The sequence below is a fragment of the Mobula hypostoma genome, chromosome 8 (assembly GCF_963921235.1).
Source record: "Mobula hypostoma chromosome 8, sMobHyp1.1, whole genome shotgun sequence".
Lineage (NCBI taxonomy): Eukaryota > Metazoa > Chordata > Chondrichthyes > Myliobatiformes > Myliobatidae > Mobula > Mobula hypostoma.
In genome coordinates this window covers 26,101,867-27,255,299 of record NC_086104.1, presented here as the reverse complement: position 1 = coordinate 27,255,299, position 1,153,433 = coordinate 26,101,867, and the positions used below count along the sequence as shown (strand labels likewise).

Here is a 1,153,433-nt window from a genome sequence, read left to right as displayed (position 1 = left end):
ACAACAGCGCCAGGCTCAGTGCCAGAGACCCGGTCACCATGGGCATCCCCTGTCAGTTCATCCCCCTCAACAGCATCCAGAACAAGATATTTGTTGCCAAGGGGGACAGCCACAGGTGTGCTCTCCACTATCCGGGCATTTTCCTTCCCTCTCCTGACAGTCCCCCAATTTTCTGACCCCTGTAGCCCAGGGATGACTACCTCCCTGTAGCTCCTGTCTATCACCTCTTCACTTTCCCTGATAAGCAGTAGGTCATCAAGCTGCAGCTGCAGATCCCTAACACGGTCTCTGAGGAGCTGCATCTCGGTGCACCTGGTGCAGATGTGGCCATCAGGGAGGCTGGAGGTCTCCCAGGATTCCCACATGACACCCTGAACAAAGCACTAACACTGCAGGCATGCTATCTAATTCTACAGGAATGAAACAGGAAAAATAAGTCTACTCACCCACTTACCTCGCCAAACAGACAAACTTTTTAAACCGTTAACTCGTACCGTTAGCTGTGAGAGCCCTGCTGTTCCTGTCTGTCTGGGCTGATTCGCCAAGGGGGAAAAAAGAGAGTTGGTGCTTCGCTCTTGCCTCTTCCCGTTTACTGCCGAAGCCTGTTGAAGGCAAAACCCTACACTCTGCTACCATTCACTCCGCTGACCACTCCGACAGCTACCCGCTGTATAGGGTGGTCTCCTTTTTAAACGCTCCGCGCTGTACTGTTATGTCACACGCCTGCACAGTCTCATCATTCTTGCACTCAAAGAAGTTTTTAAAAAAACTGCCTTCCTTCAGACAACACACATCAAAGTTGCTGGTGAACGCAGCAGACCAGGCAGCATCTCTAGGAAGAGGTACAGTCGACGTTTCAGGCCGAGACCCTTCGTCAGGACTAACTGAAGGAAGAGTGAGTAAGAGATTTGAAAGTGGGAGGGGGAGGGGGAGATCCAAAATGATAGGAGAAGACAGGAGGGGGAGGGATAGAGCCGAGAGCTGGACAGGTGATTGGCAAAAGGGATACGAGAGGATCATGGGACAGGAGGTCTGGGAGAAAGACAAGGGGGGGGAGGAACCCGAAGGATGGGCAAGGGGTATATTCAGAGGGACAGAGGGAGAAAAAGGAGAGTGAGAGAAAGAATGTGTGTGTAAAAATAAATAATGGATGGGGTACGAGGGGGAGGTGGGGCATTAGCAGAAGTTAGAGAAGTCAATGTTCATGCCATCAGGTTGGAGTCTACCCAGACGGAATATAAGGAGTTGTTCCTCCAACCTGAGTGTGGCTTCATCTTTACAGTAGAGGAGGCCGTGGATAGACATGTCAGAATGGGATGTGGAATTAAAATGTGTGGCCACTGGGAGATCCAGCTTTCTCTGGCGGACAGAGCGTAGGTGTTCTGCAAAGCGGTCTCCCAGTCCGCGTCGGGTCTCGCCAATATATAGAAGGCCACATCGTGAGCACCAGACGCAGTATATCACCCCAGCCGACTCACAGGTGAAGTGACGCCTCACTTGGAAGGACTGTTTGGGGCCCTGAATGGTGGCAAGGGAGGAAGTGTAAGGGCATGTGTAGCACTTGTTCCGCTTACAAGGATAAGTGCCAGGAGGGAGATCAGTGGTTGGGGGACGAATGGACAAGGGAGTTGCGTAGGGAGCGATCCCTGCGGAAAGTAGAGGGGGCGGGAGGAAAAGATGTGCTTAGTGGTGTGATCCCGTTGGAGGTGGCGGAAGTTACGGAGAATTATATGTTGGACCCAGAGGCTGGTGGGGTGGTAGGTGAGGACCAGGGGAACCCTATTCCTCGTGGGGTGGCGGGAGGATGGAGTGAGAGCAGATGTACGTGAAATGGCGGAGATGCGTTTGAGAGCAGAGTTGATAGTGGAGGAAGGGAAGCCCCTTTCTTTAAAAAAGGAGGATATCTCCCTCGTCCTGGAATGAAAAGCCTCATCCTGAGAGCAGATGCGGCGGAGACGGAGGAATTGCGAGAAGGGGATGGCATTTTTGCAAGAGACAGGGTGAGAAGAGGAATAGTCCAGATAGCTGTGAGAGTCAGTAGGCTTATAGTAGACATCAGTGGATAAGCTGTCTCCAGAGACAGAGACAGAAAGATCTATAAAGGGGAGGGAGGTGTTGGAAATGGACCAGGTAAACTTGAGGGCAGGGTGAAAGTTGGAAGCAAAGTTAATAAAGTCAATGAGCTCAGCATGCGTGCAGGAAGCAGCGCCAATGCAGTCGTCGGTGTAGCGAAGGAAAAGTGGGGGACAGATACTAGAATAGGCACGGAACATAGACTGTTCCACAAAGCCAACAAAAAGGCAGGCATAGCTAGGACCCATACGGGTGCCCATAGCTACACCTTTAGTTTGGAGGAAGTTGGAGGAGCTAAAGGAGAAATTATTAAGAGTAAGGACTAATTCCGCTAGACGGAGCAGAGTGGTGGTACACCCCAGCCTGTTGTCCCAATCCAAAAGAGTCCACAGGACACTCAAGGCTGCTGTGCAGGTTGCTCTGTGGTTAAGAAATCATATGGTGCATTGGCCTTCATCAATTGTGGGATTGAGTTTAGGAGCTGAGAGATAATGTTGCAGCTATATAGGACCCTGGTCAGACCCCACTTGGAGTACTGTGCTCAGTTCTGGTCACCTCACTATAGGAAGGATGTGGAAACCATTGGAAGGATGCAGAGGAGATTTACAAGGATGTCGCCTGGATTGGGGAGCATGCGCTATGAGAATAGGTTGAGTGAACTCGACCCGTTTTCCTTGGAACGATGGAGGATGAGAGGTGACCTGATAGAGGTGTGTAAGATGATGAGAGGCATTGATCGTGTGGATAGTCAGAGGCTTTTTCCCAGGGCTGAAATGGCTAGCATGAGAGGACACAGTTTTAAGGTGCTTGGAAGAAGGTACAGAGGAGATATTAGGGGTAACTTCTTTTACGCAGGGAGTGATGAATGTGTGGAATGGGCTGCTGGCAATGGTGGTGGAGGTGGATACGATAGGGTCTTTTAAGAGACACCTGGACAGGTATATGGAGCTCAGAAAAATAGATAACCCTAGGTAATTTCTCAGGTAAGGACATGTTCGGCACAGCTTTGAGGGCCAAAGGGCCTGTATTGTGCTGTAGGTTTTCTATGTTTCTATTTCATAAATATACTTACTGTAATTCAGAGTTTTTTTCCCTATTATTATGTATTGCATTGTGCTGCTGCTTAAAAGTCAACAAATTTCACGACATATACGGGTGATAATAAACCTGGTTCTTGTTCTGATTCTTGACATGGGCTTTTTCTCAGTACTCCTGGTTCCTTCCACTTCCCAAAAGATTTGCTGCTGGGTGAATCGGTTACATACAGGAGGCTGACAGGAGAATTGGGACAAGTCAGTGGGCATGTGGGTGAGAGAAGTTTACGGGGAAATAACAGGGGTAATGGGACTGGTGGAATTGTTTTTCTTGGTTTGGCACAGACTTGATGAGTCAAATGACCTTCTGTGTTATTATGAGCAAGTACATTATTTAGATCTAGACTATAGTCAAGCACAGACTACTAAGTAGCTGATAATATTTGCAGCATATATATGCACAACAATAACAATTTGCACAAGAATGTCTAACTATCTCCCCTTGACAATCAGTGTCATTTCCAGTGTAAAATCCGTCACCATCAATTTCCTCATGGTTCTCACTGAGAAGAAACCTACCTGGAGCAGGCACATTAAATGTTTTGAGTACAATGACTGGTAAAAGGCTCTAAATTATTTCTGACATCTAAAACACACCAGTTACGGGCTTATGAGAAATGTGCTATGCTTCTCTGAATTTAAGCAGTTCCAACACACAAGCTCAACGGAAAGTCGAAATCCTGCAGGACACAGCAGCCGATTTGTTTGGCATTCCAACCACCTATCTAAACATTCTTTTGCTCCATCAGTACACTGCGACTGCCATCCACAAAATACGCCGCAGCTTGTCACATAGATTTCTTCAATTGTACCTCTGAGACTCATGACCTCTACCAGGAAGCATCGGTCCAGGAAACACTCTGGGCACAAGGACAGATCAGCAGCTTTTCCCCATTTGCACTGCATGAGGCGGGATGGTACTGGAATACTCACTGCTTGCAACATGAATGCTGCACCGACAACATCATTGAAATTTGGTCAACTTCACTACAAGTCAGGATGCAGAACACTGGCTCACTGTTGCTGCTGCCTGACCCATTGAATTCTTCCAGTATTTGTGTGTTACTTCATTGGCAACCCATTTGGACACTTCACCATTGGTGCATTGTTCATACCATCAGAAAGATTCCCTCTAGAACTCATTAGTTTCTTCAGCATTTCAACCCAAATGCCCACCTTCATCACAAGCACGAGCGGATTTCCTATTTTTACTTATTTCACTGCTTATCAAGTGATCAATAGTAGTTTAATGAGTTTTTAAATTAAAGAAAGATTGTTCATTATTTTTTATTACTTAAATAAATTTCAATTGTAATTAAATGTCTGTGATTTCAGTAATGTTTTAAAAACAATGAGGCAGCACAATGAGCAAGCCGCACCTCAAGGAGCAGACCACCAGATCTTGCTCAAACATAGTCTGACTCAAAGAGCTTTAACTAGGTATACAGTAGATGTTCCTCCAAGAGGACCACAAGCTTGTCGTGGTATGGAGGCTTGCGTGCCTCAATGACCCAGGCAGCTCTGTTGGCCGGAGTCAGGGCTTTACGCTTTGGCTCTAGGTAGGGTCACCCGTAGCAAACAGGTCAAAGTGTAGAGGCCAGACTAAGAATGGTCCAGCAGTCCTCCAGGTTCAAGGGTTCAGTTCAGAGCTAACAACCCTGATTGGTAAAACAAAACTGTTACAGAAACAAGAATGAAAAATCCTTCTATACCTGAGTGTGATGGAATTCCTGAATCGCTGCTTGGAAATTGTATGACTGACAGTCATGAAAACCGAGCTACTGACACGATGAAGGAAGCCCTGAATACCACCACAGATTGAGGATCTTCATTCCTGTCCTAAACACCTAGGCAGTAGAGAGATAGTTGGTGTTCAGTTAGGAAAGGGGAAATTACTTATGGAGAGAGCATAGTGCAAGACCACATCAAGATGAATTGTGGGGGTCAGGAGTTCATCTTATCACACTAGGAAACCATTGAATAGTCTCATAAAAGCATGATAGAAGCTGTCCTTGTGCCTAATGGTACATGTTTTCAGACTTTTGAATCTTCTGGCTGATGGCAAGGAGAGAAGAGGGAATGTCCAGAGTGGGTAGGGTCTGTGATTATGTTGGCTGCTTTACCAAGGTGGTGAGAAGTATAGAAAGAGTCCATGGAAGGGGGACTGTTTTTTCTGTGATACGCTGAGTTCTGCAGTTTCTTGTGGTCACAGGCAGAGCAGTTGCCATATCAAACCATGAATCATCCAGATAGGATGCTCTCTATAGTGTATCTGTTAAAAATTGATGAGGCTCAATATGAAAAGTGCCAACTTCCTTTAGTTTCCTGAGCAAGTAGAGGAAATGGTGGGCTTTATTGGCCGTGGAGTCCACGTGATTGGACCTGGACGGGCTACTGGTGTTATTGACTCAAATGAAATTGAATCTCTCAACTTCCCTTGACTGACATACTGCGCACCATCCCAATTCCGGAAGACAATGACCAGTCCTTTTGTTTTGATGACATTGAAAGAAATGACACCATGTCACTAAGCTATCTCCTTCCTGTGCTCCATCTCATCATTATTTAAGATTCATCCCACTTCGTTGGTGTCATGTGCAAACTTGTGATGGAGTCAAATCAGAATCTGGCCACGCAGTTGTCAGTAGAGTAGGGAGCAAAGGATCAGCCTTGAGGGGTACCATTGTAGAGGATTAGCATGGTGGAAATGTTGCTGGCAGCCTTTACTGATTGAGGTCTGTTGGTCATAAAGTGAAGAACCCAGTTGAGAGGGAGGTATTGAGATGCCGGTCTGAGTGTTTGGAGATGAGTTTTCTTGGAGTTATGTTATTGTAATCAATAAATAGTAAGCTGATATAGGTGTTGTTATTATTCAGCGGCTGCAAAAATGAATGTAGGGCCAGGGATGGACCTGTTTACGAGGTAGGCAAATTGCAATGGGTATAATGTGCCCCATGACTAGCCTTTCAAAGCACTTTATGAATAAGGTTGTCTGCATCACCAGGTTGTATCATTAAGGCACTTCAGCTCATTTTTCTTTGGCCCCGGGAAGATAGTGGTCTTCTTAAAGCAGATGGGAACTAGTCATAGTCATACTTTATTTATCCCGAGGGAAATTGGTTTTCGTTACAGTTGCACCAACCAAGAATAGAGTATAAATATAGCAATATAAAACCATAAATAATTAAATAGTAATATGTAAATTATGCCAGGAAATAAGTCCAGGATCAGCCTATTGGCTTAGGGTGTCTGACCTTCCAAGGGAGGAGGTGTAAATTTTGATGGCCACAGGCAGGAATGACTTCCTATGACGCTCAGTGTTGCATCTCGGTGGAATGAGTCTCTGGCTGAATGTACTCCTGTGCCCACCCAGTACATTATGTAGTGGATGGAAGACATTGTCCAAGATGGCATGCAACTTGGACAGCATCCTCTTTTCAGACACCACCGTCAGAAAGTCCAGTTCCATCCCCACAACATCACTGGCCTTACGAATGCGTTTGTTGATTCTGTTGGTGTCTGCTACCCAACTTCAGGTTGAAGTAAGTTTAAAAACGTCTGCAAGTGGTTCTGCAGTCTGACCTGTGCATGGTCTAAAGATGTGGGCGGGGATTCCATCTGGAGCAGATCCCTTCCGAGGGTTCACTCGCCAGAAAAATGATCTGCAACAGTGACTGTGGGTACAAGTTCACAGGAGGCTTTCGGGGTGGGTGATGATATTCCAAACCCCCTTCTGCTGAAAATGCACACAGCATACACTAAACTCATCGGGAAGGGATGTGCTGCTGTTGGTGATCGAACTTGACTTCATTTTGTGGACTATTATGGCACATCAGCCCTGCCACAGGTGACTGGCCTGGGACTCAGTTTTTGACTGGTGTTGTCTCTGGTACCTTCACAAAGCTTGTGTCATGTAAATGTTACAGTACTGAAGCACTTATCAGAATTTGTTAATCGAGATGTAATATTTATGTGAAATGGAGGCTGCAGCATGCATCCACAGATTAATTCTTTATATGTTTTTGCACACTGCTTGCTCTAACTACTTTAGCAACCAATCACAATTTCATTGTTGATAGGACGGGTCTTGTAGACATGGTCTCTTCGACAAAGTTGCAACAGAAAAATTCCTTGATGATGCCTTCAAAGTGAACAAAGCTCTCAGTGTAAACATGATTCACGTCAAATCAGAGGTGGTGGCCGGGGTGAATTATTGAGAGCAATGTGCTCAGTGGTCCTCAGTACAAAGAAATAACTTCAGAACACTACATTAGAAAGCAACCACCCACCACCTAGGCCATGCTCTCTTCTCACTCTGGCATCAGGCAGGAGGTACAGGAGGAGCCTTGGGTCCTACACCACCAGGATCAGGAACAGTTATTACCCTCCAACCATTAGGCTCCTGAATCAGTGTAGATAACTTCATTCACCTCAGCTCAGAACTGACTCCACAACCTATGGACTCACTTTCAAGGACTCTGCAACTCATTATTTATTTATGACTTGCACAGTTTGTCTTTTGCACATTGGTTGTTTGTCAGTCTTTGTTTAAGGTTATCTTTTTCATTTATTCTATTGAATTTATTTGTTTTCCTGTGAATGCCTCCAAGAAAATGAACCTCAAGGTAGCATACTTTGATAATAAATTTACTTTGAACCTTGAAATCTGAGAAAATTTTTCAACACTACATCAAAAACACAAGTCAATGGGCACGACTTTTAGAACTGCTTCCGACCCTGGGGAATTTAACAGAAATATTCACAAGGGTTAATAACATTTGTAAGGAGACTCTGCTGTGATGGATAATACGAGGGGTGATTGATAAGTTCGTGGCCTAAGGTAGAAGGAATCAATTTTAGAAAACCTAGTACCTTTATTTTTCCTACATTTACACACTTAGTCCAGCCGTCGTGGAGCATACGGATCCCTTCCTTGTACAAACGAGTCGGCATCTTGGACCTCCAGAAGTGGTCTACAGCAGGGGTGATTGATAAGTTTGTGGCCTAAGGTAGAATGAGATGAGTTATTAACTTCAAACTTTCTGCATTTTCACTCAAAGAGTTGAACTGCACGTGCATGCAACAAAAGCAGTATAACTCATCTCCTTCTACCCTAGGCCACAAACTTATCAATCGCCCCTGCTATGGACCACCTGGAGGTCCAAGATGCTCTTGTTACAGCTCTTGGCTCCATCCCTCCCCCTCCTGTCTTCTCCTATCATTTTGGATCTCCCCCTCCCCCTCCTACTTTCAAATCTCTTACTAACTCTTCCTTCAGTTAGTCCTGACGAAGGGTCTCGGCCTGAAACGTCGACTGTACCTCTTCCTAGAGATGCTGCCTGGCCTGCTGCATTCACCAGCAACTTTGATGTGTGTTGCGTAAACTGATAGCATAATGGGTATCAACTAATTGCCACATAGAGACACAGTTACATGGAGATCTGAACTGGGAACTTAATGTTCAAGGATATTTGTCTTTAAGGAAAGGCAAACTGGAAAAGATGAGTAGAGCAGCTCTGATGAAAAAGAGTGAAATAAATAAATATCAAGAGATTAGCTTAATTTAGAGGATTGGGGTCCATTTAAGTGGGGGTAAGGAAAAGGCTGTGGTAGTAGTATGGGTCTGTAATTAGTAGCCACACTCAGTTTCAAAAATAAAGGTGATGTGTATTGAAACCCTACATTAATTACATCCAGTTGCAGAGTTCCTATTCAAAGTGACACTCACAAATTGTTGTTTTGATGAACTCAGGACAGCTTATTCATTTCCTTTGATGCTGTTTGACCTGTTGAGTTCCTCCAGCATTTCATTTTTTGTGTTTTGCTTTGGATTTCCAGCAGCTGCAGAATCTCTTGTTCAAAATGTTAGCTTGCACCTTTTGCCTCTGCAGATGCTGCTTAGTCCATCGAGTTCATCCACCATTCTACTTTTTATTTCAGATTGCAGCATGTCTTCAGAGCATTACTCACCAATGGCTTGAATCTTTATGGAAACTGTGTTAATCAAATTGGAAATGATAGCCACAAGAATGAATTCATGGAGTGCCTTTGGGATTGCTTCCAAGAGGAATATTTTAAAGAGCAACTATGAAAGGGCCTAATTTGGATCTGATAATATGTAATGAGCTAATATGATGAATAATCCCAAATTAAAAGATCCCTCAGGAAGCAGTAATCTTAGAATGACAGAAATTAGTATTCATTTTGAGGTGAAGAAACTTTGGGCTGGAAGAATTGAGCAGGCCTGGCAACATTTATGGAAAAGAATAAGCAGTTGACGTTTCAGGCCAAGACCCTTCATCTGGTCTCATCGGGGCTTTTCCAAAGATGTTGCCTGGCCTGCTGAATTCCTCCAGCATTTTGTGTGTATTGCTTGGATTTCCAGCATCTGCAGATTTGCTCGTGTTTGGGCTTGACAAACTGTGTTATATTTAAATCAGGAGAAATTGTGAGCTAACAAGGAGAAGTTGCCAAGGTTGGACAAATCAAAAAAGATCAAAAGCTAAGACAAGCAGTAGAGTAGCAGATGCTTAAGGCATGATATCATGTTGCAGAAGGCATTGGTTAGATTGCAGTGCAGATGCTTAAGGTAATAATTCATGAGATATCAGGATGCAGAAGGCATTGGTTAGATTGCAGTCAGAGTATTGTGTAATTTCCTTGCTGAGGAGGTGGTAGCCATTGAGAGAGAGTGCAGAAGAAATTCACCAGAATGTTGTCTTGAATGGAGGCCTATACAGTAGTTATCAAGAATGTTTAGTTATGCTGGGTTTAAACTCTCAAGAAAGTAGAAGTCTGAGGGGTGGCCATCTAGAGTTTTATAAAATTATGAGGGTATAAGTCAAGCTGATGGTTAAATTCCACGCAAGGGTATTTAAAATCCTTCATTTACATCCCTTTACCTTTTTTCACCTATCACCTCATCCACTTAGCTTCACCTATCACTTTCTAGTTTGTACTCCCTCCCCTCCACCCACCTTTTTATTCTTGTAACTTCCCTTTTCTTTTCCAGTCCTGATGAATGGTCTCAACCCAAAACTTGGACTGTTTATTCATTTCCATAGATACTGCTGATCAGCTGAACTCCTCCTGCATTTTGTATGTGCTACTTGAGGTTTGAACGATACATTTTTCCTCAGTGGGTGGCGAATTTCTGGATCAATCTGTCTGCGGTGATGATGGAAAGATAAGTAATTACAGTATTTGAGAAGCATCTGAGCAGGTTATTGGATAGGGAAGGCATAGAGGGATCAGATCAGGGCCCAATGTGTGCAAATGACATTAGCATGGATAGACATCAAACTCATTTTGGTGTTGTCTGTTTCAAGTAATTCAAAGGATATTGGCACACTGATTGTATTTTTCCAAATGTCATTAGTTTCTGGAGAAATAAATGGAATATTAGAAAGCTAATAATGTGATACTTTTGTTCAGAAAAGCTTTGGGAAGAAGCAAAAAACAGTTAACTATTGAATTGGGTAGCTTAGCACCTAATATCATAGTCAGAATAAGAAACAGGTATTATCACTTACATACTGTGTGTCATGAAATATTTTGTTTTGTTGCAGTAGGATAAAATTGAATGTGTTAAAGCAGAACATTTTGGGAAGTTATAATCTGATTAAGCAAAGACATCATTGCTCCATAAAGAAGAAATCATGACTGACAAAAGTTATTAGAGTTCTTTGAGGATGTATCAGCTTGAATAGATAAACTCACAGTTGTAATACATCTGAATCTTCAAACAGGCCTTAACAAATTGCCAAAAAAAAACAGTTATTTTGCAAATTAAGAGCTCATGATTTTGGAGATAATATGTTAGCTTAGTTAGAGGACTGACAAACAGTGAACACAAAGTAGGGATAAGTGATCACTTTTAGGTTGGCATTCTGTGAACAGCGGGATGCCGTAGCTGTTTACAATATACATTAATGTGTTATAGGAGCAACTGTAAACGCCCAATAGCCAAATGATGTACAAGTAGTTCCGAAGGCAGGCTTTGAGGAGGATACAGACAGTTTAGTGAAAGGTATTAAAAGGTTAAGTGAGTTGGCTAAGTATTGGGAATTGGAGCACAAGATGGGAAAATGACAATTTGTTAATTTTGTAAGTATGACTGACAAAGTAGATTATTTAAGTTGAGAGAGACTGTTGAAAGCTGCAGTGTAATGGGATTTAGGGATCCTTGTATGAAACATGAAAAAACATCAGCATGACTTCAGGATATAATAAGGAAGGGGAATGAGACACAGGCCTTTAGTTTGAGGAGATTAGAATATAAAGGTAGGGAAACCTTTCTAGAAATGTACAAGGCACTAGCAAGACTACAAAGAGTACCACGTGTAGGTTAGTCCTCTAATTAAAAGAAAGAGTTATTGTCTTTGGAGGTATCTTAGGGAGGTTTCACTACGATGATCCCAAGTATTGAAGGATTGTCTTGTTGAATGGATTGAAGCTGTATTCTTCATGAGTTTAGAAGAATGAGAGGAGGTTTACTGAAACATCAGATTTTGGAGATCTGGACAGGCTAAATGCTGGAAGAATTTTCACAACTGAGTAGTTGGGGGTGGTATAGTAGTGGGTGCACCATATAACTAAGTTGAGCAAGAATGTATTTTCTCAAATGGTTGTGTATGTTGCTCCAGCAGGTTATGGAGGCTGAATTCCTGAATATATTTAAAATTGAGATGGATTTTTAATCAGTAAAGGTATCAAGTGTTAAGTGAGAGGGAAGAAAATGGACACGAGCAAAGGAAGATCACCCATGATCTTACTAATGACTGAAGCAAGCTGAGGTCTGAGCGGTCTATTCCTGTTCCCATTTCTTATGACCTTATCGTATTAAATTATAATAAAAGTAACATTTTAGTCATAGATTTTCTAAAGAAGGATAAAAAGAGAGATTTGTTAATTTAATTAAAACAATGGTTCAAAGTTGCTTTTGTACTGATAAATAAGTTATTATTCTTAGAAAAATACTATATTTATCAGCTTTCTCCTAAATTATTCAGAGTCAAGTCACTTATACTCTGACTTTAGGTGAGAGGGGTTTGGATCAAGACAAGGAGATTATGAATTAGAGATGAAGATTTGGCTAAGTTCCAGACATACTTATACAAAGCAATTCATTCATAGAAGAATATTTCCTGGAACAGAATTCATGTGGAGTTTATGCCCCTTGACCTGAAACTGACAGAAAAATGTAAGAACATAGAAGTATGTTGTATTAGTATGTGGATGGTATATCCTACAATACAGGAACTGAAGCAAGAAGGGTACTCAGAGGAAAAAAGGCAACAGGCAGAATACAGTTTCTATTACAAGATTTTTTTAAAAACAGCTTCTAGAACATGGAGTTAATCAACCAGTAAACTCTGTGGTGAAGTTGAAAGGGAACATTTTATGGGAAGTAGCCAATCAGTCTTCTGTGTCTGTGACATTTTTTGCTGTAACCACCAAGAACTAATAACACTTGCTCCTCTCTCCTCCTATTCCTGCATATCACACCTTTAATCAAATAATTACCCAGTATTCCATTAAAGAATACCAGAACCATTCCATTTTACAAAACAATCTGGACTCCAAATATATATCCATGCAAATAAATCTTGTCTGAACTTCCTCAGAAATAAAAGAGAAGAATTATATGAATTCAGGAACCAAGTAAATAGATAGCAAGCATCACAAATGGAGCCTATAAATCAAAATAAACCACATGAAGGCCACAAATAATGGAGTTGATACTCTTGTTTACTGATTAGTGATTTTGTTTGAGCTATTCACAACAGGATTTACAAGATTTTCAACCAGGGAGTAATCATTGCTGTTGATCATTACGAGAGGAAATAAAGCAGATGCTGAAAATCTGAAAAAAGAGCTGCGGATATTGGAACTACTCAGCAGGTCAGGCAGCATCTGTGAAGTGAGAAGCTGAGTTGGGCCAAAGACCCTGCATTGTAATTTCTGAGCAACACACACAAAATGCTGGAGGAACTCAACAGGCCAGGTGGCATCTATAGAAAAGAGTACAATCGACGTTTCAGGCCTAGACCCTTCAGCAGGACTGGAGAAAAAACAATGCGGATTAGATTTAAAAGGGAGGGAAAGATGAACATTCTCTGTTCCAAGCCTACATTTTTCCTATGTTGCATTGAAGATTCCATTGGTGGGCTTCTTGCACTCATGTGCAGCTCACTAACTTCATCAACGTTGCCTCCAACTTCCACCCTGCCCTCAAATTTACCTGGTCCATTTTTGACACCTCCCTCCCCTTTCTCGATCTCTTTGACTCTATCTCTGAGACAGCTTATGTACTGATGTCTATTATAAACCCACTGACTCTCACAGCTATCTGATCTATACCTCTTCCCATCCATTACTTGTAAAAATGCCACCCCCTTCTCTCAATTCCTCTGTCTCCTCAGAATCTGCTCTCAGGATGATGCTTTTCATTCCAGAACAAAAGAGGTGTCTTAAAAAGGGCTTCCCTTCCTTCACCATCAACACTACCATCAACTGCATCTCTTTAATTTCACGTACATCTGCTCTCACTCCATCATCCCACCACCCTACCAGGGATAGGGTCCCTCTTCTCCTCACCTACCACCCCACCTACCTCCGCATTCAGCACGTAATTCTCCAGAATTTCTGTCACCTCCAGTAGGATCCCAACACCAAGCACACTGAGAAAGGGGAGGTTAGTGTTGGAAATGGACTAGGTAATTTTTTAAAATCTAATCCTCATCGTTTTTTCTCCAGTCCTGCTGAAGGATTCGACCTGAAACGTTGACCGTACTCTTTTCCATAGATGCTACCTACCTACTGAGTTCCTCCAGCATTTTGTGTGTGTTGCTTGGATTTCCAGCATCTGCAGATTTTCTCTTGTTTGTGATCGTAATTTCTGATAAAGATCACAAGCAGTATGGCAACTTTTATGTTCATTCTGCAATAATTGCGAAGTGATTGCATATAATTGCAAGAGAATGAGGTCAGACAGTTGGAGATAAATTCACAAGGATTGTTTTACTCTGCACTTCCAAAATGTCTTTGCCCCTATTCATAGAGGTCTGGCAGCTGAAGATATATTCACAGCGGGTGCTTCACAGCGATAACTTCACTTGCTCCAACTTTGAGATGTTCCCACAACCTATAGATTACTTTCATGGACTCTTTATTGCAAGTTCTTGGTATTTATTACGTATTTATTTTTAATATTATTTCTTTTTGTATTTGCACCGTTTCTTGTCTTCTGCACAGTGGTTGAACAGCCAAGCTGGTGCGGTCTTTCATTGATTTTATTATGGTTATTATTCTATTAATGATTTATTAAGCATGCCCACAAGAAAATGAATCTCAGGGTTGCATATGGAGGCATATGCGTAGAAACATAGAAAATAGGTGCAGGAGTAGGCCATTCAGCCCTTCGAGCCTGCACCGCCATTCAGTATGATCATGGCTGATCATCCAACTCAGAACCCTGTACCTGCCTTCTCTCCATACCCCCTGATCCCTTTAGCCACAAGGGCCATATCTAACTCCCTCTTAAATATAGCCAATGAACTGGCCTCAACTGTTTCCTGTGGCAGAGAATTCCACAGATTCACCACTCTCTGTGTGAAGAAGTTTTTCCTCATCTCGGTCCTAAAGGCTTCCCCTTTATCCTTAAACTGTGACCCCTCGTTCTGGACTTCCCCAACATTGGGAACAATCTTCCTTCATCTAGTCTGTCCAATCCCTTTAGAATTTTATACGTTTCAATAAGATCACCCCTCAATCTTCTAAGTTCCAGCGAGTATAAGCCTAGTTGATCCAGTCTTTCTTCATATAAAAGTCCTGCCATCCCAGGAATCAATCTGGTGAACCTTCATTGTACTCCCTCTATGGCAAGAATGCCTTTCCTCAGATTAGGGGACCAAAACTGCACACAATACTCCAGGTGTGGTCTCACCAAGGCCTTGTACAACTGCAGTAGAACCTCCCTGCTCCTGTACTTGAATCCTCTTGCTATGAATGCCAATATGCCATTCACCTTTTTCACCGCCTGCTGTACCTGCATGCCCACTTTCAATAATGGTGTACAATGATACCCAGGTCTCATTGCACCTCCCCTTTTCCTAATCGGCCGCCATTCAGATAATAATCCGTTTTCCTGTTCTTGCCACCAAAGTGGATATCCTCACATTTATCCACATTAAGTTGCATCTGCCATGAGTTTGCCCACTCACCCAACCTATCCAAGTCACCCTGCATCCTCTTAGCATCCTCCTCACTGCTAACACTGTTGCCCAGCTTTGTGTCATCTGTAAACTTGGAGATGCTGCATTTGATTCCCTCGTCTAAGTCATTAATATATATTGTAAACAACTGGGGTCTCAGCACTGAGCCTTGCGGTACCCCACTAGTCACCGCCTGCCATTCTGAAAAGGTCCCGTTTATTCCCACTCTTTGCTTCCTGTCTGCCAACCAATTCTCTATCCAAATCAATACCATACCCCCAATACCGTGTCCTTTAAGTTTGCACACTAATCTCCTGTGTGGGACCTTGTCAAAAGGCTTTTGAAAATCCAAATATACCACATCCACTGTTTCCCCCTATCCACTCTACTAGTTACATCCTCAAAAAATTCTATGAGATTTGTCAGACATGATTTTCCTTTCACAAATCCATGCTGACTTTGTCCGATGATTTCACTGTTTTCCAAATGTGCTGTTATCACATCTTTGATAATTGACTCTAGCAGTTTCCCCACCACCGATGTCAGGCTCACTGGTCTATAATTCCCCGGTTTCTCCCTCCCTCCTTTTTTAAAAAGTGGGGTTACATTAGCCACCCTCCAATCCTCAGGAACTAATCCAGAATCTAAAGAGTTTTGAAAAATTATCACTAATGCATCCACTATTTCTTGGGCTACTTCCTTAAGCACTCTGGGATGCAGACCATCTGGCCCTAGGGATTTGTCTGCCTTTAGTCCCTTCAATTTACCTAACCCCACTTCCCTACTAACATGTATTTCCCTCAGTTCCTCCATCTCACTATCTCACTGGACCCTTGGTCCCTACTATTTCCGGAAGATTATTTATGTCCTCCTTAGTGAAGACAGAACCAAAGTAGTTATTCAATTGGTCTGCCACGTCCTTGTTCGCCATGATCAATTCACCTGTTTCTGACTGTAAGGGACCTACATTTGTCTTAACCAATCTTTTTCTTTTCACATATCTATAAAAGCTTTTACAGTCCATTTTTATGTTCCCTGCCAGCTTTCTCTCATAATCTTTTTTCCCTTTCCTAATTAAGCCCTTTGTCCTCCTCTGCTGAACTCTGAATTTCTCCCAGTCCTCAGGTGTGCTGCTTTTTCTGGCTAATTTGTATGTTTCTTCTTTGGAATTGATACTATCCCTAATTTCCCTTGTCAGCCACGGGTGTACTACCTTCCCTGGTTTATTCTTTTGCTAAACTGGGATGAACAATTGTTGTAGTTCATCCATGCGATCTTTAAATGCTTGACATTGCATATCCACCGTCAACCCTTTAAGTATCACTTGCCAGTCTATCTTAGCTAATTCATGTCTCATACCTTCAAAGTTACCCTTCTTTAAGTTCAGAACCTTTGTTTCTGAATTAACTATGTCACTCTCCATCTTAATAAAGAATTCCACCATATTATGGTCACTCTTACCCAAGGGGCCTCTCACGACAAGGTTGCTAATTAGCCCTTCCTCATTGCTCAATACCCAGTCTAGAATAGCCTGCTCTCTAGTTGGTTCCTCGATATGTTGGTTCAAAAAACCATCCCGCATACATTCCAAGAAATCCTCTTCCTCAGCACCCTTACCAATTTGGTTTGCCCAATCTATATGTAGATTGAAGTCACCCATTATAACTGTTGTTCCTTTATTGCACGCATTTCTAATTTCCTGTTTAATGCCATCCCCAACCTCACTACTACTGTTAGGTGGCCTGTATACAACTCCCACCAGCGTTTTATGCCCCATAGTGTTATGCAGCTCTACTCATATCGATTCCACATCCTCCACGCTAATGTCCTTCCTTTCTATTGCGTTAATCCCCTCTCTAACCAGCAACGCTACCCCACCTCCTTTTCTTTCATGTCTATCCCTCCTGAATATTGAATATCCCTGGATGTTGAGCTCCCATCCTTGGTCACCCTGGAGCCATGTCTCTGTGATCCCAACTATATCATATTCATTAATAACTATCTGCACTTTCAATTCATCCACCTTGTTACGAATGCTTCTTGCATTGACACACAAAGCCTCCAGGTTTGTTTTTACAACACTCTTAGCCCCTATACAATTATGTTGAAAAGTGGCCCTTTTTGATTTTTGCCCTTGATTTGCCTGCCTGCCTCTTTTACTTTTCACCTTACTACTTTTTGCTTCTACCCTCATTTTACACCCCTCTGTCTCTCTGCCCTTGTTCCCATCCCCCTGCCACGTTAGTTTAAATCCTCCTGAACAACAGTAGCAAATGCTCCCCTGAGGACATTGGTTCCAGTCCAGCCCAGGTGCAGACCGTCCTGTTTGTACCGGTCCCACCTCCCCCAGAACTGGTTCCAATGCCCCAGAAATTTGAATCCCTCCCCTTTGCACCATTTTTCAAGCCACGTATTCATCTGATATATCCTCCTATTTCTACTCTGACCAGCACGTGGCACTGGTAGTAACCCAGAGATTATTACCTTTGTGGTCCTACTTTTTAGTTTATCTCCTAATTCCCTAAATTCACTTTGTAGGACCTCATCCCGTTTTTTACCTATATCGTTGATATCGTTCTACTTTGATAATAAATTTACTTTGAACTTTGAAAAGAGAATTATTTCATCCATTGTTCCATCACCGATGCTGTACAGCTTTTCTTTGCAAATTGTCTCTTAGATCAAGACTATTAACATTCAAGAGTATTTTAACAGAAGAACCAGAGTGTAATGTCTTTAGAAATAACAACTAGAGTGTATAAAATAACAGCTGATTTCTGTTGGGCTCATCTTCCTGTGAGCCTTTTTACACTGCTGAAGATCGTTAAGTCTTACAGACTTTCAAACTTTGCAAACTTTCACCGTCAAATATCAAGCTCCTCATTAGGAGCACACTGGCATTATTAAATTGAGTTCAGCAAGAATGGAGCAGACTTTTGACAGAGCAGAAAGTTTAGAACCTAATGGGGTATCAAGTCCCCATTCGAGCAAAAAAAATGCACAGATGAAATGTCTGCCTCAAAGGGGATGCTAATGATTTAAAACTGTTCTCAATAAGGAGCATTTTGCTGATGTTCTTTGATATGACATCATACTGAGATGGCTGTTACCTTTCCAGCTGCATGCACAGACTACATTTCCTACTGCCACGTATATTTTATTTGTCACTGCGTTTTGAGAACCAAACATTATTCTTGTCTCGGTATCATCATCAGCAGCATCGTGACCTTTGAGTCAGAAGGTCAACGTTCTGACCTACCGAGTTGAGAACAAAAAAAATAATTCCAGGCTGACACATCAGCTGAATGCTGAGGGAATCCTGAACTGCCAAAGATTTCTTCTCTCAGATGAAATGTTAAACCAAAGCACTGTCTGACCTTTTAAGAGCATTGTAAAGAAAACCAAGGGAATCATCCTCAGTGTCCTGGCAAATATTTATTTGTCAATCAATATTGCATAAAAGAATGAATTTACAGCTTCTTTTCCCATTTCTCTGTGAAATCATGTACGGAGTGAGTACTTGCTTTCTGCAGTTCAATAACAATTACACACCAAAAAAGTACCTGTTAGGTTGTAAAGTGTTTTGGGATCACTTGCGATCATGAAAAATGCTGTTTTAATGTACATCTTCCTTCCTTTTACAGCTTCAAAATTCTTCCAAATTTCTATCCATTTAATACAAATTATCTTCATCTGTCTTTAGAAACTTCTGGTTTTATAACACTTCTATCCACCTTTAAGAGACATAGTCTTTCGTAGTTTCACATAGCACTATGTCTTTAGGGAATTAAAGGTTATTCATATCTGAAGACTCGTCCACCCTCTTGCGAGCTACTAGCAGAAGAACCATATAAATTAGAATATATATTTTATCCGGTGACCATGTAAAATCTGTGAAATTGCCAGTTGGCCAAATCTATAGTTGTAAAGCCCATTCCTCTTTAATGCTGTCAGCAGAAAATTCTAAGTGGAAGTTAATTCTAGTGGCCTATGATTTAGATATGCTGTGCACCATGCAGCAATGAGTTGGCATTCACAACTTTCCTTCATGGTTTACTTCCCTTGTCAGCATTGGTGATCCCTGGACCACCGATTCAGCCATTTCGCAGCCGTTCTTCCATTCAGCCACAGAAGATACGGAAAGGAAGGGGAGAAAATTACCGTAAGCAGTGGAAGAAAGGGACAGCAGGGTGCATGGTGCTCACTGTAAACATTCTCTTTTCATCCTCAATTTCTTCAAAGGAAATTAATCCTGGTGTGAAATAGATGGAGAGAAACAATCCAACTAGTAGCACCATGGTTTACACTGCCACAGGCCGCTCCCGCTGTCAGCTCCAAATGGTTCCTTTCCATATTGGACAGAAGATACAAAAGCCTGAAAGCACATACATCCTGGCTCAAGGTCCAGCCGGCTGTTATAACACTATTAAATGGTTCCCTAGTACAATAAGATGGACTTCCAATATCCTCACAATATAACTCATTATGATCTTGCATTTTATCATTTACCTGCCCTGCACTTTCTCTGAAGCTGCTGCAACTTATTCTAAATTGTTATTGTTTTGTCTTTCTCTGTCTCAATGCCCTTTTTAATAAGTTGATCTGTATGAACCGTATGCAGGACAAGCTGTTCATTGTATCTTGTTTCATGTGACAACAATAAACTAATCCCAATTCCATCTACATATAAAAATATATCAAGGAGTTTTACCAGTTGATTCTTCACTCAATCTTACTACTGTAGCTCGACTACTTTGCTGAAAGTTTTTGGGATATTCTGTATTCCACCAATTCTAGTTTTCCACTTAACTTCATATACCTCTTATAACTGGTGACTTTAATGGTCCAACTGAATTAAAATCTTGTACATAATAAGCAGTCTCCCATGCAAACATCCTTACACTCAAAGCACAGGACTGACAAATGAAACCATCTACACTAGATTAAGTGATGGAATAAAACAGATGATTTTTTTTCTTCTTAAGAACTGCAAAACTTTCGTGGTGTTGAGATTTGGAAAGGGCTGAAGGCTACCCCTGTGGGAGGAGGTTCAACAGAGAAAAATTAGATATAATTCTAGCAACTGAATAGTTAGCTTCAAAAATTCAAAGACCGTGAAGTGCTAAGACATTTGTACCATTCCAAATGCATCATAACTAAGGCCGTATGCTAGGATATGTAGAGCAATCACAGTTAAAACATCTGAGAATTTTATTCACAGCTATTGGTTGGTAAGATAATATAGATTAAAGTTTTTGGACTGGACATCAGCCACCAGCCAAGCATCAACAATACACATACTCGTTATTAAGGAGAACATTGAGATGATTGTTCTTCTCTGTGGATGTGTGATGGCATACTCTGCTTTACAGAAACATGGCTCACACCAGCAATTTCGGATGCATTACTGTAACCTGATGGCTTTAAGGTCTTCAACAAAGACAGGACAGCTCAGTCTCTTAAAGGCAGAGGAGGTGGAGTATTTTTTATGATTAACTCATCGTGGATGTACAAACATGGTGGTTCTGTCTCAGTCCTGCTCACCCAACCTGGAACATCTAGCAGTCAAAAGTCATCCATTTTATCTGCTGAGGGAGTTGTCCACTGTCATCCTTCTACAGTGGTGTATATTCCAACTCAGGCCAACATCAGGCAGGCACTGGAAGAGCTGAGCACTGTGATCAGAAAAGTGGAAAAGACCCCCTTTATCCCCACTCTTTACTTCTTGCAATCAGCCAAACCCATCCATGCTAAAATCTTTCCTGTAAAACCATGGGCATCTCCTATATATTACAATAGCCTCATGTTTGGCACCTTGTCAACTGCCTTCAAAAACTACAAGTAAACAACATCCACTGACTCCCCTTTGTCTATCCTGCTTATCTCAAAGAATTTTCTCAAATAATTCCAAGAGATTTTCCAGGCAAAATTTCTCCTTAAGGAAACCATAGTCTATTTATCATGTGCCTCCAAGTACCAGATAACTCATCCTTAAAAATGGACTCCAACATCTTCCCAGCCACTCAAATCAGGAAAATTGGCCTATAATTTCCTTCTGCTTCCTCCCTTCCTTATAAAAGAGTGGAGTGGCATTTAAATTTTCCAGTACTTTGGAAACATTCCAGAATCTAGTGATTTTTGAAAGATAATTCCTAATGCCTCCACAATCTCTTCATCCACCTGTTTCAGAAACCTGGGGTGTAGTCCATCTGGTCCAGGTGACTTTTCTACCTTTAGACCTTTCAGCTTCCCAAACACCTTCTCCTTAGTAATAGCAAGCAACCACACTCATTTCTGCTCCTTGATACTCTCAAATTTATGACATACTGCTAGTATCTTCCACAGTGAAGACTGACACAAAATACTTAACAAGTTTGTCCTTCATTTCTTTGTCTCACATTACTACCTCCCTAGCATTGCTTTCCAGAAATCTAATAAACACCCACACTTCTCTTTTACTCTTTATATATTTGAAAAAAAAAACAGCTTTTGGTATCGTCTTTTATATTATTTACAAGCTTACATTCATATTTCATCTTTTATCTCCTTATGTTTTTTAGCTGCCTTCAGTGGGTTTTAAAAGGTTCCCAATCCGCTAAGTTCACACTAATTTTTGCTGTATTATATGCTCTCTTTTTTTTTCTTTTATGCTGTCTTTGATTTCCCTTGTCAGCCACGGTTGCTTCATCCTCTCTTTAGAATACTTCTTCATTTTTGGGATGTATCTATCCTACACCATCCAAATTGTCCCCAAAAACTCCAACTGTTGTTCTTCTTTCATAATCCCCGCTAGTGTTCCTTTCCAATCAATTTTGACCAGCTCCTCTCTCATGCCTCTGTAATTCTCATAACTTCACTGTAATACTGACATATCTGACTTTATCTTCTGCCTTCTGAGGATTTCTTTTCCTTAAACTCCCTAATCAAATCTGGTTCAATACACAACACCCAATCCAGAATTTCCATTCCCCTAGTGGGCTCAATCACTAGCTGCTCTATGAAGCTATCTTTTTACATTCTACAAATTCCCTCTCTTGGGATCCAACACCAACCTAATTTTTCCAATCTACCTGCATATTGAAATCCCCCATTACTATCATAACATTGGCCTTGTTACATGCCCTTTCTATCTCCCATTGTAATTTGTATCCCACATGCTGGCTACTGTTCAGGGGCTTATATATAACTCCCATAAGGGTCTTTTTGCCCTTGCAGTTTTTTAACTCTAACCACAAGGATTCTACATCTTCTGATCCTATGTCACCTCTTAGAAACATAAACATAGAAAACCTACAACACAATACAGGCCCTTCGGCCAACAATACTGTGCCGAACATGTGCTTACTTTAGCAATTACCTAGGGTTACCCATTGCCCTCTATTTTTCTAAACTCCATGTACCTATCCAGGAGCCTCTTAAAAGACCCTATTGCATTCATCTCCACCACAGTTGCCAGCAGCCCATTTCATGCACTCACCACTCTCTGCATAAAAAAACTTACCCCTGACATGCCCTCTGTACCTACTCCAAGCACCTTAAAACTGTGTCCTCTTGTGCTAGCTATCTCAGGCCTGGGAAAAAGCCTCTGACTATTCACACGATCAATGCCCCTCATCATCTTATTATCAGGTCACCTTTCATCCTCCGTCGCTCCAAGGAGAAAAGGCCAAGTTCACTCAACCTATTCTCATAAGGCATGCTCCCCAATCCAGGCAAAATCATTCTAAGGATTTGATTTGACTTTTTATGAAGAAAGCCAAACCACATCCCCCACCCTGCCTAGCTGCCTGTCTTTATAATACAGGGTGTATCCTTGGATGCTAAGATCCTTACTACGATCTTCTTTCAGCCACAACTTAGTGATGCTCACAATGTCATACCTGCCAATCTCTAAGTGCACTACAAGATCATCGACAGTACCTTATTCCATATACTGCATCCATTTAAATATTAATACCTTCAGTTCTGTATTCACTACCTTTTTTTGATTTTACCCCCCATGTTACACTTCAACTTATCCCACTGACAACAATTTTGCCTTAATATCTGCTTGTCCTTCCTCACAGTCTCACTACGTACTACATTGATTTATATACGAGCTGCCCATCCTCACCCCTGTCACTCCAGTTCCCGTTCCCCTGCTAATTTATGTGTTTATTTATTGAGATACAGTGCAGAATTGGCCCTTCTGACCCTTTGAGCCACACCATTCAGCAATCCCCCAGCTTAATTCTCACCTAATCATGAGACAATGCGCAATGACCAATTCGCCTACCAACCCGTACACCTTTGGAGTGTGGGAGGAAGCTCGTGGTCATGGGGAGAATCTACAAACTCCTTACAGGCAGAGATGGGAAAGGTTATACCCTCCCCAACAGCAGCACCAGGAAATTACAGGCAAGCACTAAGATATATGGAATTGAAAAGAGCAGAAAACTAGACTAAATTTGGTTACAACTGAGAGTGAAAAAAGGGAATGAAGCAGAGAGAGTTGGAAATAGGCAGTGGTAGTCCATAGGCTTCAGTTCTGGGCCTATTCCAGGTCTATCAGCATATCAATGGTTTCGATTGACCCTAAGGGAGTAATGCCAACATCTTCAGATTATACTATTATAGAATAGGCAGATCAAAAAGGCAAAGGATATGAAAGTTAAGCAGAAATAATGAGTTGATACAAAACCTGAATACGACCTCTGACAAAGAAACGTGTGTAGTACTGGGACCCTAATTACAGCAAGATATAAAAGCTTTAGAGATATTCAGATCATTAGGCATGTACCTCACAAAAGGAGATAGCAATATGAGGAAAGAATGAAAAATTAGGCCTTATGAATGGAGTAAAACTGACTGTTGAGTGAGTAATATATTGAAATTGTTTAAAACTGTGGGAGTATGAGAAAGAGTCAAAACAGAACAAAAAGAAAGCAAATGGTTACGGACAATGGAAAAGAATAGATATGAAGGATTAACTGTTAAATTTCTAGAGGTGGATACTAAATCAAGCTTGATTATTAACTTGAACTGTATGACAAAGACAAAAATGATAATGAGAGTTGGAACAAGGTGGGGAATTTAGACTAGGACAATTAGCTGCTGGCATATTATTTGACATGAGGCCTGGTCCTATATTGCAAACTCTAAATAATTGGAAGAGGTCAACTGGTGGATCACTCAATATCAGCTACCTCTCTCCTGTTGTGAAAGGGAAGCAGAAATGGTGTCTTAATTTCTGTTTACAGAAGTTAATTCAACATGTGTGCTTCCCTTTCACAACTGTTTGATGCCATTCCTTAACCAACTAACTCTTCGACTGTAAAAGCACTAAGATTCTGGAAATTTGAAACAAAGAACAGAAAATGTTGAAAACACTCAACAGTTCAGGCAGCATTTGTGGAAAGATCAACTACCTACTTTTCGTTACATTGCTGGCGTTTGGGGCAGCAATGAAAGTCCTCCATCTCCAGCGATGTTCAGGACTTCCTTCATCATGTCAGTGGTTTGGTTTTCACTACTGTCAGTCGTGCAAGATCCAAGAAGAGAGTCAGGAATACTGTCACACTCAGATGTAGAAGGATTCTTCATAACTGTTTTCATAACAGTTTTGTTTTACCAGTCAGGGTTGCTAGCTCTGAGCTGTACCCCTGAACCTGGGGGAGAGTTGGACTGCTCTTACTCTGGCCTCTACCCTTTGAGCTATTTGGCAAGGGTGACCCTACCCAGGGCCAAAGCATGAAGCTCTGACTCCGGCCCGCATAGCTCTCTGGGTTACTGAGGCACGCAAGCCTCCAAGCCATTTGTGGAAATAGAATCAGCAATAACACTTCTGATCGGGAGACTTGCTGAGTGTTTGTTGTTGGAACTTCTGGTCTCAATACTAAAGCCACTGAGCATGTAAGCTGAACCCTACCTTTATAGTTCTTGGTGATGTCTTGATTTAATATTCTTGTAACATGTGAGTTTGCTGCTGGGAGTTGATATAGAGTGAGAAATCATTTATTTGGAACAGAAAATTCCACACAGTTCTAACAGAAATTCTAATAGTAGTGTGCTTTTACATCTACTTTGTGTAATGAGGCATTATCTTATACACTCCTTGATTTATCTAATCTCTTCTGTAAAACCCAGTAGGAACAGGTAATTAATTTGCATTAACAAACCTCTGGGTACGTTGACCCATCATGCATTGAAACTAAAAGTGCATTAAATGTGAGTGAAAACCCATCAATGAACTCCATCTGCAAAGTTTCATATGGTAACATATTGTGAGCGTACTTTAAAAATGTGACAGCTTTTAAGCTTCAGATGATATTAAAGAACGACTTATAAAATCACCAAGGTGTACAATGTGTCTGGTTTAGGTGGGTTGGTTCTAATTCAGTGTTTAATGTACCGTGTTGGTTGTAGTAATGCAATCGCTCAAGTCAAGTATGAGGTCTCCTAAGGGGTTATTAATTGGTAAACCCTCAGGTGCCAGTAGAGGCCGATTTAGGATCCAGATTCTGGCGCAGTATGGGCAAGAGGAAATGGTGGCCACGGTTAGTGGTTGGGTCCTTCAGTTGTTTCAGTTTCTCCTTTTGCAGTTGCCATTGTTCCTCACGGCACAGTGGAGATCACTCTCATGAATCACAGATTTCTTCCAGGTGTATTTATTGAGTGTAATGTCTTTCCAGTTTTTAGATGTCTTTAGGCTGATTTTGATGTTATTTTTAAAGTGTTTCTTTTGCCCACCAGGGGCTTCCTGACCTCCCTTCAACTAGGAGTAAAGGACCTGTTTGGGGAGCTCTGAGTTTGGCATCTGGATGGCATGTCCTATCCATCAAAGTTGGTATTGCTTTATCATGATGGACATGCTGTTGATGTTGGCCTCCTCCAGTTCAGTGGTGTTAGTGCATCTGTCCACCTGGCTGATCCTCAAAATGTTTCGCAAGGATCTTTGGTGTATTTTCTACCACAATCATTTATATACAGTAATATCGGAAGGACAACTGCTCTATAGACTAAACATTTTGCGTGGAGCTGCAGGTCATGGTCTTCAAAGACTCTTTTCCTTAATCTTGCATAGGCTCCACAAGCACTACACAGGCAACTTTGGTATCTGAGACAGTGCCAGCTTTTGAGGAGAGAATGCTGCAAGGTAGGAAAAGTGGTCTACATATTCAAGGGCAAGATCATCAACTTAAAGTTAATTGTACCAGTAACAAACAATCTGAGAAAAAAATAATCCAGAGATACGAATTCAAATTTCATTATGACAGCTGTGAACTTTCAATTCAAGCAAGTAGGATAACTGGGCTTACAAAATGATAAATGGGTTTTCATAGAAACTCATCTGCTTCACTAATGCTGTTCAGTAGTGTAAATATGCCTCCTTTATCTTGATAGATCTGTTATGGGACTCCAGGCCAACAAAAGGCAGAGGCAATGAAGGATGGACAATAATAGTTGGCCTTGTGGTTCATGTCCACATCTCAAAACCTACTTGGCAAAGGGAGTTTTCTGAGCTTCCAGCTATTTTGACAGGCTTCCTTGAACATACACTCAGACCCCGCATAATCCTACTCTGCATAGCGCTGATTCATTACAACACAGTTATTCAATTCTTTAGTGAAAAAAAATTTCAAATGACAAAAATTCATTCTCAACAGCACTTAAAACTTCTCAAGAGTGGCAGCAATTACAGTAAACAATCAATCAGCCAATGAGAGCGCTTTACATACGCTCTGAGCTACTCACAGCCAATCATGTATCAGTTCATGCTCTGCCTCCCCCGCGTGTGTAAATGCTCTTGCTCCCTCTCAAATTTATTCCAGTTTTTTTCACCCATAATGTTTGGAAAATGGCCTGCAACTTCCAGTGAACGTAATACATCTAAGATGGCTAGGAAAAGCATTAGCATGGATGTGAAACTGCAAGTGATACGGTGTGTGGAAGCTGGTGAGCGTCAGGCTGATGTGGGCACCTCTTTGAAATTGGCTGCATTGCCAATCAGAACAATAACAATAATGCAGAAGGAAAAAGCTTCTGCAATGATAATCTCAGAGTTACCATCAACAAGGGTGGCTCGTTCAAGGAGCCATTTGCTTGAAAGAATGGAAAATAGACTAAATACACTGGACAACAAATTTTTTCAAAAGTGTTGCTTCCTCAGAATTTTTTTGTTTATGATATACTGCTTGAAGATGAACACAAATATAACTTCAGACTACTTGTATCACGTAGGAATTTGGAGAAACAACAAATTAAATTTTATTGAATATAATGTGTTTAATTGCATAATGGTGCAGATGCTTTGCAATAGTTCAACTAAGTTAAAAATATTTTTTTAAATGATTTTCATTTGTACTCAGTGTCTGAAGCCTTCTCGCTAAAGTGTCCAGCAATAATTTGCCAGCATTGATGGATTCCAGTTGCCCTGGTATCTTTTCTCCATGACCGCAACGTCCGGTGAAACCTTTCACCATGCTCATCACTAACAGCACCAAGATTTGCAGGGAAGAAGTCTAAATGGGAATGTAGAAAATGAATCTTTGTATTTCATGGTTTTATACGCATGAAGCATGCCTTCAACCAGTTGCATGTAGTTTGGTGCTCCGTACATGCCCAGGATAAATTTCAACAACTTCCTTGAATGCCTTCCATGTGATTTTCTCCAGTCCCACTAGAAATTCTTCAAATTGCCTGTCATTGATGACCTGTTTGATTTGGTTAAAAATGCTTTCCTTAATCTTGGCATCAGTTATTCCGGGAAGCATCTGTCCCAAATATCAAAATCCTTCATAGAAATCTTTGTGCCTGGTGATAGCAAATTCCATCCTTACAGTCCAGAACCCAATAATTATTACTAAAACCTGTCTTGTCATGCAGCAGCCATGCCGCCTAAGCATGCCCAAGCATGCCTGGACAAGATAGGAAACTTTCCAGCTTACATTGCAGGCAACGTTTTAATTCACTTGAATTATGAATTGAAATAATAAACATAAGTTTATTTTTTTTTTAAATGATGCGTGGTAGGAAAATTTCATGGTGATTTTCATGATCAGTAGCCCAAAATTCATAAGATACACCTAAAGGTAATCAGAAAGCAAAATCTTTGTTGTCCAGTGATGTGTGGGTGGATGACCATACCCCTAAGTCAGCTGATGATAATGGAAAAGGCAAGAAGCACCTTCAATCATATTCAGAAAGAGGAAGAAGATACATTGGTAATATTCATAGCCAGCAGAGGTTGGTTTGATAGATTTAAACAATACAGTAACCTCCATAACATACATATCTCTGGAGAAGCAGCTAGTGCAGACAGCAAGGCAGCCCAGCATTTTCCGGCAACACTGAAGGTCATAATCGAAAAGGACGATTATCCTCCTGAGCTTGTCTTCAATGTGGATGAAACAGGCCCATTTTGGAAAAGAACGCCTTCTCGTACTTACATCTTCCAAGAATAGAAACATGCATCTGGGTTCAAAGCTGCACAGGACCAGTTAACTCTCTTGCTAGGAGACAATGCTAAAGGTGACTTTAAGTTAAAGTCTATGATTATGTATCACTCTGAAACACCAAGAGCAACGAAAGCACTTTAAAGACAAGTCTGCCAGTGACTTGGAAATCAAACAAGAAAGCCTGGGCAACGATTGATATTTTCCAAAATTGGTTTGTTTCAAATTTTTGTCCATCAGTGAAACAGTATTGTGAGGAGCATGACCTTAAACCTAAGGCATTGTTCGTGTTTGATAAGGCCGCAAGTCACCCTGGGAACCTTAACATGCTTCGCACCTGTATTCCTGTAGAAGTGGTTTACCTTCCCCCCCAACACCGCTTCATTACTCCAACCAATGGATCAAAGAGAAATATGGACTTTTCAAGCCTACTACCATTGCTATACATTCGGGTAACTTGTAAAGGAAACAAAAGGTCAAGACAAACAATCCATCAGGCAATTTTGGAAAAACTACAATGTCATGTAAGCTGTAGACAATATCAGAGTACCCTGGGATGAAGTAACTTCAAACTTGCATGAACAGAGTATGCACGAAGCTATGACCAGAAGCATGCAGCAACATCCGAGGATTTTGGGTGGAACCATTCATCCAAAGCATCATTGAACTGGCCAGGGAAGAGGGATTAGAGGATGTTAATGATGGCGATATTGAAGGGTTATTGCATTCTCATGGTGAGAGCCTTAGTAATGAAGAGCTGCGAGAACTGGCAGAGCAATGCATCCTGGGTTAATCTGAGGACATGGATGGAGAAGGGGAAACACCAGCAAGAAACCTCACAGTAAAATTTCTCAGCACTAGCACCACCACAATCACCCAAGTCGTGGACCAGTTCATCGACAATGACCCTGACTGGGAGCTAAGAGGTAAGGCAAAGAAATGTTCTCAACATGATTTCCTGCTACCGAGAGCTGCTTCATGAAAAGAAGCTTAAGAAAAGGCAGTGAAGTCTCGACGCCTACTTGAAGAAGAAGCCAAAGTTAGCCTGGTCCCTCCTCTAAAATGTAATCACCACCCGCTTTCCTCTGCTGCTGCTGCTGCCATGTGTTGCTGCTCCGCTGACGTACAGGTTAGGCCTGTTTGCGTGTCTGTTATTCCACAAATTACTGTGTGTATATAAAATAAAATATCATATATCTTGGGTTTGATTTTTTAAAAATCAGGCACACGTCCATTTACGTAATGTTATAGTGACCCTGCATAGCACTGATTTACATAGCCCTCCACCTCCGAGGAACACATCTTCAGCGTTAAGCTGGGTTTGAGTGCATACAAGAAAAAAAGACTTGTTTTACAGGTTGAGTACTCCTTATCCGAAATGCTTGGGGCCAGAAGTGTTTCAGATTTTGGAGTCTGGAATATATAACAAGATAGCTTGGGAGTGCCATAATTTCTGATTCTGAATTTTTGTGCTACTGATAAGCAGTCTTTGTCTTGTTCATCACACATATGTACTTAACAGTAAAGATTATTACATACCATTAATATAATGAAAATATAATGTGTGCAGGGTAACAAAAGCAGCACAGCAGCATCAGGAAAATACCCGAATCAGCTGTTGAACAGCAACAAGCAACGGTAGGCTTTCAGTCTCTGCCGTCAATGCCATGTTCTGATTAAAACCCTATATTTCATGTATAGGGTTTTGATATTAAATTTAGTTACAGCTACGTGTCTACTTATTACTGATATTCAAAAAGAAACAGATTTTATCGGTGATGGATTTGGGTCAGTCTAGGTCACAGTAAACCGGCATTCCAAATTGTCAGATACATCATGCATTCTTTAGAAAAATCACAGTCATCTACGATTACTGTAGTCAACCAAAGATAGTTAGTGACAGCTCTAATGTGCTTATGATATTATATTCACACGAAGTCCCATGAATTAATGAGGAGGCTGACTACACTGCAGTGCTATTGAAGTATCCAGGTTCCTGATTAATGTCTGTCAAGCTATCTTAGATTCACAGTATTTTTTTGCTGAACTTTCACTTTTCATCTGACCTTGTGAACAAGCACACAAAAGATTAACATATTCTCTCCAGTTTACAAATCCCATTTTTATCCCATTTCCTATTAAATTAAGTTCACAATCGAAAATATATTGAGCACATAAAAAAAATTTGCATCGTGTATGACTGTTCAGTATATTATTTTATCTGATTTTATTTGAAGTATTTTCACTGCATCCAGATGCTAATAACATCAATGCAATGTTGGTTTTTTAAGAACACAAATATTTTTAGGCCAAAAATGCATCAGTAAATATTTCACCTTTTACAGATGATAGCTATAACTAAGAGGAAATATCTTGTGGCTTTGTACCTTGCTCAACTATAAACAACATTAAAAGCACACAATTATGATCCCCTGCAAGGAAAAATATATTATCAACAGCATTCAGAATATTTTACAGAAATGGAATGGTGGTTGAGCTCTTGTCAGTTGAGAGGGGAGGCTGTGGGCAGATCTGAAAACGAGGGATGAATTGCAGAGAATTAGCTTGACATAGTTCATTCAAGAAAAGCTTCTCAGTCAACATAGTCACTCCAGCAGGAGGCACTCAATATCATTATGTGATTTTCAGATGTATTAAGAATGTAAGGGAACTGAACTGGGGCAAGATCATTGCCATCTTTACATGACTGCACCCCATTTTTGCTCCACTGGACACAAACCAGCTCCAGGGATGAAGCACCAATTTTATGCCCTGCTTAATTGCAGCTGTAAAATCAATTGCGAAATGTAAACAGAGATTGCAGAAAAGATTAACAGGAGTGTTGTCAAGACTGGAGGACTTGAGTTATAAGGAGAGAATGGATAGGCTGGGAATGCTTTGCCTGGAGTGCAAGAGGCCGATGGGATAGATGGCCACAGTCTTTTTCCTCAGGGTAGGGGAGTCTAAAATGAGAAGGCATAGGTTTAAGGTATGAGGGGATATTTTTAAAGGGGTGCTGAGGGATAATTGGGTCTCGGGAAGTGACTGCCAGATAAAGCGTTGGAGGAGAGTACAATCACACTGTTTAAAATTTGTTTAGACAGGGACGTGGAAGGGAATGGTTTAAGAAGGATGTGGGCCAAACACAAGAAAATAGAATTAGTATACACAGGCACCCTGAATGGTATGAATGAGCTGAGCTGAAGGGCCAGCCTGTTGCCATGCTGTATAACTCTATGAATCTATCTGTCTATGCAAGGCTAACACCTCATGAACATAGTGATGCTGTGGTGTCACTAACATTCATGGTCAAAGCTTGCACCCAAGAAGCTCACACAATGTCTTCAACATCAGGGGATTCCTTGGCCATATCTCATATACTATATGAACAGACCTTTGGAGAGAAGGGCTAACCCCTCCGAATCTCGCTGGTCTTGCTGATGGTGAGTTACAATCACCACCAGTGCACCATGTAACCAGCGTAAGAAATAGCAGGTTCGTACACACTCTGGACTCCACAGAGGGCATATATCACAGTTTAGGGAGAGTCTTATACTTTGCTGTGGAAAATCATTTAATCTAGAAATTAATTTTCTGTTGCTTACCCTTAAACTTGCCACAGTACTTTGTGCTCTCACCTGTAATTCAATCGAATGAATTTTAAGAGCAGAGAACAATGTGGCAATACCCCTGTGTGACAAGCAAGGAAAGCATTCAGTGTTCACGTCTAATTAATCCTGTCCCCAGGAAGCAGATAAGAATCCATCTCCTTGGTGATCTGGAGTCACAGTAGACTGTCAGATTAAAGGTGCATATTTTCTTCCCTCAAAGACACAATATGGTCACTGTTACTGATTCTAACTTTTATTTCACAACAACTGAAAGTCCAGTTCAGATAGCTCTGAGGACAAGTTATCAATTGGAACAGTTCCGGGCAATGTTCATGGGATCAAATGCCAAGAGGAGTTGATGAAATTTGGTGCAGACACTAGAAACTGCTGGATCACCACAAATGATCTGCTGGAGAAACTCAATGCATGTAGCACCATTTGTGGGAGGAAAGGTGCACATTGATATCATTTGATGCAGTTCGTCCTTGGCAAGAGCTGAACAGGTGATTATATTAATCTAGTATTCCAATTTCAAGTTGTGCCATTGTTGACCCTTCAAATTTAGAATTTATCTTATTTCTTCCATCCATCTCACAACATGAGGGAGTAAAAATCTTTATGTTGCGTTTCCGTCACATTGTAGAAGCAATAAGGAAGGGAAATGTGGGAGGATATTGCCCAGACACTAAGATTGTATACATAATTGTTTTGTACACATGTATGTACAGTCAGATACAATATACAGTCACATGTGCAATCAGATCAACGTGGATTGATAAATCTGATGGCCTGGTGAAAGAGGCTGTCCTGGAGCCCGTGGCCTTGGCTTAATGCTGCGGTACCATTTGCTGGATGGAAGCAGCAGAAGCAGTTTGTGGCTGGGGTAGCTGGAGCCCTTGCTGGTCCTTTGGGCCCTTTTTACGTACCTGCTGAAGTCACTGTTTCCTCAGTTCAGGAGTAATTCAGGATAGACCCTGAATCCCTGCCTTGCTAGCAACATGCACATACTATGAACACTGCCCCCAACCACCTTCTCTCTCACCTGGTTTCACCTACCACCCGCCAGCTCGTACACCTTCACCTCTCCCCACCTTCTGCCCCATTCCTTTCCAGTCCTGATGAAGGGTTCTGCCAGAAGCGTTGACTGCTTATTCCCCTCCATAAAATACGGCTTTGACTTGCTGAGTTCCTCCAGCATTTTAGGTGTGCTACTCAAGATTTCCAGCACCTGCAGCATCTCTTCATATTCCACTATGAACATTTTTTAAAAAACATATAAATGTTGCACATTTATGGTATGTCAATTGAAACTAATGTATGGAGGTGAGTGCAGGCAGCAGCTGGTACTCTGGAGTTTGTTTACCATGACTGACAAAGGTAACCTTCTTCTTCAAATGATCCTTGCATCAAAGAACCCACCTTGAGGTGAATTATGAACAGAGGCACAAGTGCATGGAAATAAATACTCCTCTCTTAACACCGAACATCCTATACAGCAGCAACACTGGATCGTGCTCTGCCTCAGAAATTTACCCAGGTGAAGACAATAGACTCAATGCAGGGTCAGAGTACAGCTTGCTGATGTAACCACATGGCAAGCTTAAGGGCTGGTATGAATTTTTAGACTTCACCTTTTTCACTGCAGGAAGAAAAAGAGAAGAGTTTTCTTAACCACCAGCTGGGAGCAGGCCAAGAGCATGCCCTCTTTGCAAGGTAACTGCATGACTCACAGGCAGCCGAGAGGAATAAGTTACAGGATTATGGATGGATCAATTAAGAAAAATTAGACTGACAACATCATAATAACTTGGAAGGAAAATTGTTACATTGGGCAGAGTAAGCTTGGAATTCAAAGTTTTAAATGGTGCATCAAAAAAGTTCATTTTTACTGTGACTGGGAAGCACATCACCAGAGACTGAGGTTCAATCCTGATTGCGTGGACACATTTTCCCTGTGTCTTCACAGGTTTCCTCCAGATGCTCCAATTTTCTCCCACGTCCCAAAGGTATGTGGGTGGAAGGCTAATTGGCTGCTGTAAATTGTGCCACCCACCTCAATGTGTATCTGGGTCACAGAATCTTGGGTAGGAGGGTTGCAATTGTGGGAAGAATAGAGACAACAGGTTTAATGTACATAAGAGCATAAGAAATAGGAGCAGGAGTAGGCCCATCAAGCCTGCTCCGCCATTCAATAAGATCATGGCTGATCTCACCATGGACTCATCTCCACCTACCTGCCTTTTCCCCTTAACCCTTAAATCCTCTACTATCAGCAAACTTAGATATACTGCACTTGGACTCCTCGTGGATCATGAGTGTATATCATGAATGGTTGTGGGCCCAGTACCAGCCCTTGCTGCACACCGCTCACCCGTGACTGCCAAGCGGAGTAACACCCATAAACGCAAGCACGAGGAAATCTGCAGATGCTGAAAATTCAAGCAACACACACAAAAAATGCTGGCCAGGCAACATCTATAGGAAGAGGTACAGTCGACGTTTTGGGCCGAGACCTTTTGTCAGGACTGATATATCCCATGTATGAACACCCATGTATCCCAACTCTTAAACATATTTACTGAGGTAGCTACCACTGCTTCATTGAGCAAAGAATTCCACAGATTCACCACTCTCAGGGAAAAGCATTTCCTCCTCATCTCCATCTAAATTTACTCCCCTGAATCTTGAGGCCATGTCCCCTTGATATAGCCTCACCTACCAGTGAAAACAACTTTCCTACCTCTATTTTATCTATCCCTTTCATAATAGTATATGTTTCTATAAGATCTCTCATTCTTCTGAATTTCAATGAGTACAGTCCCAGGTGATTCAGTCTCTCCTCATAGTCTAAACCCCTCATCTTGGGATTAACCTGATGAACCTCCTCTGCTTCGCCTCCAAAGCCAGTGTATCCTTTCCCAAGTAAGGACACCCGAACTGCACGCAGTAATTCAGGTGTGGCCTCACCAGTACCTTGTACAGTTGGAGCAAAACCTTCCTGCTCTTAAATTCAGTCCTGTAACAATGAAGGCCAACATTCCATTTGACTTCGTGATAGCCTGCTGCACCTGCAAACCAACCTTTTGCGATTCATGCACAAGTGCTCCCAAGTCCTTCTGCACAGCAGCGTGCTGCAACCTTTTACCACTTAAATAATAATCTGATCTTCCAAGGTAGATGACCTCTCATTGCACTCCATCTGCCAGACCCTTGCCCATTGACTTAACATATCTATATACCTCTGCAGACTCTCCGTATCTTCTGCACAATTTGCTTTTCCACTCAACAAAGTGTCCTCAACAAGCTTAGATACTTTACACTCAGTCCCCTCCTCCAGATCGTTAATGTATATCATGAACAGTTGTGAGCCCAGCACCGACCCCTGCAGCACACCACTCACCACTGACTGCCAACCAGAGAAACACCCATGTATCCCAACTCCCTACTTTTTATTGGTTAACCAATCCTCTATTCATGCTAATACATCAATCCTCAATCCATACTAATACATCATGTAGAATTAGTGTAAAAGGATATCTGATGGTTGGTACAGACTGAGTGGATTCAATGTCCTGTTTTCATCTTTCAATCTATAACTCATGCACAGTAGTGACTGCACCCACAGAAAGTGCCACTATAGAGGTCATCAATGGGTAATGGCATCACCACTGGGAAATTATCCTTGGAACTTCTGCATGCAATTCACTGTTATTGTCCTGGCATTTTCCATGTATTAGCATTGCACCTAATGGTGTCACAGATCACACAGGAACACCACCTCCATTGCTGGCCAAGATGGAAAACGAGGCATGTGACCTGCAACCTTTCCTGCTCACTCACAGAAGTACTGGAATACGTCACCCAGGGACTGGACATGAGCCGGTAATTGAAAGATACACTCAGCATCTGCTAGTGTCATTCTTCAATGGACAACATTATGTAAAGTGACTCGTTGGTGCTCCCTTCATTGTCCATGACCTCTTTGACCTTCACCCTTTGTTCTGCCCACAATTCACTGTGACTTGGAAGCATTCACAGGATGGGAGTCAATTTGTCCAACCAATCACATGATGGGTATCCAGAGACAAAGAGAGTGCAGTATCACCCACCCACTTCATATTTCCCTTCGGAGATACCAAAGACTGCAGACGCACAATGGAATAGCAAAATCGAGATACAAAACTACAGATTTCTTCACTGCTCCATCTGCCTATTGCCCACAAATTTTTCCTGCTGGTTCTTATCCCACACTACTCCCAACTGCCTCACCCCATCTCCCTCTCTTTATTCTATGTTCCATCTCCCTCTCCTATCCTACTGCATCAACACCTCTTTTGTCACCTCCTACCCACTGGCATTATTCCCACTCTCCCCTACCCATCTGCCTATCATCCTCATCTCATCTGGATCCACCTATCACGTGCCAGCACTTAGACTACCCTTTCCACCCACTTTACATACTTCCTACCTCCCCTCTGTTTTTTCAGTCTAGTTGAAGGGTCTGGACTCAAAATGTTGACTGCCCATTTCCCTCCGTTGGTACTGCCTGTCCCACTTGAGTTCCTCCTGGCTTTCCTGTTTTGCTCCAAATTTTCCTTTGTCTCCTGGGCATCCTCGTCTTCAGCTCTACTGTGGTTACACTCAGGTAGATGCATTTAATTGCTGAATTACTTCCCAGCACACGTCCCATTTTAGTACATGATGCTGTCTGTAACATAATACATCACTCTTCAATGGGTATTTGACAAATTTTAGTTAATTTATTCATACAACATGGAATAGGCCCTTCCAGCCATGCTACCCAGCAAACCCCTGATTTAATCCTGGCCTAATCACAGGACAATCTATAATACTGATTAACCTATCACTCGGTTCACCTTTGGACTGTGGAAGGAAATTGGAGCACCTGGAGGAAACCCACACAATGTACAAACTCCTTACAGGTAGTGGCGAGAATTGAACCCAGGTCGCCTGTACTGTAAAGCATTACTACTGTGCTGCCCTTGCAGTTCTCTTCAGGAGGTTGAATGGGTTTTACACACGTTTAGTATATAAAAGCGAGAAAAGTTTCTAAACACTAGCACCTTATTTTCTTGATCTAAAGCCAGACCATTTCTGAGGCTTATAAAAATATTAAAAATTCTGAATCAATATTTAAAAATACACTCATATAGGATAGTGGTCGTCTTTCAATTACTATCTGTTTTAATGAGCTTCATAAAACTTTTAAGGATTTCATTAACAACTTACTTCTGCTGGTGAGAGAAGCAGTTTGATGAATTGAGAAATGGAGGGAAAGATCTGAATCCTCTGATTATCTGCTGCCCTGGTTTTATACATATTTTTCTATTTTGCAACACTTCTTACAGAATTTAATAATTCTATAAATAAATGTTTGCTCAACTGGGTAGCAGTTTGTGAAATAAAATCAAGCAGGGGAAAAATTGGTGAGGGAAAATGAACTGATTCAACCTTTCATCCTTGATCTCAATGGAAAGGAAGATCAAATGTGGTGTAAGATGGGTCCCTGATTCAATTCACTGAAGCTCAGTAAGAGACAGGATGATCAGGGTGAGATGGAAAATCAAACTGGCAAGTGAGGCAGCACATTGTCTCAGCTGGTAGATTCACTGCTTCACAGTCCCCAGAGAACTGGGTTCAATCCTGACCTTGGGCACTGTCTACGTGGAGACTGCACTTTCTCCCTGTGACTGCTTGAGTTTCCGCTAGGTGCTCCAGTATACTCCCACATGGGCAGTTTGGTAGGTTAATTGGCCGCTGTATAGTTGAGTGGTAAATTCTACTTAGAGTTGATAGGTATGTGAAGGGAAAATTAAAAATGTGTGACTAATATAGGTTTAATGTAAATTTATGGTTGATAGCGTAAACTTGGGAGGCTGAGAGACCTGCTTCCATGGAGAATCTTTCCACAAATCGAGGTTATTGGAAGCTCACTGTAACTCTGATAGCCCAACTGGATGTGTGCTTTAAGGTAATCACTAGTCTGCATTGTGTTTGACCTCCAGCTCTCTTCAGCATCCCTTAAGAGTTCTATTCTTCCTAGCGTGTCACACCAGACAGTCAGCCATTCTTGTCTGGCGCGTAGTGTCAGGATTGGTCTCCTTTCGGATTAACCGGGTCACGATATGAACGTTCCTGACTCGACCCTTGTATTTTACGAGGCTGAGTGGCTAGCTCGACTCTCAACCTGGCACGGATGGAAAGCGTGCCCGAGAGGTGGCCCGACTTGGATTCGAACTCGGGAGTCTTCGCTCCGAAGTCCGGCGCTGATGCCACTGTGCCACCAGCTGGCAGAGTTCTATTGAAAACCTCTCAACATTGAACCATTTGGCCATATTTAATTATAAATGATTTACTGATAAGCACACCTACTTTGACAAAACAATGCAGAACAAAATGCCAATTGTTGTAAAGATTTTTCATGTCCATTTCATTGAGAATCAGGATCAGGTCTATTATCATTGACATATACAAACAAAATTATTTTTTGTGGCAGCAGTACAGTGCAATACATAAACCCTTACTATAGAATACAACAAGAAATATAATAATTAAATAAATAACACACACACACACACACACACACACACACACACACACACACACACAAAATGCTGGAGGAACTCAGCAGGTCAGGCTGTATCTATGGAGAAGAGTACAGTCGACATTCCGCACCGAGTCCTGCTGATGGGTCGCGGTCCGAAACGTCCACTGTACACTTTTCCATAGATACTGCCTGGCCTGCTGAGTACCTCCAACATTTCGTGCATGTTGCTTGGATTTCCAGCATCTGCAGGTTTTCTCTTGCTAATAAATAAATAATTATTCTTTTTTTGTATAAGGAGCGTATGGATGAAAAAAAGGAGGGCTGTCGGGGAGGGAGGGGTAAGATTGTACTTAGAGTAGGTTAAAAGACACAACAGCATGGGCTGAAGGACCTGAATTGTTCTGTGTTCTAAATCGTGCAAAAAGAGCAGGATAATGAGTTAGTGTTCATGAGTTCATGGACCATTCAGAAATCTGACAGCAGAGGGCAAGAAGCTGTTCCTAAAACATTAAGTGTGAGTCTTCAGGCTCCTGTATCTCATCCCTGATGGTACTAATAAGAACAGGGCATGCCCTGGCTGGTGAAGTGTCCTTAATGATAGATGCTGCCTTCTTGCGTCACAGCCTTTTGAAGATGTCCTCAATGGTTGTAGCTGTTGCCACACGAAGAAATGTCACATCTACGTTATTTGTCAACCAGAGTAACTCTCTAGTTGCGTGGTCTGTTTCTTTCTGTATAGCTTTGAAATTTTTTCTGCACTGTATATTTATTCAAATGCCTCTTGAAGTATTCAAAGGAATGTGCCTTTACTGCACTTGCAAGTTCTGCTTTCTGGATTTTGTCTACACACTGCATAAAAAAGTTTTCCCTCACGTCACAATTAGTGCTCTTCCATGTTATTTAATAACCCTAACCCTTGACTTGTTCACTAAAGGGGACAGCTTCTCGCTATGTGCTTGTTAAAATTTTGGATTAAAACATCTTACAAAATTAATAGAATATCCTCCCTGTGATCCATGGAACGAATAAACATGCTGTTATATTGCACAAGTTCAATTCTACTTGCAGTAGATTTGCCTTCCTCATCTCACAAATCGTCACTTTACTTCATACTCCCTGGGTCTTTGATGATATTAACTGAGAACAAGCAGCTGAAACCTCTCATTATTGTCGAACTGATCAATACATTTACTACCTCCCACCCCTTGACTTGAGAACCCAGTTCACTTTTACCTCATGCCTGTTACTTGCTCTCAAACAATATCTCAGGCTCAATGCCAATGTGGCATCTGCAAGTCTTTTATTGTTCAGATGCTCATTAAGGCAATTAAAAAGTGTTGTGCATTTAATATTTCAGTAATATTTGAGTAATATTGTGAATATATTGGTTGATTAAACATTTTGTTGTTTATATAATTCATTGCAGGTTATATATAAAAGCGCATGAATGACATACGTCATTACAGCGTCACATCATATGTGCGTGCCTCACTGAAGTTTAATAGTTCAGTAGTTCCATTTACTAACAGAGAATGTATATTTCTTCTTATTCTTCTTACAGAAATATCTGCATGTATATTCTGGTTGTATATTGTATACAACCAGAAATTCTTGTTCTTTGCAGATACCCAAGAAAACAGAAGGGTACTTCAAAGAATGAGTGACAGCAAAGCCCCCCCACATACCCCCTCCCATGCACAAGCAGCAGCTAAGCAATGACTCTCCCCTCCCCCACTTACAAAAGGCATCAGCAACCTCCACCCACCAAGCAAGCAACAGCAAAGACCCCGAGAAAGACCATGATCAGCAGCACAACAAAAATTTTATTGTACTCCTGACAATTCAACATACCACAGGCCCTCCTTCTCTCCTGATAAAGGGGTAGAGAGGTGGCATGCAGTGAGAGGGGAGACTAACAAGACAAAAAAAACCCACCACTGATTACAATATTAAAGTCTGCTGTGTTGCTTCCCCCCCCCCACTGAGTTCTCCAACTCGAGAATCAGCAATAAACTCTCCCCCACCAATAAGAGAAAGCGAGAGAGAGACAGTAATTTGCTGAGTACAGAGAGCTCTGACAGCTGATCACTGTTCATGATATCCCATTTTCTCCCGCAACACTTCAGCGACACCGGCATGGAATCGACTTGTCCCCAGGGCTGCAGAGACTCAGCACACAGAGGGCACTCTCATCTCTATGCCACATCTTTGGGATATCGAGAAATGGCTGGTTGATGCGCCCCAGGAGTGGGAGCCATCACCGTAAAGAACAAAGGTTTGAGTACAGCTGTCAGTCAGAGACTTCAACAGAATGTCATCCACCTTCAAAAGAGACTGTAAAGGTAGAAATTAAGCTGTTTCCGTGGATGAGCTCTTGGAGAAGCCACTCTAGCACAACCGTAGCTCCACCCAAGTAACACCTAACACACAGGCTTTCCCAGCTCCCATGGTTTTCTTTCAATTAGTTTTACATTTTGGTGTTACGTTTTGGACCTCTACTTTTCGTGATTTTTATTAACGACCTGGATGCGTGGGGTAGAAGGGTGGGTTGGCAAGTTTGCAGACGACACAAAGGATGGTGGTGTTGTAGATAGTGTAGAGGATTGTCGAAGATTGCAGAGAGACATTGATAGGATGCAGAAGTGGGCTCAGAAGTGGCAGATGGAGTTCAACCCAGAGAAGTGTGAGATGGTACACTTTGGAAGGACAAACTCCAAGGCAGAGTACAAACTAAATGGCAGGATACTTGGTAGTGTGGAGGAGCAGAGGGATCTGGGGGTACATGTCCACAGAGCCCTGAAAGTTGCCTCACAGGTAGATAGGGTAGATAAGAAAGCTTATGGGGTGTTAGCTTTCGTAAGTCGAAGGATAGAGTTTAAGGGTCGCGATGTAATGATGCAGCTCCATAAAACTCTGATTAGGCCACACTTGGAGTACGGTGCCCAGTTCTGGTCACCTCACTATAGGAAGGATGTGGAAGCATTGGAAAGGCTACAGAGGAGATTTACCAGGATGCTTCCTGGTTTAGAGAGTATGCATTATGATCAGAGATTAAGGGAGCTAGGGCTTTACTCTTTGGAGAGAAGGAGGATGAGAGGAGACATGATAGAGGTGTACAAGATAATAAGAGGAATAGATAGAGTGGATAGCCAGCGCCTCTTCCCCAGGGCACCACTGCTCAATTCAAGAGGACATGGCTTTAAGGTAAGGGGTGGGAAGTTCGAGGGGGATATTAGAGGAAAGTTTTTTGCCCAGAGAGTGGTTGGTGCGTGGAATGCGCTGCCTGAGTCAGTGGTGGAGGCAGATACACTAGTGAAGTTTAAGAGACTACTAGGCAGGTATATGGAGGAATTTAAGGTGGGGGGTTATATGGGAGGCAGGGCTTGAGGGTCGGCACAACATTGTGGGCCGAAGGGCCTGTAATGTGCTGCACTGTTCTATGTTCTATGTTCTATAACAGCGGTGACGGGTAAGTTTTAAAACGATTATAATTGGACAACAAAGATTTTGCTTCCTGAATACATTTAGGTGTATCTTATGAATTTTGGGCTACTGATCATGAAAATCATCATGAAATTTCTCTATCACGTACCATTTTTTAAAATGAACTTATGTTTATTATTTCAATTCATAATTCAAGTGAATTAAAATGTTGCCTACAATGTAAGCTGGTAAGTTTCCTATCTTGTCCAGGCATGCTTGGACATGCTTAGGCAGTGTGGCTGCTGCATGGCAGGACAGGGTTTAGTAATAATTATTGGGTTCAGGAATGTAAGGATTGAATTTGCTATCACCAGGCACAAAAATTTCTATGCAGGGTTTTGATATTTGAGACAGATGCTTCCCAGAATAACTGATGCCAAGATTAAGGAAAGCAGTTTTTTGGTCCACAGATCAATCAGGTCATTAATGACAGGCAATTTAAACAATTTCTAGTGGGACTGGAGAAAATCACATGGAAGGCATTCAAGGAAGTTGTTGAAATTTTTCTCGGCATGTATGGAGCACCAATCTACATGCAGCTGGTTGAAAGCAAGCTTCAAGCATATAAAACCATGAAATGCAAAATGTCACTAAAGATTCATTTTCTGAATTCCCATTTAGACTTCTTCCCTGCAAATCTTGGTGCTGTTAGTGACGAGCATGGTGAAAGGTTTCACTAGGACATTGCGGTCATGGAGAAAAGATACCAGGGCAACTGGAATCCAGCAATGCTGGCAAATTATTGCTGGACACTTTAGCGAGAAGCCTCAGACACTGAGTACAAATGAAAATCATTAACAAAGTATTTTTAACTTAGTTGAACTATTGCAAAGCATCTGCACCATTATGCAATTAAACACATTATATTCAATAAAAGTTAATTTGTTGTTTCTCCAAATTCCTACATGATACAAGTAGTCTGAAATTATATTTGTGTTCATATTCAAGCAGTCTATCATAAACAAAAAAAATTTTGAGGAAGGAACACTCTTGAAAAAATTTGCTGCTTAGTGAATTACCTGCCTGTTGAAGGGCAGTGAAACGTTCAAGTTTAAAAAAGCACAGAATATTTTTTTTTATTCAGGAAAATAAACATTCAAGTTTAAAAAAAGAAGAGTGCATTCTTTTCTTCAGAAGAGAGAGATAAAGACATTTGAGTTAAAAAGGGAAGAAAATGGACAAAATTCATGGGTTCATAAATAGTGAGTACTGGGTGATGATAATCATAAATTTAAAAAATTAGATACATCAAAAAGATAGATGTTTTTGATTGCACAACAGATAACTGGGTGATGTATACTGAATGAATAGAGCAGTACTTCGAAGCAAATGAAATAGCAAATGAGAAGCGAATGCTGGTTTTGCTGAGTGTAATTGGTGGAAGAGCATACAGTTTGCTTAGAAGTTCAACTGCTCTAACCAAACCAACTGAAGTGAACTTTGCTGATATCATGAAAGTAATGCAGCAACATTTAAAATTGAAACAATTGTTGATTGCAGAATGCTTTAGGTTTATAAGCAGAATCAAGGGGAAGCTGAGTCCATTACAGCTTATTTTATTGAATTGAAGAGGTTGTCCGAGCATCGTCAGTTCAGTGATGGGATTAATGATGCATGAGAGATTGTTTAGTTTGTGGAATCTTACAAGAATGCATTTGATACCAAAAGGTTCATCAGATACATGAAGTGTAAAAGAGTGGCGAGAGTGGATATTGGACCGCTGGAAAACGATGCTGGAAAGGTTGTAATGGGGGACAATGGAACAGCAGACGAACTAATTAAATATCTTGGATCAGTCGTCAGTGAAGAAGACACTAGCAGTGTGGTGGAAGTTCTGCATGCTGGGGCGTGAATTGTGAGAAGTTACCATAACTAGAGAGAAGTTTCTTGGGAAAGTGAAAGGTCTGAAGGTAGATAAATCACTTGGGCCAGATGTTGTACACCCCAATGTACTGAATGAGGTGGCTAAAGAGATCATGGAGGCATTAGTAATGATCTTCCAAGAATCACTAGATTCTGGAATGGTTCCTAAAGACTGGAAAATTGCAAAAGTCATTTCACCATTCAAGAAGGGAGAGAGACAGAAAAAAAAATGAAACTATAGCCCAATTAGTCTGACGTCAGTGATTGGGAAGATGTTGGAGTTGACTATTAAGGATGAGGTCTCAGGGTACTTGGAATAGGCCATCATCAGCATGGTTTCCTCGAGGGAAAATCTTGCCTAACATTTCTTGGAATTCATTGAAGAAAGAACAAGCAGGATAGGCAAAGTAGATTTGGTTGATGTTGTATATTTGGCTTTTTAAAAGGCCTTTGACATGAGGCTGCTTAACAAGCTATGAGCCCATGGTATTACAAGAAGGATTCTAGCATGGATAAAGCAGTGGCTGATTGGCAGGAGAGAAAGAATGGGGAAAAGGGAGCATTTTCTGACTGACTGCCAGTGACTAGTGGTGCTCCACTGGATCTATGTTGAGACCAATTCTTTTTACGTTATATGTCAATGATTTGGATGGTGGAATTGATGGTTTTGTTGCAAAGTTTGCAGACAATATGAAGATGGGTGGAGGGGCATGTAGTTCTGAGGAAGTAGAGAGGCTACAGAAGGACTTAGACAGATTAGGGGAATGAGCAAAGAAATGGCAGGTGGAATATAGTGTCAAGAAATGTACAGTCATTCACTTTGATAGAAGAAATAAAAAAGTTGACTATTTTCTAAGCGGAGGGAAAATACAAAAAAGCTGAGGTGCAGAGGGACTTGGGAGTCCTTGCGCAGGATTCCCTAAAGGTTAATTTGCTGGGTGAGTCTGTGGCGATGAGAGTAAGTGCAATGTTAGCATTCATTTCAAGAGGACCAGAATATAAAAGCAAAAATGCAATGTTGAGTCTTTATAAAGCACTGGTAAAGCCTCACTTGGAGTATTGTGAGCAGTTTTGGGTCCCTCACCTTAGAAAGGATGTGCTGAAACTGGAGAGGCTTCAAAGGAAGTTCACGAAAATTATTCCAGAATTGAATGGCTTGTCATATGAAGATGGTCTGATGGCTCTGGGCCTGTATTCACTAGAATTCAGAAGTGTGAGGGGTTACCTCATTGAACCCTATTGAACGGACAAGAACAACATTGATTGTGGATGTACTGCTCGCTGGATTCCATGTAGGAAACATGGCTGCGGGTCAGGGATACAAGTGTGTTTAAGGACATGGGGTTTTAAGCTCCTAATACCGACCATCTTGCTGGCAAATATGCAGTCTCTGGTGAATAAAATTGATGATCTCAGAGCCAGGGCGCTGAATCAAAGGGACATTAGGATCGCAGTGTCCTTTGTTCCATGGATTCCTGGTTATTCCCTTGCGTACCAGATGCAGCGATACAGGGCGACGGGTTTTCTATACACCGTCAGAACAGATCTATAGGGTCTCCCAAGAGTAGAGGTGGAGGAGTACGCCTCATGATCAACTCTTCTTGGTGCATAAATATATCAGTGCTGTCCCAATTCTGCTTACCAGACCTGGAATATCTAGCAGTTACCTACCACGGGAGATTTCCTTGATCATTTTGGTAACAGTATACATTCCATCTCAGGCCAATGTCAATCAGGCTGTAGATGATCTGAACAATGGGATCTACATGCATGAAACAGCGCACCCTAACGCCTTCACCATTGTTTTGGGGACTTTAATCAGGCCAGCCTGAAAAAAATCATCAAGCAATTACCATCAACAGATCACTTGCTATACTAGAGGAAACAGCACACTGGACCATTGTTACACCACCATCAAGAATGCCTACCGTGCTATTCCACGCCCTCACTTCGGGATGTTTGATCACCTGGCTGTACTTCTACTCCCTGAGTATAGGCAGAGACTGAAGACTGCAGCACCAGCAGTGAGGACCAAGAAGGTATATACAGGAGGACTTATAGGCCTGCTTTGAATTGGTGGACTGGACTGTATTCAGGGATTCATCTTCGAATCTGGATGAGCATGCTGCAGTTGTTACCGACTTCATTAAAACCTGTGTGGATGAGTGTGTACCTACAAAAACTTACTGTACATTCCCAAATTAAAAGCCATGGATGCTGTGTACATACATCTACTTATGTTTCTGAACACATCTTCAGTGATGTTCCTGGAATCATTGGGTGTTTCGGGTCTTTCAACATCGTACAACCTCCTCCAGGTGACCCAGCCGGGGCTGATCAGACCCCAGCTTGTGTCCAGATGGCTAGCTACTTATGACTCCATGGCTCCCCTCTTTTGAGCCACAGCCATCTTGAGGCCCTCTCTGTCGCGTCGGTGGTACTGAGGATGGCTCTCCTCTTCCTCTCTCCCTCAATGCCCAAAATGCTGAAGGGTCTAACTAAGGAACGGGCTGCGAATCCCCTACAACCAACCTCCACTGAGAGACACCTCGCTCTCCATCCAGCCTGCTGACAGTTGCTGACCAGTCCTGCGTACTTGGAGAGCTTCCCTTCAAAGGCCTCTTCCAAGCTGTCTTCCCATGGGACTGTCAGCTCCAGCAGCACCATTTGCTTAGTAGACTCAGACACTAGGACAATGTCTGGTCGCAGGGTAGTGGCTGCGATATGGTTGGGGACCTTCAGCTGCTGTTGGAGGTCCACTAACAGCTGCCAGTCCCTTGCAGAGGTCAGGATGCCTGCAGATGTTCTTTTGGCAGGTATTGGCTACTCCCCAGCTCTGACAAAGGCAATGGTCTGCTTGGAGGGTTGGGACCACTTCGCCCACACAACGCCTGCACTGACAGCTTCAGCGATGGTCTTCAGGACCTGATCATGCCTCCACCTGTACCGTCCCTCACCAAGTGCCCTTGCGCAGTCGCTCAGGATGTGCTCCAGGGTTCCTCTCTTGGAGCACAGTGACTCTGATGACTCTGCCTTGCCCCATATGTGCAGGTTTGCTGGGCTTGGAAGCATATCGTACACTGCCTGGTTGAGAACTTGGATGAACCAGGAGATATATTCTCTGCTGAAGGCTAGATATGTGGCATTCAAGGCTGGTGACCCAGGTCTGTACCAGAAAACCAGGTATGACTTGCGGAGGGCTATTTCAAGGGCGAAGAGACAATTTTGAACTGGAGAAAAGATAACCTCTATGGGAATACATTTGTAACAGTAAAACACAACCAGCAAGTTACGTTGGGCTTGTATGTGGCAAAAACAGGAAGGCCAGCATTTGACAGCTACGACATAGTTGGAGATAGTGAATTGAGAAATGTACTGGATGATGTCAGAGTGCTCATCTGATGTCACTGGAAAACTCAAACATGCTGTATCAAGGGTAAAATTATGTTAAATGAAAATGCCACACCCAAGCTGTACAAAGCCAGTCCAGTTCCTTATTCCACCAGTGATAAAGTAGCCAGAGTGCTAGGTCACATGGAGGCAGAAGGAATTCTTTCCAAGGGCTAGTAGAGTCCAGGGGCAATGCCATTTGCCCCAGAAGCCAAGAAGAATGGGTCTATCAGAATTTATGGTGATGTAGGGCTCTCAGTATACTAGATGGATTGTTAACTGTCGATCGCTTATTAGCAAAATAGCTTCTCTGAAGTGTTATATTAAAATGGCTTCTCGTAACGTTAACTGCTGAGCAAGGGGTTCTCTGTAACTGCAACGTTTGGGTTATACAGTGTGATAATGGAAATTGTATTCATTTGTTAGCCAGTGGAAGTCATGTTCTGTTATCTTGCATATGTGTGCTGAGTTGAGGAGCGCGGACTTTTTCAGGAGGCGAGCAGAGAAGACGGACGTGTGAGGAATGGACAACGGTTCCAGGGTGGTGGATACCGAACCTCGGGGGTTCGGAGGGTGGCCGGAGTCTCGGAAGGACGTTGTGGATGGAATTGGAGGTGTGAGCTCCAACGTATTAAAATATTATGTGCACAAGACTGATAAGTTACTTATGTGGCGCCTTTTCTTGTAGTTGTTTCTACTAACCCATCACCAAAAATTTGCTATAAAGTATAATTCTTTACTTGCACTTTGTATATTATTTCATATTTGTATCATGGCTGATCATTGGGCAACTCACATCTTATCTGCACCAAAGCAATTGCACTCTTTGGCGGGGTTGACGGCTATTCACCCTAGGCAATGGGGGGCGGGGGTCAGTGGGGCAAAGACCATTACCTAGGTCTTTTAAGGTCACCGTCTATCCAGTACTAAAAGTAGATCAATACCCTCTGCCCAGGATAGAGCATATCTATGAAAACCTTTCTGGGGGGGAAACACTTCAGCAAAATGCACCTAGCTGAGGCCTACCTACAGATGGAGATGGAAGAAGAATCCCAAGTGTTTCACACCATGAGCACGCACAAAGGGCTTTATCACTATAATAGGCTTATTTCTGGAGTAGCACCTGCACCTGCGCTCTGGCAGAATGCTTTGGATCAGGTGCTGCAAGGCTGTCCTGGAACTTTGTGTTACCTGGATAACATCAGTGTTACCGGTGAAGATGACACGAAACATCTTCAAAATCTCAAGGTGGTGTTAAAAAGATTAACAGATTATGGGCTCACTTCATGACACCATAAGTGTCAATTCTTTAAACTCTGAGGAAAGTCAAGCAGTGGTGGATGCTCCAGGGCCAAAGGATGTGTCACAGTTGTGTTCCTTTTTAGGGTTTGTCAATTACTACAGAATGCCGTTCGAATGCTGTTCATAGACTTCAGTTCAGCATTCAATACAATCATTCCTCAGAAACTGATTGGAAAGCTGAGCCTACTGGGCCTGAACACCTCCCTCTGCAACTGGACCCTAGACTTCCTGACTGGGAGACCTCAGTCAGTCTGGATTGGAAGCAGCATCTCCAACACCATCACACTGAGCATGGGGCCCCCCGAGGGCTGTGCGGTCAGTCCACTGCTGTTCACTCTGCTGACCCACAACTGTGCTGCAACACACAGCTCGAACCACATCATCAAGTTCGCCGATGACACGACCGTGGTGGGTCTCATCAGCAAGAATGATGAGTCAGCCTACAGAGAGGAGGTGCAGCGGCTAACAGACTGGTGCAGAGCCAACAACCTGTCTCTGATTGTGAACAAAACAAAAGAGATGGTTGTTGACTTCAGGAGGACACGGAGCGACCACTCTCTGCTGAAGGTCGACGACTCCTCTGTTGAATTCGATAAGAGCACCACATCTCTTGGTGTTCACCTGGCGGAGAATCCCACCTGGTCCCTCAACACCAGCTCCATAGCAAAGAAAGCCCAGCAGCGCCTCTACTTTCTGTGAAGGCTGAGAAAAGTCAATCTCCCACCGCCCCCCCCCCCATCCTCACCACATTCTACAGAGGTTGTATTGAGAGCATCCTGAGCAGCTGCATCACTGCCTGGTTGGGAAATTGCACCATCTCAGATCGCAAGACCCTGCAGTGGATAGTGAGGTCAGCTGAGAAGATCATCGGGGTCTCTCTTCCCACGATTACAAACACTTACACCACACGCTGCATATGTAAATCGAACAGCATTATGAAGGACCCCACACACCCCTCATACAAATTCTTCTCCCTCCTGCCATCTGGAAAAAGGCACCAAAGCATTCGGGCTCTCATGACCAGACTACGTAACAGTTTCTTCCCCCAAGCCATCAGACTCCTCAATACCCAGAGCTTGGACTGACACCAACCTACTGCCCTCTACTGTGCCTATTGTCTTGTTTATTATTTATTGTAATGCCTGCACTGTTTTGTGCACTTTATGCAGTCCTGGGTAGGTCTATAGTCCAGTGTAGTCTTTGTGTTGTTTTTATGTAGTTCAGTGTCGTCTTTATATTGTTTCATGTAGCACCATGGTCCTGAAAAACGTTGTTTCATTTTTACTGTATACTTTACCAGCAGTTATGGTCGAAATGACAATAAAAAAGTGACTTGACTTGACTATAGCAGGCTCCTGCCAAACTTGGATACTGTGTTTCACACCTTGAACTCATTTCAACAGATCGGGAAGAAATGGCATGGACAAAATAGTGTGAGGTGGCTTTCCAAAAGACAATAGAAATGGTGATGCCGGACACTGCACTCATAGATTATGATCCATACTGTCCAGTGAAGCTAACTTGTAATGCCTTGCTTTATGATATAGATGCAGTCATGTCACACCCTAATGAGTGATGGAAATGAATATCCACATAGTTTTAGTCTCACATTCCCTGACCACTGCAGAGATAAATTATGGGCAAATTGACAGAGCGGTTGTGAGTCTAGTTTGGGGTGTAAAACATTGCAACTAGTAGCTGTATGGGAAAGAGTTTACCATCATTACCGATCATCAACCACTAAAACCTGTCCCCTAAAACCCTCACTAATTTTTATAGATGCACTGTAGAAAGCATTCCACTAGGATGCATCACAACCTGGTATGGAAGTTGTCCTGTCCAAGAACGGAAGAAGCTGCAGAAGATTGTGAACACAGCACAGCACATCACACAAACCCATCTTCCGTCCGTGGACTCACTTTACACTGCACGCTGTCGGAGCAGTGCTGCCAGGATAATCAAGGACATGATCCACCCAGCCAACACATTTTTCGTCCCTGTTCCTTCCAGGAGAAGGCTCAGGAGCTTGAAGACTCGTATGGCCAGATTTGGGAACAGCTTCATTCCAACTGTGATAAGATTGCTGAATGGATCCTGACCTGGATCTGGGCCATACCCTCCAAATATCCAGACCTGCCTCTCGGTTTTTTTGCGCTGCTTTACATTCCCTTTTCTATTTTCTATTTATGATTTATAATTTAAATTTTTATTATATTTACTATTGATTTGTACTCCAGGGAGCGTGAAGCACAGAATCAAATATCGCTGTGCTGATTGTATGCTCTAGTATCAATTGTTTGGCGACAATAAAGTAATAATGTAAAGTCCATTTTCAATCCACAGAAGGGTGTCCCACTGACAGCACCAGCATGAATGCAGAGATGGGCTCTGTTTCTAGGAGGACACAATTACAAGATCGAGTTCAAGAGGACAACTAATCACATAAATGCTAATGAATTATCCCGTTTGCTCTTGGAAAAGGAAATACCCTGAAATATTTACAAATGAGGACACTCCTCTTGATGTAGTTTTCCTAACACAAAGCAAAAGTGTCCCTATTATGGCAGAGATGATCCAAAGGGAAATGAGAAAAGATCCCACACTGTCTCAAGTCTACATGGCAACTCAAAATTGTTGGACTGTGCAGCAGAATTTCCAGTTCCTTGATGGGGGTTGCCTTAGGCGGTGTTTGAGAGTTGTACCAAACATGCTGAGAGCTGAAGTGTTGAAGGAGCTACATGCCAGTCATCTAGGAATGGTCAAAATGAAAGTATTGGCTCAAAGCTCTTCTTGGTGGCCTGTGAGAGTTTAGCAGATCGAGTAGCTTTCCATGCACCGTTCAGGATGCCAACATGTCCAGAAGATGCCAAGAACAGTGCCTTTCCATCCCTGGGAATGGCCTGCGTTGCCCTGGCACAGGGTTCATGTGGATTTTGCCAGACTATTCATGGGCTCAGATTTCTCGGTAGTACTGCAATCAGATACAAAGCAGCCAGAAGAGTTACCAATAATGTTTATTGCAATCCAGCACACTGTTAATGTGTTATGAAGCCACTTCACAAGGACTGCTGTTCCTGTCACAAGGACCACAGTTTGTTGCCAGACAACTTCAGTCATTCCTGAAAATTAATGGAATAAAACATTACATCTGCACCATGCCACCCAGCTACAAATGGCTTGGTGGAAAGGTTTGTCCAGAGTCTAAAGAATATACCACGAGCAATGTCAGCAGAACACTCTATACTAACACTAAGTCAGAAGCTCACCAATCTCCTCCTTGTATTTCATAATACAGCACACTCCACAGCCAACAACTCACCAACTATACTGCTCCTGGGCCGTCCCTTGTGCTCACGCTTGGATTTCCTCAAATCCCATTTCAGAAGAAGTAGACAGCAGAGACAAATTGAGGGCTCCTGAAACAAAGTGTCAAGAAAGATGTTGTCCAGCGAGAGCAAGAAATTTTCAAAACTTCAAGTCCCCTGGTATTTGCAAACATTCTACCAGCCTGCTGTGTCATCCAGAGGTGTGGACTTCTGACGAAGGGTCATTGACAGCTACTCTCTAACCTACTGAGGTATGAGAGGTTGAAACACATAATGGCAGTGCCACCTTCACTGAAGAAGTCGAGAGAGAAGTTAGCAGTAATGACTTCCACAAGTTGTTAGAGTAAGATAAAGGAAGTTTCAGCACCTGGTCAGCCATTGAACCACTGGAGGAGAGCACAGGCCGGTTAGGGTTCAGAGGAGCTGACCTGGATGCAGACCATGCTACTGCCTGCTACTTGAAGGCACCGGAGTTGGTGTGTGAAGGCAGCATGCAGTGGAGCCATGAGTGAATGTCTTGGACTTTTCTCTTGTCATTGCTAGGCCTTTTGAACATTGATTGCCACAGACCTGATTCCCCTGTTTGGTGGGGTGGTAGGCGGAGAGGCAGCAGCATAAGCTTGGTTGTATCGAGGACTAAGCCCCGTGGGATTGCCAGCTGATGCAGTCCAGGTGAGGAGACGCCGGAGGCCGGTGTAGCATGGCATCCATGCTCAGTTGGAGGTGGCCTCTCCCGTTGGTGCTGCCCTCCAGTGTTTGATTAGTGGAATGACAAGTTGGATTGGCGGGAACCATCCATTTGTGGGAATTGTCGCTCAGGGTCTTCAACTAAAATATGCTTTTTCTTTCGTGCCAATGTTTTTTTTTCCTCACTATTTTGAATGTGCATTTACATTCTTGCATATTGGGCCCAGAGGAAAGCTATCTCATTCAGCTGTTTCCATGCATGGTTTGAATGATAACAAAACTTGATTTGATTTGAAAATCAGTGAAAAACTAATCTTGTTTTGTGTTCATACAGATCATGTCATTACACGGAGAATTGAGGTAGAATAAAGCAAAACAATAACAATGTGGAATAAAGTGTAAAAGCTACAGAGAAAGTGCAGTGCAGGGAAACAATAAAGTGCAAGATTATAGTCATCTCTGGTTTGTACCAGTAGCTTCCAGGAAAGACTGGATGGCAACCAAAGAAGGTTGGTGACGCTGGAGAGACAGCTGACCTCCAGGAAAGACTGGCACGGGCTCACTAGGCTAGCAACCTTGTGGGCAGCACTCACAAGAGGGTATCACTCAAGCTACGGCTGAACACGAAGAGCAATACCCCCAGAGTCTCCCGAGAGGGGGGGGAGGATGAGAGACTCAACAGGACAGTCATAGCGACAACGGCCAGGACAGGAAACACAACTACAAGGAAGCTAAAGCAAACAACATTGCCCGGAGAGGAATTCACAGTAAGGTGTCATTGCGGGAAAGTCTGCAAAAACTCCATCAGAGAGCTCAAGATACACCAGAGCAGGTCTAGATGTGACCCAAGTGCAGCGCACGGACTTAGTGTCCGGTGAGACGAAGAAGAATTCCAGCCAGGAAGCACCCCACAGAGCTGAAGGACTCTCCACACTTGAGTTGCCTCAGCACCAAAGAACAGACCAAGTGAGTTCCTGTTCAGTTACCCCAATCCATCCGTCAAGGAAAGACAGGATCAAATGGCCCAGATGGTCAGAAAACATCGCCTGGATGCAGTTCGATGATGATCTAGACGTCATCCTGGAAGTTGCCTTAGCAGGTCCAGTACACGGAAAGATTGACTCACTCACAACGATCTATCTAAGGAACGATTTGGCCCAATGGAGCGGAGAAGCAAGCCCAAGGTACCGTGGCAATCAAATAGGACGGAAACGGAGATTCGTTGCTTGAGGGGCGAATTAAAGGCACTCAACAAGAGGTTTAAAACCAGCTCACAGGCCAAAAAGGAAGGCATCAAGGACTTAACCAGTATGCTGCGGGAAAAGCTGTACAAACTCCAGAGGGTGGAACATCTGCAACAGCAAAGAAGGAAGAAAGAGAAAAGGCGAGCGCAGTTTGTGACAGATTCATTCAGTTTCACCAGGACTCTTCTCGGCCAACAAAAATCTGGTATACTATCCAGCTCGAAGCCAGAGGTAGAGGAGTTCCTGCGGGAGGCGCACAGCGACCCACGGAGGGGTCAGTGACTAGGAACCAATCGGGCTGTGCGTAGACCGGAAAAACCATCAATTGAGCTGAATGTGAAGGAGCCTACATGGCAGGAAATCCAGGACATCATCCAGAAAGCTAAAGCATCAGCTGCCCCAGGCCCAAGCGGCATACCTTGTAAGGTGTATAAGAAATGCCCAAAACTTCATCGGAGGCTGTGGAAGGTCATGAGAAAGATCTGGGCTAAAGGTACTATTCCATCAAGTTGAAAATTGGCAGAGGGATGCTTTATTCCAAAGGAAGAGGTTTCTTCCACAATTGCCCAGTTTAGGACAATTTCTCTCGTGGATGTGGAATGTAAGATTTTCTTTTCTGTGATCGCAAGAAGGCTGACTTCTTAAATGATGCAGAACCGCGATATCAACATATCCATCCAGAAAGGTGGTATTCCAGGCTTTTCGGGGTGTCTGGAACACACCTCAATGACTTTTCACTTGATCCATGAGGCCAAGCAGAAAAAAGGCGACTTAACAGTTGTCTGGTTAGACCTCGCGAACGCCTACGGGTCTATTCCACATGACCTCATCCTAGAAGGACTTGACCACTACTACATCTCAGTGGCTATTCGAGACAAGATCACCAGCTACCTAGGAGGATTCAAACTCAGATTTACAACAGCCCATTTCACAACTAGTTGGCAGGACCTCCAGGAGGGGATTCCAACAGGGCGCACCATCTCCACCACCCTATTTATTATGGGAATGAACCTCCTATTATCAACAGCAGAAGATGTAACCCGCGGCCCGACGCTGGAGTCAGGCATTGTTCAGCCAGCTCTACGAGGGTTCATGGATAACATCACTATAACAAGATGGGTATTGAAAACGCTGGGTAATGTAGCCACTTGGGCGACGATGTCCTTCAAGGCCAAGGTCCAGGTTCATGGTGATCAGAAAGGGAAAAGTTACTAGCAAGTTTAGCCTCCAAGTTCACGGTGAGGCCATCTCTTCCATCACAGATAACTCGATAAAATGCTTGGGGAAGTGATTTAATGTGTCACTGACAGATGGGGCCAATGTCACCAATGCTGTGAAGCAGACAGACGAATGGCTAAAGAAGAATGACAAATCCAGACTTCCTGGGAAATTCAAGACCTGGCTGTACCAATACGGCATTCTGCCCAGGCTTCCCCATGACCGCCGTAGATGGCATTGAGAGGAAAACCAACAAGCACCTGCGGAGATGATTGGGAGTTCCCCCAAGCTTCTCTTCAGTGGGCCTCTACATTTGTTCTGGGCAACTGCAGCTTCCCCTGTCATCTGTTGTGGAGGAATTCAAGGTGGCAAAATGCAGAGTCTCATTAAGCTTGACAGATTCCAATGACGTCTTGGTAAAGCAAGCAGGCGTTACAAATAGATTGGGCACATGTGGGCAGCCAGTGCAGCTGTGGAGGAGGCAGTGTGTTCTCTGAAGCTGCAAGATATCATTGGCAATCCCTGCGTCGGGCGGCAAGGCCTCGGCTCCATTCACTTCCAGCAGTGGGGAAACGCAAGCATAAGGAACAGGCGAGACACGATACAGGCAGAAGTATGGATCCGTGAGGAAGAGAAGCGGATGTCAAAGGCAGTGGAACAAGGGTCCCAGGGTGCCTGGACAAAATGGGATCTACCTAAGCACAAGATCTCATGGGCAGAGTTACAGAGACTGGAGCCCTTCCATATTTCCTTCCTCTTGCGATCCGTGTATGACACCCTTCCTTCACCATTACATCTGTACACATGGGGGATGGGAGAGGACCTGAACTGTAATCTCTGTGGTCAGAAGGGGACACTGGCTCATATACTGTCCGGGTGTAAAATAGCTCTAACTCAAGGACTGTATAAGAGGCGCCATGATAAGGTGCTTCTGGCTCTTGCTGATACACTAGAGCGGGAGAGATGCAAGAAGAGGACGGCTGGCACAGATTTGAGGAAGGCCATCACCTTCATCAAAGAGGGAGCTAGGCCTTTCGTAACCAAACAACCAAAGCCCAATCTGCTGCTAACGGCCAGGTCTTGGTATTGGGAAGGAGGTTGCAGTTCCTGGATGTGGTGCATATAACCCTACACCCAGACATTGTACTGTGGTCAACGGAAGACAAGAAAATAATTCTGGTTGAATTGACTGTGCCGTGGGAGGAGCGATGGGAAGAGGCCCACGAGAGAAAGGCCTTGAAGTACCTGCTGTTACTGCAGGAGTCTAAAGACAAGGGATGGCAGGCATGGTTGTTCCCTGTGGAGATCGGCTGCAGAGGTTTCCCAGCCAAATCAACATGGCAGTTGTTGTCAGATCTGGGCCTGGACGAAAGGAGCAGAAAACATGCAGCTCGTAGGATGGGGGAAGAGGCAGAATGAGCCTCTTGTTGGATTTGGAGTAGGCGAGAGGAAGGGAGCTGGAAGCCAGGAGCGGATGGGCAGTGATTTGGCCACCACTGCTGGCCCACCAACTGGAGAGTGTCATGGTTAAGGGTCGAAACACTCGGTGAAGCTTGGGAACCACCTGATGACATCTGCTCCTAGCTGAAGGCTACGGTTACCTTATAAGGTACCTGGAGAATGCACCCTAACAGGTGTATGTAACAAGCAAACAAGGTAGATTGTGAGGTCAAGAATCTACCTTATCATACAAGAAGTCCAGTTAAGAATCTTATAACAGCAGGATAGTGGCTGTCAATGAGCCTAGTGGTACATGCTTTCAGGCTTTTGTATCTGCTGCCTAATGGGAGAAGGGAGAATAGAGCATGTCTTGGGTGAATGGGGTCTTAGATTATATTGGCTTCTTTACTGAGGCAGAGAGAAGTTTAGGCAAAGTCCAGAGAGGAGGGGCAGGTTTCTGTAATGAAAGTTAAAGGTTAAATGAAAATATTATTTTAATAAGGAATGAAATTGTGAAATATTTATATAAGTGATTGCAAGCCTACAAGTAATTACTTCGGTGTTGCACAGCATTACTTGCAGAGTTACACCAAAGGCACCAACGTGTGACATTTTGAAAGTTTTTCTTTACAATGGAAATGTTCCTAAATAGCAAATCTGATTTCCATGGGTTACTCTGGATGGAATATGAAATAATAGAGAACAACTGGCAATGACTTCTGGAGTTTTACTTTTTATTTTATTGATGTAGACATTTGTTGTCACGTCTACTCCGTTACAAGTGTGAGTCCTGACAACCTCAGCATTATTTCCAATACAACTTCCCAGCCTTTGTCATCACAGGCCATCAAATACTACCAAAGCAAGGCATTTGACTTTTCTATAAGTAAAGATAATATATTAGACCAAATTTCATGGATAATTGAACAAAAGCTTACCTCGTGTGAGGGGGGGTGAGGTGAGGGCCTCCGTCGGTCAGAGTTGATCATGGATATTACATGACTAGATATACGTGTCTGGGCAGTACAATATAGAAAGCAAGCTGCTGTCCATGTACAAGCTCCCCCAACCCCCTCCATGCATCTAATGAACCCAAAGGAGCGACAGAGACTGATATAGTTTGGTACCAGCAGCACTGCAGTAGTTGCCAGTCAGTATTGAACTCAATGTAGGACTGCCTTAGGAACTCCAGCTCCAGACTTTTCCCTCAGGGTTCACTCCCGAATCCTTCCCCAAGAATATGTATAGCATCAAGTCAGCCGAGGTATGAGATCGGAGTTTTTCTTTTCCTAGATGGCCTGCCAACCATGGCTGACGAGCCCCATCTGCCCGAAGCAACTGGTTTTAAGGTGCCAGGAACCCACCTTTGCTCCTTCTCCTATCCTCTGCTGGGCTTAGTAACTAAAGCACATGTGAAGGCCAGGAGCTGGACTAGGTTGTCAGAGGCTATTTGAGGTGCACACCACTGGGAGTATTTAATAGGTAGTGGGAGCTTGTCCCTAATACCAGCCCCGACTAAAACAACCTGAGGGAACCTTATGTAAGTATATGATAAGCACCTTAAAATCTTCCTTTTTGAGAAATACAGTCATTAAGTAACCAAGATAATTCATATACTGAGGGAAAAATATCTCTTTTATATATTTTGTCCCATCTAAATTCATATGCTTCCATTATTAATTTTACCTGTATTCTTGTATGTGTTGTATGTGGATGGGCATCAGGGCATTAGTGACTACACAAGGTAAAACAGCAGCATCTGTGTCAGTGACACATCCCCTTTCTGATGCTCTAATCAACTTCTCTGTACACTTCGAGACATACAGCCATCAAAGTTATCCCCTCCCAAGCCAGCAGCCACTGTCTGTAACAGCAGCAGACATGAGAAGGTCTCTGCCGTGAGTCAACCCCTATAAGGCAGCCAGCGCTGACAACATCCCATACCGAGTTCTCAGGGAGAGTGCACACCAGCTCACGGACATCTTCAACACTCCACTCATCCAGGCCACTGACCCCACATGCTTCAAATCAGCCACCATCATCTCTGTACCAAAGAACTCTTCATTTCAGAACTAAACAATTGCTGCCCAGTGGCACTGACACCCATCATCATGAAGTGCTTTGAATGGCTGGTAATAGCACTTATCAAAAACTCCAATCCTGCCACTCTGGACACTTACTGACAGAATAGCTTTATGATAGACTAGACAACAGGGTGACCCGTTGGGGCACCCTTTAAGAGAAGGGTAGTGCAGTCTGATGTGACCAGAATGAACATTAAATTTTCCTGAATGCTATTGGTATCGCTTTGCTTTGGAAATTGAAGAAGAAAACCTCAGTTTATTAAAGAAGAACAATGCATAGCAAGGTAAATATAGCTCCTCCTCATTTAATGAAGGACACTTTTGATGGTATCACTTCTGGTTGATCTGACACCCTTGTACCTCTTGTTGTCATTCTGGAGACATGCAGTCCTTTCATCTGCCATCTCTTCATCTCTTCTGCTGTTCATTCTTTGTCTCTGATCTTGGAGATGTGCATTTCTCAGCTCCTTTGTCTCCTCCTCTCTCCTCCTTCGATGCCAGTTGTTCTCATTTTGGAGACGTGCATGTCTCTCCTCCTCTGTCTCTTCTTCTCTCATCTTTTTTGTCCTGACTCTTTGATCCTGGAGTCATGTGGCCCTGGCCTCATCTGATCCTTGTTCTCACCCTCTCCTTGCCGCTTCTCGATGACGTTTGGCATCATCTCTTGACCATAAGGTCCCCCTTTCCTTTCCACGCGGCATAATTAGGCTGACCATTTTTTTTTTACCCTAATACTGGATAGAAGATATGAAGCAGTAACACCAAAGCTTCCAGGATGCTGATTATACTTGATGATGTGGTTGGCGCTCTCCTAAGTGGATGTGATATAGTCACTGCTGTTCTTTGACTGCAGCAAAGGGTTTGGTGGGTGTCTTGAAGTACGTCATTACAATAAGATTTAATTATCTCTTATTGATGGGTCTCAGTTTGATCTCTCCCAATCCTGCGCATGCTGATAGTGATTAGCAGAATGTGACCGCTCAAAATAGAGCTGTCCTGCCCTTTTGTTCCAGTTGGTGTTGATGCTGTGAGCATCTTGAGTCGCTTCTGAGGCTGGCCGTGCGCATGTGTTGTGGTGTCACGTCGCATTTTCCATCATGGCTGACATCGGCTCTCGGGTGAAAGCGGGGCTATTGATTTTAGCGAGTGGGCAATTTTATATGAATCTATAACCCTGAACTTTGCCTGCATTCTGTAAGTTAGTGCATTTTAAGTCAATTTAGCCTAAAATAGTACCACTGTAATGCACCGTTTGCGCTAATTGGAGGTCACAAACAGACAAACAGAGCTTGAGAGTTTTAGTAGTATGTAGATGCCGTAGAATCTGTCATGCATCTGTCCCTGACACATCTGGAAAACAAGGACACTTCTGTCAGAATGTTGTTCCTGGATTTTAGTTCAGCATTCAACACTATTGTCCCACCGACCTTGGCGAACAAACTCTTACTCCTCGGTCCTAACCAACAGACATTAGATGGCTAGGATGCACAACTGCTCTTCCTTCCCAGTCATCCTCAACACAGGTGTTCCCCAGGGCTGTGTGCTGAGCCCATTGAGGAACATTCCGCTCACACATGACTGCACGGCCAAACACCCTAGCGATCACGTGGTCAAGTTTGTTGGTGGCATGACAGTGGTGGGGCTCATCACCAACAACGATGCGACAGCTTACAGAGAGGAGGTGGAAGAGCGTGAGCCCTGGTGCCAGGCAAATAACCTCTTCCGCAATGTCAACAAAGCAAAGGAGATTGTTACTGACTTCAGGAACAGTCATACCACTTACACCCCTCTTTGTATCAGTGGCACAGCAGTAGAAACTGAGCCGTTTCAAACTCCTGGGAGTGCACATCTCACAAAACCTCACATGGTCTCAGAATACCTCCTACACAATCAGGAAAGCTCAAGAATGCCTCTATTTTATGAGGAGGCTGAAGAGCCCTGGACCATACACATATATGCTCATGACCTTCTACAGATGCACAGTAGAGAGCATCCTAACTGCATGGCATGGAAACTGCGCTGCGGCAGTCAGGCAGTCTATACAATGGGTAGGTAGTCAAACTGCCCAGTGCATCACTGGCACCAGCCTACCCACCATTAAGGACATATGTACAGAAAAATGCAGGCAAACAGCAATTAACATCGTGAAGAATCCCACCTACCCTGCTCATGGACTATTTAGCCAACTCCAATCTGGGAGGAGGCTAAATAGTATCCATGCCAGGACTACCAGAATCTAAAACAGTTACTTTCCCCAAGCAGTAAGGCTGATCAATACCCTCACTCACTAACATCCCTCTACACCTCCCACTACCACTACTTTATTATTTCCTGTCAGAGTCCCCTTAGGTATCTATAGACACTCCTGTGCCTAGCATCACTTTATGGACATATAATCAATATATCTACGTAAGCTGCAATATTCTAATGTATTATTATTTATTGTTTTTTAGTGCTGCATCATATCTGGAATAACAATTATTTCGTTCTCCTTTACATTGTGAGGTTGAAATGACATTAAACAATGTTGAGTTTTGAATTTCACAGCCAAAAGATGATAGAAACATGAAAAATAACAAAACAACTCAAATAAGAATCCACAGGATAAAAATTACTCTGCTGTATGTGCTAAACATGGGAAGTTGTGAAAATTATAGATTGAGCTCTGCTTCTGATATTTAATTCATTGATTCCAGTAGCTTACCATTTACTTCAATGGAAGCAGAATTCTGTGTGTCTACATGACTCCATCTCACGTTTAGCACTTGTAATGAGAACCTAATTTCTAACCTGGCATTTTAGTTATTTAAAAAATGTACAGAATCAAATAATTGACAGACAAATATAAGAATATGTGAAATACAAACACTACTTCAGATCTGCTATTAATTTCCAATGCATTATGACTCCAGTAGTTTTTTTTTCTCTTTTGCAAATGCTTACGCATTTGCAGTTTAATAGACGTCATTGCAGGGTTCTGTGGGCCTGAATAAGCTTCCAAGGTGCAATATTGCACTTCCTCCCATGATAGTTTTTCCCTTAATTATCATTCTGCTTTGAGTTTCTGTGAGTTTTGTTTATGGTCTCTCCCCCCAGAATATATACCAGGATATGTAAGTAAATTTTCCAAAGCTGAATTTCATTGTAATTTTGTGTTTTAAAATTGAATTTCACATTGTTAATCATCATTTGTACCTTGGTTTATTTTTACAACAGTTAGACTTGCTGCAACAAGAAAGATTCTTCAAAGAATTATCTCTGTGCTGTTGCCCAAAGCAGTTTTAATATTTTGGTACTGATTCATTTTATCCAGCCACTGTGTAACCTATAGCTGAGATCAGCAATGAATGGTGCATTAGGGAATATTTGTGTTACACATAAAAAGTTAAACATGAACTATTTTTTGAACTTGGCAAATAATGATTGAACCATCTACACAACTTTGAGATTTATGTCTGAACGCTTCAAAAATTTAGTAATCTCGGAATATTTATGGTGGCATCAGATTTACATAATATGTGCTCTTGTAAATCAAAATTGATTTTTTTCAACTTTTATATCACAACAAAATCAGAGCTAAGCGGTCCTTTGAGGTTCTCTACTGTTTAGTGAGAATATACCTGAATCACATCCACTTGATCCAAATATTCATTAGTTCACAGTCATCGAGTTAAGAAGCTTCTCCACCGGCATATGTTGAGAAATTTGTTAACTTACAAATGAAATACGTAATAGATTAATATAGAGAAAAAATGAATTATGGTAAATAAGTCTATTAAATATTTCAGTTAAAGTAAGTAGTGCAATTACCCCTCAGAAGTAATACTTTGATACTTTATACTTTATAGTCGCCAAACAATTGATACTAGAGCGTACAATCATCACAGCGATATTTGATTCTGCGCTTCCCACTCCCTGGATTACAAATCGATAGTAAATATTAAAAGTTTAAATTATAAATCATAAATAGAAAATAGAAAAATGGAAAGTAAGGTAGTGCAAAAAGAACCGAGAGGCAGGTCCGGATATTTGGAGGGTATGGCCCAGATCTGTTCAGCAGTCTCATCACAGTTGGAAAGAAGCTGTTCCCAAATCTGGCCGTATGAATCTTCAAGCTCCTGAGCCTTCTCCTGGAGGGAAGAGGGACGAAAAGTGTGTTGGCTGGGTGGGTCGTGTCCTTGATTATCCTGGCATAAATTAATGAGTTGATGTTCGTAGGTTCATTGTTCATTTCGAAATCAGATGGCAGAGGCAAAGAAGCTGTTCCTGAATCGCTGAGAGTGTACATTTAGGCTTCTGTACCTCCTTCCCAATGGTAACAGTGGAAAGAGGGCGTGTCCTGCATAGTGGGGATCCTTGATGATGGATGCTGCCTTCCTAAGGCACAGCTCCTTGAAGATGTCTTCGATACTATGGAGGTGAGCACCCATGCTGACTACTTTCACAAGTTTCTGCAACTTGCTTCAATCCTGTGCAGTAGCCTCCCATGCGTCCCCATACCAGATGGTGATGCAGCAAGTCCGAATGCTCTCCACAGTACATTTGTAGAATTTTTTTAGTGTTTTAGTTGACAAACCAAATCTCTTTAAACTTCTAATGATATATAGCCGCTGTCTTGCTTCGTCAATATGTTATGCCCTGGTTAGCTTCTCAGAGATATTGACACCCAGGAACTTGTAGTTGCTCACTCTCAATGAGGATTGGTTTGTGCTCCCACATCTTACCCTCCTTGAAGTCCACAATCAGCTCTTTGGTCTTTAGTCATGAGATTATGTCCTGTGGTTCTCTCCCAGCAGAGGAAACAACTTCTCACCATCCACCCTGGTAAACCCTCCAATGTCCCTGTTTCATGGGATCACCTCTCATTCATCCTAAGGAATATAGGCTCATCCTACACAATATTTCCCCTCAGAACCCTTCCTCAACCAAGGAAAGAACTTAGTTAGCTTGCTTCCTAGCCAAAGACATTCTTCGTTATGTAGAGACAACACTACTCTCTGTACACTAGTGGTGGCCTGCATAGTTTCAGCAAGGCTTTTTTGTTTTTGTTCTGTCATTTAACAGTTTGATCACTAGCACGAACATAATTTCACAACTATCATTTGCCCTATTCCAAACATAATCCAAGCTGCAAGAACACAAACAATTGGTAGTTCTGAAATAATGAATTAATTAATTTACAATAAAATAGTCAGCAGGCTAAGGTGAGTTGTAATAAAAACGTAAGGCTGTCAAAGATAACAGAAACGGAAAGTATATGACTTCAATCCTTCAATGTTTATCTAATGAGATAGGATTGTAAATCTCGGTGACATTTTTTTCAAGCAGTTACTAAAGTTATTAAAATTTGCAGCCGACTACAGTGCGACAACTCAGCATTTTCCCACCTGACCCTGTAAGTGAGTTCTCTTTAATGGCCTATGCAAAGATTTATGGATAGCCATCGAAGCAGGCCCTTGCATTTTTTCCACTTTAAGGCACCAAGGTCAATCGAGCAGCTCTGTCATGACATTAATGAGGTCTAGAGGGCAATTCGATGATTGAATCCTAAATGGTTCTCTATTGGATAGTTTAGTAGCAGGTAGAGTTGAGGTGCTGGATTCAGCACTATGTCCAGAAGGAAGTTAACTGTATACTCTCCTTACTCTGACAACTGAAGTATTTTAATATTTGGGCATCTTGTGAGGCAAGAAAGTAATGTTATCCCCCTATGTTCAGTGGAAGATTGACAACTGACTGGTATGTTGAAGACAATGAGAACACAAGAAAACGAGAACAGGAGCAGGCCCATTGGCTTCTAAGTCTTCCTCTACACTAATAATGTAACTTTCCTGAATAATCATTTGCTTCTGATCGTCATCTGACAGTTCCATTTTTCTTTCTTATTTTTAAATACCTCCAGATCCTTCAGGGACTGAAAATGTATGTGCAAGGGAATATATTTATTTTCTATGGAGATATAGAGTAGGAGGATTTAAGCCAGTACATCTGGTTTAGTGCATTTGTTTCTCCAACATTGCTAGTTTCCCTGGCTTCCAAACAGGAAGCACTAGATAGATCAACATCCTCCAGCCTTATTCCCAAAGCTGGCTGTGAACAAAGTAAACAAAAGAGCCATTGCCCATCAGCGACCTACTTTTATTGCAACCTTTCACTCCCTCCCTACCCCAGCTCATCCCTTGTAGTTTCAGAGTCCACGCAATCTGTCTTGGTGTAAACAGTCCAGATCTTTGATTGAAATCATGAAAAGATGTCAATCTTCTATCCAGTCTGAAGAGGAATCTACTTACATTACGAAATGATACACTTGAAGTTTTCAATTTGTGGAATACACTGCCATCCAGTGTATTGAATGGGAACTCAGCTGAACACCAAAAGGAAATAAATCTGATAAAGAAGGCATTAGAATATGGTCTTGTTGCATTTGGCAAGAAGAAGATAAAAATTATCTCACTGCAGCAAAATGCTCAACATAATCTTATGCTGCTCCATCATGTCCATGAATAAATGAATAAAAATTATTGGATAGTTTAGAAAATTGTTCTTTCCACATTATTATTTGAAGAGGTTTTAAAAGCTGCTAACTCAGTTGTACCTACCTCATACATAATTGACAGAAGGGTCAGTCTGCACATGAAAATGATATAGAGAACTTTGAGAGGAAACCCGACAATGGAATATTTAAGGTCTTGATAGGTTTTTCTGGTGAACTGACTGAAACAAAATCAGAGGAAAATATTGTGTGTACAGTGTCTATTTTTTTATCTTTCAAGGGAGAAAATGGGTCTGGTTTTAACAACTTTATTCATGTCCCTCCTGATAGTAGCTCAATACCTCTACACCAAACTTATTGTTCCTAGACCCACAATATTTCATAGGTCAAAACCAAGGTCAGTAGCCAGTTAAGTGGATGGGAGTCAGAGACCTGGGAGTCAGAGGACAATGAGTCTATAATGAAATCCGTGCAGAACACGAACTGGGGATGTACTGGGGGTTCAGAACAATGACTGAATAGCTATACACTGTGAAGTGTGAGGCAAACAATGATGTAGCAGTGAGTTCCAGCAACGATGAGTCTTAAGTTACTAATAGTTTATAATATAATAACAACACCATTATCAAAGCGACAGTCTTAAGTGAGGACTTACTCATACCTACCTTTGAAATGATCCTGCTGAACTTTCCATAACCTGGGCTCTCGGTGCTAGCTCTCAAAGCGTTTCCATAACCCTGTTAATTTCCTCTAATTGAATGATATAAAACTTGTACTCACCTCAGAATTCCTGCCTTCCTGGTTCAATCCCACTTTCTGTGTGGAGTTTCCCCTGGGTGGTTGAGTTTTCTCCCACACCCAAACATGTGTGGGTTGATAGGGTATTTGATCACTGTAAAATACCCCTAGTGCAGAGGCTGGTGGTAGTGAATGTGGGAGATTTAGTATGGATTAGTATGAATGTAGGCTAGAAAGTTTGCACCAAAGGGGGTGTTTAACTATTGGACTATGCTCTTCCTCTGTCTGCCCTTCTCTTCACAGATCTGAGATACTGACCAATCACCAAGCACAGTTGAACTTTAAGCAGAGAGGAAGCACCATATGATGAATCTTGAAGTCCTGCTCCCAATTATTTTTTCATATGTCTCTGATAATTATGCATTTACAATATATTTGATTAATTAAAAGTTATTATTCAGTTAAATTCAGCCCTAGACAATTAGAAGTTATGTTCACAAAAAGACCAAACAGAAATCTACTCCAGCTTTTACTTATGCTTGCTTACTCTTGTAATCATGGTGGAGAAACCATCTGATATGGAGGGGGTTGCACCCTTTATACCATCTGTAACTGGCTTCACCCCGAAGGATTGTGTATAAAGTTCATATGGCCACTCAGGTCATGGTTCTTTGCCCTGAAAGCAGTGCCAGAACCGGAGCCTGGATGTAGCAGCACATAACCTGCATTTCCCCTTTGACTCACCCACCTCAAACACCGAGGCACAGAGATAAGCTGAACCAGGAGGAGGATGGCGCGGCAGTTCGAGAGGTCAGCATGTTCCTGCCCGCTGATGCCTGCTTTGCATATTCATCAGTCAGCACGGGAGCCGATCCTTTCAGCAGACCTGTGGGTAAAGCTCACCATTGTCATTTCTGAGAGAAGAGCATCCGATGCTCAGTGATGTGGACAGCTGAAGTGGTGTGGAATTCACTGCCATAAGTAATGTGGAAGCAGAACTGCTGGTGTTTTCTACATATCCCTAGTAATCAAAAACACTTAAAACCAAATTGAAGAAGCAAAGTAACTTTATTTTTTAATCTAATAACAATGAAATAATACAATATAGCATTTAACAGAAATTCATTAAAACATTAATTTAATATTTAAAATATTGTGAAGTGCCAAACCATTTAGCTTTATTTACCTTATTTCTTGAAGTTTCCCATCCAAATGTGTTGAGCTGCATCAGATAATGCTGGCTTTAAGCCAAGGTGCCAGAGAGGAAGAACACCCAGCCCTTCTGCTCCTTGAACTAGGAAATATCCTTTGACCCTGTGCTGAATCCAACAGAGAAGGAAGAGCACAAAAGTACTACCATCTGACCTCCAGCATGTCCTGCGATGTGCTGACATAGGAGTCCAGACAACTTCACTGCCATCAGCCAGTGGTTCTGGATGGAACTGTCCTTCCATGGACCTGGATTGAATGTGGCCGAGCTCCCTTATGATCTCTTCCCTTTGTGATGGACACTTTCTCTTTGGGCACTGTCCCAGACCCAAGATGCTTATTGCTGACCTCAGCATTTTAGCACAGCACCATGGCCCTTACAAAGGGTCAGAGTTGTTTTTGATAAAGTTAAACTTCAAACCAAAATTCCTTGATCAACAATTTTTTGAAAGCAAGTAAGCAGTGGGGTCTTGTTAGTCCATGTTTAATCAATGTAAACAATGGGGATATGTTAATTGGCTTGCATCAAACCAGGCTGCACTGGCTAAGGTATTTACACCATTGTGGCTGAGTTCAAGGAAGCTTGCAGATCAGACTTTTGACACTTAGCACATCAGACATGGTCACAGGCGCACTAGTAGATCAATCAATAGTTGGGATAGTTGTGTATTCAAAGAGATAGCCCTCACAGTATTTATTTTGGGTGTCTGGCATCTCTGTCCCAGAAGCTTTTAGTCCATCTGTGTGAATTACTTTGTCCCAGCAAAGGTATCCGAAAAGCATCACCTGCAGATCATGTCAACTAGTAGCAAAACAGTATAAATGTTAGAACACATTGGAGATTGTTAGGAATGGTAAGGAAAGTGAAGAAAGAAGGGATGAAGTACTGGAATTCATTCCTCAATCTAAGATTTCTGTGAAGGACACTCATTCAACTGCAACTTGTTAATATGTTCTTTTAGTTTGGAATTCAGAAATATTTTATAAATCAAAAATCATCTGTGCGTGTTAAGTGTGTTTTAAGAACTATTAATCTAAATTTAAACATGTATCGTTAAAAATGTTTAACCTACATTGTTAGCTGGAAATATCTCTTCCCTTGTAGGGAGAAGGACTCCACCACTCAAATAGTGGGTAATGGCAGTTAGACCTTGTCGCAAAGACTGGGCAATGGCAGTTAGACCTTGTCGCAAAGACTGGGCAGGAAAGTAAGCTAGTTTTTGACGAGTAGATTGAAACAGCATAACCACTCAAGGATGTGGGTACCCCATGGATATCTATATCAAAAAGGGCCTAAAATCTCCTTTTGAGTTAAGGGTTTTGTGCCTAGTGAGTCCAATGCCATCTCACTGTTTCCTTTCCAGCTCCATCCCATCACTTCTCACATCTTTGCTTTTTATCCCATGTCCCCTTTTCCCTCCCTCCTTTGTATCTTCTATCCACTTAGCAATGATAAAGCTTGCTTGGATTCTATAACAGCGTACACTACACAATCAGATGAAAATGAAAACCATCCCTTATTTATTTTACACGTTCTGGCAAACCGCCAAATCTGAAAATGCTGGAAAAACTAAGTATTTGTGTAAGGAGAAACAAAAGTGACATTTCACATAGGAGATCATTCGTCAGAACTAAAATATTAACTGTATCTCTCGCTCTCTCTCCACAGATGCTGTCTGACCTGCTGAGTGTTTCCAGCAATTTTTTTGAGTTTATTTCAGATTTCTATTATTTACTACCCTTGATTTTCAAAGTATCAGAGTAGCCTGTTGCCAGCCAGATGACTTGGACAGGCAGCGATGAAGGAAACATAAACAGGAAGCATCTGTCTGTCTTTCCACATTACAACATCCTTGAATTGCTGATGGGCTCTGATCCTGCAATTCAATCCTGCTCCACCATTGTCCTACCGATGGACCAAATCCCCAAATGTTTGGCTTTAATCATTTTCATTCTATACAATTATGCATCTCACTAACAGATAAACAGGAAGAACCTAGAAAATTGAATGTGTGTGTATGCAGGAGGGGGTAGGGTTAGAAGAGGACTTTAACGTTAAGTTGAATTGCAAATCAATATTATGGATACTCACCCCTCTTGAGCGGGACTTGAACTGGGAAACTGCCTCACTCAGGGCAACAATATCATTGCCAAACTGGGACAAACCAAAATATGGTCTTCATTCTCTTCATCTTGTACCACTTTGCCTATAATCTATCTACAGGGTAACTGATCACCTATTTAAACAACATCATCATCATCATGGCTTGGCTTCATGAACGAAGATTTAGGAAGGGGGCAGCCCATGTCTGCTGCAGGCTCGCTGGTGGCTGATGAGGCTAGTTCGGAACAGGCAGGTCCGGCCACAGCGGCTGCAAGGGAAGTTCTGTTCTGAGTTTGGTGCTGTTGTGTCATGGTTCTTCTTCCTTCTCGTTTTGTCCTCAATGCCAGCCCTGCGTGCGTTCTTGAAGGAGGAGACAGACTGGTGAACGGTGTGTCACCAGGCCTCGCGATCAGAGGCTAGATTAGATCACTGGCGATGGTCAATGTGACAGGCACCAAGGGATTTCTTCAGAGAGTCCTTGTACCTCTTCTTCGGTGCCCCTCTGTCACGGTGGTCAGTGGAGAGTTCGCCATACAGCACAGTCTTGGGCAGGCGATGATCCTCCATCCTGGAGATGTGCCCTGCCCAGAGCAGCTGCGTCTTCAACAGCATGGCCTCGATGCTGGTGACCTCCACCTGTTCGAGGACTTCGATGTTGGTGACAAAGCCACTCCAGTGGACGTTGAGAATGGTGTGGAGGCAGCGCTGGTGGAAACGCTCAAGGAGTCGTAGGTGGTGACGGTAGGTGACCCACGACTCGGAGCCATACAGGAGGGTGGTCAGTAAAGGTTCTGTACACGCTGATCTTTGTGCCTTTCTTCAAATGCTTCTTGTTCCAGTCTCTTTTGTACAGCCTGCCGAAAGCGCTGTATGCCTTTGCCAGTCTGTTGTCACTCTCTTTGTCGATCTTGGCATCTGACAAGATGGTGCACCCCAGGTAGCTGAACTGGTGGACTGTCTTCAGCTCTACCTCACCAATGGTGATGCGGGGAGGGTGATAATCTTTCTGAGGTGTGGGCTGTTGGAGAACTTCTGTCTTCTTCAAGCTGGCTTCCAGTCCGAAGAGCTTGGCAGCCTCTGCGAAGCAGGATGTTATACGCTGCAGGGCTGTCTCTGTGTGAGCAACAAGGGCAGCACTGTCTGCGAAGAGTAGCTCTCGGATGAGTTGCTCCAGTGTCTTGGTGTGGGACTGTAGTCACCTCAGGTTGAACAGGCTGCCATCTGTATGGTATTGGAGTAGACACTGTCCTCATCATCGAGATCTTCTGTAGCCCTTTCAAGCATCATGCTGAAGAAGATGGTGAAGAGAGTCAGCACAAGGACGCAGCCTTGCTTTACCCCGTTGCCTATTAGGAAGGGTTCTGAGAGGTCGTTGTGGTGTCTGACTTGGCCACTCTGATCTTCATGTAGCTGGATGACTATTCTGAGGAACTTTGGGGGGCATCCCACTCGTTCCATGATTTGCCACAGACCTTCCCTGCTCACGGTGTTGAACGCTTTGGTAAGGTCGACAAACATCACGTACAATCCCTTGTTCTGTTCCCTACATTTCTCTTGGAGCTGCCTGAGAACAAATACCATGTCGGTGGTGCTCCTGTTTGCTCTGAAGCCACACTGGCTCTCTGGGAGGTGTTCTTCGGCAATGATAGGCACCAATCTGTTCAGGAGTACTCTTGCGAGGATTTTTCCTGCGATAGAGAGAAGAGTTATTCCCAGGTAGTTGGAGCAGTCGGGCTTTTTCCCCTAGTTCTTATACAGGGCAATGATGACTGCATCATGGAGGTCTTGTGGTGGTTTACCTTGTTACAAGCAGCAGACAAAGAACTCTTGGAGTTTGATGTGTAACACTGGGCTGCCGTGCTTCCAAATCTCAGGTGGGATTCCGTCAACTCCTGCTGCTCTATGGCTTTGACTGTCTCTTTGCTAAACCCCAGGGAAGATTGCTGCAGGCTGTCCTCTCCATTCCTGCCTGAGCTGGCAAAGGCCCATGTAATTCGTTACTTGTTCACACTGCTTCTCTCAGTAGCCTGGAGATGGATGCTCAAGGGAGCACAGGAGCTGACAAGATCCTGCTGAAAGGCAGAGCCCATGGGGGATTTGAATAATGAAGACGTGGATGTGCTCAGCACTGATGGGAAAGTCAGTGCTTCACAGTCTGTGGCTGATAGGAAAGCAGGATTTGAAGATTGCTCTATCAAGTTTGTGCTTTGTGTGACCAGTATACTGAAGAGTTCATGACAAAGCTTTACCGTATCTCATGTCTATCGTGGTCTTGTGGGCATTAGGACAAGTGCCGCTTCTGTTGCAAGAAGTTCAAGCTATCCTGCTGAGCCCAGGCCCTCAGACACCATACAGTGTAGTACTACAAGTGTGCCTGTTGATTCAGGGTAAGCTTCAGTAGCTATCATGGAAAAACAGTTCACATAGGCCAGATTTGGTGAGAGATGGTAGACTCCTCATGTTGAATGACAGTCAGGTATCCACGATTTATTTTCTGTCCTCCATAGGTGAAGTCTGCAGAACATCAATGCCACCACAAAGGATGTCTCCTATTAATTCACTCTGGCCACAGAGTTCTGAAAACCTGACATTTGATCATAAGAATCAATACTACACTCACACTGTGAGGCATCTTAAATCTATTAAGAATCTCGTTGCCGTGGTTCTCTCAGTTCTTGGGTACGTCTGAGAATATATACATTCTGTGTGTCCTTGTGTCCTTGTGTGACTATTATGGATTGGACATGTCATTCACATGCCCAACAATTTACACCCAACACAGGCACTCCAGTCCAAGTTCTGTTGTGGAAGGAAATGTCTAGGAAAAAGAAACAAAACAAAAAATCAAAAATCTGATAGAAGTCTTCTTAAGGAGGTGCAGATCTTCCCAAATGACTCCTGGGAAACTTTGGGCCATGATCACTCAGATTACAGAAGGATCATTTGGGAAGCTTGGTGCCATTCATCAGGAGCACGCCGAACGTCTGCATGAGAGTGAAAGGAGTACTACCTCATAGACCACCCGATAACTTGAACCGTATCGGATGTGGCAAGTCAGCATGCGGCTGATTGATCACGTGGTGATTCTGTAGGGCCTCCTGCGTGCAAGAGGCATGGGCTTTTAAGCGTGCAGGGTTTCCATCTTGGCAGTCTCAATTTGTTAATCCCGCACTGTAAATTGTCCAGCATATAGCGTTACCAACATGACTCGGTAAAAACTTTTAGTGCTACTACTCCACTGTCGTTTTTTTCTCTGTGTATGCGTAACGCCACCTATCCTGGCCCAACTGAGGGCAGCACTGTGGTTTCTATCCTGGCCTCATCAGCCACCTCAGAACTTACAAAACTGGAGTGGAAGTAAGTCATTGTCCATTCCGGGGGACTGCTGAAGAAAAAGAAGAAAAGTGTTAGGTCGTGTGTATGAGTAAATTAGTTTGTGTGTATGTGAGCGAGTGTGTGTGAAGGTGCAGTTGTGTGGGGAGGAGTGTGTGTAATTGTACATGCTCGCTAACTGCTGCACAGATAAAAGGGAGTCTTCAGCCAGAGGAATGTAGAATATCCCTTCTCAACTAACAGCTACCCTAACTCATTTAAAATTTAATATCCATAAAAGACTTTTACCAGCCACTCTATCTTATAGTTCTAGAAGAACACACAAAGCATTGGGTTTAACTCTATCAATGTGTTTTTGATAAACCTCCTGCATTAATGATAATTAAGCACACAGAACAGTGAAGGGGCACTCGTTCATGTTGACAAACTGGTTCGGATAAGCTGATAAGTGTTGGCAGGGGGACTCAAATGCAATGAGAAGCAAGATGGTAGAGAGAGATCAGGGCTTAGCTGTGACAGGTCAGCCAAAGCTATCCACTGGAAGTATTAACCATGGACATTGCAAATGGCAGAATAGTAAGTGGTTTCGTCAGCTTTCCCAACCTGATTGGCTGGCAGTAATTTTCTTGTCACTTTGGTTCAGTCGAGTTTAAATAAGCCATTCTCATATGTTCAAAGGCATGCTTTCAGGTAATTAACTTTCACTGAAGCTGAACTTCGTAAATTGCCCTGTGATCATAGGCTCACTTCTGGTTAATTTGAAATGTTATTGGTAAAAAGAAGTTCTCAGAATATTTCTTTGTCAAAGCAATGCAAACTTTATATTTAAACTGAAGTCACACTAAAAAATGGAGAGGGATTAATTTGGATAAACCTAAAAAAGAGCAGGAATTGTGAAGAGCAGTTTTTGTGCTCACTACATATTTCAAAGAATCCTGCAGGAAGCCTGCACTCCCTGAGCAGACCATCAGGGGGCCCAATTGATTAAGTAATCCTTTACTGAAGCCATCAGGAAAGATGAGGACACAAGTGGGGTGACATTGCTGGGCAGTGGAGGGACCCAAGTCAAAACCTCCCTGTATATGGACAGGGTCACTGTTTTCTGCTTGGATCCTAGGTCAGTTTGCAGATTGATCAGCATCTGTGACCAGCTTGAGTTGGCGGCAGGAGCCAGAACTAACTGCACAAAGACCTAGACCATGCTCTTTGGCAAATGGCCCGAGCGATCCAGTGCCCCCTTCACCATCAGGTCCAATTGTGTGAGGGTTGCTGGGGATCTGATTTGGAGGGGCGGAGGCATTCAGCAGGAGTTGGCTGGAACAGATTGAGGAGGCAAAACAGAAATTGGTACTGTGAGGAGGTGCTCTCTATCAATAACCTGGAAGAACCTGGTCATCAGGTGTGAGGTGCTCCCAGGGCTGCCATACTTGGTGTCGGTGTGGCCCATCCTCCACTCTTTCAGCTTGGGCATCACCCGAGCTATCTTCAGGTTCATCCAGGATGGAGCGGTCAGATAGGTCACAACGCACAAGTTCCTGGACAACGGGTTCAAAAACATACCCAATGCCACCCTCGCCGACATGTGTGGCTACTTCAGGCTATGCATGGAACCTAAATACGTGGGCACCAAGTACCACTAAGTGCCAAAGATCTATCTGTTCCTGGTGTTGCAAAGGATGAGTCGGGCCCCGTTGCCGAGCAACATCTCTGTTAGCTGGACGTTGCGGCATGGCCTGTCTTTTGTGGAAAAGTTCTTCCAGACCAACACCTTTTGTCAGCATGGAATGTCCTGCAGAAAGTGAGTTTGCCCCAGGGACCATGTTGACTCATGGACATGTAATTGCTCTCTTTGTGCACAGGTTGGGTTATGTTGGGATGGAGGTACTTTTTAAAGAAGGATTGTAAAAATAAATTACAGGAAGGCAGATGTTCAACACACTAGGTATCACTGGTGAAGGAGGGGAAAGTTATGGAGTTCTACAATATTGAAAGTGGCCCTTTGGCCCAGCATGTCTATACTAACCATCGTACTTACCTATACAAATCCCACAGCACCCCAAAAGCTCACCACCCTCGAGAGGGGAACAAAAATCACCTTAACCCTTTTTAAATGGGTGACAGCAGATGCTAGAAACCTGGAACAAAATTGTGATGCTGAGACTTTAATAAGGCATTAGTCAGGCAACACAGAGTATCATGTGCCATTTTGGACCCCTTAAAGGATGAGATGGCATTGGAGAGAGTCCAGAGGATGTTCACAAGAAAGATTCCAGGAATGAAAGGGTTAACGTATGAAGAGTGTTTGATGGCTCTGAGCCTGTACTCACCGGAGTTTATTAGAAAGGCCGGGGGTGGGGGGATCTCATTGAAACCTATCAAATATCAAAACTCGTAGATAGAGTGGATGTTTCCTATACCTGAAAGTCTAGGACCAGAGTGCACAGGCTCAATAGAAGGATGTTCCTTTAGAATGGAGAGAGGGGGGAATTTCTTTAGCTAAAGCGCATTGAATCTATGGAATTAATTGCCACAGACGGCTGTGGATGTCATGTCGTTGGGTATATTTAAAGCGGAGGTTTATGTGCTTGATTAATCAGGACGTCAAAGGATGCAGGGAGATGGTAGGAGAATGGGGTTGGGATAGTAAATCAGCTGTGATGTAATAGTTGAACAGACTTGATGGGCCAAATGGCCCAATTCTGCTCATATGTCTTATGGTTTTATGGACACTGCAGGAGAAGGACTCAATGGACGCAGTGGGTGGTTCCCAGAGCAGACTGTCAAGATGATCTGGCAGAATACTTCATTGTCAGGCTCATGAACAGGCACCAAAACCTTTGTGAGAGGGGCTCTCCTAGTAAGAACTTTCCTGCGTGCCCGGAGCTCCACTCCCACTACATGCTGCCCACAGCATGACTATAGTGGGGATGAGACGGTAGCTCACGTCTTTGTGGACTGTGGGTTTGTGAAGAGGGTGTGGAGAGAGATGGAAGGGCCTATGTAGAGGTTCATACCAAGCATTAACACAACAGAAATCTACGGGCTGTTCCCAGGGGCACACACAACATCAAGTTCTGCTGGCAGGTCATCAGCTGGGTGACGATGTCCTTTGGTCTTCCCGAAGCTCGTTGGTCCGCCAGCCCATAGACAAATGCTGCCGACTGGAGCATTCCAGGCTACAGGAGGACGTCCTGAGGGACGCTCAGTGGGGAAGGGCCTCGTACAGACAGTGTAGGATCTTCTGCTGCTGGAGAGAAAGGAGCTGGATTGGGAGAGAAAGCCCCTCATTTATTCCACTAGAGTGGCTGTATTGCTATTGATACGTATGAATGTAATGCTGCAGTACTAAACGCTTTGACTATGAATGCAAAGAAAGAAAAGGCATTGAACTTTTGTAACTCCTTGTAATTTTTTTTATTGTGAATAAAGTTTATTTTGTTAAAACTCTGTTGAATAAGGAAGCCTGCACTCCTTACCGGGGTGACTTGCCGTGGCTGCTGATTGTGCAGCCCTTTGCACTGCTGAGGAACAAGCAATGGCTCCCATTGGGAGAGACTGCACCATGGGTTATGCGAATTACACTGAACAGGAGGAAAGGAAAAAAGAGAGAGAGCCTCCATTCTCAAGGGGACCAGAAGTCCTCAAGGCTGGTGTTCAGCAAACAAAGAGAAGCAAAAGCAATGTTCATTCCCAGGAGTGTGAGCTCCACTTCCTGGATGAAGTGAAAAAAAGAAATTAATTGATTAGGTGTGACTGGTAAATGTCATTGAGTTGCATCTAACAATTTAGGATCAACCTCTTCCCACCATCACCAGGTTTCTGACAGGTTCATGAGTACATAACAAATACTTCTTTGTTTCTTGCACTATTTATTAATTTATTATTTATAATAGTAACTTTGTTCCACACTGCTGCCACAAACCAATAAATTTCACTTCATATAAGACAGTGAAAATACACCTGCTTCAGATTCTAACTAATTGCACCACTAGTCCCAGACTGCTTGATTCATTGCACCCCGTCGCTCACCAGCTAACCTGCTCCATTAATCAGGGCTCATATCCGTCACTTACATGGTCCCCCATATCGTCTCACATTTATCCTGGGCCAGGTATTGAGGTCTCATTCCAAAAGCTTGATATCCTGGCAGCTATTCAGCCAAGTGGGCCACTGCACCCATATTTATTGCTCAACTTTAAGTGACAGTCTTCCCTCGCTCCCCCTGCATGTCAGCTCACACAACCAGGCTGAGCAGGAATTAACAGCATGGGAAAAGATATAGGTTATCTTTATTTGTCACATGTATATCGAAACATATAGTGAAGTGTGTTGCTTTAAACCATAGAAAACCATAGAAAAAAACTACAGCACAGAAACAGGCCTTTTGGCCCTTCTTGGCTGTGCTGAACCATTTTCTGCCTAGTTCCACTGACCTGCACACGGACCATATCCCTCCATACACCTCCCATCCATGTATCTGTCCAATTTATTCTTAAATGTTAAAAAAGAACCCGCATTTACCACCTCGTCTGGCAGCTCATTCCACACTCCCACCACTCTCTGTGTGAAGAAGCCCCCCCCTAATGTTCCCTTTAAACTTTTCCCCCTTCACCCTTAACCCATGCCCTCTGGACTTTTTTCTCCCCTTTCCTCAGTGGAAAAAGCCTGCTTGCATTCACTCTATCTATACCCATCATAATTTTATATACTTCTATTTTATTGCGTCAAGGACAAATACAGTTTGAGAACTGTGCTGCAGGGCAGCTGGGAAGGGTCGCCACACTTCCTGCGCCAACATAACGTGCCCACAACACACTAAACCTAAACCTATCTTTGGAGTGTGGGAGGGAACTATAGCAGCCAGAGGAAAACTACATGGTCACGGCGAGAACGTACAAACTTCTTACAGAGGGTAGCGAGAATCGAACATCGATCTTTTGATCGCTGGCACTATAAAGCGCTTGTGCTGACCACTACACTATCGTTCCGCCTCATACAGTGCATTTCCGTATCTTTGATCTCCCCGGAATTCCTCAGTGATGGGAAGAGCCATTGTTGAGTGTTGGGTGCTGGTGCTTGTGGTTGTGATTGCCCTCTTGGAACTGAGGCAATAACGAGCGCAGACTTGAAGCAAGAAGGTTAACGCTCCTCCGCCCATTACAACTTCTCATCACACATTCCATTTATTTAGTTATTGAGATACGGCATAGGGTAGGCCTGTCTGAACTTTAAGCCATGCTGGCCAGCTATCCCCTGATTTAATCCTAGCCTGAGGAGATAGAGTCAGAGGAACAGAAATGAGGTTCTGTTTGCGCAATAGAGACATACGGATGGGATGTTGCCTCCCTGGTGCCAGGATCAGGGATGTCTCATATCATGTCCATGGCATTCTCAACAGCGAGAGTGATCAACCAGAAGTCCTGGTGCATATTGGCACCAGTGACATAGGTAGAGAAGGTCAGGAGGTCCTGGAGAGAGATTTTAGGGAGCTAGGTAGTAAGCTGAGAAACAGGACCTCTGGGGCAGTAACCTCTGGATTGCTGTCTGTGCCACGTGCCAGTGAGAGACACTGAATGATTTGGCAGGTGAATCGTGGTGAAGGGGGCAGGGGTTCAGACTTATGGATCATTGGGATCTCTTCTGGAGAAGGTATGACCTGTTAAAAAGGGACAGTTTACACACGAACCCAAGGGCATCCAATATCCTTGTGGGCATGTTGGCTAGAGTTGTCTGGGTGGGTTTAAACTCATTTAGTAGGGGGATGGGAGTGACAGTGCTAAAGGTGATGTAGTTGGTTTACAAACAGAGGCAATGTGTAGTGAGAGGCTGATGATGGGGCAAAATTGCAGCCAACAGGATGAGGTACAATGTAAAAGGTGGACAAAATCGAAAAGGGTGAATACAGGACTGAAGGTGTTGTATTTAAATGTGCCAAGTATACAGCATAAGGTAGATGAACTTGTAGCACAGTTACAGATTGGAATACATGATATAGGCATCACTGAATCGTGGCTGAAAGAAGATTATAGCTGAGAGCTTAATGTCCAAGAATACACATTGTATTAAAGGGCAGGCAGGAAGTGAGAGGAGGAGGCTGTGCTCTGTTGGTAAAAAATGAGGTAAAATCATTAGAAAGAAGGTCTTGAATCACTGTGGATAGAGCTAAGGAACTGCAAGGGTAAAAAGACACTGATGGGAGCTATATGCAGACCCCCAAACAGCAGTAAGGATGTGGTCTCAAAAATCCATGGCAAAAGGGCAATGTTACCATGCCGTAGTGGATTTCAATAGGCAGGTAGATTGGGGAAATCTGGTTGCTGGATTCCAAGAGGGGAATTCCTAGAATGCCTTTGAGATAGGGTTTTAGAGCAGATCATGGCAGTGCCCACTAGAGGATCAGTTATTGTGGATTGGGTGTTGAACGATGATCCAAAATTGATTAGAGACCTGGTGGTAAAAGAATCCTTAGGGGCAAGTGATCATAACATGATCAAATTCACCCTGAAGTTTTGAGAGCAAGAAGCTAAAGTCAGATATATCAGTATTACAATGGAATAAAGGGAATTACAGTGGCATGAGGGAAAGGAGTGGGCCAGAATTGATTGGAAAAGAACACCAGCAGGGATGACAGCAGAGCAGCAAGGGCTGGAATTTCAGGAAGTAATGTAGAAGGCACAGGATATATATATCACAACGAAGAAGAAGCATTCTAAAGGAAAGATGACACAACAGTGGTTAACAAAAGAAGTCAAAACCAACATAAAAGCCAAAGAGAAGGCATATAATAGAGCAAACATTAGTGAAAGTTGAAGGATTGGGAAGCTTTTCAATACCAACAGAAGGCAACAAAAAACATCATTAAGAATGTAAAGATAGAATACAAAAGTAAGCTTGCCAATAATATGAAAGAGGATGCCAGAAGTTTCTTCAGATACATAAAGTGTAAAAGGGAGACAAGAGTGTGTATCAGGGTTCTAAAAGAAATGGCTGAAGAAATTGTGGAAGGATTAGTAACGATCCTTGAAAAATCACTTGATTCTGGAATGATTCAAGAAGACTGGAAAATTGCAAATGTCACTCCACTTTTCAAGAATGGAGAAAGGCAGGAGAAAGAAAATTGTGGGCCAGTTAGTCTGACCTCACTAGTTGGGAAGATGTTGGAGTCAATTATTAAGGATAAGGTCCCAGAGAACAGGGAAAATCTTGCCTGACAAACTTGTTGAAATTCTTTGAAGAAATAACAAACAGGATAAACAAAGGAGAATCGGCTGATGTTGTGTACTTTATACTTTATTGTTGCCAAACAATTGATACTAGAACGTACAATCATCACAGCGATATTTGATTCTGCACTTCCCACTCCCTGGATTACAAATATTAAATATTGAAAATACTAAAAATAGTAAAAATTAGTAAATATTAAAAATTTAAGTTATAAATCCTAAATAGAAAATGGAAAAGTGGAAAGTAAAGTAGTGCAAAAAAAAAACTGAGAGGCACGTCCGGATATTTGGAGGGTACAGCCCAGATCTGGGTCAGGATCCGTTCAGCAGTCTTATCACAGTTGGAAAGAAGCTGTTCCCAAATCTGGTCGTGCGAGTGTTCAAGCTCCTGAGCCTTCTCCCGGAGGGAAGTGGGACAAAAAGTGTGTTGGTTGGGTGGGTCACGTCCTTGATTATCCTGGCAGCACTGCTCCGACAGCGTGAGGTGTAAAGTGAGTCCAAGGACGGAAGATTGGTTTCTGTGATGTGCTGCGCCGTGTTCACGATCTTCTGCAGATTCTTTCGGTCTTGGACAGGACAACTTCCATACCAGATTGTGATGCACACCTTTCTACAGTGCATCTATAAAAATTAGTGAGATTTTAGGGGACAGGCCAAATTTCTTTAGTTTTCTCAGGAAGTAAAGGCACTGGTGGGCCTTCTTGGCAGTGAGCTCTGCTTGGTTGGACCAAGTCAGGTCATTTGTGATATTGACCCCGAGGAACTTAAAGCTTTTGACCTGTTCCACTTGCGCACCACCAATGTAAATTGGGCCTTGCGGTCCGCGACTCCTTCTGAAGTCAACAACCAATTCCTTCATCTTGCTGACGTTGAGGGATAAGTTATTGTCTTCACACCATGCCACCAGGTTCTTAATTTCCTCTCTGTACTCAAACTCATCATTACCCGAGATACGGCCTACAATTGTTGTGTCATCAGCAAACTTATATATTGAGTTTGATGGAAACTTGGCTACACAATCATGGGTGTACAGTGAGTACAGCAGGGGGCTGAGTACACAGTCTTGTCAGGCACTGGTGCTCAGAGTGATTGTAGAGGAGAGCTTGTCCCCTATTTTTACAGCCTGGGTCCTGTCTGTGAGGAAGTTGAAGATCCAGCTTGGATCTTCAGAAGGCCTTTGTCAAGGTGCCACACATGAGACTGCTTAACAAGCTACGAGCTCATGGTATTACTGGAAAGATTCTAGGAGACAAAAAGTGGGAATAAAAGGGAGCCTTTTCTGGCTGGCTGCCAGAGACTACTGGTGTTCCACAGGGGTTTGTGTTGGGACCAATTATTCATTGGTTACTTGTCAGTGATTTGGATGATGGAATTGATGTCTTTGTTGCAATATTTGCAAATAATATGAAGATAGGTGGAGGGGATGTAGTTTTGTGCTACAGAAGGACAAACAGATTAAGAGAAAGGGCAAGGAAATAGCAGATGGAATATAGTGTTGGAAAGTGACTGTCATTCAATTTGGTAGAAGAAATGAAAAGATTGACTATTTTCTAAATGGAGAGAAAGTACAAATAACTAAGGTGCAAAGGAACGTGGGAGTCCTTGTGCAGGATTCCCTAAAGGTTCATTTGCAGCTTGTGTCCGCGGTGAGCAAGGCAAATACGGCGTTATCATTTATTTCAAGAGGACTAGAATATAAAAGCAAGGATGTAAAGTTGAAACTTTATAAAGCACTGGTGAGGACTCACTTGGAGCATTGTGAGCAGGTTTGGGCTACTTATCTGAGAAAGGATGTATTGAGTCTCGAGAAGGTTCAAAGGAGATTCATGAATGTATTGAATGTATTGCCATATGAAGAACCTTTTGCGGCTCTGGACCTGTATACACTAGAATTCAGAAGAATGAGGAGTGGCCTCATTGAAACCTATTGAATGGTGAAGGATCTTGATAGAGTGAATGTAGAGAGGACACAACCTCAAAATAGAGGGGCGTCCTTTGAGAATAGAGATGAGAAGGACTTTCTTTAGCCAGAGAGTGGCGAATCAGGGGGATTCTTTGTCAAGTCTTTATGTCTAATTAAGGCAGAGATTGATAGGTTCTTGATTGGTCAGGGCACGAAAAGGTAAGGTTCAGTGCTTGGCCCGTTGCTGTTCATTTTGTATATAAATGATATACGTATGGTCTCTCAGACATTAAAATGCATATTATTTGCTGATGATAGAGCTATATTTTGTAGTGGGGAACATCTGAAACAACTTTTGGATACAGTGGAGAAAGAACTAAGAGTTATAAAGAAATGGTTGAACTAACAAATTATTACTGAACCTAAGTAGAACTAAATTCATAATATTTGGAAACCGTGTACCAAACTCATACAGAAAACTCGAATAAGTGATGTTGAAATTGATAAGGTATTTGAAACAATATTTTTAGGAGTGGTAATAGATAATAAATTAAGCTGGAAACCACATATGAATTATGTCAAAGCAAAAGTGTCGAAATCTATTGCAATACTGTACAAAGCACAAGATTTCTTAAATCAGGAATCTTTGTATACACTTTGTATACTGTTCACTTATAGTCCCATACATGACTTACTGTGTAGATGTATGGGGAAGTACATACAAAACAAATATAAACTCAATTTTTCTACAAAGAAAGTCATACAAATTGTAAATAAGACAAGACATTATGAGCCAACCAATCCACTATTTATTCAACTAAACACTTCAAAATTAAGAGATTTCATAGATTTTAAAATAATACAAATTATGTATAAAGTAAAAAATGGACAGCTACCACAAAGTATCCAAAGGTTGTTTAAAATGAGAGAAAGTCAACATGATTTGAGAGGAAAATGTACACTTCAAAAACAAAGGATAAGAACAAATATAAAATATCATTGTATTTCAGTCAGAGGGGTGAAACTATGGAACAGTTGTAGTGAGAATTTCAAAACATGCACCACACTTAACAAGTTTAAAAAATTATTTAAAAATAATTTAATGAATAAATATAAAAAACATGATTTAAAATGAATGGAAGTAATGTAAATAAATGATACTTGGAATTGGATTTTGTGTTAGAAGGTTATGAATTTTTTTGTTTTGATGTGATGATTGACGCCAAATATGTTGTTGTATCCCCAGGCATGCTTTCCATCCGTGCTGGATTGAGTGTCGAGCTAGCAACTCGACCTCGTAAAAAAGAAATTCCCTGCAAAAAGTTGATGGTCTATGCTGTCTCGTGAGTTTAAAGGCAATTTCCTTTTTTTTCCATGTTGTTGTATAAGTAAGAGGGGTAGGCGTAATAAGCTGTAGCTTCAGCCTACACCCTTTTGGTCTGTTTTAAAGAACATCTATGTTTTTTGTTGTATTTTTGTCCTATGACATCATCGTTATGAAATCATCATTGAAAATGAAGCTTTTTGTTATGTCTGTACTGACTGAGATAAATTTCATTCATTCATTCATTCATATATATGAGGAGAAGGCAGAAGATTGGGTCAGTCATAATGAAATAGTCGAGGAGACACGATGGTCCAGATGGCCTAATTCTGTTCCTGTATCTTATGGTCTTATTCCACTTGACATCAATAAACCGCCGAAAACATTGCAACTCAACAAAGCCAACAGTGCAACTTTAGTCTTGAAGACACCCCAGAACCAGTTGTACCTCCAGCTAAGCTCTTCCAGTACAATTATAGTACTGGCTGCTGTGACTGAGAATGAAGTCACGAGAGAGGCACTGAGCTGATAGATATGGAAGAATTTATTCAGCAAAACAAGCAGGCATCATACCGCAGACACTCTAGGAAGAAGAGGCTTCCTTCACCCAACATTGCATGGCATTTTTATATGAGGAAAATCAAAAATACAGCAGGACAATTCTGTAGTTACAATGTATTCACAATGCTTCCGTTGAATTACAGATAATTTTCAAATAGCTGGATCTTCACACCAACACTGCAGACATCCAAAATTAGTGTTAATCACCCCTGTCTCTGGCCTGTGTTCATGCATATGCAGGCACTTCAGGACAATGGGATGTTTCCTGGTTTCAATAGAACATAGAACATAGAATAGTATAGCACATTCCAGGCTCTTCGGCCCACAATGTTGTGCCGACCCTCAAACCCTGCCTCCCATATAAGCCCCCACCTTAAATTCCTCCATATACCCATCTAGTAGTCTCTTAAACTTCACTAGTGTATCTGCCTCCACCACTGACTCAGGCAGTGCATTCCACACACCAACCACTCTCTGAGTAAAAAACCTTCCTCTAATATCCCCCTTGAACTTCCCACCCCTTACCTTAAAACCATGTCCTCTTGTATTGAGCAGAGGTGCACTGGGGAAGAGGCGCTGGCTATCCACTCTATCTATTCCTCTTATTACCTTGTACACCTCTATCATGTCTCCTGTCATCCTTCTTCTCTCCAAAGAGTAAAGCCCTAGCTCCCTTAATCTCTGATTATAGTGCATACTCTCTAAACCAGGTAGCATCCTGGTAAATCTCCTCTGTACCCTTTCCAATGCTTCCACATCCTTCTTATAGTGGGGCGACCAGAACTGGACACAGTACTCCAAGTGTGGCCTAACCAGCGTTTTATAGAGCTGCATCATTAGATCGCGATTCTTAAACTCTATCCCTTGACTTATGAAAGCTAACATCGCATAAGCTTTCTTAGCTACCCTATCTACCTGTGAGGCAACTTTCAGGGATCTGTAGACATGTACCCCCAGATCCCTCTGCTCCTCCACACTACCAAGTCTCCTGCTATTTACTTTGTACTCTGCCTTGGAGTGTACCTTCCAAAGTGTACCACCTCACACTTCTCTGGGTTGAACTCCATCTGCCACTTCTCAGCCCACTTCTGCATCCTATTAATGTCTCTCTGCAATCTTTGACAATCCTCTACACTATCTACCACACCACCAACCTTTGTGTCATCTGCAAACTTGCCAACCCACCCCTCTACCCCCACTTCCAGGTTGTTAATAAAAATCACAAAAGTAGAGGTTCCAGAACAGATAGTTGTGGGACACCACTAGTCACAATCCTCCAATCTGAATGTACTCCCTCCACCACGACCCTCTGCCTTCTGCAGGCAAGCCAATTCTGAATCCACCTGGCCAAACTTCCCTGGATCCCACGCCTTCTGACTTTCTGAATAAGCCTACCGTGTGGAACATTGTCAAATGCCTTACTAAAATCCATATAGATCACATCCACTGCACTACCCTCATCTATATGCCTGGTCACCTCCTCAAAGAACTCTATCAGGCTTGTTAGACACGATCTGCCCTTCACAAAGCCATGCTGACTGTCCCTGATCAGACCATGATCCTCTAAATGCCCGTAGATCCTATCTCTAAGAATCTTTTCCAACAGCTTTCCCACCACAGACGTAAGGCTCACTGGTCTATAATTACCCGGACTATCCCTACTACCTTTTTTGAACAAGGGGACAACATTCGCCTCCCTCCAATCCTCCGGTACCATGCCCGTGGACAACGAGGACATAAAGATCCTAGCCAGAGGCTCAGCAATCTCTTTCCTCACCTTGTGGAGCAGCCTGGGGAATATTCCATCAGGCCCCGGGAACTATCCGTCCTAATGTATTTTAACAACTTCAACACCTCCTCTCCCTTAATATCAACATGCTCCAGAACATCAACCTCACCCATATTGTCCTCACCATCATCAAGTTCCCTCTCATTGGTGAATACTGAAGAGGAGTATTCATTGAGGACCTCGCTCACTTCCACAGCCTCCAGGCACATTTTCCCACCTTTATCTCTAATCTGTCCTACCTTCACTCCTGTCATCCTTTTGTTCTTCACATAATTGAAGAATGCCTTGGGGTTTTCCTTTACCCTACTCACCAAGGCCTTCTCATGCCCCCTTATTGCTCTTCTCAGCCCCTTCTTAAGTTCCTTTCTTGCTTCTCTATATTCCTCAATAGACCCATCTGATCCTTGCTTCCTAAATCTCATTTATGCTGCCACCTGACTAGATTTTCCACCTCACTTGTCACCCATGGTTCCTTCACCCTACCTTTCTTTATCTTCCTCACTGGGACAAATTTATCCCTAACATCCTGCAAGAGATCTCTAAACATCGACCACATGTCCATAGTACATTTGCCCGCAAAAACATCATCCTAATTCACACCCGCAAGTTCTAGCCTTATAGCCTCATAATTTGCCCTTCCCCAATTAAAAATTCTCCTGTCCTCTCTGATTCTATCCTTTTCCATGATAATGCTAAAAGCCAGGGAGCAGTGGTCACTGTCCCCCAGATGCTCACCCACTGAGAGATCTGTGACCTGACCCAGTTCATTACCTAGTACTAGATCTAGTATGGCATTCCCCCTAGTCGGCCAGTCCACATACTGTGACAGGAATCTGTCCTGGACACACTTAACAAACTCTGCCCCGTCTAAACCCTTGGAACTAATCAGGTGCCAATCAATATTAGGGAAGTTAAAGTCACCCATGATAACAACCCTGTTATTTTTGCACCTTTCCAAAATCTGCCTCCCAATCTGCTCCTCTGTATCTCTGCTCCTACCAGGGGGCCTATAGAATACCCCCAATAGAGTAACTGCTCCCTTCCTGTTCCTGACTTCTACCCATACTGACTCAAAAGAGGATCCTGCTACATTACTCACCCTTTCTGTAGCTGTAATAGCATCCCTGACCAGTAATGCCACCCCTCCTCCCCTTTCCCCCCCTCTCTATCCCTTTTAAAGCACTGAAATCCAGGAATATTGAGAATCCATTCCTGCCCTGGTGCCAGCCAAGTCTCTGTAATCGGCACTACATCATAATTCCATGTATGTATCCAAGCTCTCAGTTCATCACCTTTGTTCCTGATGCTTCTTGCATTGAGGTACACACATTTCAGCCCTTCTACCTTACTGTCTTTACACCGTTTATTCTGCTTCTCTTTCCTCAAAGCCTCTCTGTATGTTAGATCTGGCTTTACTCCGTGCACTTCTTTCACTGCTCTATCGCTCCGGGTCCCATCCCCCTTGCAAATTAGTTTAAACCTCCCAAACCATGCTAGCAAACCTACCTGCAAGGATATTGCTCCCCCTCGAGTTCAGGTGCAACCCATCCAATCTGTACAGGTCCCACCTTCCCCAGAAGAGATCCCAATGATCCAAAAATCTAAAACCCTGCTCCCTGCACGAACTCCTCAGCCACGCATTCAACTGCCATCTCCTCCAATTCTTACCATCACTGTCACGTAGCACTGGCAGCAATCCTGAGAACGCCACCCTTGAGGTCCTGTTCTTCAGCCTTCTGCCTAGGTCCCAAAACTCACACTTCAGGACCTCATCCCTCTTCCTTCCTATGTCGTTGGTACCAACATATATCACAACTTCTGGCTGCTTTCCCTCTCGTACCAGGATGTCATGCACCCAGTCAGAGATATCCCAGACCCTGGCACCCAGGATGCGACAAACCATGCGGGTGTCCTTCTCACGTCCACAAAATGTCCTGTCTGCTCCCCTGATCATAGAGTCTCCAATGACGACAGCTCTCCTCTTCTCCGTCCCACCCTTCTGCACCACCGGGTCAGACTCAGTGCCAGAGGCCCTGTCACTGTGGCTCACACCTGTTCGGTCATCCCCGCCAACAGTATCCAGGACGGTAAACTTATTATTCAGGGGAATGGCTACAGGGGTGCTCTGCACTACCTGTCTGCCCACCTTCGCTTTCCCCCCTCTGACTGTCACCCAACGACCTGCTTCCGACAGCCTAGGTGTGACTACCTCCCTGTAGCTCTCATCTTGAACTGCCTCATTCTCTCTTATGAGTCAAAGGTCATCCAGCTGCTGCTCCAGATTCCTTGCGTGGTCTTCCAGATCGCCCAGCTGTATGCACTTCTGGCAGATATGACTCTGCGGGAGAGGGGCATTCCCCCAAGACTGCCACATCTCACATGAGAGGCACATCACCATCTCAGGAGACATTGTAAAGACTAACTGTGAGCAAACTTGTCCTCTGCCTCTTCTCGTCGAAGCCTCTCGAGTCAAAGCCTCAAAGCTCCACTCCTTCACTGGCCCACTCACTCACTGGCCACTTTCCACAAGGTTCTTTGTCAACCTTGATCTGCAGCTCCAAGAACACTATTTTTCCGAGCTGCATTTTAACTCAATCTACAATCCACATTCAGATCTGAAGACTGGATGGTGTTGAAATTAATATTTGCTATATTTCATAGCTCTGGATTATGCCCTAACACTGGCAACTAGTCAATAATATGGAATATTACCCAGTGATGCCCCATTGACAAAATTTGGGAGAAATTTAATCTAGCTCACTTCTACCCAATCAATCTACCCTCACTCATCAGGAGAGTGCACCTGACTCCCCAATAACTGTTTACTAATGACCAGTTTGGGTTTCATCAAGATAATTTAGTTCCCACCTCGGTGATAGCAACTCAGAGGCAATGCATCACTATCTTATTTGATTGGCAGCCCAGTAAACACCCCGGGCATTCATTCCTATCAGCACATAGTGTAGAGTGTGAAGGTTCCACAACATATACTGTAGTCATTTGCCAAGGCTACTCCAATAGTCCTCTCAAACCAGGACCTCTACCACCTAAGAGCAGCAAATCCATGAGAAAAAGACATGTAGAGTTCCATTCCAATATACATACGATTGTATTGTTAGCCGTTTATCGTCATTGGATTCAAGTCCTGGAACTGCGTACACAACAGTCATCAGAGTAGCTCCACTAGAAGGATTGCAATGGTCAAAAAGTTAGCTCGCCTTGCGAAGGTCACGAAGCCATGAGCAATATATGCTGGCCTGACAGCAGTGGCCAGTTTTCAAAAATTAAGATATAAAAAAAGAAAAAAAGAAAGTTGTGCAGACTGAACAAGAACATGACAGAGATGATTGGTTACTGTTGGGTATTTGTGACACTTATCATCCTGTCAGAGAATCCTGAATAAGTGAAAGAAAAGGCAACAGTAAGCACACTGACATTAGAAAGGAAGGATGGTCACCCATTGAATAATAGTGGAATGAAATTAAGGCATCAGGTCATGACTCTGTAAGAAGCTTAGATGGTGCACTGAAATGATAAAACATAGGTGCATTTATCATGCAGACAGGGACACTTTTATTCCTTAATTATTTCAAATATATTGTGAAATGAGAGACAACTCAGATTCTAACCAGGCTTTAAGCAGATATTTCAAAGGACAATGGTGACCTCTAGTGATTTTCACCAAAATTGCAAATAGTTTATTTTTCACATTACCATTCATGGATGGCACAGAAATAGACCAACTAGATTCAACTCTTTGCTTAACTATTTGCAACATAGAAAATAGAACATAGGAAACCTACAGCACAATACAGGCCCTTTGGCCCACAAAGCTATGTCCTTACCTTAGAAATTACCTAGGGTTGGTACAAAAGAGAGAAAACTTGTGACTGTTGGATCGCTTTGTGCCGCTAACTGATCAAATGGGCCCTATAGCCTAGTGTTTGCCTTCTTCAGTAAAGCTCTCGGATTTCTGTTTGGTGTGGGACGCATCTAAGGTTATCATCTGGAAACTTAATTGGAAAGACCTAATGGCATCCATTCCAATAACTGGATCACTTGCAGCAACCCATGATTATTACCGGAGATGCCTTGGTTCAGCTTGGTTCAGCTCCTGTGGCAGCTCTGAGCATATTGGGGAAGTGATTCCACACCACCCAGGATTACCAAAGTCTGCATCGGGCCAATGGTGGATCAGTTTTTTCTTTGGAAAAACACAGAACCATCCAGTGATGACAACTCTCACTGAGTCATCAGAGAGTGGGAAGATAAACTGCATCTTGCCTCAAGAAATGGTGAGGAAGAGGCATGCCAGTGAGCCCAGCAAAGCTTCATCTTAATGACTGACTTCCTGAAGAAGACGCTAGGAATTCTAGGTGTTCCTAACTAAATTTTAAAAGCTGCTTTAGTTTAAACTTGTAATGTAATCAAAATATAATTGAGGTTTTTGTGGATTAATGACTTTTTAACATCTTGTAATAAACTTTAGCAGCCCATCTGTAAAAAAAAAAGAAATTACCTAGGGTTACCCATAGCCCTCTATTTTTCTAAGCTCCATGTACCTATCCAGGAGTCTCTTAAAAGACCCTATTGTTTCCACCTCCACCACTGTCGCTGGCAGCCCATTCCACGCTCTCACCACTCACTGCATAATAAAAATTAGTCCTGACATCCCCTCTGTACCAAGATCCCTCTGATTCTCCACACTGCCAAGAGTCTTACCATTAATACTATACTCTGCTATCATATTTGACCTACCAGAATGAAACACCTCACACTTATCTGGGTTGAACTCCATCTGCCACTTCTCAGCCCAGTTTTGCATCCTATCAATGTCCCGCTGTAACCTCTGACCGCCCTCCACACTATCCACAACACCCTCAACCTTTGTGCCATCAGCAAATTTACTAACCCATCCCTCCACTTCCTCATCCAGGCCATTCATAAAAATCAAGAAGAGTAGGGGTTCCAGAACAGATCCCTGAGGTACACCACTGGTCACCGGCCTCCATGCAGAATATGATCCATCTACAACCACTCTTTGCCTTCTGTGGGCAAGCCAGTTCTGGATCCACAAGGCAATGTCCCCTTGGATCCCATGCCTCCTTAGTTTCTCAATAAGCCTTGCATGGGGTACCTTATTGAATACCTTGCTGAAATCCATATACACTACATCTACTGCTCTTCCTTCATCAATGTCCTCAAAAAATTCAATCAGGCTCGTAAGGCATGATCTGCCTTTGACAAAGCTATGCTGACATGTTCCTGGATGTAATTCCTAGTACCAATGGTATAATCAGATTTATCAGTTTAACTGCAATTGATGTCTGGTTTTCACTGAGATACTTGTTGCTTCATCTCCAAGCAAAGTAATTCTCCATAACTTTCACCATCTCCAACAGGATCCCACCACCAAGAATATCTTTCCTACCCCCTCAACATCACTCCCCCACTTTCTGCTTTCTGCAGGGTTCGCTCCCTATGCGACTCCCTTGTCCATTCATCCCTCTCCACTGATCTCCCTCCTGGCAGTTCTCCTTGCAAGTCAAACAAGTGCTACGTCTGCCCCCGCTACCATTCAGGGCCCTAATCAGTCCTTCCAGGTGAGGCGATACTTCAGCGATGCTCCTGGTATGGCCTCCTGTAGATTGGTGAGACCCGATGTAGATTGGGAGACCACTTCAATGTACACCGATGCTGCATCCTCCAGAAAAAGCGAGATCTCCCAGTGGCCACCCAATTTAATTCCACTTCCCATTCTCAGACTGACATGTCAGTCCATGTCCTCCTCTTCCATCGCAATGAGGCCTCACACAGTGTGGAGGAGCAACACCTTATATTTCTTACGCGTAGCCTCCAATCTGATGGGATGAACATCAATTTCTTGAACTTCTGGTTAACCCCCCTCCCCCACCATCCCACATTCCCTTTTCCCTTTCTCATCTTATCTCCTTAGCTGCCTCTTACCTCCCTCTGGGTCTCCTCCCCCTTCCATTTCTTCCATGGCCTTCTGTCCTCTCCTGTCAGATTCACCCTTCTCCAGCCTTGTATCTCTTTTACCAGTCAACTTCCCAGTTCTTCACTTCACCCCGCCGCCCCTCCCAGTTTCACCTATCACTTTCTTCATTTTTTGTTTCTTCCTTACACATGCCCCCCCCCCCACCCTCTAACTCTGACTCATCATCTTGTTTTCTCCAGTCCTGATGAAGAGTTTCGGTCCAATATGTCTACTATACTCTTTTTCATAGTTGCCGCCTGGCCTGCTGATTTCCTCCAACATTCTGTGTGTGTCGCTAGGATTTTCAGCATCTGCAAAGTTCTCTTGCTTGCTTCATCTCCATCTTTGTTTGGCAGAGACATTTTCTCATTATTGCCTGGTTGTTGGAATCCTCTCCATAAGGTAGATTTATGAGCCTCAATCATCTAAGCTAGCTGTGGTTAGAAACAGAAGTGGGAAATAAATAATAGCCTGCCTGGTGATGCCCGTACTCCATAAATGAATTTCTAAAAATGTTTGAACTAATTCTTTTTTCATCCTCTCATTCAGCTAACACAATGGTGCAGCTCCACTTAATTCAATTTTACTGACTAAGATGCATTTATTATGGTTTGATAATGTTCTAGAGTTACCTTATCCCTTTATTTATAGTTCTTCCACATTATCTACTCATCTAGCAGTGCTACATACACTCAGTGGCCTCTTCATTAGGTACTTCTGTGGTCTTGTGCTGCTGTAGCCCAATCAGTTCACGGTTCACCACGTTGTGAGTTCAGAGGTGCTTTTCTGCACACCACTGTTGTAATGTGTCAGCATGAACCAGTGTGGCCATATTTTTTCTGACTTCTCTCATTAGCAAGACATTTTTGCCCAGAGAGCTGCCACTCCCTGGATTTTTCTTTTTGATTTTTGCACCATTTTCTGTAAACTCTAGAGATTGCTGCGCATGAAAATCCCGAGATCAGCACTTTTTACGATAGTCAAATCACCTCGTCTGGCACCAACAGTCATTCCACAGTCAAAGTCACTTTGGCCACATTTCTTCCCCATTCTGATGTTTGGTCTGAGCAACAACTGAACCTCTTGACTATGTCTGCGTGCTTTTGTGCTTTAAGTTGCTGCCACATGATTGAATGATTAGATATTTGCATTAACGAGCATGTGTACAGTTGAGCCTATTGAAGTGGTCACTGAGTGTATTCCACATGCAAAGTGTGGCTGGATAAAATCTGCAAAAAGCCATTGTTGGTGGAATGGGCAGATTTTCCTTGACCGAGGTTAACTATCAGTCTTAGATTTAATCAAACTTTTCATTTTCTTTTCTTCTTTAAAGGCTTCCAGTTTAAGTTACCTTTAAAGAGTCTCAGAGACTCAACAACTAAACTGTGACAACACCTACAGAGCAAAGTGTGGCAGAAATAGCATGGAATCTGAGGTTGAGGCTTGTAAATCTGCTTAATGGCCTTTTGTCATTCCTCAGGATCTTGACACTGGAAGTCAGACTCATGACCTCGACATGCTGCTTCTACACATACACATTATTTGCTTCTTGATTGACCAAACAGTTTGTATGATCAGGAATGCTGCCTGACCTGCTGAGTTCCTTCAGCATTTAGTGTATGTTGTAGGGGAATATAAATCTTGATTGCTATTGAACTGCCTTCTACTTTTGATGATGTAGTCTTACATTCTGCTGGCCTTGCTAATCATTGTTCTGCACAGATTTTACTTACTCAATATTGGAAGGAAAGAAAGAGGCTGATAATGCCAATTTGAAGTAACGCACATCTTCACTTGGGTGCAAATCAGCACACCAGAATTATCTACTGTCAACTTTGCAAGGCCAGAGCAAATTCTTACTCAAAGTGTAGGGTTCTCAGTAATATTAACTGCTAAGTGCTAATAATGAAATGGCTTCTCGGTAGTGTTAAAATGAACTGGCTTCTCTGTAATGTTAACTGATGCGGGAAGGTTCTCTGTTGCAGCATGTTTGGGTTATAATTAGTGATAACGGGACTTGTATTCATTTGCTAACCAATAGAACAGATGTTATTCTTTCTGTCTGTGTGAAAGCTGTTAGTTTACGCGGGCCTGAGGGTTTTTTTCAGTGAAGAAGAACGAAGAGGAAGGACATGCTGGATGTGCTCCGGTAGACCACCATGGTTGGTCCCAGTCGGAGGGGCGAGGAGTTCAGAGGAGATCAAATGATGGAGAGAAGACTTCATTAATTGAGCTCCAACGGTTCTGCACGAATTGGTTGAACTCTGATAAGCTTGGCGCCTTCTTCTTTTCCTTTTATATTTGTATCTCTATTAACCACATAGTCACATTAAGATTTATAAAGTGTAATCAGTTATTCGTACCTTGTGTGCTGTCAGATATTTTATGTGTGAGTTTGTACCGGGTTGCATCACGCAGCATCCACGCAAACGTGAGCCCCGTTTTGTGGGCGGACGGGGTTTCCCTCAGACAAACGTGAGTCGATAGCCCTAAGCGTTACAAAAGTAAAAGAAAACTCATGGTAGTATGTCTCCAGCAAATTCATGAGTAATGTATGAGGCTGTTGGGTTATCTAAAACCTGCAAATTTAAGAAAAGAACTACAACTGCAGCCCATCATCACAGGTGAATTCACTACTCAAGAGCTGCAGGAGATGCTGGGATGGATTACATTGAAAAATAGCAATATTTTGTAGAGTAATTAAGGTGAAAAAATTAGTTGTCCGGGGAATGTCAGTATGAATTTCTATTTTAATTTTCCTTCTTCAAAATAATGATTTTTTCTTAATGTGATTAAAGTGTATTTTTTCATGAAAATAAATATAGCAGATTTTGATTAATTGGGCTATTTGTTAACCAGGACAACCGCTTATTTGGGACAACTCTTAAAGAACAAAATCTAATTGAAAAACTGGTCAGGTTCCTTTCATTTATTTGGTACGCAGGAGACTTTTGCCAAACAGTGTTAACCACGTGCACCTGCTGTGGCCATTTGGTACCACATCCTGATTAGTGTGAACAGGTTTTAAATAGTTGTGGAGGGCTATGTTCTGGGTGCAGGTCAATGGCAATGACTGATTAATGGTTCGCAATGGACTAGATGGGCCAAAGGTCCTGTTAATGGGCTGTAGTGTTCTATGACTCTATACAGTGCCTGTAAAAGGTATTCACCTCCCCCCCGCCCCATTTGCACCATTGAACACAGTGGATTTAATTTGGCTTATTTTGACACTGATCAACAGAAAAATACTCTTTCATGTCAAAGTGAAAACAGATCTCTACAAAATGATCTAAATTAATTACAAATATAAAGCACAAAATAATTGATTGCATAAGTATTCATCCCCTTTAATATGGCACCCCAAATCATCACTTGTGCAGCCAATTGGTTTTAGAAGTCACATAATTAGTTAAATGTGTGCAGTCAAGGTGTTTCAATTGATTGTAGTAAAAATACACCTGTGTCTGCTGAGTCAATATCCTAGCATAAACTACACCATGAAGTCAAAAGAATACTCCAGCAACTCTGTGAAAAGTTTATTGAAAAGCACGAGTCGGGAGATGGATGCAAGAAAATTTCCAAGTCACTGAATATTCCTTGGAGTACAATTAAGTCAATCATCAAGAAATGGAAAGAATATGACAGAGCTGTAAAACTGCCTAGAGCAGGCCGTCCTCAAAAACTGAGTGACTATGCAAGAAGGGGACTAGTGAGGGAGGTCACCAAGAGACCTATGACAACTTTGGAGGAGTTACAAGCTTCAGTGGCTGAGATGGGAGAGACTGCACATACAAGAACTGTTCCCCGGGTGCTTCACCATTTGCAGCTTTATGCGAGAGTGGCAACGAGAAAGCCACCGTTGAAAAAAATCTCATATGAAATCTCAGCTAGTGTTTGCCAGAACGTGGGAGACTCTGAAGTCAGCTGGAAGAAGCTTCTGTGGTCTCATGAAACCAAAACTGAGCTTTTTGGCCATCAGACTAAACACTATGTTTGGTGTAAACCAAACACCGCAGATTAGATTAGATTATGAGGACACGCAGTCCTCTTTCATTGTCATTTAGTAACGCATGCATTAAGAAATGATACAATGTTCCTCCAGTGTGATATCACAGAAACACAAGACAGACCAAGACTGAAAAACTGACAAAAACCACATAATTATAACATATAGTTACAACAGTGCAAGCAATACCATAATTTGATAGAAGAACAGACCATGGGCATGGTAAAAAAAAGTCTCTTGAAAGTCCCAACGTCTCACGCAGATGGTAGAAGGAAGAAAATTCTCCCTGCCCTGAGCTTCCAGAACCACAAACTTGCCGATGCAGCATCCTGGAAGCACCCAACCACAGTCCGACTCTCAGTCTGTCCGAAAACTTCGAGCCTCCGACCAGCCCTCCGACACCGAACACCGAGCACCGTCTCTGCCGAGCACTTTGACCCCAACCCCGGCCATTAGCAACAGGCAAAGCCAAGGATTTGGGGCCTTCCCTCCGGAGACTCTCGATTGCACAGTAGCAGCGGCAGCAAAACGGGCATTTCAGAAGTTTCTCCAGATGTTCCTCTGTGCTTCTCGCGTCCGTCTCCATCAAATCCGGATTGTGCATGGCCCCTATTTAACAAATACGATATCATTTCACCCGAGAGCATGGTGGTGGCTGCATCATACTGTAGGGTTGCTTCACTGGAAGGCTTGTGAAGGTAGAGGGCAAAATGAATGCCGCAAAATACAGGGAAATCCTGGAGGAAACCTGATGCAGCCTGCAGAGAACTGTGACATGGGAGAAAATTTGTTTTCCAGCAAGACAATGACCCCTAGCATAAAGCCAAAGCTACACAGCAAAGTTAAATGTCCTGGAGTGGCCAAGTCAGAGTCCAGACCTCAATCCAATGGAGAATTTGTGGCTGGCCTTGAAAAGGGTTGTTCACTCATGATCCTTTTCCAATCTGACAGAGCTTAAGCTATTTTGTAAAGAAGAATGGGTAAAACTGTAGTGTCCAAATGTGTAAAGCTGATCGAGACCTATGCACACAGACTCGAGGTTATTAGTGCTACCAAAGGAGCATCTACTAAATACTGACTTGAAGGGGGAGAGTAATTATGCAATCAATTACTTTGTGTTTAATAATTGTAATAAGTTCAGAACAATTTGTAGAAATTTGTTTTCACTTTGACGCGAAGGAATATTTCTTGTTGATCAGTGTCAAAAACGTCAAATTAAATCCACTGTGGTTCAATGTTTTAAAACAATAAAACATTAAAACATCTGGGTGGGGGGTGAATATTTTGTGGGCCAAGGGGCCTGTCATGTACTGTAGATTTCTATGTTCTATTTCTAACTGAGAGAGCATTCTAACTGATTGGATCGTCTTCTGGTATGGAGGAGCCAATGCACAGGCTTCAGAGGGACGTAGGCTCAGCCAGCCCCATCACCGGCCCAAGTGCCCCACCATCGAGGACACCTTCGAAAGAGGATGCCTCAGGAAGCAGCATCCATCACGAAGAACCCTCCGCATCCAGACAGGCCCTCTTCTCATTGGTAGCATCAAGGACTAGTAAAGGAGCCTGAAAATGCATACTCAATGTTTTAGGAACAGTACTTTCCCCTCTGCCATCATGAATGAACCATCAACACAATCTTGTTATTACTTGTTTGTACTTCTTATGTGTTTGTTATAGCTTATAATAATTTGTTATGCCTGTACTGTACTGCTGTCATAAAACAACAAATTTTGTGACTTATTCCAGTGACAATAAACCTGAAAACCTGATTTTCCATCTAATGATGATTTGAAGTCCAACTTGATATGAAGCTTTCATCAATGGAGATCTGGGGAACTTCTCAGCAGTGGTTTCAATATATAATAAAACATTTTCTATTTTTTTCTTTCTCTGTTGTTTTCTTTATAATATTGCTGTATTTTTTCCATTACCTCAAAACTATGAAAGTACACCATAGCTTCTACAATGACCAAGACTATAATAAACTAGAGCCAATGGCTGCCTAGGGGAGACCGAAGAGACTGCCGATGCTGGAATCTTCAACACACAAAGCACTGGGGGAACTCATCAGGTCAGGCAGCATCTATGGAGGGAAATTGACTATCAAAGTTTCAGATCGAGACCCTTCATTTGGACCCATCCATTCAGACTTCATCTGCATAATGGCCGACTAGAATGGCTGACGTGGGAACAGCAGATGTAGCTGAAGTCTCTCACCTCTATGGACTCAGTAGCAAGGCTGGAGGCAGAGCCCAGATATGCCGAGCAGTGTGGGCATATACCCTACACATGTTGTTGTTCATCTTTACATCAGGTATGGCTGGGAGACGGAAACACCTCTTAATCTGAATGAAGTCACTGAGCTGAATTGAGAAGGAAGTTCTGGGTAGTTGCATAGGTTCTTTATTGTACTTAGTATTACTATTTTAATTAGCATATAGTACATGAACAGTTAAATAAATAAAGTTAGATTTAATTATTTTAACCCTTTGAAATCCTTTATTCAGAGATATTTAAAGGGCACTTTAAAAGGAGATTGAGGCAATCATGAGTAGATTTGTAAGGGGATTTTTGCCTGCAGAAGGGGCAGGTAAAATTGAATTTGATCCATCCCAATGATTTATATTAAAGCAGATAACTCCACTTGCCTGCAATTAACTGAGATATATGTTTATAATTTTTATCAAAAACTGCTGATATTTTTAACATATCCGCCCTCTGATATTCTAGCAGGGAGGTTTGCTAAGGCTATTGGGGAGAGTTTAAACTAGAATTTCTGGGGGGTGGGAAGTGAACTGAAGTGATGGAGGAAGGAGCGGTTGGCTCAGAAATAGAGAAAGCTCGAAGACAGTGTGAGAGGGAGGATAGGCAGGTGATAGAGAAGGGATGCACTCAGACTGATGTTTTGAGGTGTGTCTATTTTAATGCAAGAAGCATCATGAACAAAGTGGGTGAGCTTAGAGCGTGGATCAGTACTTGAGGCTATGATGTTGTGGCCATTACAGAGACTTGGATGGCTCAGGGGCAGGAGTGGTGCCAGGCTTTAGATGTTTCAGAAAGGACAGGGAGGGAGGCAAAAGAGGTGGGGGCGTGGCACTGCTGATCAGAGCTGTCACGGCTGCAGAAGGTCATGGAGGGATTATCTACTGAATCTCTGTGGGTGGAAGTTAGAAACAGAAAGGGGTCAATAACTCTACTGGGTGTTTTTATAGACCACCCAATAGTAACAGGGACATCGAGGGGCAGATAAGGAGACATATTCTGGAATGGTGCAGTAATAACAGGGTTGTCGTAATGGGGGATTTTAATTTCCCCAACATTGATTGGCATCTCTGTAGAGCGAGGAATTTACATGGGGTGGTGTTAGTTATGTGTGTTCAGGAAGGTTTCCTGACACAGTATGTAGATAAGCCTACAGGAGGAGAGGCTGTACTTGATCTGGTATTAGGAAATGAACCGGTGTCAGGTATCTCAGTGGGAGAGCATTTTGAAGATAGTGATCACAATTCTATCTCCTTTACCATAGCATTGGGGAGGGATAGGAACAGACAAATTAGGAAAGTATTTAATTGGAGTAAGATCTAGAAGATTATAAGGCCAGCAGGGAGGAGCTTAAGAATGAAATTAGGAGAGCCAGAAGGGGCCATGAGAAGGCCTTGGCGAGCAGGGTTAAGGAGAACCCCAAGACATTCTACAAGTATGTGAAGAGCAAAAGGATAAGACATGAGAGAATAGGACCAATCAAGTGTGACAGTGAAAAAGTGTGTATGGAACCGGAGGAGGTAGCACAGGTACTTTGCTGAATACTTTGCTTCAGTATTTGCTGCAGAAAAGGATCTAGGCGATTGTAGGGATGACTTACAGAGGACTGAAAAGCTTGAACATATAGACATTAAGAAAGGGGGTGTGCTGGAGCTTTTGGAAAGCATCAAGTTGGATAAGTCACCAGGCACAGACAAGATATTCCCCAGGTTACCGTGGGAAGCGAGGGAGGAGATTGCTGAGCCTTGGCGATAATCTTCACATCATCAATGGGGACGGGAGAGGTTCCAGAGGATTGGAGGGTTGCAGATGTTGTTCCCTTATTCAAGAAGGGGAGTAGGGAAAGCCCAGGAAATTATAGACCAGTAAGTCTTACTTCAGTGGTTGGTAAGTTGATGGAGAAGTTCGAGGTGTTGTGGATAGTGTGGAGGGCTGTCAGATGTTACAGCGGGACATCAGTAGAATGATAAACTGGGCTGAGAAGTGGCAGATGGAGTTCAACCCAGATAAGTGTGAGGTGGTTCATTTTGGTAGGTCAAATATGATGGTAGAATATAGTATTAATGGTAAGACTCTTGGCAGTGTGGAGGATCAGAGGGATCTTGGGGTCCGAGTCCATAGGACACTCAAAGCTGCTGTGCAGGTTGACCCTGTGGTTAAGAAGGCATACGGTGTATTGGCCTTCATCACTGTGGGATTGGGTTCAAGAACTGAGAAGTAATATCACAGCTATACAGGACCCTGGTCAGACCCCTCTTGGAGTACTGTACTCAGTTCTTGTCACCTCATTACAGGAAGGATGTGGAAACTATAGAAAGTGTGCAGAGGATATTTACAAGGATATTGCCTGGATACACGGGCATGCCTTATGCGAATAAGTTGAGTGAACTTGGCCTTTTCTTCTTGGAGCGACAGAGGATGAGAGGTGACCTGATAGACATGTATAAGATGATAAGAGGCATTGATCATGTGGCTAGTCAGAGGCTTTTTCACAGGGCTGAAATGGCTAACACGAGAGAACACAGTTTTAAGCTGCTTGGAAGTAAGTACAGAGGAGATATCAGGGGTAAGTTTTTTTACGCAGAGAGTGGTCAGTGCATGGAATAGGCAGCCGGCAATGGTGGTGGAGGCAGATACAATTGGGTCTTTTAAGAGACTTCTGGATAGGTACGTGGAGCTTAGATAAAAGAGAGGGCGATGGGTAACGCGAGGTAATTTCTCAAGTAAGTACATGTTCAGCACAGCATTGTGGGCCAAAGGGCCTGTATTGTGCTGTAGGTTTTCTATGTTTCTATGTTTCAGCACATGGTGCATTAGAATGATCAGTGATCAGTAAATTGTAGATATAATAATCCAAAAATAATTGTCAATGCTCTTTAGAGTAGAGGATAAATGTTCAGTCAACATTTCTTGAAAAAATGGCTAGTTAAGCTTAGCTTACTTTTTTTGAAATTAATCTCTTTCTTTCTTTTTCATAAATTTAAAAACTCATAAGGCAAACATTATAAATTTCTGTGAAATGACTGCATTAAGCCAAAATGGGATTTAATTTTTCTAAAGGTAGGCTTGGCAGATGAAATTTAAGTAAAGGTTGTAATTGATGTTAATTAATGCTATTTACAACATGAAAATTTATTGACAATGTTGAAGCAGTGTGTTGTAACAACGTCAGAATTTTGTTTTAAAAGAGAACCGAAACCTCTCATGGAGCCAAATATTAATGGGACATCATCAGTACAAATGCCAATACAGTTCCTCAAAGACAGACCTTTTTTCCCAGACATGAAGACAAAATATTAAATATATCTTGGCCTTTGCTTGTTTCAGGCAGCTCTTTGCAACAGAAAAAAAAATTTTTGAATTTCACCATCATTTACAAATCTTTCAAATGTTACAACATGAGATTTATTGGTGAAATCTGTTGACTCATCAACCTGGATAGAGAAGCTGTTGTTTTTCAATTTATCACACAAAACCTCTTCAGCAGCATGTGATATGTTATCAACACATCGACTTATCATACTGTTTGAAAGTGAAATGTTCTCAATTTCTCATATAGCACCTTGTCCAAGCATTTTATCCACTATAATTTTACATGCTGGCATCATTAGGTTCTCACCAACTGTGTGACTTTTCCTTTTCTGGCTAATAACTTCTGCTACTAACTAACTTGTTTCTTGATTCTTTTTACTGTGACTTTATTAACAAAAGTTTTAATTTGTTTGTTTTAAGTTTCCAATAGCCGTTTAAAATAATCAGCACTTCTACGCATCATTTATCTGCGATTTGTAGTTGTGTCTTTGCAGTTTTGCTGGAGCCATTGCTACATTTGTAAGTTGTTTGCCACAGACTAGGCCCAATGGAATAGGTCAACTTGGCTCACTAGTCCATGTAAAACACATTGGTATGTCGCTTTCATTGCAAAGACGGACTTTTTTTGTGTCCATTTTAACATAATAAAAACGACATGATAAATAACTAAATGACAAAACTGCAAAAGATATGAAAACTTCACAATACAATCCACCTTTTGTAATATTTACAACACCAGCAAAGGGGTAGACCTGCAGCTGAGTAACAGCATGTAGGAATTCCTTCTTTGGAATGAAAATTCCCCTCCAATTTTCTACTAAACCAGTGGAGTTTGCTTCCTCCTGTACGTCAATCGGTGGTGCATAAAGGGAAGTTGGCGGAGGTAGATCAGGAGGGAGAGGCTGACGTCACAGCCCAAGTTGAGCAAGTCCATTTAATGCTCAAAAAACGCACTTCACACTCCTAATCAGACTGCCGTCCTCCCCTCCGTGCAATACAGCGCTCAACAATTATCAGCGTACCATCCTCCCTTCCATGCAATACAGTGCTCAACAATTATCAGTGTACCATCCTCCCTTCTGTGCAATTCAGCGCCCAACAATTATCAGCGTACCATCCTCTCTTCCGTGAAATAGAGCACCCAACAATTATCAGTGTACCATCCTCCCCTCCATGCAATATAGCACTCAACAATTATCAGCGTACCATCCTCCCTTCCGTGAAATAGAGCACCCAACAATAATCAGTGGACCATCCTCCCCTCCATGCAATATAGCACTCAACAATTATCAGCGTACCATCCTCCCTTCCGTGAAATACAGCGCTCCACAATTATCAGTCTACCATCCTCCTCGCCGTGCAATACAGCGCCCAACAATTAGCAGCGTACCACCCTCCCTTCCATGAAATACAGTGTTCAACAATTATCAGTGGCCTCACATCAAAAGCTGAGCATGGACTCAACCAAATAAGCACGGTCCTGCTGCACGCTGCCATACTGGGCTGAGAGACTTCTACCAAGATTGCTAACAGAACTGTTTGGTCACCACCCACCACTGGTTAGCATTGTTAGCATTGCGCAATGCACCAAGTTCAAAAAACAATATTTCTTTCAATCATGATCTCTTGTGGAACCAATAGCGACCTCTCACAGAACCCTAGCGTTCTAGGGAGTTCCGGTTGAGAAACCCTGGAGGAGACAGACAATATCCTTTTCCAAGGGTTGAGATATCTAACACCAGAATGAGAGGGGGTAACTTCAATAGAGACATGAGGGATAAGTTTGTCTTTTTACGCAGAGATAGCTGGGTACTGGAATGCTGTGGGCAGAAGAGGTTTCCACTAATATGATGAACTGATAAACAGGGCTTTGGGCCTATTCAGGCTGCTCTGGGGTTTGGACCTGAGGACTCATTTTTGGTTCTGAATTTTGTTGTTCGCTTCAATTGTTTGCATGATCTATATTTTTTTCTTTCCATGCGTATCCAGTGTTGGTCTATTTTTTTCTTTAATTATTTTTTTTTGGGTTTCAAGCTTTGTGGCCGCTAGTGAGCAAACAAATTTGAAGATGGTATAATTTATACATCCTTTGATCATGAATGTACTTGAATCTTGAAACTTGATTACTAATTTAATTGGTTCAGCACAACACTTGTAGGCCAAAGGGTCTGATCCTATACTGTACTGTTCTCCGTTCCATGTACACCTGATCCAATATTAGTTAGAAGAAATCCACTCAATGTTCTTAGAACACTACTAATATAGCTTAATGGTAACAAAATAATACTGTATTTATTGTTCCTTAAGTGCTACTAATGATTATGTGGTTCACTTAAGTTATCTGTTTTTATCTAGAACCCTGAAGTTCCTGCACTGCTTGGTGTTACCTCTATTCTTCAAGGCATCATTCAATGGCTCCACTCCACCAACATGCTCCAGACCCATCACTCCAGGATAAAAACAAGAATTTGAAAAACATGTTAAAGATATGCAGAACACGGAAACAAAAAAAGAGACAGGATAAAATCCAAAAAAAAAATTCACTCTGTACCACAAAAACAAAAAGGTATTCATTGTTTAAATATGGAAGAAGAACAGAAATTACTCAACCTTCTGATTGATAATTTTCTAGTGAAAAAAAACGAAGGAGAAAATAAATAGTATGGCTTGCCCAAAGAAAAAAACTAACCTAGAATCAATAGTATGAAAGGATAGAATTTTTGCCAAGAGCAAATGTTTGAAATAAGAAATGAAGGTGTTCGGTTGAGGAAGCGTGCTTTGGAGTAGAATGAGGTTGTGACTGCTTTCTCCTTTAAAATCATAGGATGATAGAGCGCAGAAGGAGGCTAACCATCTGGAGATCCTTCAGAGGATAAAGCCCTCCATCCTTAATGAGGTTGGGTGAGACTAGAACTAGAGGTCATAGGTTAATGGTGAAAGGTGAAATATTTAAGGGGAATATGAAGGGAAATGCCTTCACTCAGAGGACAGTGCAAGTGTGGAACATGCTGCCAGTGGAGGTAGGTTTGATTGCAACATTTAAGAGAAGTTTGGATAAGTAATTGAATGGGGGGAGTATAGTGCAGGTGTGGGTCCATGAGACTAGGCAGAATAACAGTTTGTCATGTTCTAGGTGGGCCAAAGGCCTGTTTTTGTGCTGGAGTACTCTATGACTCTTTGTAAGTCTCCTCGGTAAATGACTGCAGACTCACCAATGTCATTGATATTTAACTGGATCTCAAAATAAGCCAGCAAGCCACCCAGATGTACCATAATTCATAAGTTCAAAGTTCACAGTACATTTGATTTAAAAATTTATTGAAGTACATATATGTTACCATCTACAACCCTGAGATTTGTTTTTTTGTGAGTATACTCAGTAAATCCAAGAACCATAATGGAATCAATGAAAGACCGCACCCAGCGGGGTGGACAAACAATCAATGTGCAAAAGACAACAAACTGCAAATGCAAAAAAAAAGTAAGTAAATAAATGGGCAATAAATATCAATACATGAGATAAAGAGTCCTTGAAGGTGAGTCCATAGATTGTAGGACCAGTTCAGTGATGGGGCAAGTTAAGGGGACTGAAGTCATCCCCCTTGGTCTAAGAGCCTGACGGCTGAGGGGTAATAACTGTCTCTGAACCTGGTGGTGTGGGTCCTGAGGCTCCTGTACTTTCTTCCTAATGGCAGCAGTGAGAAGAGAGCATGACCTGGATGCTGGGGGTCCCTGATAATGAATGTTGCTTTCCTACGACAGCACTCAGTGTAGATGTGCTCAATGGAGGGGAGGGCTTTACTTGTGATGGAAACACTCACAACACGCTAGAGGAACTCAGCAGGCCGGGCAGCATCCATGGAAAAGATCGGTTGACGTTTCGGGCCGGAACCCTTCGTCGGGACCCAGGGGGACGTGTTTACTTGTGATGGACTGAGTCATATCCATTACTGTTTGAGGATTTTCTATTCAAGGGACCAGTGTCTGTATCCATTCAAAAGACTAGTTAAACAACATCCTCACGGTGATTTTCACAGTATCATACCTTACAATGTGCCAGACTCCTCCATCTCAATAGCTGGGTGTGTCCTATCCTACCAGAAGCTCAGGCCTACAAGAAAGGCCAGCAGAACAGCATACAAATGGGAAGGAGTAACCACTGGATACCAGCATTAACTCCATATGCCATGAAGTTCCATGGCATTAGATCAAAGTTAGGCAAGGGAACCCTGATCACCCACTTTTGCTGAAGCTCTTCCATACAGTGTTGGGAAATGTATAATAATGCATTTTGGTAAAAGGAACAATAGCACGGGCTGTTATCTAAATGGGGAGAAGTTTAAAACATCAGAGGTGCAGAGGGACTTGATAGTTGTCATGCAAGATTCCCAAAAGGTTAATTTAGAGGTTGAGTCTGTGGTAAAAAAAAAAGACAACTGCAATATTGGCGTTTATTTCAAGGGGAATAGAATATAAAAGCAAGGAGATAATGCTGAGCCTTTATAAGACACAAGTTAGGCTGCACTTGGAGTATTGTTAATAGTTTTGGGCCCCATATCTCAGAAAAGATGCATTGAAATTGGAGAGAGTCCAGATGAGGTTCTCGTGGATAATCCCTGGAATGACAAGGTTAACAGTTGAGGAATGTTTGGCAGCTTTGGGCCTGTACTCACTGGAATTTAGAAGAATGTGTGGGATCTCACTGAAACCTATTGAATGTCGAAAGGACTATGTAGGGTGGATGCAGAGAGGATGTTTCCCATGGTGAGGGTATCCTGAACCAGAAGGCACAGCCTCAAAATTGAGGGGTGACCTTTTAGAACAGAGTTCAGGAGGAATTTTTTTAAGCCATAGAGTAGTGAATCTGTGGAATGCTCTGCACAGACTGCAGTGGAGGCCAGGTCCATGGGTATATTTAAGGCGGAAGTTGATTGTTTCCTGATCGGTCAGGACATTAAAGGATATGGTGAGAAGGCAAGTGTATGGGATTGAGTGGGATCCGGGTTCACCCATGATTGAATGGCAGAGCAGACTCAATGGGCTGAATGGCCTAATTCTGTTCCTATGTCTTATGGTTTTAGGTGATGGTCAGCTGCACAGAGCCCTTGTGAACAGTCCCATCTTCACAATATAGACGCCCTCTATTGGGTAGTATGCAGTTTTGGTCACCTACCTACAAGAAAGATGTAAACAAGGTTGAAAGAGTGCAGAGAAAATTTACAAGGATGTTGCCGGGTGTGGAGACCCTGAGTTATAAGGAAGGATCCAATAGGTTCGGACTTATTCCTTAGAATGTAGAAGATAGAGAGAGGAGTTGTTAGAGCTGTACAAAATTATGAGTTGTATAGGTAGGGCAAATGCAAGCAGGCATTTCCACTGAGGTTGTGTGCTAAGGGTGAAAGGTGAGGAAACATGAGGGGAAACTTCTTCACTTAGAGGGTCGTGAGAGTGCAAAATGTACTGCCAACAAAAGTGTAGCATGCAAGCTCTATATCAAAGTTTAAGAGAACTTTGGATAGTTACATGGATGGTAGAGATATGGCGGGCTATGGTCCTGGCGGAGGTTGATGGGAGTAGGCAATTTAAATGGTTTTGGCTTGGGATAGATGGGCCAAAGGGCCTGTTTCTGTGCTGTACCTCCCTATGACTCTATGACTCTAAAGGGGATTATGACTATAATAGGCCTATTTTTGGCGTAACACTCTGTCAGAAAGCTATGGATCAGGTGCTGTAAGGCTGTTCAGGCACTCAGTGTTACCTGGATGACATTGTTACCAGTAAGGATGATAAGGAACATCTCCAAAATCGCAAGACAACATTAAAAAGTTTAGAAGATTATGGGCACAGAGCACAATGCAACACGTGTGAATTCTTCAAACCAAGTATCACTTACTGTGGTCACAGCATTGACGTCCAAGAATTAGACAAGTGTAACACCTGTGTAGTGCTGGTCTTATCTCGTGTGAGTGGTCACTGCAATCTTTATGAGAAAAGTCTAATTGCCTAGTACAGCACCAAGTGCTGGTGGCCAATCAAAAGGAGGCAGCGAATAGAAAACATGCACATCATTGGTAAGTTTTGTTTAATAAAAAAAAGCAATATATACAAAATAATTGCATGAGTAAGAACAATTCATAATTCCAACATTCTGTTTTAGGTTCCAAATCTCGAATATGAAACAAAACAAATTTCCTTTTTAGTTAGAATCAGTGAAATTCATTAGAATAACCTTTATTACTCCAATATCTCTAACTAATTAGATCTAGTGTTATTTCCTATGTAAAGGTTTACAGACTAACATTTGCCTTTTTATTTATCCCTAGATAGTTAGGAAACTAATTGAATTTCTGTTTTTAAGTCTTATGGTTAACCTCAGTTTCAGTTTCAGGTCAGTATATCTTCAAATTCAACCCTCCCACCGCTAAACAAAAATATAATATATATACAGCTTAACTCCTTTCGTGACAAATTCACCAGCGTCACAACTTTTAAATGAGCTAAATCCCATTCAGCCACTTATCAAAGTCCAAGCAAGAATAATCAGTTCTTCCAGAAAATCAAATTCACATCCTTTGAATGGAAAATAAAATTATACATTTGACCATGTTAAATCCCCTATATATTGAAGAATTCCATTCCCGTGCCAGTCCTTCAATATTTGGTGGCTCGCCATCTTGTTTCTTGGTTCGTTGGGTGAAATGGTGGGTCATCTACAGAAAGTCAATTCACAATACTTAAACAAAAAAAATCCCTGACTAAATCCCCTGGTAGATTAGCAGAACTAATTCCTGGTTACATGGTAGAAGTCTTGGAACCTAGTCTCTGCTGATATTGTCTCGCTGGTGCTACAATAAATCTTTTTATCAATGTCGTCTTTCCTCCAGGGGCTTCATCCTGAGAATCTCCAGTAGGTGGGGTAGAGATACTCACTACTGATTCCACTTTTAACCATTTATATCTTAAGTTTGTTTCTATTGCTTGTCCTCGCCCAAGTCAGCTACGTCTTGTTCTCGCATTGCTATTTTCTCGAAGCTCCCTTTGCAGACCTGTAAATCTCATGGTTATTGCTCCACTAAGTGGAGATCTAACATAGAAACATAGAAAACATACAGCACAATACAGGCCCTTCAGCCCACAAAGCTGTGCCGGACGTCCTACCTTAGAACTACCTAGGCTTTACCCATAGCCCTCTATTTTTCTAAGCTCCGTGTAGCTATCCAGGAGTCTCTTAAAGACCCTACTGCTTCCTCCACCACCACTGCAGGCAGCACATTCCACACATTCACCATTCTCTGCATAAAAAAAACTTACCCCTGACACCTCCTCTGTGCCTACTTCCAAACACTTTAAAACTGTGCCCTCTCACGCTAGCCATTTCAGCCCTGAGGAAAAGCCTCTGACTATCCACATGATCAATGCCTCTCATCATCTTGTACACCTCTATCAAGTCACCTCTCATCCTCCGTCACTCCAAGGAGAACAGGCCAAGTTCATTCAACCTATTCTCAAAAGGCATGCTCCCCAATCCAGGAAACATCCTTGTAAGTCTCCTCTGCACCCTTTCTATGGTTTTCACATCCTTCCTATAGTGAGGCGACCAGAATTGAGCACAGTACTCCAAGTGGGATCTGACCAGGGTCCTAATAGCTACAACATTGCCTCTCTGTTCTTAAACTCAATCCCACGATTGATGAAGGCCAATGCACTGTATGCCTTCTTAACCACAGAGTCAAACTGTGCAGTAGCTTTGAGTATCCTATGGACTCGGACCCCAAGATCCCTCTGATCCTCCACATTGCCAAGAGTTTTACCATTAATACTATATTCTGCCATCATATTTGACCCACCAAAATGAACCACCTCACACTTATCTGGGTTAAACTTCATCTACTACTTCTCAGCCTAGTTTTGTATCCTATCAATGTCCCGCTGTAACCTCTGACAGCCCTCCACACTATCCACAACACCTCCAACCTTTCAGTCATCAGCAAATTTACTAACCCTAACCCATTCCTCCACTTCCTCATCCAGGTCATTTGTAAAAATCACAAAGAGTAGGGGTCTCAGAACAGCTCCCTGAGGCACACCACTGGTCACTGGCCTCCATGCAGAGTATGACCTGTCTACAACCACTCTTTGCCTTCTGTGGGCAAGCCAGTTCTGGATCCATAAAGCAATGTCCCCTTGGATCCCATGCCTCCTTACTTTCTCGATAAGCCTTGCATGGGGTACCTTATCAAATGCCTTGCTGAAATTCATATACACTGCATCTACGGCTCTACCTTCATCAATGTGCTAAGTCACATCCTTACGACCTGCCTTTCACAAAGCCATGCTGACAATCACATTTTGCCTCTCCAAATGTTCATAAATCCTGCCTCTCAGGGTCTTCTCCAACAACTTACCACCACTCAAGTAGAACTCACTGGTCTATAATTTCCTGGGCTATCTCTGATCCCTTTCTTGAATAAGGGAACAACAGCTGCAACCCTCCAATCCTCCAGAACCCCTCCTGTCCCCATTGATGATGCAAAGATCATCACCAAAGGCTCAGCAATCTCCTCCCTCACCTCCCACAATAGCCTGGGGTACATCTCGTCCAGTCCCGGTGACTTATCCAACTTGATGCTTTCCAAGAGCTCCAGCACATCCTCTTTCTTAATATCTACATTCTCAAGCTTTTCAGTCCACTGCAAGTCATCCCTACAATCACCAAGATCCTTTTCAGTAGTGAATATTACATCTTTGGGTTTAATTGACCTGAGTTACACCCTCCTCTTTGAATTGATGCAAGACCTCTAGCATATGGCTACAGGTTACACTCTGATGGGTTTGAGGAGTTCAACATATGTGAAATTTGGGAAATCTGGAAGAGTCTCTACAATAGCTGAACTCAGACCATGGAAAAGGGACTGAACTATTGTCACTAAAGGATTTCCTAGCTGAGGATATGTTAGAGTTCTAGGTTTTTCTCTGTGTCTAGAAGACCTCCTTTGTTTAGGATCGTCTTTGTGAGAATTTTTATTTGTCGTGTCTTTTCTAGTCAACATTTCACTGTGTGTCATTTTTTCTAATCTAATCTCAGACTCATCTGAGATTGATGAAGATTTCAAACTTCTTTCATCAGGTAGGATACTCCGATATTGCATTTCCTCATGTGTTGTTTCTTCCACAGGCTTTTCTTCAGGACTGACAGGTAAGTTACTTTAATTTCTTTGGGGTTCCAGCACTGGATCTGCAATCGGAGTGGTTTTAAGTGGCTGAGTTGGACTTGGGTTGGAGCCACATTTCTTTTGCGTAGCTTTTCACAGGTTTCTCGACTCTCAGTAGGCTAATCTACAATGTCAAGCCTTGTTCTGAGGTAATAAGCCTCATCCGTGCCCTCTTCAGAATCAATTGGATTTTCTTCCTCTTCAACCAACTGTTCATTTTTAGTACTCCTGCGATTCTGTACTTGCGAACAGGGACTGGAGAAAGTTGTTCATCTTCTTCAGAAGGAAGGAATCCACAAGGGAGCAATAGATCCCTATGTAATGTTTGTATGGGCTCAGACTGGTTCTCAGGACACACCGTGTAGACAGGCAGATCACCAGCTTGGCTCATCACTACATAAACTATTTCTTCCCCTTTATTGGCAAGTTTGTTTTTGCTTTTTAGGCGCATATTCTTTACTAGCACTCGGTCTCCTTCTTTCCACTCTGAAGTGGCCACATGTTTGTCATATCTGGTCTTGTTTTGGGTCTGCCTTTTTCTGTAAGTTCCTCATTTCTATCTTGAAGCTTTCCACAAGGTGAGATTTAAATTTTGTGCATACTGAAAGCGTGATGTACCATGTTTGTCTTTCAAGGGTAGTTTGAAAGCTAGATCAACTGGGAGTCTGGGTTGTCATCCAAACGTCAATTCATATGGACTGAAATCAGTTGTCTCAGTCCTAGTACAATCATAAGCATGGACCAGGGATTTCACAATTCACGCCAGTGACTTTCATCTCCAGGGTTCCTAGCATATTTATGAGGGTCCTGTCAAACCTCCCGACAGGGTTTCCTCTAGAACAATATGGCGTAGTTCTAACTTTTTGAGTTCCAGCTATCTCACATGGTTCTTTAATCAAATGGGATTCAAAGTCAGGCCACTATCGCTGTGTAGGTGCTTGGGATAAGCATGAGAGATGAAATGCTCCTGTAGGCATTTCACAACTGTCATTGCTTTTTGATCAGGTGTAGGAATAGGCAAAGCATATGATCAGTTATTGCTAACACATCTTTTGTGTTACTTTGATTGGGTTCTAATGTAAGTAAGTCCATGCAGACCAGCTGCAAGGGCTGAGAAGTCACAAAATTCACTAGTGGAGCAGCTTTCTCAGGCAAGGTCATTCTTCTTACACATCGACAGCAGGTTTTAATCTTTTGTTCCACATCAACAGCCATCTTGGGTCAATAAAATTGGCTTCTGACTAAATCCAAAGAACGATCTATACCCAAGTGACCAACATCATCGTGAAGACTCTTAAGTACATCAGATCGAAACTTTTCAGGTAAAACAATCTGGTAAGTTGTTTTTATCTCTGGTTAATCTTTTTCTGTACAGAATTCTGTCTTGTAGCTCTTAGCAATTCCATTCTCTGAGAAGTTAGGGTAGCTTGCCAATTGAATTTCTCACTGAAGGGATTGATTTTTCTCCAGTTTCCATCTGCTTGATGACTCCCCTTATACAGGATCAGCTAACTGGAAATTTGTAACATCAGCATCAGAGAGATGAGAAATGACTGGTAATCCCCCACACTGATTTCTTTGTGTATAACTGTCCGGTATAGCACTTGCTATAACAAATTTCTAACAAATGCAGTGATGACAGCTGCAGCAGGCTCTGTCTGTTGGATAAGACGACTCTCACATACAGCTTGCATAACGTCAGCGCTAACTTCACCCGCATCACCCGAATTCACCAGATGACTTTCAATTATCTTCAAGATCCGTTCTCATTCTTTCTGGAATGAGAGATCACCTGATAGTCATCCATGTGGTCGTTGGGACAACCCATCAGCATCATTGTGTAACTTCCCCAACCTAAAATTGTAGGCTGACAGATCAGCTAGCCATCTGTAACAGGTTGCATCTAGTCTAGCAGTGGAACGCATGTAAGTCAGGGGGTTACTGTTCGTTACTGCAATAAATGAACTACCATAAAGACAATTATGAAATTTTTCACTGCCTACCCGTTTTAAAACTAGGAACTCTAATTTATGGGCAGGATTCCTTATTTTTTTTATTATGGAAAGACCCCTGTCTTGGTAGTGGATGTCCCCTAAGTTAGCAGTGCTAGCATCTGTGTGTAAAATGAATGGCAGCTGAGGGCTAACAAATGGAAACACTGGAGCAAATGTAAGTTCCTTTATGATTGGGTTGAATGTTTCTTGACATGCGGTAGTCCACCTGCTTCTAAAGGGTCTTTTGGATTATGATACTGGCTATCATTCTTCACCTTGGAGTTCTTTCTGATAGGTGGGTACACCAATGTCAAATTATTGACTGGCTTAACTTTTGGAGAAAAATCCTTGATAAATCAACGGTAATATCAGATTTGTCCAAGGAAGGACTTCAATTCCTTCAGTTTTCTGGCCAGGTTTTGACCACAGCTATCTTGTCAGAGTCAGTTTGAACTCCTTGATGAGACACCATATGTCTGAAGTATTTGACTGCAAAAACACAATTTTCTGGAACTAGCTTAAAACCATACTATCTGAGTCAATTTAGGACACTCAGAAGTCTATCCTCATTATCATCCAAGTCTTTAGAGAACACAACAGTGTCATTGATGAAGGCAAGGAACTTCTCTCAGGTTTATAACAGCCATGCATTTCTCCATGTGTTGCTGAAATGTGCTTGATGCATTTGTAATTCCCTGTGGCATCGGATTGAATTCATAAAATCCAAGAGTACACACGGAGGTGGTCTTAGGCAGTTCAGCTTCTTCAACTGCTATCTGGTAGTAACCAAATTTTAGGTCAAGGACTGAAAACCATTTGGAACCGGTCAAAGCCATAAAAGTGTCTTCGAGCTTCGGGAGTGCATAGACGACTTTAATTGTCTGTTGATTTAACTTCGGATAATCTATAGAGAAACGGACATCCCCATTCTTTTCTCACCACAACAACTGGAGAAAGAAAAAGGAGGTTCAGGCTCTCTGATCACTCCTGCGTTTAGAAGTTCTTAGAGATGCTTCGGAACAGCTTCTCTGTCTTCTGGGTTTATAGGCTGAGGTTGGTGTTTGAACGGTGTTTCGTCAATAAGGTTGATTCAATGTTTCACTTTGTCGGTGCATCTGAGATCAAAGTGATGATGGGGGAAAACATAAAGGTTGCTTTGTAATTTCTGAGTAAGTATTGCCTTCCACTCAGTGGGGACAGGAGAATCACCAAAGTCAAACTCCGGGCTTGAGGCTTGAATGGATTCAGACTCACTGGAAGTTTTACCTGGTGATTATTGGTGACTTGGTGAGGCTTGCACTGAATTTAGTTCAGCTATAACACACCTGGGAGGAATTCTGACATCATGTGTTGTTATATTGGAGATCACTACAGGTCAGTAACCATGTTTCTTGTTTTCCAAAGTAATCAGGCAAGTCTGGAGAAGAGGGATGCTTATGTGAGAATGCTGTTCTTGGACTACAGTTCAGCATTCAACACCATAATTCCCTCCAGGCTCGACAAGCAGCACAGAGACCTCGGCCTTCACTCTGCCTCGTGTAGCTGGATCCTGGACTTCCTGTCAGATCACCGGCAGGTGGTAAGAGTGGGCTCCCTCACCTCTGTCCCTCTGACCTGCAATGCAGGAGCCCCCAGGGCTGTGTCCTCCTTTACTCTCTGAATACCCATGACTGTGTTGCCACCCACAGCTCCAATCTGCTAATTAAATTTGCTGACGACGCTACCCTGATTGGCCTAATCCCGAATAATAATAGAAACATAGAAACATAGAAAATAGGTGCAGGAGTAGGCCATTCGGCCCTTTGAGCCTACATCGCCATTTATTATGATCATGGCTGATCATCCAACTCAGAACCCAGCCTTCCCTCCATACCCCCTGACCCCTGTAGCCACAAGGGCCATATCTAACTTCCTTTTAAACATAGCTAATGAACTGGCCTCAACAGTTTGCTGTGGCAGAGAATTCCACAGATTCACCACTCTCTGTGTGAAGAAGTTTTTCCTAACCTCGGTCCTAAAAGGCTTCCCCTCTATCCTCAAACTGTGACCCCTCGTTCTAGACCTCCCCAACATCGGGAACAATCTTCCCGCATCTAGCCTGTCCAATCCCTTTAGGATCTTATACGTTTCAATCAGATCCCCCCTCAATCTTCTAAATTCCAACGAGTACAAGCCCAGTTCATCCAGTCTTTCTTCATATGAAAGACCTGCCATCCCAGGAATCAATCTGGTGAACCTTCTTTGTACTCCCTCTATGGCAAGGATGTCTTTCCTCAGATTAGGGGACCAAAACTGCACACAATACTCCAGGTGTGGTCTCACCAAGGCCTTGTACAACTGCAGTAGTACCTCCCTGCTCCTGTACTCGAATCCTCTCGCTATAAATGCCAGCATACCATTCGCCTTTTTCACCGCCTGCTGTACCTGCATGCCCACTTTCAATGACTGGTGTATAATGACACCCAGGTCTCGTTGCACCTCCCCTTTTCCTAATCGGCCACCATTCAGATAATAATCTGTTATCCTATTTTTGCCACCAAAGTGGATAACTTCACATTTATCCACATTAAATTGCATCTGCCATGAGTTTGCCCACTCACCCAACCTATCCAAGTCACCCTGCATCCTCTTAGCATCCTCCTCACTGCTAACACTGCCACCCAGCTTTGTGTCATCCGCAAACTTGGAGATGCTGCATTTAATTCCCTCATCCAAGTCATTAATATATATTGTAAACAACTGGGGTCCCAGCACTGAGCCTTGCGGTACCCCACTAGTCACCGCCTGCCATTCTGAAAAGGTCCCGTTTATTCCCACTCTTTGCTTCCTGTCTGCTAACCAATTCTCCACCCACACCAATACCTTACCCCCAATACCGTGTGCTTTAAGTTTGCACACTAATCTCCTGTGTGGGACCTTGTCAAAAGCCTTTTGAAAATCCAAATATACCACATCCACTGGTTCTCCCCTATCCACTCTACTAGTTACATCCTCAAAAAATTCTATGAGATTCGTCAGACATGATTTTCCTTTCACAAATCCATGCTGACTTTGTCCGATCATTTCACCGCTTTCCATATGTGCTGTTATCACATCCTTGATAACTGACTCCAGCAGTTTCCCCACCACCGACGTTAGGCTAACCGGCCTATAATTCCCCGGTTTCTCTCTCCCTCCTTTTTTAAAAAGTGGGGTTACATTAGCCACCCTCCAATCCTCAGGAACTAGTCCAGAATCTAACGAGTTTTGAAAAATTATCACTAATGCATCCACTATTTCTTGGGCCACTTCCTTAAGCACTCTGGGATGCAGACCATCTGGCCCTGGGGATTTATCTGCCTTCAATCCCTTCAATTTACCTAACACCACTTCCCTACTAACATGTATTTCGCTCAGTTCCTCCATCTCACTGGACCCTCTGTCCCTTACTATTTCTGGAAGATTATTTATGTCCTCCTTAGTGAAGACAGAACCAAAGTAATTATTCAATTGGTCTGCCATGTCCTTGCTCCCCATAATCAATTCACCTGTTTCTGTTTGCAGGGGACCTACATTTGTCTTTATCAGTCTTTTCCTTTTTACATATCTATAAAAGCTTTTACAGTCCGTTTTTATGTTCTCTGCCAGTTTTCTCTCATAATCTTTTTTCCCCTTCCTAATTAAGCCCTTTGTCCTCCTCTGCTGAACTCTGAATTTCTCCCAGTCCTCAGGTGAGCCACTTTCTCTGGCTAATTTGTATGCTACTTCTTTGGAATTGATACTATCCCTAATTTCTCTTGTCAGCCACGGGTGCACTACCTTCCTTGATTTATTCTTTTGCCAAACTGGGATGAACAATTGTTGTAGTTCATCCATGCAACCTTTAAATGCCTGCCATTGCATATCCACCGTCAATCCTTGAAGTGTCATTTGCCAGTCTATCTTAGCTAATTCATGTCTCATACCTTCAAAGTTACCCCTCTTTAAGTTCAGAACCTTTGTTTCTGAATTAACTACGTCACTCTCCATGTTAATGAAGAATTCCACCATATTATGGTCACTCTTACCCAAGGGGCCTCTCACGACAAGATCGCTAATTAACCCTTCCTCATTGCTCAAAACCCAGTCCAGAATAGCCTGCTCTCTAGTCGGTTCCTCGACATGTTGGTTCAAAAAACCATCCCGCATACATTCCAAGAAATCCTCTTCCTCAGCACCTTTACCAATTTGGTTCACCCAGTCTACATGTAGATTGAAGTCACCCATTATAACTGCTGTTCCTTTATTGCACACATTTCTAATTTCCTGTTTAATACCATCTCCGACCTCGCTACTACTGTTAGGTGGCCTGTACACAACTCCCACCAGCGTCTTCTGCCCCTTAGTGTTACGATGGCAGCCTACAGAGAAGAAGTCATCACCCTGACACAGTGGTGTCAAGAAAACAACTTCTCCCTCAATGTCGCAAAAACAAAGGAGCTGGTTGTTGACTACAGGCTAACCCCTATTGATATCAATAGATCTGGGCTTGAGAGGGTGAACAGCATAAAGTTCCTCGGCATAAACCTCACCGAAGATCTCAAGTAGTCTGTACGTGCTGGCTGTGTGGTGAAAAAGGCACAATAACACCTCTTTCAGCTCAGACGATAGGGAGCAGCTCGTCGGTTAGCAACTTCCAGCAAGCTGGTGAGAGAATGAACTGGCAGGTCTGACAAGTTGTGACAAGAGTCGGATTTAGAGATGGTTATGACCTGTGATCCTGCATTTAGTAAATAATTGCATTTTCTTTCTGCTAGGTGTATTTGTGCTGACTAATCTCTTAGGTAGGTCTTCTGGTCTTTGTTTCACCAAGCAAGGTCTTGAAGCTATTGGGACGTGCTTTGCTAACATCAGTCCCTGTTTGTCCTGCACCAGGAACCACTTCTAGTTTAAATGAGGCTTATGAGTACCATAAAGTGACTCCGACTCACTCCTTCTCTTTTTGAACTGTCTTCTCTTTTCTGCTATTATTGCAGGACTGGTTTCGTAGCAGCAAGAGCTGGCTATGTGCCCATCTTCACCACATTTAAAACTGTACCATGGTTATGGTTTGACACTTGGCTGTTTGTCAGTGGTTGTAGACTCGTGTTTATCTTTTGTGTCAGCCTTTCCTTTTAGTGGCTTATCACTTGCTGACTTAGAGCTCGCTTTTACCTTCTTCTGTCTGGTGCTTAGAGTAGCTAGTTGACTTTGAAGCTCAGCGATTTGTTTAGCCAGTTGAGACGTAACTGAAGTTAGCTGCCTACTTTACAGGCACCTGCAGTCTGAGACTGTATAACAGCATGTTGTTTGACGTGATGTTATACAGTCTGTTTCATGCGCACGGATCTGGAAGCATGCTTGTCTTCCTTGGTGTATAGAACTGTCAATAGCTCAGTAAACAATGGCAGGTTTAGTGTTTTCTGTTCCAGCTGCAGCTTCAAGATCAGAGAGCAGTCCCAACATTCCCTACAAAACTGCTTTAAGAGATGCTTATTAGCCTCAGTTTTGCTAACTCCACCTCGCTTTACAGTCAGAGTCAACTCCTAATTGTAACCGTTGTAGGTAGACAGACGGTTTTTCAACCTTGTTCTGTACTGTGTTCATGAATTTGGCAAATAATTCATCACTATCTTCCATGGTAGCAAAAGTTGAATATAGGAGTTGTACATAAATAGTGGGCAAAGCTCCAGGGCTTATTGACTTGATGATGTCAGAAGCTGGTGGAAGAATACTTTCACATATTTTCCGTGTTCTATGAAGATCAGACACACTTGGGTCTTGCAAGGGCAGTTCAGCACAAGCACGCCAAGTCTCATCATCTGCTTCATTAGGTGGAAGAGGGGTTCTACCAGAAAAATTTCAGAGCCTCACTGGTGGACGGCCATGAGCCGTCAAGTCATTACTGCGTACAATGTGCTCCACTACAGCTCATTGAATTTCTGGAGGGTTACAATCACTGGGAGAGTCTGTTGGGGTTATATACTGTGTTCAATGCTCGCAGTGTGGCCTCCTACATATCGTAGATTGGGAGACCTCTTCGCCGAGCACCTACACTCTTTCCACCAGAAAAAGCGCAGTCTCCCAGTGGCCACCCATTTTAATTCCACTTCCCATTCCCATTCTGATATGTCTATCCATGTCTGTCTCCACTGTCATGATGAGGCCACACTCCGGTTGGAGGAACAATACCTTATATTCCATCTGGGTAGCCTCCAACCTGATGGCATGAACATCGATTTCTCAAACTTACAGTAATTCCCCCCACCTACACCATTCTCCATCCCCTTTTCCCTCTCTCACCTTATCTCCTTTCCTGCACATCACCTCCCTCTGGTGCTTCTCCTCCTTTTCTTTCTTTCATGGCCTTCTGTCCTCTTCTATTAGACTCCCCTTTCTCCAGCCCTGTATCTCTTTCACCAGTCAATTTCCCAGCTCTTTACTTCATCCCTCCCCGTTTAGGTTTCACCTATCACCTCGTGTTTCTCTCTCCCCTCCCCCTGCACCTTTTAAATCTATTCCTCATCTTTTTTTCTCCAGTCCTGCTGAAGGGTCTTGGCCTGACACATCGATGGTACTCTTTTCTACAGATGCTACCTGTCTTGTTGAGTTCCTCCAGTATTTTCTGTGTGTTATTGGGAGAGAGGGATGGCTTTACTGCATTAGTTTGTATTACAGGGACTGATTTATTCTACAGAGTAGCTGGAGCTGCTTCAGGCTTGCTAGTATCAGGAGAGTCTTATCTGAAATGAGGAGCTGTGGTCTTGTTACATACCTCTTCAGCAGTTTCAACAGTGACTGTTTCCATATTCTCGATAGTAAAGATTTCACTGATCTGTATTAAAATCTCTTTCAGGATTTCATCATAATCTTTCCCACTGCATTTTGCTAAGGTTTTCAAGTCACCAAGGTAAGCTTGTGTGGTTTCTTTTACAACTTTCTGAGTGTAATCAATGGCTAAAGTAACTACATGGTGGGAAACGTTTTGGTCACTGTTTGACTGTTCAGTGTATGGTAGCAAGGGCTGGAGATCTTGCATTGCAGAGTCAAAATTGTACTCGTAAGGTGCTTAGGAGGCTCTGCACCAGGGTCAATTAGAGGAATAACTGGTAACTGAACCATATTCTTATAGAAATCCTAGTATTTTTCTGTTCTTGTTATGTCATTGACTAAAGCAGCATTTGGGATTTTGATGCTATTGTCCTCCATGGCACCCATTTTCTTTCTGTAAGTTTTAATTGAAAAAGTGAGTTTGAACAATAAGATTCTTCTAGTGCTTTTTATACTAACCGGTGTGTCAGTGTTTATCTTATAATCTGACTCCTGGCTGGCTCGCCAAGTTTTATGTAACACCTGTGTAGAGCTTGTCTTATCTTGTGTGACTGGTCACCACATTCTTTATGAGAAGATTTCAATTACCTAACTCTACACTAGGCGCTTGTGGCCAGTCAGAAGCTGTAGGTTTCGAAAGGAGGTAGTGAATACAAAACACACACTTCTGGAGGTAAGATTTCTTTATTAAAAATAGCAATATATACAAAATATTTACATGAGTAAAAAATTTCAAAATTCCAACATTCTGTTTTAAGTTGCAAATGAAAACCAAATTCCCTTTTAGTGAGATTCATTAGAGTGACCTTTATTACTCTAATTTCTCTAATTAATTGGATCTAGTGTTATTTCCTATTTAAAGGTTTACAGACTAACATTTGCCTTTTTATTTATCCCTAGTTCATTAGGAAACTAATTGAATTCCTATTTTTAAGTCTTATGGTTAACCTCAGTTTCAGTTTCAGATCAGTATATCTACAAATTCAAATTCAACCCCTCCCCCCAAAAAAGTGTACATGTAGCTTAACTCCTTTCATGACAAATTCAACAACATCACAACTTCTAAATAAAGTAAATCCCATTCAGTTACTTATCAAAGCCCTGGCAAAAATAATCAGTTTTTCTCTATCTTGTTTCTTGGTTCGTTGGATGAAATGGTAGGTCATCCACAGAAGGTCGATTCACAATACTTACACAAAAAAAAAACCTGACCAATCCCTTAGTATGATTAGCAGAACTAATTCCTGATTACATGGTAAAGATCTTGGACCCCAGTCTCAGCTGATATCATCTCGCTATAGCTGGTGCTCCTTACAGCTGCAGCTTCAATAAATCTTTTATCTATATCATCTCTCCTCCAGGGTTTTTACTCTGAGGATTTCTGGTAAGTAAGGTAGAGATACCAATTACTAATTCCACTTTTAACAGTTTATATCTTTTGTTAGTTTCTATAGTTTACTGCGTTTCTATCACTTGTCCATGCCTGTGTAATCTGCACCTTGTTCTCGCACAGCTATTTTTTTCCCAGGTTCTCTTTGCAATCCTGTAAGTCTTGGAGTCATCCCTCCACTAAGTGGAGCTCTAACATTACAACTTTGGGTTTAATAAACCTGGGTTACACAAGTGTGTTGAGAAAATTCAGGCAGTGCTGGATGCCCCAAAGCCAATGGATATACGATAGTTGCAGTCATTTTTAGGATTTGTCAATTACTATAACACTTTCCTGCCAAACCTGGCTACTGTGCTCCACCCCTTGAACTCATTACTACAGATCAAGAAGAAATGGCAACAGACAAATTGGTGTGAGGTGGCTTTCAAAAAGGCAAAGGAAATGGTGACATCAGACACTGTACTCATACATTATGATCCACATCATCCAGTGAAGTTTTCCTCTGATGCCTTACCTTTTGGTATAGGTGCAGTCATGTCATATGTTATGAGTGATGGACGTCAACGCCTGTTAGTCTTTGCATCACATCCCCTCACTGCTGCAGAGAAAAATTATGTACAGATTGACAGAGAGGCCTTGCATCTGGTTTGGGAGAGAGTTTACACTCGTTACTGATCATCAACCGATAATGTCCACTTTCAATCCACGGAAGTGTTCCCAATAGCCTCCCCTACAGCCTCACACACTGTTAATGTGTTGAGAAACCTCTTCACAAGGACTGGTGTCCCAGAATACTTAGTTAATGACAATGGACCACAGTTTGTGGCAGAACAATTTCAGTCATTCCTTAAAAAGAATGGAATAGACATATTGTACCATGTATCTGCACCGTACAATCCAGCTAGGTTTGTCCAGTTTCTAAAGAATGCACTGGAAGCAATGTCAGCAGAACACACTATACTGACACTGAACCAGAAGTTCGCCAATTTCCTCTTTGCATATTGCAATGCGGTACAATCTACAACCAACAACTCACCAGCTATGATGTTCCTTGTATCTCCTCAAACCCAATCTCAGAAGGAGCATGCTGGTCAACCAGCTGAGGTTCATTGAGGACTCCTCAAACAAGAAGGTTTGATGTTTCACTCCTGGACAAGCAGTCCTGGCGAAAGACTACAGAAATGATCAAAAGTGGGTATATAAAGAAGAAGGAGAGAATTTGACCACTCTCCTAGACAGTGCAAAAATTGCATCTGATATCATCTGGAGATGATACATCAATCATTTGAGAAGAGCAGAGATAATTATTAAAGAATAAAGGTGGCCAGACCTGGCAGAACCACAGATCAATTCCTACAACTACCACGGAGAAGGCCTAAGAACCTGAGATTGTTTTACAGCCACAAGTCTCACCCGCTAAGCAGAATGATCTCCCTTGTCAGGAAAGATGTTATCCCACAAGAGTAAGAAAGCCTCCACAGGCCTAAATCTTTAGGCTTGAAATGGACAATTTAAAAATTTACTTTGCTGTGGATAGTTCAGTAGTATTACTATATACTATGTATATAGTTGAAACGTATTCTCTATTGAGTTTTAGTTTATAGCTAAGTATGGAGGATTGTTGCGTACTTAATATTTCAGTGGTATTTGAATAATATTGTAACTATTGTTTAATTAAGCATTGTTCATGTAAATAATTCATTACTGATTACAAGTAAAACTAAGTGAATTGCATACATCTTGTCTCTTCCACATGATACATGCGCACCCTGCTTAAAGTGAAGATGAATTTAGACTCACATTCCTGGCTCTCTTATTTTCCATTCAATTAATGTTTATGTTTTGGAGTTACAAATCATAACAATCACGATCTTAAACTTTATCTGCACAGCACTTTCTCTGTAGCTTTTACACTTTAGTCTGCACTGTTATTGTTTTACCTTGTTCTACCTCGGTTCATTGTGTAATGACCTGATCTGTATGAAGAGCGAGCAAGACAAGTCTTTCACTGTACCTTGGTAGGCTGGTTGGTTGGCATCTGTCTGTCTAGAAGGACAGTGGGTGATCATCATTATCATCACAAGCCTGGGCAGAAGGTATGGAAGGTATTGGATGCGGAATCATCCTCCCCAGTGTAGTCCAAAGGAAAGCTTATGCAGCAATACATTTGGCACCAGCTTGGCTGCAGGAGCTTCAGGAAGGATGTTCAATGTTGTCCAACCACTTTGGGGACTCCTCCCCATCCTCCATAGTTCAGCCTGAGTCTGAAAAGGAATTCAGTTTCCATGTTTTGCCACTACGTGAGGCTTGTTGTTGGACAAGCTATGTATTGGCAGGGAGAAACGTATACATTCAGCTCTCCTTTTTGTGAGGCTGCTATTCAGCAGTGGAAGCTGAAAGTGAGAGTGACAAGCACTACCACATCACTACCACACTAGATGAGACACAACAACCATTTGACACTTTGGTACTTTGGTATGGTGACAATAACAAACCAATATATGTTGGTGCTCAAGAAGGAAAGGAAAAGGGAGATGGAACCAGTGGTGGAGGGAGGCGGGATTATTGAGACAGAGTTGGTAGGCGATAGGTAGAAACAGATAAGGGTGGAGGGGATTTTGGACATGCAGGGTGGGGAATGGTGGAAAGACTTACTCGTGATAAGTGGGACCAGATAAGAGAGTGATGACAAGCGGATGGAATTGAAGGGATGGAAGAGGGAGAAGAAGAGATTGGGGATGGGGGAGAAGAAGGGGATAAGAAAGGCGAACCAAGGAAGAGACCCACTAGACCACGACGTGAAATGAATATTTCTGTGCATTGATAGACAGATGGAATCAGGTTTAAGAGGACAATTAGTCTCGGCAACAAGAGAGCAAGGGAGTGATGGTCTAGAGGATGGAAATCATGCCACTGCAGGAGATCCCAGGGGCAGAGTCAATACTCCAACCATCTTCACCAGCTTCCATTATTAATATAGTAGAGGGGATTTTCACCATTTTATGTTAGGGTCATGGGGGTCATGAGCTCATTGCTGCATTGCTTCACGTATATAGACATTTCCTGAGTAAATGGAGATGCAAAAAATCCTTTTAAGATTTCCCCCATCTCTTTTCGTTCCATTCATATATTATCATTCTGATCTTCCAGAGGACCTATTTTGTCCCTTGTAATCCATTTGCTCTTAATGTATCAGTAGAATCCTTTAAGATTCTCCTTCACCTTGTCTGCTAGAGCAAGCTCATGCTTTCTTTACGCCCTCCTGATATCCTTCTTAAATGTTCTCTTGCATTTCTTATACTCCTTAAGTACCTCATTTGTTTTTATCTGTCTATACCTGCTATGCACCTCCTTCCTTTTCTTAACCAGGGCCTCAATACACCTTGAAAATAAGGTTCCCTAAACCTGTTATCCTCGCTTTTTTTATTTTGACAGAAACATACAAATGCTGAATTCTCAAGATTTCACTTTTGGAGGTGTCCCATTTATCAAGTATACACTTGCCACAAAACAACCTGTCTCAATCCACACTTGTCAGATTCTTTCTGCTACCATCAAAACTTGGCCTTTCTACAATTTTAAATCTTAACCTGAAGATCAGACCTACCATTTTCCATAACTACCTTGAAACTAATGGCATTATCAAGATGCATTAACAAGCGGAAAGGAGGAGGTATGTGTATGAGGCTGGTTTTCTGTGCTCGGTGTCAGATGTGGGAAGTCCTGGAGTCTCTCAGCCTCCCGGACAGGCATAACTGCACCCAGTGTGTCGAGCTGCAGCTCCTAAGGGACCGAGTTAGGGAACTGGAGATGCAGCTGGATGACTTTGGCTTGGTTGGGGAGAACGAGCAGGTGATAGAAAGGAGTTATAGGCAGGTGGTCACACCGGGGACACAGGAGACAGACAACTGGGTCACAGTCAGGAGAGGGAAGGGGAAGAGTCAGGTACCCCTGTGGCTGTTCCCCTTGACAATAAGTACTCCTGTTTGAGTACTGTTGGCGGGGGGGGAACAGCCTACCTGGGGGAAGCGACAGTGGCCGTGCCTCTAGCACAGAGTCTGGCCCTGTGGCTCAGAAGGGTAGGGAAAGGAAGAGGATGGCAGCAGTGATAGGGGACTCCATAGTTATGGGGTCAGACGGGCGATTCTGTGGACGCAGGAAAGAAACTCGGATGGTAGTTTGCCTCCCAGATACCAGGGTCTGGGATGTTACAGATCGCTTTCAAGATATCCTGCAGTGGAAGGGAGAACTGCCAGAGGTCGTGGTACATATTGGTACCAATGACATAGGTAGGAAAAGGGAAGAGGTCCTGAAAAAAGACTACAGGGAGTTAGGAAGGAAGTTCAGAAGCAGGACCACAAAGCTAGTAATCTCGTGATTATTGCCTGTGCCATGCGACAGTGAGAATAGGAATAGAATGAGGTAGAGGATAAATGCGTGGCTGAGAGATTGGAGCAGAGGGCAGGGATAAAGATTTCTGGATTATTGGGACCTCTTTTGAGGCAGATGTGACCTGTACAAAAAAGAAGGGTTGCACTTGAATCCCAGGGGGACCAATATCATGGTGGGAGGGGGGGTTGCTAAGGCTACTGGGGAGAGTTTAAACTAGAATTGTTGGGGGTTAGAAACCGAACTGAAGAAACTAGGGAAGAGGAGGCTGGCTCACAAATAGAGAAAACTTGTAGACAGTGCGAGAGGGAAGATAGGCAGGTGATAGAGAAGGGACGTGCTCAGACCAAAGGTTTGAGATGTGTCTATTTTAACACAAGGAGTATTGTGAACAAAGCGGATGAGCTTAGAGCGTGGATCAGTACTTAGAGATATGATGTGGTGGCCATTACAGAGATTTGGATGGCTCAGGGACGGGAATGGTTACTTCAAGTGCCGGGTTTTAGATGTTTCAGAAAGGACAGGGAGGGAGGCAAAAGAGGTGGGGGCGTGGCACTGTTGATCAGAGATAGTGTCACCATATAACCATATAACCATATAACAATTGCAGCACGGAAACAGACCATCTCGGCCCTTCTAGTCCATGCCAAACTTTTACTTTCACCTAGTCCCACCGACCTGCAATCAGCCCATAACCCTCCATTCCTTTCCTGTCCATATAGCCGTCCAATTTAATTTTAAATGACAACATCGAACCTGCCTCAACCACTTCTGCTGGAAGCTCGTTCCACACAGCTACCACTCTCTGAATAAAGAAGTTCCCCCTCATGTTACCCCTAAACTTTTGCCCTTTAACTCTCAACTCATGTCCTCTTGTTTGAATCTCCCCCACTCTCAATGGAAAAAGCCTATCCACATCAACTCTATTTATCCCCCTCATAATTTTAAATACCTCTATCAAGTCCCCCCTCAGCCTTCTATGCTCCAAGGAATAAAGACCCAACTTGTTCAACCTTACTGTGTAACTTAGGAGATGAAACCCAGGTAACATTCTAGTAAATCTTCTCTGTACTCTCTCAATTTTGTTGACATCTTTCCTATAATTCCATGACCAGAACCGTACACAATACTCCAAATTTGGCCTTACCAATGCCTTGTACAATTTCAACATTACATCCCAACTCCTATACTCAATGCTCTGATTTATAAAGGTTAGCATACTAAAAGCTTTCTTCACCACCCTATCCACATGAGATTCCACCTTCAGGGAACTATGCACCATTATTCCTAGATCCCTCTGTTCTACTGCATTCTTCAATGTCCTACCACTTACCATGTATGTCCTATTTTGATTAGTCCTACCAAAATGTAACACCTCACATTTATCAGCATTAAACTCCATCTGCCATCTTTCAGCCCAATCTTCTAACTGGCCTAAATCTATCTGCAAGCTTTGAAAACCTACCTCATTATCCACAACTCCACCTATCTTAGTATCATCTGCATACTTACTAATCCAATTTACCACCCCATCATCCAGATCATTAATATATATGACAAACAACATTGGACTCAGTACAGATCCCTGAGGCACATCAGTAGTCACCGGCCTCCAATCTGACAAACAGTTATCCACCACTACTCTCTGGCGTCTCCCATCCAACCACTGCTGAATCCATTTTACTACTTTTTTTTTCAAAATTTAAATCATTTTTATTAGTTAGTTAAACAATAGATTGCCAAACTAATAATGTATTTATTTTAGTACAATTCTTGCCTGTTAATTTATAAAATCACTACATATTTTAGAATTTGATCAACCCATTATGCAAGACAAAAGTAGTATTGCAACACATTACTGAATGTGATTCTTTCCAACAGTGGTACAGCTGGATGGATAATTTAATTTAAATGCAAACTTTTCGGAAAACGTGATTTTTTTTTTAAATTTGCTTCCTTCCTTCTGTTTTCCATGTCTGTTTCCACTGTCAATGTGCGTCAGCAGGAAGAATAAAACTTTTCTCAGACTGACCAGGGCTTGCAAGCCATTTATTTGTTGTACTTCAGCCTAGTGTTCTGAATCTTCTATGTACTCCATTTGAGATGCTGAAAGATGTAGGCTGTAAACCGCTCTGCCAACCATCCAACAGTAATGACAGACAATGCAAACCTCCTGCTACTATTCAACACAACTCTGACGGCTTGTGCGTTGGACGCCAGAACAAAGAACTTGATGAGGTTAATGTACAGAGGTGAGTAGTCATGTTCCCAAATTATAACTGGAATCACAAGGAGTTTCCCGTAACCAGATAATAATATGGCTATTAGCAGCATGTAGAGATTTGATTTTTTCTGGATGAAATCATGCTTTGTTAACCAGAAGAAGAACACCCCACTCAGGAATGCAGTTAGCTCCAAACTAGCCAATCCAAACATCAGATAGAAGTCCCATTCTTTGGCAGAACGAATTATATCGATTGGATCAACTGTTTGCTGTGAATCCTGTAGCTGTGACCACCTAAGATATGCTTCACATAACAAACAGAAAATGCATAGCTTCCAGTGAATATTAATTTTGGAATTGAGGATTATATGCCTATAAGCTTGAACTTTGCACAAGATCGCATCGATGAGAATAATCACTGGGTCATATTCAACATATTTATCAACAGGTTTCTGGCATGATCTACAAATGGTGATCTTGATGATACCGTGGCTGTAATCCCTGTGCAACTCCATCGCCTCCTCGTTGCACTCCACGCACCGATACATAGCATCCGACGGCGGCGAGGCCCCAATACTTACTACTTCAATATTAATACCTAACAATCGAATCTTCCTAACTAACCTTCCATGTGGAACCTTGTCAAAGGCCTTACTGAAGTCCATGTAGACAACATCCACCACTTTACCCTCATCAACTTTCCTAGTAATCGCTTCAAAAAATTCAATAAGATTTGTCAAACATGACCTTCCATGCATAAATCCATGTTGACTGTTCCTAATCAGACCCTGTCTATCCAGATAATTATATATACCATCTCTAAGAATACTTTCCATCAATTTACCCACCATTGATGTCAAACTCACTGGCTGATAATTACTAGGTTTACTCTTAGAACCCTTTTTAAACAATGGAACAACATGAACAATACGCTAATCCTCCAACACCATCCCTGTTTCTAATGACATTTGAAATATTTCTGTCAGAGCCCCTGCTATTTCCACACTAACTTCCCTCAAGGTCCAAGGGAATATCCTGTCAGGACCCGGAGACTTATCCACTTTTATATTCCTTAAAAGCTCCAGTACCTCCTCTTCTTTAATCTTCATAGTTTTCATAACTTCCCTACCTAGGGTGTACAGTACTCACCAACAGTGGCAGGTGTGTTCGCTCTGGGAGATGAGTAGTTGTTGTGGTGTCAGGCAGCTTTACATGGATAAGGTGAATGGTTGTGCTCATCAGGATCATATCAAGCATACACAGAACAAGACTCACAGAACTCTTAGAACTGCTGGCAGCAGAAGGTGATACTGATTTGAATAAAGTGGTGAGGGTTGTTTGCTTGGCAGCATTTTGTTTTTCAGCATAAATTTGCTTGTAGGGAAGAAGGTTTGACGGCGGGGATAGGGTTGACTGAAATGCTGACTCTGTTCTAAACTTGGGTCCATGTCCATTGCCATTTGTGCCAAGTGTTCCAACTTCCACCATTCCCTCACCGTTGGTAAACTGCCGAGATTTTCAAAATCGTCTGTTGCTTGCAGCATCTGAGAGATAGTTTGCGGTAAAAGAAATACGTACGCCTTGAATGTGGATCACACCTTGGTTGAGTGGTTGAACCAGCGATGTTGTATTAAGCAGCAAGAAACGCACTGTTATGTTAGGATGAATGCTGTCCAAATGTTTAGGATGGGCTGGCGCATTGTCAAGCAACAAAAGAACTTTAAAGGCAAGATTCTGTTCCCAGCAGTAGCGTCCCAGAGCTGTGTTATCTTTAGCTGATGCCGTGCTGTTTATAACTTCCAACTTTTTTTGAAATGTTAAAGCCGTTCTCTGCCGTTCGGCTGAGAGCCCAAGACATGACATGGGACATTTAGGAGGCATAGTTAAATATTTCAAGCACAGAATCACTGCACCGTAGGTAAAACCAACAAAAGTTTAAGATCGCGCATCCACACCTTGCCAAAACCAATGCAAGACTGGCGGGAGTGAGACTGTGAGGTGCGCACACCTGACTTGTTTTGGCGGGAAAGCGGTGCCTCTCTCCCAACAGTGAGACAGCGAGGTGTGCACACGTGACTTGTATTGGCGGGAAAATGGTGCTCCTCGCATAACTGTGAGTTTTGGACGTATATAACAAGACATTGGTAAAAATAGGTTCCTCACATAACTATGAATCCGCATTGTCTGAAGATGCATATGACGAGGATAGCGTGCATTCCTCGAGCACCTGTGGACACCATAGAGGGATTGCCTATGGAGTCTCTGTGGCTGGAGGTTAGGAACAAGAAGTGGTCGATAACTTTTCTGGGTGTTTTTTATGGACCGCCCAATAGTAACAGGGTTATCGAGGAGCAGGTAGGGAAACAGATCCTGGAAAGGTGTAATAATAACAGAGTTGTCGTGATGGGAGATTTTAATTTCCCAAATATCGATTGGCATCTCCCTAGAGCAAGAGGTTTAGATGGGGTGGAGTTTGTAAGGTGTGTTCAGGAAGGTTTCTTCACACGATACGTAGATAAGCCTACAAGGCTGTACTTGATTAGGTATTGGGAAATGAACCTGGTCAGATGTCAGACCTCTCAGTGGGAGAGCATTTTGGAGATAGAGATTATAATTCTATCCCCTTTACAATAGCATTGGCGAGAGAGAGAAACAGACAAGTTAGAAAAGCATGTAATTGGAGTACGGGGAATTATGAGGCTATCAGGCAGGAAATTGGAAGCTTAAATTGGAAACAGATGTTCTCAGGGAAAAGTACAGAAGAAATGTGGCAAATGTTCAGGGGATATCTGTGTGCAGTTCTGCATAGGTACGTTCCAATGAGACAGGGAAGTTATGGTAGGGTACAGGAACCGTGGTGTACAAATGCTGTAGTAAATCTAGTCAAGAAGAAAAGAAAAGCTTACAAAAGGTTCAGAGAGCTATGTAATGTTAGAGACCTAGAAGGTTATAAGGCTAGTAGGAAGGAACTTAAGAAGGAAATTAGGAGAGCCAGAAGGGGGCCATGAGAAGGCCTTGGTGGGAAGGATCAAGGAAAACCCTAAGGCATTCTACAAGTATGTGAAGAGCAAGAGGATAAGACGTGAAAGAATAGGACCTATCAAGTGTGACAGTGGAAAAGTGTGTATGGAACCGGAGGAAACAGCGGAGGTACTTAATGAATTCTTTGCTTCAGTATTCACTATGGAAAAGGATCTTGGTGATTGTAGTGATAACTTGCAGCTGAAAAGCTTGAGCATGTAGATATTAAGAGGATGTGCTGGAGCTTTTGGAAAGCATCAAGTTGGATAAGTTGCCGGGACCAGATGAGATGTACCCCAGGCTACTGTGGGAGTCGAGGAAGGAGATTGCTGAGCCTCTGGTGATGACCTTTGCATCATCAATGGGGACGGGAAAGGTTTCAGAGGATTGGAGGTTGCGGATGTTGTTCCTTTATTCAAGAAAGGGAGTAGAGATAGCCCAGGAAATTATAGACCAGTGAGTCATACCTCAGTGGTTGGTAAGTTGTTGAAGATCCTGAGAGGCAGGATTTATGAACATTTGGAGAGGTATAATATGATTAGGAGCAGACCTGGATGAGGAAGTGGAGGGATGGGTTAGTAAGTTTGCTGATGACACAAAGGTTGGAGGTGTTGTGGATAGTGTGGAGGGCTGTCAGAAATTACAGCGGGACATCGATAGGATGCAAAACTGGGCTGAAAAGTGGCAGATGGAGTTCAACCCAGATAAGTGGGAAGTGATTCATTTTTGTAGGTCAAATATGATGGCAGAATATAATATTAATGGTAAGACTCTTGGCAGTGTGGAGGATCAGAGGGATCTTGGGGTCCGAGTCCATAGGACATTGAAAGCAGCTGTGCAGGTTGACTCTGTGGTTTAGAAGGCATATGGTGTATTGGCCTTCATCAATCGTGGAATTGAATTTAGGAGCCAAGAGATAATGTTGCAGCTATATAGGACACTGATCAGACCACACTGTGCTCAGTTCTGGTCGCCTCACTACAGGAAGGATGTGGAAGCCATAGAAAGGGTGCAGAGGAGATTTACAAGGAAGTTGCCTGGATTGGGGAGCATGCCTTATGAGAATAGGTTGAGTGAGCTCGGCCTTTACTCCTTCGAGCGATGGAGGATGAGAAGTGACCTGATAGAGGTGTATAAGGTGATGAGAGGCATAGATCGTGTGGATAGTCAGAGGCTTTTTCCCAGGGCTGAAATGGTTGCCACAAGAGGACACAGGTTTAAGGTGCTGGGGAGTAGGTACAAAGGAGATGTCAGGGGTAAGATTTTTACTCAGAGAGTGGTGAGTGTGTGGAATGGGCTGCCAGCAACGGTGGTGGAGGTGGATATGATAGGGTCTTTTAAGAGACTTTTAGATAGGTAAATGGAGCTTAGTAAAATAGAGGGCTATAGGTAACCCTAGTAATTTCTAAGGTAGGGACACGTTCGGCACAACTCTGTGGGCCGAAGGGCCTGTATTGTGCTGTAGGTTTTCTATGTTTCTGTTTCTATATTATGATCACGAGATGCAAAGTGTTCCCTTACAGAGATTTCTGTCCCCCGCCCTGTCTCATTCCCTAAAAGGAGATCTAGTACCGCACTCTTTCTAGTTGGGACTTCTATGTACTGATTAGGAGAACTTACCTGAATACATTTGACAAGCATGTTCCCATCCAGCACTTTTACAGTATGGAGTCTCAGTCAATTTGCAGAATCACAATCTTATTTTCCTTTTAACAGTCTGCAATCTCTCTACAAATTTGCTCCTCTAAATTCAGCAGAATTTTGGTTGGTCTATAATAGATTCCGATAATGTGGTCAAACCTTACACATTCCTCAGTTCTACCCATATAGCCTCACCGGATGAGCTCTCCAGTCTGTCCTGACTGAGCACTGCTGTGACATATTCCCTGAGCTGTAATGCCATCCCTCCCCCACCCCATTTAATCCCTTCCACTCTATCACATCAAAAACAACAGAACCCTGGACCTGATAAGCCTCTTCTGAAATGTTGCACACAGCGATATCATGCGGATGCAATAGTTACTAGTCCCTCATAAAACAGCAACTTTTATTACAGCTCAGATCATGGCTTTAACTGTGTAGTGTTCTTTAACAGAACTCACCAAGCCCTGACAGCTGAAAATCATTTCATTCACCAAATTGTATTGCACAAGTCAATCTTTATTCATTGCTTGTTTTAAAATGGGAGAATAAATGTATTTCTGTAATCATTTCATCCAAATGTTTTCAGTGATGTTATAAGTTGTACCAAGATATATAAATAACATGATATTGGAGTCCTTAGAGAAAAATGAAGATTTTCATTTATGTAGTACCTTTCTTGATTTCAGGATGTATTCAAAGTGCATTAGAGCCATTGAAGACTTGGCAATGATTAATGCAGTAATTAGTTTGTACAGACTAAATTTCCATGGACTGCAATGTGTTTGTGACTAGGTCATTGGCTACAGTGATGTTAAATAATAAATAGCCATTGTTCAGGATATAGGGAATTATATTGTTGCTCCCATTCTGATCAGTACAAAGGGATCTTCTACATCTGTGCAAGGGAGTGGTAATACCTTGGTTTAACATTGCTTTTGAAAGAGAGTAATCTAGCATGTTCTCTGTTCTGCACTGGTGCATCAGACTAGAACTTAGAGCTCGAATCTTTGCAGGAATGAATACACAACTTTCTGCTGCAGAGACAAGAGGGGCACCAACTGACCATGATTGATATTTGGTAGCTAAGCAGTGGAAGCTAGATTGGACAGAAGCAGTAAATTTATGTTTATGATGATAACAAAAATAAGGGGAAGTTGCTATGTAACCAAAAGCAAACAATATGAAATTTTATATAACATAGAAGATACAACAGGCCAGTACAGGAACAGGCTTTACAGTCAACAATGGTGTGCTGAAGTAAATAATTTTGTAATCAGATTCCTAACTAAACTAATCTTTTCAGTCTATACAATGTCCATACCCTTCCTTTTACTGCATATTCATGTACCAGTCTAAGAGCCTCTGAACGCCCCTGTTATCTTCTCCTTCAGCACCACTCCAGGAAGCAGATTCTAGATATCCACCACTCTCTTTGTAAAATAATTGTCCTGCACAACTCCTTTGAACTTAAACCCTCTCACCTTAAATACTTGCCTCTTATTATCTGACAAAACCTCCGTTACAGCTCTCCTCAGACTCTGCCACTTCAGGGAAAACAAACTTAAGTTTTTTTTCAATTTCTCCTTATAGCATACATCCTCTAATCCAGATAGCATGCTGGTAAAACTCTCCTGAATCCCCTCCAACGGGTCCATGTCCTTTCTAAAACATTGAATCTCTGGAGAATGAAGCACCTTTTCCTGTACCTCTCTTAATCAAGTCTCTGTTATCCTCACAACATCATAATTCCATGTTTTAAGTTCATCAACCTTATTCATAATGTACTTAGCATTAAAATACACACACCTCAACCTGTCCATCCCATTATGTCAACTACCTTACTCCTGCCTGTTCTTATTGAACATGCCATCTCAATATCTCCACTTTCCGACCTGGTGCTCTGTCTCCCAAGTAGTATTAATGAATCTCCCAACCAGGATATCCAGTTAAGGTGCAACCGTACCTCTTGTACAATTCACCTCTGCCCCCGAAGATTCAGAAACCTGAAACCCTGCCCCCTGCAACAATTCTTCAGATATTTCTTCTATCTGCCTATTCTTACTCTGACTAGTAAATTGCACGGGACGTAATCCAGAGATTACTACCTTCAATCTCCTGCTTATCCTCGCTCCCCATACTGTCCGTGCAAGACCTCTTTCATCCTTTCTACATATGTCATTGGTGACAATGTGCATGACCTCTGGCTACTCACCCCCATCTTAAGAATCTTTTTCAGCCACTCTGAGGCAACCTTAGCCCCAGTACCTGGGAGGCAACACACCTAGCAGTATTATGTTATTGGAGCAAATGATAACCCCTACAAATTCCAGAGACAAAATGATTAAAACATTTTTAAAATAGTGTGTTATTCCAAGGAATTCAGATTGCAGTGTACAAGCTATCCGGGATATCCATGTAGAGAGATCATTCGGTATTAGTCTATGGGCCACCAAAAATATTAGTTATTGGTGAAAAAAATGGCTGCTGTAGAAACTCTTCATCTGGACTGAAAGAGCAGCTGGAAGATAGTCAGGTGACGAGGAGCGGTAGAGCGACACACACACACAAATGCTGGAGGAACTCAGCAGGTCAGGCGGCATCACTGGAGGGAAATGAACAGTCGACGTTTCAAGCTGAGACCCTCTATCAGGACTGGAAAGAAAGAGGGGAGACACCAGAATAAAAGGGTGGAGGAGGAGGAGCATGAGCTGGCTGGTGTGTCACAGGTGAATCCAAGTCAGAGGGGGAAGGTGGGTGGAGGGTGGATGAAGGAAGTGGAAATGAGCAGGGAAACTTGGAGGTAATAAGTAGAAGAGGCAAAGGGCTGACCAAGATGGAATCTGATAGGAGACGACAGTAGACCATGGAATAAATGGAAGGAGGTGGGGGAAAAAGAGGGAGGAAGATATGGGAATTGGTGAACAAGATGGAGGAAGATGTAAGGGCATGGGAGGTTAAAGAAAAGGGGTGAAGAAACCAGATGAATGAGGGGGGGAAAGTGAGAATAATCAGGAGTGGTTTCCAGAAATTAGTTTAATTAATGTTGATGCCATCAGGTTGGAGACTACCAAAATTAGATTACGATGTGTTGTTCCTCAAATTTGGGGCATGGAGGGGAGGAGAAGATGGCGGCGTGACGCAGCAATCTCCCATTCTGCGTCGGGAGCATAGGATGCAATAAATGACAATGATGGATCACATATGAAACATTGCCTCACCTGGAATGACTGTATAGGGCTCTGAATGGTGCTGGGGAAAGGAGGTAATGGTGAAGTAGTTACCATGCACAATCCTGATTTGATGGAGACAGCCGTGAGAAGCAAAGAGGAACATCTGGAGAAACTTCTGAAATACCCGCTTCGCTGCCGCTGCTACTGTGCGATCAAGAATCTCCGGAGGGGAAGGCCACAAATCCTCGGCTTTGCCTATTGCCTGTTGCTAGGGCCGGGGTTGAAGCACTCAGCAGAGATGGTACTCAGTGCTCGGTGTCGGAGAGCTGGTCGAAGTTTTTGGACAGACTCAAGAGTCAGCTGTGGTCGGGGGCTTCCAGAGTGCTGCATCGGCAAGTTTGCAGCACTGGAAGCTCATGGCAGGGAGAGTTTTTCTTCCTTCTACCGTCTGCGTGAGATGACAGGACTTTCAAGAGACTTTGAGACTTCTTTACCGTGCCCATGGCCTGTTCTTTATCAAATTACGGTATTGTTTTGCACTGTTGTAACTATATGTTATAATTATGTGGTTTTTGTCAGTTTTTCAGTCTTGGTTTGTCTTGTGTTTCTGTGATATTGCACCAGAGGAATATTGCATCATTTCTTAATGTATGCATTACTAAATGACAATAAAAGAGGACTGCATGTCCTCATAATCTAATCTAATCTAATAATCTAATCTAAATCTGCTTCAAGCTTCAATTTGGCAGTAGAGGGGACTGTGGCCAGACTTGTCAGTGTGGGATTGGAAAGTAGAATAAAAATGGCTGGCTAGGGAGCTCAATAAAGCAATCTCTCTTTCTGCATTGGGAGCACAGGATGCAATAAATGACAGTGATGGATCACATATGAAACATTGTCTCACCTGGAATGACCGTATAGGGCTCTGAATGGTGCTGGGGGAAGGAGGTATAGGGGCAGGGTTAACACTTAGCATGGTTGAAGGGAAAAATACCTGGTGGGATGGAATGACCAGACAAATGAGTCACAGAAAGAGTGATCCCTTTGGAAACTGGTGAGGGAAGGGGAGGGAAGATGTGCCTAGTGTCTTAAACACAGATTTAAGATGGTGCTGGTGAATTTCAGTGATTTGTGGCTGGTGGCCGATGAAACAGGAAAAACAATCAAACACTTTGTTAATTACTCTTTTTCCGGTAAAGCATCACAAGCAATGGTCTGTAATTTCTCTTTGGACTTGGAGGCAATTCGATGTGACAGAACCGAGGCAAGGCAAGGCAGTGGGCTCGTCACCGAGGTTCAAATGGTTTAAGTGCTGAGCTGAGTTGGAAAGGTCAGGTATAGGCCGAAACGAGGCATCGGGGTCCAGGCCCCAGAGCGTATCAAAGAGACTGAACCCAATGTTTGAACAATAATTTAGGCGCTGGACCAGATTGAAAAGGACAGGATATCGGGGCCTGAGGTGAGGGATGGGCCAGTTCAGCTCGTTGCTCGGCTCTGCGCTGAACTACGAGGGGTGATTGATAAGTTTGTGGCCTAAGTTAGAAGGAGTGAATTTTAGAAAACCTAGCACATTTATTTTTCAACATAGTCCCCTCCTACATTTACACACTTAGTCCAGCGGTCGTGGAGCATAGGGATCTTGGACCTCCAGAAAGTGTTCACAGCGGGGGTGATTGATACATTTGTGGCCTGAGGTAGAAGGAGATGAGTTATACAGCTCTCGTTACATGCACATGCAGGTCAACTCTTTGAGTGATTATGCAGAAAGTTTTAAGTTAATAACTCATCTCCTTCTACCTTAGGCCACGGACTTATCAATCACCCCTGCCATGGACACTTTCTGGAGGTCCAAGATCCGGATGTTCCACGACTGCTGGACTAGGTGAGTAAATGTAGGAGGGGACTATGTTGAAAAATAAATGTGCTAGGTTTCCTAAAATTGACTCCTTCTACCTTAGGACATGAACTAATCAATCACCCCATGTATGAGTCTGGGACGGACTCGCTGTCGACTTCAGTTCAAACTGCTATTCGCTTGCATTTATTGTTTGCATGATTTGTTTTTTTTTGCACATTGGATATTTGATGGTCTTTCTTTTTGTTCTTTTGGATTTGTTTGTTTTGTGGCTGCTTGTTAGGAGACAACTTTCAAGGTTGTATAATGTATACATTATTTGGTAATAAATGTACTTTGAACATTGGTGGATTTCCTTTGAAAATGGCAGAAGTGATGTCGAATGTCGTTTTGGATTTGGAGGTTCATGACGTTCTTGGCGAGAATAAGGAGAAACCCAGTCCTTGTTATGTTGGTCAGGGAGATGGGATGAGTGCAGACTAAACAAGCGTAGTCTTGAGGGCCTCCTGATGGGGGACTGAAGTATTCCCAGATCACTTTGTCCTACTGCCTCCCTCACTGCTCTGCCATTCATTGTGCAAGTCCTACCCTGGTCTGTCCTCCTACAGTGCAATACCTCACACCTGTCTGCATTAAATTCCACTTTTCTAGCTGGTTTCAATGCCGCTGCGAACTTTGGTAGCATTCCTTGTTGTCCACTAACCCCCCAATTTTGGTGTCATCTGCAAATTTTCTGATCCATTTTACCACATTATCATCCAGATCATTGACATAGGTAACAAACAACAACAGTCCCAGCACCGATCCCCATAACACACCACAAGTCACAGGCCTCCAGTCTGAGAGGCAACTCTCTGCTACTACTCTCTGGCTTCTCCCACAAAGACAATGTTGAATGAAATTTACTACCTTATCTAACATTCTTGACCAACTTCTCACGTGGGACCTTCTCAAGGGCCTTGCTAAAGTCCATGTAGATGGTATTCATTGCCTTTTCTTTTATCAACTTTCCTGGTATCTTCTTAAAAAGCTTAGTAACAATGTTTAAACATGCACAAAGCTATGTTGACTATCTCTAATCAGTCGCTGTCTATCCGAATACGGTGGATTCTAGTTAACTGGTCCAGCTGTTAATTGAGTCAGCCACTTATTTGGGACAACTCCTAAAGAAGAAAACTCTTCAAGAAAATAGCTGGGATTCCCTTCAATTATTTTGGTCATTATGCCACTTAATTGACACAGGAGATAGCTGCCAAACAGCTTCTTACTAGCGTCAGTCAAGTGAACTTGTGTGCCCGTTAGACAGTATACCATGATCAGAGCAAAGAGTTTTTAAATAGCATTGTGTGTGGTTATGTTCAAAAAGCAGTGAATTTTATCGTTGATAGTTGGCGACACATAAGCAATAAGACCATTTAGAATTGTTTTGTTCACTGTTGTTTCAAGCCTTCAGGCTTAGGGATGCCAGAAACAGCTGGGAGTGAAAATGAAATGATTTTATTACTTCGATGAGTTAGGAATTAAGAAGAATTTGAAAATATTGACAATCATCTTGAATGTTACAATGAAAATGAAGAATTGGAGTACGCAATCATTGAAATTATTGTATGAATGCAATCCAATATCTGCACTAGATGCCTGCAATTTTGTTCATTTACAGTCGATCAAAAGAACATGGCAGCATGTTGGTTGTCCATCGTATCCGACAATCATGGTGAAAGCTGTGTGGGTGAGCTTTTACAGTGGTAAAGCCTTTCGACTAGGGCAGATCCACTCTCTTGACTTCAGAAGTTCAGATATAATGGTGCCATAGTTGTCATAAACTGTGGTCTTCCTTGGTTACAGTGGGTAAACATGACTTCCGTGCCTTATCACGCCTTCGCACTCTACGAGGCATTGCCTAAGCATCTTCTTGGCCATTAGATCTCACTGTTGATCTCATCTGCCCAGTCTACTGGAGCTGATCATATGTTAGGACAGGCATGTCCCTATTTCACTGGGGTATGAGACCCGCCATGTACCGTCACCCACTTTAGCCCACCTGTCAAAGTGGTGTACGGGGATGTGGCCGTTGTCTCATACAAACAGCTACTTGGAGCCACAGGTGAGAGCTGAGTATCTGGTGGGGACCAAAGGTGAGTGAGCTGCTTCAGAATGGACACGAAAAGCCCTTTCACCAGAGGTGCTACCCCTCCCTGGAGACCCTATACACTGGATGAATTCCTTCAACAAAAACTAATAGGAACAGTTTTATAGTACTGTAGTAGCATTCACAGTGGTCTAATTTGTTCTGTATTTCATTTAAACACATAATTCATTACTCAGTTAAACAATAGTTTTTTTGTACCTGTGTAATGACCTGGGAAAGGCTTCCCTGCGAATGTAATGTAGAGTTATGACTGGAGATAATGGGGGCTGTGGAATGTGCACTGGCCAATGAGGGGAAATGATTTTCTTTCTTGTGTGCTTGAGCGAAGGTTTCACGGTCTTTTGTTTGGCGGAAGATGGAGAGAGAAAATGCCAAAACGGGGAAGTCATAGACTGCAGGACGGAGTGGACTTGGAATGGGGTGGGGTGTCAACTCCCGATGAGAAAATCGATGGAGAGTGAACTGACAAGAAAACCGTGAGCTCCAACATTACACATTAGACTGTGTCATGAGAATGGGTTCTTTTCCTTTTTTGTTTTCTTTACTAAGTAAAGGCATCCATTAGTCTTGTGAGACCATGGAACCTACATACAAAGTAATAATTATAAAGCTCAATCATTTAATTGCATATTGTGTACCATCTGTTATTTCGTGGTACTGATTTGTAACAGGGGAACACATCTCACAGCATCCACCCAAATAAGATTTCTTAAGTTTGGCCAGGCTGGAGGTTGTCTTCCCCTAGATTAAGCTGCTAGCCAAACCTGACGGTTACACCTGTTTAACCTTTTTCATGAAACTCTGACTAATTGGGCCAAAATGTATTGATCCCGATGTGTCCCAATTAACTAGAATCCACTATACTTATATATCGGGTCCCTCACAATAATTTCTAATAGCTTACCCACTATTCATGCCAGGCTTATTCTTAGAGAATTTCCTAAATAACAGAATAACATTAGCTATCCTCCAGTCCCCTGGCACCTCACCCGTGGCTAAAACCTCAATATGTCTGCTAAGACCCCTGCAATGAATGTAATGGCCTCCAACAAGGTCTGAGGGAACTCCTTGTCAGGCCCTGGGGATTAATCATGGCAGAGATGGAGGAACTGAGAGAAGAGAATAGCATCCTTGCATGTGACACGGTGGGAAGTGTTGTAGTCAGGATAATTGTAGGAGTCAGTGGGTCTGTAAAAGATGTTGATAGATAATATGACTCTGGAGTTGGAGACAGACAGCTGAAGAAAGGGGAGAAAGGTGATCAGAGATGGACCAAGTAAATTTGATAGCAGTGTAGAAGTTGGTGGCGAATTTGATTAAAGTGATGATCTCCGCATGCCTGCAGGAAGCAGTACTAATACGGTCATCAAACGAATGGAGAAAGAGTCGGACAGGGTTACCAGCATAGGTTTGGGACATGGATAGTTCCACATCGCCAACAGAAAGGTAGGTATTCTGTACCTAGAGCCCATGCAAATGCCCATCACTACACCTTTGTCTGGAGTAAGTGGAAGGAGCCAGAAGAGATGTTAAGGGTAAATTCGGCCAAATAGAGGAGAATGGTATTGGAGGGAGACTGGCTGGGACTGTTATCGAGAAATAAGCAGAGAGCCTTGAGGAATTCCTGATGGAAGATGGAGGTGTACAGGGACCGGATGTCCATGGTGAAAATGAGGCAGTCAGGATCGGGAGAGCTGAGAGTTATTGATGTGGTGGAGAGCATTTTAAATGTCATGGATAGAGATAGGAAGGTACCAGCCTAAGAGGGACAAAATGGAGTCCAGATATGAAGCCACAAGTTCAGTAGAGCAGGAGCAGGTGGAAACAATGGGCCTACCAGGGCAGTTTAGTTTGTGGATCTTGGGTAGGAGGTAGAAACATGCAGAGCAGGTTTGAGGAACATGAGTTTGTAGTTGTAGAGCAGAGATCTGCAAAGGTGATTAGGTCGACAGTGGTGTAGGAGACAGTGGGTTTCTGGTTAAATAAAACAATATGTCCAAGAGAGCTGCTGCCTGGCCTCAGCAAGGTAGAGGTCGGTCTGCCAGACTACAACAGCACCACCTTGTCTATGGGTTTGACACTGAGTTAGGATTAGTGTGGAGAGTGGAGAGCAGAACATTTAGAGGGGTTGAAATTGAAATAGGTGAGGGAAATGGTGAAGTCGAGATGGCTAATATCCTGTCAGCAATTAGGAGATGAAAAAATTCAGAGCAGGCAGAAGTGTCCATGAGGAGGAAGAGGGCTTAAGGCAGGAGGAGTCATCAATGTGGGACGAGGCAAGACCTGACAAGTAATAAGTGAATGAAAGTGCGGAATTAATTGGCAGATGAAGTCAGATAGGAGATGAACTGGTGGGAATAGTGATAGAGGCTAGGAGTTGAGAGGCGGAGGCGACAAAGTGTTATGAAATTTGATAAGAAAGGAAGGTGAACAGAAACCAAATAAGAGTGGTATGGCGGAAAGGTGGAACTAGTGGGCGGAGTGGACACAGTGGAAGTTGTGGGTGATGTGCAGATTGAGAAGGTGGAGGAGGGGAGGAAAACTGGGTGATGGGCTGGTCGAGTTGACTTCAAAGTTCAAAGTAAAATATTATCAAAACAATGTCACCATTTACTACCCTGAGATTCATTCCCTTGCAGGCATTCACAGTAGAACAAAGAAATACAATAGAATCAATGCAAAACACAAAGACTGAAAAGATAACCAACGTGCAAAAGAAGATGAACTGTGAAAATGCAATAAAAATAATGATAACAAACAAACAAATAAATAAATAAACACTGAGAACGCGACTTGTAGAATCCTTGAAAGTGAGTCCATGCCTTGTGGAATCAGTTCAGTGTTGAGGCGAGTGAAGTTACCCTTGCCTCACGCTTGGAAAGAAGAGTACTGTACTTGCGACAGGTTTCCTCCCTCATTCCAAAGACAGGCTTGGTCACGTGAATGCATTTGGGCAGTGTGGACTCATTGGTCCACACAAGCCAGTTACTCTAAACAAAATTGTAATAGAACTACCCAGGCAGAATGAGTTGCTGCTCTTTTAGATTACATTGGACTGACCCTGGCAGTGGAAGAAGCAGAGGACAGACAGGGTGTGAGAATAGAATGGGGAATTATTATGGTCTGCAACCAGGAGCTTCTAACAGCCATGGAAGATAGAGCTTGGCAAAGCCAACATCACAATATGTGATGGCAATGAAGAAAGCTAACTCAAAGTAGTGTTCAAGTTTGAAGAAATTACTTTTAGTCTCCAGTGGTTGCTATAATATGCCATGTTAAGTACAGAACTTGCTGAAATGTTTCCATCACTATAATACAGCAGAGATGTACAGTTACTGGAAGCAAAGCAGAGATTGACAACTTACAACATCTGAGATATGGAGAAAGAGTACAAAGCCTTGATTGTTTAATTCAGAGGTTAAGAAAAATGTCCATATTACTTAATATTGAATATTTTCAAGTGAGTTTAAAGAGACTTTTAAAATTGTTGCACGCTCTAGAAACAATGAAACATGAGCGATCTCACACATCTATTCTAATTTTGATCTCGAGCTTAAAGGTGTACAGATAGTTAAACTATTACATGTACAGAAAATATACTTATTTAGATTTTACCACATGAATGGCAACAATCCATCCCAAGCGCACAAAAACACAAAATATCACTTCACTGCTGAATTTGGTACTTCCATCTGAATTAGAAATGACCAACCTAGTCATTTGGCAAACTTTTGCAGTATTTATTACTTTTTTGATAGAAATCCATTCTACATACATGCATATTAATAATACAAAATATGCCCAATCATGCTTCCACTTTTACATATATTTAACTACCTAGAGATTTTACTGCAGTTGCTTCAACTAAAATCGCTGACCAACTTTACTACTTCAGATGATTTTTACATCAATAGAAAATGTGTCTATCTCTGTACAAATATTCTTTTCCATGTGAATATTTACAATATAAACACTGACGACCATTTGGTAACCAAACAGTAAAGCAGCCAAAATGATCAATGTAAAACTTAGGTACTCTCATTTTCTTCTCATCAACAAATGCACAGAAAGGCTGCACAGTCATCCAAACAACTCCGCTGGGTTAAAAAAAAGTATCCATTTACAAATCAGAGATACAATTCGCCAATTCTGGATTTGAAATGAACTATAACTTGCTGAGAACTAATATATTCAATAGCATTGCTATAATAAATATTTAAATGTAATTTTAAAAATTTAATAAACAGATATATATGATTAGAAGTTTTATAAAATAAAAAAAAACTCTTTATTAAACGCAGCATGTCCTTAGGATCCTGAATAATGGATATTATACAGACATGAAAAGTTCCTTGATATATAAATAGATTGCCTTTGGCACATACAATTCCTTAAATATTTAACTTAAATTTATTATAGTTTACAGTAAACATGCAATGTTTTAATATTTTGTGAACTAGGACTAATATCCTGGAATTTTAATATTATTTATTGGTCTCTTTATCTTCACAGGGATCTTATTCTCGAAGTCAACCTTGCTCTTTCTTATCATACACGAACATACATGTTCTGTACAACAGGGCGTATTCGAGGAGTGAAAGAGACGTCTACATGAAAAGATTGTTTAAAATTAAAATATGGAAGTATATTAATATTCTTTTAAAATTAAATATATGGATATATTACCTATCGTTCAGCACGGAAATTAATCCTAACGTATTATTACTGTCTTATAACGTATTCACAAAGTCTAATGAACTCGCGGCCTGGGCAATCACAGAAATACAATATGGATCTGTAACCAGAGTCCATTCGCTGTATAGGCAGAGATAAAGAGCTTGCTTCCAGCTGCTGTAGTCTATTTATTCTGTAACACATGCTATCAGGAATTGCAGTTTCTTTTACATTCTGAGCTGGTGAAAAATTGTCATTTAAGTAGCCCAGTACAGTAAGACTCACAATTCTGTTTCGCATTCTCTACCCAACAGTGATATTAAAAGGTCACATGTCTCACGAACTAATCGGTTAATTTTGCAAGGATTTTAATCTTTATTTTATATCAGCACTTATAAACAGGTCGAAAGATAATAAGCTATAAAAGGAAAGCATACCATGCTTTTTCTTTAGAGGACAATGTTGGCATTCCTGTAGCAACAATTCATTCATGGTCACAAAAAATCCCTTTTAAGGTAAATTAGTGCTACTGTACATCGACAGAACGCAATGTCAATCTTTCTGAAGGCAGAGGTTTTAAGGATTGCGGTATGGGCAATTCCTTCACACTGGCTGGGAAATTTGACGGTGGAAGGCATTTTAAGACGCCTTGCATAGAAATGAGGAATAAAGTGGCGGGCGTTTTCCCAGAGAGGTAGTTGTATTTGTCTTCCCCCAGAAGCCTGTTCCATTCAGCTGGGTTGTCGTTCAAATCCCTCTTCATCTTGAATTGTAGGTTTGAGGTGAAGAGCAGCAGGTGATCGATGCACAACTTTTTGGACTCTACGTTGATCTTGGAGACCTGGAGCTGTTCCAGAATCACATCCAGCGGGGTGAGCCCTTTGCTGTCGACAATCTTCGGCGAAGCCCCGCTCCCCAGCAGCATTAGAACGCTTTCGGCTCGCAGAAGCTCGCAGGCCAAGTGGAGTGGAGTTTTCCCGTCCTCGACGTGAAAACAGCCCTTCCTGTTAACGTACGACTTGAAGCCGGGCAGCTGGCTGGCGATCTTCAGGATCAGGCCCAGGATGTCTTTGCGGTCGTACCTGACAGCCATGGTGAGATGAGGGGCGGATGAAGGACAGCAACAGAACCGATCCCCGGGCATTTCCAGAGCCTCGTCCGCGTAACGGGACAGCAAGTACTGGGCATAGGGGAGGTGATTGTGCACCACTGCGTACAGGAGGGCTTCCGAAGGGGTGTAAGTGCGGAGTTTGGTGTTCTCTTCCCAGTAAAATGATTCCATCGTCCTCATTTCCTCCAGCATCCACACTGGCTTACGGTCCCTGACTGCCTGGTAGAACATGTATGACAGAAATTTGCATTGTCTTTGGTTATCCTGGCTGGAAGGCGAGTTGTTGCACATGATAAAAAGAAACAGACCTGCTAGAGTGGTCTACGCCAAGCGAACTCCCGAATCTTGTTAATTTAAATCCTGCACACACGCGGGGGTGAAATCTGGCCAGTGCATTTTCGCAGCGACATTTGCGAGGGTGCAGCCTCTCCAGGGCAGCCTCCTGGATCTGGATTTTGCCGGGCAACCTTCCCTCCTCCTTTGCCTCCCTGTGCTGTTTTCGCCGCAGCTTCAGGGAGACGCATTGAAGCCGGTCATGACAAACACCAGCGACGAAGGCGGACAAGCTGCACTTCCCAGCATCGGCTGTACTGCTGCCAGTGGCGGCGGATGCGCGCTGCGCGCTCTCGCGGCTCGCCCTCCTCCCACCACCCCAGTCTGCCTCCACAACCTCCTGTCACTTCCACCGGGGCAGCGGCGGATGGAGAGACAGCATAATGCAGAGCACTGACCAAACAGCAAACGGCAAAGGAGCAACGACCAAAATTAAAAAAAAAATGAGGGAGAGAAAAAAAACCTAAAGTGATTACCAGAAGACGTCACGACAAATTATAATTACAAAACTATGAAATGGTCCGTGAAATTAAGCATGGTTAGAGTGATGCAACAAAAGGTAAAACATGACTTGGCAGATGGCAGCTGCAAATGAGTTGGTACCGGCGCCACTCAGCCAAAAAGCCTCACGAATCGCTGCCACGGAGAGTTCACGTCCCACTGATATTCCACGCCGGTACACTGGAACATCTTGTTCACGTCAGGATTCTATTATCGATAAAGGTATCCCTTATTTCCGTCTAACACACAATACGTGAGACAATACACGTGAACTTGGCATTTGGATGCATCTAGCGCCCGTCCTTAACTGGCTTCCCCGATGTGTCAGAAAGCATTTCAGAGTCAGACTGGGCTTGGCACACACAGATGTCCCATGGCCTTAGATAGGATTGCATTATTAACATAATCTAGTCGGTTTAAATACCTTAAATCATCAAACTGACAGAACCACACCAGAGACCTTCACGGTAACGTGTGCGTCCTGATCATTAGGGGAGGCGTCTCCTTTAATAAATATACCACACAATCTGTTTCATCAGAGAATTGCACCAACAACTCAAATGCCTATTACAGACATTTCCTTTGTGACACCAATTGCCTTTCCCACCATCTCTACCACTAAGATTAATGTGCTTTCTACCTTTCTCAGTTCTGATGACCTGTTTCTCTTCGGGCAGATGCTCTTGGACTTGCTGTGTTTTCCAGCATTTCCTGTTTTTATTTCAGATTTCCAGCATCTGCGGCTTTTTTTCCCAAATGTCTAGAAATTGGAATTCACACACTCTGAACAGATTGGCACCCAGTCAAACTCTGCCAAAATTATTGGAGAGCTTGTCTCAACTTCGAGCAGCTTGGTAACCAAATTCATTCATTAAAACACTACTGGCAGGTTTCCCGCCTGCTGCGTCAATCCCACACGCTCTGCTAGGAAGTGAGTCGGATCCTTAAATTTTCAGTAGCTACCACAACACAGCAACATGAAGGTTACCATGGAGATGAGGGAAGGGTGAGGAGGAAGAACGTGTGCTCTGCAATGTCAATGTGTTTAGTTACATCCTCAAAAAATTCAATCAGGCTGGCAAAGCACGACCTGCCCCTGACAAAGCCATGCTGACTACTCCTAATCATATTATACCTCCCCAAATTTTCATAAATCCTGCCTCTCAGGATCTTCTCCATCAACTTACCAACCACTGAGGTAAGACTCACTGGTCTATAATTTCCTGGGCTATTTTTACTCCCTTTCTTGAATAAAGGAACAACATCTGCAACCCTCCAATCCTCTAGAAACTCTCCCGTCCCCATTGATGATGCAAAGATCATCGCCAGAGGCTCAGCAATCTCCTCCCCTGCCTCCCACATTAGCCTAAGGTACATCTCATCTGGACCCGGCGACTTATCCAACCAGTGTATATGATTTCAGCAAGGCATTTGATAAGGTATACCATGCAAGGCTTATAGAGAAAGTAAGGAGGCATGGGATCCAAGGGAATATTGCTTTGTAGATCCAGAACTGGCTTGCCCACAGAAGGCAAAGAGTGGTTGTAGATGGGTTATATCCTGCATGGCGGTAGTTACCAGTGGAGTGCCTCAGGGATCTGTTCTGGAACCCTTACTCTTTGTGATTTTTATAAATGACCTGGATGAGGAAGTGGAGGGATGGGTTAGTAAGTTTGATGATGACACAAAGGTTGGAGGTGTTGTGGATAGTGCGGAGGGCTGTCAGATGTTACAGTGGGACATTGATAGTTTGCCAAACTGGGCTGAGCAATGGCAGATGGATTTCAACCCAGATAAGTGTGAAGTGGTTCATTTTGGTAGGTCAAATATGATGGCAGAATATAGTATTATTGGTAAGACTCTTGGCAATGTGGAAGATCAGAGGGATCTTGGGGTCCAAGTCCATAGGACACTCAAAACAGCTGCGCAGGTTGACTCTGTGGTTAAGAAGTTGTACAGTGTATTGGTCTTCATCAATCATGGAATTGAATTTAGGAGCCAAGAGGTAATGTTGCAACTATAGAGGACCCTGGTCAGACCACACTTGGAGTACTGTGCTCAGTTCCAGTTGCCTCACTACAGGAAGGTTGTGGAAGCCATAGAAAGGGTGCAGAGGAGATTTACAAGGATGTTGCCTGGATTGGGGAGCATGCCTTATGAGAATAGAACATAGAACAGTACAGCACAGTACAGGCCCTTTGGCCCACAATGTTGTGCCGACCCTCAAACCCTGCCTCCCACCTTAAATTCCTCCATATACCTGTCCAGTAGTCTCTTAAATTTCACCAGTGTATCTGCCTCCACCACTAATTCAGGCAGTGCATTCCACGCACCAACTGCTCTCTGAGTAAAAAACCTTCCTCTAATATCCCCCTTGAACTTCCCACCCCTTACTGTAAAGCCATATCCTCTTGTATTGAGCAGTGGTGCCCTGGGGAAGAGGCGCTGGCTATCCACTCTATCTATTCCTCTTAATATCTTGTATACCTCTATCATGTATCCTCTCATCCTCCATCTCTCCAAAGAGTAAAGCCCTAGCTCGCTTAATCTCTGATCATAATGCAAACTCTCTAAACCAGGCAGCATTCTGGTAAATCTCCTCTGTACCCTTTCCAATGCATCCACATCCTTCCTATAGTCAGGTGACCAGAACTGGACACAGTACTCCAAGTGTGGCCTAACCACAGTTTTACAGAGCTGCATCATTACCTCGTGACTCTTAAACTCTATCCCTCGACTTATGAAAGCTAACACCCAATAAGCTTTCTTAACTACCCTATCTACCTGTGAGGCAACTTTCAGGGATCTGTGGACATTTAGCCCCAGATCCCTCTGCTCCTCCACAGTCCTCCCCTCCACCCCCCATCCCTTTTAAAGCACTGAAATCCAGGAATATTGAGAATCCATTCCTGCCCTGGTGCCAGCCAAGTCTCTGTAATGGCCACTACATCATAATTCCATGTATGTATCCAAACTCTCAGTTCATTACCTTTGTTGCTGATGCTTCTTGCACTGAAGTACACACACTTTAGCCCTTCTACCTTACTACCTTTACACCCTTTATTCTGCTTCTCTTTCTTCAAAGCCTCTCTATATGTTAGATCTGGCTTTACTCCATGCACTTCTTTCACTGCTCTATTGCTCCGGGTCCCATCCACCTTGCAAATTAGTTTAAACCCTCCCGAACCATGCTAGCAAACGTACCTGCAAGGATATCGCTCCCCCTCGAGTTCGGGTGCAACCCATCCAATCTGTACAGGCTCCCCCTTTCCCCAGAAGAGATCCCAATGATCCAAAAATCTAGAAACCTGCCCCCCTGGTTGAGTGAACTCGGCCTGTTCTCCTTGGAGCAATGGAAGATGAGAGGTGACCTAATAGAGGTGTGTAAGATGATGAGAGGCATCGATTGTGTGGATAGAGGCTTTTTCCCAGGGCTGAAATGGTTGCCACAAGAGAGCACAGGTTTAAGGTGCTGGGGAGTAGGTACAGAGGAGATGTCAGGGTTAAGTTTTTTACTCAGAGAGTGGTGAGTACATGGAATGGGCTGCTGGCAACGGTGGTGGAGGTGGATACAATAGGGTCTTTTATGACACTTTTGGATAGGTACATGAAGCTTAGTAAAATAGAGGGCTATAGGTAAGCCTAGTAATTTCCAAGGTAGGTACATGCTCAGCACAACTCTGTGGGCCAAAGGGCCTGTATTGTGCTGTGGGTTTTCTCTGTTTCTATGCGATGTCTATAGACATTCAGCCACACTGTGTTCAGGTATCATGGTCTCTGTGCTCTTACTGGTCTCACTATGAAGTTTGGAATTATCATCGTGCCAGTGATCACCAAGTTACAGCACATAAGCATATGTAGCCAAAACATTGATATCCCTGCAGGGACACATTAATTCACATCTTTGCCAGCTTGATAAAGTTCAAAGTGAATTTATTATCAAAGTGCATATATGTCACCATGTACAACCCTGAGGGGTGGCAGGGTGGAGGTACATCTTTAGCAAAGGAGGTGCAAAGCACTCCTTCACTCCACTAGTCTGTAGGTCACCCTTGGGCAAGGTGTGGCACTTGCTTAGCCCCCCCAGTCATGGTCATGTGAAGTTATGGGAGCAGGTGATGGAAGATCATATGAGCAGCTGGTGCATATCATAAGTCTGACTACTGACACCAGGCAGACAATCTCTAAAGAGTATTGATAACAGCTGGGGTCACCTGACTTGTAAAGACACTGCCCAGAAGAAGACAATGGCAAACTACTTCTGTGAAAAAATTTGCCAAGAACAATCAGGGGCGTGGAAAGAGCATGATTGCTCATGTCGTATAACGAGGCACATAACGAAAGAACAAGACAACCCTGAAATTCAGCTTTTTGTGGCATACTCAATAAATCCATAAAGAATAATAATTGAAACAGAATCAATGAAAGACCGCACCCACCGGGCATTCAACCACTGTGCAAATACAGTTTGTTGTTTTTGCACAAGGCTTAATCCTTGGTTTACCAGAAAACAAACAGGTGTATGCCAAAAGCATTAGTATGTGAATTACTTTATACATAAAATCTTATTACAATTATTCAATTGAAAATGATTGACAATCATGTTTTTCTGAAATATCTAAAAAAGTCATCAATGAATTCGATGCACAAGGGAACCATTATTTAACAATTAGAATTGGTTTATGTGATTGAGTTATTTTAACCTACTCAAACATGCCAACACATATTTCGGTCAATAATCGATACATTTATGACGTCAGTATTCTTGATGCTGGCTCTCATTATGTAGAGTCTGACATTAGCCACAATACTTTTGCTCAACTTCCATCTTCCTGTACAACACCCTTAACAACTACCATTTTGACCAATTTTTGGTCACCTATTCTAAGATTTTCTTGGTTGATAACACTCTTAGTGCCATGCCATTAAGAGAGTGTCTGCATAACCAAAATGAAGATACCAATTCTAACATGGAAATCTTGCTGAAGTTAACTCCAAAAACTGTGATACTTAAGTTCCACTGTAGGGCACATTATCACATTTGACATGCACTTAAATAAGTAAACTCAACTATTATAACATCAAAAAGAAGGCTGCCATCTGTCTCGTATCCCCAGGCCCTGGCAGTCACCACACTAAAGTTTTGCATCGGGAATTAAACTTCTCCATATACAAGTTAATTCAAGTTTACGGTTGCCACAAAACAGTGTGGGAGCCTGAGCTGTGAGGATACAGACAGTTGGGGAATTGATCAGCTGCTTTGTATAATGTGAATAAATGTGAAGTATTCAATTTTGCAGCAAAGGCATGAAAGGCAGATTATTATCTGATGGATGATAGAATAGGAAAGGGGAGATGCAGCAAGATCTGCATGTCATGGTTTAAGGATATGCGATAAGTCATGCAGGGTAGAGATGAGAAGAAATGCCTTCAATCAGGGAGAACTGATTCTGTGGAGTTCTCGATCACCAAAAGTAGTTGAAACTAAATTATTGAATGTATTCAAGAATAGATTAATTCCCAAGAGCTAAAGGGATCAGGAGAAATAGAGAGAAATCAAGATCGTAGTATTGAACTTGCATGGTTACCTGTGACCATATTGAATGGCAGAGAAGGAGCAGGGCACTGAAATGTTGACTCCTCATATTTCCTATGTTTAGAAAAGTTTCAGCTGGGTTGTCCCATTGTCCCTCTTTCAATCTAAACCCCGGAGAAAACTTTAAAAGAAGATATAGGTTTCTCCAAAGGTACTTCCTGTGGACCATGAGGACTCCTGAAGAAATTACAGGGAGTACATCTCATGATCAAGTACAACACCTATATAACTTTAATTATGTAATATTGATCAATTAGGTCTTTCTTTAAATGAATCAAACACACAGTCACTTTGTACAGCAGATCTTGTTACAATTATCCTGTTGGAAGTTATTTACAATCATGTTATTATGAAATATCTTTTAAGATGCAAATCAACTCCATGCAGGTGGGAACAAGAGCAATTTCACAATTAGGACTGTCCTTTTTGATAAATGAACTCATTGCTGATTTAACCTGCTCAGACATGACAACAAAGATTTCAGTCAATAATTAACATGTGAAAGACAGCATTTTTCTCGATTCTGGCCTTCATCATGTAGAATCTGACATCATCTATGTGCATGAGCAGTGACTGATTCAAGGATAATTAAGATTCAAACTTATCACCCTTTAAATTTTTGAAAAAAAAACACTGGCTTTACTGAGTATGGCATCACTCTCTGCAAAAGTAGGATCATAATGGTTTAAATGTTTCATAAATGGTAGTTTGAGTAACTGGTTACTAAAGTAACACAAATGCAATGGACACGATAAACTGGTCAATCCTCAAAAACAATTCTGATCAAAGAGGTAATGCAGTGCCTGTTGGAGTTCAACCCAGATAAGTGTGAAGTGGTTCATTTTGGTAGGTCAAATATGATGGCAGAATATAGTATTAATGGTAAGACTCTTGGCAGTGTGGAGGATCAGAGGGATCTTGGGGTCTGTGTCCATAGGACGCTGAAAGCACTGTGCAGGTTGACAGTGTCGTTAAGAAGGTGTATGGTGTATTGGCATTCATCAACCATGGGACTGAGTTCAAGAGACATGAGGTAATATTACGTCTATATAAGACCTTGGTCAGACCCCGTTTGGAGTACAGTGTTCATTTCTGGTCACCACACTACAGGAAGGATATGGATACTATAGCGAGAACGCAGAGGAGATTTCCAAGTATGTTGCCTGGATTGGGGAGCATGCCTTATTGATCATATAGATAGCCAGAGGCTTTTTCCCAGGGCTGAGATGGCTAACATGAGGGGGCATAGTTTTAAGATGCTTGGAGGTAGGTAGAGAGGGGATGTCAGTGGTAAGTTATTTACACAAAGAGTGGTGGGTGCGTGGAATGCACTGCTGGTGATGGTGGTGGAGGCAGATACAATAGGGTCTTTTAAGAGCCTCTTAGATAGGTACATGGAGCTTAGAAAAAAAGAGGACTTTGCGCTAGGGAAATTCTAGGCAGTCTCTAGAGTAGGTAAGACATTTTTGAAATTTCCGTTATTTTTTTTCTCCAACGGCTTTCTGAGAGGCGGGACTGCGCAGGCATGTGACGTCGGGCAGTGCAGCGCGGCAGATTTAAAAGGAACAAAGCCTCATAGAGCGGGCAGCATAGTTTGCGGGCGGCAGAGTGAGCCGGGAGCAGAGTGAAGACTTAAGGGCTTCAGCTCACCGGGCTTAGGCGGAAGCGGGCGAGGCGAGGAAGGTTTGACATTCATTTTCTGTTGCTATTTGAGGAGAGGGGCATTATGACTGTGAGGGCAGTTTGCTGTTCTCGGTGTCGGATGTGGGAGGCCCTGGAGTCTCCAAGCCTCCCGGACGTCTACATCTGCGCCAAGTGCATCGAGATGCAGCTCCTAAGGGACCGCGTTACGGAACTGGAGCTGCAGCTCGATGACCTTCGTCTGGTCAGGGAGAGTGAGGAGGTGATAGAGAGGAGTGGAAGGCAGGTGGTCACGCCAGGGCCACGGGAGGCAGACAAGTGGGTCACGGTTAGGAGGGGGAAGGGGAAAAGTCAGGTGATGGGGAGTACCCCGGTGGCTGTGCCCCTTAACAACAGGTACTCCTGTTTGAGTACTGTTGGGGGGGACAGCTTACCCGGGGGAAGCGACAGTGGCCGTGCCTCCGGCACAGAGTCTGGCCCTGTAGCTCAGAAGGGTAGGGCAAGGAAGAGGAGGGCAGTTGTGATAGGGGACTCGATAGTAAGGGGGTCAGATAGGCGATTCTGTGGATGCAGTCCAGAGACCCGGATGGTAGTTTGCCTCCCTGGTGCCAGGGTCCGGGATATTTCTGATTGTGGCCAAGATATCCTGAAGTGGGAGGGTGAGGAGCCAGAGGTCGTGGTACATATAGGTACCAATGACATAGGTAGGAAAAGGGATGAGGTCCTGAAAGGAGAATATAGGGAGCTAGGAAGGGAGTTGAGAAAAAGGACCGCAAAGGTAGTAATCTCGGGATTACTGCCTGTGCCACGCGACAGTGAGAGTAGGAATGCGATGAGGTGGAGGATAAATGCGTGGCTGAGGGATTGGAGCAGGGGGCAGGGATTCAAGTTTTTGGATCATTGGGACCTCTTTTGGCGCAGGCGTGACCTGTACAAAAAGGACGGGTTACACTTGAATCCTAGGGGGACCAATATCCTGGCAGGGAGATTAGCGGGGGCTACTGAGGTGACTTTAAACTAGAATGGTTGGGGGGTGGGAATCAAATTAAAGAGGCTAGGTGTGAGGAGGTTAGTTCACAACAGAGGGATGGGAACCAGTGCAGAGAGACAGAGGGGTGTAAAGTGAGCGTAGAAGCAAAAAGTACAAAGGAGAAAAGTAAAAGTAGCAGGCCGACAAATCCAGGGCAAGCATTAAAAAGGGCCGCTTTTCAACATAATTGTATAAGGGCTAAGAGAGTTGTAAAAGAGCGCCTGAAGGCTTTATGTGTCAATGCAAGGAGCATTCGTAATAAGGTGGATGAATTGAAAGTGCAGATTGTTATTAATGATTATGATATAGTTGGGATCACAGAGACATGGCTCCAGGGTGACCAGGGATGGGAGCTCAACGTTCAGGGATATTCAATATTCAGGAGGGATAGACATGAAGGAAGGGGAGGTGGGGTGGCGTTGCTGGTTAAAGAAGAGATTAACGCAATAGAAAGGAAGGACATAAGCAGGGAAGATGTGGAATCGATATGGGTAGAGCTGCGTAACACTAAGGGGCAGAAGACGCTGGTGGGAGTTGTGTACAGGCCACCTAACAGTAGTAGTGAGGTCGGAGATGGTATTAAACAGGAAATTAGAAATGTGTGCAATAAAGGAACAGCAGTTATAATGGGTGACTTCAATCTACATGTAGACTGGGTGAACCAAATTGGTTAAGGTGCTGAGGAAGAGGATTTCTTGGAATGTATACGGGATGGTTTTTTGAACCAACATGTCGAGGAACCAACTAGAGAGCAGGCTATTCTGGACTTGGTTTTGAGCAATGAGGAAGGGTTAATTAGCGATCTTGTCGTGAGAGGCCCCTTGGGTAAGAGTGACCATAATATGGTGGAATTCTTCATTAATATGGAGAGTGACATAGTTAATTCAGAAACAAAGGTTCTGAACTTAAAGAGGGGTAACTTTGAAGGTATGAGACGTGAATTAGCTAAGATAGACTGGCAAATGACACTTAAAGGATTGACGGTGGATATGCAATGGCAAGCATTTAAAGGTTGCATGGATGAACTACAACAATTGTTCATCCCAGTTTGGCAAAAGAATAAATCAAGGAAGGTAGTGCACCCGTGGCTGACAAGAGAAATTAGGGATAGTATCAATTCCAAAGAAGTAGCATACAAATTAGCCAGAGAAAGTGGCTCACCTGAGGACTGGGAGAAATTCAGAGTTCAGCAGAGGAGGACAAAGGGCTTAATTAGGAAGGGGAAAAAAGATTATGAGAGAAAACTGGCGGGGAACATAAAAATGGACTGTAAAAGCTTTTATAGATATGTAAAAAGGAAAAGACTGGTAAAGACAAATGTAGGTCCCCTGCAGACAGAAACAGGTGAATTGATTATGGGGAGCAAGGACATGGCAGACCAATTGAATAATTACTTTGGTTCTGTCTTCACTAAGGAGGACATAAATAATCTTCCAGAAATAGTAAGGGACAGAGGGTCCAGTGAGATGGAGGAACTGAGTGAAATACATGTTAGTAGGGAAGTGGTGTTAGGTAAGTTGAAGGGATTGAAGGCAGATAAATCCTCAGGGCCAGATGGTCTGCATCCTAGAGTGCTTAAGGAAGTAGCCCAAGAAATAGTGGATGCATTAGTGATAATTTTTCAAAACTCATTAGATTCTGGACTAGTTCCTGAGGATTGGAGGGTGGCTAATGTAACCCCACTTTTTAAAAAAGGAGGGAGAGAGAAACTGGGGAATTATAGACCAGTTAGCCTAACGTCGGTGGTGGGGAAACTGCTGGAGTCAGTTATCAAGGATGTGATAACAGCACATTTGGAAAGCGGTGAAATGATCGGACAAAGTCAGCATGGATTTGTGAAAGGAAAATCATGTCTGACGAATCTCATAGAATTTTTTGAGGATGTAACTAGTAGAGTGGATAGGGGAGAACCAGTGGATGTGGTAGATTTGGATTTTCAAAAGGCTTTTGACAAGGTCCCACACAGGAGATTAGTGTGGAAACTTAAAGCACACGGTATTGGGGGTAAAGTATTGGCGTGGGTGGAGAATTGGTTAGCAGACAGGAAGCAAAGAGTGGGAATAAACGGGACCTTTTCAGAATGGCAGGCGGTGACTAGTGGGGTACCGCAAGGCTCAGTGCTGGGACCCCAGTTGTTTACAAAATATATTAATGACTTGGATGAGGGAATTAAATGCAGCATCTCCAAGTTTGCGGATGACACAAAGCTGGGTGGCAGTGTTAGCAGTGAGGAGGATGCTAAGAGGATGCAGGGTGACTTGGATAGGTTGGGTGAGTGGGCAAACTCATGGCAGATGCAATTTAATGTGGATAAATGTGAAGTTATCCACTTTGGTGGCAAAAATAGGAAAACAGATTATTATCTGAATGGTGGCCGATTAGGAAAAGGGGAGGTGCAACGAGACCTGGGTGTCATTATACACCAGTCATTGAAAGTGGGCATGCAGGTACAGCAGGCGGTGAAAAAGGCGAATGGTATGCTGGCATTTATAGCGAGAGGATTCGAGTACAGGAGCAGGGAGGTACTACTGCAGTTGTACAAGGCCTTGGTGAGACCCACCTGGAGTATTGTGTGCAGTTTTGGTCCCCTAATCTGAGGAAAGACATCTTTGCCATAGAGGGAGTACAAAGAAGGTTCACCAGATTGATTCCTGGGATGGCAGGACTTTCATATGAAGAAAGACTGGATGAACTGGGCTTGTACTCGTTGGAATTTAGAAGATTGAGGGGGGATCTGATTGAAACGTATAAGATCCTAAAGGGATTGGACAGGCTAGATGCAGGAAGATTGTTCCCGATGTTGGGGAAGTCCAGAACGAGGGGTCACAGTTTGAGGATAGAGGGGAAGCCTTTTAGAACCGAGATTAGGATAAACTTCTTCACACAGAGAGTGGTGAATCTGTGGAATTCTCTGCCACAGGAAACTGTTGAGGCCAATTCATTGGCTATGTTTAACAGGGAGTTAGATATGGCCCTTGTGGCTACAGGGGTCAGGGGGTATGGAGGGAAGGCTGGGGCGGGGTTCTGAGTTGGATGATCAGCCATGATCATAATAAATGGCGGTGCAGGCTCGAAGGGCCGAATGGCCTACTCCTGCACCTATTTTCTATGTTTCTATGTTTCTATGTAATATGGTCAGCACAACATGATGGGCCGAAGGGCCTGTAATGTGCTGTAGATTTCTATGTTTTATGATTTTTTAAATGCCAGTATTGCTCCCTTCCATGGTTTTAAGTTTCAGTTTTCGATATTCTTTAACAAATGAATCCTTATCACCTGAAGGAGGAAGAGGGAAGAAAGAGTAAGACTGGAAATCTTCTCACTGATGAAACAGAGTTATTTTGTATCTGATAATTCTGTTCAAAGCACGCAAGCTTCAACTGTCATCAATAGACAGAGACCTCTGGAAAGGGTGAATGTGGGGAGGATGTTTCCTTTTATTAGAGTAGCTGGTTGTTACTTAGAACAGGAGTTCACAACCGTGGACTCCAGGTTGCGAACCCCTGATTAGAGGGAGATACCTCTGTGATGCAAGAGAAAGGCAGGGCAAAAACTGTGGAGGATCCGAAATAATCTAAATTGAGGTCTGACTTAATTGGATCAGTGCACACGAGCAAGTGCTAGGGAAATAGATGACTAGGACAATCCATTTTAGGATGGGCAGCAGCTGTTGGCAACCTTCTCATTATCAGTTCTTTTATTACCTGTCAATTAAATATCCCCTGAAATGACATCTCTTTCCCCACATTATTCAATAAAGCTATTCTCTTTGCATATAACAATGCATCTCAGAAAATGACTACAAATAGATTTCTATGTGTTGGAAGGAATAAAATCAGTTAGCTTCCTTCCTAGTCCAAATTTTTATTTTTACTCAAAACAAAACTTCTGAATTAAATGCTTCATTGTTATCAGCTGAAGCTGAAGGAATATTAATGGTCATCAGAAAAACTGTTAGAAGGCTCTCATTGTGTCAGAAAATTTATTCAGTGGATGTTTTATTTTTGCTTGATAGACAAACTTTTGTTTTCATGGAGTGAAGGGGTAAAGAAGGGAAGGTTAGCTAACAGCGACAGATAACTTTCGGGTGAAAAAATATGCTTCCAGTATCCTAGCAACTAGGATATTACTACGTCAACAGGGCCTCTTAACCCTCCCTCAGCTGATTACTTTATTATGTATTTTCATAGGTAGTAAATAAGCATTTAATATTTCAGTGTAATTTGGTACTGTATTTAAATATATTACTGTGCAAAAGGTTTAGGTATGTGTGTATGTGTATTACTAGGCTTGCCTATAGCCCTCTATTTTACTAAGCTCCATGTACCTATCCAAAAGTCTCTTAAAAGACCCTATCGTATCCGCCTCCACCACCGTTGCTGGCAGCCCATTCCACACACTCACCACTCTCTGTGTAAAAAACTTACCCCTGACATCTCCTCTAGACCTACTTCCCAGCACCTTAAACCTGTGTCCAGTTGTGGCAACCATTTCAGCCCTGGGGAAAAGCCTCTGACTATCCGCACGATCAACGCCTCTCATCATCTTATACACCTCTATCAGGTCACCTCTCATCCTCTGTCGCTCCAAGGAGAAAAGGCCAACTTCACTCAACCTGTTCTCATAAGGCATGCTCCCCAATCCAGGCAACATCCTTGTAAATCTCCTCTGCACCCTTTCTATGGTTTCCACATCCTTCCTGTAGTGAGGCAACCAGAACTGAGCACAGTACTCCAAGTGGGGTCTGACCAGGGTCCTATATAGCTACAACATTACTTCTCAGCTCCTAAATTCAATTCCATGATTGATGAAGGCCAATACACAGTACGCCTTCTTAACGATAGAGTCAACTTGCGCAGCTGTTTTGAGTGTCCTATGGACTTGGACCCCAAGATCCCTCTGATCCTCCATACTGCCAAGAGTCTTACCATTAATACTATATTCTGCCATCATATTTGACCTACCAAAATGAACCATTTTATACTTATCTGGGTTGAACTCCATCTGCCACTTCTCAGCCCAGCTTTGCATCCTATCAAGGTCCCGCTGTAACCTCTGACAGCTCTCCACATTATCCACAACACCTCCAACCTTTGTGTCATCAGCAAACTTACTAACCCATCCCTCCACTTCCTCATCCAGGTCATTTATAAAATTCACGATGAGTAAGAGTCACAGAACAGATCCCTGAGGCACTCCACTGGTGACCAACCTCCATGCAGAATATGACCCGTCTTACAACTACTCTTTGCCTTCTGTGGGCAATCTAGTTCTGGATCCACAAAGCAATGTCCCCTTGGATCCCATGCCTCCTTAATTTTTCAATAAGCCTTGCATGGGGTATCTTATCAAATGCCTTTCTGAAATCCATATACACCACATCTACTGTTCTTCATCAATGTGTTTAGTCACTTTCTCAAAAAATTCAATCAGGCTCGTAAGGCATGACCTGCCCTTGACAAAGCCATGTTGACTACTCCTAATCATATTATACCTCTCCAATTGTTCATAAATCCTGCCTCTCAGGATCTTCTCCATCAACTTACCAACCACTGAGGTAAGACTCACTGGTCTATAACTTCCTGAGCTATCTCTACTCCTTTTCTTGAATAAAGGGACAGCATCTGCAACCCTCCAAGCCTCTGAACCACTCCCGTCCCCATTGATGATGCAAAGATCATCGCCAGAGGCTCAGCAATCTCCTCCCTCACCTCCCACAGTAGCCTGGGCTACATCTCATCCAGTCCCGGCAACTTTTCCAACTTGATGCTTTCCAAAAGGTCCAACACATCATCTTTCTTAATATCTACATGCTCAAGCTTTTCAGTCTGCTGTAAGTCATCACTACAATCACCAAGATCCTTTTCCATAGTGAATACTGAAGTAAAGTATTCATTAAGTACCTCTGCTATTTCCTCTGGTTCCATACACACTTTTCCGCTGTCACACTTGATAGGTCCTATTCTTTCACGTCTTACCCTCTTGCTCTTCACATACTTGTAGAATACCTTGGGGTTTTCCTTAATCCTGCCCACCAAAGCCTTCTCATGGCTCCTTCTGTCTCTCCTAATTTCCTTCTTAAGTTCCTTCCTACTAGCCTTATAATCTTCTAGATCTCTAACATTACCTAGCTTTCTGAACCTTTTGTAAGCTTTTCTTTTCTTCTTGACTAGATTTACTACAGCCTTTGTACACTACGGTTCCTGTATCCTACCATAACTTCCCTGTCTCATTGGAATGTAACTATGCAGAACTCCACACAAATATCCCCTGAACATTTGCCACATTTCTTCCATACTTTTCCCTGAGAACATCTGTTTCCAATTTAAGCTTCCAATTTCCTGCCTGATAGCCTCATAATTCCCCTTACTCCAATTAAATGCTTTTCTAACTTGTCTGTTTCTCTCACTCTCCAATGCTATGGTAAAGGAGATAGAATTATGATCACTATCTCCAAAATGCTCTTCCACTGAGAGATCTGACACCCGACCAGGTTCATTTTCCAATACCGAATCAAGTACAGTCTCTCCTCTTGTAGGCTTATCTACGTATTGTGTGAAGAAACCTTCCTGAACACACCTGACAAACCCCTCGCTCTAGGGAGATGCCAATTGATATTTGGGAAATTAAAATCTCCCATCATGACAACTGTTATTATTACACCTTTCCAGGATCTGTTTCCCTATCTGCTCCTCGATATTCCTGTTACTATTGGGCGGCCTATAAAAAACACCCAGTAAAGTTATTGACCCCTTCCTTGTTCCTAACCTCCACCCACAGAGAATCTGTAGACAATCTCTCCATGACGTCCACCTTTTCTACAGCCATGACACTATCTCTGAACAACAGTGCTACGCCCCCATCTCTTTTGCTTCCCTGCCTGTCCTCTCTGAAACATCTAAAATCCGGCACTTGAAGTAACCATTCCTGTCCCTGAGCCATCCAAGTCTCCGTAATTGCCACCACATCATATCTCCTAGTACTGATCCATGCTCTAAGCTCATCCGCTTTGTTCACAACATGCCTTGCCTTAAAATAGACACATCTCAAACCTTTGGTCTAAGTGTGTCCCTTCTCTGTCACCTGCCTATCCTCTCTCTCGCACTGTCTACAAGCTTTCTCTATTTGTGAGCCAACCTCCTCTTCCCTAGTCTCTTCAGTTTGGTTCCCACCCCCCAACAATTCTAGTTTAAACTCTCCCCAACAGCCTTAGCAAACCTCCCCGACCAGGATATTGGTCCGCCTGGGATTCAAGTGCAACCCGTCCTTTCTGTACAGGTCACGCCTGCCCCAAAAGAGGTCCCAATGATCCAGGAATCTTAATCCCTGCCCCCTGCTCCAATCCCTCAGACACGGATTTATCCTACACCTCATTCTATTCCTCCTCTCACTGTCGCGTGGCACAGGCAGTAATCCCAAGATTACTACCTTTGCGGTCCTGGTTCTCAACAGTGTATGTGTGTGTATATATATATATAGACACACACACACACACACACACATTATTTATATATATATTATTATATATACATACACACATACAATGTACAGAGCTAGGGTACCTGTATCAGGGTTACAAGTGCGTTTAAGGAAACGGGGTTTTAAACTCCCTATAATGACTATCTTGCTGGTGAACGTGCAGTCTCTGGTGAATAAAATCGATGACCTCAGAGCCAGGGTGCTGAATCAGAGGGACATTAGGATTGGGTGTGTCCTTTGTTTCATGGAATCCTGGTTAACCCCTTCCGCACTGGATGCAGCAATTCAGATCAACGGGTTTACTATGCACTGTCAGGATAGATCTAAAGAGTCTCTCAAAAGCAGGGGTGGAGGAGTATGCCTCATGATCAACTCCTCTTGGTGCACAAGTATATCAGTGCTGTCCCAATTCTGCTCACCAGACCTGGAATATCTAGCAGTAAAGTGCCATCCTTTTTACCTACCACAGGAGTTCTCTCGGGTCGTTTTGGTCACAGTTTACATTCCACCTCAGGCCAATGTCAAGCAGGCTTTAGATGATCTGAGTAATGGAATCAACATGCACAAAACAGCATGCCCTAATGCCTTCACCATTGTTTTGGGAGATTTTAACAAGGCCAGTCTGAAAAAAAATCACTAAGCAACTACCATCAACAGGTAGTATTTATGGTCAAAAAAATATCCACAACATTTAACAGTTTTTGGTCATTTAAAACATTTGCGATTTACATAATAAATTACACCATCAGCAATCAAAATGTAAACTTCTCAGAGCTTTGAAAAACAAAATAATTCAGATCAACTGCATCAGCATGACTAGACAAGTCTTCATTTGGAATGCATGAAGGGTAACGTAAACTTGAGGTTTGTGGGTTGGAGTTTAGTATTCACACCCATTTAGATCTTCTGTCACAAAAACAGGACACAATTCCAACAGGTTCTTGATAAGTACGTACAGCTGTTTAGCTGCTAAAAAGCACTCTGCACTTAATTGTTCGCAGAACTATTAATTTTGGTCCCTTACTATATAAGGCAGTGGTCCCCAACCACCGGGTTGTAAAGCATGCGCTACCAGGCCGCGAAGAACTTATATGATTTGGCGATATGAGTCAGCTGCTCCTTTCCTCATTCCTTGACATGCCCACTGTTGAACTTGAATACACGCGAGGTCATCAGTCGGTCATTAACCTACAACTTCTCGATGAGTGAAAAACAAACGTCGCTCGAGATTTTCTTTGGAAGGAGTGGTAGGGGACATAAAAGGCCTAACGATGATAACGCAGAGGCCGAGACTACAAAAAAAAAAGAAAGCTTCCTTCTACAGAAAATTATAAGGCAAAGGAAATTTTCTTTTATATTGAAAATAAATGTTGTCAGGATTGACAGACAGTAATTGTGTTTGAAAAGAAGGGGTTTTATTTATTTGACTGTTATATATTTATTTTGGCACCAAAAAAAAATCAGATGCGAGGAATCTAAAATAAGACCAGAAAATGCTAAAGTATTCAAAAGATCAGACTGCATCTGCAGATAGGAAAATAAAACAGATGTTGCAGGTTGAAAACTCTCCTTTCCACAAGTGCAGTGTGACTTGTTGATTTTTTTTAACATTTTCTTGCATTTATTTAAAAATGGATATACTATAGTTGCTATTTCTTTTATGATGATATTTCAATCTAATCCCTAAGTGAACCGATGCTCAACTGTGTTGACCTCTGGGTTTGATTTGATCACTTATTTTCCCCAGGGCAATCCTGATAATGTGACACAATTTACATGAGGGTATCATGCCTGTCACAGTTGGAAAGAAGCAACAATTCTCTGCAAATTATCCATGTTTATCTATTCAGTCTGCATATCTCTAGGATATGCACATTAGCTTCATAACAAAAGAAATTTCAAATATGTCTGTCAACATTTTGCTTTGATGGTTAACACCCAATTCTTACTTCAAGTACAAGAGTCACATGACTTCAAAAGGTCATTGTGTTTGATAATAGAATGTCCATTTTCGAACTCTTGCTGCTCAAGCTTGGTTAGGCAGCAACTAATCTATTTACATTGATATGATTCAGCTAATACAATTGATTCATCTAATATAATTAATTCCTATTGCATTGTTAAACTATTTTTTAAAAATGCTGTTATCAGTCGTATAAAACTGGTGTGATTCACAATGAAGAGACAGGCGTTAAGATGTTAAACAATTTGATCTTCACCTCTTCTTAACTGCAGATTTTTTCAATACTATCTTTGGAAGAGTACATTTGCAAATGACATAATACAGAAGCCATATGGTGCAGGTACTTTAATTCAACTGAACAAAACGTTTCCAATTAATCAAACTAGGTAGTCCTTTTGTCTTACACAGTTACCAGTTTGCGTTCTTTAAGATCCAGAGGTCACTTGTTTGAGATGAATCGTGTCGGTGGCTGCAGTTTTTCTTATGTTCAAAGCATAGCGTAGGGAGGTGGGGTAGCAGAAACATTGAAAACATTGCAGGTCTGAACATGGTGGAGATTCGAGCCCTTAACATTCTGCAATACAAACAAGATTATTCTTCTTCAGTGAGAATGTGAGAAAGGAGAGCATGAATAGACCATGCAGCTCTATAAACTTACTTCACCAGTCAGTGGCCCTAACCCCAGCTATAACCTCAACCCCATGTCATGTGAAGCACTGGAACCAGTACCAGGAAAGAGGGAGATCTTCTATCAGTCCAGGCTTCCTTTGAATTGAGCACCTTGGCAGTTTGATTAGCTATAGATGTAAATAAAGCTTTAAGAGAAATTGTCTGCTGTGGGACAGATGCTGGCGAGGGCAAATATTAAAAAGGAAGGACAAAGTTTTGACAGCAATATCCAGAGTTGGGTCAGGCAGGGACAGAACATGTGTGCATCATGTCTCTGATTAATCAGAGATGGGGGAATTGGGAAGAAGAAAACAATGAAGGCTCTTTATCAAAATGAGTGAGCTTTCTTAACGAGGTTAGTGAATCATTGGCATAAATATAAATTAATGTTTATGATCCAACAGCCATTACAGATATATGGTTGGAAAATGACCAAGATGAGTTAAATTCAATTTTTCAGCATGGTTAACTTAAAATAATACAGACAAAATAGAAAAGGTAGCTCCATGTTAGTGAACGGAATGAAGGAACTAGTGAGAAAGAATCTTAAATCAGTGAAACAAGATCTGGAATTAACATGGATAGAGCTAAGAAACAATAGATGTCAGAAAACATTGGCAGGAGATACATACTCAGTGGGTGGCCACTCTATTAAGTACACCTGCTTATTAATTCAAATATTTAGTTAGCCAATCATCTGACAGCATCTCAATGCATAAAAGCGTGCATACGTGGTCAAGAGGGTTGGGTTATTGTTCAGGTATTGGTGTGGTTCTCTAAATTCAAAGTTCAAAGTACATTTATTGTTCAAGTACATACAGTGTATGTTACCATATACTACCCAAGATTCTTTCCTTGCGAACATTTATTCTGCCACTACTTGCCTTTAGTCAAAGTCTGATTAGAACATTCCACATTCAGCATCATGACCTGAGGGTCGTCACAACTGAGATCTTAATGCCCATGTTCAGAGTGCAGAGGATCACCAAGATCAAGCTGGTGTGTCCCATTAGGTGAATTTGGACAGGGAGGTAAATGCGGTAGGTGAGTGGGGGCAGGAGGTTTGTTGTTCTAGACAATGACTATTGGTGATAGGTTATGCTCAACACAATTTGTCTATTGTCTGAATGTCCTGTTTAGTCTGTATGTTACCAAGGAGGTATGATTTATAAACATCAAAAAAACGAAGTAGATACTCTGGGTCTATCACAAAAAGAAATCAAAAAAACTTATTATCTGTTCAGAATTTAATTGTTGAATATAGAATACTATCATGTGCAGTCTGGCTACATTTTTTTTACAACCATGATTCAGACATCCCACCTCTCCCAGAAGTTCCGGGAGACTCCCACATATCGATAGTGGCTCCCTGACGCCCGGAAATTATATACAATATCCCGGAAATAGATTTTTTTTGAGAGGGAGAGCAAGCATCCTGGTTGGTCTCTCTTCGTGCTAAGAGTGGTCCCCAACCACCAGGCCGTGAGGAAACAATATGATTTGGCGATATGTAACGATATGAGTCAGCTGCACCTTTCCTCATTCCCTGTCACGCACTGTTGAATTTTAACTCACACAAGGTTATCAGTGACCCAAGACGTGCAAAGTAATGGGTCCGTGACCCATTTGTGAATGTTTCCGGTGAATCTTCCATGTCAGCGTGAGAAAAAGATCAACTCCTCGAACTTGCAAATGACGAAGGGCTGAAAAGTACATTTGACATAACATCTCTGCCAGCATTCTGGATCAAAGTCAAGGCTGAATATCCTGAGACAGCCACGGAAGCACTGAAAATGTTGCTTCCATTTCCAACATCATATCACTGCGAAGCGGAGTTTTCTGCAATGAATGCAACGAAAACTAAATTGCCGAATAGACTAGACATAAGGAACCCCCTTCGAGTATCGCTGTCTCCCATCACCCCTCGATAGGACCGTCTTGTTGCAGGAAAACAAGCCCAGGGCTCCCACTGATTCAGCGATATTGATGTGTTGCAATGATCTTATATGTTCATACAAGGAAAATATGCGCTGTGTTTAATATCCAAACGTTACTTAAATGTTATAATGCTATTGACTTATAATTGACTTATCACCTATATTCCGGTCGTTATTAACACCCCCGCCCCCGGTTGGCTAGTCTGCAAGAATATTGTCAACATTAAACCGGTCTGCGGTGCAAAAAATGTTGGGGACCCCTGCTAAGTAGACCTATCAGTTTTCTCTGTGGGCAGGCTTTACAGTTGACCTCAAAAATAATGACAGTGTTGCTCGCTGCACTGTTTGCAACAGTGACTTTTCTATTGCCCATGGTAGGTTAAAATGTAAAAGACATGTTGAGGTGAGTTTAACAGGTGTCATTCGTTCATTAGCATAGCTAACGTTATTTAAACTAGCTGGCCGGATGCTAAGGAGCTACGCTATTGATGTCCTACGTGATGAGGCCAAACTCCCTGTAGACTTGCTTAAAGTTGTAATAGAATAAACATGATAATATTCAAAATTCAGGAGGGATAGACATGAAGGAAGGGGAGGTGGGGTGGCGTTGCTGGTTAAAGAAGAGATTAACGCAATAGAAAGGAAGGACATAAGCCGGAAAGATGTGAAATCGATATGGGTAGAGCTGCATAACACTAAGGGGCAGAAGACGCTGGTGGGAGTTGTGTACAGGCCACCTAACAGTAGTAGTGAGGTCGGAGATGGTATTAAACAGGAAATTAGAAATGTGTGCAATAAAGGAACAGCAGTTATAATGGGTGACTTCAATCTACATGTAGACTGGGTGAACCAAATTGGTAAAGGTGCTGAGGAAGAGGATTTCTTGGAATGTATGCGGGATGGTTTTTTGAACCAACATGTCGAGGAACCAACTAGAGAGCAGGCTATTCTGGACTGGGTTTTGAGCAATGAGGAAGGGTTAATTAGCGATCTTGTCGTGAGAGGCCCCTTGGGTAAGAGTGACCATAATATGGTGGAATTCTTCATTAATATGGAGAGTGATATAGTTAATTCAGAAACAAAGGTTCTGAACTTAAAGAGGGGTAACTTTGAAGGTATGAGACGTGAATTAGCTAAGATAGACTGGCAAATGGCACCTAAAGGATTGATGGTGGATATGCAATGGCAAGCATTTAAAGGTTGCATGGATGAACTACAACAATTGTTCATCCCAGTTTGGCAAAAGAATAAATCAAGGAAGGTAGTGCACCCGTGGCTGACAAGAGAAATTAGGGATAGTATCAATTCCAAAGAAGTAGCATACAAATTAGCCAGAGAAAGTGGCTCACCTGAGGACTGGGAGAAATTCAGAGTTCAGCAGAGGAGGACAAAGGGCTTAATTAGGAAGGGGAAAAAAGATTATGAGAGAAAACTGGCAGGGAACATAAAAACGGACTGTAAAAGCTTTTATAGATATGTAAAAAGGAAAAGACTGTAAAGACAAATGTAGGTCCCCTGCAGACAGAAACAGGTGAATTGATTATGGGGAGCAAGGACATGGCAGACCAATTGAATAATTACTTTGGTTCTGTCTTCACTAAGGAGGACATAAATAATCTTCCAGAAATAGTAAGGGACAGAGGGTCCAGTGAGATGGAGGAACTGAGTGAAATACATGTTAGTAGGGAAGTGGTGTTAGGTAAATTGAAGGGATTGAAGGCAGATAAATCCCCAGGGCCAGATGGTCTGCATCCTAGAGTGCTTAAGGAAGTAGCCCAAGAAATAGTGGATGCATTAGTGATAATTTTTCAAAACTCGTTAGATTTTGGACTAGTTCCTGAGGATTGGAGGGTGGCTAATGTAACCCCACTTTTTAAAAAAGGAGGGAGAGAGAAACCGGGGAATTATAGACCGGTTAGCCTAACGTCGGTGGTGGGGAAACTGCTGGAGTCAGTTATCAAGGATGTGATAACAGCACATTTGGAAAGCAGTGAAATGATCGGACAAAGTCAGCATGGATTTGTGAAAGGAAAATCATGTCTGACGAATCTCATAGAATTTTTTGAGGATGTAACTAGTAGAGTGGATAGGGGAGAACCAGTGGATGTGGTATATTTGGATTTTCAAAAGGCTTTTGACAAGGTCCCACACAGGAGATTAGTGTGCAAACTTAAAGCACACGGTATTGGGGGTAAGGTATTGGTGTGGGTGGAGAATTGGTTAGCAGACAGGAAGCAAAGAGTGGGAATAAACGGGACCTTTTCAGAATGGCAGGCGGTGACCAGTGGGGTACCGCAAGGCTCAGTGCTGGGACCCCAGTTATTTACAAAATATATTAATGACTTGGATGAGGGAATTAAATGCAGCATCTCCAAGTTTGCGGATGACACGAAGCTGGGTGGCAGTGTTAGCAGTGAGGAGGATGCTAAGAGGATGCAGGGTGACTTGGATAGGTTGGGTGAGTGGGCAAACTCATGGCAGATGCAATTTAATGTGGATAAATGTGAAGTTATCCACTTTGGTGGCAAAAATAGGAAAACAGATTATTATCTGAATGGTGGCCGATTAGGAAAAGGGGAGGTGCAACGAGACCTGGGTGTTATTATACACCAGTCATTGAAAGTGGGCATGCAGGTACAGCAGGCGGTGAAAAAGGCGAATGGTATGCTGGCATTTATAGCAAGAGGATTCGAGTACAGGAGCAGGGAGGTACTACTGCAGTTGTACAAGGCCTTGGTGAGACCACACCTGGAGTATTGTGTGCAGTTTTGGTCCCCTAATCTGAGGAAAGACATCTTTGCCATAGAGGGAGTACAAAGAAGGTTCACCAGATTGATTCCTGGGATGGCAGGACTTTCATATGAAGAAAGACTGGATGAACTGGGCTTGTACTCGTTGGAATTTAGAAGATTGAGGGGGGATCTGATTGAAACGTATAAGATCCTAAAGGGATTGGACAGGCTAGATGCAGGAAGATTGTTCCCGATGTTGGGGAAGTCCAGAACGAGGGGTCACAGTTTGAGGATAGAGGGGAAGCCTTTTAGGACCGAGATTAGGAAAAACTTCTTCACACAGAGAGTGGTGAATCTGTGGAATTCTCTGCCACAGCAAACTGTTGAGACCAGTTCATTGGCTATGTTTAAGAGGGAGTTAGATATGGCCCTTGTGGCTACAGGGGTCAGGGGGTATGGAGGGAAGGCTGGGGCGGGGTTCTGAGTTGGATGATCAGCCATGATCATAATAAATGGCAGTGCAGGCTTGAAGGGCCGAATGGCCTACTCCTGCACCTATTTTCTATGTTTCTATGTTTCTAATATATAAGTACTTATTTGAATGTCACATTTTCTGCATATACCCAACTTTGTTTACAGATTAGACAAAATCAGTAAACAAAGTATTATATACACCCCTGGAGGTCGACGGGTGGAGGGGGGGGGGATATTGTGTTGCAAGGGGCAGTGGGGTGCTACCTCCCTGAAATGGTGGTGATACCTCCCTGAAATTAGTTTTTGCAGGGTGGGATGTCTACATAATTGCAGTTCAGAAGTATTCAATCGGTTATTAAGTACTTAAGGAAAAAAAATCTGTAAAAATGCAAAATGTTTTTGTCTGCAGGCAGTCTTATATCGGACAAATTTAAATGAGGCCTTTTTTTCCGTAATTTATGCTTCACATTTAAAACAGTACTAGAAGTTAAATTACTTTGAATCAGAATTAATATCACCAGCATATGTTATGAAATTTGTTAAATTTATGGGAGCAATACAATGAAATACATGATCAATAAATATATAAAAAACAGTTACATTAAGTATCTTTGTGCCTATTAAATAGTTAATTTAAAATAAGTAGTACAAAAGAGAAAAAAATTAGTGAGTTAGTGTTTATGATTTCAATGTGCATTTAGAAACTGGATGGCAGAAGGGAAGGAGCTGTTCCTGAATCACTGACTGTGTGCCTTTAGGCTTCTGTTCCTACCTCCTGAAGGTAACAGTGAGAAGGGGGCATGCCCTGGTTGGTGGGGATCCTTTATGATGGATGCCGCCTTCCTAGGGCGCCACTCCTTGAAGACGTCTTGGATACTATGGAGGCTTGTACCATGATGAAACTGACTAATTTTACAAGTTTCGGCAACTTATTTGATCTTGTAGAGTAGCACCCCACCCCCGCACCCGATACCAGACAGCAATGCAGCCGTCAGAATGCTCTCCACTGTACTTTTACAGAAGTTTGAGTGTTTTAATTGACAAACCAAATCTCCTCATACTCCTAATAAAAGATAGGTACTGTCTTGCCTTCTTTATAACTGCATCAATATGTTGCGTCCAGGTTAGGCCCTCGGAGATAATAACAGCCAGAAACTTGAAATTTCTCACTCTCTCCACTTCTGATCCCTCTATGAGGATTAGTTTGTGTTCCCTCGTCTTTCCCTTCCTGAAGTCCACAATCAGCTCTTTGGTCTTGCTCACATTGAGTTCCAGGTAGTTGCTACAACACAACTCAACTAACCGGTCTCGCTCCTGTACACTCTCTCCTCACCCTCTGAAATTCTGCCATCATCAGCAAATTTATAGATGGCACTTGAGACGTGTCTAGTCACACAGCCGTTGGTGTAGAGAGAGTACAACAGTGGGCTAAGCACACGTCCCAGTGGTGTACCAGTGTCAATTGTCAGTGAGGTGATTGTGACCTTCCGGTTAGGAAGTCAAGGATCCAGTTGCAGAGGGAGGTACAGAGGCCCAGGTTTCACAGCTTTTTGATAGGAACTGCAGGAATGATGATGCTAAATGCTAAGCTATAGTCAATAAACAGCACCCTGACGGAGGTATTTGCATCGTCCAGGCGATCCAAGATCGCGTGGAGAGTCTTTGAGATAGCGTCTGCAGTAGACATATTGTGGTGTTAGGTAAATTTCAGTCGGTCCAGGTCCTTTCTGAGCCAGACGATTCTAGCCATGACCAACCTCTCAAAGCATTTCATCACCATATGTGTGAGTGCTACTGGATGATACTCATTAAGGCAGCTCATGCTGTTCTTAGCACATCGATGCTAGAGGTAAACTTTCAAGCAATATTGCCTGAATTTTCTTTTATCTTTTTCTAGATTGCTTCTCTTATAGGACAGAAAAGATTCAAAAAGATTGAAAATGGCTGCCATGGTAAATTAAATTTAAAGTTTAAGTTTAATTATCATTGAATCATATATGAATATGGCCAAACAAAAGAACATTCTTCTGGGCCCAGGGTGCAAAACACATTACCAACAGCGCACTGTACAAAGCACATAGCACAAATAGCACATATGATTGCAGTTTTAAAAATAAGCATAGTCATAAAGTGAAAATATATAGCCTAAGTCCATGAGTGGCATGACTGTAGAATTTACGGTAAGTTGTCCTGGGTCAGCTTGTTTTACCACCGAGTGAACACCGGAGGGCAGCCCTGAGTAAACACCGGAGATCAGCATCAACAGGAAGGGCTAGTTCCCAACCAAAGTGCGGACACCAGCACACCTCTGCAGGCTAATGTTTACATTATTCTTGAGTTAAAATTCTATCCAACTTACTTTTTTACTGCTTGGAATAGGGATTTTCTTTTTTCCTGTAAAAAAGTTATGGAAGGAGTCATGACCGCCTCCCTCAGAAAATGATACGTCCTTAACTGTGTCCATTCGGAATAAAGGATCAATCTGTGAAAAAGAGAAGACATCGAAAAACTAAATGAAGTGCAATTTCCTGTCTTATTCCTTGGATAGGTTGAATTAGGACAGCCTTTGAAATGGTCTATCTATTCTGTATTTGTTTTATATTGCTCCATAAAATCCATAATAAGTTGTGTATCATTCCCTTTTATAACATATAGGTCTAAAATATTTATTCCATGACATACTTTGTTGTTTATGCAAAGGAACATTACCACCCGCATATTCCCCTCCAATTTATACATCTTTCCTCTTGATAACTGCACTATCACGTTCCCTTCATTGTAGGGTCCAAGTCCTCCTCCTCACTAACAGAAACAGAAGGACAGCTTTGGTTCAAAGTGGCAGCTCACAAAGAAATTCTCAAACAAAATTATACCAGCACATATTCTCCATTCTTGGCAGTTAAGTCCATATTCTGAAAATTGAATAAACTAACAGAATGCTTCCTGAAGACATCAAAACTAAATGGCACTCAGTGGCCACTTTACTGGATACAGGACAGTTGCCATGTTTGTGGTCTTTTACTGCTGTAGCCCATTCATGTCCAGGTTCAATGTTCTGTGTGTTCAGTGATGCCCTTCTGTACATCACTGTTGTGACACATGGTTATTTGAGTTACAGTCACCTTCCTGTCAGTTTGAACCAGTCTGGCTATTCTCCTCCGAACTCTCTCACTAACAAGGCATTTTTGCCCACAGAACTGCTCCTCACTGGAAGTTTTTTAAAGTTATTTGCATCACTCTCTGTAAACTCTAGAGACTATTGTGTGTGAAAATCCTAGGAGATCAGTAGTTTCTCAGATACTCAAATCACCCCGTCTGGCATCAAAAATCATTCCATAGTGAAAGTCACTATGTCTAGTAGAAAGTCATTCCTTCCCTTTTCTGATGTTTGTTCTGAACAGCAACTGAACCTCTTAACCGAGTCCGCATCCTGTTAAGCATTGAGTTGCTGCCACATGCTTGGCTGATTAGATATTTGCATTAACGAGCAGGGGTATTGCTGTACAGAATAAAGTGGCCATCGAGTATATATTGAGCTAATTCAAACTTCTATACATAGGCAAATTGCATTCAAAAACACATAACTTAAGTAAAGTTGATGAGTGCATTGACTAAACTATAGAAATCTAACTAAGAATCACCATCCAGCAATATCCTCCTGAACCAATGAACTCTGTGGATTAGGTCCTGACGTGCCATTGATGCTGTGTGGTCAGTAAACCTGAAAAGGTAATTTCTGCATCAGATTTGCTCCCAATTCTCTTGAAAGACAATTAATAACTTGAGATATGAAGTTGGTAAAGTTTGGAATCTACAGTATATCTTCCCGCATGGGGTAAGTTCAAATGACAATTGTTCAGTTGCACAAATCAAGCAATATGATTAGACAATGCAGCATCAGAAGCCAGACCTGCAGTCGCACAGAGTGAGAGTTTACAGCACACAGCACCACAACTGAACCAGTTTCTTTGCCAAAGACATCAAAAACTAATCCTAGTGCTCTGTTCTCTATTTTGCATCAAATATTTATCCTTTAAATTGCTCAAGTTCAATCACCCTGTTGCCTTATGGTTCAGATCTTGCTGGTCAACTTCCAATATCCCACATTTGCCGAATCCTGATGCAGAAAACCAGTCAGACTGTCCTTATTGCACCCAGCCAGGACTCCAACAATATGGTCAGCATCTGCTGGTATAGTAAGGAAGCCCCAGGCAGAAAACATTCCTAGTTAAACCAGCCATAAAAATGAAAATGTTTTCGATAAATTTGAAATATTTCCAATTTTCTAACTGAAGTAGATAACGTAAAAAATGAAACACATTTAAAATGCTATTAAAATCTATTAAGACTGGCTATTTTTACTATATTGATATTTTTACTATAAAATAACCACAAATTTTCTTACAAAGCATAATACAGTACCTTTCCCTTTGCCTAATATGCCATGGACCTATATTCCCCATTGGCAACACTTGCAGGGTACCCACACCCCCTTCAGTACATTGATTGTTAGCACAAGTGGCACATTTCACTGTTTGTTGTGACGTACAGTACATGTGATAAATAAATTCAAATCTGAATCTGGATCCTGTGCCAGGTCCAATCCCATGCAGATCCCAAAGGCAGTTTCCCAGCATTATGCTGGAGAGGTCCTGCAAGACCACTGCTGGACGCCATACCCAGAAGCACCCAACTGAGTTTTGAGAGTGATGCAAAACCACCCTGAAATGATTAAAACACTTCACTGGGAAACACTAGAGAAAACAGTTTTGCAATTGGATATTAGGTGATATATAACATTGAGGTTTTATTTTCTGGACGTCATTTGACATTTATAAAGTACTTTATATCCTTTGTAAATGATCTTACTTTGTATACAGGAAGAGCCCGAAACACTGCCCCCATTGTTCTTTTTCCAGACACAGAACTTTCCACTGGTTTACATTTTAGCTGTTTGGAATAAAGATGCAAAAAAAAAAATCAATGTGCTCTCAATTAGTATTATTTGTTGAACTTAAAACATACACAAATGATGGCAAAGTGGATAAATATTGGAAACAATGACATTCAAAAGGATCTACAGCAATATCCCAGAGCTTGCAACCCCTGTTGGAGGACGGATTGCAATATTACTATATAAAACTTTCTAAAGCTTTAAATAAGCTGCAAGTCCTGAATTACTGACAGGAAAAGATACACTTTGACAAAGGCAAATTTTGCCATTTACCTGACTATCTACAGATCAGATCTGTGGTTTTCAAGACTGTTACTGGGGGATTTACAAACATGAGGGGAACAGCTGTTATTTTTGTATGAACAAACTTCCATTTTATCAGCAAAGGTGACAGTTTTAGTGAGGAATCATGCAATTTTAACAGCTCCGACATCAAAAACATTCTATAGGACAAATTTTTAAAATTAAAAGTAAAATATAAAATAGAAAGAGGCCCATAGATTAGATTTAGTCTACAATTAGTAGTTTTAACAAAATGTAGCTTTTGAGTGCTTACCCAGAAAGTAAATTAGAAAAATCCATTGGCACTTATTAACAGCATATGGAGCACAATTTTGTCCAGGTTTTATGATATTTATACATGTTTTCCAGTGAAATGGCAATCATCAGGAAATTGGGTCAGGCATTTACTAGCATGATTTACTATAATTTTGATATTTCTGCATCGTATTTTGCACGTACAATAATAATATGATTGGAAAATCACAGCAAGTTAAGTAGCAAGTGGAAAGAGGCTCTGATGAAAGGCCACAGACCTAAATCATGACTGTTTCACTTTATAATTATTTGAGTGCGCCACTCAGGAAGTAGAGCTAATATTATTTTTGTGACTGCACATGCTATCATAACTATATATGCTGTGTGTTATTTGTGACTGCAATGCTCTGTGCTTTGTATCATTGTCCTGGAGGAGCATGGTTTCATTTACATACATGCATATGGTTGAACGACAATTAAACTTGAACTATTCACAGTTACTGCCTAACTTGCTGAGAGTTTCCAGGATTTCTGTTTACGTTTAGGATCTCCAGCATTTGTTTTTTTGGATTTTCACATCACATTGAAAGTTGTGAAATCTGTCTGATTTATTGGGAAAATGCTCAGACCTTGCTTTTACCCCAATAATATCCTATCCAAACAATTCCCTTCCACTTCCCCAGCAACTCCAACCCAGCTGGTGACTGTCATAAAGGGGATCACGTTCGCAATGCTAACCAGTAGGTCAGCATGCCCAGGCCTTCACTATTCTAGTCCTAGTCAGCAGTGCTGTGAGTGTAAAGCTGATATCTCAATGCCCCACAAAGGTCTCAAATCATTTTTTTACTTTCTTAAACAAAAGATGCCCAGTCTCACCATTCCCATTTGGTGATGAGAATCGACATTTCCACTAAATTTACCACACATTTACTTAAGCCAAACTGTATGCATGTGAACTTAAGGAATCAGTGCTTTATAGTTCACTACAGAACCAAAAGGAATTTCAGCAATAATCAAACTTGTCTCCTAAACTTTCTAACTTCATCACGGACCAATATCTGAGAATTTAGGCATTCCTGCATTAATTGAGAGGGACTCTGTGAAATGTCTGCTAACTTGACCTGAACACAATAGATTAATTCATATGGGTTTGTGAAGCTGATCCTCCACTATTTATAACGATACCCTTAATATAGCAGAGTTGCCCAAGGCAATGCATCAAACGAAGTTTGAGACTGAATCTCAGAAAGCAGCGTTATGGCAGATGACCATGTAAAAGAAAGGAAGACAAGGAAAGGAATGAAAATACTTTTGGGAGGGAATTCCGAAATCATGGCCTTGGCATTTGAAGGCAGAGCTCCAAAATACGAAGCAGATAACAAAGTAGATGCTCAAGAAACCAAGGCCAGAAGAGCACAGATACCTTAAAGATTAGGGACTAGGGATATTAAAGCAAGAATAATAAATGTAAAATTAATTCCCTGACTGTGGGAACCAATGTTAGATACCATCAAAGGGACAGTCTAATAGTTTTGGCCTGTTTCTGCACTGTACTTCTCCATGGCTCTGACAGAATGTGGATGACTCCAGTCCCATTTCTCTATCACTCTGTGACAGAATGTGGATGACTCCAATCCCATTTCTCTATCACTCTGTGACAGAATGGTAATGACTCCAATCCCGTTTCTCTATCACTCTGTGACAGAATGGAGATGACTCCAATCCCGTTTCTCTATCACTCTGTGACAGAATGGAGATGACTCCAATCCCGTTTCTCTATCACTCTGTGACAGAATGGAGATGACTCCAATCCCGTTTCTCTATCACTCTGTGACAGAATGGAGATGACTCCAATCCCGTTTCTCTATCACTCTGTGACAGAATGGAGATGACTCCAATCCCGTTTCTCTATCACTCTGTGACAGAATGGAGATGACTCCAATCCCGTTTCTCTATCACTCTGTGACAGAATGGGGATGACTCCAATCCCGTTTCTCTGTCACTCTGTGACAGAATGGTAATGACTCCATACCATTTCTCTATCACTCTGTAACAGAATGGAGATGGCTCCAATCCCGTTTCTCTGTCACTCTGTGACAGAATGGGGATGACTCCAGTCCCGTTTCTCTATCACTCTCTGACAGAATGGGGATGACTCCAATCCTGTTTCTCTATCACTCTGTGACAGAATAGGGATGACTCCAATCCCATTTCTCTATCACTCTGTGACAGAATGGGGATGACTCCAATCCTGTTTCTCTATCACTCTGTGACAGAATGGGGATGACTCCAATCCCGTTTCTCTGTCACTCTGTGACAGAATGGTAATGACTCCAATCCTGTTTCTCTATCACTCTGTGACAGAATGGGGATGACTCCAATCCTGTTTCTCTATGACTCTGTGACAGAATAGGGATGACTCCAATCCCAATTTTTTATGACTCTTTGACAGTATTGTTAGTTTAGGAGGGTCAAGCTTGAACTTTTGGAGAGAGAGCTGATGGTGGCTAATTTGGAAACGTGTGTGATAGTAAAGCTGAGGAGAAAACACTACCAAATGTAGGGACATACATCAAAGTTGCTGGTGAACGCAGCAGGCCAAGCAGCATCTGTAGGAAGAGGCGCAGTCGACGTTTCAGGCCGAGACCCTTCGTTGGGAAGGGAGGCTATGGTGACAGGGGAGGGAGGTAATCTTGCCTCATATGATAGATACTAGAGAAACATTTATTTCACATCAGTTCATTAAAATCGAAGAAAGTTCTATTCCTACCCTTGGAATAGTCACTGATTTAAATAATTTTTTGTCTTGATCAACATCAAGAACTTTCCGTTGTTGCTTCATCTTCATTAAGTAACCTTCCCGATCAAATGGCTTCCATCTAAATCAAAAAGCTGTAAAAGTAAATTTGCTTACCTTTCAAGATATGAGTTAAGTTAAATTACTTGTATTTGGTACAGTTAAATGATTATTATTTTAACTGCAGTCAAACACATTGAGCAATAGAGATGGAGAAAACTTAGATCTATAAACTGCTTATCATCAGCTGATAAAGTAGAGGTAAAGTGTGATGCACAAATAGGTTCAAGTGAACAACACACCCTGGAGCACAGAGCAAATCTGACTCCAGGAAAGAGACACTTTCTGGAGAATAAATTAATTAGAAACATAAGAAACCTACAGCACAATACAGGCCCACAATGCTGTGCTGAACATGTACTTACTTTAGAAATTACCTAGGGTTACCCATAGCCCTCCATTTTTCTAAGCTCCATGAACTTATCCAGGAGTCTCTTGAAAGAGCCTATCATATCCGCCTCCAGCACCATCGCTGGCAGCCCATTCCACGCACTCACCACTCTCTGTGTAAAAACTTACCCCTGACATCTCCTCTGGACCTACTTCCAAGCACCTGAAAACTGTGCCCTCTCGTGTTAGCCATTTCAGCCCTGGGAAAAAGCCTCTGACTATCCACACGATCATTGTGAATTTTGTTTCCAATAATAAGGAATTTGACAGTAACTAGTGAACAATCGGGATCAGAATTGGGCAGGACGTGCATTCAGAGCCTCTCCGATCCAAAATGGTACGAGCAGTGGGAGGAGCAGGACAAGTTCTATTCAAACTAGAGCCACAATATTTCTTTGATAGATAATTCAAAGTAGATTTAACATCGAAGTATGTCTGCAGTATACAACCCTAAGATTCATCTTCCCACAGACAGCCATGAAACAAAGAAAACCATGGAACCTATTCAAAGAAAGCATCAAACACCCATGCACAAAAAATGTGAACAAATCACACAAACAGCAAAAAATGAGCGAATACCGCACAGAATATTAAACATCAAACTGCATAGTCCTTGAAACAGTGTAGGAATGTTCAGTGTGGTTCAGTTCAGTTTGACTTAGTGCTGTTTCATTCTTGACTGCAGGCCGCAGGTTTGGTCCACGTCAAAGTGCCCCAATCAGAATAGCACAAAATAGCAGTAAAAAAGCAGCAGTAACCCCAGACATTGCTGGCAGTCAACACTGTTGAGGGAATTTTGAATACTTTTGAAACATTCAAAAACTATTCAAGATGATGCACAAACCAGACAAAGTTTCTAGCAATCCTAAAATCTTAGATTTCCATTGGAGGCATCATATATCATATTTCACATACAGTATTTCAGCAGCTGTAGCTCAGTGAGTAACACTATTGCTTCGGGATCACAAAGTTATCAATTCAAATTTGACTCCGGGAACCCAATATGTACGTACATCGGGGCCAACTAAGGATGGACAACAAATGCAAGTGCCCATAATGCACATACCCCGTGACTTTAAAAATCAGGAATGATACAGGCAAAGCATAAAATAATATTTCTATTTCTGGTTGAAAAGTGCACTTACTATAGGGTCACAAACTACAGGATTTTGCAATCAACTTTATTATTTATCGTCTCACCTTTCCAAGTCCAACATCAAGGGGTAGTCCAAATGGTCCGCCTTGTTGGATTGCTTTGACTTACCCTCCACAGGTCCTTCGGTTACGTCACTGGGTAAAACAAACTCACTGGGATTCATTAAAAGCAGCGCACTGTGTTGTCCAAAGTATCCAATGTAATGGCCATTTAATGCATACCAAACCCTGAAAAGCAATAAAACAGTTAATCATTTAACATTTTTCTTTCAAAAATAAAAGACCAGGTATATGGGTACAGGGAAACTAAGGTCCAGAAATATTCCTATGCTCAAATTCATGTGCCAAAATAAAAGGACCGATATATTTCATGGTTCTCCCAAAGCCAACTCACTAAACCCACCTACAGTTTCAAGGAAAGAAACAAGTTGTTTAGGTAAAGGTGACAGAGTATAAAAGTAACACAGTACGATAGAAGCAGAAGAGTCTGGTGGACAGGTGAGAATCCAGAACATAGAGATGAAACAATGGATTATGTATCAAGAGATCAAAAGATCTCATCTTCTTTGCTTCTTAATGGTCTGTCCTCACTCAGCCAAAGTCTGTTTGTAGCTCTGTCCAGATCTTCCTTTGAGCTGCACTGGCGGCCTACCCTGCTGATTCTACTTCTCCACCTCCTGTATTCAGTGATCCCCATTACCGTACTTTATATTGATTGCCACCGATGAGAAAGTAGCCTGATAAAAGGGTGGGGCATTTCTCTCCGGGCAAAATAAGGCAAGCAACGCTTGGAGAACTTAATTGCACATTAGTGGTTATGTATGTCTTATGCACGATGGACAAATATGTTGGAATTTTCAATAACATTTTAAAATTTGCATTTACTGGCTTAGCTTTGAGCATTGAGATAATTAATGTGAAAAACGAACTGCTACAAAGCCACTATTAGTAGGAGAATGTATATACACCGTGATAAGTTGACCCAGGCAGTTTCTATGATAAATGTGGGAATGAGGATTGATTCTGGAAACATGGACTAACACCTGACAAGACCGGAATATCACAGCAGAAGACATGGTATTTATAATATTAGATAAGTAATCAACAGGCATGCAATAGTAATTTGAGAATACAGTTAAGTCTAGGCTACACATCCATAAGTAGAAGAAAGTGCATATGGCAATAGCATTTCAGAGGCTTGGTGAAGTACTTAACCACTATTGTATAAGTATTTCATTCAAACAACTGATGACAAATTGATATGTTGAGCTTAAATCCTGTCATTTTGGTTCAGGAATACAAATTTACATCCAATATTTAGAAATAAAACTCATGCATCAGTAAAAGTGGCACATGGATGTTGTATTTCTGTAATATTTTAACTGGTTTAGCAATGTCCAATGTTACAGAAGAACAAAATCCATACCATGAAACACACCTTGCTTAAGCCCACAGGTTAATCATTCAGTATTAAATACATTATGGAAAAAGTACACATTAATATGAAAGCTAGTCCTTAGCAAAAATGTCAACAAAATCCCATGTTTAATGTCAATCCTATTACACACCTGACAGAACAATCCACAGATGCAGAAATAACAACAGCGGCTTCCTCCACCAAGAAGATGCTGATTATTTGCAGAGTGTGAGCTCTCCAGCTAATTATACGATTTATAGGCTCCTGCAAAGACATAATAAGGATGATCTGATGAGACTCCAGTCCTTTGGACTTTATACAGAAATTGTGCAAAGATTGACTAATCCCACTGCTGCAAGATCCCTTGTATGCTAAAATGGATATTTGGCCTCATAATTTACCTCCTCATGACATTCCACCTTATTGTCTGTATGCCCTGCACTTCCAGTCTAACTGCATTCTGCATACTGCTACTTTTCACTTACACCACCTCAGTGCACTGTTCTAATGAAATGGTCTGTATGGATGGCATCGGAAAGAAAATTTTTCTCTGTACCTCAGTATATGTGACAAAAATAAATCAATTTCCCAACAATTAGTGCCATTGCTTCCAGTTTTTCTTCTTTCAAATGGGTAAAAAAAACAAGGTAATTATCCAGTTTGTGATCATTTGGATATCCCAGCGAATCCACACTGGTAATGTTGTTTGCTCCCCTTTCTACTCACCAAGTTCACTGGAAAATTAATGAAATAAACTCGAAGGTCAATTGGAAGAATGTTAGGCTGTTGAAATAACATCCAAGAATCTAGAAAATTTGCCAATGTAGCACCAAACTGCCAAGCATGCCAGAAAATCAGTATTATACTCTATGATTTTATTATTGTATGTACAGTATTTACTTCTCATATGTTATTTATATCACAATATTCATCATGTTTCTGTGATTGAGGAATTTGATTTGCAATATTAAGTTGCTCCTACAATACCTCAAACACGAGGAATTCTGCAGATGCTGGAAATTCAAGCAACACACATCAAAGTTGCTGGTGAACGCAGCAGGCCAGGCAGCATCTCTAGGAAGAGGTACAGTCGACGTCTCGGCCCGAAACGTCGACTGTACCTCTTCCTAGAGATGCTGCCTGGCCTGCTGCGTTCACCAGCAACTTTGATGTGTGTTCCTACAATATCTTTGTAGTGCAAAATGCTTCCTATGTCGTTGCTGCATTTTTTGCACCGGGAAAAAAATTCTTGCAGAAACCTATTCCCACAGCATACACAAACTGCTGGATGAACTCGGTGAGTCAGGCAGAATCTATAACGGGAAATAAATAGTCAACTTTCCGGGCCAAGGCCCTTCATCAGGTGTTAAGACATTATTTCCCTGCATGGATGCTGCCTGACTTGATGAGTTCCTTCAGGTTTTTGTGTGTGTTGCTCAAGATTTTCAGCATCTGCAGCTTCTCCTGTGTTGATAAAAGTATTCTTACAATACTTTTGTTTTCAAGTCAGTTTAGCTTCCGATTTATTGTATTGATTCAAATAGCATTTTCATTATTTCCTTTCCTTTAAAAATGGTACATTTTATTACGTGGAAATAGTAGATTCTGCAAAAAACTTGAGCATCCCAGGTATTCACTAATTATTCAGATCCTTGCACTTCATGACACAATAAATGAATATCTAGTGTTATCCAGGAGAAAGAGTTATTATATCCAATCAACATGACTAAATTCACAAACAAAAAACAAAAATCCAGGAAGAACTGAATGGATAAAGCAGGATCAGTGGATGCAGAAGGATGGTCGTGTTTCTGGTCACACCCCTATATTGGTAGAGTTGAGATTATAACGAGATTAGCTATGAATGAGAGAGTAGGTTTGCAAGGCCAGATGCCCTACTGCTGCTCCTAATTTGTATGACATCATAACTCCGCATGGCATTGATGAAAGAGCAGCAATTGCTACAATATGCGCTAATGATTACAAAATGAACATATTTTCAGATGTTGAGCAGGGAAACAAATTGCCTGGATAATCTATGAATTTGTATACCTTAAAGGATCAATTTGTAGGAGACTTTGTTTCAATGATTGCTGTTCATCATTCTGGTTCCAAGAAAAGTGTTCAATAAATTTAACACTTCCTCTTCAGACTTATCCATATATGAAAAGCAAATGAAGGAAGATCTGTCCTGGCTGTGATATCTCCAATTTCAAATAGTACCATCAACATGGGAGAAAATCAGAATGAAACACATACACTCGGTGGCTTCTTTATTAGATACACCTGTATATTCACTTATTAATGCAAATATCTAATCAGCCACTTATGTGGCAGCAGCTCAATGCATAATCACATGCAAATATGTTCAGCAGGCTCATAGAACATAGAAATCAACAACTCATTACAGGCCCTTCGGCCCACAATGTTGTGCTGGCCATGCAACCTACTCTAGAAACAGCCTAGAATTTCCCTACCACATAGCTCTCTGTTTTTCTAAGCTCCATGTACCTGCTAAGACTCTCTTAAAAGACCCGATTGCATCCACCTCCACCATTGTCACTGGCAGTGTATTCTACACACCCACCTCTCTCTGTGTATAAAACTTACCCCCAACATCCCCCTCGTACCTACTTCCAAGCCCTTTAAAACTATGCCCCTTCATGTTAGCCATTTAAGGCCCGCGAAAAAGCCTCTGACTATCCACACGATCAATGACTCTCATCACCTTAAAAACCTATAGTTGTTCAGCCCAAATATCAGAACGGGAAAGAAATGTGACCTAAGTGACTTTGAACATGGAATGATTATTGGTGTCAGACAGGGTGGTTTAAGTTTCTTAGAAACTGCTGATCTCCTGGGAGTTTCACAGTCGAAAGTCTCTGGAGTTCCCTGAGAAAGATGCCAAAAAACAAAAACTATCCAGTGAGCAGCTCCAGTGGGTGAAAACACCTTATTAATGAGAAAGGTCAGAGGAGAGTGGTCAGACTGGTTCAAGCTGACAGGAAGGTAACAGTAAACACAAATAACCCTGTGTTACCACAGTGGCGTGCAGAAGAGCATCACTGAATGCACAACTCAACGAATCTTGAAGTGGGTGGGCTACATCATCGGGAGACCACACACATACATTCAGTGGCCTCACTATTAGGTACAGGAGATACCTAATAAAGTGACTACTGAGTGTAGAGCCAAAGCCAATGGAAGTTAACCCAAGGAAAAGATTCAAAGGGAGGAAATATATAGAAATGGATTATTTATAAGCATGGACATTCAGCAAGAGACTCATTCCACCGAGATGCAACACTGAGCGTCATAGGAAGTCATTCCTGCCTGTGGTCATCAAGCTTTACAACTCCTCCCTTGGAGGGTCAGACACCCAATAGGCTGGTCCTGGACTTATTTCCTGGCTTAATTTACATATTACTACTTAATTATTTATGGTGCAACTGTAATGAAAACAAATTTCCCTCGGGATCAATAAAGTATGACTATGACTATGAACATTTTCAGGAAAAGTTTTCGGAATTTTTTAAATTCCTAGTGGGAAATATTATGTATGGGAAGTGTCTGTTTTCAAACCAAACAGAACAATTATTTAATTTTCTGATCGATGTTCCAAGCAGGGAAGTACAAAATTCAAGAGCATTCATCTTGATTTTAAATACATTAATACTTAAGTTGGACATTGCTTATTTGCCACTTACAACAGGGATATGTGATCTGTCGGCTATTTGTCACTGGCAAGCACAAGTGTTCAGGATGGAATGGTGCGGAATGCAATTCCTAATCCATAAAAATAGATTCTTCTGTTGAAAAAAATCTCAAAATTATTAACTTCTTGGTAGAATTATGTATGGTTATTATTTTCCCCTGGAGAATGAGTCTGAATTGGAATTTAAACTGTACTTTATCTGCTAAATGACATTCTCCCTTGTGTTTTAAAAGCATATAATTATTAAAAAGGGATAACACATGGAAGAGTGGAATCTATTAAGGCCAAAAATTTAAAAAAAGTGCACTTGGATTCTGACAGGATAGCTAGGGTATTAAATGAATGCTGTCTTCATCAAGGGTGAGAGTATTGCACAAGTAATAGTGAAAGAGGAGATGGTTAGGACACCAGATTCTTTAAAGTTGATAGTATGCAGATTTTAGAAAAGTTGACCAAAAATATACACAAGTCAGCAGGGGTGAGATGCATCCATGGATTTGAAGGAAGTATGGGAGGCATTCGTAGAGGGGCTGACTGTAATCTATCAATGCTCTTTAGATATGGAGATTTTGTGCCAGAGAACAGGTGAGTATTAAATGCTGTTCCTCCAGTCAAAGGATAAAGCTCAACAAATACAGTCGAGCGACACACATAAAAAACGCTGGTGAACGCAGCAGGCCAGGCAGCATCTATAGGAAGAGGTACAGTCGATGTTTCGGGCCGAGACCCTTCCCCCGAAACGTCGACTGTACCTCTTCCTATAGATGCTGCCTGGCCTGCTGCATTCACCAGCATTTCGTATCTGTGTTACTTGAATTTCCAGCATCTGCAGATTTCCTCGTGATTGCGTTTTTACAAATACAGTCAATTTAAATTTGGTGGCATGAAAAGTTTTGGGAACATTGCTCTGGGACAAAATTAATACTCAACTGTAGGAATGTGGAATAATTAAAGCAGGTCAGTACAGATCTGTTCAGGTATTCAAAGCTTCAAAACTTCAGATGTTCATTTTATTGTCAAAGTATGGATGTACAATACAACTCTAATATTTGTCTCCTTCAGATATCCATGAAATATAGAAAGACCATGGGAGTTGATGAAAGAAAAGACATCAACTCCCCCCAACACAAAAAAGAAAAGAAACAAAACTCGCAGACCCCAAAATCCCCCTCCCCAGCAAAGATCAGAATATGGAAAACATCCTTTTGTCGGCATATGAGGAGAGCAGCCACACAAATTCAGCCTTTCAGTAAAGAGTGAGTGACAACCCGGGTCCTAACACTGCCAATCCAGGCCTGAATGCCAGCAACCTGGGTCCGAACACACCATACCTGCTGCTGACAGTCTCTGTTGGGAACCATCGCTGACCCCCTCCGCATTCACCTCGATGCTTCAGTCTTCCTCACCGCTTCGAGATGGAGTCGTTATTGACCCTGCGACTCATCTCTGGTCTTTTCCATGAGTCAGCATGTGTCTTCAGACCTTTTAGGTTCCCGGTCTCTGACCTCCACAAGGCAGCTCTCCCGACACTGCACGCCGCTGGATCCTTCAATCAAGTTCCAAACTGTACATCACAGGCCCCAAAAGTATTCGTAACATGAACAAGACAAAAAGAACAAGCGGAAAGTGTAGAAAAAAGTGAAATAATTTGATAGATTTTCTATCTGGAAGATGTCACCCGAGGAATGGTTGTTCTTTGACATCACCTTGACCAGAGAATCATTTTCAACCAATTGGGTAGCTTCTTTTTCATGAGTTGATGCTGGCAAAGTAATAAAGTGGGGTATGAGGACTTCAAAAGGCATATGGTAAGAAGCCACATGCAGCTTGTCAGCATAGTTGAAGCATGTGGCACAAAAGGAACAGAGGGTTGTAGTGAACAATTGGTTTTTGGATGAGGAAGATGGAGAGTGATGTTCTCCAGATTTCATTGTTGGTTATTACTTTTCCCATTTAGATTTGGGAGTGCACGCCACAATTCTTAAATTTGTGGCTAACACAAATCTACACAGTATTCTGAACTGCAAAAAGGGTGGTGATAGACTGCTGCAGGAAATAGACAGGCTGGTTGAATATCATTTATTTAGAGTTAGAGCACAGTGATCGACTCTTTGGCCCATGAGCCCATGCCAAGTACACCCATGTGACCGATCCACCTACTAACCCGCACGTTTTCGGAATATGGGAGGAAATCGGAGCACCATGTGGTGACACAAGAATGTACAAAGTCCTTACAGACAGCTGCTGTAAAATGAAAATAATTGTGCAAATGTGGAGAAATGTGAAGGGATACATTTTGGGAAGGATAATGAAGGAAGACAATATCAAGCAAAGCAAACAATTTTGAAAGGGGTGTGCAGCAGAGCGGTACAAGCGGTATGTGTGTCTAAGCCACTGAAATTGTTCAGGCCAGTTAAGGACAACACTGTTAATGCATACATAATTTTAGGCTTTATCAAAATGTCATTAAGTTTAAAAGTAGGAAAGCTATGTTGAAACTTTACAAAAGACTGATCACTTCATAACTGGATATGTATAAGGCATTAAAGATTTAAGTGAATGGCCCCTGGGGTGAAGGACTAGTTACAAGGACGGATTAGAGAAGCCTGAACTTTTTTTTAGAGAAGGTGAGGGAACACTCGGTGGAAATATATAAAATAATGAGGGTTCTGTACCCATAGGTGGAGGAGTCAAGACCAAAGATCACAGGTATAGAGTAAAAGAAAGAGAATTAAGAGAGGCTTGAGGGAGAAATTATTACAATGTGGTACATGGTTTAAATCTGGACTACATTTTGTGTAGATATAGTGGAGGGAGGATACATTGTGGAGAAAATTGGATCAATATCCAGTGACGAAAAATTTGCAATGAAATGGTGAAATAGTGGAGGGCAGAACTAGTGAGTTGCTCTGGCAGAGGTCCAAAGTGAAACCTTCTGTAATCCTCAGAGTCTGAGAATGATCACAGAACTAATCCTTTCATAACCATTCAATAGTTCTGTGATATCAATCAATAATTAATAAGTTCTTAAATCTTAGTTGAGTTAAGAAAGGAAACATACCTTATTTGCTGCATATGGATCACTGATCAATGCTTCAATATCCCAAATTATTATGTATCCTCCTGTATGAAAACACACAAAAGTTAATTTTTAAGGCAGAAGTATTTTTTGAAATTCTCATCATATTCCAAATAGCAACTCCTCAGAGTGAAACAGATGAAAATTCTGATACTTGGCTTACATCAAAAGTGAATCTTTTGAATAATAAAGCCATCTATAAAGCTCTGCCTTTCATCAATAACAGAGAAATTACCAGAGAATATTCTCAGGGATTGGAAATTTATTGTATTTGGAAAAGCATGGACATTAGGAATAGTCAGCAAGACTTTGTGCAGGGTATGATCTTGAATGAATTGTTTTTGAGGAGGAGATGTAGATGACTCATGAGGGCAGAGCAGTGGACACTATCAATATGGACGTTTTCAAGCCTTCACTCAAATTATGAGAGCGATAGCTAAAGTAGATAGTCAAAGCTTTCCAAAATCCCTCCACTTCTTCCCCCCCCCTCCCAGTTTGAAATGTCAAATACTAGGGGGCATAGCCTGAAGTTGAGGAGAAAAAATTTAAAGGACATTTGTGAACCAAGTTTTTTCTTGGCACACAGAGAATGCTCAATGCTTTGCCAACTACAAAAGTCATACTGATTCTCCTAGTCCATTTATCATTGGCAAGCAACATGCTCCTTGCTCTAAAATCACAATAAACCAAGGGAGTAACTCCGGTGTGATGAGGAGGGCAGCAGAAAATATGAAGATCAGTACCAGGAAAACTTAAATGCTAAACGGCAGAGGCTAAAACATGGGATTATACAGCAGGCAGAAAATAAGCCATGAGCATAAGACAGAACTAAGCAATGCCATAACCAAAAGATCAGATCGGTGCTCTGTGGCCCTGCCACACTCAGTTATGAATGTTGTGAGACAATTAAACTGGAAAAAAGGGCTGCAGAAACAACTCTCTTGAACACTGCTCAAGAACAGAAACCTGTCACAATCAAAGAAGAACGTTTACTCAACAATAGCGAGACCCAGCACCTAAGTGCTCTAACATTGACAATCACGTGTGACCAAATGAACCGATGTATGATCCGCGATTCTCACAAGCACATGGGCAAATTTTCAGCCAGTTCAATTCACTCCCGCATGATGGAAGAAACAGTTGAGAACATTGGAAAAGGAAAAGACCAGTGAGCACACCAGCTGTAGTTCAGAAAACTTGTGCTTCTTACCAAGCTGTTCCATTTTTACGCAACACTGTAAAAATATGTCCTGATACACAGTGGACATAAAACCAGGACAAGTGTAATAGGGATAATTTCCAAATAAATGATGGAAGGTAATGTCAACAGTGTCATAGTCATAGCACACCACAGCCAAGAAACAGTCTCTTCGGCCCATCTAGTCCATGCCTCTATACCCCTCCCACTCATGAACCTATCCAAAATTATTTTAAATGTTGAAATCGACCCTGCATCCACCATTTACACTGGCAGCTCATTTCACACTCTCACCATCCTCTAAGTGAAGAAGTGAAAAAGTTCCCCCTCACATTCCCCTTCAGCATCTCACCTTTCACTCTTAACCCATGACCTCTAGTTGTAGTCTCACTCATTTGCAGTTACCCTATCTTTAACCTTCATTTTCTGTATACCTCTATCAAATCTCACCTCAACCTTCTACGTAACAGAGAATGAAGTCATAACCTATTCAACCTTTCACTATAACTCAGAACCTCAAGTCCCACCAATATCCTTGTAAATTTTGTCCACAGCCTTTCAATCTTATTTATATATTTTCTGTAGGTAGGTGGCCAAACTTGGACACAATTCTCCAAAAACAGAACAAGGTAAATGGACTTTATAGCGTAGTCACAGACTGGCATGTATGATGTTGTTGGCATCACTGAATTGTGGCTGAAAGAAGATTATAGCTGGGAACTTAACATCCAAGGATAAACATTGCATCAAAAGGACAGGCAGGTAGGCAGAGAGATGGCACAGCTCTGTTGGTAAAAAAATGAAATCAAATCATTAGAAAGAGGTGACAGAGAAGGTGCTGAATCAGTGTGGGTAAAGCAAATGAACTGCAAGGGTAAAAAGACCCTGATGGGAATTATATACAGACCCCAAACAGTAGTAAGGACGTGGTCTACAAACTACAATGTGAGATAGAAAATGTTTGCCAAAGAGGGCAATGTTACAATAGTCATGGGAGATTTCAATATGCAGTTAGATTGGGAAAATTAGGATGGTGCTAGGTCCCAAGATGGGGAATTTCCAGAATGCACATGAGATGGCTTTTTAGAGCAGCTCATGGTTAAGCCCACTAGGGGACCAGCTATTCTGGATTGGGTGTTGTACAATGATCCAGAATTGATTAGCAGGCTTAAGGTAAAAGAACCCTTTGGAGCAAATGATCATAATATGATCAAATTCACCTTGAAATTTGAGAAGGAGAAGCAAAAGTTAGATATATCAGTATTACAAAGGAGTAAAGGGAATTACAGAGACATGAGAGAAGAGTTGGCCAGAACTGATTGGAAAAGAACACCGGCTGGGCTGATGGCAGAGCAGCAATGGCCGGAATTTCTGGAAGCAATTTGGACGGCACAGGATATATACATAGAAGAAAAAGTATTCTAAAGGATAGATGACACAACCATGGCTAACAAGAGAAGTCAAAGCCAACATAAAAGCTAAAGTGAGGGCATATAATGGAGCAAAAGTTAGTGGGAAGTTGGAAGATTGGGAAGCTTCTAAAAACCAACAGAAGGCAACTAAAAAAGCCATTAAGAAGGAAAAGATGAAATACAAAAGTAAACTCACCAAAAATATTAAAGAGGATACCAGAAGTTTCTTCAGATACATAACATGTAAAAGAGAGATGAGAATGTATACTGGACCACTGGGAAATGATGTGGGAGAGGTCATAATGGGTGACAAAGAAATGGCAGATGAACTGAATAAATATTTTGCAATGGTCCACTGTGGAAGACAGCAGCAGTATGCTGGAAGTTCAAGAATGTCAGGGGTCAGAAGTGTGTGAAGTTGTCATTACTGGAGAGAAGGTTCTTAGGAAACTGAAAGGTCTGAAGGTAAACGAGTCATCTGGACTAGATGGTGTACACCCAGGGTTCTGAAAGAGGTGGCTGAAGAGATTGTGGGTACATTAGTAATGATCTTTCAAGTATGACTAGATTCTGGAATGGTTCTGGAAAATTGCAAATGTCACTCTACTCTTCAAGAATGGAGAGAGACAGAAAAAAGGAAATTATAGGCCAGTTAATCTGGCCTGAGTGGTTATGGCTGATAAATCTATTGGAATTGTTTGAAGAAATAACAAGCAGGATAGACAAAGGAGCATCAGTGGATGTTGTGTATATGGATTTTCAGTAGGCCCTTGACAAGGTGCCGCACATGAGGCTGCTTAGTAAGTTAAGAGCCTATGGTATTACAGGAAAGATATTAGCATGGATAAAGCAGTCGCTGATTAACAGGAGTTATACAGTGGGAATAAATGGAGACTTTTCTGATTGCCTGCCAGTGATTAGTGGTGTTCCACAGGTATCTGTGTTGGGGCCATCTTTTTACATTATATGTCAATGACTTGGATGTCTTTGTTGCAATGTTTGTTTACAATACGACGATAGGTGGAGGGGCAGGTTCTTTTGAGGAAGCAGATAGGCTGCAAAAGGAATTAAGAGAATGGGCAAAGGTGTGGCAGATAGAATACAGTGTTGAGAAGTGCATGGTTATGTAATTTGGTAAAAGATATACAGTAAAAGAGTAGGCTAATTTCTAAATGGAGAGAAAATTTAAAAATCCGATGTGCAAAGGGACTGGGAGTCCTTATTCAGGATTCTTTAAAGGTTAATTTGCAGGTTGAGTCGATGGTGAGGAAGAGAAATGCGATGCTCATTTTAAGAGGACTAGAATATAAAAGCAAGGATGTAATTTTGAAGCTTTATAAAGCACTGGTGAGACCTCACTTGGAGCATTGTGACCAGTTTTGGGCCCCATGTCTAAGAAAGGATGTGCTGACATTGGAGAGGGTTCAAAGAAAATTCACTAAAATCACCCCAGGAATGAAAGGCTTTTTATATGAAGTGCATTTGATCACTCTGGGCCTATACTGACTGGAATTCAGAAAAATGCGGGCTGACCTAATTGAAACCTATCAAATGTTGAAAGACCTAGATAGAGTGAATGTGGAGAGCCCTCCAGACAGGGAGGCAACTATCTACTACCGCCCTCTGGCTTCTTCCACAAAACCAATGTCTGAAACCAACTCGAACCAAGATGGTGCTAGTGAACAACGATTGTTCGGATGACATCTTCCAGATAGTCAATTATTGTAGGAGTCGAAGGCCAGAGGATGCAACCTCAGAATAGGGAGGCATCCTTTTAGAATGAAGATGAGGAGGAATTTCTTTAGCTGGAGAGTGGTAAGTCCATTGAATTAATTTCCACAGTTGCCTGTAGAGGCCAAGTCTTTAGGTATATTTAAGGCAGTGATTGATAGATTCTTGATTAGTCAGGTCATGAAGGGATACGGGGAGAAGGAAAGAAATCGGGGTGAGAGGAAAAATGGATCAGCCATGATGAAATGGCGAAGACGATTCGATAGACCAAATGGCCTAACTCTGCTCCTATATCTTATGGTCCTAAATTAGGCCTCGCCAATATCTTATACAATTTACACATAGCATCCCAACTCAATATTCAATGCATTGATTTATGAAGGCCAATTTGCCAGAAACTGTTTTATCAACCCTATCAACCTGTGATGCTACTTTCGATGAATTATGAACCTGCTTTCCCAGATCCCTCTCTTCTTCTACACACTTCAGTGTTCTACTGCTCACCCTCATTGGTCCTCCCAAAGTACAACAACTCACACTCGCCTGTATTAAATTCCAGCTGCCAGTTTTCAGCCAATTTTCCCTGCTGGTGCAAATGCTGCTGCAATCTATAATAGTCTTCCTCGCTCTCCACTACAACCACAATTTCCGCGTCATTCGCAAATTTTCTGACCATGTTTACTACATTATCATCCAGATCATTCATATACGTAGATGACAAATAACAATGGACCCTTCATCGATTCCTGCTGCACACCACTAGCCACAGGCCTCCAGTCAGAGAGGGAACTATCTACTCCCACTCTCTGGCTTCTTCCACAAAACCAATGTCAGAAACCAACCCAAACCAAGATGGTGCCAGTGAACAACGATTCCTCGGGTGACATCTTCCAGATAGTCAATTATTTCAATTATTTCACATTTTCTACATCTTCAACTTATTCTCTTTATCTTAATTGTGTTTCGGAAACTGTTGGAGCCTGTGACTTAGAGCTTGGAGTTCAATCGAGTGATGTAGAGCTCTGTTGTCCCAGAGAAATTCCAGGAGAGGATCATGAGCCCCAGCTGCCTCAAACAGTAGACCAGAGATGGGGTGCGGAGCCATGACTGACTCCATTTCTCACCGATCAAAGTATCAAAAACGATTGAAACATCAAGGCGAATGCAGAGGAGACCAGGTCAGTGGACACTGTCCATGAAGGCCACATCAGGACAGCACTCAGGAGGCCCCGTTGGGCTGGCATTCAGGAGGCCCCAATGGGTCATCGATTAGGAGGCAGCATCGGGCCAGAGGTCAGGGACCACATCAGGCCAGTGGTCATGGTGGGCCATGTCATGCTAGAGGTCAGGAGGCTGCATTGGGCCAGAAGTTGCTCCCCATGGAAGGACTGAGTTTGGGGTGACACTTTCATCAATGCTGACAGTTTTTGAAATTCTGAGACTGATGTGATTATTGGTGTGGGCTGTGTTTTATGTTGGTTTCCTTCAGTTTTCTGTGTTTTCTTTCTTGTTGCCATTTTTCGGGAGGGCAACATGTTAATTTTTGTGCGAGGGAGGGGTTGGAGATTTGGGGGTCTAATGTTCTTGGAGTTTTTTCATGAGGCAAACTGTTAGTTTCTGTGTGAGGGAGGGGTTGGGGTTTGGAGGTTTGTGAGTTTTTGTTTCTTTTTCTTTTTCATGCAGCCTGGAGGTTGATGTTTTGTCTTTCAATGATCCATGTTTTTTCTGTATTTCATGGTTATCTGGAGAAAATGAATCTCAGAATTGTAGTCTATATACATTGATAATTTGAACCTCTGTCTCATTCAATTTACTACCTCACCTTGAATTCCAAGTGTCTGAAACTTCTTGATCAACCTTGCTAAGGTCCATGCAGACAATGTCTCCTGCCTTGCTTTCACCAACTCTCCTGGTAACTTCTTTGAAAAACTCCATAAGATTGGTTAGACACAGCCTACTACCCACAAAACCATGTTGACTATCCCTCAGCAAATCCCTATCTATCCAAATCCTTATATATCATGTCCCTTAGAATACCTTCCAATAACTCACCATTACTGATGTCAGGCTCCTGGCCTATAATTTCCAGGCTTATTCTTAGAGCCTTTCTTAAACAACGGAACAACATTAGCTATCCTCCAATCCTCCGGCACCTCACCTGTGACTAAGGATGTTTTAGTATCTCTGCTATGGCTTCTGCAACTTCTGCACTTGCCTCCCACAGGACCTAAGGGAACAGCTTGTCAGACCCTGGGAATTTATTCACCCTAATTTGCCTCAAGACCCCAAACATCACCTCCTCTGTAATCTCTATAGGGTCCATGACCTTGCAGCTGCATTGCCTCACTTCTGCAGACACAATATCTGCAACGTATGGATATATTTCTTTTAGAGCAATAACTCCCCTTAGCACTACTGATAGACTGATAATTTACCTATGCACATTGATCTGTGGTCTATCTCTCTCTCTCGCTGCAATGTGAATAGACTGGTTAAAGCCATCTCCTTCATGTGTGTTTTTATTTTAATTGATATGTAGTTCTACAGACAACAAATTAGTGACGAATACGAACCTGAAAGTTAGCAAATATCGCCAACTGCACAGACAGTTATGGGAGAGAGACAGCGAAAGGAATGAATTAAACAGTACAGACCATGGATGCTAACAAAAGAACGCGCGAGTAACTGCTTAGTACACAGCGAAAGACGCACAACTAGCAAAATTAAAGTGAAAATAATGTGACGATGGCCTTAGTCAGGAAAGTTGATGAATTTGATAGTGCCAATGAGGACTGGGAATCGTATTTTGCGAGGGTTGAACTGTATTGTAATATGAACAACGTGGATGAGGAAAAGAAAGCCGCCATGATTCTTAACTTACTGAGTGCTAAAATGTACAAAATTTTACACAATATAGTACAGGTTTCTCCCGCCATCCGAAGGTAGAGCGTTCCTGTGAAACGGTTCATAAGCTGAAATGTCGTAAAGCGAAGAAGCAATTACCATTTATTTATATGGGAAAATTTTGAGAGCGTTCGCAGACCCAAAAATAACCTACCAAATTATGCCAAATAACACATAAAATCTAAAGTAACAGTAACATACAGTAAAAGCAGGAATGATATGATAAATACACAGCCTATATAAAGTAGAAATACTTTTCCACAATCATTACTGCACTGTTCTCCGTAGCGAAAATCTCACACAAGGGCTGTTGGCAAAAACACGGTGGTGGGAAAGTTGTTGGAAAAGATTCTTAGAGATAGGATCTATGGGCATTTAGAGAGTCATAGTCTGATCAGGGACAGTAAGCATGGCTTTCTGAAGGGCAAATTGTGTCTAACAAGCCTGATAGAGTTCTTTGAGGAGGTGACCAGGCATATAGATGAGGGTAGTGCAGTGGATGTGATCTATATGGATTTTAGTAGGGCATTTGACAAGGTTCCACACGGTAGGCTTATTCAGAAAGGCAGAAGGCATGGGATCCAGGGAAGTTTGGCCAGGTGGATTCAAAATTGGCTTGCCTGCAGAAGGCAGATGGTCGTGGTGGAGGGAGTACATTCAAATTGGAGGATTCTGACTAGTGGTGTCCCACAAGGATCTGTTCTGGAACCTCTACTTTTCGTGATTTTTATTAACGACCTGGATATTAGGGTAGAAGGGTGGGTTGGCAAGTTTGCAGATGACACAAAGGTTGGTGGTGTTGTAGATAGTGTAGAGGATTGTCAAAGATTGCAGAGAGACATTGATAGGATGCAGAAGTGGGCTGAGAAGTGGCAGATGGAGTTCAACCCAGAGAAGTGTGAGGTGGTACACTTTGGAAGGACAAACTCCAAGGCAGAGTACAAAGTAAATGGCAGGATACTTGGTAGTGTGGACGAGCAGAGGGATCTGGGGGTCCATGTCCACAGATCCCTGAAAGTTGCCTCACAGGTAGATAGGGTAGTTAAGAAAGCTTATGGGGTGTTAGCTTTCATAAGTCGAGGGACAGAGCTTAAGAGTTGCGATGTAATGATGCACCTCTATAATACTCTGGTTAGGCCACACTTGAAGTACTGTGTCCAGTTCTGGTCACCTCACTATAGGAAGGATTTGGAAGCATTGGAAAGGGTACAGTGGAGATTTTTCAGGATGCTGCCTGGTTTAGAGAGTATGGATTATGATCAGAGGTTAAGGGAGCTAGGGCTTTACTCTTTGGAGAGGAGGAGGATGAGAGGAGACATGATAGAGGTGTACAAGATAATAAGAGGAGTAGGTAGAGTGGATAACCAGTGCCTCTTCCCCAGGACACCACTGCTCAATACAAGAGGACATGGTTTTAAGGTAAGGGGTGGGAAGTTCAAGGGGGATATTAGAGGAAGGTTTTTTACTCAGAGAGTGGTTGGTGCGTGGAATGCACTGCCTGAGTCAGTGGTGGAGGCAGATACACTAGTGAAGTTTAAGAGACTACTAGACAGGTATATGGAGGAATTTAAGGTGGGGGGTTATATGGGAGGTGGGGTTTAAGGGTCAGCACAACATTGTGGGCCGAAGGGCCTGTACTGTGCTGTACTATTCTATGTTCTATGTTCTATACACTAAATACCTTGTGTGCACATCTGCTAAGTACCCCTGACTCTCCCAAATAGTCAAAGAATAGCAAAGGTATTACCCGGGCAAAGGAGTCTATGTTGGCCAGGCATTCCTATTCCTTGTAGTCCTGATTCACTCACCATGTGTTTCACACAGGGTTGCTCACACTTGTATCTGTGATGATTATTCTTCAGTTACCACTACCAGCACACACAAAGCATCTACTTTTATATTAATTCCTTACAATTCAAATATTGCATTCCAGTATCATTGACTGCACCTCATGTGCCTGATCTTTAACACCTTGTTATTGACTCTGCTCCAAGCCAGCATCCATTTAACGACAGTTGATAATTCATGGCTCTTTGTTCTCAATCAGCAACAAACTCGAATCACTCCAGGGAGGCACCAACTCCAACATTCACAAACCTGCATATTACAGTATATCCTACCAAAGAACATCTCACAAATAACTTCTTATCTGGAAATGATCCCCAGTCCAGCAGATTACCTGAAGTATCATTGTATCTTCTTTAAAACATTAATCAAGCCCAGCATATCAATCTCACAGAATGGAGAACAAAGTGTCATCACAAAATGGCAGTCTCCATCCTCAAGCACGCAGCAAGAACAAAGACAATTAGTCTGTCTACTTCCATTGCCCTTAATTCATTTGAGTTCACTGATTTGTAGACTGTCATTTTCTTCTGGCCAACACGATGACAAATCCAACACCTGCAATGCTGCTCATGAGCAGGAATCTGAGATCTCGCATGGACCTCCTGAATCCAGATCTACAGAGGGAAGTGCAGAATAAACAGTTCAGCCAGTTTCCAAGTGAATCAGCAAGAGGCTTCGAGGTTGGACAGGAAGCCCTAGCACATGATTACCAAGAAGACAAGTGGACACCCGGTAAGATAGCTACAAGAACTAGACCACTGATGTACTCAGTGAATATTGGAGATCATCAAGGAGACATCATGTAGACCAGGTACTCGATGCTCAACCGAAGAACACACCTGAGTCTACTGCATCCAGCAAGATGGACACATTACAGCCACTGGACTTACCTCCCAGTGATGATCATGTCACTGACAGAAATGTGACACCTGCGACAGAGAAAGTCGTCTCTTTGGGACTGTGGTGTGCAAAATGAACCAACCGCTTGCTTGCTTCTTTTAAACTGTCTCTCCCTCTACACCACGGTTCCCCAACCTTTTTTGCACCGTGGACCGGTTTAATATTGACAATATTCTTGTGGACCAGCCGACTGGCGGGGGGGGGGGGGATGTTCAAGTAGGGTTAAACTCACCTCAACAAGTCTTTTACAGTTCGGGTTGCCAACTTTCTCACTCCTAAATAAGGGACAAAAGTAGCAGTCAAATCCTGACGAAGGGTCCCGGCCCGAAATGTTGACTGTACCTCTCCCTATAGAAGCCTGGCCTGCTTCGTTCACCAGCATTTTGTGTGTGTTGACGGGACACTTGTGTTTACCCCAAGAAAGACTACCGTGACCATGAAGCCTTGCGCGGGAACCTGCGTGCGCATGAGTGACGTGCACATATGTGACATACACATGCGCGTATGTGCCGATTTTTTTTCCCACAAATCGGTTTTGGCTTAATCTTCCCAACTACACTGTACATACATTATTTCTACTTGATATAGGCTGTGTATTTATCATATCATTAATGCTTTTACTATATGTTAGAGTTATTTTAGGTTTTATGTGTTATTTGATATGATTTGATAGGTTATTTTCTGGGTCTGGGAACGCTCAAAGATTTTTCCCGTATAAATTAAAGGTAATTGCTTCTTCCCTTTACGCCATTTTGGCACGAAAGGTTTCATAGGAACACTCTACCCTAGCGAGGGAAATACGGGACAAGGGCAGTCCCGTATGGGACAAACCAATTAAGCCCAATATACGGGATGTCCCGGCAAATACAGGACAGCTGGCAACCCTATGTTCAAGTTCAACAATACGGAACAGGGAATGAGGAAAGGTGCAGCTGACTCATGTCGTTTCCTCGCGGCCCGGTAGCACATGCTTTGTGGCCCGGTACCGGTCCGCGGCCCGGTGGTTGGGGACCGCTGCTGTACACAATCTGACGTCTCCTCAGGAATGTGGCAAGCAAAATGGTACAGTGGCGTAAAGGTCCACTTACTCAACAAGTAATCTGCAAACTAATGCCAAGTCTGTGGGCATTTTTTCCTGGGACCACTCAGTTCTGGACTTTGAAATGGTCTGTACTAATCCCTGACTACTTTCCTCACTTTACCAACCATCCTTGTGCCTCTGACCACGCTAAAACCCTGGAGCTCGACTCACAAGTAGTGAGTTAATAAACATGACTATTGAACCATGACTGGCTGCTTAACACGGGTGCTGACCCACTTCAAGGTGCCTCCTGATGTCTACATAAAGTGTGTTGAATGGTTAATTCTTCTAAGTGCTTGGCTTGTATTTTTCCTTATGGTTTGTCTAAATCCTGTAATACACTCCAAAATGCAAACATGATGGAAAGACACCATGGACCATTGAGACTGCTCCATACATCATTCTTGCTCATCTTTGCACACAACCAGGTACACCAAGAACATAGTAAGCCCAGGGCTAATATCAAGAAAGATCTAGGGTCCACAGAAATGAAGATTTCCATTACCTCTACAACTGATCATTATATTAACCAGAGTTAGGAACTACATTATCTGTGCAAGAAAAGGCAGTTAATAACTTTGGAAAGAAGTATGTCTTGATATCTAAGCAACACCCACAAAAAGCTGGGAGATTTTCTCTTGTTTGTCTTGATATCCAATTTGGTTTCAGGTTTTATGCTTCCATAAGCTCAGGACAAAATTGATGGAGATAGGAGTCTTCGAGGTGGGGTGATAAAGAGAGCAGAGATTGAAGGCACAATTAGTGAAGAGGGAGCAGCTGAGTCTTGGAAAGTGTATATGGTAAGCGTAAAGTGACAACCTTGAAAATCAGAGACAGAGATTGGGATGAGGATGACACAGGAGGCCAGTCATTGTGCTATTAATATTACAATCAGAAAAAGGGTGATAACAGGTTTCTTCTAGATGCTTGGAGATGTGAAAAGGGATAAACTCAGGGCATGAATGGCATACGACGAGTGCTATAGAAGCATCAATTTATTACAGTCAACTTTCACTCCTCTTTTATTGCTGTTGACTCACTACCTAAGCTTTGACTTTTTAATCATACAGCCTAAAAGCCTTATTTCTTTCCACTGATATTACTAGACACCATCATTTCTGGTGATTCAACCAATTTTAAAACTAGTTATTGAGCTGAACAAAACAATTATAGACCTGTTTGTCCATAAAGAGAGCTGTTTTGGCATAATTGACTTACTCTGATTTCCAGCTAAGAGACAAGGAACCCTTTGACCAACTGAGATTGCTGTGATAGGACTGCAAAACTGAATGGTGGGCAAAATTTTATCCAGTTTTACACCCTGTTGAAGAATGAGAGAAGAAACGATGGTTTGTATTACACAAAACAAAGGGAGTACAATGCCTCAGGAGCATCTCTAAATACGTATTCCAATTTTCAATAATAAACATTTTGCCTACACTGTCCAGCCTTGGCCAATCAGGACTATAACATAAAATGCACACTTGAGTGGTTACAGTGAGGACATAAACAGAAATGTTATTGTAAGACTACAGATGGTGCTATTGTAAAACAAATCATTTACTACTCAATAAAGATCATTGCACCAATGGGGAATTATAAACCTGCTATTGAAAAACAAGTTGGTTGAATTGTATAAGTCAGAAACTCCATCACTAACATCATAATCACATCAATATTACATCATTAGACTGTGATTTCCATTGACAATCTGGGTCATTAACTGAAAAATACAAATTATACCTTTTAAATTGATGTTATCCTTATTGCCAGTGTTAACAGTGAGGTTGCTAACACTTCTGATATGAATGTTGGGCCAAAGTTATCATATTCACCCAATTCTGATTTTTACCTTCTCTTACCACCAAATCTCAAACTCCTCCAGCCTAGAAAAAAAATCTTTGACCTAATCTTGTCACTTTCTGCTCATTATAAATCACTGGTTCACAGAAGAGCTGGACAATACTGTGGGAAATCTTCTGGTATATCTAAGAACATTTAGAGTTACCATTCACATTATGAGTCATTGATAGAGAACTCCAGAATAAATTATGCCTGTTAGGGGAGAATTAATTTATTGAACCAACCTTCAAAGATCCAACTTAATGGTGAACTTGTGACAATAACTATTGGCTTACAATGCGCTGCAATTTTATTTATCTCATAGCTCCTTGTCTGACAAGGTTATATCCCTGGATTCCTGCCCATTCAATTTTACAGAGGCAACGACTCAAGCAAAATTGATTGTTGGCAAATGGTCTGCAGGGGAAAAAAATCAGGCAGAGGAAAAGGTCGCCTGCATATTTCCTGATTCCCAACAGTTAAGAAAGGATTGCTTTAAAGGTTACAACACTGAGATAACATTAATGAGCTGGATCTTGACTTTGATCAAAAAAAAGGAAGTTGGTTCTTGTGCTTCAAAACGAGAGTGACAGCTTTACTATAACCCTGTCTATAAATATTTCTAAAGTTCAATCTTAAAGCTCACAAAATGACTAAATATAGAACAACAGAGGTGATTTAATAAATGTGAACAACTTCCAGAAAACAGAAGGAGATGTAAATCAGTCACTTACTAAGCTATTGGAAGATCACGACAAAGAATGTCCTTGGTGACTCCAAGGCAGGTTAAGTAACTACGGAAATGGGTGCCTTCCATCAGAAAATCTGAGACTACATGCAGCCCAAGTGAAGAAAAGTAATAGAGGGATTTCCTTTGGAGCTCAGCTACTGTGAAGTATGCAAAAGCTTTAAGTTCCTCGGGGTCAATATCACCAATGACTTGACTTGGTCCAACCAAGCAGAGTTCACTGCCAAGAAGGCCCACCAGCACCTCTACTTCCTGAGAAAACTGAAGAAATTTGGCCTGTCCCCTAAAACCCTCAGTAATTTTTATAGATGAACTGTAGAACGCATTCTTCTAGGGTGTACCACAACCTGGTATGGAAGTTGTCCTGCCCAAGACCAAAAGAAGCTGCAGAAGATCGTGAACATGGTGCAGCACATCACACAAACCAATCTTCCATCCTTGGACTCACTTTACACCGCATGCTGTCGGATCAGTACTGCCAGGATAATCAAGGACACGACCCACCCAGCCAACACATTTTTCGTCCTTCTTCCCTCCGGGAGAAGGCCCAGGAGCTTGAAGACTTGTATGGCCAGATTTAGGAACAGCTTCTTTCCAACTGTGATAAGACTGCTGAACGGATCCTGACCCGGATCTGGGCCGTACACTCCAAGTATCCGGACCTGCCTCTCAGTTTTTTTGCACTACCTTACTTTCCATTTTTCTATTTTCTATTTATGATTTACAATTTAAATTTTTAATATTTACTAATTTTTATTATTTTTAATATTTAATATTTGTATCCAGGGAGCAGGAAGCGCAGAATCAAATATCGCTGTGATGATTGTACGTTCTAGTATCAACTGTTTGGCGACAATAAAGTATAAAGTAAAGTAAGTGAAATGAAATCAAAAGCCTATATCCTAGAAGGTCTGGGAAGGGAATGGAGTGGTTTAGGCATGAAGTAATTTGTGCAGGGAAGGGGATGGTTATGATCAATTGGCACTGGAAAAGGTGGGAAGCAGGAACGCCAGTCAAGTAGAGGGTATGACCATATTTAAGAGGGAGTTAGATATGGCCCTTGTGGCTAAAGGGATCAGGGGGTATGGAGAGAAGGCAGGTACAGGGTTCTGAGTTGGATGATCAGCCATGATCATACTGAATGGCGGTGCAGGCTCAAAGGGCCGAATGGCCTACTCCTGCACCTATTTTCTATGTTTCTATCAGATCAGATGGGCTGTTGGTAGTCAGGGAGAAATTATTTGCAAAACTAAAGTATTTGTTGCAAGCAAAATTACACTCCAGTAGTGTGCATTTATAAAGATTCTTGCATCCAAGAAAAGCAAGTGCTTAAATGTTTATCCTCAGATTTCTAATTCAATTAATAATAATATCCCGGAATCAGTTCCTATTTTACCTCTACACTCCAAAACTGAATAGAACCATCCTGATGAGCAGTTAGCAGAATGGGGTTAGGCTCTTGTTCAGGCAATGTTGTCAGTGCAGGTTCATCATTGAAAAAAGGCATTGGTGAGCTGAGCTCTAGTAAGGAAACAAAAAGCAATATGTTCACTAGGATTATCTATTTCTGGCACAGTATATAGAAAAAGCTGATACTGCAGCACATATTCACACCTGAAACAGATATAGATCAGATCTTTGCAGGGTAAAAGTTTGAAAAGTATATTTTCAAGTCTGTGCTGATGATGACATCACAAACCAACAGTGGCGGTCTTGAAAAGTGAATTTCATTAGCAGCAAAATAGGAAGGTCTGAAATTCCTTTTAAATGGCTTCACATTGCAGCTCTACTATATGGAGTATCTAGTATTTAGAGAAGTTAATGAGATGACAAGAAAGGGCAGTTATGATTGTATCTAATGCTTCTTGTATTCATCCTTCCACCTATATCATATAATTAGCCCCATGGAGCATCTTTGTGGTTGTCATTGGATAGGTTGGGTGAGTGGGCAGATGCATGGCAGATGCAGTTTAATGTGGATAAAAACTTCTTTAGGTATGTGAAAAGGAAAAAAATAGTTAAGACCAAAATTGGGTCCTTGAAGACAGAAGCGGGTAAATTTACTATGGGAAACAAGGAAATGGCAGACGAGTAATAGTAACAGGATCGGTCCGAGTCAGCGTGGATTTATGAAAGGGAAATCGTGCTTGACTACTCTTCTGGAATTTTTTGAGGATGTAACTATGAAAATGGACGAGGGAGAGCCAGTGGATGTAGTGTACCTGGACTTTCAGAAAGCCTTTGATAAAGTCCCACATAGGAAATTAGTGGGCAAAATTAGGGCACATGGTATTGGGGGCAGAGTACTGATATGGATTGAAAATTGGCTGGCTGACAGAAAACAAAGAGTAGCGATTGACAGGTCCCTTTCAGAATGGCAGGCGGTGACCAGTGGGGTACCGCAGAGTTCAGTGCTGGGACCGCAGCTGTTTACAATATATATTAATGATTTAGCTGAGGGAATTAAAAGTAACATTAGCAAATTTGCCGATGAAACAAAGCTGGGTGGCAGTGTGAAATGTGAGGAGGATGTTATGAGAATGCAGGGTGACTTGGACAGGTTGGGTGAGTGGGCAGATGCATGGCAGATGCAGTTTAATGTGGATAAATGTGAGGTTATCCACTTTGGTGGCAAGAATAGGAAGGCAGATTACTATCTGAATGGTATCAAATTAGGAAAAGGGGAAGTACAATGAGATCTAGGTGTCCTTGTTCATCAGTCACTGAAAGTAAGCACGCAGGTACAGCAGGCAGTGAAGAAAGCTAATGACATGTTGGCCTTCATAACAAGGGGAGTTGAGTATAGGAGTAAAGAGGTCCTTCTGCAGTTGTACAGGGCCCAGGTCAGACCACACCTGGAGTATTGTGTACAGTTTTGGTCTCCAAATTTGAGGAAGGATATTCTAGCTATTGAGAGAGTGTAGTGTAGGTTTGTGAGGTTAATTCCCGGGATGGCGGGACTGTCATATGTTGAAAGATTGAAGCGACTGGGGTTGTATACACTGTAATTTACAAGGATGAGAGGGGATCTGATTGAAACATGTAAGATTACTAAGGGATTGGACAGGGTAGAGGCAGGAAACATGTTCCTGATGTTGGGGGAGCCAGAACCAGAGGCCATAGTTTAAGAATAAGGGGTAGACAATTTAGAACGGAGTTGAGGAAAAACTTTTTCACACAGAGGGTTGGGTTCTGTGGAATGCTCTGCCTCAGAAGGCAGTAGAGGCAAATTCTCTGGATTCTTTGAAGAAAGAGTTAGATAGAGCTCTTAAAGATAGCGGAGTGAAGGGATGTGGGGAGAAGGCAGGAAAAGGGTACTGATTGTGGATGATCAGCCATGATCACAGTGAATGGTGGTGCTGGCTCGAAGGGCTGAATGACCTACTCCTGCACCTATTGTCTATTGTCTATTAACTTTATCCCTGCCCAATGATGTGAAATCAACACCCCAATGAATATTCACACCACAATTCAAGCTACCATGGATAACACATCTAAATGAATACCAGAAATCTTGCTCACAAGAGGTAATAGGAAGATCACAGCTGATCATAATATATAATAAACAAAACAATGAGTGAGTGGGCCAGTAAAGAGGTGGAGCATTGAGGCTTTGGCTCGAGAGACTGCGGCAAGCAGAGGCTGAGGACGAGCTTGCTCCCAGTGAGTTAAGGCCGGGTAAGTTTCTTTAATTAATTTAATTAACTTAGGAGTTGGTAATGGAGGCAGTAGATAGGGCAGTCCAGTGCTCCGATTGTAAGATGCGGGAAGTCAGGGACAGCACAATTGTCTCTGATGACTACACCTGCAAAAGGTGCATCCAGCTGCAGCTCCTGTTAAACTGAGTTAGGGAACTGGAGCTGGAGCTGGATGAACTTCAGATCATTCAGAAGGCAGAGGCGGTACTAGATCAGAGTTTCAGGGAGACGGTCACCCCTAAAAGTCAGGAGGCAGGTAGCTGGGTGACTGTCAAGAGAGGGAAGGGGAATAGACAGAAAGAGCAGAGCACCCCTGTGGCCATTCCCATCAACAATAAGTATACTGTTTTGGATACTGTTGGTGGGGACAATCGCCCAGGGACAAGTTGTAGTGGTTGCGTCTCTGGCACCAAGACTGGACCCTCAGCTCAGAAGGGGAGGAGGAAAAAGAGGGGCTGTAGTGATAGGGGATTCAATAGTTAGGGAGACAGATAAGAGGTTCTGTGGAAGAGATTGAGAATCCCAGATGGTCTGTTGACTCCCTAGTGCCAGAGTCCACGATATCTCGGATCGAGTTCTTGGTATTCTCAGGAGAGAGGGTGAGCAGCCGGATGTCGTGATCCACGTGGGGACCAATGACACAGATAGGAGTAGGGATGAGGTCCTGAAGAAGGAATATGGGAGTTAGGAAAGAAGTTAAAAAGCAGGACCTCAAGGGTGGTAATCTCAGGATTGCTGCCTGTGCCACGAGACAGAGAGGGTAGGAACAGGAAGTTATGGCAGATGAATGTGTGGCTGAAGAGTTGGTGCAGGGGGCAGGGATTCAGATTTCCGGATCGTTGGGATCTCTTCTGGGGAAGGTCTGACCTGTACAAAAAGGACAGGTTGCACCTGAACTGGAAAGGGACCAATATCCTGGCGGGCAGGTTTGCTAGAGCTGTTGGGGAGGGTTTAAACTAGTTTGGCAGGAGGGGTGGGAATCGGAATATGAGTGCAGAGGTTAGGGTAGAAGAACAAGGGTATGATGTTATGTATTCTGAGTTGGTGATGAAGGACAGGCAGGGGACAAAACATAAATGTAGCCAGTTAGAGGGGTTGAAATGTGTCTATTTCAACACTACTAGTATTAGGAATAAAGGGGATGAACTTAGAGCATGGATCAGTACGTGGAACTACGATGTTGTGGCCATTACTGAAACTTGGCTGGAGGAGAGGCAGGATTGGCTGATGCAAGTACTGGGGTTTAGGAGTTTTAAAAGGAATAGGATGGGAGGTAGAAAAGTGGAGGGAGTAGCATTACTGGTCAGGGATAGTATCACGGCTATAGAGAGGGAGGACGCTGCAGAGGGAGTGTCAACTGAGTCGGTGTGGGTGGAAGTCAGAAATAGGAAGGGATCAATCACTGTGCTGGGAGTAGTCTATCGGCCCCCAAATAGCCCTCGGGACACTGAGGAGCAAATAAGCAGGCAGATTTTAGAATGGTGCAGGAAATACAGGGTTGTAGTTATGGGTGATTTCAACTTCCCTCATATTGACTGGCACATCCTGACTGCAAGGGGGATAGATGGGGCTGAATTTGTCGGGTGTGTTCAAGAAGGATTCCTGACACAGTATGTGGACCGGCCGACAAGAGGAGAGGCCGTACTGGATCTAGTTCTGGGTAATGAACCTGGTCAGGTGGCAGACCTCTTGGTGGGGGAACATTTTGGTGAGAGTGACCACAACTCCCTTAGTTTCAGCATAGCTATGGAAAAGGATAAAAACAGACAAAATGGGCAAGTGCTTAACTGGGGAAGGGCTAACGATGAGGCAGGAACTAGCGAGAGTAAATTGGAAACAGATGTTCAAGGGTGAAAGCACAGAAGTAATGTGAAGGAAGTTTAGGGACCACTTGTGCTGGGCTCAGGACAGGTTTGTCCCACTGAGACAAGGAAAAAATGGTAGGAAAAGGGAACTGTGGCTGACAAAACACATGAGGCAACTTGTCAAGAGGAAGAAGGAAGCATATGTTAGATATAAGAAGCAGAAAGCAGGAGGGGCTCATGAGAAATATAGGGTAGCCAGGAAGGAGCTTAAGAAAGGATTTAGGAGAGTTCAAAGGGGGCTTGAGAAGGCCTTGGCATGTAGGATTAAGGAGAACCCCAAGGCGTTCTATGTGTATGTGAAGAACAGAAGGATGTCAAGAATGAAGGTGGGGCCGCTAAAGGATAAAGAAGGCAACATGTTCCTGGAGGCGGAGGAGGTTGGAGGGGTCCTAAATGAATACTTTGCTTCAGTATTCACAAGTGAAAAGGACCTTGATCAGGGTGAGGTTGAAATAGAACAGTCCTGTGTGCTGGACAATGTGGAGATTAAGGAAGAAGTAGTGTTGGATCTTCTTAAAAACAAAAAGATTGATAAGTCGGATGTGATATACCCCAGGTTGCTGAGGGAAGTGAGAGAAGAGATCGCTGGAGCAGTAGCTATGATCTTTGAATCTTCTTTTGGCTGCAGGGGAGGTGCCAGAGGACTGGAGAATAGCAAATGTAGTTCCCTTGTTTAAAAAGGTAATAGGGAGAATCCTGGGAACTATAGACCGGTGAGTCTTACATCGGTGGTCTGCAAACTATTGGAAAGGATTCTTAAGGATAGGATCTACGAGCACTTGGAGAAGTACAGTCTACTCAAAGATAGTCAACATGGCTTTGTGAAGGGAAGGTCGTGCCTCACGAACCTACTTGAGTTTTTAGAAGAGGTAACAAAAGAAATTGATGAGGGTAGGGCGGTAGATGTGGTCTACATGGATTTTAGCAAAGCACTTGACAAGGTCCCCCACAAGAGACTCATCCAGAAAGTCATGAGGCATGGGATCAGTGGAACCTTGGCTGTTTGGATAAAAAATTGGCTTACAGAAAAAAAGCAGGGAGCAGTAGTGGAAGGAAAGTCTTCTGCCTGGGGGTTGGTGACTAGTGGAGTGTCGCAAGGATCTGTCCTGGGACCCCTGCTCTTTGTGATTTTTATAAATGACCTGGATGAAGAGATGGAAGGATGGGTGAGTAAGTTTGCGGATGACACGAAGATTGGAGGATTTGTGGATGGAGCTGTAGGTTGTCGAAGGTTACAAGAGGATATAGACAGGATGCAGTGTTGGGCAGAAAAATGGCAGATGGAGTTCAATCCGGATAATTGTGAGGTGATGCATTTTGGAAGGACAAACCAGAAGGCTGAGTACAGGGTTAATGGTTGGTTACTTAAGAGTGTAGATGAACAGAGGGACCTTGGGGTTCAAATCCATACTTCCCTCAAGGTCGCTGCACAGGTTGATAGGATAGTTAAGAAGGCCTATGGGATGCCAGGCTTCATTAATAGGGGGATTAAGTTCAAGAGTAGAGAGGTCATGTTGCAACTCTACAAATCTCTGGTGAGACCACACTTAGAGTATTGTGTTCAGTTCTGGTCACCTCATTATAGGAAAGATGTGGAAGCTATGGAGAGGGTGAAGAGGAGATTTACCAGGATGTTGCCTGGATTGGAAAACAAGTTTTATGAGGCAAGGTTAGCAGAGCTGGGACTTTTCTCTTTGGAGCATAGAAGGATGAGAGGGGACTTGATAGAGGTCTACAAGACTATGAGAGGCATAGATAGGGTGGATAGCCAATACCTGTTTCCCAGGGCACGAATAGCAAACACCAGAGGGCATATGTACAAAGCTAAGGGAGGGAAGTTTAGGGGAGAAATTAGGGGTAAGTTTTTTTTACACAGAGGGTTGTGGGTGCCTGGAATGACTTGCCAGGGACAGTGGTGGAGGCTAAAACCTTAGGGGTATTGAAGAGCCTCTTGGACAGGCACATGGATGAAAGAAAAATAGAGGGTTACGGGATAGTGTGGGTCTAGTACTTCTTTTAAGGAATATATGGGTCAGCACAACATCGAGGGCCAAAGGACCAGTACTGTTCTGTAGTATTCTAGTGTCTAGTGTCTAGTATCTAGTAAAATAGGAATCAGACGTCAGTTTCGAAATTTCTGGTTAACACTGTTGGGAGTGATGGTTCATAATAAGAAAAACTAAAACTTTGCATAAAAAAGGGTAAATTAGTGAGTCTGCAGAGTGAACGTATACAGTAGGAATATAGCTGACAATACACATCTAGTGGGAAGAATAAGGCAACTGCTTATTGCATAGAAACAATAGTCTTACTTTGACAGCAATAACTTCACAATCCAAATCAGATTTAATATCACTGACATGTTATGCCATGAAATTTGTTGTTTTGCAGCAGCAGTGCCATGCAATACATAAAAAGATACTATAAATTACAGTAAGTTACATATATAAAGAGGCAAAAACATACACATCACTAAGATAGCAAAATATACTCATAAGGCAATTTTTAAAAGCTCTGCAATTCACTTCTGGAGAACTTTAGAGATTCGGTTATTGTACACCCTGCCGTGGTCTCCATATTCCCCAGAGAGTATAAACAACAAACCTGAAATAACTTGCCTCAGTCACTCAGCCATTTCACTGAAATCAATGCAGAAGCTGTCCATGTGATGTAGGTGGATTTAAGGATATTCTGCAATGTAACTTCACATATCCCACTGGACTCCATGCAAAGTCCAAAAAGAGAGCACAGCTATCAAAGGCAAAAACTCCACCAATTTGTAGCAGCTACGATACATGGAATGGGCCAACGTTTCTCACAAACCCTGCACTTATGTGTAATTGATTTATTATGGTCACATTTACAAAGATACAATGAAAACAGGGGCTCCCAACCTTTGTTATGCCATTGATGCCTACCATTAGCCGAGAGATCCATGAACCCCAGGCTAGGAACCCCTAAGTGAAAATGCTATCAAAAGTACATTGAGTAGTAAGAAGGAAAACAATAACTGAATGTAGAATATAGCATTATAGGCATAGAGAAATAATGGTGTATGTAGACATTAATAATTCACAAATTAACAAATCAATTGACTCTCAACAATACCTACCCGCTTGACTATATTCAGAAACTGAAAAGGTCTCAGCATACTGCATGAAATAAAACAAATTATAAAAGAATGTTTAGAATTTATCATTTACAAAAAAGCTATATGACTGATTTTATTGCTCTAAGATTAGAGAAATGTCAGATTCCCCAGAATAAGAGGCACCAAAAATAACTACCAAATTAACATAATCATGTTGATGAATATTTGTCAAGATTAAAATAATTGTTAAATATTTATGAGTCACACAAATCTTTAGAAATTATAATACTGACAAAGTTATGAGATTTGCTCCAGGTTAAATTCAGTTCATAAATGAAGCAGCTCAAATAATCAGTAAATTACTAAACACTAGTTTATTACTGATCTGTATTAAAATCATAACAGTATGATCCTCTCTAGAGTATTGGCCAACCAATGTTCACAATAGACTATTTGTAGAATAGTGGAATGGTTGGAGGTGGGTAGGGGTGGTGGTTTGATTCCCTTCATGAAGAACGCCTGGGAAAGTCTTTGTTTAATCTGGTGAGGCTGATGTGTCAACAGATCGAGGTAGGGATCTAGAGGCAGGGATTGCAAGACAACTGGAAACCCTACAATGTTGCAGCCTTTCTCCACCTTCACGGCCATTGTGATGTGTCATCACCTTCCACCAGCTCCACCATTGAGATCTTAGTTGGATCGCTTGTTGTCTGGAATCTCCCCTTGAACTTACCACTAAGGGTGACCCTACCAGGAGCTCAGCACCAGATGGCTAAACACAAGATGGTACCTCTCTCAGGATCACATGAACTCACAATCCTATGCAGCACAAGGCGGCATTCCTTGGAGAAGATTTGTAGAGCACAGCAAGTCCCTGTTGCGCTAATGGCTTCTGTCAATTTACGTTCCCAGATGCTACCAAGTAACAAAAAGGACATTTGAAATAAGAAGTGCACAAATGCTTTGTGCTGGGTTCAGGAGTCCCCCTTGCTGACAAAATGTGCAGATCGCGGTTTGTGTATGGTGAGACTGCATATCATGGAAGCTACTGTAGATCACCTGAATCAACAAATATCATTGTATGAAATTATGGTTTTGTGTTGGAAGTTCCAAGTGATGGAATGCACAATAATTGAAGAAATGAGGAAGCAGGAAAATGAAGGGAAGAATTCCTGATACAAGATGAGGGTGAACACCTCAGATCTAAAACCTAAATAAGGGCAATTACAAGGGGACAAAGCAAGAGTTACCTCGAATGGACTGGGATAATAGGCTAAAGGAAAGGTCTATAATGAGCAGTAACAGAAAATGAAGCAGCTGTTTCACAACATTCAGCTTTAGTTATCCCAATTTGAAACTGGGATTCCCTGAGAGGGATGAATTCATTCAGGATAATATTTTAAGTCAAAAATGTAATTCGAGGTAGTCCAAAAGAGACGAAGCAAGCTAATTCCTGGGATGTGATGGCTCTCCAACCATAAATATTTAAAAAAAATGTTAATCTATGCCTGAAACGTTGGCTGTACCTCTTTCTAGAGATGCTGCCTGGCCTGCTGCGTTCACCAGCAACTTTGATGTGTGTTGCGTTAATCTATGCTGTTTGGAGTTTAATAAAACAACTGAGGGTGCATGGTAGGGCAGATATAGAAACATTTTTACTTGTGGGAGAATATCAAACAAGGGGACAAAGTTTCAAGATAAGCAGCCAGTCATTTAAAACCCTGGTACAGAAATATATCATCTTTCAGAAAGTGATGAATTCTGGGAATTCACTATCCCAGAAGTTTGTGGAGGATATTCAGTGGAGATATATGAGGAGGCAGATTCATTTTTGAAAGATTGGGGAAATAATCACTCTTTGGAACTGGCACAGAAAAGGAGTTAAGGGCTGAGTAGATCAACTATAACTATTTTGAATCACAGAGCAGGCTTAAAGGCCAGCTCTCATTTATCTTGATTGTGAATTCAAAAGGTCCTTATGATGAAGAAGATTAGCTCGCAAATGATATTAAGACTGATGGTGTTGTGGACGTGTAGAAGGCTGCCCAAGGATACAGCAGGGTATAGACACTCCTATGCCTAGTATCATATTACGGACAATCAACCTATGTATATAAGCTATCTTATATAGTTATATTTATTGTGTTCTTTATCTTCTTGTGCTTTTCTGGGCTGGATCCGATTATTTTGCTCTCTTTGACACTTCTGTATTGGAAATGGCACTATACGACCTTGAATCTTGAATGTAGATCATCTACAGATATCAGTGCAGAAATGGCAGACAGATTTTAATTTAGGTCAAGCTGGAAAGGACAGTACACTGTTAATGGAAAAACACTTAATTGTGATGATGTGCAAAGGCATATTGGAGTCCAAGTCCATTGCTCCCTTAAAATGGCTACACAGGTTTTTGAAATGGTAACAAAGACATATGGCATGCTTGCCCTTTAATTAGTTAAGGAATTTTAGATTAGATTATGAGGACATTCAATCCTCATTTATTGTCATTTAGAAATGCAGGCATGCATTAAGAAATGATACAATGTTCCTCCAGAGTGATATCACAGAAAAACAGGACAAACCAAAGACTAACACTGACAGAACCACATAATTATAATATATAGTTACAGCCATGCAAAGCAATACTGTAATTTGATAAAGAGCAGACCACGGGCATGGTAAAAAAAAGTCTCAAAGTCCCGATCGACTCCCGATAGTCCCCGATGGCAGGCGACAAAAGGAAGAAACCCCCTGCCATAAGCCTCCAGGCACTGACAACTGTCGATGCATTGGAAGCACCCGACCACAGTCGACACTGAGTCCATCCGTCTGAAAACTTCGAGCCTCCGACCAGCCCCTCTGCTACAGCCTCCCGAGTGCCATCCTCTGCCATGCGCCTTCGACCTCGCCCCAGCCATCGAAACAAGCAAAGCCAAGGATTCAAGGCCTTCTCCGGAGATTCTGGATCACACAGTAACAGCGGCAGTGAAGCAGGCATTTCAGAAGTTTCTCCAGATGTTCCTCCGTGCTCTCACGTCTGTCTCCATCAAATTAGAATTGTGCACGGTACCCTACTTGACACATAAGAGATATCATTCACTGGAGTGGCCGCGTGTGCTGCGTCGCGCCGCCGTCTTCTCCTCCTTGAAATGAGTTCAAGAGTCAGGAAGTTATGTTGAGCTTTGTAAAACTCTAGTTAGGCTGCATCTGGAGTATCACGTTCATTTCTGGTCATCCATTATAAGAAGAATGGCAATGCTTTAGAGAGGTTGCAGACCCAATTAGAGGGTATGTGCTTCAATGAGAGGTTGAACAAACTTGGATAGTTTTCTCTGGAGTGGTGGAGGCAGAAGGGAGATCTGATAGAGGATTGTAAGTTTATGTGAGGCAAAGACAAAGCAGACAGTTAGTACCTTTCTTCCAAGGTTGAAATGTCCAGTGCCAGAGGTGAGCATAAGTTCAAATGAGATAAGGAGATATGCAGATATGTGTGTTCTTTTAAACAGACACACACACAATATTAGCTGCCAGGGCTGATAGTGGAGGCAAACACGATAGTAGTGTTCAAGAAGCTCTTTGCATAGGTGCATGAATACGCAAGGAAAAAAAAGGTAAAAGGCAAAAATTAGCTTTGTTTGTTACATTTACATTGAAATGTACAAAGAAACACTTTGTGTCAATGATCAACACAGTCTCATTGTGCTGGGGGCAGCTCACAAACTACCAGGAATGAATGAATGAATGGTTGGGGAATCTGAAGATTAAAGCTCTAGGTACGATGAAATGCTTTCCCCAGGGTATGATTGATTCAGAACAATAAGGATTAGATTAGCTTTATTTGTCACACGTACGTCAAAACATTGAAACACATAGTGAAAGGCGTCATTTGCGTCAAGAGCCAGCATAGTTCGAGAATGTGCCGGATGCAGTCGAAAAGTGTCGGCATGCTCCTGCTGCCAACGTTGCAGACTCACAGCTTACTAACCATTTAAAATGTGGGAGGGAACCGGAGCACTGGGGGAAAACCATGCAGTCATGTGGAGAATGTACAAATTCCTCACAGACAGCGGCCCGATTCGAAACCGGATCTCTGGCACTGTAATAGCATTTTGCTAACTGCTACTCCCCCATCTCCTTCCTCACAAAGATCATTTGGAAAAGTGACTACATATCACAAATTAGCAAAATATGCAAAATTATAAAGACCCACCTTAAACAATGAGCTGGCTTTTGACAAGTTATTTATAATTAAGCTTGAATCCTGTGACAGATCATCAGTAACTATCCTGTGGAACAAGCAATCATGGCATGAAACAAAGCAGTCAACCAGATTTCTACTGACCACATCAGCTCTTCATTACTGCTTCAGCATTTACAATGGAAATAACACGATGTAATTTCAGAACATCAGAGTATCAAACCATGAATCACTAATTGCATGCTATAGTAACTTCCAGAACTTGAGACCAAACTTCAAGAAATGCAGACTGTGCAGCTGAATAGATGAATGGAGCTTCTATGGAGAACACTTGAAATTCAATTTTCCCACATGGTGAACTGTAGAGTTTTGATTCCACTACATGCTTGGCTTTGCTTTAACAAATGTTTTGTTTACAATAAATCGATGTAAATCGGATTCAGATTTGATAAATTTAAATTATGCTGTCTCATCAGATGATCACAATAATATAAATATGACAGAACTGAACTACTTTGATATTTTTCAGTGATATCTTTGCATATTGTTTCTTCTGCCCTTGGATAGTTACAATAAATGCTGTCGTGATTTATTAAAACTGTCATGATTTAAAACATTAAAGTAATTCAAAGGAAAACAAAGGAGTCCAAAATGTGAGTTTTAGTTTGTTTACATTAAGTGATGCAAGCACGTATCACGTGGTAGTGTCATGACATATGCAGTTCACGTATTTCGTACATATAACCGTAACGAATTATTTAAATGAACAAAAATGCTTAACCAAACAAAATCACTACTGAACTACTGAAATAAGAAAATACACAACAAAAACATCAATGGTGCTCAAGTTCCTGGGAATGAGAATCACCATAGTAGCCTGTCCTGGTCAAACAGTATTGATGCCTCATCCAAGAAAGCTCATCGGCATCTTTACTTCCTCAGGAAGCCAAAGAAACTAGCATAGTACCTGTTGTAATGTGAGCATTATTAAAAGTAAGTTAATACTAATTAGGATAATGGGGGTTTTGCTTCCGTTCTTTTTACTTCCAGTGGGCTTTGTATATAGTGTGCCTGCCATGCCGTACGGGTTGGTGAAAGCCTTTGTATATACATAACGGTTTTGAAGTTCGAGATAAAGTTGTTTCTTTGGTATGAAGTTGTCGAGTGTGCCTTTTTCAAAGTAGAAGTTACTACATATTTTTGGCGACGAGGTGAGCTAGTTTTGTGAACGTATTGGCACGTTTTTCGAATGGGAGCTTTGTGTTTCAGATGGTGACATTTGGAACTATTGGTGACTTTCTGAAAGGAAACGAGGACTGGCCAGAGTATGAGGAAAGGTTGGGGCACATTTTCTGTGCTAATGGAATTACTGAGGAGGCTAAGAAGCACTCTGTTCTCTTGCATGTGTGGGGGGAAAAGACTGACAAGTTAATAAGGAATTTAGCCACACAGCGGAAACTGGGGGGCATTCCATATGACGAACTGGTCAGGCTTGTGGGGAACCACTACAATCCAAAACCTTCTATGATAGTCCAACGGTGTAAGTTTCACAGCCGTTTCAGGAAGCCAGGATCAGTCTCTGGCCAATTTTGTGGCCGAGCTTCGGCAGCTGTCGGAGCATTGTGATTTCGGAGCGGTGTTGGAAGACATGTTCCATGATAGATTGGTATGCCGCATTAATAATGACAACTACAACACCGCCTGTTAGGGGAAACCCCAACACTGACTTTCAAGAAAGCCTTAGAGATTGCCCAAGCCATGGAGATGGCTGCTAATAATGTCAAGGATATCCAGAAAGGACATGTGGGGTCGCAGTCGGCGGCAGTGCACCAAGTCAGGAGGGAGACTGGTAAACAGGCAAAGCGGGTGGAATGTTTTCGGTGTGGAGGGACGCACTATACAAATGATTGCAAATTCAAAGACACTGTCAGCCATGCTTGTAGCAAAAAGGGACATTTAGCTCAAAAGTGCAGAAGTTCAAAGGGTAAGATTAAGCCTGGGCAGAGGAAAGTTCAACAGGCTCAGGCAGCCACACACCATCTAGAAGAAGCAGATGAAGAGGCAGTACACACCCACAACATGTTTGGAGTGGAAACAGATGAGGAACCACCTGAACCATATTCTGCCACAGTCACTGTCAGGGGAAAGGACATTAAGTTTGAGATTGATTCAGGGGCTACTGCATCAGTCATCAGTGAGGAGACCTACAGGAGGACATGGGGGTCCAACCTGCCTCCATTAGACCATCAAAGCTCAAACTTAGGACCTATACGGGGCAGCCCATACCTCATTTAGGGGTGTTATGTGTGGACATTTCAGCTGGGGGTCAGAAGGCTGAAGCCAGGCTAGTGATAGCTAAGGGCAGGGGGCCCAGTCTTTTGGGTCGCGATTGGCTTCGCAAAATCCGGCTAAACTGGCATGAAATTAAGTATGCACACACGACGGAGGACATTCTGCAGTGGTACAGTGACGTTTTCAGGGACGAGCTGGGAACACTAAAGGGTATGACAGTGAAACTCCATGTCAACCCTGAGGCTACACCACGTTTTTTTAAGCCCAGGTCGGTGCCCTGTGCCATGAGAGGCAAAGTCGAGGAGGAGCTGGAACGTTTTCAGAGGCTGGGCATTATTGAGCCCGTCCAGTTTTCAAGGTGGGCGGCTCCCATTGTTCCAGTTTTGAAGGCAGACAAAACAGTGAGGATATGTGGGGATTATAAACTGACTGTGAATCAGGTCTCTAGGCTGGAGGAGTACCCATTGCCACGGGTGGATGACCTGTCAGGGGGTAAGCTGTTCACAAACCTGGACATGAATCACGCCTACCAACAGCTGCTGCTCAACGAGGATTCAAAGGAGTACGTCACAATTAATATGCACAGGGGATTATTCAAATACAATCGCCTGGTGTTTGGAATAGCATCCAGCCCTGCCATTTTCCAAAGGACAATGGACACTTTGCTGCAGGGGATTCTGCACGTAGCAGTGTACCTTGATGATATTTTGATCACAGGGGCTACGGAGGTGGAGCAACTGGCTAATTTAGAACGGGTGCTGAAGAGGCTCTCAGACGCAGGGCTGCGGTTGAAACGCAGAAAATGTGTGTTCCTGGCATCGAATGTGACTTACCTGGGACACAAGGTCACAGCTGAGGGGCTTTGCCCTGTGGAGGACAAAGTGAGAGCTATTAAGGAGGCTCCAAGCCCCAAGTCCGTCACGGAACTCAGATCATTTTTGGGCATGGTGAATTATTATGGTAAGTTTCTTTCTGACCTCTCAAGGGTTTTGACCCCACTGTATAAGCTGCTTCACAATGACACTAAGTGGCAGTGGAGTGAAGAGCAGGAGAAAGCTTTCAAGGAAGAGAAAGAACTCCTCCACTCAGCGAAGCTGCTTGTTCACTATGACCCAGACAAGGAGATCATCCTTGCATGCGATGCCTCGCCCTATGGAGTCGGGACAGTTCTCCCACATGTAATGGAGGACTGTTCAGAGAAGCCTATTGGTTTTGCTTCACGTACCCTGACAGCTGCTGAGAAGGGATATTTGTTGCTAGACAAAGAAGACGAAGAAGGTCTGGGCATTGTTTTTGCGGTCAAACGCTTTCATCAGTACCTTTATGGACACGTATTTACAATTTATACGGACTATAAACCATTGATGAGCCTGTTCAGTGAGACTAGATGCATCCCACCGCTAGCCTCAGCCAGGATACAGCGTTGGGCTCTTACATTGTCAGCCTACCAGTACACTATAGTGTACAGAGCGGGTGGGGATAATGCAAATGCTGATGCACCGAGTTGACTACCTTTCATTGGAGAGGCTGTAAAGGCGACCCAAATCAGGAGATGGACAGAGAGGGACCCAGTCCTGTCCCAAGTCAAGACTTTTCTTATACAAGGTTGGCCCAGAGTCGTGGAAAGAGAGGAACTGAGGCCTTATGCCAAACGCAAGACAGAACTCAGTCTACAGGATGGCTGCATTTTCTGGTGGGGGCGAGGGTCATCGTGTCTCCCCCTGGCCATTCACAGATTGTGGAGGAAATTCATGAGACTCATCCAGGAGTGTCTCAGATGAAAAGCCTTGCAAGATCCTATATTTGGTGGCGAGGAATGGATCAGGATCCGGAGAACAAGGTTAAATCATGCATGCAATGTCAGACTAATCAGAATATGCCACCACCAGCTCCTTTGCACCCATGGGAGTGGCCAGACCACCCCTGGTCTAGGCTACATTTGGACTTTGCTGGCCCTTTTATGGGGCAGATGTTTCTTGTAATAGTAGGTACGCATTCTAAATGGATCGAAGCTCACATCATGAGCAACATCACAGCCCCCTCAACCATAGACAAACTCAGGAAAATGCAGTCCACGGGGTGCCTGACACTCTGGTCACTGATAATGGCCCGACGTTCACCAGTGAGCTGTTCAGTGAGTTCATGCAGCAGAATGGCATTCACCACACTCGGACGGCCCCTTTCCACCCAGCCTCCAATGGTTTGGCTGAGCAGGCTGTTCAGACAGTGAAGGAAGGCCTGCAGTGGATGACAGGGGACTCTCTTAGCATGCAGCTTTCACGTTTCCTGTTTAAATACCACCTCATGCCACAGACTACGACTGCCCGCACTCCAGCAGAGATGCTGATGGGGCGTAGGCCCAAGTCAAGATTGGACCTGCTGCGCCCGAACATGAAGGCAAAAGTTGAGAGAAAGCAGGAAAAGCAGAAGGACGGACACGATCAACATGCGTGAGAGAGACAGTTAAAACTGAATGACAATGTCTATGTGCTAAACAATCAGCAATGGCTGCCTGGGGTTATTCTTAAGCAGAGTGGTCCCGTCTCCTATGTTGTTAAGCTGACTGATGGGCGTGTTTTCCGCAGACATCAGGACCATGTGCGCCTGCGTCATGATTCCGGCTCAGAGGCAGACAGTTCCATGGATTTTCCATTTGTGAGACAGACTACTGCGGAAGCATGTCCACCAGTGACTTTTCCAGAGGGCGAGACGCTGACAGAGGGGTCGGGGTCCCCTGAGGAGGATGGACATTCTCACGCAGACACACAGAGCCCTCTCATGCCCCCAACACCAGATCCACCCAAAACACCCTCAGCAGCGGTGCCTGCTGGGTCACTGGGGGTAGTGCGCTGATCACAGCACACTCGTAAACCTCCTGACAGACTGAATCTTTGATGGGACAGTTTTCTTTTGTTGTTGTTAGATTGAATGTTGAATCTGTCATGTTTTCCAGATGTTTTGTATTGGTAAACTGTTCTGAGATACGAGTATAAGTTTTCAGGGGTATGCAAGTTAATAACACCACTGTTCTTATTTCCTAGTTTTTACATTTGGGGGATGTTGGATTTTAAAGGGGGAGAAGTGTTGTAATATGAGCATTATTAAAAGTAAGTTAATACTAATTAGGATAATTGGGGGGGGGGGGTTTACTTCCATTCTTTTTACTTCTGGTGTGCTTTGTATATAGTGTTCCTGCCATGCCATATGGGTTGTGAAAGCCTCTGTATATACATATTGGTTTTGAAGTTCGAGATAAAGTTGTTTCCTTGGCATGAAGTTGTCGAGTGTGTGACTTTTTCAAAGTAGAAGTTACCAATTTTTACCAATCCATCCTATTCAGAGACATCAAAGCATGGCATGGCAACTGCTCCGTCCGTGACTGCAAGAAACTGCAGAGGGTTGTAGTCACAGCTCAGTACATCACAGAGACCAGCCCCCCTCCAGAGACTCTGTCTACATGTTTTGCTTCTGCGGGAAAGTATCCAATCCAGCATAATCAATACCCTACCCACCCTGGACATTCTCTTCTCCCTCCTCCCATTGGCAAAAGATAAAAAAGCCTGAAAGCATGTACCACCAGGCTCAACGAGAGCTTCTATCCCACCGTTATGAGACCATTGAACAGTTCCCTAATATGATCAAACTGGACTCGACCTCACAATCTACCACATTATAACCTTTCAACCTCTTGTCTCCTGCACTGTACTTTCTCAGTATCAGTAACACTATTCTGCACTCTGTTAGTTTTACCATGTACTATCTCAATGCAGTGTTGTTGTGATTTGATCAGTATGAACAGTACACAAGACACTCTTTTCACCATCCATTGTTACATGTGATAATCAAACTGTAAATCAGCTTGGTGAGACCAGAACTATGGGATATAGCCTCAAGATTCGGAGGAGTAGATTTAGGACAGAGATGAGGAGAAACTGCTTTTCCATGCGAATGGTGGATCTGTGGAATTCTCTGCCCAATGAAGCAGTGGAGGCTAACTCAGTGAAGACAAATTTGGGTAGATTTTTGTACAGTAGGGGAACTAAGGGTTATGAGGAAGAAGGTGATGGGTGGAGATGAGTCCATGGCCAGATCAGCCAGGATCTTATTGAGTGGCAGAACAGGCTAGATGGGCCAGATGGGCTACTCCTGTTCTTATTTATTGTGTTCTTATGTACCAGTTCTGTTCAGTTTTACAATATATTTTATAATGCACAAAGTCTGTAACTTCAACTAAAGTAAACTCCAATAATCCACAGTTGTATCTGTTAATAATCAGAACTTTTCAGTATCCAGAACATATGGGTTCTATTTTCGATAATTCCTTTAAGCACACTACACATGGATTCTTTAAATCCCCAAGCTTTTGTTTTCGAACACCACGTTCTTCTTCCTATGCTCCTTTTAAATGGACCTGTGGCCCTGTTCATATTCTTGCCTAAAAGCAGTTTAGGACTGCATTTCCTGCACCCATTCCATCCTAAGCAGGACCCTGTTTCTTACACTCCCCTTAAGCTTAATTCATTCACCAGAAAATTTATAATACTACAGTGCAACATCTTGAAAAGGTTGAATAAAATGTTTGTTGGGGTACTAACAGGAATGATCTCCTATAGTATGGAAAATGTGTCAGTTCAGCACAACCAACATCCCAAGGATGCTAGATTATTGAAAATTTTGGTATAATAAAAAACAAATCCTTCCATTCATTTTGGCCACCCTTTCATAGAAACTTGCGATGAGATATCAGGACTGAGACAATAAATGGCAAAATCAATCAAGCAAATATCACTTTAGTTGAGAAAAACTGCAATTTATCAACAACTTACACTGGGAAAAAGATCCTGTCAGCTATCTTTATGCACTTTTACATGGTATGAGTATACAAGAATGCAAACAAAATCTTATTATCCAATTGGATCACTTACTCAGGAGCCTGCAGTTCAATCACTTTACTTCTAAGGCCAATAAATTTGACAACTTGAACCCTGGATGACTCCATATCTGGAGTTACATTATTCTGTTCACCTCCATCTGTGGCTTCCAAAACTCGATCTTCATTAAATCTGGAATGCAAAACAGACAACAGCTGCTGAATGTAGATTTAAGGACAACATGCCCATCCAAAACTGTCTTTGGCAACTATCTTTGCCAACTTTGTATATACTAATGGATACAGTAATCCAGCAGGTGTGGTTCAGACTTCAAAGTTCAAAGTAAAATTTATTATCAGAGTGCATATACGTTACCACATACAACTCTAAGATTGCGTTCCTGTGGGCATACTCAGCAAATCTATAGAATAGTAACTATAAATATGATCAGTAAAAGAGCAAGAAGACAACAAACTGTGCAGATGCAAATATAAATAAATAGCAATAAATAACAAGACCATGAAATATCAAGATAAAAAGTCCTTAAAGTGAGATCATTGGTTGTGGGAACATCTCAATAGATGAAAATCTAAATGATTTCAAAATGAGCCATTGTCCTTTATACTTTAATACAAATACTTAACTGAGGACCTAGATACAAATTCCATACATGGTACAGGGAATGGCTCTCCTCTGTCTGGAGTCAAACTGAATATAGAAGATAATTACACTTTGCAGCCAAACATCTTCACTTCAGTACTTTGCTGCAGGAGTACCTCAATGCAACCATCTTCGATTCCTTCATGGGTGACTTTTCTATTCCCATAAAGTAAAAAGTGGGTCTGATTTCAAGTTTTGCATATTTATAAGCCTACAGATAAGGAAAGATAGCCTAATGCAGCAAGAAATAGACAATATTCATATCAATGAGGATGAATGGCAATTAACAATTGAGGCAAATCAATAGCATCATCCCAATCATAGAACCTCTAAAAATCCTTGGAGAAACAATTCCATCAATGAGGGTCAGCCACATCAATGGCATGGCTACCAGAGACCAGGTATTCAATGAAAAATTGTATACTTTCTTCTTCTTTAAAGGCACAAATGCAGAATGTGATAATATATCCATTCACATGAATGGGTGCAGATGCAACAGTGAATAAGATTGATGATTCCACAGTCCATGATTGGCACCCCATCATGACTAATGAAGGGCCTCGGCCTGAAATGGCTACAGCTTATTTCTCTCCATACATAATACCTGACTGCTAAGTTCTTCCAGCTTTTTGTCTGCTTTGCACCGGCACATTACTTCACAAAGAATGAACCAGCCACACCATACTAGGGTTTTACTTTCCTTCAAACAACATCTCCTCAAGCAGCTTTCATAGAGCTTGTTCCACAAACACGTAGCACGATTATTCCAGTCAGAACAGATCCTGTAATGCGGCGCACTATTGTGAATACTTCCATTAGCTGAAACTCTAACTGGAACTCTTCATTAACTGGTCTTCTCTTGGGAATCTGTTGGGAATCATATTCCTGTTTAGGACTACTACAGCTGACAGCCACTGGGGACTTCAGTAAGCTGCATCATTTTAAGACATTTAAAAAATCTATCAATACTCAAAATCAACAAACTCCAGGTGGCAGACTTTGGTCACGAGTGCAGTTCCTTTTTAGGAAAACAGAAGTAGGGACTGCGCGCAGGTCTGCAGGCACGATTAAATTGCCAAGGACTTAGACTCTCACTCCTGACTATCCTGTTGGTGAATGCACAAGCTCTGGAAAATAAAATTGAAAACCACAGAGCAAGATTTCTGTACCAGAGGGACATCGGGGACTTCTGGGAAACATGGCTGATACCTGCCATTTTGAACATAGTGCTGCAGCCCGAAGGCTTCACCATTCTCCAGAAAGACAGGTCACCTCAGTCTTTTGAAGGTAGAGGATGCTTTATAATTAACTCACCGTGGTGGATCTAGCAGTCAAGGGAATTTTCCACTGTCATCCTCGTAGCAGCATACATTTCACCTCAGGCCAACACTGGCAGGTGTTGGAGGAACCGATCACTGTAATCAGTAGGCACTAAACAATGCACCACACACAAAATGCTGGAGGAACTCAGCAGGCCAGATGGCATTTATGGAAAAAAGTTGACTGTACTCTTTTCCATAGATGTCGCCTGGCCTTCTGAGTTCCTCCAGAATTTTGTGTGTGTTTCTTGGACTTCCAGCATCTGCAGATTTTCTTCTGTTTGTGACTAAACAATGCACCCTTCTTTATCATAATGGGAATTTAACCAGGCAAACATGAGGTCTCTGAATAGCTACCACCAACAAATCACCTGTGGAACCAGAGAAGTCAACACACTTGATTCAATGTTATACCACCATCAAGAATGCCTACCATGCCATCCCAAGCCCACGCATTGGGAAGTCCAGTCACCTGGTGGTACTTCTACTCCCAGTGCATAGGCAGACACTAAAGACTGCAGCACCAGTGCTAAGGACCAAGAAGGAATGGTCAAGGGAGGTAAGAAGCACTTACAGGACTGTTTTGCGTTGATAAACAGGACAATATTCAGAGATTCATCTTTGAATCTGAATAAATCCAGTAGAGTTGGCACCAACTTCATTAAGAACTGTATGGATGAGTATGTGCCTTCAATAACACCCCAGACATACCCAGACCAAAAGTCATGGATGAATCAGGATATTCATAGTCTGCTGAGGTCTAGATCTGTGGCATTCAAGACCGGTGATCTAGAACTATACAAAAAGTCTAGGTACGACCTACAGAAGGCTATTTTAAGAGTGAAAAAGCAATTCCAGTTGAGGTTAGAGATTGAATTGGATGCATGTCAGCTCTGGCAGGGTTTGCAGGCCATTTCTTCCTACAAGGCAAAGTATCATGAATGGCTATGATGCATCACACCCAGGGCGAGCTCAGTGCATGCATTGAAAAGGAAAATATAACTACACCATTGCGAATCCCTGCAGCATCTTGTGATCTTGTGATGTCTATTTCGGAATCTAATGTCAGAACTGCTTTGAAAGAGGATGGGCCCTTGCAAGGTCCTAATGGTGAGAGTGCTCAAAGACACCTTCAATCTCTCACTGCTGCAGGCAGAGGTTCCTACCTGTTTCAAAAGGATGACAATCATACCAGTACCCAAGAAGGGCAGGGCAAGCTGCCTCAATGGTTATTGCCCACTCAGCCTCGGATCACCTGGACAATAGTCAGGACAATAGCTCAGTGTCCAACACAATCATACCCTCAGTTCGAATCAACAAGCTCCAAAACCTGGGCCTCTGTACCTCCCTCTACAACTGGATCTTTGACTTACAAACTGGGAGACCACAGTATGTGCAGATCAGAAATAACATCTCCTCCTCACTGACGATTAATACTGGCGCACCTCAAGGATGTGTGCTTAGCCCACTGCTGCACCCATGATTGTGTGGCTAGGCACAACTCAAATGCCATTTATAAATTTGCCAATGACACAACCATTGCTGGCATAATTTCAGGTGGTGGGGGATGTGCGCTTAGTCCCCTGCTCCATTCGCTTTATACCTATGACTGTGTGGCTAAGTACAGCTCCCACACCATATACAAGTTTGCCGATGACACCACTGTTGTGGGCTGTATCAAAGGTGGGGATGAATCAGGATACAGGAGGGAGACTGAAAATTTGGCTGAGTGGTGTAATAACAACTTCTCACTCAATATCAATAAGACCAAGGAACTGATTGTAAACCAGAAGAAAGAAACCAGTACTCATCAGAGGATCAGAGATGAAGAGGGTCGGTACATTTAAATTTCTGGGTGTCACAATCTCAGAGGACCTGTCCTGGACCCATCGTATAAATATAATTGCAAAGAAAGCACGACAGCGCCTCTACTTCCTCAGGAGTCTGCAGAGATTCAGCATGTCATCAGAAACGTTGCCAAACTTCTATAGATGTGTGTGGAAAGTGTGCTGACTGGCTGCATTACAGCCTGGCTTGGGAACACCAATGCCTTTGAGCAGAAAATCCTTCAAAAGGCAATGGATTCGGCCCAGTACAAGATGGATAAAGCCCTCCTAACCACTGAGTACATTTACATGAAATGTTGCCATAGAGAAGCAGACTGCTGAAGGATTTTGGCCCGAAACATCGACTGTACTCTTTTCCATAGATGCTGCCTGGCCTGCTGAGCTCCTCCAGCATTTTGTGTGTGTTGCTGCCATCAGGTAGAAGGACTACATGCCTCAGGACTTGCACCACCAGGTTCAGGAACAGTTACTACTCCTGAACCATCAGGCGCTTGAAGAAAAGAGAATAACTACACTCATTCTATTTCTGGTGTTCCCACAATCGATGGTCTCACTCTTTATCTTGTTATTTCACGCTCTTTCATTACATGTTATTTCATACTTGTTATTTATTTCTATTTATTTATATTTTCATTTGCACAGTTTGTTACCCACTGATATTGTTTACAGTTACTGTTCTATGTGGAAGGAAAGAAGCTGTTTTTGAATCATTGAGTGGGGGTCTATAAATATTTATTCACATCTTTATGGTGTCTTTTATTCAACTAGAATAAAATTTTTATCAAGAAAACTTTATTTAAAAAAATGACAATTCCACTGAAGAACATTTTTTAAAAATTGAGGGTTAAAGTTTCAATATTTAGCAGCTTACATTTTTGCTTACATTTGCAAGATGTGTGCTGTATCAAAATTCCATATTATGATCAAGTTATACCATCCCATTGCTAATAAGGTTTCAGCATTGCAGATGAATATATCAATGCCACATAATCCCTTATCATCCAGATGACCCTAAGACAATTGAAAGCACATAATTATAATTAGGTAAATTGATATTTTATTCATTGGCTGTCTCTAATACACAATACTTAACAAATAAGCAGTGTGGAAAAGAAGTAGATTGCTAAATGGATATATAAAACTGGAAAATGACATGAAATTTCATTGTGCCAAGATAAAGAGACCAGAATCAATAGGAAATGTACAGTTTGCTATACTGGCTAGTGAACTACCGGTTGTCCTGTGCCTATTTCAAGTGCCTATCCTGAACCTTGATGAACAAACGAGTGGTTCTTAAGATGGAATACTATGATGTCATAATATGATTAGGAATAGTCAGCAAGGCTTTGTGAAAGGCAGGTCATGCCTTACGACCCTGATTGAAGGTAGAGCAGTAGATGTAGTGCATGGATTTCAGCAAGGCATTTGACAAGGTACCCCATGCAAGGTTTATTGAGAAAGCAAGGAGGCATGGGATCCAAGGGGACATTGCTTTGTGGATCCAGAACTGGCTTGCCCACAGAAGGCAAAGAGTGGTTATAGACAGGTCATATTCTGCATGGAGGTCAGTGAACAGAGGTGTGCCTCGGAGATTTGTTCTGGGACCCCTACTCTTCATGATTTTTATAAATGATCTGGATGAGGAAGTGGAGGGATGGGTTAGTAAATCTGATGATGACACAAAGGTTGGGGGTGTAGTGGATAGTGTGGAGGGCTGTCAGTGGTTACAGCGGGATATTAATAGGATGCAAAACTGGGCTGAGAAGTGGCAGATGGAATTCAACCCAAATAAGTCTGACCCTGGTCAGACCCCATTTGCAGTACTGTGCTCAGTTCTGGTCGTCTCACTACAGGAAGGATGTGGATACCATAGAAAGGGTGCAGAGGAGATTTACAAGGATGTTGCCTGGATTGGGGAGCATGCCTAATGAGAATAGGTTGAGTGAACTCGACCTTTTCTCCTTGGAGCGACGGAGGATGAGAGGTGACCTGATAGAGGTGTATAAGATGTTGAGAGGCATTGATCGTGTAGATAGTCAGAGGCTATTTCCCAGGGCTGAAATGGCTAGCACGAAAGGACACAGTTTTAAGGTGCTTGGAAGTAGGTACAGAGGAGATGTCAGAGGTAAGTTTTTTTTTACTCAGAGAGTGCTGAGTGCGTGGAATGGGCTGCTGGTGACGGTGCTGGAGGCGGATACGATAGGGTCTTTTAAGAGATTCCTGGATAGGTACATGGAACTCAGAAAAATAGAGAGCTATGGGTAACCCTAGGTAATTTCTAAGGTAAGGACATGTTCAGCACAGCTTTGTGGGCAGAAGAGCCTGTATTGTGCTGTAGGTTTGCTATATTCTATATAGCAGTATGGCCCTTTTAATGCCCATGTTGATATCACAGGTCCTACACGTCTTAACTGAATGTTCCTAATCCTCTCCCATCTCTCCAAGGTTTACTATTGTCTAATACTGTCATTCCCCATGGTTGACTTTCATCCTTGCCAGAACTGGTACATTGACCCCTGGGCAAAACCAGTGCTCACACAACACCAGCTGCAATCTAATGAAAGAACTCGACCAATTTAGAAAATTCTCCAGTACATGAGTTTCAGGGTCACAGTGAAGATTCATACCATGGATCAAAGGCAAACTAATTTCTATTAAATAACATTAGGGATGATCTGCATACTTTTGCCACAAGGCAAAATAACAAGAAGAACCATAATTCTATACTGGGAACATCTTATGATTCTCAATTCCCACTTACTAAAGTATCATAAAATGTCTCAAAATATTGGTAAACTATTGAATTAAAAAAAAAAAGGTATTTACCTGCTTCACAGTATCAGACTGTCCACTGGTGCTTTGAAATTGTTTCAATGGGAATAAACTACTGCTGTATATTGTATTGAGCAAGTTTGGAAATGTTCCGAGAATTGTGAAAGAAGATTCATCTGGTCCATCCTTTGGGAAGAATAATCCAAAATTGAATACATTTAACTTAAGGTTCCTTTAGTGAAATTTCAATCTGCTCCAGCATGAACTGGGTTATAATACGAATTAAGTCCATATTGTTGCAATTAAAATAGAAATTTCTATTAGGTTTCATTCAAATTCTTATCACACAAAAGTAATCTCTTGATACACCAGAATTAAGAACACATATTGCAAGTGATTGCTGTGGAAAGGGGACCTGGAGACAATGTGTCATCAAAACAAAATCATTGTTAAAGGAAGCCATTCAGATTATTATAGACATTAATCATGCATATATTCCTCCTCAACAAGCTTGCAAGGTTAACATTACACTATTTGTGTTGAAAGCAAAATTTGAAGTAATGGTCTAACTTCATTAAGGAGCCTTGACCATGTGAAATGCATCAGAAACTGGACTATGAACACGGGAAATTACAAACAATAGGAAAGTGTTGGCCAGAAAATCATTTGCAACAAATTCCAAGTTGGTTGGCAGATATGAAACAGTAAATTTCTTCTGTCCGAACAATTTTTAAAATTGTAAATATTTAAAATTCTTTATACTTTATTGTCGCCAGACAGTTGGTACTAGAATGTACAATCATCACAGCAATATTTGATTCTGCACTTCACACTCCCTGGATTACAAATATTAAATATTAAAAATATTAAAAATAATTAAAGTTGGTGAATATTTAAAAATTAAATTATAAATCATAAATAGAAAATAGAAAAATGGAAAGTAAGGTAGTGCAAAAAAAATGAGAGACAGGTCCGGATATTTGGAGGGTACGGCCCAGATCCGGGTCAGGATCCATTCAGCAGTCTTATCATAGTTGGAAAGAAGCTGTTCCCAAATCCGGTCATATGAGTCTTCAAGATCCTGAACCTTCTCCAGGAGGGAAGAGGGATGAAAAGTGTGTTGGCTGGGTGGGTCGTGTCCTTGATTATCCTGGCAGCACCGCTCCGACAGCATGCGGTGTAAAGTGAGTCCACGGATGGAAGATTGGTTTGTGTGATGTGCTGCGCCATGTTCACGATCTTCTGCAGCTTCTTCTAGTCTTGGACAGGACAACTTCCATACCAGGTTGTGATGCACCCTAGAAGAATGCTTTCTACGGTGCATTGATAAAAATTAGTGAGGGTTTTAGGGGACAGGCCAAATTTCTTTAGTTTTCTCAGGCAGTAAAGACGCTGGTGGGCCTTCTTGGCAGTGAACTCTGCTTGGTTGGACCAAGTCAGGTCATTTGTGATATTGACCCCGAGGAACTTAAAGCTTTTGACCTGTTCCACTTGCGCACCACCGATGTAAATGGGGTCTTGCGGTCCGCTACTCCTTCTGAAGTCAACAACCAATTCCTTCTTCTTGCTGACGTTGAGGGATAGGTTATTGTCTTTGCACCATGCCACCAGGTTCTTAATTTCCTCTCTGTTCTCAAACTCATCATTACCCGAGATACGGCCTACAATTGTTGTGTCATCAGCAAACTTATATATTGAGTTTGATGGAAACTTGGCTGCACAATCATGGGTGTACAGTGAGTACAGCAGGGGGCTGAGTACATAGTCTTGTCAGGCACCGGTGCTCAGAGTGATTGTCGAGGAGAGCTTGGCCCCCATTTTTACAGCCTGGGTCCTGTCTGTGAGGACGTTGAAGATCCAGCTGCAGAGCTGAGTGCTAAGGCCAGGTTCCGGAGCTTAGGAATCAGTTTATTTGGAATGATGGTATTAGAGGCAGAGCTGTAGTCAATGAAAAGGAGCCTTACTTAGGCGTCTTTATTCTCCAGGTGTTCTAAGGAGGAATGTAGGGCCAGAGAGATGGCATCTGCTGTTGACCTGTTGCTCCGGTAGGCGAATTGCAAAGTATTGAGGTTGACCGGTAGGCTGTGGTTGATGTGTGCCATAACCAATCTTTTGAAGCAGTTCATAGCAATTGATGTCAGAGCCACAGGTCGATAGTCATTCAGGCATGCCACCTTGCTCTTCTTCGGCACTGGGATTATTGTTGCCTTCTTAAAACATGAGGGGATCTTAGACAGAAGCAAGGAGCAGTTGAAGATGTCAGCAAACACTCCACTTAGCTCGCTTGTGTGGAATAGTACTGAATTATCATAGCTTTCACTGTGACTTATGATATTTGTTATCAGAGTAGATGGGAGAGAGTTGGGTTTGACCCACATGGAATTTCCATGTGAATTGCTACTATTCAGTCTGTTAGAAAAGGAGTTACATCTTGCTTTCTCCCCTATTATTAGAAAATCATGAAATTTCTACAAGCCGCTCAAGAATTGAGGGCATGCTAGAGAGTAGTCAGGCATTGAGCACCATCAGAGAAGTTGCATGGGATTCTCATGAGTCTGCACACAAATATTCATAACCACCACCATCCCTAAAAGCCAGTGAAACCCATTGTTACTACCAATGTAATTCATCCTGTCCTGGTGTTCAATGGTGTTCCATGCACATGGCAGTGTAGTACTTGTTGTGACTCATGGGAGTTAATCCACCATTTGTAGGCTTCTAGGCACTACTTTGCCAAGAGATGAATGAAACATCCATGGACAAAAACATAATTTTTGACAACTTCTGTCTTTACTCTTAAATCCTAAAGAGAACCACAGTTGGATTATCTATATATTGGAAGATAAATTATTGCAATGCAATAGTAATCTTTGTTACTACCAACAGGATTGAGATATATTCCAGTAAGGCAATTAATTAAATAGGTGAAATACTGGCAGATAATTTAATGGATGTTTCTGGTTACAAGAGATAAAGTTGTAAAGGATAATTTCACGGCATCAACTCCGTGGAACCTCTCAGGTTTTGGAACACAGGAATTAATAGAACCAGCAGACAATTTGGCTTTGAGCTGCTGTGCATTTCTCATGATAGTAGCTGACCTTTATTTCAGTTTCAATTTCCTGTACTTTCGTTTTTTCCCATTTTCAATAATATTCAGAAATCTATAGTTCACTTTGTGTTTGAACTCAGTGTCTGACTGAAAAGGTATCAGAGAGTTACTTGCAAAATTCATAAAATTACAAAGGGAAAAAACACTCAATAAAATTCTCTTCATTCAACCTAGAATTCTAGTATTCAGAGTAAGGGTAGGCCATTGTGCTCATGAATTGCACCAAGAGCATAACTGCATCAGAAAGGGAGCACTGTTAATGACATCAGTTCTATGCTTCTCTATTCAAGTCAGGAAATAAATAACTATTTATTTATAAATAAATATATGCTATTTATTTATCCTTGCACAGTTTGCTGTCCATTGATCCTGTTTACAGTTACTGTTTTATAGATTTGCTAAGTATGACTGCAGTAGAAGGATCTCAGGGTTGTACTTTGATAATAAATTTAAACTTGAACCTTGAGCAAGTATCCAAAGGGAAAGTAAATTGATGGAAAATTCACATTTTTCTATTCCACTGACAACCTGTCCAACAATTAAGTGTCTCTTTCACCACTAGTTCATCCTCAAAACTAATGCAAATCAGTGGACTGTGAAGAACATGAAGCCCCTATTTAGATTAGATTATGAGGACACTCAGTCCTCGTTTATTGTCATTTAGTAATGCTTGCATTAAGAAATGATACAATGTTCCTCCAGTATGATACCACAGAAACACAAGACAGACCAAGACTAAAACTACATAATTATAACATATAGTTACAACAGTGCAAAGGAATATCATAATTTAATAAAGAGCAGACCATGGGCACGGTAAAATAAAGTCTCAAAGTCCTGATAGCCCCATCATCTCACGCAGACAGTAGTAGGAAGAAAAACTCTCCCTGCCATGAACCTCCAGCACCGCAAGCTTGCCGAAGCAGCACCCTGGAAGCACCCGACCACAGCTGACTCTGAGTCTGTCCAAAAAACTTTGAGCCTCTGACCAGCCCTCCGACACCGGGCACCGAGCATCACCTCTGCCGAGCGCTTCGACCCTGGCCCCGGCCGCCAAGCAACAGGCAAAGCCAAGGATTCGGGGCCTTCCCCTCCAGAGATTCTGGATTGCACAGTAGCAGCAGCAGCGAAACAGGCATTTCAGAAGTTTACTGAGCGCCTTTAGAAACACAGCTCATTAGCCCTCGCTAACAGCCACTAGACTCAGTAGTGAGAAAAGCACATTTCTCAAGCTCCTTATGTCTAGAGTCGGTATGATTTGAGTCCCACCAACCCAGGAAATTGGGATGTCTCTACCACCTGAACCCTGACCTGAACAAATGCTGTGTAAATACTGCCCCAATGTACACTCGCCTGCCCTCCCCTCATCTCTATATGTATGGGCGGCCCATGGCCCCACTTCGCCAATCACAGCAGGCAGATCCACTCCCATTCAGTCCTTGCTAGTCTGGACTAACACAACATCCTTACCAGCTAATTGATCAAAGTGCCATTCAACGAGGGTAACATTCCCTAATACTGTAACGGTACTTAAAACCCTAATCAACAATTTTGTCTTGGCTGCAGATATCCACCCCACTCAGAACACAAGTATTAGTTGTGGATAATCTCTTTGCATCACAACAAAACTTAATCTCTGCAGCATCCATAATCAAGTACCTTAATCACTTTCCCAGACATTAGTTTAAACACAAGCTTGAACACACTTAATCAATCCTTACAGCAAATCAACGGTATTAAGGGAACAAATCCCTCACAATGAAATTCGTTTTTACTGAGCGTTGCTAGAGACGCGGTTTGTTAACCTTCTCAAGCTCTGTACATCTAGGGCGGGTGTGACTTGGGTTCTGCCACACTGGGAAATTGGGATGTTTTGACCACCTGAAGCCCAGTCTGTGTGAATACCATGTAAATAGTGCCTCCGTGCAATTAGCTGCCGGCATGAAGTAACAGATCGCACACTGCATACAATTGTAAAGAAACTATATTGATTAATTTCAGCTTTATTGAACAGTTAGAAGGAAGATGAAAAGAAAACAAAAAGCGCCCATTATAGTTAACACAGTCCAAACCTACACAAAAGTTCATCTTGAAGTAGTCCTTTACTCATGTACTAGACCCACGGTCTGAATGAAGGCACACACCACCTTTGGAATGTCGCTCAAAATCTATCTTGAACAAAGGGGCTCCCCCCTGGGAATATTGGTCCTTCCTCCTTGAAACCATTCATCTGCACAAAGCACTTTGTGCAACTGGGATGGCATCTTCAGCCATCTTCCCTCATGTCTTCTCCCAGCTCCCACCAAAAAGACCTCGACCCACACCAGTGTCTGTCAAAAAAACCTCTCTGCCCGGCGTTCTCTAGCACGTTCTCCCAATTCCATCATCCTGACTGGTTGACACAACATTCCTAAGTTGAATAACATAGCCCCTTATCTTTAGCTCAAACCCAAACATGCTAAAAGCAGAACAGACTGCTCTTACAGATCTGCTAAAATGAATTACTTTCAGCATAGCAGTAAAAATTATAACCAGGGTGTTAAAATCATAACCAGAATACAAAAGTGGTCGGGGGGGATGGGAAGGAGGATAGCTGGATGGTGATTGGAGAAGCCAGGTGGGTAGGAAGCATAAAGGGCTGGAGAGGAAGAAATCTAATAGGAAAGGAAAGAGGACCACAGGTGAAAGAAAAGGAGGAGAGGACCCAGGGGAAAGGTGATTGGCAGGTGAGAAGAGGTAAGAGGCCAGAGCAGAGTGGGGAATAGGAGGAGAGGAGGGGGAGGGATTTCTTTTTAAACCGGAAGGAGAAATTGATACTTATGCCATTGGGTTGGAGGCTACCTAGACTAAAAATAAAAGGTATTGCTCCTCCACCCTGAGGGTGACCTCATCTTGCCAAAAGGGAAGGCCATGGACCGACATGTTGGGATGGGAATGGGAATCAGAATTAAAATGCTTGGACACTGGGAAGTTCTCTCCATTATCACCCTCTGCCTCACACCATCAAGCCTATTCTGTATCTAGTAGCAAAAAAGCTCCATGAATATCCTGCGCACAAGAGGCTGCTAATAAGTGTTCCATCTTCCAGCTTTCCCACCTTTAGTAGCTTGAGTGTTCTTTTCTCCCATTCAGCACTGTGCCCAGAACTAGCAGCAATCATATCCTGTAAATCTCTGTAGCTTAGGAAAAACTCGAGAAAGCTCTAAGAGCTTGAGGAATCAATGCAACAATCAGCTGAAACTGACCTGAAAGTGCATGTTTGGGCACTTCTCGATATTGATGAAAATTCAGTTGCATAAAGTCGGAGGGTACTTGTGCTGGAGTGCTGAGCTGCAGAACGTAATGCTAGTGCTCATCAGTGTTAGGTATAGATCAAATTCACAACCCCTATCTTTATCTACCTCAGCAATTGGTACCGGGTGAAATTTGATATAGTGGATGACATCCTAGAACCCATTTTTCAGTGTTAGCAGCCAAAATATTATAGGCTCAATGTTCAGCATTTACAGTCTGAAGTCCCCCAGGAGTTGTTGTTGAATTCTTGATATCATCTTTCTGGGCCAGCAGAAGATCACATAGTATTTATGGCCAATTATTTTAAACCTATGACTTCTGGTTACCGACCTTTTAGTCGATGTAAACAGTTTGCCAAACTTTCCGTCATAGCCCGAATCATTTTGAACATCTCCATCACATTTTATCTTCTACCTCTTGTCCTGAGAATGATTCTAGCCTCTGTATCTCATCAAGATGCAAGAAGCTAGAAAGTTATGCATAAAATCTTCCTGCTCTGCAGACATGTCTTGGCACCTTCATATCACATGAGAAAACTGAACGATTAAATAGTAAATCTTAGAAACCTGAATAACTTTGATGGTGTTATTCCAGCCCATAACAAGGATTAAATTTGGTTCAGCGGAGTTCAAAAAGAACAGTTGTGAGATCCGTTTATCTTCTTCATTGCTTTCTGTAACTGGAGGTAAGCTTCTAACTTTCTCTCCTGTGTATAACTCCCAACTTATTAATGAGCCTGCATTTAAAGAGAATGACAAATGCATTAGGTGAACTGAAAAACACATAGTCCTTATCACTGATAAAAGGCACTTGGTTTTGTTGGTCCTACTTAAATCCTACTACATAAGATGCTTCTCCACAATCATAATTTTCCAAGTTTAGTTGTTCTTCAAGAACAATGTAACTCCGTTATTGAAGGAAAGTGACACAAAACATTTCCAGGGAGATTTAAACAGACAGATCCCTTTCAAGGATGAAGAGTCAAATATGAATTTTCCAAACTTGAAATTGATAACACTGAACTCTAACAGAAAATGAATAAACTTGAGCATTCAACCAGGTACAAATATCAATTATAACTAATGTTTCGATGACAAATTCTGCAATGTTCTTCAGGGATGATTCCTGAGCACACCTAGTCCAGTGGTATTGATACCCCCATCATCTGTCCCTCCTGATTCGTTAGTGCTCATTCTATCATGCTTCTGTTCTCCCACCTTGTTTACAATCAAACTCCAGTTCTTACTTAGAGTGAGACCTCTGCGTTTGTTAACATTCTTTTCCTCTAGTTTGACTTCAATGGCTTCTTTTACCAGGCAGTCCCAAAGGTCGTTGGTACAGCACAGTAGTTTTGTGCTGTCGAAGTCAGCCTTGTGGCCATTGCGAACGCAATGATCTCCCTGAGGAAATAATACGATTACGCACGACACTCCTATAGAATGAATACAAGGTAAAGGAAATCAATCAAACCCTTAAAAGGGCTGATGGAAAAACAAAGAAACCAAACAATAAGGAGGAACCTGTCGCTAACACCCGTCTTCCCTAAATTTCCATAGTTTCTGGAAGGATCGCCGGATTAAGGCATCATAGGGTGGGTTGCACTCAGGAACAAGGACTAAACTGTGACCTGTGTGATTCCCCATTGGATGGCAATCAGATCAGCACTGATATGAACACTCAACAATTAAGGCCATCATGGGCATCTGTGCAGCCTGAACTGGGCAGTGTGGGCTGCAGTTTCATATTTTTCCCATTTTTTCATGATGGACTACTCAAGAAATACCATAGAATAACATAGTGCTATGTGCTTCAAATTCTATTAATTAAGGCATGAAGGTTTGAGTTCCATTTAACATCATTCTGAGCAAAAATATGCATTATGCCAATAACAACACTAGGCGTGTGCCTGAAGCCAAAAAATTGTCATGTACTGTTTACTAATGAGGATTGAAAACCTAAGTTCCCACTACAACTTTGCGATTTCACCTGAAAATCACACAATATATTTCAGGTGAAATCTACTTTTGAATATGTGGTGCATAAAAAGAAGCACCACTTGATCCATTTTCCAGGCGTCCACGTGTGTTCACACTCAAAAATGGTCTAAGAGTGTCTCACCGTCAATTGCCCCTGTAATCAGATGGAGTCCATGTTCATCCACTGCTGCTGCTGTCACCTCTATCGCGCGTCCATGAGGGTGTGCAATTTGATAGAGCTGTTTTCCACCTAGCAGTTTCCAGACCTGCAGAAAATCCAAATGTGCATTCTTATTGTTACTGAAAACAAGAGCAAATGTCTTTCGCAAAAAACCACAACAAAGTATCATTAGTGATGGTTGCAGGCTTGATTTCAATATTTAAGAGAAATTTGGATGGGTATAATACAGGCGACCTGGGTTCAATTCCTGCTGCTGCCTGTAAGGAGCTTTTACGTTCTCTCTGTGATCACATGGGTTTCCCCTGGGTGTTCTGGCTTCCTCCCACAGTCCAAAGGCCTTCTAGTTCATAGGTTAATTGGACATTGTACATTGTCCCATGATTAGGCTCAGATTAAATTGGGGTATGCTGGGTAGCATAGTTAAAAGGGCAGGAAAGGCCTATTCCATACCGTGCCTCAATCAATCAACAGACAGATAGATAGTTTGGCATGGACTAGATGGGCAGAAGGGCCTGTCTTCTGTGCTGTAGCGTCTATGACTCCATGACTTTGAAGCAATAAAATCCACTGCAATGAACATTGCAGTTGTCAGATTCAAATGTATACTTAAACATTTCACTTTGTTATCCTATATTGAAAGAAAGAATATAGATGGGAATAAAACTGTCTATCAGGCATTTGTTGTTCTCTCTTGTCCTAGTATTTTTGTTCATGTATTCTCTGTTCAAATATAATTACATTGAAAGACAAGTGGAAATGCTCCTGTGTTGTTCCAGGACTGGTGACACTGAAAATGTGTATCTTTCTGTCACTCCCACATACATGATAAAAAAAAACACACATTTTTAAATAAAATCTGCTTGGAGAAACTTTGGCAACAAATCAACAAAACAAACCACTCCCTTTTATTCGAACTGAATATCTGAATGCTTTCAAGACATGCTGCAACAGAAGATGGGATCTCTCCTATTACACAAGAGTTAAGTGCTGAGGAGTAGATGAGCCCCAGTCATTAGTAAGAATTGAGTTGGTCTACATCAAGTTCTCCAACACCTCACACACAGGTCAAGCCAGGCAATGTCTTAAGCATCTCTGTGTGCAGACTCATCAGCTCTTGATTGCAAGCTGCCCAGTACCGTCTTTATCCTTGTACCTGCAAGTAGAAATATTTGAGCAACTCGTTCTGCAGAGAGCTGACCCATAAGCTACCCTTTCCTCCAGATTTCACTGTAGCTTATGTCTGCGTAGTCACCCATGACGTTTGACTAAGCCTCTAAACTCTCCATTTTAGTTTATGAAGAGCCTGGATCTGAACTCATTGTCCAACCATCAGATAATTGACTCTTTCTGAATAGAAAACTCCAGAGATATGACGTATTAATGATGTATGTGAAATGAGGAAGGCATATGTATACGGTCATAGTGAGGGAAAAGAAATTGATGAGATGCATCAATTTAAACTATGTGAAGGTCATTTCCCGGCAAAATGGTGGAGAGATGAACAAGTCGAGTGCTGAAAAGGGAATCCTACACAAGACTAACTTCATCTTCGATGATCTCTACTCCCCTACAACTCATGGATTTTGTGGTCATCTTACCCATGGTAGCCAACACATGCTACTCACAGCAACAGAGCCAGTGACTACTTTGAGAACCACGTTCCACCTGCCACTGCGTTGCAAGTGAATGCACCCTCCTCCTGTAAAAGAGGGGGGAAATCAAGGTAATCTGTCTGATTTTGCTTACCAAGGTTGAAATATACTGATACAAGTTTGCATATTGAATTTCTGAGTGTTAAAATGTAATTTATTACTTGATCAAATTTGTTGTTGGCTCCACTAAACACTTTTGATACCAGGGAATTTACTTTGGCCACATGTTTTTCTAGTTACCTTCTAATACAGGTACAGATTCCTTTTCGCTCTTGATGTCTTCCAGGGCTGTTTGGAAGGTTTTCACTCATCATGATCTTGTATTACACTTGGCTATGGAAGCCCATGTCAATGAAAAGGACTGCTAACTTTCACTACTCTTCTTTCAGGCTACATAATGAATTCCAGCTCTGGTTGGATTTAATGCTCATCTCGCTTTCAGAAGGTATAAACATGAAATGAACTTGTGCAAGAAGATTTCAGCTGATACGTCTACAGCTCTGCCCAGATAACATCCACAAATAATGAAAATATTATTTTTAAGCCCCTCTGAAGTGCATGTGCCCTTATGTATGTATACACAAGTGATGCAAGAAACCTGAACAGTTCCCAGTGCCGGTAAATTTTTGCTTTTTTTTTACTTATGTTTAGAAACTGTTCTCACTTTATATATGCTTTCCTTCATTATGAAACCCAGTATCAATTTTAATGACCCATTTTCTATTTTTCAGATAAACACTTACCTTAATTACAGATTTACTACAAATGGAGACAACCTTGCCACTAATTTTGTTGAGGACAAGAACATTGATGGATCGTTCATGGGAACGGGGTATCTCCAGAGTGTCCTGCACCGCTGATGTTAGGGGTACAAGTTCGATTGAAGTGGATCCTGCACAAGTAAATATACACAATGAATATGAATTTCCCTCAACCTGTAAAACTAACAGTGGGATTTTTTTTTTACCTTTATTAAAAACCTCTTCTAATTTGCAGATATTAGGTAATTCTTAATGAAATGAGATCTCACAGAAGTGCAGAGTTGTCTATAGTTAATAATTCTGTCCAAACACATGATTTTTAGAGTGCAGTACTGGTCGACCTGAAACTATGATGAGACTAAGACAGGTTACCAGTGAAGGGATAAGTCAAAAACATACAAAGGAAAGTAGTAATCAGGATAATGGGATTTTGCATTGAGGCTCAGGAAAAAAGAAAACAAACAATTAAAAAGAGCATTATAGAAATTGTTGAATCAGAACAGGTGGAGAAAAAGAAAAACGATCTTCAAAGTACTCAAAGAAAAGGCTGGCAAAATAAAACAATTTAAAGCTAATTATTAAGGTCATGAAATCTAAAACTGTTAAGTCCTTTACAAACCCAAAACATTAGATTTGTTCCTTTTTCCACCAAAGCAGCCTGACTTGAGTTTTTGCAGCATGTTCTGTTTTTACTTTAGACTGCCATCATGTGCAGTATTCTTGATCTTCTTTCTTGTAGCAGACAATAATAAACCAATTGGTTGTTCCTAACAGTCCAATAGCTTGATAGCCACCATCACGTCAACTTTTGTGCTCAATTACAATTTATTTAATTTAGTGAATTAAAATTCCCATCTGAAATGGTGGTGGGATTGATTTTCCTGGACCATTAATCCAGCCTCAGCACTATTACTACAATACAGAACCTATTTTCTATTTTACCTCGACCTGAGAACCTATAATTGAAATTTTCATAGCTTACTAACCTACCAGCAATTAATTTCTTATTTTTATTGTCAAACACCATTGTGTTGAAGTGCCGATCTACTTGACGTTCACCCAAGATGAAGATCTGCAGGACAGCAATTGTCTGAACATCCCAGACTCTGAACATCTTCCAAAAGGAAAATAGAAGTTTAAATTTAAGACAACATCAGTAACATTTCCATTAACTTCACAGTTAGTTTTAAACATACAAATACAAACTGAAATAAACAACACCAGGAAAAACAACTCTATTCTATGAAAACTAATTTTAAAAAATTATTAAAACAGCAAAAGCCATTATGAGCAACAGAGGTAATATCAGCATAATGCCACCGCGAGTCAGTAATTCTGTTCATGCTGAGTTTAAAACCTGCAAGCATTACGTTGTTTTTTTTTTAAAAAAAACAGGTCTTCAGCTTCTTTCTCTAAAAGCAAATGCAAAAGATTTTTGTCAAAAATAAGGGACGTATGTTGAAATTCAAACTAGTCTAGTATTTATACTGTGAACGTTACAAGGAAATATAATGGAACAGAGGGACCTCGGAGTACAACTGCATAGTCATTTTAAGGGGCTTCAAGGGTAGACAGTGTGATGGAAAAACACATTAGCATGTATCCTCCATCAGGGCAGTGAATATAGGAGTTGGTACATTATATTGCAATTGCATAAGTTGTTGGCAAGGCTGCACTTGGAGTACTATCTTTAGTTTTGTTGTAGGAAGGATGTGATAAACTGGAAAGAGTGCAGAACAGATTTGAGGATGTTGCCTGGACTAGAGAGCATGAGATATAGAGAGAGGATGACCAGGCCAGATCGTTATTCCCTGGAATGTAGGAGAATGAGGGCTGACCATATAGAAATGTTTAACATTATTAGAGGAATGGATAAGGTGGATTGTATTGTATATTTAATATTACAGTAATATTTGTATAATATTGTCAATACGATGCTTGATTAAACATTCTTTTTACATAATGCTTTGTGGGTTAAAAATAAAAGTACGTAAATGGCAAACGTCATTACGTCACCATGTCATAGGTACACACCTTGATTAAAGTAAAAACTAAGTTAGAAATTTATTCCTGGCACCTTTGTTTCCCTTTCAATTAAATTTTTATGTTTTGAAGTTACAAACCCTAACAGATGGGTAACATTCTTTTCCTCAGGATAGGAGAGATCAAAACTAGGGAGCATAGATTAAGAACAAGAAAAGGATTCAGAAAGGCCCTGAGGATCAACTTCTTCACTCAGAGGGTGCTGAGTAGATAGAAAAAAGCTGCCAGAGGAGGTAGTTTTTCCAGCTATAATAGTATCATTTAAAAAGCACTTGGACATGTACATGGAGGGAAGAGGGCTTAGAGTGATGTGCCCAACACAGGACATTGGGTCTTGCTGAGTGGGCACCATGGTGAGCATGAACTAGTTGGGCTGAATTGCTTGTATCTGTGCTGTACTGCTCTATGAAACTATTGAAAATAATAATCTTTCACCTCTCTATCAATGCTGTGGATAAATTAGAAGAGAGAAAAGTACTGGAGATGAAAAAATTCCACCTCCATGAGAAGATAGCACCAGCAAACAAAGCAACCAAAGGTGACATTCTTCAGACAATTCACGAAACTACTTCCTTTTCATCCTTTACTTCCTTTACTTATTCTTTCCAGTATGATTCTGCTACTATTGGAGCCTGGGATCTACATTTTAATTGTGTGTTTTCAGGCCAATTGAGCGATTTGGTGCTCTGCTGTCTCCAAGGGCTTTAGGTGAGGTTTCAAGTGAAGTGTGTGACCTGGAGGCCAAGAAGTGTGGAGAAAGGGCGCAAGCCGGTGATGCACTCCAATTCTTGATGATCTCACTGGTTAAATCAATGAGGGCATGAGCGGACAGAAAGGGTCTCAGCCCAAAACGTCGACTGTACTTCTTCCTATAGATGCTGCCTGGCCTGCTGCATTCCACCAGCATTTTGTGTGTGTTGCTTGAATTTCCAGCATCTGCAGCTTTCCTCGTGTGAACATTCCTGGACTGTTTTGATAACTTTGTGGTTAGATGTTTTATATTCTGTGTTGTTTTCCATAGAAACCATAGAAAAACTACAGCACAGAAACAGGCCTTTTGGCCCTTCTTGGCTGTGCTGAACCATTTTCTGCCTAGTCCCACTGACCTGCACACGGACCATATCCCTCCATACACCTCCCATCCATATATCTGTCCAATTTATTCTTAAATGTTAAAAAAAGAACCCGCATTTACCACCTCGTCTGGCAGCTCATTCCACACTCCCACCACTCTGTGTGTGAAGAAGCCCCCCCTAATGTTCCCTTTAAACTATTCCCCCCTCACCCTTAACCCATGTCCCCTGGTTTTTTTCTCGCCTCAGTGGAAAAAGCCTGCTTGCATTCACTCTATCTATACCCATCATAATTTTATATACCTCTATCAAATCTCCCCTCATTCTTCTACGCTCCAGGGAATAAATTCCTAACCTACTCAACCTTTCTCTGTAACTGAGTTTCTCAAGTCCCGGCAACATCCTTGTAAACCTTCTCTGCACTCTTTCAACCTTATTTATATCCTTCCTGTAATTTGGTGATCAAAACCGAACACAATACTCCAGATTCGGCCTCACCAATGCCTTATACAACCTCATCATAACATTCCAGCTCTTATACTCAATATTTTGATTAACAAAGGCCAATGGACCAAAAGCTCTCTTTATGACCCTATCTACCTGTGATGCCACTTTTAGGGAATTTTGTATCTGTATTCCCAGATCCATTTGTTCTACTGCACTCCTCAGTACCTTACCATTTACCCTGTATGTTCTACCTTGGTTTGTCCTTCCAAAGTGCAATACCTCGCACTTGTCTGTATTAAACTCCATCTGCCATGTTTCAGCCCATTTTTCCAGCTGGTCCAAGTTACTCTGCAGGCTCTGAAAACCTTCCTCACTGTCTACTACACCTCCAATCTCTGTATCATCAGCAAATTTGCTGATCTAATTTACCAGATTATCATCCAGATCATTGATATAGATGACAAATAACAGTGGACATAGAAACATAGGAGATAGGGTGCAGGGATCATTGATATAGATGACAAATAACAGTGGACATAGAAACATAGGAAATAGGGTGCAGAAGCAGGCCATTCGGCCCTTCGAGCCTGCACCGCCATTCGGTACGATCATGGCTGATCATTCAACTCAGAACCCTGTACCTGCCTTCTCTCCATACCCCCTGATCCCTTTAGCCACAAGGGCCTTATCTAACTCCCTCTTAAATATAGCCAATGAACTGGCCTCAACTGTTTCCTGTGGCAGAGAATTCCACAGATTCACCACTCTCTGTGTGAAGAAGTTTTTCCTCATCTCGGTCCTAAAAGGCTTCCCCTTTATCCTCAAACTGTGACCCCTCGTTCTGGACTTCCCCAACATCGGGAACAATCTTCCTACATCTAGCCTGTCCAATCCCTTTAGGATTTTATACGTTTCAATAAGATCCCCCCTCAATCTTCTAAATTCTTTCTTTTCAAATCTTTTTATTGTATATATATATATGAAAAATAACATGAGTACATCGAAGTAACGACACTTACAATGTCTCAAAAAAACCCATCATTTTAAAGATTGAAAACAAAATTTTGTGATAACAAAAAAAAACCTACTAAGCAGGAAAGTGAGAAAAAAAAGAGAACCCATTCGGTGTACAACCCTGGAGCCATGCGTCATACAAAAAGCTTCTAAAAATAAACATCAAACCGCCAGCAAGAAAAGAAAATATACTAAAAAAAATTTACAATTAGATCGTGGAAAAATAATATCAATTAACTCAAATGATAATAACGAGCAAATGAGCCCCATCTTTTCTCAAAATCAAATAAAGGTTCAAAGGTTCGACTTCTAATTTTCTCCAAACTAAGACATAGCATCACTTGAGAGAACCATTGTGACAAAGTGGGAGCTGATGTATCCTTCCACTTCAACAAAATGGCCCTCCTAGCTATCAATGTAACAAATGCAATAACATGTTGGTCAGACACAGAGATACCATGAATATTTTGAGGAATTATTCCAAAAAGCACAGTTAATTTATTAGGTTGTAGATTAATTTTAAGTGCTTTAGAAATTGTTGAGAAAACCGACTTCCAGAACTGTTCCAATATAGAACAAGACCAAAACATATGTGTCAGTGTAGCTATCTCAGTTTTACATCTATCACAATGACTATCAACATTAGGAAAAAGTTTAGAAAGCCTCTCCTTTGTCAAATGATAACGACGTACAATTTTAAATTGAATCAAATTGAACAAATTGAAGAGTTAACCAACTTCAATATCCGCATCCAATCCTCCGTCATAAAAGTCAAATTAAATTCCTTTTTCCAATCCTGTTCCATCTTAGACAAAGGACGCGTATCCCATTGTAATAATAAATTATACATTCTTCCAATAGAAGCCTTAATCAAAGGATTCATACTCATATTAGTATCTAACAGGTCGGCCTCCAATATGTAAGGGAAATTACTTAAACATTTTTGTAAAAAATGTCTAACTTGAAGGTATTGCAAAAAGTGTGAATATGAAAGAGAATATTTATCAGTTAATTGTTCAAAGGACATCAATCTATCTTCTTTAAATAAATCCAAAAAAGAATTAATACCTTTATTTTTCCAAAGTAGAAAAATTGGATCACTCAAAGAACGCTTAAAAAAGTAATTTCGGTAAATTAAACTACAATGTTTAAATTTTGTAAGATTAAAAGAATTGCGGAACTGGAGCGAAATTTGTAAAGAATACTTAATCACAGGATATAAATTTAAATTAACAACTTTACCTAATTGCATAGGTAAAGGAGCCCCCAATAACGAAGTTAAATAAAACTGTTTTACAACTTTTAGTTCCAGATCTCCCCAAATTGGCCGATCAGTCTTATCAACCCAATATAACCAAAAAGATCAATATCGCAGATTAACAGCCCAATAATACATTCTAAAATTAGGCAAAGCAAGACCTCCATCCTTTTTCAATTTTTGTAAATGACATTTACTAATCCTTGGTCTTTTATTATTCCAAATAAAAGATAAAATAATAGAATCAATCCGATCAAAAAACTTCCTTGTCAAAAAAACAGGAATATTCTGAAATAAATATAAAAATTTCGGTAGAATCATCATTTTAACTATATGAATACGACCAACAAGCGAAAATGTAAGTGGACTCCATCTACTAAATAAATACATCATAGAGTCTACTAAGGGAACAAAATTAGCTTTATAAAGATCCTTATATTTTTTAGTAATTATAATACCTAAATATCTAAAAGAGTCTGAAACTTTGAAAGGTGTATTATCATATATAGAAACAGAATCATTTAAAGGAAATAATTCACTTTTACTAAAATTAATTTTATATCCTGAAAAACCTCCGAATTCATTAAATAATTTTAACAGGGCAGGAATGGATTCGTCAGGGTTAGATATATAAACCAATAAATCATCAGCATAAAGAGACCTTATGCATTGTCTCATTCACAAATATCCCATGGATATTTTTAGCCTCATGAAGAGCAATAGCAAGGGGTTCTAATATTAAATTAAACAACAAAGGGCTTAATGGACAGCCTTGCCTTGTTCCCTGTGAAAGCTGAAAAAAAGGAGACCTACAATTGTTAGTAACAACAGTAGCAATAGGGGCTTTATATATCATTTTAATCCAATTATTAAAATTAACACCAAAGCCAAATTTCTCTAAAACATTGAATAAATATTTCCATTCAACTCAGTCGAACGCTTTTTCAGCATCCAAAGATACAACACATTGTGGAATTTTAGAAGAGGATGAATATATAATATTAAGTAGTCTCCGAACATTTGAAAAGGAATAACGACCCTTTATAAAGCCTGTTTGATCTTTACAAATAATTTTACCCAAAATATTCTCCAACCGATTGGCCATTATCTTTGACAAGATCTTAGCGTCAACATTCAGTAATGAAATAGGTCTATATAAAGCACAGTCAGTAGGATCTTTATCTTTTTTAAGAATTAAAGAAATAGAGGCCTCATAATAAGTAGAGGGTAAGTCACCTTTCACAAAAGAATCCTTAAACATTTCCAACATATACGGAAAGAGCAACTTTCCAAATTTTTATAAAATTCTACGGGATAGCCATCAAGTCCTGGGGATTTACCAGATTGCATTGAAAAAATAGCTTTATGAATTTCGGCTTCAGTAATTTGAGCATCGAGAATCTTTTGATCCTCAGCCGAGATTTTAGGAAAAACAATCTTTCGTAAAAAAGCATTCATTTTAGAGGAATCTAACGGACATTGAGATTTATATAGCTCAGCATAAAAGTCTTGAAAAATCTTATTAATTTCCTCATATTTCTGAGCTAAGGTTACCATCTTTCCTATGAATTTTCATAATTTGCCTTTTGGCTGCAGCCATTTTTAACTGAGATGCAAGCAGTTTATTATTTTTATCTCCAGACAGATAAAATTGGCTCTTTAACTTAAGCAAATAACCTTCAATGGGATGAGTTAATAACAGGTTATATTGTGATTGAAGTTCCACTCTTTGTTTAAATAAATCAGTATTGGGGGAAATTGCATAGATATTATCTAAATTTTTAATTTGTTTTGAAATTCTATCTAATTCTGCTTTAGTTTGTTTTTTAAGTTTAGCTGAATAAGAAATAATCTGACCATGTAAAAATGCTTTAAATGTATCCCATATAACTAAATTAGACATACCCCCTATATCATTAGAAAGAAAAAATTCCTTTATCTGGGTTTCAATGAAAGTGACAAAGTCAGAGTTTTGCAATAATGTCTGAGACATGCGCCAAGGTGGGCGGGCAAGAGTGACATCATCAAATTCAAAAGACAAACTCAGAGGCGCATGATCAGATATAGCAATAGCGTCATATTCGCAGGTTTTAACACTAGGCAAGAAGCAGGGATCAATTATAATATAATCGATCCTGGAATATTTTTTATAAACATGTGAGAAGAAAGAATATTCTCTATTGTCGGGATGAAGATACCTCCACAAATCAATCAACCCAAAATCAATCAAAAAGGAATTAATAAATGACGCAAATCGATTTGGAAGTCACTGATTGGTTGAGCTCTTATCAATCCTCTACACTGTCTACAACACCACCAACCTTTGTGTCATCTGCAAACTTGCCAACCCACCCTTCTGCCCCAACATCCAGGTCGTTAATAAAAATCACACAAAGTACAGGTCCCAGAACAGATCCAGTGGAAGTTGTTATTGCTGTACAGTTCGTAAGCATTGAAATGTGCTTCTTACTATCTGTAGGTGAGACAAGCAGAATGGCTTTGTTCTGGAGTCTGCAGGCTGAAGAAGCTTGAGTAATTATTGGAGTTATACCAGTAATTTTGATCGGACATACCCGATCAAAACTTTTCCATGGACGGCTTCCAGACCGTTCGAGCTGACCGGAAGTGCACTGAGAGCGGTAAGCGTAAAGCAGTTGGGGGCTGGTTAACAACGGATGGTGCAATCCGGGTCTTATTACGATTGAGGAACGTGTTTGTAGACCGGATATTAAACTTTTTGCTGTTGGACTCCGGCCATATTCCACCGAGATACAACACTGGGCGTCACGGGAGGTTGTTCCTGCCTGTGGCCATCGAACTTTGCAGCTCCTCCCGTGGAGGGTCAGACACCCTGAGCCAATAGGCTGGTCCTGGACTTATTTCCATCTGGCATAGTTTGCATTTTGTTATTTGATTGTTTGTGGTTTTTGTATTGCTATATTTATGCTCTGTTCTTGGTTGGTACAACTGTAATGAAACCCAATTTCCCTCGGAATCAATAAAGTATATCTACCTATAGAACAAAATTTCATGCATTTTTCTGTATATTATCTGGGCAGAAATAATCATCCTTCCGTGTCAGGAATGTACTTCCCTAAGAAACCATCACCATAAGATATGCTAATTCATGCTGACCTGCAAAATCACTTAAGCAATAGCCAGTAAGACCTTACTACACAAGCGCAGCAGGTAATTGGCTAAGCACCAATCTATAGTACACAGATGCCATTCATACTCAAACTTTCCAATGCATTATTCTCCATGTAAAATACAAAGTAGTCCTGGATTTTAACAGTCTATTTAAATGCTCAGTGTGCAGATGAATGTGCTTGGTGTTAATCCAGCACTTCCTTCTTCAATGTCATACCTGTCTTGAGGAAGAATTAGTTCCACGTCATGTATGTGCCATTGATCAATATCCAATAGCATCAAATCATGTGAAGTAAAAGTTGAAGATTCCAAGTCAAGATCATTGTCAAATATTCTGCTACATCAAAGCAGAACTTAATGGTGTCTGCACCCTGAATTTCATATCACTCAGCAAGTGATATACCGTGTAGTTTGAATTGCCAAAGCGGAAGGATGATCTTGCATTCAGTATTATGAACTCAGTGGCTCACCTTCACCTTCCCATGATGTTCATGAAATTGCTTCCATTAAACATATCCAAGAACTTCCATTAAATATGTCATAGAAAATTAGCCTTGTGAATTAACCATCCAAATGACATTTGAACAATTTATATTCTGGCTCCTGCAAAGCAACTTAACATCTCTAGCCAGGATCGGAACAAATTAAATCGTGAGATTAAGAGCAACACACAAAATGCTGGTGTTGCTCTGGATTTCCAGCATCTGCAGAATCTGTACCATTTACAGTGAGATTAAAATATTTAACATTTTTTAAACTCCTCTTCTAACATTTTTAATTTCTTTCTCTCAGTTCAATTGTTTACTCTCATTATTTCTCTTGATGCACCAAATCTCAGTTTCTTTGCTTCTTTATCATTCTCTGTTGCTTTCTTCATCCTTAGTTTTATCTCATTCAACAAATGACTTTTTGCCATTGCTTTGTTATCTTCAGTTCTCATGTGCAGCAACTTACAGGAGAGAAGTGTTTTGAATCGAAATGATGAGGAAGCAATTCTCAATAAAAGGGGCTTAAGTTCCATAAAGTTCTAGGCCATTATTTTTATTTTACAATCTCCAATTCCAATTGTTTGCAGAGTTTGCTCAGAGAAAAAAAAGTATTTTGTGGGTGGATTTGAAGATATTGGCCTTGTCAGGAATTACCAGTCATTAAAATCCATTTTGACTATCTAAAAGATGTATTTAAGATTCCTTTCTAACCACTACTTAGCTTACTGTTATAGCACACTGTATAGTTATTACAAGCTTCTTCCCCAAAATCAATATAGGACCTTAACATAACACTAGAGAGTTTGTATTATTTATATTACTATTGAGTATTATAATATATATTCAAGTTGATGAGTAATACCACAGAAAATATATATATATGTAGTACAGTCAACACTTTGAAGAGAAAAGATTCTCATTTCTTAGGCTCTTATTATAATAAAACAGAGATAATTAGACATTCTTGAACAGTAAAATGAATATTGGAAGAGCAGCTTTTCATTTATCTCATCTCTCTCCTGGTGTGACATTCCAAAATACTTCATAGTTTGAAATATACTTGATATTTAATGTCGGAAAATAAGCAATCAGTTAGTACCTTAGTCAACTCAAAGTTCAAAGTAAATTTATTATCAAAGTACATATATGTCACCATATACATACAACCTTGAGATTTATTTTCTTGTGGAAATTCACAGTAAAGACAAAGAATCTCAATAGAATCAATGAAAAGCAGCACCCAACAAGACAAACACCAAGGTGCAAATGACAGCAAACTGTAAGAACATGAGAGGAACAGTTCTTGAAAGTGAGTCCAGAGGTGTTGGGAACAGTTCAGGGATAGGATAAGTGAAGTTAAGTGAAGTCATCCCCTCTGGTTCAAGATAGATAGCTGTTCCTGAACCTGGTGGTGTAGGTCTTGAGGCTCCTGTACCTCTTCCCCTATGGCAGCAGCAAGAAAGAAGCATAGCCTAGATGGTGCAGGTCTTTGATGCTGGATGCTGATTTCCTGCGAAAGCACCCCATGTAGATGTGCTCAATGGTGGGAAAGGATTTATCCCTGATAGACGAGGCTGTATTCACTACTTTCTGTATGCTTTCCCATTCAAGAGCACAGGTCATGATGCAAAATTCAAAATTCAGAAGTTCACAGTAAATTTACCATCAAAGTGCATATATGTCACCATATACAGTACATACAACCCTGCGATTCATTTTATTGCCTACCAGTCAATATAGTCTCCACCACACAACTATAGAAGTTTGTCAAAGTTTTCAATAACATGCCAAATCTTGGCAAACTTATAAGAGAGTAGAGACGCTGCCGTGCTTTCTTTGTAATGGCACTTATTTGCAGGACCCAGGAAAGATCCTCTGAAATGATAAAATTTCTCATCTTTCTCCTGGTATGACATTCCGCCACTGATCCCCTCCACTTTTCTCCGCCTGTAGGCAATAACCAGCTCTTGGGTCTTGCTAACATTGAGTGAGAGGTTTTGCTGTGGCACCACTCTGTCAGATTTTCAATCTCCCTCCTATATGCTGATTCAGCGCCACCTTTGACTGGCCCAACAACAGTGGTGTCATCAACAAACTTAAATATGGCGCTGGAGCTGTGCTTAGCCTCACAGTCATAAGTATAAAGTGAGTAGAGCAGGGGGCTAAGCACACAGAATTGTGGTGCAGCTGTGCTGATGATATTTGTGAAGGAGATGTTGTTTCGAATCCAAACTGGCTGGGGTCTGCAAGTAAGGAACTCGAGGATTCAGTTGCAGGAGGAGGTTTCGAGAACTAGGTCCTGCAAGTTATTGATTAGTTTTGATGGGATGAAGGTATTGAATGCTGGACTGTAGTCAATGAAGCGCATCCTAATGTTCAAATTTTAAAGCTGGTAGAGATATGTCTCTACCAAAGGAGATGCAAGGCACTCCTTCCTTCTACCAGCCTGCAGATCACCCTTGGGCTAAGTGTAGCACTTGCTTAGCCCTCCTGCCCCCCCCCAACCCCAATCAGGGTCACATGAAGCCTTGAGAGCAGGTGGTGGATGATCTTGTGAGCAACTGGTGGATGCTCGTATGAGCAACTGGTGCAGATCACAAGTCCTGGTTTTGCAGCCACTGACACCAGGCATACAATCTCTCCAGAGTATTGATAGTGGCTGGGGTCACTGCCCAGAAAAAGAAATGGCAAACCACTTCTCTAGAAAAACTTGCCAAGAACAATCATGGTCATGGAAAGACCATGATCGTCCACGCCATACAACACAGCACATAATGAACAATTGAAAAATGTATACTATATACAACCTTGAAATTAATCTTCTTGCAGGCAGCCACAAGACATAATAAACATGAGACGTAATAAATGCCACTACAAAAACCCACTCAACAAAGACCATTAAACATCCAATGTGCGAAAAGAACAATTCGTGCGAACAAAAATGGTAAACAAATCAGGTCAGTGCTGCAACTGGTCAAGAAGCCTGATGGCTGCAGGACACAGCCATGGATCCAGGTCAGCACTGAGGTGAGGAAAGCCTCTCGAAGTTGTAATCTTAACTCAAAATACTGAAATTTGCCATGCAGAGGGGAAGAAGCCGTACCTGAATCACTGAGTGTGTGCCTTCAGGCTTCTGTACCTCCTTCCTGGGCTGGATGGGGCGCCAGGGAGGGGTAGCACCTCTGGTGGGGGAACATGTCACGTCCTCTTCAAGGCGGTTTGTCCACCTTTGGTCCCCACCTGGCACTCAGCTCTCACCTGTGGCTCCCCGTAGCTGTTTGCATGAGACAGCGTCTACACCCCGGGCAATGGCTTTGACAAGCCGGCTAAACCAGGTGAGGGTAGCCGACGGGTCTCAAACCCTCGGTGAGATAGGGAGTTGTCTACCCCAGCATGTGAAGACAGACTCTGGCGGATTGAGCGGACAAGACCAATGATAGGTCCAACGGTCAAGAAGGCAGTCTCTGCAAGCATCATGGAACGTGTAGAGCAGGACAAGACACAGAAGATGTTTTGGTCATCCACTGCGTCTAGTCCCATTGGGAAGAGAGAGTGAGGCTGATGCTGCGCAACTCTCCCTCACTTAAATCCAAATCACACGCTAGTCTCGACACCATCATCATCATCATCATCATCACCCTCGACCTTTGAATTCCTGTAGCGATGGACGAGTGGCGAAGCAGCAGGTGTGGATACACTGGAAGTTGTAGTCACGGACCTGCACACAGGCGGCTCAGGTCTAATGCACTTTTCATGGACCGAAGCAGCAGTGAAACTCAGCATCTACCTGGGCGACTGAGCAGCCCTCTTTAGGAACGCACTGATCACCTCCGTAGCATGAGGAAGAGGCTAGAAAAGGTGCCCTAAACATTGCCTGCTTAATTACACCCTGGCCAGTTTACCGTGGCTGGCGGGAATCCTATCTTGGCGGTCAATCAAACACAACAAAACGCAAGGTGACACTGCTCACCATTGGCACTTGGAACGTGCGCACGCTATTGAACAACCCTACAGCAAACAGACCAGAGAGAAGAACAGCCTTAGTTGCCAGAGAGCTTGCAAGATACAACATTGACATATCAGCCCTGAGTGAGACTCGTCTTGCCAACGTAGGTCAGCTGACTGAAACTGGAGGCGAATACACTTTTTTCTGGAGCAGTCGCAGCAGCTATGATCGTCGTGATGCTGGAGTTGGATTCACCGTCAGGAGTCACCTTGTTTGGAAACTTGCTAGTCTGCTGGACAGATCATAGGCTCATTGTCTCCAAAATGAAGCTCCACATCAGACCCAAGAGGTGACCACAAGGAAGTAAGGCTATGAAAAGAATCAATGTGGCCAGGCTGAAGAACTCCAGCATTGCTTCAGCAATGGCTGAAGATTTAGAAGCTTGCTGACCTACACCTTGCAGGCAGTGCTGTGGCCGACTGGGATCATTTCAGGGATGCTGTCCATTCATCTGCACTGAAGATGCTTGGGCTCTCTACCTGCCAGCAGCATGACTGGTTCGATGAGAATGATGAGGAGATACAGGCTCCACTTGTTGAAAATCACTGCCTTCATCGTGCCCATCAGAACGACCCATCATCAGCTGCCAAGAAAAACGCCTTTACCAGTGCTCGCAGGATAGTCCAGAATAAACTGCATAAAATGCAAGATGCCTGGCTGAGTGCCAAGGGAGATGAAATACAGGGATACTCTGACAGAAATGACTTGAAACGATTCTATGAAGCCCTTAACACTCTCTACGGACTTCAGTCTCTCGGGAACTCCCCCCTCCTGAGTATAGATGGTACAACTCTCATTACAGAGAAGGCTCAGATCCTGCAGAGATGGCCTGAACACTTTGAAGCCGTCCTCAACCGACTGTCATCTAATAACGATGAGGCGATAGACAGGGTTCCCCAGGTCGACATCAACAGCGCCATGGATGACCCACCGGTAGTAGCCGAAGTCACGGAAGCTGTCAGCCAGCTATCCAGTGGCAAAGCCCCAGGGGCAGACGCCATACCTGCAGAGATCTACAAAGCCGGTGGTCCTGTACTTATAGAGAAACTCACTGAGTTGTTCCAGTCTTTTTGGAAGCAAAGATCCATTCCTCAGGAACTCAAAGATGCATCCATCATACACCTCTACAAGAGGAAGGGCAATCGACAAGTATGCGACAACCACTGAGGAATCTCGCTGCTCTCCATTGCAGGAAAATCCCTTGCAAGAGTCCTGCTAAATCGTCTGGTCACTCATCTGGAGCTGGGCCTGCTGCCAGAGTCACAGTGTGGCTTTCGCAAAGGTTGTGGGACTATTGACATGATTTTTGCCGCACGTCAACTTCAGGAGAAGTGTCAGGAGCAGAATCGCGAACTCTACACAACTTCTGTTGACCTCACAAAAGCCTTCGACACTGTCTGCCGACAAGGCCTGTGGAGGATCATGTCAAAGTTCAGCTGCCCCGCCGAAGTCATTCAGATGGTACGCCAGTTCCATGATGGCCAGAGTGCTGGATGGTGGAGAATCCTCTGAGGCGTTCCCAGTCACCAATGGCGTCAAACAGGGCTGTGTGCTCGCACCCACACTGTTCAGCATGATGTTTTCTGCCATGCTGAATGATGCCTTCCAGGACAGTGATGCTGGAGTCAGCCTCAAGTACAGAGTGGATGGGAAGCTCTTCAACCTGAGGAGACTTCAAGCTATTACGAAATGAAAGAGACTGTTCTGAGAGACCTCCTCTTTGCCGATGACTGTGCCCTGTATGCTGGCTCAGAGCCAGAGATACAAGTCAATATGGACAAATTCTCCACAGCTTGTCACAACTTTGGACTCACCATCAACATCAAAAAGACTGAAGTCACGCACCAGCCTGCCCCTCATGCACCATACACAGAACTGAAAATCACAGTCAAAGGCCAGAAACTACAGGCAGTAGACCAGTTTACTTACCTTGGCAGCACCCTCTCCCGAGCAGTGACTATTGATACATAAGTTAACTGCAGAATAGGCAAAGGCAAGTTCTGCTTTCGGTAGACTGCGTTCCACTGTATGGGAACGTCGAGGAATCAGCCCAGCAACAAAACTGAAGGAATACAGAGCCGTGGTACTCACTACCCTCCTATATGCCTGTGAAACGTGGACTGTGTATCAAAGGCATGCAAGACAGCTCAACCATTTCCACATGACTTGTCTTCGCAGAATATTAGGCATCAGATGGCAAGACTAAGTACCAGACACTGAAGTTTTCTCTAGAGCAAGTCCACCATCAGTCCACACACTGCTGATGAGAGCACAGACCCGGTGGGCAGGTCATGTCATCCGCATGCCGGACGAGCGCATACCCAAGCAGCTCCTTTTTGGGGAACTCTCTGCAGGAAGACGCTCACATGGAGGGCAGAAGAAATGTTACAAGGACACACTAAAGGCCTCCCTGAAGTCATTTGACATAGACACGACCCCCTGGGAAATGCTGGCACAAAACTGCCCTACCTGGCGCGGCCTCATCCACAAGGGCTGTCAAGCTTACGAAGCAAGGTGCATTTCTGAAGCACAACATAAGCGCGAGCTGCGCAAGTCCAGAGCCACCAACGCAACAACTGCAGTGCCTACGCATGTCTGCCCAACATGTGCCAGGACATTCTGTGCCCGGATTGGCCTGACCAGTCACCTTCGGACACACAGCATCCAGTTTCAAAGTGACTAATGGTGTCAAGGTCTTCATCGACGACGATGGATGAACCATCTCCTTCCTAACGGTACAATGAGAAGAGGGAATGCCCTGGGTGATGGGGGTCCTTAAGAATGTTGCCTTTCTGAGGCACCACTCCTTGAAGATGTCTTGGATACGATGGAGGCTGGTACCCAAGATGGAGCTGACTAATTTTACAACTTTCTGCAGCTTCTTTCGGTGCTGTGCAGTAGCCCCTCCATACCAGACAGTGATACAGCCTGTCAGAATGCTCTCCATTGTACATCTATAGAAGTCTTCGAGTGTTTTGGGTGACAAACCAATCTTTGAAAATAAACACTGACCAGATGCAAAAGACTCTCAATTAGTCTATCTGAGAATTGTACAGTTCCAAGTTCCTTCAACACGGCAACAAAATATCGGCTGCATGTATCTGGGAGGGTCTTGACTCATTGCTGTATGACTCAGAGACAAGTATGCTATTTAGCAAGGCATTGCTGACACAATGAAAGAGGACGGCCCACTATCAGTGCCAGACGTTCATTTGTTCTACTTGTGTACTGACTGAGAGAATGGATGGTAAACTAAAGAAAAGGAAATAGCATGCAACCATCACTTACCCCTTCAGTTGAGAGGCTAATGATGTGTTGATCTGCTTCATTAATTGCAACCTCAGTAATGATACAGTTGTGACCAATCAACAATGCCTTTGGCTTGGAGAACATATTAGGATTCCAAAGTCGAACAATTTTATCTTCTCCTGGACATGAAATAAGAAATGGTTAATTTCTGGAATATTTCACATTTGAGTGTAAAACCTTCCTGCCTAGACCCTAAAGGGAAATTCTGATCATAGAAACTTGAAACTAGAGGTCTGGGATGGTACAGCAGAGCACTCTTGATGTTGAGTTCCGAATTCCACATCGGTAAATAAGTGTCCTACTCCTTATTTTAAGTACAAGTTCAAATTGATTGTCATTCAACTGGATACATGCATATAGCTCAGGGACCAAGGTGCAAAACAGAATACATATGTCACATACAGCACATGAAATATTTAACAGATAAAAATTGTATTCTTTAAAAAATATTATATATTATTATTTATTTTTTAAAGTATTCAGGAAGTTAACATTTCAAATAAAGTTAATACATGCAGTTTGTATTTTTGTTGAACACTTTCACACATCCACCAAAAGCGGAATTTCCTGGTGGTCAACCATTTTAATTCTTATCCCAATTCCCATTCTGACATTTTGAACCATGGCCTCTTCTTCTTCTTCTTCTTCTTCTATGATAAGACTTCTCTCAGGGAGGAGGAGCAAAACCTTTTATTCCATCTCAGCAGCCTCCACCCTGATGGCATGAACATAGATTTCTCCTTACAGTAATATTATTGTCTCCTTTCATTTTCCCCTCTCCTTTCCCTCTTCTATTCCCCACACTGGCCTCTTGTCTCTTCTCCTCAATTGCCTGCCACCTCCTCTTCCTCCTCCTTCCCTGTCTCCCATGGTCCACTCTCCTCTCCCATCAGATTTCTTCTTCTAGTTTTCCCTCCTTCCCCTCCCCTCAACTTTTTATTCTGCCATCTTCCCCTTACTTTCTAGTCCTAATGAAGGCTCTCGGGCGGAAACATTCACTATTTATTTTCATAGATGCTGCCTGACTTGCTGATTTCCTCTAGCATGTTGTGTGCGCATGAAACAAAAACTCGCTAAATTTGTTTTACTAACAAATACCTAAGCTCGCAATCAAAGCTGAACTTTTAAGCACAGAAGTGCTCTTCTTAATCAATAAAGCAATCTCATTTTTTTGAGTGATATGGGTGTCCTTGGAGTTCAAGTACGATGTTCCGGACTAGAAGTACAGATGACAGTTGCTGAACAACGTAAGAACTTAAATGAGTAGCCCATGTACTGGGGCTCACAGCCTTATAATGTTACTCTGCTATCCTCATGTGACCTCTCCAGCCTGCTTTGCCTTTCAATGAGATTATAGCTTATTTTTTTATTTCAACTGTACTTCCCTGCACTAAACCCAAATTCTTTAATTTCATACCTGCCTTGAAAGCTCTCCTGGGTTGAGAATTACAAAAAGATTGATACCTTTTTTGTGAAGAAATGTCTGCTCATCTCAGTGAACAATCCCTATGGTGAGACCATGATCCTTGATTCTAGACAATAAAGCCGGGATTCATCAAATCTACCACTCTCCTAAGAATATCGTACATTTCAATCTGATAGCCTCTCATTCTTTTAATCTCAAGAGTAACAGCTTAGTCTACTTAATATCTCTTCTTTCTCAGAATCAACATGTTGAACTTTTGCTGTATTTTCTCCACTGTAGGTGAAACTGAAACCTGCACACAACATTTCAACATATAGACCAGACTTCTACATTTTGGAGCAGGATGTCACCATTCTCATACTGCATGGAATGATAAATTCTGAACTCCAACGCCTTCCAATTAGAACATGGCTTTCATGATCCTGAACTTCAAGTCCACTGGCCTACTATATCCCATACTGCTCAATGCACAAAGATACCAGCCTTGAAAATATTGAAATGATTGGGTAGCCTCTGGACTCTGTGATTGAGACTTAAGAAGTTCTAACCATCTGCATTTTCAAGTTTATCCTCATCTCAGATTTAGGTTCAAGGCCGTGACTCCTAGTTCTGAGTTTCTCAGCCTGAAGAAGCAGCTTCTGAACATCTACCTTTGACAGTCAGTAGATCACCTTCCTCCACACTGCTGCAGTATAACATAATATCACCTCACTAGGAAATTGCTCATCCAAAAAATCTATCTAATGAATTTACCCCACAGAAATTCCAAGTATAACCTGATGCAGGGTTTCAAACTGAAACATCAACAATTCCTTTCCTCCCACAGATGCTGCTTGATGCATTGAGTTCCTCCAGCAGAGTGTTTGTTGCTCTAGGTTTCAGCACCTGCTGTCTTTTGTGTCTCAATGATCAATTGCTTTGATACATAGACTAATACTGAACTCTTGTGTTCCAGTTATCATCTCACCAGAGATTTATAAAATTCCTTACTTGTGTATTCCACCTCCTTAAAAAGGAAAACATTTTTATTGCCTGTCTAATTATTTTCTCTACCTGCATACTTACACAGCTCATGTGAGAATCAGGAATGTAATGAAAGTCATCCCATCACTCGGAATCTGACAGTGCAGTCATGATTTTCAATGGCTTACAAAGTACTGCAAAATGTTCATGAGATTGGCTTGGTTTCAACTGTACATTAAGAAGGTGAGGAAGAGTCCCTTTTTGCCTTTCTTCCCTATCTTGGTTTAATACCAGCAGCCATAACCTCAGTCATTCATTCTTCAACAATCCTCTACTTAACTCCCAAGCTGACAGGTCATTAGAATGCCATGGAGAAACAGCAAATCACAGTGGGTAACAGAATGCTTTGGAACAAGAGTGAAGCATTTCTATTTTTAGTGTTATGAGCATTATCATCATTCCTTAACCCTAATCATGTACAACTGAACTGACAATAGTAAAGAACTTGCAGGCTTATAATATGACTCAAAAGGAGCAATTTACATGATTAGTACTACTTATAGTTGGAAACAGTTTGCAAATTAGGACTGCAATTTTTGTCACACATTTCAAGCCAAAATTAACTGATTATGTAGTTAATTGTGCGCATACCCTTTGATCAAACACAATTTATCTATTCACCAACATACTGTTGAAACAAGATAGAAATTCTGAAATATTCCAAATATTCCAATTTTGTGACATACCGCCAGTAACAAATGTATTTGCTTTCACGCAATAATCAAACGCATTAACACCTCGTGGAACGGACAGCGTTCTAATTGGCCTACATTTGAAGATAAGGAATAGGTCAATGCAAGAATATGTTACACAAGACATGCAAAGCAATAGTAAAATCTTAGTAGAATCATGCTTGCAGTTGAGGGAATTCATCACTTCATAAATGTACACTCAATCTTTATGTCATCCGAGTTCTGTATCTGTTACCTTGAATGTGGCTTATAGTCGTACTTCAGATTTTCATAAATCCTCACTTTGGCCAGCTATTCAGAACTGCAACAGAGCCTGCTGTCAATATTCCACAATGCCATTGACAGGCTACTGTCAATATTCCATAGGATACATTTCTGTCTTGCTGACAGGTTTCTTACTGTTTCATCTGGCAAAGTCACTTCCTATCACAAACAGCAGAGAGTCTGTAGATGCTGGAAATCTGAATAACACACACAAAATGGTGGAAGAACTCAGCAGGTCAGGCAACATCTAGGAAAAAAGTACAGTTGACGTTTCAGGCTGAAACCCTTCGGCAGAACTGGAGAAAAAAAAAGCTGAGGAGTAGGTTTAAAAGGTTGTGGTAGAGAGGAGAGAGAAACACAAAGTCATAGGTGAAACCTAGAGGGGGAAGGATGAAGTAAAGAGGTGGAAAGTTGATTGGTGAAAGAGAAAGAAGGCCATGGAAGAAAGGAAAGGGGGAGGGGAGGACCACCGGGGAGGTGATGGGTAGGCAAAGAGATAAAGTGAGAGAGGGGAAAGGGGAAAGGAAATGGTGAAGGAGGGGTGGGGGGCATTACCAGAAGTTTGAGAAATTAATGTTCATGCCATCAGGTTGGAGGCTACCCAAACAGAATGTAAGGTGTTGTTCCTCCAAACTAAGTGTGGCCTCATCATGACAGTGGAGTGGGCATGGATAGACATATCAGAATGGGAATGGGAAGTAGAATTAAAATGGATGGCCACTGGGAGTCACTTCCTTCTACCTTTTGGTAACCTCCTAGTCCCACCAATGCCCAAAGTATTCATAGCACTATTCTATTCTAACCATTTGCAAATCCCTGTTTCTCTTCACACCCACAAAGTCCCTAGTGCCTCAGTCACTTAAACTGTTGGTTTTGGAATTTCCTCCTTCATCCTTTAATTCTTTCACTCTCTCTTTCTCCTGTGGTTTAAGTTCCCACCAAAACCAACTTAGCCCATCCAAACTTTTTTGTTTCTGCTGTTACCAATGAGAGAGTACGGGAAAGGATAGGAACTTTTTTGGGACTGGCAGTGAGGCTGACTGAGGAGCTGCAACAACGAACATGCACATAACTTGGGCCACTGAAAGCTGATCTCACAAAACATGGAATAGTGACGGCTCAAAGGAGCTGATGGACTCGATCAGCTTTGCTAGCCAGTAGTTCCACTGAGAACTATCTGCAGGATGTAGTGTACAGATCAGCTTTCTTCTGACTTCAATGTCAATCAGCTCAGGAAGGAGGGTGTCTGATAAACTGAGCTGAGTAACCAGGTTCACTTCATTTGAAAGACAACGTGTTTTATATTTTTTAAATATAAAGACTGTGGCTGTCTGGGATCCAAGGTCTCTTCATTGTTCTGGCCCATAGTTACCAATGCAAAGGAATTAGAAGGCCTGTGCAAGGTCCTCTAGCCCTCAGTCTGCAAACAGACACACTCCAGTTTGCAGTAGATATAGCTATCATAGCATGTTCTTCTCACAAGCTGAAAATCATATGATGAGGGCAACTAGGCCTCAATATTACTATGTTTTACCAACTCTCTGTTTAAAGTAACACATACAAAATGCTGGACTTGAGAAAGGGTTTCAGCCCAAAACGTCATCTGTTTTTCCTATCCATAGATGTTGCCTGACCTGCTGAGTTCTTCCAGCATTTTGCACGTGTTACTCTGTATTTCCAGCATTTGCAGACTCTCTTGTGTTTATGCCTGCTTAAAGCTTGCCCGGATCGTTTCCAGTTTTGAAAGACACTTGAATACAGAATAAAGGATTAAATATAGATTGAGGAGCAAAAACAAATCCTCTGAAAGGTTTAACATATGGATGCAAATGTGTTGTTACAACATAAAATAACAAAATAATAATTTTATCAATTTTGACTAATAAAGGCCTATAAATAGTTCAAATGTTTTTTTGTGATTGGTCACTGAATATTGTTGTGCACACATAATTTCCCAGAACAGCTGCAGGAGAAAGAGAGGGAAGACACAACAGAAAAATAAAGAAGAATCTAATGGAACAAATGTACAGCTTTGTTCATGAAACATATGTAACTTACTGACAGTCTCCTAACTTGCGTATGTCATCCAGCACCACCGAGTTTACACTGTCCGAAGAGCAGCTCACAAAAGAGTTCAAATGTGGAAAATATTTCACCCTCAATACCCACTCATGATGCAGTTTCCGTCGTAAAATAGGACTGAAAAAATAAACAATAGAAAATGATATTCTGTGTCTTATCAATGATGGCGTATTATGCTGAACATGGATCAAGGTTAGAAGAATGTGGGTTCACGTGCATTTCCAAATTCCTGACTGACACTCCAGCGCCACGGGAGTGCTGTATTGTGATGTGACGAGTTCTTGTTAAGACCTGTTGACTTCTGCCAAATGGTCTTTGACCTGAACCATTAACTTACTGACTCCATGAGATGCTCTCAACAAACCTAGAAATTATTTAACTTTATTGGTGACATTTGACAGAAGGGGTTGGTAAATTCCAAATCATAGTATTAATTACTGATCAATATTTGATTTAATCAATAATAGTCATAAAGTTATACAGTCAGAAAAAAGCCATTCCACACTCCCTGGTCCACGCCAATCAAGATGCCCACCTAAACTGTTTCTACTTGCCTGCATTTGGCCAATATCAGTCTCAACCTTTCCTACATACTGTATGTACCTGCCCAAGTGCTTTTTAAATGTTATTAATGTGCCTACCTCTCCAACTTTCTCTCGCAGATTATACCATATCACCCTCTGCATGAAAAAGCTACCCCCTAGGTTCCTATTAAATTTCTCCTCTCTTACTTAAACCGACACCGTCCAGTTCTTGATTCCCTAACCTAGGAAAGTGACTGTGTGTATCCACTCTACCTGTGACCAGCACTCCAATGAATTAAGTCCCAAACTGCACAATGTCTCCCCTTAACTCTGTCCCTTGAATTGTAGCAACTTCCTTGTAAATCTTTTCCGCACTCTTTCCGGCTTAAATGGACTTACTGGCATTGAGTGTAAGCTTGTTGCTGCAAAACCATTCAACTAGGTGGTATATCTTGCTGTATACACTTTCGTCACCATCTGAGATTTTGCCAACAATTGTTGTATCATCAGCAAATTTATAGATGGCATTTGAGCTGTGCCTAGCCACACAGTCATAGGTATAGCGAAGTAGAGCAGTGGACCAAACACACATCCCTGAGGTACGCCACTGTAGATTGTCAGTGAGGAGGAGATACTATTACCAATGTTACTGCAACATAACTTCTCTACACAATACCCTGGCTAATCAGGTCTAGCATGCCAAAAGTCTTCTTCACCACACAACCTACTTGTCATACCACTTTTAAAAGGCTATGTACTTGTACACTTAGGTCCTTTTGTTCTCTAACACTCCTGAAGGCCCTACAATTTACTGTGTTAAGTCCTACTGGGATTTATCTTCAAAAAAAAGGTTACAATTTTTCACCTATCCAAGTTAAACTCTATTGTCATTTCCCAGCCCATACAGACATGTGCAAAGCAGTGCTGACTATCCCTAATCAGATCCCATCGTTCCAAATGCTTGTATAGCATGGTAACATAGTGGTTAGCACAATTGCTTTACAGTCCCAGCAATCATCAATTGTGGTTCAATTGCCACCACTGTAAGGAGTTTGTACATACTCCCTGTGACAGCATGGGGTTTCTCCTGGTATTCCGGTTTATTCCCACATTCCAAAGATGTACGGTTATGGTTAGTAAGTTGTGGGCATGTTATGTTGGCACAGGAAGCTTGGCAACATAGCATGGTGGTCAATCCGTGGAATTTGTTGCCACAGATCATTGTGGAGGCCAAGTCATGGGGTAGACTTAAGGCAGAGGTTGATAGGTTCTTGATTAGTCAGGGCATGAAGGGATACGAGGAGATGACAGGAGCTTGTGACTGAGGGGGAAATGAATCAGCTATGATGAAATGGCAGAGCAGACTCAATGGGTCAAATGGCCCAATTCTGATCTTATATCTTATGGTCTTAACAACTTGCAGGCTGCCTCCAGCACAATTCTTGCTGATCTAATTTGACAGAAATGACGCACTTCTCTGTATGTATTCATATGCATGTGACTAATAAAGCTAATTTCTTTAATATCTCTCTCTCTCTCTCACTCACTCTGAGAAACTTCTCCAGTAACTTACCTATCAGAAATGTTAGCTTACTGGTCTATATTTCCCAGGTTTTTGTTTTACACCCATTTTTAAAACAAAGGCACAGCATCAACCACTCTAATATCTTCTGGCACTTCAACCTGTGGTTAATGATGATGCATATTTATCAGCTAGGACTCTGGCAGTGTCTTCTCTAGCTTCCCACAGTGTTCTTAACTTTAGCAGTTGTCAGACTAAACCATTATTAACCCACTACTTTTCCAAAGAGAAACAAAACCATTAAAACTCTCATGACAACCTACCGACGGAGAAGTCGTGGTTCCAGAACCTGGGATTGCAAGGCGTTCCCCTCCTTGGATTTTTGGAGATCTTCATTTCCCAGAATTAATAGGCTCACAAAACCAGCATCATCACCAATCAACATGTAATCTTCACCTGTGTTCTCAGGCTGGATCACCGCACAGACGCAAAGCATAATATTTTGCATGGGTTTAATGGTAATGAAATTAGTCTGTCAAAAGAATGCCAATTTCAGTTAAAGTTGCCTTGGATTTTTTTTATACAAGACCTTAAGGCTTTGGAGCAGAATTAGGCAATACAGTCTATTGAATCTGCTCTGCCATTCCGTCATGGCTGATTTATTATCCTCTTAATCCTGTTCTCTTGCTTTCTCCCCATACCTACAATACCTTGGCTAATCAAGAACCAATCAACCAATCAATTTCCACTTTAAATATACCCAATTAAATATGGCCTCTGTGTGTGTGTGTGTGTGTGTGTGTGTGTGTGTGTGTGTGTGTTTGTTATATATATATATATATATATATATATATATATATATATAACACACACACACACACAGAGGCCAATTGGCCAATTCATTATGTATATGGACGCCATATAAATGTTGCAAAGAAGGAAAGGGTAATATTTCTATGATGGCCCATAATTGCTGCTGTAGTCCTCATTTCTCATTTCTTTCCTATTCAAGGTAATATTGTTTTTTCAAGGACTTGCATTTTTTGCTCACAAATGCTGTGACAGCAAGTCACATGGAAGCACATTACATTAGCATTCCACAATACTGCTGTTACGCTTATGTTCACATGCTACAGTTTGTAAGTAGAAATAACCTGTCAAACTTTTCCAGAATTTAACTCCCATTGCCTTGCCATTGTTCTGCTATATCCAATAATAAAATAAAATTCATCTCTCAAATCATACCTTGATTAATCTAGGAAATACTTCCCTATGACTTTAGGAAGAGGTACAGTCGACGTTTCGGGCTGAGACCCTTCGTCAGGACTAACTGAAAGAAGAGTAGTAAGAGATTTGAAAGTGCGAGAGGGAGGGGGAGGTCCGAAATGATAGGAGAAGACAGGAGGGAGAGGGATGGAGCCAGGAGCTGGAAAGTTGTTTGGCAAAAGGGATATGAGAGGATCATAGGACAGGATGCCCAGGGAGAAAGAAAAGGGGAGGGGGGGGAGCCCAGAGGATGGGCAAGGGGTATAGTGAGAGGGACAGAGGGAGAAAAAGGAGAGAGAGAAAAAGAATGTGTGTATATAAATAAATAAATAACAGATGGGGTACGAGGGGGAGGTGGGGCATTAGCGGATGTTTGAGAAGTCAATGTTCATGCCATCAGGTTGGAGGCTACCCAGACGGAATATAAGGTGTTGTTCTTCCAACCTGAGTGTGGTTTTATCTTTACAGTAGAGGAAGCCGTGGATAGACATGTCAGAATGGGAATGGGACATGGAATTAAAATGTGTGGCCACTGGGAGATCCTGCTTTCTCTGGCTGAACACCTACGCTCTGTAACTTTAGATACTTGCTCGGGGGCGGGGGTGGGCAGTGTGCACAGTGATCGGATCTCTGGCACTGAGTCTGGTGCTGTGGCTCAGAAGAACAGAGAGGTGAAAAGGATTGCAGTGTTGATTGGAGATTCCATACTTAGAGGAACAGACACGGGGTTCTGTGAGCGTGATATTTGCCTCCCTGGTGCTCAGATCAGGTCCACAGCATTCTTAAGGACTAGGGTGAACAGCCAGAAGTTTTGCTACATATTGGCAGCAATGACAAGCTGGAGAGGTCCTGAAGAGAGATTTTAAGGAGCTAGGTAGAAAGCTGGGAAACAGGACATCCAGGGTAGTAATCTCTGGATTGCTGCCTGTGTCACATGCCAGTGAGGGTAAGAAATAGAATGATTTGGTAGGTGAATGTGTGGCTGAGGAAATGGTACAAGGGGCAGTGTTCATTATTTATGGATCATTGGGATCTCTTCTGGGGAAGGTATGACCTGTACAAAAGGACTAGGTTACACCTGAACCTGAGGGGGTCCAAAATCCTTGCAGGCAGATATGGCCAGAGTTGTTCGGATGGGCTTAAACTAATTTGGCAGGGGGATGAGAATTGCAGTGATAGTGCTGAAGATTAGGTAGCTAGTTTACAAACAGAGGCAATGTGCAGTGGGGAGAGGCTGTTGATAGGGCAAAATTGCAGTCAGCAGGATGAGTGGCGGTGTAAAAGGTGGAAAAAAATCAAAAAGGATGAATACAGGACTGAAATTGTTACACTTTAATGTGTGCATTATACAGAATAAGGTAGATGAATCCAATCATTGGAATGATGTGATGTAGGGTGGAAAGGTGTTGTATCATTGTGGATAGAGGTATGGAACTGCAAGAGTAAAAAGATCCTAATCGTAGTTTATACAGACTTGCAAACAGTAGCAATGTTACAATAGTTATGGGTGTTTTCAATATGCAGATAGATTGGTAAAATCAGGTTGGTGCTGGATTCCAAGAGGGGAGACTTCTACAATGCCTACGAGATGGCTTTTCAGAGCAGCTCCACTAGGTCATCAGCTAACAGTATAGTGGAAATTCCAGGTGTCAGAGGTCATGGAGTGTGTGAATTTACCAAGACTAGAGAGAAGGTTATTGGAAAACTGGAAGATCTGAAGTCAGCTGGACCAGATGTACCTGTACACCCCAGGGTTCTGAAAAAAGGTGCTGAAGAGATTGCGGAGGTATTAATAATGATCTTCCAAGAATTACTAGATTCTAGAATAGTTCTGAAAGACAGAAAGATTGCAAATGTCACTCCACTCATCAAGAAGGGAGAGAGATAGAAGAAAGGGAATTATAGGCCAGTTAGTCTGACATCAATGATTTGGAAGATGTTGGAGTGGATTGTTAGGGATGAGGACTCAGGGTACTTAGAAACACATGATAAAATAGGCCATAGTCAGCATGCCTTCTTCAAAGAAAAAACCTCGTCTGATAAATCTGTTGGAATTCTTTGAAGAAACAGTAAGCAGAATAGACAAAGGAGAATCAATAGATGCTATGTACTGGATCTTCAGAAGACCTTTGAAAAAGTGTCACACATGAGCCTGCTTAATAAGCTATGAGCCCATGGTATTACAGGAAAGATTTTAGCATGGATAAAGCAGTGCCTGACTGGCAGGAGGCAAAGAGTGAAAATAAAGGGAACCTTTTCTGGTTGGATGCTGGTGACTTGTGATGTTCCATAAGGATCTGTGTTGGGACTGATTCTCTTTCAGAAACAGAATCAGGTTTATTATCACCGGCATGTGACATGAAATTTGTTAACTTAGCAGCAGCAGTTCAATGCAATACATAATCTAGCAGAGAAAAAAAAATAAATATTATAATTATAATAAATAAAATAAAAAAATAATAAACAAGTATATCAATTACATATATTGAATAGATTTAAAAATGTGCAAAAACAGAAATACATTATATTTACATTATACTGTGATGGATTTGGATGATGAAATTAATGGCTTTGTTGCAAAGTTTGCAGACAATATGAAGATTGGTGGAAGGGCAGATCTGAGGAAGAAGAGAGGCTACAGAAGGACAGATAGATTTGGAGAATGGGCAAAGAAGTGGCTGATGGAAAATAGTGTTGGGAAGTGTATGGTCATGCACTTTGGTAGAAGGAATGAAAGGGTTGACTATTTTCTAAATGGAGGGAAATATAAAAAACTGGCGCGAAGGGACTTGGGAGTCCTTGTGCAGGATTTCCTAAATGTTAATTTGCAGGTTGGGTCTGTAATGAGGAAGGAAAATGTGATGTTGTAGTGGTGTGCTACACACAGCGCTACAATAACCACACGAGTCGGTGAGTTAGAGTTGCGATGAAAGAGATTTATTCAAACTTCGCGGCCTGCTTTAAAGCCTTCCCGCTCCCGCGCTCCCTGGGGCGGGACTGCTGTGGGGGATGCATATTCCCAGACCCTTTCTGCGCGCAGCATTTTCCCCCTGCTGGTGAAGATGGCCTGGCGCCCTTTTTGGGGCCGGCCCTCTGCCTGCGCGCGCTGTTGTGAGCCGGTTCGTGTGTGCCAGAAAGTGGGTCGCCACATAACCGCCCCCCAGAACCGGCGATACCTCCCCCAATGTCCACAGTCTGGATCGGCCTCTGTTTGGGAGGTCTGCCCCTGCGCCGCGGTGCCTGAGCCTGGACCGGCTGTGCCAAGTCCACATGGGCCAGTTTGAGTCGGTCCACCGTGAAAACCTCCTCTCTCCCCCCAATGTCCAGCACGAACGTGGACCCGTTGTTCCTGATCACCTTAAACGGCCCCTCGTAGGGCCGCTGTAGCGGTGCCCGGTGTCCGCCCCGTCGTACAAAAAGAAACTTACAGTTCTGCAGATCTTTGGGTACGCAGGTCGGGTTCTGTCCGTGCTGTGAAGTGGAGATGGGGGCCAGGTTACCGAGCCTCTCCCTTAGTCTGTCCAGGACTGCTGTGGGTTCTTCTTCTTGCCCCCTTGGGGCTGGTATGAACTCTCCTGGGACTACCAGGGGTGCTCCGTACACCAACTCGACCGACGAAGTGTGCAGATCCTCTTTGGGCGCCGTGCGGATTCCGAGCAGGACCCAGGGAAGCTCTTCCACCCAGTTAGGCCCCTCCAGGCGGGCCATGAGAGCCGATTTCAGGTGACGGTGGAAGCGCTCCACTAGTCCGTTCGACTGTGGGTGGTAGACAGTTGTGTGGTGTAGCTGAGATGCTAAAAGGCTGGCCATAGCCGACCACAGGCTGGAGGTGAACTGGGTGCCCCTGTTGGAGGTAATGTGGGCCGAAGCGTGCTACCCAGGTTGCGATCAGTGCTTGGGCGCAGGATTCGGAGGTGGTGTCGGTGAGCGGGTCTGCCTCTGGCCATCTGGTGAACCGGTCTATCATAGTTAGGAGGTACCGCGCTCCTCGTGACACTGGCAGGGGCCCCACGATATCCACATGGATGTGGTCGATCCTCCGGCGGGTGGGTTCAAACTGCTGCAGCGGAGCCTTGGTGTGCCGCTGCACCTTGGCCGTTTGGCACTGCATGTACGTTTTGGCCCATTCACTGACCTGCTTATGAAGTCCATGCCACACGAACCTGTTGGCGACCAGCCGGACGGTTGCCCTGATGGAGCGGTGCGCTAAGTTGTGAATGGACTCGAAAACCCGCCGGCACCAGGCTGCTGGGACGACGGGGCGGGGTTGGCTGGTAGCTACATCACATAGTAGGGTCCTCTCACCTGGGCCTACGGGGAGGTCTTGGAGCTGCAAACCGGAGACCGCAGTTCTGTAACTAGGGATCTCATCGTCTGCCTGCTGTGCCTCTGCCAGCGCTGCATAGTCCACCCCCGGGACAGGGCCTGTATGGTAGGTCTGGATAGTGCGTCCGCCACGATGTTGTCCTTTCCAGAGACATGCCGGATGTCCGTCGTGTACTCGGAGATGTAGGACAGATGTCGCTGCTGGCGGGACGACCAGGGGTTGGACACCTTCGTGAACGCAAAGGTAAGCGGTTTGTGGTCCGTGAACGCGGTGAAGGGCCTACCTTCTAAGAAGTATCTGAAATGTCGGATTTCCATGTATAGTGTCAATAGCTCCCGGTCGAAAGCACTGTATTTGAGTTCCGGTGGTCGTAGGTGTTTGCTGAAGAATGCCAGGGGTTGCCAGCGACCCTCGATGAGTTGTTCCAGCACTCCACCGACCGCTGTGTTGGATGCGTCCACCGTGAGGGCAGTAGGAACATCCGTTCTGGGGTGCACCAGCATCGCGGCGTTTGCCAAGGCTTCTTTGGTTTTAACAAAAGTGGTTGCGGCCTCTTCGTCCCAGGTAATGTCCTTGCCCTTACCCGACATTAGAGTGAACAGGGGTCGCATGGTTTGGGCTGTTGAGGGGAGGAAACAGTGGTAGAAATTCACCATACCCACGAATTCCTGCAGGCCTTTGATTGTGTTGGGTCGGGGGAAGTTGCGGACCGCGTCTACCTTGGCGGGCAGCGGGGTTGCCCCGTCTTTAGTAATCCTGTGGCCCAGGAAGTTGATGGTGTCGAGTCCGAACTGGCATTTGGCTGGGTTGATTGTAAGGCCGAATTCGCTCAGGCGGGAGTAGAGCTGGCAGAGGTGGGACAGATGCTCCTGCCGACTACTGCTGGCTATGAGGGTGTCGTCCAAATAGATGAATGCAAAGTCCAGGTCGCGTCCCACCGCGTCCATTAGCCACTGGAAAGTCTGTGTGGCATTCTTTAGACTAAACGGCATTCGGAGGAATTCGAAAAGTCCGAACGGGGTGATGAGTGCTGTTTTGGGGATGTCGTCCAGATGTACAGGGATTTGATGGTATCCCCGGACGAGGTCTACCTTGGAAAGGATCCTTGCGCCGTGTAGGTTTGCTGCAAAGTTTTGAATGTGCAGCACAGGGTAGCGGTCTGGCGTTGTAGCCTCGTTCAGTCTGCGGTAGTCACCGCATGGTCTCCAGCCCCCCGTTGCCTTGGGCACCATGTGAAGGGGGGAGGCCCATGGGCTGTCGGACTGTCGTATAACCCTGGTGAATTCGTTGTCCGACAGCGTGATGGAGTCCAGGTGTAGGGCTGGCAACTGTGCTTCACCCAGGAAGAATGTTTGAAAAGTCTTGGCGTGGACTAATCGCTTTCCTTGCAGGTCGACCAGCAGGCTGTGGGCTCGTAGAAAATCTGCCCCCAGCAGTGGTTGGGCCGCGGCGGCCAGTGTGAAGTCCCATGTGAACCGGCTGGAGCTGAACTGTAGCCGCACCGTGCGGGTGCCGTAGGTTCGTATTGTGCTGCCATTTGCGGCCCTCAGGGTGGGTCCCGGTTCTCTGTTGCGGGTGTCGTAACTCGTTGGAGTAAGACGCTGACCTCCCCTCCGGTGTCGACCAAAAAGCGGCGTCCCGACTGCTTGTCCCAGACATACAGGAGGCTGTCCTGATGGCCAGCCGCCGTAGCCATCAGCGGCGGCTGGCCCTGGCGTTTCCCGGGAATTTGCAGGGCGGTCTGCAGCGGCGGGCCTCTATGCCTACCGCTGGTGGTAGAAACACCATTGTTCGTTGGACTCCTCACTCCCGTCGCCGGGTTTTGTAGGCTCTGCTGCCGGGCCTGGTCTGGTCTGTCGTTGGGCACGCGGCTTGGTGATCTGTGCGACGGACGCCCCTCTCTCCTTCCTTGCATTCCACAGCACATCTGCTCGGGCCGCCACCTCCCGGGGGTTGCTGAAATCTGCGTCGGACAGCAGCAGGCATATGTCCTCGGGCAGTTGCTCTAGGAACGCCTGCTCAAACATGAGGCAGGGTTTGTGCCCTTCAGCCAGGGCCAGCATCTCATTCATTAATGCTGACGGCGGCTTGTCTCCCAAACCATCCAGGTGCATTAAGCGGTGTGCTCGTTCGCGCCGTGAGAGTCCGAAAGTCCTTATGAGCAGGGCTTTGAATGCTGTGTATTTGCCGTCCTCCGGGGGCAACTGTATAAACTCCTCAACTTGTGCAGCAGTCTCCTGGTCGAGTGAGCTCAGCACGTAGTAGTAGCGAGTGGACTCTGAGGTTATCTGCCGAATGTGGAATTGTGCTTCTGCTTGTTCGAACCATAATTGGAGTCGCAGCGTCCAGAAGCTTGGCAGTTTTAACAAAACTGCGTGAACAGATGCAGCGTCGGTCATCTCTGGTCCAAATATCGTTTGGGCCGTCGGGGTCACCAATTGTAGCGGTGTGCTACACACAGCGTTAGAATAACCACACGGAGTCGGTGAGTTAGAGTTGCGATGAAAGAGATTTATTCAAACTTCGCGGCCTGCTTTAAAGCCTTCCCGTTCCTGCCCTCCCTGGGGCGGGACTGCTGTGGGGAATGCATATTCCCAGACCCTTTCTGCGCGCGGGATTTTCCCCCTGCTGGTGAAGATGACCTGGCTCCCTTATTCCCTCTGCTTGCGCGCGCTGTTGTGAGCCGGTTCGTGTGTGCCAGAAAGTGGGTCGCCACAATGTTACCATTCATTTCAAGAGGACTAGAATATAAAAGTGAGGATGCAATTTTGAGACGATATAAAGCACTGGTGAGGCCTCACTTGGAGTATTCTGGGCAGTTTTTGGCCCCTTATCTTAGAACGGACGTGCTGAAACTGGAAAGTTTTCAAAGGAATGGCTTTTCAAAGGATTTGATGGCTCTGGACCTGTATTCACTCAAATTTCTGAAGAAGGAGAGGTGACCTAGTTGAAACCTATCGTATGGTGAAAGGCCTTGAAAGAGTGGATGTGAAGAGGGTAATTCCTGTGGTGGGAGAGTGGAAGACCAGAGGACACAGCCTCAGAACAGAGGGTGTCCTTTTAGACTGGAGATGAGGAGGAATTTCTTTAGCCAGAGAGTGGTGAACCTGTGGAATTCTTTGCCACAGGCAGCTGTGGAGGCCAAGTTTGGATGTATATTTAAGGCAGAGGTTAATAGATTCTTGATTGGTCAGGGCATGAAGGGATACGGCGAGAAGGCAGGAGATTGGGGCTGAGAGGAAAACTGGATCAGCCATGATGAAAAAGGGAGCAGAGTCTATGGGCCAAATGGACTAATTCTACTCCTATCTCTCATGCTTTTATGGTTTTCATTTCAAGAATACAGGTGTCCCCCACTTTTCGAACGTTCGCTTTACGAAACCTCACTGTTACGAAAGACCTACATTAGTTCCCTGTTTTCGCTAACAGAAGGTGTTTCCACTGTTATGAAGAAAGGCAGCGCGCAGAAAAAAATCAGTGCACGCCCTGAGCAGCCGTTCTCCCCCGGATTCGGAACTGCATTCTAGCCGGCAAGGCTTAAACACATGCCTGTGAGCAGCCATTTGCAAGGTGAGTTTTAAGGTATCGGAAAAGCCTAAAAGAGCTCGTAAGGGTGTTACACTTAGCTACTAGACATAATTAAGCGTTTTGATCGTGGTGAACGAAGTAAGGACAAAGTGAGTTTGGCTTGTGGAAGTTGACAAAGATGATGTTGAAGAGGTTTTGGCATCCCATGATCAAGAACTGATAGATGAAGAGCTGATGCAATTGGAAGAGGAAAGGATAACAGTTGAAACCGAGTGAGTAATGATAAAGTACAACTTTAATTTTGAAAGGGTACGTAGCTTTAGGACATATTTGCAAGATGGTTTGAATGCTTACAAAGAACTATATGATAGAAAAGTGCGCGAGGCTCAGCAGTCAAGCAAGCCTTCCATATCAGCCACAGCAGACGACGAATCTCAAGCTTCAACATCAAGGTGGGCAGTCATAGGAGAAGATGAGCTGCCTGCCCTGATCGACGATGAAATGACACCCCAGTGTCCCACCACCCCAACCCCCAGGCCGCGGACAGATACCGATTCGCGGAGAATGCAGCGGTAGCCGGGAGGCACTCAGCACATCTTTAAGAAAAAAGCCGAAACAAACATGCTAATTAATTAGATGCCGCCCAGGACGTAGTTGTCGGCCCAGATCAGAGGCGATGCAATCAGCAATCGCCTCTGATCTGGACCGACAATTACATGCCGGGCGGCACCTAATTAATTAGCATGTTTGTTTCGGCTTTTTTCTTAAAGATGTGCTGTGTGCCTCCCAGCTACTGCTGTGCCACTGCATGCTTTGCGGATCGGTATCAGTTCGCTGCCCGGAGGGTGGGGGCCACTCAGTCTCACACATCATCATCAATGTGCTCGGCAAGCTGTCTTCCCGATTCCTGTAAGTGATACTACACTGTACATACATTATTTCTACTTTATATCAGCTGTGTATTTTTACGTGTTATTTGGTATGATTTGGCAGCTTCATAGTTTAAAGGTTACTGGAGAGAGTGTTTTTGCCAACAGCGCTTGCGTGGGATTTTTGCTACGGACAACAGTTCAGGCAATGATTGTGGAAAAGTATTTCTACTTTATATAGGCTGTGTATTTATCATATCATTCCTGCTTTTACTATATGTTACTGTTATTTTAGGTTTTATGTGTTATTTGGCATGATTTGGTAGGTTATTTTTGGGTCTGCGAACGCTCACAAAATTTTCCCATATAAATAAATGGTAATTGCTTCTTCGCTTTACGACATTCTGGCTTATGAACCGTTTCATAGGAACGCTCTACCTTCGGATGGTGGGGGAAAACCTGTACTAGAATACGAGAGCAAGGATGTGATGCTGTGGCTTTATCAGGCATTGGTCAGACCACACTTGAAGTGTTGTGAGTAGTTTTGGGCCCCTTATCTAAGAAAAGATGTGATGGCATTGGAGAGGGTCCAGAAGAGGTTCATGAGAACGGTTCCAGGAATGAACTGTTTAACGTATAAAGAGTATTTGATGACTCTGGGCCTGTACTTGCTGGAGTTTAGAAGATTGAAGGAGGATCTCGTTGAAACCTATGAAATATTGAAAGGCCTATGAAGAGTGGATCTGGAGAGAATACTTCCTGTAGTGGGGAATCTCAGACCAGATGCACTTCCTCCGAATAGAGGGATATCCATTTAGGACAGAGATGAGAAGGAATTTCTTCAGCCAGATGGTGATGAATCTGTGGAACGCATTGCCACAGCTACTGTGGAGACCAAGTCTTTGAGCATATTTAAAGCAGAGGTTGATAGGTTCTTGATTAGTCAATGCATCAAAGGTGATGGGGAGAAGGCAAGAGAATCGGGATAATAAATCAGTCATGATGCAATGCTGGAGCAGCCTCAGTCGGCCAAGTGGCCTAATTCTTCTCCTCTGTCCTATAGTCTTATGGATATGGTCTAGGTGCAGTAAATGGACTTGGTAGAATATCAGGTCAGAAGATCAGGACTAGATGGGCTGAAGTGCCTGATTCTCTGCTTTTGCACTTTATGATTCTATAATTGCAGAAATTGCTTTATGCCTTTATGATTTGCAAGCCTATTAAACTTTCCTGCCATCAGTTCAACAGGTTCCCGTTTTCCCTCGCTGTTAGCTGAAGATAAGAAATCTAAGAGCTGGCTTGTTCTTATGTTTACACATTTTTCCCAAAATAATGACAATATGAAATAAAAGTGGTGCACAGAGAAGGAAAAAGACAATATCTTAAACTGATATTATCAGTTTACATTTCCAATATCTATTCTTTTTTGCTTTTAGAATGTTGAGAATCATCCTGTACACTTTATCTCTAAAGACTCTCAACTAGTGTGAAAAAGGGACAAACTTTTCAAAAGAAAAATCTAAAATACTGGGAAAAGATCAGGAAGAAGTCGTCAGATGATGGAATGAATGATTGTGATTGCAGTTAGCATAAATGCAAGGATATTTGGATAAATCACATCTTTGTTTAATAAAGTTTTCACAATACCATGAAGAGCTGTAATTTCCGAGAACATTTCCAGTATCTAATTTCCGGAGGGCAAGATAAGCAGATTTACCTGATTTTTACTCTTTGGTTTATGATCCCAGACAATAACACTCTTTTCAGTGACTGTTACGATTCGTTTTAACTGGCTAAGGTAATCACAGCCAGACACTGGGGAAGTATCCTAGGTAAAAGTAATAGTTAATTAACACAACTATAAACAATGATTAACAAGATTTTGCATAATGTTTGTCACTCCTGTGAACATAGAAGAGGACTGCGTAATACAGATCCCTTCGGCCCATGACGTTTTACTGTCCTGTAAAAAACTACTCCCCAATCAATCCAACCCTTCCCTCTTAAACTGCCATTTACCCTCCACTTTACTCATCCTCATGAATATCTAAGTGTCTCTAACAGCTCCTGGTATAGTGCTATCAGTTTCTATCTCTATCCCTGGCAGTGCAATCCAGCAACCTATCACTCTCTGTGTAAAAAATCTACTTCCAAAACCTCCTCTAAATGGTGTTCACCATTGCTGTCCAATGAAAAGAAGCACTGGTTCCACACTCTGTCTTTGGCTTTCATAATTTTACATTCCTTTGTTTATTGCTTTTCAATTTCCTTCTCTCCAAAGAGAAAAGCCCTAGCTTGCACAACCTTTCCTCATAAGACGTATTCGCCAGTCCAGGGAGCATCGTGGTAAATCTCCTCTGCACCCTCAACCAAGCTTTCATAGTCTTCTTACAATGAGGCAAGCAGAACTAAACACAATACTCCAAGTGTGGTCTAACCAGCGTTTTATCAAACTCAATGAATACCATCCAGAGGCACTTACACCCACTGTGATGAAGTGCTTTGAAAGGTTGGTGATGAAACATATCAACTCCTGCCTGAGGAGTGACTTAGATCTGCTCCAAGTTGCCTATTGTCATCACAGGTCGCCAGCAGATGTCACTTCATTGATGCTTCATTCAACTCCAGAACATCTGAGCAGTGAAGATGCATATATCAGGATGCACTTCATTAACTACAGCTTGGCATTCAATACTATAACTCCCTCAAAACTAATCAATAAGCTCCAACACCTAGGCCTGAATACCTTTGTGCAACTGGATCCTTGATTTCCTCACTTGCAGACCCCAGTCAATTTGGATTGTCAACAATATCACCTCCACGATCACCATCAACACAGGTGTACCACATGGCTGTGTGCTTAGCCCCATACTCGACTTACTTTATACTTATAACTGTGAGGCAAACCACAGGTCCAATGCCATATTTAAGTTTGCTGATGACACCACCATCATCAGCTGAATGAAAGCCGGTGATGAATCAGCATATAGGAGGGAGACTGAAATTCTGGCCGAGTGGTGCCACAACAACTCAATATCAGCAAGACCAAGGAGCTGATTATTGACTACAGGAGGAGGAAACTGGAGGTTCATGAGCCTGTCCTCATTGGAGAATCAGAGATGGAGGGGGTCAGTAACTTTAAATACCTTGGCATTATCATTTCAGAGGATTTGTCCTGTGTTCAGCACGTAAGTGCCATTACAAGGAAGCACACAGCACCTCTACTTCCTCAGAAGAATGCAAAGAATTAGCATGTCAACAGAAATTTAATGAACCTCTCTCTCTCTCTCTCTATATATATATATATATATATATATATATATCATACAAAAAGTAATGGATACAGCCCAGTCCATCATGGGTATAGTCCTCCCCACCATTGAGCACATCTACAATCATCATCAAGAAACCCCACCATCTAGGCCATGCTCTCTTCTCACTGCTGCCATCAGGAAGGAGGTACAGGAGCATGAGGACCCACAGGACCAGGTTCTGGAACAGTTATTACCCTTCAACCATCAGGCTCTTGAACCAGAGGGGATCACTTCTCTCAACTTCAATCACTCCATCACTGAACTGTTCCCACAACCTATGGACTTCAATTCAAGAATTCAAGAATTCTTCATTTCATGTTCTCGATATCTATTGCTTATTTATTCATTTATTATTATTGTATCTTTGTATTTACTGAGCATGTTCATAAGCAAGTGATATATATGTACTTTGATAATAAATTTACTTTGAACTTTTGAACTTTATAACATTACCTGTGGCTCTTGAACTCAGTCTTCCAAATTCTACATTCCAAGGAATAAAGTTCTAACTAATTCAATATTTCCTCATAACCTGGGTCTGGAGGACCTGAATTATATGGAAAGATTGAACACGATAGGACTTCATTCCTTGGAATGTAGAAGATTAAGAGTAGATTTAATAGAGGTATACAAAATTATGGGGGTATAGATAGGCTAAGCGCAAGCAGGCTTTTTCCACTGAGGATGAGCAGGACTACAACTGGAGCTCATGGGTTAAGGGTGAAAGGTAGAAAGTTTAGGGGAAACATGAGGGGAAACTTCTTCATGGGATTATGGAATGAGCTGCCAGCAGAAGTGATGCATTCCCTCGTATCTAGCAAGTTATTGAGATCATTCCTTTTATTAGTACTCCTGAATTTTCTCTTTTTCAAGAGTTTGTACTTGGGTCCTCAATATACCTTTACTACACTCATAGCTGTCACATTTCACCTATTTGGGAGAATGGGATACTCACACCAGTTCTGGTATATGTCTGAAGATTCATCTGTAAAAGAAATTGGAAACTGCAATCAAAATGATTTCCAGATTGCCACATTTAAAATTTTAATTATTGGTTATCCGTAAGTCATTTTGCAAGAACTTTCCGACGCTTGTAATCCAATAGATCTTAAAAAAAAGCTAACATCTTCCTACATTAGTAACATATGAAGTAATGCAGGCATTGTTTCTGTGTTGAACATAATGGAAATAGTGTCCCCAAAGAAACCAGAGAGAATTAGAAAACCAGAAAATGCTGCAGCGGCCAGGATGAGGAATTAATAATTTAAACTTTAAAATGTTTGAAGTTTGGGGATTCCTATCTCACTGAACACATCAATTAAAGGGCTGCTGCCAGAATGTGTCTCAAGCTATTTTTGACATCATTAGTAGACTGCATCCTTAACTAATTTAGCACTCTTCATGCTGTATCTATATTGTCCATTCCCCACACGTTCAATTGTCCATCCCAACTGGCAGTATAGGGAGGTATAACTGCTTTGCATTTTCTTATAATGCCTGCTTGTAGGAATACTGCCACTAAACATATCTTTACCTCCCCCGCCTTCTCCGCTTTCTATAGAGATTGCTTGCTTGATGATTCTGTTTTCCATTCGTCCCTCCCCACTAATCTCCCTTTCTGCACTTATCCCTACAAGCAGCCTAAATGCTACACCTGCCCATTCCCAATCTCCCTCACCTCCATTCAGGGCCCCAAACGGTCCTTCCAGGTGAGGTAACACTTCACCTGTGAACGTGCTGGGGTCACCTATTGTGTCTGGTGCTCTTGATGTGGCCTCCTCTACACTGGAGAGACCCATCATAAATTGGGGGAACCGCTTCATTGGGCACCTCCTCTCCATTTGACAAAAGCAGAACTTTCTGGTGGCCAAACCTTTTAATTCTGATTCCTTTTCCCATTCTGACATGTTGGTCCATGGTCTCTTGTGCCAAGATGAGGCCGCCTTTAGGGTGGAGGAGCAACATGTTATATTCTCCAACCTGATGGCATGAGTATCAATTTCTCTTTCCAGTTTTCCCCTCCTTCTATTCCCCATTCTGGCCTTTTACGGCTTCTCACCTGCCTGCTACTTCCCCCTGGATCCCTTCCTCCTTCCCTTTCTCCTATTAGATTCCTTCCTCTCCAGAGCTTCATCTTTCCTACCAACCTGGCCTCACCTATTACCTTCTAGCTGTTCTCCTTCCCTTCCCCCACCTTTTTATCCTGGTGTCATCCCCCTTCAACATCAGTCCTGAAGAAGGGCCTCGACTCAAAACATTAACTGTTTATTCATTTTCATAGATGTTGCCTGACCTGCTGAGTTCCTCCAGCATTTTGTGTGTGTTGCTTTGTATAGAGTTTCTGAGTCCAGGGAGTCCACATCACTTGTTGAAATGGTGAACAGAGACAGTCATATCTTCACTTCTACCAGAAAACCATTCAGTATATATTTTTTTCTTTCTGATAAATTTTGTTATGTGAGTACTTACTGCATTCTGCCTTTCAAGTATTTGATATTATTGTGATCTCAACTCCACAATTCAATTTATCTGTGGAAATGCTTTCATTGTTTGCTGATCAAGAAAGCTCCATTGCCTTAAGTCTGGATGCACCACTGCTCAATGGTCAGAATTACAATGCTCAGAGAAAATCAAAATATGTCACCTTTTTTCTTTTTTAAGTGGACGATCCTTATTTTTAAATGAGCACCTCTAGTTTTAGATTCTCCCACACCAAGAAGCAATCTCTGTACATCCACCTTCTCTAGAACACACCAGATTATGTTTCAGCCAAACATCAGTGTTATGCAAGTGAAATTCATCCGGGCAGTTTTATGCGTCAGTCACCCTTGCACCTAAACTAGATTTCTCCCACTATCATTCCCCATGAAAAGTTCCTTCAGGGGATGATGTCTCAAGTGGGTCCTGACAACAGGTTCAACCAAGTGCAGTGACAGATTTGGATGCTTGACAGGTCAGTGTGTGATACCTCTCTTTCCTCCCAACTTCCAGTGACAGCCGCCACTCACCCACACTCACTTCTGAACCCCTGACACCTAATAGCCCAAGTCATGAGCACAGACATGCCAGTCCTCTTCCCTATAATTTCTCTAGTCTCAAGACATGATCTGATCCTGTATTTCTAAGATTCAAAGATTCAGAGTATATTTATTATCTAAGTATTACGCAGTATACAGCCCTGTGATTCGTCTTCCCATAGACTGCCATGAAACAACGAAAATCGTGAAGCTGGTTCAAAAAAAAATCAAACTCCCAATGCATTGAAAAAATGAACAAATCGACCAAACGGCAAAAAAGAGCAAAAATCACAGACTATAAAAACACCAAACCACAGTTATCAAAAGAGTCCAGGCATATTCAGGTCAGCCTAACCCACTGCTGTGTCTTTGTTATCGACAGGCCATAGGGCTGGTCTACTCCGATCAAAATCACACAAAAATAGCAACAAAAAAAGGGGTGTCCAGAAACCAGAAACACATCATAACCTGAACATAATTCATCCTGCCAGTTTAATAATGCTGCCTTATTACAACACCTACCTCACCCTCAGACTGTCCATAACACCACCCAAACTACCAGTCTGAACATTCTCCCCATCAATCTTCTAAGCTTGTTCTTCAACTTTCCCTAAACTTGCATCCTAACTGCTCAAGTCTGGGTCCTTTGACTCAGTTGAAGGTTCCATTGGAGGGTTATTGATAATGAAGCCAAATCCATCCAACGCTGCAGTTTCCAGGTAAGACCTTAAGACCGTAAGATTATAGGAGCAGAATTAGACCATTTAGACCATCGAGTCTGGTCCCCTTTTCATCATGCCTGATCCAATTTTCCTCTCAGCCCCAATCTTCTGCCTTCTCTCCGTATGCCTTTATGCATGACCAATCACGAATTTATCAACCTCTGCCTTAAATATACATAAAGATTTGGCCTCCACAGCTGCCTGTGGCAAAGAATTCCACAGATTCATCACTCTCTGACTAAAGAAATTCCTCCTCAACTCCATTCTGAAAGGATGCCCCTATGTTCTGAGGCAGTGTTCTCTGTTCTTAGACTTTTCCATCAAAGGAAACATTCTCTGCACATCCACTCTACCAAGGTCAAACATATTCGATAGGTTTCAATTAGGTCACCCCTCCTTCTTCTGCATTCCAGTGAATACAGGCCCAGAGCTATCAAATGTTCTTCATGTGACAAGCCATTCAATCCTGGAATCATTTTCGTGAACTCCCTTTGAACCCTCTCCAGTCTCAGCACATTCTTTCTAAGGGGTCAAAAACTGTTCACAATACTTCAAGTGAGGCCTTAGCAGTGCTTTACAAAGTCTCAACATTGCATCCTTGCTTTTATATTCTAGTCCTCTTGAAATGAATGCTAACATTGTATTTGCCTTCCTCACCACAGACTCAACCTGCAAATTAACATTTAAAGAATCATGAACAAAGATTCCAAAGTCTATTTGCACCTCAGGTTTTTGTATTTTCTCTCCACTTAAAAAATAGTCAACCCTTTCATTTCTTCTACCAGAGTGCATGACCATACACTTCCCAACATTGTATTCCATCTCCAGTGTATCTGCCCATTCTCCTAATCTGTCTAAGTCCTTCTGTAGCCTCTCAACTTCCTCAAATCTATCTGCCACTCCACCTATCTTGCTATTGTCTGCAAGCTTTGCAGCAAAGCCATCAATTCCGTCATCTAAACCATTGACATGTAACGTAAAAATAATCAGTCCCAATATAGACCCGTGTGGAACACCACTAGTCACTGGCAGCCAGCCAGAAAAGGCTCCCTTTATTCCCATTCTTTGCCTCCTGCCAATAAGCCTCTGTGTTTTCCATGCTAGAATCTTTCCTGTTAATACCATGAGCTCATAGCTTGTTATGTAGCCTCATGTGTAGCTCCTTGTCAAAGATCTTACGAAAATCCAAATACACAACATTAAACAATTCTCCTTTGTTTATCCTGATTGTTATTTCTTCAAAGAATTCCAACAGATTTATTAGGCAAGATTTTCCCTTGAGGAAGACTGGAAAATTGTGAATGTCACCCCACTCTTCAAGAAGGGAGAGAGGCAGAAGAAAGGAAATTATAGGCCAGTTAGTCTGACTTCAGTAGTCACAAAAATTTTGGAGTTAATTGTTAACGATGAGGCCTCAGGGTACTTGGAGGCACATGATAAAATTGGCTGCAGACAGCATGGTTTCCTCAAGTGAAAATCTTGCCTGACAAATCTGTTTCAATTCTTTAAAGAAATAAAAAGCAGAATAGACAAAGGAGAATTGGTTGATGCTGTGTACTTTGATTATCAGAAAACCTTTGATAAGGTGCAACACAGGAGACTGCTTAACAAGTTAAGAGCTCATGTTATTACAGGAAAGATACTAACATGGATAGAGCACTGGCTGAATGGCAGGAGACAAAGAGAGGGAATAAAGGGAGTACTATCTGGTTGGCTGCTGGGGCCTAGTGATGTTTCACAGCCATCGCTGTTTGGACTGCTTCTTTTCTCGTTGTATGTCAATGATTTGGATGACAAAATTGATGGCTTTGTGGCCCAGTTTGCAGATCATACAAAGAAAGGGGGAAGACGCAGGTAGTGTAAAGGAAGCAGGGAGGCTGCAGAGGGACGTAGACAGATTAGAAAAATGGGCAAGGAAGTGGCAGATGGAATACAATGTCCAGAAGTGTATGGTCATGAGCATTGGTAGAAGGAACAAAAGCACATACTATTTTCTAAACAGGCAGAAAATTCAAAAATCTGAGGTACAAAGGGATTTGGGAGTACTCGGGCAGGATTCCCTATCGTTAACTTGCAGGCTGAGTTGGTAGTGAGAAAGGCAAATGCAACTATAGCATTCATTTTGAGAAGACTAAGATGTAAGAGCAAGAACGTAATGCTTTATATAGTACTAGTGAAGCCTCACTTGAAATAGTGAGAGTAGTTTTGGTCACCATATCTAAGAAATGATGCGCTGACATTGGAGAGGGTTCAGAGGAGGTTTACAAGAAAGATTCTGGAAAGGATATGGTTATCGTTTGAGGAGCGTTTGATGGCTTTCGACTGGTATTTGCTGGAATTAAGATGAATGAGGGGGATCTCATTGAAACCTATCAATTGTTGAAAGACCTAGATAGAGTGGATGTCCCTCTAGGACCAGAGGGCACAGCCTCAGAATTGAGAGACGCCCGTTTAAAACACAGATGAGGAGAAATTTCTTCAGCTGGAGGGTGGTGAATCTGTGAAATTCATTGCCACCGGCAGCTGTGGAGGCCAAGTTATTGAATACATTTAAGGCAGAAGTTGATAGGTTCTTTATTAGTTAGGGCTTCAAAAGTTATGGGGAGAATGCAGGAGAATGGGGTTGAGAAGGAAAATGGATCAGCCAAGATGAAATAGCAGAGCAGACTTAATGGGCCAAGTGGCCTAATTCTGTTCCTATTTCTTAAGGCCTTATGAAACATTGCAGCATTTTTAATTTATTTCCAGATGTGCAATATTTGCAGGATATTGTATGGAAAATTAACCAATAGCATTCTAGTCATTCAAGTCAGTTTTATTTTTCTTTTGGATTATGGACACCATGCAGATGTACTTTCAATCTACAAACGTACTTGCAGTTACCAATGACTCCTTCACAATGCGGTCATTGAATTACACATCTTTCATATTTTTTTCATTCAGAATTCTGGTATATTGTCAAATTCTTTCTGTTGACTTTCACTGTATTTGTATTGGTTGGGTTAGAGTTTGATTCATGTGTCAGAAAATAAGCCCCATCCACAAAATGCACAATCTTTGAATATGATCTCTCTAATCAAAAAGGACAACAGGAATTGAAACAATGAAACATCTCAAAGCATATTCCCTTCATGACTTGATAAATATTATTGCTCCTTTATCATTGATGGGTTTAAACTCCAGAACACTACCTGTTAACATCTTAGCAGTAATATCACAATACCCATGAAACATCAAAAACGCAGCTCATCTCTATCGTCTCAGGTAAAGTTGAGGTTAGGAAATAAATATGTGATTCCATATCCATAAATGAATACATAAAAATGAACAAAATTAGGCTATGAACTTTGACAGATTTTGACAGCAATTGTGAATTTCTTCAATTTAGATATTATAATACTCCAGATTATATGATCATATTCTAAACTGATTTCTTTCGGTTATCATAGATAGGGTAAGTATTGCAGATAAATTCCCACGAACTGTTAAATGCTGCCAATGGCATTCATCTCAAATGGCCTCTGACAACAAAATTCAGCTCCTGACCTTCACCAACCACCCCACCAGCATTCGTGTCCAGCATATACTTCTCTGTAACTTTTGCCATCTCCAACGGGATCCAACCTCTAAACACATTTTTCCTCTCCCTCCCCACCCCTACTATCTGCTTTCCACTGTGGTCACTCCCAACGCGATTCCCTTGTCCATTTGTCCCACCCCACTTATCTCCCTCTTGGAACTTATTTTTACAAGTGGAACAAGTGCTACATCTGCCCCTACACCTCCTCCCTCACTACCATTCAGAGCCCCATACAGTCCTTCCAGGTGAGGCGACACTTCACCTATGAGTCTGTTGGGGTCATCTACTGTATCCAGCACTCCTGAGTGTGGCCTCCTGTATATCGGTGAGGCCAGACATAGATTGGGAGACTGCTCCGTCCGCCAGAAAAGGCAAGATCTCCTAGTAGCCATCCATTTTAATTCTACTTCCCATTCCCATTTCGACATGTTAGTCCATGGGCTCCTCTACTGTCACGATGAGGCCACACCCAGGTTGGAGGAACAAAACCTTATATTCCGTCTGCATAGCCTCCAACCTGAAGGGATGAACATCGATTTCTCAAATTTCTGGAAACTGCAGCCCCCCTTCATCATTCCCTATTTCCATTTCCCTCTCATAACTTATCTCCTTACTTGCCCATCACCTCCCACTGGTGCTCTTCCTTCCTTTTCTTTAATGTCCTCTCCTATCAGATACTCCCTTCTCCAGTTCTTAATCTCTTTCACCAGTCAACTTCCAAGCTCTTTACTTCACTCCTCCCCCTCTCCCAGTTTCACCTATCACCCACTATCTGGTATTTCTTCTTGCCCTCCCCGCAACTTTTTACTCTGACCTCTCAGCTTTTTTTCTCCAGTCCTGATGAAGGGTGTCAGCCTGAAGCATTGACTGTTTACTTTTTTCCATAGATGCTGCCTGGTCTGCTGAGTTCCTCCAGCATTTTGTGTATATTGCCTGGATTTCCTGCATTTGCAGATATTCTCTTGTTTCTCTTGGCCTTCACCTGTGGCTTAGCTACTAGGCCTAGTGGAACCATTTCTACTGACAGGAGTAGGGTCAAAGGCAGGTCACTGGTGCTTTAAAACCAGTTGCTTCAGGCAAACAACAGGAATTCTGCAGATGCTGGAAATTCAAGCAACACACATCAAAGTTGCTGGTGAATGCAGCAGGCCAGGCAGCATCTGTAGGAAGAGGTGCAGTCGACGTTTCAGGCCGAGACCCTTCGGCAGGACTAACTGAAGGAAGAGTGAGTAAGGGATTTGAAAGTTGGAGGGGGAGGGGGAGATCCAAAATGATAGGAGGAGACAGGAGGGGGAGGGATAGAGCCAAGAGCTGGAGAGGTGATAGGCAAAAGGGGATATGAGAGGATCATGGGACAGGAGGTCTGGGAAGAAAGACAAGCGGGGGGGGGGACCCAGAGGATGGTCAAGAGGTATATTCAGAGGGACAGAGGGAGAAAAAGGAGAGTGAGAGAAAGAATGTGGACATAAAAATAAGTAACAGGTGGGGTACGAAGGGGAGGTGGGGCCTTAGCGGAAGTTAGAGAAGTCGATGTTCATGCCATCAGGTTGGAGGCTACCCAGACGGAATATAAGGTGTTGTTCTTCCAACCTGAGTGTGGCTTCATCTTTACAGTAGAGGAGGCCGTGGATAGACATGTCAGAATGGGAATGGAATGTGGAATTAAAATGTGTGGCCACTCCCCCATTTCACGTACATCTGCTCTCACTTCATCCTCCCGCCACCCCACTAGGAATAGGGTTCCCCTGGTCCTCACCTACCACCCCACCAGCCTCCGGGTCCAACATATTATTCTCCGTAACTTCCGCCACCTCCAACAGGATCCCACCAAGCACATCTTTCCCTCCTCTCCTCAGTCTGCTTTCCGCAGGGATCACTCTCTACGTGACTCCCTTGTCCATTTGTCCCCCCCATCCCTTTCCACTGATCTCCCTCCTGGCACTTATCCTTGTAAGCGGAACAAGTGCTACACATTCCCTTACACTTCCTCCCTTACCACCATTCAGGGCCCCAAACAGTCCTTCCAGGTGAGGCAACACTTCACCTGTGAGTCGACTGGGGTGATATACTGCGTCCGGTGCTCCCGATGTGGCCTTTTATATATTGGCGAGACCTGACGCAGACTGGGAGACCGCTTTGCTGAACATCTACGCTCTGTCCGCCAGAGAAAGCAGGATCTCCCGGTGGCCACACATATTAATTCCACATCCCATTCCTATTCTGACATGTCTATCCACGGCCTCCTCTACTGTAAAGATGAAGCTACACTCAGGCTGGAGGAACAACACCTTATGTTCCGTCTGGGTAGCCTCCAACCTGATGGCATGAACATCGACTTCTCTAACTTCCGCTAAGGCCCCACCTCCCCCTCGTACCCCATCTGTTACTTATTTTTATGCACACATTCTTTCTCTCACTCTCTTTTTTCTCCCTCTGTCCCTCTGAATATACCTCTTGCCCATCCTCTGGGTCCCCCCCCTTGTCTTTCTTCCCAGAGCTCCTGTCCCATGATCCTCTCGTATCCCCTTTTGCCTATCACCTGTCCAGCTCTCGGCTCCATCCCTCCCCCTCCTGTCTTCTCCTATCATTTTGGATCTCCCCCTCCCCCTCCAGCTTTCAAATCCCTTACTCACTCTTCCTTCAGTTAGTCCTGACGAAGGGTCTCGGCCTGAACGTCGACTGCACCTCTTCCTACAGATGCTGCCTGGCCTGCTGCGTTCACCAGCAACTTTGATGTGTGTTGCTTCAGCCAAATGGGATTTATCAGGTGTGGTTGACAGCATATCTAGAAGGAAAACTCTGATTTCAAACTTCTGTTGCCCACTCACGGGGAAGGCTTTGGAGAAAACTGCAAAGAAAAATCTAGTGCTGGAGTTCCCAAGACAGGGCTAAGTTGAGTTCAACACTGACTGGCAACTCTTGTAATGCTGCTGGTGCCACACCGTACTGATCTCTGCTATTCCTTAGATTCTTAAGCTGGGTGAAGAGAGCAAGCCTCTGTATGGGCAACAGCATCTTCTCCATATCACAGTACCCTGGCTTGCACATCATGTAGACAGATAGGACACAATATCCATGGTCAACACCACCAAAAGAGAGCCTCAGGTACTCCAGATTTATAGAAAAATCTCTATTAGTGATCAAGATATTAAAATTTCATTATATTTCCTGTGACAGATTGGATCACCTTGGAAGTGATTAATGTATTTTACAAAAATGAAAATTTGTTAAGTCAGATTCGGAAATGAAATGAAATTAACTTTGACAGATCGTTTATTATCAACTTATAAAATCTGTGATCCAATAACATTTTGATTAGAATGTTAATGGGAAAGAAGTCATTAAATATGCTTGAGTGTAAATACAGCTGTCACATTGACAACAGTATATGCAGCTCTCTCAGAATGCGAAACAGCTTATCCGTGAGAAATTCCACATAACTCATTAAGTCTTGCAACATATCATCGTTCCAGTGACTTTTGCAGGAACACGTTGTCAGTGATGAGCCAAATTATAAACAAATACAATCAGACATTATTTTAACCCATTGGTAATGGTATATGAAAAGTTTTTTTTCCTCTTTACATATACTCTTTGGTCTGCAGAAACTGACAACAGATAATCAGATTAATAATGACTGATTGCTTCAATGAAACATTGAAAGACTCCATAAGACATAGGCACAGAATTAGGCCATTCGGCTCATCGAATCTGCTCTGTCATTCCATCACGGCTGATTTATTAACCACTCAACCCTATTGCTTCCTAAATTACAGGAAGCTGAAACTTCTGTTAAAATTTTTACTTCAAAGATCACTATGACTGTACATTATAATCTTGCATATGCAATCATGTTATGAACTCACTGTTATATTGATATTCTTTCTCATGATATAGGTCATGCTGGTGAGGTCAGATTTATGAACCATTAGTTGCTGTCCTGCAGATTATAAACTGGACTCATCTCCATCACCCACAGTTGTCTATTTAAAGAAGATATTCCCGCACCATTTCAGCCTTATGACCCAGACACCACAAAGAATATGATATTTATCAATTTTAGAATAGAGTGCAGTTCAGATTTTGCCATGAACTTCTATTCTTGTCTGTTAGATGGTAGATTACAAAAGGTTGGACAATTTGGATGATGTTGTTTTAGATTTGCAAGGAAGTACAACAATGTAATCTCTTGGTAGTGTACACTATACCCAATATATCCCAAATGCAACAACGGCAGTATTGGCCAAAAACTGCAGACTTATGTCGACAGCAAACTATGAACTGAGGTATGTGGCCTGACAAGAGTCCTGAGCCTCCTGGAACTGGTTTGAACTGGCTTGGGTTTGGAACAAACTATTGAAGTGACATTAGACACAAATACTTATTTGATGGAAGAGCAAGGACGCAATGCTGCCTGAAGCCTTGGGCCAGATCCAATTGAAAGTCAACACAGGCTAATTGGATAAGCCAGAACCAACAACATTAAAAAATGTTAGGTCAGACTAATAAGGGGGGGAAGGGTGGGGAACGTCGACTCAGACCATGAGACTAAAAATGGAGGATATCAGGTGAAGGAGAGGCAAAAACTCTGGAGACAAACCATCATGGAAGTGGATGAGCCCATGTTAGAAGCATGGAGATTACATTGCCATCAAGTGGGAGCCTGGCCAACAGGAAGTTCTAGTCCCAATTATTAATAGGAATGTTTCAGCTATTCCTTGAGAATTTCCTCCTATGTATTCCACTGCCCACATACAAACAGGTTGGATGAAGCAGCACAAAATGAAACCATCTACATTTGGAAGAGATTCCATCCCCCCCATCCCACCCCCACCAAGCCCATTTCCCGCCATAACATTAACTGATCAAAAGATTACAAAACAATATGATTTTTTATAATCTCTCCAGCAATTACAATCACCCATCAAACAAAATTATGTTGGCAAGTAAGAACCCCAGTTAGCTAACCCACAAGTAGGTGCAATGCTTTTATTTTCTGGTGGTCTTCCCCTGTGTTCACAGACTGCAGAAGTGAAAAGAAAACATAAAACTCCTGATTTCTCAGGAGCGATGTCATGATCCCAATCTGCATGCAGGATTATAAAGCGGCCATTACAGAAAGAAAGAGAGGACTTAAGAAAATATACAGTATACCTTGACAGTCAATGATTAGAAAACAGTTACCTTAAGGATTTTCTTTATATTATATATAGACAGGATAGATAGAGACAGATTTTACCTGAAGTTCCATCCATCATATAATTGGATAATTGGATTGGGCATTTCTAGGGCCAATTAACTTTGGTAGAAATGTCACTTTCCAATCAGTGTTCACGCATTGTTGATGCCATCGAATTATGAAACGTTAATAAATGTTCTAAATTATGAAATATTTGGACTTTCAGAAGGCTTTTGACAAGGTGCCACACATGAGGCTTCTTACCAAATTAAGGGCCCATGGCATTACAGGAAAGCTAGTAGCATTGGCTGATTGGTAGGAGGCTACAAGTGAGAATAAAAGGATTTTTTATGATTGAGATGATAGAATAGATGGCCTTGTTGCCAAGTTTGCAGCTGATATAAAGATTGGTGGAGGGTTAGGTAGTTTTGTGGAAACAGGTAGGCTTCAGAAGGACTTAGACATATTAGGAGAAAGTGCAAGAAAGTAGCAAAAGAAATACAATGTTGGAAAATGCACTGTCATGCACTTTGGTAATAGAAATAAATGTGCAGACTATTTTCTAAATGGGAGAAATTCCAAAAATCTGAGATGCAAAGGGACTTGGGAATCCTTGTGCAGAACCCCCTAACAGTTAACTTGCAGGTTGTGTCGGTGGTGAGGAAGGCAAATGCAATGTTAGCATTCTTTTCAAGAGGTCTAGAATACAAGAGCAGGAATGTGATGTTGAGGCTTTATAAGGTACTGGTAAGGCCTCACCTTGAGTATTGTGAACAGTTTTGGGCTCCACATCTGAGAAGAAATGTGCTGGCATTGGAGAGGGTTCAGTGGAGATCCACAAGGATGATTCCAGGAATGAAAGAGTTATCACATGAAGAACATTTGATAGCTCTGGGTCAGTACTCATGAAAACCTTTCAATTGTTAAAAGGCTTAGACAGAGTAGATGTGGAAAGGATGTTTCCCATGGTGGGGGAGTCTAGGACAAGAGGGCACAGCTTCAGGATAAAGGGGCATCCATTAAAATCAGAGATACAGAGAAATTTCTTTAAACAGAGATTGGTGAATTTGTGAAATTTATTACCACAGACAGCTGTGGAGGCCAGGTCATTGGCTATATTTAAGGCAGAGCGTGATAAGTTCTTGATTGGACACTGCATCAAATGATATGGGGAGAAGGCCGTAGTGGGGCTGAGGAGGAAAAAAAAAATCGATCAGCCATGATGGGATGGCAGAGCAGACTCGATGGGCCAAATGGGCTAATTCTGCTCCTATGTCTTATGGTCAATTTCTTCATTAATAAATAACCATATTTCACTATTCAATAATCTCCTCTCTGGGATATTAATGCTGTTCACCCATAAGGTGCATGGATTGTTGCTATTTGTGAAGCTAATGTATTCAGTACTTTTGACTAACTGCCACTGCTTTTCACTGCAAAACAAATTGCTCTGATCTCTCCCTGCATTATGGGCTTTGTCGTAACTTGTGTCACTTGGAACATGGGACCAGATGTGTGACCATGAGTGCGTGATGGCAGGTAAAAGGCACATCCCCACCCCTTCTTGCAACTTCTTAGTTCTCCAATGCCCATATCCTGTGGTGAGTAACTCAACTCCTAACATTCCAATGTCTTTTCATCATACATAAGATGGCATACTTCCCACGATGGCACGAGGACGCATCCAGCAGCACTCAAGAAGCTTGATACTTTCCAAGACAAAACATCTAGCTTGAAGCTTGAATAACACCCCATCATCCACTAACACAACCACTCATTAAAGCCTTCATTATCAGTGAGCTGTGGCTGCAGATTGGAACATCTGCAAAGTCCACTGCAAATATTAATTTAAGCTAATGCAACGGAGTGTGGAGGTATGGAGATACGTCTCTAGCAAAGGAGGGGTAAGGCACACCTTCCCACTGCTAGCCTGCGGGTCATCCTCAGGCAAGGTGTGGCACCCACTTAGCCCCCTGATCAAGGTCACGTGAAGCCATGGGAACAGCTGGTGGTTGGTCATATGAGCTGCTGGCACATATCATAAGCCCTGGTTATGCAACCACTGATGCCAGGCAGACAATCTCTGAAGAGTAATGATAATGGCTGGGATCATCCTTCTTGTAAAGACACTGTCCAGAAGAAGGCAATGGCAAACTACTTCTGTTGAAAAATTTGCCACGAACAATCATGGTCATAGACCGTGATCCCCTGCATCATATGACGCAGGACATAATGATGATAATGAATGTTTACCTAAACTCCCAGATCCGCACCCTCCGCACTCAATTCCAGAAGGTGGGAAACACTGACAACTGCTGATTTGTTTACACCTTACATACTGCCCATTTCTTTTACCATCACTTGGTCTAGATCTTGGAACTCCCCAGCCACTGTGAGCTGCTTTAATCAGAACCTCAAGATTGCAGCTTATTATACTTAGACAATTATGTGCTGGCCTAATCAATAACAGTTAAATTCCCAAACTGAATAAATAAAATAAAGCAACACACAAAATGCTGGTGAACGCAGCAGGCCAGGCAGCATCTATTGGAAGAGGTACAGTCGACGTTTCAGGCCGAGACCCTTCGTCAGGATAAAGATTTAGTAATTGTCATGGAGAATGTGCTTTAAGGCTGAGCAATGTTTTTAATATTCAGGACTGTCAATGTCGTGGAGAACAGTAACCATTGCAAATTATGTAGGTCGGGGCTCAGCTCACCATAATTGGGAGAAAAGCTAAGAATTCTAAACTGTATCAGTTTTTAAAAAGGTAAATTTCACCACTTAAGTCATATTCTGTGGATTCTCTGATAGGGCTTATGGCTAAAAGCAGTAGACACTTTGGCTCCCAAACAGGGTTTGAAAACAAGTTTCTTGGCACATTGCATTCACATTACCCTTATAATGAAGGACGACTAACTTTATCCATTAAGACTTCTGAATAACTGGCTCAATAAAGTTTAAAGTTTAGCCAGATATCTTCAGATTTTTAATTTTTTTCTGATAACTATAAAGAGGGAAGTTGCTTCTGGACTTACTTGGTTGTTATAAAGCAAAATCATTCCTTTTTGAGTAGCTGCTATTATTTGATCAAGCTGGGGCACATTAATGATGCATTGAATATGATCATGTTTTCTTCTTTCTTCTGTTACAACAAGATCAATGGTTTCAGTAAAAATAATATTCTTTTAAAAAATCACTATTTTCCAACATTATCTATGATTGTCTGATACATCAGTGCCATTTATTTTTCAGCAATCTTCTAAAGATTTCTAATGAAATAATATTAATAAAACACTAATTCAACAACTTTTTTCTCCAGTGCAATGTCACAGTAATCCTGCTGAAATACAAGAAATTTGTGTTAGAGATGGATGTGTAAATAGATGTTGCATCCTTAGATTGTGTTGGTTGTTAACACAAACCACACACCTCTTTGTGCATTTTGATGTACATGTGATAAACAAATGAATCAGAATCTGATAAACTACAGCCAGTTATCTGTAGGACAGCAGCAGCTGTCAGTTTACAGCCAGTAAAAATTTAAGATCCCACCCTTTTTAGTGTCATAGGGCCCCAGAAGCCAAAGAAAAGCCTTTGGCCTCCATGGAAATGTATATGTAACCCTGAAGTCTTTGCGAATTCATAATTTTTGTAAAATATGATGTGACAAAACGGAACCTGTTTGATCCCAGAGTGCTTTGTTGGTTTGGATGGAGACTTACAAGAAGGGTGTGTATGTTTATGCCAAGGAATGGTTTGACAGCAGATAAAAAAACATGCTCAAAAATAAGTGAATTGATTAGACATATGATCATGTTTTTTTCTTCTGTCACAAGATGTGACAGATGCAGATAAGGAAGGAATACCACTATAGGATGAAGTGACCTCAAAAACATGAAGATAATGTATTACTGGCCTCTGTAAAAGTATAAAAATGTTTTGTTTTGTGTTGCAAGATTAAAGCTACCTACTGACTTAACATATGGAGGTAGGCCGTCCCTTCCAAGCAATAAATGCACTTATAATTTGATCCACTCTGAATTTGTCATAGTTTGCTACTGTATATTTGAAGGCCTAGCTGAACAGTACACAAGCAACACAAGCTCTTCTGGAGGAAGAGCAGGTCAGGCAGCATCTACGGAACAGAGTGCAGTCGACTTTTTGAGTATGTTGCTTGGATCTCCAGCATCTACAGTTTTTCTCTTGTTTGTGATTGAAGTGTAAGCAACACCTCTCTCCTGTTTCTGCTGAACCTGTGATTATAGCATGTTATTTTTTTTAGTTTACTCAAGGAATGAGGGCCATGCAGACTGAGCTGCAAGGAACTATGCATTCCCATACTTTTGCTACCCTTATCCTTCTATCTGGTGGAAGCTGTGGATTTGGAAGTTGTTGTCTAAGGAGTCTTGGTGAGTTTCTGCAGCACACATTGTAGATGGTAAACATTGCTGTTAATATGTGCCGTGGGTGAATAGTTATGAATAAGGGTGCCTATCAATTGGGCTAGAGGATTTGAGTTACTCACTGCAGGATTTCTAGAATCTGACTTGCTATTATAGCCACATTGTATATATAGATAGATAAATTGATAGATAGATATTTTATTGATCCCCAAGGAAATGAGGGTGTGACACTATTGATCAGAGACAGTGGCACGGCCATAGAAAAGGAGGAAGACTTGGAGGGATTGTCTACGGAGTCTCTGTGGTTGGAGTTAGGAATAGGAAGGGGTCAATAACTTTACTGGGTATTTTTTTTTATAGGCCACCCAATAGTAACAGGGACATCAAGGAGCAGATAGGGAGACAGATTCTGGAAAGGTGTAATAATAGCAGGGTTGTCTTGGTGGGAGATTTTAATATCCCAAATATCGATTGGCATGTCCCCAGAGTGAGGGGTTTAGATGGGGTGGAGTCTGCTCGGTGTGTCCAAGAAGGTTTCTTGACACAATATGTAGAAAAGCCTAAAGAGAAAAGACTGTACTTGTTCTGGTATTGGGAAATGAACCTGGTCAGGTGTCAGATCTTTCAGTGGGAGAGCATTTTGGAGATAGTGATCACAACTATATCTCCTTTACTACAGCATTGGAGAGGGATAGGAACAGATAAGTTAGGGAAACGTTTAATTGGAGTAAGGCTATCAGGCAAGAACTTGGAAGCATAAATTGGAAACAGATGTTCTCAGGGAAATGTACAGAAGGAATGTGGCCAATATTCACGGGATATTTGTATGGAGTTCGCATAGGTACATTCCAATGAGACAGGGAAAGGATGGTAGGGTACAGGAACCATGGTGTACAAAGGCTGTTGTAAATCTAGTCAAGAAAAAAAGAAGAGCTTATGAAAGGTTCAAAAAGCTAGATAATGATGGAGAGCTAGAAGATAAGGCTAGCAGGAAGAAGCTCAAGAAAGAAATTAGGAGAGCCAAAAGGGGCCATGAGAAGGCTTTAGCAGACAGGATTAAGGAAAACCCCAAGGCATTCTACAAGTATGTAAAGAGCAAGGGGATAAGATGTGAGAGAATAGGACCAATCACGTGTGACAGTGGAAAAGTGTGTGTGGCACCAGAGGAGATAGCTGAGGTAATTAATGTGTACTGTGCTTCAGTATTCATTATGGAAAAGTATCTTGGCAATTGTAGGGATGTCTTACAGCAGGCTGGAAATCTTGAGCATGTAAATATTAAGAAAAAGGATGTGCAGGAGCTTTTGGAAAGCATCAAGTTGGATAAGTCACCGGGACCAGATGAGGTGTACTCCTGACAACTGTGGGAGGTGAGGGAAGAGACTGCTGAGCCTCTGGCGATGATCTTTGCATCATCATTGGGGACAGCAGAGGTTCTGGAGGATTGGAGGGCTGCGAATGCTATTCCATTATTCAAGAAAGGGAGTAGAGATAGGCCAGGAAATTGTAGACCCAGTGAGTCTTATTTCAGAGGTCGCTAAGTTGATGGAGAAGATCCTGAGAAGCAGGATTTATGAACATTTGGAGAGGCATAATATGATTAGGAATAGTCAGCACGGATTTGTGAAAGGCGGGTCATGCCTTACAAGCCTGACTGAATTTTTTGAGGATGTGGCTAAACACATTGACGATGGTAGAGCAGTAGGTGTAGTGTATATGGATTTCAGCAAGGCCTTTGGCAAGGTACCACATACAAGGCTTATTGAGAAAATAAGGAGGTATGGGATCCAAGGGGAAATTGCTTTGTGAATCCATAACTGGCTTGCCCACAGAAGGCAAAGAGTGGTTGTAGACAAGTCATATTCTGCATGAAGGTCGGTCACCAGTGGTGTGCCTCAGGGATCTGTTCTAGCACCCCTATTCTTCATTATTTCTATAGATGACCTGGATGAAAAAGTGAAGGGATGGGTTAGTAAATTTGCTGATGACGCAAGTGTTGGAGGTGTTGTGTGTTGTTAGAGGGCTGTCAGAAGTTACAGTGGGACATTGATAGGATGCAAAACTGGTCTGCAAAGTGGCAGATAGAGTTCAACCCATATAAGTGTGAGGTGGTTCATTTTGGTAGGTCAAATATGATGAGAGAATATAGTATTAATGGTAAAACTCTTGGCAGTGTGGAGGATCAGAAGGATCTTGGGGCCTGAGTCCATAGGACACTCAAGGCTGCTGCACAGGTTGACTCAGTGGTTAAGAAAGCATATGGGGCATTGGCCTTCATCAATCATGGGATTGAGTTTTGGAGCCGAGAGGTAATGTTGCAGCTATATAGGACCCTGGTCAGACCCCACTTGGAGTACTGTGCTCATTTCTGGTCGCCTCACTACAGGAAGGATGTGGAAACTATAGAAAGGGTCCAGAGGAGATTTACAAGGATGTTGCCTGGATTAGGGAACATGCCTTTTGAGAATAGGTTAAGTGAACTCGGCCTTTTTCCCTTTGAGCAACAGAGGATGAGAGGTGACCTGATAGAGGTGTATAAGATGATGAGAGGCATTGATCATGTGGATCGTCAGAGGCTTTTTCCCAGGGCGGAAATTGCTGGCATGAGAGGGCACAGTTTTAAGGTGCTTGGAAGTAGGTACAAATGAGATATCAGGGGTAAGTTTTTTTTTACATAGAGAGTGGTGAGTTCGTGGAGTGGGCTGCCGGCAGCAGTGGTGGAGTTGGATACGATAGGGTCTTTTAAGAGACTCCTGGACAGGTATATGGAGCTCAGAAAAATAGAGGGCTATGGGTAACCCTAGGTAATTTCTCAGGTAAGGACATGTTTGGAACAGCTTTATGGGCTGAAGGGCCTGTATTGTGCTGTAGGTTTTCTATGTTTCTATAAAACTGCAGTGTCACAGTAGCATTACAAGTGCACGAATATAAAAATATACAAATATGAGAAGAGAAGTAAAAACAAATAAAAAAGTTATCTCAAACAGTCTAACAGAAGGGGATCATCACTCCACCTTCTGTAGGTTGACTCATTGTAAAGTCAAATAGTCAAGGATAAGAGGGACCTCATATAGTGCTCTTTGGATCAGCACAATTGTCTTAGTCAATTACTAAGCTCCTCTGCTTGGCCAAGGTGACATGCAGAGAGTGAGAAACATTGCCCAGAATTGCCAGGATTTTCCGTATGGCCATTCCAGTTCAATGTCTGCTAAATGGTAACCTATAGGATATTGATAATGGAGGATTCAGTGATGGTAATGACATTGAATGTCAGGGAGCAATAGCTGGGTTTTTCCTTGTTGGTTATCGCTACTGCCACTTTGTGCAATCATCAGCTAATCTCCCTCTCTCAAACAGCAAGGCAAATACACCAAGATGCGGATTGACCCAATTCCTCCAACTGCAGTCTTTGTCTTCAGTGAATGCAACGAGCTCCCATACAGGTAATCCCCACAAAATGCTACAAATTATTGATAATCCTTTGTATTGTGCAGCTGCACAGTTTCAATCTGTTTTAAGATCTGCTTTCCATGGTGTTAATTGCATATCCATGAATCAATTTCACAGTAGCATTGCACATCACCTGTACATGCTCCACATATGTCATGAGTGTATACAAATCACAGACCACACAACTGATCTAGTAAGGCCATTAGGCAGCTTGCAGTTCCCAATCCAGAAATGAAAGAACAGTTCTTATTGCTGCTTTCTACAGCCAGGCCAAACAACTGTACGCTTATTCTTCCCATCACTCCAAGTCCTCCACAATGTCATCCAGACAGGAAGGAAAAGCTTGGCATGCCCACTGCTCACATTCCTCTTTCATTGGCAATACTGAAATATCCCATAGAAACAAACCCATTGAATGTGCACCATTGGTATTGCTGAGAGTTCACCAGCTTCATGACTGCTTTTCTTAATTGGTGAGGAAATCTGGAACGGATGCTTCAATAGCATGCCAGAGTTAACTCTGCTACATTAAAAAGGTTCACCTAACCAGAACTGACGTTCCACCCTTTCTATAGGACTCTTTCCAAGCTTATTTTGAGAATTTGATTGTTGTATACAATATAACACAAAGCTCACTATTGATACCTCACTATTATCTAAATAAAGTGGATTCTGGTTAATAAAGACATATCAGGACCAGTACAATTCAGCCCAATTAAGTGTCTGCCCCAACTAAACAAATTTGCATGAAAATAATTAAAAAGGTACTGTATTAAAAAAGACATAGTACCATTTAACTGAGCAACAAGTTATATATTTAAATGAAATACAGAACAAATTAGAACATTATCATGCAAATACAGTACTATAAAACTGTGCAATAGTTCCTAATCGTTATCGAGGGAGGAATTCATCCAGTGCACAGTGTCATGTTCTTTTGATTGAATATAAATGAACAAAATCAGCACAATAATGGACTGCCTTCATACAAAGTTTCCAATTATTGCATCCTCCAAATCTTCATTTTCAAGTTGATTGTCAATGCTTTCTAATTCTTCATGGCTCCTAACTTATGGAAGTAGTGAAATTGTTTTGTTTTCATTTCCTGCCATTTCTGGAATCTCCAAACCTGAATGCTTGAAAATGCAGAGAGCAGAAAAATCCTGTATTGTCTTACTATTCACTTCTCACCAACTATCAGTGAGAAAAATCACTGCTTTTTGAACACAAACACATGCAACTGAAGCTATTTGAGAACTGTTCACTCTAAGTGCGGTGTAGTATCCAATGGCCACACGTCCACCTAACTGACACTAGTTAGAAGCTGTTCGGAAACAGTTTCCTGTCCCAAGTAAGCAACATAATGTCCCAAATAGACAAAGAGAATGCCAGCTATTTTATTGATTTTTTTTGTTCTTTTAAATTGTCCCAAATAAGTAGCTGCCCCAATTAACCAATGGTCAAATTAACTGGAATCCACTGTACTAACATATTCTAACACCTGGAAGGCAAGGTACAAAGTTGCATAGCATTATTTGTCAACAATGATTACATACTTTAAATAGTTAGCTACCAGATAACTAATAACTAAGAATTATGTGGAAATCCTTTGCATTACCTTCTCTCAGTTCAACACATTGTCGCTTTGAAAGCAAAAATACTGGTGTTTCTTTCATGATATCCTGTCCTTCAGATGGAAAATAACCAAAAAGCTGCAAAAAATCAATATAGATAATACATTTTCTTATAAATTTCATTACTGTTATAATTTAATTATTACATTTTATTTCTAACAAAACAGCAAGTCTAAATCCTAATTCCGTTTAATCTTAACAATATTCATTAAACTTTCTCTGCATTATCGAGAGTCAATGTTACTCATAGCTGTACTAGCTGCAACTATAATCAGAAGGTTATTATGGAGAGATGGGTGCTAAATTGCACATTATATCTGAACCTATTTTTCAGTAATGAAAATGCTTAACCTGCATGTATTCATCAGGATCAGACAGCACACAAAATTCATTCCCATCCATTAATCACCATGGCTTAGTGGGAACTTCGAGGATTTAGAAGCTTTCATAAACCAACAGAAGGCAATTTAAAAAAATAATGAGAGAAAAGATGAAATATGAAAGTAACTAGCCAGTAATATAAAAGAGGATATCAAAAGTTTTATCAGATACATAAATACTAAAAGAGAGGTGAGAGTGGATATTGGACTACTGGAAAATGATGCTAGAGATGCAGTAATGGGAGACAAAGAAATGACCAATGAACTTAATATATTTTGCATTATTCTTCACTGAGGGAGACACCAGCAGTATGCCAGCAATTTGAGATTGCTAGGGGGCAGAAGGGAATGTATTTGCCATTAAGGAGAAGGTGCTTGGAAAGCTGAAAGTTCTGAAGGTAGATACGTCACCTGGAACAGATGGACTACAGCCCAGGGCTCTGAAAGGAAAGCAGTAGCTGAAGAGATTGTTGACGCATTGGTAGTGATCTTTCAAAAGTCACTAGATTCTGGAATGGTTCCCAAGGATAGGAAATAGTAAGTGTCACTGCACTCCTTAATCAGGGTAGGAGGCAAAAATCAAGCAATTATAGGCCAGTTAGCCTGACTTCAATGGTTAGGAAGTTGTTGCAGTCAATTATTAAGGATGAGGTTTCAGGGTACTTGGAGGCACATGATGAAATTGGCCAAAATCGGTTTTCTTAAGGGGAAATCTTGCTTATCAAAATTGTTGGATTTCTTTGAGGAACTAAAAGTCAGGATAGACAAAGGAGAATCACAGAACGTTGTTTACTTGGATTTTCAGAAGGTCTTTAACAAGATGCCGCACGTGAGGCTGTTAAGATAAAAACCCATATTACAGGAAGGATACCAGGATGGATAGATGATTGGCTGATTGGCAAAGAGTAGGAATAAAGGGACACACACAAAATGCTGGAGGAAGTCAGGAGGGCAGGCAGTATCTATGGAAAAGAGTAAACAGTCAATATTTCAGGCTGAGTCCCTTCAGCTGGACTGGAGAAAAGATGAGAAGTCAGAGCAAAGATGATAGGGGGAGGGGAGGAAGAAGTACAAGGTGGTAGGTAATAGGTGAAACCTGGAAAAGTAAAGAACAGGGAAGCTGATTGGTGAAAGAGATAAAGATCTGGAGAAGGGGGAATCTGATAGGAGAGGACAAAAGGCCATGTGAGAAAGGGAAGGGGATGGAGCACAGAGAGAGGTGATGGGCAAGTGAGGAGATAAGATGAGAGAGGGAAGTGGGAATGGAGGAATGATAAAAGGTGGGGGGGGAACCATTATCAGAAGTATGAAAAGTAGAATTGAAATGGGTGGCCACCAGGAGATCCCGCTTTTTCTGGCAGATGGAGCATAGGTGATCAGTGAAGCAGTCTCCCAATCTCGCCAATATGCAGGAGGATCCACCAGGAGTACTGGATACTCCAGATGTCCCCACAGACTTACAGGTGAAGCGTCGCCTCACCTGGAAGGACATTTGAGGTCCTGAATGGTGGTGAGGGAGGGTGTGTAGGGACAGGTGTAGCACTTGTTCCGCTTGCAAGGGTAGGTACCAGGAGGGAGGTCAGTAGGGAGGGACGAATTGACAAGGAAGTTGCATAGGGAGCGATCCCTGCGGAAAGCAGAAAGTGGGGATAAAGGGAAAGATGTGCTTGGTGGTGGGATCCTGTTGGAGATGGCGGAAGTTACAGAGAATTATGTGCTGGATGCGGAGACTAGTGGAGTGGTAGGTGAGGACAAGAGGAACCTTATACCAGGTGCGATCCTAAGAGGATGGGGTGAGGGCAGATGTGCACAAAATGGAAGAGATGTGAGTGAGGGCAGCACTGATTGTCGAGGAAGGAAAGCCCCTTTCTTTGAAGAAGGAGGACCATCTCATTAGTTCTGGAATGAAAAGCCTCATTTTGAGAGTCGATGCAGCAGAGATGGAGGAACTGAGAGAAGGGGATGACATTTTTACAAGTGATAGGGTGGGAAGATGTTTACCCTCCAGGTAGCTGAGAGAATCAGGTTTATAAAAGATATCAGTGGACAAATTGTCTCGAGAGACAGAGAGATGGAGAAAGAGGAGAGAGGTGTTGGAAATGAACCACATAAATTTGAGAACAGGCTGGAAGTTGCAGGCAAATTTGATGAAATCAGAGGTGAAAAGGGAATTGAAAGTCCTTTTGCAGGATTCCCTAAATGGTAACTTACAAGTTGAGTCAGTGTTAAGGAAGGTAATTGCAATGTTAGCATTCGTTTCAAGATGACTAGAATATAAAAGCAAGAATGTAATGCAGAGATCTTATAAGGCATTGGTCAGACTCACTTGTAACATTACGAGCAGTTTCTGGTCCCTTATCTAAGAAAGGATGTGCTGGCATTGGAGAGGTTCCAGAGGGGGTCCACAAGACTGGTCATGGGAATGCAAGGGTTAACGTATGAGGAGCATTTAAACGGCCCTGGGCTTGTACTCACCGGAGGATAATAGGGGGATCTCATAGAATTTTATCAAATATTGAAAGACCTAGATAGAGAGGATATGGAGAGGATGTGTCCCATATTTGTTGAGTCTAGCACCAGAGAACACACCATGAGAATAGAAGGACGTTCTTTAGAGAAGAGATGAGGTGGAATTTCTTCAGCCAAAGAGTGTTGAATCTGCGGTATTCATTGTCAAAAATGGCAGTGGAGACCAAGTCAATTGATATACAGTATTTAAAGTGAAGGTTGACAGGTTCTTGATTAGTAAGGATGTCAAAAGTTATGGGAAGAAGGCAGGAGAATAGGGGTGAGAGGGATAATAAATCAGTCATGGTGGAATAGTGGAGTCAAGTCGATGGGCCAAATGGCCAAATTCTGCTCTTATATCTTATTGTTTTATAGTCTTATTGACTTCAGAATAAATAGGCTGCCTTTGTTCCAGAGGTTGGTTTGAACATTGTAGCCAGTGACAAAACAACACTTCCCCCTTTTTAAAAAAGGACAGAAGATGTTTACCACTGAATCATTAGGAAATTACTAAGCAGTTCTTTTAATTGCAAAATAAAATTCTTGAAGTGAAAAATGAATCCACTCTGTGAAACGAATGAAAAAAAACCAGAATCATTAAAAGAGACACACTGTTTAATTATATCTAAGTTACTTGCTGTGGGAAAATTTCAAAGTAAATCTATTGCAGACAATAATGAAAAAAAGTTAATAGAATATTAAATCCACAAATATTAATAATCAGCAGTCTAAAATAAAATGAAGCTTATTATGAAATCTTTATTTCATATACAGTTGAAGTCAAAAGTTTACATACACCTTAGCCAAATACATTTAAGCTCAGTTTTCACAATTCCTCACATTTAATCCCAGAAAACATTCCCTGTCCCTTTATTTTAAGAATGTGAAATGTCAGAATAATAGTAGAGAGAATGATTTATTTCAGCTTTTATTTCTTTCATCACTTTTCCAGTGGGTCAGAGGTTTACATACACTTTGATAGTATTTGGTAGCATTGCCTTTAAGTTGTTTAACTTGGGTCAAACTTTTTGGGTAGCCTTCCACAAGCTTCTCACAGTAAGTTGCTGGAATTTTGTTCCATTCCTCCGGACAGAACTGGTGTAACTGAGTCAGGTTTGTAGGCCTCCTTGCTCACACACGCTTTTTCAGTTCTGGCCACAAATTTTCTATCGGATTGAGGTCAGGTCTTTGTGATGGCCACTCCAATATCTTGACTTTGTTTTCCTTAAGCAATATTGCCACAACTTCGGAGGTATGCTTGGGGTCATTGTCCATTTGGAAGACCCATTTGTGACCGACCTTTAACTTCCTGGCTGAAGTCTTGAGATGTTGCTTCAATATATCCACATAATTTTCCTTCCTCATGATGCCATCTATTTTGTGAAGTGCACCAGTCCCACCTGCAGCAAAGCACCCCCACAACATGATACTGCCATCCCCATGCTCACGGTTGGGATGGTGTTCTTCAGCTTGCAAGCTTCACCCTTTTTCCTCCAAACATAACAATGGTCATTATGGCCAAACAGTTCAATTTTTGTTTCATCAGACCAGAGGACATTACTCCAAAAAATAAGATCTTTGTCCCCATCTGCACTTGCAAACTGCAGTCTGGCTTTTTTATAGAGGTTTTGGAGCAGTGGCTTCTTCCTTGCTGAGCAGTCTTTCAGGTTATGTCAATATAGGACTCGTTTTACTGTGGATATAGATACTTGTCTACCTGCTTCCTCCAGCATCTTCACAAGGTCCTTTGCTATTGTTCTGGGATTGATTTGCACTTTTCGCGCCAAAGTACGTTCATCTCTAGGAGACAGAATGTGTCTCCTTCCTGAGCGGTATGACGGCTGCGTGGTCCCATGGTGTTTATACTTGCGTACTATTGTTTGTACAGATGAACGTGGTACCTTCAGGCATTTGGAAATTGCTTCCAAGGATGATCAAGACTTGACATATTTTTCTGACCTCAATCCACTAGAAAATTTGTGGGCAGAACTGAAAAAGCATGTGCGAGCAAGGAGGCCCACAAACCTGAACTCAGTTACACCAGTTCTGTCTGGAGGAATGGAACAATATTCCAGCAACTTACTGTGAGGAGCTTGTGGAAGGCTACCCAAAATGTTTGACCCAAGTTAAACAATTTAAAGGCAATGCAACCAAATACTAACAAAGTGTATGTAAACTTCTGACCCACTGGGAAAGTGATGAAAGAAATAAAAGCTGAAATAAATCATTCTCTCTACTATTATTCTGACATTTCACATTTTTAAAATAAAATAGCGATCCTAACTGACCTAAGACAGGGAATGTTTTCTAGGATTAAATATCAGGAATTGTGAAAAACTGAGTTTAAATGTATTTGGCTAAGGTGTATGTAAACTTCTGACTTCAACTGTAAATATTTCAAGTTCAAAACAGAAATGGACAATCACATACAACTTTAATGATAGCTGGAGCAAATTATAAATAACAGAATAAATAACTGCTTGATATTAACTGAGCTTCAGCCCAAGCCCAGTTGACACTGGAGTCAACATTGTATGTTCTTATTGGACAAGTGAGTATCTCTTTCTATCCTTTGGTTTGTACATTTACTCCATGCTTTTCCAAGGATCTTACATTAGACGTCTATATGGTGCACACATTAACATAGCTACAAAGTATGCTACAAAATCTGAATTATGCCAATTTTGCATTATTTAAATATCAGTGTCCATCCTTTTCATTTAGTTATCTTCATCGAGATATGATAGGGTCTTTTAAGAGACTCCTGGATAGGTACATGGAGTTTAGAAAAATAGAGGGCTACGGTAACCCTAGGTAATTTCTCAGGTAAGGACATGTTCGGCACAGCCTTGTGGGCTGAAGGGCCTGTATTGTGCTGTAGGTTTTCTATGTTTCTAAGACAGCTGAACCTGACAGTTTGAGGTTAAGTATAATTACCCTAATGCAATGAAACAAAATATACACTTGCATAACAGCATAAAAATAAAAATGTCCTTCATTACAAAAAATATTGTCATAAAACTTACTTCGGTCCAATCAACAAATGCATCCAAATGGCTATTAATCTTCTTAAAAACAGCCTTTATATATTCACTTTTCAATTCATCATTGAAGAGATGTTGAACTGCATCATAAAACTGATCATATGTCATAGGGTCTAGTAAGAAAAATAAATAAGTACGCTGAAATGTATATTCATACGTAAATATATTTCACATGAATGATTTTGTATGCTTGACATAGAAGTACAGAAAACATCAGAAATATTCAGCAGGTCATGCAGGAACTGTGGAATAAAACAGAGGTCAGATTTATTAAGATTCATTAGAAAGGGAAAGTTTAAAGCATAAGATACTTTAGGCAGCTGGTGCATATCTCAAATCCTGCTTATGCTACAACTGACGCCAGGCAGACCCCAGACAAACTCTGAAGTGTATTGATAACAGCTGGGGTCACCCATCTTGTAAAGACACTGCTCTAAAGAAGGCAATGGAAAACCACTTCTGTGGAAAAATTTGCCAAGAATAATCATGGTCGTGGAAAGACTATGATCACCTACGTCTTACGACACGGCACATAATGTACAACTTTAGGATACTGTAAAACTGATGGGTGACAGCACAGACTGAAGAACAATGATAAACTGCTGTATTAATGAACAAAGAAACAAACTTCATAAGGAACTCAGCAGGTGATGCAGCAGCTGTGGAGGCAAAGTGTGAGATAACATTATGAGTCAAGACCCTACGTTAGTGTAGCGGGGAGATAGATGGTGGGCAGATGGAGCAAGGACAAAGAGGGGAGATTGGAAGCAGAGACAAGAGGCCAGATGTGATTAGTGGAGCCAATGAAGGGTTGCAGACAATGGAATCTGATAATAAAGGAAGACATTGAGTGGAACCAGATAAGAGATGGATGGTAACAGATGGGAAAAGTGGGGGCAGAGGACAAGAGATAGAGTGGGTTGACTGTGTGGCTATTAATCACATTTAACTAGGTGGAGGAGGAGAAAGATACTGAGCAATGGGGGAGCGGATGGAAAGAACTGTACGTGTGAGAGGATTAACATGGATCAGAAGGAAAAAGAATGGAACAGAAAGGGTGGGGGTGCAGGTTACCAAAATTAGAGAATTCAGTGCTTATCCTGTCAGGTTGTAGACTACCCATATGGAATATGAAGATGCAGTTCACCTGATTTGGAGTGGCTTCACCCTGGCAGTACAGGAACTAGAAGGCAACAGGCTGGTGTGGGAGTGGGGTGTCTGCAACTATTATCCAAATCGTTTATCAGCCTGTCACCCTGTTCACCTTTGATATGGTACAATTTTATTTTTCAAAGATATTTACAAAATTATTTTAGGAAATTAAGTTTGTTAAGCTGGCATTCAACATGAGGTAGTAAATTGGATTGGACATTAGCTTCGCAGGAGAAGCTGGAGAGTGGTAGTAAATGGGTGCCTCTCTGACTAGAGGCTTGTATCTAGTGGCATGCTGCAGGGATCACTGCTGCATTTGTTGGTGTTTGTCATCTGTATGAATGATCTGGATGATAATGTAGTAAACTAGATCAGCAAATTTGCAGATGACACCAAGATTGGGGGTGTAGTGGACAGTGAGGAAGGCTATCAAAGCTTGCAGTGGGATATGGACCATTTGGAAAAAAGGTCTGAAAAAAGGCAAACGGAATTTAATAGGCAGATAGAGTGTAATGTGCTGTACTTTGGGAAGGAAAACCAAGGTAGGGCACTGAGAAGTGCAGAAGAACAAATGATCTGGGAATACAGATCCACAGTTCTTTGAAAGTGATGTTACAGGTAGATACGTTGTAAGGAAACCTTTTGCCATATTGGCCTTCATAGAGTTACAATGCCATGTTAAAGTTGTACAAGACATTGGTGAGACTTAATTTGGAGTATTGTGCCCAGTTTTAGTCACCTACCTACAGGAAAAATGGCAATCAGATTTAAAGAGTGCAGAGAAAATTTACAAGGGTCTGACCAGGACTTGAGGGCCTGAGTTATAGGGAAAGGTTGAATAGCTTAGGATTTTATTCCCTAGAGTAGGAGAATGAGGGGAGATAGAGGTATACAAAATTATGAGCGAGTATAAATGCAAGCCAGCTTTTTTGCACCAAGATTGGGTGAGACTAGAACTAGAGGTCATGGGTTAAGGGTGAAAGGTGATATGTTTAAGGGGAACATGAGAGTGAACTTGTTCCAAGGGTGATGAAAGTGTGGAATGAACTGCCAGTTGAAGTGGTAGATGCAGGTTTGATTTCAACGCTTAAGCAAAATTTGGATAGGTACATGGATCAGAAGAATATGGAGGGATATGGTCCAGGTGCAGATTAATATTTTGACATTGACAAGATGGGATAAAGGACCTGTTTCCTTACTGTCATGTCCTATGACTCTATAACTCTAAGGATGTCCTTTTGGAGCAAAGATAAGGACGATTTTTTTCCAGGCAGAAGATGGTGAATCTGTGGAATTTATTGCCATGGATGCCTGTGGAAGCCAAATCATGAAGTATATTTAAAGCGGAGGTTTATAGGTTCTTGATTAGTCAGGTTACAGGGAGGGAGAGAACATTGAAAACCTCAGCACAGGAACAGGTCCTTCGTCCCACAACATTGTGCCAAACCAATTAAATTAGTAATCAACTAAACTAATTTCTTCTGCCTATAGAATGTCTATATCTTTCTATTTTCCTCACATTCATGTGGCTATCTGAGCATCCCTTAAAAAGTCCCTGATGTATCTGCCTCTGCCACCACCCAGGCAGCACATTCAAGGCACTCACCATTCAGTGTAAACATCTTGTCCTTCATATCTCCTTTGAAATTACCCCCCTCACCTTAAATACGTGCCTTCTGGTACTAGACATTTCAACCCTGGGGAAAAGATACTGTCTGCCTACTCTGTCAATGCCTTTTCATAATTGTATAAACCTCTGTCAGATCTCCTCGCTGCCTCTGCTGATCCAGAGAAAACAACCCAAGTTTGTCTAATCTCTCAATATAGCACATGCCCTCTAATCCAGGCAGCATCCTGGCAAACCTCTTCTGCACTTTTTCCAAAGCTTTGACATCCTTCCTGTAGCGGGGCAACTAGAACTGTGCAATCCTCCAGATGTGGCCTAAATGGAGGTATATAAAGATCAGAATCAGAATCAGGTTTATTATCACCAGCATGTGTCGTAAAATTCGTTAACCTAGCAGCAGCAGTTCAATGCAATACATAATATAGAAGAACAAATAAAATAATAATAAATCAATTACAGTATACGTATTTTGAATAGATTAAAAATCATGCAAAAAGACAGAAATAACATATATTAAAAAATGAGGTAGTGTTCAAGGGTTCAGTGTCCATTTAGGAATCGAATGGCAAAGGGGAAGAAGCTGTTACTGAATCACTGAGTGTGTGCCTTCAGGCTTCTGTACCTCCTACCTGATGGTAACAGTGAGAAAAAGGCATGCCCTGGGTGCTGGAGGTCCTTAATAATAGACGCTGCCTTTCTGAGACACCGCTCCCTGAAGATGTCCTGGGTACTTTGAAGGCTAGTACCCAAGATGAAGCTGACTAAATTTACAACCCTCTGTGGCTTCTTTTGGTCCTGTGCTGTAGCCCCTCATACCAGACAGTGATGCAGCCTGTCAGAATGCTCTCCAAAGTATATCTATAGAAGTTTTTAAGTGTATTTGTTGACATACAAAATCTCTTCAAACTCCTGATGAAGTATAGTCACTGTCTTGCCTTCTTTATAACTGCATCGATATGTTGGGACCAGCTTAGCTCCTCAGAGGTCTTCACACCCAGGAACTGGAAACTGCTCACTCTCTGAGCAGTTTCAATATAAACTTCCTGACTTTTGAACTCAATTTCTCAACTAATAAAGGCTAGTATGCCATTTGCCTTCTTAACCTGTGTAGACATTTTCAGGGAGCTATGAACTTGGACCTCAAAATCCCCCTGTTCATCAACACCGTTAAGTTTCTTATACTTAACAGTGTACTGTCTCTTTACGTTTGACCTACCAAGGTGCAACATCTCATATTTGGCCAGGTTAAACTTCACTTCATGAGAGGAGTTAATTGGCCTGAATTTAACTCAATCCCTTAAGGGGGTAGGGGCTAATAGATATCAGCACTGAAGACATCAGATCTAAAGAGGGTCACTGGGAAGAATAGATTATATGACTGTGTTATATGACTCTGTGACTCACTTCAGTATTGGACAGTACAATTTCACTTTAACAAAGCATCATTGTCTATTTCAAAATGCCATGATAATCAAAGTATTATTAACATTATATTATTTCTTATAGCTGTAAATGAAAGTCATCAATTTCAGGTGCTTCATGTGACTGTGTTGCAAACCATTTATTGTTTATTTGGTCTCATTCTTAAATTATGTGAATTTAATGATGGAGTTCATTTGAACAAATAAATGAGAACTATACAGAATTAAAAAAATCTTTAAAATGTCAACTTTTTTCCTGGGATTGCTGGTGAAGAATAGCAAAGGCCAGGGAATAGCTAAGTCATAAAGACACAAAAAGATTCTTGCCCGTTTTGAGACACACCACAGCAGACTACAGCCAATGAATTACCTGTTATAAACTAAGGACTTCCCTTCATCATTTAAGGATCAGATCATACCAATTCTGTGTGTTCCCACCCTATTACCAGGCGAGACATGCAACATTCTCTATTTTGTTGGATGTCACATACTGTAGCTGGTGGAATTACACCTTGGGGAAAAGGTGACCTCAGCCAACACAAAAATTGCCTAAGACATGGCTACACTTTGCAAAGAGACATGAAATACATCAACTCAGCAACACTGAAGATAATCTACAAAATCAGCAATTAAATCCCAAAAAGTTGACTTCAGCATTTATTTGTACAAAATATAAATTTTCAGTGACAATAAATAAACAGCTAAGTTTGCTTCAATCTGATCAAAAGGCCTTCATTACATTGTGGCTGTGTAGAAATGCTCACCAAAATCTGCCATCTTTTTAATGTTTTCACTGTCTTTTATATTCTGCACCATCACCACCATCATTTGGTAGAAGCTGTCCACTCGTTCCTTGAATATGGGCAAAATGAATGGGTCTTCCAGATCCTGACTTGTAAATCTCTCCACCGACATTGTACCTGAAAGTTTCAAATACACTTTGCCTTTAAAAAAAAGTCCTGAATCTGTAAGATTTCAGAAATTTCCCTGCCCTCCACGTGGGCTAAATGCAATGTTGAGAAATGGAATTTAGGATGCCGAAGATCTGGGGACAGCCATGACCAGGTTAAGGCCATGCTGTTTCCCCAGCAACCAATTACAGGGCAACTTGTCCTGTCAATTGTCACATCAGCACCAGCAATGATGTCAGTGCCATTGTGACGTGGTGTCGATAGGTGAGGAATCGAAGGCTGAGGTTAGCTTGGTGGATGTTCATCATCATTACCCCCTTAAAAAGACTCTCATCCATAATATTGTGTCTAATGCAGAAGCCCAACACAGTCTATATAGTGAAGATGTTGTACTGGCCTTTTAACCTACTCTGTGATCAATCTAGCCCATTATCCTCCATTTTTCTTTCATCCATGAGCTCATCAAAGAGCCTCTTAAATATCCCTAATGTAACCACCTATATCACCACTGTCATGTAAAAAATCTACCTCTGAAATCTCCCCTAAATTTTCCCCCACTCTCCTAAATGTTGACCATGAAGGCATTAAAATATGCAAGAGATCACCGAACTCAAATGGGTCAAGAGCAATGGAAGCAGACAAACCAACTGTTTTTCTTCTTGCATGTGCATAAAGGAATGGAAGCTGCCATTTTGTGAAGCTGCTCTGTAACCTCAATTTTGTGGAACTATTTGATGAGCTGATTCTTGTTCTGGGATAACTCAATCACAGCAATTGAATGGGGATGCAAGGAATTTCTGCTATTGACTTCCTAAAGCTAAGATCCTTCTCAGATAAGCTCTGCATTGTGTACAATGGCAAGTTTGCAGAAGTAATCGCATTATCTCCCAGTGTCTGGGTGACCTGGTTTGAATGGTTTGAACCAGTGTTCAATAGGACAGAAGAAGCCACCTCGGGCATGGGATTGTGCTGCCCTTGGACTCCATCCAATGAGGATCTGACAGGTCAGTCAGATGACCTCAAGCCAACAAAATTGAAGCGCAACATTTGAACTGATAAAAGTGTTTAAAATTAAGGAGCTTCAAATGCAAAGGGGAAAAAACTCTGAAGACTAACTATCACAAGGAAGAACCCCCATGCCAGGGGCTGGGAGAAGAAAGGATTGACGGTCTGGCCAATGGGAGATCTCTATTTTGGTGTTATAAATTGGAGCAGTGGTCTGAGTGACTAGTAGCACAGAGGGAACAGTAGAACCCATGTTTTAAGTTGTTGGCCTGGGGTCAACATAGTTACGTCATTGTTAGTGCAGAGACGAGAGTTAATTAATTAAGAGTTGCGTAGTGAATTGCCTAGCCTCGTCCATTGATAAACAGTCAACAATGTGGCAGTGACCATAAAGCAAATATTCTGCCATCATAAGCAAATGTTTCTCCAAAATGTAGATTTACACCAAACTTCCAAAAGCCGAATACCTGGAATAATAATCATTGTGGTTGAAAATGTCACCTCCAACTCAGTAGTAAAATCAGTTAATAGAATTAAGATATTGTAAACTCATATTTCACTGAAAGAAACAGCTAATTACTAGTGGTCAAGCTGGAAAATTCTGAGATTAAAATAAATCATTCATACTATGTGGTACAAATCGATTCATGATGAAACTTCAAATGCTCCATTCTGCCAGTAGATGAGATGCTGAAACATTTGAAAAGATAGACAAAGCATACTCATGGTATTTGCTTTGTTTTCTGCTCTTCCTCACAGCCTGTATTTCAAAGCAGAGCTTTAATGATAATGATCACCATTGATTGATATCTAAGCCTTGCTCCTCTATTGCAGTTGCATTTCATCTGAGTGGCATCTAATCAGGGTCTGTGGCTAAACTCAGATCTTAAATCTATATTGGTGGCTTGAGCATTTAATCCAGGCTGATCATTTTTGTTGCAGCATCAGAAGCCTGCATTGCTGACGATATAGATCTTATAGACAAGTTATTTAACCACCCTGACACATAACAACCATAAAATGCCTTTAGGATTTATAAAATGAGCTTTATAGTTCATAATTTCTGGTATATATTGTTTCATGAGTGCATCATTATTTTGTTTAGATCTAAATATTCTTTTTACTTTTGTCAGGATATGTAAGTATATGGTGTTTCTGTAAGTAATATTTTATGAAAAATGACCACAAAATGTCATTGGATCCAGTAATTTAAGTTTTCAATATATTGTTTAATTCAGCCTTTTTAATTAGACAGTTCCTATGAAAGGTCGTCAAACTGAAACAATGATTATTAGCTCATTCTGAACTTTTATTCTGAACTGATATTTGCAGCATTTTATAATTTTTATTGTACTAAATTTGAACTGTGTTGAAACTATTAGAAATACAATAATTATTTCAGATTAAAAAATGCTAAATCAAAACATAGTTGTATCTTTGAATTCACTTTTCCAGTCTGTTGACTCTAAATTTAGAGGTCTACCTTCTACTCCAAACACTTAAAATAAACTAAGAATTTGGAGTCATTTTTTGATTAACTCTTCATTTGACTTGCCGGGGGGGAAATTTGCTGTCAAATTAAAATAGTGGCAACCCTTCTGAAATTCTTTAAGTGTTTTGTGGCATTGTGGTTTTTCTAAATAGAGGTATTTATTAGAAAAAGTTAGAGAAAGGAAAAGTTAGGAAGGATGGAAAAGGGGCTTATTTTAATCTCATTTTGTTGTTGTTGCTTGTTTGTTATGTGGGACATGCATGCTATGTTGGCAGAATGTGTGGCAACATTTGCAGGCTGTACATCCATGGGTACTCAGGTTGTCAACACAAATGATACATTTCACTGCATGTTTCAAGTACATATCATAAATAATTCTGAATCTGAAGTTCTGGAATAGAAATGAGAAATGTTCTAACAGATGAATGAAAATCAGTTCTGTTTAACTTGGTTATTTAACTTGGATAAGCTTCAGCTTACCATTACTATTGTTACACAGCAAAGGTTTTATGGCATCCTTGAGAAATGCCACTTCTGGTATATATCATTTTATGATTGCAATCTAGAGTGCAGTCCTTAAGTTTTGGAATTCGTTAATCAGATGTCAAATTATTTTAGTTGCTCTTTCCATTGCAAAACAAGACAATAAAAATGACAAGGCCCATCCGAAAAAGAATTTCAGGATGTATATTTTAGACATCTCTCTGACATTAAATGTACCTCTTGAAACCTGTTGAATGAGCTTCTACTGTCATCTAACAGAGAGTGGATCATATGTGGAAAGGTATCTGATTCAGGAGTATTATGTTATAAAAATGGAAAGCAGATTTTAATATCCATTGTATTCATAATCTCCCAAATCTTACCCGTTTTGCTTTTCATTTTGAAGGAGGGGAGTCAGATGCTCTACACACCTTTCTCAAACCTCTATACATATGGTTATGATCCAGCTCATAATGAACTGGTGATACAGTTCTTTTTAAAAAAGTGCAAATCAACATCTTATCATTTACATCATGAGTTAAATAAATCAGATGTAACATGAATCATTGGTAAAGGATTGTGTCAATTTACCAATCTCTGAGTGAAAATTAACAGAGTGTAGCCATTGCTAAGGGATCTTGGTAAAGTAAGAGGGGCAGGAACAGAATTAAGCAAGTTGATTAAATTGTATAATGCTTTAACATACAGTATGCATGCCAGGACAGGTGCTGTGCTGCACCAGATGTATGTGAGAACTGATGGAAACTATTGAGATTCATGCAATCAATTCTACTGTAAACCTCTGCAACTCAAAGAAATTCATCTTGGAACTGATGATCCGGAGACTGGGATTAAGATACAGCAACTTGAGCCACAAATTCAGTTCTCTTATATTTCAACCCAATAAGAATTTTTACACACCTATGGTTACAATCTAGAAATAATTACTTCCGTGTTTCTCTTTGACCTTGGTTCAGTCATGCTCATATTCTTCATTTGAACTTCCTCCTTCACCTTGTCTGGGTCATCTGCTCCCACATGGGTCAAAGTTCAGAGCTCAAAATAAATTTACTCTCAAAGTACCTATATGTCACCATGTACAAACCTGAGATTCGTTTTCTTGCAGGCATACTCAGTCAATCCAATAACCATAATAGGATCATGTTGGACATAATAAAGGCATCCGTTAGTCTTGTGAGACCATGGATCTGCGCCTGGAAAGTCTTCACTCTCCAGGGCACAGGCCTGGGCAAGGTTGTATGGAAGACCAGCAGTTGCCCATGCTGCAAGTCTCCCCTCTCCACGACACCAATGTTGTCCAAGGGAAGGGCATTTGGACCCATACAGCTTGGCACCAGTGTCGACACAGAGCAGTGTGTGATTAAGTGCCTTGCTCAAAGAAACAACGCATTCCCTCGGCTGGGGCTCGAACTCATGACCTTCAGGTCACTAGTCCGATGCATTAACCACTTGGCCATGTGCCCACATGTTGGGCAACCTGTGTGCAAAAGACAACAAATTGTGTGAGAGCATTTAATAGGTAGTGGGAGCTTGTCCCTATTACTAGCCCCGGCTATATCAACCTTAAGGAGCCAAAGTTTATATGTGATGGACTGGCATATATACACATTACTTTTTATAGGATGTTCTGTTCAAGCGTATTGCTGTTTCCGTACCAGACTGTGATGCAGCCGGTCAATACACTCTCCACCACACACCTATAGAAGTTTGTCAAAGTTTTAGAATTCATGCTGAATCCTGGGAATCTTCCAAGGAAGTCAAGGTGCTGCTGTGCTTTCTTCATAAGTGTGCTGAGCCCAGTATGGACCCTCTGAAATAATAACAATGAGGAGTTTAAAGTTGCTGACCCTCTCCACCACTGATCCCCCAATGAGCATTGGTTCATGGACCTCTGGTTTCTTCCTCCTGAAGTCAATTATCAGCTTCATGGTCTTGCTGACATTGAGTGAGAGGTGGTTGTTATGACACAACCCAGCCAGATTTTCAGTCCCCCTCCTACATGCTGACTCATCACTTCTTTTGATTCGGCCAACAATAGTGCTGTCATCAGCAAACTTAAATATGGCATTGGAGCTCTGCTTAGCCACGCAGTCATAAATGTAAAGAAAGTAGAGCAGGGAGCTACGCTCACACCTTCATGGTGCTTCCATGCTGAAGATCGTGGAGGAAATGTTGTTGCCAATCTGGACTGACTAGGGTCTGCTAATGAAGAAATTGAGGATCCAGTTGCACAAGGAGGTATTGAGGCCAATTTCTTGGAGCTTATTGATTAGGTTGGGAGGTGATGATAGTTGAATTCTGAGCTGTAGTTGATAAATAGCATCCTGATATAAGCATCTCTACTGTTCAGATGTTCCAGGGTTGAGTGAAGAGCTAATGACATGGCATTTACCTTGGATCTGTTGTGCTGGTGGGCGAACTGCAGTGAATCCAAGTTGCTACTCATGTATGAGTTGATATGCTTCATCACTAACCTCTGAAAACACTTTATCGCCGTAAATGTAATACTTCCTAAATGCAGAATTTTTTTCTCATCTCTGTTCTAAGTGGCCAGCTCTTTCTTTTCTGAAATGCACGTAGTACTGAAATAATCTTATTGGTAGGAAGAGATAGCATGAGGGCCTACTTCTGATACTTTTCCTTTTGAATTTATGCCATGTTTTTTGGAAATTATTTCTTATCCATTTAGCTTCAAATATTGTTTTGAGCTTTGTACATTGTCAATGTTTCCTCAGATGCTCTTACTATTTTTAGATATTCAATGCTTTTATTGGTTTTGCTTTCCAACTAGTTTTGCTTTTTGACTTTGCAAATTGTTGGAAAAACTGTTGTCAATTTCATCATCTCAATAAATATAATTTGTGTGCACAGGTATTTCCTTTCTGAAGGAACCTTAGAGTTTGTCCATCTCACTTTATGCATACAGTTTAGCTATTGATGCACAAATTCTTTATTCACATTTGTGGGCACAATTTGGAAGTTTTACTCAGAAAATCAGTAGCTAAGCAGAACCAATCTGTCATACACATTTTCTGTTCCTGGACAAACAGCTTGTCATTTGATCATCACCATTACTATTGAGCACATTTTTTAAAAGCCACCAAGGAAAATCAAAATGACAAGGCAGTATCTGTTTGCAAGAGTTAATTGCAGGCATGACAAATAATGCAACCTTTTGAGAATGCAAGGGCAGTCCATCAACTGTTTCTAACAATACAAACATGAAACAGCATCACATCTTGAACATAGCTACGGAAATAATAAGGAATTGTAACTCAGAGGCTTTCTTCATTTTGCATGCTGCTTACACTCTTCAATCGCTTTGATTACACCATGGCAAAAACATATAATCGGAAATCCATTTTTAGCCTTGCACAGATGCAGATGTGGAATTATATTACCGGATGTTAGATTCTAGAAACAGGGATCATTTACTGTTGGGCCAGAAGTGGGAAAAGGAACCATTTACAGTTATAATGGATTTTGATAAAGAAAAATAGTAGAAGTGTTTCCACTGGCAGCTGCAGGACATAGATTTAAAATAATCATCAAAAAGAAATGGCAAATTCAGTGAGCTTCTGGCATATTCAACCTTAAAATAGATTTGGATGTGTACTTATAAATAATTGTCTTGTCCGTGGGAAGGAGCAAGAGTTTAGAAATGATTGGACAACTTTTCGCATAGAAACTGCCAGGCCTGCTTCTGTTTGCAGTGATTGTATTCTCTGCTCTTATACTAGCTGCACTGGGCTGATAATATAGGGAGCTCGCCTGGCATCACAAGGACCTTGCAGAATGGATCCTACTGTGCAAATCAAAACATAGAACGTATGGAGACCTACAAAATAATTCATGCTGTGCTTTGCTGTCATCAGTGAAACTACAACAAACTTGGAACAAAGAATGCTGAACTACAGTACTGTGCAAAAGTCTTATGTATATATATATATATATATATATATATATTTTCTTTGTTCCAAGTCGGCCATTCGGCCCAATGAGTCTGCTCCGCCATTTTATCATGAGCTGATCCATTCTCCTATTTAGTCCCACTCCCCCGCCTTCTCACCATAACCTTTGATGCCCTGGCTACTCAGATACCTATCAATCTCTGCCTTAAATACACCCAATGACTTGACCTCCACTGCTGCTCGTGGCAACAAATTCCATAGATTCACCACCCTCTGACTAAAAAAATTTCTTCGCATTTCTGTTCTGAATGGGTGCCCGTCAATCCTTAAGTCATGCCCTCTCGTACTAGACTCCCCCATCATGGGAAACAACTTTGCCACATCCACTCTGTCCATGCCTTTCAACATTCGAAATGTTTCTATGAGGTCTCCCCTCATTCTTCTAAACTCCAAGGAATACAGTCCAAGAGCGGACAAACGTTCCTCATATGTTAACCTTCTCATTCCCAGAATCATTCTAGTGAATCTTCTCTGTACCCTCTCCAACGTCAGCACATCCTTTCTTACATAAGGAGACCAAAACTTCCCACAGTACTCCAAGTGAGGTCTCACCAGCGCTTTATATAGCCTCGACATCACATCCCTGCTCCTATACTCTATTCCTTTAGAAATGAATGCCAACATTACATTCGCCTTCTTCACTACAGACTCAACCTGGAGGTTAACTTTAAGGGTATCCTGTATGAGGACTCCCAAGTCCCATTGCATTTCAGAACTTTGAATTCTTTCCCCATTTAAATAATAGTCTGCCCGTTTATTTTTTCTGCCAAAGTGCATAAACATACACTTTCCAAGATTGTACTTCATTTGCCACTTCTCTGCCCATTCTTCCAATCTATCCAAGTCTCTCTGCAGACTCTCCGTTTCCTCAGCACTACCGGCCCTCCACCTATCTTTGTATCATCAGCAAACTTAGCCACAAAGCCATCTATTCCATAATCCAAATTGTTGATGTACAATGTAAAAAGAAGCGGCCCCAACACTGATCCCTGTGGAACACCACTGGTAACCAGCAGCCAACCAGAATAGGATCCCTTTATTCCCACTCTCTGTTTCCTGCCAATCAACCAATGTTCTATCCATGTATGTAACTTTCCCATAATTCCATGGGCTCTTATCTTGTTAAGTAGCCTCATGTGTGGCACCTTGTCAAAGGTCTTCTGAAAATCCAAATATACAACATCCACTACATCTCCCTTGTCTAGCCTACTGGTAATTTCCTCAAAAAATTGTAATAGGTTTGTCCTTTAAGGAATCCATGCAGAGTTCTGCCTATCTTGTCATATGCCTCCAGGTACTCCGTAACCTCATCCTTGACAATCAACTCCAACAACTTCCCAACCACCAATGTTAAGCTAACAGGTATATAATTTCCTTTTTGATTCCTTGCCCCCTTCTTAAATAGCGGAGTGACATTTGCAATCTTCCAGTCTGCCGGAACCATGCCAGAATCTATTGACTTTTGAAAGATCATCGCTAATGCCTCCGCAATCTCCACAGCTACTTCCTTCAGAACACGAGACTTTTGCACAGTACTGTAGTAATTTTATGTATTATGTATTATGTACTGCTGCCACAAAAAAAATCATGACTTACTGTATGTGAGTGATAATAAACCCGATTCTGATATGTGGACTGAGAGTGGGAAGAGAGGAGGGAGAGAGGAATCGTGGTTGAGAAAAGGGGAAGGGAGAGGAGAGGGGGCAGGATGCACCGGAGAGACAATCTGTAATGATCAACAAACCGATTGTTTGGAATCAAATGACCTTGTCTGATGTCTCAGGGCTGGGTCCGTCTGCACCCACACCACTCCTCACCCTTGGGTCCTGTTCTCTGCCACCTGCCCCACACCCCTCCCGTGGCACTCCACCTGTGCCATTCCCAATATCCATTTCTTCTGCCAGATTTACAAACTCACTCTCTGCTCTGCATTGACAAATACAGTACTGGGCACTCGAGCAGTATATATGTGCCTAAGGCTATTACACAGTACTGTATACAAAAAAGAGATGATGGAAAACAAGTTGTGAAAGGGATATGCATTTCAAATTCATACTCTCACTGATTCACAGAGGGGGCATCGTTAATAGCTTGATGCTCTGCACAAAATAATTGTATACATTAATGTCATTACTTTCAAGAATAGTGGAGAATAGACAGCTTGCATTAGTGCACACAGAAATGTATCCTCATCACCCAAATGATAGCTTACAAGGCAATGGGACTTCCCAGAACTAGAAAAATCAGGTTATACCGATGCATCATCATCTGAACAAACCATAATGCCTCATGGGGCAATTCAGAATGCAAGGAGGAATGAATACCATGAAGCACGCATGCTGAAGGGGGATTAAGTACAGACATGTGACTAAGCTTAAAGTTTGTAGGTCACCTGGGTTTTTGAGGGAAGTACAAGAGGAAAATGGTGCAGATTATAATTTGCAAATAACAGGTATTCTGCAGATGCTGGAAATTCAAGCAACACACATTGAAGTTGCTGGTGAACGCAGCAGGCCAAGCAGCATCTCTAGGAAGAGGTACAGTCGCTGTTTCGGGCCGAGACCCTTCGTCAGGTCTAACTGAAGGAGGAGTGAGTAAGAGATTTGAAAGTGGGAGGGGGAGGGGGAGATCCAAAATTATAGGAGAAGACAGGAGGGAGAGGGATGGAGCCAAGAGCTGGACAGGTGATTGGCAAAGGGGATTTGAGAGAATTATGGGACAGAAAGTCCGTGGAGAGAGACAAAGCAGGGGTGAACCCAGAGGATGGGCAAGGGGTATAGTCAGAGGGACAGAGGGAGAAAAAGGAGAGAGAGAGAAAGAATGTGTGTATATAATAATGGATGGGGTACGAGGGGGAGGTGGGGCATTAGCGGAAGTTAGAGAAGTCAATGTTCATGCCATCAGGTTGGAGGCTACCCAGACGGAATATAAGGTGTTGTTCCTCCAACCTGAGTGTGGCTTCATCTTTACAGTAGAGGAGGTTGTAGACAGACATGTCAGAATGGAAATGGGATGTGGAATTAAAATGTGTGGCCACTGGGAGATCCTGCTTTCTCTGGCGGACAGAGTGTAGGTGTTCAGCAAAGTGGTCCCCCAGTCTGCGTCGGGTCACGCCAATATATAGAAGGCCACATCAGGAGCACCGGACGCAGTATATCACCCCAGCCGACTCACAGGTGAAGTGTTGCCTCACCTGGAAGGACTGTCTGGGGCCCTGAATGGTGGTAAGGGAGGAAGTGTAAGGGCATATGTAGCACTTGTTCCTCTTACAAGGATAAGTGCCAGGAGGGAGATCAGTGGGGAGGGATGGGGGGGACGAATGGACAAGGGAGTCACGTAGGGAGCGATCTCTTACTAACTCTTCCTTCAGTTAGTCCTGACGAAGGGTCTCGGCCTGAAACATCGACTGTACCTCTTCCTAGAGATGCTGCCTGGCCTGCTGCGTTCACCAGCAACTTTGATGTGTGTTGCAGATTATAATCTTCCAATTTTCTTTGGATATGAGGCTGGTGTCAGAGAACAGAGACAAAAGAAGAAAGGAAAGATTTTAGAATTATTGATCTGTGAAAGAATTATTAGGTACCTAAAGGAAAATGAGTTAAGTAAGTTAACCCAGAACAGTTGTATTAAGGGTAAATCATGTTAAACCATTTTGAGAGTTGATGAAGATAATGCTGTTGATGTGGTGTGCACAGTCTTCCAGAAGGCATAGCCTGTCACGTAACAGTCTCATCAACAAAACTGACCACATGGCCATAAAAGGACATTGATAACATGGCAACAAAGTTAGCGAAGCACCAGTCAACAGGCCATGACAATTGAATGTCTCTCTGACTGGAAGATGAACAGTGGTGTTTCCCAGCTATGAGCGTTGAATTAAGTTGACTTTATTACTTATATCCTTTATATACACGAGGAGTAAAATTCTTTACGTTACGTCTCCGTCTAAATGTGCAATTTATCGTAATTTGCAATAAACAGTACAACAAGATAGTCAATATAACATAGAAATACAGATTTGTCAGCATGAATTAAGCAGTCTGAAGGCCTGGTGGAAGAAGCTGTCCCGGAGCCTGTTGTGTCCTGGCTTTTGTGCTGTGGTACCATTTCTCGGATGGTAGCAGCTGGAACAGTTTATGGTTTGGGGTGACTTGGGTCCCCAGTGCTCCTTCGGGCCCTTTTTGCACACCAGTCTCTGTAAATGTCCTGAAAACTGGGAAGTACACATCTACAGATGCACTGGGCTGTCTGCATTGCTGTTTTAAATCTATATAAATGAACTTGATTCAGAGTGCAAACCACAGTCTGCGGCTGACACAAACTGAATGTATATTGGCAATAGACTGCAGTAACATATAGACAGGAAGTCGAAAAGATGGACACATGGCAGATGAAATGTACTGTGGAGAAGTGAGAAGTGATACATTTTGGTAGGAAGAATGATTGGAGATACTATAGAATAAACATAATTGATGGCACAGATAACATGGTAGCTATGATCTATGTTATAGTTACACTACAATACACAGAAAAGATCTCAAAATCATAGGCTTGCATAAAATGTTGTATTCTGTGAGTACATTTTAAGTATAGCTAAGAAGGAAGTCCTGCCATTAAAACAAAATGATATAGAAATGTATTTGATTTGCTAAAGATGAGCAGAAATTAAACTTATTTTGAACACTGGCAGAGCGCAGGAAAAGTTCATAAATGTTCGTAGATGAGTGTGTCTCCACAAAATCATTCAGATTCTTCACCAATCAGAAGCCCGGAATGAACCATGAGATCTATAATCTGCTGAAGGCCAAATCAGGGGCATTCAAGTCTGGTGACCAAGTTGCAAGAGATCCAGGTACGGTCTCCGGAAAGCCATCTCATGGGTGAAGGGACTAAACTTGAATCAATGAAGGATGCTCGACAGTTGTTTCAGGGCTTGAGTGCTATTGCCTCTTATCAAGTTAAATCAGGCAACACTGGTGATAACAGAGCTTTGTTTCCAGATGAAATCAATGTCCCCTATGTTCGGTTTGACTGTCAAAGCACGGAGGCATCTTCATAAACTCCCACAGCGCCTGGTGACCCTATGATTTCATTCTCCGAGGCTGATGTGAGTGCATCCTTCATGAGGATGAACACACAGATAGCATCCTGCTCAGATGGGGTACCTGGCTGAGTACTAAAAACCTGTGCGGCAATGTTCACTGAGATCGTTAACCTCTTATTTCAGCCGTCTGGGGTACCTACCTGCTTCAAGTAGGCTTCAATTATACCGCTGCCTGTGAAGAACGTGGTAGATTGCCTCAATGACTATTGTCCAGTGGCACTTACCATGATAAAATACACAAAACGCTGGAGGAGCGCAGCAGGTCAGGCAGCATCTATGGACATGAAGCCCGTTGAGTTCCTCCAGCATTTTGTGAGTTTTGCCTTGGACTTCCAGCATCTGCAGATTTTCTGTGTTTGTGATTCAGGCATTTACCATGAAGTGTTTTCATAGACTGGAGATGAAACATATCAACTGCTGCCTGAGAAATAACTTGAATCCACTCCAATTTGCCTACCATCACATTGAGTCCACAGCAGAAGCCATTTTCTTAGTTCTTCAGTCAAGCATGGAACATCTGGACAGCAAAGATACGAGGGGTGATTGGTAATTTCATGGCCCAAGGTAGACTGTCAATTTTAGAAAACCTAGCACGTTTATTTTTCAACATACTCCCCTCCTACATGTACATACTTAGTCCAGCAGTTATGGAGCATACAGATCCCTTCTTTGTAGAACTGGTCCACAGCAGGGGTGATTGATAAGTTCATGGCCTAAGGTAGGAGATAGTTATTAACTTCAGACTTTCTGCATTATCACCCAAAAGAGTTGAACTGCACGTGCATGTAACGAGAGCATCTTGGACCTCCAGGTGGTCCACAGCAGGGGTGATTGTTAAGTTTGTGGCCTTAGGTAGAAGGAGATGAGTTTTACAGCTGTCATTACGTGCTCGTGCAGTTCAACTCTGAGCAATTATGCAGAAAGTTTGAAGTTAATAACTCATCTCCTCCTACCTTAGGCCACAAACTTATCAATCACTCCTGCTGTGGACCACTTCTGGAGGTCCAAGACACCGACTTCTACAAAGAAGGGATCTGTATGCTCCATGACCGCTGGACTAAGTGTGTAAATGTGCGAAAAATAAATGTGCTAGGTTTTCTAAAATAGACTCCTTCTACCTTAGGCCACAAACTTATCAATCACCCCTCGTACATACATACATCAGGTTTTACTTTATCAACAACAGCTCAGTATTCAATACCAACATCCCCTCAGAGCTAACCAGTAAGCTCCAAGACCTCGGCCTCAATACCTCCTTGTACAATTGGATACTTGATTTCCTCACAAAAAACCCCAGTTCAGTTCAGATTGCCAACAGCAACTCCTGTACAATCTCTATCAGCACAGGTGAACCACAAGGCTGTCTGCTTAGCCCCCTATTCTACTCATTTTTATGCTTATGATTGTGGCTAAGCCAGCTCCAATGCCATATTCAAGTTTGCTGATGACGCCCGTCGTTGGCCAAATCAAAGGTGGTGATTGAAAATCAGGCTGAGTGGTGCAAAACAACCTCTTACTCAATGTCAGCAAGACCAAAGAGCTGAATATTGATTTCAGGAGGAGGAAACCAGAGGTCCATGATCTAGTCCTCATCAGGGGACCAGAGGTGGAGAGGGTCAGAAACTTTAAATTCCTTGGTGTTTTCATTTCAGAGGACCTGTCCTGGGCCCAGCATGTAGTTGTAATTACAAAGAAGGCACGGCAGTGCCTCTACTTCCTTCGGGGTTTGTGAAGATTCGGCATGACATCTAAAACTTTGACAAACTTCTAAGGATCTGTGGTGGAGAGTTAAGTGTATTGCTTGGTACAGAAATACCAAAGCCTTATGAATGGAAAATCCTACAAAAAGAGATGGCCCAGTCCATCACTGGTAAAGCCCTCCTCACCAGTGAGCATATCTACACGGAACGTTGTAGCAGAAAAGCAGTATCATGCTCATGCCCCCCGATGATGAATGCTGTTCTCTTCTCGCTGCTGCCATCAGGAAGTTGGTGCAGGAGACTCAGCACTCACACCACCATGTTCAGGAACAGCTACCACCCTTCAAACATCAGACTCTTGAACGAAAGGAGGATAACTTCACTCGCCCCATCACTGAACTGTTCCCACATCCTATGGACTCACTTTCAAGGGGTGTTTATCTCATGCTCTTGATATCTATTATTTATTTATTATCATTTCTTTTTCTATTGTATTAGCACAGTCTGTTGTCTTTTGCACACTGGTTGTCCACCCTGTTGGTACAGTGTTTCACTGATTCTATTATGGTGATTGGATTTCCTGTGTATGCCTGCAAGAAAATGAATCTCAGGTTTGTATATGGTGACAAATATGTACTTTGATAACAAATTTATTTTGTATTTTGAACTTAAGTAACTGTGAAATCCTGTCCTGGTTTAATGGATTTGCTCACCATGCTTGTAAGTTTCTTTTGCCTGGGTACACTCCTGACCTTCAGTTCTGTTAACATGAAGTTTACACAGCCTCTCTGTGATTCTTAGTTTGCTCCCAGATGAATATAAATAGATTTATGGCTACTAGTATGTATGTGGTTAAAAAAAAAATCCTGTGAGGAATGGGGATGGGAGTTTATGGACACTGTAGAAAATGTGGCCTCTGAAGCATAATAACAATTTATTTTCAATGATATAAAGTACTGTAGTAAATCAAAGTTCAAGTTGCCTTTATTATCCAAATGTGTATGTAGTATACAACTCTGAGATTCGTCTTTTCCAGGCAGCCACAAAACAAATTTTTCCAGAGCCAAAGAAAACATCACCCCACCCTCTCATGTGCAAAACACCCCACAAATCACACAACCAACAAGAACGTCAACCCCCCTCCCCATGTGCAAAGAATAAATCATGCAGACTGCAACAAGAACACCAAGCCCCAAACCTTCCTCACACAAAAAAACAAATGGCAAAAAGAACAAATCCTAAACCCTCCTCGCATGCAAAAAAAAACAAACACATTGTGTAAACTGCAGCAGGAACCCCAAACACCTCTCACTCAAAAAAATTTGCACAGACAGCAAAAGGAACATCAAACCCCATACTCCAAACTCCTCTCATGTGCAAAAATAAACAAATTGCACAAACAACAGCAAGGACAACAAACCCCAACCACCCCTCACTCATTGTGGTAATATCTGCATTCCCATTACTGAACAAATGAGGTCTGCTGCAATGCACAAAATTCTTAGCTCTGACTGGTAACACTATTCCACACCACGCCTGCAGAGAGCACTGAGTGGAAAGATGTGGTTATTTGTTCTTTATTCTAGTTGTTATTGACAACAAGGTTAAAATTGATACAAGCCTCCAATCAATTATCTATTATCATCTAAATGGCATAAAAATGGTGGAACCCGCTGTGGCGTACAAGAAAAAAAAGACTTAACAACGAAATGTGGAAAGCTGTGCCATCATTAAAGCCTAACATCAATGTTGTTCCTGGAGAACAGTCAGTAAATGGCACTACACAATAAAAGATAAAACATAATGAGCTTCCTTCAATTTAAACCATTTGTCTACATGAAACCAGAAATGAATGGCTTTTGATGATAGATAATATAAATAATGTTGGGAGAGAGATCTTTTACCTGTCAGTATATACACATGAAACAACTCCCACATGTATGCATACAGATATCATATACTCTTTGTACCAGTTGCAGCTTGTAGGGCATTGTTAACTTTATTTACACTGCTTTGTAAATACAGGTTAATTAGAAAATAACCGGTGGGAGTTGGCACAATTATTGTTTAATTATTCATCCTGCTCCACAAGATCTTATTTGGGGAAACAAAACTGGATGTTTTCTGAGTAGCTTCCATGGTCAATTCAATTGGTTCAACAGTTGTACTGATAGGCAAATATGCAATAAAAGAACTGAACTATGAGACACCAATTTGATATTAGAGACCACAGATTTTTTGTAGGTTATAATCTTTACTAGAATATTAAATTCAAAAGGATAGATCAAAGGGCCCAATTTGAAAATAGTTTTGTTTGTCTAAAAACTTCACATATTTACAAGAGTTCGATGGCAGTCTCTGAGCTTTCTCATTCCAAAGTGCAAAGTTCAAAGTAAGTAACACACACAAATGCTGGAGGAAATCAGCAGTCCTAATGAAGGGTCTCAGCCCAAAACATCGACTATTTATAGTTTTTCATAGGTGCTGCCTGGCAGCTGAGTTCCTCCAGCATTTTGTGTGTGGTGCTTAGATTTCCAGCATCTGCAACATATCTCATCTTTATTATCGAAGTACATACATGTCACCATATACAACACTGAGATCCATTTTGCACTGCAGATAATTCCGATTTCAAACTCTTCCCAACTTGTCCTCTGCCACCTAATTCCAATGGATCACTCCTTGAAGTTTTCAAAAACATCTGATTCAATCATGAAGGCACACCAGCAGTGATACATCATGAGGAGTGTGAAGAGATTTGGTTTGTCACCAAAGTCTCTAGTAAATATCTGCCGATGTACAGTGGAGAGCCTTCGGACTGGTTGTATGACAGCCTGGTGTGGAGGCTCCAATACACATTGTCACAAGAAGCTACAGAGGTCTGTAGACTCTGGCAGCACCATCATGGCTACAACCCTCCCCACATTCAAGGACATTCTCAAGAGACAGTGTCTCAATGAGGTGGCATCCATCATTGAGAAATTTCAACATGCAGTGTATGGCTTCTTCTCATTACTACCATTGGGGAGGAGAGATAGGAGCCTGAAGACCCATGTTCTATGCTTTGGGAACAGCTTCTTCCCTTCCACCAACAGCTTTACTGAACAGTCCATGAACACTACTTCATTATTCCTCTTTTACGCTATTTTCATTCCTCTTTTACACTATTTTCTTGTAACTTCTGGTAATTTTATGCCTTGTATTGTAGCGCTGCCAAAAAGCAAATGTCAGTGATAATAAAATTGTTTGTGATACTCTTCTTCCATATTCATGGCCACCCTTTTGAAATGGTCATCATACATACACTCCCCACTTCTCTTATGTCGATTGTAGGAAAGGCAAACTGCAAACTCTTTCCTTCAACTCTCACCGTCCATCTACATTATCCTCATCACCCCCTCGACACCCCTCTCTAAATTTATCACTTTAGACTGCCATCAACTCGTATGGACTGGAAAGGACTGATCTTCACGCCTCAGAACCTGAAGCTCTACTATGGAGCAATCGGCAGTGGGGAGTGCCAGCACCTTTAAATCCCTGGCTGCTAACATGTTGAATATCCTGTCCTGGACCCAGCACCTAGATACAATCATAAGTGTATCAGCATCTTTAATTTCTCAGGTGGATAAGGAGGTTTGGTTTATCATTAAACACTAACATGTTCCACAAATATACTGTTGAAAATATCCTGACTGGTTACATCATGTTCTAGTACAGCAATTAAAATGCACAAGAATCCAGGACTAGTGGACTTCACCCAATACATCAAAATCAGAATCAGATTTACTATCACTGGCATATGTTGTGACTTTTGTTAACTTTACAGCAGCAGTACAATCCAATACATGATAATATAGGAAAATAAAATAAGTCCATTACAGTAAGGATATATATGTATATTAAATAGTTAAATTAAAAATAGTGAAAAAACAAATAATATAAAAAAGTGAAATAGTGTTCATGGGTTCAAAGACCATTTAGGAGTTGGATGGCAGAGGGGAAGAAGCTGTTCCTGAATTGCTGAATGAGTGCCTTTAGGCTTCTGTACCTACTTCCTGACAGTTACAATGAGAAGAGGTCATGCCCTGAGTGATGGGGGTCCTTAATAATGAATGCCGCCTTTCTGAGGCACCGCTCCTTGAAGGTGTCTTGGATACTATGGAGGCTCGAATCCAAGGTGGAGCTGACTAATTGTACAACTTTCTGTTGCTCCTTTTGATCCTGTGCAATAGCCCCCCCTCATACCAGACAGTCATAGAGCCAATCAGAATGCTCTGTAGGGTATATCTGTAGAAGTTTTCAAGTGTTTTAGGTAACAAACCAAATCTTCTCCAACTTCTAATGAAATACAGCCTTTTTTATAGCTGCATCAATATGGTGGGACCAACTTAGATACTCAGTGACCTTGACACCCAGGAACTTGAAATTGCTCACACTCTGCACTTCTGAACCCACTACGAGGATTGGTTCGTGTTCCCTCGTCCTCCCCTTTCTGAAGTCCATAATCAGTTCTTTAGTTTTACTGATGTTGAGTGGAAGGTTGTTGTTGCGACTCCACTCAGCTAGCTGATATACCTTTCTCCTGTACACCCTCTATTAATGAAGATAAGCATGCAAAATTTCTTCACCACTATCTGTGATGCCACTAACAGGAGACTTGAACATAAGATCTGTTCATTTATTAATATACCTTGCTACACTGCCATTTACTGTACATGTCCTACCCTTACTGACTGTGCACTATTCAGGCGAATGTTCCACTTTTTAACATTCCCACTTGGTCTAACGTTCCTATTGTAGCCTTAAACATTCTTCTCCACTATGCACCACCACCAATTTTTCTTCATTTCTAACCAAGTTGTTAACAATATATATCACAAACACCCAAGGTCCCAGTACTGACCCTTGTGTTATACCACAGATCATTGACTTACTATCAGTGAAGTATCTTTCCACCACCTCCACCCTCTGCCTTCTGCACAAGTCAATCTGGTTAGCCAAGTCACCTTGAACTTCACATGCCTTAATCTTCTGAACAACCATACCTTGCAGAACCTTATCAAATGCCCTAATAAATTTCACATAGACAACATTAAATGCCCTGTTTTCCTCATATTTCTTAGTTACCTCCACGAAAAAAATTGGAGAGGCAAGATTTCTATTGCACAAAGCCATGCTGACTATCCATGATCAGCTCATTTTTCCAATGTACATAAAGCCTGTCCCTTAGGATATTTTTCCAATAAATTTCCTACCACTGACACAAGGTTTACTAGTCTGTAGTTTTCTGGCTTATCCCTGCTGCCTTTCTTAAACTAGCTATCCTCCAGCCCTTTGGCATCCTACCTATGGCTAACAAAGATGGAAAACTATCCATCAAATGCCCAATTACCCCTTCCCTTGCTTTACACTGCATCTTGGGATAGATCTCATCCAGCCCTGGGAATTTATCCATCTTCATGAATTCTAAGATATCTAAAATCTCTACCTTTTTAATAAAGACATACTCCAAACTATTATCCCCAACTCCCTGAACTGAGTGTCTTCCACATTCTGTCCTTTGTGAATGCAGATTAGAAGGTCCTCGTAAATTACATCACCCACATTGCTTGACTCTACATACAGATTAGCCCTTTCATCTCCAAGTAGATTCATTCATTCCCTAGCTACCTGTAGCTTTTAATACATTTGTAGGATGTCATGTCTACCAATGGTATTTCATAGTGCTTTGTTGCTTTCCTAATTCCTTTTGTATGTTAGATCCTACATTTCTCAAGCAGCTGCAGTCAGGGATCCAGCAGTATCGCTAGGTTTGAGTATCAATAGATTTTTGAAAACTTATTAAAACAATGTTGCTTACAGAAGTACCCATTTCTGTGACTGCGGATTTCAGAAGTAGTAGTCCTAATTGGGAATATTTGATGATTCCCATCAGAGCCGCCTGCAGAGTCACCACTTATTGGTGCCATCTTGATCAGGAACTTAGCAGGTCAGGCAGCATCAACAGAAAGGAATAAACAGTCAACGTTTCCTGCCAAGGCTCTTCAATAAGACTGGAAAGGAAGGGGGAAGCTGCCAGTATAAGGAGCTGGGGGGTAGGCAAGGAATACCCCTGAATGGCCTTCCATTTGTAGCACATTATCCTCAAGATATTTGGATTCAAAGAAGATGGATAGTTTGTAATAAAGGCAAGATATTTGTATACATTTCTATCAGCAACTGTGAAACAAGTGGTTTTGACCTTGAAGATTATAATCTGTTGAGATGTAAAAACTGGTGATAAAGTTTGCTGAAATGATCATAGAACAGCAAGTAGATGGAAAGGAGGGGTCAGGCAAGGCCAGCACCTTGAATTTCTCTAAATTTTCTTTGTTGAGGTTTATTTTTATTGATTTAAGTGCTTTTTTTTGGTCTTTCACTAGTTTATTCTTTGCTAAGGTCTTGATTTCTAGTTTCATCCCATTCTATTTCCCAGCAGGAACTCGGTGATTTCACTTATTTCTGTTTTAATCCTCCTGGAAACTACTTCCTCCTAACTATGGGCTTTCCATATCCTGTTCCAGTCTACAGTTCCTGGCTCTGCATGGTGACCTAATACAAAATTTGTTCAAATAGACACTTACATTAAAGGCAGAACACTGAAATTTTCTATGCAGAAAGTAGAAAGGTGAAGAACTGAAGACATTGATTAAAAAAAAGCTTATTAGAAGGACCAACTAGAAACACGAGATTTTTCAGATGTTGGAAATCCAGAGTGACACACAAAAAATAGTGGAGGGAATTATCAGATCAGGCATCATCTATGGAGAGGATAAAGAGTTGACTTTTCAGGCCAAGACTCTTCATCAGGACTGACTTGGCTCAAAGCTCATACCTGATGTAGGGTTTCATTGTTAATTGCTAGCAGGATTTAGCTGAATCCAGGCTAACAGCACTGGGAAGAAAATTTGGAACTTGAGGTTTGCTTTGAACTCCATCAGTCCACGAAGTGACACCAGATTTACATTGCATGTTCCTAAAATTACCTCAGGAATGTGTGTTCTTATGGATTGAAGATGTTGTCCTGTAGGTTGCAGCCAAACATAACTCTTCTGTAAATTCTGTAGTAACCCAAGCCATTTGATTTTTAACAATGACTTTTTTTCTCAACTGCACTAAGCCATTGAAGGATATCAAAAACTATTACAAACACTCAGCAATTCTGGGATCATCTATCTTAATTAGTTTTAAATCAATTTTATTTACAATATAAACTGAAAGATGTGGACATTTTAGGAAACAAATCTTTTTAAGCTTCTTTAAAGTTTCAAACCAGTTATTTTTCATTTAATATTTTATCTATTTCTCTACAGATCAAAAATAAATCAAGTATTGAATTAAAATGTATTTAAAATCTCAAAATCTCAGTTGAATAATAACTGCTTAATCAGAATTCTAAGTGACAGGCATGCTGGAATGTTATCAGACAATATGTGACAAAAATGTAATGCTTTTGTCAAATATGGCTTATTCATTGAACTCTTTTTCTTGACTGTCATGTCTATATTTGATTGAATTTAAAACTTTCAACTGATCCTTCAGCTTTGCAGGAATATTCTTTGTGATGGCATGGTGAAGGCCGATTGGAACTGAAAAGGGAAGATGTTCAAAGTTAGCAAGAAAGGAATGTGGAGAGCTAACTCTGCCAGAGCTCTGTTCCTGAAGAAACGTTTGGAACATCATAGTATCATAACCATATCTTCCTTCATCAGGGAGACAGGAACTGGAGATTGTAGCAGCAGCTTTATCCAAGCAGTAGCTCTCATTAGATTGCATTATCAAATCAGAAAGAGACCACGCAATAATGTCTACTTCACTAACTTGGCACCTTATCCATTTTCAAGTGGTTGGCTCCTATAAAACAATTACAACAGAAAAGTTGCCAGAAGAAAATTGAATGCCTTAAACACCCATAAAGGAAGCTATTTTCCAAAACAACCTAGCAACCCAAAGATAACAAGAGGTTGCATGAGTCAGTCACAGGAAGAGAATGAGACTTAGACTGCCCTGATGTCCACCATTAGAACATTCCATTGATTCATTCGCAGGGTGAAGATGTCACTGGCAATACCAGTATTTACTGTTCATCCCTAATTGCCTTTCAGCTGAGTAATCAGTTAAGAGTCAGTCAATTTTGTGATCTATCATTGTCATGATTAGGAAAAGGGGAGGCGCAACGAGACCTGGGTGTCATTATACACCAGTCATTGAAAGTGGGCATGCAGGTACAGCAGGTGGTGAAAAAGGCGAATGGTATGCTGGCATTCATAGCAAGAGGATTCGAGTACAGGAGCAGGGAGGTACTACTGCAGTTGTACAAGGCCTTGGTGAGACCACACCTGGAGTATTGTGTGCAGTTTTGGTCCCCTAATCTGAGGAAAGACATCCTTGCCATAGAGGGAGTACAAAGAAGGTTCACCAGATTGATTCCTGGGATGGCAGGACTTTCATATGATGAAAGACTGGATCAACTAGGCTTATACTCATTGAAAATTAGAAGATTGAGGGGGGATCTTATTGAAACGTATAAAATCCTAAAGGGATTGGACAGGCTAGATGCAGGAAGATTGTTCCCGATGTTGGGGAAGTCCAGAACAAGGGGTCACAGTTTTAGGATAAAGGGGAAGCCTTTTAGGACCGAAAGGAGGAAAAACTTCTTCACACAGAGAGTGGTGAATCTGTGGAATTCTCTGCCACAGGAAACAGTTGAGGCCAGTTCATTGGCTATATTTAAGAGGGATTTAGATATGGCCCTTGTGGCTAAAGGGATCAGGGGGTATGCAGAGAAGGCTGGTACAGGGTTTTGAGTTGGATGATCAGCCATGATCATACTGAATGGCGGTGCAGGCTCGAAGGGCCAAATGGCCTACTCCTGCACCTATTTTCTATGTTTCTATGTACGGGCCAGAGGGGGTAAGGATATGAGTGAGCCAGATGAAACCAATTCTATGAGTTCCACCACCAAGACTCTTAGTTATGTGTTTATTTATGTATTGGTTTTAACATGAATTTAAATCCACCAGTTTCTGTAGTGATATATGAACTCTTATTCTGGAACAATGAAGACCCTGTATGCAAATCTGATAACTTAACCACTATACTACCATACCCTGTATGGTATTGAACCTGTGAGGAGACTGTGGACATCTAGCACTTTACCCCAGCGTGGCAATGGCTGATATCAGAGGACACCCATTTAAGGTGAGTTGAGGGAGATGCCAGAAGTTACAGAGGGAGAGGTAAGTACCCAGATATCCACTGCAGAGGCAGTTACATTAGGGATATTTAAGAGACTCAGACAGGTATACAGATAAAAGAAAAATGGAGAGTTCTGGTATATGTCAGGGGGAAAGGTTAGAAGTAAGTTAAAAGATTAGCACAACATTCTGGGCCAAAGGACCAACATTGTGCAGTAATGTTCAATATTCTATTGGCACCTGAAAATCCAGGTCCAACAAAAATACTTGACAGTTGCAGAATAGATGGTGAAATGAAAAAAATGCAGAAGATCCAATAACTCACTAGTATCCATGACGTGCATATTTTTTCAGTGCATTTGAGACTACCTTGGCCAAGTGTCAAAGGCCCATCCCAATATCAGGATGGAAGAGCTTGTCAAAACCAAATAGGAAGGAGCATAGGAGCCCAAATAGGAATCTGTAGGGTGGTGCATTTGTTCTTAACTTTATTCCGCAGCACAGCCAAAGCACAAAACTGCACTGGTACAGCTTTATCATTAACCCAATCTGGCAAGAAGTTATAAAGATCCCACATCAACTGAGAAACAACAAGGCTTTTGGAAGATTGGATATTCCTGCTGAACACTGAAGAAATAGCACCATTATCACAGTTTTACCTCGGTCGACTGGGAAAGAGGGAGCATGACAAGGAGTTGGAATTGGAACTGGTTTGTTATCATCACGTGTATGGAGATACAGTGAAAAACATTTCTTGTGTACTGTCCAAACAGATCAAATCTTAACACAGTGTATTGAAGTGGAACAAAGTAAAACAGTAACAGTGCTGGATAAAGCATAATAGCTACAGAGAAGGTGTAGTGCAGGTAAACAACCGGGTGCAAGATCATAATGAGGTCAATTGTGAGGTCCAATTTAACATATTAGGGAAATATTCAACAACAGTGTAGCACTGTCCTTGAGCCTGTATGCTGGCTTTTGTATTTTCTGATCCAACAGAAGAGGGAAGAGAGAATATTCAGGGTGGGTGGGGTCTTTGATTATGCTGGCTTCTTTATTGAAGCCATCAGAAATAATAGTGTCCATAAAGAGAAGACTGATTTCTGTAATGTGCTATGCTGTGTCAACTCTGTGCAGTGTCTTGTGATCATATGCATAGCAGTTGACATACCAAGAAATGCGATGTTACATTCATAAAATTTAGTAAGAGCACCAAACTTCATCAGCCTCCTGAGGAAATAAAGGTCTTGGTGAGATTTCAAGGTCCTTCAGAGACACTCTAGAAACTTGAAGACAGAAAGAACACAAATTCAACTGAGCTATTTACAGTTGGGCCTCCCTAACTTCCAAACGCAAACGCAAACGCAAATCATTGCAAGGTATTTCTCAACTCCTCCTCACCCCACCCCCATTTGGTGAAGAGCTATTCCAAGTTGTAGTGTAGATTCCATCCATCAAGGTTAGAAGGGACATGATTTTCACCATGTAACAACTCCAAGAAAAATACAGGGTGTAACATCAAACAACAGGAATTCTGCAGATGCTGGAAATTCAAGCAGCACACATCAAAGTTGCTGGTGAACGCAGCAGGCCAAGCAGCATCTGTAGGAAGAGGTGCAGTCGACGTTTCAGGCCGAGACCCTTCGTCAGGACTAACTTGGCCTGCTGCGTTCACCAGCAACTTTGATGTGTGTTGGGTGTAACGTCAAGCACTTTATGTGGCCTTTTAGAACTCACAAATGCATTCAAATCTGTGGGATTTGAGAAGGTTTTATCTTTATCACAATAATATGGAGCATAGTCAGTCTTGTGTGTCCACTGCTGACCAAGTCCTAATACACATTGGAATCAGGCAAGAATATTTTATACCTCCAGTATGCTTGTCAACCTCCCTCTTTTCCAACAAGCATCCCATTGGAATGCATCTGATCTACAGGATGAATAAGAAACTGTTCAGCCTTTATAGCCTCCACTCTCGAAACAATCTGATTACAAATTAATTATTACAGTGCAGTATACACATAATGTTTGCCTTTATGCATGGTTGGAGTCCCAAGTCATTATTCATGGATGTATGCAAGAGAGTGGTGTCATATTCATTATACAATGGTATCCTAGCAACCTGTTTCACTGCACAACACCACACCCTACTCCTCACAGCAACTAAAGCCACAATGAGACTGTGGAAAATAGATTGGTTCCATATCTCAGGAACCACATTTCAGTGAAGAAAGGCACTGATGACAAAATTAATCATCTGCAAACTACTCACCATCTAAGAAAGAGTGTTTGAAGCTTAAGGCCACAAACCTGGTACTAAACTCATAGTCTGCTGGCCTTTCTCTTCTGTGCTTCTGCCACATGAACTAGCTGACAGCAAGCACCTTAAAGCACATGAGGGAAAGTGCCAAAATTGTTCACACAGAATTCTCCTAACTCAGGACACTCCTTTCAGCATCGAGACTCTAACTATATCTGCCTTTCTGTGATGGGCAGACCACATCATCTTGGTTCCTGACACCTGACTCCTGAAGCTGATAGTTTACTCCAAGCTCCATAGCAAGAGACTTCAAGGACAAAGAAAACTCTTCAAGGATATTCTCAGAGCTACCTTGAAAAAAAAAATTAACATGGAAATCCCTGCCCTTAACCATTCAAAATGGGAAAAAAAAAGCATAGGAGATGGATTGAGCACAGAAGTTTGCAAGTAACCCACCACACTTCCAACAACTCTGCTTGTGGAAGTGTGTTCAAATCCCATAGAAACCATAGAAAAACTACAGCATAGAAACAGGCCTTTTGGCCCTTCTTGGCTGTGCCGAACCATTTTCTGCCTAGTCCCACTGACCTGCACACGGACCATATCCCTCCATATACCTCCCATCCATGTATCCATCCAATTCTTAAATGTTAGAAAAGAACCTGCATTTACCACCTCATCTGGCAGCTCATTCCACACTCCCACCACCCTCTGTGTGAAGAAGCCCCAACTAATGTTCCCTTTAAACTTTTCCCCCTTCACCCTTAACCCATGTCCTCTGGCTTTTTTCTCCCCTTGCCTCAGTGGAAGAAGCCTGCTTACATTCATTCTATCTATACCCATCATAATTTCATCTAGGAATTTCATCATAATTCCCATCTAGGAATTTCCAGTCGTCTCAGAATCTGATTGCTGGTGGGATCGGACTGCTCCTGGAGGGAGAGTGAGACTGCCTTTTGACTGCTGGTGGGATCGAACTACTCCTGGAGAGAGAGGGGAGACCACCTTTCAACTGCTGGTGGGATTGAACTGCTCCTGGAGAGGGAGGGGAGACCACCTTTCGACTGCTGGTGGGATCGCTCTGCTGGCAGAGAGGGAGAGGCCTGCTGCCGTGCCTCGAGAATGTTATCCAGGTTTTCTGTGTTTTGGATATGGACTTGGACTATGGAGTTTCTTCAGTCCTTAAGTTTTTTTTTTATATTCTATGTTTTTCATCTGATCTTTCTTGTTTTTAATTGTGTGTGTTGGGGGAGAGGGGTTGAATTTGTAGGTCAATACGCCTGTTGCATTTTTGTTCACTTTTTTGTGCAGGGAGGAGGGATTTGTGGGTTGACGATCATGCCACAGTTCTTCTCTTTCCTGGTTTGATGGCTATCTGGAGAAGAAGCATTTCAGAGCTGTTTACTTTGATAATAAATGAACCTTTGAATTCATCCTGACCCCAAGGGATTACCCAACAGATTATTTCAAAATCTGAATTTCATTTGGAGGAATAAAAGTTACACTAAAATCTATTATGCATGTTACCACTGAGAGTGGTTTGTATAAGTGCTGGTATCTGGGAATTACTCCTTAATAAAAATTTTAACAGCACTTTAGAGAGTCAGGATCTCTGCTCTATACGAGGACAGTAGTCACACAGAAGTAATACGAATGTTTATCCACCAAGATGTGGTGAATCATATTACGGTCATTTCATCATTACTGTGTGATCCAAATCCTAGAACAGCATTATGTGAGTACATTCTAAATAAAATAGTGCAAGTAGGAGGCAGACCATAATCTTATCAAGGACAATTAGGGATAGGCAATAAATGCTAGCTGTGCTACAATGCCCATAACCTGAAGATTGTTGTGTCAAGCAAAACACATAAAAATTGCTGGTGAACGCAGCAGGCCAGGCAGCATCTCTAGGAAGAGGTACAGTCGACGTTTCGGGCCGAGACCCTTCGTCAGGACTAACCGAAGGAAGAGCTAGTAAGAGATTTGAAGGTGAGAGGGGGAGGGGGAGATCTGAAATGATAGGAGAAGACAGGAGGGGGAGGGATGGACCCAAGAGCTGGACAGGTGATTGGCAAAACGGATACGAGAGGATCATGGGACAGGAGGCCTAGGGAGAAAGAAAAAGGGGGAGGGGGGAACGCCCAGAGGATGGGCAAGGGGTATAGTGAGAGGGACAGAGGTAGTGTTCATTGGTTCAATGTCCATTCAGAAATCAGATGGCAGAGGGGAAGAAGCTGTTCCTGAATCAGTGACTGTGTGCCTTCAGGCTTCCTGATGGTAACAATGAGAAGGCATGTCTTGGGTGGTTGGGTCCTCAATGATGATGCCACCTTCTGAGACACTGCTCCTTGAAGACATCTTGGATACTACAGAGGTTAGTGCCCATGATAGAACTGACTAACTTTACAACTCTTTGCAGCCTGCTATGATTCTGTGCAGTAGCCCCATACTCCCCCCACCCACCCCATATCACCCATACTAAACAGTGATGCAGCCTGTCAGAATGTTCTCCACAGAACATCTGTAGGAGTTTTTGACATACCAAATCTCCTCAAACTCCTAAAAAAGTATAGTCATTGTCTTGCCTTCCTTGTAGCTGCATTGACATGGTGGAACCAGGTTAAGTCCTCAGAGATATTGACACCTAGGAACTTGTAATTGGTCACTCTCTCCACTTCTGATCCCTCTGTGAGGATTGGTGTGTGTCCCCCATCTTACCCTCCTGAAGTCCACAATAAGAGTGTCTTCTCCTTTATTCAGACCACTGTGTCCAATCTACAATTCAGTGTAATTGCTGATCTTGACGTATCAAAATCTCACACTGAACATCTTATTCTAGTAAACTCACATGCTGTGAGTCAAACTCCTCTCTCTGGATCAATGCACAAGATCAAGTGGCCCATCCATAAATTAACAATTTCGCTACCCCAAGATACAACAAGAAAGTGTAAGACAAAACTTTTCATTCTAATATAAAGTTTTCTAACTTGTACACAAGGAACACATTTGAAAGTGCCAGTGTTGTTGACAATATTATCACTTTGATAAGATGTGAATGAATTATCCTTGAAAAGTGTGAGAGAGAAAGCCCATTCTATATCAGTCAGCAAACAGCTCGCCTTTTGAAAGCCAAATCACTAATTGCTTTTCAGCTGTTATTTTACTCAACATTATGGGTGTAATTGGGCAGCGGGGGCTCTTTGGGCTTAAAAGTCCTGTTACCCTGCTGTATTTCTAAATTAGCTATCTCAGGAGAGAGTAATCAAATAAGAGACATTGTTAAAGAAACTAACAACTCATAATGATATCAAATAAAGCACTCTATAGTACCGCTTTGTGTTCAGAAATTGTCACTTCATTATTAGTAAGTACATCTGTGTTTCTTTTCTTTCCAAAGTCTCTGGATCAGACCAGGAGCAAGTTATGAAAATGACACAGTGACATCGTGCATCCTAGACTGCTGAAGTTCTGCAGCCCTCACAATGTAATTTAAGAATGACCGCTGGGGAGTTTTGGTGTCATTTGGGAGTTGATACATATAAACAAGCTGTAATTTATTTTCCCACATAAACAGTCTGACTCAATAACAATTTATTTCATATGTAATGATAACATTCCAACTGTGCCAGCAATCGTAGTTTTTCTTCCACATTCCGAAGACCTATGCGTTAATAAGTTAATTGCTCACATGGTGTAATTGAGCAGTGCAGGCTCATTGGGCTGGTGAGACCTGTTGCCAAGCTGTACCTCAAAATTGATTTCATTTATAAGATTTTTTTCAATGGTGACAAAATATTTTACACAATGATCATTTTCTATTCATTTTCAGGTTTTAGGTTTATGGGTGATTATACCCATGTGACCAATTAACCAACAAACCCATGACCAATTAACCAACTAACCTGTGTCTTTAGAATGTGGGAGGAAACTAAAGCACCAGGAGGAAACCCATGCATTCATGGGGAGAACACACAAACTCCTTACAGACAGCGACATGAATTGAATTCCATAAGCTGGCACTGTGAAGTGATGTGCTAACCATTATGTTACCATGCTGCCCCAGAATAAAATTTTAACAATATTTATCCCTCGTGTTTCTTGCTCTTGTTAATGGAGACTCAGTGTCACTTGACCCTGACACTTTGATCTGGCCCATGCCTTCATTAACCTATTTGCCTTTATTATGAGCTTCCTTCTTCTATTATCTTCCTTATTAAGTTTAGGGTATGAATGTGCTAAGGATTTGTGGGATTCATGGTTAAGGTTAGTAGGGCTATTGCTTATAGTTGGAGTTTGGGGTGGATTGTAGGAATGAGTGTTCAAGTTTGTGGGGTTATGGGCCAGCAGAGGGGTGTGGACTTTAGGGATAGGGGTAGGGATGGGATGGGATGGTGGTGAGAGACTGGGGAAGAGAGGGCTGTGGAAGTTATGGATAGGGGTAGGGTTGGGGGATGAAACTGAGAGGCTGGAGGAGAGAGGGTGTGAAGGTTAGGATTAGGAGTAGCTCCAGTAGCCAATTTCCCTACCAGAGAAAACAGGTCCACAGCAGATGCCATATCACTGGCTCTTCACGCAACCTTAGATCATCTGGACAGCAAAGATGCATACTTTAGGATGCTCTTTATTGACTACAGCTCACCATTCAATACAATCACCCCCTCAAAACTAATCAATAAGCTCCAAGACATTGGCATCAATACTTCCTTGGGGAATTGGATCCTGGATTTTCGCATCTGTAGACTCCAGTCATTTTGAATTGGCAACATCTCCATGATCACCATCAGCACAGGTGCACTACAAGCTGTGTGCTTATCCCCCCCCCCCCACTCCACTGGTTTTACACCCATGACTGTGTGGCTAATCACAACTCCAATGCCATATTCAAGGTAACTGACAACACCACTGCCATAGGCCAAGTCAAAGGTGGTGATGAATCAGCATATTGGAGGGAGGCTGAAACTCTGTCTGAGTGGTGCCACTACAACCTCTCACTCAATGTCCACAAGACCAAGAAGCTCATTATTGACTTCATGAGAAGGAATCCAGCGGTCCATGAGCCAGTCATTGAATGACGCAAGGTGAAGACAGTCAGCAACTGTATACTCCTCAGCCTTGTTATTTCAGAGGACCTCTCCTGGGTCCAGCGTGCAGGTGCCAATTATGAAGAAAGCACAGCAGCACCTCGACTTCCTCAGGATCTTGCGAGGATTCAGTATGACTTCTAAAACTTTGACACAACTTCTATAGACAGTATAGAAACCACAGGACTCACACTTCATTCAACTTCACTTGCCCCGTCAATGAATTGTTTCCAAAACCTATGGACTCACTGTCAAGAACTCATCTCATATTCCCAATATATGTATATATTATTTATTTTTGTAAGCTCTCAGTTCATTATCTTTTGCACATCAGTTTAACACTCAAGTCGGTGTGGTCTTTCAATGATTCTGTTATGGTTATTATATTATAGATTCATTAAGTATGCCCACAAGAAAATTAATCTCAGGGTTGTTATATGGTAACATACGTTTTGATAATAACTTTACTTTGTACTTTTATATTAATGGAAACCTTCGCCCACTTAGTCTTAACTGGAAGTTTTTACATACGTTTTAATGGGAAGTTTACGTTCCTACAGTGAATTGGCACCATCCCTTTTTTCGCCAATCTAACTAGCCATTGAAGGGAAAGACTGATCATGACAATTTTCAAGTAAAATCGGAAGTCAGGTAGACACAGATATGCCGGACACGTTCTCGAAACATAGAAAACCTACAGCACAATACAGGCCCTTCGGCCCACAAGCCGGGGCCGAACATGTACTTACTTTAGAAATTACCTAGGGTTACCCATAGCCCTCTTTTTTTTCTAAGCTCCATGTACCTGTCCAGGAATCTCTTAAAATACCCTATCGTATCCGCCTCCACCACTGTCGCCGGCAGCCCATCCCCCGCACTCTGCGTAAAAAAACTTACCCCTGACATATCCTCTGTACCTACTTCCAAGCACCTTAAAATTGTGTCCTCTCATGTTAGCCATTTCAGCCCTGGGGAAAAGCCTCTGACTATCCACACAATCAATGCCTCTCATCATCTTATACACCTCTATCAGGTCACCTCTCATCCTCCATCGCTCCAAGAAGAAAAGGCCAAGTTCACTCAGCCTATGCTCATAAGGCAAGCTCCCCAATCCAGGCAACATCCTTGTAAATCTCTTCTGCACTTTTTCTACAGTTTCCACATCCTTCATGCAGCGAGGTGACCAGAACTGAGCACAGTACTCCAAATGGGGTCTGACCAGGGTCCTGTATAGCTGTAAAATTACCTCTCAGCTCTTAAACTCAATCCCACGGTTGATGAAGGCCAATGCACCGTATGCTTTCTTAACCACAGACTCAGCCTACGCAAGGTCTTCGAGTATCCTATGGACTCGGACCCCAAGATCCCGATGCTCCTCATATGTATAAAATAATAAAAGACACAATTACTGCTCTACATTTTCATTGGCTTTTGAAATAATATATTGACGATAGAGAATTTAATCGTCAATTATGGCCCATTGGGTGTAATTACCAGTTATTAACTGATTAGTATCACTCGATCATTGCATTTCTCTGTTAAGTCAATAGGCACGGAACATTCTCGTTACATACAGTCACCGTGTGAATAAAATTAAGGATAACATGACTGAAAAGTAGTCTGAAACGTGCCCCAGTCGATATTCCTTCCTTCAGCAAACTGCTATTCTGGCTGAGCGATCAGAATCATCTCCACTCCCTTTCACTGGTGACGTGGGAAGTGCATGACGCTTAGGAAGGAGAGATTGGGCAAAATTACCAGCCCGAATTTAAATGAAGTGGTTCCAACAGCACACGACTGGCTCGGCGTTGTCTGTAGTTCGGATTACATATCACACAGCTCACTTCCTGAATCTTTTTGGAGGTTGGCTGCACATCGAGCACACAGCATGTCGCAGTCAGACAGCAGGCAGCGATGAATTCCGCGAACAACACTGACGCACAGGAGGAAAAGCTCTTCAGCTCCGGCACTTACAAATTGTTGGCGGTCATTGTGGGCACGATAGGTGCCGTGGGCTTCTGTAACAACCTCCTGATGCTGGTGCTTTATTGCAAATTTCAGAGGCTCAGGAGCCCCTCCAATCTCTTCCTCGTGAACATCAGCATCAGTGACTTGCTGCTGTCGATCTTCGGAGTTTTCTTTACCTTGATCTCCTGTGTAAAAGAGCGATGGATTTGGGATAACGGTGCTTGCGTCTGGGATGGCTTCAGCAACAGTCTGTTTGGTGAGTACGTTTATCCCCTTTCCATCCCCTCCACGGTGGTAGGAAGTCCATTGGAGACGACCCTCTTATTCCGGGGACATTTTCAGAAACGCTGCGGTGATGTCGCCGATTGTGTGCAGCAGAAGACCCGGGTTAGCAACAGAAATTCCCTGTGGATCAGCTGGCATCTGTAGAGCGAGGAACCGGGGTCTGTCACCTTCCATTACTAGGAAACCACTCTGTGCATCTTGCTTTTTTGGGACATCTACTTAAATTATGGTTCATCTCCCGATGGTCAGAGATACATCAAACTTAATATGGATACGTAGTTTTTTTTGGTATGGATACGTAGTTTTTTTTTATTCCCAACTTCATAAGTAAGGAACGAAAAACTAGAAGACAAAGGTTTAAGGTGAAAGATTCAGGAGGGACCTGTGGGGCAGCAATTTCACAGAAGTGGTGGTGTGTACGTATTTGTGAAGAGTTGCCAGAGAAAATGGCAAAGGCAGATATGTTGCTAATAAAATATTGAGTAAATACATGGATAAGAGTGATATAGCCCAAATGCAGCAAATGGGATTAATTTGATGAGTAATATGTTTGGTATGGATGAATTGAGCTGGAGAGCCTGTTTTTATGTTATATTTAACTATGACTCCTGAAGCAACTTTAGCATTGCAAGGCAACCTGTGGCATTTGACAGAATCCTTGTTGACATGAGACAAGTGAGAGATGAAAGTAGAGGCTAATTTTGTGGCATGACTTGAAGGAGGGAATTGGCAAATGAAGGCACTCCTGCAGTGTTAAAATTATTAAGGTTAACCATGCTCAACAAACACAAACTGGGAGGAGGCCTAGGCCTCCAGGCATCCAGCATTCTATAAGATTATGGTAGATATCTGCTGGTGTCAACTCCTTGTCCGTACAAGTTCCCATAACACTTTATTCTTTGATCGTTTGAAACATTTATCTATTTCCACCTTGAATATTGGTCCTCCAGCATCCAGTGAGGGAGAAAATTCCAGGCATTCATTACCCTCAGAGCAAAATTTCTGCTCTTCAGTTTTAAGTGACCAACTTTAACCACCTTTGTTTGTGATTCTTCCCCAGGTGAAAACATCTCAATCTGCTGTGTCAAGATCCATTAGGAATTTGAGTGTTTCAAAAAGGTCACCCCTTATTCTTTTAACCCCTAAAGAATACCATCTCACACAGACTGGCCTCTCTTCATAGTGCAGTCTTATTCCCAAGCCTCCTTTAGATTGGCTTAATGATTTCTGCATTTTTGTTTAGGGGACCATAACTCGGCACAGCATTCCTGGTATGCTAACTGACACCCTACACAAAAACTCTATTCTTAAACATCAAAACCTTTGTAATAAAGGGTTTCAGCCCGAAACATTGACTGTACTCTTTTCCATAGATGCTGCCTGGCCTGCTGAGTTCCTCCAGCATTTTGTGTGTGTTGTAATAAAGCCCAATGTATGTTTTTTCCTCAACTACATTTGGACCTAGAAGAGAAGCAATTTCAGGTGGGAATGTAGCCAGAACTGGAAACAAACTGTGTCCAACTCGTAAAATTGGATCACTGAGGTCACTTTGAAGAGTATTGTTGTCAATGGTATTATGTACTGTAGCAGGCCAGGAGAGGAGATGGGAGGGATTGTCCTTTTATAGTCTCAATGATTTATGATTAAATTTCAGTGCTGTAACTGGGAATAATCCTGACTGAAGGTATTTAAACATGTCTGCAAGAATGACCGGTTATGGATCTCAAGAGGTGATATATGCCTAAGGGGAGAAAATTGAGCTTGGAGATGGCAAGGCATTTTGTAAATAGATCAATGGTTTTTACAGAGCTGTGACGTCAACTGTTATTTCTGGAAGGAGAGAGAACCATTAACAATGTAAGCTCGCATAAAGACTACAAGAGGAAAAGTGGGTGATTATAATTTTTGTTTTGGGAGAGGACTAAGAAGAAGGGGGATTTCAGCATGAGCTGAATTTTTAGATGGGGAAGGAACTTAAGAAGGTTACTTTGGAGCCTGGATGAAAGAGTGTGGAGAGCCAAGTAAGTTTAGTGTTCCCAAAGCTGCTAGTGCCTCAAGTCTTCAGTGACATAATGTCCTGGTTCTTTCTATTGGATTTGAGGTTTGAAGAGAGCTGTGACAGACATTTGAGGGTATTTCCAGTAAGGGAAAAAAATCTAGGAGTAACATTTGTAATCCAGGATGATTCTGGAATAATCTGCCATTAGAACAAAATTTGATTATGATTCAGTTATCAGCCCAGTGCTTACTCCTATTACAGCACCAATGAAGTGAAAATATCTTGGTGAATTAATTTCAATAGTCCCTGGACAGAGGAGGGTGAGGATTTTAACCATGAGAGGTTTGGAACATTGCAATGTTCAAGAAGTAGTGTAATAGTAAATAGTTAAAACAACTATGCTGCTGAATCCATTCATCTGCATCTTTTGAACAGGGGAACTGGAATAATGATTCTGCCAAGGCTGGGGCAATGGCATGGGTAATGGGTTTGGAGCTTCAGAGATGTGGAGGGAGGGCATGGCTGAGTAGAATGATCACTGCAGAAATGGGATGGATGGATGGCTAAAGACCAGACAGCTGGTATTTTGAACCTGGATGGAGTTGTGGTTTTGCTTCAGAGAGAATATGCTTGTAAAATTGTACAAGGAAATAATTGAAGATGGTGTTCTGTTACAGATAACTGTGGGGTAGTGCAATCCTGGTTAAGTTTCTGGGGAAGGATCGTGGAATAATAGGTTGGCAGTGAAATAAAATGAAACATGGTGACAAAAGTTGAAGTTACTTGGTGTCAAGAATAATTGTGGGGGTAGGGGGGAAGATCTAAATGAAGTTTAAATGAAATTTGGGCTGGTAATTGTGTCCTATCCCTCCTTCCAAACTGTCACGCACTTCCCATGTCACTAGTGGGGAGGAATTGATACTTTCTAACTGCTGAACCAGAATAGCAGTTTGCCAAAGGAAGCAATATGGAGTCGGGCACATTTTAGACTAGAAATGTACTCTTTTCAGACACATTACTCTTGATCTCTTGAACACTGAACAGTCATTGATAGGAATACTCAGCTTGCTCCTGTAACAGAGCAACAATGAAAAGGAAATATCTTGGGGAATCTATTTTATAGTTCTTGGACGGGAGAGGGTGAGGATTTTAACCATGAGGGGTGTGGAACATTGAGAAGTTCAAGAAGAAGAAAGTACTTTGGAATCAGTGGAAATATCAAATTATAATTGTATATGTAGCCAGATAGGGTAGCTTAATTTGAAGAAGGGATTGGGGCTAGAGGATTGGAGATACTATCACACCTTGGGTAGGTGTCCATCAAATTCATGATGATGCAATCGTAGAAGGATGGTGAAATGGCAGGACATTCACAGATGACCAATTCTGCTAAACTAGAGGGAAATGTAGGCTTCAATAGCAATAGTTTGATCTTGTTGCAGAATGCACATTAGTACAGGTGAGGGTAGGTTGAATGGGAATGAGTTTAAAGCTACTTTTCTCCACTCAACTCTTCCCAAAAGCCCTGCAAGTATTCAGGATGAGACGATTGAAGAGGGATTTGAATAGAAAGGACGGAATCGCTTTGCCATTCAGAGGGTGACGTCGGCTTATTTCAGCTATATATGCATCCGTGACCACGGGGTAGTTGGAGGGATAGGAGGAGGAGGAGGAGTCCAGCATGGTCTTCAAAATGTACATGATGCAAGGAAAACCAGTGATGAAAGCCTGGATGTGCGTGTAATGATAGTAAGCAGGAAATTGAGGAGACATCATAAATAGAGAGTGCAGGGGAGATTTGCAAGGATGTTGCCTATATTGGAGGACGTAATTAATGAGAATAAGTTGAGTGAACTTGGCCTTTTCTCCTTGGAGAAACAGAGGATGAGAGGTGATAGAGGTGTATAAGATGATGAGGGGCATTGATCGTGTTGATAGCCAAAGGTTTTTTCACAGGGCTGCAATGGCTAATACGAGGGGGCATAGTTTTAAGGTGCTTGAAAATGGGTACCACGGGAATATCAGGGGTAAGTTTTTTTTATATAGAGTGCTGGGTGCGTGGAATGCACTTCCAGTGGCAGTGGTGGAAGTGAATAAATAGGGTTTTTTTTTAAGAGCCTCCTAGATAGGTACATGGAGCTTCAAAAAATAGAGGACTATGCGATAAGGAAATTCTAGGCAGTCTCTAGAGTTGCATGGTCGAACATTGTGGGCCAAGCAGCCTGAAATGTGCTATAGATTTCTATGTTCTACGTTCTATGTTCTCCGTCAAAGAATCCAGGGTTAAATTCAATGCTTGAATTGTAAAGCAAAGTTTGCACAGATCACTGACAATTACGTAGATTGAAAGCACATAAAGCCCTGAAGGGCAGAGGATTGCATGATGTGGTGGAAAAATTCCCCTGGGATTAGTCTTCAGAATGGGATACAGGCAAAGAAAACGAAGTGGATCATCATAAAATGGGGAAGAGCTATAAAATGTACTTTGGTACATAAATGATACCCTGAACCTATGTGTGGTTGGGAATGTAATGCCAGCAGAGCAGTTGTAGGCACCCTAGTGTTAGGAGAAGATCAATGGGATTGATCAGGGGTGGCCAACCTGGGGTCCAAGGACTTCTTGCTCAATAGTATTGGTGTATGGCATAAAGATGGTTGGGGAACCTCTGGGCTAGACAAAGAGTATTTTTAAACAATTTAGGAACAGGCATGTTGGTAGAATAGGACAAAGTAAGGATTTTGTTATTCCTTGTACTCCTAGCCATCTAATCAAATTGCCCTGATCAGTGTTCACTGTACAATTCTATTCTATGTCAAGATTACATATATTCCCCTTTCATTGTCACAATTATTCTTTATTTTGAGCATATTACTTCCATCACTGAAGTGATGAACAGAAGCTGTTAATTTGTCTTGGATATTTACAAGTCTAACCAGACATGGTCTGTGTCTGTAATATGCCATATGAGCCACTGCAGTTAAAATGACATTTGATGCACTTTTAAGGTGAATTGTCTTGGGAAAGAATGTAACAAACAGAAACGCATGCACAGTACAACAAAAAAAATACAGCAAACAACCTGCAATGCTGATTAATGGGCAATGCTGACAGCTACCTCCTGCTCTTGATCAAACACAGCTGGTTAAAAAGATAGTGAGCGGTTGGAAGGATGATCCGGCAAGTGTATTTAACAGCTCATTAATTTGGGTCAGTTCCTGGCATCCTGAGAAGTTCTGGATGCAAGGAACTACTGTGCTCAGTAAGACAAAGGAGATGGTGATGGACTTTAGGAAGACTAAACCTGCACTGCTCCCTGTTACTATTGATGGTGAGGCTATGTATGTAGTGAGGACCTACGAGTACCTGGATGACAGACTTGAGTTGAGTACCAACACAGGCTGTGTATAAGAAGGGCCAGAGTCACCTCTACTTCCTGAGGAGACTGAAGCCCTTTGAAGTATGCAGGCCTCTCCTTCACATGTTCTACCCATCTGTTGTCGCCAATACAATCTTCTATGCAGTGGAGTGCTGGGGCAATGGCATCAACATGGGTGATGCCAACAGGCTCAATAAACTGATTAGAATGACTGGCTCTGTTATAGGAGTAAAACCGGTCAGACAGGAGGCTATGGTAGAACAAAGGGCCCTACAGAAAATCCTGCCAATTTTGGACAATGTTTCTGAACCTCTGTATGCCACTTTGGCTGAACAACGGAGCACTTTTAGTAATAGTCTAAGACAACTGTGCTGCTCCAAAGAGCACTATATGAGGTCATTCTTACCTGCTGCCATTAGGCTCTATGATGAGTCAACTTATAGCCGGGGAAGTGATTACCACCCCCCCCCCCCCGTTAGACTGTCTGAGGTAACTTTTTCCTTTTATTCTTCTTTGCTTCTCTAATACTGTATTTGTATATATGTGCACTTGTAATGCTACTGTGATACTGCAATTTCCTTTGGAATCCAGCCCTTGGGTCTAAGACCAAATGAATGAGGATTCCATTGCTAAATCAGCACACTTGGGCTTCACCTTGGGAACCCCCGCTCAAATCTAAATGGCTAAATCTTGTGCATGCTTAACTGAGTTATTAAATACCAGCCATTCCCTCTCGAGCTGATGACATCAGCAAGCAAGCATTGAATGGATAAGCAACACCTTACATTTTCCTTAACCTTTCTATTCAAGTTGTCCCTGCCCAGTGCAGCCCTGCAGCTGCCTACGTTCTAACCTCTTCCAGGCGTCATTTATTTGCACTCTCCCACTCCTAGCCCTAATTATTCCCTATGTTCGTTGGTCCACCAGTGGCAGTCATGCCTCATGAGTCCATCATGAGGGAAAATGCTAGAAACTGATATTAAACATGCTGTGGCAACGAGATGGTAATTAGGCAAAATTAACATTCCCTTGTGAAAGTAAATTGTATTTAATCAATATTGGAATTCTTTGTGGAAGAAAATTGTTGTGGATAAGGAAAACCAATGGTTGTTCCATACATGGATTTCCAGAAGAGAATTGGATAATTGTTGCATCAGGAGTTATGGAAAATGATATCTCGAGTAGAAGGAAACATTGTCATGGGTAGAAATATGGCTGGTTCTCAGGAAGCAGAGTAGACAAAAGTGTCTTTTTCTGGTTAAGATTAATGAATTTGTGGTGTACCACAGAGATCAGTGGAGCCTTTGTTTTTGCAATTTGTATGGAGACTTGGATGGAGACATAAAAGATGGTTATTGCACTTGATTACACAGGGGAGGGAGCGTCGACTCAGACCATGAGAGGCCTGCGCCAGGCATTTTCATGCCTTACAAGGCACAGTTTGGAAGTCTGATTACACAATGATGGGTCCCGTATCGGACCACAAAGCATTCCAGCGCGTGGTGAAAACTGCCCAGCGGATTATCGGCACCCAATTGCCCTCCAATGAGAACATCTACCATAAACGTTGCCTGGGCAGGGTGAAACGCATTATCAGGTATGCATCTCACCCTAACCATGGGCTTTTTACTCTCCTCCCATCTGGCAGGTGCTAGAGGAGCCTCCGCTCCCACACCAGCAGGCACAGGAAGAGCTTCTTCCCTGAGGCTGTGACACTACTGAACCTCTCATCACAACGCTAAGCAGTATTGCATCCGTATTGTACTGTCTCAGTACTTTTATATTTGTGTGCTGTAGCACTTTTTTTATTCGCAGTTATTTGTAAATAACACTATTCTTTGCACTTCTGGTCAGATGCTAAATGCATTTCATTGGCTTTGTATCTATACTTGGCACAATGACAATACAGTTGAATCTAATCTAATCTAAAAATGTAAATTGTGTTGAAGATAGAGGCTGCTAAGGTTCATGGCTGGGATAAATAGGGCGGTAGGGTAGTGTAGTGGTTAACTCGTAACGGTAACCCGGATTCAACTCTCTCTGCTGTCTTTAAGGAGTTTGTGGTCTCTCCATAACCATGTGGATTTCCTCCGGGTACTCTGGTTTCTTTCCACAGTCTAAAGACCAGTTGCTAGGTATAAAGGCCACCTTTATACTGCACTGAACACTGGTATCCCAGTGGAAGATGAGACCCAGAATCATTATGGAAGAAACAGCATGTTCAGAAGTTCACAAGTATTGATCAAAGAGGAAGAAAAATACAAAACTTTATTGTTACTGACCCTTTATAAGACACTAGTCAGGCTGCATTTGGGAGTACTGTGAGCAGTCCTGGGCTCCTTATCTAAGAAAATGTGTGCTGGCATTGGAGAAGGTCCAGAGGAAGTTCATGAGAATGATTCCAGGAATGAGAGGATTATGTATAGAGAGCAATTGATGGTTCTGGCCTGTACTTGCTGCAGATTGGAAGAATATGAGGTGAGTGAGCTCATTGAACCTTATCAAATATTGAAAGACCTAGACTGAGTGAACGTAGAAGATGTTTCCTGTTGTCGTGGAGTCTAGGACCAGAGGACACACCCTCAGAATAAAGGGACATCCATTCAGAACAGAGATGAGGAGGAAGTTCTTTAGTCAGAGGGTGGTGAATCTGTGGAATTTATTGCAATAAATGACTGTGGAGGACAATTCATTGGGTATATTTATAATGGTAGTTGATGGGCTATTTATTTGTCAGGATATCAAAGGTTGCATGGAGAGGTGAGGACAATGGAGTTGAGAGGGGTAGTATATCAGCTATGATGGAATGGTGGAGCAGACACAATGGGCTGAATGGCCTAATTATTCTATGTCTTGTGATACTGCGGTAAGAATAGCATTTTATTATTTGATACTTAATCCAACATCTTCGAAGAAGGAGTCTGAGAGTCTGAGTGGGAGTGCCGAGAAAGACATTTTTGAAATTTTCGTTATTTTTTTTTTCTCCAACGGCTTTCTGAGAGGCGGGACTGCGCAGGCGTGTGACGTTGGGCAGTGCAGCACGGCAGATTTAAAAAGGCAGACATCCTGCTTCGGGTTTGATTCGAAGAAGGAGTCTGAGAGTCTGAGTGGGAGTGCTGAGAAAGACATTTTTGAAATTTTCGTTATTTTTTTTCTCCAACGGCTTTCTGAGAGGCGGGACTGCGCAGGCGTGTGACGTCGGGCAGTGCAGTGCGGCAGATTTAAAAGGAACAAAGCCTCATAGAGCGGGCAGCGTAGTTTGCGGGCGGCGGAGTGAGCCGGGAGCAGAGTGAAGACCTAAGGGCTTCGGCTCACCGGGCTTAGGCGGAAGCGGGCGAGGCGAGGAAGGTTTGACATTCATTTTCTGTTGTTATTTGAGGAGAGGGGCATTATGAGTGAGAGGGCAGTTTGCTGTTCTCGGTGTCGGATGTGGGAGGCCCTGGAGTCTCCAAGCCTCCCGGACGTCTACATCTGCGCCAAGTGCATCGAGATGCAGCTCCTAAGGGACCGCGTTACGGAACTGGAGCTGCAGCTCAATGACCTTCGTCTGGTCAGGGAGAGTGAGGAGTTGATAGAGAGGAGTTGCAGACAGGTGGTCACGCCGGGGCCACGGGAGGCAGACAAGTGGGTCACGGTTAGGAGGGGGAAGGGGAAAAGTCAGGTGATGGGGAGTACCCCGGTGGCTGTGCCCCTTAACAACAGGTACTCCTGTTTGAGTACTGTTGGGGGGGACAGCTTACCCGGGGAAGCGACAGTGGCCGTGCCTCCGGCACAGAGTCTGGCCCTGTAGCTCAAGGGTAGGGCAAGGAAGAGGAGGGCAGTTGTGATAGGGGACTCGATAGTAAGGGGGTCAGATAGGCGATTCTGTGGACGCAGTCCAGAGACCCGGATGGTAGTTTGCCTCCCTGGTGCCAGGGTCCGGGATATTTCTGATCGTGTCCAAGATATCCTGAAGTGGGAGGGTGAGGAGCCAGAGGTCGTGGTACATATAGGTACCAATGACATAGGTAGGAAAAGGGATGAGGTCCTGAAAGGAGAATATAGGGAGCTAGGAAGGGAGTTGAGAAAAAGGACCGCAAAGGTAGTAATCTCGGGATTACTGCCTGTGCCACGCGACAGTGAGAGTAGGAATGCGATGAGGTGGAGGATAAATGCGTGGCTGAGGGATTGGAGCAGGGGGCAGGGATTCAAGTTTTTGGATCATTGGGACCTCTTTTGGCGCAGGCGTGACCTGTACAAAAAGGACGGGTTACACTTGAATCCTAGGGGGACCAATATCCTGGCAGGGAGATTAGCGGGGGCTACTGAGGTGACTTTAAACTAGAATGGTTGGGGGGTGGGAATCAAGTTAAAGATGCTAGGCGTGAGGAGGTTAGTTCACAACAGAGGGATGGGAACCAGTGCAGAGAGACAGAGGGGTGTAAAGTGAGGGTAGAAGCAAAAAGTACAAAGGAGAAAAGTAAAAGTGGCAGGCCGACAAATCCAGGGCAAGCATTAAAAAGGGCCACTTTTCAACATAATTGTATAAGGGCTAAGAGAGTTGTAAAAGAGCGCCTGAAGGCTTTATGTGTCAATGCAAGGAGCATTCGTAATAAGGTGGATGAATTGAAAGTGCAGATTGTTATTAATGATTATGATATAGTTGGGATCACAGAGACATGGCTCCAGGGTGACCAGGGATGGGAGCTCAACGTTCAGGGATATTCAATATTCAGGAGGGATAGACATGAAGGAAGGGGAGGTGGGGTGGAGTTGCTGGTTAAAGAAGAGATTAATGCAATAGAAAGGAAGGACATAAGCCGGGAAGATGTGGAATCGATATGGGTAGAGCTGTGTAACACCAAGGGGCAGAAGACGCTGGTGGGAGTTGTGTACAGGCCACCTAACAGTAGTAGTGAGGTCGGAGATGGTATTAAACAGGAAATTAGAAATGTGTGCAATAAAGGAACAGCAGTTATAATGGGTGACTTCAATCTACATGTAGACTGGGTGAACCAAATTGGTAAAGGTGCTGAGGAAGAGGATTTCTTGGAATGTATGTGGGATGGTTTTTTGAACCAACATGTCGAGGAACCAACTAGAGAGCAGGCTATTCTGGACTGGGTTTTGAGCAATGAGGAAGGGTTAATTAGCGATCTTGTCGTGAGAGGCCCCTTGGGTAAGAGTGACCATAATATGGTGGAATTCTTCATTAAGATGGAGAGTGACATAGTTAATTCAGAAACAAAGGTTCTGAACTTAAAGAGGGGTAACTTTGAAGGTATGAGACATGAATTAGCTAAGATAGACTGGCAAATGACACTTAAAGGATTGACGGTGGATATGCAATGGCAAGCATTTAAAGGTTGCATGGATGAACTACAACAATTGTTCATCCCAGTTTGGCAAAAGAATAACTTAAGGAAGGTAGTGCACCCGTGGCTGACAAGAGAAATTAGGGATAGTATCAATTCCAAAGAAGAAGCATACAAATTAGCCAGAGAAAGTGGCTCACCTGAGGACTGGGAGAAATTCAGAGTTCAGCAGAGGAGGACAAAGGGCTTAATTAGGAAGGGGAAAAAAGATTATGAGAGAAAACTGGCAGGGGACATAAAAACGGACTGTAAAAGCTTTTATAGATATGTAAAAAGGAAAAGACTGGTAAAGACAAATGTAGGTCCCCTGCAGACAGAAACAGGTGAATTGATTTTGGGGAGCAAGGACATGGCAGACCAATTGAATAATTACTTTGGTTCTGTCTTCACTAAGGAGGACATAAATAATCTTCCAGAAATAGTAAGGGACAGAGGGTCCAGTGAGATGGAGAAACTGAGCGAAATACATGTTAGTAGGGAAGTGGTGTTAGGTAAATTGAAGGGATTGAAGGCAGATAAATCCCCAGGGCCAGATGGTCTGCATCCTAGAGTGCTTAAAGAAGTAGCCCAAGAAATAGTGGATGCATTAGTGATAATTTTTCAAAACTCGTTAGATTCTGGACTAGTTCCTGAGGATTGGAGAGTGGCTAATGTAACCCCACTTTTTAAAAAAAGGAGGGAGAGAGAAACCGGGGAATTATAGACCGGTTAGCCTAACGTCGGTGGTGGGGAAACTGCTGGAGTCAGTTATCAAGGATGTGATAACAGCACATTTGGAAAGCGGTGAAATGATCGGACAAAGTCAACATGGATTTGTGAAAGGAAAATCATGTCTGACGAATCTCATAGAATTTTTTGAGGATGTAACTAGTAGAGTGGGTAGGGGAGAACTAGTGGATGTGGTATATTTGGATTTTCAAAAGGCTTTTGACAAGGTCCCACTCAGGAGATTAGTGTGCAAACTTAAAGCACACGGTATTGGGGGTAAGGTATTGGTGTGGGTGGAGAATTGGTTAGCAGACAGGAAGCAAAGAGTGGGAATAAACGGGACCTTTTCAGAATGGCAGGCGGTGACTAGTGGGGTACCGCAAGGCTCAGTGCTGGGACCCCAGTTGTTTACAATATATATTAATGACTTGGATGAGGGAATTAAATGCAGCATCTCCAAGTTTGCGGATGACACGAAGCTGGGTGGCAGTGTTAGCAGTGAGGAGGATGCTAAGAGGATGCAGGGTGACTTGGATAGGTTGGGTGAGTGGGCAAATTCATGGCAGATGCAATTTAATGTGGATAAATGTGAAGTTATCCACTTTGGTGGCAAAAATAGGAAAACAGATTATTATCTGAATGGTGGCCGATTAGGAAAAGGGGAGGTGCAACGAGACCTGGGTGTCATTATACACCAGTCATTGAAAGTGGGCATGTAGGTACAGCAGGCGGTGAAAAAGGCGAATGGGATGCTGGCATTTATAGCGAGAGGATTCGAGTACAGGAGCAGGGAGGTACTACTGCAGTTGTACAAGGCCTTGGTGAGACCACACCTGGAGTATTGTGTGCAATTTTGGTCTCCTAATCTGAGGAAAGACATCTTTGCCATAGAGGGAGTACAAAGAAGGTTCACCAGATTGATTCCTGGGATGGCAGGACTTTCATATGAAGAAAGACTGGATGAATTGGGCTTTTACTCGTTGGAATTTAGAAGATTGAGGGGGGATCTGATTGAAATGTATAAGATCCTAAAGGGATTGGACAGGCTAGATGCAGGAAGATTGTTCCCGATGTTGGGGAAGTCCAGAACGAGGGGTCACAGTTTGAGGATAGAGGGGAAGCCTTTTAGGACCAAGATTAGGAAAAACTTCTTCACACAGAGTGGTGAATCTGTGGAATTCTCTGCCACAGGAAACAGTTGAGGCCAGTTCATTGGCTATATTTGAGAGGGAGTTAGATATGGCCCTTGTGGCTACGGGGGTCAGGGGGTATGGAGGGAAGGCTGGGGCGGGGTTCTGAGTTGGATGATCAGCCATGATCATAATAAATGGCGGTGCAGGCTCGAAGGGCCGAATGGCCTACTCCTGCACCTATTTTCTATGTTTCTATGTTTCTATCTCCCTGTTCCAGCCTGAATTTAGTAGTGAATTCCGTGTATCTTGTGCTCTGAATTTCTTGCAGTAGATGTGCTCATTAGTTGTATGTCATGTGTACAATGCTCCCTCTAAGGTGCATGCGTACACACACATCTTTAGCTACTAGGGCAGAAAGGAAGTTAAACTGTGCACAAAAAGCTGTCACCCTCTACCTCGTTTGCATGTTAAGTATATTTCACAATCGTACACAATCACACTTCCTTTTCCAGTTTCTGATGTGGAGTGTTTTGACAACATGAATTTTGCAATGATTTGTCGCAGATTTTCAGAACTGGTTTAATTGTACTGTTTTTATTGAAAAAAATATTCTGTGTGCACATGTTGCCACTGGGCAAAAAATTGCACAGCATAATTTTTGCACACACAGGTCATTACGAATTGGAGGGAACATTGCATGTGTATCCTCTAATACTGGGTCATACTTTCTAGATGCAATAATGACCACATGAATATGGCCAAATACTATGATGTTTATGGGATGGGACTCTTTAAGGGTATCTATTTGTCCTAGTATATTTAGTTTTGCAAACAGTTAAACATCTATACCGTAATTCCATTTCATTCACTGTTGTAGGGGAGTTGATAACCATGATAGAACCACATTTCTTCCACAGTAAATTGACCTTGAGGATGCCGGTGAGTCCTCACTTTGAACCATTGTGAAAACTGACACAGCAAAGGTCAACTGATCTATTTCCATGCTGGAATGGTATGTGACATGAGGGGGAACATTTGGGTGATGGTACTCCCACGTATATCCTGCTTGTAGTTATTGTGTGCCAGTGGCAGAGGGAATTAATGTTTAGGAAGCAGAATGTGGTCTATTTTATGAAGTTAGGTTAGGATTGGTGTTGCTGCTGCACTTGTTGAGGCAAGTGGAAAATATTCCATTGCAGCAGGCTTGTGCCTTGTGAAAGGTGGAAAGGATTTAGAATGTAGAATGAGATTTGCCCAGCCTCTGACCTTCTGATCCAGACACGGTATGTATATAATAGTTGTGTGATAGTTTCTGAATTGATGGCCACTGTTTCCATCAGTGATGAGAAGTCATTGAATATCAAGTGGAGGTGGTCAGACTTCCTCCGTGGAGGTGGTCATTATTTGCCATTACTTTGGCTTCCATGCTACTTGACACATCTTGGCCCATGTCTGAATGATGCCCTGTTCTTGCTGTGTGTAGACATGAAGCTATTCGTTTGCGAAGATGTGAATGAAATCCATCATTATGCAATTATCAATGAGCATCCTGATGATATGGAGTTGAAGTTAACTGCACACTCCCCCGAGGATATCCTATGACTGGATGATTAACCTTTGAAATCCACAACAATCTTTCTGTGCTTGGTATTATTTTAACCAATGGAGTGTTGTTTCCTTGATACTTATTGATCTTTGCCATTTTCCAAGGTTCCTTCATGCTACACTATCAAATTCAGCTTTGCTTCTGAAACTCGGCTTCAGTCTGCCTGGAGCAATGTTGCGAAATCTGGAGCTGAGTGGTTCTGAGTAAACCTTTACTGGATATCATCAAGCAGGTTATTTATTCAACAATTGCCACTAGGTAGTGCTATTGATGGTATGTCCATCATTATTTTGATTATAAGCAGACTGATTAGTGTGGTAATTATCTGGATTGGAATTGTCCTGTCTCTTGTAAATGAGACTTATTTGGGCAGCTTTCCAATGTAGTACTGAATTTCAGTACTACAACCGGAATGCTGTCTGGTCCAGGAGCCTTTGTATCTATTGAAGCAAGCTGCTTCACATGGTGAATCAGCTTGACATGATGACATGATTCTGTGATGGTGAGGATTGTAGGGATGAGATGAGGGGAAGCTAAGATGGTTCATCCATCTGTTCTTCTGGCTGAGCATGATCTGAATGCTTCAGTCTTTTTGCATGTATACGTGGATGATGGAACTGTTCTTGCAGCCTCTTGCTCCACTATAGTTTATGATTTGATCCGATGGCACTGCAGAACATTGATCTGATCCATCATTTGTGGGATTGCTTGGCTTTCTTTCTTGCATGCTGCTGTTAAGCATGCCTGTAAGCTTCGGTAGGTTGGCATCTCCTTTTCAGAGGTGATGCCAACCTACCACATCTCCCAGTAATTATGCAGTAGTCATTACTAAATTAAAGACAATTGTTTTTTGTGGGACTGAGAAATGTGTGGGCCGTAAGATTACAAATTACAGTAATGTACCTTTATCCTGCTGTTCATGGTCTATTGATGCCCAGTTTTGAACTGCCAAATCTGTGGCTAGTCTATCTCTTTTGATTATTATTTTGTACTGCACCATATTGGTGCCCTTGTATGTAAGTGGGACGGTTTCCCCTCTGGAAATTTGGCCACTTTTACCAGTGGGTGGATATCACAGTTGGTGAAGTATGTTTATTCCTCACTACCTACCAATCTAGCAGACAGGAGTCAGCCAGCTTAGTCAATGACAGTACTATCAGCCCATGTTTGAAGGCAGAGTACATTCTGGTCCCATGTTCCAATACTGTTTCTGCATATCATTGTTGATTGTTAGTTCAACATGAATTACCACTGACAAATTTGAGGAGGACCCACAAGACATATCTGTGCTGTCCTCCCCAATGCCAGGTTGGGTTAAACACAAACTAGAAGGACAGCACCTCGTACTTTGGGTTGTCTACATCCTGACAGCATGAATATTGAATTCCCATTTTCGAGTAATCTGCATCCCTTATATTCCATTGTCTTCATCAGACCCATCCAGGTTCTCGTACACACCCTCTTCCAACTCCAACCTTTTGTTATCCACTTCTTTCCCCTTCATATCAAATTCCACCTGCCCATTATCCACGCACTTAATCTACTTAGTCGTCTATCTTCTCCCCTTCCCCGCCCTCCACAGTTTCTATCTACCTAAAATCCTTCTTTTCTAGTTCCAATCATCATCTTCCCTGATAGTTATACCAGATTTTTTCCACTGAATTTGAATTCCATTGCTTCTGTGTGAGAAGTAAGCTCTTTTTTTGGATTGTAGGTCCACACTTCTGGATAACTAGTCCAGTAATGTAACTGCTATGCTAGCACTCGTATCGGGCATTCCAAGTTGTTGCTTCTCCTTAGCATTGCTATATTTATTATCTTCCCAAAGAGAATTGAATTATTTTATGTAATGGTGCCGAAAGCAACCCTCGTCATCAGAAGTCAATACTTCACTTAAATATTACCTTGTTGATCTCAAGGTTGCAGTAGCTATTTTCAAAAGTTCTTCATGCTGGGATGAGTTGAAGTTTCTTCTGTCCTATGCTGAGGAAAATGGAGTTCTAGTGTGACCAAATAGTGTTGCTCAATGTCTGCTATCTGTTACGGGAACACATCTGCAACACAAACTCGTACGTCAGGCTGCTGTTCATTGGCTACAGCTCAGTGTTCAACACAATCAACCCATCCACATTCATCAACTTTTGAGGCTTGGGCCTTTTCCCTCCCTCTACAGTTGGATCCTTGTTCATCTGCAGACATCAATCAGTAACATCCCTTTGTTGCCCATCAACTCAAGTGCTCGTCAGGTTTGCATGCCTGACCTCCAGCTCCATTCCTTGTATACACAACTGTGGCTGAGCACAACTCCAATGCCATATACAAATTTGCCAGTGACACCACTGGATGAACCAGAGCTGATAATGAGTCAGCATAGAGTGGGGCTGGTAAACGATTTCTTGTTCAATGTCAGATTGAAGAACTGTTGACTTCAGGTATGGGAGGAAGATTAGTGTGCAAATTTGAGGATGAGAGGTGGAGAGGGTTACAGCTTTAGGTTCCTGGTGTTAACATATTGGATGGCCAGTTCTGAGCCCATCGCACAGATCTGATTACCAGGAAAGTGCACAAGCACCCTCACTTTCTCAGAAGGCTTGGCATGTCACTGAATTCTCCAGCATTTGTACATGTACTGGTTTCATCGTGCTCTAGAATATCAATACATATGTGTAGGTTTGCAAGAAGCTGCAGAGAGTAGTGGAGTTTGGCCGGTACTTTGCTGGCATATCCCTCCTGAACAATAGTAGTATCTACATGAAATACTGTCTCGAGAATGGAACATCCATTATCAAATATCCGGTCCATCTGGGCCATGTCATCTCGTAGCTGGAGGTACAGAAGTCTGAAGTTTCTCAGCACGGGTCAAGAAAAGCTGCTTCCCTTCAAACATTAGTTATTGTACCAAGCTGCTAACTCTATTACTACCACAGTATATCAACACTATGACCATTTTGCACGACAATGGACTTCCTTTGATTTAGTTCTATTTGCTTAATTTGTTCCTGTGAATGTTATCTCTAATGTTGTGTACCTGTGCTGCTGTAGTTATTTTTCATCACACTTGCAATTTCACCTTTGAATATATTCTATCTTCCCTATTTCTAAATGCCATACACAAGCCTTATTGCCAGCCTTGTTTTCAAAAGCACCTTCCAACCTTTCATCTGGCAATAATTTAACTTGACTGTGAAATATTTTGGACAATGCATTTACAGGAAAACAGCAATACCACCTGTAGTGATATGACGTGTAAGAATGTGATTGGAGAGAGCTCTGAGCATGTGCAGAAATTATAGAGTGATCTAGAACATGGTGCTGTAAGAAACGTGGTTTGGTTGTTGCCGTAAATAAAAGTTCTGTGTCTTCCAGAATATGATTCTTTATTAGTAACCTATGGTACGATTTCATGTACCCCATGAAGGGTTAAAGAAGCAGCAGAAATGGAAAACACTTTGGAGTCCAGTATTGCTATTAACTAATATTATTTATTAGTAACTACGCAATACAGTAATATAAAATCAGATATATAAAACAGGTTAGCAATGATATATAATATAACAATCAAGCTTCTTCCAGTCTAGGGGTAAATAGATAGTCTTATGATGATGAGTAAGGTTCAGTTCAGTTTGTAGTATTGAGTTGAGTAGTGATGGAGAGAGAGAGAGAGAGACAGGGAGAGTTTTGAGTCTTCAGATGAGCTGACACCATCGGTCTTCCCGTTGTCCTCTGAAATCCTTTAGAAGTCACCGACTGTGACCACAACAAAGGGGACCATTCTTCTGTGGTGGAATGATCAACCCAGGCGAGGGTTGCACACACAAATAACTCCCCACCGGTCACGCCCTTTTCACACTGCGAGAGCCACTGATTGATCTGCCTAATCAATCCTCCAAAACCCACATTTTCTGTGGGCACAACAAATCTCATTCAGTGTCCAAAATCATGTGTCTATCATCTGACCTTCTATTTATTTCCCCCTGCTGAATACCAACTGTCTCTCAAACAGCTCCTCCCTTCCCTCTCTGTAAGAATTTCGAAGCAGGCAGTGTCCTTGTAGAAAGTATAAACATGCTATGAGCAGTCTTTGCCTCTCTCTCTTTCTTTCTCTTTTTTAACAAGGTGTTTACGTTGGGCATCTCTTCCCCCCCCCCCATCTCCCCAAAAGTACAGTTCCTAGGGGTAATTCAGGACCCTGTCACAATGTATAAATATAAAGAACACAACATGGTGTCAGAAGTCAGTCTGGAAGAAAAATACGTTTCCTAACACGGGAGAATCGAAGATAAAAACAGAGTTCAAACTGTTCTGGTGTTTGCTAACAGTTTTACAAATGGAAGGTTTGCCGCCTCCACCAACACTTCAATTGTCTAGGAACGTAGCTGAGAACTGGAGAAGATTCAAGCAACATTTTGAACTGTATTTATCGGCGATCGAAGCGGATAAAAAACTGGAAAAAAACAAAAGCTGCGCTTCTACTCCACGTAATAGATGACGACGCAATTGAGGTATATAATCATTTTGTTTTTGAAAATGGAGATAATTTAAAGTTGGAATCTATAATGGACAAATTTGAAACATTTTGTATACTGAAGCGTAATGTGATGTATGAAAGGCATAAATTTTTTACATGTGCACAGAGAGCTGGTGAAACTATTGATCAATACGTTACTGAGTTGAGACACTGGAGTAAAACATGCGAGTTTGGAGAACTAACAGGCTCTCTCACTAAAGACAGAATTGTTTGTGGCATTTGGGATAATGGTCTGAGAGAGACTGTTAAAAGAACAAGACTTAGACTTGAAAAAAGGTTTGATGTTCTGCAAAGCTTCAGAAGCATGATGTCACAGGCTAAAGAACTTTTCATTGAGAGCTGCAACGTAGACGCTATAAAGAAAGTGCAAACATATTAGAAAAAATAATAAAATGACAACAAAACCGATAGAGAGCAAGATGTCATCTGAGGGGAAAAAAGCTATGTGATTGCTGTGGGCGGCAGCATCGGCCAAAGCAGTATCCAGCGTATGGGAAAATGTGCAACGACTGTGGTAAGAGTAATCATTTTTCACGCTGTTGCAGAAGTGGGAAGAAAATAAAACAAGTAAATGCAGTGCTTGAAATGAACTTGAGTTTTATATAGCTGTGCTTTGTGAAAACAAACAAAGTAAGAATGACTGGACCATTGCAAGTGAACCAAAACAATATTCTGTTTAAACTTAATACTGGAGCACAAGTAAATGTTCTTGCAGAATCTGAGTTTAATGCATTAAAGCCAAGACCAAAGTTACATAAAACAAATATAAAAGTGACTGGGTATTCAGGTACAGACATTCCAGTCAAAGGAACATGTGTGGCAAAAGTATCACATAAAAATATTGTGTACACTCTTTCATTTGTGGTGGTGCCAAAGAATGTACAGTCAATACTGGGTTTATCTGCCTGACTGAATTTGAATTTGGTGAAAAGAGTCTTAGTCCTGGACAGTGACATAGTCAGAATACAGTGACTTGATGAAAGAGTATGAAGACTTGTTCAAAGGGCTTGGTTGTCTTCCAGGAGAGCGCACGATTAAAATTGACAACACAGTGCCACCCATAGTACATCCATGTAGAAAAGTACCTTTTGCATTACGTCATCAATTGAAAGCAGCTTGACAGAATGAAACGGCTAAGAGTCATTAGAAAAAAATTGATGAACCGACTGAATGGATCAATTCACTTGTCAGTGTTGATAAGGAAAATGGAAAACTGAGGATTTGCTTAGATCCAAGAGACTTGAATCGAGCCATTAAATGAGAGCATTTCAAATTGCCTACTCGTGAAGAAATTATGTCACAGTTTGCTAATGCAAAGTATTTTAGTAAACTAGATGCATCCTCTGGATTCTGGCAACTTAAACTAGATGAACCGAGTTCAAAGTTGTATACCTTTACACTCTTTTTGCCCAGATACTGTTTTTTTAGGCTCCCTTTTGGAATTGCATCAGCTCCTGAAGTGTACCATAACACCATTCACATGCTATATCAGCACGTTGATGGCTTGGATACTTCCATGGACGAGATTATTGTTTGGGGATCATCTAAACAAGAGCATCATGCCAGACTCAGACAAGTCTTTGAGGTAACACGCAAGGCAAACCCAAAGTTGAATAAAGACAGATGTCAACTAGGAGTGACTGAACTTACCTTTGTGGGTGATATCATCAGCAAAGAGGGTGTGCGTCCTGATCCATTGAAGATTTCTGCTATTGAGAACATGCCAAGACAGCAATGTAAAAAGGATGTTCAAAGGTTTATGGGATGATTAACTACATGAGAAAATTCATGCCCAATCTTTTGGAACATCTTGCTCCATTGAGGCAGCTAGCGGAAAAGAGAAATGAATGGAACTGGAATCATGAACAGGAGAAGGCATGGCAAAATCTCAAGAAAGTGCTTACTAAAGAACCTGTGTTGAAATTCTATGATGCTGAGACCCATCAAAATCTCATGTGATGCATCTCAAGCAGGCTTAGGGGCAGTATTACTCCAGCAACATGATAAGGTATGGCTACCAGTGGCATGTGCATCTTGTTCATTATCTGATCCAGAAACAAGACATGCCCAAATTGAAAAAGAATTGCTCAGCATAATGTTTGCTTGTGAGAGATTTCATCAGTTTGTGTCAGGGCAATCTATTGATGTTGAAACCGATCATAAGCCCCTGATTGCATTGTTTCGCAAACCTTTAAGCGACTGTCCTTTGCGAATTCAGTGAATGATGATCAAATCACAAAGATATGCATTGAATGTGTCATACACACCTGGAAAATTCATGTACACAGCTGACACACTTTCCAGAGCTGTGGATCCAACAACAAAAGACAGTCACAGGGAAGCTGTTGATGTTCAGGCATTTGTTGATATGATCATAGAGACTGTATCTGTTTCTGCTGAAAAGTTGAAACTGCTGCGTCTTGAGACAGAGGACAAAACTCTCAGTCAGGTAATACAAGTGGTGATGGATGGATGGCCAGATAATAGGCATGACTGTACCTCAGAAGTACAAGAATATTGGAACCACAGATCAGAACTTTCTGGGATGGGATATTGTACAAAGGTCGCAGAATTGGATTCTTAAAAGTCTTCGAAAATAAATGCTTGGGAAAATTCATGAAGGCTACCTAGGTATTGAAAAATGTAAGAGAAGGGCGCAAGAAGTGATGTTTTGGCCCAGGATGAATCAAGAAATTGCAGAATTGGTGTCTTCTTGTCAAATATGCCTTAAATACCAACCTAGCGACCCTAAGGAGCCACTGCATCCACATTCTAGATTATCTATTAATAACAGATTACTACTTATTGTATCCCGAAGTGTGTGATCTGAGCAGAACAACTGCAGAGAATGTAATTACATGCATGGAATCAGTTTTTTTTCAGACATGGTGTACCTGATGAAATTTTCACAGACAATGGTCCACAATTCAATGGTGAATGCATAAGACATTTTGCTTTGTTCCTACAACATCTAGTCCGTTTTTCCCCCAGTCCAATGGATTAGTTGAGAAGTCGGTAGGAATTATCAAGAAACTGATGCACAAAGCAAAAGATAGTGGAGATGATTTTTATAAAGCTTTGTTAGCCTATCGCAGTACTCCACTTGAATGTGCATTTTCACCTGCTCAGCTCTTGATGGGATGCCATTTGAGATCCAATCTGCCAATAGGTGAGAGCCTTCTGAGAACAGAGGAAGGTGAACAAGTGGGAAGATGAACACAAAGCAAAGCAGAAAACATACTTTGACAGATGTTCTCGTCCATTACCTGAACTGCACCAAGGAGATGAAGTAATGATACAAGACAAGATGAACACATGGACACAGAAAGCTACAGTACTTGAAGTACAACCCAGATCATACATGGTCCAAACAGAAGAAGGAACAGTGTTAAGAAGAAATCACACAGACCTTAAGGAAGTGCCAACTTCAGAGCTTCATTTAACTGATGCAGACCAGACAAAACATGGAAATAACAATGGAACAGAAGAACTGTGTGTACCACTTAGAAGGTCTACTCGTGTTCGTAAGCCCCCAGAGAGACTGATAGAGACATGTTAAATTATGCATTTGCTCTGGCCAATGTTGCTACTTGTTTTTCTTTTTAAAGAAAGGAAGATGTGGTGATATGATGTGTAAGAACATGATTGGAGAGAGTTCTGAGCATGTGCAGAAATGATAGAATGGTTTAGAACATGGTACTGTAAGAAACGTGGTTTGGTTGTTGCTGTAAATAAAAGTTCTATGTCTTCCAGAATATGATTCTTTATTAGTAACCCCTGGTATGTATAAATATAAAGAACACAACACCACCCAGTGATTCCGAGCTTCGTCTAGACAAAATTCTTTGTTTGATTCTGGTGGATGAATGAAATCTACTCTCATCATCCAGTTGGAATCTGATGGGAAGTTTGTATGAAATAATGCAGTAGCAGCTCTCAGTGTAGTGACTGGCACAGATTTTCCACCAGACTAAATGTGCTTCTGAGAGCTTGAATTTTTTTTCTTTTTGCATAATAATTATCACTTTCAATTTGAATGCAGGCCAGTGTGTTATCTAAGACTCTGGTAAAACTGCTAGTGTGGAAGTCTTTGTTTATGTTGCTTGAGGGTGATAAAATTGCATAACCCTTGTTATTCAATGAATGTTTGCCATGTTAAATGTTAGGGCTTCTCTATTTAATGAGGCATCATCATCATCAGGTGCCATGCCCAGTTAGAGCTTTGACTGCCGTGGCCCACACACTCCTGTTTCGGGTCAAGTGGATCAATTCATTGGTATTCATTTCCAGTTCTCTGGCTGCTGTCTCCATCATCATTTGTCTTTGTCTTCCTCTTGCTTTCTTCCCTTCAATCTTTCCCATAATTACTGTGCATTCTAACTCCTCTTTCCTAATCACATGTCCAATGAAGTTATGTTGCCTTTTCATGATTTCATACATTATTTCTCTTTGTGTTTGCTCTGTTCATGACATCCTCATTAGATATTCGTTTCATCCATAATATTCTTTGTGTCCTCCTCAAAAACTACATCTCTGCTGCTACAATTCATTTCCTCATGTTACTAGATATTGTCCAGCATTCTGAGCCATATAACATAACAGGATAAATGTAACATTTCAGTACTCTGAGGTGCGTTGTCATGCCTAGTTTAGTATTAGTCAGTATACTCTCCATTCTCGTAAAGGTGTCTTTTGCCATCCCTATTCTTCTTTTGATGTCCATGTCGCAGCTGCCATCTGATGTCACCCAGCTTCCTAAGTAGCAAAAGATCAAAAGTCTTCCCCATTTATTTACAGCCTGCAGATAGGATTCTCCTTCTTTTTGGATATCACCATATATTCTCTTTTTGCAATCGATAGAAAGATCCATTTTTGCACTTTCTTCAACAATTATATCAACTAAGTTTTATAGTTCTTCCTCTGTACTTGAAATTAATAGTGTCATCTGCATATCTGAAATTATTGATGTTTTCACCACCAACTTTGATTCCCAAGATGTCTCTTATTTTTTGTAATATTGTTTCACTGTACACGTTAAATAAATCAGGGGAGCAAACACGCCCTTGTCTAACGCCTCTCTTGATTTTCATAAACTGACTCGCTTCTTCATCTATTCTTACAGCCGCAGTTTGTTCCCAGTACAGATTTCTGATTGGGTGGAGGTCTTTCACATCTAGAGTTTTCTGTAATATTTCAAATAACTTATTGTGCCTCACTTTATCAACTGCTTTCGAGTAGTCGATAAAACAAACAAACAAATCATTTTGCACTTGAATAGCTCATTCTAGTAGTATACTTAACACTAATATTGTGTTTCTTGTACCTTTTGTCTTTCACAAAACCACATTGTTCTTTACCTATTTCAGCTTGTATCTTACTTTTGGCTCTTGTCATCAAAATTCTTAGAAGTATCTTGGTGATATGACTCATTAAACTTGTGGTCCTATGTAATTCACATTCTTTTGCTCCAGGTTTCTTAGAAAGAGTGATAAATACTGGTTTTTTTTTCCTTCTCTTCTGGTATTATTCCAGTATCATAAATGTCATTGATTAAATCAGTAAGTTTTTCAATTCCATAATCTTCAAGGGTGATAATTTGTTCTATTAGTAATTCATCAGGACCTGCTGCCTTTCCTTTTCTTCATCTTATTTATTGCATTACAAACTTCAGATTTTAAAATACTTTGACCTTCAATGTTCTTAATTTCTGTTTTTTCGCCTCGATCGTCTTCAAACAATTCCCGAATATACTCAGTCCATCTGTTCATAATCTCATCTTTTTCCATGATAATGGTACCATCCTTTGCTTTCAAACATCCACCTGAAGAACAGAGGAGCTTTTTACCAGTGATATTCCTGATTTGTTGATGTACCCTTTTTGGATCAGTAATAGGGATTCTTTCTATTTGCTCACATTGCTGGTTTAACCATTCTTTTTTGGCTTTTTGACATAAGCTTTTAACTTTTTTATTGAAGGACTTGTACTCTATAGGATTTGCTTTCTTCCGTCTCCTTTCTTCCATTAGATTTTTGATTTCATCTGTCATCCATTTATTCTTTGTGCTTTTCTTTCTTTACGAATCACTGACTTTGCTGATTCTACCAAGGCATCCTTTAGAGAGTTAAATTTAATGAGGCATACTGGAAGGATTTGGAGCTACAGTACTGTGCAAGGGTTTGAGGCACATACTGTATATAAAGCTAGGGTACCTAAGACCTTTGCACAGTACTGTGGTCGTTTTCTGTACTGCTGACACAAAAACAAATTTCGTGACGTACAAGTGATAAATTTTATTCTGCTGGATCTCTATCGTGGACTGGTCAGGAAGGGAGAAAGGAATCGCGGTTGGGGGAGAAAGGGAAGGGAGAGGGGAGGGAGCAGGAAGAATCAGACATTCTGTAATGATCAATAAACCAATTGTTTGGAATCAGATGACCTTCCCTGGTGTCTCAGGGCTGGGTGTATCTGCACCGTGCCAAACCCCACCCCAGCACTCCTCTGCCAGCTGTTCCACATCCCTTCCGCAATGCTCTACCCTTGCCATTCCCAGCATCTTTTGCTCCTGCCAGACTTAAACTTGCTCTTGCTTCACGTTGACAAATGTGTACTGTGCAGAAGTCTTGGGCACCCCAGCTATATATCCGCTTAAGACAGCACTGGTGAAGATGTTTCACTTGCATGTGGAAGGGGAGCATGTTTGCACATCTTTGGAATAAACTTGGCAGAAATATATAATTGTGTCCATGGGGGGACCTTGCAGGATTAGTCAGCATTCGGTGCAAGGTTCCTCTTGCTCTGCTGCCTATCTTTGGGTTGCTGTTACTCCATTGTACATCTATGAAAAGTTATTCATTGCCTGCAGAAGGCAGAGGGTCGTGGTGGAGTGAGTACATTCGGATTGGAGGATTGTGACTAGTGGTGTCCCACAAGGATCGGTTCTGGGACTTCTACTTTCCATGATTTTTTTATTAACGACCTGGATGTGGGGGTAGAAGGGTGGGTTGGCAAGTTTGCAGACAACACAAAGGTTGGTGGTGTTGTAGAGACTGTAGAGGATTATCGAAAATTGCAGAGAGACATTGATAGGTTGCAGAAGTGGGCTGAGAAGCGGCAGACGGAGTTCAACCCAGAGAAGTGTGAGGTGGTACGCTTTGAAAGTACTGTGCTGTACTATTCTATGTTCTATGTCTGCAGTCAATTTAGCGCTGAGTTGGGCTTCTGGAATGTAGGTTTTAATTTAAAACCTGCATTCACCAGTTTTAATTTAAACATTCTTTATATGAAAAGATGAGAGAAGGTGCTTTACTTTTTTTAAACTTTAGAGGAAGTTTCCTTTTCCTTAAAGCTGATGACCTGAAGAGTCAGTAACGACTGAACTGCTGATGTATTCTTGTCTGAGATGCTAGGGGGAGCTGTTGCACCAAATTTGTATGGTTGTAATTGCTGGAGGTACACATTCAAAACTTTTTCCCTCTGTGCACCTTCCAGAGAGTGTTTGAACCTTGTGAAACACTTCGAAATTTTCAAATTTCCAATGCTATGCTTAACTTGCTGCACCCATAAAATGATGCAGAGAACATTTAAAGATTTTTTAGCTGTGTGAACAAATCTAACACAGTACATAGAACAGTACAGCACAGGAACAGACTGTTCAGCCCACACTTGTGCCAAGCCAATTAAGTTGGTAATTAAATGGCTAACCAATCTTTTGTTCCTACGCAATGTCTGTACTGTGCTGTTCTATTCTATATTCTATGTATCCTTTGATTTTTCCTCACATTCATGTGCCTATCTAAATGTCTTTTTAAAAATCTGATGTTTCTGCCTCTACCACCACCCCAGGCAGTGCACTGCAGGCACCCACCTCTCTCTGTGTATATAAAAATAAACTTGCCCCTCAATCTCTTTTGAAATTACCCCTGCTCACCTTAAATGCATGCCCTCTGGTATTAGACATTTCAACCATGGGGTCGGGCGGGGGGGGGGGAGGGGAGGTGGAGAGATGCTGTCTGTCTACTCTATCTATGCCTCTGATATTCTTGTACACCTCTATCAGATCTCCCTCAGCCTCTGCCATGCTAGAGAAGACCAAAGTTTGTCCAATCTCTAATCCAGGCAACACCCTCATACTCTTCTGCACGCTCTCCAAAGCCTTGATATTCTTCGTAGTATTGGGTGACCAAAACTTTGTGTATGGAGTTTTCATGGAGAATTAGTATTTGGATTAATGATACAAACAGAATATATTACAAATGTAAGCAGAAGCCATTGAAAATGCTCTGCTGGTCGAACTACATCTGTATGGATTAAATAAGGTAATTGAGATTTCTAACCTTACAGAACTGGAGAAATGATTTGGTGTAATGAGTTTCTTCAAAGTCAGGGGCAGGGGTGCTGATCTTGCTGTATTTGTAATGAGGACACCTTGAAAGTTGTGAAGTGCTTAATAGCTTCCACAAAAATTCAGCAATTTCTAATCATCCCTGTTGCTCTTGCACAGCAGATTTTGGTGCTGATTTTTGCTGTTTAAATCTAGAACATGGATCCTTTCAGCTCTATCATTCAGTACAACTGTGGCTAATCCTGTCTCTGTATTGATACCTATTCTCATTTCCCTTGATGGCTTTTGTACTAGAGATCTATCAATTTAAATTTGACAATTTAGCGTTCATCGCTCTGTCATACAGAATTCCACAGGTTGACAAACTGCTTATTAAAATAGCTTCTCATCTAGTTAGCTTCAAAAATTTGGCCCGTATCCTGAGATGGTAATATCTTGTCCTTGAATCCCAGGAAGAAATTAACACCGCCCCCCCCCATCCAGATTTTCCAGCCTAGTTGTCATTGACCTCTCCATTCAATCCAGAAGATGGTGAATTGGTGGAATTCATTGCAACAGATGGCAGTGGAGGCCAAGTTGTTGGATATATTGTAAGGTTGGATATATTTTAAACCTCAAAACTAACAGGGAGAAGGCAGGAGAATGGGGCTACGAGAAAAATAAATCAGCCATGATCAGACGGCAGAGCAGACTCAATGAGCCAAATATCCTAATTCTGCTTCCCTTTCTCATGGTCTTAGTTTGACTGGACTTGTCTTTTCATATTATAAAATTAATGAGCACAACCTCAAGAAGGAAGCCAGACTATCAGAATCAGATTTAATATCACTGGCATTATTTAATGAAATTTGTTGTTTTGTGGCAGCAATCAATTGCAGTACATGAGGAAATGTGCAGATGCTGGAAATTCAAGCAACATGCACAAAATGCTGGTGAAACGCAGCAGGCCAGACTACATCTATAGGAAGAAGCACAGTCAAGGTTCCGGGCTGAGAACCTTCATCAGGACTAACTGAAAGAAGAGATAGTAAGAGATTTGAGAGGAGGAGGGTGTGGTAAACCATATATAGTTTACCGCATTCACCCCTCCTTTTTTAAAAAAAAAATGAGTCCCGCAGGGTGAAGTGACTGACAATATTTAAAACAAGCATATTTATAGGTCAAGTCTATCAGGCAGTCAAGTCCGTCGCTGTGATCTACGTAGCACAGACCCCTGAATAAAGGCAATTGTGTCACTGCTCCTTCCTCAGTCCAGGACAGATACTCAGCATGGACATTGGTCCATTTACGTTAATAAAAGCCTTTCAGTATTTACTCTACTTCCAGTCTTTTGGAGTAATTGATAGTGCATCAGAAGGGGAGATCTGAAATGATGGGAGAAGACAGGAGGGGGAGGGATGGAGCTAAGAGCCGGAAAGTTGATTGGCAAAAGGGATACAAGGCTGGAGAAGGGAGAGGATCATGGGACGGGAGGCCTAGGGAGAAAGAAAGGGGGAGGGGAGCACCAGAGGAAGATGGAGAGCGGGCAAGGAGTTTTAGTTGGAGGGACAGAGGGAGAAAAAAGAGCAAGAGGAAAAAAAGGGGAAAATAATAAATAAATAAGGGATGGGGTAAGAATGGGGAGGAGGGGCATTAACGGAAGTTTGAGAAGTCAATGTTCATGCCATCAGGTTGGAGGCTACCCAGGCAGAATATAAGGTGTTTCATGCCATCGGGTTGGAGGCCTTCTATATATTGGTGAGACGGTGCTCCCAGTGTGGCCTTCTATATATTGGTGAGACCCGACGCAGACTGGGAGACCATTTCACTTAACACCTACACTCTGTCTGCCAGAGAAAGCAGGATCTCCCAGTGGCCACACATTTTGAATTCCACAACCCATTCCCATTCTGACATGTCTATCCACGGCCTCCTCTACTGTCAAGATGAAGCCACACTCAGTTTGGAGGAACCACATCTTGTATTCCGTCTGAATAGCCTCCAACCTGATGGAATGAACATTGACTTCTCTAACCCACGTTAATGCCCCTCCTCCCCTTCTTACCCCATCCCTTATCTATTTATTATTTTTTCTCTTTTGTTTGCTTTTTTTTTCCTCTGTCCCTCTCACAATAACTCCTTGTCTGCTCTCCATCTTCCTCTGGTGCTCCCCTCCCCCTTTCTTTCTCCCTAGGCCTCCTGTCCCATGCTCCTCTCCCTTCTCCAGCCTTGTATCCCTTTTGCCAGTCAACTTTCCAGCACTTGGCTCCATCCCTCCCCCTCCTGTCTTCTCCTATCATTTCAGGTCTCCCCCTCCCCCTCCCACTTTCAAATCTCTTACTAGCTCTTCTTTCAGTTAGTCCTGACGAAGGGTCTCAGCCTGAAACTTCAACTGTACCTCTTCGTATAGATGCTGCCTGTCTACTGTGTTCCACCAGCATTTTGTGTGAATTGCAGTACATATTAATTTAGAACATAGAACCTATGATGGTGTGCTGAACCTGCTAAAAAGCAAATCAAAAACACCTAACACTAATCTCTCCTACCTGCACAGTGTCCATATCCTTTACATCTGTGCCTACCTAAACATGTCTTAAAGCCTCTAATGTATTTGCCACTATCACCATAACAGGCAGTGCATTCCAGGCATCCTCCACTCTGAGTTTTAAATAAAACTTGCCCCTCACATCCCATTTGATCCTCCCCCCCCCCCCACCTTTAATGCATGTCTTCTGGTATTCGACCTTTGAACCCTGGGAAACAGATTATCCAAAAACACGAGAAAATCTGTAGATGCTAGAAATCCAAAGCAACACACACAATGCTAGAGGAACTCAGCTGGTCAGGCAGCCTCTATGGAAAAGAGTAAACAGTTGACGTTTTGGGCTGAGACCCTTCATCAGGACTGGGGGAAAAAAGATGAGAAGTCAAAGTAAGAAGGTGGGAGAAGGGGAGGAAGAAGTACAAGGTGGTAGGTGATGGGTGAAGGAGGGGGTGAAGTAGAGCTGGAAAGTTCCTCCAGCATTTTGTGAGAGATACTCTGTCAACTATATATGCCTCTCATAATCTTGTAAACCTGTCAGATCTCCCCTCAGGCTCTGATGCTCCAGAGGAAACTAAGTCTGTCCATCCTCTTGAGATAGCACATGCCCTCTAAACCAGTCAGCATCCTGGTAAAACTCTTCACTATCTCCAAAGCCTCAACATCCTTCCTATAGTGGGCCGACCAGAACTGTACACAATACTCCAAACGTGATCTAACCAGAATGTTATAAATTTGCAACATAACCTCCTGACTTTTGAACTCAGTGTTTTGACTAACAAGAGCAAGTGTTCCATAAGCCGCCTTAACCAGCTGTGTAGCCACTTTCAAAGAGCTATGAACCAAGATCGCTTGGCTCAGCAGTACTTAAGGATCTTGCCGTTAGCAGTGTGCTGTCTCCCTGCATTTGCCCTACTGAGGTACAACACTTCACATTCTCTGGGTTAAACTCCATTGCCATTTCTCAGCCCATATCTGCAACTGGTCTATATCATGCTGTATCCTTTGCCAGTCTTCTACAATATCCTCAATTCTACCAATCTTGGTATCATCCGCAAATTTACAAATCCACCCATCTACTTTTTCATCCAATTCGTTTATGTACATCACAAACAACAGAGGTCTCAGCACAGATCCCTGCAGAACTCCTAATTACAGCCCTCGGCTCAATCTCAGTAAGTCCCTATAACCAACACCCTCTGTCTTCCATGTGCGAGCCAGTGCTGAATCCTAACAGTCAATTCACCGGAGATCCCATGCGTCTTAATCTTCTGGATTACCCTCCCATGAGAGACTTTGTCTAATACCTTACTGAAATACATGTAAACAACATCCACTGCCCTACCCTCATCGATTTCTCTTGTCACCTTATCAAAAAAAACTCAATCAACTTGGTAAGGCACAACCAGGCACGCACAAAGCAATGCTGCCTCTCCCTAATTAAAAGGTTCAAAGGTTCAATTTAATGTCAGAGAAATGTGTACAATATGCATCCTGAAATGCTTTTTCTTTGCAAAACATCCGTGAAAGCAGAGAAGTGCCCCAAAGAATGAATGACAGTTAAACATGAGAACCCCAAAGTCCCCCCCTCAGCTCCCCCCTCCCGTGCGTAAGCAGCACCAAGTTAACAATACCGCCCCCCCGGCAAAAAAACTCACCTGCTACTGAGCACAAGTGTGAGCTAAGCGACAGCAAAGACACAGACCTTGCAGTTACCCCAAAGTCCATCGCAATTCATCCGGCATTTGACAAACCATAGGTTCTCTCTCTCCCTAGTAAGGGAGAGGGAGGTGTCCCCCATTTTCACAGCAAGCGGGAGACATAACAACAACCCACTGGTTTACAATGTTAAAAAAGTCCATTTCATCGCTTTTTATGAGCTCTGTGCCTGAAGATCGCAAAGATCTTGGGTCTTCGGGCTCACAGCAAAACATTTTCCGGCCTCCCCGCGACACACGAGTCTCCAGCCGTGACACTGACCCTCGATCCGCCCATCTCCAGAGCCCCGAGATCTTAGGCTTCCAAACACTAGGCCGTCTCTCAGGCCGAACCCTTGGAGTGCCGAACAACAACCAGTCCTAAAACCCCAAGAATGGGTCCTATTCCCACAAAGAACCAAAGTCTGTATGTAACTCCAGGTCAGGGTCTTCAAAAGAACCCTGAAAGGGAAAAATAAAGATATTAAAGATGGAAATAGAGGTGTTTCAGAAGACGCAAGCAAAGGAGTCATCGTTTAGCACCATCTTAACTCTGCCTCCAACTCCGAAGGCCATGGATTTCCAAATGTTCATACATCCTATCCCTAAGAACTTTCTGCAGCTGCTTCCCTGCCAGTGACGTGAGACTCACCCATCTATAGTTCCCAGTACCTTCCCTTGTTCCTTCTTAAATAGAGGTACAACATTAGCTACTCACCAGTCCTCTGGGACATCACTTGTGGCTAGAGAGGACATGAGATACTGGTCAAGGCTGCTGCAATCTTGTTTCTTTCCTTCTCCAATAACCTGGGGTAAATCCCATCAGATCCTGGGAACTTATCCACCTTAATGTTCATTAGGAGGCCCAACGCTTCTTCCTCGACCTCTAAATGCCCTAACATATTTATACAGTCACAACTGAGCTCCTTGACCTTCATACTCTTTTCCTTAGTAAATACTGACGCAAAGTACTCAGTAAGTACTTCTCTCACGTTCTCTGCATCCAAGCAAATGTTATCCCCTTTATCCTTGTGTGGTACCACCCTCTCCCTAGTTATCCTTCTACTCTTGGGGTATGCAGAGAATGCCATGGGATTTGCCTTAATACTACTTGGCAAGAACTTTTCATGGCCCTCCCTGGTTTTCCTAATTCCCTCCTTTAGTTCTTTTCTGGCTTCTTTGTACTCCTCATGTGCTTCATTTGATCCTGACTTCTAAAGCTTTACATACTTCTCCTTTTCCTTGACCAAATTCATCACCTCTCTGGACATCCAATGTTCTCTTGTCTTCCCACCCACATCCTTCCTTCTAACAGGAACATACCTTTCTTGTGCCCTATGCACTGTACTGCTGATATGAAAACAATCTTTAAACATCCTCCACATGTCTGATGTGGACTTGCCAGAAAAAAGCATTCCCAATTAACGGTTAGTTCCTGCCTAATGCCCTCCTCCAATTTAAAACTCTCCCACAAGGACCATACCTACACTTGACGATAGCTATGCTGAAAGCTAAGGAGTTGTGGCACTGTTCCATAACTGTTCACCCACTGAAAATGCAGTCACCTGGCCCAGCTCATTACCCAACAACAGGTTCAGTACTGCCCCTTCTTCTGGCTGGACCATCCACATATTGACTTAAGAAACCTTCTTGGATACAAAAGTCAGTCCCATCAAAACCCCTTACACTAAGAAGGTCCTAGGTTATATTAGGGAATTTGAAATCCCCCATGACAACAACACTACTATTTTTATGCATTTCGTTGAGTTGATTACATATGTTTCTCAATGGCTGAGAATGGGTACAGATCTTGTACAGGTCATCCCTTCCCCAGAAAAGATTCCACTGATCCAAGAACTTGAAACCTTGTTCCCTGCACTATCTCCACAGCTGCCCATTCATTCAAGCTATCACCTCATTCCTATTTGTTCCTCTGTGTCTGTGGTACAATCCCAGCAGTGTAATTGCATATTTCCTATTCCTGAGTTCTACCCAAATGGACTCGGTGTCTGACCCCTCCATTATGTGTCCTCTGAGTGCGACTGTGATGTTGTCCCTGATTAGTAGCGCGTGCACACCCACACACCTCTATCTTTTCTGAAACTTTGAAGACCTGGTATAGTAATCACCCATTTCTATCCCTCTGTCAACCAGGTTTCAGTAATAGCTACAACATTATAATTCCATATACTGATCCGTGCCCTAAGTTCATCACCCTTGCCAATAATACTCCTAGCATTAAAATATACACACTTCAAACTATCCTACCCGTCATAACTGCTATTTCGATTTTATTTTTCCCCCTCTGAAAATCCATGTAAATGACATCCACCATCTCTCCTTTATCCACCCTGCTTGTTACTTCCTCAAAGAAATCCAACATACTTGTCAGGCAAGATTTCCCTGTAGAGAAGCCATGCTGACTTTGACTTTTTTTTTAAGGCATCCGTTAGTCTTGCGAGACTATGGATCTGCGCCTGGAAAGTCTTCACTCTCCAGGGCGCAGGCCTGGGCAAGGTTGTATGGAAGACTGGCAGTTGCTCATGCTGTAAGTCTCCCCTCTCCACGACACCAATGTTGTCCAAGGGAAGGGCATTAGGACCCATACAGCTTGGCACCAGTGTCATCGCAGAGCAATGTGTGATTAAGTGCCTTGCTCAAGGATACAACACGTTCCTTCGGCTGGGGCTCGAACTCACAACCTTCAGGTAGCTAGTCCAATGCCTTGACCACTTGGCCATGTGCCCACACAGACTTTGACTTATTTTATCATTAGTCTCCAAGTACTCTGAAACCTCATCCTTAATAATAGACTCAGCATTTTCCCAACCAGTGATGTTAGGTTAACTGACCTATAATTTGTTCTTGCAACACCACTCAACCAGTTTGTCTGTATTGCTCCTGTACACGTCCTTGTCTCCACCTGAAATTCAGCCAACAGTCATTGGCAAATTTCTCAATAGTGTTTGAGCTGTACCTTGCTGCAGAGCAGTGGGTTAAGTGCACATCCTTGAGGTGCGCCAGTGCTGATTGATGGCAAGGTGGAGATTCTACTTCCGATCTGCACTGACCGTGGCAAAGTTGCAAAGGGAGATTCAGAGACCCAGATTTTGAAGCTTGCTGATTCAAACGGAGGGTATGATTGTGCTGTACATTGAGCTGTAATCAATCAGCGGCCCAGTGAGGGTACTGCTGTTGTCCATCAGGGTGTGCTGTTTCACGACTGCTGTTCTTCTATGCTTGCCAAACATTGGCCCGAAATGGAATGTACACTGCTACCAGGATGATGGCAGAAAATCACTCTGCAGATAAAATGAATGACTTTTAACTGTTAAAAGTTCCAGGTCAGGTGAGCAGGATTGAGACAGACCCGCCACATCTGTGCATCGCCATGAGTTAACCATAAAGCTTTCTGCCTTCTCTACCTTTTAAGAGACTGGGCTGCCCTATCTTTATGGTGAATGGTGTAGTTATCTGGCGGTAGCACTGTGTCAGAAATGGTGGGAGTGAGTGATGTTTCCATGAGGCAAAGTACACAGCGATCCCTGATGGCTTTCTGGTACTTCAACCTTGAAGTGTTCTGCCCTCCTGTGCTGGACTGTTATTTTACTTTTTATAAAGTAGATGGATGAAAGTGTAAGGAATTCAGATCCAATAACTTGCTTGAAATTGATCTCCCTCTACACAAGGAGCTGGAGTAGGCTACCCAGCCCCACAAGCCTGCCTGTCATTCAGCTGGGCCACGCCTCAATTTCTCCGTGTTAGATCCCAATAGCCTTCAATCTCTCAGAGTTAATCTACATCTACTAGCCTCCACAATTCTGTGAGGCAGAGCAGGCCAGAGATTCACCACCTTCCAGGTGAAATGAATGCTGCCTGAAGTCTCTACTTGAGTTCCATGGGGGGAAAAAGAATCTCTATCTACCTAGTCATACCCTCTAGGTTTCAATACGATCATCCTTCATTGTTCTAAATTTTAGACAGTACGGGCTTAACCTACTTAGCCACTTGTTAGGTAATCTTCACATCCCAGAGATGGGCCTGGTGCGTCTCCAGTGTAACTCGTGTTCTCAGTGTTTTTATTTACACAGTCTGTTTTGTGGACATTGGATGTTCGTTGATCTTTGTTTATCATTACTGTATTTTTATTTTCATGCAACTATCAACAATAAAATGAATCTCAATGTAGTGCATTGTAACACGTACCTAGTTTGATAATAAATTTACTTTGAATTTTGCTTCTAGATCCTTGGTAGGGGAATCAAAACTTCGCACAGTACCCTGGTGCAATTGTTTCTTTTATTTTTCTTTAAAAAATTTTCAAAAAAAAAGAACAAAAACATACCAGCTCAGACATGTATAAAAAAGAAATAAGCAAAAAAAAAGATATAATATTAGGGGGTTGCCTATCGTACAAAGTGCTCAGAAATACTAAACATTAAATCTCAAATGAGGGCCGTGAGAAATCAGCTGGGGTGAAATTGCTCATCCGCCCCCCGGCCTCGTCCAGGAAGGCAAGAAATGGATCCCAGATAGCCGAAAATTTTTTAATTGAATTGGTTCTCAAGAACCTAAGTTTCTCCATCTGTATGACTGAGATCATATCAGCCATCCATCTCCAAAAGGAAAGGGAAGAGGGTGATTTCCATTCCATCAAGATAAGTCTTTTGGCAACAATCATCCCCAACATCAGAGACTGTTGTATGGCTGCAGGGAAACAAATAGTAGATTGCGAGCAGCCAAGTATAGCGAGACCAGCTTCCAAGGGGAAGGATCTTTTATAGGCCTTTGAGTACCAGTTGAATATCTTGGACCAAGATCCAGTCAGTAATGGGCAAAACCAAAAGGTGTGTGACAACGTGGCTTCTGTCCCTTGGCATCTATCACACATTGGCGAGACTGAAGGGTAAATCCTGTGCAATCTGAGTTTAGAGTAATGGAGACGGTGGACAACTTTAAACTGGATTAGTTGGTGCCTGCTGTTAACAGAGCAAGCCTGTATCATAGACAAACACTTATCGCAGGCAGCTTCAGATAATTCAATGCCCAACTCCTCTCTCCAGGCGTCTCTAATCTTCACAGCAGACGCTACAGTGCAATTATAAAACAAAAGTACAAACTTAGAAACGAGATGCCTGGAGTCAGGACAGTTCTTTAAGATATCAAAAAACATATGTTCCCCTAGAAGGATTTCAAAGCTACAAATCTTAGATTGAATGTACTGTCAAATTTGCAAATACAGTAATGAAAAAAGTGCAAACGAGGCAGCTCAAATTTCTCTTTCAGCAGACTAGATGTTGCAAACCGTCCCTCTATGTACAGGTCTTCAATAGAAACTAGTCCCTTCTCCCTCCAAGCATGGTAGGTTTTATCTGACCATGGGGGTAGAAAGGAGTGATTGAAACAGAGTGGTGTTTGTACAGAGGTCTCTGGTAAATTCAGAACGCTCCTAATCTGATTTAGAATTTGATGGAATTTTTCAAAGCAAAACTCAAACTTTTTGAAGTCCCAGGCCTCTCTAACTTAGAGAACAGTATGGCTGGCAAGGAGGAATTGACAACAGAGTTGGACTCCATACATAGCCACAAGCGAGCCCCAGGGGCTAGGTTATCCGGAGCCCCCTGTTGCCAAAACATTAAAGCCCTAACCCTGGTGCAATTGTAATGGAATATTCCTATTTCTAAAGTCAGACACGTTTGCAGTAAAAGTTGATGTGCTTTTTGCCCTCTTAACTACTTGCTGTATCTGCCTGCTAACTTCAGTATTTCATGCATAAGAACACCAAGATCACTCTGTACCTCACTCACTTGTGGTCTTGTATTGAACTGCCTCAGAGACAGCTGCATACGGTAACAAGACAAAGAACAGTTCCAAAGTAGCTGTGGTTATAGAAAGCTGCCCAGCATCTCCTACTCAAATTAAGTAATGAAGTGAGAGGGTAGATGAAGAGGGAACAGCAATGTGCAGCAAATGATTTTATAAAATGCTGGCAGGGTTGAACTTAGTTATATGCAAAGGATCTGAGCTCACTTTCATGAACTTTGGGGCTTTTTGCTCAATTCTGCTTTTAGTAATCAACCATATCCATATTCAATAACCTTTGTAAGGGGAACTGACTCAAATACTGACTAAGTATTCCAGCGTGGCAAATCCCTACCCCAGAACCTAAGGCCTAGTTTCGAGATATTAAATTAAAGCCAAACATTGTGTATCTGTCCCCTGGGTTACACAATTTGACTTTTCTATCATCATCTAACTTGAATGCCTTTGCATCCATGATGAATTTTCTAGGAACTGTCGATTTGATTACTATTCTAAGCAGAAGGTGGCTGTGTGTTTCTGGAATGGTAGTTCCAAGATACAATTTTAATATAAGTCTATTATTCCTATTATTACAAAAAAGGCTCAAGTTGAATGAACTCTTCCCAGTGTCAATTTTAACTGATGCTTCAATGACAATCTTCATCAGGGATGATGCCTTGACACATCTCGTCCAGTTGTATATATTTCCCCTATTGTCCGTCCCTCCTGACTGGTCGAGGACTAACCAATCAGTTTCCACCGTCCCACCTTGTTCATAATTGAATTCCAGTTCTTACCTGAAGTGAGATCTTCATCTTTGTTAAAATTCTTTTTCTCTAGTTTTATTTCAATGGCTTCCTTCACCAGGCAGTCCCAAAAACCATTGGCACGGCACAGTATTTTTGTTCCATCTATGGCCATTGCAAATGCAGTGTTCTGCTGCCGATGATTTCTCCGGGTGACCTGTGCTCCTTGATTCGGGTTTCCACTCTGTATCCCGTCTGGCTGATAAATACTGCTCCACATTCACAGGGAAGCCTGTAATCACCAGCCAACCTGTATCCCAGGTAATCTTTTACTTGCCAAAGCTTGGATTTGAGCTTACGGGTTTGTGGATGGTATCAATTCGGTATTTCTTCAGGACCCTGGCAATCCTTCCAGAAACCATGGAAATATAGGGAAGATGGGCAGTAGCCATGGGTTCCTCATCGTTGTTAGGTTTCCTGGTTTATCAGTTTGGGTTCCTGGAGAAATCAGCAGTAGCAGAAAATTGATTTCTCAATGGCCATAGCTTTGACTCCAAAGGCAAAAATTACTGTCTGCGTCAGTAGGTTTTGGGACTGCTTGGTGAAGAAAGCCATTGAAATAAAACCAGAGAAAAAGAACTTTAACGAAGATGAAGGTCTCATTCCAAGTAAGAACTGGAATGTGATTGTAAACCAGATGGGACAGTGGAAACCTGATTGGTTAGTCCTTGTCCAATCAGGAAGGACGGACCACAGGGGTATATAGAGTATACCACTGGACTAGACGTGCCAAGACCTTATCCGTGATGAAGAAGGAAGAGTTTGTCATCGAAATATTGGTTAAAATCGATACCTGTACCCAGCAGGAAGTCAGAAGAGCTTATTCGTCATTTACACTGGGAAAGCACTAGATCCTCCAAGACTCAGAAGTCCCACAGTGGAAATAACAATTGAGAAGAGATGTTAGTTACTGTTAAGTTTATCTCCTGTGAAAAGAACTTAATGTATCCATTTCATTAAACTTGACAGGAATTTCATCAATAATATCGCTGACTGTCTTGGCATATGAGCGTTACCTCCGAATGGTGAATGCGACGGCAATTGATTTCTCCTGGGCTTGGCGAGCCATCACCTACATCTGGCTTTACTCACTGGTCTGGAGTGGAGCGCCACTAATTGGCTGGAACAGATATACTCTGGAGGTGCATAGACTAGGCTGCTCAGTGAACTGGGACGCGAGAAACCCCAGTGACACCTCGTTTATCCTCTTTTTATTCCTGGGATGCCTGCTTGTCCCTCTAGGTGTCATAACTTACTGTTATGGGAATATTTTGTATACTGTAAGAATGGTAAGTAGCACTTAAGGCCAAAGTACTGTTGGATCTGTTTAATTTCTGAAGCTTAGGGAGTCAGGAATGACGAGCAGTCTTAATTCCAAGATTTCAGTTTACTTTGGAGTACAAACATACAAATACTAAGCAAAGTAAAGAGTTGAGAAGCAATGCTAAGGGATGTAAGACAAAGGAATAAAGACGATGTTTCTGAAAAATTTCTTATAGATAAGATTTTTAAAAATTCCTTGGATAGTGATATATTAGTTAATAGGGTATATAATTAAAACGATTTTACATCATGTGGGTAATGTGCTAATACTTGACCAATGAAAAATGAGGAAGGTGAAAAACTTAGTTTAGCTGCTATACCACTTTCTGCCAGTGAGTGTGAAAATGATTTTGTTTAGAAAATACATATCTTGTAAGAAGTATTACTAAAAGTGGTTTCCAAACAGTACAAAGTAAGGGGACACACCATGTGAACTCTGTAAATAGTCTGAACACAATTTCAACCAGCTTTAACAGTCTTCTGCCGTGAAGAAAATATGTTTTATGGGAACATCACAAACATTACCTCACGATACAGTGCCTGATATCAAGTATGGGGAGAAGAGGCCTTTTACCCTTCTGTGAAAGTTGATGCATTCCCAGCTAGAGTTATGAACATATTTCTTACCTGCTAACTTTGGACTTTATAAAGATACTTGGTGCCTAGAAAGCTGTGTCCAAAACTAAGACCATTTATGACTTCTCCAGGTGGGACATTTGACCATCCCTTTCATCCTTCCTCATATCATCTGCTCTCAATCATCTTGTTTTGGATTCTCACCTTAATCAGAAGATTCCAAATATATCTGCACTGTATAAATCATTACTGGGTTGATTCTGAATTACTGCTTTCCTAACACTTCACATCTTGGCATCTGAAATGCCTACATGATTCTCCTCATGATCCATTGTAAAATTATAGTCAAAAATTCTACCCTGCTTTCCTTCCATCTCGTTTGTGTAATATGCATAGTTTCAAGGTTGCTATCATTTATTTGATTTTCATGTTTCCCTTTTAATATTTATGAAATTAACTTTGCAAATTATCCATGGGGAGAATGTTATAAATACCCAAAATGAGTGGAACATTAATTATCCCCCCACCCCTCTCACCCAATCTGAGTTGAGAAGGAAACATTTGACCAGGGCCTAGAATGTAGGTTGCTACTTAAATATTGAGGCTGGTGGTTTTAAATTTAACACATCTGCAATTTTAATCTTGGCCATGCAGGGTATGTAAAGCAGGCAGCTCATCAAATGAGTCCTCCTAACCAACATCTATAGACTTCTGTTCTCCATACTTGAGCCTGCCAATTGGGTTGTCTTCCCTCTGTGATTCTTGTCTACCTTTCGTATTTAAAAAAAAACAATGCATCTTGTTTAAGAGAAAAGACTTGGATTTCCTGTCTGTAACTTGTCAATCTGTATTCTGGAATATTTATATAAAACCAATGTTCACCGCCCCCCCCCCCACCCTACTCTTTCTATCCTTTGCACCCTGTTTGCTGAGAAGGATCTGTTTCTCTGACAGTGTGTAATGTTGCAGCACAAACTGGCTGGACCGGTTTAAAGCCACTACAAGTATTCGAAGTAAAACATGCACACTGGAGAAGATCAGGCAGCATCTATGGTGGGAAATAAACAGTTGACTTTTCAGGCTGAAACCCTTCATCAGAACTGGAAAAGGGGGGAAAAGCAAGAATAAGGTCAGGGAAAGGAATGAGTACAAGCTAGAAGGTGACAGATGTGAAGCTAGGTGAGGGAAGGAGGATGAAGTGAGAAGCTGGGAGCTCCTCTAGCATTTTGTATGTGTTGCTCTTGATTTCCATTATCTGCAGAATCTCCTGTGTTTATGATTAACAAGTATCCAATCTGTTATTAGCTCTGTAGTTAAACCAAAAAACAGTATTTTGAGCCACTGTCTCTTCTAGCAGTATAGCTTCTGTTTTGACAAATCGGTGGTGGACAGGTTTAAAGAGAGATTATAAATTATGATTTACAAACATTTCAACTGCCCAGATGTTTTTCAAAATGCAACACTTTTAAAAATCCTGCTTGAGCTTTCAGGTCTTCCGTCAGTCTCTTAAAATTAATTACCCTCACTAAAAAGAAAATTGTCAGGTCAGCTTTTTAAACTACACCCCTAAACAGTGGAAATATTACCTAATTCTATGAGGAACACCGACTCAGTTGACGCTTTTCAACTCCAGCTCAAAAGCTATTAATTTAACCTTGTTTTTAAAGTAACATTTTGTCCTTTATTTTTAAATTTACACTTTATCACATCGTTGGTATGAAAAGTGCGCTATAAATAAGTTATTATTAGATTTTAATGAAGGTAGGTATATTCTCAGCTTGTCTACATGTATTAACTACTTGTGTAATCACTGTGAAAGTTTCTCTGCAGGCATTTCCTTGAAATGGGAGCGATTTGGACAGTTAATAAAAACATCCCTAGTTAGCGGTTCTCTTTGGGTAGGTGGGCATCAGGTGCAGGGGGATTCCCTCTATGAAACTGAGCTGTTTTGCCCATGATTGATTCGCATTCTGATTTAATTTGGGGTTACTCAACTGGTATTGACTCCAGAATGTCTCTCTGTAATTTTATATCAGGGAAAGAGGAATTGGCCAGCAGTTGCGCAATTTGATTAACTTTTTTCTTTCTCTTGTCCCTTTTGTGGTCATGTCCAGTAATGATCCCAGTACGAGCGCACAGTAAAATCCAGGGTCAGGTTCTATAGTGGGACTTGATAGCTTATGAAGAGCCTAGTGAATTGGACTTTGGCATGAGTCAGGACCTTCCTGATAAGCAGAAGCAAATCCAAGGAAGCATAATTGCCTGACTGATCTTTTAAATTTATGACTTGTCTTTCATGTTTATGCAGCTTCGGAACATTCAAGACCTTCAGATGGCCCGATTTGCAAGGATCTTAACATATGAGAAGAATATGTCAAAGATGTGCTTCTTCATGATCTCTGTGGCCTTCTCTTGTTTGCTGCCATATGCTGTGACGTCCTTTATGGTGGTTTATGGTTACACTGATGTTATTACCCCCTCTGTAACCATCATAGTTTCACTTCTTGCCAAATCGAGCACAACATCTAATCCCATCATTTATACCTTCATGAGCAGAAAGGTATGTTGTAATACTTATCACATCTTTTATAGAAGTAACATGTAATCTTGCATTCCCTCAATTCGGCAAGGCTGTAAATATTTGTGATATTGATGTGGAGGTTCCTCCTCTTTGACTTGATAACTTAGCTGTTTTTAACTGGAGAGATAAGGTAAGGAATTGATGTTCTTGTACTTCCCTGTCCTCTGCCCCACCTCTCCAATTAAGCCCCTCCTGGTGTACCGCTGAAAACAGTTCAGATTCTATTTATTTGGCCTTGGAGGTTAGTAAGAAGTTCAAACAGAATTATAGGTAAGTTTTTCTTTGAGTGAGGTCCATACATGTTACATTCCCAATGGCATTTTCTAGAAAATCATTAATAATGGGATTTCTGTTGGATTTCCACCCATTGAACTGGCTTGCCATATACAAGTATGCCTGGCCCTCATTTAAACATGTCCTGTGCAGAGCAAAATCTTGTTTCCTAAAGTCAGTGAGTGTGGGTGTTGATGGCTAATTTAGCATCTTGACATGTACCCTAACTGCACTTCAGCTCTGATAGCTTACTAGGACAGTACAGGAGGATATTAAAAGTGGAGCTTGATTGTTTACATAGGAGGCCATCAATCCACTGGGTCCATTCTTGCTCCCAGCAGAGCAGTCCCACTTATTCCCTCATCAACTGTCCCTTTAATCCTTGTTACTTGCATACACTGAGGTCATTTCCAGTGGCCAACTAACTTACCAACAACACTTTTTGGGATGTAGGAAGAAATCAAAGCATCCTTGGCCATGGTTTGAATATGCAGTTAGCACCCGAGGTCATGGTCAAACCTTGGTACCTGGAGCTATGAGGAAGCAACACAAACTGCAGTGTCTCACTTGTTGCTCTGTTGCGTTTGGGCCAAGTCAGACCAGAATAGTAAACCATCTGAGTATAATGATCCGGTCTAAATGTGCCTCATTAACTGAGTGTAACTTTCCTGTCAGTTGGGTGGTATTAGTCCATATGTTTGAATTTCCAAACAAGTAATCTTGACAAAATGCTCTTGTATTAACTATTAATGAATGACAAAGTAAAACTGGTATTTCTGTGATCATTTCAACAGTATCGATGGTGCCTAATGCAGCTCCTCTGCTCTCGTATTATGAGGATCAAGTGGGCAATTAAAGATCGCACTGTTAGAGTCAGAAGTGAAAAGCCAATCAAACCTATCGTCATTTCTGAAAAGGTTGTGGACAGACCAAAAAAGAGAGTGACTTTTAGTTCATCTTCGATAATCTTCATCATAGCAAATGATGAAACTCAGGATATTGGTAGCACTGCTGAACTCAATGCTACAAACCCAAATGTTGTTCAGGTGAGGCCTCTGAGATCAGAAAGAGCATGAAGAGGAAAACTGTATGTTGCCATGATATGGGAGAGTTGTTCGTGCCATGGCCCCTATTAGACTGAGACATTGCACCACCATGATTCGTGCAGCACCTTGCACCTGAGCCTTGAGGAAAAGTGATATTAAACTGTTATTTAAAATTTTAGCATTTTGTGTTTTATTTTCTAAACATCCAGTGTCATATTTTAAATCTTACAGAACATTTAGAATCAGATTTAATATCACTGGCACATATTGTGAAATTTGCTAACTTTACGGCAGCAGTACAATGAAATACATGATAAATAGAGAAAAATTGAGTGGCATTAAGTATATGTATGTCTTTTAAATCGTTAAGTTAAAGTACATAGTGCAAAAACAGAAATAAAGTAGTGTTCATGGGTTCAATATCCATTTAGAAATCAGAAGGCAGAGGGGAAGAGGCTGTCCCTCAATTGCTGAGTGTGTGGCTTCAGGCTTTGGTCCCTCCTTCCCGATGATAGCAGTGTGAAGAGGGTGTGTCCTGGGTGGTGGGGATCCTTAATGATAGACACTGCCTTCCTAAGGCACCGTTCCTTGAAGATGTCTTGGGTACTATGGAAGCTAGTACCCATGATAGAACTGATTACAGGTTTCTGCAACTTATTTCGATCCTGTGCTGTAGCAACCCCACCCCCCTCCCCGCCGCCATACCAGATAGTGATACAGCCAGTCAGAATGCTCTCGCCGGTACACTTGTAGAAACTCTAGTGTTTTAGCTGACAATCCAAATCTCAAACTCCTAATGAGATATAGCCGCTGTCTTGAAGTAAGTATTAATCAAAAGTTCAGTCCCAGAGATTAAAATGGAGAATTTGTAATAGGACATGGGGGTGATTGCCCTTACAGAAACTGTACAATGAAATTAAAGGTCCTGTTAAGAATTTTTTAAAACTTTTTACAGGTTAATTGCAAGTTGCTAAGCACTGCTTTGTAACTGCATTTCACTGGTAATGTCATGGTCTCTCTGTAATGTTTCACTGCTAACATAAGGATTTCTCTGCAGCAGCAGTTATGACTACAGATAATGGGGGGCTTTGGAATGTGCACCATCTAATGAGAGGCTTGTTGTTCCTTGTGCGTCTGAGAGAAGATATTCAGGAGCTTTTTGTTGGCGAGGGATAAAGGGAGAAGATGCGAGTGGAGAGAGTCGGTAGACCACAGGACGGTGTGGACTTGAAGTGAGTGCCCATGAGTCAACAGTGCCTGGAGGTCGATGGGGAATGAATGGACGGACAACTGCGAGCTCTAACGTGCACAGTAGACTCTTTCATTAGAATGCACCCTTTTTCTTTTTATTTTCTTTTACTAACCCTATAGTCAGATTAAGAATTATAAAGCTCAATTGTTTAATTGCATATGATTACTGTTGATATTTTGCGGTACGGATTTGTAACCGGGCAACACATCACACAGCATCCACACAAACGAGATTTCTCAGTCTGGCTGGGCCGGTGGCAGTCTTCCCCTAGCATGCTACTGAACCTGAGGGTTACAGCTTTTAAGAAGCTTAGTTGTTGAATCATGATGAAAGCATGCAGAAAAAAATGTCAATATCTACACAAGATCAGTAGAACTGACTAATGCATCAGTTTCTGTTAGGCTACTAGCTCTATCAACAGATAAGCAGACAGGGGTTACTGCAGAACTGGGAACTTCAGCCTATGGAGCTTTCAACGTGCTCTGTAACTGCCCAGGAGTTTATCAGACGCACTTAGCAGTGCTGAAGTGTTGTGTGCTTAACTATTCAGTACTTAACTTTTATGTAAACTAAACTTGGTGCACTTTGAACAGGAGAAAAGTTTCCACTTAGCACAAAGCAAACAGCAATTTACAGTATGTTTAAATCCTCCCAGATTATGTACTTATGCAGGACATGGTACATTATAGGAAGCACATGCATTTAGGCCCATGAGGTTGTGTTGACATTTTAACCAACCCTAGAATCAATCTAACCTTTATCTCCTACTTAACCCTACCATTTTTTTAATCATCCCTGTGCCAAAGTTTAAGTGCCCCTAATGTAACTGCCTCGATCACCACCCCTGGCAGTGCGTTCCATTCACCCACCACTCGGTAAAGAACACACCTCTGACACTATCCCTCTCCCAAACTTTCTTCTAATCACCTTAAAATGATGCCCCCTTGTATTAACTATTTCTACCCTGGGAAAAAATCTCTGGCTGTTCACTCTATCTACATCTCTTATGATGCTGTATATCTCGATCAGTCACCTCTCGTCATCCTTTGCTCCAAAGAGAAGTCCTAGCTTGCTCAACCATCTTCATGTGTCCTTTAGTCCGGGCAGCATCCTGGCAAATCTTATAAGCACTCTCTCTAAAGCTTCCACACCATTGCTGTAATGACACAAGCAGAACGGAACAAAATATTCCAAGTGTTGTCTAACCATGGTTTTACAGAGCTGCAATATTATTTCACCACTCTTGATCGCAATCCCCCCAACTCATGAATGCCAACACACCACTCTGGCTAACAAAATTCCTACTAGTCTCCAATCTGAAAGGACACCCCTCTATTCTAGGCTGTGTCCTCCAGTCTTGGACTCCCCCACCACTGGAAACATTCTCTCCACATCCATTCTACCGAGGCCATTCAACATTGGATAGGTGTCAATGAAGTAACCCCTCATTCTTCTTAATTCCAATGAGTAGAGGCCCAGAGCCAGCAAAATCTCTTCGTGTCCCAAGCCTTTCAATTCTGGAATCATTTCTGTAAACATCCTTTGAACCCTTGCCAAAGTTGGCACATTCTTTCTTCGATTTTTAAAAAGCCCAAAACTGCTCTCAATACTCCAAGTGAAACCTCACCGGTGTTTTATAAAGCCTTCACATTACATCCTTGCTTTACTATTCTAGTCCTCTCAAAATAAATGTTAACATTTCACTTACCTTCCTCACCATAGACTCAGCCTGCAAATTAACTTTTAGGAAATCCTGCATGAGGACTTTCAAGTCCCTTTGCGTTTCAGATTTTGAATCTTCTCTCCATTTAGAATATAATCTATGGTTTTATCTTCTACCAAAGTGCAAGATCGTACACTTCCCGACACTGTATTCCAATTTCAATTTCTTTGCCCATTCTCCTAATCTGTCTAAATCCTTCTGTAGCCTCTGACCTCAAAACTACCTGCTCCTCCACCTATCTTTGTATCATCTGCAAATTTGGCCACAAAGCCATCAATTCTGTCATTCAAATCATTGACATATAATGTAAAAAGTAGTGGTCCCAACATAGACCCCTGTGGAATACTACTAGTCACCAGCAGCTGACTAGAAAAGGCTATTCATTCCCACTCTGCATCCTTCCAATCAGCCAATGCTCTATCCATGCTAGTATCTTTCTTGTAATACCGTGGGGTTTTAACTTGTTAAACAGCCTCATGAGTGGCAACTTGTAAAAGCCTCCTGAAATTCCAAGTACACAACATCCACTGATTCTCCATTGAATTGACTTTATTACTTACATTCTTCAAATACATGAGTAAAACTCTTTACATCTCTGTTCAAATGTGCAATTATAGTAACTTATAATAAATATTATGTACAACAGGATATCCTGCTTGTTATTTCTTCAAAGAATTACAACAGATTTGTCAGGCAAGATTTTCCCTTGAGGAAACCATTCTGGTCTATTTTATCATGTGACACCAAGTGTCCCCAAACCACATTCTTAACAATCAACTCCAAGATGTTCCAACCTCTGAGGTCAGACTATTGGGCCTATAATTTCCTTTCTTCTGCCTCTCTCCCTTCTTGAAGAGTAGAGTGACATTTGAAATTTTTGATTCCTCTGGAACCATGCCAGAATCAAGTGATTCTTGAAAGTTCATCACTAATGCCTCCCAACCTCTTCAGCCATCTCTTTCGAAGCCCTGGGGTGTATACCATCTGATCCAGGTAACTTGCCTAGTATCAGACATTTCAATTTCCCAAGAACCACCTTCCAGGTAATGACAAATTTACACACTCTGCCCCCCTGACACTCTCCAACTTCCAGCATTCTGCTAGTGTCTTCCACAGTGAAGACTGATGCAAAGTACTTTTCAGTTCGTTTGCCATTTCTGTGTCCCTCATTACTACCTCTACACCATTATTTTCCTGTGGTCCAATATCCACTTTTGCCTCTTTATGACTTTATAGTTGCCATCTGTTGGTTTTTAAAAGCTTCCCAATCCTCTAGCTTCCCACTAATTTTTGCCTCTTATATATGCCCTCACTTTGGCTCTTACGTTGGCTTTGACTTGTCAGCTACAGTTGTTTCATCCTGCCTTTAGAAGACTACTCCCTCTTTGGGATGTATATATCCAGCATCTTCCAAATTGCTCCCAGAAATTCCAGCCACTGCTGCTCTGCCATCATCCCTGCTAGAGTTCCTTTCCAAGTAATTTTGGCCAGCTCCTCTCTCATGTCTCTGTAACCGCCTTTACTCCACTGTAATCTGACTTGACTTCCCCTTCTCAAATTGCAGGGTAAATTCAATCGTTTTATCATCACTCCCTTTACCTTAAGCTCTCTAACCAATTCCGGTTCATTGCACAACACCCAATCCAGTATAGCAGATCCCCTCGTGGGCTCAACCATGAATAAGAGAAAATCTGCAGATGCTGGAAATCCAAGCAACCCACATGGAATGCTGGAGGAACTCAGTAGGCCAGGCAGCATCTATGGAAAAAAGTACAGTTGAAACGTCAATTGTACTCTCTTTCCATAGATGCTGCCAAGCCTGCTGAGTTCCTGCAGCATTTTGTATGTTGGTCCGGGCTTAACCACGAGTTGCTCTTAAAAAGCCATCTCATAGGCACTCTAGAAATTTCCCTCTTGGAATCCAGCACCAACCTGATTTTCCCTATCCATCTGCATTTGAAATTCCCCATGACTATCGTAACATTTCCCTTTTGACATGTATTTTCTATCTCTCATTGTAATCTGTTGACCACGTCTTTACTATTGTCTGGGGAGTCTGTATACAACTCCCATCAGGGTCTTTATACCTTTTGTAGTTCCTTAGCTGTACCCATGATGATTCACCACCTTCTGATCCTATGTCACTTTCTAATGGTTTGATTTCATTTTCTTACCAACAAAACCCCACCACCCCTCTACCTACCTGCCTGTCCTTTTGATACAATGTGTATCTTTGGATGTTATGCTCCCAACTGTAATATTCCTTCAGCCACTATTCAGTGACACCCACAATGTCATACGTGCAAATCTGTAACTGTGCTACAAATTCATCTTCTTTATTCTGTATACTGCGCATCTTCAAATATAACACCTTCAGTCCTGTATTCACCTTTTTCGATTTTTGTCTGCCTTTTACATTGCAACTCATCCTTTTGACTGCAATTTCCCCCTATCATCAGCCTCTCCATGTGAGGAGTCTTACTACACATTGCCTCATTCTCAGCACAATCGCTCTGGTTCATATCCCCCTCCTAAATTAGCTTGAATCCTCCTGGAACAGCTCTAGCAAACCTTCCTGCAAGGATATCGGTTCCCTTTGGGTTCAAGTTTAACCAATCCCTTTCGTACAGGTCATACCTTCCCTAGAAGTGATCCCAATGATTGATAAATCTGAACCTCTGCCCCCTGCATCAGTTTCTCAGCCACACATTCACCTGCCAAATCATCCTATTTTTACCTTCACGTGTGTGGCACAGGAAGCAATTCAGAGATTATTACCTTGGAGGTCCTGTTTTTCAGCATTCTACCTAGCTCACTAAAATTTCTTTTCAGGACCTCCTCACCTTCACGCACCAGGACTTCTGGCTGTTCACTCTTCCCTTTTAGAATGCTGCAGATCCAATCTGAAGAACTCTTCATTGCTGTTCCCATAACAATTTTGTTTTACTGGTCAGAGTTCTTAGCCCTGAGCAGAACCCTCTGACCCTGGAGAAACAGTGTGCCACTCTTAGACTATCCTTGACCTGTTTGTCATAGGTGACCCAATCAAACGCCAAAGCAGAAAGTCCTAACTCCAACCAAAATAAATCCCTAGGTCATTGAGGCACACGTGCCTCCAAATCACGACAAGGTTGTGGTTCTCTTGGAGACAAATTGAACAGCAGATCCAATTTTCTATTACAACAATGTGTACATGCTATAACATAATCAGAGATTCCTTAAACTTGGGGGCTGTTGCTGCTGCATTCCATATCTCTACTTTTGCCTGTGATTCTTTCTTACCGCATTAGCACAATCCACATCCCTATTTACTAATTATTCCTCCTCACTAATCTTTCCCCTACAACACTGTACCTAATCAGACTATGCTTCTCCAAATCCTCAAATCCTGTCTGTAAGAATCCACTCCAATCTTTTTCCCACCACTGAAGAAAAACTCACTGGTCTTTAATTCCCAGGATTATCCCTACACTCTTTCTTGAACAAAGGAAATCATTTGCGTAATTCCAATTATTTATATCTTAATCATGCTTATTGTAATCTAACTTTATGCTCAATTATTTATTTTTGGAGAATACATACATGTTAGTGGAGAATATTAGTATTTTTACAGCTTTCTCCTAAACTTCCTGCTGGCAATCTCTTCCTCAATAAAAACCCAGCCAAAAATTTAAGGCAAATAGCAGATCAAGAATATGGACATTTATGATTTACTTTTATGAAGCAAATTTTGTATTTATTGGAGTTTATGAAAGCAGAAGCCTGTAAGTTTTTAAATATTACATTAATTTAAAGTCACGTCTGCATTTTGGAATGTGATTTATTTTTCAATGTATTTAAAAGATGGGAACAATTGAGGAAAGTAGTATTTATTTTTCATAATTTCATGCCATACTTGACATGTGGGTGTTGCGAGGGGAGACAGTTTAATCTCCAAACAAGTCTTGCACATTCTTTAAGCATTTTGAGCCTAACATTATATATAGTCTCTGGAAAATTCAGCATACTCTTTCAATATGCATTCTCCAATCAACTAATGTGATTGGATTGTCTTTAATGTCTGCTAGGTGAATCTAGCATTGGATGCAGACCAGAGAGGAGGCTTGGAGTCTAGATTTCTCCTCCTAACAGTTGAGCAAGAAGGGATACTAGAGGAACAACAGAAACATTTTTCACATTTGTCAACACCCAATGTGCAGCTCAAAACAATACAGTATCTGTGCTGAGCATGATCCCAAATTAATCTACTTTAATCCATATCCCTGCACACTGATGTGCATATCTAAAAGCCACTTCAACGCCACTATCATATCTGCTTTCACTACCATCCTGGGAGTGCATTCTAGCTACCTACCACACTCTGCATAAACAAAACCCCCCTCCCCCATTCACTTTCTATCGCCATGATAGTTCTGAGTAAAAGTTTCTAGCTGTCTAGAGTGATGGAGGATGAGAGGTGACCTGATAGAGGCGTAAGATGATGAGAGGCATTGGTTATGTGGATAGTCAGAGGCTTTTTCCCAGGGCTGAAACGGCTAGCACAAGAGGGCACAGGTTTAAGGTGCTTGGAAGTAGGTACAGAGGAGATGTCAGGGGTAAGTTTTTTCTTATGCAGAGAGTGGTGAGTGCATGGAATGGGCTGTCGGCGACGCTGCTGCAGGCAAATATGATAGGGACTTTTAAGAAACTCCTGGATAGGTACAGGGAGCTTAGAAAGATAGATGGCTATGGGTAACCCTAGGTAATTTCTAAGGTAAGGACATGTTCGGCACAGCTTTGTGGGCCAAAGGGCCTGTACTGCGCTGTAGGTTTTCTATGTTTCTATGTCTATATCATTCATACTTTCATAAACTTCTACCAGTTTCAAAGGTTCACAATTAATGAAACAACTAAAATGTTCCTATATTAATTTGAACAAGGCTAATAACCACATTGTTAGCAACCTTTGTCTGATCTTTCAGCAACATGAGGTGATACACTAGCACTGGAAAATGCACAACTTCTTGATGGCAGCTTCGGGGAATCAAACGGAGGACTCCCCTGCCCCCTCTCCCTCTAAGCCTGCTTTAAAAAGATACTTGCAACATGAGGTTAAGGTGAAAGACATAGGCAGTTACTGAGCAAAAGCCAGGACTTCCAATTCCTGTACATATTCCTACTCAAAAAAAAAACACACACACTTGGCTAGCACAGGAGGTGCTGAGCACTCTGTTATGTTAGCATGAAATTGCCCTTTTGTCAGAGACTCCCATCCTTTTTGAATGAATGCACTACTGGTTTGGTAAATTGGTTTATTATTGTTACAGGTACCAAGGTGGAGTGGAAAAACTTTGTTTTGCATGTCATCCTATGGATCATTTCTCCACAACAGTGCATTGAGGTAGTACCAGGGACAGTAATGAGAGAATGCAGAATGAAGTGTTAAAATCATAGGTAAAGTGCAGTGTGGACAAACAATAAGTTGCAAGGCCGTAATGAGAGATTGGTTGAGAGGTTGAGAATCCACCTTGTCATATTAGAGGATGGTTCATTTCTAACAGTGGGGTAGAAGCTGGCCTTAAGCCCAGTGAGAAGTGTTTTTGTATCTTCTGCCCAGCGGGAGGGGGTAGAAGCGTGAACGCCTGGCATGGGTACAGCTTTGATTATGTTGGCTGCTTAACCAAGACGGTGAAAATTGTGGACAGTCTAGCGTGAGAAAGCTGGTGTCTGTGATGTATTGGCGCATGTCCACATCACTCTGAAGCTGCTTGTGGTCTTGGGCAGATCAGTTGCCATACCAAGGCACGATGCATCTGGATTGTATTGATAAAACTGCAGTGATGAAATTGGTGAGGGTCAAAGGAGAAGGCCACATTTCTTTAGCCTCCCGAGGAAGTAATGATACTGGTGAGTGTCCTCAGCACTGGTGTGAACGTGGTCAGAACACGGCCGCTATTGGCGGTGTTCACTTCGAGGAAAGTGACCCTTTCAGCCCTCAACCTCAGCACTGCTGATGTTAACAGGAGCATGTGCACACTCGCCCCCCCCCGACCAACTCCACCCCTGACTTCCTGAAATTAATATCCAGCATTTTTGTGTTGCTGACATAGAGGGAAAAGTTATCATGGCACCATGTTACTAAGCTCGCCATCTCCTCCCTGTACTCTGCCTCATCATTTGAGACATTGTCCACTATGATAACATCATCTGCAGATGGAGTTGGAGCAGAACGTGGCCACACAGTCGACGCGTGTACAGACAGTGGAGTGGGGGACTGTTGTTGAGCATAATTGCGGTGGAGGTGTTGTTGCCTGTCCTTACTGGGTACAGTTAGAATTGTTGAAGCATTCATTGTATAACAATATTAACTGCAGAATGTAATACAACAGGAATTCTGCAGATGCTGGAAATTCAAGCAACACACATCAAAGTTGCCGGTGAAGTTGCTTCCTCCCACCCCCTTCTCTTTCTCCCTGGGCCTCCTGTCCCATGATCCTCTCATATCCCCTTTGCCAATCACCTGTCCAGCTCTTTGCTCCATCCCTCCCCCTCCTGTCTTCTCCTATCATTTTGGATCTCCCCCTCCCCCTCCCACTTTCAAATCTCTTACTAACTCTTCCTTCAGTTAGTCCTGACGAAGGGTCTCGGCCTAAAACGTCGACTGTACCTCTTCCTAGAGATGCTGCCTGGCCTGCTGCGTTCACCAGCAACTTTGATGTGTGTTGCAGAATGTAATAGTTGTGCTGGTATTGTGGACAGAGAGGAAGTTATGCAAGGAAAAGCAAAATGAAGGATGTTTCGGATTCACATTTTGTCAGCTAGTACATGGAAGTGCAATGAGGTTCCTGTGGTCAAATGACCGTATGTATGAGGGAGAGGGGGAGATGTGTTGTATGTAAATCTGGGTGCCAAAAGGAGGAGAAGTGGAGGCCCAGGCAGAGAAGTTCTGATGCTCGTTCAACTGGCCTGAGAGTGAAGCTGGCTAGCTCAGGGTACTGAGATGATCTGAAGAGCTTGAGAGCAGATTCGGGCTGAGCAACAAAATCTGGGCCTGGAATGAGTTGCTGGGTGGCGTGGTCTAGGCCCAGGGCATTTTGCAGCAGCAGTGCCTGAGTGCTGGTGGGAGGTACAACGTGCTGTTTAGACAATTTAAATGCCAGCCCAGGGCATGGAGCCTTTCACTGTTCCATTGTTGGGTCAATTTAAACGCCAGCCCAGATGGACTGAAAAGACAGGATACTGGTTGAGATGATTTTGTTCGTTCTCCTCGATGGTCATCTTCATGGTCCAAGGCTGTAAAGACTGCCTGGGTGTTCTGGGGTTTGAATCTGTGGAATTCTCTGCCCAGGGAAGTAGTTGAAGCTTCACTAAGTATATTAAGATACAGTTAGATAGATTTTTACATAGTAGGGGAATTAAGGATCATTGGGAAAAGGCAGGTAGATGGAGCTGAGTTTATGGACAGATCAGCCATGATCTTATTGAATGGTGGGTCAGGCTCGATGGGCTGGGTGGCCTACTCCTGTTCCTGTTTCTTATCCGCGATAAAGTAGCTTGTGAGCTAGATCGCAGGGAGGCTGAAGAAATCCTTCCAAAGTTGAGTGGAGTCCATGGGCAACACCAGTGGCCCCAGTAACCAAGAAGAATGGGTCTGTCAAGATGTGTGGTGATTTTAAGGTCACAATTAACCCAGTCTTGAAAGTAGATCAATATCCTCTGTCTAGGATGGAGGATATCTTTGCAAACCTTTCTGGAGGGAAACACTTCAGCAACGTGGATTTAGCTGAGGCCTACCTACACAGAGATGGAAGAAGAGTCCATAAAGTTTTTCACCATAAACACTCACAAGGCTTTAGCACTACAATAGGCTTATTTTTGGGGTAGCATCTGTACCTGCACTCTGGCAGAAAGCTATGGACCAGGTGCTGAAAGGCTGCCCAGGCACTCAGTGTTACCTGGATGACAAGGAACATCTCCAAATTCTCAAGACGGTGTTAAAAAAGATTAGAAGATTATGGGCTCAGAGCTCAACACAATAAGTATGAATTCTTTAAATCAAGCATCACTTACTATGGCCGTATCATTGACGCACGAGGATTGTACAAGTGTGCTGAGAAAATCAAGCAGTGGTGGATGTCCCAAGGACAAAGACATGTCACAGGTTCAGTCCATTTTAGGATTTGTCAATTACTATAGCAGGTTCTAGCCAAATCTGGCTACTATGCTCCACCCCCTGAACTGATTAATACAGATCAGAAAGAAATGGCATATGGACAAAGCAGTGTGATGTACTATATTCACACATTATTATCCACATTGTCCAATGAAACTTGCCATTGATTGTTCAGGACACCAACACATCCAGAAGAAATGTGACTACAACGGTCTGAATCCCTTCCTGCAGTTCCAGAGTTAACTCATGCAACCATCGCGGAGGAGGGCCCAGAACCAGAGACTATTTCACAACCGCAACTCTCTCCTGCCAAGCAGAGTGAACCCCTCGTCAGGAAAGACATTATCCCACAAGGGTAATAAATCCTCCAATGTTTCTGAACTACCAAACATAACAGACACTACTGTTGATTCAGCTTTCTAATTGAGGATCAGATATGCAACACAAAGACTCCAAAAGGAATTCGGGATAATCTCCATCACTCCAAGTACAAATTTAATTTTTCCATGGTACTTGCCTTGTCAGACTACTTATCCAATACTTAGTTGTGAAAAATTCACAATTTAATCCATCCAGTTAGTTTGCTCCCACCACAAAACTGTGCTGAGTAACTCTCCACTAACATTAACCAGTTTGGCATGATGAATGTTGTACCTCCCAACCAGATCTTTGAGACCTTAAAACAGTTCTAATTTACCATAACCTCACATCTTGCTCCCTCTATCAAGCTCATCCGGAACTTTCCCACCCTATCCAGAACTCACCAAACCTACTAATCTCGCCGCTGGTCTGCCTCGGAGATAAAGTGGAATCTGCAGCCAATGTAAAACATCAGCCTTGTTTTTAAATCCATTCATGGCTTAACCTTTCCCTTTTCATTAGTGATTCACTGTACTGACATTCCAGAGCGTCTGTCCATTTTTATTGTGGGAGTTTGAAGTATATATGTGAGGTAGAATTTGTTATGTCTATCTATCCAAGGTACTTCAGTTGATCAGTGGTGGCATTCGTGTAGTAAAAGTGACCAAACATGTTCCAAGGATTTAACTGTAGGCTTTATTTTTCAATCATATTTACTTTGGTTAACTGGTATTTCTCTTTGTTTTAAGCATTATTGCTGGTGTGGTTATAGAATGCAGGTAAGCCATTTTGTAGCACCCTAATTTGGCAGCTATGCCAGCTTCCATCATCTTGAAGGAGATGAGCAGTGGCATTCTACCTGTATCAGAGGACCTCACCTTTCAGACCTTAAGAATCCTATCTAGTTTGTTGAAGGAACATGGTTTCTTGACACAGGACATGATGATAAGTAAATGACAGTAAATGCTCAGCAGGAGTTACCCAATAAACTGACCCACTCTCCTGGCAAACACAAAGTCTGATTCCGTGAGAAAGGCAGAACAAGGCTAATGTAATGATTTTTAGAAAGTACTTATTACAGGCAGTGCTAAAATCGTGTGAGTAGTGCATATTTTCTATCAGATCTTTACTTTCTGTACTGAGGAAAATTGAAATGGTAATCTCTTTTTTTTTTGTTTCAAAACCAGAAGGACTTTGCTTGTCATTTGATTATTTAAAACCAAAGTTCCAGTTCGGCAGCTCCATGGTGTGAAGTGATTTGGGCAAGTATTTGAAGAGAATCACTGTTCCTGTTATTGTAGTGATTACTCCGATAACCAGTAACATGGAATTGATTACCTGAAAGGAAAATAAGGGATTTTACTATCAGCATAGCCATATTGGTTATACTATAGCTTAACACTTTGGCAAGAATCAGGCTACCAGCAACATCTCTTTCAGAGTTAATAGAGAAATTGACAGGGCAGGACTCAAATTGTCATGAGATCAACTTGATGGACATCAAGTGTGTGTAGAGTTTGTCATTTCATAAGATGTAGGAGCAGAATTGAGCCCTTTGGCCCATCGAGTTTGCTCCGCCATTCAATTGTGGCTGATTTATTATCCCTCTCAACCCCATTTCCCTGCCTCCTCCTTGTAACCTTTGATGCCCTCACTAATCAACAACCTGTCAAGTTTAATTCTTATTCAACCATATGCATGGATACATCCAAACAAAAGTGTTCCTCCAAGTTCAAGGTAAAAAAACACAGTACATGCCGTCAACACAATGCATGTAGTTACAATAACAGTCAGAAAATAATTGCACAAGTCTGAATGGCATTGCTGAAGACTTATCTGCTTTAAATATACTCAATATATTGGCAATGGGGTCATATATACTCAATATATTTGGCAATGAATACCACAGACTTATCTGGCTTAACAAATTCCTCCTCATCTCTGTTTTAAGTCCAGATTCAGGGAACGTGGGCTTCACAGACTGAGCCAGCATTTAGTTGCTCATCCCTAATTGCCTTTGCAAAGGTGGTGGTGAACTGCTGCAGTACTTAAGAAAGGTACGGGTATACAGCTACAGCACTGACATCAACCTGGCAAGGTGGAAAATTGCCTGGGTATGTCCAGAATACAAGAAACAGGACAAGTTCAACCCAGCCAGTTACTGCCCTATCAGCCTACTTTCAATTATCAGCAAAGAAATTGAGGGATTATCAACAGTGCTATCGTGCAGCACCTACTTAGCAATAACCTACTTACAGATACCCAGTTTTGGGTTCCATCAAGGCCACTCAGCTCCTGACCTTATCACCTCCCTGGTTCAAACATGGACCAAAGAGCTAAATACCACAGATGAGGTGAGCGTGATAGCCCTCGACATCAAGGCGACATTTGACTGAGTATGGCATCAAAGTGCCCTAGCTAAGATGGAGCCAATGAAAACCCTCCGCTGGTTGGAATTATACCTGACACAAAGGAAGATGGTTGTGGTGGTTGGAGGTCAATCATCTCATCCTCAGGCCATCACTGCAGGAGTTCCTCAGGGAAGTTCCTAGGACCAACAATCTTTAGGTGCTTCATCAGTGACCTTCCTTCGGTCATAAGTTCAAAAGTGGAGACGTTCACAGATAACTGCGACTTCTCAGATAGTGGAGAAGTTCATAGCCAAATGCAGCAGGACCTGGACAATATCCAGGCTTGGGCTGACAAGTGGCAAGTAACATTCGAGCCACCCAAATGCCAGGCAATGAGTCTCCAACAAGAGAGGCTCTAACCATTGTCCCTTGACATTCAGTGGCATCACCATCACTGAATCCTATACTATCAACATCCTGGGGGTTACCATTGACAGAAAACTGAGCTAGACCAGCTATCAGAGCAGGTCAAAGGCTAGAAATCCTGTAGTGTGTAACTCGTCTCCTGACTCCCCAGAGCCTATCCACCAGGTCAGGAGTGTGATGGAATACTTGCCACTCGCCTGGATGAGTGCAGCTCCATCAACACTCAAGAAGCTCGACACCACCCAGTACAAGGCAGCCCACTTGATTGGTAGCCCTTCCACAAGCACCCAATCCCTCCACCATCAATGAACAGTTGCAGCAGTGTGTACTATCTACAAGATGCACTGCAGCAACACACCGAAGTTCCTAAGGCAGCACCTTCCAGACCCACAACTACTACCATCTGGAAGGACGAGACTAGCAGATACCTGGGAACACCACCACTTAGAAATTCCCCTCCAAGTTGCTTACCATCCTAACTTGGAAATATATCGCCGTTCCTTCACTGGGTCAAAATCATGGAATTCCCTCCCCAACAGCCCTGTGGGTGTACTTACACCTCTGAGACTTCAGCTGTCCAAGAAGGTAGCTCATTGCCACCTTCTTAAGGGCAACTAGGGATGGGCAATAAATGCTGGCTGTGCTGGTGAGCCCACATCCTATAAATGAATAAATAAAAATACACACAATGCTGTTAGGGGCAGAAATGTAGGATTTTGTCCCAGCAATGACTAAGGAACAGTGAGAGTGAGGATGACATGTGGGCTTAAAGGCAATTTCCAATTGGTGATGTTCCTACAATTTTGCTGCCTTACTCAAGCTAGTAGATGTTATGGGTTTGGAAGGTGTTGTTAAGGGGTCTTGCAGAATTGCTACAGTGCATCTTGCAGATGGTACAAACTGCTGCTATTGTGCATTGATAGTGAAGTGTATGAATGACCATGGATTTGGTGCCTATCAAACAAGCTGCTATGTCCTGTATGGGCTTGAGCTTCTCAAATGCTATTGAAGTTACACTCATCCAGATTCGAAGCAAGAAGGCCGTGAGTGGAATGTCGGAAGGGATTTTCAGAGAGAAGGCATTTTACTACTCTGGGTAAAGAGAGGAAAGACTGCGCAGGCGCGTGACGTCAGCCAGTAGAGAGCGGGAAGAGTTTAAAAAGAAGACCGCCATACACAGCGGGCAGTGGAGCAAGACTGTAGCTCAAATGGAGCTTCGGCGAAGCAGGGTCAAGGCAAAGGACTCATCCTCAGACACCCACAGATAACAGTCTTCGACTTCCCCAGCGGGCTCTTCCCTTTCTCCCATGGTCCTCTTCCGCTAACATCCGTTGCTCTGTCAAGGCAGGTGAGCTCGGACCCGTGCCGTGCTCCTCCTGTAACATGTGGGAACTCGGGAAGGCTGACAGTGTCCCTGAAGACTATGTCTGCAGGAAGTGTGTCCAGCTGCAACTCCTGACAGATGGCATGGCGGCACTGGAGCTGCGCGTGGACTGACTTTGGAGCATCCGAGATGCTGAAAATGTTGTGGATAGCACATTTAGTGAGCTGGTCACACCACAGTTTAAGGATAGGGAATGGGTGACCAACAGGAAGAGTAGTAGCGGGAAGGTAGTACAGGAGTCTCCTGCGGTCAACTCCCTCCAAAACAGATATACCACTTTGGAGTCTGTTGGGGGAGATGGCTCATCTGGTGAAGGCAGCAGTAGCCAGGTTAATAGCACCATTTGTGGCTCTGCTGAGCATGAGGGCAAGAAGGAGAGTGGCGGAGCTGTTGTTGGAGGGGATTCCATGGCAAGGGGAATAGAGAGGAGCTTCTGTGGCCACAAACGGGACTCCCGTGTGCGTGTGTGGCCTCCTGGTTGCAAGGGTCGGAGAGGTCTCGGAGAGGCTGCAGGGCATTCTGAAAGGAGAGGGTGAGCAGCCAGCTACTGTGGTGTGTGTAGGTACAAATGATACAGGAAGAAAGTGGGACAAGCTGAATTTAGGGAGCTAGGAAATAAATTAAAGAGTCGGACCCCAAAGGTAATCATTTCAGGACTATTACTGGTGCCACATGCTAGCCAGAGTTGGAATAGCAGGATAGCTAGAATGAATATGTGGCGTGAGCGGTGGGGCAGGAGGGAGGGTTTCAGATCCTTGGGGCATTGGAACCCCTTCTGGCAGAGGTGGGACTAGAACCGTCCAGACGGTCTACATCTGGGCAAGGCCAGGATCAATGTCCTAGGGAGATTGTTTGCTAGTGCTGTTGGGGAGGCTTTAAACTAATATGGCAGGGGGAGGGGAACCCACAGAAAAGAGGGAAGTGATGCAGAGACCAAAGCTAGAGTTAGTGAAGGAAAAAAGTAAGAGTAGAGTGCATAAAAGTAAAAAGCAAAAATCGCATAGGTCACTAGATTCTAAAAGGACAATGAGTATAAGGGCACTTTACCTAAATGCCCGTAGTATTAAAAACAAGGTTAGTGAACTTGTGGCACAGATCAGTACCAACGCATATGATTTAGTGGCCATTATAGAAGCCTGGTTGCAAGGTAGAGATGACTGGGAATTAAATATCCAAGAGCATCAGACAATACGGAAAGATAGGCGGGAAGGCAGAGGAGGTGGGGTGGTGATCTTGATTAGAGGTGAGATCAGGGCGATTGTGAGAGACGATATTTGATCTACGGAGCAGAATGTTGAGTCCATCTGGGCAGAGATTAAAAATAGTAAAGGAAAAAAAAAATCACTGGTGGGAGTTGTCTATAGGCCACCCAATAAAAATATTGCAATTGCAGAGGCGATTAACCAAGAAATTACTGAAGCTTGTAAGAACGGAATGGCAGTTGTCATGGGGGATTTTAACTTCCACATAGATTGGGTGAACCAGGTTGGTCAAGGAAGTCTTGAGGAGGACTTCATAGAATGCATCCGTGATGTTTTTCTTGAGCAGCATGTTAGTGAACCTACAAGAAAAATACTATCTTAGATCTAGTCCTGTGCAATGAGACAGGCAAGATTAGTGATCTTGTAGTCAGGGATCCTCTTGGAAAGAGTGATCATAGTATGATTGAATTTCGCATTCAGATGGAGGATGAAATAGATCTAAAACTAGTGTATTATTCTTGAACAAAGGAGACTACAACGGGATGAGGGGGGAGTTGGCTAATGTGGATTGGGAGCACAGGCTATTTGGTAGGACAGTTGAGGAACAGTAGAATACTTTCAAAGAGATTTTTCACAGTGCTTAACAAAAGTATACTCCAGTCAAAAGTAAGGACAGTAAGTGTGGGGAGAGTCAGCCTTGGATAACTAAGGAAATAAAAGATAGTATCAAATTAAAAGCTCATGTACAAAGTCACAAAGAGTAGTGGGAGACTGGAGGATTAGGAAAACTTTAAAAAGGAACAGAGAACAACTAAACAAGAAATAAGGAAAGGGGAGAGAGAGTATGAAAATAAATTTAGCACAAAATATGAAAACAGATAGCAAAAGTTTTTATAAATATATAAAGCAGAAGAGTGTGGCTAAAGTCAGCGTAGGTCCCTTGGAAGATGAGAAGGGGAAATTGATATTGGGTGATAAGGAAATGGCTGAGGCATTGAACGACTATTTTGTGTCGGTCTTCACGGTGGAGGACACATCTTATATGCCAATATGTTACGGACGAAATGGGAGGTGAGGACCTCGATAAAATCAAGGTCACTAAAGAGATAGTGATGAGCAAACTAGAGGGCCTGAAGGTAGATAAGTCCCCTGGTCCTGATGGGATGCATCCCAGGGTGCTGAAGGATTTGACAGAGGTTATAGTAGATGCATTGGTAATCATTTATCAAAACTCTCTGGACTCTGGGCAGGTCCCGGCAGATTGGAATACGGCAAATGTCATGCCACTTTTTAAAAAAGGATGTAGGCAAAAGATAGGCAATTATACGCCGGTTAGCTTAACGTCTGCAGTCGGGAAAATGCTTGAAGCTGTCATTAAGGAAGAAATAGCGAAACATTTAGAAAGCAGTGGTTCCATTAGACAGATGCAGCATGGATTCAGGAAGGGCAGGTCCTGTTTGACAATCTTACTGGAGTTCTTTGAGGACATAATGAGTGCAGTGGATAGAGGGGAACAGGTGGATGTCGTATACTTGGATTTCCAGAAGGCGTTCGATAAGGTGCCACACAAGAGACTTATAAATAAGATACAGATGCATGGAGTTGGAAGAAGTGTATTGGCATGGATAGTGGATTGGTTAACCAATAGAAGGCAGAGAGTTGGTATAAATGGGTGTTTCTCCGGTTGGCAAGTCAGTAGTGAGTGGGGTGCCGCAGGGGTTGGTGCTGGGCCCGCAGCTGTTTACCATTTACATTGATGATTTGGAAGAGGGGACTAAGCATAGTGTAGCAAAATTTGCTGATGACATTAAACTGAGTGGAAAAGCAAATTGTGCAGAGGAGGTGGAGAGTCTGCAGAGGGATATAGATAGGTTAAGTGAGTGGGCCAAGGCCTGGCAGATGGAATACCATGTTGGTAAATGCGAGATCATCCACTTTGGAAGGAATAATAGAAAAGCAGATTATTATTTAAATGGTGAAAGATTGCAGCATGCTGTCATGCAGAGGGACTTGGGAGTGCTTATCCATGAATCGCAAAAAGTTGACTTGTAGGTACAACAGGTTATTAAGAAGGCACACAGAATGTTAGCCTTCATTGCTGGAGGGATTGAATTCAAGAGCAGGGAGGTCATGCTGCAACTATACAGGGTACTGGTGAGGCCGCACCTGGAACACTGCGTGCAGTTCTGGTCTCCATACTTGAGGAAGGATATACTGGCTTTGGAGGCAGCACAGAAAAGGTTCACTAGGTTGATTCCAGGGATGAAGGGGTTAACCTATGAGAAGAGATTGAGTCACCTGGGACTATACTCTCTGGAGTTCAGAAGAATGAGTGGGGATCTTATAGAAACATACAAAATTCTGAAAGGGATAGATAAGATATAAATAGGAAAGTTGTTTTCAATGGCAGGTGAGACTAGAACTAGGGGACATTACCTCAAGATTCAGGGGAGAAGATTTAGGACAGAGATGAGGAGAAACTGTTTTTCCCAGAGAGTGGTGAATCTGTGGAATTCTCTGCCCAGGGAAGCAGTTGAGGCTTCTTCACTAAACATATTTAAGAAACAGTCAGATAGGTTTTTACATAGTAAGGGAATTAAGGGTTAGGGGAAAAGGCAGGCAGATGGAGCTGAGTTTATAGACAGATCAGCCATGATCTTATTGAATGGCGGGGCAGGCTCGATGGGCCAGATTGCTTACTCCTGCTCCTATTTCTTATGTTATTTTGCTCTTAAGTGGAGAAAATTCAACCACACCCCTGACCTGAGCTTCACAGATGGCAGATACACTTTGAGAGTCAGAAGGAGAATTAATTGTTATTGGATTCCTTGTCTAAGACCTATTCTTGTAGCCGCATTGTGTATAGAGTCATAGAGAAGTACACTAGGCCATCAGACTGATTAAATCACACTGATACAATTGTATTTCTATGCTATATTGACTGTCTTGTTGTACACACTATTTATTACAAATTACTATAAATTGCACATTTAGACAAAGACATAACAAAGATTTTTACTCCCCATGTACGTGAAGGGTATAAGAAATAAAGTCAATTCAATTCAATTGAATTCAGAGAAACAGGCCCTTTGGCCGATCCAGTCTATGCTGAACCATTTAAACTGCCTACTCCCATCAACCTGCACCAGGACCATAGCCCTCCAAACCCCTACCATCCATGTACCTGTCAAAACCTCTGAAACATTCAAATCTTGCATGCACCACTTACACTGGCAACTCGTTTCACACTCTCATGAGCCCCTCTGAATGAAGACGATTCCCCTCATGTTCTTCTTAAACTTTTCACCTTTCACCCTTAACCCATGATCTCCGTTTCTAGTCTCACCCAACCTCAGTGAAAAAAGCCTGCTTGCATTTACCCCATCTCCTGTATTCAGTACATTGATCAATGAAGACCAATGTGCCAAAAGCTTCATTTAATTGAATTTATTTAAATCTTACATCCATCCCACAACACGAGGGAGTAAAAATCCTTGCATTATGACTCTGTCGCAATGTACAGACATGGGAGTTTATAAGTCTGATGGCTTGAAGAAAGAAGCTGTCCCATAGCCTGTTGGTCCTGGCTTTAATACTGCAGTAGCATTTGCCAGACGGAAGCAGCTGGTTGGGGTGATTGGTGTCCCTGATGATCTTCCAGCCCTTCTTTATGTACCTGCTGCTATAAATGTCCTCAATGGAGGGAATTTCACACCCACAAATGTGCTAAGCTTTCCATACCAGACTCTGCAGTGCCCAGTGACTGAGACTGGTGCAGTTCCCGTACCAGGTAGTGATACAGCCAGTCAGGATGCTCTCAATGGTATCCCTGTAGAAGGTCTTGAGGAATTTTGTCTGAGGTCTTAAAATCTGTCTCCACAGTCGCTCGACTATCTGCTCTGGCACTTTGGTTTCCATCACTCTGCAACTCTAGTTTAAATCCCATCCCCACCCCCACCGTGCAGCACTAGCAAACCTTCCCACTTGCTGAGGACTCAAGCCAGGATGTCCCAGGCTCTGGCACCTCCGAGGCAACACACCATGTGGAAATCTCATTCTTGTTCACAGAACCTCCTTTTTGTTCTCTCAACTAATGAATCCCTTGTCACCACAGCTCGCCTCTTCTCCCCACTTCCCTTCTGAGTTGCTGAGCCACTCTCAGTGCTAGAGACCTGACTGCTGTCATCCCCCCCCCCCAACAGCACCCAATGTGATATACCTATTGTTGATTGGCTGCTTAACCCCTTTCTGCTTCCTGAGTTTCCTGTGTCTGCACCTTGGGTGTAACTACCTCTCTATGGCCTATCCATCAGCTCCGCAGCCTCCCAAACGATGCAAAGTTCATAGAGTTCCAGCTCCACCTCCTTAACATGGATTGTTAGAAGCTGCAGTTGGATGCACCTCCTGCACGTGAAGTCTTCAAGGACACTGGAAGACACCCTGCCTTCCAAGCATTCCACTATCGTGCCTGGCCTACCTACTATTTTATTTTTGTCTTCTCTGACTGAAGCCTCTCCTCGTAGAAGCCTCAAAAATCTGTCCACTCCACTTGCCCCTGCCTTACTTTAATTTGTTCTTGTCAATCAATCCTGAATGCTGATTGGGTGCTGCTCAAAGCACTAAACTGCCATGAGTCACTGCCTTTTCTATTCAATCGGCCACCCTGTGTGAACCACATCTTCTCAGGCTTCTGATGTCTGATTGGGTGCTGCTGAAAGCTATACGGCTATTGAAGTTGAGTTTCTGGCTAATGGTAACTGCAGTATATTAATAGCTGGGGATTCAGTAATGGTAATGCCATTCAATATTAGCAGGTGATTGCTGATTTTGTCTCATTGGCTATTACTGACAGACATTTTTACGGTGTGGCTGTTACTTGCCACCTATCAGCTCAGACAGGTCCTGCTGGATTTGGATTGCCCTTTCTTAACAGAGATATTGTGAATGATACTGAAGAACGTGAGATCACCAACAAACTGAAGACAGTTGGGCCTAGGCCACCAACCTGAGGAACGCCAGCAGAGATGTCCTGTAGTGGAGACGATTGATGTACAAATCACCTCAACCATCATCATTTGTACTAGGTATGATTCCAACTAGCTGAGGGATCTTCCCCCTCCATTCATATTGAATCCATTTTAGCCAGGACTCCTTGATGCTAAATGCCATCAATTGCTTTTTGATGTCAAGAGCAGTTATTCTCACGCTTCCTCTAGAATTCAGTTCTATTGCCAATATTTGGACAGAGGCTATAGAGGTCCAGAGCCAAGAGACTTTGGCATAAGTCTAAGTGAGTTTAGTAAGTGTGTTGTTGCTGAGTGTTGCTTGATAACCCCTTCTGTTACTTTGCTGATGCTCACGTCCCCATTGACACTTAGCAATGTTTATCGATGCACTATAGAAAGCATCCTCTCCGGAAGCATTATGGCTTAGTACAGGAACTGCACTGCACATGACCACAAGAAATTGCAGAGTCACGGACATAAACCACCTTCCCCTCCATAGATTGTCTACACTTCTCATTGCCTCAGTAAAGCAGCCAGCATAATCAAAAACCAAATTCATCCCCTCTTCCTTTATGCAGTAGATACCATACCCTGACCATCCATGTACCACCGAGCTCAAGGACAGCTTCTATCCATTGTGTAAGACTATGATAAGTTGGACTCATAAGCACAAAATCTACATTATGATCTTGCACCTTGTTGTCTACCTGCACTGCACTTACTCTGTAGATGTTACACTTTATTCTGCATTGTGTTATTTTCTTTAACTTTGATCTACCTCAATGCATCCTGACTGATTTGATCTGTATAAGCAGTATGGAAGAAAACCTTTTCACTGTACCTCATTATGATAAACCAATACCACACAAATGGGCTGGTAGTTGGCTGGGTTGGATTTGACTTTTGTGGGCTAGTCAACAATCATGATTCCACTATCATGATGTCATGTGATTTTCCACTATCATGATGTCATTTGAAATGAAGGTAACCTAACTATGTCTACCTGCCCTCAACCAATGTGAAACTGGTAAGTGAAGCACAGTATTTAGTGAAGTTTTATTCAGTACACTGTTGCTTTTGGAATCACCAACACAGTGACCATACACTCCTGCCTATGCATGAGATTTGTACGGAACTTTACCTGGAAAATGGAATCCTTACTTATTATTATATTATCTTCAGATTTTCAGAATGAGTCCGTTTTTTTACAAATTAGAATATAAAATGTTAAAACTTGATACCTTACGCTGCCACTGATTGCGTTTTATCACCTCATGGTAACGTATTCTGCTGAAAGTCACCTAAAACGAGAGAGCAATAAAAAGAATGGAAGCTGATGTGATTGCTTCATCTTGTATAATATACAAGAGTTTAGAAACTGAAACTTATCTCACCATGGTGTATAATGGCACAATGGTGTTCGGCAAACAGAAGTGGAGGAAGTTATCCACGTATTTACGGAAAATAAACCACTTTGAGTTCACGTGCTTACGCATCTAAAAGCAAACAGACAGAAAACACATTCAAAATCATTTTACAATGTTAACCAAAAACTGAAGCGTGAATATGTGATGCAAAAACATCTTCCACACGAATGTAATGTTAGCTGAGCACCAGTTAGAAAGTGGTTTTGGAGATATTTAGGACATAGAATAGTACAGCACATTACAGGCCCTTCAGCCCATAATGTTGTGCCAACCCTCAAACCCTGCTTCCCATATAAACCCCCACTTTAAATTCCTCCATATACCTGTCTAGTATTCTCTTAAACTTCACTAGTATATCTGCCTCCACACTGACTCAGGCAGTGCATTCCACGCACCAACCACTCTCTGAGTAAAAAACCTTCCTCTAATATCCCCCTTGAACTTCCCACCCCTTACCTTAAAGCCATGTCCTCTTGTATTGAGCAGTGGTGCCCTGGGGAAGAGGCACTGGCTATCCACTCTATCTATTCCTCTTATTATCTTGTACACCTCTATCATGTCTCCTGTCATCCTCCTTCTCTCCAAAGAGTAAAGCCCTAGCTCCCTTAATCTCTGATCATAATGCATACTTTCTAAACCAGGCAGCATCCTGGTAAATCTCCTCTGTAGCCTTTCCAATGCTTCCACATCCTTCATATAGTGAGGTGACCAGAACTGGACACAGTACTCCCAAGTGTGGCCTACCCAGAGTTTTATAGAGCTGCATCATTTAGTATTTCATTGTCATGTCCAAGGGGGTTGGGAGGTGGGGGGGTGGAAAAGAGAAGAGAGGGGAATTGTGATAGCACAGAAGGAGTGTTCCTCCTGGTTTCACCCTCTTCTCTGCAAGTCCTTCACAATTTCTAGGATTGGAAGTAGCTGTTTTCTGGCCCTTTCACAACCAGTGACCTGCAGAGTTTGTCCAGGTGGTGTCCTCAGTTCACAAGTCTCTGGTTAGTAACATCATGTCTCCATACAACAAGAAAGGCCTTTCAAGTCAAAGCAAGTTCTCTGAGCAATCCCATCCCCCTTTCATTTCCCCCCAAAACCTTTCCTCCCGAAATTCCAGTAACTTCTACCACCCACACTTTACTAGGGGCAATTTACAGTGGCCAATTAACCTATCAACCCACTAATCTTAAAAATGTGGGAGGAAATCCCGATCAAGCCCACACGGTCACTGGGAGAACATGCAAAATCCACCCAGTTAGCATCAGAGGTCTAGATTACAGCCTGGTCACTGGAGCTGTAAGCCATTAGCTCTACCAGCTACAATGCTGCCTCGTTGATTTATTGAAGACTAAGGGCCTCATGCTAAAATATATTTCTTGGCCTCAAAGGTTTGTAGCTGAGACAAATCTGATACCGAATAAAATCCATTCTCTATCCATGCTCCCTTAGAAATGATACCGATATTATTCAGAAGCTACATTATCCCAGCCTTCACAGACGAACAAACAGACCCTCATAAGCGCAAACTAGAATTAAGTTGCTCTTGAACAGACCTTGCTTTAATCAACTACCATTCCAAACAATGAGTATTGCACAATGGTCCGTCCATGTGATCTGAAAATGCAAAGTTCAGAAAGCAAAAGAATCCAGACTCGAAATCCTGTCATCAAGTTATTACATGCTTATTACAGGTAGAATTCTTGAACCTGTGTACCCTACCTCCACGTAGTTGTACATAGCCAGATCACTTATTGCATGATCATCGGGTACACGCAGCCTTGAAAACTCAGGAAGACACTTAGCTGCAATGCAGAACAAAACACATTTCAAAAAAGGTGATAGGTGAAGCCATGTGGATGGGAAGGGTTAAGGGCTGCAGGAGAAGGAATCTGATAGAAGAGGAGAATGTACTGAAGGAGAAAGGGAAGGGAGGGGACCTGGCAGGTGAGAAGAGGCAAAAGGCCAGGGTGGGGAATAGAGGAAGAGGGGAGGGGAGGGAAAATACAAAAGCTTGAAAACACCAGGCTCAAGTACAGCTTCTACCTCACCATTTTAAGACTATTGAATGGTTCTCTTGTACAACAAAATGGACTCTTGTTCTCATAATCTACCTCTATGTACTGGGCCTTTTTCTGGAGCTGTTACATTTTATTCTGCATTTAGTTATTGTTTTACCTTGTTCTACCTCGATGCACTATGTAATGATTTGAAATGCATGAACAGTATGCAATGAAAGCTTTTCACTGCATCTCGGTACATGTAAATGATTTCCAAGTATTTGAAAATATACCATTAGGAATGCGTTAAGTTTGAATTCGGATAAGGTTATTAAAGCACAAGTGTGCACATTTGAATTAAAGTAGCTGTATCAACATTGTAATACTTATATTTCTAGTCTCACAGGTTACAGGTGGATATTTTGGGTATTTAGTTTTGGAAAAGTGCTCTCTCAAAGTTTTTCCAGCTGCTGATTTTAACAGACTGGAACCTCTGCAGTGCACTGAGATGGAAGTCTACTCTTACCGAATGAAATTCCAGGGTACATCACGTGAAACTATTGCAAGTTCATCAGATGGGGAGCATAGCGATTCCTACAATGTGCATACTAATAATGTTATGGGAGAAAGATGATAATATTGCAACATTGGAATGTCCACAAGATTTATAGACTTACACAGGTCATTGTTAGACTGGTCCATTAATTCATCGAAGACAATGCAGTCTTCAAAGCCCTTGAGAAAAAGGAAGAAAATAAAAGCAATTGAAACTTCAATAACAGAAGCAAATTTCCCTCTTCACATGCTCACCATGAAAATGGATTAGCTCCGATGTATATTTGAATCTTCTCATTCTATGTTCAATACACCATTATTTGTAATTTCCCTACATCAAATGGAGTGTCTAAAGGTGCATGCACTCATAACTAAACAATTATTTTACTTTCTAGCTCAAACTAGTAACTGAAGATATCTTCAGAAAAATATATCTTTACTCACACCACTTGTATGCAGAACATCAGACATTTATTAAATTATTCTCACAGACCTTTCTTATAAAAAAAAGGGATCAACATGAATCTAACCTTTTCATGCCAAGAGTTTTCCTTCAAACTGCTCTTGTGATTAATCATTTCTGTTGCTTGGCACGAAAGATAAGAAGTCCTCCTAGTATTGGCCAAGGAGTTAAAGTTTAAAACACCATGCTGAATGATACCTCACATAGTGCCAGCCACAAACAGAAAAATGGACTGATGTAGCAATCGGAATAATGGTCTCAGAAATCAGAAATACAATTTATTCTAAGAAATTAGTAAGTTATTCAGGACAGCCACTTATTTGGGACAGCTCTTAAAGAACAAAAGCTAATTGAGAAAATCACCAGGATTCTTTTTACTTAGAACATTAGAAAGTTCTTGAAAAGAAACAGGCCATTCGGCCCAAGAAAGCTTGCCAAATTCCTGTTCACATAGTGTGTTGAAATAACTAAGTTTAGATTTGAAAATCCATCAGGTACTACTCTCAACCACACAAGTAGGTAGCTTGTCCAACTCGCTGTGTGAAGAAATGCTAGTTTGAAATCTCCCCTTAACCAGGCTCCACCTATGGCCCTGTGTCCTTCATGATGGGTTAATTTTGAAGTAACACCTGGCATCCACCTTACTTATACCCTCAAAGAGCTTGAACGCTTCTCTCATGTCTCCTCTCATTCTATATCTACTTAAGCTAAAAAGATTTACTTCTTTCAATCTTTCTTCATAGCTCATACCCTGCAGATCTGGAATGAGTCCAGTCGCCCTTCTCTGAACTTATTAAGTCACTAAGCCAATTAATCAGGCTAAAGACTGCCACCGAACAGTTTCTAATGTGTGTCAGTTGTGCGCACTTGTGTGGCTGTTAGATGCTATACCATGCTTACAGCAAACAGTTTTTAAACAGCGTCAGTTGTGCATGTCAAAAAGCAGTACTTTATGTTACCGATAGTTACGAGAAATAAGCAGCAAGACAATTCAGAGCTGTTTTGCTCTCTGCAGTTTCAAGTATTATTTAGGCTTGGAGATGCGAGAAATGGCTGAAAGTGAGAATGAAATGATTTCACTACTTCCAGTTAGGAACTACGAAGAATTTGAAGGTGTCGGCAATTACCTTGAATGTTACAATGAAAGGGAAGATTTAGAGGCTGTAGTCATCAAAAGCATTGTAGGAAGGCAGTCCATTATCTGCACGAGGTGTCTGCACTGACTTTGTTTATTTACAGTCAATCAAAAAATACGGCAGCATACACTGGATGAAATACACTTTTTTTAACTATTGGGAACTAATAGAGTTTTATAGTACTTTAGTAGTAGCCCAATTTGTTCTGTATTTCATTTAAATATTTCAATGTTACTCAGTTGAATTTTAGTTTGTCTTTTTTATACCTTTAACTATTCTCATAAGACTTCAGCTTATTGGGACAGCTGTTTTGGCTAAAATGTACTGGTCCCGATGTGTCCCAATTAATAGAATCCACCACATTTCACTGCCATAAATAGAATAAAATTTCAATGGTCACCTTTGGATAGAATTATCCCAAATGAAATAATGAAACTATGTGCAGATAATTAGCGGAAGGTACAATATAATAAAAAATTAGCTTTCACAGAGGGACAGGTAATTTAAGGAGGCTATTCAAGGCTGGTAAATTTTTTCTGCACACATTCTGGGGCTTCTACAAGCTTCTTAAAATATGACAAACAAAACATGGCAAGTTCAATCTGTAGCCTAACCAGTGTTTTCATTGAAAACTTACTTGATCACACCTGAAGCTGCATGTAGTGAAAAGTCTGATAAAATACTTACGTTTACAAAACTTTTCATATCATCAAAATCTTAAACAGAAGTAATTGAAAGAATTTAAGAAAGACAGATGAATATTCAGATTTTAGCCCAGTTGCAGTCTACATAATGGATGATCAGAAGGCTTTGGATACTCAGTACTTACAGCATTCATGCCTTGCCCATAAAAAGGAACTACTGCATGAGCTGCATCTCCCATTAGCACACACTTGGTTCCAATATGATAGGAGGAACACTTCACAGAGATCATTGCTTGGGCTGGCAAATGAAAATAATCCCGCTTCAGTGCCTCACTGCAAAACAAAGTCACATTTGTCATCCACAATTCTTCACAATACTGAACATCGAGGTCAGGCAAATACATAACTATTCTTGCATGCACCTGTTTTTCTTTTGATTCCCTCCACCTTTCCATCTCATCCCCCAGATGGTTCCCTCTCCATAAAGTAATCAAATTGTATTATGTATCCATGTATTCTCTTTACTTCAATGAAAAAAGACAACTGCATATTATCGTAGCAGCATCCCCGATAATTTAGTACTCAACCCAAATTTTAAGTTGGTGCCCGGTGAAGCCAACGTTGCCAACTGTGATTCATCTAATGTTGGTAATGAGTCTGCTGACCAGAGCAAAATAATTCACCCGAGTGAAGCCACTAACCACAAGGACCACACACACAACAAATGAAGAAGTTCTCAGAAGAGCCCAAGCAGTTCGATCACTCATACCAACAATAAGAGAAAGACAACTCAGATTCCTAGGGCACATCATGCGGAAGGATGAACTAGAAAAACTCATACGCTCAGGAAAGATTGAGGGGAGTAAACTTAGAGGAAGACCTCGGCTTATGTACATCAAAAGCATAGCCAGGTGGCTACACATCGAGGAAATGGAAGTCATCCAAAAATCGAGGGATAGATCTATATGGAAAACCACTGTCACCAAAGTTCGCATCGGATATGGTACCTAGACAGACAGACAGAAGCCACTAAAACAACCTCTTGCTTGACGTCAGCAAAACAAAACAGCTGGTTTTTGACTCAGGCAGGGGAAGAAGGCAAACATGCATCAGTATTCATCGGTGAAATCGGTGGTGGATTACTGGATGTTAATGTCAGATGAATGTCTCGGCCCCAGTGCTTAGCTTCAATTATAAGGAAAGTGCACCGTCATTTTTAGTTTCTTAGGATATTAAGAGGTTTGGCATGTCATCGAACACTTTAACAAACTTCTACAAGTATACTGTTGAAAGTATCCTGACTGAAAGTATTCTGCGTCATGGTCTGGTACTGCAGTTTGAATACACAGGAACAAAAGGAGCTGCAGACAATAGCAAACTTGCTGAATACATCAGTGGTCCCCAACCTCCGGGTCGCGAAGCATGCAGGGGTGCAGCGGTAGCCAGAACACACCCGGCACATGTTTAAGAAAAAAGCCAAAATTAACAAGCTAATTAATTAGCTGGGCCGACATTTACATGCCGGGCGGCACCTAATTAATTAGCTTGTTTATTTCGGCTTTTTCCTTAAAGATGTGCTGGGTGCGTTCTGGCTACCGCTGAACCCCTGCATGCTTCGCGACCCGGTATCGGTCTGCGGCCCGGAGGTTGGGGACCACTGTAATACATCATGGTCACATCCCTCCCCATCATTAGTAGACTTTACAGGAAGTGATGCCTCATAGTGGCAATATCCTCAACATCCAGGCCATGCCATCTTTTTGTAGATGTCATCAGGCAGGAGGCAAGAGCCTGAAGTCCCACACCACTAGGTTCAAAAACAGGTGCATCATTCAACCATTTTCTATACTAAAATGTATATTTTGCTGTTTTGCAAAAATAGTGTATAATTTAATGTTTAAATTATGTTTTATTGTGAATGTTGCTTGACTTGTATGCCTGTGATGCTGCTACAAGTTTGTCATTGCACCCATGCACACAGGTACTTGTGCATATGACAATGAACTGGACTTTGAGGTGTAAAAAAAATTGAAAGTTGCAAATAATTTAAAAATATTTGTCATTTTGTTGAAAGTGAATTGATGGGAAAAAGTTAGTAGAATATATTGAAGAAGTTTGAATCATTCACATCTCTTACATACCCTTCCTAGAGGTGCTACCATGTTTTTGCACTCATAATTCAGCCTCTCTCAATTATATTCACTTTAATATTTCCTTCTGCACTATTTCAGATTACACTACAATCTTTGCTCCATTCTGTTCTTTGGTGTTGGTGTCTATATTTATTGTTGTGGTAATAATTACCATGTATACTGTTTACTCTGTGACCTTCACGTAAACAAGGAACTTTATTGCACCCTGGATGTATACGACGTTTTAAAAAATGTGAATTCTGGATAAGGAAGAGGTTAATCAACCAAAAACTGAGGGCATACCACCCCAGGTTTCTCTTACACATCAATGGTCGCTGAAGTATCTAGAATTGGAATTCCATACATGACTTCTGTTCCTATCACTTTTATGAAGCATTTTAGATTTTCTGTCAGGTCTCCCCTTAGCCTCTGAAGATCCAGAGAAAACAATCCAAGTTTATCCAACCTCCCTTATAGCTCATACCCTCTAATCCAGGCAACATCCTGGTAAATCTCTTTCACACCCTTTCCAAAGCCTCGACATCCTTGTACTGCAAGGTGTTAACAGTGGAGGCAGATTCATCTGTAGCATTCAATCAGGAGCCAGATAAGAGTCTAAACTCAAAATATTTGCAGGCATGTTGGACAACATGATTGCTCTCACAAAGGGATGTTACAATCTTAACAGGCCAAATAATTTCCTTCTGTGTTGGAACCATTCTGTGGTCCCATGCTAACCGAGGGGGTAAGAAACTGATAAGCAATTATCTTGATTAAAAAGTCCTTACGCTCCTATCAGAGGTATGGAATCTGGAAAATATTTCTTGAAAAACTGAAGCACTTCATCTCCTGTCGTGAGCTTCTCAAATTCTTCAAAAGGCATGAAGAGAGTGCATGTGAATGACTTGTCCTGTCCAGGCAACAAAGAAAATGATAATTGCAATTTAAAAATACACTGCACTTTGGGATAAAACAATGAATACATGTTTCTAATACCTCTCAAGCTAGATGCAAGGGAGTGCAGAACTTTCTATCCAATTCTCTTTTCTTTGACGGTGATGTGTCTGACCTCTCTATCCAAGCTTATAAATCTTACCATACAGATGGTGCAATCAACAAAACATCTTGTAGGCTACTGTAGGATTAAATTCAAAAGTTCAGTTGTTTGTAGTCACCACCTCCAATAATCAGTGAAGATGGTGCCACTTCACCATTATTAGCTTATAATTTTCTGATGAGTTATGAAATTGTAACTTTCTGCCTCCAAGGATGATACAGTCACTTTTGCATTCACTTTATTCATAGTCAAGAAAACCATTGCTGAAATTAACACAAAATTAAAACTTTAATACTTGCTTCGTAATATAACTTAAGATCATATTCCAACAGAAGATCCTTTCAAGTGATGCAAAAGAATTTGCACAAATATCTACTACAGAGAACAGGCACACAAAAAAATCTAAACTAGGGTTAATGTGCACATCAGCTACATTTGTGAAAGACCCAGTCTGCAAAGAACACATGAGACTGCGGTTGTGCAGACAGCTCAGCGCATCTGTAGATGTGAACTTTCCACTTTTCAGGATGTTTACAAAGAAAGGTGTGTAAAAAGGGCCCAAAGGATCACTGGGGACCAGAGTCACCCCAACCACAAACTGTTCCAACTGCTACCATTCAGGAAATGGTACCGCAGCACAAAAGCCAGGATCAACAGGTTCTGGGACAGCTTCTTCCACCAGGTTATCAGACTAATTAACTCATGCTGACACAATCATATTTCTAAGCTATATTGAATGTTCTATTATATATCTTATGTACATACTATTTTGTGCAAATTATAGTAATTTGTAATTTCAGATGAAGGATATGGAGGAATTTAAGGTGGAGGGGTGATATGGGAGGCAGGGTTTAAGGGTCGGCTCAACATTGTGGGCCAAAGGGTCTGGACTGTGCTGTACTATTCTATGTTCTATGTTCTATCCTTCACATACATGAGGAGTAAACATTAGATATTTTTACTCCTCATGTATGTGAAGGATGTAAGATATAAAGTCAATTCAATTATTATAAAAGCAAGTTCTAATGCCTGTTACAGGTAGAAAATGAGATCTACCTTTGCCTTCATCAATAATCGGAATTACACTTCAGGTGTGGACAACACCCTATATCAGAGTGAGATCCTTTATCATGCTCTACCTAGTGCACATCTTGAATATATTTTAGTTGTCCAGCTACAAATAATTCATTACAATGACAGGAACGATACAGAAAATCAAGGTCATCTGACATAAAGTAAACACAGAAAAACAGGAGGAATGCGGGGTAGAACGGGAACTCTTTGAATTCCACCTTCCAAGCCCTTGATCCATTTGAGACATGATACAACAGGCTTAAACGAGGTTTAAAAAAATAGAAAATATGCCCAATGCAATTACCTTGTTAGCCTGCAATCACAGATGAAGAGAAATCCCAAATATTTCGAAGATCCTCCAAAATATGACTGTAAATTTAGTGGGTTAAAGCAGAACCCTGGTCTATACGGTATAACTTGATATTTTTCAACCTTATTTCTTGGTTTTTCAAAGTTATCTGACACATTCAGAGAATTTCAATGCACACAGCCAAAAGAAATCTAGTTTAACACCAATAGCAAGAAATACATCTTTATTCCATTTATTTTTATGATATGGAGCTTTATAGTGATTCAGCATTTAGTCCCCACTATTAGCTACCTTTCAGACCCAATCATTTATTGGTCCATTTTGGAAAGTAATTAATGGTGAATCACATGAAAATCAGAATGGATAAGGAAGACAAATTTCCCCCTCAGTTGTGAACTGGATGGGTGTTTACAACAATTCAAATGTTTGTTCACGATGATCACTAGATTTTCTTTTCTAAGTCAGTTTTATTTAATTTCTTGCATTGAAATTCTCCCAGTGTTAAGGTGGATCTCAAACACATCTCTAGTTTAATCATCTGGTTATCACACTTCTATGCAAAAGTGTGATCATTTTATTCCAGCTACTCTAGGAGACTGACAGAAGTCCAACACAACTTCAGAACCCCAAAGAGACCCAGTCTGAGCTCAAATCCTCCAAAATCCAAACAGGACCCCGCCAAGAAAGACTATGATCCAGCAGAACACTCTGATAAAAGGATGTGTAGTACTTACCAAGTTAGGCAAAGCAATCATCATGAAGGTGTTTCTGGGCCATATATGAAGAAAATTGGGTTCCATCACAAACTAGAAAAAAAGCATTCCAATTTTTGATGTTAACATTTTCAGACGATGACAAAAATAAGTAAGAAGAAACTTTAAAGAAAAACAAAAAAATAAATGTATTAAGACTAATCCTTACGTCATCATTTTTAGGAGGCATTGTAAGCTCCATGTAACCATGAGGGATGTAAACATGGCTGTAATCAAATCTGGTTTGCCGCATGAACTGTTTCCTTACAGTTGAAAAGGCTCCATCACATCCAACAACAAGATCATGTGAAACTTCAAAGGTGGAGTTATCAGGTCTGGCATGAACACAAAATGAATCATTTTCTGTAGGTTAAGTAAGCCTGGACGATATCAATTCTAAATGTTCCTCAACTTACAATGGAAAATCTTCCTAACTAACAAAGAAGAAGAAGAAGAAGAATACCTTTATTGTCATTGTTATGGAGCAATGAAACACAGTTTAGCAGCTCATCGTTTTGCAGCATAACAAAGAATATATACCTAAAATAAACTCAAAAACCTCGGGAGTGCAGTCCAAAATTAATAATATATGGATGGGAGGGTAGGACTATTGCACACCTGCCATTCCTCGAAGTGTGATGCATTTAGCTGCCGCTGTCTTAGGAGGGGGGGCAGGAGAAGGGAAGGGGGTGTTATACATTTCACTGCTTGTGGGTAGAAGCTGTTAAGGAGTCTCTTTGTTTTCATCCTTAATGCTCTGTATCTCTTCCCAGAAGGTAGAGGGGGAAACAGGTGATGTCCAGGATGAGTGGGATCCTTTGAAATACAAGTAGTCTTCTTTTGAAGTCTGCCAGTATAAATGTCTTTGAGGGAGGGTAATGTTGTGCCAATAACCCACTCTGCTACCCTCACCACCTGCTGCAAGTCCTTTCTGTTCTGTTCTGTGCAGCTGGCAAACCACACTGCACAGCAATACGTCAGGAGGCTCTCTATAGTTGTCCGATAGAAGTCAATCAGCAGGTGATGAGGGAGGAGAGCCTGCTTTAGCTTCCTTAGGAAGTAGAGCCTCTTCTGGGCCTTCCCCACCTGATAAGAGATATGTGCAGTCCAGGTGAGGTCAGCCGAGATGTGGACGCCGAGGAACTTGAAACTCTCTACTCTCTCCACCTCTTTCCTGTATATGTGCAGAGCAGAGTGCTCGACGCGCTTTGATTTCCTGAAGTCTACTAACAGCTCCTTGGTTTTTGTGATGTTCAAGTCCAGGTTATCATGACAACACCATTCTGTCAAATGCTGTACCTCCTCCCTATAGGCTGTCTCATCACAGTCTGATATGATACCTATTAGGGTGGTATCGTCAGCAAATTTGACAATGGTGTTGATGGAGTGAATGGTAGAGCAGTCATGGGTGAAAAGAGAATAGAGGATGGGGCTGAGAACACACCCCTGTGGTGTATCGGTGTTCAGGATGAGAGTAGATGATGTGTGTTCTCCCATCCTGACACTTTGGGGTCTGTTACTCAGAAAATCCAGTATCCATGAGCACAGTGAGCTGCCAAGGCCCAGGTTGCTCAATTTCTGCACCAGTTTGTAGGGGATGACTGTATTAAAAGCTGAGCTGTAGTCCACAAACAGCATTCTTACATAGGTGTTATCCTGATCCAGGTTTGTAACGGCTGTGTGGAGAACTGTGATGACTGCATCCTCTGTCAATCTGTTTGCACGATACGCAAACTGGTATTTATCAAGGTCAGCAGGTATGGCAGACTTAATATAAGACAGTATGAGTCCCTCAAAACATTTCATGATGATAGGAGTTAGAGCAACTGGGCGATAGTCAGGAAGGCAGTTCACTGTACTTTTCTTTGGTATGGGTATTATTGTGGCTGACTAAAGGCAGGTGGGGACTGCAGACTATGGTAGCGAGAGGTTGAAGATGGTAGTAAATACTCCCGCTAGTTGATCTGTGCAGTCCTTAAGAATCCTTCCAGTGCCTCCATCTGGGCCCGCTGCTTTCCTCGCATTGACTCCGTGCAGGGCGGATCTGACCTGGTGTTGGTGTAATTGTATAAGGTCATCCTTCTCTATTAGTGCTGACTGGATGCCAACTTCTCCATTCTGGCTGTCAAAGCGAGAAAAGAACTGGTTCAGAGTGTCTGGCAGTGTCCTATCTGAGGAGTTTGTGACTGTATAGCTGTCCTTGTAGCCAGTAAGAGTCTTTATCCCCTGCCACATACATCTGGAGTTGTTATTGGTAAAGTGCTCCTCTATACGCTGTTTATATCTGCGCTTGGCCTCTCTGATGTCGCTTTTCAGGACTCTTCTTGCCTGCCCATAGGCCTGTAGATCCCCAGATTTAAAAGCAGCATCCCGTGTTCTTAGCAAGATCCTCACCATGCTATTGAACCAAGGTTAAGTTCCAGCTACCACTGTGTAAAGAATGAGAAGGTAAATTAACAAATTAATGCGAAGAGTGGCCGGCACTAACATGGTTTTTTCTGATCTTCATTTCATTTGTCAATGTAGAGATAGCAAGAGTGTAAACCACATGAATCATTCCAAACTACGAGCAAATTAAATGATTAATTGCAGCAGCAAAATCACCATTTTAAAAGGCATGTCACATACAATTACCAAAACTAAAATAAACTCGGCAGTGTGTGAAAGGATTTTGAAGTCCTTATTTTTAAAAATAACACAAATAGGCAAAGCACTTTCTGTTGTGTGCTGAATTTAATTGACAACAGATGGAAGCAACCACTAATGAACACAGGAAGCATTTCAGCTACTGCAAAACATAACATTCAGATGAAGGCATAAGACTCCATTAGTAATGTTAGTCAGCACCAGTGCAACCTGTCACGTATGGAGGTTCCCACCAGTGCAGGTTACTAATAATTTAAGCTGCAATTACAGATTGCGATGAGTGCTCTTACATTGATCCACATTATCTGAATGCCCAGTATTTTGGTCAAAATCGCTCTATTCCTGCAGCTCATGGTCATCATTTCAAACAGTCAGCACCTCATCTCAGACTGACTACTGGAAAAGTTACAAAAGGTACAACACAAGCTGTTATTCGGTTCTTTTTGTCTGACAATGAAAGTTGAAATCAACCTTTTTATATCAAACTAGGTATAGTAAAATATTATAATTATAAAAATGTGGTCAGAGTAAATTATAGCCCTGAAAAACCACTAGCGAGGTGTGATCAAAATCTATCAATGATCTTACATTGCAAAAAGGTAATCAGAAACAATTTCAAAGCTATCCAAAACATTCTCCAAGCTCCATCCATAGTTAACTTCTGCATGAGCTCACAGCAATCTTCATATTTATCTTCCCCGCACCATTCCAAAATGTTACTTTAACTTCTCCAGTGAATAGCAATACAGGGCATCAAGACCACATTATAAGATTACAAGTAGGTGGAAACTGAGTAGCAAAAGAGAGTGCAGAGGAGAGCAGTAGAAATCATTTTGCAAAGAGACTGTCAGAAATGGCTTACGCTGCAATTTGATGGCTGCAGGCACGTACTCCAATTTAAGGATACACATCTATGAAGTAGAATTTGTAGCATTGATGGTGCAATTACAGACTGACATTTGCTTACAGGCACATAGACATGTTTATACACAAATACCCCATAACTAAACATGCACAGCGGATGCACAACCATCCTCACCAGAACAGCTTTGTCGGAACTCCTGAGGCAAAAAAAGCAATTACTTAGATTGAGCCAAACTGAAGCATAGAAAAAGGAAAAGCTTTGCTTTCCCATATTTTGTAAGTCCCTCACTGCCCTTGTCAACACTTAATTCGGTTCTGTGCTTAGTGGTGCTGCAATCTACGCATCTGTCTTATTTCGCACTGAAGAGTAAACAGGTCAGGGTTTTAAATTTTTATTTTCATAATGCAAATGAACTGCAAAGAAAAGTTACCTGATAAATGTCAGCAACCCCTTCTCCACACTGTAGTGTTGCAACTTCTCTTCAAAGTTTAACTTAACATTTGGGTACTGGCTAGCAGCTGGAAAATCAAACATATTAAGTGCTCTTCAGCAGGACACCAGAAATGGAACAAAGCAATTTTGGAAGAAATCTGGAAGCACTAACTCACCAAATAATAGCTCCCGGTTTAAGTTTGCTCTGTCCACTGAAAGGATATACTGAAAACAAAGGGACAGATTTAAATTTAACACTCATGTACAGCAACAGCACAAATGTGGTTGCCAAAGAAATTCACTTCTGTGTTTAGCAAGGTTACTATTGAGAATAACTGCCAGGTTAAAAACGCTTACATATTAAAAATGTTGGTTTTGAACTTTGCCACAAATCACAAGACCAAATGGGGTGAGAAGAGATGCAAGTTTGCAGGGTGGAGGAAGAGGGGTGGGGGGGGGGGAAATGGCTGCATCATTATTTTCTGAACACAGCAATAAATGCAGGTTGTAAATAAGTTGACTGTGTGTTTGTTTACTTTTTTTCCAACCCCCCCCCCTCAAATTCCACAACAGCAAATGTGGAAATATGGGGTGGTGCGGTAGCATAGTGGTTAACATTATGCTTCTACAGCATAAGCAACTCATTCCCCTGTCTGCAAGGAGTTTGTACAATCTCCTTGAGTCTGCATGGGTTTAATCCGGGTGCTCTGGTTTCCTCCCACATTGCAAGGATGTGTGGGTTTGTAGATTAATTGGTCACATGGGTGTAATTGGACAGTACTGCCATGTTCAGCCTGAAGGATATCTTACTCTCTAAATAAAAATAAATTATTATGCTTGTCAAATTGCTAGGTAGTGACTTGTCGGATCTGCGATCTGTAATCCAAACAGTTATTTTGCAGGAATCACTCACAACACGCTGGAGGAACTCAGCAGGTCGGGCAGTCAACGTTTCGGGCTGGAACCCTTCGTCAGGACTGTAGGAGGAAGGGGCAGAGGCCCTATAAAGAAGGTGGGTGGAGGGTGGGAATGAGAAGGCTGGTAGGTTCCAGGTGAAAAACCAGTAAGGGGAAAGATAAAGGGCTGGGGGAGGGGAAGCAGGGAGGGGATAGGCAGGAAAGGTGAAGGAGGAATAGGGGAAAGCACAATGGGTAGTAGGAGGAGGCAGAACTATGAGGGAGGTGATAGGCAGCTGGGGGAGGGGGCAGAGTGAAACTGGGATGGAAGAAGGGAGGGGGAGGGAATTACAGGAAGCTGGAGAAATCTATGTTCATACCAAGGGGCTGGAGACTACCCAGACGGTATATGAGGTGTTGCTCCTCCAACCTGAGTTTAGCCTCATCATGGCAGTAGAGGAGGCCGTGTATGGACATATCCAAATGGGAATGGGAAGCAGAGTTGAAGTGGGTGGCTACTGGGAGATCCTGTCTGTTGTGGCAGACAGAGTGGAGCTCGACAAAGCGGTCCCCCAATCTGCGTCGGGTTTCACTGATGTAGAGGAGGCCGCACCGGGAGCACCGGATGCAATAGATGACCCCAATAGACTCATAAGTGAAATGTTGCCTCACCTGGAAGGACTGTTTGGGACCCTGAATGGTGGCAAGAGAGCAGGTGTAGCACTTACATTTACACCTCCTTCTACTTTCCGCCTCCTTCTACTACCCATTGTGTTTTCCCCTATTCCTTCTTCACCTTTCCTGCCTATCACCTCCCTGATTCCCCTCCCCCACCCCTTTATCTTTCCCCTTACTGGTTTTTCACCTGGAACCTACCAGCCTTCTCCTTCCCACCCTCCCCCCACCTCCTCTATAGGGCCTCTGCCCCTTCCCCCTACAGTCCTGACGAAGGGTTCCGGCCCGAAACGTTGACTGATCATTTCCATGGATGCTGCCTGACCTGCCGATTTCCTCCAGCGTGTTGTGAGTGTTGCTTTGACCCCAGCATCTGCAGAGTATTTTGTGTTTGCAGGAATCACTGGTACTCAGTAAAGTGAGCCAGTTGATTTTACATTCGGTAGAATCAATACTCCATCATGTTCTCAGTGTATTGCTTCTACACCCCGACATTAGACCCTGCCTACCAGACACAGAACTAATGGGATTCAATTATGAGTGTCCTGAAGGGATCAGGTGCTTATATTGATGAAAATGTTTAAGCTTGGACAATGTCACTAAGGTCTGGGTGAGAACTTTATTCAACTTAGTTTTGCCAGCATGTTTTAGATTGCTGTGCCTAATCCATGGCATGGAGTTCATTGGAGAGCCACCTTCTGATCAGGATGGATTTGAGATATTAAAGGCAAAGTTTCACGGCAATTTATGAAAAAGAGCTTTGACCAGTCACCAATCGGCACCTGGGATTGATTAGCAAGAGCAAATTTAAGAAAGGCAGTGGCACGTGCAGTGGCCATCGTTTGAGTGGACAGAGTCAGTGTGGTCAGCTTGAAGCTTCAGTGAAGAGAGGCTTCAGGCAGAGAAAGCAACAGAAAAGCTATCGGTTAAGTTTTTTTTCTTTCCCTTTTATTTGCTCAACAATGACAATAGAGATGTCAGGCAGGATAGTGCAATGCTCCTCTTTCAGGATGGGGGAAGGCAGGGAGACGTTCAGTGTCTATGACGACTTCAAATGTGAGAAGTGCATCCGGCTGCAGCTTCTAACAAACTGCGTTAAGGAGCTGGAACTGGAACTGGATGAACTCTGGATCATTCGGGATGGATAGGACATATAGAGGTAGTTACACCCAAGGTGCAGGACACAGGAAACTGGGTGACAGTCAGGAAGTGGAAAGGAATTAAGGAGCCAGTGCAGAGTACCCCTGTGTCAACCCCTGTAACAAAAGGTATACCACTGTGGATACTGTCGGGTGAGATGAGGTCTCTGACACTGAGTTTACCCCTGACTCAGGGGGGAAAAGGGGAGAAAAAACACACTGTGGTGATAGGAGATTAATTAGTTGGGGGCAAGACAGGAAGTTCTGTGGGCAAGAACGAGATTCCCGGATGCTACGTTGCCTCCTGGGTGCCAGGGTCTGGGATATCTCGGATTGAGTCCTCAGCGTTCTTAACACGGAGGGTGAACAGCCAGAAGTCACAGTCCATGTAGGTTTATGATCTCAGGATTGCTACCCATGCCACATGCTAGTGAGGCCAGAGCTAGGAAGGTTATACAGTTTAATATGTGGTTAAGGAGTTGGTGGAGCAGGGAAAGCATATGATTTTTGGATTATTGGGCTCTCTCCCAGGGAAGGTGTAATCTGTACAGAAGGGACTGTTTGCACCTGAACGGGAAGGGGACTAATATCCTAGTGGGTAGGTTTGTCAGCCCTGCACAGTGGGGTTTAAACTAGGGTTGCAGGGGGATGGGAACCAGAATGCCAGAACAGTTAGTGGAAAAATTGTGGAGACAGATGTTGGCAAGACCTCACAGTTAGAAATCAAAAGGTGTGACTTGTGTCCTAAGCGGCGTATATTTCAATGCAAGAGCTATCGTAGGAAAGGTGGACAATACTGCAGAAGATGAGGAAACTGGTTTACAAACAGAGGCAATGTGTAGGGAAGAGAGACTGTAGATAGGGCAAAATTGCAGTCAACAGGATGAATTACAATGTAAAAGGCAGACAAAATCAAAAGAAAATGAATAAGCAAAGTGTTATATTTGAATGCACACAGTATATGGAATAAGGTAGTTGAAATTGTAGCAAAGCTGCAGATATGATATAGGCATCACTGAATTGTGGCTGAAAGATTATGGCTGGAAGCTTAATATCCAAGGATATACATCGTAAGAAAGGACAGGCAGGAAGGCAGAGGGGGCGACTTCGCTCCGTTGGTAAACAAAACATTAGAAAGAGGGTCAGAAGATGTTGAATCTTTGTAGATAGAGCTAAGGAACTGGCAGGGGGAGTCATATATAGACCCCCAAACAGTAGTAAAGATGTGATCTACAAATTACAATGGGAGACAGAAAATGCATGCCAAAAGGGCAATATTACAATAGTCATGAGGGATTTCAATATGCAGGTAGATCAGGAAAATCAGGTTAGTGCCGATTCCAGGAGGGAGAATTTCTAGCGTGCTATGCGATAGCTTTTTAGAGCAGAGCATGATTAGCCTACTAGAGGATAAACTATTCTGGATTCGTTGTTATGCAATGAACCAGAATTAATTAGAGAGCTTAAAGTAAAAGAACCCTGAGGGGAAGTGATCATATCATGATCGAATTTATCCTGAAATTTGAGAAAGAGCTAAAGCTAGATGTATTAGTATTATGGTGGAGTAAAGGGAATTACAGAGGCATGAGAAAGGAGTTGGCCAGAATTGAATGGAAAAGAACACTGGCAGGGATGACGGCAGAGCAGCAATGGCTGGAATTTCTAGAAGCAATTCAGAAGGCACAAGTTATGTACATCCTAAAGAGGAAGTAGAATTCTAAAGAAAAAGTGACATAACAGTGGCTAACAACAGAAGTCAAAGCCAGCATTAAAGCCAAAGAGAGGGCATATAATCAAACAAAAATTGCAGGGAAGTCAGAGGATTGGGAAGCTTTTAAAAACCAACAGAAAGCAACTAAAAAGTCATTAAGGTCAAGATGGAATACGAAAGTAAGCTAGCCAATAATATTAAAGAGGATACCAAAAGTTTCTTCAGATACATTAAACGTAAAAGAGAAGTGAGAATAAATATCGGACCACTGGAAAACAATGACAGAGAGGGAGTAATGGGGACAAGAAAATGACAGACAAACTAAATAAGTATTTTGTATCAGTCTTCACTATGGAAGACACTAGTAGCATGGTGGAAGTTGGAAGTGTCAGAAGTCATGAGGTGTGTGAAGTTACTATTACAACAGAGAATGTTCTTGGGAAACTGAAAGGTCTGAAGGTGGGGAAGTCACCTGGACCAGACGGACTACAGCCCAGGGTTCTGAAAGAGGTGGCTGAAAAGATTGTGGAGGCATTAGTAATGATCTTCTAGTTTCTGGAATGGTTCTGAAAGACCAGAAAATTGCAAATGTCACTACAGTCTTCAAGAAGGGAGAAAGGCAGAAGAAAGGAAACTATAGGCCAGTTAGTCTGAACTCAATAGTTGGGAAGATGTTGGGGTTGATTATCAAGGATGCAGTCTCAGCGTATTTGGAGACAAATGATAAAATAGATCATAGTCAGCATGGTTTCCTCAAGGGAAAATCAACCTGACAAATCTGTCGGAATTCTTTGCAGAAATAACAAGCAGGATAGACAAAAGAGAATCAGTTGATGTTGTGCACTTAGATTTTCCAAAGGCTTTTTGCAAGATGCCACAAATGAGGCTTCCTAATAGGTTTCGACCCCATGATATTACAGGAAAGATTCTAGCATGGATAAAGCAGTGGCTAATTGGCAGGAGTCAAAGAATGGGAATAAAGGGAGCCTTTTCTGACTTGCTGCCAATGACTAGTGGTGTTCCACAGGGATCTGTGTTGGGACTGATTCTTTTTACGTTAAATGTTAATAATTTGGATGATGGAGTTGATGGCTTTATTGCAGAGTTTGCAGACAATATGAAGATAGGTGGAGGGTTAGGTAGGTTGAGGAAGTAGAGAGGCTACAGAAAGACTTAGGCAGATTAGGAGAATAGGCAAAGAAATTGCAGATGGAATATAGTAGTGTATAATCTTGTACCTTGGTAGAAGAAATGAAAAAGTTAACTATGTTCAAATGGAGAAAAAATACACAGCAGTGAGGTGCAAAGAGACTTGGAAGGCCTTGTGCAGGATTCCCTAAAGATTAATTTGCAGGTAGAGTCTGTGGTAAGAAAGGCAAATGTGATGTGAGTATTAATTTCAAAAGCACTAGAATATAAAAGCAAATATGTAATTTTGAGACTTCGGTGAGGCCTCACTTTGAGTACTGAGAGCAGCTTTGGGCCCCTTATCTTAGAAAGGATGTGCTTACACCAGAGAACATTGAAAGGTGGTTTAAGAAATTGATTCCAGGATTGATTGGCTTGACATATGAAGAACGTTCGATGGCTCTGGGCCTGTATTCACTAGAATTTAAAAGAATGAGGGCTGCCCTCATTGAAACCTATTGAATGGTGAAAGGCCTTGATAGAGTAGATGTGGAGAGGATGTTCACTATGGTGGGAGAGTCTAAGACCAGAGGACTCAGCCTCAGAATAGAGGGGCATCCTTTTAGAATAGAGTTGAGGAGGAATTTCTTTAGCCAGAGAGTGGTGAATCTGTGGAATTCTTTGCCACAGGCAGCTGTAGAGGCCTAGTCTTTATGCATATTTAAGGCAGATTCTTGGCTGGTCAGGGCATGAAGGGATACGGGGAGAAGGTAGGAGGCTGGAGCTGAGAGGAAAATTGGATCAGCCATGATGAAAAGGGGAGCAGACTCTTTGGGCCAAATGGACAAATTCTCTCCTATATCTTTTGGTATCAACACTGAACATCAGGTTGGGTTGGGAGAATATTACAAACAGAAAGACTGTGCTTAGGTTTGGTTGGGTTGTAATTTTATACCTCCGTAGACCTCTGTCAATTCATTTCCCCATCTTTTCTGCACATGCAGTTCGAACCACTGAGGGGTCAAACAAAAAATAACTCCACCTAGAACAGAAATGTTAAATTTCTAAGTGTGTACAAGTTCCCAACTCACTGCTACCCTTTCATGGCACAAATGGTGAGGATCTGTTACTCATTTATAAACCTGGTGCCAAAACCATCAGGCTCTTGAACAAAGGGGTTAACCACACTCACCCACCCATCCACCAAGATGTTCGCACAACCTATGATCTCACTTTGTTGTTGTTATTGAGTGCTGTCGACTCATCGTTAAGTCATGGCAACCCTATGGATTGTATAGTTGTCCATAGGGATTCCATGGCAATATACAGAAGTAGATTGCCAGGCCATTCTTCCACACAGATGCTGCTGCTGGCCAGGTTGGGATTCGAACTCAGGACTATCCGCTTCAAGGTCCAGTGCTGATGCCACTACATCACCGGCTGGCCCAATCTCACTTGAAGGACTCTTTATCTTTTTATTTATTACTATTTATTTATATTTGCATTTGTACAGTTTGTTGTCTTCTGTTCTATGGTTGATCTTTCATTATTACTGTTACAGTTACTATTATATAGAGCTGCTGAATATGCCCTCAGGGTTGTATATGGTGACATATATGTACGATGATAATAAAATTTACTTTGAACTTTGTAAATAGAGATGTGGGTGAAGGAGCTGGGTGTCTGAGAAATTCCCATGTGGCCTTGGATCAGAAGCTCATTTTCCAGTTTTTCATGGGTCACTTGAATAATTCACAATTTGTATCAGCTCCTTTCTCTCTTCTGCCTGATATTTTGAATGTGAACGGCCATCTGTCTAAGAGATGGTTTGTCAAACCACTGCATGATCATAGCATCCTGCATTAGGATATAGTATCCCAATACAATGAAAGCAGAGTCAATGGTTGAGCCTGGGATTTCAACATCATTGCAAAAATCAAACTACTGCAGATGTTGAAAATATGAAATAATACAAAAAATTCTCAAATCTTAAGCAATCCCTGTCCTATTTCTAGATAATTGTTATGCTATCACTTTTGATGCACGATTGACAACTGCAATTACCACTGTAGACGTGGTCAGTGATCAGTTTAAATCCGGGAGTTCCCAACCCAGACATCCCACCTCTCCTGGAAGTTCCGGGAGTCTCCCGCAAATTAATAGTGGCTCCCTGATGCCTGCAAATTATATACAATGTCCTGGAAATTTATTTTTTTGAGAGCAAGCGTGAGAGAACGTGCGAGAGAGAGTAAGAGAGCGAGAGCAAGAGCAAGAAAGTGAGCGCGAGTGAGAGCGACCACGAGAGAGCGTGCGAGAGCGAGAGAGCGAGAAAGCAAGCACGAGAGAGAGAGCGAGAAAGCAAGCGTGAGAGAGAGAGTGAGAGCAAGAGCAAGAAAGCAAGTGCGAGACAGCGAGTGCGAGTGAGAGTGACCACGAGAGAGCGCGAGAGCAACAGCGAGAAAGCAAGCGCGAGTGAGAGCGACCATGAGCAAGAGAGCGCGCGTGCGCATGATAGAGAGAGAGCAAGAGCAAGAGCGAGAGAGTTCCAAAAAAAAAGTCAGAGTGGCAGAGTGTTCCAAAGAAAATATAAAGTGTACCCCTGCCTAATAGGGGTCAAAGATAATGACAGTGTTGCTCGCTGCACTGTTTGCAACAGTGACTTTTCTATCGCCCATGGTGGGTTAAGACTGTAAAAGACATGTTGAGGTGAGTTTAACAGGTGTCATTTGTTCATTAGCATAGCTAACATTATTTAAACTAGCTGGCTAGCTGCTAAGGAGCTACTCTATTGCAAACATCCCACTTCTCCCAGAAGTCTCCTGCAAATTGAGTTTTTGCAGGGTGGGATGTCTGCCAACCTTTCTTATACCATGGACACCAGGTTGGGAACTCTTGGTTTAGAGAAGACTCTATGAATTGTTGATGCTCAGAAAGCATCTCCCTTCGAAGGTGCCACCAAGCCAAGACCCCAGCAACTGAAGGTGGTCGGCAGTTGTCCGTCCAGAGTTTCTACCATTTACTTCTCACTAACTGTTCTGTATTCCTCCATATTTTCTGCTCTGAAGTTAATTTTTTCCCTGGAACAAATCTCCTTCATGTAGTATTTGGTACAAGTAATTATATTGGGTCATGCAGCTGTTCTTAGAAATATCACATTGGTTTTCCCTCAGCTGAATACATTAAAAAACACAAAAGCATTCAAGAACCTCCCCAGCATTGAAACAGACTTCCAAGACACATGATTCACCTGGCCTTTTTTCCCATAAGGAAGCGAGGACCTCTTGCCCGAAAGAGAATGGATCATCCTGGCATTCATGGGAATACCCTTGGAAACGACCTTAGAGGAAGTACATTTGAGGAAGTTAAGACATGTGAGATTTGCAACACTGTAAACAAAAAAAAGATTTTATTAATAATACGAAAAAGCCAGAAATATTCAGCAGCATCTCTGGCAAGAGAAATGAGATAATGATACAGGCTGACAACTTTCCAGCTTTCACCAGTAACACTGACATTCCCCGATTGTGGTCTACATATCATTAAATATATCAATTTAAGATGACTCTTCAAGAATGTTGAGGTCACTAGTGGATACACGACCAAACTAATACTTACATCAAAAAAGTTCTTACGATGGCTGGATCAAGCTATCCTGCAGTCTTCTAACTGCAGCTCATTCACACAGTACAATGCACCAAGTCAGGAATCAGCTGCATAGAAACATAGAAAACCTACAGCACAATACAGGCCCTTCGGCCCACAAAGCTGTGCCGAATATGTCCTTATCTTAGAAATTACTTAGGGTTACCCATAGTCCTCTATTTTTCAGAGCTCCACGTACCTGTCCAGGAGTCTCTTAAAAGACCCTATCGTATCCGCCTCCACCATTGTCGCCGGCAGCCCATTCCACGCACTCACCACTCTCTGCGTAAAAAACTTACCCCTGACATCTCCTCTGTACCATCTTCCAAGCACCTTAAAACTGTGCCCACTTGTGCTAGCTACTTCAGCCCTGGGAAAAAAAGCCTCTGACTATCCACACGATCAATGCCTCTAATCATCTTATACACCTCTATCAGGTCACCTCCCATCCTCCGTTGCCCAAGGAAAAAAGGCTGATGCATCCAGGTCAGATGCTGACAGAGCTGCCATATTGCTGCACTTTTGAACGGACTTCAGGTACTGAGCACAAAAAAAATGAGCTGTTACATGACAGCGGGGTTGGGGGTGGTGCTAGGAAATGGATGAGGGGTACAGGATGCACTTTGTATCTGGCCCCTCAACTTTATACCAGTGGAGAATGCACCATAGCCCCATTCATTTGGCTGGAATTGCTAACGTAGATTGAGAAATACAAGCAATGGAGTTTTTTTTTAAAAGCAATATTTAATCTAAATGTCTTTTTTAAAGCATTAAAACTTTTAATTTAAAACAATTTACATTTAATTATTTAAATCTTCTGGAGGTGTTCTAACAGTTAGGGTTGGAAAGCAAATAAAGAACACTGCTCTGATGAAGGGTCTTAATTGAACAGACCTCAGCCAGAAACACCGACTGTTTATTCCTCTCCATTCCTGGCCTGCTGAATTCCTCCAGCATTTTGTGTGTCTTGGTCCGGATTTCCAGCATCTGCAGAATTTGCTTTATAACAAGTACTGCTTCTAGTGTGACAGCAGATTCTCCGGTCATCTTATGCAAAAGTGTTTGAACAACAGGATTAAACTCAGACCAAGGTGAAGGACCATGAGAGATCCCTTCTCTCCCATTAACTTCCCAAAGTGGGCACTTCAAAGTCTTGGACAAACATCACCAACACTGCCTCCACAAAATCCTCCAAATCCTTTGGCAGGATCAATGGGCCAATATCAGTGTCCCTTCCCAGGTCAATAATCCCAACATTAAGGGTTGAATTACACTCTGTCAGTTCCAGTGGGCAGGCCACATTGCTCACATGCCAAGACTAAACTCCCACAAAACAGACAGCCTCTTCTGAGCTGTCTAAACCAGAGATTACCAGGTGGATTGAACAATCCAAGGATTTTGAAAGGATGAAGGATTAAAATAAAACAGAAGAAATAAAAATTTTCACCAACTAGTGGGAATCACCAGCTCATTCAGAATGAGGAGAATGAGGGTTCAGGAATGAATTGAGCAAAAATCAGGGTCATAAATCCAACTTGACGTATTATAATTGACATGTTGTGAAACTCGTGGTTTTGTGGAAAGACATTAAAAGTCATTATATGCTACAATAAGAAATAAAATACTAAAATACTGCAAAACAGAATAGTTAAAGTTGTGTTCATAGACTATTCAGAAATCTGATGGTGGAGGCAAAGACGCTGCTCCTAAAATATTGAGTGTGTCTCTTCAGGCTCCTGTATTTCCATCATGGTGGCAGTAACGATAAAAGGGCATGTCTTGGATGGTGAGGATTCGTAATGATGGATGTTGCCTTCTGGGCACCACCTTTGAAAGATGTCCATGTTGGTTGGAAGGCTTGTGCTTGTACTGGCGATGGCTGAGTCTACACTACCTTGCAGACACTTTCCATCGATGAACCTCCCTGACACTCCTGCTCCATACCCACTCTCCCTGTTGTAGCAGAGTCTAGCCTCTTCAGCAATCTTAGATCCAAAAACTGGAGTCAAAGCAAGTCATCCTCATTCCAAGAGTTGCCTAAGAAGGATGTATTTTTTTTTACATCTGATTTGCATTGGTGAGGTCAGTCTCTACATAACAGATTAATTTATTTATCGCATTGTCATCGAAACATACATTTGCATTAAAAACCAACACAACCTACAATGTGCCAAGAGCAGTCTGCAAGTGCCACCACACCTTCCAACACAACATGCTCTCAGTGTTCAGCAGAGCAACACAGGGAATAACAACACAACAGCAACAAAACAATTTACTCGCACACATAGATAGTCCTCCAACCTCCAGTCCTGAACTGACTCGTAGACGCCAGGCCTCTGACTTCCAGTCATGCTCATTGTGGAACACTGAGGCCAAATGGGATCGCACTGTCCTAGAAGCATCTGCAATCATTGACTCATCTCCTCAACCTTAGCCTCAGGCAGCACTCTTCATAGCTGAAGATGTTAAATACTTACCTATCACTGCATCCAAGGATATGAAACTCTGTTCCGAGAGTGCATCGAGTTATATAGTACAGCAGCAGGCCCATTGGCTCAACTAGTCCATGCTGATCAAGATGCCCCATGTCATGGCCAGTGTTAGGCCCTTAACTTTGGTGTTGGTTTATTATTGTCACATGTACTAAAATACAGTGTAAAGCTTATCCTGCATACTGTGTGTACAGATCAGATCATTTATACAGTTCATTGAGGTAGAATAAGGTAAAACAATAACTATGCAAAATAAAGTGGAACAGCTACAGAGAACAGTTCAGGTAAACAATAAGGTGCAAGCTCATATGGAGGTAGAGTGTGAGGATTTTTGGAAACCACTGAACAAAGTGCTGCATAACAAGTCTTAAAAAAAGAATAAAGTGGTGTGGAAGAGATTGGTAGGGAGATTAGACTCTCATGATATTTTTCATGCTTTTGTGCCTGACAGTGGAGATCCACAAGAGCCAGTTTTGGGTCCATTTACTTTCGTTTCCAACTTTATCAAATGACCCATAAAGGGCCCTGCAGAGAAGCAGTTAAAAAAGATTCCATATAATTAAAAACTTAATACACCGTGGCTTTGGGTGCCATGGTAGTGTGCAGCTCGGGTTATCAGAATTCAATCCCAGCGCCCTCTGTAAGAAGTCCCTGTTCGTCCTCCCTGTGGAATGCGCCATTTTCTCCGGGTGCTCCGGTTTCTTCCCACAATATAAAGACGTAGCAGGTAAGTTAATTAGTCATTGTAAATTTTCCCATGATTAGGTTAGACTTAAGTCAGGGTTGTCGGAGGATGCTGGGGCAGCTGAGCTCGAAGGGCTGCAAGGGTCTATTCTGCACTGTATTTCTAAATAAGTAATAGATTGCGATGAAGATAGTTACAGGTTTCAGGATATTGAAATAAAGAGAACAATGGTTGATGGATATTCAGTGACAGGGAGTGTGAAGCAGGGCACTTAGGAGGACTAACAATAATACAAAATGCCATGGACAGTCCACTGTATAATGAATAGTATCATCAGCAATTGTTCTTTATTATAGGCCTAATTCTGGACATTAAATATTTGGACGTGAACCATATTTGGGCATTCATCTTCGGTTCTGAATGAAACTGCTACAACAGTCACGATCTTCATCAAAATCTGTGTGGATCAGTGTGGGTCTTCGAGAACAGATTGAGTTTTCCCAAACCAGAAGCTTTGGGTGAGCAAGGAGATTTGCAGTCTGCTGAGGGCTAAATCTGTGGAATTCACTGGCTTAAAACACCTTGCTTCCGCACTGGCAGAATCCATTAACTTAATTCTGGCTCACCAAATTGCATAGATAAATTAATCCTCCTTTAAAATAAAGAAAAAAAAATTGTCTTCACACTACTCCATTCCATAAACTTCATACGAAAATCTACTTTCACCATACCTGGTCTTCCATTCCAACAGCTTTCAAAGCCTGCCGACCTCTGTGAGATAAGGCAAGATTGATACTTCTTCCCCGTATATCTTTAGCAGTTCGAATATCTGTCATAAAGGGAATGGGAGATGTCAAGGCACTCCTCTCTTAAACACATCACTGTCCATTTGCTACCCTCAATTGTAGAATCCCCAGGAAATACTCTGACATTCACTGTCTGAACAACTGTGTAACAATAATAACTTTCAAAAATCTGAAATCTGACATAAAATTGAAATAGGAAAGTGTGCAAGGCTGCAGAGAAGAGCAATTCTCCATCTTTGATCTCATTTGATGAACTTTGTTGGATCCTTCTGCTGTGGCAGTCATTACAAAGACTAACTTCATCCTTATTCCCAAGCATGCACTATGAAGAAGGGACCACTGTTGTAATCGACAATCAAGAATAATTTTTCTGCACCTTATCACAAAACGTCATAGTAGTGCCATCCAAATTACCAGCTTTCAGAAGTTAATAGCCAAATAGTTTAGAAGCTGGAAATCTTCTGCTTTGTGCCAATTTTGTAAACAGGTAACAAAACTGTCATTCTTGCATTATTTAATCATCAGACTGAAAAGGATTTAATACCTATATATTGTATTAAACTAAATCCAAAGTATTTTTAACAATGATTAGCCCTTCCATCCCTATTAGTTATGCATTGATACTAGTTATGGAGCCAGCCATCAGATTAGTACCACTTCAAAGCAGAAGAGGTGGGAAGTTAAATGATTTTAAGAGATATTCTGGAGACATTTCAACTAGTAAAATTTACTAGTAAAACAGAACTAAAAATTTCCATTCAGTAGATCATTTCTAGGTCAGGATAGCTCAAAGGCATTTTCATTCCTTTTGGCTTTTAATGGAGTAGCAGGGTTCCATTCCTGAATCTTTTCAACCAGATTTCTAGCCAAGTCACTTCTGCTCAAAGGCACAAATAACTCTGGTGTTCTTTCCTTCTATCCTCCTCTAGATTGTGATATAATCACACTGAGTATCCCTTCCAAGCTTACTTACTGTAGTCACTTGGCTCAATTATACAACTCGTATCTTAGCCAGATCACCTTCTAAGGCATCTTTTATCTTCCTTTCGTGCTCACATCCAGAATCTGTTCCCAACCCCTCGCCCCATCAATTTATAAATTGCACTTAGCCCAAAGACATGATTGGACTGATTTTAACTGAACTAGATGGTAAAAGTGGAATATAAAAGAAAGTTATTGCCAATAACTCAGTATAAGCAACCAAAGGTGAATTTCTGCCCCTTAAAATAAAAAAAGTCTTTCAATCAAGATATCAATTTCAAATTATTTTATTGATTCAGAGTATGACTAAAGAAATGAATGACTATCTGGATGGGATTCTCTAGTTAAAGATGTTAAACATTGACATAAATAATGATTTCAAAATCATTACACTAGAAGAATGGGATGTGGATAGGAATTGCAGTTTGCACTATTTTTAATATAATAGCCATAAATAATCAGGCCTTAGATTATTTAACAACTATATATTTAATGGATACTTCTGATCTATAAAGAAGACAACAGAGCAAATCTGGGATGTGTTAAAATACAGCGAAATAGAATACATAGTGAGACCTACCTTTCCGTGCTTCATAAACTTCCACCTGAAAGCCTCGCTTTGCAAAAAAACATGCATTTAAAGCGCCAACCTGGGGAAAGAAAATACTACTTGTTTCTCTGCAGATAAAGAGCACATTAACAATTGCACCACCATTTATGAAGGCAATGGCTTTCAACAGCATTCATTTCTGAAGAAGAAATAAATTTGGAGAGAAATGAGAACAATAATTCACTTGTGGATGACAACAGACTTTCATTTTGGCTGCCTTCTTGTCAACTGGGTATATTTTTACCTGGTTGCATTGACATGAGAAATCTATTGGCACAGGAGAAAAAAAAATTGTTCCAAAATTGTTGAGTGTGGATCTTCAGACTCCTGCTCCTTAATGGTGGTAATGACAAGAGAACAAATCTCAAACAGTGACAATCCTTAATGATGGATGCTGCCTTTCTGATGCATTACCTCTTAAAGATGCCGTTGATGGTGGGAAGGGTTATGCCCCGATTTAACTGGCTGAATCAATAACCTTCTGTCGCCACTTGCAATCCTGTGCATTCGAGCCTCCTGTGATGCAGCCTCCCAGAATGCATCATTATACATCTAGAAATTTGTAAGAGCCTTTGATGACATACCAAATCTCCTCAAATGTCTAAGTAGGTAGAACTGCTAATGCACCTTCTCCATGATTACATCAATGTGGAGAATTGATCCTCTGAAATGCTGACTCCCAGAAATTTAAAGCTTCTCACTTTTTGCACCCATCAATGACCCATCAATGAAGACTGATGTACTGTATGTTCTCTCAACTTCTCCCACCTGAAGTCCACAATCAGTCTCTCAATCTTGCTAGCACTGAGGTCAAGGATGTTGTTTCGCCACCACTCAACCAGCTGATCTACTACCGTCTTGTAAGCCTCCTCATCACCATCTGACAGTCTACCAGCAAAAGTGGCATCATCAGCAAATTTATAAATGGTGGTTCAGTTGTGCTTAGTCACACAGTTATGCATGTAGAGAAAGTAGAACAGTGGGATAAACATGCATCCATGAGGTATACGTGTGTTGATTGACAGTGAGAAGTTGTTAACCATCCGCATCAACTGTGGTCTTGTGATGAGGAAGCTGAGGATCCAGTTGCAGAGGGAGGTACAGAGGCCCCAGTTTTGAAGCTTGGTTATTAGTATTGAGGAAATGATGATGTGAAATACCAAGCTGTAATTGATTAACAGCAGCCTGATGATATACCCTGTGGTTGTCTCGGTATTCCAAAGCAGAGAGAGAGTGACATTGTATTCATTGTGGCGATCGACAAATTTCAGTGTGTTCAGGACCATCGTCAGGTGATGAAGCACTTTGAGGGATTGACTATGGCTCCAATTAACTCCTGTCTCAGCGTGGACCTGGACCCATTGCAATTTGCCTAACGCCAACAATAGGTCTATGGTGGATACGAGCTCTTTGGCTCTTCACACAACCTTGGATCACCTAGACAATACAAATACTTATGACTACAGCTCAGCATTTAACACAACTGTTCATACAGTTCCGATCAACAGCTCCAGAACTTGGGTCTCTGTCCTTCCTCTGCAACTGGATCCTTGACTTCCTAACTGGAAGACCAGAATCTGTGTGACCCAGGGAAACCAACACTGGCAAAGGGGTGTGGGCTTAGTCCACTACTCTACTCTCTCTACACCCATGACTGTGTGGCTAGGCACTGCTCAAATGCCATCTATAAATTTGCTGATGATACAACCACTGTTAGCAGAATTTCAGATGGTGACAAGAGGACATACAGGAGTGAGATATATTAGCTAGTTAAGTGGTGCTCCTGCAACAACTTTGCACTAAACAAGACCAAAAAACTGACTGTGGACTTCAGAGAAGGGTAAGAAGAGGGAACATACACTAATCCTCAGAGGGATCAAAAGTGGAGAGAGTGAGCAACTTCAAGTTCTTGGGTATCATTATCTCTGAGGACCTAACCTAGATCAAACATATCAATACAGCTACAAAGAAGGCATGACAGTGGCTACCCTTCATTAGGACTTTGAGAAGATTTGGTATGTCATCAAATACACTTGAAAATTTCTGCAGATGTACCATTGAGAGCATTCTAACTGCTGCATCACTGTCTGGTATGGGGGGGGGGGTCGGGGTGATTACCGCATAGGAACACGATAGGCTGCAGTGTTGTGAACTTAGTCAGTTCCATTATGAGCACTAGTCTCCGTAGTATCAGAAAGGGTGGGTTTGCAGGTGCAGCAAGCTATCAAGAAGGCAAATAGAATGTTGGCCTTCATTGCTAGAGGGATTGAATTTCAGAGCAGGGAGGTTATGTTGCAACTGTACAGGGTACTAGTGAGGCCGCACCTGGAGTACTGCGTGCAGTTCTGGTCTCCTTACTTGAAGAAGGATATACTGGCTTTGGAGGCGGTGCGGAGGAGGTTCACCAGGTTGATTCCAGAGATGAGGCGGTTACACTATGAGGCAAGATTGAGTCACCAGGGACTGTAATCATTGGAATTCAGAAGAATGAGAGGAGATCTTATAGAAACATAAAGTTATGAAAGAGGATAGATAAGATAGAAGTAGGAATGTCGTTTCCACCGGTCGGTGAGAGAAGAACTAGCGGGCATACCTCAAGATTCAGGGGAGTAGATTCAGGACGAAGATGAGGAGGAACTGCTTTTCCCAGAGAGTGGTGAATCTGTGGAATTCTCCGCCCAATGAAGCAGTGGAGGCTACCTCAGTAAATATATTTAAGAGAAGGTTGGATAGATTTTTTACATAGTATGGGAATTAAGGGTTATTGGGAAAAGGCAGGTAGGTGGAGAGGAGTCCATGGCCAGATCAGCCATGATCATATTGAACGGTGGAGCAGGCTCAGCATTCCTGCTGCTATTCTTATATTCTTATGCAAGTCTCACAACATATGCCAGTGATAATAAACCTGAATTCTGATTCTGAGTTAATTCTAGCCATAACCAACCTGTCAAAGCATTTTATTATGTATATGTGAGTGCTAGCATGCAATAGTCATTGTCGCAGGTCACACTGCTCTTCAGGGCATTTGTATGATGACCAGTGAGAGCTGAAGATGTCCTTGCATACTCCAGCCTGTTAGTTCACGAACCCTTGAAAACTACCTTGTTCCCCCACCCCTGCAATATTGATTCTTCTAATTTATAGATTTTTATGTCACAAAAGAATAAAATTCATGTCATATGTCAGCTAATTCGGCTTCCACAGATGACAACATTGATGCAAGCATGAAATAAGAGCTATCTAACTGCCACAGTGTAATGCTACTGGCCAAAGCCAGGCACCTCATCTGCACGTACAGTCAGTGTATGGTTGAAGTGCGGAAAGAGAGTGAAGAATGGAAAAAAAAAAATCAGGATCAGAAAGTAAACTGGTTAATTTGTAATCGTGCCGACCATGATCACAAGTTGTACAGTAAATTCTACTGCACATTGACAAATCAATGTCTGACGAATGACTGGAAACCCCACCTAATTAATACAACCTAATTGCCTGCATTTTCTACACATGACAAGATTGACTAACAAGATCTGTTCCTTCATCTCCAAAAAACTGTGTGTCAATCATAAAAGCTACCCAAAATACAGGTTATTTTTCAGTCTACAAACCAAGTTATTACTATTACATACTTAATGCACTTGTTCAAAGAACAAAAGGAGGAGGATGGTGAGGTAGCAATGATTTCTAAGCCAATATCTAGTGGCCACAAATAGGTACTGACTGCAGATGTTGAACTTCGGGAGAAATGGTTTGCCAAGTATATGGAAAGACAACACGAGTGTTGTACTAATAACATTACCTTCAATGGACACAAACTGGTATAAAAATCATTTGTTTTTCAGTCTTTCTAGGATTAAATACTACCAGTCACTTTATGAGAATCAGGTTTATTATCACTGACATATGTCATGAAAAGAGGAACAATGAGGTAGTGTACGGGCTCACGGACTGTTCAGCAACAGAAAAGGCTGGGCAAAACTCAGATCCGACAGCATTCGCAGAAAGATAAACAGAGATAACTTTTCAGTTCAAAAACCTTGGAACTAGGAAAGAAAACAAGTTGATTTTGAATTGCAGACGGTGGGGGTGGAATAGGCAGGGCAAAGGGTATATCTCTGATAAGAACAGTGTTGTCTTTGATATGGGGCCTTGTTCTGTGCTGTAGTGCTCTTCAGTCAATTTAGTCCTTGTTGGCCTAGGTCTCCTACCTAGTGCCATCTCCCTGTACCCAGACCATAACCACCCATACTTCTCTTCCGGTTATCTCCCACAGTCTAAAGACATACCGGGTAAGCTAACTGGTCAGTGCAGATTGTCCAGTGACTATGTTAGGGTTAACTGGGGTTGTGGGATTGCTGGGGCGGTTCGGCTCATAGGGCTGGAAGGGCCTACTCCATGCTGTATTGCAAAATAATTAAATGTTACAATTGAACTCTCATCATCCATTTCCACTGGCAACTCAGTCCACATTCACACCATCCTGAGTGAAGACATCACTTGAACATTGTCTTTTACCCTAAACTTATGGACACTCGTTCTAGTCTTAACCAACCTGAGGGAGAAAAAGCCTGCAGGTATTCATCCAACTGTACCCCTCAGGTTTGTATACTTCTGCAAGATCTCTCCTCATTCTCTTCTGCTCAAGTGAATAAGGTTACAGGGCCTTTTCCTATAACTCAGATTCTTCAAGTCAAGTCAAGTCACTTTTTATTGTCATTTCGACCATAACTGCTGGCACAGTACACAATAAAAATGAGACAACGTTTTTCAGGACCATGGTGCTACATGAAACAATACAAAAACTACACTGAATTATGTAAAACAACACAAAAACTACACTAGACTACAGACCTATCCAGGACTGCATAAAGTGCACAAAACAGTGCAGGCATTACCATAAATAATAAACAAGACAATAGGCACAGTAGAAGGCAGTAGGTTGGTGTCAGTCCAGGCTCTGAGTATTGAGGAGTCTGATGGTTTGGGGGAAGAAACTGTTGCATAGTCTGGTCGTGAGAGCCTGAATACTTCAGTGCCTTTTGTCAGATGGCAGGAGGGAGAAGAGTTTATATGAGGGGTGCGTGGGGTCCTTCATAATGCTGTTTGCTTTACGGATGCAGTGTGTGGTGTAAATGTCTCTAATGGTGGGAAGAGAGACCCCGATGATCTTCTCAGCTGATCTCACTATCCACTGCAGGGTCTTTTGATCCGAGATGGTGTGATTTCCGAACCAGGCAGTGATGCAGCTGCTCAGGATGCTCTCAATACAACCTCTGTAGAATGTGGTGAGGATGGGGGGTGGGAGATGGACCTTTTTTTCAGCCTTCACAGAAATTAGAGAAGCTGCTGGGCTTTCTTTGATATGGAGCTGGTGTTGAGGGACCAGGTGGGATTCTCCGCCGGGTGAATACCAAGAAATTTGGTGCTGTTATCGAACTCAACGGAGTTGTTGATGTTCAGGGGAGAGTGGTCGCTCCATGTCCTCCTGAGGTCAACAACCATTTCTTTTGTTTTGTTCACATTCAGAGACAGGTTGTTGGCTCTGCACCAGTCCGTTAGCCGCTGCACCTCCTCTCTGTATGCTGACTCATCGTTCTTGCTGATGAGACCCACCACGGTCGTGTCATCGGCGAACTTGATGATGTGGTTCGAGCTGTGTCAGTCGTGGGTCAGCAGAGTGAACAGCAGTGGACTGAGCACACAGCTCTGGGGGCCCCCGTGCTCAGTGTGATGGTGTTGGAGATGCTGCTTCCAATCCGGACTGACTGAGGTCTCCGAGTCAGGAAGTCTAGGGTCCAGTTGCAGAGGGAGGTGTTCAGGCCCGGTAGGCTCAGCTTTCTAATCAGTTTCTGAGGAATAATTGTTTTGAATGATGAACTGAAATCTATGAACAGCATTCGAACGTACGTGTCTTTTTTGTCCAGGTGGGTTAGAGCCAGGTGGAGGGTAATGGCAACAGCGTCATCTGTTGAATGGTTGGGACGGTATGCGAACTGCAGAGGGTCCAGTGAGGGGGCAGCAGGGTCTTGGTGTGCCTCATGACAAACCTCTCAAAACACTTCATGACGATGGATGTGAGTGCAACGGGATGGTAGTCGTTGAGGCAGAACACTGAAGACTTCTTCGGCACAGGGACAATGGTGGCGGCCTTGAAGCACGTAGGAACAATGGCGTTGCTCAGGGAGATGATGATGATGTCAGTAAGAATCTGAGCTCGCTGGTCTGCACATCTTCTAAGCACTCTGCCAATCAGTAGGTTTATAGTAGACATCTGTATATAAACTGTCTTCAAAGATAGCTGTCGATCAGGGTGTGCATTCTGCAGTTCGCTAATAGCCCCATACATTTCACAGAGCGACCCCTTAGCATTAGCGCTGGAGGGAATGTAGACACTGACTATAAGGACAGTGGTGAATTCCAGTGGCAAATAAAATGGCTTGCATCTAACAGTCACAAACTCCACTAGCGATGAGCAGTATCTGGAAACCAGCACAGAGTTCCTGCACCATTCCGTATTGATGTAAACACACAAGCCATCACCGTGAGTCTTACCAGAAAGAGCTGCATCCCTGTCTGCTCGAAACAAGATCAGCCTGTCCAGCTGAATGGCAGCGTCCGGGATTCCATCGGTGAGCCACGCTTCGGTGAAAACATACGCACTGCAGACTCTGTACTTCTGCTGAGTATTTCATTGGAGTCCGATGTAGTCCAATTTATTTTCCAGGGAGCGGACATTGGAGAGCAGACTGGTCGGGGGAGCCAGCCGGCTAGGGTTTGCTTTTTGCCTGGCACGAATTCCTGCCCCCTTGCCTTGCTTCCGCTTCCTCGCACACCGCTTACAACGTCCCCACCTTAAGTCCCATCAACATCCATGTACGTTTTCTCTTCACTCATTTAAGCTTATCAATATCTTTCCAGAACTGCACACAATGCCTTATACAACTTCAATATAACATTGCCTCTCTTGTACTTGGTTCCTTGATTTATGAAAGCCAATGTGCCAGAAGCTCTCTTTATGATGCTATGTATTTGTGACACCATTTTCATGGAATTTATGGATCTGTATTCCCAGGCCTCTTTGTTCTGCCACAAACCCCAATACTCTACCATTCACTGTGTAAGTCTTACTCTGGTTTGTCCTCCTCAAATGAAACACGCTCTGTCCACCAGAGAAAGCAGGATCTCCCAGTAGAGATTTTAATTCAACGCCCAATTTACATTCTGATATGTCTATCCACAGCCTCCTCTACTGTAAAGATGAAGCCACACTCAAGTTAGAGGAACAACACCTCATATTCCGTCTGGGCAGCCTCCAACCTGATGGCATGAACATTGACTTCTCAAACTTCCGCTAATGCCCCGCTCCCCCTCATACCCCATCCATTATTTATTTATATACACACATTCTTTTTCTCTCTCTCCTTTTTCTCCGTCTGTCCCTCTGACTATACCTTTTACCATCCCCTGGGCTTCCCCCCTCCACCTTTCTTTCTCCCTGGGCCTCCTGTCCCATGATCCTCTCATATCGCTTTTGCCTATCACCTGTCCAGCTCTTGGCTCCATCCCTCCCCCTCCTGTCTTCTCCTATCATTTCGGATCTCCCCCTCCCCTTCCCACTTTCAAATCTCTTACTATCTCTTCTTTCAGTTAGTCCTGACGAAGGGTCTCGGCCCGAAACGTCGACTGTACCTCTTCCTAGAGATGCTGCCTGGCCTGCTGTATTCACCAGCAACGTTTATGTGTGTTGCTTGAAATTCCAGCATCTGCAGATTTCCTCCTGTTTACACCTCACTTGTCTGCGTTAAGATTTATCTGCCATTTTTCAGCCCATTTTCCCAGCTGGTCTGGATCCCAATGCAAGATTTAATAGACTTCCTTGCTGTCCACTACACCCCAAATCTTATTTTCCACAAATTTCCTGATCTAGTTTACCACATTATCAGTTTAATCATCTATATATTAAACAATGACAGACCCAACACCAATACTTGTAACGGACCACTAACCATTAGGCTCCAGTCAAATGACAACCATCTACTATCATGCTCTGGCTTCTCCAGCCAGGCCAATGTGAAATCCAATTGACTACTTCATTTTGAATGCCAAGCAATTTAACATTCAGGACTAACATTCCATGCAGTACTTTGTCAATGGCCTTGAGAATAAAAGGTGGCCACCACCTTTTCTTCATCATCTTCTTGAGTACTTCTACAAAAAAAACCTCTAAGATTGGTGAGACACAAGAACCTAAGAAATAGGAGCAGGAGGAGGCCAGCTGGCCTATCGAGCCTGCCCCGCCATTCAATAAGATCCTGGCTGATCTGTTCGTAAGGTCAGCTCCATCTACCTGCCTTTTCCCCATTACCCTTAGTTCCCTTACTATGTAAAAATCTATCTAACTGTATCTTAAATATATTTCGTGAGGAAGCCTCAAATGCTTGCCTGGGCAGGGAATTCCATAGATTCACCATTCTCAGGGAAAAACAGTTTCTCTTCATCTCCGTCCTAAATCTTCTCTCCTGAATCTAGACATGACCTGCCATGCACAAATCCATAACGACTATCCATATTCAGACCAACTTTCCAAATTTTTCCATGCCTGATCCCTCTCAATACTACATGACCATAAGATATAAAAGCAGAATTCGGCCATTTGGCCCATCAAGTCTGCTCTGCTATTTCATCATGGCTAATCCATTTCCCTCTCAACACTCTCCTGCCTTCTCCCCATATCCCTTCATGCCCTGACTAATCAAGAATCTATCAATCTCTACCTTAAATATACCCAATGGCTTGACCTCCACAGCAGCCTACAGCAACAAGTTCCACAGATTCACCACTCTGGCAAAAGAAATTCCTCTTCATCTTCATTCTAATAGACATCACTCTATTCTGAGCCTCTGTCCTCTGGTCTTAGACTCCCCCACCTTAGGAAATATCTTCTCCAGATTCACTCTATCTGGCCTTTCAACATTCGACAGGTTTCAATAAGGACCTCCTCATTCTTCTGAATTCCAGTGAGTACAGGCCCAGAACCATCAAAACACTCAAACACTTGTGTGATAACCCTTTCAATACCAGAATATTTTTGTGAATCTCCTTTGAAGCCTCTCCAGTGTCAGCACATCCTTTCTTAGACAAGGGGCTCAAAACTTCTCAGCATACTCCAAGTGATGCCTCCCCAGTGTTTTATAAAGCCTCAACATTACATCTTTGCTTTTACAGCTAATGTTCCACTGTTAAGAAGAGTGCTAAGAATAAATAACCTGGAAAACTATAGGCTGGTGAGCCTGACAACACTTGTGGCTTAATTATTGGAACCTTTGGCTTTGTGGCCAAGTTTGCCAACAAAACAAAGATCGGGGGAGGGGGAAGTAGTTTTGAAGAAGCAGAGAGGCTACAGAAGGGCCTAGGCAGATTGGGAGAGGATTGGGCCAATTCCACTCACACTTCCACAATGTTTACTTCTGTCTCTGCAGCGCGGAGACGTGAGACCGCTCCAGCTTTTACGCACTTCGTATCTGCGAGCTTCATGGTGATTTGATGAACTGAGGCCAAGGCAATGGCCCTCCTCCAGCTGCTCTGGACTCTGGATCTATGGACCATGCCGTTGTTTGCTTTTATTGTTCGCATGATTTTTGGTTTTTCAACCCCTCCTTTCTCTGCGCATTGGGTGATGGTTGCTTTTTTTAAAAATGGATTCTTTCAGGTTTCTTGTTTTGTGACTGCCTATAAACAGACAAGTCTGAAAGTTGTATAATTAATACATTGTTTGATAATAAATGTACTTTGAATATTCTATTCCTCTCAAAATGAATGCTAACATCACATTTGTCTTTCTCACCACAAACTCATCTTGCAAATTAACCTTTAGGGAATCCTCCACTAGGACTTCCAAATCCATTTACACCTTGGATTTTTGACTTATCTCACTGTAGTCTATGCTTTTATTTATTCTACCAAAGTGACCGTAAACTTCCGGACACTGTATTCCGTCAGCCATTTTCCTAATCTGTCGAGGTCCTTCTGTAGCCTCTCCGCTTCCTCAAAACTACCTACCCCTCCAGCTATCTTCATGTCGTCTGCTGCAAACTTGGCCACAAACCCCATCACTTAACCCACAATACTAATTATAGGCTCACCAGCCTATAATTTTCCAGTTTATTCTTACAGCCCCTCTTAACAACCAAACATTAGCTATCGTCTAGTCCTCCAGCAGTTCACCATGACTGAGATAATCTGCAAGCAATGTACTTTGTGCCATAATATACTGGGGGACAGTTAGAGAGGGAAAGAGAATCCGATCAAAGGAACACAAATGCAATAAAGTGAAAGCAATGAGACAGCACGAACACAAGGAAATATAAATGCAGATCTGAAAGTCATGGTTCTCTCAAAAATCTAAGACATTTCCTCTGTTCTGTTCATTCCAGACTTAAATTCTGCAATTTAAAGTGTGCCTGTTTTCATTCGTCCCTCTTGCCGAAGCTCTGTCATGGTCCGGTCCGTGAAAGCCGTATTCCGGTTCATAGTCCGGTCCACGGACTCATGACTCCGGGTCTTCCAGCTGTCCCTTGTTTGAGTTGATCATTGGCACCTGATTCTCATCTTTAGGCTTGCAATATAAGTAGCCTTCGGATGGAGTGTGGGTTGCTGGTTTGTCTTATCAGTCCTTCTTAGAGCAATCTACTGGTAGAAGGCAGCCAGTTGCTATCTTTAGGCTGTGTTGGGGAACCATCCCCTTATGGAGCCTTGCTGTCAGAAGTTGGAGCTGTCTTTGTGGTATGGATTTGGCTGTTTCCTGGGCCAGCTGAGTGGCTGCCAGCCACTCCAAGCTAGGTAGGGATCTGGCTGTTTCTGTAGCCAGCTTAGGTTGCTGGCTGAACTGAGACTTGGAGCTACTCTGGAGCAGAGATGGAACTGTGTTTTTCTTTGGTGTTTGTCTCTTCTTGTCCTTGCCTCTGTTGGGTCAGTCTGGCTGTCCTGCTGTTACCCAACAGATGGACCTGTCCCACCTTGGTGTGGAGAAGTTGAGTCCCGGCTCGTCGAAGGATAAGTCCTGGCTCTATGTTGATGTTTAGTTCCCAGTCTCTGATCTATTCCTTCATCTCCTAAAAACAGTGTGTCAATCATAAAATCTACCCAAAATACAAGTTATTTTTCAGTCTGCAAACCAAGTTATTACTATTACATACTTAATGCACTTGTTTAAAGAACAAGAGGAGGAGGAGGATGGTGAAGTAGCAGTGATTCCTAAGCCAATATCTAGTGGCCACAAATAAGTACCGACTGCAGATGAACTTCAGGAGAAATCGTTTGCCAAGTATATAGAAAGACAATATGGGTGTTGTACTAATAATATTACCTTCAATGGACACAAACTAATATAAAAATCATCTGTTTTTCAGTCTTCCCAGGATTAACTACTACCAGTCACTTTATGAGAATCCAGTTTATTATCACTGACCTATGTCATGAAAAGAGGAACAATGAGGTAGTGTATGGGCTCACAGACTATTCAGCAACAGAAAATGTTGGACAAAACTCAGATCCGACAGTATTTGCAGAAAGATAAACATAACTTTTCAGTTCAAAAACCTTGAAACTAGGAAGGAAAACAAGTTGATTTTGAATTGCAAAAGGTGGGGGTGGAATAGGCAGGGCAAAGGGTATATCTCTGATAAGAACAGTGTTGTCTTTGATATGGGGCCTTGTTCTGTGCTGTAGTGCTCTTCAGTCAATTTAGTCCTTGTTGGCCTAGGTCTCCTACCTAGTGCCAGCTCCCTGTACCCAGACCATAACCACCCATACTTCTCTTCTGGTTACCTCCCACAGTCTAAAGACATACCCGGTAAACTAACTGGTCAGTGCAGATTGTCCAGTGACTTTGTTAGGGTTAATCGGGGTTGTGGGATTGCTGGGGCAGTTCGGCTCAAAGGGCTGGAAGGGCCTACTCCACACTGTATTGCAAAATAAATAAATGTTACAATTGAACTCTCATCATCCATTTCCACTGGCAACTCAGTCCACATTCACACCATCCTGAGTGAAGACATCACTTGAACATTGTCTTTTACCCTAAACTTATGGACACTCGTTCTAGTCTTAACCAACCTGAGGGAGAAAAAGCCTGCAGGTATTCATCCAACTGTACCCCTCAGGTTTGTATACTTCTGCAAGATCTCTCCTCATTCTCTTCTGCTCAAGTGAATAAGGTTACAGGGCCTTTTCCTATAACTCAGATTCTTCAAGTCAAGTCACTTTTTATTGTCATTTCGACCATAACTGCTGGTACAGTACACAATAAAAATGAGACAATGTTTTTCAGGACCATGGTGCTACATGAAACAATACAAAAACTACACTGAACTATGTAAAACAACACAAAAACTACACTAGACTACAGACCTATCCAGGACTGCATAAAGTGCACAAAACAGTGCAGGCATTACCATAAACAATAAACAGGACAATAGGCACAGTAGAGGGCAGTAGGTTGGTGTCAGTCCAGGCTCTGAGTATTGAGGAGTCTGATGGCTTGGGGGAAGAAACTGTTACATAGTCTGGTCGTGAGAGCCTGAATGCTTTGGTGCCTTTTGCCAGATGGCAGGAGGGAAAAAAGTTTGTACGAGGGGTGCCTGGGGTCCTTCATAATGCTGTTTGCTTTACGGATGCAGCGTGTGGTGTAAATGTCTGTAATGGCAGGAAGAGAAACCCCAATGATCTTCTCAGCTGACCTCACTATCCACTGCAGGGTCTTGCGATCCGAGATGGTGTGATTTCCGAACCAGGCAGTGATGCAGCTGCTCAGGATGCTCTCAATATAACCTCTGTAGAATGTGGTGAGGATGGGGGGTGGGAGATGGACTTTTCTCAGCCTTCGCAGAAATTAGAGAAGCTGCTGGGCTTTCTTTGATATGGAGCTGGTGTTGAGGGACCAGGTGGGATTCTCTGACAGGTGAACACCAAGAAATTTGGTGCTGTTATCGAACTCAACGGAGTTGTCGATGTTCAGCAGAGAGTGGTCGCTCCGTGTCCTCCTGAAGTCAACAACCATCTCTTTTGTTTTGTTCACATCCAGAGACAGGTTGTTGGCTCTGCACCAGTCCGTTAGCCGCTGCACCTCCTCTCTGTATGCTGACTCATCGTTCTTGCTGATGAGACCCACCACGGTCGTGTCATCGGCGAACTTGATGATGTGGTTCGAGCTGTGTGTTGCAACACAGTCGTGGGTCAGCAGAGTGAACAGCAGTGGACTGAGCGCACAGCCCTGGGGGGCCCCATGCTCAGTGTGATGGTGTTGGAGATGCTGCTTCCGATCCGGACTGACTGGGGTCTCCCAGTCAGGAAGTCTAGGGTCCAGTTGCAGAGGGAGGTGTTCAGGCCCAGTAGGCTCAGCTTTCCAATCAGTTTCTGAGGAAAGATTGTTTTGAATGCTGAACTGAAGTCTATGAACAGCATTCGAACGTACGTGTCTTTTTTGTCCAGGTGGGTTAGAGCCAGGTGGAGGGTGATGGCAACGGTGTCGTCTGTTGAACGTTGGGACGGTATGCGAACTGCAGAGGGTCCAGTGAGGGGGCAGCAGGGTCTTGTTGTGCCTCATGACGAGCCTCTCGAAACACTTCATGACAATGGATGTGAGTGCAACGGGACGGTAGTCGTTGAGGCAGGACACTGAAGACTTCTTCGGCACAGGGACGATGGTGGCGGCCCTGAAGCACGTAGGAACGTGGCGTTGTTCAGGGAGATGTCGAAGATGTCAGTGAGAATCTCAGCTAGCTGGTCTGCACATCCTCTAAGCACTCTGCCAGTCAATAGGTTTATAGTAGACATCTGTAGATAAGCTGTCTCCAAAGATAGCTGTCGATCAGGGTGTGCGTTCTGCAGTTTGCTAATAGCCCCATACAGTTCACAGAGTGCCTCCTTAGCATTAGCGCTGGGGGGAATGTAGTCACTGACTATAAGGACAGTGGTGAATTCCAGTGGCAAATAAAATGGCTTGCATCTAACAGTCACAAACTCCACTAGCGATGAGCAGTATCTGGAAACCAGCACAGAGTTCCTGCACCATTCCGTATTGATGTAAACACACAAGCCATCACCGTGAGTCTTACCAGAAAGAGCTGCATCCCTGTCTGCTCGAAACAAGATCAGCCTGTCCAGCTGAATGGCAGCGTCCGGGATTCCATCGGTGAGCCACGCTTCGGTGAAAACATACGCACTGCAGACTCTGTACTTCTGCTGAGTATTTCATTGGAGTCCGATGTAGTCCAATTTATTTTCCAGGGAGCGGACATTGGAGAGCAGACTGGTCGGGGGAGCCAGCCGGCTAGGGTTTGCTTTTTGCCTGGCACGAATTCCTGCCCCCTTGCCTTGCTTCCGCTTCCTCGCACACCGCTTACAACGTCCCCACCTTAAGTCCCATCAACATCCATGTACGTTTTCTCTTCACTCATTTAAGCTTATCAATATCTTTCCAGAACTGCACACAATGCCTTATACAACTTCAATATAACATTGCCTCTCTTGTACTTGGTTCCTTGATTTATGAAAGCCAATGTGCCAGAAGCTCTCTTTATGATGCTATGTATTTGTGACACCATTTTCATGGAATTTATGGATCTGTATTCCCAGGCCTCTTTGTTCTGCCACAAACCCCAATACTCTACCATTCACTGTGTAAGTCTTACTCTGGTTTGTCCTCCTCAAATGAAACACGCTCTGTCCACCAGAGAAAGCAGGATCTCCCAGTAGAGATTTTAATTCAACGCCCAATTTACATTCTGATATGTCTATCCACAGCCTCCTCTGCTGTAAAGATGAAGCCACACTCAAGTTAGAGGAACAACACCTCATATTCCGTCTGGGCAGCCTCCAACCTGATGGCATGAACATTGACTTCTCAAACTTCCGCTAATGCCCCGCTCCCCCTCATACCCCATCCATTATTTATTTATATACACACATTCTTTTTCTCTCTCTCCTTTTTCTCCGTCTGTCCCTCTGACTATACCTTTTACCATCCCCTGGGCTTCCCCCCTCCACCTTTCTTTCTCCCTGGGCCTCCTGTCCCATGATCCTCTCATATCGCTTTTGCCTATCACCTGTCCAGCTCTTGGCTCCATCCCTCCCCCTCCTGTCTTCTCCTATCATTTCGGATCTCCCCCTCCCCTTCCCACTTTCAAATCTCTTACTATCTCTTCTTTCAGTTAGTCCTGACGAAGGGTCTCGGCCCGAAACGTCGACTGTACCTCTTCCTAGAGATGCTGCCTGGCCTGCTGTATTCACCAGCAACGTTTATGTGTGTTGCTTGAAATTCCAGCATCTGCAGATTTCCTCCTGTTTACACCTCACTTGTCTGCGTTAAGATTTATCTGCCATTTTTCAGCCCATTTTCCCAGCTGGTCTGGATCCCAATGCAAGATTTAATAGACTTCCTTGCTGTCCACTACACCCCAAATCTTATTTTCCACAAATTTCCTGATCTAGTTTACCACATTATCAGTTTAATCATCTATATATTAAACAATGACAGACCCAACACCAATACTTGTAACGGACCACTAACCATTAGGCTCCAGTCAAATGACAACCATCTACTATCATGCTCTGGCTTCTCCAGCCAGGCCAATGTGAAATCCAATTGACTACTTCATTTTGAATGCCAAGCAATTTAACATTCAGGACTAACATTCCATGCAGTACTTTGTCAATGGCCTTGAGAATAAAAGGTGGCCACCACCTTTTCTTCATCATCTTCTTGAGTACTTCTACAAAAAAAACCTCTAAGATTGGTGAGACACAAGAACCTAAGAAATAGGAGCAGGAGGAGGCCAGCTGGCCTATCGAGCCTGCCCCGCCATTCAATAAGATCCTGGCTGATCTGTTCGTAAGGTCAGCTCCATCTACCTGCCTTTTCCCCATTACCCTTAGTTCCCTTACTATGTAAAAATCTATCTAACTGTATCTTAAATATATTTCGTGAGGAAGCCTCAAATGCTTGCCTGGGCAGGGAATTCCATAGATTCACCATTCTCAGGGAAAAACAGTTTCTCTTCATCTCCGTCCTAAATCTTCTCTCCTGAATCTAGACATGACCTGCCATGCACAAATCCATAACGACTATCCATATTCAGACCAACTTTCCAAATTTTTCCATGCCTGATCCCTCTCAATACTACATGACCATAAGATATAAAAGCAGAATTCGGCCATTTGGCCCATCAAGTCTGCTCTGCTATTTCATCATGGCTAATCCATTTCCCTCTCAACACTCTCCTGCCTTCTCCCCATATCCCTTCATGCCCTGACTAATCAAGAATCTATCAATCTCTACCTTAAATATACCCAATGGCTTGACCTCCACAGCAGCCTACAGCAACAAGTTCCACAGATTCATCACTCTGGCAAAAGAAATTCCTCTTCATCTTCATTCTAATAGACATCACTCTATTCTGCGCCTCTGTCCTCTGGTCTTAGACTCCCCCACCTTAGGAAATATCTTCTCCAGATTCACTCTGTCTGGCCTTTCAACATTCGACAGGTTTCAATAAGGACCTCCTCATTCTTCTGAATTCCAGTGAGTACAGGCCCAGAACCATCAAACACTCAAACACTCGTGTGATAACCCTTTCAATACCAGAATATTTTTGTGAATCTCCTTTGAAGCCTCTCCAGTGTCAGCACATCCTTTCTTAGACAAGGGGCTCAAAACTTCTCAGCATACTCCAAGTGATGCCTCCCCAGTGTTTTATAAAGCCTCAACATTACATCCTTGCTTTTATAGCTAATGTTCCACTGTTAAGAAGAGTGCTAAGAATAAATAACCTGGAAAATTATAGGCTGGTGAGCCTGACAACACTTGTGGCTTAATTATTGGAACCTTTGGCTTTGTGGCCAAGTTTGCCAACAAAACAAAGATCGGGGGAGGGGGAAGTAGTTTTGAAGAAGCAGAGAGGCTACAGAAGGGCCTAGGCAGATTGGGAGAGGATTGGGCCAATTCCACTTACACTTCCACAATGTTTACTTCTGTCTCTGCAGCATGGAGACGCGAGACCGCTCCAGCTTTTACGCACTTCGTATCTGCGAGCTTCATGGTGATTTGATGAACTGAGGCCAAGGCAATGGCCCTCCTCCAGCTGCTCTGGACTCTGGATCTATGGACCATGCCGTTGTTTGCTTTTATTGTTCGCATGATTTTTGGTTTTTCAACCCCTCCTTTCTCTGCGCATTGGGTGATGGTTGCTTTTTTTAAAAATGGATTCTTTCAGGTTTCTTGTTTTGTGACTGCCTATAAACAGACAAGTCTGAAAGTTGTATAATTAATACATTGTTTGATAATAAATGTACTTTGAATATTCTATTCCTCTCAAAATGAATGCTAACATCACATTTGTCTTTCTCACCACCAACTCATCCTGCAAATTAACCTTTAGGGAATCCTCCACCAGGACGACAAGTCCCTTTACACCTTGGATTTTTGACTTATCTCACTGTAGTCTATGCTTTTATTTATTCTACCAAAGTGACCGTACACTTCTGGACACTGTATTCCGTCAGCCATTTTCCTAATCTGTCGAGGTCCTTCTGTAGCCTCTCCGCTTCCTCAAAACTACCTACCCCTCCAGCTATCTTCATGTCGTCTGCCGCAAACTTGGCCACAAACCCCATCACTTAACTCACAATACTAACTACAGGCTCACCAGCCTATAATTTTCCAGTTTATTCTTACAGCCCCTCTTAACAACCAAACATTAGCTATCGTCTAGTCCTTCAGCAGTTCACCACGATTGAGATATTCTGCAAGCAATGTACTTTGTGCCATAATATACTGGGGGACAGTTAGAGAGGGAAAGAGAATCCGATCAAAGGAACACAAATGTAATAAAGTGAAAGCAATGAGACAGCAAGAACACAAGGAAATATAAATGCAGATCTGAAAGTCATGGTTCTCTCAAAAATCTAAGACATTCCCTCTGTTCTGTTCATTCCAGTCTTAAATTCTGCAATTTAAAATGAGCCTGTTTTCATTATTCCCTCCTGCCGAAGCTCTGTCATGGTCCGGTCCGTGAAGACCGTATTCCGTTTCACAGTCCGTTCCGTGGAGTCAGGATTCCGGGTCTTCCAGCTGTCCCCTGTTTGAGTTAATCATTGGCACCTGATTCCCATCTTTAGGCTTGCAATATAAGTAGCATTGGGATTGAGTGTGGGTTGCTGGTCTGTCTTATCAGTCCCCCTTAGAGCAACCTGCTGGTGGAAGGCTAGAGCAGCCAATTGCCATCTTTAGGCTGTGTTGGGCAACCATCCCCTCATGGAGCCTTGCTGTCAGAAGTTGGAGTTGTCTCTGTGGTATGGATTTGGCTGTTTCCTGGGCCAGCTTAGTGGCTGCCAGCCACTCCAAGCTAGGTAGGGATCTGGCTGTTTCCGTAGCCAGCTGAGGTTGCTGGCGGAACTGAGACTTGCAGTTACCCATAGAACCATAGAAACTACAGCACAGAAACAGGCCTTTTGGCCCTTCTTGGCTGTGCCAAACCATTTTCTGCCTAGTCCCACTGACCTGCACACGGACCATATCCCTCCATACACCTCCCATCCATGTATCTGTCCAATTTATTCTTAAATGTTAAAAAAGAACCTGCATTTATCACCTCGTCTGGCAGCTCATTCCATACTCCCAGCACTCTCTGTGTGAAGAAGCCCCCCCTAATGTTCCCCTTACACTTTTCCCCCCTCACCCTTAACCCATGTCCTCTGGTTTTTTTCTCCCCTTGCCTCAGTGGAAAAAGCCTGCTTGCATTCACTCTATCTATACCCATCATAATTTATGTACTCATCATAATACCCATCATACTCTGGAGCAGAGATGTTGTTCTTTGGTGTTTGTCTCTTCTTGTCCTCACCTCTGTGGGGTAAGACAGGCTGTCTTGCTGTTACCCTGCAGGGTGGGGGGGGGAACATGTCTTGTTTTTGCCTCTGTTGGGTAAGTCTGGCTGTCCTGCTGTTACCCGACAGATGGACCTGTCCCACCTTGGTGTGGAGAAGTTGAGTCCCGGCTTGTCTTAGGATAAGTCCCGGCTCTATGTCTATGTTCTGTCCTGTCTCCTGTTAGTGTCGTGTTAAAGATGAGTCCCAGCTTGTTGAAGGATAAGTCCCGGCTCTATGTTGATGTTTAGTTCCCAGTCTCTCTGAGCTCCAAGAACCCCAGCCTCCCGCCAAGCCTCAGGACCCAAGACCCCAGGCCCCAGCCTCCCGCCAAGCCTCAGGACCCAAGACCCCAGGCCCCAGCCTCCCGCCAAGCCTCAGGACCCAAGACCCCAGGCAAGACCCAGGTTCTGGGTCCTTGTCCAGGCTCGGAGTCCAAGCCTTGTCTCCTAGTCCATGGTTTCTAGTCCTGGTCCCGCTTTCCCTAGCCCAAGTCTGTATTCTTGTCCCTGCTCCTGGTCTGAATCCTGTCACGTCCCTACTCCAGTCAAGTCCTGTTCCTTGTACTTCAGTGTCTGTGTCTCGCATTTGGGTCCGTTCCCAGCACCCCATTCCGACAAGCTCTTTGTGCTGAAACGTTAACTCTGGGTCTCCTTCCACAGGTAAAACCTAATCTGCCGAGTGTTTCTACCATTTTCTGTTTGTATGTCAATTTACAGCATCCGCAAGTTTTTGGACTCCCAATGACTCAAGACTGTTGTTTAGTCCACTGACAAGGAATTTAGATTGACGTCAAATTCACGTCAAGAGCAGATTCAAATTCTACTCTGTGTAAAACTGTCATTCGGTATTTGATTGATACCCGTCCCTGCCTTGTAGTATAATGTAATGATTACTAACTTTTCTAAAATAATTCCCAAAGGATAAACATTTCACAATGCAGTTTTACAATAACGATTTAGAACTCTCATCTCTAAAACCTATTCTTAGTTACTTAAAGCTGCCCTGACATTTCACATTAGGTTTTATCGAATTATAGGCATGAATTATAAAATTCGGTTCTCTCTAAAACCCTTTTGCATTGTTTTTTTTATATAGGATGCGACTCGAACTCGATTTCCATGCTTTGCGAGCAAGGGCTTCTTCCTGGTATAAAATTGCAACGATTTTTAACTCTGTCTGAACCTTACCAAGCCACCTCCAACAATCACGACTTTCTTTGTTTTCACACTCTCGTAGTTTTGGGAACTTGATCGTGACGACATCTTACAGACAGAAGAAGTCGCTACCTCCTTCTCATCAATCGCACAGATGTCACTGAACCGACACCCACACTGAGTGCTGTTGACAACCTATCTAGTTTCAACTCAGTCGAAGAGACCATGTAATCTCGGAGTCCAAACTTCATTGGCTGGGAGTTAATTCTCCCAGACGAGTATTTCAACTGGAGGGCGCCAACTGGCGGCGATCAACGTAAGTGCAATATTGCATTGAACACCAACTGCTTCCCTCTACCATTTCCAAGCCGAGAGGTCTTGCCGTTACCTGATCCTCCTACCACGACCAACTAAAACCGAATTTTGGAAATTTAACAAACCTGCTATCGCATAAGTTATCAGCAGACCCGTGATACAAAACAGAAATGACAGCAGAAGTAGATACCTCTGAACATAAAACAACGGCAGAAAATTCCTACTGCTGGACGTAGTTTCTTACAGTTGTGTTTCCACATCACTGCAACATAGACTCACAGAGCACAGAAAATGACTCCTAGGGCCCATTGTGTCCATGAAAACCATCAAGTTCCATGCCAAACACAAGCAAGAGAATATCTGCAGATGCTGGAAATCCAAGCCACACACACACAAAATGCTGGAGGAACTTAGCAGACCAGACAGTATGTATGGGGAAAAAAGCAAACACACAACACTTCAGGCTGAGACCCTTCATCAGGACTGGAGGAAAAAAATGATGAGAGGTCAGTAAGAAGGTGTGAGGGGAGGGGAGGGAGAAGTACAAGGTGGTAGGAGATAGGTGAAACCAGGAGAGGGGGCAGGTGAAGTAAAGAGCTGGGAGGTCGATTGGTGAAAGAGATAAAGGGCTGGAGAGGGGGGAAGCTGACAGAGAAGAATGAAAAGTAGGAGGTGCACCAGAGGGAGGTGGTGTGCAGGTAAGGAGATAAGGTGAGAGAGGAGATTGGGAAATGGTGAAGGAGAGGGGGAGGGGGCATTACTGGAAGTTTGAGAAGTCAATGTTCATGCCATCAGCTTGGAGGCTACCCAGACAGAATATAAGGTGCTGCTCCTCCAACCTGAATGTGGCCTCCTCACGACAGTGGAGGAGGCCATGGACTGCCATGTCGGAATGGGAAGTGGAATTAAAATGGGTGGCCTCTGGGAGATCCTTCTTTTTCCGGTGGACAGAGTGTAGGCGCTCGGCAAAGGGGTCTCCCAATCTATGTCAGGTCTCACCGATATACAGGAAGCCACATCAGGAGCACCGGACACAGTAGATGACCAAATAGACTCACAGGTGAAGTGTCGACTCAGCTGGAAGAACTGTTTGGGGCCCTGAATGGTAGTGAGGGAGGAGGTGTAGGGGCAGGTGTAGCGCTTGTTCCACTTGCAAGGATAAGTGTCAGGAGGGAGATCAGTGGGGAGGGATGAATGGAGAAGGGAGTTACCTGGGGAGCAATCCCTGTGGATAGCAGAAAATAGGGGGAGTGAAAGATGTGCTTGGTGGTGGGATCCCGTTAGAGACGGTTGAAGTTACGAAGAATTATGAGCTGGGTGCAGAGGCTGGTGGGGTGGTAGGACAGGACAAGAGGAACCCTATCCCTTGTGGGGTAATGGAAGAGATACGGGTAAGGGTGGCATTGATGGAAGAGGGGAAGGTCCTTTCTTTGAAGAAGGAGGACATCTCTTTGATTCTGGAATGAAAAGCCTCATCCAGAGAGCAGATGCGGCAGAGAGGAAGGAAACGAGAGGAGGGGATGGCATTTTTACAAGTAATAGGGTGGGAAGAGGAATAGTCCAGGTAGCTGTGAGAATACCAATTTCATTTATCACCACTTTGTTCAGCGCCTACTATCCCTTGGTAATTCAAGTGCTCATCCAAATTTTATGACAGTACCTTCCTCAACCACCTTCTCAGACAGTGTGTGCCATATTGCATCTATTCTCTGAGTGAAAAAAAATCTTCCTCAGCTTTCCTCTAAATGAGACCTTTAGGGCCTCCTATATACTGTATAGAGCCGCAGATGGGCGAGATTTTTAATGTCTATTTCTCCTTGGTGTTTACTAAGGAGAATCTCATAGATGCCATAAAAGTGAGAATAATAAATAGTGGTGTCTTGGAACATGTGCTTATTATGAGGAAAGAGCTATTTGCAGCCTTGAAATGCATTAAGGCGGGCAAATTCTCAGGGCCCAAGTACACCACAAACCACATGGGAGGCTAGGGAAACAAATTGTGGAGGCCCTGATAAACATGTTTGCTTTTTCGTTAGTCACTGGTGAAGTTCCAGAAGACTGGAGGGAGGCTAATGCTGTGCTATTGTTCAAGAAATGTAGCAAGTGTACATTGGTTCCCATAGCTACTCCTTTGATTTGGAGCTTTAAAAAACCATGAAGGAGTAACAGATAGTACACTGGGACCATATTCTGTATTAAACAACACAAGTTTTTGTGCCCATTCATTTCCCATCCACTCAGAAGTGAAAATCTTACAAATGCGGTGGTCGCAACATTGATTTGGAGCTATATTGGTTCCCATTGCTACACTTTTGATTTGCTGCAATTTCCAGTATGTTTTTGTCTTCAGATTCACAACAGCTGCAGTTTTTACTTAAATGGCTACTGGTCTTGCATCTGCTAGGCTGTTAGGTGTCGTGTAAACGTGACGCATATGATTCTCTTTGGGAGGAAAAATATTAACTGCACATCTCTTATCAATGTAATTCTTGCTCTGGATGTCATCAACTCTGAGCTTCTGTAAATTTACCATGGAGTTTTGTCAATAGTTAAGCAACACATCAAAGTTCAAACTTCTGAACCTTTACAGCATTTTCAAAATTTAGATACCTAAAAAGAGTTTAAAGCATGATAAAATGCAAATTTTAGGGATACTAAGCAGTACTGAACTAACTCCGGGATGTAAAATTAGATATCTGATTGCAACGGGCTCATGCCTTTGCCCCCGTTCTACACCTCCCCCTGGCGGCCCTTTTCCACCCCGTCCTTGGTTCCTCCCCGCCCTCCTTTACAACATGTTCCGCTTTGTCCGAAATCTCCAGTGCGTCCAAGGCAAACTCCGAGTAATACAAGGCTGTCAACTATTTGCAAAGAACTCGCTCCCGGCCGCTGCTGTTGCAATCAGTAAAAGAATGGTGAGTGCGGTCATGCCAAATAAACCTGGGAACCAAAGCAGACAGGGATGCACACGCCGTGCGGCCTTTACTGCGATACAGCGGACTAGGGAACTGCAGCTCCCCTTGCTATCACCCCGAAGAGTGTTGCGGTTAAACCCTTGCCCTTTCGGTGCATGCGTTCCTTCTGTTGCCGTGTCGGGCCTCTCGGGTCAGTCGGGCGCCTGCAGCCCCGGGATTGCCCGTGTTTCCCCACGTCCCAGTCGCACAAGGTCACCTGGAGCCCGGCAACAGAGCCACTCCGGATGGTGACGCTGAGGGCAGGCAGCTGCACTCTGCCACTTCTCATGCTACCAGTTCCTTTTTAATGAACGTTTCCTAAACGAAAAACATTCTATTCGGCTTTGATGTTTTGCTGTTAAAACACACAAATCGGGAAACCCAGCAGGCCCGTGCTGCGCCCAAACTCTGTCGAAATAAGAATCGTGAAAGGCAAGAGACACAGGTCGCCAGCTGCTGTGTGCCGGTTTCCTTCCGACAATTAAACAAATGCATTGCAATTTTGCTTCCGTTTTCACAAAATCATTTGAAAGCGGAGGAAGAGTTCATGTAGAAAATGCAGAGGGCAGACATCTTTCTTTTCAAGTAGGTTGGGATCTCTCTCGGCGGCAGTATCATTAGTGAATGTCTGTACAACCATTGGTGGTTATTCGGTGGCTTGTTTGAACTTCAGTCGCAGACCCGCATATCTAAGTGCATGTGCTATTTGAAGATGCTTTTGGCTATCATCGACAAAATCTCTCCCTCCACTCAAATTGTTTAACTATAAAAAATTCCACAACAGAAAATTTATCTTTTTAAAGTTATTGAAGATTGCCTCGGCCATTGCTGTTGGAAAGCCACTCTGTTGATTTAGTGTGGGTGTATTATTTATGAAATGACACTGCCGGGCCTGGCACTTATTGTTTGTACTACTTACCCTGGGCTTAGCTACTCACTGCCTTGAACACTACCGTGCAACTGTTACAATTACTCCCATAGTGTTGTTGGTTAAGGGATCCCCTGTTTCTGTACAGGAAATGATGGGCAACTAGTGACACACTGCAAAGTCAGATATGCAATACGGAGGTGAAAGGGTTCCCTACAATGCTTGTCCTTTGGAATCAATAAAGTATCTATCTAATCTATCTCAAACATGAGGAAATCTGCAGATGCTGGAATTTCAAGCAACACACATAAAAATTGCTCGTGAACGCAGCAGGCCAGGCAGCATGTATAGGAAGAGGTACAGTCGACATCTTGGGCCGAGACACTTCGTCAAGACCTGATGAAGGGTCTTGGCCCGAAACATCAACTGTACTAACTGTCCTATATAGCCTGGTTTGCTGTGTTCCACCAGCATTTTTGTGTGTGCTGCTTATTTTTATACAGGTCCTTTTACATTCAAATCAACTAGTATTTCTAGTTCTGAATGGATTTCATTGCTTTCTCCACAGTTATGAGCTTACCTTCGATATCCACTTTAGGAAATAGCTTTTGGTTTTAAACAACTAAATTCAGTTAAATTAATGAAATACAGGGAAGTAACAAAAGAAAAAGTGAAAAAAAATGTTCCAGTCCTGCTGAAGAGAATTGGCCTAAAACGTCGACCACTCTTTTCCATAGATGCTGCCTGACCTGCTGAGTTCCTTCAGCATTTTGTGTGTGTGTTGCTTGGCCTTCCAGTATCTGCAGATTTTCTCTTGTTTAAGAAAAAAACTATTTCGTTTTAGTTTTTCAAGATGTATAACTTTCCAACCAATAGAAAACTTGACAGTGGATTCTATGGTGTTTCTCTTAACAGCCATAGAGGTGTTAATTCTCAACACTTTATTGTAACTGTAAGATTAACTTGTGTTCAAGGGTATGAAATTAATCCAACTCAAACTTAAAAAGCATTAACCTATTTTGGAATCTATTATGACATCTGGGACAAATGAGATTATTTCCCTTTAGGAAACTAAAAGTGATATAATTTAGGGCTATTTCTGACTAATGGTGTGGATCATCTCTAGCACTTGGTTCTGAAGAAAGGAAAGCAAAGCCCGGCTGCTTCTGCTGGGACACCGATATCCAGTGTCAGAGCTGACTAAAATAGCTTCGAAAGCTGAGCCGTTAGCTTTGGCAGTAAGTCTCGTCCCTCCTGGTAGCTTATTCTTGGGCCTCTTAACCTTTATTGTGTCCAGTGGACTTGGCAATTATTTAACATGGATCTAATCAAATTAATGCTACAGTTTGCACCATCTCAGAAGCGGTGATCTCTTTGTATAATACATCAGCACTTTGTTGTTCAAACAGCAATATTAGTGTTTTATCTTTGTACAGTTGCTGCAGCATAACAAATTTTATGACGTAGAAGTTGGTGATAATCTGGTTCATTTGTGATTTCATGACTCATGTTTGCACTGGCACATAGCAACCTATACATAGCATGCACGTGAAAACCATAAATTAAACATAAACTGCAACTTTTCACATTTTACAAGAAGGAACACAATCAGAAAAGTATTTCAGTGTAATCAAAATGTTGGGGGAATAGTTTATTGTGCTCTGTGCTATGTGTGCCCTCCATTCATTTTGTATACCTCGATCAGGTCCACTTTCAATTTCAATGTTGAATTAGTAAAGATCCAGTTAGTAAGGGAAAAAATTGGTTTCACACTTCACTTCAGATCTTAAGAAAATGATATACAAGAAATAATTAAAGATTTTCAAGAGAGGAATGATTGTCCAGGATTACTTTAAGATTGACTGCTGACATTTCCAGCCAGGGTGGAGATGATTGGGTAATTCACCGGTCAGTCAAGACTGCTTACAAGGTTATCCTCTAATCAGAACACTCTTTCAGGAGAATTCATACTTTCATTTTGCTGAGTGTTTCTATTGTAAACTCTTGTTTATTTAAATTGATAGTATTCTCTGATCCAAATAATATTGTAGATTGACCATGCTTCATCCTCATTGTAACTCATTGGGTAACGTGCTGACTGGACACTTTATAACGATGTACTTAATTTATTGATGGTTCTGCACTGGAAACCTCTCCCTTGCGTAATCTTTGTTTTGTGTCTCCATTATCTCCTGTATAATACCTTTCAAAATATACCCGGGAAGACAGAGGTATGTCGTCTCTTGAGTGAGGAAACATCCCCAGTGATATTGTGGCCGAATTGTACCTGACTCCGCAGATTCTGACCAAGTTGTTGGTCGTGAGGTCTGCGTCAAGCTATGTTTCCGTAAAAATGTCTTGGAATATCTTACAAATTTAATTTTGTCAAATAAAATAGTTGTTTGTATTAAGGGGCCTCAAGCAGACAACCTTTTTACAATTAATCTATAAAGACGATAGATATTTCCAAATTCACACAGAAATTAAATAAGTACAGTACTATGCAAAATTCTTAGGAGTGAGTAAGACTTAGGCATGTCAAAGACTTTTGCACAGTAATGGATTTGTCAATGAGCGGAGAGTGAGTTTATAAATCTGGTGGGAGCAAAGGATGTTGGGAGTAGTGAGGGTGAAGCACCATGGGAGGGGTGTGGGACATGTGACTGAGAAGACAGGGTCGTGTGGGTGCAGACACATACGGCGCTGAGATACTCAGCAAGGTTATTTGATTCCAAACCATTGGTTTATTGATCACTACTGAATGTCTCTCTGGTGCTTCCCACTCCCTTCCCTTTTCCAAAACATGATTCCCCTCTCCCTGCCCCCTTTCCACCCTCAGTCCACAACTGAGACTCATATCAAAATCAGGTTTATCGTCAATCACTTGTGTCATGATTTTTTTTTGCATAAAATTACAACGGTACTGTGCAAAAGTCTTTGGTAGCCTAGCTCTATATATATATATATATAGCGCTCGTATGTATGTTAGCACCTTGGCCCCAAAAGAACACTGTTTTGTTCAGCTGTATTCATGTGTGGTTGAATGATAAGTAAACTTGTATATGAATTTGATTGTCTGAATAGCCTCCTGTCATTTCTGAAATTTTGCCCGTGACCTCTAAAGTTTTGAACTGCTTTGTGTCTAATGGACTTTGAGATTTAATTTGAAAATTACACAACCACATTTATGTGATTACTGAAGAAATCAATACATTTGACCTTTTGATTTTTGCAGGCAAGTTCTGATGGATACAGAATCGAGTATGATACCTTTGGTGAACTGAAGGTGCCAAATGATCGATATTATGGAGCTCAGACAGTGAGATCAATGATGAATTTTAAAATTGGAGGGACATCCGAGAGAATGCCAGTAAGTAATGGGACGGTTATTTAAAGGAACTTTCTTATCCTTTAAAACATCAGACACTTCACCGTAATTTGCCCATTGTTCTACTTCAGAAATATTGTGTTATTTCCCCAATTCGTTTGGTCAAAAGTTTAGCAATGTGCCTATATTTTGCAAGCCTCTGGCCAATGAAAAATCACACAGAATTATAACAAATGTACACAACTCCCTTGTCCATTCGTCCCCCCCATCCCTCCCCACTGATCTCCCTCCTGGCACTTATCCGTGTAAGCGGAACAAGTGCTACACATGCCCTTACACTTCCTCCCTTACCACCATTCAGGGCCCCAAACAGTCCTTCCAGGTGAGGCATCACTTCACCTGTGAGTCGACTGGGGTGATATACTGCGTCCAGTGCTCCCGATGTGGCCTTTTATATATTGGTGAGACCCGACGCAGACTGGGAGACCGCTTTGCTGAACATCTACGCTCTGTCCGCCAGAGAAAGCAGGATCTCCCAGTGGCCACACATTTTAATTCCACATCCCATTCCCATTCTGACATGTCTATCCACGGCCTCCTCTACTGTAAAGATGAAGCCACACTCAGGTTGGAGGAACAACACCTTATATTCCGTATGGGTAGCCTCCAACCTGATGGCATGAACATTGACTTCTCTAACTTCCGCTAGGCCCCACCTCCCCCTCGTACCCCATCTGTTACTCTTTTTTATGCACACATTCTTTCTCTCACTCTCCTTTTTCTCCCTCTGTCCCTCTGAATATACCTCTTGCCCATCCTCTGGGTCACCCCCCCCCCGTCTTTCTTCCCGGACCTCCTGTCCCATGATCCTCTCGTATCCCCTTCTGCCTATCACCTGTCCAGCTCTCGGCTCCATCCCTCCCCCTCCTGTCTTCTCCTATCATTTTGCATCTCCCCCTCCCCCTCCAGCTTTCAAATCCCTTACTCACTCTTCCTTCAGTTAGTCCTGACGAAGGGTCTCGGCCTGAAACGTCGACTGCGCCTCTTCCTATAGATGCTGCCTGGCCTGCTGCGTTCACCAGCAACTTTGATGTATGTTGCTTGAATTTCCAGCATCTGCAGAATTCCTGTTGTTTTAGTTTAACATCGAGTTGAGAAAATGCTTGAAGCTATCATTAAAGACAAAATAGCAAGGCATCTGGAATGAAATGGATCCATCAGGCAGACGCAGCATGGATTCAGCAAATGCAGGTCCAGTTTGACAAACTTACAGGAGTTCTCTGAAGATATAACGACTGCAGTCGATAGAGGGGAACAGATCGATGTTATTTACATGGATTTCCAGAAGGTGTTCCATAAGGTGCAGCATTAAAGACTTATCCGTAAGATAAGTATGCATAGAGTTGGGGGAGATGTATCAGCGTGGATAGAGGATCGATTAACTAATAGAAAGCAGGGAATTGGGGTACATGGGTGTTACTCCAGTTGGCAATCAGTGGTGAGCGGTATGCCACAGGGGCTGGTGCTGGGCTCGTAACTGTTCATGATATACATTAACGATCTGGAAGAGGGGACTGAGTGTAGTGTATCTACGTTTACGAATGATACTAAATTGAGTGGAAAAGCAAACTCAGAAGATACGGGGAGTCTGCAGAGATTGATGGGTTAAGTGAGTGGGCAAGGGTCTGGCAGGTGGAATACAATGTTGTTAAATGCGAGGTCATCCACTTTGGAAGGAAAAATGGAAGAGCAGATTATTATTTAAATGGTAAAAGATTGCAACATGCTGCTGTTCAGAGGGACTTGGGAGTGCCTGTACATGAATCACAAAAGGTTGGTTTGCATATGCAGCAGGCTATTAAGAAGGCAAATGGGATGTTGGCCTTCATTGCTAGAGGGATTGAATTTCAGAGCAAGTAGGTTATGCTGCAACTGTACAGGGTACTGGTGAGGTTGTACCTGGAGTACTGTGTACAGTTCTAGTCTCCTTACTTGAAGGAGGATATACTGGCTTTGGAGGCAGTGCAGAAGAGGTTCACTAGGTTGATTCCAGAGATGAGGGGGTTAGAATATGAGGAGAGATTGAGTCGCTAGAATTCAGAAGAATGAGAGGAGATCTTATAGAAACAGATAAAATTATGAAAGGGATAGATCAGATAGAGACAGGAAAGTTGTTTCCTCTGATAGGTGAGACTAGAACTATGAGACATAGCCTCAAGATTCAGGGGAGTAGATTTAAGATGGAGATGAAGAGGAACTGCTTTTCCCAGAGGGTGGTGAATCTGTGGAACTCTGCCCACTGAAGCAGTGGAAACTAACCCAGTAAATATATTTAAGACAAGGATGGACAGGTTTTTGCATAGTAGGAGAATTAAGGGTTACAGGCAAAAGGCAGGTAAGTGGAGATGAGTCCATGGCCAGATCAGCCATGATCTTATTGAATGGCAGAGCAGGCTTGACGGGCCAGATTGCCTACTCCTGCTCCTATTTCTTATGTTCTTATGTAAAATGTCAGAATATTGGCAGAAATTGACTTGGAAAAGAATTTTCGCAGATTGAAACTCTCATCTTCCTGAGAGAATATTTCCAATTGCATTATGCAATTAAATGCTTTTAAACCCCAATTTTAGAAATTTTGTGACAGCTTTAAAAAGAGTTAGCACCAGTTTGTCTCCTATTTACATGAAAAACAAGAATTATTGGGTAAGTGGGAGATTTAAAATGGAGGTTGATACGTTCTTGACTAATAAGGCTATCAATGGTTACAGTGAGAAGGCCGAATGGGATTGAAAGGTCATATAAATCTGCCATGATTGGATCATGGAGGAGACTCAATGGGCTGAATGGCCTAATTCTGTACCTGTATCTTATGATCTAATCAGGAGTAGGTCATTAAGCCCTTAAAATCTGCTCTGTCCTCATCAAGAACATGGCTGATGAGCCTCACCTGGAATTTTCCAAAACTATCCCTGTATCTCCTGCTCACATTAATATCCATCTGTTTGGAATTAATACAATGGCAGAGTCTTCAGGACAAGGGATTCCAAAGATTCACCATCCACCATTCTTTTGATATCATTCCTAAAACTGAACCTGTCCCCCTGATCTTGACTCCTCAGCCCAGGGAAATGTTTTTTCCTGCAATCAGCCTAGAATTTTGGAAGTATTGATGAGATTTTCCCTTATTCTCCTAAACTCTAGAATGCAGGCTAATATACTCTGTCCTCATATCTCAAATCCGTCCCAGAAACCAGAATAGTGAATCTGAATTCCACTCCCTCCAAGGAGAATAACTGTTTACCATATGCCATGTTTGTTTTCACAAAATTACTTACAATTAATACAAGATATATTCACTCTTGCACTGAAAGAACATTTAATTTTGTTTTTCATTTGTCTTCATTTAAATAGAATTCTGATTACGGGGACTGTGGCATTGAGAGATTTTTAACTGTCGGAATCCAGCGAGCAGGATTTTGTGTATATTTCAGGAAGAGTGAATGGACCTGACTTGCCCTACTACATTGCAGTGTAATTAGAATATTGTCCGGTTCAACATCAGCAGGTCTTGCTTGCAATTCTCTAATAGCAAAATAGATTATATAATCTGTCAGAAATGTATAAATACATAAGGAAATTGCATTCTTTCTGATTCAGTCCTTACACACTTTCCAGATACAGTATTTTAACGAAACCTCTCTGTTGGTGAGTAGAGGGAAAATAAAGTGTGATATTTGACATTACTTCCATGGCTTCTGTTCACAGATCCAAGTGATAAAAGCATTTGGGATTTTGAAAAGAGCTGCCGCAGAAGTGAATATGGACTACGGCTTGGACCCAAAGATTGCACACAGTATTATGAAAGCAGCAGATGAGGTAGTGTGATGGTGTATAAAATACATTGTGGAATCTTCATGGATTTTGGAAGGAAGATAGCCATCTGAGCTGAATTGCTAGACTGGAGAAATGATGGCCAAATCTAGAGGGGTTGAAAGGAAGCGAACCATTTTAGTTAGAACAGGTCATGATCAGTGAACAGTGGAGACCTGTAGTGGCATTGCAGGAGCTCCAGAAAGACTGGTAAGGAACAAAACATTGTGAAAGTGGATTGAAAGGAAAGACAAGTTACTGCTTTGCCTTCTGCAATCTTTATCATGCCTGGCAATTACTCCACACTGACTTTCCTTTATCAATTTGCATAGCTTCATATTGACTCAGAGCAGTTTGATTCAACTGTACGGCCACTCCAGATCTCTAAGCATTCTGTTAAACCAATTGTTAAATACCAAGCATTATGAGTAAAAAATTATATCAATGCATACAAGGCTTTGGAAGTGATGTAGCATTTAAATACCTTAATTTGCCGTGAAATTGGAAATGGGCATCTCTTGAAGACTTCATCATTTTGCGTCTGCTTCACAGAGCACCTTGATTCGTAGCTATTGTGGCTTGTAACTCCAGAAATTAATAAAAAAGAAAGATAACATGTCTACTTCGTTTTACTTTAGTGAGGCACTCACATATGACGTGGTGTAATGACCTATGCCATTCGCATACTTTTACATACAACCTGTAATGAATTATGCAAATAAACAGCGAATGGTTAATCAAACAATATATATTTACAACATTACTCAAATATTACTGAAATAATTAAATACTCAGCCATAGCCCTGTAAAATTGAAATGTACTCATACATTTCAATTTTGTGGCCTGATTCGTATGTTTCAATTTTGTGGCTTTAAATCATTTGAATGATATGCAGATCAATCATTTCTCATTACCAAGTTAAACAAATTACAGGTCCATCCCAGGTACAACAGGATTCTGTTTCTGAGAACTGTTTGTAGCCCAGTTAGTAAGTCAGAAATGAGGCCACCCAGCAATATATTTAAATTTTAAAAACTGGCCAATGAAGTCTAATGTGTAGTTAAACCAGAGCATTTAACTTAACCATTCAGTTTTCTCTGCAGGATGAAATGGTGTTCCTTCAGACCAAGTTTCCCCTAGCAGAAGATGCTTGCAGCCGCATAGCTTGTTGCCAACCTCCCGGATGCGTGTTTGTGTGCACAGACTGTATACGAGTCAGGTGTTTGTAAGCCAAGGAGGATTTGTACATTTTTGGCAAGGATCAGTTCAGATAGGAGGTGTTTGGGGTTTGGGATTGTATGTAGTTGAAGGTTAGACACTAAGCATGTTGCGAATACAGAAACTGCTGATGATGAGCCCAAGTCACCAGTCCAGAGTGCCTTAGTCTTAAAATACAATTCATATGACCACCTCAGAGTGCCTGTGTTAATCAGGAGAAATGCTATGGGAGAAGTTAGTAATTTGTTCATGATAGCATAAATGCAGAACATATAATATATAAAGGAAAAAGTATTAAAGGTAAATGTGATTACTTATACTTTTATTTCTTTGTTCTTTACTTTTGATCATTAACGTTGCCATGCTATGGTCTGGCCAGTGGGTGGCAATTTTTAGTCATATAGTAGGACGATGCAATAACATAGAAAATCCACAGCTTGGTTTAATATAGAAGTTTGATTTGTACAATGGATTATACTATTAGATATTACAGCACAGTAGAAAATTACTTAAAAGACAAATGGATTGGGCAAGAAAATTAACATGTTTCAGGACTGGATGTGATGATAGATCTGGATGGATGGGCTTCAAAGTCTAGTCCTTGTATTCTCAAAGTCGAAGTCGAGCTTATTGTGTTATACACCTGTACATGTATGTATGCATGCACAGGTGAACTGAAAGCCTCACCTGCAACAGGATCACATACACATAGTATTGGAAATTGCACAACATCCTCAAGTTCAAGGTACCTTTTATTATTAAAGTACATATATGTCACCATATACACCCTGAGATTCATTTTCTTGTGGATGTACTCAATAACTCTGTGAAATAATCACCGTACAGAATCAATGAAAGACTGCCCAACTAGGGCGTACAACTGAATACATGAAAAAGAAATAACAATAAATAGACAAGTAATAAATATTGAGAACATGAAAGTGAGCCCATTGGTTGTGGGAACATTTCAATGATGGGCCAAGTGAAGTTGAGTGAAGTTATCCCCTCTGCTTCAAGAGCCTGATGGTTGTGAGAACCAGCTGAAGTTAGTTCTGAGGATCCTGTTTTTGTTCTGAGCATTGTATTATAATGTTAAGAGCAACTTGATTATTTGCTGCTATTCTTTGTTACTACGACTGACTAAAAGGTACAAGAAACTTAAAATGAGGTATTTTATGTCATTGCAGGTGATTGCTGGAAAATTGGATGTTCACTTTCCTCTGGTCGTATGGCAGACTGGCTCTGGAACACAAACCAATATGAATGTGAATGAAGTTATCAGCAACAGGGCAATTGAGATTCTCGGAGGTAAACTGGGCAGCAAAGATCCCGTCCATCCCAATGATCATGTGAACAAGAGCCAGGTACTGATTGAGGCCACAGCCCTAGCCCTTTGAAACTTTGTTTTTTTTTAAATGGTCTGTGAAATGTATATAGTAGGAAATAGTTTTATTACAAATGATTCTGGAAACACTCTGCAAGTCAGGCAGTATTTATGGAGAAAGCAACAGGTTTAATGTTACAGGAAATCAGATCTGAAATGCTAAGCTTTTTTCACAGATGCTTCCTGACCTGTTGCATGTGTCTGCTATTTTCTAGTTTTTAATTTCATATTTCTACCATATGAAGGTTTCATTTGAATAATTTTAATATCTTGATATTTTTTTTTCCCAAATTCCCAATTAGTTATATGTGGTTAATGCTTGAGGACCATGGTTATTGGGACCTACTGTCACAGGGAAATGATTTGATGTGGGGGTGTTCGTAGAAAGTTCATAAATATGAGTTGGAAACAACACTAACAAATTTCATTAGTGTAAAATCTTTAATGTTGCAAGGTGATGTGTAGAAACACTATTAAAATAAATTTGAGCAGACTCAATGGGCCAAATGGCCTAATTCTGCACCTATATCTTATTTTATGTTTGTTAATGTCAAATGTTGAATTAGTCTTGATTTTCCAATTCCTTTCTTTCCCTTTGTTGCAGAGTTCCAATGATACATTCCCAACTGCCATGCATATTGCTGCTGCAAAGGAGGTTCATGAGGTGCTTCTGCCCGGTTTGCAGAGGCTCCATGATGCCCTTGATGCTAAGGCCAAGGAATTTGCAGACATCATCAAGATTGGCCGTACACATACACAAGATGCAGTACCTCTGTCTTTAGGGCAGGTGGGTTTTGTTCTATGAAATCTCACAGTTATTTGACAAAGAAAGCAAAAATAAATAAAAAGACTGAATCTCTCAGAAACTGGATAGCACAGCTGAGAAAGGGAGCTCGTCAGATACGATGGTAAAAAAAAACTGTCCTTTTGTAGCAATCATATCAAATGCTTCAAGCTGAGAACAGATCCTTAGGTGTATTATTTACTGGACAAAAATGTGATGTAAGTTGAATGGACATAGGATCCCAATACACTAAAGATCACTTTCACCAAGGTTTCGAACTGAGACAGGAATACTGGAAATCACACACAGTTCCCCTGTAGTCTGTAGATTTTGTCCATTAGGGTGTCTGTTCAGAGTAACAACACTATTTGAAAGGCAAACCAAATTCTCGGGTTTCATTTCAGCGGGATTGAATACAACAGGTGGAAGCAGTACAGGTTCAATAGACCTGTATTGAACTTCAGTCATATAATAACTGAAATACTACACGCTGGTTTGGTCACTACTTTATAAAATAGATATCAAATATTGGAAAGGGTGCAGAAAGGATTTAGGAGATTGATCCCAGGAATGTGAAACTGTACAGGTCAGGATAGGATAAACAAACACTGCTTCAGTTCTGAGAAAAGGAAACTGGGGCGGCGGTGGGGTAAGTCATCTTGCTTTCACCTTAGAGAGCAGTAAGATTAATTGTATAGACATTATTTCGTTGTGTTTAAATTACATCCAGCAGGAGTTTCTCCTCTATTTAATTAATAATCAATGTTTTTTTTTTATATCTGGATTTCTAATTAGTTAAAAGCGCCTTATGTTTGAGGACCATGGCTATTGGGACCCACTTTCATTCTATATCTGACATAGAGAAATGACTTGAGATTGGTATACAAAGAAAGTACATAAATATGAGTTGGGAACAACACTAATAAATTGTATTAATGTAAAATCTTTAATATTGTAAGGTGATATGAAAGAGCATTATTAAAATAAATTTGACAAAAGGCTCTATCAGCTGTTATTGAGATATTTACCCAAAAGCTTGGACAGCAGAGGTAAACATACCCTCAATGGCCACTTTATTAGATACCTCTTGCACATACCCACATCATGCCTTATTCTCATTGCTGCCATCAGGAAGGAGGTACAGAAGCCTGAATCCACACAGTCAACAATTCAGGAACATCATCTTCCCTCCTGCTATCCAATTTCTGAATGGGCATTGAACCCATGAACATTACCTCACTTTTTTATTTCTATTTTTGCATTACTTATTAAATTTAACTATTTTATGTATACATAGTGTAATTCATGTTTTTTTGTATTATCATGTATTTCATTGTATGCAGCTGCAAAGTCAACAAATTTCGCGACATACTCCAATGATATTAAACCTGATTCTGATAAGTGCTGGCATTACATTTGTCTTCCTTACCACTGCTTCAACCTGCAAGTTAACCCTTAGGGAATCCTGCATGAGGTCTTCCAAATCGCTTGGATCCTGATTTCAGAAAGTTTCTTTTCCATTTAAAGAATGGAACCAAAATGCTTGACCATACATTTCACTATGCTATATTCCATCTGCAAGTTCTTTGCCTATTCTCCCAGTCTGTCTAGGTCCTAGACTCCCTGCTTCCTCAACACTATCTACCCCTCCACTTATCTTTATATTGTCTGTAAACCTGGCCACAATGTTATCAATCCTGTCATCCAAATAACATGATTATTTAAGTTACTGTTGCCTTCCAAGTCAGCTTAGACCAGTCTGACCATTCTCCTCTAACCTCTCATTAACGAGGCATTTTCGCCCACAGAATTGCCACTCACTGGATGTTTTTTTTTGCACCATCCTCTGTAATCTTGAGAGATTTGTGCATGAAAATCCCAGGAGATCAGTAATTTCTGAGATAATTCAGACTACCCTATCTGACACCAGCAATCATTCCACAGTCAAAGTCACTTAGATCACATTTCTTCCCCATTCTGATGTTTGATCTGAACAACAACTGTATCTCTTGACCATGTCTATGTGCTTTTATGCATTGAGTTGCTTCCACATGATTGGCTGATAAGATATTTACATTAATGAGCAGATGTATGGGTGTACCTAACAAAATGGCCACTGAATGTAGTCATTGTTTAAAGGACAACAAAGCAGAAACCTTTAAGAAAGGACTACCTGAGCCTGTGATCTTGGCAGCCGAAGGTATTGATTGATATTGGAGGTGTACAAGGACTGGAGGTGTGGAAAGATCTCAGTGCATTGTAGGTCTGGAGAAGCCTCCAAGTAAAAGGAGGGGCTAGGCCTTGGAAGAACTTGAAAAAGATTTTGAGAATTCTAACATCATACCTGGATGTCAGTTGAATTACAGATCCAGTTAAGGCAGCAGACTTTTTTTTTTGGGTTAAATTGTAGAGTCCAGCTAGGTGAGTCCTGAGCTTCATTTAGGTATAATAAATGATGAAGGAAGAAGGTACTTGAAAACCTTGTGTTCATTGGGTATAGTAGAGCATCCATAGGGAATCAAATACTTTTCAGTTCAGACAAGGGGTTTTAATCAAATACTTGAACGTGCGCATAATCGGATGCAAAGCTTCTTTAATCTGGCTTGCATTGAGTTCCAATGTAGCTGTGGTAAATTTTATTTCATCCCCATTCTTCCACAAGCCTCCCTACTGCCTCCTTCCCTTCTCCAAGCAAAGTCCATCAGCAATAACACATCTCCTTTGAGTGAAACTTTTTTTATTTGTGGAAAATCATTGCTGGCTTTCTGCTGAGTCCCATATTAGAAAATGAATTGAGATTGGCTAAGCGAAAGGAAGCCTTCATGCCAGAAATTTAGGTTGTTTTGGAACATGTCTCTAATATAAAAGGTTAACTTGCTAATATAGTCTCCATAAAACTGTCCTATTCAGATTACTGTGACCGTGATATCTTGCTGCATGATATTCATTCAGGCTGCCTCAGTTACCTTTTAAATTTATTGCTTGGATTTCACAGCTTTTGGTGTTCATTCAATTTAGGAATTTAGTGCCTACGTACAGCAGATAAAATATGGCATGGAACGGATTAAGGCTGCAATGCCAAGGATCTATCAATTAGCGGCTGGTGGAACTGCCGTGGGAACTGGATTGAACACGTGGATAGGATTTGCAGAGAAGGTGGCTGCCAAAGTTTCAGAATTCACAGGTCAGACATTGTGCAAAACTGTATCTGTGCTTTAACTATTAATAATAATTTAGTTTTTAAATATAATGTTCAAATGTCTCACATGCAAACACAGCCTTGTAAGGAATAAATCCAGTAATGGTCATTGCACAGAGCTGGGGGGAGGCCCCACAAATCCTGATGATCCAATACTGAATAACACAAAATGCTGCAGGAATTCAGGAGGTCAGGCAGCATCTATGGATGGGAATAAAGAGTTGAAGTTTCAGGCCAAACCATTCATGACGATTGGAAAGGAAGGGGGAGTCGGAGGCCAGAATAAGAAGATGGGGAGGGGGGTAGGATTACACACTGGCAAGTGATAAGTGAAGCCAGGTGGGTGGGAGAGGGGGAATAAAGTTGGAAGCTGGGTGATGATAGGTTGAAATGGTAAAGGGCTGAAGAAGAAAGAATCTGATAGGAGAGGAGAATGAAGCATGGGAGAAAGGGAAAGAGGAGATGTACATTAACAACACATCCTTGCTCTTATATTCTAGTCCTTTTGAAAGGAATGCTAAACATTGCATTTGGTTTCCCAACTACCAGTTCCATCTGCAAGTTAACCTGTAGGGAATCCTGCACAAGGGCTCCAAAATCCCTTTGCGCTTCTGATTTTTGAATTTTTTTTCCCCTTTAGAAAATGGTCTGTGCTTTTATTCTGTCTACCAAAGTGCGTGACCGCATACTTCCCTACACTATTTTTCATCTGCCATTTCTTTGCCCCTTCTCCCAATCTGTTCAAGTCCTTCTGCAGACTCCCTACTTACTCAATACTACCTTCCCCTCCACAATCTTTGTACCATTTACAAACTTGGGCACAAAGCCATAAATTCCATCATCTAATCCGTTGACATGTAACGTGAAAAGATGAGATTCCTATACTGACCCCCTGTGGAACAGCACTTGTCACTAACAGCCAACCAGAATAGACCCCCTTTTATTCTCTCTCTCTGCCTCCTGCCAGTCAACCAATCAGCCAAACATGCTAGTATCTTCCCTGTAATACCATGGACTCTTATCTTATTAAGCAGCCTCACGTATAACACCTTGTTAAAGGCTCTCTGAAAATCCAAATAAGCAACATCCACTGACTTTCCTTTGCCTATCCTGCCTGTTATTTCTTCATAGAATTCCAACAGATTTGTCAGGGAAGATTGTTCCTTAAGAAAACCATGCTGTCTTTGCCTACGTTATCATGCATTTCCGAATACTCCTAAACCTCATCCTTAATAATGGACTTCAACATCTTCCCAACCACTGAAGTCAGGCTAATTGGCCTATAGTTTCCTTTCATCTGACTCTCTCACGACTTAAAGAGTAGAGTGACATTTGCAATTTTCCATTCCTCTAGAATTATGCCAGAATCAATTTATTCTTGAAAGATCATTACTAATGCCTTCACAATCTTTTCAGCTACCTATTTGAGCCTTGGGGTGTAGTCCATCTGGTCCAGGTGACTTATCTACCTTCAGATCTTTCAGCTTCCCGAGCAGCTCCTCAGGATAGCAACTGCACTCATTTCTGCCCCCTGACACACTCAAATTCCTGGCAATCTGCTAGTGTCTTCCACACTGAAGATTGACAGGAAATACTTAATAAGTTTGTATGCCATTTCTTTGTCTCCATTACTACCTCTCCAGCATAGTTTTCCAGGGTCCAATATCCACTCTCACCTCTCTTTTACTGTATATATCTGAAAAAAAAAATTTTGGTATCCTCTTTGATATTATTGGCCAGATCAGCTTTATATTTTATTTCTTTCTCTCCTTATGATTTCTTTTAGTTGCCCTCTGTTGGTTTTTAAAAGATTCCCAATCTAACTTGCTGCTAATTTTTGCTATATTACATGCCCTCTCTTTTGCTCTTACATTGTCTTTGACTTCCCTTCTCGGGCATAGTTGCCTTATCCACCCTTTAGAATACTTCTTTATTTTTGGCATGTATCTATCCTGCACCTTCTGAATTCCCTCCAGAAACTCCAGCCATTGCTGTTCTGCTGTCATCCCTGCTACTGTCTCCTTCCAATCAATTATGGCCAGCTCCTCTCTCATGCCTCTATTTTTCCCTTTACTCCACCGTAATACTGATACATCTGACTTTATCTTCTCCCTCTCAAATTGCAGGGTGAATTCTATTATGATCACTGTCTCTACCTTTACCTTGAGGTCCCTAATCAAATCTGGTTGGTTACACAATACCCATTTCAGAATTGCCTTTCCCCGAGTGTGTTCAACCACAAACGACACTAAAAAGCCAACTCGTAGGCATTCTACAAATTCCTTCTCTTAGTATCCTATCCAGGACTAACCTGATTTTCCCAACCTACCTGCATATTGAAATCTCCCATGATTATCATAACATTGCCCTTTTTATATGCCTTTTCTTTTTCCCATTGAAATTTATATTCCTTATCTTGGCTACTGTCCGGGGGGCTGTATGTAACTCCCATCAGGGTTTTATTTTGCTCTTGTAGTTTCTTAAATCCACCCACAATAAGGACTCCTCTTGGTTGTACAGTGCATATGGTGTATTAGCAATCTGTTCTAATGTAATTAGTTATTGGGCACACCCTGCCAAACCAGTTCAGTGAAATTAGTTTGAAATAATGGAGTTTACCAAGGTAAGGAAAGTGCTCTTATTTTTGTAAATATATGCACCAGACACGGCATATTTTTTGCATATTTAAATGTTCCTTTTCCTTCTATTTGCTTTTTTTTAAAAATTCCGTCTTGCAATAAAATGAAAATGGTTGTACTCGCAGTAAAAGAAAATCATCCTCTCTGATTAGTCTCTGTGGAGGGGTGAAACCGTCAAATGCTGGGAAAGACATTTTGTAGAGAGACGTGTGCTTTCCTGCACTTACACTAACTAGCAGTGGCTAGCATTTGGCACATGCTGGATCATGTGTTTATACTTCCATTGCTAAGCACTGAATTGCAGCAAATGACCACTGAAAATAATGCGGCCTTTGTTTTCAGGTTTACCATTTGTCACTGCGCCCAATAAGTTTGAAGCACTTGCTGCACACGATGCTTTGGTCGAACTGAGTGGTGCCATGAACGTTGTTGCCTGCAGTCTGATGAAGGTAGCCAACGATATTCGTTTTCTGGGATCTGGACCTCGCTCTGGTTTGGGGGAGCTTATTCTGCCTGAGAACGAGCCAGGGAGCAGCATCATGCCGGGTAATTCTACAGTTTGTATTCTGCGGCAGAGTGCCTGGCTAGAGTTGCCACTTCACACATTGTACTTTGTTCTTTTAAGGTATAGGTACATAGGATGAAAAATTTACATCTTGATTACAACAAACTTTGTTTTCCAAGGTGATGCAAAACAGCCAATTCCTATCTTTAGGGACCAAACTTAGGACTGCAATAGATCACAATTGATTCATGGACTTCAGCAGAACAAGTAGACTGCTGTTATCTTTTTCCCAGGGTCCAAGCGTCTTAACACTAGAGGAATGCATTTAAGGTGAGAGGAGTTAAGTTTAAAGGAACCTGCCGGGCCGGGCAAGTTGTTTATACAGAGTGGTGGGTGTTCGGAAAGTGCTGCTAGGGCTTGTAGTGGATCAAAGATGAAAGAAGCATCTAAGAGGCTCATAGGTTGGCACATGAATAGGTGGAGAATGAAGTAGGCAGAAGGGATTTGTACTGTGGAGAGCATTCTGACAGGCTGCATTACCATTTGATATTCGGGGGGTGGTTCTACACAGGATCGAAAGATGCTACAGAAAGTTGTATAATTAGTCAGCTCCATCATGAGTATTAGACTCCGTAATATCCAAGATATTTTTAAGGAATAGTGCCTCAGAAAGGTGGCGTCCATCATTAAGGACCCCCATCACCCAGGGCATGCCCTCTTCTCATTGTTACTATGAGGAAGGACGTACAGAAGCCTGCAGCCACACACTCAGCAGTTCAGGAATAGCTTCATCCCCTCTGCCATACGATTTCTAAATGGACACTGAACTCATGAACACCACCTCACTTTTTTATTATTTCTGTTATTCCACTATTTTTAATTTAACTTTAATATACAATATATTTACTGTAATTTAATTTTTTTTCTATATTTATCTCAGTATTGCATTGCACTGCTGCCACGAAGTTAACGAATTTCAGGACATATGCCAGTGATATTAAACCAGATTCTGATTAATTTAGGTAGGCGTTGAATTACTGGTTTAATTAGTTAGATACAACATTATTGCCCAAAGGGCCTGTTCTTGTTCTATGTAACAAAGCCAAGAAATTCACATTGATGTCAATATGAAATCAGCCCTGGTTCTGCACTGAAGAGCTTAAGAAGAATTGTCCAATCATCAGCATTCTGTGTGGTTCTTGTGACAAAATATTTAATAATTTTTTAATTCCATTAGTCTGGAAACACTGAGACTTCAATTCCAGTGTTCCATGGCCATATGAAATTTGAACCTATTGAGTTTATGCAAAACTGGGCTTTAGAGAGCCACAGTAGAAGCTGGGACAAAAGAGGATAAGGCATATGAAAAAGGATCTAGTGCTTTCCTAGCGCATATGATGAATAAAGTCTTTTCGGGCTTCCAGATGGGTACAAGTATCAATTATAACTGACGTTTCGATGACAACTCTTCCATCATCATCAGGGATGATGCCTGGGCATGTTATTTCAGTGGTATTTATACCCCCATATCAGTCCCTCCTGATTGGTTAGTCCTCATCCAATCAGGTTTTCACTCTCCCACCTTGTTTACAATTGAATTCCAATTCTTATTTAGAGTAAGACCTTCCATCTTTGTTAAAATTCTTTTCTTCTAGTCTTATTTCAATGCAATGTTCTACTACGCAAATTTCTCAGGTAACCCAAATGGATACACCTCCCGTGCTGCTTGATGTGGGTTTCCACCATGTGTCCCGTCTGGCCGATATATGCTGCTTGGCATTCACAGGGAATCTTGTAAACCCCAGCTGACCTCAGTCCCAGGTCATCCTTGACCTGCATAAGCTGTGTTTTAAGCTTCCTTACAGGTTTCTGGATGGGATTAATCCAATATTTCTTCAAGATCCAAGCAGTCCTTCGACAAGCGACAGGTTCCTCCTTGTTGTTAGGTTTCCTAGTTTTTGCCTCAACCGTTTTTAAGGGCCCATTTGATTTCCTTCATCTTATAGCCATTCAATTTACAATGGAGATGGAGGAAAATGTTTGCCTCCTGATCCTGAACATTCTAGTACAACGCAAACCGGACGGTAGTCTCAGATATGGTGTCTATTGGAAACCCATTCAAACGGACTTATGATTCAACAATAACAGCCACCATCGTGCCTCCCAACGTAGAGTGGTTCTTTTGACTTTGACTAACCATGCAAAAACTATTTCAGACCCAAAGAGTCTCCCCGAGCAAATGAGACAATTATGCACGACACTTCTACAGAATGGTTACAAAGAGAAGGAAATCGATTAGCCCCTTACAAGTGTCGACGGAAAAATCAGGAAACCTAACAGCAAGGAGGAGCCTATCACTCCCACCAGTCTTCCCTATATTTCCACACACAGTGGAAGCACACTTTCAGGGAGCACAGGAGATATTGCCTTTCGGGTTACCCAGAGAAATCAGCTGTAGTGCAATACTGCATTCACAATGGCCATAGGATTGACTTTGATAACACAAGACTACTGTGCCGCGCCAGTGGCTTTTGGGATCACCTGGTAAAGGACGCCATTGAAATAAAAATAGAGGGAAAGAATTTTAACAAAGATGAAGGTCTCGCTAAGTATTGGAATTTAATTGTAAACATGGTGGGAGAGTGGAAACCTGATTGGGTGAGGACTAACCAATCAGGAGGGACGGACAATGGGATTAACACCAGACTAGACATACCCAGGCATCATCCCTGATGAAGATGGCAGAGTTTGTCATTGAATCGTCGGTTATAATTGATACCTGTACCTGGCTGGAAGCCTAAGAATAGTTTATTTGGATGGTGCACATGTTCGTATAGGCAATTTCACCTCGTTTTGCTGCTATATTTCTTTTTTGACTGCTGTGATTTTAGAATTCAAAAATAAAACAATGGTTTATATAAAACCTCAAGTTTCTGTTAATGTCTAACTTTAATTTTCACAAAGTATTTTCTATCCCTTGTAAGGTAAGGTGAACCCTACTCAATGTGAAGCTGTTACCATGGTAGCTGCACAGGTCATGGGAAATCACGTCGCTGTCACTGTTGGTGGAAGTAATGGCCACTTTGAGTTGAATGTGTTTAAGCCCATGATGGTAAGTATAAAGAAGGCAGTTTTTGTTTTTGTTTGAAGGAATTTCTGATTCATCATAACATGAGTCCTTTTCAATGGTACAAAGCAATAAAGGCACATACTGTGTCTATGTAATACTGGTTGTTTGTCTTCTAACTGCAGTGTGTTTGATGCATGTATCTTTGTGTTTGTGCATATGTTTGTATACGGTTAAATTTTAAATTAGTCCCCTAAGTTTACTGCCTGTTATATAGCACTGTGAATTTTGTCTTGTATCCCAGAACTAAAGACTGCAAGGTATGGCTGATTTTCATATGGTGCAGGATTAGGGAAATTGAGTTTTATGAAGAGGAGGAAGAAACCACATTCTCAGAGAGAAAGTTCAAATTATTGCTGCACTGTGCTTTTGTAATAATGCTACATAGCTGCTTCTTCTGTCACATCCACTCATCCATCTTTCAGATATGTTGAAATGAATGCCACCCCATCCAAAAAAATTGATAATTTTCGCTATTTTATACCAACTTGAAGTTAGCAATACTTTACACTATATAGTTTTAGGAGATGAAGCAACATTCATGCTGATATATAACAAACAATAAGGGCCCAACATGTTTGATATAACTGTGGCAAACAGGTTACTGGGGTAAATCTTTGCTGCTCCTGTTTGCCGCAGCTCTTTCCAACATGTCGGGTCTTTTTTATTTGTTATATATCAACATAAATTTTGCTTCATTTCCTAAAACTATATAGTGTAAAGTATTGCTGACTTTAAGATAGTGCAGGAGATAGAATCCCCGTGCAAAAGGAACAAGTGATGTGATAGTGTGGTGAACCTGTTTGTGTGATTAGTTGTATCTCTGTTCAATCCAATAGTCACTTCATCTCAGAAGAGCCACTTTGCTCCTATAATGTCGAGAGACCATATATGCAAGTTCTTTCTTCACTTATATTTTTTTTTCCTCCCCTACCCTCTGTGTTCATATTGAAGAAAGATTTTTAGAGGGTTGGTATGTTCTCTTGAGTTTGTTGATGCTTAAATATATTGTAGCGGTGTGCTACACACAGCGCTAGAATAACAACACGCAGTTGGTGAATTGGAGTTGTGATAAAAGAGATTTATTCAAACTTCGTGACCTCCTTTAAAGCCTTCCAGTTCCCGCCCTCCCCAGGCGGGACTGCTGTGGGGAATGCATATTCGCAGACCCTTTCCGCGCGCGGGATTTTCCCCCTGCTGGTGAAGATGGCCTGGCGCCCTTTTTGGGGCCGGCCTCTCTGCCGGCGCACGCTGTTTCATGAGCCGGTTCGAGTGTGTTGGAAAGTGGGTCGCCACATAACCCCCCCCACCCCCAGAACCGGCGATACATTCCCCAACGCCCCTGCGCCACGGTGCCTGAGCCTGGACCAGCTGCGCCAAGTCCACATGGGCCGGTTTGAGTCGGTCCACCGTGAAAACCTCCGCTCTCCCCCCAATGTCCAGCACGAACGTGGACCCGTTGTTCCTGATCACCTTAAACGGCCCCTCGTAGGGCCGCTGTAGCAGTGCCCGGTGTCTGCCCCGTCATACAAAAAGAAACTTACAGTTCTGCAGATCTTTGGGTACGCAGGTCGGGCTCTGTCCGTGCTGTGAAGTGGGGTTGGGGGCCAGGTTACCGAGCCTCTCACGTAATCTGTCCAGGACTGCTGCGGGTTCTTCCTCTTGCCCCCTTGGGGCTGGTATGAACTCTCCTGGGACTACCAGGGGTGTGCCGTACACCAACTCAGTCGACGAGGTGTGCAGATCCTCCTTGGGCGCCGTGCGGATGCCGAGCAGGACCCAGGGAAGTTCGTCCACCCAGTTAGGCCCCTCCAGGCGGGCCATGAGAGCCAATTTCAGGTGACGGTGGAAACGCTCCACTAGTCCGTTCGACTGTGGTGGTAGGTAGTTGTGTGGTGTAGCTGTGTTCCTAAGAGGCTGGCCATAGCCGACCACAGGCTGGAGGTGAACTGGGCGCCCCTGTCGGAGGTAATGTGGGCCGGTATCCCGAAGCGTGCTACCCAGGTTGCAATCAGTGCTCGGGCGCAGGATTCGGAGGTGGTGTCGGTGAGCGGGACTGCCTCTGGCCATCTGGTGAACCGGTCTACCATAGTTAGGAGGTACCGTGCTCCTCGTGACACTGGCAGGGGCCCCACGATATCCACATGGATGTGGTCGAACCTCCGGCGGGTGGGTTCGAACTGCTGCAGCGGAGCCTTGGTATGCTGCTGCACCTTGGCCGTTTGGCACTGCATGCACGTTTTGACCCATTCGCTGACCTGTTTACGAAGTCCATGCCACACGATCCTGTTGGAGACCAGCCAGACGGTTGTCCTGATGGAGGGGTGCGCTAAGTTGTGAATGGAGTCGAAAACTCGCCGCTGCCGGGACGACGGGGCGGGGTTGGCCGGTAGCTACGTCGTATAGTAGGGTCCTCTCCCCTGGGCCTACGGGGAGGTCTTGGAGCTGCAAACTGGAGACCGCAGTTCTGTAACTAGGGATCTCATCGTCTGCCTGCTGTGCCTCCACCAGTGCTAGTCCACCCCCTGGGACAGGGCCTGTATGGTAGGTTTGGATAGTGCGTCCGCCACGACGTTGTCCTTTCCAGAGACATGCCGGATGTCCGTTGTGTATTCGGAGAAGTAGTACAGATGTCGCTGCTGGCGGGCCGACCAGGGGTCGGACACTTTCGTGAACGCAAAGGTAAGCGGTTTGTGGTCCGTGAACGCGGTGAAGGGCCTACCTTCTAAGAAGTATCTGAAATGCTGGATTGCCAGGTATAGTGCCAATAGCTCCCGGTCGAAAGCACTGTATTTGAGTTCGGGTGGTCGTAGGTGTTTGCTGAAGAACGCCAGGGGTTGCCAGCGACCCTCGATGAGTTGTTCCAGCACTCCACCGACCGCTGTGTTGGATGCGCCCACCGTGAGGGCAGTAGGAATGTCCGTTCTGGGTGCACTAGCATCACGGCATTTGCCAAGGCTTCTTTGGTTTTAACGAAAGCAGCCGCGGTCTCTTCATCCCAGGTAATGTCCTTGCCCTTACCTGACATCAGGGTGAACAGGGTGCGCATGATTCGGGCTGCTGAGGGGAGGAAACGGTGGTAGAAGTTCACCATACCCATGAATTCCTGCAGGCCTTTGGTTGTATTGGGTCGCGGGAAGTGGCGGACCACGTCTATCTTGGCGGGCAGAGGTTTGCCCCGTCTTTAGTAATCCTGTGGCCCGGGAAGTCGATGGTGTCGAGTCCGAACTGGCATTTGGCCGGGTTGATTGTCAGGCCGAATTTGCTCAGGCGGTCGTAGAGTTGACGGAGGTGGGACAGATGCTCCTGGCGACTGCTGCTGGCTATGAGGATGTTGTCCAAGTAGATGAATGCAAAGTCCAGGTCGCGTCCCACCACGTCCATTAGCCGCTGGAACGTCTGTGCGGCATTCTTTAGGCCGAATGGCATTCGGAGGAATTCGAAAAGGCTGAACGGGGTGATGAGTGCTGTTTTGGGGATGTCGTCCAGATGTACCAGGATTTGATGGTATCCCCGGACGAGGTCTACCTTGGAAAAGATCCTTGTGCCGTGTAGGTTTGCTGCAAAGTCTTGAATGTGCGGCACAGGGTAGCAGTCTGGCGTTGTAGCCTCGTTCAGCCTGCGGTAGTGGCTGCATGGTCTCCAGCCCCCAGTTGCCTTGGGCACCATGTGCAGGGGGGAGGCCCATGGGCTGTCGGACCATCGTATGATCTCCAATTCCTCCATCTTCTAGAACTCCTCCTTCACCAGTTGGAGCTTGTGGAGGGGTGGTCCCTGGGTCGGGATGTGGTGCTGTACTCCGTGTCTGGGCATGGTTGCCGTGAACTGCGGTGTCAGTACTGATGGGAAATCCGCCAGGACCCTGCTGAATTCGTCGTCGGACAGCGTGATGGAGTCCAGGTGTGGGGCTGGCAACTTTGCTTCACCCAGGGAGAACGTTTCAAAAGTCTTGGCGTGGACTAGTCGCTTCCCTTGCAGGTCAACCAGCAGGCTGTGAGCTGCAGAAAATCCGCCCCCAGGAGTGGTTGGGCCACGGTGGCCAGTGTGAAGTCCCACGTGAACTGGCTGGAGCTGAACTGTAGCCGCACCGTGCGGGTGCCATAGGTCCGTATTGTGCTGCCATTTGCGGCCCTCAGGGTGGGTCCCGGTTCTCTGTTGCAGGTGTCGTAACTCGTTGGAGGTAAAACACTGATCTCCGCTCCGGTGTCGACCAAAAAGCGGCGTCCGGACTGCTTGTCCCAGACATACAGGAGGCTGTCCTGATGGCCAGCCGCCGTAGCGATTGGCGGCAGCTGGCCCTGACATTTCCCGGGAATTTGCAGGGCAGTCTACAGCGGTGGGCCTCTCTGCCCCATCACTGGTGGTAGAAGCACCACTGTTCGTTGGGCTCCTCACTCCTGTCGCTGGGTTTTGTAGGCTCTGCTGCCAGGCTTGGTCTGGTCTGTCGTTGGGCACATGGCTTGGTGATCTGTGCGACGGATGCCCTTCCTTCCTTGTATTCCACAGCACATCTGCCCGGGCCGCCACCTCCCAGGGGTCGCTGAAATCTGCGTCGGACAGCAGCAGGCATATGTCCTCGGGCAGTTGCTCTAGGAATGCCTGCTCAAACATGAGGCAGGGTTTGTGTCCTTCAGCCAGGGCCAGCATTTCGTTCATTAATGCCGATGGCCCAAACCATCCAGGTGCAGTAAGCGGGCAGCTCGCTCGTGCCGTGAGAGTCCAAAAGTCCTTATGAGCAGGGCTTTGAATGCTGTGTATTTGCCGTCCTCTGGGGGCGACTGTATAAACTCCTCAACTTATGCAGCTGTCTCCTGGTCGAGGGAGCTCACCACGTAGTAGTAACGAGTGGAATCGGAGGTTATCTGCCGAATGTGGAATTGGGCTTCTGCTTGTTCGAACCATAAGCGGGATTGCAGCATCCAGAAGCTTGGCAGTTTTAACGAAACTGCATGAACAGATGTGGCGTCGGTCATCTCTGGTCCAAATATCGTTTGGGCCGTCGGGGTCACCAATTGTAGCAATGTGTTACACACAGCGTTAGAATAACAACACGCAGTCGGTGAGTTAGAGTTGTGATAAAAGAGATATATTCAAACTTCGCGGCCTCCTTTAAAGCCTTCCCGTTCCTGCCCTCCACGGGCAGGACTGCTGTGGGGAATGCATATTCACAGACCCTTCCCGCGCGCGGGATTTTCCCCCTACTGGTGAAGATTGCCTGGCGCCCTTTTTGGGGCCGGCCTGTCTGCTGACGCGCGCTGTTTCGTGAGCCTGTTCGAGTGTGTTGGAAAGTGGGTCGCCACAATATTATCCTTTGCACAGCTGTTTTCCAGCCTTGAGAAATAACCATTTAAATTGTTAGCCTTTGTAGTTCAGAAACATCCATTTGACAAGTGCTAGCAATTCTGTCTGCAGAAGCCTCACCCTTTCTGTTTACTCGGTCTCTGCTATAATTATTATATTGTTTTTCTCCTATCTTGCCCATTTTCCTCGCACTCTCAACTATTCCATGTGATAACATATTCTACAATTTTACCAGTTTCTGGAATGAATTATAGTTTTGATAAAGAACTACAGAAATCCATGAAATTTGAAAATCAAGCCTGGTAAAGAGCATTGAACCGGGTCCTTGGATTGAGAGGGTGATTCTTTAAAAAAAAACTCTTCAAATGGGGATAAATTTCTGTCTTAATGTGTATCATCATTGGGTTGAGAGATAAAGTGGAACAGTGGAGAACTATTATGCCTCATTATGGCCACAAAGCCTGACTAATGTTCAGCTTTTCGTATTAACTGTATGTTCTAATCTCCAAGATGATTTGATATATTTTGCGTTTTTCTTCCAGATTAAAAATGTGCTGAATTCAGCACAATTGATTGGAGATTCCTGTGTCTCCTTCACAGACAATTGTGTGGTTGGAATTGAGGCCAACACTGAAAGGATTAACAAGTTAATGAATGAGTCACTAATGCTGGTGACAGCACTTAACCCACATATTGGTAAGAAAACAGGTTGATGTTATTTCTTTTTGTTTTGGGGAAACTGCTGAGTGTGAGTTAGAATCAGAGTGAAGTGTTTGAGATCAATACTCCTGCTGTGATTGACTGTCGCCACATGGTACATGACTCCAGGACTGATTTTCAAATGTTATTTGTTTACTCTTTGTACCAGAAAACTAGCATGTCACCATGTAATGCTGGGTCAGAATAAAAGACAAAACAAGATCATCTCTTATCTTTGAAAGAAGGCCGTGACCTTCACAGAAAAGAATCTCTTTTGACTTGAATCAGGAGGTGAAGTGAAAGGTTTCCAGTAGTTCTTGAATAGCATTGTGGTCTTAAAAATAAACAATACTTTCAGGGATGGAAATCCTAAGCATTTTGGGTCTGTTGTTGTACGCAATAGTGTAAGATAACAGGCTGTTGCCTTGAAAAAGGTCTGAAGATAGTAGCCCAGCTAATTTGGACTTCTTTCCGTTAACACTTTGTTAACTGAAAATTGAGTCTTGGAAATTGCGACTTCATTGTCATAGGGAGAAGTATAGATTGGAAAGGATTAGAATCATTTAGTCCATCTAGTCCAGGCTGAACCATCTAAACTGCCTACTCCCATTGACCTGCACCAGGACTACAGGTCTCCATATCCCTACCATCAATGTACCTATCTAAACTTCTCTTAAGGGTTGAAATTGAGGTCGCATGCACCACTTGTGCTGTTAGCTCATTCCACACTCTCACCACCCTCTGAGTGAAGAAGTTTGACCCCCATATTCCCCTTAAACTTATCACCTTTCACCCTTAAGCCCATGACCTCTGGTTGTAGTCCCACCCAACCTCAATGGAAAAAAAACTGCTTGCATTTTTCCTCTCTATGCCCTTCATAATTGCCTTCTGTACCATTAGTACTATAGTCTACTTTGGTTTTGTATGAAAACACGGTTAATGGCAGGATCCTTAGCAGTGTGGAGGATCAGGAGGATCTTGGGATCCACTTCCATCGGTCCCTCAAAATTGCCATGCCAGTTTATAGGATTGTTAAGAAGGCGTATGGTGTGTTGGCCTTCAGTAGTCGGGACTGGGCTCAAGAGCCGTGAGGTGATGTTGCAGCTTACAAAATCATGGTTGGCCCATCCTTGGAATAGTGTGTTTAGTTCTAATTGTCTTATGATGTGGAAGCTTTAGAGAGGGTGCAGAGAAGATTTACCAGGATACTGTCTGAACTAGATGGTGAGGATAGGTTGAGTGAGTTTATGCTTTTTTCTTTGGAGCAAAGGGGGATGAGAGGTGACTTGATAGTGGTGTACAAGATGATAAGAGGCATAAATCAAATGGACAGTCACAAAATTTTTCTCAAGATATAAATGGCCAGATCTTTCAAGGTGATTGGAGGAAGCTATAGGGAGATATCAGAGATGAGCTTTCTCTTTCACAGAGAGTGGTAAGTGCATGAAACGCACTGTCGGGGTGGTGGTAGAAGCAAATAAATTAGGATAATTTAATAAACTATTAGACATATGGATGATAGAAAAATGAAGGGCTATGTAGGAGGGAAGGATGAAATTGATCTTAGAATAGGTTATAAGGTTGACACAACATTGTGGGCTGAAGGACCTGTATTGTGCTGTAGTGTTTTAAGAAATAGGATAATGCATAGGATGTTCAGCATGTAACCTATTAATTTTTGGGATGTACTAGATTGCTGGTTGATGGCAACATGCAAAAGTTATTCAGCCACCTTAGGAAGTAGAGGTGTTGGTGAGCCTCCTTATTCATAGCGTCTGTTTGGTTGGACCAGGTCAGGTTATTGTTCACTCCAAGGATCATGAAACACTCAATCCTCTCAGCCTCAGCACCAATGATATAGACAGGAGCACATGCACTGCCCACCCCCTCCCTGAAGTCAGTGATCAGCTCTTTTGTTGACATTGAGGTTGTTGTCATGACACTATGTCAGTAAACTCTCTACCTGCTTCCTGTGCTGCAACTCCAGTGAGACAATGGCCCACTAGAGTAGTGTCGTCTACAAACGTGCAGATGGAGTTAGAACAGAATCCTGCCACACAGTCAGGTATCCCTTACATTCACTTGCTGTCAGTGGGGATGTTCATGTCCCTCTTCATCCTAGTTTCTTAATTAGACCATAAGATATAGGAGCAGAAGTGCGCTATTTGGCCCATCGAGTCTTCGCCGCCTTTCAGTCATGGGCTGATCCAATTCTTCCAACCAATTCTCCTCTGTTTTCTCCCCATACCCTTTGATGCCCTGGCTAATCAAGAACCTATCTATCTCTGCCTTAAATGCACCCGATAACTTGGCCTCCACAGCCGCAACAAATTTCACAGATTTTCCACCCTCTGACTAAAGTAATTTCTCTGCATCTCTGTTCTGAATGGACGTCCTTCAAACTTGAAGTCGTGCCCTCTTGTCCTAGACTCCCCTACCATGGGGAAATAACTTTGCCATACCTAATCTGTTCAGGCCTTTTAACATTCAGAATGTTTCTGTGAGATCCCCCCTCATTCTCCTGAACTCCAGGGAATACAGCCCAACAGCTGCCAGATGTTCCTCATTCGGTAACCCTTTCATTCCTGGAATCATTCTGGTTATTCCTGGAATTATTCTTCTGGAATAATTGTCCACCAACTGGCCGAAGCTACATTTAGGTTGCCAATGCTCATCATTGCTCAACCGATTTTACACAACTGGAGGTGTGAAGGCAGTGTTAAGCCAACTAGAGAGAGATGGCGAGCAGCCTTTCTGCTGCTGGAGGAGTGAGGGAGGCGCCTCGCCAACCGGTTCGAGAGAGCACCATGAACCTTTCTACCTCTGAAGGATTGAGGATAGCACTGGGCCAACTGGTTAGGGAGAGATAGCGAGTTCATGGATGGTAGAGGTATGGAGGGCTATGGTCCAGGTGCGGATCAATGGGACTAGAATGGGTGAAGAGCCTGTTGTGCCGTCATGCTCTATGACTCTAATGGCAAGGGCACTTCACATTGCTTATGTGGGGAGACTCCAGTGTGGCTAACCAATTGGTGAGAGTGATATCCACCTGCTATTCCATTGCTTTGGTTGTCTCACAGGCACCCCCCCCACCCCCCCGCCAAATCCAATCTGTCCTTTGGCTTTAACCATTGCTCAGTTTCTAACATGAAGTTATCGAATGGTGGATGTTGAAGTTCCCCATTCTTGAGCTTTTATTGTGCCTCTCATACCCTCAGTATCACCACCAGGTGAATCTCAACATGGAGAATGCTGATCAATCAGCGGTGGGAGATTGGGTGGACTGTACCCTGTGGTAGTTCTCCTTGCACATGTATAATTCATGGAGTATGGAACTAATACTGAGAAATTCTGAGGTAATTTCCTTCCCATTACCCTGCTTGTACCTCTGATGGGGCATATATAAATAGGGTTAATGATGTATCATTACCTAATTATGACAAAGCTGGCTTACTCTGTAGATTGGCTCTGTCAACTCTGATACTAGTCTGTACATGCTTGTGAGGTTGACTGAGATGGTTTTGCTTTTTTTTCACATTGTAGTCCACTGGTTTTGCTCTGTACAATTCCTGAGCAGTAGGTCAGAAAGATAGATTGCTTCCACAAAACTGAGAGTACATTTTTGACTGGCAAATCTTTCATCACTGTTTTAGCAAGTATCATGTACAGAAAACTATAAATGAAGCACATTGATGTGGATTGTTTTGTAGTGCATATCTTGCTAGGGAATTGTTGATAAAGTCTGGATTTCTCAAAAACAAAGAATGATGGTTTTAACTTCTTGTTGTAAACAGGTTATGATAAAGCAGCGAAGATCGCCAAAGCAGCCCACAAGGAAGGCACAACGTTAAAAGAAATGGCAGTCAAGTTAGGATTCCTTACAGCAGAAGAGTTTGATAAGTGGGTTAAACCACAGGAAATGCTGGGCCCTAAGTAATTTTTACCAGTATTTCGGCTCCAAATGTTTCATAATACTGGGAAATAAATGTTTTGCAAAACTTTTAATTGCTGTTCTCCTGTGCAATCTTTGTAATTTAGCATAGAAAATATTATAGTGAGTGTGCTATTTTAGAAATGAATGCATGGTAAAGAGCAGAAACAGAACTTGAAATATTCAATATTTTGACTTCTGTAGTCAATGCTGCTAATTGAAGAAATCCATCTGGAGCCGGGTCTTCTACCTCATGAACTTCATTTCATAACAGCCAGCTTGTCCAATGCCTGCAGTGAATATGATGAACTCTGCTTCTGAAATTACTTTCATGGTCTACAAGGGAACTGAATTTTTGTACCAAATTTCAACCCCTGAGTTACTCTTACCAAGCTGATAATGCATACTTCTGACCTGACAAGAATCTTCAAGACTCACAGATAACGAAGAGATATGGATCTGCTGTTCCCAATTCGCCTGCTTGTCAAGAATTTGTTCAAGCCATCCAAAGTCAGCAAATTAAAATAGTTTTGAGTTTCTCTTTGGACCTGCATACTAGTGGCCTAACTATAAAAGCTGGACAAGTGGTGTCGCACCTGTGGTCCTAATAGTCTTAGTAGATGCATTGTGAGGGAGGTGGGGAAGTACACGCAGAATTGAACATCCCATGTAGTTGCATCTAACATGTGCTTTTTTCATTCTTATAACTGTTCCAATAGGTATTGTATTTCCTCTATTGTAAAAAAAAACAAAGATGATGACAGTCATCATTATGTGCCATGTCATACGATGTGTGTAATCATGGTCTTCGACCATGATTGTTCTTGCCAAATTTTTCTACAGAAGTGGTTTGCCATTGTCACCTTCTGGGCAGTGACTTTACAAGACGGGTGACCCCAGCCATCATCAATCCTAATCAGAGATCGTTTGCCTGCCGTCAGTTGTCGCATAACCAGGACTTATGATGTGCACCAGCTGGTCATACGAGCATCTACCATCTGCTGCCATGGCTTCATGTGACTCTGATCAGGGGTGGGGAGCTAAGCTGGTGCTACACCTCTCCCCAGGGTAAGCTGCAGGCTAGCAGAGGGAAAGAGTGCCTTACAACCCCTTTGGTAGAGAAGTATCTCCAAAAAGAAACAACCAAATTTCTGATGTTTTTTCCCTTTCAACTGGGGATAATAACCATCACAAACAATGCTTATAAAATAAACACCATCCTGAAATATTCTATGGAAGGAGAACCCAGTGTCCTTCAAACAGCTGTCTGATACCTGTCCAGTAGGTTCGATTCCCTACTCGTACCCCATCTTTGGGAATCCATTAGACAATCAGTTGATCCTTGCTCTTGTGCCACGAAGTTTCTAGTGATTTTTGATCTCTTTAGCCCCATCCCTTACAAACTACGGGGAGTGATTGGTAAGTTTGTAGCCTAAGATAGAAGGAGTCGATTTTAGAAAACCTAGCACATATATTTTTCAACATAGTCCCCTCCGACATTTACACACTTAGTCCAGCGGTCGTGGAGCATATCGATCTTGGACCTCCAGAAAGTGTCCACAGCAGGGGTGATTGATAACTCTGTAGCCTAGGGTAGAAGGAGATGAGTTACATGCACATGCAGTTCAACTCTGAGTGATTATGCAGAAAGTTTGAATTTAGCTCGTCAGGGGTGATAAGTTTGTGGCCTACGGTAGGAGATGAGTTATTAACTTCAAACTTTCTGCACAATCACTCGGAGTTGAGCTGCATGTGCATGTAACGAGAGCTGTATAAGTCATCTCCTCCTATCTTAGGCCACGAACTTATCAATCACCCCTCATACAGTGGTTTCTGGTGGTTGCTATCCTGCTCTGTTGCCTCTTTCCCAGCCCAACCTTATGTTTGCATTCTCAACATCACAGCAACGACACATTGTGACTTTTATTTGGCTGCCACATCAGAATATTTTTAGCGATCACACGTATTCATTCTAAACTTGGGATGCCAAATTACTTAATGGTTCGGAATGCCGTATAATATTCCTTAGCGTCTGGCTTGACCTGTTTGCTTATCACAGCCTAGCATAGTGCTATTCGTCCATATTTCATGGACCTTGTGGTCTCTATTGTTCTGTGAGATGATAATTTTGCATCCTAGATGATGGAGTGTCACTCAACCAGGTGTAATGTGAAGTACCAGGGCCTAGGAGATGTACTACAAATAATGTAACTTATGGATGAAAACTAGGGGCATTTATTAAAAATAATTATTTCTTTGACTATTGGAAGTAACTGTCAAATCTATCTTCTGGAAATGTAACTAGGTAAGAAATACAAACACCTAAGCAATGTACTCATTATTTGCAAACAGTATGATAGCTATGATCTGTTGTATTTTGAGAAATAAAGTCAAATAAATGACCCATTGTGAGTGTTAATAATTATACTGTACTATGCAATAGTCTTAGGCACATGTATATAACTAGGGTGACTAAAACTTTTGCACAGTACTGTATTTGTCAATGTGGAGCAGAGAGCGAGTTTGTAAATCTGGTGGGAGCAAAGGATCGTGTGGGTGGAGTGCCGCAGGAGAGGCTGTGGGACAGGTGGCAGAGAAGTAGTGGAGGTTGGCATGGGTGCAGACACACCCAACCCTGAGACACCAGGCAAGGTCATTTGATTCCAAACAGTTGGGTATTGACCATTGCACAATGTCTCTCTGGTGCTTCCCACTTCCTCCTTTCCCCCTTCCCCTTTTTCCAAGAATTATTCTGCTCTTCCTGCCCGCTTCCCACTCCAAGACTACAATAGAAACCCATATCAGAACCGGATTTATCATTCCTTGTGAATGTTGTGAAATAAGTTTATTTTTGTGGCAGCAGTACAGTGCAAACGTAAAATTACTGCAGTACTGTGCAAATGTCTTAGGCCGCCTAGCCATGTATACAGTATGTGCTTGAGACATTTGCACAGTAATGTACTCCATAGGGTACTCTTATCTCCCCGTTCCATAACCAAGAGTGACATTTGGTTTTCAAACATTTTTAGCTATTAGTAAATAGCTGAACATCTTAGAGCCTAACACTGTATTTTCCCACTTTAAAATGCAGAGCTTGTAATACAGAATTCAGCATGTTGATAAAATTCCTGGTGCGATCCAGTGTCCTAACACACAGCATCTTGTGCTAGTGCTACATGTTCTGCATCCTTGCATCACTCCAATATAATGCTGTCATATTCTTGCAGAACATAAGCTTTTAATTAATATACTTTTACAGAGTGCAGTTATTGCAGGTCCTAAAATAGTAAGACCGTAAGATATAGAAGTGGGATTAGGCAATTTGGCCCATTGAGTCTGCTCTGCCATTTCATCATGGCTGATCCAATTTTCCTCTCAGCTTCAATCTATTGCCTTCTTCCTGTATCCCTTCATGCACTGATCAATCAATAACCCATCAACCTCTGCCTTAAGAACATAAGAAATAGGAGCAGGAGTAGGCCATCTGCCCCATCGAGCCTGCTCTGCCATTCAATAAGATCATGGCTGATCTGGCCATGGACTCATCTCCACTTACCTGCCTTTTCCCCTATGCAAAAATTTATCCAACCGTGTATTAAATATATTTACTTAGGTAGCCTCCACTGCTTCATTGGGCAGAAAATTCCACAGATTTGCACTCTCTGGCTAAGGAAATTCCTCCTCTCTGTTCCAAAGGGATGCCTCTTTATTAGATGCCAGAGACTCGTCCATGGTGACTTTCTTCTGTTAAGTCATACCCCCCGAGAGTATCCAAAGTGATTTAACGCTTATTGTGGGGGATGGCAACAGAGGTATTCTGCACTGGGCCCTTATCCCTTTTCCCCTTCCTGATTGTCACACAGTTTCCTGTATCCTGCACCTTGGGTGTAACTACCTCTCTATATGTCCTATCAGCCTCCCAAATGATCTGGAGTTCACCCAGTTCCAGCTCCAACTCCTTAATGTGGTTTGTTAAAAGCTGCAGCTGGATGCACTTCTCATATTTGCAGTGGTCAGTGAGACTGGAGGTCTCCCTGCCTTCCCACATCCTGCAAGAGGAGCATTCCACTAAAATGTAAATTTAGTGCAATTCATGAGCAACTCATTCACTCAATGTGTACTGTACAAGATCTTTGACATCCAGATTTTCACATAGGAATATCTAGCAAACTTTTATGTATGTAATTAGAAACATAGAAAATCTACGACACAATACAGGCCCTTCGGCCCACAAAGTTGTGCCGAACAGGTCCCTACCTTGGAAATTACCAGACTTACCCATAGCCCTCTATTTTTCTAAGCTCCATGTACCTATCCAAAAGTCTCTTAAAAGACCCTATTCCATCCGCCTCCACCACCACTGCCGGCAGCCCATCCCACGCACTCACCGCTCTCTGAGTAAAAAACTTACCCCTGACATCTCCTCTGTACCTACTCCCCAGCACCTTAAACCTGTGTCCTCTTGTGGCAATCACTTCAGCCCTGGGAAAAAGCCTCTGACTATCCACACGATCAATGCCTCTCATCATCTTATACACCTCTAATAGGTCACCTCTCATCCTTCGTTGCTCCAAGGAGAAAAGGCTGAGTTCACTCAACCTGTTTTTTTTAAATTTAATTATTTTTCAGAGAAATTGATTTCTTACTCTTACATAAAAGGTGAATAATTTCCAAAACTACTAGTTGATCATTTTAGTATCATTAATGTAGAGAAGATGGTTTTATTAGGAGTTTGTATCTGTAATTTGGTAAAACATTGTGGAATTTAACATTTACTTTTGGGTAAGATTTATGAACACTTCTGGTTATTTAATGCAGTCAGCACCTTTATTGTATGAATTGAGATGTAAATATTGTTGTAACATGAGGGACCCCTCCCCCACTGGCCAAAAGGGAGTGGGACCTCATCAAGTTTAAATTCAGGTTGTTATCATTCAACCATACACATGTATTCCACCAAACACAACTACCCTTCAGACCAAAGTGCGCCACACAGGTGCATATAAATAATTCTACCACAAATAATAAAGGTGTATACACAATAGAAGTTCTAAAGTAAACAATATAACACTACTGGTGCTTCTTATGTGATAAGACCTGGGTGGTGGCAGTGAGTTCAGTCATCTTACGTCTTGGGGGAAGAAGCTATTTCCCATCCTACCAGCTCTTGTCCTAATGCTACAGTACCAGCTGCCTGTTGGTAGGGGGTCAAAGAGATTGCTGGACGGATGGGAGGGATCATTGACAATGCTAAGGGCCCTGCGTGTGCAAAGGTCCTGATAAAGACCCCAACAACCGTCTCAGCAGTCCTCGCAATCTTCTGCAAAACACACAAAATGCTGGAGGAACTCAGTAAGCCAGGCAGCATATAGGAAAAGAATACAGTGGACATTTCGGGCTGAAACCCTTCAGAAGGACCCTTCTTGTGTTGCTCGGATCTCCAGTATCTGCAGATGTTCTCTTCTCTTCTCCATAGATGCTCCTTGGCCTGCTGAGGTCCTTCAGCATTTTGCACGTGTTGCTCGGATTTCCAGCATCTGCAGATTTTCTGTTGTTTGTGCTCGCAATCTTTTGTAGGGAATTGCAGTCAGATGCCTTCCAATTCCCATACCAAAAGGTGATGCATCTGGTCAAGACAGTCCTGTAAAAACTGGTTAAAACGGGGGATACCGGGCCTGACTCACCTCGATATCCTCAGGAAATGGAGATGTTGCTGTGCTTTCTTGACCAAATAGGTTGTGTTGACGGACCAGCACTATGTCTGGTGCCGTGATCACATCTTCCACATGGTGGCCCAACCAATAATGCAGCACTATTGTTATCCTTTATCCTGTGGTCTTGCAGGGGTAAGGTAGAGAATAAATTAATTTAAATTGATTTGCCATGATTATACCATTAATTCACCTAGAAGTGGCTCTATTTAGCACAGGTTTGAGAGCTGTTGAAGACTGCATCATTAATATTTTTGAATTATTCAGCTTCACATTAACTTGATTTGCAAAGGTGTCATTAATCACAGAATTAAACCTGGAACCTGCATGATATTGCTGAAATGACTCAGCAATGGTGCGATACTGTAATTTTCTGCAGTATAGTGAATAAATAATTCAAAATATTTAATGTAATTTTGAGCTGCTTTGGTGTTAATTCAGTGCTGTACAATTATGACACTATTAATTTAAGTTCTCAAGTGTTGAATATTTTTCCACAATTGCAATTCAAATGCCAGCCCACGATATAATTGTCAAAATTTATTATTTCTTCTTTCCCTCCTTGCAATCCACCTCCACGTTTCAACCTCTCTTCTTCCTCTACCCACTCCTCCTCCTCCTCCCCCTCCCCTTGATTCCCATTCTGTTCCTGCCCACCTCCCCCCTCTTACCCCGTCCCTGCTTCTTTTCCCCCACTTTCCCTACCTCCTCCTCCTCTCACTCCCCCTGCTCCTCCCAAGCCCTTATTTCTCCCCACCAATTCCCTCATCCTTTTTCTATCCCTCCCCAATCCACTGCCACACTTCCTCTAATCTCCAACCCTCTCTCCACCCTTTTTCCCCTTCCCTCTCCTAATCACTTCTTAACATCCCCTCTCCACCCCACAAGATTGAGAATTTATTTTGCATTTCATCGCTGAAGTAAGGAATGATATTTATCAAAGTGTAGCTGGAGTCTATTTCACCCTAAGGGATATGTAGATAAACATTTGAGACAGAATGATGCAGCATATTTAATAGATGCTTTACTAGCCTTCTTGTAGTAAAGGGCCAGCAAAGAAATGTAGTCATCGACAGGTATCCCCAAATGGTGGCTAGAATGGGAAGCTTGTTCAGTCCTCATACATTACCTGGAGCAGGTAACTGCGTCCATTGGTGTTTGAGACTTCTGTAGTGCTACCACTGAGAACCTGTGAGAGCTTTTATTAGCTGCACCTGAGTGCAGTTTAGAGAATGTTAGTGGTTGCTGTGCATTTTGCGCCAGCAATTAACAATATGAACAATCTACCCAAAATCTTCAGGTTGAATATGTAAAATCTTGCAGAGGTGGTACTTTAAAACAACTTGTAAAATTAACATTTTTGAAGAAAATTATGCATCAATATTTTATATCAATTCAGACAAATTAAAAATAAACTAAACTCTATGATCCAGCTGAATCCTGATACACAACATATAGGGTAGAAATAGTTTGAAGTTCAAAGTAAGTTTATTATTCAAGTATATATATATATATATATATATATATATATATATATATATGTCACCATATACAACATTGAGATTCATTTTCTGATAACTGAATGTATAATTAAAGTAACTCAAAGGTGGTAAGCATGTTTCTGATTAAAGTTCCTTGTGAGCAATAAGTAAGTAGTTGAATCCAAATGCAAATTAACCCTGGATAAAAGCACAAGTGGATTTTGTTCCTTGGTTCGTTATGTGCCATGTCGTATGACGTAGGAGATCATGGTCTTTCCATGTCCATGATTGTTCTTGGCAAATTTTTCTACAGAAGTGGTTTTCCGTTGCCTTCCTCAGGGCAGCATCTTTACAAGATGAGTGATCCCAGCCACAATCTCTCTTCAGGGTTTTTGTGTCTGGTGTCAGTAGTTGCATAACCAGCACTTGTGATTTGCACCAGCTGCTCCCACGGCTTCACAGACCCCAGTCAGTGGCCTAAGCAGGTGCTACACTTTGCCCATGGGTGACCTGCAGGCTACTGGAGGAGAGGAGAGCCTTCCACCTGCTTTGGAATGTATCTCCTGCATGCCACATCACCACAAGGGGATTAGCTAAGGATTTAAACTGCATCAATTTCTACACTATAACTCTAATTAATGTTTTGTGGAGTACTCGACTAAAACAATAAAACACTCAGATCTCCAGCAGAATGATGGTTAAGTAAAATAAGAGTTAAGTAGTGCAGTGATTCCACTTTGGACAATTGTCAAGTCAAGGTCAAAACTGCATGTTGCAAAGTGAGTAATTTGCTTTTGCTTATACTCTGTGTGACACTTTCCACAAACTGGTATGTGGACAGGGTTTTAGTAGAATCATTAATTTATTTTTTTAAGATTGGGTTTAATGATCTAAAGCTGCTTTATTAAGATAGCATAAATGGGTTCATAAAAAATAAGCAATTATAATCAGCTTACTGCCAGTCGATAATATTATTTCACTAATTGAAATTGACTCTTAAGAGAACTCTACAAACCTATTTTCACATTACATTGGTATTCAGATTCTCAGATTTAATAAAAACATTTCTTCATACACTGGTAAAAAGGAGTAATTTGCAGAAACCCTTCTTAACGATTCATTTTATCCTCAGCAAACCTGGTTATACAGTGCCCTGTGCAGTATTTATCAGACTAGTGCCAAAGAATTACAAGAACTCTGAATCCGAGTCTAGTGTACATTTGTAATTTGCAGCTGAAATTCCTCACCAGGCCAATTTTGGTCAAATTGATTTTGAAATGTCAATGGCAAGTAATGGGAATTCCCAACATATATCATTTTCTTCAGGTGTTTAGATAACATATTTTTGAACATAAGTTACATGATTGAGATAAAATTTAGATAATTTTTCCTGAAAACATTTTAATAAACTTAATATCATTTGTGTAAACATCATAGTTGCTGATAAAAAATGAAAAGTTTATCAAACAACAGGAATTCTGCAGATGCTGGAAATTCAAGCAACACACATAAAAGTTGCTGGTGAACGCAGCAGGCAGATGCTGCCTGGCCTGCTGCGTTCACCAGCAACTTTTAAAAGTTTATCAAGTCACGTTTATTGTCAAGTCACTTTGCAGCTGGAGCCAACCAAGTAGTCCAAATAGAGACATTTATATTCCCTCCCCTCCACCCCCACAACCACCACCACCATCTTTTAAACTCGTCAGGTCCACTTGAAACTTCATTGTTCGTGCATTAAAAATAGTGAAGCTGAAATGTATTTGGCTAATGTATCCAATAATCTAGAAAATCTGTTAATCCAGCATCACAGAAGTCCTGAGTGTGCAATTTAGCAGGATCTTACTGTACATGGGAATGCTTTTCAACTAAATTATTATTGAAACAAGCAGTATTCTATTTTTGGCAGCTTTATTGTTAAATGGTTTTCCAGATCTGTTGCAAGTTTAGTATATGGTCACTCTGCAAATGCAGAATCACAGAGTGTGCACAGAATTTATTGTTTACTTTGCTTTAGAATTTTACTGGGGAATATTCCAGAAATCTGATGAATGATGTTCACCTTATGGTCTATTTTCGCTTTGCCACACACAAAACTTGAGTACTTTAAATAATGCATAAGCTTTCATGGAATACTATTGCCTGGATTTTGGTGAGCAAAGATGAACTTTCTGTGGAATCATGTAATTCAAATTAATTTCCATTACTTATTACTATCGCTGTTTACGTTTTTATTGCACTCTACATTGCAAAAAAATATGAAACAGAGAATTTGAGTGAATTTATACAATTCTCAGATTTCCCTTGCCATGATAAATTGTTTTGCACACAACACTTCATCTTTAATGTTGTTTGTAAAACCAGTCCTACTTTCTAAAGGCCACAGATGGACAAGCATTTTTATAAATTTTATTTTCTCAATTTTATTCTTTCAAAACATGTAATCAAAATAATACTGCCTTTTAGCAAGACATATCATTGAAACATAAATAGTAAATAATCTATTCATTGTCAAATGTGTTTCTGGTTTATGAAAAATACAAGTCCTATATGCACTCAGTGGCCACTTTATTAGATGGACCTGTACCCAATGCAAATGAGCCTGTAGATGCAAATATTTAATCAGCCAATCATGTGGCAGTAACTCAATGTATAAGAGCATGTAGACATGGTCAAGATGTTCAGTTGTTGTACAGGCCAGACATCAGAATGGCAAAGTAATGTGATCAAAATGACTTTGACTGTGGAAGCCAAAAGGCTGTGTGCTTATCCCCTGCTCTACTCGCTTTACACTTATGACTGTGTGGCTAAGCACAGCTCCAATGCTGTACTTAAATTTGCCAATGCCACCACTGTTGTTGGCCAAATCAAAGGTGGTGATGAATCAGCATATAGGAGGGAAGTTGAAAATCTGGCTGAGTGGTGTCACAACCTCTTACTCAATGTCAGCAAGAACAAGGAGCTGAATATTAATTTCAGGAGGAGGAAAAGGAGATCCTTGAGTGAGACCTCACCAAGGAATCAGAGGTGCAGATGGACATAAAATTTAAATTCCTTAGTGTTATCATTTCAGAGGACCAACACATAAGCAAATATTATGAAGAAAGCATAGCAATGCCTCTACTTCCTCATAAGTTCGAGAAGATTCAGTATGAAATCTTAAACTTCGACAAACTTCTATAGATGTGTGGTGGAAAGTAAATTGACTGGCTGCATCACAGCCTGGTATGGAAGCATCAATGGCATTGAATGGAAAATTCTTCAAAGACTCGTGGGTACAACCCAGTCCAGTACAGGTAAAGCCCCCCACCACCACCACAGAGCACATCTACACTAAGCATTGCTGCAGGAAAGCAGCATCCACCAACTGGGACCCCCCACCACCCAGGTAATGCTCTCTTCTCACTGCTGGCATCAGGAAAAAGGTACAGGTACCTCAGAACTCACACCACCAGGTTTAGGAACAGTTCTTACCCTCGACCATCAGGCTTTGGAACCAGAGGGGATAACTTCACTCAACATTGCTTGCTCCATCACTGAACTGGTCCCACTACATATGGGCTCATCTTCAAGGACTCTTCATCTATGTTGTTGACATATATTGCTTATTTATTTATTTATTCCTTTTTTTATATTTGCTTGATTTGTTGTCTTTTGCACACTGGGTGTCAACCCTGTTGGTGCAGCCTTTCATTGATTCTATTATGGTTAATGGATTTATTTAGTATGCCAGCAAGAAAATGAATCCAAGGTTGTATATAGTGATGTAGATTACTTTGATAATAAATTTACTTCAATAGTTGAACTTTGAATGATTGCTGATGCCAGAAGGGGAGGCTTGAGTATCTCAGAAATTGCTGATCTCCTGATATTTACATACATCATTCTCTGGATTTTACAGAGAATGGTGTGAAAAACAAAAAAAAACATCCAGTGAGCAGCAGTTCTGTGAGCAAGAATGCTTTGTTAATGAAAGAGATCAGAGGAGAATCGCCAGACTGGTTCAAACTGACAGGAAGGTGACAATTACTCAAATAACCACCAGTTACAACAATGGTGTGCAGAAGAGCATCTCTGAATGCACAACACGTTGAACATTGACGTGTACGGACCACAGCAGCGGAAGACCACAACCATACACTCAGTAGCATTTTATTGGGTACAAGCAGTGCCTAATGAAGTGGTGACTCTGTGTATATAGTTCATCTATCACTAATAGTCACTCAAAGCTGTTGGGTAACCACTTCCTGACAGCTGAATGTGTTTTTATGAAGATTGAATTATGCTATTTAAAATTATATAAAGCATAATCACAAAACTAATTGATAGATGCACAGAGTTTATTTTCTGCTTAATATTCAAGTGGGAGAAGATTGAGATAACTGTGTGCCTCAGATCGAAACAAGGGTTTAATAACATTAAGGATAACTGGGTTAGGACATACAACATTTCATCAAAACTAAAAATAAAAGTGGTTATTTTAGGCTCCATTATGACATAAAAAGAGTTATATTTTAAATCCTTACTCTGTACATAATTATAATATTGAACAAGCGGTTAAGTGCATTACTGGAACCCTGCCTTCATTCAGAATATTCATTCACTGAAGAAATTGTGCAGACATTGATTCCATTGCAGTGGAAGATGTTTATGAAGAACAAATGGCAGTAAGGCCTATGACATTGCCTGGGGATAGATTTAATAGTATCTCCACTGATAACCCATGAGTCTAGGTATTATTTCTAATGCACATTCATTTGATTTGTGTTGATCACCTGTGATTATTGTAGCTTTTCTCATTGCAGTTTTGCGCATGTACACAGCAGCACATTTAAATGGAAGCAATTTATCAGACAAATTGGGCTCCTGTACTCTGTAATAAATATTAACAACAAAGTTGTCCTTGCTGTTAAAATCAATCATGTACCGTGTAACATCGCACTGAGCACAGAAAACCAAAGGAGTTAAAAATGTTCTGTGGATATTGGCCTGAAGATAATGTTGATTTTACAAACCTTTAGTCTTCATTGTCCTGCATACCACAGTGGTTTATCTACCAGAGTGATTGCTCCTGTTCTTTTGCAGGCAATACGTAATTGTTAGGTACATAATTCTGGCTGTGGGTTAGTTGTTAGCCCACTCTATTCAGAGTCACAAGGCTCCAGGACAAAGTGTCAACCCAGAGGCTTTGGTTCAAAAGGCCAGGTTGTCAGTCCAATGTACCACTGAGGGAATGGTGCTCTGTTCCAGATGCCACTCTTTAAATCCAGTTTCAAACTGATGCACCATTTCATATTGGTGTAAAAGCACCGTGATGCTCCTTTCAAGACCAGTGGAGATATTTCTGTACAAAGTCGTCCAGAGCACGCAGTATTACCCAGAACTACAGCATTTGCAATACATCAGACAACAGAGCTTAGCTGTCCATTCATAGACTGTGCCATTTCGCCCAATTACAGATACTCACTTTGCGCACCAATTATTGTCACCCATCCCCCCATCTTCTCTTTACCGAAAGTACTTTACATTCCATCTTTTCCACTCCACTCACCCCTGCTTTATTTATGTCATGCATAGAACCCTTTGCCAAATACATCAGGATGAGAGCATAAGAGGTTGACATTGCCTGACAGTGGAGGTACACAAGTCAAAACCCCCCTGTACATGAACAATATCATTGTCTTATGCTCAGATCCAGAGTCAGTCACAAATAGATCAGCATCTGCAACCAGTCTGAGTTAACACAGTAGGCTAGAGTCAACCACAAGAAGAACATAAAACAGTACAGACCCTTTGGCTTATGATGTTGTGCCAAATTGTTATCCTACTCCATGGTCAACCCACCCCTTCTGTCCCAAAGAGCCTTCCATTTTTCTGTCATCCCTATACCTAGCTAAGAATCTCAAAAATGTCCTTAACGTATCTACTTCTACCAACACCCCAGCAGTGCGCTCATTACACTTAGCACATTTTGTGTAAAAAAAACCTTTGACATCATCCTTGTACTTGTGTCCAATCACATTGGTAGGAAGTCCTCTTGTATTTGCCATTGCTATCCTTGGAAAAAAGCAATGGTTGTCCACTCCATCTATGTCTTCATTCATCTTATACACGTATAGTGTCACCTCTCATCCTCCTTTGATCTAAAGAGAAAAGTCCTAGCTTGCTCAACCTTTCCTCATAAGACATATTCTCCAATCCAGGCAGCATCCTCTCATCTGCATCCTCTCTAGTGCTTCCAGATCTTTCCTATAATAGGCTGACCAGAACTGAACACAATATTCCATGTGTGTTCTAACCAGGGTTTGAGAGAACTCAATATAACTTCATGGTTCTTGAACTCAATCCCTGACTAAAGAAAGCCAACACACAATATGCCTTCTTTACTACGTATTAACTTGCCTGGCAACTTTGTGGGATCTATGGACTTGGATACCAAGATCCCTCTGTTCCTCACACTGCCAAGAAGCCTGGCATTAACTCCGTATTCTTTCACGTTCAACCTCCAAAGTGAATCACTTCACACTTTTCCAGATTGAATTCCATTTGCTAATTTTCAGCTGAGCTATGCATCCTGTCAGTATCATAGCGACAATCTGCTACACTATCCACTATTCCATCAACCTTCATGTCATCTGCAAACTTACTAACCCACCCTTCCACTTCCTCATCCAAATCATTTATAAGGGTCACAAAGCACAGAGATCCCTGTGGAACATCAGTATACACCACCAGGCAACATACATTTCATCTACTACCACCCTCCTGCTTCCTGTGGGCAAGCCAATTCCGAATCCATGCAGATAAGTCTTCCTGGTTACAATACCTCAAGCCTTTATGAATGAACCTTGTCATACACTTTACCAAAATCCATATAGACTGCTGTACCTTCATCAACCTATTTTGTCACTTCCCTGAAAAAAGTCCATCAGGCTTGTTTGAGTCAATGCTCTTCAATCCACCCACGTCTCCATCACTGTCTGGTCTGACTACCTAAAAGTGCCGGGGACCTGCTTCAAAGGGGTGAGACATATAACAAGAATTGGCTGGAGCAAACTGGAAGTGTGAAACAAAGATTAGGTCTGTGGAAATGGTGAGTTCTGTCAATAGATGGAAAGAACTTGGTTATCAGATGCAATATGCCCTCAGGGCTGCTTTACACTGTGCAAATATGGTCTGATCCCCACTGCTTTGCCTTGGTACTTACCCAGAATGTCTTCTGCTTTATATGGGTGTCAAGTCTGATAGGTCACCATGCACAAATCCCAGAGAATAGGAGCAAAAATGCACACAATGTTGTCCTCATCCAAATGATCACCTTTGTGTATGTCTCTATCAGCTGAAGTGTGGACTCACTATATGTGGGTTCCAAGTATCACTGAATGCTAAGATAGCTCTAGTCCAGCTACCTCACAAATTCTCAGTCAGCTACATGTTGCCACAATACCTGTCCTTTATAGAAGAGTTCTTCCAAATAAACACCTTTGACCACAAGTCCATCAGGCAGTGGTGTGCACAAAACATCCTACAGACTTGGCAGGACAGGAATAATAGGGACATAATAGGGTGGTTCCCTGAGCGTATACTCCAGACCATTTGGCAGAATGCCTCATCAGCAGATCTCACCAACAAGCAACAAGTAACAAGTCCGTAATGGGTGGCGGTGAGGGGGTGTTTCCCTTCAGAGCCTTCCTGGACAGAAAACTTAACACCCTTAATGCACACTGTCATGAGGAAGAAATGATCACCCATCTCTTTGCAGGCTGTGTATTGCAGAGATGATATGCAGATGGATGCAACGGCCTGTATCCTAGTTAATTTGCCAGCAGTGGCATAACAGAGGACTCTCTGATCTACATACTATTCCCAGGGACACACACTTAAACAGAAACCAAGTGCGGGTGGGAAGTTATCGACTCAGTGAAAGGCACCTTTGGTCCTGCCCGATACGTGTTGGTCTTCCAGAACAGCAAGACGTCTGCATTAGTTCAGGCTGGAGGAGTATGTGCTGAGAGGTGCACTGAAGCTCAGCACAACCAATGTGCTAAGTCCGTGTGGGGCAGGAGTGCAGTGTAGGCTCCTTCTGCACATGGAGGGATGGAACTGGGTGGGGAAGCCCCCAAACGATAAACAATGAAATAGAGGGATCATTGCAGGAGACCACAGGAGTGGTATGGTGCTATGTTTGTCTTTTTCTTTAGTAATATAGTTTACCACACCAAACGTAATGACCACAAATGTAAAGGTTTCTTGCACTGTTTCTTCCTTTGTTCTATTTTCTATTATGAATAAAGGGTGGCGGGGTGGAGATACATGTCTAACAAAGGAGGTGTAAGGCATTCCTTCCCTCTGCTGGCCTGCAGATTTCCTTTCAGCAAGGTGTAGCACCTGCTTATTCCCCCAGTCAGGGTCACATAAGGCAGGTGGTGGATGTTCGTATGAGCAGTCAGTGCATATCACAAGCCCTGGTTATGCGACCACTGACCCAAGGCATTTCTGAAGAGTATTGATAATGGCTGGAGTCACCCATCTTGTAAAGGCACTGCCTTGAAGGCAATGGTAAACAACTTCTGTAGAAATTTTTGCCAAAACAATCATGGTCATGCAAAGACCATGATCGCCTATGTCATATGACACAGCACATAATGATGATGATGATGACAATTGTGAATAAAGTTTATTTTTGAAATTAAAAAAAAGATCAGATCTGATTCACTTATTTATCATGTGTTCAATAAAACTTGTAGTGAAATGTGTCACTTGTGTTAACAACCAACATACCTAAAGATATGCTGGGGCAGCCCACAAGTAACACCACACACACTCACTCACTCACGAGTGCAGTGCACAGGTGGACCCAAATGCAGGACGCAAACACGTTTTGTAGTGTTAACAAAAATAGAGTTTATTAATAGTTACTAGGAAAGCAGGGAAGCAAGGATTGTACAGAGAGACATCAAGGAGTGAATGAAGCGGAAGCAGGAATATGTGTGGCTGGAGTTGAGCTCGGACCCTGGACTTAAACTGGGACTCAGGACCTGGGCTTGGTCTGGGAACTCGGGACCCGGACTTGGACCTGGGCTTGGCCTGGGAACTCGGAACATCGAAACACAGAGCCGGGACTCTTGGATACAGGACACAGAGCCGGGACTCTTCCTTGGACACAGGACACAGAACACAAAGAGACAGTTCTCCACTCAGTGTAGTGGCAAACGGCCGGACCTACCCAGTGGAGACGAGGACATGAAGAGACAGTTCCCAACTCAGGGTCGTGGCAAACGGCCGGACCTACCCAGCGGAGGCAAGGACACAAAGATACAGTTCCCAACTCAAGGTAGCGGCAAACGGCCGGACCTGCCCAGTGGAGACAAGAACATGAAGAGACAAAACCACACAACGATTGACAGTTCCTTATATCGGCATGAAGTGACTCCAAGTAGCGGCAAGCTCTCGACTCTTCCCGGAACTACTGACAGCGGCTCTTAGAACCATAGAACATTACAGCACAGAAACAGGCCTTTTGGCCCTTCTTGGCTGTGCTGAACCATTTTTCTGTCTCTTGACTCACTCCAGCGGGTTAACTTGACGGACCCACTCCAGTGAGGTAGCTTAGCGGTTCGGTCAGGCGAGGTAACTTAACGGGCTGGCTCTGGCGAGGAGAGGCGACTTACTAGCACTCGCTTCGGGGAGATGTGACTCACTCCGGCGATGTGACTTGGCTCGCTCCGGCAACGTGACTTGCTCGCACTTGCTTCGGTGACATAAGGTGACGTCCAGTGACGGTCTAGCACCCAGCGGCTATAAGCCGGACACTATATACTGACCGTGCAGCTGAGAATCAAGTGCCTTTAAATACAGAGCCCAAGAAACATGGGGAAACAATGAATTAAAGGAAAACAAGGAGTCAACGGTCCTGATCGTGACACAAAGGAAATTTAACGGGAACCAGGGAATAACCGATCGGGACCGTGACACACTCCTCCAACATCAGGACAGGACGGACCTCCAGTTCTCTAGTCTCAAGGCTTTGACCATTAGTCTTTGGCTTCTGGACTCTCAACCAAACTTTGGGCTTTGATCTTCGGTATCGACCCTGGAATGGCCAGGCTCCAGACTCGAAATCCAGGTTTGCCACCTCACCGGCCCTTGTGATTCCTGCTAACACAGACAGTCAATCCTGGGACAGCCTGACAAGCATAAATGTCCTTTGTCACACGTCCATGTTGCTGGCCTTCGTGCGTGGAACAGAAGCCTAGACTCTGATGTCCTTTATAACTTCAAGCTCAGAGATGTCCTTCATCACTTCAAGCGCAGCGGGGAGGCCAGCATTCCAGGTGTCCTTCATCCCATGTCCACATTGGTGACCTTCAAGTGTAGAGTGAAGGCCTAAACTTCAGACATCCTTCATCACCCATCCATGTCCCTGACCTTCAAGCATCATGTGGAGGCCTGGACTCCAGCCAGCCTGACCTCCGAAAGTTCTGATGAAGGGTCTTCAATGTTAAATATTAACTGTATCTCCTTTCACAGAGGCTGTTAACTTTTCTAACCTTTTGCCTTTATTTCTGAATTAAGTTTCCACTTCACAGTCTTGTTATCTTGAGGCATGAATGAAGTCATTTTGGAATAGCCATTTACAACAAAAGATTCTTCTATGTGTCTCTTGCCTTTATTTCCTCTTTTGCAATGGCTAAAATGTTGATGGGGAATGGAGACCAATACTGACAGATCCTTGGATAGATTCACTGATTCTCTGCCCCATGTATCGAACAAAATGCAAAGTCAGTGTAGGTGAAAGATCTCTGTCATCTTTACAAATGCTCACTGACACCAATGCATCTGACCCAATTTACAAGCTGCGATTTTGAAACTAAACAGGTATCTTTAATATTCAAAATACTTGCTCAGTGGATGCAGCCCTGATGTCATTGGAATTCTAATTATGGAAATCATCAGACATGAGAGTTAAACATTTACGTAATGGTCAGATAGTTCATGATCAAAGGGCACATGAAGAACTCCAAAGTTGTTGATTAAATACCTATGTATGCCAAAAGCAGAATATCACTTGGTTAACAAACAGTACATCGACCAGAAGAGATTATATTCCAAACAGTTGTAACACTGCCAATAATTACGCTGCAAAACTTGCAAGCTCAGTGATCATAAAATGGCTTGTTTTCCAGAGGGTCATTTATCAGCTTCTAATAAAGATTGCATACAAAATTACTAACTCCAGAATTAGTCCACAGGTCAAATGACATTTGCCTGACCAGTAATCTCTCTACTTCCAAGATAAAAAGCAATTTCGAACAAAGTGAGCGCCATGAAATCTCACTATTGTTGCCAAATAAGCAAACCATTTCATTCAATGAGATTTGTATTTTATAAGGACATAGAGTAACTGTAGGTACTACAAGTATTTGCAGAGGTGTGAGTGCAGGTGTTTTACAGATTAGAGATTACAGATTGCTGCCTGAATTAAAGAGCATGTTTTATGAGAAAGGTTGAGTGAACTAGGACATTTCTTCCTGGAGGGAAGGAGGAAGAGAGGTGATGATAGAGATGTATCAGATGATAAGAGGCATAGACAGAGTGGACAGTCAGCGCCTTTTTCCCTGGATGGTAATGGTTAATGCAAGAGCACATAAAATTAAGGTAATTGGAGTGAGATGCCAGTGGTAGGATTTTTATAGACAGCGATAATTGCATGCCAGGGGTGGTGGTAAAGAGATGCATTAGGAATGTTGATAAAAGAAAAATGGAGGGCTATGTGGGAGGAAGGAGTTAGATTGATCTTGGAATAGGGTAAAAGGCTAGCACAACATTGTCATCCCTGGGTCTGTACTGTTCTGTACTGCTCCATGTTCTATGTTCTATGCTCACATATTTTTACAGAGTCTTTTGCAATTTTAGACATACCAAAAGGCATTTTCACAGGCTTATCTACAGGTATACATGTAAGCATTTCTACAGACATATCTGGCATTTTGTACACATCCACAGGCATTTTACAGCTGTATCAATAGTCATTTCTGAATGTGCACCTACAATAATGTGCACAGGCAATTTTAAAATTCTTTCTGTGTATTTTTGTGTTTGATCATGAATTGACACACAATGATTAGCAAAGTGGATTGAATATCTGCCTGCACATAATCCCAATCCCTCTGCTCCCTGCATTTTCGTGTGGCTGTCCAAATACCTCTGAAATATTGCTGTATCTGCAGACATTATTTCTGCTGGCAATATGTTCCAGGCACCTACCAGTCTCTGTGTAAAAGCAAAGAACCTGCCTCATAAATCACCTTTAAGCATTCCCTTTCCCATCTTAAAGTGACATGCTCTAGTATTTGATATTTTCACCCAGAAAAAAAGGCTCTATCTACCTGATCTATAATTTATGTATCTCTGTCAAGTCATTCCATGCCGCCCACCCCCCGCCCCCCAGCCTCTAATGCTCCAGAGAACACAATGCAAGTTTATCCAACCTTTTCTTAAAGCTTCATATCTTTCCTGTCCAGCACCCAGGGCATGCCCTTTTCTTACTGTTACCATCAGGTAGGAGATACAGAAGCCTGAAGGCACGCACTCAGCGATTCAGGAACAGTTTCTTCCCCTCTGCCATCCAATACCTTAATGGACATTGAAGCCTTGGACACTAACTCACTTTTTAAAAAATATACAGTATTTCTGCTTTTGCACATTTTTAAAAATCTATTCAATTGAATTACTTGTTTATTTATTATGATTTATTATATTTATTGTTATATTATTTTTTCTCTCTCTGCTAGATTATGTATTGCATTGAACTGCTGCTGCTAAGTTAACAAATTTCACGTCACATGCCGGTGATAATAAACCTGATTCTGATTCGGCAACCAGAGCTGCACATTGCTCTAAATACAGTGTAATCAAAGTTTTGTAAAATTTCAGCATGACTTCCCGACTTTTATACTTAATGACCTTACCAGATATGTGCATGTCTTCATTACCTCCCTATCTGCTTGTGTTGCCATTATCTGGGAGTCATTGTTTTGCACCCCAAGATCTGCCTGTTCTCTGCCCGTATTTCCAACTGCTCTATATCCTTTGACAACGATCCTTATCATCCAAAACTCTGACAATTTTTGTGTCATCTGAAAACTTACTAATCCGTCCACCTGTATTTTGTCCAAATATATGTATCATAAATAACAGAAACTGGATCCCATTGATTAAATAGCCAGCTTATATGGATTATATACTCTGGGACATCCTAAGGTTGAAATCCAAGAAAAGTTTGATTTAGCTCCAAAGGAAGTAACAAGTAAGGGAAGGAAAATAAATCCCTATATATATCCCAATTCCCATTCCCATTCTGACATGTAGGTCCATGGCCTCCTCTTGCACCAATATGATGCCTCCCTCAGGGTGAAGATGCAATACCTTGTATTCTCGCTGTGTAGCCTCCAACTTGATGGAATGAATATTGATTTCTTCTTCAATTAAAAAAATCCCTCCCCTCCTCTCTTCTTCTATTCAGCACTCTGGCCTCTTACCTTTTCTCACCAGCCTATTACCTCCTCCTGAATCTCCTCCAACTTCCCTTTCTTCAATGGTCCACTCTCCTCTCTATCAGATTCCTTCCTTTATCCTTCTTAAAAGCCTGGCTTCACCTATCACCTTCTAGTTATCCTTCTTCCCCCCCCCCCCCTCCACCTTTTTATTCTGGCATCTTCCTCCTTCCTTTCCAGTCCTGAAGAAGAGTCTTGGAATGAAATGACAACTGTTGATTCATTTCCATTGATGCTGCAGGGCCTGCTGAGTTCCACCAGCATTCTATGTGCGTTGCTTTGGATTTCCAGCATCTGCAGACCTTGATATGTCTATGATATCCCAATTTCTCCAAGATAGTGAATTGTATTCTATTTGGAGAGAAGAGTGGACCATAGGAGAAAGAGAGAGAGAGGAGAGAATCCAGGAGGAGGTGATAGGCCAGCTACAAGTGGGAAGAGGCTAGAGTGGGGAATAGAAAAAGAGGTGGAGGGAGGAAAACACACTGAAGGTGGTCAGTATACAGAATGAACTGCCTAAGGAAGTGGTTGAGGGAAGTACATTAACATTATTTAAAAACACTTGGATAGATACATAGATAAGAAATGTTTAGAAGGATATGGACCAAACAGAGGCAAATATGACTAACAGATGAAAGACTTGGTCAGCAAGGACCCCTTTCTGTTCTGTATGACTCTTAAGACATTTTGTTTGTTGCAGCTTAAGGCAACATAGATCCAGACAAACAATGAAAAGAAAAACAAGTTGTAGGATTATGCTGATTTTTGCTGAACCAAACCTCTAGTGGCATTCTTATCGTAGATTCTTGCCCAGGAACAGGAAAGGACTATATTGAACAACACACACAAAATGCTGCAGGAAATCAGCTAGTCAGATAGCATCTATAGAGGGGAATAAACAGTCAATGTTTTGGACCAAGACTCTTCATTGTACTCCTTCCCACACCCTATTATTCTGGCTTCTTTCCCCCTTCCCTTACAGTCCTGATGAAAGGTCTTGGCCCAGAATTCAGAAGGTTATTCCTCTCCATTAATTTTGTCTGACTGGCTGATTTCCTCCAGCATCTTGTGTTTGTTGCTCAGATTTCCAGATTCTCTCATGTTAAGAGCTATATGTATTTTGTATGTATTTACAAGATAGGGTCATACAGTTATACAGCATGGAAGCAGGCCCTTAGGCCCAACGTGTCTACTCCAACCAAGTTACAGGCAATACACTTGCCTTTGTTTGGCCCTTATCCTTCTGAACATATCCTATCAACGCACCTGACTAAATGCCTTTTAACATTGCAATTATACCTCTAGCAGCTCATTCCATATACACGCCAACTTCTGTTTGAAAATATTGCCCTTCAGTTTCCCTATCACCTTAAAGCTATACCCTCTAGTTACAACCTTCTCTCTCGGGGATTTTAAAAACCCGTGACAATTCAGCTTGTTTATGACTCTAATGATTTTATGAGGCTCCAAACACTCACCTCTCATCCAACTTCACTCCAAGGTAAACAGCTCCAGTCTATCCAGTCTCTTCTCATAAATCTAGGCCTCCAAATTGCAGAAGAGCCAATATAGATGATGGGCAGAATGGCCTCCTTTTATGTTGCAAGGAAATACGAAATTTAATGGAATTGATGGAAACCTAGAATGAAAGAATTTGTTAGAAATGTTCAGCTGGTTAAGCCACCTTTATGTTGAGAATTAATGTTTTGGATTGATTATGCTTTATGAAAATCAGTTAAAAAGTTTATTGCCTTGAAATTCATCAGCATCTGGTTTGCTAAATATGTTTAATAGCCATGTAAATGTATTGCCTTCTGCCTCTGAAAGTTTATAAAGGTGATTGGACATGATAAATGGATACCTGTGGTAAGTAAGTTACAATTGTTTGGAGCAGATAGTGTGTTGTTCACTGTTCTATAGTAGCCATAGCCAAGAGGAGTATTTCTGTGCAGTACGGATGGACCAATTAATGGAAGGAGTTTTCAAGCTAGGTAAGATTAAGATAAAATGCATGTACCTGTAATATCTGGACAAACAGAACCACAGAGAAGTTGTGTGAACAAAGCGGATTGTAGCCCAGGATATATGGAAATTAATTAAACAACTATAATCAACACAACCTGCGTAGGACTAAATATTTTTTATTAGTAAAATATGATATCATGGATCTGTACACCTAATTGTCTAGTCAATATCTGGCCAGAGTGAGGATCAGGACAATTGTTTCTGTTAGAAGATATATTGTATACTAACTGCACTGATTCAAGTGAACCGCTGGGTTTCGGGGATGTTGTACTGTATAAATCTTTACTTTATTTAAGGCATTGAAATTTATCTGTAAATCTCCAGGGTTATTTAACTTGCTGTTCAAGCGCTTCAATTTGCACTCACTGTCTTAAATAAAATATTTAGATCTATATTAATCATATTTTTCTCCGCTATGAATTTCATCATATTTTTATCCAGGTTCACAAGACTCTCTTTATAATGTACACATATAAGCCAAGGATCATCCTTATTATCCTTTTCTGAATATTCAATACCTCCTTGAAAGCAATATTGCACAGACGATTCCAGATGTGGCTTCAGCAATCAGTATGCGATTAAAATGATCTTTCAATTCACGATGAAATACCCTTGATAACTAATTCACATTAACTGAATGTTCTCAGTGAACAAAGAATCTTATGCCTTTTTCTATTATTGCGAATGAAATTTCAAACTGCAATCCATTCACTGTATATGTTTCCATCCCAGTGTCTGTGATCATAACTTTACAATCCAAAACCAAACTGGGATTACGAGCTCTGCCTGCTCCTGCCTCACTGAACACAAGTCCTCATTTCTCAACTCCATTCTATCCCCCTTACTTCAGTCCCTTTCCACCTACATCCCTGACGCTTCTCAAGCTCTCGGTCTCCTCACAAACGTTCAATTCCATTGCCCTGACCACCTCATTTTCACCATGGATGTTCAGTCCCTATATACTTCTATACCCCATCAAGAAACCCTTATAGCTCTTTGCTTCTTTCTCAATAAAAGAACCATTCAGTTCCCCTCCACCTTCACCCTCCTCCACCTGGCAGAACTAGTCCTCATCCTCAACAATTTCTCCATCATCTCTTCCCACTTTCTCCAGACTCAAGGGGCGGCCACGGGCACCCGCATCAGCCCCAGCTATGCCTGCCTCTTTGCTGGCTACGTACACAGCCTTCCCCAGAAAAGCTCCCCAACTCCTCCTCTGCCATATTAACAATTGCATTGGTGCTGCTTCATACAGTTGTAAATTGGGGGACTGCTTTGTTGAGCATTTCCTCTCCATCCTCCAAAAGTGGAACTTCCCGGTGACCCAACATTTCAATTCCAATTCCCATTCCCGTTCTGATATGTCAGTCCATGGCCTCCTCTTGCATTACGATGAGGCCACACTCGGGGTGGAGGAGCAACATCTTACATTCTGTCTGGGTACCCTCCAACCTGATGGCATGAATATCAATTTTTCCTTCTGGTAAAAAAAAAATCCCTCCCCTCTTCTTCTATTCCCCACTCTGGACTCTCACCTTTCCTCTACCTGCCAATCAGCTCCCTTGATGCCCCTCCTCCTTCCCTTTCTCCAGTGGTCCACTCTCCTCTTCTATCAGATTCCTTTATCTTCAGCCCTTTATCTTTCCCACCCACCGGGCTTCACCTATCACCTAGCTGTCCTCCTTCCTCTCCCCCCACTTTAGTATGCTTGCACCTTCCCCTTTCCTTTCCAGTCCTGAAGAAGGGTCTCAGCCTGAAACATCAACTGTTTGCTCATTCCTATGGATGCTGCCTGACCTGCCGTGTTCTTCCAGCATTTTGTGTGTGTTGCTTTGGATTTCCAGCATCTGCAGAATTGGCTATGTTTGGGATTGCCAGAAAATGGGCAGCAATAGAATATTAACTGACTTAGGTATTACTGTAGAAATGTAGAGTATAATTACTGTACATACAAACTGAGTTACTGACTCTGCTTTGCTTTTAATAAACTGGATATTCTGAGCTTCTCATAAAAATGAATTTTGAATTTACTCCACAATGCATTCATCAACTGGAAAGTAAACACAGCAAAATTTTACTCTTGTTCTTATGTAATCTCCTAAAGCCAGATACTGGTATGCTCTACTAATGAGCCCAAATCCAATTTGACATTCATGGCAGTTCAATATAAGAGTCGCTAGTGAATCAATGGAGGTGGAAGATGCAGGTTTTGAATTGATAAGCACGATTTGCACATCAGTCTGAGTGGGTGGCATTAGCTCTTGATGTGTCAAGTTTCAGCTCTGAGCTAAGAAGAGGAGTTATAGGTTTACTGATACTTACCTGGATAAATTCTGGTATAGAGCACAGAATACTCCAGGCCCTTCATACCACAATGCTGTACTGACCTATTAACCTACTCTAAGTTCACTCTGACCCTTCCGTCCCACATAGGCCTCCACTGTTATTCCATCCATGCACCTAACTAAGAGTTTCTTAAGTGTTCCTAATGTATCTGCCTCCACACACCCACCACTGTCTGTAACAAAAATAACTTAACTAGAGTTATAGAGGTCTACAGAACAGGAACAGGCCCTTCTAGTCATCTAGTCCATGTTGAATTAGTATTCTGCCTAATCCCATCGATTTGTATCCAGCCCATCACCCTGCATGCCCTGCCTATCTATATACTTATCCAAATTTCTCTTAAACCCACATCCACCACTTCTGCTGGCACATTCTCACCAGCTCCTGAATGAACAAGTGCCCCCTCATGTTCCCTTTAAGCATTTCACCTTTCACTCTTAACCCATGACCTCTAGTTCTCACTCAACTTCAGTGGAAAAAGCCTCCTTGCACTTACCCTGTCTATACTGCTCATAAATTTGTATACCCCCATCAAATCTTCCCTCATTCTTCTACGCTCTAGGGAATAAAATCCTAACCTATTCAATCTTTCCCTATAACTCAGGTTCTCAAGACCCAGCAACATGCTGGTAAATTCTCTCTGCACTCTTTCAATCTTATTGATAGATCTCCTCTAGGTATGTGACCAGGACTGCACAGAATGCTTCAAATTAGGCCTCACCTTTTTTACTTCTTTTACTTTATGGCTTTTTTACTTCTTTTACATGTGTTTTTTTTCACCTTAAATATGTTTCTGGCACTGTTAGAACCTGTGATTTACACTTTGGAGACTGTTTGAGAGATCCAGTGATTTACTGGCTCTGAGAAGACCAGTAATTTGAAAGAGGAAGGGGTGGGGGAGGGGAAGCATTGACGTCATAGCTCTGAAAACAATGGGTGGTAGAAGGAGGAGGCGGAACCATGAGGGAGCTGGGGGAGGGGGTAGAGTGAAATAGGGATAGAGGAAGGGAGGGGGAGGGAATTACCGGAAGTTGGAGAATTCTATGTTCATACCAAGGGGCTGGAGACTACCTAGACGGTATATGAGGTGCTGCTCCTCCAACCTGAGTTTAGCCTCATCATGGCAGTAGAGGAGGCCATGTATGGACATATCTGAATGGGAATGGGAAGCAGAGTTGAAGTGGGTGGCTACTGGGAGATCCTGTCTGTTGTGGCAGACAGAGTGGAGGTGCTCAACGAAGTGGTCCCCCAATCTGCGTCGGGTTTCACTGATGTAGAGGAGGCCGCACCGGGAGCACCAGATGCAATAGATGACCCCAACAGACTCACAAGTGAAGTGTTGTCTCACCTGGAAGGACTGTTTGGGGCCCCGAATGGTTGCAAGAGATGAGGTGTAGGGACAGGTATAGCACTTACGCTTACAGGGATAAGTGCCGGGTGGGAGATCAGTGGGGATGGACGTGTGGATAAGGGAGTCTCGGAGGGACCGATCCCTGCAGAAAGCGGAGAGGGGTGGAGAGGGAAAGATGTGCTTAGTGGTGGGGTCCTGTTGAAGGTGGCGGAAGTTGCGGAGGATAATGTGCTGGATCCGGGGGCTGGTGGGGTGGTAAGTAAGGAAAGGGGGAACTCTGTCCCTGTTGTGGTTGCGGGAAGATGGGGTGAGGGCCGATTTTTAAAGGGGGGGGTGGGGGATTTGATGTTTCTCTCTGAACAGCTTTCATGTTCTTTCTTTGTTTCGTGGCTATTTGGAGTAATGCAAATTTCAGAGTTGTATATGAATACATACTTTGATAATAAATGATCCTTTGAACCTCTGACATCCCCGTTGTATTTTCCTCCAATTGCCTTAAAATGATGCACTCTGGTGTTAGCTATTTCCACCCTGGGAAAATGTCTCTGGCTATCCATTCCATCTTTGCCTCTTAATCATCTTATACACACCACTCAAGTCACCTCTCATCCTCCTTTGTTCCAAAGAGAAAAGCCCTAGCTCACTCAACCTATCTCCAAAAGACATGCTCTCTAATCCAGACAGCAAATCCAGCATGATGACACGTTTCAATAGTAAACTCTTCAATTTGCTGTATTCATCAGGTTTGATTTTTGTTACAAATTATGCTCATTTCAAATTTCATGTACAATTTCTCAGTCCACCCACATAACCATAAGAACACAGCGATAAGGGAGTAGGGATAGCCCTCTAGGCCACGTAAGATTATACTGCCATTCAGCTTAACCGCAGCTAGTCTACACGTTGGAGGCTTTATGTCCAAACTGTGAACAATGGAACTACTGCACCAGATTCCCAACTACAGTTTCAAATTCTAGGTGAGTAAGGAGTTCACGCAGTTTGTGTTTTGTACTTTGAAAGGCCAGGTGATATCAGCAAAGCACCTATGCAATCAGCAAATTATGAAGAGCAGCATGTGCAGAAATGTATGGTTTGAAGACCATTCCTGGAAATGGGAGCATTGTTAAATATACCCCAGAGGGCACAGCTTCAGAATGGAAGGACGTCCTTTTAGAACAGAGGTGAAGAGGAATCTCTTTCGCCAGAAGGTGGTGATTCTGTGGAATTCATTGCTATAGATAGCTGAGGAGGCCAAGTCATTGGGTATTTTTAAAGCACAGGTTGACAGGTTCTTGATTAGTCAGGGTGTCAAGTGTTACAGGGAGAAGACAGGAGAATGGGGTTGAGAGGAATAATAAATCAGTCATGATGGAATGGAGGAACAGACTTGATGGGCTGGTTGGTCTAATTCTGCTCCTATACCTTATGTTCCTATTATTGTAAATAACATAAATTAAAAGAATAAGAACATTACTCTTATAAATGAAAATAAAAATAAACTAAATGCTGGAAATCTGAAATAAAAATGGAAAATCTGGAATCATTCAGTGGGAGGGACAGCATCCATGGAAAAAGAAGGAGTTAACATTTCAGCTCAAAGTTCTGCTGAAGGGACTCCCACCTGAACATTAAGTCTGATCTACTATTCCTAAATCATTTTCTAGCCGTAGGTGGGCAATATCACAGAACACCTCAATCAGTTTCTCTACCAAGGTTCGTCAATTTTCAGACTCTGCGTGAAAATCACCTTCATCCTCCAGCCACAAGTAACATTTCAGCTTTGTGTCTTGGCACTGATTTTAATTAAGTTGAGAAAGAATCAGCAGGAATATCCTCTTTGGACATCTGTTACAGTCAACAGAACAGTGACTAAATCTGCACATTGATGAGGTTTCCAATCTATTTTGTGTATCTCTGAAAATAAAGATTTCAATATCATACATCTATTGAGAGAACTGAGAAGAAATCAGATTTAGCTAAACCAAACAAGCGTCCAAAAAATTAAAGCTTTGAGTTTACATCAGCTCCAATCTATTAAGACAAAGTCATTTCAGAGTTAAGAATCAGACTTACATTTTACATATGAAAAGCTCACTGACATTCACTTGCTCAGTGATAAAAATTGCTCCATGTATTAATTATTGATTGTTAACTAAACAGATCCTTATCATGTGCTTCTCTGTTATGATAAAATTGATAACATCGAAGGAAACAAAGTACTAATGGTGTTTTCATCTGTACTGTGACGTTGCATTTATTAGGATGGTTTTTTTTTAAGATTAATTTTGCAAGCTATTAGACAGTGAGATATAGGAGCAGAGTTTGACCAATCAGCCTATTGAGTCTGTTCCACCATTCATCATAGCTGATTTATCATCTCTCTCAATCTCATCCTCCTGCCTTCTCCCTGTAACGTTTGACACCATGACGAATCAAAACCTATCAACCTCCGCTTTAAAAATACCTAATGACTTGGCCTCCACAGCCATCTGTGGCAGCAAATTCAACAGATTCACCACACCCTGACTAAAGAAATACCTTCTGACCTCTATTTTACATGGATGTCCCTCTATTCTGAGTCTTTTCCCTCTGGTCTAAGTCTCATCCATTATAGGAAACATCCTCTCCACATCAACTCTATCTAGTCCTTTCAATATTTGACAGCTTTCAATGAGATCCTCCTTATTCTTGTCATGTCCAGAGGCTCAGAACCATCAAACATTCCTTATATGTTAACCCTGTCACTCCCTGAATCATTCTCATTAAGTTCCTCAAGACCCTCCCTAATGTCAGCACATCTTTTCTTAGACAAGGGGCCCAAAACCACTCACAATACTCCAAGTGTGGTTTGGCCAGTGCCTTATAATACAAAGCCTCAGCATTACATCCTTGCTTTTATATTCTAGTCCTTGTAAAATGTATGCTTACATTGCATTTTCCTTTCTTACACCGACTCAACCTGTAAGTTACCCTTCAGGTAATCCAACATGAGGACTCCCAAGTCCATTTGCACCTCTGATTTTTGAATTTCTTCCCATTTTGAAAATAGTCCATGTAAAATAATACCTTCTGCCAAAGTGAATGACTATGCACGTTCCTACACTGTATTCCATCTGCCAGTTCTTTGCCCATTCCCCCAATCTGGCTAAGCCCTTCTGCAGACACCTGCATCTTTCCTGCAATACAAATGGTTCTTAACTTGCGAAACAGCCTAATGTTCAGCACCTTGTCAAAGGCCTTCTGGAAATCCAAGTAAACAACATCCATATTCAATAGGTTCCAATGAGATCCCCTTCATTCTAATTAACTCCAGCAAGTACAGGCCCTGAGCCATCAAATACTCCTCATATGTTAATCCCGTCATTCCCAGAATCATTCTTCTGAGCCTCCACTGGAACTTCTCCAAAGCCACCACATCTTTTATTGCCTGTTATTTCCAAACAGAATTCCAACAAATTTGTCAGGTAAGATTTCGCCTGGAGGAAACTATGCTAACTTTGGCTTATATTATCATGTGCCTCCAGGTACCCCAAAACCTTATTTTTAATAATGGACTTCAACATCTTCCCCAGCACTGAAGTCTGGCTAACTGGCCTATAATTTCCTCTCTTCTTCCCCGCCCCGTCCTTTCTTAAAGAGTGGAGAGACATTTGCACTCCACTCTATACAAAGATAGGTAGAGAGGCTGGTGGTGTTGAGGTATAGTATTTATGTTACTATTTATTACTTACTGTTTTAAATATTACTTCCATTTATTGGAAGACTCTTTCAACTCTGTATTTCTGCACAAGACACAGGCCCAATCTCTATCACTCTGCTTTCACTTTTCCTGCTTTTATTGAAACCCCTTATGCCAATCCTCCATTGATTGTTCCTCTTCCATGTACTATATTGTCAGGAATAGTTATTGTACTATCCTACAATATATAACATCAACATCAGCAGGAGTTTATTATTGAACTCCTTCCCTCCAGTTTTATTAACTCCAAAAATTGTAAGAATACAATAGAAGTTTGGTGCCTCTGAATGCTAAAGAATATATGTCAATTTTAAAACTTTTCTTAACTAGCTGGTTTTGTCAGGTTAAGATCATGAAATCATGAGAATGAAAACTTCATTTTGTTAGGATTTGTGATTTGGGAAAGGCTTGCATTTATTGTTCATCCAAAATAACCATATTAAATCTGGAGTCCATATCAGATCCAAGATAAAATAAAGTTGATATCTTCCCCTGCAGCAGTATCATGCAAGACATAAAAGTAACTATAAATTACAATAAATCAATAGTTAGTGCAAAAGAGGAATGGTAAAGCAGTGTTCAGGATTTCATGGACTGTTTGGAAATATAATGGTGTAGAAAAAGCTGTTTCCAAAGCATTGAGTGTGCTTCTTCAGGCATGACGTCCCTGATGTTAACTTTGTTATTATGTGTGCTTAATAAAGAACTTCAGTTCCCAGTGGGCAATGTGAGGGTTCGACAGAACCAGAAGCTATGATGGTGACCTGGTTGTGAGTGCACAGGGTTGAGCAGCATTTCAGTAATAATATGTTCTAACGTAAACCTACACAAATTGTTGGAGGAACTCGGCAGGCCAGGCAGTACCTATAGAAAGGGTAAACAGTCGACATCTAGAACTGAAGACCCTTCAACAGGACGAGCTAACTGATAACTGGAAATACTTCAAACAGCAATTCAATAGATATTTAGTTGCCAGTGGAGCAGGAGGAACTGATGAAAAATTGAAAGCATCTATTTTTCTGCACTTAATTGGTGAAGATACTTTGGACGCCTATAACCAATTTCAAATTGATGAGACAATTTTTACATTGGACACCCTGATAACAAAATTTGAGGAGTGTTTTGTCCCAAGTAAAAACATCATGTTTGATAGTTTTTTTCCCCGTGACCAGAAACAAGGTGTTAGCTTCAGCGATACACACTGAATAAGTCCTGTGAATTTAGAGCTATGACAGACTCACTAGTTAGAGACAGAACAGTTGGGGGAATTCCAGGTAATGGACTCAGAGAAAGACCGCTGCATGAAAAATACATAACGCTGGAATAGGCTGTGAATATGTGTAAGGCAGTGGAGACCACATGAGTATAAGCTAAGGAACTGCACAGGTCATGCATAGATGAACAGTGCACAAGATGTTTCCCAAAGCAACAGCAAAGTAAAGAGGAAGACTCAAACAGCAAATGTAGCAAATGTGAAGGTAGTCACATTCTAAAGGTGTGTTCTGCTTATGGTAAGTTCTGCCTGCAATAATTGTGCGAAGAAGAATTATTTTGCAAATTGCTGCAAAACTGGGGCTACCCAGAGAAGGGTGCACATTGTTGCTGAGGAAATGGAGGAATTCTTTGTAGATTCTCTACAGACTGCTGGTGCTTGTAAAACAGTGACTGAGACACAGTAATTCTGTTCAAGCTCAACACCAGAGCACAGGTGAATCTATTTTCCATGGATGACTTTCAGACTCTCAAAGTAAAGAGCAAGATTTACCCAGTGAAGTTAAAAGTGACAGACTGCACTGGAGAGAACATTCCAGTAAAAGAGGGCTATAGAGTGACCTTCAAGCACAAAGGGCAGCCCCTAGAAGCACAGCTATTGATTGTAGAAAATAAAGTACAACCAATATTAGGTCTGAGTGCATGTGAAAAGCTCAATCTGCTGAAATGAGTTTTTGTAGTGACTTCACAGACCAAAGATAACCACACAACTCTTATGAAAGAGTATGCAGATGTTTTTGAAATGCTTGGATGCTCACCTGGTGTATACAAAATTCATATAGATGAGACAATGACTCCTGTTGTCCATGCATGCAGGAAAATTCTGTTTGCACTCAGAGACAAACTTAAACAAGAACTAGCATGCATGGAACAGATAAATGTCATATAGAAAATGGAAGAACCAACTGATTGGACGAGCTCACTGGTCATTGTGCAAATGGAGCATTACAGGTATGCCTAGACCCAAGAGATCTCAATAAAGCCATCAAGGGAAATCATTTTAAATTGCCAACATAGGAGGTGATTGTGTCCTGGTTTGCAGGTGCCAAGCAGTTTAGCCATCTCACGTGTCATCTGGGTTTTGGTAGATGAAGCTTGATGAGGCAAGCTCGCAATTGTGCACTTTTAACACACCACAGGGAAGCTATCACTTTCTTCAGCTACCATATGGGATTCTGTCCACACCAGAAGTTTACCATAAACCATCTACATGATCCTTGAGGGCATACCTGGTGCCTAGACCATGAAGGATGACATTATCATCTGGTGTTCAACCAAGGATGAACATGATACACAGCTGAGACAGGCGCTTGTTGTGACATAGAATGTCAATTTGAAATTAAAGAGAAATGTGAGTTTGGTGTTAAAACACTGACTTTTAAGGGAGATGTCATATCAGAAGAAGGAGTGAATCCTGATAGATGTCAGCCATTAAAAACATGGAGAGGCTCCTAAACAAAGAGGTGGTAAGACATTTCTCAGGGATGGTGACTTACCTGGTTCATCCCTCGAATGTCAGCAAAATCAGTGGATTTGGTCTCATGAGGAAGAAGAATGTTCGCAGACACTGAAAAGAGTCACAACTGAAGAGCCCATGTTGAAGTTTTATGATCTGAAAAGGTGTACTAGGATCTCGGCTGATGCATCCCACTCTATACTAGAGAGTCTGTACTTCAAAGATTAAATGGATTTGTTTGAATATAATGGGAAGAATCATATTGTTGTAACAGACTACTTTTCCAATTACTCAGAGGTTGCAACACTGCAATCAATATCCAGCAAAGGAGCCATTGCCTTCCAGAAAACTGTGTTTGCGAGGCATGGAGTTCCATGTGAATTAGTATCAGACAATGGTTCACTATTTTCAAGCTGTGAATTTGAGTTCTTTGCCACTGTTTGGGGGTTTCGACATATAACTTCAAGCTCACATCATCCAAAATCTAATGTACTAGCAGTAGTGAAGGGCCTCAAGGTGGTGCAAGATGGATGAGAATTTCCACAAAAGTTTGATCATTTACAGAAGTGCACCATTGCAGCATGACCATTCACCAGTCCAAATGCTGATGAGTTGATGCATAGTAATTAACCTTCCAATGCATGAAAATCTGTTGACACCTAAAAGAGCACACAAGGTCAAATTGACTTCAGTGACAGAAACACAATACTATGTCAGTGTTTTAACACAAACACAAAACAGAAACAGCATCAAAACAAGACTGTGAGAAGCCTACCAGTCCTGAAGCCTGGAGATTAAGTGCAAATCCAAGATCATGATCCTGGCACGTTCCATGGATTGATATATGGAAGAAGTAGCTCCACATTCCTACCAGATCCAGACAGACTGAGGGACACCGAAAGAAGGAACCACATAAATCTACAACCACCAACTCCAACCCATAGCTGTGATGCATTATCTGTCTATCAAAGGGGCCAGCATATGTAAAAAATTAACATATTGTTTAGAGCTCTCAGAAAGACACAAACATTAATCAGTAAGTGCAAGCAATACACCTGCAGAAACAAATAGCAGACCAAAAAGGACCATTAAACCACCCTAGAGACTGATTGAAAGTTGATGATTGGATAAGGGAATGTAGTTGCTCATTGCAATTGAAGTTGAAATGTTGAACAGTTGAAAATTTAAAACAAAAACAAGAAAAGAGACCAGCTAGGAAATGTAGATATATTTGTTGGAAAGGATTATTGTTCCTTGCATGTTTATGAGGACACAGTATTGTGTTTGTTTTCTTTCAAGGGGGAAGATTTGTTATAACATGTGCATAATAAAGAACTTCAGTTCCCAGTGGGCAATGCAAACCTGGAACCAGAAGCTATGATGGTAAACTGATTGTGCATGCATAGGGTTGGGCAGCAGTTCAGTAATAAAATGTTCTAATGTAAACCTATACTCAGTTTGTCTTTATTCTGAACAAACATAATGATAATAAAAAAAAGAGAATCAGAATCAGGTTTATTATCACTGATGTACTTCATAAAATTTGTTGTTTTGTGGCAGCAGTACATTATAATACAGACAAATTTCTCTACATTACAATAAGGAATATATTTTTAAAAAGTTAAATAAATAGTCCGAACAGAGAGATAAATAGTGAGGTAATGTTCATGGGTACATGGATGTTCACAAATCTGATTAAAAAGGGGAATAAACTGCTCCTAAAATGTTGAGTTTGTGTCTTTAGGCTGTTGTACCTCCTCCCTGTTGGCAGTAATGTGAAGAGAGCAGATCGTGGATGGTGAGGGTCCTTAATGATGGAACCCGCCTAATCTCGTAAGGCATACTCCCCAATAGGCATGCTTCCCAATGGGCATGCTCCCCAACATGGCCTGCACCACAGCCTATGGCAGAGCATTCCACAGATTTACTACTCTCTGGCTAAAAAAAATCCTTTTATCTCTGTTCTAAAGGGTTGCTCCTCAATTTTGAGGCTGTGCCCTCTAGTTCTGGATACCCCCACCCATAGGAAACATTCTCTCCATATTTAAAATCCACAACTATTAAAATGGGATTTTATTCCAGATCTCTGTATAATTAATTTAACTGTTCTACCATGACCAAGTAAAAATACCCATTGAAATTAATAAACCATAATGGACAGAACTTGCATTGCAATGCAAAGTATAAAGAAAATAGAGAAATATGTCATGACAAGTGAAATGTTATGTATTTTCATAGATATTTATGAAGTTTAAATGTTGCAGGAAATTCTTTTTACATCAATGTCAGATCAATAACAATTTTTGACTTTTACATAGTAAGATCCAGTGTCATGCATTAATTTAAAATTGAGGTAAACAAGTATAAAAGGCATTACACCCATACAAGACCATAAGACCATTAGACTATAAAACATGTAAGCAGAATTAGGTTACTCAACCCATCGGGTCTGCTCCACCATTCCATCATGGCTGATCCCAGATCCCAGTCAACCCCATATACTTGTCTTCTCGCTATATCCTTTAATGCCCTGACCGATCAGGAAACAATCAACCTTTACCTTAAATACACCCACGGACTTGGCCTCCACCGCAGTCTATGACAGAGTATTCCATGGATTTACTACTGTCTGGCTAAAGAAAATTCCTCTTACCTCTGTTCTAAAAGGTTGCTTCTCAATTCTGAGGCTGTCCCCTCTAGTTCTAGATACCCCCACCCATAGGAAGCATTCTCTGCGTATCCACCCTATCCTAGTCCGTTCAACATTTCATCAAAGTTGCTGGTGAATGCAGCAGACCAGGCAGCATCTCCAGGAAGAGGTACAGTCGATGCTTCAGGCCGAAATGTCGACTGTACCTCTTCCTAGAGATGCTGCCTGGCCTGCTGAGTTCACCAGCAACTTTGATGTGTGTTGCTTTAATTTCCAGCATCTGCAGAATTCCTCGTCTTACCATTCAACATTTGGTAGGTTTCAATGAGATCCCCTGCATTCTTCTAAATTCCAGTGAGTACAGGCCCAAAGCTGCCAAATGCTTCTCATATGTTAACCCCTTCTTTCACAGAATCATCCTTGTGAACCTCCTCCGGACTCTCTGCAAAACTGTTGACTGACTTATATCTTATAAAGGCTGAATATTATCTCCTTGCTTTTATATTCTATTCCCTTTGAAATAAATGCCAACATTGCATTTACCTTCTTTACCACAGACTCAATTAATCTTCTGGGAGTTTTGCATGAGGACTCCTAAGTTCAAAGGTCAAGTTTAATGTCAGAGAAATGATACAATATACATCCTGAAATGCTTTTTCTTCACAAAACATTAACAAAAACAGAAGTGCCCCAAAGAATGAACGACAGTTAAACATGAGAACCCCAAAGCCCCCCCAGCTTCCCCCTCCCGTATGTAAGCGGCAGCCAGAAACGACCCCCCCCCCTCGGCAAAAATAAATGCACGTCGGGACAATCACCGAGCCCAAGCGTGTGCTAAGCGATAGCAAAGACACAGACCTTGCAGTTACCACAGATCCTCTGCACCTCTGAAGTTTGAACCTTTTCCCCATTAGACAATAGCCCCATATTGTCTCTTTTACCAAAATGCATTATCATACGTTTCCCAGCACTGAATTCCATCTGCCACTTTTTTGCCCATTCTTCCAATTTGTCTAAGTCCTGCAGCAATCATGGTACTTCCTCAGCACTACCTACCCCTCTACCTATCTTCATATCATCCACAAACTTTGCCACAAAGCCATCAATTCCATTATCTAAATTATTGACAAACAATGTGAAAAGCAGTTGTCCCAACATTGACCCCTGAGGAACACCACTAGTCACTGGAAGCCAACCAGAAAAGGTCCCTTTTATTCCCACTCACTGCCTCTTGCCTGTCAGCCATTACACTATTCATGCCAGTATCTTTCCTATAATGCCACAGGATTTTATCTTGTTAAGCAGCCTCATGTGTGGCGCCTTATCAAACACCTTCTGAAAATCTAAGTAAATGATATCCTTTGACTATCCTTTGTCCACTCTGCTTGTTACTTCCATGAAGAACTCCAACAGATTTAACAGGCACAATTTCCTTTTACAGAAACCATGCTGACTTTGACTTATTTTATCATTAGTCTCCAAGTACCTCGAAACTTCATCCTTAATAATAGACTTCAACACTTTCCCAATCACTAAGGTTAGGCTAACTGACCTACAATTTCCTTCCTAACAAACCTACTGCAATTTCTTGAGGAAATTACAAGCAGTGTAGACAAAGGAGATGCAGTAGATGTGGTGTACTTGGATTATCAGAAGGACTTTGACAAGGTGCCGCACATGAGGCTGCTTTGCAAGATAAGAGCCCATGGAATTACAGGGAAGTTACTAGCATGGGTGGAGCATTGGCTGATTGGCAGAAAACAGAGTGGGAATAAAGGGATCCTATTCTGACTGGTTGCCGGTTACCGGTGGAGTTCCACAGGGGTCCGTGTTGGGACCACTGCTTTTTATGATGTATGTCAATGATTTGGGATTAATGGATTTGTGGCTAAATTTGCCGATGATACAAAGATAGGTGGAGGAGTGGGTAGTGTTCAGGAAACAGAGAGACTTAGATAGTTTAGGGGAATGGGCAAAGAAGTGGCAAATGAAATACAATGTTGGAAAGTGTATGGTCATGCTCTTTGGTGGAAAAAATAAATGGGTAGACTACTATTTAGATGGGGAGAGAATTCAAAATGCAGAGATGCAAAGGTACTTGGGATTCCTCGTTCAGTATACTCTAAAGGTTAACCTGCAGGTTGAGTTGGTGGTGAAGAAGGCAAATGCAATGTTGGCCTTCATTTCTAGATGTATAGAATATAAAAGCAGAGACATGATGTTGAGGCTCTATAAGGCACTTGTGAGACCACACTTGGAGTAATGTGTGCAGTTTTGGGCTCCTTATTTTAGAAAGGATGTACTGACATTGGAGAGGGTTCAGAGAAATTTCATGTGAATGATTCCAGGAATGAAATGGTTACTATATGAGGAACGACTGGCAGCTTCTGGGCTGTATTCTCTGGAGTTCAGGAGAATGAGGGGGGCATCTCATAGAAACATTCCGTATGTTAAAAGGCCTGAACAGATTAGATATGGCAAAGTTATTTCCCATAGTCGGGGAGTCTAAGACAAGCAGGCATGGTTTCAGGATTGAAGGACATCCATTTAGAACAGAGATGGGGAGAAATTACATTAGTCAGAGGATGGTAAATCTGTGGAAATTGTTGCCATGAGCAGCAGTGGAGGCCAAGTCATTGGGTGTATTTAAGGCAGAGATAGATAGGTTCTAGATTGGCCTGGGCACCAAAGGGTATGGGGAGAAGGCAGGGGAGTGAGGATGACTGGAAGAATTGGATCAGCCCATGATTGAATGGCAGAGCAGACTTGATGAGCCGCATGGCCTACTTCTGCTCCTATATCTTATGGTCTCTTAATCTACTTTCTTTTGCCTTCTTCCCTTTTTTCAGAGTGGAGTGACATTTGCAATCTTCCAGTCCTCTAGGACCATGCCAGAATCAAGTGATTCTTGAAAGATCATGACCACAGCACCCGTTATCTTTTCAGCAACCTCTCTCAGGACTCTGCAATGTAGTCTATCTGGCTCAGGTGTCTTATCCACCTTAAGACCTCTGAGTTTGCCTAGCACTTTTTCCTTTGCAATAACAATGGTACTCACTCTCACTCCCTGACCCTCGCAGAACTTTGGCATACTGCTAGTTTTTTCCATAGTGAATACTGATGTAAAGTACTCATTAAGTTCATCTGCCATTTCTTTGTCCCCTATTACTAACTCACCAGCATCATTTTCCAGTGGTCCAATATCAACTCTCACCTGCCTTTTACTCTTTATATAATTAAAACACAATTTTCGTATCCTGCTTTATATTATTGGCTAGTCTGCCCTCATATTTCATCTCTTCCCCTCTAATAGATTTTTTAGTTGCCTTTTGTGGGATTTTAAAAGCTTCCCAATAATCCAACTTCTCACTCACTTTTGCTACCTTACATGCTCTTTCCTTGACTTTTATGCTGTCCTTAACTTCCGTTGTCAGCCACGGTTACTTACCCCTGTCATTTGAGAACTTTCTCCTCAGTGTGACACATCTATCCTGTGCCTTGTGAACTATTCCCGGAAACTTCATCCATCTCTACTCTGCCATCATCCCCACCAGTATCCTCCTCCAATCCACCTGGGCAAGCTCCTCTCTCATGCCTCTGTAATTCCTTTTATTCCATTGCAATATGCAATACATGTGACTTATGATTCTCCCTCTCATGTATTTACAGTATTATATTAAATATTGCTACCATTCCAATTAGAGGAGACTACGCTGTTGAGCTGGTACATTTTCAACCTATAATAGACATTACTTTCTTAGCAGTGAAGTGTGATATTATCATCCTTACCGCCTTAGTTTGATTCAGTTTTGTATGAGATTATTCCCAAGCTTTGGCACATCTCTTGTCTACTTTTTGACACTATCTTTTGACAATCCATATTTTTTTAAGATGAATGAAAAATAATTTTGGTTTGCCCTCTATAAGATTCTATTTATCCTCTGAACCGGTCACTTTATCATTTTTCTCTCCTCTGTAAATTAGATACAGAGATTCACTTCACTCACCAATGTGGAAAAATTAATTCCTTTTACATTACAATTGAGTTATCAGCTCATCTAAAAGTTTAAAGTAAATGAAATTCTATTGCAGATGAAAGTAAGGGCTTTGGTCATTGTAAACTACGGCAAAATTACATAGAATGAACATCTGCACAATGACAAATAATTGTATTTTTAATAGGTAAGCAGCCTCAGAATAAATGAATTTCCTTTCATTTATTTATTGATACAACACAGAATAGGCCCTTCCAGCCCTTTGAGCAATCTCCCAATTTAATCCTCACCTAATCATGCGACAATTTACAATGACCAATTAACCTACAAATCAGTACACCTTTGGATTGTTGAAGGAAACTGGAGAACCTGGAGGAAACCCACATGGCCACAGGGATAACATACAAACTCTTTGCAGGCAGCAGTAGGAATTGAACCCGGGTCGCGTGTACAGTATCGCATTGCGCTACGCTATGCTACCGTGCCACCCCAGTCACTGGGTATATTTAAGGCAGTGAGTGATATAGTTTCATGATTGGTAAGGGAGTTATGGGGAGAAAATGGTGAATGGGGTTGAGAAAAAAATATCAGCAATGATTAAACAGCAGAGCAGATTCAATGGGCCAAGTGGTCTAATTCTAATCCTATATCTTATTGTCTCATGTAAGATTTTACCAATAATTCCAACAGATCAGAAATAGATCATGATGTATTATTTGCATTGTTGCTATAATCAGAAGAAATTAAGTAATATTACAGAACGTTATGAAAAAAAACAAAAGCATTTGGCCCATTGTATCCACATTGATCAAAAATGGACATTGGATTAAACCTGGTTCCCAGCATTTGGATAACTGTCATACAAGTCATAAATCTTCAAGTGAACAAAGTTCTTTTTAATGCAACAAGGCGGTGAGTTCAGGATTCTCGATAACTGTTCACAGAAATAATTTTTTTCTGTTTCACCCTCTAAATTTTCCATCAATTAGTTCAGTTCTCTGCATTTTATTTACTGACCTCTCTAGAAAAGGAATTAGACCTTTTCCATTTTTGCCCATTTACGCTTCTCATAATATTGACTTTAATATGATGAGGCCAAGAAGTCAAATCTATGTCAATCTGATCCAAGGTGATTATTTTTGGGGAAAGACAGTCCAGTTTATTTCCCGTCTGGCCTTCCTAGACACATTTGAATAAATTGCCAATCATTTTGCAATGTACTAGTCATCCACCCTCAAAATCAAAATGTAGTTGTTAATTCCAAGGTGCACCCACATTTCACTGTCAAAAATGAATGTTATTTATTCCATCTGCCAACAGCTTTACGCACAGAAACAAGCTTTCACTTTCATGCATCTTACATACAAAGTAAAGGACAATGTGCTTCATGAATAAATAATGGTAAGAGTCTCACCATCACTCTTAAATTGTCTTAGCAGTTATTGTATAAACAAATAGAATATATTCTTGGCTGATTATCTCATTGATTCGTGTTTCTTTTTCTTACATTTGCACTTTAATGCCAGAAGCTGGCTTTCTCCTTATAGATTTGCATCATTCCAGTTGTTTTAGTTCTGTGTTCCAGAATTTACTGAATTAAAAAGTTTATCAAGAACTGTTTTTTTTTGTTATTTAGATATTCTTATTCATAAGTAACCTTGAGCTATTGGAGGACCTGGGTATGATTTGAGAAGTGAGAATAAATGACAGTGAGATCATCTTAAAATATGTCACATTCTACAAATACACTACCACATAAGTCATTCAGCCCATCGAGTCTGCTCCACCATTCCATCGTGGCTGATTCTGGATCCCACTCAACCCCATCCACCTGCTTTCTTGCCATATCCTTTGATGCCCTGACCAGTCAAGAAACTATCAACTCCTGCTTTAAATCCATGGGTTTGGCCTCCACCGCAGTCTATGACAGAGCATTCTACAGATTCTCTCCTCTCTGGCTAAAAAAAATTCTTCATTACCTCTGTTCTAAAAGGTCGCCCCTTAATTTTAAGTCTGTGACCTCTAGTTGTGGACACCCACACCATAGGAAACATCCTTTTCACATCTGCCTTATCTAGTCCTTGCAACATATGGTAGGTTTCAATGGGATCCTCCCCCGTATTCTTCTAAATTCCAGAGAGTACAGGCCCAAAGCTGCCAAATGCTCCTCATATGTTAACCCTTCATTCCTGGAATCATACTCATGAATCTCCTCTGGACTCTCTCCAATGGGAAAACATAAGGGGCCCAAAAATGTTGACAACACGCCAGATGCGGTCTTATAAAGGCTCAGCACTATCTCCTTGCGTTTATATTCTATTCCCCTTGAAATAAGTGCTAACATTGCATTTGCCTTCTTTACCACAGAGAAAACCTGTAAATTAACCTTCTGGGAGTCTTGCATCAGGATTCCAAAGTCCCTCCACAACTCTGATGTTTGAATTTTCTCCCAGTTTAGATAACAGTCTGCACTATTCTTTCTTTTACCAAAATGCATTGTCATACATTTCTCTGTATTACATCCGCGACTTTTTTGTCTGTTTTTCTAATTTGTCTAAGTCCTGCTGCAATCTCACCACTACCTACTCCTCCACCTAACTTCGTATCATGCTCAAACTTTGCTACAAAGCCTTCAATTCCATTATCCAGAACATTGAAACATAATGTGAAAAGTTCAGTTCCCAATACTGACACCCAAGAAACACCACTAGTCACTGGCAGCCAACCAGAAAGGCATCCTTTAATCCCACTCACTGCCTCCTGCCTATCAGCCATTGCTCTATCCATGCCAGTATCCCTCTGTAACGTCACAGAATTTTATCTTGTTAAGCAGGCTCATGTGTGACATCTTATCAAATGTCTTCTGAAGGTCTAAGTAAATGACATCCATTGCCTCTCCTTTGTCCACACTGCATGTTACTTCTTCAAAGAACTCTAAACTCCTGGTCACCAATTTAAAAATGTTATTTAATGTTAGCCTTTTAATTTTCAGGTTGGAGACCCTATTTAAGTGAATAGAAATTCCAATCCTACTTCTGTGTTTGTAATTAAGCTTACCCAGGCCAACAGGAGGCCTCTGAAGGTCTAGAACCTACTTACCTGTGAAAGAGTAAACTCTTGGATACTGCCATTGCAGTCCAACCACATGAAGTTATCATAAAGGAGGGATGCATCTTTAATGCATGAGCATTGACACTATAAGCTAGCACTGAATGATGATAGTAGGGGAAGTGCCAACCAGAATCTGATTGAGACAATCATGCAGATTGATTCCCTAGATTTATGCATGCTCTGTGGTCCTCCACCAAATCAGATTGCTGTTCACCAACATCCAGCAAAAGAAACAGAATGACAAGAGATTCTGCTGATGCTGGACGTCCAGATTAACACACACAAAATGCTGGAGGAACTCAACAGATCAGGCAGCATTATGGAGAGGAATAAAGAGCCAACTTTTTGGGTCAAGTCCCAGAAAGAGAACATTTCAATATGATCTCAGTTAAATCCCACACTAAAAATTATGGAAGCTGAAATGGGCAAGTCAGAGAGGTATAAAGAATCTTCCCAGACACTGAAAAAGTGCAGTGAGCACTGATCTCTGGTGTTGGAGAAACAGATGGTGAAAACAGTTTGAAAAAAAAATAGAACACTTTGATCATGAGAATGACAAGAGGCTAATGCGAGAATATGACAAACTGCGCAAAAATAAAAATGACTCAGAGCACCGGCTCAAGTTAGACCAGAAAGGAAATGGCAAGCACAAACTTGAGTCAGAAAAAGTAACAGTGCTGTAAAACACCATTAGCCCACTTTCCAATTTCGTGCTTCACCTGGTTCTGGTCCTATCTTCCCCTTAAACTCTGCAGAATTTCATTCCTCTGCTCATTTCAAATTGCAGGAAAACTGCCAGTAGTCCCACATTATCAATACTTTACTGTAGCAAGCTGCAGGAGGTTGAATAAGCTTCATCATGGGCACTAGCCTCCGTAGTATCCAAGACATCTTCACGGAGTGATGCTTCAAAGAGGTGACATCCATCATTAAGGACCCCCATCACCCAGGTCATGCCTTGCTCTCATTGCTTTCATCACGAAGGAGGTACAGAAGGCGCACATTCAATGATTCAGGAATAGCTTCTTCCCCTCTGCCATCAGATTTCTGAATGGGCATTGAACCCATGACCACTACCTCATTTCTTTTCATTTCTATCTTTGAATGACTTATTTAATTGAATTATATATATATATATATACTGTAATTCGCAGTTTTTTCTATTATTGTGTATTGCCTTGTAATACTGTCGCAAAGACAACAAAATTCACAACATATGCCGGTGATATTAAACCCGATTCGGATTCTGATTCTGAAGACCCTTTATGGATTTGAACAATGAGATACATTATTTTTACTGTACCAAGTCACAAGATTAACCTGCAATTGTTTAAGGAGGTCAAATGCACACCAATGACCCATTATGGATAGAACAGTAACATCCATTCTATAGGCAATTACATTGTTTAGGTAGTAATTGCTTCGGAATCATTCATAATGCAATCAGATGCTGTGATGTGGTGGGTAGGGAGTGAAAGGTGCAGGGCAGATTTTTCATGAAGTGGCCTTGAATGACAGACTCACTCACCCACCCCTCATCTGGTGACAGAAAGGTCTCTGATGCTTTGTTTTAAATGCTGGGAACTTACCATATTTGCTGCAACTTACGTTGGACTCAATTCAACGGTGAATTCCTCCTCTGGTGCGCAAATAACAAGAATGGCAGTAGAAACCTTTCAATACAAGAAATATTGACATCTAAAGTATACCTAATGCTCAGAGCTGACAGTGATTTGCAATTATTTTGTCAATTTCCTGATGATCCACTTTCATGTCAATTTAAATTGCTCTATCCTGCTTTTTGTGCTCCAAATAAAATTGATAAAAAAGGAATAAAATAGAAAACAGCTAATCAAATATAAACAATCTATTCCCATTCTCCATGCACTTCCTTTCAGTATGAAGTATCCAATGAGTCAGGAGAGAAACAGAAGAAGCATTTTCTCAAGAAAAAAACAAGCATTACCTACCTTACAGGCACCCACAATGGGACTGGAACATCAATTTAAAAAACTGTAAGAAAAGACACAAAAATTATGCACTTTGAAAAATTAACACAAAAGCAGCTTTCGGGTTCTTCCTGGGTTCCATTGCCAAAAGTGTTAAATTGCTCCAGATCTTACAGCATGAGAAAGATGGATAATTTTAATGCATCCTCAGCATCACTGGTATCTGCCTTTTACATACAACATACCGTAAGAGATTGCCATTAGTAACCCAATTTTTGTACATCACACCACATTTTGCAAATGACTGTCAACATGAAATCAGTGCCACAGATGGCTGTGGAGGCCAACTCTTTAGGTTGGTAAGTTCTTGATTAATCAGGGCATCAAAGGTTACAGGGAACAAGGTAGGAGAATGGGGTTGAGACGGTTAATAAATCAGCCATGATGGAATGACGGAGCTGACTTGATGGGCTGAATGGTTTAATTCTGCTCTTTTGTCTTATGGTCCCATGAATTTTGGAAGCAAATCCAATATTCTCTATGTTTGGTGAATTTCCAAGCCTAAATAGTTGCAATGGTTGGCCTGTCTGTAATGCCCTGCCTGATGGGATGATGGATATTAATGGTACCCTTCAAAACAGACTTACATAAACAACTTAAAAATGTCTGTATCCATGCAAAACAGCTGTCATGTAAGATTAGTAAGATTACAGTTCAACATGAAATGAATGAACTTCTACACCATGTATTCAATGATGTGGTGTTTCAGTAATGGTGAATAATATGTATGGATCACAAATGCAGACAATGGGTGAGGGATGGACCAGTTCATCTTACTTTTCTCTTTAGTATAACTGGAAACTAAAGTCCAATTACTTTAAAGACATATCACTCAGTTCAGTGAAACAATTAGGCATGAAGACTCTTATGAACACTCAGTGAAAAACATCACATGCTATGTTCACTATTGGCATTAATTCTTCTTGTAAAAGCATGTTTTCTAAATGTGTCTTTTCCCAATCAGCTGGTCTTGCCCTAATCATAGAACAAATCCCATAAATGTGTTTAAAAATATCTTTTGAACTTCCATCCCATTCTATGGCGTGAGTAAAAACAGTATAGCTTACAATTTTCAGTTTTTTAACAATTTATTTTGTTCATTTTTGAAACTATGTTCGAGTCTGTAATAATCAACACACTGTTGCCCTTTTCATGGCTTTATTGACCTGCATTTAAACTGAAATCAATAAAAGATCATTTCGCCAAAGAATGGATAATTGTGTTCTGCCAAACTGCTAAAGACAAAATCTATCCTGTGTATTTCAATGTCTGTCTCATTGGTCCATCATATTTTTCAGCTATTTTCCATTAACTGAACATCATTCTTCTTACTAGTCCTTTCAATATATCTCAAAGATACTCACATTAATTTTTGTCTGTCTTTTCTAGAAGCCTGTCTGTAGCTTTATAAAGTCTTTCCTCCTCCTTTCTGCTATCAGATTTCAATGTTGTGTTCTCTGCATATGAATCATAACATATTGTAAATCCAAATACAAAAATGAGTTGGCACTAATCGCTCTTCTCCTCAATCAGAACAGCTACATTTTCCTGTCATATTCATCCACATCCTATCCTGCTTCCAATTTCCCCCCCAGGTGCCTTATCAATGATTTTGATTACAGATGTTCTACGTTCGGTTGCAAACCGACTGGCCACTTTGTCTGTCTCATTCAGTTGGCAGTGTCCAAAGTAGCCCAATGTTATGATTGATGCTTCATGATTCTCGTTGAAAAGAAACAGAAAGGCAGCTTTCAGTCTCTCTCTGAGCTCCCTTCTTTGAAGTATTAAGTTGCCCCAGATCTCACAGCATGCTGAGAAGCACTTTTCCCTCCATGTCGCACAGGTGTGCGGCTGTGCAGTAGCTGAACTACTCCCACGCACATAGTCCGTCTTGCCACACAGCTGTAATATTATTTTATATAATGATAATATTAAGGTGAACAGTAGTTTGTACACCATGTAAAAATATTCTGCTCTGAGCAGCTGTAAAAGAAAATACAGGGAACGTCGTTAAGAAAAATGGGTAATCTCAATGCAATCCCAGTATTTTTGGTTGCCTATTTACATATGTTTCAGATGTAGAAACTTATCTGCTTATATGGTGGGGAATCTCTCCCTATGGACAACTAGCCATATTGGATAGTTGGTGTGACGTACAGTGAGTTCTCAGCCTCTGTAAAGCTCCCGTCAATGTGTACAGAAAGATATATATGAGACACGAAGAGTTCAACAATGTAAAATTTCACTAATCTGTCTCTAATACATATTTCTTTTAATACACCTTTTTGCAGGCCAGAGGGCATTTAGTCACGTGACATAATCCTTAAAGGGGTGAAAACAAGCAAACTTGCAAATGTTACAGAAGCACAAAGATGAGAAAGTCTGCAGATACTGGAAATCAGAGCAACACACACAAAATAGTAAAGGAACTCAGCAGGCCAGGCAGCATCTATGGAAAAGATAAACAGTCAACGCTTTGGGCTGAGACCCTTCATTAGTCCTGATGAAATGTTGCAGTAGGATGGCATTTTAACTGCTTTAAAATGAGTGCGCCATTAATTAATTTCTTAACAAAAGATACCCACATCACATATTTTTCAAGTGGACAAAGTAATTGGAAAACATCATTTGATGTTTTACGACAAAATTAGAAGCAATCAAATCAATTGGATTTATATTTGAATAGGAGGACTTTTTCAGCATAGTGGAATGAATGAGAGAATACCCATGACTGTGTGGTTAGACATAGCTCAAATACCATCTATAAATTTGCTGATGATACAACCATTGATGATAGAATCTCAGATGGTGACGAGGGGGTGTACAGGAGTGAGATATACCAACTAGCAGAGTGATGTCGCAGCGACAACCAGGCACTTGGTGTCAGTAAGATGAAAGAGCTGATTGTTGACAGCAGGAAGGGTAACACAAAGGAACACATACAAATCCTCAGAGAGGGATCAGAAGTGGAGAGAGTGAGCAAATTCCTGGGTGTCAAGATTGCTGAGGACCTAACCTGTTCCCAACATATTGATGCAGTTATAAAGAACGCAAGACAGCAGTTATACTTCATTAGGAATTTGAATACATTTGGTATGTCAACAAATACACTCAAAAACTTCTATAGATGTACCGTGGAGAGCATTCTGACAGGCTGCATCACTGTCTGGTATGGGGGTGGGCACAGGACTGAAAGAAGCTGCAGAGGGTTGTAAATCTAGTCAGCTCCATCTTGGATACTAGCCTACAAAGTACCCAGAACATCTTCAAGGAGCGGTGTCTCAGAAAGGCAGCATTTATTTTTAAGGATCTCCAGCACCCAGGGCATGCCCTTTTCTCACTGTTACCATCAGGTAAAGGGTACAGAAGCCTGAAGGCACACACTCAGTGATTTAGGTACAGCTTCTTCCCTTCTGCCATCCAGTTCCCAAATGGACATTGAACCTGTGAACACTACCTCATTTTTTAATATATGTTATTTCTGGAGTTTACCCAATTTTTTTATCTATTCAATATACAAATGCTGTGATTTATTTCTTTTTTTTTCTTCTTCTATATTATGTATTGCATTGAACTGCTGCTGCTAAGTTAACAAATTTCATGACACATACCGGTGGTAATAAACCCGATTCTGGTTTTGAATAATCAGCTAGCTCTTTCAAAGGACTGGGACATACAGTACATAATGGACTGAACAAACTCTCCTATAAGCCTGCAATTGGTAAAATAATTAATACTTCTGTCATTTCCCTGTGTCTCTCCGTCATATTCTTCTAAGGCTACTTCAGTTCACTCTTCACGTCTAAGAGAGCGTCAGAGCAAATTACAATTTAAAATCTCCTCTGTTCTGCCATGAATATATGTTTATGTAGTTCAAGGCTACTTGTCTACTCAGTGCAGGTGTTCCATGCTTTTATGGGAACTGGATTTTGATGAATTGTCTTATCCTAGCTCATTCAGAAATCGCTGCTAAGAACTTGCACCTTCTGATGTCATTGCAACATTAGTCAAATACAAAGAGGAGCTGTCTAATTGTGCAACAGGCTTGGGAGGCCAAGTGATGATTCCTGCTCCCATTACATAAATCCATCTGTACATTTATTAAGCCAAAAGGAACCAAGACCAGGACAGTGACATTGATCTTTGCCAGTCGATCTACAACAGCTAGTTTAACACTATTCTTGATTGACTTTAAATTTATCCAACTTTTATTTGAAAGGAAACTCGCCTTTAAAATATCCCAGCAATGCAATTAAAACATCTTCTACTTGCCTGATTTCCACTCAGAATTATCAAGTTCAAGCGTCTTAGGTTTCCACCCATAAGCTATGCCAGTGGAGTTCTGCTAGTGCCATGAATATTTCATAAATAACCTTTTTAATTACATTAGAATCCCTATCATATTCTGATCCTTTGAAAGCCAGAAGTACTGCAGATTGAATATTACAATATATGCTTTGTTAGAAGCAGTTATGGTTTCCACTGAGCAGTCATTTTTCAGCATTATGATTCTCCCATCAATAAATGTTTCAACACATGAGCATTTACTCAAGTATTACCAATACTACTTTATATTTTCAAAGTTAAATGTCACTTAAATTGGCAAAACAGTTGCATTCTTTACCATAAATAAAGCTCCAATTCCACTGTGCTTCACATCACCAGCACTTATGGCATTTACTGTGTTGAGCAAATTGATTAGCGGTCCAGACTTTCATATATATTTAGAGACTCAAACTACAACTGCTAACCTTGACATCAGGACTGTGTGTGTTACTCATGCAGATCAAAGCAGCTTAATTCATTGACAACCCAGCCAGCACCAACAAAGGCAACTCTCTCTATCAATGGTGCACTGCAGTGTACTGTGTCCCATTTGTAGTAACCTGGAAAGGGTAATGCTGTCTCTATCACAAGAAAAGTTCAGGAGCAGTCCTCAAGACTGACCTGTCATTGAACATGATCATGGGTGATCTGCCAAGCCCCAATTCCTCTTATGTCAGTTTCCCATTGTCCTCAATTCCTTGATCTTCCAAAAACATATTGAGCTCCTCTTTAAATGCCCCCAGTGATTTATTTTTCAGCCCCTTAGAATGGAGAATTCCAGAGATTCACCATCCTCTGCAAGATGAAACTCCTATGCATCAGAGATTTAAATAAATGACTCCTAATCTTATCTATCAGAAAATAAAATACAAGAGCTTCAATGCATAGGTGCATCACTACCTGCAGGTTCTCCCACCGGCACCTTGTCCTGACTTGAAAATGTATCAACATTCTTTCATCACTATTGGGCCTAAACTATGGAACACACTCCCTAACAGTTTTGTGGGAGTACTTGATAATGGGAACATCAGTGGTTCAGAGAATTAGGTCAGTACCAACTTCGCAATGAAAAATGAAACTGGTTGACTAGAACATATCCTTCATGTAACCAGGAGCACCTCCTCTACCACCATCCCCAGCAGTGCCTTCCCTGCAACTTCCACTCTATCCAATAAAAAAAACAGCCTGTGACAACCCTACGATAATTTACTCCAATCACCTTAAAAGCATGCCCTCTTGCATTAGCCGTTGCTGCTCTGGGAGAAAGGAACTGGCTATCCTCCCTATCTATTCATCTCTTGTACACTATACACATCTATTGCAGCTCTCGACCTCAATCCTCTGACTAATAAAGGCCAACACACCATACATCTTCTTAACCATGCAATCAAATTACATGGCAACTTTGAGGGTTCTACATTCATAGACCACAAGATCCCTTTGTTCCTCTACAATGCTAAGAATCCTGCTGTTGATATTGTACTCTACCTTCAAGATTGACCTTCCAAACACATCACTTCACACGTTCCCAGATTAAACTCCATCTACTGCCTCTTTCCCCAGGTTTTTTTCTTACCAATGAGTACAAAAAAGGGGAATTTTGAATTGTGGAGGCATTGGCCAGAGTATCTCTGACTTAATTGCATTTTGTCTTCCTGGGCTCAAGTTTTCTTTTGCTGCACCACTTCCTGCTAGATCATCAAGTCCTTTTGCAGGGATTTGACCAGAAATGTTGACTGTTCCTTTCCTGCCATAGATGCTGCTTGACCCAATGAATTGTTGCAACACATCACCACTTTTTTCTTTCCTTAAGCCCTTCACTGCCAATATAACTTCACTTCAGATTCATTACACATCTAACTAACTCTTGCCATTTCTGAGCAATAATCACTGTTTCTCTACAGATAGAAACATAGAAAACCTACAGCACAATACAGGCCCTTCAGCCCACAAAGCTGTGCTGAACATGTCCTTACCTTAGAAGTACCTTGGCTTCCCTATAGTTGTCACAAAGTGGGGTGGTGGGAGCAAGGGTGGACCCAAATGCAAGACAAACACATCTTGTGAGCTTAATTTAAATTAAGTTTATTGCTGGTTACAAGGAAAGCAAAGCAGAGGCAGGAATAGCATACTGGACAAAGATTCAGGCCTTGGATTAGGCTGGGACTAAGGGTCTGGGCTAGGACTCAGAATCATGGACCTCCGGGGCCAGGACGTGATACTGGAAGCCTCCGGGGCCAGGAACTCTTCTTATTCACAGGACAGACTCAGACACAGGACATAAAACACTGCGCCGGGAATCCTCCTTAGACACAGGACGGAGTCAGGACTCTTCTTGACACAGGGTCAGGACCCTTCCAGGGTACAGTGCCAGGACCCCTTTCAGACGCACGACATGGATACGGAGACGACACAACAGTAGACAGAACTATAACTGGGCTCAAGTACGCTCCAAGCCGCGGCGAGCTCTTGACTCACCACAGCGGGTTAACTTTGACTGATCCGTACTGACAAGGGAAGGCAGCTAGCTGGCACTTGCTTCGGGAGGAGACAAGGCTTGCTCCGGCCAGATCACATTGGCTTACAGAACCTTCAGTGACTTTGTTAACGCTCTTGCCCTGTACGGCTGAGAGCCAGAGACTTATAAACTGCCGGTTCAGCCGAGAGTAAATTGTCTCCAATCACCAAGCTCGAGGGACACGGGAAAACAGGGAACCAAAGGGAAACAGGGCGTCAACGGTCCAGATCGTAACACAGACAAAGTAAATTTAAAGGGAACCCGATCCGGATCATTACAATAGTCCTCTGTTTTTCTAAGCTCCATGTACCTATCCAGGAGTCTCTTAAAGATACTCTTAACCTGCTAGATATTCCCTATATCTGTGATATCTTTAAATAAATATGAGAAATTTGAGTATCACTTGATTTACACTGAGAAACACCACTCAAAATCATTCCAGAAAATAACTAGTATTTATGAAGCATTGTAAAATATAAGCAACATGCATAAAATGCTGGAGGAACTCAGCAGGCCAGGCAGCATCTATTGAAAAGAGTGCAGTAGGCATTTTGGGCTGAAGCAGTACTACTGAAGGGTCTCGGCCCAAAATGTTGACTGCACTCATTTCCATAGATGCTGCCTGGCCTGCTGAGTTCCTCCAGCATTTCGTGTGTGTTGCTTAGATTTCCAGCATCTGCAGAATTTCTCTTGTTTGTGAAACATAACCTGGTTTTTCACGGTGGTACTATTAAACTAACAATGGTATGTGGTAGATAAGAGCACAGGCACACAGAAAGTCTAGAATAAGAAGGATAGATCCAAAGACAGAACAGCAAGCCTGTCATGCCTGCCTTGCCATTCATAATGATTATGACTAGTCTATGCAGGCCTTATAATCCTCAATTCCACAGTATGATTCCACCCTATATATACTGTATCTAATTAACTTGTCTCCAATGCTCTTGGGGACAAGAATTCTGGAGATTCACCACCCTCTGAGAGAAGAACTTTCTTTGCACCTTGATTTTAAATGACCTACCCTTTACCTGTCAGTCCAACAAGTGAAAACCACTCAGCATTTACCCTGTCAGGCCCTTTATGATTATATTTTTAAAAAAAATATTCTTCCCAACTCCAACAAATAAACAAAAACTGTCTAACCTCTTTTGATCAAACAAGACTCCCATCCCAGGAGTAAACCTGCTGAATCTCTGTTGGAGTGCTTCCAGTGTGACTTGACTTGTTTTTATGGAAGAGGATCATAACTGTGCTTAGTAATCCAGGCTTGGCCTAATACAACTGTAACATAACCTCTCCATTCTTAAAACTTTGCAACGAAGATCAACTGCTTGTAGCTCTGCCTGCTAACTTTTTGTGATTGATGCAACCCCCCCCCCCCAAATTTCACTCAATTTAGGAGATACAGGAGTATATTGGTCTTGTCAGAGTGGTAGGTCTTAAGGAGAGCTAAAAAAAATTGAGAGAGGATGGTTTGGTGAAGGAACTCTTACAATGTCCTGTAATAGTAATTTTATGGATCATTTTAACTGGTATTTCTAGCTGTTAGTTCAGTGATACTCAGGTTCATCGAAAACAATTACTGGGAATATTCAGCAGGTTATAGTTGCACATCCTTTGTAAGGTTGATCAAGAGGCCACAAATGGATGTAAAAAAAAACAAATAACTTGGAGCGATGCACGGCTTGAGGAAGATATAGAGGCTTTACATCCGCAGCTTGCAGTCCTAACTAAACATCATCCTTCACTTCCAGTCATGTGTCTGTAGTTTTAAGAAAGTAATTCAGGTAGGGGACGAGACAAGATCTTTGCGGTAGCTCTGTCCGGAGCCGCCAACGCTGCCGAAACCGGTACCCCGGAGCGCGAGCCAATTGTCAGCAGCTAGGCTCGCATTCCGCGCGCCCGTGCGTCCCGGGAACGCGAGCGGAAGGTGGGGGGAGCTCGTGCCCAGCAGGGAGCGCGGGCTGCAACACATCTCCAGAAATAAGGCTGACAGAGGGAGGGAGAGAAAGGAGAAAAAAAAGCCTTGCCCTCTCGGAGCCTCGCTGCAAATCGCAAATGAATTGTCTGAGGCCGGGATCGGGTGCAAGCGTTGCAGAGATCAGGACTTTTGACTGTTATCGTGCAGTCTGCTGTGCTTGAGGTAAATGCAAGCGGCTCTATATCCAAATCTTGGGGAAAAAGGGAGAGGTAAAGGGAATCGAAGCCTTTGGCAGCGACCCTTGATGCTGGATTTGTTTGCATTTATTTTCCCTCTTATACGGCTTGCTTTCTTGCATATTTTGGTCGCTGTCTGTGGTGCTGAAGGCGCTGCCTGACTCGGGCTCACTGCGCGAAGGAACCCAACTGTCTTTCGCTGTTGGGGGAACAGCCTAAATGTACTGCCTGGTTATCCAGCGCGAAACAACCCGCTGGACCAATGCACCCTGCCGCATGCACTCGCGATGTGAACAGCAGGACTAGAAATTTGCAAATAAAGGCGGCGATGAAACATGGGCAGCATGCCGCGAATGAACAGTGCAATTTCGATGATATATTTTGCGATCTGCTGCATTAGAGAACACTCATTTGGTTTGTCCCTTCGCGCTTTCCATTTCTTTCAGCCAGCATTACCTTTACTGTCATGAATCGGGGTGAGGGTCGCGTTTACAGCAGGAGTACTGTTGTCCGCTAAATCCACCCCCCCACAAAATCATTGACATTTTAGGATCTAAGTTTACCTCAGGTGGCCTGTCCCCCCCGCCTCTGTCCCGCGTTGCAGTGCCCTTTGCCGTGACCGCATTTGACATCTTGCTGCTCTTTCATTTATTACAATCTCCACTTGACGTTTGTCAGCATCTTTTAATATGTATGTATAAATGAAAATTTTAAACAAGATCCTTTTTTTATTTTCTCCCCCTGGTGAGAATTCAGGAATCCCAAGGCACATCTTGCTATGGCGCAAGGAAATAATTATGGGCAGAATGCGAGTAACAACGGAACGGCGGACGAATCGCCCAACATGCTGGTGTACAGAAAGGTAGGCAAGTGAGTGAGTGGAGTGTGTGTGTGTGTGTGTGTGTGTGTGTGTGTGTGTGTGTGTGTGTGAGTGGAGTGAGTGTGTGTGTGTGTGTGTGTGTGTGTGTTTTGTGTGTGTGAGTGTGTGTGTGAGTGTGTGTGTGTGTACGCGCGTGCGTGTGTGTGTGAGAGAGAGAGAGAGAGAGGGAGAGGGAGAGAGAGAGGGAGAGAGAGAGAGAGAGAGAGATGTGTTAGAAGATATAACGGCTTGCTGAAGCCACAGCATTGTTTGGGTTTCTGCAGTTTTTAGTCTCCTATCCGTCAGCCGGGTAGGTGGCTGAAATCCCAGTAGAGGAGCTAGGGAAGTCAGACTATTGGATTTCCAGCCGCCTGTGGATCGATTTGAGCGTCGTGCCGTTAATTTCTGCTATAGGCAGTTGACGAAATAAAAACACTATTTCTTTAAAGAGCGATTTTAAAGTATGCTGTGGTGTGCCCCGCAGTGAAGCCTGGGCTGGAGATAGCTTGTTGAGGGAGCTGGAAATCTCCCGGAGCTGGGCTCGCCGGCTCTCCGGCGACAGTGCTAGATTGACAGATGGCCAGGTTGCAGAGCAACTCTAGTCAGACCTGGCACAACTCTTCATCTCGCCATATGCCGGTAAACCGGCCGGTGTGTAACTTGGCTATTCGAGGAGTGAGGTTGTTGTCCGAGTGTTACCGCCGCAGAATAGTGTGGTCGCGACAAAAGGAGACTTCTGTGTGTGCGCTTCATGAATTACATAACCTGATGTGATGTTTAGAGCACCGTTTTGCTTACATAGGCTTACAGTTTAGGCTATGTAAACATACTTTTATCATTGTCTTGAGTGGAAGATATTCTTCCCAGTTACATAATTTAAACCAATGCATCTTTGCACCTGAGTGCGATGTCATTTACTAACTTAAATATTGTTGAATTATATTAAGTATTGTTTAAATTTCATATAAAGCAAATGTTCTGAACCTTAATTTTAGCAAGTTGTATTTACGTAACAGGTCTTATGCAGTAAGGGGGTACAGAGAGATTGAGTGCAAGGAAACAACGTAATTCAGAAGGAAAGATTAAAGTCCAAGGTTTTGAACTCAAAGTAAAATATAACAGGCCAAGGAAGTTGTGACATTTGTTGAAAAATCAGCCGCTGCTTGGCTGCAATGTAAGTGGTAAATAAGGACTTTTACCACACTGGGTATATTACCTAGTAATTGGATTTCTGTTTGCATGCATGGGCAATTCACAATGGTAACACTTAAACTCCAATTCTGCAAAGCTTGTTTGGCAACATGCTGAGAACAGGCAGCCTGGAGAGTGATATTACCTGTCTAGGGGATGCGACGTCCTTTCTAAGTTCATCATGATTAGTGGGAGGAGCACAAATAGTATGACCTAAACCAGGGGTTCCCACCCTGGGCTCCTCAGATAATGGGAGGGATCCCTGATCTAAACTAAAATAGAAAATACCTGAATACTCAGCAGGTCAGGCAGCATGCATGGAGAGAGAAATAGAGTTAATGTTTTTGGTACCTGATTTTTCAGAAGACTGTTTCATCAGCCTGAAATGTTAACTAAGTTTTGGTCTTGACAAATGTTGTTTTAACTTCTAAGTTGTTCCAACATGATTAACATTAGAGTCATTATGACTTATGTTGATACTCTTCAGTAGATAATAGAAAACAAGCATTTGTAACTATGGAAAACTTGTCGTGTGCCTAGCATTTCTATATAAAATGAGTTACAATCAACAGTATTTATTGTTTTGCTTTTGAATTAGTCCATGCACAGAAGTACCTAGAATAAATATTCCCTGCATTAGCCCATGCCTGCCTTTCCTTATCTCTCTCAATCAGCAAAATCCCGTTTCTTTTATTATTCAGCCATTTCTCCAATCAACGTATTCTGTTTGTCTCAAGCGTTCCACTGGCAGCAGTGCCCACGTTCTCAACACTCACTATATGTTCTCTCGGTACCAATGCAATGCTGATATCCTCTGGAATAGCTGTCCCATTTTTGTAACGGGCGATTCTAGGTGCAGCGGAAGTGGAATTGGTTTAAAAGTGGCACAAACTGTATATGCAGAATCATGTGTAGCACAAGTCCGTTGAAACCTGCATTGCCATTCTGAGCTTGCGTGTTTAGGTCATTAACCTTTCCTAATCTGTATAGTTAATGTGTGTTCCATCAGCAGTGGCAGACACCGCTGTTTACACAGATCACCATCCAGTTTCAGATAGCTTGCACTGGATTTCCATTGGATTTTTGCACATATCTTTGGCGCTTTTAGTTTGCTACAATCTGCAGGGAGTGATTTGGCTGGTGCCACATCGATTTTTTAGGAATCAGCTGATCTCAGACATGGGCATATTAGTTGGCCTTTCACTTGGAATGAACAGAGGGAACATGCAGGTACAGAAAGATTTAGGAATGCCAATCATTTGCAGCCCTTTCAATCATATTGAAAGAACGTAAGGCAAGTTGCATGGCGAATATTTTATGCAGGCCTGTCTTCTCTATCTAAGAATATACTTGTGATAGAAGGTCTCCAAAAAAATTCACTAGAGTGATTCCTGGGTTGGGAGGATTGATTTACAAGAAGAGATTAATTTGAAAGTTCCCATACACTCAGAAATTCAGTATGAGAGGTGATCTCACTGAAACACATACACTGTACAGTAATTTTTACAGGGTAGATGATGTGTCTCAAGAAACTTGGGTTATGGTCTCAAAATATGGGGTCAAGCATTCAGAACTGGGATAAGTAGAAGCATCTCACATAGAGAGCAATGCAGAGTTTTCTTCTATGTTAAGGAAACTGAGAAATATGGATTAACGCAGACATGCGGTGCTGAGGTGAAAGATTATCTTGTTCCATGAGAGAGCAGATACGAGGGCTGAATGCCCCACCCCAGCTTGTAATTCTTATATTTTTATCTGACCACTGAATAATAAATAAGCACAGTAGAGGTCTGTACATTTATACTAATATACATTTATGTTTAGGGTGCCCCTGCAGAAAGAGTACAGTTTAATGCCTTCACCTACCCATTTTTCACTATTAATTAATTTATGACTGCTTTAATTTTCCTACCAAGTGTTTTAGGTTTATTTATTTTATTTTTCTTTATTTAGAGATCATAACAGGTCCTTCTGGCCGAATGAGACCATACTGCCCGGTCACACCCATGTGATCAATTATCCTACTAAACCGTACACTTTGGAATGTGGGAGCAAATCGGAGCACCCAGATGGAAACCACACAGTCATCGGGATAACATCCAAACTCCCTACATTCAGTGGTGGGAATTGAACCCCGGGATGCTGGTGCAGTAATAGTATTATGCTAACCACTATGTTACCATTCCACCCCTGCTTACAAGGCTTCCTTGCACCCTTGCTTACAAGTTTTACTTGCTAATTTTATCCCTGTCTACAAATTTATTTATGCCATTTTATGATTTGCTTTAATCCTTGTCATTATTTAATACTCCATTTTTCCAAATTCACTACTAAAATCATTCACAACTTCAGAAATTTTGCCTTTGATTTCATCATTTAGTTTTTTAAAAAATGTAATTTATGAACAGCAGTAGTCTCATGGGGGAACCACAAAACTCAACTTTTATAACTTTAAAATGATATCATTTTTCTCTTTCCTCTTTTCTATTTTGAAAGTGGCTACATATCAATTTTTTGAATAGATACCCGATGCTGCACACATTCGTATTTATTTATCTGTTCCGTAGACATATTTGAGTTCTGGGAGAATGTCGCCTACTGCACTACCTGTATGTACTCTTACTGATATTGCTTCTGAGATATCTATGAGGTTGATCAACCCACATTTTCCTGCTAAAATATATACCAATTATTCAGTATTGTATCTCGGTTCCTGACTATCTTGCCTATTAAATTTTTAATAGAAGTTTCATTATTTCCCCAGTAATGTTATAATGATGGCCCTTTAGTTTCCTGGACATGTTCTACTGTTTTACTTAAAGCAGGGGTGATCTATCTACTGATTTTTCTGGCATTGTACCATTGCCTAACAAAGTATTAATAATGTGTAATAGTGTTTCTGTTGTATTGTTCCTTGATTTTTATATGAAGTGAAATTTATTTCCTTAGAGCTATGGTTTTTATCTTCTGTTCTGGCATTATGGTCAGCAGAGTCATCACTGGTTCCTCCGCTGTACTGTTCTATTTTCCAGGTCCTATGTTTTATATTGTTCTTTGAGCTAGATTAATTTATTTAGGATTGCTCTTCTTAATTTTAAATCCCGTCCTCTGATAAATTCTTCTAAACTGCTTCAGTGGTGAACACTGAACCAAAATATTTATTTAGTATTTCTTCTCTAACTCTATCACTTCCTTGTTTTATACCATTAGGATTTTGCTTTGTTATTCAAATACAATATTATTGTTGTTCTCTGTACCTTGACAGTCTAATTTTGTGGTCCATTTTTGTTATCCCAAAGCCTTTATTTTAACCTCATCTAATCTCTCTGCATTCTCTCTTATCATGCTTGTCTTTTGGCAGGGCGATACAGCAGCTAGTGCTGCTTTCTCACAGCTTCATGGATCAAGGTGTGATCCTGACTTATGCCATTTTAATAGGTGGGGGGAAATTGAAGCGCCTTTCATAAACCCACACCATAACAGGGGATATGTATTAAACTCCATGCAGTCAACGCTTGGGTTCAGGATCAAAACCAGAAAAATATATCATGGTAAAAGAAGAACAAACTAAAAACTTACAAAACAAAATCAAAAACCCGACACTAAGGAAAAGGCTATGCTCTAAGTGTACTTCCATTCCAATGCAGAAAGTTATAGTACCTACTTCTCAATTCAGGATAAAGCTACTCAGCCCATTTACAAATTGTTCTTTGGCCATAAACTCAGGTGCTGACATTATGACATTTGCGTTTTCTCCCCCAACCAAGTGGGTTTCTGAAAGATGATCTGCTTTGCTCCCACACCCCAAAGACACGTTGGTGGATAGCTTATACCAGGCAGCCCTAGTGTAAAATTGAGGACTGGATACAATGTGTGTGGCTTGTCTCTGTACATCAGTGTTCCATCACTAGATGCAGTGCTGAGTCCGGTATTTAGCCTGGAAGCACAACACCCGACCTCCAGGTCATCGCAAACATTTATACTTGTGACTTGTCCCTAAAAATGTGAGACTTGCTGAGCTGCAGAACGCAGATAACCAGCAATTTTCCATGGAATATTCCTACAGTCTAATACTTCTGCCTTACTTTTGTCATTTTTACTTAATATTGTAAGCTACAATTGCCTTGATAGACAGAAAAAAATGTTCATCGGATCAAACATCGTCTGTAAGGAGAGGAACAATGACAATGCTTCATATTGATTATGACGATGCTTCAGATGGTTGTTCGCAATCAACCATCTTTGAAGTTGCAGAGAAGTCCAGGAGAGATGAAAGGGAATGGGGAGAGCAAAGGAAAGTGAATGATACAAGTGGTGCAGTTGCTGCTTACAGAGGATCGTGAAGGCATGTTATTTGCAGCTGATCTACCTGTAGATGATCAAAATGGAGGGAAATGAATAAGGACAGGGAGTGGAAAGAAGAAACAAATGCCACAGTTGCTGGAAATAGAATGTAAGATCATTTGAGAAATACTCAGCAGATCGGCAGCTTCTGGAAAGAGAGAGAAATTGAGTTAATGGTACGGCTGATGACATTCCACTGGAATTGGGTGCTTCCAATACAAACTGGAAACTCAGGGTATCTGAAATTGTTCATTTCATTGTTGGGAACCTCAGGGCTGCAACACACCATTCTTTGTTCACAGACACTGCGTCCAGTTGCAGTGATGTCAATAGAAGCATTCACTTCCCCTTGCGGCATAGCCGATCACATCCATTCCTATTGTGTTCCGTACTTCTCTTTGCACCTTGCAACATGTTCATTTTATACCTTTCCCCAGTATTGGTGAAAAGTCATAGACTTGTAATATTACCTCTACTTCCATCTCCTTGGAATTGAGCCTGGCTGGATGAGCATTTCTAATATTTTTAGTTTAAATTTCAGATTTCCATCTTCTATGATTTTCTCCTTGATGAGATATTACTTCTACTTCTATTGTGTTCCTCATCATTGGATCCAGTGATAATTTTACTATTGCTGGAAATCTTACAGAATGGGTTGGAAAGGAATCCTGCACATATTGATTGATTTCTTATTCCCCTCCATTCCATTGTTAGACCTCATCCCTATTAATATGATTAATCTTTCATTGTCTTTCATTTCTCTCCATATGGTTTGCATTTCTGCCAATTTGATATCTGTTTCTGCCTTTTTTTCTGCTGACTTCATGGTATCTTTTCAGGTTCTTTTTCCCAGGCTATCTTTCAAAATGTAATAGATTCTGTCTTATTTTTCTGTAGCCTAGTTTCAAATAATCCCTCATATATCTGATTCCTTTCAGCATACTATTGCCTGTAGTTCAGTTTTTTTTTAATGTAGACACTCTGTTCATTATTAAGAAGATTAAAAAAGAAAGATTAAATGTTTATATTATGCCTAATCCTCAAAAAGAATATTGCATGGAATGATTTGCATTTAAAGTGCTTTTGCATAATATGTGACTGTTTACACCAACAATTTACCAGAAAAAAATCTACGGACTGACATTCCATTGTACAGAAACTATATTTCAGTCTTCAATCAATATGATAAAACCCACTATCACTGCTCTGAATACCAGGTGAATCATTTGTAGGTGTGTTGACTGTCAGTCATTGATGTGAACCAAATGTTTACATTAGTAGAGAGGAACAAGAGAGTTATTTTCTTCTTTTGAAAAGAAATCACTATTGACACTTTCTTTGCAGAATTTTGTGTCTGCCAAGTAAAATAGATGTGTCCTTACAAATTTCTTGACAATGTTTTTTTATAAACCTGATATCACATGTGGCAACATTAGGAAAGAAGTGATTCAAATGTAATGCTGCCTTTACACTGCTCAAGCACCTGAAAGCTTCTTAATTGGCTGCCCTTTGCTAATCCAGCTGTACTTTGCATGGAACCTCACGAACTGCACTTGAATAAGGTACATAGAAAGCCCACTTTAGTGCTGGGGCCATAGAGGTCCCAGCAGATGGCAACCTGGCAATGTTACTGTCAACTGAATCAAATGAATGCATTTCCATGACCGACAAATAGTATTGGTGAGATGGCCACATATGATAATTCATTTGCTGTTAGAGTTTTTTTTTTCAAATACATCCCTGCATTATACGATGAAAGCAAATATAATGAGGGAGAATTATTACTGATATATTGGAATTTGAAGCAATTATTTTCCATCAGTTTCCCGTAACCTATTTCCTGAATAATGTTTAAATTTAATAATACATCATATTCAGTGTAACAATTTGGAATTAAATGCAAGTGCATAGAAAGAAACTACGAATGTTAGAGAGAGTTTCAATATTCTTTCATCATTTTGCAAAATGTTCTTTATTATCAGTAATATAACATCTTGAATGTGCATTCATTTAAGTCCCAAGATAATGACATGGCTCTTGTAATTCTCTCCCTTCTCATAAAGGTGAGAAACAAATAAATTAGCATTGAAATCTTTCCTGGGACATCCTATAAAAAATTGTGGGAGGTGTTCCCTTAGGATAGTCTTAGCTATGTACTCAAATTAGAATTTGTGTTCAATTTGACAGTATTGAAAAGAAAGGAACAATGCTAACTGAACGACAGGTATTTCTAGTCAGCAATGGAAAATAAACTATCACCACCATAGGTTCAAATGATAGGGACATAACCCTCCTCTCAATACTAGCATCAGGCAGGAGGTAGAGAACTCTTAGGTCCCATACCACCAGGTCCAGGAACAGTATGACCTTACAACCATCAGACTCCTGAATCAGCATGGATTACATCATTCACCACCACTCTGAACTGATTCCACGACCCACAGACTCATTTTCAAGGACTCTTTACAGCTCAGTAGAGCTACTAGGACTTGATGTTTCAAACCCTTTGGTAAATTGGCACTCTTGATGTTGGCAGTGGGTTTGGAGTGGTGACAAGGAGGGAGGGTAGGTGCATCATCGGGGTCATCAGGTGGGCACCCTCCTTCTTTGACGTTTCGTTGATAAGCTCTCAGTATTATTTTTACTTGCATTGTTTATCTTCTTTTGCACATTCATGTTTGTCAGTCTTTGTCTGTTTATGTGTAGGATTTCATAAAATTCTGTTGTATTTCTTCCTGTAAATGCCTGCAAGAAAATAAATTTCAATGTGGCATACATGCTTAGATAATAAATATAGTTTGAACTTTGAACTTCAACTTGGGTGATCTACACTGCAAGCACTTTGTGTTCAAAGACCTGACAGGGTAGGCAGTAAACTGGTGATTTTCTATTTCTTAGCATATTTGTATGATTCGTTTGGAGTCTGTCTAATGTAACAATGACAGAAAGCTCAATATATTTCATTTGGGTTGGTCCATAGAAGTGTATACATTTATTTGACAAACCAGGTAAGGTTTTAAGAAAAATATTCAGACTTTAGTTATTAGTCTTTAGTTCTTTCTCTAACTGCCTTTTCTTTTAACACTTTGTAAAGTTCATTTTGTACAGGAAGCCATAGGAGTATTTGGTAGGTTGGCCGTAAAATCTAAAAGTAAAAGTACATTCCACTTGAATGAGAAAGTTTGCAAAAATTAAGGCCAACTGTAAATGTGTTACTTCCATTAAGTTTTCTTAGGGAGGTGAGATTTAAACAATGAGCCCTGATGAATAGTCTCAGACCAAAACATTGCCTATTTATTCCTTTTCATAGATGCTGCCTGACCTGCTGAGTTTCCCCAGCATTTTGTACGTGCTACTCTGAATTTCCAACATCTCAGAATCCCTTGTGTGTTTGAGGTTTAAACCATCTAATCCTGGTGCACGTTCTGGCTAAGAGGGTGATGTTACCATCAATACAGTCCATTTCCCTCCACAGATGCTGCCTGAACAATTGGGTTCCTCCAGAATCTTGCGTAGTGCTCCTACTAATGATCATGCTGACATCTCAGAAAGATAAATCATTCTGTCTGTAGAAGCCTAGCTAAATGGCAAAGTGTTCACCCACAGCAGGAGAGCGGTGATAAGGATGTGTGTGGACATATAGGTTAGACAGCATATTACAACATGTGTGATATTCAGGCTCTGTAATGAGTAACAATCCAAGGAGACTGAACATAAATTAATTTTTATGTTAATCTCCTACGTTGACCTTGCTTGTAAATTTATAGTCAGCAATGAGGCACTACTGAATTTCTGCATTACAAGTGGAATGTCACTATGGCATTGTTACTAATATCACTTATTTACCCCAGCTACTAAATACTTGCATATTCAATAGTTAAGACTATACAACTATGATTCGATGATAAAGACTTTGCAACTCATAATTTTGTTGTCAGATGATTTGATAATTGCAAGGAAAAGTTAATTCAGTTATTTTGTAGCTTTTGCAAATCCTTTTGGGAGATCTGTCATGTAAATACTAATAGAATCAAAATCAGTTCAGTGAACCAAACTTAGCAATAAATTAATTTCTATTCCTAGGCTGACAAAACCCCAGCAGTTCTGAGGTAAGGAGTTCAAGATTCATTTGGTGTCCTTAGTGAATATATATCAGAGGATCGTCGACTCAGGCCTAAGAGGCCAGCGTTGGGCATTTTCATGCCTTACAAGGCGCGGAACGAAAGACTGTGTGGCGTGCCACTCCTCACACAGACATAGAGTAATGTGTGGTTAAATGCCTTGCTCAAGGACACAACACATTGCCTCAGCTAAGGCTCGAACTGGCGACCTTCAGATCACTAGACGAATGCCTTAACCACTTGGCCACGTGCCCAACACAAATCTATATCAGGTTCAGTTTTATTGCACAGCTGTGTTGGGCTTTCCAACAGGAGTCCTTTCAGGGCCACTGGTGGAATTCACGTTGGGGTTGCCAAAAGGAGCCAGGTGCATCTCCATCCTTTATTTATTTACTCATCTAGAGATACAGCGTGAGCCGTGCCACCCAGCAACCCCCGAAACACATGATTTAACCCTAACCTAAACATGGGACAATTTACAATGACCAATTAGCCTCCTACCTGGTAAGTCCTTGGACTGTGGGAGGAAACCGGAGCACCCGGAGAAAACCCACCGATTCCACAGGTAGGGCATACAGTCTCCTTACAGACAATGCCAGCATTGAATTCCAAGCTCCAATTGTTATGTGATCCCCTTGCATTCTTCCGTAATAGTGAGGTGTTAACTATTACATTATTGTGGCACCCAATCGAATCCTCCTCATTCTTACACAAAGCATTTTCAATGAGTGCCATTATCTGAGCAGACATTTGGCCTTCGCTGCAGAGTTCAATCACTGTAGTGAATGGGAGGAACAGAATGATGAACTTCCATTCATCAATATAATGATTGACCTCAATGAAGGTCTATACTGCACGATCAGAATAATTTAACTAGTAGACATTCAGTTAAAGCTACTTTATTAACAATGAGTACTAGTATATTAGGAGCACAATCCTCATTAAAAATTATATTTTTCTCTTATTATTAATTCATTCCTTTTTTTTTTCACTGGACAAGTAAGTCTATTTGAACTAATCTCAGTTAACCACTTTCCTGATCAGTTGGATGTTTGAGAGGGAGAAGATAAAGTGAGGTATACCAGTATTACAGTGGAGTAAAGGGCTCTTAAAGGACAAATAAAGGAGCAATTTTGGGACCCTTATCTAAGAAAGGAGGTGTTGGCATTGGAGAGGATCCAGAGGAGGTTCACGAAAATGATTCTGGGAATGAAAAGGTTAACTCATGAAGAAAGTTTAATGGCTCTGGGCTTGTACTTGCTGGAGTTTAGAAGAATGTGGGGTTCGCATTGAAACCTATCGAATATTGAGGGTGAATGTGGAGATGTTTCCCATAGTGGATGAATCCAGGAGTAGAGTACACAGTCTCAGACTAGAGGGACATGCATTTAGAACAGGGATAAGGAGAAATTTCTTTAGCCAGAGGGTGGAGAATCTGTGAAATTCATCACCACGGATGGCTGTGGTGGCAGAGTATATCTAAAGTGGTGCGTGATAAGTTGTTGATTAGTCAGGGTATCAAAGACTACAGGGAGAAGAGAGGAGGTTGAGAGGACTAATAAATGAGCAGTGATCGATACTACTGAGATTGGGTGGGACTACATCTGGAGATCATGGGTTAAGGGTGAAAGGTGCAATGTTTAAGGGGAATATGAGGGGGAGCTTCTTCATTCAGGTGGGTCTGAGTGTGTGAAATGAACTGCCAGCGGTAGTGGTGGACGCAGGTTCAATTTCAACATGTAAGAGAAATTTGGATAGGTACATGGATGGGACTGGTACAAAGGGCTATGAGTGCAGGTCAATGGGGCTAGGGAGGCTAATTGTTCAGCATGGGCTAGATGGCTTGAAAGGCCCTTTTCTGTGCTGTAGTGTTCTACGACTCTAAGGACGCTCCTTTAGAGGAGAGATGAGGTCGAATTTCTTAAGCCAGAAGATGGTGAATCTGTAGAAGACAGATCGTTTAGTAGATTCAGAGGTTGATAGGTTCTTGATTAGTCAGGATGTCATGGTTGCAGGGAGAAGGCAGAAAAATGGGGTTGAGAGGATAATAAATAAACCTTGATGGAGTGATAGAGCAGATTTGATGGACCAAGTGGCCTTATTCTGGTCCTATGTCCTGTTGTCTTAAGGATATGAGCTCATAGCATCAATACACTTTGCACACAGGAGTCTCTATACACTGTCCAGCATATCTAAATTGTTTTAGGTAGTTATGGATAGCCACAGTTTGCACATCCATTGACAAAATGTTTTAAAAATTATTTTACATGAGGATGTTTAAGCCTAAAAATATTGTTTTTCTCATTTCCAAGACAATGAAAAGTTTTTCTTTAACAAGTAGCAATGGAGTAGAAAATAATATGTGATCATCTTCATGTGAATTTCTTAACAAATTTCATTTTCTTCTTTTTTTGCTACATTTCATATTTTTGGCTTTGAGATAGATTCCAAAGTAGCCGTCATGTTTGTGAAAGGGTATCTTTATATATACTGACTCATTAATAAATTAAACATCTGCAGGAACATCCATCCAACTTCAATACGTCATGGAGGATTACACATCCTTGACGTTCCTTTGAAATATCTGAGACTTGGTGTTACCTTAGTGAACAATTAGCATTCAGTTTCACGGTCTCTTCTTTGTCTTGATCCTTCAAACGTTCAGCATTATCTGACATGTATACCGCTTTGATTGTGCATGAACCAATCAAAAGTAGGTGTTATAGTTTAATACTGTATCCCTGAAACTAAACCAATTCCTAAATCAACGCCTTATGCTTAAGCAACCTCACTTAAATGTGATCTTTTTTAGAGTTTGTCAACTGATGTGTAAAAGGTGACAATTCATAAGACCATAAGACATAGGAGCAGAATTAGGCTGTTTGGCCCATCGAGCCTGTTCTGCCAATTCATCATGACTGATCCATTTTTTCCTCTCAGGCCCGTTTTAAACTACCTAAGTTTAGGTGTACTGTGCAGTGTTTGGTGATTTCTGTGTATGCGAAGTGTATTGATGCTATCACAAGATCACAAGATCACAAGACAAAGGAGCAGAAGTAGGCCATTTGGCCCATCGAGTCTGCTCCACCACTCCATCATGAGCTAAACTATTCTTCCATCTAGTTCCAATTTCCGGCTTTTTCCCCATATCCCTTGATACCCTGAATAATTAGATACCTATCAATCTCCTCCTTAAACACCCTCAATTATCGGCTATGAGTTCATGTCCATCTGAGCAGGAGAGCAGTTAATGGAGATTGACTCAAATTGGCTTACTTGTGCAGTAAAAAGAGGGATGCATTAATAATAAGAGGAAAACATATCTGTTCACAATTAATAAAGTAGATTTAACATAATGTCTACAATTTATTGTGCAAGTTCACCTCCTCATAGATGGAGTACCTGGTATGGCTCTGAAAACCTATGCCAACCAACTGATGGGGATATTCAAAGACATCTTCAATCTCTCATCGCTATGGTCAGAAATTCCCATCTGCTTCAAAAGGGGAATAATTATACCAGTGCCCAAGAAGAGCAGCGTGACCTGCTTTAATGACTATCATCCAGAAGGACTAACATCTACGGTGATGAAATGCTTTGAGAGACCAGTCATGGCTAAAATCAACACCTGGCTCAAGAAGGACCTGGACCCACTGCAATTTGCCTATTGCTACAATAGGTCTACAGCAGACACAATCTCAATGGCTCTCTACATGGCCTTGGATCTCCAGGACAATGCAAATACCTTTGTCAGGATGCTGTTTATTGGCTATAACTTAGCATTTAATACCATCATTCCTACAGTCATGATTAAAAAGCTACAGAACCTAGGCCTCTCGTTCTCCCTCTGAAACTGTATCCTTGACTTCCTAACCAGGAGACCACAATATTTGCCGATTGGAAATAACATCATCCCTTCGCTGACTATCAACACTGGCACACCACAGGGGTGTGCACTTAGCTCACTGCTCTACTTTTTGTTATCAGTTTAGAGTTTTGCACCTGTCACCAAGAATGCTGTTATATTTGACACATCTCACAGTGACCACTAGGGGGCGCCTTCCCCCGATGATGCAAGACTTAATCAGTCACTTAGGTCCTTTCCTCTTTAAGTTCAAGGATGCCTTCCTTTGTTCCTGGTGTTGGGGGTTCTGGAAAGGGTAATTAGGACAACATAGGACTATTCCATAGGTGGGACCGAGGATTCATGATGGTGTAGTTGGTTGGTAGTTAATGAGGTGCTATGAAACTTCCAGTGTTATGTATGTGCCATGGTAGCATAGCAGCTAGTGTGAAGCTATTATAACTTGCAGTGTTCGGAGTTCAGAGTTCAATTTTGGTACTACCCATAAGGAATTTCTACATTCTCCCCACAAACCGTGTGGCTTTCCTCTGCGTGTTCAGATTTTCTCTGACAGTCCAAAGACGTACTGGTTAGTAGGTTAATTGGTCATTGTAAATTGTCCTGTGATTAAGCTAGTGTTAAATAATTGGGCTGATGGATGAGGTGACTCATGGTGCCGTGCACTGTATCTCTAAGTAAGTAAATTAGGTATAGTTTATATTGTATTTGTTATATCTTCCTGCAACTATTTTTTTTCATTGTACCTGTACCTCACTGTACGTGTGCACATGACAGCAGCTTGATTGACTAGATGTTATCCAGGGTTCCTTTGTCCATTTGTCTTGCAAACAGTCCAGCAGCCAGAAGTTCTGTCAATAATTCTGTTCCTTTTTTTTCTATCTTCCCATTGTGAATAAGGCACCATCTGCTAAGCTCATTTTGAGCCCTTCTCAACATCAAAGTTTCATCAGGTCTCCCTGGAAATTAGAAGCGAAACAAGCAACTTAACACAGCATTTCCATTCAATCAAAATTCATAGCTATTTTTTTTTAGCCATTTAACCTTTTATTGCCATTGATGGTTGATTTAAGAAACATCAGGCTCCAACCAAATCCTTAGTATTTTATCTAATGTGCAAATCAAGAAAGAAAATTGAAACTTAGTGATGTGGGCATGGTGATACACCTTGTCAACTTTAATTTGTCTTTAAAATTAGGTAGGAGCATAAATGTATTTCTCTGACTTGATTGGTCCTCTGTTCTACATCAGTGTTGTCATTAATTACAGATGGACAATTTAGCACAAACACCGATTTTGGTTGAGATTCTGCCCTTTAGAATGGAGAATAATATACTTCATATTATTAATTACTTAATCAAAGTTTGTCACCATTCACAGTGAAATAATGGTGCAGCTTTTCTGTTTCACACTGAAGTTTGTAATACAGGAATGAATGTATCAGCCAGTATATCTTCCAGCTTTTGCTGAAGAGCGGCAAGCTGTAGTTAAGAGGTTATTAATGGAGTGTGCTCTATAGGCCCAGGCAAGAAAGGCCTGTCACTACTTGGAGCAGTCAACAGGACTGGTCAGGCTGACTAACATGATTGTTACACTCACTGCACAACATTGTTATAGTCTAGCATTTTCTGCCATGTTGTACAACACTATTTTAATAGATAGGAAGTAATGCCCAGACAAATACTGTGTTCACAATGATAAAATGAATACATGCACAGAGAATCATGGACTTACAGTCCAAACACAGCATGGAAGGAGGCTGCTAGTCTCTTCTGTATTGGTCTTTGTAAGAGGAATCCTATTGATCTCATCCATCTCTCCCCTCTTAGAACATAATGCACAGGAGCAGAAATTTTGGCCCATCGAGCCTGATGGCTGATTTATCATCTCTCTCAACCCCACTCCTCTGCCTTCTTCCTGTAACCTTTGACACCATTAATAATCAATAATTTATCAAACTCTACTTTAAGTATGCCCAATGAATTGGCCTCCACAGCTGTCTCTGGCAATGAAGTCCACAGATTCACCACCCCCTGGCTAAAGAAATAGCTCCTCATCTCTGCTCTAAAAAAGCTATTCCTGTATTCTGAAGATTACAGAATACTGGTTCTAAAATAAAGATTAAGACTAAGATTAGTATTGTTTAATGTCATTTCCTGTGCATGTGTAAGGAGAATTTACTAGTTGCCACCCCAGATCTGATGGAGCTCAAAAAATCCATAAAAGATAAAGAACACAAAAATACTAAAAATACACACACAATAAATATAAATGCATAAACAACTTATATACATAGTTTGATTTTATGGATAAAGTGATGCTGGGCTGTACACAAGGTGGCTGACGGAAATAATAAACCAGTGGTGGAGTTAGTGGGTGGTGGTGTTGATCAGTCTTACTGCTTGGGGTAAGTAACTGTTTTTGACTCTGGTCCTGGCATGGATGCTACATAGACTCTTTCTTGATGGAAGTGGGAAAAATAGTCCATGGTCAGGGTCTGTGGGATCCTTCATGGTGTTTTCTGGCACCTTTCTATCTTTACGTATATAAAGAATATTTATCTTTACATATAATTGTGTTGGGCAATTTTGATTACCCATTGTAGAGCCTTCCTGTCTGCCACAATGCAGTTTCTGTACCAAGTAGTGATGCAGCTTGTTAGGAGTGCAGGCCAGAGTCATTAAAAACTCCTCGTATGTTAACCCTTTCATTCCCAGAATCATTCTTGGGAAATTCCTCCGGACCATCTCCAATGCTAGCACATCTTTTCTTAGATAAGGGGCCTGAAACTGTCGTGTCATCAGCGAACTTGATGATGTCATTACACAGGTATTTAGCCATGCAGTCAGGGGTGAGCAGAGTGCACAGCAATGGGCTCAGTATACTGCCCTGGGGGGGCACCACTGTTGAGGATGATGGGGAGGGGCGAGCGGTGGTGCATCCTGATTATCCGAGGTCTGTTCATTTAGACTGAAGAATAAGGGTTTGATCAGCGAGGTCTGTGAGAGGATGGTGCTGAATGCTGAACTGAAATCCAGAAACAGCATGTTGATGTAAGTGCTCTTGCGTCAGGGCCAGGCTATAGCATCTGTTGTAGAGCGGTTCTGTCCGTAAGCATATAGGTGAGTATCCAATGTTGTAGGAATGGAGTTTTTGGTTGGTGCCATTACCAACCATACAAAGCACGTTGTTGATGATCACTGTCAGTTCCACTAGGTAGTAGTCACTTAGTTCTGAAGGTGTACAGTTCCTTTGCACTGGGATGATGGTGGCTGATTTGAAGCATGTGGAGACCGCAGCCTGGATCAATGAAGTGTTGAAGATGTCCATGAAGTTGTCAGTGAGCTGGTGAGCACAATCCCCTGACTACTCAGCCTGGGATATTGTCTGACTCGGCCACCTTATGAAGGTTAACTTTCTGCAGTTATTGTCAAGTCTGCTGATGTTAGAGACAGTGGCTGCCCACCTGGTAGAGGGGTAGGTTTCATGGCCAAGATTGGGTTGCATGCCTCAAAGTGTGCATAAAAATAGTTTAGAGCATCAGAAACTGTTCTAAACTGTTTTTCCTTGATTAGTCAGTAATGTCAATAATGCCCTTAATGCCCAACCACACACGGTGGAGATGATTATCAGGTAGGTGTTCCTGAGTACTGTACTTTGTGCGCAGGTGGTCTTTGCTCTCCTGGTGCCTAAGGTGACATTTCTCCTGGCTGCTTTGACAACTGTTCTGTCACCAGACTTGAATGCAGCGTCCCAGGCTTTTAGTAGAGAGTACCCCTCAGTGTTCAGCTAGGACTTCTGGCTGGGCCATGAAATGACTTCTTGAGGTACCGATGCCATCCACATACTTATTGACAGATGAGCCAAATTCCTCAATGTCTGCGTCTACTTATGTTGTGGCAGCCTCCTTGAGCATCTGCCAGTTGGTCTATTTAAAACAGACCTGAAGCATAGAGATTGCCTCATTGGGCCATACAGTGACTGCCCGCTTGTCTGGCTTCTCCAGACTCCCCCATGAAAGGAAACTCTTCCCAGACCCCTACAGGTACTTTGCTTTCAGAAGCTTCTCTGTGTTTATATTGAACATTTCTATCTGCCCTCAATATCAGCTAGGCCATTAGAGATGCCATGCAGGCAGGATAGTTGAATGCTCTTCTTGCAGGATGTGGAAAAGCATGGAGACCTTCAGAGTCCCTGATGACTACAAAGCGAGAAGTGCATCCAGTTGCAGCTTCAAATAATCCAAGTTAAGGAGTTGGAGCTGGAACTGGATGAACTCCGGAACATTCAGGAGGCTGAGGGGAGATAGATAGGACATATTCAGAGGTAGTTACACCCAAGATGCAGGACAGAGGAAACTGGGTGACAGTCAGCAAGCAGAAAAGGGTTAAGGAGCCAAGTTAAGGAGCCCCTGCGGCCATCCTCCACAACAACAGATATATCACTTTGGATGCCGTGGGGGGTGGGGGAATGACCTAACAGAGGAAAATCACAATGGTCGGGTCTCTGGCACTGAGTCTGCCTCTGTGACCCAGAAGGGAAAGGGGAGATGAGGTACGCTGTGTTGCTAGGGGACTCGTTAGTTAGGGAAACAGACAGGAGGATCTGTGGACAAGGACAAGATTCCCATATGGTATATTGCCTCCTGGGTGCCAAGGTCCGGGATATCTCAGATCAAGTCCTCAACATTCTTTAGTGGGAGGGTGAACAGCCAGAAGCTGAGTCCGTGTAGGTACCAATGATATGGGTAGGGCAAGTGATGAGGTTCTGCAAAGAGACTTCAGAGAGTTAGGTGTAAAGTTAAAGGACAGGACCCTCAGGTTTGTGATCTCAAGATTGCTACCCATGTCATATACTAGTGAGGCCAGAACTAGGAAGTTTATACAATTTAATACGTGGCTAAGGAGTTGGTGTGGGGGGGTGCATAAGATTTTTGGATCATTGGGCTCTCTTCCGGGAAGGTGGGACCTGTACAGAAGGGATGGTTTGTACCAGAACTGAAGGGGGACTAATCTTAGCGGAAATGTCTGTCAATGCTGCACGGTGGCATTTAAATTAGAGTTGCAGGGGGATGGGAAACAGGTTCCCAGAACGGTTAGTGGAGAGGTTGTGGAGGCAGATGTTGGTAAAACCTCAGACAAAGTTAGGAAACATTTCATTGAAAGTATCATAGGAAAGGTGGATAATAGTGCTGAAGGTGAGGTAGCTGGTTTACAAACAGAGACAATGTGTGGTGAGGAGAGGCTGCTGATAGGGCGAATTTGCAGTCAACAAGATGAGTTGAAATGTAAAAGGCAGACAAAATTGAAAAGGATGAATACAGGACTGAAGTTATTATATTTGAATGCACACAGTATGTGGAATAAGGGAGATGAACTTGCAGCACAGTTACAGATAATGTTGTAAACATCACTGAATCATAGCTGAAAGAAGATTAAACTGTGAGCTTAATGTTCAAGGATACACATTGTATCGAAAGGACAGGCAGAAAGGCAGAGGGGGTGGTGTCGCTCTGTTGGTAATAAATGAAATCAAGTCCTTAGAAGGAGGTGATATAGGGTCATTGTGGATAGAGCTAAGGAACAGCAAGTGTAAAAAAAAACCCTGATGGGAGTTATATACAAACCCCTAATCGGTACTAAGGGTGTGGCCTACAAATTACAAAAAGAGACAGAAGATGCATGCCAAAAAGGCAATGTTACAATCGTTATGGGGGAGTTCAATATGCAGGTAGATTGGGGAAACCAAGTTTGTTGCTGGATTCCAGGAGGGAGAATTTCTCAAGTGCCTACAAGATGGCTTTTTAGGGCAACGTGGTTGAGCCTATAGGGGATCAGCTGTTCTGGATTGGGTGTTGTGCAATGAAACAGAATTGATTAGAGAGCTTAAGGTGAAAAACCCTTAGGGGAAAGTGATCATAGTATGATTAAATTCACCCGAAATTTGAGAAGGAGAAGCTAAAGTCAGATGTATTAGTAAAGGCATGAAAGAGGAGTTGAGCAGCAATGGCTGGAATTTCTGGAAGCAATGTGGAAGGCACAGGGTATATACATCCAAAAGAGAAAGAAGTATTCTGAAGGAAAGATGACACAACCATGGCTAACAAGAGGAGTCAAAGCCAATATAGAAGTCAAAGAGAGGGCATATAATAGAGCAAAAAATAGTGGGAAGTCAGAGGATTGGGAAGCTTTTAAAAACCAACAGAAGGCAACTAAAATAGTCATTAAGAAGGTAAAGATGGAGTATAAAACCAAGCTAGCCAGTAATATTAAAGAGGATACCAAAAGTTTCTTCAGCTACATAAGGTGTAAAAGAGAGGTGAGAGTGGATATCGGACTGCTGGAAAACAATGCTGGAGAGGTAATAATGGGAGAAAACAAAATTGCGGAAGAACTGAATAAGTATTTTACATCAGTCTTTACTGTGGAAGACACCAGTAGTATGGGTGAAAGTTTCAGGTGTCAGGGGTCATGAAGTGTATGAAGTTACCATAACTAGAGAGAAGGTTCTTGAGAAATTGAAAATTCAAGGTAGATAAGTCACTTGGACCTGATGGTGCACACCCCAGTGTTCTGAAAGAGGTGGCTGAAGAGATCACAAAGGCATTACGAATGATCTTTCAAGAGTCATTAGATTCAGGAATAGTTCCAGAAGACTTGAAAATTGCAAAAGTCACTCCACTCTTCAAGAAGGGAGAGAAGCAGAAGAAAGGAAACTATAGGCCAGTTAGTCTAACCTCAGTGGTCAGGAGGATGTTGGAGTTGATTATTAAAGATGAGGTCTCAGGATTCTTGGAGGCACATGGTAAAATAGGCTGTAGTCAGCATAGTTTCCTCAAGGGAAAATCGTGCCTGACAAATCAGTTGGAATTCTTTGAAGAAATAACAAGCGGGATAGACAAAGGAGAATCAGTTGAGTCTATGGTGAGGAAGCCAAATTCAATGTTAGCATTCGTTTCATGAGGACCAGAATATAAAAACAAGGATGTAATGTTGAGACTTTATAAAGCGGTGGTGAGGCCTCACTTGAAATATTGTGAGCAGGTTTGGGCTCCTTATCTTAGAAAGAATGTGCTGAAATTGGAGATGATTCAAAAGAGGTTCACAGAAATGATTCCAGGATTGAATGGCTTATGATATGAAGAGTGTGTACTGTTTCTGGGCGTGTATTCACTGGAATTCAGAAGAAGGAGGGGTGACCTCACTGAAACCTATCAAATGGTGAATGGCCCTGATAGTGCGAATGTGGAAAGGATGTTTCCTGTGGTGGGAGTGTCTAAGACCAGAGGACACAGCCCCAGAATAGAGGGGTGTCCTTTTAGAATGGAGGTGAGGAGAAATTTCTTTAGCTAGAGAGTGGTAAATCTGTGGAATTCTCTGCCAGAGGCAGCTGTGGATACCAAGTATTTATGTATATTTAAGGCAGAGATTGAAAGATTCTTGGTTGGTCAGGTCACGAAGGAGTGTGGGGAAAGGGCAGGAGTTTGGGGCTAAGAGGAATATTGGATAGCCATGATAGAATGGCAGAGCAGTCTCAATGGGCCAAGTAGCTGAATTCTGCTCCTACGTCTTATGGCCTTATGAACCCAGGCAGTGAATTCCAGAGTCAAACCATTCACTGTGTCCTACTTCACCTGCTGTCCTATCATACTCCTAGCAAGCACCATAGGTTTTAAACAGCTATAGGTGTATGAGCAGGGTGATGGCACGTCCAAGGATCACACCTATTTTTCCTTTTTTGTTTTTGAATCAAATGTACAATTAATTATACTTGGAATCCCAATTAATTATTTTTGCCTGCTTCATAACACATTGGACAGCATTGTTATGTATAACGCTATTTCCCCCACCCCCGCATTTTTATTCCACTTCTTTTTGTGAGAACAAATATTTGATTTTCAGCAATATTGTAACACAAAAAAAACCTGAGTTTACACTATCTGTATTATTTCCAAAGACAATTGGGAAAAACAAAACTAAAAATGGCAGTAAGCTGAAGGTCAGGGAGCCAGTGTAGGGGATTATCAATTGGCATATTGTTATAGCATAGATATTCTCATTGTTTATCCTGAATGGTATGAACATTGGTAGACATGCTACTGCATGTACAGGTGCAGGAAATTTATGGTGAACTTTTATAAAACACTGATTCAGATAGTTTGAGTACTGCTCTCACTTATGGGCAACACAATTGAAGAAAAATGTAAAGGTCTTAACATAGTGGACTGAAGAAATTTATTAGAATGATGGCAGGACTTTAGTAAAATTGGGGAGTGGGGGTGGACTGAAAAAGTTGGGATTTGTTCTCCTTGAAACAGAAAAGATTGTGAGGGCATCTAGCAGGATATAAAATCCTGGAGTATTTAAAAAAGGAAGATCAAGGGCAACTGTTTTCACTGGTGAAAACATGAAGGAGTAGAGAACAGAATGAAGATGAGTGGCATAAGAAAGTAAAATAATATGAGGAATATCTTCATCACACAGTGTGTTGTTAGAATCAGAACTATAAAGACGGATTCAGTTCTGTTTTGTCTGTTGGAGCGATGAAAGTTTATGATTTTTTTCATGTGAGCCACATGTTCTGGAAAAGCACTAGCTCATAGTACGTTTTATTTCTTCAAACTAGTGGTAACTGTACTGTGAACAGTGAGTGCAGCATTTTAAAATTGGAAGCAGCTCAAGAACTTCTCTGCTTCATTGAGAAGGAGTGTTGGGGGTCCTGGATAGCTGGGAAGGAGGGGCTAATGGCCCGTGCTGTAGCTCCAGTCAGAAGAGAAGTATGGATGCAGAAGACTAAGCCAGTGCAAAATTAATACGATTTTCTCATGTATTAAATGATTATAAAATAATCTTCCTCTCTCCAAAAAGTAAGTGTCCTTAGTGACCAATGGCGGCCTGATGTCTGATTCAAGGTCAAAAGCGACTGGTTGATCTTTGAACACGGCTTAATCCAGCAACATTAAAGGCAAAAACTCTGAAATCAGTCATTCCAGGAACTCATCTTTTGATATTGTGATCAGCCTGATTTTGTGCTGCATTGCAAAGTGCGTTCCTTTGCTTTAAGGGAATCCTCTATGGAAGATTCAAATCTGAAATACTAATATTTGAATGTGTAGAACTGGGGAGTGATTTTTTTTCCATGCATATTTTTACTAATGAATTGTTTGCAAGCATGAGCATAACTGAGCTCATGTCACCAAGTATTTTGGTCATAAGGTGAATATTTAATCAAATATCTATATTAACCCCCAAGGGTGCCACGGACTACTTAATTCACATATTGTTACTGAAGTAAACTCTACAACAAAGTGTAAAGCTGCTTAGCTGTTATGAGATCTTTATCCATGGCTCCATTAAGTTCAGGTTACTAAAATAAGGACTTAAAGGATAACACATGTATTATTTCTAATATTTCTTGTTCATAGCTATAGTGTAGAGGCATTGTATGGGTTCTATGACTATAGAACATAGAAGATAGAATAGTACAGCACAGTACAGGCCCTTTGGCCCACAATGTTGTGCAGACCCTTAAACCCTACATCCCATATAAACCCCCATCTTAAATTCCTCCATACACCTGTCTAGCAGTCTTAAACTTCACTAGTGTATCCGCCTCCACCACTGACTCAGGCAGTGCATTCCATGCACCAACCACTCTCTGTGTGAAAAACCTTCCTCTAATATCCCCCTTGAACTTCCCACCTATTATCTTAAAGCCATATCCTCTTGTACTGAGCAGTGGTGCCCTGGGGAAGAGGCGCTGGCTGTCCACTCTATCTATTTCTCTTGATATCTTGTATATCTCTATCATGTCTACTGTCATCCTCCTTCTCTCCAAAGAGTAAAGCCCTAGCTCCCTTAATCTCTGATCATAATGCATACTCTCTAAACCAGGCAACATCCTGGTAAATCTCCTCTGTACCCTTTTCAATGCTTCCACACCCTTCCTATAGTGAGGCGACCAGAACTGGACACAGTACTCCAAGTGTGGCCTAACCAGAGCTTTTATAGAGCTGCATCATTACCCCGCGACTCTTAAACTCTATCCCTTGACTTATGAAAGCTAACACCCCATAAGCTTTCTTAACTACCCTATCTACCTGTGAGGCAACTTTCAAGGATCTATGGACATGTACCCCCAGATCCCTCTGCTCCTCCACACTACCAGGTATCTTGCCATTTACTTTGTACTCTGCCTTGGAGTTTGTCCTTCCAAAGTGTACCACCTCACACTTCTCTGGGTTGAAATCCATCTGCCACTTCTGAGCCCACTCCTGCATCCTATCAATGTCTCTCTGCAATCTTCGACAACCCTCTACACTATCCACAACACCACCAACCTTTGTGTCGTCTGCAAACTTGCCAACCCATCCTACTACCCGCACATCCAGGTCGTTAATAAAAATCAGGAAAAGTAGAGGTCCCAGAACAGATCCTTGTGGGACACCTCTAGTCACAATCCTCCAATCTGAATGTACTCCCTCCACCACGACCCTCTGCCTTCTGCAGGCAAGCCAATTCTGAATCCACCTGGCCAAACTTCCCTGGATCCCATGCCTTCTGACTTTCTGAATAAGCCTACCGTGTGGAACCTTGTCAAATGCCTTACTAAAATCCATATAGATCACATCCACTGCACTACCCTCATCTATATGCCTGGTCACCTCCTCACAGAACTCTATCAGGCGTGGTAAACACAATCTGTCCTTCACAAAGCCATGCTGTCTGTCCCTGATCAGACCATGATTCTTTAAATGCCCATAGATCCTATCTCTAAGAATCTTTTCCAACAGCTTTCCCACCACAGACATAAGGCTCACTGGTCTATAATTACCCGGACTATCCCTACTACCTTTTTTGAACAAAGGAACAACATTCGCCTCCCTCAAATCCTCCGCTACCATTCCCATGGACAATGAGGACATGAAGATCCTAGCCAGAGGCTCAGCAACCTCTTCTGTCGCCTCGTGGAGCAGCCTGGGGAATATTACGTCAGGCCCCGGGGACTTATCCGTCCTAATGTATTTTAACAACTCCAACACCTCCTCTCCCTTAATATCAACATGCTCCAGAACATCAACCTCACTCATATTGTCCTCACCATATTCAAGTTCCCTCTCATTGGTGAATACCGGAGAAGTATTCATTGAGGACCTCGCTCACTTCCACAGCCTCCAGGCACATTTTCCCGCCTTTGTCTCTAATTGGTCCTACCTTCACTCCTGTCATCATTTTGTACTTCACATAATTGAAGAACGCCTTGGGGTTTTCCTTTACCCTACTCGCCAAGGCCTTCTCATGTCCCCTTCTTGCTCTCCTTAGCCCCTTCTTAAACTCTTTTCTTGCTACCCTGTATTCTTCAATAGACCCCTCTGATCCTTGCTTCCTAAACCTCATGTATGCTGCCTTCTTCCACCTGACTAGATTTTCCACCTCACTTGTCACCCATGGTTCCTTCACCCTACCATTCTTTATCTTCCTCACCGGGACAAATTTATCCCTAACATCCAGCAAGAGATCCCTAAACATCGCACATGTCCTTAGTACATTTTCCTGCAAAAACATCATCCCAATTCATACCTGCAAGTTCAAGCCTTATAGCCTCATAATTTGCCCTTCCCCAATTAAAAATTTTCCTGTCCTCTCTGATTCTATCCTTTTCCATGATAATGCTATAGGCCAGGGAGTGGTGGTCACTGTTCCCCCAGATGCTCACCCACTGAGAGATCTGTGACCTGACCCGGTTCATTACCTAATACTAGATCTAATATGGCATTCCCCCATTCGGCCTGTCAACCTATTGTGACAGTAATCCGTCCTGGGCACACTTAACAAACTCTGCCCCGTCTGAACCATTGGAACTTATCAGGTGCCAGTCAATATTAGGGAAGTTAAAGTCACCCCTGATAACAACCCTGTTATTTTTGCACCTTTCCAAAATCTGCCTCCCAATCTGCTCCTCGGTATCTCTGCTCCTACCAGGGGGCCTATAGAATACCCCCAGTAGAGTAACTGCTTCCTTCCTGTTCCTGACTTCCACCCATATTGACTCAAAAGAGGATCCTGCTGCATTACCCACCCTTTCTGTAGCTGTAATAGTATCCCTGAATAGTAATGCCACCCCTCCTCCCCTTTTCCCCCCTCTCTATCCCTTTTAAAGCACTGAAATCCAGGAATACTGAGAATCCATTCCTGCCCTGGTGCCAGCCAGGTCTCTGTAATGGCCACTACATCATAATTCCATGTATGTATCCAAGCTCTCAGTTCATCACCTTTGTTCCTGATGCTTCTTGCATTGAGGTACACGCACTTTAGCCCTTCTACCTTACTACCTTTACATCCTTTATTCTGCTTCTCTTTCCTCAAAGCCTCTTTATGTGTTAGATCTGGCTTTACTGCATGCACTAAACTTGCAGTTTTCACATGATCTTTATCCTCCTCCACCTCACTCCTGCTCTAACACTCTGGTTCCCCTCCCTCTGCAATTCTATTTTAAACCCCCCCGGAGCAGCACTAGCAAACCGTCCCGCAAGGATGTTAGTCCCCCTCTAGTTCAGGTGCAACCTGTCCCGTTGGAACAGGTCCCACCTTCTCTGGAACAGGGCCCAATTGTCCAGAAAGATGAAGCCCTCCCTCCTGTACCAACTCCTTAGCCATGTATTTAGCTGCATTATCCTCCTATTTCTAGCCTCACTGGCACGTGGCACAGGTAGCAATCCTGAGATTGAATCCTGAGATCCTATTGAAAAAAAAACTGACTCCACTGTAATAGCAGGTTCAGGGGTTTTGTTAAATGCTCCCAGTTTTCCACACAAAGTCCCAAAATGTGAAAATATACTGTATGTACAGTGAACGTGTATGTTTTCTGGCATGCTAGGTGACCTGCCCATGGAATGGTGTGAGCTACATGTAACACCAATGGTCTTCTTTGTGTTGGGACAACCCAACACTTATCGATTCCATCATTACCCCCTTTCACGTTCTCTACAGCCTATTCTTCCTCACAATGGTAACTCTTGGCCTCTCCCCCCATGCCTTATTAAATAACAGTTTCTGAGGTGTATTGACAGCTTTCAAAGCAGCAATATTACCAGGCAACCACCATTCACTGACATTTAACCCCAGTACCTCAATATCAGGAACAGGAAAACTCAATTGCTTCTTTAAATGTTGTCCTGACGTGATTTACTAGGCCCCTCAGTTCTGCCCTCGCACAAGTCTGGCAGTGGCTGAAAACCAGCTTTCACTGGGACCTGGGTGACCACCGGACATAACATGTTGATGGTTGGGCATGATTCAGAACATTTTGTAACCATTAAAAGATCATTTACATTTATGTAATAATAAGTTTAACTGTTATTCCCGTATGTGCTTTGTGTGTTAGTTGCAGTTGTACAATTACTGCAGTGCTGCCCGAGACCAGTTTCAGAGCCCTCTGTCATAAGGATATAGGCTAGAATTTATTGCCTGTTCCTAATTGTTCATGAACTTTGCCAAATGGTACAAGCTGAATCACTTGCAGCTCAACATTAGTAAGACAAAGGAGATGGTGATGGACTTTCAACGACTCAACGACTTCAACGACTCTTGTGGTTTTTCTGCATTTAATGGCTATCTGGAGATGGAGATGGACCTTCAACTCTGGAATGGTCCAGCTTGCAAATACAAGGGGGTCATCACTTCCTGCACTGCTCCCTGTTACTATTGATGGTGAGGACGTGAATGTGGTGAGGACCTACAGGTACCTGGATGACAGACTTGAGTGAAGCACCAACACAGAGGCTGTGTGCAAGAAGGGCCAGAGTTGCCTCTACTTCCTGAGGAGACTGAGGTCCTTTCAGTATGCAGGCCTGTTCCTCACATGTTTAACCAATCTGTTGTCACCAGTACAATCTTCTATGCGATGGTGTGCTGGGGCAATGGCATCAACATGGGTGATGCCAACAGGCTCAATAAGCTGATTAGAAAGGCTGGTCAAACTTGAAACTCTGGAGGCTGTGGTAGAACAAAAGCGTCTATGGAAAATTCTGGCAATTCTAGACAATGTTTCTCACACTCTGCTGAACAGAGAAACACTTTTGGTAATAGACTAAGACAACTGTGCTGCTCCAAAGAGCGCTATATGAGGTCCTACCTTTGGCTATTAGGCTCTGTAATGAGTCAACCTGTAGCCAGGAAAGTGATGACCCCCTCCTGTTAGACTGCTTGTGGTAACTTATTTTTTATTCTTTCCACTTCTCCTCTAATATTTATATCTGTGCACTTGTAATGCTACTGTGACAATGTAATTTCCTTTGGGATCAATAAAGTATCTATCTATCTAATTTATTTGTAAGCTGGACCATTCCAGAGTTGAATGTCCATCTCCAGATAGCCATTAATTACAGAAAAACCACGAGAGTCATTGAAAGAAAAGACATCAACCCCTCTCCCAACACAAAAAGGAAAAAGAAACAAAACTCATAAACCCAAAACCCCCTACCCCCTCCCTCACACAAAAAACTAACAGATTGCCCACACAGAAAACAGCAACTAGAACATCAAACTCCAGACCCCCACAACCCCTCTGTCACAAAAAAAAACAGTAACCATAACATCAAACCCCAACACCCCCTTATAAAAGAGAACAGTGACAATAGCATCAAATCCCCAAACACCTCTCTCATACACAAAAACTAACAGATAACCCACACCGAAAAACCAATAAGAACGTCAGACCCAAATTCCCAACCCCTCTCTCTCTCAAAAACTAACATATCAACCACCAGAACCCCAACCCACCAATCGGCAGCAAGAAAGAAAAAACAGGAAACTGAAGGGGTGCGATATAAACTACAGTCCAATATTGACATAAATCTCAGAATTTCAAGAACATCTTCCTGTCATAATCAAAGAGAGTGGCTGCGCAAACTGCACACAAAAGCACAAGAGATTTTGAATATGCTGGAGTAACACACACAAAATGCTGGAGGAACCAGCAAGTCAGGCAGCATCTATGGAGAGGAATAAACAGTCGACCTTTAGATGGTGTTCTCTTTAGAATGAGCTGAGGAGGAATTTTTTTTAGCCACTACTGACACCAGTTCTTTATTCTAAATGTATTTTGTTAGTTAAATTTAGTTTTCCTAATTGGCATGGTGGGAGTCAAACCAGACTCTAACTCTGGTAACAACCACTGAACTATTGTAGTATTACCACTGCAAAATAACCATTGAAGTGTTTTTCATTTTAAAAAATGTTTTATTTATGGGCAAGAGTGTTCATTGCCAATCTGAAATTAAGATCCATTTTGTTCCAATTGAATGAAGGGTGGCAAAACTTCAATTTCCAGTTGTTCAATTTCCTGAACTCTTCCACAAGGGAGTTGAAAGACTGAGTGATGATAGAAGCAAACTCATCAATTTCAGCCACAAGTGTGTCCTAGCCAGACTAAAAGTCTTTCATCGGATTAGCTTGCTTGTATGTACTTGTGTCAACAGTGCGTGGAAAAGTCTAATTCTAAATGTCCATAGTTTATTCTTTCCAACATTTCCCCTCTATGAACAACATTTTATATTTTATCCAGAAAATGAATTATAAATTTATTTTAGGAAAAGCTTAAAAATTACTTTGCATTGATTGACGAAATATTGCCATGGAAACCAGTTGCTGAAACATGTTGTAGGCACCTGTTTATTCATGAATAGTGTACTCTGATGTCAAGAAATGGCACTTGTGACTGATCAAGAGCAGCTTGATGATTTACAAGTGTTGGTTTGTTATAAAAATACATTTATTTACACAAGCTCTGTTTTAAATTAATCAGGAAACAGCTCAGATAATCCGGTATGTAGTGACTTCAAACTCTGAGTGTAAATTCCACCCCACGACACACAACACAATGATAGTATTAAACTGCTGTCAAAGTAATGATGAAGTTAAGAGTGCTTGGCATTATTAATGAGCAAATGCCATTGCAAATTCATGCGAGGATAGAGATGCAATTAAGTGTAGAAATTGGAAATTTGTTGTGTTCGCTTCATAAAAATGGATTCTGGCATTAAATGGTGTGAATACTTGGTAATTGCACAATATAAATTAATATTGCTGCAGAAATTGAGTCGTATCAAGTCTAAATCATTTTCTGCTGAGTTAAGTGTCATATATTCTGGTTAAAGGGAATGAAGACCATAAGTCTTAGGAGCAGAATAAGACCATTGGGCCCATCGAGTCTGCAATGCCATTTCATCATGGCTGATCCATTTCCCTCTCGACCCTATTCTCTTGCCTTCTCCCCATAACCTCGCACACCCTGACATATCAAGAATCTATCAACCTCCGGCTTAAAGGCACCCAATGACCTGGCCTCCACAGCCAACTTTAGCAATGAATTCCCAATTCCCTTTGCAACTCGGATTTTTGAATTTTCTGTCCATTTACAAAATAGTCAATGCTTTTATTCCTTCTACCAAAGTGCAAGACCATACGCTTCCCTATATTGTGTTCCATGTGCCACTTCTTTGTCCATTCCCCTAATCTGTCTAATTCCTTCTGCAGCCTCAATTAATGTGAAGTAATGTGGGGAATTTTATTTGTTATGGTATGAGTTTTAGAATTGATTTGCTAGTTCTCTTTCTGCAGCTAACCAAACCTTGAATTTTGATACTTTCTTCTCAGTCTTTGATCTGACTGGGTAGCACACACACCCCGTGAATGATGCAGGGAGGGAAGGAAAGTGTAAAGTTCAAATTTGTAAATATAAGGAATTCATAAGAAACTTTATCCAGGAGAGCGTTGGTTAAAGTGGGAAAAATATAAAAGATTGTGGCCCTCAGAGTTTAAAGATGTAAGAATGGTATGTTCATTGTCACAAGTTCCAAACGTGTAATATATTATTGCATGTACATTGTCCTTTGCTTCCAAAATTTGTTTCACTGAAACTAATTGATCTAAATGTCAGAAGCAGAGCGAACTGCTATTTCATCTGTTTGATGCATGCCTCGAAGGATGAATTTCTACAATCAGTTGACTGATATAAACATTCATCTCTGGGGTGATGCAATAAAACAGCCAAAAAAGCCTCTGCTTCTGGCTCCAACAGCCTGAGTTCAGTCCTTACCTTGGTGGGGTTTTCCCTGTCACCATGTGAGTTTCTCTTGGGTGCTAGTTGGTAGGTTGAACTGGCCACTATAAGTTGCCAATCATGCATGGGTGACTAGAAGAATTTTGTGGGGAATCAATGGGGACATTAGAAGAATAGAATAGAAGGAAATTAATGATGGAAAATAGGTCACTCTGATAAGCTGACATAGACTCGATGGGACAAAATGGGTTTCTGCTTTGTTATATAGTTTGTAATATACTTTGTTATATACTTTGCTCTACTTTGCTTCAACTCTGGAGTGTTTGATGGCTTTGGACCTTTACCTGTTGTAGTTCAGAAAAATGAGGGGAGATCTCATTGAGACCCTTTGAATAGATCGGTTTTGAATGAAATGCCAAGATAGAGTGGACATGGAGAGGATATTTCCAATATTGGGGAACTCTAGAACCACAGGGCACAGCCTCAGAATAGAAGGATGTGCTTTAGAACAGAGATGAGGAGGAATTTATTTAGTCAGAGGGTGGTGAATCTGTGGATTCATTGCCACAGATGGCTGTGGGGGCCAAGACATTGAGAATAGTTGAAGTGATAGGTTCTTGATTACTCAAGGGAATCAAAGTTTATGGGGAGAAGGCAGAAGAATGGGGTTGGCAGAGCTAGTAAGTCAACCAGTGATCTGAAATGCATGCTTGAAGAATACCCTTAAGATTGCCAGTGGTAGTAAATCCTTATATTGAATTAATCTTTAGTAGGAAGCCAGAATGTTAAAAAAAATATGTTCAAGGGAACAAGGAACTTAAACTCTACTAATGTTGTTTAAGTATTAAATCCACGAGCTTCATTTGAAATCAGAGGAAATGTCAAGGCAAACATATCAATGATGAAGATGGTGATAAGATTTTGCTTATACTTGGAAAAGTCTGAAAAACACCATTATTAGAGACATTTTTACTTTATTAAGTGTGGAGTTAGGATTTGTTTTGCCTTGATTCATTTAAATTACGTACATATAAACACAGTGTTAAACTCTTGTTTGTGTGTCATCCAAAACAATTAAGAGATCATTTATTTAAGATTGGTGAGGATATAGAGCTTGAAGTTTACTGTCTGCAAAGTGGCATCGGAAGCAATCATGTTGATTTCTGAAGGAAGGTTTCTGTTGTAGAGACATTGTATCTACAGCAGCACATGCTTTCCATTTTTTTAATTTTCATTGTCTTTAGAATCACAATAATGAAGAGAAAGTCTCATATCTGAAAGAGATTCCTCAGATCTTTTTCAAACTTCTCTTTCTCAAATGGTTATATTCTTCCCTTTCAAAACTTATAAAATATTGCTGGTTATAGTGGGAATTTCCAGATCCATCTACTTATGTGAAAGGAACCACAATGCACTTTAACCCTATGATGAGAATTTTAAACATACAGTACATCTTCTAGTTTGAAAATCACTGACTTTAGTAGATAATTCTTCTTCATTTGCTTTATCATGATGTGTACATATTTTGTACATCTTAATCTCAATCATTTTTTTGAATGTTATGGACCCTGAGAAATTGGGCGCCTTTGCACAAATAATAAACTAACGTGATTTTATGCAGCGTTAATCAAACAAGCAATCTATTTGGAATCACAGCCACTGGGAAAATTGCCTGACAATACTGTGTTTTCTTAGTACCAATAGCAGTTTGCCCCGTACTAATCACTGCAATGTTTCCCAACTCAGTTTTGAACTCCATCTTGCTATCCCTCTTGATCATCCAGCAGCCTGCAGTAATTTGAGAACACTTGCAATGCAGTTGTCATTAAGGCCAGATGATTACATCAGGATTGGAAAGAGGTGGTGCATCCAATCACACAGGTTTCCCTCACCTCCATGGTTACCTTTCCTGCAGCTGTAGTGTGACCGCCTTGGAGGCGGGGTGTGCTGATTAAGGGCTGACTTGCAGCCAGTGTGACACAGCTGTTGAGAGATCTTTGTCCTAGGGTTGTAGCCCAACGCAGCATTTTTTTTGTCCATCTACACTCAGGTCCGTATTTTTTGTGCCTGCTTAAATGTTTCTTAGAAGTAGTGATTGTATCTGACTCTACCAGCTCAAATGACAATGAGTTCCAAATATAAACCATGCTGTATGCAAAAAACTTACATCTCAAATTCCCTTTAAAACTCTTTCCTCTCACCTTAAATCTATGATTATTTATCTTTGATACTCCTAGAGAGGGAAGAAAATTCTGACTATCTCCACTGTCTATGCTTCATATCATTTGGTATACCTCTGTTAGGGTAGCTCAGCATCTTTCACACCCAGAATTTTAAAAAAAAACTCACCTTAGCAAATTTCTTCTCATAGCTAAAGTCCTTCAATTCGGCAAAACCCTGACAAATCTTCCCTGCACTCCCTTGAGCACAACTACATCCTTTCTATTTTGTGGTGACCAGAAATGCACAAAATTCTCCAAGTGAGGCCTAATCATTATTTTTGAAATTCAACACAATGTCTGAATTTTTATATTCGACACTGCCCTATAAAGATATGCATGTCATATCCCTACTTCATGCCTCTATCTATCTGTGTTGTCAGTTTCAGAGAATGGTAAATCTGAAACTCAATGTCTCTTTGTTCATCACCATTTCCTTGCATTGTACCATTTGTTGGTTATATCCTCCTCCAGTCTGACTTCTCAAAATGTGTCACCTTGTCTATGTTGGGATTAAATGCCAATGCTCCATCTAACTTTCCACCTGAAGATATTCTGCTGCAGCCTTAGACAACCTGCTTCCTTGCTATCTACAATTCCAACAATTTTTTCATCATTTATAAATCTACAAGTCATAGCTCCTATAATTTACACATATACAGTATATCACAAATAAAAAGGGTTTCAACTCTGACCCCTGCAGTACACTGCCGGTCACCATCTTCCAATTGCAAATTATCTTTTCACCACTATCTTCTATCACCAGACCAATTTTGCAATCCAACTCTCCAGCTGCCTTGGATCCCTTCTGGACCAGCCTACCATCTGGGACTTGGTCAAACACTTTATTGAAATCCAAATAGGCAACATCTACCAACCTGCCTTGATTCCTCCTTTTAGTTATCTTTTCAAATTCATGAGCCAGGATTTGCCCCAGACAAAATCATTTTTACTATTAATCCTGATAAGCCCCTACTTTCCCAAATATACATAAATGATATCCCTCAAGATCCAGTAATTTCTCTACAACTGATTTATGCTTCACCATCCTATAATTATCTAGCTTAAATAAAGGAACAATATCTATCTTCGTGCATCTCAGGGCAAGAACCATACAGGTTTTGTTAACAGATATAAACTGTGCAAACTGCGATAGGATTGCTTTTAATACATGTTTTTGTACAATTTTATGAATATTTGCAGAGGAATTGATAAGGTTTAGCACCATACACAGTACTTGTCCGCTACATTAAAAAAAAGTGAACCCAATGTTTATGCACTAGCTTTCTCAGTCTCATTTATAACCGTTATTATTCTACGAATAAACTCTCCTTGGGCTTGCAGCTGGGTATAGATATCAATTATAATTGATGTTTCAATGACAAACTCCGCCTCATCTTCAGAGATGATGCTCTGTTATTATGTCACTATTCTGTTTTGTAATACTAATCAATACCTTGTCACCCCGAAGTCATTCTTGCGGTAAGAAACCAAATATTGGTAATAATGTTCTAATTGTCCTAATGTTGTAACCAATGACTTACAAAGTTAAAACATTGGTTGTTGTTTTTTACTCCATTTTGACATTGTACTATTGTTGGAAATGTCAGAAATGCTTGTGATCAGTCCATGCTTTGATAACATTAGTCTTAAATTCATTGTTCAATCATCCTCACACAGCTAATGAGACACCTTAAACCTGACCTTTCCAGCAGCTGATGTAATCAAGGACTGCAGAATCTTGCAATTTATGAAAGTGCTCCTTTAATCAGGGGATAAACTATCATTACTTCAACCGATTGCATACAGTATGCAAAACAAGGCAAACAAGCCTCTGCTCTGATTCACATCAGATCATGGCCCTTACTTTTGTCCTTTAAAAGTACCCTCATCTTGGTATCCATGTATTTTCAATAAACTGTAACGTCACTCACCAAATACTTTTCCAGTTTTAATTCCAACCAGTAGCAAGGAATTCAACAGCTGTTGCTTGGACTAACTTAGCTTCCAAAATTTTAAAGAGAGGCAAACTCTGCATAATTAATAGAACAGGATCAAGTTAATCTCAGGTTAAAGGAAGGAAGGACTTGAATTTACAGTCAGAGAACTACTTTCCAAGTGTAGGCAGAGTGGCAACTTACTTGTGCACAGTACTGTAGTAATTTTATCTATTTCACTGTACTGCTGGGGTAAAAATAAGCAAATTTCATGACATACATGTGATGATAAACCTGATTCTGATATGGTCTGTCTTGTGGTCTGAGAGTGCGGAGAGGGCAGGGAGAGGGGAATCATGGTTGGGAAAAGAGGAAGGGAGAGGGGAGGGGAAGCACTACGGAGATATTTTGTAATGATCAATTAAACCAATTGTTTGGAATCAAATGACCTTGCCTGGTGCCTTGGGGCTGGATGTGTCTGCGCCTGCACCACCCCCTGCTCCTGGCACCCTGACACTCCTTCTCTGCCACCTTACCCACACCCCTGCCATGGCACACCACCCTCGCCTTTCCCAACATCCTTTGCTCCCGCCAGTTTTACAAACTTGCTCTCTGCTCCATGTTGTCAAATACAGTACTGAGCAAAAGTCCTATGCACCCCTGCTGTATATATGTGCCTAATCATAAATACAAGAAAGTCTGCATATGCTGGAAATCCAAAGCAACACTCACAAAATGCAGGAGGAACTCAGCAGGTCAGGCTGCAGCTGTGGAAACAGTTGATGTTTCGGGCTGAAGCCCTTCATTGGAATCTTAAGACATGCACAGTACTAAATACTAATAAAGTATTTGTAAGTAGAGGAGGGTGAGTAGAAATTATTGTGTGTGGCATGAGTGACTGAAAGCTAATGAACAGATTAATGCCATCATTAAAATGACAAAAAGAGGAATTCCCAATGGACGTGTTACATTTACCTGCTAACAGCAGTGACATTCACTTACAACCCCAGTTTTCTAAAGGGAGAAATTACAGAAGTAAAGAGCTCTGCCAGATAGAACATTAAGTGATGTAGTTCACTCTGTGAAAAGAAAGGCTAATGGGGACATCACCGTATAATTTTTAGACAATGCTGTAATTGTTTTTAAAAGTGTCTTAATATGATAGTAATCTCAATACTGTGAAATAAATTGTATTTTGTCTTTCTGCCCTAGGACACTGTTCTTCAATGTTGAAGTAAACCCTTAATTATGGTGCTTTAATCCTTTGTCTTGTGCATGATGATTATTATTATGTTAGGATTCTGAATACCATGATGGGGATATATTGCGTTGTAATAACGAATTGTAATTCTATTATATATAATAGTATCATTTTTATCATTTCATTACCTGTAGCTTTTTTTCTGTGTTGATGACTACTGGATAGATGACAAGATATGTCTCTCTAGGGTTTTAAATGCAGAACATCCTGTTCTCAAGAAACTCCGCTCCAAAACATCTGAGGAGGTTCATATATTTGCCAATATACTGTCTGTCTGCACTCAAAATTTAGATTTATTTTTACAATATTGTTGTCTGCTCAAAAACATAAATGCTAAACCCAACTAAAAGGGATGCCTTTATGATGAATAAATCTGTTAAGGTATTTTATAAGCAACTAACTTACCTTTCACTTTTATCTGAATCAAAAACAGATTCAGATTTATTATCACTGTACATAGAGTTGACATGGAGAAGGTGTTTCCCATAATGGGGTAGTCTAGGACCAGAGAACACAGCCTCAAAATAGAAGGCCATCTCTTTAGAACAGAGATGAGGAGGAATATTTTTATCCAGAGGATGATGTATCTGTGGAATTATGGACAGAAGGCAAGAGGATGGTATTGAGAAAGACAATGAATCAGCCATGATGGAAAGGTGGAGCAGACTTGATGGGCCAAATGGCCTAATTCTGCACCAATGTCTTATGGTCTTATGGACTTTTATGATGTGAAATTTGTTATTTTGCAGCTGCAGTATGGTGCAAAAACATAATTGCTAAAACATTTTTAAAATATGTAAATAGTGCTGAAGATAAAGGAATAACGTGAGAATCTTCTTGGATTTATGGACTATTCAGAAACCAGATAGTGGAGGAAAAGATGCTCTTTCTGTGTCAACGATTGTAAGTCTTCAGGCTTCTGCCAGTTGTAGCAATGAGAGGGCACATCCTGTATGGTGAGGCTCCTTAGTGATGATGCTGCCAAATTGCTGGAAATGTTTCAAACTTCAAAGTTCAAAGTAAATTTTATTATCAGAGTACATATATGTCACAGCATACACTCCTGCAATTCTTTTCCTGCAAGCATACTCAGCAAATCTATAGAACAGTAGCTTTAACAGGATCGATGAAATGTCAAGTAGAGTGCAGAAGACAACAAACTGTGCAAATGCAAACATAAATAAATAGCAATAAGTAACAAGACCATGAAACAACAAGATAGAGAGTCCTTAAAGAGAGGCCATTGGTTGTGGGAGTGTAGTTACCCCTTTTGTTCAAGAGTCTGATGGTTAAGGGGTAGTAGCAGATTTTGAACCTGGTGGTGCGAGTCCTGAACACTTGTATCTTCTACCTGTTGGCAGCAGTGAGAAGACAGCATGGCCTGGGTGGTGAGGATCTCTGATGATGGATGCTGCTTTCCTACTACAGCAGGATCTTCAAGATCACAAGATAAAGGAGCAGAAGTAGGCCATTCGGCCCATTGAGTCTGCTCCGCCACTCCACCCATGAGCTAAACTATTCTCCCATATGGTTCCAATTTCCCGGTTTTTCCCCATATCCCTTGATACCTTGACTAATTAGATACCTATCAATCTCCTCCTTAAACACCCTCAATGATCGGGCCTCCATAGATCCACAACCCTCTGGCTAAAAAAATTTCTCCTCATCTCTGTTTTAAATGGGTACCCTGTAATTCTAAGACTATGGCCTCTTGTCCTGGACTCACCCACCAAGGGAAACAGCCTTTCCACATCTACTCTGTTCAACCCTTTCAACATTCGAAATGTTTCCATGGTTCCCCTCTCATTCTTCTATACTCTAATGAATACAGTCCAAGAGCTGACAAACGCTCCTCATACGTTAGCCCCTGCATTTCAGGAATCATCCTCGTAAATCTTCTCTGAATTCTCTCCAACATCAGTACATCCCTTCTAAGATAGGGGGCCCAAAACTGCATACAGTATTCCAAATGTGGTCTCACCAGTGTCCCATAGAGCCTCATCAATACCTCCTTACTCTTATACACTATTCCTCTTGAAATGAATGCCAACAAAGCATTTGTTTTCCTTATTGCTGATCGAACCTGGTGGTTAACCTTTAGGGTGTCCTGTACGAGGACCCCCAAGTCCCCTTGCACTTCGGATTTTTGAATTTTCTTCCCATTTAAATAATAATCTGCCCCATTATTTCTTCTTCCAAAATGTACAACCGTACATTTCTCAACATTGCCATTTCATTGCCCACTCTCCTAAACTGACCAAGTTTCTCTGCAAACTTTCCATTTCTTCAACACTTCCTGCTCCTCCACCTATCTCGGCGTCATCCGCAAACTTCTCCACAAAACTATTTAATCCATAATCTAAATAATCGATATACGTTGTAAAAAGAAGCGACCCCAACACCGACCCCTGCGGAACACCACTAGTAACCGGCAACCAATCAGAATAGGATCCCTTTGTTTTCTGCCTATCAGCCAATACTCCACACGTTCCAATATCTTTCCTGTAATTCCACGGGCTCTCATCTTATTAAGCAGCCTCTTATGCGGCACGTTATCGAAGGCCTTTTGAAAGGTCCTTTGATGGTGACTCATTTTTGATGATGGATGCTGCTTTCCTACTTGGGTTATCATTTTATTTATTAAAATATACAGCTAGCTCTTAAATATTTTACAGGAATTTAGTTTCCATGGAACTTAAAACTGTACAGTCTAGGAACAGGCCCTTCGGCCTATCAAGTCTGCACTGTTCATAATGCCAAACTAAGCCCATGTACTTGTACATGGTCTGTCCCTGGATATTCATGTTTATGTCTAATAGCCCATAAATATTGCTAGATCAGGAAATGATCTACTTCTACCTTAAATATTCACATGGACTTGGTCTCCACCGCAGTCTGTGGCAGAGCATTCCACAGATTCACTGCTCTCTAGCTAAGAAAATTCCTCCTTTCCTCTGTTCTAAAGGGTCACCCCTCAATTTTGAGGTTTGCCCTTTAGTTCTGGATACCCCCACCATAGGAAACATCCTCCCCACGTCCACCTTATCTAGTAAGTAGGTTAGGTAAGTAGGTTTAATATTCGGTAGGTTTCAATGAGATCCCCCCATATACTTCTAATTCCAGTGAGTACAGGCCCAAAGCTGCTAAATGCACCACATATGTTAACCACTTTATTCCTTGAATCATCCTCATGAACCTCCTCTAGACTCTCTCCAATGACAATACATCCTTTCTGAGATATGGGACCCAAAACTGTTGACAATACTCCAAGCATTGCCTGACTAGTGTCTGATAAAGGCTCAGCACTATCTCCTTGCTTTTATTTTCTATTCCCCTTGAAATAAATACCAACATTGCATTTGCCTTCTTTACCACAGACTCAACCTTCTGGGAGTCTTGCTCGAGGACTCCTAAGTCCCTCTGCACCTCTGATGTTTGAATCTTCTCCCATTTAGCTGATAGTACGCACTATTGTTCCTTTTACCAAAGTGCATTATCCTACATTTCCCAACACTGTATTCCATCAACCATCTCTCCCGGCAATGCATCCCAAGCACGTACTGTTGCATAAAATAAAAACTTGCCTCTCCGAAACACAACCCTTCTTAAACTTTCCCATCTCATTTTAACCAATGCCCTCTGGTATTTGATGTTATGACTTTAGGGTAAAGATTCTGACTGCCTACTCTATCTATCCCTCTCATAATTTTATAAACTTTTATTAAATCACACCCACTGTCATTGAAATACCAGTGAAAGCAATTTAAGGTTTTCCATTCTCTCTTTATTACTAATATAGACAAATGAGAGGCAAATTTTCTGGTCAACCTCTTGTGCACCCTCTCCAAATCCTCCACATCCTTTCTGCAACATAGGTGTCCGAACTCCACACACTACCACAAATGTTGCCTGATCAAAGTTTTAGACAGCTGCAAAGTGACCATCTGACTCTTACCCACAATGCCCTGGCTGATGAAGGCAAGCATGCTCCGTGCCTTCTTTACCGTTCCATCTTTTAGTGTTGACACCGTCAGGGAGCTACAGCTTTAAACCTCAAGCTCCCTTGTACATGGAAGCTCCTCAGGATCCTGCTATTTCCTGAATACTTTTCTACTGCATTTAAAATTGCAAAATGCAACACCTCACAATTGTCCAGATGTTTAATAATTGCAGGTCCTTCAAAAATACTGACATGACTATTGTGCCTTGTCAAAGCAGCACAGAAGGATGAGTAAAAGTTTGGAACATCAGTGTAATTAGTCATTTTTACTTATTTGCAGCAGCTGCCTAAGTGAGTCCACTGGTCCAATTTTCCCATATTTCCATAAGTCAATCAAATATTGGTTTACTGTTCACTTGTGAGAAGAACTAGGAGCAAGCTGTGACAATTTCGCCCTTTGTGTCTGCTTCATCATTCAATAACTTTTACCCTTTGAACTTTTATCTCAGTCCCTGGACTAACATTATTACAAATTCCCTCCATTTTCCTGATAACTTCCTGGAATATAAAAGCAAGGACATAATGCTGAGGCTTTCTAAGGCACTGGTGAGGCCTCGTGCAGTCTGTGAGCAGTTCTGGGCCCTTTATTTAAGAAAGGATGTGCTGACATTGGAGAGGGTTCAGAGGAGGTTCACAAAAGCAATTTTGGGAATGAAAGGCTTATCGTATATGGAGCAATTGATGGTTCTGGCCCTTTACTCACTAGAATTTAGAAGAATGAAGGGGGATCTTGTTGAAACCTATTAAATGTTGAAAGGCACAGATAGATTGGATGTGGAAATGATGCTTCCTATAATGCGAGAGTCTAGGACCAGAGGGCACAGCCTCAGAATAGAGGGATATCCATTTAGAAAGGAGATCAGGAGGAATTTCTTTAGCCAGAGGCTGGTGAATCTGTGGAATTCATTGCCACAGGCGGCCGTGGAGGCCAAATCATCGGGTGTGGTTAAGGCAAAGTTTGATAGGTTTTGATTAGTCAGGGCATGAAAGGATATGGGTAGAAGGCATAAGAGTGGGGTTGAGAGGGAAATAGAGCAGTCATGATGAAATGGCGGAGCAGGCTCGATGGACTGAATGGCCTAATTCTGCTCCTGTGTATTATGGTCTTATGGTCTTATATGGCATTGTTTTATATAAGTAAGGATCAGCATATTGGTACAGCTAATAGAGTGGTTGCCTTACAGTTTCAATGCCTGGGTTTGGTCCTTACCTCCAGTGCTCTCTAGTGGAGTTTGCATGCTCCCTTTGTACCCTTAAGGGGTTCCCCAGATGATTTGATTTCCTTCTACATGCTGACGCTGTATAAGTAAGTTGATTAATTTACCACAATAAATTGCCTTTAGAATACAGGCGAGTCGTAGAGTCTGAGGGGAAACTGATGAATGTGTGGGTAGAACGGTTTACAGGGAAAACTGGCAGGGGAGTGGTATTATTCTGTAAATTGGCATTGGCTCCACTGAATGAAACGGCCTTCCTTTATGTAGGAATCTCTTCCTGAGCACTTAGGCCAGTGGGGACTGATGAATTTCACACTGTGAGTCGTTTGATTTATTTTTCTTATTTGTCATGCAGTGCTTTACAAAAGGATTTATAAAACTTTGAACTGAAAATTGGATTTTTAAAATGTGTTTCTCAAAATGAGGCTATCTCAGTTATTGTTCATCCCTTAATGCCACTGAGAAGGTACTCTTAATGCTGAGGGATTTAAATTGCTGACCCTTGATCCCCTGATGAGGACCGGCTCATGAACCTCTGGGTTCCCCCTCCTGTAGTAAAAATCACCTCTTTGGTTTTGCTGACATTGAGTGAGAGGTGGTTGTGTGGCATCTCTCAACCAGATTTTCAATCTTCCTCCTACATGCTGATTTGTCACCACCTTTGAGTTGGGCCACAATAGTGGTGTTGACAGCAACTTAAATATGGCTTTGGAGCTGGACTTAGACTCACATCCATAAGTATGAAGTGAGGAATGGAGTTTTATCAGCCTTGCAAAGCATTTCATGATGATTGTTGTCAGTGCCACCTGGTGGTAGTCATTTAGGTCTGAAGATGTGGAGTTCTTTTGTACAGGGATGACGGGGCTGATTTGAAGCATGTGAGGACAGCAGCCTTTGTGAGTGAAGGGTTGAAGATGTCAATGAGCTCATGTCCACACTCCCTATGTATTCGGACTAGGATATTGTCTGACTCAGCCGCCTTAAGGGGGTTGACTCTCACATCTGCTGCTGTTACAGACAGTGGCTGCTCACCTGGGATTTCATGCCTGGCGTTATGTTGAGTGCCTCGATACATGCATAAAATTTGTTTGGAGTATTGGAGGGAGGTGTCACTAGTACAGCCGACACTGTTTTTCCTGTTCTGCCCTTGATAACCAGCCACTTACGCCGGGGATAGTTATCGGATAAATGTTCCTGCATTTTTTGTGCGTAGGTATCCTTTGCTTCTTAATACCTAAGATGAGGTTCCTGCTGGCACCTCTGAGAGCTTTCCCGTCACTGGGCTTGCTGGCGGTACTCCGGGCTTTTGATAAGGAGCACACCTCTGTGTTCAGCCAGGACTTCAGGTTGGGCCATCAGATGACCATTCTTAAGATACCAACATCCTCTTCTGATGTAGTCGATGACAGATGAGGCAAGTTCCTCGAAGTCTGTATCTTCTCCATTTGTGGCGGCCTCCTGGAACAACTGCCAATTAGTCCATTCAGAACAGCCTTGGAGGATAGAAATTGTCTTACTAGGCCATCAGCAACAGTCCTCTTGTACTTGACTTGGACCTGTGTGTGGTGGTGTTCCCATGTGCCTGTCGCTTTTGGTCTTCTTGAGGTTGCAAACGATGGAGGCACTGTTACAACAGCTTTAAGTGAGTGAATGCAGTACAGTTTGTGGAAGGCACATGTTGGAGCATTGTGGTGATAGTGTGGCTAGTCCAACAGCAGAGCTTCTGGTCAAAAGTGACCCCAGTGATGCTGGTAGTGCAGACTCGCCATGGTAATGGCATTGAATGCTGACAACAGGTGGTTAGACTCGCCATGGTGTTCAGCTGGCTCTGAACTCAGTTCTTTGGAATGTTATTTTTGCTGTTGCATGCATATTAATCCCATGCATCCTTGCTAGGGAGGCTGCTCACTTCTGAGATCAATTCTGAGGCTACGTCCACACTATGCCAAAGAATTTTGAAAACGGAGTTTTTTCTCTTTGTTTTGACCCTCCGTCCACATTGAAACAGCATTTTCATCCCCTGAAAATGGAGCTTTTCTAAAACACTCTCCAGAGAGTGTAAATTTGAAAACGATTGTTGTGCGTTGTAGTGTAGACGGGGTAAATGGAGATATTTAAAAACGCTGTCATGACAACACCACAACAACAATGCTTTTTCTGTTTCTGCTTGGTACTGCGCAAGCACTGCCGTACAGCTGTTATAACGCGCAGTCGGTGTGAACGGCGTGAGAGTTAAACTGTAAAGTGAGCTTTTTTGACTATTTAAAAACGCTGTCATGACGTGCCGGAACAGATGGGGGCATCGCGGCATTTCATTGTTTTCTTGAACGCAACCCCCCACATAACCTAACAATTTCAGAACAGACGGCAACGAGACTGAAGCCAGAAGAGTTAGAAATATACTCACCAAATACTTTGACCCATCGCTTACTGAATAAATAAGTATACTCACTTTGCCCTGTTTTCTGTCCTTGCTTGTATGAAGGTGGTTTACCTTGTTACATACCCCGTAACTGGGTTGCCAAACCAGCAGAAATGGATCACTCAGTTGGAGTCTGGATTACTAGAACTAAGAAAGTTTTATTAAAGAAACAAGCAACACAGTACTCTAATCAAAAGGATAATGAATGCAACAGTTCAGCAATGATAAACATACACGTACACAGAATTAAGATAACAGGGTTAATCAAGCTCTATCGTTGTCTAGGGGTAAATGACCAGTTTCAAAGTAATGCAAAGTTCAGTTCAAGTTAGTTCAGTTCAGTTCAGTTCACAGTAATCGCTGCCGTGGCGATGGACAGTGGGGGGGGGGAGGAGAGAGAGAGCAAAAACGAATGAATATTCAACACAGCTTCCAGACAGACCTTCGCAGTCAGCTTTCGGGCGAGTCCTTTGTGATGTCATCTGAGGTCACCAACCGTGACCCCCCCCGTTTCCAGATATGATCGTTTCCCTGCGCTGAACCTGGCACCCAGGCAAGGGTGGACACACACCAGGTTCCCACCGATCGTGCCTTTCCACCCTGTGCGTTTATGGCCCGGTACTTCCCACCGACTTGTGAGAGACGCACCGCTTCCAGGGTCTTGTTACCTCGGGTGTCGTGTGTGTGTCCTGCCTTAGCGAACCTGTCCCTTTTTATCCCCCTGCTGGGGTATCGCCTGTCCATCACTTCAAACAGTTCAAGGTTCAAAGGGGGAGCCGCTCTTGACAGCTCTCTTTCTGTTACTCTCTCTCCCATCCCTTCATTACACATCTCCAAATGCTGCTTCGTCGTTTTCCTTATCTCTCTCTCTCTCCTGAAGTCAGATGGCAGACCAACTGCTGATTCCACTGGTGCCAGCACAGGACAGCTACATCTTAATCTATGTGTATTCTTGTCACAAACTATTTTTGCAAGTACTTCTCTGACAATAGATGTGTAACAGCCTAATGTAACGTTGTATGGAAATACAAGATAACACTGATGCAGATGTGTTTTATACATTTAACAAGGTGCTTTATTAATGCAACAGAGTTACTCAGTTTTTCAATGTTCGTCATCAGCTGGGTCATAGTGTCCGTGAACTCCCTGTCAGTTGCCTCCATACACGCCAGTATTTGTTGTTTTTTAGTTTTAAGTCCTCCAGCGCGAGAGCCAACAGCAATTCCTTTAAAGTTTTTCTAGTCTGTAACTGGACAAATGCGCACCAAGTATACCATTTCCTCTTTGCATGTTTTCTGTGTGCCCTGCGCATGCCCTGTAGGAGGTGATTCGCCCAAATATCCGTTCTAATGTGGACGGAGATATTTTGAAAAACGCTTGGTGTGGACGCCTGTCATTTTTACTCGAAACTGGCGTTTTCAAAATTATCCGGCGTAGTGTGGACGTAGCCTGAATCTATCACTGTGAAATTCCCTCGAGGGGGTTGGAATCTCATCAGAAATTGTTATTTGTTCCTCAAACTTTTAAAATGAATTAAAATCAACTTCAATATCTTCTTGCTTTTGTTTCCTTCAATTTCTTTCAGTTTCAGTGCCAAGGCCAGTAGGTAATATTATGTGCTTTGATGGACAGAATAGTGAGAGAAAACTGAATTTGTATGAACAAGTTTACCATGCTTGCAAAAATTCACACACTCTTAACACTTGGGCTGGACTTCCAAATAGTAAGGAGTAAAGGACCATATATAGAAAAGTATTTAACGATAACAGAGTGTGTGTATCTGTAAGAAAACACAGGAGAATGGGGTTCCGAGAGATAACAAATCAGTCATGAAAGAGTTGCAGAGCAGTCTTGATGTGCTGAATGGGACAATTCTCTTCCTATGTCTTATGGTCTTAAGGTCTTATTGAAGCTCATGATAGTCATTAAGTAACACAGTTAAACCATTCAATATTTTTGTGACACAAAAGTGTTGTTGCATTGTTTAGCTTGATTTGATTTTTGTATGATGTATTTGTCACAAGATAACTTTGATTTGTTACAATTTAACCACTACAATCAGTATTTGTTGTTTTAGTGGTATACGATCATAGCATTTAAATGTAAAGTATTCCAATTCTCTAACTTCGGGTTTTTAAGGAAACTCTTCTCGTTAAGCATACAGTAACTTTCTTGTCTCAGTTCAGGAGTCAGTCAGTGTGAGAAAAGGGGTCATGAATGCAAAAGCAATATATTCTGGATTAAATTTAATTATGATGCTGAATGAGCTCTTCACTTTTGGCAGAGACATTTTGTGGACATAAGAGCAAGCCAAGCTTCCTTTCAAATTGATGTAAAAGATGTCATGGAGTCAATTAAGTCCAGGGGTCTCTCCCTAGGAAAAATTGTTTGCTTGACAAGCACATAGAACAAATTACCTGATCACTTATTAGATTGCTGATGAGCTAGGTACTATTTGCAAATTGGCTGCCTGTGTTAACGACAGTGGCTGCTCCTCAGAAGCACTCAGCTGATGGAAACCCATTTTAATATATCCTGAAGTTGTGAAAGATGCCTATTGGTTGAGGTGTCTACCTGTAGGCAGCATGCTTGAGGAAGGTTGTATATTTCAGATGACTTTTTACTCTGTGGTTTGTAATTCATGTCAGCAACAATGTGAAAATGAAAGAGCATGTGCTTGGGCTGAAGGAGCATGTGGGCCCAATTCCGGGAAAATTACATCAGATAAGAAGTAGTTAATCGTTCAGTTGGTACTCCATGCAACAGTGCAGACAGAACTGAAGTGTTTTGTGTGTTACAGCCACATTTTGCAACAAGATGGAAAGGAGTTGCTCCATTTTGTCAGTGTTAACTCTTCTAGTAGAGTGATACAATTGTTCCAGGGTGAGTTTTTCTACATTTCTCTTCAAACTACAATGACAATGAATCACTTTAGTGGCTGTTTCCTAAGGCATTCAGTGTCCGCATAAATCTTCCTTCATTTCAAAAACTTGTTGTCAATTAAGTGAATTCCTGCTAATGTTTTACGTTTTCTAACTCATTTTAGAGTGGTTCCTAGTTAAATCAAATTACTTAGTATAACACTAATTAAACTTTCAAAATAGGTCACGCTGGTAAGAGTAGACATGCTGCTTTATGCCTGAAATGACAAAAAGAAAGTAAAACCATAACAGAAACCAGAATTCAGAAACAATTGGAAAGCCAATGAAGAAAGCATGAAAATTATGCAGCCATTAGTATAAATCAGAACCATACAAAAAATACTAAATTGAACTTTTAAATTATTAATACTTTATTTCCCAAACCATTTTTTCTTCATGAATTACGTATAGTTCTATTTGAATTATAAGAATTCGCACTGAGTTTTGGTGACGGGAAAAACTCAAATCGGTTTTCATTCAGTCAGGTTGTGGGAATTTTGCAAGTATTTTGAAAATTGATTTTCCCATTTCCACTTGTTTACACGTGGGTAAGTGATTTATGATACATAGAATATAGAACAGTACAGCACGAGAACCAGCCATTCAGCCAACAATATTGTGCCATACCAGTTAAAAAGCAAATCAAAAACATCTAAATTCTTGTCCCTCCTACCAACACAATGTCCAAATTCCTCCACCTTCCTCACATTCATGTGCCTATCTAAACATCTCTTAAAAACCTCTAATGTGTTTGCCTCACCAAGCAGCACATTCCAGGCATCCACCACTTTCTGAGTAAAAAACTTGCCCCACACATCCCCTTTGAACCTACCCCTTCTCACCTTCAAAGCACGCCCTTTCGTATTAGATATTTTTACCTTGTCCACTCTATCTCTCCCACTCATAATCTTGTTAACCTCGATCAGATCTCCCCTGAGCCTCCGAGGACACAATCCAAGCTTATCCAGCCTCTCATGATACTACATGCCCTCTAAACCAGGCAGCATCCTGGTCAACTTCTTCTGCACCCTCTGCAAAGCCTCAACATCCTTCCACTAGTGCGGGGCAACCAGTACTGTACACAATACTCCAGATGTGGCCTCACCAGAATTTTATAAAGTTGCAACTAAACCTCTTGACTTTCGAACTCAATGCCTCGACTAATAAAAGTAAACATTCCAAAAGTCTTGACACGAGGAAATCTGCAGATGCTGGAAATTCAAGCAACACACACAAAAAAACGCTGGTGAACGCAGCAGGCCAGGCAGCATCTATAGGAAGAGGTACAGTCGACGTTTCGGTCCAGGACCCTTCGTCAGGACTAGCTGAAAGAAAAGATAGTAAGAGATTTGAAAGTGGGAGGGGGAGGGGGAGATCCGAAATGATAGGAGAAGACAGGAGGGGAAGGGATGAAGCTAAGAGCTGGAAAGTTGATTGTTTGCATTAAGATTGGAGTTACAATTAGCAATAAGAACTCAGCTATTGCTTGGTGGGGAGAAGCAATATTAATGGATGACATTTTCATCAGAGCTATCTACCAACTGGCTGGCTGGTGGTATAGTGGCGTCAGCGCTGGACTTTGGAACGAAGGCTGCCAAGTTTGAATCCAGCCGGCTCCCTCGCACGCTTTCCATCTGTGCTGGATTGAGCGTCGATCTAGCAACTAGGCCTCGTAAAAATAAGAAAGCCTGCTAAAAAATGCCGTCATGATGGTGTCCCGATGACTCCACTCGGAGTTAAGGGCTTTCTTCTTCTTCTTCTTCTTCTATCTACCAACTGCAGTGCCTTGCTTTCTTAGGCATTATTTAAGTTAGATTGCAACAGGGATGCGTTTCAAACAGTTTTTGATGGGGATTTCAACCATCACATGTAATGATGGATGACATGATATGAATCTAATCCAACCGCATTGAAAGTGTTACCAGAGCCTGCTTCCCTGACCTGAACCCAATGGGACCAGACCATATGTTTTGAGCTCAAAGATTTATGTTTGGTCTGGGTCAATATGTGCTGTGGCTGCCTGGAACTTCTGCCAAGTCAGGGTAATTTGTTTAGTGTTATGCAATGTGTTCTCTGTTCTTGATCAGTTTTTGCCCTCTTCTCCTAAAGCAGGTTAATAGCGTGTTCCAAATTGTTATCTTCATGGTAATAATGGATCGGGCTGAGGAAAAATTCAAAATACTTGCGTACGAAATGGGTTAGTGTCAGGTTTCCTTATTATTCCTGAGCAGATCTCCAAATGTTAGACCATCTGGCTTCTATTGCTTTGGCAGTACTGACAGGCTCAATGAGAGAACTCTCCACGAGGAAAAGCCACAACACCATCAACAAGAAGTTAATAGCAGTAGCTAAAAAAAATTACCGTTAAAGTTATTTGTCTGTTTTTAGGAGGGTAAGGCTTCAGGAAGGAATCCCTCTCATCCAGTCATTGGACTTGTTTACCAGTGTTTGTGATCACATTGTAGGGCTCTGATATTTCTCTTTGGTTCTGTATAGTAGCAGCACAGAAACAGGCCTTTCAGCCCATCAAATCCATGTTGACCATCAAGCCCCTTTTTTCACTAATCCTACTGTAACCCATTCTAGTTTCCCTACACTTCTACTATCGATGTACCCACAGATTATTCATCTTCACCCTAAGGGAGATTTAACCTACAAACTCACACATATTGGATTTGGAAGGAAGCAAGGTCACCTCAAGGAAACCCACATGGTGCAGGGGAGAACAGGCAAGCTCCACGCTGTCAGCACTGCAAGTCAGTTCTGAACCTGGATTGATCATGCTGTGAGGGAGACCCTAGAACTCTGCAACTGTGCCAGTCAATGCAAGTGCATGTCAGCAAAATCAGTTACAATTCAGGTGCCTAAACAGAGTCTTTTTACAAGAGGATTGCTTTGTGAAATTCAAATTAATTCAATTCAATTCAAGTTTAATTATCACTCAACCATACATGAATATCCATGAATACAGCCAAACAAGACAGAAATACAATGTTGTATTGCGTTTCAAGGAGCAGTGTCTCAGAAAGGCAGTGTCCGTTATTAAGGACCCCCAGCACCCGGGTCATGCCCTTTTCTTACTGTTACCATCAGTTAGGAGGTACAGAAGCCTGAAGGCACACACTCAGTGACTCAGGAACAGCTTCTTCCCCTCTGCCATCCGATTCCTAAATGGACATTGAAGCTTTGGACACTACCTCACATTTTTAATATATATTATTTCTGTTTTTGTATGATTTTTAATCTATTCAATATACATATACTATAATTGATTGATTGATTTTCTTCTATATTGTGTATTGCATTGAACTGCTGCTGCTAAGTTAACAAATTTCACGACACGTGCCGGTGATAATAAACCTGATTCTGATTCTGAACACAGTACCTGTCACAATGAGGGGCATTGGGAACGGACCCAAATGCAAGACACAGACACTGAAGTACAAGGAATAGGACTTGACTAGAGTAGGGATGTGACAGGATACAGACAAGAAGCAGGGACAAGAACACAGACTTGGGCTAGGACATGGACAAGACAGGGATCCCGGATAAGGAACTATGCTCTAGAAGCTTGGGCTTGGGGTCCGAGCCAGAGACTGGACAAGGACCCAGAACCTGGGTCTTGCCTCGGGGTCGGGCCCCAGAACCAGGCAAGGGCATGACATGACTACAGGACAGGATGTGGCTTGGGTCTTGAGTCTTGAGGCTTGGGTCTTGGGTCTTGAAATGCGGAGGCTGATAACTCGGAGGCTAGAACTCAGAGACAGACTGGGAACTGAACATCAACATAGAGCCTGGACTTATCCTTCGAAAAGCCAGGACTCAACTTTATCTCTACACCAAGGTGGGACAGGACCATCCGTTGGGTAACGGCAGAACGGCCGGACTTACCCAACAGAGGCAAAGGCAAGACAAGACAGGTCCCCCCCGCAGGGCAATGGCAGAACGGCCTGACTTACCCCACAGAGGCGAGGACAAGACAAGACAGATCCCCCTGCAGGGCAACGGTAGAACAGCCTGACTTACCCCACGGAGACGAGGACAAGAAGAGACAAACATCGAAGAACAACAGACAGTTCCATCTCTGCTTCGGGGTTGCTCCGAGTCACAGTCACGGCCAGCGACCTTGGCTGGCTACGGAAACAGCTGGATCCCTACGTAGCTTGGAGTGGCTGACAGCCACTCAGCTGGCCCGGGGAACAGCCGAATCCGTACCGCAAAGACAGCTCTGACTACAGACAGCAAGGCTTCATGAGGGGATGGTTCCCCAACGCGGCCCAAAGATGGCAAGTGGCTACTCTAGCCTTCCACCAGCAGGTTGCTCCCAGGGGATCTTGCCAAGACAAACCAGCAACCCACAGTCGTCCCCAAGGCTACTTATATTCCAAGCCCCAAGATGGGAATCAGGTGCCTATGATTAATTCAACCAAAACAAGGGACAGCTGGAACACCCAGAGTTCTGAGTCCATGGACTGGACCGTGAACCGGAATGCGGACTTCACAGACCGGACCATGACAGTACCAGTCACAGTGCACAAAACACACATACCACATACAAGATAGCAAGCACATAAAGACATCAGTAAGGTACAGCCATACAAATAAAAACTCTCCAGACCCGATTCACGAATGTCGCAGAAATCTGCAGTCAACCACAATACAGTTTGTCTTCGAATGAGCGAACACTGAGTGGGCCAGCCTGGGCGCCACGTCACACCATTCCCAATGGAGCACACCAGCTTCAACACCTCTCTTCTGGCTGCTGTAAGCAGGTGACATCACAATTTGGGGCCTGGTCCTCACAATGACCCAGGTGGTAGTGTTCTCGTGCAGTGTGTTGAAACTCTGACTAAACACCAAGTTAAACCGGAGCCAATGAAGACAGAGTCATAGTAAGGTTAACCATTTACTGTTCACTCTTCCACATTAACATCGTATGGTGAAAACTGTTGAAAAAAAATACAAACATATACAGCGTCTGTTTCATTCTGGAGACCACACGCTCTCTCTTCTTTTAGCGAGTGTCTCCAGCCGCCCCGAGTAGGGAGTGAGGGGGTCGCGTCAAACTGCCGCTGGGCCCAAGCCCACCCCGCGTTTGAAATTGAAAAGCCGACACGTGCGCCACCCGAACTGCCGCTTCCTTAACAGAAACTGCATTAATATTTTTACTTTAGGAACTTACGGTGTTGCTTCTATAATGTTTCTTTGTGGGTAGACACGGAACTCTTCACGATCATGCTGCACGCATGGCACCTGCCTTTACACCTTCCCGAACCGGAGGTTACACATAAGACGCGGTGAAACCGGAGGTGACATCATCGCATGCCGCGATATACCATAGACAATGAATTTACCTTTGTTATACTGTAACTTAATTATCAAATTTTAACTTTAACTAGAAAATAGTTACAAACAAATCATTTAAAGCGTAGACCCAACAAAGTCAAATAAATGCCTTAAGGGAAACACAGAGGCAATGTAGCTTCCCCACCGTCAGCCCCTGCTCTCTGACAAATACATAGAACATAGAACATAGAATAGTACAGCACAGTACAGGCCCTTCGGCCCACAATGTTGTGCCGACCCTCAAACCAGCCTCCCATATAAGCCCCCACCTTAAATTCCTCCATATACCTGTCTGGTAGTCTCTTAAATTTCACTAGTGTATCTGCCTCCACCACTGACTCAGGCAGTGCATTCCACGCACCAATCACTCTCTGAGTAAAAAACCTTCCTCTAATATCCCCCTTGAACTTCCCACCCCTTATCTTAAAGCTATGTCCTCTTGTATTGAGCAGTGGTGCCCTGGGGAAGAGGCACTGGCTATCCACTCTATCTATTCCTCTTCTTATCTTGTACACCTCTATCATGTCTCCTCTCATCCTCCTTCTCTCCAAAGAGTAAAGCCCTAGCTCCCTTAATCTCTGATCATAATGCATACTCTCTAAACCAGGCAGCATCCTGGTAAATCTCCTCTGTACCCTTTCCAATGCTTCCACATCCTTCCTATAGTGAGGTGACCAGAACTAGACACAGTACTCCAAGTGTGGCCTAACCAGAGTTTAATAGAGCTGCATCATTACATCGCGACTCTTAAACTCTATCCCTCGACTTATGAAAGCTAACACTCCATAAGCTTTCTTAACTACCCTATCCACCTGTGAGGCAACTTTCAGGGATCTGTGGACATGTACCCCGAGATCCCTCTGCTCGTCCACACTACCAAGTATCCTGCCATTTACTTTGTACTCTGCCTTGGAGTTTGTCCTTCCAAAGTGTACCACCTCACACTTCTCCGGGTTGAACTCCATCTGCCACTTCTCAGCCCACTTCTGCATCCTATAAATGTCTCTCTGCAATCTTTGACAATCCTCTACACGATCTACAACACCACCAACCTTTGTGTCGTCTGCAAACTTGCCAACCCACCCTTCTACCCCCACATCCAGGTTGTTAATAAAAATCACGAAAAGTAGAGGTCCCAGAACAGATCCTTGTGGGACACCACTAGTCACAATCCTCCAATCTGAATGTACTCCCTCCACCACCACCCTCTGCCTTCTGCAGGCAAGCCAATTCTGAATCCACCTGGCCAAACTTCCCTGGATCCCATGCCTTCTGACTTTCTGAATAAGCCAATACAGACCAATGAATGACATCTGTGCTGAATGCTTCAGAGGCAGGAAGTTGACAGTGGTTAGAATTGACAAGTGCAACCATTATGATGCACTAATAGAGAATTGCTTTTGTGTCTGATTACCCGGTTTCTTTTTCAGTTGTTGACAGTAAAACCATGTGATTTGGTTTCAATTCGGTTGCCTAGAAGCTGTATCTCCTGGTGGTGCATGTGCTGCAGAGGCACTAGGGAATGAGGGAAATAGGGTTGGTGGAGTGTCGAGGAAACATGCTGGGAGTGGGGAGGTAAGGGGTTGGGTATAGGGAACTGTAAACAGGGATGGGGTTTAGGAAGGAGTAACGAGTTGGGATAGGAAAAAGTGATTGGGGGATGGTGGTTGTGGAGGTATGAGTTTGGCATAGGTGAAAGGGATTGGAAGGTGAAGGATGGGGAGCAGTGGTTGGCGATAATCCAGTAATTGCAAAAGAACACATAACTGTTCTGCTGCCTCTAGAAGATTTTAATGTTTAATTGTTACAATATTCCTCTTGACAGCTTTTACTATTGATGTTTCTTTTGTGAGGCATTTTGGTGCAAGGTAAGGGGATGTATATGTTCAGTATTCTGAAAATTCACTATCAGAACATATGTGCTTAACTCCCTCTTCCCTTTGTGCTCGTTGCCTAATCTCATTTCTCCCTTTGTTACTCCTGTGGCTACAGAATACAACAGATGCCTCATGGTTGACTTTTCTCCAATCAATTACTGTGGCCTTTATACTACTTATCTCACTCTCAGTCATTACTTTTTATATTATTGCACAGTGAAGACTTCTCTGCTTGCTTCACTAATCTGCTCAGGTTCATTTCACATGACTCGACCCTGCAGTCTTGCTCAGCATACCAAATTAGAAAGGAACCCAGAAACATGATGAAAATCCTGTGCCCTTTATTGTTGCCAATTTGTCTGAAGCATTTGTGGATACACAGATTTTAAAGTTTTACCTTATTGACATAACAGTTAAGATTAAGTGTTTTAAATTTTCAACCTAATTTGCGAGACTGCTCTTGCACCAATATTGTAACTTCATGTGAGACAAAACATAGGAATCACAAACAAGAGAAAATCTGCGGATGCTGAAAAGCCAAGCAACACACACAAGATGCTGGAGGAACTCAGAAGGCCAGGGAGCATCCATGGAAAGAAGTACAGTCAACATTTTGGGCCAAGACCCTTCATCAGGACTTGAGAAAAAAAGATGAGGAGTTAGAATGTGGGGGAGGGGACGAAGAAACACATTGGTTCCACCTATCACCTTGTGTTTCTTCCTCCACTCCCTCCACCTTCTAATCTGACTCCCCATCTTTTTTTCTCCAGTCCTGATGAAGGGTCTTGGCCCAAAACATCAACTGTACTCTTTTCCATAGATACTGCCTGGCCTGCTGAGTTCCTTCAGCATTTTGCATGTGTTACTGAGGAATCAACTGTCACTACAGAGCTGTTAGCCAACCACTGCCAATTAGCAGTTTAATATCGATTCCTGAATCCAATAAGCAAGCCAAAGTGCTGGAGGAAATTGATTATTCTGCTTCATGATAAACAACCAAGATCTAAGTAACTATTGGCACAGCAGCTCAGAATTTCATAATATTAGAATAAACATTCAGTGGCCACTGGGTATGTCTTGTATCTAATAAGGTGGCCACTGAGTGTACTTTCATGGTTTTCTGCAGCTGTACCCTATCCACTTCAAGATTCGATGTGTTGTGCTTTCAGAGATGCTCTTCTGCACACCACTGTTGCAACACATGGTTATCTGAGTTACTGTCACCTTCCTGTCAGTTCTGTAGGTGAAAAGAGACATTTTCGCCCACAGAACTGCCACTCACCTGATTTTTTTTTTGTGCCACAGTGGCAGTTCTGATGGCAAACATGCCTCATTAATGAGAGCTGTCAGAGGAGAATAGCCAAACTAGTTCAAACAGACGGGAAGGCGACAGTAACTCAAATAATCACATGTCACAACAGTGGTGTGCAGACGAGCATCTCTGAACGTACAACCCACCAGACCTCGAACAAGCAGTAGAAGACCATGAACATACACTCAGTGGCCCTGTATTAGGTATAGGTGGAGGCTACTATAGTGGCCACTAAGTTCATGTATTTTATAGAGAAAGATAACTAATGGTGAGAAGCTATATGTTTTATGGAAAATTTACATAAAGTTAAACAATAAAAGGCATAGAGTAGGCAGCTAGTATCTTTTTTTCCCAGGATCACAACAGCTCATTTCAAAAAGAGTATAATTTTAAGGTGATTAGAGGAAGTATAGGAGGTAGGTTTTTTGCACAGAGTGACAAGTGCATGGAATGGACTGCCAGGATGGCGACAGAGGCAAACACATTAGCAACATTTATGATACTTTTAGATAGGCATATGAATAAAAAAAAATGACGAGAAAGTGTAGCATAGGTAAATGATAAGTATCAAGTATATAACAAGGTAGATTGTGATGTATACTAGGGAACCATTCAATATTCATAACAGTGAGGTAGAAACTGTCCTTGAGCCAAGCTGTTGGTGCTTATAGGCTTTTGCATCTTCTGCCCATTGGGGGAGGAGAGAAGAGAGAATGTCTGGGGTGAGTGGGGACTTTGATTATGATGGCTGCATTACTGAGTTTGTGAAAATTATAGAATCACTGGGAGGAAGGCTGGTTTCTGTGATGGGCTAAACTGTGCCCATAACTTTCTGCAGTTTCTTATGGCCATTGGCGAAACAGTTGCCATGCCAGATAGGATGTTCTCTCTGGTGTATCGATAAAAATTAGCAAGGGTTTTATGGGGACATGCCAAATTGCTTTAGCCTCCTGAGGAAGTAAAGACATTGGTGAGCTTTCTTGATCACCTCTGCTGAATGTTCCTGTAGGAGAAAAATAGTCTTTGTTTCATAATATGCACATGAGGGAGTACATTCATACTTGGATACACTTGCTAACTTAACTTAGAATCAAATGTACAAGACCTATGTCCTGCACACGCTTATGGCTCACAAATAAAAGAAGTCTCATTCATGACAAATCTTCACATCTGTGTCAATCAGCATCCTCTGTGCCAACTGAAATCAGCATTGAAATTTAAAAACAAAGGATAGCTATTAAAATAATATGAATGAGTCAGCACAGGACATCACATTTTGCAGTCAGATAAGCACAGACCTAATCCTCTTAAAATGTAAACAGTTAAAGAATTTTCCTCATTTCTGTTTGGATAATTTTGATCACCATAGCATATATAGTTAAATCTTCTCAAGCAAAAGGATAAATATCAGCTTCTGGGTCACAGACAATTTTGAATAGGCAATGATGAGGCTGTAATCTTGTAGGGCATGTCTTTATATAACGAGATGGCCTACAGGGAAGAAGTGATCTGTCTGACACAGTGGTGTCAAGGAAACAACCTCTCCCTCAATGTCGCAAAAACAGAGGAGCTGGTTGTGGATTGCAGGAGGAATGGAGATAGGCTAACCCCTATAGACATCAATGGACCTGGGGTTGAGAGGGTAAACAGCTTCAAGTTCCTCAGTATACACATCACCGAGGATCTCATGTGGTCTGTACATACCGACTGTGTGGTGAAAAAGGCACAACAGCGCCTCTTTCACCTCAGATGGTTGAGGAAGTTTGGCATGGGCCCCCAAATCCTAAGATATTTCTACAGGGGCACAATTGAGAGTATCCTGACTGGCTGCATCACTGCCTAGTATGGGAACTGCACCTCCCTTAATTGCAGGACTCTGCAGAGAGTGGTGTGGACAGCCCAGCACATCTGTAGTTGTGAACTTCCCATGATTCAGGGCATTTACAAGGACAGGTATGTTAAAAGGGCCCGTAGCATCATTGGGGACCCAAGTCATCCCAACCACGATCTATTCCAACTGTTACCATCCGGGAAATGGTACTGCAACATAAAAGCCAGGACCAATAGGCTCCGGGACAGCTTCTTCCACCAGACCATCAGACTGATGAACTCACACTGATTTGAGTGTACTCTATTTTACATTGACTGTTCTATTTATTATAAATCAGTACGATTGCACATGGCACATTTAGATGGAGACGTAACATAAAGATTTTTACTCCTCATGTATGTGAAAGATGTAAGTAATAAATTCAATTCAATTCAATTCTTGTTAAGTCATGTACGACAATCCTATGTTAAATCAGAAATTTGAACAGGCAAGTACAAGTATAAGCATAATTCCTGTCTCTCAGCAATAAAGGCATGTTGAAGAGATAGTTTGCATAATAATGTGGCAGCTGTCTTGCATAGGATATAAGGTTGAATTTAGTTACATTGGTACAGTGGCTACAGTGGAGATGATTGGACAATGCTGCCTGTCAATATGGCTCGTCAGCAGACTGTAAATGACTAAGATTAATTTATGCACATAATTCATCCATAAATAGCCTTCATTCTACTGGTGAAATCATAATTCCTTGATTTGATACTTTAGTTTATTGACAATGATCACAATGACTAACACTGACTGGTTAGTTTTATGAGAAGGTTAAAATGAATGTACCATTATTCTCCAGGTATGCAAATGTGAACAGAAATATTACTCTGTGAAAGCATGACAACCGTAATTGAAACATTGGAGGAGAATCATAGAAATCTACAGCACATTACAGGCCCTTCAGCCCATAATGTTGTGCCAACCATATAACCTACTCTAGAAACTACCTCGAGTTGCCCTACTAGATAGCCCTCAATTTTTCCGAATTCTATGTTCCTATCTAAGAGTCTCTTAGAAGACCCTATTGTATCCATCTCTACCACTGTCGCTGGCAGTACATTCCACACATCCACCACTGTGTGAAAAACTTACCTCTGACATCCCCCTTGCACCTACTTCCAAGCACCTTAAATCTATGCCCCCTCATGTTATCCGTTTCTGCCCCGGGGAAAAGCCTATGGCTATCCACACAATCAATGCCTCTCATCATCTTATACACCTCTATCAGGTCACCTCTCATCCTCTGTCACTCCAAGGAGAAAAGTCCAAGCTCACTCAACCTATTCTCATAAGGCATGCTCTCCAATCCAGGCAGCATCCTTGTAAATCTCCTCTGCACTCTGTGTATAGTATCCACATCCTTCCTGTAGTGAGGTCACCAGAACTGAACACAGTACTCCAGTTGGGGTCTAACTAAGGTCTTATATAGCTTTAATGAATTAAATATAATGACTGAAAGTCCTTGGCTGCATTAATGAGGTGATTTGGATGAGAATGTAGGTGGTGTGATTAGGAGGTTTTCAGCTGACACTACAATTGCTGGGATTGTGGATGTGAAGAAAGTTGACTAAAGTTATGACAGGATGCTGATCAGCTGGGAAAGTAAGCAAAGGAACAGCTATTGGAAGTTAACTTGGACATGTGGGAAATGATTCATTCTGGGAAGTCAAACCAGTTCAGCACATACACAATGACTGACAGAGCCCTGGGGAGTGTGGTAATTTTATGAATTACACTGTAGTGCTGCTGCTGCAAAATAAAATCATGACATATGTAAACCCGATTCTGACGTGGGTCTCTACTATGGACTGAGAGTGGGAAAGGGGCAGGGAGAGGAGAATCATGGTTGAGAAAAGGGGGAAGGGAGAGAATAAGGGGTGGGAAACAGCAGAGGGACATTCTGTAATGATTAATAAACCAATTGTTTGGAATCAAGTGACCTTGCCTGGTGTCTCAGGCCTGGGTATGTCTGCACCCCCATCCCCCTCACCAGCACTCCTCTGCCACCTGTCCCATGCCCCTCATGTGGCTCTCCATCCTTGCCATTCCCAACGTCCTTTGCTTGTGCAAGATTTACAAACTCGCAGTCCATTCCATGTTGACAAGGACATTACTGTGCAAAAGTCTTACACGCACAGGGATATATACTGTAAGTGCCTAAGACTTTTGTACAGTACTGAGGGTTCCTGAAAATGTCAACACAGAGACAAGGCTCATGGAACACTTGCCATGACATTGAGTGCAAGAGTTGGGAGATCATGTTACACTTGTCCAAGACTTTGGTTTGGCCACAGTTGGAGCATCTGGTGCAGTTCTGGTGGCCACGCTATAGGAAGGATGTGATTGTGCCAGAGAGGACACAAAAAGATTCACAAGAATATTGCCTGGACTGAAGGACTTGAGTTAGTCTTCTTCCCCAGAGCATTGGTGCCTAGAACTAGAGGGCACTGGATTAAGGTGAGAGCAGAGACATTTAAGAGGAATCAGAGGGGCATTTTTTTCACACAGTGGATGGAATGAGCTGCCAGAGGTAATGGTTGAGGTGGGCACAATTACAATGTTTAAAAAATACTTGGGCATGTACAGGAGTGAGAAAGATGTAGAGGGACATGGGCAGACGCAGACAAGTGGCACTGTTTTAGACATGTACGAGCTGGGTCAAAGGACCTGATATGCAGTATGCTACATAACACTGAATTGTTACTCACCATTTCCACTGCTGTGCTGCCAATGTAAAGTGGGTGTTGGTGATGAAAGTTTTTCTAAAGTCGATAGCCATCTCCTTTGTCTTGTTGACACTTAGAAAGCATTTATTTGACTGGCACCAGGCCTCAAGCTCTTCCACCTCCTCTCTGTGGCCATCTCATCGTTATTGGTGATGCCCCACCACTGTCATATCATCGGTGAACTTGACGATGTGATTCTTTGGGTGTTTGGCCATGCAGTCACATGTGAGCAGAGAGCTCTGGGGGAACTCATGTTGAGGACAATGGTCGAGGGGAGTGGTTGTGCATCCTGACTCTCCGTGGTTAGGAAGTCCAACACCCAGTTGTACAGTGGTGTATTTAGACTGAGGAGTAGGAGTTTGTTCACCAAGGTCTGTGGGACCATAAGACCATATGACCATAAGATATAGAAGCAAAAGTAGGCCATTTGGCCCAGCAAGTCTGCTCTGCCATTCAATCATGGGCTGATCCAATTCCTCCAATCATCCCCACTCCCCTGATTTCACCCCATATCCTTTGATGCCCTAGCTAATCAAGAACCTATCTATCTCTGCCTTAAATACATCCAATGACTTGGCCTCCACAGCTGCTCGAGGCAACAAATTCCACAGATTTACCAACCTCTGATTAAGGTAATGTCTCCGCATCTCAGTTCTAAAAGGATGTCCGTCAATCCTAAAGTTGTGCCCTCTTGGCCTTGAATCCCCTACCATGCCCCCTTGTACTAAATTCCTGTACCATGGACAATGGTGTTGAAATGCAGGATCAGTATTTGACATAAGTGTCCTGTTTTCAAGGTGTGACAGGGCCAGGTGCATGACACAGGCTAAAGTATTTGTTGTAGAGCAGTTCTGTTGGTAAACATATTGGTGAGTGTCCAATGTGGTAGGAATGGAGTTTTTGATAGTGCCATTACCAGCCATTCAAAGCATTGGTTACAGTAGTTGTTTAGTTCTGAAGGTGAAGAGTGCTTTGGTAAAGGGGTTATGGTGGCTGATTTGAACCATGTGGAGACAGCAGCCTGGATGAGTGAAGTGTTGACGATGTCCGTGAACACACCAGGGTGTACACTCACCCTGAATAGTCAGCCTGGAATGTTGTCTGCTCACCTGGGAAAGGAGTACCTTTCATGGACAATGTTTTGTTGCATGACGTGAATTGTGCATAAAAGTTGTTTAGAGCATCAGGGAGGGCGGCATCACTGGTACAGTCAATACTGTTTTTCCTTGCCTAGTCAGTAACACCCTTGATATCCAGCTACATACGCTGGGGATTGTTATCAGACAGATGTTCATGAATTTGTTTGCACGTAGGTGACCTTTGCCCTCTTGATACCTGTGATGATGTTTCTCTTTGCTGCTCTGAGAACTGTTCTGTCACCAGACATGAAGGCAACATCCTGGGCTTTTAGTAGGGAGCGAGTTTCAATATTCTGCCAGGGTTTCTGGTTAGGCTACGAAATGACTGTTCTTGAGGTATCAACAATGTCTACACACTTAATGATGGAGCCAATGACAGTGACACATATTCCTCAAGGTCTGTGTATCTGTCTTCTCTGTGTATGTGGTGGCCTGCTTGAACATCTGCCAGATAGTCCATTCAAAACAAAATGGAGGGAAATAGGCTTCCCACCCATGACCTGTTGGCCATAACTGAAAGACAGCCACAGATCCCAGGGGCCGGTTGGAAGACGACACAGATTAGACCAGTGCTAGTAGAGAAATCTGGCATTTCCATGGTTTTATCCAGTTAATTCCAGTAAGACCTAGGGCTGTTTGTTCTGTTTGTGGTGGGCTTGAGAGGGTGCTAGTTCAATAATGGTTGCCTCAAGGTTACTCAAAAGTACCAGTGAGCAGGCCTTTGGTAAGGAATGGGATGCTAGTGAGATCAGCTACAATTTTGTTCTCACTACAATCCCATTCCAACTAAAAAAAACTGTGAGCCTCACACCATGTCAATGACCAGGGGAAATCAGTTGGTATGTTATGAAAGTGGAGCATTTCCATCAATAGATCCTAAGTCCTGATAATGACTTTTGGTTTCTGCTTTGACTAAACATTGAAAATCACTATACTAATCTTGTGCCACTAGTGTTGCTTTCCATTATTTGAATATATGGAGCGATATTTATCCTGTTGTGTACACATTTTCGATAACTGGCGGTAGGTACTTTATTATGTTTATTGCTAGACCATAAGACATTGGAGCAGAATTAAATCTGTAAAGAATGACTGTTAGTCTTTCTTTATCTTTGTCAAAAGAAAGATTGCTTAGTAATGAATAACTTTTGGGCATAATTGTTTTGATAGAGGTATAGCAATTTCCAAATTATATATTTTTATTAAATTGTAATTGTCATTAACTGGATCCAAGTTTTCCATTTGGATGAACAGTACCTACCACTATAAGAAATAAATATTAGTGTTGATGGTAAACTGAAAGTTAATAATATTATTCTGGAGTATTTTGTCAATATACACTGACATTTTCTTAACCTCCTGTCAATGCCAATGAATTATTATTTGGTTATGACATCTTAAATACATACTAGCTTCACATCAATGCAGATAAATATTAGTACAGTTCTTCCAAATTCCTTTGTTCATATTTCTCTATCTTGTGGTACAATCATAAATATTGGTGCATGAGAATTATTTATTCAGTAAAATTCTGTTTTATATGTTTTATATGGACAAAAAGTAGACAGGCATACTGTTTTTGGAGTTGAAAGGATATTAATGAACCATTTGGACTTACTATTTTTGTCTTGCTGATTTTAACCGCTTCATTTGTTCACAATCCCTAATACCTTCATACCATGATATTGAGTGCCCGCAGAGTTTTGAGTTGCACTGACCTGATTCCGTCCTCATCTGATCGCCATGGATATGCTTCCTGCGGGAATACAATTGGGTATGGTTCCTTGCCTGATATTCCCCATTCAAGTCCGGGGTCTTGTTTAATGGCCCAGTTACTTCTGTCAGTCTGAGAATTGAGCCTTAATTCTCTATGTGGCACAGCTGCTCTTTGTGTAAACACAAGTCACCATTGGGTAGATGGAAAAAGGAAAATGAGCTAGCGAAAGAATAATTCAATTAGGCAACTTTGGAACTCTACAGAATGATGAGCTGTCATAAGACAGATTAAATGATCAAATTTAATATCTAAGTAATAAAACAAAGCTTCAGCGCTATTTCTATCAAGGACACCAGTAGATAGTTCCGTATAAAAAGCTTCTGTGAATTAGATCACATTTACACCTTTTGGGTCATGTACAATTGACATGAGCATGAAGGTGATCTATTACCTTGTTCCAAAAGCATAAATATTTAATAGATTGTGTTACAAAGCAATAAATTGCTTTCTAAATGCATGTTTTATAATGATAAAAAGGAGCTTGCATTTTTAAAATGCCTTTGTGACCTCAGGTTTCACTTTGAGTACTTTAAGCCAGTTAAATATTTTGAAATGCAGAACAATGTTATAATGTAGAGAAAGACAGTGGCCATTTTGTGAGCAGCAATACCATAAGAACCAGTTAGATTGTTCAAGTGATATTGATTAAGCGATGGGTATTGAAGAAGATTTTCCTTTTTGTTTGAAACTTAGTAACACAGGCAAGTGCTCAAGAGGTTTCAAAACATGGCACCTCAGACACCAAAAGCTGGATTTAGGCATTAGCCTGGATCTTGTGCTCAAATTTCTGGACCTAGACTTGAATTCATGATATGGATCTAGACTTTAATTCATGATATAGGAGTCCTCACGAAGGGTCTTGGACTGAAATACTGACTGTTTATTCATTTCCATAGATGCTTGCCTGACCTGTTATGAGCAACACACGCAAAATGCTTGAGGAGATCAACAAGGATCTGGTATTGAGAAATGAACCTGGTTAGATGTCAGAGCTCTCGGTGGGAGAGCATTTTGGAGGTAGAGATCACAAATCTACCTCCTTTACCATAGCGCTGGAGAGGGATAGGAGCAGACAATTTAGGAAAACATTTAATTGGGATGGGGGAAATATGATGCTATTAGACAGGGACTTGGGAACATAAATTGTGAGTAGATGTTCTCAGGAAAATGCATGGCAGAAATGTGGCAAATGTTCAAGGAATATTTGCATGGTATTCTACACAGGTATATTCCGTTGAGGCCGAGAAAATATGGTAGGGTAAAAGAACCATGGTGTACAAAGGATATAGAAAATCTAGTTAAGGAGAAAAGAAAAGCTTACGAAAGGTTTATGAAACTAGGTACTGTTAGAGCTGTAGAAAATTACAAGGGTACCAGGAAGGAGCTCAAGAATGAAATTAGGAGAGCTAGAAGGGGTCATTAGAAGGCTTTGGTGGGCAGGTTTAAGAAAAACCCCAAGACATTCTACAAGTATGGGAAGAGCAAGATGATGAGCCGTGTGAGAATAGGATCAATCAGGTGCAAAAGTGGAAACATGGGCATGGAGCCGGAGGAGGTGGCGGAGGTACTAAATGAATACTTTGCTTCAGTATTCATCAGTATAAAAGGACCTTGGCAATTGTGGGGGTGGCTTACAGTGGACGGAAATGCTTGAGTGTATAAACATTAAGAAAGAATATGTGCTGGAGCTTTTGAAAGGTATTAAGTTAGATAAGTCACCGGGACCAGGCGAAATATACCCCAGGCTACTGTGGGAAGCAAGGGAAGAGATTGCTGAGCCTCTGGCGATGATCTTTGCATCATCAATAGGGACAGGAGATGTACCAGAGGATTGGAGGGTTGCAAATGTTGTTTGCTGTGCAAGAAAGGGAGTAGAGGTAACCCATGAAATTATAGACCAGTGAGTCTGACTTCAGTGGTGGGCAAGTTGTTGGAGAGGATCCTGAGAGGTAGGATTTATGCACATTTGGAGAGGCATAATCTGATTACGGATAGTCAACATGGCTTTGTCAAGGGCAGGTCATGCCTTACAAGCCTAATTGCATTCTTTGAGGAGGTAACAAATGACATGGATGAAGCTAGAGCAGTGGATGTAGTGTGTATATAGATTTCAGTAAGGCATTTGATAAAGTTCCCCATGCCAGTCTCATTCAGATAGTAATGAGATGAGGCATGGGATCCAAGGAGACCTTGCTTTGTGGATCCAAAACTGGCTTGCCCACAGAAGGCAAAGGGCGGTTGTAGATGGTTGGTACTCTGCATGGAAGATGGTGACCAGTGGTGAACTGCAGGTATCTGTTCTAGGACCCCTCCTCTTTGTGATTTTTAGAAATGACCTGGATGAGGAAATACAAGGGTGGGCTAGTAAGTTTGCTAATGACAAGTTGGGGGTGTTGTGGATAGTGTGGATTGTCAAAGGTTACAGCGGGACATCCATAGGATGCAGACAACAGGAATTCTGCAGATGCTGGAAATTCAAGCAACACACATAAAAGTTGCTGGTGAACGCAGCAGGCCAAGCAGCATCTCTAGGAAGAGGTGCAGTCGACGTTTCAGGCCGAGACCCTTCGTCAGGACTAACTGAAGGAAGAGTGAGTAAGGGATTTGAAAGTTGGAGGGGGAGGGAGGAGATCCCAAATGATAGGTGAAGACAGGAGGGGGAGGGATGGAGCCAAGAGCTGGACAGGTGATAGGCAAAAGGGATACAAGAGGATCATGGGACAGGAGGTCCGGGAAGAAAGACAAGGAGGGGGGGGACCCAGAGGATGGGCAAGGGGTATACTCTACTGTAAAGATGAAGTCACACTCAGGTTGGAGGAACAACACCTTATATTCCGTCTGGGTAGCCTCCAACCTGATGGCATGAACACTGACTTCTCTAACTTCCGCTAAGGCCCCACCTCCCCCTCGTACCCCATCTGTTACTTATTTTTATACACACATTCTTTCTCTCACTCTCCTTTTTCTCCCTCTGTCCCTCTGAATATATCCCTTGCCCATCATCTGGGTCCCCCCCCCCACCTTGTCTTTCTTCCCGGACCTCCTGTTCCATGATCCTCTCGAATCCCTTTTGCCTATCACCTGTCCAGCTCTTGGCTCCATCCCTCCCCCTCCTGTCTTCTCCTAATCATTTTGGATCTCCCCCTTCCCCTCCAACTTTCAAATCCCTTACTCACTCTTCCTTCAGTTAGTCCTGACGAAGGGTCTCGGCCTGAAACGTCGACTGCACCTCTTCCTAGAGTTGCTGCCTGGCCTGCTGCGTTCACCAGCAACTTTTATGTGTGTTGCATAGGACGCAGAACTGGCCTGAGAAGTGGCAGATGATGTTCAACCCAGTTAAGTGCGAAGTGGTTCATTTTGGTAGGTCAAATTTGAAGACAGAATATAATATTAATGGTAAGACACTTGGCAGTGCGAGATCTTGGGATCGGTGTCCATGTGACACTCAAAGCTGTTGCACAGGTTGACAGTGTTGTTAAGAAGGTGTATGGTGTAATGGCCTTCATCAACCATGGGTTGAGTTCTGGAGCTGTGAGGAAATGTCACAGCTATGAAAGGCCTCAGTTAGACTCCACCTGGATTACTGCGTTCAGTTCTGGTCACCTCACTGCAGGAAGGATATGGATACGGATACTATAGAGAGAGTGCAGAGGAGATTTACAAGAATGCTCCCTGGACTTCAGAGCATGCCTTATGAGAATAGGTTGTGTGAACTTGGCCTTTTCTCCCTGGAGTGACAGAGGACGCGAGATGACCTGCTAGAGGTGTATCAGATGATGAGTGGCATTGATCGTATGGATAACAAGAGGCTTTTTCCCAGGGCTGAAATGGCCAACAAAAGGAGGCATAGTTTTAAGGTGCTTGGAAGTAGGTACAAGGGGAATAGCATAGCCCAGGAAATTATAGACCAGTGAATCTTACTTCAGTGGTTTGTAAGTTGAAGGAGAAGATCCTGAGAGGCAGGATTTATGAGCATTTGGAGAGGCATAATTTGATTAGCAATAGTCAGCATTGCTTTGTCAAAGGCAGGTTGTGCCTTATTAGCCTGATTGAATTTTTTAAGGATGTCACTAAACATATTGATGAAGGAAGAGCAGTAGGTGTAGTGTATATGGATTTTAGCAAGACATTTGATAAGGTATCCCATGCAAGGCTTATTGAGAAAGTAAGAAGGCATGGGATCCAAGGGGACATTGCTTTGTGGATCCAGAACTGGCTTGCCCACAGAAGGCAAAGAGTGGTTGTAGATAGGTCATATTCTGCATGGAGGTCAGTGACCAGTGGTGTACCTCAGGGATCTGTTCTGGGACCCCTACTCTTTGTGGTTTTTATAAATGACCTGGATGAGGAAGTGGAGGGATAGGTTAGTAAATCTGCTGTTGACACAAAGGTTGGAGGTGTTGTGGATAGTGTGGAGGGTTATCAGAGGTTACAGTGGGACATTGATAGGATGCAAAACTGGGCTGAGAAGTGGCAGATGGAGTTCAACCCAAATAAGTGTGAGGTGGTTCATTTTGGTAGGTGAGATATGATGGCAGAATATAGCATTAATGGCAAGACTGTTGGCAGTGTGGAGGATCAGAGGGATCTAGGGGTCTGAGTCCATAGGACAAAGCTGCCACGTGGATTGACTCTGTGGTTAAGAAGGCAGACGGAGCATTGGCCTTCATCAATCGTGGGATTGAGTTTAAGAGCCGAGAGGTATGTTGCAGCTATATAGGACCCTGGTCAGATCCCACTTGGAGTACTGTGCTCAATTCTGGTCGCCAAACTACAGGAAGGATGTGGAAACCACAGAAAGGGTGCAGGGGAGATTTACAAGGATGTTGCCTGGATTGGGGAGCATGCCTTATAAGAATAGGTTGAGTGAACTTGGCCTTTTCTCCTTGGAGCGACGGAAGATGAGAGGTGACCTGATAGAGGTGTACAAGATAATGAGAGGCATTGATTTTGTGGATAGTCAAAGGCTTTTTCCCAGGGCTGAAATGGCTAGCATGAGAGGGCATAGTTTTAAGGTGCTTGGAAGTAGGTACAGAGGAGATGTCGGGGTAAGTTTTTTTACGCAGGGAGTGGTGAGTGCGTGGAATGGGCTGCCAGCGGCGGTGGTGGAGGCAGAATCAGTAGGGTCTTTTAATAGACTCCTGGATAGATACATGTAACATAGAAAGATAGAGGGTTATGGGTAAGCCTAGGTAGTTCTAAGGTAAGGACATGTTCGGCACAGCTTTGTGGGCCGAAGGGCCTGTTTTGTGCTGTAGGTTTTCTATGTTTCTATGATTCTATGTAAGTTTTTTACAGAGAGTGGTGGGTGTGTGGAATGCACTCCCAGCAACAGTGGTAGAGGTGGAGACAATAGGGTCTTCTGAAAGACTCTTGGGTAGATACATGGAGCTTAGAAAAATAGAGGGCTCTGCGGTAGGGAAATTCTAAGCAGTCTCTAGAGCAGGTTACATGGTCGGCACAACATTGTGAGCCAAAGGGTCTGTAATGTGCTGTAGATTTCTGTGATTCGGTGAAAAGTAGTCAAGGCTACTAAAGTTACTGAGAATTTCTAGATATCACATATGAGTAAACCGTTCCTTCTCTTAATTGAAGTTCCCTAGTATTTCCAACTTGGTTCGGATGATTTCAGGCTATGGAGATGAGAACAGGAAAGTGGGCTGGGGCTTATTTGGGCTTTGGTTAAAGAGCCTACCATCTTATTCAAAATTTGAGGTTATGCTTCAGAAGTAACATGCAGTTTTTGAGCAGGTTCTTCTGAGCCAAAGCTATTCTTGAGGCCTTTTGAAAGCTTTAGGACATTAATTATAACATTGGTAAACTATATCATCCATTTTTTGCCACCTTTTCTGCCTTTCAGTTAGAGAAAATGTAATCAGCATTCATTACTAATCATCATGGGACCTAGCTGACTGTATGATGTTATCTCGACAAAATATGACTAACTACTGACTAATTGTTGGATCTATTTTTCCTTTGAATGTAATTTATAGGTACCGTTTGAAAACATATGTGTAAACATATCCATAGATCTCATCTCGCATGACAACAGACTAATTAGCATTCACCTTGCCTCCAGGTTCAATGCAACGAATCATCAAAAGAAGTCAGTGTACCATTAAATTGATCTTTTTTTATTTATTCACCCAAGAGCTTAACTGATTAATTTGTAACACCGGGCAAAAACATACAAAAATATGAAGAGTAGTGGAATATGATTTATAGTTACATATAACCTGGACCATAACTACTCATTATATGAGAAGCCAGACCACTCACATAATATGAATCACATGCCAAGGGCCTTTATAAAATACCTATCACATAAATAGCCTTAAAATTTTTTTTTATTATTTGAACTGCAGTACAGGTAAAACCATAGCAACCATTCTATCAACATATCAGTGATCAAGCTAGCTAAGAATTAATTAACGTAACACTCACAAAAATGCTGGAGGAACTCAGCAGGCCAAGCAGCACCAATGGAAAAGACTACAGTTGACGTTTCGGGCCAAGACCCTTCAGCAGGACTAATTATACTTATAAATATTAATTATAATTAATTATATTAATTATGCTTATAAATCAGTTGCCCTGCCAAAAATGGCCATGCAAACCAATAACTGCATGAGCTTATAGTACTAAGTCGCAGTGCAGTAACAGTGGAAAGTTGAGTTTCGAAGCCAGGATGTTCAATGTTATTTACTGTGATCTAGATTACAGGGCTACTTGAGATTTACTGTAGCTTCTCTCCTTCAAGTGAATACTGTGCACCTGTCACAAAATGCTAGAGGAAGTCAACAGGTCAGGGAACACCCGTGGAGGGAAATAAACAGTCAATATTTCTTTTCCCACTTTTTCAGTCCAATAGATCATGCCATATAGCATTGGACATGTTGAGAGCTGGACTCAATGATCAGCCCTCCACCATTACTGCACTGTGACTTAGTATAAACTAATGCAGCTATTAGTTTGCAGGGCCAATTTAGGCAGGAGAGGGAGAATCTGATTTATAAATATAATTATTTCTTGGGTGCTTCAATGCATGCACCTGAAGGGGGTCTACAAGTTTTGTTTCTTTTCTTTTTCATGCCAGGAGGGGTGAGTTAATGTCTTTTCTTTCACCAACTCCCACGGTCTTTCTGATTTTCATGACTATCTGGAGAAGGCAAATATCTTGTATTGTAATGACAAAAAAATGAACCTTTGAACCTTTGGGCTGGTGCCTGGGAAGCCGAGACTTCATCCTCTCCACACTGTATCTAGATCTAATACTGCAGCCGGGCATGTGCCTAGAACTGGCAGCAATTACTGAATGCTGTTACGTAATCGGCAACAGTGAATATCAATCAAGACAGGTTATATAAAAACAACCAAACATTTATTAAAGATGGATAAATAATTAAAAAAACAAACAAAAACCTTAACCGGAAGTTAACCGCTATGCAGCCGTACAACAAATCGTTACTCGGCACTGGTTCTTAAAGCGTTAAATGTGAAAACAGTTCTTAAAGTGGTAAAGTCAGACACAGTTCTTAAAATGGTAAATTTGAAAGTCCAACAGATTTATATGTTCAATTGGGAGAGACTTCTCTGGAGAAGGATTTCTTCATAGACGTGACTTTCCTGCTGGCTGTGTCCAAAGGATTCACGATGAAGGAAATAAACAGCTTAAAACAACTGACCTAGTTTCTAGAGAGCAAATCCCGCATGAACTTCCTATTTCTTTTGGCAAGAGTTATCTGCAATGCAGGTCGCTACTTCTTTAACGAAGACTCAATAAGGTGGATCCTTTATTAAACTGCCGAACATTCCCGACTTATTTTAATCCTTCATATCCTGTACTTCGATGAAGTCTTCACTCTCCAATACTGCTGGAAAAAGGTACATGAACACATCTAGCAAAAGTTGCCAGTCCAGCACTATTGTACCTTGCAACAGAACGTAACACTCCATTTTAAAAATGAAACTGCGTCATAAAATAAATACGCAACAGAAACAGAGACAGACTAACGTTCTAGCTTGAAAACAAAAAAACTAAAACTAACTGCATCATCTGAGGACTTACCTTATATACTCGTGGTGAACATGTCCTCACGTGACCTCACATCGGCGGGAAAACTACATCAGGTGACCTCCAAAAGACCATTACATCATTCTCACAAGATCTCCTTGAGGTATGTAACAATGCAAAAACTCCCGACACTGGATTACTCATCAACGTAATTCCTATGGCTGTCTTACATCTGCAATACTTCCTCCATGCTAAAGTTGGACAGAAGCTTCTGTAATTATAAAGCATCATCCACAGCTTTAGATGACCCAAGTGGTTCGTCTATATTATATTGTTGGAAATGCAGTAATCATTTTCTGCAGAACAATCTCCTTCACAGAGAAAGTTGATAATTACCCAGTAGTTTTTAAAATTCTGATAACAAGGTAAAGTCAAGGTACTGGACATAACTCATGTTGCTTGTTTTCAATATAATTGAAGAAAGAGTCATGTGCAGCTACCTGAGACTAAAGTTCAACTTCTTACCTAAAGAGAGGCTCCTTCAGTAGTGCAGCACATTGATGTTTTTACCTGGATTTTTCCTGTTCAGATCTTGGAAGAACATCAGTGTAAGAAGGATCACAGCTCATTAATGTGAGGGTAAAATAACTGAAGCAACAATTATGCTTTCTCCTCAGGGTCTGGCTGCTGCACAAAGAGAGTTATTTGAATAAGAGGAGATATGATAGAACTGGTCATTGCAGCATTGTAAATGAACTAATCCGCAGGGTGGCTTAACACCCTTTCACAAAGTTTTGTAGAAAGCAGACATCAGTGTAAAATTCATTAGTAACATTTTATAATCACAGACTCTACAATCCATTCTTAAACACAAGAGATTCTGTAGATGCTGGAAATCTAGAGCAACACACTCAAAATGATGGAGGAACACAGCAAGTCAGGCAGCATCTATGGAGAAGAACAAACAGTGGACATTTTGGACTGAGTCTCTTCATCTGGACTGGAAAGGAAGGGGACAGAAGTCAATAAGAAGTTTGGGAAAGGGAAGGGTGCTGTCTGATTTGCTGAGTTCCTCCAGTATTTTGTGTGTGTTGCTACCATCTCTTCAATTTCCTTGCAAAAGTAGCATTCTACCAAGGATATCTCTCAAGAAATGTTTGTGTAGTTTTACCTCAAATTTATTCACACTGAACTGTAAAATATTAATCCAGTTTTATTAACTGACTTTATTAAATTTGGACTATATTTTCCTGATTATTTTTCAATGCTTCAAGCATCACCATGGCCAATATGTTCCATAATTGACTTAATCATTCACATTTGCCTGTTCTTCATGATGTTCTTAACTGGTCGACTACCAGCTTTTTGCTCAAACATTATATAGAAAATTTTAACTCCTGTTCATACAGGTTGATTCTCCATATTCATTGTTCTCGAAAAGGAATAAAAAAAGAAATCCCATTTACACAATTTATTCCATGTCAACTGATTTCTGTTGAAATCAAGATCCAAATTAAATGGACCCAGGTTTAATTCCTACAGTAAGCAGATTATATCTTCTCCCTGTGACCACATGTGTTTACTGGAGGGGAGTTTGGGTTTCTTCCCACATTCCAATAAGGCACAGTTTAGTATGTAAATTGGTCGCATTTATGTAATTGGGTGGTATGGGTTTGTTGGACTAGAAGGGCCTGTTACCATGCTAACATAAGAACATAAGAAATAGGAGCAGGAGTAGGCCATCCAGCCCATCGAGCCTGCTCTGCCACTCAATAAGATCATGGACTCATCTCCACCTACCTGCCTTTTCCCCATAACCCTTAATTCCCCAACTATGCAAAAATCTATCCATCCTTTTCTTAAATATATAGACTAAGGTAGCCTCCACTGCTTCATTGGGCAGAGAATTCCACAGATTCGCCACTCTCTGGGAAAAGCAGTTCCTCCTCATCTGCACCCTAAATCTACTCCCCCGAATCTTGATGCTATGTCCCGTAGTTCTAGTCTCACCTATTAGTGAAACAACTTTCCTGCCTCTATCTTATCTACCCCTATCATAATTCTACATGTTTCTACAAGATCTCCTTTCATTCTTCTAAATTCCAACAAGTACAGTCCCAGGAGACTCAATCTCTCCTCATCGTCTAACCCCCTCATCTCTGGAATCAACCTGGTTAACCTCCTCTGCAATGCCTCCAAAGCCAGTATATCCTTCCTCAAGTAAGGAGACCGGAACTGCACACAATACTCCAGGTGTGACCTCACCAGTACCCTGTACAATTGCAGCAGAACCATTTAGATAATATGCTGCCTTTTTTTTCATTCTTCCCTCCATAGCAGAATGAGAATGGGAAGTGGAATTAAGATCCCGCTTCTTCTGGCAGATGGAGTGTAGGTGCTGAATTGGGCCATCAAGTTAGTTAGTTCTGTTATTCATTCATGCCTGTTTTTTTTTCAAATTTAATCTCCTGCCTTCTTCCTGTATTGGTGGACTACAATCATTGCAAACAATCGTTAGTTGGTGAGGCAGTGGAAGGTTTAAAAAGCGCTCAGCCATTTGAACTACTTGGGGCTGCAATCATAACAACTCTTAGGTGCTTAGCTGGGGCCACTAAAAAGAAGCATAGTGTCAGTAGAGTGGCCATTTTTGGAGATTCCCAGTGTTAGAGTGGTCAGGCTTTGGTAAGAACAGGTGCAGGCCAGAAATTAAGCTTGAGAAAGTAGAGGTATAACAAATGTAGGCAGGATGGTAGTTGAGGCAATGGAATGCTCCTCCTGTGAGATGTAGGATTGCATTTATCTCCATGATGACAAGATCTGTGGGAACTGTATCCAACTACAGCTTTTACCTGACAAGATCAAGGAAGCAGAGCTGGAACTAAAGGTACTTAGGACTGTCTGAAAGATTGTAAACCTCACTGATGAAACTTTTACTGAGATGGTCACACCCAGAGTGCATTCTTCAGATAGTAGATGGGTGACCACCAGGAAAAGTAAGAGGAGTAAGCATTGAGGACAAGGATCTCATCTGGCCATTCCCCTCAGTGCTCAATTGTAGGAGTTCCATTTCTAGTATTACTGTTTGTGATTTCACCTTTGGATTTCATCTGTGGCGTCTTGTTTATTTTGAGTCTGAGTCTGAGTTAATTCTTGAGCTTATTCTCGACTTGGGTTCATCACCATCCATATCTCTCTCATTACAAATGGTTGAATAGGTTAGGACTTTATTCCTTCGAACATAGAAGAATGAGGGGAGATTTGATTGAGGAATACAAAATTATGAGGGGTATAGATAAAGTAAACAAGCTTTTTTCCATTGAGGTTGGGTGAGACTACAACTAGGATAATGGGTTAAGGGTGAAAGGTGAAATGTTTAAGTGGAACATGAGGAGGAACTTCACTGTTTCTGTGTGGTAGTGTTGTATGAGTGTATGACTCCAAGGAGGCCCCTTTAGAGCAAAGATGAGGAGGAATTTCATTAGCCAGATGGTGGTGAATCTGTGGAATTCATTGTCACGGACAGCCTCAGGTTAGGTTATTGGATATACAGTATTTAAAGCAGAGGTTGATAGGTTCTTGATCAATAAATGTGTCAAAATGTACAGATAAAAAGCAGGAGAATGGAGTTGTGTGAGGTAACTCAGCCACGATAGAATTGCGGAGCAGACTTGATGGGCTGAATGCCCTAATTTTGTTCCTTTGTCTTGCGGTTTTGCCCACAAAGCAGCTTGCTACAATGATCTTATTTATACTGTTAAATCTGGCCTGAACTAATCAATCACTCTGTACTTCAACACTAGTGGTGAAGTTTATGCTGATAGATATGTCAGGTGATGTGCTCCCACCGATGACAGGTCAACAGATACCATTGTGATTGAGAGGTAATATTTCCCAGAATAGAGATGGGTGGTAATGCAGATAGAAGGAGGTTTTTCAGAGCAGAGTACAATTTGGAATTGAGAAGTGGCAGAGAAAATCTAATGTTTCCGTATGGGATCTAGAGGACCACAACATCAACCTCACCATTCTGTAAGTAGCCTGCCATCAGTATGCTTCTATTAAATGCACTGTTGCAGACAAAAAAAAACACCATCAATTCAGTTACAGGCAGGGACACTTTGCAGTGGACTGACATGGTGAAACTGGCATTTTAACTAGTCTTCCATCCCTCTTCTGTTAACTTGATGGTGTTAAAATTGGTCCTCCAGATGAGGTGCAGGAAACTGTTGAGTCGTTGCTGTTTTGCGCAGAGCTGTCAGGGTCCAAATGGTATCCCATACAACTCAAGGAAATTTCTCATCTTAATGTTTAAATCTCTTTATATATTTTTGCTCCTGCTGGGATGTTTCATCACTTTCAGAGCTTTTCTCTGAAATGACAGTGTTTTGCTTTGGGACATGTGGTCATCCATTTCTTCATCTAGATAGCTCCATGATACCTTTGAAGGTATGAGACGTGAATTAGCTAAGATAGACTGGCAAACGACACTTAAAGGATTGACGGTGGATATGCAATGGCAAGCATTTAAAGGTTGCATGGATGAACTACAACAATTGTTCATCCCAGTTTGGCAAAAGAATAAATCAAGGAAGGTAGCGCACCCGTGGCTGACAAGAGAAATTAGGGATAGTATCAATTCCAAAGAAGAAGCATACAAATTAGCCAGAGAAAGTGGCTCACCTGAGGACTGGGAGAAATTCAGATTTCAGCAGAGGAGGACAAAGGGCTTAATTAGGAAGGGGAAAAAAGATTATGAGAGAAAACTGGCAGGGAACATAAAAACGGACTGTAAAAGCTTTTATAGATATGTAAAAAGGAAAAGACTGGTAAAGACAAATGTAGGTCCCCTGCAGACAGAAACAGGTGAATTGATTATGGGGAGCAAGGACATGGCAGACCAATTGAATAATTACTTTGGTTCTGTCTTCACTAAGGAGGACATAAATAATCTTCCAGAAATAGTAAGGGACAGAGGGTCCAGTGAGATGGAGGAACTGAGCGAATACATGTTAGTAGGGAAGTGGTGTTAGGTAAATTGAAGGGATTGAAGGCAGATAAATCCCCAGGGCCAGATAGTCTGCATCCTAGAGTGCTTAAGGAAGTAGCCCAAGAAATAGTGGATGCATTAGTGATAATTTTTCAAAACTCGTTAGATTCTGGACTAGTTCCTGAGGATTGGAGGGTGGCTAATGTAACCCCACTTTTTAAAAAAGGAGGGAGAGAGAAACCGGAGAATTATAGACCGGTTAGCCTAACGTCGGTGGTGGGGAAACTGCTGGAGTCAGTTATCAAGGATGTGATAACAGCACATTTGGAAAGCGGTGAAATGATCGGACAAAGTCAGCATGGATTTGTGAAAGGAAAATCATGTCTGACGAATCTCATAGAATTTTTTGAGGATGTAACTAGTAGAGTGGATAGGGGAGAACCAGTGGATGTGGTATATTTGGATTTTCAAAAGGCTTTTGGCAAGGTCCCACACAGGAGATTAGTGTGCAAACTTAAAGCACACGGTATTGGGGGTAAGGTATTGGTGTGGGTGGAGAATTGGTTAGCAGACAGGAAGCAGAGAGTGGGAATAAATGGGACCTTTTCAGAATGGCAGGCGGTGACTAGTGGGGTACCGCAAGGTGCAGTGCTGGGACCCCAGTTGTTTACAATATATATTAATGACTTGGATGAGGGAATTAAATGCAGCATCTCCAAGTTTGCGGATGACACGAAGCTGGGTGGCAGTGTTAGCAGTGAGGAGGATGCTAAGAGGATGCAGGGTGACTTGGATAGGTTGGGTGAGTGGGCAAATTCATGGCAGATGCAATTTAATGTGGATAAATGTGAAGTTATCCACTTTGGTGGCAAAAATAGGAAAACAGATTATTATCTGAATGGTGGCCGATTAGGAAAAGGGGAGGTGCAACGAGACCTGGGTGTCATTATACACCAGTCATTGAAAGTGGGCATGCAGGTACAGCAGGCGGTGAAAAAGGCGAATGGTATGCTGGCATTTATAGCGAGAGGATTCGAGTACAGGAGCAGGGAGGTACTACTGCAGTTGTACAAGGCCTTGGTGAGACCACACCTGGAGTATTGTGTGCAGTTTTGGTCCCCTAATCTGAGGAAAGACATCTTTGCCATAGAGGGAGTACAAAGAAGGTTCACCAGATTGATTCCTGGGATGGCAGGACTTTCATATGAAGAAAGACTGGATGAGCTGGGCTTGTACTCGTTGGAATTTAGAAGATTGAGGGGGGATCTGATTGAAACGTATAAGATCCTAAAGGGATTGGACAGGCTAGATGCAGGAAGATTGTTCCCGATGTTGGGGAAGTCCAGAACGAGGGGCCACAGTTTGAGGATAGAGGGGAAGCCTTTTAGGACCGAGATTAGGAAAAACTTCTTCACACAGAGAGTGGTGAATCTGTGGAATTCTCTGCCACAGGAAACTGTTGAGGCCAGTTCATTGGCTATATTTAAGAGGGAGTTAGATATGGCCCTTGTGGCTACGGGGGTCAGGGGGTATGGAGGGAAGGCTGGGGCGGGGTTCTGAGTTGGATGATCAGCCATGATCATAATAAATGGTGGTGCAGGCTCGAAGGGCCGAATGGCCTACTCCTGGACCTATTTTCTATGTTTCTATGATGTGCAGTAGGGAGAGTTTAAATGGATAAGATCAGTGAAGGTTACCTGATGATCCTCAAGGAGTTAGCGTAGGTCGTTTCTGAGTTCCTTGCCCTTCTCTAACAGCTCTCTGGATTGTGTGACAGGGCAGCTAATGCAGTTCATTTCTTTGGAAAGGGTGATAAGACACTTCAGCTATCAGCAGTCACATTAGCTCAATGCATCAGGCAGACATTAGGTCCTCTATAAATGAGTAAATGTCAAGAGAGAGAGGGAGAGAGGAAAAGAGGATGAGAAATTTGAGAGGGAGAGAGTGTGAGAACATTGAGAGAGAGTGAGAGAGCTTTGAGAGATATAGAGTGCTTTGAGTTTGGCATTTCTAAGAGATTCAAGATCTCAGAACACTGAAATTTTTCACCATTTAGAAAATATGCTGCATTTTTCTTGTTCTTCCCTCCAAAATTGAACTCATTTAGAAAGCATTTGGACAGGTGCATGGATAGCAAAGGTTTAGAGGGATATGGACCAAATGTGGCAAATGGCACCACCTCAGATGGAATCTTAGTCAGCATGGATCATTTGGGCTGAAAGGCCTGTTTTCCCTGCTGTATTACTGGGGGCTGATGGAGACAGTGGCAGGGAGGTCAGAATGGGAGTGGGATAGGAAGTTAAAGAAAAATAAAATAGCAGTTATATTTTAGGTTGCAGAGAAAGTTTCACTCTTCATAGTCGCTGCACCATCTGTTGAATATTTCCTGCATGTTCTGCTTTTAGACTTCCAGCATCTGCAATTTTTTGATATCAAGAAAGGAAGGTTGCTTTTGATAAGTTTTTTTTTATTTTAATGGTCACAGGATAGGGCACTGAGATTATCTTTAGCAAGGACACACACACAAAATTATGGAGGAACTCAGCAAGCCAGGAAGCATATTGTGGAAAGGAATAAAAAGTCGATGCTTTGGGCCAAGATCCTTCATCAGGACTGGAGAAAAGAGATGAGAGGTCAAGTAAGAAGGTGGGAGGAGGGGAGGAAGAAGTAGAAGATCATATGTGATAGTTGAATAGGGAGAGGGGAAGGGTTGAAATGAAGAGCTGGGAAGTTGATTGCTGAGGTAAATAAAGGGCTGGAGAAGGGGGAATCTGATAGGAGAGGACAGAAAGCCATGGAAGAAAGAAAAAGGGGAGGAGCACCAGAGGAGGTGATGGGCAGGTTAGGAGATATGTGAGAGAGGGAAATGAGAATGGGGGATGGTGAAGGAAAGGGGGAGCAATTACCAGAAGTTCGAGAAATCGATGTTCATGCCATCAGGCTGGAGGCTACCCTAAAGGAATATAAGGTATTGCTTCTCCAACCTGAGTGTAGCCTCATTGCAGCAATAGAGGAGAACATGTCGGAATGGGAATGGGAAGTAGAATTGAAATGAGTGGCTACCGGGAGATCCCACTTTTTCTGGTGGACGGAGCATAGGCGTTTGACGAAGTGGTCTCCCAATCTACATCGGCTCCCACTGATAAACTGGTGGCCATGCCAGGAGCACCGGATACAGTAAGTAACCCCAACAGATTCACAGGTGAAGTGTCCCCTCACCTGGAAGGACTGTTTGTGGCCCTGAATGGTAGTGAGGGAAAAGGTGCAGGGGCAGGTGTAGCACAGTAGCCGGAAGGAGATCAGTGGAGAGGGACGAATAGACAAGGGAGTCGCGTAGGGAGCAATATTTAGCAATAGATCCAAAATGAAGTGCAAACATTTTTGGATACCAGTAACCCTGCATTCCTTTAATACAGTATTTTTTTTTAAATTTCATAGTCTTGTCTCCTTTTTCTCAGTAATCCCCTCCAGCTCTTCAAGTTTCTGAGAGCTTCATGCTCCTCTGTATTGATTGCTTTAACGTTACCAACCAAATTTTCAGCTGCAAACTCTAGAAATGTTTCCCTCCTTGGAAGGAATTTTGGGTCATTCATCCTATTATCTTGCTCTGACAGATTTTGCATGATAATTATTCTTGGTAGGCACCTATGTCTGTTTGATGGTATAAGAATTACAAAAATTCTTCTTGTTTTTCTGAATAGGGCCTTTAGTTTTTCAACATTTTCGATACAGCTTCTGTATTCATAGATGGTAAGGCAAAGAAGTAAGTCTGCCGCTGATGGTAACTGATAGTTAAGTATAGACAATGCAGGATCACTATAGCACACCCATATGCGTTGGAGGATTGACACCATGTCTGGTGTATAATATTTCAGTTAAGATCTGTGGTGTTATGTTGTGAGCATTTAGTCAGCCCTCAGTGAAAAGAAATTAAATCATTTGTGACAGAAAGAGGCCTGAACATTTAGGGAAATGCTAGGCTAACAGGAAACAAAGAGTGGGCGTAAATATGTCTTTTTCTGTTGGCAAGATACAGCATAATGGATGGTGTGCCACAGGGATCAGTGATGAGGCTTCACTTCATATAATTTATACAAATCTGTCCAATGAAGGCACCAAGCTACACTTGCTAAATTTGCTGATAAGCCAAAGACAGGTAGAAAGTAAGCTTTGGAGAGAACATAATTCTTTGTTCGAACGGAGGAGAATGAGGGTTGATATTACAGAGGTGTATAAAATCATGTTCTGCTTAGTGCACATCATCTTTTTTCCCATAATTGAGGAATGAAGTATGAGGGAAAGAGCAGTAGGTTTAGGGTGAGAAAAGAGAGGTTTAATAGGAACCTGAGGGGCAACACTTTCCACCTTTTACTGATCCTTATATGGAATGAGCTTCCAGAAGAAATGGTTGAGGAAGATACACAAAAAAAATTAAAAACACTGAAGCAGATACATGGGTAACAAAGATATGGACCAAATGTGAAAAATGGCACTACTCAATCCACCAAAAGCAGAACTTCCCGGTGGCCAAGCATTTTAATTCCTGAGTCCCAGTGAAGAGTCCCTGCCTGAAACGTCGACTGTTCATTCTTTCTCATAGATGTTGCCTGAGCTGCTGAGTTCTTCCAGCACTTTGTATGTGTTGCTTTGGCTTTCCAGCATCTGCAGATTTTCTGGGTTTTTTTTTGTATTTAAGTCCAATTCCCATTTCGGTTCCGACATGCCAGTCCATAGCCTCCTCTTGTGCTAAGATGAGGTCACCCTCGTGGTGGAGGAGCAGCACGTTATATTCTGTCTGGTTAGCCTCCAACTTGATGGCCTGAATATCAATTTCTCCTTCCTGTAAAGAAAATCCCTCCGCCTTCCCTCTTTTTCAGTTCCCCACTCTGACCTCGTACCTCTTCTCGCATACCTATCACCCTCCCCTGGTGCCCCTCCTCCTTCCCTTTCTCCACGCTCCTCTCCTATCAGATTCTTTCTTCTCCAGATCTTTATTTTTCCAGCCCACCTGGCTTCACCTATCACCCTTCTAGCTATCATCCTTCCCCTCCCCCACACCTTTTTATTCTGGCCCCTTCCCCTTCCTTTCCACTCCTAATAAAGGGTCTTGTCCTGAAATGTTGACTGTTTATTCATTTCCATGGGTGCTACCTGACCTGCTGAGTTCCTCCAGCATTTTGTGGGTGTTATCTTAGATAGAATCTTGATCTGCATGGATCATTTGGGCTGAAGGACCTGTTTACCTGCTATGTGATTCTATAAGGAGGCTACAAATATTTATAAGGAGACTAAGTGAGTGGACAAGGCCTGACAGATGGAAGATACTGGGGGGAAATGTGAAATTGTCCATTTTGGAAGAAAGAACAGAAAAACAGCATATTATCTCAATTATGAGAGATTGCAGTGCTCTGAGATCTGTAACCCCTCAGACAGGCCAATATGCATGACGACAATCCAAAAGGAAAACTGTTGTTTTTTCATTATTACGTAAGCATTCAAAGCATTGAAAGTTTACCATCCAACATTTCCTGATAATGATAATCCACCCATTGTAGATTGGGATAGTTATCGTTCTTAGGAAATATGGACATGTATTCATTGGTTATTGAGAAATTGAGAATAGACTTGATTTAAGTCTAAATTCCAAAGTGATCTTGACAGGGTAGATGTTATTTCCTCTCGTGGGAGAATCTAAACGACAGCTTACGCTTGAAAAATAAAGGGTCACTCATTTAAAACAGAGCTGAGCTGACATTTTTTCTCTCAGATGGTCATGAATTTTTGTGCAAACATGAGGAAATTTTTGTGTCTCTTCTTCAATAGTGGGAGCTGTCTTTGAATATTTGTAAGACAGAAGCAGATAAATATTGGATACATCCCTACATTGTTTAAGGTTTATGAGGTTGTATGGACATGCAGTGTTGAGGTTATGGTCAGATTGTAGGATTGTTGACAAAAATAGACACGAGTGTAATTACTTATAACATACACTTTATTTTCCCCGCAAACGTGGCGACCTCGTATATATATCAGAAAAAGATTGACCCCAAAACGTAGTAACGTACAATGAAGGCCTTGGCGAGTAGGGTAAAGGAAAACCCCAAGGCATTCTTCAATTATGTGAAGAACAAAAGAATGACAGGAGCGAAGGTAGGACCGATTCGAGATAAAGGTGGGAAGATGTGCCTAGAGGCTGTGGAAGTGGGCGAGGTCCTCAATGAATACTTCTCTTCGGTATTCACCAATGAGAGGGAACTTGATGACGGTGAGGACAATATGAGTGAGGTCGACGTTCTGGAGCATGTTGATATTAAAGGAGAGGAGGTGTTGGAGTTATTAAAATACATTAGAACGGATAAGTTCCCAGGGCCTGACGGAATATTCCTCAGGCTGCTCCACGAGGCGAGGGAAGAGATTGCTGAGCCTCTGGCTAGGATCTTTATGGCCTCGTTGTCTACGGGAATGGTACCGGAGGACTGGAAGAAAGCGAATGTTGTCCCCTTGTTCAAAAAAGGTAGTAGGGATAGTCTGAGTAATTATAGACCAGTGAGTCTTACGTCTGTGGTGGGAAAGCTGTTGAAAAAGATTCTTAGAGGTAGGATCTGTGGGCATTTGGAGAATCATGGTCTGATCAGGGACAGTCAGCATGGCTTTGTGAAGGGTAGATCATTTCTAACAAGCCTGGCAGAGTTCTTTGAGGAGGTGACCAGGCATATAGATGAGGGTAGTGCAGTGGATGTGATTTATATGGATTTTAGTAAGACATTTGACAAGGTTCCACACAGTAGGCTTATTCAGAAAGTCAGAAGGCATGGGATCGAGGGAAGTTTGGCCAGGTGGATTCAAAATTGGCTTGCCTGCAGAAGGCAGAAGGTCATGGTGGAGGGAGTACATTCAGATTGGAGGATTGTGACCAGTGGTGTCCCACAAGGATCTGTTCTGGGACCTCTACTTTTTGTGATTTTTTATTAACGACCTGGATGTTGGGGTAGAAGGGTGGGTTGGCAAGTTTGCAGATGACACAAAGGTTGATGGTATTGTGGATAGTGTAGAGGATTGTCGAAGATTGCAGAGAGACATTGATAGGTTGCAGAAGTGGGCTGAGAAGTGGCAGATGGAGTTCAATCCGGAGAAGTGTCAGGTGGTACACTTTGGAAGGACAAACTCCAAGGCAGAGTACAAAATAAATGACAGGATACGTGGTAGTGTGGAGTAGCAAAGGGATCTGGGGGTACATGTCCACAGATCCCTGACAGTTGCCTCACAGGTAGATAGGGTAGTTAAGAAAGCTTATGGGGTGTTAGCTTTCATAAGTTGAGGGATAGAGTTTAAGAGTCGCGAGGTAATGATGCAGTTCTATAAAACTCTGGTTAGGCCACACTTGGAGTACTGTGTCCATTTCTGGTCGCCTCACTATAGGAAGGATGTGGAAGCATTGGAAAGGGTACAGAGGAGATTTACCAAGATGCTGCCTGGTTTAGAGAGTATGGATTATGATCAGAGATTAAGGGAGCTAGGGCTGTACTCTTTGGAGAGAAGTAGGATGAGAGGAGACATGATAGAGATATACAAGATATTAAGAGAAATAGACAGAGTTGATAGGCGGAGCCTCTTCCCCAGAGCACCACTGCTCAATACAAGAGGACATGGCTTTAAGGTAAGGGGTGGGAAGTTCAAGGGGGATATTAGAGGAAGGCTTTTTACTCAGAGAGTGGTTGGTGCGTGGAATACACTGCCTGAGTCAGTGGTGGAGGCAGATACACTAGTGAAGTTTAAGAGACTACTAGACAGGTATATGGAGGAATTTAAGGTGGGGGGTGATATCAGAGGCAGGGTTTGAGGGTCGGCACAACAATATGAGCCAAAGGGCCTGTACTATGCTGTACTATTCTATGTTCTATAACATATACAGCAAACTTAACCCTTAATGGTCTGGGTGAATTCTGCCTCATGAAATTAAGTAGTCCCTACATGATCATCCATGATCTTAATAAATGGTAGCATAAGATTGAGAGATCAAATGGTCGCCCTGACTCCTGATTTTTATAGTTACAGGTATTTAGTCCACCATCTCTCAGTTCCTCACCGTCTATCCTGGTAAAGTCTTTCAGAATCCAGATCACCTCTTACTCTTCTAAACTGTCATAACACCTCACAGCACCCCTCTTTACCACTGATCAATGCTGAAAAAAAAATAGGTCATAACCACAGGGAAGTTTTTAGTTCTGGAAATCCCCTTCATATCTCATATGCTCACAATACAGTGTCTGTTCTTTTTCTGTGACAGTGAAAAAATCTCACACTTCCTTGACAATTTCACCCACTCGATCTCTCATGAAATTACAAAGGTGCATTAATAGGAAAATGAATGGTTGGGACTAAGGAGAAAGGAGTTAAGAGTGATGATATTGTAAAAGGATAAATTTAATTATTATATAGGGTGAAGATCTAAGGGCAGGTGATGGAGGACTAGGAAAGTCTATATATATGAAGCTCTGTATGTCAGGATCACTGAAATGTGATCTGATTACAAAATAAAAATCAATAAAGCCAATTGGAAGGGAAAATAAAATTCTGAGAAGGATTAATAAGAAATGGGAGCAGCAGTAGACCACAAGGGTTTGATTAATTTATATTAGAGATGAGAAGGAATTTCTTCTCTCAAAGGATTGAAAATCTTTGGTGAACTTTACTCTATAGATGAGGCACAGTCATTGATTATCTCCAAGGTAGAGAAAGACAGAGTATGGAGATCAAGCGAAACAAGGTTAGGGGTAACAGGCAGCAAACTAAAGTTAGTGGAGAGGATCTTTCCTGAAGATGTTGTGATGTGGACCTGCCTAGAGAATGGCATCCTTCTGCTACTGTTCCTAACCTTCCTTTCAAGCTGGGGATAACCATGATACCAATAATGGATGAGAAAATTTAAGCATGAAGGAAATCATGAGAGTGGAAATAATTGAAAGCTTTTCAGTTCACTCCATTAGTGGATCTGGATGCATTCTTAATCACTTAATTTAAACTTTGGGGTGAAAATCAGATGTGCATTTGCCACACTGGGAGTATGAAGCCCAGGAGATTTTTAAAGCATGGTCTTTATTTCCATGTCCTTACATTGACTGTTTAATGAAGCTATGGTTTTTCATGATTGGCCAGGATGATTCCGGGAAAATAGGGGAGGAAATAATTCCAGGTGATCAGTGCCAGGTTTACAATTTACACAGTATTTTTGGAATCTGGAACCCGAGCGTTTATTTCAGAATTTCTGGTTAAAGTTCAAAGTTCTAAGTGAATTTATTATCAAAGCATATATACTGTATGTCACCAGAAGCAACCCTGAGATTTTTTGTGGGCATACTCGATAAATCCATAATAGAATAATAACCATAGTATAATCAATGAAAGACCGCACCAACTTGGGCATTCAACCATTGTGCAAAAGACTATGAACTGTGTAAATACAAAAATAAAATAAAATATTACATTCATAAACAGTAATATTGAAAACATGAGTTGAAGAATCCTTGAAAGTGAGTCCATAGGTTTTGGGAACATTTCAATGATGAAGTGAACTTACGTGAAATTATCCCTTTTGGTTCAAGAGCCTGATGGTTGAACGATAATAACTATTCCTGAACCTAGTAGTGTGAGTCTTGAAGCTCCTATACCTTCTTCCTGATGGCGACAGTGAGAAGAGAGCATAGCCTGGCATGTCCCTGATGATGGATGCTGCTTTCCTGCGACATCGCTTCACGTAGATGTGGTTAAATAGTAGGGAGCGCTTTACCCATGATGGGTTGGGTCATATCCACGGATTTTCTGTTCAAGGCATTGGTTTCCAGCTAACACCAGATGGTAGGAAATGGTTCATACAGCAATGAAAAGCAACTCACTACAAGAATGCATTAATAACTTTGTTAAATTATATTTAAATAGTTATCACCTGAATCTTGTTACATACACCTGTTAGGGTGCATTCTCCAGTTACCCTATAAGGTAACCATAGCCTTCAGCCAGGAGCAGATGTCATCAGGTGGTTCCCAACCTTCACAGAGTGTTTTGACCCTTAACCACGACACTCTCCAGTTGGTGGACCGGCAGTGGTGGCCAAATTACTGCCCATCTGCTCCTGGCTTCCAGCTTCCCTCCTCTCACCTACTCCAAATCCAACAAGAGGCTTGTTCTGCCTCTTCCCCTATCCTACAAGCTGCTTGTTTTTTGCTCCTTTCGTCCAGGCTCAGATCTGACAACAACCACCATGCTGATTTGGCTGGGAAACCTCTGCAGCCAGTCTCCACAGGGAACAACCATGCCTGCCATCCCTTGTCTTTATTCTCCTGCACTAAGGACTGGTACTTCAAGGCCTTTCTCTCATGGGTCTCTTCCCATCCCTCCTCCCACGGCACAGTCAACTCAACCAGAATTATGTTCTTGTCTTCGGTTGACCACAGTACAATGTCTGGGCATAGGGTTATGTGCACCACATCCGGGAACTGCAACCTCCTTCCCACATCGACCCTCATCACCTGGCCGTTAGCAGCAGATTGGGCTTTGGTTGTTTGGTTACGAAAAGCCTAGCTCCCTTTTTGATGAAGGTGATGGCCTTCCTCAAATCTGTGCCAGCCGTCCTCTTCTTGCATCTCTCCCGCTCTAGTGTATCAGCAAGAGCCAGAAGCACCTTATCATGGCACCACCTATACCGTCCTCGAGTTAGATCTGTTTTACACCCAGACAGTATATAAGCCAGTGTCCCCTTTTGACCACAGAGCTTTCAGTTCGGGTCCTCTCTCATCCCCCATGTGTACAGATGTAATGGTGAAGGAAGGGTGTCATACACTGATCGCAAGAGGAAGGAAATACGGAAGGGCTCCAGTCTGCATAACTCTGCCCATGAGATCTTGCGCTTAGGCAGATCCCATTTTGTCCAGGCACCCTGGGACCCTTGTTCCACTGCCTTTGAAATCCGCTTCTCTTCCTCATGGATCCGTACTTCTGCCTGTATCGTGGCTCGCCTATTCCTTATGCTTGCGTTTCCCCACTTCTGGAAGTGAACCGAGCTGAGGCCTTGCCGCCTGACGCAGGGATTGCCAATGATATCTCACAGCTTCAGAAAACACACTGCCTCCTCCACAGCTGCGTTGGCTGCCCACTTGCGCCCAGATCTGGTTGTAACGCCTGCTTGCTTTACCAAGACGTCATTGGAATCTCTCAAACTTAATAAGGTTCTGCATTTTGCCACCTTGAATTCCTCCACAACAGATGACAGGGGAAGCTGCAGTAAATGAGCAGGATAAGGATACCGTATAACTTGTTAAGAGAATTTCAAAATTGCTAATGGTAGTTCTAGCTTTAGGTTACTCAATTGTCAATAAGTACAGTTTTAACTGCTTCTATTTTTGGGGGGGGGGTCTTGGTTTACAAGGATATATTTTCTTGGGATTAAAATGCATTTACATCAATTAGCTTCCACTGTAAACTTAAGGTCAGTAATGAAAATAAAATCAGGTTTCTTAATTAATGAGAGATGCAGCATGAAGAAGGACTTTCTGCCCACTTAGTCTATGTTGACTATCATCCGACCACTTACACCAATTTTACATTATTCTCATCCACTTTATTCCACCTTCTAAGATTCTACCACTCACCCATACACAAGGGAAAACTTTAAACTACCAAACCACACCTCTTTGGGAATGAGCAGCCAGAGGAAACCCACACAGTCACAGGGAGAATGTAAAACTCCACAAAGACAGCACCAGATTTAAATCCAGGTCTCTGGTGCTGTCTGTCAGGTATTGGCTCTACCAGCTGAACTACTGTGCCACAGCAGAGAATGTAATCAATCAGTTTTAGGACAGGTTAGCATAGCTTTCCTGATTACTGGACCTGGGCCTCTGTACATCCCTCTGCAACTGCATCCTTGACTTTCTAACCGGAAGACCACAGTTTGTGTGGATTTGTGAAAATATCTCCTCCTCGCTGATGATCAACACTGGTGCACCTCAGGGGTGTGTACTTAGCTCACTGTTCTACTCTCTATATACGCATCACTGTGTTGCTAGGCATAGCTCAAATACCATCTATAAATTTGCTGACAGTACAATCATTGTTGGTAGAATCTCAGATAGTGACGAGAGGGCGTAGAGGAGTGAGATATGCGAACTAACCTGGCACTCAACGTCAGTAAGACGAAAGAGCTGATTGTGGGCTTCAGGAAGGATAAGATGAAGGAACACATACCAATCCTCACAGATGGCACAGAAGTAGAGAGAGTGAGCAGTTTCAGGTTCCTGGGTGTCAAGATCTCTGAGGACCTAACCAGGCCCCAACATTTCGATACAGTTATCAAGAAGGCAAGACAGTGACTATACTTTATTGGGAGTTTTAAGCGATTCGGCATGTCAACAAATACACTCAAAAACTTCTATAGATGTACCTTGGAGAGCACTCTGACAGGTTGCATCACTGTCTGGTATGGGGGCGGGGGCTATTGCACAGGACCGAAAGAAGCTGCAAAGAGTTGTAAATTTAGTCAGCTTCATCTTGGGACTAGCCTACAAAGGACCCAGGACATCTTCAAAAAGTGGTGTCTCAGAAAGGCAGCGTCCATTATTAGGGACCTCCAGCACCCAGGGCATGCCCTTTTCTCACTGTTACCATCAGATAGGAGGTACAGAAGCCTGAAGGCACACACTCAGCAATTCAGAAACAACTTCTTCCCCTTTGTCATCCGATTCCTAAATGGACATTGAACCCTTAAACACTACCTCACTTTTTAAATATATATTATTTGTTTTTTGCATGATTTTTCATCTATTCAATATACATATACTGTAATTGATTTACTTATTTATTTATTACTATTATTATTATTATTTTTTCTTCTATATTATGTATTGCATTGAGCTGCCTCTGCTAAGTTAACAAATTTCATGACACATGCCAATGATAATAAACCTGATTCTGGTTCTGACTGAGATTAACATCTATTGGCCACAGTGCAGGCTGTTGTAATATGTTATAGAATTTTTTTTATTTTAAATGAAGCTTAATAAAATATGAGCAAACAAGATTATGCAGGCAGCATGAAGTGATGCTTAGAGTACTAAATACTGAATGTTGAATGTGCAAAAGTCAGTCTTTTTACCACCTTACACACCCATCTCCCCAGCAGCGACGTCAAATAACAGAGTCCAGTTCCATAGAACAATATATCTTCAAGGTACAAAAATTAACATTTGGGTAATTTTTAGGTTCTTTTTCACCTTGTTATTGGATTTACTTAAGTATGGGAGTTAGCATTTAGCACTTAAACTTAACCTGCATTTTTCTTTTCATAATAAACGAGCTGGCTGCTTACAACAATTATATTGTTAATGGGACTGTCCAAGTAAGAAGCAGATGAGTGAAAAAAAATTAAGATTAATCGTCAATATTCTTTGCTTTAAATGTTTGCATTCTGACATTCTGCAAATTTCTTTTTCTCTGATAACAGCTCGGTACCCTCATAGACCGAGGCTCACACGGTCTTTATTATAATTAAGCTGATCCTAGTTGTCGTGCTGGGTGTCATTGTCTTCTAAGCAGTCACGGCATCGATTTCAACAGGTGATTTAGAGATTGGAAAAACACTTAATATATTTACTTTAGAATATGGACATCATTCATTCATTCAGTAATCTTTGCATCTCACAATTTCATGAGGGAGATTCAATGTTGTTGCTCTGTGGTCTGTCTGTTTAATGATGCCTCATATCTGGGAAGACATCTATTTGTTGCTCTTCAACACACTTCCTATGTACAATCCCTTTCATGGTTTCTGTCTGGTGTCCACCATGGGACAATTCAGGGTAGTGTGACTATTGGTGTTAATATACACATCCAAACCACCTCCAATTCCTCCCTTATGTGTTGGCTAATAGGTTCAATATCCATGATCTAATGTAATTTTTGGTTCTTGGTTTTGAAAATCTTCTTGGCCAGCATATTCTGATGATCTTCTGTGGTCACTTGTTTTGGAAGGTTTAGCTCGTGAGTATTTGTGATAAGATGCCTGTCAACAGATCAATGATGTTGAAGACTCAAATAAAACCTGAAAAAAGATGCTTCATTTCTATATAGATGGTCCCAGATAATTCAAAGTGTGTTCCAGTCTATCCAGGTACAGTATTTGTGAAGTGATGACAAGGATCTTTGACACCGCATTGTTATCCATTCGAGCTAACACCAGTCTAATTTGTAGCAATTTTGTAGTATTAAGCACAAACTCCATATGATCCAAGGTAACAATGCTCTCTGTACTTGATAACCTGTCGTAACAAAAATGGACCTGAAATAAGGAAAACTATATTTAAAAAGGGAGCTTTGAGAGCATTTATCCATTGTACATGGCCTATCAGTGGCTATAACTGGAGCACCAGTCATGAGTTAGATAGCAGAGAAGGTTCAGGCATAAAAAGGGAGATACTGCCTAGCAGAGAGGTCATCAGAGGAATGGTCATTGATGGAGTGCTCTGAGGCAGAGTGGTAGGGCTTTGGCTCATTTGGGCTTTGGCGATAATGGGTCGAGGCGAGGTAAGTTATCCAGGTGGAATAGAAACAGGAAGTACGTCTGTGAGGCAGGTGTTCTGTACTGGGTGTCAGATGTGGGAAGTCTGGGAAACTTCCAGCCTCCCAGACGGCCACATCTGCACCAGGCATGTCAAGCTGCAGCTCCTTAGGGACCACGTTAGGGAACTTTCGTCTGGTCAGGGAAAGTGAGGAGGTGATAGAGAGGAGCTATCAGCAGGTAGTCACACCGGGGACTCGGGAGACAGATAAGTGGGTAACAGTCAGATACAAGAGAGTACCGCTATGGCTGTTCCCTTTAACAATAAGTACTCCTGTTTGAGTACTGTTGCGAGGGGCAGCCTACCTGGGGAAGCAACAATGGCTGCGCCTCTGGCACAGAGTCTGGCCCTGTGGCTCAGAAGGGTAGGGAAAGGAAGAAGGCAGCGGTGATAGGAAACTCTATAGTTAAGGGGTCAGACAGGCGATTCTGTGGATACAGGAAAGAAACGTGGATGGTAGTTTGCCTCCCAGGTGCCAGGGTCCGGGATGTTTCTGGTCACGTCCACAATATCCTGAAGTGGGAGGGCGAACAGCCAGACGTCGTGGTACATATTGGTACCAACGCCATAGGTAGGAAAAGGGAGGAGGTCCTGAAAACAAACTACAGGGAGTTTGGAAGGAAGTTGAGAAACAGGACCACAAAGGTAGTAATCTCGGCATTACTGCCTGTGCCACGTGACAGTGAGTATAGGAATAGAGTGAGGTGGAGGATAAATACATGGCTGAGGGATTGGAGCAGGGGGCAGGGATTCCAATTTCTGGATCATTGAGACCTTTTTTGGGGCAGGCGTATCCTGTACAAAGAGGACGGGTTGCACTTGAATCCCGGGGGACCAATATCCTGGCAGGAAGGTTTGCTAAGGCTATTGGGGAGAGTTTAAACTAGAATCCCTGGGTGTTGGGAACTGAACTAAAGAGACGGAAGAAGGGTGCATTGGCTCACAAATAGAGGAAGCTTGGAGACAGTGCGAGAGGGAAGACAGGCAGGTGATAGAGACGGGATAAGCCCAGACCAATGATTTGCATCTATTTTAATGCAAGAAGCATCATGAACAAAGCAGATGAGCTTAGAGCGTGGATCAGTACTTGGAGCTATGATGTTGTGGCCATTACAGAGACTTGGATGGCTCAAAGGCAGGAATGGTTACTTCGAGTGCCAGGCTTTAGATGTTTCAGAAAGAACAGGGAGGGAGGCAAAAGAGGTGGGGGCGTGGCACTGCTGATCAGAGATGGTGTCACGGCTGTAGAAAAGGAGGAAGTAATGGCCGGATTATCTACTGAGTCTCTGTGGGTGGAAGTTAGGAACAGGAAGGGGTCAATAACTCTACTGGGTGTTTTTTATAGACCACTCAGTAGTAACAGGGACATTGAGGAGATGATAGGGAGACAGATTCTGGAAAGGTGTAATAACAACAGAGTTGTTGTGGTGGGAGATTTTAATTTCCCAGATATTGATCGGCATCTCCCTGGAGCAAGGGGTTGAAATGGGGTGGAGTTTGTTAGGTGTGTTCAGGAAGGTTTCCTGACACAATATGTATATAAGCCTATAAGAGGAGAGGCTGTACTTGATCTGGTATTGGGAAATGAACCTGGTCAGGTGTCAGGTCCCTCAGTGAGAGAGCATTTTGGAGATAGTAATCTCAATTATATCTCCTTTACCACAGCATTGGAGAGGGATAGGAATAGACAAGTTAGACCATAAGACCATAAGATATAGGAGCAGAAGTAGGCCATTTGGCCCATTGAGTCTGCTCCACCATTCAATCATGGGCTGATCCAGTTCTTCCAATCTTTTCCACTCCCCTGTTTTCACCCCATACCCTTTGATGCCTTGGCTAATCAAGAACCTATCTATCTCTGCCTTAAATACACCCAGTGACTTGGCCTCCACAGCCACACGTGGCAACAAATTCCACAGATTTACCATCCTCTGACTAAAGTAATTTCTCCGCATCTCAGTTCTGAATGGACGTCCTTCAATCCTGTAGTCGTGCCCTACCATGGGAAATAACTTTGCCATATCTAATCTGTTCAGGCCTTTTAACATTCAGAATGTTTCCATGAGATCCCCCCTCATTCTCCTGAACTGCAGGGAATACAGCCCAAGAGCTGCCCGACGTTCCTCATACGGTAACCTTTTCATTTCTGAAATCATTCCTGTGAATCTTCTCTGAACCCTCTCCAATATCAGTATATCCTTTCTAAAATAAGCAGCCCAAATCTGCACACTATACTCCAAGTGTAGTCTCACGAGTTAGGAAAGCATTTAGTTGGAGTAAGAGGAAATATGAAACTATCAGGCAGGAACTTGGAAGCATAAAATGGAAACAGATGTTCTCAGGGAATTGTACGGCAGAAATGTGCCAAACGTTCAGTGGATACTTGCATGGCGTTCAACATAGGTACGTTCCAATGAAACAGGAAAGGATGGGAGGGTACAGGAACCGTGGTGTACAAAGGCTGTTGTAAATCTAGTCAAGAAGAAAAGAAGAGCTTACAAAAGGTTCAAAAAACTAGGTAATGGTAGAGATCTAGAAGATTATAAGGCTAGCAGGAAGGAGCTTAAGAAAGAAATTAGGAGAGCCGGAAGAGTCCATGAGAAGACCTTGGCAAACAGGATTAAGGAAAACCCTAAGGCATTCTACAAGTACATGAAGAGCAAGAGGATAAGACGTGAGAGAATAGAACCAATCAAGTGTGACAGTGGAAAAGTGTGTATGAAACCAGAGGAGATAGCAGAGGTAGTTTATGAATACTTTGCTTCAGTATTCACTATGGAAAAGGATCTTGGTGATTATAGGGATGATCTACAGCAGATTGAAAAGCTTGAGCAAATAGATATTAAGAAAGAGGATGTGCTGGAGTTTTTGGAAAGCACCAAGTTAGATAAGTCTCTGGGACTGGATGAGATATACCCCAGGCTACAGTAGGAGGCGAGGGAGGAGATTGCTGAGCCTCTGGCAATGATATTTACATCATCAATGGGGACGGGAGAGGTTCCAGATGAGTGGAGGGTTGCAGATGTTGTTTCCTTATTCAAGAAAGGGAGTAGAGATAGCCCAGGAAATTATAGACCAGTGAGTCTTACTTCGGTGGTTGGTAAATTGATGGAAAAGAGCTGGGGAGGCAAGATTTATGAATATTTGGAGAAGCATAATATGATTAAGAATAGTTAGCATGGCTTTGTCAAAGGGAGGTTGTGCCTTACGAGTCTGATTGAATTTTTTGAGGATGTGACTAAACACATTGATGAAGGTAGAGCAGTAGGTGTAGTGTATATTGATTTCGGCAAAGCATTTGATAATATACTCCATGCAAGGCTTATTGAGAAAGTAAGGAGGCATGGGATCCTTGCTTTGTGATCCAGAATTGGCTTGCCCACAGAAGGCAAAGGGTGGTTGTAGACGGGTCATATCCTGCATGGAGGTCAGTGACCGGTGGTGTGCCTCAGGGATCTGTTCTGGGACCCCTTCTCTTTGTGATTGTTGTAAATGACCTGGATCAGGAAGCAGAGGGATGGTTAATAAATTTTCTGATGACACAAAGGTTGGGAGTGTTGTGGATAGTCTGGAGGGCTGTCAGAGGTTACAGCTGTCCATCGATACGATGCAAGACTGGGCTAAAAAGTGGCAGATGGAGTTCAATCCAGGTAAGTGTGAGGTGGTTCATTTTAGTAGGTCAAATATAATGGCCGAGTATAGTATTAATGGTAATACTCTTGGCAGTTTGGAGGATCAGAGGGATCTTGGGGTCCGAGTCCATAGGACACTCAAAGCTGCTGTGCAGGTTGACTCTGTGGTTAAGAAGGCATTGGGTGCATTAGCCTTCATCAACCATGGGTTTGAGTTTAAGAGCCGAGAGGTAATGTTATAGCTATAGAACCTTGGTCAGATGCCAGTTGGAGTACTGTGCTCAGTTCTGGTCATCTCACTACAGGAAGGATGTGGAAGCCATAGAATGGGTGCATAGGAGATTTACAAAGATGTTGCCTGGATTGGGGAGCATGCCTTATGAGAATAGGTTGAGTGAACTCAGCCTTTTCTTCCTGGAGTGGCGGAGGATGAGCGGTGACCTGATAGAGGTGTATAAGAGGCATTGATCGTGTGGATAGTCAGAGTCCTCTCCCCAGGGCTGAAATGGCTAGCACAAGACGGCACAGTTTTAAGGTGCTTTAAAGTAAGTACAGAGGAGATGTCAGGGGTAAGTTTTTTCTGCAGAGAGTGGTGAGTGCGTGGAATGGGCTGCCGGTGACAGTGGTGGGGGCGCATATGATAGGGTCTTTTAAGAGACTCTTGGGTACGTACATGGAGCTTAGAAAAACCGAGGGCTATGGGTAACCTGAGGTAATTTCTAAAGTAAGTACATGTTGAGCACAGTATTGTGGACCGAAGGGCCTGTATTGTGCTGTAGGTTTTCTGTGTTTCTATGTAATATAAAGATACCAGTAATAATTACCTTTCCAAGTAAATCATTATAACCTTACTTCATTAATGGCAGCGTTCTGAAAATTAGCAATGATGGTAAAATGTACAGCAAGTACAATATTATTCAAATTGATATTGTGATAATGAAATTAATGTTTCGCGTTTAGATAGCCCTTTCAAGATACTCAATAGCTCTTTACAGTCAGTGAAAAAATCTTAAGTGCAGCCTTTCTTTTAATGTAAGAAATGTGACAGCCTTTTTGACATTTTTTAATAGTTAATGAATGTTTCTGAATGTGAGAAGCATTGATGTTGAAGACAAATTTGACAGCCGGTTAAGCCTGGGATGTAATTTTGTCAGCTACCAAAGTTTTTCGCAATGTCTTGGGCATGTCTTTATTCGCTGTGGCATGAAGCCTCGTCATTTTGGTATGGGATCTCCTCTGCAGATCTTATAAGGAAATTTTGTGTGTTGGAGCTTAGTATGAGCAGCTCATTACAGGAAGAAAATCTTTCTTTCTGAAGGCAGTCGAATCCTGGGGAATTATCCATTTGAGAATTAGATTGATTATGCCACACGTTCATTGGGACTGGTTTATTTACTAGAATGCCTAAACCCTTCAAAGTTGTAGTAACCTTGCATCCATCCTCACATAACATGTTTGAACAGTACGTGAAAAGCAAAGTTTATTTTAAATTAATTGCACCTTCCTGTTCTAATTAAAATAATTCTCCTAAAAGGTCAAAAACTAAATGAATAAATTGGTATTCATAATCGCCTAATTGTCTGCTTTTCGCATTCAGATATGAAAAATCTGTGCTAACATCTGTTAGGCCACAGCATGTGACAAAATTAATGAAAGGCTTTGGTGGAGCTATTCTTGCTGTGTATGTGCAAGAGAGTTTGGACAAATATTGATTATTTACTGAATACTTCAATAAATTTGCAAGCTATAGTAATTTGAGACTACTTTAGGTTTAAGTAGAATAATACAACAAATCAACTTTTAATGGAATATATACACTTCAAATATTTTTTTAAAAGAATAAGCTGAGTTTAGTGCATCTACATGAATTTAATTGTTATTCTGGAATATTATAATCTGAATTACAAAAGTAATCTTGTTGAACTGTTACTATAGAACATTGTCCTCAGTAAGTTATTTTCTAGTTGATTTTCAGGTAAATTTTAGCAAGCATTCATAAACTTTCAGAAATACATCAGATTCCAAATTTTATAGCTTGTATCTTGGCTGCTGAATTAAGTGACTGATTCACTGCCACATGCCAGGTTTGCACAGAGAGGCTCCAGTGGGGAAATGGAAATGAGCAAAGCTGTAAAACATTCTGAAGGGAAAGGGTGATAGGAAAGGCAGGATGGGCATATACACTGCCTATAAAAAAGTATTCAAACCCATGGAAGTTTTCATGTTTTGTTGTTTTACAACATTGAATCACAGTGGATTTAGTCTGCCTTTTTTTGATACTAATCAAGAAAAAAAACTCCTTCATGTCAAGGTGAAAACAGATTGCTGCAAAGTGATCTAAATTAATTACAAATATAAAGCACAAAATAATTGATTGCAATTGATTGATAATTGATTCCCCTTTAATATGACACCTCAAGTCATCACTGGTGCAGACAGTTGGTTTTAGAGGTCACATAATTAGTTAAACGGTGATCACTAGTGTACTGTCAAGGTGTTTCAGTTGATGGTTGCAAAAATACACCTATATCTGGAAGGTCCAACTGCTGGTGTGTCAGTATCCTGGCAAAAACTACACTATGAAGACTAAAGAACACTCCAATCAACAACTTAAAAAGGTCATTGAAAAGCACCAGTCAGGAGATGGTTACAAGAAAATTTCCAAGTCGCTGAATATCCCTTGGAATACAATTAAGTCACTCAACAAGAAATAGAAAGGATATGGTAAATCTGCCTAGATCAGTCCGTCCTCAAAAACTGAGTGACCGTGCAAGAAGGGAACTAGAGAGGGAGGCCAGCAAGAGACCTATGAAAATTCTGGAGGAGTTCCAAGCTTTCAGTGGCTGAGATGGGAGAGACTACATACAACAGCTGTTGCTCAGGTGCTTCACCAGTCACAGCCTTATGGCAGAGTGGCAAAGTGAAAGCCACTGTTGAATAAAACTTACATGAGATCTCTGCTATAGTTTGCCAGGAGGCATGTGGGAGACTCTGAAGTCAGCTGGAAAAAGGTTCTATGGTCTGATGAAACCAAAATTGAGTTTTTTGGCCAGCAGACTACATGTTATATTTGGCATAAGCCAAGCACATCATCAAAAACTCACTATCCCCACTGTGAAGCAAGGTGGTGGGTGCATCATGCTGTGGGATTGCTTTACTGCTGCAGGCCCTAGAAGGCTTGTGAAGGTAGAGGATAAAATGAATGCAGCAAAATACAAGGAGATCCTGAAGGAAAACCTGATGCAATCTGCAAGAGAACTGTAGCTTGGGAGAAGATTTGTTTTCCAGCAAGACTCCAAGCATAAAGCCAAAGCTACACATGAACGGCTTAAAAACAACAAAGTTAATGTCATGCAGTGGCCGTCTGAGTCCAGACCTCAATCCAATTGAGAATTTGTGGCTGGACTTGAAAAGGGCTGTTCACTCACAATCCCCATGCAATCTGACAGAGGTTGAGTAGTTTTGTAAAGAAGACTGGGGAAAAATTGCAGAGTGCAGATGTAAAGGTGCTGGAGACAGACACAAGCCTGTAATTACTGCTAAAGGTGCATCTACTAAATACTGGCTTGAATGGGGTGAGTAGTTATGAATCTATTATTTTGTGTTTAATAATTGGAATAAATTTAGAGAAATTTGTCAAAAGTTGTTTTTAATTTGACATGAAAGAGTCTTTTCTGTTGATAAGCGTTGAAAAAGCCAAGGTGGGTGAATACTTTTTTCAGCACTCTATGTGTAATAGCTCTGTGTTGAAAATGTTGCCTCACATTTCCAATAACTTAAATTTGATTCTAACATTCAGTGTTGTCTGTGAAGAGTTTGAAGTTCTGCTTCTAACCAGATAGGTTTCCCTTCAGTGGTACGGTTTCCTCCTACATTCCAACGACATTCATTTTGGTGAATTAATTGCCCAAAGTAAGTCACCCCAAATGTATAGATCAGTGATAGGAGTTAATGGGAATTTGCAAAGAATGAAATGTAACTTGTGTAGGAAAGATGCCTGAATCTGTTGGGCCGAAGAAACTGTTTCTGAGCGCTATGACCCCACGAGTCTATGAATTTGGATCTGAGATCCAAAGGAGACTGGATTGAGGGAGCACTGATAATGGGTTGGCTAATTGAAGGGATATGTTATGGATGTTTGGGAGATGTGTTGATGTAGTCCAGCTGTTTCAATCCTATAAGCAGCAGTGAACTCCCTTTCATGCTGCATTTGCCAATTAAATTTCCCTCCAAATGACAACTTTCTTGAGCCCCAAGAATTAAAAATTATGGTTAAAGTTTAAGGCTCACAGCCTCATTATTAAAACGACAGCCCTCAACTGCTGAACATGTTGGCTTCACAATTCCAGATCTACTGCCTTTTAAAACTGCAAGTAGCTGATTTGGGGTTGAGGTGATTACTTTCAAAATGCTTAAAGGCATGCCCACCCACTCTAATTGTCTACAGTTTATCTGACAGTTCTGATTTTAACTCACAGATCCTGAATACAGTAATCCTTATCTTCTTCTGCTATGCCCTGATCTCAGCCTGCCCTTGAATTGATTCTTGTCGATCTCACTTGTAGCTCAATAAAACTCTTGGTCATAGGATATCTAGTGGATTTTGCATTTCTCAGGTAACATTCTGAATGATCTGTAAAATGTAAGGTCCGACCATTAAGATTAACCTCTCCTCGATGCTGCCAGTAACCTGAGTTTCTCACACATCTTGAATCTGGCATGTGTCCCACCCTTGCCCCAACTCTCCCCATTGTAATCCGGTGAGCATTTTAATCTGGCCTTCAAGTTTTTAAACCCAACAACAAAAAGAAACTAAGCACTGTAATGAACATCAGGGACAATCCAATTAAAACTGAATTACACTAGAATGCTACTTAACAGTATAATGAGATTTGATAATACATGAATGGGATTTTTTATACCAGATAACAAGACTAACTGCTGTCAGTAAGTGAAAGCATCCCTGATGAATTATGAATGACTGGACTCTACAGAAGTGGTGCTTGGAAGTATAACCAGTTGTATATATTTTGTATTACAGATGATGGTCCAAGCAAAATAAGATCGATAATTAAGTACACATTGTCTTTCTTCATATTTTTAGTTTTTCTTTGCAGAGAAGCCTCTTTGAAGTTCTGTGACCAAACAATATCTGCCATATTTTGGGCAACTAAGTCTTTATGCTTAATGAAGCTGATTAGCAGTTTCTGGCCTAAACTGAGTGGTTTGTTTAGTCTTTTACAATCCAAACACTAAGAGGCAATATTCCTTCTAATTTGTATTAACCAGTGTGCTCAAAAATCTTGTGCTGTGCAATTTTTTTTGTGCAGTGACAGCAACGTATGCGCACTGAATATTCTTTTCAACAAGAACAGTATAAATAAGGCAGTTCTAAAATCTGCAGACACATCAATGCAAACTTCACGTTGTCGACACCAACCGCATCAGAAACTGGAAAAGCAAATGTGATACATGAAATATACTTAACGTGCCAATGAAGTAGATGGTGGCAACCTTTTGTGTGTAGTTTAAATTCCTTTGTGTGCTAGTAGCAAAAGGTGCACATCATAGAGGACCATTGCTAAGAGGACACATCGAAATTCAATGAATCGTTGCAGTCACTAAGGTTTCTGGCGATTGGTGCAGTATTGCCAGAACACTGGAAACAATAGCAATGTAGAGGGGACTGGAAAGATGTATCAGGTCACTGACTCCATTAACAGTTCCTGACTTTATGAAGTCACATTCCGGCTTGTAATGAACAGTGGCCTACTTACGTAAGTAGATGTTGGCTTAGGTTATGAGAGGAACATCTGGTGAGAGTATAAGCAGGAGGCAAGCATGACATCTGAGGTAGTTGATAGCAATTTAGCTAATTGGATAATTTCACCAGAAACCTTCATGTGCATGGAGTGTGGGCTGACAGAGTAGGGTTTGATGCTTGCTTTAGTTTGGACAGTCCTTATGAGTGGAGATGAGAGCTGATATCCAATGGAATATTTATTATCTGATGGGCACATTTCCTTGTCCCTGGCTTGTTAAGGGGTGCCAGAATACTAATTAGTCTTGAAATCAAAAGGTAAATTTGACAAGGTTATTTAATTGAGCTACAGCCTCATTGGACTTAAATAGTGTCAGAGAACTAAAATCACAGTCAATTGTTTCACTCGAGTTCCTACCTAGCAAATATAGGGCCACCCTTGCTAAACATAGACATCAGTGTCAATGATTTAAACAAGAAAAACACAGGGGGGAATTTGTAAACATTGAGGGCAAAAGTACATCCACTATTGTATGCATTAACTGAAAATAAAGTACTGAAAATACAGTCCTGAAGAAGGGTCTTGGCCCAGAACATCGACTGTTTATTCTTTTCCATAGATTCTGCCTGACAACACCGTGTGTGTGTGTTGCTCTGAAATAAAGTATGCAGTTTGAACTCTCTTCTGAAATTCTCCAGTGAGTTCAGAATATTATTATGGAAGTACAAAAAGTTATTACATCTCGCATTTAGTATATGCAGGGGACAGATGCCATGTTCTTACTTATAAAATTTCTGCTTATGAGTGGAGTGACAGAGCCACAAGCAAATGGTTATTCCACTGGGAAATGTGTTAAAAATAGGAATATGATGAAAATGAATAATTTTGCAAGTTGCCTTGTGATTAGTTTTTCAAATATTCACATGTAAAAACTATATTTAAATGTATTTTCACCTCTTCTTTTTCAACACCAAACACCCCCCCCCCCCCCCGGAGCAACTTTTTTTCCCCCAGAAGAAGCAATGATTCACTGGTACTTTTCCAGCCTGTGTAATGCGTTCAGTGTTCACAATGTGATTTCATCTACACTGAAGAAATTCAGTGGCAATTCTCCATTTCGTTCTCCATCACAGTTCCACTCTGAACTATCTACTTGGGACCTCCTGCATTGTTATAACAAAGCTCAATGCAAGCTTGGCTGGACATTTGAGGTGTCATTAGAGTCATACACAACAGAAACAGGTCCTTTAGCTCAGCATATCCATGGCATCCTTAGTACATTTCTACATTAATTCTGTTTACCTGAATTAGATTTGTAGGAAGAAGTTACATTTTGAAAGACTGGAGATTGATAGAATTGATGCAGAGAGGAGATGAGGCCTGGAGCAGATAAGTTCTAATCTTGTTGAATTGTGAGCTGGCTTTAAGGGCCTATTCCTGCACTTATTTCCTCATGTTCTTGTGTAACATCATTTCATCTTTCATCGGTACTTATGGCAGCCTCTGGACATAAAATTAAATTCTCCAATTTTTTGTTCTAACAGAACTGGCCACCTCTACCATGAATCATCAATCTGTAATATTGGTTTCTCTCTCTTCATTAGTACACACAGACCTGCAGAGAATGTATTGGTAACATTTAACACTGACAAAAAGCATAAATAAAGCATAATTCACACTTGGGTTGTTTTCTTTGAAGGTTTCAAGGTAGGAGGTTTTGAGGGGGCCTGATTAATGTCACCAAAGACCCTCGCAAATTTCTACAGGTGTACCATGAATAATTGAATTGAATTGACTTTATTTCTTACATCCTTCACATACCCGAGGAGTAAAAGTCTTTACATTACATCTCCATCTGAATGTGCAAATTATAGTAATTTGTAATAAATAGTATGTACAGTAAGATTTACAACAGAACGGTCAATATAGCTGAGGAATACAATTGTGTCAGCGTGAATTAATCAGTCTGATGGCCTGGTGAAAGAAGCTGTCCCGGGTCTGTTGGTCCTGGCTTTAATGCTGCAGTACCATTTCCCGGATGGTAGCAGCTGGAACAGTTTATGGTTGGGGTGTCTCGGGTCCCCAGTGATCCTCCGGGTCCTTTTTACGCACTTGTCACTGTAAATGTCCTGAATAGTGGGAAGTTCGCATTTACAGATGCGCTGGGCTGTCCACAACACTCTCTGCAGAGGCCTGCGATTGAGTTCCCATACCAGGCAGCAATACAGCCAATCAGAATGCTCTCAATTGTGCCCCTGTTGAAAATCCTTAGGATTTGGGGACTTGTGCCGAACTTCTTCAACCGCCTGAAGTGAAAGTGGCACCACACAGCCGGTATTTACAAACCAAGTGAGGTCCTTGGTGATGTGTGCACTGAGTAACTTGAAGCTGTTCACCCTCTCAACCCCAGGTTCATTGATGTCAATAGGGGAGAGCCTGTCTCCGTTCCTCCTGTAGTCCACAACCAACTCCTTTGTTTTTGCGACATTGAGGGAGGGGTTGTTTTCAAGACATCACTGTCAGGGTGATAACTTCTCTGTTGGCTGCCTCACTATTATTTGAGATGAGGCCAATCAATGTTTCATCTGCAAATTTAATTAGCAGATTGGAGCTGTGGGTTGTGACACAGTCGTGGGTATACAGAGAGTAAATTAGAAGGCTCAGGACAGCCCTGGGAGCTGCTGTGTTGAGGGTCAGAGGGGTAGTGGTGAGGGAGCCCCATCTTGCCACCTGCCTGCTATCTGACAGAAAGTCCAGGATCCAGCTGCACAAGGCAGGGTGAAGGCCAAGGTCTCTGTGCTTCTTACCAAGCCTGGAGGGATTTGTGGTATTGAATGCTGAACTGTAGTCCAAGAACAGCATTCTCACATAAGCATCCCTCTTCTCCAGGTGTGTAAGGATGGTGTGTGGAGCTGTGGCTATTGCGTCATCTGTCGATTGGTTCTGTTGGTAGGTGAATTGTAGGGGGTCCAGTTTGGGTGGCAGCATGCTGCAGATGTAGTCCTTGACCAGCCTCTCAAAGCATTTGCTTATTATTGAGGTGAGTGCGACAGGACACCAGTTGTTCAGACATCTTACCATGGTCTTTTTAGGTACAGGGACAATGGTGGATGATTTGAAGCAGGAGGGTACTCTACACTGGGAGAGGGAGAGATTAAAAACACATCAGCAAGTTGTGCCGCCTCCAGTCCCGCAGCCTTGTGGCTGTCCACTTGTTGGAAACACCTGCGTACTGTACTTCAGCCTCAGAGATGACTCTGGTGCAGGTTGCATTGGCAGCTCTCCTCGGGGGCTCAGTGTTGGCAACATCGAACAGAGTGTAAAAAAGGATTTAGCTCATCTGCTCATCTGGGAGAGAGGCAGTGATGTTGGCAGCACCGCTGCATTTAGCTTTGAAGTCTGCGATGGTGTGCAGACCTTGCCATAAGCTGTGTGTATTGTTGGTGGAGAATTGTGTCTGGATCTTGTCGCTGTATTGTTTCGCTGCCTTGATGACTTTGTGTAGACCGTAGCTGTGTTTCTTGAGTTCCTGGTGCTTACCGGCGGTGAAAGCTGTGTCTCATGCAGTGAGTGCAGCGCGCACCAAACTGTTGACCCAGGGTTTCTGGTTTGGAGAGCATTCTAACTGGCTGCATCATCATTTGGTATGGGGGGGGGTGCTACTACACAGGATAGAAGTAAGTTGCAGAGAGTTGTAAACTTATTAAGCTCAATCATATGCACAATCCTCTGTGGTATCCAGGACATCTTCAAGGAGCGATGCCTCAAAAAGCTAACATCCATTATTAAGGATCCCATTACCCAGGTCATGCCCTGTTTACATTGCTACCATCAAGAAGGACGTACAGAAGCCTGAAGGCACACACTCAATGATTCAAGAACAACTTCTTCCCCTCTGAATGGGCTTTAAGCCCATGAACACTACCTCACTACCTCTTAAAAAAATATATTTTTGCACTGCTTATTTAACTATTATATATACTGTAATTCACAGGTATTTTTCTCTATTATTATATATTGCATTTTACTGCGGCTGCAAAGACAACAAATTTAATGACATTATGCTGGTGATATTAAACCTGTTTCTGATGTTTATGAAATTCTGATAGGCAGAATAGATAGTCAGAATCTTTCATCCAGGAGTCTTTCATTCTCATAGATTAACTCTTTCATTTCCACTGTCATTCCCATAAACCTCCTCTGGACCCTCTCTAATGACAGGACATCTTTTCGTACATAAAGGGCCCAAAACTGCTGTCAATATTCCAAACAACAGGAATTCTGCAGATGCTGGAAATTCAAGCAACATACATCAAAGTTGCTGGTGAACGCAGCAGGCCAAGCAGCATCTATAGGAAGAGGTGCAGTCGACGTTTCAGGCCGAGACCCTTCGTCAGGACTAACTGAAGGAAGAGTGAGTAAGGGATACCCCAGCTGTTACTCATTTTTATGCACACATTCTTTCTCTCACTCTCCTTTTTCTCCCTCTGTCCCTCTGAATATACCTCTTGCCCATCCTCTGGGTCACTCCCCCCCGTCTTTCTTCCCGGACCTCCTGTCCCATGATCCTCTCGTATCCCCTTTTGCCTATCACCTGTCCAGCTCTCGGCTCTATCCCTCCCCCTCCTGTCTTCTCCTATCATTTTGCATCTCCCCCTCCCCCTCCAGCTTTCAAATCCCTTACTCACTCTTCCTTCAGTTAGTCCTGACGAAGGGTCTCGGCCTGAAACGTCGACTGCGCCTCTTCCTATAGATGCTGCTTGGCCTGCTGCGTTCACCAGCAACTTTGATGTATGTTGCTTGAATTTCCAGCATCTGCAGAATTCCTGTTGTTTGCGTTTAAATTCACTACTGCGAAGCCTCTTCCGGTGATGCCTACACCGAAGAAGTTTAGATCCTCTCTTCGACGGGAGTTCAGTGAAACCATCTCTCACTGCTCCCCATCTGTAATTTCTTCGGCTCTTCAACTTTTCGACCACACTTTGACTCAAACTCGCTATCACAGCCATGTATCCTTTCTTGGAACGTGCCTCTGTCGCCAACTTACTCCAGTTGGCTTTAGGATTCGTTTCCAAGCCTCTCAATTTGGACCTTCTGAGGATCCCAGGTACTCACATTTTATTGACTCTGCCTCTCGCCGCTTCTCCCGTCAAGCTCTGAAGGCGACGCTCTCCGCCATGAGGAGGTCCTTGCTGTCCCTATCCCAGACCCTTCCACACCTTCGGGACACTTTCTTCGCCGTCTGTAATGGTCCTACCCGCTATTTCATCCTCCGTCGGATCCACGCCTGCAATCGCCGTTTTTTTGACTTTGTCATGTTAGGCAAAGATCGCAAGATCTTACATCTACGGACTCCAGAGCCTGCCGGCCCCGACGCTAGCAGGCATGAACTTTCAATTGCGGCCCCTGCCATTGATCTCGGCGGCTCCAACACCTCAGGACATATTCAAAACCCGGACTCCAGCAACGACCATGGACACATTCGAAGTGATTACGCAACCACCAACTGCGACTCCAGCCTTGAACTCCAGGCCGGGTCTTTATGTGCTGCTGTTGTGACTCCCGTCTCCCCTTCCCCCACCACCACTCCGCAGCCCCGTCTTCCTCAGATCCCACCGTCAGCTCCTGGGCCCTCAGAGGCTCCATCTTCCTCTCACCCCAACCCTCCCCTCTCCACTGACACCCCCAGCCTCCCCCCTCCCTCCTCTGATCCCAGCTCTCATCCGTGCCTGGTCTTTACCATCCCCTCCGACCTTCAACTGTCGGAGACAGAACGCTCTGTTCTCAGTAAGGGCCTCACGTTTGTCCCCCTTCGCCCACACCTCAGCGAGTTCCGTGTTCGCCACGATGCGGAACTTTTCTTCCGCCATCTCCGTCTCCGAGCCTACTTCTTCGGCAAGGACTCTTCCACCCCCACCGATGACCCCTTCTCCCGTCTTCAACCCTCCTCTTCTTCATGGACACCCCGCTCTGGTCTTCTGCCTGCTCTGGATCTCTTTATTGCCAACTGCCGACGGGACATCAACCGTCTCGACTTCACCGCACCTTGTCCCCATTCCAACCTCACTCCTTCGGAACGCTCTGCTCTCCACTCCCTCCGCACTAATCCTAACCTTATTATTAAACCCGCTGATAAAGGGGGTGCTGTTGTAGTCTGACGTACTGACCTCTACCTTGCCGAGGCACAGCGACAACTCGCGGATACCTCCTCTTATTTACCCCTCGATCGTGACCCCACCAAGGAGCACCAGGCCATTGTCTCCCACACTATCACCGACTTTATCCGCTCAGGGGATCTCCCATCCACTGCTACCAACCTTATAGTTCCCACACCCCGCACTTCCCGTTTCTACCTCCTACCCAAGATCCACAAACCTGCCTGTCCTGGCCGACCTATTGTCTCAGCTTGCTCCTGCCCCACCGAACTCGTTTCTGCATACCTCGACACTGTTTTATCACCCCTTGTTCAATCCCTTCCGACCTATGTTCGTGACACTTCTCACGCTCTTAAACTTTTCGATGATTTTAAGTTCCCTGGCCCCCACCGCTTTATTTTCACCATGGATGTCCAGTCCTTATATACTTCCATCCCCCATCAGGAAGGTCTCAAAGCTCTACGCTTCTTTTTGGATTCCAGACCTAATCAGTTCCCCTCTACCACCACTCTGCTCCGTCTAGCGGAATTAGTCCTTACTCTTAATAATTTCTCCTTTTGCTCCTCCCATTTCCTCCAAACTAAAGGTGTAGCTATGGGCACCCGTATGCGTCCTAGCTATGCCTGCCTTTTTGTTGGGTTTGTGGAACAATCTATGTTCCGTGCCTATTCTGGTATCTGTCCCCCACTTTTCCTTCGCTATATCGACGACTGCATTGGCGCTGCTTCCTGCACGCATGCAGAACTCGTTGACTTTATTAACTTTGCCTCCAACTTTCACCCTGCCCTCAAGTTTACCTGGTCTATTTCCGACACCTCCCTCCCCTTTCTAGATCTTTCTGTCTCTGTCTCTGGAGACAGCTTATCCACTGATGTCTACTATAAGCCTACTGACTCTCACAGCTATCTGGACTATTCCTCTTCTCACCCTGTCTCTTGCAAAAACGCCATCCCCTTCTCGCAATTCCTCCGTCTCCGCCGCATCTGCTCTCAGGATGAGGCTTTTCATTCTAGGACGAGGGAGATGTCTTCATTTTTTAAAGAAAGGGGCTTCCCTTCCTCCACTATCAACTCTGCTCTTAAACGCATCTCCTCCATTTCACGTACATCTGCTCTCACTCCATCCTCCCACCACCCCACTAGGAATAGGGTTCCCCTGGTCCTCACCTACCACCCCACCAGCCTCCGGGTCCAACATATTATTCTCCGTAACTTCCGCCACCTCCAACGGGATCCCACCACTAAGCACATCTTTCCCTCCCCCCCCCTCTGCATTCCGCAGGGATCGCTCCCTACACAACTCCCTTGTCCATTCGTCCCCCCCATCCCTCCCCACTGATCTCCCTCCTGGCACTTATCCGTGTAAGCGGAACAAGTGCTACACATGCCCTTACACTTCCTCCCTTACCACCATTCAGGGCCCCAAACAGTCCTTCCAGGTGAGGCATCACTTCACCTGTGAGTCGACTGGGGTGATATACTGCGTCCGGTGCTCCCGATGTGGCCTTTTATATATTGGTGAGACCCGATGCAGACTGGGAGACCGCTTTGCTGAACATCTACGCTCTGTCCGCCAGAGAAAGCAGGATCTCCCAGTGGCCACACATTTTAATTCCACATCCCATTCCCATTCTGACATGTCTATCCACGGCCTCCTCTACTGTAAAGATGAAGCCACACTCAGGTTGGAGGAACAACACCTTATATTCCGTCTGGGTAGCCTCCAACCTGATGGCATGAACATTGACTTCTCTAACTTCCGCTAGGCCCCACCTCCCCCTCGTACCCCAGCTGTTACTCATTTTTATGCACACATTCTTTCTCTCACTCTCCTTTTTCTCCCTCTGTCCCTCTGAATATACCTCTTGCCCATCCTCTGGGTCACCCCCCCCCCGTCTTTCTTCCCGGACCTCCTGTCCCATGATCCTCTTGTATCCCCTTTTGCCTATCACCTGTCCAGCTCTCGGCTCTATCCCTCCCCCTCCTGTCTTCTCCTGTCAATATTCCAAGTGAGGTCTGATCAATGCCTTATAAAGCCTCAGCATTACATCCTTATTTTTATGTTCTAGTCCCATCGAAATGAATGCTAACGTTACATTTGCCTTCCTCACCACCAACTCATCCTGCAAGTTAATCTTTAGAGAATCTTGCACGAGAACTTCCAAGTCCCTTTGCACCTCTGATTTCTGAATTTTCTCCGTATTTAGAAAATAGTCTACATCTTTATTCCTTTTACCGAAGTGCATGACCATACACTTCCCTGCACTATATTCCATCTGCAGCAACAGACAAAATGCTGGAAGAAACCAACATATAAAGCTACATATATGGAAATATAGAAACAGTTGTTCTTTCAGGCTGAGACTCTTTTCCACAACTGGAAACAAAGTGGGAAGATGCCAGAATATTCTGTCTGGGTAGCCTCCTCTCTGATGGCATGAATATTGATTTTTCCTTCTTGTCAAAAATTTTTCCCTCCACTTCCCTTCTTCTATTCCCCATTCTGGCCACTTACTTCTACTCACCTCCTAATGGTGTCCCTCCTTCTTCCCTTTCCCCTATGGTCCACTCTCTTTGTTATTCTGATTCCTTCCCCTCTCCGGCCCTTTACCCTTCATACCCACCTGGCTTCACCTAGCACTTTCGAGCTATTTTCCTTCCCTTCCCCCAACTGTTTTATTCTGGCGAAGATTCTCAGCCCAAAACAATGACTATTTCTATATTTCCATATATCCATGTGTATTGCTTTTATCCATGCTAGTATCTTCCCTGAAATACCATGGGCTCTTATCTTATTAAGTAGCCTCATGTGAGGCATCTTGTCAAGGGTTTTCTGAAAATCTAAGTAAACACCCAGGAGTGTCCTGCCCCTCATCTTTCTACCTAACTCTCTATATCCTGTCTTAAGGACCTACTCCCTTTTCCTACCTATGTCATTGGTACCAATCTGTACCTGGCTGCTTAGTCTCCTGCTTTAGAATGCTGTGGACCCAATCTGAGAAACCCCTGAAACTGGCACCTGGGAGGCAACATATCATCTGGGTGTCTCCATATCATCTGGGTGTCTCCTTCAGAGCCACAGGATCTCCTGTCTGCTCCTCTACCTATACAATCCTCTTTTACTACTGCACTCCTCTTTTCCAACCTTCCCTACTGAGCCACAGAGCCACACCTCGTGCCAGAGACCTGGTCACTGCAACTTAGCCCTGGTAGGCCATCTCCCACAGTCATATTCAAAGTGGTATGATTATTATTGAGAGGAATGGCTACATGGGTATCTTCTCTACTGCTTTAAATTGTTTTAAATCTCTTTTTACTAGTCCGGTGGAAGGACCTACAACTTGAAACATTAACTCTGTTTTTCCTTCTACAGATATTATTGGACCTGCTCAGTATCTCCAGTATGTTCTGTTTTTATTGTAAAGAATTACTGCCATTCTCTGGTCCAAATCACTGTGTAATAGTGACTTTGCATCTGCATGAACTCATTGGTATCTGGCATTTTTTGGTCATTATTTTTCCACAATTCACTTTACTATGGGCAAGTATTTTTTTTCTGCATTCTTTAGCAATGTAGTAGTTTGCAATAAAGTTGTTAATTTCCTCATATTATTCCACCTCCATGGTGGGCACAATATTGTGTGCCAAAGGGTCCATAGTGTGCTGTAGATTTCTATGTTCTATGTTCTAACGTAAGATTTCGTTCATAACAACTCCTGCCCTGCACACCACACCCTCCAGATCCAGTGAATAGTGGACACAATTGTACTGTTCGGTAATGATTTAAACACTGAGAAGAGAATGTTGTTCAATGTGCCATCTTTTGGAGTTACTTGGTGGGTCAAGCAGCATCTACTGGAGAAAAGGAACTGTCGATGTTTCAGGTCAAAACCATAATCAGGACACCGCAGAGATCCAGCGAACTGTCCTGATGAATGGTAGACAATGCGGGTTGCTGATGGCCTAAAAGAAGAATAAAATATTTAGGGATAAGATAATTGGTGGTTAGCATGGATCCTGTGGGCTTACAACTGCTTTCCATGTCTTGAATTTCAATGCTCTATGACTTTACAAATTTGTTTCTGACTCAGCATCCTCTCTTACACTGTTATCCAGAGCTAGTTTTACCTGTAAGCCACAACATGAGAAATGGGTCTAAATTCAGTGGTAATTTCTGCTGTTTTGTATGTATCCAAATGTTTCACCTTGGTGCTGAGATACATCATCAGTGATGTAACCTGGGATAATTGGGTGTTTCAGGTCTTTCAATATCAGACACTCTCACCCTGGCAACCCAGCCAGGGTTGATCAGGCCCCAGCTTGTGTCCTGGCACCATTGGGCTATGGTCTCATACCTTGATCCATAGCTATTTGGAGGCAAACAGACAGAAAATTTTCTACACTTCACATCCATGGGCTTGCATCGTGCCTTCCAGCACTGTCTCTGGCATTGCTGTGCCATATCCTGGTATCTGGGCTTCTTGCACTTGAACATCTCCTCAATCCAGTCTTCCCAAGACACTGTCGTTCTACCATGTCCACTTGCTTCATGGTTTCTGACAGAACGACCATCTCAGGCCTCAGTGATGGTGATGCACCGAAGTCAGAGAACTTTAATTGCTTCCCAAGTTAGACTGTCAGTTGCCAGTCACATGCTGTGGTGAGTAACCCTGCTGGTGATCTGGGCTGAGGCTGTGGTTGCTCTCCAGCTTTGACAAAGGCTATGGGCTCTCTGGACTGGCGGAAGTGCTTACTATTGTTAATGGCCTAGGAGATATTTTCTCCCTCTGGCACCTAGTCATGGTGCCAGTCGTAATGGCTTTCTCCCAGGGCTTTTGAAGAGCTGCTGAAGATGTTATCCAGCGTCCCTCTGCCAGGGCAGAGAAGACATAATGGTGCCTTACCTTTGCCCCAAATAAAAAGTTTCACTGGATTAGACTGGACATGATACACAGCCTGGATCATGAACTTGGGGTTCTGTCTGCCAGACGTTGGACCAAGAGATCTTCTGCTTCAGCGCACATTCCAACTTTTAAGAAATCCCAACTGCCCCATTCCTACGATCCTCATGGTAAGCACTTCCTCGAAAGCTGCTGAGACCTCTTCCTGGACCATTTTACTTTTGTGTCTGCCCTGAGTCCTGTTAAAGTGGTTTGAAGGGAAGCTGCCCAGCCCTACTTGACCAGACGTCACTGTCCCTACCAGATCCATGTGCCTCAGCCATCTACACTGTGACCTGGGCTTTTCACTTCCTGCCTGTCCGGACCTCAATGCCTGATGCTGAGACTTTTGGTGTCACTGGAAACTCTGTACAGCAGCAATTTTCTTGTACAGGGAACAATAAACTCCGTGTTCAGGCTACTGAAGGGAAGCTACGATTTATTTCTCATTTGGTACAGAACAATGTTACTTGGATTATGTGGGAAGCACAGCGATCTTCAAAGTCATCTTCAGCTGTTGATATGGGTACCTCATATAAAGCACTGGCCAGCGGATTTAGGGGAGGATGCCATGCTGGTGGATCCAAGCCTTGAACTTGCCAGGTAGGTCTGAATCGTCCACACTGGTGAGCCAGACTTATAACTCCTTGGTGGTCTTCTGGATGGCAGTGATACCTCATAGCCTGTAGTCAAAGACCTTCCCCAGGCTCTTCCCTTCCACACTGAGCAGTGAGATGGACCTAAACTGCTCTAAGTCCTTGGAACACACATCAATGTTGCTGGTGAACGCAGCAGGCCAGGCAGCATCTCTAGGAAGAGGTACAGTTGACGTTTCAGGCCGAGACCCTTCGTCAGGACTAACTGAAGGAAGAGATAATAGGAGATTGGAGTTCTTTTCTTTGGAGATCCTGACTCCCTATGCACACCTGAACTGATCCACAACATTTCCTCTACACCAGAGAACCCTAAATAATTTTAAAAGTAGCTAGAGGAACCTAGGGTAAGTGCTGTTACACTTTGTAGGGTACTCCACTGGGACCAGCGGGCAAAACTAGCTCTGGCTGCCCTGACCACTTCCATCTGGGCTTGTTGCCACAATGATCTTCTTTAAATGATTATCTTTGTGTACTAAGAAGTTACAATCCTTTATCATGGTGATGTTTATCAAATGGAAAGGTTGTGTCCAAGTCCATATGGAAGCACACGTATAGCACTCATAGAGAGGGGGCAGAGAAAATTTACCAGGATGCTGCCAAGTAGACAGTATGACTTATGTAGACAAGGTAAGTGAACTAGGGCTTTTCTCTCTGGAATGAAAGAGAATAATAGGTAACTTGATGATAAGAACCATAGGTAGAGCAGGTAACCAGAGATATTTTCCTCGGGTGAATACAAGGGAGCATACTTTAAAGTGATCGGATGAAAGTATTGTGGGAGATGTCAGAGGTAAATTCTTTACACAGGGAATGGTAGTGCTTAGAACACTCTGCCAGGGATAGTGGTAGAGTGGATACATTGGGGGCATTTAAAAACTCTTAGATAGGTACATGGATGATAGCAAAATGTAGGGTTATGTAGAAGAAACACAGTTGAAGGGTTTCAGCTCGAAACGCCGACTGTACTCTTTTCCATAGATGCTGCTTGGCCTGCTGAGCTCCTCCAGCATTTCGTGTGTGTTTCTTGGACTTCCAGCATCTGCAGATGTTCTCTTGGCTATGTAGAAGAGAAGAATTAGTTTGATCTTAGAGTAGATTAAAAGATTGGTACAACATCATTGGTCAGAGGGCCAGTATTGCGTTGTAATATTCTATGTTCTATATCTACCAACCCTTCAAGACCTTTATCTTCTCCTGGCCAATAAACAAGACACTTGGTAATTTCTTCCTTGTTCACAATGCTAAGTTGGGTTATTATTTTCACATGTGCTGAGGTACAGTGGAAATTTTGTTTTGAATCCATTCCGTAACAGATCATTCATCACATCACTACATCAAGGTAGTACAAGGGAAACACAATAACAGGATGTAGAATAAAGTGTTACAGTTACAGTGAAAGTGCAGTGTAGTCACACAATCGAGTGTAAGACCACGGCGAGGTAGATTGTGAGGTTAAAGGTCTAATGCCAAAATGAACAGTGTGATGCTTTCTAAAACCTGTTACTTTTCAATACATTTGGTATATAGCAGCTCTTTAATGTAGTTAATACAAGTATGCACTGAAGAAAGCTTACTATCATCACTTATAGAATGGTCTCAGCTCTTCATCTGGATATTTGTCTGCTTCACTCCAACATTTTTAAGGTTTTATTTTCTTCACTCATTTCAGAGTGATAGCTTTTTTCTGCTTTCTTGGCTGTTTTCATTGCTGAAATGGGAAAAAAAAGGTCATTGTTTACGGTTTTCTTTTTACACCCTAGCAGTCTGTATATGATTTGTCTCAGAGCAGGTAACTTGCTTTGTCTCCAGATTGCAGTATCTGCAGTCTCTTGAATTAGCAATATCATTTTATTTTTGACTCCTATATTGGATTTGTGTAATCACACTTAGATGGGTGAATGACCTACATTTGTACCCTCAGCACATTTAGTTCTCAATATTGCCAACATGCCAATATAGGAGCAAGCAATGATAACAGAAGCTCACCATTAGTGACTGCGGCTTGTGTTTTCTCAAACTTTATTCTATTTCCATTTTTCTAACTTTTCCAATGAAAGTAGTCCTTAATGCTCTGTACTGTAATACTTCTATGTCTCTTTCTCAATGTGAGTATTATTTCTCTTACTCTTTGTCAGTGTACCTGTTGTAGACACATTTGTTTTTGCACTCTAGTCTAATGGTCAGGGTAACACTTTGCAACAACAGCTGTAAGGTCAGGGTTCAATTCCAGCCTCTGTTACAGAGTTTGTATGTTCTCCAATGACCATGTGGTTTACCTCAGGGTGCTCCAGTTTCCTCCCACATTCCAAATGATATATGGGTTAAGCTTAGTAAATTATGGGTAGGCTGTGTTGATACTAGAAGCATGGCAACACAATGAGCTGCCCCAGCATGACTCTGACTGTGTTCATCATTGACCCAAATGATGCATTTCACTGCATGTTTCAACATGTGATTAATAAAACATAGAACATAGAACATAGAATAGTACAGCACAGTACAGGCCCTTCGGCCCACAATGTTGTGCCGACGCTCAAACCCTGCCTCCCATATAAGGCCCCACCTTAAATTCCTCCATATACCTGTCTAGTAGTCTCTTAAACTTCACTAGTGTACCTGCCTCCACCACTGACTCAGGCAGTGCATTCCACGCACCAACCACTCTCTGAGTAAAAAACCTTCCTCTAATATCCCCCTTGAACTTCCCACCCCTTACCTTAAAGCCATGTCCTCTTGTATTGAGCAGTGGTGGCCTGGGGAAGAGGCGCTGGCTATCCACTCTATCTATTCCTCTTAATATCTTGTACACCTCTATCATGTCTCCTCTCATCCTCCTTCTCTCCAAAGAGTAAAGCCCTAGCTCCCTTAATCTCTGATCATAATGCATACTCTCTAAACCAGGCAGCATCCTGGTAAATCGCCTCTGTACCCTTTCCAATGCTAATCTCGACCATTATTCATTCTATGACAGACTGCTACTCCTAATCGATAGTTTGATGTATGTTGTATACCTCAGCATATGCACTATAACTCAGTTAATTAATAAAAAAAAACACTTCACAAACTTTCCTTACTCTTCTCACAGAAATCTGGTATCACTTGTGGTTCTTTATCCTAGCATTGATCTGAGGTAATGTCAGTACTGTTATAAGATGTTGCTAAAGCATGGCATTGTGCTGTGTGCCATGTGTAGGAATGGATCAATTCTGCAATGTCTTCTCGTTCAATTCTGCAATGTCTTCTCGTTTCCTTATCTACATTTTTTCTTTCACTAGCTGTAATACATTTCATCTGCTTTTAGCTCAAGATTGATTAAATTTTCTATACAAATGTGCACTTTCTCTTTTGAAATTTCATTGTATTGTGTTGAAATGAAAAAAGTCTAGCTAGGTTAAATTTTGGATTTTGCCAGCTCTGTGTATAAATCCTGTGAAGCAAAGATCATTGCTTTGTTACCACTACATAGTTGATCAGCCCTGTCTGCTTCAGGTGGCACCTTGGTCATCCTGTTTAGTCATAGTGGCTTTCTATTTTATCTAACTCTTCCTCCATCTGCATCTTCTGTGGCTAAAGCATTGGTCAAGGTTGTTGACTTTGATCTGACTTGGTATTGGTGTAGTTACTGTAAACTGTAATACCCTGGAAGATTTCTGCACATTTTCCAATTGTATATCTAACTGTAAATTTATAGTATTGCCATTATGGTATTAATATTCTGAGCCAATCCTTGCTTTTCATTGTTGATCAATTAATTGGACAAGCTACAACCATGGGCAGGTGTGTTAGCTGACTCTCATATGCTGTAAGCATTTCTTGTGGCTTTAAGTTTATAGTACTTGATTTGAATATAATTCACTGTGCCCTTTATCGGTGGTATTTCAATGAACGTAGTGAGATCCTTCTGCTTCCCCAAAACCAGGCAGTATGTTGCTGGATAGATGCACTGGCAGGTTAAACAGACATTTGTCTCAAATCATTCAGCTGCCAATGGCAGAATGCTGAACTCATTGATTCACACTTGGCATCACGTTGGCATCACTTGGCATCACTTGGCATCATGTTGTGAAACATATTATTAGGGTTGCATTGGTTGTCTATCTACCATAGAGGAAATATCACAAACTGATGCCGATGATCCTGTGATTTCAGTTCCTGAGACTAAAGTGCAAGCATCCTTCAGGAGGGTGAACCCATGAAAAGCATCCGGCCCAGACGGGGTACCTGGCCAAATACGAAAGAACTGTACCAACCAAGTGACTGGAGTGTTGAATGAGATCTTTAACCTCTCACTTCAGCAATTTCAGGTACCCAACTACTTCTAGCAGGCTTCAATTATACCAATGCCTAAGAAGAAAGTGGCAAAGTGCCTAGCTCAAGGACATACACGCTGCCTCAGCCAAGGCTCGAACTAGCGACCTTTGAATCACTAGACAAACGCCTTAACTACTTGGCCACACATTGCTCTGCGACGACACCGGTGCCAAGCTGTATGGGTCCTAATGCCCTTCCCTTGGACAACATAGGTGGCGTGGAGAGGGGAGACTTGCAGCATGGGCAGCTACTGGTCTTCCATACAACCTTGGCCAGGCCTGCACCCTGGAAACCTTCCAAGGCGCAAATCCATAGTCTCATGAGACTAACGGATGCCTATATGCCTATATATGGGGTGAACTGCCTCGATGACGATCGTCCAGTAGTGATTATATGTCCCATATTATTCTGACTAGTTAACAAATTTGCCATGTTGAATTGATATGTATATGTTAATGGTTTCTTTTTTGTCTACAGCTGGTATTTGAGTTTCCCATAGGATGTCAGTTATGGTGGCTCTACAAGTCCTTCAGGGAAACAGCATATCTACTGAATATTTTATCTAACCTGATTCCTACTTACAAGCACGTAGTTTCTGAGATTTGGCATTGAAAATCCTGTAACTAACTTTGCAGCAAATTTTTCGTGCTGCCTCGTTCCATTTGTTTTAGATGACAATTCCAGAGGACATCTCCTTAAGGTGAGGGGAGGAAAAGTTAGGGGACAAGTCAGAGGTAGGTTTAATGCACAGAGAGCAGTAGGTGCCTGGCATAACCACTGAAGGATGATGGTAGAGGCTGAACTAATAGGGACGGGACATTTAAGAAACTTTTAAATAGGCACAGGGATGTATGAAAACTGGAGGGTTATGGGCTGTTGAGAGATGAAAGGTTACATTGTTTGTGGAGTACATTTATCATAAATTGGCACAACATATTGGGCCATAGGACCTGTACTATGCTTTACTGCTCTATTTTTGTATCACTTTATTTAACAAAATATATTTAACTGTTCATTTGCACACACGGTGTATATTTTGTTCAAGTTCATTTAATCGTCATTCAATCACACACATACTGTATAACGTATAGCTAAACAAAACAGCATTCCTCAAGGGCCAACATGCAAAACACAATACATACAGCCACACAGAGTACACGGCACATAGCACATATACTGTAGTTATGATAGCACGTACAGTCACAAAAAGATATTACTAGCCCAAGTCCCTGAGTGAAGATTGATGGTACATGGGATGTTGTCCTTCAGCCTCGTTTCTGCAAGATCCAGCACGCTGCAGTTCCCCATCATGCACTTGTGCAGACGTAGATGAACGCAATTCAGCTTGTCTTTCACTGAGTGAACACTGGAGGGCAGCATTGATGGGCTGGGACTGCCCCTGACCTAGCGCAGACTCCACTGCACCTCCCACAGTGCTGCTCTTTCCCACACCGACTTACGTGCCTCCTCCCCTGTGTAGCAACGGGTGGCGCTGCGGCATAAGGGCCTGGTCCGCACAACAGCTGAGGGCACCCAGCTACCCCATCACTGGTGTCACCACTGAACCAATGAACCAGACTTGCTGTATTCTACATTACCAATATCCAACAAAGTCCTGCGATCACGAAAAAAATGTACAAGAAAATCATTTCAAGCATTAGTTGGGCCACTCAGCTACTCCATGCACTGCCTCCAATGTCTTCTTCCCTGGATGGCTGCACAGTACTCAGCAAGCCCATGCTGTGCAGCAGCTCCAGCACTATCTAGTGAGGTAGACCTTCACTATTGACGTTAAACCATTAAACTATGAGACATACAGATTAGGCCACTCTGTTTTGCCATTCCATTATGACTGATTCATTATCCTTCTCAACCCTGTTCTCCTGACTTCTCCCTGTAACCTTGGATGCCCTAACTAACCAAGAACCTTTGCTTTAAATAATCTGTGGCAATGAATTCCATGGAATGAATTCACCACCTTCTCATTGCTGTTCTAAACGGACGTCCCTGTATTCTGAGGCTGTGTCCTCTGGTCCAGGACTCACTCACTACCGGAGACATCCTCCCCACATCCACTCTATCTATGCCTTTTAATATTTGATAGGTTTCAAAGAGATCCCTCTCATTCTAAAAAACTCCAAGTACAGGCCCAGAGCCATAAAAAGCTCACAGGATAACCTTTTCATTCCCAGAATCATTCTCATGAACCTTTACTGGATACTCTCCAATGCCAACACAAGGACTCCCAAGACCCTTTGCATCTCTGATTTTTTTTTGAATTTTCTCCCCATTCAGAAAATAGTCTACACCTTTATTCCTTCTACCATAGTGCATGACCATACATTTCCCTGCACTGTATTCCATCTGCCATTACTTTTCCCATTCTCTCAATCTGTCCAAGTCCTTCTGCAGTCTCCCTGCTTCCTCAACACTACACACCCCTCCATCTATCTTTGTGTCATCTGCAAACCTGATCACAAAGCCATCTATTCCATCATTCAAGTCATTGACATATGTCTTTACCAACTGCTGCGGAAGACCACGTCATCAGCAGCCCACCAGAATAGACCCCCTTTATTCTGACACTTTTTCTCCTGCCAATCAGCCAATCTTCTAACAATGCTAGTATATTTCCTGTAATACCATGGTCTCTTATCATATTAAGTAGCCTCACATGCGGCACCTTGTCAAAGGCTTTCCGAAAATCCAGGTAAACAAAATCCACTGACACTCCTTTATCTATCCTGCCTGTTATTTCCTCAAGGAATTCCAACAGATTTGTCTGGCAAGATGTCCCCTTAAAGAAACCATGTTACCTTTGGTCTACTTTATCATTTGCATCCAGGTACCACAAAATCTCATACTTAATAATGGACTCCAACCAGTAAAAGTTAGGCTAACTGGTCTATGATTTCCTTTCAACTGCCTCCCTCCCTTGTTAAAATGTGGAGTGACATTTTCAACTTTCCGGTCCTCCGGACCTTTTCCAGAATTGTAATTATTGAAAGGTCAATAATAATGCTTCCATAATCTCGTCAGCTGCCACTTTTAGAACTCTAGGGTATAGACCATCTGGTCCAGGTGATTTTCTCTACCTGCAGACCTTTCATGTTCCCAAGCACCTTATCCTTGGAAATCACAACAACACTCACTTCTGGTCTCTGATACTCTCAGATTTCCAGTATCCTGCACTACTGTCTCTACAATGTCATTTTTCAGCAGTCCAATATTCAAACTCTCACCTCTCTTATATAGCCAAAAAAAATGTTGGTATCCTCTTTGATATTTTTGGGTAGCTTACCTTCTGTATGACATCTTTTCTCTCCTTATGGTTTTTAGTTGCCTTCTGTTAGTTTTTAAAAGCTTCCCAGTCCTTTCACTTCCTACTATTTTCTAATATATTACATGCTCTCTCTTCTGCTTTTCTGTTGCCTTTGACTTACCTTGTCATTCCTTGCCTCTTTGCGATGTATCTATTATGCGCCTTCTGAATTGTCCACAGAAACTCCAGCCATTGCTATTCTGCAATCATCCCTGATAAGGAAACCTTCCAATCAGCTTTGACCAACTCCTCTCTCATGCCTCAGCAATTCTCTTTACTCCACTGCAATACTGATACATCTGACTTTGTCTTCTCCCTTTCAAACTACAGGGAGAATTCTATCATATTATGATCACTGTCTCCCAAGGGTTCCTTTATCTTAAGCTCCCTAATCAAATCTGGTTTATTACACACACCCAGTCCAAAATTGACTTTCCGCTATTGGGCTCAACCACAAGCTGCTCTAAAAAGGCATCTTGTAGGCATTTTTCAAATTCCCTCTCTTAGGATCCACCACCAACCTGGTTTACCCGATCTTCCTAAATTTTGAAATCCCCTATGACCAGCATACCATTGCCCTTATTATATGTGTTTTCTGTTTGCTACTGAAATTTATATTCCACCTCCTAGCTACTGTTTGGAGGCCTGTATATAATTCCCATCATAGTCTTTTTACCCTTGTAATTTCTAAACTCTACCCACAGCAATTGTACATCTTCTGATCCTATTCACCTCTTTCTTCGGATTTGACTTCATGTTTTTCTTCCAACAGAGCCACCCTGTCCACTTCATCTATCAAGATGGCCTTTTGATACAGGATGTATCATTGGATGTTAAGATTCCAGCTATGATCTTCTTCCAGCTATAGCTTAGTGATGCCCAAAACTTCGTACCTACTAATCTCAAATTCTGCTACAACATCATCTACCTTATTCCGTATACTGTGTGCATTCAAATATGACACCTTCAGTCCTGTATTATCCACCCTTTTTGACTTTGTCCCATATTACCTCATCCCACTGGGATCCCTCATCCAATATGGGTTTCACCTCATCCCACTGACAGCAATTTTAGCCTGCCATCTGCCTGTCCTTCCTCAATCTCCAGCAGAGTCTTACCATCATTAGAAAGATGTAATAAATGAATAATTACACACTCGTTGCACCCAGTGAGGCTATTGCGAGCAAGCGCATCGCGATCTTACCAGAAATCTTTAGGAAGTTACCATCTTTGGAATCAATTTCAGTTTTTTTGCATCTGGTTGCAATACTTTATGAAGACACATTCTCACAACTGCTTTCAATTTTGAATATTCTGTTTTCTTTAAAGAAACACTGCCAGGTGTTCCAGGCATAGATTGATATTCAACCAATCATATACACCAAGCTTGTAACCAACTTAAAGTCTGAGCAGCTACTTTGCCTTTTTCTTTCTGTTATGGTGACAAAGTTTTTGCTCAAGGACTATTATGTTCCTTCTGTTGATATAGTAACCTGATTATAACTGTTTCTCATGAAGTAGCATTTGCTATGGACTTGGACTAATCTCTCCGCACTGTTCAGATATGTTTGGCAATGCACTCAAATACTTTGCATTTTTTTCTTCGTTGTTGACTGACCTTCTATCCTCACCACCAATCTGCAGTGTACAACATATGCTTGCATCCTTGATATTAATAAAAGAAAAGAATGCTGGAAAATCACAGCAAATCAGGTAGAGAAACCATTCAAAAACTTGGATAAAAATGCAAGTTAGTCTCTGACTTCAAACCCATACCACACAGAGAAATCTGAAGAGATACAGGGTGCAAGCATATGCAATATGTTATTCATTCATCTTACCACACATCATCTGAGTACATATGTATAAAGATCATACAGATACATCATGTATATAATTGTTATACACTATATAGTTGTCAGCCTTTAAGAACCATATCCTATATTTCCGTACTGTTTAAAGTCACATTGTATTCTCTTCACTCTGGTTACGTGATGTGAAGATGACTGGGGTGTTTAAATGAGCAAGGACACAATCCATTTTAACCTTCCGTGCATCATATATTGCTGCTGTAGGTGATAGTTTTGATGACATTTGCCAGTTTGTCACAAAAATTCAGGGATGCCTAAATCTCTAACTTTTATACAACTAAAATGGCTCTATTTTAAAAGACAAAGTCAAAGTTGAGTTTATTGTCCTATGCACAAGTAAGTACGTGTACAATGGAACCCTTACTTGCCACAGCATTACAAGCAAGTAGCATCCTATAAGCAGAGTACGCATGTAAAAATATACCAAACATAAGTAAACCACAATTTTTACAAGAAAGAATATAATTAGAACAAAAAATATCCCGTCCTTTTCAGTGCATAGTGAACAAAAGTGGGCATTGTATTGCTAAACTCAAGTGATTGGGATTGTGCCAACCAGTGGTTGAAGCTATCATTTTTGATCAATATCTCTATCTTTCCCTGTAATTTCATTTTTAAACTTTATCCAAAACAGAAGTTGTAATTGTATTAGCAAATAACTATAGTAACTTTTAATGTGTGGAATCAAGGGTTATAGGAAAGAGAGGACGTGGTAAACAATTCAGTAGCTTGTTGAAAGCTTAATATAGAGGGGAAAGCAAACCTGAGAGGACAATAAACATCCAATCTCCAGTCTTGATGCATCGAGAATGGAATGAACAATGATATAGAAAAATATCTTAGTAGCTTGGAGGAGAAGCATAGATCAGGAGAAGAAAATTCAGGCAGGGCAAATATTGATTTGAAGGTGTGAATAAATGTAGAATTGAATTGACAGTGGCAGAGTGAAAGGTCAGTAAATCTCTTCACATTTCATCCCCCTAACACAAGCTCAAATTGCTGCTGATCAAGTTCCTGCTGCTTATTTAATAGAAATGAATGGATGAGAGCACATATTCTTTTCTTACAGGCTGCTTCTGCAAAGAGGCTTCCATGGTGCTAATATTTTTACCTAAATAACAGTACACAGTACAGTACTTTAAAAAGTTCTCAATGTGTAATTTTTTGATTTATTTATTTATCACAGGCATTGAAACAGTGACATGCATCATTTACGTTAACAACCAATGCAAGTGTGGCCACACTTCCAGCACCAACATAGCATGCCCACAGTGTTCAACAGAACAATAACAACAAAACAACAGCAGCAAACCAAGCCCATTTCCTACCTCCCCTCTAGCCACCCACTAACACACAGAATGTCCTTCAATCCCAGGACAGATTGCTTCCGGGCCTTCATCCTCTAGTGGACTTACAGACATTGAGCCCCTGACTTTTTCCTCAATGGATTCACAAACTCACTGACCCAAAGATTTGATCATCATGACTCAACTTCCGGACTTCCAATCAAACTTCAGGCTTTGATCTCTGTTATTGAACCAGGACCCGCTGTTGAAATTATCCTGAACTCTAGGCTCAAAGTCTAGACTCACTCATGTACCTAGTTGGTCACTGATCCTCATGCCCACTCAGAGCTTTGATCCCAGGAACTGTTGCCATCATCCTTTCTGCTCTTCATCTACAGTACTTGCCATCCTGACATCTGTCTAGAGATGTCCTTTGTCACACATCCATTTCGCTAGCTTTCGATCACAGTGCACAGAATGGAGACCTAGACTCTGTTCTGATATTTAACTCCCCCACATCCCTGTCCCCAGATCCAAACTCCCCTCTCTGTCCCCAAAAACATCCCTATAAGCATATGGAAAAGCTAAGTCTGAGCCATAACTTTGAAAGAGACTGTAGTTCAGTGCCATCTTGACGGGAAGGTCACCAAACTCAATTGTTGAGAATGAACAGATTTCCAAAGCAAGATAAAACATTTAAATGCAGTTTGTCAGAAGGTCTTTAAAATCTCAACTTTAATAGAAAAATAATGACGATATCCTACCACTTCACAGAGTGTGGTCAGAAACTGGTGCTTTGACTGAGTTTTAGAGTATGCAAATAAAGTGTAAATCTTGAAATACAAAATTTCCTGCTGCACTACCACACTGATGCTCTATATCATGTAACACTATTGCTTTCACAAGCATAATTACACACAAAGTCAAAGAACTGGTGTAAACTTTACCTATTTCTGCACCATTTTCATTCATCACAAAGCCCAACTCCAAACACTAATCTAGTCATCGAGTTTGGCATATCACTGCATCCAACATCTTAATTATTGCTGAGCAACCTCCCAGTCCTTGGAAAAAAAATGTTATATATGTGGAAGAAAGAATGCAAATAATTTCATGATTTTTAAAATAAGCATTAACTTTTATGCTCTTGCTCTACTCATTTCCCCTTATTTAAATACTGGCTATCTCCCCTCTTTCATTCCAGTTCAGATAAAGGGCCACGACCTGAAACATCAAGCATCCATTTTTTTCAATAGATACTCCCTGACCTAATGTGTTCATCCAGCATTTTGTGCATGTGTTTTCAGGCAATGTCTAGAACATAGTGTGCATTTCTGGTTCAAAGTTTTAAAAAAAATTCAAGGTAAATTTATTATTGAATTTCCTCATAAGGCACCATGTACAACCCTGAGATTCATTTTCTTGGAGGAATACTCAATAAATCCACAATAGAATAGTAGCCATAAAACCATAAATGAAAGTTTGCACCTCCTGGGCAGATAGCCAGTATGCAAAAGACAACTAACACTGCAAATACAAAAAGAAAGAAATAATAATAATAAATAAATAAGCAATAAATATTGAGAGCATGAGATGAAGAGTCCTTGACAGTAAGTCCATAGTTTGTCGGAATATTTCAGTGATAGGGCAAGTGAAGTTGAGTGAGGTTATCTCCATTGGTTCAAGAGCCTAGTGGTTGAGGGGTAATAACTGTTCCTGAACCTGGTGGCGTAAACCCTGATAGAAGCAGCGAGAAGAGAGCATGACCTTGGTGGCTGTCCCCACAATATGGTAACACTAGAAAGAATGCAGATGAAATTTACAAGGATATTGCCTGGAATGGAAGATCTTTAACAACAAAGAGAGACTAGATATGTTGGGATTGTTCTCAGTGAAGTGCAAGAGACTGAGAAGTGAACTTGTAGAGGTTTATAAAAGTATCAGGTATGTAGACAGTGGGTACTTACGGGACATGGGGAAGACCATAATAATGAAATAATGAAAGAATAATGAGACTATATACATTGAGTGGGCGCTTTATTAGGTACACCTGTATATCTGCTCGTTAATGCAAATATCTAATCAGCCAATCATGTGGTGGCAACTCAATGCATAAAAGCATGCAGACATGGTTGATTTTATTTCTTACATCCTTCACATACTTGAGTAAAAATCTTTACATTATGTCTCCATCTAAATGTGCAATATGCAATCATAGTAATTTATAATAAATAGAACAGTCAATGTAACATAGAAATACACTTAAATCAGTGTGAGTTCATCAGTCTGATGGCCTGGTGGCAGAAGCTGCCCTGGAGCCTGTTGGTCCTGGCTTTTATGCTGCGGTACCGTTTCCCAGATGGTAGCAGCTGGAGTAGATTGTGGTTGAAGTGACTCGGGTCCCCAATAATCCTTCGGGCCCTTTTTTCACACCTGTCTTTGTAAGTGTCCTGAATCGTGGGAAGTTCACAGCTACAGATGCGCTGGGCTGTCTGCACCACTCTCTGCAGAGTCCTGCGATTAATGGAGGTACAGTTCCCATACCAGTCAGTGATGCAGCTAGTCAGGCTGCTCTCAGTTGTGCCCCTGTAGAAAGTTCTTAGGATTTGGGGGCGCATAACAAACTTCCTCAACTGTCTGAGGTGAAAGAGGTGCTGTTGTGCCTTTTTCACCACACAGCTGGTGTGTACAGATCACGTGAGGTCCTCGGTGATGTGGATGCTGAGGAACTTAAAGCTGTTTACCCTCTCAGTCCCAGATCCATTGAAGTCAATAGGGGTTAGCCCACCTGCATTCCTCTTGCAATCCACAATCAGCTCTTTTGTTTTGCTACATTGAGGGAGAGGATGTTTTCTTGACACCACTGTGTCAGAGAGATGACTTCCCTGGAGGCCACCTCATTATTGTTTGAGATTAGGCCAATCAATGTTGTGTCGTTGGCAAATTTAATTAGCAGATTAGAGCTGTGGGTGGTGACACAATCATGGGTATACAGGGAGTAAAGGAGGGGACAGTGCACAGCTCTGAGGGGCTCCTGTGTTGAGAGTCAGAGGGGTAAATGTGAGGGATCCCACTCTTACCACCTGCCAGTGATCTGACAGGAAGTCCAGGATCCAGCTGTGAATTGTAGGGGGTCCATTTTTGGTGGTAGCAAGTTGCAGCAGTAATCCTTGACCAGCCTCTGAAAGCATCTGCTTATTATTGAGGTGAGTGCGACAGTACGCTTTTCTTTCAGGCATGTTACCTTGGTCTTTATTGGTACAGGGACAATGGTGGACAATTTAAAGCAGGGGGACTCTCTACACTGGGAGAGGGAGAGATTGAAAATGTCAGTAAACACACCTGCCAGTTGTGCTGCGCACATCCTGAGTACTCGCCCTGGGATGCCCTCCGGTCCCTCAGCCTCATGACTGTCCACTCATTGGAAGCATCTGCATCTCTTAAAGTTTACAGAGAATGGTACAAAAAAAATACAGTGAACGGCAGTTCTAGGAACAAAAACACTTTGTTAATTGGCGAGGTCCGAGGAGGATGACCAGACTCGTTCAAGCTAACAGGAAGGCAACTGTAACACAAATAGCTATGCTTTACAACACTGGTGTGCAGAAGAGCATTTCTGAATGCACGACACATTGAACTTCGAAGTGGATAGGCTACAGCAGCAGAGAGCCACACTGAATTCCACTCCTGTACCTAACAAAGTGGCCACTGTGTGTAAATAAATGTTCTTTCTGGACATAACCACACTCCTGCCCTCAAGTAAAAGTGAAAAAGACGTCTAAAAATAAAAGCAACCAAGTGAATAGAAATTATATCAAGTTTAAATCTTATTCCTTTCTTGCCACAGCTGACTTTATAATAAAAGCTAGTAGCTGACTGGTCATATCACAGTAGGGATCTTGAACAATATATTGCAAGTAGGAGAAAACGAAATGAGGAGGAAATGAAATATCACATGAGGAGGAAATGAAATTCTACGGCAACTTTAGTTCTGCCTGGGCAGATTCATCAAGTATGTCTCAAAGTTCCACAGATAATCAATAAATACAGATTTAAATTAGCATCTTGGAATATCTAAAAGTACACACTGAGCAAGTAAATCAATATGTGGTGAGAGGTACACAATTTAATAGAACCTATCATCTGGATGTTTTAATAAGGCTTTTCTGTGAAACACAAAATGCAAGAATTTAGGTGTATATAGCTTGTTTAGATCCAAGCATATTGACAGTCTGATGCACAGTTCCAAATTTCTCCATGTTTAATCCAGTTTTCCAGTATTTTCTGATTTTCTCAAAGGTTTCAAGCACTCATTGCAAGGTCATTTATCTTTGAAACTTGACTGCTCAGAATAACAATAGGTTCTAGCAAGCATTACAGCAGTGGGAATAAATGTTGTATCTTACCTACTTTGTATACAATATTGCAATGTCACTGTCAGTGCTGGTTCAAAGATCAGGTTTATTTTGAGATAAGCATTTCAAGGTCAACATAAAACCATAAGAAATGGAGCAGGAATAGGTCACTCAGCATCTTAAGCTTTGCATTCAGTGTAATCACAACAGATATGCTCAACCTCCTCTTCTCTTCTGTGCTGTTTCCTTTAATTCTCTGATCATTGTAAAACTTACAATATCTGCTTCATTAAATACTCCCAATGAGGTAGTCTCCACCACTCTCTAGGGTAAAGAATTCCAGTGATTTGATACCCTCTGTGAGAAATTGTCGTTCACCTCATTAATTGACCACCCCCATACCTCCAAAGTAAGATGCTGTTTAAATGGCATTGAGAAAAATTGAAGACTCATGGAGCTGCACATGCACCAAAAGCTGAAGTCTTCAAAACAGTTAGTTATTTTCAAACCTCAAATTCCTGGAAAGGTTTTGTTTTCCTAACACGGCAATGTGGGAATTTGCAGTATTTTCTTTGAGATTTTCAAATAGTAGAAAGCCACACTCTTTTATAAATTAAGTCCACACTTACCATTGTACGATCCCTCAAGGGGAATATTTTGGGTAAAGATGACTGAAGGCTCAGTGGTTTAGCCTCAAACTGCTACATGTCAAAGTTGCCGAAATCACATTAATGCAACTGAGACACCAAAAAAAAAGCTTTTAAAAGCTCTGAAGTTAATCAATCCTTACAAAAAAAAAAGAAAAAGGCAAAAATCTAAATAAGAACATATTAAAAATATCTGGTAAATTAAACAAAAGCTTTGAATGCAAATATTGGCTTGTATTGTAAAAAGTTTTGCAAACAAGAGTAACAATGTCTCGCTGAAATTACTGAAGCTTCTGGAGAGAATGCACCTGGAAGTCTGAATGATGATCTGGTCCCCTTACCTAGGAATAGATTTTGGGAGTGCAGTAAAGACTCATTGGCTCAATGCGACTGGATTCTCAACTTCTTATCAGAAGACCACAATCTGTGCAAATCAGAAATAGCATCTCCACCTCACTGATAATCAACCCTGACGCACTTCAGTGATGTGTGCTTAGCCCACTGCTCTACTCTCTCTACACCAATGACTTTGTTACTGGGCACGGTTGAGATGCCATCTATAAATTTGCTGACGACACAACTATCGTTGGCGAAATTTCAGCTGGTGATGAAAGGGCATACAGGAGCGAGATATAGCAGTTAGTTGAGTGGTGTTGCAACACTCAACTTCAGTAAGACCAAAGATAGTGGACATCAGAATGGGTAAGACGAAAGAACACACACCAATTCTTATAGAGGGATCAGAAGTGGAAAGTGAGCAATATCAAGTTCTTGGGTGCCAATATCTCTGAGAATCTAACCCAGACCCAACATGTTGAGCAACACACACAAAGTACTGGAGGAACTCAGCAGCCCAGGCAGCATCTATGAAAGGGAGTGAACAGTTGATGTTTCAGGCAGAGACCCTTCATCGGAACCCAACATATTGATGCATCTACAAAGAAGGTTCCACAGCAGCTATATTTCATTAGGAGTTTAAAGAGATTTGGTACGTCACCAAAGACACGCACAAATTTCTGCAGATGTACCGTAGAGGGCATTCTAATTGCTATGCGGCGGGGGTACTGCACAGGATCAAAGTAAGCTGCAGAGAGTTGTAAACTTAGTCCGTTCCATCTTGGGCACTAGCTTCCATAATATCCAGGTCATCTTCAAGGAGAGATACCTCAAAAAAGTGGCATCCATCGTTACCCCCATCGCCCAGGTCATGCCCTGTACTCTTTGCTATCAGGAATGAGGTACAGGAGCCTGAAGCCACACACTCACCAATTCAGGAACAACTTCTTCCCCTCTGCCATCTAATTTCTGAATGGATATTAAACCCATGAACACCACCTCACTACTTTTTTATTTCTATTTTTTGCACTACGTATTTAATTTGACTATCTTATATACTGTATGTACTTACTGGAATTCAGTTTTTTTTCTATTGTTATTGTACAGCTGCTGCAAAGACAACAACTTTCGTAACATACTGTATGCTGGAGATGTTAAACCTGACTTTGATTCTGATCCTGGTTCTAATCTAACACTGGAAGTTTCATTGTGAATTAGAGGCTTGGCAGTGAACATATTGCATGGTTTTCATTCAGTATTGTGCTGATTTGAAGTTCCTGCACGCTTAGCCTGAAGCTAATGACAAAACCTTAAAAGTCTATGCTTTAAAGAATTTGATTTTGCTCAATAATATGGGATATAAATTGGGGCAAGCCAGTAGAACAAAAGCCTATATTGTTCATTTGATCCAGCAGCTACTATCTTAGTAATGAATTGGATCTGAATGATATGGCCTTCATAAACATATGTTCACAATGATTTTCGCATCCCATCATTTGGCAGGAAAATGTATTTGCTTTTCAAAATTCAGCTAAGTACAACTGGATATGTTTACAATGCAGTGTGCCATCAAGTGAAAGAAGACTGTAATAAATATTACCTTAAAAGAATATCATATAAACATAGAAAAACTACAGCATAATACTGGCCCTTTGGCCCACAATGCTGTGCTGAACATGTACTTACTTCAGAAATTACTTACAGTTACCCATAGCCCTCTATTTTTTTTAAACTCCATGTACCTATCCAGGAGTCTCTTAAAAGACCCTCTCGTATTCACCTCCACCACCGTCGCCCACAGCCCATTCCACACACTGACCACTCACTGCGTAAAAAACTTATCACTAACATCTCCTCTGTACCTACTTCCAAGCACCTTAAAACTGTGCGCTCTCATACTAGCCATTTCAATCCTAGGAAAAAGCCTCTGACTAACCACACGATCAATGCCTTCATCATCTTGTACACTTCTATCAGGTCACCTGTCATCCTCTGTTGCTCCAAGGAGAAAAGGCCAAGTTCACTCAACCTATTCTCATAAGGCATGCTCCCCAATCCAGCCAACATCCTTGTAAATCTCCTTTGCACCCTTTCTATAGTTTCCTCATCCGTCCTGTAGTGGAGTGACCAGAAATGAGCAGAGTACTCCAAGTGGGGTCTGAACAGGGTCCTATATATCAACCCCATGATTGATGAAGGCCAATGTACCATATGTTAACCACAGAGTCAACCTGCATAGCAGCTTTGAGTGTCCTATGGACTCAGACCACAAGATCCCTCTGATCCTCCATACTGCCAACAGTCTTACCTTTAATACTACATTCTGCCATCATACTTGACCTGCCAGAATGAACCACCTAACATTTATCTGGGTTAAACTCCATTTGCCACTTCTCAGCCCAGTTTTGCATCCTGTCAATGTCCCACTGTAACCTCTGACTGCCCTCCACACTACCCACAACACCCCAACCTTTGTATCATCAGCAAATTTACTAACCCATCCCTCCACTTCCTCATCCAGGTCATTTATAAAAATCACAAAGAGAAAGGATCCCAAAACAGATCCCCGAGGCACACCACTGGTCACTGACCTCCATGCAGAATATAACCCATCTACAACCACTCTTTGCCTTCCGTGGGCAAGCCAACGCTGGATCCACAAAGCAAGGTTCCCTTGGATCCCATGCCTCCTTACTTTCTCACTAAGGCTTATCAAATGCCTTGCTGAAATCCACATGCACTAAATCTACTGCTGTACCTTCATCAATGTGTTTAGTCACATCCTCAAAAAATTCAATCAGGTTTGTAAGGCATGACCTACCTTTGACAAAGCCATGCTGACTATTCCTAATCATATTATGCCTCTCAGGATCTTTTCCATCAACTTACCAACCACTGAAATAAGACTCACTGGTCTATAATTTCCTGGGCTATCTCTACAATCCTTCTTGAATAAGGGAACAACATCTGAAACCCTCCAATCCTCCAGAACCTCCCCTGTCCCCATTGGTGATGGAAAGATCATTGCCAAACACTCAACAATCTCCTCCCTCACCTCCCACAGTAGCCTGGGGTACATCTTGTCTGGTCCCAGAGACTTATCCAACTTGATGCTTTCCAAAAAATCCAGCGTATCTTCTTTCTTAATGTCTATATGCTCAAGATTTTCAATCCTCTGTAAGTCATCCCTACAATCACCAAGATCCTTTTTCCGTAGTGAATACTGAAGCAAAGTATTCATTAAGTACCTCTGCTATCTCCTCCGGTTCCATACACACTTTTCCACTGTCACACTTGATTGGTCCTATTCTCTCACATCTTATCCTCTTGCTCTTCACATAATTGTAGAATGCCTTGGGGTTTTCTTTAATCCTGCTCGCCAAGGCCTTCTCATGGCCCCTTCTGGCTCTCCTAATTTCACTCTTAAGCTCCTTCCTGAAGAAGAAGAAGAACCTTCTAGATCTCCATCATTTCCTAGTTTTTTGAACCTTTCGTAAGCTTTTCTTTATGACTAGATTTTCAGCAGCCTTTGTACACCCTGGTTTCTGTACCCCACCATCCTTTCCCTGTCTCATTGGAACGTGCCTATGCAGAATGCCACGCAGATATCCCCTGAACATTTTCCATATTTCTGCCATATATTTCCCTGAGAACAACTATTCCCAATTTATGCTTCCAAGTTCCTGCCTGATAGCTTCATATTTCCCTTACTCCAATTAAACGCTTTCCTAACTTGTCCATTCCTATCCCTCAACAATGCTATGGTAAAGGATACAGGATAGTGATCACTATCTCCAAAATGCTCTCCCACTGGGACACCTGGCACCTGACCAGGTTCATTTCCCAATACCAAATCAAGTATAGACTCTCCTCTTGGAGGCTTATCTACATATTGTGTCAGGAAACCTTCCTGAACACACCAAACAAACTCCACCCCATCTAATCCCCTTGCTCTAGGGAGATGCCAGTTGATATTTGGGAAATTTAAATCTCCCAACACAATACCCAGTAGAGATATTGACCCCTTCCTGTTTCTAACTTCCACCCACAGAAACTCAGTAAACAATCCCTCCATGACTTTCTCCTTTTCTGCAGCCGTGACACTACCTCTGATCAGCAGTGCCATGCCCCCACCTCTTTTGCCTCCCTCCCTGTCCTTTCTGAAACATCTAAAGCCTGGCACTCTAAGTGACCCTTCCTGCCGATGAGCCATCCAAGTCTCTGTAATGGCCACAACATCATGGCTCCTAGTACTGATCCACGCTCTAAACTCACCCACTTTGTTCATGATGCTTCTTGCATTAAAATAGACACATCTCGAACCACTGGTCTGAGCGTATCCCTTCTCTATCACCTGCCTATCCTCCCTCTCGCACTGTCTCCAAGCTTCCTCTATATGTGAGCCAACTGCCCCTTCCTCTGTCTCTTCAGTTTGGTTCCCAACCGCTGGCAAATCTACTTTAAACTCTCCCCAGTAACCTTAGCAAATCTCCCCGCCAGGATGTTGGTCCTCTCTTGGATTCAAGTGCAACCCGTCCTTTTTGTACAGGTCACGCCTGCCCCAAAAGAGGTCCCAATGATCCAGGAATCTGAATCCTTGACCCCTGCTCCAAACCCTCAGCCATGAATTTATCCTCCACCTCAACCTATTCCTATACTCACTATCGCATGGCACAGGCGGTAATCCCAAGATTACTACCTTTGCCATCCTGCTTCTCAACTTCCTAACTCCCTGTAATCTGCTTCAGGACCTCCTCCCTTTTCCTGCCTATGTCATTGGTACCAATATGTACCACGACCTCTGGCTGTTCACTTTCCCACTTCAGGATATCATGGATACGATCAGAAGCATTCTGGACCCTGGCACCTGGGAGGCAAACTACCATCCGCTTTTCTTTCCTGTGTCCACAGAATCGCCTGTCTGACCCCCTAACTATAGAGCCTCCTATTACTGCTGCCTTCTTCCTTTCCCTTCCCTTCTGAGCCACAGGGCCAGACTCTGTGCCAGAGGCACGACCATTGTTGCTTCCCCCAGGTAGGCCGTCCCCTCCCAACAGTACTCAAACAGGAGTACATATTATTAAGGAGGACAGCCACAGGGGTACTCTCTCATATCTGACTCTTGCCCTTCCCTCTCCTGACTGTTACCCACTTATCTGTCTCCCGAGTCCCCGGTGTGACTACTTGCCAATAGCTCCTTTCTATCACCTCCTCACTTTCCCTGACCAGATGATGGACAAACGCTCTCAAAGCTCCCTTTTTAAATAACCGCCACCGACCTGCTAGAAATCCCTCTTGGTAAAGCTCTGTTGATGCTGGTAATAGGCCACGCGCATATCAGTAGATCTAAATATGGTAAATGCTATATGAATCAATGATAGTTTCTGTAGAGGCTATTTGACAGCGTCATTCTGTTATAGAAGGAAAAGATAAAGTCACACAAGATGCCAGTGAGAATGATGGGCTGAATGGCTGGGGTAGCCAGTACCACAGAAAATGCATGCTAAGAAACTCTTAGAGTCAGTAACGTCCCTTGTGCTGCAATAACCCATTGCAGTGAGATTATAGGACACTAAAGGTAGTTAAGATAAGGACAGTTAAATTAATACCTTGGATTCACAATCTGTAAGCGGTGATAGTCCCGATTCTTAATATATGAACTTCAGTAATATTTAGGAGAATGTTCACAAGCTATAAAATGGAGCAGACAATTATGATTGGATTTTCCTTTCTATATGTCATTTGAAATTGGCACGGAGGTAGTTAAAAAGGGAGGGAAAATTAGGTGTAATGAATACTGTCAGTCCCAAGTCCAAATTCCCTGTCTCAACTGAAGAATGTGTCTGGGAAAAGCATGGTAAGAAGTCTTGGCTGGGGATTTTCATGACATTGCAACATTGCTTTATGTGCTATGAGACCAAGGCAAGACCACACCAAGGCAGATTCTTGGAAAAAAAAACACAGCCGTGGCCTGCGGCACACCACCAAGTCAGCTTTACAGTGCCGATGAAGATCTGAACACGAGATATTCTGCTGCCTTTCTACCACTGAAACCCCCCTGATCGCACAAACCACGGGAGGTTCATTCACCACACTGGCATTACCGAGGAAGCATCGCTGGAAGAAGTGCTGACATCTTGGTTAGGTGAAGACGGTGCGCAAACCAGCTGCCACTCCCTGGCGTACACCTGACCAACGTACAGTCCCTCGACCACAAGCTGTGTGATCTGAGAGCCGGAATCTCCTACCAATGGGAAACAAAACACTGAAACACCTTATGCTTTATCGAAATGGCTGTAGGAGGAGATACCGTCGAACCCACTGGGTTCTCTATGTGGACAGGTTGAAAGACCTCTCCGGGAAAAGTAAATGGGGGTGGGGGGAGGAGTATGTTTCATGGTGAACAATAGTTTGTGCGACCTAGGTAGCGTGCACACCCTCAAATCATTATGCTCCCTAGATCTGGAGTACCTTATGCTGCTATGTCAACCTTCCTGGCTGCCTGGAGAACTCACGTCTGTTATTATCACAACTGAGTACATCCCACCACAGGCCAATACCAACCTGACTCTCAATGAACTGTATGAAACCATTAATATCCATGAAACCACACACCCAGAGGCTGCTTTCATCATCGCTGGAGACTTTACCCAAGCATCACAGACCAGAGCTTACCCAAAGTTCTGCCAACACATCAAGGTGAACATACGGGAAGAAAGAATACTTAACCACTGCTAATCTCCTTTCCGTAACACCTACAAAGCACTTCTCCGCTCTCTGTTTGGAACATCTGGCCATTCCTCCATGTTGCTCATGCCTGCCTACAGGCAGAAACTGAAACAGGAAGCAGCCATAGTGAAAACCATCCACTACTGGTCCCACCAATCAGACTCAGTGTTACAGGACTGCTTTGGTAGAGTCACCTGGGAGGTATTTCGAGCTGAGAACATCTCTGAATACACGGAAATGGTCACAAGCTTCATTCGGAAGTGTATTGAAGACATTGTTCCCCAACATGGACTGCACACCATCGCAGACTTCAAGAGCCAACATTGCCGCCTCACTCCTGGAAGAGCTAGATGTTTTTTACACTCAATCCGAGGTTGATAGGACTGAACCCTCAAGGAGAGCTGCCGACAAGACCTGCACCTTGGTCATCTCTGAGGCTGAGTAACATAGAACTTTCCAACATGTCAACAGCTGCACGACAGCGGGGCCAGACAGCATCCCAGGGTGTTTCCTCAAAGAGTGTGCGGAACAGCTGGCTGGTTTGTTTATTGGACATTTTTAATCTCTCTCTCCTGGTGTGTGGTGCCCTCCTGTTTCAAATCGTCCATCATTGTCCCTGTACCTAAGAAGGTAGCATGCCTGAATGATTGGCGCCCTGTCGCACTCATCGCAATTATAAACAAATGCTTTGAGAGGCTGGTCAAGGACTACATCTGCAGCATGCTACCATCTACACTGAACCCCCTACAATTAACCTACTGACACAACCAATCTACTGATGATGCCATAGTCACAGCACTACACACTGTCCTCACACACCTGGAGAAGAGGGATGCATACGTTAGAATGCTGTTCCTGGACTACAGTTCAGCATTCAGCACTGTAATTCCCTCCAGACTTGACAGGAAGCTCAAAAACCTCAGCCTGCACTCTATCTTGTGCAGCTGGATCCTAGACTTCCTATTGGATCACTGACAGGTGCTAAGGATGGGTTCCATCACATCTGCCCCTCTGACCCTGAACACAGGTGCCAACACGGTTATGTTTGGAATCCTTTCCTCTACTCTCTTTGCACCCATGACGGTGCTGCCACACACAGTTCCAATCTGCTGATCAAATTCACAGATGACATGACTTTGATTGGCCTTATTTCTAGTGGTGATGAGACAGCCTATAGAAGAGAGGTTGATGCCCTGATAGAGTGGTGCCAGGATAACAAACTCTCCCTCAATGTCCAAAAAACAAAAGAGCTGATTGTGGATTACAGGAGGAATGGAGACAGGCTCGGCCCAATCAGCATCAATGGGTCTATAGTCAAGAGAGTGAGTAGTTGCAAGTGTATACACATCACCGAATACACATGTGTATACACATCACCGAAAACCTCACCTGGACTGTGTGGCCTAAAAAAGCACAACAATATCTTTTCCACTTTAGGAGACTGAAGAAGTTCAGCATGAGCCCCCAATTCCTCAAGACCTTCTACATGGGCACCATTGAGTGCATCCCGACTGGCTGTATCACCACCTGGTACGAGAACTGCACCAACCTTGATTACTGGGCAATGCAGAGAGTGGTACAGACAGCCCAGCGTATCTGTAGACGTGAACTTCCCTCCATTGAGGACATTTACAGCAGCAGGTGCAGAAAGAAGGCCTGGAAGATCATTGGGAACACCAGTCATCCCAACCGGAAACTGTTTCAGCTGCTTCCGTCTGGCAAATGGTACCGTAGCATTAAAGCCAAAACCAACAATCTACAGGACAGCTTCTTTCTACAAGCCATTAGACATAAATTCACATGGCTGTACATTGCAACTGAGTCATAATGCAAAGATCTTTACTCCCTCATGTTGTGGGAGTAAAATCTTGAACAGCGCACATAAGATGCTGGAGAAATTCATTAAGTCAGGCAGCATCTTAGGAGAGAAATAAACAGTTGACATTTCAGGCCCTTAATCAGGACTATAAGGCGAGGGAGCGGGAGCCAGAATTTTGTGTGTCATTGATGAACTTCTCATCTCATCTCTCCTCCACCTTGCCTCAATGTCAGCTAGGATGGAGAGTTAAGGGTGAGTGAGAAGGAACAAGATCCCAAATTTAGAAGGAATAGAGTGTACTTTGAACTGCCTTTCAGAGCAGAACATGCAATTGTAAACAGACTATTTATAAATATGATGAGAGTGGACAATATTGACAAATTACAGAAGGAATTGGATGGAAGTTTGGCAGAGAAAGTGATTAAGAATGATGAGAATATGACACAGCTTGAACTTTGGGCCCAACCAGATGGGGTGTAATGTTCTCTTCACGTTGTATGCTCTGATTTAATAAATAGGATGATTCACTTTCCTGGCACGGAAGAGCAATTAATCAACAGTATTGAAAGGCATGATGTTTTCAGTTTGTTCAGATGACTTAGTTAAGCATTTTGCAATATCTGTTCACTGCGGATTTAATAGCCTCCTTGCATGAAAGATATGCCAATTTTAAATATATATTTCTCCTTGTAGTCTTTGGAGCTAATGCTGGTAAGCAGCAATTTGATGGTCCACTTGTTCCTGTGGAAAGAAACCATTGCCCCACCTTGTTTGTACAAGTGAGGTTTGCTAACTTATGTACATCTTTAACCTGTTTGAAATTGTGCTTTGATTGGGTACAAGACGAATTGGCAAACTGTGAATATTTTTTGCTTGTTATTTCTCCCGTCATCACCTCAATGTCTTATCTTGCAGTTGCAGCCTGCTCACTCTTAATTTGTAGCCATGACGTCCATCACTCTGCTCTGTTGGCTGTCATAGCCACTGTGTTGTGCTGCTTAATGTAAAAGCCACAAAAATACAAGTTTGTTCATTTTTCTTTGCTGTTTTTTCTCAACTGGGCGGAGAATTTTAACCCAAATTCAGGTTCATTTATTTACATCAAAACATGCAGTGAAATGCATCATTTATGTTAACAACCAACACAAGGTAAAGATGTACCTGGTAGTAGATGTGAATGACAGATGTAAATATAGATGATATAACATTTTCATCATTTCCTTCATTGTTAATTCTTTGCAGAATATGGGAAGTTTAAGTAGGAATCTAGTGTACTTAGAGTGATATGTACCTGCTTCTTCATTAAATATGACCATGGTTGTTTCCCTGCTTGACCAATTCCTATATCTTAATTTCTCCTGATCTCAGTCTTGAATAAATTCAGTGACAGAACATTCGTTCTTCTGAGGAAGGTAATTACGCAAATTTCTAATTGTTGAGAATTCTCTCCTGTCATTTCAGGAACTTATCGACACTGCACCGCCTCTTTGGAAAGTGTAGTCTTCCTTCTCACATCCTGAGGTAAAACATGTGCCTTTCACCGGTGCGCAGCTGGTGGTGCTGCTGGCCTACAGTTCCAGTGACCTGGTGGCAATCTTGACCTCTGATGCCCTCTGTATGTGGAGTTTGCACCTTTTCACTTTGATTGTTTGCAGGCTTGATCCAGTATCTGCCCACATCCCAAAGACATGGAGATTTTCAGGTTAAAGACACAAGAAATTGCAGATGTAGTAACTTGGTGCAAAAAAAAAACAGGCTTCTGGAAGAACAGGGCATACAGCATCTATGGAGAGAAATGAATTGTCAATGTACAGGTCAAAATTCTTCATCTGGATGGATCGACCCAAAATGTTGGCTGTCCCTTTCTCTTCACAAATGCTGCTTGTCCTGAGTTTCTCCAGCAATTTGTTCATGCGTCAGATTTGTAGGTGGGTAAATTGATTAGTATAAGTTGGCTCTAAGGCAAGAGTGTGTGGTACAATCTGCTAGGAGTTAATGGCAATTCAGAGAGAAGAAACATGGGATTAGGCAAATGAGTCAGTTCAGTCTTTATCGACCAAAGGGCCTATGCCTGCACTGTGTGACACTAAACCCAATTCTTAAAGTATTTTATTGCTTTATAAATCTTTACATTGACTGAGGAAAGGGACTATTGAAATTACAGGTATGTTACAGTTATGGATGCAGCAACCTGCCTGGCTCATAGGGGTGCTGTACAGACGAACGCTGCACCAGTTGCCTTCAACTCTCGCAATTGTAGCGAGTGCCTGGGTTGTGGCAAGCCTCTCTCCGGGCCACTACAGGCTAGCCCCTGTTGACATCAATGGATCTGGGGTTGAGAGGGTGAACAGCTTTAAGTTCCTCGGCATAAACATCACCGAGGCTCTCACGTGGTCTGTACATACCGGCAGGGTGGTGAAAAAGGCACAAGAGCGTCTCTTTCACCACGGATGGTTGAAGAAGTTTGGTATGGGCCCTCAAATTCTAACAACTTTCAATAGGTGCACAACTGAGAGCATCCTGACTGGCTGAATCACTGCCTGGTATGGGAACTGTACCCCACTCAATTGCAGGACTCTGCAGAGAGTGGTACGGACAGTCCAGCACATTGTGAACTTGTTGTGAACTTCCCCCTATTCAGGACATTTACATAGATAGGTGTGTAAAAAGGGCCTGAAGGATCATTGGGGACCCGAGTCACCCCAACCACAATCTGTTCCAGCTGCTACCATCTGGAAAATGGTACTGCAGCATAAAAGCCAGGACCAACAGGATCTGGGATGGCTTCTTCCACCAGGCCATCAGACTGCTTAACTCATGCTGACACAACTGTGTTACATTGACTATCCTGTGTTACATACCATTTAGTATAAATTACTATAAATTGCATATTGCATATTTAGACGGAGACGTAACATAAAGATTTTTACTCTTCATGTATATGAAGGATGTAAGTAATAAAGTCAATTCAATTCAATTCAATTCTACAATGTTGTCTGCCCATTTCTTCCTCTGTCTGTCCCTTTTTTCTTTTCCCCTGCACCGTTCCCTGAAGGATAGTCTTTCAGAGTTCACTGGATTTTGTTATGTGGCCATACTAGCTCAGTTTCCTCTTCTTTTCTGTGGACAGTAGATCTTTGTAGTGTCTATTCACTTCACTGTTTGTGACATAGTCCGTATAGGAGATGCCGAGGAGCCTTCTGAAAAATCTCATTTCTACAGCCTGGATCTTCTTTTGCAGTTCTGCTGTTAAAGTCCATGATTCGCATGCATACAAGAAGATGGTGAGCACAAGTGCATGCAGGAATTTCAACTTGGAATTGAGAACATTGTTATCATCTCTCTAGATAGGTTTTAGTTTAGTCAGCATTGCTGTTGTTTGGGCTGTCCTTGTAAGGACTTCAGACTTTGATTCTTCTTGGTTGATGATGGCACCAAGATACTTGAACCGTTTGGCAGACTCTAGCTCTTGTCCACTGAGTGTATTTTTGTCGTGATTGGCTCCACACCATTTCTCATCAGCTTGGTTTTCTCTGCACAGATTTCCATGCCATATCTAATAGATGTATTGTCAAGATGACTCATAAGGCAGGCCAATTCATCCTCACCTTCTGCCACCCCATCAGTATCATTGGTGAACCTGGGATAGGTTTTATATATATACTAATAGTGTCATCAGGGTGATGGTTCTTAAAGAATCTATACATTCTGACATTAACTGTGTCATGTTCCAAAAGTTATTGGCTACTACTCCATGAATCAAGATGTGCAGGATTTCATTGTTGGGCCAGTTCAGCAAAATACACTTAACTTGTTTTCTTATCTGTTCTTTGCATCATCATTTCCACTCAGTTGGGTTTCATACTGTTAATAAATCCCATTGTTAAGAGTAGAGACAATGAAGCTTTTCTCCAGGGCAAATTTTGTTATGTTCTCAAGATGCCTTCATTAACTGAATAAAATCGCTAGAAAGTGAAATAATTCCAACAATTCTAAGAATCATAAACAGAATGAGCAGAGGCCCATGAGTACTTGCTTTTGTTGATTGCATCTCTAGTTGTCGGAAATCAGCAAATAGATTCCAGTTACTGTGAAGTTGAACCTTGGCAAGTGCTACATTGTTATCCTGATGAAAATGGAGTACAATGGGGGATAAAAGTAGCTACTTCATCAAAACACCATCACCAGTGACTAGCCATGTGTTGGAGTAGTTATGCAGAAGGCCTAGCAATTGCTGTTGTAACTGCTAGGAGTTTTTATAGAGTCAAAGAACAAGCCTTTTAGCGCAATTCATCCATGTCACCTGTGTTGTCCAGTAAGCTAGTACTTGGCCCTCACCTCTAAACCTCTACTAATCCATATATTTATCCAGATGGTGTTTAAAATTTGCGAATGTCCCTGCCTCAACTACTATTTCTGACAGCTTATTGTAAGAAGAAGCCCTTTGTGAGAAGAAGCTGTTGCTGATGACCCTATTAAATTTCCCTCCTCTGATCTGAAACCTGTACCGCTCTTGTTCTTAGCACCCTCTCGATAGGAAATAAAAAGACATGCTTTCACCCTTTTGATGCCCCTCTTGATCTTATATACTACCATCAGGTTACCCCTGCATTCTAGGGGATAAAATCCTAGTTAATGCAACTTACAGTACTCCAAGTGAGGCCTGGCCGATGTCTTGTATGATGATCAACGTGATCTGAAAGTCTCAATGTCATATTATCACATGACAGACAAATGTTTGAGGGCACCTGTTTATCCGTGTCAGAGTTATTCAACAAGAGCTTCTTCAGTGATACTTGGATCATCAGAATAGGTCAATGGACCCATGTTCCACGCTGCAGTCTGCTACAGCTACTCAGGGATGTGGTCATCAGAAGCAATGCTTGAGGAACATGGAAAGTGTGCCAGTAATCGAGCCAGCATGGCTTTGTGTGTGGGAGGTCATGTTTGCCAAATCTATTGGAGTTCTTTGAAGAGGTAGCTAAAAAGTTATATCAGAATCAGAATGAAAATCAAGTCTACAATCAATGACATACATCAAGAAATTTTTTGTTTTGCAACAGCAGTACAGTGTGAGAAAGGAAAATTGCTATAAATTACAAATATAAATATATAGTATTTATATTTGTATAAATACTATATACAAATATATAGATTGAGAATCGATCAATAGTGCGATCGAGAACTTCTGGAGGGGAAGGCCCCAAATCTTTGACTTTTCCTATTGCCTGTTGCCGGGGCCAGGGTCAAAGCGCTCGGCAGAGATGGTGCTCGGTGCTTGGTGTGGGAGGGCTGGTTGGAGGCTCGAAGTTTTCGGACGACTCAGAGTTGGACTGTGGTCGGGTGCTTCCAGGATGCTGCATTGGCAAGTTGGCGGCGCTGGAAGCTCATGGCAGGGAGAGTTTCTCCCTTCAATCGTCTGTGTGAGATAATGGGACTTTCAAGAGACTTTGAGACTTTTTTTTTACCGTGCCCATGGTCTGTTCTTCATCAAATTACAGTATTGCTTTGCACTGTTGTAACTATATGTTATAATTATGTGGTTTTTGTCAGTTTTTTTCAGTCTTGGATTGTCTTGTGTTTCTGTGATATCATTCTGGAGGAACAAATTGTATCATTTCTTAATGCATGCATTGCTAGATGACAATAAAAGAGGACTGCATGTCCTCATAATCTAATCTAATCTAATCTAGTGTTTAAGGAATAATGAGACTATGTTCATTGGTCTATGAGCTGTTCAGAAATCTAATGGCAGAGGGCAAGAAACTTCCTAAAATATTGAGTCTGGGTATTCAGGCTCAAGTACCTCCTACCTGATGGTAGTAATGAGAAGAGGGCATGTCCTGGATGGTGAGGGTCCTTAATAATGGATGCAGCATTCCGGAGCTACCGCCTCTGTTAGGTGTCCTCGATGGTGGGAGGGCTGTGCTTTAATGGAGTAGGCTGACTCGACAACCCTCTGTAGCTTCCTTTGATTCTGTGCATTGTGGTCTACATACCATGTGGTATCGGGCATCTACAGAAGTTCTCAAGAGTCTGGCGACTTACTGAATCTCCTAAGAACAATGCGCGCCTCCTTCTTTTTCTTTTATTTTCTTTTATCAGCTGGGGTTTCCTCAACTTGTCAGGTCTACCCTTCATCCTAAGAGGACCCTGAATTCTTGACATCTCTCTTAAAGGTTTCTCTCTTGCTTGCCATTTACTCCATTCCCTTCAGACAGGCCCTCCCAATTGACCTCTGCTTGATCCTGCCTAATTCCATCAAAATTAGCCTTGCTGCTATACTGTGGAGCTGCTGCATCATTTTCCATCACTATCTTAAAACCAATAGAGTTATAGTCACTGGAGGCATTTAGGTCGGTACATGGAGGAGAAGGGCTTGGAGAGTTATGGGCTGAATGCAGGCAACTGGGAACTGAAATGATATGGCTGAGGATGGGACAGTTAGTATCCAAGTAGATGCAGTGTGCAATGAGACTGTCAGGAAGGACAGGCAGTTGATAAGATATAATTGCAGTCAGTGTGATTAGCTGAAATGTAACATGGGGGCAAAATTGTAAAGGGTTGAGGAAATACAGGATTGAAGTTGTTATATTTGAATGCACACAGAATACAGAATAAAGTAGATGACCAAACAGCACAGTGAGAGATTGATTGGCAGGTATGTAATTGTGGGCATCACTGAGTCGAGGCTGAATGAAGATCAAAGTTGGGAGCTTAACATCCAAGGATACAAATTGATTCGGAAGGACAGGCAGGTGGGCAGAGGGGATGGGGAGACTGTGTGGGTAAAAAGTAAACTCAAATCCTTAGAAAGGGGTGACATAGGATTGAAAGATGTAGAATCATTGTGGATAGAGTTAAGCAACTGGAACGATAAAAAATGCCAAAGTCTGCATAGCTTCCTGAAGGGGAAACCTGCCTGACAAATGTGTTGGAATTATTTGAGGAAATAACAGGCAAGATAAACAAGTGAGAGTCAGCAGATATTGTTTACTTGGATTTTCAGAAGGCTTTTACTAAAGTGCTGCACATGAGGTTGCTTACCAAGATAAGAGCCCGTGGTATTACAAGAAAGCTACTAGTATGGATAGAAGATTGGCTGACTGGCAGGAGGCAAAGAGTGGGAGTAAAGGGGAGCTTTCTCTGGTTGGTTGCCAGTGACTAGTGGTGTTCCACAGGGGTTGCTGTTGGGATCACTTCTTTTCATGTTATATGTCAATGATTCAGATGGTGGCTTTGCCCACAATGCGAAGATAGGTGAAAGGGCAAGTAGCATTGAGAAAGCAGGGAATCTGCAGACGGACTTAAACAGTTCGGGATACTGGGCATAGAAATGACAGATTGAATATAATGTAGGGAAGTGTATGGTCATGCACTGTGTTAGAAGGAATAAAGGAGCGGACTATTTTCTAAAAGGGGAGAAAATTCAAAAATCAGAGATGTAAAGGGACTTGAGTGTCTTTGTGCAGAATTCCCTAAAGGTTAACTTACAGGTTGAGTTGGTGGTAAGGAAGGCAAATAAAATGTTAGCATTCATTTTGAGAAAACTAGAATATAAGAGTGAGAATTTAATGCTTTATAAAGCATTGGTCGGACCACACTTGGAGTATTGTAAGCAGCTTTTAAGATCAAAGTTCAAAGTAAATTTATTATCAAAGTACATATATGTCACCATATACAACCTTGAGATTCAGTTTCTTGCGAGCATACTCAGTAAATTCAAGACACGTAATAGAATCAATGAAAACACACCCAAAAGGATGGGCAACAACCAATGTGCAAAGGGCATCTAACTGTGCAAATACAGAAGAAGAAAAAAGAAATAATAATAATAAATAAATGTGATAAATATTGAGAACATGAGATGAAGAGTCCTTGAAAGTGAGAAAATAGTTGTGGGAACAGTTCAATGATGGGGTTAGTGAAGTTCAGTGAAATTATCCCCACTGGTTCAAGACCCTGATGGTTGAGGGGTAATAACCATTCCTGAACTTAGTGCTGTGGGTCCTGAGGTTTCTGTGCCTCCTTCCTGATAGCAGCTGCGAAAAGAGATTATGACCTGAGTTGTGGAGGCCGCTTTCCTACAACAATGCTCTTTGTAAATGTTGCCAAAGGTGGAGAGGGCTTTACCCTTGATATAATGGGCCATATCCATCACTTTTTGTAAGATTTTCCATTAAAGGACAATGGTGTTATCTAAGAAAAGATATGCAGGCATTGGAGAGAGTCCAGATGAGGTTCACTAGAATGATTTTGGAAATGAGAAGGTTAGTATGTGAAGAGCATTTGATAGCTCTTGGCCTATACTCACTGGGGTTTAGAAGAATGAGGGGGATCTCATTGAAACATGTCAAAAACTGAAAGGTCTGGATAGAATGAATGTAGGGAGGATCTTTCCTTTTGTGTGTGAGTCTAGGATCAGAGGACATAATCTGAGATGAGAGGGACATCTATTTAGAACAGAGATAAAGAGTAATTTCTTTAGCCAGAGGACAGTGAATCTGTATAATTCATTGCTGTACATGGCTGTGGAGGCCAAGTCACTGAGTGTATTTAAAGTAGAGGTTCATAGGGTCTTGATTAGTCAGGGCTTCAAAAGTTACGGGAAGAAGACAGGAGAATGGGGTTGAGAGGGATAATAAATCTTCCATAATGGAAGGGCAGAGTAGACTCGATGAGCTGAATAGCCTAATTCTGATCATATGTATTATGGTCTTTATCAAAAAGGCAACATCATCTCCTCGTTAACTTCTGTAAACGCCTTTAGAATCCATATCCTGGAACATCAGGGCCTGGATAGAAAAATTGTAGTCTTCTATTTAACTGTGAATGTAATACATCAAAAACAAACAGGAGAATTTCATATTTTATTTCAGCATAGTAGAATATCATTTGACCCATTAAATTGATGCCAGCTCTCAAAGCGTTACCATTCGTTCCACTTCTGCTGTGCATTTAATATTTCAATAATATTTGAGTAGTATTGTAAATAGATTGTTTGGTTAAACATTCTTTGTTTACATAATTCATTATGGGTTATGTGTAAAAGTATGCAAATGGCACATGTTATCACTCCACCAAGTCATCAGTGTGCACCACTCTAAAGTAATGAAGTAGACATATTTATCCCTCGGGTTCCCCATGATTTTTTGGAGTTACAAAGTGTTAACAATTTCCACTAATTCTGATTTATGTCCCACAGCCTTGGGAGAGCAGTTAACATAACAAAGGATCCTCCCAACCTGGTCATTTTCTCTTCTCTCTCATCCCCACCTTCCACTAAGTGGTATATACAGAAGCTCAAGAACTTGTGTTAAAAGGCTCTAGAACAGTATCCATCCTGTAGTTATCAGGCTCATGATTGGATCTCTGATACAGGTGTCCCCCACTTTTCGAACGTTGGCTTTACAAAACCTCTCTGTTACAAAAGACCTACATTAGTAACCTGTTTTCGCTTTCAGAAGGTGTTTTCACTGTTATGAAAAAAAATTCAGGGCACAAAAAAATCAGCGCGCGATAAAAGGCAGCGCACCCCGAGCAGCCACTCTCCCCCGGATTCGGAACTGCTTTGCTTTAACACGTGCCTGTGAGCAACCTTTTGCAAGGTGGGTTCTATGGTATCAGAAAAGCCTGAAAGAGCTCGTAAGGGTGTTACACTTATGGTAAAACTAGACATAATTAAGTGTTTTGATCATGGTGAATGAAATAAGGACAACTTGAGTTCGGCTTGTGGAAGCTGATGAACATGATGTTGAAGAGGTTTTGGCATCCCATCACCAAGAACTGACAGATGAAGAGCTGATGCAATTGGAAGAAAAAAGGATAACAATCGAAACCGAATGAGTAATGACGAAGTACGACTTTAATTTTGAAAGGGTACGTCGGTTTAGGAGATATTTGCAAGATGGTTTGAGTCCTTATTAAAGAACTATGTGATAGAAAAATGCGCGAGGCTCAGCAGTCAAGCAAGCCTTCCACATCAGCCACAGCAGACGACGAACCTCGACCTTCGACATCGAGGCGGGCAGTCATAGGAGAAGATGAGCTGCCTGCTCTAATGGAAACAGACGACAAGATGACACCCCAGTATCCCACCACCCCAACCCCCAGGCCACGGACAGATACTGATTCGCGGAGAATGCAAAGGTAGCCGGGAGGCACACAGCACATCTTTAAGAAAAAAGCTGAAATAAACATGCTAATTAATTAGGTGCTGCCGACACGTAATTGTCGACGCAGATCAGAGATGATGCAATCAGAAATCGGCACTGATCTGTGCCGACAATTACGGGTGGCACCTAATTAATTAGCATGTTTGTTTCGGCTTTTTTCTTAAAGATGTGCTGGGTACCTCCCGGCTACCGCTGGACCCCTGTGTTCTTCGCGACAATGTATCGCTCAGCGACCTGGAGGGTGGGGGCCACTGCACCACCCAACCTGCAACGACTCAGTCTAACACACCATCATCAGTGTGCTCGCTGTCTTCCAGTTTCCCGTAAGTGATACTACACTGTACATACGTTATTTCTACTTTATATGGGCTGTGTATTTATCATATCATTCCTGCTTTTACTATATGTTACTGTTATTTTAGATTTTATGTATTATTTGGCAGGACTTGGTAGGTTATTTTTGGGTCTGCGAACGCTCACAAAATTTTCCCATATAAATAAATGGTAATTGCTTCTTCGCTTTATGATATTTCAGCTTACGAACTGTTTCATAGGAATGCTCTACCTTCGGATGGCGGGGGAAACCTGTATAATAAAGATGAATTCCTGATCTTTCAGTCTAGTCGATCATGGCCCTTGTATTTTATTTGTCACCTTCACTCTATTTTATCTGTTTCTGTAACATTGTATTCTGCATTCTGTTTATTGTTCATTCTCCTAATTCTCAAAGCGAGTCTACCATCTACAAGCCTCAGGTCCACAGTGTGATAGAATTAATTGGCTGGATGAGTACAGCTTCATTTACACTCTTGAAGCTTGATACCATACAGGACAAAGCAGTCCATTTGATAAGTACCCCGTGGACAACTATTCTCCTCGGACTGGACCCAGGTCAATGGAGCAGTGAGGCAGCAGCACTACCTGATGAGGCTATGAGTGAATGCGACTGCTGCCTTGACCTAAGAGCACTGCAGAGATTCAAGTAGGTTACTAACCCACCACCTTTCCCAATCCAATTAGGGATGGGTCCTTAAGTGCTGGCTCAACCTATGAAGACCAAATCCCTTTAATAAATAAAAGAAACTGTAACTTGTCTGTTTAAGATCATTCTCTTTGTCTAAATTTCAGTACGTTCAAGTAGTTAGTTTGCTAAGATGAAAGTCTTCTAAACAATTTAATGTGTTTATTAATGTATATTAACGTGTATTAACATTTTAAGAACCTTAGAGTTCAATAAAGCATATCTTTATTTGAGGTACAAAAGAGAGTCATTTTGGTGTCAACATTTTTTTTGTTATCGTAATGTATCATCAATGTATTTATACATTACAATGTACTACCTTGAAATTAATTTTCTTGCAGACATTTACAGGAAAAAACTACTGCAGATTTTCATGAAAAACTGTACATAAACAGACAAAGAGTGACAATGTGCAAAAGAAGGCAAGCTGTTAAAATGAAAAAGCAGTTGTAAGAGCACGAGCTGTAGAGAGTCCTTGGAATTGAGTCTGTAGACAATAGACAATAGGTGCAGGAGTAGGCCATTCGGCCCTTTGAGCTAGCACCGCCATTCACTGTGATCATGGCTGATCATCCACAATCAGTATCAAGTTCCTGCCTTATCTCCATAACCTTTGATTCCACTATCTTTAAGATCTCTATCCATCTCTTTTTTGAAGGCACCCAGAGACTTGGCCTCCACAGCCTTCTGGGGCAGAGCATTCCATATATCCACCACTCCCTGGGTGAAAAAGTTTTTCCTCAACTCCGTTCTAAATGGCCTACCCCTAATTCTTAAACTGTGGCCTCTGGTTCTGGACTCACCCATCAGCGGGAACATGCTTCCTGCCTGCAGCGTGTCCAATCCCTTAATAATCTTATATGTTTCAGTAAGATCCCCTCTCAGCCTTCTACATTCCACAGTATACAAGCCCAGTCGCTCCAATCTTTCGACATATGACCGTCCCGCCATCCCGGGAATTAACCTTGTGAACCTACGCTGCACTCCCTCAATAGCAAGAATGTCCTTCCTCAAATTTGGAGACCAAAACTGCACACAGTACTCCAGGTGTAGTCTCACCAGGGCCCTGTACAGCTGCAGAAGGACCTCTTTGCTCTTATACTCAATTCCCCTTGTTATGAAGGCCAGCATGCCATTAGCTTTCTTCACTGCCTGCTGTACTTGCATGCTTACTTTCAGTGACTGATGTACAAGAACACCTAGATCTTGTTGTGCTTCCCCTTTTCTTAACTTGACTCCATTTAGATAATAATCTGCCTTCCCGTTCTTACCACCAAAGTGGATAATCTCACATTTATCCACAATAAACTGCATCTGCCATGCATCTGCCCACTCACCCAGCCTGTCCAAGTCACCCTGCATTCTCATAACATCCTCCTCACATTTCACACTGCCTCCCAGCTTTGTGTCATCGGCAAATTTGCCAATGTTACTTTTAATTCCCTCACCTAAATCATTAATATATATTGTAAACAGCTGCGGTCCCAGCACTGAACCCTGCGGTACCCCACTGGTCACCACCTGCCATTCCGAAAGGGAGCCGTTAGTCGCTACACCTTGTTTTCTGTCAGCCAGCCAATTTTCAATCCATGTCAGTACTCTGCCCCCAATAACATGTGCCCTAATTTTGTGCACTAATCTCCTATGTGGGACTTTATCAAAGGCTTTCTGAAAGTCCAGGTACACTACATCCACTGGCTCTCCCTCGTCCATTTTCATAGTTACATCCTCAAAAAATTCCAGAAGATTAGTCAAGCACGATTTCCCCTTCGTAAATCCATGCTGACTCGGACCAATCCTGTTACTACTATCCAGATGTGTCGTAATTTCATCTTTTACAATTGACTCCAGCATCTTTCCCACCACCGACGTCAGGCTAACCGGTCTATAATTCCCTGTTTTCTCTCTTCCTCCCTTCTTGAAGAGAGGGACAACATTAGCCACCCTCCAATCCACAGGAACTGATCCTGAATCTATAGAACATTGGAAAATGATTACCAATGCGTCCACGATTTCTAAAGCCACCTCCTTAAGTACCCTGGGATGCAATCTCATTCGTAAGGCCAGTGATGTTGTGGGGAAGGAACTGGACTCTCTCACGGTGGTGTCTGAAAAGAGGATGCTGTCTAAGTTGCATGCCATCTTGGTCAATGTCTCCCATCCACTACATAATGTACTGGGTAGGCACAGGAGTACATTCAGCCAGAGACTCATTCCTCCGAGATGCAGCACAGAGCGTCATAGGAAGTCATTCCTGCCTGTGGCCATCGAACTTTACAACTCCTCCCTTGGAGGGTCAGACACCCTCAGCCGATAGGCTAGTCCTGGACTTATTTCATAATTTACTGACATAATTTACATATTACCATTTAACTATTTATGGTTCTATTACTATTTATTATTTATGGTGCAATTGTAAAGAAAACCAATTTCCCCCAGGATCAATAAAGTATGACTATGACTATTATCAGCCTTCAGACCCAACAGCCTATCCAACACCATTTCCTGCCTAATATAAATTTCCTTCAATTCATCCATTACCCTATGTCTTTTGGCCACTATTACATCCGGGAGATTGTTTGTGTCTTCCCTAGTGAAGACAGATCCAAAGTACCTGTTCAACTCATCTGCCATTTCCTTGTTCCCCATAATAAATTCACCCGCTTCTGTCTTCAAGGGCCCAATTTTGGTCTTAACTATTTTTTCCCTTTTCACATACCTCAAGAAGCTTTTACTATCCTCCTTTATATTCTTGGCTAGTTTACCTTCGTACCTCATTTTTTTCTCCACGTATTGCCTTTTTAGTTACCTTCTGTTGCTCTTTAAAAGTTTCCCAATCCTCCGGCTTCCCACTCATCTTTGCTATGTTATACCTCTTCTCTTTTATTTTTATACTGTCCATTACTTCCCTTGTCAACCACTGCATCCCCTTAGGATCTTTCTTCCTCTTTGGAATGAACTGATCCTGCACCTTCCGCATTATTCCCAGAAACACTTGCCATTGCTGTTCCACTGTCATCCCTGCTAGGGTATTGTTCCATTGAACTTTGGCCAGCTCCTCCCTCATAGCACCATCGTTCCCTTTGTTCAACTGAAATACTGACACTTCCGAGTTTCCCTTCTCCCTCTCAAATTGTGGATTAAAACTTATCATATTATGGTCACTACCTCCTAACGGCTCCTTTACCTCGAGGTCCCTGATCAATCCGGTTCATTGCACAACACTAAATCTAGAATTACATTCTCTCTGGTAGGCTCCAGTACAAGCTGTTCTAAGGATCCATCTCGGAGGGACTCCACAAACTCCCTTTCTTGGGGTCTAGCACCAACCTGATTCCTCCAGTCTACCTGCATGTTGAAGTCCCCCATAACAACTGTAGCATTATCTTTGCGACATGCCAATTTTAACTCTTGATTCAACTTACACCCTACATCTGGACTACTGTTTGGGGGCCTATAGATAACTCCCATTAGGGTCTTTCTACCCTTAGAATTTCTCAGTTCTATCCATACTGACTCTACGTCTCCTGATTCTATGTCCCCCCTTGCAAGGGACTGAATATCATTCTTCACCAACAGAGCCACCCCACCCCCTCTGCCCATCAGTCTGTCCTTTCGATAGGACGTATACCCTTGAATATTTATTTCCCAGGCCCTGTCCACTTGAAGCCATGTCTCTGTTATTCCCACAACATCATACTTACCAATTTCCAACTGCGCCTCAAGCTCGTCCACTTTATTCCTTATACTCCGTGCATTCATATATAATACTTTTAATTCATTACTCCCCTCACCTCCCATATCAATTCCTATTTCACTTGGCCATATTGTACGATCCCCTCTTGAGCTTTCTGTTCTGTTGATTCTGCTGTCATTCTTAACTTCTCTTATTCTCACTTTCCCTTTATCTCCATCCTTATGTTTCCAGTTCATCCCCTCCACCCCACAACTTAGTTTAAACACACCCGTGTTGCAGAGGCAAACCTGCCTGCCAGAATGCTGGTGCCCCACTTATTAAGGTGCAACCCGTCCCTTTTGTACAATTCATCCTTACCCCGAAACATACCCCAGTGGTCCAAGAATGTAAATCCTTGCTTCCTGCACCAGTTCCTCAGCCACACATTCAGATCCATTATCTCCCTGTTCTTGACCACTCCAGCATGAGGAACTGGAAGCAAACTGGAGGTAACCACCCTGGAAGTCCTACTTTTCAGCCTTCTTCTGAGTTCTCTGAAGTCGCGCTGTAGAATGTCTTTCCTCATCTTCCCCACATCATTTGTGCCGACGTGCACCACCACTTCCAGATGTTCACCTTCACTCTTGAGGATTCCCTGCACCCGGTCCGTGACGTCCTGGATCCTGGCACCAGGGAGGCAACACACCATCCTTAAATCTTGCCTGTTGCTACAGAAGCCCCTTTCTGTACCTCTCACTATGGAGTCCCCTACTACCACAGCTCTGCCTGATGTCTGTCTCCTGTAGGTTGTAGAATCAGTTCAGAGTAGTGGTGCTTGAAGTTATTCAGTTCAGGAGCCTGATGGTTGTAGGAAATAATAGGTCCTGAACCTGCTGATGTGGGACCTGATGCATCCTGCCATTGACAGTAAAGAGAAGAGTGCATGTTGGTGGGGGACTTTGATGATGGATGGTCTTTTCTTGTGGCAGCACACCATGTAAATGTACTCAATGGTGGGAACAGCTTTTCCCATGATGGAATGGGTTGTATCCACCATTTCTGCATGATTTTCTGCTCCTGGGCATTGGTGTTTCCATACCAGGCCATGATGCAACCGGCTAAGATGCTCTTCACTGCGCATCACTGGCTCCTCAGCCCTATGCGTCCAACCATCTAGATACATGTTCCCTAACCACAGCCAATAATCCAGTCCCGACTGTCCTCAGGGGTAGAGACTTCCAGAAATTCATCAGCTTTTGTGGGAAGTTCCCAAGTACCTTGGTTTAAAATAGCTGTCCCCAATCTCTTCATTCCTTCATTTGAAATTCTTACACTAGTGAAAACATTTTGACAGCTACACTGTTGCATCCCCTCGGGATATTATATGTTTCAATAAATCTACTTTCATTCTTTGAAGAATGTAGATCTATTTTCTTCCGGTGTTCAGGATAGGACACCCCTCTCATCCCAGTAATTGTAGTGAAGCTCTGTTTGACTGCCTTTAATAGCATTAAGTTCTTTCTTAAATAAATGTAGAAAAGTTGTGCACAATACACGTGTTACAGGAAAAATACTAGCATGGATAAGAGATTCTCTGGCAGGAGGAAAAGAGTGGGAATAAAGGGGGCCTTTTCTCATGGCTGCTAGTGACTCGTGGTGTTCCACAGGGATCAGGATTGTGACCGCTTCTTTTCAGATTAAATGTCAATGATTTGGGTGACAGATTGATGGTCCAATATCAACTCTCACCACCCTTTCACTCTTTCTATAACTGACAAAAAAATGGTATCCTGCTTTATATTATTGGCTAGTTTGCCCTCCTATTTCATCTTTTCCCTTCTAGCTTTTTTGGTTGCCTTTTGTTGGATTTTAAAAACTTCCCAATCATCCAACTTCCCACTCACTTTTGCTACCTTATATGCCCTTTCCTTGGCTTTAATGCAGTCCTTAATTTCCTTTGTCAACCACAGTTGTCTACCCCTGCCATTTGGCAACTTCTTCAGTGGGACGTATCTGTCTTGCGCCTTGTGAACTATTCCGAAAAACTTTAGCCACCACTGTTCTGCCGATATCCCCACTAATAGCTTCCTCCAATCCACCTGGGCAAGCTCCTCTCTCATGCCTCTGTAATTCCCTTTATTCCATTGTGATACTGATACATGTGACGTGCTTCTCCCTCTCAAATTGCATTAAGAATTCAATCATATTATAATCACTGCCTCCGAAGGGTTCCTTTACATTAAGCTCCCTAATAAGGTCTGGGTTATTACACAGTACCTAATCTAAGACAAAAAGTTCAACAAATTCCCTCTCTTGTGATCCGACACCAACCTGATTTTCCCAATCCCCTTGTATATTGATGTCCCCCAGTGCAATTGTGTCATTACCCTTATTACATGCCTTTTCCAGCTCCCTTTGCAATCTCAACCTAATATCTTGGCTACTATTTGGAGGCCTATAAATGATTCCCATAATGTTTTTTTTTTCACCCTTGCAGTTTCTTTACTCCACCCACAAAGATTCAATATTCTCTAACCCTATGTCACCTCTTTCTAAAGATATAATTCCATCTCTTACCAACAGAACCACACGATCACCTATGCCTTTCTGCCTGTCATTTTGGTGCAAAGTGTATCCTTGATGTTAAGCTCCCAACTGAGGCCGCCTTTCAGCAGTGACTCGGTGATGCCACAATGTCATTAGTGGTAAGGAAGGCAAATGCAATGTTAGCATTCTTTTTGAGAGGTCGGGAATATATAAGCAAGTATTTACTGTTGGGGCTTTATAAAGCACTAATGAGGCCTCACTTAGAGTACTGTGAGCAGTTTTGAGCCCCTTATCTAAGAAAATATGTGCTGGCATTGGAGAAGAAGTTCATGAGAATGATTCTGGGAATAAAAGGGAGCTTTTGATGGCGCTGGACATTTACTTGCTGGATTTTGGAAGAATGAGGAGGATATTATTGAAGCATATCCAATATTGCAAGGCTTAGATAGAGTGGATCATGAGAGGATGTTTCTTATATTAAGGGAGTTTAGGCCCAGAGACTCATAATAAGGGGATGTAGAGAAATTTCTTTAGCCAGAGGGTAGTGAATCTGTGGAATTCATTGTCACAGATGGCTGTGAAGGCCATATCTTTGGTGTACTTAAAATGGAGGTTGATAGTTCCTTGATAGTTTCTGACTGGCAGACCACAGTATGTGTGCTTGCAACACTGTGTGTCCGACAGAGTGATCAGCAGCACTGGGGCTCCACAGGAGACTGTCTTGTCTCCCTTCCTCTTCACCATTTACACCTCGGACTTCAACTACTGCACAGAGTCTTGTCATCTTCAGAAGCTTTCTGATGACTCTACCATAGTTGGATGCAGCAGCAAGGGAGATGAGGCTGAGTACAGGGCTACGGTAGGAAACTTTGTCATATGGTGTGAGCAGAATTACGTGCAGCTTAATGTGAAAAAGACTAAGGAGCTGACGGTAGACCTGAGGAGAGCTAGGGTACCGGCGACCCCTGTTTCCATCCGGGGGTCAGTGGGACATGGTGGAGGATTACAAATACCTGGGGATACGAATTGACAATAAACTGGACTGGTCAAAGAACACTGAGACTGTCTACAAGAAGGGTCAGAGCCATCTCTATTTCCTGAGGAGACTGAGGTCCTTTAACATCTGCCGGACGATGCTGAGGATGTTCTACGAGTCTGTGGTGGTCAGTGCTATCATGTTTGCTGTTGTGTGCTGGGGCAGCAGGCTGAGGGTAGCAGACACCAACAGAATCAACAAACTCATTCGTAAGGCCAGTGATGTTGTGGGGATGGAACTGGACTCTCTGACGGTGGTGTCTGAAAAGAGGATGCTGTCCAAGTTGCATGCCATCTTGGACAATGTCTCCCATCCACTACGTAATGTGGGCACAGGAGTACATTCAGCCAGAGACTCATTCCACCGAGATGCAACACAGAGCGTCATAGGAAGTCATTCCTGCCTGTGGCCATCAAACTTTGCAACTCCTCCCTTGGAGGGTCAGACACCCTGAGCCAATGGGCTGGTCCTGGACTTATTTCCTGGCACAATTTACATATTACTATTTAATTATTTCTGGTTTTATTACTATTTAATTATTTATGGTGCAACTGTAATGAAAACCAATTTCCCCTGGGATCAGTGAAGTATGACTATGACTGCTATGACTATGACTATTAGTCAGGGCGTCAAAGGTTACAAGTAGCAGGAAGGAGAATGGGGTTGAGAGGAACAGACTTGATGGCCTGAGTGTGCCTTATGGTCTCATACTCCCATTGTGGCCTCCTGCATACCCTGAACAATCTTAATTGTACTTCCCTTTTACTAAACTCTTGCAAAAATGTCCAAATGCCAATTGCCATCCTAATAACTTGCTTCAATGGCTGTCTAACATATCTACTGGAAGTTTGTGCTCTTATCTCTCATTGATAGTGAGGTGTCAATTTAACCTCTTTCACATGCCTGTCAATTCCCCTTTTATTGTCTTGACACTCTGGCACACAGGTTACAGCTGAAAATTAGCTTGTCAATCCATCTTTAGGATGTATAATTAAACCCAAAATTAAAACCAACCTGTTACCAGGAGAACATGGGAATCCTGTACAGACAGCACCTTAACCTGAGAGTTGGATGATCTGTTGGTAAAAATTGGTTTGGTGCTGTCAAGCTCGCCTTTTGCCAATGAGCTGGTCGCCTGTAGCTGGAAAAGCCCCATTTCATGGATCAGTGGGATCTGCTACACTGATCCATGGGTGGGTGGATGTTGGACCCCAAGCATGCTGGAGGAAGCAAAGCTGCTCACAAAGGTTTGGTCCGTGCATGGGTCTTTGGTAGATCCAGCCTGATCCTGACTTGAATATCCACTGCTGAGAGTGTGTGCATGAGTGACTGCAGCATCTAAGGAAAAGGCTCAACTCCGTTTTCACTAGGCAACCATGGATTTCAGTCCATGTGCACTCCCCCCCACTGCATCTACCAGCCACAAGAACAAATTAAAAATACTCCTTGGTCTCAGAAGTCTGGAAGAAAGTTCATATTTCTAAAGAGAACTACAAAAAGAAGTGGCAAGAAATCCACCAAATCAGTTTTGCTTTGCATGTTGAAATCATATACAGTATATGCCAGTTTTTGTTTTTCCTCTAAAACTGATGTGTTTTGTTGACAAAGACGAACTGCCAGTAGGCATTTGATGTTGTTTCTGATGTATGTGCAAGTATACTTTATATTTCAAGAGCAGATGGAAGCAATTAAATTGAACAATAAATGCCCTCAAGCCTGAAGTGCTGTCTGAATACAGACAGTTCATTGTCACTACCTTGGCACAGTGGAAAGCAAATCCTTATGTATCTGCACATGTAAATGTCAAACAATGAAAATGAAGAGTTGGCCATTGTTTCTTCTGATATGAGATAGTACAAAGAACTCACATTTCAGTGCTCATAATGTGCAGGTTGATATTAAAGCAGCAGAATTAAATAAATTGGGTGCTGCAGTAGTGCGATGGTTAGCAAACGCCATTACAGCTCGGGGCATTGAAAGTTTGGAGTTCAATTCCGGCATCTTCTGCAAGGAGTCTCTGTATATTCTCCCCGTGTGAGTTTTCCCAGGGTGTTCCAGTTTACTCCCTCAGTCCTAAGATGTACCAGGTACCAGGTAGGTTAATTAGTCATTGTACATTCTCCTGAGATTAGTTTAGGGTTAAATTGGGGTTGTCGGGGTTTGCTGGAGTGGTTTGGCTCAAGGGGCCAGAAGGTCCTAACTGCACTGTTTGCCTAAATAAGAAATAAATTCGATGAAAATCCTCTATAGATGTTTCTGCAACTCCTCTTCTTCATTGTTTAGTTTTCAGAGTAACTTGTTTACATTTTATTTTTTATTTTATTCCTGTTTCAGACTGACATGGACTTTTTAGGTACTTGCAATTCATTCACCTGTTTGTTTTCTTGAGAATGAGATGAACATGTAAAGTACTTTTTAATTCATTGGTCTCTTGCCAATATCGGGTCTGAAAAAAGATCCAGATACTGAACGAAACTGGAGTGCAGTGTGGCTATCTGGTAATTCACCCCATTTTCAGGTGAAAATCTTTGACCGGTTCAGAGAGAAGGATTACAATAGACAGCTGGGTACTGAGATGTTATCATTGTCAATCATAACCATTAAGCTGGGATGGATATTAGGCTTCTTAGATGTTAATACAACAATATGCTTTATTGCTTTATATTTGTTTAATTATTTCTCTGAAATTATTTTGACACATTTCACAGAATCTTGGAAAAGCTCACAAATGGTCCCTTTGTGCCCATCTCATCCATGCCAACTGTAATGTTGATCTTTGCCAGTGCCATTTCCCTGCTTTAGAATCAGAATAAGGTTTATTATCACCAGCATGTGTCGTGAAATTTGTTAACTTAGCAGCAGCAGTATGATGCAATACATGATAATAGAGAAAGAAAGATAAGTAAATCAGTTACAGTAAGTATATATATATAATATATATATAAATGTGCATGTTAAATAGATTAAAAATAGTGCAAAAATGGAAACAATACATATTAAAAAAGAACTAGTAGGTAGTATTCATGGGTTCAATGTCCATTTAGGAATTGTATGGCAGAGGGGAAGAAGCTGTTCCTGATCTGAATTGTTGAGTTTGTGCCTTCTGGCTTGTGTACCTCCTTCTCGACGGGAACAATGAGGAGAGGGCATGTCCTGGGTGATAGGGGTCGTTAATAATGAATGTTGCCTTTCTGAGGCACTGATCCTTGAAGATATCTTGGATACTACAGAGATTAGTACCCAAGATGGAGCTGACTGATCTTACAACTTTCTGTAGCTTCTTTCGATCCTATGCAATAGCACTCTCCATATCAGACGGTGATGCAACCTGTCACAATGCTTTCCACAGTGCATCTGTAGAAGTTTTTGAGTGTTTTAGGTGACAAACCAAATCTCCTCAAACTCCTAATGAAATATAGCTGCTGTCTTGCCTTCTTTATAGCTGCATCAATATGTTGGGACCAGGTTAAATCCATAGACATCTTGACACCCAAGAACTTGAAGTTGCTCACTCCCTCCACTTCTGGTCCCTCTATGAGGGATGGCTTGTGTTCCCTCATTTTTCCCTTCCTGAGGTCCACAATCTGCTCTTTGGTTGTACTGACATTGAATACAAGGTTGTTGCTGTGGCACCACTCAACTAGCTGGTATACCTTGCTCCTGTACGCCCTCTCATCTCCATCTGAGATTCTACCAACAATGGTTGTATCATCAGTAAATTTATAGATATCATCTGAGTTATGCCTAGCCACACAGGGTATGGAGAGAATAGGGCACTGGGCTAAGCACATGGCACAGAGGTGTAATTGTCTGCGAGTCAGAGATATTATCACCAATTCACACAGATTGTGGTCTTCCAATTAGGAAGTCGTGGATCTAATTGTGAAGGGAGATACACAGATCCAGATTCTGTAGCTTATCGATTAGGCCTGTGGGAATGATGGTGTTAAATGCTGAACTATAGACAATGAACTGCATCCTGACATAGGAGTTTGTATTATCCAGGTGACCTAGGGCCATGTGAAGAACCATTGAGATTGCATCTGCCATTGACCTATTGTGGCAATAGGAAAGTTGTAGTGCGTCTATGTCCCTCAAAACCTTTCCTATTTAGTTCATTTAGTTGCTTTAGAAAACCTGTAATTGTATCTGCCTCTACCAACGTCCCTGGCAGCTGGTTGCAGATAACCTCCACCCTCTGTGTGATAAGCTTTCATTTGATCTGTTTCTTGATCAGTATTCTTTCTTCACGCCAGCTGCTGTAAGACCAAATCATCTGTCTCTGAGGTTTGTTGATGAACATGTTTTATATTTAGCTCAGAAGCTTTGATAGCTTTTTTATTACATTGGTTTCAATTTGCTAAAGTATCCTTGACCAGTGCTGTCATAATAATTGACATTCTTGCTTTAAATAAAACTGGTATAGTAAAGTGATTTAACCAGAAAACAAATGTGGTAGAGGAACTAGTTACATTAAAATGGCTATTTCCTGTTTTTAACACCAGTGCCATGTAGAACATTTTTAAATCTTTAAATTATTTTTATGCTGTGCACCATTCTAATCTAACCCAGATGAGGAATAAGAGGATTGTCCAAGTCTTAAAGAATGCCCGTAAACTTGGGCAACGCTTCTCCTGACAGACGACAGCAGGGATCTCCTGAAATCTCTCCAAAGCATATCACAAATATTTAGGTGTTAGTCTCAAGGATATCTGAACCTTGGTGGCCATTGGCGGTACTTACTTCCTGCTTAATAATTTATTGACATTCCTGGTGCTTTTGCAGCAACTTCTGCCTCGATCGCACCAACAGCTGCTATCTGTCTCATGTCACAGACAAAAAAGCAACCCAAAGGTGAAGATTCAGAAAAGCACTCAGCACATGTGGTCTTAGTTGGAAGTAGTCAGTGAGAGGAATCACTATCATCCATCCACCATCTGTAATCAATACTGATCTGTACATTGATCACACTGCAGGTTCCACTTGATTTTGTCAGCCTCAAAGGGAAGTCCAACTGACCTCTTCCATTACATCTGACACAAATTCCACATGACTGTCCTGCAGATGACATGGCAATGAACAGAAAAGTCCAATTAGGAATATCAGAGGGCAACAATTTTTTAAGAAGTTATATTTACTTTAAATTAAGATTAGGACCACCAAGAACATGCCCTCTTCTCAGTGTTACCATCAGGAAGGAGGTACAGAACCCTAAAGGTGCACACTTAGCAATTCCAGAACAGCTTCTCCCTTTCTGCCATCTGATTTCTAAATGGACGTTGAACCCATGAACACCACCTCACTTAGAGATATGTTTCAGATATTGCACTACTTATTTTAACTTAACTATCTAATATACTTACAGAAACTCAGTTTTTCCCCTGTATTTATTTATCATGTATTTCGTTGTACTGCTGCCATAAAGTTAACAAATATCATGGCATAGGTCAGTGATATTAAACCTGATTCTGATTCGAACGAATGACACATTATAACTGCAGTCTGGCTGCACATTCTGAAGACAACAATTAAAAAAAGTTCTATTTACTTTAAATTAGATTAGTAGTTTAAAAGGATGAACTTTAATAAAATTATACTATCAGTTTATTTGCTCTACTTTAAGAAAGATAATGCTCTTCTTATTTTTGACCTGGGACTGAACAGCAGAGGAAGAATTGGAACAAAGCAGTAATTTGCTCTGCAACATTTCACCTTGTCCTAGATTCGAAAGGTTGTACTGAGCTGACTAGAAAACAAAATCCCAAAGAGCACAGCTGAGTGAAATAGTTCACTGCTTCATTCTGGCAGCAGTGTTAGCCAGTCCCCTCAGTATTCAGCAGCCAAGATTTCAAAAGGTGGAACCTTAGACCTCAATTTCTAATACTAACAGGATTAAATGGGAGTTAAAACGGAAATTACTGAGATTGCATCAAGGGCCAGATTCTGAGAATGAGTGAGAGGTTGTGAGTACTGGTGATGAGCAAATCGAGGTTAGCTTAGGGAAGCTTCAGTCGAACATAGAGCATAGAACATAAAATGCAGAACAATACAGGCCACTTGGCTCGTGAGATTGTGCTGACTTTTTAACCTATTCCAATATCAATCTAACCCTTCTCTTACACATAGCCCTCCATATTTCTTTCATTTAAGTGCCTAAGAGTGTCATAAACGTCCCTGTGTTTCCGCCTGCAGCCATCATCCACCCGCTGAGTAAAAAGGCCTACCTCTGACATTCCCCCTGTACTTTCCTCTAATCACCTGAAAGTTATGCCCTCTTGAATTAGCTATTGTCACCCTGGGGAAAAAGGTGCTGACTGTCCACTCTATGCCTCTTACCATGTTATACAATTCCATCAAGTTCTTTGAAGTAAAGGAGGTTGACAGGAGATTTGCTGGAGGTGAGCAAGATTATGGCATTTTTAAATAAGGTGAACAAAGAGAAACTGCTGCCATGAGTTGATGGCACAAAGGAAGGGGATGCAGGTTTAATTGCTGGAGTGAAGGTAACACAATAGAGCTCCAAACAATTTGCTGGAGGAGCTCAGTGGTCAAGCTACATCTGTGGGAGGAAAGTAATTGATGACATTTCAGATTACCGCCCTACATCAAGACTGCAATCTTGGGAGTATCAACAATTCCTTTTCTCCTACAGATACTGCCTGACTGAATATCTTTAGCAGACTGTTTGTTGCCAGAAATCTAGCACCTGCAGTGTCCTTGCCTCCATTAAATCTATCTGCATTTTGCAGTTCATATTTGAAAACCTTTGCCTTCTCTCTTTTATATCTCTGAGCCATTTGCCAACCATGTCTGTATTTTCATGCTGATCTTCCTATGTTCCTTTACTCTATTTGCAATCTTTCTTTACAGGTGCAGGTTATTTTCCTATTGCACTGAAAGTATCGCTCTTCATTTTGTCTCTGCTTTTTAAGCTGCTGATGAAAGCCCTGCATTGGCTTTTAGAAAATACCACTTTCACTGGTTTATAAATTTATCACTATTTCTATTTAATTTGAATCAGAGAATCAATTTAGTTGAGAAGGAATTATTCAGTTCTTTGCAGGGCATCTATTCAATGTCTGTCCTTACTCTTTCCCCATCCCAAACAAGAGACAATCTGCAGCTGCTGGAAATCCAAGCAACACACACAAAGTGCTAGAGAAACTCAAGAGGCCAGGCTGCATCTATGAAAAAGACTGAACAGTAGACTTTTCGGGCAAAGACCCTTCATCTGGACTGTTGTTTTGTGATTTTGTGTCTTTCCCCATCTCAGCCAGGATGTTTACCTGAAGGTACTGATTTACAGCTAAAATCAGATGGAACATAACACATTACTTGCTAGCTGCCATACCTTTCTATTATGATGTTTCCTGTATTCTGATCCCTTCTGTTTTCCAATCAAAAGCAATGCAGCCCGATAGAAATATCAATTTTTTCAGGATGAAGAGGATGTAGATTGTCAAGGTTTCAGCTTCCTGAGCTCAACAACCAACATATACGAGGGGTGATTGATAAGATTGTGGCCTAAGGTAGAAGGAGATGAGTTATTGATTTCAAACTTTCTGCATTATCACTCAAAGAGTTGAACTGCATGTACATGTAACGAGAGCTGTATAACTCATCTCCTTCTACTTTAGGCCACGAACTTATAAATGACCTCTGCTGTGGACACTTGCTGGAGGTCCAAGATCCGTATGCTCCACGACCGCTGGACTAAGTATGTAAGTGTAGGCGGGGACTATGTTGAAAAATAAATGCGCTAGGTTTTGTAAAATTGACTCCTTCTACCTTAGGCCACGAACTTATCAATGACCCCTCGTAAATATAATTGTTCTAATTTGCAAGTCATAGTTCAAAATTTCCAATCATTTTCACCTTCTCTATAAACATTCTATATCTGTTGTTTGCTCAAATTAAACAAATAATCATTTATGCTAAATACGAACCATATTTGATTCTTTTTCACGGAATATGTTGCAGAGATTACTGAAAGGCATCCATTCTCCATGGAGGAAAACCTCACAGGAAAAATGCAGTTGTCAAAAAAAATTAACAGTCAAAGTAAATGGCTGCAGTTCTGTCACTGTAAATAGACCGACAGAAAAATTGCAGAGACAGATTATGGACATAGTATAGGAAAAACAGGAGAAATATTCTTGAAAGCATGGAAAATAGGGAAAGTTTCAAACATGACTTCATGTTGACAGTTAGAATACTTCTTAGAACCATGAATAACCTGGAAATAGCAATTAAGAACAGAGTGATAGCCGATGCTAAAAATTCAATATGAAAAGAGGAAATGTTAGAAATATTCAGAAAATCAGGTTGTACCTGGTTGGAGAGAAACAGAGTCGTTGACCAAAGCTTGCTGGCCAACTTCTTTGTCAAGAATTAGAGCCTGCTTTCTCCCCATGCAAACACTTACTTTATCCACATTCAGACGTCCTGAAAAATCCAGTGTTGTGGTCACTGGCAGTGCATATAATAACAAATAGACAGAAGAACATAGGCACAGGAGTCGGGCACCAGCCCATTAATCATGGCTGACCTTCCTCAGGCCTCAACTTCTCCTCTCTGCCAGATCCCTATAACCCTCAATTTCTCTGATCATTCAAAGATATATGTACCTCCATTTATAATACTTCTAACAAGCTACTGTCTACAACTCTCTGGGCAAGAGATCTCCAGAGATTCACCACTCTGAGCAAAATATCTCCATGCATCTGGTTTTAAATGACCAGCCCCTGAGACACTATAGAGGATCTGGGAGCTTACAAAGTTTGCCTCCACCTCTAACTGTTGTCAAGTTGGTGAGGACATGTAAAAGTATGCAAATGTTATTGAAAAATTAAAATAAAACTAACTTTAATATTTATAACTAATTAAATACTAAACTAAAGTAAATTTTTAACAACAGAATTGGAAATTACCTTTCCTTTTGACTCCTAATCTGCAATTACTACTTCGCTTATTGCAGTCAATGACAAATCTAGCTCTGTGCCAGTACTAACCTGATCCAAGATCTAAGCATCCAATATAATTTTTTGGGTGCTACCACAATACTGGGCTCCATTGCTGGATTCATCTTGGAATTGACAGATACTCCGTATCACCAGGTATCGTACATCTTAGACAAACAGTATTTTTGTTTAAATGGTGAGGTTTTATTTGGTAGGTTCCAGTCCAGTGTTTTTAGACAATGATTTTCCCACAATGTTTTTTTTTAAGAAAGAACTTTGACTTGAAAAGATTACATTGTTTCCTTGTCCTTGGAAGCTGTCTGACTTGCTAAGTATTTCCAGCATTCTGACTTTTTGTTTTAGGACCTCTTCAGTTCCAATGACAAGTTTATATCTTAGAGTGGAGATGATTCCAACTGATTTTCACTAAAGTGACTATGCAACAGATTGCTTTCTTTTTCCTTTCTGAGCAGTGTCATGTTAAATCAAAGGCTGCCTAAATAAAGCTTTTGTTTACGTTTGTTCTTTGCCTGTCAGGACTGAACATGGCAGATGGCAGCAGAAAACCTCTAATTACTCACTCTTTCCTGCCCAATACAATACAGGCATACCGTTTATTTATTTAATGCTGCTTTGTATGTAGAGATAATATTTAACCTTGTTTTTTATTTCTTCTCGATTTCTGTGCTGAATAGTAAAATATTGGTGGTCAGAGGAGCTGGGAAAGGAGACTCTGACTTGATTGGTAGCAAAACTTCAAGGCATCACTCATCTGCCACTCTTCAAGAACGTTGCCTACATGGCCAGCTGGTGCTTGCAGTCTGACAGCAAAATCTAACACACAGATGGAGAAAGAAAGTTTATCATTTCATGGAATCTAACCTGCAAAATGTCATTGACGATTTTGGCACAGCAATGGTACTTAGAGCTAAATTACTCCCTAGAATTCATAACAATACAAGATGTAACTTTGCGCAGCAGATTCTACACATATTTCCTTTGTCCAGCCTGGACACTACCTCCGTTTTACATTGGATTACATAGGATACACAGCACAGAAGCAGGCTATTAAGAACAAGAGATAAGAACAGAAAAAAATAACCACAGAAGTAGGCCATTCATATTTGACACTCAAGCGGCTCATGGCTCATCTTCTACCTCAGCACCATTTTCCTGCTTGAGCTCCATACCTTTTGATCCCTCCAATGTCCAAACATTCACTAATCTCTGTTTGGAATACAACTTAATCATTGCATCTATTTTTGGGAAATAATTTCAAATGAATTCTTTATAATCAATTAATTTTTAACACTTCAAAAGTATTTGAAACTTTAGAATGACAGGAGATTGGGGAGATCTTAAATAGGTTTTTTGCGTCTGTATTTACTAAGGAAACTGGCATCAAGTCTATGAAATTAAGGGAAACAAGTAGTGAGATCATGGAAACTGTACAGATTGAAAAGGAGGAGGTGCTTGCTGTCTTGAGAAAAATTAAAGTGGATAAATCCCTGGGACCTGACAGGGTGTTCCCTCGGACCTTGAAGGAGACTAGTGTTGAAATTGCAGGGGCTCTGGCAGAAATATTTAAAATGTCGCTGTCTACAGGTGAGGTGCCGGAGGATTGGAGAATGGCTCAAGTTGTTCCGTTGTTTAAAAAAGGATCGAAAAGTAATCCGGGAAATTATAGGCTGGTGAGTTTAACGTCAGTAGTAGGTAAGTTATTGGAGGGAGTACTAAGAGACAGAATCTACAAGCATTTGGATAGACAGGGACTTATTAGGGAGAGTCAACAAGGCTTTGTGCGTGGTAGGTCATGTTTGACCAATCTATTGGAGTTTTTCGAGGAGGTTACCAGGAAAGTGGATGACGGGAAGGCAGTGGATATTGTCTACATGGACTTCAGTAAGGCCTTTGACAAGGTCCCGCATGGGAGGTTAGTTAGGAAAATTCAGTCGCTAGGTATACATGGAGAGGTGGCAAATTGGATTAGACATTGGCTCAATAGAAGAAGCCAAAGAGTGGTAGTAGAGAATTGCTTCTCTGAGTGGAGGCCTGTGACTAGTGGTGTGCCACAGGGATCAGTGCTGGGTCCATTGTTATTTGTCATCTATATCAATGATCTGGATGATAATGTGGTAAATTGGATCAGCAAATTTGCTGATGATACAAAGATTGGAGGTGTAGTAGACAGTGAGGAAGGTTTTCAGAGCCTGCAGAGGGACTTAGACCAGCTGAAAAAATGGCAGATGGAGTTTAATACAGACAAGTGTGAGGTATTGCATGTTGGAAGGACAAACCAAAGTAGAACATACAGGGTTAATGGTAAGGCACTGAGGAGTGCAGTAGAACAGAGGGATCTGGGAATACAGATACAAAATTCCCTAAAAGTGGCGTCACAGGTAGATAGGGTCATAAAGAGAGCTTTTGGTACATTGGCCTTTATTAATCAAAGTATTGAGTATAAGAGCTGGAATGTTATGATAAGATTGTATAAGGCATTGGTGAGGCCGAATCTGGAGTATTGTGTTCAGTTTTGGTCACCAAAGTACAGGAAGGATATAAATAAGGTTGAAAGAGTGCAGAGAAGGTTTACAAGGATGTTGCCAGGACTTGAGAAACTCAATTACAGAGAAAGGTTGAATAGGTTAGGACTTTATTCCCTGAAGCGTAGAAGAATGAGGGGAGATTTGATAGAGGTATATAAAATTATGATGGGTATAGATAGAGTGAATGCAAGCAGGCTTTTTCCACTGAGGCAAGGGGAGAAAAAAAACAGAGGACATGGGTTAAGGGTGAAGGGGGAAAAGTTTAAAGGGAACATTAGGGAGGGCTTCTTCACACAGAGAGTGGTGGGAGTATGGAATGAGCTGCCAGATGAGGTGGTAAATGCGGGTTCTTTTTTAACATTTAAGAATAAATTGGATAGATACATGGATGAGAGGTGTATGGAGGGATATGGTCCGTGTGCAGGTCAGTGGGACTAGGCAGAAAATGGTTCGGCACAGCCAAGAAGGGCCAAAAGGCCTGTTTCTGTGCTGTAGTTTTCTATGGTTTTTCTTCTATGGTTTTCTATGACAATGTTTCTCCTCATTTCATTCTCAACTGGATGAGCCTAAGTTTTGAGACTGGCTCTTATTTCTAAACACCTTAGCTTGGGGAAATATCATCTCTGCAACCAACCAGTTGTGTTGTACAAGTATTTAGTATGTTTTAATGAAGTGCCACTCATTCTTCTAATGTTAGGAAAATTGAGGCTCAGTATACTTAGCCAGTCCTCATACAGCAAACCCATTACTCCTGTCTTTGCTGTGCTTCCTTTACAGCAGGCATTTTTTAAAGGGAAATGGACTACACCTGTACACATATCTCAAGAACCTCAATCATTGTCTCATCAAGCCTCTCTGTCATTGGAGTGATGCATCTTAACTTTTGTTTTCATATCCTCCTACATCAATGTCCAACCACTTGCAGCATCTGCATTCCAATTTTCAATTACCTCTGCTTCCCAGGCACCCTTGAACATCAATCTCTCATCACCAAAGATACCCAGCATTTCTGTTTTTCCCAACAAAATAGATAACATCATACTCTTCCACATTGCTTCCATCTGCCATGTTGTTGCCGACTCACTTATCTCATTGAAGCCTCTTTGTATCCTCATCACTAATCACGTGTCTCCTTAGTTTTATGTCATCAACAAACTCATAAATACTACACTTGTTCCCCCAGCCGAGTTAGGATCTAGATATTGAATAGATGGAGCCCAACTATCAATTCCTGTTACATCCTACCAACCAGAGAAGAAGCCATTTATTCAAACTCATTGTTGTCTACCTAGTAACAAACTGTAAGTCCACAATTGTATATTATCTTTATTTCCAGGTTCTGAAAACTAACTGACCAACTCCCATGCAGTACCTTCTTGAAAATCTTGTGAAAATCTAAATTTATCTTGTCTACAGATTTCTTTTATGAGATACACCCTTAAAGAACAACAATAGATTAATCAAACATGACTTGTCTTTCATGAATTGACACTGCTCAATCATATTATTATTTTCTAATTATATCCTGTTCATACCAGCATTTATACCATTACCTGAGCCATTATTCATCAAAAATTATCAGCTTACATTCTATTCTAATCCCCCATCCCCACTGACTTTGTCCACCTTCCTCTTAAATGCATCAATAGCATTTGTTTTAGCCATTCTCTGTGGCAAGAGTGGATTGGGATGGGTTGTTTTCTAGCAAAGGTGCACTTGGTAAGTGGGAGATCTTTAAAAGTGAAATTTTGAGCATACAGGGTCTGTATGTGCGTGTCAAAATAAAAGCCAGCGAAAACAGGATTATGGAACCTTGGCTTTCAAGAGATATTGAGGCCCTGGTTAAGAAAAGGGAGGTTCATAGCAGGTATAGGGAGGCAGAAACAAAAGAGGCACTTGAGGACACTTAAGAGAGAACTCAGGAGGGCTAAAGAAGACATGAGGTTGCTCTAGTAGATGAGATGAAGGAGAATCCTAAGGGCTTCCACAGATATATTAAGATCAAAAGGATTGCAAGAAACAAAATTGGTCCTCTGGAAGATCAGAATGGTGATCTGTGAGTGGAACTGAAAGAGATAGTGGAGATCTTAAATGGATTTTTTGCATCTGTATTTATTCGGGAGATGGACACAGAGTCCATAGATGAGGGGCAATGCAGCAGCGAGGTCATGGACCCTATACAGATTATAGAGGAGGAGGTCTTTGCTGTCTAGAGGCAAATTAGGGTGGATAACTCCCCAGTGCCAGACAAGGTGTTCCTTGGACCCTATGGGAGGTTAGTGCAGAAATCGCTGAGCCCCTAGCAGAGATAGTTAAAACATCCTTGCCTTGTGTGAGGATCCTGAGGATTGGAGGATAACTAATGTTATTCCATTATTTAAGAAAGGCACTAAGAATAAGCCAGGAAATTGAATTGAGTTGAATTGACTTTATTTCTTACATCCTTCACATACATGAGGAGTATACACTGGTTATACACCGGTGAGCCTAACATCAATAGGGAGAAAGTTGTTGGAAGGTATTCTAAGGAACCAGATCAATAAATATTTGGGTAGGCAGATACTGATTAGGGATATTCAATGTGGTTTTGTGCATGTAAATTGTGTCTAAGCAAACCTAGAGTTCTTCAAGAAAATTACCAGGAAAGTTGATGAAAGCAAGGCATTGGATGTTACCACCATGGACCTTAGCAAGCCCTTTGACAAAGTTAAATTAACATTCAAGATAAGGTAGCACAGAACCAAGCCTTTCAGCCAACATCTATGCTGAAAATTTTACCAATCTACACTAATCTCACTGGCCCACATTAGGCGTTAGGTCTGTATCCTTCTGTGTATTGATGATTCATGTGCCTCTCCTCGTCTCCATGAATTCTGATTATACTTCCCAGTGCCTCGGTAAAGCAGCCAGCATAATTAAAGACCCCACTCACTCCAGACATTCTCTCTTCTCCTGGCTCCATTGGGTAGAAGATAGAAAAGCCTGAAAGCACGTGTCACCAGGCTCAAGGCCAGTTTTTACCCCACTATTATAGGACCACCATATAGCTTCCCTCGTGCAATAAAGGTAACTTTTGACCGCATTGACCTCTTTATGATCTTGCACTTTATTATTTGACTGCACTGCACTTTCTCTGCAACTGTAACACTTCATTCTGCACTCTGTCACTGTTTTACCTTGGACTACCTCAATGCACTGAGTGAAGATTTGCTCTGTATGAAGTTTTACACTGAATCTTGGTACATATGGCAATAATAAACCAATCCCATTTGCAATGTCTGTAAAAATGTCTCTTAAGTGGACTGATTATATCTGATTCCACTATCTCCTCTGGCAGTGCATTTTCAATATCAACCAAAATTGTGCACCTGTTATCCTCTTTAAAATTCCTTCTTTTCATCCTAAAGCTACTCATGCTATCTTATTTATGATTAACCCTACCATGGGAAAATAGTTGTGACTACCTACCTTGTCCATGCCTCTATAATTTTGTATACCTCTATCAGATCACCCTTCAACCTCCTTCGCTGCAGAGAAGACAATTCCTGCCTGTCCAATCTCTCCCTCCAGTGGAGTCCTGCAGCCCAGCCAATATCTTGGTGAATTTCTTCTGCAGTTTCACTGATGCAGCTATATACTTTCTACTGTATGATGACCAGAATTGCACACTGCACTCCGTGTGGCCTAAGCTTCGTTTTATAATGTTGCAGCATAATGTTCTCATTTTTATGTTCTATGCCTATGCACCAGTCTGGTGAGGTAAGCATTATGTGGATAGACAAGAGACAGCAGATGCTGGGACTTTGCAGGAGCACACAAAAGCACTGGAGAAACTCAGCAGGTCGGGCTGTCTTTATGGATGATGGACAGAGAAAGTTGAGGCCCTTCATCTGGACTGGAGGATCATGCCATATACTTTCTTCACCCCTCCATAAGACTATAAGATATAGGAGCAAAATAAGGCCATTCAGCCCATCAAGTATGCTCTGCCATTTCATCATGGCTGATCCATTTCCCTCTCAACCCCATTCTCTCCATATCCTTTCACAGCCTGACTGATCAAGAACCTATCAACCTCCGCCTTAAATACACCCAAAGACCTGGCCTCCACAGCCGCCTGTGGCAATGAATTCCCAAGATTCATCACTCTCTGGTTACAGAAATTCCACCTCATCTCCATTATAAATAGATGTGCCTCTAGTCTGAGGTTGTGCCCTCTGTCCTTAGACAGTCCCACCATAGAAAACATCCTCTCCACATCTGCTTTATCTTGGCATTTCAACGTTCGATAGGTTTCGATGAAATCCCCTTTTAGAGAAGATCCGTTGTTCAATTTCTGAATCTAGTCAAGACTTTCAAACATCGTGGGGACCATTTTTGAACTATTTTCAAAACCTTTAACTTGCTGTTAAAGTACATTTGGTGGCTAATAACATATTTCACTTTATGGTAAGGATTTTTTTTCCCTTTTTTCTTTCTTTACCAAACAGCTTTAATCTGGGTAGTGGGTTTAGATTTTTTTTCTGTATAATAAAATTATTACATTTCAATATTACAATTTAATTTAATTTTCATGAATATAGGGTAATGTGATTGCAAGTGTGATTCTAATATAATGTATTTGGTATTATTTTATCTTTTTTATTTATAATATATATCTTTGTGTACTCTGTATTCTTTTATGTAGAAACTAATAAAAATATTGAAAGAGATTAAATTCCCCCTTGTTCTTCTAAATTCCATTGAGTACAGGCTCAGAGCCATCAATCGGTCCTTATACGATAAGCCTATTTTTCCGGGAATCATTGTCGTGAACTTCTTCTAAAACTTCTACAATGTCAACACATCCTTTCTTAATTAAGGTGCCCAAAACTGTTCATAATACTCCACATGAGGCCTCAATCATGCCTTACAAAACCTCAGCATTACATTCTTTCAGAGAACTCTGGACATCAATGTTCCTTATTTACTGTGCCACAGCATTTTAACTTCCCAAAATGCTTCATTTTACCCTTGTTGGGATTAGATTCCATCTGACAACGCTTGCCTTATTTTCCCTCTGAACTATATTACACTACAGTCTTACACTACCTTCCTTGCTATCCACAACAACTCCACCAACTAATTTCTGAGTCATGCTTTCATTGCGTCTATCTTCAAAGGCCTTTGGAAAACCTGGATAAATTGCATGACTATTGTGTGTTTTCCCTGTTACCTCTTCAAAGAAAAAGATTTATCTAGCAAGATTTTCATTTTGAAATCCATGCTGACTATTTGTTATCATACTTTTAATTTCTAGGTCACCTTGAGTTGTCTTCTTCAATTGTGATTCCTCTATTTTTTTCTACTGTCATGTTCAAGATGAGTGGTGGATAATTTCCTGAATATGCTCATATCCGTCTTATGAACAGATATTTTAATAGCTATCCATTAGTCCTTTGGCACTGACACTTTCGCCAACAAATTAGACAAAAGTAATCTCTCTGCTATCTTTTAAACTGCATGGCTGCAACCCAGGAGTTTTCTCCTCTTTCTGTTGGATTAATTTACCTTATAAATGCCATTTTTCTGAATTACATGCATCCATCTCCTTACTCATCCATCTTGTTCTACTTACTTGTTGAATACTAAAACAAATGAATGATTACAAACAAGAGGAATTCTGCAGATGCTGGAAATTGAAGCAACACACATCAAAGTTGCTGGTGAACGCAGGAGGCCAGGCAGCATCTCTAGGACGAGGTACAGCCGACGTTTCAGGCCGAGACCCTTGATTATATATTTCTTTCATCTCCCTGTTGTTACCTGTGGCTTACCATTGCATGTCACTTAACAGTTCCATTCCCATTCCAACCCTTTGTTGTGTCCATGAAGTATTTCAGGATTTTGTTTAATGTTCCTTGATAATTTAATTTCAGAAGTGTTAAGAGGATGAGGAATACCTATATTTAATGGCAGCTGTATAATTCCACATACTACTGACTTAAGCCCATTACCTTTACCGGAGCATAGGCCACCTACAGAGCTCGTCAGAGCCCTCTGTCCTGGGGCAATCTTTCATATAGTCTCCAAGTGCAGCCCATTATCTTGGTGTATCCTTCCTCTCACTGGGATAAAGTCTTTGGAGCTTCTGTTGGCATTTCTGTAGCACTGAGTTTTTATGGGACGGGGTTGCTAGACCGATACCCAACCCTCCTTCTTTTGTAGTTGGGCTTGGGACTATCCATGGCGGAGTTGTAATTGCACATACCTGATCAATAAGATTTATAGGATCTTGAAGAGCAAAATAGAGCACACTGCTGGGTGTGAAATGAAGGTTTCTGGTGACCTGAATGCGCCGGAGGTTCCTACAATGCAGTACCAGCAAAGTCATCTGTATAATGGATTAATGTATTCCCTTCGACCACATCTTGTAGTGTGATTAGCAGGACTGTCCATAGAAGGCTAGATATGGCTTAAGCAATGTTTAATGCAGTTCCAATCTGACCTCTCCGCTATTGTATTGTGTCTTGGTGTCTGTATCTTAACCAATTCCTTCCTACCTTCAAGAATTTGTGCAGAGGCGTATTGAAATCCTCTCTCCCTCCACACTTCCTTGTATCTAATAATTATGTACTCCCTGCTTTGTTTGCCCTTTCAGAATTTATTACCCCATATTTTTGTCAGAATAATGACCTTGCTGTATGAATGATTCACCATCCGTCTTCATTCTATTCAAGGATTTACTAGTTCCCCTATTCCTATGCTTCTCTGAGGTGGAACTCCAGCGACTTCAACAGCCTTGTTGTGAAAATAGAGCCCAAATACTGTATGACTGCTAAACTCTGATTATTTCTACACAGCCAACATTCAATGTGACAAGAGAACTTGGTGAGGATGGATGGACCCAAGAACTGGAGTATCGAAGGCTGGAATTGAGACAAAATGGGAGACTGAAATGAGAACAGAATACTAAGCCAGATGCTAGGCGATCATTCAAATAGATCTGATGATTGAGCACCGAATCTTCATTCAGGTGCCCCTTAAATATTGAATCCTGGTGCCAAAACATGCCCGCCAATTGGTGAATCCTGAAAGAGTCCGTGCCAGCTATCCCTATTCTGGCGAGTTAGAGTGTCTGAACCCCAGAAGCTGGCACAGTTGGGTGAATATCATAACATTCATGTCCAGTCAAGTTGAGCTTAGTCATATACACAAGCTTTTGAGCTACAGTTACAATGAAAAACTTGTTTGAAGCAGAATTGCAATGTTGTACTGAAAATACAGCATGAAGAAATGAGGCCCAAACAGCTTCATTGGGCAGAAGTTACAAAAACTGAAAGTGGTAGCATCAGGCTTAAGGACAGTTTCCATCCTATTGTTATAGGACTATTGAACGGTTCCCTATCATGTTAATATGGACTCCCAATCTCATAATCTACCTTGTTATGATCTTGCATCTTATCATCTGCCTGCACTGCACTTCCTCTGTAACTGTAACACTTTATTTTGCATTCTGTTATTATTTTACCATGGACTACCTTGTAAAGACATTGCCCAGAAGGCGGCAATGGCAAACCACTTTTGCAGAAAAATTTGCCAAGAACAATTGTGGTCATTGACCATGATCACCTATGTCATACGACACAGCACATGATGATGATGATGTATGACCTCAGTAAATGTATGAAAGGTACGCCAGACAAGATTTTCACTGTACCTCAGTACAGGTAATAAACTTGTTTACCAACTGACCTAATGTCAATCAACTATAAGAGATTCTGCAAAGTAAGAATTGTGGAAAGTAGACATGCGCTGGAAAGAAATCCTTTTTTATAGGTTAAATGATTCTTTTCAGTTATTCAACTATTTAGAAATTATTCTCTGCAGATAATCTTATCAAAGGATCCATCTTTACCAAGTTTGCAGAGTGAGGGTTGGTAGTCTATTGCATTTTAAATATTATGACAAACAAACCCCCAAAAATGAAACAAAAACAATAATTAGACATTCTGCACTTGAAAGAATGAATTCAGCTTGCACAGTGCTCTGATAAATCAGAGCCATTCATCTCTAACAGCTGCCACTTAGAGTCAACAGCAACTCCGGAGTTTGTATCTGATCAAATTATGACATTGCACAGCTTTACAGGGAAAAACAAAGGAAGACATTGATAGATGCTGCTTCTGTGAGGAAACTGAACTGTCAGGCAATGACTGAGAATTGAAGTGATTAAGGTTATTTTTAAAGCCGGTTCTTGAGTGGGAATGAAGGCTGATTCCCTGTTCCTGCACAGATTTCCATCTAGCTATGAATCCTAGCCTGGGTTTTGTCATTTTCTTGTCCCAATAGCCACCAACATAAACAACTACCAGAGTGGAAAGCATGAAACAAATTTTATGAAAAGAATGTGAGGTCTATGATTGCCCACCACGTGAGCCCAGAAATTAGATTCCATGGGCTCCTGACATTAGTTTGGTGTTGACAGTTGTCTTTACCAGGTACACATTGCCTTTGCGACCAATTCTGGGTTGTGTCACACCATTCAGGAAATCTGTTCCAACACGTGCTGACATCCGTCATCATTAGCTTATAATCTGTCAGGATGTTCTCATTCCTGGTCCGCTTCCCTTTGAACCATATAACTTTGGTCATGTTACCTGGGGCTTCCATCATTTGCAGTCACAAAATCTGATCTCAGGGCTAGTTAGAATGGGAGGTCATTAAACTAAGTAAATTGCATCCCATCACCCCATTTGATATCTCCAAAACTCCCCAATCTTTTCTCCAACTCTACTGTCTACGTTGAAGTACCCTGACTGCGTAACTATTAAATCTATACGCACACCTCTGCTCCTGAATACTGTACTCAACAAAAAATTATAGACATGATGGTGCTATCTCCCCATGTCCTTTTGACAAATGTTGCTGTTCTGCTCTGTACTCTGACCCTGAATCTTTAGGATGTGCTCAAATTTCCAACCGGTGAATTTCAGTGGTCACATCTTGCACTAGGCATGAATTCAATGGAAATGTTTAAATGTGTTTCAAAGGTAGCAGTGGACAGCTGGTGAAGATTAAAGACCCACCTGTTCAACTGCTCCTGTAATTCGTCGTATTTCCAATCTGAAGTATATCTCTTGAGAGATTCATAGTCCAGCTCTTAGCTGTGCTATTTTCTGCATAGCCAATACATCTATGATGCTATCGCTCACAGGATAATAATATTCTGTACCATTTTATAAGGACAGGACCACTATAATATACAATGATCAATATTATTCTGCAGATTAGTCCTAGCTGCATTTTTTAACAACTAATCTTATTGACCGTCAAGATCCCTAAGATATGGAGATAGTTTGCAACTTCTCAATCTACCTCAGGAACTGAGAGGTTGTAGAAAAGACTGAGTGAGCTGCAGAGTTATATCTCTAGAAAAGGGAGACTGACCTGACTGAGGTTTCTCGAATTTTGAAGGGGTTCAGTGAGCAAGCGCAGAGATGTTTCCACTTGTGGGAAAAACAAGGGGGAATTATGTTATAATTGTCAAAAACATTAGTTAGGCCATAGCAGGAGTCCTGAATACAGCTCTGGTCACCTCACTATGTGGAGGACATTATAACATGATGTAAAGGTTTACAAGGAAACTGCCAGGGCTTGAGAGCTATAGTTATAATGAAGGGCTGGATAAGACATGATTGTTCTCTCCAGATCAAAGACTTCATTGTCATGATGGGATAAAGATTTTTTTCCTTTGCTGTACTCTTCTAATTCTATTTTCTATGAGTGGAGATTTAACTGAGTAGTATAAGCTTATGAGAAGCTTTGACAAGGTGAACAAAAATAATCTAATTCTTTTTCTGAGGGTCTTAAGGTAATGGACTAGAAGGGATTTAAAGGAACATTTATCGCGGAAGACTACCGGGGCACTGGAACATGTTTCCTGCAGGTGTTCGGGACTGATTAGCAAGAGAAAATTAAAGGAAGGCAGGGTCAAGTGCTGCGACCATCGTCTGAATAGACAGGGTCATTCATAGTGGTGATCTTGAGGCTTTAGATCTTCAAGGCTTCAGAGAAAGCAAAGGAAAGAAAAACTCAAGATCAAGTTTTTTTTTTTCCTTCCCTTCTTTCTATCTGCTCAGCTAGGACAGTAGAGATACCAGACAGGATAGTAGAATGCTCTTCCTGTGGCATGTGAGAAGGCAGGGAGACCTCCAGTGTTCCTGACGTCTACAGCTGCGAGAGGTGCATCCAGCTGCAGCTTGACCTAATTGAAAACTGTTGAATGATGAAAGGCCTTTATAGAGTGGATGTGGAGAGGATGTTTCCTACAATGGGAGAGTCTACGACCCAAGGGCACAGCCTCAGAACAGAGGGGTGTCCTTTTAGAATGGAATTTCTTTAGCCAGAGAGTGGTGAATCTGTGGAATTCTTTGTCACAGGCATCTTGATGTCAAGTCTTTATGTATATTTAAGGCAGAGGTTGATAGATTCTTGATTGGTCAGGGCATGAAGGGATACGGGGAGAAGGCAGGAGATTGGTGCTGAGAGGAAAATTGGATCAGACGTGATGAAATGACAAAGCAGATTTCATGGGCCAAATGGCCTAATTCTGCTTCTATATCTTATGGTCCTAAACTCCCATCACGTTGAAAGAGCACTTGTGAGATGAAACTTGGAGTTTTAGCCGATGATTTCTGTGATGTAGGATTTGAGAATACCTTATTATTTTGCTTAGCCTGAACCAGATGGACTAAACAACCTCCCATTTCACCATCCCGTTCCATGCTTGTGAAGAAATGGATGTGTGGCTGAATAACATAGATGTATTTATGGCTGAAAAAGTACAAAGGAATAAGAAATAACTAGCAGATTATGGTGAAAGGTCGAGATCGTAATGACATGCATGTCTCCCCCTCAGTTCTCACATATTCCATTGGCATGGTTCGCAGTGGGTTAATTGGCTATTGTAAATTACTCCAAGAGTAGGTAGTGAATCAGTATGTATTTGACGGGACTGTGAGAGGGAATACATTGCTAGGAAATGCATGGAGAGATGGAATTGCTCCCAGTGCTAGAATGGACTTGATGGGTTGAATGGCCCCCTTTTCTGTCAGTGAAAAAAGGGCAAAAGAAAGTTATGAGAATTTGAATCATTGTGGGAGGGTTTTAGATACTCTACATCAAAAAGCATTTAGCAGAATGGCTCATTTCTGCACTGTAAGTTCTGTGCGCTATCCTGAAGATCGGTGCTGTAAGATCAATTTGCTTGTGATTGCTACTCATTTTCTCAGCCGCAGAAGAATGAGTAACAGTCTTCCTCAGACTTGTCACAGTTCTTAAAGATATGACAAATGTGACTGTTAGCACCATGTGCTATGCTGTTGTTTCCCTCATTAGGGAAGAGCTTGGCTAGGTCTAGGATTTGTTCAATTGATTCAGGTAACAACTGGAGCAGAACTACTTTATTCTCAGTTGCATGCAGCTTTCAAAAATGTCAGCAATAGTGAAAGCCAGCTGCATCACTGAGAACAGTCTCATTGACCTTCTCCCACATCCATAAATATCTAAGGAAGTGGGATCACTTTAGTCTTTGATACTTAATTCACTGATCTGATAAACACGTAATTTGCTCTCTCGCCTTGTTCTCCCTCGGGAAATTGTTGAGTTATTAGTTCCCTTCTGTTCATCCGCCAAACATTCAGTTTCTACACTCTTCTGATGTGCCTTGTAAATGATTGACGGATTAGAATCCCACTGCCCACCACAGCAAACTGACTGAACCACATTTGGGAGCACTGTTGGCTGAGCAAGCCATCCTTGTCATTGACTGATGGTAACAATTTTCAGAAGATTTGAACTGCTACAGAGTAGAATATTTACTGTCACTGAGTGGCACTGAATTGCTTGGTTTTGACTAATTTAGTTCAAACCCTACCTAGTGCCTGGTGTGTCTAACTCAAATCATATCTTTAGGGTTTGTCGCTTAGTGTGACCAATATCGACAAAGTCACATGCTTTCCACAGAAGTGGAAAGAGTGAGCAATTACAAGTTCCTGGGTCTCAATATCTCTGAAGATCTATGCTGGACCCAACATATTGATGCAGCTACAACAGCGGCAATATTTAATTAAGAGTCTGAGTGATTTGGTACGTCACCAAAGACACCCGCAAATTTCTACGGAGATACCGTGGGAGAGCATTTTAACTGGCTGCATCACCATCTATTATGTGGGAATGGGAGGTGGCGGTGGGGAGGCCTACTAAACAAGATTGAAGTAAGCTGCAGGGAGTTGTAAACTTAGTCAACACTAACCTCCATAGTATCCAGGACATCTTCAAGGAGTGATGCCTCAAAAAGGCGGCATCCATCGTTAAGGACCCCCATCACCCAGGTTATGCCTTGTTCTTTTTGCTAACATCAGGAAGCAGGGCCAGAAACCTGAAGGCACACACAACGATTCAGGAGCAGCTTCTTCCTCTCTGCCATCCAATTTCAAAATGGACATTGAACCCATGAAAACTACCTCACTAGTTTTTTTTATTTCAATTTTTGTACTACTTATTTAATTTAACCATTTAATATATATATTTTATATAATTCCTGTTTTTGTTATTATATAGAACATAGAACATAAAATCGTACAGCACAGTACAGGTCCTTTGGCCCACATTGTTGTGCCGACCCTCAAGCCCTGCCTGCCATATAACCCCCTACCTTAAATTCCTCCATATACCTGTCTAGTAGTCGCTTAAATTTCGCTAGTGTATCTGCCTCCAACACTGACTCAGGCAGTGCATTCCACGCACCAACCACTCTCTGAGTAAAAAACCTTCCTCTTATATCCCCTTTGAACTTCCCACCCCTTACCTTAAAGTCATGTCCCCTTGTATTGAGCAGTGGTGCCCTGGGGAAGAGGCACTGGCTATCCACTCTATCTAATCCTTTTAATATCTTGTATACCTCTATCATGTCTCCTCTCATCCTCCTTCTCTCCAAAGAGTAAAGCCCTAGCTCCCTTAATCTCTGATCATAATGCATACTCTCTAAACCAGGCAACATCCTGGTAAATCTCCTCTGTACCCTTTCCAATGCTTCCACATCCTTCCTCTAGTGAGGCGACCAGAACTGGACACAGTCCTCCAAGTGTGGCCTAACCAGAGTTTTATAGAGCTGCATCATTACCTCGTGACTCTTAAACTCTATCCCTCAACTTATGAAAGCTAACACCCCATTAACTTTCTTAATTACCCTATCCACCTGTGAGGCAACTTTCAGGAATCTGTGGACATGTGCCCCCAGATCCCTCTGCTCCTCCACACTACCTAGTATCCTGCCATTTACTTTGTACTCTGCCTTGGAGTTTGTCCTTCCAAAGTGTACCACCTGACACTTTTCTGGGTTGAACTCCATCTGCCACTTCTCAGCCCACTTCTGCAACCTATCAATGTCTCTCTGCAATCTTCGACAATCCTCTACACGATCTACAACACCACCAACCTTTGTGTCATCTGCAAACTTGCCAACCCACCCTTCTACCCCCATATTATGATGTGTTGCACTGTACTACTGCTGCAAATTCAGCAAATTTCATGACACGTCGATCATATTAAACCAGATTCTGATCCTCCTTTGCAAATCTCAGTGCTTCAGAGAAAGTGGTCAATGGGTCATCTGCATGACCTGCTGTTGTCCTTATGAAGGAGGTGATTACAGATTTGAGCAACCACAGGAGATTGACCCAATACGACTAAAGAGAATGTGTGTCAAAGTCACGATGACCTGTGACTCGGAGAAGAACTTGAGGGAGACACAAGAGACTGCAGAACCTTGAATGTGGAACAAAAACTTCTTAAATCATTAAATCTTATATCAACTGCACTCAGTTTCTAAGGCAGAGTCTCTGCCTGAAACTTTGACTGTCTCTCTGCCTCCACAGACGCTGAGTTCCTTTAGCTGCTTGTTTTTCATTCTTTAATCCTGTGGAAGATGTTATCTCAGAACATATTTCTTATTGATCCTTGCAATGGCAGAGGCTTCCTAAAACCATACACCGGCTTTGGAGAGGGTGCAGAAGAGGTTTACCAAGATGCTGCCTGGTTTACAGGGTAGGTGCTATCACAAGAGGCTGAATAAACTTGGGTTGTTTCCTCAAGAGGCTGAGGGGAGATCTGTTAGAGGTTTATAAGATTATGAGAGGCATAGATAGAGTGGATAGAGAATATCTGTTTCCCACTGTCCAACATCAGAAGGCATGCATCATTGGTGAGAAGGGGTAGGTTCAAGGGGGATCGAGGGCAAGTTTTTAGCTCGGAGAGCCATGGATGCCTGGGATGGGCTACCTGATATGGTGGTAGAGGCAAATACATTAAGGGCTTTTAAGAGATGTTTGGATAGGCACATGATGTAAGGAGGATGGAAGGATGTGGGCATGGGGTAGGTAGGAGGGATTAGCGTTTGGGTGTTTTTCATTTGCTTTTTAGTTGTTTCAGCATAACGTTGTGGGCTGAATGGCCTGTTTCTGTGCTGTACTGTTCTATGTTCTAAGTTCTACAATACTAAAATGAAATTCTTGCCATTGTTCAGAGCGTACAAGCCTCTTTTCATCTGCCATTACCCATCCCCACCTATTTAGCTCTTGGTACCTTTGCTCGTCGTGATCTTATCTTGAAGATTATGTGACTGGTAGTAGTTTTTTTATTGTTGACAGGGTAGATATTGAAATCTGTGGTAATGATTCATATTAAGTGACAACCACTGACAAGACATTACTGTCCAGGCAGAAAGGAAATACGTCTGACTTTTATTTTATCCAGGATAAATTATATAGGAAGGGAAAGTAGCAATAATTATATAATAATGAGAAAGGCAGCAGGTGGCGGTTGTGGGGGGAGTGGGAGAGATTGTCAGAAAATTGGCCAGAATTTAAAATAACAAAGACGTAAGATCTATAGTGTGAGTTAAAACTTGCTGGAAATATAAAAAAACATACTAAGAGATTTTGTAGCTATTTGGGAAAAAAATAATTAACAAAGTAAGTGTTGGTCCTTTGGAAAGTGTGGCGAGGGATGTAATGGTGGAAAATAAGGAGATGATATTTGAATTAAGACCATAAGACCATAAGACATAGGAGCAGAATTAGGCCATCTGGCCCACCAAGTCTGCTCCACCATTCAATCATGGCTGATCATTTTTTTCTCCTCCCCAACCCCAGTTCCCAGCCTTCTCCCTGTAACTTTTGAAGCCACATCCAATCAAGAACTTATCAATCTCTGCTTTAAATACACCCAACAACCTGACCTCCAGAGCTGTATATGGCAACAAATTCCGCAAATTCAGCACCCTTTGGCTTCAGAAATTTCTCCACATCTCTATTTTAAATGGACACTCTTCTTTCCTGAGGCTGTTCCCTCTTGTCATAGACTCTTCCACCATGGGAAACATCCTTTCCACATCTACTCTGTCTAGGCCTTTCAACATTCGAAAGGTTTCAATGAGATCCTCCTCATCCTTCTGAATTCCAGCGAGTACAGACCCAGAGCCATCAAACATTCCTCGTAGGATAACCCTTTCATTCCTGGAATCATCCTTGTGAACATCCTCTGGACCCTCTCCAATGCCAGCCCAACTTTTTTAAGATGAGAGGCCCAAAACTGTTTATCGTACTCAAGCTGAGGCCTCACTAGTGCCTTATAAAGCCTCAGCATCACAACCTTGCTCTTGTATTCTAGACCGCTTGAAATGAATGCTACATGGCATTTGCCTTCCTCACCGCCGACTCAACCTGCAAGTTAACCTTTATGGTGTTCTGCACAAGGACTCCCAAGTCCCTTTGCATCTCAGAGTTTTGGATTTTCTCCCCATTTAGAAAATAGTACATTAATTTCCACTACCAAAATGCATGGCCATGCATTTTCCAACATTGTATTTCACATTTATTTTGTAATATAATTAAACATATATTTTACATCCTTTGTCACTATACAGGAGACAAGTAGCATTCCAGAAACAGCTGAGCTTTTGGAAGGGAGGATAGAACCCAGGAAAATTATTATCATCATCAGGAAGTTGTAGCGAACAAAGTGTTGGAGCGGTGTCATTAAGTCATGGAACCATACAGCATGTGAACAGTCTCTTTGGCCGAACTTGTTCATGCCGACAAGATGCCCACCTGAACTATTCTTTTTTTGCATGTGTTTTGGCCCATATCCCTCTAATCCCTCTAATCCTTTCCTATTAATTCTCTCCATATAACCCAAGCCCTCCAGTCAAGGTAACACCCTAGTAAGTATTTTATGCCCCAAAGGTAGGAATGCTACTGCAGGGCCAGAAACTTGGGAGTATAAAGAAGATACTTCACTATAAAAGTTGACTTTTAAAACACTACAAAGGAATGCACATCAAAGAATCTTTGCTTAGATTTGAAGCTGAGAAATCTGGTTGCAAGATGTCTTTCCTATAGCTGGATGACCAGAACTGCACACAACATTCCAAGTGTGGCCTCACCAACGTCCTGAATGGTTATAACTTGATGTTCCAACTCTTGTATTGTTGCTGACAAGTCTCCCTGGTCTGGGTAGACTTCATCTACAGGTCCTTTAGCGTCAAGTACTAAGGAACTGAAAGGAAAGAAGGAAGATTATGCAATATTGATATGGGGCATTGATCAGATCACAGCTGAAATACCTAATGAACAATTTAAGTCTCATCTATGAAAGGAGGTTAATGTATTGGAGACAGTTTGGAGAAGATTCACCAACTAATACCTTGAACAGGCTAGGTTTGACTGTAAAAGAGTAAGGAGAGGCTTGGTGAAAACATATATAACCCAGGCAGTTCTTGGAAGGATTGAGGTACTCAAGCTGAGGCCTCACTAGTTCAAATTGATTCCTCTTGTGGGAGAATCAAAAACTATAGCTGACTGTTTGCAAACAAAGGGCTACATATTGATCACAGAGGTGATGCAATTATTTTTCTTTCAAAGCTTTATGGCCCTTTGGAATTCTCCTCAAAGGCTGCTGGAAGCAGAGCCTTTAAGTACTTTTAAGGCATGTTCTTGACAAGCAAGATGGCAAAACTTAATCACAGAGTAGATGTAAATGACAAGTTGAGATAATAATCAGACCAACCATCACCTTATTAAATATCAGAGCAGAATTGAGGGGCCAAATACCTAATGCTGCTCCCCATTTGTATGTTTATGTGTAAATTATCAGCTATATTTTAACTAATTCCTTTGCGGTTCTACATTCATGTAACCTTGTGTACAAAAGTGGAGTCTTTATTTTTGCTCAATTCCTTGAAAATGTCTATTATAAAATAACTCCCTGTACTCCAATGGAAAATTCAGACTTACTGTTTCAGTGAACTCTTTAATTGTAGAAAACATAGTTACAACTACATTGGATCATTCACTGCAGTGTAAGCTCTTTCATCTAATTCAGTTTGTGTTCTCAAGTTTGTTGTCATGAAAACTGTCAAAGAAATGCTGTAACATTTTGAGAATCACAGAGGGTATAGTAGTTTATCTGCTTTGGATTTTAAAAACAGATTCAATTTCTTGTGCGCTTTTTGGATTTGACTACATTTCATCAGTCTATTTGATTGTAGGTAAGAATACACCCGGCCTTGCTGTTAACACTCAGTGCAAAATAACATATATTTTGTAGAGGAGATTTTTGGAAAGCAGATGGAGGTTATTATCCTTGTCTTGTTCCTCCAGACAAGAATTACTAAACAAATTGCTCACATGTTAGCCCTGATGAGGAAGCATACTTGCCTCAGAGTCAGGAGTTAGTGGTTGTTCTGAGCACAGGCTACAAGCATAGCACTGAAGGAGTGGTACACTCTGGAAAGTAGCACTATTGGATGAGGCGTTAAAAATTACCCTCTGAGATGATAATGATTTTATGGCACAATAAAAGCTGGGAAGTTTTTCTCAGTCTTCTCAACAATGTTTTCAGAAACTTGCAGGATGCAGATGCAGATTGTTGGCTGATTGTTTCCATTAAAATAGCAATCACGCGGCAAAATGAGATTCATTGGCTGCAGTGCCTCAGCAATTTTGGAGGTTATGAAAAGTGCTGTATAAGTGCAACTATTTTCTTTGTCTATTATATCAACACTATCTGAGATCAGGAAATTCAGTATAGACTGGGAAAGGGACTTCTAAACTTCGAAGAATTCTTTGCAAAGTTGATCATGCATCTGTCCACAAGTAAATGGCATAGAATTTGGAGTATGCCTTTTTGAATTTTTGTTGCTATTTTTCATTTGAAATTAATATTCTAACCCAAGTTCAGTAGTTATTTCATTTAATATTTTGTAATTTCTTTAGAAATTTAAATCCCATATAAATTATGACATGGGTTCGTTAAACAAATACATTAAAATTAAAACAACAGGAATTCTGCAGATGCTGGAAATTCAAGCAACATACATCAAAGTTGCTGGTGAATGCAGCAGGCCAAGCAGCATCTATAGGAAGAGGCGCAGTCGACGTTTCAGGCCGAGACCCTTCGTCAGGACTAACTGAAGGAAGAGTGAGTAAGGGATTTGAAAGCTGGAGGGGGAGGGGTGATGCAAAATGATAGGAGAAGACAGGAGGGGGAGGGATAGAGCCGAGAGCTGGACAGGTGGCCTGAAACGTCGACTGCGCCTCTTCCTATAGATGCTGCTTGGCCTGCTGCGTTCACCAGCAACTTTGATGTGTGTTACATTAAAATTAAGTTGACTAGCTTGCTCAACAATTTATCCATGCTGATTTTGTTTCCTCACTGGGGAAAAAAATATAATTTTCCTGGTGAAATACTACCTGACTGGTTACCAACAGAAACAAGAACAGATTACTGCTGTTTATCTTTTTGAGTCTGTTGACAGGGCACGAGAACTTCCAAGCAATTTCTTGAAGATCCTACTTCAAGGTTTTAGACTTGATAGTTCTGCTGATTCTGAATAAAAATGTTTGATCTGATATTGTTTGATTTCTGAATCTGTCCACATATAGAATAATACAAAACAAGAAGTTATCCAGCCCCTTGAGCCCCTGCTGGCTTTTTCAAACCATTTTATTTTCCTGGAAGGTTTTCCTCCTTCAAATATTTATCTAATTTCCCTGTGTTTTTGGAAAGGTTGAACAGGTTCGGACTATATTCCCTGGAGTGTAGGAGAATAAGGGGAGATAATGATAGAGGTATACTAAATTATGAGTGGTATAGATAAGGTAAATGCAAGCAGGCTTTTTCCATTGAGGTTGGGTAGGACTAGAACTAGAAGTCATGGATTAAGGGTAAAAGGTGAAATGTTTAAGGGGAACATGATGGGCAATTCCTTCACTCAGGGGATGATGAAGGTCAGTGAAAGTCGTAGATGTGGTTTTGATTTCAACATTTCAGAATCAGATTTAATGTCATTGGCATACGTCGTGACATTTATTAACTTTACCTCAGCAGTACAATTACATACATGATAAATAAACATGGAGAAAAAATGAGTTGCATTAAGTATATATATATATCTATTAAATAGTTCAGTTAAAAATAGGTATTGCAAAGAAACAGAAATAAAAAAGTACTGAAGAAGCACTCATGGGTTCAATATCCATTTAGAAATCAGGTGGCAGAAGGGAAGAAGCTTAAGAAGTTTAAGAGAAATTTGGATAGGTACATAGATGGGAGGTGTATGGAGGGCTATGGTCTGGGTGCAGGTCAATGGGACTAGGCAGATTAATAATTCAGCATGGACTAGATGGGCCCAAGGGCCTGTTTCTATGCAATGGTGCTCTATAACTCAATGAAAAGCCTGGGAGTGGGGCTGAGAAGGGGAAAAAAAGGATCAGCCATGATTAAATGATGGAGCAGACTGGAAGAGCTAAATGGCCTAATTCTACTCCTGTCTCATGGTGTTATGGACCCTAATTACCTTTTGAAGGCAACTATACTCTACCCAGCAATTCATTTCCAATCCATATGACTTATTGTGTAATGAAGCTTGTAAAACAATTGCAGATGCTTAGAATTTAAATAAAAAACAGAAAATTCTGGAAATACTCAGTAGGTCAGGCCGTGTCTGTGGGAAGAGAAACCTAGCCAACCTTTTAAATTGCACACCCTCCCTCGGAACTATGCTTGTCTTTCCATTGTTATGACCTGCTCTGTTAAGAATTTCTAGCCTGATTTCCCTCAAAGTTAGTTCTTTTCCAGTTTAGCACCCTTACCTGTGGACCTGTCATAGAGTCGTAGAAAACTACAGCACAAAAATAGGTCTGTTGGCCCATCTAGTCCATGCCAAACCATTTAAACTGCTTAGTCCCGTTGACCTGCACCTGAACCGTACCCTTCCCATCCATGTACCTATCCAAATCTCTCTCGTACATGAAATTGAAATCGTATCCACCACTTTTCCTATCCTTTTTCATTGCAATCTTAAAACTAATAGACTTTTGACCACTAGTGCTAAAGTGCTTCCTGACTGACACCTCTTTTACTAGCCCTGCTTCATTCCCTGAGGTCCAGTATTGCATCCTCACAAGTAGGGCCCTCTATACACTGACTTAAGAAACTTCCCTGTATACATTTCACAATTCCACCCAATCCAAGTCCTTTACACTCTGGATGGTCCAATCAGTACCACGGAAATCAAAATTCCCCACTATTCTAACCACTATCAGTAAGTTCTTTGTATGCCAGCTTCCCAGGTTTCCACTGACAATTGACGGGGTAGGGGTGTCTCTAATACTGCCCTACTGGAGTGAATCTCCCTTTGTTTATTCTATGTTCCTGGATGAAACCCCAAGAATATCATTATCTAAGTACTGCTCTTATGTCCTCTCTTATCAAGAAGGAAATGCACACTCCTCAGTTACACATAACTCTGTCATGTCTGAAATATCTTATCCTGGAAAATGAGATACCAATCTTTATCTTCCTTCTCTCAGCCATGTTCTGTTATGGCTCAAATGTCCCCATCTGAGCCAGTTCATGCTCTGAGTTTGTCCTTCTGCTTTCAAATAAATGCAGTTAAAATGAATAAACTTTTTAACCTTTACTTTAGATATTTTTTATTCCACTTTCCATTCCTACAAGGACTTGTCTGTCCTCAGCTTCTTCTACTGCCATTTTGAGGCCAGACACAGCTTGGAGGAGCAACCCTTCATATTTTATCTGGGCAGTCTCCAACCAGATTGCATAAGCATCGATTTCACTACAACCTTTGTTTGCCCTTTTTCCTTAACCTGTGACCTCCAGTTCTAGTCTTGCTCAACCTCAGTGGAAAAAGCCTACTTGCCCTATCTATTCTCCTCATGATTTAGTATATATCTGTCAAATCTCCCCTCAATTTTCTACGGTATAGGGAATAGAGTCATAAACTTACCCTCTGGCCCTCTAGTCCCGGCACCATCCTTGTAAATTTTCTCTGTGCTCTTTCAACTTTATTTACATCTTTCCTGTAGGTAGGTGACCAAAACTGCACACAATACTCCAAATTAGGCCTCACCATTATCTTACACAACTTCAACATAATGTCCCAACTTCTGTACTCAATACATTAATATATGAAGGCCAATGTGCCAAAAGCTTTCTTTAAGACCCTATCTACCTCTGACACCACTTTCAAGGAATTATAAACCTGTATTCCCAAGTATGCCTGTCCTACCACACTCCTCAGTACCCGACAGCTCACCATACAAGACCTATGCCGATTGGTCCTCTCAAAGTGCAATACCTCACACTGGTCTGCATTAAATTCCATCTGCCATTTCTTCAGTTGGCCCAGATCAAAATACAAGCTTTAATAGTCTTCCTCACTGTCCACTACACCTTGGTGTAATATCTGCAGATTTCTTATCCCATTTACCATATTATCATGCAGATCATTGATATAGATGTCAAACAACAGTGGATCCAGCACCAGTCCCTGGGGCACACCAGTAATCACAGGCCTTCAGTCAGAGGGGCAACCACCCATTACCACTCTCTGGCTTCTTCCACGAAACCAATGTCTAATCCAATTTACTACAAGTACCTTCTTGACAAACCTCTCATGCAAGATTTTGTAAAAGGCTTTGCTAAAGTCTGTGGTAACTTGCTTGAAAAACTCTATAACATTGGTTAGACATGACCTACCATGCACAAAGCCATGTTGACTAACCCTGTTTATCCAAATTCTTATATACTGTCCAATAACTTACCAACTGCGGATGTCAGACTCTTCAGTCTGTAATTTCCCAGTTTATTCCGAGAGCCTTCCTTAAACAATAGAAAACATTAGCTATCCTCCAATCCTCCGGCACCTCACCTGTGGCTAAGAACATTTTAAATATCTCTTCTAGGGCTCCTGCAATTCCTGCACTAACCTCCCACAGGGCCCGAGGGGACACCTTGTCAGGCCCTGGGGACTTATCCACCCTAATTTACCTCAAGACAGCAAACACCTACTCCTCTGTTTTTCTAATCCACTCTTACCAGATCCTTTCTGATACCATCAAAGTTGGGCTTTTTCAATTTATAATCTCAACCCAAAGACGAGATCCTTCCTTCTCCATAAGTACCTTGAAACCTATGGCATCCTGGTCACCAGATGCAAAGTATTTCCCTACACAAACATCTGTCACCTGCCCTGTCTCATTCCCTAACAGGAGATCTAGTTTTGTACTCTCTCTACCTGAGACCTCTACATATTTGATTAAGGAAACTTTCCTGAATACGCTTGACAAACTCTATCCCATCCAGCCCTTTTACAGTATGGGAGTCCCAGTCTGTATGTGGGAAGTTAAAATCACCTACGTATTATAACAACTTTATGTTTCTTGCAACAGTCTGCGATTTCTCTACAAATTTGCTCCTCTAAATCCAGCAGACTATTGGGTGCTCTGCAATATAATCCCATTAACATTGGCCTCCTTTTCTTCTCAGTTCCACACATATAGCCCCAGCAGACAAGCTTTCCAGCCTGTCCTGTCTGAGCATTGCTGTGACATTTTCCCTGACTAGTAATGCCCCCTTTAATCTCTTCAGTTTTATCATATCTAACACAATGGAAACTGGGAACACTGAGCTGCCAGTCCTATCCTGCTTGCAATCAAGTCTCAGTAATGGCTACTATTTCAAAATTTCATGTGCAGATCCATGCCCTAAGCTCATCCAAATTTCCTATAATACTCCTTGAATTGAAATATACTCAACTCAACATTAGTCCTACCATGCTCAACCTTTCTATTCCTGACTTTGTATGTAGGCTTAACAACATCTTTATTCCATGGTCTACTCTCCTCTACTATCAGATTCTTTGTTTTAAACCCTTGTCCTCTTCCATGTATCATCCCCCAGCTTCTCACATCATTCACACTTTCCTGGCTCCTCCACCTTCCTACTTCCTCCCTTTTATCTAAATTCACTTATCATTTGACAGCTTGTGCTCCTGATCCTCCCCAACCCTTTTCTCCTGGCCTCTACTCTCTTGCTTTTCAGTCCTGATGAAGGGTTTTAGCTTGAAAAGGCAACCACCAATTTCACTCCATAGATGCTGCCTGAGCTGCTGAGTACCTCCAACTTTTGTTTTTACAAGAGTATTCCTTTCCCTCCCTTTAATGAGCATCTGACTATCCTGATTACCGAACTTGCTTTTGCTTGGTAGTGGTACTGTTTTATCCCATTACATGTTCCTGCTCAGAGACACGTACCTCTCTCCCCCTAGCTAATTTAGTTTAAACCCTCCTATGTGGCACTAGCAGATTTCCCTGTAAAGATATTGGTCCCTCTCTGGTTCAAGTGTGTCTCTTGTATAGGCTGCCGCAATCCCAGAAGATGTCCCAATAGTCCAAGAACATACATCCTTGTGCCCTGTGTCAGTTCCTCATCCAAAAAATCATCTGCCTTGCTAATTTTCTACAATTAGAAGGATTCACCAGTATTGTAGAAAGTTAGCAAGGCAGATTAGTTTATGGACTTCCAGGCATAACTTCAATATAAAGACAGGATTTGAAAACCCATTTCATGAAATGTTCTTCATTTCCAACTGGGTCAAAATTACCCTTATTCCTGCACCACTAGAATCTCTCTGGTTTTGGATTAAATATATATCAATAACTGAGTATGCTAAATTCAGAGTTCAAAGTAAACTTATTATCAAAATACATATATGTCTCTAATACAACCTGTTTTTGCTGCCATACTCAGTAAATCCACAATAAAATAATAACCATCATAGAATCAATTGAAACCACACAAACTTGTGCATTCATCCAGTGTGCAAAAGAAAGTAAAGTGTTTAAATGCAAACAGAATGAAATAATAATAATACATAAGCAATAAATATTAAGAGCATGAGAGGAAGGGTCCTTGAAAGTGAGTCCATAGGTTGTGGGTACTTTTCAATGATGGGGCAAGTGAAGTGAAGTGAAGTTACCCCTCTAGTTCAAGAACCTGATGGTTGAAGGGTAATAACTGTTCCCGAACCTGGTGGTGTGAGCATTGAGGCTCCTGTACCTTCTTCCTGATGGCAGCAGTGAGAGTATGTCCTGGGTGGTGGGAGCCCCTGATGTTCCATGTAGGTGTACTCAATGGTGGGGAGGGCTTTACCCATGATGGATTCAGTAGAATGGAGAGCCAGTTTTCATAGATACCTCTCTTGTAGGCAGTACCCCAAACAGAGCTGGGAGACAGAATGAAATGGTGTGGCCTTTACCACCTGCAAGACTTCAGGAAATTTAACCTTCTATTTGGTAGAGTGAGGAAAACACCGTGTCCATTTAAGGTGTCGCCGCCCCCCCCCCCACCCCAAAGACAGGATCATAATAGTGAAATTATTTCATGCTCAATTGTGACAGAATTTACTGCCCTGAGATTACCTGTTCTGATATCCTTTCATACAGTTATCTGCTACAGAAACCACTCTTTGCGACATTGGGCCAGATCATGTTCCACTTCAGCGGGCAGTTCGGCAGATAAACATTGGTTGGTTGGAGTCCATGTATCAGCAAGTTCTGTACTTACCCACCTGTAGAACTGAACAAGAAGAGCTGATCTTTACTAAAAAGGATAATTGAGGGTTTTAACTCAATTGCTTTATTTTTGTTAATAGTAGTTTTCCTTAAATTAATTATGCTTTTTAAATATTTATATTTTATTTTGATATAGGAGGTTCCTCAACCCACTCAGTCAATCTTTTATTGTAAATTTATTTATATTCTGAGAAACTTTCATGTAGAAATTACTATATATTTCTAAAATACGTGTTTTATTGCCTGATAGTTTGCCTTGTGGTAATAATGGCTTTGTACACCAGTCAAATCTCATAGATTTCATGCAAATAGCACAAATTTTCAGGGTATTGTACAGTAAAGCAGTTGATAAGCAGCTTAAACTCACGTCAGTTTTAGTAACCCCTTTATTACAGGGGAGAAGGAGGCATGCAACAGACTGTGGAGGTGGACTGAATTACTAACAGTGCATTTTGGGATTACCACTTTAGATGATGTATGGAAGTCTCAAAGTTTCTGTCAGTTTCATGGCATAATGATGGTGAAAGTTGGCAATTTTGCTGTTAAAAATCTGGCTTGGTTTTCTCTTACAGGCATGAAAGCAGCTTGTTGTTTAAGAAGTAAGTTTATAATTTCCATTGTAAAATCTATAATTATAGCTAATGATAGCTCTGAGACAAAGCGGCTGTCAATACAAAAGAGACAAGAAAGTTCCACAGTGAGTTTTTTTTTGGAAGAGAGCTCCTCAGCTAGGAAGTGGTAGTGCTGGGGAATAGGGTGTTGACGGCAGTTGGGGTGGATGGGAAAACATAAACAAAATTGCTCGTCTTGATTGAAATCTTTTGTAGAATGAAAATAGGACTGGTTGAGATGCCTCCAGTGTTCATCTACTTCTCCCAACATCCATTGTCTAATCGCATAGAAGAAGAGAATATGAAGCAATGGAATGATAGGCTATAAAATCGATTAAGTTGAGAAGAAATGGTAGACTATGTGTGTGTAGGAGTGACATTTGTGGTATTGGGAATAGGGCATGGGGAAGGCTGAAGAACAATGGGAAGGCATGTGTAAAACGGTATGGGAAAATCATTGTTATTCTGAATAATAAAGTGAAAAACTGTAACAGTAAGTGCTACTGGATGATAATCACTGAGGCAGGTTATCATATTCTTCTTAGGCACTGGTTTAATTTAAGCCTTCTTGAAGCAGATGGGTACCTCATGCTGCTGAAGTGAGAGGTTAAAGGTCTCAGCTGATCAGTACTCGACCAGGTACCCCATCTGGGATGAATGCTTTCCGTAGGTTCACACTCCTGGAGGATACTCTCACCTCGGCCTCAGGGGCTGTGGGAGTTCATGGTGGTTCCTCCATGTTTTGATAGCCAAAATGAGCTTAGAAGGCATTGGGCTCATCAGGAAGTGAAACTCTGTTGTTACCTATGTCACAACATTTCACTTTGTAAGAGGGGGTAGCATTCAAGGCCTGACACAGTGTCGAGCATCGTTCCTTGACTCAAGATAGTCCAAAATTGCCACTTTGCCATTGAGATAGCTTTCCAGAGATCGTACCTGGACCAGTAGTATCTTTATTGGTCGCTCGACCTGAAGGCCCCTGGTCTAACCCTCAGCAGACTGCAGATCTCCTGGTTCATCCTGTGCTTTGGTTTCAGGAAGACTGAATAATTTTGTGGGTGCATGTTCGTCTACAACTGTTTTTATAAAGTCTGTGACAACCATGATGTATTCATTCAGATGCACAATGAGCCCTTGAACACGGCCTAGTCTATCAACTCGAAGCAATCCTTTATCCTCTCCTCTGCCTCCCGCAATCATCTCTTTGTTGCCTTCATCTCTGGAGCCTTACCCTTTAGCCTCTGCCTGTTTGCAGATAGGATAAGGACAGCCAAGTGATCATATTTCCCAAAATGCAGTCTGGGCATGGAATGGTAGGTATTCATTATCCTACTATCGCAGTAGTCAAGTATGTTGGGACCTCTGGGGCTACAGGTTACCTGTGGATGATAACAGGGGAAGAATTTCTTCAAACAAGCCTGACTGAAGTCTCCAACTCTGATGTTAAATGCATCAGGGTGGACTGTTTCTTGTTTGGTGATGGCATAATGTAGTATCTCAAGCGCTTGATTATAGTCAGCCACTGGTGGTATCTTTCAGAACATTACAGAAATTCAACAAGGAGCTTCCAGTGCAAGTCATCTTTGTTCCCTCAGGTACTTGAGTTGGGATGCTTGGGCTGACATCATTCCCTGTGCAATGTTCATTGTGATTGGTTTATTATTGTCACATATAGCAAGATACAGAGATGCTTCTGTGACACTTTGAGAGAACTTGGACCACATCAAACTGAGAGTGACCCTCGTCTCAGCACACCCCTCATCAGGAACTCAGGCATCTGTCTTATTCCATGTTCATCTTTTAGAAGCACTTCCACCCGTGACAACACACATCCAACATCCGCCAATCCGGCTCATTTCAACCTCATTCTTCCAATCCTTTAATTCCCTGAGCCCAGGCCCCTGTCCCTCAATTCCCTGTGAACCTTACTGGAACACTCCATCTCCCTGCCACTTCCTTCATCCATGGCCAGATCCTTGGTGCAATCGCTGTCTACCACTCCCCCACTCAAAGCACTGGATCCCCCCATCTCTCCACATTACCTCCTCCTACCACTTCACTGTCTAGACATCAATAATTCCACGACCCAGGACAAACACCATTGGCCTGAACAGACCTAAGGTTAATGGCTTCCCCATACTCTCAGATGAGGTCTTGGGCACCAGTCAGCCAAGCAAGAAAATGTATGATACTTATTCAGTTGTATGAGGCCTTGGACCCAGTATAATTTTTAGTGGGGAAGGGGTGGCAGTAATGATGTTGGGAATTGGGAACTATTGTCACCATCTTCCATCAGCTGAAATAGTTTGAAGTGATTTATATGGTAATTTACTGATGTCAGCGCAAGGACAACAACATTGATCTGCAGTAACATGCTTGAAATGCTGGACAAACTCAGCAGGTCAGCCAGCATCTACGGAGGGAAATAAACATTCACCATTTCTGATGAAGGATCTTGATAGAGAGTCTTGGTCCAAAATGTCAACCGTTTATTCCCTTCTTTAGATGCTTCTCGATCTGCTGAGTTCCGCCAGCATTTTGTGTGTGCTGCTCCAGGTTTTAAGCATCTGCAGGATTTCATGTCTCTCTATGTGCCATTGTCCAACAGATGTGCCTTATTATGAGCCAATGATTGAATGATCGATTAAATAACGCTGCTGTAGTGATGCTGATTGAGAGCTGCATTCATCAAAGGAAAGGATAGAGCTGAGAGTTAAATATTACCTTTAGATCCTGGTTATTATGTGATGCAAACTGTGTCAGCGTAAATGTCTGTATTACCTTCTTTATATTACCTGACAAGGTATCCTTTACTCAGAAAATTGTAAGAATGTGAATGAAAGTAGTTGAGGCAAATTGCACTGATGCAGTTAAGATGAAGCTGGGGACTATCTAGTACGACGGTGAAGGAGAGTCATGAATGTCAGCACAGACCATTGTGGTTCTGTCACTGGTCTATATATTTTAAACAATTCCATCTGAGATGACAGGAGTGTGGAGACTGCATTTAACTATGACAATCGGTAGTTGTTTCTCTACAACAGGCAAACTGCAGACACACTCTGTCAGAAAGCAGCTGAATTTCAAATCTACTTTCTTCTTTGGACCTGGTGCATTTCATTTCAGTCTTAATATTAGCAAAAAAAGATCAAAAGGTAAGGATAATTTCTTATGCCATAGACTATACCTTAAATAGCGAAATGAGCATCCATAAAATCTGTAATAATGAAGGGCAGATGAATTCATTATTCCTATTTTCATGTTGAAATATGCTAATTTATGTACTGCATTTATAATTTATCCTAAATAACCATACTTTCAGAATCTCGTAGCTTGTATTCTCTTTCATAGGCTAATCTTGAGGTTATTGTTCAAATCAAGACAAGCAGCGTTAAAACTGTCTCAACAATCTTGAACTAAATTGAAAAGGGCAAGTACAATTATGATACATTATGCAACAAATAAAAAACAATTTAGCAATAATTATGAGTGATTTATCATATTATATTTTCCCTTTTGCCATCAATTGTTGCATCATTTCTGAAAGCACACACAGCTTAAGGTCTCCTTTCTTAAGCAACTCCCTAATGTTTTACTATTTCTCAGCATGAATCACCATCTTCTGACAGAACAGCAAAGTGGTTGAGTTTCTGCTGTATTTCCTATCTACTCAAGAAGGAGAATCGAGCCTTTTTTTTTTGTCACAGGATCCTGTACAAGTATTGCTTTCAAGCTAATTATGAAAAAGGACAGATCTTGTCCTCCAGTTGAGACGGTAAATTGGAGAAAGGCCAATATTGATGGTATTAGAAAGCATCTCACAAGTGTGGACTAGGACAGATTGTGTTCTAGCAAAGGCATGCTTGGTAAGTGGGAGGCCTTCAAAAATGAAATTTTGAGAGTAGAGAGTTTGTTTCTGTCAGAATAAAACCCAAGGATAACAGGTTTAGAGAACCTCGGTTTTTGAGAGATAGTAAGGCTCTAATTAAGAAGAACTGCATGACAGGTATCGGCAGGCAAGAACAAATGAAGTACTTGAAGAATTTAAGAAAAGCAAGAGAACACTTGAAGAACTCAGGAGGACTTAAAAAGTCATGAGGTTGCTCTAACAGACAAGGTGAAGGAGAATCCAAAGGGATTCTCCAGGTATATTAAGGCCAAAAGGATAGCTAGGGACAAAATTGATCCTCTTGAAGATCAGAGTATTCATCTATGCACAGAACCAAGAGAGATGGGAGATACTTTATGTGGTAACTTCCACTTTGAAAAAGGCACACTCGACTACTTCATGCCCAAAGAAACCACTTCATCTCGAATGTCAAAAATGATATGTATATACAGAGGTTTTCACAACCCATACGGCATCGCAGGAACACTAAATACAGAGCACCGGAAGTAAAAAGAATGGAAGTAAAACGCCCCCATTATCCTAATTAGTATTAACTTACTTTTAATAATGCTCACATTACATAAATGGATTTTCTGCATCTGTATTTACTCAGAAGATGGACACAGTGTCTATAAAAGTAAGGCAAAGCAACAGTGAGGTCATGTTCTGTATACAGATTACAGCAAAGGAGGTTCTTGCTGTATTGAGGCACATTAGGATGGATAAATCCCTGGGACCTGATAAGGGGATCCCCCAGACCTTATGGGAGTCTAGTGCAAAAATTACAGAAGTCCTAAAGAAGTATTTAGGACATTTCTCTATAAAGGTAATTTCTTCAGCAGTTGAACAGGGCACGACTGCACAAGTGTGTATAAGTTGGACCGTAAGGCAATGGGAGTGTTTAAAAGAGAGAAAATTAATGGAGCGGGCGACAGAGTAGAGGGAGACAGAGTGGGAAGGCTTTGGCTCGAAAGGCTTCGGCGAGCAGAGGCTGAGGAAAAGCCTCACTCCAAGTAAGGTAAGGCTGGGTAAGTTCCTTTAATAAATCTGATTACCTTAAGAGTAGGTAATGGAGGCAGCAGTTTGGGCAGATCAGTGCTCCATTTGCAGTATGTGGGAAGTCAGGGCAAACACAATAGTCCCTGATGACTACAACTGCAAAAGGTGCATCCAGCTGCAGCTCCTGACAAACCGAGTTAGGGTACTGGAGCTGGAGCTGGATGAACTTCGAATTATTCGGGAGGCAGAGGCGTAAATAAACAGGAGTTACAGGGAGATAGTCACCCCTAAGAGTCAGTAGACAGGTAGCTGGGTGACTGTCAGTGGAGAGAAGGGGAATAGACAGAATGTGCAGAGCACCCCTGTGGCTGTTCCCACCAATAATAAGTACATCGTTTTGGATACTGTTGATGGGGAAGACCTACCAGGGACAAGTTGCAGTGGTTGCATCTCTGGCACCAAAATGGGACCCTCAACTCAGAAGGGAAGGAGGGAAAAGAGGAGAGCAGTAGTGATAGGGGATTCGATAGTTAAGGGGACAGATAAGAGGTTCTGTGGAAGAGAGCAAGATTCCCGGATGGTCTGTTGCCTCTCTGGCGCCAAGGCCCGCAATATCTCAGATCGAGTTCTCGGTATTCTCAAGAGGGAGGGTGAGCAGCTGGATGTCGTGGTCCATGTAGTGGGTAGGAAGAGTGAGGAGGTCCTGAAAGGTGAGTTTAGGGAGGTAGGTGCCAAGTTAAAGGACAGGACCTCCAGGATAGCAATCTCAGGATTGCTACCAGTGCCACGTGCAGGCGGGTTTAGAAATAGTAAGATAGCGCAGATCAACACGTGGATGAAGACATGGTGCAGGAGGGAGGGCTTCAGATTTATAAATAATTGGACAGTTTTCCAGGAAAGGTGGGATCTGTTCCGGTGGGACGGTTTACATCTGAACTGGAGAGGGACAAATATTCTTGCAGGTAGGTTTGCTAGAGAGGCTCCGGTGGATACAAGGGTGGGGGGAGGGGAACCAGAGTGTAGGAACAATGTAGGGGAGAAGGAAGAAAAAGAAAATAGGAAAGCAGATAATTATGGAGAAGGATAGGTCTGGACCCAGGGTTGAGATTTTTGATTGGAGAAAGACTAACTTTGAGGAGATGCGAAAGGATTTAGAAGGAGTGGATTGGCACAATTTGTTTTATGGGAAGAATGTAATAGAGAAATGGAGTTCATTTAAAGGTGAAATTTTGAGGGTACAGAATCTTTATGTTCCTGTTAGGTTGAAGGGAAAGATTAAAAGTTTGAGAGAGCCATGGTTTTCAAGGGATATTGGAAACTTGGTTCAGAAAAAGAGAGATATCTACAATAAATATAGGCAGCATGGAGTAAATAAGATGCTAGAGGAATAAAGATTGTCAAAAGAATCTTGAGAAAGAAATTAGAAAAGCTAAAAGAAGATATGAGGTTGTTTTGGCAAGAAAGGTGAAAATAAATCCCGAGGGTTTCTACAGTTATATTAATAGCAAAAGGATAGTGAGGGATAAAATTGGTCCCTTAGAGAATCAGAGTGGACAGCTATGTGTGGAGCCAAAAGAGATGGCGGAGATTCTGAACAATTTCTTTTCTTCGGTATTCACTAAGGAGAAGGATATTGAATTGTGTAAGATAAGGGAAACAGGTAGGGGAGTTATGGAAACTATGATGATTAAAGAAGAGGAAGTATTGGTGCTTTTAAGGAATATAAAAATGGATATGTCTCCAGGTCCTGACAGGATATTCCCAAGGACCTTGAGGGAAGTTAGTGTGGAAATAGCAGGGGCTCTGACAGAAATATTTCAAATGTCATTAGAAATGGGGATGGTGCCAGAGGATTGGCGTATTGCTCATGTTGTTCCATTGTTTAAAAAGGGTTCTAAAAATAAACCTAGCAATTATCAGCCTATGAGTTTGACGACAGTGGTGGGTAAATTGGTGGAAAGTATTCTTGGAGATGGTATATATAATTATCTGGATAGACAGGGTCTGATTAGGAACAGTCAACATGGATTTGTGCGTGGAAGGTCATGTTTGACAAATTTTATTGATTTTTTGAAGAGGTTACTAGGAAATTTGAAGAGGTTACTAGGAAAGTTGACGAGGGTAAAGCAGTGGATGTTGTCTATATGGACTTCAGTAAGGCCTTTGACAAGGTTCTACACGGAAGGTTAGTTAGGAAGGTTCAGTCGTTAGGTATTAATACTGAAGTAATAAAATGGATTCAGCAGTGGCTGGATGGGAGACGCCAGAGAGTAGTGATGGATAACTGTTTGTCAGATTGGAGGCCGGTGACTAGCGGTGTACCTCAGGGATCTGTACTGAGTCCAACGTTGTTTGTCATATACATTAATGATCTGGATGATGGGGTGGTAAATTGGATGAGTAATTATGCATATGATACGAAGATAGATGGAGTTGTGGATAATGAAGTAGGTTTTCAAAGCTTGCAGAGAGATTTAGGCCAGTTAGAAGAGTGGGCTGAAAGATGGCAGATGGAGTTTAATGCTGATAAATGTGAGGTGCTACATTTTGGTAGGACTAATCAAGATAGGACATACATGGTAAATGGTAGGGCACTAAAGAATGCAGTAGAACAGAGGGATCTAGGAATAATGGTGCATAGTTCCCTGAAGGTGGAATCTCATGTGGATAGGGTGCGAAGAAAGTTTTTGGTATGCTGGCCTTTATAGGAGTTGGGATGTAATGTTGAAATTGTACAAGGCATCGGTGAGGCCAAATTTGGAGTATTGTGTACAGTTTTGGTCACCGAATTATAGGAAAGATGTCAGCAAAATAGAAAGAGTACAGAGAAGATTTACTAGAATGTTACCTGGGTTTCATCACCTAAGTTACAGAGAAAGGTTGAACAAGTTGGGTCTTTATTCTTTGGAACATAGAAGGTTGAGAGGGGACTTGATAGAGGTATTTAAAATTATGATGGGGATAGATAGGGTTGACGGAGATAGGCTTTTTCCATTGACAGCGGTGGAGATTCAAACAAGAGGACATGAGTTGAGAGTTAAAGGGCAAAAATTTAGGGGTAACATGAGGGGGAACTTCTTTACTCAGAGAGTGGTAGCTGTGTGGAACGAGCTTCCAGCAGAAGTGGTTGAGGCAAGTTTGATGTCGTCGTTTAAAGTTAAATTGCACAGCTATATGGACAGGAAAGGAATGGAGGGTTATGGGCTGAGTGCAGGTCGGTGGAACTAGGTAAGAGTAAGAGTTCGGCATGGACTAGAAGGGCCGAGATGGCCTGTTTCTGTGCTGTAATTTTTGTATGGTTATTTGAAATATCCTTAGCTATAGGTGTCGTGCATGTGAGGAGGAGCTTCTTCACTTAAAGGATGATGAGAGCGTAGACTGAACTGCTACTGGCAGTTGTGTTTGGGTTCAATTTCAACATTTAAGAGTCATTTTGATTGATACATAAATGGGAGGGGTATGGTAGTCCATGGTCCAGGTGCAGGTCAATGGGACTAGGCAGCATAATAGGTTAACATTGACTAGATGGGTTGAAGGGCCTGTTTTTGTTCTGTAGTGCTCTATCCTCTAAAATATTAAAGCGTTTCTATCAATTCATGTATATGAAGCTACCATCAATAGCTTTCATAACCACAATACCAGTCAACTCTGTATACCTTTGATTTAAGAATCATCCTCTCAGGATTTTTGGTGATAACAGAAATATTACCATTTTTACCTGCTTAATCAGTGAACAATTTGACTCTTCTGTTATAAAATAACTGGATGTTTAAATTTGCAAGTTTAACTTGAATTGTTACAATGTATGAAAACGTGTTTGTAAACTTAGTTCAGAAGTATTGTTTCTAATGTTTCTGTCGCATGACTGGAAACTTATCATACACTAGTTGTCAGGTGAAAATTGTCCTTTTACTTCCCTTGTTAGAACCTGCATGTAGTGGCCTGGATAATGCATCCGTGATTGTGTTTTATTAGGGAAATCAATGCTCAATCATGTACTGCTTTGAATAAGATGTTTGCCATCTGCTGATTGTCCTTTTGTTTGCTGAATCTGGTAAAATTCTTAATTAAACTGAGCACCACTCAAAAGGGATTTGAGCTCTCCAACATTTTTTTGTCTCTTTGCTTTAACTTTGTCCCTGATAGGTTGTAAACCATCCACTGCCCACAGTAATCTAAGCTAAACATATTCTGGGTGGTAAAAGTGGATTTACCTCGTGTGAGTATCACATTGTGGTAAGATAATCGACCCTCATGTCTCCTACTTATCCTATCCAGCGTCCCAATGACCCAGGACAGCCTGACATCCGCAAATGTCTGCAGATGTTTGAAAGGATGTTTGAAGGGAGGGGTTACGAGGATCATGGGACAGGAGGTCCGGGAAGAAAGACGGGGGGTGGGGGTGGGGGGACTCAGAGGATGGGCAAGGGGTATATTCAGAGGAACAGAGGGAGAAAACGGAGAGTGAGAGGAAGAATGTGTGTATAAAAATAAGTAACAGATGGGGTACGAGGGGGAGGTGGGGCATTAGCGGAAGTTAGAGAAGTCAATGTTCATGCCATCAGGTTGGAGGCTACCCAGACGGAATATAAGGTGTTGTTCCTCCAACCTGAGTGTTCCTCCTCTACTGTAAAGATGAAGCCACACTCAGGTTGGAGGAACAACACCTTATATTCCGTCTGGGTAGCCTCCAACCTGATGGCATGAACATCGACTTCTCTAACTTCCGCTAATGCCCCACCTCCCCCTCGTACCCCATCTGTTACTTATTTTTATACACACATTCTTCCTCTCACTCTCCTTTTTCTCCCTCTGTCCCTCTGAATATACCCCTTGCCCATCCTCTGGGTTCCCCTCCCCCCCTTGTCTTTCTTCCCGGACCTCCTGTCCCATGATCCTTTCGTATCCCTTTTGCCAATCACCTGTCCAGCTCTTGGCTCCATCCCTCCCCCTCCTGTCTTCTCCTATCATTTTGGATCTCCCCCTCCCCCTCCTACTTTCAAATCTCTTACTCACTCTTCCTTCAGTTAATCCTGACGAAGGGTCTCGGCCTGAAACGTCGACTGCACCTCTTCCTAGAGATGCTGCCTGGCCTGCTGCGTTCACCAGCAACTTTGATGTGTGTTGCTTGAATTTCCAGCATCTGCAGAATTCCTGTTGTTTGGGGGAGGAGAAGATGTGACCAGTTGTGGGATCTCATTGGAGAAGGTAGAAGTTGTAGAAAATGATATGTTGGACGGTGGAGTCTCTTGGGTGCTAGATGGGGATAAGGGCAACTCTATCACTGGTTGGGGGGGACGGGTTGTTCTGAGTATTGGACAAAAGTGCGGGAAATGGAGGAGATGCAGGTGAGGGCTGATAGCAATGGAGCGGACCAGAACATGTCTTGTGGAAACCTATACACTTTGGTGAGAAGCAATTACCTGATAATGAATTAAAAGGTACGAACAAATGAGATTGTTACTCTTTTCGTGGTACTTTATCCTGTTTTTTTTTGTTTAATTGATTTGTCTTTGTTTCAGTAGAAGCTTGTTTTGTTAACACAAAGAAAAAATCCTGGTAGTCAGTCTACTTACCTGCAGGGCAAAGGCCTATTTAAATTGTTCTGAACATAATTGCATTGTAGACTAGAATAATTAGTTGAGTTATTTTAATTATTGTGTCAAGTGACCTGAAAAGTTCTGAAATTGACTATTATTCTGTTGTCTGCTATCAAAACCATGCAAATTTTTCACATATTGTAATTTCTTTTTATATACATTTGATTTGTATTACACTGTGTTTGTCTAATTATCTATCAAAAATATTTAAAAGGTAGCTGTTCAAAAATCAAATTATTACTCCCACCTTTTAATTTATTTTCTGCTTATTTCTGTTGTTTTCTCAGAAGATGTGGTTTTTAATTATGGTTCTTAAAGGCATCAAAATTTAATTTAAATGTAAAAGGTCAAGAATGATAGTTTTATTGACTGAAGGACTGCGTAGAGTGGTTTCCTGAGGATCAGGCCTCAATCCAGTACTTTTACAATGTATGTTAATAACTTAGACTTAAAATTTGAAGTCTGTAATTGAGAAATTTGCAGAAGATTCCAGATTTGGTAGTATTGTCATTAGTGAGAATGGAAATTTGCTTATTTGCTACTAAAGGAAATTTAATCTAGTGCACTGGGGGAGGCCATTTACCAACAAATAAGAAATAAATTTTGAGCCAAAGCTAATGAGAACTTGCTTGAATGGAAAGATTTTGTAAAGGAAATCAATGGTTCTTTAAACCTTGGTGTATAGGAAGGAGATTGAAAATCTGGTTGAATGGTACCACAACAGCATGTCAGCAAAACCAAAGAGTTGATTATCAACTGCAGGAGGAAGTAGATGGAGCCTTTATGAGCCATTCTTCATTAGAGGAACAGAGGCTTTAAATTCTTTGATGATAAAATATCAGAGGATATGTCCTGGGACCAGCACATTAGTGTCATCACATCAAAAGTGTGACAGCGCACCTAGTTTCTTGGAAGCTTCAAATATTTGGCATGTCAGCAAACCCTTTGAGAAATTTCTCTAGGTGCACAGTGGAGAGGTTCATAACTGGTTGCATCATGGCCTGGAATGGAATAAGTGGTGGTGGCGGTCCAGGGTATCACAAAGCCCTCTCCACCATTGAGTACACCCACATGGAGCACTACCACAGGAAAGCAGCACCCATCATCAAGGACCCCCAGCCTTCCTGGCCATGCCCTCTTCTCACTATTACTAAAGGGCTGAAATGCAGAAGCCTTGGGCTCCACACCATCGGGTTCAGGAACAGATATTATCCTACAACCATCAGTCACCTGCACCAGTGTGGATAATTTCATTCATCATTACTCTGAACTGATTTTATGAATAACAGACTTATTTTCAAGGACTCAAAGGTTCAAAGGTTCTTCTTATTGTCAAAGAGTGCATGTACAAGACAACTCTGATATTTGTCTACTCCAGATAGCCATTAAATACAGGACAACCAGGGGTGTTGATGAAAGAAAAGACATCAACTTCCCTCCGGCATGAGAAAGAAAAGAAATAAAACTTGCAGACCATAAAATTCCGCCCTCCCTCACAGGAAAGAAAATATTGACAATAACAATCCCTGACTCTACGATTTATGTTGTAAGTATTATTTTTATTTGTAAAGATTTTCTGTTTTTGACATTGGTTATTTGTCAGTCTTTGTTTATGTACTGTCTTTCATAAAATTTCATTGTATTTCTATAGAAACCATAGAAACTACAGCATAGAAACAGGCCTTTTGGCCCTTCTTGGCTGTGCCGAACCATTTTCTGCCTAGTCCCACTGACCTGCACACGGACCATATCCCTCCATACACCTCCCATCCATGTATCTGTCCAATTTATTCTTAAATGTTAACAAAGAACCCGCATTTACCACCTCATCTGGCAGCTCATTCCATACTCCCACCACTCTCTGTGTGAAGAAGCCCCCTCATAATGTTCCCTTTAAACGTTTCCCCCCTCACCCTTAACCCATGTCCTCTGTTTTTTTTCTCCCCTTGCCTCAGTGGAAAAAGCCTGCTTGCATTCACTCTATCTATACTCATCATAATTTTATATACCTCTATCAAATCTCCCCTCATTCTTCTACGCTCCAGGGAATAAAGTCCTAACCTATTCAACCTTTCTCTGTAACTGAGTTTCTCAAGTCCTGGCAACATCCTTGTAAACCTTCTCTGCACTCTTTCAACCTTATTTATATCCTTCCTGTAATTTGGTGACCAAAACTGAACATAATAGTCCAGATTCGGCCTCACCAATGCCTTATACAACCTCATCATAACATTCCAGCTCTTATACTCAATACTTTGATTAATAAAGGCCAAGGTACCAAAAGCTCTCTTTACGACCCTATCTACTTGTGACGTCACATTTAGGGAAGTTTGTATCTGTATTCCCAGATCCCTCTGTTCTACTGCACTCCTCAGTGCCTTACCATTAACCCTGTATGTTCTACCTTGGTTTGTCCTTCCAACGTGCAATACCTCACACTTGTCTGTATTAAACTCCATCTGCCATTTTAAAGCCCATTTTTCCAGCTGCTCCAAGTCCCTCTGCAGGCTCTGAAAACTTTCCTCACTGTCTGCTACACCTCCAATCTTTGTATCATCAGCAAATTTGCTGATCCAATTTACCACATTATCATCCAGATCATTGATATAGATGACAAATAACAATGGACCCAGCACTGATCCCTGTGGCACACCACTATTCACAGGCCTCCACTCAGAGAAGCAATTCTCTACCAACACTCTTTGGCTTCTTCCATTGAGCCAATGTCTAATCCAATTTACCACCTCCCTGTAAATGCCTGCAAGAAAATTAATCCAACCCAATGAGCTTGCACCAGCCAATTACACCCATGCAACCAATTAATCTTTGGAATTCTCTTCCAAGAAGGCTTTGGAAGCTATCTCACTTAGGATATTAAAAACAGATGAATATCTTTTGGGATATTAGAGGAATCACAGGATTTGGTGCAGGAAGGTGAGGAGGGTCATAGAGTCAAGAGGAGATACAGCATGGAAACATAGTACGTATTGACTTGCCCGACCTCCACCCCAACACCACCCCAGTCAGTCCACACTGACCGGCAACCAGCCACTTGCACTAATCCTACATTAATCGCAATATTATTCTCCCTACCTTCTAAAGTTCAAAGTAAACGTTATTATTAAATAACATATATATCACCAGATACAACCCTAAAATTTATTTCATGCTAAGTATACTCAATAAATCTATAGAATAATAACAGAAACAATAAAAAACTGCCCAAACTGGACGTTCAACCAGAGTGTAGAAGTCTAAGAAAAAGGTGCAAATACGAAAAGAATGAAATAATAACAACAAATAAATAAAAAATAAATATCGAGAACATGCGATGAAGAGTCCTTGAACATGAGTCCATCGGTTGTGGGAACAATTCAGTGATGGGGAAGTGAAGTTGAATGAAGTTATCTCCTCTCCTGATGGTTGAGGGGTAATAACAATCCCTGAATCTGGTGGTGTGAGTCCTGAGTCTCCTTTACCTCCTTTCTGATGGCAACAGTGAGAAAAGAGCATGCCCTGGGTCGTGGGGGGTCCCTGATGATGGATACTGTTTCCCTGCAACAGCATTTCATGTAGCTATGTTCAATGGTGGTCTTCAACCATTGTAGATGGTAATAGATGATTGAATACACTGTAGATGTCTTCAATTTCTCTTGGGTTCTGACATACACAAATACGTCAGTGGGTATTTAACGTGACCAGTTAACCTATCAACCTGCACGTCCTGGGATGTGGGAGGACAGTGGATCACAAGGAGATCATACAAACTCCACAAGGACAGCACCACAGATCACGTTGAACCTGGTCTCTGCTTTTGACAGGCAGTGGGTCTACTAAACTGCAGCACTGTGCTGAGGAAACAGATCAACCCACTTTTACAAAATGGCAAAACAGCAAAGGCAGGGGAAGTGGGGTGGGGGGCAGCAAATGGCGTTATGGCCTTCTGCTGTTTCCATTTTTGTTTCGATAGTGGGAGTAAAGACATAGGTTTGGAAAACAGGTCTCAGAAGGCTAATAGATTTGTGTCACAAATGGGGAAGAATAGTCAAACAGAGGGAAAGGTGCTGGGTGGCAGGACTAGGCAGCTCGATAGCAGAGAAGTTGCAGAATGCTGGCGATAGAATAAAAATGGCAACAGATTGTGGAGAGGGGTCAGGTAAAATGTTTTAAAAGTTAATAACTAAGGCAAAAAAAATTATTTGTCACCCTTAATTACAATAGGTTGGGGATGAAACAGACTTCTATTTCACATCAATTTAAGTTTTTTTAAATTTTATTTTTAAATGAAAATTTTCTAAACAGCAATAAACCCCACAGTGATTTATTTTCCTCAGGAGGAACATGCAGTTGCCTGTCAAACTTTTCACGAGAAAGGCCATGCAAATAAATTAATATCCTGACCTGATTATTTCAGTTACTTACTTTCTTAATGTACATGTTTAAAATGTAGCATGGCTGAAGGCAATGATCTTCCCTAAGAGTTGCTTTGTGCAAAAATTCACAATGAGTGCATTTTCAAATATGTGCATCAATATTGTAATAATTAATTTTGAAATATCATTGATGGCTTAATATAGTTAATGCAATAACATGGATTGATTTATCTCTGTGAAAGGATAACATTGAACATGTGTAATGAAAGACTTTTGCCCTGCCAAATCTTAACACCTTCATAAAAATAGAAAATAATAATCTGGCTTAATGAATTGAAGCCAATTTACAAATTATTGCTAGCCAGCACTAATCTATTAAAGCTATAATTAATATTATCCAAATTAATTGTATTCAGCATGAGTAGCTGTAAATGGTAATGATTGTATAAGTATGTTATCCCACAGTGATAGTTCAGCCTAAGGAGACATGTTGTTTCTAGTGACGTAATTCAGGTACAGTTGAACAGTGGGTATCATTTCTTGTTCACTGCTAGGCCTTTGTAAGGACGTATTTTATGACGAAATCATAGAGGAAACATAATGCATTAAAATATTTCAAGTGTCTCCAAGGGCGTTTTCACACCAAATTTAATACTGAGACACAGGTAGAAATGGTAGGGCAGATAATTACCAAAAAATAGGCCAATGTATTCTCTTAATGAGAGTGAAGGATAGAGGTGTAGAGCTTTAGAGAAACAATTTCAGATCTTGGATCTTGGAGGTACGAAGGATTTGTCATTAATGGATGATCTGAGGAAATTCAGAATGTGCAAAGATGCTGAAATGAAGGAGGACAGAAACTGCAGTGTGTGGTGGATCTGGAGGGAACTACAGAGCTAGGGAAGGGAAAGGTCATGCACAGAATTGGAACCAAGGATGTGAGTTATGTGGTAAACCTTGGTTAGTAGAATATTCAGCATCATATTTGTATGTCTACAGTTACATTACAGGTTGTATATTAACACAAGCTTCTGCTAATATCTGTACATTGTCCGCAATGAATGCTTCACTCCAGCAACATCAAACAAATTTTGACTTTTTAGTTCTCTTTTCTAAGAAAATATGTACTGGCATTGGTGAGAGTACGCAGGAGGTACATGAGAATGATTCTGGGAATGAAGGAGTTAATATACAAAGAATGTTTGATGGCTCTGAGCCTGTATTTGCTGGAGTTTAGAAGAATGAGCTGTTGGGGGGTGGGGTGGATCTCATTGAAATCTGTTGAATGGTGAAAGACCTAGATAGAGTGGATGTGGAGAGGATGTTTCCTATAGCAGGAGAGTCTAGGATCAGCGGGCACAGCCTTCAACTAGAATGACATCCCTTTAGGACAGAGATGGGGAGGATTTTCTTTAGCCAGATGGTGGTGAATATGTAAAACTTATGGCCACAGATGGCTGTGGAGGCCAAGTTATTGGGTTTATTTAAAGCGGAAGTCGATAGGTACTTAATTAATATGGATGCCAAAGGTAATGGGGAGAAAGTAGGAGAATTAGAGGATTAGAGGGAAAATAAATCAGCCATGATGGAATGGCAGAGCAGATTTGATGGGCTGAGTATCCTAATTTTGCTCTTAAGTCTTATCATATGGTTTTGAACTATATAAATGTGTATCAGAATCAGGTTTATTATTATCAGCACGTGCCGTGAAATTTTTTAACTTAGCAGCAGCAGTTCAATGCAATACATAATATAGAAGAAAAAAGTAGAAATAAATAAATAAATAAATTACAGTATATGTATGCTGAATAGATTAAAAATCATGCAAAAAACCAAATTAATATATATTTTAAAAAGTGAGGTAATGTTCAAGGGTTCAATTGCCATTTATGAATCGGATGACGGGGGGAAGAAGCTGTTTCTGAATCGTTGAGTGTGTACCTTCAGGCTTCTGTACCTCCTACCTGATGGTAACAGTGAGAAAAGGGCATGCCTTGGGTGCTGGACATCCTGAATAATGATTAGATTAGATTAGATTAGATTAGATAATGAGGATACTCAGTCCTCTTTTATTATCATTTAGTAATGCATGCATTAAGAAATGATACAATGTTCCTGCGGTGTGATATCACAGAAACACAAGACAGACCAAGACTGAAAAACTGACAAAAACCACATAATTATAACATATAGTTACAACAGTGCAAGCAACACTGTAACTTAATGAAGAACAGGCCATGGGCACGGTAAAAAAAGTTCAAAGTCTCTCAGAAGTCCCATCATCTCACACAGATGGGAGAAGGAAGAAAGCTCTCCCTGCCATGAGCTTCCAGCGCCGCAAACTTGCTGATGCAGCACCCTGGAAACACCTGACCACAGTCCGACTCTGAGTCGTCCGAGAACTTCGAGCCTCCGACCAGCCCTCCGACACTGAGCACCAAGCACCATCTCTGCCGAGCACTTCGACCCCGGCCCCAGCCGCCAGCAACAGGCAAAGCCGAGGATTTGGGGCCTTCCCCTCCGGAGATTCTCGATCGTACAGTAGCAGCGGCAGCAAACCCGGCATTTCAGAAGTTTCTCCAGATGTTCTTCCACGCTTCTCACGTCTGTCTCCATCAAATCAGAATTGTGCACGGCCCCTAATTATCAAATACAATATCATTTCACCGGAGAGGCCATGCGCGCTACATCGCGCTGCCATCTTCTCCTCCCAATGCTGCCTTTTTGAGACACTGCTCCTTGAAGATGTTCTGGGTACTTTGTAGGCTAGTACCCAAGATGAAGCCAACAAAATTTACAACCCTCTGCAGCTTCTTTCGGTCCTGTGCAGTAGCCCCCCCCCCACCCCCCCATACCAGAAAGTGATGCAGGCAGTCAGATTGCTCTCCACGATACATCTATAGAAGTTTTTGTCTGTATTCGTTGACATACCAAATCTCTTCAAACTCCTAATGAAGTATAGCTGCTGTCTTGCCTTCTTTATAACTATATCGATATGTTGGGACCAGGTTAGATCCTCGTGGATCTTGACACCCAGCAACTTGAAACTGCTCACTCTCTCCACTTCTGATCCCTCTATGAGGATTGGTATGTGTTCCTCCGTCTTATCCTTCCTGAAATCCACAATTAGCTCTTTTAACTTATCGATGTTGAGTGCCAGGTTGTTGCTGTGACACCACTCCACTAGTTGGCATATCTCGCTCCTGTACACCCTCTCGTCACCACCTGAGATTCTACCAACAATGGTTGTATCACCAGCAAATTTATAGATGGTATTTGAGCTATGCCTAGCCACACAGTCATATGTGTATAGAGAGAGTAGAGCAATCGGCTCAGCACACACCTGAGGTGCACCAGTGTTATCTTCAGCGAGGAGGAGATGTTATCACCAATCCACACAGACTGTGGTCTTCCGGTTAGGAAGTCAAGGATCCAATTGCAGAGGGAGGTACAGAGGCCCAGGTTCTGTAACTTTTCAATCAGGATTGTGGGAATGATGGAATTAAATGCTGAGCTATAGTTGATGAACAGCATCCCGACATAGCTGTTTGTGTTGTCCAGGTGATCTAAAGCCATGAGAAGAGGCATTGAGATTGCGTCTGCCGTTGACCTATTGTGGCGAGAGGCAAATTGTAATGGGTCCAGGTCCTTGCTGAAGCAGGAGCTCAGTCTAGTCATGACCAACCTCTCAAAACATTTCATCACTGTCGATGCGAGTGCTACAGGGCAATAGTCATTAACGCAGCTCATATTATTCTTCTTAGGCACTGGTATTAGGACAGAAAAATAAAAGGTAGGTTTTAAAGAGGTATCTTAAAAGGGAAAATCTATGTAAAGAAGCAAAAATGTTTAGACAGAAAATTCTGGGTTCTAACTATCAGTATTAAAATTATAAACCAAAGAAATAACATAGCTTCTTTATAGAATGGTTAAGTGATTAGACTACACAGTAGGCAGATAAGTACATCAGAAAAGGTGTTCCAACATTTTCCTTCTAGATTGAATGGAAGACTAGCATTTATTTTCCTTTCAAAGCTTTGCTTTTTCAATTGTAATGATAGGCTGTCTTGGTTCTTTCTCCACTTTCCAGAGATAATGTGATAATTTGCATTTTTAGATACTAACTGGAATCTTATCCAGCCACTTTTCAATAAATTACTATGACGGTGTTTGGAAACTTTGCAAAGAACTACCACCATTAAAATCAAATGACCAGGAAGTTAACTTGGTTTTCAGCTTTCCAGGGCTGCCACAGATGATTTCCGTAAGATATTTTAAAGGTACTACGTCTTGCATCTTCTATAATTTGTTCTTCAGAGAGGCAAGCAGGTAATAATCTTTACTGTTGTATAACTACAAGTAGTTTATTTGTGTATCTATTGTTAAGCACTGTTGGACTTCAAATTTGGAGACTTTAATTGGTATGGTAATTATTTAAAATTAGAAATAAGTATATAATGTCTTTTATTTGGATTGCCATAGAGTGAATCTTAAAATAAAGTTAAATTTTTAACTCAAAAGTAGCGAAACTTATCTCAACTCAATATACACACTGGTGGATTTCAACACCAAGAGATGAATCTCTTGCTGATGGTGCATAATGATTGACAGTGTGGTAGTCCCAGATCTACTTAGACATTCTGTAACTCATAGACTTACTGACTGACTCTTGCCTCCCCATCCTTTACTATGTTCTGTCTTTGGAATCCATGTGGATTCCAAGGGCGGAAGGCTGATGCAGGATTTCAATCTGAAACATTGAAAATTCCATTTCCCCCAAATGTGCCACATCGCACATTGAGTTCCAACGGCAGATTGTCTGTTACTCTGGATGCCAGTATCTGCAGTCTCTTGTGTTATGACTGAACCAGTCACATTGGGAATATCAAGCATCACCCTGTGTCGCAACCACAGATTCAGCAACACGGTAGATACGGCAATTCCGCTTGTGAATTTGCATGTGTCAGGTAATTATTATTTAATTGTGATAGTATTTAACTCCATACTTGTCATCGTAGTGCTTGTTGAGACTTGGATAGAGCACAGCAACGCTTCGCTGCCTGTTTGCTTTCGGCCTTCCCTGAGAAATTGGACGTTCGAGTCAACTGATTCTGAAGACTAGCGGTATTCGTTTAATGTTTAGATTTTCTTTCCAGCTGCAGTGTAGGCTTCATTTCCCATTTGAGAGTTTTAGTTAGCGGCCCTATTTGGCCTAGCGTTTATTGTTTATTTTCCCTTTAACATTGTTCATATTAAAGTTTGTGAACTATCAACCTGCTTCAGTGTCTCTCACTCTGCACTTGGGCCATATCTGAACCGGCTAACAGCAAGTCTTGACCACACAAAGAAGATCTAGACATTAAACGAATACCGCTAGTCTTCAGAATCAGTTGACTCGAAAGTCCAATTTCTCACGGAATGCCAAAAGCAAACAGGCAGCGAAGCATTGCTGTGCTCTGTCCAAGTATCGACAAGTATAGAGTTAAATACTATCACGATTAAATAATAATTATCTGACATGTACAAATTTACAAGTGCAATTGTCCTATCTACTGCGCTGCCGAATCTGTGGTTGTGACACCCTGTGGAGTAACCTCTCTGCCCTCACATCAGTCTGCTGTGGAGTTGAATAGGGTGGCTATATTTGCTTTAAGTTATTCTACATTTTCAGTGAATATTTTAATGTCTTTGAAATATTTTAGGGCTTTCTTAATCATTTTTTAAAATGTTTCATGACTGTTAAAAAATTGAGTTAATATGAATTTTGAGTCTTGTTACATCTCTGAATTCCAGAGATACTTGAGAATTTACAGAAGATGTAGCTGATTTCCAAGCTTGTCCTATCAAAACCTCCCGGGGAAAGAGTGGGAGATGGAGGGTGGGGGAGCAGGTACTGTTTAAATGATTCTACCTGAGGTCCAATTTCCAGACTTATTTAATATATTCATTCAAGGAATGTTGCCTTCACAGATGTCAGCGTGGGGAGGGTCACTGAGGTTAATCCTACGCTTTTGGCTCAATCTTGGGCAGCAGACTGGGAGCAGAAAGATACTGCATACTCAACGATGATTACACAAACAGTGTATGCCATTTGCTACCAAATAGATAGATAAAAGCAGAGCAGGCTGCAGGGATTCAGAATCAGGTTTATTATCACTGACATATGTCATGAAGTTTGTTGTTTTGTTGCAGAGATACCATGCAAGACAAAAAAACTTATTATAAGTTACAATAAAAAAATAAACAAACAGTGGAAAAAGGGAATGATGTGGATTCAGGGACAGTTCAGAAATCTGATGGCAGAGGAGCTAAAGCTTTGAGTGTGTGTCTTCAGGCTCCTGTACCTTCTATCTGATAGTACTATGTCCTGAAAGGTGAGGATCCTTGATAATGGATGTTGCCTTCTCAAGGTACTGCTTTTTGAACATGCCTGTTTTCTGATACATGGGGACATTTTCATTTTGATTTCATTAGATGTGTTATATTCTATCAGAGTATAGATCAGGTTATGAATTTATCATCATCTATGCTTAAAATGTGTTACCTCTTAACATAAAGTGAATCTCTGAAATGTGTCCACTCACTTTTGACATGACGAAATGCCGCCACAGTCAGTGACAAAGCTCAGTTCTTTTACCCATGAAACACACTGACCAGTGTAAACTCAGCCAGGTTTCACAATCAAAATTCATTAATAATATGCAAAATTAGGAAGGAAAGGAAGGAAATTGCCTTTTAAACTCACGGGGAGCATGGGCCATCAACTTCTTGCTGTCGATGTTTCTGTAACAGGCAATTTCTTTTTTACGAGGTCAAGTTCCTAGCTCGATGCTCAACCCAGCATGGATGGAAAGCATGCCTGGGGAGCCGGCTGGGTTAGAACTCGGGAACCTTCTCTCCGAAGTCCGGTGCTGATGCCATTACGCCCCCAGCCGGCTATGCAAAATTAGAGGATCATTAATAAACATGTATTCATCTTCATAACTTCAAGAGATTATCATCATAGACAATTCTGACACAGCGGGAAGCCGCTCAGTCCAAAGGAACACACACAAAATGCTGGCGGAACTCAGCAGGTCAGGCAGCGTCTATGGAAATGAATAAACAGTCAAAGTTTTTGGGTCAATACCCTTCATCAGGACTGGAAAAGCGGGTGGAAGAAGTCAGAATAAGAAGATAGAAGGAGGAGTAGGAGGACAAGGTAGAAAGTGATAGGTGAAGCCAGGTGGCTGCAGGAGGGGGGATGAAGTGAGAAACTGGGAGATGATGTGGAAAAGGCAAAGGGTTGGAGAAGAAGGAATCTGATAGGAGAGGAATGTGGATAATGGAAGAAAGGGAAGGTGCAGGGGGACAAGGGGATGTCACAGGCAGGTAAGAGGGGAGGAGGTTAGAGGCCAGAATAGGAAAATGAAGAAGAGGGAAGGGGGAGGGTAAAAAATTACTGGGGGTTGAAGAAATTGATGTTCGCGCCATCAGGTTGGAGGCTGCCCAGGTGGAATATGAGCTGTTGCACCTCCAGTCTAAGAGTTGTCTCATCGTGGTAGAAGAGGAGGCCGTGGGCCAACATGTTGGAGAGTGATAGGAATTGAAATGGTTGGCTACCAGGAAATTCTGTTTTCTGTGGATAGAGCTGAGGTATTCGACAAAGCAAACTCTCAATCTATGTCAGATGTTGCTAATGTAGAGGAGGGCACACCAGGAGCACCAGATACAGGAGAGGACCCCAACAGATTTGCATGTGAAATGTTGCCTCACCTGGAAGGACTGCTTGGGGCCTTGATTGGTAGTGCAGGAGGAAGTAAATGGGCAGGTGTCTGCTTGCTGGGATAAGTGTTCGGAAGGAAACTAGTGCGGAGGGACAAATGGACAAGGGAATTACAGAGGAAATGATCCGTGTGGAAGGTGGAGATGTGCTGCCTGTTTGGGCCCTGTTGAAGGCTGTGGAAGTTGCAGAGATTGATATGTTGGATTCGGAGGCTCAAGGGATGGCAGGTGAGGACAAGCCACTCAGTCCATTCTACCCATGCTGAGTAAAACTGGACTCCCGGATTTCCTGAATTATTCTGTGGTACTGCAGCTTATGGCTCTTCAAGTACTCATCAGACTTGGTGAGAGTTTGAGCCATCCATTCGGGCAGTGAGTTGCAGTCCCACACCATTCACTGAAATGTGACATTTTTCTTTCACAATATCCATCTGATCGGTTTGTTGCAAAACCCCAAACCTAGAGAAATAAAGTTAAATCTTCAGTTCCTCTGACCTCTCTGTAAGGAAAACAGGTCCTTTCTGGTCATTCCCTTAAATTTATGCACCTCAATTCAATCACCCCTCAATTCCCATTATTCTGAAGAAATCAACCCTGACACAGTATCCATAAGAATTATTCAATAGCCCTAGCGACATCCTTTTGTGTCGGACTCAAACCTCCGCTGCCCTGTGGCTATACCCACTCATGGGGAAGGCTTCAGAAGTAAGCTCTAAGGGAAAATATCAGAATTATCCATGGCAACTTGGCAAATGAAAATGCACTGCAAGATCCCACTGTTCCTCCATACATTATCTATTCCTTAGCTTTGCTTGCTCTTCTCAAACAGCACCCTTCTCCAGATTGAAATCCATTTGTCATTTTTGTTCTCGCTTAACCAGTCACCAGCCCATTGCTTTCACCCTGTAATCTGGAACTCTGCTTCTTACTGGTAACCACACTGACAATTTTAATACCATCAGCAAACTCAGGTAAATACACGTTTGGCGCAGCATTGTGGGCCGAAGGGCCTGTATTGTGCTTTAGGTTTTCTATGTTCTATGTTCTATGTTATCTCCTACATTTGAGACCAAATCATTTATGTATATCACACAAAAAAACAAAGCACCTAGTCCTGAATTACACTCAGTGGCCACTTTATTAGGTACCTCCACTTCCACTTTAAGGTTTGACATGTGGTGTGTTCAGAGATGCTGTTCTACACACCACCGTTATAAGGTGTGGTTATTTAAGTTACTTGTCAACTTCCTGTCAGATTGAACCAGTCTGGCCATTCTCCTAGGACCTTTTCTCAATATTAAGATGTTTTCAGCCACAGAACTGCTGCTCACTGGATTTTTTTTTTCTTTCCCGCACTATTTTCTGTAAGCTCCAAAGACTGTTATACATGAAAATCTCAGGAGATCAGCAGTACCTGAGCTACTCAAGCCACCCGATGTGGCACCAACAATCATTCCACAATCAAAGTCACTCAGATCACATTTCTTCCCCATTCTGATATTTGATCTGAACAATAATTGTATTTCACGACCATTTTTCCATGCTTTTATGCACTGAGTTGCTGCCACATGATTGGCTGATTAGATATTTGTATTAATGTACAAGTATACCTATTAAAGTGACCACTGAGTGTATAAAACTCCATTATTTATACCCATGAGCCATTAAATTTGCAAAAAAATAAAAACATTTCTACCCTTGAGCTAGATATTGATACAATTTGTCTCTTTCCCCTGTGTTTCATGTTTTTTTTGCTCTCTTGGTTAATGGAGTGTGATTTTGACAAATGTCTTGTTAAAATGCATGTATATCACACTAAATGTTGGCCTGATCTGTACTCATTGCTACCAACTCCAAAACTTAAGTTAGTTGCACATAATCCTTTCTGAGCAAATCCATACTGACTTAGCCTTCACTAATCTATGTTTCTCTAAATATTAATATAAGTCCTCCCTCAGAGCAGTTTGCTCATTGCTGATGTCAGTCTGACCGTCTTGTAGTTACTTTTTCTCTATTTATAGGCACCCACAACATTTCAGATTTTTGGCATTGCATCTCCAGACAAGATCTATTGGAAAATCATAGTCAAAATTATGTCTAAGTGCTGGTCTCGTCAGGCTCATCTGGAAGCAAATGGATAGTTGATCTTTCAGGTTAAGGCCCAAAGCCATTTCTTAAAAGACGGTATTGTATCCGCCTCCACCACCATCGCCGGCAGCCCATTCCACGCACTCACCACTCTCTGTGTAAAAAACTTACTCCTGACATCTCCTCTGTACCTACTTCCAAGCACCTTAAAACTGTGCCCTCTCATGCTAGCCATTTCAGCCCTCCTATTTGACCTGTGCTTGGACATAATTTTTCCCGCCATCATACGAAGAATCTTTAAATCTTTAACACCTTACTGATATAATATACTAATACCCAGAAACAAAAAGTAGGATGAAACTTACAGCTTCTGTAAACAACGGAAGATAGATATTAGCCCAATAAACAATAATGGCAATCTGATAATTTACAAAAACAAATGGGTTTTATCTGCTATATCTATACACTTACTAGAAGTTCCCAAAATATATTGTATTTTATAATGATACATTTCTGAAGGTAATGCTGGCATTCTAATACTAGCTGTCTTGGTACTGAGTAGTAATGTACGTTTCTTGAAGTAAGCATGACTTGCCAAATTTGAATGACAGCTGCTTTTTAGAATTGGAGCCCTGCTGTATAGTTTCTCTGTCTGTAAGCCAGCAATGAGAGAAATCTTATCATTGTGCCATTAGTCAAGTTAGGCTTTGTTCCATCACCTTGTGCTGTGATCTTTGTCACTGAATTTCTGCAAATGTGCTAAAATCCGATACAACTCCTCCTCGCCCAGCAGCAAATAAAAACACTGGATATATTTTCCAGAACTGGCAACCACTGAGTATGGGCCCATAGAATTCTGAGTTGTTAGATCAACAAATTCAGCAATGGGTGACCTATTTGAAAGGGAAGGTGAACCTGGAAGGATTAATCTTGTAGCTGGAGTTCACTGACTGTAGCTGATGGGTGGAACTCCTAAACTGCAGCTGTTGTAATCAAATCAGCCACACATTAAGCAGGTGCGCACTGCACTGCAGAAGTAATGAGGTACTAACTGTTAGTCCTTGTTCAAAAATAGCCCATCAAGTCTGCTCCACCATTTCATCATTTTTCCTCCTGCCTTCCCCCGTATCCCTTCCTGGCCTGACCAATGAAGAATCTATCAACCTCTGCCTTAATTATACATTAAGACTTGGCCTTCACAGTTGCCTGTGGCAACAAATTCCACAGATTCACCACTTTCTGGCTAAAGAAATTCCTCCTCATCTTCATTCTAAAAGGACACCTCTTTATTCTGAGGCTGTGTCCTCTGGTCTTAGACTCTCCCACCTTAAGAAACATCCTCCCTACATCCACTCTATCAAGGCCTTTCACCATTCCATAGGTTTCAATGAGGCAGACATCCCACCTCTCCCGGAAGGTCCGGGAGTCTCCCGTATGTCGATAGTGGCTCCCTGACGTCCGGAAATTATATACAATATCCCGGAAATAGATTTTTTTGAGAGGGAGAGGGAGAGCGAGCATCCTGATTGGTCTCCCTTCGTGCTAAGAGTGGTCCCCAACCACCGGGCCGTGAGGAAACAATATGATTTGGCAATATGAAACGATATGAGTCATTTGCAATTTTCCTCATTCCCTGTCACGCACTGTTGAACTTGAACGCATGCGAGGTCATTACACGCGCGTCATCCGTGTCAGCGTGGGAAGGAGATCAACTCCTCTGGCTTGTAAATGATGGCGGGCTGAAAAGTTTGTTTGACATAACATCTCTGCCGGCATTCTGGATCAACGTCAAGGCTAAATATCCTGAGATAGCCACGAAAGCACTGAAAACGTTGCTTCCATTTCCAACATCATATCGCTGCGAAGCGGAGTTTTCTGCAATGAATGCAACGAAAACTAAATTGCGGAATAGACTGGACATAAGGAACCCCCCTTCGAGTATCGCTGTCTCCCATCACCCCTCGACAGGACCGTCTTGTTTCAGGGCAACAAGCCCAGGGCTCCCACTGATTCAGCGATATTGGTGTGTTGCAATGATTTTATATGTTCATACGGGGAAAATATGCGCTGTGTGTTTAATATCCAAACGTTACTTAAAATGTTATGATGCTATTGACTTATCACCTATATTCCGGCCGTGATTAACACCCCCCACCCCCCCGCCCCCGGTCGGCCGGTCCGCAAGAATATTGTCAATATTAAAACGGTCTGAGGTGCAGAAAATGTTGGGGACCCCTGCTAAGTAGACCTATCAGTTTTCTCTGTGGGTGGGCTTCACAGTCGACCTCAAAGATAATGACAGTGTTGCTCGCTGCTCTGTTTGCAACAGTGACTTTTCTATTGCCCATGGTATGTTAAAATGTAAAAGACATGTTGAGGTGAGTTTAACAGGTGTCATTACAGTTTAGCTAACATTATTTAAACTAGCTGGCTAGCTGCTAAGGAGCTACGCTATTGATGTCCTATGTGATGAGGCCAAACTCCCTGTAGACTTGCTTAAAGTTGTAGTAGAATAAACATGATAATATAAGTACATATTTTAATGTCACATTTGCTGCATATACCCAACTTGGTTTACAGATTAGACAAAATCACTAAACAAAGTATTACATACACCCTTGGAGGTCGATGGGCGGGGGTGCTACCTCCCTGAAATGAGTTTTTGCAGGGTGGGATGTCTGAGGTTGCTCCTCATTCTTTTGAATTCTAATGAATACAGTCCCAGAGCCATCAAATACTCTTCATATGACAAGCCATTCAATCCTGGAATCATCTTCATGAACCTCCTGTGAACCCTCTCCAGCTTCGGCACATCCTAAAGGGCCCAGAAATGCTCACAATATTCCAAGTGAGGCCTCACCAGTGCTTTATATCAGGAGGACCTTGTATCTTGAGGAGAACAGCACAAGTCTCCAAGAATCCGAGAGGGTCTGGTAACCATCATTTTGAAAAGCAATTTTCTTCCAGTTTAGAACTAAGTTTAATGCAGATAAAATTACAAAACTTATTAAAACTCCTAGAAATGGTGTTCAGTGGGGTGACTCAAAGTTTTGTTAAATGAGCATGATTTAACAGGAGTTTGGGCTGAGGGGCACTGAGGTGAGGAGTTGTTGGGTGGGAAATCTAGAATAAACAGCACAAAGAACAAAGCAAATAGCCTCTGGCTGGTGAAGGGAAATGGGTGGATAAGGGAGAAGTACCAAAAGAAATGAAGGATTATTGAACTGGTGAAGATTACAGAGATGGGAGAGTGGATACCAAAGAGGGAAGCAAGAAAATCGTGATAGGGAATGTGTGACAAAATCAGCAATGCAGTCAGACTGGCATTTAAGGAACCTTCTAATAAAAATAAACATTGTCCTTAAGGTTCCAAAGCGTATCGGTGTGTCTCTGTCTTTTCCTTCACAGATTTCCTTCCATTGCCAGTGGAATTGCCATTGCCAGTCCTTTTGCAAATGATGGGAAAACAAATGCATAGGACAAGGTTCAAATCAAATTTGGTGCAATAATTTAATCTAGTGTTCACTGTCGGAGCGTTGCTAGATTAATTTGGCATGTATCCAACATGTAAATAAATTGGTTACATTTGCTTGCGAGCAGGTCCCGTGGGTGTAGAGGAAGTGTATTAGTTTGCTGCAGGGGTTCAGTGGACCTCTGATACTCCTTTTTCTCAATCTCTGTTTCTGCTTATCTCTCTCCAATTATTCTGGCCACCTGTGACTACTGACAGCTGAATGTCATTCTTAGTGGCTCTGTCCTTAATCATCTCTGAAGTAAAAGGTTGCAGGCTTCAATCTGGTACTTTAGCACAATTCTAGTATGAACACTTCAGTACATTAGAGACATTTTGCTGTGGGAAAGAGCCTAAATATCTGTGGCTAGAGGTTTGGAAATGAGCTATTTGAATGTAAGTCCTTACCATGAACCTATGACTCTGTTATTGCCACGCACACTATCACATGTGGAGACAGAAAGGGATCCCAATCTTGAGACGTAGAATCACCTCTCCAAGCTCACTCCAGGGACATAGAAGAGTAAAATTCTGAATATTTCAAAACACATTGGCACTTACCTTTTTATATTTTTTGAGGGATAGCAGTGACGTCTCATCTGATGGTGTTCGACTCAATTCCCTCTTTTCTCACTACTACTGTTGGGCGGGAGGTACTGGAGTCTTAGGTCCCACACCACTAAGTTCAGGAACAATTGTTGCCCTACAAATATCGGGCTCCTGGACTAGTGTGGATGGCTTCACTCATCCCAGTGCTGAACTGATTCCACAGCCTTTGCACTTATTTTTGGTGACTCTGCAGCTGATGGGCCCAATATTGTTTGTTTATTTTTTTATTATTTGCATGAGGTGTCCTCTTTTGCACATTTAAAATTTCACAATTTACTTTGAACTATTGCTCATGCCTAATTGCTTTTGGGAAAGTGATAGTGAACTACCATGAAACTTTCAGCAAAAAATGCTCCCATAACTAATGAGTAGGAAGCTCCGGAATTTATACTTTATAGTCATAGTCATAGTCATACTTTATTGATCCCGGGGAAAATTTATACTTTATACTTTATTGTCACCAAACAATTGGTACTAGAACATACAACCATCACAGCGATATTTGATTCTGCACTTCACACTTCCTGGACTACAAATATTAAATAGTAAAGATATTAAAAATAGTTAAAATTAGTAAATATTAAAAATTTAAATTATAAATCATAAATAGAAAATAGAAAAATGGGAAGTAAGGTAGTGCAAAAAAACCGAGAAGCAGGTCTGGATATTTGGAGGGTACGGCCCAGATCTGGGTCAGGATCCGTTCAGCAGTCTTATCACAGTTGGAAAGAAGCTGTTCCCAAATCTGGCCATACAAGTCTTCAAGCTCCTGAACCTTCCCCCGGAGGGAAGAGGGACAAAAAGTCTGTTGGCTGGGTGGGTTGTGTCCTTGATTATCCTGGCAGCACTGCTCCGACAGCGTGCGGTGTAAAGTGAGTCCACAGATGGAAGATTGGTTTGTGTGATCTGCTGTGCCGTGTTCACGATCTTCTGCAGGTTCTTTCGGTCTTGGACAGGACAACTTCCATACCAGGTTGTGATGCACCCTAGAAGAATGTTTTCTACGGTGCATCTATAAAAATTAGTAAGGATTTTAGGGGACAGGCCAAATTTGAACCCAGTGCCTGAAGCTCTTGTTCTCCTCTGCGGTAGACCTCACATGTTTCGGAGGTGCTGTAAGAAGAGCCTAGGCATGTTATAAGTTAGATTAGATTATGAGAACACTCAGTCCTCGTTTATTGTCATTCAGAAATGCATGCATGCATTAAGAAATGATACAATGTTCCACCAGAGTGATATCACAGGACAAACCAAAGACTAACACTGACAGAACCACATAATTATAACATATAGTTACAGTAGTGCAAAGTAATACCATAATTTGATAAAGAACAGATCATGGGCATGGTAAAAAAAAGTCTCAAAGTCCCGAGTCGATCGACTCCCGATTCCCCGATAGCAGGAGCAAAGAGAGAAACTCCCTGCCATAAACCTCCAGGCGCCAACAACTGCCGATGCATTGGAAACACCCGACCACAGCCGAGACTGAGTCCGTCCGTCCGAAAACTGCCAGCCTCCGACCAGCCCCTCCGATACAGCCTCCCGAGCGCCATCCTCTGCCGAGTGTCTTTGACCTTGCCTGGCCGCCGAAGCAAGCAAAGCCGAGGATTCGGGGCCTTCTCCAGAGATTCCGGACCACACAGTAACAGTGGCAGCGAAGTGGGTATTTCAGAAGTTTCTCCAGATGTTCCTCCATACTCTCACATCTGTCTCCATCAAATCAGAATTGTGCATGGTCCCCTACTTGACAAATAACTGACATCACCATCGGAGTGGCCGCGCGCGCTGTGTCACGTCGCCATCTTCTCCTCCTCCTCAGACTGCAGCCACTATGTGCCAAGAGCGGAGAGGATAATGTTCTGGGGCAGTTTAGGGGGTACTAATCAAACAGGCTGCTTTGCTCTGGGTGATGTCAAGCTTCTTGGGCCCTGTGGATGCTGGAACATTCTGGGTAGTATTGAGCACCCTGTGGCCATGCTTTGGGAGTACACAGAAGGTACCACAGGGAGCACACCAGCTCATAAGCAAACTGCTTGCTTGCCCTTTATACAGAAGGTGCTACTTCTTGACTATGAGGTCAAGGACATCTGGTGTCATTTAGTCCCTGTTACGTATCCAGTGCGTTCTCTTTAGTGTCACAAATTACTTAAGTTCCTCACTGCCATTAGACACTTGGTTCCCCAGTACTGCTGTCAGATGACTGAAGTTAGTTACTTTTAGACTGTCCTGTAAAGTAGCTGCACTCTAGCAGTACATTTATTAAAGGAGAGATGCAAAATTGCAGTGAGAAAGACTAAAAGAAGTGTTGGGACAGTGATGCAACTAGGTGTAATGTCAGTCTAGTACAGACAATTTGGTTAACGTCATATCATCCATGCTATGTGGTGGTGCACTGGGGCAGTGGCATCAACATGGGTGATGCCAACAAGCTCAATAAACTAATTAGAAAGGCTGACTCTGTTATAGAAGTCAAACTCAACACACTGGAGGCTGTAGTAGAACAAAGGACCCAATGGAAAATCCTGGCAGTTATACACAATCTTTCTCACCCTCCGCATGCCACCTTCGCTGAACAGAGGAGCACTTTTAGTAATAGACGAAGACAGCTGCACTGTTCCAAAGAGCACTATATGAGGTCATTCTTACCCTTGGCATTAGGCTCTATAATGAGTCAACCTATAGCTGGGGAAGTGATAACCCCCTCCTTTTAGACTGTGGTAACTTTTTTCCTACTTCTAATATTTATATCTGTGCATTTGTAATGCTACTGTGACACTGTGATTTCCTTTGGGATCAATATCTATCTGTCTATCATGAAGCATACAAATAGTGGAGGTGAATTTTAGCAAGCAGACAAATATTTAAAGGATGTCTTGCAGATGCTTAGATTGGTAGAACCAAAGGTTCCTCTGAGTTCATGAATAGCCACATATATATCTACTGGAATTCATGTGCTTCAGTCAATGGGATGAGGCAATTGAGGAGGAATCTACTAATTATGTTACCCTGCCGCAGATGAGGGACACATCTCGGTTACTGAATTTGGATGTCTCCTCTTTTGAAGATGATCACAATTTGTAAATCTTTGTTGTCTCCTGACATGTTTTTCAGAGGGGGGAGGCAAGGTTGTGAACTTGTGATTGAATCTCATTTCCAGCAATAATTAGCATAACATGCACTTCTGTGCTGCATAGATTTCTTCATAAAGCTAACGATCCACTTTGCCTTTTCAATGTTCAAAGTAAATTTATTATCAAAGGATATATGTGTCACCATATACTACCCTGAGATCAATTTTCTTGCAGTTTTTCAGCATATTCCCATCACTGAAATGTTCCCAGAAACTATGGACTCAATTTCAAGACTCTTCAACTCATATTGTTTATTGCTTATATATAGGATTTTTTTTTGTATTTTACGCAGTTTATTGACTTTTGTACACTGGTTGAATCCCCAAGTTGGTGCAGTCTTTCATTGAATCTATTATGGTTGTTATCCTATTGTGGATTTATTGAGTATGCCTGCAAGAAAACGAATCTCAGGGTTGTATATAGTGACATAGGTGTACTTCGTTAATAAGCTTACTTTGAACTTTGAACATTCAACTGCCTTCCAAGTCTTGTGTATGTAAAGTCCGGGCATCTTTGGAAAGTTGTATAATTGCATTTATATTAGCTTCTCCTCGCACTGCCCAATAAAATAAATTACATCCCTTTTCTACATCAGTTTAATCACTTATCTGTCCTTTTAAACCACATCCTCTGAAAATTGTGACTAGCCTCATCTCTGTTACAGCATTTCAATCTTTCGTAGTTCTGCGTCATCAGCACCCTTTAAAATAAAGCTCTGCAGACCCAAATCCAAGTCATCATTGCACAAAGAGCAGTTATATTGCAACCTGAGGACATGACTGTACAATTTCTTCCTATCTCAGAAGCAAGCATGCACTAGCACTCTGTTTTCTGCAGCTTAACCAATTTTAAATCCCTTGCAGCTTTTCATCCCATGGGCTTAAATTTCCCTAATAATTCTATTATATGTTACACTGACAAGCACCTTTTGAAAGGCAGTACACTGAGCATCAACCAGACTGCCATCATCACCTACTTCATCAAAGGACTCAAATTGGGTTAAACACGATTCACCAAACACAATAGAAAGAGAAATGTTATTGTTTTACTCATGGCCTAAAAGGGCTGTGTTTTACTTTGTCTACACGTTTAATTAGATTTGGAGTATCACGGCATGAGTAATGACAGATCTTGTATGTTATTGTAGGAAGATGACAGTCGATGTCAGCTGCAGTGAAATGGTTGTTGATGTCATTTGATATTTGTTTGGTTTCAGTAAAAAGACTAGCCATAAAAAAAACTGAGGATTACTGTCTGAGAGGAGTGAAATGTGAAATCCAGGAGAAGTTAAATTCAAATAAAGTAATTCAAACAAGGAGGGAAAGGTGTGCAGACATTTGGAATATAAAGGCAAATGTGGAAAAAGTAGAAAAACAAAACAGAACCGTTAGAGAAGTAAAAGGAAACAGAGATTGCTAAGGCAAGATTTGTTCATAATTAACAAATCCTGTGAAAAATACATTGAAAGCTATGAGTCATAATTGGTGGGAAGGCAAGTGAGTGGATATTTTGTCTGTCCATGGTTCCCTTCCAGAATTGTTGGGATACTCATTATTATCTCTGATTTGAAGGAACTGCCTTATATAGGAACAGAACCACTGTGGGAAAGCATTGCTGCTTATTTTATTCAACTTCTTGCAACAGCCACAGCAGTTTTTTATTCACATTTAATAGAGAAAATCATCTTTGTATAAAATGTAAGGGAAATTTTGACACTGAGCCACCAAAGGTGTGTGATGATCAAATAACTTCACCATAGGTTATATGGAACCTGCCTATCATTGTTTTATTTGGGGGAAAGAGTTAGAGAAGCTTAGTGAGGCAGTTTCAAAGTTTTATGTCTTACCAAATGAAGACATAACTACTAATGGTGGAGTTCAGACACTGAGTGTGGTTCTTGCTCAGATTCATACTTGTGTTTGAACCACACGTACGAATCTGAGCAAGGGTGCAGCACCAGATGAGTGCTGATTTCTAAGAGATACAGAGGTCCGTGGAAATTTGGACATAAGATATTAATTTTAAAATTGAGGCATAGTTACATGTGGTTGAGCAAATTGGACTTGTTCTGAATTAGAACCTGACAGTAGATTTTTGCTTCAGATTGATAAAGGGTGGATTATGGAAGCCGACATTTAGCAGTAACAGTATATATTTCTTTATAAAGCTCTGGATTTCCTCCAGAGTTCAATAGGTTGGATGCTGGGTGCATGAATTTCCCTGGCTAAGGAGCCTAACAGTTAGGTTTAGAATATCAGAAAAGGGATTAGGCCCTTTTAGGACTGAGAAGAGGAGAAATGCCTTCATTTAGAGTATGCTGAATCTTCGGAGGTGCAACCAATACCAACAATGCACAGTACAGGAAAGCCTTTCCAGGTTACATCAGAAATAAGACAACAGTTTGTGTAGCTTGGGCATCAGAGAAGAGTCGATGACAGGACCTGGGAGATAAATAGCAGAAACTCTGTTTTGGACAAGATAATGGATGAAACCAGAGGATGACACCATCCTTTTGAATAAGTGAATGGAATGATCCATATTTGAGTAGAAATCTCATCCTAACTTAAAACTTGAATGCTAAGTAAGTAAAAACAAGTAATGAGTAGGGACAACAGAGATAACAAATAAAACTGGAAAACATGGCTGGATCATCATGATTAAAAGTAGAGAGAGGCTTGGTAATCTTAGCAATGTGAATAATCTTGTTACCAGTAAAATATTTTAATTTTGTGGAATTATCAGACTAACATAGCGATTTCCAAATAGAAGAGGTAAGACCAGGCTGACTGTATAAAGATTAATTCCAGACTCAGAATCAGGGTTAATGTCACTGACCATACTTATGAAATGTGTTGATTTTGGTAGCAGTACGCAGGTATAAGATAAAGAAAACAAACAAACAAATAAATAAATTGTGCAAACGAGGAATAGCGACATTGTTTTCATGGGTTCATGGAGCAATCAGAAACCTGATGATAAAGAGAAAGAAGCCGTTCCCAAGACACTGAGTGTGGTTCTTTAGGCTTCAATATCTCCTTGATGGTAGTAATGAGAAGTGGGTATGTCCCAGATGGTGAGGGTTCTTAATGCTGGATGCCTTTTGAAGGTGACCTTGAAGGTGGAGATGGTTGTGTCCATGATGGAGATGGCTGAGTCTACAACCTTTGAAACCTCCCACGATTCTGTGCATTGGTGCCTTCATTCCATACAATGTAAAACTGAGAAGGGGAGCAGATGTTGTTGGCTGCCAGAACCTTATGCAGCCCCCATTGCTAGAAGCGTAGTTTTAATAGTAAAGTTCAAACACGTCACATGCAGGCATGCAGAAGTCCCACTAAATACAGAAATCTTTCACTCTGCAGTGAAAGTACATGTTTACATGCTTGAAGATGAATGGGATAGAGGCATATTAGGAGGTCATGAAGAAGTGGATCAAAGCTGCAACTATCAATAAATGGAAAATTGAAGCCCGTTTGGGCTACAGGTAAGCTAAAAAAAAAGGGAGAATGGAATCACATTCAATGGCTGGAAAATCATAGAAACCATAGGATCTCAGAAGAAAATGAGCTTAAAAAGAAAATTGCAGTGTTTATAGGAAAATATCACAACAGAACAGCAAGGTACATAGGGAGTTCAGAGACCTTGTTAGACAGACAACACTGCCTTGATAACCGGGCAACAGAAGCAATGGCTATTACTGCCTGAAATGAACAAAGAATGAAAGAAAAAGATCCCAGATAGAACAACCTGAGGGCTGAATTTTTCCAGATAAATCCTGTTAACATAATCTGTCCAAGACTTTTTATTTGTATTAGTCTGGGGAAGAGAAAATGAGTGGACCCATGAGGTTAAAATGAAATTGTCTAAGAAAGGCGCACCACATGATTGTATATCAGAGCTCAATGCCCGCAGCGCAGGCATTATTTAAGTTTATAGTCTACTACACTATACAGAGAAAGTTGATAGCTCTTCTCAAAGTGAGAAACCTAGCTGTTGGAAACACCCAAGGTTTCACTGAGTAGATCCTTCCTCGGAGAAGCCAAATATCAATGCTCAGAACATGAATGGTAGCATTATGTAAATCACATCGACTTTGGCAAGGCTTTTGGCAAAATTTGTAAAACTGGCTTGCTGCATGTTCTGTCTGCAGATGGAGTCTCTTGCCATGTAATCAACATTATGAAAAGATTCTGCTCCAAATTTAAATACTGTGTTGATCGATTTTCAAGTCAAAACAGAAGTGTATCACAGTGTGTCACATCTACAGCTGTCTTTAATATTACAATACTATGTACAACAGAAACATCTATAAAATGCACACCTTTCTCACTTCTTGGAGACCTTGATTTTTGCCTTCACCCTCTTATTATGTACACATATACAGGAAAACACACCGAACCCAGAGCATTCAGCTGGCAAAATAGACAGAAGGTTAATGCCAACCTTTAACATCACCTCACTACCACCAGCATAACCGAGAGGATCATGTGTTTCCTGAATAATAACCTTTTACATAGTCAGGATAGTGGACCCAACCCAAGACACCCAGAGCGGAGGCAGCAAAACCAAGTATAGTTTCGGGGGAATCATCAGCATACATCACTGAACTCAACCTCAAAGTAGACACATAGCGCCACAGAAATAGGCCTTTCAGCCATCATAGCCATGCAGACCATCAATAGTTATCCCATTCACCAGCACTTGATGTGTACTGTTCTGTGCTGTGTAGCCTTCTACAATTCAGCAATTCAATTGCTCTCCCAGATTCTTAAATGCTGCGAGTGTACCTGCCTCCACTATATCTCAGGCAGTGCGTTCTAAACTCCAATCACCTGCAGGTGAAAAGAATCATCCTTTCATACCTTCTAAACTTCATACTCCTTAGGATAAAAACTATACCCTTTTCAATTTGAAGAGAGTTGCATGCTTTTCAAAATTTCCTTCTGGTGTAGAATACTGGGGAATGATAGAGTATTTCATTAGAGCTTTTCCATTTCCTATAATCCGTATCAGAAAAATCCTTCTAATCTTTTGGTCCAAAGCACTCTCAAACCAAGACCTATCTATTTAGTGTAGAAGATATGAACACTGTTATTACCAGCAGCTTTACAGGGACAGATGGAAGCTGCTCCCATCACTGGAGTAACGATAAACTGTGCACTAAAATTCTGACAAAAATGAGGCTTTCTGAAAAGATGGTGCCACTGAGGCATGGAAAACAAGTTGAAAATTAGGGGCACAAGTTTGTACATTGAAAGATTTACCAGCGACATTCAAGGATGGAAGGGTTTACTGCCCCGAAGCACCAGAGGTTGATAATAATTTGGGATATGGTCTACGCCACTGATTATGGATGGTTCCAAGTTTTCACTCAAATACTTTTTCAGAAACAAAGCAGGGCTAACAGACTGTTGGGGCTGTAAGTGCTTCAACAGCACCAGAAATAGCACCAGAAATAACTGAATAGTTTTGTCATTACTGCCAGTGCAAAATAGCTGTCCATGTGACAACTTGTCAATGTATTTCAAAATGATTCACAGTATGGGATATTCTTTGTGTCTGAAATTCACACTCTGTTCATTGCCTGGATTTAATATACTATGCCATATGTGTATAGAGTTTCTTACTGCAGGGTATTAATGACTGGTATTTCTTCACTTTGACAGCTTTATGGTCACATTTACTAAGACCAGAAGACCATCAGACAGGGGAGCAGAATTAGGCCATTCGGCCGATCGAGTCTGCCCTGCCATTCCATCATGGCTGATCCCAGATCCCACTCGAACCCATATATCTGCCTGCTCGCTATACCCTTTGATGCCCTGATCGACCAGGAAACAACTAACTTCTGCCTTAAATATATGCACGGACTTGGCCTCCTCCACAGTCTGTGGCAGAGCATGCCACAGATTTACTACTCTCTGGCTAAAAAAATTCCTCCTGCTCACAAACAGGAGAAAATCTGCAGATGCTGGAAATCTGAGCAACACACACAAAATTCTGGAGGAGCTCAGTGGTCCAGGCAGCATCTATGGGGAAGAGTACAGTCGATGTTTCGGGCCAAAGGGCCTGCTGAAGGGTTTCAGCCCGAAATATCAAATGTACTCTTTTCCTAGTTGCTGCCTTGCCTGCTGAGTTCCTCCAGCATTTTGAGTGTGTTGCTCAAAATTTCTCCTTATCTCTGTTCTAAAGGGACGCCCCTCAATTTTGAGACTGTGCCTTCAAGTTCCAGATACCCATTCAGAACAGAAGTGCAAAGAAATTTTTTTAGTCAGAGGGTGGTGAATCTTTGGAATTTGTTGCCACGGGCAGCAGTGGAGGCCAAGTCATTGGGTGTATTTAAGGCAGAGATTGATAGGTATCTGAGTAGCCAGGGCATCAAAGGTTATGGTGAGAAGGCGGGGGAGTGGGACTAAATGAGAGAATGGATCAGCTCATGATAAAATGGCAGAGCAGACTCGATGGGCCAAATGGCCGACTTCTGCTCCTTTGTCTTATGGTCTTATGGTCTTATACCCCCACCATAGGAAATTTCCACCCTATCTAGTCCTTTCAGCATTTGGTAGGTCTCAATGAGATCTACCCCCCTCCACCCCACCATTCTTCTAAATTCCAATGAGTACAGGCCTAAAACTGCCAAGTGTTCCTCATATGTTAACCCCTTCATTCCCAGAATCATCCTCGTGAATCTCTTCCGGACTCTGTCCAATGACAACACATCCTTCCTGAGATATAGGGCCTAAAACTGTTGATAATGCTCTAAGTGTGTCCTGTCTCGTGTCTTATAAAGGCTCAGCATTATCTCCTTGCTTTTATAATCTTTTCCCCTTGAAATAAATGTCTTACCATACATTTCCCAACACTGTATTCCATCTCCACTATTTTGCCTATTCTTCCAATCTGTCTAAGTCCTGCTGCAATCGCATTGCTTGCTCGGTAGTACCTACCCCTCCACTTATCTTCATATCATCCACCATCTTTGCCACAAAGCCATCAATTCCATTGTCTAAATCACTGACAAACAATGTGAAAAGTAACGGTCCCATTACTGACCCCTGAGGAACACCACTAGTCACCAGCAGCCAACCTGAGAAGGCCCCCTTTATTCCCGTTCACTGCCTCCTGCCTTTCAGCCATTCCGCTATCCATCCCAGTATCTTTCCTGTAACACCATAGGATTTTATCTTGTTAAGCAGCCTCTTGTGGCACCATATCAAATGCCTTCTGAAATTCCAAGTAAATGACATCCATTGCCTCTCTTTTGTCCACCCTACTTGTAACTTCCTCGAAGAACTCAAACAGATTTGTCAGGTAAGATTTCCTTTTACGGAAACCATGCCGACTTTGACTTACTTTATCATTAGTCTCCAAGTACCTCAAAACCTCATCCTTAATAATAGCCTTCAAAACTTTCCCAACCGCTGAGGTTAGGCTAACTAGTCTATAATTTCTTTTCTTTTGCCTTCCTCCCTATTCTAGATCCTGAAAGAACTCTGTTTGGCATAGCTTTATCTTGAAATAAAAATAATTAGGAAAGAAAATTATGAAACTATAACAGCTGTTAAACATCTGCTAGTTGTTTTATATAGCTTTTTCTTCAGCTATTTTTTCTCTCAACCTGTTCATGCTTGTCACACCCTTGAATCTGCTAAGATCATGTGTTGATGTGGGACCATAGTTAAGTATGAATGGTTTGGATATAGCTTCTCTCATGTTATTACCTTGAGAAGCACACAAATTGAATCAAGTCCGGCATGAATTGCTGTGCAGCTTCTCACCTTGAAGTTAAAATTTAAGCAAATTGATATGTCCTAGTAAATTTACCATAGGTTTAACCTAGTAAAATGGTTTCACACCAGCGCTAAGATTGCAAACTATAAATCAGAACATTTTAATTATGATTAGGAGTGGACCATTGGGACATCAGACCTCTCTACCATGTAGTTAGCTTATGGGCTAATTTTACACATAATTCCACTTTCCTACACAGTTCCTCAATTTCCAAAAACCTGTTGATTTGCATCTTGACCACCATCAATTATTGAACATCAAAGCAATGAACTCACAGCTCTTCAGGTGAAGAAACATTTCCACATTTCATTCCAAAATAGCTGATAGCTGTGTCTCCTGGTTTAAGATTAGATATCCAAATAAAATTTTGTCCCATCACATGTCTTCTCAATCCTCTTTAATGAACATTATTTTACAAGATCAGCACTTTCTAAATTTTAGGTAAATGGGTTTTCCTCTCCTCTCAATATGTATCAATTGTAATCACTTTAGCTTTGTGTGGAGGTGACCCTGTCTCACAAATTTGATGAACTTTTTGAGAATGCAGTGAAGGTTGATTGCTGAGGCTAGGGTGGTGGATGTTATCTATTCTACATAGACTTCCGAAATTATTTGACAGGGTCCCTCCTGGCAGGCTGGTGCTCCTGAAGATTACAGCAAATGGGATACATGTAGAGTTGGTAAATTAGATCCAAAATTGGCTTGGTGCTAGGAGGCAGAAAGTAGTCAAAGAAAGATGATTTTCTGATTGGAAGTCTAGTGGTATCCACCTCCAGGACTGGGTGGTGGTGGGAACCTTGATGAGTGTGATGTGGTAGATGTGAATGTAGGTGGTATGATTGGTAAATGTGACGATGGTTTGCAAGTTGGTGATGTTCTAGATAGAGAAGAAGGTTGTCTAAAGCTACAGTATTATATAGATTAGATGGAAAGCTGGGCAGATGGAATTTTATCCCAAGAAGTGTGAGCTGAAACACTCTGGAGAGTCAATTGCAAGAGAAAAGTATGCAGTGGAATGCAAGTCCATAGTTTCCCAAAAGTGGCATTACCTGTAGATAGTGTTGTAAGAAGACAAAGAGCATTCTTGCTTCTAGGATTCAAGGTGCAAACTATAAAAGTCCATAAGACATGTTGTTGTATAGGTAACATTTGGAGTATTGTGTGCAGTTCTGGTTATCATACTCTAAGGATGTGGAGACCTCGTACAGGGTGCAAAGAGAATCATCAGGATGTTGCTTAGATTGGAGGGTATTAGTTATAAAGGGTGTTTAGACAAACTTGGGTTATTTTCTGTGGAGCATTTGAACCTAAAGGGCAACTTGATAGAAACATGCAAAATTACAAGAAGAATAGATAGAGTTAGATGGTCAGTCTTTTTCCCAGAATGGACATGTTACAGAGTGGAGTGGATAAGTTTAAGATGAGAAAGGAAATTTGTAAACTAAGTTTTAACAGAAAGTCATAGGTGCCTGGAAGGCACAGCCGTGGGATGTGGTAGCAATATGGTATTTTGACAGACAGGGAAAAAAGAGTTACAGACTATGTGCATATAGTTCATATCATGGTTGGTGATCTGAAGGGTCTGTTCCTTCTGTACTATTCTATATTGTTCTATTTTCTAATTCCTCAACCAGTACAAGTTTCACTTTGATGTCACTAATTCCACTCAGTTTAGAATGGGATCAGAAATGTTGCACATTGGTAGAGTAGGTCCACATGAATAAGTTTCAGGTTGTAATTCTAAACTGGGCCACATGTCAAAATAAGGATAGGATTGGTAATGTTGGCTTTACACCATGGCTGTGAAGAAGATGGAGAATAACATTGTATGGACATTATTTATTCCTTTGTCAATAAGGCATGTTAGGATTACTGCACAGTTGTCAGCATATTAGAAATGGCTGACCAAAAGCTGTTAGTAAGTTTTGGACGTTATTTGCATAAACTTGATTAATCAAAAAATAAGCCTACAACTGGAGTAGCAATCAATGTGAATAACGGAAGAAGTATTGTAGATTCAAAGAAGCACCTAGATCCTGTTATTTCACTTGAAGATTTAGTCATAATTGTAAGCACATTGACTAATATCTATTCTTTCCCATTTTCTTCATTACTGATGTTTCCAAATGTTTTTATTGTGAAGCAACATCAGCTTAACCACAACTGATAATGACCTAAAGTATAATGCTTCTTTTTTCTTTTCTCTCTTATAACAACGTAATGAAAGTCAAATGAATGTATGTTTAGTAAACAAGCAAAAAGCAAAGGAAACCCTACCACCCCATCTCCTTTCCCCTTCCCAGCCCTACCCTCCCCTCACCCCTTCCGTATGTGCTGCTTAGGTCCTACCACCCCCCACACTTAGTTCAGCTGTCAGTCTCTTCTAAATACAACAGTAATGGTTGCCAGATTGTTTCAAGTTTCTTGAGTCTGTCCTTGATAACGTATCTTATCTTCTCAAGATGCAGAGTATTCATTAATGCAGCCAGCCTGAGTGATGGAGATTCCTCCTTTTTCCAGAACAGCAGAATGAGTTTCTTTCCATTAAGTATGCCATAGGTCAGGAGTTGTTGCTGGGTAGCCTGGAACTTATCTGACCCTGCAGAAGTTCTTCGTTACTGATGTACTCTCTGCTTCAAACACAGCTGGTTCCTGTGTCACTAGGATTCTCCCTCCATTTGTCCCAGAACTTTCCCATTTAATCCCAATCCCTGGCTCTTTGACTTGATCTTCAATTTACTGGGAATATGCACCGTGCCATCAAGATTTAATCACATCTCCCTCCTCTTCTACCCATTCATCATCTTAACAATCCACCTTGATCCTTCAGGGACAGCATCTTCCTCTCCAAAATCACCTCTCTAAACCGGGGGTTCCCAACTTGGGGTCACCAACCCCTAGCTTAATGGTATTGGTCCATGCATTCAAAAGGTTGGGAACGCCCATTCTGAATGGTCCATAAACCATTCATGAATACTACTCTTCATTCTTTGTTTTTGCACTGTTTATTTATTTTTGTGATTTATAATAATTTGTTTTCTTTGTGCTTTACTGCTGCTGCAAGGCAATAAATTTCACTGCATATAGACCTATGATAGTAATTTTGATTCTTTAGAACTTCCTAAGGTCTTCTATATAACTAATTGTATATCTTACTTTGATATAACTTGGACATATTCACTTCATGTTAACAACTTGATCAGTGCACAGAATTGAAGTGGTCCCTCATGTGATCCCCACAGAACTTACATTCCCTTCAAACCTAATTTAATCCTACTTGCTCTCTCTACTAATAATCTTCTGTGCTGGAATAGGAGTTGGCGACTTGGCCCTTCAAGTCTACCAGTCATGCTATACGATCATTATCCCAGGCCTCCTTTTGTATGCCAAATCTCCCAAAGCTGTCAATTGCTTGATCTTTCAGAAAATTATCCACCTCCACTTTAATTTTTTTGACTAAGAAAGCTTCCACAAATACCTGAGGCAGAGAATTCGAGGAATGCATCAACCCTTGTGAGAAGAAATTTCTATATACCTCAGTTTTAAGTAACTGGCTCCTCACACTGAAGTTGTGTTCCCTCATTTGAGATTCTCTCAATACTGAAAACTCCTCAACACCTCTCATGTCTTGCCCTTTAGGATCCAATATGTTTCGAAGAGATCACCTACCATTCTTCCAGAAACCAATGAATGCAGACAAATTCTGTTTAGCCTCTTTTGAAAGCACAGCCACTCATTTAATTGAAAATGAATGTATGGGAAGTCTTAGACGTTATAAAGAGATTTCGCTCTTAAAATATCGCAGCAATTTCAACACACATTAGAGATCTAATTGATTCAATTTCTATTCAATTTCAACCATTTACTTTCATCACCCTTTCAGGGTTGTGAGTATTGTATATCTAGCTATTTCTATTGCCATCCACACTCCCAAAATTCAATGATGGAATAACAGAAAATGGATGGAATAAATTGGTAAATTGGTTTAAGATTGGCACCTGTGCTAGTCAGCACAGAGCACAACATGGCATGTATTCATTAGCTAAACGTAATTTCCTCACTGCCTCTTTGAAACAATGGTGCTTAACCAGCTCGTGGCTGCTTTTTCACTTAGATCAGTCAATAACAGGCAATGCTCACGACACAAAAGATGACAGAGTCCTTAAAAAGCCTTGTAATGAAGCCAAGTGAAAGCAACAATATGCCGTTGTGAAACAGACATGACTCATGTTGTGTTTCCCCACTCACTGTCGCTATAGCAAAGGACACTAAGTATATTCAGTCTCATTATCAGTAATGAACTCTTCCTGTGTGGATGATGTGCTCTTCCTGAGGGTGATGTCAGTAGCAAGAACCTGATGCAATAATGGAGCATATATCATGCTGTTCTTCAAAATTTTCTAAAAATACTGATGGGTAATGTTTTACTGCTGCTATCTTCTTATCACTACCATCAACCTTTCTCATTAGAGGAACAGAAATATTGCTAATCTACACTGAGAGGGCACTTTATTAGGTACACCTGTATCCTGCTCTGTTAATGCAAATTTCTAACCAGCCAATCAGGTGGCTGCAACTCAGTGCACATAAAAGCATGCAAACATGGTCAAGAGTTTCAGTTGTTGTTCAGATCAAACATCAGAATGGGGATCAAATGTGATCTAAGTGCCTTTGACCATGGAATGATTGTTGGTGTCAGACAAGGTAGTTTGAGTATTTCAGAAACTGCTGATCTCCTAGGATTTTCATGTACAACTCTTTAGACTTTACAGAGAATGGTGCAGAAAAGCAAAAGAAAAAACAACTGACAGGAAGGCAACAGTAACTCAAATAACCACGTGTTACAACCATTGTACAGGAGGTACCTAATAAAGTGGCCACAGAATCTATACCCCATAGGCAGATAACATGGTGCTTATTTTACTGAAATTCTTCCAAAGGCTTGGACAACTGATCTGCATACATAAGTTCACATCCCTCAATTCTGGGTCATTTTAACTCCAGTAAGATTAATATAACACATTGTGGTAGACTAGTAAAGGTGTTGTGAGTAAGGATTTAAGAGGGAATATTTAACACAACATGGTAGAACTTGACTGTAGAGTTGCCTAGTATGGGTAATTAGATGAATGGAATGGTCTGTGATGAGAACTGGAAGATACTTGGGCATCTAGTTCATAACACAGCAGAAATTTAACCCGATTAGAAATGAGAATCACATGAAAAAGATGAATCATGTGTGGTTAACAAAGGAGGGTAAGTAAAATATTAAGTCAAAGTCCAGAGTATATGAAGTGGCAAGGGCTAGTGGTGAAATGGGAAGCATCCATCATCAGGGACCCCCACCACTCAGGTCATGCTGTCTTCTCACGTGTGCCTTCAGGAAGAATGTACAAGAGCTTCAGGATTCACAACACCAGGTTCAAGAACAGTTATTACCCCTCAATCATCAGGTTCTTGAACCAAATTCACTTAACTTCACTTGCCCCATCACCTGAAATGTTCCCACAACCTATAGACTCTCTTTCAAGGACTCTTCATTTCATGCACTCAATATTTATTTATTTATTTGTTTGTTTGTTTGTTTGTTTGTTTTGTTTTGTATTTTCATAGTTTGTTGTCTTTTGCACAGTGGTTGAACACACAAGTTGGTTTGGTCTTTTGTAGATTCTATTATGATTATTATTTTATGGATGTATTGAGCATGCCCACAAGAAAATGAATCTCAGGGTTATATATGATAATATATACATACTTCGATAATAAATTTTCTTTGTACTTTGAATCCTGTTTGTTTGCACATAATCAATATCCCATCATTCTCTGCATATTCATAGGCCTAGCTAAGAGCACTGTAAACATCTTCATCATATCTGCCTCAATTAGCACTCCTGGCAGTGCATTCCAGACATACACCATCTGCGTGAAAGATTTGCACTGCATATCTCCTTGAGATTACACCTTCTCAGCTTGTCTCATACCCTCTAGTATTATATGTGTTCACCCTCTGAAAACAATATCAGTTCTCTATCTACGCCTCTCATAGTTTTATAAACTTCTATCTCCCTTCAGCTTCTGCCACTCCAGAGAAAACAACCCAAGTTTGTTCATAGCACATGCCCTTTAATCCTGGATAACCTCTTCTGAACTCTCTCCCTAGTCTCTACGTCTTTCCTATCAAGGGGCAAAATAGTCCTAAGGTGCAGCCTAACCAGAGGTACAACAAACTTCTTGACTCTTGATCTCTATGCCTCAACGAATGAAGGAAGCATGCCATATGTTTTTTTTACTGTCCATTGACTCTGGTATTTTCGAAGTGTAAGGAGATTGAAGGCTCTGACAAACTTTCCTCTTGTCTCTGATTGTTATACTTCACCTGTGAGTCAATTATCTTGAATCACAGGTAAAAGTTTCTATTTATCTATCTTGAGTTTCTCAGTACCTTTAAAATATAAATCAACTCAGCCCTTCGCTTCCAATATTGCCTGGAATACAACTTGTCTGTAATCCCTTGTGTAATTCAGTGCTTGGAGATAGAGATCCATCTCCTACTTTGAGGTGGATGATTCATAGTTATTGCTGTTTATTTCTCCCCTGTCCTGTGAATGAAAGCTTGAGAATACACTGGAGGATCTCAGCTGATTGAGCAGTTTCAATAGTGGATGGAAAGGAATGGTTGATGTATCAGTTCAAAACCCTGCACCAGTCTTGAGTTCCTCGAATTGATTGTTGCTTCACATTTCAGCATCTGCAATTCTGTGTGTCTCCAATGCTAGAGAATAGCCTGGCATCAAACCTTAAGAACACTAAACTGAACTGTCATTATCAGAAGATTTTAATTTGTTACAGTACTGCCCTGTATGTACCTGATACATTGTTATAAACTAAGTACTAAATCATTTTAATAAGAAGAATGATTGAAAATGTTGAACATAGAACATAGAATAGTACAGCACAGTACAGGCCCTTCGGCCCACAATGTTGTGCCGACCCTCAAACCCTGCCTCCCATATAAGCCCCCACCTTAAATTCCTCCATATACCTGTCTGGTAGTCTCTCAAACTTCACTAGTGTATCTGCCTCCACCACTGACTCAGGCAGTGCATTCCATGCACCAACCACTCTCTGAGTAAAAAACCTTCCTCTAATATCCCCCTTGAACTTCCCACCCCTTACCTTAAAGCCATGTCCTCTTGTATTGAGCAGTGGTGCCCTGGGGAAGAGGCGCTGGCTATCCACTCTATCTATTCCTCTTATTATCTTGTACACCCCTATCATGTCTCCTCTCATCCTCCTTCTCTCCAAAAAGTAAAGCCCTAGCTCCCTTAATCTCTGATCATAATGCATACTCTCTAAACCAGGTAGTATCCTGGTAAATCTCCTCTGTACCCTTTCTAATGCTTCCACATCCTTCCTATAGTGAGGCAACCAGAAATTGACATAGTACTCCAAGTGTGGCCTAACCAGAGTTTTATAGAGCTGCATCATTACATCGCGACTCTTAAACTCTATCCCTCGACTTATGAAAGCTAATACCCCATAAGCTTTCTTAACTACCCTATCCACCTGCGAGGCAACTTTCAGGGATCTGTGGACATGTACCTCCAGATCCCTCTGCTCCTCCACACTACCAAGTATCCTGCCATTTACTTTGCACTCTGCCTTGGAGTTTGTCCCTCCAAAGTGTACCACCGTACACTTCTCCAGGTTGACCTCCATCTGTCACTTCTCAGCCCACTTCTGCATCCTATCAATGTTTCTCAATGCAATCTTTGACAATCCTCTACACCATTAACAACACCACCAACCTTTGTGTCGTCTGCAAACTTGCCAACCCACCCTTCTACCCCCACATCCAGGTCGTTGAATAGTTGTAATTCCTGAAGAAGGGTCTCGGTCAGCTACGGCAACTGATTATTCATTTCCATGAATTCTGCCTGATCTGCTGAGTTCCTCCAGCATTTTGTGTGTGTGCTGCTTTGGATTTCCAGCATCTGCAGACTTTCTTATGTCTATTAGTACACTATATAGTTTCCTTATTCCTAAATTTTGTTAAGCTGCATTTATTGGCTCTGTCAGCTTTTTATAATTTTGTTCTTTTTTCATTGTCCTTGACTCAACCATGCTCCCCCTGTGATACCTGAATCCCTCATCATTATCACTTCATAATTGCCTGCAACTTCTTAGCACTCTAAACACTTCATTGCCTCCTTAGTCACCTTGAGCTCTGATTGTGTGAACCCATTACTTTGTTATCCTTCCATGCTAATTTCTACACATACTTTCCCTGACTTATAATTTTGCTGCCACTTAATCAGTAGGTGTTGGTTATGTTTTCAGAATCAATAACAGCAGCCAGAAATAAAGCACCAGAGGAGAGACTGTGGTCCAAACACTCAAGGAGCACACTCCCAGATCACTCTAGGATCTGTCAAATTATCTTACTTACAAGGGTTTATTACCCTATGGGGGGCATGCACCGGCGACAGCAGCTTGCAGAGTCCCTGTCCTGGGACATTCTTTCAAGATGTCCCCAGATGTAGCTCATCTTCAAAGATCCTTCCTCTTCCAGGGATGAGGTCTTCAGAGCTTCTGTTGGCGTTTCTACATCATTGTTTCTTTAATGGGATGGGATGCTTAATGCTAGCTCTCATATTATCGCAGATGGGCTTGTGACTGTCCATGGCAGGTTTTGTCAAACCAAGTAAGGATAAAAAAAATTAAAGAAAATTAATGTGAAGTGATCTCAACAAATACAAAAGAGACACCATGTGGCATTCATTAACAGGATACCAGATGCTTCAATTGTAATTGGGTCATAACTCATTGAATAGAAGCTCTTGTGTTTCCATGTTGAGCTCAGTCCGTATTGGATCTTATTCATTTTATTCAGCAATGTTAATAATTTATGAATTAATATTCATTGACTACTGTGTGTCAACAGTAATTCCAATCACAGGTGATTAGATTCAACCTTTATTACATGCATAACTTCAGATATTAATTCACCTTGACCAAGATATGAACAATTGTCAGTTACACTGGTGAAATCACAGTTTTCAGACTCAGGTTCTCAGGCTATCTTGACTCTACTTCTTCCCACCTTGTCTCCTGAGAAATGCTATTCTCTTTTCTCAAACAAAAGAAAATCTGCAGACGCTGGAAATCAAACCCACACATACAGGCTGCTGGGTGAACTCAGTGGGCCAGGCAGCATCTATAGAAAAGAGTAAACCATTAATTTTTCGGGCCGAGACCCTTCATCAGGACTGAGAGAAGAAGGATGAGAAGTCAGAGTAAGAAGGTGGGAAGAGGGAAGGAAGAACCACAAGCTTATTGGTGGTAGGTGAAACCGGGAGAGGAGGAGGGGTGGAGTAAACAGCTGGGAAGTCGATTGGTAAAAGCGATAAAGATTCTCTTTTCTCAGTTCCTTTGTCTCCACCGCATCTGTTCCCAGGATGAAGTTTTCCATTTCAGGACATCAGAAGTGGCCTCCTTCCTCAAAGAATGGGGGTTCCTTTTCTCCACCATTGATGCTTCCCTCACCCTCATTTCCCAGACATCCACACTCACCCCATCTTCCTGGTAGGACTGAATTAACTGGGACTGAATTCCTCTTGTCCTCACCTACCACCCTATCCAACACATCATCCTTCACAACTTCCACCATCTTCAATGGAATCCTGCCATCAAACACATCTTTACCTCCCCCTCTCTTTGATTTATACAGGGATCACTCCCTCCGTGATTCCCTTGCCTACTTATCCCTCCTGACTAATCTCCCTCCTGGCACATACCAATGCAAGTGACAAAAATGCTACACTTACCCATTCACTTCCCCCTTTACTTCCATTCAGAGCCCCAAACAGCGTTCCAGGTGAGACAGCACTTCACCTGTGAATCTCTTTTGGTCATTTATTGTATCCAATGCTTCCGAGGCAGTCTCCTCTACATGGGTGAGCCTCAATGTAAATTGGGGGACTGCTTTTTTGATCACCTGTGCTCCATCTGCTAAAGGTGGAATTTCCCAGTGGCCAAATATTTCACTTCCGATCCTCATTCCTATTCCAACATGTTGGTCCATGGCCTTCTCTTTTGTCATGATGAAGCCACTCTCGGGGTGGAGGAACCTCATATTCCGCCTGGGTAGGCTCCAACCCGACAGCACGAACATCAATTTCTACTTCCCATAACTTATTTTTTGTCCCCCCCTCCCTTCCCTCTTCTGCTCTTCCCCACTCTGGCCTCCTACCTTTTCTCTTCACATGATGATCACCTCCCCCAGTGCCTTCTGTCTATCCATTCTCCCATAGTCCACTTTCCTCACCTATCAGATTCCTTTTTCTCCAGCCCATTACCTTTCCCGCCCACTTGGATTCACCTGTCAACTTCTAGTCAGTCCTCCTTCCCCTCCCCGCACCTTTTTATTCTAGATCCTCCGCCCCCTCTCCTTGTTTCCAGTCCTGAAGAAGGGTCTTGGCCTGAAACATTGACAGTTTATTTCCATAGAGGCTGCCTGACCTGCTGAGTTCCTCCAGTATTTTGTGTTCATTCTCAAACTGCCGTTTAAGAAAATAGGTATTATTAGAAAAAATGCCAAATGTTTACATGTTCCATGTCAGCTTAAAGAAAATTCCACTTATAAGAAAAAGGTCTACTTTGAAATAACTGTGCTCATGGCTTCACCACAGCAGCTTCAAACTTTTCTGAGGAGATTGAAGCATTCAAAGCTCCCTACCACTATTCAAATGACTTGCTACAGGAGCACAATCAAGACCGTATCTGGCCACGTCATTGTGTGGTACGGAAGCTGCAAGTTATGGACTGCAAGACCCTACAATGGATAGTAAAAGTCACTGAGGAGATCACTAGAAGTCTCTCACCCCATCATTTGTGACATTTACTGGGAATGTTGCATAGAAAGGGCCTGAAATATTGTTGAGTATCCGTACCACCATTCCCACAATCTTTTTGATCTACTCCCATCAGGAAGGAGGTACTAGGACTAGGACTGGAAGATTAAGTAACAGCTTCTTCCCTCAGGCTGTGAGACTAATGAATACTCTGTGTCACTAGGACAGAGAGCTGTTTACTGTTTAACTGTGCTATGCATTTTGAATTATATTTTATTAACTTAATTGTGGTAATATTTTGTTTTATGTGCTGTGTGTGATATATGTTTTGAGGATGCATCATGGTCCAGAAGTATGTTGTTTTGTTTTGATTATATATATATATGCACAGTCAGATGTCAATAAACTCAAACTTGAGGACTTCCCAAAGCGAGTTACAGAATAACACTTTTGAAGCTCAGTCTCTGTTGTACTACATGAATGGTGGGCGTGGCTGCACAATCTATTGTACAGAATGAACGGTGTAGGTCTTTAAATACAAAGTTTTGAATCTGAGTGTAAATTTCAGCTCATCTTTCTATTTGGTAAACCTGAAAGGGTAAACCTTAAATTTGCGTCTAGAACTGGTGGGAACTAGTCACAGTAAAACAAAGTGAGGAAGTACTTCCTTAATATAGAACATTGTTAATCTTTGGCTTTCTCTATCTGAGCGAGGTAATATTTCAAGGCTGAGAGTGATACTCTTCGGGACTCCATGAATCTAAGTTCTTGGGGGTTGGATAACCTGAAGAACTCATTAAGCTACGGTGTTATTGCACGGCAGAGCAAGCTTGCGGGGTTGTTTGACCTACTTTTATTTCCCAGCTTTTTTGTTATTCTTGTTTCATCATGCTGTTACTTTGGTGCTCCTTTACAGGCCAATGTGAAATCTGCATTCCATTTATTTTGTAACAGAGACTGATCAGGAAAGGCATTGGCAACAGTTGGGAAGGAGTGTATACTTATCCAGCTCTCATGGTTCTTTTAGAATTAAGACTCTAGAGATTGTAAAGCAGAAGGATTTTGGAAGGGGACAGTCTTGATTCTCTAAACATGTTTATTTTACACCCTGCTGGAGCATGCTACAACACATATTTTCACAAAAATCTTTCTTTCAGAGCCTGAGTAGAAATGTATGCTCACAGGCAAGTTTATATAAAAAAAAATAAAACTTATACACCTCTAGCATCTGATTGTGTGTCTCAGTAACATCCCAAAGCACTTCACAGAGAATGATTTACTTTAAAATCACTTGTTTGGGCAAGTGGGTAATAGATGAAGGAGACTGAGTAGCTGAGAGCTATTGTGAAGTGATTAATAAACTCAGTGTTACTCAGTGTTGAACAACACTGGACACAATCTGCTGCAGGCAAATTGGGAGAGAAGTTAACAAGAGTATACGTATTTATAATCTAAGTAAAAGCAAGACTGAATTCATGTGTAGTATTTAGTTTAGTGTGGCCTAAGTACTAATGGGTGTCTGAAGAAGCTTGTTAATCAGTGTGTCGTGTGGAAAGCCAACGGTTATTTTGATTGTGGGCCTGCTGTTTGCAAATTCAATGACCTCCAAAGAAATATTGGATCAATCGTACACTGGGAAAAGCCTATACTGGCTGGGGTAGTGTGGCACCTGCAAAGAGGATATCTGGCTTAAACTGCAACACTCACAACACGCTGGAGGAACTCAGCAGGTCGGGCAGCATCCGTGGAAAAGATCGGTCGACATTTCGGGCCAGAACTCTTCGTCAGGACTGTAGGGGGAAGGGGCAGAGGCCCTATAAAGAAGGTGGGGGGAGGGTGGGAAGGAGAAGGCTGGTAGGTTCCAGGTGAAAAACCAATAAGGGGAAAGATAAAGGGGTGGGGGAGGGGAGTCAGGGAGGTGATAGGCAGGAAAGGTGAAGAAAGAATAGGGGAAAACACAATGGGTAGTAGAAGGAGGCGGAACCAAGAGGGAGGTGGTAGGCAGCTGGGGGAGGGGGCAGAGTGACATAGGGATAGGGGAAGGGAGGGGGAGGGAATTACCGGAAGTTGGAGAATTCTATGTTCATATTCTATGGCTTAAACTGGCCTGCAAGTCAGTGAGGGAGAGATGGGAATGCTGGAGAAACTTAGCATGTCAAGCAGCATTTATCGAGAGGAATAAAAGTCAATGTTTCAGGCCAATTCCCTCCATCAGGTCTGGAAGGAAGGGGGAGTTAGCCAGAATAAGAAGGTGGGCAGGGGGAAGAGTACAAGGCAACACTCACAACACTCTGGAGGAACTCGGCAGGTCGGGCAGCATCCGTGGAAACGATCAGTCAACGTTTCGGGCCGGAACCCTTCATCAGGACTCACAGTGTTATTCAGGAAGAGTACAAGCTGGCAGGTAATGGGTGAAGCTGGATGAGGGGAGAAGAGGGATGAAGTGAACAACTGAGAGGTGAGAGGAGGAAAAGGTAAAGGGATGAAGAAGAAGGAATCTAATCGGAGAGGAGGGTGGACCATGGGAGAACGAGAAGGAGAAGAGGCAGCAGAAGGAGGTGATGGGTAAGTGATGCAAGGAGATGGGTTCAGAGGGGAACCAGAATAGGGCATAGAAAAAGAAAGAAGGGGGACTGAGGAGAAATCAATGTTTATGCTGTCAGGTTAGAGGTTACTCAGACAGAATATAAGATATTACTCCTCCAACTTGGCAGTGGCCTCATTGTGGCAGTAGAGGAGATCATGGGCCACCATATTGGAATGGGAATGGGAAGTAGATTAAAAAGGGTGGCCTCCTGGAAATTCTGCCTGTTGTGGATGGTGCAGCTTCCTATACAACGGTGAGACCCAATGTAGATTGGGGGCTGCTTTGTTGAGCACCTTTGCTCCATCCGCACAGGCAGGATTTTCTAGTGGCCACCCATTTTAGTTCTACTGCTCACTCTCATTCTGGTATGCCTGTCTATTGCAGGCCGCCTCCAGTCCTCTAACCTCTGGTCCTTGTTCCAGGATGCTCAGACTTTTCCAGAATTCTTCTATAATTGTATGTCTTTTTGTTTATCATGTAAACACATATTTGTCTCAGCCAGAAAATTGATGCCTTGAAAAATGTAAATACATTTTTTTTCTCAAATACAGCATGAATTTAGAAAAATAAACCCCAGTCTTGCTGAGGATCAGTAATCAGCAATTGTGCTTGATGTTCTGTACTTGTAGATAAAGTTAAATAATTTGTTTTCATGGTCAAAAACTAGCTGAAGGGGAGGACATTGCCAAGGTGAAAACAACAGGGAGAAGATAAATTAACTCTGAAAGTAGTGTTCCTTTGACAGTAACTTGTGTCTCCATAATTTTAGAAAGAGGCATAGGCAGAGAAAAGACGGTAAATATCCATATCCATTTAGTTTCCCATTGGATGAAATGTAATTCTGATTTATAAGTTCCAGGTCCTGAAATTTCATAGAGATTTGGTCTCTGCTATAACACCAGCAGGGGACTGACTGAATTTCCACACAATAGTTCCAGGGCCAGATGTCATCCCTGCCTCCTTGCTGCCTGCCTTAAAATGCAGTTGTACATTTTAGGTTTTCTCTGTCTGGTTGATGTGCATCAGTGAAAATATTCTCCATTAACTGAGCAAATCTCACTATGCTCCCAATATGTCTTGAGACTCTCACTCACTGTTTGTAATGTCAGGCAAAGTTGACTGGCTCACAGCTTGCATCATTCTATTTTAAAGACAATGATCGTGCCTTTTCTGACTCTCATTTTCTAGTGGAATAATTTCTGTTCTGTGAGCTTTATTTGGTGAGTGATGGTTAATCACTTCTCCTTGATCCTTGTCCAGTCTCTCTCTAAACCACAGTTGCAAGTATCATGGGGTTTGTGCCACCAGCCCTTCAAAGATGCTTGCCTGACTGAATGGCGGGGAAGTACCTGGATGTTCAGAGAGCCAAAAACATGACAGGTTATGGGTTGAATGATGGAAAATGGAATTAATTATGGATGAGTACAAGATATGGGTGGTGGGGTGAACACGTCTCTACCAAAAGAGGTGTAAAGCGCTCCTTCCCTTCACTAATCTGCAGGTCACCCTTGGGCAAGTTGTAGCACCTGTTTAGCCCCCCCCCCCGCCCCGATCAGGTTGAGTTAAAGTCATGAGACAGGTGGTGGATGGTCATATGAGCAGCTGGTCAAATTACAAGTCCTGGCTATGCAATCATTGACACCAGGCAGACAATCGCTGAAGGGTCTTGATACTGTGTGGGGTCACCCGTCTTATAAAGACACTATCTAGAAGAAGGCAATGACAAACCATTTCTAAAGAAAGATTTGCCAAGAAATATCATGGTCATAGACCATGATCGCCCTCGTCATGACACAACACATAAAGATAGTGTTGATGGGTCCATAATAGCTGGCATGGGCAATGTAAACCAAAGGGCTCTTATCATGTGGTTCTATGACTGCATGATTTCTTTACTATTGTGTTGATATGACATGAGCTGAGGTTATGAAAGGTGACATATAAATCTATTTTATGTTCCTTTATTCTTTATCCCTCAAGTTAGACTGAAGTTGTTGATGCCTGTGGATGTGTTTTTATTGAAGTGTGTTTAATCAGTGAACCAAAATATTTTTTTTTGAAATTAGGCTAGTAATTTTGGTTTAACCAGGTAATTATGCCAACATGACCATGAAATCGTTATCATGCGTTTTTATAGTGATCCTGTGCTATCATATCTATAACTCCTATGAATTTATAGGGCTTACTAAAGGTAGAAACGTTTTGATTTCTTTCGATTTCTGCAAGCGTAAGTGCTACATCTGTCCCTACACCTCCTCTCTTGCCACCATTCAGGGTCCCAAACAGTCCTTCCAGGTGAGGCAACACTTCATTTGTGAGTCTGTTGGGGCCATCTATTGCATCCGGTGCTCCTGGTGCGGCCTCCTCTACATCGGTGAAACCCGACGCAGATTGGGGGACCACTTCATTGAGAACCTTCGCTCCGTCCGCCACGACAGACAGGATCTCCCGGTTGCCAACCACTTCAACTCTGCTTCCCATTCTCATTCGGATATGTCCATACATGGCCTCCACTACTGCCATGATGAGGCTAAACTCAGGTTGGAGGAGCAACACCTCATATACCGTCTAGGTAGTCTCCAGCCCCTTGGTATGAACATAGAATTCTCCAACTTCTGGTAATTCCCTCCCCCTCTCTTCCCCTATCCCTATGTCACTCTGCCCCCTCCCCCAGCTGCCTATCACCTCCCTCATGGTTCCACCTCCTTCTACTACCCATTGTGTTTTCCCCTATTCCTCCTTCACCTTTCCTGCCTATCACCTCCCTGCTTCCCCTCCCCCACCCTTTTATCTTTCCCCTTAACTGATTTTTCACCTGGAACCTACCAGCCTTCTCCTTCCCACCCTGCCCCCACCTTCTTTATAGGGCCTCTGCCCCTTCCCCCTACAGTCCTGACGAAGGGTTCCAGCCCAAAATGTTGACTAATCATTTCCACGGATGCTGCTCGACCTGCTGAGTTCCTCCAGCGTGTTGTGAGTGTTGCTTTCGATTTCTTTACATGGATGTAAAGCAACTAAGGCAACATCACTTTGAAACACTGACCAGTAAATGTGACTAATATATTATGAACACAAACAAGAGAAAATCTGAAGATGCTGCAAATCAAAGTATAACACACAAAATGCTGGAGGAACTCAAGTAAATGGTAATGGGTTCCTCCAGCATGTTGGTTTGAGTTCCTCCAGCATTGTGTGTGTATTATTACTAATATACTGTGAAGTTAGTTCTTTGTCATTTGGACACGCTGACACCCAGTGGTGTAACCAGGCTGTAACAATTAAATTTCAGCATGAAGGTTGATAACATTGATTAATTATATTGCTGGAACTCAATAATGAGAGTTTATTGAATTTCGCCAGTAACGAGCAGTCTGTGTGTTTATTGTCCATGCATACACTGTAATCCTTCTTGGGAAAAGCAGTTCAATTGATGGTCAAAAGTGGTTATAATGGGCAAAAAAAATCTGCATATGTTGGAAATGTGATTTAAAAAAAACAGTAAACGCTAGAAATACGCAGAAGTGAGGCTGCATCTGTGGGAAATGGAACAGAATTACCTTTTATAATATATTTGATATAGTTGCCAAGAAGGCTGGATGCAGTACAAAAGTTTGGAGGGCGTGTGTATAAGATTGTGAACAGGATCACTAATTTGTTCTTGTATTTACTCTTGAGTTTATGTTGTCAGGCTAATCAAAAGCTATTCATGAAAGATAATCCCGAGAGGATACAATTTAACCACTCCAAATCAGTTAACTTTGGGATTAGATAGAGACTTACCTCCAACATGATCTTTAATAATGGCAAGAATTATTGCAGAACACCAGTTTACATCCTAAATGTTAGTTTGTTCCATATCTTGAAAAAGGACCACTTCGTGAAATGTACGTTGCCTTGAGTAGCAACCTCTTCAATAGCTTGCTTACAACAGTACTCTCAATGAAATGTTTCCTAACTAACATTGAACAACAACATAATATCACCCTGTGAACTGGCACACTATCAAAATTAAAATGTGTCAAAGCACACCTTCCAAGAGGGGAGATCACTAATTTTGATGAACTCCAGATCACAATCCATGATTAGCACACTCCCCATTACCACCAAAGACAAAATGGGCCAAATGGCTTCTCCTCTGCCTTAATATTTCTATAATTCCTCCTTAGTTGGCGTGATGACAATTCCAAATGAAGCACTTTAAATAAAAAGAAGCAAAAGCTAATATGGGTTCTTGGCAGGTAAAGAAAGGGCAAATTATAGGGAAATATGGAAATAATGGAGAAATTTTAAAATATATATTTTGCGTCGATCTTCATGAAAGAAGACAAAAATGTCTTCCTGAAAATGGGGGCATTAACAAGTCTTAAGCAAGTGAGGAGATGAAGGAAATTAACATTGCATAAAGTAGTGGAAAAATAAATGGGATTGATAAATCTGCAGGATGTAATAAACTGCATCTCCATCTTTGAAAGGCCTGTTGTAGAGATCATGGATATACTGGATGACTCCTTCCAAAAATCCATTATTTTCCACATATTAGAAGGTAGCAAATGTAACACTTTGAGGAAAGGAAGGAAAGAGATAGTAGAGAGCGGCAGACTAGTTAGCTTGATGCCAATAGCAGGAAAATTGCCATAATATGTTAATAAGGAAATGGTAGCAAGTGACATTGAAAACATTAAATTGGATTGGGCTGATCAATGTTGATTTATAAAAAGGACATCAGGTTTGACAAATCTGTTGGAGCTTTTTGAAACATGGGTGTGATTATATTTGGTGGATCAGAAGATCTTCAACAAGCTGGCACAAAATGTGTTTTTATGCAAAGTTTTAACACTTAGAATTGTGGGTCATACCCTGGGGTGATTAATACACAGAAAACAGGGAGCAAGAATAATTTGTTTTAAATAATTGTAACACATCAGTACTGTACACTGAGGCAACACAAGGAGAAAGAAATTTCAGAATGTTGCAGTTTCAGAAATAATGGAGTTTGAAATAGCAACTGACCATTCCAGACTAAGATAAAAATATTTTTTTTCGCACAGGATATAATGAATTTTCTGGATACTCCACTAGTAGGGGCCATAGAGATTTAGTTGCTGCAAGACAGAGACTGATCAGTTCTAGGATTTTGACTAAATCAAAGAACATGGAGTTAAAGTAGCAAGATGGAAATAAGGCTATAGGTTAACCATGATTTAGGTGAAGGAGGGGCTGAGGGTTCTATTCCTGTATCCATTTCTTGCATTTTTTTTGCAATGATAGGTAAGTAGTCTTTAGTAGTTATAAGCAAATTTAAGTTAGAGACTAATGTCTTGGAGTGACTTGCATGGCTAGCACTTGATGTTGAATATAAATGGAATTAACACAACAATATAGTTAATTACATAATTACATTGTTTTTTGGATGAGATAGCATCAGCAAATCATGTTGACATGCTCCACCCTCTGGTTATTCCATGCTCATATCATATTCCATAATCTTTAGCCCTTTTGCACTTCCACCAATCACTTCCCAGCTCTTGACATAATTCCCACTCACAGCTGCCTGTCACCTCCCTCACCTGGTTCACTTATCACCTGCGAGGTCTTGCTTCCCCCCACCTTCCCTCTACCTTTTTATACTGGCTACTTCTCCACTTTCTTTTCAGTACAGATGAAGGGTCTCAGCCTGAAACATAAATTCTCCATTTCCCTCCACAGATGGGGCCTGACCCATTGAGTTCCTCCAACAATTCTGTGTTGTTCCAGGTTCCAATCTTTGCATTCTACCTGTCCTCATGTAGCAAGAATAGATCACTTGTTTAAATATCAGTAACCAACTAAAAGAAAAGCAGAAACTTGTAGATGCTCTAAATCGGAAATAAAGTTCAAACTGCTGGTATACTCAGCAGGCTAGGCACATCTGTAACGCCAGAGATGGCCGTGGAGTCTAAGTCATTGGGTATATTTAAAATGAAGGTTGATAGGTTCTTAATTAGTAAGGTTATTAAAGGTTATGAGCTGAAAGCAGGAGAATGGGTTTGAGATGGATATTAATTAGGTATGATTGAATGGCAGTGCAGATAAGAGCATAAATCTGCTCCTATATCTTATGGCATTATGGAAACAGACCTAGAATTGAAGTTTCTGACGTTTCATCAGAAGAAATGTGACTGAGCCCCCTGCAGGTTATTGACTCTGTTTTTCTCGGCACATGCGCTGCCTGACTTTAGTATCTCCATCATTTTCTGTCCCGATAACCAAATGAAAGTTTTGACATGGAAATTCATTCCTGAAAATGTACTTTTCCACCTGTAAGTGCTGGGGTACGTTAAGTGGAACCCAGCTTGCAAAAAACCAATAAGATTGATTTAGCCACCTGTTTTACACATTGTCTGTGTCACTTCAATAGAATGGTCTGTTTTCCAATAAATCATTGTGCACTGAAGTCATTTGAAGAGAAGCAGTGATACAGATGCGGACAGGCTTTTCAGAGACACGTGAGTAGTAGCTTTATGTTTCTGCTTTATGGGTTACTGACTCCAGTCTGAATTTGTCATTTCCTATCTAGACATTAATTAAGTTTAGCCCTGTCCCCATTTTTTTTTGAGGGACACTAACTGTTCTTCTCCTGTCATTGTGAAATGTTTCTCAATTTACTGAATTGCTACAAATGGACCTGCATTAACGGCATATGAGCAATCTCAAAATCGCTTTCAAAGTTAGAGGATATGTTGGATATTACTCTAAAGGTTGGCTGACCAGTAGGAGGCAAGAAGTGGGAATAAACGGGGCATTTTCTGGTTGGCTGCTGGTTACTAGAGGTGTTCCACAGGGATCAGTGTTTGGACCACTTCTTTTCATGTTGTATGTCAATAATTTGGATGGTGAAACTGTTGGCTTTGTGGTCAAGTTTGTGGATGATACACAGATAGGTGGAAGGGGGCAAGTAGTATTGAAGAAGCAGGGTGCCTGTAGAAGGACCGAAACATTGTAGAATTGGCACTGAAGTGGCAGATGGAATATAGTGTTTGGGAAGTGTGTGGTCATGTACTTTGGTAGAAGGAATAAAGGCATAGATTATTTTCAGAATGGGGAGAAAATTCAGAAATGAAAGGTGCACAGGGACTTGGGAGTACAGGATTCTCTAAATGTTACCTTGCAGGTTGAGTTGTTGGTAAGGAAGGCAAATGGAATGCTAGTATTCATTTTGAGAGTACTAGAATATAAAAGCAAGGATGTAATGCAGAGGCTGTATAAGGTTTTGGTCAGATTTCATTTGGAGTATTTCACTTGAATAAGGGAGCAGAATCCCTGATCTAAGAAAAGATATGGTAGCATTAGAGAGGGTCCGGAGGAGGTTCATAAGAGTGATTCTGGGAATAAAAGGGTTAACACATGAGGAGCATTTAATGGCTCTGAGCCTGTACTCACTGGAATTAAGAAGAATTAATGGGGTTCACATTGAAACCTGTTGACTATTGAAAGGCCTAAATAGAGTGCGGGGAGGTGTTTCCTGCATTGAGGAACTCTAGAACCAAAGGGCACAGTCTCAGAATAGAAGAATGTCCCTTTAGAACAGAGTTGAGGAAGAATTTTTTTTAGCCAGAGGATGGTGAGTCTGTGAAATTCACTGCCACAGGCGGTGGCCAAGGCCAAGTCATTGGGTATATTTAACATGGCGAATAGGTTCTTGATTAATAAGGGTGTTAAAGGTTACAGGGAGAAGACAGAAATATGGGGTTGAGAGGGAAAATAAATCAGCCATGATAGAATAGCAGAGCAGACTCCATGGGTGAAATGGTCTAATTCTGCTCCTATGTCTTATGGTCTTATGGTGTTAAATCCATAAACATCACAGACTATTGTTGCACATTGCTATAACACATTTGTCTCTGAGCTCTTAAAGAAAGTAAAACTCATCACCATGCCAACTACACTCCTTGCTTTCTTTCTGAAAACTGCCTGTAGCTCAAGGGACAGAAATGTTCAGATAAAATCAGTTAATGCTGTCACAAATGGTAACTTACCTCTTATTGCAAGTAAAATAGCTGGAACCAGTCTCGAAAAAAATAAAGCTTCACCTCAGGCTTGCCTCAGAAAGATAACTTCAAGGAAAAATAGATATAGTGAACTGGCTAGGGTGAGAAATGGAATGATTACTCCTGAGGGAACAGGAACATTGGCAGAAGACACATCTCCTGAGTTGAAGTCTAGGGAGTATTGCATCCCAACCTCAGTACTGGTGAGGTGAGGGTAATACTTCTGCCCATTCTTGCCATCTTGACAACAGTCTAAGGTTACAGGAGTGCTGCTGGAACAATTTAGGAAACTGCCCATTTCAGCTTCTTTAATTCCAACAAACGTCATTCTTGTTGAGAATTTGTGTGGGTTCTGAAAGTGATTCCCAAAGGGTTCATACAAGGTGGTCAGTTTCAAAGAAGATTACTTGTGTCTCAGTGCATCTATCCCCTTAAGTAAAAGTTCTTTCTAGCTCACTATTTAAGTTATTTAAGTATCTCTATCTTCTTCAATTCGTTCGACTTCTCTGATTATTGTCACTTGCTGCAGATATTATTTTGAAAACTCTTTTCAAATGTGGACAATGAAGTAGAAAAACACAATAAATTTCAAGTTATTCTGATAGTATCTACAGTGCCTTGAAAAAGTATTCAGCACCCAAGTCTTTGTTCACATAAATGAGTTTTACAACAGGGGGTTTGATCAATATAACTGAGAATTTTTATTTGTGAATCATATGCTCCTTTTTTCTCAGTAGAGCCCAAAAAAACAGGGAAAATTATAAAGCATGAGAAACTAAAAATTAATGACCTCCTTGCTTTTCCTGTCTATGGCATTGGTGCCAATATATAGCAAGACTTTTGGCTGCTCACCCTACCCTTTTAGAATATTGTGGACCCGATATAAGACATCCCTGATCCTGGCTCCTAGGAGCCAACATACCATATGGTGTCTCTATTGTGTGCACAGGATCTTGTGTCTCCTCCTCTAACTCTTGAATCCCCTGTCACTACTGCAGTTCTCTCCTCCACCCCCCACCCCCTTCTGAACCACAGCACCGGACTTCATGCCAGAGACCCGGTCACTGCAGCTACCCACCCCTTCCTTGCACCCGTAGGTCATCCCCTTCAACAGTATCCAAAACAGTAAACTTATTATTGAGAGGAACAGCCACAGGGTATATTCTGCACTTGCAGCCTATTTCCTTTCCCTCTCCCGAAAGTCATCCATTTATCTGCCTCCTGCAACTAAAGGAGTGACTACCTTCCTGTCGATCCTATCTATCAACTCCTCCGTTTCCCATATGAGCTGAAGGTCATCGAGCTGCAGTTCCAGTTCCTTAACATGTTCTCTGAGGAACTGCAGCTCAGTGCACCTGGTGCAGATGTGGTTATCCAGGTGGCTGGAGGTTTCCCAGAATTCCCACATCTCACACAAAGAATACATCACAACCCCTGGAGCCATTCTTACTGTTCTAACTATGCACTAACAGACGAAGAATTGATTTTATTCCAGGATCTCTCTGTATCTAGCAGCATTCATCTTCCCATCAATCCTGACCAGATTTTCAATTCCTGCTGCTGAAAAGCACTCCCATAGCATGATGGTACCTCCACCATTCTTAACAGTAGGGATGGTGGTACCTGGCTGATGCACATACTAGATTTATGCCATACATACTGCTCAGTGTTGAGGCCAATAAGTTCCACTTTAGTCTCATCTGACCAGAAGACTTTCTTCCACATATTTACAGTGCCTTCTAAGAGATGCTTCACAAAGTCTTTACTGGCAAAAAATTTGCTTTTTTTTTGGCCAGGGCTTCTTCCTTGCCACTATTCCATAAATACACTTTTTGAGCAAGGCCTTACAGATTGTGGAGCAATAAACTTCATCTCCAGTTTCAGCCACTGACTCCAGCAGCTTACGCACAGAGTGACTGTTGGAATCTCAGTAGCTTCTCTTACAAGTGTCGTTCTACTCTGCCAACTAAGTGTAGAGGGGTGGCCTGACATAGGCTGTGCTTTCATTTTTTTCCCCATTTTTTAACAATAGACTGCACTGAGCTCTGAGGTATATTCAGTGCCTTTTGAGATGGTCTTGTACCCTCCCCCAGATCTGTGCTTCCCTATTACCATTTCCTTGACTTGTCTTAAATGATCTTTTGTCTTTATTTTGGTTTGGTCATTTGAAAATCAACCATACTGTTGGACCTTACACAGAGAGAGGGTATTCTTATGAATTCATTGAAAACAGGGTGATCCTCCAATTTTCTACATCAACACATTATGTGATAAGCTACTGAAGAAAGCTAGCATAAGAGATGAATATATTTTCAGCCTCACTATTATGGTTTTTCATATTTAGTAAGTTGTGACATGTTTTGCAATTTTTCCTTTGATTTGACATGATGCACAATGTTTTGTAGATTAGCTCAAAAAAACTAACTTCAATATATTTTAAATTTAGAAAATGAGACAGTAGTCAATCCTTACAACTATTTTCACATTAGGAATATGAAAATAGTTGTAAGGATTGAATACTTTTCCAAGTATCCTCGCTCTTCAACCAGTTTCATTGTTGACATTAACTTTTAATCCAATGGCATTGCTTCCTGATACTTGTAAATACAGATAAATACATATGATCTTCTTGGATTTTTGTATGCTTAGCTTTTGATGAGATGCTTGGTGTAGTGACAGAAGCTTCACATTCCTTAGGTTTTTCGCAGCTTTGCATTTGCCTTGTCATTCAAGAACTTGCTCTAACCCTCTTGGACCCAGAGAGGCCACTGCCTTTCTGGGTCCAAGCAAAGGTGAAATTGTTCATCCTTTGTGTCTTTTTCTTTCCAATTGCAAGTCACTGTTAGGTATTAAGAACATCAGGTAAGACAAGTTTACCCCAATAGCGAGCTGCTCAACAGCAGTGGAACTGGACTTGTTGTGCATCACGTTGCAACCTTCTTCGTCACCCAGGGAAAAAGGCATGAGAGGTGGTGCGTGATCAAACAAACGGTGGAAATAATTGGTTTGGATGTTTTTTTTTATTGTGATTGCAAGACACTGTTGGACACTGGTAATGTAGAATACTGCAAGTCCGGTTCACTGGCTCCTTGGAGAAGCCGATGGCAGAGTAGCTGCAGGGCCTCGGTTGTGGCTTGGACCAGGCCCTCATACCGGGAGATTTCTGGCTGCAGCCACCAGGGAAGAGGAACACTAGAGCTGGCTACATGGTGCTGGATTCTGTACTGGGTTTGGGGCTGGCCTCCAGTGTTTACTCCCAGTATGACAAGCTGGGTTGTGTTTGTCTGCAACTGTATTTGCGCAGCTGTGGGCTGTTCTTACAGAAATGAGGCTCCAAGGCAACATCCATGAGTTATATTATTATTATTATCCATTTTTTGTAACTGTCTGTTTTTCTACTATCCTACTTATACAGTATGTGCTGTGTGTAACTGGGGTTCTGTGTTTTGCACATTGGCCTCAGGGATGCTGTTTTGTTTGGCTGTATTCATGTGTATGGTTGGATGACAATTCAGCTTGAACTTGTTCTCTCTCCCACACCATTAAGCACCCATGTTATATTTCTCATTTTACTCACGTGTTCTTAACTCGCCTTATCTTTATCTTCGGGGAAAGTGCAGAGAAGATGTATTAGCACGCTGTTCAGATTAGAGAATGTGTCTGACATGGAGAGGTTGAGCAAGTTTGGGATTCATTTCCTTGGGGTGAGGAAAATGAGAGGTGACTTAATAGAAGTGTATAAGATTGTAAGAGACATAGCTAAGTGGATAGCCAGCGGCTTTTTCCCCAGAGGACATCCTTTAAGATGAATGGAGGAAAGAACTGGGCAAAGGACAGAGTTAGTTCTTTTACACAGAGAGTGGTACCCTCACTGGCTCTGATCTTGCAAACTGCTAGCCTGTCGTCAACCTTTCTGGCTTTGCTGGGTGAGACTCAGCATATCAAGCTGCATCTGTGGGAGAAAAGAAATTAACAGCATTTCAGGTTGAAACACTGTTGAAAGGTCATCAGGACCCTTACCAAGCCCTGCATCCCTATTTCTTGATGCCATTCTTTGGTGCCATGTAAAGCTACATCAGTTTCGTCTTGAGACTAAAAGCCTGTTGGTAGTCAAATAACTTGCAAACCTCTCATTGCTCATGGCTTGGAAGTCCCAATGATCAGGAGAAGGGTAACATTATAAAATGGACCATCTTGCTCCTTTCCTTGTATCTGCCTGCCACGACATTCGCAATGCCACCACGAACAGGTAACACAGTTTGATTTTCTCTGCTTGCCAGTCACTTAAACAGCTAATTAAAGAATGTCCCAGTGGTAGCAATCAGACCCAGCTTATTATCGCTCCTGGGTGCAAATAGCACAGTAACTTCCTGTTCTGACATTAAAAAAGATAGTAGGAGGATCTGACTTACTGCTGGGACCTTACAGCACAATAGTTCATAAAGCAAGACTTCAGCGAATGTAATTTTAGCTTTCGCTATATAATAAAATTCAAGATCAAGCAGTATCTAAATTTAAACTAGTTGTTTACTTTGCCTTTTGTCAGCTCCAGAAAAGTTGAGATACAGTATGTGTGTTCTGATTTGACAAGGAATTTAATTGCTAAGGAAAGCAGCATTTTTAATCATAAATCATTCTCAGGATAATTAGCTAAGAGTTCACCTATCAACTTTGATTTTCCACACCAACTATTTGCATCAGATAATTCTGAAGAAGCAAATATATGTCGGTGGCCCAGTTGAACCTTGCTTCCCAGGGTGTTATAGGGTGCTGTCTGGAACAGGTTCAGAGCCAGATTGTGTTCTGCCATACACCTTTTTTGTTAAGGTCTGAGAAAAACCATGGTAAAAGAATACAATCATGTGAGGGGAATAAAAAGCATTAATAAAATAAAAATGCCAAACAACACCAGCACATATTGCATCCCAGCCGGGCAGACGGGTAACTACGTTAAAGGGTGTATGGTCTCAAGCCACGTGAAGGTCAACTGGTTTTCTTGCCTGAAGGAACTATTGAAGCAGATGGTTTTTAGGTGGTGACTGAGTAACACAGCCAGGATTAGACCATAGGATCATAGGACATTGGAGAAGAATTTGGTCCATCATGTCTGCTCTGCCATTTGATCATGGCTGACTTACTTTACCCTCTCAACCCCGTTCTCCTGCCTTTTTCTATCACTTTTGACACCAACCCACATGGCCAAGTGGCATAAGGCATTCGACTAGCGATCTGAAGGTCGTGAGTTCAAGCCCCAGCCGAGGCAATGTGTTGTGTCCTTGAGCAAGGCACCTAACCACACAGTGCTCTGCGACAACACTGGTACCAAGCTCTATCGGCCCTTGCCCTTCCCTTGGACAACATTGGTGGCATGGAGAAGGGAGACTTGCTGCATGGGCAACTGCTGGTCTTCCATACAACCTTGCCCAGGCCTGCGCCCTGGAGAGTGAAGACTTCCCAGGCACAGATCCATGGTCTCGCAAGACTAACGGATGCCTTTTTTTTTGACACCCTTGCTAATCAGGACCCTATCAACCGCTGATTTAAATACACCCAATGACTTGTCCTCCACAGCCATCTGTTGCAATGAATTCCACAGATTCTCCATCCTCTGGTTAAAGAAATTCCTCCTCATCTCAGATAGATAATTTTGAAATTCCAGATTTATTTAATTACTCACGTTTGCACTCTCCACTCATTAGGGTTGGATTCTAACTCTGTCATTGGGTTAACGGAACTCTGGCTGCTAGTTCAATAAGTTAACCAGAACACTACATACGTCTGGATCAGTCATGCAGTTCAAAGCATATCTTAGTTATTATCCATGAGAAAGACATCAGCTGATTTTTTTTGTGTTAATAGAAGAATGGGGAAGCTGGAAGTGATTTAATTAGTGAGTACTGAGTGTATTAAAATAGACCTAGGGATCCATTATGCTACTCGACACCTCAAGCTGGGTATGTGCTGCCTGCTCTATCAGATGCTGCTGCTCTGTTCAGATATCGGACGGCCCAGCATGTCACTCACTGTGTGATTAAATCTGTGCAGCAATTCATGGTGCCAACAGAAACAAAGGATCCTTTGCCAGAAACACAAGAGACTCTGCAGATGCTGAAAATCCAGAGCAGCACATACAAAGTACTGGAGGAACTCAGCAGGCCTGGTCTCCTCTGCAGAAGTGAATGAACAGTATGACATTCTGGTCTGGGACCCATCTCACCCTCCACCACCCGCCCACCTTCTCCATCATAGAACATAGAAATTTACAACACATGACATGCCTTCTGGCCCGCAATGTTGTGCTGACCATGTAACCCACTCTAGAGACTGCCTAGAATTTCCCTAAGGCATAGCCCTCTATTTTTCAAAGCTCCATGTATATCATCTGGTCTCACCTATCACCTGCCAGTATGCACCCCTTCCCCTCCCCCTATGTTCTTATTCTGGGTTCTTTGCCCACCACCCACCCTTCCTTTCCAGTCCTGGTGAAGGATCTCATACAGAACAAACATTGACTGTTTCTTCCTCCTCATAGATGCTGCCTGACCCACTGAGTTCCTCAAGCATTTTGTTTGTGTTACTCAATCCTTCAGCACTGTTTAAAGCAGGGCTTCCTAAACTTTTTATGCCACAGAGCCTTACCGATAACCAAGGGGTCCACGGACTCCAAGTTGTGAACCCCTCGTTTAAAGGAATCAATCACAATATACTTACTTGTTATTGGTTAACATGTGGGGATCTTTTTGTTTGATCTCTGCCTACTGAGGGGATACTTTTCCAGTGCAGTAAATTGATCATCCATTATCACATTGTTTGGAAATCATAATCTTTCAGATTCTGGCACCTCTCCTGCTGCTTCTTCCCAGCCTCCTTTACAGTCATTTGGTTCATTTCATTATAATGTTTATGGTTACTCTTTATACTATTGTATTGCAACTAAAACAAGAGAAAGCAAAGCATGAGTCAGGGTACTTATTGATTGATATATAGTCTGTCCTTCGAGCCCTGCCACTCAACAATCTCCCGATTTAACCCTAGCCTAATCATGGGACAATTTACAATGCCCAGTATTCAACCAGTACTTCTTTGGACTGTGGGAGGAAACTGGAGCACCCGGAGGAAACCCGCGTGGTCATGGGGAGAATGTACAATCTGCTTACAGGCAGAGGCAGGGCAGTATTAGTGGGAGTACTATTCAATAATCTGGAACATTTGCCGGTCCGGCATCACCCAAGTCTCAAGGCTACCGGAGGGTTGGTTTTACTGTAGTGGGCACAGCAAACTGCCCAAAATTTGTTATAATAAAACGTATTGCTGAAAGAATTTAGTGGTTCAGACAGAATGTGTGGAGGCAAGGGGAGAGTCAATCTTTTGAACCTGACCCCCCCCCCCACCTCACCCGCTTATGCTCTGTAGACACTTTATTAGGTACAAATAAAGTGGCCGCTTATTGTATTTCTGTATGTTCATGATTTTTCTGTTGCTATAGCCCATCCACATCAAGGCTCGACCTGTTGTGCATTGAGTGATGCTCTTTGGCACACCATTGTCGTAACATATGTTTTTTTAAGTTCCTGTCAGCTGAACCAGTCTGGACTTTCTCCTTTGACCTCCCTCATTAACAAGGTGTTTGTAACCACAGAACTGCTCTTACTGGAAATTTTTTTTTGTTCTTCACACCATACTCTGTAAACACTAGAGAATGGTGTGTGTGTGTGTAAATCTCAGGAGATCAGCAGTTTCTGAGATCACCTGAAACCACCCCATCTGGCACCAACAATCATTCCTCTGTTAAGGTCACATAAGTCACATTTCTTCCTCATTCTGACGTATTTGGTCTGAACAACAACTCAACCTCTTGACCATGCCTGAACGCTTTTATGCATTGAGTTGCTGCCACCTGATTGACTGATTGGATATTTACATTAACGAGCAGGTGTACAGGTGTACCTAATAAAGTGGCCACTGAGTCGATTTCCTATATCAGTTTGCCTTTTTTCTTTCTGCTCCAGGCAACAACATCTACAGTCTCTTGTGTCATACTAATAGATGGTCACCTCCTGAAACTTAACTATTCCTTTGCCTCCACAAATACTGTCTGACCCATCCCAGCAGATTATTTTCACTGCCTGTTACTGCATCTGCAGTTTGCTGTGTCTGCAAAACAATGGTAATTGCATTGCAATCTTGAGCAGTTTGTTGGGGCTGTCTTAGATGCTGGTAAACATCAGGGAATTGAGAAAGAGGGGTGAGTGGGAACAACTGGGAGTGGGGGACCCACTGGAGAGTCCAGAACTTACGGCCAGAGTCTCAGGGTGAGAAATCAACCGTTTAGGATGAGGTGAGAAGAAAATTGTTTGTACAGAGCATTTTAAATCATTGGAAAGCTCTGTGAAAAGACCTGTAGGTACCAAGTTGTTACCTACACTCAGTAGCCACTTTATTAGGTACACCTATACACCTCGTTAATGCAAGTGTCTAATTACTCAACCACGTGGCAGCAATTCAGTGCATAAAAGCATGCAGACATGGTCAAGAGGTTCAGTTGTTGTTTAGACTAAACATCAGAATGGGGAAGAAATCTAATCTAAACCATGACTTTGACTGTGGAATGATTGTTGGTGCCAGACTGGGTGGTTTGAATATCTTAGAAAATACTGATATCCTGGGATTTTCACGCTCTAGAGCATCTAGAGTTTACAGAGAATGATGCAAAAAAAATCCAGTGAGTGGCATTTCTGTGGGCAAAAACACCTTATTAATGAGAGAGATTAAAGAAGAAAAGCCAGACTGATTCAAACTGACAGGAAGGCAAATGACCGTACATTGCAATAGTGGTGTGTAGAAGAGCAGCTCTGAACGTATAACATGTTGAACCCCGAAGTGATTGGCTACAACAGCAGAAGACCATGAACTTACATTCTGATTCGGTGACCACGTTATTGGCATTAGGGTGTATGTTTAAAGTTGAGAGCAATGGAAGTTTAGCTACTAAGAACATAAGGAAAAAAGAGCAGGAGGAGGCCAGCCAGCTCCTTGAATGTGTTCCAGCATTCAACAACATCTGGTTGTCTTCAATGACATCTTCCCATCTTCGACTCCGGTGCAGTTCAAATGTTTGATAATCTCATCCTTGAATGTAGTCATCTCATTGAGTTATACAGCATGGAAACAGGCCGGTTTGCCTATGCCCAACCAAACTGTCAACCTGAACAAGTCCCACTTGTTTGCATATAGGCCATATCCCTCTGAGCTTTTCATTAACTCAGACGAATCTAAGAAATGGGGACTGTACAGGGAAATAGGTTTTAGGCACCAGGTCAGAGCAGATTTGGAGCACAGTGCAGTTTACTTCTGCTTCTCATTTCTTTGCCTGGGTGACAGTACAGGAGAAAATGGCGACTGCAGTACTTGGCTGAACACTTCTCTGACACTGACATTTATTTCATAAGAGAGGCTGTTGTCAAGCTGTTCTATCTTGGTCCCTCATCACAAGCCTTGCAAGGAGGGCACAGCTTGTGTCTGCCATGCTTACCTTGGCCCTTAACTTTTAAACAGAGAGGTTTTAGTATTCTAAACATTGTAGACATTACTCAGCAGACTAACTGAGTTGGATTTCAATGTGATCTATGATGGACCTTAAGCCTAAAGCCATGAAATTCTGCAGGAAATTTGCATCGCTGATCACTGTGGTCAAAATATGCTTAGGACATGGAATTATATGTCTCATTTAAATTATACTCTGAATTCGATCTGACGTAAACTGTGGATTGGATGTTCTCAAACCAGTTATAGTGTTGTGTTCTGCACCTTGAAAAGATACTGTGAAGTCCCACATTTATACTCGAAAACTGGTTGATTTAATTTATGTCAGAATAAAATAAGCTGTTTTGCAGAACTGTTATATTGGAATAGGTGAGCTTCATTATATTTGTTAAGGGCATACATTTTTGATTAATATTTGTTGCATAATATTTTCTTGGCGATTCCCATGATAGTCTCCCATCAGAGATTAAATTTCAGTATTTTTTTATCGGAATGAATGGATTAACAAGAGAGATTAACCAGACAGGCTAATACTCAAGAGTTTAGAAGAATAAGAGGGGATTTATTTGAAACACATACAAAATAAACAGCTGATGATTTGGGCTGAGATCTGATGAGTTCATATGAAGGTTCTTGACCTGAAACATCAACTGTTAATTCCCTTCCATACAAGTTGCCTGACTTGTTCAGTTCCCTCGGCATTTTGCATGCATTGCTTAGATTTCCAGCATGTGCAGAATCCCTTGTTGATCGATTTGAAGCAGACAGGATTCTTGCAGTGTTTGATAGATTAGATATAAGGACGATTTTCCCTGGATGGGGTGTCTAGAATCAGAGGTGACAGCCTGATAAGATGCTGGCTTTGCCTCTTTTATCATTTAGATGCTGATAAAGGCTGGCTTTGCCCATATCTTGTAAGAGACTCAAAGAAACTCATAGGGCTTCATGGTACAGTGGAATGCGTATTTGCACAACCACACATAAAGCAAGTTAAGAAAAATAAAGCACAAACTTGCAATTCAGGTTGTGTGGAGACAACCACTATATCACTAATGGGACCTTTCTGTTATCTGCAGACTGTGAGGGCAGTACCATAATGTAGCAGGTAGGGTTGCTGCTTTACAGCTCTGGCAATCTGGGTTAAATTCTAAACCATGGCAGTGTTTGTGTGGAGTTTGCACGTTGTCTTTCCTTCCCAATTCCCCTTTATCAACAGATTTCTGAATGGACATTGAACCCATGAACACTCCTTTACTACTTATTTTAAATCTTTTTTTTACTTATTTAATGTATACATGCATATACTTACTGTAATTTACAGTTTTTATTATTATGTATTGCAATGCACTGCTTCCACATAACAATATATTTTACGACCTATGCTGGTGGTACTAAACCTCAGTCTGATTCCGCACTCTGCAGGTTTGATATGTGGGATTCATCCATGTTTCACTCTCTTTTCCCCCCACATGCCAAAGAGATGAAGTTAGTAGATTAACTGGTTAATGGAAGTTGCCACAGTGTGCAGATGAGTGGTAGAATCTGGGAAGAGGCTAGTTGATGATAACATAGGGAGGTACATTCCTGAGAAAATTAGTGGTTGGAGGGGAAGCGATTACTCTGTCAACTGGCAAAGGTAGACATACTAATCGCTTCCTTCTATATCATAAGAAAATGTGCAAATAAGTTGCACCTACATTTATTACTGACAGCTTTCTAGAGCTGTGCTTGTGATAGCTGCACAGGTTAAAGACTTTATCTGACAAAGTCTTCTGAGGGTAATGGTTGCAATCTCATTACGAAAGGGATATAAGACATGAACTATTGTGTCCAATGGAAGGCACACTGAATCTGCAGTAGGTACCCCTGCCACATATTCAACATGTTCAGGCTGTAGATTCAAATTTGTTTATTTGGTTCATTACAACAATGTTAATGATATCTGATGAACGTTAGTATGAGGGTTATGAACAACTGTATTCATCCTCAGTGGCCCAGATTCTCTGAAACTAGATGTTCACAGTAGGCATCACAGGGATTGTCTGTAGGGTTGTAGATTTTCTAGCAGAATTCTTTACTGTCAAACTGCATCAAGAATCGTTGACCTGGAAGCGCTCTTCTTTAAATGCCAGGTACATTTGCTGAAGATCGATGGGTTAGAGCCACAGTCAAATAAAAGTGGTGTGAATACATTCCTGCTCTTTCTCCATCAGTATTATCTGCTCCTGTACTAATGAGCTCAATGCAATGAGTACCACTGTCTCAGAGCATCATAATAACAGCAAGAACATGATAAAGACAATTTACCCCTCTGAATGTCCATAAACATGAAAAGAAAGGTTACAAATAAAACTGACGCTAGATGTGAAGTTTCAGGGGAACCTCTGACTTCAGCTGACCCTGTCCCTCGTGGTTTTCTGTCTCTGTGAGTTGAAAATGGCCATTTCAAGTCAACTCCCTTTAAATTCTGGCTTTCCGCTGAATCACTGCCTTCTCCTACATACAAGCATTTATTGAAGTGCTGGAGATCCATAGATCAGATTGAAACTAAAGTGTCTGTGCGGAACATCAATACCTATCTTGCAAATAAAATGTACTGTAAAGCTGGTTTGCAGGTTTACCACTTCTAGAGGGAAATAGATCCCATTTTGGTGACTATTAAAAGATTGCTGCATTGTGGGCAGATATGTAAAATTTGCAAAGAACAGTTTTAAAAAGCTCAATTGGGGTTAAGTGGAGGAGGAAGAAATTCTTCGTGGCATGCATCACGTTGGAAAAGTTCCTGACTTCAGTATGACAATTTCATTGATTTGCACCCACTCATCCATTTGACTTTGAGCAGGCTATTGATTCTGCCTTGCCCAGCTCCTGAGCAGTCTGGACAGAGCCCCATGTCGAGCAGCCAGCGCAGTACACAGTATTCCATTAATTTCCCTCACACAATCATTACCAGATAAAGATGCTCTGTCACTCAACCAAGTCATTTCCAAGTCTGTGCCCAGGAAAAATTAAATTGCCTATTTAAACAGCAGTTGCAGCTTTGTAGAGTTGTCAGGAAGCTCCTGGAGACTGGACCAATACAGACTGCGAGTTTGTGATGCATAATTAATTAGGCTGCTTTCCTCAAATCCGGCAAGGCCAGCCAAAGGTGACTTCAGTGAGAATGAAGATGATGATGTTACAATCCCAGCGCTCCAGCCTGGTAACAGGAAATTTTACACTAAGCTCCCTTCTTGCTGCTGTGTGTAATGTTGGGGCTGTTTTTCATTGTCTCCACTAACCACCTCTGGGACATCAAAACATCTCATTTACACAGGCCATTTTCATTTTTTTTATGTGGTCAGGCGGTGTCAGAATGGTTGCATCTGGCAGGACAAAATTAGCTGGAACTGAAAATTAATGCTCGACATCTCAACAGGATCTGGCTGCTGGTGTTGCTACAGCACTACCTGAAGTGCGTAACACCTGACATGTTGAAAGTAGCACCTCCGATCTCTTTAATCAGCGCTCTTACACAAGTTCACCATTTCCTCCGTTTTGCTAGCACATACATGATCAATTGATCCACTGTTGTGTTCCTCCTCTCTTTGGCAGCTAATTATTTTCCGGCACGCTTGTGATTTTTTTATATATAAAAGGAGACAGAGAGTCATGCAGCTTTAATGGTTTTGACAGCGGCATGGTGCCATCCTACTCATTAATGCCACAGCATGTATGAGGCAATTAGCTGTGGCTGAGTATATGCATTTATCAGCAATACAGGAGGCAGAAGCGGTCTTAAAGCTGAAGTGCCCATAATAACACTTGAATCCATTAACAATTCACGCCTACTGTGCATTTACATTCAGTCCTTAAAGCAAGGAAAACCTCCCAAAGCATTGCGCAAATAGGCAGAAGCAAAATATATACTGATCTAAAATGTATACTGTTGAATGTAAATGAGGCTTTTTGGCCCATCATATTCATGCCAGCCAGCTTGAACCAGTCTGGCCAACCTCCTCTGACCTCTCTCATTAAGAAAACATTTTTGCACACACAACTACCGCTCACCACAAGTCGCAAAATTCATATCACATTTCCTCATCATATTAATGAGCTACAACATATTAATCTCCATCCATCTGCTTCTAGATATAAACACTTTCTTCCTTTGCCTCCCCTGCTTACTTTAATTCTATCGACTTCTCTACCAAGGAATATAGATCCTTTCTGTTCAGCATGTTCATACGAGGTAACAAAGACTGAGAGAACAGACAAGTGTTGGGGAAAGAGTTCCAAGGGCAACTGATAAACAAGAAGAAATATATCTTTCCATGGCTGCCAATCTCATGCTATCCAAAGGCCATGCATTTCTTTAGTTATGCTACAGGCCCTATTAATTAGATTAGATAGAGCTGACAACAGAGCATCTTTCATTGAAGACAGCCTTACTCATAATAAACAGTAGTGTCTGACATAACAATGTATTAAAGTTCACTCACACTTGTATATGTTACACCCACTGAGAGTTGAATCATACACATCACTAAGGCAGGACTGTTGGAGTTGAAATTAAAATTGTGACCTCTGTGTTGAACTCCTTCAAGTCTCTTGGTGTCTCTGCAGCAATCAGTGCAAAGGCCTCTTTTGTTTAATCCACCACTTAAAGCAAATAGCTGACTATTTTAGGTAACACCATGGAAATCTTAATGCATGTTTAGACAACATGCAAAGAAAATTACTCTGTGCAGTTTAGAACTCACTAAATTAGAAGCAGCAGAAAAGGAAACAGTGTCATCTGCTGAACCTTTGCATAATTAAATTGTTTTCCAGTAGTGAAGTTGTGGGGAAGGGTGGGCTGCTAAAAATTTGATGAGAACTGCCCTACCTCCCACATTGAAATTACCAATTGTTTACTTGCTATAATTGGCATTGTAAGCATTAAGTTACAAATGTGGCTTCATGTCAGCTTCCCAGAATATTTCTGCTACTCTTTATCCCTTTCCCTGCTGATCCACTATTACTTTAACAGTCCTGAAATTAGCCATGGAACATATTGGAGAAGTAGGAGCTCTATCCCAATAGGAAAGCCACTATAAGTGCATTATCAAGTAATGGCTGTGCAATCTAGAAGATGCCCTCAAGGAAAGTGACTCTGATTTGCCTACTGTCACAAAAGGTCAACAGCAGATGCCATCTCATTGGCTCTTTACTCAGCCCTGGAGCATCTGGACAGTGAAAATGCATATATCAGAATGCTCTTCATTGACTACAACTCAGCATTCAACAGTCATCCCCTCAGTACTAATCAATAACCTCCAAGACACTGTGCAAGTGGATTTTCGATTTCCTCACTTTCAGATTGACAACACCACCTCTCCACAATCTCCATCAGCACAGGTGCACAACAGGCTGTGAGCTTAGTCCCCTGCTCTACTCACTTTACACTTATGACTGTGGGCTAAGCTCAGCTCCAATGCCACATTCAAGTTTACTGATGACATCACTGCTTTATGCCGAATCAAAGGTGGTGATGATTTAGCATAAAGGAGGAAGATTGAGAATCTGGTCATATGGTGCCACAACAACAACATTAGCAAAACCAATGAACTGATTATTGACTACATAAGGAGGCATTGGTTGTCCATGAACCAGTTCTCATCAGAGGATCAGATGTGGAGAGGGTCAGGTACTTTAAATTCCTTGGTGTTATCATTTCAGAGGATCTGTTCTGGGACCAGCATGTAAGTGCCATCACAAAGGAGGCTTGGCAGCACCTATACTTTCTTAGAAGATGGCATCTGAAACTGATAAATTTCGATTGACGCATTGTGAAGAGTATCCTGACTGGATTATCACAGCCTGGTATGGAAACCCTATTGTCAAAGAATTAAAAATGCCTCAAAAAGTGGTGGATATAGCCTAGTCCATCACGGGAAAATCCCTCCCCACCATTGAGCACATCTACAAAGAATGCTGCCACAAGAAATCAGTATCCATCATCAAGGAACCCCCACAATGCCCTCTTCTTGTTGCTTCCATTGGGAAGGAAGTACAGGAACCTTAGGCCCCACTTCAGCAGGTTGAGGAATAGTTATTACTCTCCAACCATCAGACTTCTGAAGTAGAATGGATAAATTCACTCACTTCAACTCTGAATTGATTCCACAACCCATAGACTCACTTTCAAGGACTGTTCAACTCATGTTCTCAGTTTTATTGATTTACTATTTATTTGTTATTATTATTGTTTTTTTTGTATTGCACAGTTTGTCTCCTTTTGCTCATTGGTTGTCCATCAGGCTGTGTGTGTAGGTTTTCATTGGTTCTGTTGCACAGCTGGGGATGGTAACGGGGCAAGCTCCTATTGCCTATTAGATGCTCCCAAAGGTGTGTGTCTCAAATAGCCTCTTGACAACCAAGTCCAGCTCCTGGCCTTCAAGTGTAGCTGAGCTACTAAGCCCAGCAGAACCATTTCTACTGACAGGAGAAGGGGCAAAGCAGGTTATTGCCACCTTAAAACCAGTTGCTTCAGGCAGATGAGGCTCATTGGCCATGGTTGGCAGGTGATCTAGGAGAAGGAAAACTGGTCTCAAGCCTCTGCTACTGTATGGCTATGTCCACTCATGGGGAAGGCTTCAAGGGTAAAGTATCTGGAACTGGAGTCCCTAAGACAGTCCTACATTGAGTTCAATGTGGATTGTCAACTCCTGCAATGCTGCTGGTATTGCAAACTGTATCGGTCTCTGCCGCTCCTTTGGGTTCATCAGGTGCATGGCGAGGGGGAGCTTGCCCCGTGGGCAACAGTTTGCTCTCCATACTGCACTGCCCAGGCTTGCGTATCTAGACAGCTAGGACGCAAAATTTACAGTCACCCCTGATCAAATGAGGCCTCCGGTTGTAATTCTTTGTTCTACCATGAATATCTGAAAGAAAATTATTTCCAGGGTAGTATATGTGACATGTATGTACTTCGATAATAAATTTATGTTAAACTTTGAACTTTGAAATCTAGTGGCAGTAAAGATCCTGGAAGCATCAGAAGCAGAGTTATCTGACCATTTCATGTTTTTATGACTCCTCATATTCTCTCCCTCTCCCTCTCCCTCTCCCCCCTCCCCCTCCACCTCCCCTCTTCCCCTCCACCTCCCCTCTCCCCTCCACCTCCCCTCTCCCTCCCTCTCTCTCCCTCCTCCTCTACCCTCCCCTCCTCCCCCTCCCCCCTTCCTCCCCCCTCTCCCCTTACCTAATCCCCAGCATATTCATTCCCTTCTCCAGCATTTACTTTGAGACCATTTCCTTGGTTACCTTGATATTGCCTATGGACCTACATAACCCCAAACCTTCCAACCACACCCACTCATCACTTACTATACTTGACTCCCTCCCTGTATTGGTAGCGATGATGTCCCGTCTGGATTAATGAGAGAGTCAGAGGCAGGGCATCTAAAGGCTGTAAGCAAGTTGAGATTTCTCAGAAGATAACAATCATCTTCCCCACCAAAGCATTGTTACAATTAATAGGTACTAAATTTGAATTCTGGATTATTTCTTGCTGAGAAAAACCTTGGGGAGCTGCCTTAACACATGGCAAAATTTTCTCTCTGTTGCTCTGCGATTGTAAATGAAGGTGTCAGGTATATTCACCATCATTTAAGAGACTGAGTTGAAACAGAGCTTTATAAATAGTCATCTGCATGATAAGGGGGGCATTTGGGAATTAATTGAGGTCACCTTAATGAGCATTCTGTCATTGAATTTGAAACCAAGGAAGGTGTTTGCATGATATGTTACGAATTCTACTCATTTCAATACAAAGTGCACATTTTGAAATGATTACCAAATGAGATAGTTTGATAAACTTTCTATTTTATCCTCTTTTTAAAATATTTATACTGAACCAAAAGTTTTCCATGAAGGAAGAAACTAGTGAGGCCCATGAGTATTACCTCATGATTTGACTTTATTTATGTATCTTTGTCGTTTATAGTATTTTTTACGTCTTGCTGCTGTAAAACAGCAGATTTCACAACAGACTTTAATTACTGCCATTTACACCACTGGCATTTAGGGCAGCTTCTCTACTGTATCTGTAACTATTTTATTTTGACCAGTCAGGGTTGCTAGCCCCACGCTGAACCCCTGACCTGAAGGACTGGCATCTACCCTTTGACCTGTTGGACATGAGTGACCTTACCAAGAGTCAAAGCACAAGGATATGACTCCAGCCAACATAGCTCTACGGGTCATTGATGCACCTGTTGCAAGGAACGGGGCGAACCCAAACGCAGGACACTGGCACGGAGATAGGGTTAGGATGCAGACAAGGGCGTGAGCGTAGCTGGAACCTGACACAAAGCATTGCTGGAGTTGAACGGCAAACAGAAAGGCAGGAGGCAGGCAACCCTTATCTTGACACGGAGTGTAGAAAGGCAAGCGGTGGACAATACTTTTCTTGACCTGGAGAGACGGAGTTACATTGGTAAACCTTGGTGCTGAAGTAAAACTTAGAATACTTATCTTGAAACGGAGAGACAGAGTTATCCAGGTAAACCTCGGTACTGAAGTAAAATTTAGAATACACAATCCTAAACAGCCGGGAACGTTAATTACCACACTGGCTAAACAACAATCTGGCAATGAGTGGATGCAAAGCCGTGATTTTTATGCTGCAGGTCTTGATGAGAACCAGGTGTGCTGCCGTCAAAGGGAATTAGGAGAAAATGGGGAATTAACGGTCGGGACCGTGATAGTACCCCCCACTCAACGGGAGCCTCGAGACAAACGGCCAGGCTTGTCCCGATTGTCGCAATGGTAATCTCGGATGAGGGAAGGGTCCAAGATGAAGGAGCGGGGAATCCAGGTGCGCTCCTCAGGACCATATCCCTCCCAATCAACCAGGTACTGGAGACCCCTGCGTCTGCGGTGTACATCCAGTATTCGCCGGACGGTGTAAGTTACGTAGTCGTCAATGACTCAGGCGGGTGGAGGAGGTTCAGCAGGAGGGCACAAAGGGCTGTCAGACACAGGTTTCAGTTGGAAGACGTGGAACGTGGGATGAATGTGCATGGATCTGGGTAGTTTGAGTTTGACCACCGAGGGGTTGATGAGGCTCTCAATTTCGAATGGTCCGAGGTAACAAGTGAGCTGTGTGCTCCAGGATGACGGGTTGTTGGGGGAAATGCAACGCATTGCTGCTTCCAAGTCCTGATTTGCTCGCTCTGTCTGACCGTTAGTCTGTGGATGGAAACCAGAAGACAGACTTACTGAAGCTCTGAGGGCTTGACAGAAGGATTTCCAGACTTGAGAGATGAATTGGGGCCCTGGTCAGAAACAATATCAGAGGGAATTCCATGAAGGCAGAAGACATGTTGGACAAGGAGGTCGGCTGTTTTACGGGCTGTAGGGAGTTTGGGAAGGGCTATGAAGTGCACGGCTTTGGAGAAACGGTCCACCATGGTGCGTACAGCAGTGTTACCATGTGAAGGGGGTAGTCCAGTGACGAAATCCAGAGCAATGTGGGACCAAGGGCGGCTAGGGAAGGTAGGGGACGAAGCAGCCCAGCAGGTGGCCGATGGGAGGCTTTTCCGCGGGCACACACCGTACAGGCAGAGACGAAGGAGCGAGTGTCAGCATCCATGGAGAGCCACCAGAAATGTCGCTTCAGAAGGTACAGAGTTCGATCGATTCCAGGATGGCAGGTGAACCGGGAAGTATGCCCCCACTGAAGAACCTGAGAACAGACAGAGTCAGGCACGAAGAGATGATGGGTGGGGGGCATCGCCTGGGACTGGCTGAGTCCGCTGAGCCTCTTTGACTATGGATTTGATCTCCCAGGTGAGAGCAGCCACAGCACAGGATGGTGGAAGGATGGTCTCAGGGTTGGGAAAGCCCTCCTCGGAGAAGTATTGACAAGAGAGAGCATCTGGCTTCCCATTCTTGGAACCAGGATGGTAGGTGAGGGTGAATTTGAAACAGACAAAAAATAGCGCCCAACGGGCTTGGCGGGAGTTAAGGCATTTAGCTGTTTGGATGTATGCCAGGTTCTTATGGTCCGTCCAGACGACAAATGGATGTTCTGCTCTCTCCAGCCAGTGCCTCCACTCCTCCAAGGCGAGTTTGACGCCCATCAACTCCTGGTTCCCACCATCGTAGTTCCATTCAGCAGGGGATAGGCAGCGAGAGAAGAAGGCGCAGGGATGGAGCTTTTGCTCTAGGACGAAGAATTGAGAGAGGACCACTCCCACCCCAGAGTCGGAGGCGTCGACTTCCACAATAAATTGGCGAAAGGGTCAGGTTGGACCGGGTTGGGAGCAGAGGCGAAACGCCTCTTCAGTTCTGAGAAGGCGGAGTCCGCTTCGGGGGTCCAGTGGAAGGGGGTCGCAGGAGAGGTGAGCTGAGTAAGGGGCACTGCCACCCGGCTGTAGTCCCTGATGAAGTGAGGGTAGAAGTTTGCGAACCCCAGAAATCGCTAGAGTTTGAGCGTCGTGGGTTTTGGACACTCAGTCTCCGCTCGGATCTTTTCGGGATCCGCCCTCACCTGCCCGCTCTCAATGATGTACCCCAGGAAACTGACAGAACGGGCATAGAACTCACACTTCTCTCCCTTAATAAATAGCTTGTTCTCCAAAAGTCTCTGAAGGACCTGACAGACATGGTGGGTGTGCTCCTGAAGATTACGGGAGAGGATTAGGATGTTGTCCAAATAAACAAAAACAGAAGGGTTAATAATGTCCCTAAGGATGTCGTTTATGAGGGCTTGGAAGACAGCGGGGGCATTGGCAAGACTGAATAGCATGACCAGATATTTGAAATGACTGAGGGGGGTGTTAAAAGCTGTTTGCCATTCATCTCCCTGCCTTATTCTGACCAGGTGATAGGCATTCCGCAAGTCCAACTTAGAGAAAATTGTTGTTCCGTGAATGGGTTCAAATGCTGAGTTCATAAAGGACAAGGGATACTTATTCTTTATGGTGACGTTGTTAAGGCCATGGTCATCGATGCAGGGACGCAGTGAGCCGTCTTTCTTCCCACAAAGAAGAAAAGGGGAAGATGAGGGTGAGATAATGCCAGCCGCGAGGGAGTCATTTATGTACATCTCCATTGCTTCTCTTTCTGGTCGGGACAGGTTGTACAGCCAACTGGTGGGTAGTGAGAATTCAGGGAGAAGGTCAATTGCGCAATCGTAAGGGCGATGTGGGGGCAGAGAAAGAGCCCGTTGCTTGCTGAACTCTTCTCCCAGATCAGGATACTCTACGGGAACCTTGGACAAGTCAGGGGGCTCAGAGGTGGACGAGGTCATGGTGACGTCCACTGGGGAAAGGGCTGATTTCAGACAAGTGGAATGGCAGAACAAACTCCAGCTGACTATCTTCCCGGTGGGCCAGTCAATGTGTGGGTTATGACGGCTTAACTAGGGGTGGCCAAGAACTATAGGGACTTGGGGAGAGGAAATTAAATTGAATCGTACCTGTTCCCGATGGTTTCTGGAGAGAAGGAGAAGCAAGGGTTCTGTGCCGTTTGTGACTCGGGCCAGAAGTCTACCGTCCAGTGCCAAGGATTCCACGGGGGTACACAAAGGCTCACGAGGAATTCCGGCTTGGAAGGCTAAGTTTTCATCCAAAAAAGTTTCCCTTCTGCGCCAGAGTCCACTAGTACTAACAGAGGCAAGGACTGTGGGTTGTAACACAAAGTGGCTTGAAGCTGCATCCAGGGTTGGGGTACAGAAGAGAATGTTGTCTGGCTCATCAGGGTCCTCCCTGCTACTGGTGAGCCTTCCCTTTTTGGCCGAAGGGGGCAGGTGGCAAAGAAGTGACCGGACTGGCCACAATATAGACACTCACCGGCTGTCATTCTCCAGAGTCCTTCAGCGGGAGAAAGGCGGTTCCGTCCCAGCTGCATGGGTTCCTCTCCCGGGGTGGTGGAAGCGGCAGGGCTGGGAGCTACTCGGGGTGCAGGAGGAGGAGAGAGACTTGTTCTTGCTACAGGCGGTAAAGAATGCCAAGAAGTGGCCAAACGTGGTGGACGACCAATTCCTTCTTTATGGCATTCTTGGAGGTGATTGTCCAACCTGGTGGCTAGGGAGATCAGGGAATCCAGGTTGTCGGTGTCGTCTCTTACCGCCAACACATCCTTTACCAGGTTGCTGAGTCCATTCCAAAAAACTCCCAGAGTGACTCATCGTTCCACCCCGAGTTGGCCACTAATGTCCGGAACTCCACGGAATGTTCGGCAACACTGCGGGAGCCCTGGCGGAGAATGAGTAGACGCTTGGCGGCTTCTTTACCATGGACTGGGTGGACAAAGATCTTTCTCATTTCCGCGATACAAGTGGCGAAAGAAGAGCAGATATCCAGTTGGTTGTCCCAAACTGCTGTGGCCCATGTTAATGCACTTCCCCGTAACAACCCCATGATATAAGCAATCTTTGACTTATCTGTGGAGTAAGTTGACGACTGCTGTTCAAACATCAGGGAGGGGAGCACTGAAGGAGGAGGGCCCGGCACTTCCTCAAATCTCCAGCGTAGTGCTCCGGCTCAGGGACGCGAGGCTTTCTTGGCGGGGTGTTGGTGAAACTTGAGGGGTTGCCGCTACAGGCTGTCTGGGCTGGCTAGGCTGGGTGCCAGGAGTGGGTTGAGTGATATGAGTGGAGACACGGTCCAACTAGTCACCGATCTGCGTGACGTGAGCAGACAGGGAACGCTGGTTCTCCATGACCTCCCAGAGGAGTTGGTCGTGCTGTCCCAGTAGGGAACCCTGGCTGGTTGAGGGCTTGTTGAAGGGTGTTTTTGTCTGCTGGGTCCATGATGCCCAGCTCATTCCGTTGCAAAGAACGGGGTGAACCCAAACGCAGGACACTGACACGGAGATAGGGTTAGGCTGCAGACGAGGGTGTGAGCATAGCTGGAACCTGACACGGAGCATTGCTGGAGTTGAACGGCAAACAGAAAGGCAGGCGGTAGACAATACTTTTCTTGACCTGGAGAAATGGAGTTGCACAGGTAAACCTCAGTGCTGAAGTAAAACTTAGAATACACAATCCTAAGTGGCCAGAAACTTTAATTACCACACTGGCTAAACAACGATCTGGCAATGAGTGGATGCAAAGCCGGGGTTTTTATGCTGCAGGTCTTGATGAGAATCAAGTATGCCGCCATCAAAGGGAACTAGGAGAAAATAGGGAATTAACGGTCGGGACCATGACAGCACACAAGCCTCCAAACCCTATGCCGTTTGTAGCCCTCTTGGAGGATAACATATTTTACTGATAATAAATCTGATTCTGTTTCTGAGGAGGTGTGTGCCCTCTTAACCAGTTGACTCTTGGAAAACCTTATTTTATTTAAAGGTTGTATTGCATTTAAAAATGGAGTAATTCTTAGTCCTTTGTTGTTCCAACATCGGCATGTATCAAATGTGACATTGGAAGATGTCTTTTAGTTCACATTAAGCAAGGAAATTCATGCCCCAGAGATTGTTATTGCTTTGCTTTGACGTGAAGGTTTTCCCTTTGTGCAAAGGAAACTTTTAATGGTTTTGTTTCTCTTCTGACGCTTTTAGACTTTTGTATAAATTTCAGATTTCTCTTTCTTAAGACCTCTCAGTTGATGCATTTTCTTGTGTGAGGTTCCCTACACTGATGGTGTGAGATTTTCTAAAAAACAGTGGTGTGCTGAAGGTGTTGGTATTGGACTCTTGTTATTCGTTATTTAAGTAAATGATTGGGATGCAAATGCACAAGGCTTGACCAGGAAATTATGGATGACACAAAAGTAAGAGGTGTTGTTGATATTCACAGGGGGGTTTTGAACGGTGAAGGAAGTGGTTCGAGGAGTGGCAAATGGATTTCTCGAGTTGCAATATGGTAGAGCAGTCCCAGGCACATATACAGTATACAGCTCGGGTGCCTAAGTTGCTTATCATAAGCTAAGGCACACTACTGAAGTAATTTTATGTATTGTGCTGTACTGCTGCTGCAGAAAAGATTTCATGATGTATGTGAGTGATGATAAACCTGATTCTGATATGGGTCTCTATTGTGAACCAAGAGTGGGAAGGGGGCAGAACGAGAGAAATCATGGTTGTGAAAAGAGGAAATGAGAGGCGAGAGAGCAGAAAGCACCAGAGATACATTCTGTAATGATCAATAAATCAATTCTTTGGAATGAAATGACCTTGCCTGGTGTCTCTGGGCTGGGCGTGTCTGCAAATGTACACTCAAGCCCCTGGCACTCCTTGGCTCACGTCACGCAGATCGGTAACCAGGTGGACCGTGTCTCCATTCATGTCACTCAACCCACTCCTGGAACCCAGCCTAGCCAGCCCAGACAGCCTGTAGCGGCAACCACCCGCATGCCACCAACATCCTTACCCAGACAGCCTCGCGTCCCTGAGCCGGAGCACTACACTGGAGATTTGGGGAAGTGCCGGGCCTTCCTCCTTCAGTGCTCCCTGGTGTTTGAACAGCAGTTGTCAACTTACTCCACAGATGAGTCAAAGGATGACAGGAGTGAAGGTAGGACCGATTAGAGATAAAAGTGGGAAGATGTGCCTGGAGGCTGTGGAAGTGAGCAAGGTCCTCAATGAATACTTCGCTTTGGTATTCACCAATGAGAGGGAAATTGATGACGGTGAGGACAATATGAGTGAGATTGATGTTCTGGAGCATGTTGATATTAAGGGAGAGGAGGTGTTGGAGTTGTTAAAATACATTAGGACGGATAAGTCCCCGGGGTCTGACGGAATGTTCCCCTGGCTGCTCCATGAGGCAAGGGAAGAGATTGCTGAGCCTCTGGCTAGGATCTTTATGTCCTCGTTGTCCACGGGAATGGTACCGGAGGATTGGAGGGAGGCGAATGTTGTCCCCTTGTTCAAAAAAGGTAGTGGGGATAGTCCGGGTAATTATAGACCAGTGAGCCTTACGTCTGTGGTGGGAAAGCTGTTGGAAAAGATTCTTAGAGATAGGATCTCTGGGCATTTAGAGAATCATGGTGTGATCAGGGACAGTCAGCATGGCTTTGTGAAGGGCAGATCGTGTCTAACAAGCTTGATAGAGTTCTTTGAGGAGGTGATCAGGCATATAGATGAGGGTAGTGCAGTGGATGTGATCTATATGCATTTTAGTAAGGCATTTGACAAGGTTCCACACGGTAGGCTTATTCAGAAAGTCAGAAGGCATAGGATCCAGGGAAGTTTGGCCAGGTGGATTCAGAATTGGCTTGCCAGCAGAAGGCAAAGGATCGTGGTGGAGGGAGTACATTCATATTGGAGAATTGTGACTAGTGGTGTCCCACAAGGATCTGTTCTGGGACCTCTACTTTTCGTGATTTTTATTAACGACCTGGATGTGGGAATAGAAGGGTGGGTTGGCAAGTTTGCAGATGACACAAAAGTTGGTGGGGTTGTAGATAGTGTAGAGAATTGTCAAAGAGTGCAGAGTGACATTAATAGGATGCAGAAGTGGGCTGAGAAATGGCAGATGGAGTTCAACCCGGAGAAGTGTGAGGTGGTACACTTTAGAAGGACAAACTCCAAGGCAGAGTACAAAGTAAATGGCAGGATACTTGGTAGTGTGGAGGAGCAGAGGGATCTGGGGGTACATGTCCACAGATCCCTGAAAGTTGCCTCACAGGTAAATAGGGTAGTTAAGAAAGCTTATGGGGTGTTAACTTTCATAAGTCGAGGGATAGAGTTTAAGAGATGCGATGTAATGATGCAGCTCTATAAAGCTCTGGTTAGGCCACACTTGGAGTACTGTGTCCAGTTCTAGTCGCCTCACTATAGGAAGGATGTGGAAGCATTAGAAAGGGTACAGAGGAGATTTAACCAGGATGCTGCCTGGTTTAGAGAGTATGCATTATGATCAGAGATTAAGGGAGCTAGGGCTTTACTCTTTGGAGAGAAGGAGGATGAGAGGAGACATGATAGAGGTGTACAAGATAATAAGAGGAATAGATAGAGTGGATAGCCAGCGCCTCTTTCCCAGGGCACCACTGATCAATGCGAGAGGACTCGGCTTTAAGATAAGGGGTGGGAAGTTCAAGGGGGATATTAGAGGAAGGTTTTTTACTCAGAGAGTGGTTGGTGCATGGAATGCACTGCCTGAGTCAGTGGTGGAGGCAGATACACTAGTGAAGTTTAAGAGACTACTGGACAGGTATATGGAGGAATTTAAGATGGGGGCTTATATGGGAGGCAGGGTTTGAGGGTTGGCACAACATTGTGGGCCGAAGGGCCTGTACTGTGCTGTACTATTCTATGTTCTATGTTCTCTGCCATCCTTTGCTCCTGCCTGTTTTGCAAGCTTGCTCTCCGCTCCACTTTAACAAATACAGTACTGTGCAAAAATCTTAGGCATCCTAGTTAGATTTATATGTGCCTAAAATTTTTGCACTGTACTGTAATTAATTAGAACCTCTTAAGGTGAAGGCAAGAGGGCTGGGTAATGAAGTTAAGGTAAAAGACAGGCTATGACCTTCTCAAATGATAGAGCAAGTGCAAAGAGCAAAAAAGCCTACTCCTGCTCCCCATCTGACGTTTCTGTGCTCTTTCTGGCAGACATTAGACAAAATCTGATGTCTTCACATTTCTGTCCAAGCTAACACTATTCAAGTGCAGCATTGGCTGCCGTGACCTTTTCCAATGTCCAAGTATCACTCAGTTGGAAGACAAAGAAAGAATACCAGATGATGATTTTCACGTATACTGTGCCCACCTGGGTGAGCTATATAAAGACATGGCAGAGAGATATCAGCATCTTCTCTTCATCCAAATCAATTCATTCCTGAATACCTGTAATAAGGAATTAACAGGAAGGATGAAGGAAGAACTGATCTTGCTACAAAATGACTTTCAGCTGAAGCCAAAGGTCAAAAATCACATCAAAACTTTTGGTTGCTGAAAGAAATTTCTGAACACTATTCTGCACTATGGAAAAAAGGTCAAGAGGTTCTTTATTGCCTTTCCAACATTTCATTTAGTGGAGCGCGTGTTCAGCACCCAACTTATTTCAAAGTTATGAAACAAGCTGAAAATTACTGAATATGGGGACCTAAGACTTCTTCGGAGTAACTTTCAACCGGATGTTGAAAAGCTGCTATCACTGGACCAAGCCTATCCATCTCATTGAAAGGTGAAAAAGCAATTAGGTAATGAATAGTTGGATTACTAATGTACACTCTAAAATTGCTGATAAAAATTATTTTCTATTGTAATAAAATGAAAGAAATAATTTTATTTGTAGCTTTAAATAGATTTGATTTTTCTGTATCATTTGTCACTGCTTTGAATTTGCAGTTCCCATTTTCTTTCACTGTGCATCATAAATCAGTATTCTTTATATTTTTTATGTAAAGACTGGAAAGGGAGAGGAAGACACTGGGGATGAAGTCTGGGACCCAAGGGGTGGTAACCCAAAAATGTTTGGAAACCAGTGGTCTAAAGTTTTCCTAAGCATGTTCCAGTTCAAATGTCTTTTTCTGAACCACTGCAGTGCTCATGGTGAGGGTATTCCAACCATGTAATGGGGTATAGCTAAAAAGCTGTTTATAGTGCTGTTTTCCCTTTCTCATTGATTTCATCCAGTACTTTCTTCCCCACTCAAAGTGTGTTTTTGAATGCTATGGTAGATAGATTATTAATCAATTTGTGATTATCTAAAACTTTGTGCTCAGGAAACAAACTGCATTACGGTGAAATAATGCCAGCATTCTGCTTCTGGGCCCAACTAAGTTTTCCTTAAAGAGAGAAGCAGAGCCTCCTAATCACATTTTGCTTCTCTGAAAAGCCCTGAGTATTTTGCAACCATTGAAATATCTGAAACTGGAGAATCTATGGCAGTCATTTTAACCCACAACCAACAAATGATGAACAATATTCTATTTTGGAACTTTTTTTCTTAAAGAGAAGTATTGGAGGTGCTCTTCAGAGTATTGGTATGAGATCTGAGTAAGTAGAAGAGATTTAATTCAACATCCCTCCAGACGACCTCCAGTATTTTAGCCCTTGAACTGACAGCCTAGATTTCGGTCTGAAGTCTCAGGAGGGGAATTTTGTAAACTAGACCAAGAGTGCAACTGGGTGATGGCTGACATAAAATGTATTGCCAGCACAACCAAATGCTTCTTGCCAAATCTATTTTCAAGACCATACCTAGTTTCACTATAAATACAAGTTGTTGTTGTTGCTGTTGTTGTCAGACAGGGAACAATATTGATGCAAACTTGAACAGCTTATTCCTTTTGGCTGCTGTCTGAGGCAGCTCCATTGAGAGGTAGACAGCAACGGAAAAAGATATGAATAATCTGGTCCTCTGTTGAAAGAAATATTTCCCTTGCTGTCTACCTTAATGATTAAATTCCTTAATATTCAATGCTAAAAACTTTCAAGCTTTGTCAATTCTTTTGCTCTAATGAGACTTTCCCAAACCTATTGATTTGTATTATAACAACAGAATCTTTATCTCGTTGTAATAATGTATTGAAACGAAACTTGTAAATGGTGCTCAGAGTAATACTACAAGAGGAAATCTATTTTCTACACTGTTATATAATTGTTTATGAGAATGACAGGGTAATGACAGTATTGATATTTGCTTTAAAGAAATGTTTTAATTGGGAACATTTTGGATGATGCTGAAATCCTCTAATCCATGTGCTCAGAACACATAGTAACCATACATAAATTGTGAAAGGGACACACCATTCTGCTCACTCTCTCAAACACCTCTTGCCTCATTTTTAGAACAGTCTGCTGTTCCTGCTTTGCCCTCATCGGCTACCTTAGAAACCCCAAAGCCACAAAGTGAAAGCAAGTCATCCCTGAAGTCAAACGAGTGCATAAAAAAACCTAAAGTGTTTGAAGATTGCAAATTGGATGAAACATAGAAACATAGAAACATAGAAAATAGGTGCAGGAGTAGGCCATTCGGCCCTTCGAGCCTGCACCGCCATTTATTATGATCATGGCTGATCATCCAACTCAGAACCCCGCCCCAGCCTTCCCTCCATACCCCCTGACCCCCGTAGCCACAAGGGCCATATCTAACTCCCTCTTAAACATAGCCAATTCTTCCAACAACTGGTATTAAAGTTCAATTACAAGGGGTGATTGATATGTTCGTGGCCTGAGTGAAAGGAGTCAATTTTAGAAAACCTAGCACATTTATTTTTCAACTTAGTCCCCTCCTACATGTACACACTTAGTCCAGCAGTCGCGGAGCATACAGATCCCTTCTTTGTACAGGGGTGATTGATAAGTTCATGGCCTAAGTTAGAAGGAGATGAGTTATTAACTTAAAACTTTCTACATTATCACTCAAAGAGTTGAACTGCTCATGCATGTAACAAGAGCCTCTTTGACCTCCAGGTGGTCCACAGCAGAGGTAATTGATAAGTTTGTGGCCTAAGGTAGAATGAGTTATACAGCTCTAATTACATGCACGTGCAGTTGAACTCTATGAGTGATTATGCAGAAAGTTTGAAGTTAATAACTCATCTCCTTCTACCTTAGGCCACAAACTTATCAATCACCCCTGCTGTGCGGTCCAAGATGCCGACTTCTACAAAGAAGGGATCCGTATACTCTACGACCGCTGGACTAAGTGTGTAAATGTAGGAAAAATAAATGTGCTAGGTTTTCTAAATTGACTCCTTCTACCTTAGGCCATGAATTTATCAATCACCCCTGGTATAATGCCCAGTGAATAGAAGTACATAATTGCTGTCATCTCTTGCAGGGGAAAATGGATGTCAGTTTTGTTGTCAATAATTATGTGATATAAATTGTTACTGATAGGGCACACTTACCTCAACGCAAATTGGAAAGGTGGTTGTAATTTTGGAATAATGTTTGGAAGAATGTCACATAAACGTAAATGCATTGTTGACTCTGCTCTCCTTACATAATGTTGCCAAAGTTTAGCTGTTTACCTTGGGGAGTACTGAGAGACTCCGGATCAAACTTTTCTCAGTTAGAATTTGTACTAAAACATATACCGAAAGCAAAGGACCTTCGCTATGTTCTGGTATTTTACTGATCAGTTTGTTTTTAGGACAAAATTATTCAATCTAAATTCCCTTCTTAATTAATGGGCTCATATTTCCAATCTTTTGTACCATGTTTGTTGATAAATGTTTAAAATAGCATTTTTATTTTGCTGAATTGTGAAAGAACATGAAGATTCTGAAATATATAGCCTTGAGTGTTCATGAAAGAACCAAATAAATAAAAAGCTTAGATTTTTCAGGAGAAAGAAATTAAGAATCGTTCAAAATGTTGTAAGTAGGGGATAAGAACAGCAACTTGGATTTATAAGGTACCTTCAAAATAACTAAACATTCAGTGTTTCTTCATGTAGGTGCCATTGGACAAAGTTAGTATTCAACCCCTCATGGAGATTTCAGGACCAAAATCATTGGCAAAAATATTGGCCTGAAAACAAAACTGAAATCAGTTTTTCACTGCTGGAGCCAAGAGTACTTACAGCTGCAGGTAATTCCCTCATGCCAGTGCAATGCTGGGAAATTCCAGAGCATAGGAATAAAAGCACAAAATACTGGGAACTCTAAGTAAATTGGTCAGCAACTGTAGAGAGAGAAAAAAAAAAATTATTCAGATTCAGCACCCTTTGTCAGAACTGGATCTTAGTGCAATTGGAATTGGTGTATTATTGTCATATGTACCATGATACAGTGAAATGCCGGTGTTGCATGTTATTCACATGGGACCAAATCATTACACAGTGCATTGAGGTAGAATAAGGTCAAACTAAAACAGAGGACAGAGGAACAGTAACAGAGGAAGTGGCTGCAAGCCAGGTCCCTACTGGCAGAGTAATGCAATTCAAGAATACGCAAGAAGTCAGAGTTGGAAGAGGCCTGGTGTCTTATTAAACTATAGGGCTTACAAGATTAGCATTCAGGAGGATTGAGACTTGGAGAAAGAATTGAAAACCAGGATCAGAATTCTAAAGTTAATCTGTTGCTTAACCAGGAATCATTGCAAGCTAACATGCACAGAACTGATGGGTGAACTAGACTTGGTCCAAGTTAGGATATAGGCAAAATGTTAAGACACCCATCAGCACTGGGAGAAAGTTATGGATTTGAGTAGTCAAGTTCTGGGAGCAATGTTGACTTAACTGAGGATTTTTACAGCAGATAGGCTCAGGTGAGTTAGTAAGATGGAAAAAAGCCAACTTTGTGATGGCTTGGTGTTAGGATCTAAATTTTAAACACAAAATACTCTGCAGATGCTGGGGTCAGAGCAACACTCACAACCCGCTGGAGGAACTCAGCAGGTCAGGCAGCATTGTGTTTTCCCCTATTCCTTCTTCACCTTTCCTGCCTATCACTCCCTGCTTCCCATCCCCCACCTCTTTATCTTTCCCCTTACTGGTTTTTCTCCTGGAACCTACCAGCCTTCTCCTTCCCACCCTGCCCCCACCTTCTTTATAGGGCCTCTGCCACCTCCCTCTTCAGTCCTGATGAAGGGTTCCGGCCCGAAACGTTGACTGATCGTTTCCACAGATGCTGCCCGACCTGCTGAGTTCCTCCAGCGTGTTGTGAGTGTTGCCTGGATCTAAATTTTGTTCTGTGGTTAACTAAAACCCACATTACTAATTTAGGTTCAGCTACTCATCAGAGACAAGTCTGGAGACGATGGTTAGGGAATGGAATTTATAGTCGGTTTGATGACCATGGCTTTGGTATTCTCAATATTTAGTAGCAGGACCTTTCTGTTCATACAATGTTGGATGTTGGACAAATGATCTGCGAATTTCGATAAACACATGATTTGTCTTGGAAAGAGTTGTAGAATAAAGATTCTAGATGGATTTAAAAATAGGTAAGATAAACATAAACTTTATATTAAAGAATAAAATCGGCTCCAGACAGGCTGAATGAAGAAAAACCGTTGAATTACACATCATTAAAGACACCAAAAGGACAGATTGCCATGGCAACTTGCAAAACCTGGCTCCAGACAGGCTGAAGACCTACATAACTGGTTTCCATTGAAGACTCTGAAAGCAAACAAACAGAATGTCAGTCAATCCTGGTGTTGTACTTGAAGAAGCCCAACATTGGCAAGCAACTGGCCCAAAACTGTAGTTCAAACAAATAATGGACATTAAATTCCCTAGGTCTCATGATTCCTTGCCGACAGCTCTGTCATTGTCTGGATACTCTTTCAGAATTTGTTCCCGGAATATATGATCCGGCCACCAGAAAATAAATATATGCTACATCACAAAGTGCATCGATAAAGATACTTAGAAAGCAAAGTGACAGCCAGCGTACTCAGTCAGTTGATTGTTTTCGAAAGTGATGCACATTCTGAGGAATTAGGAAGGCTTTTTAAAATCATTGTTAAATCAATTCCAAGCTGTGAAAGGATCAATTATATTTATTTTATAATTTTCAATGTTTTTCATTGTAGATAATAAACCTTTTTATTAACAATACCATGGTTTATCCTGCTAATCCTTTAGACCAGGGGTCCCGAACTTTTTTTATGCCATGGACCAATACCATTAAGCAAGGGGACTGTGGACTGCAAGTTGGAAACCCCTGCTTTAGACAAAAGACAGCCTTATGTTAAATACAAAGTTAGATCATGTGCAAAAGGCAAACGAATTCACCACAACTCTAAAGAATAGCAAAAAAATGCCACCGTAAAATTCATTTTAAGAAAGCATAAAGGAAAAAGCCATATAATGAACATTCTGTCTGATTTTTTTTTGCAGATGGAAGATGTCATAGCACGAATGCAAGAGGAGAAAAATGGGATTCCAATTCGCACAGTCAAAAGTTTTTTGTCAAAAATTCCCAGTGTATTTTCTGGTAAGATACTGGTTTTATTGATCAAGTCATATTCAAGTTCAACATCAACATTGGAGAAGTTATGGAAATATACAATCACAGAAAAGAGTTGGTAAACTGGAAAATGAGTTTACACTATGGTACAGTGAAACACTGGTCTTACAAGCCATTCATTCACACCAATTTGTTACAAGTATTAACCCTCAGTAATAATGATCAGTTAGGCACAGAGAGAATCTATATTTACTGGCTCAGTTAGCAATCACATGAATTTACAAAACTAAGCACCTGTGCGCACACCCACTGGGTTCACTGATCCTTAATGAAAGGGCAAAGACAGAAAAGGTATTGCCTGAGAAAAGAAGTTCTTCTTGATCCCAACGTAATCACCATGATTCTGTTGTGGGGTCATTCATTTGTGTAATGGTTGGTCTCCACAGAGATGCTGCTGTCTGTTCTCCCAAAATTGTCCACTCTTATTCTTTTCATTATCGGATCAATCTGTGACATTTCAATTTCATTGGGTCAAGCTGTTCTGACTGACCTGTGTTTGCTTTTCACTGGATGTAGCCCAAGGTGACAAGCAGTATTGCCTTATGGCTCTCCCTTTGGCCTTATACCCTAGATAATTTCTTCTTTTCTTTTCAAGTGAGCCAAGATGACGAGATGACAGGCTGTTCCTTCTTCAAGCCTGCCATTTTATATAACAAACAGCTTCCTATCTCAGAATGGTCTCAGATTTGGCAGATCATTAGCAGAAATCCTTTGTGTCCACATTCAATTGCTCTGTTTAAGCTATCACTGAGCAAGAATGTGTTCATCAAACAGTTCACACAGTAGCAGCTGCAAAGGCAGTCTCACAAAATGTCTGTTTCCTTTCCTACAACCACATAGCAAGAACAAAGATTTCTGCTTTATCCGTTTGCACTGCCCTTATTTGTGTCCACTGATTTGTCGATTGTACTTTTTTTTGGCCAACAAATTCATTGCAATGAAACATTGAGGTAGTACAAAATAAAACAATAACAGCGTGCAGAATAAGTACATAGCGCAGTAGAAGTAGACACTAAGGAACTGGGTCACAACCAGGCAGGGAGTCTTATTGTACTAGGGAACCATACAATAGACTTTTAGCAGCCTGGGAGGTGGGAGAAGAGAGAATGTCTGATGTGGGTGGGAGTCTTTGATAGTGCTTTCAACTTTACCAAGGCATCAAGAAGTGCAGGTAGAGTCTGTGGAGGAAAGTCTGGTTTCCGTGATGTGCTAGGTTGTATCTACAGCTCTGCATGTTCTTGCAGTCACAGTCAGAGTAGTTATCAGACCACACTGTGATGCTTCTGGACAGGATGCTTCCACAAAAATTGGTGAAGGTCAAAGAAGACATGCCAAATTGTTGAACCTCCTGAGGAAGTAGAATTTTGTGTGTGCTTTCTTGGTCATGGCATCAATGTGGCTGGGCCAGCCCCAGCTGCTTGTGATGCTCACTCCAAGAAACTTGAAATTCTCAAACTGCTCGCCCTCAGAATGATTGATGTAGCCAGTGCATCATCCCCCTTCCTGAGGTCAATGACCACTCTTTTATTTTATTGATATTGAGGGAAAAATTGTTGTCATGACACCATGTCACTGGGCTCTCCATCTCCTCCCTGTACTCTGTTCACACTAATTTAAACTAATCAGCATTGTTGTAAAGGTTTGGGTTCATCTGACCCTGTGTTGGATAGTAATCCACTAGTCACACCCACCAAACAACAGGAATTCTGCAGATGCTGGAAATTCAAGCAACATACATCAAAGTTGCTGGTGAACGCAGCAGGCCCGGCAGCATCTATAGGAAGAGGCGCAGTCGACGTTTCAGGCCGAGACCCTTCGTCAGGACTAACTGACGGACGTCACACCCACCAGCCTTGTCGCCACTCTAACCCCAACATGCAATGGGTTAAATTATTCAGACCCCAAAACCAAGAGCCAATGAGTATTGACAGAAAGTGGATATACTGCATCAGTCAAGCGAATGCTTGGCAATTGGAGTCTTTGAAGCAAAATGTTCTGGGAGATGCTTACCCACCTGTGAGTAACCTGGATTTGACCCGGACCAATCTGGGTTTTATCTGGATAATATAGTGATCAGTGAAAATTACAGGGGAGTCCAGGGAGCAGATGGAACTGCAGGTCATTGAAGCCTGCATGGTGATCCAAGTAAGAAAATGGAAATCTGTACAGACATCTTCCGACATCCATATTTCCAAGTTTCACACTAACGCAAAAAAGATGGATTTTGGGAGTAGGGAGGGAGATGTAAAGGGGCTTAAAGAGGATATGGGGAAGCTAAGTAAGGGATGGGGGCAATAGCATGGATGTATGAAAATATAAAACTGGAGAGAAGATGCTAGGAGACTGCAAACTGATGATACTTAAAGGGGCCTAAGTATCCTTGTACACAAGTAACCGAACACCAACAAACACCTGCCACCAGTAATCAGGAAGGCAAGTGTTTCCCTTTATTACGAGAAAATTGGAGTGCAGGAGTAAAGATGATTTACTACAATTATATAGGAATGGAGTATTGTGCACAGTTTTAGCCTCCTTACCTAAAAAAAGACATACTTGTCAATGTGGGAGTACAATGAAGAGTCATTAATCACTTCTAGGATAGTGGGTTTGCCCTGTGAAGGACTCAGTAGGCCTGAGTTCTCTGCATTTTAGAACAATGAGAAGTGATCTCATTGAAACTTACAAAACTCTCATTGGTCTTGATCTAGTAGATAAAAGAAGGATGCTTTCCCTGGTCAAGGAGTCAGACACCAGTTTCAGAGTAAGGAAAGACTATTAGGACAGAGATTAGGGCTTCCTCCACAATCCTTTCCAGTCCTAATGAAGGGTCTCTGCCCAAAATATCAACTGTTTATTCCTCTTCATAGATGCAACCTGATCTGCAGAATTTCTCCAGCATTTTGCGTGTGTTGCCCAGCGAAGAGAGGAATTTTCTGAACTCGAGAGGGTAGTGAATATTTGGAACTCTCTGTTGCAAAATGTTGTGGAGGTTCAAATAAGTAAGGCATTCAAATCAGAGACTGATAGAACAAAAGCAATACTGCTCTGTCAATGTTTCTGATCAGCAACTCCTCCTCAAAACTGAGGGATAAGTGAAGGGGTTCCAGTTTTCAAAGCACAGCTGCTGAGGAGTGTGGTTTATGATAAAGTACCACATGGCCATAGGTTAAGACAGATTAGGTGATAAAGAGCAGAAGTACTGACTGTCAATGAGACTTTAAAAAAAGATGGGGTGAGGAAGAGATGTAGGTACAGGGAGCTTACTTGATGATGGAAAATTCAATGTTCAGAAAGCTGTAGAATTCCTAGACTGAAGACAAGGTCTTCTTCTTGTTTACATTGCACCTCACTAAGCCACAAAGTGGTTGGAAAGAAGGAACTTTGAGGATTGAAGAGTCACACAACAGGAAGCTCAGAGTCACTGCTGCAGACTAAGCAAAGGTGCTTTTCAAAGTCATCACCCAAAATGTGTCCGATTTCTCCATTTTGGAGCAGGCAACACTGAGAACACCCGATGCATGACACCAGAGCGATGTAGTGTAAATGAACGTTTGTTCTGGCCCCTGAAACTGGGAAAGGAAGAGGTGAATGGACAGGTGTTCGAAGTTCAAAGTCCAAATTTCAACGATATTACCAAGGTAAATACTGTGTGTATAGGTGACCATATACAACACTGAGTTTCATTTTCTTATGGGCAAACACATAACAAACACAATAGAATCAATAAAAGACTATATCCAACAGGATGGACAAACAACCAACATGGGAAAAAAATAAAAATCTGTGCAAATACAAAAAGAAGGAGAAAAAATTATTAATAATATTAATAGCAATAAATAAGCAATAAATATGGAGAAGATGTTATGAAGAGTCATGGAAAGTCAGTCCAAGGATTGTGCAAATATTTCAGTGATGGAGCGAGTCAAGTTAAGTGAAGTTATTCCTTTTGGTTCAAAAGCCTGATGATGGAGAGCTAATAACTGTTCCTGCACCTGGTCATGCAGGTCCTGAGGCAGCTGTACCTTCTTCCTGATGGCAACAGCAAGAATAGAGCGTGTCCTGGATGGTGTGGGTCCTTGATAATGGATGCTACTTTCCTGCAACAGCACTCCTTTGCATCTCCGTCAGTTGTATGGGAAGGTACCATGGGGTGGGGAGTGATGAGGACATTGCATTGCTTCAAGGAGATTTGGAGCACATTTTTGAATAATTTTGAATCATTTCCTCTTTCTACTTAGTGATCTATTCCCATGATACTGATAGGGCATGGGACAGAATGTCTTCATTGGGCATCTCGTCTGAGGTGGGCAAACAAGTGACATGTATGCTGGGAATGGTGGCCAGGGAGAAAATTGTTACTGGATTCTTTATTCTGAGTGGATTTGAGGATCTTGAGGAGCTAGTGTGGTGGTAGTCCTCCATTGCTCTGAGTTGCCTGCTTGAGCAGTCTATATCTCTGAAACACAGAGATAAGCAGGGATCACTGCTATCTCGTAGGCTATGCACTTCTTGTTGTTTTTTTTTGACATCTTTCTCTTTATAAAACGTAGAAAAAAAAGCACAGGACTAGGCCCATGATGTCAGTGCTGATCAAAATGCCATATTAAACTAAGGCTCTTTTGCCTGCATGTGGCCCATATCCTTCCATACTTATGTGTCTGACTTCAAAATCTCACCTGATGTCTTTATTGTTTCTCTTGCTGTCATTACCCTTGTAACCCTAAACCAGGCACCTACTATTTAAAAAAACTTGTCTGGCATATCTACTTTCAAAGCTCCCCCCTCACCTTAAATGAATATCCACTAGTATTTGGCATTTCTACCCTGAGAGTAAGATTCTGACAGTCTACCCTCACAATGCCTCTCATAATTTTATGAGCTTCTATCGGGTCCTTCCTTTACCTCCGAAGCTCCAGAGAAAACAACCTCTCCATAAGACATAGAGGTAGAAATCAGCCATTCAGCCCATCAAGTCTGCTCTGCCATTCCATCATGGCTGATCCTGGATCCCATTCAAACCATGCACCTTCCTTCTTGCCATACCCTTTAATGCCCTGACCGATCAGGAAACGATCAATTTCCACCTTACATATACCCACAGGCTTGGTTTCCACCACAGTCGGTGGCAGAGCATTCCACAGATTCACTACTCCCTGGCTAAAAAAATTCCTCCTTACCTCTGTTCTAAAAGGTTGGCCTTAATTTTGAGGCTGTGCCCTCTGGTTCAGGATACCCCCACCATAGTAAACATCCTCCTCACATCCACCTGATCTAGTCCTTTCAACATTCTGTAGATTTCAGTGACATCCCCCTGCATTCTTCTAAATTCCAGTGAGTACAGGACCAAAGCTGCCAAAAGCTCCTCATATGTTAATCCCCTTCATTCCCAGAATCATCCACATGAATCTCCTCTGCACTCTGTACAATGACAGCACACCTGTTCTGAGATATGGGGCCCAAAACTGTTGACAATACTCCAAGTACAGCCTGACTAGTGTCTTATAAAGCCTCAGCATTATCTCCTTGCTTTTATACTCTATTCCCCTTGAAATAAATGCCAACATTGCATTTGTCTTCTTTACCAGAGACTCAACCTGGGAATTAACCTTACAGAAGTCTTGCATGAGGACTCATAAGTCCCTCTGCACCTCTGATGTTTGAACCTTCTCCCCATTCAGATAATAGTCCACACTATTATTCATTTTACCAAAATGCATTATCATACATTTCTCAACGCTATTCCACCTGCCACTTTTTTGCCCATTCTTCCAATTTGTCTACGGCTGCAATCACACTGCTTCCTCAGTTCTACCTACCCCTCCACCTATCTTTGTATCATCCGCAAAACAAAGCCATCAGTTCCACTATCCAAATCATTAGCAAAGAATGAGAAAAGTAGCAGACCCAATACTGACCCCTGAGGAACACCACTAGTCACTGGCTGCCAACCAGAAAAGGCCCCCTTTATTCCCACTTGCTGCCTCCTGCCTGTCAGCCATTCCTCATGCCAATATCTTTCTTGTAATGCCACAGAACTGTATCTTGATAAGCAGCCTCATGTGTGTTACCTTATCAAATACCTTTTGAAAGTCCAAGTAAATGACATCCACTTCCTCTCTTCTGCCCACTCTTCTGGTTACTTCCTCGAAGAACTCTAACAGATTTGTCAGGCAAGATTTCCTTTTACAGAAACCATGCTGACTTTGACTTATTTTATCATTAGTCTCCATGTACCTTGAAACCTCTTCCTTAATAATAGACTCCAACACTTTCCCAACCACTGAGGTTAGTCTAAGTGGCCTATAATTTCCTTTCTTTTGCTTTCTTCTCAACATAAAGAGTCACATTTGCAAACCTCTAGTCCTCCTTCAAGAGATTCTTGAAAGATCACAACATATGCGTCCATTATCTTTTCAGCAACATCTCTCAGGACTCTAGGAGGTAGACCATCTGGACCAGGTGTCTTATCCACTGTAAGATCTTTCAGTTTGCCATTGCCTTTGTAACAGCAAAGGCACTCACTCCTGCTCCCTGACAATCAAAAACCTCTGGCACAGTGCTGGTGTCTTCCAGAGTGAAGACTGATGCATAGAACTCATTAAGTTCATCTGCCATTTCTTTGTCCCCCATTACTACCTCACCAGCATCATTTTTCACCGGTCCAATATCGATCCTCACTTCCCTTTTACTCTTTATATAACTGGAAAAAACTTTAAATATCCTGCTTTATATTATGATCACTGCCTTCTAAGGGTTCCTTTACATTAAGTTCCCTAATAAGGTCTGGGTTATTACACAACACACAATCTAAGATTGCCCCAGGAAGGCTCAAGAACAAGCTGCTCTAAAATGCCATCTCATAGGCATTCAACAATTTCCCTCTCTTGCGATCTGATGCTAACCTGGTTTTCTCAATCTCCTTGCATGTTGAAGTTACGCATTACAATTGAGTCATTACCCTTATTACATGCCTTTTTCAGCTTCTTTTGCAATCTCTACTCCACATCTTTGGTAGTATTTGGAGGCCTATTTATGATTCCCATAATGGTTTTTCTACCCTTGCAGTTTCTTAACTCCACCCACAAAGATTTGACATTCTCTGACCCTATGTCACCTCTTTCTAAAGATGTAATTCCAACTCTTACCAATAGAGGCACACCACTGCCTACACCTTCCTGCTTATCCTTCGATGTTAAGCTCCAAGCTATTGCCTGCTTTCAGCCATGACTCAGTGATGCCCACAATGTCATACCAACCAATTTCTGATAGTGCCATGAGTTCATCCACCTTATTGCGAAATCTAAGTGCATTTAAATACAGCACCTTCAGTCCTGCATTATTTGTCCTTTTGAATTTTGCCTCTGTGGTACAATTTAACTCTTTGCTCTGTCTTCATTTGACTCCAATCATTGGCTTATCCTTCCTTACGTTCATATTACTGTGCCTATAAAAAGTATTCAGCCCCCCCCCCCCCCACCGGAAGTTTTCATGTTTTATTATTTTACAACATTGAATCAAGTGGAGTTAATTTGGCTTTTTTTGACACTGATCAACAGAAAAAGACTCTTTCGTGTCAAAATGAAAACAGATCTCTATAAAGTGATCGAACTTAATTTCAAATATAAAGCATAAAATAATTGATTGCATAAGTATTCACCCCTTTCAAGTCAGTATTTAGTATATGCACCTTGGGCAGAAAATTACAGCCTTGAGTCTTTCTGGGTAAGCCATGCACCAGCTTTGTACGTCTGAACACTGCAATTCTTCCCAATTGGATTGAGGTCTGGACTCTGACTTGGCCACTCTAGGACAATAACTTTAAGCCATTCTTGTGTAGCTTTGGCTTTATGCATGGGGCTATAGTCTTGCTGGAAAACAAATCTTTTTGCAAGTCACAGATCTCTTGCAGACTGCATCAGGTTTTCCTCCAGGATTTCCCTGTATTTTGCTGCATTCATTTTATCCTCTACTGTCACAGGCCTTCCAGGGCCTGCTGCAGTGAAGCATCCTTACGGCATGATATAGCCACCATCATGCTTCACGGTAGGGATGGTGTGATTTTGATGATGTGCGGTGTTTGGCTTATGCCAAACATGGAGTTTAGTCTGAAGGCCAAAAAGCTCAATTTTCGTTTCATCAGACCGTAGAACCTTCTTCCAGCTGACTTCAGAGTTTCCCACATGCCTTCTGGCAAACTCTAGCATAGACCTCATGTGAGTTTTTTTCAACATTGGCTTTCTCTTTGGCACTCTCCCATAAAGCTGTGACTGTTGAAGCACCCGGGCAACGGTTGTTGTATGTGCATTCTCTCCCATCTCAGCCACTGAAGTGCTCCAGAAGAGATCCCAATTATCCAGAAATCTGAATCACTGCCCCCAGCTCCATTTCTTCAGCCACGCATTTATCTGCCACTTCGTTCTATTCCTATCCTCACTGTCATGTGGCACAGGCAGCAATCCAAAGATTGCTACCACAGATGTCCTGCTGCTCAGCTTCCTTCCTAACTCACCGTATTCTGTTTTCAGGACCTCCTCCCTTTTTCTACCCATGTTGTTGGTACCAATGTGAACCGTGACTTCTAGCTGCTCACCCTCCTTTTTCAGGATATTGTGGACACGTCCAGAAATATCGCAGACCCTGGTACCTAAGAGGCAAACTATCATCTGTGTTTCTGTTTCGTGTCCACAGAATTGCCTATCTGTCCCCCAAACTATAAAGTCCCCTATTTTTGCTGGCATCCTCTTCGGTTTCCTGCCCTTCTGAGCCATAGGGCCAGACTCAGTGCCAAAGGCATGGCCACTGTTGCTTCCTCCCAGGAAGGTCCACCCCCGCCCCCAACAGTACTCAAAATGGAGTACTTACTGTTGAGGGGGATTGCCACAGGGATGCTCTCCACTACCTGATGTTCTACTTTCCCTCTCCTGGCAGTCACCCATTTATCTGTCTCCTATAGCCTTGCAGTGGCTATCTCCCTGTAGCTCCTGTCTATTACTTCTTCATTTTCCCTAACAAGCCCAAGGTCATCAAGCAGCAGCTCCAGTTCCCTAACACGGTTTCTAAGGAGCTGCATCTTGATGCACCTGTTGCAGATGTGGCCATGAGGGAGGTTGGTAGTCTCCCAAAAATCCCACATCTGACACCCAGAACAGAACACTGGCTCTGTAGACATACCCACTGTTCCCTCAAGAGTTAAGTAAGAAAGAAGGAATGATCTTACCTACTTACCTTGCCTCCGCCTGTTCTCGCCAAAGTCTTTCCACTCTGGCTCAGACCGCTCCCATGATGACCGCTCTGCTAGCTGATAACCCTCTTTTATGAGGACTGGGTTTTTAAAGCTCTTCGCTGGACCTGTGCGGGAACGCTTCTACTGTGTCTGCTCAGTACTCCAATCAAAGCCCATTTAGCTGATACCCTAGATCTAGGCAGCATCCTGGCAAACCTTTTCTATACCTTTTCCAGAAGTTCCACAAGCATACTCCATCTCTCAGTTGAAGAAGGCAAGCACCTTCTGTGGCTCCTTCCAGTGAGCTATGAATTGTACATCAATATTCGCTTTTTTCTCTAACAAATGCTGTGTTGGCACATATTAGGTGACAGTGAATTTCATCAATGATATCTATTTTTGCAGAGAGATATATCTCAATATATGAAAAGCAGTCCAGGAATTCCAGGATGATGCAGTGGCTTTTATTGTTGGTGATTAGTATTGTATAGGAAAGTGTTGGTGGTCAGTATTGTCCAGAAAAGGCAGGTTAGTAAAGGATGCTTGCAGACGTTTAAGTGGAAAGCACTTGTATTTCAGTGAAATAGTCATTCACAACTTAGAACTCTGCCACCAAAAGGATGGTAATTGTATACCTGGCCTTCTGCCTACATCAGCTTCCTGACTGAAATTGGAGTTTTGGAGCAGAGACATATAGGTGGAACATATGCCCTATAGATTTTCTCACTCAGACAGGAAGCTGTTGGAGGTGAAATTCAGTATTGTGGTGAGTAAGACTGAGCAAAGTGTTGGGCGTTAATGTGGCCTTGCTTGATGTTGGGCTGCATTGAGGTTGCATCTGCTGGTTATGATCATGGCTTGCATACTATCATGAAGCAGATATTAGATGAAGATCATTTTCTGTGGGCAGCCAAACCAGAGAAGAAGGCTCCAGAAACCCTCTTAACTGGAGTCAAAATCTTTTGTGAACACAGTGGTTAAGGCTTCTCCCTGTATTCCCTTTGATGTTGATGTACAGTGAAAACCATGTGCCTTTTTTCTGTAGATGGGCAGAATCCTGTCTGCAGTTCAGGGGACAGGAGACAGGATGTAGTTGAGGAGGTGTTTCCCTCTGCAATGACCACAATTGGACTTGGCTCCTTTCTTGAATGTGTTCGTGATGACGGCATCTTTGAGGCCTTTGGCACGTTCTACTCTTTCCAGACACGAAAGATGAGTTTGTGAATTTGAGACTAAAGTTCCTCTCTGCCAAATTTTAGCACTTCACAAGGATACCATCTGCTCTTGACATTTAGTTGTTCTTTCACTTACACACTCAATCACATTCTCTCACACTCTCACATATTGTGATTGACTGTCATCTGGATCAAATCCACTCGTATCCCTGGCATCCTGACAGCCACACTTCTGCACCGTGTCATCCTAACGACACAGTACCTTTGGCAAATCACTCAGAAGTGGAGAACTATTCTCGTTTGATTGGGCGTGCTGCCTATGTGGTAATATGTGATATGCTGTGTAATATGGGATTCATGCCGATCTCAATATATTCCTCATCAGTGGGATCTCTGGAACAAATCTAGAGACATCCTAAATATGTTAATCCATGAAGCTGCACTTCCAAGTTTCTTTCTCACAGGAAGCATGTGAAGGCTTTGGAAAGGGTGCAGGAGAGCTTTAGCAGGATGCTGCCTAGATTGAACAAACAGGAGAATTTGGATATATCTGGGGTGTTTACTCTGGGGCACTGGAGATTGAGAGGTGACCTATCAAAGGTTATAACATTATGAGAGGCATAGATAGGATAGACAGCACAAACCATTTTCCAAGTATAGGAAGTGTAGAGGATATGTATTTAAGGTGGCAGAAGCAAAGTTCAAAGCTGTGAGGTGCTGTCTTTTACACAAGAGTGTGCTGGTTGCATGGAATGCATTATAATACAGGCATTAAAGAGGGTGGTAGATGAACACATAAATCTGAAAGGATATGGATCATATACAGGGATTTAGTTGGTAAATTGGCAAATTATTGTCGCATGTATTCAGGTAAACCAGAATGCAGAATATAGTTTAGCAGTTACAGAGAGACAGCAGTGCAGATTAACAAATGAAGTGGAGATACACGAGAGGACTTGGAATGTGGAGCAATCTAGAATTCCACCACCATAGAGTTATAGAAAAGTACAACACAGAAACAGGCCCTTCAGCCTATCTAGTCTATGCCAAGCCATTTAAACTGCCTGATCCCATCAACCTACACCGGGACCATAGCCCCCCCATACCTCTACTATCCATGTACCTATTCAAACTTCTCTCATTCTTTGAAATCACACTCACAACTCTCTGAGTGAAGAAGTTACCCCTCATGTTCCCCTTAAACTTTTCACCTTTCACCCTTAACCTATGTCCTCTAGTTGCAGGCTCACCCAACCTCAGAGGAAAAAACCTGCTTGCCTTTACCCTATTTATACCCCTCATAATTTTGAAGAACTCTATCAAATCTCCCCTCAATCTTCTATGTTCCAAGGAATAAAGTTTCAACCTATTCAATTTTTCTCTGTAACTCATGTCCTCCAGTCCTGGCAACATCTTTGTAAATTTTCTCTGTACTCTTTCAACCTTATTTACATCTTTCCTGAAGGTAGGTGATCAAAACTGCACACAATACTCCAAACTAGGCCTCACCAATATCTTATAAAACTTCAACATAACATCCCATCTCCTGTACGAGATTATTTGTTATAAATAAATAAAGTCCATGGTTCGGGTACATTACAAGATCAAGATATAGATCATGTATAGAGATTTAGTTGGTAAATTGGTAAATTATTGTCACATGTATTAAGATACATTGAAAAACTTGTCTTGCATCATGTCCATACAGATCAATTCATTACAACAGTGAACTGAGGCAGTACAAGATAAAACAAAACAACCGAGTACAGAATAGACTCTTACAGTTACAGAGAAGGTGCAGTGCTGATAGAAAATAAATGCAAAGCCATAATGGTGTAGACTGCAAGGTTAAGAGTTCCCATCTTATCCAACAAGGGAACCTTTCAATAGTCTCATAACAGTGGGATAGAAGCTGTCCTGGAGCCTGGCGATGTGGACACTGAGCTGTGTCCACAACTCTCTGCAGCTTCTTGTTGCCATTCCAAGCAGTGGTGCATCTTGTTAGGATGCTTTCCATGGGACATCGATATAAATTGGATATGGTCCAAAGGGACATGTAAAATTTCTTTAGCCTCCTGAAGAACAAAGGCCCTGGTGAGATTTTCTGGTCATGGCATTTATCTGGGTTAAACCATTACAGGGTGTTGGTGATCTTCACACCTAGGAACTTAACTCTCAATCCTCCTTACCTCAGCTCCGCTGATGCAATGCCAACATTGAGGGAAAGGTTGTTGTCATGACACCAAGTCTCTAGGCTCTCTAATTCCTTCCTGTTCTCTGATTCATCATTATTTGAGATGCAACAGTCTGCGGTGATATGTAGAGGGCTGAGGACGCACCCTTGTGGGGCACCTGTGTTGACAATAATTATGGTGTAGAAGTATCTATCCATTCTTACTGATTACGGTCAGTTTGTCAATAAGTCAAGGATCTATTTGCAAAGGGATGTGTTGAGCCCCAAGTCTAGAAGCTTGGAAATGAGTTTTCTTGACATAGTATTGAAGGTGGAGTTGTGGCGATCGTCTGTTATGTCCGACGATGACAGGAAACCTGTGCAGGAGAGAATTTGAAGTGGAAAAGCTGTGGCACTGGGCCAGTTCCACTTTCTTGACCTTGGAGATCCAGGTCCAGTAGTGCAAGCAAGCATCCCAAACTGGATGATGCAGTTGCAGTAGACGATCACGAAGTCTTCTGTACCTTGTCATGCCCTTTGAGCAGAATTATCTGCAGCTTAATGTGAAAAAGACTAAGGAGCTGGTGGTAGACCTGAGGAGAGCTAAGGTACCGGTGACCCCTGTTTCCATCCAGGGGGTCAGTGTGGACATGGACATGGTGGAGGATTACAAATACCTGGGGATATGAATTGACAATAAACTGGACTGGACAAAGAACACTGAGGCTGTCTACAAGAAGGGTCAGAGCCGTCTCTATTTCCTGAGGAGACTGAGGTCCTTTAACAACTGTCAGACGATGCTGAGGATGTTCTACGAGTCTGTGGTGGCCAGTGCTGTCATGTTTGCTGTTGTGTGCTGGGGCAGCAGGCTGAGGGTAGCAGACACCAACAGAATCAACAAACTCATTCGTAAGGCCAGTGATGTTGTGGGGATGGAACTGGACTCTCTCACGGTGGTGTCTGAAAAGAGGATGCTGTCCAAGTTGCATGCCATCTTGGTCAATGTCTCCCATTCACTACATAATGTACTGGTTGGGCACAGGAGTACATTCAACCAGAGACTCATTCCTCCAAGGTGCAGCACAGAGCGTCTTAGGAAGTCATTCCTGCCTGTGGCCATCAAACTTTACAACTCCTCCCTTGGAGGGTCAGACACCCTGAGCCGATAGGCTGGTCCTGGACTTATTTCATAATTTACTGGCATAATTTACATATTACTATTTAACTATTTATGGTTCTATTACTATTTATTATTTATGGTGCAACTGTAACGAAAACCAATTTCCCCCGGGATCAATAAGGTATGACTATGACAATGACTATTGTTCCCCATGGAGCATTTCAGTATTGCCTTCCTGACCTTCGGATCTCTTTGTAGATCTCATCCGTCCAGTCCACTGGAGCTGACTTCACATGCTAGGACAGATGTCCCTGTCTCACTGGGGTACCCTGCCCTGGTTTAGTCCATCTGTCGAAGTGCTGTACCAGGGTGTGGCCGCTGTCACATGCAAACTGCAAAGGTGGAGATGTAATCAATAAACAAAAGTCTGATAGAGGTGTCTTTACCGTCCAGAGATTAGGGTAGTGCCGGGGAGATTAGTTCAGCTTTGTGTTTGGTGCAGATATTGTGGGCTGAAGGGATTATTCCTACATACTATTCTGTGACCTTTCCCTAATTCTCTTTCCTCTGGCCGATTCAATGCTTGTCACATTTAGTGTACAACAACTGAGTATTTTGAAGAAATTATAGTGAATTCTGAAACACGCAGATTGCAATTGTTGGAACCTGGAACAGCAAACAATCTGCTGGATCAGCTCCATCAGTCAGGTAACATGTGTGGGCAATGCAGGGAGAGGAACCATGGAACCTTCAAGTCAAAGTCCTCCGTAAGGACTGAGAGTGGAGAGGGGAGGGAGATATTATAGAGAGGAAAAACTGCTTGGGGCTGTGTTGCAAACTGCTTCCACAGCTGTCAGGACCATTTTTGTGAAATTATAAAGGTCTGTTGCATCAATACTCCTTTGGGGCATGATTCTCCCAGCAGATCTCCTCAACCTATGTATCCAAGTTTCTGTCAGCAGTCATGCGGGCTTCCGTACTCTACTGGCAGCCTGTAGCAGTGGGATTGCAGGCCGATGCCGAATGCTAACAGCATAATCGCTACACATAAGCCAGCACAATTTTGGTATTGGTATTAGTTTTTTATTACCATGTGTAGTGTGAGACAGTGAACTATGTTTCTTTGTGTGTACCACCCACACAGATCATGTCATGCATAATTATATTACGGTAGTAAAAGTAAACCAGAATGCAGAATATAGTGAAACAGCTACAGAGAAATGGCAGTGCAGATTAACAAATAAAGTGGAGATAGACAAGAGGACCTGGAACGTGGGCCAATTAGAGTTCCACCACCATAGAGTTATAGAAAAGTACAGCATAGCAACAGGTTCTTCAGCCCATCTAGTCTATGCCAAGCCATTTAAACTGCCTACTCCCATCGACCTGCACCAGGACCATAGCCCTCCATGCCTCTACTATCCATGTACCTATCCAAACTTCTCTTAATCTTTGAAATCACACTCACAACTATGTGGGAGGAGAAGATGGCGGCACGCCTGCATGTGTGCGGCCCTCCGGTGAAAAATGATATCATATCTGTTAAATTGGGGCCGTGGACAACTCTGATTTTATGGAGACGGACGAGAAAGCACAGAGGAACAACTGGAGAAATTTCTGAAACGCTCGTTCGCTGCTGTTGTTATTGCATGGTTGGGAATCTTTCGGAGGGTAGGCCTCAAAATCCCCGGCCTTGCCTGCTTTTGGCGACTGAGAGGAGGTTGAATCGTTCAGACAGAGATGGCTCTCAGTACTCGGTGTCAGAGAGCTGATCAGAGCTCGAAGTTTTTGGATGACTCAAGAGTCGGATTGTGGTCGGCATGGCAGGGAAAGTTTTTCTTCCTTCTCCCGTCTGCGTGAGCTGTGGGACATCTGAGAGACTTTGAACTTTACTGTGCTCATGGACTTCATCAAATTATGGTATTATTGCACTGTTGTAACTATATGTTATAATTATGTGGTTTTGTCAGTTTTTCTCAGTCTTGGTCTGTCCTGTGTTTTGTGATATCACACCAGAGGAAATATTGTATCATTTCTTAATGCATGCATTACTAAATGACAATAAAAGAGGACTACATGTCTTCATAATCTAATCTAATCTAATCTAATCTAACCTAATCTAATCTAATCTAATCTAATCTGAGTGAAGAAGTTTCCCCTTATGTTCCCCTTAAACTTTTCACCTTTCACCCCTCTAGTTGGAGCCCACCCAACCTCAGTGGAAAAGTCTACTTGCCTTTACTAAATTTACCCCTCATAATTTTGTATAACTCTGTCAAATCTTCTCTACACCTTCTAAATTCCAAGGAATAAAGTCCTAACCTATTCATTTTTTCCCTATAACTCATTTCCTCCAGTTCTGGCAACATATTTATACACTTTCTCTGTACTCTTTCAACCTTATTTATATTCTTCCTGTCGGTAGGTGATCAAAACTGCATACAATACTCCTAATTAGGCCTCATCAAAGTCTTATACAACTTCAGCATAAATTCCAACTCCTGTACCAGATTATTTGTTATCAATAAGTAAAGTCTAAGGTCACAACAGGGTACATTGTGAGATCAAGAATTCGTCTTTAGCATATAAGAGGTCCATTCGATGGTCTATTAACCCCGCAGAAGCTTTTCCTTTAATCTGGTGGCACATGCTTTGGAATTTTATATCTTCTCCCTGATGGGAAAAGGGAGAAGAGAGAATGACCGGGATGGGAGAGGTCTTTGACTATGTTGGCTACATTCTTGAGGTATCGGTAAGTATCAATCATGTCAATGATGAGGAGACTAGTTTCATGATTAAATTGGTGCCTTATCTGTGGTTGCATTTACAAGGAATTGAAGCCTTCCTCAGGGGTTCACACCCATTGGTGCAACCTATAAAGAACTGTTTCACCTACCCAGCGCCACTGTGGAAATCCAGCAATTTAGGAAAAATCCCTCGTCACTATTCTCTGAATTGAAGAGCTTAAAAAAACTCAATTTTGTCAGTTAACAAATGAATGCAAGAAAAGGTGTTAATTACGAACATTATTCAATGTAGCAACATTGAACCACGCGGCAAACATCGCAACATTTGCACCAAACAAATCAATCAGAAATTACCACAGAAAACTCACGAAATGAGATTTATGATTATTTTCCAAACTGATTGCTAATTGCAAAGAAAGAATTAGATTGATGTTTAGCAACTTGCCATATTAATTATGATACATGATTATGCCTAATTAATTTTTTTTTTAACTTTGTGTTGTATTGGAGTGAACTAACCCAAGATGCAATTAACCAAAACTCTAACACTTGTGACTGTTTCAGTCTAGTTCCTGTGGTTAACCTTTGCATTAGTTTTACATATCACACCCTGCACTGAGTTGTTTCCATAAACTCCACAATCCCCACAACCATCTGTGCTGCTCCTGTTCTGACCTGTTTCACGTCCATGAGTTCCTTCACAACCATTGATGCTAGGGTTGCCAACTCTAGTTTAATGTGCTAGGATTTCATGGCATTTCCTCAATATGTTCATCTATCTTGCTGAATATTTAAGTATCGGTCCATTTTGAGTAAGGTATTCAAAGAAATTTAAGGATTAAAGGTCAGCTTTATTTGTAACATGTGCACAACATATCAGAACACACAAATAAATGTGTCATTAGCATCAAGAACCAACCCAGTCTGAGGATTGTCGCAGGGCAGTCTGGAAGTGTCGCCATGCTTCTGGTTCTAAAATAGCGTGCCACAACTTATGAACTCTAACCCGTAAGTCTTTGGAATGTGAGGGGAAACTAGAGCACAGAGGAAAACATAAGAATGTACGAGGGAATTAAAACTCAGTCATGATCATTGGTGTATAAAGCATTACACTAACCACTAAGCTCTCCAGCCACAGTTTTGAATAAATTACAATTTATATAAAGTACAATTTGGATTGTGCTTTATAATGAAATGAATAACATAATTTATATGTTAAAAAAACTCTGCAGGATAGGAATTAAGGACAGGAAATACTTCAAAGAAAATAAAGTGTCTAAAAATAATGTGTCTGAAACGTCTGGATAGTGGCACTTATGATTCTGCTTCAAACTGATCTTTAAATCCGTCAAGTTCATTAGACATGACCTTCTTCACATAAAACCATGCATTTGAAATGGCAGATGGGATTTAATCTGGACAAGTGCTAGGTGTTGTACTTTAGAAGGTCAAATGCAGTTTGTCACTTCCTTTCTGCCTCTTATTTTCTCCTTTTCAGTTTCTTTATCAGTCTTTCTTATGATTGGCTAAAGCAACCACAACTTGATTGGAGACCCATCCACTATTTGCATGCTACATTCCCTGCAATAGCATCAGCTGAAAGTGAATTAAGAAAGGTACAGGATGATGCCACAACAGTGTTCAAATGAAATTAGAAAACTCAGACATATCAAGAGTAAAATACTGTTAAATGAAATCACCATACCCAAATTTTACAAAACCTGTCTGGTTCCTTATAACATCAGAGATAAAGTAGCCAGCGGGCTAGAATGCATAGAAGCTGGAATTTTTTCCAAATTTGAGTTGGCAATGCCTGTGGTCCCTGTAGCCAAGAACAATGAGTCTGTCAGGATCTGTAATCATTTTAAGGTCACCATCAACTCAGTCCTGAAAGTAAATCAATACCCTCTGCACAGGATATCCTTGCTAACCTTTCTGGAGGGAAATGCTCCAGCAAAGTGGACTTATGTAGCTGAGGCCTAACTACATATGGAGGTGGAAGAAGAGTTCAAAGTGTTTCTCAGTATAAAAGCTCACTATAAAAGGTTTTATCGCTATAATAGACCTATTTTTGGAGTGACATCTGCACCTGCACTCTGGCAGAAAGCTATGGGCCAGGTACTGCAAGGCTGTCCAGGCACTCAGTGTTACCTGGATGACATCACTGTTACTGGTAAGGATGACGGGAACATCTCCAAAATCTCAAGACAGTGTTAAAAAGGTCAGAATATTATGGGCTCCGAGCATGACACAACAAATGTAAACCTTTTAAACCAAGCTTCACTTACTGTGGTCACACCATTGAGGCACAAAGATTACTCAACTGTGCTGAGAAAATTCAGTCAGTGGTGGATGTCCCAGAGCCAAACAACATGTCACAGTTGTGGTCCTTTTTAGGATTTGTACATTACTATAACAGGTTCCTGCCAAACCTGGCTACTCATTATTACAGATCAGAAAGAAATGGCAATGGATAAAGCAGTGTGAGATGATTTTCCAAAAGGTAAAGGAAATACTGATGTCCAATACTGTGTTCACATGTTATGATCCACATCACCCAGTGAAGTTTGCTTGTGATGCCTCACCTTATGGTATATGTGCAGTCATGTCACATGTTACGACTGATGGAAGTGAGCATCCCTTGGTCTTTGTATCACTTTCCCTTACAGCTGTAAAAAAAAATAATTGTGCACAGATTAACAGAGAGGCTTTGAGTTTAGTTTGGGGTGTAAAATGTTTCAGCCAGTACCTGTATGGGAGATAGTTGACTCTCATATTGATCATCAGCTGCTAGAGACCATTTTCAATCCACAGAGGGGTGTTCCACTTACAGCAGCAACACAAATGCAGAGATGGGCTCTACTTCTTGGAGGACACAATTACAAAATTGACTTCAAGAGGATGACTAATCACAGAAATGCTGATGGATTGTCTCATTTACCCTTGGAAAAGGAAATACCTAAAAACTTTACAAAAGAGAACACTCCTTTTGACGTATTCTCCCTAACGCAAATCGGAAGTCTCCCTATTATGGCAGAGATGCTTGAAAGGGAAAGCAGAAAAGACCCCACATTGTCTCAGGTCTATATGACCACCTAAGATGGCTGGATGTGCAGTAGAGATGTCAGTTCCCCCATCTGAATTTGTCCTTGACAGGGTTTGCCTTACGTAGAGATTGAGAGTTATCGCACCATCCAAGCTGAGAGCTAAAGTGCTGGAGAAGCACCTAGGTGCGATCAAAATTATAGTGTTTTGCTCAAGGCTTTGCTTGGTGGCCTGGGATAGATCAGCCCACAGAGCATCTTGCCATGCACTGTTCAGGATGCCACCACGTCCAGAAGAAAGGTATCCAGAGCTACTTCCTGTAGTCCCAGAGTCAACTCCTACAAGGAAGATGCCCCCAGGACCTGAGATTGTATCACAACCGCAAGTCTCACCTACCGAGCAGTAGCAACCCCCCCCTTCCCCACCCCAATTGTCAAGAAGGTCATTATATCACAACAGTAAAAAATCCTCCATAGAGATTATAAATTTAAACCTGAATGGGACAATGTAAAATTTACTGTGCTGTAGATGTTGGAGTTTATAGATAAACAGGAAAATATTGTAATAATATTATTTGATTAAGCATTCTTTGTTGTTTACATGATTCACTTCAGGTTATATATATGTAGAACTACATGAATGGCATATGCTATCACACCAGCACGTTACACGTGCATGTCTCACTAAAGTAAAAACTAAACTAAGACACCATTCCAGATTCTGTTTTTGAATTTCAATTTATTTAGAGTTGCAAAACGTAACAATATCCTCTACCTTTTGTAGGAATTTCCTTTCAAAGCCATTGGTGTTTCCTTACTAGTCTGTGATCCAACCTATCAATATACTAGATACTCTTCAGCTGTCCCTTTCAAGACCCTGGTCCAGGTGACTTATCTACCTTCAGACCTTTTCAGCTTCCCAAGCATCTTCTCCTTAGTAATAGCGACTTTACTCAAAGATCAGATCAAGTTCAAAGTAAATTTATTATCAAAGTACATATATGTCACCATATACAACTCTGAGATTCATTTTCTTGCAGGCATACTCAGTAAATCCAAGAACCATGTTAGAATCAGTGAAAGACCACACCCAACAGGGCAGACAAACAGCCAATGTGGAAAAGGCAACAAACTGCGCAAATATAAAAGATAAAATAAATAATAATAAGAACATGAGAGGAGGAGTCCCTGAAAGTGAGTCCATAGATTGTGGGAACATTTCAATGATGGAGCAAGTAAAATTGAGTGAAGTTATCCCCACTGGATGAAGAGCCTGATGGTTGTGGCAATAATTGTTCCTGAACCTGGTGGCATGAGTTCAGAGTCCCCAGTACCTTCTTTCTGATGGCAGCAGTGGGAAGAGGGCCCTGATGTTGGATGCTGCTTTTCCACGACTAAGCTCCTTGTAGATGTGGTCAATGGTGGAAGAAAGTTACACGTGATGGTCTGGGCTGTATCCACTACTTTTTGTAGGGTTTTCCATTTAAGTGCATTAGTGCTTCCATACCAGACTGTGATACAAGCGGTCAATATACTCTTCACCACACATCTATAGAAGTTTGTCATGCCAACTCTTTGCCAACTTCAAAGGAGGTAGAGTTGCTCCCATGCTTTCTTTGTAATTGCACTTGCATGCTGGGCCCAGGACCGATCCTCTGAAATGATAACACCGAGGAATTTAAAGTTCATGACCCTCCACACATTTGATCTCCTGATGAAGTCTGGCTCATGGACCTCCTGTTTCCTCTGTTGTAGCGTGGATGAAATCACCAGAGAGACGGAGTTACTGGTAGATATAAAGCAGCTTCTTTATTCGACACAACAAGGTACAGCAGGCATCATACGCAGACCCTTTCGATAGAAAGATCTGCTAGCCCAATGTGGGCTCGATATTTATATGCTAAACACAAAAGGCAATTGCTACTTACAAAGTTATAGACAATGCATGGACAATGCTTCCTTTTGAAGCTACATACAAAAACATCACACCTTCTGACTTCATCCTTTCCTCCTGACACCAACATGTCTGGGTTGGTACTCCCAGCCTTTAGGAATGCAAGCTAAATCCACAATACATTTATTTGGTACTTTACGTGCTAACATACAGGACAATTAATATTTATAAGGTATAGATAATACTGTCTTCAAAACTGCAACATCTGGTCAAACTATGGCGTTAGCAGCGTCTGGTATTCACAGCTTTTAGGAAATGCATTGTTGTGAACTCAATCCACAGTACTTTGTCAAGTAGGAGACTGGTGCCCAGCCATTTAAGTGTAAGTGAATCATCTACCCAAAAACTCACTCCGACGTCCTCCTCCTGAAGTCAAAGCTTCTTGGTCTTGGAAACATTGCGTGGGAGGTTGTTGTTGTGGCACCACTCAGCCAGATTTTGTGGATTTCTTAATGATGGGATTTCCAAGAAAATAGTCCCAACTCCTCTGCATAAGGAAATTGTTTCAGGATTGCAATGTGGTGTGCAACAGAAGTGCCCACTATGTAGCTTAAGTGATGTGTCATTGCCTGGAAACAATCATTATTGCTCTTCACGTTTTTGTACTTTTTAATTGATACCAATGGGAAAGCAAACAGCATTGTGCAATTAAATTTTCATGCACATATGAATACATGTTGCTGTAGATTAATACTTTAAGTAGTGTGAGGTAAGAATTTTCACCTGTGCCAAACCCTGTCTTAGTCAAATCAAATGCAATGTTTTCTGAAATTATTCCGGATTCAAACATCAGAGAGAAATTTGGATAGGTATCTGGATGGAAGGGGTATAGTGGGCTATGGTCTGGATTCAGGCTGATGGGACAAAGCAGATTAATGTTTTTGCACAAACTAGATGGGCCAAAGGAACTGTTTCTGTGCTTTAATGTTCTATGACTCAAAATCACACCTGAAAAGTGTATTGGAGCCTTGCACCACATTACAGCATTACAATGATGCAAGTTCCTGTTATTTTAAATGTAAGCTTATAGCAGGAGTAACAGACAGCAGTAGGCTCCATGAGTCTGTGTTGGTGATAAACATGGATTCTGACATTTACCATTCACATTCTGCCAAATCCCTGCTGTTCAAACTCTGATGCATTTGTTTTTTTTTAAATCATATTAAAACTCTTTGAAAGAACTCCTGAGAAGGTAGAGACAGTTTAGGAACTTGATCCTGTGCTAAGTTTGTTGATTTTAGCCAAAAAGCTAAAGCATCATTACGATTGGCCTCAGTGAGGCAGAGAAAATTACCATTGTTTCCCGCCTTTGTCTCCATTCCTCACCCCTCAGTTTTGCAAAAAAAAACAACTGGAAGAAAATTTGCAAACCAAAAGAATAAGAGTTAAAATTAAATAAATATCTGCATTTTGAGCCCAGCTGAAAGTTTCCAAAATAAAAACCAGAAGCAACGTGTTCAGTTCCTGCTTTCATGATAATCAAGGAAATTGGCTGGAATTTCTTCATGGAGGAAGAGGATCCAGTTGATCAGAGGAGAGGCTGAACATTGAATATTGCACAGTAGGCACCTCCATTCAGGTAATAAAGTAGGTCCTACTTGGTCTTTGGCTGATAGCCTTGATAATATGAAACTGCGAGTCTGCAACCACCAGAATCCCCAAGGCACCTTCACTGTCTGCACTGTGCACATTCATGTGTAGTGTGTTAAGAAGAACCAGTGGACATGTTATCAATTTCTGCAAGGGATCTGATACTATGCTGCATCAAATATTATTGCAAAAGATAAAAGCCCACAGTATGATTGGTAACATTTTGGTATGGATAAAAAAAAGATTAGCTGGTAAACAGGAAAGAAGGAAGAGGATTAAGTGGTCTTAATTGGATGGTAGGATGCAACGAAGTGTGTCCAAGGATTGAAGCTGAGACCTCAACTTATTGAAACTTATATGAATGACATATACAAACTAAATGTGCAGTTGCTTAATTTGATAATGACACAAGAGCAGGAAGGAAAGTAATTTGAGAAGAGGATATATGGAGGCAAAAGGGGAATATGCAAGGTTTCAGTGCGTAGCACTTTTCAGCGAGAACATACGTGACAGAAATCTTACAAATGGAATATCAACTTGGAAAATGTAAAATTGTTCATTTTGACAAGAAAAGTTTAAAAGGAACCATCTTCTCTGAAATGCGAGAGATTCCTGTAGCCGTCATACTCTTTTATACCTCAGTTTTGACACTTCTTAACTTTCTCTGCTCTGTTGTCCATTGACTTCAGGAAGTGGGTTGGAGCATACAAGCATACTCCCCTGTCTCAATCAGTAGTGCTAAGGTGAAGATAGTCCCTAAGTGTAAATATCACCAATAGGTTGTCCTAATTCAACCAATTAGATGCTTATGACTAAGAAAGATACCAGCAGCTCTATTTCCTCAGGAGGCTAGAGAAATCCGGCATGTCCCCAAAGATTCTCACTAATATTTCTTGTTCGTCCATCGTTGTCATCGATGAAGACCTCGACACCATGGTGTCGAGACTAGCGCGTGGCTTGGATTTAAGTGAGGGAGAGTTGCGCAGCGTCAGCCTCACTCTCTCTTCCCAATTCCCATCTGGATCCAGTGGCAAGACAGAGTCGAGATGGCTGGGGGTGGGACTAGGTGCAGTGGATGACCAGGATGTCTTCTATGTCTTGTCGTGCTCTACACATTCCATGAAACTTGCAGAGACTGCCTTCTTAACCGTTGGACCTTCCATTGGTCTCTTCCGTTCAATCCGCCGGAGTCTGTCTTCACGTGCTGGGATAGACATCTCCCTATCTCACAGAGGGTTTGAGACCCGTCGGCTACCCTCACCTGGTTTAGCCAACTTGTCGAAGCCGTTGCCTGGGGTGTGGCCGCTGTCGCATGCAAACAGCTACAAGGAGCCACAGGTGAGAGCTGAGTGCCAGGTGGGGACCAAGGGTGGACTAACCGCCTTGAAAAGGATGTGACATGTTCTACCCCTCCATGACACCCCATACACGCCCACTAATATTTACTCCATGTAAAGCATCCTATCAGGATGTATCACAGGTTGGTATGGCAACTGTTCTGCATGGTACCATAAGAAACTACAGAGAGTTCTGGACACTGTTAGGGAGTACTCTAGAGTTATGTGAATATAGCAGATATTAATTCAAACAAGAACTAGTCTTCAATTCTTAAAACAACACACATCAAAGTTGCTGGTGAACGCAGCAGGCCAAGCAGCATCTGTAGGAAGAGGTGCAGTCAACGTTTCAGGCCAACGTTTCAGACTGAAGGAAGAGTGAGTAAGGGGGGTGCTGTTGTAGTCTGGCGTACTGACCTCTACCTTGCCGAGGCACAGCAACAACTCGCGGATACCTCCTCTTATTTACCCCTCGATCGTGACCCCACTAAGGAGCACCAGGCCATTGTCTCCCACACCATCACCGACTTTATCCGCTCAGGGGATCTCCCATCCACTGCTACCAACCTTATAGTTCCCACACCCCGCACTTCCCGTTTCTACCTCCTACCCAAGATCCACAAACCTGCCTGTCCTGGCCGACCTATTGTCTCAGCTTGCTCCTGCCCCACCGAACTCATTTCTGCATACCTCGACACGGTTTTATCACCCCTTGTTCAATCCCTTCCAACCTATGTTCGTGACACTTCTCACGTTCTTAAACTTTTCGATGATTTTAAGTTCCCTGGCCCCCACCGCTTTATTTTCACCATGGATGTCCAGTCCTTATATACTTCCATCCCCCATCAGGAAGGTCTCAAAGCTCTACGCTTCTTTTTGGATTCCAGACCCAATCAGTTCCCCTCTACCACCACTCTGCTCCGTCTAGTGGAATTAGTCCTTACTCTGAATAATTTCTCCTTTGGCTCCTCCCACTTCCACCAAACTAAAGGTGTAGCTATGGGCACCCGTATGGGTCCTAGCTATGCCTGCCTTTTTGTTGGCTTTATGGAACAATCTATGTTCCGTGCCTATTCTGGTATCTGTCCCCCACTTTTCCTTCACTACATCGACGACTGCATTGGCGCTGCTTCCTGCACGCATGCAGAACTCGTTGACTTTATTAACTTTGCCTCCAACTTTCACCCTGCCCTCAAGTTTACCTGGTCCATTTCCGACATCTCCCTCCCCTTTCTAGATCTTTCTGTCTCTGTCTCTGGAGACAGCTTATCCACTGATGTCTACTATAAGCCTACTGACTCTCACAGCTATCTGGACTATTCCTCTTCTCACCCTGTCTCTTGCAAAAACGCCATCCCCTTCTCGCAATTCCTCTGTCTCCGCCGCATCTGCTCTCAGGATGAGGCTTTTCATTCTAGGATGAGGGAGATGTCTTCCTTTTTTAAAGAACGGGCTTCCCTTCCTCCACTATCAACTCTGCTCTTAAACGCATCTCCCCCATTTCACGTACATCTGCTCTCACTCCATCCTCCCGCCACCCCACTAGGAATAGGGTTCCCCTGGTCCTCACCTACCACCCCACCAGCCTCCGGGTCCAACATATTATTCTCCGTAACTTCTGCCACCTCCAACGGGATCCCACCACTAAGCACGTCTTTCCCTCCCCCCCCCCCCTGCATTCCGCAGGGATCGCTCCCTACACAACTCCCTTGTCCATTCGTCCCCCCCATCCCTCCCCACTGATCTCCCTCCTGGCACTTAACCGTGTAAGCGGAACAAGTGCTACACATGCCCTTACACTTCCTCCCTTACCACCATTCAGTGCCCCAAACAGTCCTTCCAGGTGAGGCAACACTTCACCTGTGAGTCGACTGGGGTGATATACTGCGTCCGGTGATCCCGATGTGGCCTTTTATATATCGGCGAGACCCGACGCAGACTGGGAGACCGCTTTGCTGAACATCTACGCTCTGTCCGCCAGAGAAAGCAGGATCTCCCAGTGGCCACACATTTTAATTCCACATCCCATTCCCATTCTGACATGTCTATCCATGGCCTCCTCTACTGTAAAGATGAAACCACACTCAGGTTGGAGGAACAACACCTTATATTCCGTCTGGGTAGCCTCCAACCTGATGGCATGAACATCGACTTCTCTAACTTCCGCTAAGGCCCCACCTTCCCCTCGTACCCCATCTGTTACTTATTTTTATGCACACATTCTTTCTCTCACTCTCCTTTTTCTCCCTCTGTCCCTCTGAATATACCTCTTGCCCATCCTCTGGGTCCCCCCCCCTTGTCTTTCTTCCTGGACCTCCCGTCCCATGATCCTCTCGTATCCCCTTTTGCCTATCACCTGTCCAGCTCTTGGCTCTATCCCTCCCCCTCCTGTCTTCTCCTATCATTTTGGATCTCCCCCTCCCACTCCAACTTTCATATCCCTTACTCACTCTTCCTTCAGTTAGTCCTGACGAAGGGTCTCGGCCTGAAACATCGACTGCACCTCTTCCTACAGATGCTGCTTGGCCTGCTGCGTTCACCAGCAACTTTGATGTGTGTTGCTTGAATTTCCAGCATCTGCAAAATTCCTGTTGTTTGCGCTTCAATTCTTAATGTGGATTGTGAATTGCAAAAGTACAAATAAACTTGTTGGCCCGCAGACTAAGAGGTATTTTGACCATGAGATGTTTGCGTATGCATCAACCAAACGTTAAGACAATAGGGTTGTGCAATTGGCCTCTATTCAACCAGGCAACATGGGCTAAGGTATTACCACTATTGTAACATGACTTGAGTTCAAGCTGGCACATCAGACTGATGTTGTCGCTTAATAAATCAAACATGGTCACAAGTACAGACAATCAGTAATAATCGTGTACTCAGGATATTTATGTACACTGACAACATTAATTTTAGCTGTCTGGCTCTCTGTCTTCCGAAGCTTGTAGACTATTTGAGTGAATTACTTTGTGATAAAGGTGTTTGAATATTTAGAGGTGTCTCCCACGGTAATTCAACGGAAGCAACTTCAACCCAAACTATTGAAATGAATGATGCCATTGTAACTATTGAAATTGTATTGAATCTTAGCTACTGTTAAGGGTATGAAAATGTGATGTACTTTTGGGTTTGTGATCCTCCACCAAGAGTGCCTCCAGAATGGTGCCTGCTTGTTGTGCTGAATAAAGACTTCGATATCACCAGCTTTAGTGTCTCTCCTGTGACTCTGATCACAGTCACAACATTTGGGTGCTTGTCCAGAATCCGTTCATGACTCATTGTGTGGCCAACCTCTTATTAACCATCTAAAGGGGTGAGTATTTTTAAGATCTGTGCCCACGCTTAGATCTGTTTGGGCCAATGACTGTTAGATCATAAAGTATCAAGGACTCTATGGAGAGCTGAACTGATAGATATAAAAATGTGCTCTGTGTGTGCTTGTGTGTTTGTGTGAGGAACCAGCTATCAGACAGTATTGTGTAGCTTGGGGAGACAGGGCCACCAGTTGTAGAAGGTGGCAACTGACCATTTGGGATGCAAGAGGAGGGCATGTATACTCATTTGGAGGAACAGTAGAATAGTAACTTGTTTGTGTGTTTTAAGAATAGACTTAAAACTTTAGGGTAACAGAACTTTATATGGAAAAGAATCTGAATCAGAACCAAAAGCAGGTTTAACATCACTGGCATGCAATTTGTTGTTTTGCGGCAGCAGTACATTGCAATATATAATCATAAAAACTGTAAATTACAATAAGGATACAGGTGTCCCCCGCTTTTCGAACGTTCGCTTTACGAAAGCTTACTGTTACGAAAGACCTACATTAGTACCCTGTTTTCGCTTTCAGAAGGTGTTTTCACTGTTACGAAGAAAATTCAGCACGCGATCAAAGGCAGCACGTGACCTGAGCAGCCGCTCTCCCCCGGATTCGGAACGGCATTGCTTAAACACGTGCCTGTGAGCAGCCATTAGCGAGAAGAGTTCTAAGGTATCGGAAAAGCCTGAAAGAGCTTGTAGGGGTGTTACACTTAGCGTAAAACTAGACATAATTAAGCGTTTCGATCGTGATGAACGAAGTAAGGACTAAGCGAGTTTGGCTTGTGGAAGCTGACGAAGATGATGTTGAAGAGGTTTTGGCATCCCTTAACCAAGAACTGATAGATGAAGAGCTGATGCAATTGGAAGAGGAAAGGATAACAATCAAAACCGAATGCAGTAGCGAACTGAATGTGAAGCAACTGTGTGTGATTTTCGCTGCCATTATAAAGTACGACTTTAATTTTGTAAGGGTACATAGGTTTAGGGGATAATTGCAAGATAGTTTGAGTCCTTACAAAGAACTGTGTGATAGAAAAATGCGCGATGCTCAGCAGTCAAGCAAGCCTTCCATATCAACCACAGCAGACAACGAACCTCGACCTTCGACGTCAAGGCGGGCAGTCATAGGAGACGATGAGCTGCCTGCTGTAATGGAAACAGACGATGAGATGACACCCCAGTGTCCCACCACCCCAACACCAGGGCTGCGGACAGATACTATACCGATTCGCGGAGAATGCAGCAGTAGCCGGGAGACACACAGCACATCTTTAAGAAAAAAGCCGAAATAAACATGCTAACTAATTAGGTGCCGCCCCACACGTAAATATCGGCCCAGATCAAAGGCGATGCAATCGGCAATCGGTACTGATCTGGGCCGACAGTTACCTAATTAATTAGCATGTTTATTTCGGCTATTTTCTTAAAGATGTGCTGTGTGCCTCCCGGCTACCGCTGGACCCTGCGTGCCTCGCGGCAATGTATCGCTTGGCGGCCCAGAGGGTGGGGGTCACTGCACCACCCAAACTCCGACTCAGCTTTACACACCACCATCAGTGTGCTCGCCGCTGTCTTCCCAATTCCAGTAAGTGGTACTACACTGTACATAAATTATTTCTACTTTATATCAGCTGTGTATTTTACGTGTTATTTGGTATGATTTGGCAGCTTCATAGCTTAAAGGTCACCGGAGAGTGCGTGCGCCGTGTTTTTGCCAACAGCGCTTGCGTGAGATTTTCGCTCCGGTGAACAGTTCAGTAGTGATCATGGAAAAGTATTTCTACTTTATACAGGCTGTGTATTTATCATATCATTCCTGCTTTTACTATGTATTACTGTTATTTTAGGTTTTATGTGTGTTACGTACCCCGTAACTGGGTTGCCAAACCAGCAGAAATGGATCACTCAGTTGGAGTCTGGAATACTAGAACTAAGAAAGTTTTATTAAAGAAACAAGCAACACAGTAATCGAAAGGATAATAAATGCAACAATTCAGCGATGATAAACACATATGTGCACAGAATTAAGATAACAGCATCAATCAAGCTCTATCGTTGTCTAGGGGTAAATGACCAAATTTCAAAGTGACTCAAAGTTCAGTCCAGTTCGCAGTAATCGTTGCCATGGCGATGGACAACATGGGGGGGGGGGAGAGAGAGAACAGGAACAACTGATCATTCAGACACGGCTTCACTCACAGACCGGCGATATTGCTCACAAGCAGCTTTTGGGCGGGTCCTTGGTGATGTCACCTGAGGTCACCGACTGTGACCCCTCCTCCAGATGCGGTCGATCCTCTGCAGTGAACCCGGCACCCAGGCAAGGGTGGACACACACCGGGTTCCCGCTGATCGTACCTTTCCACCCTGGCCGTTGTCTGGTACTTCCCACCGACTCATGAGAGGCGTACCGCTTCCAGGGTCTCGTTACCTCGGGTGGCGTGTGTGTCCTGCCTTAGCGAACCGGTCCCTTTTTATCCCCCTTCTGGGGTATCGCCTGTCCATCACTTCAAACAGTTCAGGGTTCAAAGGGGGAGCCGCTCCAGACAGCTCTCTCTCCCACGTCCCTTCATTACACATCTCCAGACGCTGCTCCATTGTTCCTTATCTCTCCTTCCCCTGCGGGCAGGTGGCAGACCACTTGCTGATGTCACTGATGCTAACCTAGGCCAGCAAACATCTTAATTTTATGTGTATTCTCGTCACATGTGTTATTTGGCATGATTTGGTAGGTTATTTTTGGGTCTGCGAACGCTCACAAATTTTCCCATATAAATAAATGGTAATTGCTTGTTTGCTTTACGACATTTTGGCTTACAAACCGTTTCATAGGAACGCTCTACCTTCGGATGGCTGGGGAAACCTGTATACTGATCTCTTGATGAGTACTGGTGTGTGTTCCCTCAATTTCCCCTTCCTGAAGAGCATGATCAATTCATTGGTCTTCCTGACACTGAGTGCAAGGTTGTTGCTGCGACACCACTCAACCAGCTGATCTATCTCACTCCTGTACACCTCCACATCACCATCTGAAATCCTGCCAGCAGTGGTTGTGTCTTCAGTAAATTAATAGATAGTGTTTGTGCTGTGCCTATTGTAACTATTGATTCATGTATAAGAAGGAGAACACTGGGCTAAGAACGCATACTTGAGGTGCGCCAGTGTTGATTTCAGCAAGGAGGAGATTTATTTCTGATCCACAAGAATACAACAGGCATCATAAGCTCAGCAGTAGATAAATGAAAAATTACATACTATGATTTTAAGTAATGTATGTATTGTTTAATTTTTATCCATGTTATATTTTGGTTAATATGGGAATTAGAGCGGAAATATTTGAGGGAAAATTTATAACCACATATATCTTTTGAGATGGCACCTATTGAGGTCAGACAGTGGCAAGTTTAGAATCCTGATGACCCAAGCCAACCCTTGACCCTGATTACTACCATTCACAAGCCCTTCACCCTCACCCTGTCACTTTGTCTGAGCTACCCACACTCTAAGTTGCTTGTGGAATTTCAGAATTCTGGTGCAAGATCAAAGATATGATTGAAATTCACCAGATGCACCAGAAAGATCTGTGCGTGTTGGTAATGTATGGGATAGAACGGCCCAGGGAGAGTGGGATGGTGCATGGGTATCTAGTGGGAATCCCAGTAATGAGGAGGGTTGTCAATTCTTTAAGGGGGAAATGAGGCAGCGATTGGGAGGTGGTGAGTGTAACCAGGGAATGATAATATCAGTGGTTCAGAGAGCTGATGGATTATGCAACAAGCCAGGGAGGGATGATTCAGTTTTCCTGAAAATGCTTGAAGAAAGGCCAGAGCTCAGCCCATCAGGAAATTTTAGATTTGGGGATAGCAGTGTGTTCAACTTACCCCATGATAGTATCATAAGCTGGAGAGGTAGACCAGAGGAGGAGTTGTAAAGCATCTTTAGTGAAAGTGGCTGCTGTGATGTCATAGAGGACTTGCTTTTTGTGCCAGCAAGCGAGCACCAGAATAAAGATAGAAGGATAATGGAGATTATATGTTACAGCTGTCGCCTATCGGGCCATAGTTCCCTAAACAGGGAAGAAGGTGTGAAAGTTACCCACCAAAGTAGGCAGAAACCACAGAAGCACCCTCTGTTCAATTTGACTGCCAACCAGATCATAGAGCTAGTGAGGACAGGATCCTGGTCAGACAAATGGATGATGGCAGCCTCCATTGCTGCTAGTCATCACCCATGAATGTACACGAAGGCTTTACTGGGGGTGGGTAATATGATATGTTAGTGGACACACGGTCATCAGTAGGGATAATTGATCTACCATTGCCCACTACTGGAGAGGTGATGTACCTTGTGCATTTAATATTTCAGTAATATTTGAGTAATATTGTAACTATATTGTTTGATTAAGCATTCTTTGTTATTTCCAAAGATTACTATGGTTATACATACGAAGTATGTGAATAACATACACTATTAGGCCACCAGGTCATAAGTGTGCACCTCACTAAAATAAACACAAAGTAGATCCACAATACCCACATCCTAAGTTTTTTTCGAATTATGCTTTGTATCTCCAAAAACTAACAGTGGCGACAAGAAAGTATTAAAACCAACCTGAGCTGACCACTTACAGAACCTGTATAAGTACAGTTCAGTTGAAAAACAACCAGCATGTTTTTCTTCAGAAAAAGGAGAGATAGATGTTTGAGCTTTTAAAAAAGTGCAGCCTGTTTTTTCTTTACAAGGGGTGAGAGATGGTTGAGTTTAAAAAAAAGAAAGAAAACGGATGAAATTCACGGGTTCATAAACAAAGAATAATGAAGAGTGATAATCATAAATTTAGAAAAGCAGAATGGCTGACTGCGTCAGAAAGTTAAACATATTTGATTGCAGAAATGATAACTGGGTTATATATACTGAACGAATTGAACAGTATTTTAAAACAAACAGATTAGCCATTGAGCAATGAGTGCTGGTTTTTCTGAGTGTAATTGGTGGAAGAGCATACAGTTTGCTTAAATGTTTGACTACTCCAACTAAACCAGCCAAAATGAGCTTTGCTGGCATTGTGAAAGTAACGCAGGAACATTTAGGAACAAAACCATTGTTGATTGCAGAACGCTTTAGGTTTCATAAGCAGAATTGAAATGCAGAGGAGTCATTTCAGCTTATGGGGCTGGATTAAAGAAATTGTCTGAGCATTGCCAGTTCAGGAACGGGCTTAATGATGCACTGAGAGATCATTTAGTTTGTGGAATCTTACAGGAAAGCTTTCAAAACTGGCTCCTAACTGAAGCACAACTCATACTTAAAAGTTGAAATTGCTCACAGCTGCTAGAGGAGAGCATGCCCTGGGTGATAGAGGTCCCCGATGATGGATACTACTTTTCTGCGTCAGCATTGCATGTCGATGTGCTCAATGGTTGGGAGGGCTTTACCATGATGGACTGGGCCGTGATGGACTTTTTGTAGGATTTTTCATTCAAGGGCATTGGTGTCTCTGTACCAGGCCATGATGCAGCCAGTCATTATACTCTCCACTGCACATCCATAGAAGTTTGTCAAAGTTTTAGATGTCATGCCAAATTTCACAAACTCCTAATGAAGTAGAGGGACAATCCATTCGTATTCCTACATCATCCAGTGAAACTTTCCAGTGAAGCCTTCCTGCGACACTTTGCCTTATGGAATTGGTGGAGTCATGTCAGAATGATGGAAGTGAACACCCCATAACCATTGCATCACATTCCTTTACCACTGCTGAGAAAAATTACGCACAGATTGACAGAAGCCTTGAGTCTGGTTCGACGTGTTAAGGCATTTCAACCAGTTCTTGTATGGGAGAGAATTTACCCTCATTACTGATCACCAATCACTAGTGTCCATTTTCAACCCACAGACGGATGTTTCCCTAACAGTAGCATCATGAATACAGAGATGGCTCTATTTCTTGGAAGACACAATTACATGATGAAATTCTAGAGGACAACTTGTCATAGAAATGCTGATGGATTGTCCTGTTTACCTTTGGAAAAGGAAACACGTGAAGAATTTACAAAAGAGGACACTCCTGTTGACATATTCTCTCTAATGCAAATCAAAGTCTCCCTATTTTGGCAGAGATGATACAAAGGGAAACCAGAACAGATCCCACACTCTCTCAGGTCTATATAGCCACCCAAAATGGTTGGAATGTGGAGCAGAAATTCCCGTTGCCTAATCGTTATCAGCACCAGGACAAACTTGCCCTTGACAGAGGTTGTCTTGTGTGAGGATTGAGAGTTGTTGGAGGAGCTACATCTAAGTGTGGTCAAAATGAAAGCTTTGGCTCAAAGCCTCGTCTGGTGGCCTGGGATAAATCAGCAGATCAACCAACTTTCCATGCACTGTTTGGGGTGCCAACACGTCCGGAACATGCCAAGAGCAGAGCCTCTCGTTCCCTGGGAATGTCCTGCATTGTCCTGGCACAAGATTTATGTGGATTTTGTCAGATCATTCATGGGCACAACTTTCTTGGTGATAGTGGATGCAGCTACAATGTGACCAGAAGTGATTCCAACAGCCTTGCACACTATTAATGTGCTGAGAAGTCTCTTCTCTAGGATCGGCGTTCCAGAATACGTAGTCAGTGACAATGGACCACAGTTTCAGTTATTCCTGAAAATAAATGGAATAATATTATATTACAACTGCACCGCACCACCGAGCTACAAATAGCTTGGTGAAAAGGTTTGTCCAGAGTCTAAAGAATGCACTGCAACCAACGTCAGCAGAACATTCTACGCTGACACTGAATCAGAGGTTTTCCTTGTGTATCATAATGGAACACACTCCACAACCAACAACTCACCAGCTATGTTGTTCCTGGGTCATCCCTTGCATTCCCACCTGGATTTGCTCAAACCCAACCTCAGAAGGATTATGTAGGACAAATAGCTGAGACAAATTAAGAGCTGCTCAAGCAGGGAGGTTTGATGTTTCACTTCCAGACAAGCAATTGTGGCGAGGGACTACAGAGCTGATCAAAAGTAGGAACTTGGCATGATTAAGGACAGAACTGGCCTGCTCTCCTACACAGTGGAGACTGCATCTGGGGTCATATGGAGATTACGCATCAATCAGACGAACGGAGTAGTCAATTGTTAGAGAAAAAATTGTCCAGAGCGCTCAGAAATGCTTCCTGCAGTCCCAGAGTCAACTCCTACAACCACCACGGAGGAGGCCCCAGAACCTGAGATTCTTTCACACCTACAAGTCTCACCTGCCAGCAGCACCCATCAGGAAAAATATTATCCCACAAGAGTAAGAATTCCTCCACAATGATTAACTTTTTAGGCCTGAATGGAACTATTTAAATATTTAATATTTCAGTAGTATTTGAGTTAATATTGTTTGATTAAGCATTGATTGTTGTTTACATAATTCACCACAGGTTATATGTATGAAGCATATGATTGGCATTCATCATCATGCCATAACTGTGCACCTCTGTAATGTAAAAACAAAGTGGGCCCTGCCCCCATTTTTCTTTCCATTAGTTTTAGGAGTTACAAAACTTAACAACGTACATTACCAGGGCAGAGAGAAGTGAGCCTCACATACTTGATATTGGGGGACTGCAGCTTCCTGCAAATTCTTAGTGTGCCCAATAAGGAGACTGTCCTGGGATAGACACTCTAAGTAAGGCAGGTGATATCATAGACTCAGAAAAGGGGGAGATAACATGGACAAGACAGGGTCAGTAAAAATGTGTGTGTGATCCTCAGAGCAGACAACATGGTCCACAGAAAGATGGCAGCCCCAAGCAAGGAGGGGAGGTAGCACACAATGTGTGGGAATCATGTCAGGAGGTCCCAAACGTCAAACACAACTAACAATTGTTCAAAGCACTGCAGCTGCCTGCTTATGTAGCAACAATTAAAGTAAAGACACACGAGAAAGGGGGAGAGTAAGGAGCAGAAACAGAATGAGTGTGCATGACATTGGGCAAAGAGAGCAACAGAAGAACATGAGACAACAGAAATTGAAAGTCTAGAGAAAGAAACTACTGGTGTCAATTTGGCAAAGTTATACAGAAGTGTGAAGGACCATTGTACCAGATTAAAGTGTTGAGGGATCAAGCGAAACAACAGCAGCATATTGCTGATCAAAGAGAGGCAGAGGGAGAGAAGGTAGTCCTTCCACGGCTGGGTGACCAAGTCATGGTGAGGGAGCAAGGCTCACTCACAGGAGATAGGACCACAAGTGGTGCTTCTGACAAATGAAACCTGTGTCTGAGTACAGACCCGGCAAGGCAGCCAGTGGAAATATTGGATTCAGGTTGAACAGTATGACTCAACTTTTTGTTGCCCTCACAGAGAGAACAAGGGGTCGAATCCACCCAGCAACAATGTCATTGCAGAGAATTGAAGTGGTTTTCAACACCAGCCTGTTGCTTCACATCTGGCCACTCCTGATGGAAGCAGATCTGCAGATGAAATGCAATGGGAATGCAAATGCTGGAAACATAGAGAGAGCTTGTCAGCAAGCCACGAACAGTGTGTTAAAGTATAATGGCAACTATAATTTGGTGATAACATTAACGATGGTGGGTTTTGGAAGTAGTTGATCAGTTATTATAGATAAGGATAGAAAGGTATTTGGGAAAACAAATGGGAAAGAACCCATGTTATGGCAGAGACATTAAATTCCACAAACCTGATGTCAAGGCAACCATGAAAGAGAAGAAATTGCATACTGTGTCTGAAGCCACCCCAGGCTGGAATGGAAGTGGACACAAATGAGCTGAGTCCTTTCAGTGGCCAACCGGTGATGAGGAGGTGGTGCTGGGGCAAGGTCCTTGGAGCCATTCAAATAGAGGCCACCTCAAACTCTTCTGTATATAGACCTAAGGGCATGAGAGACTTATTGCCAGATTATTCTGACAATCTTTTTTCATGGTATGGAATGTGAACTGTTGCCTGTGAACCTGAAACAAAGTTACCTTGCTGTGAGACTAACTACTGATAGCCACTGCTGAGTTTCAGCTATCAGATATTGAAGGAGCAAAGATAAGGACATAATGGGCCAGCAGGAGAGGAGGCAACAAGTACATGGACAACCACGCGGCAGACTGGTTGACATTGAGAGGACTGAAGTATCCAAGAAAAGGATGTGATCAAATTTCTGGAACATTTTATTAGCAAATCTGCTTAGTCTTATAGACAGCCAGTTAAGGATGATAGTGTAGATGTAGATGCATACAGGGACATCATATGTTCCTCATTGGGGTAAGGATCTTAAGTGAAGCGTACTTTTGCTGCCCTATTTAATTAGATCCTCCTTCATGTTTGGCCTTCCTGGGACAGATTTCTGTCCATGGGCCAAGGTGAGGATATGTGAGGGATTATTCTGGAGGAATGTGAATATAGCAGATTCAAACAAGAACCACTCTTCAGTTCTTAATGTGGATTGTAAATTGAAGTTAAAAGTGCACCTTAGCAAATAAACAGGATGGCCCACAGACTAGGAGATATGGTTTGCAAAATGATGACCCTGAGATGTTTGCATATGTATCAACCAAACATCAGGACAATGGGGTTGTGTTAATTGGCCTGCATCAAACCAAAACAGGGGCTAAGTTATTTGCACCGTTGTGATTTGAGTTCATGCTTGCAAATCAGACTGATGTTGTTGCTTCGCATATCAAACGTGTTCAAAGGTATAGGCAATCAATAATTTTTTGTGTACTCAGAAACAGCCCTGACAACATTAATTTTAGCTGTCTAGCTCTCTATCTTCAGAAGCTTGTAGACTATTTGTGTGAATTACTTTCTGATGAATATTGTGATAAATATTCAAAGTTGTCTCGTACTGTAGATATATGATTCTAAAGAAGCATTGTCAACTCAAAATATAGAAGTGAACAATGTCATTGTAACTGTTGAATCGCCTACTGTTAACTTTGATCTTAAGGTGTTGGGTTTGTGAGCCTCTACTAGGAAGGTCTCCATGAGCATACCTGCCTGATGTGATGAATAAAGATTTCTATATCACCAGCTTCATTGTCTCTGCAGTGACTTGGATAAGAGTCACAACAGACACAGCCCATCCCAACATGGAAACTAGACTCCCCTCTATGTATTTTGTCTACACCTCTTGCAGCCTTGGGAAAACAGCCAGCATAATCAAGGACACCAACCATTCCACCATTACCTCTTCTATCATTTCCTATCAGGCAAAGACTTGAAAATATGTACCACCGGGCTCAATGACAGCTTCTATTCCACTGCTCTAAGACCCTTGAACTGACTTCCCATATGATTGATCTCTCAATCTACCTTGTTATGACCTTGTATATTATTGGCTTCCTGCATTGCACTACTTTCAGCATTTTGTTAATCCCTTTCCCTTTGTACTGCGTCAATGTACATGCTCTGAATTGATCTGTATGAATGGCATGCAATACAACGATTTTTACTGTAGCTTCATACATGTGACACTAATAAACTGCTTTACCAACTTACTTGGTAATAAAGAGATGAAAGGGTACTGCTAGACTAGAATATAGGAACTCAATGACCTATCCATGCTACATGGATCATCTATCAAAACAAAGGGATAGTATAGTAATGAAAATAATGTAGATAGTAATCGCAAACAACAGGAATTCTGCAAATGCTGGAAATTCAAGCAACACACATAAAAGTTGCTGGTGAACGCAGCAGGCCAGGCAGCATCTCTAGGAAGAGGTGCAGTCGACGTTTCAGGCCGAGACCCTTCGTCAGGACTAACTGAAGGAAGAGTGAGTAAGGGATTTGAAAGTTGGAGGGGGAGGGGGAGATCCAAAATGATAGGAGAAGACAGGAGGGGGAGGGATGGAGCCAAGAGCTGGACAGGTGATTGGCAAAGGGGATATGAGAGGATCATGGGACAGGAGGTCCGGGAAGAAAGACAAGGGGGGGGAACCTAGAGGATGGGCAAGAGGTATATTCAGAGGGACAGAGGGAGAAAAAGAAGAAGGAGAGTGAGAGAAAGAATGTGTGTATAAAAATAAGTAACAGATGGGGTACGGGGGGAGGTTGGGCATTAGCGGAAGTTAGAGAAGTCGATGTTCATGCCATCAGGTTGGAGGCTACCCAGATGGAATATAAGGTGTTGTTCCTCCAACCTGAGTGTGGCTTCATCTTTACAGTAGAGGAGGCCGTGGATAGACATGTCAGAATGGGAATGGGATGTGGAATTAAAATGTGTGGCCACTGGGAGATCCTGCTTTCTCTGGCGGACAGAGCGTAGGTGTTCAGCAAAGCGGTCTCCCAGTCTGCGTCGGGTCTCGCCAATATATAGAAGGCCACATCGGGAGCACCGGACGCAGTATATCACCCCAGCCGACTCACAGGTGAAGTGTTGCCTCACCTGGAAGGACTGTTTGGGGCCCTGAATGGTGGTAAGGGAGGAAGTGTAAGGGCATGTGTAGCACTTGTTCCGCTTACACGGTTAAGTGCCAGGAGGGAGATCAGTGGGGAGGGATGGGGGGGACGAATGGACAAGGGAGTCGTGTAGGGAGCGATCCCTGCGGAATGCAGCGGGGGGGGGGAGGGAAAGATGTGCTTAGTGGTGGGATCCCGTTGGAGGTGGCGGAAGTTACGGAGAATAATATGTTGGACCCGGAGGCTGGTGGGGTGGTAGGTGAGGACCAGGGGAACCCTATTCCTAGTGGGGTGGCGGGAGGATGGAGTGAGAGCAGATGTACGTGAAATGGGGGAGATGCATTTAAGAGCAGAGTTGATAGTGGAGGAAGGGAAGCCCGTTCTTTAAAAAAGGAAGACATTTCCCTCGTCCTAGAATGAAAAGCCTCATCCTGAGAGCAGATGCGGCGGAGACAGAGGAATTGCGAGAAGGGGATGGCGTTTTTGCAAGAGACAGGGTGAGAAGGGGAATAGTCCAGATAGCTGGGAGAGTCAGTAGGCTTATAGTAGACATCAGTGGATAAGCTGTCTCCAGAGACAGAGACAGAAAGATCTAGAAAGGGGAGGGAGCTGTCAGAAATGGACCAGGTAAACTTGAGGGCAGGGTGAAAGTTGGAGGCAAAGTTAATAAAGTCAACGAGCTCTGCATGTGTGCAGGAAGCAGTGCCAATGCAGTCATCGATGTAGCGAAGGAAAAGTGGGGGACAGATACCAGAATAGGCACGGAACATAGATTGTTCCACAAAGCCAATAAAAAGGCAGGCATAGCTAGGACCCATATGGGTGCCCATAGCTACACCTTAGTTTGGAGGAAGTGGGAGGAGCCAAAGGAGAAATTATTAAGAGTAAAGACTAATTCCGCTAGACGGAGCAGAGTGGTGGTAGAGGGGAACTGATTAGGTCTGGAGTCCAAAAAGAAGCGGAGAGCTTTGAGACCTTCCTGATGGGGGATGGAAGTATATAGGGACTGGACATCCATGGTGAAAATAAAGCGGTGGGGGCCAGGGAACTTAAAATCGTCGAAAAGTTTAGTAAGATAGTAATCGAAAGGTTATTAGGTCAACATGCTGTGTCTGAAGTTCCTTAAAGGTTATGTTTTGTTCGGACCCAATTATGTGAGAAGAACTGGTTTTGAGTTTATCCAGGATCCCTGATGTATAACTATCAGCTTGAAAGATTTAACAAAGTAATATCATAAAGTTGCCAGTGCGCATTTTGCCTCTAGATGTTCTCATGATTGACAGTAAAACAGCACTCTCAAACAATGTTAAGCTTCACGCCATCAACTCCCATCAGTTCCCTTGTTTGCTTTCAGGTAGTATATAGGATCCTGAGTATAATGCCACTAGTTCAGTAGTAATCTTGCTCAAACAATGGAGACAGAATTATAACTTTAACATTAATTTGGAATCACCAAATTAGAGTACAATTTTTAAAGAATGTTCTTTATTCATTTCATCTTCCTTTTCCTGTTCTTGACCCCTACCTTTGTTTAACTTCATTTGCAGCTTTGTTGTAATTATTCAGAATATCCTAATTGAGACAGTACTTCACCTCTACTTCTGCTTCTGATCACGTGGAGATGACAGATCTAGCTGAAAGATAATGAAGTTAATCCAATGTGTGACTAATGGAGTCACAATGTCAGTCACTAATGGAGCTGAAAAGCTACAGCCATAGTTATGAAACTAACATGTAAATTCAGTGCTTTCATTTGCTGTACAACTGGAAAAATTCTACTTGTGCAGCTTTGATGGAGTATCTACCTTTATAAGGGAATGCACACCCCATTAAATTTTCTTCCATTGGTTGCCCACAGGCAATCCAGCGCAACATACGCATGTTTATTTGATTTTGTTAAGGAGTTTCCAAACACAGACAGTTTAATTATATCAGAGTTTGAGATGACAAAAATATTTGAGATTTCTGGAGGCAGTGAACTAAGTTTCATCGTGTCTTTCTGGTATTCAGTTGTTTGAACCACCACCTCTGAGTTGGAACCATATACTTGGCTATCTGTGATGCATAAGCGATACAGAGACAGTGGCGTAATACTGAATGGTGCTGCATTAACTACGATGCTAAACTTTAGATAAATGTTGAATTAATGCTCTGAAGAGTTTAGGAAGTTGTTAAAGATCCCTTAGAGTTGACACACTAACTGATCGAATTCTTCCACGAAAAGCACAATACTGTGCAGTTTTGTGCATGAGTTTACTATCTTCAAATGTCAGGGTCGAGTTCAAAGTTTCAAAGGTTCATTTATTATCAAAGCACATATCCATATGCAAATCTGAAACTTGTCTTCTCCAGATAACCACAAAACAAAGAAAGAACATGAAGGTCATTCAGAGAGAAACATCTAACCCACCACCCATCATGCACAAAAAAGAACGACATCCCGATCATCAGCCCCCAAAACCCACCCCCTGCACAAAACAGAACAGGAACATCAACCCACAAAAAACCCTCCTCCCCTGCCAAAAAAAACTAGCAGAACACAAGAGAATATCAGCCCACAAACTCCTTCCCCTTGCACAACAAAACGGAGAAGGAACAGGCAATAGAAAATACAGAATATAAAAACCATGTCTGAGAAAGTTCACAGTCCATAAATGTAATAGTCCAATCCATAAATGCAAAGCCACAATACCATCCTACGATATCACTAATATTCATCAAAAAAGACGGACACCATATGCAGCAGAGAGGCTTTCCTACATGCCACAGGGAGCCACACAGTGATAGGCCTCTCACAGATTCTTTCTCTGGCAGCAGTCGAAAGGACGGCAGTCGGCACTGAACTCTCGCTCGCTTTCCACATTCTCCTTGATGTCTCAATTTTCCTCGACGCTTTAATCAGCAATTTTTGGATACTTTATTCGGCAAAATGGAGTCGAACATCAGCTCGCACCCCATCTCGAAGTTTCTTCACATCGAGGCTGTCCGAGTATGCACTCGCTTCCTGGAATCTTCTCGGAGACAGCAGAGTACTGGATCACCCAAATGATCTCCAAACTGTACATCATAGGGTCTAACAGTCTGGGAAACACTCTTAAAGTGAAAACCAAATGTAAAAGAAGTAAAAAAAAGACATTTTCATTGAGCTATCTTGAAGATGTCGACCATGGGAACATTATAATTTGACGCCACCTTGACATATTTTGTCATATGCACAATTACACATTGACACAGGTGCAAAGAAAAATTTCTTGCAGCAGCATCACAGGTACATAGCATCATGCAAGCATTATGTTCAAAAAAGAAACTCAATTTAAACATAAATTATGCACATTCTTTTACAAAAAACAATGAACAGAATGTCCATTTTAATGCAAAGCGAACAAAGTAGTCATTCTGTTGCTTGGATTTCCAGCATCTGCAGATTTTCTCGTGTTTGAGTCATTGTGTTGCTAACCTCTGGTGATTAGGATAGATCTCAATCTAAAGCATCAATCAACTCTTTATTCCCTCCATAGATGCTGCCTGACCTACTGAGTTTCTCCAGCACTTTGTGTGTGTGTATCTCAAGATTGCTGGCATCTGTAGTGTTAATGTGATTGAAGGGAAGTAGTTGTTCTTGAAGGCTTCTGTACCTCCTGCCTGATGGCAGCTGTGAGAAAAGTTTCATGGTTCGAATGGTGTGGATTTTTTATGATGGATGTTGCTTCCTGGAGGCAGGGAATTAATGGAAATAATTGTGTCATAAGCAAATAAAAATTAAGAGCACAGGTCAGAGAATAGAAAGCAATTCCAGTAACCAGAAAGGTTACATACAAACATAGGAATTAGCCGTAGGAGTAGGTCAACAGACCACTCAAAGCTGAATCACCACTCAATAAGATCTTGGTTGATTTGACTATAATCTCGCTTCACATTCTTGCCTATCGCTGCTCTGCTTGCTTATCTCTGATCTTATCTACCTTTTCCTTAAAATATTTAAGAAGTCTGTTTCCACCACTCTTTGGCAGGAATCCAGTGACTCACAGCACTCTCAAAGGCGGAAAAATGTGCTTCACTATGTCTTTAACAGGTAATTTATTTCTGTAAACAGAAAACTTCAGTTCTGGCTCCAGAAACTATAATACACACAGTGGCCATTTTGATTAGGTAAAGTGATAATACCCCTGCTCATTAATGCACATTTCTAATCAGCCAATCATGTGGCAGAAACTCCAATGCATAAAAGCGTGTAGGTATGGTCAAGAGGTTCTGTTGTGATTCATACCAAACATCAGAATGGGCAGAAATATGATTTCGAAGTGATTTTGACCGTGGAATGATTGTGGGTGATTTGAGCATTTCAGAAACTGCTGATCTCCTGAGATTTGTGTACACAACAGTCTCTAGAGTTTACAGAGAATGGTGCAAGTGGCAAAAATAAATATCCAGTGAGCGGCTGTTCTGTGGGCAAAAATTCCTTGTTAATGAGAGAGGTCAGAGGAGATTGGCCATACTGTTTCAAACTGACAGGGAGGCCACGGTAATTCAAATACCCGTGCATTGTAGAAGAGTTACTTGAATGCACAACACATGAACCTTGAAGTGGATGGAGTACAGCAGCGAAAGACCTCAAATATACACTCAGTGCCTCTCTACTGGGTACAGGAGGTACCTAATAAAGTGGACACTCAATGTAGAAAGTAACATAAATATGCATCTTAATAATAAAGCTGGAGATATGAACATTATGGACGTACCGTATATGTTTGTGATATGCAATGCAACTGAGGTTCTTAGAGATTTCACTCTGTTGCCTGGATCATCTGCTCCCTCAAGCAGCAAGCTGACTGCATTTGAAATTTACACATGCTGTCCCAGCTAAGTGTTGACCAGACCTCAATCTGCAGGAAAATCAGTGAGAACACTGATACATTGGACCTGAAGGATGTAGCTAACTGTGAATGAAGAGCATCAATAGAAACAGAAAAAAAATTTACTTATTTTTTGTGAGTTATAGTAATTTTTATGACTTGTACTAAAACAACAAATTTCATGACACACTTCAGAGATAATTATACTGATTCCAATTCTGATTCTATGGGCTGGGTATGAAAGAGTTATTCAAAATGAAATGGGCACACCAGAGGAAGTTAAGCAGATGATTATGAAGCATAAATTCAGTGTTATGGTATGAGATGGTAACCATTACAGAGACATTATCAAGGTTTATAAGATTATGAGGTGCAATAGAAAGGTAGATGGTGATTCTCACATGGTCATCATCATCTTTACGTGTCATGTCGTATGACATGTGGCGATCATGGTCTTTGACCATGGTTGTTCTTAGCAAATTTTTCTACAGAAGTGACTTGCCATTGCTTTCTTCTAGGCAGTGTCCTTACAAGACGGGTGACCCCAGCCATTATCAACACTCTTCAGGGATTGTCTGCCAGGCATCAGTGGTCGCATAACAAGGACTTGTGATATGCACCAACTGCTCATATGGCCGTCCACCACCTGCTCCCATGGCTTCACGTGACCCTGATCGGGGGGCTAAGCAGGTGCTACACCTTGCCCAAGGGTAACCTGCAGGCTAGCAGAGGCAAAGAGCACCTTACACCTCCTTTGGTAGAGACATACTGTATCTAAACCCCACAGGGTAGGGGAATCTAAAACTAGAGGGGGACGGTTTTAACATTAGAGGTGAGAAATTAAAAGGAATTCTGAGGGTGAATTTTTCACACAAAAGGAAATGATTACATGGAATGAGCTGCCCAAGAAGGTGATAGAAACAGAAACAATTAGAAAAATTAAAAGGCATTTGGACAGGTAGTTGGATGGAATAGAAATAGTGGAATTCAGGCCTAATCAGGGTAAATAGGATCTGTGGATAGTTATCACTGTCGGCATAGATGAGTTGGACTGAGAGGCCTGTTTCTGTTCTCTTTGACTCTGTGACAAGTTGTGCATGAATGGCCCCTGAATATTCTGAGGTCTACATAAGCTATACCATTTTCTCTCTTTCTGCTTCTCCACTGGTGGGTAGCCTCCATTAAAAAGCCCATCTGATATTAGCATATTTCCTCTTCTTGTATATCTCAAATTAATTTGGGAAGCAGAAATAACAATATAAAATCAAGAGTGAACAATTTGGAAATGCTGGTTCTAACTAGGAAGAGAAAAGAGTGTTAGTCATTATCTATTGATCTTCTTCCATGTAAAATTGAATGAGCTGTTGTGTATGAGCAGGAAATGAAGAAGGCACATAACAAAAGCAGTGAGACTGGAATGAGAGCTTTTAACTTCACAAAGTTTAGAAGGAAACCATGCGAAGGAAAAGCAGTATTCTTCTGATATGAGCTCGGGGCCCTGACGTCCGTGGTCGCTGTCTAAAATCCAAGGGTGACTCAAGGGGCCTGTCGGAGAAGGTGAGGAAGTCTGAAAATGATCACAAGGAGGCAGAGAATTACCTTCCTCCTCTGCATTCCATGGGTTTCCGAGTGGCCCTCTGCTAAACTCTGAAGGAATTTTAGCTGCAATTTAAGTGCAGAGAGGCCTCATTGATGCAGAGTCTAACTTTCATAGCCTTTCACTTACGTAATTCAACACTATCTCAGTCTTTAGCACCATTTGCAGTTTTTTGATATTGGAGAAAAGAAGATTACATCTAAAGCAAGTGTAATTTACTTGCCCAACATAGATTAACCACTTCGTATCACTCCCGTTTATCACAATATATCATCAGCACTCCCTTTTGCGGTACTGTTCTTCAGCAGTCAGCCACTGCCATCATAACAGATACATTTATACAATCTTCACCATAACAGAACATATGTTAATGGTTTAAATGAGAAGGGATTTACAGGGCGGTGATGGACACACCTTAAATGAAAAGTTTTAAGAAACTTTGGAACATGAGATGTTGTAAAGAACAGAACTTTAAGATTGCTGTAGTGTAATAAAGTATATTCCTTAAACCTCTGAGAGCAATAATGAAAGGAAGATGAGGGGAACATACAAGGGTGCATCCATAAATTGAGATGATTTCAAAAGGAGAAAAAACAAGTTGATGTTAAATTGAAAATTATGCAGAATGTTGATTATTATCTGAAATGGAGAAATTGGTTAATATCCTGCTAAAATGGTTACACTTGAAATGTTAATCTGTCTGATCTGTGAAGAATTGCCATCATTAGTGATAATGATAATTGATATTAATGTGATCATAACTAGTTTTTCATATGAATTATTAATAAATGCTGGAAATCTAGATTAAAAACAGAAAATTCTAGAAATACTTAGTCAGTCAAGCCATGTCGATGGAAGGGAAAGACAGCTAATGCTTCAGATCAAAGACCCTTTGTCAGAATTGCCTCAGTTTTGTTTGAGGTGAGTGAGGTTGGGAGAGAGGGAGGTGAATCTTTCCAACCGAAAGGAGAAAGCTAATGATCTCCACAGAAAGAAAAATAAAAGTTTGTGCCTACATAGTGACTTTCACATCACCTTCAAATGCTTTACCATCAATGAATGTTTTACCATCAATGAAATACGTTTTAAAAAGGAGTTAGTGGTGTGTATTATGCATCATTCCTTACACAGCAAGATCCCACAGATAGCAATGTGCAAATGACCAAATACTGTTTTACAGTCAAGTCCAACCAACAAAAAAATATTGGGTAGAACACCTTTAATTTGTACTGCAGAATGTTCTATGTCCATCTGAGAAAACAGGTGGGACCAAACATTAACATCTCATCGGAAAATCAAGAGTAAGATGGCAGCGCATGTAGATGCAGCAGCCTCCCAGGGGCCAACCAAAGGGGCTTTTTTTCTGTTAAATGTGTGTTTTATATCATAAGACTATACTTGACTCCAATAACTACGAGTACAGCAGGTCTACCAAATCAGTGAGTGGTTCCTCTTCCTACAGATGCTGCCTGGCCTGCTGCGTTCACCAGCAACTTTGATGTGTGTTGTTTGAATTTCCAGCATCTGCAGAATTTCTGTTGTTTGAGTGGTTCATTGGCCGGTTTTAGCAGCCCGGAGTGTCAGAGGAGCCGGCAGGCGGTTCAGAGAAGGGGAGGTCAGCTGTCAGGCCGCAGGAGGAGAGTCGGGCCACTGGGCTGTGGGATGAGCTGGATTGGGTTCAGAGGGGCTGACCTGGGTTCATACCATGCTGCGGCCTGCTACTCAAAGGCACCGGAATTGGTAAGCGAAGGTGGTGTGCAGTGAAACCATCAGTGACTGTCCTGGACATTTCTTTTGTGATCACAAGACCCTGTTGGACACTGAGTGCAGCAAGCCTGTTTCCCTTCTTTGGTGGGGAGACAGGAGGCGAGGAAGAGGTGTCGCCTCTGTTGTAGTGAGGACTAGGCCTCAAACCAGGGGCTTGCCTGCTGCTGCAGGCCAGGTAAGGAGATGCCGGAAGCAATGTAGCATGGTGTCCATGCTTATTTGGGGGAGGCCTCCAGTGCTGGATCGGTGGAATAACAGGCTGGACTGCCAGGATCCATCAACTTGTGAGAATTGTTACTCAGAGCCTTGGACTAAAAATGTGCTTTCTTATGTGACTATATATTTTTTCTCTCTCATTTGAATACACATGTATGTTTTTACACCTTGGCACCAGAAGAACACTGTCTCGTCGGCTATGCCCATGTATGGTTTGAATAATAATTAAACTTGATTTGATTGACTTGAGTAGGCTTTCAAACAATATTAGCTCAATCTTCAAAGACCTTCCTCAACATTCTTACTTGTACACTGCCTTTTCCTGCATCCTCCTGATAGGGCAGCATATTCTCGGCATCGTACTGAAGTGCCAGACTCCGCTTTTGTCCCCTCATCTAAAATAGAAATGATAAATGATGGATTAGCATTTGCAGATTTAATATAGTCCATATTGACATGTTGAATCCTTCAGATGTTCACTAGCTTACTCAGTATTTATAGCAACAGCCATTCTTGCCTTGAGGGTTGAGATCATTTTACCTAATTCTTAGCTTCTGAGTTTTGACCAGTGCAGATAGAAACTTTATCACTTATTTCAAATACATTCAAGTGTTAAATGAGAGCAGCTGGTTTATCCAGAATCGGAATCAGGTTTATTTTCAAGTCTGTTTGCAGCAACATTACAGTTCAATACATAAAATATACTATAAATTATAATAAGAAATATGAAATACAGTGGATTCCAATTAATTGTGACTCATCAGGACCTGTACATTTCAGCACTATTAAGCAGCTGTCCCAATTAGCCAAAGTTTCATGGAAATAGTTAAAAAGCTATAAAAAAGACAAGCAACATACATCAAAGTTGCTGGTGAACGCAGCAGGCCAAGCAGCATCTATAGGAAGAGGCGCAGTTGATGTTTCAGGCCGAGACCCTTCGTCAGGACTAACTGAAGGAAGAGTGAGTAAGGGATTTGAAAGCTGGAGGGGGAGGGGGAGATGCAAAATGATAGGAGAAAACAGGAGGGGGAGGGATAGAGCCGAGAGCTGGACAGGTGATAGGCAAAAGGGGATACGAGAGGATCATGGGACAGGAGGTCCGGGAAGAAAGAAGGGGGGGGGACCCAGAGGATGGGCAAGAGGTATATTCAGAGGGACAGAGGGAGAGAAAGGAGAGTGAGAGAAAGAATGTGTGCATAAAAATGAGTAACAGATGGGGTACGAGGGGGAGGTGGGGCCTTAGCGGAAGTTAGAGAAGTCGATGTTATGCCATCAGGTTGGAGGCTACCCAGACGGAATATAAGGTGTTGTTCCTCCAACCTGAGTGTGGCTTCATCTTTACAGTAGAGGAGGCCGTGGATAGACATGTCAGAATGGGAATGGGATGTGGAATTAAAATGTGTGGCCACTGGGAGATCCTGCTTTCTCTGGCGGACAGAGCGTAGATGTTCAGCAAAGTGGTCTCCCAGTCTGCGTCGGGTCTCACCAATATATAAAAGGCCACATCGGGAGCACCGGACGCAGTATATCACCCCAGTCGACTCACAGGTGAAGTGATGCCTCACCTGGAAGGACTGTTTGGGGCCCTGAATGGTGGTAAGGGAGGAAGTGTAAGGGCATGTGTAGCACTTGTTCCGCTTACACGGATAAGTGCCAGGAGGGAGATCAGTGGGGAGGGATGGCGGGGGCGAATGGACAAGGGAGTTGTGTAGGGAGCGATCCCTGCGGAATGCAGCGGGGGGGGGAGGGAAAGATGTGCTGAGTGGTGGGATCCCGTTGGAGGTGGCGGAAGTTACGGAGAATAATATGTTGGACCCGGAGGCTGGTGGGGGTGGTAGGTGAGGACCAGGGGAACCCTATTCCTAGTGGGGTGGTGGGAGGATGGAGTGAGAGCAGATGTACGTGAAATGGGGGAGATGCGTTTAAGAGCAGAGTTGATAGTGGAGGAAGGGAAGCCCCTTTCTTTAAAAAATGAAGACATCTCCCTCGTCCTAGAATGAAAAGCCTCATCCTGAGAGCAGATGCGGCGGAGACAGAGGAATTGCGAGAAGGGGATGGCGTTTTTGCAAGAGACAGGGTGAGAAGAGGAATAGTCCAGATAGCTGTGAAAGTCAGTAGGCTTATAGTAGACATCAGTGAATAAGCTGTCTCCAGAGACAGAGACAGAAAGATCTAGAAACGGGAGAGAGGTGTCGGAAATGGACCAGGTAAACTTGAGGGCAGGGTGAAAGTTGGAGGCAAAGTTAATAAAGTCAACGAGTTCTGCATGCGTGCAGGAAGCAGCGCCAATGCAGTCGTCGATGTAGCGAAGGAAAAGTGGGGGACAGATACCAGAATAGGCACGGAACATAGATTGTTCCACAAACCCAACAAAAAGGCAGGCGTAGCTGGGACCCATACGGGTGCCCATAGCTACACCTTTAGTTTGGAGGAAATGGGAGGAGCAAAAGGAGAAATTATTAAGAGTAAGGACTAATTCCGCTAGACGGAGCAGAGTGGTGGTAGAGGGGAACTGATTAGGTCTGGAATCCAAAAAGAAGCGTAGAGCTTTGAGACCTTCCTGATCCTCCGTCTCCGCCGCATCTGCTCTCAGGATGAGGCTTTTCATTCTAGGACGAGGGAGATGTCTTCATTTTTTAAAGAAAGGGGCTTCCCTTCCTCCACTATCAACTCTGCTCTTAAACACATCTCCCCCATTTCACGTACATCTGCTCTCACTCCATCCTCCCACCACCCCACTAGGAATAGGGTTCCCATGGTCCTCACCTACCACCCCACCAGCCTCCGGGTCCAACATATTATTCTCCGTAACTTCCGCCACCTCCAACGGGATCCCACCACTCAGCACATCTTTCCCTCCCCCCCCCTCTCTGCATTCCGCAGGGATCGCTCCCTACACAATTCCCTTGTCCATTCGTCCCCCCCATCCCTCCCCACTGATCTCCCTCCTGGCACTTATCCGTGTAAGCGGAACAAGTGCTACACATGCCCTTACACTTCCTCCCTTACCACCATTCAGGGCCCCAAACAGTCCTTCCAGGTGAGGCATCACTTCACCTGTGAGTCGACTGGGGTGATATACTGCGTCCGGTGCTCCCGATGTGGCCTTTTATATATTGGTGAGACCCGACGCAGACTGGGAGACCGCTTTGCTGAACATCTACGCTCTGTCCGCCAGAGAAAGCAGGATCTCCCAGTGGCCACACATTTTAATTCCACATCCCATTCCCATTCTGACATGTCTATCCACGGCCTCCTCTACTGTAAAGATGAAGCCACACTCAGGTTGGAGGAACAACACCTTATATTCCGTCTGGGTAGCCTCCAACCTGATGGCATGAACATCGACTTCTCTAACTTCCGCTAAGGCCCCACCTCCCCCTCGTACCCCATCTGTTACTCATTTTTATGCACACATTCTTTCTCTCACTCTCCTTTTTCTCCCTCTGTCCCTCTGAATATACCTCTTGCCCATCCTCTGGGTCCCCCCCCCTTCTTTCTTCCCGGACCTCCTGTCCCATGATCCTCTCGTATCCCCTTTTGCCTATCACCTGTCCAGCTCTCGGCTCTATCCCTCCCCCTCCTGTTTTCTCCTATCATTTTGCATCTCCCCCTCCCCCTCCAGCTTTCAAATCCCTTACTCACTCTTCCTTCAGTTAGTCCTGACGAAGGGTCTCGGCCTGAAACATCGACTGCGCCTCTTCCTATAGATGCTGCTTGGCCTGCTGCGTTCACCAGCAACTTTGATGTATGTTGCTTGAATTTCCAGCATCTGCAGAATTCCTGTTGTTTGCATATAAAAGACAAACCACCATTTAACTGCGTGACGAATTATGTATTTAAATGCAACAGAAAACAAATCAGAACATTACCAATGCAACTACAGTACTATAAAAAGTGTATTGGTTCCTAATACTTGACGACGAAGGAGTTCATCCAGCTGCCATGTTCTTATGATTGACTGTAAATGAACAAAGTCAGCACAGACACCTAATGCAGATGATGGACTGTCTTCATACAATGATTTTGATGAATGAATCTTCCAAATCTTATTTTTAATTACAAAGTTCAAGATGATTGTTGATGCCTTCAAATTCTTTGCCGTTCCTAACTTGTTGAAGTACGGAAATTATCTCATTTTCATTCAAGGCTGCTTCTGGCATCTCCATGCCTGAATTTTTGAAAACACAGTGAGCAAAAGAGTTCTGAATTGTCTTACTGCTTATTTCTCAGATATTATCAGTGACACAATCACTGCGTCTTCAACACAAACCCATGCAACTAATACTATTTAAAAATTCTTTGCTCTAAGTATGGTATTGTGTCTAATGGCCACGCAACTGATACTAGTTAGAAACTGTTTGGCAACAGTTTCCTGTCCCAAATAAGTAAAGGGAATCCCGGCTATTTTCTCAATTAGATTTTGTTCTTTAAGCATTGTAACAAATAAGCAGCAGCTCTGATTAATTGATGGCCCAATTGACCAGAATCCACTGTATACACACTGCCTATAAAAAGTATTAACTCTCCAGGAAGTTTTCATGTTTTATTGTTTTACAACATTGAATCAGAGTGGATTTAATTTGGTTTTTTTGTCACAGATCAACCGAAAACAATTCTTTTGTGTCGACGTGAAAACAAATCTCTACAAAGAGATCTAAATTCATTACAAACATAAAACAGAAAATAATTGATTGCATAAGTATTCACCCCTTCAAGTCAGTACTTAGTAGATGCACCTTTGGCAGCAATTACAGTCTTGTGTCTGTGTGCATAGGTCTCTCTCAGCTTTGCACATCTGGACTCTGCAATTTTTTTTCCATCAGCTCTGTCAGATTGCATGAGGATCATGAATGAAGAGTCCTTTTCAAGTCCAGCCACAAATTCTCAATTGGATTGAGGTCTGGGCTCTGACTTGGCCATTCCAGGACATTAACTTTGTTGTTTTTAAGCCATTCCTGTGTAGCTTGGCTTTATGCTTAGGAACATTGTCTTGCTGGAAAACAAATCTTCTCCCAAGTCACAGCCCTCTTGCAGGCTGCATCAGGTTTTCCTCCAGGATTTCCCTGTATTTTGCTGTACTCATTTTACCCTCTACCTTCACGAGCCTTCCAGGGCTTGCTGCAGTGAAGCATCCCCACAGCATGATGCAGCCACCACCATGCTTCACAGTCGGGATGGTGTGTTTTTGATGATGTGCAGTGTTCGGCTTACGCCAAACATAGCATTTAGTCTGATGGGCAAAAAGCTGGATTTTGGTTTCATTGGGCCATAGAATGTTCCTCCAGCTGACTTCAGAGTCTCCAACATGCCTTCTGGGAAACCCTAGCTGAGATTTCATGTGAGTTTTTTCAACAGTAGCTTTCTCTTTGCCGCTCTTCCATAAAGCTGCGACTCGTGAAGCACACAGGCAACAGTTACTGTATGTGCAGTCTCTCACATCTCAGCTACCGAAGCTTGTAACTCCTCCAGATTTGTCATAGGTCTCTTGGTGGTCTCCCTCACTAAGCCCCTTCTTGCACGCTCATTCAGTTTTTTGAGGACAGCCTGCTCTAGGCAGATTTACAGCTGTGCCATATTCTTTTCATTTCTTTAGAAGTGACTTAACTGTACTCCAGGGGATATTCAGTGACTTGGAAATTTTCTTGTATCCACTTCCTGACTCGTGCTTTTCAATAACCTTTTTGCAGAGGTGCTTGGAGTGTTCTTTTGTCTTCATTGTGTAGTTTTTGCCAGGAAAGTGATTCACCAGCATTTAGACCTTCCAGATACAGGTGTCTTTTTACTACAATCAGTTGAAGCACCTTGACTGCACACAGGTCATAAACAGATCTCCATTTTAATAAATTAAGTGACTTCTAAAACCAATTGGCTGCACCAGTGATGATTTGGTGTGTCACCTTAAAATGGGTGAATGGTTATACAATCAATTATTTTGAGATTTTTATTTGCAATTAATTTAGATCATTTTGTAACGATCTAAAAGTGAGTCTTTTACTGTTGATCAGTGTCAAAAAAGCCAAATTAAATCCATTGTGATTCAATGTTGTAAAACAATAAAACATGAAAACTTCCGGTGGGGGGGGGGGGGGCGGGGTGAATACATTTTAGAGGCACTGCAAATCAAATTAAGTAGTGGAAAAGGAAAGCAAGAAGATTGAGGTGTTTAGGGGTTCATTGTCCATTAGGCAATGTGATTGTAGAGGGAAAAAAGCTGTTCCTAAATAATTCAGTGTGTGTCTTCAGATTCCTGTACCTCCTCTCTGATGGTAGCAATGAGAGAAGGGCATCTCCTGACTGATGGGGTTCCTAATGGTGGATGCTGCCTTTTTGAGGCATCGTCCTTTGAAGATGTCCTCAATGGTGGGGAAACTAGTGCCCATGATGGAGCTGACAGAGATTACAACTCCCTGCAGCTTTTTCAATCCTGTGCAGTGCCCTTTCACGCCAGATAGAAATGTAGCAAGTTAGAATGTTCTCCACAGTACATTTATAGTAATTTACTAGGGTCTTTGGTGATAAATCCAATCTCAACAAAGTCCTTGTAATACACAATAGCCACTTTTTGAGGTATCTCCTGAACCTAATGAAGTTACTGAATCTCAAATAAATAAATAAATAAATTTTATTATCTATGCATATGTCACCGTACACAACCTGAGATTTGTTATGTGGGATGTGGGAAGTCTGAGAGACATCCAGTCTCGCAGATAAACACATCTGCAGCAGGTGCACTGAGAACGTCTTAAGGAACTGGAACTGCAGCTCGCTGACATCCACCTCATACAGGAGATTGAGGAAGTCATAGACAGGAGCTACAGGGAGGTAGTCACCCCTAGGCTGCAGGAGATAGGTAACAGGGTGACTGTCAAGAGAAAGAGGGGATATGCACAGCCAATCCAGACTTCACCTGTGGCCAATCCCCTCAATAATAAGAATATAACTTTAGATGCTATTGAGTGGGATGACCTACCAAGGGGGAGCCACAGTGACTGGGTCTCTGGCACTGAGTCTGGTGCTGTGGCTCAGAAGAGTAGAGAGGTAAAGAGGACTGCAGTGTTGATGCGAGATTCCTTAGTCAGAGGTACAGAGACGAGGATCTGTGGGCGTGACAAAGACATCCAGATAGTATGTTGCCTCCCTGGTGCCAGGGTCAGGAATGTCTGAGATCGGGTACATGGCAGTCTCAAGGGCGAGGATGAGCAGCCAGAAGTCTTGATGCATTTTGGCACCGATGATATAGGTAGACAAGATGAGGAGGACCAGAAAAAAAGTGTTAAGGATCTCGGTAGAAAGCTCAGAAAAAGAACCTCCAGGGTAGCACTCTGGATTGCTGCCTGTGCCATGTGCTTCTAAGGGTAAGAATAGGGTGATTTGGCAGGTGAATGTGTGGCTGAGGAACTGGTGCAGGGGGCACAGGTTCAGATTTATGGATCATTGGGATCACTTAGGGGGAAGGTATGACCTGTATAAAAGGGAGCGGTTACACCTGAACTCGAGAGAGCCAAATATCCTTGTGGGCAGGTTGGCTAGATTTGCTCGGGTGGGTTTAAGCTAATCTGACCGAGGGATGGGAACCAGGGTGACAGTGCTAAAGATGAAGTAGTTGGTTTACAGAGGCAATGTGTAGTGAGACTCCTGGCAAGGAGAGGCTGATGATAGGGCAAAATTGCAGTCAACAGGATGAGTTGTAATGTAAAAGGCTGACAAAATCAAGAATGATGAGTGAGGACTAAAGGTGTTATATTTGAATGGGAGTAGTATTCGAAATAAGGTAGATGAACGTGGAGCACAGTTACAGATTGGCAACTATGGTGTTGACGGCATCACTGAATCATGAATGAAAGAAAATTATAGCTGGGAACTTAATGTCCAAGGATGCACATTGTATTGAAAGGAAAGGAAAGAAGCCGGAGGGAATGGCGCAGCTCTGCTGGTAAACAATTAAATTAAATAATTAGAAAGAAGTAACATAAGGTTGGAAAGTGTTGAATGGTTGTGGATAGAGCTAAGAACTGCAAGGTTAAAAAGACCCTGATGGGAGTTAAATGCAGACCCACAAACAGTAGTGAGGATGTGGTCCACAATCTACAACGGGAGATAGAAAAGGCATGCCAAAAGGATAACGTTACAATAGTCTTGCGGGATTTCAATATGCAGGTAGATTGCGAAAATTGTTTGGTGCAGAATTCCAAGAGGGGTAATTTCTAGAATGTCTATGAGATGGCTTTTTAGACCAGCTTGAGGCTGAGCCAACCAGGCAAGAGGGCATAGCGATGGCTAACAAGGGAAGTCAAAGCTACCGTAAAAGCTGAAGAGAGAGCACATTATAGCTCAAAAATTAGGAGGAAATGGCGGATGAACTGAATAAGTATTTTGCATCAGCCTTCACTGTGGAAGACAGTAGCAGTTCGCTGGAAGTTCCAGGTGTCAGGATTAATGAAGTGTGTGAAATTTCCATTAATAAAGAGAAGGTTTTGGGGAAATTGAAAGGTCTGAAGGTAGGTAAGTCGCTGGGACCAGATGGTGTATACCCCGGCGATCTGGAAAAACTGGCTGAAGATATTGTGGAGGCATTAGACAAAGGAGGATTGATGGATGTTGTGTACTTGGAATTTCAGAAGACCTTTGACAAGGTGACATGTGTGAGGCTGCTTAACAAGCTATGAGCCCATGGTATTAAAGGAAAGATTCTAGCATGAATAAAGCAGTGGCTGACTGGCAGGAGGCAAAGTGTGGAAATAGAGTGAGCCTTTTCTGTTTGGCTGCCAGTGACTAGTGGTGTTCCACGGTTGTCTGTGATGGGACCGATTCTTTTTACGTTACATGTGTAACACCCTGGGAAAGGGTTCACTGTTAAAGTAATGGTTTCTCTGTAGCAGCCGTGTTTGGATTATGACTAGAGATAACGGGGGCTTTGGTAATGTGCGGCGTCCAATGAGGGGAGTGTTTTTCTTCCTTGTGTGCCCGAGTGTGAGGTATTTGCGGGCTTTTGTTTGGCAGAAGATGGAGAGAAAAGATGCCAGAATGGTGAGGTTGTAGACTGCAGGAAGGAGTGGACTTGATATGGGGTCGGGAGTCAACGACGCCCAGGGGAAATCGATGGAGGACGAACGGATGGGAAAATCGTGAGCTGCAACGTGTGCATTAAAATGGGCCCTTTTTGTTTCTTTACTAACCCTCTAGTCAAATGAAGAATTATGAAGTTAAATCGTTTAACTGAAAATGGTGTACTGTTTGTTATTTCGTGGTACTGATTTGTAACGGGGAAAACATCATGCAGTATCCACACAAACGAGATTTCACAAGTTTGGAGGGCCGGAGACTGTCTTCCCCTAGACTAATGCTGCCGGCCGAACCTGAGGGTTACACATGTCAATGATTTGGATAATTGAATTGATGGGTTTGTTGCAAAGTTTGAAGACAATACAAAGATAGGCGGAGAGGCAGATAGTTTTGAGGAAATAGGAAACCTACAGAAGGTCTTAGATTAGAAGAATGGACAAAAAAGTGGTAGATGGAATACAATGTCAGGAAGTGTGTGGTCATGCACTTTGGTAGAAAAAATGAAAGGGTTGACTATTTTCTAAATGGATGGAAAATACAAAATACTTACGTGCAAAGGGATTTGGGACTCCTTGTGCCAATTCCCTAAAGATTATTTTATAGATTGTGTCTGTGTTGAGGAAGGCAAATGTGATGTTAGCATTCATTTCAAGAGGATGTAATGTTGAGACTTTATAGAGCACCGGTGAGGACTCACTTGGAGTATTGTGTGCAGTTTTGGGTTCCTTATCTTAGAAATGAGCTGAAACTGTTGAGGGTTCAAAGGAGGTTCACAAAAATGATTCCAGGATTGAATGTTTTGACATATGCAGAGTGTTTGATGGCTCTATGCGTGAAATTTTGTAGAATGAGGAGTGAGCTAATTGAAACCTATCAAATGGTGAAAGGCCTTGATGGAGTAGATGTGAAGCAGATGTTTGCTATGGAGGGAGAGTTTAAAACTAGAGGACACAGCCTCAAAATAGAGGTGCGTCGTTTTAGTACGGAGCTGAAGAGGAATTTCTTTAGCCAGAGAGTGGTGAATCTGTGGAATTTGTTGCCACAGGCAGCTATGGAGGCCAAGTATCTATGTATATTTAAGGCAGAGGTTGATGGATTTTTGATTGGTCAGGGCATGAAGGGATACGGGGGGGGGGTGCGGGGGGAATGCAGGAGATTTTGGCTTAGAGGAAAAAAGGAACAACCATGATGAAATGCTGGAGCAGACTCAATGGGCTAAATGGCCTAATTCTGCTATGTTTTGGTCTTATGGTTTTCTTGCAGGCATACTCAGTTAATCCAAGAACCATAATAGAATCAATGAAAGACCGCAGCCAACAGAATGGGCAAACAACCAAAGTGTAAATGGCAGCAAACTGTGAAAATACAAAATAAATAAAAGGCCTCAAAGGTTTCAAGGATACATTTAATGTCAGGGAAATGTATACTATGTACATCCTGAAATGCTTTTTCTTCGCAACCATCCACAAAAACAGAGGAGTGCCCTAAAGAACGAATGACAGTTAAATGTTAGAAACCCAAAGCCCCCCCCAGCTCCCCCTCCCATGCATAAGCAGCAGCAAAGCAATGATCCCCCTCTCCCCCACCAGCAAAAAAATCATCAGCACCCTCTACTGAGCACTCAAGCGTGCAGCAGAGCATCAATAACGACACAGGCTTGTAGTACCCCAAAGACTACTCGTTCACCAGGTAATTTAGCATACAGGCTCTCTCTCTCCCTAATAAGGGAAAAAGAGGTATCCCCATAATAAGAATAATAATTATGATAATAATAAATAAGCAATGAGTATTGAGAACATGAGATGAAGCGTCCTTGAGAGTAAGTCCAGAGATGTGGGAATAGTTCAGTGATGAGGTTCAGTGCATTTAATGAACTCAGTGACTGAGACTCCAGTTCCTCAGGGTTGGAGAATACCAAAGATTCCTCTGAATGAATAAACATCTCCTCATCTCAGTGTCAATTGAATAACCTCTTATTCCATTACTGTGACTTCCCCTGGTTCTAGACTTCTCAACTGGCAGAAACAACATTTTCCATGAAAGTCAATGAGTTGTTTGCATTCCACGTATTTGGCAAGCAGCCCCATAGTCATTCAATCCATCTGCCAGGTGTGATACTGCTGTGTCGCTTCAGTGACTGTGGTTTGCCATCTCTCAGCTTTTATATTGAAATATCTTAAGGCAGTCTTATGTGTGCCTTTTCAAAACTAGCTTTATGACTTATGAAAAAAGATAATTTTGTGATCCGAACAAACACCATAACTGGCTCTTTTAGATCATGGTCCCAATTTCAGTTCCATTGCTGCAATTGAAATGTGGCACAATAACACAATTTGAGCCTTACAGTTCCAGTGACCTTGGTTCAGTTCTGACCTTGGGCACTGTCCATGTGGAGTCTGCATGTTCTCCCTGTGACTGCAAGTGCTTCCTCTGGGTAGTTTCATTTCCACTCACATCCCAGAAAATGTGGGCTGGTATGTTAACTGGCCACTGTAACTTGCCCCTGATGTGTAGGTGAGTGGTAGATCTTGGCATGAATGACAGGATCTGATGTCAATGATAGGAACCGGAGGGGAATTAAAGTAGATTAATGTGAGATTAGTGTAATGTAGAGTTATTGGTGCTTGGTGGTTGCCAGTCTATTTGTGGTGACCATCAGACATACACTCCATCTCAGTAACTGTCTGTCTGTCTAGGTACCATATCCGATGCAGACTTTGGTGACCATGGTTTTCCATATAGATCTATCCTTCGTTTTTTGGATGACTTCCATTTCCTCGATGTGTAGCCACCTGGCTATGCTTTTGATGTACCTAAGCCGAGGTCTTCCTCTAGGTTTGCTGCCCTCAATCTTTCCAGAGAGTGTGAGTTTTTCTAGTTCATCTTTCCGCATGATGTGTCCTAGGAATCTGAGTTGTCTTTCTCTTATCGTTGGTATGAGTGATCTAACTGCTTGGGCTCTTCTGAGAACTTCTTCATTTGATGTGTGTGTGGTCCATGATATTTTTAACATTCTCCTGTAGAACCATAATTCAGCTGCTTCTAGTCTCTTTTCCATTGCTGGAGAAATGGTCCAGCATTCACTTCCATAAGTCAGGATAGAATAAGTGTAGTACTGCAGTATTCTGTTTTTAGTGTACGTGCTCATCTTGATGTCTGTTAATATGTTCTTCATTTTTTGGAAAGCTTCTTTTGCCATTGCTATTCTGTATTTGATATCTGTGTTGCACCTGCCATTACTTGTTATTAGGCTGCCAAGATATTTGAATTTGTTGACTTGTTTGATGTTTGAATTTCCGATCTTGATCACAAATTGTCAGATGTTTGTCTTTCTGGAGATGACCATGCTTTCTGTCTTCTTGGTGTTGATTGAGAGGCCTCTGGGATTACTTTCTGCTGCCACTATAATGAGTATTCTTGAAATTTTGTTTCTGAGTCAGCTATTAGTATGATGTCATCAGCATATCTGATGTTATTTATATTATGGCCTCCAATTGTGAATCCTTTGCTGTCAGACGGCAAGATCTTCTGGAAATGCTTCAAGATCTTGACAAAGATGGGAAAGATATACGTTTCCTAAGAAACTTATACTGGGACCAGACAACATCCATCAGAATAGAAGGAGAAGTGAGGGAGTATGTGAATATCATGAGAGGAGTCAGGCAAGGTTGTGTCTTTTTGCCAGACTTATTCAACCGGTATAGTGAAAATATCTTGAGAAGTATCAAAGGCATCGAAGGATCTCAGTAACAGACAGCCTAAATTCTGCTAATGTGGTACATGAATATAAACACAAAGTGTAAGGACAACAGCAGATCCTCCACACTAAAGAAAACAGCGTGTTGAAGACTACATTTGCCATTGGCCCATCACATATTTGCCATATATCCTCTTCTTGGTATTGGTATTGGTTTGCTATTGTCTTAAATACTAAGATACACTCACAGGCCACTTTATTAGGTACAGGAGTGGAACCTAGTGTGGTCTTCTGCTGATGTCCAATTCGAAGTTCAACATTTTGTGCATTCAAAGATGCTCTTCACCACTGTCATAAATTGTGGTTATTTGGGTTACTGTTGCATTCCTGTCAACTTGAACCAATCTGGCTATTCTCCTATGGCCTCTCTCATTAACAAGGCATTTTCCCCCACAGCACTGGATTTTTTTTTTTGCTTTTCACATCATTCTCTGTAAACACTTGAGATTGTTGTGCATGAAAATGCCAGAAAATCAATAGTTTCTGAGATACTCAAACCACCCCATCTGGCACCAACTATCATTCCATGGTCAAAGTCACTTCGATCATATTTCTTCCCCATTCTGATGTTTAGTCTGAACAACAACTGAACCTCTTGACCACATCTGCATGCTTTTTTTTGCATTGAACTGCCACATGATTGGCTGATTACTTGTTGGCATTAACAAGCAGGTGTGCAGGTGTACCTCATAAAGTGGCAAGTGAGTGTATAGTGAAAAGCTAGTCATGTATATTGTTCATGCAGATCGAATCCTTACACAGTGCATGAGGTAGAACAAAGTAAAACACTATCAGTGCAGAATAATGTGCAACAGCTGCAGAGAAAATGCAGAGCAGGTTAAAAATAAAATGCAAAATCATAATAAGATACATTATTTGGTGAAGGCTCTACCTGATCATGCCAGAGGCCTCTCCATGAGTCTGAGAACAGAAGCTGCTCTTGAGCCTGGTGCTATGTGCCTTCAGGTGTTTTTTTATCCTCAGTTCAGTGAGAGAGAGAAGGAGAGAATGTCAGGGTGGGTGGGTAGGGTCTTCGATTATGCTGAGACAGTGAGTAGTGTAAGCAAAATCCGTAGAGGGGAAGCGGCTTTCCATGATGTGCTGAAATGTGTCCTGCCTTCAGTTGGACAACATGCAGGGCATCCGTTTGCTGCCTTCTACAACATGGTGTAGCCCGCCCACCAGCAGCTCAAGTGATGCCACGTTCTGACTCTTGGAGGATTGCAGAGTGACATCTCCTGTGCTCAATCTTATCTGTGTGACACAATGACCCAGGATGGTGAAGCCTTTTCAGGTAGAATTTTTGCCACAGCGTACAACAACAATGGGTGCCAACTGTTAAACTCAAACAAAATTTAAAGGAAAAGAAATAATGAAATGCAGGTGTGGAACTGACAAATTATTGTGCCAGTGTTTACATGCTGTGTCACTGACATTCAGGTTGTGACATGTAACCAAAGGGGGTAAACAAGGGAAGGTGTTTCCAAATGACTGTGGTCAATTTTATCCTGACACTATTCCTCATGCCTGGTTGCTTCTTCAGGCCCTGCTGAAATTCTGCCATTGCTGTGCATAACACATCCTTTAAAGTCTCAAATGTAGAGTTAGGGAAGGTTTGGAATAGGCTTAGTTTAGGGAATGTTTGGAAAGGGTCAGAGCGGCAGTTTCCAATCTGGAGTCAATGGTGCCCTCATTTAATGGTCAGGGCCTATGGCATAAAAACGGTTGGGAAGACCTAGGTTAGAGGGATATGGCCCAGATGGTCATCTGGGTCAGCATGGATGAGTTGGGCCAACTTATCTGCTCCCATACTGCATGACTCTATAAATGTAGACGCAGTATTCTGTATAATGTCTGTACTGCCAGTGCTAAAGAGAAGGGTTGTGCCCACATTCTCTCCCTGAGCTTCCATGACTTCCCTTCAGTGCAGGCAGACTAAGCTGACAATAAGCGGCAGTTTTTTTTTAAGGCACTTCCAGAGCTGAGAACATTGTAGGATGTGGTTACTAATCAGAGTGTGCTTAACTGACTGCAAGACAGGAGCAGGTTACTAAGACAAGTCCAAGGCATGACCATTTTAACCTGTTTAGGGGACAAAAGCAATGCAGATGAGTGCGGACAGAGTGAAGGATGAACTGTTCTTAATAAAGCAAAGGGTATGGTCAATTAGGTCTTCGATATTTGAAGCCTATGAAAGATGAAGGTTAACCAAATGGGTACTTGAATAGCCTCTAGAGAGTTCAAATGTGTCATTTTGGGAGTGGGCAGCAAGAAGAGAGGTCTCGGGCAGAGAAAGTAGCATTACAGTGCTGAAATTACAGGCCACCTTGAAGAAGAGTATGATGCTCTGTTCCAAGGCTTGGAATCAGAAGACCAAGAGACCAACAGACGTAGGAGCAGAAGTAGGCCATTCGATCATGGGCAACTTATGTTCCTTCTCACCCCATACTCCTGTCTTCCCTCCGTAACTTTGACGCCTGTAGTAATATAAAGCCTATCAACCCCCGCAGCTGACAGAGTCAACGGAATTCACAGATACACCATCCTCTCACTAAAGAAGTTCTTCCTGTTCTAAAGGGATGTCCTTCTATTCTGAGGTTCTTCCTTCTGAAAGGGATGTTCTACTATTCTGAGACTGTGCACTATAGCACAGAAACAGGTCCTTCAGCCCATCTAGTCCTTGCCTGTCTTGTTTTCTGCTTGGTCCAATCTATCCTCATCTGGACCATAGCCTCCATGCCCCTCTCACCCATGTACCTATCCAGCCTTCACTTAATGAAGTCAAGTCAAGTTGCCACTTTTATTGTCATTTCAACCATATCTACTGGTACAGTACACAGTAAAAATGAAACAACGTTCTTCCAGGACCATGGTGCTACATGAAGCAATACAAAACTACACTAGACTACCTGAAACAACACAAAACTACACTAGACCACATCCAATGAACCTGCATCCAATACTTACACTGGCAGCTTGTTCAACACGCACATCACCCTGTGAGTGAAAAAGATCCCCGTCAGATTCCCCTTAAATATTTTTCTTTTTGCCCTAAACTATAACCGCTAGATCTAGTCTCATTCAACTTGGGGGTAAAAGCCTGTTTAGAGATTGTGAGTAGCCTGGTTCAATGTTTGGCAATGGGATGGAATCTGTGCCATTTTGCCAAAGTTTAACAGGAAGAAAGAATACCTCTCCCATTCTGGACATCAAACAGCATGGGCAGTGTACTGTTGAGGGAGCTGATAGAGAGATTGTGTTTATGTAATGTAACCTTAGGTTCTTGGATAATGATCATCAGAACATGATCTGGAGTTAGAGGTAAGGTAGTGTCTCGTTGAAAAGCATAGTTGGGACAAAACGTCCAGCTCCAATGCTAATCATATTTTAGCTCTCCTTTTAGAGTTCTTTTCAACTCTTTTTTTTTAAAGCCAATACACTTTCAGGTACAACTCACCATTTTATAATTACATTCATCCAGTCTCTGTCTCCATTTCCATATGTATTTCATTACCTTTTCCAAGTGGTCTATTACAGTCCCTTGTTGTTATCTTTGTGATCTTAAAGTATCACTCCAACTGCTGACAGACTCCCTCTGAGAATATAAATTGACAGTCAGGTTAGTCCTGGCCAGAGGCTCCACTTACCATCCATGTTAAATTTATTCTCTTTCTTCTGAAGTTTTTGAATCCTGCTGAGTAACCCATGGCTATTGTTAGAATCACTAAGACTCCAAAAGGACTGATTATACCAACCTTTACTTTCAACAAATTGGCTTCAAACCCCAGTATTTTAAATCACACATTTCTATTTCTGTAACATAATTTCAGTCGGCTCTTTTTGTGTGGAACTTTGTAACTAAATTCAATCAAGAGGAAATCAGAACGCAGCGGCAGATCTGAGAGGTGTTCAGCTATATCCCCTACCGCTGTGATCAAGCTTCTAGAGTGGGCAATGGCATTCGAAAGATGCAAGAAGCTCAAATTGACCCAGAGGGGAAATACAAAAATAATTTTAACCCTTGCTTTCGAGGCTTTTGCCTTTGGGAACTTGAGGCCTGTCATTGCAACATTTCTGATCCCCTGAGTTCCTTCTTCACCAATTAAAAAAAAACTTAACCTAGCTTAAAGAAACATTTGGATGTACAAAGTACCCTCATAACATCCGAGTGGTTAGCAGTCAATCCAGTGTGTTTCAAGTTTCAAAATGTTCTTTTAAGATCTCCTATTTGTCTTCATCTAGACTTAGTTCCTAGAGCTTGCTGCCTCAAGGTAAATGAAACCCATGGGAGAGTCTTGATGTATGTTGGATCATTCATTGGCAAATTGCTCATGAGAGTTTCAAGTTTGAGCTCTTTAAGGTAACTGCTTTGCTTTTACGATCAGAGCAGGTTTAGCACTTTCTACTCCTGAGGATTTTCCCCTTCATTCCTCATGTAGCAAAAGCACAGAGGCGGCTTATCTGCTAGAAACCAGGCTCCCTGCAGCCCAATTTGTAAATGTACAATATGAGCACTTTTGTCGGTGGACTGATGACTAAGTGGGTAACTTACCTTACTCACAGGCCATTAATATCACAGTGAAATAATAAAGCATATTATACACTCAGCTTAAACACCTTGCAAGTAAGAGAATGCTAAACACCATTTTGCAATGTTCTAGTACACTGCTAGAAATAATTACAAATGCAAATATTGTGGGATCCAGTCAGTAAAACTATGATTGGCACAGTAATATACTGTTATGTGAATCTGGATCATCAATTACTGAATTCTGCCAAATTCCAAACTTTTTGCTTCTTTCTGCTGCTATGGGTTGAAAGCACCTCTGGAGGCTGAGAAAGGATAAGATTTTAATTGGATTAAGCCAGTGGAACAACACTGCGACAACAGCATTGCATTTATACAGTGGCTTGATACAATAACAATAAAGAATCAAATCACCTCTCAGAACAACACTGTCAAGGTAAAATTGACACTGAGTCGCAAGTACAGATGGCAGTACAGGCAACCAAACAGTTATCCTATGAGGTGGATTTTAGAGTCATTGTAAAGGTGAAAATGGAGGTGGTTGATTGGAGAGAGTCAGAGAGAGAATTGTGAAGCTTAGGGCTTGCTGACTAAAGGCTAACCTCCTCCTCATCGGTTACATCAATTTACTTTTGACTACTTTATTCATTAATAGGCACAGAGACGTTTTCAACCAAGGAATCTTCTCTCCGTTGAGATATTATTTGCTTGTTCCAATTACTTTGCCTTCTATGGTTAAAATGCAAACCATGGGCCAAGTCAATTTGCAGAGCCACATGCACATTATAGCAGCGACAATGTGTTTGACTCTTTCTAAAATGTATCCCATTAAGTACATTTCGGAGACTACTGTGAACCAATTCAGCTACAATAGTATGCTTAGCACCAGTGTGCAGATTTGCATTCTGAGGCATGTGTGTTATGGTGCCAATAATGACTAGAAAGTAATTTTTTTTTTAGCCTTACAGTCTTAGCAAATTCCATATTCCAATCACATGAAATATGGGAAATGCTGAAATCATTTGAAGATTTCATGAATATTTAAAGTAATGTCTGGTAGAGACAAAATATTGGAAAATGGAGACACAAAAGAAAATGAGATTAATTATTAAAATTGAAGATTAAAGATTAGCTGTATTTGTCAAATATACTGTACTATATTGAAACATACAGTGAAATACTACATTTTGTGTCAAATCAAATCAGCGAGGATTGTGCTCCAGCAGCCCATGGTGGGGCCACTCTTTCCACACCAATGTAGCATGCAACCACTTACTTTCCATAACCCCAGATTCTCCCAGATTCCAAAGATTCCTAATCTTTGGAATCTGGGAGAAAACCGGAGCACCCGGAGGAAACCCATGCTGTCATAAGGGGAACGTACAGACAGTAAAACCCTGACTGGTGATCATTGGCGCTGTATAGTAATTGCACTAACCGTGACTCTACTGTGCCTCCGCTGGTAGTGATATTAGAAAAATATCACCATCTGCCAAAAAGCTGAAAGTCCTGATCATACTTGGCATATGCAGGACTAGAATACTTGAAGGTTGCTTTCCCCTTGCCAAATGTTTTCTACTGTTTCAAGTTAAATTTTGCTGGCCAGAATTAGATTGGATTTCAGGGAAGGGATTTTATAAGATTCTGACCAAGGAAATAAGATCCCCCTTCAGAGTGAGTGAGTGAGTGAGTGGTGGAAATGCAACACCCCATCAAAGGACCTATTGTGCAAACCTGAAACACATGATATTCTACCAATGCTGGAAATGTTCAGCAACATGCACAAATTGCTGGAGGAACTCATTAGGTCAGCCAGCATCTGTGGAGGGGAATACACAGTTAATGTTTTGAAGCAAGGCTTTTTATATGGACTGGAAACATCAGTCACTGAAAGCAAGCATGCAAGTACAGCAGGCAGTGAAAAAAGCTAATGGCATGCTGGCCTTCATAACAAGGGGGATTGAGTATAAGAGCAAAGAGGTCCTTCTGCAGCTGTACAGGGCCCTGATGAGACTACACCTGGAGTACTGTGTGCAGTTTTGGTCTCCAAATTTGAGGAAAGACATTCTTGCTATTGAGCGAGTGCAGCGTAGGTTCACAAAGTTAATTCCCAGGATGACAGGACTGTCATATGTCGAAAGATTGGAGCGACTGGGCTTGTATACTCTGGAATTTAGAAGGCTGAGAGGGGATCTTATTGAGCATATAAGATTATTAAGGGATTGGACCTGCTGGAGGCAGGAAGCATGTTCCCGCTGATGGGTGAGTCCAGAGCCAGAGGCCACAGTTTAAGAATTAGAGGTAGGCCATTTAGAATGGAGTTGAGGAAAAACTTTTTCACCCAGGGAGTGGTGGATATATGGAATGCTCTGCCCCAGAAAGCTGTGGAGTCCAACTCTTTGGATGCTTTCAAAAAAGAGATGGATAGAGCTCTTAAAGATAGTGGAATCAAAGGTTATGGGGATAAGGCAGGAACTGGATACTGATAGTGGATGATCAGCCATGATCACAGTGAATGGCGGTGCTGGCTCGAAGGGCCGAATGGCCTACTTCTGCACCTATTGTCTATTTCCTATTGTCTATTGAAACAAAAGGAGCCGAAGCCTGAAAAAGAAGGTGGGGAGAGGGAAGGGGATGAAGTAAGAAGCTGAGAGGTGATATCAGGATGAGTTAAAGGGCTAAAAAAAAAAGGAGTCTAACCAGAGTGGATAGTGGACCATGGGAAAAAGGGAAGGAGGAGGGACACCAGAGACACCAGAGGGATGTGATGGGCAGGTAAGGAGAACAGACGGGATGAGATGGTATCCAGAAAGGGGAGTAGAAAAAGAGAAAAATTACTGTAAGTTATAGAAATCGATGTTCATGCCGTCAAGTTGGAGGCTACCTAAGTGGAATATGAAGCATTGCTCCTTCATAGGTTTAAATGCAAATCTGAATGTCAGGTATTTTTACACAGACTGTGATCGTTACCTGGAATTCACTGTCACAGGAGTTGGTGATAAATATTTAAATAGACAAGGCTTAGAAGGATTCAGTGCTAATGTGGACCAATGAAATTAGATCCCATTTAAAACTCACTTCAAAACTATGCCCTTTTGGTTTTGCTATTCTTGTCAATGAGGTCTCCTCTCCTTCCAAGTGACTTAGTACACCCATTGTATCCTCATATGACAAGCATGCAATTTCAGAAAATTCTCTGGTGAATCTTAACTACACTGCACTCCACCTATGGCAATTAATCTTCGTTTGTAATTACAGAAAAATGATTCACTGTTCTCCAGGCATGCTCTCTTGATGACCTAATATAACTGTAACAACCTTTGTCCCTTAAGACTTTGCAAGTATAATTTTCCAGCCCTAACCTAGCCATTTGATCTGCTGGGAATTAGGCACATTGAGGTTATTTGGGGGCTCGTATCCTTGTGTATTGATCAGCACATCGTATAAAAATCATCTATGAGCTATTTCAACAAAATAGCTAGCCGAAGCTGTTTGTTGATATTGCAGTCTTGTGCTGGAACGTATCGTATTGAGAACCCCGAGTCTACGCATTGAAACATTATAAGCCCTGTGTAATCATCATAAAGAGCACACCTTCTTGCCCACCTGCCCATCCTGACACATGCTCTCGCCCCAGTTCTGGAAAAGTTTGAGATTCCCTTATTGGGCTCAAGGGTCACAGGAGAACCAGGAGGAAGCATGATTAAGTGGAATCAAGCCATCCTGAGTTCTGAGAAACTGCATAAGGAGAAGGATGTTTAACAATCACAGGGTAAAAACTTCCTCAGCACACCACTTTAATTCAACTCTTAGGTACTGACTAACTTAATAGCTTTGTAATATGAATTGAACTTTAGGGACTTTAATTAAGCAGCAATTTTGCCCTGCAATGTATATGCAGCAGTGGTCAGAAACTGTATACTGTGGTTGAAGAAATAAAGGCTTTAATAGCTCTCATTCTCTAAGCCTCAATTTATGAAGCACCTTCTGGTGCTGAAAATGAATTGACGCAAAATTAATGAAAATTGCTTTGCCTCGATGACTTTAATTTGCTCACTTATACCAAAGAATGAAGCTGTAATCAAATAATAATCCTTAATAATTTTACACATATTAAAATGACTTGCTGTATCCCTGGTTCAACAGTACAAGGCACCTAACAACGAATCATGTAGCAAAGAGTAGTTAAATAACAGTTCCAGCTCCATAATAGTTTTCAACAGCCGATGCATTGGGATAAATTGTACTTAAATGCTTGCAAGTGATATCTTTTTAACATTGATCCCGTAATTCCCATATCATGCAGCAGCCGCTCCCCCCGCTCCCCTACCGACCCACTGCCATACTGCCGTATGAGCAGATATTGATAGATGAACTTCTGTTTTTTGATGGCAGGGTACAATATCTACCCTGGGTAATATTTGCTTCAGCTGCATAGGTTTACTGTTCCGTCTGAGATTGGCAACTGTGAAGAATGAATCCAGAAACCTGCAACTTTAAGACAAGAAGATAAACACAAAAACTTGCAAATAGGAATGTGCGTAGGCGACTCACTCCCCATAGACTAAGAGGACAGTCTTAGGCTCCAGGATGGTATCAGTGTGTTAGTGGGCAGCAAAATGACAGATGGAACTTAATCCTGTTAAATATGTGGTGTTGCATTTTGGGAACAGAGATAAGGCTCGGACATGCACAATGAAAGATAAGATCATGGGGAGTATTGAGGAACAGAGGGACCTTGAAGTCAAGCCCAAAGGCCCTTGAAATTGTCAGAGGAGATAGATAACATGGTTAAAAAAAAAGGCAAATGGGATACCGGACTTCATTAGTCAGGAAATCGCCCACCAGAGCAACAGGTCCACAGCGGATGCTATCTCGTTGGCTCTTCACTCAACCCTGGAACATCTGGACAGCAAAGATGCATACGGTATATCAGGATGCTCTTTATCAATTACAGCTCAGCTGTCCTTGCTTTACACCTATGACTATATGGCTTAGCACAGCTCCAATGCCATATTCAAGTTTGTTGACAATACCACTGTCATAGGCCAAATCAAAGGTGGTGATGAATCAGAATACAAGAGGGAGATTGAAAATTTGGCTGATTGGTGTATCACTCACAATGTAACCTCTCAGAATGTCAGCAAGACCAAGGAACTGACTGTAGACTTCAGGAGTGGGAAACCAGAGGCCCATGACCCACTCCTCACTGGAGGATCGGAGTTGCAGAGGCTTAGCAATTTTAAATTCCTGAGTGTTACTATTTTGGAGGATTTGTCATGGACCCAGCACATAAGTACAATTGCGAAGAAGGCACAGCAATGTCTCTACTTCCCTAGGAGTCTGTGGAGATTCGGCGTGACTTCTGAAACTTTGGCATTTTCAATAGGCGTGTAGTGGAGAGTATATTGATTGAATGCATCATGGCCTGGTATGGAAACACTAATGCCTTTGAACATAAAATCATACAAAAGATAATGGATTCAGCCCAGCAGATCATGGGTAAAGCCACTGAGCACATCAACATGAAATGCTGTCGTGGGAAAACAGCATTCCTCATCAGAGATCCCCACCAGCTAGGCCGTGCTCTCTTCTTGCTACTGCCATCAGGTAGAAGGTACAAATGCCTCGGGACTCGCACTACCAGGTTCAAGAACAGTCACTACTCCTCAGCCATCAGGCTCTTGAATAAGAGGGGATGACTACACTCACTCGCCCCAACATTGAGATGTTTCCTACAACTAATGATCTCACTTTAAGGACTCTGTCTCATTATCTCATGTACTTGTTATTATTGCTATTTATTTATATTTTCATTAGCACAGTTTGTTGCCTGCTGCACTCTGGTTGATCTGTCATTGATCCTGTTATAGTTACTATTCTACAGATTAGCTGAGTATGCCTGTGGGAAAATGAATCTCAGAGTTGTGTATGGTGACATATATACTTTGATAATAAACTTTACTTTGACTCTGACTTTGAGCACAATGGGCAAGGCAGTATGCTCCTCATTAATAAATCATTGGCCAGAGGTAGTTGAGGTAGCTGAGGTAGACTCCATGTAGTTCTGGCCAACACACTATGAGAAGTATATGGCAGTTTGGAGAGAATGCAGAGAAGATTCACCAGGATGTTGTATTTCATTTTGGAGGAGAAGGAGAGGATATTCCAGTTTAATAAAAGGCTAGATTAGTTTTCCAGGAGTAGAGGATGCAAAGAGATCATAGATTTAGTGTAAGTGGTAAGATGTTTAGAGAAGATCTGAGTTTTTTTTCACCCAGGGAGCAGTGAGTACCTGGAATGCCCTGCTTGAGTGAGTGGTGGAAGCAGAGTCACTGACGGTAGTTAGGACATGTCCAGATGAGCAGGCACTGAAGTTCAGTAGATGCCAGAACTGCCATTCAGTCAGAGAGCTGCTGGTGAGTAATGATGTAGAACACAGACAGATCTATGCACAATGCTCTGGTATTCACAGTGGTGTTTTTATCCAGCTCCAGTCCTGAATCACCCTTCTCTTCAACCCAGTATACAATATGAGTTAGAAAACTGCTTTAAAATGCAAAGTGAAGGCAATGAGAGCCAAACCCAAGCCTCTGACTGGGCAAGGCCACTGGAAACATCTGAATGTGCAGGCATAATTCTGTCACAATATACTAATGGAGGCTCCAGATTCTCCATAATCGTTTGTGACTCTAGCTGCAAAGGAGTCAATTGCAGTGGCAGACCTCCATAAAGGGAGATATTGAGAAATAAGAACTGAGTATGCTTGTAAACCTACCAGCAATTCTCATCATCAATGAATATTCTGGTTAAATCATCTTCATTGTACTTTCTATTTCTATCAGGCATTGCTCATCTGTTCTGGTGAACGTTGTCGAGATCTCAAGATGTTGCCATGGATATAGTATTGTGGCGAGCATTTGGTCCATTATAATGACAGACGAGGAAGCTCCTTAACTCAACAACCGTTTTATTGTGATAAACACAAAACAGACCAGGCACCATGACCCGGAGAGTGAACCCAAATGTCTCACACAGACGGAGGAGGTGACCGTCACACACCCCGGTTACAGTTAAGATGACCCACAAATACACAAGCAAATAACCGTGTAACCCAAGCTAAAATGTAAGAATAAACAAACTGGAACTTCCCACCATAACCTCACAAAAGCATTTTAACACAAGAACAATAAACAGTACTGGTCATTAGAAATGCATGGGCGGGCTGTCGACCACGCTCCACCTCAAAACGTCACAGTATATTACATGGCCTAATTAACCAATACTAATGCAGAGAAACAAGGGACAGGACTTTGGTGCCTGATGGGATATCAATTATCAAATCAATATAGAAATAAAAATGCACTTTGTTGCAGAGCTCCAGTCTTTGCATTAATTACTGCCTTGATTAATTCAGAGCTACTACAAATTTAGGCATCCAGTCAAGGCTCCTGAAATTGGCTTTAGCAGGCCATTTTGAGAAGAGCTACTCTGAAGGCTTGGCTGTGGCCTGCAGAATTTCAGCAATGGCTCAGCTATCTGGCTCAGCTGACTTCCTGACTCTGTCACATGCACAGGAAGAGGGATGGAATGTGAGGGTGGCAAGCATGTTATCTTACTCAGAGAGAACAGCAAAGGTCAAAGTTCAAAATACAGTTACTATCAAAGTATATACTGCATACTGTATAAACCTTGAGATTCATCTTCCAGCCGGGTTTTCACAATCCAGGCCTTCTATGATAATTGGCAAGATGGCAACCAACTCCAGAATAGTGACTGTCTAAACTTTTTTCAGCCACCATCACAAAGGGTCCTGCTACACCTTCAGTATTGGTATTGGTAATGGTTTGTTACTGTCATGTGTACCAAGGTACAGTGAGAAGTTTGTCTTGCATTCTGTTCGAACAGAACAGAATATATTGAGGTAGAACTAGGTGAAACAATAACTAAATGCAGAATAAAGTGTAAAGGCTACTAGTAAGTTTAATGAAGGTAAATGGTGAAGTGCAAGATCATAATGAGGTATATTATGAGGTACAGAATCCAACTTATCATACAAGAGGTCTGTACAAGAGTCTGATGACAGAGGGATAGAAGCTGTCATTGAACCTGGTAGTATATGCTTTTAGGCTTTTGTATCCTTCTGCCTGATGGCAGAGCGGAGAAGAGAGAATATCTGGGGTCATTGGTTATGCTGGCTGCATTACTAAGGCAGAGAGATAAATATCCAGAGACAGTTGAGGAGTGGTTGGTTCCCATGATGTAGTTAACTCCCACAGGATATTTCTTTTCATTGTTTCTGTGGTATTGGTGAAAAGATTGGTATTTATTGCTCAGCTTTATCTGCCCTTGTAAAGGCAAAGATGTGTTGTATTCTTGAACTACTGCAGTCCTCCTGGTGAAGGTGGTCCCACAGTGCTTTGGGCTAGAGAACATCAGGATTTAGACACAGCAAAATGAAGGAATGGTGATTTATTTCCAACCCTGGATTGAGTGGTGCTGGAAGAGGAATTTACAGACAAGCGTCTACCCTGGTCCTTTAAGACTGTAGAGGTCACTGTTTCAGGAGAGATTCAAAAAGAAATCTTGGCAAGTTAATGTGGTATATTACGTGGATAGGACACACAGTAGTTACAGTGTGATGGATTGGGTGCCAATCAAGCCGTAGGCTTTCTCCCAGACACTGCCAAGTTCCTTGTTTGTCATTGGAGTTAGATTCATACAGGCAAGTGGTTTGATTTGTGATGACCTCACATAACTTGGAGGCAGAATTTTCTACATCATGGCTAGATGTCCATTTCATTGAGCAGAGTTGCATAGGTGCTGACGCAAGAGATTCCGCAGATACTGGAAACCTTGAGACCTATCTCCATAGGTGGTCTAGAGGTCTCGAGGTATCAGTCATTCCCTCCCTCAACTGGCCAGGACATGGCAGACATCTGATGACCTGATCCATTCTTTTGTCTTGCTCTTATGCATGTGTTCTGTAAATCTCGGTGTAAGCCCCTCAGCAGCCCACTAAAACTTACAGGACTCAGATTTATCATGTTGTACATTCATATAATGCCTACCATTTATGACTTGCAATTGACCTGGTAAATGTACTTGTCGTTTGGAAAGACGAATACTGGAAAAGGACCAACAGCTGGTGGAAAGAGTTTACAGAAATAAACAAATACATGTTTAATTCAGCAGTAGGCTGTCACAGAAAGCCCAGTTTTACAGGCATGAGGTTAAGATTTGTGGGTCTGTCAAAGGGTTATGTTGATTTTTAAAAAATTCTTTTATAGCCGTTCACAATATTAGAGACTTCTTTCAGATAATCTCTTGCAGTTCTTGGCTTTAGTTTGTCAATTTTTTTCATTAATGTACTCAGTCAACTGTAGAAGTATCGTAGTGAGATTATGTTACAACTTTCCTGTTGGTTTCTTGCCTGCTGGATAACATATTAGGCAATAAACACTTACTTCACTCCATGTTCACTCCAACAGAGGCATCAACCTGTTCAAAATTAACATCTTAGTGCCTAAGACAATATTGATTCTGTTTTTAAGCTATCCTATGAAAAGTTAATTAACTAAAGCTCAAGGTTTTAATGCCTATTGTACAGTCAAGCATTCCTCAGAAATTTGATACATGAATTCTCACACATGAAGATCACTAATAAATTGGGGACTTACATTTACATATGTTGGCCAGGCAATTACAATAGGGCTGGTGCTCATCTGTACACCAAAGTCTGCTGTGAAAATCAGTCACAGCTTGTGACTATCAGTGTTAAGAGTTAAGCAAACATGTTATATTAAACTAATTCACTTTGTGCATAATCAAATGGGAAAGTGAAAATTAAATATGTGCTTTTTTAACAAAGAATTGTAATTAACTGTTGTCAAGTTTCAATAAGCTTCCAACTGAGGTAGGCATCTGCTGTTGTGATTAAATCTGTAAAATTAGAAATTGTAACTGGTCTTATGCCAAGTGAAAACATTATTTCACATTCAAAACATTTCTAACACTTTATAACAGGAGGCTAACAAGGAGTATCAACTGGATATAAAAAGGCCGCAGGCTTTTACAGTTATATCATTGGCTAATTTTACAAAACAAATTAAGTAAGCTTGAGCAATTTAAAAAAATGGGAAGATGGGAGGGTTAAGACTGGCAGGGTTAAGTCTACCTGGCAGCATCCAAAATTTAAAAAAAAGAAACACATTGAAACAGTAAATCATAAACACAAGAGATTCTGCTGATGCTAGAAACCCAATCGACATATTAGGCCAAGACCCTTCATCAGGATTGATGAAAGGTCTCGGCCTTATACATCAACTGTTTAGTCATTTCTATAGATGTTGCCTGAGCTGCTGAGTTCTTCCAGCATTTTGTGTGTGTATTGCATTGGAACAGTATCGTACATTGATGATAGAGTTTCCTGGCAACGGACTGAGAGCTGCTCCAGTATAAATCAGTGGTGATGAGATCACAGTCATTAATCTTGCAATCTGTCAATCCACCAGGAGCAAGGCCTGTGAAGGAGAGCAGTGTAACTGAGCCATTAAAGGATTCAATCTGGAAATTTACAATACGGTTCCCTATAGACCGACTTATTTAAAAAATGTATAAGAACTGCTCCATATACCAAAAATAGAACTGAACCTCCTTCACTAAATAGAAATTCATAACTCACAGTGTGCTGACTGAAAGAGTACTGCATGTACTGTATATTAGCAAAAGCTTACTTCAGACAACAAATCTGCTTTCTTGACTGAGGAATAACTGAATAGGCAAACCTTCAGTAAAATGGTGTAAAAATTACCATAGAAAAAGAGCAAAGTCATGTTCCTGCATCTGGTAACTAATAATTATTTGTAGAGCGTTAATTTTCAATATTCAAGTTGCTCTGTTTATGATAAAATGTATATGCAGGAACACAATACTGTAGTTTTAGCAGAATTGTTCATTCCAACAAAATGTACCAGGAGAACTACATCAGTAAGTCAAAATGTTTTTAACTATCCATATTTTACAAAGTGCAGATGCCTCAAAACTGGATTGCATAGTCCTTGTTTATTTCTCAGTGCTGCAGGATCCATTTTCCCCTAGCAAATTGAGTTAACCATCATTTCCAGGTGAAACTCTGACCACCCCTCTAGACCACTTTACACCATGTCTGTTGTCCATATCATTTATACTGGATCCTTGCCCCACCACTGATCAAAATTGAAGCTTCTATGTCAGGATCATGACTGTGAAATAAGGGTCACAAAAAAGTTTGAAGTAAATTTATTATCAACATACATAGGTTACCATGCACTACCTTGCAATTCATTTTCTTGCAAGTATTTACAGGAATTGAAGAAATACAGTAGAATTTTATGAAAAAAACTATACATAGACAAAGACTAACAAACAACTAATGTGCAAAATAAGCCAAACTCTGCAAACAAAAATAATAAAACTGAGAACATAAGTCATAAAGAATCTTTGAAAGTGAATCTGATCAGTTCAGAATAGAGCTGAATGAAGTTATCTACCCAAGTTCAGGAGCCTAATGGCTATAGGGTAATAGATGTTCCTAAATCTGGTGGTGTGGAGCCGAAGGCTTCTGTACCTCCTGCCCGATGGTAGTAGCGAGAACTAAAGTTTAGTCCAGAACAAGTCTCTGAAATTTCCATTGAAATACAGAATCCATGGTGTCTGTTCTGTTTTCAATATTTTGATCTGAATACTGAGTTTTATGTTTCAAGGTAGTTATTTATTCCTAAGGCTTTTGCAAGGTATTTTTATATTTCTTAGGCTGAAGTATTTGCATGATCATTTTTTACTTAATCAATGCTTGCAGCCATTTATTTCAATGAATTTTTTTTTAAAGTGCTCTTTTAAAACACTATCTGAAAAGCACTGCCTCATCCATCCAGATTAAGTGATACCGGCAAGCTATGAGATTTAAGAGATCATCACAGCTGATGCAGTTCTGTCCACAGGAGATATTTAGTCTTTCAGCAGGAGTCACAACAACTGAACAGAAATAAGACCATACTGGTCATGGATATCAATGTTAACTGCAGCAACTGCAACTACTGATTTTAATATCTTGTTTGGCTTGTTAAATGTCAACCAGTCTTCACAATATCAGTTCCTTAATTTGACAGTAAACTTCTGTTGATATCCTGATATTCAAAAGGAATCACTTTATCCAGATGATTTTCTCTCATAAACAACAGGAATTCTGCAGATGCTGGAAATTCAAGCAACATACCTCAAAGTTGCTGGTGAACGCAGCAGGCCAAGCAGCATCTATAGGAAGAGGTGCAGTCGACGTTTCAGGCCGAGACCCTTCGTCAGGACTAACTGAAGGACTCTTCCTTCAGTTAGTCCTGACGAAGGGTCTCGGCCTGAAACGTCGACTGCACCTCTTCCTATAGATGCTGCTTGGCCTGCTGCGTTCACCAGCAACTTTGATGTATGTTGCTTGATTTTCTCTCATGACTGATTTTATAACAGTGTTAAGTTTCCACTGGAATCATAGACTAGACAGAAAGAGTTCTTTGTGAAGCAATCTAGACATTTCCGTTCTTTCACCTTTTCCCTCAACCTGGGAATGATTTAGCATTAAATACTTATTGAAACAGATTATTTTTGAAAGTCTCAATCAGCTGTGTATGGTAAGATATTGATTAACTGACTACTTTATAGATCTGGGAATGTGAATCTGAATCCCAATCAGCAAGCGGGGAATTCAGATTCAAGAAATCCAATGCAGGGTTGGCACAGTAGTGTAGCGGTTAACGTAATGCTTTACAGCGCCAGCAATTCAGGTTCGTTTCCCGCCTCGGCATATAAGGAGTTTGTATGTTCTCCCTGTGACCACATATATTTCCTCCAGATGTTCCAGCATCCTCCTATATTCCAAAGATGTATAGGCTAGTAGGTTAATTGGTCGCATGTGTAATTGGGCAGCGTGTGTAATTGGGCAGCGTGGGCCCAATGGCCCGAAAAGGCCTGTTGCTGTGCCATTTCTCTGAATAAAAAATAAAATCAGAAGGCTATGCTGCAAATTTATAAAACTCCAGTTAGGCCACGTCTGGAGTATTGCATACACACGATAGGAAGGACGTTGAGGCTTTGGAGAGGATGCAGAAGAGGTTCGCCAGGATGCTCCCTGATTTAGAGGGCATGTGCTATCACGAGAGGCTGGATAAACTTGGGTTGTTTTCCTCTGGCGTGCTGGAGGCTGAGGGGAGATCTGACAGAGATTTACAAGATTATGAGAGCCATAGTTAGAATGGACAGAAAGTATCTGTTTCCCAGGTTTGAAATGTCTAATACCAGAGGGCATACATTGAAGGTGAAGAGGGGGATGTGAGGGTTAAGTTTTTTAATTAGAGAGTTGTGGATGCCTGGAATGCACTGCTTGGTGTGGCAAATACATTAGAGGCTTTTAAGAAACCTTTGGGTAGGTACATGGATGTAAGGAAGATGGAAAGACATGGATGTGGACATGGTGTAGGTGGAAGGAATGGGTGTTTGGGCATTTTTAATTTCCTTTTAGCTGGTACGGCACAATATTGTGGGCCAAGTAGCCTGTTCCTGTGCTGTACTGTTCTATATTCTAATAAAAAGATAGGATTAGTAATAATGAACATAAAAGTACTGGATTATCATAAAACAGCACATCTACTCCAGATGAAGGGTCTCGATCCAAAACTTCAACCACCCATTTCCCTCCACAGATGCTGCCTGACCCACAGAGTTCCCCCTCCACCTTGCTTGTTGCTCTAGATTCCAGCATCTGTATTCTTTTGTGTCTCCACGTTTAGGGCATCTGGTTTTGCCAACAGTGTGGATATATATACACACAAAATTTACAACCTGCAGCTGAGCTGACCTTTCTTGGAAGAAGAAAGCAGGTTGATGATTTTAGCCCCAGAGCGGAGACAAGCCAACACTGGCTACGTAATTTCCAAATGTTGTAATTATAGGTTTATTTGAAAGCTTTGGCAAGTGAATAAATTCATCTTGTTACCAAATCTGGTGAGCAAACTACAGGAAATGAAATATTCTGAGGTTAATCCTTTGAACCTTGCAGTTTTAAAGCTGCGCTTATCATTTAGTGTTAATTAGAAAAAAGAATGACAAAGTCCGTGTGGATATGTGATAAAAAACCTGCCAGAAAGAAAGAGATAGCAAACTGAATATTGTGATGATTTTAGTAATCAGCCTATTATTTAAAATGAACACTTACAGTTCTTATACAATTGCTGTGCAATAATGGTGGGAGGTTATTGAAACTGATGTGTCACCTTCTGAGCTAAACTGAGCTTTTGGAAGAATATATATGTGTGTGAAGCCTTACTTTTACGAGTGTCACTACCTGGCATCCTTCAGGGCAACCGTGGACAGAAAAATGCATCCATAAAAGGAGAGAGATCTGGTCCCCTGATCGTCATTAAATTGCACAACGGCTCAGAGGCAGTGAGTAAAGCAGATCAGATGCTGGGATGCATTAAAAGGTCAACATGAAACTGAAACAGTAAGGAAACCATACAACTATAAATCATTGCTCCATCTGCACTTAGAAGTACAAGGCAAACTGTAGTGCCTTCTGCAGAAGAACACAGACAAAGGAATGTGCCTGTGCTTGAACTGGGATTAAACTCAGAACTAACCTGTCTCTGATTTATGTGGGAGTTGTCTGTGTAAATTCCAAGGTGGTCATTACATCTACAAAACCTCTGCACAGAACAGTGACCAAAATTCAGCAGCAGGTGACTTGCCTGTATGAGTGCACCTCCAGTATCTCTCAGGAAGCTCAATACCATCCAGACAAAGAAATACAATCTATTGCCATGCCGTCCATCACTCAGAATGTTAATTCCCTCCACAGTGTTTACCATCTGCAAGATGTACTGGGGTTAAAGAGCAATGGTAAGAGGTGAATGGAAACACCACTCGCAGCAGGTTCCTCTCCAAGTTGCACAGGATTCTTTCCCAGAAATATGCTGCCATTCTTTTAATGTCATTTGGTTTAAGGCAGAGGTTCCCAACTTTTTTTTTATGCCATGGAGCCTTACCTTTAATGGAGGGGTCCATGGATCCCATGTTGGGAATCCATGGTCCAAATCCTAGAGCTCCCTACCCAGCTTTACCAGTTGAACGGCAGTGGCTCACCACCACTTTTCATGGATAATTGGGGCTGGGCAATGAATGCTGACCCTGCCAGCAGCATCCTTGCCTCAAAAAATGACTGAATAAACAAAAAGAATGCCCAAGTCATTTGGATGGTGGAAGAAGCTAGAGACAATTATAAAGGAAGCCAAGGTTGCATTTGAAATTTGTGCTGGGGTCCAGAACATGTGGTCAATAATTAGGAATTCACAAACGTAGTCACAGATTTGGACATGTGTAATCTTTGTATCGTTATCTGTGGATGCAGTATCAGAGGACTGGAGGGTGGCTAATGATGTGTCTTTATTTAAGAAGGCGCTCATTACAAGCTAGATGACAAGGAGGATTGACAAGGACATGGTCTGCATCGACCTTAGCAAGGCCTTTGACAAGATCCCACATGGTAGGCTGGTCTGAAAGCAGCTAGTAGCAGAGCGTTCTTTTTCACATTGGAGATCCAGGGACCCATGGTGTGCCACAGGAATTGGTGCTGGGTTTGTGTTGTTTGTCATATACATCAACAATTTGTTTGAGAATGCAGGTGTGCATGATTAGCAAGTTTGTGGATGACAACAAAATTGGTGGACAGTGAAGGAAGTTGCCCAAAGTTATGCTAGTTTAACTGGGAAAGTGAACAAAGGAAAATAGTAGGTGGCATTTAACTTAGACAGATGAGAACTAGCTCATTTTGTCAATTCAGACTAAGGCAGGAACATACACAGTGAATAGCGGGTCTCTGAGTAAAGTTGTGCAACAGATAGCCCTTGGGGTACAAGTGCAGAGTTCTCTGAAAGTGAGGGTATATGTAGACAAACTGTTGAAGATGGCATAGTGCACACTTCCATTGTTTGGTCAGCACAGAATGCAAGAAATGGGATATGTTACAGCTGTACAAAATGTTAGTTGGACCACTTTTGGAGTTTTGTGTGGAATTCTGGTAAGTACAGTATAGAAAAGATATGATTAAGCTGAGAAATTGGGGGGCAGAAAAGATCTCAAGGATCTTGCTGGAACCTGAGCTTTTATTAGAAGGAGAGACTGCATAGGGTGGGACTGTTTTCTGAGGAGTAAAGGAGATTGAGGGGTGACTTTATAAAATCATGATGGGCTTAGTTAAGGTGAATGGTCCCAGATTAGGGAGTTTATGTTAGATAGATTCGGAGTCTAAAACTAGAGGGTATAGTTTTAAGGGAAAATGGAAAAGATTTAAAGGGAACCTGTGGGACAAGTTTTCATGCAAAAGGTAATGGATATATGGAGAGAGCTACCAGCTGAAGTGGTCAAGGCAGGTACAATTACAGCTTTTAAAAAGTGGTAGAGGCAAGTACAATTACAATATGGATAGGGAATGTTTTGAGGTATATGGGGCAAATGGGACTAACTCAGGTAGACTCCTCGATTGGCATGGACATGAAGGGCTGAAAGGCCTTCTCCATGTTGAATAACTCTCTGACGATATAAACAAACAAAAGATTAAAGTTTTAAAATATCTGATGAATTTAGTTCCTTGCATCTTTGTGTCTGAACATTTGCCTTTTGACTAGAAGTCACGATCCTTGCACAGTCAAACAGCAGACGGAAGGTGTGAAACGGAAACTGCAGTGGGGTATGGGCTGATGACTCATAGTTGACCCTGTGCCTGAGGCCCACCTTTCTTTTCATTCCCAATGCCCTCTGATTGCTTAAAGTGATCAAACACCATCAGCCTCCATCTTAAATACATTCCACAACTGAGCATCCATGGCCCTCAAGATAGAGTTCAAAAGCTATCTCCTTCCTGTGTAAATAAATTTCTCCTGGCTGATCTTTAACCTGAGACTACATTCCCAAGTTCAGACCCAAGTAGACGCCTTCTGACCCATCTATCATGTATGAAATGATGAACAGAAAAACACAGATTCTGGCTTGGATGTTATATTTTAATGTAACAAAGCAAAAAAAAAGGCAAGATAGACAGTTGCTGCATGACTGCGTCATATTTTCAAATGGAACCTATAGACATGATTGAGTTGGTTGACAATAATTCAAGCATTCTTTCCTGTTTTACTTTAACAGGTGCAGATATTGTCCAGTGGCTATTGAAGAATCTGAACATTGAAGATCAAGGTACAATTACTGAGATTCAAACTGGTAAATCCATGCACAATCCGATAAGTAGAACAAAGCATTTATTTCAAAAAGCATGACGTAACTTAAATAATTTGAAGCTGATTATTTTGTAGACCTTGATATCGCCTGAAATTTTACTTAGCTTGACTTAGCTGGTACAGCCTCTGCTAAGAGAGAACAATGCCTTTCGAGTCACTGTGTCCTTGATCTTTACCCTAGCAGTATTGCAAATGAACTGCAACATCTTGACACTTCCTCTGTTAGAAAGCCGATTGATGCACAGTGCCAAGTGGAACACATCCTTGTTGAATGGGCAGTGTAGGACAGAAGTACACTAGGTTTTGTCCAGGTTATAGACTTCTTGTTACCTCTAACATCATGAGTTGCATCATGTGCGCTGACATCCAGCATCTTGATCATTTGGCGGCTGTAAATATCAACATATCCAGCTAATGCCAACAGGCCTTATTTAGTCCTCTGCGCCTTCCTCTGCTCTCGAGTCAGAGTTATAGAGCACTACAGCATAGAAGTAGGCCATTTGGCCTATCTAGTACATGCTGAACTATTATTCTGCCTAGTCTCACTGACCTGTACCTGGACCATTGTCTTCCATGGCCCTCCCATCCATGCACTTGTCCAAACTTCTTTTATATGTTGAAATCAAACCCATATCCTCCACTTTAGCTGGAAGCTCGTTCCACACTCACACCACCCTCGGGGTGAAGAAATTCCCCCTCAGGTTCTCATTAGATTAGATTAGATCATGAGGGTGCGCAGTTCTCTTTTATTGTCATTTAGTAATGCATGCATTAAGAAATGATACAATGTTCCTCCAGTATGATATCACAAAAACACAAGACAAACCAAGACTGAAAAACTGACAAAAAACACATAATTATAACATATAGTTACAACAGTGCAAAGCAATACCGTAATCTGATAAAGAACAGACCATGGGCACGGTAAAAAAAAAGTCTCAAAGTCTCTCGAAAGTCCCATCATCTCACGCAGACGGTAGAAGGAAGAAAAATTCTCCCTGCCATGAGCTTCCAGTGCCGCAATCTTGCCGATGCAGCACCCTGGAAGCACCCGACTACAGCCGATTCTTGAGTCCATCCGAAAACTTCGAGCCTCCGACCAGCCCTCCGACACCAAGCACTGAGCACCATCTCTGCTGGGCGCTTCGACCCCGGCCCTGGCAACAGACAATAGGCAAAGCCAAGGATTTGGGGCCTTCCCCTCCGGAGATTCTCGATCGCACAGTAGCAGCGGCAGCAAAGCGGGCATTTCAGAAGTTTCTCCAGACGTTCCTCCGTGCTTCTCACGTCTGACTCCATCAAATCAGGATTGTGCCCCATATCTATTTAATAAATATAGATATCATTTCGGAGCGGCGTCGCGCCGCCATCTTCTCCTCCCCTCCCAATTAAGTATTTCATCCTAATGTTATTAAGTATATCGTTAAGTATATCACCCTTAACCTATAATCTCTAGTTCTATTCTCACCCAAACTCAGTGAAAAAAAAGCGTGCTTGCATTTAGCCTATCTGTACCCCTTAAATTTTGTATACCTCTATCAAATCTCCCCTCATTCTCCAATTCTCCAGTGATTTCCTTTATCAGGGGTGCTGGCAGCCTTTAATTAAAATGAGGGAATCTATATTCTGACTCTCTCCCCTATTGCTTCCAATTTTCTATTACCACAATGGTGCCCACTATAACACAATTAGTGAAGTTCCTGAAGCTGGAGTGTTGTCACTGCTGCGCTCCATGTCTGCGGTTCCCTGTTACCTCAGTAGTACAATCCACATCACCATTTACCAGTCATTATCCCTCATTATTCTCTCCCCTATTACATGGGTAAGCTATTTAATTTAATCCTTTCTATGTCCTTTTCCTAAGATGTACAAAGTTATTTTTTGCAGTGGAAATAGAAACTCCCGGGCCATAATTTCCAACAAAATGCAGGTTCACTCTCTGAAGACCCTTGCAGTCACTTTCCACCATTCTGAAACATCCTTCTTGTCTCCAGACCTAATGCATTTCCTTCATCACATGTTCTGGCTGTCTTTAATTGAAACGAGGAAATCTGTTTCCTGATTTCCCATGCTATTGATTCCCAACTCCCCGTGCTTAAAGTAGACTTTCAGCAAATTAGCCCTTGGGTAATGTTAGCTGAACATCTGATTTACAATGATTAGCTCCACGTCTGATTTACAATGATCAGCTCCCAGCACAACTGCACGGCTGCTGGAAGAGGGACAGATGGTGAAATTCCTGACAACAGTCCATACCCATTATCATGTGTATTCACGTGTCTAACCTTATGAGTTGGCCACACTCCCTTCTCCTTGTGGATCTGAAGGCTTGTGATTGAGCCACATGTCGGCTTTAAAGCTTACATTATAAATTGACATTCCTTTGTAACAGATATATTCTACCACCCTCCACCAGCTAAAGCTTGTAGAGGGTCTAGATTTAGGCTTTCTACAATTGCCATGGTCTAAGTTCTAAATTTCTGATTTAATTATTTTCCTTTCCTCCTTTCAGGCTGTCCATTTTCTTGACTCTTTATTGAAATTTGGTTACCTTCCCTAGTATGTCCATATAGTTCAACGTAAAATCTTTGGTAGTTGTGCTTTGGGACATTTACCCTCTGCTGAACATTGTTTACTGAAGCAAGATTGTTGAGCGGATGAAAAAAATGGAATGTTACTCCTCACTCGACACATTAAATCAAAATCCCTGTGAGCATTTTTGTTGTAGCTGCTTTTAAAACTTGTGTGGGACATTAGTAACATTATGGCACTATTTAATGGTTTTGTTTTTGCCACTAATTAGAGTGTGAACTCATGAGTAGGTATGGGATATTCCTGGTGTAAATTCATGCCATGTTTATCCACCCACAGAGCAGCAATCACTGTGCTTCAGAAATAACGTAGTCTAAAGTGCACTGCAAACTGATAAGGCAATTTATAAATGCAAGTATAGCAATATTATTAGAATCATCTTAGCTGCCTTAGCAATCTAATAGTGCTGATCAACATTCGAGTTCTGTTCATAACATGCATTACTTTAGTGACAGGTTGATTAAGTACTGAATTGAATGTAGCCTGACTAGTTAGTGGCTTATTGTTACCATGTTGTTCCAGGAAATCATCAAATAACAGCAGTTGAATAAAGACAGCAATAAAATGTAACCCACTACACCAAGGAACTTAGTACTTTTAGATCGATCTTAATCCCATTCACCATAAATGTAAAAGTGACCAGAGAGCCACCAAGTATAATTGCATTGTCTCTTTGAACAAGAAGTCCTTTGGAAATTATTTCCAGTGGAAGTTTTTGGTTATACTGCCTCGCACTCAAAATCAGTAAGACCAAAGATTGTGGACTTCGTAGGGTAAGACCAGGGAACAAGCACGAGTCTTCATAGAGTCATCAGAAGAGGAAAAAAATGAGCATTTTCATCTTCCTGGCTGTCAATATCTTTGAGGGTTTATCCTGGACCCAACATATCGATACAGCTATAAAGGCACAACAGTAGCTATATTTCATTAAGAGTTGGAGGAGATTGGAGTACGTCACCAAAGATACTCACAAATTTTTATAGAGGTACTGTGGAGAGCATTCCAACTGGCTGCATCACTGTCTAGTATGGTGGTCTACTGTAGAGGATCGAAATAAACTACAGATTTGTAAGCATAGTCAGCTCCATCATGGGCACTGGACTCTGTAGTATCTAGGACATCTTCAAGGAGCTCAAAAAAGTGGCATCCATCATTAAGGACCCCCATCACCCAGCTCATGCCTTGTTCACATTGCTACCATCAGAAGAGAGGTATAGAAGTCTGAAGGAACACACTCAACGATTCAGGAACAGTTTCTTCCCCTCTACCATCCGATTTCTGAATGGACATTGAATCCATGAACACTACCTCACAGTTCTTTTTTATTTCTATTTTTGCACTACTTATTTAATTTAACTGTTTTGATATATATGTGTGTGTGTGTGTGTGTTCTGTAATTCACCTTTATGTACAGTATATTGCATTGTACCACTGCTGCAAAGACAACAAATTTCATAATATATGTTGGTGATATTAAACCTGATTCTGATTCAAAATTTTTTTGCCATATATTTTTAAGGAACTTAAAATTCAGTCTGACAATAGATTTGATTGTAGGTGCTCTGACCACTTATACAGCATCATATCATTCAAACAGCTCTGAAAATGTTACTTGTACTACGTTAAAAAATCTGAAGTGTGGAGTGCAGAAGTATAACTTCATGGAGTATAATCTTCATGGAGTGAATACTCATACAAGGCTAGGATCTCACAGTGGCCAACCAGTCTAATTCCACTTCTCATTCCCACACTGACATGTCTGTTCACAGTCTCCTCCATTGCTTAGTTTAGGTGCAGATTAGAGAAACTACACCTTGATAGTGTCCAATCTGACAGCATGAACATTGATATTGTTAACTTTCAGTTATCTCTGTCACTTCCCTTTTTTTCTGATCTGACTGGCTCCCATCAATCAATCATTTTACTTTCCCCCATCCTCTCCATCTACCCAACACCCACAAGTTACTCCCTCTGCTCCCAACCCACCTTCCATTTATTCCATAATCCACAGTCCTCTCCTTGCAGTGAACTCGCTGCAACTGGTATTGTGGTTACTTACCTCAGGTAAATGCAGCCCTGTGCTCTATCAGAAAAGGGGATGCTATTCCTTGAGCTTGCATGGGAGCTTCCTGGGAACAATATGAGAGGCCAAAGGCTCAGAACAGACCGGAATGGAGAACTGCAACAGCAACCCAAGTTTATCTTCAGAATTTCAGGGCTTTGGGGTGTATAATTTTCCAAGAAATTTTGTTCTATTGAAAATCAAACTGTAGAAAAATCATGTTATTTCAGTCATATCATGGATAATAATCTGGATTGGATTACTAGCACATAGATAAATAGGTATTGATGTTTATGAAAGTTTCTAAGTTGATGTGTTTAAGTCAGCAAGACTCTCTGATGCAACAATATGCTGTGATTAACCTGTATGTTTCCCTGTTGACTGAATTGGGACCAGGATTGCTATTTTACCTCATAATACAAACCTTCACTGCTTCTTGTTGCACAGAGAGCTTTGAAAGAAGTCATATCAAATTACTGGTGGCACCTGTGGAATGACCTTGGTCTACCTCTTACGAAATCAGAAATCTTCTTTAATATAAATCACAAATCACAGCTTTATCCATTTGACAGTTAGCCAAGGTATAACTTTAGGAATCATTATTTCAGACAGATAGTTTCATTCAGAGACCATCTATTTAAGCATTTTCTCCAGTTCAGAAAGTTACAGTATGTGCCAAGGTATACACAATCAAAAATCAGTCCTGTACTCCTCAGTGGCTTGACCTTGCTGCACATGGGGATGAAGCAATTCATTTCAGTAAGAACAGTTCCACAGTAAGTTTCAGGCATAATAGTGGAAGGAGAATCATATACGAGCATTTCTTTCCTGCGAGATCTACCAGCAGTACAGTGTCCTCAGGACACTGCTAGTGCCAGTTTCTTTGATATTTATATGCTAAGTTCAGATTTTAATGTCATATGTGAAAAAACAAAGGGGAGAAGGCTTCCTTAATTTACAAAGAATAAATGTACATTGTACATTGGTCATAATTTGATTCATTTAAAGATTCCTAAATTGTAGCCCAGCTTTTAACAATGTTTAAAATACTCAAACTGCTTTTGTGCTTCAGGTTACTAGAAAAGTAAATGAGCAAGGTCAGAATGTTAAATTAAGTTAGAAAGCACATCTCAAAGCAAGAGCAAAATAGCAGTCACTGAAAATATTTTGAGAGGAAATTTCAAATGCAGGGAATATGTTAATGGTGCTCCCAGTGCTGTTTTGGTTCTGGAAATGCCATCCGATGTGGTGGGATCTGTTCCAAATGTTACGTTGGTAAGGGCAATGTGGAATAGGCACAGAAACATCAGGGATTGCAGAGCTAACGGGGGAGCTCAGGTCACAGGTCAAGCAACAGGGATCAAATGAGGAATAGTGAACCTCAGTCACATGGTGGATTGGGACCTTAAAGATTGGATCATGGAATTGGAAGAGGGTTATAATGTACTGAGAGGGAAACATAGAAACATAGAAAACCTACAACACCATACAGGCCCTTCGGCCCCCAAAGTTGTGCCGAACATGTCCCTACCTTAGAAATTACGTAGGGTTACCCATAGCCCTCTATTTTTCTAAGCTCCATGTACCTATCCAGAAGTCTCTTAAAAGACCCTATCGTATCCGCCTCCACCGCTGTTGCTGACAGCCCATTCCATGCACTCATCACTCTGCGTAAAAAACTTACCCCTGACATCTCCTCTGTATCTACTTCCAAGCACCTTAAACCTGTGCCCTCTTGTGGCAGCCATTTCCGCCCTGGGAAAAAGCCTCTGACTATCCACACGATCAATGCCTCTCATCATCTTATATGTGGGTCATGTTTGTGAGTGGTCAATGGCAATAGTGCAGAGTTCAGATTGCAGTCAGGCTGGAATCTAGTGACAAGAATTTTGAAAAAGATGCATGGCAAAAGTAAGTAAATAACATAAGGAATCCTATCAATAACTAGATTGATATGGTGAACCCCATGGTATTGGATATGGATATGCTTATCTCTGTTAAGTTATGCTGAAGTTGATCTCAATAGACTTAGCTTCCCAAAACAGGTTTCACTGGCTCAAAAGAAGGATATCTGTCAGAGAAGTACTTGAAGGTAGGAAAAAACTACAGAGCTATAAAGATAAGACAGCAGCGTGGGACTAGCCGAATACTCTAGCAAAGAGCTTGCATAGATTTGGTGGGCTAAGCTTCTATGCTCTAGCACTTCTGTGATTTTGTTGTCTGACCTAAGCAACAGAGAAATCTGGTAACTGCCCTCCATCAGTTGAGTGGTAACGAATGGTTAAAAGCCCAGGTCACTTTCCCAGGACCCTTTATTGCCTTCCCCTGTTATTGCCATCTGTAAATTTGCTTATGATACAACCATTGTTGGCAGCACCTCAGATGGTGACGAGAAGCTGAAATATACCAACTAGTTGAGTGCTGTCACAGCAACAACCTTGCATTCAACATCAGTAAGACCAAAGAGATGATTGTGGTTTAGAAAGGGTAAGGTGAGGGAACACAGACCAATCCTCACAGAGGGATCAGAAGTGGAAAGATAAGCAATTTCAACTACCTGGGTGTTAGTATCTCTAAGGAACCCAACATATTGATGCAGCTACAAAGAAGGCACAACCGAGATAATATTTCATTTGGAGTTTGAGGAGATATCTTATGTCACCTAAAGCACTCAGAAATTTCTACAGATGTACCATGGAGAGCATTCTAACTGGTAGCATCACCGTCTGGTATGGGTTGGGGGCTACTGCACGGGATCCAAGTAAGCTGCAGAGAGTTGTAAACTTAGTCAGCTCAGTCATGGACTCTAGTCTCCATAGTATCCAGGACATCTTCAAGGAGCGATGCATCAAGAAGGCGTTGTCCATCATTAAGGACCCCCATCACCCAGGATATGCCGTCTTCTCATTGTTACCATCAGGAAGGAGGTAAAGGAGCTTGAAGACACACACTCAACGATTCAGGAACAGCTTCTTCCCCTCTGCCATATGTTTTTTGAATGGACATTGAACCCATGAACACTACCTCACTACTTATTTTTTATTTCTTTTTTGCACAATGTATTTAATTTAACAATCTAATATATATATCCTTACTGGAATTCAGTTTTCTCTCTTTTCTATTATTATGCATTGCATTGTACTGCTGCTGCAAAGACAACAAATTTCGTGACATATGCTGGTGATATTAAACCTGATAATGATAATGGAGTTGATGGAGCTCCTTTTAAAAAAATCTTGTGAAAGCCTGAATGAATCCCTGAAGAATGTGGTAGGATAAATGGCTATTGCAATTTAGCCCCGCAGTGGTTGTGCATTAAGAGAATCAGAAAGAGTTGATTGGAATCTGAGATAGGCTAGGGTAGTGGGGAAATGAGATTGATGGGATTGCTTTGAGAGTTGGCATTGACTTGATAGGTTATGCCTATTCTCATACAGAATTTCCCATCAATTTCTCAAATTTCTTACAGTAATTTGAGAAATTGATGAAAAATACCTTGTTATATGCACTCCTCCCCTAAAGTTTGTCTCCACAATGATTGTAGTTGTTCCTCTGACAGCAGAGGAGGTTAAAGGGGGAGTTAACAAAACATTCCAAATCATAGTGTTGTGTTATTAAAAGAAATTATTGTCATAAGAGCCAGAGTTGAGATGAGAGAGTTACTTTTCAAAGATTAATTTAATATGATTTGGAATGCCCTGCCCAACAGACTGGTGGAAGCAGATTAAGCAGGAATTTATGCAAGGGACTTACAGAAGTACTGTGCAGAGCTGAGGGAAATGAGGAGGGACATGGGACTAAATGGACAGCTGTTTGAAAAAAGGTAGATAGCCACAATGGATTACAAAGCTTCCTCCTTGTTGCTTGTTGATTCTTCAGAAGATTCATTTGGCTTCCAATTGTACTCTAGATCTTAAATAAGCCAGAAAAATGGGAATCCCCATTCTGGGTATCCCTTTCATGAAAGTCAGGAAGTAGAAGCAAGAGTACACCATTCTGTTCCTTGTGCCTGCTCCATCATTCAGTAAAATTGTACCTCATCGGTTTACTTTAGTGTCACCTCTGCAATAAAAGGTCTGGTCATTGACTTCAGGAAGTGGGGTAGTGCACTTGTTCCTGTTTATGTCGGTGGTGCTGGGTTTGAGAGGGTTGAGAGCTTCGAGTTCCTTGGAGTGAACATCACCAAGAGCCGGTCCTGATTCAACCACTTTGACACCACAGCCAAGAAAGCTCACCAGTGTCTTTACTTCCTCGAGAGGCTAAATACATTTGGCAAGTCCCCTTTGACCCACACCAGCATAACCAGCATAATTTAACAGGATGCAGTACGGCTTGGTATAGTGATGTTTCACCTGTGACAGCACAAAACTGCAGTATGTTGTGGACACATCATGGGAACCAGCCTCCCCTCTGTGGACTTTGCCTGTACTTATTGCACGTTAGTAGAGCAGCAGTATAATCAACAATCTCACCCTGAACATTCTCTCTTCATCTCGCTCTCATCAGGCAGAACATACATACAAGGCTGAGTGCTTAATCCCTTGCTCTGCTTGCTTTACACTTATGACTGTGACTAAGCACAGTGACATTGCTATATTCAAGTCTGTTGACAACACCACTGTTGCAGGCTGAAGCAAGTGTGGTGATGAATCAGCTTTTAGGAGGGAGATTGAAAATCTGGCTGAGTGTTGCCATAAAAACAACATCTTACTCAATGTTAGCAAGACCAATGAGCATATTACTGACTTCAGGAGAAGGAAACCAGAGGTCCATGAGCCCAGAGTTCATTGACCAGCCCAAAGCCGCTATCAAGCTCTTCAAATCAGCTTGGTATCCAAAGCAATCTAATCTTGCACCCAGGCCAGTTAAATGGCAATAATAATAATAATTATTATTATTAATTAATTAATAAGCACTGCATATAAAAATATGTAGGGAAGAGTGCTTGAAAGTGAGTCGGTAGTTTGTGGGAACAGTTCAGTGATGGGACAAGTGAAGAAGAGTGACGTTATCCCCACTGGTTCCTGAACCTGGTGCTGTGAGTCCTGAGGCACCTGGGCCACATCCACTATTTTCTGGAGGATTTTCCATTCGAGGATATTGGTGCTTCCATACCAGGCTGTGATACAGACAGTCAATATACTCTCCACTTTCAAAGTGTTATATGTCATAGTGAATCTTCACAACTTCTAAGGAAGAATAGGCACTGTCATTCATTTTTCTTAACTGCATTTATGTGCTGGGCCCAGGTCAAGTCCTCTGAAATGATAACAACAAGGAATTTGAAATCGCTGGAACCTCTCCTCCTCCGATCTTCAGATAAGGACTTCTGCTTTTGGATATTTTCAAATTTCTGGTATGCTGCCGGATTTTTCCATAGTGAAGACTGATGCAAATATTTATTATGTTTGTCTTCCATTTCTTTGTTCCCCATAACTACTTCTCCATTTTCAGCAGACTACTGTCCACTCTAGCCTTTCTCTTATTCTTTATTTATCTGAAAACAAGAACTTTTTGTTTCATCTTTTATTGGCTCACTTCCCTTCATATTTATCTTTTCTCTCCTTTTGCTTTATTTGTTGCCCTCTGTCGGCTTTTAAAAGCTTCCTAATTGTCCAGCTTCCCATTAATTTTTGCTATTTGGTGGGAACACCAATTTGTACTGTTGGCATTTTGCATCACCTCCTGATTTATCTAACTTGAATCTTTCACAATCACTTGTGTTGCACCATTACTTTTAGGCACAATTTGGAAGTAAATCACTCAAGTGAACATATCAGTTTATCATACAGTCAGTGAACACACGGTAAAAGCAGACTGAGCATTTCGAAAGTTTAATTCAGGCAGATTTGCATTTGGACAAATAAATACTAGCTCTATTCCTTCTGACTTCAATATATTTCAAGACAATATTCATGCCTTCCCCATTTCTACATGAATCTATTTCTACACTAATCAATGCAGAATTAGCGTTGATGCAATACGCACTTAGTTAGAAGTCCAACAGCCAGAAATATTCATGTATAGCATATAATGTGTCAAAGCATAAATTATGGGAGGAAAAGGTCTGTACCAGGGAATCCCAACCTTTTGTATACCATGGACCAATACCATTAAGCGAGGGGTCCATGGACCTCTGCTCGGGAACCTCTGGTCTGTACTGTGACAGTGGATCAACTGCAATCGTCCCTGGCTCCTTCAGGTCAGTATCAAAGAGGGATGCATCCATCAAATGTAGCTGCAGATATTGCCTTTGTACGACAGTCAGTCCCACAGAGCTGGTTGTAAACCCCGTCCACAGTAATTGCTGTGGTAATCCCCAGTTTAGGGAAGCCTATATCCTTGAGCATTCTGGAAGCACCAGCTCTGCTTTTCCAAGTATTGATGGATACACTGAAGACAGCCCACTGGTGTCGTTGCGGGAATTAGCTGCTATTACTGTGAATTCTGAGAGACCTATTTTTAGATGACCCAATCTGAACTTTAGGGATCCAAAACCAGTTAAGTTGAAGGTGAGTGGAAATTTTCTTCTACCAGTTTGCAAAGCTTCTTGAAATTCACTATCCCAAAGGACAGTGGAGACTGGGTTCTTGAATCTATTTAAAGCTGAGATAGACAGACTTTTGATCTATAAAGGAACCATGTCTTATGGAGAACATGCTGAGATGTAGAGATGCGGAGATCACGTTAACCATGACCTCACTGAGTAGGTTCAAAGGGCTCTTGTGTTCACATTTCTTATGCTCTTTTGTTCACAGAGATCCTTTTGAAAATTCAGCAGCAATGAGTGGAACAGCAACAAACAATCTGCTGGAGTAACTCGGTCGGTTCAGATACATGCTGGGTTTCAACATGTAATGTTGATTATTCCTTTTCTTCCACAGATACTGCTTGCTTGCTGAGTTCCTCCAGCAGACTGTTCTGTTTCTAGGTCCAGATTCCACCATCTGCAGTCTCTGTAAGTCAGGGATTCCCAACCTTTTTTATGCATGAGCCTTACCATTAACTGAAGGAATCCGTAGACCCCAGATTGGAAACCTCTGCCCTAAGTGGAGCAGAGCCGAATTCCTGAATTCTACACAATCACCAACTAGTGTTAGTTTGTTGAAATTAGTGTGTTTTTTTTTAAACCATTCCAAGGAATCAGGAGGAGCAAGGGCACTCCTCCCCTCTCAGCAAAGGTCCCAAGTCAGCCTTCTCCCAATTACTTCATGCCTTTCCCAACCTGCTCCTCTCAGGATGTATCCAAGGACTAACCATCAGTATCAGGGCAGTCTGAAACCATGGCTTTAGAATGTCCTCTAAGGTGCTTTCTCATCAATGGCACAATTTTCATCTTCAGCACTCCTGATGCAGAACATGTCTGGGACCTCTGTTCAAGCATCTATTTCAAAGATACATAATTTCCAATCCAGTCAATTTATTGAACATAAAGTCATGACTCCATGAGTAATGGTGAGATTTTACCTTGAGCATTGCCACATTGAATGGTAATGAACATTTAATTGCACTTCCTTGGGTGACAGAGACTTACGAATAGCCAGGCAATGTGCAATCTAATTTATGCCCTGAGCAATGACCCTGTATCTTGACTAATTTCCAGAACAGTTAATCTCAACTGTTTCTGATAGACTGGCTGCCCTCTGTCCTTTATTTCAAACCATTGATTGAACTCATATTTTATATAAAATCCATCCAGTAATGATCAGAGATTGCCACATTTCTCAAGCCTGCATCTGCATACCTTTCCCAAGTAATTCACACCATTATTTTCTCCTTAGTGATACACAGGCCTTTATCTGCTAAAAAGGTAAAAAACTTCCTCAAGTTGTTTAAGTGATTACCTTTCAGTGCCAAAGGCATGCTGGCTATGTTGGCACATTGGTTGGTTGGTTGTTCGTCCAACGTCGACGTCGATGAGGACCTCGACACCATTATGATGGTGTTGAGACTAGCGTGTGATTTGGATTTAAGTGAGGGAGAGTTGCGCAGCATCAGCCTCACTCTCTCTTCCCAATTCCCATCTGGATCCAGTGGCAAGACAGAGTCTAGACGGCTGGAGATGAGACTAGGCGCAGTGGATGACCAGGACGTCTTCTGTGTCTTGTCTTGCTCTACACGTTCCATGACGCTTGAAGAGACCGCCTTCCTGACCGTTGGACCTTCCATAGGTCTCGTCCGCTCAATCCGCCGGAGTCTGTCTTCACATGCTGGGATAGACAACTCCCTATCTCACCGAGAGTTTGAGACCCGTCGGCTACCCTCACCTGGTTTAGCCGGCTTGTCGAAGCCGTTGCCCGGGGTGTGGCCACTGTCGCATGCAAACAGCTACGGGGAGCCACAGGTGAGAGCTGAGTGCCAGGTGGGGACCAAAGGTGGACTAACCGCCCTGAAAAGGACGCAACATGTTCCCCCACCGAGGTGCTACACCTCCCTGACACCCCAGACACCCATTAATGGATTACTCACTTCACACTTCTGTGGACGCAGTTGCTGCTGGAAGCCAGTGGTGACTTCCAGTTGCAAGCATAATGTGTTCGTCAGGAATGTCAGCCGGGTGCTTCTCGTGCTACTGTTACAACTGTTCTTCAGCACTTTATTGACGGTCATGTCTGCCTGATCATCAGACATTGCAGGCTGAATCTGACTGTACAGCAAAAACCCTACAGAAGACCTCTCCTCCCCAGTTTGAATATACAAATGGAAAATAACATACTATGTAGAACACATGCAAAAAATGGTGGTGGAACTTAGGAAGTCAGACAAGAAATAGAGAGAAATAAACAGTGAATGTTTCAGGCTGAGAGCCTTCTCCAGGATTGGAAAGCAAGGGGGCAAAAACTAGAATATGAAGAGACTATATAGAGAATAAGTTCTTTGATTGCCATCAAACATTGTGAACAGTGAACTAGATTGTATTGAGTCCATTGTTTAGGAACCTGAGTCTATGATTTGCATACACAATTCCAAGAGGAGGTGCTCAGCATGCCATTTTGATAAAGAGGTTTGAACATATGACCTTATAATTGCTGGTGGCAGACAGGGCAAACAGAACATGAAGTTGTACCAAGTATTGGTTAGGTTGTGTTCAGAATATTGTGTGCAGTTGCAGTTATTACACTCTTGAGGGACATGGTGCAGAAAAAGATTCACAAGGATGCTGCCTTAATTGAAGGTCTTGCGTTCTCGGGATAGTTTGGAGAGACTCAGTCTCTTTTACCTGGAGTGAAGGAGGCTTAGAGTGACATAATATAGGTGTACAAAATGATAAGAGGCATAAATAGGTAGATAGTCAGTGTCTGTTTCCCATAGCAGGGGTGTCTGAAACAAGAGGGTATCATTTAAAATGAGAAGAAGGAGGTTTGAAGAGGATCAAGGCGGTAAGTATTTTACACAAGGAGCAGGTGATAATTTGGAATGAGCTGCCAGAGGAGGTGTTAGAGGCAAGAGGAGTAGAAATATTCAATAGGCATCTTGACATGTATTTGAATGAGCAGGGCGAGATTTGGGATTGCTACAACTAGGTCCAAAGGTCAGCATAGACATTGTAGGTGGAAGGGTCTGTTTCTATTCTGAAGAATTTCCATGAAGTGAACTTCCCACTGTTAAGCCCTGACCTACTAAATAATTCCAAAATTTTCTGTTTTTATTTTAAATAATGACATGAAACTGTATGTAATCTGATTTAACACCAGTGCAGCCAATTCCAGATGCAGACAACACTCTGTGTTAACCTGCTTCAGCTACATACTACATTAAGGAGCCTGACATTTCACTCTCTTCAGCCACCATTTCTACAGTCCACCAGCCACCAACATTATTTAAAGAGTTGATCGACTAATGATTATTTACTAGATTATCTCTCCCTGGTCCTAGCACCAGTGCACATGATTTGGAAGATGTTATAAGAGGATAAAGTTTAAGTAGTTCACAGAGAGTGACTGGATTTGTACTGAGAAAGGATCTTTGTCTATGAAGAGAATTTTCTGAAAAGTGTGGGTCAAACCTATGGGGTTTCCACCAGGAAATGTGCATGACTGCAAGAATGAGATGTGGCCATGTTGAGGAGGACAAGGAGCCAGAAAGAGAAGAAGAGAAGCAGGCTTCTTACCCGAGAAGCCATTGGATCGCTAAAGATTAATAACATGTTACTTCAGCCTCAGTGAGGAACAATGCATATGAGATGCACTAAAGATACTCTGTCTGAAAACCTTCTAATGCTGTAGCATCAATAGCCACCCTTGTTTGAAAAAAAATGCCAGTGAGTGCTTGGCGAGAGTTGGTACAATCGCCCTATCTGTTGTGATGGTGAGGTCAAACATGGGGATTACAAGGCTTGGTATATTGATAGGGATCAATGGTAGGTTAGTGAGGTCGTTGGGATACTGGAGCAGGGAAGGAGGTGAAAAGAGTAATGAACACAGACGTTAGTGCAAAAGTATAAATTGAAGATGAGACAACTCACTTGTGTCAGAATGTAAACACTCTGTCCCTGGAATTTCACTCTTCCTGAAAGTACAGAACTATAGATGTGCTTTAGTACTCTCTCTACTGTAGATCCAAACAGGTATTGCATGGAATGAGCATCTTCTCCTCACCATTCCCTTGAGCATGACTTGTTTTTGTTCAGTTCTATAGTTTCTGATTAGGTCAATAGTTTGGGAGGATTTGGGATCATAATCATGATTTGCAACAGGAGATGTAATCTGGTGCCTTTAAACCTGGACATGAACATAATTACATTCAATAACCAATAAATTGTGGTTACATATTTAGGCTTTTAATATATTTTAATTTGAATTTTAATATATTATTATAGGTATTAGTATTATAATATATATACTCAGTGGCCACTTTATTAGGTACAGGAGTGGAATCCAGTGTGGTCTCCTGTTGCTGTAGCCCATCCCCTTCAAGGTTCAATGTGTTGTGCATTTAGAGATGCTCTTCTGCATACCACTGTTGCAACACACTGTTATTTGAGTTACTATCACCTCCCTGTCAACTTGAACCAGTCTGGCCATTCTCCTCTGACCTCTCTCATTAACAAAGCAATTTCACCCACAGAACTGCTGCTCACTGGATGTTTGTTGTTTTTTTTATGAACCATTCTCTGTAAACTAAAGACTATTGTGCATGAAAATCCAGGCAATCAGTAGTTTCGGAGATTCTCAAACTACCCCATCTGACACCAACAATCATTCCACAGTCAAAGTCAGTTGGATCACATTTCTTCCCCATTCTGATGTTTGATCCGAACAACAACTAAACCTTTTGACCATGTCTGCATGCTTTCATGCATTGAGATGCTGCCACATGATTGGGTGACTATAGTTTTTGCATTAGCAAACTGGTGTACATGTTTACCTAATAAAGTGTAGACTGAGTGTAACTTCTTTAACTTTCCCAGTTCCCCCAGCTGAGACAGGCAATATGGATTGGGATCAGTCCAATGAGAATCAGGTTCATTATCACTGACGTATAGTATGCCGTGAAGTTTGTTGCTTTTTTGCAGCAGTACAGTGCAAGACATAAAAATTGCTGCAAGTTACAATAGATAGTAGTACAAAAGAAGAATAGTGAGACAGTGCTGATGTGTTATCTATCATTTGGAAATCTGATAGCAGAGGAGGAGAAGAACCTATTCTTAAAATGATAGGTGTGGATTTTCACTTACTGTATCTCCTCCTTTATGGTAGTAATGAGAAGAGGGACTGGCTCTGATGGTGAGGATCCTTAATTATGAATGGCACCTTTTTGACACACTGCTTCTTGAAGATGACCTAAACAGTGGGGAAAGTTGCCTCCTTGATAGAGCTGACCGAGCCTACAATCCGACACAGCCTCTGTCAATCCTGCACATTGGAACCTCCTTACCAGACGCTGATGCAATTATTGAGAATGCTCTCCACTGTATATCTGTAAAAACTTACCTTGCTCTTTGGTGGCATACCAAATCTCCTCACACTCTGAATGAAGTAGAGTTGCTGGCATGTTTTTTTCATGACTGCAGCAACGTGTTCAGCCCAGGATAGATCCTCTGAGACGTTGACGATCAGGAACTTGAAGCAGTCGAGCCTTTCCACAGCTGACCCCTCAGTGAGTGATGTTTTGAGTCTGTGTGGCTCTGTTTCCTCTCGGCCAAATCTTGTTGAATCACGGAAGCATCACAAGTCCATGGTATTTGATCCTTTATTTCTGTAATAGTGTTAGGGTTGCCAACTGTCCCGTATTAGCCGGGATATTGGGCTAAATTGGTTTGTCCCATACAGAACCGCCCTTGTCCAATATTTCCCCCACTAAGGTAGAGCGTTCCTATGAAACCTTTCGTGCCGAAATGGCGTAAAGCGAAGAAGCAATTACTATTAATTTATATGGGAAAAATTTTTGAGCGTTCCCAGACCCAGAAAATAACCTATCAAATCATACCAAATAACACATAAAACCTATAATAACACTAACATATAGTAAAAGCAGGAATGATATGATAAATACACAGCCTATATAAAGTAGGAATAATGTATGTACAGTGTAGTCAGGAAGATTAAGCCAAAATCGATTTGTAGAAAAAATCAGCAGGTACACGCATGCGCACACAGGTGCCCATGCAAGGCTTCATGGTTATGGTAGTCTTTCTCGGGGTAAACACAAGTGTCCCATATTTGACTGCTACTTTTGTCCCTTATTTGGGAGTGAGAAAGTTGGCAACTCTAAATAGTGTACTTATCTGGTTAGTCATGTGGATCTTTATAATATGAGTTAATCATTATTGCTTTAATTACTTTCTAATTGCATCTGTTGCACAGATGTATTGCCATTGTTTAGAAATGACATCTAATTTCTTTGTGTCTGCCTCTGATTTACTCACACTGATTTCTTGAAAAGTGCTCGTCCAGACACTCCCTGTCACAAAGACTGCAACTCCTCAGCACCAGTCGTTGTCAAAACCCACTCCAGCAATCCTGCCACTGCAGCTTAGCCCACAGTCAACAGGTCCCTGGACACAATGTGATAATTTCAAGACTGTCACTTTCATTGCACTTTCTATCATGGCCTTGTGCTTCAAGTGTCCATCCACCTGTGAAATGCAATGGGTAGAGTATCATCTCTTCGGCAGTCCCTCAAGAATAACTGACCGTTTTTTTAGATTATGAGGACACCCAGTCCTCATTTATGGTCATTTAGAAATGCATGCATGCATTAAGAAATGATACAATGTTCCTCCAGAGTGATATCACAAAAAAACAAGACAAACCAAAGACTAACACTGACAGGACCACATAATTATAACATATAGTTACAGCAGTGCAAAGCAATACCATAATTTGATAAAGAGCAGATCATGGGAATGGTAAAAAAAAAAGTCTCAAAGTTCCGATTGACTCCCGATAGCCCCCGAAAGCAGACGGCAGAAGGGAGAAACTCTCTCTGCCATAAACCTCCAGGCACCGACAACTGTCGATGCATTGGAAGCACCTGACCACAGCCGACAGAGTCCATCTGAAAACTTAGAGCCTCTGACCAGACCTTTGACACCGAGCACTGAGCACCATCTCTGCAGAGCGCTTTGACCCCGTCCTGGCCGCCGAGCAACAAGCAAAGCTGAGGATTCAGGGCCTTCCCCTCCGGAGATTCTGGATCACACAGTAGCAGCGGCAGCGAAAAAGGCATTTCAGAAGTTTCTCCAGATGTTCCTCCGTTCTCTCACATCTGTCTGTCTCCATCATATCGGGACTGTGCACGGCATCCTACTTGACAGATTACAGATATCATTCACCGGAGTGACCACGCAAGCTGCGTCGTGCCGCCATCTTCTCCTCCTCCACTCCACTCCAGTCTGCATTCTCCAATGTGGCCAATGGTTTGGGCAGCATTCAGCTGAATGGAGCGTGGTAGTCTGATGCGAATACATGATTTACACTCCCCCCACCCCACCTCACTATTTCCACCATCAGGTTATTTAGAAAACCTTACCTAAACCTACACTCCAATCCTCTGGCTCATTATGGTGTTCACGGTTCTTTCTAGCAGTTCCCTTTACCCCAATGAGCCTCACCATTAACCAAGGGGTCCATGGACCCCAGGTTGGTACCCCTGTTTTAGACAAACATATGAATTTGCAAGCAATGGATATGGATCATATTAAGGCAGAAGAGAGATTTAGTTCAATTTGGCATCACATTGACACAAATATCGTGGGCCATAGAGCTTGATCCTGTGTTCTATTTCAGAATCAGAATCAGGTTTATTATCATTGGCATGTGTCATGAAATTTGTTAACTTAGCATCAGCAGTTCAATGCAATACATAATATAGAAAAAAAATAATATTTTCAATGTTTTCATGCCAGAAGGATATACAGATTCCAAACTGAAATTGAACTTCAGGCCCAACATCCTCGAAGATCACATCCTACTCAAGTTCCCAATTCAGGAAAGGGAGATTGATAATTAAAAGAAAAGTAGAAGGATAAACATACCTTTAATAATGTGATTAGGTAGCTACGGAACATCAAAAAATAGTTCTAATTTTTTCCTCTCATGGTATAGGATACATTTGCCTCCAATATGGTCTTATGGCCTCCGGCCTCCAGATTGTGAGCTTAGTAAGTCACTTTGAGCCAAATGAAATAGGTATAGTGCAATAGAATTTCTGGTCCTCAGAGCCAAAATGAGGGTGCTTTTCCCAAACTCAGTGAAACGACATTAAATACTATAATTTGATGTGGATTTTTCTAGCCTTCATAGTGAGCATGTTCCATAGTTCTCAGTATAATGCTGACACATTGAGGTACTCATTCTCACCAGTTTATTGAATTTATTAGAAGCAGATGATGCTAATGATCTGACTGACCGAGTTATTTGTAGAGAGGATGCTTGCAGCTGACAGGAAGATATTGAACAGGTTGAAATGGATGTACAGCAGATCCGATAATATAAGAAACAAGCAAGCACTACATCTTTGGCATTGAGATGGTATGCCTGCCTTTGATATTGGAACTGTAAAAATCCCAAATGACGTACTTGGAAATCTGATAATCTATCTGATAACGGACAATTTTGCTGCACAGAAGGGCAATATATGTGACTGATTAGTCATTTTGGATTCTTGATGAGCAGATACGATGACGACTCCTATCTACTGACTCCAGATAATTCTTTAAATTAATGCAGTAGCATTAAATTTGATTAGGGAGCTTAAGGTAAAGGAACCGTTAGGAGTCAGTGACCATATTATACTAGAATTCACCCTGCAGTTTGAGAGGGAGAAGTTAAAGTCAGATGTATCAGTATTAGAGTTCAGTAGAGGAAATTAAAGAGAATGAGAGAAGAGCTGGCCAAAATTGATTAGAAGGGGACACTATCAGGGATGATAGCAGGACAACAATGGCTGGAGTTTCTGGGAGCAATTCAGAAGGTGCAGGATAGATACATTACAAAGTTGAAAATGTATTCTAAAGGGAGGATGAGGCAACTATGAATGACAAGGAAAATCCAATACAACATAAAAACAAAAGAGAGGGCATATAAAATAGCAAAATTTAGAAGGACTCTAGAGGAATTGAAGCTTTTAAAAATAACAGAAAGCAATTAAAAAACCATGAGGAGAGAAAAGAAAAATATGAATGTAAGCTAGGCAATAATATAAAGTGGATACCAAAAGTTATTTCAGATATATAAATAATAAAAAAAGGATAAGAGTGGTTATTGGATCAGTTGAAAATGACACTGGAGAGGTAGTAATGGGGGATAAAGAAATGGCAGACGAACACAATAAGTATTTTTATCAGTCTTCACATTGGAAGACACTAGCAGTATGCCAGAGAGTTGGAGTTTCGGACAGAAGTGAATGTTCTTCTTAGGAGAAGGTGCTTGGGAAGCTGAAATATCTGAAGGTAGATGGTAGATAAGCTACCTGAACCAGATGGACCTCACCCAAGCACTTTGAAAGAGGTAGCTGAAGAGATTGTGGAGGTATTAGTAATGACCTTTCAAGAGTCACTAGATTCTGGAGTAGTTCCAGAGGACTGGAAAACTGAAAATATCACTCCAATCTTTACGCTTGGAGGGATGCAGAAGAAAGGAGTTTATAAGCCAGTTAGCCTGATATCAGTGTTGGAGTCAATTATTAAGGACGAGGTTTTGGGGTACTTGGAGGTACATGATAAAGTAGGCAAAAAGTCAGATTTCCTTAAGGGGAAATCTTGCCTGACAAATCTGTTGGAATTCTTTGAGGAAATAACAGGCAGAAGAGACAAAGGAGTCAGAAGATATTGTTTACTTGGATTTTCAGGAGGCCCTTTACAAGTTGTTGCACATGAGGCTGCTTCGCAAGGTAGGAGCCATGGTATTACGGGATTACGATTGGCTCTCTGGCAGGAGGCAAAGAGTAGGAATAGAGGAGGCCTTTCTGGTTGGCTGCCAGTGACCAGTGATGTTCTGCAGGGGTTGGTATTGTAACTGCTTCTTTTCACTTTATATTTCAATGATTTGGATGATGGAATTGATGGATTTGTGGCCAAGCTTTGGATAATATGAAGATAGATGAAGGAGCGGATAGTGTTGAGGAAGCAGAAAGTCTGCAGAAGGATTTGGACAGATTGGGAGATAGTAAAAAGCAAACTGTGAATGAAAGTTAGAAAACTTCAGAAACTGGAAATCCGAAATGAAAACTCAAAGTGCTGGAAACCCTCAACAGGTTTGGCAGTATCTGTGGAAAGAGAAACAGTTAATGTTTTAGGTATAAGATCCTTTGTCAAAACTGATCAAAGTCCTAGACCCAAAATGCTTGCTGTTTCTCTTTCCACAGATGGTGCCTGGCATGACAAATTTCTTTTCTTTTCAAATCTTTTTATTGTATATATAGGAAAAATAACATGAGTACATCGAAGTAACAACACTTACAATGCCTCAAAAAAAACCATCATCTTAAAGAATGAAAACAAAATTTTGTGATAACAAAAAAAACCTACTAAGTAGAAAAGTGAGAAAAAAAAGAGAAACCGTTAGGTATACAACCCTGGAGCCATGCGTCATACAAAAAGCTTCTAAAAGTAAACATCAAACCGCCAGCAAGAAAAGAAAATATACTAAAAGAATTTACAATTAGATCGTAGAAAAATTATATCACTTAACTCAAATAATAATAACGAGCAAATGAGCCCCATCTTTTCTCAAAATCAAATAAAGGTTCAAAGGTTCGACTTCTAATTTTCTCCAAACTAAGACATAGCATCACTTGAGAGAACCATTGTGACAAAGTGGGAGCTGTTGTATCCTTCCACTTCAACAAAATGGCCCTCCTAGCTATCAATGTAACAAATGCAGTAACATGTTGGTCGGACACAGAAATGCCATGAATATTTTGAGGAACTATTCCAAAAAGCACAGTTAATTTATTAGGTTGTGAATTAATTTTAAGTGCTTTAGAAATTGTTGAGAAAACCGACTTCCAGAACTGTTCAAATATAGAACAAGACCAAAACATATGTGTCAGTGTAGCTATCTCAGTTTTACATCTATCACAATGACTATCAACATTAGGAAAGATTTTAGAAAGTCTCTCAAATTTTATCAGCATTTTTGGATTTTATAATTAGGTCACTGTCCTGTCGAAACTGGAGAGTCACTTGGGCTCTTGTTAAGTTGTATTTTTCCTACTAACACCCTGAGAAAGTGTGATGTATTTCAAGAAGGGATTTAATTTGTTCTTTACAGACAAACAGAAGGAAAGAAATTTGTTTTCAACCAAAGTTAAAGGCAGACATATTAAAACAACTGTTTTAAACAAACTCTTTATAAACCCTGCCCATAATACATTCCTTACATTATCTAGCAATACATTCTCTAACAGTACGCTTCTGCTTCTTTGCATACTTCCACTAGCCCAGAGCACACTCTCTAGCCATAAAACTCTATGACTAACACCCTGCCTGTAGTACACCCTGCCGCAATATATTTCTTTCTATGCACTCTCTAGCTAAAGAACTCCCTCGCTTCACACTTTGCCTGTAACATGTTCCTCTAGATATCCATTCAGTAGTTATAAATCTCTGCTACCTGTAGCATGCTGTTAGTACACCCTGTCACTTATGTAACTCATCTGCTACACTTCGTGGCAGATTGTGTTGCTTGACCAAGCCGAATGAAAAATTCCTGCTATTTGCATACTCTGTCTTTCTACATTTCCATTTCCAACTGGACTCAAAATATATTTGCAAACTGAACCCACAAGACAGAGTCCATACACTAATGGATTATAGACAACACATTGTAAAGATACAATATGTAAAGACACTTCCTCTGCATTCAAAATTTACAGACGCAACTCACATTGCACTTAGTGTTTATGGACTCCACCTTTTGTACACTTGTTATTAACAGACCTACCTCCTTTCTAGTCACTATTTACAGACACCACCTGCTACACAGTCACTATTTACAGTGTCCACTCATTATATTCTTGCTATTTACAAACTCCATTTGCTATGTGTTCACTATTTACAGATCCTATCCACTATACACATGTATTCAGGCTCCCTCATTGTACAATCTGTATGTACAGACTCCACTGGCTATTTGCAGAATCAACACTTCACATACTCACTATTTACAGACCCCATCCTTCATCACTTACTACTTACAGAGACCAACACTGTATACACTTCCACGTCATATACGCTCAGTATATACAGTACACACCCTATTTACTGGATGACTGATGCAATCTGCTAGATACTCACTAGTCACAGACTTCACGGGCTACTTTACAGAATCCACTCATTGCACACAAACTATTGACAGACTCCATCCCTCATACACTCACAGTTCACAAAGCCAACATATGACACTGTTTACAAATTCCATCTGTGATACACTTACTATTTACAGATCTGCTCCCTATACCAAGCTAACCCCAGGCTACAGACATCAGATTTATGGACATCTCTACATACAAGTGAGCTCCCGTAATACTGCTAAATGCGAAACGCTGATGTGCATATGTATGTTTGTTCTTTCAAATGGAAAAATTATGTTATTCTCTCTTTCACTCCCATGGGGAGTAGGGGGAGGGTTGATACTCTTGTTGCTGGCTGTGCATGGGAGGGTTGAGGGGGACTTTGGGGTTCAAATATTTTCTGTCATTCACTCTTTGGGTTTTTTTTCTGTTTTGTGGATATCTGTGAAAAGTAAGAATTTCAGGATTTTACTGTATGCATTCTCTGATATTAAATTAAACCATTAGTACGTTACACACAGTTCTGGTCACTCCATGATAGGAGGGATGTTGAGGATTTGGAAAGGGTGCGGAAGAGGTTTACCACAATGCTGCCTGGTTTAGACAGCATGTGCTATCATGTTTTATTCTGGAGATCAGGAGACTGGAGGGAGAGCTGATGGAGGTTTACAAGATTATGAGATGCACAGATAGAGTGGACAGAGAGTATCCGTATTCCAGGATTGAAATGTCTAATACCAGAGGGTGTGCATTGAAGGTGAGAGGGGGTGGCTTCAAGAGGGATGTGAAGGGTAAGTCATTTGCTCAGAGAGTTGTGGATTCCTGGAATGCGTTGCCTGGTATGGTGTAGAGGCAAATACATTAGGGCCTTTTAAGACATGTTTGGATAGGTACATGCATGTAAGGAAGATGGAGGGATATGGACATAGCGTAGGTAGGAGGGATAGTGTTTGGGTGTCTTTGATTTGCTTCTTAGCTGCTTTTGCACAACATTGCAGGCAAAGTGGCCTGTTCCTATGTGTTTTAGTAATTGTTCTTTCTTATCAGTCTATCTGCTTTTCATGTCATTCGTTCCAAGACCACTGTGATATGGTAACATAGCGAGTGTGTTTTTGTGTATTTTTCAACAAACGAACAACATCAGCTTATGGATGTCTGCAAAAGTGGAAGCCATTCGTTACCCTGAGGCTCCCTATGCAAGTTCCACCCACTGAATACTCATTATCAAAAACCTTCCTCTGCCATAGAGTCATCTGATATGTAAATTAACATTAATACCTGTGTTTGTATTTTGATGGGCATCATACAACATGAATGTAGCACACCATTAAAATGAAGGCAGTTAATAAAATAATTTACTTCATTAATTATATCATGCTTCAGGGTAATTGATGATAAACATGCAGCCACAATATAGACTGTTTTATATATGATCGTTGCAGCAGCTTTCCTATCTAGCATATTTCTGATTAGATTACCAAAGTGGAAGCTGCTCGTTGGTAGTCAGGAAGTGAAAAAGGCTTGTTAAACATCACATGCTGCACAGCATTGAAGGTTCCTGTTTTTCAGCCCGTAGTTGTCTTTCATTCAGTTTGTTGCAGCAAGTAACCTTTCCACCTCCATGTTACCATGGAACAGAACCAGCTGTGAAGCAAGGTTTGCCCTGCAGTGGAAATCTCAGCAGGTTTGTGTTCATGGAACATTTCACTGTGCTGACACAGTGCCACCAGCTGTCAATAGGCAATTTATTATTCATTCTTTTCCTTCAGAATTGTCATCAGTTCTGTTTGATAGGTTCCACCTCTGGCTGCTGCCGCTAATGTTGTCAGATTTTTCTGTTAAATTTGGACAATTGCCAGACCAAGCCAAAAATAAATTTCCAGCTCCATACCTACCTCTTTAGACAGAAGGCTTTTAAGTCCTGGTAACTTCAAAATTTCATTCCATGCGTGATGTTAAAATATGCTTTGTCTGGTGGTTTGTATAATCCTGGAGTCACTGGCCCATTTCACATCCTGCACAGAACAGAGTGGGGTTAGAGCCCGACTAATGGTGTGTTAGTTAACTGTCAAAAGGTGTACCTATAAATAACTACGTAGGAACAGAAATAGGTACATTCTGCAGTGACAAAAAAGATTTACAGACTGCTTTCTGAGGAAGAAAATAAGATCAATATATAAGAACGAATTGCCAATGATGTTAATATCTGAGTAATCATAAAATATTCATCATCCTAGGGGATTATCTTGATGATGTGAGGTGCAGAGCTACATTCAGAATCAATCTGGAGGCTTGCATCATCAGTAACAGGCCACGGGAAAAACTTGTAGAGGACAAAATTACAAGGCACACAGCAAACAAAGTTGCAGTTCATGTTTTTGGATGGCATGGGGTGGGAGTCATTGAGGACAAACGCAGTGTACGGCCTGTGCCACACGCACAAAATGCTGGAGGAATTCTGCGAGTCAGGCAGCATCTATGGAGGAGAACAAATAGTCAACGTTTCAGGCCGAGGGGAATCAGAGGGAGGCAAAGGGCAGGTAAGTACAAGAGAAGGGTACTGGAAGGTAACCGGAATGATGATTGGAAAATGAAAGAAGGACTGAGGAGTGGGGAAGAAATTACTGGTAGTTAGAGAAATCAATGTTCATGCCATTTGCTTGGAGCTACCTAAATGGAGTATTGCTCCTCGAACTTGAGTTTGGTCTTATCATGGCATTAGAGGACTGACATATCGGGTCCCCTCCTCCTTCCCTTTCTTCTGTGATCTACTATCCCACCTAATCAAATTCTTTCTTCTTCAACCCTTTACCTCTTCCACCTATCACCTCCCTGCTTTTTTTTGTAATTTATTTTTTATTGAAGTTCATCATCAAACAAACATTTCCATAAGATGTATTTCCGATATTGTACATATATATCATATAATCATATTTGCCACAAATCTCAACATAATATTTATCTGAGGTATACACCTATAGAAAAGAGAGGAAAGAAAGAACAAGCAAAAGGAGAAAACTATATACAAATAGCGAGTGATTTTTTTTACAACATATTCATTGATTTGTGAGAATAAAATCAGGCCTATGAGGTGTTATGTAGTTGAACCATTTTTCCCAATATGAACCAAATTGTTCCAACTTATGATTAACAGATGCTGTTATCTTCTCTATTTTGTAAATGTCCATTGTAATTTCCATCCATACATTTAAAGTTGGGCACTCCTGTGATAACAATTTCCTGGTAAGAGTCTTTTACCAGCCACCAGCAGTACATTCATTAAATATTTATCTCTTTTCAACCATTCTTGAGGTACATACCCAAAATATATGGTTTTACTTTCTAAGAGTATTTCTCATTTAAAAATGTCTTGTAGGGCATTGTGTATCCCACTCTAATAGTCTGGGATAATGGGGCAATCCCAGAAAATATGATGATGGTTTGCATTTTGATTTCCACAATTTCTCCAGCATACTGAGGTTACTATCATAATGGGATTTCTGAGAGGGTATAATAAAATATCTTATCAAGTTTTTCCATCCAAACTCTCTCCATTTCTGTGAACTGGTACACTTCCATTGATACCTCCATATTATTGTCCAGTCTTCCTCAGATATAATTATCCCTCCTTCCTTCTCCCATTTTGTTTTAATGTATGAAGTCGAATGTGTTTTAAGATTTGGCAAACCCTTATACACGGTTGAAATGATTCTACTACCGTTACCTGAATTATATGCTTTTCTAAATAGCTCTATCAAACATGTACTTGCCTTGGTTACATTTCTAACCCTCCTATTAACACACTGTCACATCTGTAGATATTGATAAAAGTCTTGTTTTTCCAATAAGTGTTTCTGTTTAAGCATTTCAAAACTGAACAGTGTTCCTTCTTTCATTATATTGCAAACAACTGTTATTCCTTTAGCTGTCCAGTCCTTAAATCGAGCATCCTGCTTATTCAGATTAAAATCCGAGTGACACACATCAAAGTTGCTGGTGAACGCAGCAGGCCAGGCAGCATCTCTAGGAAGAGGTACAGTCAACGTTTCGGGCCGAGACCCTTCGTCAGGACTAACTGAAGGAAGAGCTAGTAAGAGATTTGAAAGTGGGAGGGGGAGGGGGAGATCCAAAATGATAGGAGAAGACAGGAGGGGGAGGGATGGAGCCAAGAGCTGGACGGGTGATTGACAAAAGGGATATGAGAGGATCATGGGACAGGAGGCCCAGGGAGAAGGAAAGGGGCGGGGGGAACCTAGAGGATGGGCAAGGGTATAGTCAGAGGGACAGAGGGAGAAAAAGGAGAGACAGAGAGAAAGAATGTGTGTATATAAATAAATAACGGATGGGGTACAAGGAGGAGGTGGGGCATTAGCGGAAGTTAGAGAAGTCCATGTTCATGCCATCAGGTTGGAGGCTACCCAGATGGAATATAAGGTGTTGTTCCTCCAACCTGAGTGTGGCTTCATCTTTACAGTAGAGGAGGCCGTGGATAGACACTTACTAGTGTGACCACGTGGATTTTCTCTTACTAGCTCTTCCTTCAGTTAGTCCTGACGAAGGGTCTCGGCCCGAAACGTTGACTGTACCTCTTCCTAGGGATGCTGCCTGGCCTGCTGCGTTCACCAGCAACTTTGATGTGTGTTGCTTGAATTTCCAGCATCTGCAGAATTCCTTGTGTTTACGTTTTTAAAATCCGAGCGATATGCACACCATTTAAGAATTGCAATGTCTCTCTCTATTTTATATTCTTTTATAATAGTTTTCCATATTTTAAGAGTCCATTTCACCCACGGGTTGTCAATACTATTTATGTAACTCTGTAGGTTGTTATCAGCCAAAATTGCCTGTATGGGGATGGAAAGTATCCCCTTCTCAATGTTTTTCCATTGAGCATCATATGATGGGTTGCACCAGCATATCACAGCTCTCAACTGTGCTGCAAAATAATAATCTCTAAGAGAAGGTAGGCCCCATCTCCCCTTTTCCTTGGCTAATTGCAAAGTTTTGAGACGAACTCTAGGCCTTTTACTTTGACATATGTATCTTGCTAACATTTTGTTCCATTCATTGAATTGATTCTGATTAACCTCTATTGGTAGGGTCTGAAAGAGATATAATAGTCTGGGCAATATATTCACTTTAATAGATTCAGTCCTTGAACTGAGACTAAAAGAAGGAATTAGGTTCTATCTTGCTATATCTTCCTTAATTTTTTTATATATAGGCTGATAATTGCATTCTGATAATTTTGACAAATCTTTTGGCATAATGATGCCCAAATATTTGAAAAACTCTGTTTGCCATGCCCAGGACCTCCCTGCTTCTTAGTTCATCCCCCTTTCCCCACTCATCCACCTTCCCCATCACTTGGTTTCACCTATCAACTGCAGCCTTGTACTCCTCCCCTCCCCCTCCTTCTTAATCTTGCTTCTGCCCCCTTGCTTTCCAGTCCTAATAAAGTGTCTTGGCCCGAAAGTTTGGCCCCTGTACAGATGGTGCCTGACTTGCTGAGTATTTTCTATGTGTCGGTCAGGGTTTCCAACATCTGCGGAATCTCTTCTGTTAATATAAGATCTCTACTGTCAAAACATATTAGTTACTCCAAAGCATGACGCATGCAGTAGTGTTTGCTGATCATGGAACAACCTTTCCATCACACAAATTAGTTCACGGCTGAATGAAATCCATTATTGTTGATGGCATAGTGCATTCATCTGGATCAAGCAGAGGTCATCCTTGGAGTGAATGGGACAAATGGTCTCAATTTTTCTGTGTTACCTTCCATTTTCATTGTGGCCTTAGATCTTGCTTCTCCAAACATGTTCAAATGGAAGAGTTGTATTATTGATGAATGTTTAAAAAGGTCTACTATTCATCAGCCAAAGCACTTTGGTGGAAATTATGAACATCTAGCTGCTCTTACTGAAATAATAGTCTGAATTTGCAAGAGTCCACTATAATATGGGAACATAAAATGGGGATGAAGAAATTTCAGCAGCTCAGTTTCAAAAGTAATTTTAGTTACCTGGCCGACCATATAGCCAGTGTTCTCCCAAAAGCTCAGAGTTAGTGGTGGCACCAAAAAAAAACATCTGCGTGTACTTGACTTTTTACTTAAAATAACAATGTACACTAAACCATATAACTATATAACAATTACAGCATGGAAACAGGCCATCTCAGCCCTTCTGGTCCGTGCTGAACTCTTACTCTCACCTAGTCCCACCGACCTGCACTCAGCCCATAACCCTCCATTCCTTTCCTGTCCATGTATCTATCCAATTTAACTTTAAACGACAACATCGAACCTGCCTCAACCACTTCTGCTGGAAGCTCATTCAACACAGCTACCACTCTCTGAGTAAAGAAGTTCCCCCTCATGTTACCCCTGAACTTTTGCCCTTTAACTCGCAACTCATGTCCTCTTGTTTGAATCTCCCCCACTCTCAATGGAAAAAGCCTATCCACGTCAACTCTATCTATCCCCCTCATAATCTTAAACACCTCTATCAAGTCCTCCCTCAACCTTTTACGCTCCAAAGAATAAAGACCCAACTTGTTCAACCTTTCTCTGTAATTTAGGAGATGAATATCAGGGACGACTAATTCAGACTAATACAGATTTCAGGCATCAATAGATACAGCAGAAGAATAACTGTCAAAACTTGTGGATTAGAACTGCAGCAGCACAATTTGGTATTTGTTCTATTACATCCAGTCTTTAATGATAGGATGTTATTCCCTTATTTTGTAAATGACTAAATAAATAATTCAATGTTTAATATGCGGTTCGATAGTTATCTTATTATTCTGCATGGAATAGTCTAGCCATGGAACGCCCCTGAGCTCCAAAGAGCAAACAAGGAAGCTGTTCTTGAACTATAGAATGGTTGTTCAGATTATGTTACAGTTAATCCAATCAAACTGGTTTTGCTTTGACTGTTAAATTTATAGGATTGTTCAAAGTGCACTTTTTATCAAAGTATGTACAAATTATACAACCTTGAGATTTGTCAACTTACAGGCAGCCACAAAATAAGAAATCCAAAAGAACACATTAAAAAAACGACCAACAAACACTCAATGTGCAGAGAGAGAGAGAAAAAACACCAATCATGCAAACAATAAAAGCAAGCAGCTGTATTCAGAACAGAAGTGTTGCTTGCTCTTATTGTCCGCACGGTTTGTGTTTTTAGTGACAAAGCAAAAGGATGATTGGTACACACAGAACGTAACCTCAATAATATCCGAGAATTGACCATAAAACATAGGAATAAAAGTAGGCCATTCGGCCCATCGAGTCTGCTCTGTAATTCAGTCAAGGCTGATATATTATCCTCGACCTCATTCTTCTGCCTTCTCTCCATAACCATTGATGCACTTACTAACAGGAACCTTCTGAGGCTGTGCCCTCTGGTCCCAGACTCCCCCACTATTGGAAACATCCTCTCCACATCCACTCCAACTGGGTCTTTCAATATTTGATTAGTTTCAAGAGGATCACCCCTCATTGTTCTAAACTCCTGCAAATATAGGCCCAGAGTCATCAGACGCTTTCATACATTAACCCTTTCATTCTCAAGATGAAAGTGTTTCTTTTGTGACCCTCTCCAGTGCCAACACATCCTTTCTTAGATAAGGAACCCAAAACTGCTTACAGCACTCCAAATGTGATCTGAACAATACGTTATAAAGCCAAAGGAATAATAGAAAACTAGGAGTTATACAGTTTTAGAAAGAAATACTTGAGGTTGATGAGCACTGGGTAAAGTAATCGAAAGTTGAACGTTGAATGTGCACAATGATGCAGAATGGTTGGAGTGTCCCTATCACATTTCCCAAAGAGGTAGTGATTGTTAGCTGAAATGACTACCGTAAATTACTCCCAGTGAAAGTGGATAGTTGGAAAATTCATGTGTGGTGGTGTTAATGGGCATGTGTGAGAGAATAGGTTATAAGGAATTAAGAGGGTAATGGGATTACTAATGGAATTGCTCTGAGAGCTGACAGAGACTCAGTGGGATAAATGATCTTCTCAATCATAAGAATGTAATTATATAAAATATAGGTTATCACCTCAGTATAGTCTTAATTTCCGTTCTTAAAAAAAATCAACACCACATGTAGCAAACCTGTTTCTAATGGCTTACAGCTTATGGTATTGTTGGATTTTGAATTTAATTATATGCTTAATGAATCTTTTATGTCCATGCATCAGAAATACTTCGGAATCAGAAATACTTCAGAATAATCAACAAATGGAAATAGCAAGCCAACATAAATCAGTACACAGGGACAGTAAATTTAATAAAGGATCTGTGAATCCTTTACCATCTCCCTACCATCCATCGAGGACATTTATCAGGAGCTCTGCGTACACAGGGCCCTTAGCATTCTCAAGGATCCTAGCCATCCATCCAGCATCCTCTTTGACATTTTACCATCTAACAGCAGATACTGATGCATAAAGACAAGAACAGTCAAGATGGAAAAAGTTTCTCCCCAGGCCATTAGGCTTCTGAACACATTGCCCCTTTGCAATCAAGGTGTCACCGGTTAATTTGTTCACCGCCCTACAGTATTTAATTTTTGCACTTTGTTTTGTTTTTTATACATAATTCATTTGTAAATTTTATTCTTATTTTCCCAAGTTATTGTGGGGTATAGGTTTGTTCTGTGCACTACTATACTTTACACCATGGTTCAGAGAACGATTGTCTCGTTTGACAGTATACATGTGTATAGTTACAATAAACTTCACGTCACTGGACAAATGATCAAAGTCACAGATGGGAGGAAATGCCGCCTGAATCTCCAGAATACGAGATGCACTGGTAAAATGAGCTTCTGCATTGTGGCATCCAACACATTGATGTCAATATGAAATAGGAACATTAGTTGTTGATAGAGTCATTGTCATGGAATACTAGAGCACAAAAACAGACACTTCAGCCCATCTAGTCCATGTCAAACTACAATTCTGCCTAGTACCATTGACCTGATTCTGGACCATAGCCCTCCATTCCCCCCCCCCCCCATCCATGTGTTTATCCAAATTTCACTTAAATGTTGAAACTGAGCCACATCCACCACTTCTGCTGGCAGCTCGTTCCACACGCTCACCACCCTCTGAGTGAAGAAGTTGCCCCACATGTTCTTCTTAAATATTTCACCTTCCACCCTTAACCCATGACCTCTAGTTCTAATCTCACCCAACCTCCATGGAAAAAAACCTGCTTAAGTTTACCCAACCTTATTGAATGTTACAGTAATTGCTGCCTCTACTCCCACTCTTCATGCTCAGAGCCTCTTTAAGAAACACTCTCTTGTTATTTAAAAATATTTGTGATTATTTTCTTTAAAAATTAACTAATCATTCTGTGTTTGCAATTCAATATCATTATAGGAAATTTGATAAGACTTACTGAAATATGATATGCATTATATACTTAATAGTAAGCAGGTTAATTATCTATTAATGAACATTTAGTCTCGGTAAAACTCAATGCTTCTCATGTTGTTCTGTGAACAGTGGAAGCACTGCACCTTGGAACATTGATGGCAGCTCATGGCTATTTCTTCCCAATCTCAGACCATGTCCTGACGTTGAAAGATGATGGAACTTTCTACAGATTCCAGGTGGGCTGATACAAATCAATCGCTGAAGTACAAAACTAAGATGTTTTTTAGTTAACTTGGCTTATAATCTATGGTAAATCTGCTGCACTTTTAATTGTAGTAACAACTTCCATTAAGTGCTTTCCACTTTACAGAAATATCCCAGAATGTTATAAGGTTAGGAAGTGCGTCCAATATATTGATAGATGACCAAAAAGAATATTAAGCATCTTAAAGGAAGAAAGAAGAGAGGTAGAGATATTAAAGGTGTGGATTCTGAAGCTCTGACAAGTGAAGGCATAATGGTTAATGATGGTGCAATTCAATTTGGAGGTGTTCAGGCAGACAGAGTTATAACACAGATATCCTGCAGGGTTTAGGGCTAGAGGAGATTGAGATATGCAGGACTGAGACCATTGTGCAATTTGAAAGAAAAGAAAGGTATTTTTAAATTGAAATGTTACTTAACAGGAAACCAGGTCCATCAGCAAGTACAGGGTAATTGAATGGCAAATTTTAAGGAGCAATTGTTTGGAGGAGCAACAGATTTGAAGCAATTGAGTGCAGAAGGGGAGGGGTGTCACCCAGGGAGTGCTTTGAAATGTCATGTCTAGAGATAGAAATGTGTGGGAAAAGGGGTTCAGCAGGAGATAGTTCAGATGGGGAAGGTGAAGTCACAGAGGAGGAATTAAAGGAACAGGATGAAGTCAAAGAGCAGGTATTCCCAAGACTATAAGAAATAAGGATAAGCCTGTTCCACTGTTCAGTAGAATTATGGCTGATCTTCTCCCTCAGCTCCACTTTGCAAAGCATAATTTGGAATCAGATATGACACAAAAGTGAGAACAATCTGGTTCAGGTTCAGAAAGTTGTCAGTGAAGTGAGTAGAGCCAATGATAAGAGAATAGAGTATATATGAGAAATGAAAGACCAATGTTTGGTTCTTACCAATGGGATAATAAGATCATCAGGAAGCGATAGATTCCCTTTATTGTAATTAAAAACAGAGTAGAACCAATGGCTGTGCACAGCAGGGTATCTTGAATAAGATTAATTGATCTGTTAATTTGTATTTTATGGTAACACACCAATCAGAATTGTTGTTCCTTCATCGCCAATGAGTCTACTGCTTGGAACTTCCAACCCAACAACATTGTGAAAATGATTTCTCCAGAAGGAATTCAATGTTTCAAGAAAGTAGCACACCACCAAATTCTTTTGAGTCAGTAACGGACAGGCAATAAATACTCGCCATGCCAGCTATTCTGTAAATGAACCAAAAGCTTTCATAAATTTTAATCCTTTGCTCCATTAACATTGACATATTCTAATGGATTGAGTTAATTTTTGACTGCTTTCCAAAGGCTTTCACTACTTGTCACGCGTTTGCCATTCACAGATTTAATTGGTCCCTTTGCTAAATCCAATTAGGTCTGGGAGAAAACTGTTAAAGAATAAACATAGAATTCAGACTCTCCAGCAGCAGACAAGGCTTAGTACTTCAACTAATATTGAAGATAATATGATCCCTGAGGTTTCATCAGTGTTTGAAGTCTGTGCAATAGACAGAGATCATATGCAAAATAGAATTTTACATCAATGATGTCTAAATGGGATTAGCACACAGTTTGCTATTACATGGAATTTGTCATGGATACAAAAATGCCAAATCTTCACCTGCTGTCTTCTAATCCTGTTTGAAAATGATCCTCCAAAAATCTACCTAGGCCCTGGGATGCGCTCAAATTGACAGCCAGGTTTCAAATTGGCAAACTAAAGCTCATAAGTTAAAGATCAGTTGCTGAGTCAGTCTCCTAGTTATAGATGTAGGCCATTCAGCCCCTCTAGACTCTTATGCTAGTTGATGTGATTGTGGCCAATTTCAATCCTTGCTTAACTTCTTGCTTCAATTCTATATCCATTGGTATCATTGGCTATTAAAAAGCAATTGATTCTATCTTCAAAATTATTAATTGAATGGAATGGGTTTATAGATGTTTTCCAGTATGAATATTTTCCCAATTCCTCATTTGAATGGCCTACTTAGAATACTGAAGTCCAAGATATCCGCATCAGCAAGAAAAGCTTTGCCCACCTATCTGGACCAGCCATGTATGTATCTATGAGAGTACATAGAACAACATAGAACATAGAATAGTACAGCACAGTACAGGCCCTTCGGCCCACAATGTTGTGCCGACGCTCAAACCCTGCATCCATATAACTCCCCACCTTAAATTCCTCCATATACCTGTCTAGTAGTCTCTTAAATTTCACTAGTGTATCTGCCTCCACCACTGACTCAGGCAGTGCATTCCACGCACCAACCACTCTCTGAGTAAAAAACCATCCTCTAACATCCCCCTTGAACTTCCCACCCCTTAACTTAAAGCCATGTCCTCTTGTATTGAGCAGTGGTGCCCTGGGGAAGAGGCACTGGCTATCCACTCTATCTATTCCTCATAATATCTTGTATACCTCTATCATGTCTCCTCTCATCCTTCTTCTCTCCAAAGAGTAAAGCCCTAGCTCCCTTAATCTCTGATCATAATCCATACTCTCTAAACCAGGCAGCATCCTGGTAAATCTCTGTAACCTTTCCAATGCTTCCACATCCTTACTATAGTGAGGCGACAGGAACTGGACACATTACTCCAAGTGTGGCCTAAATAGAGTTTTATAGAGCTGCATCATTACCTCGCGACTTTTAAACTCTATCCCTCGACTTATGAAAGCTAACACCCCATAAGCTTTCTTAATTACCCTATCTACCTGTGAGGCAATTTTCAGGGATCTGTGGACATGTACCCCCAGATCCCTCTGCTCCTCCACACTACCAAGTATCCTGCCATTTACTTTGTACTTTGCCTTGGAGTTTGTCCTTCCAAAGTTTACCACCTCACACTTCTCCGGGTTGAACTCCATCTGCCACTTCTCAGCCCACTTCTGCATCCTATCAATGTCTCTCTGCAATCTTCGACAATCCTTTACCCTATCTACAACACCACCAACCTTTGTGTCATCCGCAAACTTGCCAACCCACCCTTCTACCGCCACATCCAGGTCATTAATAAAAATCATGAAAAGTAGAGGTCCCAGAACCAATCCTTGTGGGACACCACTAGTCACAACACTCCAATCCGAATGTACTCCTTCCACCACGACCCTCTGCCTTCTGCAGGCAAGCCAATTCTGAATCCACCTGGCCAAACTTCCCTGGATCCCATGCCTTCTGACTTTCTGAATAAGCCTACTATGTGGAACCTTGTCAAATGCCTTACCAAAATCCATATAGATCACATCCACTGTACTACACTAATCTATATGCCTGGTCACCTCCTCAAAGAACTCTATCAGGTTTGTCAGACACGATCTGCCCTTCACAAAGCCATGCTGACTGACTGACTGTCCCTGATCATTCTCTAAATGCCCATAGATCCTATCTCTAAGAATCTTTTCCAACAGCTTTCCCACCACAGATATAAGACTCACTGGTCTATAATTATCAGGACTATCCCTACTACCTTTTTTGAACAAGGGGACAACATTCGCCTCCCTCCAATCCTCCAGTACCATTCCTGTAGACAACAAGGACATAAAGGTCCTAGCCAGAGGCTGAGCAATCTCTTCCTTCACCTCATAGAGCAGCCTGGGGAATATTCCGTCAGGCCCCGGGGACTTATCCGTCCTAATGTATTTTAACAACTCCAACACCTCCTCTCCCTTAATATCAACATGCTCCAGAACATCAACCTCACTCATATTGTCCTCACCGTCATCAAGTTCCTTCGCTTTGGTGAATACCGAAGAGAAGTATTCATTGAGGACCTTGCTCACTTCCACACCCTGCAGGAACATCTTCCCACCTTTATCTCTAATCGGTCCTACCTTCACTCCTGTCATCCTTTCGTTCTTCACATAATCGAAGAATGCCTTGGGGTTTTCCTTTACCCTACTCACCAAGGCCTTCTCATGCTCCCTTCTTGCTCTTCTCAGCCCCTTCTTAAGCTCCTTTCTTGCTACCTTATATTCCTCAATAGACCCATCTGATCCTTGCATCCTAAACCTCATATATGCTGCCTTCTTCCACCATGAAGAGTAGGTCAGAGGCTGTATAGCCTGCGTGACTGACTCACCTCCTGATACCAGAGAACATTTCTACCACCTATAAGGGACAAATACTCCCTTATAGGTGGTAGAAATGTCTGAATGTGCGCAACAACTCATAAAAATCTTAACGAGTCCAGAACGAGGGGTCACAGTTTGAGGATAAAGGGGAAGCCTTTTAGGAGCGAGATTAGGAAAAACTTCTTCACACAGAGAGTGGTGAATCTGTGGAATTCTCTGCCACAGGAAACAGTTGAGGCCAGTTCATTGGCTATATTTAAGAGGGAGTTAGATATGGCCCTTGTGGCTAAAGGGATCGGGGGTATGGGGGGAAGGCTGGTACAGGGTTCCGAGTTGGATAATCATCCATGATCGTACTGAATGGCGGTGCAGGTTCAAAGGGCTGAATGGCCTACTCCTGCACCTATTTTCTATGTTTCTATGTTTCTAACATTATTCAGGACAAAGAAGCCCACTTGATTGACTCACTTTTCTAAATATTCATTCCCTTCACGACCAGTATTGCAGAGTACCCTAACCACAAACTGCACTGCAATTCACCATCTTGGTAATTCTAACCACACCTCCTGAACCCATGACCTCCACACCAAAAAGGAAAAGGCATTGTGTGCAGCGGGAAATCTTTGCAAGAAGGTTGCATATCATCTGATCTGGAAATGTATCAGTGGTGCTCCATCATGCTGGGTCTAAGTCCTTGACTGTTAGGAAAGACAAGGGTAGCAGATGCCATTCTAAGTCACACACTACCCATTCTTTTTGTTGCTCCTTCACTGTCGCAAAATCTGGGACTGTACCACACAATATTGTGAGAGTACTTTCACCAGAATGACTACTGCAGTTCAAGGCAGTGGGTCATCCTCACTGACTGTAGGAACAACTGTGGGAATAAATACTGGCTTTGCTAATGATTCTCAGATCCTTAAAAAAATGAACAAATAAAACAAAATTCTAAAATCCCCTCTCAATATCCTAAAAGCCTCAACCAAATTAGCCCTTAATCTCCAGCAGTTCTTTCCTCACAATCTAACCCTTTAAGTGTTTAAATTGGAGGTTAATTGGTTCTTGATTAATAAGGGTATGAAAGGTTACAGGGAGAAGACAGGAAAATGTTGAGAGGGATAATAAATTAGCCATAATGGGATGGTGGAGCAAATTCGATTGGCCAAATAGCCTAATTCTGCTCCTCTTATGGTGTTTTGTTAGTGACCGTTTTTAGTTAGTTTTAACATACATCACATTGAACATCCAAATTTAAATAAATAACAGAGAAAATAAGAGAGAAAATGCTGAAATTACTCAGTTGGGCAGGCCGCATCTGTGGAGAGAGTTACTGTTTCAGGTGATTAACAGCTAATTAAGACTGGACAATGGTTCCCTTTGATAAAACCACAGGGAATGATCCTTACCCACCCAGATGCCAGTACTGATGCTGGGTTTTAATCTGTATATCTCTGTGGAATTTCTGGATTTCAGCACTGGTGCCACTCTGGGAAAGCTGGCCTGAGTCTGTTCCCACTGGCATTCACAAGCATTCCAAGGGCTCCAAATACACTAGCCGTTTTGACAGCTCCTGAGTCTGGTTTTGGTGAGTTGGGAAGGGAGGGCTGCAGGCCCCCGTCAGTAATCAAAGCTTTCCTGTGAGTCCTGTGTAAAAACAGAAAATGCCAGAGATACTCAGCAGGTTAGACGGTATCTGAAACAGAGTCAACCTAAAATGTTGAATCTGTTTCTCTTCCTATGGATGAAACCCGACCTGCTGAGAATTTTTGGCATTTTCTCTGTGTGTTTTAGGTTTCAGCATCTGCAGTTTCCATTTTGATTCTCATTGATCGTCCAAAAGACAGAATATGCTGCGACAACCCCATGCTGTGCTGAGAAGTGGGAGCCAAAGAACACCGGGGCACATGGAAAATTTCAGGGCAACAGGGGGACTGCAATGTCCTCCATTGTCAGAGAAAGTTAACAAGCAATGAGTAATAGGTCAAATAATGCCCCTCAGTAATGTAAATACTATTTGTTTTAATTTTAGATTACTTTAAATGATGTTAATTGCATTTTGCCTGCACACTAAGAAACTTTAAAAATGGCTCTTAATTGGTCACCAGGCTAAATGTTCTGTCATCAGTGAATAAATCATCAGTAATACTCTGCAGACATCACTGTAATTATGACAGTGAAAATCTTTGCTCACTGCTTCATCTGTAATTCCTTCCTTTCACTTAAAGCCAACATTACAATCGCCTAGTCTGGGTTGGAGTTCTGAAAGTATCATATACTCTGGGGTAACTGTTCCATTTTGCTTTAGCGATGACCAAGGATCTGTTGGATGGCATGTTGCACTCATTCATCCGAACTCAATCTGGAACTCATTTCATTTCAATAATGTATCTCAAGAACTACTTTGATTTTGAGCCTCATGAAAAGTGGTGAAGGCTGGAAACTAAAACACAGGGACAGAAAATAAACAGACAATAGCATTTAAATTTAATTCAACTTAATTTTTTTAATTGCTTTTGGGATTTGGAATTCACAGAAAAGACCATTTATTGCCTATTCTCCATTTTCCTTGAGAAAGTACTGGATAGTATTTTGTTGCAATTCTCCTGGTGAATATACTCTCCCTAATGTTGCATTAGGAGCTCTAGGATTTGCACCCAGTGATGATGAAGGAATAGTGATACATTTCCAGGACAAGATGACATGCAACTGGAGAGAGAACTGCAGGTGATAGTGTTCACAGACATGAGAAATCCAAAGCAACTCACATTAGGTGCTGGAGGAACTCAGCTGGTCAGGCAGCATCTATGGAAATGAATGAACAGTCAACGTTTCGGGCCGAGGACTGAGAAGGAAGTGGGAGGATGCCAGAATAAAACAATGGGGGGGAGGGGAAAAGTGGCTTGGTGGAAGGTGATGGGTGAAACCAGGTGGGTGGGAAAGGTCAAGGGCTGGAGAACAAAGAGTCTGATGGGAGAGGAGAGTGGACAATGGGAGAAAGAGAAGGAGGAGCAGACCCAGGTGGAAGTCATTGGCAGGTGAGAAGAAATGAAAGGTCAGTGCAGGGAATAGATGTTGAGGGGGAGGGGGCAGGTTTGTTTACCAGAAGGAGAAATCAAAATTCATCCCATCAGGTTGGAGGGTACCCAGATAGAATATTAAGTGTTGCTTTTCCACCCTAAGCATGGCCTCATGTTGGTGCAAAAGGAGGCCATGGATCGACACGTTAGAACGGAAATGGGAATGCCTTGTATTTATCTGTTGACCTTGCCTTTCATGGTGTTTGAAGTCATGGGTTTGGGAAATGTTGTTGGAGCGACCTGTTAGAGCAGCGAATAACTGCAATGCATTTTGTAAATGGTGTTCATTATGTGGTTCATGAGAGTTGTACTGCAAATCTCGGCAAATGGAAAGTTTATCATCACTCTCCTGACCCGTGCCTTATAGGCGATGGAAAGGTTTCAGGTTGTCAGGAGGCAAGTCACTCCTCCTAATCTTGTACCCATGGTATTTATGTGGTTGGTCTGGTTAGGCTACATGCTTTTCACACAGCTTCGAAGTACCCATTTAAGATAGTCTGTAATTGCACATAGTAAGAGTCCATATCCCACAAATGATGTCTCCATTTGCCTCTGATGCAAGAGAGCAATGGTATGAAACAGGCCCACTAAGTTACTGTAGGAAAGGTACATCGCATCCGGAGTTTCTCCAGTTAGCGGACGATTTCCCTCCACGCCTCTCTGACGTAGTGGGGAACCGCGTACGAGGCAAGTTACAGCAGTGGTTTGCCATTGCCTTCTGCTGGGTGAGTTTCCAAAGAGATCATCAGCTCGTAACCCAGCACGGATGGAAAGCGTGCAGGGGATCCGGCTGGATTTGAACTCGGGACCTTTCATCCCGAAGTCCAGCACTGATGCCACTAAGCCACCAGCCGGATCAAGTTACTGTAATATGGCAGAATTGGATAATGAGGAGGTGGAATTTCTGAATGGTATTGACTGCTCATTATGCAATCATGATCACAACCTCTCAGGCTACGTTACTGATTGAGAATGGAGCAACATTTGTGGACATTGATTCTACAGCAAGTCAGACTGTTACAGTCCAAGATACGCATGGGAAATACTCCTGGTATCTTCTGTGAGGCAGAACAAAAAGATCAGTGAGAAGCAAGAGTTCTGTTGCCAAATGTAGTTATGGGCCATGAATGTATATTTACCACTGTAGGTGAAGAATGCAATGGGTCAGTTGGATGAAAGGGCTGCGTATCTGAGAGGATCATCGTATTTGGAAGGGAAGAGATGCAGAAGCCTTTCACAACTCATAGTGAAGTCGCTTCATCAGCACCATACCTGTCAGGTAGAAATGAAATCATAGAGCTTCAAAATCTTGGAACACGGCCAAGTGGCAAAATACCTGCAAGGAGATAAAGCAGTAGTCTGGCTGACACATGTGGACAACTGATCTAAAGCATTGAAGTTACGCCCGGGGCAATTTTAGGGAAGCCTTTGAATTGTTGGGTTATGCACCCACTGGCTTACGTGTTTCCCCAAAATAAGCCCAGATAAATTACAAACCTGTTGTTCTCAGCACATATGGATGAAATTCCTACAAAGCTTAACATTTAATTACTGTTTGTGCTCAACGAGCTTTTGTTAAATCTTAAATTACTCAAAAATGAGAACGAACATTTATTGATGTTTTCAAAGGGAAGCAATAATCTGCTAACATACCTTCCATGTTTTTTTCATTTTTTACAGACGCCATACTTTTGGCCATCCAACTGTTGGGAGCCAGAAAATACTGACTATGGTTAGTCCTTGAGTAAGATAATTCCTTAATGTATGCATAAGAGACGCAATTGTAGCTGGTTTACTTGAAAATGTTACACCAATCGCATGGTTCTATTTCAGTGATGGAGATTAGATCACTTTATGTGGTTTTCTTAAGGTTAATTATTAAAGATTTTATATTAAAATATCTCCTTTAATTGTGAATTTAGCATGACATTTTTAAAAAATCCCATTACTTCTCTTGGTACTCTGGTCTGGAAAGGAAGCAATAGCTCACAACCAGGCTGCTAATGAAAATCAAACTCTCCTACCACCATAGAGCATCCATTCACTGAAAATCAAAATAACCAAAGATGCTAGAAACCTGAAATAGAAGCAGAAAATTCTGGAAACACTCAGTAATTCAGGCAGTGCTCCCAAAAAGGGAAGCAGAGTTAATGTTTCAAATCCAAAAATTTATTGTTTCTTTTTCCAGAGATGTTAACTGACCTGAGTGTTTCCAGCATTTTGTGTGGTAGTTTCAACTTGCAGATGAACCATGATGTTTTACAGCTCAGTTTTGACTCATTTAAATTATGCAGCAATGAAATTGCTTTTAATTTATGTCTCACGGTTGAAGTAAAGTAATCATCACATAAGGAGGTGATGATGAGCAAACTGCATTCAATCAAGGTGATTCACAGGCCCTAAATTGTTTTTAATGTCTTTCTAGATTTACCAGTTCCTTGGGTAGTTCCACTAGCATGCATTGTGCAGCTTAACCCCTTTAATACATTGTTGAAACTAACTTAATCTTGTTGATTGATTGTTAAACCTGCCCCGGATGTTCTATGATCACCTTCCAAAAACAGAATATCTCTACAATAGTGTGACCTAGCATGTAAAAGCTACAAGCAAGCCTAATACATTCAACTGGAGGTATTGAATCGATGAGCTATGTCTGACTTCCACTAAGATCACCATCAAATCAAATCAAACGCAAGTTTAATATCATTCAATCATACACGAATACAGCCGAATGAGACAGCGTTCCTCTGAGGCCAAGGTGCAAAACATAAATAACACATTCAAAATAGAAAGCAAGAAAAAAAAATCAGTGAAATCATCAGAGAAATAGGACAAGGGAGGCAGGCACATCTGCAAGTTGTACTCCATATTACCCAACATCTTAACTTGGAAATAATGTTCCCTTGTCATCACGAGTTCTAAATTCTGTATCTTATTTCTACGTAGCACTGTGGAATGACTTCACTATAAGGCTACACACATCAAAGTTGCTGGTGAACGCAGCAGGCCAGGCAGCATCTCTAGGAAGAGGTACAGTCGACATTTCGGGCTGAGACCCTTCATCAGGACTAACTGAAGGAAGAGTTAGTAAGAGATTTGAAAGTGGGAGGGGGAGTGGGAGATCCAAAATGATAGGAGAAGACAGGAGGGGGAGGGTTGGAGCCAAGAGCTGGACAGGTGATTGGCAAAAGGGATATGAGAGGCCCAGAGAGAAGGAAAGGGTTGGGGGGAACCCAGAGGATGGGCAAGGGGTATAGTCAGAGGGACAGACGGAGAAAAAGGAGAGAGTGAGAAAGAATGTGTGTGTATAAGTAAATAACGGATGGGGTACGAGGGGGAGGTTGGGCATTAGCGGAAGTTAGAGAAGTCAATGTTCATGCCATCAAGTTGGAGGCTACCCAGACGGAGTATAAGGTGTTGTTCCTCCAACCTGAGTGTGGCTTCATCTTTACAGCAGCCTGGCCTGCTGCATTCACCAGCAACTTTGATGTGTGTTGCTTGAATTTCCAGCATCTGCAGAATTCCTCGTGTTTACTATAAGGCTGCAGTGATTCATTAAGCTGATTCATCAATATATTCTCAAGGACGATTAGCAATGGGCAATTAATATTGACCTTTTCAGCAATGCCGGGATCAACGTGCCCCCCCCCCAAATAAAAGAAAGAATAGCAGCTATCTAAACAGCTCTGTCATTCTGATTCTTGATGAAACCTGGTATTAGAGCAGTAATCATACAGGAAGAATAGATTGCAGGGAGAATTGAGCTGCAGGTAAAAGCACATCAGCAGAAGAGCAAGCACCCAGCCCCTGCCACTGGGCACAAGAAGAACAGGAGGAAACAAAGAAAAGTAAGAGGCAAAGTTCAAGTTGGTTGGGAGGCTGAGATGTTCCTTCACTGGTATAGGGACATAGCTGTAGGTATCCATGTCCTCAAACTGTTGATGAAAATGAAAGTCACTGTTACGCAGTATCATCCATGTACTCAGCATAACCCAGAGCTACGCACACCATAGCTTTGTAACCACTGGCTTGTTTCTCCTGGCTAAGTGTGGGAAATAATCATGTGTAGAAATTCTCCACCAGTTACCATCATTAGAATACGAGTTCTTTTTATTTATTTTATTTTCTGCATTAGTTTGCAAAATTCAGTTCAATTCAATGCCAGAAATGAAGCTTGAAGCATTTCCTACGTAATATTATCATTTTTCAATGAAAAATATTGAACATAATGAATTATTAGTGTTTCAGCTCCTCTTCCTCTAACATTAAATCAATTGTCAAATTGACTTGGAATAATTTGTTAGTGCACAAATGCTGAAAAATTCCTGAGTCTGTCTTGAAAGTGATAAACAAAATTAATTTTTCATACTCCAAATTAGCATAAGTAGCTTCCTTTATACCCCATGATGTTCTTTTTACAAGAGACAGCAGGGATATTTCCGTGTGATAATTTTTAAATGAGTTCACTTGTTTCCGATGGATGTTTATGCCTATTCTTTCACAACCACGGTTTTCTGATGTTACATAATAATTCCAAAAAAAACTTGTATTTTTTTCAAGAGATAACTTGATATTAAAATGTAAAAATGAATATATCCTAACACAGATTAAAGGTTAAGATTGCCTCATACCTGCTGCTAAAATGGAATTGATAAGACATAGAAGCTGCAATAAAAAAAATTCAGATTACTGCTGAGATCTGCATGGAAACCTACCCAGCATGTGCAAACTAGTGCTGTCAGATGCAACAGTTTCACTCATCCTTTGTCTTGACAACATGTCTTCTGTTAAAGGTCTGATAAGTGCCAAATGCAAAAACTACAGAAGCTAGAAATCTGAAATAAAAATAACAGAATATGCTATACATATTCTGAAGATCAGGCAGCCCCTACTATCAGAGGGAAGCAGAGTTGATGTTACAGATTAATGACCTTTCATTAGAATTCACCAGTTTCTATACGAATTGGAATGGCGGAGTATCTGAAATTGTGGTACTTATTGTTACTAGTCCTGAGGACCATATTATGTGAGGTTGCCATTCTTTAAGTTGATATTGGGCTTCATTAAATTAATGCAAGAACAGGAAAAACGCTGTAGAGCTTGAAATTTGAAATAAAAGCAGACAGTTCCGTAGGGTAGGCATGGATACAAGTTCAGGAGCAAGCAGAAACAATGGACCTACCAGGTCAAATAGGTTTGTGGATCTTGGGAAGGAGGTAGAAGCAAGCAAATTCCGTAATCACTCACCAGGTCAGGCAGCATCTGCAGAAATTTCTTACGAGGGAGTTCTGGACCTGAAAGGTAAACTGTTTCTGTTCCATGTGGAACTGTTTCTGATTTGAGACAAAAGGGAAATGATAAGGGAAGATGGAGTGAGGAGAAGATTCTTGTTAATAGGGTGAAGCTGTGCTCTGCAGGAGGACCAGGTGTTTCAGAATGCTGCTGCAGAAGGGTGTGGTGTTAGCGAAGAGGAAGAAGATGAGGAGGTAGTGGCCTCCTTTTATCATTTTCAGTAATTGCATCAACTGTGGAGGCTGGTGGAATGCAAACTGAGGACAAAGGAAATTCTATCCTTGTTCTGCTTAGGATGACAGCAGATGTGTAGGATATGATGCAGGTATGGTTGAGAACTCTGCCAATTGTTTGCCTATCAAGGTGTTATAGCTGTAGGCCAATACATATACCATGGTGCTTTTAAAAACAACTATGACATATTTACCCTAACTTCCTTATCTCTGCATCATGGAGACATCTAATCTAAGGTTGCACTGATGGACAATAGTAGATGGACATTAAGCATTTGTCCCTTTGGCTATTTCTGAAGCCTTAACTGGTCTCATGGCTGCAGGCGTCTTGGCAAGATTCATGCTTTCATTTACTGCATTGTTATTTGTGAGATCTTAATGTGAATAATTTTGATTACCATATTTTCTACATTAAAATTATGACAAATTAATTACTGTACTTGTTTGGTTGTAAAGCAGTTATTTGTTTCCTCTTGCAGTGGTAAACTCCTTGGAAAGCACACATTGAAAATGATCTGTCGAATCCATCTAGTCTGAGCCAGTGTTTTTGCTGTAATATGTTCAGCACTACATTGCTGCTCATATCCAGACATCTTTAAGCCTTGTTCTTCTAACTTGGATCTATGGAGACTGAACACACTGTCGATCACATTGAGGTGCTTTCTGCATGTGCCAGCCACTCAGAATCCAAACGATCTTTTGTGATTCAGCAGAAGTCTGTTGACACCATGCAGATGGTAGAAACAAGTGAGACACTGTCGGCCCCTCCACTAGGCAGCACAGTGGTATAGCTCATATAGTTACCTCCTCACACACCTGAGCATTCGAGTTCTAATCTACCTGTGCAGAATTGGTACGTCCTTCCTGTGACTGTGTGGTTCCCCTTTAATTGTTCTGGATTCCTTCCACATCGCAAGGATGCATGGGTTGGTGGGCCACCAGAAATCTCCCTTTGCAGATAGATGAATGATGGAATCTGAGAGGAAGCTGATGGGATTTGTGTGAATGGGTGTGTGATGTTTGACATGGGCATGGTAGGGCAATGGCACTTTTTCCAAAGATGTGCTGGGGGCAGCCCACAAGTGTCACCAGGCTTCCATCGCCAACATAGCATGATCACAACTTACTATCCTTAACCCGTACACCTTCGGGATGTCAGAGGAAACCGGGGCACCCGGAGGGAGCCCACGCGGTCACGGGGGGGGGGGGTGGGAATGTACAGACAGCAGTGGGAATTGAACCCCAATCACTGATTGCTGGCACTTTAAATTCTTGTGCTAACTGCTGTGCCACTATTGCCACCTGTTTTGCACCATGTTCTCCACCATGTTCTCCTTGTAATCACATGGGTTTCCTCCAGGTGCTCCAACTTCTTCCCGCATTGCATAGACTGTGCCTTTTCAGTTCTTATGTACAAAATGGCTGAAGGCCATTAAATATGGGAAAGAATTAGTAGTAATTACAGTTGGCCAATATTCCAAAGTAAATTCAATTCAAAAATGTGGTTAGTTTTTTGTTATTACTGTAAATATCAGAGCTAGATCACTTACCAACATTTAAACAAATGTTTATTTTTAATATTCTTTCCTGCAATGTGGGCATTGTTGATGTGTTCAACGATTATTGTTCTTTGGGAGGTGTTGGGAGTCAACATTTCGAACCACAGCTGTCCTTCTGAGGAGGGTGCCCACGCACTGCAGTGGCCTAGGGACCTCCAGGATTTTAACCTAGTAACAATGAAATTAGAGCAAACATGCATAGAAAATTTGGAGCTGAGCCAGGCCATGAAAGCAGGGACACAATTGTTGTGCTGTTGGGTATTTGTTCTGACCCAAGATTCGATGGCTTTTATGGATTAAGATATTCTTTACTGATATGATTTGACCTCGTTATCCTGATTCCTCTGTAGCAAACAACAATTTTTAAATGTAATGATAGGAGGAGTTTCAAGAAAACAAGGCATCTATTGAATTGGAGAACTTATCCAGCCCTCAATCAGCCACATTTCAACTATCACCCCAGTACGTCATTTCCAGACGCCACAACATGATTGCATGTTTAAAGTAGGTCACTTGTACATTGTGTTGCCAATTTGGCAGGTGCGTAGCAGCCATAAAACATATATAGTCCCAAGCATTGCAGCTCCATTGCACTTCCTTTCAAAACAAAGTAAGAACTTCCGAGAAAGCTCTTGTCAGATCCAAAATGGTCCCAGCGTACCTCACAACCAATCTACTGCCTTGGAGAGGAGATTTCCTAAGGAATTGCTGAGCACATCAAAGATTACCACCCAGCAACTTAGCAGATAACTTTGGAAAACTTTGGATGGCAGCCTGGGTGAAGAAATAGGGGTGGCATTGAGGCACAGTGGCACAGCTGGTATATCAGCTGCCTCCCACCTCTAAGGACCTGGGTTCATTTCTGACCTCCAAAGCTGCCTGTGTGGACTTTGTTTGTTCTTCTTGGGACCATTAGAGAAAGAGAGAGGAGAGAGAAAGAAGAGATGCAATCAATAAAAGTAAGGAAATAGCATTTAGAACAAAAGTGAGTCCTCGGAAACGAAGCCCAGAGCCTCAGCCTCATTTCAGCACATAACAGAGCCCACAAACACAAAGCCTGGAGCAGGCCCACAGGTTCAGCCTCAGTTCAGATCAGATGTGCATGTGCAGTTTGATAGATGAATTGGCTGTTGTAAATTTCCCATAGTGTCTGCACATGGTAGAATTCAGAAGGAGTTGATGCGAATATAATTATAACAGACTAGGATTGACATTACTGGGTGTTTACTGGAAAGCATTGACTTGGTCGGCTAAAAGGCCTGTGTCCAGATTGTCTTTGGTGCTGTGGGAATTACATTTTAACCTCTTGTTTTGCCTCATTCCCACAATACAGAAGTCATTAACAAATCCATCCTTCAGTACCCATCTCTAAAGTACACATTAATACCAAAGTAGACAGAGACTCAAATTGACATCTCATTCAATAAATGGCACTTCCAGCAGAGAAGATTAGGATATTAGAACCTCATTAGAATATTACCAACGGATGTTCCCGCAAGATTTTTTTGGATTCGTTCCAGTCAGAAGTTGTAAGAGTTCTATTGGTAATTAAGCAAAAAAAGTCATCAGAATCCATTGGTATACAGAAGATAGAACATAAACGTAAATCAGTAAAACACAGGAACAGGCCCTTCGTCCCACCATGATGCTGATCCAACTAATCCCACCTTCCTGCAGATGGGCTGCATCCCTCTGTTAACTGCCCGTTCATGTGTCTGTCTAGATGTATCTTAAACATTGTAATTGTACCTGTTTCCATCACTTTCCCCTGGCACATCATTGCTGGTATGCACCATTCTGTGGGTAAAAGTTTGCCTCACACACCTTCTTTAAACTTTCTCCATTCACTTTAAGCCTATGTCCTCAAGTATCCAACATTTCTATCATTGGTCCCTCACCTGACACTGATGGATTCAGATATAGTGAGTGGGAAATCCACAGCTCTGCCCCACCCCCTCTATCTCCATCACATGTTCCGCCTGCCCCTCCAGCATCATAGTCATAGTCATACTTTATTAATCCCGGGGGAAATTGGTTTTCGTTACAGTTGCTCCATAAATAATAAATAGTAATAGAACCATAAATAGTTAAATAGTAATATGTAAATTATGCCAGTAAATTATGAAATAAGTCCACGACCAGCCTATTGGCTCAGGATGTCTGACCCTCTAAGGGAGCTGTTGTAAAGTTTGATGGCCACAGGCAGGAATGACTTCCTATGACACTCAGTGCTGCATCTGGGTGGGATGAGTCTCTGGTTGAAAGTACTCCTGTGCCCACCCAGTACATTATGTAGTGGATGGGAGACATTGTCCAAGATGGCATGTAACTTAGACAGCATCCTCTTTTCAGACACCACCGTCAGAGAGTCCGGTTCCATCCCCACAACATCACTGGCCTTACGAATGACTTTGTTGACCCTGTTGGTGTCTGCTACCCTCAGCCTGCTGCCCCAGCACACAACAGCAAACATGATCGCACTGGCCACCGCAGACTCGTAGAACATCCTCAGCATCATCCGGCAGATGTTAAAGGACCTCAGTCTCCTCAGGAAATAGAGATGGATCTGGCCCTTCTCGTAGACAGCCTCAGTGTTCTTTGACCAGTCCAGTTTATTGTCAATTCATATCCCCAGGTCTTTGTAATCCTCCACCCTGTCCACACTGACCCCCTGGATGGAAACAGGGGTCACCGGTACCTTAGCTCTCCTCAGGTCTACCACCAGCTCCTTTGTCCTTTTCACATTAAGCTGCAGATAATTCTGTTCACACCATGTGACAAAGTTTCCTACCGTAGCCCTGTACTCAGCCTCATCTCCCTTGCTGATGCATCCAACTATGGCAGAGTCATCCGAAAACTTCTAAAGATGACAAGATTCTGTGCAGTAGTTGGTCCGAGGTGTAAATGGTGAAGAGAAAGGGAGACAAGACAGTCCCCTGTGGAACCCCAGTGCTGCTGATCACTCTGTCGGACACACAGTGTTGCAAGCACACATACTGTGGTCTGCCAGTCAGGTAATCAAGAATCCATGATACCAGGGAAGCATCCACCTGCATCGCTGTCAGCTTCTCCCCCAGCAGAGCAGAGCGGATGGTGTTGAACACACTGGAGAAGTCAAAAAACATGACCCTCACAGTGCTCGCTGGCTTGTCCAGGTGGGCGTAGATACGGTTCTGCAGGAAGACGATGGCATCCTCAACTCCTAGTCGGGGCTGGTAGGCGAACTGGAGGGGATCTAAGTGTGGCCTGACCATAGGCTGGAGCAGCTCCAGAACAAGTCTCTCCAGGGTCTTCATGATGTGGGAGGTCAATGCCACTGGTCTGTAGTCATTGAGGCCGCTGGGGCGCGGCGTCTTCGGCACAGGGACGAGGCAGGACATCGTCCACAATACAGGAACCCTCCGGAGCCTCAGGCTCAGGTTGAATACATGGCGAAGTACTCCACATAGCTGAGGGGCACAGGCTTTGAGCCTGGTCAAGGTACTGCTGGAAGGCAAGTCCACAGAAAAAGGTAACCTGATTAAACTGCACGCCAACTGAATTGCAGCATTGAACTCATGGAAATTTGATTCCTTTGTTTTCAAATTGTCAACGTTATTCAGTTCCAGATAAAAGGAATAAGAAGAAACTTTTTCCCCATTGGTGGAAAGGATGAGAACAAGAGAATGAGCATTCTCAAATTAGTTCCTGGAATGCCAGGTCGGTGAAATGAGAGAATGAGCAGGCTAAGCTTCTTATCGCTGGAGTTTAGAAGAACGCACAAACTCTTAATAGGGCTCAGCAGGGTAGTTTCAGAACGTTGCTTGTTGTGCTCTGAGTTGTTTTGCCAAGCACTGTGGGAATGCCATGTTGGCACCATAATGTGTGGTGACACTTGCACGTTGCCCCAGCACATCATTAGATTATCTTGGTTGTTCATACAAATGACATAACTTCACTGTGTGTTTTGATGCATATATGGTAAATAAATGAACTAAACCTGAGTCTGAATCATTTGCAGTATTTTTTTTAATTTTTTTATTGTGACATACGATAACTTTTTATGCCTGCACTGTACTGCTGCTACAAAATAGCAAATTTCAGAATTTATGTCAGTGACAATAAATCTCATTCTGATTCAATGGTTCCATTTAGCATCAGAGAATGTATACAGTACATAACCTGAAATTCTTACTCCTTGCCAACATCCATGAAACAGAAGAAAACCCCAAAGAACAAATGACGGAAAAACATTAGAGCTCAAAAGCCTGCTTTCCCCTCTTACACGCAAGCAACAGCAAAGCATCAACCCTCCCCCACTTGTTCCAGCGGGAAGCACCAGCTCCCACCGCCCACCAAGCAAGCAATTCCAAAAGCCCCCTAAGAGACCATGATCTAGGTCCATCAAAAAGTACAGTCCATAATCCAGCACCTCAACATGCTACAGGCTCTCTTCTCTCACGAACAAGGAAGAGGGAGGTGTCATCCCCTCCACAGCAGGATGGGAGACCAACATCTCGCTGCTTCAATGTTACAGTCTGAAGAGGCATTTCTTTGAGATCATCCAACTCGAGAAACAGCACATTCTCCCCCCATCGAGAGAGAGAGAGAGAGAGAGCGCTCAATTGCAGAGGCCTCCGACAGTCACATCTGTTGTCTCGACGTCCTGATCACCGACAATACTTCAGATGGCAACAGTGGCAAGTAATATGGTCCACATGAGCTGCCTGAGGCCGCACGTCTTCCACACCACTGCTGGAGGTACCAAAAATGGCCAGTTGGTGAGCTCTGGGAGCAGGAATCCATGCAGTTCGAATGTAGCTATAGATCACAGACTTCAACAGGATCCCAGCCACCTTGAAAAGGGAAAAAGAGACATTAAAGAAGGGAATTTAAGCTGTTTCACAGATGAGATTGAAGCCGCCACCCTCTGGCACCATCTTAGCTCCTCCGTCACCTGTATCTGATTCAGATGTTGATTCTGGATTCAAGGCTGAGTGTTATCATCTCAAAATAACATGAAAGCCGGTTAGGACTGAACTAAGGAGAAAGTTCTTCACTCAGTGGGCAATAAATCATTGGAATTCTTGAATGCTGAGTGTTGTGGAGGATTGGTTATTGAATCCATTCTGAAATGAGATTGATGGAATTTTGGATATTAGTGGAATCAGATGGAATGGTGTTGAGTTGAAGCAGAAATTCTTATTGAAGGCAGAGCTGTGTCAAGAGGTGAATGGTCAATCCCTGCTCGTGTTTTTTTTATATTCTTATGATTTAAGGTGATTGAGGATAGAGTGCCGGGGTTGATGTGTGGCATGTCATGCTGCATATAGATGAGATTGAAAATTCACTGCCTGAAAGCCCTGGAAGCAGATTCAGCTCCTGCTTTCATCTGGGAATGGAGGTGGCAATATTCACAGGCGTGTGGAGAAAGAACCAGGTAATGAGTTTGATGGGCCAAATATAGGCAGTGTTTCCATAATGCTATTCTTTTCCATTTCTCCATCTAAAACTAAAGTCACAAACTTCTGCGCAACCTAGCAAGTGCGCAAACCTTGCACAACAATGCAGCTTCGTCAGGAATTCCATTCCCAGCTCAGCTATAGTAATCTGTCGGTAAGTGGCAAACCCTATCACTGATCTAAAATGATTCCAGGTCTTCTGCCAAGGCACTGAAATCCCAAAGAAGAAGAAATAAAAGATTTATACCACTTAACTTTCTTTAAAGTCCCATTTGATTGTTGTAAATATACCCAGTTGGCTCCTGTGGGGCAAGGTTGCAATGATTGTGCAGCCTAGTTTAGAATGCTCATTATCAAGTTAATTTTAAACAACATATCCAAATTCATCGTGCCCCTATTGCAAATTACTAAGTATTTCCATTACGTACTCTGTTTCATTCCCACAGCTCTGCAAATACAGATAGAGTTCTCCTCTAAAATATTTTCATTGAACTTGTTTAAACAAACTATTAAGACCATAAAGCCAGACCATAGGAGCAGAAATTAGGCCATTTGGCCCATTGCATCTGTTCCGCCATTTCATCAAGGCTGATTCAATTTTTCTCTCAATACCAATCTCTTGTCTTCTCCCTGTATCCCTTCATGCCCTGACCAATCATGAATCTATTGATCTCTGCCTGAAATATACTGTACATAAAGACTTGACCTCATGCTGCCTGTGGCAAAGAATTCCACAGATTCACCACTCACTGGCTAAAGAAATTCCTCTTTCCCTGCATTCTAAAAGGACATCTCTATTCTGAGCTTGTGTCCTCTGGTCTTAGACTCTCCCACCAGAGAAAACATTCTCCCCACATCCATTCTATCAAGGCCTTTCACCAGTCAATAGGTTTCAATGAGGTCACCTCTCATTCTTCTGAATTCTAGCCATCAGATGCTCTTCATATGACAAGCCATTCAATTCTGGAATCATTTTTGTGAACCTCCTTTGAACTCTTTTCAGTTTCAGCACACCCTATCTAAGATAAAGAGCCTAAAACTGCTCACAATACTCCAAGTAAGGCCTCACATGTGCATTATGGAGTCTAATATTACATCCTTGTTTTTAATATACTATTCCTCTTGAAATGTCTACTAAAATTGCATTTACCTTCCTCACCACAGACTCAGCTTGCAAATTAACCTTTAGGGAATCCTGCACAAGAACTCCCAAGTCCCTTTGCAATTTAGATTTATGTATTTTCTTACCACTTAAAAAACAGTCAATCTTTTCACTTCTTCTGCCAAAGTGCATGACCATACACTTCCCAGCATTGTATTCCATATGCAATTTCTTTGGCCTTTCTCTTAATCGTCTTAAGTCCTCCTGTAGCCTCTCTACTTCCACAAAACTACCTTCACCTCCATGTATCTTTATATCATCTGCAAACTTCACAACAAAGACATCAATTTCATCATCTAAATCATTGACACACAACATAAAAAGAGTCAGTCCCAACACAGACACCTCTGGAACACCACTAGTCTCTGGCAGCCAACCAGAAAAAGCTCCCTGTATTGCCACTTTTTGCCTCCTGTCAATCAGCCATTGCTTTATCCATGCTAGAATCTTTCCTGTAATTCTATGGGCATGTCACTTGTTAAGCAGCCTCATGTGTGGCACCTTGTCAAAGGCCTTCGGAAAATCCAATTACATAACATCAACCAATTCTCCTTCATCTAACCTGCTTGTTATTTCTTCAAAGAATTCCAACAAGGCAAGATTTTCCCTTGAGGAAATCATATGCCTTCAAGTTCTCTGAGACCTCACCCTTAATAATCGTCTCCAACATCTTCCCAACCACAGAGGTCAGACTAACTAGCCTCCAGTTTCCTTTCTTCTGCCTCTCTCCTTTCTTGAAGAGTGGAGTGACATTTCCAATTTTCCACTCTTCTGGAATCATTCCAGTATCTAGTGATTCTTGAAAGATCATTACTAATGCCTCCATGATCTCCTCAGCCACCTCATTCAGAACTCTGGTCCAGGTAACTTACCCTTCTTCAGACCTTTCAGTTTTCCAAGAACCTTCTCTCTAGTTATGGTAGCTTCACACACTTCATGCTCCCGGCACCTGCAACTTCCAGTATACTGGTGGTGTCTTCCACAGTGAAGAATGAATCTTCCACCATTTCATTGTCCCCCATTACTACCTCTCTAGCATCGTTTTCCAGTAGTCCAATATCTCTTTTACATTTTATGTATCAGAAGATAGTTTTGGTATCCTCTTTAATACTTTTGGCTAGCTTACTTTCATATTCTATCTTTACCTTAATGATGTTTTTAGTTGCCTTCTGTTGGTTTTTAAAAGCTTCCCAATCCTCTAATTTCTCACTAGTTTTTGCTCTACTTTATGCCTTCTCTTTGGGTTTTATATTGACTTTGACTTCTCTTGTTAGCCACGGTTGTGTCATTAATGCAGTGCATGCCCTGTGATATAGTGGCATCAACACCGGACTTGGAGACAAATGGTCCTGGCTTCGAACCCGGCTGGCCCCTTACACGTTTTCCTTCCATTGAGCTGGGAACTCAGCCTTGTAAAAAATAGACAAATGGTAAGGAAATGGCAAACATGCCACCCAATGCACCACAAGATGCAAAAAGGAACAGCAATACCTGATCTTAAACAGATGAGATTCTGCAGATGCTGGAAATTCAGAGCAACCATCCATAGTACTGAAGGAACTCCCATAGGACAGGCAACATCTATGGAAGGGAATAAACAGTTGACATTTTGGGCCAAGTCCTGTTGAAAGAGCTCGGCCCAAAATATTGATTATTTATTTCCTTCCATAGATGCTGCCTGACCTGCTGAGTGTCTTCAGCATTTTGCATGTGTATTGCATACCTGATGTTCTCAGTTTGCTGTATTTAACTTGTTATCCTCTTAGTTATTTGCTTTTGCAAGACAGCAATAATTATTTTGTTTCCTTTTCCAGCTGTTTATCTCTGCAAGCGAACAATGCAAAATAAAGCCCGGTTGGAGTTGGCAGATTACGAAGCAGTGAGTACCATTCTGATTCATTTACCCTGAAGGACAAAATTTTACTATTTGGATAAGCACTGAGTGACTCATGAAATGTATGAATATCATCATCTTCGGGTACTTAAAATACCAACTTTTAGAAAATGCCTCTCACACTTCAAAAAGTTTCCACTGGAATTAAAAATTGTAATGGATTGACAAATGCTCGTTATGAAGAGCGTGTTAAATGAGTCACAAGCAAAATGATTGGGGGTTGTTTCTCATCCAGGGTTCCATAATTTGAGTAAAAGAAACAACAAACAAAGAATTGAAACTTTTACAAATAGTAACCCAGCCACAGGAGATGTCAAAACAGTGGTCAAGCACTTCCAGCAGGGAACAGGATTCAATTAACAATTAAAATCACAATCATATAGTGAAAGAAATCACTACGCTGCTTTGAATAATAAGCCCCAATGTGTGAGCTGAAATATTTTAAAAAAATCAGAAAATGCTGAAGACACTCAGCAAGGCTCTTTGGGAAATAAAGTAATAAAAAACCTTTCAGGCCAGTTCTTCAGAACTGGAAAAGCTGAGGCAACACGTCAGTTTTAAGTACAAGAGATGGGGTGTTATGTTCAAGTTGTATCAGACATTGGTGAAGCCCAATTTGGAATATTGTGTGCAATTTTGATCACCTACCTGCGGGAAGCATGTAAAAAGCTTGAAAGGGTAGAGAGAAAACTTACAAGGATGTTGCCAAGGTCTGGAGGAAAGGTGAAAAGTTTAAGGGGAACATGAGGGGAAGCTTCTTCACTCAGAGGGTTGTGAGAGTGTGGAACGAGCTGCCAGCACAAATGGTGCACGCGAGCTCAATTTCAATGTTTAAGTGAAGTTTGGATAGGTACATGAATGGTAGGGGTATGGAGGGCTAATGTCCCAATGCAGGTCATTGGGAGGAGGTAGTTTAAATAGTTTTGGCATGTACTAGATGGACTGAAGGGCCTGTTTCAGTGCTGTACCTTTCTATGACTCTACACCTTATTCCTCAGGTTAATTAAGCATCTTGTTGGAATGATTCAGGATAGGTCAGAGTGGGAGTGGGATGTAGATTTAAAGTGTTGATGAGTGAAAGCTGAAGGTCATTTCTGCAGAGTGAATAAGGTGCTCTAGAAAGTGGTCACAACCTAATTTCTGCAAGGTAGAAGAATCCACATTGTGGGCACAAAACACACCGGACTAGAAATGCGCACCTGGATCTCCACTTCACCTGGAAGGACTCTTTGGGTCTCTGCAATGGGGGAAGGATGAAGTAAAAGAGGTTCTCCTGCACTCGTTCCATTTTGGGCATGTATACTGGTGCCAGAAGTATAGCAACACTTGTGGGCTGCATCCTGTACATTCCGAGTATGTTGGGCATTCATGCAAATGACGAATTTCAATGTAGGTTTTGTTGTTTCAATATACATTTGACAAATAAAGCTGACTTTTATCTTAATTTTCATAGCCCTCAAAATCCTTATTCATTTACCTGTTCATGTAGTTTTTAAAGGTTTATAATTTACTTGCCTCTAACATCTCATTCCCGTATACAGAACTCCCTCTGGGTGAAAAAGTTGTCCCTCAGGTATCTATCAAATCTCACTCCTCTCACCTTAAACCTATGTCCTCTGGTTCTTGATACTCCAACCCTGGGGAAAAAGAGTGTGCAACTCTGCCCCTCATAATTTTATGCATCTCTAGAAATCATAGAAACATAGAAAACCTATAGCACAATACAGGCCCTTCGGCCCACAACGTTGTGCCGAACATGTCCCAACCTAAGAAATTACTAGGCTTACCCATAGCCCTCTATTTTTCTAAGCTTCATGTACCTATCCAAAAGTCTCTTAAAAGATCCTATTATATCCGCCTCCACCACCATTGCCGGCAGCCCATTCCACGCACTCACCACTCTCTGAGTGAAAAAACTTACCCCTGACATCTCCTCTGTACCTACTCCCAAGCACCTTAAACCTGTGTCCTCTTGTGGCAACCATTTCAGCCCTGGGGAAAAGCCTCTGACTATCCACACAATCAATGCCTCTCATCGTCTTATACGCCTCTATCAGGTCACCTCTCATCCTCCTCGCTCCAAGGAGAAAAGGCTGAGTTCACCCAACCTGGTTTCATAAGGCATGCTCCCCAATCCAGACAACATCCTTATAAATCTCCTCTGCACCCTTTCTATGGCTTCCACATCCTTCCTGTACTGAGGTGACCAGAACTGAGCACAGAACTCCAAGTGGGATCTGACCAGGGTCCCACTTCACACTTATATGCTTTGAACTCCATCTGCCACTTCTCAGCCCAGTTTTGCATCCTATCAATGTCCCACTGTAACCTCTGACAGCCCTCCACACTATCCACAACACCTCCAACCTTTGTGTCATCAGCAAACTTACTAACCCATCCCTCCACTTCCTCATCCAGGTCATTTATAAAAATCACGAAGAGTAAGGGTCCCAGAACAGATCCCTGAGGCACACCACTGGTCACCAACCTCCATGCAGAATATGACCGGTCTGCAACCACTCTTTACCTTCTGTGGCAAGCCAGTTGTGGATTCACAAAGCAATGTCCCCTTGGATCCCCTGCCTCGTTACTTTCTCGATAAGCCTTGCATGGGGTACCTTATCAAAATAAAATCACACTTTATTTTCCAACACTCCAATGAAAAATGTTTAAAACCTGTTTAGTCTCTCTCCATAGCTCTGACCCTCCAGTGCTGGCAATAGCTTTTTAAATCTGCTCTTCACTCTTTCCAGCTTAATGGCATCTTTCCTAGAACATTAAGTCATCAGAAAACACATCTGCTCATCATCAGAACTTATGGTTCAATGATCTTTCTTCAGCTGTATTTTTCTTTCAGGTAACAGTTGAGTTAAAAAGGAATGGGACATATACATCATCTATATTTTTCTATTCCACAGCATGAAATAGGCCCTTCTGGCCCTTCAAGGCGCACTGCCCAGCAAGCCTCTGATCTTAATCCTAACCTAATCATGAGACAATTTACAATGACCAATTAACCTACCTTTAGACGGTGGGATGAAACCAGAGCACCTGAAGGAAAGGCACGCATTCATGGGGAGAACGTACAAACCCCTCATAGGCAGTGACAGGAATTGAACCCTGGTCACTGGTACTGAAAGTGTTGTGCCTACCACTAAGCTACCATGCCCCCCCCCAAATAATTTATAAGTCAGGCTTTAAAACTACATCAATAGCAACCTGAGACAAAAGCCAACTCACTTAACTTAAGCCAAAGGATTTAAGCATTCCTGTCACTCTAGATGTTGAGTTTGAAGGCAGCATAAGGGAAGGTCTACATGAAACCCAGGATACTATTCCAGGATTAAGGAAAAGGAAGAAATATGAGGGAGAATTTGATGTAAAGGAGACTGAGAGGCAAGAAAAGAAATAGCTGAATGTATAATTTTCATCTCCTGGAGGTCTACACCGAATCTGTGTCAGCATTCAAACACCTACTGTATTTAAGTTCATAGGACATTTATTATTAAAGTACAATTATATTACCATATAGAACCCTGAGATTAATTTTCTTGTTGACATACTCAATAAATCTATATAATAATAACCATACAGAATCGATGAATGACCACCCGAATTGGACATTCAACTGGAGTGCAGAAGACATCAAATTGTGCAAATACAAAATGAATACACTGTGGAAGACACCAGCAGTAAGTTGGAAGTTCCAGGTGGCAGGGATCATGAAGTTTGTGAAGCAACTATTACTGGAGAGAAGGTTCTTGGGAACCTAAAAGGGCTGAAGGTAGATAAGTCACCCGAACCAGATGGTGTACACTCCAGGGTTCTGAAATAAGTGGCTGAAGAGATTGTGAAGGCATTAGTAATGATCTTTCAAGAATCACGAGATTCTGGAATAGTTCCGTAAAACTGGAAAATTGCAAATGTCACTCCACTCTTCAAAAAGGGAGAGAGGCAGAAGAAAGGAAACTATAGGCCAGTTAGTCTGATCTCAGTGGTTAGGAGAATGGGGTCATTTTTTTACTGAGGTACTTGAAGGTACATGAAAAAATAGGCATTAGTCAGTATGGTTTCCTCAAGAGAAAATCTTGCCTGACAAATCTGTTTCAATTCTTTGAAGAACTAACAAGCAGGATAGACAAAAGATAATTAGTTGATGTTGTGTACTTGGATGTTCAGAAGGTCTTTGACAAGGTGCCACACTTGAGGATGCTTAATAAGCTACAAGCCCATGGTATTACAGGAAACATTCTAGCATGGATAAAGCTGTGGCTAATTGGCAGGAGGCAAAGAATGGGAATAAAGGGAGCCTTTTCTGATTGGCTGTCAGTGACCAGTGGTGTTCCACAGGCGTCCGTGTTGGGACCAATTCTTTTTACGTTGTATGTCAATGATTTGGATGATGGAATTGATGTCTTTGTTGCAAACTTTGCAGGTGATATGTAGATAGGTGGAGGAGCAGGTAGCCTTAAGGAAGTAGAGAGGCTACAGAGGGACTTAGACAGATTAGGAGAATGGGAAAAGAAAGGACAGATAGAATTCAGAAGAATGAGAAGTGACCTCATTGAATCCAATCAAGTGGAGAAATGCCTTGATAGAGTAGATGTGGAGAGGATGTTTTCTATGGTGGGAGAGTCTAAGACTAGAGGACACAGCCTCAGAATACAGGAGTGTCTTTTAGAAACGAGATGAGGAGGAATTTCTTTCACCAGAAAGTGATGAATTTGTGGAATTATTTGTCACAGGCCACTGTGGAAGCCATGTCTTTACACATATTTAAGGCAAAGGTTGATAGATTCTTGATTGGTCAGGGCATGAAGGGATATGGGGAGAAGGCAGGAGACTGGGGCGGAGAGGAAAATTGGATCGGCCATGATGAAATGGCAGAGCTGACTTGATGGGCCAAATTGCCTTATTCTGCTCTTATATCTTATGGTCTCTTATGGAAAGACATAACAGTAATAAATAAATAAACAATAAATGTTGAGAGCATGAGATGAAGAGTCCTTGAAAGTGAGTCCATTAGTTGTGGGAACATTTCAATAATGGAGCAAATTAAGTTGAGTGAAGTTATCCCCTTTTTGTTCAAGAGCCTGTTGCTTGAGGGGTAGTAAGTGTTCCCGAACTTTGTGGTGCAAGTCCTGGGGCTCCTGACATTTCTTCCTTCTAGTGTTATGTATTATTGCATTAACAATTTGTTAATACTATCTTATTTTCCACAATGCCCATCAACTCTATCAGATTCTATCTCCTACCTACACACTAGGCACAATTTAAAATGGCCAATTAACCTAGCAGCCTGCACGTTGTTAGAACGTGGAAGAGCCCAGAGAAAATCCGCACAGTCACGACAAAAATGCGCTAGATCCACACAGCCGACACTTGAAAGGTCAGAATTGAACTCGAGACACTAGAGTTGTGAAGCAGCGGCTTTGCGAGCTATGCCACTGTGCCATTCTCCAGTGACATTAGATCATGGGTGGGTGAGCGTTTAGGAAGAGAAGTAATGAAGGAAATCCAGGACCCAAATTGGCTCTCTGGGATGCGTGTGGAGCGGCTTGTGATTTCAAGAGAGGAGACTGAATCTCAGCACCACATTGTAAATCCTGTCAGGGCTGGTGAATTGTGGCTTAAGTGGTTATATGGCAGAAATGCTCATTTCTGAGTCTTTTGGGAAGACAAGTTGGGCACTGTATCAGGGGAGATATCCAGGCTGAAAAGAAAGTAAAAGGTTTTACTGAGCACTGTATCTGAAGGTGTGAGAGGATTTCAGCAGATAAGCAGATCAGAAAGTTTTGTGGTGAATATAAGATCAAAGACGATATTTGAAAATACAATTCTGAGTAATTACCCGGCAGCAGCAGATGCCGGGGTTCCTCATGTTGGTGGGGAGATATGAGAAGTTCGAGACGCATGGAAGGAATTGGACATAAGCTTATGATCAAAACTGTGGAATACAAGGAATTGGACATAAGCTTATAATCAAAACTGTGGAAAACTGCCAAAGCAAGGCTGATTGGTGATTGCGAGTAGGGTTTGATGCTTGTGAATAAACAGTAAGAGGTTAAATGCAAGAAGGATAGAGGCAATACTAAATCTACACAGAGGCGACTAACCTAAGTTGGTGATCTATGTGGTAACTTAACTATGTTTGTAATACTTGAAGTAATTAAACAAAACATTACATTTATCCTTGTAAAAACGAACTTGTTTTTTTTTAGAAAACTTCCAAAAGGTGTTCACACAAGATATGCTGTTTTGTCCGTATAGAAATTAATATATACGTATAGTTGACAGTTCTTCTCTGTCGAACCAGCAGAGGTCATGGTTCTTTTGATATTTGGCAGATACCATTTCAGTTGATCTCCGGAAGGATTATGCAGACATGTGCACTCAGCAGGCTAGGAAAAAAAAAGAATAACCTTACAATAAGACTAAACTCAGCCTCCAGTTTTTTTTTAACACACATGATTCTGAAGATGCTGGAAATCCAGTCTTGGCCAATATGCTGGAGAAACTCAGCTAATGATGCCTCTGGGCCTCAGCCCATCTATCTGGAGCCTGCATTGCCTGCACCGATGTGCTGGTCTTCTGACTGCTTTTGCTGGCAAACACTTTCCATGGTTTCTAAATACCTCTAACCATTAGAAATACTTTAAAATATTTTCTAAGATCTAAGAATAATTGAAATACATTTAAATATTTTCTAAGATCTAAGATCTAGGAATGATTTTGAAATTCTGTATTTAGAAGTATATTTAAACACTTTTATGCCTCATGTAATTTCATTAAAGACACACATTTTAATTCAAAAGACACAAAAAACCTAAACCAATTTGCTTCATTTATCTTTTCAATGAAGGTTTGTGACACTAACTAATTGGGTCAACTTTGATACTTAAACAATAGATTGCATGAAACTGAGGGATGAGATACAATGTTTATCCAGATCCTCAGTTTGCTACTGTTAGAAGCCACCCAGGAATCACTGCTGTGCCCGGAGGTAAAGAAAAAGATCAGACCAGATCGCAGTGTGTCTGACTTTTACCTTTACTGTATTGTGAAACAATTCAATGATATTTTTCTGTACTTCCACTGTACTGTGCAGAGTTGTGGAAGTTTGGAATACTGTAGCTGGTTGGTAATCCTTTCCAGAACCTCTGGTGAAAAACAGAAAACTCCACCTGTAGTTAAAGAATTGTTACAATACAAACATCTTCCTACCTCCATACAACAGGACTAGCCTTGTTCATTATCAGGATGTGAAGTCAGTAAAAAACAGTGATTATAGGTATGAATGGATAGGAACGTTCCCTTAGCTGAGATATGCTTACAGATTGATGTTTCTAGATCTGGCTAGAATGAATGGTAAATTCTTCTTTCAGTCTTGTCTCGGCACTGTACTTCTGGAAGAGACTGGGATTTTATTATGTATGTAATTTATGGGGAAGTATACAGCATCATTTTGTGCAGGCAAAATATTTGTATTCATGGCAATTTATGCTTTATTGAAACTTTGTCATTATATTAATGAACTGAATCAATAGTTTTGACTACCCTCAAATTTTGGTTAAGAGCAAGTTTTAGTCAGATTGTCAATGGAGTTTACTGGGGTTGTAATCTATTTTTATAACGTAATAGTTTTCCATTCATTGTGTTTTAATGATGCCATATTTCTACATTTATCAGGCGCTTTCAGTACTGTTTCTGTCATGAGTTTTTTTTTGCTAGAGATTTGGTTGAAGTGGATTCTGTTAAGTAAGTAGAGTTTGCTGTAAAGTAAATCCTGTATTCAGCAAGTTGTGACATTAACCTTGCCTTCCTCCAACTCATGAGCTGACACAGAGGCAACTGTGCTTATTTCAATATTTTAATGGTCATGGATGTTGGCTGCTCAAATGTAATATAGAATGTTCAACTTCTAGGAGAGTTTGGCTCGTCTACAAAGAGCATTTGCTCGAAAATGGGAATTTATCTTCATGCAAGCAGAAGCCCAAGCAAAGTGAGTCTGAGGCAGTTTCTTTTCATAATATTACGAGCTTGAAAATAGTTGATACCAGCATTGAAATATTAATCATTATCACTGATATAGTGGTTATAGTGCCTTAAAGAGATACGGCATATTAACAGGCCTTCAATCCACCAAGTCTGTACCAACCATCAACCATATTTACTTTAATACTACATTAATCCCATGTTTATTCTCTTTACATTTTTGTTAACTTCCACCATTCACCCACACTCCAGAGATAACTTGCAATGGCCAATTAACCTACTAAGTGACTTGTCCATGGGATGTGGGAGTAAACTGGAGAACCCAGAGGAAATCCGCACAGTTACATAATGTGTAAACTTCACGCGGACAGTATCGAAGGGCAGGATTGAACATGGATCTCTGCCATTTTGAGGCAGCGGCTCTACTGGCTACTCCACTATGCCACCACCGTGGCTGTCTCCTCCTTCATAAACTTCATTGGAAGCAGTTTCAATGTCCTGCAATCTTTTGAGTTCCAACCCAGGTAGGGAGTTCAGCTCCACAGGTGACCTATAGCTAAAGTTGCCTTCCTCCACATCTAAAACATAGCCTGCCCCATTACTGTGAACCACATCTGCAATTCTGGTACTTTGAAGGTAAATTTCCCTTTCCTGTTGGCTCCATGCTTCCAGTTTTCATGCAATTCATGTCCCTACATCATGTGTATATAAGTCCTGACGAAGGGTCTCGGGCCGAAACATCGACTGTACCTCTTCCTAGAAATGCTGCCTGGCCTGCTGCGTTCACCAGCAACTTTGATGTGTGTTGCTTGAATTTCCAGCATCTGCAGAATTTCTCGTGTGATCATGTGTATATTCCCAAGCAAATGTCTTTGCACCATTGCCCTTATATTCTCTAAACTGGCGCCTAGTCAAGGCACTCTAAGATCTTCTAGTCCAAGTACATATATAGACCCTCGTCCTCTTAATCTGGATTAATGTATGTTCACTTGCCCATCTTGAGATAATAAACTTTGATCTAATACAAAGCTACCCTCAGGAATTCTCTTCCGAAACCACTTTTCCATACTCTCTACATTTAAAAGTTAGCTAAAAATCAGTACATTAGTTCATTCCTACCATTCACTTTTCCATTTTAAACTGTTATTTTAAGCAAGTGATACATCCATGGCATCGAACAGAAAGGAAATGGGCCCTTTGGTCAAAGTTTTTCCCAACTACACTGATCCCATCTGCTGTATTAGCTCAATATCCTTCTATGCCTTACCTATTTAAAAGGCTATCAAAATGTCCTCTAAATTAGTAATTGCATCTGACTCCACCACTTCCTCTGGGAGCAAGTTCCACATATCATTTACTCTCTGTTTAAGAAGTCATTCAAACGTCAATGATAAATAAATTAAAGTATTGTTTCTTTAATTTTCAGAGTTGATAAGAAAAGAGATAAGATTGAAAGAAAAATTCTTGATAGTCAAGAACGAGCATTCTGGGATGTACACAGGCCCGTGGTAAGTAACCTCCGGATGTAAAAAATGAGCCGTGGATAATTCATATAATGATGTTTGTGGTTTGATGCATTTCTCCAGGAAGACTCACTTGAGACAAATAGTCTCCAAGAATGTAGCTTTACAGATGAAACATTTGTATTGCTGTAATGTGTGCAGTTGCCTCAGATTATCTTGCCATCTTAAATATCTGCATTTGGCGATGGAGAGGAGGATTATCGTGACTAAACAATATCAACGCTTCATTATGCATTCATGATTCATAGGCAAAAATGCCTTGAAGGTCACTTTGCTAAGTGTAATTATGTGAAATAAGTTTGGTTATTTGACGTTAGATTTGCGGTCCACTTCTATGAATCCCATGAAAATATAATGAGACAATGGTGATTAAGGGTGATCAAAGAGATTGTGTTATAATAACATGCTTCCCATCTAGCACAACAAACCATAGCACAAATCATCAAGGAGGTATGAGGTGCCCAATTATTCTACTCAGTAACACACACAGGCCCAGAAATTTAATGGCTTAAAAGATGGAGCTTGTGCACGACACAGTTGAATTGACATGTAAAATTGAATATTGAATCCAGTTTGGAATTAATTGCATGCACAAGGCATTATGTCACACTGTATCACACCCTTTGTACATGTAACTCACTAAAATACAAAAGATTCAAGTCAGTAGCATTTGTCAGGGAATATACATTTAATATTGTGGCTGTAACATTGGTTCACTGATATATGGTCTTGAACAACAAAACAGACCCTAGTAAGAAGAAAGCAGACTAACTCAAGCTCTCCTTACAGCAGGGGTTCCTGTTGTAATGTGAACAAAGTCTCTGAAGCTGGTAGATAAATATAAAAGTCTTTTATTTGACTGAATGAGAGAGTCCCTGAAGGAAGAAGCCTGTTTTGATCCAATATTACATGACATTTTATATGCTAAATATCAAAGGACAATTCTATACTTTCAAAGTACGAGGGGTGATTGATAAGTTCATGGCCTAAGGTAGAAGGAGTCAAAGCCTAGCACATTTATTTTTCAACATAGTCCCCTCCTACATGTACACACTTAGTCCAGCGGTCGTGGAGCATACGGATCCCTTCTTTGTAGAAGTGGTCCACAGCAGGGGTGATTGATAAGTTTGTGGCTTAAGTTAGAAGGAGATGAGTTATTAACTTCAAACTTTCTGCATTATCACTCAAAGAGTTGAACTGCATGTGCATGTAATGAAAGCGTCTTGGACCTCCAGGTGGTCCACAACAGGGGTGATTAATAAGTTTGTGGCCTAAGATAGAGGAGATGAGTTATATAGCCTTCGTTACATGCACATGCAGTTCAACTCTTTGAGTGAAAATGCAGAAAGTTTGAAGTTAATAACTCATCTCCTTCTACCTTAGGCCACAAACTTATCAATCACCCTGCTGTGGACAACTTTCTGGATGTCCAAGATGCCGACTTCTACAAAAAAGGGATCCATATGCTCCACGACCACTGGACTAAGTGTGTAAGTGTAGGAAAAATAAACGTGCTAGGTTTTCTAAAATTGACTCCTTCTACCTTAGGCCATGAACTTATCAATCACCCCTTGTATCTACAATGCTTGCTTTACATTACATATAAGTTTCACACATCTTTCTTCACACCCACACTACAAACACACAAAATTAATGTTAAACCAGTATTGTCTAATTTTTTTTTTCAATTAACTGCTGTTCTGAGCTCCAGGAACCTATTTTCCGGAACTGCTTTTTAAATTTAATCTACTATTTACTTCCAGGTCTAATGATCTGGTGCTGAAGTTAAGATTTTACTACAAACCCGAAGTCCAGAATGTGCCCTAAAAGTTTCCAACCTGGGATGCACAGTCCCTTTACTTAATGCTATTGGTCCGTGGCAAAAGAAAGGTTGGGAATCCCTGCCTTTCAAGAACCTTTACTCCATCATTGATGGTGTTTATAGAAATAACATCAATGGCCTTGGCTCAGTTCAAACAATGTACCAGATATCTACTTATAATTTCTGGTAAGTCTTCCCAAATTCTTAGCAAGGTTCTTAATTCTTACCCTGCAAGTCCACCTCTTTTGCCATGATCTGCAACTCAGCCCACTCATCTATCAATAGCAGGCCCAGTTAGGATCCCCCCAGTACTTCCAATAGTATTTGAAACTGAGAAGTGAAACTTTGAGAGCTGTGACCATGATGAAACATTGTATTTTATGAATGGCTTCCAAAACTATGCAATGATGTGCATATTGACTCAAAAGCTCCACATTCACTGTTCAGCCACATTCCACCGTGATACAACACTTGGCGGCACAGGAGGTCGTTCCTGCCTGTGGCCATCAAACGTGCAGCTCCACCCATGGAGGGTCAGACACCCTGAGCCAATAGACTGGTCCTGGACTTATTTTCCATCTGGCATAGTTTGCATTTTGGTGTTTGATTGTTGGGGTTTTTTGTATTGCTATATTTACGCTCTATTCTTGATTGGTGCGGCTGTAACGAAACCAAATTTCCCTCGGGATTAATAAAGTATATCTATCTATCTATCAAAACATATCTGTGTGAATATCATTCCCCATCAGTCCCAGATCAAGCAAATGTTGTTTGCTTCAAGAGTAAATCTTTAGCCAGCGTGTTCCGGCAGAAGAGATCAGAAGGAAGAAAGGGGATAGGTACACTTTGCGTGTGTCTGCCATGCACCAATGCGAATCAGCATTTCATGAAATGGTCCTTAGAGTTCTTGTCCATAACAAACAGGGCTTTCATGTTAATAATATTCTTTTGTAATGGAATGTGTTTAGTGTGCAGGAAGTTTCTCTTGGAATGCACAATGTTTTTGTTGTCTATGAGGCAAGAAGTCAAAGTTTAACGTGGGAACTATTACGTTCCAGGAAAATTAACTATGTGTTATTTATAATTAGCTTTGAGATGAAAGTTATTTATTAAGTGCCTATTGACAAGTTTATATTTAGTAATCTTTTCCAACCAGGAATGTTGGCTTTCAGAGTTTAGTTGCTGCAATTATAAGGTTGGAAGTGGAAATCCCATTTCATATTTCTGCCTTTCCATTAGATGGTAAATGAAATTTGACTACCTCAAGATGCTTTATAGTGGTGGAAAGATGTTGGCACAGAGGTTTGCAAAAACTCAAGCTTAGAGAATAAATCAAGGGAGTTGAGCCTCTAGTACAACTACTCAATGAGCAACACTAGTCTTGATGAAGGGTCTCGGCCAACATTGACTGTTCATTCCCCTCCATAGATGCAGCCTGCAGCTGAGTTGCTCCAGCATTTTATGTGCATAGCTCAAGATTTCCAGCTTCTGAAGGAGCTCTTCTATTTATGGTGCAACAATTTATTATGTTGGTCAGTTCTATTCAGTAAATTGAAATATACCAACTCTATATAAGAGCTTAAGACAGAGGAGCAGAATTAGGCCATGCGGCCCAGTGAATCTGCTTCACATTTCGTCATGGCCGTTCCATTTCCCTGTCACCCCCATAACCTTTCATGCCCTGACTTATCAAGAATCTATCAACCCCCACCTTAAATACACCCAATGACTTGGCCACCAGAGCAATGAATTCCACTGATTCACCAGCCTCTGGCAATAGAAATTCCACTTCATCTCCATTCTAACGGAACATCTCCTGTTCTGAGGCCAAGTCTTCTGGTCTTGGTTTCCATCACCATAGGAAATATCCACCCCATATCCATTCTATCTAGGCCTTTCAACATTCGACTGGTTGCAATGAGATCCCCTCATTCTTCTATATTTCAGTGAGTATAGGCCCAGAGTCATCAAGTGCTCCTCATACAGTAAGCCTTTAATTCCAGGAAACATTATTGTGAACCTCCGTTGAATCCTTTCCAATTTCAGCACATCCTTTCTAAGATAAGGGGCCCAAAACTGCTCACAATACTCCACATGGGGCCTCACCAGTGCCTTATAAAGTCTCTGCTTTATATCCTTGTATTTACATTCTAGTCCTCATGAAATGAATGCTAGTACTGCATTTGCCTTCCTCCCTTTTGGGAATCCTGCACAAGGACTCCCAAGTCCCTTTGCACCTCAGGTTTTTGAATTTTTTCCTTGTTTAGAAGAAAATCTATGCTTTCAATCCTTCTACCAAAGTACAGAACCATACACTTCCCATTGTATTCCATGCAAATTCTGTACCTACTCTCCGAATACGTCTTAGTCTTTCTGCAGCTTTCCTACCTCCTCAACACGACCTGACCCTCCACCTACCTTTGTATCATATGCATACTTAGCCACAAAGCCATCAATCCTGTCATCTGAATCATTGGCATACAACATAAAAGGAAGCGGTCCCGACACTGACCCCTGCAGAACACCACTAGTCACAGGCAGTCAATCAGAAAAGGCTCCCTTTATTCCCACTCTTAATATTTCATCTTCTTCTTCCTTACTGATATTTAGTTGCATTCTGTTGGTTTTTAAAACATTGCCCTTTTGACCTGCATTTGCTATCTCTAGTTGTAATTTGTAGCCCACATCCTGGCTATTGTTCAGAGGCCTGTATATAACTCCCATCAGGATCTTTCTACCCCAGATGTTTCTTAACTTTACCCCCAAAATCTTCCAATCCTATGTCACCTCTTTCTAAAGATTTGATTTCATTTTTTACCAACAGAGCTAGCCACCCTCTCTGCTACCTGCCTGTCCTTTCGATACAATGTGTATCCCTGGTTGTTAAGCTCCCAACTATAATCTTCTTTCAGCCACGACTTGGTAATGCCCATAACGTCAGACCTGCTATTGTCTAACCGTGTGATGAGATCACCTACCTTATTCTGTATATTGCATGTATTAAAATACTGTATACCAATTTTATCCTTTATTCATCACCCTTTTTGATTTTGTCCCCGTTACATTGCAACTCTGTCTGTAATTTTGCCCTATCATCTGCCTGTCCTTCCTGATAATCAGCCTAAACACCGCCTCTGCTCGTATCCCAACTGCCCCATCCTCAGCCCTATTACTCTGGTTCGTATCCCCCTGCCAAATTAGTTTAAACCCTCCCCAACAGTCCTTGAAAACTTGTCCGCAAGAATAGTGGCCCCCCTCAGGTTCATAGAATGTAGAACATAGAACAGTTCAGCACAGTACAGGCCCTTCAGCCCACAATGTTGTGCCGACCCTTAAACCCTGCCTCCCATATAACCCCCCCACCTTAAATTCCTCCATATACCTGTCTAGTAGTCCCTTAAATTTCACTAGTGTATCTGCCTCCACCACTGACTCAGGCAGTGCATTCCACGCAGCAACCACTCTCTGAGTAAAAAACCATCCTCTAATATCCCCCTTGAACTTCCCACCCCTTACCTTAAAGCCATGTCCTCTTGCATTGAGCAGTGGTGCCCTGGGAAGAGGTGCTGGCTGTCCACTCTATCTATTCTTCTTAATATCTTGTATACCTCTATCAAGTCTCCTCTCATCCTCCTTCTCTCCAAAGAGTAAAGCCCTAGCTCCCTTAATCTCTGATCATAATGTATACTCTCTAAACCAGGCAGCATCCTGGTAAATCTCCTCTGTACCCTTTCCAATGCTTCCACATCCTTCCTACAGTGAGGTGACCAGAACTGGACACAGTACTCCAAGTGTGGCCTAACCAGAGTTTTATAGAGCTGCATCATTACCCTGCGACTCTTAAACTCTATCCCTTGACTTATGAAACACCTCATAAGCTTCTTAACTACCCTATCTACCCGTGAGGCAACTTTCAGGGATCTGTGGACATGTACCCCCAGATCCCTCTGCTCCTCCACACTACCAAGTATCCTGCCATTTACTTTGTACTCTGCCTTGGAGTTTGTCCTTCCAAAGTGTACCACCTCACACTTCTCCGGGTTGAATTCCATCTGCCACTTCTCAGCCCACTTCTGCATCCTATCAATGTCTCTCTGCAATCTTCAACAATCCTCTACACTATCCACAACACCATCAAACTTTGTGTTGTCTGCAAACTTGCCAACCCACCCTTCTACCCCCACATCCAGGTCATTAATAAAAATAACGAAAAGTAGAGGTCCCAGAACCGATCCTTGTGTGACACCACTATTCACAACCCTCCAATCTGAATGTACTCTCTCCACTACGACCCTCTGCCTTCTGCAGGCAAGCCAATTCTGAATCCACCTGGCCAAACTTCCCTGGATCCCATGCCTTCTGACTTTCTGAATAAGCCTACCGTGTAGAACCTTGTCAAATGCCTTACTAAAATCCGTGTAGATCACATCCAGTGCACTACCCTCATCTATATGCCTGGTCACCTCCTCAAAGAACTCTATCTGGCTTGTTAGACACGATCTGACCTTCACAAAGCCATGCCAACTGTCCCTGATCAGACCATGATTCTCTAAATGCCCATAGATCCTATCTCTAAGAATCTTTTCCAACAGCTTTCCCACCACAGACGTAAGGCTCACTGGTCTATAGTTACCCGGACTATCCCTACTACCTTTTTTGAACAAGGGGACAACATTCGCCTCCCTCCAATCCTCCGGTACCATTCCCGTGGATAACAAGGACATAAAGATCCTAGCCAGAGGCTCAGCAATCTCTTCCCTTGCCTCATGAAGCAGCCTGGGAAATATTCCGTCAGGCCCCGGGGACTTATCCATCCTGATGTATTTTAACAACTCCAACAACTCCTCTCCCTTAATATCAACATGCTCCAGAACATCAACCTCACTCATATTGTCCTCACCGTCATCGAGTTCCCTCTCCTTGGTGAATACCAAACAGAAGTATTCATTGAGGACCTCGCTCACTTCTACAGCCTCCAGGCACATCTTCCCACCTTTATCCCTAATTGGTCCTACCTTTACTCCTTCAGGTAGAACTATTTTGTACAGGTCATACCATCCCCAGAAGAGATCCCCATGGTCCATAAATCTGAAACCCCGCCCCCTACATCAGTTCCTCTGTCGCACATTTATCCTATTCTTACCTCACTAGTGCATGGCACAGGCAGAAATCCGGAGATTACTACCCTGGAGTAGTAATTTCAGTTTTCTACATAGCTCCCTAAATTCTCTCTTCAGAACTTCCCTTTTCCTACCTATGTCATTGGTGCCAATATGTACCAAGACTGTTGGCTGCTGACCCTCCCCTTTAGAATGCTGTGGACCAAATCTGAAATGTCCCTGACCCTGGCATCTATGAGGCAACATACCATTGGGGATCTCTGTCATGTCCACAGAATCTTGTGTCTACTCCTACAACTATAGAATCCCCTATCACTACTACAGTCCTCTCCTCCCTCCTTCCCTTCTGAGCCACAGCACCTGACTCTGTGCCTGACACCGTCACTGTGGCTTCCCCCTAGTAAGTGGAAACCCTCCCCCAACAGTATCCAAAACTGAATACTTATTATTGAGGGGAACAGCCACGGGGGTACTCTGCACTGGCTGCCCATTTCTTTTCCCTCTCCTGTCAGTCACCCAGATGCACGCCTTCTGCAACTTAGAGGAGACCACCTCCTTGTTGCCCCTGTCTATGACCTCCTAAGTTTCCACATGAGCCAAAGGTCATCGAGCTGCAGCTCCAGTTCCTTAGCACGTTCTTTCTCTGAGGAACTGCAGCTCAGTACACCAGGGGTCGATGTGGTTATCCAAGAGGCTGGAGGTGTTGCAGAATTCCCACACCTCACACAATGAACACAACACAGCCCCTGGAGCCATCCTTGCTGTGCTGACTATGTATTAGCAGATGAAGAAGAGGAAGAAACTTACCAGATATGTACCTCACACAAACCTGTTCTCACGAAGCCTGAGCCTCTCCACTCTAACACTCACACAATGGCCACCCCGTCAATGTAATGGAGATATAATGGTGATATTGCATAATATGAAGTTCTTTTGGGTTATGATATTAGCATTATAACTTTCACCTAGATGGCCAATACATATGTCCAGTCTTAAAAGAGAATCACTTCACCGGAGAAGTATAAACCACATCAATCTAGTTACCAGTGCTGGCTAAGCAATAGTTAATGGAGGATTATCTGTCGTCTTGTTCGATGTGCTTTTCTCACATGGATTTGGGCAGATCATGCTGAATCTCCATTTGAGTACTTTCATCTGGAATGGAAGTGAGATTTTAATCTTATCAGTCTCGAATACATTACAAAATTAGTCCTGGGAGAATTCAGATGTTGTTTTTTCAACCATTCCCCATTTGATCATTGTAGTTTGCTAGGATGTGTTGAGTCATTATCAAGAAGACTTGTACTCTTTATTTCCATTTAAAAAGAGATAAGTATCTAGTTTGTGATGATAATTAACATTACTTTAATTACATGTTCAATTTACTTTTATTTAAAAAGATAGCTTAATAGCATCCAGGGTACTTTATAAACAGATTAAACTATTAATAACTGGAACCACAGAAACTGACTGCAGAAACAGGAATCATTATTTTGTTGTTCCAGCAATCTAAAAATAAAAGCTGGCGATAAATAACTGAGCTTGTTGATCTTTTTCAACACTTACACAAACTTGCCAAAACATAAATTAATAGTTCTCTTATGAATAAAAATTCCTTTTACTGAGCATAAAATAGTTTTTACACCTCCTCTGCCTTACTTGTCACTTCACTCAAGCTGAGTCCTGACCTATAACCAATAACTTTGTTCCTTTTTTGGACCAATATTGCTCGATTCTGAGAAACATATATACATATATTCAATGGAAATGTTTAGTCTCAAAGCAGTAAGAAAGGCCTTGATTACAATGTCCCTGCAAGCAATTTATCTACCCATGGGAGGAATTGACTAATTTAGACTTCGAAGCAGGGATGATAATCGGTGCTAAAAGTTTCAAACTATAGCCAAAGATAGTTAATCCCCTTTTGATGCACAATCTCAGGATTCTATTGAATCATTTGAAAGCAAAATACTTTAAGCTCCAATACAAGGTCAGGGATATAAAATAAACACCTTTAAGTACAATAAAAATATTTTTCTCGAGGAAGTTTAGGGTCTTTATGAAAAAATTAATTATTATATTACTTTGATTCTTACATGCACAGTGTACTAGATTGTTTAACCCACAGACTGATAGTGCCTCCTGAAGTTGCTGGTTCTTACCCATGGTCCCTGTTGGGAGGTATGCAAGACTACAACTAGAGGTCATAGGTGAAAGGTGAAATGTTTAAGGGGAGCATTTGAAGGGGAACTTCTTCACTCAGAGGGTGGTGAGAGTGTGGAACGAGCTCTCACCGGAGGTGGGTGAATGCAGGTTCGATGTCAACATGTAAGAGAAATCTGGATAGGTAAATGGATGGGAGGGGTATGTAGGGTCTGGTGCAGGGAAATGCGGCTAGGCAGATTAATAGTGCATCATGACCTAGGTGGGCCACAGGACTTGTTTCTGTATTGTAGTGTTCCATAATTCTATGTGTCTAAAAGATGCCAGACTTCCATATGTGTCACATTAAAGGAAACGGATGGTTGAACAAATTTGCTCCTTTAAATCCCACAGACTGTTACATGGTCCATAATATAATCTCATTAATATGGTCATGCCTTTCTTATTTCTCAGTTCCACCCATAAAATCTCACTAGACAAGCTCAGCTGTCTGCCCTGTCTGAGCACTGCTGTGAAATTTTCCCAGAGTGGTAAAGCCCCTCCCACCTTCCCCTTTAATCCACACCACCCAACCATGAATAAAACAATGGAACATTGAGCTGCCAGCCCTGCCCCTCCTCCACCCAAGTTTCATCAATAGCTACAATGCCATAATTCCATGTGCTTATCCATGCACTAAGCTCATCTGCCTTTCCTACAATCCTCCTTACATTGAAGTACACACAACTCGGAACATTAGTCCTACCATGCTCGATTCCTACCTCAGTATGTGTGTTTAACAACACCTTCCCCCACAGACACTCCACTATCTGCTCTGACACTTTGGTTCTCCCATCCTGCCGCAACTCTAGTATAAGCCCCACCATGCAGCTCTAGCAAACTTACCCACAAGATTATTACTTTCCCCTTCAGTTCAGGTTCAAAACGTCCCTTCTGTACAGGTCGCACTTTCCCTGGAAGAGAACCCAATGATCCAAAAACCTGAAGCCCTCCCTCCAGTACTATCTCCTTAGCCAAATGTTAAACTGTATGCGCTTCCTATTTCTGGCTCCACTAGCACATCCTGAGATCACAATCCTGGAAGTCCTGGCCTTTAACTTAGTACCTGACTCACTTAGCAGGACCTCATCATTATTCCCACGCATGTCATTGGTACAGACATGGACTACGATCTCCGAATTTTCATCCTCCCATTTAAGAATGCTGTGATTGTGATCCAAGATGTCCCTGGCCCTGCTACCTGGGAGACAATATATGATAAGACCATAAGACATGGGAGCAGAATTAAGCCATTTGGTCCATGGAGTCAGCTCTGCCATTTCATCATGTTTGATTTATTATCCCTCTCAACCCCATTCTCCTGCTTTCTCCCTGGGCTGTTTAATGCCCTGACTCATAAGAAACCTATCAAACTTCGCTTTAAATATACCCAATGACTTGGCCACCACAGTTATCTGTTGCAATGAATTCCACAGATTCATCACCTCTGGCTAAAGAAATTCACCCTCATCTCTGTTCTTGTATTCAGAGGCTGTGTCCTCTGGTCCTAGACTCCTCCACTATAGGAAACATCCTCTCTAAATCCACTCTATCTAGGCCTTTCAATATTCAATAAGTTTTAATGAAATCCCACCCCTACCCCCATTCTTCAAAACTCTAGTGAGTACAGGCCCAGAGCCATCAAAAGATCTTCATATGTTGTTCCTTTCATATGTGGAATTATTCTCATGAACTTCTGGACCCTCTCCAATGATTGCACACCTTTTCATAGATAAGGGGCCCAAAAAACTCCAAGAGTGGTCTGACAAATGCCTTATAAAGCCTCAGCATTACATCCCTGCATTTATATGATTATCATCCAGGAATGTCGTTCTCAAAGTTCAAAATAAACTTATATCAGTGTACATGTATGTCACCCTGACATTCATTTTCTTGTGGGCATACTCAATAAATCCATAATAGAATAAAAACCGTAGTAGTATCAATGAAAGTCTGCACCAACTTGGGTGTTGAACCAGTGTGCAAAAGAGAGCAAACCGTGCAAATACAAAAAGAAGGAAATAATAAATAATAAGCAATAAGTATTGAGAAGCTGAGATGGAGAGTCCTCAAAACTGATTCCATAGGTTGTGGGAGCATTTCAGTGCTGGGGCAAGTGAAGTGGAATGAAGTTATCCCCTTTGGTTGAAGAGCCTGATAGTTGAGGGGTAATAACTGTTCCTGAACCTGCTGGGTGAGTCCTAGGCTCCTATACCTTCTTCCTGGTGGCAGCAGGGAGAAGAGGGCATGTCCTGGGTGGTGGGCATCTCTGATGTTGAATGCTGCTTTCCTACGACAACACTCCATGTAGATGTGCTCAATGGTAGGGATGGCTCTATCTGTCATGGACTGGGCCATATCCACTACTTTTTGTAGGATTTTTCATTCTTGTTCACAATATTTCCCGTCTGTTTCCCTAACCAAGGAACTCCCTTTCACTACAACTCTCCCCCTTCCTCGCTGAGTCACAGAGTCAGACTCAGCACCAATGAGTTGATTGTGTTGGCTTTCTTCTGCTTAGTCAAAGTATCCAAAGTGGTATACATTTTATTCAGGGGAACAACCACAGGGCTACTCTGCACTGGCTGCCTATCCTCTTTCCCCCTCCTGACAGGAACCTATTTACCTGTGTCCTCCACCTTGAATGTAACTACCTCCCTGTATGTCCTGTCGATCAACCACATGCCCCCCCCACCCTCCCCAACCTCCTGAATGATCCAGAGATCATCCAGTTCCAGCTCAAATTCCTTAACATGGTCTGAAAGAAGCTGCAGCTGTACGCTCTTCTTGTAGGTGTAGTCGTCAGGGACACTGAGGGTCTTCCTGCCTTCCCACATCCGACAAGAGGAGCATTCCCCTTTCTATCCTGCCTGGCATCCCATTTCTCTAACTGTGCAATAAGAAAGAAAGAAAAAAAATGTACCTACAGCCTTTGCCTATCCCTGCTGAAGCCTTTATTAAACAATACTTGAACTGCACATTCTAAAACTGGCCTGCTCCCACAACGGTCACTCCGTTTAAACCTAACTTTTTATTCTCCCTTTCCAAGTGCCACATTATGCACAGTCCAACAACTCCTTGGGAAGTGTGGTGCACAGAATGTCCCAACTTCCTCTGCTCGCTTCTTTTCTCTCTCCTGCTATGAAATCCAGCTGTCTCCTTGGAAATCTGTGGCATGCAGAACCTCGGTTTTGTCTTTTCTTTGGGGTTGCAAAGTGACTGCAAAGCATGACACAGTGAGAAGTATCACTAAGGGGTTTCATGTCAGTCATAGCAAGTGATGGCATAACTAGAACTCTCAGCAGGCCAGGCAGCATTAATGAAAAAGAATAAATAGTCGATGGTTTGGGCCGAGACCCTTCGTCAGGAAAGGAAGAGGAGAAGGAAAAGGAAAGGATTGGAGTGTGCTGTTGGCTTGATCCACTGAAATCAGTCAAAAGGCAGGCAAGTTCACTGTTGGACAATGAGCAACACTTGTTGTGGCTACAAGTCTTTCAGGAAGTTCAGAACAGATGTCCAATCAGACAATCTCAGATATTGTATAGTATACTCATACATAACAAAAGATTTTTTTCCCGGCTCAGCAGGGGCGGGGAATAATTTAGTCATTTAGACTATAAGACGTTGAAGCAGAATTAGGCAATTCAGCCCATCAAGCCTGCCTTACCATTCCGTCATTGCTGATTTTTTTTGTCCCTCTCAACCCCAATCTGCTGCGTTCTCCCTGTAACATTAGATGTGCATACTAATTATGAACCATTCAACCACCACTTTAAGTATATCCAGTAATTTATTTAACTCGGTATCATGTTCAGCACAGTCATTGTGGGCTGAAGGGCCTATTTCTGTGCTGTACTGTTATTATGTTCTGTAAGTGTCACCTGCTTTTTTCCTCTCCGATGATGCTGAGTGCTCTCAGCATTTTCTCTTTGCGTCTCAGATTTATATCATCTGTAATTTCCTTTCACTCCATTTGTTTTTGCATCCATTGAGAAGAAGCAACATATGCATTGTTAGAATGATTACTGAACAATTTAGACAATTCATTAATTAAGGAATTGTCATTACCATGTTGTTTATTAGCAACATGTTTGGAAATGAACCAATAAAGAGTTCCTTTAATGAAGTACAGCTTGATGACATATGTTAGGGATATTAAATCTGATTCTGATTCATTGATCAGTTGGTTCAAACCCCTATAAATTTCATTATCATTGGTTTGGAAAATAGTCGATCTTCTACATGATCAAAGTTGGTCCGTAAATTAGAGACAATTAAAGTTGTTGTTACCTTCCTACAGATGTTGCCTGGCCTGCTGCGTTCACCAGCAACTTTGATGTGTGTTGCTTGAATTTCCAGCATCTGCAGAATTCCTGTTGTTTGTTGTTAGCTTAATAGTTTTCACAGAGTGGGATCTAAATGGTTAATTAATGGTGCAAATCTATTTTTCATGATACCAATTATATGATAATTTTGTAAGCATTTTAAAATACATTCAAGTCAGGTTATAAGCAAAGCTGAGATACAGTAAATAGACACACTTTGATTTTTAATGACAGATTTAATTATAGCTTTCGTGCTTTTAAATAGCATTGTTGATTCGGATGAAATGCCTAATGCACACTCTTAATAGTATTGCACTATTATGTATTTATACCATAACTTAAATTCTATCATTTGCACTAATGACATTTGTTATTCTTGTTATTGATTAGTTGTGCCAAGGAAAAGCAGGTGGACTTCAGCCACTGAATTTTCCCTGGGAAAGGGAATCAAAACTAAAGAGCACAAGTATAAGGGGAAAGAGAAAAATTTTAAAAAGACGCCTGAGGGGACAACTTCTTCTTGCAGAAGGTGGTATATATACATATATATATGGAACAAGCTACCAGAGGAAGTGGTTAAAGCGAGTACAACAGCAATAATTAGAAGACACTTGGACAAGCATACGAATAGTAAAGATTTAAAGGGATATGGGCCAAACACAGAAAAGTGTGACTAGCATAGATGGGCATTAGGTCGACATGGACAAGGTGAGCTGAAGGCCCCACTTCCATGCTGTATTATTCAATGACATTTACTTGTGTGGTCTCATTACCTTCGTTTCCTGCGCTTTCCAAGTGCATGGGAAAGGGGTTAGGATCCTCTCTAAAAATGTAGGTAGTCCTTACAGATGCTGGAAATCTGAGATAATAAGAGGCAATATTGAAATACTCAGCAGGTCAGGCAGCAAATGTGGAGAATTGATGTCAACGTGTCCAAACCATTGAGGGAGTGGAAGATGACAAAGCCCATTGGAGAAAGTCATACCGGAAAATACCAGCAAGCTGCAGACGGCAGCCTGTCTTTACTGTTGACATTACCTGCTCCAAACCAACTGCAAATTTTGACACAAATAGCATGTGCTATAACTTGCCTTACATCAGTAAGTTCAAGTACACTTAAAGGAATGTGTTACTAATGCTGTTACAAATACACCTTTATCTTCAGTGTTACCATATGACATCAGGAAGTGCTGGTGTTCACAAGCTCTGAGGAAACTTAGCCTGCCAGCAGAAAATATTATGCATTCTGCCCTTGTTATATACAGTACACCTGTCCTCACATATTCACTTCATGGCAGAAATAACAGTTGCTGAGGTCATCTCATAACCCAGCAGAAGGAAGCAAGGAGCCATCTCTATTTCCAAAGGTGCTCATTAGCAGCCAACAGACAGCCATTTCACCACTTGTTGCCAGAGGGATGGAATTTTAAAGAATCACTAAGGTACGAAATATAAAATAGTCTGGGTTAGGTCTGCTTGAAATTCCACAGCAAAGCAAGACCATAGGACATAAATTTGGCCATTCAGTCTATAGAATCTGCTCTGCCTTTGGTCATACCTGATTTACTTTCCCTCTCAACCCCATTCTTCTACCTTCTCCCCATAACCTTTGACTCCCTGATTAATCAATAACCTATCAACCTCCACTTTAAATATACTCAATAACTTGGCCTCCACTACCATCAGTGACAATGAATTCCACAGATTCACCATCCCTCTGGCCAAAGAAATTCCTCCACTTCTCCGTTCTAAAGGGTCATCCTTCTGAGCTCTTCCCCCAGAATAAAAAGTGGTGGCAAAGACAGGTGAATGAATGAGTCTGAGCAAGCAGCACAAAAATAACTGAGGCCACCAGTTACAACAAAGGGGACCGATCTAGACAATATGCCAGCTGTGATGTCGAAGACCTGTCTTCCAAAGGTAGCCATATCTGTAGCCAGGCTTTCCAGTACAATTACATTACTGTACCGGCATCTGTCTGTCATTGTGGAAAACTTGGCCAGATATATTCTGTTCGCAAAAAGCATTAAAAATCCTATCCGATTAATTATCTTCCAATCACTCAATTCTCAGACATCACAAAGTGATAAAAAGTGTTGTTGATGATGCCAGCGTGCAGCATTTACTAGCCAACACACTACGTGTTGCTTCCCAGTTTGGGATTAGCCAAGACCATTCAGCTACAGACACCATCAAAGCTTCGCCTAAAATTGGAACAAAGAGCTAAATTTCCACTGGTGAGGTGACACTGCCTGATCTTGATAGTGACAACTTTAGGCTAAGAGTTGCATCAAGGAAATAGCCCAGTTCCATGCTTCATACAAAAGGTCGGCTGGTGGCGTAGTGGCATCAGCGCCGGACTTTGGAGTGAAGGTTCCCGAGTTTGAATCCAGCCGGCTCCCTTGCACGCTTTCCATCCGTGCTGGGTTGAGCGTCGAGCTAGCAACTCGGCCTCATAAAAATAAGAAAGCCTGCTAAAAAAATGCCGTCATGACGGCATCCCAATGACTCCACTCAGAGCTTAGGGTTTTCTTCTTCTTCTTCTATGCATCACACAAAGGAAGGTGGTTGGGCTTGTTGGAGGTAAATTGACCAGGCCCAGTCATTTCATTGCAGGAGTTCCACAGGGCAGGGTCCTTAATCCAACCTCCCTCAGCTTCTTTTTCTTTCGCAAACAGGCCTAACCAGTAGCTAAGAAAGCAAACAGCAAGTTGGCCTTTATTTCAAGGAGGTTGGAATTTATGAAGAGGGAGGTGATGTTGCAGTTGTAAAGAGGGTTGTTGAGGCTGCATCTGAAATACTGTGAACAGTTCTGGTGACCCTCATCTGAAAAGCTGATATAATAGCACTAGAAGCAATCCAAAGGGTATTTATGAGGCTAATTCTAGGAATGAGATGGTTGTCACATCAAGGGAGGCTCGGATGTTTTGGTTTTTATTCCTTGGAGTTTAGAAGAAAAAAGAGAGTGATCTATTTGAACATGTAAGAGATGTTTCCACTCATGGGAGAATTACAAAGAAAGGATATAGCTACAAAATAAGGCACTGATCATTAAAAACTGAGACATGTAGAACTTTCTTCTCTCAGAGGGTAATGGATCTCTGGAGCTCTTTGCCCCTAAAGACATTGGAGGCAAGATCATTAGATATATTTAATGTGGAGACAAATTGGAATTGTGCCATTGTCATTTTGAATGGTGGAACAGTCTTGAGAGGCTTTGTGGGTTACCTCTATTTTCTTGTGGGTTAGTTCTGTTTCATTGTGGGTTGGTTCTGTTTTCTTGTGTTCTTGTGTGGCTTCCTTCCAATTCAATGTCAGGAGTGGAGACATTTTCTGAATATTGCTCAACATTCAATTCCAATTACAACTAATTAGCAAACAGGATAGCTCATTCCTACACACAACAATACCCAAACAATATGAAGACATGGACTGATAAGTGGTACAAAGGGCTAGGCAGTGACCATCTCCCTTTGACATTCAATGACATCACTGTCACTGACTCCTCATCCTGTTGGAGGTTGCCGTTGACTGGAAACTAAATGAACCTAGCTTATGAATTCTGTAATGCAAGAGTATTGCAGATTATGGGTATCGTTGGTGGAAAGGTTTTGATACCAGAGACTTTCCACCATCTAAAAACTACATGTGAAGGAATACTTTGCATAACTCGGGATGAGTGTAACTCCCAACAGCACTGCTCAATGTCATCCAGGCAAAAGGAGGCTATCTGATTGATAACCCTTCCATCACTTTGAATATTTATTTCTTCCACTACAGACACATTGTGGCTGTTTTGCATACTATTTACAAGATGAACCCTCATTACTTCCCTAAGGACCCCAACAAACCAATTCCATGACTGTCATGAGGAGCAGCAGTGATTGGGTCTTAGCGACTGGGAGCTTAACATCAAAGGATAGACCTTGTATCAAAAGGACAGGCAGGAAGGTATAGGCAGTGGTGTGGCTCTATTGGTAAGAAAATTATATCTTCTGAAAGGGTGACATAGAGTTAGAGAACGTTCAATCTTTGTGGGTAAAAAAAGACCATCATGCGATTCATATATATGCCTCCAAATAGTGGCCAAGATAAGGGTAATGACACAATTGTAATGGGGGACTACAATATGCAGGAGGATTGGGAAAATTAAGTTGGTGTCAGATCACGAGAGAAGGAATTTGTTGGATTTTTTTTTAGAGCAGCTTGTGCTTGAGCCAACTTGGGGAAAGCCTATCTCAGATTGGGTGTCGCGTAATAACCCAGATCTTAGTGGGGAGCTCTCACTGGAGGCTGGAACTACGCAGAGGTCTAAAAAGAGGAGAAGAGAAGCTGAGGCTTACTGCTGAAGAAAAGCGCACTCGTCGGAAAAACAGCACCAAGATAACACTGGAGGACTGCTCCTTCAAGTGCAGTCGATGCAGCCGAGACTGTCCCTCCCGTGTGGGCCTCTACAGCCACAATAGACGCTGCTCTAATACAGACTGAAGCAAGACCTTCCAGGCACAGATCCATGGCCCCGCGAGACTAACGGATGCCACCACCTGTGGAGAGTTCAACGCAAAGGAACCCTTAGGAGGCAGTTATCACAATATGATTAAATTCATACTGTAATTTGAGGGGGGAAAGTATAACTCACATGTCTCAGTATCACAATGGAATAAAGGGAATTACAGAGGCATGAGAGAGGAGCTTGCTCAGGTGGATTGGAGGAGGATACTGGCGGGGATAACGGCAGAGCAGAGATGGCTGAAGTTTCTGAAATAGTTTTCAAGGCTCAGGATAGATATATTCCACAGAGGAAGAAGTTCTCAAGTGGCAGGGAAGGCAACCCTGGCTGACATGGGAAGTCAAGGACTGCATAAAAGACAAGGCAAGGGCATATAAGATGGCAAAAGTGAGTGGGAAGTTGGATGATTGGGAAGCTTTTAAAATCCAACAAAAGGCAATGAAAAAAGCTATAAGAAAAGATGAAATATAATGACCATCTTGCCAATAATATAAAGCAGGATAACAAAAGGGAGGTGAGTTGATATTGGACCACTGGAAGATGATGCTGGTGAGGAACTAACGGGGGACAAAGACATGGCAAATTAACTTAGTGGGTACTTTGCATCTGTCTTCACTGTGGAGGACAGTAGCAGTGTTCCAGAGATCCGTGCATGTCAGAAAGCATGAGTGAGTGCCATCGCTATTACAAAGGAAAAAGTGCCAGGGAAGCGCCAAGGTCGTAAGGTGGATAAGTCACCTGGGCCAGATGGACTGACTGCATCCTAGAGGATGCTGAAGAGATAGCAGGTGCATTTTTAATGATCTTTCAAAAATCACTTGATTCTGGTATGGTCTCAGAGGACCAGAAGATTGCAAATGCCACTTCACTCTTTAAGAAGGGAGGAAGGCAAAAAAAAAGGAAGGAAATTATAGGCCAGTTAGCCTAACCTCAGTGGATGGGCAAGTGTTAGAGTCTATAATTTAGGATGAGGTTTCAAGGTACTTGGACACTAATGATAAAAATAAGTTAAAGTCAGCATGGTTTCTCTAAAGGAAAATCTTGCCTGACAAATCTGTTAGAGTTCTTCAAGGAAGTAATGAGCAGGGTGACGATGGAAAGGCAGGGGATGTCATTTACTTGGATTTTCAGAAGGCATTTGATAAGGTGCCACACATGAGGCTGCTTAACAAGATAAAATCCTGTGGCATTACAGGAAAAATACTGGTATGGATACAGAATGTTTGACAGGTAGGAGGCAGTGAAAGGGAATAAAAAGGACCTTTTCCGGATGGCCTCAGGAGTCAGTTTTACCACCGCTTCTTTTCACATTGTTTGTGAATAATTTAAATAATGGAATTGATGGCTTTGTGGCAAAGTCTGTGGATGATACAAAGATAGGTGGAGAGGTATTGCAGTGGGACTTAGACAAATTGGAAGAATGGGCAAAAAAGTGGCAGATGGAATATAGTGTTAGGAAATGTATGATAATGTACTGTGATAAAGGGAACCGTAGTGCAGATTATTATGTAAATGGGGAGAAGATTCAAATGTCAGCAGTACAAAGGGACTTAGGAGCCCTCATGCAAGACTCCCAGAAGGTTAATTTACAGGTTGAGTCTATGGTAAAGAAGGGAAATGCAAAGTTGGCATTTATTTCAATGGGAATAAAATATACAAGTAATGAGATAATGCTGAGCTTTTATAAGACACTAGTCAGTCCACACTTGGAGTATTGTCACCAGTTTTGGCTCCCATGTCTCAGAAAGGATGTGTTGTCATTGGAGAAAGTCCAGAAGAGGTTCACGAGGATGATTCCGGGAAGGAAGGGGTTAATATATGAGGAGCGTTTGGCAGCTTTGGGCCTGTACTCACTGGAATTTAGATGAATGCGGGGGGATCCCATTGAAACCTATCGAATGTTGGAAGGACTAGAAAAGGTGGATGTGGAGAGTATGTTCCCTATGGTGAAAGTATCCAGAACTAGAGGGCACAGCATCAAAATTGAGGAGCAACTCTTTAGAACAGAGGAAAGGAGAGTTATTGTTAGCCAGAGAATAGTAAATCTGTGGAATGCTCTGCCACAGACTGCGGTGGAGGCCAGTCTGTGGGTATATAAGAACATAAGAAATAGGAGCAGGAGTAGGCCATCTGGCCCATCGAGCATGCCCCGCCATTCAATAAGATCATGGCTGATCTGTCCATAACTCAGCTCCATCTACCTGCCTTTTCCCCAATAACCCTTAATTCCCCTACTATGTTAAAACCTATCTAATTGTTTCTTAAATATATTTAGTGAGGAAGCCTCAACTGCTTCCCCGGGCAGAGAATTCCACAGATTCACCACTCTCTGGGAAAAACAGCTTCTCCTCATCTCCGTCCTAAATCTTCTCCCCTGAATCTTGAGGCAATGTCCCCTAGTTCTAGTCTCATCTACCAATGGAAACAACTTTCCTACTTCTATCTTATCTATCCCTTTCAAAATTTTGTATGTTTCTAGAAGATCCCCTCTCATTCTTCTGAACTCCAGAGAGTATAGTCCCAGGTGGCTCAATCTAGCCTTATAGGTTAACCCCTTCATCCCTGGAATCAACCTGGTGAACCTCCTCTGCACTGCCTCCAAAGCCAGTATATCCTTCCTCAAGTATGGAGACCAGAACTGCACACAGTACTGAAGGTGCGGCTTCACCAGTGCCCTGCATAGTTGCAGCATGACCTCCCTGCTCTTGAATTCAATCCCTCTAGCAATGTAGGCCAACATTCCATTTGCCTTCTTAATAACCTGCTGTACCTGCAAGCCAACATTTTACAATTCATGAACAAGCACACCCAAGTCCCTCTGCACAACAGCATGCTGCAATCTTTCACTATTTAAATAACAATCTGCTTTTCTATTATTCTTTACAAAGTGGATGATCTTGCATTTACCAACATGGTATTCCATCTGCCAGACCTTGGCCCACTCACTTAACCTATCTATATCCCTCTGCAGACTCTCCACATCCTCCATACAATTTGCTTTTCCACTCAGTTTAGTGTCATCAGCGAATTTTGCTACGCTACACTCAGTCCCCTCTTCCAAATCATCAATGTAAATGGTAAACAGCTGCCGGTCCAGCACCGACCCCTGCGGCACCCCACTCACTACTGACTTGCCAACCGGAGAAACACCCATTTATACCAACTCTCTGCCTTCTATTGGTTAACCAATCCACTATCCATGCCAATACACTTCCTCCGACTCCATGCATCCGTATCACATTTATTAATTTCTTGTGCGGCACCTTATCGAACACCTTCTGGAAATCCAAGTATACGACATCCACCTGTTCCTCTCTATCCACTGCACTCATTATGTCCTCAAAGAACTCCAGTAAGTTTGTCAAACAGGACCTGCCCTTTCTGAATCCATGCTGCGTCTGTCTAATGGAACCACCCTTGCTAAATGTTTTGCTATTTCTTCCTTAATGACAGCTTCAAGCATTTTCTCGACTGCAGATGTTAAGCTAACTGGCCTATAGTTGCCCGTCTTTTGCCTACATCCTTTTTTAAAAAGTGGCGTGATATTTGCTGTCTTCCAATCTGCAGTGACCTGCCCAGAGTCTAGGGAGTTTTGATAAATTATCACCAACACGTCTACTATATCCTCCGTCAACTCCTTCAGCACCCTGGGATGCATCCCATCAGGACCAGGGGACTTATCTAGCTTCAGGCCCTCTAGTTTGCTCATCAATATCTCTTTAGTGACAGTGATTTTATCAAGGTCCTCACCTCCCATTTCGTCCATAACATCCTTCTTTGGCATATCAGATGTGTCCTCCACCGTGAAGACTGACACAAAATAGTCGTTCAATGCCTCAGCCATTTCCTTATCACCCAATATCAATTTCCCCTTCTCGCCTTCCAGGGGACCTACGTTGACTTTAGCCACCCTTATCCAGTTAAATATATTTATACATACTTGTGCTATCTGTTTTTATATTTTGTGCTAATTTACTTTCATACCCTATCTTTCCTTTCCTTTTTTCTTGTTTAGTTGTTCTCTGTTGCTTTTTAAAGTTCTCCCAATCCTCCAGTCTCCCACTACTCTTTGAGACATTGTACACACGAGCTTTTAATTTGACACTATCTTTTATTTCTACAACATCATACATGATGCTAGATAGATTTGACACTATCTTATATTTAAGGCGGATGTTGTTAGAAAAGAAACCATAGAAAAACTACAGCACAGAAACAGGCCTTTTGGCCCTTCTTGGCTGTGCCGAACTATTTTCTGCCTAGTCCCACTGACCTGCACATGGACCATATCCCTCCATACACCTCCCATCCATGTATCTGTCCAATTTATTCTTAAATGTTAAAAAAGAACCCGCATTTACCACCTCGTCTGGCAGCTCATTCCATACTCCCACCGCTCTCTGTATGAAGAAGCCCCCCATAATGTTCGCTTTAAACTTTTCCCCCCTCACCCTTAACCCATGTCCTCTGGTTTTTTTCTCCCCTTGCCTCAGTGGAAAAAGCCTGTTTGCATTCTCTCTATCTATACCCAACATAATTTTATATACCTCTATCAAATCTCCCCTCATTCTTCTACGCTCCAGGAAATAAAGTCCTAACCTATTCAATCTCTCTCTGTAACTGAGTTTCTCAAGTCCCGGCAACATCCTTGTAAACCTTCTCTGCACTCTTTCAACCTTATTAATATCCTTCCTGTAATTTGGTGACCAAAACTGAACACAATACTCCAGCAACTTTGATGTATGTTGCTTGAATTTCCAGCATCTGCAGAATTCCTCGTGTTTACAATACTCCGGACTCGGCCTCACCAATGCCTTATGCAACCTCATCATAACATTCCAGCTCTTAAACTCAATACTTTGATTAATAAAGGCCAATGTACCAAAAGCTCTCTTTACGACCCTATCTACCTGTGATGCCACTTTTAGGGAATTTTGTATCTGTATTCCCAAATCCCTCTGTTCTACTGCACTCCTCAGTGCCTTACCATTTACCCTGTATGTTCTACCTTGGTTTGTCCTTCCGAAGTGCAATACCTCGCACTTGTCTGTATTAAACTCCATCTGCCATTTTTCAGCCCATTTTTCCAGCTGGTCCAAGTCCCTCTGCAGGCTCTGAAAACCTTCCTCACTGTCCACTACACCTCCAATCTTTGTATCATCAGCAAATTTGCTGATCCAATTTACCACATTATCATCCAGATCATTGATATAGATGACAAATAACAATGGACCCAGCACTGATCCCTATGGCACACCACTAGTCACAGGCCTCCACTCTGAGAAGCAATTCTCTACTACCATTCTTTGGCTTCTTCCATTGATCCAATGTCTAATCCAATTTACCACCTCTCCATGTATACCTAGTGACTGAATTTTCCTAACTAACCTCCCATGCGGGACCTTGTCAAAGGCCTTACTGAAGTCCACTGCCTTCCCTTCATCCACTTTCCCGGTAACCTCCTCGAAAAACTCCAATAGATTGGTCAAACATGACCTACCAAGCACAAAGCCTTGTTGACCCTCCCTAATAAGTCCCTGTCTATCCAAATGCTTGTAGATTCTGTCTCTTAGTACTCCCTCCAATAACTTACCCACTACCGACATCAAACTTACCGGCCTATAATTTCCCAGATTACTTTTCGATCCTTTTTTAAACAACGGAACTACGTGAGCTACTCTCCGATCCTCCAGCACCTCACCCATAGACACCAACATTTTAAATATATCTGCCAGGGCCCCTGCAATTTCAACACTAGTTTCCTTCAAGGTCCGAGGGAATACCAATTTACCAGCTGGAAAATTGCAAATGTCACTGCACTCTTCAAGAAGAGAGAGAGGCAGAAGAAAAGAAACAATAGGCCAGTTAGTCTGACTTCAGCGGTTGGAAGATGTTGGAGTAATTTGTTAAAGATGTGGTTTTGGGGTACTTGGAGACACATGATAAAATAGGCTGTAGTCAGCATGGTTTCCTCAAAGTAAAATCTTACTTGACAGATCTGTAGAAATTCTTTGAAAAATAACAAGCAGGATAGACAAAGGAGAATCAGTTGCTGTTGTGTACTTGGATTTTCAGAAGGCCTTTGACAAAGTGCTCCTTATAAGGCTGCTTAACAAGTCCATGGTGTTACAGGAAAGATTCTAGCATGGATAAAGCAGTGGCTGATTGATAGGAGGCAAAGAGTAGGAACAAAGTGAGCCTTTTCTGGCTGATTGCCAGTGACTAGTGGTGTTCCACAGGGCTCTGCGTTGGGACTGATACCTTTTACATTATTTGTCAATCATTTGAATGACAGAACTGATGGCTTTGTTGCAAGGTCTGCAGACAATATGAAGATAGGTGGAGGGACAGATAGTTTTGAGGAAATAGGGAGGCTACAGAAGGACTTAGACTGATTAGGAGACTGGGCAAAGAAGTGGCTGATGGAAGAAAGTGTCAGGAAATGTATGATCATGCACTTTGGTGGAAGAAATGAAAGTGTTGACTGTTTTCGAAATGGGGAGAAAATACAAAAATTTGAAGTGCAAAGGGGCTTGGGAGTCCTTGTGCTGGATTCTCTAAAGGTTAATTTGCAGGTTGAGTCTGTGGTGAGGAAGGCAAGTGCAATGTTAGCATTAATTTCAAGAAAACTAGAATGTAAAAGTAAGGATGTATGTTGAGACTTTATAAAGCACTGTTGAAGCCTCACTTAGAGTATTCTAAAGAGGTTTAGGCCCCTTATCTTAGAAAGTATGTGCTAAAACTGGAGAGCGTCATGAAAATGATTCCAGGATAAAATGGCTAGTCATACAAAGAGCATTTGATGGCTCAAGGCCTGCATTCACTGAAATTTAGAAGACTGAGGGGTGACCAAATGAAACTTATCAAATGGTGAAAGGCCTTGACAGAGTGGATGTGGAGAGAATGTTTTCTATGGTGGTAGTGCCTAAGACCAGATAACACAGCCTCAAAATAGAAGGGTGTCCTTTTAGAACGGAAGTACGGAAAAATTCCTTTAGCCAGAAGGTGGTGAACATGTGGAATTCATTACCACTGGCAGCTGCAGAGGCCAAGTCTTTATGTATATTTAAGGCAGAGGTCAATAGATTCTTGATTGATCAGGGCATGAAGGGATATGGGGGGAAAGCAGGAGATTGGGGCAGAGAAGAAAATTGGTAAGCACAGATGCCCAGGAAATGGAGGCACTGCGGGCGAAGGCAGCATCAATGGTGAAGGAAGGGAAACCCCATTCTTTGAAGAAGGAGGGCATCCTTGTCATCCTGGAAAGGAAAGCTTCATCCTGGTAACAGATGTAATGAAGACTAAGGAACTGAGAAAAGCGAATAGCATTTTTACAGGAGATGGCAGGAAGTGGTATTTTCAAGATTACAGTGGGAAATGTTAGGTTTTGTTGAGAAAGAAATGGAGAGCTTTAAAGCCGCCTTAATGGGGGATAGAAGTATACCGGGACTGGACATCCATGATGACAATGAGGAAGTCAGGGCCAGGAAATTGAATTTTGTTGTGAAGATCGAGAGAGCATATGAAGTGTCATGGATGTAGGTTGGAGGGGAATGAATCAAGGGGAATAGAATGGAGTCGAGGTTTGTGGATATGAGTTCAGTGGGGCAGGAGCAGGCAGAGACAATGGGCCTACCCGGACTGTCATGTTTGTGGATCTTAGGTAGGACGTAGAAACAAGTAGTGTGGAGTAAGGGAACTATGAGTCTGGTGGCAGTGGATGGGAGTTCTCTAGAGTTGATGAAGTTAGTAATGGTGTTGGAAACAGTTTTTTGCTGGTCCAGTGAGGGTCCCTTTCAAAGGGTAGATAAGAGGAGGTGTCTGAGAGTTGCTGCCTGGCCTCAGCAAGGTAAGATTGGTCTGCCACACTACAACAGCATCCCTTCTGTCTGCGAGTTTGATGATAAGGTTGGGGTTGGTGCGGAGCAATTGGAGAGCAGTGTGTGGAGAAAGTGGTGGACAGTTCTATATTCAAAGATATAGAACTGCTGTGAGAAAGTTGTCTGATTTTCTGCCACACCATCAGTAAGAGCCCAGGGAATCAGTGTATACTTGACTTCTGTCATTTCACCAAGTTCTTCAAAAATAATTATGATTAATTAGACAACTTCCATAACGATTAACAGTTTAAAGTGAGGAAGCCAAAATGTTTGTGAATAGATATAATTTTAGTTTTTATATTTTGTCTGATGACAAAAAAAAACCTGAACATTGTCTTCAATTTTTTTGGGTTGTTTTTCTCAGTTTTTGTTGGGTTGACCTTAAATAATTCACATTTTAAATTAAACAGGAATAATCTTCAATAGATTAACCTCCTATTAATCATAACAACAAATAAAAACAGCTTTTATAGCTTATGCAGTTTTACATATTTTAGTTTTCCACCAACGAAGGATTTGCAAGCTGCTGTGTATTTTGGCTTTAATGAAACGATCAGGACATAATTGAAGCAATGCTCAGCCATTCATTTAGCATTTCTAGAAATAGAATCTAATCACTGCATTGCACTATGTGGTAGAGGCAAGTTACTAATCCAGAACTGCGTCATCAAGGGTGAGTTGTCAGAGTTTTCAGTAATTCTTTGAGCTTTATGACATGATAATCATGTGCAGAGGAGCCGCAGAGAATATAAAAACAGAAATGCTGGGAAGAAGTAGCAGGTCTGGCAGCATCTGTGGAGGGAAGAACAGATTCAAGCTGAGGCCGTTCCCTGCTGCCTCTCCCTCCAAACATATTTCTTTTAAACCATAACTTAGATTCACCAACTTGCTGCAACTGGAGTTAAGTTAGTGGGTCAAGATTTTCCTCAAAATTAATACTTTAAAGGTGGCCCAGCAGTGCTTGATAATTGGCTAATTATTGTCACATGTACCAAGGCACAGTGAAAAGATTATGCTTGCATGCCATCCAGACAGATCAAGGTAATACAAAAGGGAAAAAAGGACAAAATGCAGAATATTCTAACTGGCTCATCCTGTGTGAAATTGGGACCATGCTGGCTCCCACATTAAGGTAAGTTTCATTGTAACAGTGAGCCCCTGGGCCAATTTCCTGGGTGAGGCTAGTGACACATTTCATAAGAGGAGGCTCATAGTTGAACTTAGGTGCCTTATTTACTGATGCAGAGTATTTTTTTCCATACCTCTTATATTTTTGTGTACCTCTATCAAATCTCCCCTCATTTTCCTATGCTCCATGGAATAAAGTCCTAACCTATTCACCCTTTCCCTGTAGCTCAAGTCCTCAGCCACATCCTTGTAAGTTTTCTCTGCACTCTTTCAGTCTTATTGACATTTTTCCTGTAGGTAGGTGACCAGAATTGCACACAATACTCCGAATTTGGCCTTCCCAATGTGTTATACAACTTCAGCGTAATAGCCCAGAACCTGTACCAATACTCTGATTTATGAAGGCTATTGTGCCAAAAGTTTTTTTTACAACCCTATTTACTGTAATGCCACTTTCAAGGAATTATGCGTCTGTATTCCCAGATTTTTTTTATTGTATAGTATCTCTCTGTCCCCTAATTTTCACTGTTTAAGTCCAACCCTGATTGAACCTCCCAAAGTGTAACACCTCACATCTGTCTACATTGAATTCCACCTGCCATTTTTCAGCCCATTTTTCTGGCTGGTCCAGACCCCTCACTATCCACTATCCTCTCAATCTTGGTGTCATCCATATCTTTGCTGATCCAGTTTACCATATTATCATCCAAATCATTAATCTGATTGATAAATAACAACATGCTCAGCACCAGTTTCCGTTGCACACCACTAGTCACGGGCCTCCAGTCAGTGAGACAACCATGTACTACCACTCCCTGGCTCCTTCCGTGAAGTCAATGTCAAATCCAATTTACTACCTCATCCTGAATGCGAAGTGACTAAACCTTCTGTACCAGCCTCCCATGTATATGCTTGACAATGGCCTTGCTAAGTAATCTCTCACAGGGTAAAAAATACTGCAATCAGATCTGTAGCATCCAGCTGAGGTAGCAGTTGGAGCCTCTGCCTTAATCTTTCACAGGAAAGAGTCAAAATTTCAAGATTCAAGTTTATTTGTCACATGTGCATTGAAAACCCCAGCCCCACTGCCTTGTGGGCAGCCTCAGGAGAGACAAAGACTACGGGAGTAAACCCAGCCAGCAAATCCGGAGTGGAGCCCCTAAGGTGGCTGGACATAATTGATAATCCTTCTGGCAGCTTCTACAGCCAAGCTGGTGCCAAACATATTGCTTCACAATCTTCCCTTCCACCCAGGCTTGTGCTGACGATGATGATTGCCCATGATCCTTCAAGATAGATGGATGTCAACCACCACATTGAAATATGCAGCAAAATGTATAGATTGGGTTAACAACCAACACAACTAAGGATATGCTGGGGTCCACTACAAGTGGTGCCACAGATTCTGGCACCAATTTAGCTTGCCACAATGCTCAGCAGAATAAGGAAGACAAACAGAACATACAAAGCAACCAAAGCAAAACAGGTACCATTCCTCACTTCCACACATACACAGTCCTCTAACGCCAGGATAGGTCATCTTCTTCAGCTTCTGGCGGACTTGGACTTGGACTCGGGGCTTGTGGACATTGGGACTTAACTTCCCCAACACAATTGCAGAGAGTCACAGACTTGGGGTTCTGGCCAACGGGCCTTGACTTCTGGATTTCTGATTCAATCCTCAGGCCTCTGCCCTCAGCATCAACCTCAGGGACACTCTCACTAGGCCACAGACTCCAGACTCTCTGAAGACGGGACCACAATTATTAAACCTTGAACTCTGGTCTCACCGATTTGCAAACTCAGGGGGTCATCGGACCTCATTCATCCTGTCTGCACAGAACTCCAACTCCGAAAACTGCCAACTACTCGCTGACCCGGATGGTGGTGGGGTTGGTCCACCAGCTCTCATCCACAAATGTCCCAAGTCCACATTACGAGCCTTTGAGCACAGAGCGAAGACTTAGACTTCTGCCTGACCTCTAAATCCGCAACATCCCTGTCCCTAAACCCTAACCAGACCCCTAGCTCCCCTCTCTATCCCCAAAACCATCCCTGCAAACCTAAAAACCAGCTAAAAAACAACTAAATCGGAGGTACGACCTCAATGGAAGTCACAACTCTGCCATCTTGGAAACTTCTCCACAGACAGAACTGGCAACATTCCCTCAATGTTGCCCCACTTCATATTTTTGTCTTGGCAAATTTCTCACTGCTTTGTTTGAGATTGCTAGCTGGCACAGAACTAAACATGCTTATTATTTAATGCTGAATGTCTAAAGCCCCACCTGATTAGCTGATGAACTAAACTTTACAACTGATCACTGCCATCAGCATGATAACAGTCTCAGGACCCACTGTGCTTGGGTCTGAGGCCACACTGCCACCTGAAGGTATTGACTGGGCAGAGCAGGTGTGCCATTTGGAAATAAATTATCAGCTATACACAGATTCTTTCTGGAAAACAAGCTCAGAGAGAGAAACATACAGAGTAAAGACAACTACTTTCTGTAACTGTGTGGACTATTAAATAGGCTACCTAAAGAAATGCATTTCCTTCAGTTTTTATGGGGTCTACATCAGATGATAATTGGCATCCACGCCTAGAAATACTTCAGAATGACAAAGGCACATAAACAGAACCATTGGGTGGTTTGTACAAGAACAGCATAATTCTTTTGTGTACTTGACCCAAAGGACTTTCTGCAGACACTTGGTCTGTGGAAAGAGGTGAGAGAAGTAGTGAGTGGGGGCTCACTACTTGCATGAGGAAATTGGTAGTGTTCCATGATACACCACTTCTTGTGGTCTTTATCTGCTGTGATACAGAGTGGGGTGTAGTGAAGTTATGGTATGGTGTCGTGGGAATTAGTAGGTTAGGAGGGAGGGAATGTTGCAATATGGGGTGAAGTACTTCGAACAGGTGGTAAAACCTCCATTCCTGCCACACCAGATACTCACCAATATGCTTATCGACAAAACTGCTCTACGGCAGATGCCATAACATCTGTCATGCAACTGGCCCTGACACACCTAGAAAACAAGGACACTTATGTCAGAATATTGTTTCAGGATTTCAATTCGGCATTCAACAATATTATCCCACAGACCTGGTGAACAAACTCCTGCTTGTCAGTCTAAACACACCATTGTGCAATGGCGTGTTAATCTTCCTAACTAACAAACCTCAGGTAGTCGGGATGTGCAATGCTCCTCCCTCCTCGTCATCATCAACACCGGTTCCCCCAGGGACTGTGTGCTGAGCCCATCACTGCACACTCTGCTCACACGATTGCAAGACCAACTACCACAGTAATCACATTGTCAAGTTTGCCGATGGCAATGATGAGACGGGGAACAGAGAGGAGGTGTCTGATGCCAGGCAAATAACTCCTTCCTCAATGTCAATAAGACAAAGAAGATTGTTATTGACTTGAAGAGAACTTGCACCATTCACACTCTTCTTTACATCAGCGGCACAGCAGTGGAAGCTGCGAGCAGTGCCAAACTTTTCGGAGTGAACATCTTCTCATGGTCCCAGAACACATTCCACACAATCAAGAGAGCACACCGATGCCCTACTTTATGAGGAGACGGAAGAGAGCTGGACTATGCACGTCAATACTCACGACCTTCTACAGATGTACAACAGAGAGCATCCTAACATGCTGCATCACTGTATGGTATGGAAACTGCACTGCGGCAGATAGGAAGGCTCTCAAATCAGTAGGCAAAATTGACCAATGCATCACCAGCACCAACGAGGACATATATACAGAAGTGTGCCAGAAAATAGCCAGCAACGTCATGAAGGATCCAACCCACCCTGCTCTTGGATTGTTTGTCCCACGCCAACAGTACTACTTTTTCATAGTTGTCTTATGTACAGACCTGGCATCACTTTATGTACTGTATATACAATCAATCTATGTATATATAATCTATCTTATTTATATATATATTTATATTTATATTTATTTATATATATATATATAAATATATGTGTGTGTGTGTGTGTGTATATATATATATATATATATATATATATATAGGAAATGACATTAAGCAATCTTGAATCTTGCAGTTTTAATTTAACAGAAGCCTACCTTAAATGAGTTCCTGGCCCTGAACCACAGGCTGGGACCTCCATGGCATCTTCCATTTAAATATCAGCAACATTAGCCTTGTTATGAAGGCTGGCATCTACTTACATGACCCCTCTGTCTTGCTGTGCCTGCATAAAGGAATTTCATGTAATTTATGCTGTTGGATGCCATCAAATATCTAAGCAACCTGGGATTTAGTTTTTATACTTGGGAGCAAAATTGCAAACATCAAAATCAATGTGATAAGTGTACAGCCAGTTCTCCTGTTGAAGGTCCATTGTGTATCATAGTGCACAGTGGAATTCCTAGGCTGTGAGATTGCCTTGACTTGTTTGAAGTACTGTACCATTTTAAGTTCTTTTATTTTCAGTAACCATTTTTCTCTATTGGGAGCCTAATGGGCATTTTCTCTGGGAAAACCTGACGTCACTGTACTTTTTTAACTGATTATCTACTTTGGGTCAAATCATTTATACAACACAAAGGAGCTGGATGAATATTACACAAAAGAAGCCCAGCAGGTATTCTGTAGGGTTCCATACTGCGAGTTGCAATGTATTTTTGGGTCCCAGTGCTCGTAAAGTCATTTTATTAGTCTGTGCTTCATTTTTTCCTGTATAATTAGGCTATTTTAAGAACAGTTGAAACCTCAGGGCATTAGTACAAAGTTTTGCTTTATTCATGTGCTTTATGTACAGAAGATCAACATTTTCCGATAATTGTCATGTTGTACCTTATGTCGGATACCTGTAGATGTGGAAAAGTATGATAAGTATAAATTTTAAAATTTGATGCTTCTTGTTTTTAGCCAGGATGTGTAAATACTACAGAAGTGGACATAAAGAAATCATCCAGAATGAGAAATCCTCACAAAACAAGAAAGGTAAAATATATTTTCAAAACACCTGAGAAAAGATTATTCAACTTACTATTCTGACAAGAGCAATATAGGGTCCAATGTGAAGCAGAGTACTGAAACAAAATATCGTAGATTCAGTATATTGGCAGAACACTGAGAAATCCAATATATCGACAGAGCATTGTACAATCAAATGTATTGGCAAAACAACATGAAACCTAAAGAACTGGTAGAATATAGTGGTGCCTAATTCATTGCCGAAATGTGTTGACGGAATATTGTAGGGCATAGTTTACTGAGAGACCAACGTAGAACTGAGGGCATGTATCACTCATCCATTGGAAAAGCATTGTATCCAATGTAGAACCGAACACCCTGGGAAACAAATAAGAAGCAATAAAGAATATATCCCACCATGGCCAGTTATCTTGATAGAAAACTTACAGAAAAGTTATAAAAAACCTTTTTATCAAAATGCTCCAAATTATGGATCTGCCAGATAGATGAAGTAGGGGAAATGGTATGTTCTCATTTTTACCATTAGGAAGGAGGTACAGAAGCCTGAAGGCACACACTCAGTGATTCAGGAACAGCTTCTTCCCCTCTGTCATCCGATTCCTAAATGGACATTGAACTCATGGACACTACCTCACCACCTCTTCCTTCTATTTTGCATTACTTGTTTAATTTAACTATTATATATACACACGCACTTTTTCCTCTATTATTATGAATTGCATTTTACAAAGACAGCAAATTTCACAACATATGACAGTGATATTAAACCTGATTTTGATTTTAAGGTATTGGAATATTTTATTACATTAGACATCTTATAAAACTGCAAACAGCTATGTTAAAATTGGTAATGTTAGAACCCATGATGGCATAAATTGCTGAGTCATTGAAAAGTGAGAGACTCATAACAGCAGTCCAAACTACTCATTGTTTGCAGAATATAATAATACTATTAAGATCCTCTCTGATGCCTGCATTCCATGCAGTAATTATCTGAAGGCTCAACAAGCCTGTAATTCAGTTGGAAATGAAGAGTGGTCAAAGTCAAGGTTGATTTTATTGTCAAGTGCACAAGTACAGATGAAATGAAAAACTTACTCGCAGCATCGTCACAGGCATATAACATCATATAAGCAACATTAATAAGAAAAGCATAAATTAAACATAAATTATATATAATTATGACTAATAAAGCAATCCATTTTATTCCAAAGTAGGCATAGTTTTCGTAGTGATCATAATCACATGTCAAGTTCAGTTTATTGTCATATGTACAAGTACTGTACAGTGAGGGATAGGTGCAATGCAAAACTTGCTTGCTGTGGCATTGGAGCATGGATGCAAAACAATACACAAAACATAAATTATGCCAGACACCAAATGTGATTTCTTCTTAGGCCTTGGACCTTAATGCTGATCTATTTGGATCAAGGAAGGCAGTGAAACTTCCTAGAACTTTTCTGACAGCTTCTTAACCTGTACTTCATATAGTATCCCTGTCTAGTTAGCTGTAAGTAACTCTAAATTTCCAATTGCTTTAAACTAGTCAAATTAGGTGAATCAGTAAATGGTGGATAAATTAAGCAAATACTTTGTAACTCCATGAAAGGACTCTAGAAAACTCCTATTAAATGGTGAACTCTCTTGTAGAGGGTTCCTGCTTCTATTTTTAAGTCCCCATGTGTATTAAAAGCCAAAGTCAGCTAGATATGAGGCAAGCCAGGGACTTCCACTTCCAAATTATTCTTATTTCCATCTTGTGTTTAGTCTGTCTATGGATTACAAAATGATGTCCGAAGTCACAGTCCTACTCATGTCCCTGCGCCGGAAGCAAAGCAGCCGACAGTAGAAGAGCTACATCAGCAGGTGAGTAGGATTGATCAGGTGTGAGTTATACAAGAGCAATGTTGTACAATTTTGTGAGTTTATTTTGATGAACTTTCCTTTTACAGATAAAATTCTGGCAAATGCAGCTAGACAGGCATCGGTTAAAAATGTCAAAAGTTGCAGAAAGGTAGGTTTCTATTTTCCATTTCATAATTTTCAGATGTTTCTTTCTTTTTTGCCCATCGTCTCTATACTAGGCATAATAAGTTAATTATGCTTCATACCTGCATATGTTAGCCCATTACTTCCAATACTTGCATCAGACCTTCACCCCCGGTTCTTTATCAATTATCAATTGGTAGTACTTAGAATGCCTTGCATTCAAATCCAAATCTGGACCTTAAATATATTAATTAGACTGAAATTTTAGTGAAGGAGTGTTGCATTGTGAGATCAATCACCTTTTGCATCAGGTATTAATCAAAATATAGATCTGATTGCAGTTTCAAAAAGAAAAGTAAGTTCCATCAAAATCATGGCCAACATCTAGTAATCAATATACAATAAAGGACAATTGACTGGTTATTCATAGCTCTGCTCTTTGTCCTGCACAGTCTTTTGGGGACTTATTACGGGGTAAATACTGCTATAAAAATACCATCAAATACTATATAAATACAATATTTCCCTTTATCCCACCAGCCTTATTACCTCTTCTCTTTCGCCTCCCCACCCTTTAATCTGCCCATCGCCTGCAGATTCTTCCTTCCCATTCCCCATCTCAGCTCCTACTCTTTATTCCATGGTCCAGTCCACTCCCCTCTCCTTTCAGTCAATCTACTTCAGTCCTTTGTCACTTCCACCTATAAATTTCCAGCTTCTTACATCTTTCCTGATCTTGTCCAATCACCTGCCTATCATGCCCCTCTCAGATGGATCCACCAATCATCTGCCAGCACTTGTTTCACCCATTTTCATCCATTTGCTTTTTTCTCCTGGCTCTCTCCCCTCTTACAAAACAATCCTGATGAAGGACCCATAAATGTTAATGTTCTATTTCCCTCCAGAGATGCTGCCTCATCCACAGAGTTTCTCCAGAATTTTGAGTGTTCTTCATCATCCACTCATTCCAAATCAACAGAACGTTCTGACAATCTTGATTTCTCCTCAGGAAACAAATACAAACATTGTACTTTGACTTCTTTCTTTTCCCATTTGAATAAGCCATTGAGTCATAGAGAAGTACAGCACAGAAACAGGCCCTTTGGCCCATCTGGTCCATTCGGAAACTATTTAAACTGCCTTCTCCCATCAGCCTGCACTGGGACCATAGCCCTCCATACACTTACTAACATGTCCACATCCAAACTTCTCTTAAATGTTGAAATGAAGCTGGCAGCTCACTCCATACTCTCACAACCCTCTGAATGAAGTTGTTGCTCCTCATGTTCCCCTTAAGCTTATCAGCTTTCACCTTTAGCCTATGACCTCTGGTTATAGTCCCACCCAACCTCAGTGAAAAAAGCCTTCTTGCAGTTACCCTATATATACCCCTCATAATTTTGTATACCTCTCTTAACTTCTCTCTCAGTCTTCTAGGTTCTAAAGAATACAGTCCTAACCGATTTGATCTTTCCTTATATCTCAGGTCTTCCAGACCCGACAATGCCATTGTAAATTTTTCTGCACTCTTTCACCTTTGTTTACATCTTTCCTATAGATAGGTGACCAAAACTGCACACAATCTCACCAACGTCTTATACAACTTCAACATAACGTCCCATCTTCTATACTCAATACATGGATTTACGGAGGCCAAGGTGCCAAAAACTCTATTCATGACCCTGTCTACCTGTGACACCACTTTCAATAAACTATGTACCTCTATTCCCAGGTCCCCTTGTTCTACCACACTCCTCAGTTTCCTACCTTCACTATATAAGAACTACCCTGTTTGGTCCTACTGAAGTGCAAACCCTCGCACTTGTCTGACGTTTTTCAGCCCATTTTTCCAGCTGATCCAGATCCTGCTGCAAGCCATGATGGGCTTTCTCACTGTCCACTACACCTCCAATCTTGGTGTCATTCACAAATTTCCTGATCCAGTTAACTACATTATCATAAATACAAAATACTCTCCAGATGCTGGAGTCAAAGCAACACTCACTACAAGCTGAAAGAACTCAGCAGGTTGGGCAGCATCCGTGGAAACGATCAGTCAACGTTTTGGGCCAGAACCCTTCATCAGGACTGTAGAGGGAAGGGGCAGAGGCCTATAAAGAAGGTGGGGGGAGGGTGGGAAGGAGAAGGCTGGTAGGTTCCAGGTGAAAAACCAGTAAGGGGAAAGATAAAGGGGTGGGGGAGGGGAAGCAGGGAGAGGATAGGCAGGAAAGGTGAAGAAGGAATAGGGGAAAACACAAAGGGTAGTAGAAGGAGGTAGAACCATAAGGGAGGTAGTAGGCAGCTGGGGGGAGGGGGCAGTGTGAAACCGGGGTGGGGAAGGGAGGGGGAAGGAATTACCGGAAGTTAGAGAATTTAATGTTCATACCAAGGGGCTGGAGTCCTGATGAAGGGTTCTGGCCCAAGACGTTGACTGATCGTTTCCACGGATGCTGCCCGACCTGCTGAGTTCCTCCAGCCTGTAGTGTGAGTTAACTACATTATCATCCAGATCATTGATATAGATGACAACCAACAACAGACGTAGCACCAGTCCCTGCGGCACACCACTAGTCACAGGCCTCCAGTCAGAGAGGCAACCATCTACTACCACTCTCTGGCTTCTCTCACAAAGCCAATGTCGTGCAATTTACTACCTTATCCTGAACGCAAAGCGACTGAACCTTCATGAGAAGACTCCCATGCAGGACCCTGACAGATGCCTTACTAAAATCCATATCCACTGCCTTGCTTTGCCTTCATCCACTTTCCTAGTAACCTCCTCAAAGAACTCTCTAAGGTTGATTAGACATGGCCTACCGCATACTAAGTCATGCTGACTATCCTTACTCAGTCCATGTCTATCCAAATAATTAAATATCCGGTCCCTTAGAATAACTTCCAATAACTTTCCCACAACTGATGTCAGTCTCATTGACCTATAATTTCCTGGCTTCTGTTTAGAGTACTTTTTAAACAGCAGAACAACATTGGCTAACCTCCAATCCTCTGGTACTTCCCCTGCCACTAAGTATGTTTTAAATCTCTCTGCTAAGGCCCCGGGAATTTCTGTACTTGCCTTCCGTAGGGGCCGACGGAACACCTTGCCAAGTCCTGGGGACATACCTGCCCTGATTTACCTAAGGGGAGCAAACGCCTCCTCCTCTGTAATCCGTACCAAGTCTATGAAGTTGATGCTGCTTTTCTTCTCTTCTATAGACTCTGTATCTGTCTCCTGAATAAATACAGATGCAAAGAACACATTTAAAATCTCCTCCATCTGTTTTGGCTCCACACATGGATTACCATTCTGGTCTTCCAGTGGACCAATTTTGTCCCTTTCAGTCCTTTTGCTCTTAACATATCTGTAGAATCCCTTAGGATTCTCCTTCACCTTGTCTGCTAGAGCAACCTCATGCCTTCTTTCAGCCTTCCTGATTTCTTTCTTAAGTGACTTCCTGCATTTCTTGTACTGCATAAGCACCTCATTTATTCTGACTTGCCTATACCTGCCAGGCACCTCCTTTTTTTCTCTTAACAGGAGCCTCAAAATCTCTTGAAAACCAAGGTCCCATACACTTGTTATCTTTACCTTTTATTGTGTCAGGCACATACAAACTTTTTTCTCTCAAAATCTCATTTTTGAAGGCCTCCCACTTTCCAAGTACACCTTGTCTAGAAAACAGCCTGTCCCAATCCACACTTGCCAATCTGCACACATCGAAGTTGGATGGATAAGATATTCACAAATCATAGACATATTGTGCTATATACTGGATCATGCAGAAAAGATTTAATGTCTCTTCCGTCATATTCACAGAGACTCCAGGAGCGGTCATCTTGATTTGAATTTCTTATTGCTATATTTGAAGACCAATTAACCCTTTATTTATAAACTGTAGTAATTGGTACTATAATCACACATGCAGGATGTTTTTATCTCACGAGCGTTTATTTTGATTTTAGTCTGATAGGATACACAGAGCAGTATATGGAATTTGATCCATTTCTCATAAGCCCTGAACCTTCAAACCCATGGACGTCTGATGACATTTCCTTCTGGGAGCTGGAAGCAAGGTCTGTCTTTACTTTGCTTCTTCCACTTGAAAAATGGCAGGCATTCCTTAAATTACATAAGCTGAGTTGCCCAAAGTCTGTATACCCTTGAATATATCAGGTTTTAAAGGAGCCATATAAATTTAATGTTGTTAAATATGTAATTCAAAATTTTAAGAAACCTTTGGTTCTACATTATACCTTGCCTTTCTGTATTCTTTTCCAACACGATGGCTTGTTTGTTTGTCACTACCTGTATTGCACATTGACTAGGTAAACTGCTGCTCAGCAGAGACAGTCCATGTTGACTCCTTTAGCTTGCTGGCATAGAGAGTCAGGGAAGAGACTTCAATTTTTATACAGCACTGATAACTTTGAACATTAGAATACTTACTAGATAGATTTTTGCACATGTATCACATTCTAAACAACATAGAAATCGTTGAAATGTTTTCAGTTACTTCAAATATCAGTTCTCATTAGAGCTGGGATTTCATACTTTCTGATAGCAAGAGAAAAGAACAGATACAAACTGGTAAATTATGCACTTTTACTACCATTCATTAAAGTTTTCTTTATTGTGTGTCATTTGAAAATGTTTGATAGTTCAATAAGTTGACTGCAAGTGATATTGATCCATTTCACTCTCCAAACAAGTCATAATAATGTTTTCCATTGACTTAAATTAGTGTGAAATCTGTAGGAACCAACTGTAAATGTTCAATTGCATGGACCTCCATATCTGACTTTAAAAAATACTCACTCCTGTGCCCTCCACTGGAACATGTGTGCTTACATCAAACAGGGATATTGACAGGTCTTATATTATAAAGTCAGTTGAATTGCTGGAGGCCTTGGCCTCCGGCAAGAGAGCACAAGGGCGGCCCCATCTTCATTTCAGAGATGTCTGCATGAGAGACATGAAGTCACTGAACATGAATGTCGAAAGGTGGGAGGACATTGCAGACGATCACTCTCGTTAGAGGCTGGAACTACGCAGAGGTCTAAAAAGAGGAGAAGAGAAGCTGAGGCTTGCTGCTAAAGAAAAGCACACTCGCTGAGAAAACAGCACCAAGACAACACTGGAGGACAGCACCTTCAAGTGCAGTCGCTGCAGCCGAGACTGTCACTCCCGTGTGGACCTCTACAGCCATAACAGACGCTGCTGTACCTACACAGACTGAGGCAAGACTTTCCAGGCGCAGAGCCATGGTCTCCCGAGATGAACGGATGCCACCACCAGTTGAGTTACCAAATTACAGTTGTATCACATTGAGCTAATTGTTTCATGTGGATTACTTCAGACCAGGGACATTAAAAACTAAAGTTTTTGTTACTTTCCTTTTCCTTTCCCTAATGAAGAACTTCCAGTATTGGTTAAACTATAGTGAAGCTTAAGTAGTAAATGTATCAAAAGTTGCCAGTTTGGTTTAATTGACCCAGACCCTGAATTCTCTAAACTCTATTTTGCTTACTACTTGTAATACTGCTATAGCTGAAAAGTCTTTAGTCTCCACTTTCCTTGCTATATTAAATTCTATTAAGTACATCTTGTTAGAGATTAGGATGAAAATGTATCAAATCTTCTTAAATTTCTCTAAATTTGTAAAAGAAAGTAAAAAAGTTTTTAATTCAAGGAAAACAGAAACTCTTAATCATGAAAAAGACAGATTCAGATCCAGAACTGTCTCACTAAGTGTCTCTGTGGAATGTGTGTTTAGATAAGTTGAGACACCGAGGTTCCAAAATTCAGATACTTCAGTTTGCTATTTTAATATCAAATGGATTCTGAGATAACAGGGAAAGCTTCCAATAGCTGCAGGAATGTTATTGCGTAGCTGCACTGTTTAAAGGGTAAAGTGTCTGTGCCAGTCTTTTGTGCAGAGAATATCAGGCTGCCTAGAACACTTCCTAAGGAAGTTTAATACAAAGGATAACGTAATGGTCCTTAAAGGAGAAGAAATATGTTTACCTCCATGTATCTCTCTATCCCTACACTGTCATATCTCCATACATTAAAAACTTGGTTAGAGTTTTCTAAATATTTCTGAGTCCTCAATTAAACATTCCAACACTAAATGGACAACAATTGTTCCTTAATCATAGCTTATATCATGCCTCCAACCAGAATATTTTAAAAGCATCATTTTATTAAAGTACATTAAAGGATATTATATCAAGAAGCAGGATGTTAAATTAAGACAGTATATTTTGCTGCTAGAATGCCATTTATTTTGCCTATTAATCATCAGCATACTAGTGTTGATTGTTGAATTTAATAGATCTAATGAATAGGTTTCGCTTTTTGATATATAAATCTTTAAAGGAACCAAAATACAAACAGGTTCATTTATTTTCTAAAAATTGCCTGGAAGGTGAACCCATTTAGTACATAATTTGCATGTAAGGGCTGTTTCATTCATGTTAGATTGTGCCAGTGATGGGTCTGGGTCAATTAGCAACCATCATACGATAATCGCAGTTCAGGATGCTCTTCACCTTATTGCCTCTGAAGTACACCCACTATCAGATGTGCATTGAAGTTTATTGCCATCGCTTCAGCATTTTACAAACAGAATTGAAAAGGTGCAAACCTGTGACCTATACTTTTCATTTGCAGTAAATCAAGGTGTAAACCCCACAGGGAATCAGCAAAGAGATGCAAATTAAAAGTGTTCCACAGGGAAATGACAATTTGCCGACATTCTCTGCCAGACTCATTTTTCCCAAGCATCAGTGACAATGATCTCTGCACCTCTACATTATGCACCTTAATACTGTCCCCAGTTTATAACAATCTAACTTATTGATACACCTATGTACAAGCGAGCTCCCATTATATTATTAAATTCAAAAGTCTGACATAGGAATATTTGCTTGTTCCTATGAGTGGCAGAAGTAGTTGTCTCCCTCCCTCCACATTTAGTAATTACCCATCTTCTGCTTTTAATTTCATTCATTACAATATTGTGCAAATATGGTTACCATTCTGAGTAATTTTCTGATTTAATGGATGAAATCTGTAAAAATGAACCCTGTTTGTTACTCAGGGCGTTTTGTACTATGATAATTGTTTCTTTGATAAACTTATGTTGCATGTCATGGGACTGAATGGGGAGACATCCCTTCCACAGAAGAGAGTGCACAACCATTTTACCTCACTTCCATGGAAGCCTTTTATGGAAAGAGTAGTTTCATCCTTGTGGTAAATGCATTAGTAACGCGGCCATTGCAGTTTGTGCAGACATTTGCCATTGAGAACAACTCAGAGAAAAATTGATGACAGGATTTCAGTTAAGAAGCCTCGTAATGATTTTTTTTTCTCTACCAATTCCCTGATTTTCTATGCTTGTCATTCAATTGGTGTCAATTTACCACAGCCAAAAGAGAATGTACACCAATATCTTGCCAATATAAACAAATAGGTGAGTTCAGGGAAGGTTGTTTTGTTATCAACCTTCAGATTTCTTCCTCTCATGATGAACCAGAATTCTGCATTATTAATCTACACTGGTTTTCACAGTCTGTAGCAGGTCGCTTTTCCCCCCTTCTCCCAGATCCAAAGTACCTGGATGAGCCTGGAAAATGTGTGGCACTTAGAAATCTATTCCGATTTTATAGGACTAAACAGGATGTACCATTGTGTCTGCATGCTGCTTTCAATTCCATTGACCCAATTCATGTTGCTTGACACTGTCAGCCAGAATGAACTTCCATCGCATCATTGAAGATTATGAGGAAATCCAAGAGGTTATTCATAATGTTGAAATGTTTTGGGAAAAAAGGGAAAACAAATATCTCCATTTGGTTAGTGAGTTCATAACCAAAGGGCATAAAATAAGGATCAGCATGACAAATCCAGAGGGAGAAATCAGAGAATTCTTCTCACACAGAAATGCTGATTATTGTAGATGCAGTGGAGGAAACAGTTTCCAAAAAGCATTTTAAAAGTAAAATGGATAAATATTTGGAAATCAAACATTTACCCATGTGTAGAAAGAGGCAAAAGGATGAAATTAAGTGATTGTATATTGGCTATCTTTCCTAGATGCTGGGATTTTTTGTCAATATAAGGAACATGAAACAGTTTGAAATTACATTTATAAATCCAATCCATCTACATACAGATTTACCAATAGTATCTCTTCCCGGATTAAAAAAATCAGGTAGTAAGTATAAAGCACCCACCCTGGTCAGCTGGTGGTGCAGTGAGATCAGCGCCAGGCTCGAGAACAGAGGCTCCCGAGTTCGATCCAGTGACAGATCGCCCCCATGTGCCCTCTCCATCCGCGCCGGGTTGATGTCGAGCTCGCAACTCGGCCTCGTAAAGTAATACCGCGAAATGTCTGTGCAAGGAGTGGCACCCCACACAGCCTTTCGAATTGCGCCTTGTAAGGCATGAAAATGCCCGACGTTAGCCTCTCAGGTCTGAGTCAACTTCACCATCATCATTAATTTTTAAAAGGAAGAAACTGAATGAGATCATCCATTTCACCATGTTTTTTTGTTAAAGGCTAGTGACAGAAGCATTTATCGTTTCGACTGAGGATCCTATTAACACTTGTAGTTTTTTGAAGCCCAAATGCACAAGTGCAACTTGCTGCTGTTGTTAATAACGCTTAAGAATCTTTACTACTTGTATTTGCAGCAAGGAACCATACGGACAGAGGGTAAAGCGATGGGGTTTCTGTATTGATGAAGTTCTAAAAGATCCTGTTGGCCGTGAGCAGTTTCTTAAATTTGTGGAGTCTGAATTCAGTTCTGAAAACCTCCGGTATGTACAACATCATTCTTCCCAGGGGAAAGTAGTCAAACTAATATCAAAACTGTCTATCCCTGGTAAAATCCTCTCATAGCTTACATGAAGTCCCCAGGGCCTATTGGTATATAACTCTGATTATTGAGAGAAGCATAGGATGCGATTGTTGGGAACTTGATCATGACCTTTGTGTCTTTCTAGCCATAGGTGAGGTCCCGGAGGACTTGTGAATAGTTAATGTTCTTTTGTTATTCAAAAAGGAAATAGGGAAAATCCTGGAAACTATAGACAATGAGTCTCACACCAGTGGTAGGAAAGCTATTGGAGGGATATTTAGGGAAGGAATTATGAGCCTTTGGAAAACCATTAGGGAAAGTCAGCAATGTTTTGTCCAGAGCAGGCTGTATCTTACTAACTTGATTATAGATGAGACAGGCTGCAACAGAACTAAGGATATTGTCAACATAGATTTTAGTAAGGATTTTGATAAGACCCCTCATGGAAGGCTCACTGAGAAGAGTAATATGCATAGGACCCATGGTGAATTGGCTATTTTAATTCAGAACTGGCTTGGTCATAGAAGATAGAGAGTAGTGGGCATACATCTGGTTTCTATCTGCATTGTGTTCTGTGTTGCATGTTTATTATGTTCATTATAGTAGTTAGTCACGTGGGTGTGGGTGAGAAGGTTAGTTACATAGTCATGCTTTTTTCTGGGCAACTTAGATCTGGGGACAGTTGGCTGTCATATCTTTTGTTGACTGCCTAACTTTGCTTAATTATATTTGAAATTGCTTAAGTACATTTATTATCGCTGGCTTTAGTTCCATAACTTTTTGTCGCTTCGAGATTGTGTGCTTTACTCATTGCCAATAAAGGATCGAATACATTTCTTCTACTTTTTTGAACATTATTATTGAATTGATCAGAGGGCACATCACATAAAGATAACTACCCATGTAGAACCATTACCCTGTGTCTTCTATGACCAGAAGTGGCATTGGCTTGTTTGAGTTGCCACTACAGTGGTCAATGAGATTTATTCTGTCTGGAGGTCAGTGACTAGTGGTGCTCCACAGGGATCCATGCGGCAAACTCTTGCTGTTTGTGATTACGCATAAATGAACTGCCGGAAAATGTGGATGAGTGGGTTAGTAAATTCACAGAGAATACGAAGACTGGTGATGTTTTGGATAGTGTGGAAAATTGCCAAAGGATACTGTGGGATATAGATCAGTTACAAATATGGGCAGAGAAAAGGCAGGAGAAGTTTAATCAAGCCAAATGTGAACTGTTCACTTTGGATAATCAAATGTAAAGTGATGGCACTGCCCTTAACAGTGTTGCTATGCAAAGGGATCTTGGGGTCCACGTCCACCCTCCCCAAAAGTGATTGCACACATTAATAGGATGGTTAGGAATGCATATGGCATGCTTGCCTTTATTAACAAAGGCAGTGAGTTCAAGGGCCACTAAATTACCTGTGTTGCAGCTTTACTTAGCGGCACAGTAACGCAGTGGTTAGCACAACACTTTACAGTGGACACAGCCTAGGTTCAATTCCCGGTGCTGCCTGTCTGGAGTTTGTATGTTCTGTCTGTGACCATGTGAACTTCCTGCGGGTGCTCCAGTTTCCTCCACGGTCCAAAGACATACCGGTTGGAAGGTTAATCGACCATTGTAAATTGCCCCATGATTGGGCTGGGATCAAATCGGCGAATTACTGCGTGGCATGGCTCAAAGGGCCAGAAGAGCCAATTCCACATCGTAACTCAGTAAAAGCAGTGAAATAAAATTTAACTCTGGTTAGGCTGCATCTGAAGTAATGCATTCAGTTCTGGTCATTCCATTATAGGAAGGATGTCGAGACTTTGGAGGGGGACACAGATGAGAGTTACAGGCTGCTGCTGGATCACAGCGTGTGTGCTGTAAGGTTAAGTTGGGCAAACCTATGTTGTTTTCTCCAGAGTGGCAGAGACTGAGGGGACACCTGATAGAAGTTTAATATTGTGAGAGGTGCTGATAGAGAGTTGGTGTCTTCTTTCCTATGCTCAAAATATCTCATATGAGAGGGCATGCATTCAAGTTGAGAGGCGAACAAGTCTTTTTTTTTGTACAGAGAGCGAAGAGTGTCTGGACTGAACTGCCAGCAGTAGAGGTGAAGGCAAATATGATAGAAACATTTAAGAGATTCTTAGATGGGCACATGAAATGGAAGGATATGATAATATACAAGCAGAATAGGCCAGTTTAGTTGGGCATTTAATTACTAGGTTATTTAGTTCAGCACAGCATCATGGGCCGAATGGCTTGTAACTGTGTTGTACTGATGAAAATCCTATGCTGATATCGACTGCATATTCAACAACATTATGGTATTAGTGCACATTTTTCACAAAGTTCGATTTAGCCTAATCTGGATCTATGATCAAAATAAGCTGGAGAGAGATATAAACTTAAGTCAACTTCACCACGGGCACTGGCGTCATAGTATCGATGGAGTGATGACTCAAAAGGGTGACATCCAACATTAGGGACCCAATCACCCAGGTCATGCCTTGTTTTCATTGCTACCATCGGGGAGGAGGTACAGGAGCCTGAAGGCACACACTCAATGATTCCGGAACAGCTTCTTCCTCTCTGCCATCCTATTTCTGAATGGACTTTGAACCCATGAGCACTACGTCACTACTTCCTCATTTCTATTTTTGCACTACTTATTTATCTATTTTATATATTTTTTTACTGTAATTCTCATTTTTTTCTATTATTATGTATTGCATTGACAGCTGCCTCGAAGTCAACAAATTCCATGAAATATGCTGGTGATATTAAACCTGATTCTGATTCTGATAATCAAGCGCCAAGCGTTTTCTCAATATCACATTTACTTACATGAGCTGAAATGTTGGGAATGGATTTTCATGAATCTGTTGGGCTCCTTCACCCTGTAGTTTGAAATTAGAACCTCTGGAACTTTACTTGTACCAGCTGTAGCTCCAGAGTTCTTATGAGGAAATAAAGAAAATCCTTGTGCCTGCATGTTCACAACTACTCCAAAGGGATGAATCTACTGACTTCACAGTCTCTTCATTGGGATTGACTGCCTGGACCAGCAGTAAAGATATGTTTATTCAATGGGAATTTGGATCCAGAGAATGGAAAATAATGAATTGATGATAGATGGATGAGTTAGTACTTTAGTTGTTCCAGTGTCTGTAAAAGACAAAAAGATTGGGAATATGATAAATCCAGAATCAACTGAAAGAAAGGTGAGAAATATTAAGATAAACAAAAGAGAGGAATTAGTTCTTCTGAGAACACACTTGGAATATTGTGTTCATTTCTGATCATCTCATTATAGGAAAGATGTGGAAGGGTTAGAGAAGGTGTGGATGAGATTTACCAGGACACTGCCTGGTTTGAGGGCATGTCCTCTGAGGATAATATACCGTGGGCACCATGCTAGTGTAGCGGTCAGCACAGCACTATTACAGCTCGGAGCATTCCAGAATTCTGAGTTCATTTCTGGCACCGTTCTGTAAGGAGTTTCTGTACATCCTTGCCACAGAATGCATAGGTTTTCCCCAGGCTGCTCCCATTTCCTCCCACAGTTCAAAGTTGAACTGGGCCAGTTAACTGGTCATTGTAAAGTGCCCCATGCTTAGGTTAGGGTTAATCGGCGTTGTGGGGTTGCTGGGGCAGTTATCATATTCCCAGCAGAGCCTACTCCACACTGTATTGCTAAATAAAAATAAAGAAAGATAGGTTGAGCATGCTAGGGTTTTTCTCTTTGAAGTGAAGGAGGATGACTGGTCATTTGATAGAGCTGGCATAGGTAAGAGATTTGATAGGAAGCATAGATCAAGCCAACACTTTTTTCTCAGGGTGGAAATGGTTAATACAAGACAGCGTAATTTTAAGATTATTGGAGGGAAGTATAGGAGGGACGTGAGAGCTAAGTTTTTTACACAGTGATAGGTGCATGGTATATGCTGCCATGGGTAGCTGTAGAGGCAAATACTTTAGGGGATTTGGATAAGCAAAGGATGATATAAGAATGAGGACTATATAGGAGGGACAGGTTAGATTGATCTTAGAGTAGTTTATATGGTTGATACAGCATCGTGGGCAAAAGGGTTTTCTACTGTTCTATGTTCTAGTGAGTTAATTAGACTAAAGTTTTCCAACAAAGTAGTAAGAGCTAAGAAAAGAGCATGCAAGTATCATGAAATAAATGATGCTACAGAAAACTTACTGTGCTTTTTGAGAAGTGAATTTCAAAATAATGAAAATGTTTACTGTCCACTTGATCTATGCCTCTTATCAACTTACACACCTCTATGAAGTCACCTCTAATCCTCTTCACGTCAAGACAGAACATTAATACCAGTTTGAAACTACAGAAACTGTTTTTAATAGAGAAATATTAAATAATGCAAAAAGAGTAATGTAGACACAGAAATAGACTGTTTCCAGTCATTTTTGGTTAATTTCACTCCAGTGAAGTCCTTTGGGGAATTTTATTACCTTGAAGGTAAATATATATGGTCAAAAAATTGGATACTATATTCTTTTCTTTCTTTTCAAATCTTTTTATTGTATATATATATATATATATAGGAAAAATAAATGAGTACATCGAAGTAACAACACTTACAATGCCTCAAAAAAAACCCTTCATCTTAAAGATTGAAAACAAAATTTTGTGATAACAAAAGAAACCTACTAAGCAGGAAAGTGAGAAAAAAAAAGAGAACCCATTAGGTGTACAACCCCGGAGACATACGTCATACAAAAAGCTTCTAAAATTAAACATCAAACCGCCAGCAAGAAAAGAAAATATACTAAAAGAGTTTACAATTAGATCGTGGAAAAATTATATCAATTAACTCAAATGATAATAACGAGCAAATGAGCCCCATCTTTTCTCAAAATCATTTGAGAAAAGGTTCAAAGGTTCAACTTCTAATTTTCTCCAAACTAAGACATAGCATCACTTGAGAGAAGTGTCTTGTTTTGCCTAATTTTAGAATGTATTATTGGGCTGTTAATCTGCGATATATGTCTTTTTGGTTATACTGGGTTGATAAGACTGATCGGCCAATTTGGGTAGATCTGGAACTAAAAGTTGTATAACAGTTTTATTTAACTTCATTATTGGGGGCTCCTTTACCTATGCAATTAGGTAAAGTTGTTAATTTAAACTTATATTCTGTGATTAAGTATTCTTTACAAATTTGGCTCCAGTTCCGCAATTCTTTTAATCTTACAAAATTTAAACTTTGTAGTTTAATTTACCGAAATTACTTTTTTAAGCCTTCTTTGAGTGATCCAATTTTTCTACTTCGGAAAAATAAAGGTATTAATTCTTTTTTGGATTTATTTAAAGAAGATAGATTGATATCCTTTGAACAATTAACTGCTAAATATTCTCTTTCATATACACACTTTTTGCAATACCTTCAAGTTAGACATTTTTTTGCAAAAATATTTAAGTAATTTGCCTTACGTATTGGAGGCTGACCTGTTAGATACAATTGGATACTATATTAAACATGAACTATCTTGGATAGGAAGCAGAAGAATGACTTTAGCAGCTGGTTATAAAACCACAAAATACATGTCTAGAATTAATGATTTAAGTAGGTACCAAATCGTTGTTTAAGAATAGTTTAGCTGAGCAGGCAGTTGAAAGGAAATAAAGGAGCATGCGTCTAGGGGAAGTACATGTGTTTAGGCAAGCTGGAAGTTGAGGCAAATCAATGCTTTCCCTGCTATGCAGCATTTTCAGTACATTTTATTCTTGATCACATATGCATAATTTGCAAACTAACTACTAGTACACAGGTGAAGCATCTCTTGATCAGAAAATTATCTGATGAGTTGATACTCTTCTTGAAAAACATACCGACAGCACCCATTCTGACGGTTTGCCGTGCAGACTCAATGGGCCAAATGGCTTAATTCTGCCCCTATCTCTTAATGGTCCTATGTTCTGTGGTCACCTCCTCACAATATATTGCTGATTATCTTTTAACTTATGCTTTCTCTCTGGTTCCATCTCAGTCCTTATTCATTACTATACATTACTCTACTGTCTGGATTATAAACTCAAAACTATACAAGTATTAGCTTCTGTGACATTCTATGGCCATCAGTGAGATCCTTCTCCTAGTCTCTTGTTCTATTTCAGGACATCTTGATGCTTTCTCAGTTAGGTAATGGGCTGTGTCATTAGCTTTTGCCTGAAATTACATAAAGGTACATTTTCAGCTAAGCCTTGACGGGAATTATCCCATCAGGCTTATTACCTCCACCTGTTTCTCTTCTCATTTGCCAGAATGACGTCTGAGGAAAAACTGAGTCTGTTAGGTTTATTTTCAGTGTGGAGGAGTGAATGAGTTCTATCCTGCTTGACCTGTTAGAATTTTGTAGGTTTTTGTGAGAAGGAATCTTGTAGAAACATATAAAATCCTACAGGACAATGCAGACTAAACACAAAGAGGATGGTGCCAATAGGTGGGGAATCCATGACAGCATCAGGATACGATTTAGAGCTGAGATCAGAAGTTTTTTCTCACCTGTGGAATTACCCACCACAGAAGGCACTGGAAGCTAAAGTGAGTAAATTTATTGCTTAGTGCTGAAGTGATCCGGCGATATCAGGAAAGGGCGGGAACAAGGTACTGAGGTGGATAATCAACCAGGGATTGTGTGGAGCTAGAACTAGGGGACATGGGTTAAGGGTGAAAGGTGAAATGCTTAAGGGGAGCACTTCTTTACTCGAAGGGTGGTGAGAGTATGGATTGAGCTGTCGGCAGAAATGGTGGATGCGGGTTCAATTTCAACACTTCAGAGAAGTTTGGATAAGTACATGGATGAGAGGGGTATGGAGGGCTATGGTCCAGGTTCACGTCGATGAGACAAGAGAGAATAATAGTATAGCACGGACTAAATGAGCTGAAGGGTCTGATTCTGGGCTGTCGTGCTCAATAACTCTAACTTGAAAGGCTGAAAGGCCTACTCCTGCTCGGGTTTCTCACATTATCTCATTAGCTAACAACTGCTAAATCATAGCAATGCAAGCCGTAATAACAGAATATCGTTTAACATTTGAACAGGTTCTGGTTAGCTGTCCTGGACCTGAAGAAAAGGCCCATTCGTGAGGTGCCGTCTCGTGTTCAAGAAATCTGGCTGGAGTTTTTAGCCCCAGGAGCCCCCAGTGCCATAAATGTAGATTCCAAAAGCTATGATAAGACCACACAAAATGTGAAGGACCCAGGAAGATATGCATTTGAAGATGCTCAGGTGAGCAATTTACATCGCTGAGGTAAAAAGTGCTCATTATTTTTAGAATTGCCGCAGGAAATGTACATTGATGTAAGCTGCGTGTGTCCAGGGAAAATAGGCATCATGCAGTGAATGAAGGCATGTGGCTATTACTGGATTACTCATAACTTATAAATAATCTTCTTGTTATCTGCATTATGAAACTGCACATTTTCTACAAGGAGGGAAGTGATAGTGGAGCATAGATTATTTGAGTGGGGTCAGAAAATGCCATTATCCATCTTCCTATTTTGTAGCAATCAAAAGATGAATCACCATAAGTGTCTCTTCTGAGATCTTTCTGCGGCCATTTCACGGGCCCATGAGTAGATTGCCAATTTACTCTTTTGCCTACAGAGTGTCACCTGACCCATGAAGTACTCCAAAACTGAGAGGACGATCAATCAAAGGTTAAGAAGAAGCAGAATGCAAATGGGGCAACACAGTGGAACAGCTGGTATAGATGTTGCTTTAGGGATCTATTAAACCCAGGTTCAGTGGAAACCTCGGGTCTTGTCTCTGCTGAGATCGACAACATGGGTTTCCTCCAAGTTCTCCCACGTACTTATCCAAATTTTTTTTGTAATGTTGTTCTTCTAAAGAGAAGGGAATTTAAAGCGAGATTAGCTTTATATTTTACATGTACATTGAAACATACAATGAATTTGCTCAATGATAAATACAATGTAAAAATATGCTGGGAGCAGCCCACAAGTGCTGTCTCGCTTCTGGCTGCGACTTGCTAACCCTAACTTTATCTATACGTAACACACACAGGATGCTGGAGCAGCTCACCAAGCCAGGCAGCGTCCAAGGAAAAGACTAAACAGCTGACGTTTTGGGCCGAGACCCTTCATCAGGATCAGGAAGGGTCTTGGGCGAAAACGCTAACTGCTTACTCTTCTCCATAGATGCTGCCTAGCCTGCCGAATTCCCCAGCATTTTGTGTGTCTTGCTTTGGATTTCCAGCAGCTGAAGATTTTTTCATATTTGCCTGACTACGTGTTTGTCCTTGGAAATGGGAGCACTCAGAGAAAACCCACACAGTCACGGGGTGAACACACAAACTTCTTACAGTTAACAGCAGGAACTGAACCTCAATATTCCGATTGGTGGCACTGAAAAGTGTTACACTAACCACTATGCCAGTGAGCCACCCATATCAACCACCCTACTTACCTCAACCACCTTCTCTGGGAGCTCACTCCATATGCACACCACATTCTTCTTGAAGAAGTTACCACAAAGGTACTTCTTAAATCTTTCACTCTAATGCCCTACATACTGAGGGTCATTTACAGTGGCCAACTCACCCATCAACCTTGATATCTTCAGAATGTGGGAGAAAAATGAAGCACCTGGAGGTTATGGAGGCTATTTTACTGAGGGTATATAACAAAGTTAGATAAAGACATCATGGACTGAAGGGCCTGTACTGTGCCACACCGCTTTAAATACCAGAAAATTGATGATATGAGGAGATGAAATCGAGGCAGATCAGCCAAGATCAATGAGAATTGTGGGACAGGCTTGAGGGACGAACAGAGTCCTATTTTCTTGTATTCTTACAATGTGTTCTCACTGTTAGACTTCACTATACATGTGCTACATGAGTTTATTTAAGTTTACAGCTGACATCTTGTTGTTTCAGGAGCACATTTACAAACTGATGAAAAGTGATTCCTACCCTCGTTTCATACGTTCCAGTGCCTATCAGGAGCTGCTCCAGGCTAAAAAAAAGGTACTTGTTCAAAGTTCTGTTTTGTCTGCACCTGACAAGCCTTTAATAATACACTGGAGATACAGGATAAGTATTGGAACAGTGGAAAAAAGCAAAGAAAATTATCTTTGAATTTAAAATGCCATGTATAATATTGGCTGGTGATTAAATCAGATTCATAATTTATCAATCTAATTTCCCTTTTGTTATTCCATTGGCATGTACATTCAGTGACCAGTTCATTAAGTACACCTGTACACCTGCTCATTAATGCAAATATCTAATCAGCCAATCATGTGGCAGCAACTCAATGCATTAAAACATGCATAAGTAATCAAGAGGTTCAGTTGTTGTCCAGACCAAACATCCGAATTGTGAAGAAATGTGACCTAAGTGACTTTGACCATGGAATGATTGTTGGTGCCACACAGGTTGTTTTGAATATCTCAGAAACTGCAGATCTCCTGGAATTCTCACACAAAACAGTCTCTAGAGTTTACAGAGAATAGTGCAAAAAAGCCCCAGAAAAACCGCATCCAGTGAGAGGCACTTCGGTGGGAGAGAAAATAACTTGTTAATGAGAGCGGTCGGGGAGAATGGCCAGACTGGTTCAAGCTGACTGGGAGACAACAGTAATTCAATTAAAACAACAGGAATTCTGCAGATGCTGGAAATTGAAGCAACACACATCAAAGTTGCTGGTGAACGCAACAGGCCAGGCAGCATCTCTAGGAAGAGGTACAGTCGACATTTCAGGCCGACACCCTTCGTCAGGACTAACTGAAAGAAGAGATAGTAAGAGATTTGAAAGTGGTGGCGGGGGGATCCAAAATGATAGGAGAAGACAGGAGGGGGAGGGATTGAGCCAAGAGCTGGACAGGTGATTGGCAAAAGGGGATACGAGAGGATCATGGATAATTCAATTAACCGTGTTTGACAACAGTGGTGTGCAGAAGAACATGTCAGAAGGCACAACTTATCAAACTTTGAAGTGAATGGGCTACAGCAGCAGAAGACCACGAACATACACTACAGGAGGCACCCAATAAAGTGGCTACCAAGTGTACTTCTGCAGCTGTTTAAACAACAGTGTGGTAGCAATAAAATTATGGCAGTCTTTTTCAGCATTCAGTGATGCTGCTATCACTAAACAGCAAATTTAATAAAGAACTTTCGCAGTACTGCATTAAAAAGAATATCCTAAAGTATTTTGGCATTAACGTCTGGCTTTGTTTGCTGAGAATGCATATTACGGCCATATTCACCATTTCTTTTCATCTCAGGGTCCAAAAGCCCTATGGGGTGAATCTTCTCCCTATGTGTGAGGCTCATTATTGGGAGAGTTGTTTTTTAAATCTTGGCCTAAAGAATTCCTTATTAAAGAGAAAAAAAAACATTTTCAGATGGCTTCCCAATGTATCTCTCTGAGTGTAACCAAGGTCTCAGAGGTGGGAATGCGGGTTGGGAAGAGAACGTTAGTTTCTTCATCCAGTGAATTTCAGGGATTTATGGATGCATTAGTGGCACTGAGGCTTATTATCATTAGCATACAGTGTGTCATGAAATCTGTTGTTTTGTGACAACAGCACAGTGCAAGACATAAATTATAACAAAAAATTTAAAAAATAATAAATAAATAAATAAAGATGAATAGTGAATTAAAGTCCATGGGTTCACGAACTGTTCAGAAATCTGATGGGCAGATGGGAAGAAGCGGTTCCTAAATTGTTGAGTGTTTGTCTTCAGTCTCCTGCACCTCCATCACGATGGTGGCAATGAGAAGAAGACTTGTCCCAGATGGTGAGGAGCCTTTAATGATGGAAGCTGTATTCTTGAGCCACCTCGTTTTAAAGATGTCCTTGATGATGGGGAGGCTTGTGGCCATGTCTTAACAAGCGGAGTCTACAACCCTCTGTAGTTTCAATCAATCCTGTAAATTGGAGCTTTTTAGAGATACAGCATCATGAGCTGTCCTTCCAGCTCAATGCCCTCGTGCCATCCAATTACACCCATATGACCAATCACTGATATCGCAAATGCTCCTTCTTAAGGACTGGAGAGTCCCAGGACTGCTTAAGCATGTTTCATATTTTCAAGGATGTTTTGAACAGTTGCTTCAATATATTTTTCTCCATCCCCCTGATGATTTCTTCCCATGATGGAGCTTAGATTAAAATATCTGTTTTGAGAGTCTGAAAGAAAAATCCTGCCTGACTAACCTACGGCAATTTTTTGAGGAAATTACAAGCAGTGTAGACAAAGGAAATGCAGTAGATGTGGTGTACTTGGAGTTTCAGAAGGCCTTTGACAAGATGCCGCACATGAGGCTGCTTTGCAAGATAAGAGCCCATGGAATTACAGGGAAGTTACTAGCATGGGTGGAGCATTGGCTAATCAGCAGAAAACAGAGATTGGGAATAAAGGGATCCTATTCTGGCTGGCTGCCAGCTACCAGTGGTGTTCCACAGGGGTCGGTGTTGGGACCACTGCTTTTTACGATGTATGTCAATGATTTGGATTATTGGATTAATGGATTTGTGGCTAAATTTGCCAATGATACAAAGATAGGTGGAGGAGTGGGTAGTGTTGAGGAAACAGAAGGCCTGCAGAGAGACTGGGATAGTTTAGGGGAATGGGCAAAGAAGTGGCAAATGAAATACAATGTAGGAAAGTGTATGGTCATGCACTTTAGTGAAAGATATAAACAGGCAGACTATTATTTAGATGGGGAGAGAATTCAAAATGCAGAGATGCAGATAATTATAGACCAGTGAGCCTTACTTCTGTGGTGGGAAAGCTGTTGGAAAATATTCTTAGAGATAGGATCTATGAGCATTTAGAGAATCATGGTCTGATCAGGGACAGTCAGCGTGGCTTTGTGAAGGGCAGATTGTTGTCTAACAAACCTGATAGAGTTTTTTGAGGAGGTGACCAGGGATATAGATGAGGGTAGTGCAGTGGATGTGACCTACATGAATCTTAGTAAGGCATTTGACAAGGTTCCACACAGTAGGTTTATTCAGAAAGTCAGAAGGCATGGGATCCGGGGAAGTTTGGCCAGGTGGATTCAGAATTGGCTTGCCAGCAGAAAGCAGAGGGTTGTGGTGGAGGGAGTACATTCAGATTGGAGGGTTGTGACTAGTGGTGTCCCACAAGGATCGGTTCTGGGACCTCTACTTTTCGTGATTTTTATTAACGACCTGGATGTGGGGGTAGAAAGGTGGGTTGGCAAGTGTGCAGACACCACAAAGGTTGGTGATGTTGTGGATAGTGTAGAGCAGGGGTCGGCAACCTTTTTGCCTCTGTGGGCCGGATCGGGTATTAATGAGCGGATGGTGGGCCAGATAAATGCCATAAAAATCTTGAAATATGGGAATTATCCATTTAAATACATCTAGTTATGTTTTGCCTCAAATTAATGAATAACACATGCTAGAAAATCATTTGTGCTTAACCAAGGATGCCATTTAGTAATCAAAGAATTCAGTTTAGTTTTTCTGTCCCACCATTGCTGGTGCCCCATCAGTTGTGATGCCAATTAGCTTCGACACATTAAGTTTCATTTCTGACATCATTTTCAGCAAAGCTTCAAAAATGTCTGCTCCAGTAACCGTGTCCTTCATAGGAATTAATTGAATAAACTATTCAAAAATTTGAGAAGTTGAGGTCACTCCTCGCACAAACACTGCTATTTGAGCAGTGTCTCTCAAGTTTGTACTCTCATCAAGCGCAATTGAAAAAAGATGCAATTCATTGCAGGCATCCCTTAAACAACTTTTAACATCTGCTGACATTTCTTCAACTCGCTGTGTGATCGTTCTTGCTGACAGGCTGATAGATGCAAATAAAGATTTCTTTTCAGGACAAACAATATCCACCACTGCCAGTAAATATTCTTTGACAAACTCTCCATTTGTAAAAGGCTTCATCTTTTCTGCAATGCGTTTTGAGACTTCATAGCTGGCACATGTATTTCCTTCCTTTTCACTGCTTTTTCAGCACTCAGCGTCTACCTTCCTGCGTTTTGCATTCATTGCCGTTGAATTTTTTTCTTTGATTTTATTTCGAAACGCGAGTTATTCAACAAGTATCGTAGCACATGTAAATATCTGGATATTTAGCATGGATTTCTTGTTAAAACACAATGGCGCTGTTTCTGTTTACAAATTTGAACGATCCCATCTGAAAACCTGTGTGTGCACGGACAGTATCTAATACATATTAATAAGGTAGTCTGCCTTCCCGTCATTCGTATGCACCAGTGTTTGGTTTGGAACAAAACGGAACCTGGGGCCAGTGTAACAAGACGCCATGCATGTCCATCAGTGTGGTCACGTGAAACACTCAGAATAAGGAAAAATTGCTCGTGGGCTAGATAAGCATAGTATCCTAATATTTGCTTGCGAGCCAGTCAAATTACCTTCACGGGCCAGGTCTGGTCCACGGGCCATAGGTTGCCTACCCCTGGTGTAGAGGATTGTCGAAGATTGCAGAGAGACATTGATAGGATGCTGAAGTGGGCTGAGAAGTGGCAGATGGAGTTCAACCCGGAGAAGTGTGAGGTGGTACACTTTGGAAGGACAAACTCCAAGGCAGAGTACAAAGTAAATGGCAGGATACTTGGTAGTGTGGAGGAGCAGAGGGATCTCGGGGTACATGTCCACAGATCCCTGAAAGTTGCCTCACAGGTGGATAGGGTAGTTAAGAAAGCTTATGGGGTGTTAGCTTTCATAAGTCAAGGGGTAGAGTTTAAGAGTCGCAAGGTAATGATGCAGCTCTATAAAACTCTGGTTAGGCCACACTTGGAGTACTGTGTCCAGTTCTGGTCGCCTCACTATGGGAAGGATGTGGAAGCATTGGAAAGGGTTCAGAGGAGATTTAGCAGGATGCTGCCTGGTTTAAAGTGTATGGATTATGATCAGAGATTAAGGGAGCTGGGGCTTTACTCTCTGGAGAGAAGGAGGATGAGAGGAGACATGATAGAGGTATACAAGATAATAAGAGGAATAGACAAAGTGAACAGCCAGCACCTCTTCCCCAGGGCACCGCTGCTCAATACAAGAGGACATGGCTTTAAAGTAAGGGGTGGGAAGTTCAAGAGGGATATTAGAGGAAGGTTTTTTTACTCAGAGAGTGGTTGGTGCGTGGAATGCACTGCCTGAGTCAGTGGTGAAGGCAGATACACTAGTGAAATTTAAGAGACTACTAGACAGGTATATGGAGGAATTTAAGGAGGAGGGTTATATGAGAGGCAGGGTTTAAGGGTCGGCACAACATTGTGGGCCGAAGGGCCTGTACTGTGCTGTACTGTTCTATGTTCCATGTTCAAAGGGACTCAGAAGTCCTTGTGCAGGTTACCCTAAAGGTTAACCTCCAGGTTGAGTCAGTGGTGAAGAAGGCGAATGTAATGTTGGCAATCATTTCTAGAGGTATAGGATATAAGAGCCAAGGATATGATGTTGAGGCTCTATAAGGCACTCGTGAGACCACACTTGGAGTACTGTGTGCAGTTTTGTGCTCCTTATTTTAGAAAGGATATACTGACATTGGGAGGGTTCAGGAAAGACTCAGGAAAATGATTCCAGGAATGAAAGGGTTACTATATGAGGAACGTCTGGCAGCTCTTGCGCTGTATTCCCTGGAGTTCAGGAGAATGAGGGGGGGATAGCATAGAAACATTCTGAATGCTAAAAGGCCTGAACAGATTAGATACGGCAAAGTTATTTCCCATGGTAAGGGAATCTAGGACAAGAAAGCATGTCTTCAGGATTGAAGGACGTCCATTTAGAATAGAGATGTGGAGAAATTACTTTAGTCATAGGATGGTAAGTCTGTGGAATTTGTTACAATGAGTGGCTGTGGAGGCCAAGTCACTAGGTGCATTTAAGGCAGAGATAGATAGGTTCTTGATGAGCCAGGGCTTCAAAAGGTATGGGGAGAAGGCAAGGGAGTGGTGATGACTGGAAGATTTGGATCAGCCATGATTGAATGGCGGAGCAAACTTGATGGGCCGAATGGCCTGCTTCTGCTCCTATATCTTATGGTCTTATTGTCTGGTGTCAGGCATGAAAATAATACAATCACACCAACATAGCCCATGTTGTCCCAGAGGAGAACACTGATATTTTGTGATACCTCTACTATCTAGAGCTTCAAATACCCAACTCCTCAATTGTTGGCACATGGAAGTCAGTGATGCACTTCACTGTCCATGTCTGTCTTCCCTATGATATGATCCACATTTTGCAGTGTGTGTCACTAAGGACCATAATTGTTGGAACTGGTGTAGTGTGAGCAGGTTGGATGAGGACCTGTGTCTTTATTGTCCCATTATTTGGCTTTCATCCATTTTTCATGTATTCCACTAAAGTGTGCTTGATGGAATGCTAACAGCCAGTGAAACCCCAGGGAAGAATTCATTCATCAGACAAGAAAATCTGCAGACGCTGTATATACGAACAACACACCCAATATGCAGGAAGAATGCAGCAGGCCAGGGAGCGTCTATGAAACATAAGAATATAAGAAGTAGGAGCAGGAGTAGGCCATTTGGCCCGTCGAGCCTGCTCCACCATTCATAAGATCATGGCTGATCTCCACCTACCTGCCTTTTCCCCATAACCCTTAATTCCCCTACTATGCAAAAATCTATCCACCCTTGTCTTAAATATATTTACTGATGTAGCCCACACTGCTTCATTGGGCAGAGCATTCCACAGATTCACCACCCTCTGGGAAAAGCAGTTCCTCCTCATCTCCATCCTAAATCTACTCCCCCAAATCTTGAGGCTATATCCTCCAATTCTAGTCTCACCAACCAGTGGAAACAACTTTCCTGCCTCTATCATATCTATCCCTTTCATAATTTTATATGTTTCTATAAGATCTCCACTCATTCATCTGAATTCCAGTGAGTACAGTCCTAGGCAACTCAATCTTTCCTCATAGTGTAACTCCCTCATCTCTGGAATCAACCTGGTGAACCTCCTCTGCACCACCTCCAAAGCCAGTATATCCTTCTTCAAGTAAGGAGGCCAGATCTGCATGCAGTACTCCAGGTGCAGCCTCACCAGTACCTTGTACAGTTGCAGCATAGCCTCCCTGCTCTTAAATTCAATCCCACTCGCAATGAAAACAAACATCCCATTTGCCTTTTTGATAGCCTGCTGCACCTGCAAACCAACCTTCTGTGATTCATGCACAAGGACTCCTAAGTCCCTCTGAAAAACAGCAGCATACTGCAAATTTTTACCATTTAAATAAAAATCAGATCTTCCATTTTTCCTTCCAAAGTGGATGACCTAGCATTTACCAACATTGTACTCCATCTGACAGACCTTTGCCCACTCATTTAACCTATCTATATCTCTCTGCGGACTCTCCATATCTTCTACACAATTCGCTTTTCCACTCAATTTAGTATCATCAACAAACTTAGATACACTACACTTGGTCCCCTCTTCCAGATTGTTAATGTATATCATGAACAGTTGCGAGCCCAGCACCGACCCCAGTGCACTGCTCACCACTGATAGCCAACCAGAGTAACACCTGCGTATCCCAACTCTCTGCTTTCTATTGGTTAACTAATCCTCTATCCATGCTGATACATCACCCCCAATTCTATGCATCTTTATCTTAAGGATAAGTCTTTTATGCAGCAATTTATTGAACGCCTTCTGGAAATCCAAGTAAATAACGTCCATCTGTTCCCCTCTATGCACTGCACTCGTTATATCCTCAAAGAACTCTAGTAAGTTTGTCAAACAGGACCTGCCTTTGCTGAATCCATGCTGTGTCTGCCTGATGGATCCATTTCTTTCCAGATGCCTTGCTATTTCTTCTTTAATAATAGCTTCTAGCATTTTCCCAACTACAGATGTTAAAATAACTGGCCTATAGTTACCTGCCTTTTGCCTACATCCTTTTTTGAACAGTGGCATGACATTTGCTATCTTCCAATCTGCCAGGACCTGCCCAGAGTCCAGAGAATTTTGGTAAATCATCACCAAAGCCTCTACTATAACCTCTGCCATTTCTTTCAGTACCCTGGGATGCATTCCATCAGGACCAGGGGACTTGTCTATCTTTAGGCCCACAAGTTTACTCAGGACTACCTCTTTAGTGATAGCTATTGTATAAAGGTCCTCACCTCCCATCACATTCATACCATCTCTCTTTGTCATGTTAGATGTGTCCTCCACCATGAAGACCAGCACAAAATAGTCATGCAAAGCCTCGGCCATTTCCACATTACCCGATATTAATTCCTCCTTCTCGTCCTCCAAGGGAACTTTGTTCACTTTAGCCACCCTTTTCCGCTTTATATAATTATAAAGCTTTTACTGTCCATTTTTATATTTTGTACTAGTTCATTTTCATAATCTTTCTCCCTTTCTTTATTACTCGCTTACTGGTTCTTTGTTGCTTTGTAAACTTCCCAATCTTCCAGTTTCCCACTACTCTTGGCAACTTTGTACACACGAGCTTTTAGTTTGATGCCTTTTTTTTATCTGCTTAGTTATCCAAAGCTGGCTGTCCCCACCCTTACTGCCCTTGCTTTTAACTGGAATATACTTCTGTTGAGCACCATGAAAAATTTCTTTGGAAGTTTTCCACTGTTCCTCAACCGTCCCAACATAAAGCCTGTGTTCCCAGTCTACACTAGCCAAATCCTCCCTCATCCCATTGTAGTCTCCATTGTTTGGGCTTAATACACTGGTTTTCAATTGAAACATTGCACCCTCCATTTGTATGAGAAACTCAATCATACTGTGATCACTCTTTCCAAAAGCATCCCTAACTACAAGAAGAGAAGAGTAGCAGTTGACATTTCATGCCGAGACCCATAGATGGTACCTGACCTGCTGAGTTCCTTCTGCATTTTGTAAGAATATATTAAATGCCACACTGTGCAGGTTTGCATGCAAAACCATCTTCCAAAAAAGGAGCTGCATAGTTCCCAGCAGAATACGGAATAATAACTTTATAGCTATAGTCACTGGGTAGAGCACTAGATCTCAGTGGAACTCCTTCCTTGGCAACTGCTGGACAGCAGCATTAAAGGCTGCCATGGAGGCAAGGGAAATAAGGAGCAAGGGAGACATAGTGATATGTGCTATTTTATTTTATTTACCCCTCACTTACCCTCCCTCCTCCATATCTGGTCCAACCAACTGCCCGTGCCAGCGAGTAACCTTGACTCATTTGATCCAGGGGATAGAGACCTAAGAATGAAGCTCTGATATGAAAAAGGCTTTGAGGTGTGAAGGAAGCACCACTGTTGCAGTTTCCAATATCCTGAAGACTGAGGCATCAGCTACTGAGTGCAAAAATATTGATATCACGGTAATTGATATCTCAGTGGCAAATGCCTGTGTAATTTGCCTCCTTGTTTTGCTTACCTTCAATGGAGGTCCTGGGTTGTATCCTAGAACGTTGATATAATGTGGATATGAGCTATGTATGTCTTGCAGGAGCATTAAATGTACAAGTGGCAGTAATAAAGTTTTATTTGTGCTAAGGTGAATTGTGTATTGACAGGGACACGCCAGCCTCCCAATAGGTGCAATTTCACCTCAAAATGATTCTCTGACACCAGTTTCAAGAAAAATTTGCATATGACAAACATATGTAATTGGATCCAACTTCCCTGCAGCAGTTATAAGTTATCTTGTCAGATGTTACTGAAATACGTTTTTTGTGAAGTTAAGCACCATGGCTTTATCAATTATTCCAGCAGTAAAATTGTCTGACAATTGCATAAATACTGTAATAAAATTCTAAATTTTAACTGCAAAATGATCCAATCCCAAATGAATGTCAGACGCAAGAATTGCTATCCAGATTTTAAACATTCATATTCAGTGTTAACATTGTTTTTCTATGTGCTTGCTAATGCAATTCAATCCTTGATGTACTTTCTCTAATTCACTGCTAAAACATTTAACCTATATTGACTGATGGCTACTGAATCTTTCCTTAAACTCTAATACTCAAAGATCCCCGGTTAAAGAGTAAGACTTACAGTGTTGTAGCCAGGTCTCCCACTGAGAACCCTCCAAAATGGAATACAAGATACGTAATATCACATTATGTTGGAACTTGTACAGGTCTAAATATTTTATAATCTTCAACAGTGGCCAATGTACAGTGTTTGCCTGCTCTTACCCAAGAAAATTCGATTTCGCTTGTTCAAATCTTGATGTTTAAACGAGTTCAAATCTTTGCAGAAACAACTTCTATTGAGGACAAATGCCATTCTCTTTCTAAAATGCAATTCTCAGTAAAATATGCAAGTGACAGTGGCCTGCTGGTGGGCCTGGAGGATGTTACCGAGGTTTTCTGCGTTGTGCATGTGGATATGATTTTGGACAATGGACTATGAGTTTTTTTTAAATCTTATAGTTTTTTATATTCTGAGCTTTTGTCCATTTTTTAAATCATTTTTTGTGTGCAGGGGAGGGGGATTTGGAGGGGGTTGATGCTTGTGTCGCAGTTCTTTTTTATTCTTGGTATCACGGCTATAAGGGGAAGAAGAATCTCAGAGTTATATACTTTGATGATAACCCTTTGAATCCTTTGAAATTGGTGGCTATATTTGACTTAACATCAGTTCATACCATATTATTATGATTATGTATAGGATCCCAAAAACGTGCGCTCAGTCTTATCAGTTCTAGCAAGTCATGTAGAGGCCTCTATGGTTTGCAGGGAATACCAATGTAACCAAGGCATGTTGATGAACAGAAGGACACTAGGATTCAAATCCATATTTCCCTGAAAGTGCCAACATAGCTAGATTGGGTGGTGAAGAAGACTTACGGTATTTATAGGCTGGGGCATAGAATATAAAAGTTGGGACGTTATGTTACAACTTTACAAAACATATGGCAGATGCTCTTATTGTATGGTAAATGTTGACCCTACCCCAGGAAGTTGTAGATTGCGGTTCTTTAGAAGTACTTAAAGTGGAATTTAACAAATGTTTGTAAGATTGACCATTGAGGGCTGTGAGGATTCAACACAGAGCAGAAGTTGACGCCCGGAGTAGTTCAACCATGATCATATTGAATGATGAGACATACTGGAGGGACCTGCTGGTCTCTTCTTGCTCCCCTTTTCACTTGTGGGTGAACAAAAAGGGACTGCAGCAGAAAGATAAGAACATAAACATCAGAAATTCTGCAGAAACTGGAAATCCAGGGCAACACACACAAAATTCTGGAAAAACTCAGCAGGTCATGCAGAATATACAGAGAGTCATCGCTACAGGCCAATGCCCTTCATCAGGACTGGAAATGTAGGTGGAACGTGGGGAGAGAGGAAGGAGTGCAAGCTGGAAGGTGATAAGTGAAGCCAAATGAGGGGGAGAAGGATGAAGTAAAAGGCTGGGAGATGATAGGTGAAAGAGGTAAAGGACTGAAGAATAAGGAATCCGATAGAGAGGACAGAGGACCATGTGAGAAAGGGAAGGAGGAGGGGCACCAAAGGGAGGTGAGGGACATGTATGGAGAAGGATAAGAGGGGAGCCAGAATGAGGAATGGAAAAAGAGGGAAGGGGAGGGGGATGAAATTACTGGAAGTTAGAGAAATTGATAGTCATGCCATCATTGCCATACAGAGATTAACCAGCCAGAATATGAAGTATAAAAGTTGCTGGTGAACGCAGCAGGCCAGGCGGCATCTCTACGAAGAGGTACAGTCAACATTTCAGGCCGAGACCCTTCATCAGGTCTGACGAAGGGTCTCGGCCTGAAACGTTGACTGTACCTCTTCCTGGAGATGCTGCCTGGCCTGCTGCGTTCACCAGCAACTTTTATGTGTGTTGCTTGAAATTCTAGCATCTGCAGATTTCCTCGTGTTTGCGAGAATATGAGGTATTACTCCTCCAACTTGAGTATAGACTCATTGTGGCAGTAGAGAAGGCCATGGACTGACATGTCAGAATTGGAAAAGGAATTATAGTCACCACAAAATGCTACCTTTTGTGGCAGACAAAGTGAAGGTGCTCAATGAGGCAGTCCCTCAGTTTCCATTAGGTCTCACTGATGTAGAGGAGGCCACACCAGGAGCACCAGATGCAGTAGACGACTCTGAGAGACTCGCAGGTAAATATTCCTTCACCTGGAAGGACTATTGGAGGTTTTGAATGGAGGTAAGAAAAGGGGTTTAGGAGTAAAGGACCAAGTTCTTCTCTATGGCAACTGAAGCTGCCCAGAATGGCTGGAAGACCAAGATTTTCCCTGTAGAAGTGGGATGCAGGGGATTTGTTGCTACATCTACGACCAGTCTATTGAAGAAGGTGGGGGTGAGGGGTCATTCCCTCCAACAAGCAATCAAGTCCTTGTCAAATGCAGCAGAAGAAAGCAGCAATTGGATTTGGATTAAAAGGAAAGACAACAACTGGGCTGCAAGATGAAGACAGGAGGGTATGGAACTGAGGGGGGTGTATCTGGAATGCCAGGTGGCACCGTTGAGCCCACTGGAGATGTCCTGGGCTTATCAATGAAACGTCAAAGAAGGAGGGTGCCCACCTGATGATCCCGATGATGTATCTACCCTCCCTCCTTGTCACCACTCCAAACCCACTGCCAACATTGAGAGTGCCAACTTACCATAGGGATTGAAACATCAAGTCCTAGTAGCTCTACTCAAAAGAGTCTCGAACCATTGGAATTTTCTACCCCAGAGAACTGTGAAGGCTGAATATATTCAAGGTCTAGTCAATTGTTTAAAATACAGGGAAAGCTAGAATTTTAGGGAATAAGCTGCGATGTATAGTTGAAGCAAAGATCAGATCAGTCATGAGCTTAAGTAGAGAAGCAGGCTCAATGGTCATATAAGCTTCTGCTGCTCAAATCAATTGCCCTCACAAACCTTTCCGTCTGTACACAGCATGTGAAAGCCTCTGTCCCTGATGTATAATTGGAAAAATTGTTGAGGTGTGAAAGTTTAACAGTAATTTCTTGTGTTTATCATCATAAATATCTCAGAGGAGGACAATAGAAAATACTTGACACTGTCCAGTAGCAAAATATTCTGTCCCATAAATACCCTTTAACCTTGCTTCAATCAAGGTTTTAACCTCTGAATTTTCCATGAAAAGAGGCACAGATGATAGAGAAAGGAACCAAACACATTTACTTTTAGATGCCCAGTATCAGCAGCGACAACATAGAATAAACCACTCACTATTCCCAACAATGTCGTTAAGCTTAAACCAGAGAAAGTCTGCAGATGCTGGAAGTACAAAGCCACACACAAAATGCTGGAGAAACTCAACAAGTCAGGCAGTATCTGTGGAAAAGAGTCGACATTTCAGGCTGAAACCCTTCTTCAGGCCCGGTTAAGCTGATCCTCAGTATAAAGCTCTTAGCCACGGACTATTTTAACATATTATAGCTTTAGTTTTGTAGCATTAAAAAAAATCTTAATTTTTTCAATTTCCTTCAATGCTGTGCATTACTTTCCTTTTCCACATATCTCTTTACCTCGTTACATGCTGTCATTGAAAATAAGATTGTTTATAATGAAACAGAAAGTATTACAACTTTGGAGATGCTTGAACCACTGTAATTTTTATTCAGTTCGATGAGAACATCTGCTTATGTCTGAAACAAATACAGTGCCACCTTTAGTTGTGTTCTATATTTTTTATGAATCCGTACATAGGAATTCCGAGCAATTGTCAGCCATTTGAACCTTTGCAAAGTTTTTCTTCCAAACCAGAAAGTCTTAATTGTAAACCCCGTGATTTGAAATTGAGGTAATTCATATAGACACAACAGAACATGGATCTCCTTGCCAGTTTAAAGATGAATTTTACTGGGATAGCCCAACATTTATAAATATGCAAGTAGTATGAGCTCTTTGCTGTAATGACCACCTTCATATCAGAATTAGTTACTTCCATGAAGTCAAACATTTTATTCAGTCTGTGTGTTTTGAGTTTTGAGCTACTGCGGAGTGTGGGTTGTGGCTGCTATATTATCGGCAAACAGCAAGTCTCCCATCCTAGCCTTGCACACTTTGGCTTTGGCTCTCAGGTGGACGTGGTTAAAAAGCCAGTCATCTGAACTAGTATGGAGTTATACCAAATACAATGCCAAATACGTGCCTCAGGACAAAGCAAAGAAGACTGGGGCAAGAACACAGTCCTGCTTAATGCCGCTGCTTATGTCAAAGTTCTCCGAAGAGCTGCTGTTCTACTGCACAGTTCCCTTCATGTAGTTGTGGAAGGATTTGATCATTTTGTGTAGTCTTGATGGGCAGCCTAACTTAGAGAGGATCTAAAAGAGGCCACCTCTGCTGACCAATTCACATGCCTTGGTGAGGTCAATGAATGCAATATGCAGAGGCTTCTTTTGGTTTTTTTTTTTGCATTTCTCCTAGAGTTGGAGGAGAGAGAAAATCATGTCCACAGTTGACCTTCCAGTACGGAAGCCACTCTGTGCCTCCAGGTAGACACATTCAGCCAACTTCTGTAATCGGACCAAGAAGACTTGGGCGAAGACTTTGCCGAGAAAAGGGAGACACCACTGTGGTTGTTACAGGTTCTTCTCTAGAGGGTAATGATCTTGATGTCCGTCATATCCTGTGGTGCAGCTCCTTCCTGCCAGGAAAGGACAGGTCAGGGAATCAAGAAAATAATTTATGGAGCGGAACTAAAGCAAAATGCTTCAGATGTTGAAAATACCCAGCTGGTCAGACAGCAGATGTGGAGAGAGAAAGAGAGTTAACATTTGCACGTTGATGACCTTTCATTAGAATATTGTTCAGAATCAGAGTTATGATGAAAGTTTATTAACCTGAAACATTAACTCAGATCCTCTCTTCACAGATTCTGCCAGAATTGCTGAAAATTGCCAACATTTTCTGCTTTAGTTTCAGCAAGCTCTTTACATTTATCTTTGGTAGGTGGCCAACTGCCCAGTTGCATTGTAAATGAATATATCCTGCTGAGTGCATTTCTGAAAGTAGTGCAGTTACAAATGCTCTTGAGATGACAGAGAATTAGAAAATTAAAGACAATTTTTCGCATTAGACGGCACCAGGAAACACTGAGACGTTTTGCAGGATTCACCTTAACATCTGATCCTAACTCATTCCCTGCAGTATGTCCAATTTGTGGAATTTCAACAGATTTTAGAATATTTAAAAACTTTTTTGTTTGATTAGTGAAAATAAAATGTTAATAACTAATCTCTGATGGAAATTATACTACTTGTTTGACTTTGTCTGCTAGGGTGAATTCTGGGGGGCATGTGTAGAGACATTTAATGAGATAGAATTCACCAAGACTGTTAAGGGGTAAGTTTGCCATCTATGTTATGTGCTACGCTGTATGTTATTACATTTTGGGGGCGTCTTTTTTCTTATATATATACATTGTCATTTGTTGGCTGAGGGAATAAAGTGTGCGTTAGAAGTAATTACACTTGTGTCAATTTTTGTCGACACTCCTATACTGGTGACCCCAGCATTCCTCCAGATGATTCTGGAGTGAATTCGCTCATTTTACAATCATGACTGCAAACGCCTTTGCTCTCAAGCTCCCTGAATTCTGGCAAGAGCATGCCGCAGTTTGGTTTGCTTAGGCAGAGGCCCAGCTTGCAGTGCGGAGAATCTCGCAGGATGATATGAAATATTACTATGTCATTGCAGCGTTAGACTGCTCTACGGCAACCAGGATGATGAGTGTCCTACAGCACCCTCCGGAAGTTGGCAGGTACAAGACTTCCAAAATTTCCGAGTCTGAGCACGCCCGCCGGCTCCTCTCACTGCCCGACTTAGGCGACTCCAAGCCGTCGGAGTTGATGGACCACTTGTTATCCCTCCTTGGCGGATACCAGCTGTTTTTCATCTTCAGAGAGCCTTTCCTGCAACAACTACCGGGCGAGGTGCGGTTGGCTCTGGCTGGCTCTCCCCTCAAAGACCTCCGGGCTCTAACGAGAGAGGCTGACGAAGTGTTTTCCTTCACCAAGAGGGCCTGTGCAGCTATGCGGCTGGATGAGTTCGCAGCCTTGCCGCCTCCTGAACATGAAACAACCTCCGCGGCTCAACGACGGTTTCCTACCCTGTGTTTCTACCACGTGAGGTTTGGGCCTGGAGCTAAGGTGTGCCGCCCACCCTGCGAGTTCAAGGAGTCTGGAAACGACGGCCAGCGCCCGTTAGCTGCTATGGGCGTCGGCAGGTCAGGCAGTCTGTTGTTCACTACAAACTCTGTTTCAAGGCGCCATTTCCTCTGTGACACGGGCTCTCAGATGAGTGTCCTACCCACATCTAAATTGGACATACAAACTAGGTAATATGGACCATCTCTTAAGGCTGCGAACGGCAGCACCATTCAGACTCTTGCTAAGCGTAAGATGGCATTGTGCTTCAGCGGGCAGAAGTTCAGCTGGAATCTTGTGTTGGCAGCAGCGTCTACACTCCTGCTGGGCACCGACTTCCTTTCTGCCTACAGCTTTCTCATTGATGTCCAGAACCGGGGCCTTGTCAATGCAGAGACTTCCTACCCCCTCCCCCCTCTCCGGCACACTCAGCACCACCGGCACTTCAAAGTTGTCCAGTGCCCTTTACGCCTCCGACGACTTCCTCCGCCTCCTCGCTAAGTTCCTGGACCTGACCGAGCCCACCTTCTCCTCCTTTACCACTAAACACGGGGTGCAGCACCACACCCTCACCATCAGCTCGCCTGTGCACAACCGCACCAGGCACCCTGATCCGGAGAAACTAGCTGTCGCCAAGGCTGAGTTTGATGCTGTGGAGCACCTAGGTATCATCAGGCGGTCGAGCAGTTTATGGGCTTCCGCTCTCCACATCGTGCGAAAACCGGGTGGTGGGTGGGGTCCATGTGAGGATTACCACTGCCTCAACAATGCCACGACTCCTGACCAATTCCGGATCCTGTGCATCCTGGATTCTTCTGCCCACCCGGCAGGGAAAGTTATTTTTTCAAAGGTGGACCTCATTCGCGGTTATCACCAGGTCCCTGTCCACCCAAGTGACATTCCTAAAACTGCTGTTATTACACTGTTTGGTGTGTCTGAGTTCCTTCGAATGCCATTCAGGCTGAAGAGCGCAGCCCAGACCTTCCAGTGCCTCATAGACAGTGTTCTCAGGGATTTGCCATTCTTGTTTGTTTACCTAGATGACATTTTGGTCGCAGTTCTTCTAGTGATGAACATCTCTTACACTTGAGAACCCTTTTCAAATGCTTTAGTCAGCATGGTCTTATTGTGAATCCGGTGAAGTGCCAGTTTAGACTATCCGTGGTCAATTTCCTCGGACACCGCGTCAATGTAGCAGGGGCAGGCCCCTCCTGGCTAAAGTTGAGGCCATTAAGCGTTTTCCTCGGCCAGTCACCGTTAAGGTCCTGAAGGAGTTTTTGGGCATGGTGAACTTTTATCACCATTTTGTTCCCAAAGTAGATCAGCTCATGTGCCCCCTCTAAGAGGCCCTTAAGGGCAAAGCAGCCAAGCACGTCATGGAGGAAAGGTTCAAGGCATTCTCGGACACTAAACAGGCATTAGCTAATGCAACACTGCTGGTGCACCCCCTCGGCACAGTTGGTCAACGGCGTTTGGCAGCCTCTCTCCTTTTTTGGCCATAAGCTTCAACTGCGCGAGCGCAAATACGGCACATTCGACTGTGAGGTTCTCAGTCTGTGCTTGGCAGTGTGGTGTTTTCGTTTTCTCCTAGAGGGCCGTCCATTTATGGCTGTTGTGGATCATAAGCCCCTCATATTCGCCATGGCTAGGGTCTCTGAACCGCAGTCTGTTCAACAGCAGCGCCATCTTTCTTTCATTTCAGAGTTCACCACGGGCGTCCAGCATGTTGCAGGGAAGCATAACCTAGTGGCTGACTGCCTTTCCCGGTCCTTCACTGGTGCTGTCCATCTGGGCGTGGACTACGTTCAGAGGGTAGCAGACCAGGTTTTGGACACGAGCATGCAGGCGCTGCATTCGACAGACACGGGGTTGAAATTGGTGGACGTTACTTTCAGTGACAGCGGCGTGTTACTACTGTGTGATGTGTCAATGAGGCGACCCAGGCTGGTTGTGGCAGCGAGCTTGTGGTGGCGAGTCCACCGGCTTTCTTACTCGGGCCAGAGGGCGGAAACTGGTGACAGAAAAGTTTGTGTGGCACGGGCTTAAGAAGGATGTCAGGGATGGGACTAGTGCTTGTTTGGCATGTCAACACGCAAAGATGCATTGACACGTCACGGCTCCTTTAACTCTTTTCACCGTCCCTGAGCAGCGTTTCGACCACGTGAATGTGTATTTGGTTGGCCCGTTGCCCCTATCCCGCAGGTTCAAAAATAATAGACATTTTTTCCCATTAGACAGCACCAGGAAGCACTCAGATATTTTGCAGGATTCACTTTAACATCTGATCCTAACTCATTCCCTGCAGTGTGTCCAATTTGTAGAATTTCAACAGATTTTAGCATATTTTAAAAGTTTTTGTTTGATTAATGAAAATAAAGTGTTAATGATGAATCACTGATCAAAGTTATACCACTAGTCTCTTTAGCAATTAAGTCACAGCCCCACCTAAGAGAAAAGAAACCAACAAACTCCCACACCTATCAACATTCTCCAGAAATTAAGTTAAGGCAGGCACAATTTGATATATTTTAATAACCATGAGGACAAAGGATTCATGACGAGAGAACTAGAATTAATAATAAAATTAGTCTTATTACTTTATAGTGATGCATTAATATTATTATATTTATTTGATTTATTTTTGTCATTTAAATTATGTATAATTTATGTTAGCTTGTATTTGTAATATACTGTGCTGTTGCTGCATAAGCAAATTTCCACTGCAATTATGTCCTGTGTATGCATGCCTATGACGATAAACTAGAAATCAGTATGCTGTATGGCTGGAGAATTTGAAGACAGTAGTAGTTTCTTACCCATTGTTTCTGAATCTGTACTTTATCAACACAAGAGATTTAGCAGATGTCGGCAGTCCAGAGTTACACACACACAATTCTGGAGGAACCTGATAAGCTCTTTACTCCTTTCCGTAGATGCTGGCTGACCTGTTACATTCCTCCTGCGGCTTCTCTACTTTATTCTCATTTAGCTTAGAGTCGCCCTACTTTATAAACGCAATACACTCACCTTCTAAGAATGAAAATATCATTTAGTATGCAGGGATGCTGGTTACTACAATTGTCAAATCAGATTACTGTTTACTTTTTAGAGGAAGAAGGTCTAATGCAATGCAGTAATTGGAAAATGCAAAGTGCAAATATTATTCTGTCATCATGTCTGCCTTTCATATACACTCAGTGGCCACTAAATTAGGTACACTTGTTCATTAATGCAATATCTAATCAGACAATCATGTGGCAGCAACTCAATGCTTAAAAGCGTGAAGACATGGTTAAGACTTTCAGTTGTTGTTCAGACCAACCATCAGAACGGGAAAGAAATGTGATCTAAGTGACCTTGATGGTGAAGTGATTGATAGTGCCAGACAGGGAGGTTTGGCCAAAATCAAAGGAGGTGATGTATCAGCAGAAAGGAGAGACATTGAAATCTGGCTGAATAGTGGTGCCACAACAGCAATCTCTCACTCAATATCAGCAAGACCAAGGAGCTGATTATTGACCACAGGAGGAGGAAACTGGAGGTTCATGAGCCAGTACTCATCAGGAGAATCAGAGGTGGAGAGGGTCAGCAACTTTAAATACCTTGGTGTTATCATTTCAGAGGATCTGTCCTGCACCTAGCACATAAGTGCAATTGTGAAGAAAGCATGGCATGCCTGTACTTTAGAAGTTTGCAAAGATTTGTCATGACATATAAAACTTTGACAAACATCTATAGATGTCTGGTAGAGAGTATATTGACTGATTGCACCATGGCCTGGTATGGAAACATCAATTCCCTTGAATGAAAAAGCCTACAAAAAGTGCTGGAAACAGCCCAGTCCATCATGGGTAAAGCTCTCCCCGCCATTCAGCACTTCTATATAGAGTGCTTTCACAGGAAAGCAGCATCCATCATCAGGGACACCCACCACCCCGGTGATGCACTCTTCTCACTGCTGCCTTCGGGGGAAGGTACAAGAGCTTCGGGACCCACAGCTCCAAGCTCAGGAACAGTTATTACCCCTCAACCATCAGACTCTTGAATCAGAGTGGATAACTTCACTCAACTTTACTCGCCCCAAAACTTAACTAGTCTCAATGAACTGGATTCACTTTCAAGGACTCTATATCTCATGGTTCTTGTTATTTATTGCTTATTTATTTATTACTATTATTTCTTTTTTTCTTTCGTATTTGGCATGGTTTTCTGTCTTTTGCACATTGGTTGTTTGTCCATCCTGTTGGGAGCGGTCTTTCATTATGTTTCTTGGATTTTCTGAGAATGCCTGCAAGAAAATGAATCTCCAGGTTGTATATGGTGAGATATATGTAATTTGGTAATAAATTTACTTTGAACTTTGAGTATTTCAAAAACTGTTGAGCTCCTGGAATTTTCATACACACCACTCTCTAGAATTTACAGAAAATGGTGCAATAAACAAAAAAACATCTAGTGAACAGCAGTTCTGTGGGTAAAAATGCCTTGTTAATGCGAGAGGTCAGAGGAGAATTGGCAGACTGGTTCAAGCTGACAGAAAGGTTGCAGTAACTCAAATAACCACACATAATTTGGAGAAGGTCAGTAACCTTAATTCCTGGCTGTCACTATCTCAGAGGACCTGTCCTGTACCCATCATGTTAATATAATTGCAAAGGAAGCACGACAGTGCCTCTACTTCCTCAGGAGTTTGCAGAGATGCAGATGTCATCAAAAACGTTGACGAACTTCCATAGATGTGTGATGGAGAGTGTACTGACTGGCTGCATTACAGCCTGGTATGGGAACACCAAAACTTTTGAGCAGAAAATCCTACAAGATGTAGTGAATTTGGCGCAGTACATCACAGGTAAAACCTTCCCAACAATTGAGCGCGTCGGTATGAAATGTTGCCGTAGTAAACTAGCAACCATCATCAAAGATCCTCACCACCCAAGCCATGCTCTTTTCTTGCTGCTGCCAACATGTGGAAGGTACAAGATCCTCAGTTACCACCCCTCAACCATTAGGCTCTTAAAAGGGAGATAACTGCACTCATTTAAGCTTTCTTTTATCTTGTTATTTCATGCTTGTTATTAATTGCTAATTATTTAAATTTGTGTTTGCATAGTTTGTTTTCCATTGGTCCTGTTTACAGTTACTGTCCAGTAGATTTACTAAATATGCCTGCAGAAAAAGAATCTCGGGGTTGTATGTGGTGACATGTATGTACTTTGATAATAAATTTTATTCTGAACTTTGGACTTTATATTTTGTACAACAGTAGAATCAAGAATCAAGGTTGTATGATGTCATTTCCTGTACACAAGTGTAAAAGAGAACAAAGTAATTGTTACTCCTGATCAGACGCTGCACGAGAAAACAGAAGATGAAGACACAAAATAATAATTAAAAAGAGTAAATATAAATACATAAGATAGTTTATATACATTGATTGCAAGTCAATACAGTGACACCAAGCTGTACACAAGGTGACTGACGGGAAATAATACAGTAGAGTTGGAGTTAGTGGGTGGAGGTGTTGATCAGCCTTACTGCTTGGGGAAAGGAACTGCAGTTGAGCCTGGTGCTCCTGGTGTGGACGCTACGTAGTATCCTTCCCGGTGGGAGTGGGACAAACACTCCATAATCAGCTTGAGTGGGATCCTTTGTGATGTTTCTGGCCCTTTTCCAGCATCTTTCTGTCTATATGTCTGATGACGGGTAGGCTGGTGCCAATGATGCATCGGACAATTCTGTCTCCCTGCTGTAGACCCTTCCTGTCCGCCACAGTGCAGTTTCCGCATGCTGAAGTGCTGCATCTTGTTAGGATGCTCTCTATTCTGCATCTGTAGTACGATGTGAGTACAGAGATGCAAGATCCAGCTCACTTCAGCCCTCTCAGAAAGTAGAGGCATTGATGAGCTTCCTTGATTGTGCAGGATGTGTCCTGGGACCATGCCGGAGGCATCTCTGAATGCACAACATTTTGAATCTTCAAGTGGATGGGCTACAGCAGCAAAAGACCATGAATGTATACTCAGTGGCCACATTATGAGCTTCAGGTGGTACCTAATAAAGTGGCCAATGAGTGTATGTCATAGGTAATGTTTAATAGATTTGTTTCATCTTCTGTTTATTGTGAGCTATTCAATAGTAATTTTGCTTCATTTGGATTTGAAGTTAATTTTCTGCAAGTGGATGTTACAGCCATTGATCTAACCAGAAAATAATCTTCTGCTTCTCTTGCACAGGGAAAATCACTTACTTCGAAGCGGTTGACAAGCCTGGTGCAGTCTTACTGATGAGTTCACTCACCCTTCTGCTGAGGAGCAAGTCTGATCAGTTGTTCAAAGCTATAACTCACTGTGTATCCTGAACCCAAAAGACATTACACCATTCTTTGCATGAATGAGGATCTGACTTTTGTTTCCTCTGCGTGTGTACAAAGACATTGCAGATATATTGTATAAGGAGAGGGTGGGAAGGGAGGGACAAGTGCTCCCCAAATCTTTTACGTTTACTTCATCCAGTGCCATATCAACCAGTCGATGTGTGTTGACCTCCACTGATAATAAGTTAATGTTCATCATAACATTAAAACTCCAACTCAGAATATGATTTATACACCAAACTAACTCAGAAAGTCATTAAATGCTTATGATTCATACAGCGAGATGTTAGAAAGGATTATTATGTACATAGTACATACGCTATTGTCCACAATCCAACGATATGTTGCACCACAAAATACAATGAGCACGGAAAGATTCTATTACAAGGCTTATTAGAGTATCCTTGCTGAAAATAATCTGTGCTACAACTTAAGTGTTTTTGTGTCTTATTTTTATACAATTCACTATTTATTCCAGATTTATTAAAGTTTGTCTTTTTTTGTTTATTTTTCATGTTCATTTATTTTCCAAATTTTTTTTTAAGTTAGTTATTCATTGTTTTGATATTGTTTCATAAGATGAGAGCCATCATGTTAATTAAGTCAGCTCGTTTCATTTCTTAAAATTTCAAAGTAGTTATATGATATTGCAAATGGCTAGTCAATCTTGCTTGAAGAATATTAAGAAAAGCACTTAGCACCATAGAGATATTTTGTAAATTTTAGGTTTATTTCTTAATAACTAGGTAAGTCAAAATAAAATAAATATAATGAGTTTAAAGTAGTTCAGAGTTTGTTTAATATTTTCTTTGTAAGAAAATTTAAGTCTGTTGCAGATAATGCTGAAAAGCAGGCATGTATTTTAATAACTAAGTTGTGACAATCACTGAGAAGAGTTCTTGCAGGAATATTAGCTTATCTCAAGGATCTTACTTTTGCTTTAACATGTATTTGCTAATTCACTCACTAAAAAGAAAGGACATCTCGGATCAGCCTGTTGAAAGGGAAATCCTATAGGAACGTGAGGGCAACTTTTTTTACACAGCATGGTCAGTATATGAAAAGAGCTGCCAGAGGAAGTGGTAGAGGGAGGTACAATATGATTTAAAATACAGTTCACCAGGTACATGGATATGAACTGCTTAGACCAGGGGTTCCCAACCTCATTTATGCCATGGACCAATACCATTAATCAAGGGGTCCATGGACCCCAGGTTGGAAACCCCTGGTTTAGAGGGACAAGGGTCAAATGCAGGCAAATGTGGTTCACTTAGATGGGGGCTCACGGTCAGCATGGACAAGTTGGGATGTAGGGCCTGTTTCCATGCTGTATGAGAGTGTTTCTAATGAGCAGATCTGTTTCACTGAGAGATTAAAGTACAGCAGCCCCTTTATAAGTGATAACTACAATTCCTAATATTTTCAGGACCTTAGTCTTACTGTCCTTCCTCTCCTTTCCTGTCAGCAATTTGCAAGTCAGGCATTTTTATTTTTGAAAACAAAAAATAAAAAGAAGATGCAAAAAATTATCCAAATAACTATAGGCAAAAAACTGTCAGCAGGCACTAAATTTTGAAAAACCTCCTTTGTCTCCACAGTACTTCAGTCCAGATTCATAAGTGATCAGCAAGGGAGCAAAATGCCAATCTGACTATAAAATAAGAGGTTCCAATGTAAGCTACTTTCAGGAATAAAATAAACGGTTTCCACCTGGGAGAAATATCCAAATAAACCAGCTGACGATCCAGTACTAAACAACGAAAGTCATGGAGGGATGTAGCCTTGATTAAAATGGATAGGATGAGGATAACCTGAAGAAAGAGCCATGTAACTATTTGCTGAGGAAGGGACAGCAATGTGGCATTCACATTGAGATGCCCCACCAGAGGAACAATAAAGACGAGTACAAGAGCAGGTTAAATAGTCTTTAAAAATAAATTGATCTGGCATGAGAGCAATCATTGAAGAAGAAAGCCCGCAAGATGACCAAGGCTTTGTCTATACCACTGGTGGAAATATGACTTCCATTGCTAAATGCACTGCAGTTCTTCAGATCAATGCAACCTATTAACTTAACACACTGGATCTCAGGATTCACTTAATATTCCTATATTATTCTGAATAAAAACTATTATGGAATATACTCCTTGAAATCCTAACATCTGTGCTCAATCGCTTGCAGTGAATGCACATTGTTCATCTAAAGTGATGTTGCATTGATATCAAGGCCGTTTCCTTCCAGATGTAGAACACTACATGTAATTGAAGTCATAATACTGCAAAATGGGGATAAATATTGTCCCACTATTTGAGACTATATTCTCTTGTTTCTGTTATTTTATCTCGATTTAATCACCTAACTCATATTCCCTTCCCTCTGTTGACTCAACCTTTACGCTGATGACACCAACAACACTTCAAAATCCCTGTCAGTGGGTTATAATCCATTTTAAAAAGAATTGGTTTTCTTTCTGTCAGTCAGAGGATGGATTAGTGTAATTGAAATTAATCAGAGTTATGTGTCAAAATGCATCAGGGCTTTGCAACTAACCTGATCATTTCAAGAAAGTTGAAAACACAAATAAAGATTAGTCATCGTTGGCTGAGTTAGCATGGGTTATTTAACTAATGATTTCAGGAGCATTGATTTAATATTAAAAAGGCGGTTATTGGAGAAAGGTGTTACAATTTGAATAGAGATGGCAAATAATGATACATTAATTATCTTTTCACCTTTGGGACTTCAGCTTGAATCCAAAATATACCAAGCGATGATAAAGTTCTTTTCGGCACTTGCTGAAAATGCATCACAGGACATTGCAGGCAAACATAATTTTCCATCTGTTCACTTGAAAGCGAGTAATGCCAATGGGCAGCGTGCCCAGAATATGCTTACTGTAAGCACAGAATCGTCAAATTGCTTCTTAATGCCTCCACTCTGTACCTTGTCAACCTTGGATTTAAAATTAAGTTCAACAGTCATCATGGTTTATCATGCCAGGGCAAATGGAATATTTTAAAGCATTTGATTATCTCACTGCGAGGATGGTTGGTAGGAAAAAGTATTTGCAGCAGGTGATCTGCAGCTTTTTTAATGGGACTGTACCTGGTGTGAGAAAGATTAATGATTGCAGCCACAGGTGTACTGACTGTAGGCTGCCCATGTAGCTAAGAAAATGGAGTTTGTGGTTTTATTAGCTGTCAGTAGGACTTAACAACTGAAACAAGGCAATAAGTGTCTAGTTTTACAGATTCTGCTGATAGCCAGCATCTGGAAGCATACAGTCATGCAGAACTCAGATACCACAGGAATCATTTAGATGTGACCTACTTTCTGACTAATTTACTTATTCCTGCAGAAACTCCCTAATCTCAAATATCACTTTTAATTCAGCAAAAACATTGTGCATTTGTCTGCAATACATTCCTTGAACATGATTTTCATCTCACTGGTAGGTGTTTAAGCCTGCCTGCTCCAACAAGCTCAATAAAATAGCAACCTTAATGCCAATCAATGAAAGCCAGTCTGATAATTCTGCCAGTCACTCCTGTTGTTCTAATTCAACTTCTATTCTTTCCAACTTGTTGATTAAAACACCACCTGACAATAAATGCAGAGTTCAAATTAGTTAAATTTTAATCTATCCAGATTGACTGAAAGCAGTTTTAATTCATTTTCATTATTTTCAGTTATTTCTTCTTACCAAGACGGTGATGTCAGGTGATTCAGTCCACTGGTGTCTACTTCGGCCAGGGTCAAAGTTCAAAGTAAATTTATTACCATATACTACCTTGGCAGTAGCTGTCACACTCATTCTGCACACCATTCAGTGGTGGAGTGGACTGAGCACGGTTTTCAACTTCAGTAAGAAGATTTCCAAACAGAGTCATGCTTTCTGAAAGTACAGTGCATTACCTAAGTACTAAGGCTTCCACCTCCTCAAACTCAGCAGCAGTTGGCATGGAAGTGGATATAAAGTGTGAAATATCCCTGTCATGTCGAACTATCATTGTTTGTTAATGTACATATGTACATTAGATTGGTAAATAGTAGAGTGTCAACTATTATTACCCATTTTGGTGGATGCAATCTTGAATGGATTTTCTGCTGCTAAGATCCCACATTATATTTCCTAGAGTCTGATTTTGACATCAAATTCAATTAGAAGTAAATTTGTGACTATAGAGATATGTCTTTTCATTAGGACACTTTGCATCCACATTCTTTTTCTTTCTGAAGCATACTGATCATCAGGACTAATGATAACAACTGAGTAAAATATTTAAGCCAAGTTGTTTTACGGTTGCTCACAATTGTTTAATGTTTACGTAAAACACAACTTTCTTATGAACTGTGTCACAGACTATACTTGTAGAAGTAGGGGTGTTCGTCATTAAGGCATCTTACAAGAAATGTAAAGTATAATTAACTCAGAACTATAATTAAATCTTCACTGATTGAACATATATGGAGAGCCTGAACAATTTTCATATCTTACAAATTCTTTAGGAATTGTGATTACTCTTTATAGAATGATAATAAAATGTAGAAACTTATTGTCTCTGTGGTTGTAGTGGATTAAGATAAAAATTTCCAAGCAAATGGGTTGTAAAAAGTCACCTGTTCTTTTGCCTACAGTAGGTTTGCAAGCATTCATGTATCATTTTGGAAACTTTTGTACACCTAGATCCTACTATTTATCCAAACATCCCTTCAGTTTAATGCAATCTTTGTAGTTCTATGTACAGCAATGGTACTGTAGCAATCTTATCTATGCAGACTCTGTTTCACGCAATGCAAGTTCACAGCTTCACATAATTCAGTTAAGTGAACAACAGCAAATGCATTTATGTGCAGCCATTTTGGGTCATTATGAGGCTTTAAGGTTGGTAAAAAGACCACAAAGCCCCTGAAACAAACAATGTTGTCACTCTCATTATCAATCTGTCTGGCCTCATTCAGACTGCTGTGTTACAGATGTGCCATGTGTTGAGATTTTCAAGTAAATCTAAATGTGTTCTTCTTTCAGTTTCCAGGAATAACTGACAGCACTGTCAGCACTCCAATAATTGTACTTTTGAACTCTGTGTTCGAGTAGCCAGTGAGTGGATAGGGTAAAATTTCCCTTGTAGTGAAAAAATCTGTGAATACCTGTTTACTGCAATAATTAACTGTACAGCATTAGAATGTGCAAATTCCAAGACAGTGATTGTTATGGCATTAGTTAGAAGATTTTTCGTGTTTGTGTAAAGTAAACAAAAATGTTTTAGTCCCATTGGTCTACACTTGCACTCTCTAAATTGTTTTAAACTCCGATCAATTGTGACTACATATGTACCTGATTATTATACACATTTCCTTCCTGATTAACTTATAGCAGTATAGATTGATAACCATATTCTTTATACTTGAATGATAAGAGTTTTGAAGTATATGCATATTATACTACTCAGTTGTATTTAAAAATAATCCATTGGTTATCACAGACCTGGTGCTTATCTCCAAAAACTTAAAATGATTGTGAAGATTAAACAATGTTAATCTACTTGGTCATTTTAAATATTGACAACTGTCAAGAAATTTTCTTTATTATAATAACAAAATTCACGACTGTCACATAGTAAAAAATTATTGCTTTCACTTGCCAAAAAAACTCCCATTAAGGTATCCAGTTTTAAAATATGAAATAGAGCTCATCGATTTATAAAAGTGTTTATTCCGAATATTCTTTGAAGTTTAGCTCCATAATTTATAAGGAAAAGAAAAAGAAAACAATTTCAGTCAATTAATTATAATTAAAGAACTATTATTCGATGATGTTCCTTCTGATGGATCCCTCACATGGTCCACATTGTGATTACTACTATGAATTAATTTTGCATTGTAACACGTTGTAATTATACCCATCAACCATGTTCTGCTCTTTCATAGTGAACAAAATGATTATAACTGATGAACGGCCACTGTTCTGACACAGTAAATCTTATTTCTCTGCTATTATTATTTCACTTAGCTGATGCCGCTGTACCTGATGAATATTTCCAGCATTTCCTTTTTCTGTTACAATTAACTGTGAGAGTTGTCAACTTCCAGCAATAGAATTTATTATGAAATAATCCCAAGCTAAAATGGAGCAATTACCAGAAATCCAAACTAGCAATGAAGAACAGTGGGAATCCCCATATCCATAGAGCTTCTGTGGAAAAGGAAATGGAGTTAATGAGGCAGACAGACATTGACTTGGCCTAGGCCTTTCTACTGGTTCCTGCACTTGTCTTCCGTGCCCACACAACTCAACAGATTTGTGGAGGCTTTACGCCCTGTTTATGTTGGGAAGCAGCGTAGTCAGTCACTGATAATTGAGGAGGTAAAATCTGAGGCCCCACCCACAGATCACAGTGATGGTCTTTCAACACATTTGAATGGTCCCTGATGATCATAAATATTTAGAAAGACTAGGAATGCAATTAAAAAAACATTATTTAAAAAGTGAAGAATAATATATCAATTTTAAAACATTTAGATTAATTAATCAGCAGAGAAATTTACCATGATATGCTTAGAGGCGTGTGGAGGAACACAGCCTCCTCTTGTCTCAAGTCACACATGACTACTTTGCACAAAAGACGGTGCAGGTAGGTTGAGGACCATCTTGACAGTTATGCCCGGAATGAGCCAGATAGTGAAAATGTTATTGCACCATTTGTAAAATAGAGATGGTGAGAAATTGCAGTGAGAGTGTTAGTTGGAATGGAAATAAATGGGGTAAAATTTTTTGAAGTAATTGCCAGGAAGTTAAAAGGAATTACCTAAAGAAGTGTTGCATGCACCGAGGATGTGGTGGTGAAGGTGTGAAAAACAGACTAAGAAAACAGCCATCATAGTTTCACAACCTTGTTGAAGATTTGAATTTTTTTTCTGCATTAAAACCATATACAGTACTTGGCTCTGCGACCTCTGTGACCTCTTCCAATGGCAAACACTTGAAGGTGTTTTACAACTTGAGGCATTCCTCTTTTTTCTACAGCCAGCATTTCTACACCTCTCCGGTAAGGTTAGCTGCCTTTTTAGGCATTGAAAGCCAGCCTCTCCAAAGGGGAGAGCAGCCAGTGAACAGTCTGATTGAGCTGTCTGCACACTGGACTCATTTTAATGAGGTGCCAGTATGAAACGAACACATCGTCTGGGAACAAGAGAATGCACAAGTGACCTGGGTATGATCACTGTTCCATGGCTATCTTTTTGTGCCTAAATATTTCCCCTTTTTTTCCATGCAAACTGTGTTAAGATTGAAGTTTAACATCTCATTTTTACACAGGAGCCAGTGTACTCTAATTAAACATGGACATTAACCAGGGAGCTGTGGGACAACCGTTTAATATACTGTCAAACAGATCACAATAAAACTAGTGTTAATGGCAAATGGTATATTTACTGGATGATCGTCTGACATGAGACAAAAAAAGTTGGTGGAATATAATACGAGAAATAGAGAGCGTTGGTCCAAGACAGTTTACATTAAAAAAGGATTAGCGCCACCAAGACCTCTTTTAAACTGAAGCAGTTACAAAGAATTATGACCAACTTTGATGTCTATTTTTTGTTGATTTTTTAAAAATAAAGTGCCTGTTCAAATAGTGAATAATGTTGAGGGTGCAGGGGGAAAAACAACACCCATGCAGGGAAGGAGGGGGATCTCTTAGAAAAAAAATCATCAACAATGAATTTGTGAGGATCACAATTAAAAAAAAGCAGATATCTATTTTAGATAAGGTGGCATTTTCTTGGACAGGGTTATCAGTCATTAGAACTGTCTTGCTCAAAGGGTATTAGAAGCAGAGTCTTTGAGTAAACAAGAACGTAAAAGGATACAATGGGCAGGTGAGAACCAGGAGTTGACATTACATTCAGATTAGCCACAATCTTATTTAATGTAAGGCAAAAACATGAGAAAGTCTGCAGATGCTGGAAATCCAAATCAACTCATGCAAAATGCTGGAGGAGCTCAGCAGGTCAGGCAGCACCTATGGAAGTGAATAAACAGTTGATGTTTTGGGCCATGCCCCTTCTTCGGGACTGTTGTGGAGCAGTCTTGAAGGACCGAAGGTCTTTTTCCTGCTCCTGATTCGTACCTTAGAGATAGCGTCAATAGAGTCATCCAGAAAGGAAACAGACCTTTGGTCCCAACAAGTCACATCCAATCATCCACCACCCATTTACACAAATCCTAAAGTATTTATTAAAATTCTCCTCTCATGGTCATCAATGCTACCATATGAGCTCCCCCAACTACACACTAAGAGCAATTTACAATGTTTAGTAAACTTTCAACTTTTAGAATGCAAAAGGAAACCAGAATATCTGGAGGAAATGCATGGACAAAGACAGAGAGCACGTACAAATTCCACACGGGCAGCTCCCAGGGTCAGGACTGGACACAGATCTCTGGCATGGAAAGGCGGCTCTAGCAGTATCACGAGCAGCACACAGTCACGCAGAGAACATACAAACTCCTTACACACAGTGGCATGATTGAATTGTGTCACTGGCAATATAATAGCATTACACAAACCACTGCACTACCATGCCACCTAATATTAAGAGCTTGGGCTTTGGAAAAGAGGGAAAGCTTTGGGGATACACCTCCAAGAGGACCACAACCTTGTCATGGTTTGGAGGCTTGCGTGCCTCAATGACCCGGACAGCTACGTTGACTGGAGTCAGGGCCTTATGCTTTGGCTCTTGGTAGGGTCACCTATGCCAAACAGGTCAAAGGGTAGAAGGCAGACGAAGAGTTGTCCACCATTCCCCCAGGCTCAGGGGTTTACCTCAGGGCTAACCACCCTGACTGGTAAAACAAAACTGTTAAAAAAACAGCAATGAAGAATCCTTTGACATCTGAGTGGCTATGGATAGAGAAGGAGGATCTTCATTGCTCTCCTAAGTGCCAGTGGTGTAACAGGCAATAAGTAAGTAAGTTTGGAGATAATACTTAGTTCAAACCTGTTGTACATTTGAGAACTTTTGTGATTATCACTTCACATCATTTTAGTTTCTTCCCTCCTGGTAAGGCAGAGGACTCCATATGTGATGCTTATTGAAAGGGGTTGTGGTGAGGCTTAAGTGACTTGGGGACCTGAAAATGTGGATAATGTTAAGCTGGTTTTTTGCCTGTTGAGGCTCGACAGGTATCATGAGAAGAGGAAGGAGCAGCAGTGGTCTATGACATAAACTTTTAGTTAGAAAGCAGAGTGAAGATAAGGGAAAATTTGGAGGCATGAAAAATGTGGTGAGACAACAGATCACTGGGAGGTCCAGAGGTTAAATGTTTATTGGAGGTCGTGTGAGATCAGGGAGCGATCAGACAAATACTGGGAGTAATTGTTTAAAAGGATAGCTACATGGGCACTCGGTTTCATTCCAACAACACAATCAGCGGTGGGAGCAGAGCAGAGACAAGGAAATAAAAAACGGAAGTGGCCATTGTTGGGAGTAGGCCAGTGGTGAGAGTGGGAGAAGGTTTCGGCTCAAAGGACCTTTCAGCTTAGGAGAGGTGTTGTCTCTGGGTAAGTTGTCCAGGTAAGTTTATGATAAGTTTCCTTTATTTCTTACTCTGCCAGGGGTATTTAGTGTAGTTTAAATGGCCATTGTGTACACTTCAAACCAGATGTTGGAGTCCTGGGAGAACCAAAGTCTCCAGGGGAACTACATCTGCATGCAGTGCATCTGGCTGTAGCTCCTTGAAGACCGTGTTAGGGATCTGGAACAGCGGCTGAATAACCTTGGGCTCGTACGGGAGAGTGAGGAGATCATTGATCGAAGTCACAAGGAAGTAGTCGCCCCTAAAATACAAGAGGCAGATAGCTGGGTGACTGTCAGGAGAAGGAATGGGAAGGTGAATAGGCAGAGCACCCCTGTGGCCAGTCCCCTTAATATTGAGTATACTGTTTTGGATGCTGAAGTGGGGAATAACCACACCGGGGAATGCCACAAAGACCAGATTACTGGCACTGAGCATAGGTCCATGGTGAAGAAGAGAAAGAGGGAGAAGAAGGGAGCAGTAGTGATAGGGGACTCAATAGTCAGAGGAACAGACAGGAGATTCTGTGGACTTGAACGGGACACCCGAATGTTATGTTACTTCCCACGTGTCAGGGTCAGGGACGTCTCAGATCGCATCCACAGCATTTTGGAGAGGGGAGGGAGAGCAGCCACATGTCTTGGTACACTTTGATACAAATGACATAGGAAAGAAAAGCAATGACGTCCTGAAGAGAGAATTGGAGAGCCAAAGCAGAAAGCTGAGAAGCAGGACCTCCAGGGTAGTAATATCTGGATTGCTGCCTGTGCCACACACCAGTGAAAGTAGAATCAGGATGTTTTGGCAGATAAATGCGTGGCTGAGAAGCTGGTGCAGGGGGCAGGGCCTCAGGTTCCTGGATCACTGGGATCTCTTCTGGGGGAGGTATGACATGTACAAAGGGAAGAGGTTACACCTGAATCCGAGAGGGATAAATATTCTCATGGGCAAGTTTGTTAGAGCTGTTGGGGAGAGTTTAAACTAATTTGGCAAGGGAAGTGGGAACAGGAGTGAAGGGACTCAGGATAGGACGGATGGTAAAAAACAAAGAAAGCATAGAGACAGACTGTCAAGAAGGGCCGGAAGATGATAGACAAAATTGCAGCCAGCAGGGTGAGTATCAGTGCATTTGTGATACAGAACCAAAAAGGGTAGCAAATACAGTACTCAAAGTGTTTATCTCAATACCCGGAGAATAAGAAATAAGGTGCATGATCTGGTTGCACTACTACAGAATGTTGCGTATAATGTTGTGGCCATCACCGAATCGTAGCTGAAGGATGGTTGTAGTTGGGAGCTGAATATCCAAAGTTACACATTGTATCAGAGTGATAGAACGTTAGACAGACGGGGTGGCATGGCTCTGCTGGTAAAGAATGGCATCAAATCATTAGAAAGATGTGACATAGGATCAGAAGATGTTGAATCCTTGTGGGTTGAGTTAAGAAACTGCAAAGGTAAAAGGACCCTGATGGCAGTCATATACAAGCCTCCAAACAGTAGCTGGGATGTGGATCACAGATTACAAAAGGAAATAGAAAAGACAGGTCCAAAAGGGCAATGTTATGATAGTCATGGGAGATTTTAACATGCAGGTCGATTGGGAAAATCAGGTTGGTAATGGATCTCAAGAGAGTGAATTTGTTGAATGCTTACAGGATGGCTGTTTAGAGCAGTTTGTTGATGAGCCTACTAGAGGATCAGCAAGACTGGATTGGGTGTAATGTAATGAACTGGAGGTGATTAGGGAACTTAAGATAAAGGAACCCTTAGGAGACAGTGATCACAATATGATTGAGTTCAACTTGAAATTTGATATGTAGCAATAAAAATTACAGTATTTCAGTGAGTGAATGTATCAGAGAAGAGATGGCCAAAGTAAATTGGAAAGAGATGGGGCAGGAATGACAGCAGAGCAGGAATGGCTTGAGTTTCTGGGAAAAATGATAAAGAGCAGGATAGATGTATTCCAAAAAAAGAGAAATACTCAAATGACAAAATAGGACAACTGTGGCTGATAAGGAAGTACAAGCAAAAGAGAGGGCATACAACAAAGCAAAAATTAGCAGAAAGAGAAAGGATTGGGAAGCTTTTAAAAACCTACAGAAAGCAACTAAATGAATAGTTAGGAGGGAAAAGATGAAATATGAAAGCAAGCTAGCAAGGTGGATAGAAAAAGCCTTTTCAAAGATTAAAAAAAAAGAGAGATTACAGTGGATATAGGACCACTAGAAAATGAGGACAGAGAAATAGTAGCGGGGAACAAGGAAATGGCAGATGAACTAAATGATTAATTTGTATCAGTCTTTACTGTGGAAGACACTAGCAGTTTGCCAAGTGTTGAAGTGTGTGAAGGAGAGAAATAAGTACAGTTACTACTGTATTACAAGGGAGAAGTTGCTCAAAAAGCTGAAAAACCTAGTGACCTGGACCAGAGGAACTGCACCATATAGTTCTGAAAGAGGTAGTGTTAGAGATTGTGGTGGCATTAGAAATGATCTTTCAAAAATCATTGGACTCTGGCATGGTGCCAGAGAACTAGAAAACTGCAAATATTACTCCACTCTTTAAAAAAGGAGAAAAGCAGCATAAAGGAAATTATAGACCAGTTAGCCTGACCTCAGTGGTTGGGAAGATGTCATTTGTTAAGGTTGAGGAGATGGAGTACTTGATGACACAGGACAAGATAGTACAAAGTCAGCGTGGTTTCATTCAGGAAAAATCTTGCCTGATGAACCTGTTGGAATTCTTTGAAAAGATTACAAGTAGGATAGATAAAAGGGATGCAGTGGATGTCGTATATCTGGATTTTCAGATAGCCTTTAACAGGGTGTCACACATAGGGCCGCTTACTAAGTTAAGAGCTCATGGTATTACAGGAAAGTTACTAGCATGGTTAGAGCATTGGCTGATTGGTAGGAGGCAGTGACTGGGGATAAAAGGATCCTTTTCTGCTTGGCTGCCAGTGACTAGTGGTGTTCCGCAGGGGTCAGTGTTGGGACTGCTTCTTTTTATGTTGTATATCAATGATTTAGGTGATGGAATAGATGGCTTAGTTGCCAAATTTGCAGATTGTACAAATATTGATGGAAGGGCAAGTAGTGTTGAGAAAACAAGTAGGGTGCAGAAGGACTTAGACAGATTAGGAGAATGGGAGAGAGCGTGGTAAATGAAATACAGTGTTGGAAAATGCATGGTCATGCACTTTGGTAGTAGAAATAAATGTGCAGTCTATTTTCTAAATGGGGAGAAAATCCAAAAATCTGAGATGCAAAGGGATTTGAGAGTCCTTGTGCAAAACACCCTAAAGGTTAACTTGCAAGTTGAGTCAGTGGTGAGGAAGGCAAATGCAATGTTAGCAATCATTTCAAGAGGTCTGGAGTATAAGAGCAGGGATGTGATGCTGGGGCTTTATAAGGCAATGGTGAGGCCTCACCTTGAGTATTGTGGACAGTTTTGAACTTCTCATCTAAGAAAAGATGTGCTGGCATTAGAGAGGGTTCAGAGGAGGTTCACAAGAATGATTCAGTGAATGAAAGGGTTATCATATGAAAAACGTTTGATAGCTCTGGGCACCTGTACTTGCTAAAATTTAGAAGAATGAGTGGGATTTTCATTGAAACCTTTCGAATGTTGAAAGGTCTAGACAGAGTAGATGTGGAAAGGATGTTTCCCATGTTGGGAAAGTCTAGGACAAGAGGGTGGACAAAGGAGAGGCAGTGGTGGATAAACCAAGATGGACAAAGGAGAGGTAGTGGATGTCATTTACTTAGATTTTCAGAAGGCATTTGATAAGGTGCCTCAAATGAGACTGCTTAACAAGATAAAATCCTATGGTGTTACAGGAAATATACTGACATGGATAGAGGAATTGGTGACAGGCAGGAGGCAGCGAGTGGGAATGAAGCGTGCATTTTTGGTAGCTGCCAGTGACTAGCGGTATTCCTCAGGGGTCAGTATTGGGACATTTTACACATTCTTTGTCAATGATTTAGATAAAGGAATTGATGACCTTGTGGCAAAATTTGTGGATGATACAAAGATGGGTGGGGGTGTGTAGTGTTGAGGAAGCAATGCGATTGCACCAGGACTTAGACAAATTGAAAGAATGAGAAAAAAGTGGCAGAATAGAATCAGTGTTGGGAAATGTATGAGAATGCATTTTGGTAAAAGGACAATAATGCAGACTATTATATAAATTTGAAGAAGATTCAAACATCACAGGTGCAGAGGGACTTAGGAGTCCTCATGCAAGACTCCCAGAAGGTTAATTCACAGGTTGAGTCTGTGGTAAAGAAGGCAAATGCAATGTTTGCATTTATTTCAAGGAGAATAGAATATAAAAATGATGAGATAATGCTGAAGCTTTATAAGACACTAGCCAGGCCGCACTTGGAATATTGTCAACAGTTTTGCGCCCCTTATTTCAGAAAGGATGTATTATCATTGGAGGGAGTCTGGAGGAGATTCACGAGGCTGATTCCAGGAATGGAGGGGTTAATATATGAGGATCGTTTGGTAGCTTTTGGGCCTGTACTCAGTGGAAATTAGAAGAATGCATGGGGATCTTTTTGAAACCTACTGAATGTTAAAAGAACTAGAAAAGATGGATGTTGAGAGGATGTTTCTTCTGGTGGGGGTATCCAGAACTAGAAGGCACAGCCTAAAAATTGAGGACATTTAATTGAGGAATTAAACCTTTTAGAACAGAGTTTAAGGAGGATTTTTTTTTAGCCAAAGAGTGGTGAATCTGTGGAATGCTCTGCCACAGACTGCAGTTGAGGTGAAGTCCATGGGTATATATAAAGCAGAAGTTGATAGATTCCTGATTAGTCGGGGCTTCAACGGATACGGCAAGAGAGGTAGCTTATGGGATTGAGTGGGATCTGGGATCAGCCAGGATGAAGTGGCAGAGTAGAATCGATGGGATGAATAGCCTAATTCTGCTCCAGTGTCTTTTGGTCTAAGATTTCACAGACTCAGGATAGCGGGGCATTCATTTAAAAGAGAGATGCAGAGAAATTTCTTCAGCCAGTGGGTGATGAATTAGTGGAATTTGTTACCACAGGCAGCTGAGGAGGCCAGGTCGGTGGGTGTATTTAAGGTGGAGATGAATAGGTTCTTCATTGGCTACAGCATCAAAGGTTACGGGGAGGAGGCTGGCGAGTGGGACTGAGGAGGGGCGAAAATAAGGATCAGGCATGATTGAATGGCAGAGCAGAGTCAATAGGTCAAATGGCCTAATTCTGCTCCTATGTCTTATGGTCAATCAGCTGTCACAATTGTAGGAGCATGGCCAATCAAAAGAACCAGAGAAGAGAGTATACCAGTGGAGTATATTGATAGGAAAATTTTCAAGCCATGGTGTTATAGTCATCCAGCACAGAAACTAGCCATTCAGCCCATCACATACATGTTAAAAATTAGATACCAATCTACATATATTAAGCCCATTTTCCAGCTTTTGGTCCCTAGTTTTCACTGCCTTGGTGATACAAGTGCTCATTCAGATGCTCTTTGTGGCTGTGAGAAGGCAATCCGGTAAGAACTTCAATTACTTTGCCCCTGACAAGCATGGAACTAATTTGTCTTGGAAGGGTTTGGAGAGGATCTTCTCTCCCTCCTCCTGGGCCACAAACCCTACTTATTCCCAGGAAAGCTACTCTTCAAGTGTTTGTTTATATAGTCTGATACAAAAACTGCACTGAAATATTTAATCTTAACCTAACTTTGGACAGCAGACTTAACCCTCACCCTCTTCCAGCCACATGCCTCCAACAAACATTGCTTATAGAACTGGCAGAGTTGGTGACAAATATGGATTTTGGTTGAGGTTGTTATCACTTTTTCTTTCTCTAATCATCATAAAATTGTACTGAATAAAGACCATAAGACCATAATTTATAGGAGAAGAATTGGGCCATTTTGGCCCATTGTGTTTGCTCCGTCATTTCATCATGGCTGATCCATTTTCCCTCTCTGCCTTCTACCTGTGCCCTTCATACCCTGACTAAACAAGAATCTAAGGCCCTGTCTTAAAAATACCCAATCACTTGGCTTCCACACTCACTTGTGGCAATGAATTCCACAGATACACCATTCTCCGGCTAAGGAAATTCCTCTTCATCTCATTTCTAAAAGGACACCCTTCTATTCTGAGGCTGTGTCTTCTGGTCTTAGACTCCCCCACCATCTAAAACATCCTCTCCACATCCATTTTACTGAGGCCTTTCAATGTTCAATTTACTGTATTTCAATGAGGTCACGCCTCATTCTTCTAAATTCTAGTGAGTAGAGTCCCAGAGACATCAAACACTCCTGATATGACAAGCCATTTAATTCAAAATCATTTTCATCCTTTGAACCTTCTCAGCAATGTCAGCACATTTTTTCTCCCTAGTCCCTTTGTACCTTAGACTTTTGAATTTTCTCTCCATTAAGAAAATAGCCTACCTTTTTATTTCTTCTACCGAAGTGCATGACCACGTACTTTCCAACATTGTATTCCATCTACCACTTCTTTACCCATTGTCCTAATCTCTCTGAGACCTTCAGTAGCCTCTCTACTTCCTCAAAACTACCTGTCCCTCCACCTATCTTTGTATCGTCCGCAAACTTGGCCACAAAGCCATCGATTCCATCATCCAAGTCATTGACATATAAAATAAAAGAAACGCTCCCAGCACAGACCCCTGTGGAGCACCAGTAGTCACCGGCAGCCAACCAGAAAAGCCTCCCTTTATTCTTTGCCTCCTGCCAATGCTTTAACCTTGCTGGTATCTTTCCTGTAATACCATGGGCTCTTAACTTGTTAAGCAGTTTCATGTGTGGCAACTTGTCAAAGACCTTCTGAAAATCCAAGTACACGATGTCTACTGATTCTCCTTTGTCTATTCTGTTTGTTATTTCTTCATAGAATTCCAAGAGATTTGTCAGGTAAGATTTCCCCTTAAGGAACCATGCTGATTATGGCCTACTCTAAGGATTAACCCATTTCTCATACAAATATGGTGCTACAGCTCAGACAGGATATTATTTATTGAAAAAAATAACATTTTTACCTAACCTCTACTCTCTGCAAACTTTTAGTTGCATCATGGTGAAGGAGGGTTCTGTTTACACTAACATCGCAGCTCTTGTGTCCCAGATCACCACCTCTCACTCTGAAATTGTTTATTTCCCCAAGTCCCTGTCATAAGGAGGTGGCTGGGAACGGACCCAAGTGCAAGACACAGACACTGAAGGACTAGGGACAGGACTAGGATACAGGGTGAAGGCAAGGACATGGACACGAAAACTGGGATCCCGGAACAGGACTGGACAAGACAGCTAAGAGCCCGGGCTTGAACTCCAAGCCAGAGACTGGACAAGAACCCAGTACCTGGGTCTTTCCTCTGGCTCAGACCCCAGAACTAGGCAAGGACGAGGCCTGGCTGGCAGGCATGACAAGGCTGGAGTCTTAGAGACTTGAGGCGAGGCTTGGCAGGAGGCAGGAGATGAGGCAAGGCTTGGCAGGAGGCAGGAGACGAGGCTTGAGGCTAGAGACTAGAGGTGAGGCTTGGCAGGAGACAGGAGGCTGGAGTCTTCAGACTTGAGGCTAGAGACTAGAGGCGAGGCGAGGCAGGGGGCAGGAGACTGGAGTCTTCAGGCTTGAGGCTAGGCTGGAGGCTGAAGTCTTCAGGCCTGAGACTAGGCAGGAGGCTGGAGACGAGGCTTGGGGCTGGAGGCTGGAGGCTCCTCCTGGGCAGGGCGCGGTTCTCCTGGGCAGGGTGTGGTTCTCCACCCGATGGAGGCAAGGGACAAAAAGGGACAGAACCAACTGCAGGTAACGGCAAGACGGCCTGGTTTACCCGATGGAGGCAAGGGTTAGGAAGGGACAGAACCAACTGCAGGTAACGGCAAGACGGCCTGGCTTACCCGACGGAGGTAAGGGACAGGAAGGGACAGAACCAACCGTAGGTAACGGCAAGACAGTCTGGTTTACCTGATGGAGGCAAGGGTTAGGAAGGGACAGAACCAACCATAGGTAACGGCAATACGGCCTGACTACCTGACAGAGACTAGGGACAGGAAGGGACAGAACCAACCACAGGGTAATGGCAAGACGGCCTGACTTACCTGGCGGAGGCAAGGGTTAGGAGGGGACAGAACCAACCGCAGGTAATGGCAATATGGCCTGGCTACCTGGCGGAGGCAAGGGACAGGAAGGGAGCTAGGTACAGGGTGGCTCCAGGACAAGACAGCAAGACAAGGTAAGGCTTCAGGCAATGCAAGGTAAGACAGAACTTCAGGCGAGGCGAGAGTTACCAACAAGACAAGGCAGGGCTCCAAGCCAGGAAACAGAAGGCAGGGGAAGGGATACAAGGTGTAAGGACAAGAACAATCCAGCAGCCATGCCCTGGTCTCTGAAGGTATTTATGCAGCCAGCCCCAATGAGCATCAGCTGCCTCAATTAGAGCTCAACAAGAATAGAAGCAGGGTAGATATGAAAACTTGGAGCAAGTGTCGTTGGACTGGACCGTGAACCGGAACACGGACCAGACCATGACAGTCCCTTTCAAGAACTTTTCATGTGTTAAGTCCCAGTTACTCTGGGATCTATTGAAGATCCATCCATTTCAGATGCTAGCAAGTCCTTGCCTTGAGGTTTATCTGACCTTCTTTTCCACTCTTATTCAAATCCTGATTATGGTTTATTCCACGGACACTTTAATTTAAGGCACATAAACATCTGTAGCCCAAGCATTCCTGGATTTCTGCATTGTGTATCAGCAGGAGCAGTTTAATCAGCTTCATTAGAAATTAACAGCAATTCAAAATGGCTCCTTGAACGTAAGAGGAAATGATTACATCAAAGAAATGCTATCTACTTTGGTTTTAGTATTTTATCTGGAGAACAGTTCATATGAAGTCTTTGCTTCACTGTTAACCAGATGCTTTACAGCTATTTCCCTTAAATATTTGAAATCTAAATATTGAATGATAATATACATAGCATTTAACATACAGTATCTGATTTTTTAAAGTCTTCATGTACTATGCATCAGAAATAAACTAAATAAAGATGAAATTTAGCACATTTATCATGACATAGGAACAAACATGCTCTCCCTTTTCTGTCTAGAAACCTTGACAAAATTATTCCCAGAAGGAACAATTTGAGAATCAGTACACTGCTTTTGTCTCTGACTTTATGACCGATATTGTTTCATATGGTACTTATAAAATTTCCAGTTGTCTGTACCTGAGACAGCAGCTATCTGACAATAGTGTTGACTTCAAAATGTATTATCGTAGTTCCACCACTGGAGCTGCGAGCTCACTTAGTACAAACATAAATGGAGGCCGGTGCTGTCAACTTCAAATAAATGTGCCTCAGATCAAAGCTCAATTTTGATCCAACGTGCCAAGCCATGCACTCAAATTTAGTACAATTCCTTCCCCAGACATAACACATAAATACAAAATGCAAATCAGAATTCCACTCCAAGCATAACATGCTCCCCCAATTATTCACTTTTTTAATACTCAGCAGTGTATGCTTAGTCTGCTACTGAATTTAACCTGAGGATAACGGCAAGAGTTAGGAGTCTAATGATTTCAGTGCACAATCTGTTTTTGTTCACTGTTTCCTGCTGTACCCCTTGCTGGACAAGTTGCTGCTTAAAGAGCCTGTGGTACAAAGATTGGGCCTTCTACCTTTTCACATTTGCATTCAGGAGGTGTCATTTGGTGTCCTGTGACTTTCAACGATCAGACAGATTATCAATGATGTCAGCTGGTTCAGTAGTGGTTTAGATCTTCTGCTAGGTTTATCTCACTTAATCATAAATCTCCACCCCTGCACCCCCCCCCCCCGCCAACAACAAATTTCAGCCACAGCATGTAAGGCATAAATCCTGCACAATCTTTATGTTATTTTAGAAATATTAAGAATTGGTTGAAGACTGTTGGATAAGTCTTTCATTTACGTGGTTATTCTTGAAGATTTGATTCACATTTACATTTAATTTTCAATGTTTATGTATGATGCCTTAACTCTGCTTTAAACCTATCCTTTCCTACCTGTTCTAAAATATTTTGATTGCAAATCAAACAACATCTGTCCAGAGCACAACTTCAATGAATGAGACAGCTTAATACTTGCTAGAAGGATCAGGGATAAAAATGATTGCATCTAGAGTATACACCAAAGCATGTTGCAGTCTCTGAAGAGCAATCAGAACTGTTATTTAGTCCAGCTTATCTAGCAATTCACACAAAATGACATCTTGCAGACAGCAGAATGACAAATATTCAGTTAATATAAGCAGGGAATACTGGACGTTTTTGACAGATAAGGCAGCATCTGTTGAGAGAATCAAAGTTACTGCTTCAGATGAACTGTAATCAGAACTAAAAAGTTAACTGACCTGAAGGTACTGTATAACCTACTGAATGTTTTTTTTTGTATTTATTTCAGATTTAGACCAACTGCAGATTTGCTTTTTGAAAAGTTCTGCTGGTCTGTTTTAAGATGACTTTTAGGGGTGAAGGAATGACTATTAGCCGAGGAGACTGGACAAAGTTTCTTTGTTTTTTTTTCAAAATAGCAGCACAACATCATCTACTCCACTGGAGAGAGCAAGTAGATTCCTTTCAGTGACAACACAATGCCGTGCTCTCACAGTACTGTACTGAGGTAAAAATCTATATTACATGTTCAAGAAATTGTCAGCCAGACTTCAGATTTCAGGAACAACTCCATGCTGTAAATGAACGTTAGTGACTTGTCCATGTTACAATCAATTCGTAAAGCATAGAGCCCATTCCACCATTTCATCATGGCTGATCCTGGATCCCATTCAACCCCAGACACCTGGCCTCTCACCATATCCCCTGATGCTCCAACTAATCAGGAATCAATCTACTTCTACTCTCAATATACCCACAGACTTTGCCTCCTCCACAGTCTGTGGCACAGCATTCCACAGATTCACTACACTTTGGTAAAATTTCCAGCTGCTCACCCTCCTTTTTCAGGATATTGTAGATGCGTTCACAGAGACATTGCAGACCCTGGCACCTAGGAGGCAAATTATCGTTCATGTTTCCCTTTCATGTCCACAGAATTTCCTACCTGCCCCTCTAACTATAGAGTCCCCTATTACTGCTGCCATCCTCTTCAGTTTCCTGCCCTTCTAAGCCACAGGGCCAGAGGCACGGCTGCTGTTGGTTCCTCCAGGTAGGTCATCCCCCCCAACTGCAGTCAAAATGGAGTACTCATTGCTGAGGGGGATGGTCACAGGGGCGCTCTCCAATATCTGATGTTCTGCCTTCCCTCTCCTGACAGTTACCCATTTATCTGTCTCCTGTAGCCTTGAGGTGATTACCTCCCTGTAGCTCCTGTCTATCACCGCTTCACTTACCCTAACAAGCTGAAGGCCATCGAGCTGCAGCTCCAGTTCCCTAACACGGTCTCTAAGGAGCTGCATCTCTATGCACCTGGCGCAGATGTGGCCATCAGGGAGGCTGGTAGTCTCCCAGAAATTCCACATCTGACGCCCAGAACAGAGCACTGGCCCTGCAGGTACAGCCCCTATTCTCTCAAGAGTTCATTCAGAAAAAAAAAGAAATAAGGAAAATTCTTGGGATGGGAGTGGTGAGAAGGCAGAAGGTACATCGATCCAGAATGGTTGGGATAAATGGCAGCACAGATAATTTTGAAGGAAAGCTAGATAGCACAAGAAATACCAGAGATGTATTTGACTAGTTAAATGATGAGGATGGGAGGCATCTCCTCAGGAGCAGTTATAACACTGATATTTCTCTCCACACAATGCTGGAGAGATTCAGCAGACAATCTGGTTTCATACCCTTCCCACAATGCCCACAAGCCACACACCAGGTCCTTTCACAGCGCCCAGCTACTGAGCCAATGGTTCTGCCGTCAGCTACCACACAGACCAATGAACGGAAGGAAAGAAAAGAGGTTGAGGTTACTGGTGAGGAATGAGGTGGAAGGTTACAGGGGCCGGAGGAGGGAGCCTGAGAGTGGGTAGGAGGAGGTTAGAGGAGTGGGAGGACTTTGGAGATTCAGGAATGGGGAGGACTGAGTGTAAAAGACGTCAAGTCGAAGCTGGGTTGGATTTAGATGAGGGAAGAAAGATGGAATCAATGGTGACTGAGTCTGAACCCACTCTGTGTGCTAATGTCAATACAGAAGTCAGTCTCCATTGGAAGACTCTTACATGCAGCTGCCACTTCTCCATATGAACTTTGGGACCTCAAATATTAGGACCCTCATGGACAAAAACAACATTGATAGAACAGTCCCTCCACTACCATCACCCAGGAACTCAGGAACTCACATATCAGCAACACCACCCTAAGTGAGATGCAAGAGGCAGGAGATGGCTAACTTAAATGGCAAGGTGATTGGTGTGCCATTTTCTGAGAGGCAAAAGAGTCATAGAGTCATCAAGCAAGGAAGCAGTCCTTTGGCCTCTCAGGTGTGCACAAATCATCAAGCACCCTTCTACTCTGGTCCTATAGCGATCTCACTTTAACCTTCCCATATCCCCATCAACGCCTCCCTGGATCTACAATGCACCTATCAATTGGACAGTTTACAGTGGATGTTTCTTTTTCCGAGGAGTGCAGGAGCTCTCAGATTAAGAGAACTTTGTGAATAGTTAGCTCTGGATTTCCTTAAACTTGCCTTTGTCATCAAACTATTCCTGAATTTTATTCATGTGGAGAGGCCAAGCATCTGTTCAAAAAGGTTAATTATGGTGAGTGTCAGGATGGTTTTGATGTTTTGGACCCCACAAGGCTGTTATTGACTGGGTGGACGTCAGGTTATCAGGAAGATTCTTGTCATTTTGTTTTGAATGCATCAGAAGTAAGCTGATGCTAAGGGAAGTTATGGAAACTATGATGATTAAAGAAAAGGAAGAACTGGAGCTTTTAAGGAATATAAAAATGGATAAGTCTCCGGGTGCTGACAGGATATTCCCTAGGACCCTAGAAATATTCCCTAAAAATATTTCAAATGTCATTAGAAACGGGGATGGTGCCGGAGGATTGGCGTATTACTCATGTTGTTCCATTGTTTAAAAATGGTTCTAAGAGTAAACCTAGCAATTATCGGCCTGTGAGTTTGACATCAGTGGTGGGTAAATTGATGGGAAGTATTCTTAGAGATGGTATATATAATTATCTGGATAGACAGGGTCTGATTAGGAACAGTCAACATGGATTTGTGCGTGGAAGTTCATGTTTGACAAATCTTATTGAATTTTTTGAAGATGTTATTTGGAAAGTTGATGAGGGTAAAGCAGTGGATGTTGTCCATATGGACTTCAGTAAGGCCTTTGACAAGGTCCCACACGGAAGGCTGGTTAGGAAGGTTCAATCGTTAGGTATTAATATTGAAGTAGTAAAATGGATTCAGCAGTGGCTGGATGGGAGACGCCACAGAGTGGTGGTGGATAACTGTTTGTCAGATTGGAGGCCGGTTACTAGTGGTGTGCCTCAGGGATCTGTACTGGGTCCAATGTTATTTGTCATATACATTAATGATCTGAATAATGGGGTGGTAAATTGGATTAGTAAGTATGCAGATGATACTAAGATAGGTGGAGTTGTGAATAATGAAGTAGGTTTTCAAAGTTTGCAGAGAATTAGGCCAGTTAGAAGAGTGGGCTGAAAGATAGCAGATGGAGTTTAATGCTGATAAATGTGAGGTGCTACATTTTGGTAGGACTAATCAAAATAGGACATATGGGGTAAATGGTAGGGCATTGACGAATGCAGTACAACAGAGGGATCTAGGAATAATGATGCATAGTTCCCTGAAGGTGGAATCTCATGTGGATAGGGTGCTGAAGAAGGCTTTTGGTATGCTGGCCTATATAAATCAGAGCATTGAGTATAGGAGTTGGTTTGTAATATTGAAATTGTACAAGGCATTGGTGAGGCCAAATCTGGAGTATTGTGTACAGTTTTGGTCACCGAATTATAGGAAAGATGTCAACAAAATAGAGAGAGTACAGAGAAGATTTACTAGAATGTTACCTGGGTTTCATCACCTAAGTTACAGAGAAAGGTTGAACAAGTTGGACTTATTCTTTGGAACGTAGAAGGTTGAGGGGGCACTTGATAGAGGTATTTAAAATTATGAGGGGGATAGATAGAGTTGACTCTTTTTCCATTGAGAGTAGGGGAGATTCAAACAAGAGGACATGAGTCGAGAGTTAAAGGGCAAAAGTTTAGGGGTAACATGAGGGGGAACTTCTTTACTCAGAGAGTGGTAGCTGTGTGGAACGAGCTTCCAGCAGAAGTGGTTGAGGCAGGTTCGATGTTGTCGTTTAAAGTTAAATTGCACAGCTATATGAACAGGAAAGGAATGAAGGGTTTTGGGCTGAGTGCAGGTCAGTGGGACTAGGTGAGAGTAAGAGTTCGGCACGGACTAGAAGGGCCGAGATGGCCTGTTTCCGTGCTATAATTGTTATATGGTTATATGAATAAAGATGAGATTCATCACATTAAAGCCTAGGTAATTTGCAAGGTAAGGACATGTTTGGCACAGCTTTGTGGGCCGAAGGGCCTGTATTGTGCTGTAGGTTTTCTATGTTTCTATGAATACTACAAATACTGTATCTAGAATCCATACAATATTAAAATTTTTGTTTGATCACATGGACTTATGAAGCTTATGAACTTGTGCTGGATGGTAGCTAGCAAAAGTACCTTGTTTATCCACTTGACTACAGCCTCTTTTCGAATAGGTTGTTATGTTACAACATACTGTTATGCAATCACCACAGAAGTAGTCTCATTGGCCCTCAGATATGTGCTAACCTCTAGCGCCCATTTATACTAGTCATATTATATTCTCCCCACAGATGGGTGATGCACTGAGACCTCCTCCACAATTCATTTCTGGTAAATTGTTTTCACTTTTCCATCATCTGTTCTTAATTCTGTGATGTTTCATTTCCTGGTTCCACTGATTTATCCCTTGGGACACAAAATAGATCACCTACCTCTCCATGGATCGACACAGTATTAACTAGAATGCCCAATCCTTATTTTCTATCTTGACTTTTTAATTAATACTAGTTTTCTAGGAGGCATAATTTTAACTTTCTAATTAGTTCTCCTCATCTTAAGTATATTAAACCAACATGAACAGACTATCAGATCAGGCTTCATAGCCAACTAAGGAGTAATTTGCCATTTGTCTGTATGGTAATTTTGAGTTATACATTACACTCATGTGGGTAAGTTGGAAGTATTCCATCATAATTCTTGTTTGTATTCTGTGTTTTAAATTACACAGTTATAATAGTTATAATAGACTTTTATAGCATAGGGGAAATTTTGTAAGATACCCTTCTTGACTATGAAGCAAGTTTCATGTATAAATCATCCAATCATTAGACACTATCTGGCTACTTTTTTATTATCTTCAGGCCAGAGTTATTTATAAAAGAAGTAATCCTTCCTTTTGATTGACGTCATCTACTCGATCTACCTTTCTTGGCAAATAGGATTAATGAGATCCCAAGGCATTCTATATATACATCAAGAGCAAGAGGCAAACAAGGGAGCAGGTAGGACGACTCAAGAATAAAGGGGGAAACATTTGCTTGGATGTGGAAGATGTGGGTGTGGTCCTTAATGAGCACTTTACATCAGTATTTACCAAGGAGAAGGAGATAGACAACAGGGAGATCAGTGCCAAGTGTATTAATATGCTATGGAATTGCAAAGGAGGGGATAGTGTTGGTCTCTTAAAGAGCATTATGGTGGATAAGTCCCTAGGGTCTGATAGAATATAATCGAAGTTACTGAGAGAGTCAAGAGATGAGATTGCTGGGGCCTTGACCATACCCTTTCCCGGATGGCTGTTGAGTAGTTGATGTTGTACCATTATTCGAGAAGAGAAACAGCGATAATCCTGGAAACTATAGACTGCTCAGTTTCACTTCAGTGGTAGTGTTTGGAGAGAATTCTTAGGGTTAGGATTCTTGGCCTAATTAGAGAAAGCCAGCATGGCTTTGTGCATGGCAAGTCAAGTCTTACTAACTTCATTTTTTTTTGAGGAGGAGATGAGGGTGATTGTTGAAGGTAGAGCTGTGGATGTTATCTACATGGATTTAAATAAGCTGTTGCTCAAGGTCCCTCATGGGAAACTGATCCAGAAGTTTAAGATGCATGGGATATATGGTGGATTGGCTGTTTTTATTCAGAACTGGCTTGCCCATTGAAGATAAAGGATAGAGTTCAAAGGGACTTATTCTCTACCTGGAGGTTCGTGATTTGTGGTGTTTCTCAGGGACTATATTGGGACTTCTGTTTTTGTGATGTATATAAATGACCAGGGTGAAAATGTAGATGAGTGGGTTAGTACATTTGGGAATTGGTTATGGATAGTGTAGAAGACTGGCAGAGAATACAATGGGATATAAATCATTGCAGATGTGAACAGAGAAATGGCAGCTGGAGTTTAACCCAGCCAACTGTGAAGTGTTCCACGTTGGTAGGTCAAAGGTAAAGATCCTGAATAGTGTTGAGGAACAGAGGGATCTTGGGGTCTAAGTTTATAGCTCCCTGAAAATGGCTGCACAGGGTGATATGGTGGTTAAGAAAGCACATGGGATGCTTGCCTCTATTAGTTAATGCACTAAGTTCAAAAATCAAGAAATTGTATTACAGATTTATAAAGCTCTAGTCGGACTGCATCTGGAATATCGCATACAGTTCTGGTTGCCCCATTGTAGAAAGGATATTCAGGCTTTGGAGAGGGTGCAGAAAAGGTTTACCAGGATGCTCCCTGGATTAGAGAGCATTTGCTATGACAAAAGGTTGGACAAACATGGTTGTTTTCTCTGGAACAGTGGAGTCTGAGAGGAGATCTGATAGAAGTTCATAAGATTATAAAAGGCATAGATAGAGTAGACAGATAGTATCTTTCTCCCAGAGTTGAATTATATAATACCAGAAGGCATGCATTTAAGGTGAGAGGTGGTAATTTCAAAGGAGATATGAGGAGAAACTCCTTTACACATTGAGAGGTGGGTGCCTGGATTACACTGCCTAGGCTGGTGGTAGAGGCAGATACATTAGGGTCTTTTAAGAGATGCTTAGATAGGCACATGAATGTAAGGAAAATGGAACGCTGTGGACATTGTGTAGGCACAATGGATTAGTTTTGTTGGCCATTTGATTACTAATTTAATTGGTTCAGCACAACATATGAGAGAAGGGCCTGTTCTTGTGCTGTACTGTTCTATGTTCTATGTTCTTTCAAAGGAATTAAGTACCTGGTTCTACAACATAAAACCCAAACAAGAAAAAATAAAACAAAGGTAGATGAGGAACTGAAAGAAGTTAGTCCTGACGAAGGGTCTCGGCCCGAAATGTCGACTATACCTTTTCCTATAGATGCTGCCTGGCCTGCTGCGTTCACCAGCATTTTTTGTGTGTGTTGCTTGAATCTTCAGCATCTGCAGATTTCCTCGTGTTTTCGTTGTGATTAAGCATTCTTTTTTTGTTTCAATAGTTCATTATGGGTTATACGCTGTGTAAAAGTACGTGAATGGCATACGTTATTATGCCACAATGTCATATATGCACTTCTCACTAAAAGTAAAAACGAAACTAAGACACACACTCCCCAGCTCAGTGTTTTATGTTTTGAAGTTACAAAAGGTAACAGTGGTGATGAGGAAGTTTTAAATGAACTGGAGATGACTGACCTACCTATTGCAGGACAGTAAAATGTTCAAGTTAAAAAAAAAACACAGCAAGAAAGGGTCGAGTAAAAAACAACAGCGCAACTCTAGTTTTGTCAGAATAGGAAAGATGATTGAGCTAAAAGAACAGCCAGAAAATGGACAAATTCACAGGGTCATAAATGGTGAGTACCAGGTGATAATAGTCATAAATTTTAAAAAGCAGAATTGGCTGGCTACATTCGAAAGATAGACACATTTGATTGCACAATGAATATCTGAATATTGTGTACTGAGCAAACTGAGCAGTATTTTAAATCAAATGAAATAGCCAATGCAAAGTGAGTACCAGTTTTGCTGAGTGTACCTGGTGGAAGAGCATACAGTTCTGTTGGATGTTTAAGTACTCCAACCAAACCAGCCAGAATAAGCTTTGCTGATATAATGAAAGTAATGCAAGAACATTTAGAACCAAAGCAATACACACAAAATGCTGAAGGAACTCAGCAGGACAGGTAACATCTATATAAATGAATAAACAGTTGATGTTTCAGGCCAAGACTCTTCTTCAGGACTCATTGTTGATTGCAGAATGCCTTAGGTTGCATCAGCAGAATCGAAAGGAAGAGGAGTCCATTTCAGCTTAGGCGGCTGAATTGAAGATGTCTGAGCATTGTCAGTTCAGTAATGGATTTAATGATGTACTGAGAGATCATTTAGTTTGTGGAATCTTACAAGAAAGCATTCAAAAATGGCTCCTAATTAAAATGCAACTTACATTTAAAAGAGCAGTTGAAATAGGCCTATCAATAGAAACAGTAGACAGAAATCCAATTGAGTTGCAGTCAGGAACAAAAATGAGCATGAACAAAATCGCAGCATCTAAGCAGAAACCAGCCCAACTGAACAAACTGTTGTGGCAGGAGCTCACATATACCAGACTAATTAGATTTAGAGGCAAAACTTGCAGAAAATGCAACAAAGTAGGACACATACAAACAACATGTCAGGCAAACAAAAAAATAAACGGACTGCACAGGGAAGAGAAATGATGAGAGTGACACAGGCTGAGTAGCCTTGAAATTTAAAATGTGAAAACTAACAGGAGACAAGCAAAATTGTCCTAGTTGAAGTGGACGGCAATTAATTAAAATGGAATTGAACACTGGCTTGGCTATTTCAGGCATTCCACAAAATAAGTTTGAATGGCAGGTCAAAGATACTAAACTGAAACCTGTAGGTATCCAACTAAGAATCTATACTGAAGAAAAGACAAGTCCTGTGGGAATGAGATTTGTAATAAATACAACTCACAAGCCACATTGTGCTTCTATCTGGTAAAAACAGGAAGGCCAATATTGTGGGGACATGAGTGGCTGAGAAAACTACAATTTAATTGGAGATCCATCCACAATTTGCATGCCACATCTCTGCAATAGAGTCAACTGAAATCAAATTACAAAAGATACTGGATGATGCCACAGCAATGTTCAAAGATGGCACTGGAAAACTCAAACTTATCAAGAGTAAAATAGTGTTAAAGGAAAATGCCACAGCCAAGTTTTACAAAGCCTGTCCTGTTCCTTTTCCTATCCTTAATCAAGTAGCCAGTGAGCTAGATCACATGGAGGCTAAAGAAATTCTTTCCAAGTTTGAGTAGAGCCCTTGGGCAATGCTAGTGGTTCTAGTAGCAAAACAGAATGGATCTGTCAGGATCTGTGGTGATTTTAAAGTAACCATCAACCCAGTACTGCAAGTAGATTATCTTCCCAGGATACCAGATATCTTTGCAAACCTGTCTGGAGAGATGCATTTCAGCAGAGTGGACTTAGCTCTGGCCTACCTACAGATGGAGATGGAAGAAGAGTCCGAAGTGTTTCTTACTATAAACACTCACAAAAGACTTTATCACTATAATAGGATTATTTTTGGAGTAGCTTCTGCGCCTCCGGCACTCTGGCAGAAATGTATGGACCGGTTACTGCAAGGCTGTTCAGGCACTCATTGTTACCTGGATGGCATCATTGTTACCAGTAAGGATGGAAGGAACATCTCCAAAATTTCAAGACAGTGTTACAAAGATTAGAAAGTTATGTTCTCAAAGCATGACGCCACAAGTGTGAATTCTTTAAACTAATCATCACTTACTGCGGTCTTACCATCGACGCACAAGAATTATACAAGTGTGTGAGAAAATTCAAACAGTGGTGGATGTTCCAAGGCCAAAGGATGTATTACAGCTCTGGTCCTTTTTAGGATTTGTCAATTACTATAGCAGCTTCCTACCAAACCTTACCACTGTGCTCTATCCCTTGAACTCATTACTACAGATCGGAAAGAAATGGCAGCGGACAAAACAGTGTGAGGTTGCTTTCCAAAAGGTAAAGGCAATGGTGACATCAGACACTGTACTCACACTTTATGATCCACACCATCTAGTGAAATTTGCCTGTGACGTCTCATGTTATGGTATAGGTGTGGTCATGTCACACGTTACGAGTGATGGAAGTGAACACCCTATTGCCTTTGTATCATGTTCCCGACCGCTGAGTACGGTTTAGGGTTTAACCTCATTACTGACCATCAACCACTAGTATCCATTTTCAATCCACGGAAAGGTGTCCCACTTTCATGGAAATGTTGATCAATTGTCCTACTTACCCTTGGGAAAAGAAATACTTGAAACATTTATAGAAGAGGACACTCCTCTCAAAGCATGTTTTCTCCCCAATACAAATTGAAAGTCTCCTTGTTATGGCAGAGATGATCCAAAGGGAATCCAGAAAAGACTCCACACTGTTTCAGATCTACATAGCTGGAATGTGCAGCAGACATCCCACTTCCACTATTTTTTCAAGCACTGGGATAAACTTGGCCTTGACAGGGGTTGCCTTATGTGGGGATTGAGAGTTGTTGTACCATCTAGGAAGAGAGCTAAAGGGTTGGAGGAGCTGCATGCCAGTTATCTAGACATGGGTCAAAATGAAAGCATTGGCTCAAAGCTTTGTCTGGTGGCCTGAGATAGATCAGAAGATCGAGCAGCTTGCCATGCACTGCTTAGGATGCCAACACATCCAGAAGATGCGAAGTGCATCTTGGAGAAGAAAGAAGAGAAGAGAAGAAAGGCATCCAGAGCTGTCAGAACCACTTCCTGCAGCCCAGAAACAACACCTACAACCACCATGGAGGAGGTCCCACAACGTGAGATTGTTTCACAACGACAAGTCTCCCCCACCCCACCCCCAAGTGACACCCCCCCATCAGGAAAGATGTTATTCCTCAAGAGTAAGAACCTTCATTATTTTGCTTCATGCTCCTATCAAAGGCCATCATCGGCAGCCCGTTGTTGCCTCCACCTACCCTCACCTTCAAATATCTGATACTTTTTCCATCTATCCCTTCCCCATCTGTCAATCACCCCAAAGCACATGGCACCTGCCCCACACCTTCTACTCACTTCTTTATACAGGCTATCTCCCTTCACTCTTCTGTCTCAAAGGTCTTGACTCAAAGCATTAACTGTACATTTCCCTCAACAAATGTTGTCTGTGCTGTTGAGTTCCTCAGTATTTTGTGCACCAGATTCACCAGTCTCTTGTGTTTTCACATCTTTCTTCGTGCCTAATGTATTCCACTCACCTCACTAAGTATTAACATGACAGGGCATTCAACTGGCTTGGTCTTCATCCCGATGAGAAGAAGCTATAAAGAGAAGGTTTATTTATCACATGCATATCAAAACATCGAACCATTGAGTGAACTGTGTCATTTGCATGAAATCACATCAGCGAAGATGGTGCTGCACAGGCTGCAAATGTCTCCACACTTCCAACGCCACCATAGAATGCCACAGCTGACTAACCCTAACCATACATCTTTGAAATGTGAGAAGGAAATGGAACCCCCTACAAGCGGCAGGAACTGAACCCCAAATTGTGATCACTGGCACTGTAAAGTGATACGCTAACTGCTACCTACACTGCTGCCCTGCTTTACTTTTATGTAAAGCTGTGCTTTATATCCAACAAGGTAATAGTAGGGTCCTGAATCTGCATCTAGAAATTGAGAAACTATAACCTGTGTCCTTTACTCTGCACGCCTTTGCAACAATTCAAAGGAAGCCATGAATTCAAAGATGCAGAAGTTTTCCAGTTGTAAATGTTTGTGCCAAAATACTGTAGTCTTGTTCCAACAGGGATCATCTTGTTAATTTTTTTTTATGTTCTAACATTTGCTATTAATTTTAAGAAGTTATGTTTAATAGGATCTACAAGATCTCACAAAATGTTGAACCAAAGCCGGCTTAATTACAATCCAAAGCCAGTCAGAATACCTAGGCACAAGTAAGAAAATATAAAGTTTGATCTTTAGCATTTTAGATTATTAAACTGCAATAACATATCTACAATGTTAAGCAAACCCTTTGCCCTAATTGTCTAATCTGTGTGTAAAATGTAACGTTTGCTTTGTTACCATTTTATGTCTAGCTTACAAACATTGCTAATCAATTAAAATCAAAAGACAAGAGTTAATAATAATTGCTTCAGTGCAGTTTCCTATATTCAGTTAAAATTATGGAAAACGTATTTATATTATATCCTGTTAACTTTAATTTTTCACTGTCATAAAGCCATAGAATCACAGAGTATTATAGCAAGTAAGCAGGTCTGACTGGGCCTCCTAAATCCCATACAACCTAATCTTACAGGTCATCCTGCCATGTGAGACCTTGTCGAAGGCCTTACTAAAGTCCATGTAGACAGCATTCACTACCCTTACCATCATCTAACCTCTTAGTTACCTCGTCAAAAAAACTCCAAAAGATTCATTAAATATGACCTCCCGCACACAAAAGAAGGTTGACAAAATCACAAAACATAATCTATTTCAGGTTAGGCCTTGGCTATCCAAACAATGGTAGATCTTATCCCTCAGAATTCCCTCCATTAACATCCCTGCAACTGAAGGCAGACTCACCAGCCTGTAGTTGCCTGGCAGTTCCTTGCCAACTTTCTAGAACAATTCAACAGCACTAGCCACATTCTAATCTTCTGAAACTTCACCAGTGGCTAACGAAGAAACAAATATTTCTACAAGGGCCTCTGTAATTTCCTCCCTGGCCTTCCATAAGTTCCAGGGGTGTAACACGACACTTCAGATGTCGTAACCCTTCACGTTTCATTGCCAAAATCTACTCATACTGTACACTGGGTCTATGAGGTAAAAATTAGTATAAATCATAAGAAATTAAATGATAGAACAGGGGATGATGGATAGAAGAAGAAACAAAACAGATGATCCAGGTTTTATGAAGATTTACAGAAATGTTAATTTGGCTTTTAATGGCAAAATAAATAAAATCAGCTTCCTCTGATGTCTGAGCAGTTTATTACTAGTTTTCGTGTATTTTGCGCATTGCAGCGAGCTTACAGAAGTTTTTAAAAGTAGTAAATAAATTTACAAAACTATTCTGTATAACATTTGTGACCCTATAAAGTAGCTATATTTCTACTAGCCTACTTTGCAATAATTCACCACATTGGGAGTCTGTGGTCGTAAATGCCAGTGAAAGTTTTACCCATCACTGTCCGTATTTAATGAAACTGAGGGTATCTTTGGTATTTCCATATGTGTGTGGTTTAATATGGAAGCTAAGAAGCTGCAGTTAGTGATTCAGCAGTCCACCGCAGACCACAAGTGTAATCATTTGAGCTGTTATGATTTTAAGTTAGCTGCAAACTAGCCCTGCTGTAAAATACTTTGATAATCCTCTGCTTTATTACATGAGATCTAAATGACAGTCTGGCCTGCCAATCCCGGCCTGATCATCTTGTTTACATAAATCAGGTCGATAGTGGGGTGGGTGTACGTTCTTGAGAAACATCCACACTTGGATCAGTGTAGGCCATGCTGACTTTATCCAGAACCAGGATAGTTTGCTCGATATTACAGGCATGTGAACAGCATGTTTAAACCTGTTGGATTTACAGCATTTACGCTGGATTAGGAAGACAGTTGTAAGCGGTTGACCTCAGAACAAGTTTGGACTGGTCATGCTAATGTCAGGCTTTAATCTAGTCTTTAGCAAGGTATTAATCTATGGCTATTGCTTTGCAAATATATTTTACAGACTGTATGTGCACAAGCGTTGTAGTTCCTTCACATAACTACTAAATATAAAGGATTGTAAAGGTCAAATGTCATGGTTAAAGGTAAAACAACATAAAGGTGCCAAACAAGTAACCTCTTTGACCATCCACTACCTGCTCCCATAGCTTCATATGACCCTGATCGGGTGGGTTAAAGCAGATGCTACACCTTGCCCAAGGGTGACCTGTAGGCTAGGAGGAAGAGAGTGCCTTACACCTCCTTTGGTAGCGATGCCTCTCCACCCCATCACCCAGCGGCAGGAACACCAGACTCAAAAACAATTACTTTCCCCAAGCAGTAAGGCTGATCAACACCTCCACCCACTAACTCCACCACTATTTTATTATCTCCTGTCAGTCATCTCGTGTACATCCTAGCATCACTTTATTGACACACAATCAATGTATATAAACTATCTTCTGTATTTATACTTATTGTGTTTTCTTTATTATCTTCATGTTCTTTATCTTTTGTAGTTTATCTGCTGCCCTGGATCGGGAGTAACAATCATTTTGTTCTCCTTTACACTTGTGTATTGGAAATGACATTAAACAATCTTGAATCTTGAATTTACTTCTGATATTTCAGATCACACCATAGCCAGATGTGCAAGCTCCATTTTTCATTTTAACTCCCTGGTAGGCTATCTATAAGGGTTCCTCAATGTGCACCAGCTTAATGCTATTACAATAACTAGACACCATGAACTGTCACCTGACGGGAGGGCAGATCTTGCCACAGGGATCACCAGAAATCTGAAATCTTTCTTCAAGATCACTTCTCCACCGACTGTAAATTCTGGATAATGGGGAGAATAAAACCCAGGAATTACTGGGAACATTTATATTTCCATACTTCCTTCCAGTGGACACGTGGCCAAGTGGTTAAGGCATTGGACTAGCGACCTGAAGGTCGTGAGTTTGAGCCCCAGCCGAGGCAACGTGTTGTGTCCTTGAGCAAGGCACTTAATCACACATTGCTCTGCGATGACACTGGTGCCAAGCTGTATGGGTCCTAATGCCCTTCCCTTGGACAATATTGGTGTCATGGAGAGGGGAGACTTGCAGCATGGCCAACTGCGGGTCTTTCACACAACGTTGCCCAGGCCTGCGCCCTGGAAAGTGAAGACTTTCCAGGCGCAGATCCATAGTCTCGCAAGACTAACGGATGCCTTTATTTATTTATTTCCTTACAATGTAGAAGGAGATTATTTCAGGCTAACATGTCTATGCTGGCCTGTACCCCACTAATTTTCATTGTAACTTTTTTTCTCCATATTCCCATCAAATTTTTCCCACCCTCTTACACACTCAGGGTAAATTCAAATATATTGTCTGTGGAGTTCAGTGCATTTGATGTGAATGAGAGAAGCATTTTATGCTAAAATATAAGCAAGGCAACTACCTGAGATTTTAAATACATGGTGTAATATTATGCATACTACACTGATAAATTTGTAAAAGTATCACTAAATTTTGTGGTTCAAAGCTTGTGGCAGGTTTCCCTTTAAATAGGCAGGAATAAATCTTAGGCCAATGTTTTGATTGTAAGTCTACATTAAATTGTAAGCTTGTTGATAATATAAGCTAGTAGGAATGACTTGTTTAGGTGTATATATTTTCAAATAATAATGATGTAATTAATGGAACATTCTCTGCTGATAAACGACTATAAGTTGCTTAGTAAGGAGTATTTAATTCTTATGTTTACTAATACAGTTGGACAAGTTAATGAAAACACGAAATGCCAGAGGGCATAGCTTTAAGGTGAAAGTTTAAGCAAGATTTAAGAGGCAAGATTTTTACACAGAGAGTGTTAGGTACCTGGAACACACTACCAGAGAAGGTGTGGAAGCAGATTCCTAAGTATGAGAGGGACTTAGAGAGACACACAAGAAATAGCAGGGTATGGAAAGACATAGACCACATGCAGGCAGATGAGATTAGTTTAAATTGGCATTATGGTCGGTACAGAGATTGTGGTTTACATAGAAACATAGAAACATAGAAAATAGGTGCAGGAGTAGGCCATTCGGCCCTTCGAGCCTGCACCGCCATTCAGTATGATCATGGCTGATCATCCAACTCAGAACCCTGTACCAGCCTTCCCTCCATACCCCCTGATCCCTTTAGCCACAAGGGCCATATCTAACTCCCTCTTAAATATAGCCAATGAACTGGCTTCAACTGTTTCCTGTGGCAGAGAATTCCACAGATTCACCACTCTCTGTGTGAAGAAGTTTTTCCTAATCTCAGTCCTAAAAGGCTTCCCCTTTATCCTCAAACTGTGACCCCTTGTTCTGGACTTCCCCAACATCCGGAACAATCTTCCTGCATCTAGCCTGTCCAATCCCTTTAGGATTTTATACGTTTCAATCAGATCCCCCCTCAATCTTCTAAATTCCAACGAGTATAAGCCTAGTTCATCCAGTCTTTCATCATATGAAAGTCCTGCCATCCCAGGAATCAATCTGGTGAACCTTAGGCCTGTTCCCATACTCCATGAATCTACAATTCAAGCTCAACTAAAATGCAGGCTCAATGCAAGTCATTGCTTGGGTTAAGCAGAAAGGCATCCTGGATGATCTTGAGAATCAACATCATTAGTAACAATGGCACATGTCTTCCTAAGAAGTCTGAGGAAGTTCAGCGTGTTCCCACTGACCCTCATCAATTCCTGTAGGTATATCCTATCCAGATGCATCACAGCTCGCCATGGCAACTGCTCTGACCAAGACTACAAGAGATTGTGGACACAGCTCAGCACATCATGAAAACTAACCTGTCCTCCATTGCCTCTTCCCTCTATTGTCCCTTCTTGATATGTGTTGAAATGATCTGTGTAGATAGCCTGCAAACGAGGTTTTTCACTGTATTTCAGTAAATGTGGTAATAAACCTGTAACCAATAAGTACTGGTAAATAACCAATTTCCAATTTGTTGGCAGCAGTGCATAAGAAAGAAGGATCACTATATGCCACTTTAGATCCTAAGGTCTTGAATTTAGCTATTAAGAGTCAAATACAGAACCAGCTGCCTGAACATAGCATTAGTCAAGAAGCACTTGGATACGTAAATGAGGCAGTGGGGTTAGAGAGATATGAACCAAACACAAGAAATTGGGCCTAGATGAGTGGGAACAATGGTCAGCATGGACTTGTTAGGCCAAAAGGCCAGCATCCATGCTGTATTTCTCAATGACTTCATGAATCTAAGAGAGAACAGGAATGATGTGGTCTATTACTGTATTCACTTAAATAATACTAAAGTGTTCACAATTCTTGATGTTCAAGATGGATGTTGACCTTTGACTTTGGGTGAACTGTTGAAATATTTATCACTCTCCTTCTCCTTTGGAAGTATCTGCCATTTCTGATCTATTCTTCATCAACTGATCACAAATGGCATGAGTCTGCAGAAATAAAAGTTGTTGTAGATGATTCTTAAGATTTTGGAGAAATACCAGAAGAACCAATTGAAGATTAAGAGAACCACTTAAGAACTTTCCTGCTTCCATGTAACAAGCAAGCTAGCATATGATCACAAGAAGATGTAGAGTTGTGGACATGAATTAGTACATCACGGAAACCAGCCTCCCCTACATGGAGTCTGTCTATTCTCTTTGCTGCCTTAGTAAAATAGCCAGTGTAATCAAAGACCGCACCCACCCTGAATATTCTCTCTTCTCCCAACCCCCAACATCAGGCACAAGCACGTAACCAGGCTCAAGACACCTTCTACTCTGCTGTTATAATTCTACTAAATGGTTCCTAGTACAATAATTCAAGTGAAGTTTATCATCATTTAACTACATATATGTATTTAACATATATAACCATATAATGTATAGAGAAACAAGACAACATTTCCCCAAACCAGGGTGTAAAGCATAACACGATAACTTATGAAGGTAAGGATAAAATCTACAGATGAATCACACATAAATAACAAACTAAAGGGCATTAATATTAAATATTGTAAGGTACGGAACAGATTAACCAGTGACACTTTGAATAAAATGTGTCAAGGAGCTCAGAAGCCTAATGGCTTGGGGGAAGAAATTGTTTCTCATCCTGACCGTTCTTGTTTTTAAGCATTGTTTTCTGCTGTCTGATGATTGGAAGTCAATGAGGATGCTGAATATATCAGTGGGAACCTTAATAATACTAAGGGCCCTACATACGCAGCGCTCCTGATAAATGGAGATGAATGGTAAGGAGAGTTCTATGGTCCTCTCAACCATTCTCACAGAGCATTGTAGGGACTTCTGTTCAGATGCTCCACTGCCCCCATAACAGATGGTGGTTCAGCTTGTTAGGATGCTCTCAATGGTGCACCTGTAAAACACGTATAAGATGGCGGGGTGGGGGCGAGGAGCAGAGCCTTGCTTGCCTCAATCTTCTTAGGAAGCGAAGGCACTGCTGTACTTTCTTGTTCAGGGAGGTGATATTAGGGGACCAGATTAAGTCATCCATGAACTCCCAGGAATTTGGTGCACTCAACTCTCTCTACGGAGGAGCCACGTATTCGCAGAGGGGGATCATTTGTCCATACTTTCCTGAAGTCCACAATGGCTTCCTTTGTCTTCTCAATATTCATATTTAGGTCGCTCTTCTCAGACCAACCCACCAGCCACTCCACTTCCTCTCTATACTCCATCTTGTTATCGTTCTTGATAAGGCCAACCATCCGCAAATGTGATAACATGGATTGAGCTGGATCCTGCGACACAGTCGTGCATCAGCAGTGTGAACAGTAGTGGGCTGAGCACACAGCCTTGGGGAGCACCTGTGCTCAGCATAATGGGATGAGAGACTTTGCCCACACGGACTGACTATAGCCTTACTGTTAAGAAACTCAGTATCCAATTGCAGAGGGAGGTGTTGAGACGCAGCAAGGACAGTTTCACCACCAGTTTCTGGTGTATGAAGGTGTTGAACGCTGAACTAAAGATGGACTCTTTACCTCACTTTCTGCCCTGTTATGATCTTGCACCTCACTGTCAGTGCACTATGGCTATTACACTTTATTTTTATTAGTTAACCTTGTAGCCTGATCTGGACTATCTGGGAAAACAGGCTGAAACATGCAGATGGGATTTAATGCAGACAAGTGTAAGATGTTGCACTTTGGAAGGTCAAGCCAGAATAAGACTTATACAGTGAAAGGTAGGGCACTGATGAGAGCAGAAGGCCTGTCATTCCTTGAAAGCATCATGACGGGTAAATAGGGTCACAATGAGAGCTTCTGGCACATTGACCTTCATAAATCAGAGCACTGAGCACAGGAGTTGGGATGTTTTGCTGAACTTGTCTAAGACATTTGTGAGGCTGACCTTGGAGAATTCTGTGCAGGTCTGATCACATACCTACAGGAAAGGTATCAATAAGATTTTAAAAAATGCAGAGAAAATTTACAAGGATTTTGCCAGGACTTGAAGACCTGAATTGTAGGGGAAGATTGAATAGGTTAGAAATTTATTCCTTGTAGTATAAGAGAATAAGGGCACACAAAATTATGAGGGGTATAGATAGGATAAATACATGCAGGCTTTTTTCACCTGAGGTTGGGTGAGATTAAAACTACATGCCATTGGTTTATGGTGAAAAGTGCAATATTTTAGGGGAACCTGAGGAGGAATTTCTTCACTCAGATGGTGGTGCAAGTGTGGAAAGAAGGGTGCTCAATTGCAGCCTTTAAGAGAAGATTGGTTTAGGTAAATGGATGAGAGGGTTATGGAGGGCTATGGTCCAGGTGCAGATAGATGGGGCTAGGCAGTAAAATAGATTGGACAGGACTGGTGGTGCCGAAGGGCTCGTTTCTGTGCTGTATGACCCTAGTGCTCCATAACTCTATGACTACCTCAATGCAATCTACAATAATTTGATCTGTATGAACAGTATGCAAGGCAAGCTTTTCACTGACAATAACAAACCAAATCCAATTCCAATATGCGGCTAGAAGGTAAATACTGGAGTAGATCCAGCAGCAGCAGTCAAACACTGATCTGGCCATGCTTCACAAAGTCTGCTTCCATATAAGATGTTTTGGGTAAATGGTGAATTAATTTGATGGGGAGGGTATGGACAGTATTTGTCGTCATTGAAAAGCCATTGTGAGAGAGGTCACAGAAGTTACATCATGTCGCTGTTCCAGATGTAGCTTCCAGAGGAACTTGGAAATAAATGTAAATGTTGTTATCGCTCCCTTATGTAAGATAAAAGTTGGTTTATATTTACAATAAACCTCTATTGGGATTATGATTAAAAGAAGAATTGACAATAAATGTAAACATTATTTCAATAGATTGGTTCTTGTCTACTGTTATTTTTATGCTGGATATATAATAACATATACCTCAGATGTTGTTTAAATTATTTTATCTTTCTTCGGAAATTGAAGCCAGTTCAGAAATCTTGGAAGAGTTCTCAATCTCCGGCTTGCGGCTCATCAGGACCACAGCCGTCAATGACAATATATATGGCTAAATAACAAAATCTTTCAGATTTCATAGCTGGGGGCATTTACTAAGTAACGGGGAGATTAGTTTAATGAAATACGCAATCTCTTTCCCAAGTTGCAATATACAAGATCAAAGTAAAAAACTCAGCGTAAATACTGAAGTCTGAGGCAGTTGATTGGATGTGGCGGCAGAGGGCGCTGGATGGCAATTGCTAAACGCCATGACTTCCACTGCCGCTGTCTGATTAACATTTCACCTGAAACACTTCAGACTGTTCATTATACCGAACAAGCCGAAACACCAGAGGCAGCGCATCCTACTACCGATGGGAAACCACTCGAGAATGGAACTCGAAAGAGCATGCAGTAAGAGAAAATCAGGAGTTTTAGCGAAGGGCTAAGGTGCAAGATCGAGGGGAAAAAAAATCACCTGGTTTAAGGTGACATCTGGTATTTGACCATGGTCGATGCAGTCTCGCCGGAATGATTTTGTTGCATTGCTCTCTGAGAATGTTGCTGTGTTTAAAACACAATAAATGTTTCTAAGGCTATAGATCCAAAGTGGCTCGCTTTTAAATATGAACCTTTTACTTCGGATCTTTGAATTATCCCGGAGTTAGACTGCTTTCAGCGCACACCGCAGATCTTTAATGGCGCTCATGGGAATCAATTCACAGTAACATTTTTTTTGCAATATCACGACGGTGCTTATTGTCCTGATGCCTAAATAGCGGGATTGATGCTGCCCGGTTTACTATGGTTACTGTAAATGGCACATTTCTTTATTCCGACAAGTGGCAGCATTTTTTAGAGCGGATTGAGAGCAACTCAAACCATGACTTGTCACAACCCCTCTCTCCGTTAGAATCGTCCCCTTCCCCTCCCCAGTGGGAGGTAGGCGCTGACCCACGCGTCTGCATTAAACCTTCCCATCACAAGTGATACACCAGCCGAAAGGGTGAGTGAAATGTGTGTGGGTCGGACCAATTCACCTTTCTCTCCCCCTAGAGCAGAACAAATTGTTATCAGTGCAATCAGACAGTCAGTACTCCTTTGGTTTGTTTTAAACCCGAAATAGAAACACAGACTGAAGTGAGAGATAAATATCTGGAGAAAGGCCTCGTCTGGGAAGAAGCGAGATTGTAAATTTGCGTCTTCTTTACTTTTGTGTTTATACAGTCACTTAGAATAACTGAAACCAGGCGCCACTTTCCAAGAATCAACACATCAGCCGGCATTAATATCAGCCGAAAAAAAAACTTGTGGGCTCCAGATAATATTTGAGATTAACGAAGCGAGCCTGTAGCAATCGCTTCATTAACACACACACACACACACACACACACACACACACACACACACACACACACACACACACACACACACACACACACACACACACACCCCCCAAATCGTTTCTCCCTTTATACTTCAAACATTTGGATCCGCTCGGCGAATCAGATTAATTTTCCCAGCACTTTGATTAATTCCGTTGTTGATCCAATTGCAAAAGAACTTTCCGACCAGGGGAATGATTGGCCGTAACAACTCCAGGTGTAACAGAGTCGCTAAGTTTATGTTTCTGCCTCTTCTGAAAGAAGGAAGTCATTCTAAGACCAGCTTCATTAAAAAGAGGGAGGGGGGAGAAGGAAACGGGGACAGGGATGAGCACGAAAAATACGTGGGGTCGAAATATAGACAGGAAAATAAATGATGAGAATGTAGGAGGGATTTGTAATTAGAAAAATGCACATAGGTCAAGGAAACAAAGCAATCGATCACAGGAAAGATTGGGAGAACACCACATTGACATCCGAGAAATAGGCAAACACGTCATTATTTGAGTGGCGGAACAAGGTCGGCGATAGCTGGGAAGAGTAATGATCATCTAGAATAATAGCATCAGATTTATTATCACTGTCTTATACTGTATGATGTCAAATTTGTCGTTTACGTAATAAATATAACAAATCAGAATAAAATGAGCTAGGGCAATGGGATAACAGTGAACAATTAGAAAAAGCGAAGCTAAAACAAGAGCGAGGAGTCCAACAGAAGATTGTAATTCCGGAAAATATTATACCTCAAGAGATAGTATTTCGACGGGAAAAGATAGTTGCGGTGGAAGAACTGTCACTACCACCTTGATCAAGACACTTTCTGGAGAGGAAAACACATTAGAAAGGAGGGTACAGTAATCGTTTCAGAGCGACAGATCGGAGAAGGTAAAGCAAACGCATCGGAGCGAACTCCCAGCGGAAGGAGTAATCATACGGGAGGGAAGCGCGATTATAAAAGTGCAAAGTGCCACACGCGAGACAGCAAACATTTCTGGGAGTCCCGATGCAGGGGTCTCGACCCGGAACGTCGGCATACTCGTTTTGCCTCCACGGATGCTGTTTGGCCAGCTGAGTCCTTCCGGCGGGTCTGTTCTTTTTCGAGAGCACTCACATGTGAAGTGGCAGCAATTATATAAAGGAGAAAGACAAGTTGCTGAATACTTCAATATAAAACAGCCACAGTCGGCACTGTATCAGGAAAGAGTTGAGAAGATGCATAAGGATCCTGCTAGGCAAAAAGCATACATGGGGAAGTGGTGCTTTGGGAAGGAACGAATGAAAAAAAAAATCACGGAAAGCCATTCGGCCCTGGCGGTTATCCTTCCGTTCAATGAAGTACATAGTTGATCTTTGACCTCAGTTCCACTTTCTTGCACTAGCCGTATTCGCCTAATATCCAAAAACACACATTGAAAAGAAGAATTGGCAAAACAAAGTAGGGAGCATGTGGAAAAGAACAACCAACCACCTGAGGGAAATACAAGAACATCAGCAGACAGGAGGGTGGTTATAAAGCGGGAGAAGGCAGCATGTAGGTGGAGAACGCAATCACGCAGCGTGGAGCAATTACTTATAGAAAAGTTTATATTTGTAAGGCGCTGAAGCCGGTCGCTTATAAATTAAGAGAGCAGTAATTACGGAGTAAACAACCACACACATCAATTGTAATTGGGCAGACGAGTTGTATTGAAAAGGGAAATGGTCAAGTGAGAGAAAGAAATTATGTAGGGGAAAGCTATGCAAGTAGAAAGCGGGCATATTGACTCAAGTTGCGGGGACAGCAGTAGGAATGAGCACTCGCGGGCGAGAACAAGACGTACTATTGTGGAACACGTATGAAGTTGGTGGGGTGGGACGAAATGGCGAGGAAGAAATTGAAATGGGGAGATCATGGAAGAGGACGGGTTTGCAGAAGGAAGTCCTGTGGGAGAGGATTCCTACAGCTCTGTTATATTGGGAAAGCAGCGGGTGACGGTATATGGGCAGTGTCCTGTAGAAGGTGTCATACAGCGAGGACGCAGTCCCCGTGGGGAAAGCGGTTAGTTAGAAGAGGGGACTGTAAATGCAATCATAAACACTAAACAAAGTTGGGTGTCATTTATAATCAATTATCAGAGCTTCTTTCCTCCGAGGATCTCTTCAGATTGCAAAAGATATTGGCGTTGATACATTTTAATTGTAGGCGATCTCCCAACAGATGTGAATCAGATCCACTTGGGGCTCTGGGAGTGAATTCTTCCCCACGTTGAAGGTTAATGCAGCAACTCTCGGAAAGTGGTTTTAAACTGACAAACGTTACCCCCTGGGCCACTTGAACCAGAACTGACCGAGGGCAGGACAGGGTTTAGTAAGGGAATTAGAAGTACCTAGACCAAGCCCAGGTTCTGTCAGCACTTCGTAAAGTGTTTGGTTGTTTGTTGGCAAGGGGCGGACGCTTCTTCGCACTGAATCGGAATTTCCAATGCAACATGCCAAGAATGACAAGTAGCCGATGGGACTGGACGCATCACTTCCAACACATTTCAATATATATTGTAAAGAAATTTTGCTGTCTCCCTTTCTTGCCTCACAAGTAAAAAGTTTAAGGAATTAATTGCATGCCAGAAGCTTGTCCAACTTCTAGTAGCGTCGCCGTTGACAAGATGCAGGATCTGTACATAAAATACGGCCGGGATTCGCTGGCTTGCTCCCTGTTGAAAGATGTGTTAAACGTTAGCGCACTTACACTAAAACGCGACCAGAATGCTAGACGGTCCTAGCACCCCTGCATTTCATCCGCAAGTGTGGTTAAAAGAATACATTCATGAAAAATTTAGTCGAAAAGCATTCCTGTTTTATATTCCATCATTTTCCCCCAAGCATTTTAGAAGTTTACAAATGGACGTTTTACAATTATTTTGCACTAACAGAAAGTTCTGGTAAGAATATGAAGCGTGCTCCCCCAGAGTTAACACCGCAAACCCAAAACGCATGTGATTGGAGACGAGGAGTAGTTTGTTGCAAACATGCGCTGTTTGGACCCAGTGCCATCCAAGCGAGCTCCCCAAAGTTTTGAGAAGTACACTAGTGTGGCTGGTTACGCGGATACTCGGCACAGTCTCTATGCCGGCTCGAGTCCTCGCAATCAAGCACGCGTGACCGACCACCCTATTTTCTGCTGCTATCTTGTGGCATCACTTTATCGTGGGCTCGGGCTCGGGCTCAAGGGAACACGACCCCATGTGATCTGACAGTGTCCATGGACATGAAGAGATAGAACATCTGACCCGGTGCCTCCATCCTGCAATAAGAGCGCGGCTGATCGTCTATTGTAGCGCAACTTTCCCGCACTTACGCCACATTCCTTCATCCCCTGAACATCGCAAAATCTATCAGTTCTCTGTCTTGAATACACCTAGCGACTGTGCCTCCACTGCCCTATTGGTTAGGGAATTCAAAGCGCAACCCTATGGGTGAACACAATTCTTCCCCGTTCATCTGGAGAGTAGCTACTTTGAATGTAGAGTAAGGTAAAGGAACCCCTCACTCTGCGGCAGTCAACCCCGAATCTAGGCACACCATCTCGAGGGAAACACCTTTCAACGAATTGATTGCCAATTCATAAACAACGACTAAATAGACGAAGAATGATTTGTTTCGGAAGCACAGTGGAGAGGAGCGTTATCCTGCAGCTAATTAAGGCATCTGAAGTGCCTATTAGCCGCAATGACAGAGCAAGTGAGCTTATCCCGCTGATATCTCTCTGGCTTTGTACACGAACATTGATAGTCCAAACATTTAGAGAGCCCTCAAAAATGGCTCGGTGTGCAAATGAAATTCAACGGCCCCACCCCCGTCAAGAATCGCGTGATAAATGTGTGACACCACTTTATTCAGTTTGGGGGAACTTCTTGTTACCATTTTAGCCGGGAATGTAGAAGACCGACACGGTGCCCCTTGAGTTTGTCGCCAGCTTGGAGCTTATCGTGCTTCAAACGAGTGTCTGTGCCCTGACCTTAGTGTTACTGTGAACACCGCCTGCCAGTCTGGAACATTTGCGTGAGGTCCTTTGTTTGACAGATACGGCGGCATGTTGTGGGTATGTGCCAGCCGGAGTACTCTGTAACCGTGCTTGTGCCCTGCAGAGTGCGGCGAAGGAATTTCCCTCCCCGGCACCGTGGGCTGTTGCTTGTGTAATATTAGTCAGAGGAGTGTGTGATTTGTTTTTTTGGCTGAGTGTTTGATCACAGCCAATCCGAGCCCCACATTCTGATAACATCCACATGCAGACTCTCTGATCAACTAGAAGTGAGACTGAACGGCGCTGGTTGTACAACCAGAGCTGTCTGAAGCTCTCTTCACCTCGTCTTGAGTACGTATATGGGATTCAGTCTTGCAGGCAACAGCGCTGCTCACTCCTGACAATCTCAGTGCACATCAACATCCCCCGATTCCAGATACCAAATCTGCGGCCGGCCAGCATTTCTTCTCCAGGTAAGGACAATAAAACATTGCCAAGGGACTTGCGACTCGACAATATGCAGTATCAAACCAGCCTGCGGGTTGATACGGATCGTCGCTGAGTTTTCAAGATTAAAAGTGGATGATTCTTCATGCAGGTTGCCTGATCTTGCAATTGTTATTCCTTTGGGGCAGCACGTCGTTTTCGAGAGAGTGTGCTTTTTCTACATACTAGGAATGTATTAGAGTAAATCAAAGGGAACCTGCTGCAAATAGTGGGGTTTCAGGGACCAGGGGAAATTTTATTTTATTTTTATGCAAAAGATACAAGGGGAATATTAGAGAAATATTCAGAGGGTAGTTAGGATCTGAATTCAGGCTGTAGGATGATAGAGGCAGATTGCCTCGCGCCTTTACCGAGGCAAATAGGGACATTGGAGAGATCATTATTTACAGGTCTATAAAAGCAGAGGGGGCATTGACACTGACATGACTGAGTCAGCGGAGACTGAATGGGCTGAGTGGTTCCCTTCTGTGTCGTAAACTTCTCTCATTCTGTTGTATACAGTTCAGTAATCCTCGCAGTGCACTACGGATGGACCACGCGTTCGTCTCTGGTTAACCTCTGAGTGGTGTACTTTTCCCCACACAAGAGTCGGTCACTTCTAACATGCGCCCACACGCAGGCTCGCTTTCTTGGCTCTTTCAAGTGGCATCTTAGTAACTTGAAATTGGATCAGTAAATTAGAGCTCCCAAGTGGCTTAGGGCTCAGGCTGAGAGAGCTGGATATGTACACACAAACACACACACACACACACACATATATATACAGCTCTGTATATATGTATATGTATACATCCAGCTCTCTCCTGTGTGTGTGTGTGTGTGTGTGTATGAGTGTGTGTATGTATATAGTAACTCATAGCTAATGACCAGGTGACCGTGACGGTCTCTCCATCCTAACCTTGCATCAATTATTAATGGAAGTATATCGTTATCTGATTATGGGTTACCAGCCCGTGCGACATCCCACATGGACAGGGATGGAAACCACTAAGTAACCTGGTTTTTTTTATATGTAACCTGGTTGATATTGGAAGTTTTTTTTAGACAAGGCTATAATTTAGAAAACGAGTCTTTAAATAGTATCGTTTCCCATTATATCTGTCAGCTCATGTTGGAATAAAACGGATGGGGAATGTTGATGAATTGGGAGTGCGGCGCCGAGCAAAGGAAAGGGGACATTTCTGTGCAAGTGATTTTAGTTTTATTTCCGAGCTAATTTAAACACACACACACACACGCACGCGCGCGCGCGGGCGCGCGCGTTAAGTACTGCCCGCCCATCATTTCTATGGTTCAGTGTTATTCACAATTGCTGTCCGATCTGGGTTGAAACTCACCAATTTCTCGTCATTCTTCACATAAACGCATGGAAATAGCAAGTCATAGCTACTGCCCCAGGATAGCGGCGCAGAGGAAATTTGGATCGAAGAGCGGAAAGAGACGCTTAAAAGTGATACTGGAAGATTTGCAATGAGTTCCCCCTCTCATATCCAGCGAGTTGGCAGGATACTTGTTGCGCAGTTTTTGACAGTCCGCGTTGCCCGTCGGTACAAATTGAAGTTGCTCACGCAAGGCAGCCGCTAGGGGGCCGCTGGAGGAACTCGGCGACTCAGCTGGTGCTGAAGTGTCTCCGCTCCTCACCTACTAGACCTCCTGCTCGCTCATACTCTGGAGGGTTGGCGGGCGGTATTGATCTGAATGGGTAGCCGAGGATCTCAGGCTAACGGTGAAATTTAGCACAGTTATGAGTAGTGTAACGGAAGTGGCCAAGAGAGTGCCGCTGTTGTATCTGAATTGTAAGACCTGAAGCTCAGATATGTGGAAGCGACTGCCAAACGAAGCAAAACGTGATAAGAAAATTGTTTTTCTTTGTTTGTGGTCAGTTCACTGCACTGACAGCGGTGCTGGGAAAAGGGGATTCAACAGGTATCTACAAACGGGAGCTCGGTAAGTATGCGGAATGAAGGACTTTGGAAGGGATTGAGAGTGAAGCGAGCTGGCGCTCTCTTAAATAAGACCTGTATGGATTCAATCGACCGAACGACCACCTGACGGTGCCGCAACTATTCTGTAAAATCCGGTTTAGTGCCTTGCGCAATACCGAGGAAGAGCTGCACTGTCCGAGGTGCTAACTCTAGATGCTTATCGCAAAAGATACCAGGCTCCTTGACCAGTCAGTATTAGTTGCTCAACAAACTGATCATCAGGTTAAAAAGCAAGCAATCTGCTGGAGGATCCAGCAGCCTCTGTGGGGAAAGGGATTTCCGCCCACGGATGCTGCTGGGCACGTGGGCTGTTCCAGACTGCAGAGTATCATGTCTCATATATTAATGTCTAATATCAGGTTATTATGACAATGACGTGGGAGATTGCTGAGTAAGAATTGTCACCATATTTCCATCACTACAACAGTGACAACACACTAAGCACCTTAGACCAAAGTATAGAATTCTTCCATTACAGACTGACGGAGAGACAAAGCCCGGAGGATCTCATTGAAACCCATCAAAAATTGAAAGGCCTAAAAAGAGTGGATGTGGAGAGGATGTTCCCTTTCGTGGGGGGAGTCTAATACCAGAGAGCGCAGTTGCAGAATACAAGGACGTCTCTTTAGAACAGAGATGAGGAGGAATTTACTTAGCCAGAGGGTGGTGAATCTGTGGAATTCATTTGCGCAGACGGCTGTGAATTGCAAGTGGAGATTGTTAGGTTGTTGATGAGTAAAGTCATCAAAAGGTTACAGAGAGAACGCGGGAGAATGGGGTTAAGGGGGATAATAGATCAGCCATGATGGAATGGTGGAGCAGACTTGATGGACCAAGTGGCCATATTCTGCTCGCTGTATAATGGTCTCATGGATGGGTGGGGTGAGGAAGCCCCTCAATTATTAGAGTGTTGTACCGCCCCAGGGAGCCACATGAGTGACAGCATTGCTACTGGTTTTAAAAAAGTGTTATAAAACAGTCCATAATGCATTGTCTAAGAACAGAAGAATGAAAAGGCATTGCATGGTTTATTGTATTTTTTAAAAATTAAGTTTATTTTGATATATTAAAAAAAACAAAACGCCTGAAATTGTAATGAATAGTGTACTGTAGGTGCACCTCTTTCTCATCAGCCACTGTCTGGGATAAGTGAGACCGAGCTGCAGTCACTTAGGACCAGTCGCCCAGCCTATTAATGTCAAGTTTGGACTGAACTCTGGGCTGCTTCCCAGCAACCTATTCCCAGTCTCACTTACAGAGTCAGCACTTGCATCTCAACTCAGACTGAGTCCGGCAGGGAGACATCTGACTGCACCTCACTAGCAATGTCAGTGCCTCGCCCCATGTACTGCAGTGATCTTTTTAACCACCGGTCTTTACTAGAAACTATTTTCCCAGATCCTCTGAGTTTAGCCAGGGGCGTGAAGCGCTGACCTTGAACGTTGCTGAAGTCCTTCAAAAGACAATACTGGTGATATCTTGTCATACAGCTTGACGTTAACTTGGACAAATGATAGTGGTGTGGGGCAGGGCAGGGCTGATGTCATAGTTTCCCCACAAAATACCCCATCCATCATTTTGTTCCACTGAATGATATCTTAATGAGATTTACCAGTGAGTAAAGGGATGTCAGGAAAGCACAATGCTTGCTGGTAACAGAGATGTTGTCAGTGCTGTTTTACTTTACTGAGCTGTTGTCACCATGAACAGGAGCTCCATTTTGCCCCTTCCCTCACTTAACAAGATTCATACTAACAGATCACATATCACTCTGAAATTAGCAACCAGTTAGTCAGTTTCCCATTTCTTTCCACAGACATACTTCAATTATAAGTTGCACCACTGTTTCTTGCATTTTGCCAGACAGGGACCATGCCCACTTCCTCAGTTTTGGAACTTTATCCAGAAGGAGAGAGGTAGAGAAATTCAGGTAAATATCAACAAGAGAGACAATTCTCATCTTAAACACAAGACATTATAAGGATGCTGAAAACCCAGAGCAACACACACAAAATGGTGAAGAAACTCAGCAAGTCAGGCAGCATCTATGGAGGAGAATAAACAGTCGACATTTCGGGGTGAAATCTTTCATTAGCAATGACTAAAATGAGAGCATGAACTCTTATTCTCTGTCTCATGGATTGAACAGCTTGTGATAGGACTAATTGAGCAGCCCGTTATAGAAAGTTTCAAATGCGTTGTCTGTTAACTCACACTTAGTTGTTAGATAACTCTTTTGGGAGTCAAATCCACAAATGGTTGTCGGTGAATGATACCAGTGGTGGGTTTAGGGAGGGCGGTGGGTTCAATAAAAACCAGAATATCTACTGCTATGTCTGGAATAAGAAGACACTGCAGATGCTGGAATATGAAGTAGCCTATGTTGTCATGGCCTTGTAACTTATTGTCTGGCTATAATTTATTAAAGTAATAACAGAAGACAAAATAAAGTGTTAGAATTACAGGCAGTCTGTAATTCTAACACTTTATTTTGTCTCCTGTTATTACTTTTCCCTTGAATCTTGATGTGCTAATGTAATGAGATGATCTGCATGGATATCACACAAATCAACGTTTTTCCACTGCATTTCAGTACATGTGACAATAATAAAATAACATACCAGTCTAATAAATTGTCTGAATAACATCATCTAGGTTTTAGACACTCATTATCTTGGATACAGTTGCATTAATACTCCCATCTTCTTACATTAGCTTGCAGCTTCCCTAGTATCAGAAATCAACATTGTCTTGAGTTTCTCAAGTTCTAATCTTTCAGTCAATGACGTGACACCTGTATCATAATTCCCTAATGCCCAGTAACCAAACCTTTCTGTGTGTGCTGTACACTGACACTGCATTGGTGCAATGGCTAAACTGAACATTTTCTGCATGTTGCAGTAGCTCCTAATTATGAGGGAATCCTGGGACTGTCACTAATTGATAAACCTTGTGCTTTTCATTGCTTACTATTGATGGTTTGACAAGTTATCCAGTAACATGCTAAAGTGTCCTACCAAAAAGGTAATTAGAAGCCACATATGCAATCTTCCAATACCATGTTAAAGCAAACAGCAAGAAACATCTGTAGCTACTGAGTGAATTTTTATCAGTCTAAAATACCTCCTAGTTCCTTTTACAAACAGGTCTGTACACAGTGTATGGGCACAATTTTCCTTCAATAAAAACTATATATCCATGAATGCTTTCTCCTTCAGTGATAGGATGTTTCCTATAGTGGGAGAGTCTAGGACCAGAGAGCACAACCTCAAAGTACAAGGACATCCCTTTAGAACTGAGATAAGGAGAAATTTCTTTAGCCAAAGGGTGGTGAATTTGTGGAATTTATTGCACACAGATGGCTGTGGAGGCCAACTCATGGGGTATATTTGAAGTGGGGGTTGAGAGTTTCTTGATTAGTAAGGGTGTCAAAGGTTACAGGGAGAAAGGGGTCAGAGGGAAAATAAAACAGATAGAATTGTAGAACAGATTCAATGGGCCGAATGACCTAATTGTACGCCTAGGTCTTATGATCTTATAATAGAAACAAAGTTATTTTTTCTTCATTAAAGTTGACCTAAAATTAGAATTAATAGTTTGGGATGGGATGGTGGAAGAAATATATGGATGTCACGTTATTCCTAAATCTGAGAAAATTATTTGTTGTAGTACGGTGCAAATGGAAAGTATGGCTACTCAACGTTGATTAGATACTTAGCAAGATCAATACAATTAAATGGTTTATCTGTTCTTTGTTTCCATTGACTATGTTTATTTCATGGTTCTTGAGTGATTCGTATCAGCAGATTTTTCTTTATTGAAACTCATCACAGACTGAAACCAAGCATTCAATATGGGCTAAAGCACTGTAATGTGCGATCTGCAAAACTGCAAGAAGTCTCAGTATTGAACGAAAAGCAATTTCATATTCTCAATGAATTATGAACAGCCTAAATTAATTTAGCACTGGAGTGCAGTGGCAGAGAAGGATTTATTAACCATTTTCATTTGCTATGGGAGGTGACAATGGGTTTGAATTTTAGAGAGATTGTCCAAACACTTGATTGACTTGTTGGGCTATTTCATGGTCAAATAGGGAGAGATTGTACAGTAAAAACTGGAAGCACACTTAGACCATGTCACTGTGGCTGCCAGTGGCTCAGATGTCAGTAATAAGCCTCTAGAATGATTACAGCAGCCTGAATACTTTCATGAGTACTTTATCTGGTGCACACCAACCATAATCAAAATTCCACTTCTTAAATTTGCAGGATAAGCATGATTACTGGTAACTAAATCTGTATGATTTCTTCTCACCATTACCCTTCTGCCATGCTTTTTCAGAATTTTGCATTGTGACACATCACATTCAACATCACCATTCTCCTTATAGGGTTTGACATCAATTGTAATGTTACTGAATTTTGAAGCTTTCAGGAAGGCATGAGCAAAACATGTTGGGCATTGGAGATATGATGTGACTGGTAATCTGGTCATGTGCCTAAATAATGACAAATGGTTTCATAGTTATGTTAGTTGGGGGAGGTTAGCATCCACCTCTCTGAACCATTGGTGGTAGATTGACCTGAACAAAAGCAGAGGTTGCATTTGCTTCATTAACGCACAGTCTGTAGAGTTATTACAAGAAATAACTGAAGCAAACGTATTTTACAAACGGTTTGTAGATTCTTATGCAGATTTACTTTTGTCTGGTATATCAGTGTAATTCTGAATCATGCGTCTGAAAATTGGGCTTGTATCCTGAGAAATACTGATTTTCAATTGATACAAACAAGAATTTGTAAATACATTTTCACACAGTTAACGCCCCCTTTTCTTATAACAGCACAGTAACTCATTGGCCCTTTGCTTCCCAGGAATCAATTCTGTTAATACCTATAATTTCAGTGTCACCTGTTGATCTTGGATTACAATATCATGTGATTTTTTATTTCTCTCTTGTTCACCTGAAAGCTCGTGCTTCAAATTTCCTCCGTAGAATTTCCAGAGACTGCACACAGCATTCCAGCATCCAATGTGTCATAGACTCAGTCATAATTCGACTGATTAGTTTCGAGTGTGAAAGGCTTGAAGGTCACACTGTGATTCAGGTGGCTGCTTCTAAGCACACTGAGTTAAGATAGGCAGTTTTACAGAACTTTGCTTTGGAAAGTGCTTGCCTTACAAGGTAACCCAGATAAGAAAATAGAACTTAGAATATAACACAGTACCAGGCCTTCAGCCCATAATGTTTTGCTAACCCTTTAGACTACTCCAAAATCAATCTAACCCCTCCCACATATCCTATCACTTTTCTTTCATCCGTGTAAGAGTCTTTAAATACACCTGCCTAATCTAGGGGTTAATCTAGGGGAAGACAGCCATCGGCCCAGCCAAACATAAGAAATCTTGTTTGGGTGGATGCTGCGCAATGTGTCCCCTGTTACAAATCAGTACCACAAAATAACAAACAGTACACAATATGCGATTAAATGATTAAGCTTTATAATTCTTAATTTGCCTATAAGAAACAAAAAAAAAGAAAAGGGCCTATTCTCATGAAACAATCTAACATGCAATGTGACCGTGCTCACGGTTCCATTCATTTGTTCCCCGTTGACCTCCTCTGAGCGTAGCCGACGCTCGGACCCTCGCTCCTCCTCCACTCCATCCAGTCGTCTACCAACTCTCCCCATTCACATCTTCTCTCCTAATCTCTCCCTGGCAGAATCCCTGCTCCCAGACCCACAAGAAAGAACAACATCCTGCTCATTGGCTAGCATACATTCCAAAGCCCCCATTATCTCTAGTCATAACCCAAGCATTGCTGCTACAGAGAAACCATTACCTTAGCAGTGAAATATTACAGAGAGGCCAGTACATTAGCAGTGAAACCTTACAGCACGTTGCACCTGTATCAAGTCACCTCTCATCCTCCTTCCAATCCAATGAGCATCCCAGTAAACCTCCTCTGCACCCTCTATAAAGCTTCCACATCCTTTCTATGGTGAGCTCAGCAGAAGTGAACAGAATTCAGATTCAGATTTATTTATGACATGCACCATGCATCCAAATATATGTTGAAATCCATCATTTACATCAACAAGAACACAACCTACGGACGTGCTGTGGAAACTCGCAGGTGTCACCAGGTATTACAGTGCCTACACAGCATGCCCACAATGTTCAGAAGAACAACCGCAGCAGCAGCAACAAGAACTGAACAAAACCTATTGGAGGGAGTTAGATATGGCCCTTGTGGCTACAGGGGTCAGGGGGTATAGAGGGAAGGCTGGGGCGGGGTTCTGAGTTGGATGATCAGCCATGATCATAATAAATGGCGGTGCAGGCTCGAAGGGCCGAATGGCCTACTCCTGCACCTATTTTCTATGTTTCTATGTTAAAACAACAGCAAAGCAAGCCCCTTTTCCTCCCTCCCTCCCACCCACCCAACTCACACACAGACAGGACAGGACAGGGCACTCCTGGGTCTTCCTCCAGTCCTTGACCCTGGACTCCCAGACAAGCAAATTCTCCGAGTGCGAAGGGCATTTTCACCAGTTATTTTGTAATTTAATTTTATATTGAAATTGGATGTTACTCTCTGGCCTATGTTTATTGTAAAACTTTTAACTTGGAATCAGAAGGCAGGAATGTTTGGCCATTATTCAAGAAGTGATTTAATAAACACAGAATGAAATAGAGTAAGTCTCATGAAAACATCACTGGAGGTTACTTTGTTATGATGAAAATTACATTTTGATTTTCAATGGCTACAAACAAAGATTTGTAAATACATTTTCACACAGTCAATGTTCTCCCTTCTTAAAACAGCACAGCAGCTTATCGGCCCATTGCTTCCATGCTAGTTCCCAAGGAGTCAATGCTATTCATACCATTCACACTCTCCCCATATCTCTGCAATTTACTCCCTCTCACACATGCCAATCCATCCCCTTTGATTGATTTTGTGAAACCCTCCCTTGAGAGGTATTTTATTCTGACCTAATAACACAAGAGCGCGTCTTTAGGGGCCGGCTGGTAGCGCAATGACATAGGCGCCTGACCCGGGAGCGGAGGTTCCCGAGTTCGAAACTAGTCAGGTCTGCCCCCGAGTATGCTTTCCATCTGTGCCGGGGTGAGTGTCGAGATCACAACTCAACCTCGTAAAACAAAGAGAAAATACCACAAAAAGTGTCTGTGTGAGGAGTGGCGCACCACACAGTCTCTCTCTTTCTCGCTCCGCGCCTTGTAAAAAAGCAATGAAAGATCCATCATCACGGACGCACGCACAGGCACGCAGATGCGCACACTCAAACGCGCACGAACACACACGCAGACGCACACACAGACTCGCACACACGCAGGCACACATAAAAAAAAAAGAGCATGTCTTTAGGACGTTAGAAGAATCCAGGGCACCCTGAGAAAACCCATATAGACACAGGGAGAGAATGTACTGTAGAATGTGCAAGCACAGCACAACAGTAAATTTCAGAGCAGGGACCCAGGTCTCTGAAGGTATGGGGCAGCACAATAACCTCTGTGCTGCCCTTCAAATTCCAGACTAAAATTTTAGTCTTTTTTCTTCTCATTTTTCCTCACAGCATAGATTGTGTGCCCAGCCCATCAAATCTTCTGCCAATAACTTGGCCTCCACAGCCTCCAGTGTCTGGAACTGAAAGTTGGAGCTGTGGCAAAGAATAGTACAGCACAGCACAGGCTCTTCGGCCCACAATGTTGTGCCAACCCTCAAACCCTGCCTCCCATATAACCCCCCACCTTAAATTCCTCCATATACCTGTCTAGTAGTCTATCGCTTCCAATGTAAATAGTTAATTTTGCTATCCATTCATTGAATAGGAACACTGATTATACATTTTCAGGGAGAGAACCAGGCACACTGGCATTCAACCTCAGTGATTGTTTATTGTTCTTTTCCGCGCCTAACCAGAATGATAACTATATATGTAGGCAACTACTCCGTATTTTCTTAATTTTATTACGTGATGCAGTTGTGACTCACAAAGGCAACATTTAGTGCACAAATCCAATTGCTCTTGCAAAAAAACAATGGGTCTCCTTGAATCTTTGCAATCTGTTGTGTGAAGATGCTTCCACACGACTGTTTGAAGAAAATCCTTTGATTTAAGCCCAGAGGGGACAGCAATATATTTCCAAGTCAGGATACCATGTGAATGAGATGGAAGCTGCAGGTGGGCCTCTCCTGCTGTCCTGATCCTTTCAGTCCTTGGATGTCGTGGATGTGTGAGCTCCTTTCAGTTGATCCTTGGTGAGTTGTTGCAGTGAATTTTACAGATTGTACCCACTGCAGGCATTGTGCATCAGTGTTGGAGGACATATTGCAAAATAAGTCTCTTAAGTTTTAATAGTGGTAAGCTTTCAAGCAACATAAATTAATGAACAAGTGCTGTCTTTCAAATGTGTTTGATTTAACAAAAAAATTAGCTTGCTCTTGTCTATTTACTCAATAAGTGAAGCGCTACAGCCAATAGCTCCTAAATAAATTTCTGTTCCAGCCCAGTGCATTATTCATTACACATGGGTTTTCTTAGCAGTTAGGTTTTTGCTCAGTTACTTCACATTGTAAAGGCTTGAGAAAGAAGAAAGGATGTTCCTAACTCCTGAGTGCATAATGATACCTAAAGAACTTTACTCCAATTAAGCATCATTGCTGTTTTATTCAGTGCAGAGTTATCTGGGTCTCCTGCAATACTGCTGAAGATAGTTTGTCAAGGAATGAGCAGAATTAAGAAATCAGGAAGTATGAAAAATTGCAAATAATCTCCATTACAGATATGTCTCTCATGTATTCTCAGTCTGAGCTGCAAGATTCTCTGGCATAGGTCCATGAGTCCATCATAGTTAGACAGCTCCGTCACACACAAGAGACAGCTCCGTTTGCCATATGATGGCCTGTTTCAGAACTGATAGCACAGGATGAAACCCAGGAGGCTGAAAGCAGTGCAAGTATGCTAAAACAAACTAATAACATTCTACAGAGGCTTGTGAATTGGGTTAAGCATATTTTAAATGTGAATAAACCAGCTTGGTCTAATTGTATCCATTCACTCATGAACTGAATTACTACAAGGAGGTAAAGCTACAGCAAGATATATAAACCTGCCTTGCACAATCTCAGAAAACCAAGAATTCAATTGGCTTACCTAAGTAATTTGCATTAGACTGTTTAAACAAACAGATGCACATTCCTACATGAATATATTGGAATACAAATTAATTTCAGGAGAATAAATGAACTTTTTTCTCAAAATCCAAAAAGAATCAGGCCATAGATTTTTATAATCTTAAGATTTTAAGTAGGGTAGATAAGCGGAATGATCATTAATAGCTTGTAGACATGAAACACTGTAGTGTTATAAGATTTTGCTGGGGCTTGCTGGGAAGATAGAAGGATGATTGGAAATTATACTGTAGTTTCCAAATATGAGGCAGAGGTCTTTCCTTAACTGTTCTGTTAATGTTGATAAACATTCTTATACTTTAGAGGATCATGGAACTCTAAGGCTAATCCTCTCATAACCTAAGAAAATAACCAGTTAGGGCAGAAACATAAAGTCAAGTCAAGCCAAGTCAAGTCACTTTTTATTGTCATTTCGACCATAACTGCTGGTACAGCACACAGTAAAAACAAGACAACGTTTTTCAGGACCATGGTGCTACATGAACAATACAAAAACTACACTGAACTACATAAAAAACAACACAAAACTACACTAGACCTATCTAGGACCTCGTGAAGTGCACAAAACAGTGCAGGCATTACCATAAATAATACACAAGACAATAGGCACAGTAGAGGGCGATAGGTTGGTGTCAGTCCAGGCTCTGGGTATTGAGGAGTCTGATGGTTTGGGGGAGGAAACTGTTACATAGTCTGGTCATGAGAGCCCGAATGCTTTGATGCCTTTTGCCAGATGGCAGGAGGGAGAAGAGTTTGTATGAGGGGTGTGTGGGGTCCTTCATAATGCTGTTTGCTTTACGGATGCAGCGTGTGGTGTAAATGTCTCTAATGGTGGGAAGAGAGACCCTGATGATCTCCTCAGCTGACCTCACTATCCGCTGCAGGGTCTTGCGATCCCAGATGGCGCAATTTCCAAACCAGGCAGTGATGCAGCTGCTCAGGATGCTCTCAATACAACCTCTGTAGAATGTGGTGAGGATGGGGGGCGGGGGGGGGGATGGACTTTTCTCAGCCTTCGCAGAAAGTAGAGACGCTGTTGGGCTTTCTTTGCTATGGAGCTGGTGTTGAGGGACGAGGTGAGATTCTCTGCCAGGTGAACACCAAGAAATTTAGTGCTCCTAACGATCTCTACGGAGGAGTGGTCGATGTTCAGCAGAGAGTGGCCGTTCCATGTCCTCCTGAAGTCAACAACCATCTCTTTTGTTTTGTTCGCATTCAGAGACAGGTTGTTGGCTCTGCACCAGTCCGTTAGCCGCTGCATCTCCTCTCTGTATGCTGACTCATCGTTCTTGCTGATGAGACCCACCACGGTCGTATCATCGGCGAACTTGATGATGTGGTTCGAGCTGTGTGTTGCAACACAGTCGTGGGTCAGCAGAGTGAACAGCAGTGGACTGACCGCTCAGCCCTGGGGGGCCCCATGCTCAGTGTGATGGTGTTGGAGATGCTGCTTCCAATCCGGACTGACTGAGGTCTCCCAGTCAGGAAGTCTAAGATCCAGTTGCAGAGGGAGGTGTTCAGGCCCAGTAGGCTCAGCTTTCCAATCAGTTTCTGAGGAATGATTGTGTTGAATGCCGAACTGAAGTCTATGAACAGCATTCGAACGTACGTGTCTTTTTTGTCCGGGTGTGTTAGGGCCAGGTGGAGGGTGATGGCAATGGCGTCATCTGTTGAACAGTTGGGACGGTATGCGAACTGCAGGGGGTCCAGTGAGGGGGGCAGCAGGGTCTTGATGTGCCTCATGACGAGCCCCTCGATACACTTCATGACGATGGATGTGAGTGCGACGGGACGGTAGTCGTTGAGGCAGAACACTGAAGACTTCTTTGGCAGAGGGACGATGGTGGCGGCCTTGAAGCATGTAGGAATGATGGCGCTGCTCAGCTTTAAAACGAAATGCAAGGGATAGAAGGTTATGGTACCAACGTTGACAAATGGGATTAGTTAGATGGGCACAAAAGGTCAGCATGGGCATGATGGGCCAAATATCCCATTAACATGCTGTACTTAAATGTCAGTCATTTCATGGTTGGTGCATGGGAGGTGCTATCCCAACACTAGCAATGTACTTACTGTACATAGTTAAAGACTAATTCTTGCATAAATCACCTATTAACATGGAGAAATATAAACACCAGAAAGATTGAGCATAATTAAATGCAAAACTTTGATTGTTTAGGCTCTTAAACTCTGGCATCCCTTCTTTAAAACTTTCTTTTCTCCTCAGAATCACTTCATAGAACCTAATCCATTGCCAATCTTTTCACCAGCTATTCTAATCTCTTTTTAAGTGGCTCAGTGTCAGATTCTGTTCAATAACATTCCTGCAAAGCACTTTGCAATGCAGAGCTATGTATATTAAAAGGGCAGGTTTTGTATTATTAATTCACAGGATCAGAGAGAGATACAGCACAGATATACGATTGGCACAATTGTAGAAATAATTTGGGAGGAAATTGATGTCTGTAAATAACTTTCAGATCATTGTAAATTCAGGGGTATGTCATCATCATGCTGTCAGATTATAGGTGAATACCTTCAGCTGAGCACAAAGTAGGCTACAGTGTAAACCATATGTGACAACATTCTCAGTTAATGATCTTCATGGACTATTTCCATAATGTAATAGTGTGCAAACACAGTCTGCCTTTCATCCACATTGGATAGAAACTCACACACTAAGAACAAACACTTATATTTATTTTTTCTTCTACAGCACAGAAACAGGCCCCTCAGCCCTGCTGAGTTCCTCCAGCATTTTGTGCGTGTCCCTCAGCCCATCTAGTTTTCTAAACTATTAATCTGCCTCGTCTCATCAACTTGCACTGGGACCATAGCGCTCCATACCCCTCCCACCCATGTACCTATCCAAATTTCTCTTACATGTTGAAATTGACGCTACATCCACCTTGGTACCTATGAACACTATCTCGCTTTGTGTTCTTTTTGCACTGTTTAAATATTTAAAAATTATAACTTATTGTATTTTTATTCCTATTTTTTCTGTACTACTGCTGCAAAACAGGAAGCTTCATGTCATATCAGTGATAATAAAACTAATTCTGATTCCAAAATTCTCTAAGTCTCTTGCAGGCTAAACCAGTTACAACACTAGCATCTACCCAATAATGTGGAATATTGCCTAGGTACATCTTGTTTAAAAAAAAATAGTTGAAACCCTGTCAGTGTATCTTCAAACTTCTGCAAAATGATGGAAAATGTCATCCACGGTGCTATCATGCAGTACTTACTCAACAATAATCTACTCACAGGTACCCGGTTTAAGTTTTACCAGCCCCACTCAGTTACAGATCTCAACTCAGCTGTAATCCAAATATGGATCAAAGAGCTGAATTTCAGGGATGAGTTAAGGGCACGGCCCTGGACATCAAGGCAGCATTTGGCTGACTGTGGCATCAAGCTTCCAGGGGAGAACAATCCAATGATTTGAGTCATGTTATTGAATGACATTCTTCTCAGCCCCAAGATATCCTTAGGACAGTGTCCTAGGCTTAAGCATCTTTAGCTTCAGCAAAATACTTCCATCAAAGAATCAATAGGATGTTTATTGATGATCGTACAATGTTCAATCACAGTTGCAGTTCTTCAGCAAATGGACCAGCTTATTCCTGTATGCATCTAGACAACATTCACAAAGGGGCTGATGAATGACACATAAAATTCTATCTTCCAAAGAGAGCTTTTGGGAACCACGGTAGCATAGTGGTTAGCACGAGGCTATTAAAACTCATGGCATCGGAATTTGGAGTTTGATTCTGGCGACCTCTGTAAGGAGTTTCTGACAGTCCTCCCCATGGAATGCATGTGTTTTCCCCGGATGCTCTGGTTTCCTCCTACAGTCCAAAGGCACACCGGGTAGATTAATTGGTCATTGTAAATTGCCCCATGATTAGGTTAGGGTTAAATCAAGAACGTCAGGTGTTGCTGGGCGGCACAGTTTGAGGGGCTGGAAGATAAATAAATAAATAACAACCCACCCTTGGCATTCAATGACATAACAGTACCGAGCACCTCCACCCAGCCCTCGTTAATATCCTGGCATTTACCACCTGGAAATAAATAAACTATTGGTACATGGAGCTTAGAAAATTAGAGGGCTATGGGTAACCCTAGGTAATTTCTAACTAAGTACATGTTTGGCACAGCAATGTGGGTCGAAGGGCCTGTATTGTGCTGTAGGTTTTCTATGTTTCTAAACTGGACCAGCCAGTCAAAACTGTGGTTAAAAGATGAGTATTCCCAATTGAGCAGCTCATCGATTAAGGCCTGATGGGCATTCTACTATCTACAAGGCACAAGTCAGGACTATCCTTAAGGACTCTCCAATGACACACAAGAAAGCCAGCAGGATGCAGGGCAAAGCAACTATCCCACCTGCTGTGGCTGCAATTTATATAGTCTACAAAATAGAAAATTACTTCTCCGAGCTACTCCAATGCCAATGTCTCTGTCAATTGGATGATCAAGGGCAGATGGTGCCAGGGAACTCCCGCATGTTTCTCATTAAGCTGCACACCATCCTGACTTGAAAATATACTGTTATTCCCTCATTATCCTTGGGTCTAAATCCTGGAGCTCCCTCCTGAATAGCAATGTGGGAGTACTTTCACCGGAAAAAGATAACTCACCGTCAAGTTCTTCACTGTCAATTTCAGATGTGGATAAATTCGGGCCTGGATGTTAGGCCAGGACTTGAGAAATGCATAAATAAAACAAATAACCTTCCTCAGGACCCTAAATGCTTGTCTCTGGAATCAGACCCAATCACTCAATGTTTATTTAAATATATTGTTGAACTACATAACATCTACGTTTAACAGCAACAATGAACTCAGTAGCATGCATTTAAAATAATTTTATCCAGATTGCTTTTTATTCATAATGAGAATGTATTGAATTTCCTGAGTTAACAGTTATAATTTTTCTAAATAGAGGAAATGCATGTAGGTGCAGGCCTGCTGTGTGGTGAACTGCTGGTCCTCAGCTATCTGCCAAAACCTGAAGGATGATGTAATTGGCAAAAAAAAACACAATATATACACAGCCTCAACTTTCCACTTCTCATTGGCTTTTCCTGCATTTCATTTCATTAACGTTAAAGATCGCCCAGTCCGTCTCCCACTCTATGTTGCGTCTCATTGACATATAAAAGGCCACACCGGGAGTACACCGGGCCACACTGTGAGGAGGTTATCCCAACACACTCACAGGTGAAGCGTCATCACACCTGGAAAGACTTTTTGGGGCCGTGAATGGTAGTGAAGGAGCAGGTGTAGGGGCAAGTGGCACTTTCACTTGCAACGATAAGTATCAGGAGGGAGGTCAGTGGGGAGGACAATGGGCAAACGAATCACATAGAGAGCAATTCCTGCAGAAAGTGGGAAGTAGGGGGAAGGAAAAGATGTGGTTGGTGGTGGGATCCCGTTGGAGATGGCAGAAGATACAGAGAATTATGTGCTGGACGCAGAGGCTGGTATGGTGGTAGGTGTGGACAAGAGGAGCCCTACCTATCCCTGGGGGGGTGGCAGGAGGATGGGGTGAGAGCAGACATGTGTGAAGTGGAAGAGATGTGCTGGATTTATTTAGAATTATCTGCACTCAACAAGGTTTTATCCCCTTTATTTATTGAACATGGTTAGCATACATGCTCTACGGAGTAAGGTAGAACAAATATGTTCGCTATTCATTATTCTTCATGCTCTTCATTATTCACTGAACGGTCTTGTTGCTGAATCAGGTACTATTAACATCAAATTAAAATAGCACCTTTAACAGATGAAAAAAACGCTTAGATGTATCATGTTGTCAGGCAAAAGATAAATGAAGATGAGACGCAGAGAAAGATGTTTGCCGAAGTGAGACAAGACTTGTTCAGAGAGATGAGATTTTGGGAGTACTTCAACAGAGAGAATCAGAATCAACTTTAATGTCATTGGCATATGTCATTAAATCTGGTGTTTTCTGGCAGCAGTGCATTGTAATACATCATTAAAAAATCTGTAAATTAGAGTAAGAAGTATATGTAAATATAGAATTAAATAAGCAGAGGAAAAAGAGAGGGAGAAAAAGTAGTGAGGCAGGGTACATGGTTTCATGGATTTATGGGCTATTCAGAAATCTGATGGCGGAGGTGAAGAAGCTGTTCCAGAAATGTTAAATGCATGCCTTCAGGCTCCTTTACTTCCTCCTTGATGGTAGCAAGGAGAAAAGAGCATATCCTGGGTGATGGGGGTCCTTAATGATAGATGCTGCCTTTTTGAGGCATCGCCTTTTTACGGTATCCTCCACGCTGAGGAGACTTGTACCCATGATGGAACTGGCTGAGTTTACAATTTTCTGCAGTTTGTTTTTTCCCGATCCTGTGCAGTGCCTTCTATACACCAGACAGTGATACGTCCAGTTAGAATGCTCTCCATGGTACATCTGTAGAAATTTGTGGGAAGGAAAGGTAGGAATGTTGAGGCAGGATGTTTCAGAGCTTGGGTTCGGAGCACCTGAACATAACAGTAGAAAAGTGAAACTTGGGGATGAATAGATCAGCAGAGGTCAAAGTAGGAGGGTACTGAAGTCTCTAAAGGTTAAAAAGCTGGAGACTAATGCAGAAATTGGGAGGAACAAGGTGATAGAAGTACAAGAAGGTACTTGACATTGCATAACTCGAAACCAATGTTGGTCCTCGGGAAGAAGGCAGATAGAATAATGGGATGAGTTAGGACACTAGAATACAGTTGGACTACTCAGGAATATCATAGAATAGTAGAATTTATAGGTAACAAAGGCAGGGATGAGGATTTCAGTAGATGAGTTTTAACATGCATAAACCATAACTATAGCTTCAGTTTGGCACTTTACAGTACTAGCAATAGAAATTTTGACCCAGTTAAACTGTGGTGTAACTGGCATGAAGGAATCTTTTCTAATAAAAATAAAGTTAAAGATAGTTGACTCTTTATTATTCTTTGATGGAAGATTGGGACAAAGCATTCCCCAAGCTAGATCTCTGTGTGAGTCCATAGTGTGGAGCTGTCACTGTAATGTGGTCCTGCTGCTTTTCAGTGTTGCTATTAAGAAACGATTAGTAAACAGTTTAGTAAAATCTATGACTCCGGCCAGCACTCATTAATGGACATGCAAATAGCATTCCAGGAAATGTTTTACTGGGATAAAGGGCATAGAGTTTAAAAAGATAAGACCATTCCAGCCACAGCATTAGATGAATGACTTTTTAAGCCTGCTCTTTTCTTCGTAAACTATTAAGCTGAACTTTTCCCATACTATTGCACACATTGCTTTCTTATTCATGTGAATCTAACCTGCAAGAACAAAACAAAACAAGAAAAAAGAGATACCAAGAAACATCTGTGGAGTGAAAATTATCTCTCTCCTTGCAGGCAAAAGGCCTTTTGCAGAATTCTAATGAAAGATTATGGTCAACCTTAACCTAGTTAACTGAGCTTCCCATTCCTCAGATGCCGTTGGACCTACTGTTCAAAGTTTATTATCAAAGTATGTATACAATATACAACCTTGAGATTCAACTCCTTATACTCAGCCACAAAACTAAGAAACCCAATCAAACCCATTAAAAAAGACCATTTAATGCAGTAATTTATAGTTTTGTTTGCTAACAGCAAATCTTCACTGTGCTTCACTTAAACTTTTATTTCAGATCTTCAGCATTTGAGTTTCCTCCATAATACCCGCCCCCTTTTAAAATAAGAACATGATGTCCTTTTTACATCTTATTTATTTGTTAGCTTTGTCTGGGTTTGCAATAAAGGTCTTGGTCTTGTAGCTTTGATATTAAAACAAAGTAATTTTCATTAATTCAACTTTACCTAATAGATGCATTGCCTTATTTCTCTTTAATTTTCTTTCAGCTCATTGGAAAAAACGAGCCCATTTGTAGTTAATGATGAAGTTCAATTTGCAATAGGTAGGGATAACATCTTCAAACTTTGACTCCACATACAATTCACATACTTTGCAAAAGGATGATAAAAAATTCTTAAGTCTGACTTTTCTCCCTTGAATGGTATCTGATACCACAGATGTCAGCAGAAGGCTGGCATCTATTTCACCTTTACAACATTAAGTCAAGGGTGGACACCAAAATATAATCATAGGAACAAGGTCAACCTTCCTTCCCAAGGGGGAAACTCTCATCTCTGTGCAGTGCTCCATCTAGTGGAGGGGCTAGAGGTGAATAGATAAAATCAATTTAATGCTGCAGTCAAGGTGAAAATTAGGCAGGGGACTCAAAAGAGCCATCTCCTGGTTGTGAGGAGACTCATATTAGTTGTGACTGGTGTAGCTATATGAGGACAGCAAACTGGTAGATAGAGCAGTCCCTGAATTCGACTCCTGAATTCTCAAGGTTATATGTTCCACATGTTGTCCTATTAGGGATGGCTGAGGGGATCTTTTGCCAATGAAAGGTAGATGGTTAACTAGAGAATAAGTATTAGCATGTTCAGATGTTGGATTTAGTGAAGGGGATGAGTTTGAGAGGTATACGTCTCCACAATAACATTAGGAACAAGGGCATCTGTGGAGATATTTAATGTACCCCTGAAAGTGTAATCAAATTTAAATCTAGGTTTCAAATTGTAAAACCCCTTACCCAATCTCTTCAGTTCTCTTTTTCATCGTTTGAACATGATCCAAAACCAGTGAGCTCTGATCAAACTGGATACTTTAATGATACATTTGCATATACTTTTATCCGGCTCAATTCAGCCTAATATTACCAAGTCTGAATAGTATACTTAGACTACATATAAGTGTACACTTATATGTACTTAGACTGCTTAGAAGCATTATACTGCATATGTTCAGTGTTGGGCAGGTTAGGTCAGAAATGGAGAAAGGTCAGAACTGCTGGTGCTCAGGTTCAAGTTGGCCAATGTTTTAGCTCCATAATCAAGGTGACCCCCTACTTTAGATGTGGAACATCAAGATAAGGTAGAAGAATTGGAACTGGTGTCTGGGGTGGTCCCACCTCAGAAAAAAACACAAACTTTCACCCTCTGATTCTGAAACCTAGGGCATAGATAAGTTGCACTCGATCACATTTAAAAGTGATTCTGGCACTGGATAGGTCTGATTGGAATAATTATATTTTCCTTTGAAGTAAGGACAGTAATGCACCTATTGTGTCAGAAGTCAAGGAATGATAATGAAATCGGTATTTAACTGTATAGAATATTACTTCACTCTCTGTTTTTTTTTTCTGTAGGATGTATCAGAAGTTCATCATCCTCCTCTTCCTTGTTGGGACATTAATGGTGGCGGTGGAATTGAAAAAAAACCGGCCTCCCGGAGCCATTCCTCCCCTTTACAAGGGAAATACCAACAGCTCAGAGAAGCGCAGGAGATCCGACGTCCTAGCGTCCAGCCAAGAGGCACTAGTGGTGACAGAGCGCAAGTACCTGAAGAGTGACTGGTGTAAGACCCAGCCCCTCAGGCAAACCATTAACGAGGATGGTTGTCTGAGCCAAACTGTCATCAACAGATTCTGCTATGGACAATGCAACTCCTTCTATATCCCCAGGCATGTTAAAAGGGATCAAGAATCTTTCCAGTCCTGTGCCTTCTGTAAACCACAGAAATTTACTACCCTGACTGTCAAGCTGGACTGCCCTGACCTGCAGCCTCCCTTTAGACACAAGAAAATCCAGCGAGTCAAGCAGTGCAAATGTATGTCAGTAAACGTGAATGACTGGAGCAAGCAGTGAGATAAGATAAACAACTACAGCCTCCCCAGTTAGTAGGAAATACACCCGACTTTCAGCACAGCCATCAGATACATACCTGTAGAAAACAAACACTGTACAAAACCTGCCCTAATGCATGAGCAACATTTTTGAGTTTGAGCATGGCCAGTATTTAGGTGGGAGAGTTGGGCTACCCTGGTCATCCAAACACTGAATACCTGTAAAAAAAAATCTTAATTGTTACAGAAAAGAGAACAAAATCCTTCTGACAAAATTTTGTTTAAAAATAAATTCCATTCTAATATTACAAGCTGCCCGAAACCCATTTGCTGGCTCCAAATAGCTGAAATACAGCCGTCCCTATTCTGACTATCTTTAAAGATATTTTCTTACAGTCTGGACATTTTCACTTTCATTTTGCTCACTGCTGTCGCCCATGATTTGATACGGATGTGGTGCCAAACCAGATAGGAGACTTTTTGATGGTTCAATGCAGATAAGAGAATTTGAACTGCTTAGACTGTGGACAGACATGAACTGTGCTCCTGGTGCACAGAGACAGAGCCTGGGAGTGAGCCAGTACTCTGCGCCTCTGAACAGCCAAAAATCCAGGTCTTCAACAATGTTTTACATGGGATTATGCTGATCAAACTGCATTGAAGATAATAGTATATATTTAACTATTCAAAACATTTTTTTAATTATTATTTTCCTTCTTTGGCCTTCTGTATTTCAGTATTCATGACCATAATTTTGTACATACAAGTATGAATTAATGGCACTTTTCAAACATTATCTCAATGGAGCTGAATATAGAAAAGGCACTAAATTGACAATGGATTATATTTCCTCTTTTCTTTTATAAACGATTATTGTTAATATATGATGAAAGTGTAAATTAGTACAGTTATTTGTTGTATATTCTTTATTTTATCTTTTTTAACTGCATGTGGACAGTATTTTGTTCTGGTGTTTCAGAAGTGACAGTGAGCCGTGTTGTGCGGTCTCAATAATACATCATTGTAATAGAAGGTAGTTATTCCACTATATGTTTTTGTTGCATTTAGTATCGCATAGAAATGCAAGTTGAAACTTAACTGTCAGAAGGGACATGGTATTAATTAAGAAAAAAAGTTTGTGCCACAAATATTTTTGCTCAATTAAGCCCACTCATTACAGTGTAGATACACAAAGTATTGCTGCAGATTATGTAGAACAAAGGGGAAAACCATTTATTGCATTGCTATTTTACACATGAAAAGATTTTAAGCACTTGGGATCTAAAACGCATAATGAGCAAAACATGCAGTTGTAACAGTAAAAGCTTTTTAGTTGAACAGATCAGTTTGTTTACAGGCAAGTACATTTTTGTTCTGCAGATTTCATCAAACGTTGTTCAGAGGCCATTGCAGGGTGATTGTAACCCTTGGTGCAATGGTGGAATTCTATTTAATAATTGAATCTCAATATAATGAGCAAAATGCTGGATTTAAATAGACTATTGTCTGGGTTTGTGGTTTGGTACTGATGATCCCAATCTGTTGACAATGATACCGAGTAACAGCCCTGGGTCTTTAGCAGTGGTGGCGTGGACCTGCATCTTTTCCCTCGCAACTTCGCAATATTTTGACTATGGTCTGCCTTTCTGGACCATTTGCCGTAGCTATTCAGTTCTGGTTTCCTTCAGTAGAACTACAACATGGACAAAAGTTTTTCATCCGATTGTACAGTTGATTATGACTTCTTAGGAGACAATTTGACTTTGGCAGATTCCCACATTCTGGTTTTTAAAACTCTTCTCTTGTCCAACAGAAGCTAGTTTTCCTTAGTCCTTAGGGTTTAATATTCTACTTGAGTTATTGAGTCACAGAGGACTACAGCAGAGAAACACACCCTTTGCTCATTTTGCCCATGTTAAATTGTTATTCTGCCTAATCCATAAGACATAGGAGCAGAATTTAGTCCATTGAGTCTGTCCTGCCATTCCATCATGGCTGATATATTATCCCTCTCCACCCTATTCTCCTGCCTTTGCCCCTTAACCTTTGACACCCTGATTAATCATGAAGCTATCACCCTCCGCCTTAAGTATATGACTTGGCATGCCCAGCCATCTGTGGCAATGAATTGCACAGATTCACCATCATCTGGCTAAGGAAATTTTTCCTCATCCTCATCTCTGTTCTAAGTGGAAGTTCCTGATTTCTGATTCTGTGCCCTCTGGTCCTAGACTCCCCCATTATAGGAAACTCCCTCTCCATATCTGCTCTATCTAGGCCTTTCAATATTTGAAATGTTTCATTGAGATTCCCCCCCTCCCCATTCATCTACAGCCCTAGAGTCGATAAACACTCCTCATTTGCTAATGCCTTCACTCCTGGGATCAGTCTCGTGAATCTCCTCAATGTCAGCACATCTTTTCTTAGGTAAGGGGCCCAAAACTGCTCACAATACTCCAAGGCAGTCTGATCAATCCCTTATAAAAGCTCAGCATTATATCCACGCTTTTGTATTCTAATTCACCCAAAATGAATGTCAACATTGCATTTGCCTTCCTCGCCACCAATTTAAGGAATCCTGCGCAATGACTCCGAAGTCGCAGTTCAGCTCTGGTTTTTGAAATTCCTCCCCATTTAGAAAATAGTCCATGACTTTATTCCTTCAACCAACATGCATGACCATGCACTTTCCTACACTGTATTCCATGTGACACTTTGCCTATTCTCTCAATCTGTCTTGCAGACTCCCTGCTTCCTTAACACTACCTGCCCCTTCACTTAACTTCATATTGTCTGCAAACTCTGCCACAAAGCCATCAATTCATTAATCAGAGTCATTGACATATAGTGTCAAAAGAAGTAGTTCCAACAACGACCCATGTGGAACACCACTAGTCACTGGTAGCCAACCAGAAAAGGCACCCTTTATTCCCACTCTTTGCCTCCTGCAAGTCAGCCAATCTTCTATCCATGCTAGCATCTTTCCTGTAAAACCAAAGGCTTTTATTTTGTTAAGCAGCCTCATTTGCAGCACCTTCTCAAAGACCTTCTGAAAATCCAAATAAACAACGTCCACTGACTCTCCTTTGTCTATCCTGCCTGTTATTTCCTCAAAGAATTCTAACAGATTAGTCAGGCAAAATTCCAACATCTTCACAACCACTGAAGTCAGGCTCACTGGCCTATAATTTTGTTTCTTCAGCCTCCCTCCCTTCTTAAAGGGTGGGTTGATATTTGCAGTTTTTCAGACCTCTGGAACCATTGCAGAATCTGGTAATTCTTGAAAGATCATTATTAACGCCTGTACAATCTCTTCAGCTACCTCCTTCATATCCCTGGGATTCTCCATCTGGTCCAGTGGACTTACCTACCTTCAGAGCTTTTGGCTGCCCAAAAGCCTTCTCCTTAGTAACAACACTCACTTCTGCCCATAACACTCTCACATTGCTGGCATTCTACTAGTGCTTTCTGCTGTGAAGATTGATACTTGTTCTGTTTGTCATTTCTTTGTCCCCCATTACTACAGCATCATTTTCCAGCGGTCCAATATCAACTCTTATCTTTCTTTTACTCTTTATATATCTGAAAAATGATTTTGTATCCTTTTTATGTTATTGACTAGCTTACCTTCCCTATTTCATCTTTTCCCTCATGGCATTTTTTAGTTGTCTGCTGTTGGCTTTTCAAAGCTTCCCAATATTCTAACTTCCCACTAATTTTTGCTCTGTTATAATTCCGCTCTTTCTCTTTTATGTTGGCTTTGAATTCCCTTGTCATCCACGATTGCGTCATTCTGCCTTTAGAATGCTTCTTTGTTGGGATGTATCTATCTTGTGCTTTATGAATTGTTCCTCAAAACCTAAGCTTCCATTCAGCTTTGGGTAGCTCCTCTCTCATGCCTCTGTAATTCCCTTTCTTCCACTGTAGTACTGATAGATCTGATATTAGCTTCTCCTTCTCAAACTGCAGGAGGAATTCTATCATGTTATGATCACTGTCTCTTAAGGGTTCCTTTATCTTAAGCTCCCTAATCAAATCTGGGTCATTACATAACACCCAATCCAGAATCGCCATTCACCTAGTTTGCTCAATCACAGGCTGCTCTAAAAAGCCTTCTTGTAGGTATTCTACAAATTCCCTTTCTTGGGATCCAGCACCAACCGGATTTTTCCAATCTACCTGCATATTGAGATCCCACATGATTTTTGCAGCAATTTTTTTTTACATGTATTTTCTATTTCCCAATGTAATTTGTAGCCCACATCCTGGATACTGTTCGGAAGCCTATATATAATTCCCATCAGGATCTTTTTAGTCTCATCAACCAACACCTGGATAATAGCCCTCCATAACCCTCCCATCCAAGTACCCATCCAAACTTGTCTCAAATGTTGAAATTCAACCTGTTTCTGAGTGAAGCCCCCTCTCAAATTCCCCTGAAATATTTTACCTTCACCATTAGCATATAACCTCTAGTTCTAGTTTCACCCAATCTCAGTGAAAAAGCCAGCTTCATTAATCCTATTTATACCACTCAAAAACTCTCTTCATTCTCCTATGCTGCATGTAATGTAGTCCAACATATCCAACCCTTCCCTATAACTCAAATCCTCAAGTCCTGGTAAAATCCTTGTAAATTTCCTTTGTACTCTTTTTAATCTTATTGAAACGTTTCTTGTAGGTAGGTGACCAGAAATGCACACAATACTCCAGTTTAGGCCTCACCAATATCTCGTAGAAATTGAACATAGCATTCCAATTCTCATCACTTATCAACTTTATTCATCTTCACGGTTTCATTCTTGGATTGTTTCTCAATCAGATTTCAATGTTGGAGTCTTGAACTGCCACTAGATGTTAAAATCAAAATAGAGACAATTCATGTGAAAATTCACAGTGTTAATCAAGATTGAACTCTGAGCATTTGGTGTCTCAGATTCAAAGACTTCAGTTGAGTAACATTCTAGTCATTTATAGATAGAACGAACTTACTTCCATCCTTCCTACAGTCTGGTTTGTTTCCTTTCTGTTCACTCATTGATAATATCTGCATCCTTCAAATCCCATAGACAACCTAATCATCAAATTGTAAGATGTCTACCAATGCCTACAATCACATTTAGAAACACATTCTCATCTTACAAAAATCATACAGGGAATGACAGGCATCAGCTCGGATTTGATTTGTTCCAAAAGTTAAGTTTAATAATTTTTTAAAATCAGAACAATGTAACTTCGTATTGAGGTTCATGATATATAAAGAAAGTTGCCTTGTACTGGCTAGAAGAGCTTACAAAGATTTATGGATACTATTAAAATGAAGAAGTGCTATCACACTGAGAAATATGATTATTTTAAAGTTACTCTGTAAATTATATAGAAGAAAATAATAAATAAGTTCTTGAATTACAAAGAAATTGTCCATTGTCTCAAGTTTGTGATTAAAGCCAATAAATGTTGGAGATAAGCAGGTCAGTATCTGTGGAGTGAGAATCAGGTTAATGTTTCAGCCAATTAACGTTTTATCACATGAACTTTGATGTTTGTGAATTAGTTCTCTCTAACACATGATACTTTATACTTTATACGTTATCGTCGCTAAACAATTGATACTAAAACGTACAATCATCACAGCGATATTTGATTCTGCGCTTTCTGCTCCCTGGATTACAAATATTAAATATTAAAATATTTAAAATAGTAAAATTAGTAAATATTAAAAATTTAAATTATAAATCATAAATAGAAAATAGAAAAATGGAAAGTAAGGTAGTGCAAAAATACTGAGAAGCAGGTCTGGATATTTGGAGGGTACGGCCCAGATCCGGGTCAGGATCCGTTCAGCAGTCTTATCACAGTTGGAAAGAAGCTGTTCCCAAATCTGGCCGTACGAGTCTTCAAGCTCCTGAGCCTTCTTCCGGAGGGAAGAGGGACGAAAAGTGTGTTGGCTGGGTGGGTCGTGTCCTTGATTATCCTGGCAGCATTGCTCCGACAGCGTGCAGTGTAAAGTGAGTCCAAGGACGGAAGATTGGTTTGTGTGATGTGCTGCACCGTGTTCACGATCTTCTGCAGCTCCTTTCGGTCTTGGACAGGACAACTTCCATATCAGGTTGTGATGCACCCTAGAAGAATGCATCTATAAAATCTATGGTGCATCTATAAAAATTAGTGAGGGTTTTAGGGGACAGGCCAAATTTCTTTAGTTTTCTCAGGAAGTAAATGCGCTGTTGGGCCTTCTTGACAGTGAACTCTGCTTGGTTGGTCCAAGTCAAGTCATCTGTGATATGTTATCATGGTACAGAACTCAAGAAATAAAATACAACTTCATGAGTTTTTATCAGACCTTTCAATCTGTTTGCTTCCTTGACTTCCGTTGTCATGGTAACATTACAATCAGGTAATATAATCGGAAATCAGCATAACTGCTTCAGAGAGAAAAGTCTCCACCTCAAAAACCCACAATGTAAAAATATATGGATTTGATCCTCTATGTGTATTGTGTTCACTAATTTTCATGAATCTAGGATAATTAAGAGTATTACTGTTGAATCCCAGATAATTACCCAGGGACCACATACAATGTACAGGGCAATACTTGGACAATTACAAGAGGTGGTGCTGTTTGAAGTTATCACTGAGCTTTCTAGTGAAATGTACTCCAGTGAGTGGTCTTGTCTTGCTTGCTAACATATCTCAAGTTTAAGTTCAAGTTTCATTGTCATTCAGTCTTACACGGATTCCCACGAATACAACTAAACAAAACAGTGTCCTTCCAGGGCCAAGGTGCAAACTTCAGTATCAATAGTCATACACTGCACAAGGTCATATAGCACAAATAAGATAGCTGTAAACACACAGTTACACAAAAAAAATGTATAGCCCAAGTTCCTGTGTCCTGTCGACTGATGGTGCATGGCTGTTGTTGGCAAGAACAAACCCACAGCACTATCTATGCGACGTGTATGAGAAGAAATAGGCTGTTGCAGGAAAATGGTTGTTCTTCACATCGAAGTTTATCATTTCTTCATGTTAGTGCTAATACCTTTATGATTCCAGGGCTAAACACTATTTCCAAATTGATAGGCCATAATTGTTATTCCCTTTCCTGGGCTGCTCTGCAACATGGAGTTCAGTAGCTGAACAGAACTTAGAGAATTATCCAGCATTTACACCGAGAAATATTCTTCAATGCAGGAACAGTTGTCTATTAATTTCAGTGGAAAGGAAGACTGCTAGAGACCAAACAATCTTATAAGGCAATGCAAGACAAAAAGTGCTAGAGATACTCAACAGGTCAGACAGCATCAATAGACTGAGAAACTGATCCTAATGTTTCAGAAAACAAAGATGCTTTCAATTTGCAAGGAGGGAGAGGATGAAAAAGTCTGAGGGAATAATTTTAATTATGTGGAGACAAACAGGGTCCCAATAATGCAAATGCTTTCAGTACAGTCTAGTTAACAAATGGAAGTTAGAAAGGGGGGTGGGGGGTGGGTTTGGGAAAAATCAAAATCATGGGCTGGAACTCTGAGATAAATCCATAAGATATAGGAGCAGAATTAGGCCATTTGGCTCATCATGTCTGCTTTGCCATTTCATCATGGCTGATCCAATTTTCGTCTCAGCCCCAATCTCCTGCCTTCTCCCCATATCCCTTCAGGCCCTGACCAATAAAGAATCTATCAATCTCTGCCTTAAATATACATAAAGACTTGGCCTCCACAGCTGCCTGTGGCAAATAATCCCACAGATTCACTACTCTCCGGCTAAAGAAATGCTTCCTCAACTCGGTTCAAAAAGGACATCTCTCTATTCTGAGGCTATGCCCTCTGGTCCTAGACAATCCCACCATAGGAAACATCCTCTCCACATCCACTCTATCAAGGCCTTTCACCATCTGATGTGTTTCAATGAGGTCACCCCTGATTCTTCTGAATTCTAGTGAATATAGGCCCGGAGCCATCAAATGCACTTCATACGACAAGCCATTCAATTCTTGAATCATTTTCATGAACCTTCTTTGAATCCTCTCCAGTTTCAGTACATCCTTTCTAAGATAAGGATCCCAAAACTGCTCACAATAATCTAAATGAGGTGAAACAAATGCTTTATAAATTCTCAACATTAATTCCTTGCTTTTATATACTAGTCCTCCTGAAGTGAATGCTGACATCGCATTTGTCTTGCTTACCACAGACTCAACCTGCAAATTAACCTTTAGGGAATCCTCTTCAAGGGCTCCCAAGTCCCTTTGCACCGCACCTCAGTTTTTGTATTTTCTCCCAATTCAGAAAATAGTCAACCTTTTATTTCTTCTACCAAAGTGCATGACCATAAAGTTACCAACACCATATTCAATCTGCCATTTCTTTGCCCATTCTCTTAATCTGTCAAAATCCTTCTGTAGCCTCTCTACTTCCTCAAGACTACCTGACACTCCACCTATCTTCATATTGTCTGAAAACATTGCAAGAAAACCTTCAATTCCATCATCCAAATCATTGACATATAATCAAAAAAGAACCTATCCCAATACAGACCTCTGTGGAACACCACTAGTCACCAGCAGCTAACCAGAAAAGGCTATCTTTATTCCCACTCTTTGACTCCTGCCAATCAGCCACTTCTTTATCTATGCAGTCTTCTATGTAATACTATCATAGCTTGTTAAGCAGCCTCATGTGTGGCACCTTGTCAAAGGCCTTCTGAAAATCCAAGTACATACCACCAACCAATTCTCCTTTGTCTACCCCGCTTGTTATTTCTTCAAAGAATTCCAACAGATTTGTCAGTCAAGATTCTCCCTTGAGGAAACCATGCTGACTGCAGCCTATTTTATCATATGCCTCCAAATACCCTGACACCCCATTCGTAACTATCGACTCCAATATCTTCCCAACCGCAATCTTCTGCCTCACTTTCTTCTTGAAGAGTGGAGTGACATTTGCAATTTTCCAGTCTTTTGGAACTATTCCAGAGTCTAGTGATTCTTGAAAGATCCTTACTAATTGCTCCACAATCTCTTCAGCAATCTCTTTCAGAACCCTGGGGTGTACACCATCTGGTCCAGGTGACTTGTTTACCTTCAGACCTTTCAGTTTCCTAAGAACCTTCTCTCTAGTTATGGTAACTTCACACACTTCATGACCCTGACACCTGGACCTTCCACCATACTGCCAGTGTCTTCCACAGTGAAGACTGACAGATAATCCGCTATTTCATTGTCCCCAATTACTACCTCTCCAGCATCATTTTCCAACAGTCTGATATCCCCTCTTGGATCTCTTTTACACTTTATGTAACTGAAGAAACATTTGATATCCTCTTTTGGTATACTTTCGTATTCCACTTTTACCGTCTTAATGACTTTTTAGTTGCCTTCTGTTGGTTCTTAAAAGCTAACTTCCCACGATTTTTTGCTCTATTATATGTCCTCTCTGTGGCTTTTATGTTAGCTTTGACTTCTCTTGTTAACCATGATTGTGTTATCGTTCCATCAGAATAGTTCCTCTTTGGGATGTATATATCCTATGCCTTGTGAATTGCTTCCAGAAATTTCAGCCATTGATGCTTTGCCTTCATATCTGCCAGTGTTCTTTTCCAATCAATTCTGTCCAACTCCCCTCCCATGCCTCTGTAGTTCCCTTCATTCCACTGTAATACTGATACATTTGAATTTAGCTTCTCCTTTTCAAATTTCAGACTGAATTCGATCATATTATGATCACTTTCTCCTAAGGGTTCTTTTACCTTCCAGTTCTGGCTCATTGCACAGCACCCAATCGAGATTAGCTGATCCTCTAGTGAGCGCAACCATGAGCTGCTCTAAGAAGCCATTTTGTAGGCACTCCAGGAATTCCTCTTCTTGGTATCCAGCACCTACCTAATTTTCCTGATCAACCTGCATTTTGAAGTTCCCCATGACTATTGTAACATTGCATGCATTTTCTATCTCCCGTTGTAATTTGTAGGCCACATCCTTATACTGTTTGGGGGTCTGTATTACAACTCCCAACAGAGTCTTTTTACCCTTTCAGTCCCTTAGCTCCATCCATCGTGATTCAACACATTCTGACGCTATGTCACCTCTTTCTAATGATTTGATTTTGTGTTTTACCAACAGAGCAACACCACCCCTTCTGCTTTCCTGGCTGTCCTTTTGATACAATGTGTATCCTTAGACAATAAGCTTCCAGCTACAATCTTCTTTCAACCATGATTCAGTGATGCTTACAACATCATACTTGCCAATCTGTAACCGTGCTGCACGTTCATCTACCTTATTCCGTATACTGCACGCATTCAAATACAAAGTCTTCAGTGCTGTATTCACCCTTTTCGATTTTGTCCACCTTTTCCATTGCAACTCATCCTGTTGACTGCAATTTTGCCCTATCAACAGCCTCTCCTCACTACACATTGCCTCTGTTTCTAAATCAGCTACCTCACCTTCAGCACTATTATCCACCTTTCCTACAATGCTTCTTGAATTGAAATACAAGCAACTCAGGACAATAGCTGCACCATGATCAACCTTTTGATTCCTAACTTTTTCGGAAATCTTACCAACATTTGCCTCCGCAACCTCTCCACCAACTGTTTTGGCACTTTGGTTCCCATCTGCCTGCAACTCTAGTTTAAACCCCCAAAGTACAGCATTAACAAAGCTTCCCGCTAGGATATTAGTCCCTCTCCAGTTCAAGTGCAAACCATCCCTTCTGTACAGGTCCCAACTTCCCTGGAAGTGAGCCCAATGATCCAAAAACTTATGCCCTCCCTCCTACCCCAATTCCTTAGCCACATATTAAGCTGTATAATCTTCCTAGTTCTGGCCTCACTAGCACGTAGCATGGGTAGCTATCCTGAGATCACAACCCCGAAGGTCCTGCCCTTTAACTTAGCACCTAACTCCCTGACCTCCCTCTGCAGAACCTCGAGACTCATCCTACCCATGTCATTGGTACATACATGGACCACGACTTCTGGCTGTTTTCCCTCCCGCTTAAGAATACTGTGGATTCAATCCAAGAAATCCCGGACCTTGGCATCCGGGAGGCAACATGCCATCCGGGAATCTCATTCTTGCCCACAGAACCTCCTGTCCATTCCCCTACTAATCAATCCCTTATCACCACAGTATGCCTTTTCTCCCACTTCCCTTCTGAATAACACAGGCAGGCTCAATGCCAGAGACCTGACCACTGTGACTTTCCTCTGTTAGGTCACCCCCTTTAACAAGGTCTTCCATGGAAGACTAATAGGTCACATAGGATTTAAGAGGAGCAACCGGGATTGATTCAAAATGAGCTCAATGCTAGGAAGCAAAGGGTGCTGGTTGTAGATCAATTCTCCAGTTGAAACCATGTGACCAGTGGGGTACTTCAGGATTAGTGTTAGGACCTCTGTTACTTATTATTTATGACGTAAATAATTATCACATAAATCTTATGTGAATAATTTGGATGTGAATGTACATGAAACAATTACCAAGTCTGCTGATGATCCTAAATTAGGGGGTCTTGTTGATAGTGAAGCAGGTTACAATGAATTGCCAAGAGATATTGATCAGTGGAGAGATGGCTGAGGAATGGCAAATGAATTTCAATTTTGATAAGTATAAGGTGAAAAATTTTAGACAGTCACACCAGGGTAGGGCCTAAATAGTGAGTAGCAGGGCAGTGACGAGTGATGTGGGACGGAGAAATTTGAGAGTACAAGTGCACAGCTACACCGAAAGCAGCCATGCAAGTGAAGTGAACAACAGTGAAGATATTTAGCATGCTGGCTTTAATCAGACAGGGTATCAAGTTTAGATTATGAGAACACTCAGTCCTCTTTTATTGTCATTTAGAAATGCATACATGCATTAAGAAATGATACAATGTTTCTCTGGAGTGAAATCACAGAAAACAGGACAAACCAAAGACTAACACTGACAGAACCACATAATTATAACATATAGTTACAGCAGTGCAAAGCAAAACCATAATTTGATAAAGAACAGACCATGGGCACAGTAAAAAAAAGTCTCAAAGTCCCCGAGTCGATCGACTCCTGAGTCCCTGATAGCGGCGGCGAAAGGGAGAAACTCCCTGCCTTAAACCTCCAGGCACCGTCAACTTGCCGATACCTTGGAAGCAGCCGACACTGAGACCATCTGTCTGAAAACTCCGAGCTTCTGACCAGCCTCTCTGATACAGCCTCCCTAGCGCCATCCTCTGCCGAGCACCTTTGACATCTCCCCGGCCGCTAAAACACGCAAAGCCGAGGATTTCGGGGCCTTCAGCTCCGCAGATTCCGGTTACCACACAGTAGCAGCGGCAGCGAAGCGGGCATTTAGGAGTAGGGACATTATGTTGCAGTTATGTAAGTCACTGGTGAGGCAGTGCTTGGGGTATTGTTCACATTTTTGATCACCCTGTTACAGGAAAGACATTGTTCATCTGGTGAAGGTGCAGAAGAGATTTATGAGGATGTTGCCTGGCTCTGAGGGCCTGAGTTATAAGGGGAGGAAAGCCACACTGCACCTTTATTCCCTGAAGTGTAGGAGAATGAAGGGTGACTTCAAAGGATTTTATAAAATCATGAAGGGCATGCATGAAGTGGATGATGTTCATGTTCTTATCCCCAGTGTTGGGAAATCCAAAATTAAAAGGCACAGATACAAGGTAAGAGGGGAGGCATTTGAAAGAGACCCGAGAGGTAACAGAGGGTAGTGAGTATATGGAATGAGCTGCCAAAGGAAGTGACCAAGGCAGGTTGCAATATTTAAGAGGCATTTGGATAGGTAGATTGAGAGGAGGGGCTTGGAGGTTTATGGAGGAGAGAGGCTTTTATGTGTTGTATTACTCTGTTATTCTTTCCTCAATGAGTACCTAACACAAATATAAAAGCCTGGTTATTTGAAATTGTTAACTTCAACATTGAGTCACAAGGGCTGGAACTTGGCCTAACAAATGATGAGGTAGATATAATAACAGGCCAAAGGTGGAGATACCAGCATTGAAGTGAGAAGTGGAATTAACATGATGGACAACTAGAAGCTCAGGGTCACCGTCGTGAGCTGAGCAAAGATATTCTACAAGGTGGCTTCCCATTCTCTGGCTGTTTTTCTCCAAAGAAGAAGGGAACACAACTGGAGCATTAAATGATTGGAGAAATGCAAATAAATCACAGCTTCAGCTGGAAGAATAGTATCAATTTCTTTCATGGTGGGAATACATGAGGAAAAATGGTAGGTATTGTATCTCCTGCATCCGTGTGGGTCAGTGCCATGAAGAGAATAATTGGTGGAAATGGAAGTTGACAAGGAATTCACCAAGTGAATTATAACTTTGTAGTACTGGGAGGAGAGGGCATGATCTGCTTGGTGGCAGAATCTCATCGGAGAATGTGGAAATTATTGAGTCAATATACATTCTGTGTTGAATTGAATGAATTCAGATAAATACAATTGCTTAAAAGATTTTATGCACTGCGTTTTCATGAAAAATGTATTGTTTTGATCTTTGAATGGTCAGAGAAATACAGAAGGATTCATAATTTTTTTGATAAGTTTGATTGTTGGTTAAGCAAAAAGCCTTTTATAGCCAGCTGTCAAAGACCTCTCAGTGGAATTGGTCCTGGGGCTTATTCTGATCTTGTCCCCTCCAGCCCCACCCCTGCCTGCCCTACGGTCTACATGATGACATGTTTTGGTGCAAGACCTGGCTCTGCACAGGGTCTTACTGTGGAGGATGAGGCGCATTCGGCTGACACTGGTGGAGCTGCAAAATGTAAGTTCCATTTACCACACAGGTCAGCAGCAATCATGGGTGGTATTTGGCTGGCAGTAGATTGCAGCCCATTACCTCAGCCACAGTCACCAGCTTCAGCAAAGGACTAGCGAAACAGTGGGCTAATTCATCATTATTGACTATAGACTTGTTGCAGCCTATCCCTGCAATGTACCCTGCCTTTACAAATCCCTACCAGTACTTTCCAGTGATGAATGCACACATAAAAATAGCTTCTTATATAGAGGTCCTCTTACCAAACTGGAGCTGACGTTCAAGCAGCGTCTGGGTGATCTAATCTCAGAGGAGAAGGTGAATGGTGAGAAAGTCGAAGAGTGCAGGAGAGACCACAGAGGTGGAGCAGTAAGATAAGATCCTACTACTCTAAATTCTTCTCTTTATATTGATCATCCTGCCCCTCCTCACTTAGTCCTGATGCACGGTTTTGACTGCAAACATCAACAATTCCTTTCCTCCCACACGAAGAGTTGAGTTACTGCAGCAGATTATTCGGATTGATTTGCTTGGTCAGTGTCTGCTTCTCTAGATCTAATGCCCATGGGACAGGAGAAGAAGGAAGTCTTCATTGACAAACTATGGAAAACTAACAGGATTTGAGGAGTATTATATATCTGTAGTAGTAATTACCTTATCACTGAATACTAAGAAATGCTTATTGCATACTGCTATGTATCTTAATGGCAATTACGTACAAGTCATAACAGGTTGCTTCAATCTTGTATTTTGAAATGGTGGAAATTCTTGGCAGTTTATCCTAAACAGGATATAAATACATTGGGATGGTACAAAAAAGATCAGCGAGAGTGATTATGGAATACAATGATCAAACAATGATCACTGAACTAGTTTTCGGTAAAGAAAAACAGATTAATGTGTCTTGCTCATAAAATGCAATTCAGTTAATTGTGGCTCTGCCAGTGCTTTGGAATAACTATCCAATCAGTTTCAATTCACTGCATTTTTTCTATAGCTCTCAATTTTTTCTTGTTAGTCTTATCTATCCGATTTCATTTTGGTAAGTTGGTCTACATACTTAAATAAACCAAACACAATTTTGTAAATTAAAGAAGTTTTAATTTAAACTGTAACAACAGATTAAACATCATATGTAAACACTAAAATTGCCTGGGATAAAGTGGCTTTGCATTTCAAGAATGTTGAATAGGAGAATTGTGACAGCCTATACCCATCTGGGTCTGAGTGCGCTTTCAGAACCATATGAAGAAACTTTGCGTTGTTAACCAATTATTATCAATGTTTTCAAATGGATTAGTGCACAGGTACAAAACAGCTTCTTACACATTTCCACATTTTAAATTGGTGAGCTCTCAGTGTTTTTTTAACTCGATGTCTGATTACATTGAATGGTGATGTTATGACAGGACTACAACTCAAAAAACTCACTTACAGCATATTTATCTTTGCTCTAAAACATTAACTAAACATTAAAAAATAGGTTTCAAGGCTGTTTTTCCTTTCAGCATGGAAATAGGACCTTTTTTCCCCAACAAGTCCAAGCCAACCATCAAACATCCATTTAGTCTAATCCCATATTACTTTCTCCACATTCCCATTAACTTTCTCGAGATCCTACACATACACAGCTGAAGCAACTTAAAGTGGCCAGTAACTCTACCAACCTGCACATCTTTCTCAGGCTCCTGTACCTTCTCCTTAATGGCAGCAATGAGAACGTAGCATGTCCTAGGTGACAGAGAACACTGAGGCTGTCTACAAGAAGGGTCAGAGCCGTCTCTATTTCCTGAGGAGACTGAGGTCCTTTAACATCTGTCGGATAATGCTGAGGATGTTCTACGAGTCTGTGGTGGCCAGTGTTATCATGTTTGCTGTTGTGTGCTGGGGCAGCAGGCTGAGAGTAGCAGACACCAACAGAATCAACAAACTCATTCGTAAGGCCAGTGATGTTGTGGGGATGGAAATGGACTCTCTGGCAGTGGTGTCTGAAAAGAGGATGCTGTCCAAGTTGCATGCCATCTTGGTCAATGTCTCCCATCCACTACATAATGTACCAGGTGAGCACAGTAGTACATTCAGCCAGAGACTCATTCCACCGAGATGCAGCACAGAGCGTCATAGGAAGTCATTCCTGCCTGTGGCCATCAAAATTTACAACTCCTCCCTTGGAGGGTCAGACACCCTGAGCCAATAGGCTGGTCCTGGACTTATTTCATAATTAAATGGCAGAATTTACATATTACTATTACTATTTATTATTTATGGTGCAACTGTAATGAAAACCAATTTCCCCCGGGATCAATAAAATATGACTATGACTATGACTATATAATAGATGCTGCCTTTTTGAGGCATCACCGTTTGAAGTCCTGGATGCCAGGTGGCTAGCAACTATGACGGAGCTGGTTAAGATTTCAAATTTCTGCAGCAAGTTCTGATCCTGTGCAGTGGCCCCTCCTTACTAGACAGTGATGCAACCAGATAGAATGCTCTTCAGAGTAAAACCCATAGAAATTTGAGAGTGTCTTTGGTGACATACTAATTCTTCACAAACTCCTAATGAGTTATAGCTACCGTCATGGCTTTTACGTAAACTGCATCAATATGCTTAGCCCAAGATAGATCCTCAGAGATGTTGAAACTGCTCACTCTTTCCACTTCTGATCTCTCTATGAGGACTGGTGTGTGTGTCCTCAACTTACCCTTCCTGAAGTCCACAATCAGTTCCCTGGTCTTACTGATATTACGTGCAAGGTTGTTATCGTGACACCATTCAACTAGCTGATCTATCTCTCTCCTGTATCCTTCCTCCTCACCATCTGAAATTTTGCCAACAATAGTTGTGCCATTGAGCTGTGTCTAGCCACACTTCTTGGGTGTAGAGAGAGTAGAGCAGTAGGCTAAGCATGCAACCTTGAGATATGCCTGTGTTGATTATCAGCAAGGAGGAGATGTTATTTCCAATCCACACAGACTGTGGTCTCTCGGTGATGAAGTGAAGCATTCAGTTGCCGAGGGAGGTACAAGGGCCAACATTTTAGAGCTTTTTTTCAGAACCGAGTGTGTGATTGCGTTGATTGTTGAGCTGTAGTAAGTAAGCAGCAGCCCGATGTAAGGTGATGCAAGGCCGAGTGAGATTGCACTTGCTGCAGACCTATTGTGGTGACAGGCAAATTGCAGTGGGTCCAGGTCCTTGCTGAGGCAGGGTTGATTCGAGCCATGATCAACTTCTCAAAGCACTTCATCACAGCAGATGTGAGTGCAACTGGGTGATAATTGTTGAGGCAGTTCACCCCGCTATAACTTGGGCGCTGGTATGATGGTCACCCTTTTGAAGCAGGTGGGAAACTCTGAATGCTGGAATGAGAGACTGAAGATGTCCTTGAACACGTTCAACACTTGGTTGACACAGGTTTTCAGAGCACTACCCAGATGCACCATCAGGGCTTGAAGTGTTGTGAGGGTTAACCCTCTTGAAAGATGTTCTGACGTCGGCTTCTGAGACAGAGATCAAAGGATCACCAGATGCTGCAGGGATTCGCATAGCTGTGGTTTTATTCTCCTTTTCAAAGTGTGCATAAAAGGCGTTGAGCTCATCTGGGAGTGACATATCACTACCATTCATGATGTTTGGTTTCACTTTGTAGGAAGTAATAGCCTGTAAACCGTGCCAGAGCTGATGTTCATCTGATTCAGTCTCTAGCCTCAATTGGAATTGCTTGTGCACTCTTAAGATAGTCTTCCACAGATCATACCATGTCTTCTTATATAGTTCTGGATCACTGGTCTTTAATGTCACAGATCTAGCTCTCGGCAGCCCATGAATCTCTTTGTTGATCTACCGCATATGTCTGGTATGCTCTCAAAGGCACACACTCATCCACACAGGTCCTAATGAAGTCGGTGATACCTGTGTCATATTCATTCAGACTTGATGATGAATTCCTGAGTATTGTCCAGACCACTGACTCAAGGCAGTTGAATAAGTGCTCCTCCACCTCCTCTGACCATACCTTCTTGGTATGCTGTCTTTAGTTTCTGCCTATACATTAGGAGTAGAGGTACAGTCAGCAGATTGAACTTTCCAAAGTGTGTGTGTGTGGGGTGGCACAGGAAGTGTTCTTGTTGCTGGTATAATAATGGTCAAGTGTGCTGGCTCCTCTAGTTCCACAGGTGATATGTTGATGATAGTTGTTCAGAGACTTCTTCAAGCAGGCCAGGTTGAAATCCCCCACAATGATTGGAACGTCATCAGGGTGTGCATTTTTGTACCTGCTGATTATGGAGCTTAGCTCGTTCGATGCCTGGCTGATGCTGGCCTGAGCTGGAATGCACACCACTACCAGGATGATGAAGGAAAATCCCTCAGCAGATATAAAGGGTGATATTTGACTGCTAGATGTTCCAGGTCAGGTGAGCAGGACTGAGCTAGAACCACAAAGTCTGTGGACATAGAAACATAGAAACCTACAGCACAATACAGGTCCTTCGGCCCACAAAGTTGTGCCGAACATGTTCCTACCTTAGAAATTACTAGGCTTACCTATAGCCCTCTATTTATCTAAGCTCCATGTACCTATCCAGAAGTCTCTTAAGAGACCCTATCGTACCTGCCTCCATCACCATTGCTGGCAGCCCATTCCACGCACTCACCACTCTCTGAGTAAAAATAAATTACTCCTGCCATCTCCTTTGTACCTACTCCCCAGCACCTTAAACCTGTGTCCTCTTGTGGCAATCATTTCAGCCCTGGGAAAAAAGCCTCAGGCTGTCCACATGATAAATGCCTCTCATCATCTTATATACCTCTATCAGGTCACCTCTCATCCTCTGTCGCTCCAAGGAGAAAAGGCCGAGTTCACTCAACCTACTCTCATGAGGCATGCTCCCCATATAACTATGTTACTGATGAGTTAACTATAAAGCATACTTCACCTCCTCTGTCTTTAGAAGACTGAAGCGTCCTATGAATGGTGAAGCCATTGAGCTGCAGTGCTGCATCCAAAATCATGGGGGATAGCCATGATTTCATGAAGCAAAGTACACAGCAGTCCCTAATGTCCCTCTGGTACAGCAACCTTACCCTAACGTCTTCAGTTTTATTTTACAGAGACTGCACACTTGCCAGAAGGATAGACAAGAGTGAGGGTCCAAGGCCTCAGTATTTCAGTCGAACTTGCAGCCCAACGCACTTTCTGCGTTTCCTTTTACTTAAAGGGAAACTGCACTAGCGACCTGATTCTGCAGTCCAGGATTTGTTGGTTTTGAGTATCGATAGATTTTCTAAACTTAAAACAAAGTTGCTTACTTATTGCTGTGACTGTGAATTTCTGTTGCAGTAGACCCGAACAGGACTATTTGGTAATTACCATTGGAGCTGCAAGCAACGAGTTGCCCTTTATCGGTGCCATCTTTTACAGTCCATTAAATTTCTTCTGCTATATTAAACCCACCATCCCTGGAACCAGCGTAGTTGACTTCATAGCAAGTACATTTTTTTTCTTGGCTGGGGAGACCAAACTTGTATACAGTACTCCTGATGAGGTCTCACCAAGTCACTATACTATGATGGTGGTAAGTAAGTGCTATATGAGAGCATTTCCAATTATACCTTCTAATTGATAATAACTGATAGCAGATTGGGGATAAATTGGATGGATTACAACTGTCTGAAAATTGCTGAGACCCATAACATTGTGGTACATCAGCTCTCTCAGCCATTATATGATCAGTATCACCTGGAGTGAATTGATCTGGCTAAAGTTTGTTTTCTGAGATAGTGAAATCTATCTCATAATGAATATCAGATGAGTGGAGAAAGGCATTTCCAAAAGGTTATAAGAATTAGGAGCAGAATTAGGCCATTCAACCCATTGAGTCTATTCCATTATGGCTGATTTATTATCCCTCTCAACCCCATTCTCCTGCCTTCTCCCCATAACCTTTGGCACCCCGACTAATCAAGGAAATGTCACCCTCCATCTTAAATATACCCAATGACTTGGCCTGCACAGCCGTCTGTGGCAATGAATTCTAGATTCACCACCTTCTGGCTAAAGAAGTATTTTTTCATCTCTGTTCTAAATGGACATTCCTCAGTTCTGAGTCTGTGTCCCCTGATCCAAGACTCTCCCATCATAGGAAGCATCCTCTCCATGTCCACTTTATTCAATTTTTCAATATTCAATAGGTTTCAATGAGATCCCCCTCATTCTTCTAAACTCCAATGAATACAAGCTCAGAATTATTTAACCCTCCTCATTTGTTAACCCTTTCATTCCCAGGGTTATTCTCATGTACCTCCTCTAAACCCTCTCCAATACAAGCACATCTTTTCTTAGACAAGGGGCACAAAACTGCTCACAAGTTTGGTATGTGTGGCATCACATCCTGGCTTTTGTACTCTGGCCCTCTCGAAATGAATTCAAACATTGCATTTGCCTTCCTTACCACCAACTCAACCTGCAAGTTAACCTTTAGGGAATCCTGCATGATGACTCCAGAGTCTCTCCGCACCTCTGATTTTTGAATTTTCTTCCCATTTAGAAAATACTCCATGCCTTTATTCTTTCTGCCAAAGTGCATGATCACTCACTTACCTACATTATATTCCAAGTGCCACTCTTTGCCATTCCCCCAGACACCCCGATTCCTCAACACTACCTGCTCTCCCACCTATCTTCGCACTGTCTGCAAACTTGGCCACAAAGCCATCAACTCCTTCATCCAAATCACTGACATAAAATGTGAAAAGACTGCTGCAGCACACCACTAGTCACCGGCAGTCAACCAGAAAAGGCCTCCTTTATTTCAGCCTTGACATTTACAAGACTATGGATGCACTGGGATGATCACATTTTCAGTGAAATGTAGAATTTCCTATATGTTAAATAACATAGTAATATGCAAACTACACAAGACTAGGCATTAGGTAACTATAGCCTCAGAGTATGTTGTCTTGTTACTCCATATTTCCTCCCCCTTGAACTTTACTGCACTACTGTAAATGTGTTTTCATCTTGATTCCCATGTCCATACCTGCATTTCAGTATGTCCAACATTAATTGTTGCTTTTATCCCCTAATTAAAGGATTTCCTCTCGTACTTTGCCCATCACAAACCAATAATGTAAGCCAGCAGAGAAGTTCAACACCTAGAATTTTAATTTACCAATGAACACTGGAAATAATAACTCATCCTACCTCTTTATCTAATTCAAAAGTTAAAAACTCTGTTTTTGCATGGACATTATGGGAAAAATCCTGCTTTCAGAACTGTAATTTAACAAGGAGACATAAGTGACTGTAGATCCTGGTCTTGGACACTTCCTCTTATTTACAATATCTCTGAACCAAGACCCCACTGAGAAATATCAGGCCACTGTCTCCTGCACCACCAGTATCCACATTACCTGTACAGCCTTCAACTCCATTGATCCCCAACCCCACATTGCCTGTTTCTACCTCCTACCCAAGATTCATAAACCAAAGTACCATATAAGGCCCATTGTTTCTACTTGCTCCTCCCCTTCTGATCTCGTGTCCTTGCATCTTGACTCCATCTCCCCACCTACGTCCATGACAGTTTGTATGATCTCCACCACTTTAACAACTATCAGTTCCTTGGCTCCAACCACCTCATTTTCCCATGGATGTTCAGTACCTGTACACTTCTATCCCCATCAGCAAGGCCCCAGGACTCTTTTGTTTCTTTCTGGATAACAGATCCAACCAGTTCTACTCCACTACCACCCACTTCTCTTTGGCAGAACTGGTATCATTCTCAACAATCTTTCCTTTGGCTCCTTCCACTTACTCCAGACCAAAGGTGTAGTGATGGAAACTTGATTCAGCCCTATGACTGCCTTTTCGCTGGCTATGTGGGACAATCCATGTTCCAAACCTATAATAGCAATGCTCCCCTACTCTCTTTCTTCACTACATTGATGGCTCCTTTGGTACTGCTTCCTGCATCCATGAGGGGCACGTCAATGGTGTCAATTTTGCTACCAATCCTGCCCTTAAATTCACTTTGTCCATCTCTGACACTTCTCTTCCCTTTCTTGATTTGCCTTCATCTCCAGAGGACAGATTAGCCACTGACATCTTCTACAAACCTACTGACTCCCACAGTTATCTTGCCTACACCTCTTACCTTTTTTTTCAGCTCCTCCATTTCCACGATATCTGTTCTCATGATGAGACTTTCCATTCCAGGACATCTGAAATGTCCTTATTTTCCAGAATACAGGACTTCCTCCACTACTATTGATGCAGCTCCCACCTACATTTCTTCTATTTCCCACATGTCTGCCTCACTCCAACACCCCCACCAACAAAACAGGAATAGAAATCCCAGAGTCTTTACTGAGCTCCTCACGATGCCACTCATTCAACATATCATTGTACTCAATATTCCCTCATCTCCAATAGGAACCTACTACCAGACACAACTTCCCCTACCTTCACCTCTCCACCTTCCACAGGTATCACTCTCTCCATGACTCCCTTGTCCGCTCATCCCTCCTCCTATTGATCCCACTCCAAACAATTATCCCTTCACCAGGCTAAATGTGACATCTGCCCCTGCACCTCCTCCCTCCCCTACATTTATACTTTGGCTTGGTGGTCTCCAACCTGACAGCATGGGCATCAGTTTCTCCAACTTCCAGTAACCACTCACCTTGTACACTTTTTTCCTTATTCCACTGCCCCCAACAGCCATTTCTACCCCTCCCCCACATCCTCTTGATCTGCCCATCACCACGCCTCCCTTGCACTGGTTCCCTTCTTCACTTCCTTCCCTTTATTCCATTCTCCACTGTCTTCCCTTCAACACAAAATATCAACTGTCCATTTTGCCTGAGTTCCTCCAGCTTTCTGTGTGTTGCTCTCTTAATTAAAAAAAAATATTTTTCAAGTATAATCTACATTTGTTCTGTCAAGAGATTTTATGATTGACTTACTTACATGCCATGTGAATACCTCATTAGGCAGACCACCCCTTTCCCCAACAAGGTCATGATCTGGAACAGTGGATCATCAACTACAGAATTTGACAATGGCCCAACAGCCCACACAGAAATGGGAAACTGCAAGGAATTCTGAAAGCGCACATCCCAGAGATACTGGTTCCTTGCCATGTCTCTGAGCAGATAAACAAGGGAGACAACCTACTCTATCAATTGTGAAACATTGCACAAGGATTGGTGACTGAGCATCTGTGGACCGCACAAGATCAAAAACAGCCTCCTGACCAAGGAAGCAGAATTGGGACCTCCTTCAATGAACTCTGGCTTCAGGACTTGGTTATTGACCTGATTCTCCCTCAAGCACTCCTGTCGGCTTTGCAGAGAGAGTTCTTGGATTCAGCATTGGTTCGTTTTCATTAACACAACACTGATGCTCCTCAGTAGCACAATAAAGAGCCAGAACTTTGAAACATTTGTAGGCAAATGATAATTTTGTTGTAAGTGAATCATTGGGATTATCCCTGTACTTGCCACAGAGAAAGTGTAAAGATTTACCAGACTGCCTCCAAGGATGACAGAGATGCAGAGGGATTGAGTAGACTGACACCATATTCCCTAGAACTTAGAAAAGTGAGAGAGATCTCACTAAACTTGAAGGTTCTCATGGAATCTAATGTGCAGGAAAAAGAAAGGATGCTTCCGCTGGTTGAGAAATCTACAGTCAGAGGTCAGTTTCAAAATGAAGAGTAGGCAATTTAGGACAGAGATGAGGAGAAATTCCTTCATAGTGAAACAAAACAGTACAGGACAGGAACAAGCCCTTTGACCAATCATGGCTGGGCTGACTGTGATGGCAAATCAAACCTGGGTCTGTCTGAACATGGCCTGTATCCCTCCATTCTCTGTCTCTTCATGTTGTAGAGTATGTCTTAAAGCATCCTAACCATTAGTATTATATCTGCATCTACCAATCCCAGACATCCTCCCCTACCCCGTCACACCCGATAGCTGTACTTTATACTTTATACTTTATTGTCATCAAACAATTGGTACTAGAACGTACAATCATCACAGCAATATTTGATTCTGCGCTTCCCGCTCCCTGGAGGACAAATCAATAGTAAATATTCAAAATTGAAATTATAAATCATAAATAGAAAATAGAAAAGGGTAAGTAAAGTAGTGCAAGAAAACCGAGAGGCAGGTCCGGATATTTGGAGGGTACGGCCCAGATCCGGGTCAGGATCCGTTCAGCAGTCTTATCACAGTTGGAAAGAAGCTGGTCCAAAATCTGGCTGTGCGAGTCTTCAAGCTCCTGAGCCTTCTCCCGGAGGGAAGAGGGACGAAAAGTGTGTTGGCTGGGATATTCCATGTACTCCCTGTGTATAAAAAAACTTGTCTTCCAAATCTCCTCTAGGTTTTCCTCCTCTCGCTGGAAACCTACGCCTTCTGGTATTTGACATTTGTCTTAGAGGAAAGAACTATCTGGTATGTCTATAAATCTCATAATCTTACATACTTCTGTCAGATTGCTCCATAGTCTCTGCTGCTCCAGAGAAAACAGTCCATAGTTGACACTCCTCTCCTTACGACTAATACTCTCCAATCCGGTGTCATTGTCATGAACCTCTTCTGTGCACTCTCCAAAGACTCAACAATCTTCCTACAGGCTGGCAAATTGGACTGTACACTATATTCCAAGTGTGGTCTAACCGAAGTTCTATTCAGCTGTAGCATGGCTTGTTAACTTTTATACTTAATGTCCTCACTGATAAGTGCAGCCATGTTGCATACCCTCTTTACCAACCAATCCACTTGTGTTATCACTGTCAAGAAGCTATGGACTTGCATCCCAAGATTTCAACTCAAAACTTCTGGTCCTGGCATCTACTATATTCTTTCTCCTTGTATTGGACCTTCCAAAATGCGACACTATCCAGTTGATGTGCAGTGGAGAGTATATCGACTGGCTGCATTATAGCCTGGTATGGAACCACCAACGCCTTTGAATGGAAAATCCTACAAAAGGTAGTGGAATCTGACCAGTCCATCAAGGGCAAAGCCCTCCCAACCATCTTCCTGAAACACTGTTTCAAAACAATATCCATCAACAGAGATCCCCACCCCCTGTGCCATGCTCTCTTCACACTGCTGCCATCAAGTATAAGATACAAGAGCCTCAGGATTGCACTACCAGGATCAAGAACAGTTACTACCCCTTAACCATCAGGCTCTTGAATAAAAGGGGAGAACGGCATTTAGTTGCCCATCATTGTAATGTTCTTAAAACCAATAATCTCAGTTTAAGGATTTTTTATTGTCATTATCTCATGTTCTTATTATTTTTTGCTATTTATTTATATTTGCATTTGCACGGTTGGTTGTCTTCTGCCCTCTGGCCGAATTTTCATTGATCCTTTTATAGTTACTAATATATAGACTTGCTGAGTATGCCACAGGAAAGCTAATCTTAGGGTTGTGTATGGTGACATATATGTACTTTGATAATAAAATTTACTTAGAACTTTGTTCAGATCAAACTCCATCTGCCATTTCTCCATCCAAATTTCCAACTGATTTCCGATACATTATGCTCTATTCTTTGACGATTAGCCAAGAACTCCACCAAGTTTTGTGTCACCTGCAAACTTATCAATCAGACCACCTACAGTTTTATTCAAATCATTATTAAATATTACAAGCAACAGAGGCCCAAACACTAATTGTTGCAGAAAAACAATGGTTATTGACTTCCACTCAGAAAAGCACCCCTCCACCACTATCCTCTGCTTTCAATGAACAAATCAATGTTGATTAAAGTTTACAAACTCACTGTGGATTTTCAGTGAATATCTGGAATTACCTCTAGAGTTTTCTCTGAACCAGAGGTTCCCAACCATTTTTAAGCCATGGACCGTGAACATTAACCAAGGGGTCCGTGGATCCCAGGTTGGGAACCCTTGCTAGAGACTGATAGATTGTTGAATATTAAGGGAACCAAAAGATGTGCAATAATCCTGGAAAATTAAGAATGAACCATTTTACTTTAATTCATTTTTATTTAGCGATACAGCACTGAGTAGGGCCTTCCTGCCCTTCAAGCCACACCCCCTCAACAAACCCCAACAATCACAATTAACCCTAACCTAATCATGGAATGATTAGGTTAGGGTTAATGCCCAGTGAACCTACCCGGTACATCTCTGGACAGTGCGAGGGGACCTGAGCACCTGGGGAAAACGCGCGCATTCCACGGGAAGGACGATGGTGCCCGAATTGAACTCCAAACTCCGATGCCCCAGGCTCTAATAGTGTTGCGCTAACCACTACTCTATCATGGTGCCAATGATCTTGATGAATAAAGGAGCAGGTTCATGGAGCCAAACGGCTACTCTTCCTCTTATCGTTTTGGTACCTACGGCTCTTACAGTGTAATCAAAGAAACATTAGGTCTGTGGAATCACAGAAGTTTGCAGCATCAGAGTTTGTTCTACTACAGTATCCACGTCATCCGGAACTGGGCTTTCAGGTAATCTCAGTTGGGTGGGTCTGGCTCTTCAAGAGCACATTCAGGTACTTCTTAAGTATAGCAAGGGTTTCTGTCTCCATCATTCTTTCAGGCAGTGAGTTCGAGACCTCCTTTGAAATACCTTTTCTCAATTCCCCTTTAGCCCTTCTATCAAATAACTTGTACACCTTCATTCAAAGAATCTGAAGAATTGTGGTTGGAATTGTGCCGATGATACAAAGATAGGTGAAGGAGCAGGTAGTGTTGAGGAAACAGAGAGCCTGCAGAGAGACTTAGATAGTTTAGGGGAATGGGCAAAGAAGTGGCAAATGAAATACAATGTCGGAAAGTGTATGGTCATGCACTTTGGTGGAAGAAACAAATGGACAGATTATTATTTAGATGGGGAGAGAACTCAAAATGCAGAGATGCAAAGGGACTTGGGAGTCCTTGTGTAGGATACCCTAAAGGTTAACCTCCAGGTAGAGTTGGTGGTGAAGAAGGTGAATGCAATGTTAGCGTTCATTTCTAGAGGTATAGAATATAAGAGCAGGAATGTGATTTTGAGGCTCCATAAGGCACTTGTGAGACCACACTTGGAGTATTGTGCACAGTTTAGGGCTCCTTATTTTAGAAAGGATATACTGACATTGGAGAGGTTTCAGAGAAGTTTCACAAGAATGATTCCAGGAATGACAGGGTTACCGTATGAGGAATATCTGGCAGCTCTTGGGCTGTATTCCCTGGAGTCCAGGAGAATGAGGGGGGAACTCATTGAAACATTCTGAATGTTAAAAGACCTGAACAGATTATATATGACAAAGTTATTTCCCATGGTGTGGGAGTCTAGGACAAGAGAGCACGACTGCAGGATTAAAAGACGTCCATTTAGAACAGAAATGCGGAGAAATTACTTTAGCTAGAGGGTGGTAAATCTGTGGAATTTGTTGCCATGAGTGGCTGTGGAGGACAAGTCATTGGGTGCATTTACAGCAGAGATAGATTCGTTCTTGATAAGTCAGAGCATCAAAGGGTATCAGGAGAAGGCAAGGGAGTGGGGATGACTGGTAGAATTGCATCAGCCATGATTGAATGGCGGACCAGACTCGATGGGCCAAATGGCCTACTTCTGTTCCTATATTTTATGGTCTTATGGAAGGTGAAACACACATTTTCAAACTATTGTAGACTATTGCAGCCTATGAGCTAGGTGTTAAATTTTCAATCGTGTGTCACATTTTCTTCATGTCAGCTTCAGTCTTTCTAGTTGCAGAACAAACACCGGCATTGATTGAGTGTCAAAGGGTACAGTGTAAGACTAGAACACAATTTACAAGACAGATTAAGACTATCTTTTCTGGCCAGAGCGCTGAGCAAGAGCTGCTTGCAGGCAAGTTGAACTATGCATGAACTGCAAGTTCATGGAGGAACATCACTTCAGAATGTGCCAAATTAAACACGCCGAATTTCCCTCATCCTTGTGATCTTAGAACTACATGCTTGTTGGACGTAAAGGCCAAGTAAAAGAGGAAAATGCTAGAATGCCTGGCTCCTTTTCACAGTGACCTGGATCTGGATCTCTGGAGCTAGTGCATGATAGAGGGACAAGTGCACCAGAGGAACACTGGAATGAGAAAGTCCATTGAATATAATCGGTCTTCCAGTCTTCTTGCCAAAGCCCTGTTTGAAATAGTGGCTTTTCTTTAAGAGCTGAAAATATTTATCCACTTGGCAAGGAAGTGATGTGCCAAAGGCCCTATTTCTTTGCTGTACACCTCCATGACTCTATGACAAACTTTGTGAAAATTCTATAGAATAACATATTTATAAATTTTCATACCATTGTGCATGTTTATAGAGTTACACAGCACAGAAACAGGCCCATCATTCTAACTATTCTATGCTGACTGATTTCTGTCTGTGCTAATCCCATCTGCCCACAATAGGCCCACACCCTGGTACTCCTGTCAAAGAACACCGAGGAAAATGACTGCAGCTATCTTATGTACCCCTCATAATTTCATAAATCTTAATAAATTCACCCTTCACCTGCCTACTTTGCAGTAGGAATAAACCCAGCCCATCCAATCGCTCCTTCAGAATAAAGCCTTCCATTGCAGGCAACATCCTGGTGAAGCTCTTGCACTCTTCTTAATGTTACTGCATCCTACCTGTAACTTGTTGACTAGAAATGAACACAATATTCTAAGTGCGCCTTAATTTAGAATTTGTACAATTGCAATATGACATCTCAACTCTTATACTCAACAAAATTCTTAGTGATGTTTCTTAGGAACACAGGAAATATTGTAAATGGTGTGTGTACCTGACTTGGATCCATTCCGGGCAACAAACGGCAATAAAAAAAAGGAAAAAAATGCCCCGTCCGTCTCTTTTGAATTTTCGTCCTCTCACCTGAAATGCATGCCCTCCAGTATTAGACATTTCCACACTGGGGGGAAAAATAACAGGTAAACAGGCAGCCATCTGTTAGACTAACTATGCTTCTCATGATTTTTGAAACTTCCATCTGAATAAACTTGACTCAGTATTGGGCAAAACAACTTCAGATTGTGAAATCTGTTGTGGGGAAGAAAAACAATCAATGCCCTTGCTGCAGAAGTGCTTTTCTGCCTGCCCGATTGGGACCTGATTAGTAGACTGTGGATATGAACTGGGGTGAGGAGCAGAATCTGCTGGATTGTGTCAGCTGTCCGCTTCACTGTTACTTCTTACCAATTGACCCTCTAAGACCATCAGATATAGGAGCAGAATTAGGCCACTTGGCCCATCGAGTCTGCTCTGCCATGTCATCACGGCTGATCCAATTTTCCTCTCAGCCCCAGTCTCCTGACTTCTCCCCGCAACACTTCATGCCATGACTACTCAAGAATCTATCAAACTCTGCCTTAAATATACCCAATGACTTGGCCTCCACAGCCACCAGTGGTATCAAATTGCACAAATTCATTACTATCTAAAGAAATTTCTCATCATCTCTGTTCTAAATGGACATCCCTTTATTCTGAAGCAGTGCCCTCTGGTCCAAGACTCCAAGATAGGAAACACCCTCTTCACATCTATTCTTTCGGGGCCTTTCAACATTTGATAGGTTTCAATGAGATTCTCCCTAATTCTTCTGAATTCCAGTGAGTACAGGTCCAGAGTCATCAAATGTACCTCATATGGTAACCCTTTCATTTCCAGAATCGTTCCCATGAACCTCCTTTGAAATCTCTCCAGTGTCAGCACATCCTTTCTTAGATCAGGGGCCCAAAACTGCTCGCAATACTTGAAGTGAAGCCTTACCAGTGCCTTGCAAAGCCTCAACATTACATCCATGTTTCATATTCCAGTCCTCTCAAAATGAATGATAATATTCTATTTGCCTTCCTGACCACCGACTCTACCTACAAATTAACCTTCAGGGAGCCCTGAACGATCACTCCCAAGTCCCTTTGTATCTCTGATTTTTTAAAATTTTCTCTCCATTTCGTAAATAGCCTACACATTTCTTCTACTAAAGTCCATGACCATACACTTCCCAACACGATATTCCATTTGCTACTTCTTTGCCCATTCTCCTAATCTGTCTAAGTTCTACTGCAGATTGCCTGCTTCCTCAACACTACCTTCCCCTCCACCTATCTTTGTATCATCTGCAAACACGGCCACAAAGCCACAAATTCCGTCATCCATATCATTGACGCATAACGTAAACAGAAGCAATCTCAACACAGACGACTGTGAAAGACTAGTCACCAGAAAAAGGCTCTTTATTCCCACAGTCTCCTTCCAATCAGCCAATGCTCTATCCATATTAGTATCTTTCCTGTAATACTATGGGCTCTCATCTTGATAAGCAGCCTCATGTATGGCAACTTGTGAAAGACCTTGTGAAAATCAAAGTACACAACATCAGCCAATCCTTCATTGTCTATCCTGATTATTATTTCTTCAAAGAATTCCAACAGATTTGTGAGGCGAGATTTTCCATTTATGGAAACCATACTGACTACGGCCTACTTTGTCAAATCCCATTATAATAGTGATGAAAGAATTATAGCTTCAGTGTATCTGTCATTGAAGTTATGGATTCAAATCCCACTGTACTGTGCATTTTGAACAAGTGGTTGATGTAAAGCCGACATCTCCATAAAAATTAGCTGCTGTTCCCTGCTTAACATCTTGTGCTGTGGTGGTTGAGGATATCACTTGTGTATAAGATTTGCACTCACCCAAATGTGACCCATGACATCATTAGAGAAAAGGCACAGTGATTGTCCTTAGCTTATAACCAGCCTGGAGGCATGAATGTTTAGTGGGAATGTCCTAGCCTGAGTTCTCAACCATCTAAAATCTATTAACCTTATGTGAATTATTGCAAAATGGCTGACATGGTTACTTGCTTAAGGTCAACATTCAAAATACATTGAGCATCAAATAACCCCACAGCTAATCAAGTTACGTGCAAGTCCTATTTTGTGATGTGCTTTGACTGATAGTCTTACTCATTTTCTTTTTCTATACTCCTTGTAATTTAAAGATTATTCCAAATCATTTTTCCCCATGTTCATCTTTCTAGTCATACAGCACAGAAGGCAACCTTTGGCCCTCCATCTCCATGATAATCATCAAGTACCCATTTGCACTAATCTGACACTAATCCTATTTTAATCTCTTCATTTTCCGATCAACTCTTCAACATTTTACTCTTCACAAATGTAACAGGAGCAATTGATGATATCCAGCTACAGGAGGAAGTGGGAACTCCACACAGACAGCTCTGGAGGTCAGTATGGAATCCAGATTATTTTTACTATGAGACGGCAGTTCTACTTGTGCCTCTATGACACCCAGTTTAATATCTTTTCAAAAGTTTAAAAATAAGGTAAAACAAAAATCTGAAGAACAAAGGCTTTGAATCTTCAGAAAGTATGACTATTTGCATATTGAATTACCTTTTTCCAAATTCCTACTTTTTAACAAAAGACTTTTTGAAATAGAGCTTCAATAATTGCAGGCAACATTCTGAAAAAGGCCAGGGAATCAATCCTTTTGTTAAAGTAGTTAAAGTCTTCAATTAATAGGACTAAATTTGATTTTTCCCTCCATTTGATCATGAAATTTAATTCTGAGGAATTTCTATGCTTTCAAAGCTCACGATCACTTAGAACCTTCCCAAAATAATTACTCATTTTAAATTTAAAAACTACGTACATCATTTTCATATTTATTTCATTGATATAAGATTCTAGTTAGGCTTAACTTAAATGTATTTTCTGCAATTCTGGTTGTCCCATTCTAGGAATTCAGCCTTGGAAAGAATACTTGAGGTTCACTGGCTGGATTACAGGGCATGTGCTATAAGGAGAGGTTGGATAAACTGGTGGTTTCCACTGAAACATCAGAGGCTGAGGGGATACCTGACAGAAGTTGATAAGATTATGAGAGACATAGATGAGGTAGATAGAATTGTTCTCCCAAGAGTAGAAATAGTAAAAATGGTACTAGTGGTTTGAACGGGGCATGACTGTGCAAGCGTGTGGTGGAGGTCGGCCAGTGAGAATAGCGGGAAGAGTTTAAAAGGAAGACAGATTTACAGAGCAGGCGTCAGAGTAGGAAGGCTTTTGCTCAACGGGGGTTCGGCGATAAAGGGTCAAGGCCAGGTAGGTTATCTGTTTAAACACAGAAATTGTGTGTGAGAGGCCGGTTTTCTGTGCTTGGTGTCAGATGCGGGAGGTCCAGGAGACACTTGGCCTCCCGGACGACCATATCTGCACCAGGTGCGTCAAGCTGCAGCTCCTTAGTGACCACGTTAAGGAACTGGAGATGCAGCTCCATGACCTGCGTCTGGTCAGGGAGAGTGAGGAGGTGATAGAGAGGAGCTATAGGCAGGTAGTCACCCCAGGACCACAGGAGACAGAGAAGTGGGTAACAGTCAGGAGAGGGGAGGGAAAGAAGCAGGTACCAGAGAGTACCCCAGTGGCTGTCCCCCTTAACAATAAGTATTCCTGCTTGAGTACTGTTGAGGGGGGACAGCCTACTGGGGGGAAGCAACAGTGGTTGTGCCTATGGCACAGAGTCTGGCCCTGTGGCTCAGAAGGGTAGGGAAAGGAAGAGGATGGCAGCAGCGATAGGGGATTCTATAGTTAGGGTTCAGATAGGCGATTCTGTGGACGTTGGAAAGAAAAGCGAATGGTTCTGATCATGTCCACGATATCTTGAAGTGGGAAGGAGAACAGCCAGAGGTCATGGTACATATTGGTACCAATGACATAGGTAGGAAAAGGCAGAAGGTCCTGAAAACAGACTACAGGGAGTTAGGAAAGAAGTTGAGAAGCAGGACCTCAAAGGTAGTAATCTCGGGATTACTGCCTGTGCCACGTGACAGTGAGAATACGAATAGAATGAGGTGCAGGATAAATGTGGCTGAAGGATTGGAGCAGGGGGGCAGGGATTTTGATTTCTGGATCATTGGGACCTCTTCTGGGATAGGTGCAACCTGTACAAAAAGGACGGGTTGCACTTGAATCCGAGGGGTACCAATATCCTGGCGGGAGGATTTGCTAAGGCTGTTGGGGAGAGTTTAAACTAGAAATACTGGGGGTGGGTGGGAACAGAACTGAAGCGACGGAGGAAACAGAGATTGGCTCACAAATAGAGAAAGTTTGGAGGCAGTGCGAAAGGGAGGATAGGCAGGTAATAGAGAAGGGATGCGCTTCGTCCCATGGTTTGAGATCTAACTTTTAATGTGAGGAGTATCATGGATAAAGCAGATGAACTTAGAGCGTGGATCAGCATTTGGAGCTATAATGTTGTGGCCATTGCAGAGACTTGGATGGTGCAGGGGCAGGAATGGCTACTTCAAGTGCCAGGCTTCAGATGTTTCAGAAAGGATAGGGAGGGAGGCAAAAGAGGTGGGGGTGTGGCACTGTTGATTAGAGATAGTGTCACAGCTGCAGAAGAGGAAGTCATGGAGGGGCTGTCTACGGA

The 1,153,433-nt window shown here is 41.9% G+C and overlaps 9 protein-coding genes across 11 annotated transcripts; 5 read left to right on the top strand and 4 right to left on the bottom strand.

Moving 5' to 3' along the window:
- The first annotated feature begins 89,650 nt into the window (after positions 1 to 89,650).
- On the top strand, positions 89,651 to 90,199 carry LOC134350078 (pancreatic progenitor cell differentiation and proliferation factor-like). The gene has a single exon (XM_063055007.1). It carries the CDS (start codon positions 89,740 to 89,742, stop codon positions 90,046 to 90,048), a length of 309 nt encoding a protein of 102 aa, XP_062911077.1. The 5' UTR covers positions 89,651 to 89,739; the 3' UTR covers positions 90,049 to 90,199.
- A 36,670-nt stretch (positions 90,200 to 126,869) lies between these two features.
- LOC134351140 (protein ARV1-like) lies at positions 126,870 to 131,974 on the bottom strand. The gene is made up of 2 exons (XM_063057254.1): positions 131,965 to 131,974; positions 126,870 to 127,921 (listed from the first exon to the last, which is right to left on the bottom strand). The coding sequence occupies exons 1-2, from the start codon at positions 131,972 to 131,974 to the stop codon at positions 127,185 to 127,187; spliced, it is 747 nt and encodes a 248-aa protein (XP_062913324.1). The 3' UTR covers positions 126,870 to 127,184.
- Positions 131,975 to 142,548: 10,574 nt separating this feature from the next.
- Positions 142,549 to 145,642, bottom strand: zgc:112001 (uncharacterized protein LOC550384 homolog). The gene has a single exon (XM_063055006.1). It carries the CDS (start codon positions 145,236 to 145,238, stop codon positions 144,363 to 144,365), a length of 876 nt encoding a protein of 291 aa, XP_062911076.1. The 5' UTR covers positions 145,239 to 145,642; the 3' UTR covers positions 142,549 to 144,362.
- Positions 145,643 to 174,663: 29,021 nt separating this feature from the next.
- LOC134351139 (WD repeat-containing protein 64-like) lies at positions 174,664 to 309,319 on the bottom strand. The gene is made up of 22 exons (XM_063057253.1): positions 309,169 to 309,319; positions 304,187 to 304,317; positions 274,688 to 274,798; positions 263,304 to 263,512; positions 260,911 to 261,051; positions 258,583 to 258,662; positions 255,427 to 255,566; positions 239,650 to 239,773; positions 238,642 to 238,790; positions 236,208 to 236,331; positions 235,403 to 235,521; positions 227,738 to 227,869; positions 225,795 to 225,922; positions 221,140 to 221,277; positions 213,935 to 214,010; positions 209,746 to 209,785; positions 202,467 to 202,591; positions 199,699 to 199,801; positions 180,764 to 181,001; positions 179,241 to 179,423; positions 177,564 to 177,672; positions 174,664 to 174,699 (listed from the first exon to the last, which is right to left on the bottom strand). The coding sequence occupies exons 1-22, from the start codon at positions 309,317 to 309,319 to the stop codon at positions 174,664 to 174,666; spliced, it is 2,787 nt and encodes a 928-aa protein (XP_062913323.1).
- Positions 309,320 to 341,424: 32,105 nt separating this feature from the next.
- opn3 (opsin 3) lies at positions 341,425 to 385,774 on the top strand. Its single transcript, XM_063055602.1, has 4 exons — positions 341,425 to 341,895; positions 380,767 to 381,086; positions 384,005 to 384,256; positions 385,345 to 385,774. Exons 1-4 carry the CDS (start codon positions 341,586 to 341,588, stop codon positions 385,624 to 385,626), a joined length of 1,164 nt encoding a protein of 387 aa, XP_062911672.1. The 5' UTR covers positions 341,425 to 341,585; the 3' UTR covers positions 385,627 to 385,774.
- Positions 385,775 to 395,113: 9,339 nt separating this feature from the next.
- LOC134350424 (kynurenine 3-monooxygenase-like) lies at positions 395,114 to 458,006 on the bottom strand. The gene is made up of 15 exons (XM_063055601.1): positions 457,807 to 458,006; positions 437,669 to 437,738; positions 436,033 to 436,130; positions 431,730 to 431,819; positions 423,110 to 423,158; positions 422,932 to 423,019; positions 419,160 to 419,325; positions 418,973 to 419,044; positions 416,586 to 416,707; positions 413,851 to 413,998; positions 411,545 to 411,602; positions 410,590 to 410,672; positions 408,847 to 408,948; positions 408,694 to 408,753; positions 395,114 to 398,421 (listed from the first exon to the last, which is right to left on the bottom strand). The coding sequence occupies exons 1-15, from the start codon at positions 457,879 to 457,881 to the stop codon at positions 398,293 to 398,295; spliced, it is 1,410 nt and encodes a 469-aa protein (XP_062911671.1). The 5' UTR covers positions 457,882 to 458,006; the 3' UTR covers positions 395,114 to 398,292.
- A 2,833-nt stretch (positions 458,007 to 460,839) lies between these two features.
- fh (fumarate hydratase) lies at positions 460,840 to 494,291 on the top strand. Its single transcript, XM_063055599.1, has 10 exons — positions 460,840 to 461,003; positions 465,146 to 465,280; positions 469,004 to 469,114; positions 471,515 to 471,691; positions 472,316 to 472,498; positions 475,514 to 475,679; positions 478,676 to 478,879; positions 481,823 to 481,950; positions 487,809 to 487,962; positions 491,760 to 494,291. The coding sequence occupies exons 1-10, from the start codon at positions 460,884 to 460,886 to the stop codon at positions 491,900 to 491,902; spliced, it is 1,521 nt and encodes a 506-aa protein (XP_062911669.1). The 5' UTR covers positions 460,840 to 460,883; the 3' UTR covers positions 491,903 to 494,291.
- A 50,911-nt stretch (positions 494,292 to 545,202) lies between these two features.
- LOC134350422 (regulator of G-protein signaling 7) lies at positions 545,203 to 1,059,210 on the top strand. Of its 2 annotated transcripts, none has more exons than XM_063055597.1 (17): positions 545,203 to 545,582; positions 546,353 to 546,458; positions 831,541 to 831,637; positions 913,761 to 913,835; positions 946,777 to 946,883; positions 955,748 to 955,799; positions 969,569 to 969,633; positions 977,574 to 977,650; positions 979,070 to 979,151; positions 1,011,068 to 1,011,142; positions 1,012,904 to 1,013,002; positions 1,013,089 to 1,013,150; positions 1,017,089 to 1,017,199; positions 1,021,827 to 1,021,952; positions 1,029,062 to 1,029,248; positions 1,030,921 to 1,031,010; positions 1,053,338 to 1,059,210. In XM_063055597.1, exons 2-17 carry the CDS (start codon positions 546,375 to 546,377, stop codon positions 1,053,386 to 1,053,388), a joined length of 1,440 nt encoding a protein of 479 aa, XP_062911667.1. In that variant the 5' UTR covers positions 545,203 to 545,582; positions 546,353 to 546,374; the 3' UTR covers positions 1,053,389 to 1,059,210. The 2 variants fall into 2 exon arrangements, with proteins under 2 accessions (XP_062911667.1, XP_062911668.1); XM_063055598.1 differs by having other exon boundaries at positions 545,206 to 545,582; positions 913,761 to 913,811.
- A 39,672-nt stretch (positions 1,059,211 to 1,098,882) lies between these two features.
- On the top strand, positions 1,098,883 to 1,125,593 carry grem2b (gremlin 2, DAN family BMP antagonist b). 2 transcript variants are annotated; one of them, XM_063055596.1, is made up of 3 exons: positions 1,100,952 to 1,101,186; positions 1,118,352 to 1,118,407; positions 1,119,710 to 1,125,593. In XM_063055596.1, the coding sequence occupies exon 3, from the start codon at positions 1,119,711 to 1,119,713 to the stop codon at positions 1,120,206 to 1,120,208; it is 498 nt and encodes a 165-aa protein (XP_062911666.1). In that variant the 5' UTR covers positions 1,100,952 to 1,101,186; positions 1,118,352 to 1,118,407; position 1,119,710; the 3' UTR covers positions 1,120,209 to 1,125,593. The 2 variants fall into 2 exon arrangements, with proteins under 2 accessions (XP_062911665.1, XP_062911666.1); XM_063055595.1 differs by lacking the exons at positions 1,100,952 to 1,101,186; positions 1,118,352 to 1,118,407 and adding an exon at positions 1,098,883 to 1,099,205.
- Positions 1,125,594 to 1,153,433: the final 27,840 nt, after the last annotated feature.

What these genes read in the sequence shown, in the direction of transcription:
- fh (XM_063055599.1), top strand. Translation starts at nt 460,884, where the DNA reads ATGTTCCGCTTTGTCCGAAATCTCCAGTGCGTCCAAGGCAAACTCCGA. An exon ending in TTATGAAAGCAGCAGATGAG is followed by an intron (nt 469,115 to 471,514) that starts GTAGTGTGATGG and finishes ATGTCATTGCAG; the next exon opens with GTGATTGCTGGAAAATTGGA. An exon ending in CAAAGTTTCAGAATTCACAG is followed by an intron (nt 475,680 to 478,675) that starts GTCAGACATTGT and finishes CTTTGTTTTCAG; the next exon opens with GTTTACCATTTGTCACTGCG.
- LOC134351139 (XM_063057253.1), bottom strand. Translation starts at nt 309,319, where the DNA reads ATGTCGGTGGAGAGATTTACAAGTCAGGATCTGGAAGACCCATTCATT. An exon ending in ACGACCTTTGGGACTGCCTG is followed by an intron (nt 227,870 to 235,402) that starts GTAAAAGAAGCC and finishes TTCTTCCCAAAG; the next exon opens with GATGGACCAGATGAATCTTC. An exon ending in ACAGCACACATCTTGCAAAT is followed by an intron (nt 221,278 to 225,794) that starts GTAAGCAAAAAT and finishes TTTGCATTCCAG; the next exon opens with ATTTAATGAAGATCGAGTTT.
- LOC134350078 (XM_063055007.1), top strand. Translation starts at nt 89,740, where the DNA reads ATGGCATCCATTCCAATAACTGGATCACTTGCAGCAACCCATGATTAT.
- LOC134350424 (XM_063055601.1), bottom strand. Translation starts at nt 457,881, where the DNA reads ATGTCGTCACGATCAAGTTCCCAAAACTACGAGAGTGTGAAAACAAAG. An exon ending in CCAGTCTAACAATGACCTGT is followed by an intron (nt 410,673 to 411,544) that starts GTAAGTCTATAA and finishes TCTGCATTGCAG; the next exon opens with CTAAGTGTCTTCCTGAGTTT. An exon ending in CTATGTACAACTACGTGGAG is followed by an intron (nt 408,949 to 410,589) that starts GTAGGGTACACA and finishes GTTTGCTTTTAG; the next exon opens with ATGCGTAAGCACGTGAACTC.
- zgc:112001 (XM_063055006.1), bottom strand. Translation starts at nt 145,238, where the DNA reads ATGTGCAACAACTCGCCTTCCAGCCAGGATAACCAAAGACAATGCAAA.
- LOC134350422 (XM_063055597.1), top strand. Translation starts at nt 546,375, where the DNA reads ATGGCGCAAGGAAATAATTATGGGCAGAATGCGAGTAACAACGGAACG. An exon ending in ACATGCTGGTGTACAGAAAG is followed by an intron (nt 546,459 to 831,540) that starts GTAGGCAAGTGA and finishes TTTTTTTTGCAG; the next exon opens with ATGGAAGATGTCATAGCACG. An exon ending in CAAGCAGAAGCCCAAGCAAA is followed by an intron (nt 977,651 to 979,069) that starts GTGAGTCTGAGG and finishes TTTAATTTTCAG; the next exon opens with AGTTGATAAGAAAAGAGATA.
- grem2b (XM_063055595.1), top strand. Translation starts at nt 1,119,711, where the DNA reads ATGTATCAGAAGTTCATCATCCTCCTCTTCCTTGTTGGGACATTAATG.
- opn3 (XM_063055602.1), top strand. Translation starts at nt 341,586, where the DNA reads ATGAATTCCGCGAACAACACTGACGCACAGGAGGAAAAGCTCTTCAGC. An exon ending in CTTCAGCAACAGTCTGTTTG is followed by an intron (nt 341,896 to 380,766) that starts GTGAGTACGTTT and finishes TAAACTTGACAG; the next exon opens with GAATTTCATCAATAATATCG. An exon ending in TTTTGTATACTGTAAGAATG is followed by an intron (nt 381,087 to 384,004) that starts GTAAGTAGCACT and finishes ATGTTTATGCAG; the next exon opens with CTTCGGAACATTCAAGACCT.